Here is a 910,508-nt window from a genome sequence, read left to right on the forward strand (position 1 = left end):
TTAAATTTTAAAAGGGGAATGAATTCCTAAGTAAAACCTGCCTTGAGTACAATTTACACAGCTCTGAAAACTGGAGAGGTATTATTGCAAAAAGGATTGATTTGTGTGTGTGTGTGTGTGTGTGTGTGTGTATGCATGTGTGTGTGTGTTTAGCAAATTTTTTGTAATGATTAAGAACATTGATGGGTATTCATGTCAAATAGATGGGCACCAAGTTTCGTTTGTGCCACATAAGGAGCTCTGTGACTCTGAGCAACTTACGTAATTCTCTGTGCCTCAGTTTTCTTATCCTGAAATGGAGAGAATAATAATGCCAAGTTAATTGGGCTATAAATGGTAATAATAACAAACCTGTAATAATGGCTTACTATGTGCCAGACAGTATTCAAATACTCTGCTAGTAAATTACTTAGCATTTTGTCTGGAGCATAATAAGACCTGCATGTTAGCTTTTTAGTATTAGTATTATTACTACCAAAGGGCTGGCAGATGCATCAAAGAAGTTTGCAGCCAACTGGGAGTTGTACCAAATGCACAGAGAACAAGTTAGTGAAAGACCAGGTGATGCATCCAAAGATGTAACATGTTGGAGATTTCTGAAAGGCTGCTAAACAGGAAATCAGAATCAAATGAGGTTAATTAGGAAAGATTTTAAAGATTTTTTTTTTTTGGCAGAGGTGAAATTTCAGAGTTCAGAAATTAATTGGAATGGGCTTGAAGTGGTAGTTCTAAAGAATATAAGGAGTTGTAAGTAAGAAAAAAGTATCATGTAAAATCTGGAGGTGAGTGCAAGCACTGAGGTGCAGGAGTGGGGGCCATTGTTAGGATGTAAGGGAAAGGCAGAGAAACCCAGCTGCCTGCCTTCTTCCTCCCAATATAAGTTTTACAGTGTGTTAGAGCAATCCTCTCAGATAGATTTGGTATGGGTACACGTCAAGTTTTTTTGGACTTGCAGCAACTGTCTAGAGACAGCAAGTCAATGGAAAGATTCTTTTCGTCAATGACTATTTATAGGAAAAGCAGAAGTTTGTAGACATTGTCAGAAAGGGATGTGTATTTAAAGGTGGTAAAGCTAATCCCAAAGGCTAAACTTCACCGCAACTTCATCAGTGTGTATTTTATCCTTTAAAAAGAAGATGCTATTACCAATAGCATATCCAATAGAACATCCAATGAATGGAGTTCTGTTTCAATAATATTTGCTCTAATATACAATCAAAAGAGATTATCCTAATTGTGGTGTTTTCTCATAGGTTTTTTTCTTTTTCTTTTCTTCTTTTTTTTTTTTTTTTTTGGGACCGTCTCACTCTGTTGCCCAGGCTGGAGTGCAGTGGTGAGATCCTGGCTCATTACAGCCTCCACTTCCTGGGTTCAAGCTATTCTCCTGCCTCAGCCACCTGAGTAGCTGGGATTACAGTCATGCCCCACCATGTCCACCTGATTTTTTTTTTTTTTTGTATTTTTAGTAGAAAGGGGTTTCACCATGTTGGCCAGGCTGGTCTCAATCTCCCGACCTCAAGTGATCCACCAGCCTCGGCCTCCCAAAGTGCTGGGATTACAGGTGTGGGTCACCGTGCCCGGCCTCTCATAGGTTTTTGAAAAAAAAAATTGTTTTGATCAAGAACAAAGACAATACTTTAGGTTGTGTTTCAAATTTTATCACTTCATAGTACAGCTTTTGCTTGCCAGCATGGGCAAAGGAGAATATCTAGCCTCCAAAACCATGGAATACTTTTTGCAATTCTGAAATGAAAGTCAAATGATATATGGAAAAGATTGGGTAAATAACTGATTTGCATCAAAGTGCAAGAATTGCTCAGGAGTTCAGCTCAGGATGTGAATGTCAACCCAGATCATACCAGGCTCTGATATGGTACTTATGACTGGTCCAAGACCAAAAACTAAATTGCTGAAGTCACTAGACATTCAACATTTTTTCTAAAATAACATTTGTATGGTAGTAATGGCTGATTACATAGTGTTTCAGAATAAAATCTTATTATATTCCTACTATAAAAGCTGAGCTTCTTCACTATCTCCCAATTTTAGGTTTAAGGTGAAATTTGTTTATATTTTAGAAAGAGAAAGAAGACAATGAGAATTGAGCCACAAAGAAAGGAGGAAAGAAAATTAGCATTAAAATATGGATCCAGATTTGTGTATGTGTTTGTGTATCTCCAAGGTAGTGCTCTTAACATGACAATTGACTCTGCCCCTTTTGCTATCCCCACTGAGGTAATTCAGTGAATGTAGAAGGAAAAATATGTTGCCCAAGTCCTGGAAATTGGCAAGACTGAAAAATTGGAATTCCATGAGACGATATAGATGAAAAAGAGATACATATATTTGTGTGTGTGTGTGTGGGTTCCCATAGTTACTCTATTCCTGGCTAAAATAAAAGAACTCCAACTTGAACTAACATGGGCAAAAATGGAATTTATTGAGGTAGATCATAGAATTATAGCAAGAACTGAACAGCTGAGGGAAAGCAAGAACCAGGACAATCCAGGAAATTTTATTACCTGAACCAAGTACTCAGAACTCTCTCTGTCTCTCCCAGCATGTCATCTCCTTTTCTCTTACTAATTTTTCTCCACATGATCGGGCCTGACCATTAGCATCCTCTAAGCTCACCTCTTCGCAGATTTACCAGGCTAGATCTCCTTCAAAAAACTTCCAGAGAAGGACTGTGATTGACCTGGCTTGGATCATTGTTCACTTTTCAAACCAGTCATTGGGGGCCATGTTGATGAGTTCTCATGATAGTTTTTTTTTTAAACCAAAACTTACATTGGACTTAGTCATATGCTCACTACTGTGCCTATGTATATGTGTGTGTGTGTGTATATATACATATATATATATGTATATATACAAGTTTCTATGGCAAACAGAACCCGTAATATGATTGGATCCAGAGAGAAACCAGCAGACCCTGTAGTCATGCTCCTGTTTCCCTGGGGGGAAGACTCTATGTGCTGGCCCACTTATGCCAAAGACAAGACATGCCCTTGTATGCTTTTCACCCATTGGACTATGAGAATCCCAAGAGCCGTGTGTCCATACCTACATGAGTGCTGAAGGAATTTATATCAGCTGGGAGTACTGCTTAATCTAGACCTATGTTGATAAAGATAAGCAGTAACACGGAATCTATGAGAAAAATCAACAGTTTCAAAAGAGAAGGAAAATAACTATAGCTCACTGAAGCATAGGAAATGTCCCCACCGAGGCAGAGGAAATGTGGAGAACTTGAGAGGCATCTTTCAAAAAATCTGTTTTTTAGTTTTGATATAATTTCAGAGATACAGCAGCCATAAATAAGAGCAGATTGCTGTGATAAAAGAGCATACTGAGAGCCAGAAAGAGTGCATGGAAGTAATAAAAACATTCTCATTAAACATTTAAAAATGTTATAGCTATAAGCAGTGATATAATGGGTACTGCCAAGATTGAACATTGATAGCCCAGTGGCTATGTGCTTGAAGCATAAACCTACAACAACAGCAACTGGCCCAAGCATAGTGGAATTCTTTCTCTCTTTGGAGAATCAAATCACTCCGATGCAATTTTGACAGCTCAAGAAACTAGAAAAAGAGAAAAAGCTCCATAAAGCTTCAACTTATGAATTATAAAACATGATAAAAATAATTAAAAATAGAATACAGCTCAATCTTACTTATGAATATTGATACAAAAATTGAAATAAATGACAGCAAACGTAATAGAGCTTTTCAAGAACATTGTATATTAGACTTTACTCTAAAAGTAAGAAAAAATAATTCAACATTAACAGCCTACTAATGTAATTTACAATATTAAGCTTTTAAAAAGAAACATATAATTATCTTCATAGTTGCCAAAAAGATATTTGATAAATTTCAACTTATATCACTCATGAAATAAATAAATCTTAACAAAAAAAGAGATATAAAACTTCCCCAGGATGGTAAAATATACATATCTTGACCCCAAATTGGCCATTTTTTAAATGGAAACAATGAAAACATTTTCATCATCAAGAATAAAAATAAAAAATAAGACAATTGTTCTTCATCATCACCGTTATTTAATATTTAATACTATTTTATGGATGCTAGCCAAAATATTACGAAGAAAAAGAAATAAAATTGTGTCAGAGACAGTAGTACACGCTTATCACACCACTTTCTCCATCTGGATACACAGGAAGACTGTATTTGTCAGCCTTCCTTGCAGCTGGATGGAGTCATATGACTAAATTAAGGCCAATGGAATTTTTCAGGCCTGGCCTTTACAAACATCCTGCATATTCTCCATACCTTTCTTCCCCTTCCAAATTTCAGAGAGCTGCCTGGTCCTCACAGACTTTGAATGTGTGAGAACTAAACCTTCATTATGTTAATCTCTATACTGTGTATATAAACATTTACATATGCATGTATATTATACATGTCTTAGTCTGCTTGGTTACTATAACAAAATGCTATAAACTGGGTAGATTATAAACAACAGAAATTTATTTCTCACAGTTCTGGTGGCTGGGAAGTCCAAGATCAAGGCTCTGGCAGGTTTCGTGTCTGATGAGGGCCTAGTCTCTGCTTCCAAGATGGTGCCTTGTTGTTGCATCCTCCAGAGGCAATGCTGTATCTCAGATGCCAAAAGAGGTGCAAGGGCAAAAGGGCTGAATGTTGTGTGGAGCCTCTTTTATAAAGGCCTTAATCTCATTCACGAGGGAGAAGCCCTCATGTCCTAATCACTTCCTAAAGGCCCAATCTCTTAATACTACTACATTGGAGAATAAGTTTCAGCATGAATTTTTGACAGGACACAGACATTGTGTCCATAGTAGTAACCAATAACTTCTCCATTTTGCTCAAGTAAATTCAACTTGGCTATCTGTCACTGGAAAAGGAGTCCTAAATGATTCAGTCCATTCCAGGAAGTACTAAACGTCAAAAATCATTAATATTGAGACCTGTAAGCATATGCAAGAAACAAATGAAATGCTAGAAATAGGAGATAAAGCCAAGAAGTTGCAAGTCAGACAGTACCAAAAGTGGATTAGAGAGTGAGAGACAATGGAAGTGAAGTCATTTAAGATCATTTACTTTGAAAGAGCTCTGTGAGACCTGAAGTTCTTTTCTTTTTCAAGGTCACTAGCCAAAATAAGAGGTCAGTGGTTCAGCTTAGTTCAAAGACATGGATGAAGTTAGAGAATAATCAGAATATCATAAAATAACATAATTTCTTTTAAGAATCAAGCCCAAAGAAGGCCATTGCCATCCTAAAATAGTGTTTTTCACTGGTATCCACTACCTTCTTTTTAATGACCATTACAAACTAAGTAAATCATATGCTAGAACTGAGGGAAAAAAATCAAAAGGAAATAAAAGACTTTTGAATACATAACATGTCATATTAGCTGAGGAACTTACGTTATATAGAATTAACTCCTAGAAGTAAAAGAGTCTTGACTCTTGGTATACTTAATTTTGAAAGGGTAATGTGTTGACATTTAGATTAGGAGATAATCAATCTTTGACAATGAACTGCAGAGGCAGTACCATCTTTAATTATATGGCTACTTTTATTTTTATTTTTTTTAAAAAAGCTTTCTCTGTATTTTCATTTTGAAAATATAATTGCATGAACTTAATTTTCTAAGCGCAATTAACTGGGGATAAGTGTCAAGTAGCAAACCCTAACATGTCAATAATTCATTGGTTCACCTTGTAATTGCCATAGCTACCAAGAACTTCAGTGCCTTGACCTCTGGAAGGGAGGGGTGAAGTTTAGATTGAAGCTTTATTTAGCAAATCCTTTCCATTCAAAACCCATAAGCTCCTTGTGCCTGTCAGCAACTGTCCAGAAGGGGCCTTGTCAACAGATCCCATTCAAGAGAGGGGCACTGCAGAAGCAGAGAAAGGTAGGAGGAGCCTTGGGGGCTTCTGCTGTAATCAGGCCTATCACACGTGCATGTGCAGTGCTTTAATGCTCAATCTCAGTTGATAAACACACTTGTATGTGCACAGTCCATAGAAATAAACTCCAATTTCTTCTTTTAGGTTTTGTGATTATTGTCCAGAACAAGAACAGTATCCAGTCCAACTCATTGCAAAATCTACTAACAGTATGAATAGTATGACAAAATTTGTTGAAGCCCGAGAATTTAAATGGATCAATATGTGTCCAAGCTATAATATTAATCATGCAACCTATTCAACTAAGGCTTTAAAGATTTGGAATGGCTTAGGGTTTATACCCAAAATATCAGAGATGCTTATACAATTGCTTTTTTTCCTTCTTTAAGAAATGGTTGTGCCCCTAGTTACTCATCTCCTTGGATCTAGGCCATGGTGAAATATTTCTAACATAAAAAGGACAAATTACTAAGTTCTCTAATCTTATCTCTTTTACAGTTGACAATTAAACCAAGTTATTAGACCCATAAAATGGAATAAGAGAAAGGTCTTTCTGAATAAATCACTTCAATTTCAGGGTTGCTTGATAAATAGTGACAGGAATGTAAATTCTGTTACGTGAGAAACGCTACACTCTAAATTGGATGCATAGAGTGGGCTTGAGAAATGGATTTGAGATGAGAAATATATTCCCTTTGTGAAGCAAAGCAATGTAGTGATTGCTAATTTCATTAAGGCATTAGCTGATTATAATTCAGTATGTTAATTTAATATTATGGGTGATAAGCTTTGTGCTATAGTTCTGATCTATAATAACCCTGAGTATATTTGTAGCCCCATTGTCAGGCCATGCCTTTTTCAGTTTCTTTGAACCCACATCATTGATATCTTTCATCTGTAGCTTCAACTGCTCTGGTTGTGAACCTACCCTGACAAACCTGGAAAGAATGTTAGGGATTGCATTCATTCCAAACAGCAGGTGAAGCCTAGAATGATTTGTGTTTGCAGTGTGGTATCAGTGTGCAGAGAATGAACTCTGAATTATGGAACACCCTCCACTGTTATATTCTGGTCTACCTGCCTAATCTGCCCTTGGTTTTCCTGCTGGCTTCTTCACAGGACCTGCTTGAAAGGGGCTCTGTCTTATTTTCTGGTTTTACCAAACAATTTCCACGGTATCCATTTTCCACTTGCAGTTTTATATCACTGGGCACAACTACCACAGGGGCAATGGGTACTGAATATAAACCAACACTAGATGGTCACTAACTAAATCAGTCTGGGTTTGTTCAAGAAAATAGAGCAAATGCACGTATTAACAGGTATAATTGGGCTTAATAAAGAAAACAGGGCTTACACAAATATGGAAAGAACTTGGGGAATATTAATCTGGATGGCTGAGGCTGGAGAATCCAGAAACAGTCACAAATATCAGAGTGAAGCAAAACAATAGGCAAAGGATGGTGCCACTTAAGGGAAAGTTTTCACTTCTCTGGCTGCTAGGTGAGAACTTGTGGAGAAGTCTGGAAACCTAATGCATGGAATTGCAATGACTTTCCCAAAGTGCTTCTACCTTTCAAATCTTATACAAGTTGTTCTTATTGGAGAATTTGAATCCAGGACCATGTGGGAAAGATTTTTAGGAAACCTGTTTCCCAGGCTCAAAAAGGAAATGTCAAGATGTTATCAAATTCACTACAACCAACCTAGCAGAGTCTCCTCTAGGGAAATTTAACATCTACTCTTGTTCTTTTAAACCACATTTAACATCTAAATAAAGAATATAACAACATCATGCTTTTAAGTAGCACAATACAACTATCCTCTAACAACAAAAGACTAACAAGCCCTATTCTGAAGAGGAGATTCAAGTCCTCTATGTCATTTTAACTATCTCCAGATAATGTCTGTCTATCTTTAGCTGAGTTGTGCTTACCGCTTTGACGTCCCATAATATAAATACTGAAATACATGGATAATCGTTCTTATAACATCGTATATTAGATAACATAAAATTGAAGATATGAAAAGAATTCATTAATGTATATAAATATAAACAAAGCAGTAAAGAAAATGAACATAATTATTATAATTATTATTTCTATAACTGATGATTTAGTAGTAATTGGTATTTATATCTTTCTTATTTCAGTAAACTTTGCTTAGTCACTTTGTCCTCAGTAAACAGTTTAGTTGGTTGTAGTTCTTTGCCCAGTGGAGTTACCCAAGTCTTCCCAAAGGCGTTCTGTCATTAGTGGTTCTGTCTGGATTAGGTTTCTATAGTTTCCCATTATCTTTTGCTGTAGGACTTAGGAGTACTAAGAGGCACTCCATGGAGTCATCTGAGTTCTAGTCACACCCTCTTTACTCCCATTTTGTACTAGCAACTTAATTTCCCCTTTATCATCAGGATGAATTGCCTCAACCCTTATAGTAACACCCTACTTTGCTGTTGGTCCAGTGGCAGGAGGTGTGCATAGTGGCCGGATGGTACTCACAGTTTCTGGTTCATAATAACTATTGTTATTTCTTTTCATGTTAGGAGTTAAGATTTTACATGCAGCAAGCTCAAGTTGCAAGAACAGGAATCAAAAATTTTGCTGATGAATTTTTAAGAATAATAATGAGAGAAGTCAGTTCTATTTCTACCCCATGGTTCCTAATTCCGCATATCCTGGCTATAGGTGAAGTAACATAATATACTCATTGCAGATTCAGAGCACATGCCAGGCAAAGTTTGTCAAGCAGATAAAGCCCTGTGCCTTCAAAAGGCCACTCCAGTGTTATAGCAGTCACCTGCCTTAGGATGATGGGAAACATAGCAAGACAAGTAAATTCTGAGGCTATGAACCTACTGCCACATTACATTCACTATAAAATTATTCCTTGGTTAAAAGCATTGTCTGTGTAGAATAACCAGACTGTAAATAAGGCATCTTCTAAGTCCACAGATGATTTTAGTAGAATCATTGTCAATTGGGAAGGCAAATCCATATATATCCATATATAGTACATAAATGTTTGTGTAAGTACAAACAAATCTCTGCCACCAGGCAGCTGGCTGGCGCTTCCAGAGAATGGTACCATATTGGAGAAATCAGTATTTATCTTTGTTTTTGGCTGGCTAGACACTCAGTACAAGATATAGCCAATAGTCTTGGTGAGGGCACAGTCTTTAACCCTGCTGCTATGACCATTTTGATCAAATACATCGGGCATGGAAAGCTGTAGCTGGAGAAAGAGACCGACTGACATCCACACATAGGACCATCTTGTCCCTGTGATTATTGAAACTCTCCTCTGTCATGGTAACCCTTTGGTAAACATTTACATGAGAACCAAATATTCTCATATTATGTACCAATTTGGAGAGTTTTATTCATATACCCCTTCTTCAGATCTCTTTGTAAACAATTTTCCAATTTCATGCCTTCTAACTCCATGGCCAGCCAGCTAAACTGTTGACCACTGCACCCCCTCCACCTGCCACCCCAGAGCAGTGTAGATCCATACCTTGGCCCGGATTCCCCTCCAAGCAAAATGAGCAACAAGTAGCATTACTCAAAGTTCTTTTCACTTGAGGATGTCCTTTACTGCCATTCCTCAGGGTCACGCCTGAGTGCTGCTGATGTGTTGCAGCTACTCATATTCAATTGTTACCAGAATATAATGCAGAACCATGTGTAAAAAAAGCTTTGTTTTTGCAAATGAACTGGTTATAGGGGACTAACCATAAGGCCACAGGTGCTGAGTAAAGGAAATGAAGTCTTGCAACTGGAATAGAAGCATTAAGAGTCATTGGCCTGTGGAAATTACTTGCACCTTCAAAACCTGCTCAAGTCCTACCTTGTACATATCTCTTCTACTTGATGGTGAGTGCTGTTGTATACATCCAAATTTATCACTTGGCGAGCCAGAAAACACACATTTTATGATAAGAAACTTAAGTCACATGGTAAGTTGGTGGGCAAGCCGAAAGCTGTTTCTCAAAAGAAAATATTTAACACAGAAGACAACATAGCTTTACTACAAAATTCAAAAGGTTGGCAGTGTTATTTATCTTTAGGAGCCTGCCAAGACTTCATCTAACATTCGGATCTCTCACAGGAACTTCACCACCATTGGATCTGTAGAGTTATATGGCTCAAGTGGTGGAGTGATTTGAACTGTACCTGTTGCAGAGCCTTCTCTTGCTCTGTATCCCACTCAAAACTAGCAGTGTGAAAAGGTTACTCAGTAAATGAATCAAAGCAGCAAGGCTAAGTAAATTATAGATAGCCTCAAGATTCAAATGGGCATCCTAAGTATTATGGCTTTTTCTAGTGGTTAAAACCACTTGTCCCTCACTTTGTAGGGAGTATCTCAATATATCCCAGACTACAGAACTCCCAGAAATGTTACTGAGTCTGCAAGCCCTGAATTTTGTGGTCTCACCACCTGTCATGGGTTTTATTAAGATATACTAAGATATTTGCTACTTCCTGCTCACCAGTCCTAAACAGTCTGATATCTGCTCACTAATCCTAAACAGCCTGATATCATCAATGCAATGGGCTAGAATAATATCTTGTGGAATTGCTAGGCAATCAAGGTTCCTGAGGACTGGATTGTATCAGAGGTTGAAGTAAGGCAACATAGTTAAAGGGTACTGCTGCTCTTGCCATATAAGGGAAACTTTTTTTCCACTTGTATTTATTAACACATATAGAGAAGAAACATCCACTAGATCAATACTTCAGATAAAATATCAGGGACTGTGTTGATTTACTCCAGTAAAATGCCACATCTGGTCAATAGCTTCTATTAAAGTCACCACCTGATTAAGTTTGTGGTAATTCAAGATTCATCTTATTGCTGCACAGGCCAGATAGGGTGAATGGGCAAAGTGATAGGGACCAATAACCCTCCATATTCCAAGTCTTTGATGTAGCATTACTTTTAGTTTACTATTTTATTAAGGAGAGGTCTATCTGGCAAGAGTATCTGCCACTCCCAGATCAAAGAACTAACACAGGAATTCTGAGTATGCCTTTTCTAACTATGCATTCCAGAACTAGGAAAATAGCCATAGGCTTGGAGATCAAATGGGCCTACAGTGAGACAGAAGTCCCTACTTTGACTACTGGACCACAGTGGTATTTGGATCTCCAGGAATGAGCATCAGTTTAGACTCAGTTTCTATGAAACCCTGGAAAGTTTGGCTGGTTTCATTTTCCCAGCACACAGTTATCGTGGTAAATGGACACAGTCCCCTTGGAAAACGTTGGGAGGAAGACTTACACTATAAAATTTTTGTAAGTGTAGCAGAGCCTTTACTCACAGTGACCTAGTGTATTAGTTTTCTATGGCTGCCATAATAAATTACCACAAATGTAGTGGCTTAAAATGACACAAAGTTTTAGAGGTCAGGAGTCCGAAATGGGTCTCATTGGACTAAACATGATGACATCTCTTTGGTTCTGACTCTTGTCTCCCTCTTCTTTCTTTAAGGACCCTCGTGATTACATCGGACCCCGCACCCCAGATAATTCAGGGTAATATTATTTTGAGTTCAGCTAATTAGAATGTCTTATTTCCATCTGTAACCTTAGTTTCCCCTTTGCCATGACATATTCACTTGTTCTGGGAATGAAGGTGTAGATACCTTCGGAGGCCATTATTCTGTCTACTGTATCTTTTAAAAAGGGATCTAGATCTTTAATATGACTCAAGTCTGAGAATTTGTTGAGGAAGCATGACTATCAATTGTAGTGATTCATGTTGGACCTCTGTCTCCAGACCAACTTTTGGGTTTTATGTGTTTATTTTGCTTATACAAAACAAATAAGACTTTAGTAGGTAGTTCATTATGGTCCTAGGAACCCCATGATAAATTAGTCCTCACCAAAGATTTCTATAGGCCAAATCATTCTGTTCACTTCTTGGACCTTGTTGCTCTGGGATCTCATCACCTATTTAATTCAAGGGGCTCATTTCCATGGCAGCATCACTTATTTCTTTGCAGAGAACTGCCACTACGGAGCCTTTTATGGATGTTGATGCTGCCTTTGCCAATTTATTTCTCAAAGTCTTGATGAAGTGTGTGTACTCTGGACCCTCCCAGGTGACATAACTAGCAGGTGGGTAAGAAGCTCATTCATAATAAATCTACTCCAGCATTCACATCTCCATAAACCTTTGGATGTTCTTTTCTACAATAGTAGTTCTCAAATGGGGTACATTTTGCTCTCCAAGAGGACATTTGACAATGTCTAGGGACATTTTTTATTATCATAACTTGGGAGAGGTGCAACTGGCCTCTGATAGCTGGGAATACTGCTAAGCATCTACAATCCACAGTCCCAGTGACTAATTTTAATCCCAACAAAGAATTATCCAACTCTAAATGCCAATAGTGCCAAAATGGAAAGCCTTGCTCTATAGTACACCAAAAGAGTTTTGATATCTTAGCTTCATTAACTATAAGCCACTATTGAGCCCAGATTTCAGTCAACCAATCAAGAACTGTTAGAATCATTCCTAGCTACTTGAGATAGTACACTGAATTCATAATCTCTAGTTAATGCATCCATATTAAATTCAGTCTGACCCAATATTATATTCCTCCCATCCTGGTCTAACACCCTTAAGAACTCTTCTCATCCATATTTTACAAGTTTCTGTTGATATAAGCTGTCAAACTTTTGCACTTAATACCTGACCATCTGGTGTATACTGGAATTTGAGTCACATTAAAGGTCTAGAATCAATGGAGTTGGTGGGGGTTAGTCTTAAAGATCAGCAATCACTTATAAGAAAACTATCCCTGGAGTAGTCATTAGCTTATGAGCAAGAGGAGTCTCACCCTCTTACACAAGAAAGGGAAGATTGCTTCTTCTGGCAGGGAAAGTGCAGGGAAATTTGGAGGTTTCAGGTTTTTAGCTTAATCAAAATCTGGTCAGATATGCTCTTCCCAATTTTATGGGTCCAGCTCTTTCCCAATCAATGTCCTCAATTTAACATGAGAGACCCTGAGTGGATGTGAATTCAAATTGTATTGTAGTTCAGCCACCCACAGGATTTCAACTCTGAGGCTACAGAAGATAGAGTTTCTTTTGGGACAGTCTTAGTTTTCTGATTTTTTACCTAGCCTTGAGCTGGATATTTAGAGTCCTAAGTGCATTATTCTTTCCCACCCCCAAGTTCTTTATTACATTTAGAAGCAATCATTTCATCCCACAGCCATTATATACATGTTCTATTGTGGCAACTCACTTCTTTGACTTCTATTGGTACTTGACTCCAGATGACTACAGTGATAATTTAAGTAACTATTTTGCCACTGCCTGCTATAATGATGCTCATTGATGCTGAAAATGAAGGTTATTAATATCTTTATATCTAATCAGGTGAGAGAACCAATAAAAGATCCCTATCCATAAATTTATGTGTGCCTGAGACTACTTTTAATTCCCAAAGTTGCATTGGTTTGGGGTTGGTTGGGAAAATGGAGCCATGACAAGTATTATAAGAATAAGTATTTTAATACAGGAATTCGAGTTTACAGAAATTGTTAGGATCTATAGGGCTTGAAATATCTGGAGTGTTGAAGCTGGGCAATTGGAAAAATTTTTTATTGTGATATTAGGGAAAGCACTGGAACAGAAAGCCGCCTCTTGTGGGAAAATCTGTAAACAACTGCAACTTAAAAGTAGGAGCTTGTGAAGTCTGGAAGCCTGTCATGTAGGATGGCCATTATCTTCCAAGATAATAGTTTCTGCTTCACTTCTGCTTTTCAAATCTCATGCAAGTTTTTTTCATTGGCAAATTTCTAACCGTGAAATTTACAGGGATAGGAATTTTGAGCGTTATAGTTTTCAGACTTAAGAGGGACTGATGGTGATGGTTCCAAGTTGCCAACAACAAATGTCGCACACTCATCAATTTTATAGTTACTTGCAAATCTCCATTTTCAAACCACCACATGTAACAACCCTAGTGTTTTAGTACAGACTTATTTGACTTCAATGTGTTTTTGAATATTCCTCCTAGCATCGGTAGATTACCTCTTAAAATGAACTGCTGAGCGTTTGATCTCTGGACATGTTTAAATTTTGATTGTCAGATCATTACACTGGTTTGGGGGACCACATCATTTCTGAGTCATTGGTTTATATGTTTGAACTTAATTTTGACTTTGATATGCTTTGGGTTTTGGAAACCAAGTCTCCATAGGTAGGTAGGAGGCACTCTGCTTTTCCTTTCCTCTATGGCCCACCACTCACACTGATTTTAGTTCAAACATCACTTCTTTGGAGAAACTTAGCCTGACTTCCCATAGATCTAATCTAGTTTGTCAGAGCAGATTAGCTATACATTCTCATAGCAGCACTGTGTAGTTTTTATACTGCTTTTATGGTGTGCAGTTATATGTTTGTGTGATTATTTGATAAATGTTTCTAACTCCTACTAAACTGTAAGTCTCAAGAGTACAAAGACTCTATTTTGTTTGCTTACCATTACACTCTTTTGCTTACTATTACATCACAGCGCCTGACATACAATCGGCATTCAGTAAATATTTGATGAATTTGTCATTTGATAGCACCGTAGCATCCCTTGCAAAGATGACGGCATGATATAAAGAAAGGAGTGCTAATAGACCATCAGGAGAGCTCTGTTCTAGTTTCACCTTGGTCGCTATCTTGTTAGATGACCTTGGGTGGATAACTTAAACTTCTCAAGTTTCAGTTTACTCATCTGCAAAATAAAGCTGTTGAACCAGAAAGGTTCAACAAAAGGTATATGACATTTCCAAGTCTATACCTTCTTTGTGTGGCAAAATATTGTACATTTAATTTTCTTAAAATGGGATGTACTGTCATATATTTACATTGAATATGGGGGATGCAGCATATGGAGGATATTGAGTCCAAATTTTTAGCTTGGGTGACTGCTGTTTTTTATATAAGCAATAGCAATCAAAGTCTATGGTATGTATGAGGCAGGAATCTTTCTTTGGATTCAAGATTAATAACGTATTCCTTATTTTTACTCATTTTTATTCATTTGGTCAGTTTTATGAATTCCATTTATAATACAATTCTTCCTGGAAGGTAGCAGCAGGTTTTAGTGGCAAAGGCCTGGACTTGGAAATCATATAGATCTGGTTTTTCATTCTGATTCTTCCTACTAGTCGCCTGATCTTGATGAAATAACCGTCTCTATGAGTCCCTGATTCCTCTTCTATAAAATGAGAATGACTACCTATAGAATTCTTTTTTTTTTTTTGATTGCGTCTCGCTCTGTCGCCCAGGCTGGAGTGCAATGGCAAGATCTCGGCTTACTGCAAGCTCCACCTCCTGGGTTCATGCCATTCTCCTGCCTCAGCCTCCCGAGTAGCTGGGACCACAGGCGCCCGCCACCACGCCCGGCTAATTTTTTGTATTTTTAGTAGAGACGGGGTTTCACCGTGTTAGCCAGGATGGTCTAGATATTCTGATCTCGTGATCTGCACTCTTCAGCCTCCCAAAGTGCTGGAATTACAGGCGTGAGCCACCGCACCCGGCCAACTACCTATAGAATTCTTAATGAGGATGAAATCAGATCATCTTTGTGAATACCCAAGCACAAATGCTGAAATATGAGAGGCACTCAAAACATTGAATTGAATTTACAAATGAGGAAGTTGAGGCAACAGGGAAATTGTGTGTGAGGTGTGAGTGTGCGCGTGTGTTTTGCCCAAGCTCATACAACTAGAGAACTTGTTTCTCCAGTCTGCGTGGATCCTCGGTCTATCTGGCAATCAAGTGAAAAAGGAAGGTGATGAAGTACGAAACAGGATCATCCAGAAAAGAAGCCATGTGAATACAAATAGTAATCTCATAGGTGGCATAAATAGTTCTCAGTACCTAAAAGGACACTGAACACTAAGAACACTGAGCACTTTGGTTTTTATTCCTTTAATCTTCTTTAATGTCTATCTTGGAACTGCATGGAGCGCAGTGAACTGCATGTTTTATACAATCAGACTGTCAACAAGTTAATTCAAAATGCAATACAATTTTCTCTTTTTATGAGAGAGGTTAACTGTATTGACCCCAAAATAACAGATATTACTGGGGCACACCTTTCAATAAAAGCTATTTATAATATTTGACTATTAAAAAGCTTCTTAATTTAACCCATTATCAACATTTTCAACTCTGAATTTACTGTTAACATTCATTCTAAATTTGATCAAAATTGTTAGTGAATTACATCTTCAAATAAATGGAATCTACTCTCTAATTACACAGCCCACAAAAAGGAGCTAAAACCAGTCTTTTAAAGAACTTTTATTTTAAGTTCAGGCATGCATGTGCAGGTTTGTTATATAGGTAAACTTATGTCAGGAGGGTTTGTTGTACAGATTATTTCATCACCCAGGTATTAAGCCCAGTACCTATTAGCTATTTGTCCTCATCCTCTCCCTCCTCCCATCCTCCACCCTCTGCTGGGCCTCAGTGTGTATTGTTCCCTTCTATGTGTCCATGTCATCTCATTATTTAGCTCCAACTTATAAGTGAGAACAAGCAGTATTTGATTTTCCATTCCTGTGTTAGTTTGCGAAGGATAACGGCCCCCAACTCCATCTGTGTTCTTGCAAAGGACATGATCTCATTCTTTTTTGTGGTTGCATAGTATTCCATGGTGCATATGTACCCCACTTTCTTTATCCAGTCTACCATTGATGGGCATTTAGGTTGATTCCATGTCTTTGCTATTGTGAATAGTGCTACAATGAACATATACTCACATGTGTCTTTATGATAGAACAATTTATATTCCTTTGAGTATATACCCAGTAATGGGATTGCTGGGTCAAACAAATGGTAGTTTTGTTTTTAGATAATTGAGGAATTGTCACACTGTCTTCCACAATGGTTGAACTAATTTACACTCCCCAAAACAGTGTATAAGTCTTTCTTTTTCTCTGCAATCTTGCCAGCATCTGTTATATTTTGACATTTTCGTAATAGCCATTCTGACTGGTGCAACATGGTATTTCATTGTGGTTTTGATTAGCATTTCTCTGATGATTAGTGATACTGAGTTTTTTTCATATACTTGTTAGCTGCATATATGTCTTCTTTTGAATACTGCCTGTTCATGTTCTTTGCCCACTTATTAATGCAGTTGTTTGTTTCTCTTGTAAATTTGTTTAAGTTCCTTATAGACACTGGATATTAGACCTTTGTCAGATGCATAGTTTGCAAAAATTTTCTCCTATTCTGTAGGTTGTCTGTTTATTTGTTGATAGTTTCTTTTGCTGTGCGAAGCTCTTTAGTTTAATTAGATACCATTTGTCCATTTTAGCTTTTATTGCCATTGCTTTTGGTATCTTTGTCATGAAATCCTTGCCCGTTCCTGTATCCAGAATGGTATTACCTAGGTTGTCTTCCAGGGTTTTTATAGTTTGGGGTTTTACATTTAATCCATCTTCAATTAATTTTTGCACATGATGTAAGGAAGGGGTCCAGTTTCAATCTTCTGCATATGGCTAGCCAGTTATTCCAGCACCATTTATTGAATAGGGAGTCATTTCCCCCATTGCTTATTTTTGCCAGTTTTGTTGCAGATTGTGTAGTTATAGGTGTATGGCCTTATTTCTGGGCTCTCTATTCTGTTCCATTGGTTTATGTGTCTGTTTTTGTACCAGTACCATGCTGTTTTGGTTACTGTAGCCCTGTAGTATAGTGTGAATTGGGTAGTATGATGCCTGCAGCTTTGTTATTTTTACTTAGAATTGCCTTGGCTATTTGGGCTCTCTTTTGGTTCCATATGAATTTTAAAATAGCTTTTTCTAGTTCTGTGAAGAATATCATTGGTAGTTTAATAAGAATAGCATTGAACCTATAAATTGCTTTGAGGAGTATGGCCATTTTAAGGTTCTTCCTGTCCATGAGCATGAAATGTTTTTCCATTTGTTTGTGTCATCTCTAATTCCTGTGAACAGTGTTTTTGTAATTCTCCTTGTAGAGATCTTTCACCTCCCTGGTTAGCTGTGTTCCTAGGTATATTATTCTTTTGGGGGCTATTATGAATATGACTGCCTTTCTGATTTGGCTCTCAGCTTGACTGCTGGTGATGTATAGGAATACTAGTGATTTTTGTATGTTGATTTTGTATCCTAAGACATTGCTGAAATTGTTTATCAGCTTTAGGAGCATTTGAGCTGAGACTGGGTTTTCTAGATATAGGATCATATTGTCTGCAAACAGGGATAGTTTGACTTCCCCCCTTGCTATTTGGATGCCCTTCATTTCTTTCTTTTTACTGTTCTGACCAGGACTTCTAATATTTGTTGAATAGGAATAGTGAGAGAAGGCATCCTTGTCTCATGCTGGTTTTCAAGAGGAATGTTTCTACTTTTGTTCATTCAGTATGATGTTGGCTGTGGGTTTGTCATAGATGGCTCTTATTATTTTGAGGTATGTTCCTTCCAGATCTAGCTTGCTGAGAGTTTTCAACATGAAAAGTCGCTAAAATTTATCCAAAGCCTTTTCTGCATCTATTGAGATAATCATGTGATTTTTGTCTTTAGTTCTGCTTATGTGATGAATAACATTTATTGATTTGCATATGTTGAACCAACCTTGTATCCCAGAGATAAAGCCTACTTGATCATGGTGGATAAGCTTTTTGATGTGCTGCTGGATTCAGTTTGCAAGTATTTTGCTGAGGGATTTTGTATCAATATTCATCAAGGATGTTGGCCTGAAGTTTTCTCTTTTGTGTGTGTCTTTGCCAAGTTTTGGTATCAAGACGATGCTAGCCTCATAGAATCAGTTGGGGAGAAGTCCCTCCCCTCAGTATTTTGGAATAGTTTCAGTAGGAATAGTACCAGCTCTTATCTGTATATCTGGTATAATTCAGCTGTGTATCGGTCTGTCCTGGGATTTTTCAGTTAGTAGCCTATTTATTATTAATTCAATTTAGGAGCTTGTTATTGATCTGTTCAGGGATTCAATTTCTTCCTAGCTCAGTCTTGGGAGTGTGTGTGTGTCCAAGAATTTATTCATTTCTTCTAGATTTTCTATTTTATGGGCATAATATTCTCTGATGGTTATTTGTAGTTCTGTGGGGTCAGTGGTAATATCCCCTCAGTCATTTCTGATCATGTTTACTTGGATCTTCTCTCTTCTCTTCTTTATTAGTCTACCAAGTGGTCTATCTATTTTATTAATTTTTTTCAAAAAACCAACTCCTGGATTCATTGATCTTTTGAATGGTTTTCTTATGTCTCAATCTCCTTCAATTAAGCTCTGATTTTGGTTATTTATTGTCTTCTGCTAGCTTTGGGTTGGTTTACTCCTCATTTGCCAGTTACTTTAGTTGTGAGGTTAGGTTGTTAAATTGAGATCTTTCTAACTTTTTGGTATGGGAGTTTAGTGCTATAAATTTTTCTCGTAACACTGCCTTAGATGTGTCCCAGAGATTCTGGTATGTTGTACGTTTGTTTTCATTATTTCCAAAGAATTGTGGGGTTTTTTTGTTTGTTTGTTTTTGTTTTTGTTTTTGTTTTAAATGGAGTCTTGCTCTGTCACCCAGGCTGGAGTGCAGTGGTATGATCTCGGCTCACTGCAACCTCCACCTCCTGGGTTTCAAGCAGTTCTCTGCCTCAGCCTTCCAAGTAGCTGGGATTACAGGCGCCTGCCACCATGCCAGGCTAATTTTTGTGTTTTTAGTAGAGACAGGGTTTCAACATCTTGGCCAGGCTGGTCTTGAACCCCTGACCTCGTGATCCACCCGCCTCGGTCTCCCAAAGTGCTGGGATTACAGGTGTGAGCCACCACACCCAGCCATCCTTTTTTATTTTTGCATTTTCATTTATTTCCACAGGTTTTGGGGGAACAGGTGGTATTTGGTTACAGAGTAAGTTCTTTAGTGGTAATTTGTGAAATTTTGGTGGACCCATCACCCAAGCAGTAACACTAAACGCAATTTGTTGTCTTTTATCCCTCACCCTCCTCCCACCCTTTCCCCTGAGTCCCCAAAGTACATCATATCATTCTTATGCCTTTGCATCCTCATAGCTTAGCTCCCTTTTATAAGTGAGAATATACGGTGTTTGGTTTTCCATTCCTGAGTTACTTCACCTAGAATAATAGTCTCCAGTTCCATCCAGATTGCTGTGAATGCCATAAATTTGTTCCTTTTTATGGCTGAGTAGGATTCAATCATTCCTATATACACACACACACCACGATTTCTTTATCCACTCATTGATTGATGGGTATTTGGGTTGGTTCCATATTTTTGCAATTGCAAATTGTACTGTTATAAACATGTTTGTGCAAGTATCTTTTTAGTATAATGACTTCTTTTTCTCTGGGTAGACACCCAGTAGTGGGATTGCTGGATCAAATGGTAGTTCTACTTTAAGGAATCTCCACATTCTTTTTAAAGTGGTTGTACTAGTTTACATTCCCACCAGCAGTGTAGAAGTGTTCTCTTTTCATCACATCCACGCCAACATCTATTATGTTTTGATTATGGCCATTCTTGCAGGAGTAAGGTGGTATCACATTGCGGTTTTGATTTGCATTTCTGGGTCATTAATGATGTTGAGCATTTTTTCATATGTTTGTTGGCCTTTTGTATATCTTCTTTTGAGAATTGTTTAATCATGTCCTTAGCCCACTTTTTGATAGGATTGTTTGTTTGTTTCTTGCTAATTTGTTTGAGTTCCTGATAGATTCTGGATATTAGTCCTTTGTCAGATTTATACATTGTGAAAATTTTCTCCCACTCTGTGGGTTGACTGTTTACTCTGATGACTATTCCTTTTGCCATGCAGAAGCTCTTTAGTTTATTAAGTACCATCTATTTGTCTTTGTTTCTGTTGCATTTGCTTTTGGGTTCTTGGTCGTTAAGTCTTTGCCTAAGCCAATGTCTAGAAAGTTTTTTCCAATGTTATCTTCTAGAATGTTCATGGTTTCAGGCCTTAGATTTAAGATCTTGATCCATCTTGAGTTGATTTTTGTATAAGGTGAGAGATGAGGATCCAATTTCATTCTTCTACATGTGGCTTGCCAATTATCCCAGTGCCATTTGTTGAATAGGGTGTCCTTTCCCCACTTTATGTTTTTGTTTGTTTTGTTGAAGATTGGTTGGCTGTAATTATTTGGGTTAATTTATGGTTTCTCTATTTTCTTCCATTAGTCTATGTGCCTTTTTTATACCAGTACCATGCTGTTTTGGTTACTACGGCCTTATAGTATAGTTTGAAGTTAGGTAATGTGATGTCTCCAGATTTGTTCTTTCTTATTAGTCTTCTTTGGCTATGTGGGCTCTTTTTTTGGTTTCATATACATTTTAGGATTTTTTTAGTAGTTCTGTGAAGAATAATGATTGTATTTTATGGGAATTACGTTGAATTTGTAGACTGCTTTTGGCAGTATGGTCATTTTCACAATATTGATTCTACCTATCCATGAGCATGGGATATGTTTCCATTTGTTTGCTTCATCTATGATTTCTTTCAGCAGTGTTTTGTAGTTTTTCTTGTAGAGGTCTTTCACTTCCTTGGTTCCTAAGTATTTTACTTTTTTGCAGCTACTGTAAAAGAGGTTGAGTTCTTTATTTGATTCTCGGCTTGGTCGCTGTTGGTGTATAGCACAGCTGCAGATTTATGTATGTTAATTTTGTATCCTGAAACATTGCTGAATTAATTTATCAGATCTAGGAGTTTTCTGAAGGAGTCTTTAGGATTTTCTAGTTATACAATCATATCATCAGCAAACAGTGACAATTTGACTTCCTCTTTACCCACTTGGATGCCCTTTATTTCTTTCTCTTTTTTTATTGCTCTGGCTGGGACTTCCAGTATTATGTTGAATAGAGGTGGTGGGAATGGGTATACTTGTCTTGTTCCAGTTCCTTGAAGGAATGCTTTCAACTTTTCCCCATTCAGTATTACATTGATGTGGGTTTGTCATAGATGGTTTTTATTACATTGAGGTTTATCCCTTCTATGCTGATTTTGCTGAGGATTTTAATCATAAAGGGATGCTGGATTTAGTCAAATGCTTTTTCTGCATCTATTGAGATGATCATGTGATTTTTGCTTTTAATTTTATTTGTGTGGTGTATCACATTTACTGACTTGCAGATGTTAAACCATTCCTTCATCCCTGGTATGAAATCCACTTGATCACGGTGGATTATCTTTTTGATATGCTGTTGGATTCAGTTAGCTGGTATGTTATTAAGAATTTTTGCATCTATGTTCATCAAGGATATTTGTCTGTAGTTTTCTTTTTTTTTGTTATGTCCCTTCCTGGTTTTGGTATTAGGGTGATACTGGCTTTATAGAATCATTTAGGGAGGATTCCCTCTTTCTCTATCTTGTGGAATAGTGTCAATAGGATTGGTATCAATTCTTCTTTGAATGTCTGATAGAATTCAGCTGAGAATCTGTCTGGTCCTGGACATCTTTTTCTTGGTAATTGTATTAGTCAGGGTTCTCTAGAGAGACAGAACTAATAGGATGAATATATATATATATATAAAAATATATAAATATATAAAATGTTTGTAACATATAATATATATGGCAGTGTATTACTACTTAATAAACTATATATAATATATATGGCAGTTTATTACTACTTTATATATATATAAATATGGCAGTTCATTAAGTAGTATTAACTCACATGATCACAAGGTCCCACAGTAGGTTGTCTGCAAGCTGAGGAACAGGGAATGCCAGTCTGAGTCCCAAAACTGAAGAACTAGGAGTCCGACGCTTGAGGGCAGGAAGCATCCAGCATGGGAGAAAGATGTAGGCTAGGAAGCTAAGTCAGTCTCTTTTCTAAAACATAACAAGAATCACCTTTGCTCCAGTTCCCAACAAGTTCCTCATCTCCATCTGAGACCACCTTAGCCTTGATTTCATTGTCCATATCATTATCAGCATTTTGGGCAAAGCCATTCAACAAGTCTCTAGGGAGTTCCAAACTTTCCCACATTTTCCTGTCTTCTTCTGAGCCCTCCAAACTGTTTCAACCTCTACCTGTTACCCAGTTTCAAAGTTGCTTCCACATTTTTGGGTATCATTTCAGCAGCACCCCACTATACTGGTACCAATTTATTGTATTAGTCCATTTTCATGCTGCTGATAAAGGCATACCTGAGGCTGGGCAATTTACAAAATAAATAGATTTACTGGACTCACAGTTACACATGGCTGGGGAGACCTCACAATCATAGTGGAAGGTGAAATGCACATCTCACATGGCAGCAGACAAGAGAAGAGAGCTTGTGAAGGGAAACTCCCATTTTTAAAACCATCGGATCTTGTGAGATCCATTCACTATCACGAGAAAAGCACGGGAAATATCTGTCCCCCATGATTCAGTCATCTCCCACCAGGTCCCACCCACAACACGTGGGAATTATGGGAGCTACAAGATGAGATTTGGATGGGGACACAGAATCAAGCCATATCACTGGCTATTTTGTCTGTCAGCTCCTGCATTGTTTTATTGTGAGTCTTAGCTTCCTTGCATTGGGTTTCCATGAACTCCTGCATCTCAATGATCTTCCTTCCTGTCCATATTCTGAATTCTATTTATGTCATTTCAGCCATCTCAGCCTGGTTCAGAATGCTTGCTGGAAAGGTGGTGGGGTCCTTTGCAGGAAAGAAGGCACTCTGGGTTTCTGGGTTTTTGAGTTTTCAGGGTTCTTGCACCGGTTCTTTCTCACTTTTGTGGGCTGATGTTCCTCTAATCTTTGAAATTGCTGACCTTTGGATGGCTTTTTTTTTTTTTCTGTTATCCTATTTGATGACCTTGAGGTTTGACTGTGGTATAAGGTGAGTCAGCCAAGTGGCTTCATTTCTGGAAGATTTTAGGGGGCCAACACTCAACTCTGAACTCCTGGACTGTGTGTTCTGACTGTGGGGGACTTTCATTGGGCCCTGGCTTTGTTCCCTGACTCCTTGAGATTAGGAACACACTGCGCTGGGGGTCCAGGGGTGAGGTACTCCCAGACTGCTGGTCATTACCCTCCAACGGGTGGTGTCAGGCAAAGTGTTTCATAATGCAATGACAGCAGGATCCATCCTCATTTGCACGTGTCAGCAAGCAGCCTCAGTGGCAGTGGGGAGGCGAATGCTCATTGGTTGCAGCAGGGTGCTAGAGTGCCTGCCTCTGTGCCTGGGTTCACCACAATCCTGGAGGCAATGCGACTGCAGGCAGGGCTGGGGGCCCTGCTGGCAGTTGTGTGCAAGGTCATGCTGGTGGTGGTGGTGGCACAGGGGTGGGGCGCTGGTGGGTGCAGATCTGTGTGCCCTCTCTGTGCACTGTAGGCAAGGTTGATTTCTTAGGGCGTGGGAGGATCCACTCTTTTCTGTGCCTCATTTCACTCCCCTGGTGATTGGCATAAGGGGTGGGTGCTGTCAGGGGCAGGGCTGGCTGGCTCTGTGCACGTCAAAGCTCCCACTGCAATGGCAGTTGATGGTGGGGGTGGACTGCTCCACTGCTGCAGCAGTGGCAGGGCAGGGTGCACACACATACATACACACACACACACACGCACGAGGGGCAAGGAAGGCAAAACCCGCCCACCCGTGTGTGTCTGCAAAACAATGTGGACAGTTGCTTTGGGCCTGGGGGAAGCTGCAGTGTTGGGAGGGAGAGAGTGGGCTGGGCTGGTGTGCAGTGGTGGGGACCACCCCACTGGAGCTCTCCCCTGCTCAGGCATGGCCCACCAGTGCAGGAGCTATGATGTGGGCCCTCAGGGCACCCAAGGCTGCCCTGCAAGCAGGCCCAGCAATGCTGGGGCCTTGGGAGAGGTCAGCAGACCAAGAGGTGTTCAGGCCAGACCACCCAGCCTGACGGGCAAGACTGCTCTGCAGAGTTCATGTCCCATAGTTCCCCTAAGGATAAAGTCTCCTATGGGAGCAAGTCAAGCCTAGGAGGATGGCCATCCCTGGCAGCCACTCCATTACAGATGCTCCTGCACCAAACCCTTTGGGCTCCAGGACAGCTGGTCCGCTGCCCCTCCCACTTCTCTAAGCAGCTCTCCCTGTTAACTTGAGTGTCCAAGGTGGTTGAGGGGGTCACCTCCTGCCAGGATTCCAGAGGCCCATGGTGAGAGTGGGTTGTTCCTCGCCAGTTCAACTCACCTGTTCCCCAAGAGCTGTTGGGGGCCAGCAATGAGTCCCAGCCCACGGTAGCCCTATGGAGGGTTCCTGGCTTCCTCCCCCTTCACCCCAGCTTCTGTGTCTTCCCACTGTCTATTCTCCGTGCTTTCCCTCTGAAGATCTGTTAGGAGTGTGCCAGTAGTTTCGGTCCCTTGGTGGTAGCTGTTCTACCTGTCTGTGTCTAGTCAGCCATCTTGCCCTCTCCTACCAATTAGCCAAAATGCTCAGAGAAAATAAGAATTTTAATTAACTGAGAAGGAGTTCTAACACCTGTTTTTTTTCCTTCTCTTAAACTTAAATATCTTTCAAAAAAGATATTTTAAAAGTTTCTAGTTATAGTCTAAAAATATGTACATTCCTGGGATTTTTTTTTGGCTGATATCTAAGGATACCTGTCTTATCATTTATTTTCAGTGATTTATTTAATCTACGTATATTTTCTGAGCATTTGCTTTAATAGAATTTGCTAGGTGCCATGAATAAAAGAACAGAAGTTATAGTTTTTTTCTCAAGATTTCAGTCTATTGTTATAAACGACTAAATATAACTCCAAAGTGATTGTTTTAATTGTCATTGTTGTTATTTAATTATAGAAGTTTTCCTTTTTAAAATATAAAGCAGATCAGTTTCTAAAAAGTTACTCCTGCGTCCATTTGCTTATAACTAAAGTGTTGGAAAGGGGTCTCACATGTATTACTTTGATGTGGTTCCAACCAAATTATAGTTTGATTTGGCCCTTCGCAGTCCCTTTGCCAGTTTTAAAATGGGGATCAAATTTCTACCTTATTGATGGTTATTCTCTCAGATAACGTTTCCCAAAACAGAACAGTTACATCAGTTTCATCTGCATTAAAAATTAGCAAAAGCCGATAATCATCTCCTCTCCCCACCCACACAACTGATGCTCTCCAGGGCAGCCCCAGAATGCCCCAGTGTCTGTTGGCCTCTTCATTACTTCTTTGGCGATGTGCAGGGATCAATAGGCCTTGAATCATTGCACATTCAAGAGCTACACTAAAACGCTCAGCAATAGCATTTTCACCTTGCTTTGTCTTTAGGGCGTTAACAAAAGTTGATCATTCTCCTCAGTGAATATCAAGCTAGCGGGCTTCCAGCATGGATGCTGATTCTCAAGCCACACTTAGAAGGTTATCCATTCTGCCCTTAACACTTCCTTATGTCTTGCTGAAGCACTGTACTCACTGTTGATGGCATGATTTAATTTTTGTCCTTCAAAAATCTTTCCCTCTTACCATACTGCAAATTCATTCATTTGCAATATTCATAATCTTCTCACCACTCTCTGATGTTAAACGTTCTGTCTCTTTCTTCTATTGTACATAGGTACCTCTTACTACTAGCATTTACCGCATAGTAAATTAGAGAAACATAGGACAATTATCAGAAAACATTAAGGGTTCCCTTGTGGTTCTGGTCAGGAATTTAAGGTGACTGCCATTGGCATAGCTGAATGTTTTCCCCTAGACACGCCCAGCTGAGATGCAGATATGGAATACTGGCGATTTGGATTTAGCCAGGGTTCTGGTTTTGCCTTCAGGTAAAATAAAGAGAGAGATGGGTACGGAATTGAATATGTGCAAGTAAGTGACTATAAATATTGACCTTGGAATTTGTAACTGGATAAGAAGCAAGAGAGGATATTGGGGCATTAAGGTGTTAACCTAAAAGAAAGAGGCTAAAGCACAAAATATGATTTTAAGAGTTTACTTGAGCCAAAGTGAGGATAGCTGCCCAGAAGACTCAGACCCAAGTAACCTTGGATATAAGCTTCGTTTGTTACAAGCAGATTTTCAAAGGCAAAAAAAGGGGGTACAGGAGTGGGCTGATGCAAAGTGGTTTGTCAGGAATTCTCATTGGTTTACAGAAATAACGTTGATTAGTGATTGGCTACACATTGTTAACCTATAGGGTGTGGATTGTAGTGTCCAGTGCAGCCTTATTAGGTTAATTAATAGCTACGCGGGGCAATAGCATGCAGTTTCCAGAGATTAATGCATAGCTGTAAGGGAGGAAGTAGGACATGATTGCTGTCTCATTTTAATGCCTCTCCAAGTCTGATAATTTGAAAGGGCTCAATTCCTCATATGAAAGTTTTTTTCTTTCCTCAAAGGAATAGTAAAAAGGTAGAATGATCAACCGAAGGTAGGTGCCTTGAAGAGTCAAAAGACGTTGGAACCAGCAGTCAGGGTAGAGGGAATAAACTGGAAAGATGAAAGATGGTGATCAGAGAGTGGGGTGGGGTTATGGCCAGATTGAAGTTAGCAGTCTTGATGTCTACCATGTGATCTGGGGAGTAAGGTTGCTGCAGTAGGGTGAACAGCAAGATCCCTGGGGGGCAGATATTAAGGATCTGAGCAGCCAGGCTGTGAAAGTATCACATATGCATATGTTGAAATCACCAAGAGTGCAGATATAATAATAAGTAGTACAGACAGCATGAGAATGAACTAGGAATGAACTAGCATGAGAATGTCACCAGAAAAATGTGTGTATGGGGTAATAACCTGGGGCTCAGTAACTAATAGCTTCAATTCCTGTAGACATGATAATAATGTTACTGAAAACCTCAAAACAGAACATAACCAACAAACACACTTAAGCCCAGAAGTCAGTAAAACATTAATACTATGAATTAAATTGAGCCCTTTGATGTTTTTATCTGATAGACAACTCACTTCTAAGAAAAGATCTGCATGATTTACCAACAAATAAAAACTAGGAAAAATATCTGAAAGTCCAGGTTTCTGGATCTTCTGGTTTCTGGGTCTTCTTTTGGAAAATGGGAAGCTTTGTTAATGTCAGTCTCAAACTGACACATGGGAATAATAAACTAAAGCTAAATGCTGACTGTCCAATTAGGATATACTCTTTCCAGTTTGTCACAGTCTTCAGCACCCCCTCCTAATCACATCTAGCTTATCACCTAGTGACTTATCTCTCTTCACACGGAAAAGTGTATCAGGAAAGTGTATCAGGAAAGTATATGAAACCCACCTTACTAGAAATCCTAGCTTTGTGCATGTTTTTCCAAGTTCCTAATATTTGGAAATAGAGGTTTCAAATTTTCTTTCTTTTTTTTGATATGGTCTTGTAATCATATGACAGATTCTTCTTGCCTGTGGCATAGATAAGCCCAATTCACTGAGACAGCATTATTGCAGTACAGTTTAATTAATGCAAAGCCAGCTAAGTGGTAAAATAGGAGTTTATTATTACTCAAATCAGCCTCTTCGAGAACTCAGAGGCTAGGGCTTTTATGCGCAATTTGGAGCTAAAGGATGGGTGCTGCTGATTGGTTGGTAATGAAATCATAGGAATGTGGAAAATGGATGGTCCTCATGTGCTGAGTCCACCTCTGGGTGGGAAACACAGGACCAGCTGAGTCATGAGTCACTGGTCTCAGTCGGGTGAGTTGCCAGAATGCAAAAGTCTGAAAAATATCTCAAGAGACCAATCTTAAGTTTTACAATAGTGATGTTATCTGTAGGAGAAATTGGCAAAGTCACAAATCTTGTGACTTCTGTCCATATGATTCCTGAGCAGTAAGAGATTATAGAAAAACAAGCTAGGGACAATGGCTGGTTATTGTTTAGCTACACCTAAATTTTAGCAGAATTCAGGCCCCTCCCATAACTCTAATCTTTGGCCTTTCATGACAAAAATTCAAACAAAGGTGGTTTCCATCCCTGAATAGGAGGGGATCAATTTTAGTAAGGGACTATTATCAATCTTCCTTAAGTTAAAGTTAAACTACAAACTAAATTCCTCCCATGGTTAGCTTGGCCTACACCCAGGAATGAGTGAGGACAGCCAGCCTGTGGGGCTAGAAGCAAGATGGAGTCAGCTGTGCTAGACTTCTTTCACTGTCATAGTCTTTGCAAAGGTCGTTTTAAGTTTGCTCTGTTGCCCTGGCTGAATTGCAGCATCATGGTCATAGCTCACTGCAGCCTCAAACTCCTAGGCTCAAGCAATCCTTCTGTCACAGCTTCCCAAGTAGCTGAAAATACAGGCATGTGCCACAACACCCAGCTGAAAGTTTCAAATTTTCTAACTTAAAAATTGAAATAGGCTGGGCAAGGTGGCTCACACCTGTAATCCCAGCACTTTGGGAGGCTGAGGCAGGCAGATCTCTTGAAGTCAGGAGTTTAAGACCAGCCTGGCCAACATGGTGAAACCCTATCTCTACTAAAAATACAAAAATTAGCCAGGCGTGGTGGTGGGTGCCTACAATCCCAGCTACTTGGGAGGCTGAGGCGGGAGAATCACTTGAACCACGGAGGTTGCAGTGAGCCAAGATTGCATCATTGCACTCCAGCCAGAGCAACAGAGCAAGACTCCATCTCAAAAACAAACAAACAAAAAACCACACAAAACAACAATAACAACAAAAAAATGGAAATTGAGAAACTTTTGAATATTTGACATGAGGCTTTTAATGTGCTTTTGTTTGTTTTTGTTTTCACGGTTAGCCTTTTTCTCTTAAAAGTAAAGTTGAGAGAAGGAAAAATACCCGCACACTATATTTTCTTTTCAGTTGGACTTTAGGTTGACCAGTTTTACCCCACTGCCCCACCACTTCACAATTAATTATGCACATTGAGAAATTGTAACTTATATTAAATTATGTTCTAAATATGTTGTTTATTTCATGCAAGTAAAGATTAATAGCCTGAAAGGGGCTTTAAAGATTATATGTTCAACCCTCTCAATTTATAAGAGAATGGAAGCTTAAGGAGTTAAAGGAACGTGGCCAAGTTCATGCAGCCACACTGCATGGCAGAACTTAAATTCAGATTCTTTTCCTAACTTCCCCAAATTATATTTAAAGACCATAATTTCTTTAGTTCAGGATTTTTGGAAATACTTCTATCATAAAAAATTGCAAAGGCAGAAGCTTACAGAGTTGAATATATTATATGTATGCCTACCACCCAGCTTTATTGAATTTTAATATGTATTTAGATTTGGAAATAAAATATTATAGGTAGAGTTGAAGCTCTTCTCCCATGTTCTCCTCCAAATTCTCATCACTTCTGCCTTTCCTCAGAGGTAACGATCTGAAAAATTTGATGTGTTTCAGGAATTCCTTTAGGAATGCTTTAAAAGGAAATAAATTCTAAAAGTAATCACATTTACAGAGAGTTTCTATTCTTATTAAACTCAATAAACCTTTAATGTTAATAAGAGAATGCAAATAAAGTTTGTTTACAGAAAGAAAAAAAAAAAACACCCAATGGAAGGAAACTGACTGTCCGGATATGTCTTCCAGCAAAACCCCAAACTGAAACTAAGCGTTACTGACTAAAGATCATACACAAGAAACCTTTTGGTTTAATAATAAGAACCAAATCCTGTTTCTCTACGAGTGAAAATGGAGAGAGATGCTTCATGGGCATGCAACCGTGGAGTAACAAAAAACCCCATAGCTCAAGGGGTCCTTTGCTTGGCTTAATGCTCTGTTATTGCTGTCTCAAAATTCTAGATAATTTTTAAACAAAGGGCACCATATTTTTATTCTGCCCTGGGCCTTGCCAATTATGTTGCTGGTTCTGGTTCCCAAGGCAAGTGGCAGCTAGCTACCGTCTAAGGACTCTTGAGGTACAATGGCTGTCAAATCCACTTTGTCCTCAGGAGGGTGCTGTTCCACCTTTAATACTCAGTCCTAGTCTTAGATGCAGACTTTTTGCCTTCATTCCCCAATGTGCAGCTAAATATAAAACCAGGAATGTGTAAGTAGGATTTTAAAGTCTGAGCTACTCCAAAAGAGAAATAGACATGGAAATACAAATAGATAAGAATTTATTATCTATTTGTTGAGCTTTGACCTTGTGCCGGGTGCATGGTAAATTCCATGTTTCTTTAATTTGTACAACACCTTATGATACAGATGTGATCATTCCCATTTTACAGATAAACTGAGAAACAGGCAGTTTAAGTATCTTCCAAAGAGTAAATAGCTAGTAAAAGGAAGAATTAGAATTTTAGCCCAGTTCTGTCTGCCTTCAGAGATCATAAGTGGAAGTTTTGTTTATTTTTGTTTTTAATCTAGAAATGATAATTCTAGAAACAGCCAAGTAACAATTTTTTTCAAGTTTTTTTCAAATGTCATTCTCATAAAATGAGAAAGATTTTCCATGGTGCATCATGCAATTTTTGAACCCACCTTACTAATTAGATGCAAGGTCCTGTATTATTGTCCAGTTCCAATAATCATGTATCTCAAGGTTTATTTGTCCAGTGGAAAAATTAACTATTTATTGTTATGTTAAAATGCAACCCAGTATACCTAGTACCCATACAGAAAACACATTTCCTTGCAGGAGTTTATATTATTACAGTATAAATTGGTCTCTACTATAAAATGAAGCAATGGTAAGTACCACATTGAATATGATATTTCCTCACAGGGTTTAAAGAGAGAATCAATATCAGATTAAGAAAATTCCCTTTGTTTCTCAGTTTATCATCATAAATGGGGGTTACATTCTATTGAATGCTTTCCCCACATCTACTGAGATTTTCATACTTTTTTCTCCTTTCGTAAGAACATAAGGTGTCCAATTATATTACTTGGCTTTTTAACATTTAAAATCTTGAATAGCAATTCCACACAGATATTACATATTCATTTTGTTATACATTACTGAATTTGGTTTGTCAAACTTCTCTGTTGTATCTTTGTTGTCTATTCAATCCATTTTTGATTTTATTTTTATAATAAATACCCTTTCTTCTACTTTCCTTGGGTTTATTCTCTTGTTTTCATTCTAACTTCTTAAGTTGAATGCATGGCTCATGCATTCTAAGCCTTCCTTCTTTTTATTTCCCAGTATTACCATTTACAGTACACAATTCCTTTAAATACAGCTTTGGCTGGACCCCACCAGTGTTTTAGTTTTTACATTCAGTATTTTGTTTTCCATTATGAGTTCTTACTTGATCCATGAGTTGTTTACAAGTGTATGCTGAAATGAAAAAAAGATTAAGAATAAAATAATCTGTAATGCAATCTGTGAAATTTTCATAGCCTTTAATTCTCTATCTTTAGCTTTGTCTAATATTCTATTCAGCCTGTCCACCGAGTTCTAATTTTAGTTATTATATTTCTTATTTCTAAAAGTTTTGTTTCCTTTTCACATCTTCTTGGTCATGATTTAATACTCCCTTCGTTCTTTAAGCATATTAAACAGCCTTTAAAAATATCTACTAATTTTAATCTATAAATCTTATCAGATCTAACTCTGCAGTATATTGTTTCTGCTCACTCTTGCTTCATATGACTTCTGAGCTCATATGACTGGAAATCTTATCTTATCACTTTTTCTGTGGGTGATTAATGTGATTAAATGTAATTTTCCCTAAAAAGGATCTGTTTATATTCTGTTATGTAAGTTACCTGCCAAACACTACCACCATGGGACTACTTTCAACTAAATTTTTTAAATTGTTTAAATATCAAGTTCACTGGCCACACTGAAGTGTGAAATCTTGCCCAAAGTCATGTGACAGATGGCTTGTGTTTGAGAACACTCAGAGATTTATTTTCTTTTTCTCTTTCTTCTCACGGTCAATGTGCAGAAGACAAATATCTTCACTACAGAGCATCTTTCCTCTAATTATTCCTTGAGGATATCATTTTTCATGTCCCAGATGGAAAAAGTGGTTTCTAGACCATCCTCCCACTTGGTCTCTGGTCTCCCAGTTGAAGCATTAAGGACCAAAGGCGCTTTCAAGGCAAAGAACTCCTTTATCTTTCTTGTTTCCCACTTTCTTGTCTGTTCTGGCATTCACTTTTTCTGACCTTACTTTTCTCCAGCTCAACTGTATCTTTAAAACAGTTATCAAGCGCTGCTTGGTGATATATACCAGAAATTTTTTCTCCAGATTGCTCAACAATTTATCAGAAATGGAAATCTAGGAATTAGCCTTTATAAAGGAAAAACTATGACAGGGACACAAAATATATTGTTTATTCAGGTACTTTTGTGTGCTAAGAAGAAAGCCCAGTTTAGCAATCAGTAACTGAAGCAAAGGGCATTGGTTAGTGAAATGATCAACTAAGAGTAAGTTTGTCTCGGACAGTGCCTCTTTCCGCTTCATTTGCCCCATTTATTATTTCTCCATTTAATTTAATTTAACTTAATATTTCTCTATTTCATGCTCAAAAGTGTTCCCATTTAGATGATTAATTATGGTCATCCTTATTAAGGAAGAACTTCTTTGGTCTGTCATGTGAAAGATTTATCAGTTGCATTTTCTTGTCATTCAATGTAAAGAGATAAAGACCCTCTTTCAATCAAGTTTTTCTACAACATAGTCTGCCTCTACCCATTTGAAATGTAAACAACTATATTTTTAGGAAGATTATACTTCTGAAAAATGATAAAAGTAATTATGGGAAATGATAAATGATGGCTGGGGAAGGAGATAATGACTGCTAATAAAGTTTTACTTGTTTGTAATAATTTGGATGTAACAGACCTTTTAATGTGTTATACAGTATTTAAAATATATGAAAGGTACAAATCTATTGTAATAAACTTAAGAAATGAAATGTTACCAAAATCGATGGTATTTCTGTGTATCACCTTCCCCACATTATGCCACCACCCACACAGAAATACTGTCCCAAATTTGGGCTTGAAATTCCAATTCCTTAAAAACACTTTTTAAAAATTTCATTTGTATGTTCCCATTAACAATGGTTTTATTTTAGCTTGATATTAATGGCATCTCATTTTATATATATGTATTTGTGTTCATACACACATTTATATACATTCTTTTGCAACTTAATTTTTTATCTAATTATTATGCTTGTGAGAATCATCCATATTTATTTGTGATGCTCTTATTCATTTATTTTCACTGTGGTTAAATTATGTACTTCTTTTCCTATAGATGAATATTTAGGCTTTCTTCAATTATTATTACGAAAGTATTTGTATGAAAATTCTTGTACATGTCTCTGTATGCCCATTAAAATGTGTTCAAGGTATATATATATATATATGAGTTGGGTTACTGAATTATAGGGTATGCTTAGTTTTGATTTTACTAAATATTGCTGAATTGTTCTCAAAAGTGGTTCTTCCACTGTATTTGCCCTCAAGAGATGATACCCTTTTCTCCTTGCCTGCATCCTCTACAGCATTTGGTGGTAGCAGACATTGTAACATTTGCCTATGTGAGGAATGGTTTTAGTTTTTATTTCCCTGGAATGCAAGTTAGAGATGAGATTGAACCTCTTTTCATAAGTTTCCTCCTCTGAGATTTGCCTCTTCATCTCTTTTGGACTGTTGGGTTATTTTTTTCCTTACAGATTTATAATTGTCATTTATATATTTTGAGGATAATTCTTTTATTGATTATGTGTTATAAATATTTGTGCTGTTATATAATGCCTTTTCACACGTGTTGTGTCTTTTGTGAACAGATGTGTTCAATTTTAATGTAGTAGAGTTGTTTACTTTCCCTTTGTGTTTATGACTGTGTCTTATTTAATAACTCTATTCCTAACTTGAGTACATAAATATATTTTCTAATATATTCTAGATGTTTAAAGGTTTTCTTTCCATATTTCAGGCTCTATTCCATTTGGGAGTGATTTTTACATATCATGTGAGGTAAGAATTCACTTTTATTTCTTTTTAGAGAACTTCAGTTGTTATAGCACCTTTTACTGAATCTTACTCCAACATCTGTCATGCATCAGCTTTTGGTAAACACAGGCTCTATTTCTGCACTCTCTATTCTGTTCTACTAGTCTATTTGTCTCTATACCAAAACTACTCTGTCTTTTAGTTAATATAATTTTGTAATAAACTATTAATACCCTTTAGAGCTCTTGTGTTTCTTCAAAGTTGTCTTGCCTGTTCATGGGCTTCCTCAATATAAAATTTTAGAAAAGGCTTATCAAGTGTATGAGTTTGCTAGGGCTGCCATAACAAGTACCACAGGTTGAGTGACTTAAATAATAGAAATTTATTTTCTCACAGTTTTGGCAGTTCCAAGTCCAAGATCAAGGTGAGGCAGGATTACTTCCTTTTGAAGGCCATGGGGAAAGAATCTGTGCCAAGCCTTTCTTCTTGACTTAAAGATGCCATCCTCTCCCTCAGTGTCTTCATGTCATCTTCCCTCTGTACTTGTCTGTGTTCAAATTTCCCCTTCTCACAAGGGCACTGGTTCTATTGGATTAGGGAATTCTAAAATAGCCTCATTTAACATAATCACTTCTTTAAAGACCCTATCTATAAAATACAGTTACATTTGGAGGTACTTCAAGATACGAATTTGGCGAGTCCATAATTCAGCCTTTAATATTAAGTTACATGAAAACCACTGTTGGGATTTTATTTTCCATCTTTTTTAATTCATAAACTGATTTGGGAGAGAATTGACATCCTATGAGTCTTCCAATTTATGAACATGTATTTAGGGCTTCTTTAAAGTCTTTCAGTAAAATATTATAATTCTTTTCCATAAAAATATTACACAAATTTTGTTAGATTTATTTCTAGGTTTCTCATATTTTAGGTAGATACTGTGAAGTATATATTTAAAAATATATTTTTTGTTTATTTCTCTGTGTGTGTGTGTGTGTGTGTGTGTGTGTGCTTCTTTCCCCACCTAGAGCTAAGCTCCTTATTCTGTGAAAACTGTAAAAATCTCACTATAATTTCTGGTATTTAAAATAGTGGCTCAATTGATTAACTTCCCTCTGCTATCATTTAGATTCAAAGTGCCTAGTTATCATCAACTTTTCCATGTGTCAGAGTATAAGTAATTACCAGCCAAAATAAGATCTTGATCAGCAAGAGAAAAATGTTCTTTCAACAATTCTAAAGGCCATCACTTGAAACTTCCTTGCTTGCTTGAGAATTGACTTCTTCCTAAGATGATTGACAATGGGTAGGCATTCCATGTGTACAAAACTACTCTCACACAGAAGTGTGGTCATGTTTAAAATTTTATCTTGATAATTACTTTCTTTTATGAAAGCATTTTATTGATCTTCCCTCATATTTCCCTTAAAAATGTAACAGCTAAGAATTTTTCTGGAACCATAATATATCTGTATTAAATTTTCATCTTGATTGAGTTTATCATTACGATCGTTAGCACAGAATTATTTCTCAATCCCTTATCCAAAAACTTAAAATACAAAAATAAGTTTGAAAACATTTTAAATAAAGACATTTTTCTAAATTAACAATGAATATATTTGGCTAGTAAACCTGTTCAAACTTGATATAGAACGTGGATAGTCTGTCAAAAAGAATAATTAAATTATAAATTTTGATAAATATTAAACAAACTTAAAATTTCTATTGGCATTGAATCTCTTAATAGAAGAGATGGTGCCCCCTTAAAGTCAGTTTTAAAACCCATGGATAAATGTCAATTTTTTGCTAGAATGAGGCAAGGATCAGCATCAATTCTTTTGCATTTTTTTTTCATTTTTAAAGATGAAGGTCGGAGAAACTTTTCATATAAATACATAGATGGAAATGGAAAAAGTTTTGTTACAGCAATGTCCCTCAGTTCTTAGAATTCTTTATGAGTTATGTGACTAAAAATTACATAATGATCCATTATCAAACTATACTCAGCTAACAATTTGGGTTTTCCTTCAATTTCTTTCTCAATCTTTACAAACAATGAATATGAAACTCACCAAACTTGCAATGCAGTTTATTACCCACTTGTGAGGGATATTCACTTTCTCCACTACACTGATATTTCGAATTGTTGTACACTAATATTTCAAATTGTTGCCTTTTTGTGGTTCCCGGAAGGTGTTTACAACCTGGAGAATTTCCCATAACAATTTAGAAAAAGTGTGATATTTGCCTGTTTTTTGGGAAAGTTGAAAAGGAACAATTGAAGATTTTGTGACCACAGGTGTTTCTCAGGCACATCAACTTTAGGAAAGAGAATAAATAGAAGTTGGATATCTGAAAATCAATTCTTTTAAAACTATCCTTGTTTGAGCACTCCTTGGGATGTTGTTTATTGTCCACAGGAATATGCATACCCTGCAGATGGTTGCTGTAAGTAATGAGGAGGAAACATTGACAGCATTAATCAAGGTAGTAGTATGTCCAGATCTGAGTTTTAGAAAGACCTCTTGTGTTGTAGGGGAGAGAGATCAGTAGGCAGATGGTAAAGGGATTGGCACCAGAGGCTAAAGGAATAAAACAGAGGCCACTCTCACAATAAGAGCCGCAGAAGGAAATTGGGGACAGGAAAGTTCTAAAATTTTGTTAGTGTGGTTCAGAACTATTAACTCACGATCTCCTTGGTGTTTTATATCTGCCCAGATTCTAAGCACTATGTAAGAAGAACCACAGGGAGCAATGGGATATACATATGTATGAAACTACCTTGAGAATTTGTTATTTTTAAAGTAGAGTTTTCAGGAATCTCGATTCAAAAAGAAAATACAAAAAAAATGGTGAATCATTTTCTGGAGCTGTGTATGCTTTGGAAGCAAGCAAAACAAATCAGCATCTACTCCTATAAAAAAATTATATTGGGTAAACTGGCCTGGGCAACATGTTGTAAATCCGTGCAACCTAAATCCTGTGCATCTTTTAAAAATTGTCTCTTATCTGGTCTGATTTCTGAAAACTTCTCAAATAAAGCTAAGCTATAGCAATCTCCATTTTGCAGTAATTTGCCTACCATTTATTCTCACTACCCTATATTTGGCTATTCCTTTCATATTGTCTTGAGACTTCTCTTTAGCAGTTGTAATAAATTGTTATTAATTGTGGACACTTGATATTTAGTTCTACTAACGTTTATATCTTGTGCCACCCATGAAATTTTAAGTTAGAAATGTTATGAACATCTGGAGATGGAACCTAAGCCTAAGTCATCCACAGTGTCCAATGCAGTGTCACACACAGCAGACTACATCACTGTCAACTAATTGAATTCTGTTTGTATCTTCCTTGTCTTCATCACTATTTAGAAGACGTGTCTTCCTTCACCAGTTCTGTTTTAAATATTAGCTTTCATGCTTCAACAAAACAGCCTAATGATCTAGTAAATGTGAAGAGCAGTGAAGGTGGAAGTCAGGGCTCCTTGATTATTACAAGGTTCTTTTTTAGATTTCTCTCTTCAACATCATTAAAAACAGAGTTTCTGTATTTCCCCCCCCCAAACTTTACCTTTTGGTTGTAAAACTGAATGGGGACTTAAAAGCTCAAGGATGAAAAGAGAAACAGGAAGAAAGGATCTATTTAACTGCTACTATGCAAAGAATAATTTATACACACTATCCTATCCTACCAGCAGTCTCTTGGGAGAAGCTAGGGTGACAAAACACAAGAGAATTAAAAGTCCCTGCTCTCAACAGTCTGTCTTGAAGGCTCTTTCTAATCCTCAGGACCTTTTAAATCCCTGATGTCTCCAAGACACCCAGGCAATGGAGACTCACCTATGCTTTTATACAGATATGGATCACCAGAATCAGCTCAGTGAAGTGAGCAACTTGTCTTCCTTTCTCGTAGCTCACTCAAACCACAGAATTCTTTTCAACAGCTTGGAGAAGAAAATTCACTGGTACCAAAACAGAGATATAGATCAATGGAACAGAACAGAGCCGTCAGAAATAATGCCACATATCTACAAGTATCTGATCTTTGACAAACCTGACAAAAACAAGAAATGGGGAAAGGATTCCCTATTTAATAAATGGTGCTGGGAAAACTGGCTAGCCATATGTAGAAAGCTGAAACTGGATCCCTTCCTTACACCCTATACAAAAATCAATTCAAGATGGATTAAAGACTTAAATGTTAGACCTAAAACCATAAAAACCCTAGAAGAAAACCTAGGCATTACCATTCAGGACATAGGCATGGGCAAGGACTTCATGTCTAAAACACCAAAAGCAATGGCAACAAAAGCCAAAATTGACAAATGGGATCTAATTAAACTCAAGAGCTTCTGCACAGCAAAAGAAACTACCATCAGAGTGAACAGGCAACCTACAAAATGGGAGAAAATTTTCGCAACCTACTCATCTGACAAAGGGCTAATATCCAGAATCTACAATGAACTCCAACAAATTTACAAGAAAAAAACAAACAACCCCATCAAAAAGTGGGCAAAGGACATGAACAGACACTTCTCAAAAGAAGACATTTATGCAGCCAAAAAACACATGAAAAAATGCTCACCGTCACTGGCCATCAGAGAAATGCAAATCAAAACCACAATGAGATACCATCTCACACCAGTTAGAATGGCGATCATTAAAAAGTCAGGAAACAACAGGTGCTGGAGAGGATGTGGAGAAATAGGAACACTTTTACACTGTTGGTGGGACTGTAAACTAGTTCAACCCTTGTGGAAGTCAGTGTGGCGATTCCTCAGGGATCTAGAAGTAGAAATTCCATTCGACCCAGCCATCCCATTACTGGGTATATACCCAAAGGACTATAAATCATGCTACTATAAAGACACATGCACACGTATGTTTATTGCCGCATTATTCACAATAGCAAAGACTTGGAACCAACCCAAATGTCCAACAATGATAGACTGGATTAAGAAAATGTGGCACATATACACCATGGAATACTATGCAGCCATAAAAAATGATGAGTTCACGTCCTTTGTAGGGACATGGATGAAATTGGAAATCATCATTCTCAGTAAACTATCGCAAGAACAAAAAACCAAACACCGCATATTCTCACTCATAGGTGGGAATTGAACAATGAGAACACATGGACACAGGAAGGGGAACATCACACTCTGGGGACTGTTGTGGGGTGGGGGGAGGGGGGAGGGATAGCATTGGGAGATATACCTAATGCTAGATGACGGGTTGGTGGGTGCAGCGCACCAGCATGGCACATGTATACATATGTAACTTACCTGCACATTGCGCACATGTACCATAAAACCTAAAGTATAATAATAATAATAATAATAATAAAAAAAAAAGAAAAAAAAAAAAAAAAAAAAAAAAAAAAAAAAAAAAAAAAAAAAGAAAATTCACTAAGATCAGGAGCTCTAAAGACCTCTGGCTAAAGTCTTGCATATAGTTGAGACTTCATCTTGCTGTGAGACAAGACTACACTAGCTTCAAAATGTCTGGAACCAGAGAAAATGGCTTTCTATATAAACATGGACCCCAATAATAAATTGCAAGGTGAGTGTGGGCCTGTGGCTAGAGGAAAGTTGTGTAAGGCACTCTACTAGATGTTAGGGATACACTGATGAGGGCAGATGTGTTTTGGGGCCTTAGGAAGCTTTTGTCTAACACAGGGTTTCTCCACCTCAGCACTATTGCTATTTTGTATTGGATCATGCTTTGTTGTGGGAGGCTATCCTGTGCATATCCTGTGTAGCAACCCTACCCACCAGATGCCAGGAACACCACTGCTCCCAGTCACAACAACCAAAAATGTCTCCAGACATCACCAAATTTCCTTTGTGGAGGCATAATTGTTCCCAGTTGTGAACCACTAGCCTAATGAGAAACAGGTGGCTTTTGAAGAAGAGAAAGCAGGGTTTTTTTTCTCTCTCTCCTGCTGGGTATAAAGTGGGGAGCATTTCTGGTAGCAGCCATCTTAGGACCAAAAGAGGAATCAGCTGATGCTGTGGGTGACACAGTGGAAAGATGGAAATAATATGGGGCCCTGGTAACATGGTAAAGACTTAATTCCTGGAGTGTGCCCCACCTCTGGACCTCTAGACTCACCGTTAAGTGAGATAGTGCATTTCCATGTTGTTTAAGCAAAAGAGTTTCTGTTGCTTGCAGCTAAAAGAATCCTGATATGACCTTCTGAGTCTCCTCTTTCTTCATCTATAAAATGACATTAATAATAAATTTTTAGTAAAGATAAAATGTCTTTTTACCTTGCCCATTTTTGAGCATATTGAGTCTATTTAACCCTGTTATTATAATAAGTATATTTTATTATTGCTCTTTCAAAACACTCAGCATGAATTGCATATGTCTCTGTTTAATGCTGATGCTTAATATGTACTTCAAATACTAATTTGCATCAGTTGATTTCTTCAGAGAGTGTTTCTCCAAACATACTTTGAAACTTGCTAGCCTCTAATATTTAACTTAATAATGATGTGTCTTTATTTAAACCTGCAACATTCTTGGTAACCTGACTGTTCTTATCGCTTTATATGTGTATTCTCTGTTTAGATTATATATTTCCACTATAATTAAAGAGTGTATTATTTCATTTCTCTCTCTTTTTTTTTTTGGTGTGAAGAGTCACTTCCCAAGAGAGATCGGAGCTGAAAACTGGATCTTACAACCCTTCTAGTGGTGCAACATTAAATGTTCTTCTTATCAGTGTTGCAGCTGCTGTGCAGAAGATTTGTGATAGAAATAACTAGTGCTTATCACATTCAGCTTTCCTTTCCTTCCTGGGCACACAGGAAGACATCCCAGGCCCTTATGTCAGATGGAGCCACTTGACTAAGTTCCAGACAGTGGTCTGTGAGCAAAAGTGAGATGAGTTATTTCCTCTCTGCAGCATTTAAGAGCTCTGCAGATTCTGTCTTTTGTGACTTTGGAAGCTCTTTGTTTGGTGCATAGACTCAGAATGGAAGGAGGCTGGATCCCTGCTTGGAAGGTGCCTTGGTCAGTTGGGCTGGTATAATACATTAGAAATAGAGTGGGTGCTTATAAAAACAGACATTTATTTCTCACAATTCTGGAGGCTGAAAGTCCAAGATCAGGGTGCCAGCATGGTTGGGTTCTGGTAAAGGCTCTCTTCTGGGTTGCAGACTGCTAACTTCTTGTATCCTCACATGATGGAGAGCAGAGTAAAAGCAAATGCTCTGACATCTTTCTATAAGGCACTAATTTCATTCATGAGGGCTCCACTCTCATGATCTAATCACCTCCCAAAGGCCCCACCCCCTAATGTCATCAGTGGAGGTTAGGGTTTCAACTCATGAATTTGTTGGGGGGGGGGACACAAACATTCAGTTTATAGCAGAAGGGAACAGCCTTGGAGAGTTGTGTGATCCAAAGAAGACTTTGTGAATGAGAAGTAAACTTTTATGCATAAGAACACTATGGTTTCTGGGGTTATTTGTTACCATAGCCAATCTCATTCTAATGCAGGAATGTACCTATTTGTTCATTTCATGTCATAAATATCCTGTGGCTACACCAAATTCCTTTTATCCATAATCATCTGGGAAGGAGATGTTCCACATTAGTGAATTTTCCAAATACCCAAATGGAATCAGTATGTTGGACAAGAACGACTTGTGATCATCTTCCCCTATCCATGGAGGCAAATCGGGGAGGTTCCATAAATATTCTGCTTAGTCTTGAAGGTTACTTCATGTAGTAAGAACAGTCTCAATTCAGTATTTGGATTGCCACGTCAGATTTTAATCATAACTCTGAACTCACACATTGTTGCCTCCCCTCGCTGGGTCTGCTTAAGGCTGGAGGCCACAGTGGGGATGAGGCATTGTGAATTTCTTCTTCTCCTCCTGTTCCTGCTCATCTGGTCTCCACGCAGTACCTGTAGTTTGCATATGGTGCAGTATGGGAGATGAGGTAAGGGGATAGAACAGTGTTTATTTGGCTGTGTAGTTTTATGCCTTGTGTCCCAAGTGGATGGTTAAATTGGCATCTGTGGATGGGCCTAACAGATCATCAAGGCTGACTTTCTCTTGGGGTGCTTTTGTGGGCTCTATGAATGTGCTGTGCTGATTCCTTGCTCTTCCATTTCTTTTGACCTGGGCAGATGCATCCCTTTTCTGGATTATAAGACTTGTGACAACTTTCTCAGCTTCCAGGTATCTTCTTGCTTTTCTAGGTTCCTCTTAGAGGGTAGGCCCCAAGAAGCTCTACACTGATTGATATTCTCCTGTGAGGCCCACACATGGCCCACAGGAAACATTCTTGCATTGTTTGCTCTGACAAACTTTGGAGTAGAGGCTGATCCCAATGTGAGGGCGCTCTTCTGGCTCTGGGTCTTTAACCAGTCAGTCTCTTTCTCACCCTTTAGTGAGACCTCAGTTCTTGCTTTCTTAGATATCAATATTCTTGGCATCTCTCACTCGCAGAGAACGCATACATTTTCTCCAAGTGGTCCCTTTGAAGATCGCCTCACTAGACTAGACGTGAAAAGATTGCCACTTTACTTCTGCTCCAAAGTTGGGTCAGGTAGAGACTCACAGTGAGACAAATGCACTCCTCAAAGACATCTCCTTTTCTATTTTTTCTTTCTGACCCCATTTTTAATCTTTCATCTGGCTGAAGGATCTAAGAGACTTGGACTAGTTTCTCAGGATCATTTTCTTTATAAATCTGCATATGGGGAGCATATAGAGCTGGACACTCTGTCTTTGGCTCATCTTGGTGTCCTGATATCTATATGGGTGCTTTAGTTGATACTAAGATAGGGCAAACAATTTCCATTCTATCATCTCATTGCATGTCATTTTAAAAATGTGTTACACACTTTGCCTGTGATCTTAACTAGTTTCTAGATGACTAAAGAGTTTTATTATGCATATTGGTTATGTTTTGCCTAAAAAATCACGCCTTAGAGGAGAATGAAAGCACGTAAATTTGCTTATTTCTATGACAACTCCAAATGACTCTAATAGCAATGTCACATTAAAAAAAATGGAAGAAAACCTGGAGTATTTACATTGAACAAAGTAAGACATATGAGAGATACAAAATTATTTTTTAAGCATTTAAAGGGTTATCTTGTGGAAGTGGGATGAGAATTGTGTTGTCCTGGAGGAAAAAATCAGAATCAATTTGTACAGAATTTTGGCTCATTTTGAGGATGAAATTTTTAATGAATAGAACTATGGCAGAGATTGGCCCTATTTTCCAAACCTGTTTCTCCTCCTCTGGGGCCCACATTTTGATAACATTTTCCAGACTCCCTTACAGTTAGGTGTGTGCTTGTGATTAAGTTCTGACCAAGGGTGTGTGACGTGGGCTGTTTTCAGGTCTGGCCTATGAACACCTTCTTTGAACAGTCTGCTATGCTCTTTCTTCTTCCAGTGGCTTGATGCTGATGAACCCGGAAGCCTTGGAAGCTATGTGCCAAAGATGGAAGGAGCCTAGGCCCAGAATCAATATGTGGAGGGGAGCCTGTCATTAATTAGGCAACATATTTTAGATGCTATTTAACTAGATTTGAATACTTTATCTTTTATAAACACTAACACTGCTCTAGCTAATGTAAGAACTGTCTGAAAATGGAAAGCATTCCATTGGGAAATACAGACACCTCTCAAGACAGAGTTACATCCTAATGAACTCATTCTAAATTGAAAATGTCATAAGCTGAACGTGCATTTAATATGCCTAGTCTACTGATCATCATAGCTTAGCCTAGCATACCTTAAACATGCTCAAAACATTGTAGGCCAAACCATCATTAAGTCGGGGACTGTCTGTACTGCTAAAGGAATACTTTCAGCAAGGCTGCTTTAGACGGCATTAAACATTTGCACCAGAGTTGAATTATACATTCTCTGAGTTTCCCCTCTAATCCTGATGTTTTTCTTATTTTATTCACCAAGGGTTTTTCTAACTTACTTCACTCATGGACATTCATTTTACAGTTGAGAGCTTATTCTCCTGTAACTATCCTTGAATCTCTCTTCTAGTTTGCTGTTCCCAAAATGCTGTGAATATTTTAGACAATCAAACTTGTTAGCTCTGTGCTTAAAATAACAATCAGTATGAAAAAGGCAGAATATAAATTTTAAAGCGAGAATCATTTTTAATAGATTTATATATATGCATCCAACAAAAAAAGATTAGCATGAAATACATAAAATAGCCAATAGTGGTTATTTCTGTGTGCTGGGATTACTATTGGTTAATTTTTTCATTTAAACTTTTCTGTATTCTATCTTATTTAAGATCCAAAAAAGAATTTGTCTTTAATAATCTTTAAAAAGCCACCAAATAGCTGTTAAGATTCTTTCTTAAAATAAAAAATTACACTTTAGGAGTCCATGTATGAAATAAGAGTATGAGCTTTGATTTTCAGGTTTTGCAAATCCGTTATCTCCAGACAGTCAGACTCTATTGCCTGTAATTCAGATGACTGACCCCAGGCCTCCAGTTAAGCAAATCTACCGTACTGCACATATACTTGTTTTATTTATATCCATCGACCAGCTTTCATTTCTCATTGCTCTGTAGAAGAGAAAGCAAGGGAGAAGCTGCATTTATAGTTAATATTAGAACTATTCATCCTGCTTATGGCTCATTTCATTAACTGATGGTTTGTATACCACCTATTGTAACCTCACTTAAATCTTTGGAAAAATTATTCACAATCGAAGGCCTTAAATGAATGCCTTTTTGTGATAGAGAGCTTGATGGAGAATCATTTCTTATTCCCCACAATTATAATTGGATGACTCTCATTACAGCTCTGCTTGCCTTTATTATTCCCTGGTTCCCACTTTACCTTTCAATTACCTTTCAGTTTACTTGTTTTCCCCTGAAAATCAGCAGCTATCATTTTATATAGTTTTAAGAGAAGCAGGTTTCTCTGATCTATTTTACTTCTCTTCTTAAAATAGTTCACAAAGCTGTCCATGGAAGAAAAGCCAATTTTTACAGTGTAATTAGATGACTAAAAATCTGATCAGTGGCTGAGGGGCTACAGGTTAACATGACTAGTTTGGAAATGCCAATGTACTTACCAGGAGAGCCAGCCTGGAGCTTTGCCTGAACTGTACTCTGACAGTGCAAATCCTTGCCACTAGTGAGGGGACGCTGTCCTTTCCATGTTCATATGTTTCCATAGACTGGGTTTTAATGAATTTGGCCATGAGTGCGCAAGCGCCCTGCGGTGTTCATGGTGAGTGGAGAGTTTTCAGCAATGAAATAATTTGCACAGTTGCCAGAGTATCCGGAATACAGAGAACAAGTGTCATAGGAGGATTGTACCCAGTGTGCCTACGCTGCTCCTACAAATGGTTGACAGAACCTCCAGGAGAATCAAAAGGGCCTTCCCAGATAGTGGGGACCCAGATAGAACAGCTAAATTTTGCCCACATTTAACAGAAATATTTTGCACACCAAAAATCAGGAGCAAGGTCAGACAATGTAAGGAAGATAAAATTACTTAATGTAGGTGATGATGATAGTTAATATTTTTGGATCACTTTATGTATTTAATCTTCATAGTAATTTTGGATGGTAATTATGTAAACAATTGGTTAAAGAGATGAGTCCTGAAAAATATAATCAATTTTTTTGGCATCAAAAATAAACACAGCGTATCCCTTGCGTTATCTTTTTATAGATCAATGAAAACTGGAGGTAAGTGAGGAAAAGCATTGTTCACACTGCAGGTACAAAAAAAAACCAAAAAACTGAAGCCCGGAGAAATTTAATCATTTGTTCAAAGTTTAATGTTTACTTGAATATTTAATATTGGGGGACATATTTGATATTAGATACATGATATAGGCACATAATCATAATTATTTACATATAATGTTTCTAATACTATAACAACCCTGCTAGGTAAACATATTGTCCTATTTTACAGTGAAGGAGCTTGAGACTCAGTTTTAATGACATATTCATTGTCACATAGAAAGAAGGCATGGGAGCTAGAACTGCCTGACAAAACCCCAGGCTGTTTTACTAGATCACCCAGCCAGGCACATATTTCCTAGGGTTTATTCCAGAGTGTCTTCTTTGTCACTTCCTTTTCTTCTCTTCATTACTAGCCCAAATGTTAGTCAGAGACATGATTCAAGAAGCTGAGAAAATTAGCTTTCAAGTAGTCTGGAGAACAGGAAAATCAGCCCTGTTTCTTCTCTGGGTTTAGGTACGGGGATGGGTGTGAAATCCTCTCTCTGTTTAAAGATGAACGTACAACAATACTGTTAGTGAAATGGCATTTTAAGTACTGGGCAGTTAAGGAAAGATGAAAGGAATGGGATAAATGAAATATAGGTTAATATGAATAAATATTGACAGAAGAGGTAGGCTCTGAGAGACTGAAAGTTTGGGAAAATTTTGTAAATAAATTAATTCAAAGTTTGATTCTGAGAGCATTGTGCAACACACAATCAATTATATAATATACAGTTCAATCCAAAGATCAGGGCTATTCCTTCATAAACACACATATGTGCAAATACATGCACATACACACACACAGCCTTATCTAATGAACTACAACTCTCGAATCATGATTCTTCCTGTGCATGTGTATTCTCTTTCAGCAGAGAGAAATCAATGACAAGAAAATAAATTGATAGCCACTATTATTTTAAAATGTCAACTGTCAAGTTCATTTTAGGCTCTTGTTCATTTAGACTCATGTTCAGACTCATTTACAAGTCCATTAAACTAGAGAATGATGCACCTTTTGAACAAAAGTCCATTGTAATGATCCTCAATTTCTTTCTACCTCAATAGAATTTTGCAGTAAGAAGCCGTGTCTTTTTCCTACTGATGAGCCTTACTGCTTCAAAAATTATTGTTTTATCCAAACTCATTAAAGATTCAGTTACATTTGTGAGTCAATATTACAAATGCAAGAGAGTATTTCAGCATACTTTACATGCATTTTCAATAAACAGAATAGAAAAACATTAGAAAATCATTTTGGTTTGTTTTCTGATTGCATACTTATTACAGAGGTTTTTTTGTAAATAGGAAAGAACATAAAAACAAAGATAAAAATCTTCAGTAATCCTTCCCAGAAATAAGTATTGCTGAAGATATAAATATATACACATAGTTATTGAACAGGTATAAGAAATGCTATTTTTAAATAAAAATAATTTTTAAAAACTCACAGCAGCTGCTCCTGCCTTCTTGATTAATGGCAGATTATGATATATGGTTCTTCTGATTTATCTGAGGGGAAGCAGGATGGAAAGCATTTGACAAGCCTTTTTGGTGTCAATAGGTAGGATTGTTACCACATACTCCCAATATACTTTCACAGAACAAGACTTGGATGGACAAGGACAAGACAAAGGAGGAGATGTATTTCCTTGAGGAAAAAGTAACAGGAAATGTAGTAGCTCAAGATTTGCAAGAAGGCCTATCATCATGGTGGGGACCTGGGGATGCACAGAGCTACACAGCCAGTGAGAAACTAAAAAGAAATGGAAGATTTGTATGTGCTAGATTTTTAGAAATAATAATATCTGCCACTGAACTGCAAATTGTTTTCTTTTCTCTGTTTTATTTATTGGATCTTCACCAACCCAATTTTCCACCAAAATTTAACTAAAATTCCATTGTACACTTGAGCTTTGTGTTTGCAATACTTTGGGTGAAATGTATGTAGAACACATTTAAAAGCCAAGATCATACTATATACATGAAATATTGGATCCAATTTTTTCACTTTTTATCACAAAGTTTATTGCATGTTGCTTATTAAAAATGGTCTTTAGTTGTGGCATAGAAATTTTTCCTATGGAAGTACTAACTTTTAAATAATAAGTGCCATAGTTTGGGGGCATATATGTATATGTGTGTATATATATGTGTATATAAAATCAGAAATGGGAGTTATTATGCATATAACTTCGTAAATAGTTTTGACTATTTTCTTAATGACAAGTACCCCAAAGCAAAATAATTGGGTCAAAATGATGAATATTGTTAACTTTTGGCACTAGTTACCAAATTTTAATCAGGAAAAGTTGCAACACAGTTCTATCTTATAAGATACCCATTTCACCATGCCTTCATTATTAACATTAACAATCTTGACAAATTCATAATCAAAGAATAGAGTTTCCTTGTTTCTTTATTTTTGTTACATTAATTATGAAGTTTGAATTTTTGTATATTGAATGGGTATGCCTTTAACTATTTTTTTCCTTTTAATGCCTTTTTCTTATTGACTTATATGATATCTTCCTATATTAAGGATGTTAACATTTTGTTATATATATGTTGCCTATATTTTTCCTAATTTGTTTTTCTAATCTAATTTTGATTATGGAATTAGTTGTCATGTTTAGGGGTTTAAATTTTTATATGGTCAAGTCTACCAAACCTTGTATCTGATGTCATCTAAATTTTCTTTGAAATATTATATATAATCTTTTATGTTTTAGGGTATCATCTGTATTTTAGAGATTCTTTTAGAAGTTTGGTAGTTCTTATATTATTGAATGTTTGCATTTATTTCTGTATTTCATTAGAATTTCACAGGCAAACTTGGGGGATGGCACTATTAGTATTCTCTCAGGATAATCTGGAAGATATTTTTAAAAATTCTTGGTTAGCCAGACAATTCAGTTCACCAAAAGTTTACTACATGTCTTAGGATGTTTTCAGCTGGAAAAGTAAAATGAAGCAAAATTTGAAAGTGGCTTAAACAATAAAGGATTTGTTATTTTACATAATATCACATCTGAAAGTGGGCGTTTTCATAGTGTGCTAATCCAGCGCTCTTCTAAATGATCCAGGGGTCTTGAACTTTTCTACTCTGGAGGCATTGCCTCTCCTCGTCTTTGCTGAAGCCAGAGAGGTCATGTGCTCACACAATCATATGGAGAAGCAGAAATGAGCTATTTCTCATCACCTAGCTCTTTTTATCAGGATGAAAAATCTTCCCTCAAAAAGTCCAGAAGCACACTTCCCTCTAGCCTAATTGGCCAGGATTACATAACATGCCCCCGATGGAACCAATCACTGGTGAAGGGAACGCAATTATCGTGATTCCAGATTAACTGTAATAATTGACATTCACCCCCTGGAGCTGGGATAGAAAGCCGATTTACAGCATCGCTGAGCAGGAAAAAAGAGATGGCTGTTGAACAGGATGCAACATGCAATGACATAATTAAGTAAGTACTGCATAAGTTTATATTTTAAAGTATAATTGAAATTCTCATTTATGAATTAACCTTGTTTTCTTGTAACTGGAATTGCGTCTCGATTCGATCTAAGTTGAGATTATAAGTGATCTGATTGTATGCTCTAATGTTCCAAGTTGTTTTGAGAAAGGTCTTCCAAGTTGTTTTAAAAGATCATTCTCATAGGAGAGGAAAGGCAGAAATTTAAAGTCAGACCTGAGAGGAGTTGGCAAGAAGGAGAAAGACAGTAAAAGTGAGAGGTGGTTCCAAAGAATTGATGTGACAATAAAGTGATGGTGATGCACAGCAGAAGAAAAAAAGCTTAAAATTGTCTGCTGTATTTCAAATATAAACTTGTGTTTTATTTATTGCCTTCTAATAGCAAGCAATTAGTTTATTGTCATTTTGATTTAATTATCAATGTTAAAACAGTAATAGCAATTTTCCCACTCTATGATGAGGAAGCTGTTGATTCATCTCTGAAAATCTTCAAAATTTTATTTCGGACATTAGTATTAGCCACTTTTATTTACCTCTTACCAGAAACCACCTATGAAATGCCCTCATTCTATTTCCCCCCTTTAATTTTTTTTACCTGTTTTTTGGTTCTGGTTGAATTTTAATTCCTACCCCATCCCCTGAATAAATAAGTTTTTAAAAATTGTAGTTGTTCTCATGTTTAAATATTTAACTTTTGTATAACATTTCTCCATTTATATTTTTAAAAACTGCAAATATTTTCTTACTTGAACCTTGCATTTTCTGTGAAATGTAATTATTATTATTACTATTTTCATTATAAAAATGAAAGAACTGAGGCTGAAATAAGTTAAGTAACTTGATTATGGGGACATAGCTAATAGGTGGGACACCAGAACTAGAATAAGGCCTGTGAAGCCCTAGAACCTACCTTCCACTATACCATGCTATTCTCATTGAAAGAGAAATCACATAGAAGAGTGTGTTCAGGGGTAAATATTCATTTTAGAGACTTTTTTTTCATTCTTTCACAGTTTTTTTTTCTGGGGACCCTACTTTTTTATTGTTTCATTGTTTCGTTTTTAATTATTATTTTAGGTTCACAGGTACATGTGCAGGTTTGGTATATGGGTAAACTGCATGTCACAGTTGTTTGGTGTACACATTATTTCATCACCCAGGTAATAAGGGAAGTACACAAGTAGTTTTAGATCCTCTCCCTCCTCCCACCTTCCACCCTCAAGTAAGCCCCAGTGTCTGTCATTTCCTTCTTTGTGTCCATGTGTACTCAATGTTTAGCTTCCACCTATGAAAACATGCATATTTGGTTTTCTGTTTCTGTGTTAGTTCACTTAGGATTATGGCCTCCAGCTTCATCTATCTTGCTGCAGAGGACATGATCTCATTCTTTTTTATCACAGCATAGTATTCCATCATGTATGTGTGCCACATTTTAAAAATCCAATCTACCATTGATAGACATTTAGGTTGATTCCATGACTTTGCCATTGTGAACAGTGCTGTGATGAACATACACGTGCATGTGTCTTTATGATAAAACAATTTATATTTCTTTGAGTATATACCCAATAATAGTGTTGCTGGATCAAATGGTAATTCTCCTTTAAGGTCTCTGAAAAATTGCCACACTACTCTCCGCTATAGCTGAGTTAATTTACATTTCTACCAGCAGCGTATAGGCATTCCGCTTTCTCCAAAATCTTGCCAGCATCTGCTATTTTTTGCCTTTTTAGTAATAGCCATTCTAACTGGTATTTCACAAAATGTTACAAATGCCAAACATTGGCTAGAAAGAGACAGGGGGGTGGAGTGTATGATGAATCAGCCCTAGCTTCTTATTAGAGGAATTACTCATAGTCTAGTTGGGAGACAAGTGATTTTTATTGCTATGTGTCGTGTTGGGTGTGCTATGAGAAGTAGATAAGAACACCCAGCTTCTGGGAGGAAATGATATTCAATCTCTGCACGAGTAGCAGAAGTAATAATGGGCAGTTTGGGAAAGAGAACAACCTACGTCAAAGGCAAAGAGTCATGAGAATGCTGGACACAATCGAGGAAGAGCTGTCTTATGGAGAGAAGGTAATGGAAGCTGTAGCTGTGAAGGGCTCTGGATGTAGGACTAAGGAGTTTAGGTTTTACCCTGGATCCAGTACGAAGTCTTTGGAAGTTTTAAAATTGCTGCCTTTGAGTAAGTGATTGAGCCACTAGGTATCAACAAAAGACACAGCTCAATTGAAATGGACTCACTTTGTTAAAAATAAGTGATTGTGATTCTTCTGCCTTTACTCATACGTTCTTTGGGCTGCTGTCTTCTTGTTAAACAACTTGTGCACAGAGTTTTCAATCCTGGCTGTTCCACTCAAGTGAATGTATCCGTAGGAGAGTTGAACTAGATTCCAGAGTAGCCATGCCCCTTCTGAGTTCTGGGTTCTTCTTAGCCTTAGGCCACTTTGAGATTTGAACTTCCTTTTCCCTGACCTTGAGCCTCCCTGACTCCGATGACCTCTAATCCTGGCAGTGAAATAGGCAAGCTGCAAGGTCAGCAAATGCCACCTGCATCACATATGCAAGTCTGGGGGGCCTGTCTTTAGCTCCATTCATGCTGGTCCTTAGAGTGTTTATGTTTAGAAGACAGAGGGAGCCTAAGAAGTGATTTTTTTTTTTTTTTTTTTTTTGTGAGACAGATTCTTATTGTCTTGCCCAGGCTGGAGTGCAGTGGTGCAATCTTGGCTCACTGCAACCTCCACATCCCAGGTTCAAGCGATTCTGTTGCTGCAGCTTCCCAAGTAGCTGGGACTACAGGTGTCCACCACCATGCCCAGCTAATTTTTGTATTTTTTGGTAGATACGGGGTTTCGCCATGCCAGGCTGGTCTTGAACTCCTGATCTCAAGTGATCTGCCCACCTCGGCCTCCCATAGTGCTAGGACTACAGACATGAGCTATGGTGCCTGGCTGAGAAGTGATTTTTTTTTAACTGCAAATGTTATCTTATTTGATTCTCATATTATCTGCAAAAATGTAATTGTTATTATTCTCACTATAAAAATAAAAATTTAAAAAACCCAAGCTCAGAAAACAGTCATGGTTAAGAGCGAATACATAGCAGGCCAGGGCTCTGTAGGCTTGTTTTGCTGCTGTGCCTGTTGCCAAATGCTTGAAAATCCTGAAGTACAAACATAACAGTCTGAATTAAATTTCATCGATTTTATCTTTCTCTTCCTTTTCTCACTGTGGTGCAGCTGTTAATGGAATTCTAGCCAAAAGGATGTGGGAGGAAAGGAAGGAGCCACAAAGGGAGAATCATGCCTAAGAGTTAACTATGGTACTCTGAAGCAGAACAGAGGTATGTGTTAAATTTTTATACTGTAAGTATAATTCCTTTGAAAATTTTGATGTCTCCTGAGATATTATACAATGACTCATTATTGAAATAATATGAAATAGAATAAAAAATGCACTTTGTGACTTCTAACTGACATGCACTCATCTCTATTTCCCCTAAGTCAACAATTTTATTTAATCTACCTTGAAGAGAAAAAAGAAATCTGAAGTTCAAAAGGCTACAAATTTGGGTCCAGGTCATACTAGAGCAAGTAAAGACAGGTATAATTTAATTGATTTTTAATTTATCTCTGGTGGTCACGGTTGTTGGGAATCAGATATGGGGGATTTGGGCAGCCATGTGCTGCCATTGCCATGGAGAACAGAACTGCCTAAGCTGATGAGCAGTGAGAAGCAGAATTTAGAGAAGAAACAGGAAGTCCTAGCTACATGCAGGTCCTGGTTCGTATGGTTTCTGAGTTGAGCCTTCCTTGGATTCCATGAACCAATTTGCCAGTTATTTACCTATTATCTCTCAGCTTCAATCAATCCTTCTGTATTCTGCAAACTGCATTTCCCAGGCCCCTCTGCTAGCTGGCTTCCCATTAGCTTACAAGAGGCACTAAAGGACATAAGAATGCCCAAGGGAAAGAGCCTGTCCTTTCTGTTTTCTGTTTTTGGCAGCATCTTTGCACTAGTGGCAGTTGGCTGCAGCTTCCAGTGTCTTTGCCCCTGAGTAGCAGGCTTAGCACAGGCCCCCAGAGGAGCCAACAGCTGCTGGAAGGGAGCTGCCTCTTCCTCAGCAATCTTAGTCCACAGAGCACCTCCCCTGAAATCCATGGCCCTGGAAACATACTCCTTCTATTCTGTTTCCCCAGTGTTCCCCCTCCTAGAGGAGGTAGTTTCTTCCTGCAGTTACCATTTCTGTGTTAGTTCAGGGTCCCTTTTTTGCTCTTTCATTCTTCCAACATCTGTGAAACTATTTCCTGTACTATATATGATTCCCTCAGATAACTAAGTGTGATATTTATTTTTCTGAGTGATACATAAATAACTCCCCCTTGTCTAGGTAGTTTAAACTAAATTGATTTCTTGCAATCAAATTGCTCTTGACCAACACAAGTACACTTTACAGTTACTGAGTAGAATAGCAAAACAAATACAGAATGTTTTTTACTTGCTTATTGTCTGTCTCCCTACACTAGAATGAATATAAAGTGTTGGACTGCTTCATATACGTGATTTTATTTAATACTCTCCTTGCTGTGAGGTCGGTGTATTGATCAAAGAGGCCTGCTTCAGCGTTCATCTCTACCTCTTCACAACTCCTGCACACACATGCATGCTCAAACACTGTGTTCCCACAGTCACTTAAGCTCTTTCCCTGCCTCTAACAGTGACCAGGTGGGCAGACTTCATACTTGTTTTTAAGGAACTGGTTTATTCCCAATACCAAAGAAGAAAAGACCTCTGCATGCCAAACTGAAATGACATCTGATTTGTGAGTGATACTGCCAAAGAAGCAGAACCAAAACTGTGAATACTGTCTGCAGCCTGGTAGCTCCGGAAGACAGACCTGGGACAAAGGGCACTGGGATTTGAATAGATAGACTGAGGTCCTTGCTTTCCAGAAACTTATTTTAGTAACTAAGCCTTGCAAAGAAACTTTTGAGGCTCCAAAGCCAGGGACAGGGCTTTTATCTCATTTAACATATTAGAGACATGAATCTTTGACCTAGATTACCTCCTAGTTACTAGAAGATAACGAGGGTATAGGAATGATTATAGACGGACCCACTGTAAGATCATCCATTGGGTGCCAGAGCACTCTGCCCTGATTCCCGACTCATACAGATTCCTCACTGTGCTATATCCTTACTGTGCTATATCCTTACTGTTCAATCCAATAAAGCTTTTGTTAAAGAAAAAATGTGATACTCACCTAGCGGGGACCAGTAATTTGGTGAAGGACTAAGTTAATGGGTTTTATTTCACATTTGTGGAAGCTGAGGCATAGTTAGATTAATTAACTTACTTGGGACCACACAGATAAGAGGTGAAAGATCTCGGCTTTGAAGCTATATAGCTCCAAATATCATATATTTAACCATTATAATGAATTGTTTTATCTCCTTCTGAATGAGATCAAGAAGTGTTTTCTTTTTATCCCTTCCCTATCTTTCACTGTTGCTCTCAGTTTATAGGGCATTGCCTTGCATTGAGCAGAAATTCAAAGAATGAATATTGAATATCATTCAATATTTTGAATGAATGTTTTTAAAAAGACGCTCTTGATGAACTTAATCTTCTTTCCATTGTCGAAAGAGACCTTGCTCCAGGGCCCTTGAGGAATTTTCAAGCAGTTTCTGGGAAGTCAGATCTCTGCTTTATCTAGAACAGTTCTGCTGTTTTCTCTGTTGTATAATACATAATCTGTTTTACATAAGATTCATCTGAGAAGAGACTTCTGCTACGAAAACAATTTTGAAGATTCTTGTCATAGAGAGGACTGTTCAAGCTACCCAAACTACTTCCTTTATATATATATTTTTAATTTTCTTTTACCAAGGCTCCTAAAGAAACAGATATTTTCATACTATTTTGGCGTTTAAAAAGTTGGGCCATGAAATCTTTAGAGGCAGGCCACTGGTATTAAAATAATGATGGTAGAAAAAAGAGATAGAAATTGGTGGTGACAAAGGAGGCACTACATGACGAATAGAAGTTATGCTCTTGCTGCCCATCCTTGGAGAAAACACGAGCCATGTTCCTGAACCTCTAAATGTCACTGATGTCAAGGAAGAAGCTGCTGCGATGGTTGGGACAGAGATGAAATCTTAGAGCAGGGGTCCGCAACCCCCAGGCCGTGGACTGGTACCAGTCCATGGCCTGTTACGAAATGGGCCACACAGCAGGAGGTGAGCATGGGCGAGAGAACATTACCACCTGAGTTCTACCTCCTGTCAGATCAGTGGCAGCATTAGATTCTCACAGGAGTGCGAACCCTATTGTGAACTGTGCATGCGAGGGATCTAGGTTATGTGCTCCTTATGAAAATCTATCTAATGCCTGATGATGACCTGAGATGAAACACTTTCATCCTGAAACCACCTCCCTGACCACCCAGTTCATGGAATAATTGTCTTCCCTGAAACCGGAACCCGGTGGCAGAAAGGTTGGGGACCACTGTGTTAGCAGACCCTGCCAGGCCTGGGTTCTGCTAGATCACTTTCTCATTGCTTTTTGGCTTGGCTCACCTGTCACCGTCACAGAGAGTCATCCCTGACATGCTATCTATAAGAAATGTATGCATCGTACATCGGTCTCCTTGCACTTATTCTGCAATTTTAAAAAATATTCCATTTATCTCTACCTGAATTATATTATATGTTTGTGTTTTTTATTTATTGTCTGTCTCCCTACACTAGAATGTAAGATCCTTGAGGAGAGACACTTTGTCGCTAGTATTCACTTCTGTTTTCTTAGTGCTGTAGACAATCAATTTTGTTTTCTGTTGAATGGATGAATGAATAATTTCCATATTTTGAGCTTCTCTTGGGCAGAGCTAAAACTCTACAACTCTGTACATTGCAGAAAGGGTTTGGAACAGACACTGGTCTATGTTTTTTTTCTTTTTTAGTTCTTTTCTAAGTTAAGCTAAAAATTACTTTTCCTGTCCAGAATATTAAGTTTACACTGTGCGTCCATATTCACAACTAATGGGGAGATAGAAATCCTTAGAAATTATAAAGTTAATTTTTACTTATATTTGTAAGTTTCTTAAGGAAATCGCCTGATATTCTCAGGCATTGTAAAGCCTCATTTATTTAGCTCTCATAAATTACACCTCTCTACACATAAGCATGGGGTTTTAGCCAAATTCTACCAGATGTACAAAGAAGAGCTGGTACCATTCCTAAAGAAACTACTTCAAAAACTTGAGGAAGAGGAACTCCTCACCAACTGATTATATGAGGCCAATGTCATTCTGATATCAAAACCTGGCAGAGATACAACAAGAAAAGAAGACTTCAGGCCAATATCCTGATGGACAGTGATTCAAAAATCCTCAACAAAATAGTTGCAAACTAAATCCAGCAGCACATCAAAAAGCTAATCCACCATGATCAAGTAGGCTTCATCCCTGAGATGCAAGGTTGTTTCAACATATACAAATCAATAAATGTTATTCATCACACAAATAGAACTAAAGACAAAAATTACATGATTTTCTCAATAGATGCAGAAAAAGCTTTCAATAAAATTTAACACTCTTTCTGTAGTCCCAGCTACTCGGGAGGCTGAGGCAGGAGAATGGCGTGAACCCGGGAGGTGGAGCTTGCAGTGAGCCGAGATCGCGCCACTGCACTCCAGCCTGGGCGACAGAGCGAGACTCTGTCTCAAAAAAAAAAAAAAAAAAAAAAATTAACAGTCTTTCATTTAAAAACTCTCAACAAGCTAGGTATTGAAGGAACATACCTCAAAATAATAAGAGTCATCTGTGACAAACCCACAGCCAACATTATACTGAATGGGCAAAAGCTAGAAGTATTCCCCTTAAAAACCAGCACAAGACAAGGATGCCCTTTCTCACCACTTCTACTCAAAAACATCATGGTACTGGTACAAAAATAGGAACATAAACCAATGGAACAGAATAGAGAGCCCAGAAATAAGGGCACACACCTACGACCACCTGATCTTTGGCAAAGCTAACAAAAACAAGCAATGGGGAAAAGACTCCCTATTCAATAAATGATGCTGGAATAGCTGGCTAACCATATGCCAAAGACTGAAGCTGGACCCCTTCCTTACACCATATGCAAAAATCAACTCAAGATGAATTCAAGACTTAAATGTAAAACTCAAAACTATAAAAACCCTGGAAGACAACCTAGGCAACACCATCCTGGACATAGGAACGGGTAAAGCTTTCATGACAAGACACCAAAAGCAATCGCAACAAGAGCAAAAATTGACAAATGGGATCTAATTATACTTAAGAGCTTCTGCACAGCAAAAGAAACTATCAACAGACTAAACAGACAACCTACAGAATGGGAGAAAATTTTTGTAAACTATGCATCTGACAATGGCCTAATATCTATCCATAATAAACTTAAACAAATTTACAAGAGAAAAACAAACAACCTTACTAAAAAGTGGGCAAAGGACATGAACAGACACTTTTAAAAGAAGAAATATATGTGGCCAACAAACATATGTAAAAAAGCTCAATATCACTAATCATTAGAGAAATGCAAATAAAAACCATAATGAGATACCATGTGACACCAGTCAGAATGGCTATTATTAAAAGGTCAAAAAACAACAGATGCTGGTGAGATTGTGGAGAAAATGGAACACGTATACATTGTTGGTGGGAGTGTGCATTAATTCAACCACTGTGGAAAGCAGTATAGTGATTCCTCAAAGAGCTAAAAGCAGAACTATCATTCGACCCAGCAATCCCATTACTGGTTATATAACCAGAGGAATATAAATCATTCCACCATAATGTCACAGGCACACAAATGTTCATTGTGGCACTATTCACAATAACAAAGGCATGGAATCAACCTAAATGTCCATCAGTAACAGACTGGATAAAGAAAAATGTGGTACATATATACCATAAAACACTATGCAGCCATAAGAAAAGAACAAGATCAGGTATTTTGTGGGAACATGGATAGAGCTGAAGGTTATTATCCTAAGCAAACTAATGCAGGAAGAGAAAATCAAATACCACATCTCACTTATAAGTGGCAGCTAGATGATGAGAATGTATGAAGATAAAGAAGGAAAGAACAGACACTGGGTTCTACTTAAGGGTGGAGGATGAGAGGAGGGAGAGGAGCAGAAAAGATAACTACTTGGTATTGGGCTTAATTCCTGGGTAATGAAGTAATCAGTACAACAAACCCCCATGATGTGAGTTTACCTATCTAACAAACCTGCACATGTAACCCTAAACCTAAAATAAAAGTTAAAATATAAGATAAAATAAAATGAAAATATTACCTACCAGGAGGATATATAGTGAATATTTAACAAGATAATAATGTATATTACTTGGTACCTTGTAGGCCAGTTTATTTTTGAAATATAGTTACTTTTCTCCACCATCAGCTGGCATGCCTAAATTGTGTTATTTGAAATGCTGGTTTTCCTGGGTATTAATAGTGCTGTATATAAAATGATTCCATGGTCAAATACAAAAAAAATGAGGCCTCATTCCTTTATCCTTTCTAACATCTTCAGCTAGGCACAAAAGGATTTCCTTGGTCCAGGATTTGATATCTCACAAATGGAAAGATAAGATTTCTCATTTCGTGATTGAGGAGGAAGACTGAGATACTGATGATTCTCTGCTTTTAAATTACTTTATTAAAAACAAGATCTGTGACTGATGACACATCATAAATTATTTAAGAGCAAACACTCCTCACCTAATAAATATTATTTTTTTCTAAGATAATTTACATTTCTTATGAGTTATGAAGATGACATATTTGTCTTATTTATATTACTTTTGACCTTATTTGATACAAAAGATAATCCAGGCAGGATATTGTTAAGAAGTATTTGGTTTACTTCCAAACCTGCTTATGTTATAGGACCTGTTATATTAACTTAGAAAGTCTATATCTGGACCAGATCAACCAGCTCTAAAAGATTATTTTTTCCTCCTATCTTTATTGAGGTATAATTGACAAATAAATATTGTGTATATTTAAAGCATGTAATGTGATTATTTGATATACACATACATTGTGAAACAACTAACACAATCAAACTAACACATCCATCACCTCATATCACAACTTTGTGTGTGTGTGTGTGTGTGTGTGTGTATGTATGTGTGTGTTAAGAACATTTATGAGCTACTCTTTTAGAAAATTTCAAGTATACAATACAGTATTATTAACTAGAGTCACCATCCTGTACATTAGGTCCTCAGAACTTATTTATCTTTTGATTGAAAATTTATTCCCTTTGACCAATACCTCTCCTAAAAGACTCTTCTTGACCATATTCTCTCTCCTAACATAATTGAATAGAATTGTATGTGTGGAAGAGCTCAATTCACTCAATTTATCCACCTGAATTATGAAGGAACATAAGACTGAGGAATTTGACTTTGTCTAAGAGCATTGCTTATACAGATTGCTAATTGTCAATGGCAGCAAAAATCTAAAGACCATCTAATTGAAAGAGACTCTAGAGCCCCCATCAGGAAACACTTAACCTCATGATTCACGCCAGTGTCAACCATTTATAGATTAGATTCTATTGGTTCATTTAGTTGTTCATCCAAATGGATACAGCATTATATGTCACATAAGGAATAGGATTGTAAAGACAGAAATGTTCTCATGCTGCTTACAATCTAGCTGATCCTTTTTACCTATCACAAATTTATAAATATTTTTCTTCCTTTATACTCTTTTGTATTGACAGTATGCAGATCTGTGTTATTCAGTGTTGGTAGAAAGGTCCACTACTGCCCCTTATCTTTCTTGTTTGTTAAGGACATAGAGATACATGATTCTCTAGGTTGCTGCTGATTCTCCCTTGTGTGGGAGAGAAAGGTCTAACTGGTGCTTTCTCTTTTAACTTCATTAAAATAAAATAACATTTTTAAAAAGTACAGTGAGTGAAATAAAACAATTTATTAGTGTCTGACCCAGCCTTGAATTTGTGGTCTTACTGCCTTTGTGTTCCACTAACTGGGATGTTTTTATAAATGGCATTAGATGGAGGCCAATGCATATCTCTGCACAGAAGCTGGCAAAAATCCCACAAAGCTTGATTTGGTCCTGTAACTAATTCAGCAAAGTAACACAGAGCTAAGTAGCTTGTGATTTCCTATAAAAGTCTTGAATGTTGGGAGTTAAGATCCAATTCAGTTGCGTTTGACTACATGTTAATGGTGTTTCCTTTTAATTGGATGAATCAAGTGTTGGCTAAATTTCTGAGAGTCTCTTGAGTGTTCTTAAGCCTTGTAGAGTCATACTCAGAAAATCTGTCTTTGGTGTGTTGGGATCCTGATGAAAAAGCTAATAAACTTAGGCTGCATTCATTGAAATGTAATATCAAGTTGAAAACAGACTACAAGAGGAGTAGTCATGTCCTGTTCTGAGAGCTATACTTACACAGTAGCACTGGAATATAAAGTACAAGAAATGCCATCCAGGAATAAGCCTAGGAAGAAAAGTTTACCAATAATAGTTGAGTGAACACTGGATGTTTTCCCTGAAGAAATGAAGACTCACGGTTACCTAATTTCAATTAGTTACAGAACAAAATCAACCTCAAGGAACAATGGAAGAAGTTTAGAAGTGTCCTCACAAAGAATTAGCTTGGTAAGGTTTGCTCCAAAAGGCTGCATAAAGACTCAGTGGAAGTTTCTGGTAGGCAAATTTGGGAATCTAAAATTAGGAGGAAAACCCAGAATTTTCAACTGTAGAGAGAGCTGCTTCTCCAAACAAAATCCACCCCAGACTGAGATTTTCCAGCTGAAGCTGGGAACTTCACTTCATGTAATCTGTAAAGAAGAATCCTGTGATTAGAGGGAGTAAATCTGATTTAGGAGCAAAGGGTTAAGAAGGTGTTGAAGTTAGAACACCTGAGTTTGTAGACCAGTTCCATAATTACTTGGCTAGAAATTTGAGGAGGGCATTTATCTTTTCCGAATCCAAGTCTTGGCAATTTTTTTTTCTTTTTGAAACGGAGTCTCACTATGTTGTCCAGGCTTGAGTGCAATGGCACAATCTAGGCTCACTGTAACCTCTGCCTTCTGGATTCAAGCGATTGTCCCTGCCTCAGCCCCCCCAGTAGCTGGGATTACAGGTGCCTGCCACCATGCCCAGCTAATTTTTGTATTTTTAGTAGAGACAGGGTTTCGCCATGTTGTCCAGGCTGGTCTCAAACTCCTGACCTCAGGCAATCCGCCCACCTCAGCCTCCCAAAGTGCTGGGATAATAGGCATGAGCCACCAATCCCGGCCTCAAGTCCTAGCATTTTAAAAATAGAGGTAACACTTTCCTCAATGTGTTTGTTTTGTGATGAGCAAATAAGATCTGGTATGTCAATAGTCTGCTAAAATGCTTGACATACAGAAGTCGCTTCTCTGAGTAACCTATAAAGTCCTTCTCAGTTTTAAGAATGCCAAAATCTGAGAAAGGTACAGGGAGTGTATGATATTTTTTTGCTAGGTGTATTTTTACATGCTGATTCTCTCTTTTATTGTTCATGCTATGGTCCTGCCATGTATTCCATTGGCTTGGAATACCCTACATTCAAAGCCATGGCCAGAGGTTCTGAAATGATTGTGAAGATCACTCAGGGCACATTTGGTATTTTCAATATGGAATTATGAATGATCTCAGTTAAGATGTTTCGTTTTGCTTTGTCTTAGACAAGACAGCAATACTTTACTGTCTATTGCAATATCAGAGTTTGTGTTTTGGTTTTACTATAAAGTAATTCTACAAACATAGAGAAGTCATTTCACTTCTGATGACCTCAAATTCCTTATCATTGAAACAAGGATGTTGACTAGATAATCTTTAAGACGCTTCCTACTTATAAAAATAACAGGCTTTTTCTGTGTGGGCAGTTCTGTCAACATTTTTCCAGAATGAAAAAAGTAGATAACACCCTGGAGAATGCAACTTGAATTCCAAAGAACTTTGTCAAGACAGAGAATTAGAAAGAGAGCAATGGAAAAATGTTCTCTGGAAACTAATACGGAAAATAGTAAATTGTGCTAATTCAAGGTAAGAAAAATAGCAAATTTGGATTATATGAGACTTTAGCTAAACATGAGTCAGGAAGTAAATAATAAATAATAAAAAGAGATGCACTGGGTGTCATGGAAATCTTATATGGGAAGGTTAGCGAATACTTCAAGATCTCGTTTCGATAGAGGAGGAGGGATTTTCCAGACATACCAGGGGTTCAGCATTTAGGGCTCAGGCCCTGGTGTGTGTGTGAGAGGACATGTACTGCTGGAGCAGCAAGCGGGTTTGATATATCAGGAGTTTCAGGTGTGCATAAAGGAGTAGAAAGGTATGAGGTGGGAGGAGAAAGAATGTGTCTAGAAGCTACAGTGTGGTGAAGAGGAGTAATAGGAGCCTAGGTATAGTGCATTTATTATCCTCATATTTCTAAAAGAATCACACAGGGACCATGCAAAGTACTATAGAGAAAGAACTAACCAGCTAACATTTCTTTCCTAGCTTCCTTTTGTAAATATTTACTGTGCATCTGCAATAGAACATACCTAGCGTTAGGTACAGCAGACATTCAAATCCTCTCTCTAGGCTATAGGACATCTCTCCTCTGCACAATACTATGATTTGGGAAATCTGGCTTGTATTCAATTTAACCATCCCCTAGGTCCCCAAAAAGGTGCTCCCTCCTGCTTGGGCTCCCTGATTCAGCAGATGCCTCAGGTTAAGCCCAAATACCTTTCTTGGTGCCATCCACAGGAATTTCAAGTACACCCAAGACTCTACCTCTTTTTTTCAGTACTGCTGTTTTATAGTTCTCTCTCCCTCCTGTTTGGCATGGTAAAGGGACAGATTAATAAGCCACTAGCCAAGAATGTTTCTGAGCAGGGAATCAATTCAAGTTTCCCCTTGTTGCAGACATGCCCAATCTTTGTAAGAGTTTCTACTAGAGCCCCACTGGTTAGGAGGAAGGGAAGCAATCAGCCACCCCTCCTGCACAGGTGATAGTGAAGAAGAAAATAGCCTCTCTTTGTGAACTCTGTACTTTCCAAAAGATTGCCCTCTACCGTTCTCCCATCTTGATTCTTCTTATATTGACTAGAGATTAGATCATTTTGGCACTTCTCACTAAGCTTTTCAGGTAAACTTCTAGAGGTCCATTGTTCATAAAATGGGATATGCTTTATAATGCCTTTTCTCCCAAGCTTTGGGCCTGAACTGGTCACTTGGGTTCTTACACTTTTAAAAACTTCATGGTGCCTAGAACTATGCTTTGCATTTTAGACTTGGAAGTTTAGAATACCAGAAGGACAATTTAGAGGTTTTCAATCAAATCCCTTCATTGTTCAATATGAGAGCTGAGATATGAAGACATGAAGCGATTTGTCCAAGATCCATGTTTGTTATTGGGTACTTGAACCATATCAGTAAAGATTCTCTCAGTTATAAGAAACAGGAAACCTTGAGTCTAAACTATGTTAAACAATAACAGAATTCATTTTATCACATATCAGGAAGTCCAGTGGTGGAGCAGTCTACAAGCAAGGCACAATCAAGAGCTCTGATTCCATTCCTCTGCCATTTTCTCTGCTCTGTCCTGCCACCAGTTGCCAGCTTTGGCCTCAGGCTGGCATCCTTCATGCTTTCAACATGCCTGGTTACTGTAACTGTGACAAAATTATTCCTTGTTCTTGTTGACCTGGTGAAAGAGATTCTTTCCTCTAACCATGGAATGGAAGTTCTTTGCAATCTGATTGAACCAAACTGGTCATGTGCTCAACTCTGGACCAGTATAGTCACCAGGGAAATGCCTGTGCACTGACTAGCTTAAAACTGGGTGCCTGAACAAATCACTCATAAGTGGATGAGGTTACCATGATTGGCTTAGTTATGATCTGTTTCCAGAGTGCATATGGCTTCAGTTTTTCTGAGTCACAAATATGACTCTGAGAGGGCTGAATCTCTAAACAAAATTAGAAAGAAGGAAGTATGGAGAGAATGGATACTGCGTAAGCAACAAATATATCAACTACAGGAACCCAGGGACCCCCGTTCCTCCCAACCAGCTATCTTCCAGTCCTGTGTTGATTGGCATGAAGGGAGAGAGATGTGCTCTGGAGAAATTTAGGGCCTGAAATGGTACCACATTTGAAATAGACATTGTGTGATATTCCATGAATGAAGTTTCTGAGGCAGTCCAAATAGCAAGTTCAGAGAGAGGCTATTTTATTCTGCTGCCAAGATAATGCCATCTGCTATGACATCACAGGTGGATAAAGCAGCACATTTTATCTGGTGATGTTACCAAGGCAACATAGTCTGACCGCGACAATAGGGTAAGGTGGAAGCATAGAAACTGACTTTTTCCCAGCTTTTTTTTTCTCCGTAAAAATCAATTTAGAAAGAACTTACTGTTAGAGAATATTTTATATTCCAAGAGGTAGGGTAGCCAGAAAAGAAAAAAAACAGTAATTAAGTCTTGTAGATGAATGTTGCTTGGCCATTCTTAGGTCAACCAAAATGATCAATAAATCCTTGTGGGTTGGACCCTCTTATCATGGGTCTCAGCTACTTTAACTTCTTCTTTGTCTAAATCTTTAAAAAATGTTTTCAATGATGCACAGGCATGTGCAGATCTAGCGTTTATTTTTCTTTTGATGTTTTTCTCTATCAACTTCTGCCTAACTCTCTTGTAGCTATTTGCTGAGACTCATTCCAGTACTTTTGTGTGCCTGCTCCCCATAGTGCCTATCATAGAGCTAGACAAATGGAAGGCATTAAGATATACCTGTTGGGTGATTGATCTCTCCTTATGCTTCTTATGTTTTACTCCAAAACCAATTTTCTAAATTTAATTGTCCTTATTTGCTTCTTTTTAGAAGAGATATATCCAAAATGAATAATGGATTCAACATGTAGTTTGCAAAACAACATGAATCTCACTTAAGAAATGTAATTTATACTACCTGTTTATCAGCCTGAGATGAAATTTGTTATACCTAGAAAAACAGAGGGACTTTCTTATACATTCATTTATTCATAGAATAAATATTTATTGGGTGACCATTATGTGTCAGGCACTGTTCCAGGTGCTGGAGATAAAACAGTGACTAGAGTAAACAGAGTTGAAAAGAAACTATGAACAGAGTAAACAGACTATAGACTGGGAGAAAAATTTTGCAAACTCTGCATCCAACAAAGCTCTAATATCCAGCATCTATAAGGAATTTAAACAAATTTACAAGAAAAAACCAAACCACCCCATTAAAAAGTGGGCAAAGGACATGAACAGACACTTTTCTGGTGTTACCATCTAACACCAATCAGAATGGCTATTGATATGGTTTGGATTTGTGTCCCTGCCCAAATCTTATGTCAAATTGCAGGAGGGGCCTGTTGGGAGGTGATTAGATCATGGAAGCAGGTTATCTTTGTTGTTCTCACAATGGTAATTGAGTTCTCATGAGATCTGATGGTTTAAAAGAGCGTGGCACTTCTTCCTTTGCTCTCTCTCTCCTGCCACCATGTGAAGAAGGTGCTTGCTCTCCCTTCACCTTCCACCATGATTGTAAGTTTCCTGAAGCCTCCCAGTCATGCTTTCTGTTAAGCCTATGGAACTGTGAGTCAATTAAACCTCTTTTCTTCATAAATTACCCAGTCTCAGGAAGTTCTTTAGAGCAGCGTGAGAACAGACTAATATAGCTATTATTAAAAAGTCAAAAAATAACAGATGCTGGTGAGGTTGTAAAGAAAAAGGAATGCTTATACACTATTGGTGGGAGTGTACATTAGTTCAGCCATTGTGGAAGACAGAGTGGCGATTCCTCAAAAACCAAAAGAAAGAAATACCATTCGACCCAGCAATCTCATTCCTGGGTGTATACCTTAAAGAACATAAATCATTCTATTATAAAGACACATGCACACTTATGTTCATTGCAACACTATTCAGGATAGTAAAGATATGGAATCAACCTAAATGCCCATCAACAACAGACTGGATAAAGAAAATATGCACATATACACAGTCATTTCCATAGATCCTCTGAAATCTAGGAGGAGGTTCCCAAATCTCAGCTCTTGTCTTCTGCACACCCATAGGTCTAATATCTCAAGCCACTGAGGCTTGGGGCTTGCACCCTTTGAAGCCATGGCCTGAGCTGTACCTTGACCCCTTTTAAAGCCATTACTAGAGATGGAGTGGCTCAGATGCAGGGTGCTATGTCCCAAGGCTGAACAGACAAGTGGGGTCCTGGGCCCTGCCCAGGAAACCATTTTTTCATCCTAGGCTTCCAGGCCTGTGATGGGAGGGGCTGCCTGAAGATCTCTGAAATGCCCTGGAGACATTTCAGGGCAAGACACCTCCATTATCTTGGCTATTAGCATTCTGTTTCTCTTTATTTATGCACGCAAATTTCTGCAGTCAATGGGGTTTCAATTTCTCCCAGAAAAAGGGGTTTTCTTTTCTACCACATGGTCAGGCTGCAAATTTTCCAAACTTTTACGTTCTGCTTTCCTTTTAAACATAGGTTCCAATTTCAGACCATTTCTTTGTGAACACAGATGACTACATTTTCAGAAAAAGCCAGGCCACATCTTGAATGCTTGGCTGCTTAGAAATTTCTTCCACCAGCTACTCTAAATCATCTCTGTCAAGTTCAAAGTTCTACAGATCTCTAGGGCAAAATACCACCAGTCTCTTTACTAAAGCATAGCAAGAGTGACCTTTACTCCAATTTCCAATAAGTTCCTCATCTCCATCTAAGAAAAGCTCAGCCTGGACTTCATTGTCCATATCACTATCATCATTTTGATTAAATCCATTCAACAAGTCTCTAGGAAGTTCCAAACTTTCCCACATCTTCCTGTCTTCTTCTGAGCCCTCCAGACTATTCCAACCTCTGTCCATTACCAAGTTGCAAAGTTGTTTCCACATTTTCAGGTATCTTTATAGCAGTGCCCCAATTTCTCAATACCAATTTTCTGTATTTATCTTTTTTCACACTGCTATAAAGAACTACCTGAGACTGGGTGATTTATAAAAGAAAGAGGCTTAATTGACTCACAGTTATGCATGGCTAGGGAGGCCTCAGGAAACTTACAATCATGGTGGAAAGTGAAGGGGAAGCAAGGCACATATTACAAGGTGGCAGCAGAGGAGAGAGTGAGGGTGGGAGTGCCATACTTTTAAACTATCAGATCTTGTGAGAACTATCATGAGAACAGCATGATTCTCATGGGGAAAATCCACTCCCATGATCCAATCACCTCCCACCAGGTCCCTCCCCTGACACATGGAGATTACAATTTGAGATGAGATTTGGGTGGGGACACAGAGCCAAACCATATCATACACCATGGAATACTATGCAGCCATAAAAAAGAATGAGAGCATATCTTTTGTGGGAACATGGATGGAGCTGGAGGCCATTATCCTTAGCAAACTAACACAGGAACAGAAAATCAAATACCGCATGTTCTAACTTATAAGTGGGAGCTAAATGATGAGAACACATGGACACATAGAGGGGAACAACACACACTAGGGCCATTTAGAGGGTAGAGGGGGAGGAGGGAGAGGATCAGAAAAAATAACTAATGGGTACTAGGCTTTATACTTGCGTGATTAAATAATATTTGCAACAAACTCCCATGACACACATTTACCTATGTATTATAACAAACCTGCACTTGTACCTCTGAACTTAAAATAAAAGTTAAAAAAAGAATGTTGATTTTGTTTCACAACAGAAGATTCCAGAAACATGACAAATCTTAACTCATATGAGCCTGGACAAGAGGAACTGCCTCCGCTCTGGGAAAAGCACAAAATCCTGCCAAGTCCCTTCTCCCCTAAGGAACAAAAGACTTAAGTTGTTGGTGGAAGAGCAGCAAAACTTCCCACAGGGTCTGCTTAAGAATTTGGTTGAAGTGGAGCAACAGAAAACATCTCTCACTCCCCGTTACCATACTAGCAAGCGCCAAGTAACAAGTGATAGCAGCCTACTGTTGGGTAAAAGGCAAAAAAATTGAAGAGACAACTTCTTTGATATGCAGATACTCAGAGAAGGCCTAAAACTGAGGGTAGACCAGGCACATTGAGCAAAATTATCACACAAACTTGTCTCCATCTTAAGCATAAGGTAATGCCAGAGGAATGAAACTGGCAGGGCACTGAAGCAACAACACACCTGAAACCCAGCTGAATTGCTGACCATATTGACTCAAACTCCAACACTAATGACCAATAGAAGAATAAGTATTACTGTTTCTAGGCATAAACACTATTTACCTTAGTGTCTACTGTCCTGTATACTTTATCCAGCATGCAATAAAAAGATGTAACAACCACTGTTAAGAGATGAAGCAATCAACAATCTAACTCAGACCCTACCCAGATATTGGAACTATCAGGCAGGAATTTAAATTAACTATGATTAATTTATTAAACACTCTAGGAGAGAATAGGGACAACATGTATGAATAGATGGGAAATGTCTGTCCAGAGAATAAAAAATAAAGAGAAAGACAAATAGAAAAGCTTAAAGTAAAAATCATTGCAACAGAAATGAAAAATTACTTTAATGAAATTATCAGAAGAATCAATATAGCTGAGGAAAGAATCACTGAACTTGAAGAAATCACCCAAAGTAAAACACGAAGAGAAAAAAAGAGTGAAAAAGGAAAAGAGGCAGAGAATACAGGAACTCTGGAATACTATCAAGTGGTCTAATATACATGTAATTAGAACCCTAGAAGAAGATAGAAAATTAAACAGAAAAAAGTACTTTAAGAGATAACAGCCAATACTTTTCCCAAAATAATGAAATATGGCAAACAACAGATCCAAAAATTTGAGAGAACCCCAAGCACAAAAATATTAAACACTACACACACACACACACCCCCCCCCACAAAATACAGCATACTCACACTGCTGAAAATAAAGTTATAGAGAAAATGACACATACACTGAGAAACAAAGAAAAGAAAAAAGTTGCAACAGACTTCTTGTCATAATCTATGCAAGTGTGCAGACAATAAAGTGATATCATTGGAGCATTTAAACAAACAAAAAGTCTGTAAACCTAGAATTCTATACCCAGTGAAAATACAGTTTAAACTGAAGGAGAAATAAATACTCTTTTAGACAACAAAAGCCAAGATCTTTGTTTATCAGCAGACCTGCACTACAAGATGTGTTAAAGACAGCACTTCAGGCAGAACGAATTTTACAAGAGAGAAATTTTGATGTATACAAAGAATGAAGATTTCTGGAAGTGATGAAAATAAAAAGTATAAAAGTTTTTTCTTTTTAATTACTCTAAAAGATTATTGGTTTTCTAAAGCAAAAATAAGAGTGGTGTATTTTGGCATATGCAAAATTAAAATGTGTGACAGCAACAGCATCACTAGTTATGGGAGGGAGGAATTGGAAGCATGTGCTATAAGGTTTTTAAAGGCTTTGAAGTAGTGTGATATTGTTTTAGTAAGACTGTGCTTTATTTTTATTTTTATTATTGAGACAGGGTCTCATTCTGTTGCCTAGGCTGGAGTGCAGTGGTGCAATCTCAGCTCACTGCAACCTCCGCTTCCCAGGTTCAAGCGATTCTTGTGCCTCAGCCTCCTGAGTAGCTGCGACTATAGGCGCTCGCCATCATGCCTAGCTAATTTTTGTATTTTTAGTAGAGATGGGGTTCCACCAGGTTGGCCAGGCTGGTCTCAAACTCCTGACCTCAGATGATCCACCTGCCTCAGCCTCCCAAAGTTCTGGGATTACAGGCAGGAGCCACTGCGCCCAGCCTAAGACCATGCTTTATTAATGATGCACATTATAAAGCTTGGAACAACTACTAAAAATAAAACATTTCTAAAAGATATATGAATAATAGGCCAAAAGAGTAGATAAAATTGAATGTAAAAAGATAACTAATCCAAAGCAAGCAGAAAAAGAGGAGCAAAGGATGGACAGAAAAATTTAAAACAACTAACAAAATGGTAGGTTTTAATGAGAATATATCAATAGTTATATTAAACAAATTGTCTAAACATAACAAAAGACACAGATTATCAAATTAAATAAACAAGCAACTCATCAACTCTATGTAGTCTTTAAGAAACTCATTTTAAATACAGGTTAAAATTAAGAGAATAGAAAAAGATGGATTATAAAATCACTGATCAAAAGAAAGCTGAAGGGACTAAATATCAAAGTAGACTTTAGAACAAATATTATCAGGAATCATGAGGAACATGACATAATGATAAAGAAGACATGGCAATCATAAATGCGTATGAACCTAACAATGGAGCTTCAAAGTACATTAAGCAAAAACTAATGGAATTAAAAGGGAAATTGACAAATCCATAATTATAGTTGGAAATGTTAATATTCTTCTCTCAGTAATTAATAGAACAGATAAATTTTAAATATCGTAACTTTAGAGAACATGTGAGTAACACTGTCGACAAACTTAACCTAACTGGCATTAGTAGAACATTCTATCCAACAATAGAACAATAGCAAAATACACATTATTTTCAAGTGCAAATGGAAGTACACCAAGATTGCCATTTTCTTACTCATAAGGCAAACTTTAGCAAATTTAAAAGAATTGAAATCATACAAACCATATTCTCTGATCATACTGAAATTGATCTAGAAATCAACAGAAAAATACCTGGAAAATTATGGGGAAAATGGAAATTAAACAACGCAGTTCTATGTAATCTATGACTCGATGAGTAAGGCATAATGGGAATGAGAAAATGTTTAAAAATGAATGATAATAAAAACAATAATTAAAATTTGTGTAATGCATCTAAAGCAGTAATGAAGGGAAAGTTATAGTATTAAATGCTTATATAAGACAAGAAGAAAGACCTCTCATCAGTAATATGGGTTTTCATCTTAAGGAACTAGAAAGAGAAGAACATATTAAACCCAAAGCAGAAAGCAAGAAATCATAAAGATCTGTGCAAAGATCAGTGGAACAGAAAACAGAACAACAGAGAAAATCAATGAAATCAAAAGCTTGCTCTTTGAGATCAATAACATTGGTGAATCTCTAGTTATGCTGTTCAGAGAGGGAAGCCAAAAATAATCAATACTGGGAATGAGAGCAGTGACATCACTACATAGTCTACAGTGATTAAAGGATAATAAGGGGATATATGAGCAACGTCATGCCAATAAAGTTGTTGCCACGGCTGAGTGTTTTAGGGAAGTGTTTGGCTGGATGTTTTAGGGCACTGATTGACTACAGATAAAGGATTTTTTGTGGGTGATGGAACTATTCTATGTCTTGATTATAACATACAGCTGCACAGATGTATGTGTTTGTCAAAATTTATAGGATTGTACATTAAAATTGTTGAATTTTATCTTATTTAAATAAATTTGTTAGTGCAGTTTAAGGCACTATATTGTTTCTCAGTCATCCTTAACAGATGTCATAGCCGTATATAACTTTTGGGCCTTTTCTTCTCTTGTTTTTAATTTATGTAGATTAAAAGAATTGTTAGATATCAAAACATTTATTTATTAAAACTTCTTGTCATAGACTGGAGGAGAATATACAGCCACAAAAACTACATACAATATGAATTGGATCCTGGAGCAGACAATGGGATTACTGGGAAAACTGGTGAAGACTGAAAAAAAGAAAAAATAGAGTCTTTAGGAAACTAAAAATAGAATTAATGTACAATTCGGCAATCTTGCTGGGTATCTACTCAAAGGAGAAGAAATCATTATATTAAAAAATAGCTATACATCTATGTCTATTGCAGCATCATTCACAATAGCAATGATATGAAATCAATCTAAAATGTCCATCAGTGGATGACTGGATAAAGAAAATGTGGTATTTATGCATACACACACATACACACCTACACACACACAATAGAATACTGTTGAGACATAAGAAAGAATGAAATCATGTTCTTTTGCAGCAACATGGATGGTACTGGAGGCCATTATTTTAAGTATAACCGCTCAGAAACAGAAAGTCAAATACTGCACATTCTTACTTATAAGTGGGAGCTAAATAATGTGTACACATGCACATTTAGTGTGGAATAATAGACATTAGACAATCAGAAGGGTGAAAGGGTGGTAACAGGGTAAGGGATTAGAAATTACTTAATGGGTACAATGTATGTTACTCAGGTGATGCATACACTAAAAGCCCAGACTTCGCCACTACACAATATATCAATGTAACAAAACTGCACTTATACGCCTTAAATTTATACAAATTAAAAGATTAAAAAATAGTCTGAAATGTATGATTTTTAATTTAAGTATATTTTTAAAACGAACAAATGTAAGAAATTCATATGAGAGCAAGATTTTTAAAAACACAACAAACAAAAGCATGTCTTGGTGCTGATGTAGCAGAAGGGGGTGACAGGAGCACCCACCATTGGCCACCACTCCAGTTGGCTTATTCACTGAAGCAAAGGACCTAAGTTGGGAAAGATACTTGCATGAGCATGTACAGCTTGTGTCTCCTGGTTAATTCTGGAATATATGATACTCACCATTCAATAATAGGGAAGGCTCAGAATCCCCCCAGTGATTGAAGGTGAAGGCGCCAAATATGTCACAGACATCTGTAGGCTAATGGCAAACAATCCTAAATTAAGAACTCAACCATTTTTGGCCGGGCGCGGTGGCTCACGCCTGTAATCCCAGCACTTTGAGAGGCCGAGGTGGGCAGATCACGAGGTCAAAAGATCGAGACCATCCTGGCTAACACAGTGAAACCCCTTCTCTACTAAATATACAAAAAATTAGCCAGGCGTGGTGGCGGGTGCCTGTAGTCCCAGCTACTCAGGAGGCTGAGACAGGAGAATGGCGTGAACCGGGAGGCGGAGCTTGCAGTAAGCTGAGACCGCGCCACTGCACTCCTGGGAGACAGAGCGAGACTGCGTCTCAAAAAGAAACAAACAAACAAACAAAAACCCCCAAAAAACAACTCTAGCATTCTTAATGTTCTACTTTAAAATTTTGTTTATGACAACTTTTTATTATTGAATGAAATATTTCCAGTTGATATAACCATCCATTACTTCCTGAATAAGTTCAGAGTTGTTCAGTAATTCCAGGGTTTAACACTTACACTCCTTTTGCACTCCTTTTGCAATCCTCATGTTTTCACTCCACAATTTGGCATTCGCCTCTTCTTTCACATCTAGCATCTGAGACATTTCTTTTAGGAAATTATTCCACTGTTGTTTCTCAAAATTCACATTTCAATTACTTAGGTGTCCTTTAATCTCTTTGCTGGAATTTCTACATAGTTAAGTTTATATTTTTTTTTTCTTTAGGGAAACAAGCTTTCTGGGTATTACTTTAGCATGTTAATTCATCTATGAAAAGAATGGCCAGCATCCCTCAAATCCCCAACGCACACAATAAAAAGCATCCAAAGTCCTTCCTTTGGAATCAAAGAGAACATTCACAAGAAATTAATATTGTTTTCCTTTCATGATTTGGATAACCCTTTGGTCTATATTCCTTTAAGAAACTGACTACAAGAGCAAGGGAACTTCTTGCTAATTGAAGAGATTTTCTTTCTCATTATAGGTTTAGACTACACTGCTTCCACCCATAATTCCTCCAGATTAATGAGTTTTCTTAGGATGTATGCATACAGCAGGTAAGAATATTCAAGCCACATACTTAGGCATATAGGAAATATTTTTTTCCTCTTGAACTAAACATGGCTTTTTCCTTAAGTTCCTACTCCATCAGTAATGGGATGCAACATTGCCAATTAAGAGTAAAGTTTGTCATACCCGGTATTCTTAGGTGATTCAGGAAAAATGCTGTCCCTTTATACTTTTTCCCAATGTTTTTTTCCTCTGATATGGCATTTAGGTTTCTGGGGGCTCTCAGAGTCTCCTGACAATGGCATAATGGGGGAATTGCCCTGGCCTCCAGGCACCGTCAGCAACTTTACTTTCCAGCGTCACATCCACGATTCTTTAGGCTGCACCAGAAACACGGTGCTCCTCTCAATGCTCTGACAGCCAGTGAAGGAGCTTAGAGTCTGCCTCTGGCCCTTGGGCCTGGTAGTCTCAGACAGTGTCTCCTCTCTACTCCCATAACCATGATGACGTAGGGAACGGGTGCTTGCTGCCTCCCAGTACACAAGAGAAGCAGAGCACAGGACTCCATCCATGATTCCAAAATCCCCAATTTTCTCTAAGTGCATTCACCACCTTGGAGTTAAACCCAGGGAGGACAGGGATCAGCATCTGCTTCTCAAAAGCCCTCACCAGTTTCTCTGTTGAATTCCTTGGAACTCTCTCTCTTCAACTCAGAATTATTTTAATATCCCCTCAATGCCTGTGCTTATTTATGTGTGTGTGTGTGTGAGACAGAGAGATGGGTGAAGAATGAGATGATAAGGCGGAGAGAAAGACGACTAGAAGAGTATTCTTTCAGAGCTATAATTTATACCAGGACTTCAGTATATAAATTTGCATATATCTGTATAGTTTAATGTGCCAGACTTTGAGAGCATGCAATGCACAAAAGCCTGGGTAAAGGGGGGCCTCTGCCGCCCCATTCTATCCCAGGCTACAGCAGAGACACACCATCCTGGAAAGCAAATTATGACTTGGAGTGCTGGGTGGAGAGAGGAAAGGCCTACAATTTTAGGGTAGCTTTTGACAAGGACAGTCCTTAGAGAGGCAACGGGAGTTTCTTACACTTGCTCTCTGAAATAGGAAGGGGCTTAGCAGGAATCTAGTCATTCATTCATTTAATCAATAAATAGTTACTGAGCACCTCCTCTGTGCTAGCTCTTGTTCCTTTCTCAGTGAATTGTAGTAAGAGCCTAATGAAGAGGATTTGCTTAGAAAGTGAGAGATGTACACTGAGCAGTGAAACTTAGAGGTGAGCACCATTGTCCCCAAAAGAACCAAGAAATACTGATAATGGTTTACCAAAAACTTACTACTGCCAGGCACTATTGTAAAAGATTCACCAACCCTTTGTGGACTCTAAGATGCATCCTTTGTAAGATGTACTATTATTTTATAAGCCACTAAGAAAAAAACTGTGGCCAATTAAATATGAACCATGTTTTCTTGTCACTTTGAATTTTTATTTGTTCTTATTGAAAAATGATCCTTATTTGGATGTAATTTAAAAAATTAAAGATCATACTTGTTCACACATAAAAAGGAAAATATAAGTAAAATAAATTATTTAATCAATTTCTAAGCCTTCTTTACATTTGGAGTCTGCCCATTCTCAATCAGTTTTGACAGAATTGCCAAAGTCTGGGTTTTTCTACATAATGAGCTTCAGAGCCATGAAGAGACTCATCCTGTCATATTTTTTAACCAATACTTCACTCCAGGATTCCAGTTCCAGGATTTTCTTCCAAGCTGCTGACACCCATTTCCCAGTTTTGATACTTGAGCATCTTAGATCTGACTACAGGGTGTCAAACAAAATGTTTTCCAACAATCAGGCTTCATGTTTCTTCCTAAAATGGTCCTTAATGGTTTGTGGCACCGAGCAGATGCAAATGTCATGTCATGCCACCTGGGACAGCAACTGTCTTAGCTCCTAAGCAATCATTAACCACTTCATCAGGACTGCTGCATGCCCATCAGTGAATGTAAGCCCTATTCATTCTAAGAAGTTCTTGATCTTGAGATGTCAAAATGTAGGGAAAAAATACGACCTTATGATTGATGATATACTGCTAAACCATTTAATCCTCACAACACCATGAAGCAATTACTCTCATCTCCATTTTACAGATAAGAAACTCAAGACATAGAAAGTTCTGGAAACTTCACACAGAACCAGGATTTTGACCTCAAGCAGTCTGGCTTTGGAGCCCCTCATCACATGGTTCTATCACTAATTCATGTCTGTGCTTAAGGGTCACTTCTCGGGGGATGCCTTCCCTGGCCACCTAAACTAGGGTAGCCCCCTTTCCTCTCTAGATTGTGAACTCCATGAGGTCTGAGGCCCTCACTGTTGTATCCAACTATTTATAATAATGTCCGAGACTTAGTAGGCTCTATTTGATGTTTCTACACATCCTGGGGGAAGGAGGGGGCTAATAACAGGGCCCAGGGCATATATAGACTCAGATGAAAATACACAGGGACTTACCATTTTTTCTTGTGATCATTATGATAATAGAATAATTTGAAAAAAAAATACATTGCAAGGAATCAGCCCATTCAAAATGCATTCACATCTGGCTCTCTCCATAAGCCCATCAGCTCCTTATACCTAAGGACCCGTCATCCCTTTTTCAATGGCCCATCACATCCAACCTGTTGATGAGAGAAAGCCTAATGTCAGAATATGCTTCCTCTTGTGGTCAGACCCAACTGATCTGGTCCAGTCAAGATATTTATTTTAGATGCACAACACTGATTTTAAGGGAGGCCTCTGTTTGCTAACAGATTGAAGGAAAAGGGCTTCTTGGATTAAAAAATGTGATATTTACTAAACAAACACTTCCCCCAAAGGTTAAACTTGTTCCTGTCTACATTGTTTGCCTTCCTGATTAGAAACAACGGCAATAAGACAGAATATGCCTTTTTAAAAATCTTCTTTACTTTGGTACTAGTAAAAATTGTTGGGCTGGGCACCATGGCTCACACCTGTAATTCCAGCGCTTTGGGAAGCTGAAGTGAGAGGATTGCTTAAGGCCAGGAGTTCAAGACCAGCCTGGGCAACATAGTGAGACTCAGTCTCTACCAAACAACATAATTAATGAATAAATAAAAATAAAGAACTGTGTCAGCATCCACCCACAGAGATATACTTTGTTTTTTGGGCTGTCAGTCTTTATAGCAGGCACTGCCTTCTTTTTTTTGTTTTTCATTGCTAAAATGCTATTGCTTCTACTGTTCCAAAGCAAAACTCATAGTGAGATTATGAAGAACAAATAGAGGCACAACATCTTCATGTCTTTGGCAGGAAGAAAAAAAAGCGAATTACTAAGGACGTTTTAAAAACCTATATTATGTAAAGCAATATTCTACGTGTTTTACAATAGTAACAAAGTTAATCTTTAAAACAACCCTAGGGGCTCTGATGTAACCAGCCCAATGAACTTCTGTTACTTGCCCAGATCACAGGCTGGAATATGGGGAGCTTGACTGTGGGCTCTGGCAGGGTGGCTCCAGCACCCAACTTCTTTTTGTTTTGTGTGTATGTTTCATAACCTGCTTATATTTGCTTACACATTCTTTAAACATATGTGTACATAAAGCCACATGGGTATTTTCAGAGGAGCACATGGAACATTATACAGATGTAAGTAACACAGTCATTGCCTCAGGGGCTTTTTTCTCAGGTGGCAAATCTGTTGCCTCTCAGAGGCTCTCAGTTACCCTCTCACTACCTTTTCCCAGATAAAAAGTGTACCCTGAAGTGAACCAGGCTCTGGAATGTTCCTGAACCTTCTTCCTCCCCTCAGAAAGAGCTGCCCTCTTAAGGGTCTAATTTATTGGAAAAATAATACATCCTAAAATGTTAATTTCTTATAAGTTAGTATCATAACCTTTCCAGATAACATATCTTTAAATCCATAATATGCAACCTTAATGAAGAGAAATTTAATTAGGTTGATAAGGAAGCTATTTTCTGCCAAGTAGATCATACAGCTCCCTTCTCTTACCAAAAGGCCTTGGATATACTTGACATCAGGTTAAAATGAACTGGAAAGTCAAGCTTGTGCATAGTAGGAAAAAAAATGAAAAAGGTAGCAATAGATACTTTTAGATTAGGCAGGTACTCTGAGCTAAAATTGTGTATCTCTTTTGAGCCTCTCAGCCTGAGACTGAAATAGATGCAAATGTTATCTCCTGCATCAGAAACAGTCAGTTAACTAGAACCTAGTATACCCTGAGCTAAATTAGGTTTTTTACTAGGTACTAAATATAATGTGAGAGAGAAACGAATGTTAGGCAGACATGGTGTTTCCCAAAGCTTGCTTTGTTTAAATGGCATGTTTTGGTCCAGTGACAAGGTGATTCTTTTTTCTCTGTCTTTAAATTTGTTAAAAAAAATTTTTTCTGACAGTGAAAGCAAAAATAATAGCTCTCTCCTGCTAAGTATTTACTCTGCAATAGGCACAACACAGCCCTTCACAGTAATCCTCACAAAAGGTCTATGGAGTGAGTATTCTTGTCCTCACTTTACAGATAAGAAAACAGGGTGCTCAAAATAGCCACTAGCTTGTTCAAGTTTATGTAGCTAATTGGTAGCAGAGCCAAGATTTAAACCAAACACCCATGTACTGTGTTGGATGGTGTCCCCTAAAAGTCTTGTGCTTCCCAGAACCTCCAAATATGACTGTATTTGGAAATAAGATTGTTGCAAATGTAATTAAGTTAACATATAATGAAGATGAGGTCATGCTGGAGTAGGGTGGGTCCCTAATCCAATAAGGCTGGTATCCTTGTTAGAGGAGAGGAGACACAGAGACCCAGATACACAGGGAGATGCTGTGTAATGACACAGGAGGCAGAGGTCAGAGTGATGAAGATTACTGGTAACTCCAGAAACTGGGAGACAGACATGGAACAGATTTTCCCCGAGAGGCTTCACAGAGAGTGTGGCCCTGCCAACAACTTGATTTTAGATTTCTAGTCTTCAGAACTGTGAGACATTAAATATGCCCGTGCTTCTAAGCCACCCAGTTTGTGGTATTTTGTTACAGTAGCTCTAAAAAACTGTTGGAGCTCAGGACAAATCACCCCTAAATACTCCTCTTGGGCATGCTGTTTATTAGCAGGTTATTTTGAGAAACTAGATGCAAGAGCAGCTCTGAATAGCTACCCTTTTGTAAAATAAATGTGCATCTATAAGGAAAATTTTTATTAATAAAGATATCTGTATCAAGGAAAGAGCTGCTCCTGAGACAACTTTTACCACCTGAGAGATCCTTATCTGTATAATGAGACCACATTTATTCACTGTACATTTCCCCCCCTCATCTTTCCATAACTTGTCCCCACTACTCCTTAGGAGCCCCAAGCCCCTCTTTCTGTCTGTAGCTCAGGATTCTATAATATATAAGCACCAATCATTCAGCTCTTCTTTGAGTCTCATATTTTTGTGGGACTCCTGTGTATACATACATAATTCAAATTATTTTTCACCTGTTAATATGCCTTATGTCGATTTAATTCATGGCTCAGCCAAAGAACCTAAAGGGTAGAGAGAAATCATTTTTTCTTCCCATGCAAACCTAATACAGCTTGCAATCCTAAGCAATAGACCCTGTCTACCTATTTATTCTAGAAATTTTAGAAAACAAAGAAGAAAGTGTACAAAGCATTCATGATCCTATGTTCCTGAGTCCATCACTATGGATTGTATATTTTTAAGTTTGTTTTTGCTTCCTCCCAAAGACCATTTCATTCAGTTTCATCGTTTAAAAATAGCAGCAACTCTCTTGTGTATTTTCTTTCATTTTGTCATTTGATCAGCTCTACTCCTTGTGGGATGTGCTTTAAAAATAGTGAAAATGGCTATTAACCTCAGAATCCTCAGTTTTTTTTATCATCGTCATAACCACCATGATCATTTCAGCTCACTATCTCGCCCTACCTTCCTAATTGCTGCTTTGCAAGCCCTCCTCCTGCTTGTGCACCAACTTTTACTCCTGTAACTCCAAATTAGTTGCGTTAGAATTTGCTTCCATCATCTCATCTATGTCTCTTGATCATCTGTTTGGATATACTATCTTTCTATATCTCTGGGCTGTGTTATAGGTAATTTATTCAAGTTATATTTTCCAACTCTCTAATAGTCTTTTCATCTTTGTTTAATTTGCTGTTTCATTCAGCCATTGAGATCTGGGTGTGTATTTGAAATCTACAAGTTTTATTTAGTTATTTTTAAAATCTGCCATATTGGTGTTTAAAATTTTTTATTTATTTTTTGAATGTGTTTTTTTGTAGAGATGGGGGTCTCATCATGTTTCCTAGGCTGGTCTCAAACTTCTGGGCCCAAGGCCTCCCACCTTGGCCTCCTGAAGTGCTGGAATTACAGACATGAGCCACTGCGCCCAGCCCAGTTTTTACATTCTGTTTTTCTTGCTTTTTTAAAATTTCCTTTTCCATTTCTTTTGACCTTTTACACATGGTTGTTTCTGTTGACAAAAAGCCAAACTATGTAAAATATTTGAAGAGATTTCTTCTAAATCAAATGCAAAGACCATGACCCATGACACAGCCTCAGGAGGTCCTGAGAACATGTGCCCAACGTGGTTGGGTTACAGGTTGGTTTTATACATTTTAGGGAGACACAGGACATCAATCAATACATATGAGGTATACACTGGTTTGGTCTGGAAAGGTGAGACAACTTGAAGTGGGGGCTTACAGGTCATAGATGAATTCAAAGATTTTCTGATTGACAATTTGTTGAAAGAGTTAGTTATTATCTAAAGACCTGGAATCAATGGAAAGGAGTGTCTGGGTTGACATAAGGTGTTGTGGAGACCACAGTTCTTATTATGTAGGTGAAGTCTCATAGGCAGCTGCCCTTAGAAGTAATAAATGGCTAATATTTCCTATTCATATCTTTAAAAGTGCTAAACTCTCATCTAATCCCTTCAGGGTCAGAAAAGTACCTGGAAAGGGAAGGGGATTCTCTGCAGAATGTAAATTTTCCCCACAGGAGACAGCTTTGCAGGGCCATTTCAAAATATGTCAAAGAATTATAATTTGGGGTAAAATACTTTTGTTTCTTTCAGGCCCTGCTATCTGTCATGTGATGCTATGCTTGAGTCGGGTTGGAAGTTGGTATCTTAATGTTACCAGAGTCTGTTTTTTCAGTCTTGAGATCTCTGTTTTAATGTTAATGCCGGACAGTTGTGCCTGAATTCCAAAGCGAGGAGGGTGTAATGAGGCATGTCCAATTCCCCTGCCCTTCCCATAATGGCTGGAACTGGTATTTTATGTTTCTTTGGAATCCCCTTGGCTGACAGGAGGGGTCCATTGAGTTGGTTGGGGGGACTTAGAATTTTATTTTTGGTTTACATTTCACATTCTTTATTGGATCACTCCAATATCTGAAGTCTTTGAAAGTCTAATCTTTCACGTATTATTTCTGCTGTCTCTCATGTACTCCTTGTGTGTTTTTTGGTTTTGGTTTTTCTGTTTTCGTTATGAGCTATATTTTACGGAATACAATCTGTGAGAATCCAATAACCTATATTGGAGATGCTGATTGCAGCAATGTAAGTATTTATTTCCAGGCAATCCTACCTTATAACTCCCTCCTCTGCTCACTTGCTTACTGCTATGGCTGCCTGCTCAGGTTGTAGTTCATTGTTTCTGTAACTATTTATTTAACTCTTAGAGCCTCAGAAGTTTTCCTTCACTTTTTAATAAGTGTAACAATGCATTAAAATTATGTTTATTGTGTGTGTGTAATTCATCATTGGATTGTATTTTATCGGAAGGTCTTCTAGAGTAATGAGTGTGCCATCTTGCCAGAAATTGTCATCCACATTTTTCTTTGATGAGTTAATATTTTCAGGTCAGGCTAAAAAGTTCAGTTGTCTGAAGCTCTAAGGAATTTTGCATACATTATCCAGAAGGACAACACACCTTCTGGTTATCTGTGTCAAATTATTCTGAATTCTATTTTTTCCAGTGACAGAAATAAAAGTCAGAGAGATGAAATGATTTATCCAAGTTACTTCCAGCAACTGAAAAAATAATAGGATTAGAATTTATCACTACAAACTGAGAAACTTCTCAGGATTATCCCGTAGTCTGTAAATTGAACTCAGAAAAATTCGAAGGCAATGGCAAAGAAAGAGCTCTCTTAGCATCAGATTGCTTGGTCTCTACAAGTAATGCAGGACATCAAGCAAAGATGCCTTCTTCACCCTGTAATTTTCTCCATCTGGATTTTGATCAGACCCTACAAGGTAGAGTCATGATAAATTGGAAGGAAAGGAAATTTACCAATTAGTCAGATACTTTTTGAGCCCTGAACATCATAGGCTGTCCTCTTCAAGACGTCATATAATGTCCTATTCCATCATAAGAATCTTTCTCCAAAATTCCATGAGAATGACCTGAATCTTGATGTCTCATTTGCCAAGACTGAAGAAAGCACATATATTTGCATTCTCAGACTGATAGCAACTGAGTGGTTATCATTCAAGGAGAACTTGTGAAAGCCTGCCCTTCCCCGGAAATGTCCACATCGGGAGCTTGGTGTTTAAGAGGTCTCTATGTTCTGGGATCTGAGCTGTCTGAAGGTCACTTTGGATTACAGATTCAGGAGTGAGAGGGACCTGGTAGTGAAGACGGCAGACCAGAGATGCTTGTAAGAATAACAGGGGGAGAGAGATTTCTGAAATTGGTATATGGATTTTTGTAATTAACATTTGCTATGCCCCCAGTGTCTAGTGTAAGCTCTGACAAATCAGAGACTTTAGAATAAATCTTTGTTGGTTGAGTTAAAAAATCATGAACCATTTTTGAGCTTTAGCGACAGTATTGCTTTCTACCACTAGATGGTGGTGTAAAACCACTTTCTCTCTATCTCACGCACACAAAATGGCCTTCATTGCTTTCTGGCCTTCCAAGCAGAAGATTCATCTCCCCAGTCTCAGCTTTTCAAATCATCTCAATCTGGATATCACGCGGCCTTTTCTTTCTGAGAAAAGCTTGAAATCTTTCAGATTCATTCTTGAAAGCTGTGATTGTTCCAGCAACACATCTACTAATATTTGATTCACAATGGGAAGATTTCTATGGCTGTGACATCCAGAATGCAGACACATCTATGGAGCATGCTTGTTGCTGTTTTGGTCAGAGGTGGCAGTGTAGATTAATTAATGGAAAGAAAAGAAACCAGGAATTGTGAGATTTGGATCCCAGACTCAACATCTCTGTGCCTTTCCTCAAAGTAAAAATATCCAACTTGGCCGGTGATTTTCAAATTGTGCTCTTGTTCCACAGTGACCTAAGGAATCTTCAGAGACACGTCCAGCTGACAAGGCATGTGCATGTGTGTGTGTGCATTTGCACATGTGTGTGCACGTGTGTGTTTGGTGATTGGAGCAAGTATGAAAAGTTGTTATGTTGATGCTCCTTCTAGCCCTCACATTTGTGGTTCTAAGTTCTTTCATTTTCATGATTGAATTTTTCACCCTGGTCTACTTGAGTGCATACTAAGAGATGTGGGGCTCTTGACCAGCCTGAAAGGAGACCCCTGCAGTCTCTTTTCACCTCCAGCACCCTTCTCTTCTCTCTCCTGGTGCTGTCTTTCTACTGTCTAGCTGAGCTCTTGCTGCCTGGCCCAAATAACTCAACACAGCAACAAGAGGTATTTGGAGAAGGGTTGGAGAGACAGAGTTTTCATGGCAGTGCAATTAATTGAAAAAGAAAAGATAACCAGTTCTTATAATGAGGCTGAGTAAGTACATAAACAGAAACTGAATGTCAAGACTCTCAAACAGGAAAGTGTCACCCCAGCAGGCTGTGCACAGAGGCAGGAACAAAGCCCACAGAGGAAGAAACAAAGCACATAGAGAAGAGGGTTGCAAAGATGGGCAGGTGGGACCATGATGTCAAACAGTTCCACGAGCATACTTTGAGTGTCTACTATGTGCTGGGCTCTAAGGGTATGGAAATAAATGTAAGGAAATCTTAGGAATTGGGAGAGAGCTTCCAAACTAGAGAGCTACCAGGCTCTATTTAAGTGCTTTGACAGTAGGAGGGACGGAATGCCAGGGAAATTCAGGGAAAAGGTACCAAATTTAGTGTTGGTGGGTTTGGGAGACTCCCTGAAGGAACTAATGCACAGAAAGAAAAAGGAATGGAAAGGAAAGGAAAGGGAGGGGAGGGGAGGGAAGAGAGAAGGGCGGGAGGGAGGGAGAAATAAAGAGAGAAAGAAGAAAGTTTGTATGAGCTTAAAATTGTCTCTCCAATCCTTCTCCAAATACCTGTTTCCTGATGCTGACATGTTGACTTATTTGGGCCAGGCAGCCAGAGCTCCAGGTGACAGTGGAAAGACAGCACCATGAGAGGGAATAGGAAGGTGCTGGGGGTGAGCAGAGACCTGCATTCATTCTTAGCTAAAGGGTTATCTCTTTTCAGGAGAAATTTTTATCAGACTTCTTTAATATATATTTGGTAGTTGGTTTTATACAATTATGTAGTATTAATAGCTACTCTTCGTTAAGTTCTAAGCATAGTTCTAGACAATTTACATACAATTCCACATTTAATCCTCACAACAATCCCTTGAGCTAGACAGTAGTATCAAGATCTTTATGTTGAAAACTGTTTTATGGAAAATTTTAAGCTCACACCAACTTACTTTCCTTCCTTCCTTCCTTCCTTCCTTCCTTCCTTCTTTCTTTCTTTCTTCTTTCTTCCTTTCCTTTCTTTCTCTCTCTCTCTTTCTTTCTCTCTCTCTCTCTCTTTCTTTCATCCCCATTTTACCCATCAACCAGGATGAACCGTTATCAACTTGGAGCCAACTGTGTTTCATCTATGCTCCCCACACTTTCAGATGTCAGTAGTATGTTAAAGCAAACTCCAGATGTCTTGTCATTTTATCTGTACATCACTCAATATATTAATCTAAAAGATAAGGATACTTCAAAAAATGTGAACACAAGTCTACTTCCAGGGAAGGTGGAGTAGCAGGGATTGAATTTATCCTCCTGCCTGAAACAACAACAATAACAACAAAAGAAAAAAATATGTGAAAGAGTGTTTTTGAAGTTTCTAGAGATCAGGCAATGAGGGACAGTGACACCTGAAGTAAGCAAGTTGAAGCCATTGCCAGAGCTTATTGCCTTGAGGAAGTCCAGGTGTGACAAGGGAGGAGGAACACAAGAGGAGCCTGATGGACTTCTGGAGCAGGACTTTGTGAAAATTAATAATTTGATTCTAGAGTTCAAATGGAAGTGAAAATGACTTGGAATAGCCAAAACAACTTTGAAAAAGAAGAGCAAACTTGAGCCTGGGAGGTCAAGGCTGCAGTGAGCCATGATCACATTACTTCACTGCAGTCTGGGCAACAGAGGGAGGCCCTGTCTCAAAAATAAACCAAATTAGAAGAGCAAAGTTGGAGGAGTAGCCTTACATGATTTCAAGACTTATACAGCAAAGACATGGAACCAATGCAAAAGCCCGTGAAAGGTAGACTAGATAAAGAAAATGTGGTACGTACACACCATGGAATACTATGCAACCATAAAAAGAATGAGATCATGGCCTTTGCAGGAACATGGATGGAGCTAGAGGCCATCAACCTTAGCAAACTAACTCAGGAACAGAAAACCAAATACCTCATGTTCTCACTTATAAGTGGGAGCTAAATGAGGAGAGCACACGGACACATAGAGGGGAACAACACACACTGGAGCCTACCTGAGGGTAGAAAGTGGGGCGAGGGAGAGGAGCAGGAAAAACAACTAATGGGTATTAGACTTAACACCTGGGTGGTGAAATAATCTATGCAACAAACCCCTCTGACATGAGTGTACCTATGTAACAAACTTCCACATGTATCCCTGAACTTAAAATAAAAGTTAAAAAAAGACTTATAAAGTTACAGTCATCAAAACAGTATACGGTATTGGCATTAAGATAGGCAAGTAAATCAGTGGATCAGAATAGAGGGTCCAGAAATAAACTACACACACACACACGCCACACACACACACACACACACACACACACACACATATATATAAAGAGAGAGAGAGACAACTGATTTTTAGTGAAGGTACAAAGGAAATTCTATGGAGAAAGGATGATCTTTTCAGCAAATAGTGCTGGAAAAAATGAATAGTTGCATGCAAAAAATGAAGCTTGAGTCATAATTTGTACAATAAACAAAAATGAATTTAAATTTAAAACCTAAAACTATGAAACCTCTAGAACATAGGAAACTTTTGTGACTTTGGGTTAGGCAAAACCTTCTTAGATATGACATCAAAAACACAATTCACCAAAGAAAAAAATTAAAAATTTGGACTTCATCAAAATTTAAAACTTGTACTCCTTACAAAACACTCCAAAGAGAATAAAAAGACAATCTACAGGCTAACAGAATATGTTTTGCAAAGATAGAATACTTGATTATATGTAGAGATTGAGTATACCTTATCCAAAATGCTTGGGACCAGAAGTGTTTCTGTGAGATTTTTCGGCTTTTGGAATATTTGCACATATATAGTGAGATATCTTGAGGGTGGGCCCCAAGTCTAAACATGAAATTCATTTATGTCTTATATGTGTCTCATACATACAGCTTAATGGCAATTTTATACAACATTTTTAATAATTTTATGCATGAAACAAAGTTTGTGTACATTGAGCCATCAGAAAGCAAAAGTGTCACTATCTCAGCCACCCAGGTGGACAATCTGTGGTTGTTTGGCATTACCATAATTCCTGACTCTGCACTTATATGCTGCTTATAAGCATTCAATTTCTTATACTTACTTGCACATAGGTACTTAATAACAAAAATTATGACATATCATTAACCCAATAATGGAACACTAAGCATGTGGGAGTTATTTATATCTTACTGCTCAAGGTCATTGCCAAGGTCTGAGTGCAAAAATTCAAAAAAATGCAACCTCAGGCATAAATGGGTTAATACAGTGAAAGAAATAATGTGTTCAGGGTAACGGAGCAACACAGTAGCTCCTCCAGAATACCTGTATTAGCTGTTAAACAAGAGCAACAACAAAGCCAGGCTTTCAGTCTCTAACTGTAAAGCTGTGTTTTGATTAAAAGTTACTGTACACTGTATTCTACCTTTTTAGGTGAGAAGAAAGGTTAGAGCAGTTGAAGGAGCAGGAAGTGGAACCTCCAGGGATAAGGAGGCATTCTGCTGGATGGCTTTTAAAAGTGTTTTCTCCAGTCATCTGCTCCACTAACAACAGTTTTGTGTTAGAACTTTTTCCTTGATTTTATTAACTGACATGATGCCTTGCTCTAGAATGCACAGTGTTCTAATTTCTTCATAAGCCCAGCATACATTTTCACCATGTCATCTATAGGCACTTTCTCTGTAATGTTTAACCAAGTCCTTTATGCCCTCTATCTCTCTCTCTCTATATAAATATGTATGTATATATATACACACCCATATACATACATGTACGTATGTGTATATACACTATATGTATATATTTCTGGACCCCCTATTCTGATCCACTGATTTATTTGCCTATCTTAATGCCAATGCCATATACTGTTCTTGATGACTGTAACTTCATAATTTTTTTTTACTTTTATTTTAAGCTCAGGGGGACATGTGTACATGTACATATATGTACACATATACACATATACGTATATATACATACACATATACATATATATACACATATATACCTATATATGTATATATACACATATATACCTATATATGTATATATACACACATATACCTATATATGTATATATACACACACATATGTACCCCCTATATATACACACACATATATACACATATGTATATATTAGCATTCTCTATATACACATATGTGTATGTGTATAAATTCTTATATATGTACCATACATATGTGCATATATATACATACACAATGCACATATGTATGTATATGTGTATGCATGCATGTTTACACAATTATACATATATGAACACATATACGTATAAGTATACATATATGTACATATATGCATATGAGAGATATATATAGTGCGTGGTGTGTGGAGTATATATACATATATGTATATTATGCACATATGTGTGTATCTGTGTATATACATGTGTATGTATGTGTGTATATACATATATGTATATGCATGTATATGTGTGTATATATGTGTATGTATATATGTTTGTATACAAATGCATGCATGTATATACCACTACTCACTCTCCCTATATACACACGTATACCTATGTGTACATATGTATATATGTATAAGTATGTACATATATGTATACAAACTGATACATGCATACATGTATACATACATATACATATGTATACACATAAGTGTACATTCCTATATGCACATATATGTATACATACTTATACATATGTGTGTGTGTATATATATATATGTAGAGAGAGAGAGGTGATATATATAAACAGTCATTCAGGTGCTACCTAATAATGGTTCAGTCAATGACCACATATATGACATTGGTCTTATGAATTATAATGTTGTGTTTTTGCTGTATCTTTTCTATGTTTAGATACATAAATACTTACCATTGTGTTACAATGGCCTACAGGATTCAGTACAGTAACATGCTGTACAGGTTTGTAGCCTAGGAGCAATAGGCTACACCATACAGCCAAGGTGTAAAGTAGGCTATACTACTTAGGTTTGTGTAAGTTCACTTTACAATATTTGCATAATGATGAAATCACCTAATGATGCATTTCTCAAAATGTACCCCCATTGTTAAGAAATCTAGGACCATATGTATATATATATATACACACACACACACACACACACACACACATATTCAGTGCACTTCATCAAAGCAGTTGTATGTGTGGATAATAAGACCTAGAAAAGATGATTAAAAACATCAATGATTAGATAAGACCTAGAAAAGATTATCAAAATCACCAATCAGCAATGAAATGCAAATTAAAACTACCGTGAGATACCCCCACTCACCTATTATGGCTAAAAATAGAAAAAACTGAAAATATCAAATATTGTAAACATACAGAGTTTAGTACTAGTACAGAACCTGGAGCCAGTTCTCCAAATACATTTCTAATTTTCTGTCTTTTGTCGAAACACCCACACACCTAATTAGTGAATTCAAGTCTCGGGTAAATGCAATTAAAGGAGACCTGAGGATGTGGTCCTCTGCCTTTCAAGTAGGGAATGCTGAACAATTAAGGAACTTCAGAGACTGGGAAGTTTTGAGAGTTTAATGCACATTGAAGTTTCAGAGGCTCCCAACATGGATCAGGATTTAGGGGGTTCCTAACTGAATTATATGTGAGGCTGCCCCAGGAAGAAGATAGAAAGGAAATTTTCTCTACTGAGATACATATCAACAGGACACATTTTCTTCCCTGGACTCTCAGTCTCCATGGTAGTTCAAATATTCATCATGAATGGAAGTTTGGTATTATAACTGCAATGTCTGTTAGGAAGAAGAAGGAAATTAAAGGGGGAACAGCTACTGTGTCATGGAGAAACACCAGATATGTGTACCTGGTGAGAATGACTCAAAAGTGCCAGGAAAAATTTCAGGTAGCATTTTCAAACAATCAGGATAATAAATCAAGTATTTCAAAACACAGTGACTTAAGCTGTTGTTTCTGGTTAATAACAGCACTACAATTCAGCAAGACTGTAAATAATGATGATTTTACTTAACCAATTGTATTTTTAGCTAGAGAAGTATACATTCAGCATTGAAATCATGGAAGTGAGAATTTGGAATTATGAATTGTTCTGGACATAATTCCTCTCTTGCCCTAGCACCCTTCAGCTTTCTTCCTTGGTCAAAATTGCGGGGTTGTCTTGAACAGTCCTTTTAACCATCTGGTGCTTCAGCTTTCTCCTCTGCAAAATAGAAAAAAAGCTTTGTACTATTTGTTTACAAAGAGCATACTAGGGTCCTAATATGTATTTCTTAAATAAATTGATGGCTTGTTTTTACCAGCACTAAAGTGCTATCCAGGTCACACTGATGACCATAATCTTCCAGGGCCTCTAAACCCTGCAAAGGATGTAAACTAGTTCCTGATTCCAACTGTAAAACCCAACTTCCTCATTTCAGTATAAATGATACATTAACAATGAGTCAATACCATGAAAGTGTGCATTTCCTAATACTGACGTGCTTTTCAAAATTTCTCAGTGCTTTTTCTTTCATTTTAAGTTGGGGAAAAATCAGCAGCCCTCTAGTCGCTACTACTCTTTTATATGAGCAAAATGAGGCTCCAATGACTGAATAACTTGCTTAATTTTATATAACAAAGACCCTAGATCTATTGATCTTTCTTCTATCCAAGTACATTTATTAATAGAATTGCCAATCCTCAGTTAAGTCCTAGGAAAAATGAAAGTGTCTGATGCTCCATTAAACCTGCTCTTGGTACCAGATGGTAGATGTGAATCTGTTGTAAAAATTGACTGAAGGGGTGGTAGGAGTCATATTGATAAAGGAGTATGGCTGTCCAGACTGGTTTAATCCCTAGTCACTTGAATCATCCTGACGTGTTAAAAAAACAAAACAAAACAATCAAGAGGATGAGTGCATCAGAGAGGAAGGATATGGAAGATTTGTTTAGTCTTAGAAGTAGCACATTAATGCCAAACAATAGGATGACTTCGACTCCGAAATAAATTTGAAGGAATTTGAATTCCCCTTTCGAATTCGAACGGGAAGGAGAAGGGAATGATTTGAAAAGATTTTCAGTGCGAATCTCTGCCTTTTGGGCCACCCATCCCAGCCAAGCTAGTCATGGTGAGATGCAGAGTTGCGGCTAGAGGAAGGGGCGTTGTTGAAAAATAGCATGAGTCACAATCCAATGGAACAAAAATGTCATTTCTAGAATATGATATTTAAAAAAAATAAAATGGGAGAAGAAGATGCTCACCTGGGGGTACTAAGATTGTAGCCATAAAAGTTACACAACTGCTGCTTTGAAATGCATACCATCTCAAGGAGGCCCGTAGGAAGTCCTGCCCCACATTTTGCTTGCCTACAGGGTCTGCTATTATAGATGCAGTTAGGAGATTAGAGCTGGCCATTTCTGGCCACATCCGTTATTGCCAACCACTATGAGAACATTTATAATTCTGAATCAGAATGTAAGAATGAGGCAGGCTCTAGAACACAGTTTCTATCTTTGGCACTATTGACATTTTGGGTCTGATAATTCTTTTTATGGAGAATTTTCCTGTGCATTGTAGGGTATTTAGCAGCATCCCTGGCCTCTGCCTGTTAGACGCCATAAGTAGCTCCCCAATGGTGACAACCGGAAAATGTCTTCAAACATTGTCAAACGCCCTTTGGGAAGCAAAATCATCCCCAGTTGAGAACCACTGCCCTCAAACACTGTAGGCAATCTTTGTCACATCTTCCACACATAGAAAAACTTTTTGTTCTGTACAAATGTTTTCTCTACAAAACCTGGAGGGTGATCTGGGAATAGCTCAATGAAGCTCAGTGAAAAAATTTGTCACTCTTTATATTTATATCCTTATAGGAAAAATAAAATACAAGACGTTTAGAAAAATATCAAATATTAAATTCATATAAAGGTTCCAAATAAAATAGTTTTTAAAAAATTAGAAATTTGAACTTATTACTATTGACATATCTTTTTACCAACAGATACCATATTCAAAATAGCTATGCAAAACTCTGAGTAAGACTTCTTAATGATGACTGTTTCAAATTCCTAGTGGTGTGTATCATCAAGAACCTTCATTCCCACAATAAGATAATTAAAAAAATTAAAACCATTGTTTACAACTATTTGAAGATTTGCAACATTTGAAATTAAAGAACCTAATAGCTTATCCTTTTCTTATACTGACAAGTTAATGTTTAATTTTTTATGATAAAGCAAAGGTACTTTAAATTCAGACTTTTATGCTATCTAGCATTCCAAAATAATAACGAAGGTCTAATTTGTATATTGCATATGCATTGTAAGAGTAGTTGCCCTACAGCTAGCATGGAAACCACTAAATGGACTTTTTTGTCCATCTGCTGAAGATGAACAGGAGTATCTGATATATGTGAAAACAGAGATTCTGGGCTATCACATGTTGCTAGGCAGACCAGAAACCCCCACCATGTTTCTGCACTCACTCATCCCCACTGGCCGCATCTTGGGCTAAGCTCTAAGCTTCTGGGCAGCTGGACACAAACTCCCTACTGATCCTCAGGCCGTACCTAAAACGGTTAGTGGTGCTAGGATGGATGGTTGCTGAGATTCCCATGTAGTAGAGCACCTACCTTCTTGGCTGTGTGCATTCAGGGCATTATAGTGGAGAAATGCATGGTAAATGTGACTCATGGTGCCCACTGCCTCCTCTAGGGACTATGAGGGTGGTCCTTGGACCCCTACATTGCTCAGACCAGTCCCCAAGAAGACTCTGATAAGGATTCTCTTGGCTAGAGGCACATTCTGAGAGCTGAGGAACTCCGTAATTCATAGCATGCCTGTAATCTGTTTGTGGCACACCAGTGTGAGACTACATATAAGCTAGGAAGCTCTGCCTTAAAGAATTCTGCCTAGCCCTAAGGTAGCACCCTGTGGCCCAAAGAGAGGCATGACTCACCTCAGATCACACCCTCAGTTAATACCAGAGCTGGAACCAGCAGCTAACTCTCTGGCCCCAGGCACCACAATCATGTCGATTCTTCATTTCATGCCTTTCTTCCTCCCACTGATGCATTCACCACAAACTCCTCATGTGCCTCACCTACTAATCAAAAACATTGGCTGGTCCAGCACCTACCACAAGGGGGGCAGTGTTTCTTAAGCTCTGTGGTGCATAAGAATAGAATTTTAAAAATAGGTATATTTTACTGCTGTGTGTTTGTGGAGAAAGTCGAAGCAGGAAGAGGGAAGAGTGAAGCTTTATTATGGGAAGCACAAGTAGAATTTCCATTCTACTCCATCTAATTTCGCTGGCTGAGTCCTAGGCTGAATACTAGATCTTGGTGAGCTTAAAAGAGATCTAGAAACCCAAAGTCTACAAATATGGAAGAGTTTGAAAAGCAGGCTATTTTATCTATAAAAATAGAAGTGATTTCAGATGCTAGAGGGAGTGTGCAGTGGTTTCTAAATTCTAGTGGACATGAGAATTTCACCAAGAACTTATTTAACTTACCTATACAAGTAATTATAAATCAGTTGATCTGGATCAAAGCCCACAGATCTGTTTTAACAAACATTCTGAGATTATCTGATTGAGAATTGCTGAAATAGGAATAAGACCTTATAGCTTTAACGCACTGTATAATGTGGACATTGCAAGAAGCTAAGAGGAAAATAAATTTTTTAATTAAAAAATTCTAGTTTCTCTAGGGCAATTCCTAGAGTATAAATATTGTAAACTATTTCCTAAAAGCAAACAAAAAAAAAACAAAATTTCTCTCTGCTCTTCTCCTCTACTTTCAGTCTATTCTGAAGCTAGAAGGGCTGTCTTATGTTTGTCCTTAAATGAATGCAGGCCATTTATATAAAAACCACATCATGAGCGGAATAGCCAAGTCAGAAGCTTTCCAGGTCCTGTAAGTCTTTGACCTTTTGCTGTGCAACCCAGGCCCAAATACCAGTGCAATTCCCCTTGTTTTGATCAACCTGATTAGACACATTTGTGCTAGGCTCTGCACCTCAGAAAAGGCAAGGTAGATAGTATTATTAAAAAAAAAAACAGGATAGAGATAGTGTGCTAGTAACAGCTTTTATGAACTGATGCTTGCAGAACCTCTCTCCAGTTGTGAGAGAGCCATGACCCCAAGATACAATATGGTAGAGCCCAGAATGTGGTACCAGAAATGGGCTTATAAACACATCTGACCCAGAGTTAATAATTTTCTTCTCAAGGTAGTTTTAAATAAATCTTATATGTATGTGTGTTATGCGCTATGCTGTATATGTGGGATGTCTGTGTGTGTGTGTGCATGTGTGTGTGTGTGACTGATTACTACTGCTTTACTACTGGGGAAAGGGAACATTAAGGGTTCCTGGCATCCACATCAACTACTGTGGTGAATATTCATATTTATTTTCTTATTTGAGCCTCATAAAATCTTTGTAAGGAAGATAGAGGTGACATTATTCAATGGAGATTTATATATTTAACATATCATATAACTTTGAACAAGTTATTAAACTCTTCTGAGCTTCCGGGGTTTTTTTTTAACCCATAAAATAAGGAGATTGGCATAACCAATCTCATGGTAACAAGATATCATAATAAACTTGTTCCAAAGCTAGAAAAGGACTTGAACCCAGATCTTCTTTCTCCAGCATATAATCTTCTAAATGGCACTGCTTATCAAGAAGGACAACACAGCTGGGCATGGTGGCTCACGCCTATAATCCCAGCACTTTGGGAGGCCAAGGCGGGTGGATCATCTGAGGTCAGGAGTTCAAGACCAGCCTGGCCAATGTGGTGAAACCCTGTCTCTACTAAAAATACAAAAATTAGCTGAGTGTGGTGGCAGGCACCTGTAATCCCAGCTACTTGGGAGGCTGAGGCAGGAGAATCGCTTGAACTTGGGAGGCAGAGGTCGCAATAAGCCAAGATTACACCATTACACCATTGCCCTCCAGCCTGGGCAACAGGAGCGAAATTCCATCTCAAAAAAAAAAAAAAAAAAAAAAGGACAACACTAGGAAGAGCTAACTCTAACTGGAAACTCACAAATCTTGTTCAATCCAGTGTAATAAAGTCCAGAAATGCTCCCTGCACTGCTGTCCCTCTGAAGAGCCGTGATAGACTATGTGGCCCAAACCCCTTTCTGTGGCCATGTGCCAGGGCTGTCCTGAGGAAGTCCTATGGCCTCGGATATTCCCATAAAGCTACATACTCAGAGTCTGAGTGTCAGGATGTGGTGGGAGGACCAGGTCGGCAGTAGCAGCCTTCCTACAGGATGGTCCTGCTCAGCCACAGAAGGTGAACATGAGTCTGCTGGAATTTTAAGGCAACCACATCTGCATCCAATAAGCCTTAGATACAGTCTTTTTGTCTCATTTCTTTGAGGATGATGAAACATTGCCCTTCTTGCAACACCCAATCATCAGTTATAAATCTTTCACTGGCAGAACAAGTCAAACTGCAAATTAGAAGACCCCATCCTAGTCCTAAATAATTGTGTGACCTTGGGAAAGTCATTTGACCTCTTAACTGCACAAAGATAATCTGCCTGCTTGATTTCTCCTGAGTGTTGTGTGTCTTCACTACCATGCCCTTTGCTCAAATTCTGTTTTTCCTAATACACTCCCCATACCCTTATCTACTCATTGTCTAAATTGCATTCTTTTTTTAAGCCCAGCTTTTCAAGTTCACTTCCTTTGTGATAGTCTTTTCTGATCACCCCTCTTCACCATGATATCTTCTTTATACCTGTCACTGTAGTCTGGCACACAAAATGACAGTTTCAACATTTCTGCCTTTGTGGAGTGCTCATCTTGGATCAACATTCACTCCCAGTGACATCACATGGTATTTCTTAGTGGTTTTACATTTCTATATCCCCCACAAGGCTTTGTACGGAGTAAGTATTTAATGTAGATTAACTGCATAATCTTTTCTCACAGAAAGCCGTTACTGGTTAAATAACAAAATTGGCATGCACTTGGATGAGCTAATTAGCTTCTGACATTTTCTCTGTTTGCAAAATAGAAGAATCAAAACAGGATACTCCTCATCCCAGGATGTTACAAGAAACAGTCTTTTAAAATGAATAATTGTTGACTAAGAAACAAAATGCACAGGTGCATCTGCCTGCTTAGATTAAGAATGCTTCCTTTAAGTAATAATGTTCTTTTCCCTCTGTGAGGGATTTCCTGACATCCTCAGACAAACTTGTTTTCAGCAATAATTTTTATTGAATATTACAAAAAATTGGGCACTCTATTAAGTACTTAGTATACACTATTTTATTTCATGTTCACAACCACCCTATGCATAACTCATTATTAACCTTATTTTATAGATGGGGAAATTGAAGCTTAAGGGATTAAATAATTTAGCAAAAATCACCAGCTAGCCTCAGAGCCAGGATCTGTATGTAGGTGAGTCTGACTCCAAAGCCTATGCATTTAGTTATTGCATTATTTTACTTTGCTGTAGATGACAACATCATACAGCCTTTTAGTTGTTGTTTGCTTGCTGGTCATTTGAGAATTCTGTAAGTTCTCTGGAAGGGAGTATAATATATTTTCATTTCCATGTCTTTAGTGTCTGGCACAGAGTAGGTGGTCAATGAAATCTAAAGGAATGCAGACAGAAAGGGAAAATAAGAATGAAAGAGACTGCAATAAGCGTTGAGCTAGGTAACTGTAACAAGGGCTAATAAGCACCACAAAAAATATAAAAGGCAGAGGATGAAGGGAGCCTCTCCTGCTGTTAAGAAAGACCAATGGTGGGGTTGGAAAAAAAAGACAGATAGGAGGCAGGACTAACTTGCAGCTCCTACTTGGATGGACAGAGCAGCATATGGAGACTCACATCATGAACTGTTGCTCCAAGAACTACTGCAGGAACATACCAGGAAAGCCGAGTGAATCCACAGACCCTTTGAAGGAAGTGGGTTGCCACTGCTTGCTCCAAGAGACACTTGAAGAATTGTGAGTGCCCAAAGTTTGAAATGGGGTTCTTCTGCCCACAAATATGCACCCTCACTGGTGAACCTGAAGGTCCAAATCGTGGAAGAGGAATTTCCACCTTCCTCTTCCACTCAGTACCTTACCTGGTACTGAGACAAATTTAGAGAGCCAAGTGAAATATAGGGGTAGAAGAAACAGTGGAAAGAGCACTGTGGGTGCTCTCAGTCCCCAGGGAAGCCATTTCTAACTTTATCTCACAGGGGTCCTTGGGGAGGGCTGCCAGAGGAACTGGGAAAAGGCTACAGGGAGAAGGAAACTTCTAGCTGAAGTGTGTAACAATTTTGAGTGAATGTGAAGTTTCCTGGACAGAACCCTGGGGGAGGCAGAAATTGCAGTGCAGACTCAGCACAGAAGCTGCCACAGGCGGGGAGGCACAAAACCTGAAAGCCCTACTTGCTTTCTCAGCAAGGAGGCTGGCAGCCTGGGGTAAGTTCCCAGCCCTGCTTACCAGCTGCCTGGAAATAAACTTGGTGTTACTAGGGGGCATGGTGAGAGTGAGATCAGCCTTTTGGGCTGCATGGGAGCTGGGTGAGGACTGCAACTAACTGCTGGCTTTCCCCCACTTCCCTGGTGACTTGCATGATGCAGCGGAGGCAGCCATAATCTCCCTGGGAACACAAATCCATTGGCCTGAGAACAATCCCATCCCTCACAGCAGCCACAGAAAGCCCTGAACAAAGAGAGTCTGAGCTCAGACATGCCTAACCGTGCCCCCACCTGATGGTCTTTCTCTACCTGCCCTGGTAGTCAAAGACAAAGGACATAACTTCTTGGGAGCTCTATGATCCCACCTACCACCTGATCCTTTCTATACTACTGCAGCTGATGCTCTCTTGAAAACACCATCTCTTGGCTGGAGCCCAACCAACACAAAACTAATTCAATAAACAAAACTACAGCCAAGGACCCTCACAGAGCCCACTTTAATCCCCTGCCACCTCCATCAGAACAGATGCTGATATCCGTGGCTGAGAGACCTGAAGATAATTCACAGGGCCCTGTGCAGACAGCCCCTCATAAGAGCCAGAAGGCTGGTAGCTCCACTGGGTGACTAGATCCAGAGGAGCAATAACAATCACTATAGTTCAGCTCTCAGGGAGCTATATCCCTAAAGGAAGGGGGAGAGCACCACATCAAGGGAGCACCTTGTGGGATGAAAAGAATCTGAACAGCAACTCTTGAGCCCCAGCTCTTCCCTCTGACATAGTCTACCCAAGTGAGAAAAAAAAAACACAGAAAAACAATCCTGGAAATATGACAAAAATGTTTTATTAACACCCCCGAAAGACCACACTAGCTCACCAGCAATGGATCCAAACCAAGAAGAAATCTCTGAATTGCCAGAAAAAGAATTCAAAAGGTCAATTATTAAGCTAATCAAAGAGGCACCAGTGAAATGTGAAGTCCCAGTTAAGGAAATAAAAAATAATAATAATACAATACATAAAGGGAAAAATGTTCAGTGAAATAGCATAATTAAAAAACAATCACAAATTCTGGAAATGAAGGACACACATAGAGAAATGCAAAATACACTAGAAAGTCTCAGCAATAGAATCAAACAAGTAGAAGAAAGAACTTCAGAGCTCAAAGACAAGGCTTTCAAATTAACTCAATCCAACAAAGATAAAGAAAAAAGAATAAAAGAAAATGAACAAAGCCTCCAAGAAGTTTGAGATTATGTTAAATGATGAAACCTAAGAATAATTGATGTTTCCAAAGAAGAAGAGAAATCTAAAAGTTTGGAAAATATATTTGAGATAATAATTGAGGGAAACCTCTCCAGCCTTGCTAGAGATCTAGACATCCAAATACAAGAAGCTCAAAGGACACCTGGGAAATTTATCACGAAAGATCATTACCTAGGCACATAGTCAACAGGTTATGTAAAGTCAAGACAAAGTAAAGAATCTTAAGAGCTGTGAGGCAAAAACATCAGGTAATCTATAAAGGAAGACCTATGAGATTAACAGAAGATTTCTCAGCAATCACTCTACAAGCTAGGAGGGATTGGGGTCCTATCTTTAGCCTCCTTAAACAAAACAATTATCAGCCAAAAATTTTGTATCTAGCAAAACTATGCTTCATAAATGAAGGAAAGATAAAGTCTTCTTCAGACAAACAAATGCTGAGAGAATTTGCCTCTACCAAGCCAGCACTACCACAACTGCTAAAAGGAGCTCTAAATCTTGAAACTAATCTTCAAAACACGCCAGAATAGAAACTTCTTAAAGCATAAATCTCACAGGACCTATAAAACAAAAATATAATAAATTAAAAAAAAAACCCAAGGCATTCAGGCAAAAATGGTATGATGAATAGAATAGTACCTCACATCTCAATACTAACATTGAATATAAATGGCCTAAATGCTGCACTTAAAAGGTACAGAATGGCAGAATGGATAAGAATTCACTAACCAAGTATCTGCTGTCTTTACAAGACTCACCTAACACATAAGGACTCACATAAACTTAAGGAGAAGGGATGAAAAAAGATACTCCATGCAAATGGGCACCAAAAGTGAGGAGGAATAGCTGTTCTTATATCAGAAAAAAACAAACTTTAAAGCAACAGCAGTTAGAAAAAACAAAGAAGGACATTACATATAATGATAAATCAACTTGTCCAACAGGACAATATCACAATCCTAAATATACATGCACCTAATACTGGAGCTGCCACATTTATAAAACAATTACCACTAGACCTAAGAAATAAGATAGACAGCAACACAATAATAGTGGGGGACTTTAATACTCTGACAACACTAGACAGGTAATCAAGACAGAAGTCAACAAAGAAACAATGAATTTGAGTATACCCTAGAACAAATGGACTTAACAGATATTTACAGAACATTCTACCCAACAACTGCAGAATATACATTCTATTCATCAGCACATGGAACATTCTCCAAGATAGGCCATATGGTAGGCCACAAAACAAGTCTCAATACATTTAAGAAAATTGAAATTATATCAAGTCCTCACTCAGATCACAGTGGAATACAATTGGAAATGAACTCCAAAAAGAAACCTCAAAACCATGCAAATACATGGAAATTAAATAACCTGCTCTTGAGTGATCATTGGGTCAACAATGAAATCAAGATGGAAATTAACAAATTCTTTTAACTGAATGATAACAGTGGCACAACCTATCAAAACCTCTGGGGTACCGCAAATGTGGTGCCGAGAGGAAAGTCTGAAAGAGCACAAATAGGCAATCTAAGGTCATACCCTAAGGAACTAGAGAAGCAAGAACAAACCAAACCCAAACCCAGCAGAAGAAAATAAATAATAAAGATCAGAAGAGATCTAAATAAAATTGAAACAAAAAAATATCAAAGGCAAATGAAACAAAAATCTGGTTCTTGGAAAAGATAAATAAAATTGATAGACCATTAGCAAGATTAACCAAGAAAAGAAGAGAAAAGATCCAAATAAGTTTAATTAGAAATGAAATGGGAATATTACAACTGATGCCACAGAAATACAAAAGATCATTCAAGACTACTATGAACACCTTTATGCACATAAACTAGAAAAACTAGAGGAGATGGATTAAATTCCTGGAAATACACAACTCTCCTGTATTAAACCAGGAAGAAATAGAAACTCTGAACAGACCAATAACAAGCAGCAATATTGAAATGGTAATTTAAAAAATTGCCAACAAAAAAAATGTTCAGGACCAGGCAGATTCATAGCTGAATTCTATCAGACATCCACAGAACAATTGATACCAATCTTATTGACACTATTTCACAAGACAGAGAAAGAATCCTTCCTAAATAATTCTATGAAGCCAGGATCACCTTAATACCAAAACTAGGAAAAAACGTGACAAAAAAGAAAACTACAGACCAATATCACTGATGAACATAAGATGCAAAAATCCTTAACAAAATACTAGCTAACTGAATCCAACAGCATATCAGAAAGATAATCCACCATGATCAAGTGGGTTTCATACCAGGGATACAGGGATGGTTTAACATATGCAAGTCAATAAATGTGATACACCACATAAATAGAATTAAAAACAAAAATTACATGATCGTCTCAATAGATGCAGAAAAAGCATTTCACATTATCTAGCATTCCTTTATGGTTAAAACCCTCAGCAAAATCTACATCAAAGGTACATACCTTAAGGTAATAAAAGCCATCTATGACAAACCCACAGACAAAATTACACTGAATGGGGAAAAGTTGAAACCATTTCCCCTGAGAACTGGAACCAAAGATGCCCACTCTCACCATTTCTATTCAACATAGTACTGGAAGTCCTAGCCAGAGTAATAAGACAAGAGAAAGAAATAAGGGCATCTGAATTGATAAAGAGGAAGTTAAACTGTGGCTGTTTGCTGATGATATTATCATATTCCTAGAAAACTCTAAAGACTCCTCCCAACAGCTCCTAGAGCTGATTAATGAATTCAGTGAAGTTTCAGAATACAAAATTAATGTATACAAATCAGTAGCTCTGCTATACACCAACAGCAACCAAGCTGAGAATCAAATAAAAAACTCAACCCCTTTTATAATAGTTTAAAAAAATAAAATAACTAGGAATCTATCTAACCAAGGGGGTGAAAGACATATGTTGGTGAAAGACCACTATGTTGGTTACTGATGAGGGGCTTGTATAGGTCAAGGATACTGACCTAAACCATTTCATAGCTCAGATGATGTCACCTGTGTTCTTAGTTGCAAACACAGAATCCACACTAACTAGATTAAACAGAAAAGAAATTTAATAAGGATCTTAGGAAGTGCACGGAATTCCAAGGAGGGCCAAAGATTCAGGCTCAAAATCCCCTTGTGGAGGAGGTGTCCACACCACTGCCACTGCTGGAAACAAATACCTCAGTTTATACTGATGATGCTAGACCAGGGAAACCTGAATCTCAGCCAATACTATACCCCAAAACTGGAAATCCCGTTTGTTAAAATTGGAGTCCCTGGGGTGCCTGCATCATCACACTGCTCTCTTCCTGATCAAAGAACAAGAGATTGCTTGGTGAAGCACAGCTTTATCCTTGACTTCCACATTTTGAGACCTGAAACTATAAAACTACTAGAAGAAAACATATGGGAAAAGCTCTGCAACATTGGTCTGGGTAATGATTTTTGGATATGGATCCAAAAGCACAGGCAATGAAAGCAAAGATAGACAAGAGATTACATCAAACTTCTGCACAGCAAAAGAAACAATCAATAAAAGTGAAAAGACAACCCACAGAGTGGGAAAAATATTTGCAAATCATACATCTGATGAGGGGTTAATATCCAAAATATGTGAGGAACTCAAACAACTCAATAGCAAGAAAAAAAAATAGCCTGATTTAACAATGGGCAAAGGATCTGAACAGACACTTTTCAAAAGAAGACGTACAAATGGCTGGCAGGTTTGTGAGAAAATGCTCAGCATCACTAATCATTTGGGGAAATTCAAATTAAAACCACAATGAGATATTGCCTCACACCAATTAGAATAACTTTTATCAAGAAGATGAAAGACAAGTGTTACCAAGGATGTGGAGAAAAGAGAACACTTGTACAATCTTGGTGGGAAAGTAAATTAGTACAGCTGTGTCTGGAGTTGGTTCCTTCTGGTGGGTTCATGGTCTCATTAACTTCAAGAATGGAGCCACAGACCTTTGTGGTGAGTGTTCCAGCTCTTAAAGATGGCATGGCCCCAAAGAGTGAGCAGCAGCAAGATTTATTGTGAAGAGTGAAAGAACAAAGCTTCCACAGCATGGAAGGGAACCTGAGCAGGTTGCCAGATGTCTGTCACTCCCCAGGGCAGCATTGTCATCTTGGGGGCTCATCCAGGATATCACCACATGATGATATCCTTTCACTTGCTATTCTGTCCTATTTTTCTTTAGAATTCAAGGGCTAAACACTAGGCACCTGTCAGCTGCCAGACTAAAGACATAGGTTTCAGGCTTTCTGAGAAAGTGCTCTCTAACAACCCCTGACCCTTTGGAGTCCGAAGCGTTAGTTTGCCTGGAACCAGCTTCTGCTTTTCCTGCACTTCTGGGCTGAGCCAAGGGTCAACAGAGAGGAAAGCCATTCAGCTCTGGGGTCCCAACAAAAAGTTAGTTGACCCTGTAGCCATGAGCGGAACTCTCAAAGTTACATTGCCTAAGTGAGACTCACCCATCTTTCCTATCTATCCTGACTCTTGCCTGTTGGGTCCTAATGCCTGTCAGACAAAATTCCTCCCAACTCTCTTCTCCGAGGCAAGTCCCACTTCTAAAAAACCACTCCCTGTCCCTGGTGCTCTTCTAGTTTCTCCTATAAGAATGATTTCTAGTATAAATTTTGGGACTGTGTTCCCTTCTTTAGGCACCCAGTCTCACCAATCTGAAAGACATAATTTTTGCCCAAAACCTCATTGGTGGGGGACTATCTGGAATTTCAGGGTCCCTCCTTAGACTAGCAGGCCTAACAAAGGCTATTCCTGAAGCTAGGATATTGAGAGCCTCAGAAATTATAACCTTCCCATTGATATGATGAGAAGTGAGGACAAAGGTCTTCACTCTTCCAACCCTAGAGATACCTTCCCTCCTCAGGGTATGGCCCTCCACTCCATTTTGAGGCATATCATCTTTATAGGACAAGGGTAAGGTCTCATTACTAACAGGAGAATTGTTAGGACTCTAACAGGTTTTTGAGAATGCATCAGTAATGGCCACTAAATCCGATTTTTCTCAGTCCTCTTTGTGGCCTAAGAGGAAAGGCAAGGGTGCAGATTTTCGAGAATGCATTGGTAAGGACCACTAAATCTGACCTCCCTTGGTCCTGTTTGTGGTCTCTGAGGAAAACTAGTGTTTCCTCTGCTGATTTGGTGAGTACAACTATTCCGAACAGCAGGGTCCAGGGACCATTGCAGGTTCTTGGTCAGGGGGAAAAAAAACAAACAAACCAAAACCATAGGCAGCTTTTTCTTTCAGATGGGAAACACTCAGGCATCAACAGGCTCACCCTTGAAATGCATCCTAAGCTGTTGGGATCAATTTGATCCACAAACCCTGAAAAATAAGCAGCTTATTTTATTTCTGCACTACAGCCTGGCCCCAGTATTCTCTGATGGGGAAAAATGGCCACCTCAGGGAAGTATAAATTAAGTACTGTCCTGCAGCTTGACCTTTTCTGTAAAAGGGAAGGCAAATGGAGTGAAATACCTTATGTCCAAGATTTCTTTTCGTTGAAGGAGAATCCACAACTATGCAAAGCTTGCAATTTACATCCCACAGGAGGACCTCTCATCTTACTTCCGTATCCTTGCCTCCCTACAGCTCCCCATCCTATTAATGATAAGCTTCCTCTAATCTCCCCCACCCAGAAGGGAACAAGCAAAGAAATCTCCTAGGGACCACAAAAGCCCCTGGGCTATCAGTTATGTGCCCTTCAAGCTGTAGGGGGAGGGTAATTTGGCCCAACCCAGGTACATGTCCCCTTCTCCTTCTTTGATTTAAAGCAGATCAAGGTAGACCTGGGGACATTTCAGATGATCCTGATAGGTATATAGATGTCCTAAAGGGTCTAGGGAAAACCTTCGACCTCACTTGGAGAGATGTCATGCTATTGTTAGATCAAACCCTGGCCTTTAATGAAAAGAATGCAACTTTAGCTCCAGCCCAAGAGTTTGGAGATACCTTGTATCTTAGTCAAGTAAATGATAGAATGACAGCTGAAGAAAGGGACAAATTCCCTACTGGTCAGCAAGCTGTCCCCAGTATGGATCCCAGCTGGAACCTAGACTCAGATCATGGGGACTGGAGTGGCAAACATCTGTTGACCTGTGTTCTAGAAGGACTAAGGAGAATTAGGAAAAAAAACTCATGAATTATTCAATAATGTCCACCATAACTCAGGGAAAGCAAGAAAATCCTTCTGCCTTCCTTGAGCGGCTATGGAAGGCCTTAAGAAAATAAACTTCCCTGTCACCCAACTCTGTCAAGGGTCAACTGATCCTCAAAGAGCCCTGGCTCTGAACAAAATCTGGAGGCATTATTAAACCTGGCAACCTCGGTGTTCTGTAATAGGGACCAAGAGGAACAGGCCAAAAAGGAAAAGCGAGATCAGAGACAGGCCACAGCCTTAGTCATGGCCCTCAGACAAACAAACAGTGGTGGTTCAGAGAGGACAGAAAATGGAGCAGGCCAATCACTTGATAGGGCTTGTTATCAGTGTGGTTTGCAAGGACACCTTAACAAAGATTGTCCAATGAGAAACAAGCTGCCCCCTCACCCATGTCCACTATGCCAAGGCAATCACTGGAAGGCACACTGCAGAGGACAAAGTTCTGTGGGCCAGAAGCCCTGAACAGATGATCCAACAATACAACTGAGGGTGCCCAGGGCAAGCTCCAGCTCATGTCATCACCCTCACTGAGCCCTGGGTATGTTTAATCATTGAGGGCCAGGAAATTGACTTCCTCCTGGACACTGGTGCATCCTCCTCAGTGTTAATCTCCTGCCCCAGACGACTGTCTTCAAGATCCACTACCATCTGAAGGATCCTGGGACAGCCTGTAACCAGGTATTTCTCCCACCTCCTCAGTTGTAATCGGGAGACTTTGCTCTTTTCACATGCCTTTCTTGTTAGGCCTGAAAGTGTCACACCCTTATTAGGGAGGGACATATTAGCCAAAGCTGGAGCTATTATCTACATGAATATGGGGGACATGATACCCATTTGTTGTCCCCTGTTTGAGGAGGGAATCAACCCTGAAGTCTGGGCATTGAAAGGACAATTTGGAAGGGCAAAAAATGCCCACCCAGTCCAAATCAGGCTAAAAGACCCCACCACTTTTCCTTATCAAAGGCAATATCCCTCAAGGCCTGAAGCTTATAAAGGATTACAGGATATTGTTAGACATTTAAAAGCTCAAGTCTTAGTAAGAAAATGCAACAGTCACTGCAACACCCCAATTCTAGGAGTACAGAAACTGAATGGTCAGTGGAGATTAGTGCAAGATCTTAGACTCATCAATGAGGCAGTAATTCCTCTATATCCAGCTGTACCCAACCCTCTCAAATATCAGAGGAAGCAGAATGGTTCACTGTTCTGGACCTCAAGGATACCTTCTTCTGCAGTCCCTTGCACTCTGACTCCCAGTTTCTCTTTGCCTTTGAGGATCCCACAGAACACACGTCCAAACTTAAGTGGAAGGTCTTTCCTCAAGGGTTTAGGGATAGCCCTCATCTGTTTGGTCAGGCACTGGCCTAAGATCTAGGCCACTTCTCAAGTCCAGGCACTCTGATGCTTCAGTATGTGGATGATTTACTTTTGTCTACCAGTTCGGAAGCCTCATGCCAGCAGGCTACTCTAGATCTCTTGAACTTTCTAGCTAATCAACGGTACAAGAGGTCTCAATCAAAGGCCCAGCTCTGCCTATAACAAGTCAAATATCTAGGCATAATCTTAGCCAGAGGATCCAGGGCCCTCAGCAAGGAAGGAATACAGCCTAACTGGCTTATCCTTGCCCTAAGACATTAAAACATTTCTGGGGGTTCCTTGGAATCACCGGCTTTCGCCGACTATGGATCCCCCGATACAGTGAGATGGTCAGGCCACTCTATACTCTAATCAAGGAGACCCAGAGGGCAAATAGTCATCTAGTAGAATGGGAACCAGAGGCAGAAACAGCCTTCAAAATCTTAAAGCAGGTCCTAGTACAAGCTCCAGCCTTAAGCCTTCCCATAAGACAAAACTTCTCTTTATATGTCACAGAGAGAGTGGGAATAGTTCTTGGAGTCCTTATTCAGACTCATGGGACAAGCCCACAACCAGTGGCATACTTAAGTAAGGAAATTGATGTAGTAGCAAAAGGCTGGCCTCACTGTTTATGGGTATTTGCAGTGGTGGCCATTTTAGTATCAGAGGCTATGAAAATAATACAAGGAAAGGATCTCACTGTCTGGACTACGGATGATGTAAATGGCATACTAGGTGCCAAAGGAAGTTTATGGCTATCAGACAATGGCCTGCTTAGATACCAGGCACTACTCCTTGAGGGACCAGTGCTTCAAATATGCATGTGTGCAGCCCTCAACCCTGCCACTTTTTTCCCAGAGGATGGGGAACCAATCGAGCATGACTGCCAATGAATTGTAGCCCAGACTTATGCCACCTGAGAGGATCTTTTAGAAGACCCCTTAGCTAATCCTGACTTTAACCTATATATTGATGGAAGTTCATTTGTGGAGAATGGGATACGAAGGGCAGGTTATGCCATAGTTAGTGATATAACAGTACTTGAAAGTAAGCCTCTTACCCCAGGGACCAGTGCCCAGTTAGCAGAACTAGTGGGGCTTACCTGATCCTTAGAACTGGGAAAGGGAAAAAGAATAAATGTGTATACAGATAGCAAGTATGCTTATCTAATCCTACATGCTCATGCTGCAATATGGAAAGAAAGGGAGTTCCTAACCTCTGGGGGAACCCCCATTAAATACCACAAGGAAATCATGGAGTTATTGCATGCAGTGCAAAAACCCAAGGAGGTGGCAGTCTTACACTGCCAAAGCCATCAAAAAGGTGAAGGAGAAAAGGCAGAAGGAAACCATCAGGCAGACGCTGAGGCCAAAATTGCTGCCAGGCAGAACTTCACATTAGAAATACCTGTGGAAGGACACTTGGTATGGAACAACCCTCTCCAAGAGATTAAGCCCCAGTATTCCCCAATTGAAACAGAATGGGGACTTTCACGGGGACATAGTTTTCTCCCCTCAGGGTAGTTAATGACAGAAGAGGGAAAGGTACTCATACCCGAAGTCAGCCAGTGGGAAATACTTAAGCCCCTCCACCAAACTTTTCATATGGGTATTGAGAACACTCATCAAATGGCTAAATCCCTGTCTACAGGGCCAAATCTCCTCTGGACCATCTGACAAGTAGTCAAAGCCTGTGAGGTGTGCCAAAGGAATAATCCCTTGGTCCATCATAAGGCCCCTCTGGGGGAACAAAGAATAGGACACTATCCTGGAGAGGACTGGCAGTTAGATTTCACCCATATGCCTAAGTCAAGGGGATTTCAGTACTTGTTGATCTGTGTTGATACCTTTACAAATTGGATAGAAGCCTTCCCCTGCAAGACAGAGAAGCCTCAGGAAGTGGTTAGAGTCCTAATTTATGAAATAATTTCTAGATTTGAACTTCCCTAAAGCTTACAAAGCAACAACGGTCCAGCTTTTAAAGCCACGATAAGTCAGGGAATTTCCAGGGTGCTAGGGGTACAATATCACCTTCACTGCACCTGGAGGCCACAATCCTCAGGGAAGGTTGAGAAGGCAAATGAGACATCAAGAGGCACCTAAGGAAACTAACTCAAGAAACTCATCTCCCATGGCCTACTCTCTTGCCCATGGCCTTGTTGAGAATTCGAAATTCTCCTCACAAAATGGGGCTCAGTCCATATGAAATGCGGTATGGATGACCTTTTCTCACAAATGACCTCCTACTTGATCAGAAAATGGCCGACTTGGTTAAAGATATAACTTATTTGGCAAAATATCAACAAAACCTTAAATCCTATGTGAAGGATGTCACAGAGAACAGGAAATGGAGTTATTTCAACCGGGAGATCTAGTGTTGTTTGAATCCCTCCCCTCTATCTCCCCATCTATGGATTCTTTGTGGGAAGGACCATACTTGGTAATCCTCTCTACCCCCACTGCAGTTAAGATGGCAGGAGTGGAATCTTGGATTCACCACACCAAGTTAAACTTTGGACACCCCCTGAGGAACCTGCGGGACCGACAGCTCAGGAGTCCCAAGATCAGCCAGACCAGCCTCAATACACCTGTGAGCCATTGGAGGACTTGCGTCTTCTATTTTGGAAAGAAACATCTCAGACTAAAAACACTCCTACAGCCGATCCTGAGGAAAAACCCCTTCCTACTTAAAAAAGATAAGTGAAAACCTACATAATCTTTAACACCTCTCCTTGCCCCTTTAATGGAATCCTTTTACTGTTTCTTCACATTATTAACCAGTATACTAGCCATACTCTTCGCAGTAGGACTATATACTGTAGCTCAAGGATGAAATCCTAATCACATCAACCTTTCTTCTATCATCCTTCCTTCTGACAGCAATTTACTTTTACCATTAACTCAGACTGGATAAAATGATCTCATCTTTCAGGGCACCCTCTTTACCTTCCTACTTACTCTTTGCCTATCTATCCCTCCTGCCTACTTGGATGACCCACATAGTTGCCCATCCCCTTCCACTAGCTCCTAATTACTTCTACAAGACTCTCAACCTAACCCACTCTCTGTTAAACCAGTCCAGTCCTTCCCTGGCAAATGACTGTTGGCTTTGCATCTCTCTATCAGACAGTGCTTACTTTGCCACTCCTGTTCCTGCAAAAAACTGGGTCTTTACTAACTTAACCTACCACCCCTCTTATGAAGGAAAAGACCCTTTCCAAATTCTAAATATGCAATCATTAGCCAACTTCCCCATCTCTGATAGGACCAAGAATACCCTAACAGGACGCACAATCCAACTTTTACACTCTTACATTTCCAACCTCACCTATTACACAAGCAATGAAAAGCCCATACACAGACCTGCAACTACAAATACCATCTTAACTTTCCAAGCCTTTTTATGCATCCAATGCGACCTGTTATCAGGCCTGCCCCTGGGGCATCTAATATCCCATCAGTGTAATTACATTCTACAACTTCTAGCCCCAGTTGATCATAGTAACTTCCGAGTCACCCAAACAGCTCCATTCCGACAGCTTGCCTTCTTCTCAGGGCCTCCAAAAATTATCACCTCTTCCCTGCTTAATAAACAGTCCAGGTTTTGTAATGGCAAACATACTCGCTGCATGACCATTCACCCCAGACCCCCTGCAGCAGTGCTCCCATCACTAATGAATGCCTTCTCATCCCCTCTTTCAATCACTCCCTTGAATGGTTCCTAGTAGATACAAAATGGTTTTTTTCTCTAATGTGAAAATAGAACACAGGGAGCCACTCAATTTTCTCCCAACACCCCTTTCCAGCTGCTCCAGAGCTACCTTGGCAAGTACTCTAGGAGTATGGGAAAATGAAAACAACAAACTCACACACCTTTTCAACATACACAACCTGTTCTGTCTACCCAGCCAAGGCATATTCTTCTTATATGGAACTTCAACCTATATCTGCCTCCCCACCAACTGGACAGGCACTTGTACCTTAATCTTCCTAAGTCCCAACATTCACATTGCCCCAGGAAGTCAGAACCTATCAATGCCCCTCAAAGCTCAAGTCTGTCAGTGCAGGGCCATACAAGTAATACCCCTACTTATAGGTTTAGGGATGGCCACTACTACAGGAACCAGAATAGCAAGTGTTTGTCCACTTCGCTATCCTACTACCACACACTCTGAAATGATTTCTCAGACAGTTTGCAAGAAATAACTAAATCTATCCTTACTCTACAATCCCAAATAGGCTCTTTGGCAGCAGGGACTCTCCAAAACTGCTGAGGCCTAGACCTCCTCATGGCTGAGAAAGGAGGACTCTGCACCTTCTTAGGGGAAGAGTGTTGTTTTTACACTAGCCAGTCAGGGACACTGCCTGGCATTTACAGGAAAAGACTTCTGAAATCAGACAATGCCTTTCAGACTCTTATACCAACCTCTGGAGTTGGGCAACATTGCTTCTCCCTTTTCTAGGTCCTGTGACAGCCATTTTGCTATTACTCACCTTCAGGCCCTGTATTTTTTACCTCCTTGTCAAATTTGTTACCTCCAGGATTGAGGCCATCAAGCTACAGATGGTCTTACAAATGGAACCCCAAATGAGCTCAACTCACAACTTCTACTGAGGACCCCTGGACCAACCCACTGGCCCTTTGACTGGCCTAGAGAGTTCCCTTCTGGAGGACACTACAATTGCAGGGCCCCTTCTTCACGCCTATCCAGCAGGAAGTAGCTAGAGTGGTCATCGCTCAATTCCCAACAGCAGTTGGAGTGTCCTGTTTAGAGGGGGGATTGAGAGGTAAAGCCAGCTGGACTTCCTGGGTTGAGTGGGGACTTGGAGAACTTTTCTGTCTTACAAGAGGATTGTAAAATGCACTGATCAGCGCTCTGTAGCTAGGATTGTAAAATGCAGCAATCAGTGATCTGTAGATAGCAAGGGGGTTGTAAAATGCACCAATCAGCACTCTGTAAAATGCACCAATCAGCACTCTGTAAAATGCACCAATCAGCAGGAGCCTAAAAGTAGCCTATCGCAGGGAGGATTGAAAAAAGGGCACTCTGATATGACAGAAATGGGACATGGGAGGGGACAAATAAGGGAATGAAAGCTGGTCACCCCAGCCAGCAGTGGCAACCTGCTTGGGTCCCCTTACACACTGTGGAAGCTCTGTTTTTCGCTCTTCACAATAAATCTTGCTGCTGCTCACTCTTCGGGTCCGTGTCACCTTTAAGAGCCGTAACACTTACCGCGAAGGTCTGCAACTTCATTCTTGAAGTCAGCGAGACCACGAACCCACTGGCAAGAACAAACTCCAGACTCACAGCCATTATGGAAAACTGAATGGAAGTTCCTCAAAAAACTAAAAATAGAACTATCATATGTCAGTCAAACCCTCTTCTGGGTATTTGTCCAAAGGAATTGAAATCAATATGTCCAAAGGATATCTTGACTCCTATGTTCATGGCAGTGCTGTCCACAATAGCCAAGATGTGGAATCAACTTGTGTCCATCAACAGATGAATAGATAAAGAAAATGTGGTATATATAGACAATGGAATACTATTCAGTCTTAAAAAAGAAGAAAATCTTGTCATTTATGACAACGTGGATGAACCTGGAGGATATTGTGCAAAGTTAAATAAGCTAGGCATAGAAAGGCAAATACTGCATGATCTCACTTTTATGCAGAATCTACTTCTCATAGAAGTAGAGAGTAGAATGATGGTTACCAGAGGCTGGGTGGGGAGGTGGGGAGAAGAGGGAGGGAATGGGGAGTTGCTGGTCATAGGGTAAAAAGTTTCAGTCAGACAGGAGGATTAGTTTTGTGATCTATTGCACAATAGGCTGACTATAGTCAATAATAATGTATATTTCAAAACAACTGAGGGAATAAATTTCAAATGTTTCCTAATAAAAAATAAATGAAGTGATAGATATCTTAATCAGCTTGATTTAATTATTCCATATTGTATACATATATAAAAATATCACATTGTGCCCCATAAAGTTATACAAAATTATGGTTTGTCAATGAAACACAATACTAATTATGTTTACATACATAAATGCACATATATGCACACATGCACAAACACACACACACACAAGAGCACAGTGAATAAAAGGGGAAAATGCTTGCAAATGAGTTCAGAGAGATAGGGGCCAGGCTGTATACAATCTTCAAGCCACTCCCTTATTTAAGTTTTGTTCAATACAAAGGCAGCATTGGAATGTTTTGAGCAAGGAAATTCCATAATCTGATTTAGTTTTAACTAGATTGCTATGGCTGTTGTGTGGAGAGTGGGGAAAGATTAGAAATAGGGAAGTTGTATAGGAGGCAATGTTAACACTAGAAAAGGAGAGAGAAGAGTTGGTCTGGAATGATGGTATTAGGGATGGTAAGAAGTGGCTGAACTTGGGCTGGAGCAGATAGATTTCCTAATGTGTTTGATGAGGGCAGGGTAAGAAAACTGACTTAAGCATCTGGGTAAATGGAGATATCATTTCTCGAGATGCAACAGACACAGGCAGGAAAAGCTTTGGAGGGAAAGTCCAGACTCATGGTACTTTGGATCTGGACACTTGGAGTTGCTTACCAGACATCTGAGTGAACATGCTCAGAGGCATTGGATGTAGGAGTTGGAATTTCAGGAAAGAGGTCAGGACCAGAAGTATACACTTGGGTGACATGAGTATACAGATCATGTTTCAAGTCTTAAGACTAGATGGGATCACCTTAGTTTGAATTCTATAAATATTTGCTAAATATTGAGTAAATGTTTAAGGATAGAGATTGGTTTGACACAGGTCTGACTCAAAACCTTAAGACATGTAAACTACACTACTCAGCTATATGACCTTGGGCATGTACTTTGTTCTTTCTGAACTTCAGGACAGGAAGAGGAAACAACTTTACTTCAGGACAGAGAGAGAGAGGTTGAAAAGGACAGAGCCATTGAGGAAAAAAGGACTGGAAGGAAGATGCTAGATGGGGCAGAAACCATGCAAAAGAGAGGCCTGTATGGGGAAGGGGAAGAAGAGGACAGGAACCTCCACAGTTCTCAGCTGGGCCTCTTCTCATCTTCTGTGCTCATGCACTGCTGTTTGCATTCTTAACATCACCCTCTCTGCCCACTGAATGCTTTCCTTGGTTTTTGTTGACCACATTTTCTGGAATTACTCATGAAACACACTTTATAAGTCTTCTTGGGAGAAACTTATTTCTATTTGTTATCAGGAATAGCTATCTTTTCTTGAGAAACTTAAAACAAATCCTAAGAAATCTAGGAATCCCATAACTTCTATCAGGCTTGTGTGTGTGTGTGTGTGTGTGTGTGTGTGTGTGTGTCAATGCTGGAACGCTTAGGGCTGCTTGAGTGGCATTTTTACATGAGCTTCATTTCAATTCTATCTTATGCCCCAATCATGTGTATCTTTTCTACTTATATGGGCTTCCTTTTTATATTTCTTTGAGATCTTTAAGCATTCCTGGCAGTGGCATTAACTCCTATATGGAGTTACATAGAAATAAATAACAAACAAATGCAGCATCTGAAAGAATCTTCACTCCAAATTATCTTTTTTTTTTTTTTTATTATTATTATTATTATTATACTTTAGGTTTTATGGTACATGTGCACAATGTGCAGGTAAGTTACATATGTATACATGTGCCATGCTGGTGCGCTGCACCCACCAAAATTATCTTTTCCATCGCCATTATAAACCCACCTGTTGCACTTGTTGGATATGTGACTCAACTTCTGGTTGAGAAATTATGTTCTAAGGTGACTTTCCATTAGGAGACTATTCCCCAAGTTTCTGCTGTTTCCTTTTTCCAAAGTAAAGAGTAAATGAGCTTGGTTCTCCTTCCTCCAGTCATTCTGAGAACAAAAGTAGAATTAGCTTAACTACTTACATCAGGAATAAAAGAGACTCAACTGTTGTCAGCACACTTATCATCAGCTTCTGGTTCAAATCTAGGGTAGTTCAACTCCTGATACAAAGCCAGTGCAGACACTTGCTCACTTTGGCTTGCAGCAGGGGTCCCAGCTTGGCAGTCTAAGTTGTAGTCGTCATGGGACACAGACCCTTTCAAGCACATATGAAGAACAGGTGGGATGGGCCTCCAAAGGCATGTCCTCATGAAGGATACTGCCTGAGCCAGAGTAAGTTCACATCTGGAATGGAGAGGTCACCATGTTCCAGAATTGTGCTTATATCATGAAGCCTTTGGTATCGGCAGTGACAGAAGACATCACCACTGCAATTCTGAAGAGGAACAGGGAAAACTCGGTGTCCAGGAACTCTGTTCAAGGGCCTATATGACATAGGCCACTCCCCAAGGATTCCCAGAACAAGCAAAAGAAGGGTTGGGGTGGGCTCTCATTATTGCAACAGCTGGCAGGAAAGGAGCCAGAGAAATAATGCTTTGTTACTGAGTTATTGCGACTCAAGCTGGTTTGGCCTGGAGAAATACTAATTATAGAATCTTTTTAGACAGAATTGAATATTTAAATACACTCCTGACAGCTTCCATAAACACTAGAGTAAATTTCCCTGTAATGCAAAAGAAACCCTATGGAATCTGTCACTGTTGGAAATGAGTAAATTGTGTACTGGAGAAGGGATATGTATTTCCAGTCATTGATCAATCATTTGTGAAAATGTATTAAGAACTGATTACAAGCTTGCACCCTGCTTGGGGCAGATCTATTTATAGAAAAAATGTGGTTGTCATGGAAAACGCAGATCGCTATAGTCCCCCCACACCCAAACGAGTAGCTAAAAGCCCTCTGACCAAATTATTTTCTCTAGGCAAAAAGCCTAGGAGCTTTGAGACTGTTCTAAAACTAGGCTGGTGGTTTTACGCATTACCTTCTCATTCCAGTTCTGAAATGTGCTTGCTATTTAATCAAGGCCCTTCTGATGAAGAGAAAGATAATGGTTTAAGCAGAGACAGCATACCCTTCAAGGTCCATGCTGCCTTCCTAGAGGGTGCAAATCCACCCTTGTCTTTGCATTTGCCTTACCCTGGCTTAAGTGGCAGGTTGCAGAGAGAGCAAGGGGGTTGGAGGAGGGGTTATCTGAAACACCAGAAGTACTAGGGTGAGTTAATCATATATGTATATCTCTGTCTGGTTCACACTAATGCTTTTAACAGGCTCAGAATCCCAAGGACGGACAGCACAGACCAAAAACAATGGGCTTGCCTTTCCCTTGAGGTGCCCACCCTCTTCAAATTCCAGCTCTACTAATTAATGTCTCTTTTACATTAAACAAATCCCTCAGAGCCCCCGTTACCTCCTATATTAAATGGGGATATCAGTTATTAGATTACAGAGTGGCTTTATGATCAAATGAGAAAATGCCTGGGAAGAATTTTTGGTTTTCTTTTCAAATAGGAATTTATGGTACTTTGAGTTTCATGGGAGGAGGTTAGCACCCAGCTCAGGGCTATGTTGCATCTTATTCAGCTTTGAGTGCTCAGATTCTGGCATAATGCCTGGTTTAATGTAGGAGTTTAGTAAATGTTTGTTGTTGAAGAAATGACCAAGGGTTGCAATCATTTTGCCTGGAATCCCTTTGATATTTCATTCCAAGAATTGGCAGAGAAGTCCAGAGGTCATCTGATCTATGCCTCTGCTTCTGGTCATACAGGAGACATAGTTTGGTATGGAATAAAAGCTGCTACAGGATATGAGTGCCTGTGGATCTCACAACTGATCCATAGAGGCTTGGGATAGAAGATGCAATGGGACATGACACAGAGTGAGTCTGGCCTAGCTTCAGATAAAGCAGACTCTTTCTGCATAGGCAACATAAGGTCTATTCCCTTTAAAATAATTCTACTATTTTTATCTTCCTGTTGGCTTATGGGACAATTCTCTAGAAGGCCCCTGTTGAAAATATGCTTATGTTCTCAAACAGTGCTAGCTTACAAAGTCATGAGCAAATTCTTAGTAGGGGCCACTTTTGAGCTTTTGGGCAGGGAAGGAGGGATTAAGTGGAGCATATTTGGGGTTACAGCTCAGGACTGTGAACAAGCTGGTGAGCTTCAGTGGATCCCAGACAAGAGGAGGACAACACAAAAATGCCAGGAAGAATAGGACCCAGAAACAGAAGCTGTGAGATGTGCACAAAAGGAACAAGTGGCAACTCCATCATTTTGACTCATCTTTTTTTATTATACTTTTAAGTTCTGGGATACATGTGCAGAACTTGCAGTTTTGTTACATAGGTATACATGTGCCATGGTGGTTTGCTGCATCCATCAATCCATCATCTATATTAGGTATTTCTCCTAATGCTATCCCTCCCCTTGCCCCCACCCCCAAAAGGCCCCCAGTGTGTGATGTTCCCCTCCCTGTGCCCACGTGTTCTCATTGTTCAACTCCCACTTATGAGTGAGAACATGTGGTGTTTGGTTATCTGTCCTTGTGATAGTTTGCTGAGAATGATGGTTTCCAGCTTCATCCATGTCCCTGCAAAGAACATGAACTCATTTTTTTTTACGGCTGCATAGTATTCTGTGGTGTATATATGCCACATTTTCTTTATCCAGTCTAACATTGATGGGCATTTGCGTTGGTTCCAAGTGTTTGCTATTGTGAATAGTGTTGCAATAAACATACGTGTGCATGTGTCTTTATAGTAGGATGATTTATAATCCTTTGGGTATATACCCAGTAATGGGATTGCTGGCTCAAATGGTATTTCTAGTTCTAGATCCTTGAGGAATCGCCACACTGTCTTCCACAATGGTTAAACTAATTTGCACTCCCCCCAACAGTGTAAAAGCATTCCTATTTCACCACATCCTCTCCAGCATGTGTTGTTTCCTGACTTTTCAATGATAGCCATTCTAACTGGCGTGAGATGCTATCTCACTGTGGTTTTGATTTGCATTTCTCTAAGGACCAGTGATGATGAGCATTTTTTCATATATCTGTTGGCTGCATAAATGTCTTCTTTTGAGAAGTGTCTGTTCATATCCTTTGCCCACTTTTTGATGTGATTGTTTTTTTCTCATAAATTTAAGTTCTTTGTAGATTCTGGATATTAGCCTTTTGTCAGATGGGTAGATTGCAAAGATTTTCTCCCATTCTGTATGTTGCCTGTTCACTCTGATGATAGTTTCTTTTGCTGTGCAGAACTCTTTAGTTTAATTAGATCTCATCTGTCTATTTTGGTTTTTGTTGCAATTGCTCTTGGTGTTTTAGTCATGAAGTCTTTGCCCATGCCTATGTCCTGAATGGTATTGCCTAGGTTGTCTTCTAGGGTTTTTATGGTGTTAGGTCTTATGTTTCAATCTTTAATCCATCTTGAGTTAATTTTCATATAAGGTGTAAGGAAGGGGTCCAGTTTCAGTTTTCTGCACATGGCTAGCCAGTTTTCCCAACACCATTTATTAAATAGGAAATCCTTTCCCCATTGCTTGTTTTTGTCAGGTTTGTTGAAGATCAGATTGTTGTAGATGTGTGGTGGTGTTTCTGAGGCCTCTGTTCTGTTTCATTGGTCTATGTGCTGTTTTGGTTACTGTAGCCTTGTAGTATAGTTTGAAGTCAGGTAGCATGATGCCTTCAGCTTTGTTCTTTTTGCTTGGGATTACCTTGGCTATATGGGCTCTTTTTTGGTTTCATATGAAATTTAAAGTAGTTTTTTCTAATTCTGTGAAGAAAGTCAATGGTAGCTTGATGGAAATAGCATTGAATCTATAAATTACTTTGGTCAGTATGGCCATTTTCACGATATTGACTCTTCTTATCCATGAGCATGGAATGTTTTTCCATTTGTTTGTGTCCTCTCTTATTTCTTTGAGAAGTGGTTTGTAGTTCTCCTTGAAGAGGTCCTTCACATCCCTTGTAAGTTGTATTCCTAGGTATTTTATTCTCTTTGTACCAATTGTGAATGGGAGTTTGCTCATGATTTTGCTCTCTCTTTGTCTATTATTGGTGTATAGGAATGCTTGTGATTTTTGCACATTGATTTCATATCCTGGGACTTTGTTGCTTATCAGCTTAAGGAGTTTTTGGGCTGAGACGATGGGGTTTTGTAAATATACACTCATGTCATCTGCAAACAGAGATAATTTGACTTCCTCCTTTCCTATTTGAATACCTTTATTTCTTTCTTTTACCTGATTGCCCTGGCCAGAACTTCTAACACCATGTTGAATAGGAGTGGTGAGAGAGGGCATCCTTCTCTTGTGCCAATTTTCAAAAGGAATGCTTCCAGTTTTGCCCATTCAGTATGATATTGGCTGTGGGTTTGTCATAAATAGCTTTTGTTATTTTGAGATATGTTCCATCAATACCTAGTTTTTTGAGTGCTTTTTTGCAAGAAGGGTGTTGAATTTTATTGAAGGCCTTTTCTGCATCTATTGAAATAATAATGTGGTTTTTGTCATTGGTTCTGCTTATGTGATGGATTACATTTATTGATTTGTGTACGTTGAACCAGCCTTGCATCCCAGGGATGAAGCAGACTTGATCATGGTGGATAAGCTTTTTAGTGTGCTGTTGGATTCAGTTTGCCAGTATTGCATTGAGGATTTTCACATTGATGTTCGTCAGGGATATTGGCCTGAAATTTTCTTTTTGTGTTGTGTCTCTGCCATGTTTTGGTATCACGATGATGCTGGCCTCATCAAATGAGTTAAGGAGGAGTCCCTCTTTTTATATTGTTTGGAATAGTTTCAGAAGGAATGGTACCAGCTCCTCTTTGAACCCCTGGTAGAATTCGGCTGCGAATCCATCCAGTCCTGGGCTTTTATTTGTTGGTAAGTTATTAATTACTGCTTCAATTTCAGAACTTGTTTTTGGTCTATTCAGGGATTTGACTTCTTCCTGATTTAGTCTTTGGAGGGTGTATGTGTCCAAGAATGTATCGATTTCTTCGAGGTTTTCTAGCTTATTTGCGTAGAGGTGTTTACAGTATTCTCTGATGGTAGTTTGTATTTCTGTGGGATCAGTGGTGATCTCCCCTTTATCATTTTTTATTGCGTCTATTTGATTCTTCTCTCTTTTCTTCTTTATTAGTCTGGCTAGTGGTCTATTTTGTTAACCTTTTCAAAAAACCAGCTCCTGGATTCATTGATTTTTTGAAGGGTTTTTCGTGTCTCTATCTCTTTCAGTTCTGCTCTGATCTTAGTTATTTCTTGTTTTCTGCAAGCTTTTGAGTTTGTTTGCTCTTGTTTCTCTAGTTCTTTTAATTGTGATGTTAGGGTGTCAATTTTAGATCTTTCCTGCTTTCTCCTGTGGGCATTTAGTGCTATAAATTTCCCGCTAAACACTGCTTTAGCTGTGTCCCAGAGATTCTGGTATGTTGTGTCTTTGTTCTCATTGGTTTCAAATAACATATTTATTTCTGCCTTAATTTCATTACTTACCCAGTGGTCATTCAGGAGCAGGTTGTTCAGTTTCCATATGGTTGTGCAGTTTGAGTGAGTTTCTTTTTTTTTTTTTTCTTTTATTATTATTATTATTATACTTTAGGTTTTATGGTACATGCGCCCAATGTGCAGGTAAGTTACATATGTATACATGTGCCATGCTGGTGCGCTGCACCCACCAACTCGTCATCTAGCATTAGGTATATCTCCCAATGCTATCCCTCCCCCATCCCCCCAACCCACAACAGTCCCCGAAGTGTGATGTTCCACTTCCTGTGTCCATGTGTTCTCACTGTTCAATTCCCACCTATGAGTGAGAATATGCGGTGTTTGGTTTTTTGTTCTTGCGATAGTTTACCGAGAATGATGATTTCCAATTTCATCCATGTCCCTACAAAGGACATGAACTCATCATTTTTTATGGCTACATAGTATTCCATGGTGTATATGTGCCACATTTTCTTAATCCAGTCTATCATTGTTGGACATTTGGGTTGGTTCCAAGTCTTTGCTATTGTGAATAATGTGGCAATAAACATACGTGTGCATGTGTCTTTATAGCAGCATGATTTATAGTCCTTTGGGTATATACCCAGTAATGGGATGGCTGGGTCAAATGGAATTTCTAGTTCTAGATCCCTGAGGAATCGCCACACTGACTTCCACAAGGGTTGAACTAGTTTACAGTCCCACCAACAGTGTAAAAGTGTTCCTATTTCTCCACATCCTCTCCAGCACCTGTTGTTTCCTGACTTTTTAATGATTGCCATTCTAACTGGTGTGAGATGGTATCTCATTGTGGTTTTGATTTGCATTTCTCTGATGGCCAGTGATGGTGAGCATTTTTTCATGTGTTTTTTGGCTGCATAAATGTCTTCTTTTGAGAAGTGTCTGTTCATGTCCTTTGCCCACTTTTTGATGGGGTTGTTTGTTTTTTTCTTGTAAATTTGTTGGAGTTCATTGTAGATTCTGGATATTAGCCCTTTGTCAGATGAGTAGGTTGCGAAAATTTTCTCCCATTTTGTAGGTTGCCTGTTCACTCTGATGGTAGTTTCCTTTGCTGTGCAGAAGCTCTTGAGTTTAATTAGATCCCATTTGTCAATTTTGGCTTTTGTTGCCATTGCTTTTGGTGTTTTAGACATGAAGTCCTTGCCCATGCCTATGTCCTGAATGGTATTGCCTAGGTTTTCTTCTAGGGTTTTTATGGTTTTAGGTCTAACATTTAAGTCTTTAATCCATCTTGAATTGATTTTTGTTTAAGGTGTAAGGAATGGATCCAGTTTCAGCTTTCTACATATGGCTAGCCAGTTTTCCCAGCACCATTTATTAAATAGGGAATCCTTTCCCCATTTATTGTTTTTCTCAGGTTTGTCAAAGATCAGATGGTTGTAGATATGTGGCATTATTTCTGACGGCTCTGTTCTGTTCCATTGATCTATATCTCTGTTTTGGTACCAGTACCATGCTGTTTTGGTTACTGTAGCCTTGTAGTATAGTTTGAAGTCAGGTAGCGTGATGTCTCCAGCTTTGTTCTTTTGGCTTAGGATTGACTTGGCGATGCGGGCTCTGTTTTGGTTCCATATGAACTTTAAAGTAGTTTTTTCCAATTCTGTGAAGAAAGTCATTGGTAGCTTGATGGGGATGGCATTGAATCTGTAAATTACCTTGGGAAGGATGGCCATTTTCATGATATTGATTCTTCCTACCCGTGAGCATGGAATGTTCTTCCATTTGTTTGTATCCTCTTTTATTTCCTTGAGCAGTGGTTTGTAGTTCTCCTTGAAGAGGTCTTTCACATCCCTTGTAAGTTGGATTCCTAGGTATTTTATTCTCTTTGAAGCAATTGTGAATGGGAGTTCACTCATGATTTGGCTCTCTGTTTGTCTGTTATTGATGTATAAGAATGCTTGTGATTTTTGCACATTGATTTTGTATCCTGAGACTTTGCTGAAGTTGCTTATCAGCTTAAGGAGATTTTGGGCTGAGACAATGGGGTTTTCTAGATATACTATCATGTCATCTGCAAACAGGGACAATTTGACTTCCTCTTTTCCTAATTGAATACCCTTGATTTCCTTCTCCTTCCTAATTGCCCTGGCCAGAACTTCCAACACTATGTTGAATAGAAGTGGTGAGAGAGGGCATCCCTGTCTTGTGCCAGTTTTCAAAGGGAATGCTTCCAGTTTTTGCCCATTCAGTATGATATTGGCTGTGGGTTTGTCATAGATAGCTCTTATTATTTTGAGATACGTCCCATCAATTCCTAATTTATTGAGAGTTTTTAGCATGAAGGGTTGTTGAATTTTGTCAAAGGCCTTTTCTGCATCTATTGAGATAATCATGTGGTTTTTGTCTTTGGTTCTGTTTATATGCTGGATTACATTTATTGATTTGCGTATATTGAACCAGCCTTGCATCCCAGGGATGAAGCCCACTTGATCATGGTGGATAAGCTTTTTGATGTGCTGCTGGATTCTGTTTGCCAGTATTTTTTTGAGGATTTTTGCATCAATGTTCATCAAGGATATTGGTCTAAAATTCTCTTTTTTTGTTGTGTCTCTGCCAGGCTTTGGTATCAGGATGATGCTGGCCTCATAAAATGAGTTAGGGAGGATTCCCTCTTTTTCTATTGATTGGAATAGTTTCAGAAGGAATGGTACCAGCTCCTCCTTGTACCTCTGGTAGAATTCGGCTGTGAACCCATCTGGTCCTGGACTTTTTTTGGTTGGTAAGCTATTGATTATTGCCACAATTTCAGCTCCTGTTATTCGTCTATTCAGAGATTCAACTTCTTCTTGGTTTAGTCTTGGGAGGGTGTATGTGTTGAGGAATTTATCCATTTCTTCTAGATTTTCTAGTTTATTTGCATAGAGGTGTTTGTAATATTCTCTAATGGTAGTTTGTATTTCTGTGGGATCGGTGGTGATATCCCCTTTATCATTTTTTATTGCATCTATTTGATTCTTCTCTCTTTTTTTCTTTATTAATCTTGCTAGCGGTCTATCAATTTTGTTGATCCTTTCAAAAAACCAGCTCCTGGATTCATTTATTTTTTGAAGGGTTTTTTGTGTCTCTATTTCCTTCAGTTCTGCTCTGATTTTAGTTATTTCCTGCTTTCTGCTAGCTTTTGAATGTGTTTGCTCTTGCTTTTCTAGTTCTTTTAATTGTGATGTTAGGGTGTCAATTTTGGATCTTTCCTGCTTTCTCTTGTGGGCATTTAGTGCTATAAATTTCCCTCTACACACTGCTTTGAATGCATCCCAGAGATTCTGCTATGTTGTGTCTTGGTTCTCGTTGGTTTCAAAGAACATCTTTATTTCTGCCTTCATTTCGTTATGTAACCAGTAGTCATTCAGGAGCAGGTTGTTCAGTTTCCACGTAGTTGAGTGGTTTTGAGTGAGATTCTTAATCCTGAGTTCTAGCTTGATTGCACTGTGATCTGAGAGACAGTTTGTTACAATTTCTGTTCTTTTACATTTATTGAGGAGAGCTTTACTTCCAAGTATATGGTCAATTTTGGAATAGGTGTGGTGTGGTGCTGAAAAAAATGTATATTCTGTTGATTTGGGGTGGAGAGTTCTGTAGATGTCTATTAGGTCCACTTGGTGCAGAGCTGAGTTCAATTCCTGGGTATCCTTGTTGACTTTCTGTCTCGTTGATCTGTCTAATGTTGACAGTGGGGTGTTAAAGTCTCCCATTATTAATGTGTGGGAGTCTAAGTCTCTTTGTAGGTCACTCAGGACTTGCTTTATGAATCTGGGTGCTCCTGTATTGGGTGCATATATATTTAGGATAGTTAGCTCTTCTTGTTGAATTAATCCCTTTACCATTATGTAATGGCCTTCTTTGTCTCTTTTGATCTTTGTTGGTTTAAAGTCTGTTTTATCAGAGACTAGGATTGCAACCCCTGCCTTTTTTTGTTTTCCATTTGCTTGGTAGATCTTCCTCCATCCTTTTATTTTGAGCCTATGTGTGTCTCTGCACGTGAGATGGGTTTCCTGAATACAGCACACTGATGGGTTTTGAGTCTTTATCCAATTTGCCAGTCTGTGTCTTTTAATTGGAGCATTTAGTCCATTTACATTTAAAGTTAATATTGTTATGTGTGAATTTGATCTTGTCATTATGATGTTAGCTGGATATTTTGCTCGTTAGTTGATGCAGTCTCTTCCTAGTCTCAATGGTCTTTACATTTCGGTATGATTTTGCAGTGGCTGGTACCGGTTGTGCCTTTCCATGTTTAGCACTTCCTTCAAGAGCTCTTTTAGGGCAGGCCTGGTGGTGACAAAATCTCTCAGCATTTGCTTGTCTGTAAAGTATTTTATTTCTCCTTCACTTATGAAGCTTAGTTTGGCTGGATATGAAATTTTGGGTTGAAAATTCTTTTCTTTAAGAATGTTGAATATTGGCCCCCACTCTCTTCTGGCTTGTAGGGTTTCTGCCGAGAGATCCGCTGTTAGTCTGATGGGCTTCCCTTTGATGGTAACCCGTCCTTTCTCTCTGGCTGCCCTTAACATTTTTTCCTTCATTTCAACTTTGGTGAATCTGACAATTATGTGTCTTGGAGTTGCTCTTCTCGAGGAGTATCTTTGTGGCGTTCTCTGTATTTCCTGAATCTGAATGATGGTCTGCCTTGCTAGATTGGGGAAGTTCTCCTGGATAATATCCTGCAGAGTGTTTTCCAACTTGTTTCCATTCTCCCCATCACTTTCAGGTACACCAATCAGACGTAGGTTTGGTCTTTTCACATAGTCCCACATTTCTTGGAGGCTTTGCTCATTTCTTTTTATTCTTTTTTCTCTAAACTTCCCTTCTCGCTTCATTTCATTCATTTCATTTTCCAGGGCTGATACCCTTTCTTTGATTTGATCGCATCGGCTCCTGAGGCTTCTGCATTCTTCACGTAGTTCTCGAGCCTTGGTTTTCAGCTCCATCAGCTCCTTTAAGCACTTCTCTGTATTGGTTATTCTAGTTATACATTCTTCTAAATTTTTTTCAAAGTTTTCAACTTCTTTGCCTTTGGTTTGAATATCCTCCCATAGCTCGGAGTAATTTGATCATCTGAAGCCTTCTTCTCTCAGCTCGTCAAAGTTATTCTCCGTCCAGCTTTGTTCCGTTGCTGGTGAGGAACTGCGTTCCTTTGGAGGAGGAGAGGTACTCTGGTTTTTAGAGTTTCCAGTTTTTCTGCTCTGTTTTTTCCCCATCTTTGTGGTTTTATCTACTTTTGGTCTTTGATGATGGTGATGTACAGATGGGTTTTTGGTGTGGATGTCCTTTCTGTTAGTTTTCCTTCTAACAGACAGAACCCTCAGCTGCAGGTCTGTTGGAGTACCTGGCCGGCCGTGTGAGGTGTCAGTCTGCCCCTGCTGGGGGGTGCCTCCCAGTTAGGCTGCTCGGGGGTCAGGGGTCAGGGACCCACTTGAGGAGGCAGTCAGCCCGTTCTCAGATCTCCAGCTGCGTGCTGGGAGAACCACTGCTCTCCTCACAGCTGTCAGACAGGGACATTTAAGTCTGCAGAGGTTACTGCTGTCTTTTTGTTTGTCTGTGCCCTGCCCCCAGAGGTGGAGCCTACAGAGGCAGGCAGGCCTCCTTGAGCTGTGGTGGGCTCCACCCAGTTCAAGCTTCCAGGCTGCTTTGTTTACCTAAGCGAGCCTGGGCAATGGCGGGCGCCCCTCCCCCAGCCTCGCTGCCGACTTGCTGTTTGATCTCAGACTGCTGTGCTAGCAATCAGCGAGACTCCGTGGGCGTAGGACCCTCTGAGCCAGGTGCGGGCTATACTCTCCTGGGGCACCGTTTCTTAAGCCCGTCGGAAAAGCACAGTATTCGGGTGGGAGTGGCCTGATTTTCCAGGTGCCGTCTGTCACCCCTGGAAGGGGAACTCCCTGACCCCTTGCACTTCCCAAGTGAGGCAATGCCTTGCCCCTGCTTCGGCTGGCGCACGGTGTGCTCACCCACTGACATGCGCCCACTGTCTGGCACCCCCTAGTGAGATGAACACGGTACCTCAGATGGAAATGCAGAAATCACCCATCTTCTGCGTGGCTCACGCTGGGAGCTGTAGACCGGAGCTGTTCTTATTCGGCCATCTTGGCTCCTCCCATCAGGGTCATCTTGAGTGAGTTTCTTAATACTGAGTTCTAATTTGATTGAACTGTGGTCTGAGAGAGTGTTTGTTATGATTTCTGTTCTTTTGCATTTGCTGAGGAGTGTTGTACTCCAATTATGTGGTCGATTTTAGAATAAGTGCTATGTGGTGCTGAGAAGTATGTATATTCTGTTCATTTTTGGGGGACAGTTCTGTAGATGTCTATTAGGTCTGCTTGGTCCAGCGCTGAGTTCAAGTCCTGAATATCTTTGTTAATTTTCTGACTCATTGATCTGTGTAATATTGACAGTAGGGTGTTAAAGTCTCCCACTATTATTATGTGGAAATCGAAGTCTCTTTGTAGGTCTCTAAGAACTTGCTTTATGAATCTGGGTGCTCCTGTACGGGTACATATACATTTAAGATAGTTAACTCTTCTTGTTGCATTGATCCCTTTACCATTCTGTAATGCCCTTCTTTGTCTTTGTTGATCTTAGTTGGTTTAAAGTCTGTTTTTTGTTTGTTTGTTTGTTTGTTCTTAGATGGAGTATCGCTCTGTTGCCCAGGCTTAAGTGCAGTGGTGCAATCTCAGCTCACTGCAACCTCCACCTCCTGGGTTCAAGCGATTCTCCTGCCTCAGCCTCCTGAGTAGCTGGGACTACAGATGTGTGCCACCACACCCTGCTAATTTTTTGTATTTTTAGTAGAGACGGGGTTTCACCGTGTTAGCCAGGATAGTCTCAATCTCCTGACCTTGTGATCTGCCCGCCTCAGCCTCCCTAAGTGCTGGGATTACAGACGTGAGCCACCACATCCGGCCTAATGTCTGTTTTATTAAAGACTAGGATTGCAACCCCTCCTTTTTTTTTTTTGTGCTTTCCACTTGCTTGGTAAATCTTCCGATTTTGACTAATTTTTAAGGTAATTATAATGTTTAAAGTACAGTTACATTAATTTTCTCATGTAACACAACTGTGGTAGTCAAAAAAAGAGTGTTATCACCCCATAGTTTCAAGTGAGGAAACCGAGGCTTAGATCAGTTAAGTGATGTGTTTAACATTGCTCAGATATTATGCAGCAGAAGTGGTGCTAGAGTTTATTTCTTTGGTTCTAATTGAATACCTGTTTAAAATTAAGTCCTGCTGCTTCTCTGAGTTGGACAACCTACCAACAAAATGATGACAGTAAAATAAAGTTAATACTAGAAGCCCTCTGTTATATTGCTATTGCTATGTAGCAGGACATTGTGTTAAATAACTAAGGAACACTTTGCCATTTATCATGTATCATGTGCACTTTACAGATGTGGGAAATGTGTCTCAGATGGGTCATATACCATCCCGTAATCTGACAATCAGCAAGACATGGAACACTGATGCAAATCCAGGTCTGTCTACTTTCAAAATCTGGGAGTGCTCAGAAATCTTACACTGGGGCATCTCTGGGTTGAAGGATCTTACAGGTACTTTGGCATAATCATCAATGTAAATCTTTCTCCAATGTCCCTATAAATGGTTTTCTAGGTCTTTGGACTAGAGGAATCAATCTCCTTACTTCCTGGGGCAGCCTCTTCCATGGTTGAGATAGTTCTCATAGTTGTTATCACCAAAGGGAGAGAATTTTATTCTTACAGCAACATACATGGAATATTTGCATAGGAAAATGCCTTGATAGTCTCACTTGAGGCAAATCTAAGGTCCTCAAGGCCTGGGAGTTGGTTGGTGACTCTTCAGAGAAAGGGACCAGGGGATTGCATTATTAAATTGTTGTTCCTGAGAGCTGGGAGAGGGCCAGAGAAAAAGAAAGGGGGAAAAGAGGGATGAAGAGTGAGATAAATGATGGCAAGCTGTGTGCTTCTCAATGAAACTCTTCTTTAACCACCATTTCCCCAAACAAACAAGCAAATAAAATTTCTGCAAAGTCTACAGAACCCTAAAACATTTGTTGGGCTTTTAATAGAACTCACCAAAGGAATCAAGATAGGGCTTTTAGACAAGGGAACTCCCTTATGATTGTAAAGCTCAGAGAATTGGCAAACAAGTCTGGGATTCAGGCTCATCTAGGGGGTGGAATTGGAGGCTGTGGTAACTCTAATTACATCTCATACATCTCATAGTCTAGAAGGCCTCAGTTGATGCTTGAAGTATAGTTGGAAGATTCTTTCCAGATCATTGCAGTGATGTATTTTTTTTTCAACTAGATTGTTCCAAATAGAGAAGACAAAAATTAGTCCAGTAGACTCTTGATGTGCAAATGAGATACTATTTGAGATTTTCTTAAATTCTCATTTTTATGTAGATTACCGTAGCCCATAGCCCATGATCTATTCATGAATCTGTAAAATGGGAGTAATAAACCTCCCCAACAGGCTCTTTGTGAAGATTAAAGGAAATCCTGTATTAAGTGGAGACAAAATACCATAGAAAGGTAGGTATCAGGCAATTAGCTGGGCTCATTCATTTATCAAACTACTTGCTTCTCATTGGGCAATCCAAATTTGTGCCTCAGCAAAATTTGAAAATGGTGGCTTGACACGGCCTCTAGAAGGTAGCTCGAAAATAACTGAAATCTCAAATGTAAAACGTAAGAGCCAATGTTTGCCAATGTCAAGCAATGTATTCAGAATATCTTCCATATTCCCTGGGTTAGAAACCCCAGGTCTTTTTTTTTCTTTTCTTTTTTTTTTTTTTTTTTTTTGAGATGGAGTCTTGCTCTGTTGCCCAGGCTGGAGTGCAGTGGCACAATCTTGGCTCGCTGCAACCTCTGCTTCTTGAGTTCAAGTGAGTCTCCTGCTTTGGTTCTCGAGTAGCTGGAATTACAGGCACATGCCACCAAACCTGGCTGATTTTTGTATTTTTAGTAGAGACGGGATTTCACCATATTGGCCGGGCTGGTCTCGAACTCCTGACCTCAGGGGATCCACCCACCTCGGCCTCCCAAAGTGCTGGGATTACAGGCATGAGCCACTGCACCCGGCCAGCCCCAGGTCTTTGCTTGTCAGCCCTCAGTTTCACACTGAAACAGATTAATTATGCCAGCTTTTTCTGACAGCTAATACTGATCTCATCTCAGGGGTCTAATTCTCCTTCCTACCAATTAATATCCAGGAGCAGGCAATAACTACTGATTAGATCCCCACTCTTTGCCTCTTGTGTCATCAGCAGAGGTAGAAAGAGATGTTGTTTAACATCATGGGAGAATCATGTTGAGGACTGAGGGAGGGGCTGGAATCAGAGATCAAAGCTTGGCTGGATGCCAGGTTTGTGGGCAAAGATCGTCTTGTTTTGTCTCCCACAGGATTTTTGGGAGACTAAGAACTCCACTTGTTTGATTAGAGAATATGAATCTTCACAGCAGAGATAAGGAGTGAGATTGGTATCACACATAAGTTTGGAAATGATTGGGTGGTCCCAAACATACTGTAAGCATACATGGGCGAGCCGGAACTCGAGTTTGCACGTTTACACCGTCTACGTGAGCCCCTGTACTTCCAGCATGGTGGATGATTGACTCTCTTTGGAAAGGGACCAGCTCAGGTCCCCTAACCCTCTGAAGTTAAGACACGGGAAGCAATGACAGGAGGGGAGAGGCCCAGAAATTGCATTCCCAAGACAGCCAGAAGGGATCAGCAGAATGGCTCGGAAATGTTGTTTCTTGCAGGAAAGACGTGGCATTATCTCAGAACCATCTGGTGGCAGCAGGAACAAGAAGGGGGAAGGAGGCTGTGAGCGGTGGTCACGTAGCCTTCTCTTGCTGTTTGTAGACACCCACAATCCAGCTATTTCCTGACAGAAGCAGGTCAGCTAATAGCCTACACTCAGGGAAGAATGGAATTTCAAGGAATAAGAGAAATAAACTGTAGGGTTTCTCTAGCAAGAAAACTTTGAGTCATGACTTAAAGCTTCCTGTACCATAGGCAAAGTCCACAGACTCAGGGAACATGTAGGGTACACTTGACATTTTGACATGAGATTAACCTGGATTTAAGTGGGCTGACTCTCTAGGAGTCTCAGAATAAGATGGCATTCATTGTGTCCCCCAGGGCTTAATCTGTCCCACATATGCCTTTTGTTTTAACACACATTCATGCTAACAGAATGGTTGGCTTAGTCCACAATTTTAAGACATCAAGACATTTCACAAAAAATATAGATTTCTGGCTCCTCTTGAAGAATGGAAAAGCTGGCAATTCTGGGCCCATGTTCTCACATAGCAACATTTGGTTGGAGTTGAGTAGTCACTGCCTTAAGAAGGCAGAGAACAGCTGTCCCCTCCTTTGCACTCCCCACCCATCCACTTAACTCGAAGCCCCTGGAGGCCTTTGTATTTGTGACTCTTCCTCTAGAATGCAACTGCCACAAAGGCAAGGAATGAGAGCATATGTCCTGAGTGAAGCTTTGTCTCCAGTGCAGTTCTGCACAGTACTGGGTTGTGCATAGGCACTTAATAAATATTTGCTTAATAACAGAGAATGAATGAACCCAGCTTTGTCAAAGCAAAACAGATCTGCATTTAAATCCAGGCTACGTGATCTTGGGTCAGTGATTGCACTGTCTAAACCTCTGTTTTTCTCTTCTATAAAGTAGGAATCAGAATACTTGCCTGATAGGGTAGTACGAGAGAATGAATGCAAAGTGCTTAGCAGGATGCCAGCACATAGCGTGCACCCAATAAATATTTGCTGTATGCTTGAAAGTTTAGTCACAGGGTTGTGATCCATGGGCCTTTGGCTGGATAAACTAGAAATTCATTTTTGAAGCCAGCATAAGAATGGTGGTGGGCTAGAAAGGAATCACAAATGGTGACAAAAATAGCAGTTCTCATGGCAGTGAGGGATTGCTGGGCAGAGAATGGTGACCTGTTCCTCTCTTAAACTGTTGATGATTGGGGCGATAGCATAATTTACAATGGTAGAGAGAAGGCTCCTAGGTGAATTGTAGAGAGAAAGATGTGGGTTATAAGCACAGGCATTGGAGACAGACGGATGTTTAATATGTGCTAGGCACTTTGCTAGGCTACTAAATTGTTTCCTCATTACAAAATAAGGGCAATAATACCTACTCTATGGGGTTCCCTCTGATTAGTTAATATATTAACTAATGTAACATACTTAACACATTGGCTGGCACAATAGGATATGATCAGTAAAAAATAGGTATATTGATATTAGAGGGAAAACATTTTGAGGTTTATAGTCCTCATTGCAATTCTAGTGTTTTTTGTTTTGTTTTGTTTTGTTTTTGTCTTTTTTTTTTTTAATGCTCCCAGTTTCCATAGCAGTCCATGCTGTTTTTTATTCCATCACCTTGCTGTGTGACCCTGGGCCACCCACTTTTCTTCTCTAGGCCTCTGTTTCCTAGAGAGTGAGAGAGTTTGCTTGTGCAGTGGATGCTGTGGTGTGCCACCTAAATCCCACCTTTAAAACAAAGGCATTCCGTGCCCCCAGTGGTTGCAAACATTGCCTGCTGATGGCCCATAGGTAAGTTCCTCTTTGAAAATGGCTCTCTTTACCAAGGGTAACTGCCTTATCCAAGGTTACACACAACCCCTTCCTGGAAGCTGGTCTGTGCAGAGATACAAAGGTCAGAGAGGTTAATCTGAGGCATCTCTAAAAGGCCACCCCAGATTCAGAACTCCCCCATGGGATCAGCTTAAACCTCTGTTTCATTCTATTCAACTCTCTCTGCCCAGTCCTGTTTCCCTTGGTCCCTTATAGTTGTTGTTCCTGAGAGCACTCTCCAAGAAACACCCGGCACAAATCTCCCTCTATGAGTCTGTTTCCAGGAAACCTGACCAGTGGCATTTTGGGTAATTTCAGCTTCACTCTGTCTGATCTCAAAATTATTTTGGTTTGTTGTATTTGGGTTAGGTTATAAGGAATTGAGATGCATTACAGAGGAAGATCGAGGATATCTTCCTGTGAAATCCTTAATATAGGCTCTTTAGAAAATTCTCTGATGACGATCTTAAACTAATGTGAGAGTGGGGCTAATACTTTCAAGAAGGACATGAGGTTTTAAGCAAGTAGCAGATGTCATCTCGAGCTGCTGACACAGGATTTTGGAGCTTGAGGCACACGTAGTACACAACTCTATTAGACATGCCTTTCAAGGACCTACATGGAAACCTGGACATCGAGCCTGCAGGATGGATGTTGAAAACACTCAAGTTTTCTTCCCCAAAGTGCTCCATGCAGGTTCTGCTGAGACTGTATCTTCTTGCCAGCAAGAAGCATAGACATTGGCGAATGCTGCCTCAATTTCAGGACTAGGAAATTATGAAAATCAGCTGGGATAGGGAGAGCTGGTACAGTCCAAAAGCACCGGCTCTTGTTGGAAGTTTTCTCCCTGACAGTAGGCATTTCTGTGCTTGGAAGAGTGAGAAGAGCTTGCCTTTTACTGCAGAGACGTAGACATATTGACCAAGGCAGGATGACCCCAGATGTTCCTTTAGTACCCTTCAGAAAGTGAATAGTGTGCTCAGTCCCTCAGAGTGTGGGTAAGAGCTCCTCCAAAAACAGTGTGTGCAAAAGGAGTCACAGCTGCAGCTGGTGTTCGCACTGGTGTCCCTGGGGACCTCACACTTGGAGTCATGTGAGACCTCCGTCTGGCTCAGAAGCAAAGCTGCAGAGCCAAGAAGCTAAATCCATTCTTCAAAAATACTCCCATGAGGGGAGGAGGCAAAGCAGCCAGGCTAGACTCATAGGAGGCCAGGATGTGGGGATGGTTTTAGGGTCTAAGCAGATGAGCAGAGAAGGGGTCCTTCTTGCAGGTCTAGATAGAGAACATTTACCGGAACTCCTGACATATACAGAGGAGTGAAGGATGTGTCTTACAGTCAGAAAATGGACACTTCCTTGGGAAAGGTATTTAACTCCTATGAATTTATATATTCTCCTTCTGTAAAGGGTATTGGCTTTATAAGTTGCTGTGAGGACTCAGTGAGGTCACATGCTTGGAGCATGTAGCACAGGCCCTGAGCCTCAGCATGCACTCTGGAGTGATCACTATCTTTATCTTCATTCTCCAAGGTGGCTGGAGGTGAGAGGTGCAGGCTGGAGCAGTGTGGACTGTGGGTGCTTTTAGGACAGGTGTCCACCAGGACTCCATTTAGGAGATCCTGCCTGCAACACATAGCAACTTGTGCCTGGAATTGTTACTGTGTCCAGACTGAGTCATCCTCCTGCCTTTGAAGCCTGAATCACTGTCGTTGATAGAAAAGGATTATCTTTCCCTTCAAATATTCCTTAGTAGTTTATTCTAGTCTCTCTTGACTCCAGTGGACATCTAGTTTAAAATAGCAGAAGTGACTAGCGGAGTTATTTTTCTTCATTATTAATGGCATTATTGCAACAAATTTTGATTTATTGAGTGCCTATGTCCTATCGCATTTAATCTTCATTCTCACTACTGAGTGAGGCAGCTTCATTACACAGAATGAGTTTAAGAAAAAAGGAAAATTGGGTAGAAGCAACATAGTAGCCAATAAAGCTGGTTCATGAGTACATGTGGGAGTCCACCTGGGGATTCCCAGAAATCACTGGAGCATACTCTACAGGACTAAGGGTTTTCTTCATGTGGCAACAGCGGCCACAGTACATGTTAGGAAGTCTTCTGAAATCTCCTAATCCAAGGTTTTATAATTTGGTATAAAACATCTTCAATATCCTTCTCCACATCTCTGGGTCAGGATTTCCCTATGCCAGAGAAAACAAACTTCAATTCTTACCTTTTAACACTCTCCTTGACATGGGAGTTCACCTCTTTAATTAAACCTTTAGGCCAGGCATGGTGGCTCACACCTGTAATACCAGCATTTTGGCAGGCTGAGTCAGAAGGATCATTTGAAGCCAAGGGTTTGAGATCAGCCTGAGAAACATAGTGAGACCCTATCCCTACAAAAAAAAAAAAAAAAAAAAAAAATTAGCCAGGCATGGTGATGTGTGCCTGTAGTCCCAGCTACTCCAGAGGCTGAGGTGGGAGGATCGCTTAAGCCTGGGAGCTAGAGACTGCAGTGAGCCCTGACGGCACCACTGCACTCCAGTCTGGGTGACAGAGTGAGACCCTGCCTCTAAAACAAAACAAAACAAAACAAGACAAAACAAGACAAAACAGGCTTAGTCCAGGCATGGGGCTGTGAGGGAGAGAAATAGACTGATCTCGGGATTACTGAGAAACGTCTAGCACTACCTGTGAGAGTCAGAACCTCTTTGAGAGCATTTCTCAAAGCTTTCTTGTGGATTTCCCTCCTGATGCACTCCATTTCCATGAAATAAGTTAGAACCTTCCCAGATTTCCTTTGATTTGGAAAGGTCCCTAAACACAGGACCTGGCTTCTTTCCTTCCTTTTGTTCTCTTTTCCTTCCTTTCCCTTCCCTTCCCTTCCCTTCCTTTGCTTTCCTTTCCTTTTTCCTCCCCCTCCCCCTCACCTCCTCCTCCTCCTCCTCCTTCTTCTTCTTCCTCTACCATTCTCTATCTGTGTGCATTTGGGCAAATGACTCACCTTTCCAAACCTCAGTTTTTCTCTCTAAAATGTCTGAGGTAAATTCTAACATCCCTTTCAGTCCTAAAATCAAAGTTCACACTAACACTCAGAATAGTAAATAAGAACTTGGACACTGGAGTCAGGACTGGGTTTGAAGCCCAGGTTTGCAACTTACTGCATGATCTTAGGCTAGAAGAGCAAATTCTTTGTACCATCGTTTCTCTAATATGGAGAGAATGCTGACCTACGGTGAGCAGGATTTGGTGTGATAAATGTACTGAGTGTGCATGTACCTAATTCTGCTCTAAGTTCTTTCTATGTGTTGACTCATTTCATTAGCAAAATACCTCTGTAACAAGACATTTTACTTTGTGAGTGTCTTTGCTCATTTTTCTGTCTTGTTGAAGGTTTTCATTTGTTTGCTCATTTCAGGCTTAATTTCATCATTTTCCAGTTTTGACCATCTACAAACACAACACACGGAGTTTTTCTGTCCTCATTCAATATGTTCTTCAAAAATATATTGTAAAGTCCATGGCCAAGAATAGAACATTAAGAAAATAGTGATTAAAACTTTGCATGTTAGAATACTAGAGAATTTTTGAAATACTCAAATGGCTGGAGTCCATACCAGACAAACAAAATCTAAATTTCTGCGTGTGGAGCCAGATATTGATGTGTTGTAAAAGTTTCCTTGTTTAACAGTTGACCAGGACTGCAAACCACTACTCTACATCCTGAATCTAGGGATCCCATCTAGACTAATTTGCCATTAATGAATTTGTGTAAGGTAGTTACAAACTACAATTATGCCTGTCTTATCATTGCAACCACATTTTTGCAATTACCCAGCTATCAAATCTCTCCCTAAAATCAGAATACATTATTTTTAGTATGTTCCTGTTCAGGCTACTCTAGTAACCCTAACAGACAAATGCTAGCTCCTGGTGAAGACTACTTTCATGACTAACTGTTTAGAAATATACTCTAGTGTTTTGCCAAAATTAATGGCACAGTTTTATCATTTCTGAAATTCAGCTTTTTTTGGAAAGGAGAAACTATTTCTAGTCTTCTATAATTTTACTCCATACTCTTCAAAGATTATAAAAATTGGCTCCCTCATCACACCTGCAAACTTTCTTAATTTTTTTTTTTTTTTTTTTTTGAGACAGTCTCGCTCTGTCACCCAGGCTGGAGTGCAGTGGTGTGATCTCGGCTCACCGCAACCTCCGCCTCCCAGGTTCAAGCAATTCTTCTGCCTCAGCCTCCCATGTAGCTGGGACTACAGGCGTGAGCCACAACACCCAGCTACTCTTTGTATTATTCGTAGAGACAGGGTTTCACTATATTGGCCAGGCTGGTCTCGAGCTCCTGACCTCGTGATCCGCCCATCTTGGCCTCCCAAAGTGCTGGGATTACAGATGGGAGCCACCGCCCCCAGCCAACTTTCTTAATTCTATGTGATATAATTTATTTGCAGCCTCAAGGTTAAAGACTCTTAATGCTTGTTCCCTATTTCTTACCTATTTCAGGTTATAGTCATATATCAGTTATTCATTCAATCATTCATTCAATAAATGCTTGTTGAATATCAACTTTGTACCTGGCACTATGCCTAAAAAAGTTAAAACCCGGGAGTTATCTGAGACTCTGTTCACTAACACCTCTCTCTGATGAAATCCTCTTCACAAATCCTCTTAATCTTCAGCATCCCAACTGTCTCATCTCCTCAATGTGTGCAAGTCATGTAATGGTTTTCTAACTATTTCCTTTTTGCAGCTTAAAAATTTGGATGGACAGCTTTCAAATTTGCTCAAGTGTCCAACATCTAGTCTGTCTGTCTTTTGGTGCCGCAGTTTAATAACCTCTTATACTAGCAGGGTAAATGGGTAACTCATTTACCAAACCTGGTGAATGAATGCAGAGCATACACCTGCCCTCTTGGTTGTTTTTGTAAAAGTCTATTGTGTAGCACTCATACTTAAAGACAACTTATGTTGAGAAAAGGTGAAATAAGTTGTCCTTTCTGTTTTTTCCTTCCCATTTACCCTAAGGTAGTTTCAACTTTAAATATTCTGCAATTATACTTCCAAATTCTCTTTATACATTAAGAAAGTTTATTATTATTAAGTCCATCATGTGCCTAATTGTTAAACATTTCAACTCCAATAATCCTCATAAAATCCCTTGAAGATGGGTAATTCTATGACTATTTTACAGCTTGGGAAGCTGAGATTCTGAGTTACTAAGTAAACTCCCCAAGTTCCAGCAGATACCAAGTGGCACAGCTGTGATTCAGACCTGTGGCAGTCTGATGACAGAGCCCCTTTGCTTTATGCAGCCACACTTAGAACACCCAGCTTCAGTCCATTCCAGGTTTACATTGTTTGGTTTTGTTTTTTGAGACAGAGTCTGTTGCCCAGGCTGGAGTGCAGTGGCACGATCTCGGCTTACTGCAAACTCCGCCTCCTGGGTTCAAGAATTCTTATGCCTCAGCCTCCCAAGTAGTTGGGACTACAGGCATGCGCCACCATACCTGGCTAATTTTTGTATTTTTTGTAAAGACAGGGTTTCACCATGTTGGCCAGGCTGGTCTCAAACTCCTGGCCTCAAGCAATCTACCCCCCTCAGCCTCCCAAAGGGCTGAGATTATAGACATGAGCCACTGTGCCTGGCCAGGCGTATATTGTTAATGGTTAATAGTATTCATTCCTACTGGATCCAGATATACCCACTGAGTCTCAACACATTATTCCCATAGCCATTAATTATCCTCAGAATTGGATGTAAGTTGAAGGCTGTTTGTCATACCTTCACAATATGATGGATACTAACCATATGTTAGTATATAATACAATGATATGATGTTGTGTTAATCATAACCTAAACAGATTACTTGCAATTTTACAGCCTTTGTAAAAAAAATCTTAATTTTTTTTTATCTGAATCCCTCCCCATCCTTTTAGAACAAAGACTGATTCTATATGATAACCAGTGCTCTGCATACTCTGGCCCCTTCCTGCCTTTCCAACCTCATCTTGAACTTCTTTAACCCACTTTTTCTGTGCTCTAGACACAGAAAGAATCTTTCAGTTCCTCAAATAGTCTATGCTCCTTCTGCCATAAAGCCTTTGCACATGCTTTTTTTTCTGTGATATTTATCCTCTCCTTCTCTTCTTCCTTTAGACTTTTGCATGCTGTCTCTTGGGCCCTTGGCTAGATCAGACCAGACTACCATCTACCCCTTTAAATGCCGTCGAGCTGTCTTTAATGGTGCTTATCATCATTAGTGAACATGCCATTCAGTGTGTCATTATTTAATCTTTGTGTCACTCCTCCATTAACCTTCTAACCCTCAGATCCGGCACATAGTAGGAAGACAATAAACAACAAATACAGATGAATGTCTTCAAATTCTGAATCAATTACAGGAGCCTCCTGAAATGCCAGGTTCCTTTGTGCTTTGTGCATTTTCATTTTCAGTATTAATCACAATTAAATGTACAGAGGACTAGGTCAGGAAATAACTTATTTGTAAAATAAGGCAACGTTAGTAAGATGGCAGCCTTTCCCTCCCTGGTGGTCCTCTAGTCACATGTATGTGCTTTCCAACACATGCTTTCTTGTTGGGCTGCTTCGTTTCCATTCAGTGGCATTGGACACCACGACAGAGGGAAAAGCGGAAGTGCTAGTGTCAGCCTGGGGTTTGTGTTCCAGCTTGAACACTCTGTAGCTGAGCAACATTAGTCACACTGCACATTATTCCTCAGTTTCCTCGTCTGTTAAATGCTTCACTCATAGGACTGTGAACACTGTAAATGAGTTATGAGTCTGAAGCAACCACCCAGCACAGAGTCTGATTTGCTGTCTGAGAATTATTTTCCTTCCCCTAGTGTACACTATATACCTGCTAAAACAACAGTGCATTTCTTAAATCAAGTTATATGATTAAAATAGCTGACACTATGTCATGTACATTGTTCTAAGCATTTCCCCCATATTAACCCATCGAAAACTCGCAAGAGCCCTGTGAAGCAAATACTGGTCATTTCAGCCTCATTTCATGCATGAGGAACTGAGATTCAGAATGATTAAGTAACTAGCCCACAGTCGGGCCAAAATTTAATCCCAGCTAGTCTGGTATGTTCTTATACTGCAACATGATCCTGTGTCTCAGCTGGAGAATTAGCAAGGAATCACAGGCAATGAAGAGTTGGCTTTGAAAAGAAAAACCTCTCCCAATTCTACTGTTATCTGGGCGACTTTGGCCAATTCAATTCTCCCTTCTTTAAAATGAGGATACTATCCCCTGTCTCCCACGTGAAAGCTGAATGAGATGGCAAATGTAAAACCCCTGTACACATCTGTCATTTGCCTGTGGCTGAGACAATTTCTCTTTCTTCTTATAGAAGTATAACCTTTGAGTTTTCTCACCAACAACCTGGCCAGGGTAACATTGGCCTTTGGCCAGCTCTAGAGCTTCTCGAACAAAAATTGTTGACATTGAGCCCACACAAAGCTGGAAACTCCCAGAGGGATAACTGTGCAGGCTCTGACCCAGCAAGATTTCCCCTGAATTCTACAGAGTTTCAACACATCTGAAACCCTTAGAGAGTAAAGCCCAAAGTTCCGGAAACAGAGAGCCTGGCAAGGAGAAGAGGGAGCTCTACTCTTTTGAAAGGGGGAATCTTGGTGATTAAATTTCACAAATGTGGCTCCAGCCATACCGCCCCTGACCTTAAGAACTGTCATGAATGTCTCTCTAGGAAACACTCCTCACACACACCACCCCAGCATCATCCAGAGTGACGATTGTTAAAAGAAAAAAAATTATCTGACATTGACCTTTGCATTGTCAGAGGCTCCCTGCTCTATAAAGGAGAAGTGTCTGCCCAGGGTGGCCTTACGGTAGATGTAGAGCCCTGGGGAGGGGCTTTGAGTCTGCAGTGTGCTTCAACCCTCATCCACAAAAGGGATAAAATAGTGGCTACCTCCTATGGTTATTGTGAAGAGGAAATGCAATAATAAACATTCAGAGCCTAGGACAAGGCCTAACCCTCGGGAAGCACCCAATGAATGGCAGTCATCATTGTGGTTGTGTTGTAACAGCAGCTAGGCCACTTGCCCAACATCACCCAGCAAAATAAGTAAAGAAATGAGAACTGTAACAAACATCTCATGGACTGGCAGTCCCAGGTCTTTCTGCCATATGAAGCAGCCTCTCCCCTGTGTGTCTAACCGTCAGCTTCTTACTTTGTGTGGTGAAAGGGCTAAACCATATTAGAGAGTGCTGTGGGATATGCAGTGTAAAAATGCCTCCCCGCAACTCTCCACTTCACTCCATCCTACGAGATCCTACACCATTAAAATTACTCCCAGCTCCTTATGCCTCTAGGTTCTCTAGACCCCTGAAAGACTCCCTGAAGCCTCAGGAACTCCCTGTGGGATAAAGGCACATGTAGATTTTTAAAAATGGTGATTTACTCCAAATTCTTATGTTTTGCTAGGTAGTGGTTTCCAGGTGTGACATCTCACTGTCAGAGGGGTACCTGTGACCCACAGTAGTCCCGAGCCCAGGGATGGTGGATCTGGCTGTGTCCTGGACTGGGTCAGCTTTGCCAGTAAAACAAAAGCCATGTTCCCGGTCTGCGTGAGGCCTGAGGAACGGGACCCTTGTTCCCATGGCAGCAGGTGTATAGGGGCAGGTGGCACTAACAGGTTGTGGAGATTTGAGCTGGAGAAGGCAGCCTGGTTGGTGGACAGGCAGGAGTTTGGGGATGGACAGAATTACTTTTTTGCCTTAAATTAGCTTGGGATCTTACATAAGTGATTTTGCTTCTCTGAATGTCAACTTCTCTGCCTGTGAGAGATCTTAATGCCCCTCTTGTGGGGCCCATGGGAGAATTCAGAGGGTAATTCATGTAAAGTGACCCAATATGTGGCTGTTCACATACCCGTTCCTCTTCTCTTGGAATACAAATACAAATAATGGATCTGGGTCCCGGGAAGATGAAAGGAGAAGATTAAAAAGTTAACAACAATCCTTCAGTATTATTAATGTTCTATGCAATAAATTGTTTTATTGTCTCAATAGCCATATGAAATAGAGACTATTATTATGCCCTTTTGACAGGGAAAGTGGAGAACACTGAGAGTTGGAGAGGATAAATGACTTGCCCATCACTATACATGTGGCAGAGTTGGGATGTGAACACAGGCCTCTGTCTTCTACGCTCACCGGCCACCCAAGCATGTCTGTCATCCATGAACAGAGCTGGCTGTGCTCAGTCAAGCAGTTGTTGCCCAGGCTTCCTTTCAGCATTTCTGGAGACTCCCCGCAGCTGAAAACTCTTCTGAGCAAAGTTCTGCCACTTCCTCTTTTGGTACGGCCTTGTTTTCATTCTTTTCTTCTGAAACACAGATCCCCTATTAGCTGTCCACTCTGATCCACGTGAGGGGGAATATGCAGCTGGGGCAGGGGAGATGGCCTTGGCCAGTTAGACCCTCCTGTGCTATGTCCAGGCTGGCCTGAGCCCGGGGCTGGGGCTGTTGGCTGAATTAGGCTGCAGTCCATCAGGGATGTACTTCCATTTATCTGCTGGTCCAGTTTGCCCAATCCCCTATTGGTACATGGCTCCTCCTCTGTCAGGGCCTGGCCCCCGCTGTTCCCACCTGACACTCCCTTCCACTTCCCACACCCTGCTGTTGACTTCCCACAGTCCTCCCTTGCATAGTCTTCAAGGCCTTTCACAATCCAGCCACATCAGATGTCAATCCTTCCTGCCCCCACACCTCATGCTGCTGAACTTCTCATCACACGGTATCAAAGCCCTGGGCCTTTGCACATGGTTCTTTTTGCTTGACAATTTTGTACATTTCTGCCCTTTTTCAATGGCAGACTCCTTCAAGTCCTCCCAGACCAAGGCCACCACCTGCCACAACTCTACCGTTCACATTGTAGTCTATGGAATGACCCTATCACCACTGCTACTACTACTGACACCTACTTTTAGATAAAGGAGATCTGAGTGTTAGGGCAGGAATAAAAAACCATGGTATATTTGGATGTGAGTTGGGTAGAATTTGCAGATTCCCTCAGTTCCTTCACCTCTCAAATAGGCATGGAGCCTTCCAGATTGAAAGGAACTCAGAATCTGCTCAGGGGTCTATGCAGGCGCGGGTTGGTCTCTTGGGCAGCAGGACTGAGGCCTGGTCATAGCTCTACTTTCTGGTCTTAACGTTTCAACAAGAATGGCCAGAACTTGAGGAGTTTGAAAACTACCCTTAGCCTGCCGTGTCCCCAAGAACACTGGGGGCGGGTGGCTTCTCTCTCTGGGTGCCTGTAAAGGGATCCTTTGAAACAGGCTATCTTGGGGAGGCCTATTTGGCTGCACATTTGGGGAGGCACATTTACGCTGCTTGCAAATAGCATTTGGCCTTCGCCAACCATCTAGCTTTCTGATTCTCTGGTTTCTTTATGGGAAAAATGAGAAAGTAGGTCAGGTTTTTCTTAATGTTCTTTTCTAGAGTTGATATCCTATGAGCTGGTGATCAAGCCTTAAAATTTTTTTAATTAATTTTTTTCTGATTATAAAATAATGTATTCTAATTGTAGAAAATCTGGACAACATAACATGAAAAAGTGTAAAAAAAAAAGCCAATCAAAAGCTTAGCTCTGAGAAAAAGTTAATATATCAGGGTTAATTTTTCTTTTTTCCTGTAGTTTGTATTTGCATGCTCAAGTATTTATTTATTATATATTTATTATACAGCTTTTAATAAATTTAAACCTAAATATAACATTACAATGTATAATTATTATTCAAAATATTAGTTTAATAATATCACAGGATTCCATTATATAATTAGTTTCATGTTGTTAGATACTAAGACTATTTTATGTTTTTTGCCATTGTTAATATTGTAATGAATATCTTATCTTAAACCTATGTATACATTTAAATCATTTCCTCAGTTCTATTTAAAAATGGAATTAGTAAAGAATTGGCAGGATTTTTTTAGGTTTTTGATATAAAATAGTCAAAAGACTTCAAAAGAGTACACTGCTTGACATTTCTGCCAAAAGTGAGCATGTAGAGACTTGAGTTTTATTTATCACATATTGGGTTTGATTTTTTAAAAATAATTTTATCACTTTGAGAAATGGTAGTCTGTTTTTATTTTAACTTGCATTTCTTTTGTTACTTATAAAGTTAACATTTTTCACACAAAATTGGCCATTTAGATTTCTTTTTAAATGAACCCTTTGTTCATGAGTTTCACTCATTTTTTTGTGTATAGTATTCATCTTTTCTTTCTTTCTTCTTTCTGGTTTTTTTTTTTGACAGGACATCACTCTGTCACCCATGCTAGAGTGTAGCGGCAAGATCACAGCTCACTGTAGCCTAGAACTCCTGGGCTCAAGAGATCCTCCCATCTCAATCTCCTGAATAGTTTGGACTAAAGTCATGCACCAACACACTTGGTTAATTTTTTTATTTTTAATTTTTTGAGAGACAAGGATCTTGCTATGTTTCTCAAGCTGGTCCCTAACTCCTGGCCTGAAGCAATCTTCCCACTCCAGCTTTTTGAATAGCTGGGATTAAAGGCACAAGCCACCGGACCTGGCATCTTTTCTTTTTCTTCTTGACTTAACAATCAAAATCAGCCCTCATTGATTTTTGAGACATCTATTATACAAGGCCAATAATCATGTTTCATACATGTGGCAAATATTTTCTACATGTATTATTTCCTTTAACTTGCTTACAGTGAGTTTTGATATAAAGATTTTAAATTTCATGGAGAAAAGATTTTTTACTCTATACTGTTCCTTCTTCTCATGCTTCAAAAAATCTATATCTTGAGATCAGATGGTCTCATATACTTTCTTGTAATTCATTTCTATCTTTAATCAATTTCAATTTAAGTGACATATGAAAGGGGCAACTATTTTTCTCTAATAATTAATAAATAGCTCCACATTAGATCAATATTTATTAAGCCTTCCTTTCAAAAATCACTTACTACAAAGCCTCTAGTCCACATTAAAATCTTACATATAGGGAGCTCAGTTTATAGCCTATTTTGTTTCATGTGTCAATTTTCTTAGCCAGTAACATTATCCCTTTTCTTAAGCATTACAGTTCTGTAATAATTTTAGTTACCTGGAAGTTCATGTTATATATTTTTTATTTTTATTTTATTTTATTTTATTTTATTTTATTTTATTTTATTTTAAGACAGAGTCTCGCACTGTCGCCCAGGCTGGAGTGCAGCGGCACGATCTCGGCTCACTGCAAGCTCTGCCTCCAGCGTTCACGTCATTCTCCTGCCTCAGCCTCCAGAGTAGCTGGGACTATAGGCACCTGCCACCAAGCCCGGCTAATTTTTTGTATTTTTTAGTAGAGACAGGGTTTCACCATGTTAGCCAGGATGGTCTCTATCTCCTGACCTCGTAATCCACCTGCCGTGGGCCTCCCAAAATGCTGGGATTACAGGCGTGAGCCGCTGTGCCCGACCCATGTCATCTATTTTTTCTTTCAAAATGTATTCAGCTGCTCTCTTGCTTTGACCTTTTAGAAGAATTTTAAAATCAGGTTGTTACCATGGAATACTATGCAGCCATAAAAAAGAACAAAATCATATCCTTTGCAACAATATGGATGCAGCTGGAGACAATTATCCTAAATGAAGTAATGCAGGAGCAGAAATCCAAATACCTCATGTTCTCACTTATAAGTGGGCACTAAGCATTGGGTACTCATGGACATAAAGATGGCAACAATAGACACTGGGGACTACTAGAGTTGGGAAGAAGAGAGGGTGGCAAGTGTTGAAGAACTATTGGGTTAGTACCTCGGTAAAGGGATCAATTGTACTCCAAACCTCAGCATCCCAATATACCCTTGTAACAAACCTGCACATGTACTTCTTGCATCTAAAATAAAAGTTGAAATTATTTGTTGTAAAAAAAGATGTGAAAAAAACCAAGTTGTTAAATCCCCTCCAAAACTACCACTGATACTTTTCTTAAAATTATGCTGTTTATATCCGAATTTGAGTTGGATTTATATTATGATATGGAGTCTTTTCACTCAGTGTAATGCATATTACCACTTAGTAAAGTCTTTTAAAGTTTTTCTTTATGGCTGTAAGTAAAGTCTCTGAGTTCTTAGAGGTCCTACTTACTTCCTCTAAGTTTGTTTCTAGGTACTTAAAGATATTTTTGCCAAGCTATTGACAGAGGCAGACAAATGCCGAGGCAGATAGGGGCAGGTCCCTGGCAAAACCCCATGTCCAAGCTAAAGATAGTTTAAAGCCTGAAAACCAAGCTACAAGTTAGCATCGGACCGGATTGAGTACTTGTCATCCCATTTGGCACACTTTCCTCCGATTAATCTCTACCCTTCACTTATTTAACGTATACCTACCTTTTCCTAATTGGTTTTTCTACACTGTCATGCCCAGCTTTGAGTGGTGTCTTCACTTAAACCTTTTTTTGCATACTCACAAACCAATCAGCATGCACTCCCCATTCTGAGTCCATGAAGGGCCCCAGACCCAGCCACGGGGCAACTATCCACTCCCATAACCCTCACCCCACATCACTTCTCCACTGAAAGCCATTTTCATCTTTCTTCTCCATCTTCCTCACCCTTTAATGCCCTGCAAAGCCTCATTCTTCCTGAGCACGGTACAAGAGCTCAGGAACCACCAAATGCAGGTATAAGCTATAACACAGATGAGCTGGGGCACATCAGCATGGCTGAGAGAGGCCCAGGTGGGGTGTTGCCAGCCAGGGGTCCTCAACTTGCAAAGTGACTGAGAAGAAAAATCTTGCATCACTATTAGAAATGTGATTTTATTTTTTATTACACTTTCTCAGTGGTCATTATATCAGATTTTATATTTATATTTTACTACTAGGCCAAGCTTACTGATAAGTCTTATTAATTTAACTTCATGTGTAGCACACAAATCAAATATAAATAACATTTTTTGTTTCTTAATGGTACTAAGATGCAGTGAGTTCAGTTTTATTCCTGTTCTTAAACTACATCCACCCAACACCAAGTATTTCTTTATACCCATACCCAGTGCCTTTCATTTGGCCCATGCTGTGCTTGGCAGTGGAGCTCAGAAAGTTCCACTTTATATTCACCTTTCAGAGTTAATTTGTCCTTCAGAGTCTTCTCCCCCCACCCTCCCTTAAACCATAGTGAGGAGTTGAGTGTGTGTATTAATTATGCTCTCTGGCAGCCTCCTGATGCTCATTTGGAGGCTTCCCGGATTTGGCAGCACTGACTTCCATTTTAATTAGCTTCTCAGGAGGTGTTTGCACAATTCATAAGATAAATAAGCCTGCACTGGAAGTGGGAAGCCCGGTTTATAGCGGCCTGGTCTCCTGAGTAAAGCTCCCTGGAGCAATGTTTCTGAGAAGAGTGATCTAAATTGTGACAAGGGAAACAGTGGACTTGGTTGAACTCATCCTCACTATGGATCGGAAGCTTGGGCTGTTGCTGGAAATTAGTGCAATGCTGAACCATATTGGAGATCAAAAAGGAAAGAAAAAATTAGTAATTCTGATTCTGTCTGTACTTTAAAAATTTATACTTTGTTCATCATTGACTTTTAGCATTAATTTTGATTTTTCAAGAATTATTGCATGAAAATATTATTTATTTTGATTACTGAGGGTTTTTCTTGGCATTCCCTTACATTTTGTACCTGATATGAGTACCTTATTCATCTCACTATCATCCTGAACCTGCTTGAAATGCCCCTATAGTGGGTTGAATTGTGGCCCACCCAAAAAATATGCTCATATCCTATCCCCTAGAGTCTGTAAATATGACCTTATTTGAAAAAAGGATCATTGCAGATGTAATTAATGATCTCAAGATAAGATCATCCTGGATAATCTAATGCAACTTAAGTCCAATAATAAATATCCTTATAAGAGACAGGAGAAGAAAAGACACAGGCATACAGAGACAGAGGAGTTTTGTGAAGATACACGCAGAGATTTGAGTTTTGCAACTATAAACCCAGGAATGCCTGGAACTACCAGAAGTTGGAACAGGCAAGAAACACTGGGAGGGAGCATGGCTCTGCCTGTACCTTGATTTTGGACTTCTGGCTTCCAGAACTGTTAGAGAATAAATTTCTGTTGTTGTAAGCCTTCAAGTTTGTAGTCATTTGTTAAGGCAGCTTTAATCAACTAATACAGTCCCAAAGGCAGGTGTGTTGATAGAAGTCTGTAAGCCAGACTGGGGAGAAACCTCCACCCTTAGGTCCAAGCCTGGGCAGCTGTAGGTGTTCCAAAGTTAGCAGAAAGAAACAAGCACAAAATAAAAAGTTAAAGGCAGTTTCTGGTGGATAAAATGTGTGTGTGTTTGTGTGTGTGTGTAATTTTTGTTGATTTATCAAATGTTTATTGAGTACTTTCTATTTGCCAACCCCTGCGTCAGGCACTATGTAAATGCACTAACACATTTGCACATAAATGCCCAAGCACAGATGCGCATGATTGAAATAAAATCATAAAAGATCAAACTAAATTATGAAGCAACTACAGAATTCTGATCAGTTTTTCCCAGAATGCTTGCCACATCCCTTCCAGCTCCTTCACAGATCTAGCAAAACCTCTTCTCTATTATTTCTTAATGCCCTTTGTTTACTGCCAGCTTGGTACTTTTTGTATTATATTGTAATGGAAGATTCTCTTACCTTCTCTTTTCCCCCATAAGGTAAGTTCAATGAAGCTCAGTGAAGTCACAGATTGTCTTTTTAAATCTCTATTTCTCCAGCACTAAATACATAGGTGCTGAAAGAATGAATTAATCCATTTTTTAAAGAACAGAACCCAGATAATATTTTGAGAAAAACAATCAAACTCAAACTCCTAGGCTCAAGTGATCCTCCTACCTCAGCTGGTAAATTAGCTGGTACTACAAGTGTACATTACCACACCCTACTTTGAAGATGTTCTTTTTTTTACACACATGTAATAGAAAGCCTTATAATAATATGCTTTCATTTCTTCATTCTCTGTTTTTATACTGTAGCTGTCATTTGTTTTACTTTTATATATACAACATAAATTATATACTACATTGTTCTTATTTTTGTTTAAAGATGCAATCATCTTTTAAAGAGGATTTTTGTTTTTAAATAAGAAAAAGTATATATGTAATAGTATTGTTACCATTTCTAGTGTTCTTCATTCTTGGATGTAGATTCACGTTTCCATCTGAAGGAAGTCCTTTTGTTTGAGGACTTCTTTTAACAGTTCTTGTAGTGTGGATCTATTGGGACCATGCATTCTTTTATCTTTTTTATGTCTGAAAAGGTATTTATTTCACCTTCACTTTAAAAAGGTATTTTCATTTAGTATGCAGTTCTTGGCTAACAGGATTTTTTTTTCTTTTCTTTTTTGGTGTCTTAAAGATGATGTTCCATTGTCTTCTTGCTTTCATTACTTCTGGCAGGAAATCTGCTGAACATAATTACCTTTGTTACTCTGTATATAACATGACATTTTCCCCTTATCTGAATGTTTTTAAGACTTTTCTTTATCGCTGGCTTTGAGCAATTTGATTGTCATGTGCTTTAATGTAGTTTTCTTCAAGTTTTTTTGTGGTTGGGTTTTTTGAGCTTTCTGAATTTGTGCATGTATTTTTTTAAATCAATTTTGGAAGATTTCCAGCATTTAAAAAATAGTATTTTAATATACTAAATATATAATATAAGCATTGTAAGTATTTAATTTTTTTTGGATTTTGGAAGAAAATTAGTTTCAGGGACAACTATACATTATTAGGCCATTTGAAATTGTCCCAAATCACAATGATCACAATGATGATTGATTCATTTTTGTTTTTTCTTAATTCTCTTTTCTCTGTGTTTCATTTGAATGGTTTTTGTTGTTCCGTCTTTAAGCTCACTAATCTTTTCCTCCACAACATCTAATCTTCTAAAATTAACCCTATTTACTGTATTTTGAAAATATCTTCCTTATCTCTACTTCACATAGTAAACATATGGAATACAACTTTTACTGTTGTTAAGAAAAACTCTAACAATTTTTCCTCTGTTTTCACACCAAAACAATAGTCAATACCAAAATACCTGGGTATTTCTCCCTACTGGCAAGCAAGCAATCAAATCTGTAGCAGACATCAGCTAGGTGTTCTTCAATTGAATTCCATTACTGTCTCTTGGAGATAGCATCAGATCCAACAGTTTGAGGGCTGAGCCTCAACCCTCAACCCCACAATGTCAGTTGCAAGTCTGGGCCTCCAGAACTTCTGATCCACCGGCTTCAAGTTTGAGTTCTCATGATTGCCACTTTGGGTTCCATTAATTTGCTAAAGGGGCTCACAGATCTCAGGGAGACACACTTACCAAGTTGTTATAAAAGACATTTTAAAGGATACAAATAAACAGCTGGATGAAGAGATACACAGGGCCAGGTCCAGAAGGGTCCTGAGTGCAGAAGCCTCTGTTTCCCTGGAGTTGGGATGAGCCACCCTCCCAGCATGTGGTTGAGTTCTTGTTTACCTTTCTGTCAGCCTTCATGAGTTCAGCTCTCCAGAAGCCCCATGAACCCTGTCCTCTTGGCCCTTTTATGGAGACTTCATTGGGTAGGCATGATTGAAGCATGGCCAACCATGTCAAAATGTGATTGGATGAAAAGAGTGTGATCTACATCCAGCAAGTCCTGTCTGTTCGGATTCTACTTGGCATCTCTGCAACATTTCTTTCTCCAGGATATTGGGCAGGATTCCCCCTCTGGAATGAGTGTTTTATGATCCACAATTAGATTAGTGTCCTGCCTTAGGCAGGTGAAAGGAGGGCAGACGAGTATCAGAAAGAGAGAGAGAAAAAGAGTCTATCTGTAACTTCTGTAGATCTGCTTGTAACAAGGGCTATGGGAGTTATGAGCCTGCAACCATGGATGAAAACCTATATACATGAGAGTTATATATATGAAATATTACAAATGTATTCTTGTCTCTTAATTCTATCATTCAGAGTCAGTTTTTTTAATGATTTTTCTCCTTTCTATTGATTACAGTCTCTTCTTTCCATGCCTGATAACTTTTCATTGAATGCCATATACTGTGAATTTTACTTTGTTTGGTGCTGGATAATTTGTATTTCTATAAATATTCTTGAGATTTATTCTGCAATACAGTTAAATTGCTTAAAAACTCTGATCTTTTTAAATCTTGCCTTTAAGATTTGTTAGGTGGCGTTTTAGCAGTGCTCAGTCTAGAACTCATTATTCCTTACCTGTGGAAGTCCTTCCTGAGTATTCTGAAATTGTCCCCTGAACCATGACATTTTTGGCTGATGGGTACAGGTACTATTGTCAGTCCTCTGTGAGCACAGGGCTTTGTTACTTCTTATCCTTTCTAGCAGTTCTTTGCCTTGAGTAGTTTTCTGGCATTTGTGTGCTAATTAGTGTTCTGCTATATACTTGAAGGGGGCTTTCTGGATTCCTCTCTCTGTGAAGCTCCTTCTTTTCTGGCAGTCTGCTCTGAGAACTCTGCCCATCTTTTTCTTGCCTGATTCCCAGCTCTGGAGTCAGCCGGGCTCTGCTTGGGTTACTCTCCTCTATTCTATGGCTTGGAGACACTTTCAAGGCAGTAAACTAGGACAATCATGGGGCTTATGTCATTTGTTTCATGTCCCCAGAAATGACTCCTTTATTCACTAATGTCTTGAAAACCAGTGAATCATGATTTTTCAGGTTTTTTTCTTTTAGTTGTTTCAGGCAGATGATGAATCCAATTCCTGTTACTCCATATTGACTGGAAGTGGAATTCTGAAGACTGCCTTTTCAAACTTCCTATGTCCCAGCCCCACTGCTAGAGTCTGATTCAGAATCTGTATTTTGCAAAAGCAGGGCATTCTAATGTACACTGTTAGTCACGAACCAGGAGACTAGATCTTTGCTCTTTAAAGGGTTGTTCAAGTACCAGCACTATCAGCATCACCTGGGAGCTTGCTAAATATACAGACTCTCAGGCCTCATCCCAGATCTACTGATTCAGAATCTGCATTTAAACAAGGTCCTCAGGTGATTTATATGCATATTCAAATGTAAGAGGTGCCAGATCTGCTAACTTCAAAGTTCCCTTCCAATTCTAAAGTTCTATGTGCTTGTGAAATGGATAGGAGAGCAACATAGATTGTAGAAAAGTTATAGCATTTTAAAAACCTGAGGTTCTAGGGTAAGTTTATTATATTAACTGCAAAAGACCTAAGAAAAGGAAAAATAGGAGAGCTAACAGGACAAAAAGAGCAACTACTTATTCCAATTACTAGAAAGTGCCTAGCAGGTCTTAGGTACTTAGTAAATCATTTTCTTGACTGACTGACTGACCAACAGATGACTGGTTAGATGCACTATCAAGGTTGGCATTGATAGGATTCTTACAGTGACAATTTAGAGACAGAGAGCTCAAAAGAGGCAAAATAATTTGACTCAGAGGAGGTAGTTCAGACTACTTAGGAAACGTTAGTATTCGAGAGAGTTTGGTAAAAGCAGGTCCCAGAAAGTTCATTCTTTATAATTGAGGAAGTAACTAAGGGAATTGCAATTCCACGTAATTACAACCAAAGAGGAAGAGCTTGCTGTTGAGGATGAAACAACAGGCAGCTTTGGAGAAAGTGACCATGCCAGCTCCAAATTTACAACAGCCCGATATCCTGGTGTCAGATTCTAACACCATTCACTAATGGTGGGAGTCAGTGGATGACTGGTGGTTAGCTGGAAAAACACTTGAATCGTATACAGTTTCGATGTGGCTTTGTTCTGTCTCTGGACATGAGCGAACCTGGGCACAAGCAAGCCTGGGTGTGAGCCATGGGCACAAGCTGTATGTGCAGTGTTAGCAGTGTAACTATACCTTTTACAGACAATAGTGACTCTGAGCCAAGCACAGGCTCATGTGGGTGATCACCTAATGTGCCTCTCGTGGCATGGTTACATAATGAGCAGAGGTGTGTGCCTGCGCTCCAAATTTGCTGAGTCATGCTGGACTGGGTATCTGCGTCAGCCTATTCTTGGCCACAGCACATCTATTTTCCTTATATTCCAACCCCTAGGCCAAAGGAGACATTAGTCTTGAACACACAGGTCTGACACATAGGCCTTATACATAGGCTCTGGGCACACAGGCCCTGGACACACGGGTCTGACACATAGGCCTTACATTCCACCCCCAAGGGAATGGGAGTGGAATGTAAGGCTGAGGGAGTTTTTCTAGTGGGGAGACATACCCACAGAGAGGAACCCTGGACCCAGAGGCCACAGTGGTAATACAGGGGGCAACAACTCTAAAAGTTATGGCAGGTAACCACCCCATGGTGACACTATCCCAATGTTGCTTTATACATTAAGCCAGGTTTTTATTTCTCTACCTTTATGGGAGAGAAATGGGGCAGGCAACAACATGTTACTGTTCATCCCCATACCTGGTCAGAGGAGGTCATCCTTCCTCCCATAAGTTTTGCCACATGGCTTGGCCCTACATGGGCCGGTGACCAACTAGCCACTTCTGTAACTTCTTGGTATTTAACCATAAAGTTAAGCCTCGATAAACTGCCCAGCTATTGGTGCAGATTACAGTAGGTGTCACCTCCTTAGTGGTCACTATTCACACTGCCCTGAGTTCAGCCCACTGGCAAATTTGTCCACACCTGCTTTCAAACCATATGGTGTCAATATTAACTTGGACTGCAACAGTGGTCCAGGCAGCAGTAGCACCCTGGCTAGACTCATCTGTATACTATGCCCCATCAGGAATAGGGGGGTGCCTCAGGCCCCATGGCCTTATCTTGCATTAGGACTACAGGTCCCAAGAACTTTTGCAGCTGTGCTGCTGAGGGACTTGTACTCAGAGTACTCCACTGCTCTAAGTAGGCACCCCACTTTGCTAAAGTGGATGTCTGCGCTGTCCCAGTCCTGGGGGTCATTACCCAGGAATGCATCATTACCCATCCCACTATCTGGTAAATCATCTGCATGACGACTGCAGCCCATCCTGTCACACTCTCACAAGCATGAAGGGCAGCATATACAGCTGCCAGCTGTTTCTCTGTCAAGGAATACCAGAGCTCAGCTCCCTTCCATAATTGGGACTAAAAGCCTACTGGCATTCTCAAGCACTCCATGCACTGCCGCAGGCCCCAGCCGAAGCCATCTGTGGTCACGTGCACACCCAGCTCAAACGGGCACCCCTGGTCAACTACCCATAGGGCTTGTGCCTGCTGAATAGCCCATTTGGCTGCCAGGAAGGCAGTCTCAGCCACACCATCCCAATCTCAAGCAAGAGAAGTGTTGCCGCTTCTAAATCTGCAAGAGAATCAGAGGTTAACATAATATTATCAGGAAGACCATGATATATGGTGGGGCTATGCATATAGCCCTGCGACAACACTGTGAAAGTTCTTCCAAGACTAATCCCTCTGAGAGTGCTTTGGAATACATTATTTCTGCTTCTCAGGCAGCCAGTATCAATGATTCAATCTCTCTCCTCTATTTTCAATTGCTTTGTCTTAGCAGGATGCTTTCCATTTTCATTAAAATATACTTAAGTAGCTCTTAAGTATGTTTAGTACTTTCAAAAGAAAAGTTTCCCTTACCTCTCATCCTCTTCTAGACAGCACTTTATCTCAGTCTTCCTTATTGCACCTGAACTTCTTATCTGTTCTCACTGCCTCTATTTTTTCTTACTTCTTTTTTACTCTTTACTTACTAAAAACTAGCTAATGTACCGTCACTTCAAGTTCATCAGTGATATTCATATTTCTAAATAAAATAAATATTTTCCTTTTTTTAAAAAATAAATCTCTCAGGAGGATTTAATATTGTGACCCACGTCCTTCTTTAGTCTATTTTTTTTAGCCTTCTTAGAAACCAGAGGCTCTTGGTAGTTGTCCTAGTTCTTTGGTTTCTCTTTATCAATCTCCTTTACACACCCATCTTTTTATGTTCTCTTACGAACTAATAGAGTACCTGACGTGTCAGTCTTGTCTCTCACAACTTTTCTCATTCCACACTCTCTCCCTGGGACATCTCATGGCTTCAGATTCTTTATGTATGATCCCTGTGATAATTCCCATCCTGGAATTCTTTGAATTCCAGACTGTCATATTCCATTGTCTACTTCACATGCACTTTGGAGTCACAAAGCCACTCACATCAACACACTCAGGACTGGAATCATGCTTCTGTGCCAACTAATACTTTCTCAGTGTTTCTTTTTTTCAGAGAATGACTTCACCTTTCTAGTCATATTGGGCAAAAACTCAGTATCTAGTCTTGATTCTTTTTCTTCTCAATAGAATCCATCACTAAGATCTATAAATGCAATGCCTAAGTAACTCTACATCCATCCATTTATATCCATCTTTCAGCACCACTTTAGTCTAAGATATCATCTCATCTTGGCTGGATAACTGCAATAGCCTGCTAACAGATCTCCCACTTTCTTTATTGTCCTCTTAAGATTTGTTCCTGCACTGCAATTAGGATGATCTTTCCAAATGGAATCTGATCATATCATTTCTCTATTTAAAAATTTTGGCAGACACTCATTATGTTTAAGAAAGAGCTCATTCTTATAATAGTCCAGCAGGTCCTGTAGGACCTGGCCTGTGCCACCTCACCAGCATTGATTCTGATGATTCCATTACCCCAAGTGAAACCAGCCAGCTTTCAGTTCCTCCTGGATGCCCTGCTCCTCCCACTCACTACAGGGCTTTAGTACAAGTTGTTTTTACAGTCATAAAGGGCTCCCTTCCCTTTTTCTTACAAATTAGCCAAGGCGATTTTTTAAAATTAGTCTCACATTAGTGTATTTCCATCCTTTGGATAACTTGTACCAATTCCTAATAACACATCCACTTTTTTTTTTTTTTTTTTTTTGAGATGGAGTTTCTCTCTGTTGCCCAGGCTGGAGTGCAGTGGCACGATCTCAGCTCACTGCAAGTTCTGCCTCCCAGGTTCACGCCATTCTCCTGCTTCAGCCTCCTGAGTAGCTGGGACTACAGGTGCCACCACCAGGCCGGCTAATTTTTTTTATTTTTAGTAGAGACAGGGTTTCACCGTGTTAGCCAGGATGGTCTCGATCTCCTGACCTCACCTCCCAAAGTGCTGAGATTACAGGCATGAGCCACCGCACCCGGCCAACACATCCACTTTTAAAAATGTTATTAATATCTGTCTCCTTGACTGCAGCTTTACTTAATGAATAGGGCTTTCCTCTGCTTGTATGGCCCTGTATCCTTAAGGTCTAATAGAATACTTGGTCCACAGTATGTACTCTATAAATGGTTTTGAAATAAATGAATTTATGAATGGCCTCAAAAATACTCTTTCCCATTCTCTACTTTGTACATGCTCTCCCTTCCCCCTGTAACAAATTTCTTCCTGCTCTTCATCTCTTGATCCAGGTTTATTGACAGCTTTCTACACATTCTTAAAGACTCAACCTTGTCCTTCTAACAGAAATGTTCCCTAATTTACTCTCCCAAAGGAGTTAGATGCTCCCATTTTTGTGTTCTTTATGTGTTTCTTTAGTCAGCATTTCTTATACTGGACTGAAGGTTTTTGTTTGTACATCCATTTTCTTATATACTCCAATACTTAAAACATAGGGACAATGTCTTAGAACAGTGCCTGAAAGTATTCAGGACTCAGTACATGTTTACTGAATTAATCAATGGTAGGTTCTAAAGAACCCATTCAAATGAGATAGATTCCCCTGTCATCCTTCACTACTCCATAGGGATCCTTTTTGAAACTCTATTTGATGGAAGAAGACAGTGTTCTTCAGTTAAAAGGATATAAGTCTTTAACTTACATTCGTGTGCACAAATAACATGTGCTTCTGCTAGACTTGCCACGTAAAGCAAAGGGGAGTTGGGACAGCATCTCTGTTCTTTAAGTAGTTTCATGTTTCTAGGCACATGATTTCCCACAATACTGAAAGGGCTTTTCAATGTGTTTTTGGCTTATAATTGGTGATCTATCAGAAATCAGAGCGAACACAAAACAGACCAGAAATCTGGGAGTGTGTGATAGGCAAATATTTTCCCACTCTTTAGAAAGAAAGAGTCCAGCACTGTACAATGTCAAGTATGACATCAATTGTATGAAAAATTCTGGAATGGATTATTATCTCATGGTTTGTAGGCCATTTGAGAGGGCAGTAACTAGCATTAATTCCCTAAGGACAAGTCATGCTATCACATGTCTCTTTTCTCAGTTAGTTAGAGCTAACAGATTATACTAAGAAGGCAAATGCTTTAGACATGGTATATCTGAATTTCAGAAAAGTCTTTTATCACATTTTTCCTGATATGTGCTATCACAGTCTCTTTTCTCAGTTAGTTAGAGCTAATAGATTATACTAAGAAGGCAAATGCTTTAGACATGGTATATCTGAATTTCAGAAAAGTCTTTTATCACATTTTTCCTGATATGTTTTTGTCCAGATTGGCATAGGTGATGGTGTACATAGGTGAATTTATAATTGACTTAGTGCCATTGCCCATGGAACATTGACTAATGGATCAATGCTGATGAGGCAGACTTTTGGCAGCTTAACATTTACCCATTCCAGTCCTATTCTGGTTAACATTTTACTAAACTGTAAACAAAAATATAAAATACATTATTATCTATAGATAATAAATTCTGGTAGGAAGGGTGTAGTTTGTGAGCTATCAGGATGAGAATTCAAAATAATTTTTAGGCCAAAAATAATGAATTAAAACAGTAATATGAGGATTTTTTCCATGCACATATTATCTCATTTAATCATCATAGTAGGGTATTAATATTACTAATAACCCTCATTTATTGTATGCCCTGAATGTGCTAGATGCTTACCTTTGCCTTTCCAAATAATATTTTTTTTTGAGACAGAGTTTTGCTCCTGTTGCCCAGGCTGGAGTGCAATGGTGCGATCACGGCTCACCACAACCTCCGCCTCCCAGGTTCAAGTGATTCTCCTGCCTCAGCCTTCTGAATAGCTGGGACCATAAGCATGCACCACCACGCCTGGCTAATTTTGTCTTTTTAATAGAGAGGGAGTTTCTCCATGTTGGTCAGGTTGGTCTCGAACTCCTGACCTCAGGTGATCTGCCCACCTCAGCCTCCCGAAGTGCTGGGATTACAGGTGTGAGCCACTGCACCTGGCCTCCAAATAATTTTATATATATATAATATTTCTCCTACAGAAAAGGAAACTGAAGGTCAAATAAATTGCATACCTTCTATGAGGTTGTACAGGTAATGCTGGAGCTGGGATTTACAAATAGGTCAATCTGACGCTCAAACTGAAAATGCTTTTTCTTATACCCTACTTGTTTTTCGGATGAAATGTATCAGAGAAGTATAAATTCTGCACTAAAATTCAGAAACTTAATTGTGTAAGAACAAAGTGGAGAAGATTTAGTTTAACAGTGGTTCCTGTGAAAAGGTATGAAGCATTTGGTTTGCCTGTAAGCATCTTATGAATTATCCAGGTGAGTCACTGACATCCCTCCAAATGAATACAATCTTGGATTATAGAATAGAGCCCAGAACAAAGAAGGGCAAGAATCACACTGTGCCCTACCATGAGTGAAGTATGGTGCTTGGTTCTGAGGCACTCATCCTAAAAGAGCACTGTCTATTTGAGCAAGCCCAGAATAATTTGACCAGAATGATGAAGATAGGTCATATGAATAATGGTTGAAGGAGCTACAATGTAGAAAACATGCTACCTTTAGCTATATATAGTTAACATTTGTTCATGCATGTTATGAGCCGGACACTATTTTTACTATTTTACAGCTTTAATTCATTTAATTCTCAAGATAATCTTATTAAATAGGTGCTGTTATTATTACTTTGATTTTACAGATGAGGAAATTGAAGTGCAGAGAGGTCATATAAGCTTTCCCAAGGTCACATAGTCAAAAAGTCTGGTTCCTATTTTCAAGTGGAACAGGAAATTAGAGGAGGAATTACATACATTATTTAGCTAGAAATATTTTAAAAAATCAAACAAGAAGGGTTGCTCTAGAAGAATACACTTTGATTTCCCAGAAACCTAATAATTTACATTATTTCAAAAGGGCCTTGCTGAGTTATCTATTACCTGATGCTTTCAAACAGGCATATTTTTGGAGGGATTCTATATAATTGAAGAGGATGAATAATATGATTTACACGTTTCCTTCCAACTCAATGAGCCTATCAGTGTCAGCATAGTCCCATATGATGGGTTGAAGTGAGAGCATTTATCCTCCCAGAATCTTGAAGCTTATGTAGAAACATCTAGATTAACTAGAACTTGATTTCAAGAACCCTAAATTAATCAAAATGTGTTGCTGCCTTCTGCTTTTAGAGGTGATTTTTGGATGTTTTTAAATATTAATTAACCCCTTCATCCACGAGTACATACATTCAGATAACAAAGATTTATTGAGCATCTACTGTATGTAACACTATGCCTGATTTCACCTTTGGCTGTCTACTGTTAGCTCCATTTAATGATGAGAACATTTAAGCTCAAAAATTTAAGCAATTTGCCCAAATCCCCACAGATAGGAAGGTACAGGAAAAGACTTGGAACACAGGTTTGTCAAACTATGCTTTTTCCAGTGTACTCTACTCCTTTGGCAAGAAAATCAAGTAGATCCATGTTTTACAAGTAATTTCAATAAAAAGGGTTCTACTTGTGTCTTGGGTCATTAGCTCAACAAACATCACTGGTTCTCCTTTCGCTTAGGGCTGGTATAGTGTTTGTTGGTGAAGAATACAAAGGTTAAAAAAGAGACCAGGCAAAAAACATTGTTCTGTCTTGGAGAGGGTTCAGTGCTGGGTGGGGAGACATCTGAAAACAGATAATTGCAATTAAGTGAGAGAAGCTGAAAGTTAAATTGCCTAGAGTGTGTGTTCTTCTGATCTTCCTGTTAATTGAAATTTTATCGTCAACATCCAGATTGATGCAACAAATGTCTGAGCGTGAACGCTGTGCCAGGTATGATGCTAGGCATCATGGAAATGGAGGAGAAAGTACTAGGCATGGTTTCTGCACTCATGAAGCGTCTAGTTAGCTTGGATGCCTGAGGTCTGGCCTGGTTCTTGAGATTTCTGTATAGGAAACTAGTGAAACTGTGCAGTTTCATCTTACCTAAAAGTTAGTTAGAAGTCAGCCAGTAAGATAAAACTGGGATATAACAAAAATTACTGTTTAAAATAGCTATATTGGGCATAATATGCTGGCCATGATGAGTGCACAATGAATATCTGAAGACAGTAGGGGTGGAAGAACACCTCAGCTGCAGGCATGATTCTCTGTTTCAGAGCAGTGGATCTCTACTCCAATTGCACATTAAGATTACCTAGGGAGAGACTGGGAGCAGTGCCTTGTGCCTGTAATCCTAGTACTTTGGGAGGCTGAAGTGGGCAGATTGCCTGAGCTCAGGAGTTTGAGACCAGCCCGGGCAACATGGTGAAACCCCATCTCTACTAAGATACAAAAAATTAGCCAGGTGTGGTGGCACGTGCCTGTAGTCCCAGCTATATGGGAGGCTGAGGCACAAGAATTGCTTGAATCTGAGAAGTAGAGGTTGCAGTGAGCCGAGATCATGTCAGTGCACTCCAGCCTGGGGGAAATGTTTAAAGTCTGATGCCCAGGGCTTTGCCCAAGATCAATTCAATCAGAAATCTGGGAGGAGGATGGGCCCCAAACAAGTATTTTTAAAAATATGTATTTCCCACATGATTCTTATTTGCAGTAAGGGTTAATTAAGAACCTCTTCTCAGTAGAAAACAGGCCTGCAAATATTTCTAGCTCTGGGCATTATAAAAGTCACACCCGTGGCTATTGTAAGCAATTTACTTTGCTCATTTTCAAACTCTCAGAGATGGTGAGGCACAATCAGAAATCAGAGATGATGGAAAATGTTGGAAATAGCTCTGCAACTAGCAGGAAAGCTGGTTCTGCAATGTCGGCTCATCTTAATTTCAGCTGTGTTTAGAGAAGACCATCTTACTGGTTCACAGAGCACTCCCTTGTGGCTAAATTATTATGGGCCAACACTGATTCTTGTTTGCAACCTTCTGCAACAAACACACACATAAACACACACACACACACACACACACTTCTCAGGATAAAATATTTTAAAACGCTGACTTTAAGATTTCAACAAAGCATTTAAGTATTTTTCTTATATATAAACAGTTCTTTCCAGAAAGAAAATCATAGCCATATGACCAACAAGAGGCTGCATGGATCACTGAGAAAACCGTGAGTGTCCACCCATGCTCTGTGGGTTGTGGTTTAAGATGACTCTTTGGACCTCAGATTCTTCATGTGTCAAATGAATCAATGGGACTCTCTGACTGCATTATACTAATGTTCTATAATCTATGATTCACTTTTCTAGAGGACTCAGCCAAGTTGGGGATTCCCTTTATTTATCTAGTAGATTAAACTCTTCAGACTCTTAAAGAGGTAGAAGGAAACGGTTCGAGATGAGCAAAGTGGTTTTGTTTTGTTTTCCTTCCTCAACCCCCTTCCTGCATCATTGAGCTGGGTGAACAGTTGCTAAGAAAAAAGCGAAATGTTCCAAACTAGGGGACTTTTTGGACATAGATTCTGAAACTTCAGTTGTGATGTTGGCTGGACAAAGTGGTTGGCTTTCTTTGTGGGGAATGGCAGAAGAGAAGAGAAAGATCTGCTTTCCATATGTCAGAACTAATCATGAAATAAGTGGGCCTACAGACTAATCATGCTTTTCTTTATTCACCTCATATAAAAGTCTCTTTAGAATGCATTTGAACACAATATATAATAATAATACTATAACATACATTGTGAGAAACATTTAAAAACGATAAAATGTCCACCTGAAACAACGCAGTGTTCATAGACATACAAACCCATTGGTCATGCACATTTGTGCCATTTTCTGTAATTACTGAGTCACAATGCTGAACTGAAAGCATGAAACATATTTTACAAACTGAAACTGACATCAGTAAGAGGCCTAACAAGTGTTATCAGAAGAGGCTTCACATTTGCATAATTTGCTACATCAGTTCACATTTTATTATAAAAATTCACATTGTTTTATTGTTTTCTTTTGTAATAAATTGGAACATGACATTCCTGCTTAATGGCAGGCAGGAGGCTAGCTCTTCAAAGTCAGTAGTTCGGGAGCATTCAGAAGAATCATCTGTGAGCAAATGTAGTGTTGCCTTTTGAACCAAAGCCACAATGATAGTAGGATCCAGTTATAATCCAACTCATGCCCACACAGATTTGGATAGAACCTGGGTAAAAACTACATCCCATTGCCCCCTGCCCCTATCAAGCTATACAAAAGTAAAAGCTCAGTATAAACCATTTAGTATCTAATGTGAGAATATTGTTTCCAAAACTGGTTCATAAAGGGGTTGTGCAGAAGTAGCAACTCAGGCAGGGAAAGGGCAGACCCTTTGAACAAAAGCCCACCCCTGTCCTCTCTGCCAAGGGGGCCGTATGTCTCTACTAAGTGACGTTTGGGTTATATGATACACAATATAAAACATTACAAGAAAAAGTCGTAACTCTTAGGCAGAGTTTTCTACACAAATTTAACACCACCATTGGCAGGCAATGTTAGATATATAAATTAATAACTTACAAAACATTACATTATGTACATTAAGTAATAAATACACGGTTATAAACAGGAATGGAGGTGTTAGCGCAGAAGGCAGTGCAAGAGAAGGACGGCAGCATTACATTGAAAACAGCCTAACTGGGTGAAGAGAGGAGGTAGGGAACAGGGCCAGGGACTGTACAACTCCTGTGGGGGGCAGGGTCCAAGACACAGCAGGGCACACTGCTGAGTTCTATGCAGACTCTCATGGTGAACGACACCACTGCTCCTTTCTACCCCCTAATTTGTTCAATTTTATTCTGTTTACAGCAAAAAGTTAAAAGTACTGTTGGAGGCAGGCAAACAGAGAGAAGTTTTAAGAGTGACTGTGGAGTTGGACTGGACAACACGGGAAGGAAGTAAAATGTGGTTAGAAGTGTATCCTTTCTGTCTGTTTGCAAAAGTAACTGTAGTAAAGTGAAGGATATTGCCCAAGAAAGAAGGAAGACTATTTTCTTTCCCTTTTCCAGAAAGAGTCAAAAAAGTTTGTCAACTTTGAAAGCTTATCTGTGTAGAAGTTAATACTAAACTCTAGGTATTCAACAGGCATTTTAAAGACATGAAAATGTTTTACAAAAAAGGCACACAGGTTGGCAGACAAAGGGACAAGTGAGAAGATTCATAAATGAAGTTATTAGTCAGTGAGTTCAGTCACTATCGGGGATAAGTTCCCGAAACTTAGTGCAGAATGATCTCTCAGTTTTGTGTCTTCCATTTTCAAGCCATGTGTCTTGATCAGAACCGGCCCCCAGCAACAGCTTCAGCCCTCTCTACCAAGCTTGCCAGCAAGGCAAGTCAACCTTGGGATTTCCTGAGCTGCTATTTGCTTCCTGGTCTTGCACTCTGACTCCAAACTCGAGTAACTGAAAGGCCAGGTGGCCCTTGTCCTGTGCAGGTCTTGGCCCCCATGGTGGACTGGCCCTACCACATAGCTGGCATGCTCATCAAGGATAGAATGTTCATCTCCACAGGGAAAGGGGGATTATGTATCCACTGGGGACTTGTCTTCTGTTGCAATGTCTATGTCAGTCTCTCCCAGGGAATCTCTGTTTTCTGGATCAATCACACAAAGCATCTTTGTGCTGCTGAAATAGCTGTGTCCCTCTCCCTCCTTCTCAGGTCCTTCAGAATCTTCCTCATCGAGAGTCAGTTCAAACTGAAACTTCTCCATCAGACCCTGGCAGTCCCTGTTCTGCTCATCCAGTGGTGGTGAGGGACTTTGAGGTATCATGCTCTGATACCAGTTCCTGTTATCTTCTAAGGTATCGAGAATGTCCTGAGCATCAGGCTGTACCAAATCTGCCCAGGTCTCCCACAATGGATGGACAATGTAGTCGATGAAACCAACCTGGAGAAAAATAAGATTACAAATCTGTTATTGTGATGGTGCTTGAAAAGTAAACAAGGTATCCTGGTTTCCATGCAAAGAAAGAACATTAATAACTTCAGCAAGATCAATCATAATGGATTCCATGATTTGGACACTCACAATACAGTGGATCTTACACTGAATGCAATCGATGTATTCTCTCTTAATCCTGGAAGGTAAGTATTGCTGTTTACTATTTACAAAGGCAGAAACTATGACTTATTGAGATTAAATATCTTGTCAGAGGTCACATAACTAGTGAGTGGTGGAGCTGGGACTCAGCCCCAGCTTCATTTGATTCCAAAGCCCGTGTTCATCTCCCTACAACAGACTGCATTTCCTTTTATGTGCGCCAGATAAGAAGTCTGGATGGAATCCTCATGATTTCCAGGGACCCGAAGACAAAGAATGACTTTGTCACTACTTGGATTCTGTGAGTCATTTTCTGAAGAAAGCAGGTCCAGGTCTAACGTGTTTTGACTCAATATTTTTTCCTTGTTAACTTTAAAATATGTTGCTATTCCAAAGTGATGAGGAGCTGGCTCCTGACTACTCTGGAATTTCTCAAGTTCTGTGGAATGCTTTTGGCTGGTAGAGGAGTTTGATGAAACACATGAAAATACTTTGAACCCTGAAAGAAACACATATCCCCTCGGTGGACATACATGCAATTGTTTGGGATCTATAGAGCACACAGTCATTTCCAACAGGTGAAAGAAGGGAAAATAAAAAACAATTAAGCAGTTCCTTTTGCTGGTGTTCCTGTGATTAAATACCAGGCTTATGGCTCTGTTATGGTTTACTCAGGGGCTATGCATCCTGCATGAGCTAGCAGTGTGGCCTTACGCTGGCCTTCTCATTGTTGGACAAACAGGAAACACTGGGGGTGGGGACATGTAGAGAGAAAGAATACGCACTAGGTGAATGAGGGAAGGGAATTCCCCTGCCATGGTCTGGGGAGCTAGAGAGATGCTGCATTGGGATTTAGGGGTAGATGGTCAAAGGGCACCCACCCATGGGACATTCTATAGGTCTCTTTCCACACTACTGGAAACTTTCCTTTATTAACATGTTGGTATTTGGCCAGTCATTTAATACATCCAAGTTGTACTGTACACAAGAACTTTGTCATATGTGACTCTTTCATAAATAAAATATATATGTATGATGTGTATATATATATATATATGTATGATATATATATATATTTTTTTCTTATTCTTCTTCTTTCTGGTGCTTTCCTAACCTTAAAAAGGAAGTTTCACAGCAAAGTCAGGGAATCTCTGATCTATACTGGTTATAAAAACTCGACCGTACATGATTCAGATATTTCTCTCACTTCCACCCACTCCTTTTCCCTCCCTTTTACTTCTTTATGTGTGCTTAATGAATGTTAGAGACTATTTTCAAGGTGTTTTCCAGGGACCCAAAATAACAAGCTCGAGGTAATGGAGAAAATTGAATAAGCTGAACACAGTGCAGTCATTTCCTTTCTTCGCTTGTTTTGCTTCTGCTAAGAAATGCTGAGAATTTTTTTGAAAGGTAGCTGCTAGTTATTTATTCCCTAGATCACAGGACGAGAGAGCTGTATGAATCCTGAGAGCACCCAGTAAAGAGCTTTACTGCTGGGCCAATCAGACAGTGTTCAGCAGAGCCTATCGGTAGGAAATACCAGAGTGGATAACGATGTCATGGCAACAGGAAGACCTGTCCCTAAGATGGAGAGTGAAGAGCTTTGGATGAGAGAGCTGCCGTAGTGGACCAAGAGGACAGCTTTGCACCTGACATGCTGGGGAAATATCTACTTTATCTATCTTGCAAGGCTGTTTGGGGGTCCAAGTAAGATAATGTATGGAAAATGTGTGAAATGCTCCACAGAACATCATATAAACATAAAACATCACTGCTATTAATAAAAGGGTGTTATTCCTCCTTACTGATTCATATCTTGTTCCACTTAAGCCTTTGGGCTATTTGAATTGACCCTCATTAATAATGTTAACTTGATTTTTTACAGTATATTAGACTTCAGAGCACTTCCACAGATTTCTTTTTTTTTTGAGATAAGAGTCTTGCTCTATTGCCCAGGCTGGAATGCAGTGGCACAATCTCAGCTCACTGCAACCTCCGCCTCCTGGGTTCAAGCGATTTTCCTGCCTCAGCTTCCCAAGTAGCTGGGACTACAGGCACACACTACCATGCCCGACCAATTTTTTGTGTGTTTTTAGTAGAGACAGGGTTTCACCATGTTGGCCAGGCTGGTCTTGAACTCCTGACCTCAGGTGATCCATCCACCTCAGCCTCCCAAAGTGCTAGATTACAGGCGTGAGCCACTGTGCCTAGCCCTTTCACAGATTTTTTAAACTCATTTAGTTGAGTTTCTCTAAGAAGCAACAAAATAAAAATTGCAAAGGAACTGTACATTAATATTACAAGTATATGCAAATTTGGGGTATCCAGGTAGTAGGGAAAGAGGATAAATACTGAAAATAAACAATCCAAATGTTTTTGGGATAAAGATCTTGGACAGTCTATGAACTCATTCTCAATCTCAGCTACTCAGCTCAGCCCATTCGTTTTCTTGAAAAATCTTTGTATGGATACTGATACTTTCCATTGCTGCATATTCTGCAGCTATTGGCATCTGGACATTTCTGTATTCACCTCCTCCAGACTATTGTCCCCTGTCCTAAACACACACAGAATGTGTTGCTTTGGACGCAGCCAGAAAATGTCAGCATGTTCTCAAAAGCATAGAAGCATCCTTGGGAGGGAACACAAGACAGGGCTTTGACTATGCAGTAAAAGAGACTGCCTCTGGTGATGGTCGCAGTGGGCTTGATTAAGGATGGAAGATAAAAATAGAGGGCTGGAAGCAAGGATGAGGAGTAGAGCTCTTGAATGAAGACAGATCTAGGAGAAATCCAGAAGGTTGGGATGGAGGAGACACTGATGTTCATATTATTCAGCTGGATTTGCTAACGTCAGAGACAACTATCTAAATGATTTAGGGACACATAGTCCAAATTTCGATGGATTTCTGATGACTACTTATCCCCACCCTGTGAAACTGAGTGTAATGGGGAAGTCGCATGAGTCCTGACTATAATGGAACAAAATGCGTAGTTCTCTCCTTATCATTTCATATATACGTATTCTATTGGAAAAACGGAATTAAATAGAACCCTCCAGCTCTATAATCAGCAGAGCTCACAAAAACTTTCAAAATCTCATATTAGATACCTGGGATTTTTCCACAGAAGCTGTGTGTTTATCACACATCGGGCTAATTTCCATTCCCCTCTCCCGCTCTTTGTCTCCCTGCTGGAAAAATTCCTCCATGATGCGGTCTGTCCATTGCCGATACAATTCCAAGGACTTGGTGGGGTTGCTCAGGTCTGCACAGTGTACCATGTTGCGAAGGACCTGAAATCATCAAGTTTTGGAAATCTCATAAAGTTAGGTGTAAATACTGCCGGAACATCTCATCCCTCTCATACTAGTACACTTGGTACTAAACCCGAGAACATTTTAGTTGCATTTATAATTATGACATATGCACCGAAAAAAATGGAATTACAATAGTGCTAGCCTGGGTCAGTTATTTACTTTTATAGAGTCCCAAAGGGGAAAATGTGTGTCTTCTTAGACCGACAGTCATTGAATTTAAAAATTGGAAGGAACATTAGAGGTCAGATGCTGCTATCATTTCCTTTTCTCAGTTTGGAAAGAATGCAAAGAATTACTCAAAGTAGATAACTTCATATTTTCCACTTGCGGAAAGAGGAGAACAGCTGATGGCAATTTGTATATCCAAAACAGACCTAACAAACTTCAAGTCAATGGGATTTAAATCCAAACACAAGCTTTTGGAACCAACAGTCACGTATGCCCTATTACAAATAGATTTTGCAATTTATTTATATAACTAATAAGCAATTCCACAAATAGGGATTTTTTTCCTCATAAATTAGAGGATAAATTTGAATGTCCATTTTCCTTAGCTTGTTCTTAAAATAAGCCCTAAGCTATAGGAGTAGCCTAGGATATATCAACAACTGAATTTATCTTTGTTTTCTTTTTCTAATTGTTGTTCAGCTTAGTTTGGTTTGGTTTTGTGTTAAATCAAAGACTTTCATCAAATACCTGAATGCGATCGGTATAGTTGTCTAGAAGAAGAACGCCTGAACTTGTAACTTTCTTCGTTTCTACCATTGTCTTCAGGTCTGCCAGCAGGCTCATATGTTTAGACATATCAGTTGCTAACACCTTGGGTAAAAAGAAAATGAAAACTCTTAATAAATTCAGTCTATCAGAGAGAATGGCAGTAAGTGAGGAACGTAGAGAGGCTAAAGTCTTACCATGTCAATAACCATCTTCCTAAGTGTCTGACGCTGCTTCTTGGTGAGATTCATGAAGATGTCACAGTGTTCTTCTTGCAGCAGTTTGAAACCCACAGCAAGGTGATGATTTTCCAACACAGATTCATCATTATACATCAAAGCAAGTTCTGAATCTAATAAATCAGACCAAATGATGACTTAATTAAAAAGGGATATGATTTGAATGTTGGCATTATCTCAAAGTGAAATCAGACCTAGTTCTCTCCAAATTATTTCAAGAAACACCAGCTACACGTCATTTCCTCTTAGTGGCCCTCTACAAAGAGAAGTCATCAGTTTCTAAGCAAAAAATGCTTCTACTGGTGAATAAGCTTTCCCTGTGATTAAAATTCATTGTATTTTAAAATCCTTTTACTCTTTCTATATCTCAGATGAAGAATTTAATATTAGGTAAGGGCATTCCTGAGCATCTCAATCCTATTTTTATGTGTCTTCAAAAATTTTGTACTTTGGAAAAGAACAACTTGAAAGTACCACTACACTTTATGAATTGTACTGAGATTTTCAAGCTATATTCACATTTTATATTTTCCCTAATCTCTGGCAATTGTGAATTTTGGATTGTCAAAGATCATGCTTGATGTAAAACTTCATTTTACCCAAATAACATCACTTTTTAGAGCTTTCTATTAATATGATACTAAACATTACTACTTTTTGGGAACAATTCTGATGTCAAATTTTCTGTCTTTTGGCTCTCTCCACCAGAAATTGCAATATCTGGAAACCTAAGCTGCAGCTTCCAGCCTGCCTTTTATATAGAAGAATCACAGGCATCTTTTGTTAGACAGAAGTCTGCTTGAGAATATGGTCATCAGACTTACGAAACCACATTTTCTCTTAATCAAGAATACCAGACAGGTGGTGGTAATGTGTTACTTAATTACAGGTTCTGTTACACATATATCATTGCTTTAACAGTGTGCTCATAGTTACAATCTCCGATGAGTACTCTTGTTCATCCTGTGATCAAGGCCACAGATCTACAAGCAGGCTTTATATGTTGCAGTGCTATAGGTGACTGTAGTAGATAGACCAGTTTTCTGTGTGAGGCTAACTGGCCTGTATATGGATTGACTCATGACACCACACTCTACCAACTGATATAATCCATGCAGACAAGTAGCTGCCTCAACATTTTGTTTGTTCAACAGAAGAATGAAGTAAAAGAACCCAGTGTACTCCAAACCTATGTCATTCAGATATTCTTAGGATAAAGGTCAAGGACTGATGATCAGGACTCTTTTACAGCAAGTAGCTCAAAAAGCATTTCTAGAAAACTGTCAGTACTTGATGTTATTCATGACTACAATAACCAATATTCTCAAAGTACTTACATTTCCAGCACTTAGAGATAGTGCATTATTTGACAGAATGAATGGATTTTCAAAGGTATGAAAACTAAACATTTTAAGCATGACAAAAGCTTTGAGTATGGCTTGGGATCCTAAGGCTAGACCACCCCTGGTCACTCAGGTCATTGCTACTCCCAATCCATAATCAAATCTATGCAGTTGGAAGAAAATGTATGGAACTTTTAATGACCCTTCCTTCTGAACTGTGGAAACTCATTCCAGTGCTTTTTATGGCATCTTATTTTTACTTGGAGGTTCCCATGTGCAGATTCAATATTTGTGGCTGCTTCCCAAGCAGGTAGGGACAGTAGTGAGTTACTATGCTCTGTGCGAGAGTTTTGCATAATATAAAAAGTCATTATCATGGGATCCCCAAACCTTTTATTGTTCTTTATGAATAATTCCATATCTGTTATTCTTTCCTTATATATTGTATTTGCCAAACTTTGAGTACTTTTTATGGCTCCCCTAAGACCCTCTCCAAGTTCTCCATGCAGCTCAAACATTGTGTTGCCAGACTGGACTGAGTATCCATGAAAGGCCTGACCAGTTTGAGAGAAACGGAAGGATTGCCTCATTATTATCCTTGTGATTATCCATAATGAAAACATTAGGAGGAAAAAAATTAAGCAGTGAATCATACAATTATCTGGAATGACTGCTGTAGTGATGAACTCACTTGTGTTGATGAGAAACTGATTGGAGACTCCAGGATGATCAACGTCATGGATGGCAGCTGCAAAAATGGCAGCCAGGATTTCCAAATCTGTGAAGACAGCCTGTCGGGTAAATAAACACATTTAACTCCACATCCAATTTGCCTATCCTGCTTATTCAGTTTCATTTGTAAAGTATCCTACTTTATTCTTGTTGGGAGAGGGATTGCTGATTTATGTAATATCTCAATATACTAATTTAAATCAATGTAGATTCTGTTCATCATCATAAAGTCTCTGATGTGAAAGGGATGATGGCCAGAGCTCAATCTCACATCAAGCCTAAAGGCTGATGCTTGGAAAGATATTAGCACAAATCTCATGGAGTGTGTAAATGTCTAATGTTTGTTTCTTGGACCAGTGGTGTGGCAGCATGGTGCTTATGTAACACAAGCAGATACAAGTCAAAGAAGCAAGTCAGACTGGCTCTGCTCTGAGACATAACAACCTTCATATACTCTTAGCTGAATAACTTAGAGAAAAATGGCCAAACTCCCGATTCGTAAGATCAGCAATAAATTATTTCCCAAAGCTAAATTTATGGTGTGGTCACAAGCTTTTAGATATTATTCATTCATTCAGTACGTATCCACTAATCATTTACTATGGGCAAGATTTGAGAACCTTTCTAAGAAGTGAAACCTGAGGCCCCACTGCTCAATTCCTTCATGTCATGTCATGAACCCTTCTCTGCCCCCACCCATGCACAATGATTCAAACCTAGTATTAATAAGGTATATATTGGTGCTCATTCTAGGGCTGAAATGTCTTTCCTCATCCTCTGTGACTAGTTAAATCTTCTGGTCCTTCAAATGCCAGCTTTAGGTGGGTTTCCACCTCTCCTATAAAGACCAATCACATTACTCAAGCACTCATTGAGCTCTCCCTTTTCTAAAAAGTTTGCAGCACTCATGGCCAATTTCTGGCCACACAGTAGGTATACTATTAATAAGAGTGAGCAGTTGATAGATAGTGTTGCCTCACTGTATGATACTTACACAGGGTATAAAAACAGTACTCTTTCTCTCCTTCAGAGGGATCAAACACCCTTAGCTCCATCTCACTTTCTCAAGATTTCTTGGATTTCTTTTCTTAGAAAATATGCAACTCAAGCAATAGAGTTGTGGCCAATCTTTTTTCACCTTCCAAACTGAATCTGTAAAGGTGAGGCTGGATAGGCCATGGCCAGTCTCTTCCTGGAGTGGTCCAGCACATTTTGGGAGTACTTGACCATCATTTTCATTTGTCAAGTAAGAGTATGACCTGCTGTACACATTGTTGATGATATAGGTATACACAAATGCATTAATCTATGAGGGAAGGAGCCACAGCCACCTTCTCAGAGTTGGTAAGGCAAATATGAATATTGTTTCTCCTTGTTTCAGCATTATTAATTCTTCTGTTCTAGATTTTTAGTTACTACTTCTTCAACACATTGCATCAGTTTTATAATTTTTTTAGGAGAATAAGCCTCTGGATGCTTATTACTAATAAGAAATATAGAGAGTATTTTATATTTCTGTGATATCCCCCTGGGAATATAATGCTCTGTATATACCTAGGGTGGCATTGGGCAGTTCAGACAAGTAATTGCATATTGAGAATATACTATCTACCAGACACTGAACAAGACATTTTGAGGTACACTGCATCCCTTATTAGAAATACAATGAAGAATAAAACGTGATTCCTGCCCTGAAATTCTGTTAATTGCTTTATAGTTAAATACTTTAAATAGTAAGAGATGTAAAGGGAAGGTTACTCTGATATTAGAAAGCAAAACAAGTAGAAATGTCATTCATTTTTTATAAATAGCTCAGTTAATGGATGTGATACATTTTATAAAGGACCTGTTCAAGTATGCAGGGTGGTCTAATTACATTAATTTTGTAAGTATATTATATATTAAAAAAATTCTTAAATTTTTTTTATTTTTATTTTTTAGAGACAGGGTTGCCCAAGCGGGAGTCCAGGGGAGCAATCACAGCTCACTGTAACCTTGAACCCCTGGGCTCAAGCAATCCTCCCAACTCAGCCTCCCGAGTAGCTAGGACTACAGGCACATGCTACTACATCCAGCTTGTATGGCATTTTTGAAGGAGGATGGGCAGAAATGCAAAACGGATCATAACTACTCACGTCTAATGCTGGTGTAGAAAGGAGAACATGGGTCGACTGGGCTACATCAGCAGCGTGCAGGCTGTTGTGATATGCCACATCAGAATGGTAATGGTCTTCTAAAGTCATCATGTAGGTTATAAATGTGTCAGATGAGATTCTGAATGTCTTTAGGAGGTCTCTTTCCTATGTTGTAAAATGGATTAGAACATAAATAAGTAGATGTCCAAAAGTCGAGGAAAGTTAAATCAGAAAAGTAAGATGGAAAAAAAAATCATAAACAGCCATCCAATTGGAAAGCCAGTATTCACTCCTGTTCACTCACCTGGAATATAGCATACATGATGCATGTTAGGGGCCTATTGTGGGAATATCCAGCCACATTAAAGATGTTAAGACCCCATTTGTTCAGGTCTTCCAGCTCCTGTAATTAAAAATTTAAAGGAATTTAGGAATAAGCAAAGTTGTGCTAACATGCCTCATTCTTTTTATTTATTTTTTGGACACTGGCTGTTTAAGTCTTTAGAGTGTCTCCTTAGAGTGCTTTAGTTGCGTGAAAATCTGAAAGTTAAATGGCCTAGGAGGTTGGGTGTCCTCTTCATAATAGCTACAAGTTTCTGAACATTTTTTATTCAGAAAAAGGAGAGTATCTATTTATAAATTTAGTTGCTGACCTATATTGGACATGCATCAGTCTTCAACCAATGTTGCTTTCAAAGGTGGCCACAAGTGAATAGAGAGCACTCTAGTTCAATGTCCCTGTCTCTCCCCTTGCTGCTTACTGGCCCATTAGTGACAGCTGGAAAACAGTCTCAGGGAAAACTCCTCTGCCCTTTGGTTATCATCACTGAAGGCCAGATCAGGAAGACTCAGCTGTCAGAATGTGCATAAGTCAACCCAATTTAATGTAAAAGGTCATGAAGAATGCCAGTCATGAATTACATCCTAGGGCTCCTGGGCCACAGACGGACCTGGAAGAAACATCACTCAGGCCTGTGTTGTGAGATTATTCCAAGGTTATCTGATTTAAGGACCAATTTATTTCATTCTTAGTAACTATCCGGAGTAAGAGATCCAGGCTCTCCACCACGACTTGGCCTAATGTTTAATGAACCTTCCTCTAATGACAGCTTTCAGAAGGTCTTACTGCTCACAGTAAGCTCATTTCATATTCTCACAAGGCTGACAGGACCTCAGCAGTCACTTTGTGTGGCCTCCTAAAGGATGTATGAATTCTTTCTATGCCTCCCTCCACTACTGGAGTTTGGGATCCAGAGTCAGTGCTGTCAGTTTCTCTTTATTTCTTTTCCAGCACTACCGATTAGTGCAGATTTTCCCATTGGTCCTTGGCATACAGTCCCTGAAATGTCCTCTGGGATAATTCAGACCTGCCTATTGACCTTCCCTTGGATTTTCCCCATGTCTCTTCAGAACGATTCTTCATTCATAATGAACTGTCCATAACAAACCTAACTCAGGACAAAACAAAAAAAAGTGGTTCTTTGGCATGGAAAAAGGATCTTCTATCAGATGCCCCAACAATGGCATTCTTAATAACTACCCAGCATAAGAGATCCAGGCTCTCCCCCAAGACTTGGTCTCATGTTCAATCAACCTTCCTCTAATGACAGCTTTCAGAAGGCCTCACTGCTCACAGTAAAGTCATTTCATATGAGCTTCCCTAACACAAAATGTAACAATGATGCAAAAGCAATCCATACTATTTTCTAAAAGGTATATGGTCATCCGTCTGCTGTAAAGCAGAAAGCTACATGCACAAAACCTGAGCTTATACACACCTTGGCCAGGTGATCTTCATTTTCAGTGTTGACTCCAAAGCGTGAGATGCTTGTATTGTTTAAGCTTGAACTATGCATTAATTTCTTCACTCCACTTATCTGGGTCATGAGCTGCTGCTTTTTCTTTTTCTCCCTGTCTTTCTGGGTAGGAGATGGGATCTCCACATCATTCTGTTTGTCTGCAACAGACAAAGGAATATGTTTTTCAGCACACGTGTCTATGAGAATCCCCTGCAATATTCAAAACAACTCTAACCATCTATAACAGCTTTAGAATCTTATAAAATCTTGTAGCACTATTTCACTGTATCTCTAGGGTAGTTCTATGAAGTAAGTGGGGAAAATACAAAATTTGTTGAGAAAAATAAGAAGATTTGTTGTTCCATGTTATTGCTAGGCAAATTAAGGCCCAGAGGAACTAAGTAACTTGTCCAGAAAGCAGCAAAAATAGGACCCAAGACCAAATCTTCTGTTTTCAGTGTAATTTAGGAGTGTATAAGGAGTGCATAAGGAGTATACACTTATACATTTGCAAGGTGGGGCACCAATACTTATATGTAGATTTTTAAATAAAGTGATTAACATATTTTTGTATAATCAAATGTTCATCAGATTAATAAAAACAGGCTTCATGATCTGCTCATCTTATTTTTACTTAAAAAAATTTAAAAATCCATATGGCTTTAGCAAGGGCTCAGTTTAAGCAGTATATATGTTAGAAATATAAATGGTTCATAATCCTCAAACAATTACTTTAAGGGCTTGGTTTATTACCATTTGAGGTTTAGAGGAAGACTATAATTTTGGTTTTATTTCATGCCCGGTGTCTATTAATTCTATCAATAAATAATAATAATAAGGCCTCTTGTTTGTAATAAGCATTACACTTATTAACATATTTAAGGTTATTAAATATTTACGATACTTCATAATATTTTTTAAAATTATGTTACAACAAGGTAACAGCACAGCTAGGATTAGTGAAAAAAAAATGTGCCTACCTGCTTATAGAAGCTCTTTCCTTTACATTGTGCTATTAAAAATATCAGCCATCAAATATTCCATTTCACTTCACAGGGAGATGTATCTTCAGTACTTCTGAAAAAAATGCACTAACTCTTTCAGCCCACAGGGATGCTGGTGAGTGCACAGAGGCAATTATTAAATTGCATAAAAACTACTTTATTGAACTAAATGACACCCTGTGGCTGAAAGAGTTAATGCAGCTTTCAAAAGTACCTACATTTACCTCCGCTAGCCACAGTGAACATTAGTAGGAAGACAACTTTGCCATTTGAAAATGACATGCTCCCAGATGGCATTTTGGGATCTAGACGATTTGTTTTGACTCTTGCAGATAATGGCACAGTCACATGTTTTCCCCAGAGACCTCTGGCTGCTCATAGGCCCCTATGGACACTTCATCAGAGCAAAGCAAGCACAGTGAGACAGTACTGGCTTCGTGTATACCTCACCTGCTCTCTGTGGGACTGCAGCAAGGGAATTATCCATCCCTAACATATCAATATTGTCTCTAGGTGTCCACAAGCTCCTACACTCACAAGCCTATGACTTTTGCTTAGGAAGGAATTTTAGTGGTCATCTCAATTAGTTTAGGGGTTTCCAACCTAGTCCAGCATCAGAAGCACCCAGGAAACTTCAGAAAAATACAGATTTATAAGCCCCACCCAACCCTACTGAATCAGTATTTTTTTTAAAAGATTCCCAAGTGACTTGGATAATCAGAGCCAGGTTTAAGAACCAATAACAATCCCACACTCTCATTTTTCAGATGAAGTCAGCAACTTGCCCAAGCTCAAAGGGCAATTTATTTAACAGATATTTATTTTGCAATTATTTTGCTCCAGACACAGTGATTTAACAGCATAGAACCCAGGCCTTGAGGTTCCTGTCAAAAATCTCTTTCCTGCCACACGATCTCTGGCATAAAACCTATATATTATATTAGTTCGAAATTACTTTTCTCCCTGTCACTTTACTCCTAATAATTACTACTTTTTGCTAAAATGAAAGGACACCATAGGGCCTGCCTTTCTAACCACGATTCTTCACCCCCAGTTAAGGAGGCTCTTAGATTCTCCTGTGTCACTGCACATATAACCATTTCTAGTAGGACAAGCAGCCTTTTCCCTTCATTTAATTAAAGATTCCCTGTAACAGTGAGTAATTGAGCTGAACCACTACTGTGTCTGGAACACTGCAATAATGAAGAAGACCATTATTCACAAATAGTGCCAATTTGACATTAATGGGTGTTTCCCTATGCAGGCATTGGAACAACTAATAGGTTTCCCTATTCTGAATTTCCTCTATTAAATGCTTAGCCAGCACAGTGTGGAAATAATCAGAAACTCAGACTCAAAAAAATCACAATAAACACTGAGTGAATTTACATTTATGAAACAGTCAGAATACAGTGAGCAAACAGTTGGCCTGTATAAAACAAACAAAAAGCGGATACAAAAAGTAGTCTCATCCAAATTCTGTTAATGGCATAATTTGAGGCTCATGTCTTGCTAGATCACACTTTTCAATTATGCAAAATTCCTAAGCTCTTTTCCTTGCTTCTTGAAAATTCTAAGTTCTAGATTTTGAGACGGTAAGTAGAGGATTTAAAAGGATAACTTTTCTCTGTTCATGAAAATATTAACTAAATTGTAATATAACACGTAAAAATCTTGCATTATTTGCTCTCCTTCTCCCTAGGTCGTGCTTTATTTCCCTTGAAGTTAGACACTTCTATTTCCCCTTGTACCAGCAACCTGGAGCCCATTATATGACAGCATCAATGAGTGCCCGGACTGGTAAATATAGTCTACTGCCTGCCTTTCTCCCTGTCCTCCTGCACCACTTTTTTTTTTTAAAGATAGGAGCAACACAAGTTTCACCTATCTCTGGATTAAGGGATTTCCCTCCTCCCTGGATGACACATTTTTAACATTTAATGGCTCTTATTGAGATATTGCTCTTCAAGTTTAAGGTAAATTGCTAAGATGTTCTTATTTTGTGCTCACTGAGGTGGTTGCCATGGTCTTACAGGAAACTTTTATATTATTAGAAACTGTTAATACTTTTTTTTTTTTTTTGAGACAGAGTTTTGCTCTTCTCACCCAGGCTGGAGTGCAATGGTGTGATCTTGGCTCACTGCAACCTCCATCTCCTGGATTCAAGTGATTCTCCTGCCTCAGCCTCCCCAGTAGCTGGGACTACAGGCATGTACCACCACGCCCAGCTATTTTTGTATTTTTAGTAGAGATGGGGTTTCACCATGTTGGCCAGGCTGGTCTCGAACTCCTGACCTCAGGTGATCTGCCCATCTCGGCCTCTGAACGTGCTGGGATTATAGGTGTGAGCCACCGCACTCGGCTTGTTAATAAACATTTTATTTTTAGCTCCAACAATCCTGATTTCTAAAGACTTGTTTCCAAAATGATATATGTATTAGTTAAGAGTCCTTATGTGATTTTCTTCTATACGTTCTGCGTTCCTAACAGCCTTCTTTCCTCGTTAAAGGGTTGACAGGGTATTTAGGTCTAGATGTCAAGAAAGCCAAGTCCTAGTTCTGGCTGAGGAAAGTATTAGCCAAGTGATCTTGGTCAAGTTACCTCATCCCTCTGGGTCCCCTGTTTTCTCTCCTATAAAATGAGGGAATTGGACTACAAGGTTTTAGGGTCCCATGCAGATCAGAAAGTTTATGAAGAAGGCTTCATGGTCTTCCAGGAACATTCCTCATGCTCACAGGATAAGAATAAGAGTTCCATGCCCTTCACTGGCAGTCTGGAAACAAACTTCATTTATTTGTTTTTTGAGATTGTCAGATTACAAGGCTAGGGTTCACCACAGAGAATCTAGATGGCCAGGTATGTCTTAGCAAAACTGATAAACTCAGTTCATATCAGAGTTATAGTAAGTTAGAGTTGGAAGGGATTTGAGATGTCATCTATACCAGTGCTCCCATTTTACAAGTGAGGCAACTGATGCATCTTTTGTTAATATTACAGGTTTTTTTCTTCCTATGTTTTCTCAAGAACATTTAAAATTCTAATCTGCCTGTCTAGTCTGTTTGATGGGGTTTACCACATACACCCACTGACACACACCACCCTCTTAATGCTAAGAGTCTATAAGGATTGAAATTCCAATAACCTTCCTCAACAATTTGTTCTTGAATTTAATTTTTGGAACAATAAGAAGCCAAATGACTGGTTTTGCTCAAGAGATCTGCCTAAATAGCAAGCAGAATAGGCAAGAAAGTTGACATTTGCCTCATCTTGAGACAGTGTTGAGACTCAGAGCTCATATTTAGCACCTTTTTAAATTTTTCTTTTTATTTTTTCCTACTCTGAGGAATGAATCATCTTTATTATCTTATCAGCTTTCTTTCTTGGCAGCCTATGATGATAAAAAAGGTTAATTAGTAGACTAAGATATTCTCATTGTCCTTGATAAGCAGATATTGAAAGAGACTACAAACAAAGAGGACTGCTTAGGTCCAGTCTTGGATGATTAAGGGCTCAGAGACTTCATATAACTTTAACTCCAGTAGTGGGTGTCTCTTCTGAGAAGTCTTCAAGCCCTCATATTTTAAAATGCAATGCTTATGAAGACAAAAATGGGTTCTTGCAGTTTTGATTTTATTCTCCTCTCCCACAGTCATTAACCTGTAAAATGTCCCTAAAACAGCTCCCAGCTAATGAAAAATCGTTGGGCATTACACAGAGCAGGGTATATCTGAAATGCTCAGCAGAAGATCCCTGTCTTCAAATGGATAAAAGGAGAGGAAAAGGATCAGTATTTAATGCTTTCTGTAGAGTTAGATTCTAGGCACCTCTGGGAGCTAGGATGGATGAAAATTCTTCTCCTTTGTTCTCTGACAAAGGCGTTGCAACTGCAGTTGGAGAAAATCAAGCTCTGCAGACACTCACATACTAGAAACTGTTAGAATGGCACTTGTTAATCACGTCTGGTGACCATCCACTGCAGAGTAAGGCAGTAAGCTCCGTATGAGGCTGCTCAAAGAGAGGGCTGATTGATCTGCTGATAGCAAGAACTGCTTTGGTGTTAGAGAAATAGGATTGATTTTAGAAATAAAACCAGAAAAGGTATTTGTTTCAATAAGGCATCAAGGAAAATGCTCATTGATTTAATGCTATATGGCTATTCCAAAAAGAAGAGAGGATGCAGTGTTCAGCTGTGAGAATGGGTCACTTCCCTGGAAAATGAGGTTTCATAAGCAAGCGTAATTCAGTAGCAATTTAAAGTCAACAAAATCAAAATCTAAATGCTATCCATTTACTTTGATGTACAGATTTGCAGATTCTGTAGGACTTCTTAAATCAAAATAGTCCAAATAGGTTCATTATACAAAAGTGCCTTTAAGACTGAATTCAAAAATCCTAAATAATCAAATAACATGCATGACAATAGTTGAGGACCATTCATGCAATCCTTTTTGGTCAGCAAATCATGTGTTAAATACCAGTAATGTAACAACAGAGAATAATAAAGCATCAGATTGGGAAGAGAATGAGGCTGCTTGCAGAAGATGAAATCCTTCAGATAATATTAAAATTCTCCCCCTTACCATCCATTTATCTTTAATAAATAACTTAGCAAAGCAATAGTCAAATTACTTCCAAAGCTTATTCTCAAGGACCAAATCACTATTGAATTATTCCTCAACCATATCCCCTACAAAACATCATAGAGGAAACCTTTTGCTCAAAGCTCAGTTATTGAAGGAAGTGAAAGGCTACCATGTCAGAGAAGCTAATGGAGCTGCCTCTAGGGCTTGGGTGATTGGATTTCCCTCATTACTTCAGAGGTCTTAGCAAAGATGGAAGTGGGCAGGCAGACAAGGTGGGGCTGAGGGCCGTTTAAATACAATTAGCCCATAATAACCCTCTGTCTTGGATGGGTATTTTAATTCTTTTTTTTCAAAAACATGATCTTCCTGCTTATTTTTTTTTTCTTTTGAAGACTGGCCTTAGTTATTATTTTAAATGGATTTTTCTATGACTCAACTCCATCCCAAATTCACATGGGGATGTCCTTGATAGGTTGTAGAAATTAATTCTGAAAACCCCAGTTATAAAACAGGTTTTTCCGAGTTAATATCTTACCTAAGAAAGTATTTGAAATGTATTCAGACACCTGGTTCCCTGATCGGCTCATCTCTGAGAGGTGTGTCAGCTCCCGGTTCAGCATTCTTTTGAACTGTTTATAAAGAACAAAAATGCATTAACCACTTTAAAAAGAGCAAATGTTCACTTTAAATGTTTCCAACTTTACTGTCCAGGAATCAAGAGGTTGGATGAGCAGATACCATTAGATAAATAATACTGTTTCTACAAAATATATCTCTTCAATTTGAAATTATTCCAACGTCACTTTTGGAAAAGAGGTTTTCTTAAGATTTCTTAGAATTAACATCTGATTACTTTTGAAGATGCAAACATAGGAAAAGGAATTTTAATAGAGGTCAAGATAATTCCACTTGAAACTGTAACTACTTTTAAAAATACATTTGTCTGAAATTACCTCTAAAATATAATTTAATAACTTATTTGGTGAGAGGAGATTATATGTAAAAAGTTTAAGGGAAAAAGAAAAAAAAAGAAGCATCTTTTAAAAAACAGAATTCAGTAAAAAGAACAGGATTAAAACACAGCATAGTACACTTAAATAAAATGTAATATAACATGCTCTTATTTCAAAATAAGAGGTCCCAGTGGGTTAAATGAACACATAAATCAAATCATTACAGATGTCCTGTACTTCACAAAAAAACACACAGAGGTACATTTCACATTTTATCAAAGACACAGAACACAATCAAATTAACCCACCTTGATGTAACCCCAAGATACAGATAACAAATAATTTGCCTCAGGCATTTTGGAATGTTCTCCTTGCCACAATCCACAAATCCCTTTGAAAGAATTCACAGTTCTGAGAGAGCAATCCCGAAAGGATCAGGAAAGCCCTGCAGATTCAGTGATAAAATAATCAAAACTTAGAAAAGACAAAAACCTCCAAAATGTATGGCATTTCCTAAGCCAAACAAAGCCCATCTTCGCACTCCATTCTTGCAAGAAGCCTATGCTCCCTGCTTATTTCCTGGCAGAAGAGAGTAATGAAATCAGGAATTGCACGAAGGAGCAAGAGCCTGTCCAAATGTATTCAGCTGGCTGGTTTGAAGCACTTATGAATTATGAATAGCCCTGGTGGCCGAAGGGGTTTCCACTCTTCTACATTAGTCCTACTCAGCTGAACTCTGCAAGGAAGAAGCAATTCTTCTTTCCTGAGGAGTTGCCAGACTAGGAAACACAGCCATCTTTTAAAAAGGAGAAGATTAAAATGGAGGAAGCCCCATGAATATTTAAGTAAATCTGAAGTCGGTACCCTCCCCCATTTCAGCTAGGTGTTCCTTAACCCTCTCTCTCCACTGCAGACCAGAATTCTGCAGATGCAGCCTCTGCACAAAAATCCAGCCGCTCTAATTGATCAAAGTGATGATGCATTTGATTAATCGACTTTCTGAACATTTAAACAAACATTTAAAAAAGGTTAGGACCATGGCTGTTTTCAGACTAGGCTGCCGGTACACAAGAATTTTTGTGAACTAGCTTTTTGGAGGATTATTTGTTGCACACACCAAGCGTGTGCCAATGCATTTAGCCTCTTTTCATAGTAAAATGAATGGGAATGGAATTAATTTATTTTATTTGAAAAGTACTTCCTATGCAGCGTGTAAGTTTCTACCCTCCATCAGCTCATTAATATGCATTTTAGATTGCATTCGACAAATGTATTAAACTCTTTTAACCTTTCCATCTAGGATCCAGAGTGTGTTAGGAAACATGAACATTCATTTACTGAAAGAATGGTGACTTGTTTGAGATTTAGTGTTACATCTTCTAACTCACATTAGAAATCTGAGGATTTAAATTAATTTTTACTTTATTTTAGCAATCCAGGGCATGTTGAGAAAGTCATTCCTTCCCTGCAGGTTTCTCTCTCCCTTCTTCTCAGCCCCTCCCTTCTCCTTGTCAGCGTTAAAGCACAGGCAAGGGGAAACACTAGAGCTTTACTGCAGTGGGATTCCCCGCCCCAGGTTCATCCCATTTCCCTCCTCATCTTTCCCCTCTGTTACCCTACCCCTGTACTACCAGGATTTCATTTATAGCAAGTTGAAGGAATAGCAAATCACCATGGCAACAACCCCAACTTGCAATTGGCTCTTTTTCCTGTGAGGCATTCCCCTTTCAAATAAGCATCCGCATCCAACAATAGCTTTATTTCAAGCATCCAAGCCCGGGGTCACGCCATCGCCTGTGCCTAGGAGACCTGGCTTTTGGAGGTGAAGCCAATGCAAGTCAGTATTTCTGCCTGCTGGCTCATTGCACCATGCATTGTTCTCAAAGATGTCCAATCGTCCTCCTTCTGGGTAACCCTGCTTGCGTATGTGTGTGTGTTTCCCATGATACAATATGTTTGTAACCAGGCATCTCTGAATCAATCATCTCAGCTAGTGTATTTTACTTATTGAACCTCTGTGCAATTTTGAATCCCAGGTGAATCACATGAATTCCAAATTATTTAGTTTTAAAGACACAACTGCTCAGTCACAATGGCCTCTCATTTTAAATCCTCAAAAGACAAGCACCTAGGCTGAAGACTCAGAAGCTGAAGAAAACAAGTTTATATGCTCTGACAGATAAGCTGAATTTTGGCAAAGAAGTAAACTTTAATTGGATCATTGTAAAAATATTTTGTAAAAAGCTTAGAGACATGATTTCTTCCATAATTTTCTCTGCACTAGACTTAGGCAAATATAACATTCAAACAATTGTCTCATTTTGGCTCCTTTAGTCTCTCTGAAATACTTAGGAATGTTTTAGAGTCAATCAGGTTTGTATTAGTTCAATAATGCCCTTTTTTCATGTATTTGCCAACCATTTACTGAATACCTAAAATGACCAGGGAAAAGAGTGATGATATAGCAGTGAAAAAAAACAAAGGAACAAACAAAAACTCTTTTCATGCTTTTAATCAGCTTTCATTCTAGTAGGAATAGATATATCAGGGCATGTTGTTTAACCACAACAGCAAACAGTCTAGAGAGGGTAGGACCAGTTCTTTATTAGCTGTATCAGCATCTCTGCTCAGAAGATAGGAGCAGGTAGAAACTGAATCATAAAGGGCTATAAGAGGAAAGACTTCTCTGTTTATTTTCTTTCTATATTCTCCCATTGCCACAGGACCCTGTTGGGATACATTGTCAATCACTTTCAATATGGAATCAGGGAGGTGGCTCTCAGCTGCAGGGCTGAAAATAAACCAAACTCCTCACTTTTCCCGCATAGTTTACTGAAGGAATCAGTGTACTCATGTAAGTCATTAACAGATGAATATCACCTTCCTCCTTCCCAGGCCTAAACTACTTCTCCTATAAGCCTTTTGCTAAGGGCACAGCAATGCTACCAAAAAACAAAGTCATCTTAAGGCAACCATAAAACACACAACATGGCGAAGTATGCAAATGGCGGTCACTTAGTGTCAGAAACTAACCTAGTCCTTTACATGTTGCTTAGCAACAACTGTTGGTTTTCCTCCTCCATAAGGGAGGGCCCAACCACACTGACATGAAGGCAATCATTGCTCTCATCAAAAGGCACTTATGAAGGGCCCATTTATGTTGGGCTCTGTACAAACTAAGAAAGGCAGACATGGCCTTCAAGGAGCAGATGGTGGGGGGTGGAAGGGTATCTTTTACATTCTAGTATATGTAGAGTCCACTTAGTATGACTAGTGTTTAACTGTGTGATGAGACACATTAAGAAATAGAATAGATATGAATTATGTTTGAAGTTAAGCCTGAGGAGACAGTTGAGGAGCTAGGCTTAGTTGGGCTTTCAGCATCTGACTCCCACATGGGAGTGTTTCTGTTGAGCCAGAGGCAGCCACAATGTAGTAGACAAATCTTGACTTTTCATTCTCAGCTCTCACTCTCCTGTGTAGTTACATCACCTCTCATGTGTAAAATGAGAATGATCAACGCTAACATTTCATACTTGTATGATAAATTCTGTGGTTGCCTCCTACAGTTTGGACACATTATTTACCAGCAACCAAGACTTCCCAGAAAACAAAACTCCCTCTACATGACTGAGGAAAACAACTCAAATTGAAAATGCTTCAGACCATAACAAAGGAAGGGAAGCATTTATCATCCCTCAGAGTTTCATAGTGTAAGACTTTTGGAGTCTATTTATTAAGTTACATATTTCATCCAGACTCGAAGGTAAAATAGCTCCTGGGTGAAACTGTGCCCCAAGGAGTTACTGGATTGGAAGAAAACGAGCATTATTTACTTTATTAAGTGCGGTAGAGAAATCCACAAACAGGAACACATTATTTTAAAGATAAATGTGTCTCTACCATCTCATGTACACAGATACTATTTTCCCTAAGAATCTGCCTTCACAGGAAAACCCTGTTACAGCCTACCTAGAAATAATGTCCCCAGAGGAAATGGCCAATGCCCCTTTTCAACACAGACAAGCAAAGTTTGTAAATAAATTCTTAGTAACAAAAAATTCCTCCGATGCCTTCTTAAGCTTATGCCCAATACTAGATTCACATACACTGCTAGAAATTGCAGCTATTTTTTGAAAAGGGAAGAAGGTATATTTTCTAGATACGTGATTTAATATTATTGGCCTAGAATATACCTTTTCTATAAAATTGTCTGATTTTTGCAATAAGTTCCTTTAATAGTGAAAAGTTATTTTAAAAGTAGAGACTAGGTAATAAAAGCTAAAATTCAATTACACTTGATAGGAACATTTTGTTTGATGGCTTCAATTTTTCTTCAGTTTCAACACTGCATACAGAGATTATTTCTTCTGAGCCAGTTTCTTCTGAAGTGATAGGACACTTCTTCACTTTTCTATATTTCTCATGGGAGAATTAGTTTGAGCTTTATGCAGAGATCCGCAGGCAAGATAGGCACTATCTTGGTAATGAGTTCTTAGTTAAACTAATCACATAGGAGGAGTGAACCGGAATGATCGCAGGCTCTTCTCAAATCTAAAATTTGGGGATTTTATGTTTTTGAGAATAAAACAGTCCAGAATAGTGATAACACAAGAAGCTAGTATAAAGCCCATGAAAGAGCTTCTTCTAAGACTAATTTAGGCCTGTTGAGGGTGACCTGAAAATCACTTAGGAGTGACTCTTAAGTGATTAAAACTATTCTTCACCCTATCAAAGACTAGCTAAAGCAGGTACCTTTCTCTCATGGATAATCTCAGGATGAGGTCAGTAGGAGAGAACTGTAAGAACAGAGAATAAAAAGGTGTCAAAGAGAGGAAGGCAGCCCCAGCAGTTAGTTACTCTTGTGGGTGGCCGTCTACGCAGGAGCCCAGCTGTGAGACAGGCGCCTTATTGTGTGGGATCTTCCTGTTTTTGCAGAATGAAACAACTGCCGAAGTCATTAAAGTCACAATGACTTTATTAGGGACTAACTTTTGACTCATGTTTTATACTTTGTTAGTCATAACTTAAAAAGAATTCCCGGGCATCAGGAAAGTGAAGGGGCTGAAAATTCCTCCTGAAGGCACAGAATGCTAGTAGTGGTAGAAAGAAGTTGAAACTGCAGTGGTACAGTTTAGTGAGAAATGAAGTAAACAGAGTCTGTCCCTGTCTTAGCTCTGGCCCTAAGCAAATATGTAATCTTGGGTAAGCTGAATTAACTTCTTGGGGCTCAGTTTCTTTAGTGGTAAAATGGCTAGCTTCTAATCTTCCTTTTGACTTTCAGGAATTTTGCATGGGAAGAAATGAAGACCCAAAGAAGTAAAGCAAATCTAAGTTTTAAATGAAAAAGAAATAAACAGAATAGGGGATATAGTGTGATTTGTCTAAAACTCCTTATGAAACTCACAATTTCCACAATTCTTAACATTTCAGATTATTTGACAATGTGCATCTTATCTCTTCCCTCCTTTTTGTGTTTCCCTATAAACTCTACCAATCATTTGAAACTTGATGTCCAGTTTCTTTATTGACAGGTTTGTCTTATTTGAAAAGCAAGTGCAATTGAATTGAGTTGGTAGCATGGTCAAAGAAGTAATAATGGACATGCAATTGTCCATTAACTTCTGCTTAATCAGCTAGTGTTCCATAATGGGTCATCTTAGCAAACAAGTTCTGCTGTACTAACATCTGCAGCAAACCTTTGGTGTGCCAGGGAACAAACACAGTGAGATCATTCTCACTGTCCATGTGCCAAATCAGAAAGAAACTCTTCTGAACATGTTAGAATTGAGTGATTCTTTTCTTAACTGCTCAGCAATTTAGTAATCAATAAGTAAGTATCCAACGAAAAACAAGCATGAATATATCTACCATTATTCTGCATCAAAAATTATGATGAAGCAACAATAGAATCAATTCTACTTGCTAGTTAGAGGACAAGTATCTGTTCAAGTGACATATTAAAAGGCAAAGCAGGGAAAAACCATTAATGCCTTCATACAGAATTGAAAAATATCAAAAGATCAAACAAATTTGAATATAGCTGCTCTATAACTAATCTCCTAACCGAGATTAGGGCTTGAACAGCTCCCCCCAAATTATTAGATATTTCTTCCTATCTATCTAACCCTTTTCTGCTGTCCATTTTTCTCAGAATTTCTGAAAACTTCTCAAGAGATGATATAACACACATTATTGGAACACTAAAAAATTGACATTTCCTAGACCCAAAGTGATTCCCATAAGAATGTTTATAGCAATTTCTCCTGATCCAACATTCTCTCAACTCTGAAAGTTGCTGTAGTGATGTCATCAAATGCACAAAAGATACTGTAACTATTTATACCTAAAGACTGTTATATTCACTATGCATTTTAAACTATATATATAATATTTATAAACTATATTATGTTTCCACATATATAAGGTTGCCAGATTTAGCAAATAAAAATTCGGGGCACACAGTTAAATTTGAATTCAGATAAAGAAGAATTTTCTTTATCTTTTTTTTTTTTTTAACTGTAAGTATGGTCCTGATATTGCATGTCCGAATAGCCTATGAAGAGATTGGATTTCCAGGCCATACACTCATTATATATGTTAGGTTTAGGGGCACTGTATATTTTTAGATAATTTAAACTTTTCGAAATTTTCTTTTTGACAGAGGACTTTTCTTCCAATGAGAAACATAAGACCTAAAACTGTTCCTGGAGCATCACAATTTCATTTCATATACTTGATCCTTCCCTTTTAATTTGTCTGTTAATAGAGAAAGACAAAAAAAGGAACTTTGAAGATTTGAGATGATGGTCTGATAATTAAATTTAGCAGAAACCTTTTTCAACAGATGACAAAAATCATCATAGTAACTGAGAAAAATCAAGGAATCAAGGTACATTATTCAGTTACTCTTTTGTTTTTCCTTTTAAGCCTTTCTACAACTTTTTCTGTACAGGTATAATGGTTAATATTTAACTGAAAGCTTCTAGAGTCAATTCCAAGGACACAGGGCATTAATATGATTCCAAAGTAGATGACAAAGGTTTATTTTGAAACATTTCGCAGCTAGAAGCTCTACAACTTATAGTATTTTTCAACAGTCAGAAGACTTACCGTGGATCAGACCCACAGACCATCCAGTCTAGTGTCCTTTCCTGACTAGTGAAAAATAACATCTATGTTTTAGGACCTTCATATCTGAGGTGAAAGTAGTTACACAGAACAGGGAAACTACCACTCAAATATTCTGCTTTCTTTTCGTAACCCTTACGTATTGGTCATGATTCTCTTTAAGAAGTGAATTCCATTTTCAGTCTATAGTACCTCTTAGGTTGTTTTAAATCCTGCCTTATTGAAGTTTCTAATATTTTTTGCAGCTACAAAAATCTATCATAGCTTGTTTTTGAGATTATTACTCTACTCCTTAAAAACACCACGTAGAATACATTGTGTTTATTATTAATTGTATTGATTTCAGCTAGTGACTTTCATACATCCCTTGAGGTAAAAGACAATGGAATGCTTCAAAACCTGCCTTGGGAATTGCCACTTCTGGATTAGCGATTTCTCAGGGCTGGGACAGCCTACTAATCAGGCAATTTTCAAGATCAACTCTAGGGCCTATCAAAAAAAAAAGAAAACTTTGGAGTACATAGATCTATCCTTTTCTACCCTGAAAGCATATATATTATTATGTGTTTTGATATTTCAGTAATCCCTAAGCTAGAGTATGCACCAGCAAATTGAGGAAAATTTGTAACAGATTGGAGGTTTGCACATATAAACTATTAACTAAAACTATAAAAGATGAAAATAGTTTCATAACATAGTTATAAAATAGACATAAATATCATAGACTTAGCAATTTCTTATGCAATTTTATCCTATTAAAAAAGGTAGTTGGGCTTGTTATGTATTTTGTGTTTTCCATTGTTAGCTATCATAATTTAGAAGAGATGGAGAGATGCTTTGAACAACAATGTACCTCAAGATGTATAGGTTTGTTGGGTTCACGGAAGGTTTATAGAGGCAGCTTCTACTGCAAACACGATGTAGAGGGGGTGCTGGTTGCAGGTTTGCCTTACCAGTGACCTCAGCTAACCCAACCTCATAATAGAATGATATAGGAGCATCTGAGGATTCAACCGAGTCCAGAAATAAAATATGACATAGGAGCATCTGAGAATTCAACTGAGTCTGGAAATAAAATATGTACTGTAACTTAGTCTGAGAAACTTAGCAAGTCATTGAGTCTCTTAGAGACTAGAATTTTCTATCTTTGAAATGGGAAGATTAGGAATAACATGTAAAGTGGCTGCCAAGGTGTCTGAGACCAAGTGCGTGCTCTTTCTTCCACAGTATTTGTACTTGAAGCTAGGTTTTATCTGTAAATTTCAAAATAATCTGAGCTCATGGTACCTTTCTCACTTTGGCTTTGCTTTTGGGTGGAAGTTTCCGTTGGTTCTTTGATACTTGAACACCTTCTTTTCATTGTTGACAGCAGCATATATAATTAAGTACAGAATTCCCATAGCATGCTGCTGCAGGTGTGATGCAGTACTATGTCACATAGATTATGTGACACATGAGTTACTCATAGAAGTTCAGACTCTCTGGTTGACGTTTAGATTATTCACCAGTCTAAGGAGCGTAAACAAGAATTGCCAGAAAGATAGATGAAGCAAGTCAAATGAAAAGCACCATAACTCAAAATGGCCTTATGTTTAAGTTATACTGTAAAAAAAGAGTTTATTTGGAGAAATCCGGCTGTTGGTAACTATCCATTCATGCTTCTTTGGTTTAGCCAATTTTCTCAAATTAAGACACTTTACAACTTTTTATCTATTGGCTAAAAGCTGTGACTGACCACAGACTACCTGACATAAGGATAACTGCACCAAGTATGCATTTTGCTCAGATTTTCACAGTTAAGCTCAATGTGGTAACACATGAATTAATTGAATATGTGGCTGAGGTGAGAGGAGTGTCACCAATATGCCAGGAATGAAAAACATAACCAAATGATGGCAGATAATTAGGCTGCTATTCTCCAACAGATATGGAGAGTGGCTGAGTTACAGACACATGTGCTCATAAATAGGCTCCCCAGAGAGTGTGGAATAGCCATTGCCAGTCTCCAAAGGGCTTAGATTCTTGTCCACAGGATGCAGACTTTTTGAGAGAATAGTAAGCCAAATATTGCAAAACTGAACCAAAAACCAACTGAACAACAAAAACCCCAACCAAAACCGTGCTTCACATTTCTGCTCACAGGAAGCAAGCATTTGTCCCTGACAACTTTGTTCTTTGTTATCTGACTCTGGATGAAAGAGAAGGGTAGGAATAAGCTTTCCCTTTTTTCAGGATACTTTGGCGGGGGGTCATTGGGAACCAGATGAGGGTTTCTCATGCAACCTAACAATTAGAAAGCTGGAATTAGGCATGGCAGGACCCTACATGTAGCCATTGCCGCACAACAGGAAACAGGATTCCAGGGTTCTAATGGATTTACCACTAACAAATACCTGGGTCCTGGACAAATTAGATTAAGTTTCTGAACCTCATGCAATTGATCAAAAAATATTTTTTCTAATGCCTACCGTGTGCCTATAGCTAGTCTAACTGCTGGGGCTTCACTAGTGAACATGGTAGACACAATTCATGTCTTCAGTAACTTTACAGTCTAATGAAAGATATCAGTAAAAACCAAGTTCCATGATCAAAACCAAAAACCATAAATTGTGATAGTAAATTGTAAAACCAACAAGCTGCTGAATTAGGGTAATAAAAGAAGGTCTTTCTAAAGAGATGATATCTAAACTGAGGTCTGAAAAACAAGACTTCGTTGATTTCTAGCTTTAAAATTCTATGATGATATGTTTTGTTAACAAGTTATATGAGAATATAATAAATTAAATTGTGGATTTCCCTTTAACTTTTATTTTTAAATCATTCAACTTTTGAGCAAAGAGAACAAGATTTGATTCTACATCTTGCCATTTAGTAGGTAAAGGACTTGGACAAATTGGTTATCTTTCCCGAATCTCAGTTTCATATCTGAAAATGGGGATACAATAAGACCTTCCTCAGGGTGAGTGTCATACGAGAACACAGGTAAGAGCGCTGTGTATGCAGGAAGGGATGCTTCAAATATGTTTTATTACCATGCTACATTGGATCTAACAACACGAAAATAAGAAAGAGCTATAACTCAAAGAGAATAACGCTATTTAATGCTCTATCCTGGTACCACAGGAAGCTTTGAGAGCAAATAAACTTTAAGTGAAGAAATGGGCCTTAGAAATCTCTGCACTGTCTCATAACTAATGTTCCCTCGGGCAGATGCAGAGTTTTCTGGGAAATGAAGTCCTGGATCATGTGGTTAGATTTGAAAAGCAGTGATCGGAAATTTCTGAATTTTTCCTAATCTCTATTCCTCCTTTATTAACTTTACAAAAAGGAGCTCATATTTTGCTCATTTTAACACAATGTATTTAACTTTTTTAAAACAAAGAGAATCTACTCCTACCAAGGAGTTCATACTTTTGTTTATTTTTGACAAAGTTCTTCTATTTTAGCATTGTATTAAGGGGCCTAAAGAGTCTTGAAAAGCAGTATGTGACCTTTCTCAGTTTGAAAATTTTACTATGGCAGACAGCATTAGACAATGATTTTGTCTTAATACTTTAAATATGTAAAAGAAAAAATATAAATACAAAAGCATTTTTAATTAATTCCAATAAGTTGAAGCAAATTCTCTGAAATTAAATGATACTGATTTTTAAATATTTAAAAAACAATACTAGCAAATCTTGACAAGATATTCTCAAGGACACTCCCATGCAATGCACAAGAAAGATGCAAATAAACTTTGCACAACCAGTTCCTGAGTGTTAAAATACAGCAGGAAAAAATTCACTGGTAGCTCTCCCTGACAAGAACACAAATAATATACTGAGCCTGGCCAAGAAAAACATACCCATTGCATTAGTAAACATATATGTATCTAAATCATCTGACTCACTTATAGAATGAAGCCAGCAATAGCAATCACAGCGGACAAGGGCTACAGGCATTGGGGGGCACTGTGTCCTTTCAGCTTGCTAAATGGGTAGCCTCTGGCAGGTTAAATTAATCCTTGTGGATTATGAGTGAGAGATCCAGAGTGGGAGTTGGAGTCCATTTCATTAGTGACCCATTAGAAGGTCCCTAGCTTCTCACCATCACACAAAAGTATACTGGAAATGCATGTTGTCACTGGATAGTCTAAAAATGTTTCATAACTTTAAATTTTTTGAAAATACCAAAAAAAAAATTCTATCTTTATTATTGTTCTGTGCCCACCAGTGAGGTCATTACCCATGCCAGCATTGTTTAAAAGCAGGATAATCTATTAAAAGTCCCATGTCAACAAATTTCTTAAATGATCAAGAAAACTGCAGACAGCTTTTTAAAATAAACCAAAAATCAACTACCACCAACTGACAAAAACTTTCTTTGCTTTTCACTTCCATCCTTACAATTAAACAGAAAGAAATCTAAGCCTCCTTGGCATGTATTAGCCTGAATCCTGCAAGGAAAGTGGAGTCTCAAACATTCAAACTTGCAATCTAAGCAGACCTAAATAAAATCCCAGATAACTAAAATGTTAGTTATGGTATTAATTGATAAGATAGGTAAGAGGATGGCCTATGAAAATGTTATGGAAGTTAGAATAGCTAAGGGAGGGTTTCAAAAAAAAGCCCCACAGTTTGGCGTCCTAAGAGCAGAATCATAGCACAGGGTCTGATCTGATGACATGTTTGAGCCAAGGGGAAGTTTTCTAGGCAATGGAATACGAAGATAGAGGGTAAATCCCTCTGTTTCTTTATTCTCAAGTGATGATAATATTCTTAAGCCATATTTTCCATAGATTTTCTGACATTGAGGGTAGAGAGGAAGTTGGAAGTCCACTGTTTTAATCAAGAGGAGCTACTAAAAATTTTAGTCTCTCTTTTAAAAAAAAAAATCTGTGCCTTTCCTTTTTATACACAAATGATTCTCCTAGCCTGCAAATGGATTTTCCCTCAATAAAATCTCCACTTTCGTTTTTTTTTTTTTTTTTTTTGACAGGGTTTCACTCCCATCACCCAGCACCCAGGCTGGAGTGCAGAAGTGCAGTGGTGCGATCTTGGTGCACTACAACCTCTGCCTCCAGGCTCAAGCGATTCTCATGCCTCAGCCACCCCAGTAGCTGGAACTACAGGCATGTGCCACTGCGCCTGGCTAATTTTTTGTGTTTTTAGTAGAGACAGGGTTTCTCCATGTTGGCCAGGCTGATCTTGAACTCCTGGCCTCAAGTGATTTGCCCTCTTAGGCCTCCCAAAGTGTTGGGATTACAGGCGTGAGCCACTGGCCCGGCCTCATTTTCGCTTTGTTTTTTTTTTTTTTGAGATGGAGTTTCACTCTTGTTGTCCAGGCTGGAGTTCAGTGGATGTGATCTTAGCTCACTGCCCTCTACCTCCGGGTTTCAAGTGATTCTCCTGCCTCAGCCTTTCTAGTAGCTGGGATCACAGTGTGTGCCACCACGCCCAGCTAATTTTTTGCGGGGGGGATTTCTCTCTTTTTTTTTTTTTTTTAATTAGAGACAGGATTTCATCATGTGGGCCAGGCTGGTCTCAAACTCCTGGCATCAAGTAATCCGCCCACCTTGACTTCCCAAAGTGCTGGGATTATAGGCGTGAGCCACTGCGCCCAGCCTCATTTTAGCTTTTTAATTCATGTTTTCTATATCTTATTCCAATAACCAAAACACTAAGCTTTCTTACTCACTTAAGAACTAGAAATTTTCTTTTCATTTCTTACATTATATACTAAGGAATCTTCTTTTACTTTGTTCTACTTCGTAATATAAATAATGATTAGAAATTATGGAGAAAAAAGAGCTAACATTAGACTGTCAAGGATCTTCTGGAATAATTTCCCTTAATAAATATTATCCCAAGATGCTCAATTCCTTGAGTCATTTTCCCTTGATTTTTCCCCACATTTAAATAATTACATTAATGGTTTATTATTTATCCAAATTTTATGGCAAAATACTTGCAGTGTCAGTTTAACTCAGGGGTCTACACATACTAAGACTCATTTTAAGTTAGCTAAATACATAAAAATGTGTCTCTATATGCTGTGAATTAGACTTATTTGATTTAAACTATTTACAAGGCAACTGCCAACACCATTGTACCTAACTCCACTAGGATCTTGGTAATATGACTCAAGAGTCAAGAAATCATATTTGAGCTGTGAGAGCTTTACATAATCTGGTTCATTGTGCAGAAACATTCTAGGGTGTAGGGAGAGGGTCAAACTGGAATCACCATCTCAAGTTCAACGTTCCATGCTAACAGCTCTGCAAAGTGGCAGAGAGAACCCAAGGCTTACCAATCCAAGTGGTAAAACTTTCCAATTTATCATCTTCAGTTTCAGAGAGAGGAAAGAAAGAAATAGAAAGAAGTTAAGGGCAGTTACACTAACCACAGGGTATTTTTACTACCTAAACTTTGACATTGGAATTAGTGAGAAAGCAAACAACAATCAAAAGCCTCAAAAATTTAAGACTTTTTAAAAAATTCTGAAATTAAAACCAGGTGCATTTAAAGTAACTCACTCCAACTAGTTCTTGCTATGTTTTGATCACTAAATTTTCAGGCATACTAAATTAGTTCTTCTTACTTGAAATTATTAAGACACTTATGTATACCTTTTACTCAAGAAACGTAAATGAAGAATGAGAAGTGTAAAAGTCAATGTAAACAAAAGAGAGAATGTCCCATGTCTTTCTCAAACATATCTAGCCTTTTGCTGAAGATGAACAACAAGCCAGATTTATGATCAGACCTATACTTTAATACCTGAATCCCACTAATTCACCTTAAGACTTTGGAGAAGTCATGCCATAATAAAATTACTTTTCATTTAGAATGTGCTCTATATTTTACAAAGTTATTTGGAGTACATTAGGTACTTTAATCCTCACTTGTTATTAGTGGCAAAAGCCACCTCATTTTCTCATCTATAAAATGACTTCAAATAGAAATAGATAGTAATACTTAAGGCTCTCTTCTGGCTTAAAGTTTTAGGACTTTGTCTAATGTAAACATGTAAAACTATAACTGGAAAGAAAATGTTTAGATCTTTTTTGGTTTGATGTATCAAATTTCATCATCAATAGTGACCAAAGACATTAGATAGTTGATAAATTAATACTTCACTGTGCCCTGTCTGATTGGCTTTAGCACAGCCTATATAATTGAGTTGGAAATCTATTTTTATTTACCGATAATTTTTCTTTTTACTATTTTCTTTCTAAAACAACTACTTAAAATCTATCTTTTTAGATATCAAATGCCAACACCTCTTGTCTAAATCTAAAATTTAAACATTGGCTTAGTCATTTTTACTTCCCGGTATGTGTATTCAAATTTCATTTTTATAATTGCTTAAAGTTAAAACATCATGCACTACGCTGTTAGCAAAGAGTGAGGGGATGGCGGCCATGTAAAGTATTTCATAGTTAATTTAAAAATTATAATTATTTTGAGTAGCTAAAAAAATTAGAAGATGAAAGTGACTGAGCCATGAAGATACATTTTATTTTAATAAATTTGCTAAACTTCAATCTTTGGGGGCTCTAGATTTCAAAATTGATACATTTTAAAATTGCAAGTAATTAGCAGAAGGAAACAAGTGACTGATGAACAGAATGGCATGATTTATAGCTTTAAAATCTACTCCATAAGAAGAAAAAATTATCAGGCACTTCCCAAAACAGAAACGAAAGAAACAGGAGTTTTACTGTCTTCTTCATTTCTAAATAACTTAACAGTCCTTTCTTTGTGGAAGCACTTGGCTACTTTAAAGTCAATCAAACAAAGGAAGTTACAGTGAAATATACAAGAGACTAAACAGTTTGGCACCACTTGAGGGAAACATCACGTACAAGTGGGCAAGACAGAGAGGTGCTGGTAGGTCCCTGAAAAATGCTAGAGGGAAAGGATGCTCAGGAAAGCACATTGACAACTGGCACCATGCCTTCAAGAGTGTGAAACCTATTGACTGTGGCACAAATTTGCCCTGGCATCTTCTTGTTTAGTAAGTCCTGGCTTCCAGATGTCTGAGCTATCTCCACTTGTTGAGCACACTTTTACTCAGAAGAAAAATGTTTTGGAAGAATACTGCAAATGCAAGCGCCACCCTTGGTTTTTCTTTCATAGATAACAATGGCATAGAACCTAGGAGCCATTTAGACTCGGACATATTCTAAAAAAAAAAAAAAAAAAAAAAAACTAAACAATTTTAAAAAGATGAGAAAAAAGTATTAAAAAAATGGAGACTAAACATTTATTCTGCTAATGGGTTGAATTCTATTTTTCAAGACTAGTGTTCTACATTTACATTTACATTTGACAATCTAAACATAACTATTATTTTTTCCCCAATGTGGAGAAAGATACTCCCCTTAAAATGATTTATTTATCAGATTTTGAGACTATTATGCTCTCTTATCAGCTAGCCAGAGGTAAAACAATCAAAGGCAATGTCCTCTTACTTCATTTCTGCTTGTTTTTTAGAGACTTGCTCACTTGAGGACTTTCAAGTGAGTTAGGCAGAAAGATTGGGCCAAATGGATTACCATTGAGTAAAGGAAATGGTTCTGTTAAAACCAATGAAGAACTATTTAAATAAAACAAAACAGATTACAAATCAAACTTATTACAAAGCACCAAATAACTTTCAAACTCTTTGATTTGCTAAGTTTTGAGAAGACTAGAACTTGGAATACTGAATTGCACTAATACTAATACTCACTAATACAACACCATTTTGTCATAGAAAGAGTAACTGAAACAATGACAGAGAATAAATAGCTTAATCTTCTCTTTCATCTTTATTTGAAGACAAAGCCCAAGGAAAACAGTGGACATGTTACTTCCAGAAATTTCCCTTACATATTACTGAAGCATAATTCTCTGTTTTATGGTCATGTTCCATGCCTTGGAAAGGTTGTGGCATATAATGAAATTGCCCCAATCATTTGAATGATCATATAAATTAAAAAATAAGAATAGCTTATCTCTATTTCCCTTTTTATTTTGAGAAGCAGGGAAAAAGGGAATTTGGGGGTAGTCTACAGTCCTTTCAACAAACCTTTACTATGTTATCTTAGGCTATGTTGGAGAATTTTAAGAAACAGATAGTGAAGTTAGCAAAGTGATCTGAAATAGGCAATGGATTAGTTTAATACCATTATTTGCATTTTTATGAGCACTTTATAACCATTTTCTGTAATTGTGATTGCTCTTTCCCCTTACACTGCTTCCCAGGCAAGAAGACTGAGCTTAGGGCAATTAATGGCTGTCCTAGAGGCTGTGAGTATGGTAGCTACAGAATATAAATTTGAACCAGGCCTCACTAATGCTTGCCACAGTTGAAAGAACAAGATCACCCACCAACCAATCCGAAATCCCCTTAGAAGAATTATTAAATAACTCTAAACTTTTTTCTATCTTTATATGCCTCATTGAGATCATTGATGGTAAGTCAGATGGACTGGGTATGAATCCTAGCTCTATGATTTACCTTAGGCAAGTTATTTCAACTTTCTATGCCTCACTTTACTCATCTGTAAAGCAGGAATAATAACAGTACCTATTTCAAAGGGTTACCGTGAATATTGATTACAGAATGAGGTAAAGAGCTTAGCACAATGTTTGCATACACCTGTAAAGGTAGTTCTGTTGTTTACTAATATTATTCAATCAATAAACTGAAGAGCTGGGTCTTTTCCAACTATTTTGTTTTATAGAAGAGAAAATGGAAAGATTCCGAATAGTTTTATTGTCTATAATACTATACCTAAGTAAAGGCAGAGCTAGAACTCAAACTCATGGCTTATTCCCAGGCTCTTTTCACTTTATTTTGCTCCCTCCATAATTTAGTCTATATAAATTTGAGCAGTAAAGAGAGAAAAGTGGAACCAAAAAAATGTATGAGTGCCCACCTGGCTACCAGAACTGATTTTAATTCTATTCTGCCCTCTAATCTAGGGTCACCTCTATCATGTGTGGGGCCACACACCATAAGTCTAAATATACAAAGATATACATTGAGCTATCTCCTTTACCTTGACAGATATCCCTCCATAACAGCATGGAAGGTCAGGTTGAATTTAGAATTCTTGAACTCCTTGGATATGGGTTGGCCCTCTTCTTTCCCCATGTCCTTCCATCTCCAGGGACCTGTGAGCAGTCGGCGTGAGTCCTGGACCGCAGCTTGCTTGCCCAAGTTCCTTCTACACAAGTCTCTTCACACCTCTCATTGCTGCCTCTTGGTTAAACTCCTTAGGCCTAAGGGTGTGTATGCCTGCAGCACATCCCAGGAAGAGGCTTGTATGGCCGGGAAGTGGGTTCAAAGCCATTTGGACAGAGAATGTGGGGGTCCAGCAGATGCAAAATGTAGTTTAGAGAGGGGAGCAAAGCTGCTCCCTTGGCCCGGCCAACTCCTTACTTACTGGGGCGGAGGGCAGCAGAAGGAAGGCCAGGCTAAGGCCCTCTGATTACAGCACAGGGCCCAGCAAATGGATCCATCTTATGCTAAGGGCGGCACTGCAGTAATCATATCATTACATTTTAGGCAAAAGTGGCATGAATATTCCTTTCAAGGACTGAGCGCCTGTCTACCTTCTCTCTTACAGAGTTCTAAGATGAATCCATTGGCCAGTAAGATCCATTTCCTGTCAGTTCTGTGGGAGCTGGCATTTTCCATAGTTATTGATTATTCAGTTAAATACAAAATGGTTCACCCCTCATTAGGGCAATCAGCCTGTCATGATCACCATCCAGTGTCATGCAGCCTAATTCCCAGCTGGCTCGGGGCCTGGTAGAATCGTGTGACTTTATCCCGCACACCCAAGAGCACTGGCAATTAGTTGCCTTTGTGCTCTGTGTTTAGTACTGTAGTATGGCTGCACCTGAAGAACTGGAAAAATAAGCCTGCGTAGCCAGGAGGACTCACTTCCTCATGATGGTTATCTGTAGCCGACTTCACAATGCCTTAAGAGAAAAAGGACCATCTATCTCCCATTTCTATCTTAGCAAACATTTACTCAAGTGCTAGGTCCTAACGCTTCATTCTAAAAAAAAAGTACTAATACACAGGGCCACTCTTTTCAACAACAGAATATCCATTTTCACCCAGCAGCACCCAACCTTTGTACTGCATATAAAACAGCCCCAGAGCAAAACCAATGGAGAACGAAAAGGACAGTGGAGGGTGTTTGTGGGGGAAGTGAAGACAGTGACTAGTTGCTTGAATATAGCTCCTTTCTGAATACCACAGTAAGTTCATCTTTTGAAACACATTTAGCATTCTGGGTAAGAATGACCCTTTTGACGTTTTTCACCTGAAAATTCTAGGTGAAAGACTAGGTTTCTCAGTACAATGAGGGAAGGAACACCTCCCCATTCCCCACCAGTCACAATTACGCCTCCCTGGGATTGTTCTGGGTTGGTCCTTCCTCAGCCACTGTTGTTGCAACCCTGTACTTTTCTGACTGCGTCTGTCAGGAAGCAGACAGGAAATTCTAGTCACCCTAACAGCAGCTGCGCCATTCCTCCTATCCTCCTCTAATGACGTTGGTTGGCTTTGGTGACACGAGGTCAGGAACTGAGCCACAGTGAAGGTCAGGAAGATAGGTCACTGTTTATGCCGTTGTTGGGCTGGGGACCCTGCTGAGGCTATTTGCTTTCTTCCTTTCTATACTGTTTCTCTTTCCGTTCCTCTTTTTATAATGGAGAGCCAAAGCATCCTGTTTTCAAAACATCTGACTGTTTTGCCACTGAGAAACTCATGCTCTGATGCATTTTGCTGAAGTGTAAGGCAATTCTTCTAATTCAGGAGGTGATGAAAATTGAAACACAAAATTAATGAACAATTCTAAGAAGGCAATCTGTTGTTCAGCAAAACGGCTAGCTCTAACATGTCTAATCGAATTTGGGCAGCTGGCAGGAGGTTCACTAGCCATCCTTTTCATCTTAAATAACAATACCATTGCCTTGTAAAACTTCTGCTGAACTTATTCCATCTTCTAGTAATTCTTGGAGGAAAATAATTTACAAGACTAACCTACCAGGCAGCATCGTTCTCTAAAATTCTGGAATTCCATCTGGACTGTGGCCAGCATTAAGAGATCAGAGAAATTTGGGCCAAAGAGAGGACGATGTTTCCTATCTAACTCTCTAGGCTATGAAGTACATTTGAGAAAGTCTTTTAGGAGATTTGAATCACTTAGTTTTCTTCAAAATTTGAAGGATTAAGGAAAACAAACAAACTAAAAAAGCACAACCCTACCTAGATGAAGTAAAGATGAAAGGTGCGGCTTTTCCTCCACCAAACACAGTTAACTCTCTACCAGTTGCATATAGACTGCATTTATGTAATTCCCAAATACCCCTCAGCATAACATGATTTCACCTATCACTGTTCTTAAGATCAGACATTGCAAACAAAACTTAGTGGCCACTTAGCTGAAACAGAACTAGGAACACAGAGTTTTTGCAAAAATGTAGTGGATACCACTGATAAGTACACTCCCTCTATAACATTTCTTCACATCACTTCCAGATCTGCAACTCAGAGATTTACACTGGCTCCTTAGTTGACAAGGGTAAGCAAAATATGGCCAAATAAGACTACATAGTAATGGGATTGATGATCACGATAAAGTTTTAAGATGTCAACTTGGATGGAAATCTCAGATAATTTCAGCAACATTGAAAACTGAATATGGAATATAATTTTTTTGCCACAGATAATTCAGTTCCCAAAGAACTGGTGTAGATCAATTTCTTTCTGGTGGCCCCAAAAATGTTTGCATTGCATTATCTCGAACTCCTGGGCTCAAGCAATCCCAAAGTGCTTCCTCGACCTCCCAAAGTGCTGGGATTACAGTCGTGAGCCACCACTTCCTGGCCTCATTGCCTTATATCATATGTGTCATGGTGCATGTTATGCTCAAGCTTAACCTGAGACAATTATCTGAAAAATCAATAATTTTTTAAAAAGTAGTAAAGAGATATTTTTAAAAATTAATCTTAGCTGTCAGTTGGCATCATTCATGCACTAAATAATTGCTTTGCCTGACAACATTTCCACTGTAGATTTAGAAAATGACTGAGGCTGCATGCTTTTTACTTAAGCTAACTGTGTCAGCATTGAAGGTTAGCCCTTTTGTTAGGGTTAGCTCTATTCAACTTTCATTGCTTCCTGCACACAACACCATAAAGGAGGAGCGGAAGCCTGAGGGATTGGAATCCTCACCCGTGTCTACAGAGTGCCTGGTCTCAGAGCCTTACTAACTACCATGCTGAATAAGATTATTTTTAATAAATTTGCAAGACAGTGTCAATGTCTAATTCCAGCACTCAAGGCATGAATGGGATTAGAATACTACAGCATATTGACACTCAAAATGAAAATTAATGGCAATTTGTAGTTTCTCAGGGGGTACTCTTTTTCTTTTCTTGGAGTTAATTGCCTGCTTTATCTTGGTGATTCTAGTTAGTATATTTTGGTGACTATTGAAGTTTGCCATGTTCTCTATGGTGAAAGCTGTTGAAAAACTACCCCATAAATGTTGGATCTACATCTTGCATAGCCGTCAATTACCACAAAATACAGGGAACAGAGTGTCTGCTAATGCTCCAAAGTAGGCTCAAACCTTATGAAAGTCCTTCTACATGGAGTCCCAGTGTGATTTGGAGAAGTTACACAGCAAAGCCCTCCTCATGGGGAAGCAGTTGGTTGAGTTTTACCCCAGCCTGGAAAATCCCTGAGTTTAACCTTCAATTGAGAACTTCAGAGAAAAGTCAATAAATAGTTAATCCTCAAATGTGTTATTTTCTTTTTTTCCCCTTCCAACTTAAACTCTAAACTAGAATTTTAGAGAGGGACTTATTTTTGCCCTTTCATTAACCAATAAACAAAGAGTTCCAAGTAGGAAGAGTCCCCCCTCCCCTCCTTCAGGATCTCCTGAGGACACACTGCTTCCTCTGCGCAGATCCTCTGAGTGGCAGCCAGCAAGCCTTGATCCAAAGGTGGTACTTTTACCCCAGGAAAGCTGGAGAAGGGACACACACTCACTGGTGCACCTCAGGGCTGGAAAGGGCATGCTGGCAGGTGTGGAGCAAAATCTCTTCTCAGCCCCAGAAACGTAGACAACAAGATGATACCTCAGACTAGAATGACTGGGACTCTGAAATGTGCACCTATGAAAGTATGGTGTAAGGCTTTTTAACAAAGTGTATGTGTGTGTGTGTGTGTGTGTGTGTACACACACATATATAACTTTGTATAACTTTATAACGATACGTATTTAATATAATATTCTCCAAGGTAAAAATACAAACAAAAAGCAACAACTCTCACTACATAAATTAGCATTCTAAGTCCAGGTGTTAATTAAACAAATGATATAATGATAGATAATTAAGGCTCTTCAACATTAAGTTTTGTGGGGATTGTAAATAAAACCATTCTGGGGGCAGTATGCATGAAGCAATTTTAAATGATTTCACTATGAAAATCAGCAAACTTAAAATAAAGAAAACCTCTGGTTTTGGAGACAAAGCATATTGTTTCTTTTCTATCTTAGGTCATGCCAGCATCACAAAAGAAATCTTAGAAAATCCCAGGATATCCTTCTTCTTAGAGGAAATTTATCAAACTTAAATGCAGACCATTCTTTCCCATTGATATATGAAGGTTAAACTACTTTCTTGTTTAAAAATAAATATGTGACACCTGATTGCAATGCAACAAGACTCACTCAGATTTTAGCTTCCTGATAATTGCAAAAAAATTTTAAAGCACTTTCAATTTTATATTGATTTGGAAGCTTTACAGACAGACATCTCTCACCTTAAACCTATTCCAAACTGCATCAGTAAGAGAGAAGTTTGGTTTCTGGAAATTGAAGCGTACTGAGGATTTTAAACTTTTGTTGTAGCATCAAGACACAAGTAGAGTGTGACACGTTGGAACAGAATCTTCTAGACAAAGCAACAAACATATTCTTAGGGTTGGTAGCATTCCCTGGTGCACTCTGCTGCAGACAGGGGTGAGGGGAGCTGGAGCTCCCTGCATGATCACACTTTAATGAATAAAAAGATCATCTCTTACCTTGTTAGAAGCCATCTCACTGACAGACCGGTAGGTCTGTATGGTCTCTAGCTGGTCTAAACACCAGTCTAATTCCTCCAGCGTTTCCATTGCTAATTTTTGATAAGATTCTTCTGCAAACAAACACACAGGCATGTAGTTAGGCTGGAGCGGCTGCAGGCTGTCCATAGCAGAGTCACCGCTACCACCGCTGATTCCGGCGCTACTGAAGGTGCCCCCGTGCTCCTTCATTATTTGCACGCTGGCTCCTTCCTTCCAGCTCTCTCCACCAGGAGAACAAATCACAGTGGTGCTCTGCCTGGGATGGCTGGTGCCAAGTTTCCCCCCACCCCCCGCCTGGATGAGGTGTCGGTGATCTACCAAGAAACTTCCTCTGAGGAAGAAGGCGGAGGGAACGGTCTCTTATAAGCTCATCTGCATAAATGTGTCCTAAAACTAAAGGCAGAAGCAGCAAAGAGTTTTCTCAGACTCTCTCTGCCTTAGTCATCCCAGGGTTCTTTAGGGTATGTGATGTCATTTCTGAGTGCTTTGCCATCTCAAGGAGAAATGAGGAAAGCTTTTTCTCATTTTGCTTTTCTTCTAAATGAAACAGTCAAACTTCGGGTGAAAACTGGTTGACCATTACGTTCAAAGTCTAGGCAGTCATTCATCCTGAGGAATGTGTTCATGTTGGAATAACTTTTAATTCAGCGAACACTGACCCGCACAAGTAAGAGGCATAGGCTATCCCTTTCTCTCCCTTAAATCTTTCCTTTAATTAGAGGGAAAATGAGGTCTCCCTGATAAGACTCCAGTCTAAAAGAAGCTGTCTGGAGTTTTACGTGGACACGTTTATTGGCCTGGGAGTCCTGCAGCTCTTGTTATACTAAACAAAGCTAAAACTTCCCTTCTGCAAGTGCCAGGATCACAGGGAAATTCTGAACCGGACTTTCAGGTGGAGCCAGATGTGAACACTGCAGATTTTTATTTTGATTAAAGCTGGGGGCTCTGATTTGTTGCCCTAAGACTCTAGACTTTCTGGAAATATTGTTGGTGGTTCATACAAAAGATATTGTTGTGAAAATCACATTTTTTTGCTAGATAATTAAAATTCTTTTCACATATCCTTAACATGTCATTTTATATCCAAAAGTTTGTGAGTCTAAACAAATACTTCAGGTTACTGGCTTAAGAAATCTATCTTAATAAACACTGAATTAAAACTTTATAAATGCTAGATGAATTAATGAAGCTACAGAGAGTTGTAAAAAGCACTTGGACTCTCCTACATACATGACTGTTTTTGAGAGAAATAGCGTTTATAAACTCTACCAAGCTTTCTGAAATACAAACACACAATAGGCACTAATAAAATGTAAAATCTCATATGGAGTTCTAATATAACATTCCTGCCATATTTAAAAGACATTTTTATACATTTATACAGAAATTCTAGCAAGACCACATAGTTTTTAAAAATTATTATATGAATAATCTTATGTCTGTGGTGCGCAAATACTTGAAGCAGAAAAGAGAATCAACAGAACTGTGATTCCAAGTAACTGGAATCACTTGGCCACAGACGCATATTTCAAAGAATAGTTGCTTTGTTTATCCCCGAAATATTCATACACTTCAGGATAAACAGGGGTTAAATTCAATATCCTGTATGTCATACTTAAAAAACCACAAAACCACTGGAGGTAACTTCCTCCATTTTTTTTCACACTCTTCAAAAATGTGCAGACAAGAATTGAGGTGTTTTTAATAAAACTCATTTCAAGCCAGACTTACACATACCTTCCTTCCTTTCTTCCTCTTCAATTTTGCAATGCTGCCTCAACACGAAGATTCTCTGACTTACTCTCTAGTGTGTCCGAAACACCCCCTTGCCTCCTCTGTTTGCTTCCAGAAGAGCACTTCTTCCAAGGAAGCTTTTTCTGAAGAGACAGAACCCTCCCATTCTCATTCCCTGCCTCTAATAAAGGAAAAAGTCCAACCACTTCCCAGATGCTGGGGATTTACTACCTTCATGTCTTCCACATCACAACCTGTGGTTCTCTGTAACTAATATCAGACATTCACCAGGACAGTGGGGAGAAAGCAGCTTGCTCCTAGCCTTTTGAATCCGCTGACATGCAAAACGACTGCAAGATGATACATCACATTTCTCCTTTATGCAGAGGAAAAAAGGGATCTGATTTCTACTCAAGCTTGACCAAGGAAATACATACAGTAATTATACCCGCAGAAGTACTAAAAAAGAGAAGGACTCTTCAAAGATACACCAGTGAGCTCATTCATTGTCTACTGCATGGAACAAGCACTCAGGTACTTCTAGAGTTGGTACAGTGTGAGATGTGGGTGAACAGGTAATGGATATGAAGAGACCTTGCTCCATTGTCCTCTCTTCTTCAGATCAGCCATCAAAATGTTTAAGCAAAAATTAATACATTTTGAAGCAATGTTAGTTATGCTAGAGTATCATTTTCCAAATTCTTAATCCACAGTCAAGACTTTGTATCCACTTTATAGTCTTCCTATCAAGGTAACTAAGCCAGGGGCACAGAGGTTAGAGTGTACCAAATAGGGGGATACCAAACACCTGCTACCTATGAATGCAATCAAAGAAAACGACCAGAGCAGCTCAGGACTGGCCTCCCTGATGTAACTTTATAGTTTTAGCACCTAGGAGATACTCAGTAAATAACTGGAGGAATAGAAACCAAATTGCCTAAGCATCCTACAAATACCTGGGCACCTGAAAGCTGAATGGTCCATCTGTAGCACTGTGAAAAAAAGCACCAGATTTGGAGTGAGAATCATGAATATTGACTTTCTCTTCTACCACTTACTGTGTAGTCCTAGACCTCAATTTCATACATCTGTAGAAGAAAGATAAAATATTTATCTCATAAAGTTATAAAGGGATTAAATAAGATAAAGTATATGAAGTGCCTAGGATGGTAGCCAGTTCTTAGTAGGTGATAGATGCATAGGAGAACTACTAATGGCAATCGGAGAAATCCTAAGGCCTGGCATTGAAGGGTAGGAAAGAGTGTGAGGAGGAAAAGAAAGAGAGATAGCTGAATTGCATATTCAATAAGGGATTTTACAGTAAGAATCAGCTGCATAATTTGAAAGGTCCAGTACAAAATGAAAGTGCAAGGCCCCTTATTCAAAAAGCAGTAAAATTGCCATAAAAGATACTAAAATATAAAGTTTTTTCCTTTCTTCTGCATTCTCTCTTTCAACTTGTCATGGCGGTTTTTTCTTCATATACTTTTTATTTTAAAATACTTTCAGACTGACAGAAAAATTGCAAAGACAACACAGGGGCTTCCCACATATCCCACATCCTAATTTCCCCATTGTTAATGTCTTACATTATTATGGTACACTTGTCACAATTAATGGTTTGGTGTGTTTAAATATTGTATTATTTCAGGCACTGGGATACCTTGAGGTGAGTGCAGACTCTCACAGCAACCTGAAGGCCCTTCCTCTTATGACTAAGGGCACACACATAGCTCACCAGCAGCTGGCTACTCCTTCCTGATAGCTGCCAGACTGACGAGCTGTGCCCCCACCAGGCACAAGAGCTGGGGAAGTCGAATTAGGTATTTCTCCCTTCTCATGGTCCCCAAGCCCCCATCCACAGCAGACAACCCCTTGGGTCTTAGCATACTGCTAAGGGTACTGCAACCTCTTAGCGGGGACATGCTGGGTACCTGAAACAGGGGTGGACAAGAGGTTCATCCCCATCAAGACCTGGCCTCTGTCTACCACAGCCATGCCAGCCCAGGGCAAAGACAGCTGCTACCATGTTCCACCTGAGGATACAAAGCACATGTGGCTAACTCAGACCCTCCCTGTGCCTATACCCTGACTGGGGATGGAGGGCAGCAGTGGTCACAAGTGTAGGTGGGAAAAAGGAAGCTGGACGATTCCTAGGGCACCAGCGAGCAGAGGAGAAGATGGTTAGGATCTTGTCCAGGGAGACAGGCAGGTGACAGGAAGTGAGAAAGTGCATGAGCCAAGGCTCCAAGCCACTGGCACATACTCCATTGTCCCATCAGACATCACTTACAAAACACAAGTTCAAAGATAGTATTATTACAAGTTTTAAGATGGCAAATATGGAGCCCTTCTGAGCATAGGGCCCTGTGCAACCCAACAGGTTACATGCCCATGAAACTGGCTTTGTTCCTGTCTTACATAAGATGGCCCTGAAAAGAAACAATGTTTAACACCACAGAAGCAAATCTCAGAGGCAGTTAAGAGTAGGTCATGGGACCATGTATGGTCATGCAGTTGAACTTCGCTTTCAAAAACTTCCAGAGGGAAGAAGTAGGGAGAACGAACCTCCCTTCTCTTGCTCTCTTCTTTCCCTCTTTCACTCCAACAAGAGTGGCAAAGAAAGATTTTCTTCCTTCTATAAGTCTGCTAGGTATTACATTTGACTCTGAGAAACAGGAAGAGAAATTTAGGAAATAATTATAATATTAATCTACTAATGATATATGGCATTCAAATAGCTCTTTTCTCAAAGGAGCTCCCAGCACACTATTCATTAATCCTTGCAACATCTTTGTGTGATAGATACGGAAGTAGGATGATTTTCTTATTTACCTTAAGGCATAAACTAAGAAACCAGAGGTTAAATTATTAGAGCAAATAGTTCCCTCCAGATTCCTAGCAAGACTATATCTTGGTCTATGAAATAGAGGATTCAGTTTAGCACTGAAAGATGCATGTATTCCTGAAAATGCTGCATTTAAAGTTGCATCTTACCCTTGGATCTCTTCCATTTAAAATTGCGTAACTGCTTTCCTAAATGTTGTCATTTCTCAAGTCTCCACTTCCCTTTTCTGATCTACCTAATGCACAGGGAAGCTGTGAAATATTTACTCGGAAGACCTGGTATGGTTCTTGTCCTGCATCTTGCTTCAGCGGGTAACCTTGGGTAAATTACCTATGTTCTTGAAGACTAAATTTATTTATCTCTAAAATGAGGATAAGAAAAACATCCTATTCTCATGGGAAAGGTAGAATCAGAGAATAAACACAAAAATGGACTGTAAACCTTTTAGTATTTTATATATTTTGCAAATATCTCATTTATTGTTACAGATGGGATATAGGCACATTTAGAAAAATAGAAAATTGCAGAGAAGCCAAAAATTCAAATGATAAAAAGTCTCACATTTTTAGCAGTCAGAGATCACCATTGTTGACTACTTTGTGCATGTCATGTATGTGTTTGTGTGTCTATGTAAACATACATATGTATATAACATAAATAGGATCACATTGTACAAACTGCTGAGCAACATTCTTATTTTCAGTCAATGATCTTTTCATTTTTTTTCTGTTTCAATGATTTTTCAGTTAATCTAATACTTAGGTTCATAGACCAACTTCCCCAGCTTTTTAAATGCAAATCTAGTAGAAATGGGTGTGTGAGTTAGCAGAGTCCTGTTGGGAAGAGGGAGAGATCCAGAGAAGAGTGACAGGAAAGGGTAATTAGAAACCTCTGCCTGGCCACAAATAGCTAGTTGTTCATAGTTAGAAAACATGGGGACACATTTTAGCAGTTATGAAATCAGTGGCCCCACTGGTAAAAGACCTCAGGTGCCCTAAAAGCTGGCCCTGCAATCCGTGCAGGGAAGCTCTTGGAAAAGTAGGCACAGGGGCCCTTTATGTATCCGGCATCATTTAACTTTGAAACCTTAAGTCTCATGGCTTGTAATACAGTTGAGAAAACTGAGGCTGAGAGGAAAAAGTGCTCTGCCCCCAATTACACATGATTAGCAATTGAAAGTGTCACACTATTACCCAAATATAAATTTCCTACAAATTATATCTAAATGATATTCCAACATATCTCTATATATCAGAAACTTATCTGTCAAGTCACCCACACTTTCTATCCACAGAAAGCACACAGAAAAGAGCTGTACATAACCTTTATGGGCCTCAAATAATTGGACTCCCTTTCTATTAGAGAAGGTGGTAACTATTTGCAAAGTTATTCTAGTGGCTAAATCAATTGGACCAATTGCCACATGCAGCAACAGGAATGAATATCATAAACATAAATGTGGAACAAAGGAAACCAAATATTAAAAAGTATATGAAAAAATAGTATGGGTCAAATTCCATAAAGTTCCAAAGAGGCAAAAACTAATCTATAGTAATAGAAGTCAAGATATTGGCTACCTTGTGGGCTTAGTGACCAGGAGGGACTTGAAGGGCTTTCTATAGGGTTGGCAATGATCTATTTCTTGGTCTGGGAACTGGTTACATAGGTATGTTCACTTTATAAGAACTCACTGATTTCTACACTTGTGATTTGTGCACTTTGCTGTCTTTCTGGTTGTCCATGTGGGCTTTCAACAGATAGTCCCATCTAAGGGAAGCCCAGTTTAAAAAAACAAGAGCAGAATTTCTAAAAAACATTTCCTTTCCTTTTGTTTAGCTATAACATGGGTATCAACAGAATTTGAGTAAATCTCACATAGCTAAAAAACAACAACAAATGTTGTTTTTTAACAACAAATGTTGGTTTTAATGTGACATAGACCAGGATGCTCCTACTAACTCAAAATTCAGTGGAACACATTAGAGTCTGCCCCAGCTGTTTATAAATCGTAACTGTGCCATTTAATAGCAGTGTGCCCTTAGACAATAAAAGTAGCCCACTGTGCTTCCATTTCCTCACCTGTAAAACAGGAAGATAGTTTAAACTAGCTGTGAGAATTAAGGGAATCAGTATACGCCAAGCCTTTGGTACAGCATCTGGCACGTGTCAGGAACTTCTCCCCTCCTTCCCACCACTTCTCTGGTCCTGGGTCACTTTCCTGATGATACATTGACATGTATTTGACAGCTGGGTCATTGACAGAGTTTTGCTTTGGCCCTGGGAAAGGAAGCATGTGTAAGGTTGGCCATGAAATCCTAAAGTGTCCTTCCTACTGTAGGACTTCAGAAAAATGCATTCTTGACATTTGTCTTAAGTTAGAGATTGTTGGTTTCCACTTCTAAAATATAGAGCTGACCTGATGGATCGTTTTTTCACAAAATTCTAACTGACATACCAGGTCAGTGGCCTTTCAGACGTGGAGAATTGTATAGGGAAGTTGTTTGTTCATTCATTCAGCAAAAGTACACTGAGCATCTACTACGTGCCAAGCCTGCTGCTGGGTGGGTGCTGTATTACAGCAATGAACAATACACTTCAGGAGTGGTATTGTCCATTGCACTGAATGATTATATTGGAAAACCCTTTTCCTTCTATAAATAGTAAGTCTGTGAAGCTAGGCACCTTCTCAGCTTCCTCCTATAATCTTCTGATCTTTGTAAATGAGAAGTGTGTATTAATTGGATTCTTTACATTCAGCTTTACTTTTAGCTTCATTCACAAGCTTCTAGCCCTGTAGATGTCTTATGTTTGGGTTGCTCCTATGGCTCTACATGCCTTTAAGTTAGCATACTTACTCCATTCTTTGGTTCCTTCCCAAAGTGCAATAAGTACTTGATAAAATGTAAAATAGTTTCATACATATAGGAATTGGCATCTCTTTATGCAAAGGTGTTAGGTTGAGGCTACTGGCCTATTTATCTATTTGTTTGGCAATCTTGGTTGTGATTTTTTCCCCTAGAGTTAGGAATAATTTTTCTTCATCATGAGTTATTATGTCCAAATATATAATATTTAGTAAATGAAGCACACTCAGGTTAGAGTGCAACATTTCAAGAGGGCATGTTATTTTAACCTTGGGTAAAATATCTATGGAACAAATCATAAGAACAGGAGAACATGTATACACTGCAATGCAATTCTTCCAAGACCAAAGTTCGCAAGCCCTATATAGCCTTTCTTTAGGCAGAACTTTGTTAGCATGTCTTTATAAATATGGAAATTTGCAATTGCATATGACAGGGATTTCACTCTGGGTGGATTCATGAAAGAAGAGGTTCATTGCCCTTAAGGGAAATAACAGTGAAAAGTAGGTCATTTTGATGCCGATCTCTTTAGCAAATTCCTCTAAGACTACAAGTAAAACAAAAATTCTAATCACAACTGGCTCTTGTATACATAACTTGACAGTTTACCAAGCACTTTAACTTGCATATCTCATTTTTTTCCTTGAAAAATAACCCCAAGAGAGAAATTATTATCATTATGACATACATTTTCCATTATGAATGTGAGAAAATTGAGGCTTGGATACATTTAACAATTTGCTCAAGTGATATGATGGGGCTGGGAGGGAGGGAGGCAAAGAAGGACAGAGAGATTGAGAGGGGAAGATGGGAAAAGGAGGGAGAACAAAGGAGACATTTTAATTATATTGATTGACATATTGATTCTAAATTCCATAATTGTTTTTGCTAAGCCACAGGGCCTGTTATAAATAAATGGTCTAAGTTTCTATTTCTTTTATAGAGATAGGCTTAGACAAGGCAAAACTATGTCTTTGATGTGCCAGCCTCATAGCACTGTTTCCTTTTGGTCTACCTCCCACTCTTTTAATGTCCTTACCCTTACGAAAACCTGCTCTCCAGAACTCTGCCTTTGGCATTTACATGCTAATGAGAATCTGTTCTCATCCAGCTAAAACATGTACCACCAATGTGAAGGGATGTTCAAAGAACTTAATTATCTACCTGTATTGGTAATGAAGACCAATGACACAAGAAAGTGATAGGGATAGAGGCAAGCTGCTGTCCAACTATTTTTCTAACAAAGTAAATATATTGACAAAAGATTTATGAAGGATATAGAGCAGTGATTAAAAGTTTGGTCTCTGGAGCTAGACTGCCTTAGTTCATATTCCAGTACCACCGCTTACTGTTATAAAACTTTGTTACATAAGATGTTACTTCTCTGTGCGCCCCAGTTTCCTCATCTGTGTAATGAGAATAATAATAGTATCTATTTTAATGGGCTGTAGCATTTGGTTAACAAATAAATAAATGCAAAGTGCTTAGGACAGTGCATGGTACATTACAAGTACCAGATGAATGTTGGCTATTATTTATTGAATATGATATGATAAATATTTAATGAGTAAATTTTTTGAGTGCCTATTATGTTGTAGGCACATCATGAAACTCTAAGGGTATAGTGGTGAATATTAGGTTTTGCTTACTTGAAGCCTATATCCTAAGAGGAATAGAAAAATAATTAGCAAAAACTTAGTACAACTTGGAACAGAGATACTAAGAAGTATAGAATGCTATAAACGTTTATAATAGGGATAACCAGGGACCCAAAATCTGAAAAGTGGGATGTGAAGGAAGGCCTGCCTTGGAAAGTTATGAGATTTTGAGGAATAAGAATTAAGTGTCAAGGGAGAGGAAAGTATTCCAGGCAAGGGGAACATCAGAGTATGCTAGGAATGTAGAGAGGGAAAGACTGATAGGAGAAGCTAGATCAAGTTATATACAGCCATGGAAGGCCATGCAAAGATCTTGTATTTTATTCTGGAAGCAATTGGAAAACTTGGTGGAGCTCTATCAAAGGAGTGGCCCAGCCAAATTTGCATTTTAAAAAGATCCTTCTGGCTGCAATTTGGAGAACGAACTTGAAGGTAAGAATGAAATCTAGAGACTAGAAATATGAGGTTAGCTAAATAGTATTCAAGAGCCCCATATCTACAGGAAGACATACACGAGCTTGATATCCGGCTTTGCCATTTATTAGCAGTATTAACTTGAGTGAGTTACTCAATTTCTCTAAGCCTTAATTTCCTCATCTCTAAAATGGTGGTAAGCATATCTTGTGGGGTAGTTATGAAGATTAAATGAGGTAAACCATACCAAAACACATAAAACATTACCTAGTAACCCAGTTAAGTATCCATCCTAGTTGCTGGTAGCATTTGTTATGATCTAAATGTGTCCCCCAAACCTACTGGTTTCAACACAGGAATTTTTTGCATTCCTGTTTCTCCACATCCTCTCCAGCATGTGTTGTTTCCCGATTTTTAATGATCGCCATTCTAACTGGCGTGAGATGGTATCTCATTGTGGTTTTGATTTGCATTCTCTGATGACCAGGGATGATGAGCATTTTTTCATATGTCTGTTGGCTGCATAAACGTCTTCTTTTGAGAAATGTCTGTTCATATCCTTTGCCCACTTTTCGATGGGGTTCTTTTATTCTTGTAAATTTGTTTAAGTTCTTTGTATATTCTCGATATTAGCCCTTTGTCAGATGGGTAGAGTGCAGATTTTCTCCCATTCTGTAGGTTGCCTGTTCACTCTGATGATAGTTTCTTTTGCTGTGCAGAAGCTCTTTAGTTTAATTAGATCCCATTTGTCTATTTTGGCTTTTGTTGCCATTGCTTTTGGTGTTTTAGTCATGAAGTCTTTGCCCATGCCTATGTCCTGAATGCCTAGGTTTTCTTCTAGGGTTTTTATGGTGTTAGATCTTACATTTAAGTCTTTAATCCATATTGAGTTAATTTTTGTATACGGTATAAGGAAGTGATCCAGTTTCAGCTTTCTACTTATGGCTAGCCAGTTTTTCCAGCACCATTTATTAAATAGGGAATGACTTCCCCATTGCTTGTTTTTGTCAAAGATCAGATGGTTGTAGATGTGTGGTGTTATTTCTGAGGCCTCTGTTTTGTTCCAGTGGTCTATATCTGTGTTTTGGTACCAGTAACATGCTGTTTTGGTTACTGTAGCCTTGTAGTATAGTTTGAAGTCAGGTAGCGTGATGCCTCCAGCTTTGTTCTTTTGGCTTAGGATTGTCTTGGCCATGCGGGCTCTTTTTTGGTTCCATATGAGCTTTAAAGTAGTTTTTTCCAATTCTGTGAAGAAAGTCAGTGGTAGCTTGATGGGGATAGCACTGAATCTATAAATTACCTTGGGGAGTATGGCCATGTTCACGATATTGATTCTTCCCATCCATGAGCATAGAGTGTTCTTCCATTTGTTTGTGTCCTCTTTTATTTCTTTGAGCAGTCATTTGCAGTTCTCCTTGAAGAGGTCCTTCACATAAACAAGGGGCCATCTTGAAGCAGAGAGTGCAGTTCTCCTCAGACACTGAACCTGCCAATGCCTTGATCTTGCACTTCCTAGCTTCCAGAACTGTGAGAAACAAATTTCTCCTCTTTGAAAATTACCTAACCTCAGATATTTTGTTATAGCAGCAAGAACAGACTAAGATGGCATTATGATTTCTTTATTACAGTAGTCTATGCTGGAGATGATGACAGCTACAACCATGTAATAGCAATGGAGATGAAGAGAGGTAAATGGATTTGAAACATTCATAAGTTAAAACCAGATGGCCTCTAAGGTGGTGGAATTTGGTTGATGACCAAAATTCAAGTCACTTCAGCCTTTCAGGTCCAGAAATGTAATTTTGTTAGTGTATTTTGAGTTCACTCAGTTTATACTAGTTCAACTCACAAGAGCCCAGTGGCAAATCAGAGTCCAATGAATTAATAGAGAACAATAATTTATAAAAAGCTTTTTATGTCTTCTGGTAATCACATGTTTCCCTATGTGGGAGGCCAAATTCTAATCATAAGATGGCTTGGTAAGCATGAAATCAGAGCAGGAGAATTAGTTGGATGGTTTAAATGGCTCCTTTCCTCAAGCCTGATATACTCAGCTCCCTTGCTGAGATAGATTGTATAATAGTTGTTTCTGCTCAAGCATTTCTATCTGCCTAAAATGGCTTTCCCAACTTTGTTCACCTGGCGAGCTCTTCCTTATCTTTTAGGACGCAGCCTAGTGTCATCTCCTCTACAAAGTTTTCTAAATATTCTGAGGTTGGATTAAGCCTCCTTCCTCTAAGATCTCACAACACCATATGCAAACCTCTATTTCCAAATGACCATATTTCATTACAAATATTTCTCTTGGTTTTTCTCGTCTATTAGATTCTAACCTTCTTCAGAGTAGAGAATCTATCTTTTTGAGCTAGTCTTTTGTGCATCAAGCATCTATTACCTAGTAGAAGCTCAGAAAATATTGGCTGAAATGTAGACATGCCCAACATATCAACAGATGGGCTACGCATTACCAAAAAGAAAGGAGCCTTTGCTACTGAACAGTATCAAAGACACAATGTCAAATACTTGTCCTTTGTTCTCTTTTTGCTAGTCTCCAAACAAATCACCTTCTTTTTACTGATTTATTCAGTGTTACCACAGCTAATCAGCTCCATCTTTCTTTTGCATTCATGTGTTAATTAGATTTCTAGGCTGGCTAGTTTTTTTATGGGAAACATTTTGCCTCTCAATAGTACTTCTGCAAAATCACTTGCACATTTGGTTATTTAACTCTCACTGAGTACCCACATTCAGGCATCTTGTTGCAAGTCTCTGTGCACCAAGAATTACTAGAATCCCATGTAGGTTTTTATAGCTGTCGTAAGAAAGACACAAGCAAAGTTCAGAGGCTGCAGAGATAGAGTTCAAGGACATGAGGGAAAAGGAGATCATAAGAGATTTGGAGGCCAGGTAAAGAAGAATGGGTGGAAGTTTGAGAGGTTGGAAAATGAGGTAAGGCAATGGACAGCATGAAGAAAGATACCAAATTAGAAATAGGTCACACCATTCAGTGTTGTTTGGGGAGGACAAATATGAGAGTTCTAGTTGGTTAGAACATTTGATTTGAGTAAGTGGGCTGAGTAGGATAAATCTGCAAAAATAGTGTGGTCAGGGCCAAATTTTGGAGAGGTTTTTAATGTTAGATTAAGGAATCTGACTTTATTTGACAGGCAATAAGGAACCATTGAAAACTGCTCAATGGAAGAATAGCATGCACAAAATGGCTTATAAATCTCTAAATACCATTTTATAGTTGTCTAATTCTTTGCAGTTATAGACCACTTTCTTATGCATTATCTCTTTTAATCCTCATCTATCTTGTAAGAGAGGTATTATTGTCTTTATTTTATAGAGGAAAAGCCTGATGAAGCTCAGGGAATTTTCATGTCTTCTGGTCATTACAGGCTTCACCTCAAATCCCATAACTAGAAAATGTAGAACTTGTAAACTTGAATCTAGGCTTTCTGACTCCAAGTTCAGTGCTCTTGATATATACAATATAATCTTTAAGAAGATGAGCTATTGCTCTGATAGCAGAATTTTATAAAAATTATAAGAGTGCAGAGAATAAGCACTTGGTAAATTATTAACATCAGAGAATATCATTTGTAGAAAAAGACAGGAGCTTAAGAAGTAAGGAGGCCTCAAATTAAGATGTTATCAGAGGGAACACAAGGGTTATTTATCCCTCAATTTTATCTTTATTTGTAGAATGAAAGTGGTCAAAGGAATTTCAAGAGTCAGTGAAGAGTAGAAGCAAATGTGTTTGCTGTTGAGAGTGAAGGTGGTGGGTGAGGAGGGGAAGAGGACTAGGAAATTTCCAACCTCTTGAAACACTACTAGCTAAAATCTCTTTCATCTGCCTAGAGGAAAGTGTCTCTGCCTGATGCTATCCTGGGTGATGTCTCAGATCACACACGACCTTGGATACATCATTTCATGAAAATCGCATTGTATTTGGTAGTCCAACTGTTGTAAAGAGCAGAAAACCTGTTATATACAGTCTTTACCAGTTGACATGCGCTTTCAAGTTTACTGATTTTCTTCTGCAAACAAAGCCATTAAAGTTATCTCCATTTTTACAAATGAGATTTTTGAGGCTCATGAAGGTGACGGGACTTGCTTTAGAATCTGGAATGTCTACACTGTGCAATATGGTAGCTACTAGTCACGTGGCTACTGAGTACTTAAAATGTGGCTAGTCTGTGGTCAGATGTGCTGTAAGTGTAACATACATGCTGAATTTCAAAGTCTTTGTATGAAAAAAAGATGTAAATTGCTCAATAAATGCATATATTTGATTACATGTTAACTATTTTGCATATATTAAGTAAAATCTGTTAATAAAATTAATTACACCTGTTTCTTTCTATGTGCTTACTAGAAAATTTTAAATTACCTGTAGGGTGCTTATTATATTTCTATTGGGAAGCACTATTCTAAGTCATAGGTCTATAGCCAGGACGTGAACACTCGAAGACCAGCATTCATTCCACCATAATTGCTTGTCTTAAAAGAGGTGGTAATAAAAATAACGATTTTTTGCTAATATTCAGTAACATTCCAGAGTCACAGACTTAGTGGATTCAGACTGAAGCAGTTTGCCTCCAGTGTGATCAAGAATGCCTTAGGGGCTATCTCAGTTGGATGAGTCTCAAGGAGACATTTGGATTGGCTTAACTTTATTTTTGACCCACCATAAGTCAGGCAGTATGTGAGAGACTATGTATATTATTTAATTAATCTTTGCCACAACCCCAGTAAATAGTTACTATCCCTGTTTTATAGATGAGTAAACTGAGGCTCAGAGAGGTTACATAATCTGCCCAAAGTTACAACACTAAGTATATATTAGATCGTGGTTTCTAATCCAGCCTGAATTCAAAGTTGATATTCATCACTATACCAGTCTATAGAAGAGGTGCATCTGAATCTCCTGGGGGTGATTCCCAGGCTAAACCCCAGATGTATAAAGCAGTCTTGGCAGACTGAGTTCTGGGAATTTGTTCTTTTTAGAATTGCTTCAGGTGATTTCCATCCTCAGCCAGGTTTGGCAATAACCACGCTGAGTCTTTCAACATTTTTTTTTTCCCTGGGAGTCCCACCTCCTCAATCTTGCCTAAGAGCTGATAAATTATTTTATTTTATTTTATTTTTTTTAGAGACTGGATCTCACTCTGTCACCCAGGCTGGAGCACAATGGCATGATCACGGCTCACTGCAGCCTCGAACTCCTAGGCCAAGTGATCCTCCTACATCACCCTCCAAAGTAGCTGGGACTACAGGTGCTTACCGCCATGCCTGGCTGATTTTTTAATTTTCTGTAGAGATGAGGGTCTTGCTGTGTTGCTCAGGCCAGTCTCGAACTCCTGGGCTCAAGTGAGCCTGCCACCTCGGCCTCCCACAGTGTTGGGATTACAGGTGTGAGGCACTGCACTAGGCCTGACTTAAAAAAAAATAATAAAGAAAAGAAATTAAAAAAAAAAAACAACAGTTTTTCTTTGAGGCACCCTTCAGTGGGACTGACCATTCACCTCAACAGGATCCCTGCTTCTCTCAAATCTTATCATCTACACCAAAATGTGGGGCCTGACAGTTTAATTAAGAAGGGATAAACATAGATTTCAGAGATAAAACAGCCATTCCTCCTAAAGACTTTCTTAGTAAGCATCTAAGCAGTCTAGGGCTGTGTCTGAAATGTGCGGGGTGGGGTTCGGTGCAGCAGAGGTGGTGAGGGATGGAGGAAGGAACACTTTAGTAGGAGACTCACAGGCTCTTGAGGTGATTTATGGGGTTCTGGATGATTCAGTAAGAACCCCTGGATGTGAATGAAGACACTGAACCAAGAATGCCAAGCAACTCTTTTTGGGTTGGGGTTTTCTGTGTGTGTTAGGAAAGATTAACAGTTATGATTTTTGCAGCCTCTGTGGGTAGACAAACAGTTGCTTTATGTGACAGATTCAGAACTTCCAATGAAATATAAAATTAGGCCTCAGGTTTCATGGCAACCCAACTCCACACAGTAGCAAACAAGAATTGTTTGAGAATGAGAGAAAGAAGCCAACACTGTGTATGTCACAGCTAGCTCACTTTCCTTTGGCCGATTTCTCCTAATTTAGCAGTACTTCCGTTCCTGCCCTAATTTCCCCTGGTTTGTAAACTACGTCACTTAACTGAACTCAGCTCCAGACTTTAGAAAAACAAAATTTTGTATTTCAGCTATGGTTTTCTTGGCATTTCTCCCTCTGAAGAATTTTACTGAATTCTGATTTTTCCTTTTTACCCTTGAAAGATTGTAGCTATCAGCCAGGCTTACTCGTTCCCTGCTGGTTCCTTTCTAATGCAGTGTCTAACGCAGTATAATGCAATATCTGTTTAAATGTGATTAAAGATTTCAGTGTTTGGTTTAGACCAATATTTACCAGTGAAATCCTGCCAACATAAATGTGCAGGCTAGGTAGAAAATATTGGCTTAAATCAATCTCCCCCTGAACACACACATACAGACAGGACTGTAAATGTTTTGCATGTCACTTCTGACACTTTGGCCTCTTGTTGCCAGCTTCACACATATAACAACTAGACACAGATTCTGAAAAGTCTTAAAACTGGGATAATCTAGATTATAGATGCCTAAGGTAATTTTTAAAAGTTGTTTTCTCATTAGTGAAGGTTTGATGTTTTTGGTTTTTGTTTTGCTGGTTCTTCTGGCATTTATCATATAATATCATGTTATCTAGTTTGGAAGATTTCCTTGAATTATGAGAATTTGTATTATTTGAAATAGTAGTAAACAAGGGAATATTAATCTTTTAATGAAGAGATTATACTACAAAGTTCATTGCAGAAACATACAGCAGACATTTTGAGATTGTTGAATCAGCCTTGCTGGGTGATTGCTTTAATTTAGCAATCATTTACTAAATTGAATTTACTCACTGATTGAACTTATTGAATGAATGAATTACTGCTACACTCTGGATTTCAAATAGTTGCAGTTTGGATTAGAAATTATTTTTCTGAAACTGAATAGGCTAGGTAGCCAGCAGACAGAAGGCTCTAGCTGGCACCCAGCAGACACAGCCTCAGAAGAACCCAGGAGGGTGGACAGTGAGTGAGGTTTACGTGGCCAAGGCTCAGAACCAAGCCCTCAGTGAAAACTTTGAATCGCACAGTTCCCATACTACACTTCCTCTTAGGTAGGGAGGGCTGGGTCTGAGATGAGGAAGAGGGAATGACTCACCTTCAAAAAAAAGAAGGCCACTGAAGTTGTTAATGGTAAGGACTGAACAGTGCTTGATAAACAGCAAGCATTTAATAAATACTTGCCTTCACTTTGGGAGGCCAAGGCAGGCAGATCATGAGGTCAGGAATTCGAGACCAGCCTGACCAACATGGTGAAATCCTGTCTCTATTAAAAAAAAAAATACAAAAATTAGCCCGGCGTGGTAGCGTATGCCTGTAATCCCAGCTACTCAGGAGGCTGAGGCAGGAGAATCGCTTGAACCCTGGAGGCGGAGGTTGTAGTGAGCCAAGATCGTGCCACTGCACTCCAGCCTGGGTGACAGAGTGAGACTCAGCCTGGGTGACAGAGTGAGACTTTGTCTTCAAAAAAATAAATAAAATAAATAAAATAAATATTTGCCTTATGAACAGGTGAAATTAGATGCATTAACCTACAGTAATTTGTGGGGTTGAGTGTGGAATTTTCCAATCAAGACTCAGGAACAGAAATAACATCTATGTTTAATAGTAATAAAATATATTTTACTTTCTCTAACTCCAAATGCTTAAGAGCTTGTGCAACAAAAACTGAAGGACCCTAAGGGGATGGATATAAAAATAATGCTAATCATTGCAACCATCAATTGAGAGTCAACCCTGAACAAAATATCTCTAATACTCAAAACAACCTTGTGAGATAGATTTGTTATCATTAATTTATAGGTGACAGAACAAGTGGGAAGAGAATGATGTATGGGTAAAGGTGGCCTGGGAGCCTGGACTTAACAATAGGTCCCAGTAAGTACGAGAGTGAAAGACACAGTTGTCATTATCCTCAAGGAATGTGTGTACAGGAGGGGAGGAGTGCATAGACACAAAGTGAAAACAGCAAGGGCAAACCATGGACTGCAGTTAGATCATCAGAGAAGGACTGGGAGCAGCAAAGGTGTGCTTGTGCTTTGGACAGAGCAGGTACTTCATAAGTGTTTGTGAAAATGCACTGAATTAAACTGAATTACAAGCCAGGCAATGGTAACCATAGGCAGAATGGCATGGTGGCCAAAATGAAATGTGAAGCAGAGACAAGAGAGGTCTCACTGAACAGAGTGATGAAAAAACAGTGGAGGTTGGGCACGGTGGCCCAAGCCTGCAATCCCAGCACTTTGGAAGGCCGAGACAGGCAGATCACCTGAGGCCAGGAGTCCGAAACCAGCCTGGCTAACATGGTGAAACCCCGTCTCTACTAAAAATACAAAAATTAGCCAGGCATAGTGGTGGGTGCCTGTAATCCCGGCGACTCAGTAGACTGAGGTAGGAGAATCACTTGAACCTGGGAGGCAGAGGTTGCAGTGAGCCAAGATCACACCACTGTACTCCAGGCTGGGCAAAAGAGCGAGATTCTATCTCCAAACAAAACAAAACAAAACAAAACAAAACAAAAGCAGTGGAGCCAGATTATGAAATGAGACCAAGAAGTTTGGATTTGATTCAGGAATGCATGGAACTATTGTAGGTTCTTGAATAGGGGTGAGGCATGAGGAGAGAGGGAATGTGCAACTATGAAGCTGGCAGGAGGAAGTAAGATGGCTCTCAATGGGAAGTAGGTAGAGTTGGGAACCTGGGGAAGATTCTACTGTCAGGATTACCTATGTAGGCTAGAATAGATGGTAGCAATAGGACGACAGAGAAGAGCTAAGTTCTAAGCAATGTTTGGAAGGAAAAAATATATGTTTAAGGGATGGGATACAGAGCACTGGAGAGAGGAGTTTCCAAAATCATCACAAAGGGTGACAATTGTGTCCAAAATTGTCACAAAGCCTTAGAGTGGGACACAAGAGCAGAAACACTGATACATGTGAGGGAGTTAGGGGAGGAGGGGGAGACATGTTAATTTGGACCACATTGAGTTTGTCTTGACTCCCACGTGGTTACAAGGATTTAGGGTGCATCCATAACAAGTGGAGGAGCCCCAGGCATGGATTGCTGGGAAAGATTACAACTCTCCAGGCCACTGTGCTGCCTTCTCATTGGTTCCTGAAGAAAGGTCAGGGACAAATACTTACAAGAGATCTCCCCCAAATTATCTCAGCAACTCCTTGTTCTCTTCCAGTCACTCTACCCCCATTTCCTCAGTTCCCAGTTGCCACACAGTCAAAGCAAAGCTATAAGTGATAAATGTTTTGGATGATTTCCAACTCTGCAGGGCACAAGCTTAATGAAGGAGATTTCTCCTCAGCATCTGTAAGGAACCAGGCCAAATCTTCCGGGATGGAAAGGATTATTGAATCTGGAAGGGGCCTTAGAGACTGACTGTATTTAATCCAACTCCTTGGTTCACACATGATGAGACTGAGGCCTGGAGAAGGGAAGTGAATCTTCAAGAAAAGAGCTATTCCCTCCATGAAATGGAAAGAACCAGTTTCTCCAGCAAGGTGCAGGGGCAACAAGAAGGGTAAATCACTCAGTCACTGCCACTGAGGCACGTACAGTCCAGCAAGACTGTTTTGAGAGTAGAAGTAATTCTATTCTAGAATTCTAGAAGTAATTTCAGAGTAGAGTACTTCTTCTTGGATGGGCATGTTAGAGAAGGCTTCCTGGAAGAAGTTATGCATTGGCACAGTTTTAAAGGATAAATAGGAGCTTGCCTGGCAAGAGATAGAGAAAGAAGGTAAGTGCATTTCAAGCAGAGGGAAAAAGTAAAGAGACAACACTCTATGGTGCTCGGAGTTACTTCAAGGGATAAGTAATTTTATGGTAATTGATGATAGAGGAGGAACTGCTGGAGAGGCAGGCAGAACACTGCTAGAATTTAAAAAGTGAGGTTGGGGTTGTAATTAAAACATGAAGCAGATATCCACAAGGTTGTGAATGATGTTCTAAAGAGTTACAGTCAGAGCCAAAGACATAGAAAGTGCTACAGAGCAGAGGTAAACTTTTTCAAAAGAGCCAGACAATAAATATTTTAGATTTGTGGGCCATACGGTCTGTGTTGCAAATAACTCTGCCATTTTAGCACGAAGGGCATCACAGATCATACATAAACAAATGGTTGTGTTCCAATAACACTTTATTTGCAAAAACATGTGGCTGGCCCATGGGCTATAGTTTGTCGATCCTGCTATAGAGAAATTTTGAGATCCTGAAATCACTCTCCTAAAGATATCTGCATCCTAATCCCTGCAACCTGTAAACATGTGCTGTTCTATGGCAAAAGGTAGCAGATGGAGTTAAGTTTGCTAATGAGGTAACTTGAAAATAAGATTATTCTGGCTTATCCAGCTGGGCCCAATGTAATTGAAAGTGTTCTTAATGCCGAAGAGGGAAGCAGAAGATTTAGTGTCACAGTGACGGAAGGTGAGAAAGGTCTCACCAGCTATTGCTCCCTTTGAAAATGAAAGGGGGCCAGGAGCCAAGGAATGCATGCAACCTCTAGAAGCTGGAAGAGACAGGAAAATGGATGTTCCCTTAGAGTCTCTAGAAAGAAACACGGCCTTGCCAAAACCTTGGTTTGTGTTGTTTTAAGCCACTGAGTTTGTGTAATATTTATTGCAGTAATAGGAAACTAATACCAACACCCATGTGAACCAAACCTTCTAAACATTCTGGAGAAACCCAAGCCTCCAGAATTAAGAATGGAGGCTCAACATCCACTTAAAGCCCTCATTTAGATGAAAAGAGTAGGTTAAAGAAATGTGGATTTAGATGTGAGGAAATCAGGTAATGCTTTCAGGGAGTGTTTAAAAGGAGCTGCTTTTACTATTGAAAAAGCTTCATAGATCCCTGATGAAGAATAAGAAGCACTGAGGTGAATTTCTCTTTATCTGTGTTTCTCTAGAGGTTACCAGACCTATACATTTGGGGATTTATACCTAAGGAAGGAGAAGCTCTGCATGAAGGTAAAGATAAAGGTCTCGGAGCAGATCCCTATATGCGGTGCTCAGAGTGGGGAAGTGGCGGTCAGGAATCAGCCCTGACTTTCTATTCCACTGGCATTAGGGCACCCTCTGTGTCCACTCTGTGCCACTGTACCATTTACATCATGGGGAATACACTTTGCTGCTTTAAAATGTGTGTCATGAGGGAAATGAGAAAATGATGCTGGTGACATTTGACAAAGGAGACAGCATTCCAAAGATGAACTTGAGCAGGCCTGGCATATGCATGCCATATTAGGGGTCACTTCAGAGACTGCTGCTGCTGGGCACTCGGAGAGGTAGGTCAGTGGAGGTCAAAGGCTCCCAGCGAGAAGTTCTCTCAAGCTACCTGCCATGGCTGCGAGTGGAAGTTGTGGATTCTAACCTCCCTTCTGCATAGTAAACATATTGAAAGCAAAGGCCTCCCACAGCACCTAACGGGGTGCTTCCTGCTTCATAGATGGAGTCACTGCAAAGTGGCTGATTATCTGGTAAAATAAGGGAGACAGTGAAGGCATGTCTTCTCATAACAATGATGATTTGTATAAATCTGTAAAGTACATTTCAATATGCAAACAGTCTCACATTGTCTCAAATTATCCTCAGAGCAATGCTATGATGTCAGTATTAGCAAACCTGTTTCGCTGATAAAGAGAATGTGTTTCACAGACATTGAGTAACTGGCTAGAACTACACAGCCAGTAGATGGAAAAGCTGAAGCTTGAACCCAGGTCTTTAATTTTTTAGGTTGGAGCTCACCTGCACCACATAACTGTTCCTCTCTTTTTTTCCTTCCTTCTCTTTCTCCCTCTCCTAAAAATCTTGACTATTTATTCTGCACCAGACAACACTGTTGAAGATCCCATGGATACAAAATTAACTAAGGCAAGGTTCTATACCCAAAGATAACAGTTCAACAGGGGAGACAGACATATCAATGTATAAATTGTGATGCAACCTAATATTAATACATTTATCGAGCACTCAATATGGGCTAGGCACTATACCAAAGATTTTACATACTATTAATGTTTAACACCTTACAAAGTAGGCATTACCTTCCCCATTTTACAGATAAGAAAACAGGTTTAGAGTCCTTAAAGATCTAGTAAGTGTCAGCCAGGAACCTCATTCTCTCTTGACTCCAGGTCTTATACTCTTAGCCACTATACTGTGCTATCTTGACATAAGCATTAGCACGTAGCTGTACAGTGGGGGCAGTGAGAGAGCAATGGAAAGACGGCTTGACTTCCCAGGACAACTAGAGGAGAATGTTCCTAGGAAGTAGGACATGTGCAGCACAGAGAAATGAAGTTGGTCATTTAAAGATGATCTTTAAGGTTGGTTTCTGCTCTAAAAATTGAATATGAGAAGAGGGTACCCTAGAAACTGAATTCCACTTAAAGATACTTTTTTTCTGAGTAACTATTATGTGCAAAGCATTGTCCAAGGGATTCCATGGAGAATAAGATTCAAGCCCAAATCTAAAGCAGATAACAATTTTCCATTTGCATTGAGAGAGTGGAGGTGAAGCCACCTCCTGAGGGCAGCATGGAAGAGAAGAAAGTGTTCTGAACTGGGTATTGGGAGATTTGAGTTCTAGTCCCAGCTTTATCACCAGCTCACTCTAAAAGAAAGCCCCTTAGCCTCTATGAGCCCTAGTTCTTCTGCTGTGAAATGTAGGTGTTGTACCAGATGACGTCTAGAGGTCTCTTTCTGCTCCAATGTTTCATTATTCTAAAACTCATCAAGAAATTACAGAAAGGCACAGGGCTTACCTGAGAATCTGGGAGCAGACAGCAGGAGAGTAGTTCCTCTATCAGAGGCCCTCCCACACGAGGCTCCCTTGATACCTGAATTTTGTAGGTGCCCAGAGGCCACAGGATGTAAGCTACCAAGGTTCCAAGCCTGCTATCATCGGCCTGGAAAAATTCCCTTAAATAATGAAGTAACAAAACAGTGGGAGAGCCTGGCAGGTACTACCCCAGGAGGTCAATGTTTGCCTTGTACATCAACAGCACTAAGTGGCTGCTTGAAGCCATCACACTATTATTATTGCTATTATCATAATAGAATTATGGTAACCGACACTATTTATTGGTATAATTCTGAGCACAAGGTGCCATGAGGGGTGCATTTCTTACAATTACCTCTTCCTCTAGGTAAGTCTAACAAGTGCTATGATCTCCATTCTAGAAATGAAATCTATGGCTTTAGGAGATTAATAGCTTGCCTCCAGTTACACAGCCATTAGTGAGTGGCACAGCCTGTACTCCCATCCAAGACTGTCTGTTTCCAAAGGCAAACTTATTCATCACCTGGCTAAACTTCGCTGCAATCTGTGGTGCTATGAATCTGGGTATTCCTCCTTCACATTGACCTGCAATGAGCAACTGAAAAGGATTTACAGCAAGTAAGAATCATACCATATTCTTGTCTTACAATTTGGAAAGTGCTGTCTTATATACCATGTCATCTGATTCGCATAGAAGCCCAGGGAGCTAGATGGAGCATTATCTCTATTTTATAGAAGAAGAAACTGAGTCTCAAGGGAGGTTGAGCAACTTGAAGATTTTATAAACCCATTTGCGATATTAATCATGTACATGTCTGCATTTCCAACTGCTCTGGAACATCATTTTTTAGACCATTACGTCTTGTGTCTTAAAGTGTATCTAGTCATTTATATTTGTATTGCAAAATGGTTAACATAGAGCCTTCCCAGAAACATACTACTGAAAGGCAGGTGGTGTTTCCTTAAATCTTCTTCCAGGACTAAGTGTACATCATTTCCGAACAACTAAGAATATTTTGGTGAATCCTGAAGTTCCAAACACTCATAAAGACACAGGATTTTTTGTTTGTTTGTTTCAAAATGTCAGTGCATTCATTGAATCCTAGCCTCTTTCCTGAATCGACAATGTATATGTAAATTGCACTAAATTTTGAACCTTCTTTTTTCTAATTACAAGGCTGTTTGTAGTACTGTAGAGTAGAACATGCAGAACTTTCTTATAATTTCCTAGTAACTATATCTAAATGCAATGTTACCATAGCTCTGTATATGTCAGAAATGTATCTGTCAAGTTGCCCACACTTTCTATCCAATAAAAATGCATAAAAATGTACATAATCTTTTGTTTATGGGCCTCACATAATGGGACTCTTTTCTCATTAGAAAAGGTGGTAACTATTTGCATGGTTATATTAGTGGTTAAATCTACCAGAACAACTGTAGCATGAAACAACAGGAATGAATCTCATAAGTACAAATGTGGAGCAAAAAATGCCCAGATGTTAAAAAGTACATTAAATAGTATGATTCCATTAATGCAAAGCTCCAAAGAGACAAACACTAATCTTTGATATTAAACCAAGATGTCAAGATAGTAATTACCTTCGGGGTTTAGTGACTAGGAGGGACTTTCAGGGGCCTTCTATGGAATTGGCAGTTATCTGTTCTTTTGTTCTGGGTAGTGGTTACATAGGTATGTTCATTTTATTAAAAATCACTGATTTCTACACTTGTGGTTTGTGCACTTTTCTCTCTGCATATGATACCTCAATAATAAGTTTCCGGAAAAAAATCCATGAACTCTCTAATTCCGTGCACCTTGACATCTATAACCGGCATTTTGATTCTTCCTCTGTCACCACTGCTTCACTTTGGAGCTTATCACTAGGAAGTGTTCCATCTCTATTTCTGAAATTCCTCATCTGACCTCAGCTACCTTATCTGCCCAATTTTGCATTTCCTTCCTGGCTACTGGAGGCAACAGCAAGGCAGGGTTTGAAAAAGTTCTGCCATTTACTGCTGTGGGTCTTTTTGTACACAGTTCACTCAATCTTAGTTTGAGGATCTCTATCTGTAAATTTGGGGTAGTAATGGTTACCTCATAAGTTTATGATTTATCTAATTTTTCCTATTATCACAAGGATAAAAAAATAATGTGTGCAACATGCAGCTAAAGCCTGGCATAAAAGCACCCTTGGGAACCTGACCTTGGCCCTCGACTTAACTCCTTCATTCAGCAAATGGCAAGCAGACATTTGCCGAGTCTGCTTGACTCTTTACCTAACATTAATTCCATCAACAGTAATTTAAAAACAACAACAATAAAAAACGGTACTCACCACCACCTGAGAATTCCTGGAAAACTCCCATTGTTCATATTTTCTCTTCTGCTTCCATAGTTGAACAGCACAGAAACTAGATTGATTAGGTCTACCACAAATGCACTACTCTACCCTCAGCAAGGCCCTCTCTACTGATTCTCCACAGTCATTATGTCAAGACATTTCCACTATTCACAAATTCCCATTCCCACTTCTATCCTCTAACTTTTAACCAAGAACCCAACTTTCTACCTCACTGATGAGATAAAGGTCAATTTGAATTCCATCCACTTCACCACTTTGTGCTGTGGAGGCTTCTCTATCTCCGCTTTTAACCATCTGCTTCAGTGTCCTCCTGGTTCCTGCTCCTCTGTCTCCTCTAGTTTCTTGCAGGACCTCACCAATTTCAGTTCTATCCTTACTGATTTACATCTTTGCCCTCTTGCTCTCCATGGCTTTCATTGCTTCTGCCTACATGTGCATTTATTTTTCTCCTATCCAACAACAACCTGAAAGCTTTTCTTTAGGCCCTGCTTCAATGATATTCTATCTTTTCCTTTTACTGTCAGCTCCAGAAAAATAATTTTAAATTTTGTTTCCACTTCTGCACCAGCCCCTCACTCTGCACTGTCTCTGTCTCTGTCTCTGTCTCTGTCTCTCTCTCTTTCTCTCTCATCCCAATGGCCTTCTAAATGTGAAATTCAGTGGAGACTTCTTCTTAGTCCCCATTGTCATCCGTCACATTTGACTTAAATGAACTACATCTATTTCAGCTACCACATTTGTTTTTGCACCTTAAAATGTTATTTTCATTTGGATGCCTCCCAAATCATTGTCCCCAATCTTTTACCAAAGTGCCACATCTGTATTTCCAACTGATCACTGCACAGCACCACACAATTATTCTACTTCTATAAACTCATCATAAGACAGCCCATCTTATGAATGAAACACTGTTCAGGGAAAATAGGGCATCAGATTTCCAGAACTGGCTATTTCACTAACTTACTGAGTGATCACAGGCAAGTTACTTACTCCCACTGGATTTTCTTCTACATGAAACAAAGGGATTGGGCATTATCATGATGCTCTTTATAGCTATACATTCTATAATGCAATATTTAAAAATGATTAAGTCTTCTCCACCTACAATCTACCAATTTCCCTAGGTTTTCCATACTTTTGTGAATGGCACCGTCTTTCTCCCAGTCACGTTAATTGAAAATCTCAGCTTTATCTTCAATTCCTCCATTTCTCTCAACTTCTACAACCCACCAGTTGGCAGGCTCCGGAGTTTCTATCTCAAAAATATCTATTGCATTCAGTGCCCTCTTTCCTTTTGTCTTATTATAAATTAGAGTTGAGTCTTCATTTGAATAACTAGGCCTTCTGCAGTCACTGTCTTACTGGTCTCCACATTTTTACACCACATCAGATTGCTTTTCTTCATTTGTGACTCTTTTTACATCAAGTGCCAGCTCAAAAATATTTAGATGTCCACGAGTTTTCAAAGGTATCAGATAAAGACAACAAATAAAATCCCTTAATTTGTTGTACATGGTTTGTGAAAACCCAGGTCTAACATCTCATGCTCTTATCCTTTAGCTATTCTCTGTTTCAACCACAGAGATGGACTTGTTACCAAGACAAGTTCTATTATTTTCAGCACATTGTCTTTGATCTGTTTTTCCTGGATGATGTCTTCTATAATCCCTTATTGAAATTCTTGCCATTGATCAAGGCCTACATCAGGCTTCCTTGATTCCCATGCTGGATCTCCCTACTCAGAAACCCAGTCCATTGGGTGCCTCTTCTGTGGCCCTTTGTCATGATCCAAGCTGATTTTAAATGAGTTATGTCTGCTAATTTCTCCTACTATACTTGAGGATGGAGGCCTGTCACCTTTTATTCAGGAAAGTACTATTATTACTGGCTTGTGATAGAAGAAGGATAAAAGAACAAATTAACTGCTCAATATTGAACTTAGTAGATGATTTTTAAAAAGTCATATGGAATCTGTTGTTAAGGAGTTACCAGGAAGACAAATTACTATCCAATGAGACAATCAGAAAACAATATAAGATCTTCTGAAATAGCAACACCAAATTACATTGCTTCTGCTTAGATTCGGATTTTGTTTCAGTACAGCTTTAAAGGAGCTGGAGGATATTAGACACAAATCACCCTGGTCCACCTTTTTCCTATGAATAAAATGTAGGCTTGTCAGGTTTAACCCAAAACAAACAAACAAACCAGACACCCAGTTAAATTTAAATTTCAGATAATACTTTTTTCAGTTATTATACTATAATTAGTCTTTCTACTAAAAAAATTACCTGTTGTTTATCTGAAATTCAAATTTATCTAGGCATCCCATATTTTATCTAACAACTCTAAATAAGAAGACTATTTTTAATATCTCTATGAGTCTTGCTTCTCCAGCATTCTATGTTCAATAGCATTTTCAGAGAAGAGAAAGATAAAACTGTGCTGTTCCCTCTGCCTGCAGTTCTTTTCCTCTGGGTTTTTGCCTTTAGAGTTTAAGCTCAATTACAGATTTCTTAAGCTTTTCCTGACCTCTTTATCTAAAACAGCACTTCCTTATCCCTCCAACCATCCCTTACGCTTTGCTTTCCAGTCACTCCTTATCCCATTATCTTGTTTCCATTGTCTGAAATTATCTTTTCACTCTTTTGGGCACATGCACTTGTCTGTCTCTTCAAGTCATTAGAGTGTCATCTTCTGAGAAGGGCATTCACTGTCATGTTCACTGCTGTACACCAGCACCTATAACAGTGCCTGGCACAGGAAAAGCTTAAATAGCCAAATAATACTCTAGGTGTTAAAATGAATTTTGTGAGCACTGAGGACTGAGGAGGTCCACAGAAAGAAAAGCTGAGTATGGGTTTATGTGATCAGGGAGAGCTTCTTGGAGGAAGTGGATTTTAGTAATGTCCTATCGCAGTAGTTTTAAAAGAAGGTGGGAATTGCTCGAATAAGGTGAGGGACATTTTCCAACCCTGTATGTCCCTGCTCTCTCCATTCTCCTCGCTGGGTCTATGAGAATTTGGTGTGGGAGAGGAGCACTGTGTTTATTGTCAAAAGGCTTCCCAGATTATTCTGATATGACCCCTCTATGTGATTTGAAGACATCTACCTTAAAGGATGGGTAGAATTGGACTAAGTAGAAAGCATTGAGAATGGCATTATCCGCATGGAAAAACGTGACTTGAGCACAAAGAGAGGAAAAGGACCACTAAATATGAGGGAGTGTGGAAGTACTGTTCAGATCAGAGCAGAGTTAAGGAGTTTAGGCTTTAGCTTATGGGTGATGGAGAACATAGGAAAGATTTCCAGAAGGAAATGAAAGAGTAAAAATGAGAATTGATAGGTGTATTTTTACCAGGGTCAGAAAACTGTGATGTAGCAAACATGGCGGTCCACTTCTTAGTTTTGTAAATAAAATTTTATTGGAACCCAGTTGTGCTCTTTTGTTTTATATTGCCTATGACTGCTTTTGCTGAAAATTCAGCACAATGCCTGTAATGTTTATCTCTTGTCAAACTCTACGAGTCCTTTAAAATTTTGCCATTGCAGAAATGACCTCACTGACAAGATTGGACAAATTCATTTTGTAGAATGATTATATTAATATACTCATTAACTCCTAAATACTTGAAAGGATTTTTTACATGTAGGTACTAGGTTAAATGCTGGGTTCCGTATCTTCCTGAATTGTGAGTCCTAGGTCTTGCTCATCATCTACCATATTTACTATATTCTATCTGCATGTGGTTCTGATAACATATTTCAGTGGTGTCATGGTGTCTTCTAACCTGACACAAAACAGAAAACTACTGTTATAAATAACCACATAAGCAAGTTCAAGTCTCTTCCCAAAACTGACATCTGATAGCTAGACGTTTGGCATGAAGCTTGGTTCCCAGCAATAATACCAGACACATAAGCAGGCCAAGTGTCATGGTTAAGTTTCCCAGTAACTCCAAAAATATCCGCTCTTACCTGTTTTCCCATAAGGATACACAAGTGCTAACCTCCATCCTTGTCACACTTCTAGTACTCTCTCAACTCTAAGGCTTACTTCTGGGAATGATCTAACATTTTACGCAAATAGCTAGAGTTTGGTTTCTTTGGATTCCTAAGAGCCTCCTGGAAATGGTACTGTCTTGGATGACTTTAAAGATTGGTCAAAGGGTACAAAGTTTCTGTTAGGAGGAATAAGCTATGGAGATCTATTGCACAGCACGGTGACTTTAGCTAACAATAAGGTATTGTATGCTTGAAAATTGCTGAGAGAGTAGATCTTAAACATTCTTACCACAAATAAAAAGTCTATGAGGTGACAGATTATATTAATAAGCTTGATTTAATCATTTCACTGTGTGTATGTGTGTATATATATACACACACATATATGTATAAACATCATGCTATACACCATAAACATATATAATTTTTATTTGTCCATTATACCTTAATAAAGCAGAAGGGTAGGGGAAGAGATTCCAATTCCCTCCCAGCCCTGAGGGCAATGTGGAAGCAAAACTTCCTCTTGGCTACAGCAGATCATGCAACATTTTCTCAAGAAATGTTTATCCAGGGTCTACTGTTCAAGGTGTTGTGGTTACAATGGTGAAAAAATAACCACTCATGAATGACTTTTGAATAAGTATTCTTAGTGCCTAAATGGAGCTATATTCCAACAAGGGCAATTGAATTAGAGTGGAATGAACACAGTGTGGGTAATCTTTGGATGCCGTGGAAACCCATAGGATGGGCATCTAGCAAGGTCTTGGGTCTTCTTAGAGGAAGTGGTTTCCAAGTGATAAACTGAAGGAGTTACACACAGATAGAGGTTGCAGAGGGAAACCTCAAGAAGAGCAGGTATGAAAGCCCAGAAAGAGAAGAGCACCAGTGTCTATGTTGACAGTGTTTTATAATTAATTGTTGATCATCTCAGCATAGCCAAAAAGCCTTATAGTAGATTCTAATCACTCTCCGATGTGTTGCACCAGAAAGCAAGAGCTTTTGCTTTTACTCTGCTTTTTGTACTGCCACCAAATCTTTTTGTGAACGCCGACCAGTCACTTTACCTTTCGGAACATCAATTTCTCACTTGTCTGATGGGGTTAAGAATACCAGCCCTTGCAGGACTTTGTAGTAATTCAATGAGACTACATGTGGGAAAGTGCTTTGTAACCTCTAAAACACAAGAGATTACTATTCTAATTCCAGCCACCACCCAGGCCACTCCCTGTTTCCACCCACAATTGCCCATCCAGATTTGCTCAACAAATGAAAGCTAATTTTAATATCATCTGCTGACAGTAAATCAATCAGGTGATCAAAGCCAAAAGACCAGTTTTTAGATTTTCCCAAGCCACATAACACGACAGCGTATGTGGTGGTAACAGATGACAGTAAGATGACCATCAAGGACACATCTGTGGTTCCTTTCTATAAATGTGGAAATTAGTGCAGGGAAGAGTCTTAGAAATGTCATCCAGCTAGGAAGCTGATGCTCAGAGAGGCTGGTTTGTGGATGAACTGTGCTTTTCCATTGCCTCCTGTCTCCAAGGCCAGTGGGTCACTTCTGCTTCAGGCTCTTCTTGATTCCTCCAGAAATGAGTATAGGACAGAGGACTGCAATTTCGAAGCAGTTTAGCTTTCCCCATTTTCACCCAGTGATGCTGTGTTCTAATCTCTCTTTGCCTCTGGGCTTACTGTAGTTGAACAGTCCAAGCCTCTGTGGTTTGAGAGGCTAATGGCCACCTCCTAAACAAAGTCAATCAGTTGGTTGAGCAGTAAGCTCCAAGATTTAGGAAGAGCTTTCTCTAGAGTTATAAAAGCCCAACGAACACATTACTTGTATCTCTCCCATCACAAAGTCATGACTTAGGAGAAGTTCAGCAGTAATCCTTTAAGAAAAAGGTCTTTATAACTCGCATGGGTAGAATAACCTGGCATTTGGGAAAGCAACTCAATTATGCCTGCTGGGAGAAAAAGCTATAGGATGAATTCATGACCTAGTTTAGGTAGTATTTAAAATGAACTTTAGTATTTTTATTTAATTGTTACTATTCTATCATGAGGTTATATTTATATGCTTGCAATATTTTTTCTCTAATTCTTCCTGAATTAAAAAAAATATGGACTGGCAATCTGGTATAGTTAGAAAAAAAAAGGATTGTCCTAGTGGTAAGAAGCCTGGTGGTCTCGCCCCTGCTTTCCTGCTTATAGCATTGAGGGTCCTGGCAAGTCATTAAGCCTCCCTGTGCCTCTCATTCGTCCTCTGTGACATAGAGATAATATTACTAGTCATTTTTTGCCTCAGGATCAAATGGAGAGAAAATGACAACAACAAAATGAAAGTGAAAATGGTTTGAATATCATGATCTCTGACTCAGCCTCCAAGGCCCAAACCTCTTACAGGGCTGAGAATACAGAAGGCCCTTGGAAAATACTTGCTGATCAAATGAGAAGCTCCAAGTTGGATTTCTGAAATAATGAGAAATGAGAGCCCTTAAATTACTAAAAATTACCCATAGAAAAAAATCTGCTTCTCTAATATTGGTAATCTGGTGAACATTGCAGCCACGTGAGGCCTAGAATATACTCATAGCTGTACTACGGGCCTTTCATGAGCACGCAGGAACTTTTCTTCTAAGTGTCTCAGAGAGCCACACCACATGTGCATATGTGTAAACACACACACACATACATACTGACTCTTTTTCTCTCTTTACTAGAGAGAATATGGAGGCTGTTTGTGATATTAATAGCTTAATCTTCAGAGCTCAGCCACTTAAATATTATTTATCAGTAATGCTATGTTTGGGTGAGAAACCCCAGTAAGAAAGTCAGAAAAACAGAGAATAGGCCATCTATGAAGAATGGACTTGGACACTGAAAATGGGACTGCATACGGCCAGCAGTGATTGCCTAATCCAGCCGGCATGGAGAGACTGCCCTGGCAAATAGTCACCTTCCTAATGGACCTCAGACCCTCTGGGAAATCAAAAACACAAGCCAGGGTAAAGACCTTGAGTTCAGGGTCTGGGTCTAATTCATCTTTGTAGTCACAGCTATACACACACTGTAGGCATCCAATAAATGTTAGATGAATGTATGAATAAGTGAGTGACTGGGGAATGGAAAGAATTCTGGACTGGTAGTTGGAGATGTGGATTCTGGTCCATCCTCTATCATCAGCTATGTAAGTGCGGAGAAGTCACTCCAAATCGCTCTCCCTCACATGTGAAATGAGAAGGCTGGATAAATCAACAGTCCACAGTCAATAAAGTACAGTGAACTGGCCGATCTCTGAGCAAGGAGGTACCACACTCTCCTCTCCACCTTAATGTGGTTTTCAGGTCCCTTGGTGGGAGAGGAGAAGTGAGTCCAGCCAGCAGTGATGTTCCAGGCTGCACCCAGGAATGCAGTGTGAGTCCAGACGAGGTGCCAGAATCAAATCGCTAATATTCATTTCCATGATCAGTATCTCAGGAAGTCTTAAAGAGGAACTAAAATCAACAAAAAATTAATTTACTCAAGGCAGCTATTGGCTTTTGATGCCCACTCTGTTGGTTCAAGGGTGAGTCTGTCAACTCTGAGAATAAAATAGAACCTTTGAAAGTCTTTTCACATGGCTGAAGAAGGTAAAAGCAAGAACATTAGAGAGAAAGACATTCCCCTAGATGTCTGTGTTTGTGCAATAGTGCCAATTTTTCCAATATGCATTTTGTTTGGTTTTAATATTCATACCATTATTAATTCATATTATAACATATTTTTTCCTTATAATATTTACATTCTATAATGAAATTTATTGTTACTAAAAAGTTCTACAAATAAATAAAGACAGAAAAAAGCATTTGATAAAATTCAATTTCCCTTAATGATAAAAACTCTCAACACATTAGGCATAGAAGGAACAAACTTCAACACAAAACAGGCAAACACACAGCTAATGTCACAATGAGTGAGGAAAAGCTAAAAGCTTTTGGCCATTATCAGAAAGACAAAAAATAACAAATGCCAGCAAGGATGTGGAGGAAAGGGAACTCTTATAAACTGTTGGTGGGAAAGTAAGTTAGCACAGCTATTATGGAAAATGGTATGGAGGTTTTGCAACAAAGCTTAAATAGAATTACCATATTACAGTGATCCCACTACTGGGTATTTATTGATTTATCCAATAAATCAATGTATTGGAGAGATATCTGCACCCCATGTTTATTGCAGCACTATTGACAATAGCCAAGATATGGAATTAGCCTAAATGTCCATCAACAAATGAATGGATAAAGGAAATATGGCATATAATAATGGAATGCTATTCACTCATGAAAAGGAATGAAATTCTGTCATTCGCAGTAACATGGATGAGCTTGGAGGACATTAAGTAAAATAAGTCAGGTACAGAAAGACAAATACTGCAAGTTTCACTAATATCTGGAGGCTAAAAAACATTGAACTCATAATAGAGAGTAGAATTATGGTTATTAGAGGCTAGGAAGATTAGTGGGAAGAGGAAGACAGAGTTTGGGTAAGGAATACAAAATTAGAGCTAGATAGGAAGAATAAGTTCTAGTTTTCTATTGCACTATGGGGTAAATATAGTTAATAACAATTTATTGTATATGTTCAAAGCTAGAAGAGAGGATTTTGAATGTTCCCAACACAAAGAAATGATAAATGTTTAAGGTGATGAATATGCTAATTATTCTGATTTGATAATTATGCAGTGTATACATATATAAAAATATCACTCTGTATACCACAAATATATACAACTATTTGGTGTCAACTAAAATTTTTCCTTTTTTAAAAAAGGAAAAAAAGTACCACAGAATGACTACTATGAACACAGTACTTCCTACTTCACTAAATGTTTTCAGATCCATGTGAAAGACTTTTCAGGTTACAGTGATGAGCTCAGAGGAACTTTTCAGGGTAGAAGGCTGAGTAGATGAAATCTCAAGTTCCACTGTATGGAACCTCTCCACAATTTTTCAGGGAATGTTTGTACAAGTGGAAAACTAAAAAAGATGTCAAGTGCAACACATACCTGACTTGCCACATAATGGGTTTAACAGGAGCATTCTGAGAGTAGGTGGTTAGTGGAAAGAACACAAGCTTTGAAGTCTTGGACTCAAGTCCAGGCCCTGCCCCATAAAAGTTGTGTGACCTTGCAAAGCAACTGTACTTACTTTTTTAAATGGACAGCAGTTAACTTATCTTTAAAATGAATGCAATAAAATCCCCCATAGGTTCAACTTAAAGATGTAAAAGACCCGTGAAGTATCTGACACATAGTAGGGGTTCCAGAAATGACAACGCTTCTCTTTTCCAGACAGCTTGGCCCTTCTGTGGTCTACTAGGTTCCCATCACTGAACCAATTAAGTAAGGCCTATTAGGTAGTCAGGCAAGCTTCCTTTTCTCTCATTTCCACTTACCAAAATGTTTTCTCTTTCACCACTGGATATGCTCCTCCTCCTATTTTCAAAATTTCAATGAAGAGCCCCAGACAGCATAATATGACTATAGTGACTTTGGAGTAATCTTCAACTTGAGAACAAGAGTCAGCATGAGAACAAAAGTATATTGTTCTATTGACGAACTTTGTAAGTTATTAAATTAGCACAGTGCTATAGGATTTGCCACTCTCTTTTATATCCTTTTAGTATGTATCTCAAGAGTTTATGATAAGGAGTGCACTTTGAAATGGTACCTACATTCATACAAATGATTAAAACGGCTTTGGGCAGACTTTCACATACAATAGGATAAGTAATAGGACAACCTTGTTTATCAACCTAGTCAAATGTAAGGTAAGCAACCATAATGGACTAATGAATGAATAATGGACTAATAAACTGGATCATTTAACTTTACTACCTACACCATAATGAATTACACCATTCTAATTATTACTCCTAATCATTAGACCAGGCCCTCTGGTGCTTTGAATGTGTCCCCCAAAGCACATGTTTTGGAAACTTAATCCCCAATCAATAGTGTTGAGAGGTAGCACCTTTAAGGGGCAGAGCCCTTATGAATGGAGTAATATTATTATCATAGCAGTGGGTTAATTATCTGAGGAGTGGGCTGCAATGAATAATATACAATGAATAAAATGAATATATAATAAATAAAAGGACTTTTTGGATAAATGCATGAGAAAGTAAAAGCAAGGTAAAACCACTCTCTTGAGGATCTCTTTTCATTCTTACTGTTTCAATATGCCATAGAAATAAAGCAATGCCATCCTTTTATTTGGCCTGGCTTCTTTAAGAGTTTGGGAATTACTTTTTAAAGTTTGTGGGTTTTTTGTAGAAATATAGTACGTAGGGATGTCTGCATGTTGACAAAATTCAAAAAAGCCTAAAACAATACCTTCGTTGTAGCACAATAAGTTACTTATAAAAGTACTGAACATGGGAAAGACCCAAGTGAAAACCTGAAATACAAACATCTATTCATGAAATGGGAAACAGTAAAGGGTCTTAGGTAATAATGGATTTTCTATCCTTATGGATCTTACACAAGATATCCGTCGAGGAAGCAAGTGAAACAGCTCCAAGAACACTTAGAAACGCAATCATTTTCCCCGGAGACTCTGAATCTGAATCTGTGTGAGTCTAATATTCAGCAAATGGTGATATGGCTAAGAGATGTATGACAAGAGACAAGAAGAGTCAAATGCCGATGGGTGATGACTCAAAAACAGAACTGTAGAACTTCCACAGAATCGAACAGCCTTGGAATGATTAAACAATTCTAGCCTGAAAACAACTTCTTTCGAAAGGCAACTGTTTCTACATGCATCTTGTGTCACTGAATTTGAGGCTCTGGAAGGGTCACCTCACAGGTGGGTCCCTAACTTCTGACTAAAGAAGGGATACGGAATTATCATGCACATCACACATACTCCAAAAAACTTCATGGGAGAGTTGGTGAAAAATTCACATGAATAAGAGCTGCTATGAATTATTGATGGTCTGTTATGTACAAAATATTCATTGATTCAACAAATATGTGCCAGCCTCTCTTCTAAGTTCATGACAATGAACTGAAGTGACAAAAATCCTGACCTCATGGAGCTCATATGCCATTATTTAATAACACTCACACAATCCTAACCACAGCCATAGAAGGTTATTATTCCTATTTTGCAAATGAGGAACCTGAGATTTAAAAGAATTAAGTAACATGCCTAAGGTCACAAAGCTAGTAACTGATGAGCCAGAAGTCAAATCCAGTTCTGTGCAGCTCCTCAGTCTGACTTCATAGCTACTTTGCTACATTATCTCCTATTGGCAACAGAAAAAGAATTACAATGAGGGTCAGCCCCATCAACTAAAAGAAGCTGAGCATTCTCCATAAAAGTATGCTTTCTTGTTTATCGTAAACAGACTACAGTTTACCAAGAAGTCAGCCCACTCCCTACCACGTGCCTACCCGTAGGTAGGTCTCATTCATCCAGAATTTATTAATCAGGTATGTGCCAAGCATTAGGCCAGGTCCTGTGGATATCAAATAAGACATAGTTTTTGCCACCAATAAGTCTAATGGGAAAGAAAAACATATAAATGGGTCATCATAACACAGCATGATAAGGCTGAGATAAAGATAAGCCCAGGATGCTCAGGAGAGTGCAGAAAACAAACAGCCATAATAAGAGACGTTGACCTCTGAATTGGGTCTATACCAGCTGGCATTAGCCTGATGAACAAAGGGGAATTGGAGTGGGAAAGTACTCAAGTGCGCTGAGCAGAGAGGGCGACACGTGAAGGAAGTGAAAGACAGTATGGTGTTTGAGAAGCTGCAAGTATTTTAGTGTGAAGGATGGAGTGCCAGAGAGATGTTCCTGAAAATTGGCTATATTGTGCTGTATTTTAACAATGCGTGTGTTTAGAGGGTGCTGCAGAGAGGACAGAAATTGGAAAGTTGTACATAGAAATCTACTACTGAGTTGTGAAATCCTTTTAATAGGTCTTCGCCAGCATTTATTTAAAACAGCAAAAGAAAAGAATGGGAGCCGGGCACGGTGGCTCACTCCTGTAATCCCAGCACTTTGAAGTGGGAGGATCACTTCAGGTCAGGAGTTCAAGACCAGCTTGGCCAACATGGTGAAACCCTGTCTCTACTAAAAATACAAAAATTAGCCAGGCATGGTGGTATGCACCTGTAGTTGTAGCTACATGAGAGGCTGAGCCAGGAGAATTGTTTGAACCTGGGAGGTAGAGGTTGAAGTGAGCTGAGATTGCACTACTGCACTCGTGACAGAGTAAGACGCCATTAAAAAACAAAAAACAAAACAGAACAAAAAGAATAGAATGGAATAAAATAGAATAGAAAATATCAAGTAAAGCATATATAGTAAAGGTAAGTATTATTTCACAAAACACACAGACATGTGGGGCTGAGTCTTAATGTAAAATATATGTTTTATTGTGAGTCATGACCAAAAAAGTTTGAAAGCCACTAATCTAGTCTGCCCCTACCAAGGGCCTGTCCCCTTTGAACTCTATCCAACAGGATTCCCTTGGACCTACTATTTATTCCTGCTGGGAGATAAAGAAAAGCCACTAGGAACAAACCTGTCCCAGGTTCTTAAACACTTCCCCTACTTCAAAGTCCCTGATCTACTCCTAAATCTCAAGTGGCCATACACATAAACTCCAATGATCAGGGCCTACTTCTCATAAGCAATTAATACTTCAGTTTTAAAGAAGTGAGGAAAATATACACACAAAATGAAGCTTCAAATGATTTCAACAAAGTCTGGGGCCTGTGAAAGGTTCTCTGAGCCAGCTATGTTTTCCACCAAATGAATCACCCAGGTACAGAGCCAGGCATGAGTCATGAAACACACCCTATGCAATATCTTTGTCTTTTTTTCTTTTACTGAGGGATTTTCCCTGAAAATTCTTTTTGGATTTCATTCCTCCACTTTCTCTTTTAATGTAGTCAATCTCTTAACAGTGTCTCTCCTCTTTGGTTTTCTCTTTACTATGTGTTTTTTTCTCCTCTTTTGCTGGAACATTCTGAATTAATAAAAAAATAGCTAATATAACAAAAAATACAGATAAAATACAGATAGACAAGAAAAAAACTTAAGATGTATTGCTATTTCTGTTATCTTTTTTACTGACCTGTTTGCAAAGCACAGGCATCAGAGAGAAACCTGATAGAAATGGTACAATAAATACTTCCTACCTAAATTATTTGGCTAATTTGGGCGACGAAGATAGTGAAGATTGACTTTAGAAAACCAAAAAAAATCACTTTGGGCCTAAATTAATTAGATTTGATGGCCAATATCGTAGAATCAATTAGAAAATTGTGTTTTGTGGGTCAGCACACACATTTGTCCATGAATAAACAATCAGAAGTTGATATTAGAAATGACTGATTATCTCTTAAGCCATAATGACTTATCCTTCTCTAATGCTACATATATCTTCTCTAAGCTATAAAAACACCAACTTTGTTGAGAGAAGCCCAAATAAAATCACAGATTTTTTTTTTTCAATTTTAATTGAGACGGAGTATTGCTGTGTCGCCCAGGGTGGAGTGCATGGTGCAATCTTGGCTCACTGCAACCACCGCCTCCTGGGTTCAAGCCATTCTCCTGCCTCAGCCTCCTGAGTAGCTGGGATTACAGGCACCTGCCACCACACCTGGCTAATTTTTGTATTTTTAGTAGAGATGAGGTTTCACCATGTTGGCCAGGCTGGTCAGGAACTCCTGACTTCAGGGGACTTGCCCAACTTGGCCTCCCAAAGTGCTGGGATTACAGGCATGAGCCGCCATGTCTGGCCACAGAGTTTTTTGAACTTGAGATAAATCTTAGAGATTATCTGATCTGGAGTTTCTCAACCAGTTTTATATGGTTGAGAACAACAACAACAAAATCACATACCTAGCCTTTATGCAGATTCAGGTGGCCCTTTGGTTGAGATTCTATGCTTTTTGTATGTCTATTGGCTGAGAAGATTTTGTTAAAGTTTACTTTCTTGGTTTCTAAAGATTTTTCTGAAGATTTTGTGTGTGTGTTTTAAATAGAAGATGCAACGTTGAATATGCTTTAATAAACTATGTAACTAACTTGGGAATCACTTGCTGAATATGCTTTAATAAACTATAAACTAAGTTGGGAATCACTGATGTAGCCCAAATCCCCATTTTGCAGACACGGAGAATGAATTCTAGAGATGGTAAATGATTTCAGCCCAGACTCTATCTTCCATAAACTCAGTACGGCACATGCAATGCACATAGTAGATGCTCAATAAATATTCAGTTTACCCACCTTTTAAATGGCCATAAAGGAAAGGAATGAGCCAAAAAAAGTGAATGACAAAAAATAAGTCATTGAGCTACGATACCATGGCAAATATTTGCTTGGGAGGGTGATTTTCCAGGGGATTTCAGAATTTGCCCTTCATTTCTGTCACATTTTAGTTACTCTGCCAAGAGCTCCACAGCAAATGACTGCTGCACGTGAGGAGACACTTGTCCAAGCAAGCGGTGTAAAAACAAAGCTGCTTTGTTTAGAGTGCCCCAGTGCTTCTCCCTCCCTCCCCGCCTGACCTCAAGGACCTCAAAAAAGGTCATTTTGTGATGCTCTAGTGTGTCCATGAGTAAACTTGAATCATCATGTGTCACAATCAGAACCACTAAGCCAAATGCCATGGACCCAATTACCATGCAATCCCCAAATGGGTTATAATGGCAGGTCTGGGCTGCTGGGTCACCAGGCTATTACAGCTGGGTTTGTTTTTCAACTTACTTCCAGGGAGCTACGGCCCTTTGCAAACATTCGTACTAAAGTCATTGGAAAATATCTTAAATTCATTCAAACTTCCTTAGGATAGAAAAACAATAGAAGTATTTATGTTACTTTTCAAATCATGTAGAATAAGTGTTTTAGGGAGTCTTAGGCATAGATCATATCTAAAGAGATAGTGGGAAGGAGGAGGTAGAGATAATTATGTAAATAATTTGGAGAGTTAAAACGATAAGAACAGTGTACAATATGTAGGCAGGTATTTGGATTACGTGTGTTCACTGATTACAGTGATCAAAATCATGGAATACCTGTTCAACTTTCCAGCTCACAACATTTAATAGTCACCATTTAATGAGTATCTACTACTTGGCAGGCATGTACTTGGTGCTTTATATGCATTATTCTGTCATTTTTACAATAACCATGCAAAGTCAGTATTATTAAACTCATCTTTCAAGCTGGTAAGTAGCAAAGCTGTGATTTATATCCATTGTTATCTGTCTCCAGATAATGACTTGGCCTTCAAAGGCAAAAGTATAATTCTAAACCCTCGCTTTGCCACCCAGTAGCTATGTGATCTTGGGTTGCTTAGACTCTCTCCATCTCATTGTTTTTTATCTTCAAAATGGGGCTAATGATAATCTCTGCCTAAGAATGTGTTACATATGAAATAGATATATAAAACACTATTCAGCAAAGATAAACATTCACCAGCTATTGGCTATTATTACTATTGTAGTGATAGTCAAGCCTGTTAAAGGTCATTTAATTTTTCTTATCCTTAATAGGAAAAGAAGAGAAAATAAATCAAACAATTAGAGCACATCTATTCAATGTTTCTTAAACTTCGGTTTATACAAGAATCATCTGGGCTTTATTTAAAAATGCAGATTCCCCAGGTCCTAATGGAAATTAACATCTCATGTTCAATCTTAATGAGTACCATTCGGCTCTAATTATGTGCAGAATGCGTGAATGGCTCCATGCAAATCCATATATCCCTCATTTATGAAAAAAACAATTCACAGGCTAAACCACCTAAAAGTAGGTCAACATACAGAGCTTATTATCGGTATACTCACAAATAATCTACACAGTTAAGATACTCAGATATTGAAACTAAAATTTTCATATTGACCTCAATTATCTGGGAATTTGTTTTAAAAGTCAAATCTCAATTCATAATTACATGGTGGGGAAAAAAAACAGGTCATTATTGCCAGTCTTTGGAGCCCATGGAGTGCAGCTTATGCTGTCACATGTGTCAGCACATTTGACTTCAGGGGAAATTCTCTTAACACAGGTCACCAGGCTTGCAAAAAAACCAACAAACCATAAACTTGACTCTGTAACAGGATGTTTGCTCTCAAAAGAGGGAAATAATAAAATCTATTAATTCCATAATTCCCCCACAATTAATCTCTCATTTTGAGAACATGGGAGAGTAGAAACCGGTCTAAATACAGTTGGAAATAAAATCCATTTGTTTTCTAAGTAACATCTATAGAAAGGTGACAACATGTGATAACAAATGGATACATACAACAGCTTGATCCAGCAGAGATGTTGGCTGATTTGCCATTATACTGTACTTGTTAAAAGAGCCTAGTATCTAGAGTCACACTGCCTGGATTCCACTCTTGGCTGCTCTGCTTGTTAGCTTCTTGGTCTGAGAAAAATTATCTAACCTCCCTAAAGCTCACTTTTCTTATCTGTAGTATGAGATCATAAGGATTCCTATCTCACTGGTTTGTTTTAAAGATTAAGGGAAATACTACATATAAAAGCACTTAGCCCACAGCCTGATATAAAAGACATGCTCAGTAAATGTTAGCTATTGCTATTTGTTGTCAACCTAAAGCTTTCTGTGTCAAGTAAAGATTTTGCATCCCTTCTTCATTTATGAGCTCTTGGCAGTGGGGAGAGCTGACGGTGATTTCTTAGGTAGAGGAGGTATCCTGGTCACTGAGAGAAACCTGGAAAGCTCTGAGGTAGAAGAAGACAAAGCATCCAGTTTGGACCTCTTCTAGAAATGAGGCTTAAACTCAGCCATCAATTTCTTCATCCTCCTGATGAGTGGCTGTAGTTCACTCTAGATATTATTCTTTCATGGAGCCATGGTTTCTGCTTCTGATCAGGGATTGAGGGGTAGCCTGGCGGGTGGAAGTTTCTTGTGGCCAAGTCCCCCCAAAGCAGCCTCATGAAAGTACATAAAGTGCTAGGATACTAGTAAGGGATAATAGTGTACTTGATTATTACTCCTGGCATTGGAAATTATCCCTGCTTCCACACGAAGCACCAATTAAGTCAGGCCACTGAAGTCTGATTGCTGAATGCTGTGGAAAATCCATTTGCATTTTGGGTTAGATTCACTTTATATTCATAACTTAAAATCTCAAAGGAACTCTCAGTCTTGCCTGGAAATTCCACTGAATACTTTCTATCCCAACTGTGTCCTAGCTTCTCTCCTCAAATGTCCCTCTTGACTCCCCTTCCACAACGTAGACCATCAGATGAGAACTCTCTCAGTTTTGATACAGTATAGGTACAAACCTACTCATAAGGTTACTATGAGGATTAAGTGAGTTAATAAATGAAACTTACTTAGAACATCACCTGGTACACATCAATACATATTAGCTATGGTGATGATGATTATCACCTCCAGTTACACCCACATCCTCCCTTCTTATTCTTTCACCAGGTGTCCCTGCTGTTAACAAAGGCTAACACCTCAACCTGCTTTCTGGGTCCCACTGCCCTTCACCCCCTCTAGATCTGTGCAACTCTTAAAACTTATCTCTCTGCCTAATCTTTTCTCTGCTGTGTTGATATCTCTTCTTGGCTACATCAGAGCACTGAAAAGTAACATCTAAAACCAAACTCCTGATTGTTTCCTCAATCCACCTTCCAATATTTCCTCTTTTAACATTTTCAACTTAGTCATTGGCATTAATACTCACTCAGTGGTTCAAGCCAGAAGCCTGGATTTCATTCTTAATCTTTTCTCTCCCTTACTATTTCTACTTCAGTCCCTCCCCATCTAATTCATCAGCATCACCTTATCTATTTCACCTACAGAATATATTTCACAATGGTCCACTTCCCTCACTTCCTACTGCTACCATCCTTGATTAGGCAAACATTACCTCTTGCTCAGACTTCTTCAACATTCCCCTCATATCCTCTCTTTCCAATCCAATTTATTACACATTCAAATCTGAGTTACCTTTTTTTTGAAAAAATATATATATAACATTTTTTCTTCTCCATTTTTTCAGTGGCTGCCCAATTTGCTTTAATATAATCCAAATTGCCTACCATCACCTACAAGATCCTGCAAGACCTGGCCCTGTCTATATGCCACCAACTCCATTTTTCACCACTCACTCCTAGCTCACTCTGTTCCAGCCACACTGGCCTTCTTTCTCAAATATACCATTCTCAAGACCTTTGAATATTATGTTTCCCAGCCTGGAATAGTCTCCTTTTTCTTTCTTACCTTTCTGGATTCCATAGAAATATCACCTCCTTGGATAGACCTTTTCCCATTTTTCCATCTGAGCAATACCATACCCTTTTAATATCCTTTGAAGCACTAATCAAAATCTATTTATTTTCCTGTTTCTAGTCTGTCTCTCCCTCCTGGTCCAAAAGAGATGAAGTCCATTTCTTTTCTTTTTTTCTTTCTTGAGACAGGTCTTGCTCTGTCACTCAGGTTGGAATGCAGAGGCACCATCATGGCTCATTGTAGCCTCTAACTACTAGGCTCAAAAGATCCTCCTGCCTCAGCCTCCTGAGAGGCTGAGACCACAGGCATGTGTCACTGCGCCTGGCTATTTTATTTGTATTTTTATTGTTTTGTAGACACAGGTATTGCTATGTTGCCCAGTCTTCCATTTCTATTTTATCCACCACTGCCTAGCAAAATGTCTGGCACATAGTAGAATCTATATAAATACTTCCTCAATAAATAAGTGAATAAACAAGCAGCCATCAAAGTATTAATCTGTGCAGTTGAAACCACAGAACTAAAGCAGAGCTTTGGTCAAACTCACTTAAAAAGCTGGATCATGACAAATTATTCTCCCAGAAACTGGTGCCACGTCCTGTTGATGGTGGAGCATCTTGTGACTGTGACCTGATCCGTCTTTCCTCCAGCTTTTGCAGATTATATGCTTTCTCTGTGAATTCCTTATCACTGCCATTTAATTCCACTAAGGTACAAATTTTGTTCTTTGTCCTTGATGAAACTCTTCCCCATATTTCTAGCCCACAAACCCATATTTCTAGCTTGAGCTTCAGAAAACCTGTAACACTCAATTAATAATTATATTCCATTCTGTGTATTTATAGTAAGCCGGGCACTAGTTTAGGAAATGGAGGTCAAACATAACGTTCTTTAACATTTATTCAGCATCATTTGTAGCAGGCTATGTGAGGCATTTTTAAACTATTTTCATAGAACATACTATGTACCAGGCCCTAGTCTAAGAACTATACAAATATTCATTTAATCCTCATAACAAACTGAAAAAGTAGGTTTGTGATATGGTTTGGATGTCCCACCTAACTCTCAGGTTGGAATGTAATCCTCAGTGTTGGAGGTGGGGCCTGGTTGAAAGTGACTGAATCATGTGGGTGGTTTTCTCATGAATGGTTTAGCACCATTCCCTTGGTGTTGTGTTTGTGGTAGTGAGTGATTTCTCATAAGATCTGGCTATTTAAAAGTGTGGCACCTCGCCTTTTCTCTCTCTGTCACCCCTGCTCTGGCTGTGTGTCATGCCTGCTTCCCCTTCACCTTCTGCCATGACTGTAAGTTTCCTCAGGTATCCCCAGAAGCCAAGCAGATGCCATTATTATGCTTTCTGCAGGCCATCATGCAGAACTGTGAGCCAATGAAACCTCTTTTCTTTATAAATTACCTAATCTCTGGTATTTCTTTACAGCAATGCAATAATGGCCTAATACAGTTTTTTGTTTTGTTTTGTTTTGTTTTGTTTAGAGACAGGGTCTTACTCTGTCACCCAGGCTGGAATGCAGTGGCACAATCATAGCTCACTGCCGTCTCCAACTCCTGGACTCAAGTCATCCTCCTGCCTCAGCCTCCCAAGTAGCCAGGACTTACAAGTACACACCACCATGCTCAGCTACCTTTACAAAGTTTTTGTTTTGTAGATATAAGGTCTTGTTATGTTGCCCAGGCTGCTCTCAAACTCCTGGCCTCAAGAAATCCTCCCACCTTGGCCTCCAAAAGTCCGTGAGCCACTGTGCCCAGCCTAAAACGTAGGCGATATTATTATCCTTATTTGGAGGTGTGGGAAACAGAGGCAAAGACAAGTCATTTGCTCAAAATCACAGAGCTAATGATTGCCAGGCCAGAATTTGGGCCCAGGCAAGGAAAGTCTGGAGTCTTCCTCCTCACCCTCCATTCTAGTCAACCTCTCAGCTCCTTTAAAGCAGGTGTGATTCCTCCTGTTTCACCAAGAGGAACGCTGGACTCAGAGGTTAACTTTGCTAGGATTACAGTTAATTTTATGTGTTCAACATCAAATATTTGTGGAGTGCCTACTAAATGTTGGGCACTGTGCTGGGTTCTGAGATACGCAGTGTTTAAACAGACTTTGCCCTCAGGGAGTTTACAATCCACCTAATACACAGGCAATGTGTGATTAAGACTTGTGAGTTCTTGATGCCAAAACTCATGACCTTTCTATTATCTCTAATAGAGTGAGATCGAATTGTTTGGATTTGAAGATGGAGGCTCCACTCGCCAGTTGTGGGGGCAGGACAGCTCTGAAAGTCTTCACTGAGAAGAAAACCACCATCCACTTTAATTGTTAGTTAATATGTAAATGTGTCACATTTAAATATTATCCCCACCTGCGTTCACTATAATCCCTCTGAGGACTGGGACTGTAATTTAGAACACCACTACACACATAGTTCCTAATAATGGCATTTTGAACGAGCCGTGACTGGCTGAATTCTTATAACAGCTAACAAAGCTGGCAGTTAGTGTTGCCACATTTAAGATTTCTTCAAGTTTCTTCAAGCTTGAACATTTAATAACCATGGGGGGCATACATTAGCTTTTCTTGGCTCTTTGGGGACAGCGACTGAAAGACTGAATACTAAAGGGTATTCAGAACATTCTCTTTATTACATGGGCTAAGTCCTGTGCACTTCTAGGTTCAATATTGTCCTTCCTAAGGAAGCTCCCTCACGACCCCATCCACTTGCTACCAGGCCCTCCAGAACGAAGAGTCCTGACCCTGTGACCACAAGTTTTCCCATGTTTATGTTGCCAAAATAGGCAAACTGAATTCTCACATTTTTCACCAATGTGATGGGAAGCAGCAGGGCCTTGGTCCTAGGAAATGATGAAAAACCAACCCAAATGTATACAGAGCAAACACCACTGTTTGCCATGCTGTCTTGTTTGTTTCGGGGAATGTGGATTTATTAATAATAATGTTTCACAATGTGGCAGGCACATCTGCACCACAAAATATCAGTCATAGAAAGTAATACAGGAAAAACCCCATTAAATCACCTAGTCCTGCATCTGCCAAGGCCACAGGCTATGTTTCTGCCTTTTGAGTTTTAATAGCATTTCAAAATAAAAGATGAAATGTTAGGTGCACTCCCTTACCTGTGATTCATAATTAGTATTAATGATGGGGCTCATGACGAGAAAATGTAAAACAAAACATACAAAAAGTTCCAACTCCTCAAAGTTTCAGTTTATAACCCTGAGTAGGCCAATCCCCCAATTTTACAAAGAAAGGAAAATTGACTAGTAGACTTCAATTACCAGAAGCACATGGCATCTTCTATGGAGACTCATGGGCCAAGGAAAAGAAAAATCATGTTTATTTATTTAGCACTTATTTATTTAACCTTCTAGCTGGGTTTGGTTGTTGGATCTGGTTTTACATCCTGAATTACGAAGTTTATGATGGGAAAGTGTGTCAGCTGTTTGCTGAAGGAAAGGAAGTCCTCTATTCTTTGTCTTCTCTTGTTCATAGAATCAAACATCCTAAATGATTGTTTAGAGAAGTTAAAATATGGTACAATTAGGAGCCTTACCCTAGTTTGGCTTCATTGTCAACATCTTCAGTTCTTTCTTCCTGACAGTGCCTTGGGTAAGCTCTTGTTACTTCCTGCCTGCAGCGTTGTACAGCTCTTTTCTTGGTTCCTGTCACTCCTCTAATCCATCTGGGCAACCGCTGCTCGAGTCAGGATCAGCTAAGATATGTATACCATGGAATACTACTCAGCCATAAAAATAATGAAATGATATCTTTCATAGCAACATGAGTGGAACTGGAGGCCACTAGCCTCAGTGAATTAACTCAGAAACAGAAAATCAAATACTGCATGTTTTCACTTATAAGTAGGAGTTAAACAATGGACACATGGACATATAGAGTGAAATAATGGCTGTTGGAGACTACAAAAGGTGGAAGGGTAAGGGGGTGTGAGAGTTGAAAATTTCCTATTGGGTACAATGTTCACTATTTGGGTGATGGATACAATAAAGGCCCACAGACTTCATCACTATGCAATATATTCATGTAAGAAGCCTGCACTTGTACCCCCTAAATATATTTTTAAAAATCAAAAGTTAAAAACAAATAAATAATGCTGCTAATAACATTTGTGTTCGACTTTGTGGATATATGTCTTCAATTTGTCTTGTGTAGATATCTAAGAGTGAAATTGGTAGGTCATATGGGTAAATTTATGTTTACCTTTTTAAGAACTCACAGAGTTGTTCTGAGGCTTAAACTTCACAAGGAAATGCCCTAGCACAATGCTATTCAGAGAGTAATAATCAATAAACATTGTTGTTGTGATTGTTGCTCTTGTCGTAATTTCATCTTGCTTGCTATATAGATGAGGAAGCTAAAGCTCAGAAATGATTATGAGCTTGCTCAAGATCACACAACTAATCCCAATTCATCAATCTCTCTTATGTTTTCTGATTCCAAGCCTGAATCTGCTTCCTGTCACTGTAGCCAAAACCACATTAACCATCCCAAGAAGCACTGCTTTGATAATGTATTTCCCTGCTGAACAAATATCAGTGGCTCCTCGCTGCACACAAAATAAAATATTGGAAGGTATGCAAAGCCCTTTATTCTTTGCCCAGCCATCTTTTCTGTCTAATGTCCTGCTATATCCCTACACCCTATCCTTTCTTCACTAATCCCCCAGGGTGACTTTCATTCCAATAACTAAGCAATTAAACCTATACTTTTTCATCTGCATACTTTATTTTTTTGAGATGGGGTCTTGTTTTGTTGCCCAGTGGGAGTGAAGTGGTTATTTACCGCAATGATCTTGGTGCACTACAGCTTCAAACTCCTGGGCTCAAGCAATCCTCCTGCCTCAGCCTCCTGAGTAGATCGAACTACAGGTATGCACCACTGCACCTGGCTGGCCTCCATTTGTTTGAGCATGGTCTGCCCTCTTAAAAACTATTTCTCACTTTGCCTTATGAAATATTATCTATTCTTTAAGGCAGAGTTCAAATCATATATCTTATACCTTCCTTGTCCTAGTCACGGTCAGAATTAATATGTAGTCTCCTAATCCACTTGGTTATAATAGGTGCTCAAAGAATATGCTAACTTGAGCTGAAATGGCTGAACACTTGGCTGTATAATGAATGACCCAGCTATGGGAAATACTAATTTTTAAAATTTAATAAAATCCAATTTATAAATTTCCTAGGTACAGCTCAGTACAGAGTGTTATTTGTACTTAGGATAGGATCCTGCTCCCAACCACCTGCCTTCCTGTGTCCTTCCAGAGCACTTTATTCATGCTTCTGAAAAATTCTTATTACACTGTGTTATATATCAAGTTATGTTTGTCTGCCCCACGACTGTTAACTCTCCCAAAGAAGAAACCATGTTTTATTCATTCCTGTGTCTCCATTATCCAGCATTACCCAGGCATAATGCCTGATTCATGTTGTGGTGAGTACTTGCCAGGTGCTTTTAGGGTGAATGAATGAGTCAATGAGAAGGTGAGTGAATGAATCTCTCTCTCTCTCTCTCGCTCTCTCTCCCTTCTCTCTCTCTGACACAGAAAACCCATTAAAAGTAAGCAGTACTCTCTTGTCTGACATCAGAGTTCTAAAAGACATTTATCATTTGAGAAAGAGAAGAATCTTCTTTTTGGTGTGTTTTTAACCCCACCTCCTCCAGGATGGCTCATATGATTAAGTTAGCAAGCACAGGTGTGGGATATCTTCCTCTCAGTTCCTTAATACTTTCTATACAAGGGCCACAGAAAAAGAAAGAAGAGAAATATTGAAAGAGAAAAAAACTTCCAAATTATACTTATTTAAGCTCTAAAACATGGTAATTTTTTAAAAAGTAAGTTGTAAAAATTCTGGATTCTACCAAGGATCCATCAGAGGGCTTTGCGCATAGTAGAAACATTGTAAATATGTGTTGAATAATTGGATCCAACAAATATTTATTAAGTGCCAGCAAACACAAGACCCAGTTGCAACCTTCCAAGACTCCTGACACAAGGGGACTGACATACATATATACATATATATACATATATACATATATATATAAAATAGTAACAATAATGGCAATGATGTATTTGGTCTTTCCTCTAAGATTGGCACTATTTTAAATGTTTTACATGAAGTAACAAATTTAATCCTTAAAACAACTCTAAGAGGAAGATTTTAAAGATGAAGAAAATGAGGATGAAGCAACTGAGGTATGCAGAAAGTTTAAGAAATGATTAGTCTAAAAATAGTAGAACTGGGATCTAAATCCAGGCAGTGTGGCTCCAGAATCTCCTTATGAAAATGCTTTTAAGCTTAGGTCAGGCACCATGTCCCCTTCCTTTTTGTTTTCCCAGCACTCATAAGCACTCAATGAATGTTTGCTAATGAACTGTGCCAATGACAAGTCTAACAGGGATTATAAAAATAATAAAGATACACTTTGTTATGAACGAATAGTATGGCCTCTTGTCAGGGTAGGAGAGGTGGAAGAAGCCTAGGTTTTGGAGTTAGACCAAAGAGACCTAGGCTTGAATTCTAGATTCTTACCGAGGGGCTGTTTCCTCCCTGACAAATAATTATCCATGTCAACACCCACACACCAGTATTTTTGGGCCAGGAGCCATTTTAGAAATCTGAAGTAAGATTGAATTCTAAGACTGAAAGACTCAAAATAATTTAAACTAAAGATGACTGAGTCTAGAAAGGTTAAAGGATTTACTTCCGGTTACACATCTGGTTGGTGCCAGTACTGAAATTTAGGTTTCCTGAGTTTCAGCTCAGTGCTCTTTCATTTAAGTCACACAGTTTCACTTAAGGTAGGGAAGCTGAACAAAGCATCATAAGAAGCAAATTATTCAAAATGGGACTTTCCAGAGCTAGCCTAGAGTTGGATGGCTGCCTCCTTGTGTTCAAGCAAGACACACCTCAGTTTCACTACTGATCTGAAATCTAATTCTCTCTCCTTGTGATGTCAGAGGCTGGCGGTGTCTTTTAAGCAGTGAGTAATGCACTGGAGATATGTCTCCCACAGCTCTGTTACGTCCTAAAAATTCTCCCCTGCCTCTTTTTCCTGCCAGGATGGCCTACTCAAAACCCAAAAGTCTTTCAGGGAAGGAGACTTATTCCTAGAAGAGAGGAAGACACTGCCACCTCCTTATTGGCTCAGTTATTCCCATGAGGGAAAACTAAAGCTTGAAATACATTTTCTCCTAAATTCTCTCTAGTTCTAGAATCTGGAGGAAAAAAACAGATTAAATGTTGCTGAAGAACAAGTGGGTATTTTTCAGAGACAGCTGAGAGTGATTGGAACCGCAGACATAAACATCATCTCAAGGGTGTACGTACCCTCAACACAGGTACCTGGGTGGGCATCACATGCACCTTTACTTACTGGAGAGCACAGAGAGCTCATGCCAAGTACACAGGCTTCTGAGCCAAACAAGCCAGTGTTCACATCTTAACTGTACTGCTTACTAGCTGAGTATCTTTATGGTTCTGGTTCTAGGTCTGTCTGTTACAAGCTGAGAGTCTTTATACTACTAGTTACATGCATGGAGGCATAGTTTCATTGGTTAAAAAAATGGGATAATGATATTGACTTAATAGAAGGTTGTTGAGGATAAAAACAGATCTCCTTTGCAGAGTACCTAATAGAAAATCTGATACTTAGCAGGGGTTTGATATTGTGATAACACCTCCTCCCCCATGCCTTGTATTTGAAACAAATGCCTTATGGAGAGACCTTTGAAAACAAGCAAAATACTTTAGGGGCAGTGTAGAACTGAAACTGATTTACCAAACCACAGTTCCATCATATACGCTCCTAACACAAGAAAAATCTCAGAAGTGATTGAATCCACCCTTCTTCCGAATGAGGAAAACCCATGTTAAACTTCCTACATTATGTCTAGGCAAGTGATCTTCTAGCAAGGGAATGCAGAACAAATCACTTCCCAGAGAAACCCACTCCATTTTCTTCCAGATCTCTAATGGGTTAAAAGGCTCACTGAGGCAAAAACCTCTCCTATAATTCCCACTCACTGTTACTTGTCTTTGCCCTCTGCTCTGGCAGCACAGAAGGGAGAAAAGGGAATATTTCCCAAAAACTGTTCCCTGTTAAAGATTAGATGGAATCCCCTCCACAGAAACTTGAGGAGTGGGGCAATAAGTAATCCATCAACTAATTTAGAAAAGGGAATTGTAGAAGCATGTTCCACTTCTGCAGAAGCAGAGAGAGTAATGTGTTTTTACAACTGGAGTAAAAGTATCAGCAATAGGTTTAGTTTAGTAATTTGCTGGGAGCAATTCTTTATCAGAAGATAAATAAGAGTGAGCAGGAAACTGCACTTGGAAGGCCAGTCTATAAGCATAGATACCCAGGCCTGTGAACTATCTGTGCCATGCTGCCTGTGATACCCATGCAGGTACCTGAGTTAAAGCTATGTACACCCTGGTGACGATGTTTACATCTGCTGTGCCAGTCACTCTCAGCTTTCTCCAGACAACACCCTCTTGTTCCTGAGCTACATTTAATCTGCTATTTTCTCTAGATTCTAAACTCAATAGGCTTAAAATATTCAAGACCAGAGGCAGGAGCCAAATGCCTTTAAAAGACTTACTGGAAACATAGGAATACGGAGGTGCAATCAGAACTTCGGCATTGTGGCTTTAGAAGGGGGCCTGGTGCCAATGTGCTCTGCAAAGAGGCTGGAGGCATTCTTAGTGACAGGAATACAAGACTCACGGGGAAATGGAGATAAGTTTTAATATCCAGGTGTGAGAAGGAAGGGCGTCTCAAGGATAACCTGGCAAATTGGATTGACATTCAAATTTCCAATTTGTTTTTACAGAGAATAAAGTTTCATACTCAACTCTGTGGAAATATACATAAAGAATGCTCCCACCTCACTTCTACCTCCCCTGAGATATTTCTGGCCCAAATTAACTTCTTTTAAAGATATTTCTCTCCATTGAGTTTAAGATAATCAGTTGTGTGTTCCAGATACTAGGCACAAATTGATTGACATTCATGTAAAGCAAAAGCGCAAGATTTTCTCTTCTCTCATGTCTGCTCAGTAGAGAGAATGGTGATGTGTTTGTGTGGCCACCAATATTTAACAGGTGTCCTGCCACTACTTGTGCACTGTCAAGGTGTTCAAAGTAGCAATAGCTTGCACTTCTGGTCTTTCGAACTATCATTTGGTTTTCAAAACAATTCTGTGAGCTAGGATGAATGATTATTTTATTTTGTTTTGAAGTGAAGACTCAATCAGAAATAATACAAAAATTTTTATTGTCCTGGATTTTATACATCTTGTTTGTAGAAGCGCTAGGCATAATTCCAGTCTAATTCCAAAGACAGGTGTTTGGGGTTGTTGGTTGATGGGTCCTTGATAATTAGTTGTATGTGCCGACTTGGCTAGTCTATAGTACCCAGTTATTTAATCAATATTGATCTGGGTGTTGGCTGTGAAAGGTATTTTGTAGATGTGGTTAACATCTACAATCAATAGACTTAAAGTAAAGGAGATTACCCCCGATGATGTTGGTGGGCCTTGTGCAGTCAGTTGTGAGCAGAAACTGAGGCTTCCTGGAAAACAACATATTGTGCCTCAAGACTGCAGCATTAATTACTGCCTGAATTTACTGTCTGCTCTATAGATTTCAAGCTTGTCAACCACTATAATTGCATGAGCCAAATTCTTAAAGTGAATATTGTCCTACTGCTGATTCTGTTTCTGTAGAGGACCATGACTGACACAGTCCTTATCTTCATGTATCTTACTTTTTTTTTTGAGACAGAGTCTCACTCTGGAGTGCAGTGGTGCAATCCTGGCTTACTGCAATCTCAGCCTCCAGGGTTCAAGCAATTCTCTTGCCTCAGCCTCCTGAGCAGCTGGGATTACAGGAGCATGCCACCACATCTGGCTAATTTTTTGTATTTTTAGTAGAGATGGGATTTCACTATGTTGGCCAGGCTGGTCTTGAACTCCTGGCCTCAAGTAATGTATCTTATTTCTTATTTCCAAATGGTTTAAACTCACAATCAGAGTCTAGGTCTTATTCACACAAGTACCTCTCCTTCCCCTTGGCTCAGTGAGATGCCATAATATAAAATTTTAGCTTAAGGAGTGCACACACACCTGACAAATAATGAAGGAAGAACTTATGCCCATGACATAAAGAGCTATGATGCTTTTAGAAAGCAACATAGGACATGTACAGGAGGGAGAAATTAGGCAGGACTCATCGTTTGAGGCTTTCCAGAGGGAAGTATTTAAATTAGATTTAAGAGGCCTATATGGAAAATGGTTTGGAAATGTGAAGAGCATGCAGAGAGGGGTAAATCAGGGGAAGGCCTTACTCTGTGGATGAAGAAAGCCAGACTGCCTAAACTTGTGATGAGAGGGAAGGAATAAAGGAAAACCAGGTCAGTGAGAACAGAGACCCATTGTGTTGACAAAAAACATGCAAAGAACCCTTATTTTCCCCTGGGATATAAAAGTAACAAACCAGCACACATGCACGTATGCATGCACACACACCACACACACACACATACACACACACACACATACACACACACACACACACGGCACAGAACTGGAACATTCAGAGAGCTGAAGGATTCATTGTTTGTCCGGGCAGGTACCCCGTGCAGCTGCATGAAGCAATAAAGGAGCTGTTGCTACTCAATGCCTACAAGACTTCCGAGCTTACAAATATGTGAAAAGCTTCTTCCAGTCTTTATTCACTACACTAAAGGTGTGTGTTTACTTCACAGAACTGAGCCCTTGTTCCTTTGAGGCCCTATTAGCAATGCAGGGATGAAAAGGAAGTCATAGTGTTATGTTCTTAGTAGGATGACTGGCTCTTTTGGTGAGACTGTCCTTCCAAAGGCAGCAAATGGAGAACTCCGGAGGTTTAGCCTTGCGTTTGCTTTCCAGAGAGATAGTCACATAGCCCAAGAGAATGAAAAAGCTCTTTCATGAGCCCCATTTTCTTTTTGTGCAGATGGCAGTCCAGATTGGCATCACAGATTCTGAAACAAATTTTTGTCCCACGGATGTTATTTCAAGTTCCCCAAAGCTGTAGCAGCTGGGCAGCTGCAAAGTCATTCAGTTTCTCTGGCCCCATAAGCAGGCTCCTCCTTATCAGAATATACCCCAGTTTCAAGAAAGCCTATTTTCCCATGAATAGGACAGCAATCTTCTCTTCTTTTAGTTACAATTTATTGCACTACCTCTCTTTCCTTGTTCATTCTTTTTTCAGTAAATATTTTTGAACACCTGCCTTGTGCCAGGAACTAAGCATACAGTCTAGTGTATAAACAGTCAAGAAAATAGGCAGTTACAATATATTAAAAACAACTAATATTTATTTAGTGCTTCACGTGTGCCAGCCACTGTTCTAAGTGTTTTAATTTTGCTCTTAAAACAATTCTATGCAGAAGGTTCTATTATTATCCCCATTAAACATGTAAGAAAATCAAGACCCAGGGATGTTGAATTACTTCTCTGCAATCATACAGAGAAAGAAAGGTATTGAACTAGAACTAAGTGCAGGCAGCCTAGCTGCAAAGCCTGTCTTCTTAACCAGGAGGTACATGGAAGGGGCAGGAGCTGAGTATTATGACAGAGAAAATACAGGTACTGGGAGCACGCAGGAGATGTCAGTAACCCAGACTTGGGGCTCAAAGAGAAGTTGTGTATTTAAAATGCATATCAGGCCGGGCGTGGTGGCTCATGCCTGTAATCCCAGCACTTTAGGAGGCCGAGGCATGCAGATCACGAGGTCAGGAGTTGGAGACCAGCCTGGCCAACATAGTGAAACCCCATCTCTACTAAAAATACAAAAATTAGCCTGGCGTGGTGGCGCACGCCTGTAGCCCCAACTACTTGGGAGGCTGAGGCAGGAGAATCGGTTGAACCCACAAGGTGGAGGTTGTGGTGAGCTGAGATCGTGCCACTGCACTCCAGCCTGGACAACAGAGGCAGACTCTGTCTCAAAAACAAAAAATAAATAAATAAATAATAAAATAAAATAAAATAAATAAAATGCATATCAGATCATGTCAATCTGTTTCTCAAAATCTTTTAATGGCTCCCAACTGAATTTACAGTAAAATCTACATGTCTACCATGACTTACAAATGTTCTGCTTAACCTGGCATCTCTCAGTCTCTGTGGTTGCGTCCCTTACTACTGTTCAAACTGCCCAGGTCTCTGGCTGTGGCACCTCTGACGTGTTGGTTACTCTCTCAGGACCACTGCCCCTCGATCTACCCCAGCTCCTCAGTGTTCAGGACTCCAGTTTAAAGTCATTTATTTATAGAGTTCTTTCCTATCTTCTAATTTCCTTTAGTCCCCAGAATGATAACAATAATAACACTAGACTAATGATAATGATGATAATGATAAATAATGATAAAACTAATGATCATAATAGTAAAACAGTAAATAATACTGGGTGCCAGGCAGTGTTCTAAATGCTTTACGTAAAATAACGCATTTAGATATTACCACAACCCTAATAGTAAGTACTAGTATTATTCCCATTTTTACAGGTGAAAAAGTGAGCCAATATCATAGCATTCTGTACTTTCCTTCATTACAATTATCAAGTGTATAGTCATGAATTTATTCATGCATTATTTCCTGGGCCATAAGATCTATGAGATCAGGGTCTGAATGCGTTCTCTTCATCACAGCATCCTCAGTGGCTAACACAGTGCCTTGTATACAGTATGAATTTAACACATGTTTATTAAATACATTAATGAATGAATAATGGACATGTGATATGTATTTCTCTCAAGACTTACACCTTTGCTTACTACTTACAATAAAATGGATAGATGAGAAAGAAATTAAAGAAAGTCCTCTAGTATGTAATAATTATTAAGGTTGTTGGTAGTCCAGTCACTTCACTTTCTTGCTATAACATTTTCCCCATCCCCTTCTTGATAAGCTGTAACATCTGAGGTTTACAGTGGGATGGAGGCAGAGACAGTGTGGTTTAGACTGTAGAGGAAAGAGCATGGGTTTTCAAGAAATACAGATCTAGCTTTCAGTTCTGATTCTATCACTCACTTTGTGGTCTTGAGTAAGCCCCATATACTTCCTGAATCTTCTTTTTCCAAATATGTGAAATAGGGGCAATAATATATGCACAGAAGTTTAGTTTGCAGAATTAGGTGAGGTGATATATTCAAAGGGGCTAGCACTGTGCCTGGCACATACCAGAAATGGAATAAGCACTAGCTCCTTACCTTTCCTGAAATCAGAGGCACACATGTGGGCTTTGGACATTATCTAGTTTATTAGACCAGCAGTACCAGCCAGACTAGACCCTAGAAATTTGAAGCCCCAAATACAACTGAGGGGGCAGAGAGAAAATAGCATTATCTGACCTGGCTGCCTCTAAGATTCAAATAAGCTGGATAATCGCCATGGTCCCAGCTTACTCTGTGGACACAGCCAGAAAGGGGGTAGGAAAAATACAGAAAACTCCAAGGGGTCACTTTTGGTACTTGTCAACAGCTCTGGCTGGGAGGCAGTCAAGACAATAAACCAAGAAAAAGATCCAGTGAGTTCTGTTGCCTGTTCTCTATTTTAAGGGGACAGTCCCTGCTTTGTTTCCCTCCTCTTGGGTGAAAGACTGTTCCCTGAAATGCTCCTGGCTTCCGAGAACAGTTCTGGAGGCAACTTTATAATGTGCTGGCTCAGGGCTGATCAGAAGCAAGCAAGCAGAATTCACCCTGCCCCCAGGATCATACCCTCTTGGAGAAGCAGGAGGCAGAAAAAGGAACTTCGGTGGTCCTCTTCCTTCCTTGTCTCCTAGCAAACTTCCATATTCATTCTTCTCTAGGCTAACTCCAACCTCCTTTTTTTATCTCCCTCCCTTCCAATAAAGAGAGGAGAAGGGGTTAAGATGGGTATGAGGTTGCTTTTTTCTTCTCAGCAGTAATTGGAGAGGGTGTAAAGTTTTTCCAAAAGGGCCAATCCTCTTCCCTTCCTGTGGACTCTGCTAGTGGGTTTTGTCTTCTTTGCAAAGGGAGGCTCTGCACCAGCTCCTACTGCTACTCCCTGCTAAGCTTCCTGGGTTGTAACACCTATGACTGAATAGGTGTGTGCCAACCCTGAAACATGTATTTCAATACAACTTTGATGTGCTGTACAAGCTGTAATTATGCTATCACATAAAGTGGCAACCTTTCAGGCTTATGCAAGACGGGGCTCTCAGTTAACTAAGATTTGGTTTACCAGAAGTCCTAAATAATTTGACAATCTTTTTTTGCACTCTGCTTTTAAGAGAAAAAGCTGTATTTAGGGGTGTCCCTTTATATTTGGTATCAGCTCCATTCTTCCTCCTGACTTCTCAGCTTTCCCGTGTATGAGCTGGAGAACCCTACCTTCAGCTCTAAAACTATTTCTATATAACCAGATTTCTATAGTCTCGGGAGGAAAAAAAGTCTTAAACTTCAAAAATTAATCCCTTCGGATTGTATTATTATGGAAGCAAAGTAGACCAGAACCTTCTAGAAAGATCTCAACAGGGCTTTCTGTTGTGGTTCCCTACTGATACCAGAAGGCTGGGATCTTAGCTACCACATATTGGTGGCTTGCTATGTGCTGAGTACTATCTGAGGCATGTTATATAACACTAATAACACCAATACTAACACTGGGGCTTTCTACATGCTTTATACATGTTAACATATTTAATCCTTACAACCAAAACACACAATTTCCATCCTAATTTTGGAGATGAGGCAATTAGGACATAGAGAGGTCAAGCAATTTGTCCCAAGGTCACAAAGTGGTGTGGCTGGAATTTGAAAGAGGCAGTCTGACTCCAGAGTCTTCACTCTTAATCACTATATAAAGCTTTTCTCGTTTAGCCCTCACAACAATCTTAACATATAGAATATTAAAATGCCCATTTTCAGCCGGGCGCAGTGGCTCATGCCTGTAATCCCAGCACTTTGGGAGGCCAAGGAGGGTGGATCACCTGAGATCAGGAGTTTGAGACCAGCCTGACCAACATGGTGAAACTCCGTCTCTACTAAAAATATATATATAAAAAAATTAGCTGGGTGTTGTGACACATACCTGTAATCCCAGCTACTTGGGAGGCTGAGGCAGGAGACTCACTTGAACCTGAGAGGCAGAGGTTGCAGTGAGCTGAGATTGTACCATTGCACTCTAGCCTGGGCAACAAGAGTGAAACTCTATCTCAAAAAAACAAAAATGCCCATTTTTCAGACACGAAAAGTGAGTCTCAGGGAAGTAACTTCTCTGAAGGATTAACTGGGTTCTCAAACCAATTCCATTCAATATGCTACTTGAGTGCCTACTTTGTGGCAAGCACAATGCCAGGCACTAAGAGAACAATATAGTATGATAAAAATTCATTTAGTTGTTTAATTTTCTTCCATTTCTTTTAACACTGCCACTTCTTCCTGAAGTAATGGATAACAAAGAGTTCACTTCAAGTGCCTTGAAAGTCACACGTTGTCAAGATTAGCAAGGGATGTCAGCACTATGCACATGTCCTGAGAGCTAGCAGATATTTCAGTAAGCCTTAACAAAGCTGAACATGAGCCTCACTTCCTTTCTAATCTTATCTGGTTCAGGCATGGGCATTATTTCATCCCTATTTGTTCAGTCCATAAACATTTATTGAGCATTTACTATGTCCCAGGCTTTATACTATAAATTGAGGATATAGAAAAAGAGGATTAGTGTTTGAACTTGGGATGCTTTTAGTTTAGAATGGGAAAAAAATGAAATAATTACAATACAGTATGACAAGAGTAATAACAGAAGATTTTGAGATAATAATTAACAGTAATTTTGGGTGAGTTGCAGGAGGTATATCAAGAAGACGAAGGGTTAAAATGCACTTTCCAGATGGAAATGGGTAAAGGAAGTAGTATTTCCCATGCACATAGTATATATCAGGGCCCAGGCCCTGAATTGGGACTATATATTTATTTTAATCCTGAATCCAAGAATCAGATGATATATAGAATTTGTTCACAATGACAATGTGAAAAATAATCCCTGAGCTGAATATGTAAATGATATTTTGGAGAAAAGGCAACCAAGTAGAAGAAACAGCATATATGAAAGCAGGAAAGCAAGAAGATCCTAGTGTATTTCAGGGATGTATATTCAGTGCACTTCAGCCATCAGTTGTGCATGGGGGTGGCAGTGTAAAGTGGGAGATGAGGACAAAGAGAGAGAGCAAAATTCTAAAGGTTTTTGCATGCCTGGTGAGATGTTTAGGTCTTATCTTGAAGGCAAAGTATAGCTTAAAAAGAAAATAATGTAAGAATAGTTTATAATAATAGTTTATAAGAATAGTTCTACTTTGGGAGGCTGAGGTGGGCGGATCACAAGGTCAAGAGATTGAGACCATCTTGGCCAACATGGTGAAACCCTGTCTCTACTAAAAACACAAAAAATTAGCTAGGCATGGTGGCAGGGTCCTGTAGTCCCAGTTACATGGGAGGCTGAGGCAGGAAAATCACTTGAACCTGGGAGGCTGAGGTTGCGTGAGCCAAGATCGCGCCATTGCACTCCAGCCTGGTGACAGAGTGAGACTCTGTCCCTCCAAGAAAAAAATAATAATAATAATTCTAGTACCAGAATGGAAGCTGGTTTGGAGTGGGGAAAGAATGAGGACAATAATAACAAGTTGGAGGACCACCACAATGCTTTAGGTACAGGATGATGGAACAATAAACAAAGGCAGAGGAAGTGGGGGAGAAAAGGAAAAAGAAAGATTAGAGAAAAAGACTAAAGGAGTTGGCTGTGGTAGGTGAAGAGGGAGATAAAAGGGTGGATGATGAAGATGCTACTCCAAGTCAGAAAGACAGAAAAAGGGACAGTTGTGTAGGGGAATGAATTTGGGTCTCCAGATGAACCAAAAGGGGTTACCAGAGGTAGTCAGATGTCTGGCATTTATATACAAACTTACCGGTAAGTAATGGGGGTTGGGGGTCTCCAGGGAGTGAAGGTACAGGACTGAAGAGAGAAATGGGTTCTAAAACCAATGGGATAGATTCTGACAACCAGATTTGAAGAAATCTGTCTGCTCAAGATGTCTCCCTAACTTCGATCCTGGAAGTGGAAGAGTCCAGATGTGTGAGGCGAATCTCTGGCTCTGACTCCTGGGGCTATGCAGGTAAATAGAGCTGTCAAGAATGCCCAAAAAGAGGCACATGTTTCCTAAAGAGCTCTGCCTGCCACGCCTTGGAGCTGCATGACCAGGCTCCAGGCAGGCAGCAGCTAGGGTTTGGGAGGACACAGGCACGTGGACAGCCTCCTGTGGGAGCGCTGCAGATGAGGCAGCTGAGAGAAGTGAAGCTTTCTTCCCAGCTTCCTCCTCCACCCTTTGCTGCAGATCCCCGATGCTACAGCCCAGTGCTAGCTGCAAAAAGGTTGATTCATAGATGAGGGGATGCAGCGACATGCCACGCAGGGATGGCAGAAAGGACAAAAGTGTGTGTGTGTTTGGAGGAGACTGTTTATTCAGGGAACTACATATCAAATACGACCTTACTGGCAGACAATAGTGATTTGCCTAGATAATTTATGCAACCAACTCAACATCAAGATAGGCTGTATAGAGCAAAAGGTGAGACTCATTTTTAAAAGTGGGGTACCTCCCTTCATGGTCTCAATTACAGGAGATGCTTTTGCACACAAAACATTCAGGCAACAGTATCTGGGTATCTGCTTGAGCGTACTGTAACCAAAGAGAAAGAAAGGCCGGAACTAAAATGCAAAAGAAAGAAAGAAACTGTGTTTGGAGATAGATCTGCTACAGTATAAACTTTTCCCTTTCTCTGGCTTACTGCTATAGCAAAACCTGATGGTTGTCTTTGTAAAAAACGTGTCTGTATCTAGGTCCCTGGCAGCGATTTGCCTCTGGGAGGGCCAGCAATCTATTTAATGACTCCATTGACGTCAATAGCATAACTGAAATACTTACTAACATGCATGATTCCAACTTTCAAGGGGAGGGTGGGTGGATGGTGTTTCTCAGCAGTACAAAAACGTGAAGTGGAGTCAACATGGAATGGACTCAACTGTTCAGGCAGCTAGTGAGAACTTAGATGAGGTCTCATCGTTTTCATTCAAAGAGAAGAAATATTTATGCTAAATTTGCAAATTAATTTTGAACTAGTGAAATAACTATAATAAGCAGGGTGTTATATTTGACAATATCTGCTTAAGGGAAACATTTTAACGTTTGCACTTTAGCTGAGGTATTAACGTTTTTGCGACTACCAATACTTAATTTTAGATACGTATGAAATAACTGCAAATCAATACAAACAGCTCAGTGTTGATGCTCTGGGGTAAACTTTCATAAGAGGGTTATTTTAGACAAAAGCAATTATTACAAAACAACCATTTGGAAAATTATTCTCAAAATAACTGGGGCTTTTCTGGTGCATTTTTGCTATCATTTTATATGCAGGCTGTCTAAACACTGAAAGTGAGTAATTAAGGCAACTATTCCAATACTTCAGCACACAGAATTCAGAATAAGGAAGAAAATATCGTTTGATATTTCTGACTTTTTCTTTTTCCTTTCTTTTTTATTTCTTTTCTTTCCTTTTTCTTTTTTCTTATAATTCCCTCTAATCCTTCCTTTATCATGACTGGTCACAGCCTTTGGTCACAAGATTGATTTTATTCCTATTTGTCCATAAGTGTTGTAATCCTGCCTGACAGTTCTTGCTTAATGTAGAAACCAAGCAAAGGTTCTGCTTATGCTGGGCCTCATTTCCAGTCATCTGACGCAGCACCGCTCTCAGGCTCTTGCTGTGGTTCTCAGAGAGCCCTTTACCCATGCACATGTAGACCCTGTCTCATCACAGGTCCTGAAAGTTCTGGCAAAGAATGAGAACGGAATCAATGTCATGACTTTCTGAATTCCTTAAAATCGAAGATAACTCACTGACCCTTTTGTCCACTATTTGAAGAGACCCTGCATCTGGTACACCCACATGAACCTCCGGAAGGATAGTCATAATCAAGTAAAGCTATGGGCAGAACCCGTATGGAGAAATAGGTTTCCAAGGAGAAAGCCTCTTCTTCTGTTTTATCAACTGGTAAAAAGCCAATTCCTCCCCAGAATGGCCTAGACACATATTAAAAGAAATGCATTCCGTGAGCACTGGAAAAACCTTAATTAAGTCTGTTTCTCACATAGGCCAACCTATTTCAGGCTTTACTGGAAAGCCCTATACTGTCTCATACGATTTCTCTGAACACAGTCTTTTCTTGAAATGCATTCTAATTGACTGGTGTTGAAAACCACCATAAATCAAGGCTATGGGTATCCAGGCTTCGATATCATTAGTATCTGCAGCAATCTGGCTTGAAGTCCTCAAAGTGATTCCCTAGTCATCTTGGTGCTATGGTTTGCTGTCATTTCCAGTGACCCATAGACTTCTGTGTTGTTTTTCATAACATCTGATCTGTTACCAGTGGTAATGTTCCTGCTTAGTAAATTTACTGATAAATTTTAGAAAAAGAAACTTAGTAGAAAGCACCCCACCTTATGTGTCAAGTTGGCTGCTAAAATATTGTATACATGATACATATTATTTTACATCAAGTCACATTTACATGACTCAGATGTGCTAGCCACTAAAAGGATGCTTCTCCAATCCTTCAATAAAGCAAAAAATCATTTTGTAAAGACAGTGAACACTTGATAATTTATCTTATCAGTAAATTCTTACTGTCATGACATATGTGTGATTACTATTGAAGAGCAAAGGATAGGATGGAATGGAAAAAGGGGGGCAATTATCACACACACACGTGTATGCATGCACCCCATTTTCCTGTTGCAAATAGTTTTGGGACCCGAAATCCTGAGAATTACTTCAATTTTCTGTTGTGAATATGTACAGGTGACAGAATTCGAGTTCCTGCCTTGTTTTGGAGTTTTCTTTCTTTTTCTATTTTTTCCTTTCTGTTTCAATCCTTGAGCACTATGTAGGGACAGCCTGGAATTTATGCTTGTGAAAGGCAAAATGTGAAACAAATTCAGATGCTCATTAAACTACAACATTGGCATTTTCGACACCCCCAGGAGGATTTACTGCGTCTTTCTCCTCAACCTGGGAGCATATGGCTTCCTCATTTTTCTTTCTGGGCTTGAAATTCTCCATTGCTCTACTCTGGCTTTCTTATTCAAAGTGCTAAATGCCAACTTCTTAGATTTCACTCTTTTTGTTCAAAACCTATATGAACACACTAACATATATAAGCAGTTATGAGTGTGCTTCAAACTTCTATTAACTTCAGTGCAATAACTAATCGTTAACAGTGAAAAAATACAATCTGAATAATTTTCATAGCAATAGAGATAAAAATACTGGCTCATTATTAAAAGTGTATTTTATATGTATTTTCCTTCACATAAAGTCCCCAAATTTTATGTAGTTTTCCCGGTCAATTCAACACTTACTGTGTTCTTACTATGTGAAAATAACTATGCGAAAGCACCACGAGTAATAAAAAGATAGAGAAGGCACAGTCCCTGTCTTCAAGAGCTTTATCTCCAATGGGAGAGACCTACAAGAAGCCTTGAATTAAAGTACATCAGAGAATTAAATTGTTGCCATAGCACAAAAAAAGAGCAATTATGCCAACTTAAAAAGAAATAAGATGTCTTTGCAAAGTAAGGACATTTGCATTGAGCCATGAGAGCTGATAAGAAACTTGGTTGGATAGTGAGAAGAAGGGTATTTCTGGTATTTCTTTCTTTCTTTTCTTTTCTTTCTATTTTTTTTTTTTTTTTTTTTTTTTTTGAGACAGAGTCTTGCTTTGTCACCTGGGCTTGAGTACAGTGGTGCGATCTCAGCTCACTGCAACCTCCGCCTCCCAGGTTCAAGAGATTCTCCTGCCTCAGCCTCCCGAGTAGGTGGGACGACAGGCACATGCCACCACACCCAGCTAATTTTTGTAGTTTTAGTAGAGATGGGGTTTCACCATATTGGTCAGGCTGGTCTTGAACTCCTGACCTCGTGATCCGCCCACCTTGGCCTCCCAAAGTGTTGGGATTATAGGCATGAGCCACCATGCCTGGCCGAAGAGGGGTATTTCAAACGGAGAGCTTTCCTTTGATGTATCCATTTAATATTTCAGTTAATAACCAATTTGTAAAAGTAAATGTACCAATTTACCATGGTTTCTGACAATTAGCTTTTAAAATAAATTGCATTTTTTCTCATTTATATGTTCAAAATAATAAAGCATTTTAAGATTTGGTAGTTCTCTCTCTCTTTCTCTCTCTCTGTCTGAATTGCTCCAATACAAGAATAGAGTTATCTAAGTCAGGCTTTCTGAGCAAACTAGGTTGTTGCTAAATCTGTTTAAATTGATGTAGATTTCTTGTACCTTTTATCTTAGATTTCAATTGAAATACATGAATTCAACTTCAGTACTGACAAATAAAAACCTGATCTTACTATCACGAAAAATCATATTTTGAAGCAGCACTCCAGTTCTCAATTCTGTTTGCTCTGAGCCAGTTATTTTTCATTCCCCTTTAAAGTTTCTATTTAAATGCACCTCTTTGTCATACGCTGATAAATATTAAAATAACAGGAAAAATCTGCCTGACTTATTTAAGCTGATAATAAGAACAAAACACGGGATGTGTGTCTCCTCCTTCCTTTTCTAACCGTGGCTAAACGTTAAGGAGATTTTGAAACCCATAATTACGTAATAATTGGTACCACTACATTCTCTTCCCAGTGAAAAGCCAAGATTTTTGTAGTTTGCCACAGAGACGGAAAGAAACAAATTGCCTGAGTGGTACTGTCATTTCTTTGCTCCATTGTTTGAGAAGACTTTATCAAAAGAATCCCTAGTTGTCAAGCTGTAGTTGCTGTGCCAATAATCACAAAAGGATCTTTCCAACCACATCTTTGGTTAATGAGCTAATTTATAGAACCATAAATTGCACATATTCTCCTAATGTTTGTCAGTATTTATTACAAGAAAAAGAAAACATAGTCTAAATAATCAAATTGATGTAAATTTGGCTAACAGAAATGTGAGCAATATTGCCTCACTGGTAGGCCAATATGATGAAATGATTGGAGTTTCAAAACTACCTCCTTTGATCTCCAAGTATGTAACACGAGTTATATGTTAAAACATCCTATTTTGTTTCTTTTTATAAAAGTTCTAAAGGAAATAGTACATGCAGCACACCAGGTTTTTGAAGTCCATAGAGTACTACTTACTTCTTTATATTTCATATTACGGGGCTCTAGAGTAAACTCACCTTTACTTAATATCTTTCTTTCACTTTTTTTTCTCGTTCTCAATCTTTCTCTTATAAAAATATTTTAAAAAGCGTGCACCACAAATACTTCAGAAGCCAATGAGCCAATAGAATCTGCTGCTTTTGTTCCCTTCTTTTAGAAGCTAAGCTTTTGTAATACTTCTGTTATACTTATGATCAGGATACCAGAAAGAAAACACAACAACCAAGTGAGAAAGATTTTAAGTATGAAGTGCTGCTGGAAATAGAAAAGCGTGTGAGGAATTGTTAGGTGTCAGGTGTTAGGTGATCTCAGTGTGAGTTCATCTTAATTGTTTCTCCTGTGGTTTTTCTCAAATCTACTGCTAACAATAGTAGGGAACAGATTTAGGAGAAAACATTATTTGGATTTTAACAAATATCATAGAACTGGTTGCATTTTGTGTGAAGAAGAATTTCAGTTCAACAGAACTCCATGATGTTCCTTCAAGGTGGCCCTTCCTCTCTGCAGCTCTCAACACACCAAGAAAAGTGGATGCACTGTCCTGAAAGATGAGAGGTTGGGTTCTTAAAAAACAAAAAACAAAACAAAAAAAAAAACACCGTTGAGGAACAAAGTTGGATGCCCTCCAAAAGAAATGATTCGTGACTTGGAAAGAGCCTTTGGTTTCACACCTGGAAAGGATGTAGATTCAAGTGGGATCTATAGTTGACATTAAGAGGGAAACCACTAACACATCCGCAGGGGCCCTCAGGCCAACGTGGAGCACCTTAGGTCTTTGAGGTTAGCTCTCCTGGAGTTTATTGGGGCCAGCAAGCTGAGGTCAAGCTGCACTGTCAATACAGCTCTGTCTCCTGCTCCTCTTTGGGGAAGAAGCAGCATTACCCCATGTTTATCATGTTCTGAAAGCCTGCACATACAATGGGCAAATTATTTAGTACGGCCTTTAATGTGGTTTTAATAGAGTGAAGTAATGCTCCAGTGTACCTTAGAAAAAAGTCACCAACAGACATACTTTTGAGAGCCACAATATATACAAACAACGCTATTGTTCTAAAAAACAGTTCTGAATAAGAGGCACGTTTATTATTCTATCTTGAAACATTGAGATAGACCTTATGACATGGCCTACCTTGTGGGTTGACTCTGGAGACAGAAGGCTGACTAGCAGCTGGGGACCTCCTGTGGAGACAGAGAAAAGAAGGACTGAGTCTGTGTATCAAAACTCCCCATTCCACCCCTGACACCCCACCCTCATGGTTACTGGGGACTTTTCCAGGTCATAATGAACTATGTAGTGACATAATGCTATCTCCAGAAGGCAGGCTCCTGTAATCCGGGTAGATGACTGCAATTCTCTCACATCCAGATGGACTGCAATTCTCTTACATCCAGATGGCCTGGAATTTCCTTCTTCAAGGGCCTCAGGATGCTCAGACTCTCCAGGAAGGAAGTTGTTTACTCCAGGTCCCCAACCAGCCCCCTGTTTTAAGTTTTGCTGTTCCAAGAAGCCCTCAGAAAAGGAGTCGCTTGCTCAGGCGTCACTCGAAATGTCAGAGTGAATCTCAATTCCTTTGGGCAGTGCTGTAAAAAGTTATAGCCAGAGGAACCCTTAGCGATCAATCACTTCAGGCCCCTAATTTTTGTACCTCAGGAGACTGAGACCTAGAGAGGTGAAGTCACTTGCCAAGGTCACACAACCACTGGGAACAGTCATCCAGCTTGCTTTACTTAGGGAACAGAATTTACATGGAGGAACTGGGACATCATTCTACGTCATAACAAGCCTGCTGATGTCAGGGGTTAAATGAAACAAGCAAACCCATGTTCTCATAGTACTGGGGCTTCTCCTTTTTTCTTGTTTCTTTTCCTTTCTCTGCCCCAAACCTTTCAATTTCACTGCTCTTACCATTCTTCTCATGTTTTGCAGAACTTCTACCAGACTCTCCTGTTTCCTGCTGCATTGCTGGAGAACTTCTCAGGAATACTATTGAGCAGGGCTCTCAAACTTTAGGGTGCATCAGAATCACCTGGAGGTCTTATTCAGACACACTGCTGGGCCCTATCCCCAGAGTTGCTGATTCAGTAGGCCTGGGATGGGCTTAAAAGTTTGCCCTTATAAGAAGTTCCCAAGTGGTGCTGATGCTGCTGGTCTAAGGACCACATTTTCAGAAACACTGGTATTAAGGATTCTCTGCTCCACTAAGGAGTAACAGGACATTTGCAATGAGCAAGAGAGTGAGACTCTAGTCCAGTGGTTCTCAAACATGGATACGCATCAGACTCATTTGGGGAGCTATTAAATTTCCTTTCCCAACCCTGAAGAGTCTATTTCAGTATATCTGAGATAAGGCCTGGGAATCTGTATTTTTCACTTCTCTTTGCATTCTCATGTACAGGCAAGTGTAAGAACGAAGCCAAATTCTAAATGACAAAGAACAGCCTGCATCGTTGTTGCTAAAGAAGAGTCTTCCTACTGGTGTGGCCACAGAATTATTTCCCTAGGTTTCTCTACTGCTTTAAATTAATCTCTGGTCCTTTAGGGACAATCTAGCTTGTAGGTGCCCATACCTAGTAGCTGTAGTCTATAGACAGGGTCCACATCTACCATTAATTTACTAGCTGGGTGATCTTAGGCAGGGTACTTTTAAACTCTCAGTGGTATGAAATTTTCACATATGACAAGAGAAGAGAAATTATTATCTAGTGATTGCTTTTCTCTGCTAGGCTGCGCTAGGTATTTCTTAGCTTCCACTGGGAGTATTATCACCCCATTTTAAGGATAAGAAGACTGAAGCTCAGAGAGGTTAAGAAACATACTGACACATGATTTATAATTGGCACAGCCAGAATTCAAAGCTAAGTCTTTCTGAACCCAAAGTGCATGCTCTTTCCACTATACTGTATGCTGATAACACCTGCACTAATACTGAGGGTGGTTTTTCAGGAAAATTAAGAGATTAAATTCCAAAATCCTTAGCCTGGCATTCAAAGTCCTTGCTCTCTAGCCCCAACATCCTTTTTCCAGCTTTTCTCTCATAATTCCTCATTGCCAGACCACTGACTGGCTCTGCGCTCTCATGCATACTGTACTTCTCTTTTGTAGCACTTTAAAATTATAGCTTAAATAGGCTCTGTCTAGTTAGTGTTCAACACATAGTTCCCTAGATTAAATGTAAACATTATGTGAGCAGGGTACAACTTGTTTACCGCTTGATCCCTGGCACCCAGGATGGTCCTTCATATGACAAGCATTCAGTAAATACTTATTGAATAGAAGAATGAATGAATGAGGGACAGAGCTGACTCACACTTGCCAAGGCCAAACTTGTTCACTTCTTTTTCCTTGAATATGTGCTGCCCCTTTCCTGCCATTATTCAGGCCATTCATTTCCCTGTCAAGGAAGCTGTCTCCACATCAAACAATCTACCCATCAAAGGTTAAGTTAAGGTTAACTTAAGGTTAAGTTACCCATCAAACCTTCTCCAAAGGATGCCATCCTCTTAGCCAAGAATGGTTTCTATAATCTCTCATGGTGCTTTACTTGTACTTTTAGGGTCATTTCTTCATGTTAAGTCCATATTGGCACATATTATCTCCACTAGTAATCTGTGACCTGTTGATGGCAGGATCCGGTTCTGATCCCTTTGCTTACATACTCTTCAGGTCCTGCCAATTTGCCTGGCAAATAGTAGGAACTCCAAAATGTTAATAGAATGTGGATTGAATAACCCGTTGATGTGAAAGTGGTTTGAGAACCAAATACTCTATATGACTATTTTATCTGGTTTCCTTTTCACATGCAATCTTGGTTCTATATGCCACTTGCCATTCCTCGAACACAGCACTCTCTTTTGTTGCTGTGCCTTTGCACACATTTTGCTCAGTTGAATACTTTTCTTCTCTTTATGTGGCTAGCTCTTTCATATGTCCTAGGACTCTGTTCAGGCATCACCTCCTCAGAGGAGCCTTCCCTCTGTGAGTGGCCCTCACCTGTGTTCTGTAGTTTCCTGTGCTTACTGAACCATTGCATTGCTCATTCTGTATTGTATTTCCCATTTTCCTTTCTTTCTCTTCAACTCATCTATGAGAAATTTAAGCAATGATTGAACATTGTGCACAACTGTAACACAGGGATCTGGCATAATATTTGGTATGATGTAGGTACTTAACACATATGCACTGGATTAATAATACATTTTAATAATTTTATCTTGCACCTTTTCCTGAGTTCCAAAGAAGACTTTTGTGAAAGAAGAAACTGAACTAGGAGATCCCAAATGTTAGAAATCTCTACTTTCTTTATAGCATGTCGAATCACAGCGCCCAATTCTCTCAATGACTTCTTGGAAATTACACATATTATACAAATTCTTTTGTCTCAGAAGTTAATTTTGAAAATATGGCTTTTATTTAGAGTTGTCAATTCAGATTAGCATCTCTGTGTGGAAGCTTTGGAAAGGCAGGGACCATCTTTATTTGGTTTGTCAATTATTCATGAGACCTGGAGCAAAGAAGAGGCTCAATACATTTTCAATGAATAAATGACTTCTGCAAGCCACATGATTGCTTGTAGGGAGTGAGAATGCCAGACAGAAAATTGTAAGGAGTGCCAGAGGAAAGTGGTATTGGTTGCTCAGTTTCCAAAGTCCCTAACTTATGGAAGAATCCTAAGAAGTTATGTGGCTGATTGCTGAAGATGGTGATATAAATAGGGAAGATAATATGGCCATGGCAGTTCATACTTTCCAGCCCTGAATAGCACAGTGGAGAGAGAACTGGACTGTGACTAAGAAGACAGGAATCCTAATCCTGGCTCTGGCACCTTCCCACTGTTGCCCTTGGGCAATTCACGGGACCTCTTAGTTTCTTCCTCACTTGAGAAGAGCAGGCAGCAACTAACATTTACTGGTGATTTACAATGTACCAGGTCCTGCGTGAGGAGTTTTACATATATTGCTTCACTTCATCTGAGGAAATTTGGCCAGGTTCATTCCAGCTCTGAACGCTCAACATTTTATGATCCTCAGTTAATTTAATTCACATGCCAAAGTACATACAGCAATAAAAGACATTTTGGATAGATATACACTAAAAAAATTAAGTGGTTATTAGTTCTTTCCTGAAGATTACATACATGTTGATTAAATTATGCTTTGGAAGAACATTAACACAAAGAAGTTACATTATTTCCTGATAGCCACAGGTGATATTCAAATGTTGATGACAAAGTCGATTGATAAATGACACCTCTTTGCTCCCAGCTCCATCCCCTGGCTATCAGACTGCTGAATGGTGGGCACACTCACTTGCGCACCTGATTACTCCAGCAGTCTGTTTAAAGTCAGCAAGTGCTTTAAGAACGCTTATCTGAATTAACAACTCTAAATGAAAGCCATATTTTCAGAATTAACTCCTGGGACAAAGGAAGTGTAGGTTTTAATTTGCAGCCAAGAAATACAGGTCCAATCAAGCATCCCTCAATGGGATATTTCATGAAGGTGCAAGGAAACCACCTCAACAGGAACTTTGAGATTTCCACCCTTTGGGTGGTAAAGCACAAGCAGACAATGGACTGCTTTTATGCATAGCAAAGAGCCAAAAGATAAAAGAAATCTTGACTTATGAGAAGTATAGTTCTATGTGGGAGTTCCTTTTCCTACAATAAACCACACTAACCAGATGTCTCATGAAAACCACTCCTAGGACATAACTATTGCTTAAATGCTACATTCAAGGCAGGGAGTGGCACCCTGGATCCGAAGTCAAATATCCCAGAAAGCAGTATCTGAGTTCTATGAATTCTACAGTTTCAGCTGTTAAGATAACTCTGTGTATACGTGTGTGTGTGTGTGTGTGTGTGTGTGTGTGTTGGGGTGGGGGTATGCTTTCTGTATGTTGTATCCATTCCTGCCAAACATTATTGTCTTCAGTTCCTTCTCTTGGCTTTTCTTTAGTGGTTTGAAGGTATTCACTATCTAGAAATAAAATGGAGTGCATTAAATGGACAGTCAGTTTTCCAACCTGCCCCTGCCAGGCTGCTCCAGAGATGGCTAATTGATTTCATTGATTTCAGCTCCCCGATGTCTGAAATCCATTATTCAGGACTGAGTCTGAGCTAGACTGCACCATTCTCAACTCCCTTTGGTGAAGCTCTAGTGGTAAATGTGCCCTGTCTTGAATTTTTGTTGGTGACAAGGTAGTACTTGCAATCAGTAACAGGATCAACTCTGTACACATGGGTATGAATTTGAGAAAGATCATTAGATACAACTGTCTTACCACTGGAGGCCTGCTTTGTGTGATAAGCATGGCTTGCTTTGGACAAAGGGTGACACAAGGGGCCGTGACTTGAAGGGTAGTCCTCAGCCAGAGTGTGGGAAGGGCTGTGCTTCAGCTATGCTATGGCAATTATGGTCTTGGGGTACTTGGTTCCTAAAAGTTCACAAGGACCAAAACCCTCAAGGGTTTGGAAAGGCCTGATTATTGAGAAAGTCGTTTCAGTTGGCACAGCTTATTCATCAGCAGGGTTGGGCTGAATGTTCTGATACTACTAACAGAGGTAAAAACCCTCAAACCCACGCTAACAAATAAGAATGAGAACACCACCACCCACCCCGCCTTCTCCCTAGTGCTGTGCAATGTAGTGGTTCTCAGTCCAGCCATGCTTAAGAAGCCTTTAAAATGTGTCCATATTAATCCCTTCCTCCCCATTCCCATCTCCATCATTCTGGTTCAGAGCTATACCCTCACATTTAATTCCTGAAAATATTGTTTTAGCTACTGTCTGTCTTCAGGCTTTCTGATCTTCATCTATTCCATAAGTTCTTCCTAAATGTCTTTCTGTTCCAAAGCCTTCCAGGGACTTCTTCCTATAACCCAGAAGACTTAACAGGTTTGGCAAATGAAAAGAGCACTGCAATGACAGGATTCCAGGTTTCAAGGAAAACTCTATCGCCCACTGGAAGCTGTACGTTCCTGCCCAAGTCATTTAATCTCCGTAAGCTTTGTTTCCTTATCCATAGAGTGGGGGTAACAATACCTTTATTCGTTCAATACCATGAATATCATTTATGGTGATCTAAGCTGACAACAGATATGAAAACCCCAAAGTGTTACACCACTTCTGGATTCAGCAAGAGAAATGTAACGATCCATTATAATAGCTCACCTTTATTGAGCACCTACTTTGTGCAAGATGCTGTTTTAAGTGCTTTGCAAATATCAGTTCATTTAATCCTCACAACAACCCTATTTTACACATTAGAAAACTGAGATATAGAGAGGGTAATTAGCTTGCCCAAGTGCATCATTTTCGAGGGGGTAGAAATGGGCTATGAAGCCAGAGGCCATATTCTACAAAGAAAAAATCATAGAGAAGGGATCAATCCTGCAAATATAATTTTCTAAATAATTGGTGGTCTTTCCTCCAACAATTATTTATTCAGAAATTCATATATGTGATGAATTTTTATGAAGCACAAACTGTATGTCAGGCATTCTGCTATTCTTGGGAATTCAAGAAAAACTAAACCCAATTCTTACTTCTAAGGGGCACACAATCTAGTGGTGGGCAGAGATCCATAAAGATAGTGATAAGGTTTTCAGAGTACTCTGGATCCAAATGAGGGTCACTCAGCCAGGTTTGGTGAGGTCAGGGAAAGCATCTCAGTGAAGGTGATACTAGAGATGGGACATAAAGACAATCAGGATTTGGCCAAGCAGACACTGGCAAGTGGAAACAGACATTTTAGGAAGAAAGAACAGCAAGTCCATAATTAGGATAGAGAAGAGAGTATGCAGAGAACAATAGACCATGATTATTGAACATAGTTCCACATGGCTAGAGACCTGGTCTGATTGTTTACACTGCATCCTACAGCATTTTGTATCAGAATGTAAGCCCTAAAAGAGGAGAGAACTTGTCTGCTCTTGTCACTATTATATTACCAGTGCCTGGTACCGATGGGGGTGCCAGTAGTTATTTGTTAAATGCATATATCCATGTATGAATGGATGGTACGTACTAAATAAATACTAGTTGGATGGATAAATAGATAAGTAAATAAATAAATAAATAAATGGAGTTCTACCCAAAAGAGGCTGAGACAAGCCTCTAGATTTCATATACATTGCACTAAATATAAACCCAAGCAACTACCAATCAAATTAAGTTGTCTTGGGTGCCAAGCACCAGCATTTAAACTTTATCTTAATGATAACACTGGACCACTGAAATGCCTCAAGCTGGAGGGTGACACAGTCAAACAACATGTGAGAAAGATCACTCATATGGAAGTTTGATCAGAGAATACAGAGTCATCTCACAAGAAAGCCTAGTCATAAAACAGTGAAAGAAAAAGCAAACATTCAAAGCAGGGTTTACTCCCACTTTTAACGAATCTATTCTATGAAAATTTGTATGAAAGCAAAGCAAAGGACTGAAAAATAATTTCACAAAGACTGGAGATATAGGATACTCTGTAGTTCATCTAATTCTGAAAAATTAGATGTAGGTTTTGGCCCTGATGTGTCTCTAACTTATGCGGTGGGAGGGAGTTGTTAGCAAGTCACTGGATTCTTGAGAGCTTAGGTTTCTCCTAAACAAGAGAATCAATGGTCTCAAAGGCCTCCTCCAGTCCTCTCATTCCAGGATCATGGGTTCTATGACTCTCTGACCTTTGTGACACTTTTTTAAAACATGCAGAAGAGTGAACTGAACAGAACTTAGCTTAGGCTCATAGATTTGAAATGATTTTGGAGAAAGTGTTACTGCAAGGAATATAAAGTTCAAACCCTTCATTTTATAGATATGGAGATCAAGGATCAGCAACATTAATTTAAATGCCAAGATCATATAATTAATTGAAGGTGGAGGAGAAGATAATTCCACGCTTATTCATTAAACTGCATGAACTTGTTTATAGACAATAAAAAATTAGGCAAATTGAACTTGAAGTTTCTGCTACATTTAATTTTAAGTTTGAATATCTGAATTCATTAATAACTTATTCAAAAAGACTTTTAATGGAATTTATGGCCGTTACTGGTCAAAGTGGTAAATGTAAAAGTCAATGAAAAATAAAATCCTCCTTTTGTTCTTTCATTTGTGAATTCCTACTTGGTACTGAGTCTTATGGGTACAAAGACTAATAAGACCCAGACTAGGTTACTTTTAGTGTTGTATGAGTTCTAAAATACTATGGTGCGCCATCCTATTTTCAAATTTTATTGTGTATATTAACTTAGCTTAGAGGACAATTTTCCATGTGATAGTTGTATTTTTTAAAATGCTGCTCAATATTTTTTGCCTTTATGTTAGGGATTCAAACTCCACAAAAAAGTCAATGCTTACTTGTTAGATGTACCATGAAGGTTTGTCAGTATAGTGAAGTTGTTTCTCACACTTCGCAAGCTGGCAAGGACCTAGAAGAAAAATGTTTTAAATGATTAAGGACAAAAGAAGACAAATGGCCAGGTTCAGACTTAGAAATCAGCGACAGTGAAAGCAAGCCAGGACCAGCATAATACATACCTGGGCAAAAGGAGTTACAATCAAGTCATCGCCGTGTCTGGTGAAAAGAGAAAAAAAGAACCTTTAGAAATTTACTTGAATTATAACTGTGACATATAAGCTATAATATTAAATTTTATCAGTGTTAACAACACAAATGTTATACAAGTTCTTCTACCTGGATATAAGACAGGACTCACAATTTGGCATGAAAGGGTATTCCAAGAGCTTGAAAGGAAAAAATTAGTACCAGATTCATGACTCCTGAATTTACAGTGACTACACATAAAAGCATTTGCAAGTAAGCATATATCCTCAGGATATATTCCCATTAAATAACAGATCCAGAGTACTGTAATTCAAAGCAACTTGTGGATTTTTGTTGCCAGAGCCAGGAAATTCAAAGGGAGGGCTGCTCACAGGGACACACACAGTTGGAAAAACTGGTATAACAGTCTGGATAAAGGTTAACTTTGGATTTCCTGGCTTTTGTTGATTCGAACCACAGCTTTAATGCCATTTAAACACAGATTTCTGTCTGGGAATCCCATTACTTTTTGTTTTTAATATAACTTTTTCTTAAAGTACATAAGGAAAAGCTTTTAATAGGAGTGTATGGCTGGACCTGCCATAATCATACCATTGTCACTCCATTTTGTCCCAAAGAACTGATTAAGCTGTACCTAGTGTTATGTAAATCTGTATTTAGGAAGAGTCAAAAATGTGTTTTCAGAAGTGCACACTGTCTCTCTGGTACATGCTTTGAGAAATCTACATAAACCCACATTCAGCAAACTCTCCATTGAAGGTACTAGAAGACATGTTGGTTTGAGCTACAGTCACAATATCAGGCCACTTTGCTATTACAGTGTGAATCATCATAGCAGCACAGAAATTAGTAACAGTGAACTTCCCTCAGTGTCTAGCCTACCTTCCCTGTCCTCATAATTGTCACACAAATATGGCACCTTCTTTGTTAACTACATTAGTACAACCAATAATTATTAATCATGTGCCCTGTACCAGGCACCACACAAGGCCTGGGGCTCCAGAGTTGAACAACACATACATCCATTTGGGCCTCTCCTCTGTCATAGGCTTTTAACTTGACATCTTATTTAATATGATACTTTTCTTTCCACCTTTTTCTTCAGCTAGAAACCTCCAAACTTCAATTTAATCTGGCAAGTGTCTTCTGTGCCCACTTTGTACAATGACAATAAAAAGAATACTGACAAGGAGTAACCATTATTTGTGTGACTACTGTTGTCTGCCAGGCCTTGTGGTAAGCAGTTTACAAGTATTATCTCATTTAATTATTGTAACAGGGCTCTGCGGCAGGTACTCTTAATATTGCTATTATATAAATGACATCGATCCACAGAGCAGTTAACTAGCACATACCTAGTAAGTAGAAGAACTGAGACTGATTCCAAATGTAAGAATTTAGACTGTTTGGTTTCAAAAATCTGTGCTTTTAAACACTATGCTTCATTTTTGCTGTTGTTGTCATTATTTTGCTTTGTTTTGAGACAGGGTCTAGCTTTGTCACCAAGGCTGGAGTGTAGTGGCGTGATCTCAGCTCACTGCAACTTCTGCCTCCAGGCTCAAGCAATCCTCCCACCTCAGACTCTGGAGTAGCTGGGACTACAGGCACACAACACCACATACAGCTATTTTATTTATTTATTTTTGTATTTTTCTGTAGAGACAGTTTTGCCATGTTGCCCAGGCTGCTCTCAAGCCCTGGGCTCAAGCAATCGGCCCACTTTGGCCTCCCAAGTGCTGGAGTTACAGGTATAAACCACTACACCCAGCCTATGCTTCCTATTTTATGACTTGCTGCATAGTTGACATACCAAATCATACAAAATATCCATGATCTCCAAAATTGAAACAAAGTAGGGGAAACAAAAAATATTTTAAAAACTGTAATGGACATTTTAATATAGAATGAGAATTACAAACAATGGGTATACTTCATGAAGTCCAAAAGAAACATGATAATTACAGGTTAGAGAAAGTAGGAAAGTCTTGATTGAGTGAGCAGTGTTTCAGATGAACTTTGAAGGATTTAAAAAGTCAGGGATGGTAGATGCTGCCAATGAAGAGAAACGGCAGGAACAAAGCCACTGAAATGGGAAAATACTGAACACGCTTATTAAGATGTTTGATGGCTATTTGGGTGGAGCAGAGCATATTAGCTATAGACATTTGTAGAGAATAAGGATAGAAGGCCTCCCACACTCATATTATGGAGAGTCCAGACAAAGATTATAGAGTCAGTACTTAACTCCATAGAAAGAAATGACCCAGGCTGGGCGCGGTGGCTCATGCCTGTAATCCCAGCACTTTGGGAGGCCGAGGCAGGCAGATCACCTGAGGTTGGGAGTTCGAGACCAGGCTGACCAACATGGAGGAACCCTGTCTCTACTAAAAAAAAAAACAAAATTAGCTGGGTGTGGTGGTACATACCTGTAATCCCAGCTACTTGGGAGGCTGAGGCAGGAGAATTGCTTGAACCCAGGAGGCAGAGGTTGCAGTGAGTCGTGATCACACCATTGCACTCCAGCCTGGGCAATAAGGGTGACACTTTGTCTCAAAAAGAAAGAAAGAGAAAGAAAGAAGGAGAAAAGAAAAGAAAAAAAGAAAGAAAGAAAAGAAAAGAAAAGAAAAGAAAAGGAAAGGAAAGGAAAGGAAAGAAAAGAAAAAGAGAGAGGAGAGAGAAAGGAGCCAGTGAAGGTTTTTAGTGAGATGGAAAGTGAGATGGGCCAACAGAAAAGTGTTTTAGAAAGTAAAATGCCTTGGATGTGGAGGGATAGATTGGAGAGGGGACAGACCTGGAAAGAATAGTTAGAAATTGCACCCATTCTGATGAGAAGCAATAGGTAATGCCAAGAAAGGGACAGAATGAGACAACTTGAAGAGAGCCCAGAGGTTTGGCAGAACTCAACATTTAATTGGATAAGGGGTCATAAAGAAATATAATTTTCAATTTTAAAAATGGATATCTGAGAAAACAGTGAAGCCATAAGGAAATGAGGAGTTTCCCCTCCTGTTGGGGGAGTTTAAGGTAGTCACTGAGTTTTTAAGGTACATGTTGAACTTTAAGGTACTGATTTATATCCGGGTGGAGACATTGAGCAGGAAGACTGAGATATGGGAATTCCAGCTATAGATTTAGGGGTTTCCTACAAAAGTAGGGATAGTTAAGGCCATGGCAGGAAGTGGCCCGATGAGGGGTGGTACATATAAATAGGGAGCCAAAGGAAGAGCCTCAGGGTTCTTGGAGAGATACAAAACAGAAAGAATAATCAAGAGAGGAGCAGCTGTGATAAATGGAGTGTGGTGAACTGTATCAGAAACTGACCCTTTCCAGCCATTTTTCCCAAGATGAACTTTGAGATGGGTGAAGATCTTGTAGTTTGTTCTGATTCTTTTCTTTCCTTCTTTCTTGCTTTCTTGCTTTTCTTCTTTCTTTCTTTTTTTTTAGGCTAGTCAAGTGAAGTGTTCTGATTTCTGATGTGAAATTCACATTGTTCATAAGACAACAGGATGAATTTGGGACAAGATAACGGATTTAGATTTAAGCGCATCTTCTATGACTCCCGGATTTCCGGAGTCTAGTATCTAATAAAAGCTAAATAATATAAGTAAATCTCATGCATAGGTGGTACCTTGAGCTGATGTATTGTTGAATGAGTTGGAGGAGTTATTAAAACTGTACAATCCAAAGATTAAAGAAACATTAATAGGGCATAATGTCAACATGACTTTATCATTATGGAACTTTTGAAGTTTAGGAGAACAGAACTTTCATTCAGAAGCAAAAAATAGATTTTACAGATCCCCAGCATTGGTTCCCTTAAATAATTTGAGCTGCCAAAGCTAATGCTGTATGTTAGAAAATTGCTATTAGAGAATCAATCAGATAATTTATAGAAAGTAACAGAAAAGAAACAAAACAAAACAAAAAACTTCTCTTTGAGTGCTACCAGATTATTTATGGAACTATTATACATTTTTAAAAATCATAATTTGATAAATCACTAGTTAAGAATCAAACGGCATAGAAATAACAAAACATTTGATTGATTATGAAAACTGATACACTTCTTACTTTCCCAAACCCCTGGAGAAGGCAATGCCTCTCAGGAGCAAGTCCAGATATTCAGAACCATTGCAAGAGCAACATCTAGTGACAAAGCCATCATATTACAAATTTGTAGAATAACTGGAAATGAGCACTCCAGTCTTAGTACTGAGTCATAGAATTGAGTGTATGTAGGTCTGTTCTAAACAATAAAATGATTTTCTAGAAAGCAGAAATACTGCCTTTCACTGCCACACTCTGAATTTTATTAATTCATTCCACCTTTCTCTGTTTTCTCACTACACACAGAAACTAACTTGTAATTTCCTTGATTTTTGTCTGTCATATAGACAGATATATACTATAGTGGTTAACACACAGATTTTGGAGCCAAAGAGCATTGGTTTGTTTCTCAGCTGCATTATTACTAGCTATGAGAAATTAGGCAACCTCTCCATGTCTCAACATTTTTACCTGTAAAACACGGTTCTGTGAGAATTAAATTAATTATTACATATGTACAACTCTTAATAACTGCTTAGCACATAAAAGCAGATTAGTTATTGAGTTATAGTTATTATCAATATCAGTAGGTATCTTTATTTTTATATGGATGGTCCTCAACGATTATTTTACTTACTTTTTTTAAATTTTTTTTTGGAGACAGAGTCTCACTCTATTACCTAGATTGGAGTGCAGTGCCACGATCTTAGCTCATTGCAACCTCCACCTCTCTGGCTCAAGTGATCCTCCTATCTCAGCCTCCTGAGGAGCTGGGACCACAAGCACGCACCACTACTCCCAGCTAATTTTTTGTATTTTTTGTAGAGACAGGGCTTCGCCATGTTGTCCAGGCTGGCCTCAAACTCAAGCGATTCACCCACCTTAGCCTCCCAAAGTGCTGGGATTACAGGTCACCACACCCTGCCCAATTTACAGTTTTTGAGTTCACGATGGCGCAAAAGCCATATGCATTCAGTAGAAACTGTACTTTGAGTACCCATACAACCTTTCTGTTTTTCACTTTCAGTACAGTATTCAATCAATTACATGAGCTATCCAACACTTTATTATAAAATAGGCTTTGCTTTGGATGATTTGCCCAACTGTATGCTAACATAAGTGTTCTGAGCACATTTAAGGTAGGTTAGGTTAAGCTGTAATGTTTGGCAGGTTAGGTGTGTTAAATGCATTTTCAACTTACAATATTTTCAACTTAGGATGGGCTTTTTGGGACATTGTAAGTTGAAGGGCATCCATAATTAAAGGGTTGCATGTCTGTATTTCCAGCTGATGAGAGCTTCTTTAATCTTAATTCATGTCTGTCCATTGCAATCAAGAGGACTCATATCTATGTTATATTTACAGTTTACAAAGCAGTTTCATGTACATTATTTCATGTAGTAAGAGAATGCTCCTGATCCCAGGAAATGGTGCAACCACCTATCTTCTTGAGGAAGCCTGAAACCTTCCTCTTCCTTATCCTTCAATCAAACACTAACTCCCGCTGATCCTGACTTGCAAATAGGTACTAACTGCTCACTAGATCATCTGTAATATAAATCCCCATCCTCTTTCACATGAATATCATGGCAGCCTCGTGTTTGGCTCTGTAGGTTTCAGTACTAGCCTTTAAGCTTCCCTACCCTTTAAACCATTTTCTATACTGCAATCAGAGCTATTTTTAAAAATGTTGCATTGTATATTTATCTGCTTAGTAACTCTCCACTTGCAGCATAAAGGCCAATTCCTTCACATAGGCCCTTCATGATGAGGTTCCTGCTCACTTTTCCAGTCTCGTTTTTCACCACTTCCTCATCCTCTCATATCCTCTGGATCAACCACACTGAGCTGTGGTTCTCCAAAATGCTCCCACACTAACTGGAGGATTAGTTAGCACCTGGCCTCTCCTGCACGTCCTCTGCCTGCCTGACTCCTCTAGCTGAGCTGTAACCTCCTCAGAGTAGGCTGCTTTCCTGCCTGGACAGACCTTTCAAACCAGTGCATAGCTCTTTACACCTACCCTTATCTGAAACTACTAAAACTGCCTATTGACTTACTAATGTTTCCGTACCCTTGAAGACACAGAAACTGTCTTATTTGTTCACAAAGTTCCTAAATTTACATATTTATTAAAAGAGAGAATGAATATGATCCTCCTAACAGCTGGAAAGGTAGGCAGAACAGAAATTAATAGCATTATTTTTTATTTTTCAGCCTCATTTAGAGTCTGTTTACATACTAGATATCCATATAGTTTACCACCTAGACTCCTTGGGTTCATCTTGTTCCCATTTATTGGGGAAGTCACTTAACTTCTCTGTGCCCTAATATCCTCATAACTAAAACAAGAAAGTTATAGTACCTACCACATTGGGGATATGGAGATTAAATGAATTAACATATGTAAAGTACTTTAACAGATAGCATACAGAAAATAATAAATGTGTGCTTTTATTTACAGATAATTTAGAGATAATAAAAGAGATTCAATGTCTTAAAAGCCACGGTGCTAGTAGGTGTGATGGCTATAAGTCTAACTCAAGTCTTAGAAACCACACTGCACTTTTTGCTAGTCCATCAATAAACAGGTTTTAAATTCAATTGGGTTATTATTTGTGCTTTTACTCTTGGTTCTTAGGTCTCATTTCCCTTGAAAATGAGTAGGCTCTCTCTAGAGACTACTTAGTCCACACGTAAATGGTGGCTTTCAAAAGCTTCTTGTCTGTGTAAGGCTTTGCAAAATGGGATGACCAAATGAAAAAAACATGGAGTGTCCTTTCCTGTGGCTTTGCAGGTGGATAATCAAAACTCCATTCTGTCCATGGTGGTTCCTGCCACAGTTTTCAGCAGTAAAACTGGCCTTACTAGTTTCCAGTACTTTATGTTCCCATGAGGCAATCTGTACCTCAGTATACGAAGGCATTACGTTTGGGATGACTACAACACAGGAACTGAACAGAAACCAGCAAACTATTGCTACATCTAGGAAAGCATCTGAAATTGCCTTTTGGGACCCAATGGTGATCTTGCTTTACTTTACTATAAAGCCTTATTCTGCTCTCTCCTTTGTTGCTCAAAGTTAAAGCCACTTTTAATTTTTCTTGTTCACATTTTTACTCTTAATATCTTTTCACTCACTCTCCCCTGACTATAATTTTCTGTTACTCTTCTGAAAAAATTCAGATGAGAGAATTTTAAAAGATAGTGTTTCCTTTATTACTAGGATTTAATGCAATAGAATTATGCAAAGTTTTCCACCATTCATAAAAAATTCATGACAGCTCTGTGCTGGGTATGAGGTCTGTGAGCAGGGAACATCCAGCAGCCCTCACCCAATGGCCTTCATATCTAGACTCTTGGTCTATTAGCACCCTTCTTGCTTCCTGGATCTATGGTTAGAAGGCAAGAAAAGGAGCGGGAAGTGTGGGGAGCTGCTGTTCCTCTGTTTCAATTCATCTTAAAGAGTTAATAATCATGTGAAATAGCTTTAAGAGCATTACTTTAGTTCAGATTCAGATATTGTGTGAAACTGGATTTGCCAACTTAAAACTAAATTACTAGAAAAAGCTTGATATTATTCGAACTCTACTTCTCAGTGTGTTGTGAAATATAATTCCAAAACTGACAAATATATAAAAATTTTTTCTGTGATACTGAAATATTTGAAAAACAAAATCTTGTGCTATTTTCATTCACACAAAGATTTTAATATATCCTGTTATCAGTATTTTTGATAGGGTGGTATTATGTTGCCAACCTTGTTTTCTTGGGAAAGGCTGCTTTTTATTATGAAATTGTGCCCATCCTACTTTTTATCTAAGTCCTTATCTTTAAAAAGTGATAATGGTATTAGATAATTTACATATATAATTTTTACTTGCCTAAATTTAAAGTTGGAAAACTTAGGTTCTAAAGTTACTGGGGGCAGGGGGTGGGGCGGGTGGTGGGGAATTTCACTGGCCAGTAAAATTGAAAGGACAGTAAACTACCAGTAACGGGGATGCTGGATGCAGTGTCATTTAGAACTACACCTCTGTTTCAACTGCCGTAGATTAAGTTGGATTGTGATCTTTAAGGTCTCTTCAAGTTTAACATTTCTACGACCTTTTGATTCCAAATAATGAAACACAAGATTTAATCTGGAAGTGCGGTAGAGTTTTCTGGGGTGACTCTGAATGACTGAGATTCTTCCTGCCGTTTGGCTTGAGTCTGGAGAGCTCTTAGCCAGGGAATTAGTTTTTGGGGAATGACAAGATTTCAAAGCTAATCTTTCACCTGTAAAATACTATGTGAATTAAGCTCTAATTACTTTGAGCTCACCACATGACCTACGCTCTCCCATGATGAAGCCTAGAAAGGTGTTTATCTTGGTGAAGGAAAGAATTCCCAATATCTTTGCATTCAAAGACCCCCATTCAAACTTTTGTCAGAAATGCCTTGGGTTCTACAAGATCTACAGCAAAGTGGCTGGCTAACTACCTCTCCTGCAGCCTCGGACACCTCTACTCTGCAGTCATTTGTTTTCTACCTAGTGGTAGAGATGCCACTTTGCAATTTGAAGAACATGGATGGAAAGATTCCAAAAGTTTTTAATATTGTCAGCCTTAGCCACATCATGGGACACAGCATGATACATAGTCATGGGATAGGGGCAAGTTTCTCAATCTCTCAGAGTCCCAGTTTCATCATCTATGGAGTGGAGACAATAAAGGCACCTACCTGACAGATTAACAGAGATAACATAAGAACATGAGCTCGGCTCCATGGGAAGTGCTCATTAAACGTTATTTCCTTTCACTCTGTTATGTGTGTATGTGTGTGTTCCTCTTATCTTTCTTATTTAGCTGTAACCTCCCTGAGAGCATGCACATTTTTTGAGAATGAGATATGCTTTTAACTCATCTGTGATTTTTACACTGTTTTTTTTTTTTTGTCTTTTATCACCAGAGATTGACACAATGTGTGGCACAAAGGACAGAATCAGTAAATTTTGCCGAATGACTGAAAAATGAATTTGGGCCCACACAATGATTGAGATATTTTAGGGCAGGGGTGCTTCTATTAAAATGTGCTGGCAGAAATGCCTCGAGGAATATTTTTTTGCTGGTAGCTTCAAGATTCCCCCTTTCACCAGAGGGTGAAATTTTTGACTTCCTTTCCAATAGCAGAAGAGAACAGAGTGGAATTTTCCAAACTGTAGACTTCAGGGAGCTACTGATACTTTTATGACGTATAATATAAAAACAATTGTATCTGTGCCCAGAAACCTTTTAAGGCATGAATTCCAGAATTCAATTTTATTTGGTTTTGGAAATTTAATAAATGGGTGACACAACCTAGACCTTGTTCTTTAAATAAAATTTAGAGATTTACAATTAATAGCGGCAAAACAAAAATATCAGCAGTGCTTTATAGGGCGGTGGAGTGTGTGTGTCTCACCAAGGGGCCAGGCAACAAGTGGGCATTGTGTTAAGATTTCAGAGAAGGGACACAGGCATGTGGCTGAATGACATCTTATTAAAGTCACCAAGCAAAGGCCACTGAGACAGCATGCATATAACCAATCACCATATTTCCTCTTTGCTGGAGCCTCATGAAAACTGCACATGCAGCTGAAATTTCAAGTGTGATGTATAAAAACTGTTAAGGTTCTCATGCTGTAAATGACTCAGCAGTTCAGGAAATGAAGCAAAATAATTTTTTTTAAGGTATCAGTAAAAGATGTAAAGTAAACATTGTGTCTAGGTTTTCCAACACCCTTGGAGACCCCAGCTACATATTCCGCATGCTATAGAGCATTAATGTCCTTAAAATGGTCATCATGTCACCCCTGCTCATATTCATTTTCTTCCTTCATCCTTACTGTAGATTAATGGGGAAATGTTGTTGCTGCCACTGTGACCTGGGTAGAGATGAGGTAAGTGTGAAACTGGAAGCCAGACAGAGCTTGTACTTACTGCTCGCTTGGAAGAGAAGAGTTTCTTGACATCGCCTTTGGTGACAAGTCATAGTCGCTGTCTGATCTGTAGAGAAATGACTCTCTGCGCTGGCTGTGCCCAGGAAAGGTGGCGTGAAGTACCAGCCCAGAGGAAGAGCTGGCCTGGGGATCCAGTGGACTCCGACCTGGGGAAGGGCCATTTTCCACATCAAAGCTTAAAGAGAAAGTAGGAAACTCTGGTCACATGGTAACCATGGAGGAGGACACATAGTATACACTGAGAACCAATGTGTGGCAGGTACTATACGCTAAGCATTTTACATAAAACTATGTACTATGGAAAGTTTTCATCCTCAACACAGCTTAGAGTTGCAGTCATTATTATTTTCATGTTATGTATAGGAAACTGAGTCACACTGAAGTTCAGTTACTTACCCATGCCCACCATTAGCAAATAATGGAGCCAGAATTTGAACCCAGGAGCAAACTCCATGGCCTTTCAGTGACATGAGTAACTTTGACAAATTCAGCATTGGTGCCAGGCATACAACAACTTGGTGATAATAAGCAACTCTAGAGGGGGCATTCAGCACAGCTCTAGGTGTCAGACCCTGAACTATCACATGAGTAAAGTCTTCCTGTCTGGAAGGCTTCTTCCTGTCATGAATAAATATCACAGTCTCATTAAATATACAATACACGTATTTCTAAATGTTTCAGGAACAAAGTGTTATCCTGACAACCTCCACTGGGTGATTAGATGGGAGGCCCAGCCTGAGATTTAATATTCATCTGCAAATTTAACCACAGAAAATGACTTAATTAATCTGCTAACACCAAATTACTCTCCAAGGCTGCAGAGCTTTGTCTCTGGGGGAGGATGCATTCACTGGCTCCCACAGAGGAGTACCATAAGGTTTCCTATCAGTCTTCGTCACTCTAGAAAGGTGCCCTCAAGCCCAGAATTATTTGAACATGCTCTTATCAATGAACACACAGATGGGAGCAGTAGAGATTTTGTCTCTTGTTTTCTGTATCCACACTCCTGGTATTTCCCTGGGCACTGTGCCCTTTTCACATTCTCCTTTATCATTACATATGCATTTTTTCCTGCACACACAATCTCTCTTAGCCTCAAAATGAAAGTAATCCTCTTCCCTAGTATTTCTCCAGAATTCTCACTGCTCCCCAGCTAAAGCTTTGCAGAGAGATGCTGAACAAAAGACATGGGGCTGAGGATGCTCCTTTTTTCAAATTAGACCACAACAGTGAATTTCCTGTATACCAATTCAGCTGCCATGATTTATGTCTACATTCTTGGTTCTTTCCTTTCACTAGTTCTTACAACCAGCTCACTTTGGGTGGATTTTGCTTATATTTCTTCACTTTACAAAGTGCTTCCCAATACATTATTCCATTTACTCATAACAACCCTGTGAAGTATATAAAATGATCCTACTCTACATTTGAGGTAAATGAGGCTTAGCAAGATGTAAATACCTTTCTCAGAGTCATAGGCTAGTAACTTGTAGAGCAGAATCGGAAGACTCATGTCTTGCAACTAATTTCTTTACAATCTCAGACTTTCCTAATAACAGAACTCCAGAATGGCCCAATAGATAACTGAGTGAAATTCCTCTTTAGTCTCTGAATTCAACCAAAGGTAATTTGGTACATAAAGAGTCAGTTAGACTATAAGCAACCTTGGCTGCTCTCTTGAATGAAAATGAGGAGGCAGCAAATTACCCTGAAGCTGTAGGTTTCCTTGAAACATGAGGAGAAGAAATGACAGAAGGCAGGGTTACAAGGCTTCCCCAGAGACCGTTCGGAGAAGCTGCTTCTAGACAACCCACAAACTCCAGGTGTCTGATAAGAAGCAGAAAATGATAATGTCTGGGTAAAATGCCAAAGAAAAGCTGTAACAATCCAATGTGTTTGGTCTTTCAAGGTACTGTAGATGAATTTTCTCAGTAGGCTAATGGTCTGGGATGGGGCTGCCTTTCAAAGACTGCAGGCAGACAGGCAGGCAGGTGGGCAATCACTCATACTACCAGCCTGTTTGCCAGCCTGCTTGGAGGCAGAGCTACGTTGTTAGCCACATACATTGCAGCAAGCAAAAATATAATAAAGTGACTTGTAAACTTCCCATGGGTGAGATCTGTCGTAGTTGAGCAAAATAAAAAGCCCCTTTGTGGATAAGGGCTTTTTTGTGTGCCACCCAAACCCCTAGAAACAGTAGGTCATGGGCTCTGAACTCTTTTTAAGGGCAAAGTAGGTAGGTTCTTAAAAAGTGAAGAGAGGATTACACAAAACTTAATGGTGGGCAAGAGTTTAGAAATTTCACGTATTTATGCTGTTATTCATCTGGTATGTATCTGTGCAACCTTTCTGGATATTAAAACACTAACATACTTTTAAAACTGTTAGCATCCATCCACTGCCCCAGGCCCTCCAGGATTAGCTGGACTTCTTAGTGATCCAGTAACTAAAGGATTGGTGTCTGGAAGCACTGTGCCTATGTCCATTAATTCATCAGTGCTCATGCAGTGCCAGTCATTAAATATTATGAATACCACTGCTGTGTGTATCTGTGCTAAAATCTTAGAGGAGGTGCCAAGTGGGTATGCCCACCGAGCTCTTAGAACTCTTTCCATTGAGGGTTTCCACCAAGGCTCATTCTGCCTTCTTTTTTGCTAAAGTCATTCTTAGTGGGCAGAGGGTAAGTCCACAAAGCAATACCCTTAAAATGAGCGTCACAGGCATTCTGTCCCTAGTATTAGAATCCAAGAAGTTCACTTCTGCCAGGTAAACTGGGGTTAGGCCCTGACTCCAGTGCTCTCTCCATGATGCCCCTCTTTGCTTTTGTTTTCTTTCCTTCTTACCCTACTTAAACTCATAGGAGAGCTTGCTGGAATTTAAACGAAGCCAGGGAAGAAGTCTCTGATGCAAAGAAGCAGTCTTAGGGAGACAAATGGCCTTTCATATTCCCTAGGGCACTGCTTCAAAGCAACCAACACAGATGTACAACTTTGGAACAAACATGAATCACCAACCAGACACCAGCCCCAGTCACAGCAAAATTAGCGGGCAGACATCACAATACGTCCCACAGATCCAGGGAGTGAGGAGGGGTGTGGGCAAAGGGAAGGCTGAGGACAGGCTTAATAAGCAAAATGAATATACCACACAAACTGAAATACAATTAGGAAGAAAATGGAATCTACAGTAGCAGAAACAAACATATAAATAGGGCCACTATTTGTTTAGGGTAATTTTTGCCTGTGCCTTCATCAGGACACACATTTCACCTTTAGGCCACTTTATATTTTTAAAAAATCATTATAAAAGAAATATAAGAATATTATATAAAAAGTAGACAATAGAGAAAAGAACAACATCATTACCAGCAGTTTATTTTTTTCTCTTCTGAATATTTTTTTTTTCCTGTAGGTTTGGATCTTGATTTTTTTCACAAGTATTTGTTATGTGCTACAGTTTTCAGAATTAGCATTTTCCATGAGCTGCTTCATTCAGTTGCTGTATCACAGTTTTCTCAAGCATTTTTTCTACTTTTACTCTTCATATTTGCAATTCTGAATAATGTTGCAGTTGATACCTTTGAGCTTGTAGCTACTTCAACATTTAAATGAGGTCACACAGAAGTTTCAGATAGATTAAGACAGGAAGTTACTTACAAGTTTCTGAATATTTGATTGTGACTTATACCTGCCTGGAAGGGGTTGCCCATATCTACATGGCATTGAAAGTGGCGTTTTCCCTGGGTCCAAAGACCCTGCCAAGCCCTGCTCTCTGATCTTCAGGATTCTTTATGCTGCCCGCTCACTTGGAACTGCTTGCTTCTCCCTACCTCTGCCCTGGACTGAATCAATTGCTCATCTGAGACCTAATGTTTTAACAGCCTTCTCTTGCTTTGTATCTAGTGTTCTCAGCTCCTCCAGACAGTGATGGTGGGTGATGGGCTGTATGAGAAGTGGTGCTTCCCATAACTGGAATGTCTTTCCCATTACGGTCTCCATTGAGCTAGTATCTTCAAAATTTAGTTCATGCCATCTCCCAGAGTATGCTCTCTCTGACACTGCCGTCCAGTTTGATTTTGACACATGCTCCTCCTCTGTGCTCTCCTAGATTCCTTTACCATAGTACTTTATCACAGTACTTGCAATTCTATTTTAATTCTCTATTTATTTACTGCTCCCCAATACTTTGTTCTCTCCAAGCCAGAAGGGACTCAGTATTACTAAGTATTACTCATTCTTGTAACCCAGGCATCTGGGTCAGAGCCTTGTAAATAGTAGGTCTTCAAAAAATGTGGACAGAACCAACTAAAATATACCATAACTTACTGTGAAATGTTTCTCCAATCCCTCCCCTCTTTCTGCTTCCCTATACCCACCTCAGACCCCACTGCCTTGTGTTTCTGCTGTTTCCTTTAAATGAATCTACAGAGATGTGTCATTAATTTATTTGTTCAGCCTTGTGAGACAGTGATCTGAATAAAATAAGATACATTTTTTTAAAAGCACTGCTATGTTCTCCCTGAGCAAAACAAATCTTCATAGAAATATCACTAGCTTAGCTGTTTGAGATGGTCACATCTTTACACAAACTCGCAGGAGGAGAAAAGCCTTCTTATACCAGCTTCTGTCTGCCATCTTCTCATCTCTTCATTTTTCAATATGAGCAGGAAAGTTCTCTGGCCCACAATTACTCTCCTGGTGGTTTCTATTCCTGGGGAATCCTTGCAAAGCCAGCCCTGAGCTGGTGACGCATGAGCCAGCAGATGGCAGCAGACTGCCACACTGTCCTTAGGCCGCAGGCCCCAGCCTCCAAGCCCAGCAGGGGGTGCTGCTGGCAGTTTTGGAGGGAGAAACATAACTGAAGCCTTATTCATAAGCCTGGGAGGAAAAATCAGGGATAAAGAAAAGAGCCACAAGGTGTACCATGAAACCTTTGATTAACCTAAGAGAAGCTCTACTTCCTACAATTCAAGTTAAGCCAGGTGGTCGCAAAATTGCCTGCAATTGTCCCCAGGGTGGTTGTTTCCTGATCCCCAATTACTTGCACAAACTCCAATTTCTGTAACAAAGACTCGTGAAGCAACATCCCAGGAATAATTCATTTCTGAACCAGAGGAGATTTTTCTTTTGCAACTTAGTCATTCTCTAGATGAGCCTCTTTGGCTTATTCTGACAAATAACCCGCTAGAAAGACTGCAAACTCCACAAAAGAGATTCAAATCCACAGGTCCGCAGAATGGTTTACTGCCTTTTGGGAGAGAGCTCTTGCTGTCTCAATTTTGCTTTTCTTTCTTAGAAATTACTCACTGAGTCTCTTCTATAAATCATTGAATTATCACAACTCTGGCAGGCTAATTCTTTTTGCTCCATTTCAAAGAAGAGAAAATGGAGGCTCCAAAATGTGAAGCTTCATTTGAAAAATCCTAAGGTGTGACCTCTTTTCATTACACCTTACAATCTGTGCCCTGACCCCTCAGATGTCCCCTTAGACTCCTTGATTCCAGAACCAGCCATGCTAGACTGTACTCCTGCGTTTACTTATCTCTCTCACTCCACCAGATGGTGACCTCCTTGAAGCAGGAATGAAGCCTTCATTCAGTTTTGTAGTCCCAGGGCCCAGAGCTGAGTATCACACCAAAAGGCACATAACAAATATTTGTTAAATGAATGCAAAGATATTATAGTTTTTTCTCGCATCTGACAAAAAGCCAGTTCCATTTGGATTAAAACCTCTGGCAGGTGATGACCTCAGTGGAGCTCTTAAAGGGAGTCACTAGGTTCTTCTTTCCCCACTCTCCCTTCAGTATCCCAGGAACTCCGTCCTAGGAGTTTTTGCTTACAGAAAGTGTTTCTACAATAAGGTGTACGTTTCTGTATAAACAGTGTGTGTTGTGGGGGTAGGCATAGTCATGAAAAAATGCTGTATTTCTTCAAGTTTCTATTGGAAAATATTCTCCTCGGTTGTACTCAGAAACTATCGGGAGGCTGAGGCAGGAGAATCACTTGAATCTGGAAGGTGGAGATTGCAGTGAGACAAGATGTGCCACTGCACTCCCAGCTGAGCGACAGAGTGAGACTGTCTCACAAAAAGAAAAAAAAAAGAAAAAGAAATGAACGTCTTCAAATGCTTGTTTATCATTTTAATAAAAACAAATAACTATCCATTTACTTAAGTGATTATATTGGCCATCACTTCAAATGTACTATCTGATCCCTATAGACAGAGAAGTTTAACAGGCACATGTGTTTTTACCCACAATGACAATGACCCATCTTTCTATAATTAGTCACTGCAGGCTGCAGCCAGTCTTAATTTCTAATGAAGGACTAAGCTGTGAAAAACACAGCCAGCCTGATATAGAGCCCACGACCTAGCCGAAGGCAGGCAGAACTCCTCTGGCTACAGCTACAGCAGAATATTACAGTTATGCTGTAAGAATTCAGTTCCAAAGTCTATGACTTCCCTTCCATAGACTAGGAAGAAGAACTCTGATGTTCAGCTCATCTGAAGTCTAGAAGCAGCTTCCATTGCTTTCTCTTCTTCCAGGGGCTTTGAAAATTACATTCATGGCAGTAATCCAAAACTGCTTTCCCCACAGAAAGGCTTAACCAGAGGTAGCACAGGAATGCTGAAGAGCTCTGAGATTCTAGGGATCCGGCTTCTACTTCTAGCTCTGTGGGGGAACTAACTGAAATGAAACAGGGGCTCCCTGTATCCTGCCCCCCACACCTCAGTCTTTTCCCATGGAAATGAAGTTGTGAGGTAGATCCCTGAGGTACCCCCTAAGATTAGACAACTTGCAGACATTTTGGAGATAGAAAAAATGTTGGTTCTCAAGTGTGGTTTTATGTTAATGGTGATGAGCATTCATTTACTCAACAAATATTTAACAAGCACTACGAAACAAGGCACTGTTCTCCGTCTGAGAATACAGCAGTGTATGGAACAAGGTCCCTGAGGGAAAGACAGACAACAAATAGGAAAGTAAGATAGTTTCAGATAGGAGAAATACTATGAAGAAAATAAAACATAGTAGTGTGATAGAGACAAAGGGAATAATGTTTCTTTAGTTTGGGTAGTCAGCAGGTCCGCTCTATCCAGCCATGTAGGTTATCTATTGCACTTCACCGGGAAACACCATCCACCTTTCTCAGGCAGTGTCGTTTGAGTTGAGATCAGATACAGGTAGTGGTAAAACTTGTCCTTTAGTTCCTTCCTATCCTTATTTCTATACTTTAAAGAATTGAGTCAGATGATACTTAGGTTTGAATCTTTTTCTTATTTTTAACCCAGTGCTAAGGGCCATGACTATCATGTCTGATGAATAAACAAATGAACGAATGAATGGTTTGGGACCAAGAAATTTTTATAAACTCCCCTTGATACCCACCACAGACCACAGACAGCACAGACGAACTTCAACAAGACCGACTGTGGGTGATATGGCGATACTCAGTCATCTCTTGCCCTGTACCCTAATCAACCCCTAAAAGTTAGCTCCATAAAGAAGAACTGGGGTTGTGCTACCAAATACCACCTGCAGGGAGGGGCTAGAAAGCCTTCCACAGGGCTCCAAACCCCAAGGAGAGGCCCAATGACCACACACAGCAGCAATCATTCACATTCTTTGGTATTGATGTGGTGAGAGATGGAAATGCCACAAGTACTTCTCACTGTTCCTTTGTTAGAAAGCTTTAATTTTGATAATAAATATATTTTGCAAATTATTTTACTTATTGATTGAGATCCTTTTTTTGGGTTGTAAACATTTCACTATAAAGAAATGGGTGAACAATGAAAAAAGAATATCAACACTTAGTTTCTCTACTGAAATTGTTAAGTATCATTTTTTAAAAGTTTTGTTTCAAATGCTTAGGAGTATATTTTAGTGTGATTCTTTGGTAATTTCCCATTGTGTTGTTCGTATGTCATACTATTTAATGCACAAGCAGAACAAGTCCATATGTAAACATTCCCTCTTCATAAATATAGGAGCATTATTTCTAGCAAGCTTACAAAATGCTCTGTCCATCTATTTCCAGGTAAAAAATGTTTCTCAGAAATAATAGGAATTATAAAGTATGCCTTTCTTTATGTTTTCTAATTATGGCTGAAATTTCACAGACTCGCTTTCAAACTTTTATCTACTAAAACCCCTAAAGGATGTTACAACTTTTAATAGTAATTACCACTTTTTATAAAACTGTAATTCTAAGGAACGGAAAAGTTCTCTAAAAGAGATTAATTTTGTGTGGGAATGTTTTTTGTATGTAGACATTATAAAGCGCCAGGGAGGGGGGTGGCTTTGCATTGATTCTGCCCCAGGGTGCGCTTTGAGTATACAAAATATTCTACTCGCTCAATATTTTCCAGGCTACATTCTCCATTTTTTTAAAGTTATCATAAGAGATCATTAAATGCTCTATTAATAAAATATAAATACTTTAATTCATAAGTTAAGTATCTCTGCCAATAAGACAATCTATTAATTAAATAAGATTTTTATTAAGAAATATGGTGCCAGCTTCCAATAGCTCAAGATCAATTAGGGAAATGAGATTGATCTGGGAAAACTAGTTCTTACTAAAGTAGTGATGGCTTCAAGAAATTGCTGCTTTCTTTTGTAAGTTCTCACCTACCATTTGAAAATCAGTTCTAGATATCTGTTTGAAATCCGTATCTAAAATATTGCCAATAAATGGTCATTTAGCTTCTGTTTGTATATTCCAGTGATGGGACCATAGTAACCACATGACATAATGAATTAAATTTTGGGACTGATTTAATTCTTCAAGACTTGGCTAGGAAACTTTAGTTTAATCTTTATCCCACCCTTCCCCGCTCCCCTAGTTTTAATTCCCTGCTCCCAAACACCTACTCACTCATTCTCCCTCATAGTAGTAAATAGAGCCCCACCTACTCGGTTGTACAAACCAGAATCCTCCATGATTTTACTTCCCTTCCCAACTTCCTTTCTCCTTTTCAGTTGACTAACAGGTCCTATCCACTCTGTATTGAAACTATACTGTTTTATGTATCTCTGTTTCCACCACGGCATTAAAATTTCTCATCTGAACTGGAATAGCCACCCCATGGATCTCTCCACTTCCACTGCCACCGACTCCATCCTCCAAACCTTCTCGACATAGCAAGAGCAACCTTTTAACACAATAATAAAATCATGTCACTGCCTGTAGGATAAAATTCAAACTCCTTGCCACGGATCACAAATTTTCACATAATCTAGCCCTTGCCACACCCCCTATCCTTATCCAATACCACACTGTCCCCTGCTCAGTGTGATTCAGCCTCAGAAGCTTCCTTTCTGTTCCAGAACATGCCAAATCCTTTCTCAATTCAGCAATTTTGCATGTGTGTGTTTTCCTTCCTGGTATATCTGCTTTGCTTTGAATGGTCCCTGGCTGGTAGAAAGTGCTACATAAATATTTGTCGAGTGAATGAATGAATAAATGTTGGTCTTTCTGTTTGTTTTCTCCTCTACTCTCTGGATGGCTGCCTTCTTCTCATTCTTTAAGCTTTAGTTTAAGCCATCTACTAAAAAATTCCTTCCTTAACCCATTATTTAAGTAAGTTCCCTTCATAGTACCTATTAAAGCTTTTTGCTATATTTATTTGTCTTTTTTTTTCCCTTTTCTTGCCTTCCTCTCTCACACAACTCTAAGCCCCACGAGGGCCATCTGTTGCACTTAACGGTATATTAACTAGTGCCTGGCACTTTCCTGGGACATACTGCAGATTATGAACAAATGTCTGCTCAATAGATTAATGAATGAATAATTGACTATGTGAGCGCATTAAACACCAACAATAACCTCCATGGTTCACAGCAGACCCAACTTGTTTTTACAAAGTATTTCTTTACTCAGAGAAAGGATATTTATTTATTGTCATTGGGCCAGCTCCCATATCAAGTCTAAGGAAACTCAGATTTAAAACATAAGTTGATGTAAAAACTTGTCCCAGGTTTGAAGCATTTTTGTCGTTATTACTCTGCATTTATTTCATAAAATGAGACTGGTTTTCAGATCAAATTTCACAAGTCTTTGACCTTTCAAGCAGAGCTCCAGGGAGGTGTTGAGGTGCACATCAAGGGTGCATTTTCAGTTCCAGGTTTGTGAAATAGCATAACTTAATATGTCAAGAACTTCATATTTTTAAAAACAATTTATATTCTCTTGAGAATGAATAGGCCATATATTTTCTTTCTGGTGGAGGTAGAGAGGTGGAAGGAACGGCAGTATGGTTTGCTGTAAATTCAAATAATAATCATAAAATTGGAAATCAATGCCTCAGCCTCTGGTCTACATAGCACTTAATGGTGTTTATGTCAGTTAACATCTGGCCTCCAAATGTTATCAGTCTTGAACACTGCACCTGCAGACAGCCTGGCATTTGGATTTTAAATATGTTCTTTCGGGAAGGGAGGAGGGATGAGAGAAAGGGAAGCAGAGAAAGTAGAAGTGGAAAAATGATATTTCAGAATCTTTTCACTTGTACTTAGGCAGTAAAGCATAGAAAAGCTATATATTTTTTTTCTCACAGGTATTGAGTGGGCACAATGTGTCAGGCCATGTGCTATACATTTGGTATACATTACCTCATTTCATTGCTCTAATCACCTTGTGAGGAAGGAAGGAACTTGATTTTATAGATGTGAAAATTCAAATTTAAAAGCCTTAAATAACTTGCTGACAACCACTTAGCTATTGAATGGTACATCGTGGATTTAAAACCAGTTTGGTTGGATCCATTAATGAATCAATCAACTCACACGTGTAAACATTTGTTCTGTCTTTCTTCTTGCTACTATGGATATATTTCTGTGATTTTATCAGAAGGCAACTCCTCTGTCCTGAACTCTGTCCTCCCTCACCTACTCATGGTCTACCCTTCTGCATACATTTACTCTCTCCTGCATCATCGTTTTCTATTTTGCACGACCAAATAATCAAGCTGTAAAGTTTTGTATCAAAAACAAACAAACCCGCAAACAAAAAATAACTAGTAAAAAGACTTTCATCAAACATATGAAAGTTGAAGGAATTCATCATCTCCAGCAAACCCGAAGTACAAGAAATGTTAAAGAAAATCCTTCAAGCAGAAGGAAAATGATACCAGATGGAAATCTGGTTCTATACAAAGGAATAAACATTTTTTTTCTTATTATTAAAATCTCTTTAAAAGATAAGTGATTAAAAAGCACACATAATAACAATCTACTGTGAAGTTCATAACATATGTAGAAGTAAACTATATGACAAGAGTACAAAGGCAAAGAAGGGGGAAATAGAAGGGTATTCTGAAGATTCTTACAGTTATATAAAGCGGTAAAATATTGCTGGAAGGTAGACTGTGATAAACTAACAATTTATACTCTAAATCCTAAAGTGACTATTAAAACTTAAAAAATGAAGAGATACATATAATAAGCTAACAAAGAAAATGGAAGCATAAAACGACTATCCAAAAAAGAGAAGAAAAAGAGGAAAAAGCATATAATGAACTGCTAAATTTAGCCTGAAACTTCCTCTGTGCTGTTTACGATATAAACTAACTGAAAGCTTAACTTAGGCTTATACTTTTGTAACAAATAGCTGAGCTTAGCCAATCACAGCAGCCAAGCTTCAATCTTGGATGGCCAAGTAATCATACTAATCATGCTGTTTCTGTACATTACTATTGCTTTCTATTAATAAATGCTGCTGCCCCATACTGTGGAATGCTGCTCTCTGAACCTGTTCTGATCTGAGGGCTGCCCGATTCTGAAAAAAATCCTTTGCTCAGTTAAACTCTGTTAAATTTAACTTGTCTAAACCTTTTTCTTTTCAACAGAATGGATAGGACAAATAGAAAACATGGTAGCAACATGGTAGATTTAAGCCTGACCATGGCAATATTACCTTTAAATGTAAATGGTCTAAACATCACATTCAAAAGGAAGACATATTCAAGATGGATTAAAAAAGCATGACCTGACTACATGTGGCTTATAATAGATCACTTTAAATATAAAGACACAAATAGGTTAAAAGGAAAAGAATGAAAAAAGATAAACTATGATAACACTAATCAGCAGAAATCTAGAATGTCTATATTAATAAAAGAATAAGTAGATTCCTGAGCTAAGAATATTACCAGGAATAAAAAGGATGATTTCATAATGATAAAAGAGTCAGTTCTTAAGGAGAATAGAACAATTCTAAATATTTCTGTACCTATTAATAGAGTTTCAAACTACATAAGGCAAAAATTGATAAAACTGAAAAAAGAAATAGAAAACTACACAATTATAGCCTCAATAATTGATGGAACAAATAGACAGAAACCCAGTAAGGATATAGAAGACTTGAACAACATCAACAATTTAACTAATTGACAAAGATAGACATTCTTTTCAAGTACACGTGAAACATCACCAAAATAGCTGACATTCTAGTCTATAAAACAAGTCTCAAAACATCCAAAAAATTTGAAGTCATACAAAGTTTGTCTTCTGATCAGAGTGGAATTAAACTAGAAATCAAAACCAGAAAGATCTCTGGTAAAGCCCCAGGTATTTGTAAACTAAATACACTCTAAACAACTCATGAGCTAAAGATATAATGAAAAGAGAAAAGTATTTTGAACTGAATGACAATGAAAACATTATATGTTAAAATTTGTAGGATGCAGCTAAAGCAGTATGTTCAGGGAAATCTACAGCTCTAAAATACCTTTCTTAAAAAAATAGAAAAAATGACTTTCGTTTCTAGCTCAATAAAAAGCAAATAAATCACAAACGAAGCAGAAGGGAAAAAATAAAGATAGAGTGGAAATAAAAGAGAGAGGGAGAGAGAGATCAGTGAAGCCAAAACAGGTTTTCAGTAATCAATAAAATTGACAAACCTCTAGTCAGACTTACCAGGGAAACAAAAAAAAAGAAGAGATACAAGTTACCAAAAGAATGAGAGAGGAGATATCAGGATAGACTCTAAAGATACTATAAAAATAATAAAGAATCATAAAAAAAAATTATACCAGGCTGGGCACGGTGGCTCATGCCTGTAATCCCAGCACTTTGGAAGGCTGAGAGAGGCGGCTCACCTGAGGTCAGGCGTTTGAGACCAGCCTGGCCAACATAGTGAAACCCTGTCTCTACTAAAAATACAAAAATTAGCTAGATATAGTGGCATGCACCTGTAGTCCCAGCTACATGGGAGGCTGAGGCAGGAGAATCACTTGAACCTGGGAGGTGGAGGTTGCAGTGAGCCAACATCCTGCCATTGCACTCCTGTCCTGGCGACAGAGCAAGACTCCGTCTCAAAAATAATAATAATTATGCCAATACATTTGACAACTTCAATGAAATGGACGAATTCCTTGTAAAACACAATCTATCAAAATTCACTCAAGAAGAAAGAAATAACATGAATAGATCTGTATTTATTACAGAAATTGAATTTTAAAGTTTAAAACATTTCCATAAAGAAAACTGCATGCCCAGATAACTTCACTGGTGACTTCTGCCCAAAATATTTAAAAAATTATACTGACTCTACACATCATTTTAGAAAATCGAAGAGAAGGGAATATTTCTCAACTCATTGTATAAGGTCCGGGTTTCTCCCATATAAAAATCAAAGACAATCACCCAAAAGAATAATATCACCATAAACACACATGGAACAATTCTTAACAAAATTATATCAAATCAAATCTAATAATATATGAAGAGGATGACACCTTATGATTAAGTAGGGTGTATCCAAGGAATACAAGGTTGTTATAACAGACAAAAAAAAATCAATGTAGTTCTCCATACTAACAGCCTGAAAAACAAACCAACATACATGTAATCACATAATTAGGTGAAGAAAAAAGCATTTGACAAAGTTCAACATCCATCCTTTATACACACACACACACACACACACACACACACACACACACATATATACATATCAACCAGGTAAACGGCATCTGTGAAAACCTTTAGCTAACATTATCCTTTAAGATAAAAGACTGAATTATTTCTCTATAAAATTAGGAAACAGGTATGAATGCCTGTTCTTTCCACTTCTACTCAACATTTTACTGGAGGTATTACCCAGTGCAATAAGGAAAGACAATGATATCAAAGCATATACACTGAAAAGGAAGACATAAAATGATTTTTATTAATAGATGATATAATAGTCTATGTAGAATATTCATTGTAGCATTGGCATGGTAAAAAAAAACTGGAAACAATCCAAATATAACAGGTGAATGGATAAACAAATTGTGATATACCCATACAGTGGAATACCACTTAGCAATAAATAAGAATGTACTACTGACACCTGCCGTAACATGGATAAATCCTAAACTAATTATGCTGAGTGAAATAAGTCTGATAAATAGAGTACATAATGTATAATTCCATTTATATAGAATTCTAGAAAATAAAACTAATCTATGGTGACAGAAAGAAGATAGGTAGTTTCCTGGGAGGAAAGGGGTGGTGTCAGGGAGAGGTGGGAGGGGTTGCAAAGGGAAACTTTTGGGTTTGATGGCTATATTTATTATCTTCAACGTAGTGATAGCTTCATAAATGTATATGTGTCTGAATTGTACACTTTAAGAAGTGCATTTTTGGCATGTCATTTGTACCTTATATAAATACGTGTTTTATAAAGACTTGTGGTTATCTCATGCACCCCTCCATCCATTGCCTCATTTTCTGGCAATTCTTTTTAAACAAAACTTGCTAACAAGTTGTCTTTATTGCTCTCTCCATTTCCTTAACACATTCTCTTCTCAACACACTAGAATCAGGATTTGGCCCACAATACTTCATAATAAATCCCTCTGGTCAAGATCATCAGTGTCCTACGTCTTGTCCAAACCAACGGTCAATTCTTAGTCACTATCTTTCTCAAATATCAGGAATATTTGACCCAAGTTATCCTTCATTTGACTTTCAAGGTATGTCTTGTCCTGGTTTTTCTCCTATATTCTTGGTTTCCTAGGTCTTTTTCCAAACTCTAACTTTTTTTCCAATTCTAAATGTTGGAGGGCCCCTGGGCTCAGCTTTATGCTCTTTTCTTTTTCTACACCAATTTTCTAGGTGATTTTATCAAGCTTTTATCATGATATAGAATACTATCTATTTACCAATCCTTCCCTAATGTGTTTAAAACAATGAGAACTACAGAAAAATGATGATGAATGACCAATGCAGCTAGACAACAAAGCTAGCACGCTGTATATCCCCAAAAGGGCAAAAAAACAGTTTAACAGATAAAGGTCTGAAAATGTAGTACTGATGCCAGGTGCTGCAGGAGAGGCACCCAGACAGAGCTTTGCAGTTTATTTGAGGCACTGTCTCTGCACTGCTTTTGCACATCACTGCCCTCTGCTCTGCTGGTAATCTTATGGAAAATGCATCCAATTTCTATAAAACTACTTAGCATTGATCTTGCATCTGAGGAGTTTCAGAAACGTCAACATTCCAAAAATAAATGGTATGATGATTCTATTAAAGCTCAGTCTCCAGGCTTTGCTGTTCTTTGCCATTATTTTTAGAAATTTAATCTTCTTGTAATTTAAACCAAATGCCTATGAGCAGGTCTTAGCTTGCCCTTCATTGGGCTGGACAGTCCCCAATTTCATTCCCCAAAGCCAAATTAAGGTGGAACCAGTCAGGGTTGGGAGATGGCCTCACTATGACAGTATCCTTGAGGAACTGTGACAATCCTTTACCTCACTCACACTTGACCCACACATGGAGTATAAAACTCCTGAATCACCGTGATAGGCTTTGATTTTTTTCTTTCCATAGGAAGCCTTTCAAAAGAGGGAAATAAGAGCAGTGTTTTGAAGTGAATAGAGAAGTCTTTACTTTTTAACCAATGTGAGTTCATTTTCCTCTTCAGATATCAATACCAATTTAAACATCTGTTTTTAAAGAAGGCATTGCTATTTTACAAATCCATCCTTTGAATAGAAGCAACAGTTACTGCCTTCAAATTTAAGTACTTGAGGAAACACATTTGCAAAGCATTTCTTTTAACTGCTTCCCTTAGAAGCCTGTCCTTGGACTCACTCAATCACAAACAGTAAAACAAGTCATTTGAAGCATTGATTTATTTGATACAGACATCCCTGAATACTTCTCAGCTCTGTCAATAACTCCATTTCCTCGTTTCATCTTTTCACAACCAATTCTCTCAACATGGATTTCCTTTTTAATACTCAATTATCTTAACTTACTGGTAAATTACTCAGTTGAATCAAAACATCAGTTTGAGTAATCAAAAGGACAGAGGGCTCTCCACACAGTGTTGCTGACTCACATATTTCTGACTCACAGATGGATTACTGTTTTCTGTGCCACCTCAATAATGTGACATTACTTGGACAAATAAAAACCAGTACCTTAAATGGTCTAGCTGAGTTTATTGCATGTAGCTTCTCAATTTTATTAATGAGTCACTTAAATTATTCAATATTCTTCAATATGTTTTAAAAAATTATATTCTGAATCATAACCATTCTACTCTAGACAAGGAAGCCATAATACTCATTTCGTTTGCCATGCTGGTTTTACAATTTAGGAATTTTTTTTTTTTTTTTTAAGACAAATTCTCGCTCTGTCACCCAGGCTGGAGTGCAGTGGTGCAATCTCGGCTCACTGCAATCTCCGCCTCCAGGGTTCAAACAATTCTCTCTGGCCCTCAGCCTCCTGAGTAGCACGTGCCACTGCACCCGGTTAATTTTTGTATTTTTAGTGGAGGCGGGGTTTCACCATGTTGGCCAGGCTGGTCTCAAACTCCTGACCTCATGATCTGCCCTCCTCGGCTTCCCAAAGTGCTGGGATTACAGGCGTGAGCCACTGCACCCGGTCAGGAACTATTTTAACATTGAATTGCGAGATGCTTCCAGTCATTTGTCATTAACGTTAGCAGGAGCAACTTTTGTTCTTGCAACAAAAATTGAATTTAGACGTAAGGATTTTCTGTTTTGTCTGTTTAAAGGCTAACGGTCTTTGTGATGCACAAACTAAATCTCATTGCTATCTTGGAAAACAGAAATGATAACGGAAAATGTCACACAACTTTCAAATTTGCCTTGGAATCCCTGTGGTAGGATTATTATGTTTGCTTTGCATTCAAGGCAATTTTTAAATTTTTTGATTTTTTAAAGTTGTAAACACAAAGTATAATTTAACTCTCCTGTGTCAAAACCTCCAATACATCATCATTGCCAACAGAAGAAAGATCAAACTCTTCTGCCTGGCAGTCAAAATCCTAATGGTATGATTTGAACTCTACCTTCTAAGCTTATGTGCCGCCATGGCTTATCTATCCTTTAATCGAGCTGAATCACACGCTCTCCTAGAGCTTTATTTACTCATTTCTGCTTATGTTCTTTGTACTCCAAGACTATCTCTCCATCTAGAATATCATTTTTGACCTTTCCACAAATTCAAGTCCATGTTTGAGCAAGAGCCTAGGACAGGGGATGCAAAAACCAAGAATTAGGGCAAATTAAGCAACTCTGTGGAAGTGACTGCTTAGAAACTTCTAAGCTTCCCTTTGTTGTCAGTCTCATTAAAAATACTCAGAGTGACTCCAGGAGTCCTGTATAGAAGAAAATGATTGCCCTAGGAAAGATCTATAATACTTAGTAGCAATTTAATGAAATGGATCAGGATGAGGCTTTGGCTTGAGGCAGACCTGAGTTTGAATAGAAGCTCTGTCATTTGCTAGCTAAAGGGCCTTGGATTTAACCTCTCTGAGATTTAGTTTCCTCGTGTATAAAATAGCAATAGAAGAGAGAGCTAAAAGCTTGCTGTGAGGATTAGATTAAATAATATGTATAAAGATTTAGAAGTTCAGCTCTGCAGGGTTTTTTTTTAGCCACACCAGCACAAGATAATGTGGTAGAAAAGAAATGACAATATGGTTTATTTAGACAGAAGGCCCGAGATTCTATCATTACTGCCCCAGTCTCTGAAATGTAATTCCTCAAAATCTGTAGATATCACATAAGAGACCCAAAAGTTCTCATGTGCTGAGGTGTGGAGTAGGGATTTAGTGAAGACTTATGAACCCCCATGTCTGTGAAAGAGTAGTGGCTGCCTTGTAACAGAGGCTCTGAGGGGGATGGCTCAAAGCCAGGAAGCTGAATAAGTTCATGGAAGATTGGTAACCCAAAACGAACAAAATTGTGGATGGCAAACACTGAAGTGGCTGCCTTAAAGGCTCACACAATCTTTATCTCCTACTCTGCCTGAGGTTGAGAGTGTGCAAGTGGCATAGTTCTGGCCAATGAGATGCAGGTAGAAGCCTCTGGGGGGCCAGGCGCGGTGGCTCACTCCTGTAATCTCAGCACTTTGGGAGGACGAGGTGGGCGGATCACGAGGTCAGGAGATCGAGGCCATCTTGGCTAACACGGTGAAACCCCATCTCTACTAAAAATACAAAGAATTAGCTGGGCGTGGTGGTGGGCGCCTGTAATCCCAGCTACTGGGGAGACTGAGGCAGGAGAATGGCATGAACCCAGGAGGCAGAGCTTGCAGTGAGCCAAGATCGAGCCACTGCACTCCAGCCTGGGCAACAGAGCGAGACTCCGTCTCAAAGAAAAGCCTCTGGGGAAGATGTTCCTTCCCCAATATTAGGTCAGACCATATGAAATTGCCATTTTATAGGTTAAAAATAGCTGAAAAATAAGCAATTTCAGACAGTGCAGACTATAGAAGACAAACTTTACAACCTAGGAGAACTCTTTATCTTTTGCTTTTTACTCTTTCCTCATTTTTTCTGCCTGAAATAGGGAACTCATAAAAAATCAGTAGCAATAGTATGGCTTTGAGGATAAGCACGAGGATGGTAGAAAAAAGAAGATAAGAGGATTCCAAATCTTTGGTGACACACTGAGTCGTGTCAGGCCTTAGACTATCTACCCCTGAACTTCTTGTTGCATGAGACAAATAAAGCCCTGTTTAGTCACTATAGCATGGGTTTTTTGGTTTTTTTTTTGACGGAGTCTTGCTCTGTCGCCCAGGCTGGAGTGCAATGGCACGATCTCAGCTCAGCTCACTGCAAGCTCCGCCTCCCGGGTTCACGCCATTCTCCTGCCTCAGCCTCCCAAATAGCTGGGACTACAGGAGCCCACCACCATGTCTGGCTAATTTTTTGTATTTTTAGTAGAGATGGGGTTTCACCGTGTTAGCCAGGATGGTCTTGATCTCCTGACCTCGTGATCTGCCCGCCTCAGCCTCCCAAAGTTGCGTGATTTCTTATATTGCAGCTAGAGACAACTCTAATGCATGTCATGGGGCTGAGTCAGCAGGCAGAGGACCAATGGATCTTTACGGATAGAAGAATTGACTCCAGAGAAACTGGCTTCAGAGAGTATAGTGTCTCTCCGAATGAACCGGGGGAAAGGAAGGGAAAGGAAAAAGTGCCAGGAGAGCTTTAATTTTGAACAGGTGGTCAGGTTAACAAGACAGACGTCTGGGGGAATGTCTAGGATATTTGGGTGTCAGGCTAAGGAAACAGCAAGTGCAAAAGCAAGAGCATGCCTAGTGTATTTGAATAACAGTAAGTAGGCCAGTGTGACTGGAGCAAAGTGAGTGAGGGGGTGAGTAGCAGGAAATGAGAGCAGGGTACCATGAAGCCATTTCATACAAAGCTTTCATAAAGCATGTGTGAGAAAGACAAGGACTGATGATGATTACAGAGTGTTATACCTGGGCAATCAGAAGGCCCGAGATGTCCTCAACTAAGATGAGGAAGTCAGCAGAAGATTTGGGTTTGGGGTAGAGATCAGATCATGTCAAGTTTGAAATGACAGACATCAAAGGAGAGATATGAAGTAGGCATATCCATAAAAATATGGATTTCAGTGTAGAGCTAACCATTTCAGCTTCATAGAAACGCTACCTATGTTGGTAAGTCAGGGGTAGTCCAGGCAGGTACGTACATTTTCTTTGAAAAGTGAAAAAATAAATCTGTGTTTGTATCAATCTGTTCTCAGTCTCCTGTAGAGTGATATTTAGCTGGCAGAGCTGATGTGAGGAATGTGGGAGGGCTAGGTGAAGTAATATATACAAAAGGCATATCTCAGAGTAGATGTTCAATAAATAATCCCTAATATATATTGTATATTTATATTTTTCTGGACACTTTGTTAAGCACTTCGCATACATCATTATTTAATCTTCACAATCAACTTATGAGGTACATAATATTTTAACCTGATTATATAGATAAGGATTCTGAGGTCTAGATAACTTAAGAATTTTGCTCAAGGTCACAGAGCTGTTAAGCATCAAAAACTGGATTCAAACAAAGATCTTTTTACTCCTGAAGCAGTGTTCTTAACCTATGTTCTGTACCAAAGACACAAACTTAGAAGCCCTTAGGGGTAATGTAAATGGATGCAGTGACTCATATATCCAGTGCCTACTCAACTTTACACATGGATGTCTCGTATGCATCTTAGATGCCACATGGCCAAAACAGAATTATTTCTTTTCCCAACTAAATCTATTGCTCATTCAGTCCTTCCCATCTCAATCAATGACACTCTTGTCTAGCCTGTTGCTCAAGCCCAGAATCTGGAATTGTCCTTGATTCCTCTCTTTGCTTCACGCGATGCATTTAATCCATCAGCAAGTCCTGTTGGCTCTATTTCCAACGTCTGTCCTATCCTTGTACATTCTGTTCACTTTAATAGTTCCAAACCTCACTCAAGCTATCATTATCTGTTATGAGGATTTTTTTCAACAGTCATTGATCTTCTTGTTTCCATTCTTTGATTCTATAAACTATTTTACCCACAGTAATCAGAGTAAACTTTAAAAACTATAAACTAGATCACGCTTTAAAATCTTCCATAGCTGTCCATCACATTTAAAATAAAATCCAAAATCCTTACAATAGCCTATAAGAATTTCCACGATCTGCTCTCTGCTTTCCGATCTCATTTTATACAATTTTTCTTCTTGCTTCTATTTTGCGCTGACTGTCCTTTTCTTGGAACAAACCAAACTTTCCTTGCCACAGGCTCTTTGACCTTGCTGTTGGCTTTGCTTAGCATCCTCTCCCTGATTCTTCACAAAGTGGCTACTTCATATTATTGATTCCTCAGAGCAAATGCCAGCTCCTCGGGAGGGTTTTCTGGTCTACTCAATCTATAGTTAAACCTCCTTCTGCACACTTTTCACACCACATCATCTTATTCTATTAACTTAATTGCATTTCTCATTATTTGGAATGTTCTTGTTTATTTATTTGTTGCTTCATTTTAATCAGTATCTCTCCATTAAATGCAGGCTTCATGAGATTTGGGACCATGCTCTATCTTGTTCCTGCAATATTTCTAGAGCCTAGTACAGTGCCTGACCTGTAGAAGACCCTCAACAAAGATATTTTAAATAAAACTGGTCAGAAAAGAGATAAAAAGATAATAAAAAGTGATTGTTGGGGTCTTGGTGAACTGAATGCATGCTCAGCTTTAAAAAAGTTAAAAAAAATTAAAAGCATTTTGCTAGACAAATCAAAAGGTCTGTTGGAATTTCTAATTCCTGCACTGCACTACTTCACTTCCTGACCCTCACACCAGTTTCACAAGGCTTAGGACCTGAAGATACAGAAGCAGAATGACAATGAATTTCAGTATGCACATAAGCAAGTATTTGCCCTAGGTCTGTAGTGTTTGCACCAACAGAAGAAATCATCCAATGAGCTAGGCTTTCTTTAAGACAAACATGACACATACAATGAATGTGTTACTTCCCCCAAGGGGGGGTTTATTGATGAGTTACTAATCCATGAAACAATAAACAAAAATAAGAAATTGGAAATGCCAATAACCAGGAAAACAAAATAAAACAGGAGATTCAAAGAACAGTATGAATTTACAAAGTTAAACACAGGGTGATTTTAAAAAGATTTCACAGCTACATTAAACATCAAATATCCCTGCCCTGGTTACTGGGCCCAAGTATTCAGTTTAGAATTTCTAGATCCCAAGTCTAGTTGAATTCTGGCTGGAACTGTGCATAAGACATCTTGCTCTAGAGCCCATCAGGAGAAATGCCATGGGAGCTGGCATACCTGTGTCTAAGGAGAAACAGACCTTCTTCACTGAATTCCGTTCAAATCTACTTAATGAAGGTCAAGGAGCTCATATCTCTCAAAGACTCCCATTATAAAATATGTGGAAAAATATCTGAGTTCACTTCAAAAACGCAGGAATTCTTAGAAATATTATTGATGGAGAAGAATAAAATGAGGATTGATAATGTGTCATGAGTTTTGGCAAAAGTGAGAATATTGAGAATGTAATTTCCATTTGGGTGTAGTGGACCCAAGCCTGGCTGAAGTGAGTTGAGGTGAGAATGGGGGTGAGAAAATAAACAACTTTTAAAGGAGCTTGACTGTGAAGCAGAGGCCAGACATGACACACTAACTGGAGGAGGTTGCAGAGCCCATGTAGGCTTCTTTAATGTCATGTTTTTATGTTTGAGAGAGAGAGAGAGAAATTGATGATCAAGGTGAGGGAGGAGACAGATGCAGGTGCAAAGTCCTCGAGCCAAGGTGAAGTGGTGTCCAGAGTACAGTGGAAATGCTGGACGTGGTTCATGAACTGTGTCCAAAGAAAAGGCAGAACACATTGGTAGATTCTGTGACAGATAAATTAGCTCTCTTGTGATTTCTTCTATTTTCTCAGTAAGAATGAGACAGATGGGCATAGTTTTGGAGGTTTAAGTAGAGATGAGATGGCATAAAATAGTTGTTCTGGACACTGAGAGAGTGACTTGACCAGAATTTGCAATAAAATTGTAGAGTAACATTGACAGCTCATCTGAGATTTGTGGTCATTAGCTTAGAATGAGCTTGAGTTGTTTGCTTGACTATTATTATTATTATTATTATTATTATTATTATTATTATTATTGAGGCAGAGTCTTGATCTGTTGCCAGGATGGAGTGCAATGGCACAATCTTGGCTCACTGCAACCTCTGCCTCCCAGGCTCAAGTGATTCTCCTGCCTCAGCCTCTCGAGTAGCTGGGATTACAGGCAAGCGCCACTGTGCCCAGCTAATTTTTTTAGTTTTAGTAGAGACGGGGTTTCACCATGTTTCCCAGGCTGGTCTTGAACTCCTGACCTCAGATGATCCACCTGCTGTGGCCTCCCGAATTTCTGGGATTACACGCATGAGCCACTGTGCCCAGCTGCTTGACTATTTTTCTCCAGCCATTTTTTGCCGCACTTGTGCCAATTCTGGGTAGGCAAGAATTGATCTGACCAGCTCCAAAATGTTGCCCAGAATTTTGGTGGGCACCTAAGTGTGTTTAGGAAGGAGTAATTTTAATGACAAATACTTAAATTTAAGCTTGGCAAAGAAAGAAGTGGAGAATGTGTGTGAGAGGGGTTGAAGGGAATGTGGAGCAGTGAGAAGTGGCAGAGTCTATGAGTTGGAAGTCGTAATGGAGTAGAAATCTAAGCAGTGGAAAGAGAGAGATGTGCTGGAAAGATGGGAAGTAAGAGTCAGGCATCAAGTGGAAATGCTTGACATCAAGATTTTGGAGACAGTTCAGTTACTGGTAAACTAAAAGGTGTAAGGTAAACATGGGAGAGGAGATGGCTTAGTTGATGTGGAAGAAAAGGTTATTCAAAGTGATAGCAAATAACTATAAGACCAGCGTATTGAATGGATCATCTACATGCATGTAGAATTTATCACAAATGATGCCACCATTTGTCATGGAGACAAAGAGTGAGTCAGATGCTGCAATATTCAGTGAATTTGAGGGTGTGATCCAGAAATTTGTGGCTGACTACATCAAAGAAGGGTAGCAGGTGTTATAGTCTGATGGCATGCACTTCAACAAAGCAAGCTTCTTGAGAAAGGTAGGGAATAAAATGATCTCTAAGCGGAGGGCCCTCCTCTTTCTCTACGTACTGCAGTGCATTGAATATGGGGTGGGGTGGCGGGGGAATTAAAAAAGAACACTGCAAGTGTAGCTCAGAGGCCAAGGGAGAGCCAGGTGTCAGTTGGAGCAAGGAAAGGGAACAATCAGCTAGGAGCCTAAGGATGGAGGAAATCTCCATGATTTCCAGACTCAGAATTTCAGCGGCACTGTGGAAAGGTTAGGGAAGATTCATTTATCTTAGGAAATGTGTCAAGTCATATGGAGCAAAATGCTAAAATGATTATGGGAGGCTTGGACTACCGACGATAACTAAGGGAAAATTCAATATGAAGCAAGTTGGAGCTAGTTCCGATGGCCTCTCGGGGAAACTGAGTAATCAGCCCAAATATAGCCTTTTCCTTAAGGTCCTGTAGGCTGTTTGTTGTGGTGGGCAGGGAGTTCAGACATCACCTCCTTGAGGGTGTTCTCTCTGAGAATCTTATCTGACATGACACTGGCCATCCTTCTCTATCTCGTTTTCCTGTACATTTTTCTTCACCACATGCATCACTGCCTGAAACTATATTATTTATGTATTCATTTATTTGTGCCTCTAAAACATGTTTCAGGAAAGAAAGAAACCTTGTCAGGTTTTGTTTATTGCTGAATTTCTATGATCTGGAACACACCTGGCACACATTGAGTGAACACTCAACGGATATATGCTCGAGTTAATGTTTCCTTAAAAAATAATAATGAGGAACTATCATATTTGAAGTATTCTGAGTTCACAAGCAGAAAAACAAAACTATTTAAATTATCTTTATTATTCCTTTACTTTATTCTTCTTTATAAAAAATAATGAAAAACGATTAAGATGCCAATTTTTCTTTTCCCAAGGAGAAATGCTTTTACTAATAAGTGACTGCAAATCTTTGTGATGGAGAGAGGGTTAGAGGAACAACTTACATTTCTTGAGCATCTATTCTTATGTCAGGAACTAAGCTGGGAGTATATTTTTACATATATCATATCATACTTACAACAATTCACAAGATAGATTTTATAATATTATTCACATTGAACAATGAGGAAACGAATGATCAGAGAGGTTGAATAATTTGCTCAAGATTACACAGCTAGTCAGCATAATTGTTGACATTTAGATGAAGTCCTAACTGAGTTTAAAACTTTTGTCTTCTCCTTTAGACCATAAGATTCCACAAAAAGCAAAGGGAAATGAACAACTGGAGGCTGCATGGGTGCCCTAAATGCTAGGCCTCAGGGAGAGAGTAGAAAGGAATCAACTTTTACTAGGTGCTTATTATTTACCAAGCCCTTTTGTTAGAATATGCACACACATTACCTCATTTAATCCTCACAACAATACCAAGAATTAAATATTGTCATTAAAGGCAAGAAACCCTAGTTCAGAAAGAGAAATTACATTTACCCTTGAACTAGCGTAGCCATGTGATTAAGTTCTGGCCAATGAAATATAAGCAGAAGTTGTTGGGAAGAACTTCTAAGATGTTTTAGGAAGACCACGTACAGTGAGAGAAAACCCTCATTTGCTTTTCTGCTTTTTTTCCTTACTCCAATCTGGAGCATCTGGCCAGATGGCTAGCACTCCAGCAGTCGTGATAACTAATGAAAAGACTTGGAAATTGGAAGCCAGAGCTAATATTGTAGAACAAAAAGACAGAGGAGGCTGGGTTACTGATGATGTCCCAGAACCCACCACACCAGACCTGGCTTTCCTTGGCTTTTATGTGTAAGAATAGACCTTTTTCTGTTTAAACAACTGTTATTTTAGGATTTCCAGCATATTCAGCCAAAACTTATCCTAATTAATACAGACATGGAAATTAAAAAAGTGTCAATACACTCAGTACCTGAAGTTCATCTTTTCAGTTAATTAAGGGAAGAGAATTTAATAAGCTTTCAATAATATTAGCCAAAGGGAACAAAGAAAGATACAAGGAATGATGACAGAGGGTGGGAGGGCCAGAGGGATAAAAGGAGAAAATATTTTGGAACTGAAGTTCCTCAATGATCTTATCTGTTTGTGTATCAAAACCCTGAAGAATAGGAAGGAAAGCAAGGAAAAACATAAAATATATAATGAGGACACTTGGTTTTGAATATTACTCTGTCACTGAATTACTATGTGATTTGGGAGAATTTACCTGATATGTTTAATCCTAAATTACCTAATCTATAACACAGTTTTAATACTGCCTGTAGATTTCAGAGTGTTGCTAAAAAGGTTAAGTTGAATATATTTTACATTTTTTTATAAAAAGTAAAGTACCATGGACTTATTTTTTTGGTTGCTGGGCATTCAATTCCCATTTTTAACAATATCTCTCTATGCCCTTAAGCAATTGTCTTTCCTATTACATAAAGTCTATTGACATAATAAATAATTAGGGGGTCTACACAAACTAAACAAGGGGCTTGCATGTGATCCAAGGTAGGTCAAACAAGATACCCTATCTGTGGAATTTAAATCCCAACTAAAGGGCAAAGAGGCTAAAAATCCTTTCTCTTTATCCTAGTAGGGTGGCCACTTTCCATTGGTTTTGGTTAGGAGGCCTCTCTGGAGGGTCCTGCTTTTTCTGTCTAGGGCTGCCTTGGTTCTTGTCTATTTCTAGCGCTGGCTCTCCAGGTTTGCAATGATCGTAGGCACTCCCAAAATCTTTTCAATAAATTCTCCTTTGTTTAAGTTTATCGAAGATAATTTATGTGGTATGAAATCAAAAATCCTAACTGAAATATTAATATATGTTATATAAATATTGTTATTGCTACTGCTACTTTTAATATCAGTAAAAATAATATGTCTGTTTACCACTTTAGACAGAAATAGCCAAGTCTTGATTGGACAAATAAATGAAGATATCAACTTCATGTCATTCCTTGGAGCCCTGGCAACATTTTCAACTTCTCTTCTTCAAGAGACTATCAATTCCAATCAATGTTATTACCCATCTCCAGAAAGCTCTCAGCAACAGTTTTAAGGCACCTTTCTAAAGCTTGAAATTTGCCAAATCAGTCACAGTAAATCCAAGTCTATGCTATTAAAACATAGCAGCAGAGGGAAAAACAGTTTAAGAATGTGAGCAAGGAAGGATAAATCACAGACAGAAAGATAAATTAGCAACCTAAAAGAGCAATGACTTAAAAAGGGAGCAGCCATTCTAATTTATAATGCAAAAGGCTGCACTGTCATCATCCATCTTAGCTTGCAAGCAGCATACAAGGCTTCTTTGCAATTTCAATAATCAGTTTTGATATCCACATTAAAAGCCCCTCAACTTCATACTGCATTAAGAGGATGCTAATGTACCAGGCTCCTGAATGTCTCCCACTTTATCCCTTGGAACTTATGAATAGACAATTTAGAAACTATAAAATGTTTTCTCACTCTAATGGAAGGGAGGTGAAGCTTAAAGAAAAGTACCTGAATAAAGAAGTACTGAATATTAATCTAGATCCATAATGCTTTGAAGTAGAGGGGATCAAAGAGCATTCTTCTTATCAGCTACTCCTCTCTTCTCCTTCCCAATAGCAAGTAAAATATCCAATCTTGTGAACTTTTTGGCTGCTCAGCCCCAGATCACCTCCAAGCCTCCAAATACTTCCTGAACTCCCCTCTTCTTTCCTTTTACTTAGTTTGTCCTGTAATTAAGTAGCTTTTTCCAGCTCTTGGAAATTTTCCTGTAGCCCTTAATTCCTTGTTGCCTTGGAGGGTAAATTGGCAGGCCCTTCTAGTTTTATACATTGTCATACTAATCACTATAGAAAAACTGTCAAGAAATCATAAAAATAATAAACTAGAGAAATGATAAATATTTCCAGAATTGTACACAGTATGTTGTCTCTGCTGCTTCATTTCTAACTCCCTTACAGATGTGGTAACTACAAGTCCTGCTGAGTTCCTGCTCTCTAATTTTATTGTTAACGATGTGGCTCATCTTCATCCCTACCCTTTGATCTTGTTTCTCTTAAAGGTCATGCAGAATCCTTCCTCAACAATAGTCTCCTTGACAGTGTTTGATCTGAAGATTCCAATTAGTAGTTTTATTTGGATAATTTGAACTCTGTGTTGGCCAGGTGAAGTGACACCTCTTCACATGTCATTGCCCAACCCAGCCATCATTAAAACACCTTTCAGCATAAAAACATGGTGCAGAATCCAAAGGTAGAGACCAGGAACAACAGGAAGGGATAATGTTGTGCTTTGCACATTTCTTTGGATTTCAACTTTTCCCATGACTTGTTCTCTAACACCACAGGCAGAATGGAAACAGATAGCACAACTTCACAACTGAAACCATAATGTAAGAAAATGCTGTAATGTGCAGGGTGATTTGTATCAACTATAAAGTTGCTCTCTGTGATGATTTACTAATAAGTTTCAACCTCTGTGAAACTTCTATGGCACAAAGTAAAAGCAATGAATTCTTAGTAGCAGCCAACAGAGCTGAATGAGAAACATGCCACCTTCACATTATCATGATTACATGTCTACCTGTACTGCCACTAACCCCTGCCATCATGTTGCCCTTGCCACTGCACCATGTTCCAGGAGAAATCATATTAGAAAAATTTTGAGTTACTTGTCTTTATTGAGCCTATATTTGAGAAGCCATACATGGCTAAGCTCTCCACTATAGTAGAACCATGTGAGAATGGGACCCCTACATATTTATATACCCTAAGTGAGAGGTAACTTGACTTTATTTATTCAAACTGAGAAGACAGGAACACTGATGCTATCAAATACTGTTGGCAGAAATAATGCAGATTAGTAAATGCGATGAGAACATGATTTTTTCTATAAACAAAACATAATTAAATCCCACAATTAAAACCCAATAAAACAGATTTTTTTTATTTTATTATTATTATTATTATTATTATTATACTTTAGGTTTTATGGTACATGTGCACAATGTGCAGGTAAGTTACACATGTATACATGTGCCATGCTGGTGCGCTGCACCCACTAACTCGTCATCTAGCATTAGGTATATCTCCCAATGCTATCCCTCCCCCCTCCCCCCACCCCACAACAGTCCCCAAAGTGTGATGTTCCCCTTCCTGTGTCCATGTGTTCTCATTGTTCAATTCCCACCTATGAGTCAGAATATGCGGTGTTTGGTTTTTTGTTCTTGCAATAGTTTACTGAGAATGATGATTTCCAATTTCATCCATGTCCCTACAGAGGACATGAACTCATCATTTTTTATGGCTGCATAGTATTCCACGGTGTATACGTGCCACATTTTCTTAATCCAGTCTATCATTGTTGGACATTTGGGTTGGTTCCAAGTCTTTGCTATTGTGAATAATGCCGCAATAAACATACGTGTGCATGTGTCTTTATAGCAGCATGATTTATAGTCCTTTGGGTATATACCCAGTAATGGGATGGCTGGGTCGAATGGAATTTCTAGTTCTTTTAAAGATAGCTACAGCTATCCATCTGTAGCTGGATGCAACCATCCAACCAAAATATATTAAACTCTATTGAATGCTAGGCCTTGTAATAAGTGTTAAGAGTGCTAAAATGAATAAATATCATCTCTGCTCTCAAGAACAGTAGTCTAGTGGTAGAATAACATATGTACAAGGATCTAACAGCAGATTTCTTCCAAGATCACAGCATTTCTGAAGGCTGGGAAAGAGGTCCCAGAGGGGTCATGGAAAGATTAACATCTTCTGGGCTGGGGGTGGCTGGTGAGCACTGATATTGAAAAGGATTGATTATCTAGGAGGAGTATAACTTTTTGGAATACAGAATGAAATGAGATCATTAAGGATATGGCTCATCTCCATGAGAGATGAGCTGTCAGTAGAAACAGCAGTAATCACTGAGCCCAAAGCATGGCTAGAGTCATCTCCCTACCTCCCTTCTTTGTACTTTCCAAACAGTTTAGAAAGAGACTGTGTAACTTTGGGGTTTGTTTCACAATGAACACCTGGGACCACTTTCATTTCCAACTCATGGAGGCCAGTAAATTCCTGCCCTAATGACACTGTCCTTGGACTTCATGACATGAGGCCCTCTCTGTCACTGCATTTGAGATATCGGCCGACATCACTTGGGAATAACCTAGCTTCCTCCTTGTCCTTAATTTGGTAGTTAGAAGCTACTATTTTGGAGGGCATTGAATCTTCCTGCAGTTCCCATGCACTAGATAGTAAACCACTAACAATTTGCACCCAACAGCTTTACAGAGGTGTTGGAAGGATAATCAATTACCAGGCTAATGCTGATTCCCCAGTTTTCCCTGCCTTCAATTTCTCCTCCATCAAATCATCTGCTATAATGTTGTCAGCTTAATCTTTCTGTAACACATTTCTAAGTAAAGCACTCCCTTTCTCAACATCCTTCAATGTCTTCTTACTGTCTATCAAAATTCTCACCAGCCAGTAAAATTTCTCAATGATCTGGCCTCAAACTACTTTTCCAGCCACACTTTTTGTATGTGTGTGTCTCTTCTTCCTAAACTTAAACCATAATATATTGAAATATCGTTTGAAAGATCCCAGGTACAGTTGCAGTACCAGGAATGTCAGTAGATAATAAATAATAATTGTGCAACAGAACCTGGGCCTTGATGGAGAAATAAATTTTATTTTACTAAATACAGAACTAATAAAAATAATAAAACAAATCATACAAATATGCAAAACAACTGAGCTGATTATTCTCCATTTGCCTCTCCCTATCCCCACCCTCCAATCCATTTTCCATCTTTGTGACCTAAGGGACTGACCACGGGTTCCTTTGCCCTTTGACTTTTGGTCGAGTTCAGCCAACAGGAGACATCAAAAAGAGACAAACAGGCAGAAGGAGAAAGATGGCAGAGCAGCTCTCTTCTTGCTCCTTCCTGCTTGACACTGCAGCTCTTGTGGCTGCAGCATTTTATGCCACATTAATCGTTTCTTCCTCCTGCTTCTTCAGGCCTGCAGTAGTGACCACTTCCCACTGTTGCTAGCCATTGGGCATCTCAATATCCTTGCCTACACTTCTGTGAATACCTTTATCAAGTGTCATTTACAATCCCAGCCAGATGTACTTTTTTCTTGCCTAGCCAATGACAGCTACAATGCTGGGGTAAACACACAATGACGAAGTATAATACCCTCAGATGGCCTTCATCTGAGGCTAATGACACACTTGGGAGAGGATCTGGAGAGGGTAAGCTGACACCACTACAAACCACTACATTTCCCTTCTTGTACTTAATGACCTTCCTTATTTTTTATGCTGGGAGAATAAACTCGGAGCAAATGAAGCAGACATGATGATGTAAGAAGAGAGTAATTTAAGTTCGAGGCTTTATTTGATCTCAAATGCAGGGGAATTTATAACAGGCTGAAGTCTAGGGACATGATTTGTCCTCAGTTTCCCTTGCTGTGCATAGGTAATGAGACTGAAATTGATAACAAACTACCCAGAGAGTCACAGTCAAGTCTAGAAAAGAATTTGGCAAACTAATGACTGTGCTATTAAGACTGCCTTCTTCTCCAACCAGCCTCCCCTTGCCTGTGCCTGAAACGAGTTGTCTCTGCATCTCTTTTCCATTATTCTCTTGCACACCAAGCACTGGCTAGTTTGGAAGTAAATATGTGAAATTCTGTTCCTAGCTAATAGCTGACTATGCTTTGAGACACTTTCAGAGGTGTCTTAAGAGAGCAGTCTCATGGCCAAATTGCATTGCTTTGTCTAATAATATGATGTGCTTTTGTCAAAAGTAACATATAATATGTTAATTTAAAGACTGTTTGGCTAGGTCTACTGAAAATGAGTCCACAAAAGTGATGCAGGAAATTCAGAGGTGTAGTTGAACATTCACAACTGAGTACTCTAATACCTCTTTATAACAAAACTGTAACCAGTTTATTGCAAAATCTCAGCTCTGTTGGGGATAAAGTAAGAAAGACTTTTTATTTTTTGAATTGCTTTCTTCAAATATACTGTATTCATCAGGAGTTCTACAGAGAAACAGAACCAACAGGAAATGAGGCCCATGCACATTGAGGAGGGCAAACTGCTTTACTTAACCTATCAATTAAAATAGATAGGATATTTTAAAATAAAAATTATTTATTTATATTATATTATATACATAATTATGTTATTTATTTTAAAAAATAAAATAGAGGGTATTTCAATCAGAAATACCCTCACCGACACACCCAGAATAATGTTCAACCAAATATCTGGGCACCCAGTGGTCCAGTCAATTGACACATAAAATCAGACCTCACATGGTTTTTGAGTTTCCCTTTGCTGTGACACTTGAATAACATCCCAGGCAAATCCCATGACTTTGCAAGCACTTTCAGTTTTGGAACTACATTCCATGCCACTTTAAAACTCCAATCTCATACCAAATGAGCTTCCCCTCATCACTGGCTCAACATTTGGCCTTTGCTCTTTTACTCATCCTCCCAGTGTAGCCCCTTGTGAGATGGGGACAGAGTCTGGGGATGTATCATCTCTTTAGCTCTCCTTTCAAGGCCTAACTCCAGAAAGAATAGGGGAGGCAGAGATATACTTAGGTAACTGTCCACTCATTGGTCCAGAAGAGTTCTCCCTGACCTCTCTCTGATTCATGGCCTCCATGTGGATGGAGCATTGCTTTACCTGGGGGCATGTTCAGCTTTGACTTAATCCCCTGTCTCTGAAGGCTCCTGCAGAAAGAATCCATCATATTGCTCTTCCATCCCCAAAGGAATATAAGCCGTTGTACAGCTGAGGGTAGGATATTGTTACTTGACTAGCAGTAACATGGCCAGCTTACAATTCCTCCCTCCTCTGTAATATTGTATGTTAACCCTCTTGTGGAGTCATAGGAGCTACTGAAGCACTCTTCTTCCTTTTCTAGTATAGCATAGCTACAAACTAGGAGTTCTAACATCAACATCTAACATCTAACATCTTGGCATTATGTTACTGCTGGTTCTCTCATCACCTTCTAGCATCTCCCAGGCCTAGGATTTTGACCTATGAATCATCTTAGAAAAAATGACGTTCTTCACTGACTTTCAAAACTATATGCTTCTACAGTGAAAATATTTGCTAGCATTGGCTAATGCTAAAACCTTCCCATTGGCTTGTTGCCTATGACCTGCTAGCTGTTGAGAGAGATTTCTGAGGCATTCTGTTGCATCTTTTTGTACTTCCTGTGCTGAGCTTTGCACCTCCTGGGCTCTGTCTGCCTGTCAAAACACCCCATTACCTCGTACTAAACTTTCCCTCACCTGTCATAGCAAGTTTCTACTGCCTATTTCTAGAGTCTAGACTTTTTTCTCTCATCTTTACCCACTGCACTTCACTTTTTAACCTCTACTGCACTCCAGTACCTGTTTTACTTCTGTCTAATTCCTGACTCTCTCATTGCTATTTACTTCTTCCAACAAGGTCATGTTATGAGAGAGGATCACTTTCAGTTTTATTTAGTTTGTCTCAGGCTGCTGTGGCCAGTCAAGATTATTTTGGATCCTGAATTTGTCATAATAAACAGTAGGTATTTATCCCAAATCTAAAGTAATGTCTATAATTTGTTAATGGGTTTTGGAGTTATTCAGACCTCTGCTTGAATTCTGGTTCTGCCGCTTGTGACACACGGCAAATAATCTCTCTGATCTATAGATTCTTAATCTGTAAAATAAAGTTAATGTTAAAATAAATAAATAAATAAATATGTTAATAAAGTTGGTGTTCAGATCAAGCAAGGCATATTTCATCAAATCTAAAATACTATTGATTTCAACACATACTTCTGAGATATTAAAATATAAAAGCAATGTGTATCATAGAATTGATGCAATAATATATGTGCAATCTCTCAGCCCAATACCTAACCAAGAGCAAGTGCTGAGAAAATAAGAATTCACCTCCAACTCCCTTGTGTGTGCCTTATCGTGACCTTACTGCCTTCTTCCTCTTCAAAAAATCTCTCAAAGTTACAGGGAAAAAAAATGCCAGAAGGGAAAGTAAGGAATGAATAAAAGATCTGAGAATACTTTTGATCTTTCCTTTTGCTTAAACAGAGGCTTTTCTTCATTTAAAGTCTAAATAGTACTAATCCCAGATGTACAGTTTCCTGTAGAAAATGCTTGTTCCACTTTTGGAACTAGAAGACATTTCAAGAACCAAGATTCAAAGATAGTTTTTCACTTAAGAAAAATGGAATGTTGCTTAGCTTTCATTGTCACATGCCCAAGATCACAGTGTGTGTCTTGCCACAGGTATGTTTGGCCTGATGTCTCATCTTTTTGATACAAAAATATTATTTTTTACAGTAGGCATCTGTATGGCTGGCAGAAAAGTTTGGAAAGATAAACAGTACTAGATTATAAAGAAGCATTTGGTCATGCTAATTAATTCAAATTTTTCTCCTCAAAGTGATGGGAGAACATAGAAAGATTTTATGTAGTTATGAATGAGATAATCAGGTAATCATATTTCCACTTCCAAAAAATCATTCAGGGGCAATGTGATGAAAAACTGCATGAATGAAAAAGTAGAGCACTAAATCTATACTGGAGCCAAAATCCACAAACGATCTAAAATTCTAAGTGAAAATAAATATATGGTAGAAGAGCAATGGTCCAAATGCAGTTTAACACAGGGTCATCCAGCCATACATGTGGTCTCCATCAAGTAGAAAAAACAATGGCTTTAATATATACAGTTGGTGATTGCTTACATATTCAGGTTTCAGAGAGGAAATCCTAAAAGTAAAAAAATGCAGAAACTGTGTTAAGGCAGTTCAAGAGACTCTATGTAGCCTACGATTTTGCAGTAACAGTGATTATAGTGCTTAGTTTACATTGCTATAAAGACAGAAATGCCATAGGTATTTCAAGGAATATCAAGATATTCCATGGAACACCTGGATATCAGGTCTGGGCGCCAAAAATATTCTTTGTACTTATAGGCATCTTAAGGTAAATCTTGAAAAGGATTTTAAGACTAATAATTTTCACCTTAATGTCTGAAAGAAAATACCTAAAAAGGTATTCTCTCTGAAGGCAGCAAAAACACTCTAAAGAAGAAGAAAGTCAAGGTACCTCGGTTGTTTCTTGAGACAGTTATTCACATTATGCCACTGTAATATCATCTCCAGGAGATTCCTACAGCTTCCTTAGAAAGGAATCTTCCTTTAAGAGCTTAATGACACATAAAGAAAGAATATCTATAGAAATATTGGCTAATTAATCATGGAGTCTCTGGAGACAAAATAAAGGGAAGAACCTAACTGGGGGGGAAAAAAAAGAAAAAGAAAAGAAGGCTTGACTGAGCCACCGCTGAGAAAGAGGTGCAACAAAACTTGAGTGGACCTCCATAGACTTTGGAGGCAGTATATACCACATTATGGTGTGCTGTTTGGACTCACTGGCCAGGTGACTTGAACAGCTGTTATCTTTGAGGGGGATCCAGAGGAAGAGAGGTCTCGCTGCTGTATTGTGCTGCAGCACAAGCAGCTATTCCACTTTATCCTTGTTATTGTGCTTGTCCTGTGATGCCATGTCAGGGGGTTGTATGGAGTCTATAGCAGGTCTCAGGGAGTATATCATGATGGAGGTCACTAAGATTAGGGTCAGTTCATTGAACGTTTAATGAGAGTCCAATATGGGCCAGGATTTTTCTAGGTGCTTGTGAACTGTCAGTGGGCACAAAAGAAATGACATCGAGGAGTTAACATTCTGGTGGGGGGAAAGACAATAAAATTTAAATGGTAAGTAAATTATATAGTATATTAGAAAGTGAAAAGCGCTTTTACTTTTACAAAAAAGTAAAACGAGTAGAGTAGATCAGGAGTTCTGGTGAGAGAGGAAGGGAAAGCTAGGCCTCCTGGAGAATGTGAGATTCAAGCAAATGCTAGAAGAGGAGGGAGTTTCCACGTGGATATTGGGATGAGGGACATTTCAGACAGAATAACAGCAAGAGCAAAGGCTGACATGGCATGAAGAAAAGTATGGAGGACTATGTACAGAAAGACAAAAGAGTAAGAAGGAAAGTGGATGTCAGAAAAGTAATGGAGGGTCAGGCCAATTGGGCCTTTACTTAGGTTATGAGAGAAAGAGGATGGAAAGGTTTGGTACCAACTGTAAGCAGATTCTGTGACATGAAATAGGGGAGGTCACCTAGAGTTGGCCATGAAGGACAATGGGGAAGAGAAAGTTTCCCAGTGGCTGAACCTTGTGTGATATATCTTGGAAGAGGAGACTAAGGTTCCACATCCAAGTTTGTTCATAGGCTGTGGCAAATAGTTGCTGCTACACAAAGAGGGCAGAGAAGAATATTGAGGTATCCAAGGAATGTGCTGGAGTACTTTTGGATACTCCATGCCTGGTGGTAGAAAGCAAGAAAAATCTCTGTTTGTGAAATGCATTCAGGGTCTCAAGGGTTAGATTCATCAAGTGTAAAGGTTTGGGTTTCACACTGGGTAAGAATATCCACCAGCTGGGATGCAGGCTGAAGGCTTATCAGGTAAACTGGAATGAGAGACCTGATGACCAACAATGCTATGTTCTATGATACACCGAAAACATCACAAAGTTGGGATTAAAAATTTTCTGAAGCTTTCAAAGTTACACAAACTTGGTCTGCTGCCAAATACTAGTTGTAGAACATTAGACAAGTTACTTCGCTCCCCTAAGCTACAGTTTATTTATAAACCAGGGCTAATTAAAGCACCCACATGAAAATGCTGAGAGGATTAAATGAGATGATGCACGCATAGAACTTAGCAGAGTGTTATTTTATTATTAATAAACCAAAATCAGTTACTCCATTATATAGCATTTTTATTTAATTTGCCTTAGATAGGAGCATAGATAATTAATCTATAGGCAGGAAAGTAGAGTATTTGAGTGCAGATCCTATCAACTGGGAGTCTGTGGAAGTCCTTATTGCTTCTGTTTACCCAGTAAATTAGAAAGAAGCAGCATCAGCTGAGAGTGGGGATAGGTTTTGAGAGTTTAAAGAGAGGCAAAGGTGTGAAATACTCATCCAGAATTTAAGGAGAGAGAAGAGACTTGGAACATATAATATGATTACCTGGAGAAAGCCATGTCTTTTATACAAATAAGAAGTTGCACCTGGATAGTGTCTGAGTATTAGGAGAGATTAAATCTATAAACCTTGTAATATTTTGTTCATATCACATGGAATTCAGGTGACCATGTGGCAAGGCTGTCTATGAATGGTACATCTTATCTTCTTACCCTTAAAGTCAGGCATACCCTGCCCTGCTGTGCTCTGTCATCAGGAGGAACTGCTTAAGCAAGCCCTGATGTCATAATTAGAAGGCAAGTGCTTTTGGTCCACACCTCTAGGCTGCCCACTACTCTTGTTCTACTACTCTCATCCCACCCAGGTCGAGGACTTCTGGAAATTTCTTAGACACAACCATCTGAAGGCAAAAAAAAAAAAAAAATGGAATAGGTACTGGAAAGTGAGTCATGCATAACTAATATGGTCTTATGATCAGGAGCAGAAATGGTGAGTCTAATGTCAGCAGCTGTGACAGCAGTGTCTGCAACAGATTGATTTTTTTATATGACCTTGGCTGTGGACCCGGCAGCTGCCTAGTTTTTCTTGCTCCTGCCTGTTTGGCAAACCTTGTTCTATAGGTTCCTGTGATTGTATGTATGAACTACCTTCTCTCCCATTCATAGATTCATCTACTTTCTTTTCTTTTTTTCCTTTTTTTTTTTTTTTTTTTTTGAGATGGAGTCTCACTCTGTCACCCAGGCTGGAGTGCAGTGGTGCGATCTCAGCTCACTGCAATCTACGCTTCCCGGGTTCAAGTGATTCTCCTGCCTCAGCCTCCCGAGTAGCTGGGACTACAGGCTCGTGCTACCACGCCCAACTAATTTTTGTATTTTTAGTAAAGACGGAGTTTCACCATGTTGGTCAGGCTGGTCTCAATCTCTTGACCTCGTGATCTGCCCGCCTCGACCTCCCAAAGTGCTGGGATTACAGGTGTGAGCCACTGTGCCTGGCCAGATTCATCTACTTTTTAAGGGAGCCAGCACTGGTTTCAGTTGCTTGGAACTGAGAAGGCTGACTGACAGTGGTGACTATGACTTGCATGAGAAATAAAAGATCACTGAATCTAAAAACAATCCCATCAATCAGGATGATTTATCTCAGTGCATATGGCAGTTTGTGTAAATGTATAATTAAATACATGAGTTTCAGAAATTAGCTGGATTCCATGTTATATTCCTAGAGTTCTTGTATGAAGAACAATCAGAGAATCCTTCAGGACAAATGCAGAGTTCAAGAAATTCTTTTGGACAATAGTGGATGAGCCAATAAAACTGGGATATGAATGCTCACAGCAGCTTTATTCAACATCACCCCATACTAGAAACAACCATATACCCATCAGGAGACAAATGGAAAAACAAATGTGATGTGTGATATAATGGAATATTATTTGGTAATAAAAAAGAATGAACTATTGAATAGGCAACAACATGTATGAATCTCACAAAACTTTATATTAAGTGAAAAAATCAGGCAAAAAAGAGTATATACTGTACTATTCCTTTTATATGAACTTCTAGAACTGGAAAAACTAATCTACAGTGATGGCAATCAGATCAATGGTAGCCTGGGGCAAGGAGTAAGAGAGACTGCAAAAGGGCACAAAGCAATTTACTGAGTGATGGAAATGTTGTATAATTTGAGTGGGGGTGGTAGCTACAAGGGTATATACATAATCAAATCTTATCAAATGTATCACACTTAAAACATGTGCATTTCATTTATTTAAATTATACCTCAACAGAGTTGGTTTAAAAATTACATGCTGGTGGGACATAAATTTCTGGTAAACTTAAGCTCTAAACTAGCAGGGTAGTTTGGTATAGACTTTGGAGACAAACAGCTGAGTCTGAATCCAAGACACTACATCCCGTTAGGAGCTACGTAACCCCGGGAAAATTGCTGCAGATATAGAAAATTGGTATCCTCATGTCTTTTACAGTGTGCTTAAAGGAGATAACACATGAAACTTCCCAGCATGTAGCAGAAACTCAACAAATAATAGTTTCAATAAATAACTGAATGGATTAATGGTGCCGTAATTAATGGTACATACAAGCTTCCTTCTGAGCAAAGCAGATATTAGTAATTCCTTGCATGCAGATTGCTGTGTGGTAAGAAATTGTCACTGCACTAAAAGGTCACTATCTATAAACACAAATGAAAAAGGTCTAAGGCTTATGACATGGTCTGGCATGAGTCTAAGTATTCCATATCCTGACATATATTATTGAGCATCACAGCTCTCTTGAAGGAGTCTGAAGCTGTACAGTATTAGAACATGTTCTTTGGAGTCAAGACAGTCCTGGTCTGCTGCCATTTAGTCATTAAGAAATTTGGGCATCACGTCTTTTCCTTAAACCTCAGTTTTTCATCTGTAAATGGGAGTATATACAATAATCACCTCAAAGAGTTTTGGTAAGAATTAAATGAGATAATGCAAGCTAAGCATTTAGCACAGTATTATATTGTAATTAATAAATCAATATATTTTCTACATTTATTTAATTGACCTACTCATTGTGGTCCACTTTTTATTTGTGATACCTTTCCACTAAGCAACATATAGAATAAGTCCAATTTAATATTTGAAGGACTTTGGAGGAGCAAGAAATTATATTATAGGAAATTAAGATTTTGCATGGTTCCAGTTATAACAATAAGCTTACTATGTTAAAGCATATTTTAGACTCTTCATACTTATAACTAAGAAAGAAATAGGAATACTCTGAAGAGAAAGATTAGCATAGCTTCTCTTGACAATTACTTTAGGCATCATTCCAGAAGAATCTTCAAGGAGTTAAGCACATATCCAAAACCTCCATGGGTACCTCTCTAGAACTGGCTGGTGTAGCTAGAACAGTTAGCTAGAAGTATGTGCTACGTAAATCATGAATTCTTTGAGGGCTCATTAATCTCTGTATTCCCATTGCTTGCCACATGGTACGCACTCAACAGTTGTTAGCTGGAGTGGGGGTTGGAGGGAAAATAAAAGCAACCAATATCAATAATAGCTTATGTAAGAGAACCTGTGCCTGTCTCTCAAGGCTCCAAGAAGGTACAATTATAAGAATGATTAGAAACCATTTATGAGCAGTGGTGAAAAGGACAGGAAATATTGAAGGAGGCACACCTAGAGAGCATGGAACTTTAGCAACGTAAGCTACTTAATTGATACAGGAAGAAGTTATAAGCAGTGGAAAAATATACCATGTAATTGTGAAAATAAGAGGTTTCCCTTAGGATTTATTTAAAATTAGTCTAAGTAATTGAGCCACACAAAAGATAAAGAAGTCACATTTTAGCACCTGGGAAGCTACACTATTAATTGGCAAAATAAAATATAAGGAGGACAAACAAGCCTGAGATCAAACCTTACGGTTCTTTCTGCAATTCTGAAGACTTAATTTCAGGATATAAAAGTACTCAAAGAGTATTTTGTAATTACAAACGAATGAGAAGATCCATCCAGGAGGAATAATTATATAATTTCTGCCTGGCTTCATTGTGTGAGGCTTAGAGAACAGCAATAAATAGAATCCTCTATCATTATGACTGCTGCAGCCAATGACTCACCATTACGACTGGGACTACAACCTAGAATAGTTTTTTTCCCCTTTGTGTATCATATGAGAAATTAAACAGACTATGTTTCCCAGTAACTTTAAAAAATTTTAGAAAGAAACCCAAATTTGATTTTGTCTCTCACATTCTTGCCAGTAACGAGGATAGCAATAAAGTTGAGCTATTATTAAAAATACAATAAATTTCTGTTTTGAAAATGTTTTTCATTTGCCTTAAACTGCTGGTCTTAACTGATGGGAAATTAATTTATATCTCCAGTGACCCATGGCGCACAAATATTTACAACATCAAAATATCATCTATGTAAATAATTGGGGTTCAGTTTCTGAAATCTTAATATTAACACTATAAATTGCATTAAGAAATTGGCTTTAATCTTGCTAGTGAGTTTTAATTAATGAATATTATAACAACCTCATTATAAATTCACATATGATTTGTAAGAAATAATGACACTAGAAGACTAAAAATGTAATAGATAAAGAAACAGCATGACTATAAACAAGTTACTCTGAAAACAAAAATAAAATCCTAATCTTTTAACTCTCCATTTACCTCAGCCTGATTCAAGAATTTGAAAAATTTTGCCATGTAAGTTGTGCTTATTTAGTCAGTTCCATTACTATTTACAGTGGAAATGTAGTATTTCCTTTCAGTACAAGCTTTGGTAATCTTTCACCAAGTGGACTCAGCCTCGGATGTTTTGCCTGGGGAAAACAAACAGTACAGCACTAAACGGCAGCAGAAGTAATCAGTCCATGATAAGCCGGGCTGTAATGCAGAATTTTCCTCATGTTGACCCTAATAATATATCTGCAGTTTGTTTAACTTACATGTTAGGGATTCAAAGACAAATGAAACCTGTTCCTGAGCTAGTGGACCATGCAATCTCTGAACTTCCACACATAATGATGTCAGGTCCATACTCTGTGTTCCATGGGTGACTGGCTACCCACGTCCACTCAAGCCACACCGAGATCACCTGGTTTAGGTCCCAGTTCTGTCACTTACCAGTTTCCTTACCTGCAACTTATTACTGGCAAGCATATTTCTGAACCAAGCCAACTGCTTACAAATTGAATGAAGGTCATTATAGCATGTGATCCACATTTTACAGTATCTCTTCTTATCCCACCCAAAGAATTTTTTTAAGATAGGAAGTAACACAGAATGTTTGGTATACCTAGCATAACCAAGTCTTCTACCTTCTTGCTGCTTCCTCTACCTTCCTGTTCAAGATTATCAGATTACCTCTAATCTTTGGTCTTTGTGCTATATCTGGGATAAAATGCTGGAGGGTGGAGTTAGACTGTATCCCCCGCTAGAGATTCTCTTTTTGCTCCAGGCTGGACACTCTCCTGTTACTGAACGTTCAGGGACACTGAATCAGAAGCTTTCCGGTAGATCTTCTGAAGCTAGCTCATAATTGAATATCACTCCTGTAGGGTAAATTCCAAGTTTCCCTGAAGGAAACTGGATTGGAAGAAGAAAAAAAGGCGACCCTGAGAGAAAATATCCAGGCCTGAGAGTGCCCAGCAGTGGCAGGCCATGGTGAGGAGCAGCAGAGGTTCTGAGGGAAAAGAGACTGTGTCTGATAATTTGGAAGCCACACTTCCATCGCCACTCCATGAGTGTCCTGGGAGATCATAGTGTAGAAACCCCTGATTCCTGGCACATTGCTTCAGCGCTCCTCTCCACCTTCCCTTTTTGTCCACATAGTCACTGTGAGTGTCTAGAAAGTCCCTGGCAAGGGGAGGGGCAGGACTGCATAAATGACAACGTTGGAGAACAACTGAGCAGTCAGTCTACCTGAATGCAGAAAAATACCAGGGGAGGCAACAGGGCATGAGCTCAAGGAAACAGGATTTAAAATCTGGCTAGAGAGGACCATTCACTAGTTGTATAACTTTTAGCGAATGTTCCCTTCTAGCACAGAGAGAATCTATTTTAGACATAAAAAGGGAAATGAATTATAATGCCGTCTTTCACAACATTGTTGGCATGATCAAATGGAATATCTATGAAAGTGTGTTGTAAGCCATAGCAAACTGTGAACAGGTTTAATGTATATTATTCTATTGTTACAGTGAATAAGATAATGCAAAGTTCTTAACAGCAATACAGCACTTGCTACATACTACCTATTGTCATTGCTGTTACTTTGTAGTTATTATTGTTAAAAGTAAACTATGGATGAGGGCTAATGAAGAAAGATGGATTGGAAAAAGCTAGATTCAAAATTATAAACAGAATGACCTTAACAGCATTAAAGAACACATAAGCTCAAAGAGAAAATCAGAAGAAAAAATATATAAATGTTATCAGTAGTTACCTCTGGGTGAAGAAATTTCAAGTTTAAAAGGGAGATTTATTACAAAGTTTGCTCAGCCTCTTTGAGGAAGTTTGTCCCCATTCCCTAGTCCACTTGAGTAGAGTAGAAGCAACTACGTCTTGTCATTTTACTGTTCCACCCCAGCCTGTGCTATACATGATTGTGATGGGGTGGGCTATTGACCTCAGTTGGGCCCATGAGTCTCTTTCTAAATAATCTAAGTATGAATGGAGAGGGAGTATAATACTTAAGTTTTTCTCTGCATAGATGAGCCATAAATTCTGAAACTTAGGCGTGGCCATGCTTTCTGTCACATGGGTTGGAAAAGGCTGAACTACCAAAATACTTAAGAACACAGGAGAAGTGCAGAGAGGAGCAGAAAGAGGCCACAAGTGAATCTGAATAGTCTTTGAGGCTTTGGAAACACATGTATTTCTATTGTAGTTTCTTTAAGATGAATTATACTTAAAATAAATGCCACTTTTTGCTTATCTAGCTTGACTATGCTTTATTAATGTTTTGTAAAATACAAATGATTCTTTTCTTTATGTTTTTTGTTACTTTTATAAATTTTCCATGATGGTTATGCACTTCTTTTATAAATAGAAAAAATATTTTAAAAAGTAGCTGTGCACATAATAAGTGAACAGAAAGGTAAGATACAGAACTCTAACACCAGCTATTTTGCAATCACTCAGAAGAGTAGATTTTTATATTAGGTTTAAGAAATGATTTCTACCCCCAAGAGTCACTAGGAAAGGGAACGGGGCCTTGCAGAATATTAGCCACTTGGTTTGATCTTAAGTCTCCAGATTCAAATTAACATTAGTAACATTAAGAGTGAATTAACAAAAAGCTCCAGCCTGCTTGATCTCTACTCACATTCTTCTTGCAACTGAGTACTTACTCGTAGCAGTCATGGACTTGGTCCAAAAAAGCTCTTTGCAAAGAAAGTATTAAAAGCAGTGTGATTTCCTTGGCCTGCTCTCTTTATTCTGTTCAAGCACATTAATTTGCCAACTCAACAGAAACTGGTTCTTTTCTATTCCAGAGAAACAGCAGTAAATTTTGAACAGAAATATACAGCAGTAGGGTCTTCTTTTTTCTCTCTCTCTCTCAAATTAAATGCTAGTGCATTTTAAAGACTTTCAGGTTAAATCCCAGATTATTAGGTATTCTAAATTTTGTCTATGCATTTTTTGTTTGCCTTACCCTTAAGTCTTAAATAAGTTCATTTCTTTATTTTCATCTTTGAGGAGAAATGAATTTGCACAGAATAGAGTTCCAAGATGTAGATTGGGGATTTTGAAGAAACCACTACTCTTTGAGATGTATATTCTTTCTCATCAGCACACAGGAAAACAGCAAAGACGGTTTTTCACTGTAGTTTAAGTTGCATACCTTCTGTAAAGTATTTCAGCACAGGTTTAACTGTGAGAAACAACATTCCTGAATATTCCGTTATAAATACGTATAAATATCATGTGTGTCTCTGGCTGATTTTTTTGCTCCCTCTAATAATAGGAAAGACTGCTGCAAGCTATGAGAGATTAACATCTATAAGTTATTTTGCCTTTTGGTTTAGCGGAGTGAGTTGATTTATCTCTGTTAAGCCAAGAATATGGCTCTAAGCTGAGCGTACAATTAGACACGATCCCTTTTCAGGTGCAGAAAATGTGGAGAAAAAAATAAAATGTATGCTTTTTAAACATATTTCTTATTCTAAATGAGGAAATCTAATTTAGGCCTTAAGTGGGAGATTCACAAATATCTACACCTTCCAGCTCCATAAAAATTAAATTACCAAGAGTGATACTCCTATTTGGTAATTTCAAGAGGGACTGCAGCAACATAAACAGATCCAGACTTCAATCTTTGAAATTTGATTTAGCAAAATAAATTATTTGCCTGATTTCAAATTGGTATGGTTTGCATTCCAATATTGTTATTTTCTTTATCCTGAGCTCTTATGTTTCTTTTTTGTTATTTTTACTTTTCTTTTTTGTGACAAACTTTCTCACTAAATGAAATAGCATGTTCTTCATCTAGAAAATAAATTGGGGGAGGGGAGACCAAACTGCCTTCAGAATCTTCACAGTGGGGCAACTGATGTTTTCTCTACAGAGATGCGCTGGCCTAAAGGCCATAGTCCTCACTTTTTGAAGATTTGACAGCAAAACAAGATGGAGCCTGAACCCTTCTGTGCCTAGGCAGCATCTGTTTGGGAGAGTATCGATGCTTGACTCTCAGCTCTGTAGACTGTTGATGCAGAAAAAGGCCTAAGGTATCATTCTCTCATTTTAAAGATGAAGCAAGTAAAGTTCAGAAAAGAAAAGTGACTTGTCCAAGGTTTTCTAGTTTGTGGCACAGGTGGGCCTAAACCCAGGGCTGCCAGTTGCCCTTCCAGAACTCCTTCCTATGCTATTTGCTCTTGGCAGGCTATAATCAATTTTTACATTTAAAGCTGTATTTTTCTAGTTTTAAGTTAATTCCTCAAAAAGCAATACATTCTCTGAGGTTTATAGCTTTGTGTCATTATCATGCAATCAATATCACTCTTGGAAATAAATTCAATAAAATGTTTATCAAATAGTTTTTGCTGCTTCTTGCAGGGGTCTCATATGCATTGGACATACTAGCTTTGTAAATCATATTAGCCAGCCAACTGCCACTAACAAGATAGGTGAAGAAGGACATCAGAAGGTGTAGGAAGTAATGAAGTTACCAAGAACCCAACGGTGCCAGGAAACTTATGAGCTAGGTAATATATTTTACAGAAAGCAAAATTGAGGTTAGAAAAGCTAAGTAATTGTCCCAAGGACCTACTTGCATGGCAGAGCTAAGATCTCAATCTGATCTACTTTGATTCCAAAGTTCTCCTTTCTTAAACTAAGTATTTGTAAACCAAATAGCAAAGCAGGGGATGGTGCTCTTTAGAAAGCTCTAAAGTATTATTCATAAACACTGCTTTTTAAGTCCGTGTATTCCTCTGGCCCTTTGGCTGTTCCCCATGAAAGAAGGTCAAGTACTTAAAGACTCCTTTTAGTCATGTTGTTAATAAATGAAGCAATGTTATTTAAACCTTTGGGTGCTATTGTCAGTCAAAGATACCACTGATTTTTCTCTCCCACATAGGGAAATGTACACAAGGTCATGGAAGCTCTGGAAAATTATAAATTTTTCAGGGTATTCCTATTCATCTGGTGCCAGAGTGAATTTGGATTGGCTCTGGGAGGTCACCTTGGTCACATCTGAGTTCCCTTGTCATTCTCATTTTGCTCAACAAAAGAGTCTAAGCATTAAACTCCAAATGGCCAGCTTTGTACCACTGATTATTAATTTTAGGAAACTCATGTGTAGATAATTTTTTACATGATTTGCAACAAATGAATAACAAATGTTCCTGGAAAGACAGCTGTAAACCAAAGTTTGGTTTAATTTTTAAAAACTCATTACTAATCATCATTCTTTTAAAATTACTAATGGTAATGACTCACAATTATATATAGTTTAACAGCTGACCAAATATTTTCACATACATAATCTCATTTAATTCTCACGAGCAACCTTTCAGTGAAATTCAAACATAAGTGAGTGTTAATCTCTGTTATGAATTGGGGAAGGCCCTAGAGATACAAAAATAAATAAGAAATGGCCCTTGTCCTCAAGGAACTCACCATAGATACAAAAATAAATAAGAATGACCCTGTCCTCAAGGAACTAATCTTTTTTATTATTTTCATATTCTGTAAGATTAGGCAAATAAAGCTTAGAAATTAGAATATACTTGCTCATTAAGTCCAGTTACATGGAGTACGAAATTGGAGTTGTTTGATACCAAAACTTATTTTACTTCATTAACCTTCTGCTCAGCATGGAGTAGAAATGTAAAGGAGTTATAAACATTTGTTAAATTATCTTCCTTAATTTATTCATTTTTAGTTCATGATTTTTATAAATTGGGGAATTTTAAGGCGATGGACACCCTTGTAACCTTCCTTGCTGTCAATACAATGTTTTCTGTTTCTATTGTTTAAAGGAAAAGTTTTCATTATATGTTTTGTTAAACAGAAACAGCATCCAAGTTATCATGGTAACATAACATATTCAACTAAGCAATTCATTGAGTATAACAGCTAAGTATGCTATTAGATAGTATTGTGGGTCTCACAATTGAGAAGATGACTTGGATAGCCATATGTGCAAAAGGTAAGTTACTAAAAGGTTAGACACAAAGAAATTGTGAAGAAAGGTTCAGGGAATTTGGCTTTAGGATGAGAGTTGAATAACATCTTGCTAGCAATCTTCATGTGCAAAAGGAGTCATTATACGAGCTGTTTTCTACATCTAAGAACAAAAGAAAATGAGTTAGTTCCAACTGCAGCCCTAGGGATTTAGGTTAGCTATGAAAAACGACTTGCTGACAGGTGAGATTGTCAGTTACCAGAACTAGATACCAACAGAAGTTGTTGAATCTCCCCCTCCACAAAAAAAAAAGATTTCAAATCTCTTGTTATGGTTCAAATGTGACATGGCCTCAGACAGAAGGGTGAACTAGATGGCTTCCCAAGTTTCTTTCCAGCTCAGTGACTCTATCACTATAATGATTTCAGTCTCTAAAAGCATTTTTCCATAGTGTATTTAAAGTCCTACTTTTACTTTGCTAATAGTTCCATATAAGCATTCCATGTAGGTAATTAATTTATGTTTTTTTCTCCAAAGGTCAGCTACAATTCAAAGAATTTAAACATACCTTGACCAATGTTTCTAAATGTTAAAAGGTCAAATGTAGGAAACTGCTAACATTTTGAAAACTGTTGTCCCTTTCACTCATTAAGCTTCATAAGATTCCCAAACCACAGAGAACCCAGGGGAGATGATTATTTTAAAGCTCTGAGAAGATAACATTTCCCTGAAGTATCCCTCACAGGTCTCAGGCTTTTTCTCTCCAAAAATAATTTGAAATTGGTCTTCAGCGACCTCTCCGAAGTAAGTGAAGCACACTAGAGGAACAGGAAGGAACGGGATATGGTGAACCTACAATATCATTCCATCATTGATTTGACAACCAAGAAATAGCCGAGGATGTTTCAGGAATCTGGTTTAGGAAAATACAAAGCTGAGATTAGAATTCAAGTATTTTGGCTCCCTGAACAGTGACTGCTTCATAAAATATATTTTTCATTTTCAAAGACTCAAAGCAAAGGTAGTTTAAAAAATTAGTTTCAAAATATATCCAGATGTTTAAAGGACTAGACAAACAACATGAAATTCCTTTCTTGTGGAAACATCTTACTTTCTTTCCATATATGATCATGAAGTCAGGTACCTTCCCACACTGACAGACATATTCCAGCTCTGTGTACAAATAAAATCCATATCTTTTTAAATGGATTTGTTATGTGTCAACTTAGCAATTCCTCATAACTGTTAAAAGTAGGCTTTAGTGGCAGAAAAACTTGGGTTAATCTTGACTTTACCAAGTCTTTATATTTGTGTGACTTTGGGCAAGAATCTTAAACTTTTTGTTTCTTCATCTGCAAAATATAGATAGACTGAGGTATTATTATATGTTTGGTGCTTAACACAGGCCTGGCAAACACCAAGTGCTCAGTAAACTGTTGCTGCTCCTGCTATTATTATTATTAATAATTGCCATATGTCTCAAGACTCAGAAAATTACCCTAAGACTTGATGAGAGATACAGCCTTTGTATTTGGCATAAAGGATAAAGGGGCTCTTTTTTAGGACAATAAAAGTTTTCCCCGAAGCCGTGAAAGCCATGTCTCCATTGTCAAAAGAATATTCACTTTAACAGATATTCCTATATTTCTTGAGAACCTCACAGGTGACTGAGACTCTGCTAGAGGTAATGGGTATAAATATGAAGGAAACAGTCATGATCTTCCGGGGTTTCATGGCCAAGAGGTGAAAGAATCATATAAATAGGTAAGCACAGTATGATATGGACAAGCAAACAGTAAGGACAGTACAGAGAAGAGCTAGGAGGATGCAGAAGGGCAGTGGGCAGAATTGGGAAGGGCTTGTCAGAGATTGAGATCAGTTCAGTTGAGTCTAAATTCTAAGCAAAAAGACAACAGGGGATTATGATTACCAAATCGTTTTTTTAAACTAAAATTTTATAGGCAAAAAGAAGTCACTGATCAAATTATTTGCTTATCTGCCTGATCTTCAGTTGGGCAGAAAGGATCACAAAAGGGTCTTCAATTGATACAAAGAGACAGAGAGAGAGAGAAAGAGAGAGAGACAGAACAGTTTTGGACACAAGGCCCTAGACATACACATATATATTAGTAAATACTTACCAAGTAAGCCTTCTTTAGTACATCAGGGATAGTTATCAATGTAAGAAGTTCATTTTATTATCATCTTATTTTTCCTAAAAAGACTTCTGATATGGTTTGGCTGTGTCTCCACCCAAATCTCATCTTGAATTGTAGCTCCCATAATTCCCAAGTGTTGTGGGAGGGACCCGTGGGAGATAATTGAAATCATGGGGTGTTTTCCCCCATACTATTCTCAAGGTAGTGAATAAGTCTCACAAGATCTGATGGTTTTATAAGGGTTTTCCCTTTTGCTTGGTTCTCATTCCCCCTGGTCTGCTGCTATGCGAAACGTGTCTTTTGCCTTCTGCCATGATTGTGAAGTCTCCCCAGCCACATGGAACCGTGAGTCCATTCAACCTCTTTTCCTTTATAAATTACCCAGTCTCGGGTATGTCTTTATCAGCAGCATGAAAATGGACTAATACTCCTTAAAGACAATTATCTAGGTAACGCTCTCGATTCTCCCCTTCCACTTGCATGTAGATTCTTATTCTCAACTTGACAAAAAGGCAGACACATAAGTAGGGTCATTATTGATAACCCTAGGTAGTCTATTGACTCGACAGTAATCTGATTATGTGGCTCACATTTACTTTGATGTGAATTAAGATTTTAATTTCTGCTAATTTTTAAATATATGTTGTAAAATGAATTTTACTAATAACAGGAGCAACAGATGAGTCTTTTAAATGTTATGAGACTTGTGAATGTATAGGAGAAATAACCTAAACTCTCTAATAAATCATTCACATAAATAACCTCAAAGAAGATGCTTAGGTGTTTAAAGTATTAAATGCTTATGAGGATGTAGCTCACAAAATTTATCAATACATAAAACATGTTCTTTGCTGAATTGACCTCTTTCTCCATTAGGCACTGGAGTCCTAGATATAAGCTTTAGGAGCTCCCTAGACAATACATATCATTTTTCATAATGTATACTACACTAACATGTAAGCAAAAATCACAGCAGCAACAAAATCAAAAGATTATATGGTAAGGTAAGTTCCAAACTTTTCTGAGATTATTTGAACACACATAATGAATATAAATATGTTTCAACTCTTTGCTTTCAAATAACTAAAATGAGAAACAATTTACCAAATGAAAAACTCCAGGGGGTGGAGCCAAGATGGCCGAATAGGAACAGCTCCAGTCTACAGCTCCCAGCATGAGCGATGCAGAAGATGGGTGATTTCTGCATTTCCAACTGAGGTACCAGGTTCATCTCACTGGGGAGTGTTGGACAGTGGGTGCAGGATAGCGGGTGCAGTGCACCGAGCATGAGCCAAAGCAGGGCGAGGCATCGCCTCACCCAGGAAGCCCAAGGAGTCAGGGAATTCCCTTTCCTAGTCAAAGAAAGGGGTGACAGATGGCACCTGGAAAATCGGGTCACTCCCACCCTAATACTGCACTCTTCCAATGGTCTTAGCAAGTGGCACACCAGGAGATTATATCCCGTGCCTGGCTCAGAGGGTCCTATGCCCACGGAGCCTCGCACATTGCTAGCCCAGCAATCTGAGATCTAACTGCAAGGCGGCAGGCAGCGAGGCCGAGGGAGGGGTGACCGCCATTGCCAAGGCTTGAGTAGGTAAACAAAGCGGCTGGGAAGCATGAACTGGGTGGAGCCCACTGCAGCTCAAGGAGGCCTGCCTGCCTCTGTAGACTCCACCTCTGGGGGCAGGACATAGACAAACAAAAGGCAGCAAAAACCTCTGCAGACTTCAATGTCCCTGTCTGACAGCTTTGAAGAGTATAGTGGTTCTCCCAGTACACAGCTGGAGATCTGAGAATGGACAGACTGCCTCCTCAAGTGGGTCAGAGGAGTAGCCTAACTGGGAGGCACCCCCCAGTAGGGGCAGACTGACACCTCACATGGCCAGGTACTCCTCTGAGACAAAACTTCCAGAGGAATGATCAGGCAGCAACATTTGCTGTTCACCAGTATCAGCTGTTCTGCAGCCTCCGCTGCTGATACCCAGGCAAACAGGGTCTGGAGTGGACCTCCAGTAAACTCCAACAGACCTGCAGCTGAGGGTCCTGTCTGTCAGAAGGAAAACTAACAAACAGAAAGGGCATCCACACCAAAACCCCATTTGTTCATCACCATCATCAAAGACCAAAGGTAGATAAAACCACAAAGATGGGGAAAAAACAGAGCAGAAAAACTGGAAACTCTAAAAATCAGAGCGCCTCTCCTCCTCCAAAGGAACGCAGCTCCTCACCAGCAATGGAACAAAGCTGGACAGAGAATAACTTTGACAATCTGAGAGAAGAAGGCTTCAGACAATCAAACTACTCCGAGCTAAAGGAGGAAGTTCGAACCCATGGCAAAGAAGTTAAAAACCTTGAAAAAAAATTAGATGAATGGCTAACTAGAATAACCAATGCAGAGAAGTCCTTAAAGGACCTGAGGGAGCTGAAAACCACGGCATGAGAAATACTTGACGAATGCACAAGCCTCAGTAGCCTATTCGATCAACTGGAAGAGAGGGTATCAATGACGGAAGATCAAATGAATGAAATGAAGTGAGAAGAGAAGTATAGAGAAAAAGGAATAAAAAGAAATGAACAAAGCCTCCAAGAAATATGGGACTATGTGAAAAGACCAAATCTATGTCTGATTTGTGTACCTGAAAGTGACGGGGAGAATGGAACCAAGTTGGAAAACACTCTGCAGGATATTAGCCAGGAGAACTTCCCCAGTCTAGCAAGGCAGGCCAACATTCAACTTCAGGAAATACAGAGAATGCCACAAAGATACTCCTTGAGAAGAGCAACTCCAAGACACATAATTGTCAGATTCACCAAAGTTGAAATGAAGGAAAAAATGTTAAGGGCAGCCAGAGAGAAAGGTCGGGTTACCCACAAAGGGAAGCCATCAGACTAACAGCTGATCTCTCCGCAGAAACTCTACAAGCCAGAAGAGAGTGGGGGCCAATATTCAACATTCTTAAAGAAAATAATTTTCAACCCAGAACTTCATATCCAGCCAAACTAAGCTTCATAAGTGAAGGAGAAATAAAATACTTTACAGACGAACAAATGCTGAGAGATTTTGTCACCACCAGGCTTGCCCTAAAAGAGCTCCTGAAGGAAGCACTAAACATGGAAAGGAACAACTGGTACCAGCCACTGCAAAAACATGCCAAATTGTAAAGACCATCGAGGCTAGGAAGAAACTACATCAACTCACGAGCAAAATAACCAGCTAACATCATAATGATAGGATCAAATTCACACCTAACAATACCAACCTTAAATGTAAATGGACTAAATGCTCCAATTAAAAGACACAGACTGGCAAATTGGATAGAATCAAGACCCATCAGTGTGCTGTATTCAGGAAACCCATCTCAAATGCAGAGACACACATAGGCTCAAAATAAAGGCATGGAGGAAGATCTACCAAGCAAATGGAAAACAAAAAAAGGCAGGGGTTGCAATCCTAGTCTCGGATAAAACAGACTTTAAACCAACAAAGATCAAAAGAGACAAAGAAGGCCATTACATAATGGTAAAGGGATCAATTCAACAAGAAGAGCTAACTATCCTAAACATATATGCACCCAATACAGGAGCACCCAGATTCATAAGGCAAGTCCTTAGAGACCTACAAACAGACTTAGACTCCCACACAATAATAATGGGAGGCTTTAACATCCCACTGTCAACATTAGACAGATCAACGAGACAGAAAGTTAACAAGGATATCCAGGAATTGAATTCAGCTCTGCACCAAGTGGACCTAATAGATATCTACAGAACTCTCCAGCCCAAATCAACAGAATATACTTTCTTTTCAGAACCACACCACATCTATTCCAAAATTGACCACATAGTTGGAAGTAAAACACTCCTCAGCAAATGTAAAAGAAAAGAAATTATAACAAACTGTCTCTCAGACCACAGTGCAATCAAACTAGAACTCAGGATTAAGAAACTCACTCAAAACCACTCAACTACATGGAAACTGAACAACCTGCTCCTGAATGACTACTGGGTACATAACGAAATGAAGGCAGAAATAAAGATGTTCTTTGAAACCAATGAGAACAAAGACACAACATACCAGAATCTCTGGGACACAGCTAAAGCAGTGTTTAGAGGGAAATTTATAGCACGAAATGCCCACAACAGAAAGCGGGAAAGATCTAAAATTGACACCCTAACATCACAATTAAAAGAACTAGAGAAGCAAGAGCAAACACATTCAAAAGCTAGCAGAAGGCAAGAAATAACTAAGATCAGAGCAGAACTAAAGGAAATAGAGACACAAAAAACCCCTCAAAACATCAATGAATCCAGGAGCTGGTTTTTTGAAAAGATCAACAAAATTGATAGACCGCTGGCAAGACTAATAAAGAAGAAAAGAGAGAAGAATCAAATAGACACAGTAAAAAATGATAAAGGGGATATCACCACCAATCCCACAGAAATACAAACTACCATCAGAGAATACTACAAACACCTCTACGCAAATAAACCAGAAAATCTGGAAGAAATGGATAAATTCCTCGACACATACACCCTCCCAAGACTAAACCAGGAAGAAGTTGAGTCTTTGAATAGAGCAATAACAGGCTCTGAAATTGAGGCAATAATTAATAGCTTACCAACCAAAGCAAGTCCAGGACCAGATGGATTCACAGCCGAATTCTACCAGAGGTACAAGGAGGAGGTGGTACCACTCCTTCTGAAACTATTCCAATCAATAGAAAAAGAGGGAATCCTCCCTAACTCATTTTATGAGGCCAGCATCATCCTGATACCAAAGCCTGGCAGAGACACAACAAAAAAAAAGAGAATTTCAGACCAATATCCTGATGAACATCGATGCAAAAATCCTCAATAAAATACTAACAAACCGAATCCAGCAGCACATCAAAAAGCTTATCCACCATGATCAAGTAGGCTTCATCCCTGGGATGCAAGGCTGGTTCAACACATGCAAATCAATAAATGTAATCCAGCATATAAACAGAACCAACAACAAAAACCACATGATTATCTCAATAGATGCAGAAAAGGCCTTTGACAAAATTCAACAACCCTTCATGCTAAAAACTCTCAAGAAATTAGGTATTGATGGGACGTATCTCAAAATAATAAGAGCCATCTATGACAAACCCACAGCCAATATTATACTGAATGGGCAAAAACTGGAAGCATTCCCTTTGAAAACTGGCACAAGACAGGGATGCCCTCTCTCACCACTCCTATTCAACATAGTGTTGGAAGCTCTGGCCAGGGCAATCAGGCAGGAGAAGGAAATAGAAGGTATTTAATTAGGAAAAGAGGAAGTCAAATTGTCCCTGTTTGCAGATGACATGCTTGTATATCTAGAAAACCCCATTGTCTCAGTCCAAAATCTCCTTAAGCTGATAAGCAACTTCAGCAAAGTCTGAGGATACAAAATCGATGAGCAAAAATCACAAGCATTCTTATACACCAATAACAGACAAACAGAGAGCCAAATCATGAGTGAACTCCCATTCACAATTGCTTCAAAGAGAATAAAATACCTACGAATCCAACTTAGAACTGACGTGAAGGACCTCTTCAAGGTGAACTACAAACCACTGCTCAATGAAATAAAAGAGGATACAAACAAATGGAAGAACATTCCATGCTCATGGGTAGGAAGAATCAATATCGTGAAAATGGCCATACTGCCCAAGGTAATTTATAGATTCAATGCTATCTCCATCAAGTTACCAATCACTTTCTTCACTGAATTGGAAAAAACTACTTTAAAGTTCATATGGAACCAAAAAAGAGCCCGCACTGCCAAGTCAATCCTAAGCCAAAGCAACAAAGCTGGAGGCATCACGCTACCTGACTTCAAACTATACTACAAGGCTACAGTAACCAAAACAGCATGGTACTGGTACCAAAACAGAGATATAGACCAATGGAACAGAAAGAGCCCTCAGAAATAATGCTGCATATCTACAGCTATCTGATCTGTGACAAACGTGACAAAAACAAGAAAACAAGAAACGGGGAAAGGATTCCCTATTTAATAAATGGTGCTGGGAAAACTGGCTAGCCATATGTAGAAAGCTGAAACTAGATCCCTTCCTTACACCTTATACAAAAATTAATTAAAGCTGGATTAAAGACTTAAATGTTGAACTAAAACCATAAAAACCCTAGAAGAAAACCTAGGTAATGCCATTCAGGACATAGGCATGGGCAAAGACTTCATGTCTAAAACACCAAAAGCAATGGCAACAAAAGCCAAAATTGACAAATGGGATCTAATTAAACTAAAGAGCTTCTGCACAGCAAAAGAAACTACCATCAGAGTGAACAGGCAACCTACAGAATGGTAGAAAATTTTTGCAATCTACTCATCTGACAAAGGGCTAATATCCAGAATCTACAATGAACTCAAACAAATTTACAAGAAAAAAACAAACAACCCCATCAAAAAGTGGGCAAAGGAGATGAACAGACACTTCTCAAAAGAAGACATTTATGCAGCCAAAAAACATGAAAAAATGCTCATCATCACTGGCCATCAGAGAAATGCAAATCAAAACCACAATGAGATACCATCTCACACCAATTAGAATGGGGATCATTAAAAAGTCAGGAAACAACAGGTGCTGGAGAGGATGTGGAGAAATAGGAACACTTTGACACTGTTGGTGGGACTGTAAACTAGTTCAACCATTGTGGAAGTCGGTGTGGCGATTCCTCAGGGATCTAGAACTAGAAATACCGTTTGACCTAGCAATCCCATTACTGGGTATTTATCCAAAGGGTTATAAATCATGCTGCTATAAAGACACATGCACACATATGTTTATTGCGGCACTATTCACAATAGCAAAGACTTGGAACCAACCCAAATGTCCAACAATGATAGACTAGATTAAGAAAATGAGGCAGATATACACCATGTCATACTATGCAGCCATAAAAAATGATGAGTTTATGTCCTTTGTAGCGACATGGATGAAGCTGGAAACCGTCATTCTCAGCAAACTATCGCAAGGACAAAAAACCAAACACCGCATGTTGTCACTCATAGGTGGGAATTGAACAATGAGAACACATGGACACAGGAAGGGGAACATCACACACCGGGGCCTGTTGTGGGGTGGGGGGAGGGGGGAGGGTAGCATTAGGAGATATACCTAATGTTAAATGACGAGTTAATGGGTGCAGCACACCAACATGGCACATGTATACATATGCAACAAACCTGCACATTGTGCACATGTACCCTAAAACTTAAAGTATAATTAAAAAAAAAAGTAAACTGGGGCACAATAAAGTGTTAAAGAGTTTAAAAAAAAAAACTCTGAGTTATTACTATTTTCTTATAATAACAATACACTAAAAACAACCATTCACAACTAATAATGATAATATTTATGTAGCACTCGGTGCTTTGCCAAGTGTGCTTCTACACCTCATTATATTTGAGCTATGTGGTATCCATGTGAAGTGTTACTGTAGCATCTGAAGAAGGCTAACTTCATAGAGTAAGTGCACTTTTAGCTAACAGGTTAAGGGATATGTTCTCTCAAATAGAGAAATTACTAAGTTAATCCTGAATCTTCTTCCATCCAGAACCACCTGTTACTAAGTGCTGTTGCTTCTAACCCATAGCTTTTGGTAAAATTTTTCTTTGCTTTTCATTTCTTCCTTACTAAAATGAAAGACCTATAAAGGCAGAGAGTTTGTCTATGATTGCCATATTCTCATTTCTGGCTGGCAGATAATAGATGCTCAATAAATATTTTTAAACAAATAAATTCCTATAATTCTGTTTCTTCAAACCTCCCTACCCTGGATTTATATGGAACCTCCTAATTGGCACCATGAGCCAGATTTTCTTTTCTCTCATGTACCTTACACTTGACTGCTTGATGGATTTTACTAAAGGACAGATTTGTTTTACTCCCTAGCTTCAGAATTTAAATGTCTCATTATTATTACAAACTTCTCACCCTGGCATTTAGGGTCAGCCACTAATAGCCTGACCTACCTTTCACCAAATCCCTGCCTTCAGTTTCCAAACATCCTTTGTGTCATTCCCATCATCCCTCAGATCATCTTGCCTATTTGACTCTGTTCATGCAGGTCCCTTGACTCCCAAAGGCCACATCCATCATCTTTACCTATTGAAATATTATCAGTCTTTGAATATTGCTCTGAAATGCCCCTTCATTCAAGACCCACTGTCAGGTGCCAACACTTTGTCTTAAGCACCTATGTTATTCTGCCTTGTGATTTAAGGTATGTGTGGATGCTTGTTTTGTCCTCAGTTCTCTAAGCTCACTAAGACTGACAACTATGTCTTATGTATCTTTTACCTTGAAGAATTGACCACATGTAATAAATGGTCAACACATCTCTGCTAAGTTGAAGTGATTTCAAAAGATAGGGCACAGGATTGGAAAACATGGTGATAAATATAATATCTACCTTACAGTTTTGTCTAATAAATGCAACTGGAAAAATGAAAGTGATAATGCTTTGCAAACTTTAAAGTGCTATACAGGTGCAGGTATTTTTCAACTGTATTTCATGGAACTTGTCAGATAAATAAGAAATGAAAGCTACTCGATTATTGTGAGTCCTTCCTGTCATTGCTAGTGGTAAATGAGGGGAGGGGAAAAGGGGAACATTCTTTTGCTCCCAGCAGCCAAATTGCCCAGCAGATGAAAAATTAGCATCTGAACATATTTCATCATTAATGCTCAGCTGTATCCCTAAATTGCTATGTGATAGCATTTAGAAATGGTTCTTTGTGATATTATTTGGAGGATTAGAGTTTATCATGTATTTAATGTATTAAGCTGATAAAAAAGACTTAAACACATATCTCCAAACAAGGAAACAAAAAAATCTTTACTCGAAAATACTGTAATTCTACTCTGTGTTCCTATCATTGTCTATGGGGGCCCCTCATTTAGAACTCAGCACAAAAGGCTGCCTGTGAAGACAGAAGGGGAGGAAATGGTGTTGGGAACTGGTCTGAGTGGTGAGAGCAGTCTTGTCTCCAAAGAAAGCTGTTTCCCATGCCACGTTCTGCGTCAGATATTCCTGATTGTAAAGACAAGCTGGATACAGGTTATGATATCTGAGAACTTCGGACAAATGTGGCTCATTGTGATATAATCTGATTTCAGAAGGGCTTACGCAGTTCACATTCCTTGTCTGAGGCTTTCCCACATTTCTGGATAGCTGATGATATTTTTTTCTCTTTTTAAAATTCAGTAAAGGAGAAAACATCTGCCCACTATCTGAAAGGCTATAACAGCCACCTCTTTGGAGTGAGAGTGGGGCTACGAATCAGTGTTTTTCTGTTTCTTCATTTCATTTATGTGCAGGTTTACTAGACATCCTGGACTGGTTTGAAACCTCCCAATGACGTCAATGGGGCAGAAAAATTGGAGCAGCGGAGACAGCTGCAATGCACCAACTCTACTGAGGTTTTATTCTTTTCTCCCAGGGTGACATCTGAGACAGATATTATCAATCAAGCCCTCCTGGCTCAGCACCAAATCAAAGGTACTTTATCATTCAAAGCAGTAAAAGCTGCAATTAGATGATCTCTTCAGCTTTTTCCCTAGCAATATTTCGTTCATGATAATTAATAATGCAATTAAAACTGAATTAAATAAGAGAATGCTTACTAAAACATTTAACTTAAATAGGGAGCAATTTCTTTTAATGTCTCATTAAAAAAGTATTAAAGATCACTCTCTATATATGTTTTGTATAAAAATTCTAAACAAATTACTATATTTCCCCAAAACAATAATAAAGCCAAGTGATAAATTCTGACGTTTCCAAGAAATGTCCAAATGTTCAGAAAAAAATAGGTACAGATATAACGAAGCTTTACCATCATTTAGGAAGCAAACAACAACCACACCGAAAAACCCTGTGACAACTGACAGGAAGGAAGCTAGTGCTCTGTGAATTAACATTTATTTCAAAAACATTCAAAATAAAACCAAAAAGAAAGAAGCAGAGCCAACTGCTTTTGTGCTTGCTAGGCATAACATATTATTTACTGACTTTTCAAGCCCTTTTTTGAGGAGTGGTCTTACTTGCCTGAGTAAATAATAATATATTGAAATCTAAAAAAAATAATACTTAATCTAATTATTTAAAGTAAAGGTTTTTGCTCTATCTTTTTTTTCCCTCTATTTTTTTAAAAGAAGGGAACTTTAAACTACTAAGGCTATCCAAGGCCAATCATAGCAAATCAAACTAATAAATGCACTGAAGATAGATTTTCGTTTGTTTTTAAAGTTCCCTAGGAAAGCTAGGCATAGAACACTCTAACCAGAGTAAAAAGTAGGGAACTGACTGCAATCTCATCTTCCCTTTCGTTCTGGAGTATTTGTTGGCAAACAATGCTGGTGGTAAAATAACTACAAAGTGGAGTAGAGAGAAGATTGGCAATAAAAATAAGGGTGAAAACACCAATGTCAATCTCAAGATTATGTAGCCACACTCAATAGAATCTAAAGCCATTCAATGTAGAAAGTCAAACTGGCAAAGGGTAAGAAACACAGAAACAATATTCTTCAGTAATTGTCTATTGTCCAAGAAACAGCATCATCAGCTCATTACGTTATCCCATTAGCTAACAGTGTATATGATATGTATTCCTCTAAATTAATAAAAAGATTCCAGAAATATGAAAGGCCATTGTGCAGGAGACTTGCTTTTTCAATGAGGAGCGAACAAGAGAACATGTGTTTAAATGTCAGCACTAAGAGTTTAGGTTAGCTAGAATAACAAACTTCTTGCCAATCGGGTAATGTTTACCTAAGGGTGGGTATCTAAAGTGTTCTTTAGTACTTGGATTTAAACAATAAGTTTTGTTTTCATCCTCTCCCGTTCATTTAGCTGTGAAACAGACAATAAATTACAGTTCAAGCTACCAAATATCTTGTACATTATTTACAAGTCTGAACTTCCTAACTGAGCAAGCCCTAAACTTTCTACCATGACTAGATTCATCATTCCTTTCACTCAGCACAATGGTACTGATATGGGCATTGAGGCCTGTTACATGCAGATTTGTACCCAGCTTCATCTCTTAGTAGAGACATGTCCTTGAATTACTCTGCATATGCACAGTAATAATGAAATGACACATGAATAAAACACCTCAGAGATACTCTAAATGGGACAGCTATTAGTTTCAGATATTTATTTTAAAATATGTATTACTGTGTTTCAGTGCCAGGCACAGTGCTAGATAGTGGACACACATACACACATTCTCTCTCTCTCTCTCTCTCTCAATCCACAGAGTAAATCAAGCTATCAACTTGAGAATCATTCTTGCCTTCCACATCTGATCACCACTACCACTACCAGTAAAAGCAAATAAGACCCCTTCATAACTGTGGGCAATCTGTTTTATCTGCCAGTGGCCGGCCCAAATCTTGCCAGTGTCATAAACAAGTGAATAGCTGCCCAAGTCGTTACCTACCCTGGAGTATTCCACCTCTTTTGCCTTTTTGAATTAATTTTCTCTTTTTCTGGCAATGGCTGCCCTAATTCATGTCTTTTTATCATTTCTTTCCTGAGTTACTGCTACAACCTGCTGAACAGTTCCCTGCCTTGAGCTTTATTTCTATGATTATCTTTTTAAATTATAAATTGTGCCATGCCACTCCCTGCTTACAAATCTCCAGGACTTCTCAAAGATTTTATGAAAAAACTCTGTTCCTTAACATGTCACAACAAACCCTATATGATCTGTAGCTTGATTCACATTCTAACTTTACTTTCCTGATGTGACTTTTAATATCCACCTGTGTCATAATCTTTCCATTTCCTCAACTTGCTGTGTTGTTTCACATGTTCACATATTTTCTGCCCCTTTCCTCCATACGTATCTCCTAATTCCTCTTAATAAATACTTTTGTCATGACAGACACTTACCAGATTGCAATACATGTATTTGTTCACAAGTTGGCTTCCTCCCTACCTGACTGCGAATTCCTGAAAAGTATTAAATGTTACTCATTTCTGTTTCCACTAAACAGGCACACAATGGCATGCTGTGTTTGAAAAATGTTAAATGAATCCATGAGCATTAGAAGTTATGATTTCAGTTGATCTACCTTGTCAACGAGATTTTAAAATCCTTTCTATAGAATAGGGATGGATCTTTAGGGGGACTCTTGGTCAATTAGGCCCCATTTCCTTCCTCCCTGGACCTTGTTTTCATTGAAGAAACAAGCATTGGATTCTGAACTCGTAAGAAAGGATTCTAGAAGTTCTAGAATCACACTTAGACATATTTAAAATTCCCACCCTCTGAGGGTTCCCTGTGTTTTTAAGAAGGGTACAATCTACCATTTCAGTCCAGAAATTGCAGTGAAGCCAGAGGTGGAAGCCTACAGCAGTCTATACAGCAAGCTAATTAGTCATTTATTGACAACTACACTTGTTCAAATGACCTGAATGTCCTGGACCATTTGTCTATTCATCATTCAGCAACTATTGATTGGCATCTGTGTCATCCTACACATTGCAAATTCAGTAAGGAACAAATAGGTTAGTTCATATTTACTGAGTATTTATTATGGTATACTTTTTTTCCCTTCAAATACATTTTTGATGTTTGAGCAGCCCATAAAGAGGGCTATATTTGCAATGAGTAGTTCTCACTCTCCTGGATCTTCTTCACATAACTTCTGTTTCTGTGTTCACATCCTACCCTCCATCATATTCTGTGTTGCTACCCATCTCATATGCAGTCTGCACTGACCATTGACAAATAAAGGAGAAAATTATCATTGCTTTCTAAATATGCACAGACACTTATATAGCCTAGTGTTGCTCATTCACTATATGATGGTGCTTTGAGATTACAAATTTATATATGCTGAGTGAGTTTCCATGGCAAACTGAAAGAATCAGTAACTTTGAATCAATCAAAGTCATGAAAAGTTAAGGGCCGGGCATGGTGGCTCATGCCTGTAATCCAGCACTTTGGGAGGCCGAGGCAGGCAGATCACCTGAGGTCAGGAGTTTGAGACCAGCCTGGCCAACATGGTGAAACCTCGTCCCTACTAAAAATAAAAAAATTATCCGGTCCTTCCTATCAGGTGCCTGTAATCCCAGCTACTCAGGAGGCTGACGCAGGAGAATAGCTTGAACCCAGAGGTGGAGGTTGCAGTGAGCCGAGATCGCGCCATTGCACTCCAGCCTGCGCAGCAAGATTGAAACTCCGTCTCAAAAAAGAGAATAAAAAATAGTTAAGATAGATCTTTTCTGAACAGTTGATTGACATTCATAGACTAGATATTGAGCATGTATATTTCATTATCCAAATGTAATCAAAAGGTCCTTGAAGATATTTCACTTATTTACAACAGTTTCAGCACGCAGCATATCTTATATAGTCCTCCTTGCCCATAGCATGAGTGCCATAAAAATTGTTGACTTGCATTTGTAAGCAATCAAAATCTTTTTAGTTAAGAGCACCAAATAGCTCTGGATAAATTGGGAAATAAATAATCATTTTTCTGTTTTTAAAGATCACAAGAAAATTTAAACATATTCATTAACTAAAATTTAAATAATTATAAACTTTATAAATAACAACTTAAAAATTAAAATCACTGCCATTAGCAATCAAGAAATCAGTAATTATAAAAGTTGTATTTATTTATCATATGGTAGAAAGAGTTTTAGAATAACACAGAACTGAGTTTTCATTCAGCTTCTGTGCAATATTTTTTTCATGAAAATGAAAAAGTTAACACTGTCACAGCCTCAGTTTTTAATATGCAATACAGGGATAAGAGTTCCTATCTAATAGATTGTTACGAAGAATAAATTAGTGGGTATAAGGTACCCCAAATTGGCATACAGTAGATATTTAAAGTAGTTTTTAAAAACAATATAATAAATTTTTGTTTATTTTGACTTCTTTTTGGGGGGGGAGAAAAGAAAAAAACATTACTTGCTAACTTCAAAATATGTCACCTATCCTGAGCTTTATTAAATACTAAGTTAGAATAAGAGACGTATACATAATTTTCTCCTTTCATTGTCTTTTCTTTTTTTTTTTTAAGGCATAGTAGGCATTGTGAGGCTACCTGATGTTATCTTAAAATGTGAATTATAATTCCAATTCTAACACTTGGTCCTTTGTATCTTAGAAAGTGATTTTTGATGATGTGACTGGAATTTCACTAGATTTTTACTAAAAAAAACAATGCCTACCAAAGCCTGTATCGACTCCTGTAAAGCTTTGACTATTTACTGAACCATGATGATCCCACCTTTAGGAAAGGCTTCAGGGCATTCCTGTGGCTTACTTGGAAATCAATAAAACACCAGAGGCCTAACACTAAATATCCTTGAACTAAGGTTCCTAAAATGTCACAGAGACTGAATATTTATTATCTGGCTTCAATGCACTGTGGACACAACCTAAACTTGACTTTTCCTGCCTGCAGCTTATGACACTGCTCAAGGACAATGAGATCTTTCAGGGCTTTGAAACTTTGCTGCTGTCAGAATAGAGTTTACAGAGTGATTATTAGTTTTCAAATAAAATCTTCCTTCAGGACAAGTATTCTCAAGGAGGTAAGAGGGTTAAAGACCAACTCTTGTCAGATGTTATTTCTACAAAGTCACCTGAATTCCTGGATATGCCTAAGTCCCAAGTCACACAGTTACAACTCTCCCTAACACACACATATGCATTCACTCATTTCACAAGTATTCATTGAGCCCTTACCATGTGCTAAACACCATTCCAACCATTTGGCATATATTAATTAACAAAACAGACAACATTTCTTGCCTTCACGATGTTCACATCCCAGTTTGTGGTAGGGGTAACATGGGACAAGAGGGAGACAGAAATAAATAATACACATAACCATACTGTAGGTTTTATCTTTCTCTGAGTCAGTCATGCCCATTTCTGTCTCCATTCATTTGCATTTGCTTTTCTCTCTATCTGGACTGCCTCCCTTGTCACACTGTTAGACTGAAGTCAAATGTCACCTCCTCTGTGAAGCAGGTGTTAGCTCTCCTCGGGACCTCATGGAGCTTTATGCATAGCCCTTTTATGCCATTTCTCAGATTGTCTTCTTATTGGCAGATATCTGTCCCTCCCATTAGAGAAGGAACCTAGACAGGAACCTGGCAAGGACTTATTCTTAGGAAGTACTGTATTGCCAGGGCCACTGACCAGAGAGCAAAAGAGAGTAGCACTCTCAATAAGTGTTCATTTAAGAAGTGAATGCAGTTTTATGCTACATAAGGAAAATAAAGATTAATTGTGAGATTAGTTGTGATTAGGATGTTTCTTTGCATACCATCCACAACAAAGTCTGAATAATTCATATATTTAAGAAATAGTTTACTTTAAATAGAACTATTTTATGTGAAGTACATTAGCATTATTTACTGAAAGCTGATTCAGCAGGCATGGTAATTCAAAAGATAACTTTTAATTAGTTGACAAAAATAGCCTTGATAGAAATACCAGTTTTATAACTTGATTATCTTTTAATATGATAGCTTCATCTGTGCTATAATCTGCACTTATATTTGAATAAATTGAGGGCTATAGTTAAGAGATTTATTTTCTTCAACCTTCTAATTATCACAAGAAAATTAAATTACTGCATTATTTAAGAGGGAAGTCTTAGCTATCTGACTAATTCACTGTGATTGGCATAACAGAGCTTGCTTTGGGTAGCTGTGATCTCAGGCAGGGAATGTTCCAAGAGTGGATGGACCTGCAGATTTTAGGCGATGCCTAGCCCCCACGCTGTGTTAGATCTGTAGTTTTGTAGGCGGGGTTCTCTCAAGACACTATCCATTAGATTAGCTGCCTGCTTCTTGCCAGTCGACCTCCAACCTTGGAATCTTCCCATCTGTCTTCAGCGTGGGAAATCTTGCCTTTGTTGAGTCAACTATGCAATCAAAGAGGAAGCTGCATTTCTGACAGGGAGGAAGGTCTTAGAAGCAAGCTAACATCCCTTCCTGAAATCAGCTCTCAGGATAATTTTAGGTCTACTGAACCGATAGCCCGAGCCATCTGCCTTTAACCAGCTTCTAAGTACTAAATAGCTTTTATACTGAATAAGAATGTGTCCTTTCTTGATCTTTTTTCTCCTAAAAAATCTTTTGCATGACATTTCATGGAAATAATCTCATTAACAGAAAGAGTTTGTTTTTCTGTCCCAAATTTGAGGCAAGTGCACCACACTTATTTCATACCCTCCTAATACATAGTTCCATGCTAAACAGAGCAAATATGTGATGATTCTTACAAGACTGACTTTTAAGTGTGTGTTTCGCTGGAGCACGATGTATGCAGTTCTATTATATAGCATAGAGAGGAAGAAGTAATGTCATTCTTCAAATGTTACATACATTGTCCTCACCAAAGTAGGGAGTATAGGCATTTCACTCACACTGCACATGCTAAGGCTCACATCTCAAGAGGAGAAAAATGTCCACAGTGCACAAAAAAAGAATACTTTTTTTAAAGTCTTAAATGTTTATAAATAAAAAAGTTGTTCATTGGAATGAAGTTTTCTGCTGTCTGTACCTATCAGGAACTAACAGTCCGAGAATATATTTGGATTTGTCCAAGTGTTACTATTTTACCGGTTTTATTTTCATCACAGGGACCTGGTCTCAGGCACAATTTTTCTCATACTGACTTAGATAACTAAAACAATGAGTCTTCTTTTAGCTAACAAAATATTCTTCACAACAGAACTACACATAGGACTATAACCTAATGGTTGTCAAAATGAGTTCTTGCAGAGTCTGAAACTTGGCTTCTTCTCAGTGTTTGGCAGTGACAAATACACTCTGTTGGGCTCTATGGATTTTCAACTAGTTCAATAAAGAAGTATCTACTGGTTTCTGGAAATGTTTACATATCTATAATTTAGCTTCTAATATAATTGCCTTGGTAGGTGATATGGTTTGGCTCTGTGCCCCCACACAAATCTCATCTAGAATTGTAATCCAAATTGTAATTCTTATGTGTTGAGGGAGGGACCAGGTGGGAGGTGATTGGATCATAGGGGCAGGTTCCCCCATGCTGTTCTGGTGATGGTGAGTGCCAGCTCATGAGATTTGATGGTTTAAATGTGACACCTCCTCCCTCTCTCTCTCTCTCCTGCCACCATGTAAGACACGCCTTGCTTCCCCTTCATCTTCTGCCATGATTGTAAGTTTCCTGAGGCCTCCTAGCCTTGCTTCCTGTTTAGCCTGTGGAACTGTGAATAAATCAAATCTCTTTTCTTTATAAATTACCCAGTCTCAGGTAGTTCTTTTGTTGTTGTTGTTGTTGCTTTTTTTGAAATGGAGTCTGGCTCTGTCACACAGGCTGGAGTGCAGGGGTACGATCTCGGCTCACTGCAACCTCCACCTCCCAGGTTCAAGTCATTCTCCTGCCTCAGCCTCCTGAGTAGCTGGGATTACAGGCATGTGCCACCATGCCTGGCTAATTTTTGTATTTCTAGTAGAGACGGGGTTTCACCATGTTGGTCAGGCTGGTCTTGAACTCCTGATCTTGTGATCCTCCCACCTCGGCCTCCCAAAGTGCTGGGATTACAGGTATGAGCCACCACACCTGGCCAAGGTAGTTCTTTACAGCAGTGTGAGAATGGATGAATATAGTAGGCAACACTGTTTTAGGTTAAGCTCATACATAATTCCACCTACTAAATTTACTAAATGTAAGTGTGCCTTGCTTTAGAGAATCATGTAGTACAAAATGAATACATATAACACAAATAAATTAGAAAGTAATTTTACTATATACATAATTCTTCTCTTTGCTCAAGGATTTCCCCTAGAGTTCATAAAATTTAGCTCCCCTACTGCATTTAAGTGATCATTAACCTATAATTAATTGACATGGTGTAATTGAAAATGTAGAGTTCCATTTTATTTTCTCACCCGAATTCACCATTAGCTGTAGTTCAGTAGGAAAAAATTTGGAGGTAAAGTAACTTAAAAAAGTAAAGTTGGGTGCAGTGGCTGACACCTGTAATCTCAGCACTTTGGGAGGCCAAGGCAGGCAGATTGCTTGAGCCTAGGAGTTTGAGACCAGCCTGGGCAACATAGCAAAAACCCATCTCTACCAAAAATATGAAAATTAGCCAGGTGTGGTGACACAAGCCTGTGGCCCCTGCTACTCAGGAGGCTGAGGTGGGAGGATTGCTTTGAGCCCAAGAGGTGGAGGTTGCAGTGAGCAGTGATCACACCACTGTAGTCCAGCCTGGGTGAGCAAGACTCTGCATCAAAAAACAAACAAACAAAAACAAACAAGCAAACAAAAAACCCAAGTAAGTCAAATTAGCTCAACTGGAGAAAATAAAAAGTTATTCTTAACTCTTAGTGAGTTACATAAAAACAGATAAATCTTAATCAGGTAGAGGGCTTATAAGGACACTCTAGGCAGGCTTCCAAGCCTTTAGCTGTTGAATCTTGAAAACATTTTACCACTTAACAATTCAACAGTTTAATTTTGATGTTCCATTTTGATCACTGCAAATTGCCGTATAAGAGTAGTCCAAGCCATTGGGCCACCTCAAAGACTATAGGTAAATTCAAATAGACTCTTGCAGGTTTAGCAGCACTTGCTTGAGTTTCTTCCTCTTAAAATAGAATACAATTCTATTTCAATGGAAGTGCCCTTAGTTTCTATGGGAAACACCCTGACCAGTTTCTGACTCCAGGTTGGCCCCATATTTTGGCTTATGCCCTTCTCTGCTTTAATATCTTTATGGTCCCTCACAGCTTTCAGGAGAAAGTTGAAGTTCTCATGAGGGCTTATCCAGCCCTGTTGCCTTTTCAGTGTTGTCACAAGCAATCATTTTCCTTCTCGTGTCTTAGAACATCAATAGTTATTCTCCAAGATGAGTCATGCTATGCTATATTATGCCTGGAAGGTCTTCCTTCTGATTTTTGTTTACTTATGGCCTACTTATCCATCAAAATTCTGATTATGGGTCACCTCCTTTACCCCCAATCTGATACAGGTGTATCCATGTGCCCAAAGCAGACTGTATACACACCAATAATTGTTCTAACATGCTGATTTATAATCATTCATTTATTTGGGGGTTCACTCTATCTGATAATTATACGACTTTAGATTCCAGAAGCCAGCACAGTACCCGGAACATAGAAAGTACTAAGTATATACCAAAAAGACGAGTGAATCAATCATTTCAATGGATAAGTGTAATTTTTAAAAGTTGCATTAAACATCATATTATAACTGAAAGGATCTGGATTTCCAAATATAGAGCTTGCCAACTTATATATAAGGTGAAGATGAGGAGATGAAAAAAGGAAAGAAGTTGATATTTACTAAATTAATTCTTTTAGAAATTTCTCAACATTACTAATCATCAGAAAAATGCAAACAAAAACTATGATGAGCTACCATCTCACAATAGTCAGAATTGCTATCATCAACAAGTCAAAAAACAATACTTCTGATGAGGCTGCAGAGAAAAGGGAACACTTATGTATTGTTGGTAGGAATGTAAATTAGGTCAGCCACTGTGGAAAGCAGTTTGGAAATTTCTCAAAGATCTTAAAACAAAGCTATCATTCAATCCAGCAATCCCATTACTGGGCATATACCCAAAGGAAAATAAATTGTTCTACCAAAAAGACACATCCATTCATATGTTCATCACAACACTATTCACAATAGCAAAGACATAGAGTCACTGTAGGTGCCCATTCACAGTGAATTGGATAAAGAAAATGTGGTACATATAGACCACGGAATACTATGCAGCCATAAGAAAAAATGAAATCATGTCCTTTGCAGCAATATGGATGCAGCTGGAGGCCATCATCCTAAGTGAATTAATGCAGGAACAGAAAAGCAAATACCTCATGTTCTCACTTATAAGTGGGAGCTAAACATTGCATACACATGGACACAAAGACAGGAATAATAAACACTGTGGACTCCAAAAGCAGGGGATAAGGGTAGAGCTGGAAAACAACCCATTGGGTACTATACTCATTACCTGAGTGATGGGATCAATCATACGCCAAACCTCAGCATCACACAATATACGAGTGTAACAAACCTGCACCTATACCCCCTGAATCTAAAACAGAAGTTGAAATTTTTAAAAAAGAAAGCTAGAATTTGCGAGTTAATTCTTTGGACAAATCCCTGTGCTAAGTACTTTTACATCTCATTTAAACACCACAATGAGTCACATATCAATTTTTTTTTTTATATTTCATTCTTAATATAAGTTTAGTTTTTATTGAGTGCTTCATATGAGCCAGTAACTATGCTGGGTGCTTCATATTACATCACAATCTTCACAATATTTCAAGGGAAGCATTATAAACTCATTTACACACAAGAAAATTAGAGCTCAGGCCTGCTTGAGGTTATATAGCTGGTAAACAAGCTGTAATTTTCAACAGTATTGATCTGGTTCTCTAGGCAGTGTTTGTTTCACTGAAGCAACATCACATCACCCAGGCTGTTCCAGAGGTCCACTGAGATATTAATAGGCACTTCACCTCCAAAAAGAGTTTTGTGATCAGATAAATTTAAATTATTTTTCCCTTTTTAATATATTCTTTTTAAAGAAAATTACAATGACATTAGTTATATATCACAAGTCTGAAAGCCAACAAGAACCTTCTTAACTGTCTAACCACATGTTCTCTAGTTTCAAGAAAATGCTTCCTTTTATATTTTGTTGCAGAAGACTAATATTCCATCCCATAAAGTACACGACTGCCTTCAACTTCAGTTATTAAAATGGGAAGAAAAGATTTCATTTTCGACCCAATTACTCAAAATTCTCTTTTGAATTCCACTTTTTATGGGAATAGTAAAAATTCTAAATTCCTTTTCCTGGAATGTCTCTGATATTTTCTACCAATCCTAGAAAAAAAATGTGAGCAGGCAAAATTGTGAACTGATTTATGAGAATTAATTATGTTCAAAATTAAGAGTAAGTAACTCTTACTCTTAATTAAGAGTGCTTTGCTTTTCTAATTTACTCATCAACACCACCCAAAAGTATCATGCCAGGTAGGCACTGCACACAAAAATTATGCCAGCCACAATTTCTGCTCTCCAAAAAGCCTTGACATTCAGAGCAGTTCAAAGTTTAATCTCCAAACAAGCAATTCTCCTATTTAAAATGTATGGCCATACTCCTCTGCTTTGTTATACATGTAAACTACACAAATTATTGCTTGGTTCTAGTTTGTGATACCCTTTGCATTCCACCACCCATAATTCCATGTTTTTGCTGTGTTAATCCTCAAAATGGAGACACAGTTCATGGACACCAGAAATATTTTAAGCAATGTGAACTATTTTAAATCTCCCTGATAGCGCTAAAAAAAAGATAAAAGACATACTCATCAACTATTCATTAGCCACATAAAAATATATATCTAGGAGTAGTTAGAAAATCTTTACAATTTGTCATAACTGCTCATTATCTTCTATTTCTTTTAGTAAGAATCTAACAGGGAAAAGCTTTTTTAAAATAGTCATATTTACATTTCAAGTAGACAAAAATAAATATCATTCACAGATGGTAGCCTGACCTGAGGAAACAGATAATTTATTCTTACAGAAAAACTCCATTCAATTCACAAGCTACTCCTATAATTTTTAAAAAGGTAAGGAAATTTTAATGTGTAAATGTACTCAATGCATTTTTCCTAAAAATCACATAATTTTGCAAAGCATAGTATTTTCCCTAAACACTTTATTTAAAATTTCTCATTGTTCAGTGTTTTTAAATATAACACCATCTCCCAGCTTCATTCCTGAACTGTCAGATAAAATTTGATGTTCATAGCATCACCAACACTACCATATCCATGAATGTTGTTGAGGAACCAACGTGCAACATCCTGAAAAGCTGGTACACTATTCATATCCCACACCCAGGGACTTAGTTCATTTTCATTATCTTCCCTGCGTTCTTGCTGCTACATAATTATTACTTAACTCTTTGTCCTTTTATTTTTCTTTCTGATGGCATGCCACTTACTATTGCAGAATAAATATAATTTTCAATATGAATACAAATGACTTAGCAATCAACATGTAAGCATTCAACAGGAACATTGTCAATAGTTTGCTTAAGAAATCAAATGAGAAAATCAATCTGTAGCCAAATCTGAATGATAGCTTCCCATGATGCTTGTAGGATTTTTTCCAATATGCCTCAGAAAAAGAAATAATTTGAGTTTCCCAAATTGCAGAAATATCTCCCTTTAAACAGTATCCTCTGTTTTCATTCTCATTTTGCATTTTCTCCTCTGTGCCTTGTGATATGTCAGCATGTTTTGGGATTTCTTTTAGCCGAAGTTCACAGTGATCTGATTAATCAAATACAATTCTCTCTTCTCTGGTTTGCATTGCATTTGGAGCTATCCAACCTCCTGTCTGACTCGTTCTGCGTTGTTTAGCTCATTCAGTGCACCATGAGAGAACACCTAACACACGGGGTCAGATTTCCTGAATGACATATGTGAGACCACAACAAAGGCAAAAACCCTGGAGAGATTATAGGTCTTTTTCATCACAGAAGATTAGAGAGCAAAGAAAATATCTACGTTACACAAAGAAATAACAGTGTGACTGGAATAATGAATTCAACTTTCAGATTTGGTGCCAACTCCCCTGACTGCTCTAAGCATGCTGGTGTATATTTAAACTTTCACCGCTGGCCCAGGAAGACTGGCCTCTAAGCAGATACAATAGCACTTAAAGGCCACTGAAATCACAATTAACCCGGCACAACAGTATTAGGTTCAAAGATCCTCTGATCCCTGAAGAACTGATGGCATTTCCCAGAGTGACAAATTATACTCCAAAGGCATTCAACAGCGAGGACAAGGGTCCTGGCATTCTGAATCTCTGAGTAAAATGTAGATGACTCATACTGAAAAAGACTGGTTTGCAATCAAATGAGAAGGCATGTTTGAATGGTCTCCCCTTTGTCTGTTTTTCAGGGCACAGTGTCATTTATCTTCCTTCTGGATGCTGATAATCCTACATTTTAGTTGGATCTGTGTTCCTAGAAGGTATGCCTTATTTCCTTATTTCAGATTTGCCTCACATCTCATCTTCTTGCCTCACAATGTCTCAGAGAAGCTGACCTCAGGACAGGACTCATCTTGTGCAATAGTAGGAACAGGTGTAAAAAATAATACAGGTACACAGAAGGTCGAAACTTAATTACGAAAACCAGTTTCTAATTGGACTTCCTCTTATGCTCTTGTCCTGCTACAGTTTATTTTCAAAATAGTATCCAAGATAGTTCTTTAGAAACGTAATTCAGGTCACACATCGTTCACCAGCTGAACATCTTCCAGCTGGCCTCCCTTCTATTCACAATGACAGCCAAAGTTCTTACAACGGTCTCCAAGACGGTAGATACGGTCCTCATTCCTCATTCTCCCCATTCCCCACACTGCTGAAGCCACAGTGACCCTTTGTGGTTACTACACCATGCCAGGCATGCTCCTGCCTCTGGAATTTTTCTATGGCTATTCTCTCTGCCTCATGTGCTCTTCCCCAGTTTGCTCCATAGCTCACTCCCACACTTACTCAGTCCTTGTTCAAATGTCACCTCGTTATCAAGGTCTTGTCTGGCCACCCTACCACCACAGCACTCTCTTTATTTTGCTTTTTTTTTTCTCACAACATCATTGTCTAATATACCATATATTTATTATATGTATCATCTGTACCCTTGCACTAGAATATGACTCCAGGAGAAAGAGGATTTCTGTATTTTTTCACTGCTTTATTGTCAGTGCCTACTGTAGTGCCTAACACAAAGTAGGAATTCAATAAATATTTGTTGAAAAATGAATTAATTTATAAATGAATAAAAGCAAATGCCAGTCTGGAGGTTTTCAGCTAATGAGAAAGAAGATAGTTGGTCTAGTTTATAAGAAATAGAAGTGATTTTCATGAAAATAATATTTTGGGTCACAGTGAATGTTTAAGGTAACTCTCTTACAGGAAAAGGCTTTATTTTCTCAGGTTGTTTGGAGAGTAATATAATTTTTGAGAAGGACTGAACAGAAAAGAGAGAGGCATTGGTGCATATGTTACATTTAATCCAATCTGGCAACACAATGACTTTTGAGAATGCTACTAAGTATTGTTTTTAGATTGTGAAGAAAATATAAAATTAGCAAAGATGATCTAGGAATATTGGATAAGGAGAATTTTAAAGATGACATGTGGCTAATTCACCACATGATTCACACTAATTTACCACCATAACCACAGGGAGAGACTTTGCTTGTACTCTTGAAAATGGAAAGGAAGTAACCTATTTTCTTTTTCACTTCCATAGAAATATCAAAATGTTAAGTTCCTTTTTAAATCACTGCTTTATTAAGATACAATTCATATGCTGTAAAATTTACATTTATAAAATGTCCAATTCAATGGTTTTTAATACATTCACAGTTTACAACCATCACCACTATCACCCCATGTTCATCACCCCAAAAGGAAACTCCATTTCCATTTACTCCTAACTAACAGGGAGTTGCCCATTCTGAATATTTCATGTTAATTGAATCACATACTGCATGGGTTCTTTCACTTAAAGTTTTAAAAATTCATTCATTTTGTAGCATATATCAGTACTTTATTCCTTTTTACTACCAAAATAAATTCTATTGTACTCATATATCACATTTTGTTTATGTTGATTGTCATTGAGTTGTTTCTACTTTTTAGCTATTATGTATGAATAATACTTTTATGAATACTCATGTACAAATTTTTGCATGAATTTATGTGATCATTTTTCTGGTATATAAATGTAGGTGTAAACTTGCTGGGTCATGTTGTAACTTTATGTTTAACATTTTGAGAAACTGCCAACTTTTCCAATGTGGTCACACCATTTTACAATCCCACCAGAAATGTATGAGAGTTCCAATTTCCCTACATTCTCTCCAGTATTTGTTATCGGCTGTCTTATTGACCATAGCCATCCTAGTGGGTGTGAAGCAATATCTCATTGTGGTTTTGATTTACATTTTCCTAATGACTAATGGTGTGAAACTCTATTTTCATATGATCATTGTCCATTCGTGTTTCTTCTTTGGAGAAATGCCTATTCAAATCCTTTGCCCATTTGTTAGTTACAGTCTGTGGCTTTTTGTTGTTGAATTGTAAGTATTCTTTGTGTATTCTAGAAACATGTCCCTTATCAGATACATGATTAACAAATATTTTCTCCCATTCGGTGGATTGTCCTTTCACTTTTTTTTTTTTTTTTTTTTTTGAGACAGAGTCTTACTCTGTTGCCCAGGCTGGAGTGCCATGGCACCATCTCAGCTCACTGCAACTTCCACCTCCTGGGTTCAGGCTATTCTCCTGCCTCAGCCTCCTGAGTAGCTTAGATTACAGGTGTGCGCCACCATGCCCGACTAACTTTTTTATTTTTAGTAGAGGTGGGGTTTCACCATGTTGGTCAGGCTTGTCTCGAACTCCTGACCTCGTGATCTGCCCACCTCGGCCTCCCAAAGTGTTGGAATTGCAGGTGTGAGCCACCCCGCCCAGCTTCCTTTCACTGTTTTGATAGCATCCTTGGAAGAACAAAAAGTTTTTCACTTTAATGAAGTCTATTTTATCTATTTTTTCTTTGTCATTTGTGTAATTGGTGTCATAGCTAAGAAACCATTGACTAACCCTAGGTCATGAATATTTACTCCTGTGTTTTCTTATAAGATTGTTATGATTTTAGCTCTTACTTTTAGATCTATGATTCACTTTAGTTAATTTTTGTACATAGAGTAAATTAGAAGTCCAACTCCATTCTTTTGCATGTGCATATCCAGTTGTCTCTGTATTATTTGTTGAAAAGGCTATTCCCCCACTCCCCCATTGAATTGTCTTGGCACCTTGGTCAAAAATAGATTGATTATACAGGCATAGATTTATTTCTAGCCTCTCAATTCTATTCTATTAATCTGTATACGTCTACCTTATGTCAGTGCTATACTACCATTTTAGTAAATTTTTAAATTGGAAAGTGTGAATCCTCCAATTTCTTTTTTTTTCCCTTCAAGGTTTGATTTGGTTTTTATAGGTCCCTTGCATTTCCATATGAATCCTAGGATCAGCTTGTCAATTTCTCCAAAAAAAAAAAAAAAGCAATTGGAATTTTGATAAGGATTATTTAGAATCTGTAAACCAATCTGGGGAGTAATACCATCTTAAAATTTGAGTCTTCCAATCCACTAACATAGGATGTTCTTCTCTTTATTTATGTCTTCCTTAATTTTTCTTCACCATGTTTTGTAGTTTTCAGCATAAAAGTCTTGTACTGCCTTGGCAAATTTATTTTTAAATATTTTATTCTTTTTGATGCTATTATAAAGGGAATTGTTTTTTTAATTTTCAAATTATTCATTGCTATTATATAGAATTACAATTGATTTGTATGTATTGATCTTATATCCTGCCACCTTGCTGAACTCTCATTTATTAGTTTTTTTTAGTTTGTGTATGTGTGTACTTCCTAGAATTGTCTCTATAAAAATTATCTGCACAATTAAGTTCTTTTACGATGAATTTTATTTAGCTCACTAGAATTAAAGGAGGTAAAATGCATTTCTTTGAGTTTCCTAAGAGAAATCCATTGCCCCTCAGATAATAGTCTTAGAAAAAATAATGAACTGTGATTTGCATCTCTTATCAAATTCTACCATGTTAATATTAAAATAATCATAGTAATAATAACAATAGCTATTATATATACCAGAAACCATACTTTTCAAACTTTATATTACTTAATCTTCCCAACAATTCTCTGAAGTAAGAAAAATTTTTATTCCCATTTTATAACAGAAAGTGAGCCTAAGAAAGATTGCATGACTTGTCCAAGGACATGGTTAATTAGATATAGTAGCAGTGCAGGAATTCAAATGTAAGTTAAAGAAATTAAGTGGCCGGGTGTGGTGGCTTACCCCTGTAATCCCAGCACTTTGGGAGGCCAAGACAGGCAGATCGCAAGGTCAGGAGATCGAGACCATCCTGGGTAACACGGTGAAACCCCGTCTCTACTAAAAATACAAAAATTAGCCAGGCGTGGTGGTGGGCACCTGTAGTCCCAGCTACTCAGGAGGCTGAGGCAAGAGAATGGCATGAACCCGGGAGGTGGAGCTTGCTTGCAGTAAGCTGAGATCGCGCCACTGCACTCCAGCCTGGGTGACAGAGCGAGACTCCATCTCAAAAAAATAAAAACAAGGAAAAGAAAAAAAAAAAGAAATTAAGTCTGAGACACACAGCTTGCTCAAAGTAACTCATACAGAAGATCCAGTGTCAGGGCTCGAACTTAAGTTCTTAGACTCTATATTTCAAATGCATTATGCCCTACTGCCTATAATAGAGATTGCTGGTCTTTTCTTTCTTTCTTTTTTTTTTTTTTTTGAGATGGAGTCTCTCTCTGTTGTCCAGGCTGGAGTGCAGTGGTACAGTCTTGGCTCACTGCAACCTCTGCCTCCCAGGTTCAAGCAATTATCCTGCCTCAGCCTTCCGAGTAGCTGAGATTACAGGTACCTGCCACCACGCCAGGCTATTTTTTTGTATTTTTAGTAGAGATGGGGTTTCACCATGTTGGCCAGGCTGGTTTCAAACTCCTGACCTTGTGATCCACCCGCCTTGGCCTCCCAAAGCACTGGATTACAGGTGTAAGCCACTGTGCCTGGCCTGATTGCTGGTCTTTTCGTAAGAGATGAACCACCAGTAGTAGTAATTTCTTGGGTTGGGGAAAAAAGAACACACATATGAAATATATTACTCTAGGATTATGTCTGCAAATGGCTCTCTTTTTGCTGTCTACTAAAGCATGTCTTGTTGATGGAGTAAATTTTGGTTTCTAGCTGAGAGGGCTGGGTAACATCAGGAAATAATGGAAAAAGTCTATGGCAGGGACTTGCATACTTATAGACAAATGCACCTCAAGACTTGTTTTTAAAGCTCACTAGAGGAAAAACAACAAGGAATAAATGTTATCTGAGAGTACAAATGCACATAGGCTGTCCATCAACAGCTAACATGATAAAAGACACCAAAACAACCTCACCTAAGCAGGCAGCTTCACTTAGCAGTAAGTCACACACCAGTACCAGGTGAAGATCTTCTATAGGGTGGTGCTGAAAATCTGAAGTGTGATGGGAAGCTGGGCAGCTGTTAAATACTTAAACAGGCAGCACTTATTTTATTTCACTAATTTTTAGCCTCACTAGCTTTAAATGACATTTTAAAAATTATTTCACTCAACAATTTTACATACTAAAACATGACTGTTTTGTTATATTATAATAAATGTGTCTCTAGACAATATCTTATGGACTAAAACATTTGAAAATTTATTTCTAAGCAATTTCCTTACATGAGCAATTCTTTAATATGAAAACTCAGAATCTATACTATTGACTTAGAAATCATAAGAGCCACAAAAATAATTAATATAATGGTTATGTAATATTATAATACAAATAATTATGAGATTAATAGTACTAATAATTACCTTTATACATTATTATAGAGTTCCTAAAGTGTTTTCACATATATCATTGCATTTAATCCCCATCACAATCTTCTGAGAAAAGTACCCTTATCTTCATTTTATAGATAAGAAACTAAATATCCAGATGTCAGATTTAATTTCAACAAACATCAGTGTATGGGATGTGATGCAAGGTGTTGCCACCTGTGCAATCCTACCTACCAATAAATCTTATTGGTCACTCACAACATCTTTTGAGGAGGGTATTGTTAATTCCATTCTGCAGGTGAGTCTCAGGAAGAATTAGATTAGATTACTGTAGCTAGTAGGATGCGGGAAAAGGAGTTGAGCACACTTCTTTGGAGTCTAAGGCTAATCTCTTACAGTAAGAAACCTTATGACAAACCTAGAAGGATGGTAGCATTATTATCCTGATTTAGGATATTAGAAAACTGAACTAAAAGAAGCTCAGTAGCCTTTCCATGACCACAGTAGAACTATTTGCCTTCAAGTAATAAAAGTTGACTTGGGTCTTCTGTTTCTTACAGACAAAAGCACAATTGATAATTAACTGATCCATTATTGTAACAACTGATAGTACTTAACTCACTCCTCAGTTTATCAAACGTCCAGCACCACCTCATTCATACACTATGACCAGAAGCAAGTACAGATGAAGCATCTCAAATCCAAAAACCGCAATTCTGAAATGCTCCAAAATCTGAAACATTTTGGGTGCCAACATGACGCACAAAAGAAAGGCTCATTGGAGCATTTTGAGCTTCAGATTTTTAAATTTGGCATGCTCAATGAGTAAGTATATGCAAATATTCCAGCACCTGAAAAAAAATCCAAAATCTGAAACACTTCTGGTCCCAAGCAGTTCAGATAAGGGATATTCAACCTGTATAGGCTGGGCGTCAAGCTGAGATCTGTAGTCATGGAACAGAGAGAAGCTGGCTGGCTTACCCAAGATCTGATGCACTCTCTTACAGAGTTTATCTGCTCTGTTGGACATTAGTCCCAAATGAGAGCATCACAGGAGTGTGGAACTGACTCTTTTCCTTCCCTAGAAGTCACAGACTATTGGATGCTATATGTGAATGGGTCACCAGAATAGCAAAAAAAAAAAAAAAAAAAAAAAAAAAAAAAGACAAAAAGAAGTCCATGAAATCACAAGTCTTGTCCCTGTGCATTAGTTTTTAATTAGGGATAAAGTGAGGAGGGAGAACATCCCTAGAGCCTCAGGGCACCTTAGCACTGACCACGTTACACTATAAAAGTTTCACTGAATATTTGGAGCTTCCGTAGATCCTCAGATAATCAACATCAAATAGGTCACTTTTTTTTTTTCTGCAATCAAGAGCACTTGAATTAAAACTAGCACCATTTAGTGAGCACCTACTCTGCACTGATGAGTGCTAAGGGCCTCATATAGTTGCTTATTTAATACTTACTAAAAGCTTATAATTTGGCTATTATTGCCTTCATTTTAAAGATAATAGAACAAAGGATCCAAGAGATTAAGTCACCTGCTTAAAGTCACAAAGCTGGTAGGTGAATTTGGGATTTCAACCCAGACATGTTTGGTTGTAAATCCCTTGCTCTTTGCATTATCTGAAGCCAGACCAGAGTATCAATGAGGTAAGTGACTTATTCTGGGACATACTTATTAGCTGTGCCTTATCCTGGGACACACAGCTAGTAAGTGTGTCCCAGGATGTCATTTGTTCCATAGACCCTCAGTGTCTTCATCTTTAAATGCAAGTAATAATAGAGCTTCTGTGATGATGAAAGACAAGCAGGTGAAATATAAATAATAATAATAATAACCTTATAGGTTTGGTACATAACTGAAATAATTTACAAAGGTAATTTGCATTAAAACATCTCGTAAGCAATACAATATCATATCAATATGAACTTAAAAATAATTAGAGCACCTGTGGAAAAAGACACTCTAAAAAGTGAACCAATTTTCTTTTACAAAGAATTGAGTATTAAACCAGAAATGCATTTAGGGTAAGATTATTCTGATACTTCAGACTGAGTGAGTATCAAAAGCTGACAAAGGGGACAGTTTCTTAGCACCCTTTCTGAGAATACATTAAAAAGAAAACAAAAAGACCATTGTGTGTGATTGTGTGTGTGTGTGTGTGTGTGTGTGTGTTCAGGTTTGATGCCTGTACCTGTTTGTGCATGTCGGTGCTGAAACAGGCTTTACTGTACTGATTTTACCTCCAGCGTAATCATTTATATCGCTGCTGATGTTCTGTAGGAGTTGTTAGATGCCCAATTTGAATGCCAAAGGAAGATGCTAATAACAACCAATCCAAAATAATGTGTTTTCAAGATTTAGGGGTGTATGCTATAATTTTCAAGGAAAAAAAATGCCTTTCATCTTCCAGAAGATTGGTTGTTTCGGGGTATTTTAAAATTTCTTCCTGACAATGCACACATGTCTTTTAGGATAGGAGTCTGATCTGGAAATAATAAGATATTGATGTTCTGACAGTGCCACTCTAGAGTTATTGTTGGAGGGCTGGAAGCCAACTTGGCTCATGATCATGAAGTCTGATAGAGGCACCTCCTTTTGTTTTCATATTTAAATAAATCCTAGAGGCACAGTCAGTATAATTGGATCTTCAGAGGCACTAAGAATCTATTTGATTTTAGACAACTTTCCATGAGAAACAAAATTCAGAGGTCATAGATTTCAACTTGGTCATTTTACAAATAAAGAAACAAGCGAGGACATGTGCGAGGACACTTAGATACCTTTTTATTCTTGTAACTACATTAGATGATTGTCTCCATTAAAAAAAAATCAAATAGATTGGGTCACATATTTAACTATCTGCTGAGTGCGACCCTTTCAAAGGTGTAAAAAAAAATGGCAATGTAATGCATTGGACAGAGCAGAAGGTTATTAGAACCCACAGACCTGAATTTAATCTCATTTAGCCACGTAACTGGTAAAAAGTGATTTAACTTTTTATGCTTTGGGGGTTGCATCCATAGAAAGGAGATATAATTTACTGCACTATGTAGAGCTCCTGCAATTGCAAGTGTCAAATAGCCAATTAAATGGACATAAGCAAAGGAGGAAGCCATTGGTTCATATAAAGAAGCAATTGAAAGGATTGAAAGGGTAGAGGCAGCGCCAATCTCAAAGAAGACAGAAAGGATTCAAACACCTTTGGGTCTCTTGTTTCTGGTCTGTCTCTATTCTCCATATACCTGGTAAATTCTCTCAGTCCTACTCCTCTACATAGTGGGACATTGGCATGGGTTATGCCTTATGGTATTGTGATCAGAGGACACAATTTTCCCCTTTTAACACCCACTGTAAAAATCCTGTGTGAGGACTCTATTTGGTTCATTCTTGGTCCCAGACAACTCCTCTGGCCAGCAGGCGAAAGCTGTATGTAAAATCCCTATTAAAACATCCAGCATTTGAATGGGAAGAGTCATTTCCTAGAAGAGGGAGGAGGCTATTCCAGATTGACAAAACTATAAATGTCTACTACAAACACCTAACTCAGGAACTTAAAGATCAAATAAGATAACAGACTTAAAATGCTGGGCACACAGTAGGTGCACAATAAACAGCAGCTGCTCTATTCTACTGTAAATTTTGAAGCAATTTCAAATGCTTTCCAGGAAAGTGTGGGGAACACTTAATTCATGGCCTATAAAGACAGGGAATACAAGAGCTTTTACATTATTTCTACGGGGATAAAAGACACTACCCCAGTATGCGAGGATTTGAGGCACCAGACAAAACCCTCAAGATTACTCAAGCCCATGTCCAAAATCCTATTATCTATAGCACTTCACAAACACATTGTCTGAAGTGGCTTTTTAATACTTGAATTTTCTCTTCTTTTTAAAAAAGTTTTATTTTGGCCGGGTGTGGTGGCTTATGCGTGTAATCCCAACACTTTGGGAGGCCAAGGCAGGTGGATCACCTGAGGTCAGGAGTTTGAGACTAGCCTGGCCAACATGGTGAAACCCCTTCTCTACTAAAAATACAAAAAAAAAAAAAATAGCTGGGCGTGGTGGCACACACCTGTAGTCCCTGCTACCTGGGAGGCTGAGACATGAGAATTGCTTGAACCTGGGAGGCAAGCAGTGAGCCGAGAATGCGCCACTGCACTCCAGCCTGGGCAACAGAGTGAGGCTCTTTCTCAAAAAAAAAAAAAAAAAGTTTTATTTTATTTATAAATGACCTCTAATAACTGTGCATATTTATGGGGTAAGTGTGATGTTCCAATACATGTACACATTATGTAATGATCAAATCAGGGTAATTAGCACATTCACCACTTGAAACATTTATCATTCTTTGTGGTGATAACTTTCAAAATTCTCTCTTGTAGCTATCTTGAAATATACAATACATTTTTATTATGTGTCACCTTATTGTGTAATAGAACACCAGAACTTGTTCTTCCTAACTGTAAGTTTGTACCCTTTTGCTAACTTCTCTCCATCTTCCTTTACCCACTACCCTTCTCAGCATCTGGTAACCACTATTCTAATCTCTACTTTTATGAGATCATCTTTTTTAGATTCCACAAATGAGTGAGATCACGCAGTATTTGTCTTTCTGTGCCTAGCTTATTTCACTTAACTTAATGTCCACCAAGTTCAACCATGTTGCCACACATGACAGGATTTCATTTTGTGTTATGACTGGATAGTATTCCATTGTGTGTATATGCCATGTTTGCTGTATCCATTCACCCACTGATAGGCACTTAGTTTGATTTTGTATTTTGGCTATTGTGAATAATGCAGCAATAAACATGGGAGTGGCAATATCTCTTTGACGTACTGATTTTCTTTGAATATATAACTAGTAGTGGGATTGCTGGATAATATGGTACTTCTAGTTTTAGTTTTTGAGGAAACTCTTTACTATTTTCCAGAATGGCTGTACTAATTTACATTCTTACCAACAGTATATGAGTTCCCCTTTCTCTACTGGAGTGTGGTTTTGATTTGCATTTCCCTGACAATTAGTGATGTTGAGTATTTTTTTTGACATATTTGTCACTCATTTATATTTCTATTCAGGTCTTTTGCCCATTTTGAAATAGCATTGCTTGTTCTTTTGCTGGATATTAACCCCTTGTCAGGTGCACAGTTTGCAAGTTACCTTCTCTCATCCTATAGGTTATCTCCTCACTCTTGATTGTTTCTGTTGCCATGCAGTAGCTTTTAAGTTTAATGTAATACCATTGTGTTTTCTCTGCTGCCATTTTAAGTTTCACTGGGTCAAAAGTTAAAAATTTGTGAATTCCTATATTTTTAGGGCAATTCTCCTGCCACTGTTGGAATTATGCCTCAATCTATGCAGTAGAACATTAGTGTGAAATGCTTCTGTACCAATGGAGATGATGCTGATGTCTCTATCATAAACCCATACCTCATCAACACAAACTGCAATTACACAAGTGCTCTAATATCATGTATCTCCATTTATCCAAAAGAATCTGAAATCATATTCTCAAAATACTTCCTCTGAATATGCTAGAGATATCAAAAAATATGGAAAGATAATCACTTTTTACATGGGCTTTGGTCATGAAAAAAACCACTTGACTTCTAGTTAAAAGGTTTATATTTAAACCTCATTCTTTCATTCAATATCTATTTGTTGTACACCTACAATAATATAGCACTGTTCTAGATGTTGGGAATACAGGAGAAAATAAACCTCTTGGACTTATATTCTACTGAGAAAAAGAGAGATCATAAATAATTAAGCAAATATATACTATATTGATCAGTAAGGGAATGAGGAAAATAAAGAGGGTTAAGGGACAAAAAGCTGTAGGAAGGGGAAGAGAGATTACCTTTGAGCAGAATCAGAAGGAGTTGAGGAATGAATTATGAGAAGGTCTGGTAGAGGAAAATTTGAGACAGAGCCAGTAAATGCAAATACCTTAAGGTAGAAGTAAGTTTGAACAGAAAGGCAGAGCCCAGGTCATGAAGGTCTATAAGTTCTAGAAAAAACCGGGTTTTCATCAGAATGTAAAGAGAATACCACTGGGTCATTTGAAAGTATCACTTTGGCTGCACTGCAAAAGGAGCTAGAAAGGAAGTGAAGAACCAAGTTAAAAAGCTGTTCCAGAGTCTAAGTGATGATAATGGTGGCTTTCTCTAGGTTGGCAGAGGCGTAGGTAGTAATAACTAGTCAGATTGTAGGGACATGTGGACAGATGAAATGCTGAGAATGAGAAAAGAGAGGACTTAGGAATGACATCTACATTTTCAGCTAGGGTGGCATCTGTGCATGAATTTAGCACCACTTCCTGAGAAGGGGAGCACTGGCATTAGAGCAGGGTCCTCCAGGGTTCAGTTTTAGGATTGTAAGTTTGAGATGCCTATCTAAAGAGAGTTAAGAAGGCTGTTGGCTACACAAGTTTAGAGCTTAAGGGAGAGAACTGGGTTGAAGATAGAAATTGGGAGTCATCAGCTTTCGAATCATGTTGAAAACTAGGGTCTGGTTGAGATCACCTTGGGAGTAAGTGTATTGAGAGACAATAACTGAGGAGTGGGACCATTAAAAGTGTGGAGGAGGTAAAACCAGTGAGGTAGGTGGGAAACCAGTGAAATATATACTGTGTCTGAAGCCAAGTGAAGAAGAGTGTTTCCAGGAGGAGAGAGTGAATAGACACGATGGGCATTCCTAATGACCTTGATAAAAGCAATTTCGGTGAAGTTGTGGGAACAAAACCAGATATGACTTGACTGACGAAAGAATGTTAGATGAGAAAGTCAAGATAATGAACATAGACAACTCTTGGGATTTGCTGTAAAAGAAAGAAGATATACAGCGTTTTTTTTTTTTTTTTTTTCTGGTGGGGAATGTGGAATCTAAGGATGGAGATATTAGAGAATGCTTGCCCAATGAAGACAATGGTCCAATGTAGATTGAAAAATTGAGTTTAAATAGGATAATAAATGTGAGTATACTTTGTAAATTACAAAACGCTCAATAAGTGTCAGGTGTTTGATTTTGATCTAAATGAGCATTCACTGTCTAACCTTTCTCAACAATGTCTCACAAAACATTGTATCATGTCCCTATTATAAATATTTATGATGACATCATAAACACTCTCCTACTTCTTGTTTGTGTGCAACTTATAAGAGTTGCTTTGTTAGCCACAATAATAGCTATTGAGACCGAAAAAGGATTAAATTGTTCATGTACCAATGAACTCACCCTTTTAGGTTCCTTTCACTCACTCATTCCTAATGAATCTGAAGCCAGATAAAACCACAAATGCCACTTTTTAATCCACTCTAACAAAAATATATCAAATGTTTACTATGTGAAGGCAATATTAGGTTTTGTGATATTTACACATTTGTCAGGATAATAACATTTAGACACTGAATCAACCTGTCTCTCAAGTTTATCTTTGCTTCATCCCTTTTCTACTTCTCCTGATTCTGTCATGTGCCAAGTCAAAGGGCAGGGATTAACATTGGTTTTTTAGAAGCATAAAGTACAAGAAATGGGGCAGGGGTCAGAAATAAAAACAGAATCAGGCAGTAAAACATCCTTATGTGAATTTGGATGATAAATGTCATTAATGATTTTAAGCAGGAAATATCATGGTTTGATTCATGTGTTGGAAAGATAACTCATTTGAAGTTAGATTAGATAAGGGCAAGTTAGAAGGAAAGTAATCGGTTAGAAATTAATACCACTATGGCAGATTTATGTTTTCTCATGATGGTATTGCCAGTACCTAGCACAAATCTTGGCATTCTGTAGGTACTATATATAGTATATATGTGTATATATAGATATATACACATGTACATATAAAATGTATATATAAAAAATAAATAATCTAGTGGTTACAAATGATAGGTAACAATATAAAATCAGCTCTAGATTGTTAGGGCAAATGAACCAATTTATTGATTGACCTTGCTAAAAGTAAATTTTAAGAACATATTTCTGGAAAGATTAAAATAAGTATGAACCATGGGGTATCTACATGGAGGCATATATTTTTGAACCTGAAATCATGAGGCAGTGAGTGTCTGGGGCAGCCATGATGGGTCCTGTGAAGTTGTGAGGGAGCAGAAATTGTGGGTAGGCAGAAGACACAAGGAAAGAGAAGAGACATATAGGGAAAGAGGAGCAAGAGGAAAATGGAGTCAGTCTGTGGAGGGAAGGAGAGCAGAAGAAAGAGCTCATTCAGCTAATAAGAGAAAAACAGAAAACAGCTGACTCCAAAGGCACCTTGGCTTCCATCTTGATTTCAGCTCCAATCTATATGTAACTTTCTTTTTTTCCAGAGACAGGGTTTCACTCCTGTTGCCCAGGCAGGAGTGCAGTGGCAGGATCAGAACTCATCACAGCCTCAACCTCCCGGGCTCAGGAGATCCTCCCGCCTTATTTTCTTATTTTTTGTAGAGATGAGGTGTCACTATGTTGCTCAGGCTGGTCTCAAATTCCTGGGCTCAAGCATTCCTCCTGCCTCAGCCTCCCAAAGTGCTGAGATTACACACTGTGCCCAGCCTAGATGCAATTTTATAGTTCCCATCCTATTACTTGAGGAAATTTTTGCAGGTCTGCATTCTGCAACCACAAGGGGCTTGGAAAAAGCACTTTTTGGATATCTTTACAAGCATATTCCTTGAGCAAAGGCAAAGGTGTAGCGAATGGAAAAGACAGGCATGAGAAGAGGTTTGTGTTCTCAATCCATGCGGAAGGAAAAGATATTTGAAAGCATTTTTGCTTTTGTAATTGGAGCATGTGTAGCCACCTTTCCACTTGACAAAATGCTTCTGGAAAAACCCCTGCCAGCTGATGGTACTTCAGATCATGTATTACAAAACAAAAGAAAACAGGATGTTTAATTCACAAGGCATTTTATCCATGAATGAAACCAAAAAGTGGACAACAGCAGACAGCAGAATCAAGGACGGCCCTAGACACAGAAGTGATTTCCTGAGAGTCCCTTTTTTCCTCTCTCTCTTCTCTTCTCTTTGCCCTTCAATTCTCTTTTATCAAGCCTGTCCCCTACATATGCTCATGGGTCATTCTATCAAAGAAGAAAGGTAAACAGGTATATCTTAATGGAGAGCCACCTGGTCATTCCAGGAATCTTACAGAACTTTCCACTGTGTGTTAGGCACTGTGCTCTATGTTGAGATTACAGAGATGAAAAACACAGTTTTTCCCTTTAAGAGCTCAGTCTGGTGGAGGAGCTCAGGTAAGCAATAAACAGATAAGAACTAGAGGATAAAACATCTCTGCTGTAACAGGCTGGGGTGTTATTGGGACCAAGGGGAGGAGCTCTTAACTCCTTTGTGTGGTGGGAGTCTTTCAGGGAGAGCAATTTAGCTGCCTTAAAGGAGAAAGGGAAGATAAAAAGGTAAAGAAAGAAGGGAAAAGAATTTTAAAAAGTTAATGTAGGCATTTAGTAATTCCTCCCAGATGCATTTAGAGATAGGATAATTCTGAACCCAGATGAATGACTCACAAATGATGGTATATCAGGCATCTTAGCAACAGAGACATTTTTGGATCAGTGAACCTCCTTGATGCCCCTCAGGTCACACCACACACACCACTCCTCTATAAGTCTTGTGAGGACAGAGCTTTCCAGCCCACTACAAGCCTGCTGTCTGGTCTGGCTAATGTCTGTATGTAGGAGTATTGAGGTAAGGAGATATTAAAAGGAAAGTGACTGCACTTCTACAGCCGGAATTAATTCAGTTCAATGAGTTCTTGTGGACACCTACGGTTGACTTATTTGCCTTCCGCACTGGGCTATAAAGTCTCAGAGTGCTGGAAACTTGTCTAATTAATCTTTATATTCCTGAGAAGTTAGCACAGCACAGGGCACAGAAAAAGAATAAAGATTGCCATATGAATGGAAGCTGTATACCCTGTTGGGAACAAAGACGTTAAAATAAAACAAGACAAAACAAAACAAAAAAACCCATGAGGTTCTTGACCCCTCTCAGGTTACAAGGGAGAGGGGATGGTTGCCATGAATACATTTACAAATAATGCAAAGCAGAGCAAGGAGGCTTTACTTCAAGGACATCTGTTGGGGGTTCAAGAGAGGAAGAGACAATATTTAAACCAGAAAGCAGCCAAGGTTTGGGAAGGAAAATGACATCTGCACAGGATCCAAGAGATAAGAGTAAGAATTGGACAACTGGGTTGGACACTGGGAGGAGAGAGAATTTAGAGTAGGGATGGAGAAAACAGCAAAGGCACCAAAAGGCAGAGAAGTGCAGGGCTTCTTCAGAGCAGCTTTGCAATCTGCTGTGGGGCATGAGAAGTCATGGAAAATACAAGGTGTGAGAGAGAAGCATGTCCCATGTGTCCAAGGACCTTGTGATGATTAGTTCTATGTATCAACTTGACTAGGCTATAGTACTCACTTATTTAATCAAATAATCTGTATGTTGCTGCAAAGATGTTTTGTAGATGTGGTTAACATCTACAATCAGCTGACTTTACGATAAGGAGATCACTCTCAGTAATGTGTGTGGGGTCTCCTGCTATCAGCTGAAGACCTTAAGAGCAAAAACACATTACCCAGAGAAGAGGAAATTCTGCCTCAAGACTCTAGCACTGACATCTGCTTAAGTTTCCAGTCTGCTAGCCTAACCTATTAATTTCAGACTCCAGACTGCAACACTGACTCCCAACTGAGTTTCTAGCCTGTTGGCTTGCCCTACAAATTTTGGACTTGCCAGACCCCACAACTATGTGAGTTGGTTCATTACAATAAATTTCTTTGTGTGTGTGTGTATATATATATATATATATATATATATATATATATATATATACACACACACACACACATGCACACACTTAACCATATATATGCTTTATATATATGTACGTATACATACCTTATCAGTTCTGTTTCTCTGGAGAACCATGACTGATACTGGCTTCCAACGCTGTGTTAAAAAGTACAGACCTTGCATAGGTGGTGGTGTGCTGCTGCTGTTACAGCCAGTGCTGCCACCCTGCCTGCTCATCTTCGTCTTGTGACAGAGGGAGAATTTAAGAAACATTAAATCTTCTCCTATCTTTGGGGATCCTACAGTGCTTCTGAGTCTTCCATATTATAAAACATTTAAGTAAACAGCACTGGGAATTGCTTCCAGATACAGAGAACAAAGCTTGTCATTGAAAAGCTTCTAAAATGGATTTACCCTCCCCTAGCATCAAGCAGTGCTGTTATTATGATCACTAGAATTCTCAAACACAGCTCTGTTACACCAAAAATCTTCAAGTGTAATTATGTATCCAAACATAACAGAATTGTTTTTGTATTTTCTTAAAAGATGTCATCTAAACAGATTTTTATCATTTCTATTTTTTACAGCTACTTTGAGGTTTTTATGGTGTCTTTTTACTGAAGAGTTCAAAATGTGCTACTGACATTATAATATTAATTTATCATTCAGTCGAGTTAACTTCAATGAGTGTTTCTCAGTGTTGCACTAGGTGCTATAAGAAGCATAGAGAAGTACAATAGCATCTCAGCTCTCCAAAACGCTGGGGAGAACTTCATTCTGGATAGCCAGGTTTATTCATTAGCTCAACAATTATTTATTGAGTGTCTACTATGTGACAGGCACTCTGGAAGATTGGAAATAAAGAGATGAATCAAATATGGTGCCTGCCATCAAAAGACTTACAATAGGTGAGAAACAGACAGATTAACAAAAAGTACAGATTAACAAAAAGAATGTTAGACATTCTTCACTGGTGTTTTATTTAGGTGACACTCAAGGTGAATTTTAAACCACAGATAGGAATTTTTCAGCCTCACAAGACAGAGGCAGACAGGGAGAAGAAATGAATAAAGGCATAGTTCATTCTGGGGAGTAAGAGCTTCATGAACAAAGCCATGAAATAAGAGCAGCCTTATTTCTGGGAATTTGCATATAATGGTTGATTGAGATTGTGTCAGACTTAACACAATGCCTGGAAGAGAGTAACTATTATTATCATGAGTTCAGCATGGAAGATGCTTAAAATGTGAGAGAAATAGTGACAGGAGATGAATGAAGCTGGAGGGATTGAGCAAGTTCCACATTAGGAAGAGCCATTAACCAGACTAATGAGATTAAATTTTAACATGTAGGCAATGGGGAGTCACTTCAGCTTCAGCTGCTTTTGCTTTCTAATTGCTCCTTTAAAAAGTTCTATTACATTTTACTGTTCTCTTTGCCTGTAAGTCCTTTGTTCCATGAAACACCCAACAACGAAAAGTTCAAACCCACATGGCTTTACTGGTTAATTATATCCAACATTTAAAGAAGTAACACAAATTCTTATAAAATCTGTTTTTTTCAACAAATAAAAGAAGAGGAAACACTTTCCAACTCATTATCTGAGGTCAGTACTACTTTGATTCTAAAATCAGGTGAAGACATCAGAAGCAAAGAAACATACAGGCTAACAGCCAGTATGAATATTGATATAAAAATTCCTCAACAAAATTCTAGCGAATTGAATACAGCAGTATATAAAAGCATTAGACACCATGGTCAAGTGGGATTTAACCCAGGAATCCAAGGTTGGTTTAACATACAAAAGTTAATTAATGTAATAGACCATATTTACAAATTAAAGAATAAAAGCCACATGATTATTTCAATAGACAGAGTAAAAGCATATAACAAATTCCACATCTTTTCATGAAAAAATACCCAACAAAGTAGGGATATAATGGAATTTCCACAACCCGATGAAAGACATCTATGAAAAACCCACAGCCACTATCATATTTAACAGTGAAAGACTGGGTGCTTTCCCCTATGATGAGGGACAAAACGAGGCTGTCTGCTCTTGCCACATCTTTTCAACATTGTACTGAAGATTCTAGTCAGTACAATTAGGCAAGAAAAAGAAATAAAAGCCATCATCGTTGGAAAGGAAGAGGTAAAATAATTTATATTTGGAGATGTCATAATCTTGTAAATAGAAAATCTTAAGGAATCTGATAGAAAAATATTAGTGCTAATAAATGACTTCAGTAAGGTTGCAGGATACAAGATCAACATATAAAAATCAATTGTATTTTCATATGTTAGCAATGAATAATGTGAAAATGATCTTCAGAGCCAGTACAATCCCTGACACAACTCCATTGGCCCTGTTTTTTTCTTTCAGAAATTGAAAAGCTGATTCCGAAATTCTTATGGGGTTACAAAGGCCCCTAAATAGCCAACACCATCTTGAAAAAGTACAAAGTTGTAGGATTTACAATTCCTGATTTCAAAATCTAAGTTATAAGACAGTGTGATACTAGCATAAGGATATACATAGAGATCAATGGAATGGGAATTGAGAGTCCAGATATAAACTCACACATGTATGGCCAATTAATTTTCTACAAGGGTTCCACAACAATTTAATGGGGAAAGAACAGTCTTTTCAACAAATGGTGAGGAGATAACTGGCTACCCACATAACAAAGAATGCAGTTGGACTCCTACCTTACAACATACTAAAAAATTATCTCAAAATTTATCAGAGTCCAAACTTTATTTTTCATTTTGTTTATTTTATTTTATATATTTTTTGAGACAGGGTATTGCTGTGTCACCCAGACTGGAGTGCAGTGGCATAATCATAGCTTACTGCATCCTCAAACTCCTGGGATCAAGGGATGCTCCTGCCTCCACCTACTGAGTAGCTAAGACTACAGGCATGTGCCACCACACCTGGATAATTTTTTACTTTTTTGGAGAGATGGGTCTCACTATGTTGCCCAGGCTGATCTCAAATTCCTGGCCTGAAGCTATCCTCCCATCTTGGCTTCCCAAAGTTCTGGGATTACTAGCACCCCAGCACCCCCAAACCTTAAGTTTGTAGAAGAAAGCACAGGAGTAAATTCTCATAACCTTTTGTTAGGTAATGGTTTCTTAGAAGGGACACCAACAGCACAAGTGACAAAAGAAAAAAAATGCAAATTTGACCACATCAAAATTAATGTGCTACAAATGATAACATCAAGGGAGTAAAAAGACAATCGATAGAATAGGAGAAAATATTTGCAAATTATATAATCAATAATCAGATATACTTGTGTCCAGAATATATAAATAACTCAATAGTTTAAAAATATAATATAATTTAAATGGGGATTTAGATAGATGTTTCTCAAAAAAAAAATAAACAGCCATTAGCACATGAAAAGATACTCACCATCATCATTCAAGAGCAATGCATATTAAAACCACAATTGTATACCACTAACACTCACTAGGGTAGCTAAAATAACAAAGGCAAACAGTAAAAAGCATTGGCAAGGATGTGGAGATATCATAATGCTCATTCATTGCTGATGGGATTGAAAAACGGTAGACCTTGTTTGGGAAAATTTGGCAATTCTTCAAAAGGTTAAACATAGTTACCATATGACCTAGCAATTTCTCTCCTAGTTATATACAAAAATTTGTGCATGGATGCTCATAACAGCATTGTTCATGATAGTCAAAAACTAGAAAGAACCCAAATGTTCATCAACTGATGAGTGGATAAACAAAATATGGTATAGTCATACAATGGAATATTATCCAACAATAAAAAGGAATAAAGTACAGATACATGCTACATGAATAAACCCTAAAAACATTATGCTAAATGAAAGAAGTCAATCACAAAAGACCACATATTGTAAGATTTCATTTTTTTGAAATATCCAGAATAGGCAAATCTGTAAAGACGGAAAATGGATTAGTATTGCCTAGGGCTAAGGATGGTGGTAGTAGAGAGTGAATGCTCATGAAAAGTGAATGCTAATAAAGGGTTTCTTAGGGGAGATATCCAAAGATTTTAAACTTAAATGTGGGTGATGATTGCACAATTCCATAAATATACTAAAAATAATTAAATTGTGGACATTACAAAGATAAATTTTATGCTTTGTAAATTATAAATCAATAAAGATGTCTAAAAAACAACAAACTATAGAAAGTAAGACATGGACATTATTGTGTGAAATAGAATTGGCATAGAAAGCTTTCAGCATCCTTCAAGAATAGACAGGATTTAGATAACAAGTGAGCGGATCATAGAAAATTCCTTGGGGAAGCTAGTGCAAATTCTTATGTTCCTAAGAATGTATTCTTTTATTTATTTTATTATTATTATTATTTTAAAGATAGTGTCTCACTCTATCACACAAGCAGAAGTGCAGTGACACAAGCTGAAGTGCAGTGGTGCAATCTGGGCTCACTGCAACCACTGCCTCTCAGGTTCAAGCAATTCTTGTGCCTCAGCCTCCCGAGTAGCTGAAATTACAGGTACTCAACACCAAGCTCGGCTAAGTTTTGTATTTTTAGTACACACAGGGTTTTGCCATGTTGGCCAGGCTGGTCTCTAACTCCTGACCTCAAGAATCCATCTATCTCCACCTCCCTAAGTGCTGGGATTACAGGCATAAGCCCATGCCTGGCCCAACAATGTATTCTTTTAATGATACAGATAAGATAGTGATCCCCAAAAGAAGAGAAAACATGTTTTCCTCATTGCTATTGTCTTTTTGCAAGACTTGGTAGGGTTTACTTGGGTACGTTCCAAATAATTAGTGCCTCAAGTGATAAAGTAATAGCAAATCATTAAAGACACCTGTCAGGACAGCGCTCGTTACAAGTCTGGCTTTCTCACTCTAGTTTCTCTTCCTGAGTGATTTAAAACATCTCCAAGTGGAGCTCCAAGAAGCAGAATAAAGTGGCTAAGAAACGCCCCACTGGAAGCACCCTGTTACTGCCATCTATAATTTGCTCATTCCATTCTGAAGTCTGACTGAATCCAAGCAGACAAGATTTACCAGATTTAGAAAATAGCTTTTACTCTGCACCAGGCATTTGAACCAGAAAAAGCAACTCAATATGCATGGACTGTTTTTCCTCTCCCCTGAAATTGTGTGTTTATTAAGAGGACACTGTGAGTGTGGGCATGTGGAAGGTAGCTGGTGTCATAGACAGTGCACTGTTGATGAATCAGGGGATATGGTTCAGGTTCCCTTTCCCAATCCTGCCATCAGCTAACAGTGTTATCTTGGGCAAGTCAATATTGAACCTCAGTTTCATCCTTTGCAAAATGATAGTATTCCCGACCTTATGGGGCTGTTAGGTGTGCCAAATATGATAACGAATATTTACGAAGAATTAACTTAAGAAATATTTATTAGGAATTTACTTTTGTTTATAGCAATGGGAACACAAATAATTTGAAAATGGTCTTTGGCTGACAAAGGTCACAGTCTCATGTGCAAGTGCTTTCTGAAGTATAATATATTGATCAAATATGTTATTTTTGCTTTTCTTCCACATGAATTGCTCCTTACTGCACAAAATTTTTCACTTGGATTTCACATGCTGTCAACCTATTTGAAGTCTATTGGCTGATTTATTAATGTAGTCATATATAAACCCTTGAGAGCATAGATCCACAAATTCAAAATGGATTGAATTTCCAGGCCCTAGAGTTGCATACACCCATTAGAGAAGCTGTCCTTGGTCCTTTGTGTTTACCCATCATTTTTGGTGTGCAATAGGAACAAGAAAGTACAGATTTTTAAACATGGTCACTTTTAATGGAACACTAATTTTCCTCTATGGTAAGTAGTTTAAAATAGGATTTGTGTCTTAAACAAATAATAGAATAGAGCAAAATTTACATGAAATTTTAATATTTAATTTTGAGTCTTCAGAATAGCAAGCAGGCTCCCAAAGAGTGTGATGCTTGAAATGTGGTGGACACATTTCAAATATCTATATCTTAGCTCAGAGTTGTGAGGTCTGACTCTGTGGATTTTTTATTGCACAACTTCAGGACCACCATTCACATAGATGCTGATTTGAACAGTGGAGTTGCGCAACAGTGGTAACCGTTTAGCTGCTCATCCAAGGGAAAAAGTCATGGTAGACTAAGTCCATAAAATCACACTGCCCAGGCCGGGCGTGGTGGCTCACACCTGTAATCCCAGCATTTTGGGAGGCCGAGATGGGCAGATCACGAGGTCAGGAGATTGAGACCATCCTGGCTAACACTGTGAAACCTCGTCTCTACTAAAAATACAAAAAATTAGCCAGGCATGGTGGTGGGCACCTGTAGTCCCAGCTACTTGGGAGGCTGAGGCAGGAGAATGGCATGAACCTGGGAGGCGGAGCTTGCACTGAGCAGAGATTGCACCACTGCACTCCAGTTTGGGGGACAGAGTGAGACTCCGTCTCAAAAAAAAAAAAAAAAAAAAAAAAAAACAAACATGCTGCCCAGGCAATGGCCTTCTCCTAAACTTGTTCAGGATGAGTAGTGTTGATATATTTCTATTATGCTGTGAACAGAAAAGAAGAAGAATATCTAACAGCAGATGTTAAAAGTGACTTCCAGAAGTGAGGGGTGGACTAGTTAACCTGTCAAATGCCTTCCTGTCCTGACTGACTTTTGTGAAGCAAAGCAAATACTGCAGTCATATAGCAGTCACACAATTCTCAAAACACACTGACACACACAAAATCTTAATAATAGCAGATATCATTATTCAACATCAGAGCTGATACTATCACTCTGAGGAAATAATTAGGGGAAAAACACTACTCAGTATTTATCCAGAGAAGCACAACAATCCACTGTGGGAAGCAAAGCCATAATGAACCGGCTGGAAAGGCACCTTCTTTGTTTCATCTCATCCCACATTTCTTAAAGGACAAGCAATTAAGGCATAAAAGCTTTGGCGGAAATCACTTCCCATCATCTGAAGACCACAGGATTGCTACTTCAATAAAAAGCTCAGAAATATCTTGACCTCCAAAGTTCCCTGAGACTCAAGACTTCAAAACATACTGCATTCATCATACAAAGATAAATGATGGGGTGCCCTTATCCCCAGAAAAGGACTATGTTTTGGCTTTTGGAGCCCATAAGAGCCCATAGCACCTAAGGGTCAGTTATATACCTGGGAACTTTTATCCACCTATTTGTAAAGTCCAAATATCAGGGCAGAGAAATAGTAGCCTTGCCCACTGTTGCAACATGCTCTCCAGCATTGCTAGTTATACTATCTACAAGGTTCTCTTGGACTCTAATACTATCAAATCTGCTTGGCTTCCTACTAATTAACCATCCATGTAGTTTCTGGAGTTCCCTTAGGTGCCTGCACTGGAGAGCCTGCTCCTTGCCTATTTCCTTTTGCAGTGATACACAGGCTCCCAGAAAATTAAGGGCAAGCACCATGCCACCCTACTTTGTTTTCTCATCACCTTCCATGGTGTCTGTCATATAACGGGTGATCGATAATGTTTGATGAATGTCTGGAAAGGAATAAGTTAATGCTGATATTAAATGTTTGTTTTAGAAGCTAGCAGTCATGTTTGTAGATTGCCACTCACAGCCACCACAGCTTCATCAAGGCATAAAGAGGTTATATTTCACACATCAGTCCATTCTACTATTGTAAAAAGTTAGAAGTTTGATGGGATGCAGTGGTTTTTAAAAGTGGAGATGGGAGCCTCTGGAAGTGTATGAAAGTAGACTAGCCATCCATAACTGTCCACTGGTGGTATGTACGTGTCTCCAAAGAGAATACCTCTCCAGTTACTCAATTCATTTTCCTTTAGAAAGACACTAATTTTGTGATCCCTTAACTCAAAGTCATTGGTGAAAAAGTACCATAGCCTCTTTTATTTTGCAGCACTAACGTACAGGTTGAATATCCCTTATCCTCCAAAAATGTTTGGGACCAGAAGTCTTTTGGAGTTCAGATTTTTGGAATAACTGCGTTATGCTTACCAGTTGAATGATTGAGCCTCCTTAATCTGAAAATATAAATCTAAATTTATCCAATGAGCATTCCCTTTGAGTGTCACATTAATGCTCAAAGTTTCTAACTTTGGAGCATTTCAGGTATTCACATTAGGGATGCTCAATTTGTGTCAGTAACCAATTTACACTCCAAATCTTTGGTGCAGCTGGGAGAAAATAATTTATTCTCTACTAGAGTTTCAGGAATTTTTATAAATTTATAAATCACAGTTTTCAAATTCAAACTATTTATGATTAACTTTGACACACTTGTTTCTATTAGATCATGTGCTTCCTGAAGGGTCTCATCATATACCTTTTTGTATCCCTGGCAGCCAGTAAAATGTCTGACACATAACAGTGGCACAATAAATAAATCAATATTTGTTTAATTGTTGAATGGATGGATGTAATAACATGCAGTTCTTCAATAAAAAAACCTGGAACCGTTTGCACGGTACTGACTTGGGAAAATCTGGAAAGTTTTCCTTTCTCCCTCCTTACAATTCTTAGGGCTCGTAACTTCCATTCAACTTTTCTGCTCAACTACTTTCACTTTTCCCCACAGGCCAACTATGTCAATAAGGATTCAATTTAGCTGCTCTAGCAGAAACCTGGTTACAGTGGTTTAGCAAATAAGAAGTTTATTTTTCTCCCACAACAAGGAGTCTGAGGTAGGCAGACCTCAGTTATTGCAGATACTCAACCAAGCTCCTTATTTCTTCCTGCTCTAGGATCCTTAGCACAAGACATCTGCCCACAAGACATCTGCCATCCTGGTTACAAGATGGCTGCCCATTCCTACAAATTAACTAGAAAGAAGGGTGTAGGGCAACATGAAAAAGGCAGATGTCAGCTGTGTCTTTCTCCTTTTCAAGAGGCTTTCAGAATGTCCTCTGCTTATATTTCAACTTCTGCTTATGTCTCAATGGCCTAAACTATGTTACTCAGCCATCCCTTGCTACAAGGTAGTTCTGAGAAAATGGTGATTTTATGTTGAGCACATTGGCTTTCAAATTAGAATTAGAGTCCTGTTCATAAGGAGGAATGCCCAGCAGTGTCTGCTATTCCACTATATGGCATCACCACCCACCCTAGAAGCACCCTGGCTGGCACAGCATCAAGGATCTTCTGACTTCACTGTCCTGTTCCAACTAACCAGAGTCCTATTAGTCTCATCTCTCTGCATTACTCCTTACTTCAACCATGCTCAAATTGTTGCCATGGATTCCAGATGTAACGCCTGATCCACCTACCATTCCCACTTTTCCATTTTCTACCTGCAAATATTGTCCCTATTTGTCAAGTCTCCACTTAAACATTATCTACTCAATGAAGCAACCTTACGTCCCCTGGCTAAAATGAATTCTGCATTTTGGTGTATAAATGGCTCATAATACAGTTAGTTGTATTCACTTTTATTGCAGTTCAGTGTCTAGCAAAAGAGAAGTCCTTCATAAGTATCTTTTGAACTAAAGTGATGCTCTTCTGATTCTTCCAGAATTTTCTGGGCTTCTTACTCTAATCAGCTGTGCGGCTCCTGTGCTATGGTCTCCGTACTGCATCTACAGCCTTTTATAAATGCCTGTTACAACACAGATGCAAAGCACGGATGTGAGCTGAACTGTTCTCTCTCCCTTAGCTTACTCTATATTACCCACCCATTCTCTGATGCCGGGAGAAAAATCTTTTGTGGAGACCTTTTCTGGTAGCTGAACTGAGTATTGAAGAAAACCTTCAACTGTTCTTTCTGACTAACTTTTTTCTGGACTGAAGGCTGTAAGACACAAAATTACCAAATGTGGACAGATAATAAAAGATCAAAACACAGACATTACAATATTATTAAATGAGAATATAATTGTGGCATTTCAAAAGGAATATAAAGCTTTTCCCATGATGCAAATGTTCTGTATATAAGACACAACAACTTTATTTCCTATTTGTTTCTGGATTTTTCCACTCAAAAGAACTAGTCCAGAAGTTGTTTCCTCCTAACAGTAGGGTTATTTTTAAAGCAGGTGTTCTTGTAAATGAATTCTATTATGCTTTCTTTCTAACACGGCATTCTGTCAAAATAAAAAATAAAAAAAAAAAACACTGTTAGTGTGTTGGCATACTGCAACAAGATTCAACTTCCTCCTATGATTTTCTTTATTAGAAAATATTTGCATACTGAATTCTTGGCAAAGGATTATAGCTTTCCTAATTTTGAAGTGAGCCAAGCAAAGCAACATTTAAACTGGCAGAAGTGACTTTAAATCTTTTAGCACTACTGTTGACTTTCTTAGAGGTTATGTAGAATTAAAGTTGACCCATGAACAATACAGGTTTAAAGCATACAGGTCCACTTAACCCAAATTTTCTTCTGCCTCTGCCACCCCTGAGACAGCAAGACCACCCCCTTCCTCTTCCTCCTCAACCTACTCAACATGAAGATAACAAGGATGCAGAACTTTATGGTGACCCTCTTCCACTTAATAAATAATAAATATATTTTTTCTTCCTTGCTATTTTCTTAATAACATTTTCTTTTATCTAGCTTACTTTATTGTAAGAATACAGGCTATCACACATATACAAATATGTGTTAATTGAGTATGTTATCTGCGAGGCTTCTGAGCAACAGTAGGCTATTAGTAGTTAAGTTTGGGGGGAATAAAAGTAATACTCTATTTTGAACTGTGCGAGGGTTCGGCACCCCTAATGCCTATGTTGTTCAAGAGTCAACTATGTTTCTACTCCCTTGCTGTTTTCATGATACCTCAGGTGCAGAATACATTGTGTTGGTGCCCTAGTTTGAACAATGACAGACCTGGGAGGGAAGCCTATGTGACTTCAGGTAGCACTACTCAAGATTGTCCAGGAAAATGTTGTCGTAAAGGAAACTGACCTAAGATGCCCTTCAGGTCCAGCCTTTCATAGGCCCAGAAAGTATTGTATGTATACTCCTCCCAGAGGCAAGAGCTCAGGAGGCTATAACTTTCTGAGGCTTTCTGAGGAGGCTTTCTGAGACAACTCTTCACTTTCTCTTCTTCCCTGACTCACTCTCCTTTCCTTCATATGTTCCCTCCACTAAACTGGGGGAATTCATCCAATCTGAGAAAATGCCAAGAGCATTAGAAACCTGAATAAACAAATTACTTCTAAAAGACATAGTCACTAAAATAAAGTCATCTTCAGGAAACTTTGCTCAATTCTTTCTGCCCTAGTTTAGAGTAAGTGTTTCTTCTCTAATATATATATATATTCTCAAAGCTTTCTATCTGCACTGCTGGCTGCCATTTACCACAATATACTGCTCCAAGTTTCCCTCAACCAATATTCTGAGAGCTCTCTGAATCCAGGGTACTGTGTCCTAGTAACCTTAGTATTCTCAGTGTTTAGCTAACTGCAGGGAACACAGTAAGAGCTCAATAAATGTTTAATAAATGAATGAAGAGTAAATTTTCCAGGTATAGCTTATACTACACACATACACATACAAATGCATGTATAGACATACACACACATTTAGCTTTGTTTACATTGATATCTTTGACAACCAAAAACTAGAAAAATTCTGCATCTGCCAAAGAATGTGGAACTACTGTATTCAGACAGAGACCTAAAATGTTAATATGATGTTGTTAAATATATCTCACAAGCTTCAAAACAAAGATCTAAAATGTAAGTGGGTGGCAGAAGTAGGGAAACCAATTGCCACAAAGCTAATTTTCAAGAGAGCAAAAATGTATGTGAAATCATATTCCAAGTAGTAGAGCAATCTGTGAAACGCCTACTCCTCCCAATGAAAATGCATCCTTCATATAAAAGATTTAACTGTAACTTTAATAGGCACACATATCATATTTAAGCACTGTCTTAAGTTAAATAATACCCTCTTATCCTCAAATATATCCACAGTCCCTGAAAGTCATAAGAATTTTTAAAAGATGAATATTTTTAAAGTTGGCTAAAATAAACCTAAGGATTTCTATAAACAGCAGGAAAACAAGACTGATTTCTGTATTTTTGCATTATAAAACAATGCCATTTTTACTTTTTACTTTTTTTTGGTATAGTACAAATTGAGACATTTAACACATTCTGCAAGTTTTTCTTACATGATTCAAGAATCTTCAGTTCTTTTGACATTTAAATTATATTTTATGCTGCTTATGTAATGATGTGTCATTCTTTGCATTTAATTTGTAGTTGTAAAAGTTGCATTGAGCCCTTTGTTTCCTGGTTCTTTATTTTAAATCCAAGAGGCTTCACTGACCTTTCCTGGTTCCTGGCCCTCTCTGAGGCGGTTTCGAGTGGCTGGCCTTTCTGGATTTGCACGATTGGCACTGCACAGGAAGTGAGTGGCAGTTGGGGTAAATCCCGTGTTAACAAACCCTGCTTTCCACCCTTTGCATCATTTTTAATTGGGCGATAACAGTTTAAAACAAGCATCAAGAACAGCCATCAAAAGGAAAAAAAAAAAGGTCCCTCTTTTCAAGGCGTTTACTGCTCCATCCTGTGTTTGTTTGTGTACCTGTCATTTTCCCTAAGGCAAAAGCTAAGTTTGATCGCTTTGAATCTGCTTCAGTAGCTAGCATTCTGTCTTAAGTTAAATCTAGTGGGATCACTGCCCTCATCACCATCACAGCAGCTACTATTTACTAAGTGCCTCATATAGGTCAAGAATGGTCTAATGCCCAACATATATACAACGGGATGCCTGATGAAAAATATTTCCTTTCAAAACATGTTCATCTCTTCTCTGACTAGAGCTGGAGAGTCAGCAGATACCTGGCTCTGGTGCAGATGTAGGTTTTGTATGTTTGGACCATTGGTTGTTTTTTTTTTTTGAGGGGGAAGGGGGAATTACTTAAGTGGCTATTCTGAGTAATGCTCCCTTGTTTCTAGGGGGATGGTAGAGTAGGCAGAAGGATCTCAGAAGACGCTGATCCCCTAATCCCTTAGAATTCATAGATATGTTACATTAAATGATAAAAGAGACTCTGCAGATACTATTAAGGTTACAGACCTTATGATAGGAAGATGATATTGGAATATCCTGATGGGCCCAACCTAATCCCATGAGCTCTTAAAGTAGAGAACATTCTCCTACTGGAGGCAGAGAGTTGTGGAAAGCCCAGGATATTTGAAGCATTAGAAGGGCGTGCCTTTGCTGGCTTGAAGATGGCGGGAACAACGGGATGAGGAAACCAGCCAGTATTAAGGAGCTGAGAGAGTTTCCTGGTTGGTTTTCCGCAAGAAAACAGGGACCTCAGCCCTACAGGCACAAGGAACTGAATTATGCCAACAATCTTCATGAACTTAAAGCAACTTCATCCTTAGAACCTCCAGAAAGGAAGGCAGACATGCTGACACATTGATTTTGGCTTGGAGATTTCAAGCAGTTGAACCATGCTGTACTTGGACTTCTGATGAATAGAACCATGAGACAATAAGTGGTTGATATTCTAAGCCACTTAATTTGTGGTAATTTGTAACATCAACAATAGAAAACAAATACAGAGGTTGTAATTAGACCTTTTGGGTCCCAATATAAGCTGCCTTTCTCAGTATACCTTTGATATGTTGATAAAGTAGGGAGAAAACCAGCAAATTTTTATGATGGTCAAAGAGCTTCCTTAGCTAAAACGAAAAAGATCAAGGCCCTCTCCCACTTGGAGAGGTTTTTTTGGAGTTCAGTGTTTGTAGAACCTATCCCAGTGGCTGGAAAGGTTCTAGCTTAGGTCTGCTGGCAATAAAAGTTCTAAGGGGAAACACTTGAAAGAAGGCAAAGTCCAGCTTGGTGATTTGGGTTTAATATAAAGGTCTAAAGTTTTATATATGTGCACATAAATGATAAGGCTGGATTGACTATTTCTCTTTGATCAACTAAATTCAACAAACACTTGTTAGCCATTAGTGTTGTATTAATAAAATGTATTAATCCTACCTGCCAGACAATCTAGTCCATCTGACATCTCTTTCCTATATCTCTAAATGCCTAGTCATTTTGCAATTCATGATGGCCCATATTATTACTTTTTTTTTTTAATCTGTAGATATGGAGTCTTGCTCGACCTTGCTTGGTTGCCCGGGCTGGAGTACAGTGGCATGATCTCGGCTCACTGCAACCTCTGCCTCCAGGGTTCAAGCCATTCTCCTGCCTCAGCCTCCCAAGTAGCTGGGATTACAAGTGCCTGCCACCATGCCCAGCTAATTTTTGTATTTTTAGTAGAGACGGGATTTCACCATGTTGGCCAGGCTCATCTCGAACTCCTGATCTCAGGTGATCCACCCTCCTTGGCCTCCCAAAGTGTTGGGATTACAGGCGTGATCCACAGTGCCAGGCCATTACTTTTTCTGTAGTATTATATCATCTGGCTTTCGATTGCTTTATTTGTTAAAACCAATCATGTTTTCCTTTTGCTTTCCCAAAAGAAGGTAAGTTCCTTGAGAGTAGAAACTATGTATATTGTAATGATTTAAACTGGGGCACTGGAGCTAGACAAGCCTAGCTTTGTCATTTAACATCTGTGTTTAAGTCAGCTAACATCACTGGACTTCGGTTTCCTTCTCTATAATATGGAGAAAAGAGTTCTCCAGCCTCATTACATTCATAAAAGAATTACATTCATTTATAAGCATAAAATACTTAGAATAGTTCCTGATACATAATAGTGCTCACTATAAATCAGCTACATATTTGATTTCCCAGAATAGCGTTTATCACAGTGACTAGAAGATGTTAGGTATTCAGTAAATGTCAAAGTTCGGTTATAAAAAGGAGAGGGGAAAGGTGATAAAGAATATATAAATTTACAACTCCTTTTGCAATTTTCTATTTTTACCTCTTATTCTTTGATGGGCTGATAAATACGAACATAAGAATTTCTTGAGACTCTCAAGTGCCAATAACCTGATGATCTGGGGACTCCTCATGCTGTCCAGACTCTAACATTAGCCACTAGGGTAGCCTCAAGCAAGTCACTTACGTGTTCTGAATCACAGATTCCACATCTGTATGTTAGGTATAATAATACCACTCCATTCAGTTCAGTCTTTATAATTTCTAAATGAGTGGATTAGAAGTGACTCAGATCCTGGTTCACCACACTTAGCACAGAGCCTTATCCCCTATTTCAGTGAGAAAATTAAAGCCATCAGACATGATCTCATTCAACTTTCTGCCACTATGAACAAACAAATCAAAATGCATGCTTATGTCACACTTCTCCTTTTTCAGCGGATGAGCTATCCTTCCTTCTAATCAGCCCTAACGTCTTCACTATGCTCTTGATCTCCTTCCTTCCTACACCCCACGAGACATCAAAAGTGCCCAAAAGAGAAAGAATCAGCTTTAACCATCTACCATCAATTATCCGTCTTCCTTCCTGGCTCTTCAAATAAGCCCTCACTATGCCTGTTTTCCCTCAGCCTGTGAACACTGCTGGTTGCTCCAATTCTAAAAACTCTATGTTGACCCCACATCTCCTCTATCTAATATCTAATATTTCTCCTCGTTCATCCACACTTCTCAAAAACCCTTGCCATTTCCCTTTCTCTAACTGGATTTCCTTGCAAGGATAGCAATTGATCTCATAGCAAAATCTAACATTTTCCTATCCCAGTCCTCATCAAATTGCATCTCTTCACAACATCCCATATGTTGACTATGTCCTCCTCCTTAGACCTCTTTACTCTGTAATTTATTTGACTCCTTACTCTCCAGGTTCTCCTTCTATCTCAACCATTGCTTCTCTGTCTCTGTCCTTCCCTGCCCTTGCTCACTTTCTGAATTTTGGTTTGTCTCCCAGCAATCTGTTTGTATTTTGCATTCCAGTTATCTTCCTTTTTGAACATTATTTTTTATTTTTATTTTTTTTTTGAGATGGAGTCTTGCTCTGTTGTCCAGACTGGATTGCAGTTGTGCAATCTTGGCTCACTGCAACCTCTGCCTCCTAGGTTCAAGCCCAGCCTACCAAGTAGCTGGGATTACAGGCACCTGCCACCACACCCAGCTAATTTTTGTATTTTTAGTAGAGATGGGGTTTCATCACATTGGCCAGGCTGATCTCGAACTCCTGACCTCAGGAGATCTGCCCACCTCGGCCTCCCAAAGTACAAAGTACTGGGATTACAGGCATGAGCCACCGTGCCCTGCCCCTTTGTGAGCATTCTTACTGGCAGGGTGAAGGTGGGAAGAAAAAGGATCTCATCATTTCAATTGCCACTTCTAACTGAACAATTCACACATCTCTGAAATAGAAGATAAAAATGGGGTTCTTTCTACTTTGGTTTTGGTTGAAGCCCTGGGAGAACAAATATCAACTAGTCCATGTTTCAGGATAAATGCTATAGCACCTGAGCAGAACTTAAAGTAGAAAGGATATCTTAGATTAGGGTGGTACTAGTGGACCATTAAAAAGTGGAACCGCATGGTGAGTGGAGGGATGGGAAGTAGCTGTAAGTAGCCAGCCTAAGGATACACACTGCTGACATCAAGGGAGCTAATTAGCATAGCTCAGTAGGCAATTCTTCAATGAGCCCATGAAAGTACCCACAAGAGAAAGAATCACCTTGAAACATCTGAAACAACCAGAGCAACCCAATACCAGATTACACTGGTATTAGTCAAGAGAGACCTTTCATGACCCAGTTTTTCCTCCCTTATTCCATCTTTTTCATGCCCAAAGTTTGGGAGGGCAGATTCTTTAGCTTAAAATGCAAACTTGAAATTTAACTACTATATGAAATCAGATATTTTAACTATCAAAATGAGAGTATTGGGGAGCAAAAAATGACCATGAGACTTCTATGGTTGCAGTCTCTCAAGCTGTACTTGTTAAGTATATGAATACATCTATATTATTGGCCCAGATCCCTTCTCTGAGCTTCATGTTCATAATTCCAGCATCTGAATGTGTATCTCAAACTGAATGCCTCACATAGCCCTCAAAATGAGCACCCCAAACTAAATTTATCCACACCTAAACTTGTTTCTATCTTTATATGTTTTCCCAGTCATTGGCATCAATCATCCTTGACTTCCATATTTCAATCAATATCTCCAAGAGCCAAGTCAATCTCCAAGCATTTCCCTATTCTTTACACTCTATTCTTATTGCCAGTGTGCTAATTCAGACCTTCATCATTGCTTCCCCAGATGGCGAAACTGACTTGTCTCTCTGATTCTGGTCCTGATGTTTCAAATTAACTGCTGACACTGTGAATCCCTTCATTGAGGTTATCTACAAAAAGTAAAAATCTGATGGTATAAAACTCTTCAATGATTTCTCATTACCTAAAAAATTACATCTGAGTTCTTCATCAAAGTAATCTTTGTTCTTTAACTACCTGCCCATATTTATCTCAAGCTACATATTGCTTCCAATTGTAAGTGCCAGCTATATTGATATGTCTATCCACCTTCTGCTGCCACCAATACACACCAACACATGGGTGCTTGCTGCTTCACTGTCTGTTCATTCTGTTACTGATACCTTGGCATGTCTTTCTCATTCATCTACCTCATACCACCAAATTCCTCATCCTATAAGACTCAATCCAGGAATCAACTTCTTCAGGAAGCCAATTTTAGTATTATCCTTTTGTACAGACTATGTAATTATGGATGATATGACACAGTTCTATCCCTAGAGATATGACTTCACACTGTATCTTTCTGTTTTATCTCCCTCACCAGATTATATTGCTTGACAGAAGTGACTGCATTTTATTTCTCTACATGGCTCTAAAGCCTAGACCAAACAAAATATTTGGCACATGGCACACATGTAATAAATATTTTTGGAAAAAAGGAAATAATTGTATAAAACTGTATTTTACAAACAACCTCTCATCGCATTGTTTCATTTGACTCTCAGAACAAAATCGTGAATTAGATATTTTTCACTTCTCTCTTTAAAATAAGGAAATAGCCTTAGATAGCATAAGCAACCTGTTAAAGACCACCAAAAGAGTTAAGTGTAGCAAGGAATGTGTACCTATGCTTCCCAAGTCAAGGATCCATGTTCAGCCCAACAAGCCACAATGGTACCCTTTGGACGCTGAGTCTAAGTACATATGTAAAATAAGGCATACAGTGGCTGAAAACATGAGTAGGACTTTCCTCCAGCCCTGAAATATCAAAAAGAGAAGAATCAAATACTGTAAAAATAAAACAGAGGCTCAGGAGAGAAGTAGTAAAAGGCCATGGTACCTTTGAGAGCTCTGCTCTTCTAGGTACCACTTCTATCTTAGTGCATTCAATTATAAAATAGAGAAGTTTTTAAATGACCACATAATTGCATTGGCTTATTCAAAGCAACTCAATGGTGCCAGCTTTGTAACTATCTGCCTAAGACACAATTGTTTCTCTGGCTGAATCAGAGTATGTTTTCTCTAGGAAGCCAGCATGGTTCTGGCACGACAAGAAAACTGTTCTTTTGGTTTCAACATATTCATCTGCAATTTCTATCTCATCTTAGAAAAGATTCCACTCTTTAAGGGCAGCCTTAGAAGTCTTTTTTTTTTCCAGTTTTGTGTATACAGTTTTGAACATTTCTCTGCCTTTTTCCTATTCCCTTCTCTTCCACTGAAGCAAGAGGCAGGCTCTGAGCTCACTTTTCTCCCAGGGGAGAAATAGGGAAAGTCAGAAAGCTTTTAGGACAGTAGATAAAAGGGACATATAGAGAGTGAAAGCCCAACTCCAGCTACCAACTCCCTCCTACTCCTCACCTTCCAGGTTTGGGGCCTAAGAGTACAAAGGGCCTGGGCTCTGCTTCCCCAAAATATATTGAGAAGGTAGCAAGACACCAGGAAGGAGATGGCTTCTAGGCAGAGAAGATCAAAGGAAGACTTGCTTAAGATTCCTGGGCCCCAAGGATTACAAGGAGGCAACAAATGCTGTTAGAGTAAACCTAAATAAGCTATGAGGATAGGAACAACAGACTTCTTATGGTCAAGTCAGCCTGTAGGCCTAATGACTCAAGACAAGGTTGTCCTATATTCATACTTTGCAGTAAGCCCAAGGAATTGTGATTCACTCTTGAGGGTGAGAATACCAGAAAGACCTAAGCTTAAGTTTTCTACTAGGTAAGCAAAATAGGACTCAGAGACAGAAATTAGGATACATTAGTGAAAGTAAAGACGGTAATATTTACTGCATTCCCAAGTTTGTGAAATGAGATTCATAAATAAGCAATAATAATAATAACATTCATTGAGATTTCTTCAGATACTTGTTTGATGGTGATACCCAAAGCTGTCTCTAATATATGGTAAGTTGAAAGGATCACCTGGACCTTACAAATTTTGTGAACCATTATATTGTGGGAAAATGTGAATAGCACTGTACAAAGAGAATCACTCACTGAAAAAAATAGAGGCAACCTTCCTGCTTCTGTACCTGAGTCCTTATCTCCCAATGTCCTCCTCTTCCTCCTACTTTTTTCACTTTAAACAAAATCCTAAAAATGCAACATTGGAGATGATTGCTGGGGTTCCTTGTCCTTGATGCATGCCCTCAAAGCAATTAGCCCCGGTATATCAACTCTTGCATCTCACTGCCACCTCAGAAGAAAAGAATTTCCAAACATAACATTTTCTAAGATATGCCACTGCTGAGCTCTATCTGAGTCCCCTAGTCCTAAAAAGCCTGTTAAACAAGTTGGATGACCTTGGTCTTCTCTGGTGTCTTTTTCTTGAATCATTGCTAAAGCCAAGAAGAGAAGTGTTAAGTGCAAATGCACACACTGCAAAAATGTATGCTGGTGAACCCAAGTTTCCATCAAAAGTTGCTCTGTGTGATCTGGAGACAACAAAAACAGTAGGTCTGAGGTACCCAATTTCAACACAATGGGGAAAAAAGAGGGAGAAATAATATGAAAGAAATATTCCAGTCACGCAGTCTCAGCAGGCCTTCATGTCTAACCTCCTTTGAAACTAAAAGGCGAATAAAACAATTATTTGTCTCTTTAAGAAGGGTCAGAGTTTATCTGTAGGCCTTTATAGCACCAACAACAAATGAGATCAGAGAAAAGTCAGTATAATTTATATCATGTTCCTGTACTCCACATTCATCACCATCACAAAATACGGAGCATGAACACTGTGTCAGCCACTGAACATGAGTCGCCAATCCTAAAAATAGCCCTGCAAACTAAGTTTTATTATTCTGTTTTACAAATAAAAAAGAAACCTAAAATTCAGAAGATAACTTCCAGTTAGAAAGAAACAGAGATGGATTTTGAACATACGTCTATCAGACTACAAAGCTTATGTTCTCCCAGCTACACTGTAGTGCTCTCCAACTATCTCCTCTTCAGTGCAATAAGAAATGCCTGAATGTTCATTGAATATACTTAGTTTTTCAGGGATGCTCTAAAGTCAGAATGATCTTATAAAAAAAGGATCATGTCATTCTATTGTTCAGAACACACTAAAAAATTATCATCACACCTAGAATAAAATCCAAATTCTCTTTCATAGCCCACAAGTGATGGGCTCTTACCTAACCCTAAAGCCTCATCTATACCTTCCCCATCACTTGTTCTGCTTCAGCCATCCTGCTTTTCTTTCTGTTTTCCAAAGTTCTTCCTTTTCCCTCATAGGGTTCTACATTGGTCTTTTGCCTAGAAGGCTCTTCTCACAGATCCTGAAGTGGTTGAAACCTCACTGCTTAGAGGTCAGCTGACAGAGAGGCCTTGTTTACACATGTGTTTGCTTGTTGACTATCTCCCTACCTCTGGTATAATATACAGTCTTGTGACAGGGACCATGTTTCTCATTCACTGTTCTATTCCCATTGCTTAGAACAGTGTCTGGTACATAGTAGGTTCTCAATAAATATTGTTGATTGAATTAATGTGTTATTACTAAAAGAGTTCAAAATGTTAAATTATCATCCTTTCCCTGGTTAGTAATATATACATATATATATCTGGCATTCAGAAAATATTGAAGGTTAATATTAGCATTATCTGATTTTGCCATTTTCATAGCCAACATATACATATTTTTAACATAAGTGCTCATTTTCTGTCTTATGTACAGCCACTCTAGATTCAGGACCTGTTTTCAATATCATTAATACGTTCTTTAAACATGATTTCTCATAAATATTTTATGTTGTTTATAGTTCTTTATTTTGATCTTCCAATTTTTATTACATATTGGAAATAATAAGGTCAGATAAGTAGCTGCTTAGTGGAATTGACTTATTAGCAAAGCCCCCATATTAAAAAAATGGTGTAAAAATCTGCTTCTAGTTGTCAATACTTCCACCAAGCTTCATTTGCTCATTAGCTCTTACCCTCTTCCTGCTAATGGGGACACTTGGACGTATCCACTCTACCTTTATATGTTTTTTACCTTTGCACAACACTTTTGACTAATTTTGAGACTTTGGACTGCCAACCTGAAATTGAAAAATTAAACCTGGTAAAGGCCTAACCTTATAAGGGCCATTTCCAACCTTGAACCTCATTTCTAATTGCTGGGCTTTTACAACATGCATGACATTTGGAGACAGCATCCTAATCCCACCACATATTGCCTACATAGGCTTGGGTGAAATAATAAAACTTCAGATTCTTCACTTGTAAAATGAATTTCCAAGAAATAGAGTCTGAATCTTTAAGATTAGTGTGCAACAGATTTATTTGGCTAGTGCTTTTAGGAACAACACACCCATAAGAGGTGAGAAAAACAGGATTTGACAGAGGGAGATGATCTGTGATTCTGTTGCAACAGGGGCCTCAGGTGAGCCTACCGAGGATCTGGAGCTGGGATGACCCTTCAGCGATGTTCAAAATTGAGACTGGGTATAGCCTACATAAATCAGTCATTGGATGCAGGCTGCCCCCAGGAAGGACCATGCTTCTGGGCAAGGTGTCTATCTTTGGTTGAGAGCACATTTCTTGATAGAGAATCATACAAGAGGCTTTGACTGCCAACATTTGGGGACAGCTGGGAGAGTGAGTGTTGTTCGGTCCTTAAGTGGGGGTCTGTGAGGTGTCCCTCAAAATCCACTACATGGGATTGATCATATTTTCCCAAATTTCATGTGATTTCAAATGAGATCATGTATGTGGACAGCATCTAGCCTAGTCCCTGGCACTCACCACTCAATAAACAATTGTCACATGAATGAATGAATGAAAGAATAAATGAATGAAGGTTTTACAAATGCCACATTTTGTTGTCAGTATTTACTATTTCCTGTACGCTACTGTCTGTCATGAGACATGAATGTCTCCCTTTTGTTCAGAGATTGCACAAGCTAAACTTTTTAAGGAGGCTCCACTTGGTCTCCCATGAGGGACCTGTTGCCATTTCACAAATCAATCCATTCTCCCATTTGCTTTGATTGGTAATCTATACTTCTAAGTCATGTAAAGATTTGAGCCATGTGGGATGAGTTAGATAGCTGCATGTTGGATCTCTGAAGCTGGAATTTTGGGGATTTGTAGAATTAGGGTTAGGCTGAGAGAAGTCCAAACTTTCACAGAATGTTTTAAAAATAACTTCTGTTTTTTAGATGATAGTGCTAACCTAGCAAGGTAATTAAATTATTTCACATTAGCTGGCCCATGCATAGAATTTGCATTAAAAACAAGAAAAATGTAACACATCCCCTGAATTAAGACAAAGTCATATTATGTGCAGCATCACAGTGCTTTTCATGGAATAGTTCTCATATTTTAAAGAAATTCCTCTAGCACATACACTTTCTACACATATTGTCTTAATATACAACCTTATGAAATAGATATGTCTTTCCCCATTTTACAGAGAGGTTTAAATAATATGCTAAGTTACAGACTTCGTAAGGGGCAGAGCTATGACTTCTAATTTTGACTATTATGCTATCCCCACCCACTGTTATTTCACTGTTATTTTGTTTTCTATTTCAAAAATGTGTCTTCTTAATGTATAAATGTTTAATTACTTTATTCTATTGTCAAACATTTTGTAGCACTTAATATGTTAGGTCCAGGCTGCAAGAGGAATAACATAATGTCTCTAGATGCAAACACTCACATGGGCAAGACTAACTACTACCAAAAGAAGTACATAAGAAGAAACCCTCAGATTTGTGTAAAGCGAATCTACTTCCCTCAGTTTCCTTATTTCTTAATTCAATCATAATAGTTTGCTGATATGGTTCGGCTGTGTCCCCAGCCAAATTTCATCTTGAATTGTAGCTCCCATAATTCCCATGTGTTGTGGGAGGAAGGCGGAAATAATTGAATCATGAAGGTGGTTTCCCTCATACTGTTCTCATGGTAGTGAATAAGTCTCGTGAGATCTGATGGTTTTATAAGGGGTTTTCCCTTTCACTTTGCTCTCATTTTCACTCTTGCCTGCTGCCACATAAGACGTGCCTTTCACCTTCTGTCATGATTGTGAGACTTCCCTAGCCATGTGGAACTGTGAGTCCATTAAACCTCTTTTTCTTTATAAATTACCCAGTCTCAGGTATGTCTTTATCAGCAGTGTGAAAATGGACTAACAGATATGCAAAGCCAGACTATTACGTGGCTGTCAAATTTTCTTAAGAAGAAGCAGTTATGTCCAACATCAAATAAACACCAATAAAGAATGAAGCCTTCAAGGTGACAAATATCATCATTAGAACAGGCTGTTTCTTCTCAAGTGAACATCTTGAATACATGCTATTTAGACTCTGATATAAATGCAACCTAATGGTCAGAGGAAAATCACATTCTCCCCAAATTGTACATTTTATGACTCTAATGAGATGATGGCAACAGCTCTGCTGTGAATTTTTTTAAAAATTCAATACAATGAAAATTACACAAATACAGGATTATTTTCAGGGAACAAAAATAAAATAAAGTGTTCCTTTGGAAAAACCTCCAATGAGAGCTATTTTATGACACGGTATCTCCCTGGAGACTGGTTATGGAATTTTCTTGCAGAAAACATTTTATGTGATAAAAATGGAATGCATTTGTTTCCTTGGAAACAAACCCTTTCACCTTGATTGCACAGAATTTGAAGAAAATTTAGTAATTAAACCCAGAATCTACCTATGTTAAACTAGTGGGATTTTCAAACACATGATATTATTAGAAATAATGCTCAATAAAACCCACTTACATCAGTTGAGGTCAAACATATACACCTTTACATGACTTAAAGTATAGACGTCTAGCATTCTAAACACAGAAATAGAATTACCTAAAAACTCTTACACTTTAGCTTAGAAAATCCCCCAATCAAAGTCACATGCTGACTAAAATAATCTTCTCAGCTGTAAAGAAGAAACTGAGAAAGACATAATTGGAGTAATAAAAATATTAGCTATTAGAAAGTTCATAATGAAAAAGTCAACACTATGATGCCAGTTATCTTGAGCCAATAACATCTCCTGGGGATAAAAAAATGTTTTCTAAGTTAAAAGAAAATTGTTTTCTTTGCTAATGAGGGGCTGTATAGCCCTACACCTTTTTACACCCCAGAATCAACCTCCTGAATATACTTGAGAAATCGCGTGCTTTCTGTTTTGTGTTATATACTATTTTTAGGGTAAAAATGTAAACAGAGGTGGGGCACAAGACAGGTTAAGACTAATTCTGACATTAGTTAAGACTAATCTATAACTAAACCACATATTTTATTTAAATTCTATACTTTAGTACTAGAATAAAGACGTTACAGAAATACAACCATCTTTTTCTCTTTGTTCCAAATTTCCTTTGTTTTTATTTTATTTTTTTTTAATTTGTCTTTGTCATTACTTCAGCACGTTGTAAAAAATGTCAGTTAATGGTGTCTCAGGTATACATAAACAGCTTAAATTATTAGCATTGCTATAATTTTACTATACTCTCATCTAAATCTAAAATCAGTCTTCAAAATAAAAACAGATTGTCCTTTGCCAAAAAATTTTTTATAAGGTTTTCTGTTTATTTTTATTTATTTTTTTGTTTTGTTTTGTTTTTGTTTATTATTATTATACTTTAAGTTTTAGGGTACATGTGTACAATGTGCAGGTTAGTTACATATGTATACATGTGCCATGCTGGTGTGCTGTACCCATTAACTCACCATTTAGCATTAGATATATCTCCTAACGCTATCCCTCCCCCCTCCCCCCACCCCACAACAGTCCCCAGAGAGTGATGTTCCCCTTCCTGTGTCCATGTGTTCTCATTGTTCAATTCCCATCTGTGAGTGAGAACATGCAGTGTTTGGCTTTTTGTCCTTGCAATAGTTTACTGAGAATGATGATTTCCAATTTCATCCATGTCCCTACAAAGGACATGAACTCATCATTTTTTATGGCTGCATAGTATTTTGGATCAGCTTTCAACATTATATACCCTTTATTAAAAGTTCAAATCAGTTAGAAGTATCCCTAACGTGTAAAGACAATTATTTACATTATTTCTATTTTGAAAATATTTTAAACTTACAAAAAAGCTACAGAAAGAGTAAAGAGTTGCTGTGTACCATTCATCCCTCAGCCAGCTCCCCTATTGTTTCCCCTAAGGTATGCAGAACCATACCTTCATGCAAGATGTATTCATAGTGCATATTCATAGTACAATCTTAAAAACTAAGGAATTCTCATAGTACAATACTATTAACTAAACTGCAGTCTTTACTGGTATTTTATCAGTTTTTCCACTAATGGCTTTTTTCTGTTCCATGATCCAATCCAGTATCTCATATTCCATTTAGTTTTTTAATTGCCTTATTTATCTTCAGCCTATAATAGCTCCCTCTTCTTTCTTTGTCTTTCATGATCTTGATATTTTTAAAGAGAACAGATTAGTCATTTTGTAGAATGTCCTTGTAAGTGATGCACGCTTGAAGTATATCCTGTGAGGTAAAAGCTGATACCCACCTGTCTTATTACTGTTGATATTAAATGTATCACCTTGTTAAGGTGGACTCTGCTTGGTGTCTCCACTACACCAAGTATTTTTGCTTTTGTAATTAAAAGTATCTTGAAATAAACACTTTATCACTATAGATATATCTGTCATTTCTCAAACTTTCACCAATAATTCTATCATTCACTGGTGGATCTTGCCTGCAACTATTATTACTCCTGGGTTCTAATGGCAAATTTTTATTTCTCTAATACCTTCTACATTTATTTATTAACTGAAATTCTTCTAAAAGGAGAAGCTTTAAGGACAGTTTTGTTTGTTGGTTTGTTTTGAAAATAAATTATCATTTTACTTTTTGTTCTAGGTTTTCTGAACATATATATTTTAGGTCAAAGCTTTCATCTTAATAAGGCAGGGCTGGAATTAGTTAATGGCATCATGGACCAAGAAGTTTAAAGTTTAAAAATGTGTAGGGGGGCTACATAGAGTAAGTACTATAGTGAAAGCTTCCACCTCTGAAATAATTTATTTGTATTTGATATTAGTAATATCAGAAGCTTAGTAGAAAGTTATAATCTTGATTATTTTGTTAGTTAGGAACTGACCTTTGTTTTCATGTTCCAACTCAAATATATCTTTTCAAAATATTTCTCTGACTTACTCTGCAGAGAAATTAATTCACTCCTTTTTATTGTCCCTTAGTGACTAAGACTATAAGCTCCTTGAGATCAGCCACTTCATCTTATTTATCCCTGAACTTTTATCATTTAACAGTACAATGTTGGGTGGGCACAGTGGCTCACGCCTGTAATCCCAACACTTTGGGAGGCCGATGTTGGTGGGTCACCTGAGGTCAGGAGTTCGAGACCAGCCTGGCCAACATGGTGAAACCCCATCTCCACTAAAAATACAAAATTAGCCTAGTGTGGTGGTGCATGCCTGTAATTTCAGCTACTCAGGAGGCTGAGGCAGGAGAATCGCTTGAACCTGGGGGCAGAAGTTGCAGTGAGTCGAGATCATGCCATTGCACTCCAGTCTGGGCAACAAGAGTGAAACTCCATCTCAAAAACAAAACAACACAAAAGCACAATGTTAATACATGTGGCTTAAAATTAATGTTCAACAAATTTTTGACTGATGGGTGGATGAATGGGTGAATGAATGAATGGATTCATGACTACAGTAAGTCCTCACTTAATGTCATCAATAGGTTCTTGGAAACTGCAACTTTAAGTGAAATCACAGATAAGGAAACCAATTTTACCATAGGCTAATTGATGTAAACAAGAGTGAAGTTCCCACAGTGTCCAAAACATCACCAAATTTCTAAATAAAGACCAAAACAGTTCTCATATTAAGCATTGAAATAAATGTGAACTATATATACATACATTTCAGAAAAAGTAATTAAAACAAGTAAGGGGCAGGGCGTGGTGGCTCATGCCTGTAATCCCAGCACTTTGGAAGGCCGAGACGGGTGGATCATGATGTCAAGTGTTTGAGACCAGCCTGACCAACATGGTGAAACCCCATCTCTACTAAAAATACAAAAATTAGCTGGGCATGGTGGCTGGCACTTGTAATCCCAGCTATTCGGGAGGCCGAGGCAGGAGAATTGCTTGAACCTAGGAGACAGACATATCAGTGAGCCAGGATCACGCCACTGCATTCCAGCCTTAGCAACAGAGTGAGACTCCATCTCAAAAAGAAAAAAAAAGTAATAGTATGGGCCATCATGAATTGCAAAATGTCTAGTCCAAGCATTTAGAGATATAGGAAAGAAATATCAGTATGGACTAGATTGAGACTCCGTCTCAAAAAAAAAGAAAGTAAGGCAATTATGCCACTTCAAGCACACAGATGACCAGAGTCTATCCTGGCAGCTCAGGGTGCAAGGTAAGAACCAGCCCTGGACAGGCTGCCATTCCATCGCAGGGCACACACACACACACACACACACACACGCATACACACACACAGCTCATTCAGGCTAGGACCACCTAGAGAAGCCAATTCACTTAAGGAGCATATCTTTGGGATGTGGGAGGAAACTGGAGTACTGGGAGAAAACCCACGCAAACACAAGGAGAACGTAAATTGCACCCAGACAGTGGCTTGAGCCAGGAATTAACTTTTTTTTTCCTTCATTGATGTTATGAGGAAACAACATTGAACAAAACTGTATTACTAGAGGACCTGCTGTACCTACCTTCAGTGAGCTCTATCTAGTGAGAATTTGAAATATTATAGGCAAAATATGGGAGATGATATATTGAAAGAGTCTAGTTCAGCCATTAAAAAGTCACATGGTCATGGCAAAAGTATTTTGCCTTTATGTGTTTCAGTTTTCCCAACAAATCAACTGATTAGATGATCCATAAAGTCACTTTCAAAAATAACACATTCCGTCATTCTAACATCTACTTGGATGTTGCCGAAATAGGAGCACTGCAGACTCTTTTCAAAGTGTCCAATTGAATAATTTATAAGCAAGTACTTGTGTTCTTTCTAGAACCAGAATTTTTATATTTTATCTAATTTGCATCAGTGTAAAATTAGATCCTGTTTCGTATTACTGTCAATCTGCTAGCTCTTCAGAACTAACAAAGGAGAATGATCATTTTCCATTTCAAGCTATGGCAACAGTAAGCACATTTTTTGGTGTCTTCCTGACTTCCCTGGAATTACATTTATGCATTATGCCAGTCCTGCTTCACTCAAACTGATGTTCTTAAGCACATCGCCTCTCATGAGACAAATCCATAACCTGAGAAATAAAATTAAATGCTTAATGGCACCACACAGACTTTTCAGTGCAGAACAGTTTTCTTTAAACTTGCTAAAGAAAACAATATCTTGTATTTGCTTTGCTTTTTGTATTTCCAAAGAGCTTTCTCATTAATCACTTTGTATATGGGAACATTTTAAAAACTTTTATGAGCTGAACAAAAGTTATGTATTGCTATTATCATTATTGTGATACGATAACCTATGGAAGTAGACAGGGAGAGCAAGAACCTTTAACCCAGTGTACAAGTCAAGTAAAAAAGCCACTGGTAGGCTAAGGGATTTAATGATCACAAGTACTGTGAGTAAATTCATTCTTCTACGTATTTTGAAAAGCATCTGCTCTTGGCCTAAAGGCACTCACAATTTAGTAGATGCATCTAACCATAATTAATTTGTTTTTATTTGATGAATTGAGGGTAAGAAGGGTGAAAGTGTCTGTGATGATTATTTAAGGGCAATATTTGCCAGTTTAACAGAAGCAGAATAACATTAAAGCCTTTAAAAAAAAAAGAAAAATAAAAGAATAAGAGAGGGAGGGAAGGAGGGAGGGAGAGAGGGAGAAAAGTAGGGAGGGGAGGAGGGAGAAAGGAGAGAGGGAATGACAAAGGAAGAAAGGCAGGCAGGCATTCTCCACTCCCACATATATCCTAATAACTCACTTGAAAAATCAAATTGAGAAAGTATAATTCAAAAATCTGAAAGTGCTGATGAAAATATGTGTCTTAGAAAGCTGGACAGACATAAAAGCTACTGTGGAGGGATAACGTTCAAAATGCTATCAAGAAAGTTACATTTGTGCACTTTTGCCAAAACTGTTAGAATCTCACTTATCATACATGCTGAACTCAGTTATTAGAAATGACATAAAGCAAGCCATTTTCTCTTGTTAAAATCATTGTCTTCAAAAAGAGGAATCAAAATTTCATGGGTCTACCTATTTCAAGTAAAATATGCTTACTAGCATGTGGAAAAATACTGATCTTTTCAAATGTCAAAATATGATAGGCTGGATGCACCCAATAAAGGAAAAAGAAAAGAGAAACAGATAAATGGACAAAATATAGAGCTCTTGAAAAAAAATTCTGGCCAGGCATGGTGGCTCACACCTATAATCCCAGCACTTCGGGAGGCTGAGGCAGACAGATCCCCTGAGGTCAGATGTTCAAGACTAGCCTGGCCAACGCGGTGAAACCCCATCTCTACTAAAAATACAAAAATTAGCCGGGCGTGGTGGCAGGCACCTGTAATACCAGCTACTTGGGAGGCTGAGGCAAGAGAATTACTTGAACCCAGGAAGCAGAGGTTGCAGTGAGCTGAGATCTCACCATTGCACTCCAGCCTGGGCAACAGGAGGAAAACTCTGTCTCAAAAAAAAAGAAAGAAAAGAAAAGAAAAAATCCTAAAGAAACTCAAGACCCTCTGACTCCTTACACATAAAATATGTCATGTTCCTCTATCTCAATCAGCAAATAGAAGAAACATCTACAATATGGCCGTAGTTTTCTAAAAGTGATCTTACAGTTACGTGTGTAAAATTAACCCACTTAATCAGTCATAGTCCAATAATACATTTAACAAATTATATGGATTTAGGTTGTGGATTCTATATGTTATTCTATAATAACAAAAAATCTTTTTAATATGAAAATATATCTCTTGGGTCTAAAATTAAACAAAGAACAATTATAATGTATTTTTCTACACAATTTTAAAAGAACCCAAACTCAATGAGGATAAATGTGAAAAAAGCAGCAGATATAATAACAATAAAAATAGACAACACTTACTGAGCACTTAACATGTGCCTCGCGCATGGTCTGAGTGTTTTGCATGTGTTAACAGATGAATATTCTCAATATTCTTATGCGGTAGTTATTATCATGATCCCATTTTGCAGATGGAAAAATGGATGCTCAAAGAAGCTAAGTAGCTATTTCAGGGTTCTACAATCAGTCAGTAGCCTAGGATTATAGCCTCAGCCATGTGACTTCAAAGTTGTTGCTCTTAACTGCTTTTTTATAAAGATAAGAAGGAAGCAGTGAGGGAGAAAGGAGAAAGGAAGGACAGAAGGAGGAAAGAAAGAAAAAGGAGGAAGGAAGAAAGATAGAGACGGAAGGAGACAATGAGAGATATGAGACAGAAAGAAGTAGAGAAAGTTGAGAGGGTGAAAAGGAGAAAGAAAAAATGTGAAAGAAAATGTTTTACCTGACTCAAGTTTCAAAATGACAAATAAGTTTTCTCAATGAACAGCTAATAAGTTATTGAGCATAATTCTGTGAAAGACGCCAATATGCTCCTGTTAGAAAGCTGGCGGATACGAAGTTATAGCAGAGATAAGGATGCTGTGTTGCTATTTTAGAACATACTGCCAAGAACTGTATTCGGCCGCTTTCCCTAAAAATTGCTACTCATACAAGAATGAAGAAAATTAAAAAGGAAGATTTTCTACCTTGAAACTTAGAGTAGATGCAAACATAAATGGCCATTTTCCTTTTGGAACAACAGAGGTGAGGCACATCTTTCTTGTCTAGTTCTTACTCACGGACAAAGAATAAATATACCTCCTCCAGGAGCTTAATAACTCAGTGCTGCCTAAACTCCTTACACCTGATGTTCATGCCATGGTTAGATAGTTCTAAATTATCCCCTCTGGCTCATTTCCCACGATTTCCCTTAGTTCAGTCAAACTGAACTATTTGTTCTCAAAATTGCCCCATACCTGCGTATTCAATGCTCATATTTCCTCATGTTGGAGCAAATCCTACCATTTTTCCAAGTCTCAGCTAAAATGTCCCCCACTACCACTGCAAAATTCCCAATGGCCCCACTCAGAAGTGTTCATTCCTTCCCCTGAATGATCCTCATGCTATGCCTGCATTTGTCTTCGCACTTTTCACTTTCTTCTTGATCCTTTACCTGCCTGACTCCATGTCTTACTTCTGCAGAGAGGATAGTAACCCCCTGAGGCAGCACTACTTTCTGGTCTATCTTTAAGGACCTCATGGTACCAAAAGATTGGTTTTTAGAGAGTGGACAAAAACATTTAAAATACATACCTGTTTAGTGTCCACAATGTACATGACAGTATGGGGACACATGCATAATCCTTAAAGGGCATATACATTTGTAGATATATAATGTACTCTGATATAACACGTGAGACGTGTAAAATGACTTAAATTCTGTACTCTCAGATAAAATAGTAGGGAAATAAATAGTTCTCATCATAATGTCCACAGAGGTCCCAAACTCAAATGCCTGTGGGACCCATGGAGATAGCATTCATGAGAGAAGCCAGAATTGGAGCTGGTGAAGGAAAAATAGAGAGGGGTAGAGGCAGTGCAAAATAGAAAGTGCAGACTTTTTCAAAGGCAACCACCTTTCAACAGAACTGAGCTGGAAATATTCATTGTTATTGTGTGGGAATCCTGGCCTGCTATGTCAGAAATTCAGATTTTGATGTGAAATCTTAGAATTTTCATCCTGGAAACTAATTTTTTTAATTAAAAAAATAGAAAAATGGTACAGGCAAATAAAACCCATTTGTGTACTGAGTCCAAGTTGTAATCTCCAGTGTAAAATATCTGGCCTGAAACTTTCAGGAGATATGATAGAAAGAAGGAGTCAGAGATCTGTGATGGAAAGAAGGAGTCAGAGATCCATGATGTATGAGACACAGTACGTCTTTCCTCTAACTCTTGCCATCACTACTGGGCAGGAGGAGAATGTACTTCAGTTAAATTCCCTCAGGAGACCAGAGAAGGCTGAACTACTCCTAGGCATACCCCATCCAAACCAAGGGTCTAGGTCAAGGAATCAAAGACGAAGTGGGAAGAGAGGCACAGCTGCAGAACCAGTTTATCAAACTTCTAGAAAGATCAGGTAAGTTTAGAGCTGGAGATCATGTTATCTAGTTCCCTCATTTTGGAAACAAGGAGCTGACATTTGGAGAGGTGACACAGAGATGAAAGCAAATTAGTGACTGTATTCATTTCCGAAGGCTGTTGTAAAAAAGGACCACAAACTAAGTGGCTTAAACAACATAAATATATTGTCTCACAGTTGTGGAGGTTAGAAGTCTGAAATCAAGGTGTCAGCAGGGTTCATCCCCTCTGAGGGATATAAGGGAGAATCTTTGTTCCATGCCTCTCTCCAAGCTTCTGGTAGCCTCACCTCAGAGATTCCATGACTTATAGATGGCATTCGCATTGTATCTTCATGTTGTCTTCCCTCTGAGTATATCTGTCCCAAGGTCCAAATTCTCTCTTTTTTAAAAGATACCAGTCATATTAGATTAGGGCCCACCCTAATTACTTCATCTTAACTTGATTATCTGCAAAGACCCTTATTTCTGAATAAGGTAACATTCTGGGAGTTAGGACTTCAACATCTTTTGGGGGAAACACAATTTAACCCAGAACAGTGACAATGTCCACAATCCAAAACTCTTGCAGAGCTCCCTCTGCTAACTGGAAATCCCAGCAGAAGCTCGTGCCCGGAAAACAGAACTGGGAATTGTGGCAATAACATCAGTTATGGGCAGAGTCCTGGAACACAGGACTGCTTCTGTATTTTGGTTTACAGAGAATGCTAGAGACAATATTATTTCTCCTGGGAAGTGAATACATGCACTTCTTTTCTCTCTACAGTCTGAAGATATGCTCCATTATCCATACATGTTGCCAGCTACAGAGGCAACTTCTCTGTGTTCTACTCCATAACAATGGCCTTAAAAGGTCAGGCCCTACCTGATTCTACAAGACTCAATGTAACAAATGTCTCTGTACAGCTGCACCCTGGCCAAAATCACAGTGGAAAACACACCACCGAATACACAAATTATGTGGTAAAGAGGTCTTCCAAAAGCATCTCTCAAAATGAACTTCTGACCTCTTTACTCCCCTATTTCCTCATAAAACACCTTTGAAATTCAACCAAAACTGAGACTAGGCCACATGGCCCAGCTGGCCACATGGAGATTACATGGATCTGAAATAGACTCCTCTGGGTCTCTGAGGCTCTTCTGGTGTTTAACCTTGTAAACGCTCCTTCATCTCTCTGGATGAATTTTGCTATTTGTAAAATGAAATTGAAGAACAGTATACATAGAGATGAAGAAGGGGATATGTTAAAAGAGATGACATTAGCTATTCCTGTGAGAATCCAGGAAGGCTTCTTCAAAGTGGTAACATTTGAGGTGATTTTGAAAAAAATGGTTTAGGAATTCACCAAGAAACAAGAAAGAGGGAAAATGCATAAGCAAAAGTAGAGAAGAAAGAAAAAATAGGGCACATTAGGAACAAGGAAGGACTGTACTTACTCAATTATTAAATGCTACCAACTCTAAGACAATCTGTCAATGAAATAATAGGGTTCGGTTTTTTTTTAAATTATATTTTAAGTTTTAGGGTACATGTGCACAACGTGCAGGTTTGTTACATATGTATACATGTGCCATGTTGGTGTGCTGCACCCATTAACTCATCATTTACATTAGGTATATCTCCTAATGCTATCCCTCCCCCTTCCCCCCACCCCACAACATGTGTGATGTTCCCCTTCCCGTGTCCAAGTGTTCTCATTGTTCAATTCCCACCTATGAGTGACAACATGCAGTGTTTGGTTTTTTGACCTTGCAATAGTTTGCTGAGAATGACGGTTTCCAGCTTTATCCATGTCCCTACAAAGGACATAAACTCATCCTTTTTTATGGCTGCATAGTATTCCATGGTGTATATGTGCCACATTTTCTTAATCCAGTCTATCATTGTTGGACATTTGGGTTGGTTCCAACTCTTTGCTATTGTGAATAGTGCCGCAATAAACATATGTGTGCATGTGTCTTTATAACAGCATGATTTATAATCCTTTGGGCATATACCCAGTAATGGGATGGCTGGGTCAAATGGTATTTCTAGTTCTAGATTACAAGAAAAAAACAAACAACCCCATCAACAAGTGGGTGAAGGATATGAACAGACATTTCTCAAAAGAAGACATTTATGCAGCCAAAAGACACATGAAAAAATGCTCATCATCACTGGCCATCAGAGAAATGCAAATCAAAACCACAATGAGATACCATCTCACACCAGTTAGAATGGCGATCATTAAAAAGTCAGGAAACAACAGGTGCTGGAGAGGATGTGGAGAAATAGGAACACTTTTACACTGTTGGTGGGACTGTAAACTAGTTCAGCCATTGTGGAAGTCAGTGTGGCGATTCCTCAGGGTTTGGTTTTTTAAGAAAAAGAAGCAATCACATCTTATCTGTACGTATCCATTTTCATATGCATCCTCTTTTTAAGTAATAATGACATATAGAAAAGAAAAATGTGTCAGAACCAAAGGAAAGGCAGATGGGCTGATAAATTCCATTCAGCTCTAATATTTTATAAGTCCATGGGCTGCCAGGATCCCAGAAACTACCTCACTTTATCAATGAAAGATTGAGTATTCACTATAGATAACGCTACACGCTGGGTATTATGAGGAACATACAAAAATACTTTAGAAATAACTGTAGCCCTGGAAACTTAGAAAAAAAAAAAACCTGGGTAAAATCTGTGTCTGTTTCTACCACATCTCTTCCAACTGCACTCAAGCACAATATTATATCTACCAGTATTAAAAGTTACCTTCCCAGATAATTTCTATAATTATGGCTTGTGAAGGTCTTCTGGACTCCCAATTCTTTTAATGACACTTTTAAGTCAGTGGCACAACAGAGTATTCGCTTATAAACAGTTGTGAAGAGGGTAGGAAGTAATTTCTCAGTAACACTCAAGTATCTCGGCCCATGAATTTGATTTAAGAAAATCTCTATAAGATCATCAATTTTTTTTTGGCAACTAGTAAGAGTTTTCTTGAGAAAACAAAGTGATGGAATATAGCTTGAGCCACTGGAATTGTGAATAATCTACAATCTACTTACCTACACTGCAGTCCACATTCAATAATTTTCCTGAATGTCTGTTTTTCTTTTATCCACAGGTAATTGTCTCCTTCTCCTCATTAGATGTTTAAAAAATAAAAAATGGAATTTTTGAGAAAGCAATCAATACACAATGATGAAGAGAAGGGTATGGGGCAGTCACTGGCACTTTGGAAGACCAATGCTGGATTGGAGGGGTGGCAAATAATGAGGGCGGGCAGAGATGGACTCAGCCAGGTGGCATCCTGGGGCTGTAGCTGAAAAGGGAACCAGAATGAACCCTTGCCTAGAAGTCATTATGTATGCCAGGTGCAGTGGCTCACCCACGTAATCCTAGCACTTTGGGAGGCCGAGGCTGGAGGATTGCTTGAGCCCAGGAGTTGGAGACCAGCCTGGGCGACATGGCAAAACCCCATCTCTACAAAAAAATACAAAGATCAGCTGGGTGTGGTGGCACATGCCTGTAATCCCAGCTACTCAGTAAGCTGAGGTGGGAGGATAGCTTGAGCCCAGAAGATTGAGGCTGCAATGAGCTGTGATTGTGCAACTGCACTCCAGCCTGGGTGACAGAGCAAGATCTTGCATGGGGTGGCAGGCAGGGGGGAGTCTTTATACTGACCTCCGGATGTTGACACCCTCACTCTAATCTTGAGGCAAAAAAAAAAATGGAAGAATTCTAAAGAATGTGACTATGCTGTATGATGAAACACAAGCATTGCTGCCTTCCAGGATGTGTGTGGTGGGGGTTCGGGGGAGGAGGGGAGCCCAGCACAAAGTACCTAGTTGAATGCTCTGTCTGCTTTCTCTGTCTCATTATGCTAAAGCTAGGGCTACCCTTGAACACAGAGGTCCGAACCAGCTTTTTAATGTACTCTTTCATAAATATAAACAGACAATCAAGAATCATCAGACATTTGAGGAAAGCCTAAAACATGAGAGAGACCCAGATTAAAAAAAACACAAAACAAACAAACAAAAAAAAACAAGCAAAAATAGAGATAATTTGACAAGGTTTTCAAAATCCGGGTATGCCCACGCAAGTGAACATCAACTTTAATGAGCATCTCAGCAGAAAAGTAGGGTAAGAACAAACTGCTCTTCTAATGTTTGTTCTAACCCTCTAAGGTTTCTGTCTTCCACACATTGGATAAGCATTCTGTAAACCATGCTCAAGGCGTGCTAGAACTTCACTAATACAATCAAGAAATATAAAAGAAATAGAATGTTGCCAATGCTAAAACTGTAAGATAAAGTATTACATATAAAGAAAGAAGGAGGATTACGTACAGTCATAGAAAAACAGGAGTCAAATAAGTTAACTTGGCAATATTAATTTAGAATATCCAGAGGACCTTGAATCTGATGTCCATAGGACATCAGAATTTAAACAAAAGAGCATTATCATCAAAACAAGGACATTTTGTCAAGATTCTTCACACCTTAAGCAAAATATACCAATACTATCAACTATTTCCACTCAGATTCTAGCTCTTCAGTGCAATGATCTGAGAATTTGTCCACACAACTAATTGAAAAAGAGGAATAAGTTTTCAGACAGCGAATGTGCCCAATGGGAAGCCCCCATAGTCTGGCATTCTATATTCTGTATGAGACAATTTCATGTTTGATTAACATATTATCAATTTCCTAGGGTCTGATTAACTTTTATGCAAGGTTAAGATCAAATTCTGGACCCCAGTGCTTGATGAATTCATAAAAATAATGCTATTCTGGATTGTCTTGGCTGGGCAGCCAGGTAGTTCCTTGCTTGGCAACAACCCTCTGTATTTAGTGTGCATTTCTCTATCATAGTGAGTCTCAATATTGGCTGCACATTACGACTATCTGGGGAGTTGTTAAAAAATGCTTATGTTCAGATCAACTCCAGATATGCAGACCAATTTATCTGTAGTGGAAACTGGGCATTGGTGTGTTTGAAGTTGACCCGAAAGTAAGCAAGAAAAGAGAACCATTGCTCTGAGGTAAATTAATGTAGGTCAGGAGTTTAAATTAATATTGGGCTGCTGACAGGTCAGTGTGAATTGCATCATCCATTTTGAATATTAATATTATATTACCAATGGTCATTTAGGCTCCATGATCACACAATTTCAACAAAGGGAAATTATGGAGAGAAACGTTATTACTTAAAAAATAAAAGAATGTTTTGATACCTGGAACTTCTCAAGAATAAATTGGATTATAAACTCCCCAATTTTGGAAGGTTCTGACACTGGATAAAATTCAACTCCATATTTTTTATATGACTGGGTGTGGTGGCTCACGCCTGTAATCCCAGCACTTTAGGAGGCTGAGGCAGGTGGATCACTTGAGGTTAGGAGTTCAAGACCGGCCTGGCCACTATGGTGAACTCCTGTCTCTACTAAAAGTATAAAAATTAGCCAGGTGTGGTGATGTGTGCCTTTAGTCCCAGCTACCTGGGAGGCTGAGGCAGGAGAATCGCTTGAACCCAGGAAGCAGAGGTTGCAGTGAGCCGAGATTGTGCCATTGCACTCCAGCCTGGGCGTCACAGCCAGAATCTGTCTCAAAAAAAAAAAAAAAAAAAATTGTGGGCTACTATATGCAAGGAGATTAACAAATAAGTAAGACATAGTCTATGTTTTCAGAGAGTCTTTAAGGGGTTTCTTTTTATTCTAAGCTTGTATAATTTGCATATGTTATGTTATTTTTTCAGACTAATAAAATTCTGAACTAAGCATTAATATTTTCTGCCTTTTCTTGGATTTGACTTTTATTTGAAAATTTATTTTATTATTTGGTACTTTATATATCTCTTGCTGGCTGCAGAACCTTCAGAAACTTAACCACTTTCAACTTTAGTTTCCTCATCTTTGAGACAGAATTCATGTCTTAGTCTGTTCAGGTAACTATGACAAAATACTATAAACTAAGTAGCTCATAAACAGTAGAAATTTATTTCTCAGGGTTCTGGAGGTTGTGAAGTCCGAGATCAAGGTGCTGGCTAATTTGGTTTCTGGTGAGGGCCTGCTTTCTGGTTCATAGACAGCGCCTCCTTGTTGTGTCCTCACATCGTGGAAGGGCCATGGCAACTCTCTCGGGCCTCGTTTATAAGGACATGAATCCCATTTATGAGAGCTCTGCCCTCATGATCTAATAACTTCCCAAAGGCCTCACCCCTTAATACCATCACATTGGTAATTAGGTTTTCAACATGTGAATTTTAGGGAGACACGAACATTCAGGCCATAGCAATTTGTAATAGTAGAAGTGCTTACTCTGAAATGATTAAATGACCTTATGCACATAATGTTCTTAGCACAGAGCCTAGCTAAAGGCAAGCACTTAATAAATGTTTGCTATTATCTATTGACTCTCAAAACAATATATTTGATATATAATTTATGACGTCTTTTCTTTCTGGTATTATTATAGTTCAAAGAAACTGAGCTATTTCTAAGAATTCCTCTAACTCCACTGACAAGAATTCTATTAATAGTATATAAAGTAAATATATCTTTGCATATCTTAAAGGAGATATGAAAAGTAAGAAACACCTTACATATGGAATCATGCTCACTGTTAATCTAGTTACATGTGCCGCCAAGACAGATATCCAATAATACATTTTTATAATCAGCTGTCTGATTTTCTTATTCATGTTTATGCTCTTCATTCTCTTACAGCAGCTGTATAACTCAGTGATTAAAATTATCTTATTATGGACTAGCATAATGAATATAAAATGCATGTATGAAAATAACAAGATCTTGTATTAGGAAATGATTACAACATAGATCAGCAACAGCAATTTTGTACTCACTTGTTTTGATGAAACCCATTTTTGTTTTATAAATCATTAGATATTTTCAAACTCTGCAAAATAATGTAAATTGATGTTTTCCTTCACAAAGTGCTAGTTAAAGTAAAATTTTGGTGACAATTATAATTGTAAATTGATCACAAGCTTTGAAATACCAAATGCAAATAAAGCAGCTCAAAGCACAGGACATCTGGAGCAGCCCAGCAATGCAACTTCTAGTTTTATTTCTGCAGTGCAAAATGTTCTAGTTGGGTAAACAGATTAACCTTTTTGGATGCGATTCGCACATTTGATTCAAATCTATGGGGAAAAGCACCTTTCAGTACTTGAGAATTCTAAATGCAATTGTGTCTCAAAAACTCAACACCAAGAGAGAAAAGGAACCAAAAAGAAACTTGGTCACTTTAAAAGCTGTCACCACCACTACAAAGTGCAATATAATCCCATTGCTTGGGGCAGCACTAGCTTTGGAAGTGGAAGACCCAGTTTTAAGTTTTGTTCTGTATTTACTTTTGTGGTATCTTGGGATAGTCATCACATTTCTCTGAGTCTGTTTCCTCTTTTGTAAAGTGGAGAGTTGCTATGATGATTTGCTGATGGATGGACATGAAGCCATTGGTAAACTGAAAAACAATTTAAAATGATTAAATATGATAAGGTGTTGAGGCAATAATGATAGAGGCACAGAAGGAAAACACAGGCGACACAGGAAAACACAAATGACAAGGGAGATAAAGAGAGACTCAATCTGTGTAACAGTCAGGCAGCATCAATGGCAGAGGGTCCTGCAGAGTTAGATATGTTCTCACTGCCTAGCCTGTAATTGTCATCTGTACCTTTGTAAAGCAGCTGGCTCATTGTAGACAATCAGTAAATCTTTCCTTCTTTCAGCTACTGACCCATGACTTAAATTTTATATTTGTGCTCATGTGGTTACTTAACTAATTAATTCAGTGGTCATTTACCAATGTTCCTAGTCACACTGGTAGGGACGTGACCTCAATTCTGTCCTCATTGTAGTCTGGGGTGAGGCAGACATTCTATCAATAATTTCTTCAAATATATAAATTGTAAATTGTAATAAATGATCTAAATGAAAAGTACGAAAGTAAGCAATACAAGAACATTAAATTTGGAAGAGTTAGAAGAAAATTTTACCTTTTTATTAGTACTTTTATTTTTCGGGGATGTCTCCCTGTTCTCTAAAAATTAATGTAAGCTCATAAGCATGACTCAGTTAGTTACAGTTTTTTTGTAATCCTCCCAGCACCTCGGGAGATTCTTTGCTTATAACAAGTACTCAAGGTATATAAATTAATCAACTTTTTATATACATTGCTCTTTGGGAATTTTGTTCATCTTCATCCTTGAATAAAATGCAAAGGTTCTAAAATGTCAGAGCTCCAGATTCATTTAGATTCATAAATTGTGGGTTTCCAATGTAAAACATTTAGTCTTTCCAAAGAACCTGGTACCATTTAGTTGCTTCATTATTAAGAAACAATGATTATAGTGAACCCTGGCATTGTTTATTTTTGGTAAGAAACCATAACCAGACAAGATAAAAATACCTAATCTAAAGAAGTATGACTCCTTCTAATCAACTACAAATCAGGCCAAAATAGATGGATCTTATAGAACGTAACACTGATAGATCCATGGCCAGTGAGAAAGCTGAAATCAAGTTGAGGACAGTGCCTTTCTTCTCAAATGTTTACCAATGGATGAATGGATTAAACAAAATGTGGCATATACATACAATGAAATATATTATTTGGCCTTAAAAAACAATAAAATTCTAATGCATGCTACAACATAGATGAACCTTGAAGATACTATGCTAAGGGAAACAAGCCAAACACAAAAGGACAATATTCTATGAGTCTACTTATATTAAGTGTCTAGAATAGCCAAGTGTGTAGAGACAAGACGTAGAATGGTGGTTGCCAGGAACTTAAGGCAGCTGGAAATGTGGAATTATTGTTTAATGGGTAAAGAGTTTCAGTTTGGAAAAATGAAAATATTCTGGAGATGGATGGTCACGATGGGTGCCCAACAGTGTAAATGTACTTAATGTCACCAAACTCTATAAAAATATTTAAAGTAATAAATTTGGTTATATATATTTTACACAATAAGAAAATATGTCAGTTCTTTTGCAGCACACAAAATAACTGTTAGAAAATTATTTTAAAGTGTATATCATATAAGTTTTTTCTTAAATATTGGGGTTCAGGTCTTTTCATGTGGGATAAGAATTTGGTGTGCCTTAAATCTGTGATTAAAATAGCACCATTTCATGATTTACTGATAAATAATTTGATAATCTTGCTAAAAGTGTTTTGTTTTGTCAGATAGTTTAATCCTCATGATAATCTGTTTTTCCATATTTGCTTCCAGGGTGTTACAAAGTAAGCTTCAGCTCTGCCCAAATTGGTCAGATTAGTCAGGTCCTGACTTATCCAGTTCTGCTTTTCCAAAGCCTTTCTACAAGCTCCCAGCCAATTCCTAACAAGATAGGCCAGATAGCAGTAGCTGCAGAAGGCAGTGGTGATAGCAGTCGTAGTCATCACCCTCATCATAGTTGTAGTTGTAGTAGAAATAGCTGATATTTACATTGAGTGCTTACTACATACTAGGAGTTGTTTTAATCGCATTATATATATTCTTACTGGTTTATTTCCTTGACAACCATATGAGGTAGTACTATTTTTATCTCACAAGCCTCAGAGAAGTTAAATAACATTCCCAAGTTTACCCAGCTGTTATTGTGGAAGCAAGACAAAAACACAGATGGTTAAACTTCAGAATCTATGCTTTTAGCTAATAAGCATTGCTACCACCTTTAGTAATATCCACCATGTATTTGGTATTTACTATGTGCCAGGATCTGTGCTCTATGCTTTTCATACATTATCTCCACAATAACACTGACCAGTTGGTTTAGTAGCAGACAAGACTTGTGGAATCTGTTCATTCATTGCCCTTTTTTACTTTCTTCAAGGATGGACACCTGCAACTAGGTATATATATTGGAACTCTCCCAATCTAGTGAAAGCTGCCTAAATTAGAGGTAGTGAAGAGCTCTCAGTTCCTCCAAAATACTTCCATCTCACACTTCCATACTTAGAAATGTCACAGAAGTTACTATTTTGACTGTAACCATTGGTTATTATTCCCTCAAATGCTCATCAATTTCTGCTCTTTATTGAAAACCTAGGTTTAAGCAATAATTTTAAAATCAGGTTCCTCTTCACCAGCATTGTTCTGCATTTATGAAAGCTTCAAGCTTTTTGCCACAGTAATCAGGTTTATATGGTACCCTGACTCCACTGCAGTGTTGGAAATTTATATTAAGGCTAGCATTTTGATTTAAAAGCTTTGACAATGAATTACATGATCTTTCTCAACTAGAAAGTCAGAAAAATCTCTAATTTAAGAGTACTGCACAGAAATGAACTGAGTCACCTATGGGTCATTTTAAGAAGAGTTCCACTAATTCAACGTCTGATATCCTAACAAAAATACCTACTGCAAAAAAATTACTAATGAGAGGAGAAGGGTGAGCGTTGAAAAATTACCTATTGAGTACAATGTTCACTATTTGGGTGATGGGTACATTAGAAGCCCAATCACTACCAATACTCAATATACCCATGTAACAAACATATACACGTATCCCCTAAATCTAAAATAAAATAATATTTAAAAGGTAATATATTAAATTATGAATACATTAAAAAACTTGAAAAGGAGACCCAGAATAGGGCTATGAGCTAGAAAAATCAAAAGATTAGAACTTAGTATTATCTAATGCTGTCATATATGAAATTAACAAATGCTCTAATAATAATTTTTAAACTAATACTATGCAGTTAATTCATATCTATAATGTGTTTAAACCTTCTTGGAACAATTTTTTATAAAACTGTTTTCCAAAGCATGAAAAAATTATACATAAATGTGTCATCAATTGAGCAAACCTTACTGCTCCTTCATTCCCCCATCCTCATTGCTCCAGCTTTCAAAAATCTGAAAAATAAAATTACTTCTATATGAAAAAACTCTTAGTAATATTAATATGAACTTTTTAACCTCATCTACAGATCTATTGTTTTGCTCAAAGAATTATCTCATCATCACCAACTACATTTGTATTCTTGCTTATAATTTGGTAAAGAAACTCCAAAGAAGCAAAGAACATTTTAAGAAGTTTCTCAAAACATCTGTTGGTCTATTTTAGATATGTCTGTACCATGGCATTATATAACAGGGTTTCACAGGCTCTGCATCCTAGTTACAATGCATTAATTACCTTATTGGTTAGCAAGGGATATTCAAATAACCTGTTTCAGTTAATGCAGACTTTATCTCTCCATCCACCATTAATACTACAGTGAAGACATTGAGTAGAAAACGCAAATAATGGAAAGAGGGCAATGGTGTGGGTACAGGAACTTTCTATATGACCAAGAGTTTTATTTGCATTCAGTCAAAAACAGAAATTAAGAAATTTAATTTCATTGGAAAATGATATCAAATCATTTGTTTGATTTGATGAGTCAGTTGAATCAAAATAACTTAAAACAGCTTTGTAAGCAGAAACTGAATATTTTGGATGCTATAATTAAAAATCAATACTAACAGATATATATAGATACCGTAATGTCATTAATAAAAGACACTGAAATGAACGTGCCTTTCCCTGATGATTAGTAAGTGACATTGAACATTTTTTATGAACCTGTTGGCCATTCGTATGTCTTTTCAAGTCCTTCGCCCATTTAAAAAATTGGATTGTTTTCTTCCTATTGAGTTGTTTGGGTTCCTTATGTATTTTGGATATTATCCCTTATTAGATGTATGGTTTGCAAATATTTTCTCCCATTCCATAGGTTGTCTCTTCACTCTGTTGATTGTTTCCTTTGTTGTGCAGAAGCTTTTTAGTGTGATGCAATCTCATTTGTCTAATTTTGCATTTGTTTCCTGTGCTTTTTGGGTCATATCCAGAAAATCTTTGCCCATTATCAAGAAGTTTTTCCCCTATGTTTTCTTCTAATAGTTTCACAGTCTCAGGTCTTATGTTTTAGTTTTTAATCCAAGTGGATGAATCTAAAAAAAAGAAATCAAACTCAAAGAAGCAAAAAGTATAATGATGGCTACCAGGGGCTGGGGTGGGCAGGTGACAGGGATTGGGAAGACCTTGGTGAAAGGCTTACAAAATTTCAGTTAAACAGGAGGTATAACTTCAGGAGATCTATTGCACAGCTTGATGACTCTTTAATAACAATGTATTGTGTATTTGAAAATTGCTAAGAGAGTAGACTTTAAATATTCTCACTACAAAGAAATAAGTATGTGAGGTAATAGATACATATATCAAAACATCATGCTGTATACCATAAATATGTATAATTTTTATCAATTTAATTATTTAAAAAAATAAATGTGTATCTTTTTTAAAAAAATCCAAATTAAATATCTTAAGTCTAATTTCATCACAATGTTTTGAGATTTGTTGTTGCTGTTGTTTTATATTGACATATACTTGACATCAATAAGGCTACAAACAGCTTTTATTGTCTTGAGTTGAGGCTTACACAACTCAGATTGATCATATTCACCTGGTGGCTTAGAATAGTTTTGGATTTTACAGTATCCAATTTATCTTCAGAAAGACTTACTTTATCTATCTCATGAAAGGTTTAGAATCATGAAAGCTCCTAAGGGGAAAAACACTGAAAAAAATTTGGTGTTTTGCCTTGAAGTGAATATATCTGCATAACAATATATTATTTCTGCAGCAAGAATGCTAACAAATAAAAAGTATTTTTGGTCATCCAGGTGGACTTACCATGAAAGTCTCATGGGAAGGCAGGTTTTTTGTTGTTTGTTTTGTTTTGTTTTGCTGTTTCCTAAATTATGTAAACAGCTGAAAACCTTTTTTAAGTGAAGAAATCAAAACAATTTTTAAGCTCAGAATACATGATAATTTTTAATAAATACAGGAAAATGGGTTGACATCAACAACCCAAGTTCATTAATGTGCTTTTCTCAATTCAGGTGTGCACTGAAAATAATGAATGATGCCTCTCAATCTTAATTTCATTTGTAGGTAGTTGGTATGCTTTTTGTGCAATACAGTGGGCAATGATTTCCCATTTCTTAGAAAGTAATGGAGCACACGATTTAGTATAAAAAGATTTTTGTAATGAAAAGTGAATTTCACTCAGAGACCACATGCAAGCCCAACAAGTTCCAACAGATTGCACAGGGGGAAATATCTAGAGCAAATTTTTGTGTATAATGATTGTCACACCAACTGAATGCTATGTAAATATCTATTTATCTATTTGTATTTATTTGCTTTCTTTTTTACCTGTGAATTTTATACCATACTAAACCAATAAGTTTAAAAAGATTGCCATGATGTTCACTAGAAAAGCCAAGTCTGCTTCTAGAGCTTTATCATGCTAAATTATTGTCTAAACCATATCACTATTAATATGTATGGGAGAATATTCAATTTCACTAAAAGAGAAACTCTAAGACCATTTTCAATGGCACATATGCTGGCCTCATATCAAAAGTTTAAGACGTATAATAGGAAGCAGGATAAGAAAAAGAAATCTGAAGAAAGGAAAAGGATAAATATTGTAAAGTTCCAACTCTTTGGAGAAATACATTCAGCATCAGTTTTATCGCAGGTCCTTGAACTTCCTGAAGATACAGAGAGGGACGAAGCAATGTAAACAAATTTACGTGAGGCAGGATTTCTCTTACCCCACAATGCTCAACAATAGCAACAACTCATTTCAACCTTTCGGTGAAGACTCATGGTGATTCTTTAGCAAAAGATGCCAATTCTAAATAAAATCAACTATTTAAAAACATATTTACAAAGCATTCCTACAACTCAGTTCTCCTAGGGAGAAAAAGTAATTCTACTTTAGTGCTAATAATGAGCATTAATTGATCAGTTTTAAAAAAAATACTATTTTCATAAAGAACCATAGGATCCTTCCTTTTATATAATTAATTTCCTTAGAAATAGACTGTGGTTTATTCTCTGGCATACATACCTCTATTGGGAAAATATTACTATTGTAACAATATTTAAGTCACAATATCTAAACTATTTGAAACCTTGGCATATTAGTAATTTGAATAGTAGGTTTCTGGTTTCTAGAACTGCCTGTTATTAATTTCCTGTCGTTGATAAAGTCCTGTACTGACTCAAGAAAATGAGTCTCAGTCTTTTCAACTGGAAATTGAAGAAGCAGATCTAAAGGATCTTGCAGATCCCTTATATTTGTGTTTTTTTCTAATACAAAAGATATTTGTTTCCTGTATTAAATAAATATGAAAGTCTAATATAGGAAAAGAGACATATTTTGTACGCATTTTAGCAGAAGGCATCTGTTAGGATTTTAGAATAGCCCCAGGGATTTTTCTCATAAGTCCAAAATGTAAGATTAAAAGGCCTTAATGGCAACTTTCTAAAACATCAGCGTCTCTAAACGCAACAATACTGCTCACTTCACCAGCTATACTTACAGCAAAATGAATTTCAATATTTCCCATGTGCTACTAGAATAATAAATTCTGATTTACAGAATTCAGTCTGTCTGGTACTAGTTACATTTTCATCACATTTCAAAATAAAGAATATTTAGGTAGACACATCCATTCTCCCCGAAAACACGATGATGAAATTCCGTATTTAAAGGAGAATATTTGCATGACGCAGAAATCTTCTTCTTAGGAACAAAAACCCAAAAATCTCTAAAAGATCTTAGATTATAAAGATATAGACCAATGGAACAGAATAGAGGCCTCAGAAATAGTACCACACATCTACAACCATCTGGTCTTTGGCAAACCTGACAAAAACAAGAAATGGAGAAAGGATTCCCTATTTAATAAATGGTGCTGGGAAAACTGGCTAGCCATATGCAGAAAGCTGAAACTGGATCCCTTCCTTACACCTTATACAAAAATTAATTCAAGATGGATTAAAGACTTAAACGTTAGACCTAAAACCATAAAAACTCTAGAAGAAAACCTAGGCAATACCATTCAGGACATAGGCATGGGCAAGGACTTCATGTCTAAAACACCAAAAACAATGGCACCAAAAGCCAAAATTGACAAATGGGATCTAATTAAACTAAAGAGCTTCTGCACAGCAAAAGAAACTACCATCAGAGTGAACAGGCAACCTACAGAATGGGAGAAAATTTTAGCAATCTACTCATCTGACAAAGGGCTAATATCCAGAATCTACAAAGAACTCAAAGAAATTTACAAGAAAAAAACAACCCCATCAAAAAGTGGGCGAAGGAGATGAACAGACACTTCTCAAAAGAAGACATTTATGCAGCCAACAGACACATGAAAAAATGCTCATCATCACTGGCCATCAGAGAAATGCAAATCAAAACCACAGTGAGATACCATCTCACACCAGTTAGAATGGCAATCATTAAAAAGTCAGGAAACAACAGATGCTGGAGAGGATGTGGAGAAACAGGAATGCTTTTACACTGTTGGTGGGACTGTAAACTAGTTCAACCATTGTGGAAGACAGTGTGGCGATTCCTCAAGGATCTAGAACTAGAAATACCATTTGACCCAGCCATCCCATTACTGGATATATACCCAAAGGATTATAAATCATGCTTCTATAAAGACACATGCACACGTATGTTTATTGTGGCACTACTCACAATAGCAAAGACTTGGAACCAATCCAAATGTCCATCAATGATAGACTGGATTAAGAAAATGTGGCACATATACACCATGGAATACTATGCAGCCATAAAAAAGGATGAGTTCATGTCCTTTGTAGGGACATGGATGAAGCTGGAAACCGTCATTCTCAGCAAACTATCCCAAGGACAAAAAACCAAACACCGCATGTTGTCACTCACAGGTGGAAATTGAACAATGAGAACACTTGGACACTGGAAGGGGAACATCACACACTGGGGCCTGTTGTGGGGTGGGGGGAGGATGGAGGGATAGCATTAAGAGATATACCTAATGTAAATGACGAGTTAATGGGTGCAACACACCAACATGGCACATGTGTACATATGTAACAAATCTGCACGTTGTGCACATGTACCCTAGAATTTAAAGTATAATAAAAAAAATAAAAAATAAAATTACTGGGTTCTATTCAAATTAACTATTAAAATACAAAGATAAAAACTCAAAAGCTTACAGTTTAGCATAGCCACAGATAATTAATAGTAAAGGCATTAGGCATCTTTATTCAGCAATAATGTTGCTTTGGGGATGTGCAGTTAACCTCTACATATAGAATACTCTCCTCACAACAACAGTGAAGCTGGAAAGTATTTTTCATGAGTTCAAACACAACTGGCTACCAATGGAAATTCTGGCAAGCTACAAATAATCCAGGCTAAACTTAAACATAGCTATGATTAGATTAATCATAGAGGATTCACTTTTTAAATTCATTGATTAAGTGAATATTTATTAAGCATTTACATGTACTAGTCGTTGTTCTAAGACTCAAGGATACTGTTTGAACACATCAGCCCAAATCCCTATCCTCACAGAGCTTACTTTGAAATTAAGGTTAGAAGTGAAAGAAAAATTTGAACACAGGCCGGACACAGTGGCTCACACCTGTAATCCCAGCACTTTAGGAGGCCAAGGCGGGCTGATCACCTGAGGTCAGGAGCTCGAGACCAGCCCGGCCAACATGAAGAAACCCCATCTCTACTAAAAATACAAAAACTAGTCAGCATGGTGGTGCGAACCTGTAGTCACAGTTACTTGGGAGGCTGAGGCAGGAGAATTGCTTGAACTCAGGAGGGAGAGACTGCAGTGAGCTGAGATCCCACCACAGAACTTCAGCCTGGGCAACAGAGCAAGACTCTGTCTCAAATGTACATATATATGTGTATGTATATATACATATACACACAAACAGAGTTAAGAGAATAAAATATAAACAGGTAATTGTATTTTAGGAAAAATGGCCAGGGAAGACTTCTTTGATGAAGTGATATTAAAGGAAGGGCTTGAATGAAGTAAGAAACATGAGAGATTATCTGAGTATGGTGTCTTGAAGGAAGAGGGAGCATTTCAAGCAGAGAAAGCAATCTGTTCTGACTGAATCAATACAAAATCAAATTCATAAGTGATTGCTCCATGACAAGACCACATCTCAGTCAGTTTATTTTTTGGCACCCACCTCAACATTTTGTATATTGTAGGTGTCAATATCTGCTTGGGACTGAGATAAATGGACTTGTAATCCATTTCTTGCGTATGTTCACTAGCTTAGTCTATTAGCAATTACTTTCATTTTATCAGAGTTTACTGAGTATCAACTATGTGGCTAGGATTGTCAAAACAGAAAAACAATTTTATTCATTCATTGCTTTAAAATGTAATTCTTCCATTACAAATCAAAATAACATAAAGAAAAATGAATTAGAACAATGAAGTTGAAATAAGGGTCAAAACTACCAAAAACACATTAAGTGGCATCCATTAATGTATTACTTCAATACATGCATGTATATGTTCACTGAAGCACTATTCACAATAGCAAATACGTGGAATCAACCCAAATGCCCATCAATGATAGGTTGGATAAAGAAAATGTGGTACATATACACCATGGAATACTATGCAGCCATACAAAAGAATGAGATCGTGTCCTTTGTAGGAACATGGATGGAGGTGGAAGCCATTATCCTCAGCAAACTAACACAGGAACAGAAAACCAAGCACTGCATGTTCTCACTTATAAGTTGGAACTGAACCATGAGAACACATGGACACGGGGGCAGGGGAAGAGCATACACTGGGGCCATACCTAGGTGATGAGTTGATAGGTGCAGCAAACCACCATAGCACACGTTTACCTATGTAACAAACCTGCACATGCTGCACATGTATCCCAGAACTTAAAATGAAATGAAATTGTTTAAAAAAATTTTCAAGATTTTCGCCAAGCCAGGAACAAGGGATCTGAGAATTACATTTAGTAGTAGGAAGTGATGGAGATGTGTTATGGTAATTCAATTCTCATTGTATCTATATTTGTGTGTGCATGTGTTACCAGAAGGTGTGATGTTTTTGTATGGCCTTAGTGAAAGCTAAAAGCACAATAATGAAATATAGCTGAGCAAAGCCATTTATGGGAGAGTTAAAGAAAAGTACTCCAATTAAGTTGCTTTTTAATGTTCTAATTTGATTTAGAAATGAAACCTTACAAATTTAGCACCAGGTATGCTCATTATAGTCTTTAGACTTTCTTTCTTGAATGTTAAAGTGTTAACATTTCTAACTGGGTTTTACTTGGAACCTAGGGAGCAAAAATTTAAAACTAACCTCTTGAAGACCCATGCAGAGTGCTCATATTTTGAACTGTCAATGGAAAGGAAAAACTCAGGCTGCATATGTGACCTTTGTAGTCTTCAAAGATGATATTTTATTTCAAAGTTAAAATATCTGGCCTTATGCTTCCAGCCATGATGGAATAATGAAATAGAAAATCTATGAAATGATGGATCATGATTCCTGAGAAAAGGTAAAGAAGCAGGGTGAGTTCAATGAACGTCCAGTGTACAGCCTGAAAGCAGTTGCTAGCCTGCAGTGCAGAGAGGGGGAACCCAGACAGAGACTGGCATTTGTTCTGAGTTAAGGTAGAGATCAGAGTTTATGGAAGGCCAAATGGCTAGAGATTGCAAGAACAAGTACCAGAGATGAAGGAGCTGCACTGAGATAGAGCTCTGAGAATCTGCTGAGGCATCCCCTTGAGTCTGGCTGAAGACTGATATGCAATTGTGTGAGAGGAAACTACCCAACGCTGAAGAAAGAACCTCACTCTGAACAACTGTCAGAGCTTACATAGAGTTAGTCTTAATTCATGTTTCTACCAAGCAGTGTGTTTACATGGAGCATCCGCAAGAATCATTATATAGTTATCACCATAGTAGTAACCCTAGACTAACTGGTGCTCTGGGACAATTCTAATAAAGGTTAAAAGTAAGCTTCAGAAGGATCAAACTGATTCAAAAAGTATCCCAGTGGTGCCAGAACAAAACCTATCACCACTTTAAAAAATACAAAAAAAAAAAACAAACCCAGCAGCAATGTATTATCTAAAAAGTCCAATAATTAATAAAAAGATATAAAAATGAGGACAATAAACAATAGAAAAATAAACAAATTAAAAGACTAAAAATAACAGAATTTGTAGACAAGGATCTTTTTAAAAAAGTACTACAAATATGTTTCATTTGTTCAAGAAGATAGAGAGAAACAGTAATATAAAATAATGGAATAAAAAAGTATAGGCTATAACCAAGAGCCAACTGGAAATTTAGAGAAGAAAATCTGCAATGAAAAATTACAACACATTGTATTGCCATCATATTAAACACTGCAGAAAAAAAGTAAATTTGAAGATGTAAGAATAGAAACTACCATATCCAGTGTTTATAAATAACTTCACCCTTTCCACTCAATTAGAAGACAAATAACATTTAAAAATGGGCAACAGATTTGATTGACACATTTCACCAAGGAAGAAATATGAATGGCAGGCAAATAAACACGTAAAAATATCTTCAACATCATTAGTTATAAAGGAAAACATAAATGAAAACCATCACAATATGATACCGAAGACATCCACTTGAATGGCTAAAATTTAATAAGACTGACAATACAAAGCTGTTGAAAATGTGGAACAACTTAAACTCCCATACATTACTAGTGGAGATGTAAAGTATTATAACCACTTTGGAAAACAGTTTGGCAGTTTCTTCTAAAGTTGAACATATACTTATTATACCATCCAGTAATCCCCTTCTGATATATTTATCCAGTAGAAATGAAAACCTATGTCCATACAAAACTTGTACTTACATGTTCATGCCAGCTTCATTAAGAATCAAAAACTGGAAACAACCCAAATGTCCATTAGCTGAGAAGTACACAAACAAATTATGGAATATCCATGATAAATACCACTCAACAATAAAGGAACAAACAGCTGATTCATAAAAACATGGATGACTCTCAGAAGCATTATGCTGACCGGATATGAAAAACTACACACTATTTGATGTTCTAAAAAAGGCAAAACTATAGTGACAGAGGGAATATCAGTGATCACCAAGAGTTCAGGTGCATGAAGGAGATTGCTTAGAAAGTGGCAAGGAATAAGTTTTTAGAAGTGGTCACAATGTTCTATGAAAACATTGCCCAATAGAAATATAGTACCAGTCACATATGTAATTTGAATATTTTACTAGCTATATTTAAAAGTAAAAAAAGGTAAGATTAATTTAAATTTACTTACTTGATATGTAAAAATATGGTCAATATATAATCAACATATATTATTAATGAGATATTTAAATTTTATACTAAGCCTTTGAAATGCAGTATATATACATATATAATTTTTTTTTTTTTTTACTTATACTGCATTTAATTACGACTAGCCCCATTTCAAGTGATCAGTAGCCACAAGGGGCTAGTGGCAGCCATTTTGGACAAAGTAGTCTATGTCATAGTTGTGGTGGTTGTTATGCAACTGTATGCATTTGTCAAAACTCATAGAATTGTACATTTAAAGTTGATACTGTTTATTGCATGTAAATGATCTCTCAACAAAGCAGTTTCAGTGAAAAAACCCAGGAACAGAAAGTTAAAAACCGCATGTTCTCACTCATATGAGGAAGCTAAAAATGTTGATCTGATAGAAGTGAAAAATAGAACAGAGGATACTAGAGGCTAGGAAGGGTAAGGAAAAGGGTATATGCACAGATTTTTTTAAAGGATACAAAATTATAGCTAGATAGGGGAAATAAGTCGAAGTGTTCTATAGCACTGTAGGATGACTATAGTCAACAAGAATATACAGTTTCAAATAGCTAGAAGGAGAATATTGGATGTTCCTAACACAAAGCAATGATAAATTAGGGGGATAATGGATATACTGATTATCCTGATCTCATCAATACACATTATATGTATTGAAATCTCATTATGTAGCCCATAAACATTTACAATAGCATGTACTGATTAAAAGTATAAAATAAAATATTTAAAAATTTAAGAAGCAGTTAAAGTAGTTGATTTGTGGGTTAACATAAAAGACCTTTTCTCCCACACTTGAAGGTGAAGCTCAAGGATACAGAAGAAACACCAAAACAATCAAACCAGAAACAAATCCCTGTGAGAGGATTGTTATGATCTAATTGGGGAAGCAAGAGTGATGCATATGATATTACATAGCAATCCATGACATCATATATCATAGAAAACTAGCATGGTTCACACTAGGAGTTCAGCAAATTGGCTATGGCAATTAATATCACAGATTCTGAGTTGGAATAACAACAGACATACAGAGAAATTGGCAGGTTATTTTTCTGTGAATCTTGTCACTACTTAGTCCTTTTGTAGTTCAATGCAAGAAATATAATAATCAGGGAACCTGATTTGTATCCCAGGTATTCCACTATTAGCTATGTGACACAGTTCCTTTGACCTTGGTTTCCTCTCCAGAATTACGGTAATTGTGTCATATGTCAATTGCCTCATACATACTCAATGCTATGTTAGACACACTACATCATTTATTTCTCTCTATAATGTAATTTGGCAGGTGTGACTATCCAAATTTTATATATAAGCAAACTGAGACTTAAATAAGTTATTTGCTCAAGATTGCAAGCTATAATAGCAAGTATATAACTGAATTTAAACAAAGACTCTTCTAGTTCAAAAAGTCCGAGTACACTCTACTGAATAATATTACCTCTCAAAGTGGAGTTTAAACTAGATGTTCACCAAGATGAATGATGTTTGTAGCACAGAATAGTAATTAAGAACTCAAATTCTAAGGGCATACAGGACAAGGCTGAAATTCCACCTTTGCTTCCCAAGGGTGTGATCTTGGAAATTTTACTTAACCAGTCAGTCTCAGTTTCTTCCAACTGTCTAGTATGCAATGGTTAAATGCAAAGACTTTAGAGTCAGACTGCATGGGTTCATTGCTTAATAGTTGTATTACCTTGGGAAAATTACTTAACCCCTATATTCCTCAATTTCCCCCATTTAAAAACAGAGGCATAGTATTTATGTCTGCAAAGGTTATGAGGACAAAATATGCTAATATGAGTCAAGCATTTAGAATGCCAGCTGGCCCTATAAATGTTAGCTATTATTATGGTGCTTTAGATGAATTCAGAGATCACTTTAAGTTCTAATGTTCCATGATTCTAGAATTAATAAAATACTGTGCAAACAACAGAGAACCATCTTTACTATGAAATTAACCCAGTTTGTGTCTTTGCCTTAAACAATTCTAAAGTGATTCTCAAAGTTTGTAAGCCAAGAGAGTGGCTTTTAGTTTTTAGACTAAATCAACTTTGCACAGTAGCAATATCATAGCCAATGAGGTTTATCCGAGGTGCAGTCATTGCTAATTGAAAACTTTAAAGGACTAAATCTTAATGCAGAAAATAAGTTGATTTTAACACAATTGTTCATATTAAATGAGGTCAGATTTGGATTTATATAGTTTCAGCTGCACGGCTCCTTGACTAAATGGTAGATCTTTGAGTCTCTTCTGTTATACAAGGATTGTAAACTCAGTTTATTAGCTTGAAAAATCATTAATCACTAAGTTTTCAGAAAATCTGAAGTGCAGTCATTTCTCCAACCTACCAAGCATGCTGTACGTCTCAGTCTTTGAGATTTCTCCTCACCCTGCCTTGAATTGTCTTCCTCCATTTATCACTCCTTAGCTTCTTTCTGGTCTCTAGTCAGATTTCACTTCCTCAGGGAGGCCTTACTTGATCACTTTTTTAATGCTCTCATCCATTTCTCTTCATATCATTTCTTGCTGCCTGACTATGAATTATAATTTATTAGATTATGTGTTTTTGTCTATTTCCCATGATATCAAGGACTTTGTTCAATGGAATACCCACAACACCTAAAACTGTGCCTGGCATATAGGAGAAGTTCAATAAAAAATTGATTGAATGAATGAAAGAACATCAAGGGCCCAAATGATTTCTGGGTCCCTTCTACTTTTCCATATTTGTCTTAATGATATGAGGGGCATAAGTTGTGTTATGCTTTTTTTCCCTTCATCTCAATGCAGAATTGAATACCTCAAATTCCAAATGCATCACTTTCAAAATGATTGCTAAGCATGTGATTTTAAAGATAACTTAGTAAAGTTTCTTGGATAAATAAATACATAAATAAGTGGTTCTATTTAAATAAAGTTAAAGAAGGCATTTGCTTCAACTAAGTTAGGCTTAGTATAGCTTATTGGTTAGAAGCCTCAGGAAAGCAAGACTGGGATAAATCTTCCTCTCTCATTGGCTGTGGTCAGCCATGACATACGGTCCATCTTGATATTAAGACTCTAACCCAAGTTACTGCACAGAAGAGTGGAAATATAACGTATTACACTGAAAAAAAAGCACAATTTTAGAAGTCAAGAAAGTCCTAGATTTTAATCCCAGTCTCACTGGTATCATGTCATCCAGGGTATGCTTTTTATACTTTCTATTTCTCAGTTTCTTAATATTAAAAGGGAGAAAGCAATACCCACCTCATCATGTGGTTTTTAGAATTAAATGAAATAATGTATATACAAATACGTAATAAAATCATCTTAAATAAGTGCTATTTTCTCCACCCTCACCCCATTACCATGCTTTTTGCCTGCTCTGAGCCTTGGGCCTTCAGTCTTCCTGCCTGGATAATTGACACTGCTGCTGGACTTCAGCTTCTCCTTGGTTCGACCCCTAGTCCACGAGCACAGTCTGTCCGAATGCCCTATTCATGCCACAAACCCTGTCCTACTGGGGCTCAACTATTTCAGTAACTTCAGAATTAAATTTTCACCCTCAAATCAAAGTCTTAGGTGGTTTTTTAAATACATTTAATACTACAAAGGTTAAATTGTAACTATGAACCACATTTCCAAACTTTTTCTAGATTGTTTCTGCTAAATGCTCAACATGGCCTATAGGAATCCTTTTGAAACCCTCTGAAATCTCCTCTCATTCTAGGTTCATTCCCACTGACAGAAATAGGAACTCCAGGTCTCTCTGCTTCTTTGCGTTCCTCTAAAGTCTTTGCACATGCTTATCCTTTTGTCTCTGCTGTTCCCCACCCACACCCAACTTTCTCCCAGTTATGCTTACCTAGGCCTTCATCTCTCAGCTTAAATGTTACTTCCTTTGAGAAGCTATCCCTGGACACTCTACCCCCAGATCAGAAGAAGTTTCTTTGTTAAACTCATGGCTTAATCTATCTTGTGTTTACAGTATCTTGTCTTTACAGTATTTGTACTTTTGTTTGTATTATCCTTTAGCTAATTTATAATTCCTAAACATTTTATTTTCAAGCTTCTTGAGGCTGCAATCATATTTAATTTTGTTCTCAGTTGTACTCTGAGCACTTGGCACAGAACCTGGCACCTAATAGGTCCATAATAAATATTTAATTAATAAATGAATAGTATGCAGAGGAATATATATGGTAAGTCCTCACGGATAGATTCTTGAAAAGTGTGACTTTAAGTGAAACAAGGTACTGTACATACTGTATGCTGTAGGAACTGAACTCTTGCTGGTATCAATTAAACTATGGTAAAATTAGTTCTACTATCCAGTATGTCAGTTCACTTAAAGTCACAGTTTCCAAGATCCTATCAACAAGTGAGGACTTACTGTACTCTAACTCAAAAATTTCTGATGTATTAATTATATTTTTCTCCTTTCCTAAGTGTGCATTACTTTAATCTGGGGATCCTCATATTAAATTCCAATTTCCACTGGAAAAACCAAGGGAGTTGTTCAGCCCTGGTCATTCATTAATCCAATATTTTATATTTATCACAAGCCACCTTGTATGATAGGCACTGAAAATGCAAGGATGAATAGCCGATGTTGCACAAATTTTACTCTTAATTGTGTAAATTTATATTTCCTTCTTTGGTTGACATATTATGGATTTTAGATATATCACCAAAGATTACAGCTACCCAATATAATTTGTCTTTGTGAATATGGAATGAGAAAACAATTAAGTACATAAAAGTAGCTAATGTTGGTCATGCTGGCACGGAAAATTTACTTCTCAGTATACATTAACAGTTATTTAATGGCCTCCACCAATAACCCTTGATATTGCCATACAAACCTCATAATATACTTTATTAGTAAAAACAGGCAGTATTATTGGTTCCTACTCTTGAGCAACTACAACTCTGCTATTTTAATAAATGACCTCTCATATAATTTTTTTAAGTGTCTAGTTTTCATCTGCTGGATATGTCTAAGTATGTGGCAGTCAATTAGAAGAGATGGAAAAAGGATCCTGATTTCAGAAATCAAATTAAGATCAGGCATATAACAAAAACAATGAAAAACCAAACACCGCATATTCTCACTCATAGGTGGGAATTGAACAATGAGAACACATGGACACAGGAAGGGGAACATCACACTCTGGGGACTGTTGTGGGGTGGGGGGAGGGGGGAGGGATAGCATTGGGAGATATACCTAATGCTAGATGACGAGTTGGTGGGTGCAGCGCACCAGCATGGCACATGTATACATATGTAACTTACCTGCACATTGCGCACATGTACCATAAAACCTAAAGTATAATAATAATAATAATAATAAAAGAAAAAAAAAAAGAAATCAAATAACCATGTGATTTTACTTTGCAATCACTACATAATCATTTATTAGTGTCATTAATGCTCACGAAGATAAATTTCTCCATTTTAAACAGAGACACTCAGTGAGCAGTAACCTGGTTTTTTTTGGAATTTCGTTCTTTAGGAGGGCTTTCTTCTGTGTTTTTGTGAAGTTGCCCATAAGAGTTATGTCATTACATATAACCAAGGAAACCACAGGAAACTTGGTTGCTAGGAAACCCCTGAATTGTCTTGATGAAGATCACCGCAGTAGGCTTGGCTTGACTAGAACAGATGCTAGGAAAATAAAATTACAAAGTTACAGTCACTTTTTTTTAAACCTAGGATGTCTCGTTAATTGGCAGTTAAATCTTTTCACCTAAAGAACCTAGAAAAACTGTTTGTCATGTCTGAAAGGCCATCACATAGGTGGAACAGGGGCCACAACAGGGTGCTGTCAAGGGCACTGTGATAGTGTGTGAGACTCCACTGCAAGGAACACATTTTTTCTTTTCCCAATTAATTTGGCTACCTAGGGAAAGGGGTGTGGTGACAGCTACTGTCATCTCAACTGAAGGATAGATTTTAAAGAACACGCACTTGTAATTAAACATTTTCAGACCTATGACTTACAACATTCTCTAGTTTCCTTCATACAGAGTAAAAGAAGTCCTTTCCTCTTTCTCAAAAATGTTAAGATGTTTTTTAATTATGAGTAATGTCAGTGTCTATATATATACATACACATATATACACATACATATATATGTGTATACACATATATACACATACATATATGTGTATACACATATATATGTATATATGTATATACACATATATGTATATATGTATATACATATATATGTATATATGTATATATACATATACACGTATATATGTATATATACATATACACATACACATATATACATATACATATACACATACACATATATATATACATACATACACACACACATATATATATATAATTTTGTCATCTAAGACCTCGGGGAGCTTGTAACTATTTGTTCCTCTGAGTAATTTGACTATGATAACACTTATAAGAACAAAGGAATGTCCCAAAATTGGTCAAGCTGCTGAACCATCCAACATAAGTCCTCTCTTAAGACTATGAGGTGATAGGCCACCCAAAGTTCCCCTCAAAAATATCATATGTATGTTCCTATGACCTGTCCTGCCCTCAATGGTACATTATTGATGTATTTATAAATCTATCTAAACCTATTTAGAATCTAAGTATATTTCCAGCTGTATCACCCCTGGAAGAAATAGGCTTTATAGCTTTATAGCTCGTCCATCATAAGAAGTGTACTTCCTTTTATATCAAGCCTACCTCTGAAGGTAATCCTTTCTTTCTACTAATCTACAAATACATTTGCCTTATTAACACTCTTGTCTTTCTACAGTTTTGTTATCTGTATATTAGCTAAGGTCACTCTCTCCTGAAATTCCTATCTCTTCCATGATACCAACCAACTTTTGTTTTTCAAAATGAAGTTATGAGATGTAATTCCTATCATCCCTTCTTCTTTTTCCTAAGAGTTGAGTTTGTCATCTACATAGATCAAGAGTATAGGAGATATTTTTCCATAAGTAGATTTTGAATTTTAGTTTATATACAAATAGATAAAATCTTGTGTGACCAATGGAGAATTTTAAATAAGGTGGATAGTATAAGCAGGCAATCAGATCATGATAGAAAAAGAACTCTATAATAGCATAATGACAGAAGTTTTGGTGTAGAATTATCCTGTGAGCAAAGATAATGGCTCAGAAATGATTTGAGTACTTCATAATACACAGAACAATCAGCTGTTTGAGACAAAAAGCCAACATACCACAAAACAAATAGTTTACGAATGTTTAAGAAGTTTACAAATGTTTAGAAGTTGATGTGATTATATCTTATGCAGTTGTAGCAAGGTGACTGACTAAGCAACTCTTTTATAGCGTGCCTATGAAAAAAAACCGCTGTATCCTCAGAAACAAGATGTGGAGTTTGGGGCCATTGCAAGGTGAATTAATTTTACAACTTTATCTAAAGACAGCCATTAATAAATGTGAGAAGATCTATGTTAGCATGACCACTCAGTCCTGTCCTTGGCCATATCTTGCTTTAATTATTTTTATTTTTATTTTTTAACAATTTCTCAGATAAACATGGAGATAACATTTTCAAGAAATCTGAACACAACACAAATCTGAGAGCGATAGCCACCATAAGGTATTACAAAATCAAAACACTAAAATTGAGTAACTATCCAAAATGATGGATGCAGACTTTAATAGCGGCTATGTAGTGGATGGCTATTGTTTACAAGGTACTTTGTATACCTTGTCTCTAATTCTCACAGAGTTTTGGAAAATTCAGTATAATTATTTCCAAAAATGAAAAAACTGGAGCTCTAAGAAGTTGTGTAACTTTTTTACAGTTAGTCAATTAGTGACAGAGCCAGGACTTGAGTCCATGTCTAGTCACCTCTTTACCAACCAGACTGGCTAGCTTATGCTTTCATAACAACAATGTCAATCTCAGTGGCTTAATGCAGTACATTTTATTTCTCATTCTCACTACGTGTCTAATGGGGGTCATATGGAGAACTCTGCTCAATACAGTCACTTCGGAACCCTTGTTGATAGGGCTTCTATCTCCAAGGCTGCAGATGCAGAAAAAAACGATGTGACGAATCACAAACTAACTCTTAAAGCTTCTACCTAGAAATGACATGATCTGTCTACTCACATTTCAAGAGCTAAAAGCTGGTCACGTAGCTAAATCTTACTTGGAGATGGGGGAAGAGGAGGGATATAATTGTATTGTTTCCGGGAGAAGAGAAAAAAAGCCCCAATGACTACCAGGCTCTGAAGCCCAAGTTTTGACCACTTTACTTTGTTGAATATTCAATAGCATGACATTGAAAAAAGATAAATTAACAGGCTTCTACTTCACTTAGTCTAAAAAGGTGCAAAAATACAAGAATAGCATAGGGTAGATCTGACACAGTAGGAAAAAATGTAAAATTATTTAAGAATTATTAGAACAGAATCTGTAAATGAGACACCTATGTAGTGCAGCTGTATGAATAGGTTATATTAATAGCGTTGTAAATTCATGATTCAGGCAGACCAATAATTAGTCCCCATGCTCCCAAATCCATGTCTCCTGTCTAGACTTTCCTCCTGAGCCCCAGGCTTCTTTATCTGACTAAGTACTAGACATCTCCAGTTGGATACCCAGAGGTTCTTGGATCTCATCATCCTAAAACTAACTTATTAACTTCCTGTCCTTAAAAAATAAATAAATAGCCCTCTTCTCACAGATGCCTTGTCTGAGTTGACATAGCACCAGCCAATTCCCTAAGTTAGAATCTTCAGATTCACTGTGTCCTCCCCACCCCTCTTCTCTGCTTCAAACAGGCAATCACCAAGTTTATTTAACCTTTACTTAGCAATGTTCTTCCATCCCAACAACCTCAGCCCAAGCTGTGGTTCCTCAGCTAATCTCAGAATTATTGCCATAAACTCTTAACTGACTTCCCTGCCTCTAGTCTGGACTGCTCCAGATCATTTTGCATACTTCTGCCAGAGTAATCTTTCTAATATGCTTTTAAAAATACTGGCCTACTTGCCATTGACTGCCCTTTCAATACCCATAGGAGAAAGACCAAGCCCAACTGTATAGAACATAAGGAACTTCACAATTTTGATCCTACATTTCTGGCTTTATCTTTTGACTGTAAACCTTCATTGCAATATGTGAATATAAAGAACAGGTACAGACTTATCCACTAGTCTCCGAACATGCCAAGCACTCTGTTCTTCCATAACTCCACGCCCTTGTACATGCAGGTCTCTCTCCCAGGCATAAGCACCTTTCTCTTCAAAGTCTGGTGAATTTCCACTCAGTCCTTTAAGACCTAACTGAAATATCACTCTTCTCAATTAAACTTCTCTCTTTAAACACCTCTATTATTATCTTTGTCACACTATATTGGTGCTATTTCTTTACAAGTCTACTTCCTCTACTCAACTACACACTGTGGTAGGAATTAATTGTCCTAGAACTTAATATGGGCCTTAAAGTTTTGAAAGAATTAGGATAAAGACGAGCTGGAGAATAAAATGCTAGTTGGAAGGAACTAATGGTGGAGTTTGCAAAAATCAACATTGGGTTAAGGTTCGCAGAAACAAAGAGTCAAACGTGAAAATTCCACTGGCATAATAGAAAATTAATTTATACAAAGTAAAATGTGGTTATTAGCAGAAGTTATAAGTAAAATGTTATTTACCTAATCATAATAGGAACACTCATTCAAATTCCCTAATGATTATGACATAAAATAAGAAAGTGTGGGCTATCAGAAATGTAAAGAATAGTTCTGAAAGCAATTCATAGTAAATTCCCAGCCCTGGCCAGGTGGCTCCAAAACTCAGCTGACCCTTTACTCTACTCCACCTATCATCTCCTTTATGAAAATCTCAGGTAGAAAAGATACAAAATATTAACATCACACCTGACTGTATGCTCTTCGAGGAATTTTAAATTAGCACAAAGGAAAGTGTTTCCCTTGAGAGCTATTCTGGCATCTTACACTCACATATTGCAATTGGTATATGAGGCCAAAGCAACATGCTTTTAATAAAACACGCTATAAACATGGGATGGGGTGTTTTTCATTACCCTGGTGATAATTCCGCACTTTTCCCATCGGAGTGGAGAGACATTGAACCCCACTGAGCTGATAAAATAGGCTCGATGAATCCCTATAGCGAGAACAGAATTAGCAGTGGGATTGCATAGGTTTCCTATCACAAAAGCCTGGATAGCATTTTATTATTGAAGTTGTCTGATTGCTTTGGTTCAAACTTTTTCCCCAATTCTTTTCTTTCTCTATTTTAAATCACAACAAACAAATGAAACAATAACACAACAAGCAGCAGCGTGGGATGAGTTCCTCATCATCAAAGACAGGTGCGCAAACTTGCAGTCAAAACATCTATTTTTCAGTCTAACAGAGGCAAAGCTTGTCATGATTCCCCATAACCTGTCAAGACCAAGGGAAATATGTACTGCATGCCCTGGATCTTCGTGCTGGTGTGGTTATAATGTATTCAGAACCAGGGAAACATTCTAGTCAGTCAGAGTACCCAGCCACTCTGCTTCTTACAGCAACCTATCATTTTGTTTTCATCGGCTGTCAAGTTATTATTTCCCTAGCTGCATTTAGGGCCCTCTAGATCTCCCTTCTCCCAAAATAAAACTTCTCAGGTGCTCTGAGAGCTGCTTTCCATGAAGGTAAATGCAGGGTGTGCTGCTAGCTCATATTAAAACTTCCCCATTCATTAAATGTGCACCTTCTCTCACTATTAAGAGGACATTTAAATTTTCCTGTCTGCACTTCTGTCATAAAAATTCCATTTTTAATTCAATGACTTGTTCCAAGCCATTTCATCATTCAATGCTTTATGAAAAATTTAATGGTGTCTATTCCTCTAAGGCCCACTAAAATTGCTCTGTGTCCAATGTTAGCTTCAAGTCAGCCTAAGAACAGATACTTATATCTCAAACCTGTAGGTTCATCCACTTACTCCCTAATTCAATGGTTCTCAAATTTTAGTCTACATCAGAAGCACTTGGGGAGGTTGTTAAACCCGCAGCTGCCTGCAAAGACATTGACTCAGGAGGTCCTGGGTAGGGCACAGGGATGTGCATGCTGACAATCATCCCCAGGCGATTCCGTTCTACACACTGGGGACCACTGCTGAGCCAATGAGAACAAAGCCTGGCATAGGTATATTTCCAGCCCCAACCTTACTAATCCTGGTACTTGATGCATCCTAACTGAGTGAACCAGCACATCCCTAAGTCCATCAAGCTAATCCCACATCCCCCACCATCCCTACCCTAACTCTATGCATGTGACTGGCTGTTCACTTTGGTTTCTTGATCAGTACCTCTGTTTCCAACCAAAACAAGAACTGTGCCTGTAACTTCAGCCCAATGCTTGGGACTCTGCCTTGTTCCCAGCAGAGAGAATCCCTTCCTCTGTAGTGCTAGCCAAAGCCCAAATTTCTACCAAAACCTAGACAGATCACCAAGTAGAATGAAGATACTACCACATACCTGAAAAAAGAGTAAAAGCAGGCCAGACCTACCATATCTGATCCTCACTTCCATACCTGAGCCTCCAGACCCCTAGAGCATTGATTTGGAACAGTACCTACTTTGAGGGTTGATCCCTCAGCCCTTCTACTGGATGAGTTTCTTGGGGTCTAAACCAGAGTTTGCTCTGATCCCCACCTGAGGAATTGTTCTTAATGTATTTCACTTTGTTGCTATGATGTCATTGGCCAGACTGAGGGTCATTATAAGAAAGATTCCTATGAAGCTCTTTATTGTAAATACTGTAATAATGTTTGCAAGGGTGTTCACTACTTTACTCAATTTCCTCTTAATGAGAACGCATGGGGAGAAATTTCTGTCTGGCCTTGATACCAAATATAGATTTACTGCTTATGAGCAATTGATTTGCATTTTATCTTCTGAACAATACATTTTGTAAGAGAGAAGGCTCCTGTTTTTTCACCTTTGACTGATAGGAAACAGGACCTACCTCCAGCATTATATTCTATGTTTTAAGTCACATTCCCAGCAACTTTGTCCCCACTTTTATTTTTCTATTTTCTTTCACCCCAACGTGTACTCTCTTGTTACATTTTCTATCTCTCTTGTAAGTGGTATAATTTTTTAAATTGAATTAAGGCTTACCTTTTCTTTACTGACCACATGGACCCAAGAAAATAAGATAACTCAACGGCTGAGGATGACAAATAATCCTATCAACAAGCATGTATTATGTATACACTTCATGCTCAGAAAAACTGCAACTTATCTGAGAGATTATGACATAACACGGAGTGTTCACGCTTAATATACCTACAATGTAGCTGAGGAAAGAAGACTGGCACATACAGAATAATACCATACGATACAAGTGTAATGGTTAGGAACAAGGTGATATTGATGGTTAGCATTTCAGGAGTTTAACAATGAAGGAAATTAGTGAAGGGAGAGTTAGAGATTTCCAAAGAGTTAGTGATTTTCCAAAATAGATAGAACTTAAACCAGCACTTAGGTTATGGAGATAATTTAAGGTTTTTATATTGATAGAATGAGGAGAAAAACATTCTGGGTCAAATGAGGAGCATGGAACGGAGGAGGTACAAACATGGATTCGGATCCTGGATTCCTGAACCTCTCAGAATACTTTTCCTCACTTGTAAATCAGGATAATAAGGTCTATGAAGAATCTTGGCTTTATAAAAATTAAAAATAAACTGTGGAAAACAGCCAGTACAATACCTAGCACCCCTTAAGCACTCAAAGGTTAGTCATTTCTACGACAATAGTGATAAGTCGGGAGGTAGGATTGAGTGTCCCCGGCATGCAGTTTTCACGCTCACTAGAATGCCTGCTATACTGTGAGGAGAAATGGAAAAAATGATTATATAGTTAGGCTGGGGACTGATGGTGGGTGGTCTTATAATTTAGCAGATAGCTTCAGACTTGAGAGAGGAGGAACAAGTGAGCTATTTAAAGTTACTGAACAGGGCAGTGACATGATGAAAGCAGTGTTTAAAGAAGATTAATGTTGCCATGCAGGCAGAGAATGAAGGAGAAAATACTACAGGCATGGACACTAACTAGAAGGCCGTTGTGGTAATAGGCACAAAGCAACAACAAACTACAGGATGAGGGAGGCGGCAGAAGACTGCAAAGGAGAGACTTTGAAATACTTTGAAGAAAATATTTCTTTCTTTGGAGAGGATTTTGTGATTGGCTATGGAGGAGGGATGAATGAGTCAAAAGTCAAGCCTAATCATAGTAATTGTCCTACCCATTGCCTCCTGTTTGTCTTTATCTCCCACTAGATTCTGAGTTCATACAGAAAAAACACCATTTCTGTCTTGTTCACAGATGCCTAGCATAGTATTTCAAATCTAGATGATACTCATAATATTTTTAAGCAAATTTCATCAATGAATAATGAATTAAATTTTGTTCTTGGAAAACAAATCAAATGGATAAATATATATTATTAATGACTACCACAAATATTTATTTATTTATTGAGTCTTTCTACTGAGCGCTTTATTAGCACAGTATATATATTATTTCAATCCTACCAAAATTCCTATACAGTAGATACTATTACTATCTCCATTTAAAACTGACAAAATGAGGCACAACACATTGAGCCAATTTACCCAAGGATACTTAACTAGAAGATGACAGGGCCAAGATTCAAACCCATGTTTTCTGATGCCAGAGCCTATACACTTACTCAAGGAAATGGGAATGGGCCTTGGAAAAAGAGAAAGTCCTGTCAAAAGAGAAACAGAAGTGATGGAAACCAGATAACTTTTTTAACCTTGTACTTCATAAGAATTTAATCTTCATATCAATTCCACAGGTAGGTATTCACTTAGGTTTAAAATGCTCTCCTACTGTGGATAAGCAAGGAGCCCAGAGAGAACAAAGGAGGCTCCTTGTTCTCAGCCAACAGAGGACAGTAGATGTGAAAAGCAAAATAAGCATAAAAGCCAATAGTAAAAGAAGACTGCAAAGTAGCACCTGATGAAGTATGCAATGAGGACACAGGTTAATCAATGCTGGGATCTGGGGAATGGGAGTGAATGCTATCATATTCCTTTGTTTTAATGCTCCTCTGATTTTATTTTCTTACTTCTTTCTGCATATGCCCTTCCAACTCTCCTTTTGTATTATAAGACTGTATAAAATATATTAGTCCATCTAAAGAGTATTTCACTAAAAGCTTCCTTTCCAAGCATCTGATGACATGTTAGACTAGATGACTTGTGAAATGAGTACATGCTATTTTAACGGGCAAAGTGGTGTTTTTGCAAATCCAGAGTATTCATAGCTACACACACACACACACACACACACACAGAGAGAGAGAGAGAGAGAGAGTTTTACTTTTCACTCCCGTGTAGAATGTTTTATAGTAAAGAAAAGATGGACTTTTATATATCCACCTGTCGTGCAGAGCAAACTGTTACAACACTGACCAAATCTCTCCAGTACTACCACTATAGCCTGGACACTTTCTACTAGTTCACATTGCTACCAGGGTTCCTGACAAAAAATGAAATTTCCTTTAGAGTCATCAACAATATAGAATTGAATTGCTAATTCCATACATAGAATTTTCTTTATTTATTATATACACTTTATTCTACTTGAGAAATTAGTACAGATAGATGTTATTAGAATATATATTTCAATAAGATGTTTAAACATTACTTCAAAGAGATTTACTTTCACTAAATTTCTTTTATAAGGTGAATTTTGTTGAAATTTTATGTGGAAAGTGTAGACCTCAGAACATTTGGGACATGGAATATCATCTATGTAAGATTCTCAGACAAAGGCTGGTGGGACTTAACATTCAAGTGAAGAGGACCTAGCACTGAAGGTTTTGAATGAAATGGAGAACGTTGATAACAGAAGAGATGCATGCAGTAGGTAAATTAATCTCAATTGATGCCACTGTTAGACGCTTTATCTCTTACGACTAAACAGCAATTTTTATGGGGGAAAAGCAAGAAATAAGAGACTAAAATTGAATTTCCTCACATGGAGCAAAAGACCATGGAGAAAGCTCTGTAAAAGATGCAATAGCCATGAGTAAGTAAGACCACAAATAATGGAAGAATGTTTTAGAAGTTCTGGACTAAGGACCAAATGGAAGATGGGAGATCTCTTTCTCATTTATACAACATGTTCTCACTTACAAGTGGGAGCTAAATATTGGATACACATGGACATAGAGATAGGAACAGCAGACACTGGAGCCTACTAGTTGTGGAGAGAGGGATAGGAGCAAGGGCTGAAAAACTACCTATTGGGTACTGTGCTCAAAACCAGGATGATGGTTCAGTCATACCCCAAACCTCAGCATTATACAATATACCTCTGTGACAATCCTGCACATGGACCCACGATTCTAAAATAAAAGTTAACAAAGAAGAAAAGAAAAATACGTTTAATATTTCAAAATAAAAATCTCCAACACTCTAATAAGGGATAAGAAGGCCAGAGTGTACCTGTAACACATGGTGACACCTTGATGTTGCCTCTAAGATGGGGCCCCTCAGCACCTGGGGACACACTGGCGAAGACATGCTTTTCCCACTTTGTTTTCTATAGACTTCCTATCATTTTTATTATAAAGTCAGGCTATTTCTGCAATAACATCCAAACAGTAAAACCTTTGCCAATGTTTTCAATAATTATGTTTTGAATTTCCCTCATGTAATGAAGCCTCTTCTTTTCCCTTTTTTCCCCAATACTATAATTCAAGTTATAAAGCAGTATCTTTTCGCTTGCTAAAAAGATAACAATATTATTAGACTGACTGGTTTTGTCAACGCATCTTATTTGCTCAGTTTTCAACAACTTACATTACAGGCATGTTCTACTGGTAGTGTCATGGTGATCTGTGGAATTTGGTTGGTAACACTTTGACACAATTTTTTCTGTATGAACTGGAATAACTTTCTCACTTGGGAAAGGAAAATGCCATGGCACAAAACCACAGAAATGTCAGTCTGGTCAATAGCTCCCATTATTCTCAGAGATGTGCCAATGAAACGAAATCCTAAAGAATAATTTTTAAAATATTGGTATTCTCAGCCTCTCTTACAGAGTTAGAGACCTAGGGTTTTTCAGGACATATAGAAATATCTGAGGACAGAACGGGCTTTTGTTGGGATGAAATAATTGCTCAAATTTGAAATTAATAAACATTAAAAACAGCAGACCATTTAAACTGTCCAGCAAGTATTAAAATTATTTTCGTTAAAGCTTGTTAGTATATATTTATATGCTTATTTTTATTTCTTTGAGGAAGATCTTCTACCTCATAATTGGAAAGACTACTTCACAATTTAACAAATTGTATTTTAATAGAGTTCTCACGTACTTCATTTTAATACTTTCATTCTCAGTTCTGTCTCATTGCTCTTAATAGTACTTCATTGCATTACACAAAATATTTTTTCCTCCTTGACATTTAATATCTTCAAATAATATCAAACAGCCATTAGCTCTCCCTTTAGTCCCCACTCCGTCAAGCTGTGCTAATTAGCTCCTTTAATCTTTTCTCTAAATAACTCTCTCTATTCTCTAATCAGTTTGTGGTGAATTCTCCGAAGTTTCTTTAATTTGCGGGAATTTGGTGAGTGGCATTACATGGCATTACAGATGTACTACAAAAATGATGTGCTACTACTCTGCAGAGTATCTGTTGGGAATTTAAAGCACTGGCATGTTCATGTGGCATATTTCACATGTAACCTGTAGGCTGCCAGATATACAAAATGACAGAGATAAAGGGTCCGAATCCTCAAGCTCCCTCAAGTCACCAAATAGGGCACCAGTGTAACTGTGACCCAATCAGCAGGAGTTTAACTATAAATAGTTATATTTTAACTAGAAATACCTGTCCACACCCCAGGGTCCACTGAAAATAAAAAAGCATTAAATGAAATTGAGAGAGACCGAGAGAGAGAGAGAGAAAAAAAAAAAAAAAAAAACAGAAGCAGAGAGAGACAGAAACCGAGACAGTGAGAGAGTGTGTTCAGAGCATACATTTTCATTTTTAATTCTGTTTTAAGAGAATCAATACACACTACAAGAGAAAGATGTGCAGTCTATCTGGTGGCAATATCCGTCCCATTTTTTATCATCAGGGTTTATTCATTATATCTACATGTATTTCCTGAATAAATAAGGGAATTGATGAGTGGATTGTGGGGATTAGATTGGGTCTCTTTCTCTCCCTTATGCCCATCCATCCAAAACTCTAAGTGGCCCACACTTGAAGAGAGCAGGAGTGTTCTTTGATGAAGGTGATAAAGTGGTTTTTCCCACCTGCTAGAAACTCTCATGTATTATGCGCTTTTCATATGAGGTCTTGTGCTAGGCTGTGATGCAGAAAAAAATGAAAAGACAAGATTGAAGATCTATGAGCAGATTTAAAGTACAATTTATGTTAGTGATAATGAGGAAGCTGTCACGATTTCTAAAAGATGAATTGCCCAGTAAACACTAGAACAGGTTGGAGAAGGGAGAAATAACCAATTTTGTCTTGATTCTAGAGATTAAGCACATGCTACATTGGTGGAGAAAACGGGAAAGTGCATATAAGGAGATGGGCTGCTCAACATGGTGATTAAAGAAAGAGGCTTTAGGCCGGGCTTTGTGGGTCACACCTGTAATCTCAGCACTTTGGGAGGCCGAGGTGGGCGGATTGCCTGAGGTCAGGAGTTTGAGACCAGTCTGGCCAACATGGTGAAACCCCGTATCTACTAAAAATACAAATAATAATAATAATAATTAGCCAGGCGTGGTGGCATGTGCCTGTAGTCCCTGCTACTCGGAAGGCTGAGGCAGGGAAATTGCTTGAACCATGGAGGTGGAGGTTGCAGTGAGCTGAGATCGCGCCACTGCACTCCAGCCTAGGTAGCAGAGCAAGACTCCATCTTGAAAAAAAAAAAAAAGAAAGAAAGAGGCTTTAAGCCAGCTAGAAAGTAGTCTCAATTTCAATTCTGTAGTTTACTAGCAATGCAACCTTAAAAAAATGGACTCAATATCTCTACTACTCAATTTTCTCTTTCGTAAAATGGATATAATACAAAGAACCAACTGTTCTCAGTGCTTATTATGTGCCAAGCAAAATATAAATGCTTTACATGAATTAACTCATTTAATTCTCACAAAATCCACAAACTGGCTACCACTGCAAGAAATAATTTTTACAAATTGCTTAGAACAGTACAGAGGATGTGATAATCATTTGAAGAGGTTGGGTATGATTATTATTACATCATTGTCACCATCTGAAGATATGAAAAATAAAGTACATAGAGTTATGTTATTTGACCAAGATCACACAAACAAAAATTGGTAAAGGCAAGATTTGAATCAGGAAGTCTATTTATTTCTAGAGACTGAGAACCCAAGTTCTTCACAATGTGGCCTTTAATAATAAATTAATACCTCTCAGAAGTACCTGGCACTGTCCCAAACACACAGAAAGCCTTAAATATTAGTGAGTATTCTTACTATTGCAGGGCAGACCAGAATTATAGTCAGGGCAGGATACCATTCATTCATTCACTTAACCAAAATTTAGAGAATATCTACATATCCTAGGCACTGGACTCAGTTCTGAGGTCATAAATGTAAGTAAAACATGGTTCATGCCCACAAGGAACTTTCAACATATAAAGGAAATCAAGTTCATAAATAAATAATCAAAGTACTCTGAAAAGTGTGCTATAGGAATAATGGAAATAAAATTACACCTACCTCACTGAATTGTCATGAGAATTAAATTAAGTTGACGTGTGTTAAATGTTTACACTAGTGCCTAGAACATAGTATTTAGCATAAACGCATTAGCTATTATTGATTTTATTGTATTGTAATCATCTGAGTGGTGGTATGCTCATAAAGAAAAAGCAATCAGACCCAGAAAAATGAAACTGAATGCCACCAATCATCATATATAAATATTAACTCAAGATGGATTAAAGACTTAAATGTTAGACCTCAAACTATAAAGATCCTAAAAGAAAACCTAGGAAATACCCTTCTCAATACTGGCCTTGGCAAAGAATTTACAGCTAAGTCCTCAAAATCAAATCCAACAAAAACAAAAATTAACAAGTAAGACCTAATTAAACTAAAGAGTTTCTGCCACCAAGAGAAACTATCAAGGGAGTCAACAGACAACTTACAGAATAGGGGAAAGTATTTGCAAACTATGCAACTGACAAGGGCCAAATATCCAGAATCTATAAAAAAATTTAAACAAATTAACATGCAAAAAACAAGTAACCCCATTAAAAAGTAGGCAAAGAACATGAACAGACACTTCTCAAGGAAGAAATACAAGTATCCAACAAACATATGAAGAAATGCTCATCATCACTAATCATCAGAGATGTGTAAATCAAAACCACAATGAGACACCATTTCACACTGCTCAGAATGGTCTTTGTTAAAAAGTCTAAAAACAACAGATGCTGGCAAGGCTGCAGAGAAAGGGGAACTCATACACAGATGGTGGGGATTTATCCAGCCACTGTGTAGATCAGTTTGGAGATTTGTCAAAGAACTAAAAGTTGAACTACCATTAAATCCAGCAATTCCTTAACTGAGTATATATGCAAAGGAAAATAAACTGTTCTACCAAAAAGACACATGCACTCCTATGTTCATCACTGCATTATTCACAAAGACACTGAATCAACCCAGGTGCCCATCAACTCTGGATTATATAAAGAAAATGTGCTACATACAATGATGGAAAATTATGCAGCCATCAAAAAGAATGAAATCATGTGCTTTGCAGCAACATAGATGCAGCTGGAGGCCATTTTTCTAAGCAAACTAATGCAGAAATAGAAAACCAAATACTACATGTTCTCACTTACAAGTGGGAGCTAAACATCAAGTACACATGGACATAAAGATGAGAACAATAGACACTGGGAAATATAAGAAGAGCAGGCGGGCAAGGGCTGAAAAACTACCTATTGGGTACTATGCTTCCTACTTGGGAGTTGGATTCATTCATACTCCAAACCTCAGTGTCATGCAGTATACCCAGATAACAAACCTGCACATGTACCGTCTGAACTTATAACAAAAGTTAGAAGAAAAAAAAAAGAAAGAAAGAAAAAGAAAGCAGTAGTAAATCAATGGCCTGCACATCAAATTCAGCTCCCAGACTTGTTTTGCTTGGCCCATGGTGTTTTGTTTTGTTTTGTTCTGTTTTGTTTTGTTTTGTTTAAATGTGAATGAGTTGCCGGCATTAAAAACACAGAAGATCATCATATAAAAATTTTGATATTCAGTTTCTCCTGAAAAACCTAAAAATTGGAAAGAACATTTCTGCTTGGTGAACATGAGCATGAGCCAAAGTTTAGCTCAGAAAGCCCAGAGGTCTTCTTCCCATTGCATGGTGCCAGAGACCAACTTGAGGCAGCAAGGCCAGGGCTCCAATTGCACAACTCCTTGTGAAATAGGTGATATGTAGGACATATAGAAAGCCCCTCCTAGATAAGATCTTTCCTAAAAATTTATTCACAGGATTACAATTTTGGTCAGTATTATAAATGGATTTTCAGAAATTTTCATGTCAAAGAGAATATTGTTACATCTCTCAAAAAGAGGGAATAAAGGCCCTGAGAACCTTTTCTAATTCCACAAACTGCATGTAAACCAGTAAATATAAAACCTGGAAATCTCACTTAAAAAAATAGTTCCTTAATAAGTTTAACATAGAATTACCATATGACACAGCAATAATGATACTCTCAGGCATACACCCAACACAATTTTAAACAGCTGTTCAAACAAAAACTTGTGCAAAAATGTTCATAGCCCAGCTGATGTAGGGCAGGTGAACCCCAAAATTGGGGCTTAGCATGGGAGAATTTTTGGCTTTGCTCAGGAAATAATTCAAAGGTGAGCTGGTGGTGTTAGACAGCAATTTTTATTGAAGTGGCAGTGTATAGCAGTAGCAGAGGTATCGCTCCTTGAAGAGCAGGGCTACTCTGGACACAGAGTAGCCTATGGAGTAGCCCTCCTCTGCAAGAAACAACACTTCTGCTGCTGCTGTGCACTGCCACTTCAATAAAAATTGCTGTCTAACATCACCAACTCACCCTTGAATTCTTTCCTGGGCAGAGCCAAAAACCTTCCTGAGCTAAGACTCAATTTGGGGGCTCACCTGCTCTACATCACAACTATTCACAATAGCCAAAAGCTGAAAACAACTCAAATGTCCATCAACAGACAGACACACAAAAGGTGGTGAATCCATAATATGAAATATTATTCAGCCATAATACTACACCATAGATGAACCTTGAAAACATTATGCTGAGTGGAAGAAGACAAACACAAAGGCCACATATTATATGATTTCATTCATATGAACAGTCAGCTTAAGCAAATTCATATAGACAGAAATAGAAAGCAGATTAGTGCAGCCAAAGACTGGAGGAGGGGGAAATGAGGAGCAACTGGTTCAATGGGTACAGAATTTCTTTTTGTCGTGATCAAAATATTCTGAAACTAGATGGTAGTGATGGTTGTAAAATAGTGTTTATGTACTAAAAGCCACTGAGCTGTAAATTTCAAAGTGGTTAAAATGGTAAATATTGTTATGTGTAATATTAGTACTATTTAAATAAAGGCATTGCTCATAGGACTTAGGTTTTCAACGAGCAGGGGCTTTGTTCTCTTTTGTCCAATTATCTCTGTTCAGTAAGTTTTCTTAAATAAATGAATGGCTTAATCAGCACTATTAGAAAGGAGATAAAATAATTATTGAGCAAAATGAAGCATGACCTGACAATTCCTCACAAAAGGAATATATTATTAATACTTAAATTTTTCTGACCAAGAAAACATTTGGATATGCTCACCATTATAAATGTGCAGATGAATTCATTAAACCAAAGGTCTTCCAGTCCCTCTTCCAAGGACATATCCATGAGCAATCACATTTCCACAACCTTCTCTGACACAGGTAGTGAGCCTGAAATGGGTAAGATTGCCTGCCTGAAGGTCAGGTGCTATCCACCTATTGAATTACAGTGCTCAAAACATATAAGCAATGGCTGAGGGATTCCAGCCTTGAGGTTCCCAAGGAACACTGCACTCGACATTAAAGCCCTATCTGTATTAAATTTAACTCTCATATACCCTGGGTCTACTCCTTTCCACACTATTATCTGTATGTCTTTGAACTTTTTTCTTCTATGATGTGGTTTTCATACCATTAAGTAATACACACACCCTTCCTAGGATTCATTCTTGTTTGTTAACGTCCTTAGAGGCAGCATCTGAAACTAGGCTAAGTGTTCAAATATGGTCCACAAGGGTGCCAGAGAAGAATTTCCAGCATTCCGAAAACTACATTTCTATTGATACAGTTTATATTTACTTTGGAGAGAAGCACGTTATCTGGTTTACTATCAGATTTGTTGCCAACTAAAACATGGAGTTGGCTGCACATTTTTTTTTTCAAAAAGCACAAGGGGGAGACACAGTTACATCACCACATGCCAAGAAAGGAAAGGGAGGTGGGACAAGAGAGAGTGGAGGAGGGTGATAGGAGCTGGTTGTACAGAGCTGGGCTCCTAAGACTGCTAGCACCTAGTTTCCCCATCCCTTCTATAGTCATGCGTGTCATCATAAAGCACTTGACATATTATTGAGACTTTCCTGTCTAGGTACTCTTCTAAAACTTTTGCAAACACTGTCTCATTGAATTCTCACCATAATAACATGAAATAGGTTTGAAGAAATAAAGTCTCATTGCCCAAGATAATGTAGACAGTTTGTGGTAAAGCCTCAAATCAAACACAGATCTGCCTAATCCCACAGATTGCTCTTAAGTACTAGGTGACATTGTAAAGAAAGGTGTGTAGATGTGCCGTGGAAGGGTTCAATCTGTTGGGCACACCAATTCACAGCAGACACAGCAGGACACAATCCCTGTCCCAGAGAATCACAAGATCTGGCAGGCCTGGCCATCAAACCACAGCAAGGGCATTGCCAGATCACTGTACAACGGCAAATATTTTTCTATAAGGAACTAGCTAAATGTAAAAAAAAAAAAAAGGCTAAAGGCTGAATACAATTTGTGTTACAGAAGTGGGATTTTTTTTGTTTGCTGTTTAAATTTTCTTTGTTTACTTCACCTCCACCTTCATCAATCCTACAGTTTCCACAGATGTGCATTAGGGGTCTTTGCTCTGAGATCCCATTTCTATTATGGCAATGTATTATACTTTATTTTCTATTTGTTCCACTTTGATCTCCACTAGACTGAAAAAATTCCAGGACAAGGACCATATATGATTTGCCTTGATGTACCTAGAACCTAGCAGGTTACCTAGAACAGAGCAGGTATTCAGGACTAAATATCTGAATAATTCTGTGTAATTTAATAACTAAAGTAGAATGGAAAGAGAGAGAATCCTAGTGAATTGGCCATGTGGGAACCATTTTGAAAGGCTGCATTGTATAGGCACCAAGATTCTCAAAACAGCCATAGTCACTCTTTAACAGGGAAAACTCCACTCTCCAGCTTGTTAGTAGTCTGGAGGGCCACCTAGCTGCTTGCACTCCTTTCCCCCAGAAATGTTAAGTCTACAAACTAAAATTGGTAAAACCATTTTAGTAGTAGAATTTCTCTTAGAGAAATTATAAGGAAATATCCACACATTTGAAAAAATGTTAGCAACATGGGTGAAAAATGTTAGCACTAAGAAAAGAGAAGGAAAGTCCAAATCAAATGATTTTGGAAATCAACTCTGTCTTTTACACTTGATGGTGATTTGGATGTGTATCTTTTGGAGGGGAAGGTTAATTCTATTTAGAAATAAGGACGCCACTCTTTTACTTCAATGCTTGCTCATTATTTCTTAAGCAGCCTACATAGTATTCATGGACCTTCAGAATTTTCCTTATAGGAGAAGCATGCAGTGAATGATTTGACTTAAAGCTTCCTGTGCATAGTGAGTGGTTTATGTGTGTACGTTTATGTGTGGTGGCTTAGGGGTAGATTAAGAGAGACGAAGGTGTAGGCTAAAACATAGCCAAGCCATGTCTTGGAGATGTACTGGTGCTATGAGGAGACCACTAAACTGACAAACAGGAGACATGGCCTCCAGCATGTCACCTAGGCTCTTTGTACCTCAAATTTTTCTGCTTTAAAATTAAAGAGTTGGACAAATTAACCTCTAAGTTCCTCCTACCTATAAAATTGTATGACCTTAAGAAAACAAGAGGGCTTTTTAGTTCCCCACAGAGTCTGAAAAATCAACATGCTTTATTTTGCAAAAGTTATCGATAACATATTGTCTTATAGCATCTAAAGAAGCTCTTTTTGTAACCTACTTTTTAAGATACAAAAAATCAGTCATAACAGGGAAGCTGTCCACAAGAGGTCTACATGCTCCTCTTTTAGAATGCTGAACTCTGGATGCCAAAGAAGATGACAAGAGGTGACAGCCAGGAGGGGAAAGTAACTCTCAAAAAAGGTAATTCAATTTAAGTTGACACTTAAGGTATATCAGTATCTGGTGGGAAATGATGTAAGCTCCTTACATTTCAGTTTTACAGCAATGAAAAAATAAGAAATCATTTCAAAATATATTCGCAAAGTACTCTTCAAAGGGAACTTTAAAATTGAATCCTACAAATTTATAGCCAACATTGGAGTTTAATATTCTGCTTTATCAATCCAAATTTCTCTGAGTTGCATTTGTATATAGATGGGACATTTTTGAATCATCTAATCTTTATATAATTATCCGCTACAGATATATTGTCTTTAATAGTAACTCCTTCATATTTGTACAGTAAGTGGACAGCCAAAATAACCAAAATAAAATTGTAAACCTAAAAAGGATCTCAAAATTTAAGTCATACAAAATTGTTTGGAGAAAAAGTGAGCCTGCTTTTATTGTATCAAAATGCTTGGAATGACCTTCTCTTAATATTATTAGAGTATTTTATGCTGCTAGTCAATGCAAATTAAAAGCAATAATTTAAATTTCATTAAGAAAAATGTTAACATTCATTAAGAAAAATTATTAACATCATTTACTCTGAAGAAAGAGTAAATTTTAAAAAGTCATTTTTATAAAATAATGCTTTCATAGCTTACATATTAAATGTCATATTTTAAATGGATTTTGTAATCAATGAAATGATGTCATATCCAATCAAAATAAAAGAATATTCCCTGAATTCCTGTGAATTTATAACTTACCAAGATAGAAAAACATGTTCTTAAACAAATCTTTATGAATATTTAAAATAAACTACAAACTAAAGTATAACTATTTTAATCAGGTATTTAGCTAAAATAAATAAGAAGGAATCACTTCAAGTGCATGTCTCTGATTGTCCATGTTTCCATGGCAACTATCTCTTTCCTTTCCTGCTTCCTAATATCTTTGTTGGTCGATATTTTATGGTAATTGTTTCCATGGAAACTTGTACTTGTCTACTTTTTCCCTAGCCTAAATCTCCACCTTCCCAAAAGGTGAGCCAAAAATGTAAAATTTCTCAGCAAAGATGAATTCAGAATAGCCAGAACTTTGGGACAAATTATTTTTAAATGGTTTATTGTCACTTAGTGTCTCACTTTACCACCTTTCACCGCCCCCAGCTTCCCACTCCATCTACTTTTCCCTCTACCATTCCCTCATATACTGACACATTCTTTTCTCTCCAGCTTGCAAATGTCTCTTCCACCCTCAAAGCTTTTCCTCCATATAGTTACAGACTATATATAGTAACAAGAATATTCACATATTCCAACTAAAGATTTCAACAGACCTTTTTCTCCTGAGGAAAAAAAAATGCATATAGACATATTAATCAATCTAGCTCACTACATTTACAGGGTGCCTGCCCTATTTGAGCTGACCACCTGTGGCTATGATTATGAGGAGGTGGTAGCACTTGCCCAAAAACAATTCAGAGCCTTGTAAAAATGTATGAACATGAAACAGATAATTTCAGAGTAGCAAGTGTAAAGAAACACTGTGTATACCCTGATCAAGATTTCAAAGTCCCTCTCGATAAACAAACACAGAAATACATAGTACACACATGCACACACATGCACATACATGTAAATATAAGGAAGCATGGAAGGAATATTATAACAGAGCTTTAAACAAGTAATCAAAAAGGAGTAAATCTTATTTTTTGTAATCATAAATATAAGTTAAGGATTCACAAGAAACATAATTCCACCCAAAATGGTTTAAGTGAGAGATACAAGGGCCAATTTACAGAGTTTTCATTTCCTCCGGGAAGTTTTTTCTGACCCAGGCCCGCATTATTTCCTAGCCCCATGACACCCTATTATTATCTATAAGGGTACCAATATTCCATTTTAGAGATTATCCTTTCTATGTCCTCAGTAGACTTGAGATCTGAGAGAGCAAGGAATATGGCCATTTCATTTCTACACTGCTAATTCCAAATATAGTATGTGCTCAATAAATGTGTGACCTCTACTGGGAAAGACAGAACTGTAGATAATTAGAGCTGTAAATCTAGAAAATAGTATAATGCAAAACTAACTGTAGAAAATGCTAAAGGCAGAAGTATAATCATATACTATGGAAGAGCTGAGAAAAGAAATTAATATTATGATAATCAATTTGTCTTATTGGATAGTGGCAATTTGAGATTTGCTTTGAAGTTTGGTTAGGATTTCATCCTACAGAGATAAGTCAAGGAGGGTATTTCACAATAAATGAAGATTTATGAGTGGCATAATAAGAGGCAAAAAGAAACAGAGAATGCTCAGAGAAAGACATGCTTTTCCTTGGATGTCAAAAACTCAATAATGGGAACATGATTGGAAAAGTCAATTGGAGTTATTGGTCAGACTGCTGATGCACTTCAATGCCCAGGTTAAAATACACAATAGAGGATCATGTAAGGACACAGCAGAGTGTTAACACAGTTACCGAACAGAAATAGGCTTATCTGGAAACCATTCTTAGAATGGCCACAGCCTGTTCTCTTTGTCAAATAATCCTTACTTGCAATTTAAAGCTTTATTTAGTACCTATGTCTCACAGAAGAATGGAATTCTTCTAATTCAGGACTTTATGAAGACAATAAAAAATTCAATTCAAAGTGATTTAGCCACACTGTGAGGTGACATTTACCTACAGTTAACCAAAGAGTGAACTGAACATCTACCTACCTGTTACAAACCATAAATAACAGATTTGTAGTTGTGGAATTAAGGAATTGATCAAAGCAATGAAAAATGATCTCACTTGGATCTTCCTTTTCCATGATCCCAGATTACTCTTCTTCAGGGTCTCATTATGTTCTATATCCCATTTCTGTCTATATTGTAATGGCCTTTTATATAAGGCTATAAAATTGTGTTTGTATGAGTGATTATATTTACATGAGAAGAATTTTTTTATATTTTCATCTGCAATTGTTCAAAGTGTATTAGTTAATATAGCAAAGCATGTATTATTTTATTGCCCCAATCCAGGATTATGACTTGATTATAAGATAGAAAATCAACTTGATGGGGGAAAACAGGACATTAATCAATTCCAAATTCAGGAATGTTAAAATATAAATTTTTAAATGGGTAGGGGTTCACTGCATTTTGAATTTTAAAAATGTGTGTCATTTCTCTCAAAATCTTATCAATTCTTTTTTTTTCTTTTCTTTTATTATTATTATTATTATACTTTAGGTTTTATGGTACATGTGCACAATGTGCTTCATCAATTTTTTTCTATATTTCTATCTATTGGTTAATTCTAATATCTCCTACACAACTCTCCAAGGAAGTTTTTTCTCTTTCAACGCCTGCTTGGCAAAATGCTTGCAGACTCTTTCTCTGTATCCCTGAGAATAGCTTCTCTGGTTTTGAGTTGTATTTCTGCTCTGTGCTATTCCTTCAGGGATAGTTCTCCAAGTTGTGTTGTCTTCCTGGCTTTTCAGGGAAATGAGAACAGTTATACATATAGCTCCCCCAAGGCACTGACTTTTGGTTGCTGTGTCTTATAGGTTTCTTAGCTTCAGCAATCTATATTTTGTTGTGTGAATATTACAAAATAAAAATATCAGCTTAAATGTATCTAAAACTGCTCTGAACCAAAAAAGATTATATTACTTTTCCTGCTAAATGTTCAGAATAATCTTGTGAGGTTTTAATCTTTTTAATATTCTATATATATGAGAACTAAGTCTAAGAAGATCAAGTAGCATACCTAAAATCACATAGCTAGTTAGAAGTCTGAGCCAAGATTCATATCTAAACCTTTGAAACTAAAAAGCCAACATTCTTAAATAACAGGCTTCATGTGCTATGCCTTCAGGAGATTAGTGGGGAAGGGTGAATGAGACATAAGATACAAGGCGTTGAAAAGCAGAAATGAACATGAAACTGTAACTTTTAAGCCAGAATGAAGAAAGTCAAAAAGTAATTATATTCTGCAGCTTTTAAGGAACATATAAATTCACCTGGAACTTTCCAATTTTATTTACATTTTTCTAAATGTTGGCACATCTGCATTAACATTTCAATAGAGCCGGTGCTAAAGTGTGGTAGTTAAATTCAAAGGCGAAATCAGCTTTCTGTACTCAATAGAAATACTACCAATCACATTTCCTACTGGAAATGCTGGAAAGTAACTTATCTTTGAACACTTAGGAAATTTGCATAATAAATACTACTCACCAAATCTGCAAAGCTTCAGGGCAAGCTTTTTCTGTATCTACATGACTAAAAAATGTATACTAGTTAATTTAGGTAATGTAGGGGGTGGAGGAGGCTGGGGGTAGGGACCATCTCATTACTAAGTACAACAAAATTACATAAATTGTATGAAAACACTCATCACAGAAATTAAAAATTAAGTGCTTGATAAGGATTGAATGAATAATGAAAGATTAAATGATACATATTCTATTTTTAAATATACAAATACATATAAATTATTTATATATTTTTCTAAGTTATAATTTTTGTTACTAGAAGGAAGAACAAAAGCACCCAAAAGAAGACTGAATGAGCCATTTAATATAACAGGAAATGGATGAAGTATTGCTAAAGTAAAACCTACTACTAACACATGTATATATCTAAAGATGACAAAAGATATCACTAAGCCTTTTTGTACTAAGGTTAAATTAAAGTAAAACCCTAGCACCTAAGTGGAAGACTAATATTGGAGTTAATTATGAACTCAGTAGCATACAATATGTATATGTATATTCATTGATATCTACTCTTAAAACCTACATTGTATAATAATAGATAAAACACTAGAACAAGAATTTGAGAACCGAATTTCAGTGTTCATTCACTCTGCTATTAACTAGCTAGGTGATCAGGCAAATTAGCCCTTCTCTGATCCCTTCTTCTATAAATGAGGAAGTTGGACTAGATGACTAAATGATCACCAAAGTCTCTTCCGTAACTAACATTCTATGATTATGTTTTGTAATCACACCACAGAGAATGTCAAAGAAGTATAATACTGAGAATGATGATTTCCAATTGAAATCCAATTGAAATTGGAAATCATCATTCTCAGTAAACTATTGCAAGAACAAAAAACCAAACACTGCACATTCTCACTCATAGGTGGGAATTGAACAATGAGAACACATGGACACAGGAAGGGGAACATCACACTTCGGGGATTGTTGTGGGGTGGGGGGAGGGGGGAGGGATAGCATTGGGAGATATACCTAATGCTAGAGGACGAGTTAGCGGGTGCAGCGCACCAGCATGGCACATGTATACATATGTAACTTACCTGCACATTGCGCACATGTACCATAAAACCTAAAGTATAATAATAATAATAAAAAGAAAAAAAAAATAAGTATAATACAGTTCCCGCATTCAAGACATAAACAGACTTATTTAAAAAAGAAAAGCAACGTACAAAAATGACAACTGAAACTCCAGTAATCTGGTTTTGTTTTGTTTTGCTTGCCTTTGGTTATCAATTCTAGATCATAAGCTATTTCCCAACCATAAGTTATTCTAAATTGAAATACACCCACCACACATATTATTCATTAATTCTAAAGTGCGCATTTTTTTACATGTTAATGTTTCTGAAACCAGGATGCTACTTAAAATTGATGGCAACTTACATTCAACGACATATGGTAATAACCACTCAATAAATATTTAGCTCCATGAATGAATGAATAGATGAATTAATAAAGATTGATGTTAACTAAGACTAGTTGATTTCAATCTTTAATTCCAATTTGATTAATAATACCATAAGAGATTTCTTTGATGTTTACAAAATTAATTTAATACACTATTTATAAATCTACCTCTAAGCAAATTCTGGGCTTTGATTTAAAATCTTGAAAGAAAAAGTTTGACACAGAAATCTAAACAAGTACATAGAAATGTTTACATAGCAAGAATAAGAAAACATTAATTTTGTATTTATTATTTAAAAGTAACGAAATTTTTATTTTATAGCCAAATTCATGTTGCAGAGTTATAAAATGAGAAAAGCAATAATATAGTTTAGGGGAAAAGACTATAAAAGTTTCTGAAACTTTTTTTTCTTTTTAACCTCTGATTTGGCAAGAAATACCAAAGACATAAAGCTCATTTAGAATATTTTTTAGTAAATGCTACTAATACTTAAGAGTTGGCACTCAAGTTAAAACATAAGATATAGCATTCTAATAAAGATAGGAGAGCAAAGTGCAGTGCCCAAGAATTCAGTAAAACACACTGCAACCCTAAGGTTCCATAGAGGTATCAGGAAAAATTAGACTTCAGAGTCCAGGAAAACAGCTCTGAGAAAAAGAGTCAATGAGAACTCTACTGGTAAATGGGCTAAGGAGGAAGCTCCACTTGGCTTTCATTTGGCTAACAGTAAACACCAGCAAGAAACTGGAGGGCAAAAGAAAGACAGACCATAGCTATTTCTTCTGTATCCCCCTCTATCTCTGGACTGCCTCCTTTTTTTCCTTTTCTTGTTTTTCCCCATTTCTTTATTTTTTTAGAAGTGCAGAACAGCTAGTGACTTCCATTTCCCCAGCTCCATTGAGTGGCCCTCCTCTTCTGCATCAGCTCCTGCCCCAGTAACTCTGTTTTACTTTCTGCATCTTTACTGTTTCAGACCTAGGCTTCCCATTGTCATTAGCTTCTTGGCATCGCATCAACCCTTGCTTTGTCCCTTACCTTGACAATACCTCCGTAAGTAATTCCTTCATTGACAACACTTCATTAGCACCATTGGAAGCAAATTCTATTTTTGCTGATAAAGGCTAAGAAAAACTTGAGTGAAACCTAAAATGTAAGTAATATTGAGGTGTGTGAAAATCTAATTCTGTTTAATCATACCTCAATTTTTGTTCACAACTTATCTTATTACTCTCCGAAGAAAAGCACTGACTCAATTTTGGGTAACTCACTGACTCATTGTTAATTCTGATCTTTCCCAAACGTTATTATAATGTTCAGTAGTGAGAGGTCTAACTAAATAGGAAAGCACCTGTTCATTTCAGAGGACTCAGAGAAAACATACTGGATGTTCTTTATGGATTATTTTATGCAAAAGTACCTTCCATAAAATACAAAACCTGCTTCTGATTTTGGCCTTGATCATTCATTTATTTGAACACATTTAGACATTTCCTACTTTTAAATTTAAGAAACAAACATATCAAAAGGAAAAAAGAAACTAAATATTTTACCCAATGTTAATTTAAAAAATTGCTCTATTCTGATTATAACCTAAGTTTTTAAAAGACTTGAGAGAATACAAAATAAATCGTACGTTCATAATAGTATTTTAGACAGGTAGAACTAAAGCTAGGGGGTTCCTGGGACCGTGGGGCAGCATAAGTGGTCGATATGGTGATACCCAGGGGAAAGGAAGCTGGAGTACACCAGAAATAAATGATAGATGTCACATGACTACAACCTGAGAGGTGGCCAGTCTTGCTCATGAACACCTGGCCACCTCTCAGGAGGCTTCTTATCTTCTTCTCTCAGCTTCTTATCTTCTTTACGTTGTAAGTATAGCAGTTGACTGGATCTATTGAACAAGGACTTAAATAATTTTTCTCAGGACTCGAGATTTTAAGGGTTGGAAAAGCAACCAGGACAAGTAGTATAAAGACTGTTTGGTTCCTTAGGAAGTGCAAGGTCATAGCCAGTGTGTAGGAAACAGGTTCCAGCTACTCTTAAATTCACAGTTAGAAAACCAGCCAGAAGACTGTAGATCATATGTTTCTGGATTCCAGACTTCCGTAACTCAGTTTACATTATTGGGAACTTTGAAAAATAAAGTCTTATTATCACAACTGCTAAAATGTCATCTTCCACAGCATTTTGCTAGGAAACAGGGTGACATAACCAGTTCATGAGGGCCCTTCACTGTGCTTTTTTATACAGTCTTTGATACCAGGGCCTAAGATGTTAGATGTTTTTATTGTATATCAAATGAGGATTCTTGGGACACTCTTTGTATACTTTGTATTTAACGATTCAAGGCAGAAACCTATGGTTTTTATGTTTATTCAATCAATCTGTTTCAGCTTCTCTAGTGAAAGCAAGAATATTTGCAACTTCACTTACACTCACTCATTCATGCACCAACCCAATTATTTACTTTATTTTAATAAACTTTTCTTGAGTGCATAATACATGTCATTAACTATACTAGAAAACACACCAATAGGTTAGTCCTAGGTGGGGTGTCTAGCTTTGAAGAGTTCAGATTTTTATGTGTGAGTAAATAAATTGTACAACTGGGAATATGTCCAATAGGAGAGATATGAACTGAGTATGCAGATGAGGGGAGCGGCTAATACTCCCTGGAAGACATTAAGAAAGACTTTAGGGACGATGATAGTGGCATGCGATTTTTAAAAATGAATAGGCATTCTCCGATGTAAAGTGAGAAAAGAACATGCCAGTTCTCTTCAACCTTTTGCAAAACTAGGTGTATAAGCAACCTCTTATCCTTGCTCCTAAAACAAGCATGGTAGGTGCAAAGGTTTGAAGGCAGGAAAGAGCAGTCTTTTCCTTGTACCTTTAGTGCTCTTACTTCAAGGAAACACTCATCACCTCCGAGACTGTCATGTTACCTTAGAGAGAGAAGTGGCAATGCTTCCTGGGGAAGACTGTTTCACTATCTCTTCCGAAAAGATCCAATTCAAAATGTCTCTCTAGAAATTTATATTGGCCCAGTGATTCAAATAGTTGGAATAAAGAATTTCTTTCCATTACTTATAAGGTGTTTAAATTTGATTTAAAAAGAGAAGATACAACAGTTCCCTAACTGTTGGGATATTGAATATTCCCAACATAAAGAAATCATAAATGTTTGAGATGATGGTTCTGCTAAATACACCAATCTGATCTTTATATATGTATTAAAACATCACTATGGACTCCATAAACATGTATAATTATTATGTGTCAATTTTAAAAATAAAATAAAGTATAAGAAAATGATTAGAAAAGACTAGTGTTTCCCAACCTTGGCTTCACATTAGAATTACCTGGGGAGCTGTCAAAAAATACCAGAGCCCAGCACCCACTGTAGATAAATTATATCAGAATCCCTAAGTAGGGGGCCCAGACTCTGGTAATTATTTTCTACTCTTCAATTCTAAAGGATAGCCAGGGTTTAGAACCACTGAAGTAAATAATATTCACCTTCTCTTTTTGCTCTAACCTTTTGTCATTCCAACTGAGTAAGAAACTAGAGACAAATTCCCATCTTTGCAGTGCTGTGAGGATTTTAAGTTTAGTGTGTTTTAAACTACTCATTGGGCAAAACCACTAGGGCATGAAACAAATGATATCTACTATGAGGCAGCTGTGCGCAAATAAGCTACATGAGGCCATTGCTGATCAATGTTTTAATAAGGTCAAGCTAGAGACAAGCAGTGCCAGCAGTACCACCAGCTACCAGGCTATGTTGTATTTGGAATTGCTGCAGAGACACCGACATGCTTGATTTACCACTCAGAAAAAGGACTCTTCTGGAACATGAGGATCCATACTAATAAGCATGTTCTTCACTGCACTAAAGAGGGATGTGAAAGAGCGCACAACGAATTGTATTAAAATGGTCAAAAACTTTAAATAATAATGCATTTCATTTGGATTTGCAATACTTAATGCAATACAGATACTGAAAGCTTCTTTTTAGAAAACTAACACAAATTAATCATTGCTTTTCGTAGAATTTTAGCATTGAAGGGTCTTTGAAGGTCAGCTTGCCTAGCATCCTACCTAATTTCTACCAAAGGCTGAAATTCCGCTCTAGCATACCTTACAACAATTTTCAATCCTCTGCTTTACACTTTATTTCATAGCTGAACTTTTAGGGCTTCCAAATGTCACCAATTTCACTATAATCTCTATTTGTTGGGAAGCTCTTTGGTAAACTTGAACAAAATTTCCTTCTTCTTCAACATTTTTTCTTCTTCCTAATTTACTTTAAGTCATGCAGAAAAAGCCTAATTTCCTCTACCATCTGAGAGCATTCTGAATTCTTTTAAGAGAGTTATACAGAATCCCCAAGTTGTCTCCCTGAGTATCTTTCATAGTAATCTCCTATAAACCCTCCATGATGCTAATGAAATAAAGTGCCATTTTTATTTAGGTGCCATAGTTACCACTGTTTACAAGATTAGCACCAATGAGTTTATTTGTAGAGGAACAATTGCATTTTGTAAAGAAACCCAGAATAGCTCCTGCTTTTCATTTTAACTAAGGTATTTCAGTGTTCGGATTTGCTTGCTTAGTCAGAATCTCTTTTCCTCTTTTTCCTGGCTCGGGATATAGAATATCAGCAATGTTTAAATGCTAAGATGGCTAAAGTATTCAACCTTTTGCAAAACTAGATGTATAAGCAACCTCTTATCCTTGCTCCTAAAACAAGCAAAGATCAATTTGAGAAATCAAGTATGATCAATTTTAATTTGCTTCTTTATGAACCTCACAATTATGTCCCTCTCTCCCTGGAGATAATTAAGAACTTCTTTTTATTATTTTTTATTTTACTTTAAGTTCTGCGATACATGTGCAGAATGTGCAGGTTTGTTACATAGGTATACATGTGCCATGGTGGTTTGCTACACCTATCAACCCATCATCTAGGTTTTAACCCCCGCATGCATTAGGTATTTGTCCTAATGCTCTCCCTCCCCTTGCTCTCCATCCCCGGACAGGCCTGGTGTGTGATAAAACAGTTATTTGTAAGCAGTAAGAGAACACTGAAAATCTCTCCTTTTTCCTAACACAAAGCTCATGATTTCCTTTAGTATATCAGTTTAAATAAAATAATATTCAACAGATTAGATGGTAATAATATTAACCTTTATCAATTTTACACAATGAGTGTAGCTCATAGAACTTCAATAAAGTCTTGAAACAAAAGAAAAATATCTTATAATTGGACAAAGGCTTAGAGACTTTATGATTCAATCTTCTTTCTCTGTATCCATTTTATAGGTGATCTTTTTGCCTTTCTCCAGCCTGTCCTTCATGAAACCGAGAAGTCTTTACTCTTAGTGGAAAGATAGTCTGAACTCATATCCAGACATCAGACCTTTGGTTTCTTCTTTAGAAAGCATGGGCATTTGGATAACCACTTTCCTGTGTTCTAATAACAGTATTACAGGGAAAATAATAAATGTTATATTGCCAATCAGTTTTCAGTTATTATCTACTCTGAAGACAGTGTGAAGTCACATTATTTAATCCTTCTTATACAATGCTTCCCTTCCATTCAAATTAAGGTTAAAATCTGTCATCCTCCTGAGTTCATGTTTCTTGCTAAAGACCACATGTAATCTTTATCTGGTGAATAAACAGGCTGTCTTTCTCATTTTCAAAGAACATGTTCTAGAGATTCCCTGAAAAAGGACAAAGAACATAGTTATTGCTGACAGAATAAATATGCTGCCCACTCTTCTTTCTCAATTTTATCCACTTCTTTTGATGACATTCGATGGCATTCTAATCATTTTCTTGTATGTATTACACCTATTTTTCACTCTCTTTACAAGAAAGATAGCCCCACTGAAACACCAGACTCAGGAAGAAGAGAAGGACCAAGCAGGAGTGGCTTCACAAGGCAGGAGACACTGACCTCACACTTAATATTTAAGAATCCAAACATGGTTCCCTGTATTTTCCTACAATTGGAATAACTAACTTAACACCTAAAACAGCACTGTCCAACCGAAATACGTGACTCACAGAAACAAAGCACACTTAGAATTATAAATTTTTTAGTAGCTATGTTTTTAAACAAGTAAAAAGAAATGGGCAATACTAACTTTAATAACATATCTTACTTAGCCAAATATATCAAAATATTACAATTTCAGCATGTAATCAATACAAAGTGTGTTATGATACATTTTAAATGTTTTCATCTTATACTAAATCTTCAAAATCCAGTGTGTATTTTACACGTGTAACTGGTTACACGTGTAACCAGTTTGGACATAATCTAAGCATTCAATATTCACATGTCTGGCTAATGACTACCACATTGGAAAGCATATAAAGAGTGCTACATTTTTCTGAATGTTCCTTTAAGGAAAAAACAGGTATTGTACTATGTATTTTAAATATGGGAAGAATTTTACAGCAAGTAAAAACTCCTTGATATTTTGGTCTTATGTATTTTTCTTTCTACTTTTTGCACAATACCGAAAGAGTTAGTAATAGTCAAGAACATTTGATAAAGAGTCTGTGTTCACTAGCCCTACAAAATTTAATCCTGAAGCTTCACAACTCAGTGACAAATGAAGCCAGATTGAAAACCACAAGATATGAATTGTTGCCTGAAGTCCCTTCTGAAACAAATAAGAGCTGTTAACATTCAGGGAGCATGCTATGCTACAGTAGTTAAAGAACAAATCTTTACATATATGTCATTTATAATTTAATTTTCACAGAATGATTTACTTAAAAACTGTTTTTGAAGTCAGGGTTGGATTCCAAATGTGTATAGATTTGGAATTCTAACTGAGCTTTTTCCTTGGTTACTGCCATTTTGGCCAGAATTGTTTTAAATTCTCAGGGGTTCCACTGTAAGAGGTATCTTAAAAACAATGTGATATAGCCAAAGAAAACAAGCTCTCTTTTGATCCCATGTTATATGAGAAAATATTAAGATACCTGAATATATATGTGATATGATTTTGCTCTGTGTCCTCACCCAAATTTCATCATGTGGCCTCCATAATTCCCACGTTAGGGGAGAGACCCAGTGGGAGGTTATTGAATCATGGAGGCAGGTCTTTTCTGCATTATTCTCATGATAATGAATAAGTCTCACAAGATCTGATGGTTTTAAAAATGAGAGTTTCCCTGCACAAGCTCTCTGCCAACTGCCATTCATGTGAGATGTGACTTAATGTGCCTTTCACCTACCTCCATGATTGTGAGGCCTCCCCAGCCATGTGGAACTGTAAGTCCAATAAACTTCTTCCTTTTGTAAATTGACCAGTCTCCAGTATGTCTTTATCAGCAGCATGAAAACAGACTAATACAGCAAATTGGTGCCAGTAGAGTGGGGGGCTGCTGAAAAGATACCTGAAAATGTGGAAGCGACTTTGGAACTGGGTAACAGGCAGAGGTTGGAACAGTTTGGTGGGCTCAGAAGAAGACAGGAAAATGTGGGAAGGCTCGGAACTTCCTAGAGACTTGTTGAATGGCTTTGAGGAAAGTGATACGAACAGTAAGGTCCAGGCTGAGGTGGTCTCAGATGGAAATGAGGAACCTGTTGGGAACTGGAGCAAAGGTGACTCTTGTTATGTTTTAGCAAAGAGACTGGTGGCATTTTGCCTCTGCCCTAGAGATTTGTGGAACTTTGAATTTGAGAGGCATGATTGAGGGTATACGGTGGAAAAAATTTCTAAGCAGCAAAACATTCAAGAGGTGACTTGGGTGCTGTTAAAGGCATTCAGTTTTATAAGAGATGCAGAGCACAAGAGTTCAAAAAATTTGCAGCTTGACAATGTGAGAGAAAAGAAAATCCCATATTCTGAGGAGAAATTCAAGCCAGCTACAAAAATTTGTGTAAGTAATGAGGAGTCAAATGTTAATCCCCAAGACAATGGAAGAAATGGCTCCAGGGCATTTCAAAGATCTTCATGGCAGCCCCTCCCCCTCCTTTACTGGAGGTCTAGGGGGTAAAAATGGTTTCATGGCCTGGGCCCAGGCCCCCTGTGCTGTGTGCAGCCTAGGCTTGGTTCCCTGCATCCCAGCCTCTCCAGCCATGACTAAAAGGGGCCAAGGTACAGCTCAGGCCATGGCTTCAGAGGGTGCAAGTCCTAAGCCTTGGTAGCTTCCACATGGTATTGGGCCTGCAGGTGCACAGACATCAATAATTGAGGTTTGGGAACCTCTGCTTAGACTTCAGAGGATATATGGAAATGCCTGCATGCCCAGGCAAAAGTTTGCTGCAGGAGCAGGGCCCTCATGGAGAACCTCTGCTAGGCCAGTGTAGAAGGGAAATGTGTGGTCAGAGCCCCCACACAGAGTCCCTACTGGGGCACTGTCTGTTGGAGCTGTGAGAAGAGGGACACCATCCTCTCGACAATAGAGTGGTAGAACAACTGACAGCTTGCACCATGCACCTGGAAAAGCCACAGACACTCAATACTAACCCATGAAAGCAGCTGGGAGGAAGGCTGCACTCTGCAAAGCCAGAAGAATGGAGCTGCCCAATACCATGGGAACCCACCTCTTCCATCAGCATGACCTGGATGTGAGACATGAAGTCAAAGGAGATCATTTGGGAGCTTTAAGATTTGACTCCCCTGCTGGATTTCAGACTTGCATGGGGCCTGTAGCCCCTTTGTTTTGGCCAATTTCTCCCATTATGAATGGCTGTATTTACCCAATAGCTGTACCCCCATTGTGTCTAGGAAGTAACTAGCTTGCTTTTGATTTTACAGGCTTATAGGTGAAAGGAACTTGCCTTGTCTCAGATGAGACTTTGGACTGTGGACTTCTGAGTTAATGCTGAAATGAGTTGACTTTGGGGGACTGTTGGGAAGAGATGATTGATTTTGAAATGTGAAGACATGAGATTTGGGAAGGGCCAGGGGCAGAGTGATATGGTTTGGTGTTGTGTCCCCCCTCAAATTTCATCTTATAGCTCCCATAATTCCCATATGTTGTAGGAGGGACCCAGTGGGAAATAACTGAATCATGGGAGCACATCTCTCCCTTGCTGTTCTGGTGACAGTTAATAAGTTTCACAAGATCTGATGGTTTTAAAAATGGGAGTTTCCCTGCACAAGGTCTCTCTTTGCCTGCTGCCATCCATGTAAGACGTGACTTGCTCCTCCTTGCCTTTCACCTTCCCCCAGTGATTGTGAAGCCTCCCAGCCATGTGGAACTGTAAATCCAATAAACCTCTTTCTTTTGTAATTGCCCAGTCTCATGTATGTCTTTATCAGCAGCATGAAAATGAACTGATATAATATGTATTAGCCTCAAAAAGGCTTCCATTCTTTAAAAATTGTTTATGTCATCATACTGTTGGAACAGTGCTAACTGCAAACCAAGAAAGAAAGAGGCCCTTATCCAAGAACTCTTTTAGTACAATACTCTTTTAGTATTTCCTCCTTTTTAGTACAATCTAAAAATGAGAAAAAATGGCAGAACTAGTAATGACTAATTTTGCAATAATGTAGTAAGGGTGGGAAACATGTCTATTATTATTTACAGCATATCCAGCACTTAGCACTTGGTGTATACTAAGTGCTCAGTAAATATCCATTGAAATAAGGAAAGAGTTCCCTCTATGCAAATTCATGGTGCACCAAACTGGGGACTTCTATAAATAAATTTGTCTTGGGTAGGGGATGATAATTTAAGCTTATATTACTACAGAGTACGCTAGACATGAATATACATACATTCAAAACAATGAAAATATATTTATTTCCTTCAATACTATATGAAATGTACACATGTATTAGTTTTTATTGCTGCCATCATAAATTACTGCAAAGTTAGTGACTTAAACAACACAAATGTATTCTCTTACATTTATGGAGGTCAGAAATATGACACAGGTTTCACTGGGGAAAAGTCAAGGTGTCAGCAGGGCTATGTTCCTTTCTGGAGACCCTAAGGGAGAATCTACTTCCTTACCTTTTCCAGCTTCCAAACATGACCTGCATTTCTTGACTCATGATCACATTCCTCCATCATCAAAGCCATCAATATTGTATCTCTCTGATGATTCTTCTATAGTCACATCTCTCTTTAACCACAGCCAGGAAAGGCATAAAAGTTCTTCCACTTTTAAAGATTCATGTGATTAGACTGATCACAATCATATAACCCATCTCAAGCTCCATATCTTTAATCACATCCACAAAGTTTCTTCCCAAGTAAGGATATAGATAGATAGATAGATAGATAGATAGATAGATAGATAGATAGATAGATAGATAGATAAATAGATAGAGATAGAGATATAAAATTTCCTTGCTTTCTCCATGTCTAGATGCTGCCTTCATTCTTTGGCTCCTGGCCACCTTCCTCCACCTTCAAAGCAATTAGCATTGCATGTCTCTGACCATTCTTCCACAGTCACATACCCTTCTGACCACAGCCAGGAAAGGCAATTTTACACACATCTCTCTCTCATTCCCTTTCTCTCCTTCCAACCCCCATAACTTCTGTAATAGAGAAAAGGTCTGAAAGAAAATAAATTGCATGCAAATAACAATTGAAATTAAAATGAAACATTTCATCTATTTTTCCCAACTATTTCTTATTGCCTCCAGAGGCCCCATTAGCCTGAAAAGCACTGTTCAATAAGTAAATTTTTAAAAAGTTAGTAGCATAAATAAAGTAAGCATCACCTACATACCTGACTATAAGATATATTCAGATAATGAAGTTAAATCAATCATGGGAAAAATATAAATTTTGTTCTAGGGAAGTGTAGCCAGAAAATATTACACATATTGGTATTTACCAAAAGTGGTAGTTCTGTTGAAATATGAATGTAAACAATATTGAACAATATTGAACATTTCTGATAGTTACTTTTTGTAGACAAAACAAGTAATCACAAACCCTCTGTCTACCTCAATCTAACATCTAACATATCAACATGCTTAAATGAAAAATTTTTTCAGAGTGTGCTATATTTATATTTCAAAATTTTATCTACTGTTAACATTAATATTTCTAATGCATCATTTTTGATGAAAAAGTATGCTTTTAAATTAAAATACCTGGCATTCTTAAACATTTAGTACTGAAGCACTGGGGAAAAGCATCTACATAAATCTCAATCCAGACAAACAAGGAGTTGCTATAGAAGGAAAGAGTGGGATGAGTTTAAAAATAATTTCTTATTCCTGACCTACAGTACTAACCACAGTCATCCATTCTCATGTACTTGTTATCTCATCAGAGTATTGAAAGAAGTGGAAAATCAGTTGCTTTCATCCATGAACAGAATAACAACTCTTTAGGTAAGACTAATAATAGCTACTATGTGCCAGGCACTAAACTAGCTATTTTATTAATCCTTTATCTATTTTTATTCTTACAACAACTCTACATGGTAAGTATGGCTAGCCAAAAGATAATTGAGGCTCAAGGAAGTTAAATAAATGCTAGCCAAAAGTAACTCACTTGATAAGCGTTACACAAACATGTTCTTTACAATGCAAAGCCAACCTCCAATACAATTAAGCACCATGTGCCTCCACAATTTAAGAACACTGCCTTCAAAGACAGAGTCTAGAAATTGCATAAGTCAGCTAGTAGTTCACTCATGATTAAGTTCATGAAATAAAAAAGAAAGACTAATTTAATATTTCTTAGTTCCTAGATGTAATCTTCCTTCAAATCTAAATCAGTAAAATCAAGACGTTGATATTACTGATGCTCATCTAAATCGCATTTGCACTCTTTAAAACTCAGTTTGACTAATATCACCTCTATAAAGTTGTCCATGACAACACTAGTTTACACTGATTTCTCCCTTCTCTCAAATCTGAAGGCAGTTTTATCGGCACAATATTATAGGAAGATGTCATGAAACTAAAGAGATGTGAGGAGTTGGGATTAGGGAAACAATAACACTTTGAGAAGGAAGGGCTTATAGATAAGGAGGAACCATGACAGAAGAGGAAACTGGCAGGCATCTGTGGATGCTGAATGTATACATCATATATTTCAGACCCATCAGGGAAAGTGAAGTTGAAGTAGGGTACACATGAGAAAGATATCATTCAGGAGTGACCTATGGGAAAGGGAAGAATAAAATATCAGTCTATACTACAAGTCTATAGTAACTTATGGAAAATAGGGAATAGGCTTTTGGGAGAAACTGAAGTGTAAGAAAAATTAAACAGCCAGTTGTCAAATGAGACGAAGCCAATTAGGAATCAAAGCATGAGATCTACTCTCCTAACAACTTTTAAAGAGCACAAGATACAGGCACTATGTTGAACAGATATCTAGAACTTACTAAAAGGTGCAGGCATAAGAAAACTTTTGGAGGTGATAAATATGTTTTTTACCTTGGTTATAGTGACTGTTACATGGGTGTATGCATATGTCCAAATTGTATACCTAAAATATGTGCTTTTTTGCTATCAATTATCCCCCAATAAAGCTGTTTACAAAAGAATCATGACAAATATCTGAATGCATGTTCCTGTCTAACTAAATGTATTAGGCTTTGGTATATGATTACCTATCCAAACATGTTATATGTTAGTAATCTATGATCACTTTTTGTGATATATTTGTATTAAAATACAAATCACGGCAACATGATGGAAATATAAAAGCACAAGCTTCAGAGTCACTCAATGAGGGTTCAAACCCTGGATCCACTGCCTTCTGCATGAGAAACAGAAGAGCTAGGTGCTTAAGAGTGTAGGTCCTTGAGCACACAACCTGGATTTAGGCTGACCAACTGTTCCACTTACCTGAGATTGTTATGGTGTGAGCACTAAAACCCTGTGTCCTGGGAAACTCCTCAGTCTTGAGCAAACCAGGATAGTTGGTCATCCTACCTAGGCTGCATCCAATTCCTTTTATTATTATTATTATTATTATTTTTAATTGAGATGGAGTTTCTTTCTTGTCACCCAGGCTGGAGTACAGTGGCAAAATCTCAGCTCACTGCAACTTCTGCCTCCTGGGTTCAAGCAATTCTCCTGCCTCAACCTCCCAAGTAGCTGGGATTACAGGCACCCGCCACCACCCCCGGCCAATTTTTTGTATTTTAGTGGAGATGGGGTTTCACCATGTTGGTCAGGCTGATCTCAAACTCCTAACCTCAGGTGATCCCGCCTGCCTCGGCCTCCCAAAGTGCTGGGATTACAGGAGTAAGCCACCGCGCCCAGCCCCCATTCCTAACATTCACCGACTGTGTGACCTTGGCCACGTTACTCTATCTCTGTGTTTCAGTGTACTCAACTATAAAATGCCATCGATAATAACGGTACCAACTTCAGCTGGGTTGTTCAAAGAAATAGTTAATACACATAAAGCTCCTAGAACATGTCTGGGACATGATAAACAGAACGTGTAAGCCAGTGGTTATCAGAACTTAAACTTGCAGATTCTTAGATTCCTTATTGGAAAATGGAGAAGATAATATTTACTTCATAGATTGAGGCTTAAATTAAGTGAGATTATTACATAACTTTCTTTTCTAATGTCTGAATATAAAAACGTATAATTTATTCAACAAACATTTAATATACATACGTAAAAGCATTTTGTACACACTAATGAGTTATAAAATATTGTTAAGGCATTTCAGGAAAGATAAATGGATCTCAACTACTTAAATACCTGCTTAGATATGAGATAACTGCAGAATATATTCAGGCCATATACTGTAGAAAATGTTTAGCAGTAAATACACTGTCTCCCACATAGAAAGACTAAAATGGGCTCAGAAATAATACACTTTTCTACACTATAAAACTCCTAATGACACTTTATTACATCTAATGCCTAAGAAATATTGAATACATTTTTTTGTGCTCATGGGAGGAAGGTACAAATGTGTAGTCTTGAATGTAAAATGAAGAAGCTGCCCATCAGCCTGCCTCCTGGATTCTCAGAGGAAACCTGGGTAACATTCACTTCATCTGGGAAAACCGCTAGTGTCATGAGGTTCAGAAAACACCCTCTTATTTGATAAATTTTAAGCACAGTTACAAGTTGACAGAATTACAGGAGTTATAGGTGCTCTCTCTATACCATACCACCCTACACACATCACACTCCTAATCATTTCTCGGAAAGGATTTCACAGTTCTGGGAAACAGCTGTGGCTTACGAATATGAGGAAGCAAATTAGGTTAAAGAAACAGAGGAGGAAAGAAAGAGAGAAGAAAGGCCAAAAAAAAAAAAAATCTGTCCCTGAACACAGAAAGCTAAAGGAGTAGTAGGCCTTCTTGTGTTCTAAGCCCTGGCATGGCCTTGAAAGAGTCCTCTTAGCCCTCTAGGCTCCAGCTCTGTTATCTGTACAAGTGGGTTTGATGCGATCTCTAGGGTCTCCTGAAACCCTATCATCATAAATATTTTCTTAAAATTCCTTAGTCACTAAGATTCTGCATATAAAACATGAGCTAACCATTTTTGCAAGCATTTTTAGCTTTCTTTGTGAGTTTTTAAAGGATAGTACAGGTAATCTGAAGCTATGCATACATGTGAAAACTGATTTTAAAAGTAAAACTTTATGGACATTTCAAATGGAAGATATTTATCCATATGATACTTTACTTGCAATAGTAAAGTACATGATGCCAGTTGTGTTCTCTAGAAATCAGACTGTGAATTGGAGTTTAGCATGCAGGATGTTTATTAAGAACTGTCTTGTTGGACTCAACAACATGAAAGGGATGAGGAAGAAGCAGGACTGGCAGAAGAAAAGCTGAGCTTCAAAGCAGGCCCCACCACCACCTTGGTAAACCCAACAGAACCTCAGAAGATGGCCATACCTTTATACCCCAACCTTCATCAGCTATGAAAGTAGGCTGCCCTAAGGAGTGAATAGTTTGACTTTGGATAAAAAGGCAAGAGCTGGGAAGTGTTTCTTTTAAGAGGTATCTGGATGCTACATCACCTTGTCTACCACAATACATGAGTGATAATAATCTATAAGTAAACATTTCCAGAAAACATATCAAATGTTATAGAAAAACATTATATCTTCTACTCTTGACATAAAATTCTGGTTGGCAATTTATCCGAATCAGCAAATAACCAAATAATATCAACCATATTTGAGATATTTTTGAAGGTCAAAAGTAGCATTTTAATAGGATCTATTCATTCACTTTGTAAACTGTCATCTAATTATATATTTATGTATATATAATAAATGTTTTCTACCTCTGTTTACAGTCTTCAAACATGAACAAATTATTCTTTTTCAGCAAGAGGAATAAAGGAAAAGAAATCTTCTCTTTTCTCTTCATTCTGAAATACTAAAATGAATAATTTATATTCCCAGATTCCATTCCCTAATCTTTCCCCCAAAATAGAAATGTTCACTCCATGGAGCAGAGTTTGAATTTGGTTCTCTCCTATACTGACCCAATAATCATGAGGTTGCTATTAGTTTCTCTATTTTAAGGTGAGGTCAAGTGACTTGTCACAGATTCTAATACTCATTATTCAAATACATTTTCTATCACAATCTTCAATACTTTTACTTATTTTGTTTTCTTTCAAATTTAATTTAAAATTAAAAAAATTTATTATTATTAAACTTTAAGTTTTAGGGTACATGTGCACAATGTGCAGGTTTGTTACATATGTATACATGTGCCATAAGAGAGACTTCAGGATACAAAAAGTTGTTCCAAAGGCAAAAACATACATATACTTTAGAAGAAAATTTAACTTTTAAAAACAAAAAGTCATCATTTCTTTGTACCCACCCAAGTGGTGATCCAGTGTTTTACATTTGCATTGGGAATTTTCTGTGTCTAGATTCCCCACTCTGCCTCAGGCTGTTCTTTTCTTCATTCAGTCCTCCCTGTGTAGTTTCTTTATTCTCATTTCATGGCACCTCTTCCTCCCATTGCTTTTCCCCTCCTCATTTTTCCATCTGTCCTTTGGATGTCCATGACAGGGGCAGCATTTGTTTCTATAGTAACAATGATGCTCCTTCACGGATCTCCAATACCTCGATGTCCTAACACTGCCATTCAGGATACGCTCCCTTTCATCATTTTTAGTCAGACAGGAAAAACTGAAGGAATTCTTTTTAACAAAGGTGTATCCCAGAACAGAATCAACGTTACATGTTTTCTTGGCCCTGTTAAGTATGCTGCACATCTGGAGGCATTGCTTTTAAAGTAGAGCATGGCTTTGCAATACAAGATTAACATTCTTCCCAAAGTCTATAGGGCATTGTGAATATCATACATTAGTAGGTAAATTTAAATGAAATACTTTATGTATGTAGGGGTGTGTGTGTGCATACATATAAAATCACTAAATATATATGGAGAAATCAACACTGTCCATTATACTTTCTTAGAATTTATTAGGTTCTCACAAAGTTGAGCCAAGAGGCCACTGCTTTGTTTTCCAAATGTCCCAAATTCTATTTCTGCTAAATGATGTCACTAATGTCATGGTTACAACAATACTGCACAGAGCCTCCTTCCTGCCACTGGCCACTGATACAATAGATCATTTAAGCAGCTGAGTCATTAGTAAAAACAATAGATTTTTCTACTGATACTCAATTGAACATATATTTCCAATTGAACATAGAATTCATGGAAACAAATTTTAAAGTTTCCTCACATTATATTAGACAACAATGTATATCCTGTATTCTTTAATTTGTTGAGGACATAATCTGCCTCCATAAATCCATATGCTGAATCTCTGAATCAAAGAAACCTAGGGAAAAGGGACTTTTTGTTGACTATGTCCCAAAACTACTTTCTTTTTGAATTATTCTTCTAGAAATAGTTTTAAATGTATTATTTATTTGTGTGGAGTTTTCACACTACTTTAATTCCTAGCAGTTGTGTGGGAAACATAAATACATTTTTTTCATCTCTAAAGCAAAAGGTAACCCAGGATCCAATTCATAGTTATACAAAATTAAAGTGAAAGGCATTTTGAGGATGTACACAGTGGCTGAAATGCTGAAATTAAGTTCTTGGCATTACCGGTATCCAGCCCCACCTTGCTGCCTTCCATATTTATACATTCAGGAAGCCCCATACCACACTGCAAATGGGCATATCACTTCATTTCCTGCTCTATTCTCTTGAAGGATTATTTAGGAAATCCATGCATATGTGGCCCAGTTTTAGAAAATATCATGTCAGCATACTAATTTTAATACAAATAAGTTACATGTTAATTACATGAGTTTTCATGTTTTTAAATATTAAACGTAGGTCTAGTTGAAAAACCTCCAGAAATAGCTGGGTCTCTTACTTAGATACTCTCTTCAGCACCCTCTATTATTTGGTGAGGCATCCTAAGAAGGTATTTTTGTTACTCAAACCATACTACTCCTGTTTTAAAGCCCGTCAGCTGGCAATACTAACACAGACACCACACTCCCACTCTTTTCCCTCTGCCAACAACCAGGCATGGGAAATGTATGAAATCCATGAGGGTAACTGACCTGACAGTTGTAACATTCAGAGATTGTAGCTTTTCCATTCACAATATCTGAAATGAATTTTAGATGATGCTATTTAAAGCAGCACCTCAATTTTACATGTGAAGAAACTGAGGCAAAGAGTAGTGACTTTGTCATGATTAGGATTCAGGTTCACAATAGAATTTAGAGTAGAGCCTAATCGCCTTATTCTAGGCTTATGATCTTTCCACTCTCAGAATAACAATTAATAAATATTTAAAAGTTAACTCAAAGATAAGATACAGAGATGTACTAGATGTAAAAGCACCAAGTTCCGGGGGCCAATGCATTACTGGATAAATCATAGTAGATAGATTGACTAAAGATGGAGAGCTAATTCATTAAGCATTTCTTCCCATCTCCGCAACAATGGAACTTAAAAATGGAGGTGTCTACACTTACCTCTTCACTTCATCCATTACTCACTTACTGATAAGAGTGGACTTCTTGTGTGTCCTCTGACCTATCAGTGAAAAGGAAGTGATCTCAAGTAGCCTCCCAAACAAAAATATTTAGATATTTTCAAAGATATTATCAGTTATAAAACATCTGACAATGAAGAGTAATGGACTGTAAATCAGAAGACTCTATTCCAGCATCTCCACTGCTCCTTGACTATGTGCCCTTGAGCAAGTCAACTCTACTTGGCCCCAGCATCCACAACTATAAAATAAAGGAGCTAGATTAGACAATTACAAAATGCCCATGAGTTCCGTGGTTTATTTCTCCTAGACTACTTTCTTTGTAGCGTAAATCATGTTTAGCATGAAAGTTACACCTTCCAGATAATTATTTTAAAGCATATTGAATGCCATATTTACATTGCTGTATTCTCCAAAATCAAATAATATCTGGTCAAGATTTTTCACCAGCATCCCCAAGTCATAAAAGGATATGATCGTGGGAGCCTGTTTTATTGACTGCAAGAAAAGATGATTCATTATTATGTAGGACAGTGGAGTTGATTGCTCCTTAGCTGTCAGGAAATGGCTCATCTACAAGCCTTGGAGTATGGGGGTGGTGCAAAAGGAAAAGTTTACTCATAAATACAAGTGATGCCTGGATAATGGAAGTTTAGTGATCAAAAGCCAAAGGAAGTGATAATGGCAGTCACCCAAACATTGCGTTCAGAGGCTAGTACAAGAGGTACAGCAATGAGAGAACCATGAGCTTTCTGCTTAAGTGAAGTGACAAGTTACTGCGAGGCAACACATACAAGAGGATACTGGAAGCAAGTCTGAAAATGTCAATGGTCTGCCAAGGACAAACTGTAGATGCCATCCAAAGAAAGAACGTGTATGCATGCCCTGTGGAAATGATTCGTCTGTCACTTAACAGCCGTTAGCTCTTCATACTCACAGATGGCCATCACCAGTATTAACAAGACACAAGTGCTAAGTAAACAAGCAACACTTCCCTTGTCAGGACAGGACAACTAATGTTGGGGTGAAATTTATTTAATTGCATTTATGAACTGCTTCTTCAAAGGGTCTGAACTTATACCACAAAAGTAGGAAAGGCCAAAGTCTTAGCACAGTCAATTATGGTCATGTTCAGTGAAAGCTCAAGGTAACAGATAGAAAGGATATTGCCCCATCATCTTCACAGACCATCCATATAGTCTTGGAGTTATGAGTCTAAAGCATGAAAAACTATATGGAACTTTCTGCCACCTCTAAAATATTTAATTCAGCTCTACACTTACTGGGCATAATAAATTATCTCAGAACATCCATATGGAACACACTGAGCAACACTGGGCTGGAGCTCAGCATACCTGGTATAGTAGCTAGGAATAAAGTTTGGAAATCTGACTGACTCAGTTGTACAGGGACTTCTAGGCTAGTCTAAGGAAAACTATGTTTCCTTCTCTTTGGATAACAACAATAACAACCACCTATATAACGCTTATTTAAAGTGCCAGGCATTGTTTCTAAGATATTTTCATATATTAACACCTATAATCTACTCAATAACCCAGTAAGGTAGGTGTCATTTTATGCCTATTTAACAGATGAAGAAACTGAGGCAAATAAAGGTTAAGTATAATATAACCAGTAAGCAGCCTGGAGTCCAACTAAATCAGTCAAACTCCATGGTTCCTGCATTAATCCCTATGCTGGGCTGTCTCTCAAAGGAAGAACAGAAAGCTTAAAAGATGGCATGTTTCACCAGTCTTGCCACATTTCTCATAGGAATCACTGGTTGTCTTAAAAAATATCAAGAAAATCACAGGAATTAATGCTCTAATATTTGCTATTCTTTAAATAAAACAATTTATAAAATTCTATTTATTCTTAGTTTTGCTATCTTGTTTCTGTGCATAGATATCAAATAGATAAAAATCTAATTAAAGTTCAGAAAAGTTTATCTGCATTGATTAATTATAGATTTCAAGATTTTTGGTTCTTAAAGAGTATGCTAGAGCCCATTGTATCTGAATATTGGAGGATATTCTCCTTACTATTAATGATTACAGTCATTATTCCACTCTTAAAGCCAAAAACATGTAATTCCCAATAATTCAGAGTCTTCTTGGTTTAAAATGGAAAATATTTTATGCAGATAAGAAATAACAAGTGCTGACTTTCGCCAGACATGATTGCTTAATTTACCACCAGGAACAAAGGTTCTGGGATGTATCTTGCTCGCTCCTGATTCTCTTTGAATTCTGATTTCATCTCTATCATATTTCTTCACGTTGGGAGATATTAGAATGAGTACAGATAGTTTTGGAATATGGCTAAAGGGAAGTTGAACTGAAGAAATATTGAGTTTGTGCTTACATAAAATACATTTCTTTTTCCCAATTTTGTGACGTTTGTGGCTTGTCATTTTATTAAAGTGTGTAACCTTGTGATTTATTCTCTCATTTTTAATAAATATTTACTTTCATGCCTGCTTTTGAATTAATAATTTTACTTTCTTTTCAGGCCCCACAAAATCTGCATCTGTTCCTGCTGCTCAATGTAAACATTTAGAACTTTCCATATCATCTGCATTTAATAAATATTTCTCTAAATCTTCTCTCCTCCATCTCTATCGCTATGGACCAGTCTAAAGCTTCATCCTATCCAGCTCAAATGATGAACAATCACTTCCTAACTGGTTTTCCTGCCTCCAGTGTTGCCCCTTTCAAATACCTCCTCTGCACTGTTGCTACAGAATAATTCATCTAAAATAAACACACTCCAAAAGCACCCCATCATGTGTAAAATCAAGTCTGATTCCCTAGCATGGTCTCATTCATGGTATGGGTTCTCACCCTTACAGCCTGCTCTCCTTCCACTCCCCATCTCTCTCACGTCTATGCTCAGCCTTATTTAACTATACATGGTTCCTAGAACACAGAATTTATTTGCACATCTCTCAGCCCACTGCCTATCACGTTCATTCCCGTACTCTTAGTCAGACTCTTAATCATGTTTGGAGATTTGCTTTTCAGGAACATCTTTTCTTTGATTGAATCTCATATATATCCTTTCACAATCATCTATATATATTACATCTTTATGTCCCTGCCCCCCACTTTAACATGGGCATCTTGGGGGATGAGCATGCGTCTTAGCCATCTTTGTGTGTGTAGCACCTGAGTATCTTCCATATAATAGACACTTCATCAATGCTTCATTAACTTCCTGCTACATTCTTGAATAAAATTAGGAAGTACAAACCAGAAAAGTATTTTTGCAGGAGAAATTTCTGATAAGACTCAGTTCAGAAAGACATGCTAGAAAGAGATATTTGAGGAAACTTAGGGACTTTGATTATATTTCTAACTTTGAGTTAAGGGTGCCTTCTCTTTGGGAATCAGCATTAGCTCAGGGGAGCCAGAGGAGTTAGATTAGACTTCAAAACACAAGAAACAGACATTTGGTGACTAAGTGCTGCTTTGAGATTCTAAAATGAAGGGAGTAACCACAGAAAATTGAAAATAAAAATTGAAAAAATAATAATAAAATGAAGGGAAAGAGTCAAAGGAGAATGCTTACTTCAGCAGCACATAAACTAAGAAAAAGATAGGGGTCAAAGGAGAAAAAGATCAGTTTGTAAACAGTCATAAGTCCTGGTAAGCTCCACCTCGTGACAAAGATCATGCATTGAGCAGGAGTTTGACCTTCACCATGCAGTTGGAATGAGAATGCAGATGGATCAGATACATATAGTGGCTGGTTATTTTATTCCAGTTATAGAGGATTTAAAAATATGTCATTATTACAAATAAATGGGTAATTTTTGTTTCTGTTTTTTAAATCTAGGACCAGTTGTTACCCAAGTTTATATTTCATAAAAATTGTATCAATGGCAGTTAACAGAATAACTCAGTAGCTGATGTTTATAACAATGATCTTGGATTCTAGGAAAGGTAAAATTTTACTCATAAAATGATCACATATGGCATGGAAATGTGGATTTTAAAGGGAGATTCTTATTCAAATTTCTAAAAATAAATTATTTCTCTTACAGAGTTAACATTCAGTCTTAATTATTTGGAAAATATTATTCACATCTTATGAAGCACAAAAGAAATATAATACAAACTTGCTGGACATCTGAGTTTTAACTACCCTAATTTTCTCAAATTTCTGTGCTCATTGTGAGTCCAGAAATTTTCTCTAATTAAAGATATAGCCAATGTTTTAAACATTTACTTAAAAAAAAATATTGCTTGTGATCCCTCTGCTAAAGCAATTCAAACAAGCTGAGTTCTAAATCACTGGATAGAAACACTGCACAATCATCAAATCATTCACTACTTTTCTCTTCTAAAACATATGTCTTTTCATTCGGCCACACAAATTCAATCATGTAGAAACTTTCTCAGAGGAGTAATCAATTTTAGGCATGTAAAGATTTTTACAATATTTTTTATTAAACTATCAATATTTTAAGAATGGTTCAACCCACTCTTGGCATTTGTAAATTCATATACCTAAAAGAAATATTATAAACACCTCAAAATAGAATGTGGTATGTTTAAAAAATGTAGAGACACACCTAGGATTCGATCCTAAATTCACACCTTTTCAGTCCTTTAGAAACACATTCCGTCTCTCTGTTTCTTCAGAAGCAAAAATTAGGTTGAAATAATTCCTATCCACAGAGTTGATAAAAAATTAGATGACAAAGCACATATAATACATTTAGTATAATACTTGACAGACCTTCAGTGATTCTCAATGTCCTTCCATAACCAAGTGAGACAAACTTTTTGTTTGTTTTAGTTTCAAAATTGCATCTTTAGTCCTTACCAATCATGGTTCCTAGTTGTCTGTAATTTACAATGTTCAGCCTAATATTTTCATTTGCCTCTAGACTATTTCAAAAGAAAAACAAAATTATTTCACCATCCATGATTTACTACAGAACACAATCCTGTTGCCTGTTTGGTGTTGGTTCTCTCTGGACCCTTTGCTGACTGTTAGGTGAAACAGTTCCAAGTGTTCGTGCACTTTTAAAAAGGAGATTAAACTGGATTTCCTCCTCTCACTGCCATTAGAAATTAGTTTGCATAAGTTTGACTTTCATGGTTTCGTTGGTCTTTGGACAGAATTCCAGATTTTTAGGAAAAATAAAAGATCTCCAAGGTCCTAGGCAATGTACCAGAAACCCCCGAAAGAGCAGCTGCTCTCAGGTGGTACAATAAGAGGGTTTGGTTTCTATGTTCCCCTTAACTTTCCATATGGAAGTTATATAAGTTGAAACCACTAAGCCAGTTCAATGAAACCCAAACTGCTGAGTTCTGCACTGCTTTAAAAGAGGCCTTCTGTTTCCTAACCAGCATGAGCTTGGGAAATTTTCCATTTACTTGGAGAGCTGTCATGTAAGCTGCTCAACCAGTTTTGCTCAAAGATTCAACACAGATTGAAATAGTGAAGCAAATCCAATTAGTTAACTTCTTTATTTCACTTTTTAAAAAAAAATTATAACTGGTCAAAAATTCAAAGAGGTATTCTGTAATTTCCTTTCCTCCTTCTAAGGGCTGTAAGTAGCTATTGTTAAAAGGCTCAAACTTACTCATCTTTGTATTCCAAAAGCACTCAGTAGGCACTATAACACACAATAGGCACACAGATCCATCTGTCCCCTTTTTCCTTAATAAGACCTCCCTAAAGCTGGATTCATAGCTTTAAACTCACACATCACATTAGACTTTTTATAATCCCAGGTTTATGGAAAGAACACATGAATTTCATACAGTAAGAAACTACTTAACATAATAGACTGCACTGCAAAGAACTACACCATTGCTGAAGTACAGTTCCAATTTGATTCACTGCTTACCGGACTTATATTACTGTTGGTGTTGGAAATTTGAAAGATATTAGAGAGTCAAAAATTTTTAAGTAATACTTCATATCTATTTTTACATTAACAACAATTATATCCACTTTTGGCTAATACAAAATAGTCTTTTTAATAAAAATTTTTCTACCTTTATCAGATCAAAAACTTTTGAATGCCAGGGAAACGTCTTATTAAATCCAGACTGCTTGACTCAACACTACTGCAGCACACTGCCTTAAGGACAATATCCTTAAAAGAGAAATTATGCTTTATGGAGAGCTTGTTGTATGCTGGAAACTGGACCAAGTGCTTTCCCTATATTATCTCTTTCAAATCTCTTAATAATTTGAACTCAGTAACATTACCACTCTGTACCAGATTAGGAAAAGGGGAGTTAGGAAGGTTAAGTAACTTATCAAACTTTCAGAGGTATTAAGCAAGTAAGTAAGAATTTGAGTGCTAGTTGACTCCACTATTTTCCTCAGCTACCTCCCAGCTCTGGCAATGCCTTATACTTTCTTTTAACTTATTGTTCTACCCCTTAAATTCAATAAATAAATACCTCATTCAAAAATGTATTTCAGACACACGAACATAATTACTGCTATTATGTATGTTGTATAATGCAGTTGTACATAATTAATACTATACATTGCATAAGCAATAAATCAGTATATTAAGATATATTGGACCTCGAATTTACTTTCTTCCAGTAAATAAACACTTCATTATTTTTTCATCCATCAATGTTTAAATATATTATAAATTAAGTCATAGTAATCTAGCTTCCTTTCTTTGGAAAACACATGAGGAAAACATGCTATCTTGGGGCTGAAAATGTTACTATCAAAACACTTTTCTTCCATTTAAATTTAAGTTATATCAATCACTTTAACAGCTATACAAATAATTTTAACATTTATTTGATTTGGGGGAAACAATCACCTGAAGTTGGTTGAAAAGGAATTAGTGAATGGTTAATGACCTCCATTTATGGCATGTCCTTTGAAAATGGCTCATTAAATATATCTTTAAACTTTTGTAATAAAAATAGAATCAAGAAATTTGTTTTCTTCAAGAAGAGTAACTCCTTTGAAAACATTTATTTAACAGTTACTTATTACATATCCATTATGCAAAGCACTTGCAATTCATATATTCATTTATTCTTTGAACCTACTGATGACCTACTAAGCCAGACATTATGTTGAATCATACATTAGGTATTCTGTGTGTGTGTGTGCATGTGTGTGTGTATGTGTGTGTGTGTGTATTTCAAAGCAAAAGTAAAATAGATTCTTCCTCCTCAATTTATTCATGACCCAGAAAGAGAGGAGCAGGAAAATGACATGCTATATGTTGTGATTAATGCAGTTACAAAGCACAGAAATCTAACTGGAGCACAGAGCAGAGACAGCTATCTTTGACTTCATCCTGCAACTGGCCATGCTTCCTATAGGACATTGAGCCCCGTCTTGAGAATTCAGTAGGGTGAGGCAAGTGAAGAAGTAAGTTAAAATGTTCCAACCACTGGGTACAGTATAAGCAATGACAGTATGTTGTAGAAGTTGCAAATGGTTCTATACACCTGGGTCTTAAGTTGGAGAAAGAGAAAGAAGGAGAGAGGTCAGGAAGTTGTAATGACGAAAAACTTGAGGCTACTATAACAATTGTCAGCCTTGGATGACATATGGAACAAACTAACATCAGGAGAGATTGTCAATACAAAGAAAGTGATCATTTGATTATTGAGCAAATGCTGCAACATTTTTGCACATCTTTGAGTACTGGATGGTAAAAAATCAATAGAAGCCAACTATGAATTGAGTCTTAATAAACAATATTTCACTAAGCAGGAAGTAAGCCAACAGTTTATCTTTGCACCATTATACTTTCTAAGCTACTTTGCTTAGCATGTTTGCCCAATAAATAACTAGCTATCCCCACGCTACTCCACCTCTATACAACACCTTAGTATGGGCTAGTTCTAGAAAAGGAATTATTCTGTTCAGCAACAAATCATCTGAAGACACACCCAGCTGCTATCCACTTCCAATCTTATCGATTCCAGAAAAGATGGGCTGAAATGTTTTTAAAAAGATGGGGCCACTGAGCTAAGATCAGTCCCATCAGATTTTAGGCAAAATTATCAAATGAGCAAGATACGATTTTGTCTTTCCTACTTCCTTTTAAAAGCCCTCCTCTCCCTCCCCTTTCTCCATACTTCAGGCTAAGGGTTGACTTTCCAAATGGCCTCTATACTATAACACTTGAGGTCTTCTCTAAACCTGGTACCAAATTGCAAATATTTTCTTAACCTTTACTCTCCTTGATCAAAAACTTAATTTCCTGAGCAAAGTCACTTCTTTAAAACTTCATCCAAGACAATCTCAAACATTGTAGGATTACCTTTTCATGCTGTACTAGAAATGCAACTACTTTTATTCCCAGTCTTTCATCAAACCTCTTACCCATCTTTTATTTTCTAGCACCCTGTGCTTCAGCATATTCTTATTATAAAGCAAACCCAAAACAAGCAACCTTTTTTTCCTAGGTGCCTAGCTTATAAAAGAGAAGTGTCACCTGTCATTTTAATCCCCTAATGGAGCAAAGAATTGTAACATCTAGCCTACTCCCACTGCACAGCCTTTCTCTTTGGGAGTGGGAAGAAACATGTATTTGTGCCTCCAGCCCCCTTCTTCCTGGTGAGTTAGGAAGGGAAGAGAATTGAGCATTACTGCAAGAGACTTTGAGGTGGTTCCTCTAAATAAAATAGGGTTATTGTTTCTTTATTCAACAGTAGTCAGGGCTTGAGTATCCTGAATGTGCTCTACTAACAGGTTTATGCATTAGGAGTTGGGCAAATACATAAACCATATCAAAAAGCACTCTTTCTGCCGATACAATAGTCGTCCTCATTGAAAAAGTTAAAAGATAAACATAGAATCCTAACAGCAACCAGTGTTCAGATGGTACAACTATCTTCTCTAACAGGAGAATCCATCCTATCCTCCATCATGAAGGTTCCAGTTTGGATGCTAATGGAGGGAAAGGAATCAAGAATCCCGGCTCCTTCCTCTCAATTATCCATTCCTAAAGGGGCAGAATCTGAAACCACAGACTTTTCTCTCAGTCGTCCACCAAAAAGGATCAGAATACATTGTCAGTTATGAATAGCATTAATCATTTATGCCTATATACAACTACATAACAACGAGTACCATAAAGTATACACCAAAATAATAGCCACTGTGAATTGTCTACCAATTATTAAATACTTCACAAGATGTTATTTCTAATCTTGTCTTAAGAGAAATTATTTACCATTTTCAGATGCAGAAACTGAGGCTCAATGACTGTATGACATTTCTGAGTCGTAGTTAAATGAAGGCAACACGATTTAAATCCATGTTTATCTGGCTTCAGGGTACATATATGTATGTACATGGGATTATAGATCAGTGGATAGATAGAAAGATTATAGATATATAGAGACATGAGAGAAAGTAAGAGAGAGAAAGAGAGAAGTAAACAACGTTGGTGAACCTCTTAGAACAGCCACTAAGAATGGGAAAACACAACATATTTTGGTATGTATTATTCTGAAACTGAATAATAATACTGTTAGATAAATCAGTTACCATTAATTCTCTATGTCTTGAAAAGCAGCTAATCTGTCTGCTTCAGGCATGCAATTGATTTCAACAATAAAGGTATTGGCATTTTCCAAATTATGAACTCTTTTACTTAAAGATACACTAAGAAGAAAAGCAACAAGACAGGTTACCTGTGGAAAATATAAAAAATGCAAATGTTGATTCTCTTCATCTAGGTACTCAGTCAATCAATAACAATATCTAATTGTGTGTCCAATATTTTCCAAATTCTGCCTTGTGTATGCTATAAAAAATAAATAACAACTCTCCAAGCCCATGAGAAATTACCAGTTTTATTCAGGTAACAAGAACATAAACAATTAATTGTTTCATAGAGTGTGCACTAAGAGGTAGAAATCAAATTCTGTGGGATTCTGGGGGAGTTGCAATAAAACTCTTCCTGAGAGTATAGGGAAAATTTTTACTAAATAGGACTTCTGAGATACACACAACTGCATTTTGTTTTAAAAAAAAATAGGAGTGAAAACATGTCACAAAAACAGAAAACGTAGAAGATAATTTTCACGTGGACATTAAGCTATCTCGATTCATGACCTTATTACTCAATGACTACTTAGATGCAGCTATCTTCCACCTGACCTGGTCTTTCACTCTTAAACTATTCCAGTCGCTCAACAATCTATTGCCACCATTCTTAAAGCAATACCTTCACCAGTTTCTTCCCTGTTCAAGAGCCTATTTACAAAACAATCACAAGTATTTTTTCCTGTCTTAAGGAAAGCACCAAACTGTGACCCGCTTCCCCACCACAAAATCCTACAACTTCATTTCCTATTTCTACCATCTCGGATATCTTGCAGATATCTTTTTTTCCTCCGTATGTTCTACTATTCCCTAGGTACTGAATCCTTCCCCTTGAACTTTAAGAATGCTGAGGGTTGCCAATCTCAAAATAAAACAAAAAGAATGTTCTCTTCACTCCCACTTTAATATTTAATTCAATATCATTTCATCATGGAAATCTCTGATTCCACATTCTGCATAACAAGACCCCCTGCTATGTGGTTCTATGGCTTCCGTTGTCTTCCTGCCAAACACATACATAATCATTAAATTATTGTGTTATTACTCAATGAATGCTTATATAGTTATACTTCATGTTGTCTGTTTTTATTTACCACTGAAACCCCAAAACCTAGTATAATGACTGGCACAAAATAACACTAACTAGACAATTTGTAAAATACATAATTGACTGTCCAACTGACTGAATAAATGAATCCTACCCCCTGCACACGTTTTGCTGTAATTATGACCCATATCAGTATGTACCAATTTTATTCCACCACCTTAATGCCCTCCTATCCTGTACTTATGACCTCATGGAAAACTGTCCCCAATTTTACTCTATACAAATTATGCAAATCTTTCAAATTTCTACAAAAGTTCTATAAAGCCTTTTATTTTCTTAATATCTTCCATTTCTAATTTATCATATAATTTAAACCTAAGTTGAGTAAAGATAATAGAAGCTTTAATATATTTTGTTTTATTTTCATTAATATTTTTTGATCCATAATCTTTTATAAAATGATAAAAATATCTTCGCATAGCCAATTTTTGCCACAACACAAAATTTTTAAAAGATTTTTATTGTTGAAAATGATGCCAATATTCACACCTAACATCATATTTAACGGTAAAAAGCTGAAGGCTTTTCCTTTAAGATCAGGAACAAGAAAAGGATGCCCACTCTCATCACTTATTTTCAACATAGCACTCGAAGTACTAGCCAGAACAATTAGATAAGAGAAAGAAATAAAAGGCATCAAAATAGGAAATGATGAAGTAAAATCATCTTCATTTGCTGACATGACCTTATATAAAGAAAATCGTAATGACTCCACCAAAAAAACTGCTAGAACTGAAAAACAAATTCAGTAAAGTTACAGGATACATAAATCAACTTACAAAAATCAGTGGTATGTCTATACACTAACAGCAAAGTGTCTGAAAAAGAAATAAGAAAACAATCTTATTTATAATAGTATCAAAAAATTAAAATATTTAGGACTACATTTAACCAATAAAGTGAAAGATCTCTACACTGAAAACTATAAAACATTGATGACAAATGAAAAGATATCCCATGTTTATAGACTGGAAGAATTAATATTTTTAAAAGGTCCATATTACCCAAAGTGACCTACAGTTTCAATGCAATCCTTATCAAAATCCTAATGTCATTCTTTACAGAAATAGAAAAAACAATTCTTTCTTTCTTTCTTTTTTTTTTTTTTTTTTTTGAGGCAGAGTCTCACTCTGTCACCCAGACTAGAGTGCAGTGGCATGATCTTGGCTCACTGCAACCTCCACCTCCCAGGTTCAAGTGATTCTCCTGCCTCAGCCTCCCAAGTAGTTGGGACAACAGGTGCGTGCCACCATGCCTGGCTAATTTTTTATATTTTTAGTAGAGACGGAGTTTCACCATGTTGGTCAGGCTGATCTCAAACTCCTGACTTCATGATCTGCCTGTGTTGGCCCCCCAAAGTGTTGGGATTACAGGCGTAAGCCACCACGCTTGGCCCAGAAAAAACAACTATAAAATTTGTATGGAATCACAAAAGACTCCAAATAGCCAAAGCAATGTTGACCAAAAAGGACAAACCTGGAGTCGTCATGCTACAGGATTTCAAAATAATATACAAAGCCATAGTAATCAAAACAGCAAAGCTGCATGATATTGGCATAAAAACAGACACCTCAACTAATGGTATAGGACAGAGAGCACAGAAATAAATCCACATGTCAATAGTCAATTGATTTCTGACAAAGGAACTAGGGACACACAATGAGAAAAAGACAGTCACTTCAATAAATGCTGTTGAGAAAACAGAAGTCCACATACAGAAGAACCAAAAAGGACTCTTATCTCACCCCTAATACAAGAATAAACTCACAATGGATTAAAGACTTAAACATAAGACTGGAAACTGTAAAACTACTAAAAAGTACTTAGGGGAGAGTACCCATGATATTGGTCTGGGCAGAAATTTCTTGGATATGACCCCAAAAGCACAGGCAATAAACGCAAAAATAGACAAATTGGATTGCATCCAACCAAAAAGCTCTGCACAGCAAAGAAAACAATTCAGGGAGTAAAGAGACAACCCACAGATTAGGAGAAAATATTTGCAAATCATATGCTGGATAAGGGGCTAATATCCAAAATATGCAGGGAACTCAAACTACTCAATAACAAGGAAAAAAATAACTTTATCTAAAAATGGGCGAGGAACTTGAATAAACATTTCTCAAAAGAAGACATACAAATGCCTATAATGCTTAACATCTCTAGTCATTAGTAAAATGCAAATTAAAACCACAATGACATATCACTTCGCCCTGTTACGGTGGCTATTATCAAGATGAAAGATAACAAATGTTGTTAGGGATGTGGAAAAAAGGGGAAGACTTTATATTATTGATGCTACTGTAAATTAGTACAGCCACTTTGGAAACTAGTATGGAAGTTCCTCAAAAAAGTAAAAATACAATTACCATATTATCCAGCAATCCCCACTACTGGGTGTAAACACAAAGGAATTAAAATTAGTATGCCAAAGAGATGTCTACACTCCCATATTCATTGCAGCAATATTTATTATAGCCAAGATATGGAAATAACTTTTGTCTATAAACTGATGAATAATTTTAAAGTGTGTATATATATATGTATATACATATATATGTATGTGTATATGTATATACATATATATGTATGTATATATGTATATACATATATGTATGTGTATATGTATATACATATATGTATGTGTATATGTATATACATATATGTATGTGTATATGTATATACATATATGTATGTGTATATGTATATACATATATGTATGTGTATATGTATATACATATATGTATGTGTATATGTATATACATATATGTATGTGTATATGTATATACATATATATGTATATACATATATGTATGTGTATATGTATATACATATATATGTATGTGTATATGTATATACATATATGTATGTGTATATGTATATACATATATAGTATGTGTATATGTATATACATATATATGTATGTGTATATGTATATATATATGTATGTGTATATGTATATACATATGTATATGTATATACATATATATATGAAAGAATTTCCTGTTTTTGTAAAGGCTGAAAAGTATTCCATTGTGTGTGTATATATATATACACATATATATATACATATATATACACACATATATACACTATATATACACATATATATACACACACACACACATATATATATATATACACACACACAATGGAATACTTTTCAGCCTTTACAAAAAAAGGAAATTCTGTCATTTGCAACAACATGGATGAACTGAGAGGACATTATGTTAAGTGAAATAAGCCACATACAGAGAGACAAACACTGTATAATCTCACTTATATGTAGAAACTAAAAAAGTTAAACTCATAGACGTAGAGAGGAGGATGGTGGTTACCAGAGGCTGGGAGTTGGGAAGTGAACAGGAAAAGGGGAGATGTTGGTCAGTAAGTACAAAGTTATAGTTAGATAGGAGGAATAAGTTCTGGTGTTCTATTGCACAGGAAGATGACTATAGTTAATAATAATGTAGCAGATATTTCAGAATAGCTAAAAAAGAGAAGTTTAAGTGTTCTCACCACAGAGAAATAATAAATATTTGAGGTAATGGATATGCTAATCACTCTGATTTGATCATTCCACAATGTAAACGTGTCAAAACATCACATTATACCCCATAAATATACACAATTACTATTTGTCAAAAAATTAATTAAAAAATGGTGCCAGTCTTTAATTAAACTAAAAATTCCTTTTTATTTTTGCCATTGACTCTGGGAAATGATCCAAACTGTATTTAATGAGGGTAAGTAATGGATTGCAGATAAGTACTGAAAGATTAGTATGCAGAGACATCCCTAAGGGACCCAAGTAGGTTGGGAAGCTGCTCTCTAGCAGAGAGAATATTGATACTGGGAGAGCAAGGAGATAAGATGGTAACCTAAAAGGGAAAAGTTTAAACAGTCCCCCATCCCCACCCACACTTCCATCAAGGACTGGGGGAGCAGACAGAAATAACAAAGTTGGACTGGTTCTGAGGCTTTCTGGGAGAAACTGAATGGTGAAATAAAAACTTTATGACCAGAGAGGAAAAAGTCAGAGCAGACAGAGCCAAATAGAGGTAGAAATAAAAAGGACATATGGTCACTTCCATGATTAAGCACAAGCAATGTAAGTTCCTAGACATGCTAGGGTTCTGAACAAAAAAGCGAGGTTCATTCAAAGAATGCAAGGAAAACATTAAAGGTTGTGTGTGAGTTCAAAGCATTTACAGGCTGAAGTTTGTGAAGAAGTTTTCAATGTCTGTATGCCTTCTCCCCTTTTCTGCCATTTTAATGTTCGGTATAGATTTTAGATAATGGTTTTTGTAGTTAAGCCAGTTCATGAAACATCGTAGCCTAAAACTAGAGGATCAGGAAACCCAGGAATATTCCATAATGCCATGAATAATTTAAATTTATTGTCTATAACATTAAAATAACAGCTTAAATTAGAACTGATAGTTCTTTTTCTACTTAAATATTCTGACCTAAAGTCCAAAGAAGTGGCTTACATAGCAAAAATCCTCTCCTGTAAAATGTGAAATTTTTAACTTTCAACTACTTGTTATTTAACAGAAACCTAGAGTTGTAAATCTTTATTAAATAGCTGCAGTTAATATTTCAAATATGTAATTCAAAATCCATGGCTTGTGCAGATAAGAATTAAGGGTATGCAAAATATTAGAGAAAAAGAGAGAGAGAAAGCTCACTCACAAAGAGGGAGAAGGAAATACACAGACTTTGAAAGAGGTAAGGAGGAAGATTAGGAAAACAGAGAATTCATTACAAGAGGCAAAGGAGACATAAAATGGAACGTGAAAGAAGAACATAAAGATCAAGATTAAGGGAAAGAATTCTGAGAAGACACGTTCAGGGTAGGGGTGTGGCTGAGACCTGTGTGTGTCACTGGGTTAGTCAAGCTGTCATTCAATGGAGTGGGTGACTCAGAATCATCATCCATTGCCTCTATCTCTTTGAAATGCTAATCAACCATAAGTCTAATATTAATAGCTAGTCCAAGAAGCATAAGATAATTTGAATGGAAAGCTTAAGGCAAAATTACAAAAAAGAAAGAAAGAAAGAAAAGTAAAAGGAGATGTACCTTCAGCCTCTTCTCCTCCTCTCATTTTTTTTTTTTTTTCAATTTGTTGCTGCTGCCTACTTTTGCTTGACACACCTGCCCTTTCTCTGGCTTCTTTCCTGAGTCAGTCTTGCTTGTTTATCTGGCTACTAACACATTCCAAGTAAGATTCTAAGTAAAATTAAAGTGTCTGTATTTCCCAGCAGCATGCATCATTTTTTAAGAAGATACCTTTTAATCTACACAATAAATTGAAGAATAGCAGGCACTGGTCCTAGGAGTTAGTAGTGAATAAAGCGCCACTGTCTCAGAACTAGAGCAGAACTCAAAGGAGCCAGTGCCAATGTGGCAGGATGAACATGGAGAACCTGAGCCAGGCAACACATGGCAGGAGGTCTATAAGAAGAAAGATGGCTTGGAGGACTGAGAAAGAATGGGAGCATTGTGTTCACTGCTCCACTCTGTTCATATTGTTTTATAGGATGGTTTCTCCCAGACTTCTCACCTGATGCTTTTGCTGAAAAGTTTATTTGGACAGTCTTGAGATTAAAGTGACTTCTAGGGATAGAAGGCACTAAAAAACCCCAAAACCACACACACAAACACATAAAAATAAATATATGGGCCACTGAAATATTTCTTTTTTTCTAAGTTATTAATTCAAAACAATGGGTGATCAGCCACCATCACACTCACTTTACTTTTTAATATCATAAATAAAACACGGTGTTTGGCACCAAATAGAAGCAAGGAAGAAGAGAAGGAAGCGAGGGAGAGAAGAAACAAAGCAAAATGGATTGCTTATTAAGAATTAGATAAATGAGGCCAGGTGCAGTGGCTCACGCCTGTAATCCCAGCACTTTGGGAGGCTGAGGTGGGCGGATCAAAAGGTCAGAAGATCAAGACCATCCTGGCTAACACGGTGAAACCCCGTCTCCACTAAAAATACAAAAAATTAGCCAGGCGTGGTGGCAGGTGCCTGTAGTCCCAGCTGCTCAAGAGGCTGAGGCAGGAGAATGGCTTGAACCTGGGAGGTGGAGCTTGCAGTGAGCTGAGATCGTGCCACTGCACTCCAGCCTGGCTGACAGAGCAAGACTCCTTCTCAAAAAAAAAAAAAAAAAAAAAAAAAAATTAGATAAATGATACCATGGCATTTAAAAAACTCCACTTTAGAGACTCTACCCTCAATGGAATAAAGTCTATTTGCACATGGAAAGATTACATTTGCCATCTTGCACTTGTGAAACTATTTTAGGTGTACATACTGTCAAAGAAGATTACACATTATCCTAGGGATTTTCACCAGTGTGGCATCTTAGGGGATAAAGTATCCCTTTAAATGTATTATTCAAAATGGATACACTTTATATGTGTCTTTATAAAAATCTTAGAGTTGGAAAAAAGCATAAACTATAGCCTCCTAGGATTATAATTTGAAATATTCAGGTCTGTCATCAAGAAAGCAGTCTGTACTCTGAGTAGCATTATCTCTATGGCTTCATCATACTGCCAACATTGTATCACTATAGAATATGTCTCAGAAGAGATTATTAACTGACACAAGTAACAATACATGCCAAACACTTCTTATGCATTATTTCAATCCTCAGAACAGTTTTATGAGGTGGGCATTATTTTCTCCCCACTTACACTGAGGAGGAAACTGATATTAGAGAAGTTCAGCTACTTGCCGTTGGTAACAAGCCTAGTTGATGGTGAAGTTCATGGTTTGAACCCAGATCAGCTCTATCTCAGAACTCAGCCTGAGCTGCATCCTAACTGTTTTTCATCTATCTCAGTGTACTACAAATTCTGTTCAACAGGAGCCCCAACCTTTGAAAGAGCTACCTCTGGGGTCACCAGAGAGGATGGAAAGTTGATTGAGCCATGGAGAAACCTTCCTTCTTATACAAAAGCCAAGCAGCTCCACTTCAACACAATTTAAAAGTTTGAGTCCAGATTATAATTTAACTAGAAAAAAAATATTTCTATTGTTGACAGGAGAAAAAACTTTGAAAACCACTGATCTAGATTTTCAAAACTTGATTATTTTTCCATGATAATCTTAAATTATTGAAGAGCTGCGAGCACCAGAACCATATGGGGTTCATCAAGAACTAAAGAGTACGGAAAAAACACAATTCTACCTCTGCATTAATAGTAAATGAACCTTAGAGACAGCTGATCAATAATTAAAAATGAAAACAAGTGCTCTTTAATTTACTTGCAGGCTACAGCCCAATTCTGAAATAATAGGGAAAAAACCCAAACCCATGCAGATAAACACAGAAAAATAAATATATGGGTCACTGAAATATTTCATTTTTTGTAAAATGGATTTTGTATTTTGGTTGTACTGCACCAAATTTTCACCAGTGAGAGCTACCTTTTCTCCTGATTGAGAATCACTTTCCTTCCTTGACCATGTTTCCCTGCTCCCTTCTTCTTTCCATTGCTCTTCTCTATAAAGGAATGAGAGGTGAGAATAAAAAGAAAGAATATTAATTGGGTTTTTATTAATTCACAGAGAAAGGGTGTTTTCCTCTCACCTAAAATTCTCTAATCAATTATTTTAGTCTGTTTGCTTTAAATACCTGGAAATGTAGTCTTTGGCTTTAGAAGTCCAGGGGTTTTTTTGTACTATTTATTTTATTTTTATTAATTTCAACTTTTATTACGGATTAAAGGATATACATGCAGGTTTGTTACATGGGTAAATTGTGTGTTGTTGAGGCTTGGGATCAAATGACCCTGTCACCCAGGCAGAAAGCATAATATCCAACAGATGGTTCTTCAGCTCATGCCCTCTTCCCTCCCTCCCTCTTCTAGTGGTCCCCAGGGTCTATTGTTCCTATATTTCCTTACATGAGTATTAAGTGCTTAGCCCCTACTTATAAGTGAGGACATGCAGTATTTGGTTTTCTGTTCTTGCATTGGGTCACTTATGATAATGGCCTCCAGCTGTATCCATGTTGGCTGCAGAGGACATGATTTCATTCTTGTTTAAGGCTGCATCATATTCCATGCTGTATATGTACCACATTTTCTTTATCCTATCCTCTGCTGATGGGCTCCTAGGTTGATTCCATGTCTTTGCTATTGTGAATAGCACTGCAATGAACATATGGGTGTATATGTCTTTTTGATATAATTATTTTTCTTTGGGTATATACCCAGTAGTGGATTGCTGAGTCAAATAGTAGATTGAATAAGGAAGAAAGCAAAAACCTGAACAGAACAATAAAAAGTTCACAAATTGAATCAGTAATTTAAAAAACTACAAAACCTACCAACCAAAAGAAGCCCCAGAACAAATGGCTTCACAGTCAAATTCTACCAGACATGCAAGGAGAACTGATATCAATCCTACTAAAGCCCTTTCAAAAAGTCAAGGGGGAGGGGCTTCTCCCTAACTCATCCTACAAATCCAGCATCTTCCTGATACCAAAATCTGGCACAGACACAGTGAAAAAAGGGAACTTCAGGTCAATATCCCTGATGAACATAGATGCAAAAATCCTCAACAGAATACTAGAAAACCAGGTCCAGCAGCACATGAAAAGGTTAATTCACCACAATCAAATAGGCTTTATTCCTGGAATGCAAAGTTGGTTCAACATATGCAAATAAATAAATGTGATTCACCCCATAAACAGAATCAAAACCAAAAACCATATGGTCATCCCAATAGATGCAGAAAAAGCCTTCAATAAAATCCGACATCCCTTCATGAAAAAAAAGAAACCCTCAACAGATTAGGCATTGAAGCAGTCCAGGTTTAAATACCAATTCTGTCACTATGCTTGACTATCCCACTTAATCTGAGATTTCTGAAATTAGACTTCATAATTTGTGGTAAGCAACAAAAGGAATATTGCTTGAAAGTACCTTTATATATCAAGCAAAGATCATTTATTGTTATAATTACTGGGTGAGAAATTTGAAAGTGGTTATTTCAAATGTAAGCGTATATAAAATCAAACTCATCCTAAATTCAGTATTTAAAATATTTCATTATTGCATGTCTAGATGTAGGAAGATGAATTCATTATGCTGTAAAGATTACAATTAAGAAGAAACTTTGTCAGTAGTGCTTATTATTATAGTAACATATGACTTATATTTCATATCAAAAAGTAAAAGTAACATTCATACGTATTATATATAAATTAATATTGGTATTGTCTATTTTAGCTTAAGAAAAAAGAGTCAATAGACTTTTCATCTTTCATTTTTATCTAAAACATTTTCAATAATGACAAGTTGAAAAAGTTTGCTGTAAAATATTTGTAATATAAATCATATTTATCTCAAACTGTTTCAATTCAAACTCTCTTGCATTAAATTACATTCTACCAACTTAGAGCAAGCTTCCTATCTAATCACATACTGATATGGTTTGGCTGTGTCCCCACCCAAATCTCAGCTTGAATTTTATCTTCCAGAATTTCCATGTGTTGTGGGAGGGACTCAGGGAGAGGTAATTGAATCACGGGAGCCGGTCTTACCCATGCTACCTTCGTGATAGTGAATACGTCTCATGAAATCTGATGGGTTTATTAGGGGTTTCTGCTTTTGCTTCTTCCTTATTTTTCTCTTGCCACTACTATGTAAGAAGTGTCTTTCACCTCCCACCATGATTCTGAGGCCTCCACAGCCATGTGGAACTGTAAGTCTAAATAAACTTATTTTCCTTCCCAGTCTTGGTTATGTCTTTATAAGCAGTGTGAAAAAGGACTAATACAGTAAATTGGTACCAGTAGAGTGGGGTGTTGCTGAAAAGATATCTGAAAATGTGGAAGTGACTTTGGAACTGGGTAACAGGCAGAGGTTGGAACAGTTTGAAGGGCTCAGAAGAAGACAGGAAAATGTGGGAAAATTTGGAACTTCCTAGAGACTTCTTAAATGGCTTTGCCCAAAATGCTGATAGCAATATGGACAATAAAATTCAGGCTGAGGTGGTCTCAGATGGAGATGAAGAATTTGTTGGGAACTGGAGCAAAGGTGACTCTTGTTATGTTTTAACAAAAAGACTGGTGGCATTTTGCCCCTCCCCTAGAGATTTGTGGAACTTTGAACCTAAAAGGGATGATTTAGGGTATCTGATGGAAGAAATTTCTAAGGCAGCAAACTGTTCAAGAGGTGACTTGGGTGTTGTTAAAGGCATTCAGTTTTATAAGGGAAGCAGAGCATAAAAGTTTGGAAAATTTGCAGCCTGACTATGCAATAGAAAAGAAAAACCCATTTTCTGGGGAGAAATTCAAGCCGGCTGCAGAAATTTGCATAAGTAGCAAGGAGTCTAATGTTAATCCCCAAAACCATGGAGAAAATGTCTCCAGGCCACATCAGAGACCTTCACAGCAGCCCCTCCCATCACAGGCCTGGAGGCTTAGGAAGAAAGGGTAGTTTTGTGGACCAGGCCCGGGTTCCCTATGCTGTGTGTAGCCTAGGTACTTGGTGCCCTGTGTCCCAGCCACTCCAGCCTTGGCTGAAAGGAGCCAACAAACAGCTCAGGCTGTGGCTTCAGAGGGTGGAATCCCCAAGCTTTGGCAACTTCCACTTGATGTTGAGCCCAGAGATGCACAGAATTCAAGAACTGAGGTTTGGGAACCTCCACCTAGATTTCAGAAGATGTATGAAAATGCACGCATGCCCAGGCAAAAGTTTTCTGCAGAGGCGGCGCCCTCATGGAGAACCTCTGCTAGGGCAATGCAGAAGGGAAATGTGGGGTTGGAGCCCCCACACAGAGTCCCTACTGGGACATTGTCTAGTGGAGCTGTGAGAAGAGGGCCACCATCCTCCAGACCCCAGAATGGTAGATCCACCGATAGCTTGCACCATGTGCCTGGAAAAGCCACAGATACTCAACACCCACCTGTGAAAGCAGCCAGGAGGGAAGACTGTACCCTGCAAAGCCACGGGGGCAAAGCTGCCTAAGACCGTGGGAACCCACCCCTTGCATCAGAGTGACCTGGATGTGAGACATAAAGTCAGGGATCGTTTTGGAGCTTTAAAATTTTACTGCCCCGTTGGATTTTGGACTTGCATAGGCCCTGTAACCCCTTCATTTTGGCCAATCTCTCCCATTTGGAATGTCTATATTTACCCAATGCCTGTACCTCCATTGTATCTAGGAAGCAACTAGCTTGCTTTTGATTTTACAGGCTCATAGGTGGAGGGGACTTGCCTTGTCTCAGATGAGACTTTGGACTGTGGATTTTTGGGTTAATGCTGTCACGAGTTAAGACTTCGGGGGATTGTTGGGAAGGCATGTTTGGTTTTGAAATGTGAGGACATGAGATTTGGTGGGGCCAGGCACAGAATGATATGGTTTGGCTGTGTCTGAATCCAAATCTCAACTTGAATTGTATCTCCCACAATTTCCACATGTTGTGGGAGGGACCCAGGGGGAGGTAATTAACTCATGGAGGCCAGTCTTTCCTGTGTTACTCTTGTGATAGGGAATAAGTTTCACAAGATCTGATGGGTTTATCGGGGGTTTCTGTTTTTGCTTCTTCCTCATTTTTCTCTTGTTGCTGCCATGTAAGAAGTGCCTTTTGCCTCCAGCCATGATTCTGAGGCCTCTGCAGCCATTTGGTAAGTCCAATTAAACCTCTTCTCCTTCCCAGTCTCAGATATGTCTTTATCAGCAGCATGAAACAGATTAATACACGTATTTTTAGATTTTAGTAGATTATAATATTAAAAAGTAAAATACATTAAAGCTAACAGGTAAAACAAAGGCCAAGAATTTGAATATGCACTTTCACAGTAACACTGGCACAAACTAATAGGATTATTCAAAACAAATCTTAGTTTGCAGCTGTTAAGAAAAACAAGTTTACTGAGCCATGTATTGTAGAATAGTCCTTTGCAGGCATATGTTATGACATTGCAAGGTGACGCACACACCCTCCCTCAGGATGCTATAATTGGTTGGTTTGTTGAGGTGAAGAACACGCATTTGTGTTATGAGGATATACTTTCATCTATTTCGCTTTGTGACCAAAGTCTGAAATAAAGCTTACAGAAATTGAAGTGGAGTCTGGCAATGAGAATAACAGTTAATACTTAGTGAGCACACACTATATACCAGGCACATTGCTGAGTGCTTTATATGAATATCAGTAATAGCAACCACATAGTAGTTATTATGTGCTAGTCCTAAGCACTTTTTATATATTAACCTGTGGTATTCTCACAACAAACCCATAAATTAAGTGTTATTATTACCTCATTTTACAAATCAGACAACAAAACATAAAGATTAAATGCTTTTGTCCTGTTACCATAGGTAGCAGAACAGGGATATATACCCAAAGTATCTGACTTCAAGCCTGAGAGCTTAATCCCGAAGCTATGCTGCCATGATATAGCCTCACCTAATTAGGGCCAGATGGGGATAATAGAGGACATGAGGCACAATGTTAGCTAGACATAGAAAGGGACCATTGACATGAAAAGTCTAGTATAAGTTTTATTCTGAGTGAGACTAATCATTTACCCACGATCGAAAGCCAGGGTGGGTCAAAGCTGAAAGTGTAGGCATGAGTCCTGACCATGACTTCTACTGTAATAGGATGTTAACCTCTTGAGGAAACACTGTCATTCATGCTTCAAGGGCATTTCCTAGATTTGTAAAAGTGAAAAACTGAACTTGTATGTACACTTTCATTTATAAAGCAACATTGCCCAAATGTTGCAGATACTTACATTTTTATTTGAAGTTGTAAGTCTGACTAAGGATCAAGAAAACAATAAAACATGTCATTGACCAGAAAAATAATTATATTATTAAAGGTTTATATTCTGAGACATATACATTTGATGAAATTCTTAAAAATTGAAACTAAAAACTAAATTATGAAAATGGACTGGCCATCTTAAGTTTGACACTTAATACTCTAACATTTTTCAGAGCTCACAACTAAACTTAAAGCACAAACCTCTGTGGTTGTTAGCGGGCCTAAATTTTTACTGTACCTAAGTACATGGGATAATTTGCTTGCTGGATATTACAGAGAATCAAAATAATTTGGTAAACAATTAGTCATGAAATGGGGAACGGGGTTAAGTTTAAAGTTGGGGGCCTGGGACACCCAGAGGATGGTGACACCATACACAGAATTAGGAAACTCACATGGAAACATTAGTCTGGGAAGAAATTATGAGTTCAGTTTCAAGCTAAACCTGTGGTGTGGTAATCCAAATTGGCATAGCGGACAATAGGTAAGAACAGTATGAAGTCATTATTTTCTTTCTTTTTTTTTTCTATTTCATACATTTTGCCTCTGTCATTGTGTTACTGGAAAATATTTATTTTTAATGGGATCCCAGATTTATACTCTATGAGATATTCCAACTGGGTTATTAGGCTTGTAAAGAGATAAGGAATTTAGCTTACTTGACAGTTTCGAACTTCTCCTTTTTATGCATCTTTACAGCGCTTTTTTTCTATAGTACTTTTATATTAAAAGTACAAAGCTTTCATATAAATTGTTTTTCATAAATTACTTCTATCACATCTTTCCTTGAAGTACTCTGTTTCTTAGTATTGTCTCAAAGCCTATTTTTTGAAAAACTTGGTGAGTTCTAATATGCTCTTAAGCCAAATCTTAAATGCTACCATATTGTGATCACTTGACTCCAGTTGGGAAAACAACTAAGATGTAATGGACAACTAAAATGCTGGTTTTCTAGAAAGGCAGTATATTTAAATAACTATACTTGTGGGTTATATAGGGCACTGTATAAACTATTAAAATATATAGCTATATATACTTGTGTTAAATCTTTAAAAACATCTATTTAGTTCATATATATAATACTTCAGATAAGTAATTCATATTTATAATTTGAAAATACATACATAAATATTGTATTTGCCTCTTTTTTACACTGATAGGCTATGAAGTAAAATACATCACCATTCTAGAGGATATTAGGATATTAAAATGCTCATCTCGCATCCTTCACTTACCAAGGTATACACCAACTTTACCTACATATCAAGAGTTTACCATTATTTAATGGTGAAAAAGATTCATCTATCCATCTATTTACCGATCCAAAAAAAATTTATTAAGAATCTGCCTTCTCATAGAAGACAATATTATATTCGTGTTTATAAAGTTATCATTTGTAGGGCTCAGAAAATTCCTTGCATATATTATATGACCTGTACATTTTGTTGAATAAATGTATTAATTGATACAGTTGGTGTAGCTTCTTTGGAAAGAAACTGGAAAAATCTATTTAAAGTTATAGGGACAAATTCTAGTTAATGCAATACCTTTCTAAGTGTTGGTCAACAGCAGAATGGCTTCCTTGGGGGTAGCAAGCTTTCCATATCTGAAAACGTTCAGACAGAACCTAGTGATCACAGAAGTGATGCAAGTTGGATGGCTATCTGATTGAGTAAGGGATAAATGAGATGATCTCTGAAGCACTTCCAACTCTAAGGTATTGTGATGCTAGATTAATGTTTTTTAGAGATATTCTGAAAATAACTTGGTAAGAGACCTACTGAATACTATCAAAAATAGTGTTTATCTATTATTTGCACCCATTATTGATTGTTTTTCCATCCTCTAGGACTTCTTGCAAGTATAAGCAACTCTACTTCACATTAATGGAGGATACTTGTATGGACAGTCTCTCAGAATGGAGAACACCAAAGTCAAGAGGCTGGCTGGAATATGAAAAGTAGCAGGTAGGCAGCACAAAAGGTAAAAAATAAACTCAGCCTGAAACAAGTCACATTATTAATTATCAAAATATGTATAACTAAGATCAGTATGTAGTATTTTTTTTTCTTTTTCTTTCTGAGGCTGTTTTCCTGAGTTCAACTCTCCACTTGAGACACATACAGTAGTGAAGTACTAATAAAAGAAACAAAATAATAACTGAAATCAAGAGACAGATCTCCATACAGTGCCCTAATAGCCCTACCCAACACAGATTCCTAAGGCTTTATCTCCTAAACATTATTATTAAGTTTACAATGTATCTTATTACTCTTTTTACTACATAAATGGTAGTTGATCTAATGTTGGTTCCTGCTTTCATGGTTCTTTTCTCCCTCGGGTGGATTATAGGCTAATTAAAAATAAAGATTTTGCCTTGTAATTGTCTTCAATTGAAATCAATAGAATGTTGCTGTTAACCATTTCCTTCACCTGGAATTCCCTCTTCCACCTGAATGCTTTCTTTACTATAGGGCCAGCTATTGCATGGAGCTTTTCACTTGTTCCATAGTCCTCAGAAACAACTTCCTTCTCTGAACTCTTACTGTGTTTATTGTCTCTGCCACTAATTGGAGCTGAGCATATGCTACCTTGTTCTTGGCAATACTTCTTTTGTCTGTGCCAAAAAATGCTCTTTCCCCTGGAGACAAAGTGTGCCAACATTGTGAACTGATAAGCCTATCTATCCTCCTTAGTGCATAGGAAACTTTGAGGAACCCAAAAATATTGCCTATGATCTGGTGTGAAGGCCAAAAGGTTTTAACAGGATGTCAATAATGTCTTAGTACCACACAGCCTAACACAGCAAATTGAAGTACAGCTGCATTAACTACCTTTTAGATCCACCAGGATGTCAGAGCCTATAAAGTATGCCTAAAGGTAAGACAACAAAAAGCCTCAGTAGCACCTTAACAAATCAAAGATAGAGGCTATTGGGAGCTCTCCAAGGTACCAAGAGATTGTCACCATTTACAATCCCCATGCAATCAATGGTAAGAGTCCAAGACTAAACCAGGAAGAAGTTGAATCCCTGAATAGATCAATAACAGGTTCTGAAATTGAGGCAATAATTAATAGCCTACCAACAAAAAAAGTCCAGGACCAGATGGATTCACAGCCGAATTCCACCAGAGGTGCAAAGAGGAGCTGGTACCATTCCTTCTGAAACTATTCCAATCAATAGAAAAAGAGGGAATCCTCCCTAATTCATTTTATGAGGCCAGCATCATCCTGATACCAAAGTCTGGCATAGACACAACAAAAAGAGAGAGTTTTAGATCAATATCCCTGATGAACATTGATGCAAAAATCCTCAATAAAATACTGGCAAACCGAATCCAGCAGCACATCAAAAAGCTTATCCACCACAGTCAAGTTGGCTTCATCCATGGGATGCAAGGCTAGTTCAACATATGCAAATCAATAAACGTAATCCAACATATAAATAGAACCAAAGACAAAAACCACGTGATTATCTCAATAGATGCAGAAAAGGCCTTCGACAAAATTCAACAGCCCTACATGCTAAAAACTCCAAATAAATTAGGTACCGATGGGACATATCTCAAAATAATAAGAGCTATTTATGACAAACCCACAGCCAATATCATACTGAATGGGCACAAACTGCAAGCATTCCCTTTGAAAACTGGCACAAGACAGGGATGCCCTCTCTCACCACTCCTATTCAACATAGTGTTGGAAGTTCTGGCCAGGGCAATCAGGCAAGAGAAAGAAATACAGGGTATTCAATTAGGAAAAGAGGAAGTCAAATTGTCCCTGTTTGCAGATGATATGATTGTATATTTAGAAAACCCCATCGTCTCAGGCCAAAATCTCCTAAAGCTGATAAGCAACTTCAGCAACATCTCATGATACAAAATCAATATGCAAAAATCACAAGCATTCCTATACACCAATAACAGACAGAGAGCCAAATCATGAGTGAACTCCCATTCACAATTGCTTCAAAGAGAATAAAATACCTAGGAATCCAGCTTACAAGGGATGTGAAGGACCTCTTCAAGGAGAACTACTAACCACTGCTCAACAAAATAAAAGAGGACCAAAACAAATGGAAAAACATTCCATGTTCATGGATAGGAAGTATCAATATTGTGAAAATGGCCATATTGCCCAAGGTAATTTATAGATTCAATGCCATCCCCATCAAGCTACCACTGACTTTCTTCACAGAATTGGAAAAAACTACTTTAAAGTTCATATGGAACCAAAAAAGAGCCCACATTGCCAAGACAATTCTAAGCCAAAAGAACAAAGCTGGAGGCATCACACTACCTGACTTCAAACTATACTACAAGGCTACAGTAACCAAAATAGCATGGTACTGGTACCAAAACAGAGATATAGATCAATGGAACAGAACAGAGCCCTCAGAAATAATACCATACATCTACAACCATCTGATCTTTGACAAACATGACAAAAACAAGAAATGGGGAAAGGATTCCCTATTTAATAAATGGTGCTGGGAAAACTGGCTAGCCATATATAGAAAGCTGAAACTGGATCACTTCCTTACATCTTATACAAAAATTAATTCAAGATGGATTAAAGACTTGAATGTTAGACCTAAAACCATAAAAACCCTAGAAGAAAACCTAGGCAACATCATTCAGGACATAGGCATGGGCAAGGACTTCATGACTAAAACACCAAAAGCAATGGCAACAAAAGCCAAAATTGACAAATGGGATCTAATTAAACTAAAGAGCTTCTGCACAGCAAAAGAAACTACCATCAGAGTGAACAGGCAACTTACTGAACGGGAGAAAATTTTTGCAATCTACTCATCTGACAAAAGGCTAATATCCAGAATCTACCAAGAACTTAAACAAATTTACAAGAAAAAATCAAACAACCCCATCAAAAAGTGGGCAAAGGATATGAACAGACAATTCTCAAAGGAAGACATTTATGCAGCCAACAGACACATGAAAAAATGCTCATCATCACTGGCCATCAGAGAAATGCAAATCAAAACCACAATGAGATACCATCTCACACTAGTTAGAATGGCGATCATTAAAAAGTCAGGAAACAACAGGTGCTGGAGAGGATGTGGAGAAACAGGAATGCTTTTACACTGTTGGTGGGACTGTAAACTAGTTCAACCATTGTGGAAGACAGTGTGGCAATTCCTCAAGGATCTAGAACTAGAAATACCATTTGACCCAGTCATCCCATTACTGGGCATATACCCAAAGGATTATAAATTATACTGCTATAAAGACACATGCACACTTACGTTTATTGTGGCACTATTCACAATAGCAAAGTCTTGGAACCAACCCAAATGTCCATCAATGATAGACTGGATTAAGAAAATGTGGCACATATACACCATGGAATACTATGTAGCCATAAAAAAGGATGAGTTCGTGTCCTTTGTAGGGACATGGATGAAGCTGGAAACCATCATTCTCAGCAAACTATCACAAGGACAGAAAACCAAACACCACATGTTCTGACTCATAGGTGGGAATTGAACAATGAGAACACTTGGACACAGGGTGGGGAACTTCACACACCAGGGCCTGTCCATGGGGTGGGGGGAGGGAGGAGGGATAGCATTAGGAGATATACCTAATGTAAATGATGAGTTATCAGGTGCAGCACACCAACATGGCACATGTATACATATGTAACAAGCCTGCACGTTGTGCACATGTACCCTAGAGCTTAAAGTATATTAAAAAAAAAAAAAGAGTTCAAAGTGTTCTTTAAGTAATGGTATATACCAGGAATCCTACCTTCCTAACGTTCACTATTTTTATGCCAGACACCTGCCTTAATTGGAATCCTACTGTACCTGACCTGTTCTTATACCAGGCCTAGCTACACTGTTGACCAGCAACAGAATTTCCTGGACAAATTTCAAATAGGCATTATAAAAATATAGATGTCTACTTTCCTCAACAGTAATGCAAACTTTTGAAAGAAAAATTGTGCCTATATGTATCAATATATGCTTGTCGATAGTGACTATTTTTCTTTGACTTCTATGTACACAGTCTTGTACAGATCTCTGTCATGAGTAACCATCCAGTGAATTCTTGTTGACTGGCAGACCTAAATGAAGAATCCAAGCCTGAGGCTTGAATGATGTCTACAAATGAACAAGAGATGTACATTTAGTTCCTGTAGCTCTCTGAGAGTATTGTTTACTCAACTAGTTCCTCAAACTGGATCTGAACAGATTTCCAGATCAGATTTAGGTTAGCACTATAAAGTGTGATTAAACAACAAAAGAATATTGTTAGATGATATTAAAATCTAATCCTTTCTGTTTCTGGCTGCAAGGGAACTCTTATGGGATACTGATGTGAAATGACTGGGCAAAGAATGTGAGCCATTAAAAATAATTTTCTAGTCCGGGCACGGTGGCTCGTGCCTGTAATCCCAGCACTTTGGGAGGTCGAGGGGGCGGATCACAAGGTCAGGAGATCAAGACCATCCTGCCCAACATGGTGAAACCCTGTCTTTGCTGAAAATACAAAAATGAGCTGGGTATTTCAGTGCGCACCTGTAGTCCCAGCTACTCAGGAGGCAGAGGCAGGAGAATTGCTTGAACCCGGGAGATGGAGGCTGCAGTGAGCCAAGATCACACCACTGCACTCCAGCCTGGGTGACAGAGCAAGACTCCATCTCAAAAAAAAAAAAAAAAAAAAAAGAAGAAGAAGAAGACAATAATAATAATTTTCTAAATATTATATTTGCTAGAACATTCCATCAATTTGCATGGGACATTTAAATAGCTCTATGTGAACTATCGACTTGTTCTAAAAATTACTTTTTAAATAAATTAAGCTTCAGTTCCTTAATTGATTATTTGTAGGCGAAAAGAAGCACCAATATCTTTTGTTATTATTGCAATAATATAAAAATAAAACATGCAGCAGACTACTGGCCCCAGGCACTGCCACTGAAAGTTTTCATCAGTATTAACCAGGTCATTAAAACTATATGTCATCATATCAGGATGAATTTAAATGTGAAAACGGTGAGAAAGAACTCCAGCCATTTATTTAAGTGCATAATTAACCCAAAAGCAGCAAAAAGTAAGATATAACGTATTTCTTTCTATAGGTAGTTTTATCATTATAAAATATAAAATTATGGTAGTTATTATATCTTGTAGTATTTTATCCTCAGGTCAGAGTCTGTATCACAGAACCTTTTAATTATTGTAATACACACATATTATCTGCCTTAACACATTCTTTAGATCACATTCTTTGCACATAGTTGATATTGGTTGGATAAATATATAAAAGGCATACACCACTAACTTAAGATTGTATCCACAGACATTCTTATAAAATGGTGTTATTTTCAGTCTCATAATGCTACTTGTTTCCAAATCCTACCCTTAAACTGAATTATTTGAAGAATCATTTAAGCTGTTAATTGTCACTGTCAAACAGTTTCTAGGTGCTCAGATATTTTGATATAAGATATTAAAATATTAACCTCATATTGGAATTGTTCTTTGATATTTCTGTTGTATCTACACAAAGCACAATATTAAAATACTTAATCTTAAAATTTATTCAAGCAGAATCTACTGTATTATAAAAGTCAAAACCACATACTCTTTTTTTATTTTATTTTATTTATTTTTTGTGAGACAGAGTCTCACTCTGTCGCCCAGGCTGGAGTGCAGTGGCACGATCTCGGCTCACTGCAAGCTCCACCACCTGGGTTCACGCCATTCTCCTGCCTCAGCCTCCCGACTAGCTGGGACTACAGGCGCCTGCCACCACCATGCCCAGCTAATTTTTTGTATTTTTGGTAGAGACGGGGTTTCACGGTGTTAGCCAGGATGGTCTCGATCTCCTGACCTCGTGATCCACCCGCATTAGCCTCCGTAAGTGCTGGGATTACAGGTGTGAGCCACCACACCCGGCCTAAAACCACATACTCTTTAGATGGAAACGTCTGTCTTCCTTTTGCTGAAACAGTTAAATACATCCTGTTACAAGAGTAACACTAAAAGAAAAAAATAACTTCTACTTCTAAAACTCTATGATCCATGCAGAGCTATATAACATATAGCCAGTTACCCAGGTGTCAATCTGTAAGTGGTTTCAAAATGTAACTGAAATAAATGGTGCCAGTTAATTCCAACTTCCACATACAACTCAGTAAATAATCGGTGAGGTATAAATTGTTCTTGGAAAGCACCCTTGAATACTTGAATATATATATATATTTTAAAAAATCTCACTAATACTGGATTATCATCATTAAGATTTCTGTATCTCACAAATAGTTGTAGTCAGGGAATAATCACTAGTTGCTCTCAGCTGAGTTTCTAATCTCAAGATATGCATGGCATAGGGACTTATTCCAGGAATAAATGACTTGTTTTATTTAAAAATATTCTGGTTCCCAAAGTCACAAATGAAGCTATTAAAGCAAGAAAATCTGTAGACATATGGGAAACATTTTGCTTTTTCTACAATATTTACCAACCTAGAACTAAGAAAGTTGAATTAGCAAGAAAATATGATCCTATATACAATTTTGACCCAAAACCAGTTGTCTACCACCACCACTGAATACATGCAGAATAAACTGAAAGGCTCTTGGCTTATAGAAATGCTAAATAAACCCTGACTGTCATAACTACATGTTGTATTTTGGCTTTTTATCTAGGTAGCTTTTTAAATTTTTAAACACATCAATATTGAACAAATTATAGGCTGGATATGATCCTCTTCTTCCAATCTTATTTTATTATCTCATTAATTGATATATAAATTGATAGGGAAATTCAGCAAACATTTACTAAAGGCCTTATATATATGCAGCAGAATGAGAGATACTGGTTACACAAACACAATAAATTCTCTGCTCTCAAATGTTTGCTCTAATATTCAACAGTCTGAAAGAAGACATCAAGTATGTAAATCCAAAAAAAGGCAAAGAATTGCTTATATAGGCACAATCAAAATTCCAGAGAACTACCCTCCAGCCCTCCTGTTCCAACCCTAATGCTCCCTATTCTAGCCTAGTTCTGCTCCTTATCCCACCCACACTCTGTCATTTTCTCTGCAAGAATGGCCAAAGAGCCCATACTCTTCTCCTTCAGTAGGTGCCCTACATATTCTTCTCCCTTAGAAAACCCATCCCTAAACACCTCCTCCAACGCAAGTCTGACTTGGCGTTGAAAGCAAGCTGCATCCTTTTGCTCCTTATCCACTTATGGCTGACTCAAAAGCAAGCATTGAAGCCCTTTTCGTTATAAGTGCTCAATTCTTAGAAAATTAGAAGATAAATACATAAAATATAAGAAGTTTAGGAAACCTACAACGTTGATGATTATGATTATTTTTTCTTATGATATTTTGCATTTCTTATCTCTCATATATTGCATATATTGCATATATTATATATTGCATATATTGCATATATTATATATTGCATATATTCTTATCTCTCATATATTGCATATATTGCATATTGCATATATATTGCATATATAAGACATTTCCTTATCTTTCACACTTTTTAGATGTTCCCTGCATTTTTCCTTTCACTGACTGGATTACACTTGATATCATGGTTGACAATTGTAACTAAATTATTATTTGTATAATTTTTATCTCCAATATATACTCTTCCTTAAACTGAAGAAGGTTACATTGAAGAGGATGATGTGGATGTTAAAGTTTGACAGCTGAATAATGGTGTCAAAGATAATCCAGGCAGCAAGAAAGAAGTAAGTGCCATAGCAGAAAAGCAGTATGTGGAATACAGTAGGCACTTGATATATATTTATCAAACAAATGATGAGTTAATGAATGAACTCAAACTTCACTTCTTCTTTTAAATTGTCCCTAACCTTTGAGACTGAATTAATAAGTCTCTTTCTGTGCTTCTGTAAAGCCATCACAACAATAATAGCTAAGTTATTCAGTGGTTATTATGTCTCAGGTGCTGCTTTAAAGGTATTAACTCACTTAATCCTCACAACAACTCCATGAAGTAACTGCAATAAATATCTCATTTTATAGATGGAGATACTCAGACACAGAGAGGTTTAATAACTTTCCCAAGGTCACATAGTCAATAATTAGAAGAGTTCTATCCAACTATCCAATCCATAAATGCACACTACGAGCTCCTAAACATAAGCATTTTGTCTTACGAATCTCAATTTCTCTAGTGCCTAGCCCTATAATGGTGCCTAGAATATAGAAAATTATTAGCAGTTTTTGAAAAGTGAATAAATACTTAAACAGTAATTGATAACATGAACCAACCATGCAATACAAAACCAATGCTTTACACACCTGCCAATTTCAGGTGTCCAAGGTTGAGAGAAACTCCCCTTATACCAGGAGAAGTTCTAATCAAACACCCCCCACCTTTTCCTCTGGAAAAAGAAACATTAATTTGATTTCAGCAGTTGCATCATACTTCTGTTATCCTCAGTAACTCAGAGCATCAGCCTCACTGGCCTTATTTCTATTTCTTGAACATGCCAAGTTTATTCTTACCTTAAGATCTTTGCACTGTAATTTTCTGTTTTTTTTTTTTTCTTGTGGAAATACTCTTCTTCCAAATGTTCTCATGGCTTGAGGCTTTTAGCCAGTCAGGTCTCAGCTCAAGCATGACCTCTGCAATGAAGTTTCCCTGACCATAAACACCCAATATAAAATTACCTTGGGCTGAAGTCATGTACTCCAGCTCAGTTCAGCAGAGAGCCAAGCTCTGGAATTTTAAACACAAGCCTGGGTGTTATAAATTAACTATTTATTATAAAGTAACTAATTTCATGTTTATATTGTCAATTGGGCATCTTTCTCCTGTAAGTAGCTCAGAAGTAGGAGGAGCAGCCAGGCCAAGACAATCTCTAGGCATTTATGTAATCCTTGATTATTGTATAGTCTAATAGAACTCCAATTCTTACGATCAATCCTACAATTATTTACTTGTTTTCTTACAGAAAAGAGAAAATGAATTCATAAATGGACAAAATTATGGTGAAAGAAAGTGAGAAGAACAGTCTTGAAGGCAAAAGTTAAGCGCAAAATAGCATTCTGTTGTTAAAACCTAATTGGATGTATACGAAATTCAGGTATCTTTAAAAAACCAACTACCAAGTAGTCAATAATTGGACACTTAGGTAGTCACCTGTGCAATGATCATCAAGCCCTCAAATGGCAAAAAAAGGAGATTCCGGAGATTCCCCAATTTTCCAGTCCTACAACATAACCTGTACTTCACTATACTCTAGGCCAGGGTTCCTCAACCTCAGCACTACTGACATTTGAAGCCAGATACTTCTTTGCTTTAGGGAGCTGTCCTGTTTATTGTAGGGTATTTAGCAACATTCGTAACCTCTACTCACTAGATTCCAGTAACAACTACTACCCCCACTCCCACCCCAAGATGTGACAACCAAAAATGTCCCCACCTACTGCTAAATGTTCTCGCCAGGAGAAAAGAGCCCCCAGTTGAGAACTTTAGTCATGATTCTTTCTAAATCTATTATGGTTTGGACCAAAGTATGAGAGGAACTCCAGGTTTATAGCTATGTGGTCTGAGTTTTCCTTAAATCTGTATGTTTTTTTCTTTAACAAATGGTGTTAGGAGAGCTGGATACCAACAAAAGATACTGCAAAAGATACTGGATACTGCAAAAGAAAGCAGTTGGACTCTAATCTTACACGATATGCAAAAATCAACTCAAAATGGATCAAAAACCTAAACACAAGACCCAAACTATAAAACTTCTATAAGGAAACATAGGGGAAAAGGTTCATAACACTAGATTTGATAATGATTTTTTGGCTATGACACCAGAAAGCATAGGCAAAAAAGTGAAAGTAGATAAATTAGGCTACATAAAAATGTAAAAATTCTGTGCATCAGAGAACACAAGAGTATAGTAAAAAGCCAGTCCCCAGAAGGGAGACAATATTTGCAAATCATATATCTGACAATGGGCTAATACCTAGAATATATACAGAATTCCTACAACTCAACAACAACACAGCAAGCCAATTTTAAAACGTACAAAGGACTTAGACATTTTCCAGAGAAGATATATAAATGGCCAATAATCACGTGAAAAGCTGCTCAACATCACGAATCATTAGGGAAATACAAATCAAAGCCATGATGATGTGCCATCTGACACCCATTAGGATAACTTCTATCAGAAAAAAATAACAGAAAATAATAAATATTGGTCAGAATGTGGAGAAAGTAGAACTTTTATGCACTGTTGGTGGGAATGTCAAATGATACAGCCATTATGGAAAACAGTATGGGAAATAAATTGAAAATAGAATTATCATATGACTCAGCACTTCCATTTCTGGGTATATACCCCAAAGAAATAAAAGTAGAGTCTCAAAGAGATATTTTTACATCATGTTCATAACAGCATTATTCACAATAGCCAAAAGGCGGAAACAATCTAAATTTCCATAGGTGGATGAGATATATTTTTTTAAAAAGTGGTGGTTTCTGGGAGCTTAGAGGGAAGAAAAACCGAGGAGTGGTTGCTTAAGTGGTATAGAGTTTTGAAAGATGAAAAGAGTTCTGGAGGCTGGTTGAACAAGAATGTGAATTACGTAACACTACTGAACTGTACACCTAGAAATAGCAAAGATGGTAAGTTTTGGGTTGTGTTTCACCACACTTAAATTTTAAAAAAAAAACTGTATCTGTAAAGAACAATTAGTGAAATAAAGATAGTTCTTCCAGATTTGAAAATGTAGAATCCAAAGCATCATCTTAGAAGTATCTGGGCCTTAAATATAGGTTATCCTTGGATAACGGGATCCATTCACACTTCTGAATGAAAAACAGCCTGTCCACTGGCTACCATTATGATTCACCTTTGGTTCTTCCTTTTTATCAAATGATGGCAAAATCAGTTATCATTTCACTCACTCTTAATTAAACCCTAAGGTAAACAAACATTCACTGAGTACCAATTATGAATCAAGGATGGTGTTGAGGAGAGTTACACAAAGTGTGCAATTCAATTCTGGGAAAGTGATAATAGATCTTTGAAAATCTGATACTGAACACACTCAGTCATAGCACAGTTTCACAGTTAAGACCATGGATTCTTGAGCCAGACCGCCTAGGTTTTAATTCTGGCTCTTCCACTTGCTAGCTGTGGTCTTTTTGCCTTATGCCTCAGTTTCTACATCCTTGGATGGGGATACTAATAGTACCTTATTCATAAAGTTACTGTGAGGACTAAATGAGTTAATATTTGTGAAGTTTAGTTAGAGCATTGCTTGACATATAGTGTTACTTAAGTACATACTCACTAAACAAATCCACATGCACTGCACACCTAACTACATAAAAAGACCTTGCTAGAAGCTGTGAACTTTGCTCAAACTGTGCCCTAGAACCTATTATTTAACATGGCAAAAGGAGATTCCTAGTTGTTTGGCTATTTCAAGAAAATGTTCAAGTCCTTGAAAATATCCTCTCCATCTGTGATGACTGAGAACAGATTGTTTAATGAAGAGAAAGTAAGATGACTGCTAAGTTTCCTCGTACTGGGCTCACAATGTGGTTACTCCTCCTGCCCTAGGAGCTTCAAACTGCACAGAAGGAAGTGGGGTGTGAGCCTGTTATCATGGTGTGCACACTATGATTATTTTCAGAGAGAAATGCACCATTAAACTCAAGTGTTATTCCTAGGTTTAAGACAGAACACAAAAGCAAAAAACAAATCCAAAGTTTTAAAAGTATCTGCTCTATCAAACTAGAGCCATGGATAGAATTACAATGATGCTCTCTGAGTAGGAGCCTGAGCTGCATTACAAATGTGAAATCTTTTATGAGGACCAGATGGAAACATTAAACGCCTAGAGAATTTGAGAACATGTTAAAAGTGAAAATCCCAATCCAAACACAATGACTATGTCTGATGTATGCTACTGCAAAACCAGAAAATATTTAGGACATAAACTCCTTAAAAGATTGTCTTTCACTGAAAAATAAACAAACCCTAGGAGTTCCCAACTGGTGAAAACTTGGCTAAAAAAATGTGGCATGGAAGTTCAGAAAACATCACTTGGACCTGTGTAAAAAGTTATAAGATATAATTCTTGATATTTTTCATTATTATAATACAAAAGGGAAACAATTATAATATCTTGGTCTCAATTAACAACTATTTCTTAACTGAATATGTAGAAAGAAGAGGTTTTAACTAGGCTAACCTAGAAAACTGCATATAAATTCTTTATGTATCCATCAAAAACAAAAAAAGGTCATTTTTCATTTTGCTAATTTCTATTAAACATCTGTTCACATTTTAGAAATATCCTAATTGTCTGACAAATTGTATGTATGTGAGTTTCCTCATAGCCTGAAATTTCAGATGTTACATTATTTTGTCACCCTCTGCCTGCCAATATCCTAGTGGCAAAATAAGGACCAAAATAACTTTGTCCCACCTGTAGTAAAATACAGATGTCTCAGAGGAAAAAAAAAACACTCTTTTTTTTAAAACATGTACTTGCCAATTATTTTGCAATATGAATAGGAAATAGTGTCTGTCATCAAAGAGATGAGTCTAATATAATTATTCCTGAAAATTTTCTCTTCTACATAATGCCCTACAAATAAAATTTACCACTGTGATACTCTTTCTTAAAAATATTCATGTTGCTCTTGTTTCATTAGCCTTGCTGTAGCACAGGGTGAAAAGATAGCCATGGTTTTGATTTATGTACTCACTATGCAGTTACTTTATGAGTGTCCTTTTCATTTCCATTGATTCACTAAATATTAATGACAAGCAACTCAAAGGAACATAATTCCAATTCGGGGACTGTTGTGGGGTGGGGGGAGGGGAGAGGGATAGCATTGGGAGATATACCTAATGCTAGATGACGAGTTGGTGGGTGCAGCGCACCAGCATGGCACATGTATACATATGTAACTTACCTGCACGTTGCGCACATGTACCATAGAGCCTAAAGTATAATAATAATAATAATAAAAAGAAAAAAAACGATAAAAAAAGAATAAATATTCACTTATTACTGTCCTACAGTGTTGAAAATTAATCCAGCTTTCCATCCATAGAAATAGAGCTAAATATCACATGCAATATTGTTGAAGCAAGGAGAGAAAGATGATTAATCTTCGTGGGGATGATGAGGCTGAGTATGGCATCACATGATGTCAAAAAGTCTCACAGGAAGAAAATGGAAGAAAGTCAGTGAAGTGGGAATTTAGAAAGTCATTGAAAAATTGCAGAGGAATAAGACTGATTACAGAAGGTTAACCTATGAATGTAAAGTGTAGTATTAGGTATGGAAAGAAATAAAAATAATATCTACTTAATGCTCATTATATATTATATTATCTGAGTAAATCTTCACAACTATAAAATAAATTAGATAGTATACTAGGTACAATGGGAGGAAGAGATTAGATGACTTATTTTCCTAAGATTCTACAGCTAGTAAACAATGTAATCAAAATATGAATTTAAGTTTTCTTGCTGTTAAGTTCAGTATACTTGCCAAATGCCCCTCTTTCTCTTTATATAGAAAATAATCTCTTATTAAATTTTATATAATATTTTTTAATTTTTAAAATTTATATTTCCAGATAAAATTACCAGTTTGAAAGGCAATAGTTATTTTTACTATTTTATTTATCACATAATATTTTAAATTATCTGCTCACATTTCCCTCTCCCATTCAACATGGGCCTCAATGCTTAAAACTGGAAGGTACCCAAACAGTCTGCAACTCATTTGTCTATTTATTCACTTATTCATTCAATAAATATATATTAACTACCTACCACGTGCTACCATGTGTTCTAGTTTTGAGGATTTAGAAATGAATAAAATAGACAAAGCTCTTTGTCTTCATGGAGATTATATTCTAATTGGAGAGGGATGAGAGACAGACAATACCAAAGATTAGATGGATAGATAGATAGATAGATAGATAGATAGGTAGACAGATAGACAAAGATACAGATCATATGGATATGAAATAGATGTAGATATGGAAAAATACATATATATGCAGATATATACATCAGGTTCTACAAAGAACCCAAATCAGGGATAATGATGGTAGAAAGGCAAAGATGTGCACTGCTATTTTATATAGATGGTCAAAAAGTCTTCTCCAATTAGATGAATTCAAGACACCACCTGAAATAAGAAAAGCAAAGCCCATACAGATATCTGGAGAAAGTTTTTTCTCAACAACAAGAAAAGGCCGAGGTCTTGATAAGAAATCCTGCTTAGCCTGAGAACCAAGTACAGCAGTGTGGCTGGGATGGTGTGAGGGGAAGGAAAGGAGTTGGAGAAGTAATAGGTTGAGACCAGGGTAGATTTGTAGGCATGGTACATGCACATTGACCCATACTCTGAGTGAAATAGGATGTTGTTAAAGGATTCTGAATAGAGGAATGAAACAACTGATCAGATACTATAAAGGATCACTTGGCAGCTACAAGAGGAATTAATTGTAAAGGGGAAAGAATGAAAGAAGGGAGATCCAGTAAGATGTTAATTTGATAATCCAGGTTTGAGGTAATGGTTACTTGGATCAGAACAGCGACAGCTGGTGCTAAGAAGTGGTGACAGTCTCGCTTCCTTGTGAATGTTGAGCTGATAGGATTTGCTGATGCATTTGAAATGGGAAATATCAGAGAAAAACAGGAATCATGCAAGACTCCAAGATTTCTGACCTGAGTAATTAGAAAAATTGAATTGCATTTTACTGCAATGGAAAAGATTTGGAACATATTACATCAAGGGCGTGGTGTATGGGGGAAAAAGCCATGATGTCAGTTTTGGATATGCTAAGTTTTGGTTGTCAAGAAGGCTGCTGGAGAAAGACACAGACCTAGAGTTCAGAGGAAAAGTCTGGCTAGAGATATAAATTTGGGAAGCATCAGCATACGGATGTTATTTAGATTGAGATACTTGGCCTAGGGAGTTATTATAGGACAAAAATGAAGAGGTCCACAACCCTCTGGAGCATTCCAATATTTAGACATGAGGGACATGAGGAGGAACCAACTGAGAAAGAGAAGCCCATGGGGAAGGAGAGACATTCAGTGTTCTGGAGGCCAAGTGAAGGAATTGGTCATTAGATTTGGCACATGGAATGTCATAACCTCAGTAAGAACACTTTTAGTGGAAATGTGAGGAGAAAACTTGGTTAGAAGTTTCCAGAAGATGACTGGAGGAGAGGAAACCAGGAGAGCAGTACAATTATTTGGGAGAGTTTTGCTTATAAGGGAGAAATGAAATACAGCAATAGATAGAGGAGTGCCTCAGGTCAAAGAGGGCTTTTTAAAGGGAAATAGCATGTTTGTAAATGGATACCATTTAATAGAATGGAAAACTGATGATACAGGAGACAGCAGGGACAAGTGCAAGAGCAAAGCCCTTGTGGCTGAGTACTGATATAGTGCTATAGTGCAGTACACAGTGAGGGGTGGCCTTAACCAGGTACACAGATAATTCATGTATAGAAACAGGAAAAGCAGGAAACGGGCACAATCAAGCAGGTGGTTGACAATGCTAATGAATGAATGAATGAGTGAATGAATGGTTTGCAAATACAATGACATGCCTGGACATTCAGCCCATCGTCTACGTTCCATGCCTGGAACATACCCTTTCATCCTCCAAAATACTCCCCTTTGTCTCTTCTCTCTAATGTGCCAAATTCTGTAAGTAGAAATTAATTCTTCTAGTTTAATGGTTTATTCTCCCCAAATTAAACACCATGAGTCCATTATGTGTAAGAGCAAATGAATTTTACAAGTCTTCCTGAGAGAAAGCTTTTAATAAGGGGACATGTGAATCCAGTAACCCTGGATGTTTTCCCACAGGAGCTGGGAGTTGGAAGTTGCAAAGGGGATGGGGCAGGTTGTGTAATGATATACCTCTGTATCTATGGATCTTGTCAACATATAAAATGTGTTACTCCAAATCAGAACACATGTACTAAATCTTGCTTTATTTCTTTGTAGCTTGTTTACCTGGTATCAGTTAATTGACCTTCGTGAGTCTCAACTGTCTCATCTGTAAATGCAGATGAAGACTAAATGATATAAGAAACATATGATGTAATTGTTCCATCATTGCCTAATTTTATGTGAAAAAAATTAAAATGCGAATTTGTTTCCCTCTGTCTTAGGAGATATTTCCTACCTGCTCACATCAGCAGACTACCTAGCCTATTGCTAGTACACCAGATTCTCAAGTATAGATCACTATTGATTAATTGCTCAGTATGTCACCATAACAGGGGCAGACTCAAGGCTCACAGCCATTTGGAAAAAGTAGAACCATTGCTCTTCAAACCTGTAGCTTCATAATTAGATCATTTCCACCTGGTAGCAGTGGGCGAGCATTGTATTTTATACTTGTTTTTCATTTGTTTGGTTTTGCAGGGGGGGTTGTTTTGTTTGTTTTTCTTGTTCTGTCACCCAGGCTGAAGTGCAGTGGCATGATCTCGGCTCACTGCAACCTCCACCTCCAGAATTCAAGCAATTCTCCCGCCTCAGCCTCCCAAGTAGCTGAAATTACAGGTGCCTGCCACCACACCTGGCTAATTTTTGCATTTTATTAGAGACGGGGTTTCACCATGTTGGTCAGGCTAGTCTTGAACGCCTGACCTCAAATGATCCCCCTGCCTCAACCTCCCAAAGTGCTGGGATTACAGGCATGAGCCACCATGTCTGGCCCTGTATTTTATACTTTTATATATTTTTTGCAGAGTCAAAGTTTCACTCTGTTGCCCAAGCTAGAGTGCAGTGATGCAATCAGGGTTCACTAAAGCCTAGAATTGCTGGGCTCAAGGATCTTCCCACCTCAGCCTCAAGAGTAGCTTGCACTACAAGCACGTGCCACTATGCCTGGTAAATTTATTATTTTTTTAATTTTTGTAGAGATGGGAGTCTCACTGTATTAGTCTATTCTCACACTGCTGTTAGGAAATACCTGAGACTGGGTAATTTATAAAGGAAAGAGGTTTAATTGACTCACAGTTTCGCATAGCTGAGGAGGCCTCAGGAAACTTACAATCATGGCAGAAGAGGAAGCAAACACGTCCTCCTTCACATGATTGCAGGAAGAAAAGTGCAGAGCAGAGCAGGGAAAAGCCCCTCATAAAATCAACAGATCTGTTGAGAACTCACCCACTATCATGAGAACAGCATGGGGGAACCTCCTCCATGATTCAATTACCTCCCACCAGGTCCCTCCCATGACACATGAAGATTAAGGGAACTATAATTCAAGATGAGATTTGGGTGGAGACAGAGCCAAACCATATCACTCACCATTGTTGCCCAGGCTTGTCTCAAACTTCTGGCCTCAAGCAATCTTCTCGCCTCAGCCTCCCAAGTGGTTGGAATTACAGGTGCAAACCACCATGCCTTGCTATACTGATATACTCTTAACACTTGTATCTATGCAAAATTAATCATTTGACATGCCAAATGACTATATACTCTCCTTATCCAGATTAAAGCTCCTTGATGGCATGGTGCATCATGTTTACATTATCCAGCAATAAATATCTGTTGGTCGTAATCAATAAAAAATGAAAATACAAGCCACCCATCAGAGTTAACTCACTAAGCGATGTCCATCTGGTGTTTATCCATTGAAAAAGGACTAACATACACAAATGCAGCAATGCTGTAAGAAACCCAAAACAATTATCTTAGCTCTCAGATAACTAAGTACTTGGCAAGTGCATTTTTAGGGTTCGCATAAAATACAAAATTCATTAATGTATTTTAAAGCTAAGACACATTTTTGAAAATCTGATATGCATAAAACTTTTTTAGAAACTTTTTTTCCTTTCTAAATGCTTCTGCCATGTTATTTTGCAGAAAGGCAGAGCATTCTGTGAACACTGGTATTGAATATTCATACTATAATACATAAGGTAAGGGTGGTAGAGCAGGTAATTATTAATCCCACTTGACAGAAAAGCTACCAGCATCAAATGAATGCATATGTGCTCCGTGGGCATTAGGGATTCAGCTGGCATTAAAACTCAAATCCCTTGAACCCCAAGCAAGCACTGTATTCATGAAGATAGCTCCTTCATAATATTCGACTCTGCAAAGCTTTATTCAGATGAAGCAGTTGCTTAATTTAATCTACAATTTCCACACAGGTTCCTAAAAATCTTATTTTTATTAATTTGGACAGACCCAGAAACTTGGCATGATCCTAGTGAAACCCAAAAGTAGTTTACTTTATTTTTCACTGTTACTAAGCTTTGAGCTGATTTGAATAACCACTTTTCAATGACAATTCATTTAAATAGAATCCCTGGCCTTAAAGATATAACTTTTTCCTGCCTTTAAGTTGCCAAGTGACACAATAGCCTGATCAAAGATTATGTGAGAAAGAAAACTTTCTCAAAGGAGAAGCAATAACCTTTATTTTTTTCATCCTTAAATATTCTTTGAAATGACCAAGAAATAAAGAGCAATTTGATTTAAATGTTGTAAAGTTGTCTGAATAAAGGCAACTTTCACTTCATTATATATTGGTTATATGAGCTTGTTATTATCTTTCTGCAGGAAGCATAAAAGTGATATAAAGACCCATGGGGTAGATTAGATTTTAAGGTACCACTTAGTCTGTCTCCTGTCTCCAGTCTCTCACTTACATGGTCCCATAAAGCAGAAATTCTTCCCCGTTTTATAAAATGAATCTGGAGCAATGTGTATGGTATTTGATAATATTTATTAATGGGATGCTCTTTACATATACCCAAATACACCTGCGGCGCTTAAGTCAAGCTCTTTGATTTTTATATTTTAATGATAGAATACCCTTACTTTCTGTACAGTAATCTTTATCTTTCTTTTCCCATGCTTCTCAACCATACTAATTAATATTTGTAAATATTATATAATCATATAAAAGCATATAAGTAGAGAAATAAATGTTATTGTTTTATCTCTTATTTACTGATGAGGAAGTTGATGCTCCCAAAGGTTAAAGGACTACTCCTTCTCCACTCAAAAAATAAATAAATAAATAAACAAATAAACAGTTTGTAAGTGGTGGTGCCAGGATACATGTCTGGATTCTGTCAATCTAGATCCCTAGGTGCTTTTCCACTGCGTCTCATGAATAAACTTTCTGATATAAACAAGTCACTAGGAGGTTAGATCCCACTAAGGAAAACAACTTCAGAGACATTCTGGCACTTTGAAAAGGCCATTAAATGTTTTTTACGTTAACTTAAAAAAAAAAACAGTGCTTCATTGGTATCTATTAATAGTTTCACTAATGGAGAAAGTATCAAATTCAAGCAGATAACTGGAATTTTAAAGAAAAAAGATTAATCTGTGGTCAAAATCTGCAATTTGGAATGGTCTCTGTGATGAATGAGAGTGATTACACACCATAACACATAAGGATTTATTACTTTTTATTTTATTGTGGTAAGGATAATTAATACGTGCTTTATGATAAAGTCATATTCTATGAAACTAAGTAATATCTAAGTGGTCTAAAAGAATGGATTTAAGATGCACCACATTTGCTCAATGAAAACTGATTTAATTAAACCATGTTATAAAGATCTTTAAGTAGCTTGCATTATGATACATATTATATAAATTTTACACAAAATCATAAGCTCTCAATATATTAGTGAACTAAGGACTGCTTTTATTACCTGCCATTGGCCAGGGATTATACTAACCATCATACACACATTACTTCATTTAATCTTCATAAAGCCCTAATGAAATACAAGTAGAGTTTTTCTAATTTTTCTACTTTTTCTAAGATAGGTTGAATGGTTTGCCCAAAACCAGTGTCTGGTAAAAGATGCAGCTAGAAACCAAATGCTGTGCTTTTTGCATCATATAACCTGTCATCCTAAAGTCTCTATGTCGTGTTGGTAAATGAGCATGTGAAAGACACTGTTTTATGGGTGAACTCACACCTGGCTGAGTAGGCTGACAGGTTAAGAAAACAGCCAGGGTTAACCCCATGAAATTGAAATTTGCATATGAATTTCAACAATAGACTCTCAGGAGGAAGTCTTGGGCAGTTAGGACCTTAGCAAGAAAGACTTAGATCCCATAGTTTATTTGTCCAGTCTTCTCTGACCTCTCTTCTGGCCTAAAGAATCCTGATGGTGAGATAAAGAATTCCTGTATAAACTGCTGAGGGAATTACAGCAGAAATAAGCCACAGAAGCATGCTCAGATCCTCTATGCTGCAACAAGTAGTCTCAGCTTATTAAATTTGTAGAGGATCAGAAAGGATGGAAAGGAGACATTTTGAGATAAATAAGTTTGATGACACTGGAATTCTTCCAAGGCATTTGTTCACTGAATTCTATATTGGCTTTTAATATGCGGATCCTGAAATAGACAAGACATCTTCTTATGTTTTGTTTTGTCTTGTTGTTTTTAAGCTTATTGGTACAAGTGGATGGAATGACTTCAAAGTGGTTCTCTTCCTATCTCTTTCACACAGTGAAGATGATAAATGTTTTTTTTAAAAAAATGTATTGATGAGAGCAAAACAAGACAATAAAGTTTCTTATCTGGAATGTAAGCTATTCACACTGGGTCTTCTGATAATTAGTGCGTTTTAGTATAATTTAGCTTGGTTCATTAGGATATGATTCACATGATAGCAAATGAATGATATTTTGTTTCTTAGTATGCTGAATTGTCACACTGTGGATATTATAAATGTATTTCTTTACTAACCCATATGCACTTTGACTCTTTCAAATTGGCACAGTCCATACACAGTGATGCTTTTCAAAAAATAAAAAAAAACTAGTTCCTGCTTTACCAGCCAACCCTGACAATAATATGCATGTTTGTGTATGTTTAGAGATTTAGTCAGATAATTAAACAGTAACATCTATTAAACAACTTATAATGTTTGAAGTACTGTTCTAAGTACTTTAATACATTATCTCAAGAAATAGGTAACTCACAGTCTAGGGAGATTTTTTTAAATTAAATTAACATTTGAAAATATCTGAACATAAAACTCTTTTCTCCGTTTTGCCAGTTAAAGAATTGAGGTCTAGGACAGTTAAATTAGTTCTAGGATTGATCTAAAGTTTTAAGAGCAAATCAAGGTAAAATACTGATACCCAACCTAGCATTCTCAACTCCAGATGAAGTCACATAAAACAAAGATTCACCATGAAAAATAAATTCAAGACAACATCAAAATTATACAGTGATAGAACCCCATGTTCTACAGTATACTACATTAAAACATTATATAGTGTTTCATATTTACGATAAAATTTTTATAGATTTATTTAAAAAAAAACTTCCCTTCTTGAGGAAGAAAATTTGAATCCTATAGACATCATCTCTTAGAAACCATTTTGAGAAATGAAAACCAATAATTTATCAGCAAGAAAAATCATATGTTATGATAGATGCCTTTAACCCTCTACTATATTTTAATAGTTTTTTTTTAAACCAGTGCTACAAATGTATTCATAACTTGTCAATATGTCAGTGTGCTCTTAAGAATTAAAATATTTGCAAAGTTTATTGATACATGACTTGTATAAACAATTTTATTTCACCAAATAGATAAGGATAGCAAATAAAGACATTAAAAGATGTTCGATATTACTAGTCATAAGGGAAACGCAAATTAAAATCACAGTAAGTTACCACTACTTATCTGTTAGAATGACTAAAATTTAAAAAAACTTGACAATACAAAATGCCCTCACACATACAGAATAATAACAACTCTCATATATAGCTAGTAAGACTATAAAGTGGGACATCCATGATGGAAAACAGTTTGGCAGTGTTTTATAAAGTAAAGCATATACTTTAGGCCAGGTGCGGTGGCTCATGCCTGTAATCACAGCATTTTGGGAGGTTGAGGCAGGCAGATTGCTTGAGCCCAGGAGGTCTAGACCAGCCTGGGCAACATGGTGAAAACCTATCTCTACAAAAAAAACAAAAATGAACTGGGTGTGGTGGCACGTGCCTGTAGTCCCAGCTACTCAGAAGGCTGAGGCACAAGACTAGTTTGAACCCATGAGGCAGAGGTTGCAGTGAGCCAAGATCATGCCACTGCACTCCAGCCTGGGTGACAGAGCAAGATTCCGTGTCAAAAAAACAAAAACAAATAACAACCAAAAAAGCATATAATTCACAATACAACCCATCAATGCCACTTTAAGATATTTACCCAAGAAAGATTAGAATATATGTTTACCCAGAAAACTATACATGAATGTTTATATCATCTTTATTCATAATAGCCAAAAGACTGGAAATACAAATTTTGATTCAGTTGGTGAACAGATAAACAAATTGTAGTACACCCAATACAAAGGAATACCACTTAATAATAAAAGGGAATAAATTACTAACAAATGCAAAAACATGGATGAATTGTAATAACAGCATGCCTAATATATGGAAACTATTTTAAAATAAATAATATTTTTCTTTTGATCCCAAAACTACTGCTCTCCACCTAAATGTGCTCTCTTCAACATAAAGAAAACATGTATATGATTTTATACACAGAAAGAGACAAAGAGGTAAATAAGTGAAACTACTAACAATTAGTTATCTAGGTAAAAGGTGTTCATTGTACTATTCTTTCAACTTTGAAATTTTAAATGTTCACTACCAGTGATGTCTCCCTGACCCACAGTTGCTTTCATCCTCCTCATTTATCCTGCTGCCATTCCTGGACATATTAGATGAAGATGATTTTAATATTATAAATTATCTGGAAATGTCTGTGACTTTATCAAGCACAACTAAATAGATTTCTTTTCTCCCGCTACTCATTTAACTCTTAAACTGGTGGTTTTCAAGTACTTGGAGATTATGGAATTTGTGTGGGAATCCTCCAAAATTCTCCAAGCATATAATCATCCATGTTGCTTTGTTCTGACCCAGAACCAGGAAACAGATCATCACCACCCTCTTTTTTGAGGAAGCTCCAAATGGTTCCTAGATCACTGATTTTCCAGAAAATACAGTTTGAAAGAAGCACTCTTTGAAGCTACACTATCCTCCATCCCCTGACTTCCAATCTGCATAGTTTGCAATAAAGCTGAGTTTTGAGAGGTATAGTTTGGAAGAGGAGGACAAGCCTGGGTCTGTCAAGGGAGCACATCATCTCATAGGCATTCTCTTTACAAAGGTCTTGAGAAGCAGTCATCTTCATTCTCCCTAAGTTCCAGGAAGAAGCAACCTGAGAAGTTGAGTTATTTTTCATTTCAGCCTAAAGTACACAGTGGTATTCAAACATATTTATGTCAAACAAATTACTACCAGTGACAGAGGTCCCCAACCTCCTAGTTCAGGAAAGAAAAAATGAGACAGAACCAAGTGAACAGTTTCCCTCTCAGTGATGTCTTTTCTAGAGAACAAGGGTTATTAACTTGCAATTTCCTCACTCTGCAAGTCATAGACTTCTTACTTCCAAGTTCCCTGGGGAAATCCTATTAAAAGCTCAAATTGCTGTAGCTGCTACTAGAGTTAATATTGTAAATGTTGCATCAGTGGAAAATATAGATAATTAAGCATTCTAATGTACACTATGTAAACATTTTGAAGGCAAAATAACAAATAGATTCCCCCATACAACACTTCTTCTCAGGCAGTTGGTGAGAGATATGTAGAGCTTTCTTGAGCTGATGCACCAACCGTGCTACTTGATGCATGAAGAATAACCAAATAAATAATTGTACAGTGCTACAGACAAATATTTACTTTACAGCACTACAGACTAGGTAGTATGATTTGTACATGGTGACTTAATTAAATAGGCTACCATGTAAAGCACTTAGGCTCTAGTGAGATATTATAATTAAATCTATATCTGCAATATCATAGAATACAATATAGGAAGCAAGCTGCAGTAGCTCTACTGACAGAAAGAGAGCACAGCTATTGAGAGAGGAATGGAGAAGAATGCTTGTAGAGTAAGTATCAACAAAGCTTCCTTTCCGGTTCCGTCATATCAAGCTATAGGAAAAATGTTCATAGAATAAAGAGCAGGAAACAAACCATATTCATTCTTTATTTTCTTCAACAAGTATTTGTTAAATAACTGCCTTTCTTGTATGCTCTCAGGATATTGAAAACAAGACAGAATCACTGCCCTATGCAATTTAGCAGGGATGGCAGACGATGAAAGGATAAGACAATATAACAAATAAGCATGTCTATAATGTATTTTCTAGTAATAATAAGTACCAAAAAGACAAGGAAGTAAAAGGCGAAAGGGTGCTATTTTAGATAGGGAGGTTGGCAAAGGCCTCTCCAGATAGTGATACCTGGAGATAGTAGAATCCTGAATGGACATTAGAGGAAACCATGTTAACATCCAGGTACTTTTCTTCCAGGCAGAAGAAAACCAAGTGCAAAGGCCAGAAGTGAATACAGGCTTAGTTTGCTGAACAACAAAAAGCAGGCTTACAGGGCTGGAGAACAGGAGAGGAGGTTGGAAGCAGCCTGGGGCCAGATAATGTAGGGCCTGAAAACCATAGTAAGCGTTTGAGATTTTTTTCTAAGAAATCACTTAAATGCTTCTAGCATAATGTTGCAACTGCATTGACAGTGATGTTAGAGAAGGAAGCACTATAAACATCCAAGGAGAAAAACTGAGAGATAACAAAACAGAAAGGAATGGAAAGAGAATGCAAGTGGGATTTAGCAAAATGGGTTTAGCCTTTAGCAGAAAGGCAGCTGGCAAGCTTGCTGGGCCACCTTCCGGCATGTGTCCTGGGGGTTGTCACCATTACTTTGCAAAGCCCTTTTTACAGTAAGTATTTTAAAAATCCAATATATTGAAGACTTGAGGACACTAAAAGGCCAGGAAAACACTATTTATAGATGTACTGATAAAATGCTTGCTCTGATTAAAGCAACAGACTCAGGCTATCAGGCATAGATTTCTACTGCCATTTGATTCAGATTGTGGACTAAGATAATAACTGCCTTTTTTCTTTAACCCACTAGGAGTCTGCACTTAAAGTAAAATACAAGGCATCTCTAGTAAATTAGGACTGAGCTAATAGGTTTTCCTCAGATGCACACATCCTCCTATGCACCTTTGCTGATTGTTTGATGCATGTGGGGGTATTGTACCAGCTAGTACTATCTACAGCATCATGGTGTAAGTGATAAATGCAAGAGACACCAAGTTCACATGCTTTCCTCCCAGTTTCCATAAACCATAATTTGTTAAGTCATAAAACATGTCATATGCATAGTTTTCAATGTTATGGGATACACAAAATAAGTAGAAGTCATTATCTCTCAAATGCACATTGTCCCTTTTCCATTTACCTTTAAGCACCTTGTCCTCTAGTCCATTCTCCACCTGACCTGCAAAGTACCTTTCCAAAATAAAAATAATATATGGCAATCCCCTTCTCATAACCTGTCGTGGCTCCCCACTGAAAATGGATAGGCTAAAACACCAACTCTTGTTCATGATATTGGAAGCCCTAGCAAATGGCTCCAATCTGCTGGCACAGTCTTACTTCCTAGCTTTCCCACCTTGCACCCTTAGGCTGAAACCTCAGTGAACTATGTGTACTTTCACTCGTGCTCAGAGTCAAATCCCAACTCAGCTGTTTATTTTCTGTGTAAACTTGAACAAATTACTTGTCCTGTCTGACCTTTATTCCTTTTCCTCTAAAACGAAAATAATATAATAGTATATAACTCATAGGGTTTTTATATGCTTAAATGAGTAAATACATTTATAATTAATATCCAACACATTATATAAGTACTGAATATATTAGAGCTATTATTGTTATTATTTTTTAACAGGATTTCCTAATTATTGCTCCCTTGGCCAAAAAATACCTTTCCTGCCCACTTTTCTCCTAGAAAACTCCTATTCATTTGTCACAACCCCATATAAATGTCATCTCTTCTCTAAACTTCCCTTAACACATTAACTCACTCTCTAGTGGTAGTTATTTCTTCTGTGCCCTGATGACAAGTTGAACAACATGCTTCAGTAGCATTATTCCCACACCACTGGTTAATTATTATTGCATAAGTTTGTCTTCCAGCTAGTATAGGAGTTCTTTGAAGATAAGGGCTCTTTCTCATTTCGTGTCTCCTAAGCCCAGATCAGAGCCTGGTGCATAGTAGGCTCTTAACAAATGTTTTGTTCAAACAAATGTTGAATCAATAATATGTAAAGACAGACATCTCTCAAAAAATTTCCCATATTACCAGGAAAGAATTCAAGGCAATTGATCAATATTACTAGCACAGATTCAGTAGAGTTAGCTAACAAACTAGGACTAAGTTGTATAATACAGCAAGCATGTCTGCAGTTCTAGGTCAATCATATGCCATATTCACTGTTTTTTTTCCCATTCTCCACTTAATCCAGTGTTGTCTTGCCAAATATAAGTCCCTTTAGAGTACTAACTATGGCTTTTAAAACTTTTGTATTCAAATATTAGATACACAAGTAAAGACTTCACGAACCTTTGTTAAAATGAGAAAAGATTTCCAAGATATAGGTAAAACTAAACAAGAAAAAGGAATACAAGCCTCTTTTCTCCTACTAACTTCTAATTACAAAAATATTGTTTCCTGTGTGCAAGCATGGACAGAGAGATAGAGGGTAGTGCTCACCAATACAAGAAGAGAGCTCCAAAAAGGAGCAGCAATGCAGCAGGGTGGGGGGCGGGGGTAGGTCAGAGGGGTGCAGTGGGCCCAGGATATATTCAAGACCATTGCAGTAGCTTTCTTCAGAGAGCATCATGTTGCTAATGATGAAAGAGAACTGATGACTGAAGTTGGGACATCAACAAAGAAGGGAAGGTTATAAAAGCTGGACACTGTGTGACAAGTACCAGGCAAGCACAGGCAGGCCATACAGGCCATGTAGTATAACACTGTGCTTCAGAAGTTGTCATCCCTGATGTGGGATTGGGGATAAATACTATGCTGACCTGAGAACTCTGGCAGTAATTTTCCAATTCAGTAATTCTGAAGGTTCCATTGACACTTTGCAACTTATTACATGTTTCATATCTACATTTTCTCATATCATCTAACAAAGAGTGTGGTATCCACTTTTGGGTTTCAAAATTCAAAGAAAAATTTTGAAATTTGAGATGGTGATTCAGAGTCAAAATAATGATTAATGGAGTATAAACACCTATAAGAAGCTAAAGCAATTCAAAATACTTTTGATATCTGCAGCAGGTAACATTGAAAGGATCATGAATTTGGAGTATACTTATATTCCAAATGAAACTTAAATGAGATAACATATGCAGACATTCTAGTAAAAAACTTAAAATATAGTAGGTGTTGGAATACATGTGGGTTGAATCAGATTTTTTTTCTCTTCTTGCTCACAGCAGTGCTCAATTACATATGTTGAGTGAATGAAAAAGAAAACGCTGGCACCAGTTAATAATGATCTTCAGATTCATGCAGGCTCTTGTGCATCTTTTTTATTAATAATATCCACTGAGGGGAAAAAAATTATATATAATATATAAATAATATAGATAAATCATAACAAATAATTTTCTAGTACCTGGACTATAAAGTAGTAAGATTGTACACTAAGTGAGATTTTAGAATTATTTTCTCTAGAGTCTTAAAAGTAGGGCAGATTCCCATATGTTAAAGATGGAGTAATTGTGGTCCTGCCCAAGGGTAAAAGGAAGCAATGAGATAATCATCCAAATTCCTTCCAGATTTAGGATTTTGTAAATACTCTGATTAGTGATAACACATTGAATATCCACATTTCCCCAGATATTTTTAAATAGCCCAGAGTCAGAATTTCATAAATATTTCTTAAATCTTCTGCCATTAGTCCACAGTTCATAATTTGGATTTTTAAAGCCAGAACTACACATCCATCTGACTGAAATATGAAATCTACAAATAAAAACTGTTTAGTGGGTTTGCATGTAAACTACATCCTCTGCATTGTTTAGCTTCATCATGAAAATTACTTTAATTTCAATGCTGGAATCAAAACAATCCAATCTTCTTAAAAGAAGCCTACTGTCTACTGTAAAGTAATAACATGTTTTTAGAGACTTCTAAGTGCATATCTTGGAATTTCTAACTTAAGTGCATGGTTTGGAAAAATACCAATCGTTGATCGTGAAAGGCTGGTTACATTTCACTATGACAAAGAGGCAAAAATAAAGTACTTATGCTCTTATTTCCTCATGTAACCATTTCATCTAATGTAAAAAAGCACATTAAATTTTTTGGAAACTCAACAAAGAAAAGTTTATTATTCTCACAAGTCTTAGAGACAGGAGGTATAGCAGACCATACAGAGCCATGTATATTCATTGGAAAGACATTAGGGTGCTCAAGAGACAAAAAAGCAAAGCAAGGGGAAAGCATGAAGCATTAGGCTAGAGCCTTTATTGGGGTTCCCCGGGAAAGGCAAAATTCTTAAGATTTGAAAAAGTCATAAAAATATGTAAGATACATGTCTATTTTCTAGAAAGAGATTTTCATTGCATGTTGTATGAAAATAAATTTGAAAAATGTTAAGCATGTATTCAGATAAAACAATAGAAATAAATATAAATAAAGACTTAGTCATGAGCTGAAAGCAAACTGTGAAACAGTTTTACTAAGAAACATCAGAAGGGGAATGTGTGAGTTGAAAGAAAAAAGGGTGAAAATGAATCATAGTCATAACTAAAGTTATTTTACAAGTTTAATGATTAATGAATCATTTTAATCTATATTACAGAGCATTATATCAAAGTCCTATGTTTTCTTTTTTGGCAATTGTAAAATTTTGTTTTAACTCAACTAAAAGAATATCATCTCATTAGTGTAGGTAACTTCAGACACCATTTAATTGTTCCTTTTGCTGCCAGAAAATCTGTATAATGCATGAGTAAAACTAGCTCTTTAATCATTTTAAAATTGGGGTTCTTTGGAAAAGTAAAAAAACTCCAGTATTTATAGCTCTATGTTCTTAGCACATCAAAAATCTATTATAAGAAAAAGAAAGGTCACACTATTGTGTTCAGAACCAAAACTCTACATTAAGAAAAATATTACCAAGGGTTTAAGAAGACATCATTATCTAAAAATCAGCTATCTAAAATTAAATATCCTTTTGGTTAAAATAGTGATTTAATATTAACTCAAGAAAAAATGTGCATCTATTAATTGTGTATTTTCTGTATATATTATTTTCATTAATTAAACATATATTTATATCTCTTCCTATTCAGTTATACTACTCAGCAAACTATAAGAAAATACATGTTAGGGGTGGGATAAAGCACAAAAGAGAGGACTTCTTCAAGTCAGTACATCCTTATACATAAACCTTCCCTTTATATGAATGTTACTATCATTGGTAGGCTTTGAAAGACTAACCACGTGTATTCTGCAAATAAGAGATTACAATTAAACAACATGATTTAATACATCAAGAAGATGACCAAAGAAATTCTGCAATAAAGCCATTATATGAACAGTCCATTGTCAGAAAGCAAGAATAAGCACATCATATATGCCAGGCAAAGTATGTGTTGGCTAAACATGTGGTATCTATCAAAGGCAAGCTATATCTTTCTAGGCATAACTTTAATTTGCCAATGCACTATACAGTAGATTAAGCAGACAAACATTTTAGATAAGTAGAAAATAATTCAAGTGAATATTAATTTTTAAAAATCATATCTCCTCAATTTATAATGTTGATTGGCAATCCAGCATGTAGTCACAAAGTCACTGTGTTAGAACTGCCTTTAAAATGTACATGCTCCCTTTATTACTATGGTCCCTGCTAGAAAAAACTAAGGTACAGCTACTCAATTTTTAAAGGTACCTTAATCTGAAAGAAAATATATCCTCCAAAAAAATCTGAAGTGGCCTGGCTTTTACAGTAAAAGTGATTTAATTTCATCGTGTTTTTTCCCTACATTTCATCATTATACTGTTTAAGGACATTACCCTACTATATTTACATACCTTGTAAACATGTATATTAAAGGTGGCAGGCTCAGTGCAAGTTTTACAGAGGGTTCTTGAATTTATTTGCTGGGTATTTAAAAAATACCTATAAATTTTAAGGTCCATTTTTTTTTAAAAAAAGAAGCTCTTAAAGATAACAGCATTTTGGAATCATAAATTAAAGTAACTGACCATGAAATTTCAGAAGTGGGAACTTAGTTTTCCTTTTCCTTAAGCAGTGTAAAGATAAGTCAATAAATCAAAAACTTACTGGTTTATATGCTATAAACACGGTGGTACAATACATTAAGTTAGACTTTACACGTTATCTTAAAAATAAGTTAGAACTAAGATTAAAACACTTATTCATGTCCCAAAATTTTTTTTTAAAATCACTAACAATCACAAAACAAAAAAAGTCACCTACCACCTCAACAGATATGAATCAAAAAACTGACTTTAAAAATTCATTTATTACTCGACTTACCTAGAATTAGCTATGTATTCTGATAAGCAGTAATTTTAAAGACTCTACAGTTAAAAGCATATTTTATCTGGAAAAAGCTAGTAGCACAATGACAATTTCGCACACAGTGCATTTATGTATTCTTCATCTGACCCGGTCTCCATTCATTTCACACTTGTGGTATGTTTTAGGAACAAAACTCAAATGTTCCATTTTCTACATTGCTAGATCACTGGTGCTAATGCGAGAATCTGAAAAGCACTGTAGATACCTCCAAGTCTTATCTTACCATGTATGAGCCACAGTGAAGCGACGACGCTGCCGAATGCTTTTATTCACCAGCAACTTTCTGAAAAAGCATGGTGAGTTCCTTGGTGAACTGCGTGGAGAAATTTTAGGAGATGTAGGTCTGTTTCCTGGTAATCTCGGAAGCTCAAGTTCTAAATGCATTTGCTCCTTGAAAGTCTTTATGCAAACCTCAGGTTCAGAAGCAGTAAGTTCCTTTGAAGAATCTTTTGCTGTCATGTCTTGTAAGGAGTGCTAGCTTTCACCATCCAAAACAAAAATCTCAAACATAGCAGAGACACTGCTGCAGGTCAGAAGACTGATAAGTCTGCAAACTATTTCCAGTTTAATTTACAAAGCTGTGACTCCAATGTATGAGCGTCTTAGAGCAAGAGCAGCATACTCGAAGAATAGCAAGTCGGGCTGTCACAAGGAGCTTTATCAGGCTGGCTTTGCCTCTGAAAATGCGCCAAAGTGCTTCCAATGTCAGTAGCCTCCTTGTGGATGAGGTTTGTCTGCAAGCTACACACTGACACTCACTGAATTCATTCAGCTGAATATATCAACTCATGAAATATTCATAAGGGCTTTTGATAAATCCTTTACATGCATTTTTTTAAAAAAATCTTATCAAACAAGCTGCATTCACTAATGGATAGTAAGCAAAACCTAGTCACTTGTTTTGTTTGCACAAAGAGCAGACCCAGAATCCGTCCAGCATGTGTAATGTTTAAAGTCTTCATTCAGAATTATCTTGCTCTGTAATGCACACAACAGTAACTCCACCTACCAAACGCTATTGGCCCAGGATTATTTAAACAATTGCAGTCTGTTTCCCCCTTAACAACACCCTTCATCGCTTTAGCTTTCCACAAAATTTGTGAGGCTAACTGTCTTCATCACAGTAAAAACAGATTAAATCCAGGATTGTCAAAAAAAGCTAGCTAAAATAGCCTTCTGAATTCCATTTTTGAATGAAAGAGCTGATTTGCTGAAGTTTTTTTTTTCCCCTCCCTTCTCCAGAAGATCCAAAACAACATCAATATAAAAAATGTCAGTGAACAGGAAAACATTGGATTTGGTTCATTCCCCCAAGGAATTTAATGCCCAATCTTTATTACAATAAACATTACCCTCATTCTTCTGTTTAAGCTCATTGTTCATGGGTTGCCAACAGCAGCCACGCTATGTTAGATGCACAGCCACTTTGACAGCAAAGCTCACAAAACTGGAATGAGGGTAACAACCAGGAAAAATGAATACTCTCAGTTAAAGCGCAGAGTCCAAAGTCAAGCACTATGCATGTGTTTGTGTGTGTGCAGGCAGGTGTACAAGATACTGTATGCTTGTGTGTGGCATATACATTTGAGAGTGGGTGTATTCTTTGTTCACAAAGAATGCAAGTGAGACTTATGGGCAGGGGAGTCCAAAAAATGCCTCAAGTCCAAAAGTAGATCACTGTAACCTAACATGTAGATATATATTGGAATACAGCTTCTATACTTTAAAAGGTACATGTGGAAGTAGAAAGAATACAGTGGTGCTTGAAGTTTCTGGATGTTATGAAAAGTCTATACAAGCAATGATTGTCACAAGGGCCAGCCTGATCTCAAATAAGTTTGACAAATCAGAACTAGGGATCATCAGCAAGATCAGCAAGAGTGACAGAAAAGAAATGATTCTTGGTAAGACTTCAGTGAAAAAGGGAGACATTTAATTCTCCCACTAAGATGTGAAGTCTTCTACGCTTATAAAATCATTTGGGCTGAGCGCGGTGGCTCATGCCTGTAATCCCAACACTTTGGGAGGCCGAGGCAGGTGGATCAGTTGAGGCCAGGAGTTTGAGACTAGTCTGGCCAACATGGGGAAACCTCGTCTCTCCTTAAAAAAATACAAAAATTACCCGGGCTCGATGGCACACACCTGTAATCCCAGCTACTCAGGAGGATGAGACACGAGAATCACTTGAACCAAGCAGGCGGAGGTTGCAGTGAGCCAAGATCACGCCACTGCACTCTAGCCTTAGTGAGAGTGTGTCTTTGTCTCAAAAAAAAAAAAAAAAAAAAAAAAAAAAAATCATTCATCTGTGTCAGATATTCTGGCTAAAATGTGCTAAATATCTAAAGGGCTAAATAAGAGCAGACTAACTCCTACATGTAGGAGCAAGTAAGACCCAAACCAGCCCTTGGGAAAGTGATTCAAACATAATAGGAAGGGTTTAAATTACTGGTTTACGGTACTACTTTGGAAAGCAGAACATTTCAATAATTAACTAAAATATATTATGAACAAAAGCACAGTCATAGAATTTTAGACTTGCACTGAATCCTAGTAATCACCTCGTTCAGCTGCTCATTCCAAAGACAAGGTAACAGAGCTAGAGAATTTAAGCAATTTACCTAAAGTCATATTAGTTGCTGATGTCAGAGCTAAAACTAAAACCCAGGTTTTTTGATTCCCAATGGAATGATCTTTAATTACAAAATTGTAATTTTGTTCAAGTAGGCTCTAATGCATTTTTTAATATCTAAAGATATTTTAACAGCCCTATTTGAGAAAACAAACTATTAGTAATGTCACAGGAGAAAATATGGCTATAAGCTACCTATTATTTTCTGAATTATGAAAACAAAGCTGGGACTTTCCTCCAGCAATGATATGATTTAAAACTGGGACATGAAAATATGTGATTTTGCCATTATTCATAGTGATGTATTGGCAAAAAATAAAACAGCAATTTGAAGTTACAAAAGATACTTCTCATATTTACTTTTCACAACTGCCAAAATATAGTAAGCATTTTAGAAATTTCTTTCTAAAAATATTACAGCAAATTTCACAACCCAGATATAGGTATATGTGAACTGGAGTTTAGATAAAGAAATGTTGACATAAACTTACCTAAAGCAGTACAATAGTGCAATTATAATTACTTTCCAATTATTATTGCCAAATTATGTGCCATCACATGGCATTCCACATTACTTTTTTCACTTTACCTACTATGACAGCCAAGGTCCCAAGTAAAGAAATTTTGAGAATCATCCTAAGATGTGATGTTCACAAAAATATGTAAAGTCTGTTAATTCTACCTACTCTAGAAAAAAGATAGGAATACCAAAGAGAGCCAATTGAAATATAAAATTTAAAACATAATCGGACTCTTTGAAAGTCTGAATTACTTATTTCTGAAAAAAAAATGTTTAAGGCAAGAGGAGTAAAGTTTGTTTTTAGAGCCAAACTGCCAAAAAAAAAAATGAGACACTTTGCCAAATATTGAAATCAAAGATGAGCCTACAAGGTAGGAAATAGGCAATGCTATCTAAGAAAAAGTAAACATAAGCACAGTAAAAACAAATCCTATGTTATATTTCAGTAAAGTATACTATTTGAGAGAGACAGCCAGGAGAACAGGAGAAAAAGCAAATCGAATCTATTTGCCCTGTCAGGTGCCTAGGAAGGAACTAACGAATAAAATGAAAACCTTTCTGTTCATGTATAACCCTTAGCCCTTGGCACCTCAGAAGGAGAAATGAGTAATTCTCAATTAATTTATCAATGTACAGATACTTGAGAATTATCTGAGAATTCCAATTAAAGGTATGTCTCAGGTTTATTTATTTTTTATAACTCAATTACATTTTATTTTATCTTATTTTTTAGACAGTGTCTCGCTGTGTCACCCAGGCTGGAGTGCAGTGGCTCCGTCTAGGCTCACTGCAACCTCTGCCTCCAGGTTCAAGCGATCCTACCTCCCGAGTAGCTGAGATTACAGGCGCCCGCCACCATGCCTGGCTAATTTTCTATATTCTTAGTAGAGACAGGTTTCATGATGTTGGCCAGGCTGGTCTCAAACTCCTGGCCTCATGTAATCTGCCTGCCTCACTCAGCCTCCCAAAGTACTGAGATTACAGGCGCAAGCCACCGTGCCCAGCCTGTCTCAGTTTTAAATAATGAAATTTCTGGTATTCACATCCTGTCAAAGCAATAAGAATCAATAATTTATCATAATAAAATATCATTAAAGGATTTGAATAGAGTTATATAGTCAATAACAATTAAATAATGCATTACTTATTATAAATATTGTGGGAAAAATGGAAACATTTTGATTTTCATTGAATTGAAAAGAAAGGTCAATTAAGTACAGCCAAAAATATTATAAATATATAGTGACACTATGATAACTTTGGTTTAAAATGTTTTTAAAATTCAACATCTTTGTAATACAATTATTTTGGGTGAAAATAATTACCTTCTTTTTATATTCAATATCCTTCAAACTTTAAAAGTTGACCTGGAATAAATTTTCTACGAGTAACTACTTTTCAACTATTATAAAACAAAAGTATTTTAAATGGACAAGACTGCAGTTTGTATACAATAATATTATACCTAGCACAACATGGCACTCAAAATAACATGGTTCCCACTTATTGTAAATACAAAGCTGGATATTTGAGAAGACAATGAATTAAGAAGCTTTTTTAAAAAAGACAATCCAGAAGCTTTTTTAAAAAAAATCTTTTAAAGAGGAACAGATTTAAGATTATCAATATTAATAAAATTGAATTATTATTGATCATGTTTTTATTTATTTCACTAGCTGGTTCCTTTTTTCTAAAACAACACACAACCATTAGACTCTATTCAAGTAAAGCTATACAAGATCCCTTCCTTCAGTCAAAGACAAGGTAACAGAGCACCAATGAACAACCATACCTCTTCCAGCAGTGTATGCTGTTATACAACAGTATATAACAGTAAATATACTGTTATATATAACTACAGCAACCCCCAAATTGCAACTTCTCCCAATTTTTATATTTTGTTTTTAAAAATGAAGCTAGAGAATTATCTAACATGATTGAAAAGAAGATAATATTCAACTCAATAAAAATGGTTATCTAGCTATCTTGGAAAATTAACTGGCAACTCTTTAAAAGAATTATAGAGATGTAACTTACATTTTTTGCATTCCTACTGAGTGCCATATATGGCAGTAAGCATTTCTAATATATTACTTTATTTGATCCTCATAAATATATCAGACAAATACTGTTGAAATTCCCTGTTTGAAATATAAAATCCTTTCGGGCTGGGCTGAGTCTTGCTCAATACTGTATTTCTGGAATTTGGGATAGACTATGGCACAGAGTAGACAGTCAATAAATATTTGTAGACTGAATGTACATTATTTGTAAATTATTAAACCCATTTTCAGATAAGAATATCAAGATGCAAGGCCGGGTACGGTGGCTCACGCCTGTAATTCCAGCACTTTGGGAGGCCAATGCGGGCAGATCACCTGAGGTCGGGAGTTCAAGACCAGCCTGGCCAACATGGTGAAACCCCACCTCTACTAAAAAATACAAAAATTAGCTGGGCGTGGCAGCGCATGCCTGTAATCCCAGCTACTTGGGAGGCTGAGGCAGGAGAATTGCTGGAACCCAGGAGGTGGAGGTTGTGGTGAGCAGAGATTGTGCCATTGCACTCCAGCCCAGGCAGACAACAGTGAGACTCCATCTCAAAAAAAAAAAAAAAAAGAAAGAAAGAAATCAAATAAAATTGCATAGCTTTTAAACAGTTGATCCAATACTCAAAACCAGGTCTTTCCACTCTAACTATAGTGTCCATTTTATTATACCTCACCAATGCTACCCAAGCTTTTCATAACAGAGGATACCTTATGGGACAGAAGAGGGAATTCATGCTCCCAGGGTGATCCAGTCACATTGCTAGAAGTTCATCTTCACATATACTTAACATCCTTGAGCCTGAAGTTATCTAGCATGATATCTTTATAAGATGATGTGAACAACCTCACTTTTATCCATATGATGCCATTTAATTACTCATCTTTAGTAAAATGATACTACAGAAAGATCAGTTTTAGCCCATATTACCTGATAGAGTCACCTGAATCCTAGGTGGGAGGCTTGTATCCTAGATGCTTGAGCATGGTTTCATGTTTCTTAGAGATTGTCCCATTCAAGAAAGAATTGCCCACTCAAAGCCCTCCAGTGACACCTCATCACCTAGAGTAAAAGCAAAGTCTACACAGTGGCCTTGAGGTCCCTACATGAGGTTTCCCCATCTCCAACTGCAGTACCTCTCTTATTTCATCTTCTTCAACTCTCCCTCTAGTTCTTCTTCAGCCACACTGGCCTCCTTTTTGTTCACAGAAAATGTTGTTCAAGTTTCCTTTTTCCCAGTATATCTGCATGGTTTGTTCCCTCATCTCCTTCAGCATTTGCCCAAATATCGCTTGCTTCATGAAGTCCCCCATAATCACCCTGTTTAAACCTACCGACCTCCCCTATTCTGCTTCATTTTTCTCCATAGTACTTGTCAGCATATAATATTAATTACTTGTTTATCATAGTCGATATTACTTAATGACTTTGTTATCATCTGTTTACTCCTCCTGAAATTTAAGTTTCATAAGGAACAGAGCTTTGTTTGTTCAATCCTGTAATCTCAGCTCCCCAAATACTGTTTGCTACATAATAGGTATTTAAACAAATATTCATTGAATGAATAAATAACTGATCGCCTTGGTGCAGAATAAGACAAAGGAGGAGGGATCAAACAAAATGGAATAAGCTATTTCTCTCAAATTAGAGTAAGAGCTATATTGGCATTAAGCGGTAGCATTTTCAAAATGTTGTATATTTATTATTTTATGCAGTTTTCACTGTCTGAAGTATTATTTCTCTATCATCTTTGTCAAGCATGTCATGTCTCATCCATTAAGGCTAAATTCAAAGGAAAACTCTTCAGTAAATTTTTTCTCAACTTCCATAAGGAGAGTCAGCTGTTTCATCCATCTGTACTCCACCAGCATTGGCTGTCTCCCTCAGAATGTTTTGTGATATGTTATGGTACTTTTTTTCGTTTGTCTCCTGGCCTAATCTATGAGCTCTCCAAGGACATAAACTATCGTATTCACCTTTGTATCTTCAGAGGCTGACATTGTGTATTCCCATTGATTAATATTTAGCAGTTAAATATATGAAAGAAAAATAAATTGGGAACCTCAAATCATGCCCTGCTATTAGCCCTGCATTTTTCTTACTGTCTTGAAAGCGATTACAGCCAATATCCTTTTTATACTTGAGCTTACAGAGGATTCCAAATGGAAACTTCTTAAATCACAGCAGTTTATCTATGTTTACCATTTTAGCTAACATTTCTTTGTTCTTTTAATAATAATAATTATTATTATTCACATTCCTGCCGAAGTGCAAAAGCAGAATACCAGTGTGTTGCAATGTCTATTCATTAGGTGGCAGACTGGTAGGAGAAACTTGCCAGGCTTTCTCTTCACAGTGCTTTCTGGTTTTGGCAGAGTAATTAGGTGCTTCTTTCACGAGGCACATTCTGAGAAGGCAGATTACATAGAATAAAAATACTAAGGGAGTTCCTCTCTTTCTTCCCTAGGTCATCATTAAATCAAGATATATTAGCAAGGATGAGTCAGATACCTAAATGCAAGGGGAAGCTGTTCCCATGGTAGATGTTGCAAAAACCACACTAAAAGAGCGTACTCCAGTTCCCAAAGATAATATTAACCTGTCAGCAAATTGTCTAAAAGGGTGATTTCAAATGAATAAAATATTAGGGACATAGCTGTTGGAAACAAAGTTATATTTGGGAAAACCTCTTTCTCTAAAATAAGCTTTTTTTTATTATTATTTCCTACTTTGTCAGTAGTCTTGTCTGAAATAGATAAGAAAAAAATAACATAGTATTAATCTACACTGTAAAATTTTAAATGTAAATAATTGCCTACATAAGTCCAGTTAACTGTGATACTACAGAGATCATAGAGTATAGCACACATTAATATTAAATCAAATCCACTCCACTGCTCTTAAAAAAAGAACAATATGCAGAGATCCATTATGTGTTTAAGTGGACATTTGCAAGCTATTTCACAGAGACAATATTTTCCCAAATTAATATTTTACTACTATAAGCCTTATAAGGGTACATAATACATATCAATGTAGAAAATTCTTCCAAAATAGTAGGTTAGATCAAGATCAGCTGACTTAATTTCAAGATTTGTTTATTCACTACATAGTCTGTTTATTTTAAATCTGTTCATTGTAGAATTTTTAAAAATTTCCGTAATATTAATGATGATGGCTCATTAGTTTATAATGAAGAAAATAGAATTTTATTTGTCAAGACTTGCTATAAAGTCCTAGAAGTTAAATTTAAATTTAAAATTAAATTTAGAGTTACTCAAATTTACTTCAATATAATATTTCATATTATCAAAACACTGCAATATTACATATGTAAAATCAAAGCCTTGAGACATTTGATATGTAAGCACGCTGAGAGTTTTAGCGAAGACTTTTAAAGATAATATATATAATATATATATATATTTTTTTTTTTTTTGAGGTGGAATCTCACTCTGTCGCCCAGGCTGGAAGTGCAGTGGCACCATCTCGGCTCACTGCAACCTCCACCTCTCAGGTTTAAGCAATTATCCTGACTCAGCCTTCTGAGTAGCTGGGACTACATGCGCCCACCACCACACCTGGCTAATTTTTGTATTTTTATTAGAGATGGGATTTCGCCATGTTGGCTATGCTGGTCTTGAACAAAAACATATATTTTTTTAAAGCTTCCCTGGTTACTATTTTTGTCTCTTTTGTTTTACTTTTTAATTTATCACGAAATAAAATTCACCTTTTTTGGTATAGGGTTCTATGAAAGTTGACACACATAGATATTCTTGCAATTACCAACATGTTCAGGATATAGAATAGTTCTGTCACCCTCAGAAAACTTTCTCTGCTACACCTTTATAGTCACATCCTTCCTGCCACCACTAATCCCTGGCAATATGTGATCTGTTCTCCATCACTGATTTGTCTTTTCAATCATATCATATAAATGGAATCATATAGTGTTTAACCTGCTGAGATCAAGTTTTTACTCAGCACAATGTCCTTGAAGTTTAGCCAAGATGTTACATTTATTAATAGTTCATTAATTTTTATTGCCAAATAGCATTCCATTGTAAATCTCTACCAGTTTGTTTACTCATTTGCCCACTGAAGGACAATTGGGCTGTTTCTAGTTTTGAGCTCAATTATAAATAGAGCTTCTGTAAACATCCGTGTACAGGTTTTTGTGTGAATATAAGCTGTCATTCCTCTATGGAAAATACCCAAGAGTAGGATTCCTGGGTCATATATAGCCCTGCAAAGATATTTTCTTTAGTACTTTTCTCTTCCATCCTAAATAACTACACTTGTTCAACTATCCTTATACAATATAGATTAGACCCTTTTTGATAATACAGTCTGAACCTCTGACATACGCAATAGTATATTACGTTATTAGGGCTTCCATAACAAAGTACAAATGAGTGAGTGGTTTAAATAACAGAAATGTATTGTCTCACTGTTCTGAAAGCTAGACTTCCAAAATCAAGGTGTCAGCAGAATCGGCTCCTCTGAGGGTTGTGAGGGAAGAATCTGTTGCAGGCCTTTCTCCGTGGCTTGTAGATAGCTGCCTTCTCCCTATGCCTGTTCACATGGCTTTCCCTTTATGCTGTCTCAATGTCGCAATTACCCTTTCTAATAAAGATACCAGTCGTATTGGCTTAGGACCCACCTTAATGACCTTATTTTAACTTTATAATCTCTGTAAAGATCTTTTCTCCAAAATAGGTCACTTTCTGAGGTACTGGGGGTTAGAATTTCAACATATGATTTGGGGAGGACACAACCCCATAAATGTCCATCCTCTGACCCCAAAAATTCATGTCGTTGTCTGTCATATGCAAAATACATTCGCCCCATTACAACACCTCCAAAAGTCTTAATTGTTCCAGCATCAACTCTGAGCCTCAAATCTCATTTAAATCATCCAAATCGATTATGGGTGAAACTTGAAGTATGATTCATCCTGCGGCAAAGTTCTTCTCCATCTGGAAACCTATAAATCTAGACAATGAGTTATCTGATTTGAAAATACAATGGTGGGACAGGCACAGGACAAACATTCCTATTCCAAAAGGAAGAAATAGAACATAAGTCCAAAACCTAGCATGAAAAATTCCATTAGATGTTGAGGCTTGAGAATAATCCTTTTTAGCTCAGTGTTCTGTCCTTTGGGCCCATGAATGTGGTGGCATCAGTTTTCTAGGACCTGAGCATTAGTGGCCGGACTTGCCCTCTGAAACCAAGGAGGTGGTCCTATTTTTCTGGAACCAATGAGGAGATGGCCCCAATGTTGCCAGACTTGTGCTCTCTGGACCAATGATGACAGAAGCAGCTCTGCTGGCCTCTAAACTACCTTCTAAATCATTCTTCTCTTTTCTTAAAAACTATCTGCATTATCAACCAGCCAGATAGTTCAATCAACCCATTTCCTTCTTGTAGAATCCCAGAAGTCTGACCATTTTCCTTCACTTCATCCCAGTTCTGTCACCTTCAGTCAGAGTTTGTAGTGTTTCTGCTGATATAAAACTCACAAAAATCTTGTTGGCCTCCTGTGCAATTCACAGGGTTCCAAGCCACCAGACAAGAGGGTCTTTCACAGATGTTTCCTGGATGACCACATATCTATTCCTGTCTTTTGCTGAGATGGTTGATTGGATTAATGAGTCACATGCTTCTCTTTGTAGCAAATGGTTGTCCAGTCACACTTTTGATGCTCTCTCCAGAACACGTTTTCTCATTTCTTGCAATGTAGATAGGCTGAGAATTTTTCCAGTCTTCACATTCTGATTACTTTTTGCTTAACAACTCCTTCTTCAATGTAGTCTGTCTTTTCACAGTTTACTATAAACAGTAAGGAGAAACCAGGATGTGCTTGCAACCCTTTGCTTAGAAATCTCCTCAGCTAAATATCCAAAGTTCATCACCTAAAAGTTCTATTTTTCATAAAGAAACTAGAACGCAAGTAGGCCACATTCTTTTCTATTTTGTAATAAGGATCACCTTCCTCCAGTTTCCAAGAAGATGTTCCTTATTTCTGTCTGAAACGTCATCAGAAACATCTTTAACATTCATAAGTCTAACAATAGTCTCCTGGAGGCAATCTAGACCTTTCCTACCAAGCACCTCAAATCTTCCAGTCTCTGCCAACCAAATTCCAAAGCCACTTCCACATTTTAAAGTATTTTTAAAGCACTACCTTAGTACTTCTTGGTAATACCACAGTCTGGGTAGCTTAATCAACAGAAATTTATTGTCTCACAGTTCTGGGAGCTAGATGTCCAAAAATGAATGCATCAGATGAGTTAGTTCTTTCTAAAGGCTGTGAGAAAAGAATCAGTTCCAGCCCTTTCTTGGGGGGAAGGCAGAAAGAGAAAGAGAGAACCACTGGGAACTAAGATATAATAACCATTATTTATTGAGAGTTTGCTATGTACTGGTTAATTTTATAAACATTATTATCACATTATCACATTTAACCTTATAATACCCCCTTTGAACTATATAATCTACACTTTACGGATAAAGAAACTGAATTACAGAAACATTAGATGAATTACCCAAGGTTAACCAGTTGGTAAGTATTGGAACCCAAAGACATCTGACTTCAAAACTTAGGCTTTAATCCATTATACTTTATTGCCAAAAAAAAAAAAGAAACATGAATATGCCATGTTTATATATACATAAACACAACACACTGTATTAAAAACATATTAACTCCAGTTAAGTTGTATCCTGAAACTAGAATTGTTTCTCCATAATTTCATATTTCAGGACAACACAAAGCAATTTGAATAAGCAATAAAAATCAGCAAACTTTTATTAATGAGTAATTTTTAAAAATAATTTTGCCTGAATGCACTCTTACCAATCTTAAGCCAGTTTTGGAAGAAAGTATATTAGTTGAATGTACCTTGGCATGTTCACTCATTTGCAACTCAAAATTTATTTGTCTTTCATGTCAAAAAGAATTTATTTGTCTCTCATGTGTTAAAATCTAGAAACGTTTTTTATGTACCTCCTTTTCTTTACCTTAAGTATTACAGATAGAAATATCATCTCAGGATTCTATTTCCAGATTTTTTACCTTCTAACGGACACACCTGAGATTGATATTTTGGGGCCTCCCAGGTCAGATACTTAATTCTCATGGCTACTATTGCTACAAATAGTGTTTTGGTGTGAAATCTGTACTGATTTTACATGTCTGAGATTTAAAATTATCCAATTTGTGCCATATTATCTATAGCCAATAAATTTATTTCATTTTATTTTTGGTAATTTAGAAAATTTAGAGGCAAGAGACCAAATTCTAATGATACTGTGTTTTTTAATCTTTTTAAATTTTTCTCATTTTTCTGAAAGTAACTGTACTTTTAGAAGACACTATAAAGTACCCCTTCACACCAATCACCAAAGTAACATGTAGGAATTTTTGAAGTCCTCCTTTCTATCTGTGTCTAGCATCATTTCTGGGTTCAGTTTTCTGGATTTCCTGACACATATTGGGATTTGGATGGTACAGTATCTATTAAAATAAATGGGCACTGCTTGCCACACACTGAAGCCAAGGAAAATTTTATCTTCATCCAAATACGAACAAACTCAAAGTAAAGCATATTGAGAACACAAATGAGAATCAAATGAAAAGAAAAGAAACACCAACACCCCCCTTTTATAACAAGTGATTTATATTCTAAAGTCACAGCCTATGATTACAGTTGTAGATTCCATCAGATTTTTTTATAGCTAAGAAAATGTGCTTCTTAAGGCAGAGATCCAAATTTCTGAATCGTGACAGCAACAGCTGAAGACTAAAGATAGACAGTCAAAACACCATTTTTCTGTACATTTTCAGTTGTTAAAAAAGCAGTTACAGTACATTATGTATAAAACATATTGTTTTAACCCTGTGATGGCTCTACTGGGGAAAAATTTATGACAGAAAATATTATTTTATACCTTCATTATATACACGTATTTTTAAAAGTGGTGATGGTTTTTTGTGCTTAATGTCGTATTTTCAAATGTATTTTATATAGATGTGTATAATCATTATCAAAATATTCTTATTTCAAACAAATGTTGAATTTGTGGCCCCCATCTCATGGCGACTCACATTCACTCCTCAGGATCTGTTTGCTTTTACCTCTTTCTGGAAAGCTCTCTCTCTAGATCTTTCTATGGTTCTCTTCTGTTCATATGTCTTCTCCTCAGAAAGTCTGTCCCTAATGACCCGATGTAAAACAACAGCCCTGCCCTTGCTCTTACCTTCCTCAGCTTTAATCTCCTAACAGCTTCTGTCACTCACTCTCTGCCATTGCTATTGCCTGACACCTCCACTAGAATAAAAGCCCTGAAACAACAGAGACCTTCAGTGTTTCATTTACCTCAGTAACTCCAGCACCTAAAGCAGTGCCTGGCATAGAGCTGATGTTCAATAAATGCCTGCTTAATCAATAAAGACCACTTAGTTAAACTGCAAGAGCTTTCACTCCAGGGTCCCATTAAGGTCCGCCTGCTTCATCCTCAGTCACTTCAACCAAGTCCTTAAGCAAATTCATTTTTTCAGCCACTGAGAAGAGGTGTAAAAAAACACGTGGAATGATAGACAACAGGCAAGATTAAGCCTTGTCTTGAATTTGCCACTATTGATGGCCTTTTAGCCAACACTGCTAGGGTACCACTGAAAGCTTGACCTTCCATTAGCAGAAAAATATTGCAATTCTCTATTCCTTAGTGGGAACGCATTTCACTAGACAGAAGGCAAAGCAGACATGAACTTGTGACCTTTCCAATGGAGTAGCTGCACCACCACCCAGCAGGATTCGCTCTTTCAGATAACACAATGGTAACACTGTGTACCGAGGAATGATTCACAGGAGAAACAGGAGCTCCGCCAAAGGCAGGAAGGCAATCTGTACAGAATACTATATGCTGAGAGAGCTTTCTTTTCATTACAAAATGAGAAGCAAGCAGTTTGGGGGATGGTAACTGCCTAACTGACATTATATATCCCTTAGAAAGAAGACCCAGAATCTGTGAATCACTTCTTTTTTTCTGGAGTGGGGGTTCCATTAAGGACCTTCATTTCAGTAAAGTAATCAAGATGTTCTTTGAAGTTGATTTTCACAGTTTTTCAAAGCTCAATAAATATTGAAGAAAGATGAAGATGATGGATGATGATGATGATAATGATGATAGTAAAAACTAGGCAAACATTTCAAATACAAATGAGTTGGACGGCCAAAAATATTTGTTAAAGCAGTAATAATTACGGGGATAAATAAAGCAGTAATAATTATAACAGATTTTATACATCTGTTAAAATCCCAGATGTATAAAAAAGGAATGAGATGCCAAGGTGAGAGACCTGTAAATCTGCATAAAATTCTAAATGATTCAGTATTCAAAACATTGAACTTGTTGTCAAGGAGATTTACGGTAAGCATAGTAATTCTCTTTTCAATTCTAAGCTATCATTTATACTGTCCAAAAACACTACATTATAATTAAGAACTATTTTGCCATAGGTAACATTATATTTCCTAAACAGTACTCTTGATATTTTTATTAAGATTACTAAGCACAAAAATACAGTAATCTACAAAGAATCTGCATGTGAAAATACTTGGGGAAACAAATTAAACCCCTGGTAAATTGAAGAGCAATCATGGAGGAAAATGACCTAAGTGAGTGAATTATTTATCAGGAGTCTGTGTTTTGAGATCAAACCTAAGCCAGGTTCTTCATCATCCTTGAGAAATTCCTTCAGGCTTTCTGTTTCTCAGTGCCTTATCCATAGATGTAAATGTTCGGACCAAGTATTCTTCAGGGCAATTCAAGTGAACTAATAAGTGAAAACTTAAAATTAAATGGTAGTGCACCCGGGAGCAGTGTCTCACACCGGTAATCCCAGTACTTTAGGAGGCCAAGGTGGGTGGATCACCTGAAGTCAGGAGTTCAAGACCAGCCTGGCAAACACAGTGAAATCCCATCTCTACTAAAAATACAAAAATTACCCGGGTGTGCTGGTGGGCGCCTGTAATCCCAACTACTCCGGAGGCTGAGGCAGGAGAATCACTTGAACCCGGGAGGCGGAGGTTGCAGTGAGCTGAGACCGCACCATTGCACTCCAGCCTGGGCAACAAGAGCAAAACCCCATCTCAAAAAAAAAAAAAAAATTAAAAATTAAATTAAATTAAAATTAAATGGTGCTGCATTTACAACGCAATCTGGCACAAATATTTGAATAGTATACTCCTTTGCAGGATGTAAAATATGCTCTAAGTATTATCACATTCATTTAAAAATATTACCTGTAAAGAGGGAAATCCCAGCCTAATGTGGCTCCACAGCTTTTATACACAGTTACCTGCTGGATTACCATTTCTGCACTTCTCCAAACTCAAAGTAAAAAAGTAAAACTTTCTCCTTAGTGCCTAAAGCAAGCTTTTCAGAGCAAAGAGCAAATATGGTATGCTTATAGGATAATACAAAGTGAGTTTCTGAAGATTAGAATATGTAACAATAGTTCATGGAAGAAAGAACAAGAACTATACATCACCATCTGCATTTCCCTATGGTATATAGAACAATGTTAGATCTGATTTTTTTATTACAAAGTGCACAAAGTACAAAAAGTACAGTGAATGTACATTCACTGAGGGGTTATTATTGCTAAATACTTGAAATATTTCTCAGGTAATGCTTCAAGTAATTCCATGATACAGGCTTTATTATTGGGAAAACTTCATTGAGAACAACTGAGTTTCAAGAATCTAGTAATGATGCTCTCAATGCTTTTCTCTTTGTAAGTCTATGTTATTTTCATTATGTCAGTAGTTCTCCAAATGTGGCTCCATGATTGGCAACAAAGGCACCACTTGAGTTTATATCTCTTAAAAGCTTTCTAAACCTGTTTAAAATATTGCTACCTACTGAATCAGAAACTCTGGGGAGTGGGACTCAGAAATCTCTTAACAAGTCTTCAGGTGAATGTGATGCACACCAATATTTGTGAACCACTGCATTCCACCATGTTTTCAGAGTGGATAATCAAGAATTCTTGCATATAATGAGACCAGAAGAAAAAGGGAGAATTATAACTAGTAGATCAAGTTTCCTAAAAATAGGTTTACAGGGCTACAAGGTAGCCTCAGTTAACATAGTGAGTGTGAACTTTCTCAAACTCAGAAATGCTTATGATGGGATGAAAAATAGATCCTATCACATGTGTCAAGTCAAACTAGTTGGCTGTGACTACCTGAAACACTCTGTTAGTCCATTCTCACACTGCTATGAAGAACTACCTAAGACTGAGTAATTTATGAAGAAAAGAGATTTAATTGACTCACAGTTCTGCAGGCTGTACAAGAAGCATTGCTAGGAGGCCTCAGGAAACTTACATTCATGATGGAAGGTAAATGGGAAGAAAGCACGTCTTACCCACAACTGGGCAGGAGAGACAGAGAGATAAGCAGGAAGTGCCACACACTTTTAAATCATCAGATCTTATGAGAACACACTCACTATCACAAGAACACCAAGGGGAAATCTGCCCCCATAATCTAATCACCTCTCACCAAGTCCCACCTCCAATTTGACATGAGATTTTGTTGGGGACACAAACCCAAACCATATCATTCCATCTCTGGACCCTCCCAAATCTCATGACCTTCTCACATTTCAAAACCAATCGCGCCTCACCAACAGTCCCACAGAGTCTTAACTCATTCCAGCATTAACTCAAAAGTACAAGTCCAAAGTCTAATCTGAGACAAGGCAAGCCCCTTCTGCCTATAAGCCTGTAAGATCAAACACAAGTTAGTCACTTCCAAAATAAAATGAGGGTACAGGACTTGTGTAAATGCTCCCATTCCAAAAGGAAGAAAGCAGCCAAACCAAAGGGGATACAGGCACCGTGCAAGTCTGAAATCCAGCAGGGTGGTCAATAAATCTTAAAGCTACAAAATAATGTCCTTAGACTCCATGTCTCTCATCCAGGGCATGCTGATTCAAGGGGTGGGCTCCCAAGGCCTTGGGCAGCTCTGCCACTGTGGCTTTACTGCATACAGCCCCTACATCTGCTTTCACAGGTTGGCATTGAGTACCTGAGGCTTTTCCAGGCACATGGTGCAAGCTGTCGATGGATCTACCATTCTGGGGTCTGGAGGACAGTGGTCCTCTTCTCACAGCTCCACTGGGCAGTGTCTCAGTAGGGACTCTGTGTGGGGGTTTCAACCCCACAGTTCCCCTCCACACTACCCTAGTAGAGGTTCTCCAGGAGGGCTCCACCCCTGAAGCAGACTTCTACCTTGACATCCAGGTGTTTTCATACATCCTCTGAAATCTAGGTAGAGGTTTCCAATCCTCAACTCTTGTCTTCTGTGCACCTGCAAGCCCAACACCAGATGGAAGCCACCAAGGCTTGGGGCTTACACCCCCTGAAGCAATGGCCTGAGCTGTACCTTGGCTCCTTTTAGCCACAGCTGGAGCTGGAGTGTCTAGGATGCAGGGTTCCTTGTTCCAAGGCTACAGAAAGCAACAGGGCCCTGGGCCAGGTCCACAAAACCATTTTTCCCTCCTACACCTCTGGGCCTGTAATGGGAGCTGCAGTGAAGGTCTTTGAAATGCCCTGGAAACATTTTCCCCACTGTCTTGGCTATTATTATTCAGCTCCTCTTTCCTTATGCAAATTTCTGAAGTAGGCTTGAATTTCTACCCAGAAAATGGGTTTTTCTTTTCTACCACATGGGCAGGCTGCAAATTTTCTGAACTTTTACACTCTACTTCCCTTTTAAATATAAGTTCCAGTTTCAGATAATCTCTTTGTCCATGCATATGAGCGTACACTTTTAGAAACAGCCAGGTTACATCCTGAATGCTTTGCTGCTTAGAAGTTTCTTCCACAAGATACCCTAAATCATCTCTCAAGTTCAAAGTTCCACAGATCTCTAGGGCAGGTGCAAAATGCCACCAGTCTCTTTGCTAAAACATAGCAAGAGTCAACTTTACTCCAGTTCTGAATAAGTTTCTCATTTCCATCTAAAATCACCTCAGCCTGGACTTCATTGTCCATATCACTATCAGCATTTTGGTCAAAACCATTCAACAAGTCTCTAGGAAGTTCAACACTTTCACACATCTTCCTGTCTTCTTCTGAGTCCTCCAGACTGTTCCAACCTTTGAGCATTACCCAGTTACAAAAGTTGCTTCCACATTTTCAGCTATCTTTATAAGAGTGCCCCACTCCCCCAGTATCAAATTTCTGTATTAGTCTGTTCTTATGCTGCTATAAACAACTACTTGAGACTGGGTAATTTATGAAGAAAAGAGGTATAATTGACTGACAGTTCACAGGATGTACAGGAAGCATGGCTAGGAAACTTACAGTCATGATGGAAGGTGAAAGGGAAGCAAGCACATCATACTATGGTGAAGCAGAAGAGAAAGAGAGCAAGGGGGAAGTGCCACACACTTTAAGCCATCAGATCATGTGAGAATTCACTCACTATCACAAGAACACCATGGGGAATTCCAACCCCATGATTCATTCACCTCCCACCAGATCCCTCCTCCAATTCAATATGAGATTTGGGCAGGGACACAAATCTAAACCATATCACACTGACATGAGTAAGTTTGTGAGACTGCAATGAATAGAAACAAAGATGCCTTGATTAATAGGTAATGTCTGCCATGACCCAGGGAGAAGGGAATGGCAACACCCAAGCATTGTAGAGTGATCAACTATGAGCACCTATAGTTATGTGAAGATCTGAATATTTCCTATATAATGAGCCAACTTAAAAATGCAGCTTTAGCAATCAGTAGTTTATTAGAAATAACAATGAGACCTTAATATAGAATCAGGTTGAAGCAATCCATGATAATTACAAATAGTCTATTTATTGTCATTGATCACATCATAATTATTGATAATGGTTTTTAAGAACATTTTTTAGTTTATTAAAAGTACTTTATTATGGCCACATGTAAGGGGGAAATCTCTAAGTAGAAATTGGAAAAGAGGGCAACCATGATCTAAAATTTCCATCTTGGTGACATAAAAATTATTCCAGGCCAGGTATAGTGGCTCACACCTGAAATTCCAGCACTTCGGGAGGCTGAGGCAGGCAGATTACCTGAGGTCAGAAGCTCAAGACCAGCCTGGTCAACATGGCAAAACCCCATTTCTACTAAAAATCCAGAAATTGGCTGGGCATGGTAGCATGCACCTGCAGTCCCAGCTACTCGGGAGGCTGAGGCAGGGGAATTGTTTGAACCCAGGAGGTGGAGGTTACAGTGAGCCAGCATCGTGCCATTGCTTTCCAGCTTGGGTGACAGAGCAAGACTGTCTCAAGAGAAAAAAAAAACCCCCAGTGCTACGTTTATGTCCTATAATGGTTTTGCATTGTTTTGTATGCTTTAGATTAGAATTCTTTAAGATTTATTGGATGTATGAATGTGTCTGTCTCTCCAAAAACTGTATCAAAGTCCTTTAAAGAGAGAGATCTTGTGTTGTTCCTTTTAGTGTTTTTCCCACAATACCTTCCTGCAGTCTTCTGATCACAATAGCGCTGGAACATATGTTGAACATAAATTAGTAGCAAAAGGATAATAACTACCAATTCCTAGGTGTCTATTGTGTCCAAGTTTGCAAATATAGTAACAACTTTGCATGATATGTACTTTCTTTTATTTATTTATTTATTTATTTATTTGTTTATTTTTTTCTCCCCCCTCCCCCCACCACACAACAGTCCCCGAAGTGTGATGTTCCCCTTCCTGTGTCCATGTGTTCTCATTGTTCAATTCCCACCTATGAGTGAGAATATGCGGTGTTTGGTTTTTTGTTCTTGCAATAGTTTACTGAGAATGATGATTTCCAATTTCATCCATGTCCCTACAAAGGACGTGAACTCATCATTTTTTATGGCTGCATAGTATTCCATGGTGTATATGTGCCACATTTTCTTAATCCAGTCTATCATTGTTGGACATTTGGGTTGGTTCCAAGTCTTTGCTATTGTGAATAATGCCGCAATAAACATACGTGTGCATGTGTCTTTATAGCAGCATGATTTATAGTCCTTTGGGTATATACCCAGTAATGGGATGGCTGGGTCAAATGGAATTTCTAGTTCTAGATCCCTGAGGAATCGCCACACTGACTTCCACAAGGGTTGAACTAGTTTACAGTCCCACCAACAGTGTAAAAGTGTTCCTATTTCTCCACATCCTCTCCAGCACCTGTTGTTTCCTGACTTTTTAATGATTGCCATTCTAACTGGTGTGAGATGGTATCTCATTGTGGTTTTGATTTGCATTTCTCTGATGGCCAGTGATGGTGAGCATTTTTTCATGTGTTTTTTGGCTGCATAAATGTCTTCTTTTGAGAAGTGTCTGTTCATGTCCTTCACCCACTTTTTGATGGGGTTGTTTGTTTTTTTCTTGTAAATTTGTTGGAGTTCATTGTAGATTCTGGATATTAGCCCTTTGTCAGATGAGTAGGTTGTGAAAATTTTCTCCCATTTTGTAGGCTGCCTGTTCACTCTGATGGTAGTTTCCTTTGCTGTGCAGAAGCTCTTGAGTTTAATTAGATCCCATTTGTCAATTTTGGCTTTTGTTGCCATTGCTTTTGGTGTTTTAGACATGAAGTCCTTGCCCATGCCTATGTCCTGAATGGTATTGCCTAGGTTTTCTTCTAGGGTTTTTATGGTTTTAGGTCTAACATTTAAGTCTTTAATCCATCTTGAATTGATTTTTGTATAAGGTGTAAGGAAGGGATCCAGTTTCAGCTTTCTACATATGGCTAGCCAGTTTTCCCAGCACCATTTATTAAATAGGGAATCCTTTCCCCATTTCTTGTTTTTGTCAGGTTTGTCAAAGATCAGATAGTTGTAGATATGTGGCATTATTTCTGACGGCTCTGTTCTGTTCCATTGATCTATATCTCTGTTTTGGTACCAGTACCATGCTGTTTTGGTTACTGTAGCCTTGTAGTATAGTTTGAAGTCAGGTAGCATGATGCCTCCAGCTTTGTTCTTTTGGCTTAGGATTGACTTGGTGATGCGGTCTCTTTTTTGGTTCCATATGAACTTTAAAGTAGTTTTTTCCAATTCTGTGAAGAAAGTCATTGGTAACTTGATGGGGATGGCATTGAATCTGTAAATTACCTTGGGAAGGATGGCCATTTTCATGATATTGATTCTTCCTACCCATGAGCATGGAATGTTCTTCCATTTGTTTGTATCCTCTTTTATTTCCTTGAGCAGTGGTTTGTAGTTCTCCTTGAAGAGGTCCTTCACATCCCTTGTAAGTTGGATTCCTAGGTATTTTATTCTCTTTGAAGCAATTGTGAATGGGAGTTCACTCATGATTTGGCTCTCTGTTTGTCTGTTATTGATGTATAAGAATGCTTGTGATTTTTGTACATTGATTTTGTATCCTGAGACTTTGCTGAAGTTGCTTATCAGCTTAAGGAGATTTTGGGCTGAGACAACGGGGTTTTCTAGATATACTATCATGTCATCTGCAAACAGGGACAATTTGACTTCCTCTTTTCCTAATTGAATACCCTTGATTTCCTTCTCTTGCCTAATTGCCCTGGCCAGAACTTCCAACACTATGTTGAATAGAAGTGGTGAGAGAGGGCATCCCTGTCTTGTGCCAGTTTTCAAAGGGAATGCTTCCAGTTTTTGCCCATTCAGTATGATATTGGCTATGGGTTTGTCATAAATAGCTCTTATTATTTTGAGATACGACCCATCAATACCTAATTTATTGAGAGTTTTTAGCATGAAGGGTTGTTGAATTTTGTCAAAGGCCTTTTCTGCATCTATTGAGATAATCATGTGGTTTTTGACTTTGGTTCTGTTTATATGCTGGATTACATTATTGATTTGTGTATATTGAACCAGCCTTGCATCCCAGGGATGAAGCCCACTTGATCATGGTGGATAAGCTTTTTGATGTGCTGCTGGATTCTGTTTGCCAGTATTTTATTGAGGATTTTTGCATCAATGTTCATCAAGGATATTGGTCTAAAATTCTCTTTTTTTGTTGTGTCTCTGCCAGGCTTTGGTATCAGGATGATGCTGGCCTCATAAAATGAGTTAGGGAGGATTCCCTCTTTTTCTATTGATTGGAATAGTTTCAGAAGGAATGGTACCAGCTCCTCCTTGTACCTCTGGTAGAATTCAGCTGTGAACCCATCTGGTCCTAGACTTTTTTTGGTTGGTAAGCTATTGATTATTGCCACAATTTCAGCTCCTGTTATTGGTCTATTCAGAGATTCAACTTCTTCCTGGTTTAGTCTTGGGAGGGTGTATGTGTCGAGGAATTTATCCATTTCTTCTAGATTTTCTAGTTTATTTGCGTAGAGGTGTTTGTAATATTCTCTGATGGTAGTTTGTATTTCTGTGGGATCGGTGGTGATATCCCCTTTATCATTTTTTATTGCATCTATTTGATTCTTCTCTCTTTTTTTCTTTATTAATCTTGCTAGCGGTCTATCAATTTTGTTGATCCTTTCAAAAAAACAGCTCCTGGATTCATTAATTTTTTGAAGGGTTTTTTGTGTCTCTATTTCCTTCAGTTCTGCTCTGATTTTAGTTATTTCTTGCCTTCTGCTAGCTTTTGAATGTGTTTGCTCTTGCTTTTCTAGTTCTTTTAATTGTGATGTTAGGGTGTCAATTTTGGATCTTTCCTGCTTTCTCTTGTGGGCATTTAGTGCTATAAATTTCCCTCTACATACTGCTTTGAATGCATCCCAGAGATTCTGGTATGTTGTGTCTTGGTTCTCGTTGGTTTCAAAGAACATCTTTATTTCTGCCTTCATTTCGTTATGTACCCAGTAGTCATTCAGGAGCAGGTTGTTCAGTTTCCACGTAGTTGAGCGGTTTTGAGTGAGATTCTTAATCCTGAGTTCTAGCTTGATTGCACTGTGATCTGAGAGATAGTTTGTTATAATTTCTGTTCTTTTACATTTATTAAGGAGAGCTTTACTTCCAAGTATATGGTCAATTCTGGAATAGGTGTGGTGTGGTGCTGAAAAAAATGTATATTCTGTTGATTTGGGGTGGAGAGTTCTATAGATGTCTATTAGGTCCGCTTGGTGCAGAGCTGAGTTCAATTCCTGGGTATCCTTGTTGATTTTCTGTTTCGTTGATCTGTCTAATGTTGACAGTGGGGTGTTAAAGTCTCCCATGATTAATGTGTGGGAGTCTAAGTCTCTTTGTAGGTCAGTCAGGACTTGCTTTATGAATCTGGGTGCTCCTGTATTGGGTGCATATATATTTAGGATAGTTAGCTCTTCTTGTTGAATTAATCCCTTTACCATTATGTAATGGCCTTCTTTGTCTCTTTTGATCTTTGTTGGTTTAAAGTCTGTTTTATCAGAGACTAGGATTGCAACCCCTGCCTTTTTTTGTTTTCCATTTGCTTGGTAGATCTTCCTCCATCCTTTTATTTTGAGCCTATGTGTGTCTCTGCCCGTGAGATGGGTTTCCTGAATACAGCACACTGATGGGTCTTGACTCTTTATCCAATTTGCCAGTCTGTGTCTTTTAATTGGAGCATTTAGTCCATTTACATTTAAAGTTAATATTGTTATGTGTGAATCTGATCCTGTCATTATGATGTTAGCTGGTTATTTTGCTCATTAGTTGATGCAGTCTCTTCCTAGTCTCAATGGTCTTTACATTTCGGTATGATTTTGCAGTGGCTGGTACCGGTTGTGCCTTTCCATGTTTAGCACTTCCTTCAGGAGCTCTTTTAGGGCAGGCCTGGTGGTGACAAAATCTCTCAGCATTTGCTTGTCTGTAAAGTATTTTATTTCTCCTTCACTTATGAAGCTTAGTTTGGCAGGATATGAAATTCTGGGTTGAAAATTCTTTTCTTTAAGAATGTTGAATATTGGCCCCCACTCTCTTCTGGCTTGTGGGGTTTCTGCCGAGAGATCCGCTGTTAGTCTGATGGGCTTCCCTTTGATGGTAACCCGACCTTTCTCTCTGGCTGCCCTTAACATTTTTTCCTTCATTTCAACTTTGGTGAATCTGACAATTATGTGTCTTGGAGTTGCTCTTCTCGAGGAGTATCTTTGTGGCGTTCTCTGTATTTCCTGAATCTGAATGTTGGCCTGCCTTGCTAGATTGAGGAAGTTCTCCTGGATAATATCCTGCAGAGTGTTTTCCAACTTGTTTCCATTCTCCCCGTCACTTTCAGGTACACCAATCAGACGTAGATTCGGTCTTTTCACATAGTCCCACATTTCTTGGAGGCTTTGCTCGTTTCTTTTTATTCTTTTTCTCTAAACTTCCCTTCTCGCTTCATTTCATTCATTTCATCTTCCATCGCTGATACCCTTTCTTCCATTTGATCGCATCGGCTCCTGAGGCTTCTGCATTCTTCACGTAGTTCTCGAGCCTTGGTTTTCAGCTCCATCAGCTCCTTTAAGCACTTCTCTGTATTGGTTATTCTACTTATACATTCTTCTAAATTTTTTTCAAAGTTTTCAACTTCTTTGCCTTTGGTTTGAATATCCTCCCGTAGCTCGGAGTAATTTGATCGTCTGAAGCCTTCTTCTCTCAGCTCGTCAAAGTCATTCTCCGTCCAGCTTTGTTCCGTTGCTGGTGAGGAACTGCATTCCTTTGGAGGAGGAGAGGTACTCTGGTTTTTAGAGTTTCCAGTTTTTCTGCTTTGTTTTTTCCCCATCTTTGTGGTTTTATCTACTTTTGGTCTTTGATGATGGTGATGTACAGATGGGCTTTTGGTGTGGATGTCCTTTCTGTTAGTTTTCCTTCTAACAGACAGGACCCTCAGCTGCAGGTCTGTTGGAGTACCTGGCCGGCCGTGTGAGGTATCAGTCTGCCCCTGCTGGGGGGTGCCTCCCAGTTAGGCTGCTCGGGGGTCAGGGGTCAGGGACCCACTTGAGGAGGCAGTCAGCCCGTTCTCAGATCTCCAGTTGCGTGCTGGGAGAACCACTGCTCTCCTCAAAGCTGTCAGACAGGGACATTTAAGTCTGCAGAGGTTACTGCTGTCTTTTTGTTTGTCTGTGCCCTGCCTCCAGAGGTGGAGCCTACAGAGGCAGGCAGGCCTCCTTGAGCTGTGGTGGGCTCCACCCAGTTCAAGCTTCCAGGCTGCTTTGTTTACCTAAGCGAGCCTGGGCAATGGCGGGCGCCCCTCCCCCAGCCTGGCTGCCGACTTGCTGTTTGATCTCAGACTGCTGTGCTAGCAATCAGCGAGACTCCGTGGGCGTAGGACCCTCTGAGCCAGGTGCGGGCTATACTCTCCTGGGGCACCGTTTCCTAAGCCCGTCGGAAAAGCACAGTATTCGGGTGGGAGTGGCCCGATTTTCCAGGTGCCGTCTGTCACCCCTGGAAAGGGAACTCCCTGACCCCTTGGGCTTCCCGAGTGAGGCAATGCCTTGCCCCTGCTTCGGCTGGCGCACAGTGCACTCACCCACTGACCTGCGCCCACTGTCTGGCACTCCCTAGTGAGATGAACACGGTACCTCAGATGGAAATGCAGAAATCACCCGTCTTCTGCGTCGCTCGCGCTGGGAGCTGTAGACCGGAGCTGTTCCTATTCGGCCATCTTCGATATGTACTTTCATCTCCCATTGTACATTCAAAGAAACTCTTGTTCTGAGATTTAAAGCTGAAAAATACTAAGTACTAAAGTTTTATTCAAATCCAGCTGTCTCACTGTAAAGGTATTTCTCCAACCACAATGTCTCTTCTAAAAATCAGTTACTCTATAAAATACAGTATATATTATTTTATACATAAAATTATAAAGATAAATATATATTTTATATATAAATATAAACATAGTCACTGAGTTTGAGTACCTACATTAGTAAACCTACATTCATTCATAATTATCTGTGGATTGAAGCAATTCTGTCACTCATTTACTTTCAGTTTCCTTCTATGGAAATGGGACCACTTTAAGGAATAATTCTGTGTGTCTTCCCAATCAATGGAAATGGTTCTGGAGCTGATTTTTTTTCCTAATATTGTCAATTAACTAATGCTCAAAGCTGGCTAGCCCTGGGTTTTTCTGACACAAACAGAAGGGACAGATTTGCAGCCAACGGAACACTTTGCTCCAAGAACTCTACCTAAATGCAATAAAAAAACATTCAAGACAAATTATTCACTAGCCTAGAATTTTCTTTGGCAACAATTTGCCATGTTCAACTCTATGCATGGCCCAATGTAGCATTCAACAAACATTTGGTCCCAAACAAATAGAAAACAGTAGAGTCTATTTTCTCCTCTCTTTACTGAAAAGGCTTGCTTGTAATAAGACTAGTTATAGAGGAACTGCATCTAAATAAAGGAAAAAAATGAAAATAATGTCCAGAAATAGTTATGCAGAAACACTAAGTAAATCAGAGTATATTAGATAGAATTTAATTCCTCATTTTCCTCCACTTCTAGTCTACTTTTTGGTAAACAGCATACACCTTTAGACTGATTGTGTCTCTCATCCAATTCCACACTTACCAATTGAAGAATATTGTCACCTTTTGGCCAAAGCTACTTTACGTCACAGAAAGCTAATCTAGATTACAAATTGTTTCTTCCACAGGAAAATATTCAGCTTTATCACACCTCTTCCCAAATAATCTAACCTACAAAACGTTACACCAAGAAAAAATACTAAAACTCAAAAGGCTAAGATACACGGATCTCCCAAGAACTCACAGGCTCTAACAAATGCATAATCCCAATTGACAAAAAATCTCTTCTCTGAAATATGGCAAGATAAAGAAGTGTACACATTTGCCCAGTGGGCCATTTGAAGGAATATTGTCCTGGCCTTTTGGGGGACTGACTGTCTAAATGGCAAACTGATTCCCAAAACAATTGGCTATCTGACCACAAGGCATATGCATTAAAACACACTTCTATGTGAAAGTGCAAGGGACCTCAATGTTTAGAAACTTAAAAATCAAAACATATAAGTTTAAAATAAACATAAAATCCAATAAATGCACAGTCATAATATATTACCAAATTTTTTGTACCAGAATCTACCTAGTCTGCCTAGGAAAAATGATGTTATTTCATAACAGAGAGAAGCAATAATGATGGATATATCTTGGTAACACAGATAATGGATTTTATATTCATAAGATACAAGACTTGGCATTTAAAAGTCCAAAGGAAAAAGAGATTATGACCTACTTTTTTCATTATTGATAATGATGCTCATTTCTGAAAATCTTTCAAATGATATATTGTTATAGCTACAGGAATATAGCAAAATACCTACTTAAGCATTCTAGAGATGATTACTTGGAGTTAGTCAATTTTGGCATGAGTCATTCTCCCTCATTCATATTCTTGATTTCTCAAAAACAGCTCATACTGCTGATAACACCATCCTCTCTGAATATTTTCAGGGGCTATCATATTCTACTTTGGAAATAGTTGGAATAAATATCACTCTCAGCATTTTCATTTCACTTCCACTACATATCATTCTCCAAACTATGCTGGTGGTTACAAATGTGTGACTTGATCAACTTATTCCTTTATTCACTAATGGGTTTTTGTATTAAAGTCATATAAGGTGCTTCATGAAATGATTCTCTTAGAAATCTCCCCAGCGTACCTATTACTGTCTATTAATAGAAATGCCTAAATAACTACTTAGTACTACATAGATGTTCATAGCAGAGAAAGGCAATCGCTGCTATTAACATGTCTTCTGCTTTCTAGAAAATGCATTGGTACTTCAAAGAAAATTTAATGGAGATGTTTTATACAGAAAAAGCAATCAAGTTATTAAAGGACCAGGTGTCATTTTCTAAGCACATAGTCATAATATTATAAATTAAAGTACAAGAATTAGTCACCTATCTCAATTGCCTAGCATCTAGTCACTGGCAAATTAAGCTGATGAAGCCAAGATGTAAGTTTTTGTGCCTCCAGGCTTCACTGTCTCTAATTTATTCCTCTCTGTCTCTCACTACAATTACTTATTTTCCTGAATATATCAGCCTGACCATGTCACTCTCTTGCTTTATACAATTCAATGATCCCAGATGCCTACTAGATAAATTCCAATCCCTTTAGTTAATGCCTCTCCAGAAGCTCTTTAGCCTCTCTTCTCTTATCCTTTAGCCTATCCTTTTATTATCTGAGGCAAACTCAAGCCAAGATCCTGTCCTGCCCAGACCCGGGTTTTCTTTTTGCCTCATTTCCTGCTACTGCACCACACACCTCATGTATGGAGTCCTCCAGGTGCACATTTTTTCACATGTTCACTCATTTAGTCACTCATGCTGCTTGTTATACATGCATTGCTTGTTATATATGCAATGTTCTCCTTCCTTTCTTCCCCAGTGTATTTCACCCCAAGACCCAATCGAATGTAACTTCCATTCTTGGAAGATCTCACTGATGCCTCCAGGTTGGTTGGTATTTCCATTGTGCTCAGTAGATACCTTTACCATAGAACTTATTACATTATATACTTGTTAATTGTATATTGGCACATCTATTTCCCCCAGTTGAGTGTGAACTCCATGAGAATATGGCTCGTGTCTTAATCTTTATATTTTAAGTCCTTACCAAATCATAAGACCCACTGTAAACACATAGTCACTTTTGGCTGGTTAAGTGAATAAAATATGAATCCCAGAATATTTGACAGCAATATATTACGCTAATACCTCCCTGCCATTTATCTTCCAAATACATGTATCATTTTTCTGCAAAAAACCATAGGAAAGAAGGTAGTCTAGCCCCTGCCTCTGGACATGTAGTCCAAAATGTATTTCCCATTTTTAGGTTTGTATTGCCAGTTTCATATGGAAGAATTGAACCGTACAACCTTTAAAGCACAACAAACTTACTTAGAAAAAAAAAAAGAAAATATTTGTAAATTCTCATAAATTCTTAGTATACAATTAAATATATTTTAAACCATTAAATCAGTTTGAATGCCTGCTACATAGGAGTACAATAAAAGTTTGTTAAATAAGTAAATTTATAAATGAATACGATTATTAATAAATATAAAAATAATACTTTAAGATGTATATTAAAAGGCACTTATACATTGTTTATTGCTGTACCTAAGAAAGTTGAATTATTAAATGAACTTTTGAGATTGATATTTAGAAGTAGTTGAGAGTGGACCATAATTTTCTGATAAATTCCTATTTGTTCTGGCTTAGAATTGTTATTAGAATGGAAAATGAGTAAGCACTAGTAGAGCACTCTCAAAATAATACTGGAAGAGCAATTCAAAGCAAAACTCTGAGTCTAAAAAAACACCAAGGGAAAAAGAATTAAAGAAACAAAACTAATCATACCATTTATATGACCTAACCTTTCTTCTTTGTTAATGCTTTTGAGAATCACAGTAAAAAAGTCATTAATATCCATGGGCAGAAGTATAAAATACATATCATTTGTGACAATATTGTCACAAATCTAAAATTTGAAGATGTTGATAGAATTCCAGCAATATATAGTACAATGCAGTAGATCTGTTCAAAAAAAGTTAGTGCTTTGAAATATTCAAAAAAAAGTTTTTCAACTAAATACATTGCTAAGCTAACCAAGTGTTAATTGATTCTCGAGCAAATTAAGGGAGCTAATGCCTGAAAACAACTCTTCCATACCGTGTTTGGTAGTAATTAGTGTTATTCATCAAGTGTCCCAGCTGTCTTCTTCCTGGGCAGATGGTAGGATAGTACTTCCTGCCCCCCTGTGAAAATATGGAGCATGTGACTAATTCTAGCCAGTGATTTATAACTGGATATAACCACACAATTCTTTGCCAAAGTGAGACCCTCTCAGAGCTCTTTTTACTCTCTTGCGCTTACCATGAGAATATTTGAGATGGTGGCAGCTGTCAGCCTGGGTTCCAGAGTAATTGTGATCAGTCCAATTCATCCATACCCAAGAAGAATGTGTCATATGAGCAAGAAGAAAACCTGTAGTGTTTTAAACCTCTGAGAGTTTGGAGTTGTTTGTTATAGCATCATAGCCAGCTTATCCTGACTTATACACCCTGAAAGAGTACAGTGTTTCTCAGGTAAAATTAAATGAGATATTTTGATACATCCTATTTTCTACAAACTATTAGATCAAAGCAACAAAAAGAGCAATGCTGTGTCAAAATGTGGTTATGAATATTTTAATATAATTATCTACTTTACATGGAAGTTTAAAGATGCTTTGCATTAAGAAAAGTCCTTTAATGAAATAAAAATATAGGTTGGGTCATAATTACATGACAATATGACTCACTATATGAAGCATTCCTTCAAATGGTCAGTTTACTCTGGTACTCTAAAAATCCGACAGTTAATAAAACATATGTTACAACCTGCATTTTTAAAATGCATTTACATTGTAATGTGAGGTGTACCCACACTGTCACTAAAATGCTAGAAAACACCAAATTTGTGTTTATTCTGGTCCATTCAAACAATTCACAATGAAATGCAATTTAGGAGTTTAATCTTTCTAAATTTCTCTATCTCATCAAAGAGAACTCTAAGATGACAAGCAATTCTCCCAATAAGAATAACTTCCCATTCCTCTAAGATCTTGCTTTAAACAATGAATGAATTTAAAAAAAAAAAAAATTATAGTCAACCCAGTAGGAAGGAACACATCTTTCTCACTGGAGGAAGGGACCCCAAGGCCAGGGACTGTGTGTGCCTTGTTACAGGCCTGTTCTGCATGACATAGCACAATGCCTGACATACAGAGAAGACATTCAATAAGCATCTGTGGAATACATTAATAAATACATGAGGTTTGGCAATAGAGAAAGAAAAAAAACCCTTAGGTATTCTGATCTGAAAGATACTCTCATTAGAGTTAATCTAGTCCAATCCTCTTTTTAACAAATGGGTAAATGGAGCCACAAGGAGAAGAACCCACACACTGAGTTAACAGAAGAACTGGTGTTAGAACTCAATCCCAGCTGGTCTGAGTATTGGTTTCTCGGTCCATAGTCTTTCTATTACGTCATTCTATTTATTAACAAGCACAGATTAAAGATCTCCAGACAAGCACATTTTCTAGCTCAATCAAGTATGCATTTTTTTTCTTTTTTTAAATTATACTTTAAGTTCTGGGATACATGTTCAGAACATGCAGGTTTGTTACATAGGTACACACGTGCCATGGTGGTTTGTTGCACCCATCGACCCATCATCTACATTAGTATTTCTCCTAATGTTATCTCTCCCCTAGCCCCTCACCCCTCGAAAGGCCCTGGTGTGTGATGTTCCCCTCCCTGTGTCCTTGTGTTCTCATCGTTCAACTCCCACTTATGAGTGAGAACATGCAGTGTTCAGTTTTCTGTTCCTGTGTTAGTTTGCTGAGAATGATGGTTTCCAGCTTCATCCATGTTCCTGCAAAGGATATGAACTCATCCTCTTTTATGGCTGCAGAGTATTCCATGGCGTATATGTGCCACATTTTCTTAATCCAGTCTATCATTGATGGACATTTGGGTTGGTTCCAAGTCTTTGCTGTTGTGAACAGTGCTGCAATAAACATACGTGTGCATGTGTCTTTATAGTAGAATGATTTATAATCCTTTGGGTATTGCTGGTTCAGATGGTATTTCTAGTTCTAGATCCTTGAGGAATTGCTACACTGTCTTCCACAATGGTTGAACTAATTTACACTCCCACCAACAGTGTAAAAGCATTCCTATTTCTCCACATCCTCTCCAGCATCTTGCTGTTTCCTGACTTTTTAATGATTGCCATTCTAACTGGTGTGAGATGGTATCTCATTGTGGTTTTGATTTGCATTGCTCTAATGACCAGTGATGATGAGCTCTTTTTCATATGTTTTTTGGCTGCATAAATGTCTTCTTTTGAAAAGTGTCTGTTCATATACTTCTCCTACTTTTTGATGGGGTTGTTTTTTTCTTGTAAATTTGTTTAAGTTCTTTGTAGATTCTGGATATTAGCCTTTTGTCAGATGGATAGATTGCAAAAATTTTCTCCCATTCTGTATGTTGCCTGTTCATTCTGATGATAGTTTCTTTTGCTGTGCAGAAGCTCTTTAGTTTGATTAGATCCCATTTGTCAATTTTGGTTTTGTTGCCATTGCTTTTGGTGTTTTAGTAAGGAAGTCTTTGCCCGTGCCTATGTCCTGAATGGTATTGCCTAGGTTTTCTTCTAGGGATTTTATGGTTTTTAGATCTTATGTTCAAGTCTTTAATCCATCTTGAGTTAATTTTTATATAAGGTTTAAGGAAGGGATCCAGTTTCAGCTTTCTCCATATGGGTAGCCAGTTTTCCCAACACCATTTATTAAATAGGGAATCCTTTCCCCATTGTTTGTTTTTGTCAGATTTGTCAAAGATCGGATAGTTGTAGGTGTATGGCATTATTTCTGAGGCCTCTGTTCTGTTCCATTGGTCTATATATCTGTTTTGGTACCAGTATCATGCTGTTTTGGTTACTGTAGCCTTGTAGTATAGTTTGAAGTCAGGTAGTGTAACGCCTCCAGCTTTGTTCTTTTTGATTAGGATTGTCTTGGCTATACGAGCTCTTTTTTGGTTCCATATAAAATTTAAAGTAATTTTTTCTAATTCTGTGAGGAAAGTCAATGGTAGCTTAATGGGAATAGCATTGAATCTGTAAATTACTTTGGTCAGTATGGCCATTTTCATGATATTGATTCTTCTATCCATGAGCATGGAATGTTTTTCCTTTTGTTTTTGTCCTCTCTTATTTCCTTGAGCAGTGGTTTGTAATTCTCCTTGAAGAGGTCCTTCACATACCTTGTAAGTTGTATTCTTAGGTATTTTATTCTCTTTGTAGCAATTGTGAATGGGAGTTCACTCATGATTTGGCTCTCCGTTTGTCTATTACTGGTGTATAGGAATGCTTGTGATTTTTACACATTGATTTTATATCCTGAGACTTTGCTGAAGTTGCTTATCAGCTTAAGGAGATTTTGGCCTGAGATGATGGGGTTTTCTAAATATACAATCATGCATGTCATCTGCAGACAGAGACAATTTAACTTCCTCTCTTCGTATTTGAATACGCTTTATTTCTTTCTCTTGCCTGACTTCCCTGGCCAGAACTTCCAATACTATGTTGAATAGGAGTGGTGAGAGAGGATATCCTTTTCCTGTGCTGGTTTTAAAAGGGAATGCTTGCAGCTTTTACCCATTCAGTATGATATTGGATGTGGGTTTGTCATAAATAGCTCTCATTATTTTGAGATACGTTCCATCAATATGTAGTTTACTGAGAGTTTTTAGCATGAAGGGGTGTTGAATTTTATCACAGGCCTTTTCTGCATCTATTGAGATAAGCATGTGATTTTTGTCATTGGTTCTGTTTATTCAACAGTCTTAAAGAAAAATATGCATCTTTTTGTTGAGTGCCAATAATACATTGGCACTGTGCTAAGCACTAGTGGTAAAAGTTGAATAAAATGTAATTTTTGTTTTACCTTGATCTATTACATGCCAGTTTGGGTTTGTTCCCATCAGATAAGCTGTTAAGAAATGTTAAGTCTTGGATTTCTGGGCAACAAGGGCATTCATTTTATGAAAAAAAAAAAAAAAAAGCTCACAAGATTCCTGGAACTGTTCACCACTGTTTAATATTTAAACCTATGAAAGTGTCTAATGTGGATCGCTTCATATAAAATGTACTTAATTATTATTCTGAGGATGCTATCTTTCTGTACTGGGTTTACTTTGACAACAATATGTGCTTTGTAACCCTTTGAGAATAGGATCCTGCACCAATTTCACTGAAATTTGTAACCACAGACTATGCAAAGCTGAATTCTAATTAATTGTACAGTAAAAGCTTTGTTCTCCTTTTCCATGGGGGGGATAAAATGCCTTAACTCTTTAAGCAGGCATCAATTCATGTTATCCAAGGTGTTTTCATTCCTCTAGGTTACCCCCACTCACCTTTCTAAAACCTGTCCCTAAATAAAAGGGCAGGAATGTAAAGAATTACAGGTCCCTACACCATACATTTGGCACATATATATGTCTCATTTTAGTTAATTGTGTAAGATTCTGTTCCCTTCAAAATTCAGTACACTCATGAGAATAAGTTGTCCTGTAACTAAAACAGCCGAGCATGCTCCGACAGTAAAAACAGCACAATGAAAAATGCAAATAGGCGAATAGAGCAATATGACTTAATCACTCTCCCCAGATATATCCACTGGGTATAACCACTGTTAAATTATTATATTTTTCTAGTCCTATATGTAATACATACACTCACACACTCACATACACAATATGTAAAAATTGTTATCACAGAGTTTTGTAGCTGAATTCACCACGTAGCAATATATTCTGAATATCTTTTCACAGCAGCAAATATTCTTCTACAACATGGTTTTAAATGGTCAGATAGCAGTTCACTATCTGTCCAAATTAAATCATGCTCACTTATTGGAGATGTAGAATTGTTATTCTTTTTCAAAATTTAAATAATGCTCTAGAAAGCATCTGTATATATTCCACTTTATGAACGTCTATTACTTAGACTCATGTCCTCATCATTTTACATTAACCAGGACATTAACGGACACATTGTAAACACACAGAATTTTGTGGTGAATTGATTTTCACACTATGGTTCATAAAAGTTAATTTCTCTTGCTATAACCAAAAATACCAGAATCCATGAATCTTGACCTTCTTGATACTAATGCATGCCTACTGAAAGCTGAGACTTAGAGTCTTCAATTACAAGTGTGATATCACAGCTGACTTTTTATGGTACTTTGCAATAAGTTGCCTTGGAAACCTTTTAATTGTTTAACCATTTTATTGCTTGGCATGTAACCTGGGAAGACTTTTGTAAATAAACAACTTTAAAAGACAGTATTAGCACAAGCATAGAATTCTCATTTCACCTGATTCTCTTTCACCCGAGAACTGCTGGAGAATAAAGTATATGTGTGTGTCTATGTGTGTGTAAGCTCACCCATGTGCCTGACTTGGAATAAATTTTATTCTCAGTGTAAGTGTTATATCAATCATTTAACAATCATATATTCAGAAAGTTCAGAGGAAATGTTTTTTATTCTTATCACTTCTCAGAAACAGGGAAAATAATTGCTTTTAGGAAAGCTGGCAGAAACCAAATTCTTCTGATAATTTACCAGTTTCTGCAAATGTATAAAGATTTTTACATACAAGCATAAATAGGAATAAAAGAGATGAAAATGTAAAGAAAACCCGGATGCCAGGTAAAAAGGTATTTGTACAGCCCAAGCTCAGCTAATTAGTTTGGGTAACCAGTTTATTTCTAAAACAGGATGGATGATTCTGCTTTTTGGAAGGCAATGATTGTGTTATTTGAAGAAGGAAGAATGAGTGTGACAGGGTTCGCCTCAGGCCAATGTGAACACACTAAGGACAGGCACCAATCAAGCAGGTAGCACCCATGTGGCTAAAGAGTCAGAGCATCCCATAACTGAGTTAATAAACTTCATTTTCTGCTCAAGGAAGCCTAGAACTTGACAGGGGATGATAAGCTGACAACAATCACATCTAGGTAAAAATGTCAGAACCCAGGTCTCAAAATCCTCTGAGAAGCTGGTGTTTGCTGCTGTCACAAAGTTACTTTCCCACTGCTGACAGGCAAATTGTAAATCACAGCTGGCCAACCTTGTTGCATGGGTGCAATGAGGGACACCTCAAGCATTAATGCAGTCAGCATTGACTGACAGCTGCGACATTCTCCTCGCTGTGCTGGGCATGCTGGGGAGGAAAGGGAAGTTTTAAATAGTCTCTCTCTTCAAAGAGCTGGAGGGCAGGCTTTGCAGGCAGGCCTCCCACTGCCTGCAGCCGCAGGGCGAAACGCACTACTGTTCTAATCAGTGCTTTTGGAGTTGCAAGGTTCAAATAAACTCACAAAACCCAAGTAAAAGTAAAGGTGGGGGCAGGGGGTTAGTATAGAAGGAGAGTACTTTAGGTAGGGCAGTATGCATCCAGTGGTGTACGGGAGTTGACTTGTCGCAGCTTGAGAAAGGTGATTATTAAATTTTCAGGAATTTCTCAAGCCAGTTGGTAGCTGGAAATCAGCTATGGTGAGAGTATTTACAACATGGAAATCGACAAACACTACCAATCAAATTCTGGTTTGTTGTTGCTGTTGTTTCCTGGGGACCCAGTTGTTAAATACTTCCTAGCCCACCACGGCATACAACCCAGTTTTCCCAGTGATTTGGAGGTTTTCGCCTGTAATTATTAATAGCAGCCACTTTCACTTTCAAAAGAGTGCCATTTTGGATCTAAATTACATGGCCCCCCTAATTTTGGGATAGAAAGATCTCTGGGATCTAGGACAGGACATAGACCTGCCTCGTGAGGCCTAAAGAACTGGAAATGCAACAGAAACTGAGGATCTGCTGTCTCCATTTCTCTCCGAGGTTTCATAATATTCCATCTTTGCCTCTCTCTGTACTTGTTCCATTTTTCTCTTTCTGTAGATAGCTTCCTAATCAGCTTTCCTATGGCCCAATGACCTCTTGAGCCACCCAAATTTGGATAATCTCCCTACCCCAGGGCCCTTCATGGACTAGCAACAGTGTCTGCATCCTTGCTTCAATGTTTTGAAAGTCAGAATCTGATTCAGTCACCTCAGCTGCTTGAGTCAAGCCACACACATCCTATGTCCCTAGTAAAACAGTGGATTCTTCTACCTGTGGGTCAGAGTTCCACCTCTGTCCAATCAGCAATGGCTGGGAGGTGTCTTATGTTACAGTAGCAGACCTTGCCTGGCACAGTAGCACCTGAGCATGTCTGCAGATGGTCCCCAACTTACAATGGTTCAACTGACCCCTTTTTGACCTTAGGAAGGTGTAAAAGGGATGCACATTCTGTAGAAACCTTACTTTAAGTACCCATACAATTACTCTGTTTTTCACTTCAGTGCAGTATTCAATCAATTACATGAGATATTCAATACTTTATTATAAAACAGGCTTTGTGGTAGATGATTTTGCCCAACTGTAGGCTAAAGTAAATATTCTAAGCACATGTAAGGTAAGCTGGGCTAAGCTATGATGTTCTGTGGGTTATGTATATTAAGTGCATTTTCGACTTACAATATTTTCAACTTATGAGGGGTTTATCAGGTTGTAATTTCATTATAAGTGGAGGAGCATCTGTATTAAATCACATGCTACAAACTCTTCAGCCGCACTTAACTGTTTGTTATTTACTGCATACGTACCCCATGCTCTTCCAAGCCTCTATGTCTTTGTTTCTCGCAGGAGATTCTCTCTCCACTCCCAATCCATCTTCTCCTTCCTTAAGGAACTGATCCTCCATGGCATAACACGACACCTTCCCTAAGTAACTTCATGACACCTTCCCTAGGTACCTTTCATAAGCCCTCTGACATTACTACGCATTTTTCACTCATCTGTCTTCCCATTGAGTTATTATGCACCCTGCACTTTGAAACAAGACAAACCGTTGCCTCACCAACTTATTGAATATGCTACCTTAGGAAAGCTACTTAGAGTCTCTGTATAATAGCAGATAATTATATTTATTTGGGAGGGTTGTAAGGACAAATATAGCACACGGCAAGTACTCAAAAAGTACTAATTATTATCTTTATTCTTATTATGAACATCTATAAAAGAGGAGCTATAAAATTATAATATTATAATAGATACCGTCTCTCAAAGAGACAATGGATTACATGGAAAACCCAATAATTTGTATGGTTTACCATAGCTTTCCTGCCGTTTTGCAAACATACCAGGCACACATCCTCATTTCAAGGCCTTTGACTTTTTGTTCTCTCTGCCAATAACTCAGTTTTTCTAGACAGATGTATGGCTGGTTTCTTTCTTTCATTCAAGTCTTTGTTCAGTTTTTTCCCTCTTCAAAGAAGGCTTTTGGACAATTCCATCTAAAGTAGCAAGCCTCCACCATTCTCTAGCCATTTGTCTAGACTTTATTTTTCTCTATACTATTATGAAACCTCCTACCTATGTGTGATCAACATATGTCACCTCTACAAACACAAGCTCTACGGGCAAAGGATTCATCTGTTTTGTTTATTGTCCAATCTCCAGTGCCTAAAACAGTGTACATTTAGGTCCCTAATAATTTTTTTAATGAATAAATGTCTTCCTAGCACTTACTAGGAGTCCAAAAATGTCTTTTATTGATTTGAACTAAGTTGATACATGCAAAAGTATATGCCATGTATCCAGTGGAAGCTGAGTTCAGAGAGAGGAACCATTATAATGATTTTATATATTTACAAATCTTTATAGTTTATAAAGCATGTTCACAAGCTTCTTTCTGTTTACTCCTAAACTTCAAGCTTTCTAGAGACACCCAGTGGCCTCAAAAGACACTGCTCAGAATTGCAAATGTCTCTAAGTTAGAAATTGGTGCCCTTGACACAATGTAGGATAGCATTTAAAAATATGGCCATTACTTTTGAATGTGTATGTTTGAAAAAATATATTTTATATACTTTGTAGCCTGGAGAAATTGGTATTAGTCTTATCTTTCTTTCACAGATGATGAATCTGAGGCTCAGGGAGTCTGCCTAAAGTCATGACCTAAAAAATGCAAAGCTCAGTCTAACATTCAAGGCTGTCTGACTCCTAAAGTGATGTTAAACCCAAAAGATACATTCCTTGGCCAGGAATAAAAAATACTAGCTCAAAAATTTCAACCATCAGCAATCACAGATAATCTATTTCAGCAATCTCTTCTTGCCTCACTTTCTCTTTCTCCAAAGGTAATTTAGAATGCTATCTTCCATATCCACCACCGACAGATAATGGAGATGGTGACCTATCATTCTTGCTAGTGCCTTGGGATTCTCAGAACTGTGTTCTGTGAATTTACTGTGCTGACACACAAAAGCAAATACTTCCTTCTCAGTCACTGATGCACTGGTACAGTGAAACAATAACTCTAAAAGAAACTTCTGGAATCTCCCCCACAGTTCCCCTGTTGAGAAAAAGATTCTCAGGCACAGGCATTAAACAACTGCTCAGACATAAAGAGCTAAAATAGCAAATGCAATAATAAAATGTAGACTTTACAAAGCATTTTATATTTTGCTTAAGGTAGCCTAGACCAAATCAAATATGTGAGCCAGGCACGTGGCTCATGCCTGTAATCCCTGCATTTTAGGAGGCTCAGGAGGGAGAGAATTGCTTGAGCCCAGGAGTTTGAGACCAGCCTGAATAACATAAAAAGACCTCATCTCTACCAAAATAATAGTAATCGTATATGTGAACTACACGTGGTAAGGGATAAAGGAACTCAACTATCAAAATTACTTTTTTACTGAATCGTTGAATTCAACCTGTTTTACTGTTGATGGTGAGGCAGTGTGCAGTAGTGAGAAAGCCTGGGGATTTATTAATCAGCACCCTCTTCTGAGCCTCATGAACTAAGGGGTGAGTCAGCCAACCCAAGCTTCTGCCTCCTCATCTGTAAAAATGGGGGTAATAATATCTACTTTACAGGACGATTTTATAAAAATAAATCTAAGTAGAGCAAATAAAGAATCTAAGCTATAATGAGTAGCCAGTAATGGTGCTTAATATTAATGTTAATATTATTTTTGCACTCTCACCTCCCATCTCCAAATGAGTTAACTGACATAGACCTGGTGGTGTAGTCAGGAGCAGTTTTAATCTCTCACATCCGACAGGAAGCTCATGGACTTCGTGGGTTCTGCATCCTTTATGTCAAAATAGTACCCTACCTATTTCTCAGTAATATCATTGAAAAGCCCATTTTAAAAAATTCAGATTTCTAGAAAATTACCATACATAAACACTATCAAACACAATAGTACCTAGTCTTCTTCTCAGAATGAGGTGATTGTTACAGAATCAGAAACAATGAAGCAAATATAAAACATGTATAAATGCTAATCAGAGAGTATTGTTTTCAAAACTAAATTTCAATGAATGTCATGTAAGTGAAAAATAGACAAGGTCCACATTTATGCAATCCTCAAATGATTATCCATTTGAAAGAGATGTGCTGTATATTTAAACCTACACAAGGCACAGCGGTGTTAGCCTACAGGAAATTAACAGTGCAGCAATGCTGCCCCCTTGTGTTGGGAAATAAAACAAAAGAAAATATTTTATTTCTGTATTTGGGAGGCACAGAACACATTCAAATTTAAATGATTAAATACCTTCTGTAATACTTTTCTGATATGCAGTTACAAACATTTGTTTCAAAAGAAGTTTTAAATATAACTATTTAAGTCATAACTACAGATATAAAACTGCAGATTACTGCAGATATGTAACTGCAGATAAAATAGGTTAAAAAGGTAAGGTAACCCTATGGTATTTTGTGTGTATGTGTGTGCACGTGTGTGTGTGTGTGTATCACAACATTATAACAATATACTAAAAAACTTAGTCAAAATGGACACATTATTAGAAAAAACATAACATTAAAACAGTATCAAGAATAAAGAGTAGGCTTAAAATAGGTTAAAAACGTTGAATCACAGTTTTAAAAAATCTTCCCATGAAGAAAATGTCAGACCCAGATATTGTACAGATGAGTCCTACCACATTATTTATAAGTTTTAAACTCTTCTCCAAAAGATAAAAAGAGGGCACAATCTTCAAGTCACTCTAAGAGCCTAGCATATCATTGATACTTCTTAAAATATCACAATGTGGGAAAAAAAATCGGTCAACTTCACTTATGAAACTAAATGCAAAAAAGTTAAATAAAATATAGGCAAACTTTCCAAAAATAAATTTAAAAGGATAATAATATATCTTGACCAAGTTGAGCTTATTTCAGGAAGGAAAAGGCAGTTTATCATTAGAAAATATATTATATTTATCACCATATCAATAAATTTAAAAAAAGACCATCTCAATAAGTGCAGGGAAAAATATAATTTAAAAAAAATCCAACACAAGCATATTTTTAAAAATCTTATAAAGCTAAGAATGCAAAAAGCACCCATAACCTAATCAAATGCATCTATAAAAAGCCTACAACAGACATAATCTGATTGCAGTTCTCGTACAAAGGAAACAAGACAAGCATGCCTATAACAGCACTTCTTTTCAGCACTGTAGTAAACACCCAATACAATTACAAGAAAAAAATTAAGGAGTAAAGATTAGAAGGGAAGAAACAGTGTTAATATTTGCAGAAAATGGGTTTTTATGTAAAACACAAAAGATTCTCAAGACAAGTTATTATGCGTAATAATCAATAACAAACAGCTGGTTGTAATGTCAAAATATAAAATCTAATTTTATTTCCATGATCAGCCACAAATTGAAAATATATATTTTTAAAATACACTAGTTACAATAGTAGCAAAAGTGAAGTAATGTAACAAAGAGGAGCAAGACCTAAGAATAATAATTATAAATATTTTCTAAAGACTTTGACAGACCTAAATAAATCAAGAAATACAGCATGTTAATAGATAGGAAGACACAATACTACAAAAATGCCAATTTCCAGAGATGGCTTTCTAAATTCAATACAATTACAATGAAAGTTATAACAGGTTTTCATAAAATTTAACCAGTGATTTTAAAATTTACATGAATGAGTACAGGACCAGGAAGAACTCACTATTTCTGAAGAGTGACAGAGTAGGCGAAAATGCCTTACTGATATAAATTACTAATTAGGCTCAGGGACAGACACACAGGCCAAACAAGTCAGAATAGAGAAGCCCAGAATCAGACCCCTGCATAAAGGATAGCTTGCTGTGTAACAGACATGGCATTGGAAATTATTGAGAGAAAGATCAGTCAATGAATGGTGTGCGAACCTTAAAACTTTTTGAGAAAATATAGGAAAATATATTTATAAAGTTGGGGTAGGAAAGGATTTTTTAAGCACAAAGCATTGACCATATAAAATAAAAGGTTGATGAAATTCAACTACATCAAAATGAAGAATGTTATCCATCAAGAATCACCAGAAAGAGGGTAAAAAGACAAGCCAGCCTGAGACAAAATATTAGTATTTACATAAATGTAAAAATGCCTGCAAATCACTAATAAAGAAGAAAAACAAAAGTGAACAAAAAAGCTAAACAGAGATGTCACAGAAAATAAAAAATGAATAGCAAATAAATATCTGAAAATTGTTCAAAGTCTTCAGTAAAGTCATAATGAGATACCTGTACATACCTACTAGATTGGCAAAAATTAAGTCTGACAATATCAAAGGTCAGAGAGTACACGGATAAATAGGAACCTTTATACATGGCTGGTAGGAGTATAAATTTTCAATCACTTTCAAAAATAATTTGTTGTTTCCTGGTAAAGTTCAAGCTGCGCATACCCTCTAAGACAGCAATCACACCAATGACTATCTCTTCTCCAGGTACATATGTGCAAGACTTTCTACGAAAGGAGACAGGTATACATAACATTTACAGTGATAGGAACAAAGGTGGCAGGATTATTTCAAGCTCCACCTCATTTCTCTCATTTATTATTCACGTATTTCGCGAACATTTACTGGAAGTTTGCTATGTTATTGCAAAGTCACTGGAGAAGCAAACAATAAGGAAACTCTTAGAAACTCAAGAAACCACAATCTATATCTATACTTCTTTCTATATCTACATCTAAAACGGTATACAATAGTTGTACTGTAATACTATGCGTGTGTATGTATGTGTGCCTGCAGACATGTACGTGTGCATTTTAAATAAATTGGACTTGAGAACATGGAGGAAAGATTGATTTTGCTTGAAAAGGAAAATAATTGGTGGAAAGGCTTCAGAGATCGAAATCAAACTGTTAGCTAAACCAGCACCTTTTGTTTCCTGAATTAAAACAGGACCATTCACCCAAAGAACTAAAAATACTGCTCTTTAAAATGTGCTGAATTAAGACTTTCCCAAACCTTAAATATATCCCAGTAGTAAGACTGAAACTTTGGCAATTATACCAGCTCTCTCAGAGCCTCAGCATACCATTTATAGGTTACTGCTTCAGGTTAAATATCAGAGAGAATTTGCTGACAGTATAGAATGGCCCATATTTGAATAAATTGCTGAAGAAAACTGTGGAATCTTTTCAAAATTCTCTAAAAATATCCCAGCAGCTATCAATCTGGGACCTAAAGATGAATTCATGTGACTTCTGGATTTCATGCCCATACTTATTGCTTAATATGCTGAATTATAGCGGTAGTAGATTTCTTTTTAAAATTAAGAGCTTTCTTATTATCCCATATTTCAGCTCCTAATATATTCCAGGCACTCTGTTAGTCCTCAGAAATGCAGAAAGCAGTAAAACACAGTCCTTGTCCTCAAAGAATCAGAGGCCAGCGTGAGAACAGCATGTAACCCTATAAATGACTGAATAGCATGTTACTGTAGAAAGTTCAAAAGGGAATTGGGGGACCTTCCCCAAGAGGTGAAATGTGACTCAGTTTTGAGTGACAAATACAGGTACGATGCTAGATAAACCAGAGAAAGGATAACACCCTGCTCTTGAGGAAGGAAGATGACGTACCAGAATGAACTCAATGTGAAGTAGACATGGGCTCGAATCCCAAATCTGTTACCCATGCAAATTTGGGCGACTTGCTTCAGTTTTTCACTTGTGTGAGTGTCAGTGTGCACACATGTGCCACTTGGTGCATCATGCTGTTGTAGTGAGTTCTATTACTATTTCTATGCTTTTGTTGTTGTTTTTTCAATAAGAGGAGAAAGACACATTTCTATGAGTAGAGAATGCAAAATCCCATAAAAGGGTTCCCTCAGAACTGCGCTTGACTTTAGCGAATGTAGTATAAACTGTCCACGTCCTAGGGAAACACTTTTCTACATCTCTCTTCCCAGTCCTCAGAACAAAAGGTCTTTATGTGTCAGTGCCTGAAGGTTTATGGGACTGTGCTGAAACTAACATCTGAGATGGATGGATGGACAGGGCTTCAGGGTACAGAGAAAGATTTTGGTAAAAGAAAAGACAAAGTATTTACTCAATTCTGCCCTCTCTGACAGAACTAAAGCAGAAGGTTCTTGCATAATAACACACCATTTTCCACTAGTGCCAAGCGTCTGTTTTCTTATGTCTGTGTCCTTGTTTGTGATTCTCAAGGGAATCACAAATTGATGCAGTATGAATTGTTGCTTGCTACTTATATGGCAAAAGTTTATAAAAACACTAACAATCTAGGTTTGGCTACTTCATTTTAAAAAGAATAAAAAGTCTTTGCAAATATTTTGAACACTTTTTTCTAAATTGAAATAAACTACATGTGAGATACAACAATAAAATATTTAAAAATTAGAAAAAGGAAATAGAAAACATTTATATGAACACAAAGGAGACGATTCATGCACAAATGAGAACCTGCAGACTGGTCATTCTTATTTAGCAATAGTATCAAATGTAGTGAGAGAACTGATCAAATTAAGCATCATACTTCTGTTTTTAAAAAATTTTCTTCTAATATTTCACCAATGAAAAGATTGGGGGAAGAAAAGAAACTTAAGTAAAACTCCAGGCATCTAGATATTGATTCCTAGTAGTTGAAAAGCAAAATATACATAACAGTAACCACTTGCTTAAGTTAAATACTTGGTAATTTTTTTCTGAGATCATGATAAGATCATGATGAGATCATGCATCATAGACAATCCCCTTATAATGCATGACTGTGATATATAAGTTAATAATCTATTTCTTAATCCAGTATTCTTTAAGAGTTTTAATGACAATTCAGTTACTACTGCCTCAGTAGAACCAAGTTTCTCCAGACTGAAAACAATTTAAAAATATTAGCTAGGAACTACAGTAATTCAAGTATGGTGGCCTAGTTTGGCAATACTGTGTATAAGAAACAAGTTCTCTGAACCATACAACTCATGATTGTGCTGAAATAAAGGTAAGAAAAATAAGTGTTATGAGATAAAAATAATTAATGAGGCCAGGTGCAGTGGCTCACGGCTGTAATCCTAGCTTTTTGGGAGACCAAGGCAGGTGGATCATTTGAGGTCAGGAGTTTGAGACCAGCCTGGCCAACACGGTGAAATCCCGTCTCTACTAAAAATACAAAAATAAGCTGGGTGTGGTGGCATGTCTGTAACCCCAGCTACCTGGGAGGCTGAGGCAGGAGAATCACTTGAACCTGGGAGATGGAGGTTGCAGTGAGCCAAGATCATGCCACTGCACTCCAGCCTAGGCAACACAGTGAGACTCCGTCTCAAACAGAAAATAATAATAATAAATTGTATCTTTATTTTATTCTTTATTTTATTATTCACCCAAATATTACTGAGTCATTCAAAGACCATTTGTTATGCAAAATAATAATCAAATTCAATCACCATTGATATTTTGCCAACTTTCAGTCTTATAAAAACATATGTACACATTTTTTAAAAATTGTACTGTTATGAAGGTAGGAGGGTTATTAGTTTCTTATCACTGTAGTAACTAATTGCTGCAACTTTATGACTTAAAACAACACAAATGTATTATGGAGCAGTTCTGAAGGTCAGCAGTCCAAAATGGGCCAGCAAGGCACTCCCACTGGGGATCAAGGGAAGAATCCCCTTTCTTGCTTTTTCACAGCTTCTAGAGACTGCCCACTACCTCACTCATGGATTTGCATAACTCCAACTTTGGCTTCCTTTGTTACATCTCCTTCTTTGACTCTCCTGCCTCCTTCTTATAAAGACCCTTGTGATTTCATCAGACTAGATTATCTAGGATCACCACCCCATCTTAAGCCCCGAACTTAATCACATCTGCAAAGTCCCTTTATCTCATAATGTAACATAGTCACAGCTTCCTGGGATTGTGTGGGCTGATATCCTGCCTACACAGAGTATAAAACATTTTCAGCTTGCTCTGTAAATTATAAATACATATATGATGTGTGGGCCTTCTTCCATTTGTACTCCTGCTTCAGGCCCTGTAAATGTTGGGAATGGGCCTGATGTTTCCCAAAAACAGTATCCTAAGTGACAGAAGGGTCTTAAAACAGTGGAAGTTAGAATTTGGACAGTGGAAGTTAGACACAGAAGAGAATTCCTGCTTCTCTCTTGGCCTAGACCCCAAGAGCCCAAGACATGCTTAGGGTTGCCTCTAAATTCCAAGGGTAAAAAATGTTCCATGCCTGGGGGAGGTGGCCTGAGAGCTAGTCTCTGAGACCCACTGCAGATAGGGGGCTATGAAATGATGATGACTAAGCTAAATTATGATTTGTTATCATTTACTGAAAACCACCTATGAGTCAGACGTTTTGCTAAGTGCTTTCCATTCACCATCTCACTTAATTTCCACAATAGTCTTAAAAGGTAGGTATTACTATTATCATCATTTAACAGATGCAGAGCCTTCCTATCAACATGATTGAGTGAAAAGTAGGAGTCAAAGTTTAGTTTGCCTGACTATAAAACTGGTGGTTTTATTTTTATTTTTATTTTTTTGAGACCAAGTTTTGCTCTTGTGACCCAGGTTGGAGTGCAATGGCATGATCTTGGCTCACTGCAACCTCCATCTCTGGGTTCAAGCAATTCTCCCACCTCAGCCGCCAGAGCAGCTGGGATTACAGGCGCACACCACCATGCCTGGCTAATTTTTGTATTTTTTCAGTAGAGACGGGGATTCAGCATGTTGACCACACTGATCTCAAACTCCTGACCTCAGGTGATCCACCCACCTCAGCCTCCCAAAGTGCTGGGATTACAGGCATGAGCCACCGCACCTGGCCTAATTATACATTAATGTTAGGAATTCACTTTCTTTTTATGATGGAGAAGGCATTAGGTAGGAAAGCTAGTTTAAATGTTTTGACTGTGCCACAACAATTAAGGGTTAATTTGGTGTAAAGTGCTAAGTTGAGGAGGACTTCCTGAAGCTAACGGGGTGGTATCAAAAGTGATCAGTAAGTGATTCCCTAGGACAACGGTTCTCAAACTTTAGCGGGCCTCACAATCACCTGGAAGGCTTACTGAAACATGAACTGCAGGGTCCTACAATCAGGGTTCCAAATTTAATAAGTCTGGGGTAGAGCTAATCATTTTCATTTTTAACAAGTTTTCTAGTAATACTAATATTCTGACGTGGGGACTACACTTTGAAAACACTGTCCTAAGAAAAGGAGGTCCCTTAGGAGAATCTCAGTAGACACGAGTGAAACCCACAGGTTTCAGCCATCGTTTTCCCTAAAGGGATATTCATCCTCCATTGCCAAACCTTAGAGTATCGGGATTTGTTTCCTCACGGTGGGATTCAAACCAAGCCCTAGAATTATACTTGGAATTTTTATGGCTAAAAAGGAGAAAATGAAAAGGGCATTCTGCAGCAAGTAGGAGGAAGAAACTTGGGATCCATATATGGGGTAAAACAGGATAAAAGGTGAAAGAGCCTTTGGAGAGGTCAATTTAGAGCAATCATATTACCTCATTTCTACATGAATTTTTACAGTTTTCAAAACACTTTGGCCTGCATCACCATTTTTCAAGTGGTTGTGGAGCACAGACTATTCACTCTGCAGTATGCTCAGAGTTTTAGGGAATAAAAAACAGAATGGCTCTCATCATAAACTGCCTTAAATCAACTCAGGAGACAATGACTTACTTCCAGACCCTTCAGAAGTATTGAAGCCCTGACCGGAGGTTACACTTTTTTTACTGGATCAAAAACAAACAAAAACAATGCATAAATTTCCAAACTCAAACTGAAAAAAATAGGAAAGCCAAATCTCATTCTTGGCCACTTCTACATTACTTTTGTATCATCCCTTCTCTTGTCCCTTTCTTTCATCCCCTTTTCAGGAATAACGTGTACTAGCATAAAGACATTTTCACTGGCACATGGAAAGGAAAAAGGTTAAGCCTTTCTCACGCTAGATCACAGGATTCCGAATGTGACAACGTATCTGAAAGGAGATATTCTCATAATCCCTCACTGCAACCATTACAATGCAAGAACAAGGAGAGAGAAAAGTAAAGTTAACACAGTGGGGAATAACATTTTTGATGTGGAGACTCGAAGAGTTGACAGCAGCCCAGGAAGAGAGATCCTGTTTGCATGAGGGTCCCTTGTTAAAGATGGTGAATGGGCATTTGGGATTGAGTACAATTCCACTAAAAAGGAGGAAAGATAAACACAACCTTCTTACCCAAGACTACAGAAGATTTCCAGACGGTTTAAAGAAATGTATTTCTTACCTAGGACACAGAAAAACTTCGTGCTGATCATTACAGTTCCTAATAGCTCTGTAATATTGTGGTGAATGTGGCTGGTGTTTGCCCACATTCCCTCTTCTGATTGCACCATCTCCCATTTGCTATGAGTTTTGGAGATAACAATAAACAGCTCACCCCTATTCCAGAGAATCGCCCTGAACCAGATGGAAGCCACTTTGCCTGGGCAGATACACCACTTTCCCTCCCTTCTCCAGGGTTGACTCAGCCAATGACCTCCTGGCATGGGATACACAAGGCCAGCCTCTTTTTCTCTTTGTAAGACCAGCTCTGCTGTGTAATTTGTGCTCCAGTGTCCTGTAGGATCAGACTGAAGCTAGTCCCTCCTGAGACCACATTCTTGCTTGGCATTTTCCCCATCGTATTCTGCTTCCCTCACTCTCCTATTGAGCACACCCCAATAAGTCACTAAAACAAGGATCCCTAATCTGAATGGAACCCAATCTATGACCACTGATACAAGAAGCACTTCTAAGAGACAGACTCTAAAGATGGGGATCCCGGAATTGGATCATTTTCCAGCTGGATGATGATGAGAACCCTATTGCTGGTAATAGGTGGAATATTGATAGTCCTTGGAATGCTGGTGCATTTTACTGGCTCTCACCTATGCTGGCCTGTGATGGGATACAGATGGAAGCAGTGCAATAGCAGTGCAATAAACTCTGGGTGTTTTAGAGATATGAAGAAATAACAACTATAAGAATGTGGAATTGGTTGGCTATCGCTCAGCACCAGTGATTGAAGAGAGAAAATGACAGGTTCAAGTCTATTAATCAACAAAGTAAATTAGCAAAGTGAGAGTAACAGGAACTCCTAGGCACCATTTAAATAAAACTTCCGCTTCTGCACCTGGATGGCAGCCACGGTTGAAGAACAAGAGAAAAAAAATTAATTGTTAGCAGTGCATCACAGAAAGCTGGATCTCAGTCTAGGCAGGTCTCTTACACAAACTTAGAGCCCTGAAGGGAGTGGGACCCTGATGCTTGGATGGGGATATCTGTATCGACACAGTTAAGAATCTCAAATCTTGGGTTATCCTGAGTCCTATGCACCTGAAAATGTAACCAATTATCTCTTATTGGAAGATAGAGCTACACACACACACACACACACACACATTTGAAGTTATACAAAAGTATCAAGTGAGGCAGGTATCTTAGATAACATTTCTTTACCTTCTCAGGACTTGATCCACTTCCTCTCTTGGTTCATAATTAGAGTAAAATCTCAGCATAACCTGATCAAAAGTATTGGGCCAGGTAAAGCAGAAAAGAAATTACATGCCTAAAACATCAAGACCTGGATAACATGTTACCATTCGGAACTGGAAGTGGTTCCTCAGGGGGCTAAATCAAGAGAAGATAGGCTATACAGCTGTGTTAGGGAGAATTTTGCAATATGGTGGCACTTTCCAGTGACACAGGATTTAATGCCCTGGCAAGAGCCCCAGTGATTGCTGTAATCGGCTGATAGAATTCACTCTGAAAGATTGAGAAAAGGAAAGGCCTACAGTAAACAAAATAGAGATGCCAGAATTGCTGTAGCAAATGATGGAGGAAAGGCTTAAAAGGCTCACAGAAGCAACATGCAAGCAATGGGTCAGTTCTATGAGACAGAAAACCCTGTACCAACCATATTCCTTAAGGAGGCCCATAAGACATGCCCAAGGCAATAAGATCAGAAGGACCCCTGGGAATAATGATGTGAGATATTGTTATAGTACTGGGTTCCCTAATAGCAATGGAGATGATATATCTGAGAAGAGCAGAGGCTAGGTGGCAGCATGTACCCAATAGAAGAGCGGTGGACAGAAGGCTATAATCCACACACAGCAAGTTCGGAATGAGTCAGCAAGGCATGACCCACAGAATTTATGGAAAGGGCTCATAGAACATTTTGTCCCTAGGGGCAAGATAGATAGGCAGCCAATAAGGGTATTTGAATATGATTCAAAAGAGATACGTGACTGCAGAGTAGAAGTTTGAGGTCAGCTATGCTCAGTGAAAAGCCTTATTTCCATGCTCAGCTTTTAGGCCTGAGCCAGTTCTGCGACCGAGAACACATCAACTGAAAAACAGGAAAGATGTTGCAACACCATCATTCAATCCGTAAATTACTCAGATATTTCCAAACAAGTGAATACAGATTGATGCTGATAGCCAAAGATCCCAAACACCATCATTGCCTGTGATGGTTAATACTGAGTCCAACTTGATTGGATTGAAGGATACAAAGTATTGACCCTGGGTGTGTCTGTGAGGGTGTTGCCAAAGGAGATTAACATTGGAGTCAGTGGGCTGGGAAAGGCAGACCCAATCTTAATTGGGTGGGCACCATCTAATCAGCTGCCAGTGAATATGAAGCAGGCAGAAAAATGTGAGAAGGAGAGAGTGGCCTAGGCTCTCAGCCTCTATCTTTCTCCCATGCTGGATACTTCCTGCCCTTGAACATCGGACTCCAAGTTCTTCAGTTTTGAGACTCAGACTGGCTATCCTTCCTCCTCAAGCTTGCAGACAGCGTATTGTGGGACCTTGTGACCATGTAAGTTAATACACAATAAGCTATCATATATATATATATATATATATGATTCTATATATATAGATAGATAGATAGATATGATTCTAGAGAACCCTGACTAATACATTACCCTCCTGCTAAGAGTAGAGGTATATGGAAGTCAACTAGCAACCAGAGTCCAAACCATGTCTGTCTCACAATGGGTACAGGTGGGCCTTTGTGAAATTTCCAAATTTACAATTGGGATGGGCATACTTAGCAGTTGGCAGAACCCTTTGTTCATTGAATTGTAAAGTTATAGCTGTTGTTGTAGCAAAGGCCCAGAGAATGATCCTGGATATGCCAGTAAGACACTTCCATGAGGATAATGAATTTATAAATATATATGATTATATATATTTATGTATATGTATTAATATATATTATGTATAGTATATATATTGCATCTGTATTAGTTTCCTACGGCTGCTATAACAAAGTACACAAACTAAGTGGCTTTAAACAACAGACGTTTATTTCACAGTTCTGGAGGCTAGAAATCTAAAAATAAGGTGTCAGCTGGTCTATGCTCCCTCCAAAGCCTTAGAAGGAGGATTCTTCCTCAACTCTTCCATCTTCTGGTAGCCCCCAGGCAATCCATCACTTGTGGCAGCATAACTCCAATCTCTGCCTCCAGATTTACATAACTGTCTTCCCTCTGTGTCTATAGCTATGTCTAAATTTCCCTTTTCTAATAAAGATACCAGTCATACTGGAGAAAGGGTCCACCCTATTCCAGTATGACCTCATCCTAACTAATAATATCTGCATCCACCCTATTTCTAAACAAGGTCACATTCATAGATACCAGGGGATAGGACTTCAATGTATCCTTTGGGGATATAATTCAATCCATAACAGCATCTCAAGGAAATGGCAAAAATTTGTGCCACCCTCCAAGTCTTAAAGGATACAGGAATGGTGGTCCCTAATGGGGTCCTATTTAATACACTAGCCTGGCCTTGCAAAAACTGTAGACCACCTGTTAACCAAGAGTCACCAAGCACACCAAAAGTATGTCACCACTGAACTGGCAAATGTTTTCTTTTTCATTTTTATCAGAAAGAAGGATCGGAAGAAGTTCTCATTCACATAAACAGATAATAGTGTATACCCACAGTCTTGCCCCAGGGCTGTGTTAATTCTCCTGCTCTTTGTCATAATATTGTCAGCACAGCCTTGAGTCATCTGGACATTCTGCAGAACATCACACTGGTCCACTATATTGAGGATGTCATGTTAACCGTACCTGATGTGCAAAAAGTGGCAAGTATTCTGGATGCTTTGGAAAGAAATGTGTGTTCTAGAGGAAGATTCAAGAGGCTGCCCCATAGGTAAATATCTTAGGGTCCAAGTGTTCTGAGCATCCTGGGATATGTATTCCAAAGTAAAGGGTAAATTACTGTCTTGCCTCCTAGCTTTGAAAGAGAATCACAATGTTCAGTAGACCTCTTTGATGTCGAGGTGCGACATATAATACACTTGAGACTACTGTTACGATCCATTTGCCAAACGATGCAAAGAGGTGTTACTTTTGAGAGGAACCCCAGGCAACAAATGGGACTGCATAAGGTCCAGGACTCTTGCTTGCACCACATCACCTATAGTACTGGAATTATTTTTAGTAGCAAAATGTGTTTTATACAGTGCACACTTCTAGGGTTCCAGGAAAAGGCTATGACACCTGCAGTACAGGACTATGAACTATTGGTAAACAACTCCTGGCATACCACTGGGCCCCAGTAGAAAATGAGTATCAAACCATGGAAACTCAAGTGACAACAAGTGACCATGTGACCAGAACTGCTATCACCAGCTGAAGATAGTGATGTGCTAGAGACAGTTCATACCATCACATCTCTTCCTAACTCCACATTCTGACATCAGTTTGGCACTTGAAATCAGCCATAGTAGACATATTTATGCCATAGAAACCAGCAAATGCTACAAGCCAAGGCAGTATTTTTCAGAAGTAATCATTTACTAGCACACCACGGATACCGATAGATCCAACAAATCACAAAATCAGGTGACCCCAGCAGCAACCTACCATAACATGGATAGGATGTGCCCAGGGTCAAACTTGGGCAGGTGTAAGAGGGTATAAGAAAGATACACAAACATATGTCACAAACCGACATGCTTTCTGTCACTGTTATAATGCTTCTCTCCCATTTCACACCTATGAATTCATGAAGGGTTTCCTGTGACCTGTTGATGAGGGAGAAAAAGCCCAAGATTGGTACACGGATGGATCAACTCAGTGTGTGGGTGTAAGATGAAAATGAATTGCTGTTGTACTACAGAGTAGCACTGAAAAACAGTAGTTTTTCAGGGAAAGAAGAGAAGTGGCATAAAATTGGGATATATGGACTAATGACTTACCTAGCTGACTGGTTAGAGCCTTGAAATAAACAAGATTGGAAGACCAGGTATGAAAAGGTCTGGGTAAGAGGCATATGGATGAACCTATGAGAGTGGGCACAAAGTGCAGGGATTGTTCTATTGTACATTTGTGCCTACCAGACAGAATCCACTGCAGAAGAATCCTACAGAATCCCAAGGATGACTGGGCCAGATATATTAGCAAATCTCTGTACTTGACCACCTTGATGCCTGGGAAATGGTCTTACATACAGTGTAGACACAGTGATAGAGACAGAGGCTATGAATGGACCTAACAGCATACACTCCATCTCTTCAAAGCTATTTAGTAACTGCTGCTGATGAATGTTGGACCTCCTTGCAACAGAAAGCAAAGTTGAGACCATCTCTCAAGGAGACCAACCTGCCATTCGGTGGCAAGTTGATTACATAAGGACCCTTTCACTCTGGGAAAGGTTATGTTTACTGTAGCTGGAATTAACATTTTCTTGGGCTGGGTTTGCCTTTCCTGCCTACAGTGTCTCAGCCAGTTCACTATCCAAAAACTCAAAGCACATGACAACCAAATTGGAATCTACAAAATATTTACTCAGGCCAAGGGATCACTTTACAGCAAAGGATGTGTGATGTAGAGGAAATAATCAGGGAGTGCACTAATCCTATGACCACCACACCATCCAGAAGCTGCCAGCAATAGAAAAATATGTAATGAACTCAAATTTGCCACTGAGGTGCTAGTGGGAAAATGACACTCTATAGCATGGAACCCTATACTTTAGGATGAGGAATACACTTTAAACCAATAGCCATTATGAGGTTCTACAGCCCAAATAGGAGAACACATGGGCAGGGAGTCAAGGCACAGAAGTAGGAATGCCTTTGCTTCTTGCAATATCTGTGCTGCCTATTTCCATGATTTAGCAGCAGCCTTACTTTTCCTTGATTATCAGGATACATTATCCCAGTGAATATGTTAACTTCTTTCTTTGCTTATTCATCTACTGGTATAAGGAGCCCAAAGTGACCAGGTAGCAGCTATAGCTTTAAGTTGAGTGGTACATTTATCATGTTCCCTGGTAGGAATGCTCCCCATGTAAGAACCAGGACTACTAGATTCATAGAGCCTATGGGGAAATGGGAAGTCATAAATGCTCTCCAAATCTCCAGACTCAATCTATACTTCCTGCCTTTATTTTACATGACTTACCTGCAGTATGCTTAATTGCTTCTTTTTCCTGTCTCTGATCTTGTTCTTGTATGGCCAGGGCTGGTCATCTCCATTGTCTTAACTTGCTCTTTGCATTCCCCCTCCTTTCAAATGTTGTCCTTTTCTCATTCTAGAAACTCATTTGTGGATTCCACTTCCCTGTCAATAAAACATTCAACTATCATTTTATCTGCCCCAAAACTTATAAGTCCGCATTTCTATATCTAATCTTGCTCTTGAGCTACATAAATATTTTCAGACCAGCATTAGTCTGATACCAAAGCCAGACAGGGCACTACAAGAAGAGAAAATTACAGGCCAATATCCCTGATGAACACAGATGCAAAAATCATCACAAAATACTAGCAAACTGAATTCAACAGTACATTAAAAGGACCATTCACCATAATCAAGTTGGATTTATCCCAGGGATGCAAGGATGATTCAACATATGCAAATCTAAAAAAAAATCAAAAACCATATGATCCTCTCAATAGATACAGAAAAAGCAACAGACAAAATTCAAAAATCTTCCATAATAAAATCAACTAAACAAATTAGGTATAGCAGTAATGTACCCCACACTGTAAATACCATATATGACAAACCCATAGCTAACATCATATCCAAAAGTGAAAAGTCAAAAGCTTTCCCTCTAAGATATGAATCACGACAATGATGCCCACTCTCACCACTTCTATTCAACATGCTACTGGACATCCTAGCCAGAGCAATTAGGCAAGAGAAAGAAATAAAAGACATCCAAATTGGAAAAGAAGATGTTAAATTGTTCCTATGTGAAAATGACATGATCTTATAAATAAAAATCCCTAAAGACTCCACAAAAAATTATTAGAACTATTAAACAAAATTCGGTAAAGTTGCAGTATATAAAATCAACATATAAATCAGTAGCATTTCTATATACTAACAACAAATTATCCACAAAAGAAATCAAGAAAACAATCCCATTTACAACACCTACAAAAATATTACTTAGAAATAAATTTAACCAAGGAGGTGAAAGACCTGTACATTGAAAACTGTAAAACATTGAAATTGAAGAAGACTCAGATATATGGGAGGGAATCTATGCTTATGGCTTTGAAGAATTAATATTGTTAAAATGTCCATACTATCCAAAGTGATCTACAAATTCAATGTAAATCCTATCAAAATTCCAATGGCATTTTTCATTGAAATAGAATAACCAATTCTAAAATTTTTTTGGAACCATAGAATTCCCTGAATAGCTAAAGCAGTCTTAAGCAAAAATAACAAAGTCAAAGGCACCACACTACCTGATTTCAAAATATGCCACAAAGCAATAATAATCAAAACAGCATGGTGCTGTCATAAAAACAGATACATAGACCAACAGAACAAAATAGAGAGCCCAGAAATAAATCCACACATTAATGGTCAATTGATTTTTGACAAAGGTGCTAAGAATACACAATGAGAACGGTCTTTAATAAACAGTGTTGGCAAAACTGGATATTCACATGCAAAAGAATGAATTAGACCCTCATCTCACACCATAAACAAAAATCAACTAAAAATTGATTAAATAGTTAAATGTAAGATCTGAAAATGAAAAACTACCAGAAGAAAACATAGGGGAAAAGCTCCATTATATTGGTCTGGGCAATACTTTTTTTTAGATATAAACCTGAAAGCATGAGCAACAAAAACAAAAACAAACAATTGGGATTATATCAAACTGAAAAGCTTCTGTACAGCCAAGCAAACAATCAACAGAGTAAAGAGACAACCTACAAAATGGGAGAAAATATGTGCAAACCATACAACTGATAAGGGATTAATAGCCAAAATATATAAGGAACTCAAACAACTCAATAGTAACTTTAAACACGGACAAAAGATCTGAATAGACATTTCTCAAAAGAAGAAACACAAATGCCCAATGGGTATATGAAAAAACGTTCAACATCACTAATCATCAGAGAAATGCAAACTGAAACCACTATGAGATATTACCTCACACCTGTTAGAATGGCTATTATCAAATAAGTGAAAGATAAGTGTTGAAGAGGATGTGGAGAAAAAGAAACCCTTTTACAGTGTGGATGAGAATGTAAATTAGTTCAGCCATTGTGGAAAACAGTAGAAAGTTTCCTCAAAAACTTAAAAATAGAGCTACCATATGACCCAGAAATCTCACTACTGGGTATACATCTAAAAGAAATGAAATAACTATGTTGAATATCTGCACTACCATGTTAATTTCAGCACTATTCACAATAGCCAAGATAAGGAATGAACCTAAGTGTTTATCAATGGATGAACAGAGAAAGAAAATGCGGCATATATATGAAAAGAAATATTCTTTATTCTTTAAAAAAAAAGAAGGAATTTCTGTCATTTGTGACAACATGGATGAACATGGAGGACATTATGTTACGTGAAATAAGCCAGGCATAGAAAGACAAATGCCACATGATCTCACTTATATATGGAGTGTAAAAAAATTGAACACAGAAGTAAAGAGTAGAATTATGCTTAGCAGGGACTGAGGAGGTCAGTGTGTCTGGAGACTGAAAAGCAAGGGACAATGAGAACATATGGACACAGGAAGGGGAACATCACACTCTGGGGACTGTTGTGGGGTGGTGGGGGGAAGGGATAGCTTTAGGAAATATACCTAATGCTAAATGATGAGTTAATGGGTGCAGCACACCAGCATGGCACATGTATACATATGTAACTAACCTGCACATTGTGCACATGTACCCTAAAACTTAAAGTATAATAATAATAAAATAAAATAAAGAAAAAGAGAAAGAAGGAAGTTGAGACGGTAGAGGCAGGGAGTAGTTAGACCACCTAATTGTTAATACGCTATGGTAAGGAATTTTGTTTTATCTTAACACAGAAATAAGAAGCCATTACATAGCTTTGGACAAAAATGTGATGTAATTTGACTTTAAAAAATAGTGTTTTTGGTATGGGTAGAATGAATTGTAAGGACAAAGTGGAAGCAGAGACTATCGCAGGAAGGTGGTTTGAAAAGGCTGATGCCAGAGAAAATGGAGAGATTGTGGATTGGGGCAATGTCGGTCAAAGGATACAAAACTTCACCTAGGAGGAATAAGTTCAAGAGATCTATTGTACATGATGACTATAGTTAACATCAACATACTATATTTTTGCAAACTGCTAAGAGAATAGATTTTAAGTGTTTTCATCACAAAAAAATAAGCATATGAGGTAATGCATATGTTTTCATTTACCTATTTCACAATGTATATATATTTTCGTGTCAAATTTTTAAAATTATTTTGGTTCCAGAAAGTTTTTTTCTGTTTTGTATTTGAATCTCCCAAGGACTTTGTTTTTTGTCATGGGTCACTGTCTGCCTCCCCCAGTAACTCTATTTCATGAGTTATATCTTACAGGTTTTCTCCTTTCTGGTTTTTCCTCTGATAAAGGACACCTTGCTGGTGCCACGTCAAGGCATCAGAAGTAAACCTTTCTGATCTTCCTGCTCTGGCCTCGTCATGCTCTCCCAACCCAAGAGATAGAAAAGGTCCAGCTGCCTGTTTGGTCACTTCTCAGTTTTTAGGAATCCGGAAATAAGAATTTTGGTATATTTCTTTAGATGTGAATTTGTGGGAGATTACGAGTTTCTGAGGGTGAAACTGTCCCAGGATCCAGGCATTCTGATCCTAATCTTGGGGCTCTTCAGTGTTGATGCCCAAGCTCTCCTCTTCCCAAAGAAGAGAAATTCCTCTGCACTCCTTGGCAAGACTGTAACAGAACCTGAGGCTTCATTCCTATCCTCTAGGACCTGTCTGCTGGCAGAAGAGGTAGAGCTGGGAGTGAACAAGAAGTAAGATAACATTCAAGCCTCTGTCTTCCCATCATCCTTAAGAATGCTCTCATCCTTTAACTTTATCTGCAACATTATATTGTTTAAAGTTCGAAGCAAAAAAAAGGCAAAATATCAACATTTGTTAAATCTATATGGTGGGTACATCAAGAGATTATGCCTATTAAATTATTTTCTGTACTTTTAGTATATTTGAAATATTTTATAAATAAAATGAGCTATTAAAGTATTAATACTATATTTATTCTCTCTCTTTGAAATTTCACTCTCTCGTCTGAAGCCCAGATTCATACACCTAATTTTCTATAGCCATCAACACTTTTATACTTGTCCAAAATTGATCTTTTGGTTTATACCCAAAAAAATATTTCCCTGAGTGTTTTCGGCTTTAGCAAATGGTACCACTACCAACCTAGCAAATCAAGCAAAAAGCATGATTGATTCTTGATGACTTCTTTTCTCAGACCTCTACCTGCATTTCATAGTAAGCCCTATCAATGTTTCTAAAAAGCAATTAAATCCTTTCACTTGTTCCCATTCCCTCTGGCATCACCCTGTTTCAAATTACCTTCTTGCAATAATCTCTGCTTCCACTTTGCTTCTATAGCTCATTCTATACATAACCAAAACATTATTTTTTTAAAGTCAGATAATGTCATGTTTTTGTTTAAAACTGTACAATGGCTTCCCCTTGCTGTTAGAATAAAACAAAATTCCTTAATATAGCCTACAAGCAGTTTGATGATCTAATTGCTCCCTCCCTCTACAATTTCGACTTCCTTCTTTCTCCCCCCATGCTTTCCATTCTCCAGTCACCCCGGCCTTTTTTCTCCTATGAAGATGTACCAGGCTCTTTCTCACCTCAGAGCTTTTGTATTTGTAGTTCCTCTGCCTATAAAGTTCCTACCCTGCCCCCTGCTTTTTATACAATAACTGCCATTTATTATTTGTGTATCAATCAAACATCACCTCTCTTGGAGGATTTCTGTAGCAACCTTGTCTAAAGCAGCATTCTTTTGCTCAGCTTATATTTACTCTATCACACCACCTTGTTTATTTCATTTATTATATTTATCTCATTCTATAGTTTTCTTATTATTGTAATTACTACTGTAATCAGCTTGCAGCTCAATGAACAAACTCATGCCTTTATCAAATAATTAACCAAATTCTCAATATAGGATTAGTAAATTCCTCAAATAATAAGACATAGGATGAGATATTCAGCTCTATTCTCTCTTTCATCACACTGGCTGGCACTCCCATGTGTAAGTGCCTTGCATAAGTGGATCTTTCTTGTCTGAGGACCCCTTACTGACTAGCTCAGACAGTCTACAAAGCTTTTCCTTGCATATACATTACAACTAGTACTTATTTTGAATAATTATATATTAAGCTTAAGAGACTCAGCTTATACTTATATAACTTATTTATACACTTAGATGACTGCCTTTGTGGGGTTCAAGACCTGAGCATTCTCTTCATGTAAATCTCCATTATGACTGTATATCTCCCCCAGTATTACTTATGAGGTAGGCTCAGCTTCTGTGACAAAGAGACACCCAGAACAACAAGACAGAATTTTAGTTATTTCACATTAAAGTTCAGCCTGGTATGACGGCTCTCCATGAAGTTGTTACACACTCAGAGCCCTTTTGTCTTGCTGTTCTATCAGGCCTGTGGTAACCTCGGATGTGTACCCATTCCAACCAGTAGAAAGGGAAAAGGGAAAGGAGGAGGATGCCTCTTCATTTCAAGGGCATGATTTGGCCAGAACCTAGTATAGCTAGACTTGGAGGAAGCTGCAAAGAAAGGCTGAAAAGTAGTCATTTTCTGGGTAGTCATGTGTTCAGCTGCATCTGTGGAGTTTTCTTACTGCTGGAGAGAAGAGAATGGATCTTAATGGTTCTCTTCTATACCCTTATTAGAATAAAAACATCATAAAAAACAGAATTTCTCTGTCCTCTTTCAACCTTATATCCCAACACTGTGCCCTGGAACAGTGTCTGGCACGTGTCCTCCTCTAACCATTCTCACTGCTTTTGTCCTGATTTAGCCATTGTCATTGCTCACTTGGACTAAAGTAGCATTGTTCTCAAGTATCTTTCTGTCTCGGCTCCCATCTATCTTCCATACTGCTATCAAAGTGAACTCTTCAAAAGTGTTCTTCTTTTATTTCATTTCTTAAAGCCCTTCAAAACTCACCAATGCCCTCAGGATAAAATCCAATGTACCAGCAGAGCCTTTAAGGCCCTTTCGAATTGCACCTCCCCACACTAATCCGGCTCTCCAACCAAATAAAACTAAAAATAGTTCCTTCAACATACAATCTTCTTTCATGCTCTTATGACTTTACACACATATTGCTAAACCAAGGAAAAACCAGCCACTCTCTTCTGCATTCCCACAATAACTTGCACATGCTACATATGACACTGTTTTGTAATTTTTTAATGTACATGTCTGCCTTTTCTACCGGACCATAACTACTAAGGAAAGGGCACAGGCCATATTTTGTTCATCTTTAAGTTCTTAGCCCTGTGTCAAGCACAATGCTTCCTTTTCTTTGATCTGAAATAACCACACATTTGAATAAAGCATCATTAGTCTATCTAAAGCTAATAAACCTATTTATATGAACATCCAGCATCCTCAGAAATTTATGAATGCTAGGATGAATAAAACATAGGAATTACAGATATAAAATAAAGTTTACTACTCACATATTCCCCAAGGTGAAGGGCTCAGATTCTACCTAAGGTGACACAAGTCAAGATGGGGGTGGTGTTGATGGTTTAGAGTTTTTACCATAGTTAAGAGGGTTGGGACTAGAATGAGAATTCCTAGAGGACAGGGATTTGTGTGGTTTGAACTTCCCCATGGGCACCAAGGGAGGAGAGTCCAGGTTCTCTTATCTTCTCAGGATGTAGGGCTAAGGAGAAAAAGGAAGATAGGTGGGAAACTGAAAGGTGTCAGCCATCAAATATCAAAAGTGAAGTCTTTCTTTTTTACTATGAAACTATTTACACCAATTATTACATTTTGGTTGCAGTCATTTTTTGTTTGTTCTTCTTTTACCTTAAGGAATAATGCCCATCTCACAAGGTTCTTAAGGAGTTGAGTTTAAATAAAGTAGGGGATGGAATGGACGTTGTATACTATAGTGTGTTACAGTGAGAATATCATCTATATTGTAAAGTATGATACCAATTATTAGAGCTATATAGGCCAGAATCTATCCTAGGCACCTTTTATATAAAACCTGCACTTCCCATATTCTAATATAAATTTGACTGATACTGGAATAAGTGATGAGGTAAAGCGGGGTTGAGGTACAATTTTAAATATCCGTTGTCCATTACCTCACATACCTAAGATGGCAATCACAGAAGAGACTTTGTGAATTGTTGAGTTGTTGACTGCAGTACTTGATGCACGAATCACAAATTCAGTTTCTGTAGCCAAAAGATTCCAGTGGGTGGTGAAGCCTGATGAGAGCTGAACAGATGTGTGTGTCATCAGTTTCCCATCCATGCACCAGCTTTTGTTGAATCCCTGGCATTTGCACATCTATGGGTATTTTGATCTTTAAAACAGGGCTTTAGGATCTGCAGCTGAGAGGCAGCACAAAAGTATAAAATATTTTTATGGAAAGCCTCATGCGACTGTCAACTTGTGACTGACTGTGGGAGCAATAAAGCACATCCTGTGTTTCAGAGCCCCCACCTCAGTGAACCAACCACTTTCCCCTCCACGATAACGAACGTTTCCAGCCTTAGACAGAGGCAGGGAAATCGCCACCACTCTCCCCAGTGGAGGTCAACGCTGAGACAGTGAACATTAGACATCACACCTAAGTTAATAGATGCCCAAACAGAATCAACATGTTCCAACTGAAACATTTACAGAAGCAAAGCACAGCCCTCAGGCAGATGGAGGTGGGAGACAAGCAAACATATTTATAATCTTCTTTGAGGGAACAACAAAGGAGAAGCCAGAACTGTTTCTTATGAAAAAGTCCACCATAAGGAAACCTGAAAGAAGACTCTTGCCTTCTTTATTTCTGTGCCTCTTCCTACACAAGTGAAAATGAGGCTGATAACAATTCCATGGTATCATTAAGCTGTGAGCATTCGCAAAGCAGTGCTGTTATCTAAAACCTGGGAATTAATCCCACCACTAATCAGTTGGCTTGGCATAGAAAAAAAAATTGCCCCCAGATTAAAACTCACTTTTAACATGATTCAGTGTTTAGAACATGCCTGTCTTTGGCTGAAAGGAGAGTTCAAGGGCCCAGTTTCTCTTATTCTCAGCAGATGACCTAACCTCCTACTTTTTGAGAAAATCTAGGCCGATAGTTCCCAAAATGTGGTCCCTAGGCCAATACCATAACTATCACCTGGAGACTTGCTAGAAACACAAAATGTTAGGTCCTACCCTAGGCACTCAACTCTAAGGGTCCAGCAGTCTGTGTTTCAATAAGTCCTTCAGGTGATTCTGGTGCACTCTAATATTTAACAACAACTGATCTCCACCTTGGGAACTGAGGTTCTCCTATTTCTTTCCTTGTTATTTCCAATACAGTCATATATAGCATAATAATATTTGGGTCAAAGATGGACCACATGTATGATGGTGGTCCCATAAGACTATAATGATGCTGAAAAATTGTTGTTGCCTAGTGATATAATAATGTCATAGCATTACTCACGTGCTTGTGGTGATGCTGGTGTAAACAAACCTACTGTGCTGACTTTTTATCATTATTTTAGAATATACCCTTATGTATATTAAAAAAAAAAGTTAACTGTAAGACAGCCTCAGGCAGGTCCTTCAGGAGGTATTCCAGAAGAAGGCATTGTTATCCTAGGAGATGGCAACTCCATGTGTGTTACTGCTCCTGAAGACCTTCCAGTGGGGCAAGATGTGGAGGTAGAAGACAAACATGTTGATGATCCTGATCCTGCAAGGATCTAGGCTATTGTGTGTGCTTGTGTCTTCATTTTTAACAAAAAACTTGAAAAAGTAAAAAAGAAAAAAGCTTATAGAATAAGGATATAACAAATATCTTTATGCAGCTATACAATGTGTTTTTGTTGTTGTTGTTGTTGTTTTGTTTTGTTTTTTGAGAAAGAATTTCGCTTTTGTGGCCCAGGCTGGAGTACAACAGCATGATCTCGGCTCACCACAACCTCCGCCTCCCAGGTTCAAGTGATTCTCCTGCCACAGCCTCCTGAGTAGCTGGGATTACAGGCATATGCCACCACGGCTAATTTTGTACTTTTATTAGAGATGGGGTTTCTCCATGCTGGTCAGGCTGGTCTCGAACTCTCGACCTCAGGTGATCCACCCACCTCGGCTTGCCAAAGTGTTGGGATTACAGGCATGAGCCACCACACCCAGCTGTGTTTGTGTTTTAAACTAAGTATTACCACAAAAAGTTAAAAAGTTTTTTTAATTAAGAATTTTTATAAAACGAAATGTTACAGTAAGCTCAGATTAATTTTTTATTGAAGAAAAATATTTGTTTGTAAATTTAGTGTAGCCTAAGTGTACAGTGCTTATAGAATCTATAGTAGTGTATAGTAACATCCTAGGCCTTCTCATTCACTCACTGACTCACCCAGAGCTATGATCAGTCCTGTTAATTCCATTCATAGTAAATGTCCTATACCAGCATATCACATTCTTTTTTTTTTTCTGTATCCCATAAGTTTTGGTATGTTGTATTTTTATTTTAATTTGCCTCAATATTTTCTAATTTCTTTCCTTATTCTTTTCTTTGACCCATTAAGCGAAGAATACTAGGATATCAGGAGTGTGTTAATTTCCACATATTTGTGAATTTTCCAGTTTTTCTTCTGCTACTGATTTCTAGTTTCATTCCATTGTGCTCCAAAAAGATATTTGGTATAATTTCAATCTTATTAACTTTATTAAGAATTGTTTTGTTACCTAACATGTGATGTATCCTAGAGAATGTTTCATGTACACCTGAGAAGAAGGTATATTCTGCAGCTATGAGATGAATATTTTATATATGTATGTTAGGCTCATTCGGCCTATAGTGTTGTTTGAGTCTGCTATTTGTTATTTTTTGTCTGGTTGTTTTATCCATTATTAAAAATGGGGTAAAGAAGCCTCCTATAATTATTGTATTTTTTGTGTATTATTTCTTTAGGTGTGTCGATTTTTGCTTTATATATTTAGATCCTCTGATGTTGGGTACATATATTTATAAGTGTTATATCTTCCTGTTCAATTGACCTTTTCATTATTATATAATGTTCTTCTTTGTATCTCATGCTAATTTTTACTTTACATATATTTTGTCTGATATAAATATAGCCACTTCTCCTTTGGTGACCATTTACATAGAATATATATTTCCATCCCTTCACTATCTATGTCTTTAAATCTAAAGTGAGTTTCTTATAGACAGCACATAGTTTACTCTGATTTTTCTAATTCATTCAACTGCTCTTTGTCTTTTGATTGAGGAATTTAATCCATGTCTATGTAAAGTAAGCATTGATAGAGAAAAATTTACTATTGCCATTTTGTTCATTGTTGTCTGTTTGTCTTGTGGTTCTGACAGCTGTCTTTTTATTCTTTCTCTGTCTTTTATTTTTTATTGAGACAGGATCACCCAGACTGGAGTGCACCGGCACAATCATAGCTCTTTGTTATCTAGGCTTAAGCAATCCTCCTGCATTAGCCTCCTGAGCAGCTAGGGCTACAGGCATATGCCACCATGCGCAACTAATTAAAAAAAATTTTTTTTTTTACACATAGGGTCTTGCTATGTTGTCTAGGCTGATCTCAAGCTCCTGGGCTCAAGTAATCCTCCTACCTTGACCTCCTATGTCTTACTCTCTCATGCTGTCTTCCTTTGTGTTGCGGTGAATATTTTGTACTGATACACTTTGATTCCTTTCTCTTTTCCTTTTTTGTATCTTCTACAGGTATTTCTTTGTGGCCACTATGGGGCTTACATAAAATATCTATCAGTCTATCTTATAATTTATTTAAAATAGTCTATATTAAACTGATAACAACTTACATTCAATTTCTCTACACTTTCACTTCTTTCCCATCACACACTATGTTACAGATGTCAAAATTCACATCTCTCTATATTCCATATCCCTTTAAATAATATTTAATTACAGATATCTTCAATATCTTTTGTCTTTTAACTTTATATTATAATTAAAAGTCATTCATCCAACCGTTAGTGTTTGCAGTAGTCTGAATTTGCCTATATATTTATCATTACCAAGTTTCACTTTCTTGTGTTACCATGTTACCGTTTGTGTCATTTGTTGCAACTTGAAGAGCTTCCATTAGCATTCCTTTTAAGACAAGTATGGCACTGATCAACTCTCCGCTTTTTTTTTTTTTTTTTTTTTTTTTTTTTTTAAGATGGATTCTCGCCCTGTTGCCAGGGCTGGAATGCAATGGCACGATGATCTCGGCTCAATGTAATCTCCGCCTCAGCCTCCCGAGTAGCTGGGATTACAGGCGCCTGCCACCATGCCCAGCTAATTTTTTGTATTTTTAGTAGAGACGGGGTTTCACTATATTGGCCAGGCTGGTCTTTAACTCCTGACCTCAAGTGATCCGCCCGCCTTGGCCTCCCAAAATGCTGGGATTACAGGCATGAGCCACAGCGCCCAGCCTCTCTGCTTTTATTTGTCTGGGAAAGTCTCTATTTTTGAAGGAGAATTTTGGCATGCATAGTATTTTTCATTGGCAGTTTTTTTTTTTTTTAATTTCAGCACTTTGAATATATCATCCCACTCCCTTCTGGCCTGCAAGGTTTTCTACTGAAAAATCCACTTTTAGTTTTATGGGAAATCCCTTGTACATGACAAATCACTTTTCTGTTGCTACTTTGAAAATTCTCCCTTTGCCTTGACTTTTGACAATATAATTATAATGTATCTCAGTGTAGGTTTTTTTCAGTTCATTTCATCTGGTATCTGCTGGGCTTCCTAGAGTAGAATGTGCCTTTTCTTCCCCAGATTTGGGAAGTTTTGTGCTATTATTTCTTTGAATCTGTTTTGTGGTTCTTTCTCTCTCTCCTCTCTCCTCCAGGAACTCCTATAATGTGCACATTGGTCCACTTGATGGTGTCCCATAAGTCCTTTAAGCTGTCTTTATTTTTGTCATTCTTTTTTCTTTTTGCTCTTCTGACTGAATAATTTCCAACAACAATAACTTGTCTTCCAGTGTGCTTATCTTTTCTTCTACTTGATTTAGTCTGCTGTCACACTGCTTTAGTGAATTTTTCAGCTGTTATTGTATTATTTAGCTCTACAAATTCTTTTTGGTACTTTTTATACTTTCTATATCTCTGTTGAAATACTCATGTTCATGCATTGTTCTCTTGGTTTTGGTGAACATCTTCATAATGGTTATTTTGAGTTCTCTGTTGGGTAAATCATATATTTCTCTTTCATTAGTCTTTGTTTCTGGAGATTTATCTTGTTCCTTTGTTTGGAATCCATTTCCATGTTATTTTTATTTTCCTTGACTCTTCGTGTTGGGTCGGTACATTAGACAAAACAGCGACCTCTCCCAATCTTCACAGACTAACCTTATAAAGGAGAAGACCCCCACTAACCAGCTCAGCCAGGGATTCTCGGGGCCTCTCCAACCTGCCAATCTGTTTTCTTTGTTCTTAGCAGCTACCATCTAGAGTATGCTAGGTACAATCAGTGTTCCAATACAAGTGATATTGGGGCCATTCCTCAAGTAGCCCCCAGAAAAGTTGAATCATTTGATGCCCTTTCCAACTCTTCCCATGACACACAGAGAGAGAAGCTGGGATCTGTGGTTTTTCACCTGTTCACCCTACACTGAGCTTGTGGGAGGGACTGCATCATCTAGTTGCATGCTAGATCAAACCACCATATTTGTTCTCAATGGCCCCAAGGCAGCTAGAGTATGCCAGGTCCCATAAGTACCCCAAAATAAGCCAGACAGAGGAAGTCCTTTGGGAAGCTCCAAGAAACACTGGGGCATTGGCCAAGCAGACTAACTCTTCCCTTCCCAAGAAGATGTTGGAAGCAGAGATTTTTCATTTTCTTGCTCTGTGTTGAGCTGAGGGAAAGGATATGGGAACTGTCAGTGCAAACTTCTGTCTCTGTTCTTACCAGCCCCTGGATGGCTAGATTATGCTGGGTTCCATTACTGCTCCAAGACTGGAAAGAGAAAGTCCCATCCTTTGGGGAGGAAGAAGTTGGAAGAGTGTCATACACATGGTCCAACTCTTTTACTCTCCAGGGAGACGCCGGGAGCTATGATTCCTTTCAATCATTTGGCATTGAGCTGTGGGTAGGGATTCAGACATGAGGGTGTCCTGAATTTTCCTGTGAGATTTAATGTGTCTGGGTGCAGGAGCCTCTCAACTAGTTTTGGATTTCTCAGTAAGAGAATTTGTCTGTAAGTTGTTGTTGAATTGGTGGGTTCATTGGGGGAAGGAGGGTATCACTTCTGTTAATGACCTTTTTATTATTATAATTTCAAATTTCAATTGTCTATTGCCAGTGTATAGGAAAGCAACTGATTTTGCATGTTAACTCTGTATACTGAAACCTTGTTATATTGATTATTATTTCCTTCAAGGAGAGGTGTTTCTTGTTTGTTTGTTTGTTTCTGCTAGTCTTTAGGATATTTTGTAAAGACAGTCATGTCATCTGCAAAGATAATTTTATTTCTTCTTTCCCAAACTGTATGCCTTTTTGTATTAGGCCATTCTCGTATTGCTATAAAGGAATACCCAAGACTGGGTAATTTATAAAGAAAAGAGGTTTAATTCGCTCATTGTTCTGCAGGCTGTACAGGAAGCATAGCTGCTTCTGCTTCTAGGGAAGTCTCAGGAAACTTACAATCATGGTGGAAGGAAAAGAGGAAGCAGATCTTACATGGGTGGAGCAGGAAGAAGAGAGAGAGGGGAGAGGTGCTACACATTTCTAAATAACCATATCTCACAATAACTCACTCACTCATTATCATGAGGACAGCACTGAGGGGATGGTGCTAAGCCATTCATGTGAAAGCGCCCCCATGATCCAACCACCTCCCACCAGGTCCCACTTCCAACATTGGGGATTACAATTGAACGTGAGATTTGAGTGAGGACACAGATTCAAACCACATCATTCTGTCCCTGGGCCCTCCCAAATCTCATGTCTTTCTCACACTGCAAAACACAATCATGCCTTCGCAACAGTCTCCCAAAGTCTTAACTCATTCCAGCATTAACTCAAAAGTCCACAGTCCAAAGTCTCATCTGAGACAAGGCTAGTCCCTTCTGCCTATGAGCCTGTAAAATAAAAAACAAGTTAGTTACCTCCAAGATACAATGGGGGTATAGTCATTGGGTAAATACTTCCATTCCAAAAGAGAGAAATCAGCCAAAAGAACAGGTCTACAGGCCCTATGCAAGTCCAAAACCCAGCAGGGTGGTCATTAAATTGTATAGCTCCACAATAATCTCTTTTGACTCCATGTCCCACATCCAGGGCACACTGATGCAAGGGCTGGGCTCCCAAGGCCTTGGGCAGCTCCGCCCCTGTGGCCTTCCAGGGCTCGACCCCCCAAGGCTACTCTCAAGGGCTGGCATTGAATGCCTGTAGCTTTTCCAGGTACAGGGTACAAGCTGCCAGTGGATCTACCATTCTGGAGTCTGGAGAACAGTGGCCCTCTGTGATGGTTAATACTGAGTGTCAACTTGATTGAACTGAAGGATGCAAAGTATTGATCCTGGGCGTGTCTGTGAGGGTGTTGCCAAAGGAGATTAACATTTGAGTCAGTGGGCTCGGGAAAGAGGACTCACCCTTAATCTGGTGGGCACAATCTAATCAACTGCCAGCAAATATAAGGCAGGCAGAAAAACGTGAAAAGGAGAGACTGGCCTAGTCTCCCAGCCTATATCTTTCTCCCATGCTGGATGCTTCCTGCCCTCAAACATTGGACTCCAAGTTCTTCAGTTTTGAGACTAGGACTGGCTCTCCTTGCTTCTCAAGCTTAAAGACAGCTTATTGTGGGACTTTGTATCCTAGTAGTTCTGTCCCTCTAGAGAACTCTGGCAAATATAGATTTTGGTACCAGGAATGGTTCTAGAGGAACAGTATATTAAGGATGGAGTTCTTTCATTAGTTTGGGAGTTTCTGGAGTTGGCTGCTTAATACGATTACACTCAAAAATGCTAAGGATTCTACTTCTAATAGTATGGAGAACACTGATAGTCCTTGGCATGGATTGTTTAGAGAGTTATACAAAATAAATGCATTTGACACTCCCAATTCACCACTCATGAGAGGCAAGGAGTTTAGTGACTCTATACATAATACCTTTGACCATATGTGCAGAACCAAGGAATGTAATGAAGCTGGTTGGTTGCTCCTAAATTCAGTGGACAAAGTGATGAAAGAAAATGATGAACTCACGGATTCTGTCTCCTGGCTTCAGAAGCAAATACTGAACCTGAAGTCTGTTAAGATTGCCCTAAGTGAGAGTCTTATTTCCTATATAGAAAGAGCTGAAATTGTGGAAAAAGAGGCACAAACTCTTATCATGAAAGTGGGTGACCTGCAACAGAAGGTGCATGCACAGCCTCATCAGGTGTCTACTGTTAAAGTGAGATTGATTGGAAAAGAATGGGACTCTGCAACTTGGAATAGGAACGTGTGGGAGGACCCTGATGAAGCTGGGGATACTGAATTTGTAAACTCTGATGAATCTTTTTTGCCAGAAGGAACAGCTTCCCCATCCCCAGTAGTGGCAATATCCCCTCCCCGACCCATGCTGCCATCAGCCTTTCCACCTTTGTCTGAAGAGATAAACCCTGTGCCGCCTGAGGCAACAGTGATGGCCTCCCCTGAGGTAGTTGCCAGGCAAGGTAATGCTGATTCTCCTCAGGAGCCACCCCCAACCCCCCTGTTTGCTTCTAGACCTATAACTAGACTAAAGTCCCAGCGGGCCCCTAGAGGTAAGGTTGAGAGTGTGACCCATGAGGAGGTGCGCTACAATGGAAAAGAACTGCTTGAGTTTTCTCATTTATATAAACAGAAATCTGAAGAACATGGGAATGGATATTAAGGGTGTGGGATAATGGTGGAAGGAATATAGAGTTGGATCAGGCTGAATTTATTGATTTGGGCCCACTACATAGGAACTCTGCTTTTAATGTTGTAGCTTGGGGAGTTAAAAAAGGTTCTAATAGTTTATTTGCTTGGTTAGCTGAAATATGGACTAAAAGATGGCCCACTGTAAGCAAGCTGGAAATGCCTGATCTCCCTTGGTTTAATGGAGAGGAAGGGATCCAGAGGCTTAGGGAGATTGGGATGGTGGAGTGGATTAGTCACTTTAGACCTCTCATCCCAGCTGGGAGGGTCCAGAAGATACACCCTTGACCAACGCCTTGCAAAATAGATTTGCGAGGGTGGCACCTGCATCTTTGAAGAGCCCTGTAATTGCTCTTCTCTGTATGTCAGACCTAACAGTGGGAACTGCAGTCACTCAACCACAAAATTCAAATACAATGGGAGTAATTAGATCCTGAGGTGGCAGGGGCCAAGTGGTGGCACTCAACCTTCAAAGGCAAGGTGGACGTAGCTACCTTATTGGACAGCAGAGGCAAAGTGGCAATCAGAATAGTCTGACTCGTGTAGAGATATGGCGTTGGCTAATTAATCACGGTGTTCCTAGAAGTGAAATTGATAGGAAGCCTACTGCATTCCTACTTAATTTATACTAGCAGAAAACTTCTAGGTCGAATGGACAAAAGACTAATTTAAATTATAAAAACAGAGAATAATGGCCCCTCAATCGATTTCCAGACTTGAGCCAGTTTACAGACCCAGAACTCCTTGAATGAAGGGGAGGCCAGGTACCCTTGAGGAAGGACCTCACTACGTTACCGACAATTTGAGCAGTGAATCTTTCTCCCATCCTTCCCCAAGGAGACCTCCAGCCTTTTACCAGGGTACCTGCCCATTGGGGAAAAGGAAATGATCGACATTTAGGGAACTACTGGACACTGGCTGTGAGCTGACATTGATTCCAGAGGACCCAAAATGTCACTGTGGTCCTCCAGTTAAAGCAGGGGCTTATGGAGGTCAGGTAATTAATGGAGTTGTAGCTCAGGTCCAACAAAGAGTGGATCCAGTGGGTCCCCGGACTCATCCTGTGGTCATTTCCCCAGTGCATAATAGGCATAGACATTCTGAGCAACTGGCAGAACCCCCACATTGGTTCCCTGACTGGTAGGGTGAGGGCTGTTACAGTGAGAAAGGCCAAATGGAAGCCATTATAGCTGCCTCTACCTAGAAAAATAGTAAATCAAAAACAATATCGCATCCCTGGAGGGACTGTGGAGATTAGTGCCACTATCAAGGACTTGAAAGAAGCACGAGTGGTTATTCCCATTCAACTCTCCCATTTCGCCTGTGCAGAAGACAGATGGATCTTGGAGAACGACAGTGGCTTATCATAAGTTTAACAAAGTGATGACTCCAATTGTAGCTGCTGTACCAGATGTGATAAAGATAATATATATTATATATATTTATATATGTTATATATATAATACATATATATATTTTAAGTAACCTAAGTCTGCCTTCACATGTAGTATATATATCTTAAAACAGAATATTCCCATTTGCTCCTGCTTGTTCATTTCACACTGTTGTCTTTCATTTCCCTTACCCCTATACTATAACCACCCAGTACATTGTTGGTATTGCTTGAAACAGTTATGTTTTATATAGTTATGAAAGTTTAGCTTGAAAAAACTAAACAATGTTATCTTATCTTCATTTATTTCTCCTCTGACACTCTTCTTTGTGTAGATCTGTGTTTATGCTCTATATCATTTTTCTTCTTAATGAATAACTTCTTTTAACATGCTCTTATAAAGCAGGTCTACTGACAATGAGTTTCCTCAGTTTTGTTTCTCTGAAAAAGTCTCCCTCTCTCCTTCACATTTGAAGGATAATTTTGCTGGTTATAAAATTCTAGCCTGCTGAAGGTTTTTATTTCAACACTTTAAATAATGTATTCCACTCTCTTTTGCTTTCATGGTTTCTGACAAACAGTCCAGTATAATTCTTATTCTTGTTCCTCTATTTGTCTGTTTTTATTATTTGATTTCTTTAGAGATTTTTCTTTGTCTTTGGTTTTCTGAAGTTTGAATATGATATGCCTAAGGGGTGTGTGTGTGTGTGTATTTGTTATTTATCCTCATCCGTGGGTAATTAACAATACCTAGATCAAATAGCAAGAGAAAGTAAAAGAAGTGAAGTAATCAATTCCATGTAGGCCTACAAGTACAAAGGAAGAAAAGACACTAAAACAAGATTCAGTTTAAACTATTGCAAACTCAGATGTTCCTTTCTGAAAGGGAGATAAAACAGTAAAGACACTAATATCTACTACATAAAATAAGCAAACATTTTACTCAAAGCCAAAAACATTCAGATACTGGGGAAAGATAGTGTCTTCGGGAGAAAAAGTCAAAGAAATAGGTCCCACTAGGCCCTTAGGAGCACAAACTTAAGAATTATCATCAGAAGCTTCAGTTTAAGAATGTACTAAAGGCAATTTTATAGCCAAAACAAGTGTGGGATGAAAGGACCTAAGATCTCCATAGCAAGTAGCTATGAAAGTTTTCTGTAATATTGTTCACAAGGTTATCTCAACAAAACCTTTGCTTTAAAAATAAGGAAAACTATCATCTTATTTTCTTGATGCTACTAAAGAAATGCCAAGTTAGTAAGGAAATAGCAAGTCAAAGTGTAAGGGGACTTTTCTCACCAAAGGTACATAATGGACACCAAAGTTGCTTTTGCCCTGAGGATATTTACCACACAGAGTAAAAGTTAATAGTAGTCTGATGTCCTTGAGGGTCAAGGGGGAACTGTAATCAAAGCCCAGCCATGCCAGCGTGAGGCATTCAAAAGGAGAGTCTTCCCAACTTAAACAAGAATTTCAAAGGGCTATTTTCTCATTGCAAAGGTAAAATAGAAGTAAACACACCCCTACTCTACATCCAGGAGACTGCCAGAAGGGTAGCCTCAGTGATAATTCAAGCAGGGCCAGGGGTTGAGGGTGTGGGGTCATAGGCAGTGGACCTTAACAGATTATGATCATATTTCAGCTGGATGATTGAGAAACCCTATGATCAATCTACCAATGCCCCAGTGCCCCTAGAGACCTGATAGAATCAAATGCAAATTCTCTATGGTGAACCTTATTCTGATACCTTAAACTGTGCCTACAAATAATGTTTCAATGACATTTAATTTATTGTGGCAGCACACAATAAATTTTAAAAAATTAAGCACACCTCTTAAACCTAATGTTGAGGGCAATAAATAAGTCAAATGCAAAAGAGTACACATTATGTGATTCCATTATGTAAAGTTCAAAAACAGACAAAACTAATAGATGTTGTTGGGTGTATGGAGGAGGTAGTGATGGGGCAGGGGCTCGGGAGGTGCATAAGAAGAGCTTCTGAGACACTAGTAAAGTTTTGCTTCTTGATTTTGTTCCTAGTTTTGTGGTTGTGTCCAATTTGTGAAATTTTATCAACATGCCCTCTTATGATAGGTATACTTTTTTGCACACTGATTGTACTTTAATAAAGTTTTTTTTAAATAGTAGTAAGGAATTTTTTTTTTAATTTTCAGTTCCAGGGTACACGTGCAGGATGTGCAGGTTTGTTACATACAACATGTGCCATGGTGGTTTGCTGCACCTATCAACCCATCACCTAGGTATTAAGCCCAGAATGCATTAGCTATTTTTCTTAATAAAGTTTTTTAAAAGCATGAGCAAAAACCATCAGGAAACACAGATAATAGAAAATAGACTCACTGAAAACTTTAGATACTAAAATGAGCAAAAGGGTAAAATAACTATTCTTGCTCTCTAAAAGCTTGAAAATATCTGCAGTGCAATATACAGCCTCTAAACTGATCTCCAATTATCTGCACCTCCTTGTTTATTCCTTTGCAGAATCCCCTCCCCTGTGCATGTGTAAGACCTAATGAACAGAATATATAAAAGTGATGGGATGTCACTTCTAAGACTAAGTGGTAAAAATACTTTGACCTCTGTCTTGCTCAGTGTCTATTGGTCTCTCGTTCTCAAAACACTTGCTCTGGAGAAACCAAACTGACATGTTATAAATAGCCTTCACATAGGTCTATGAGACCCACATGGCAAGGAACTGGTATTTCTAGTCAGCCACAGCCAGGAATTGAGCCTGTCAACAACCATGTTGGTGAGGTGGGAAGCAGATCTGCCCACCTTTCCACCCATATGCATGACTACAGTACTGGCCAATTACTTGATTCCAGTCTTGTGAGAGACTCTGAGTCAGAGGCACACAGCTAAGCCAAAGCTGGATTCCTGATTCATAGAAACTTTGAGATAAAAATGTTATTTTAAGCCAGTAAATGTTGGGATTATTTGTTAGGCAGTAATAGATAGCAGGGAATAGAAAACCACATAACATTATCTAGTGTATTTTTAAATACATGAATAAAAACTTTAAAATGTAAAAATACAATAATCAAAATAAAAAATTATAATAGGTGTAATAATAAATGAGACATAGTTTGAAAAAAAAACAGCAAACTGGAAGGCAGATTAGAAACAATTATCAGAATGCAGCCCAGAAAGACAAAATGAGAAAAAAATGTGGAATAAATTAAGAGAAATGGAAGACAAAGAAGTAAGTTTAAAAAATACATTTAATCAGAAATCCAAAAGCAGAGGAGAAAGAATGGCAGAGAAAATATTTGAAGAGGTAACGAAAGAATATTCCAGATCTGATAAGGAAGATATAAATTTACATATTCAAGAAGTCTGGGAAATCCCAAATAAGATAAATGAAAGGAAATCCATCCTTAGGCACATCAAAGTTCAACTGCCCAAATCCAGAGACAAAAAAAAAATTGACAGATTATCTATAAGAAAGACAATTAGAGTGATAGCTGATTTCCTAATAGTAACAACAGAAGACAAAAAGCAGGGAAAAATAGTTTCAAAGTGTTGAAATAAAGTAAAGACATTTTCAGACAAACTGAAATAAATTCTGAAGAATTTACTTCAGGCAAAAAGGCAAATAATTCCAGCAGAGGGTCTAAGATATGAGGAGGAATTAAAACCAAAAACATTGGTAAATATCCGGGAAAATCCAAATCAAACAGTGAATGCAAAAAATAATGCTAATGTATTGTGTGGTAAGATATACAGAGAGAAAGAAATAACTAAAATACACAAAAACAAACTGTAAACATGGAAGGGCCTGAAAGAGTAAAGTGTTCTAAGACCCTAATGTAAGAAGATTAAAGTTATAGATTAACTATAGATGTTCAAGGCCCAGAAATGGCTTATTAGCTAAATTTGGTTATGCAGCATTGCATAACCTATAGATCAGTAACTATTTAAAAAGTGAAGTCCCTCAGAGACTTGGTATTATACTAATACAATTTCTATGGGCCTAAAGAAACTACAGCCTTTACAATGGAAGATGACTTAGGCTGCAGCTGGTTAGGAAACCCTCCTTCTAAAACACGCTTCAAGGTCCTGCTAACAAAATGAGAAAATCAAGAAGACACGGAGGATAAATGTGAGAACTTCATTTCTTTGAACTTCAGTTTACAAGAGCAGGAAACTTTGAATTCAGATTTTTTTGGGGGGTGGGGTGGGGGGAATACTCAAAACGGCAGTGGTCAATATTGGGAGAATAGCTTCACAAAGATGGCAGTAAGTCAGTACTGGTATACTCCTGATATCTTCCTCTAAAGAACAGGCACATCCCTAATGTGCCCCTAAAGTTAAGGTGAAAAGATTTTAAAAATTGGGAAATGTTTGATATGTCTTGCAAGTGTCTGGAATGCCACCAGCATCACATTTCCAGCCTCTTTCTGCCGCCTTACTCACTATTTCCCTTCTTGGTGTTTTCAGAAGGGGGAACTGGCCATGTACAGTTCAGTCCTTCCCTCTACTTTCTCACATGAGTAGGATTTCTACAGATCCTCCATGCTACAAGTTTTGTAGGGGTAGGCCTTCTATTTATGTGTGTAAAAGAGGTGAGGGAATCCTGCCCAGGTCTAGCATCTATGCAATTATAGGTTTCAATATTAGGAACCCACTTGCCCACAGACGTAAATTATATTTTTCAGTATCAACTTTATCAGTATTAAAGATAACATCTTGCTTTCATATCTGAATTCCTCTTTCATCATATTTCCAAGTTGGTTCCAAGAACTCAGGAGGTAAAGTTCCCCTAAAACCTCCAATAATAGAAAATGCATAATTTTGGCTACTCAGTCTAAATGTAACAATAAAAATGGCAATAATAATAATATCAAAATAACCATTAAGAACAAGTGACTGTGCTACATGCATAGCAAACCTTTTCTTTAATTTTCCTCATGATTCTGAAGTGTAGGTATTATCATCTCCATTGTTTGTTCATTTGTATTTTTTGGAGATTGTATTATAATAGAAACTCATCTGAAAGGCTACAAAATGGAAGTCACCCAATAAAACTGGGCTTGAGTCCTTTCTAACTCTTTCTTGCTCCATGATAAATAAAATCACTATTCTTATATTCCAGGCCTTTTTTCTGTAATGATGGCCCATTTTCTCCAAATAAACATATGATAAAATCATGTTAATGTTTTTATATAAAACCTTATATAAAATTAGGCAATACTTTTCATTAGAACGGATTCAAATTATTTCACTGTCTTTGATGGCTTGATTTAGAACACACAGTCCCATACTTATGACTTATTTGGCACATCAGCCATGACCTCAAAGTCAGTTTTTGTCCTTGATAACTGTAAAAGCAATGATCAAATCCTAGAATCATGTCTTAGAGATCTTTACTAGTCTAGAAAGGGAAACTTTTCTAAGGGAGACTTTTCAAAGTCAGCAAACTCTGGCAGGCCAAATCCAGCCTGCTGCCTGTTTTTGTAAACAAAGTTTTATTGGAACACAGCTACATTTATTCGTTTACACATTGGCTATGGCTCCCTTCACAATATAACAGCAAGGATGAGTAGTTGTGACAGAGACTGCAAAGCTCATAAAACTTAAAATATTTACTATCTGGTCCTTTACAGAAAACATTTGCTCATTGCTGGTCTTGGCACGGAAATTGATTCCATATTCTTGGTACTCTAAGTGGTAAGCATAATTCTTTCTCTCACATAGTCCTAGGCAGTACTCCTTATCTCTATGAACTTTCATCAAGTTGATGGCATTGATGATAATTTGAACCCAGTTTCCTCACTTCTAGGCAAATCATTTTTTAATCAGATTCCTTCACCAATAATTCCACCAGTCTTCAGCTATCAGTATTCCAGTGGAAGCTGGACTTTCAAGAGATGTTCAGAAATGCTTTTAATTACTTATATTTAAAAATAAATTTAGAGTTATCTGCATACTCTACTCTCATACTTTAAAAAGTATCCTGTTAATTGAAATAAAACAGACATGTTATAAATGAATTACTAATATGTGGTGCTCACTGACTATTGAACATGAATAATGGCTAAATTTTCCATTTCAACCTAAAATACTGACACCAAGAATGAGGCTACTGATACTTGAGACATGGTTTCTAATTTCCAAAAAATCTTTATTGGATAATGATCAAGAGGACAGAAATCAACATTTGCTGATTACCTACCATATGCATTTTACTAAGCAAAATACCTTAGATAGATTACATCATTTGATCCTCACAATAGCCTATGAGGTAAATATTATTGCCCTCCTTTAAAAATAAAAACATTCAACTAGGAAAGATAAACAAGCATGCCCCAAATGGCAGAGTCTAGATTTGATATTTCTAAGGAAGGAACAATTCTACAACTCCCAAAATGTCTTTGAATTAAATGAACTCAAACTTTACAAGGCAATGTACATTTTATCCAGGGTGTTATTCAAAATAGCTAACAACAGATATAGCACCAACACCCACCAAAACCAGATTCCTCTGTGCCAGTCTTCACCTCTTTGTTTTTAGATTGTGAGAAATTCTGGAGGCTTCAGGAGAATAGTCTGGGATAGTAGCAGGGGCAATCAGAGAGCTCAAGAAAGCATATGTTTACCAACTGGTGTGAAAGCATTTCAATACTTTAACAACTGATAGAATTGTATCACTGCCAACCTGCTGAAACATAAATCTGGAAATCTTTAAGACTCCAAATCCGTAATTATACAGATGCATAATCAAGACTAATCACATAAGCCATGTGATTGACTATCCTATAGGGGAGCCCTATGCACCCTTTTAACTCTCCATGATTGGCTATGACTCTTATATAATGCTAATTCAGCTGAACAGAAGATGTAAGACAGTCCGTCTCAAATTTTTAACCCATTTTCTTTAAAATGTTTTAGCATGATTCTCTATCACACAGATTGTCTGATTAAATATTTGATGCTATTAACTCTGATACCTGGAGTTTCAGTGATCTAATGCCCAGTGTGTCAGGTAAACATTGACTAAAGGATGTCAAGATGCCGTATATCATTATTCAAAGAGCACATACTGGGCTACTCATCAGCCCTGGAGAGCTCAGCAGGTGGCAGAGGTACATGGTACATCATAAAAATAATAGATTTTTAATAATTTACTAGAATAATGTTGTATAATAATTTAATGTTTAGTCTTTCACCTTGATAAATTATGTAAACAAAAAGCGATTTTAAAAGCAATACATTATTAATTTAAAATCATACCAGAGAAAATATTTTTCACTTTCATGATAAACCTCCATGATATGTAAGCCAATCATTCTTGAAAAATATTTTGAAATGATGTAGGAAAACAGAAAAGAAAAAGTGAGAATGTACTAATTATTAAATATATAATAAAGCACATATTTGAAGTAGTCATGGCACGATAACCACAATTGTAAGATTATATGATTAACTTTTCAACACTAGTTTAAAATAGCCTCTTTCACAAATATAGACTCTGCAAAACAGTCCCAGCATCTCTCCTAGCACAATTTTCATTACTCTTTCAATTTACAATGAAATGTTTTATTTTATAGATAATCACAAACTGAGATTAATAAAGTGGGATGATAATAAATAGAAGCTAGGGATAAGTGTAGAGCTCAGCAATAAGAACATCTTATGCATATAGTAACATGTAATTTGTTTTTCTAAGTCAAAAAATACTGATGCACACTGTATAGCTCGTTTAAAGAAAGTTAGATCATAAGCAGTAATTTTGTTATCCCTTTACATTAATGTAAATGTATCTCATTCCTTCCTCAGTAGCTTTAAGTGAAGCATGTTCCTTCCACTCTGAAGAACTAGAAAATATTTCCACTGTTTACAAGACCTTATCTTTGATTCTAAAGAGAAACAAATTCTCAAATGTCAACCGTCTTAGGTATTTCACAGAAAACTCACATTTTAATACTATGAAATTGTATTTGGAGAAGTTGGAAAATAAAAATTTAGAATTGACATTTGATTTTGAGGCTACTCACCAATCCTGGCTTACAGTTGTAATAGCAATGCTTGGAAGCGCTGTCAAAGGCAGTGTGGTCGGCCTGGAAATACCATCTCCCTCAGGAGTCCTTGCCCTTTCACTCTGTCTTTGAGACAGTGGTGGTAACTGTAAGTTTCCTGAGCAACACCTTCTCCCTCTCCAGAGGTCGATCCCAAGTGTGTTACTGGAAGAACTGTAGGATTTACTCAAGCTACATTCAAAATAATCTTTAACATTCTGGAGGAACCACAGGGAAAGAAAAAAAGAAGAGAAAGAAAATGAAATTCAAATGTTAAATGGAGTGAAACAAGAAACTAAATGATCAAGCTGTCACTTATGATGTCCCGATTATCTCACAGTCAGAATCTAACATTGATGTCAAAAGCTTAAAGAGAAAACAATAGAAGAGGCTGATTCTCAGCTTTTAGGATAAACTTATCAGTTGCATATTCCTGGAGATTTTTAGGCATATAGATAATGTTTACTAGTTGTAGCATGTGGATTGGAGGCCTCCTTCTTTCTTATTTTAATTTTTTTTCATAATTTGCTAAAATGATATTTGCTAAAATTAAAAATATATTTTGGAAATCAATGTTATCATTCTGCAACTATGGGAACAAACTATGAGAAAATATAAAGTTTCTCATTCATTATTTTATTTTATGTATTTATTTATTTTTTGAGATGGAGTCTCGCTCTGTCACCCAGGCTGGAGTGATCTCAGCTCACTGCAACCTCTTCCTCCTGGGTTTAAGTGATTCTCCTGCCTCAGCCTCCCAAGTAGCTAGGACTACAGGCACACACCACAACACCCGGCTAATTTTTGTATTTTTAGTAGAGACGGGGTTTCACCATGTTGGCCAGGCTGGTCTCAAACTCCTGACCTCAGGTGATCTGCCTGTCCCGGCCTCCCAAAGTGCTGGGATTACAGGCATGAGCCACTACGCCCAGCCATTCAGTGTTTTAAAGTAAAAATATATCTATCTTAGAATAGCTGAATGTTGATAATTAGAGGTGACTGTTATGTTCTTATGAAAGGTCTTCTTACAATTGGAGATTTTTTTTTCAAATTGTGTAAGAACTCAGAAAAAGAAGTATACTTTATTCAGTCTTGAACTGCCATGTTCAAGTACATGCCCTAATGCTGACATTAATCATACACTTTGTGAGAAGACAAAGACATTGTGCTATACTCAATGATACAAGTTATTTATTCTTCCCATATCTTTTGGTGACAATGGGTCCTGAGATTGTTGGGAGTGGGAAGCCCAAATGAGCCTCTGCCTGGTGTACCATTCATACCAGCTAAAAGACAGAAAATGTTATAGCCCTGCAATGGTCACTGATATCAACTTAAGGTTTCAAAGTTACAGTTTTCACTGTCCACACTTAGCTAGCAGGGAATAACGGAAGTCCTAGCATCAGGCTACAGTCTCTCACCTGAAAATTATTCTGTGACCCTAAAGACAGGTATTTCCTACTAGCTCTTCAGACTCGAGTTAGGAGAACCTGAGACTAGACCTCCTAAAGTTTAAACAAAGTTCTTTACTCTCCGCTTCTCCACCCCACGGCCCCTATCCTAGTTCATATAAGGATAATTAACTCAAGTTTGAGGATCTAGCTGGGTTAATTCAACAAACATTTGACACACATCTATTATTATTTTGCACTATGCTATTTAAGAAGGATACAATAGCAAAAAGAGGAATGGTATCTTTTCTCATAGAACATATAATCTAGTGATTTATACTTATCTGATGCATGCAAGACTATATTTTGATGATAGAAATCTAGGCAAGAACAAGCTTGACAATTTTCAGGAGCCCCACCCTCCATACCAGAAAATGGTACACCATTATATTTTCTTGTGCTTGATTTATAATTTTAAAATACTATTTATTTGAAATTCAGTAGAATCATAGTTCAGTATCAGGAAGAAGACAAAAACAATTTAAAATTTTCCAGAGTTTGAAACATTCTGGAATGTATCAGTGTTTCACTGTTTAGTAACTAGTTATTATATCAAATCCATTGTAGGCTTAGCACTTACTGTATGATGTGTGTGTGTGTGTGTGTGTGTGTGTGTGTGTGTGTGTGTGTGTGTCTATGTGTGTAAATTAGAGGCTAAAGGGAAAAACTAATACATATGTTTATTTTTTAAAAGACTTACAAACTTCTTTAGGAGACAAAATATATAAAATCTTCCTGAAGAGATTTAAGAACAAACTAAAGGAAATCATAACTGTAAATCAGTCTAGTTCCAAATATGCATGTAAAGAAAGCACTGGTTATCTGGAAAGCAAAGTCTTGAATATATACTTTATCTCTTATGTAAGAAACACCATACCAAAGAACAGAAATAAGGATAGCTATCATGTAGCTAAACCACCAACCACCCTAGCCTCCTAATATGATTATTAGATATTTTTCTTCTTTAGAAAAAAGAACTATTACCAACCAGGTTTAATTGTAGTAAGTGACCTAAATGGGTACTATTTGGCACTTGTTATTTGAAATATAAAAAAGTCACACCTATCACAAAATATTTCCCACACTAATTTGCGAACAAGCTCAAATTTTCAAATTTGAAATATTCTTTAAGTTAAAAAGATTTGTTCCAGAAGACCTCAGTTAATATTAAATGCATTGCCACAAAGTAAGAACATAATGGAATAGTTTTTCAGAAATTAAATTCAAGATGAAAACTTAATATTGTTTTACAAACACTAATTAACTCATGCAGATTTATTCATAATTACTTCACACTCTGTAATTCATACCCATAATTTCTACACCACTACTCTAAAATTACTAAAAACCTCAAAGTAAAATTTAATTTAGACAATTCTCAATTACTGATTTATGATCTTGAACTTCTTTTCCTAAATTTTCAAAGATTCTGCAGAAAGGAACATTAATTTGAATGTTACCTCTGGAAATCACAACTTTTAAAAGGTATCATGGTTTCCAAAATTCACCTGGTAATATGAAAAATCCCTAAGGAAACAATGTAGCTCTGGATTATCCTTCTGTTTCTGAATAACTGTTTGTTTAAAAGTCAGTATTCTTGCCAATAAAATTTGAAAAGGTTGTCACAAAGGAAAAGGTAGTGTAAAACCCTGCACCTAAGTAGAAGTTTACAGAGAGGAGGGGGAGGGGACACCAAAGGACCGAGCTCTTTGTCATATCCCCATATCGAAACCAACCAAGTTAGGACCATTGAAATGTCCAGATGAGAAATGCTGGTGCTTAAGTACTCAAGGTTTTGTTGCTGTTGTTACTTGTCTTTTGTTTTGTCTATTTCAGTCATTTTTGAAGCATTCTCTACTTTTTGAATTCTTTTGGTTAAACTCATAGTGAGAAAATGGAATAAGGTATTTTTAAGGTCTCCTACTGTGCTTTGGTACACATTCAATTTGGACCACAAGACATAATTTTTTAAGCCTTATGAAATCAGAAATGGAAATTATGGAAAGCAGCAAATGACAGTCAGAGTCCCTATTGAAGCTAAATGTCATGATACTCCATGAGACAATAATAAAAGTAATTTTTTCTTCAAAAACTGATTTTATTGTAGACAGTCACCATCAATTACAAGAGTAGTTTGTTGGAGTAATTATTATCGCTCCTACTATTTTCCCTTCTTTGAAACAATCTCCTAATATATTTGCATATATAATTTCTGTGATTAGAAATGCAAATGAGAATCAAAGGTGTAATGTTAAATTTTCTAGTAGATATATTTAAAAAGTAAAAAGAAACAGGTAAAATTTTGTTTAATAACATATTTTACTTAGCTTTGCATATGCAAAATATAACCATTGCAACATGTAATATTATCAAAAATTATTAACGAAATGCTTTGTATTGCACTGTATATTCAAAATCCAAAATGTTTTTCATGCTTACAGCACATTTCCATTTAGACTAATACTTAATAGTCACATGTGGCTGGTGGCTACCATAGTGGACAGAGTAAATCTAGGTAATATTTATTCAATATGGTGGGGTTAATGTTCATATCCATTGCATGTTTCTTGCAGGCAACCTTCCTCTTCTTTTGACTATGCCCACCATTCCCTCAGGGAGGATCAGGATTATTATTCTAAGGATGCAATTAGAAAGAACTAATGGTTTGTCCATCTTTTATAGATGGAAGGCATTGCTCAGTTTTATTCTTCCAAAAAACAAAATACTGGCGCACACAGTATACAAATAGTATTAAGGGACAATCACAAGCCTTTTTTGTTTTTTAAGAAAAAAAAAAGTTTTCTAAATTCCAGAAGTTTTCTTTTAGGTATCCTGAGCAATGCTGGTACTGAGAACTTAGACTATAACTTAAGGAAACACCCTTCTGGTCCAGAAGATTGGAAGAAAGAAAAAAAAAAAGAAGAAGAAGAAGAAGTAAATGCTGCCACAAGTGACAGAACAGAACACATTAACTAGGTTCTTTGACATAAAGAATAGAAATGGCAATGGAAAAGGAGTGTATTTGGGGAGCAAGAACCTAAATAGCATACCTAACTCTCCCTCTGCACTGTGGGTCCTACAGGAACACAGAAGGAAGCTGAGAATTAGTTCTAGCATTCCTGCCAAAGGCTTTGCTACGGTATGAGACAAAGGGACCACAGGGCCCATAGGGTGAGCATCTGTGAAACAGGAGCTTAACAAGATGGGTTATTACAGAAAACAAGGAAAATTGTTTTTTCTTCTTCCCTCCCTTCTTTCCTTTCACATATCTGATCAGCGGCACATAATTTTTAGTTCAATTACTAACAGTAATTGGGTAAAGATGAGACAATTAAAGACACACTAATGAAGGACTGGTCAATTGAAAGCAAAGAGATAATTAAGGAACAAGATCCAAAGCTATAGAAGATAGTTTACAGATGATGATTTAGATCAGGGCTTTTCAAACAAAGTACATACCTATTTACTATGCTATCCCGTTAAAATATAGTCTGATTTGTAGGTCTGAGGTGTGGCCTGAGATTCTGCATTCTCAATAAACACCCAGGTAATGCTAATACTGCTGGTCCAAGGACCACACTTGAGTGGCAAAGGCCTAGGGGATGTGTATATCACAAGCTTCTTAGGAGTAGTTGTCAAAAACTCCACCACAGGAAGTGACTTTCAAGGGTTAGCTCTACATGGGTAAAAGTGTGGAAGAAAGTTATCAGAGAACTGATAATGCAAGCAGTGTGGAAAGAGGAATTATCTGAGAGTGAGGATCTGGGCATAGACTAGAGATTGGTGGTTCTGTGATTGAAAACCATAAAAGTGAAACTCAGCCCATTTCCAAGATGCAAAGAGGGCATTGTTCCTGCTGTCCAACTCGCAGAACGCCAGGTCCAGGTGCTGGCTGTGCCCATGTCATAGAAACACCTAGTCACAGAGTGGTGTGTTGAATGCCCCCAGATGCCCTTTGAATAGAATTATCCAGTGACTTCTTTATTGAACAGACAAAACATGATTGGGACCTTTTGAAACTTACATCATCAGCTGTCACCGTCATCACACTCCTGCTTTTCTTCATTATAGAGGTGGAAAATATCCCCTCTTAGGATGTCTGTTATTCAATGCAGCTTTGCTGACACTTTTTAATACCTACAGGAGAAAAAAACACACAAAAAAAGAATAGCTCTGTATCCTTAAAGAAAAATATGTGGCATACACCCTAAAGTAACATTTGAAATACGTACAATGTACATGTAAAAGCAAACATCATAATTTACCAAGCCAATTAAGTTTGATATGCTGAGAAAAGAGCTCCACAAAATATTAATACAAAAATCCAAGAAATTGATACAAAGCTATTTGGGAAAAGATAATAAGAATAATAAGTAACAATTAGGCTCCCAAATAATGATCATGAAGAATCTAAAAATAATATGCATTTTACACAAATGTTTTATAGTTTACAAAGTATATTCCCATAAAATATTTTATTTGATGCTTGCAACAGTTTGTTAGATTATTTTCATCATTTTTTCTAACAAAGGAACAGAGAGAACAAATTATTTGGCCAAGATAACACCGCTGAAATATGACGAGTTCAGAATTTAAAGAATATGACTGCTTTATACTGTCAAAAAAAAGTGAAGAAAAGTAAACCGATACAAAATATATATACATGAAAGAAAAAAACCTTAATCTTAATTTTTACCACCAATTTAAATCTCTCATATGTCTACTGCATAAACTAGCAGGCAATTATTTATCACAGAAAATTCTAGCAACCAGTAGTTAGAGCTTGAATTCCCTGGTTTAAGTTACACAAATCTAGCTATTTTGAGATAGAGATGCTGTAGTTCATGACATCTGCTTTGTGTAGATCATTGGAAGTCACTGTAGAAACAAAGAACCTCTATAACACTACCAGAATTTAAAGGTGCACGCTGATTGTGGAAACCAAAGGCAAAGCAGTCACTGGTTTATGAAGACTCAAAGGGAAGAGAGTGGGAGGGGGGTAAAAGGTGAAATAGTATCTATTGGGCACTGTGTTCACCATTTGGGTGATGGGTTCACTGGAAGCCCAGACCTCAGCGTTACTCAATATATCCATGTAACAAACGTGCACATGTACCTACTAAATCTAAAATAAAATTTTTATAAAAAATATAGTTGTCATACAACAGACTACAAGACAAAACAAAGAATTCTGTGTTTGCAGAATTTAACTGAAAAAAGATGTACTATAAAAAATACAAAATCCAAGAAGTATTAGTCCATATGACGGTTTCACAAGGTCTTAGTACAAAAAATATCCTGTATTGTTGCTGAGCTCAAGGACTCCTATATATTTTTTTCACTGTGTCCATTTAACCCTTAATGCATGCCTTATTAAAAAAAAGTCTGCTTCTCTAGCATGAAGATATATATAGATTAAGAGCATGATGAAATTGTAGCTATGTGACTAGGAATACTAAGTAGTGGCATTGTACCATCACCCAGGAAACCAGGGTTGAATTTCTAACACATAATTTGACTACATTATGCAGGAGTTGGCAGTGAAACTGACAAAGTAGATAAGAGAATGGGGGAAGGGAGAAACTTTGCCTTTATAAGTGCTCTAGGGAGAGAACCCCACAGGCTTTTCAGGTATTTGATTCAATATGCAAAGGACAAGAATTTCCTCGGCATACACCAAAGAATGATTAGAACTACGATGCCCCTCTAATGCTGACCAAACAGCAGTAGGCAGAATTTTAATACTTTTACTCAAAGGCTGCTTGAAACCCAGCAAAAGTAGACAAGTAACAAGAGATATTTTATCAGGGTTATAGTCAATATTGAGGGCCTCTATAGTTAGGGTTAAACCTGAAAAAAAAAGTTCAGATTCCTAAATTTAAGAAAAGCAAGATTTAAATGTGTTTTAAATACAGGATATAAAACTATACATACTCAATGATTATAACTGTAAAGTTGTGAGCATATAAAAAATATTAAAGATGCTATGTGAAATGATGATAATGGAAGAATGAAAATAATGGAATAAGGGTTATAGAAGGTTTTCTAAGTGAGTTGAATTTCTTTAGTGGAGAAAATGTAGAACAATATGATGTTCAAAAATATAAAAAGGAATGCCAAGAGTGCAATACATGTAGAAAGATGCCATGATGAGGAAGCTTACAACAGGCAGAGAGACAAAATGGTCCAGGGTAACATCAGTAGATCTTTTTACAAGCAAGAGTATTTTTGTAAGGTCTTAGCCATGAAAATAAATTTGTTTTATGATCCTTTGAGTATGATAACTTACTGTATAAATTCATGTGCCTTCAATCGGACACATGTCCTGGCTTGGAAAAAGCAGGATCACAAGTTACAAGGCAGTTTTCCAAATGTTCTACAATAAAAATACATTATTTTATATTTACGGAAAAAAGTCAACATATGTTATATAAGACAAAAAAAGCATGAAATATAGATTGATTATTTTCTGGGTATTCCTCATCTGCCCCTTCAGACCCACTCTTGGCCCTTCTCCCTTCTGGTCTGTGCCCTGGGAGGCTGGTTCTCAGATACTGTCTAGCCCTCTGGCTCCTGGGTATGTTCAGCCAATGGAGGCAGTTGCAAAAGATCAAAGGGCAGGAGGAAAGAGGGGTCCCTCTCTGCTGGCCATAGTGTAGCCATGGCTAAAACGTTCTACTTGAGGTCACAGATCCTGCAGGCCTCCCTATTTAGCTGTAGAACTGGAAGCAGCTTCCCATTGTTGCTAGCCTCCTGGTATTTCATAGCCCTTTTTGGTTATCCTCAACCCTGCCCATACCCTTTGTAAATAGTACCTGCATTAAACTCTCTTTCAGCCTCTTTAAGAGAACAATCTATTTCCTACTAGGATCCTGACTAATACAGACTTGCTTCCAAAACTTTACAATAGTCAGAAGGTAATTGTTAAATATCTCCCCTCAGTTCCTAGCACAGTGACTGACAGAAGCAAGTCTCAATAAATAAGTATTCAAAGAATAAATGAGAAGAACCTACTTGGAGATCTAGATTGGTTTTGATACTTTGAGAAAAGGTCAGCAAGCATTATCTCAATTTGTTTTTGTAAGGCAAAAATAGTTTTGTGTCCTCGCTCACAGATGACAATGGAGATTCTTTTCAGGAACCTCTGCTGCCTTTTGTTTAGGCTAACAGAGATGGAGGATTTACCTTGAGCCATTTTTAAGCACTCTACATACATGATTTCAATTATGTCGTAAAAGCAACCAACCAAATGAGCTAGGCACAATTATCAAGACAAGTGAGGGAATCATCTCTTGGGAACAGTAATGAAGCCTGCCCAAAGGCATGCACTCTACTGGTTAAGACCAGAACATTCTTGTTCTAAAACCAAGACTATTAGCCTATCACTGTACCACTGATTGGGTCTTATTTACATCTTTTCAAGGTGAAACTAAGTGAAATGGTTTTTATATCTTTTTTTTCTGATGTTGGTAATACAAGTTAAGTCGATCAGTTTCCTGGAGCCATGCTCCCTGCTAGTGTAAGGACAAAAAGGAGTGATATTAAAAGATACTAAAGTTTTTAAATGCCTCATATTTAAGGCAAATGTTGTAAATGAGAGGACAGATCAGGTTCTCTTAATCTGAGATTACTGCCCCTTATAAAATTTGCTTCTGAATAAACAAAACACCATATGCTTCATTAAAACAAAGTATTTCTAAAAATTTCTAAGGTGATAAATGTGATGACAGATTCCATTTCTGATATATGTTTAATAGTTTTCCCTGTGGTTTTATATTTCACCACTTAAAAGATGCTTTTAAATTTATATTAGTCCTTCATAATGTTCTGTTTTATTCAGACTAGAATATTCTTTATATAATTGCACCTTTTCCTCTTTCTCCTTTCTCCACAGATATTTAAAGGCTAAAATGAGGAAAAGGACCCTGACTTCTGTGTTAATGTGTGAATTTCACCTTTCACAGGTTAGAGTTATCAGTACTAGTGATACCTGGCTAAAAGGAATTTCAGTGAATAGTGATAATTATTTTAAAATTCTATATCATGGACACATGCTAGACAAAACCATGCAGAAATGAGAAAAACAAAAGTAATCTTTTGAGTTTAAAAATACTACTTTTTGCAATTTAAAAAATATCTTTTATTTTGCAGATGATGTTCAAAAACTTTCGTTCTATTTCTTATGTAACTGATTTATTGAACATTCTGAACTCAGTAGAGCACAGATATGAACTAGTCTTCATTTTTCTCCAATAACTGTTTTCCATATGCAATATCAAATCTATTCTCTCCTCCTTAACAACAATTCAGATTGCTTCCATAACTCCCATCTTATAACCGTTTTAATTCAGTGGCCAGTGTCTGGGACTTGGAGTGGGAAGAAAGAATGTACTACTCTTTTATTCTTCCTCTCTACTTTTATCTTCAGGTTCTAACTCTTTCCACATTGTGGCAGAGTAGAAGAATTAATGACAAGAGGGAAAAGTCTTCTTACTTAACTAGGCATTTAATTGCAGTCCTTTTTGAGTGTCTCTGCTTCTCTGGTAAAATCAGACTTACTCTGATGCCTTCTCTAAGGCAGGTGTTGAGATGAGGCCCTTCCTGTAACGGGGCAGTAGGAGCGTTCACACTGGGGAGAAGTAACTTCAGTTCCACCCCCACTGGCACACATTGAAACTCTTGTTGGTAAGGTCCCCTTGCCCGATAGTCTACTCTCTTGATTGGAATAATGACATGATGGCTCAAGCTGCAATGTCCACTTGATCCAGAATAAACTCAAGCATCCTTGTCACACTAAATATATATACACTAAATGTATGTATACTAAATGTATAGATACACTTAAATGTATGGGCTGCTTTGCTGCTATTTCTTCTCTGTTCCCTGCTATATCTCTCCACTTCTCTTTCTCCTTCTCAAAAAAGCACAAAATTCTTCTCCATAAGTGATCAATGGAAAGAAGAGATACTGTCAGTTATTTACCAATGTCTTTCAGCCCCAAGCCAATCATTCTAAATTCTGCTTTGTGAATCAAACTACATTGCAGACTACATTGCAAACTACATTTAACAGATTCTCTTTCTAGGTGTCTTCCTTTAGGTACTGACAATGGAAATCACTGGTAGGAGACTAGAAGAGACTTGGAGAGAGGAGACCCTTTTTATTCTTCCAGGAGAACTGACAAATTGCTTGTATTAAATCCTTTTGTTTTCCTAACTGGAGCCTAAGGGATACAGAAGTTAACCTGTCCTTTGTTGAAGGCACTTCTGTCTCTAGAAATGGTTCTTCATTTTCAGTAGGCCAATAACGCACTTCTCCAACACCTCCTCTCCCCACCTAGAGTCTATGTATATGAGAGTTCAGAGGTTGCCAGGAAGAGGATTAGAATCAGAACCCATCTGGCTGCCTCTGCCTCAGAGCGAGGTACAAGACCACCCTTGTGTATGTCTATCCTTACAGAACGTGGAATAGTTTGATGGCTTTTAGTTCACTGTTTTGGGTTACAGTTGCCCTTTCTAGCTTAACAGGAAAAGTCCTACTCATCTCCTTTTAGATGAGAAAATGTCCATTTATGAAATGATAAGAATATAATGAGGCATTGGTGTATTTTTGCTTTGTTTCTTAATGTTCTGAACTGAGAAAACTAAAAATTGGCAATTCTATGTCAGTCTCCTAATTCTTTGGAAATTTTATCAATTCATAAAGTATGAACATCTAAGAACCTCAAAACTAGACCGTGGGATCTTGACTTTTAAAACTAACATCAAGGTTTCATTCAAGAAAGAGGTTTTCTGGTTTGTGCTAGCATATACTGTACTATGAACTGAAGGAAGACATGCCGGATAAAGCAGAGCCTGAACTGCTGTCTCCACTCCCAGCCCTGACATCCACCTAGCTCTAGTAATCCACTTAGCTCTGGGACTTCGGTTTCCTCAATTGTCAAATAAAGGGATTGGAGTATAATCATCCATAAACTTTATGAAACTAATGAAATTCCAGAAAACTAGCAGAAATAAACACAAACTATAAAAAACAACTCTAAAGACTCAACAATTAGATACACATATCAGAATTTGATACATAAAATATTAGACTTTCCCCTTTAATTTGCATCTACTGCTCTCTTCACACTTTCAGAAATTCAGGACTATTGCACTCAGTTATTGCTGCTTTCTGATTTTAACATGACGGAGATAAACAGAAGCAAATGTGCTTCCTCCCCAAAATTTTTGAAGTTGTATGATGCAAACAATAAAGAGCAAGTAAATTTGAGGGAAAAAAAGTATATGTAACAAGAAAGGTCATTTTATTTGTAAAGTTGCTCAATATTTAGATACAAACATTGCTTGGAGAGAAGAATCAGTTTTTTCAATTAAGTAATAAGTATCAATGACTTTTGAGATAAAAACTGAAAAGTGCTAGGAATTAATATGAACTTAAACCATTAGCATATCCTGAGAGAACAGTAAGTAACAAAGACATAACGGCATCCTTTTAAATAGTCATCAAAAGGCAAAGTAGCCAGGCTAAATGCTGCTTTGAGTAAAACATGTCTCCTGAACAACCACTTAAACCAATTTCTACTATAAAATACATTCTTTGTAAATTACTAATAGGGCATGCATTTGAAATCATACACATGGTGACAAAAAAAGAAAGAATTCTTAATATTCAATTTGCTGAGCTGAATGCTAATCTTCAACAATAACACAACAGAGAGAAAGTGACAAACTAACCCCATGTTTCTGCTTGTGTAAATAATGCCTTAATGAATTTGTTAGTGAATTTCCCTGCAGTAAATACTAAGTGGGAAAGTTCTAAAGAGTTGAATTATTTTTCCGAGTCTAAAAAATAGTAATCACTGATTAATCTCTTATGGTTTAAAATACCATAAAGAGGCATATAAATCACTTTCATTTCAGCCATTTTTTGTTTCATCTTAAACAAAAGGAAAAGAACAAAAAAAGCCCTGTATTCAAATCTATTAATAACCTGTATTGCAAGCTCTCGCCACACCTGAGAGTTTTCATCTCTGAGTTATCACTGTGCCAAATTGAAGATGGCATTAATGGAGGTTTAGGATGGATTAGAGAATTTTTTCCATCTCCTAAAATAAACCACGGAAGATCTACAAACAGATGTAATAGGCAACTATGGCTGAAACACATTCAATTCATTTAGTATTTGCCGGGCATCTGCTCATGCTCAAATTTAGATCTTCTAATGCTACCCTCAAAGGTATTTATCAAACAGCCACTCTAGCATCTCAATTAATATTACCAACTTTCAATGAGAGTATAAAAAATTAAATTGCATCCATGATCCAGAACCCCCACTTCCATCCATCATGAAAAACCACTTCTTTTCATCTGATTTCTCAACAACAACATCAACAAAAGATTGAGAGCCCAACATGTGGTAGGGACTTGCTAGATGCCGTGGATACTACAAAGATGAATATATACAGTCCTTGGCCTTAAAATGCCCCTGTCTCATCTTAGGAGAGGAGAATCAATGTTTATTCATCCTACAATACTGAACACCTTGGCCTGGGTCAGGTTCACAGTGCAGTGTGAGAAGTGCAACAGATCATGGGTTCATTAGGTGAAAAAATGAGTGAAGGCCACCTCTATGGGCAAAATGTTATCAAGGAAAGCTTCATTGAGGAGGCTACTGTCCTTTTCCAGGTATTGTAACTAAGGAACAAAGAGAGAAGCCCTTCCACTCCCCCTCTCTCTATTCTCCAGTGTGATCTTTTAAAAATGCAAAATTCCCTATATTAATCCCCAGCTTTGCTTTCTTCATGCTTTCTGTAATTTTTAGGATAAAGCGAAACCCTTAATATGAAGATTAATCATACAAGTCCCTACAGATCTGGTCCCTGCTTGACTTTTAAGCCTCAACTTCCTATTTTTGCTTCTACTTGCTTCCCCACCTTATGCTTATGCCACATCACTCTCCCCTGTAACTCATTTAGCTTTAGTTCGACTGGATTTAGAGTGTATCCAGCATGCCTTTCTTGTCTCCAAACTTTTCCTACACTATAACATATCTTCAACTTTGCCTGGCTAACTCATTCTTCAGCCTTCAGCTTTGATGTCATTTGTTCAGAAAATCCTTTATGGACTTCCCCTACCTGTAAGAAGGTATTATCACATTATTTTTCTATTCACAGTATTTTTCACAATTACATATTTGTTTGTATGAATGAATACGTTTATGCCTCCCAGAAGCTCATAGAGAATACTGCCAACCACTATATCTCTTGTGCCAAGCAATAAATATTTGCTGGAAAATGTTTGAATGAGTAGACTAGATAGGCTTGAGGCCTCTTGCTAGATTCCCTGAAAGTGTGATAATCCAAAAGCAGCAGATAGGAGGGGGCAGGAAATAGAATCAGAATGCCTGGTAAACTGCAAATGTCAGCTATATTGACAGGATACATATTCCTACTCTTCTGACAGAGATATGAATAGCTTTATGGCAGGCACTATTCTATAGTCCCTAAATCTATCATCTCACATAATTCTCACAACTATTTTTATCTCCATTTTGCAGAGGAGAATTCTGAGGCCCAGAAAGGGTGAATGACTCATCTAAGCTCACTAATCTAGGAAAAGGCAGAGAGACAGGATTCACACCCAGGCACTATGCCTGCAGAGCTCATGAAATTAACCATTACCTCTGCTGCCACTTGAAAGCAGCAAATAAGCATTATTTATCAGAGAACAAGCAGCAAATGAGGATGGGTCAGGGCCAAGTAACAGGATAATTGGGAATAAAAGTGGTATTTCAGAACAAGAAAGGAATCAGAAGATTTTTTAAATGATGAAACAAAAAAGAGAGATATGCAGTTGGCAGAACATATGGAGCCTATGAACAGCTACTCTTTTATGTAATCTCATAGGAATTTACATTAAATTGGAAAACGTAGATTGTGTGTATAAAACTGCATATCTAAAACATAACTTAAAAAGCATAATAATTTGTCTCTGTTTTATCTTATGTTTCAACAAGAATTCACCAAGTATTTTTTCTTCTAAATTAGGCTTCAATCCAATACTAAAAATTTTTTAAGTTAATACAGAAGACTTGACATTCATTCACAAGTGCTATGTCTCTAGACTTTAAAAAATTGTCCACCTGTACAGTGCTGTTCAAATATGTTTCATGGGGTATATGGGACACAGACAGGAATTTGGTCTAAGTCTTCTTTTTAGACTCAAAGACCCCAGACACTCATCATAAGTAACTTTTTTTCCTTTCTTGGGAAGACCACTGAAACAACAAAGGGCAACAGTTCATTCTTGTTTTAAGCAAGCAAACACACAAAATTTCTATGCATTCCTTTCTCAGAAATATAAATACTACATCATTACAGACTTCATAAGAGGAAGATATCAAAAATGTGAGAAATCTTTCCAGGACTTCAAATGAATTAATGGCCTAATATTTACTGGCTTAACTGAAATATAATTGGATATGAAGTCTGCCAGTGATTCCCTACCTAGAAGCAACATCCAATTTGGGCCTGTCTGTCCCAACTCTATTAAAATGTCAGGGGATTCAGGTCTATGTGGACATATGTAAAACAAGCATGTAAACAGAAATAATTTCAAAGCAGAAGGCTGAAACTCGTGTGGTAATACTAGAATGCCACATAATATTGTTTTGATAGAACATAAAGGAATATAGAAATACATTGTTATTGCTCTTTAAGTGTCTTCATATTTAGAAACTATCATTTCCTTATTTATTTTTGTTTTTTTTAATTTTTTAAAAATTATTTCAAGACAGGCTCTTGCTCTATTGCCCAGGCACGACCATGGCTCACTGCAGCCTCAACCTCGTGGGCTCAAGAGATTCTCCGACATCAGCCTCTCAAATTAGTGGGGACCACAGGTGCACACTCCCACACCTGGCTAGTGTGTGTGTGTGTGTGTGCGTGTGTGTGCGTATTTTGTAGAGATGGGTTTCGCCGTATTGCCCAGGCTATATTTATTTTTAAAGATGAGAAATTAAGCTTTGCCCTAACAATGGACTCATCCATGAAATTTGACAAGCACCTAATACATTTGATATGCAGGAAATGAGAGACCAGAAGGAACAAATATTAGAGGACAAGAGACTTAGCAGCTACAACATCTCAATTTTTAACTATTTTACATTCTGGAACTCTGTGTAAGACTTTACTTGACAAGAAGTTCTGCCACTTAAAAAAGAAAAGCTTGAAAACCACTACAGTACTACTTATTATACCCACTTCCATAAAATGTCTTAGAGCAGTGATTTTCAACTTTTACTTATTAAAATACCACCTTTGTAATGTTTGCCATACCACGATTCCCTTATTTTACAGATAAAATACAGAGATCCATAAAAGTTGACCTGTCATTCACCTAGTTAGCTGCATAACTTGGCTTTTGGTCCACAGTTGGTTCCACTACAGTGCCTATATCTGCAGACTCTAAATTAAAGGGTTGTTTTCTTTAGTTTTGTTTTTGTTTTAGCAAAAGCTTATTTATATATTGGAAAGCATTCTAAAACCAAAAAATATACTTCTGCACCCACCAAAATTTTATTTATGAATTCATATAGTCATGTACTTGGGCATTTATTCATTCATTTATCCAACAACAATTTATTCAGCATTACTGAGGGCTGTGTACTGTATAGGCATTGACGAATCATAGATGAAACAGTATGACTTCTGTCCTCAAGGACTGTTGAATCTAAGTGGAGTATCATCACAATCGTAAAGCACAACTGATATAATCAGTTATATCACAGAGGTGCTTTACAAGGTGTGACAATAACTTAGAGGAAGGCTATGTAAGTCTGCCTAGGAGGACCAGGGAAGGCTTCATTAAGAAAGTAAATCTGAACTGTGCTTTTGTAAGGTAAGTGGAATTTTATCAGGAAGATGAAGGAAAGTAGTTGATTCATAAACAAAACTTCTTATCACTGATATTTAGCTACCAATAAGAGCTCAATTAGTGACTATGAAATCATTAACGAGTCATTTGATCCGTCTAATCTTCCATTTCTATTGGCAAAACAATTATTTCTTCTATACATTTCTGATATGGCTGCAATAACACATAATCAATATAAGAAAGTGTTAAAACATTGCATGCTACTCTAAGATCAACCACAAACTCAGCCATAAATTAAGTCTCAATAAGTTCAAGAAAATCAAGATCATACCAACCATACTCTCAGTCCACATTGGAATAAAAATAAAAATCAATAACATGAAGATCTCTCAAAACCGCACAACGACGGGGGGAGGCGCCAAGATGGCTGAATAGGAACAGCTCCGGTCTACAGCTCCCAGAGTGAGTGACGCAGAAGACGAGTGATTTCTGCATTTCCATCTGAGGTACCGGGTTCATCTCAATAGGGAGTGCCAGACAGTGGGCGCAGGTCAGTGGGTGCGCGCACCATGCGCGAGCCGAAGAAGGGCGAGGCATTGCCTCACTCGGGAAGTGCAAGGGGTCAGGGAGTTCCCCTTCCAGAGGTGACAGACGGCACCTGGAAAATCGGGTCACTCCCACCCGAATACTGCGCTTTTCCAACGGGCTTTAAAAACGGCACACCAGGAGATTATATCCCGCACCTGGCTCAGAGGGTCCTAAGCCCACGGAGTCTTGCTGATTGCTAGCACAGCAGTCTGAGATCAAACTGCAAGGCAGCAGCGAGGCTGGGGGAGGGGCGTCCGCCATTGCCCAGGCTTGCTTAGGTAAACAAAGCAGCTGGGAAGCTCGAACTGGGTGGAGCCCACCACAGCTCAAGGAGGCCTGCCTGCCTCTGTAGGCTCCACCTCTGGGGGCAGGGCACAGACAAACAAAAAGACAGCAGTAACCTCTGCAGACTTAAATGTCCCTGTCTGACAGCTTTGAAGAGAGCAGTGGTTCTCCCAGCACGCAGCTGGAGATCTGAGAACAGGCAGACTGCCTCCTCAAGTGGGTCCCTGACCCCTGAGCAGCCTAACAGGGAGGCACCCCCCAGCAGGGGCAGACTGACTCCTCACACGGCTGGCCGGGTACTCCAACAGACCTGCAGCTGACAGTCCTGTCTGTTAGAAGGAAAACTAACAAACAGAAAGGACATCCACACCAAAAACCCATCTGTACATCACCATCATCAAAGACCAAAAGTAGATGAAATCACAAAGATGGGGAAAAAACAGAGCAGAAAAACTGGAAACTCTAAAAAGCAGAGCACCTCTCCTCCTCCAAAGGAATGCAGTTCCTCACCAGCAACGGATCAAAGCTGGACGGAGAATGACTTTGACGAGCTGAGAGAAGAAGCCTTCAGACGATCAAATTACTCCGAGCTATGGGAGGATATTCAAACCAAAGGCAAAGAAGTTGAAAACTTTGAAAAAAATTTAGAAGAATGTATAACTAGAATAACCAATACAGAGAAGTGCTTAAAGGGGCTGATGGAACTGAAAACCAAGGCTTGAGAACTACGTCAAGAATGCAGAAGCCTCAGGAGCCGATGTGATCAAATGGAAGAAAGGGTATCAGCGATGGAAGATGAAATGAATGAAATGAAGCGAGAAGGGAAGTTTAGAGAAAAAATAATAAAAAGAAACGAGCAAAGCCTCCAAGAAATATGGGACTACGTGAAAAGACCAAATCTACGTCTGATTGGTGTACCTGAAAGTGACGGGGAGAATGGAACCAAGTTGGAAAACACTCTGCAGGATATTATCCAGGAGAACTTCCCCAATCTAGCAAGGCAGGCCAACATTCAGATTCAGGAAATACAGAGAACGCCACAAAGATACTCCTCGAGAAGAGCAACTCCAAGACACATAATTGTGAGACACACCAAAGTTGAAATGAAGGAAAAAATGTTAAGGGCAGCCAGAGAGAAAGGCCGGGTTACCCTCAAAGGGCAGCCCATCAGACTAACAGCAGATCTCTCAGCAGAAACTCTACAAGCCAGAAGAGAGTGGGGGCCAATATTCAACATTTTTAAAGAAAAGAATTTTCAACCCAGAATTTCATATCCAGCCAAACTAAGCTTCATAAGTGAAGGAGAAATAAAATGCTTTACAGACAAGCAAATGCTGAGAGATTTTCTCACCACCAGGCCTGCCCTAAAAGAGCTCCTGAAGGAAGCGCTAAACATGGAAAGGCACAACCAGTACCAGCCGCTGCAAAATCATGCCAAAATGTAAAGACCATCGAGACTAGGAAGAGACTGCATCAACTAATGAGCAAAATAACCAGCTAACATCATAATGACAGGATCAAATTCACACATAACAATATTAACTTTAAATGTAAATGGACTAAATGGTCCAATTAAAAGACACAGACTGGCAAATTGGATAAAGAGTCAAGACCCATCAGTGTGCTGTATTCAGGAAACCCATCTCACGTGCAGAGACACACATAGGCTCAAAATAAAAGGATGGAGGAAGATCCACCAAGCAAATGGAAAACAAGAAAAGGCAGGGGTTGCAATCTTAGTCTCGGATAAAACAGACTTTAAACCAACAAAGATCAAAAGAGACAAAGAAGGCCATTACATAATGGTAAAGGGATCAATTCAACAAGAAGAGCTAACTATCCTAAATATATATGCACCCAATACAGGAGCACCCAGATTCATAAAGCAAGTCCTGAGTGACCTACAAAGAGACTTAGACTCCCACACATTAATAATGGGAGACTTTAACACCCCACTGTCAACATTAGACAGATCAACGAGACAGAAAGTCAACAAGGATACCCAGGAATTGAACTCAGCTCTGTACCAAGCGGACCTAATAGACATCTACAGAACTCTCCACCCCAAATCAACAGAATATACATTATTTTCAGCACCACACCACACCTATTCCAAAATTGACCACATAGTTGGAAGTAAAGCTATCCTCAGTAAATGTAAAAGAACAGAAATTATAACAAACTATCTCTCAGATCACAGTGCAATCAAGCTAGAACTCAGGATTAAGAATCTCACTCAAAACCGCTCAACTACATGGAAACTGAACAACCTGCTCCTGAATGACTACTGAGTACATAACGAAATGAAGGCAGAAATAAAGATGTTCTTTGAAACCAACGAGAACCAAGACACAACATACCAGAATCTCTGGGATGCATTCAAAACAGTGTGTAGAGGGAAATTTATAGCACTAAATGCCCACAAGAGAAAGCAGGAAAGATCCAAAATTGACACCCTAACATCACAATTAAAAGAACTAGAAAAGCAAAAGCAAACACATTCAAAAGCTAGCAGAAGGCAAGAAATAACTAAAATCAGAGCAGAACTGAAGGAAATAGAGACATAAAAAACCCTTCAAAAAATTAATGAATCCAGGAGCTAGTTTTTTGAAAGGATTAACAAAATTGATAGACCGCTCCAAGATTAATAAAGGAAAAAAGAAGAATCAAATAGATGCAATAAAAAATGATAAAGGGGATATCACCACCGATCCCACAGAAATACAAACTACCATCAGAGAATACTACAAACACCTCTACGCAAATAAACTAGAAAATCTAGAAGAAATGGATAAATTCCTCGACACATACACTCTGCCAAGACTAAACCACGAATCTCTGAATAGACCAATAACAGAAGCTGAAATTGTGGCAATAATCAATAGCTTACCAACAAAAAAAGTCCACGACCAGATGGATTCACAGCCGAATTCTACCAGAGGTACAAGGAGGAACTGGTACCATTCCTTCTGAAACTATTCCAATCAATAGAAAAAAAGGGAATCCTCCCTAACTCATTTTATGAGGCCAGCATCATCCTGACACCAAAGCCGGGCAGAGACACAACCAAAAAAGAGAATTTTAGACCAATATCCTTGATGAACATTGATGCAAAAATCCTCAATAAAATACTGGCAAACTGAATCCAGCAGCACATCAAAAAGCTTATCCACCATGATTAAGTGGGCTTCAATCCAGGGATGCAAGGCTGGTTCAATAGATGCAAATCAATAAATGTAATCCACCATATAAACAGAACCAAAGACAAAAACCACATGATGATCTCAATAGATGCAGAAAAGGCCTTTGACAAAATTCAACAATGCTTCATGCTAAAAACTGTCAATAAATTAGGTATTGATGGGACGTATCTCAAAATAATAAGAGCTATCTATGACAAACCCACAGCCAATATCATACTGAATGGCAAAAACTGGAAGCATTCCCTTGGAAAACTGGCACAAGACAGGGATGCCCTCTCTCACCACTCCTATTCAACATAGTGTTGGAAGTTCTGGCCAGGGCAATTAGGCAGGAGAAGGAAATAAAGGGTATTCAATTAGGAAAAGAGGAAGTCAAATTGTCCCTGTTTGCAGATGACATGATTGTATATCTAGAAAACCCCATTGTCTCAGCCCAAAATCTCCTTAAGCTGATAAGCAACTTCAGCAAAGTCTCAGGATACAAAATCAATGTACAAAAATCACAAGCATTCTTATACACCAATAACAGACAAACAGAGAGCCAAATCATGAGTGAACTCCCATTCACAATTGCTTCAAAGAGAATAGAATACCTAGGAATCCAACTTACAAGGGATGTGAAGGAGGTCTTCAAGGAGAACTACAAACCACTGCTCAAGGAAATAAAAGAGGATACAAACAAATGGAAGAACATTCCGTGCTCATGGGTAGGAAGAATCAATATTGTGAAAATGGCCATACTGCCCAAGGTAATTTACAGATTCAATGCCATCCCCATCAAGCTACCAATGACTTTCTTCACAGAATTGGAAAAAACTACTTTAAAGTTCATATGGAACCAAAAAAGAGCCCGCATCACCAAGTCAATCCTAAGCCAAAAGAACAAAGCTGGAGGCATCACGCTACCTGACTTCAAACTATACTACAAGGCTACAGTAACCAAAACAGCATGGTACTGGTACCAAAACAGAGATATAGATCAATGGAACAGAACAGAGCCGTCAGAAATAATGCCACATATCTACAACCATCTGATCTTTGACAAACCTGAGAAAAACAAGAAATGGGGAAAGGATTCCCTATTTAATAAATGGTGCTGGGAAAACTGGCTAGCCATATGTAGAAAGCTGAAACTGGATCCCTTCCTTAAACCTTATACAAAAATCAATTCAAGATGGATTAAAGACTTAAACGTTAGACCTAAAACCATAAAAACCCCAGAAGAAAATCTAGGCATTACCATTCAGGACATAGGCATGGGCAAGGACTTCATGTCTAAAACACCAAAAGCAATGGCAACAAAAGCCAAAATTGACAAATGGGATCTAATTAAACTAAAGAGCTTCTGCATAGCAAAAGAAACTACCATCAGAGTGAACAGGCAACCTACAAAATGGGAGAAAATTTTCGCAACCTACTCATCTGACAAAGGGCTAATATCCAGAATCTACAATGAACTCCAACAAATTTACAAGAAAAAAACAAACAACCCCATCAAAAAGTGGGCGAAGGACATGAACAGACACTTCTCAAAAGAAGACATTTATGTAGCCAAAAAACACATGAAAAAATGCTCACCATCACTGGCTATCAGAGAAATGCAAATCAAAACCACAATGAGATACCATCTCACACCAGTTGGAATGGTGATCATTAAAAAGTCAGGAAACAACAGGTGCTGGAGAGGATGTGGAGAAATAGGAACACTTTTACACTGTTGGTGGGACTGTAAACTAGTTCAACCCTTGCGGAAGTCAGTGTGGCGATTCCTCAGGGATCTAGAACTAGAAATTCCATTTGACCCAGCCATCCCATTACTGGGTATATACCCAAAGGACTATAAATCATGCTGCTATAAAGACACATGCACACGTACGTTTATTGCGGCATTATTCACAATAGCAAAGACTTGGAACCAAGCCAAATGTCCAACAATGATAGACTGGATTAAGAAAATGTGGCACATACACACCATGAAATACTATGCAGCCATAAAAAAGGATGAGTTCATGTCCTTTGTAGGGACATGGATGAAATTGGAAATCATCATTCTCAGTAAACTATTGCAAGAACAAAAAACCAAACACTGCATATTCTAACTCATAGGTGAGAATTGAACAATGAGAACACATGGACACAGGAAGGGGATCATCACACTCTGGGGACTGTTGTGGGGTGGGGGGAGGGGGGAGGGATAGCATTGGGAGATATACCTAATGCTAGATGATGAGTTAGTGGGTGCAGTGCATCAGCATGGCACATGTATACATATGTAACTAACCTGCACATTGCACACATGTACCCTAAAACCTAAAGTATAATAATAATAAATAAAAAATAAATAAATAAATAAATAAAAAGAATTGAAAAAAAAAACCACACAATGACATGGAAATTAAACAACTTGCTCCTAAATAACTTTTGGGTAAATAAAAAAAATTAAGGCAGAAGTAAAAAAATTTCTTGAAATAAATGAAAATAGAGACACATACAAAATCTCCGGGATGCAGCAGAAGCCATGTTAAAAGTTTATAGTGCTAAACACCTAAACCAAGAAGTTAAAAAGATCTCAAATCAATGATCTAACATGACACCTAGAGGGACTAGAAAAATAAGAACATACTAATCCCAAAGCCATCAGAAGAAAAAACATAACTAAAATCAGAGCAGAACTAAATGAAACTGAGACCCATAAATCCATCCAAAGGACCAACGAAACCAAAAATTGTTTCTTTGAAAAGATAAACAAGATGAATAGAACACTAGCTAAATTAACAAAGAAACACACAACCTCTCAAGATTGAATTAGAAAGAAATTGAAAATTCAAACAGACCAATATCAAATTCAAAATTGAATCAGAAATAAATTGAAACTCTGAATAGACCAATATCAAGTTTTGAAATTGAATCAGTAATAATAAAACAACTTATCAATCAAAAAAACCCTGGGCCAGATGGACTCACAGCCAAATTTTACCAAATGTACAAGAAGAGCACTTCTCCCTAACTCATTCTATGAAGCCAACATAACCCTGATACCAAAATCTGGCAAAGGCACAACAATAAAAGAAAACTACAGAAATATCCCTAATTAACATATATGCAAAAATCTTCAACAAAATATAGCAAACTGAATTCAGCAGCACATCAGAAAGTTAATTCATCATGATCCAGTAGGCTTTATTCCTGGGATGCAAGGTTAATTCATAATATGCAAATCAATAAATGTGATTCATCACATAGAATTGAAAACAAAAACCATATAATCATTTCAATGATGCAGAAAAAGCTTTAAATAAAATCCAACATCCCTCCATGAAAAAACTCTCAACATATTAGGCATCAAAGAAACATACCCTCAAAATAATAAGAGCCATGTATGAAAAACCCACAGCCAACAGCATACCGAATGGGCAAAAGCTGGAAGCACTCCCCTTAAGAACAGAAGCAAGACAAGGATTCCCACTCTCACTACTCTTATTCAACATTGTACTGGAAGTCCTAGCCAGAGCAATCAGGCAAAAGAAAGAAATAAAAGTTATCCAAATAGGAAAAAAAGTCAAATTGTTTGTCTTCGCTGACAATATGATTATATACAGAGAAAACCCTAAGGACTCCACTAAAAGGCTCCTAGAACTCATAAATGACTTCAGTAAAGTTTCAGGATACAAAATCAGTGTACAAAAATTAGTAGCATTTCTATACACCAATAACATTCAATCTGAGAGCCAAATCAAGAATGTAATCTCATTCACAATAGTCATGCAAAAATGTAACATACCTAGGAATACATCTAACCAAGGAGGTGAAATATCTCTAGAAGGAGAACTCTAAAACATTGCTGAAAGAAATCATAGATGACACAAACAAATGGAAAAACATTCCATGCTCATAGATTTGAGAAACCACTATCATTAAAATGCCCATAATGTCCAAAGCAATCTATAAATTCAATGCTATTCCTATCAAACTAACATCATTTTTCACAGAATTAGAATAAAACTATTCTAAAATTCATGTGGAATAAAAAAAGAGCCCGCATAGTGAAAGCAATCCCAAACAAGAAGAACAAAGCTGGAGGTATCATAGCTCCTAACTTCAAACTATACTATAAGGCTATAGTAACTAAAACAACATGGTACCCAAACAAAAACAGACACATATACCAATGGAACAGAATAGAGAAACCAGAAATAAAGCCACACATCTACAACCATCTGATCTTCAACAAAGTCAACAAAAATAAGCAATGGTAAAGGACTCCCTGTTCAATAAGTGGTGCTGGCGTAACTGGCTACCCATAGGAAGAAGAATGAAACTGGACCCCTACATTTCATCACATACAAAAATTTTCTCAAGATTGATTAAAGATTTAAATATTAAACCTCAAACTATAAAAATCCTAGAAGAAAATCTGGGAAATAACCTTCTTTTTTATTTTTTTATTTCCATACGTTATTGGGGGAACAGGTGGTGTTTGGTTACATGGGTAAGTTCTTTAGTGGTGATTTGTGAGATTTTGGTGCACCCATAACTCAAGCTGTATACACCGCACCCTATTTGTAGTCTTTTATCCCTCACCCCCTTCCCACCCTTTGTCCCTGAGTCCCCAAATCCATTGTGTCATTCTTATGCCTTTGCATCCTCATAGCTTAGCTCCCACTTATGAGTGAGAACGTACAATGTTTGGTTTTCCATTCCTGAGTTACGTCACTTAGAATAATGTCTCCAATCTCGTCCAGGTCACAGCAAATGCCATTAATTCATTCCTTTTTATGGCTGAGTAGTATTCCATTATACATATATATAAAATGGAATATATATAATAATATATATTATATATATAAATTACATATATATATATATATATATGTGATGTTTCTTTATCCACTAGTTGATTGACGGGCATTGAGGTTGGTTCCACATTTTTGCAATTGCGAATTGTGCAGCTATAAACATGCATGTGCAAGTATCTTTTTTGTATAATGACTTATTTTCCTCTGGGTAGATACCCAGTAGTGGGATTGCTGGAGCAAATGGTAGTTTTACTTTTAGTTCTTTAAGGAATCTCTACACTGTTTTCCATAGTGGTTGTACTAGTTTACATTCCCACCAGCAGTGTAGAAGTGTTCCCTGTTCACTGCATCAACACCAACATCTACCATTTATTTTTTATTTTTTTTATTATGGCCATTCTTGCAGGAGTGAAGTGGTATTGCATTGTGGTTTTAATTTGCATTTTCCTGATCAATAGTGATGTTGAACATTTTTTCATATGTTTGTTGGCCAATTGTATATATTCTTTTGAGAACTGTCTCTTCATGTCCTTAGCCCACTTTTTGATGGGATTTTTTTGTTTTTTTTCTTGCTGATTTGTTTGAGTTTGTTGTAGATTCTGGATATTAGTCCTTTGACAGATGTATAGATTGTGAAGATTTTCTCCCACTCTGTGGGTTTTCTGTTTACTCTGCTGACTGTTCCTTTTGCCATGCAAAAGCTCTTTAGTTTAATTAAGTCTCAGCTATTTATCTTTGTTTTTATTGCATTTGCTTTTGAGTTCTTGGCCATAAAATCCTTGCCTAAGCCAAAGTCTAGAAGGGTTCTTACAATGTTATCTTCTAGAATTTTTATAGTTTTAGGTCTTAGGTTTAAGTCCTTAATCCCTCTTGAGTCGATTTTTGTATAAGGTGAGAGATGAGGTTCCAGTTTCATTCTCCTACATTTGGCTAGCCAATTATCCCAGCACCCTTTGTTGAAAAGGGTGTCCTTTCTCCACTTTATGTTTTTGTTTGCTTTGCCAGAGATCAGTTGTCTGTAAGTATTTTGGTTTATTTCTGGGTTCTCTATTCTGTTCCATTGGCCTGTGTGCCTATTTTTATACCAGTACCATGCTGTTTTGGTGACTATGGCCTTATAGTATAGTTTGAAATCAGGTAATGTGGCGCCTCCAGATTTGTTATTTTTGCTTAGTCTTGCTTTGGCTATGCAGCCTCTTTTTTGGTTCCATATGATTTTTAGGATTGTTTTTTCCAATGCTGTGAAGAACGATGGTGGGGAAATACCCTTCTTGACATTAGCATAGGCAAAGAATTTATGACTAAGTCCTCAAAAACAATTGCAATAAAACCAAAATTTGACAAGTGTGACCTAATCAAACTAAAAAAATACTGTACAGAGAAAAGAAACCTACCAACAGAGTAAACAGAAACCCCACAAAATGGAAGAAAATATTTGCAAACTATGCATTGACAAAGGTATAATATCCAGAATCTTTAGAAACTTAAACAATTCAACAAGAAAAAACAACCCCATTAAAAATGGGCAAAGGACATGAAGAGACACTTTTCAAAAAAGACATATAAGTGGCCAAAAGGCATATGAATAAATGCTCAACATCACTAATCATCAGAGATGTGCAAATCAAAATCACAATGAGATACTATCTCACACCAGCCAGAATAGCTATTACTTAAAAGTCAAAAAGTAACAGATGATTGCAAGATTGTAGAGAAAAGGGAAGGCTTATATACACTGTTGGTGGGAATGTAAATTAGTTCAGCCACTGTGGAAAGCAGTTTGGACATTTCTCAAAGAACTTAAAACAGAACTACCATTTGACCCAGCAATCCCATCACTGGGCATATACCCAAAGGAAAATAAATCATTCTCCCAAAAAGACACATGCACTCATATTTTAATCATAGCATTAATCACAATACCAAAGCTATGAACTCAACCTCTGTGCCCATCAATGGTAGATTGGATAAAGAAAGTGTGGTATATGTACAGCATGGAATACTATGCAGTCATAAAAAAGAACAAAATCATGTCCTTTGCAACAACTTGGGTGCAGCTGGAGGCCGTTATCCTAAGCAGATTAACACAAGAATATAAAACCAAATGCACATGCTCTCACTTACAAGTGGGAGCTAAGCATTGGGAAAAATACACACTGGGGAATACTAGAGAGAAAAAAGAAGAAAGGGGTCAAGGGCTGAAAAACTACCTATTGCCTGAGAGATGGAACCATTCATACTCCAAACCTCAGTATTACCCAGGTCACAAGCCTGCACATGTACCCCTAAATCTAAAAGAAAAGTTGAAATTTTATTGCATGCCTTTAGGAAGACAGGAGCATTAATATTTCTAGTATTAGTGATAGGCATTTGAAGATTCTCCAATATAAACTTTATTCAATGCAAGCCAATGCATTGTATATCTGTGTACAGGTAAGGTCTCTGCAATTGGATTCAGACAAACTCTGAAATTCTAATTCTGTCCATAGTAACTGTGGAACATTCAGCAATTTATTTGACCCTTCTGAAACTGTGTTCTTATTTATTAAAATAGAAATAATGCATCCTATATATCTGACAGGGTTATTTTAAGGATTAAATGAAACAGTGAGTGATGCATGGCAAGGTCTTGCATGTGAGTAGGTCCTTATTAAATACTTTGCTGAATCACAATCCCACCATTTCAGTTAAGTCTTATGCTCTTCATTTCACCACAAAATGCCCTCTTTCAACCTCACTTCCTTTTAAAAAACACAATAGAAATAACAATACCTTACATAACTCTGCTTTTGAGCTATTTATGTCTAAATTTTCTTATTACAAAAGAATATAACAACTGCTTCACGGTCTCCAGGGATCTGGACAGGAGGTCAAGATGAATCTAACAAGGTAAACATTACAATCATCACAAAAGGACAAATCATAAGATGAGGAAATAATATAATTTCTTAAATGGCATTTATCCCAAGTCTTTCAGACTATATATAATCATGAATGATTATAGCAAACAACAAATACTGACAAATTACTATCCAGCCACGAATGTAGTCTATAATACTCTCCCTCAGTGTTGGTGAACAGGAACCAATAACTATTTCTCTCTTTTATCATAAAGCTAAATAACATTACCTGGATCAAAGAAAGATTTTGGGCTTACTTCTGTTTCTCAGACTGTCATTATACAGACTGTGTGTGTATATACACACTGATATGGTTTGGCCATGTCCTCACCCAAATCTCATGTTGAACTGTAGCTCCATAATTCCCATATGTCATGGGAGGGACACAGTGGGAGGCAATTGAGTCATGGGGGTGGGTCTTTCCCACACTATTCTAGTGATAGTGAATTAGTCTCATGAGATCTGATAGCTTTATAAAGGGGAGTTCCCTTACACAAGCTCTCTTGCCTGCTGCCATGTAAGATGTTACTTTGCTCCTCATTTGCATTCCATCATGATTGTGAGGTCTCCCCATCCATGTGAAACTGTGAGTCAATTAAACCTCTTTCTTTTTTAAATTATCCAGTCTCAGGTATGTCTTTATTAGCAGTGTGAGAACAGACTAATACACACACACACACACACACATACACACACACACATGCATATATAAAAAATGGAATGTAGATCATTTTTGTAAACAAATACCAACATCCTTCAAATATAGAATGTAAAGGTTACAGAAAATCTTCCTATTCACTTCTTAGGGAATTACTATAAATAATTTGAAGTATTATTATTATTATTATTTTCTTTTTCATCTTTGCCCAGATGACAATAAAACAACTGTCATTATTATCATTTGTAAACTATGTTAAATCTAATACTTTGTTAAGTAATACTGAATAGAGAGAAAATTGCCTTCATTCTCCAGGATTTATATCTGTAACTTCTCCTGTTTCATTATTATCTGGTCATGATTTTTAATGCCTAATGGGAAATTAGGCAATGATCGCCATTCTAATTTTTACAAGACATTCATCCACTTATTTAAAGGTAAATAATATATTTTTACTATTTGACAGAACATAAAATTAATGTTTATGTGTGGTGAGAAACACGGTCGATGTTCATGTAGACCCCATGTTTATCCTGTGGTTGAAGTGTCTTTTTGCTTTTTTCTTTTTTTTTTTTTTTTTGAGACAGTGTCTCGCTCTGTCACATAGGCTAGAGTGCAGCGGCGTGATCTCAGCTCACTGCAACCCAGGTTCAAGCGATTCTCCTGTCTCAGCCTCCTGAGTAGCTGAGATTACAGGTGCCTGCCACCATGCACAGCTGATTTTTGTATTTTCAGTAGAGATGGGGTTTCACCATGTTGGCCAAACTGATCTTGAACTCCTGACCTCAGGTGATTCACCTGTTTCGGCCTCCCAAAGTGCTGGTATTACAGGTGTGAGCCACCGCACCCAGCCTGAAGTATCATTTTATCAGCATACCTGAAGTAAATATGGTATTGAAACTCACCTACTTTAAGCTGAGTAATGTATACAGTTCTGTAACATTGTTAAAACTAAGACACAGAATTTTTCCATCATTTTGCCTGTTTGTGATAAATTCCATCCCCTCACACCTTATAAAGTTGCAATGAACATTCAAGTACAGTACAATATTTTTAAACACATATGTTTTAATTTGTCTTGGGTAAGTAGCTAAGACTGCGATTTCTGAGTCATTTGGTAAATGTATATTCAACTTTAAAAGAAACTACCGAGTTAATTATCAACATGGCTAAACTACTTTGCATTCCCAGCAACAGTGTATGAGACTTCCAGACACTTTGCACGTTTGCCAAAACTTACTATTACCAGGTTTTTTGTTCCTGTTTTTGTTCATTTTACCCACTCTAGTGGGAGTATAGCAGTATCTCACTATGCTTTTGATTTACATTTCTCTAAGAACTAACAATGTTGAGCATCTTTTCATATGTTTATCTTCCATTCATATATTTTCTTTTGTGAAATTATGTTCAATTTTTCCCCCATAATTTTATTTGGTGATTTTTCTCCCTACTTATTTGTGAGAGTTGTTTATATATTTTGAAAACAAATTATTTACAAGATATATGCTTTGTAAACATTTCCTCCAAGGCTCAGACATGTCGTTTTATTTTCTGCACAATGTCTTTTAAACAGCAAAGTTTTTAGGTTTAGAATTTTCCAATTTATTAATTTTATGTGGTCTGACATTTTGTGTTCTAAGAAATCTTTGATCAACCCATCATTTCATAGGTTATGTTCCTATATTTCCTTCTAGAAATTATATATTTGTTTCATATGTATATGTTCATTTTGAGTTAATTTTTTTACATAGCATGAGTTATTATACAAGTTAATTTTCCCATATATATGTCAAAACATCCAACATTAATTGTTGAAAATACTACCTTTTTCCTCTTTAAGTTACTTAGAAAATTACTTGCTCGTATAGGCATGGAATTATTTCTGGACTCTCTATCTTAGTGTCTATCCTTATGCCAATAGAATATTGTCTTAAAATCACTTAGTGTAAATCCTCTAACTGTGTTTTTTTCTATTTTTTTATTTCAACAGTTGTTTGGGGTACAGGTAGTTTTTGGTTACATGGATAAGTTCTTTAGTGGTGATTTCTGAAATTTTAGTGCACCCATCACCCAAGCAGTGTACATGGTGCCCAATATGTAGTCTTTTATCTGGCACCCCCCTCCCAAACTTCCCCTGCAAGTACCCAAAGTCCATTATATCACTCTTATGCCTTTGTGTCCTCATAGCTTAGCTCCCACTTATAAGTGAGAACATACGACATTTGGTCTTCCATTCCTGAGTCACTTCACTTAGAATAATGGTCTCCAGATCCATACAAGTTGCTGCAAAACACATTATTTCATTCCCTCTTATGGATGGGTAGTCTTCCATGGTATACGTATACATATCACATTTTCTTTAAACAGTCATTGTTCAGTGCGTACTTAGGTTGATTCCGTATCTTTGCAACTGCAAATTGTCCTGTTATAAACATGTGTGCATGTTTCATATAATGATTACTTTTCTTTTGGGTAGATTGATATCCAGTAGTGGGACTGCTGGATTGAATGGTAGTTTTTATTTTTAGTTCTTTAAGGAGTCTCCATACTGTTTTCCATAGTGGTTGCACTAATTCACATTCCCACGAGCAGTATTAAAAGTATTCCCTTTCACCACATCCATGCCAACATCCATTTCTTTTATAATTATGGCGATTCTTGCAGGAGTAAAGAGTAAAGTGTACTTCTTGCAGGAATAACATATCTTATTGTGGGTTTAATTTGCATTTCGCTGATGATTAGTGATGTGGAGCATTTTTTCATATGTTTGTTGGCTGTTTGTATGTCTTCTTTTGAGAAATGTCTACTCATGTCCTTTGCTCACCAACTCTGTTTTTTCTTATTAAAAATTGTTTAGCAAGTCAAAGATCTTTGAATTTTAATATAAATTTAGGAAATGTTCATTTTTGACTAAAAATAAGTCCACTATGAGTTTATCTTTGTGAGCAATTTAAGTAGACAATAACCATGAGACCCTAAAAGGTCCAAAGACTGGTGGGGAAAAAACAATGCAGAAAGAACACTCCTTCCAAAGAATGCCTCCTAGACACTTCTCTTTCACAATCACCATCCATCAATTCATTTCTTCCTCCTTCAGGGGGTACAATAAAAAATTACTCTATTGAATTTTATTTTCAAGCTTTACTTTCATGGTAATGTTTATTTGTTTATTTCTTTCTTTTCAACAGGTACTTTTTTAATTTATGAAAATTTGTGAAAATACTGTCTGAGTAGTGAATTTGAGCTAATAAAATGGAAGTAGCAAATGTAGATAATTTCTTAATGGAATTTACCTCTGTAGAAAAAAAGAAAAGGGAGTAATACCCAAAGAAGAAAAGCAACAGAAGATGAATAAAAGGTTATTGTTGTTTATTGGGGGTGGGTGGGTAGGAGATTACTTGAATAAGTCTATTTTTTAGAAGAAAGAGCTGATATACAGGGAGGGGTTGATGGTAAAAGGATAACTGATGAAGTGAAAGAAGACAGACCTATAGCACAGGTACACAATTATCTCTAGGGAGAAGCAGGGACTGGGGTTAGGGTGGGTACAGATGCAGACATGCTTTTAAGTGGAGAGAAGCTAAGTGAAGAGTTATTCACAATTTTCTTTTTAAAAAATACTGTTCTGATATTAGGGAGCTGAAGACATCATGACTTTCAAGACTATAAGGCATAAATAGGTTTTGAGGCATGTTTTGCTTGGTGATTCCCTTTAACAGTAAAACAAGATCCTGATCTATTTAAACAAGGTCACTCAATTAAAATAGTGACTCATTTGTGGTAAGCCCTGTCAAAATATTTAAGTTGTGTGCTCTTAAATTAGTTACTATCAATATTATGAGTCTCTGGTTTGTAGATAGATACCTGGAAACAGAAAACATTAGCTTCAGTCTGGTTTTGTGACTATTGTCTTAAGCAAGTATGATAACTCAGCAGGCCTCAGTTTCCTCACCAGTAAAATTAGAGGATTATAAAACAAAGGGAATATCTTCTCTTCCAGCTCTAGAATTCTGTAATCTATGGCTTTGCTAGGTTTCTAAAAGCAAGGAAGCAAAATTTGGGGAATTCCTATTATAAGATTTTCTCTTACATCAAGGCAAAAGTTGAATTTAAATTAAAAACACATGAGATTAACAGATCAGCTTTATTTCAGAAAAGAACAAGTATAAAGGAGATTATCAGATCACAGGGGCCTGACATCATGGATCATCTCAGGCAGTATCCAATTCTATTAATGACTTCTAGAACAATTATTTGACCTCTAAAAGACTGATTCTATTTTTCACAATGAGAAGTAAAAATAATATGTTCTTTTTAATACTAATCATTCAATCCAACACAACAATTTATATAGATGTCAAGTACTATTAGTACAGTGCACCTTGCACTGCAATAAAATTCTGCCATGCTTTTCATTAAATAAAAAAGCATTTTAGTATTAAATCCATTAAAGCACTGAAATATCAAACAAATGAAATAACTAACATTCACTACATTGAATTGAATCTATTCAACATTTTTATTAAACTTAGACTTCTGTAATTAAAATAAGAAAAGCATGTTTTGTAACAATGAGCTTGACTACATATGATAGTCTAAGTTCTTTACTGAGACAGACATCCACAAGATGATACACCAACGAGATCCTAAAGATTTATACAGTAGAGTTATATAAAAAATTATACCATAACTTTATAAGGGCTATAAAAAGTACTAGTTGAACTACCAAAGAAAGAAGTAACCCTTAAGACAATATATACTTCCAACTGGTGATAATTATTTCCCTTATTTCAACAACTATTAATCATATAAAATGTACAAAGAGCAGATGCCTGTCATTAGACAACTTATCTCATCTTTAGCACTTGTTATAAATGAACGTTCAAAATCTGAATGCTGAATTAACTAATTAATTAAAAATAAAAGGTTCTGGTCTCAAGGATCCTGTAGCAATACACCACAGGTAACAAAATTATGAACACATTTCCACAAATGGCAAATGATAATAAGTTTTACTTACATCTAATCACATACTAGACACTGTTCTAATTACTTTTTCTCCTTCAATTTTCCCATTTTCATCTGGTACTATTATAGTCATTCCCATTTCACCTATGAAACAACTGAGGATTAGTACAGGTAGGTGAGTTCTTCAAAGTCACAGAGCGAATCACAAAGGTTGGAACATAAATCCAGGCAGTCTCACCCCAGAACCAATGCCCCTAACTACCGCAGCAACTGTTTCATCTCAGTCCCTTTGTTGTTCATTCTGCAGTTGTGTCTGTGTGTGTATGTGTGTGTGTACGTGTGTGTTTTCAAACTGAGGATACAGAACTGCAGACTTCACTTGCAAAACATACGTAAATATTCTATATTATGTCTCCTCTAGAAGTCTGCATACTCTTCTTTCTTTTGCTTGTCTGCTCTCCTCCATGTATCCAAATTCTTTGACGCTAGCTTAAACCCTACCACTCTCGTGGGACTCTCTCCCTCCTACAACTTTGATTGCAGCTGACTACAGGTATTATTTAATTGGTTAATATGTTTATTTTGTCTCCAAAGCTAGAGTGAAAGTACATTGAGATTAAGAACATGTATACTTCAATCTGTCACAATGTCTAGTTGTTAACTGATTAAATTCATCTGGATATTCAAGTTACCACAGTAAGAAAAGCTCAACTGAAACTAATGATATAGTCATCTGCTATAAAGTCTGTTTATCCACTGATTAATCTCCAGAATTCCCCAGTTTCCAGGGGAAAGAACAGTTTAGATTTTAACTGTATTTAAAATAAACATAAAACCTGATGTGCTCAACCACCCACACATACCCTCACATATGAATGGTATGTAATAGAAATGGTCTTTCCATGAAAATGCAAACCAATAAAAGGCAAATTATCTTAAATTTCATTTAAGTCAAAAAATCAACCTAAAACTTTAAAATAAGCAAAGATAATGCTAGATTTTGCCAAATTTGTCAAGCTTTAAATTGCAGAATTCTCCTAGTAATTATAAGATTAGCAGTTCTAGCAGTTCTAAATTTCTCATCTCAATGGTACAGATAGGATATTTTTTCATTAGTGACTTAGCTGCTTAAGTTTTTAAAAGCTGGACTTTAAAATTATTGAGCTTGCCTTGGCATGATTCAGTTTTGGGGTATGTTTAACCTTTGGTAGGACTGTGAAGCCAGTGGACGCCTCACAATAGGAAGAAGTGTGTATTACATTTACTGTTTATACCAATAGTCATGTATTCCATAGGAACAAAATTGTAGCTTTTCCATTAAGATGTCTACTGAACACAATGACTCCAAATCAAAGGAAGCTTGTGAGCAAAGGTACAAGTTAGACCACATTGCGAGTGCATCTGTTCTAGGGTTCCCCAATGAAGCAGCAGCCACATAGTATATTAGAAAAGTTATCCCCCTTTATGCCATGACCAACTCTCAGACAGATGTTGAGTTATTTGGCACCTCATTAAAGGACAAATAGTTTGAGAAGCAGCATGTGTTTTCCTTGGCTTCAATTCCAAACATACTTCATATTATGAAGCATTTTATGTTTCAAAAAATTACAACTTCAATTTATTTATTTTTTTAGCAATTAGCTTTGAGTTACCTATAATATAAATATTGAATCTCACACCTTAATAATATAGTTTGAAATTCTCCATTACTCATTCTATAAGGCTAGACAAAAACATGAAAACAACAACAACATTAAAGGCCGATATTCTTGAGGAACAGAGAAACATAAATCCTCAACAAAATACTAGCAAATTGGATCCAACAGCACATCAAAAAGGTAATACACCATGATCAAGTGGGATTTATCCCAGGAATGCAAACATGATTCAATATATGCAAATCAAAAAATGTGATAAATCATAAAAGAATGAAGGATCAAAACCATCTCATTAGGTCAATAGACAAAGAAAAGGCATGTGAGGGGGGAGGAGCCAAGATGGCCGAATAGGAACAGCTCCGGTCTACAGCTCCCAGCGCGAGCGACGCAGAAGACGGGTGATTTCTGCATTTCCATCTGAGGTACCGTGTTCATCTCACTAGGGAGTGCCAGACAGTGGGTGCAGGTCAGTGGGTGAGCGCACCGTGCGCCAGGCGAAGCAGGGGCGAGGCATTGCCTCACTCGGGAAGCGCAAGGGGTCAGGGAGTTCCCCTTCCAGAGGTGACAGACGGCACCTGGAAAATCGGGCCACTCCCACCCGAATACTGTGCTTTTCGGACGGGCTTAGGAAACGGTGCCCCAGGAGAGTATAGCCCGCACCTGGCTCAGAGGGTCCTACGCCCACGGAGTCTTGCTGATTGCTAGCACAGCAGTCTGAGATCAAGCAGCAAGTCGGCAGCGAGGCTGGGGGAGGGGCGCCCGCCATTGCCCAGGCTCGCTTAGGTAAACAAAGCAGCCTGGAAGCTTGAACTGGGTGGAGCCCACCACAGCTCAAGGAGGCCTGCCTGCCTCTGTAGGCTCCACCTCTGGGGGCAGGGCACAGACAAACAAAAAGACAGCAGTAACCTCTGCAGACTTAAATGTCCCTGTCTGACAGCTGTGAGGAGAGCAGTGGTTCTCCCAGCACGCAGCTGGAGATCTGAGAACGGGCTGACTGCCTCCTCAAGTGGGTCCCTGACCCCTGACCCCCGAGCAGCCTAACTGGGAGGCACCCCCCAGCAGGGGCAGACTGACACCTCACACGGCCGGCCAGGTACTCCAACAGACCTGCAGCTGAGGGTTCTGTCTGTTAGAAGGAAAACTAACAGAAAGGACATCCACACCAAAAACCCATCTGTACATCACCATCATCAAAGACCAAAAGTAGATAAAACCACAAAGATGGGGAAAAAACAGAGCAGAAAAACTGGAAACTCTAAAAACCAGAGTACCTCTCCTCCTCCAAAGGAATGCAGTTCCTCACCAGCAACGGAACAAAGCTGGACGGAGAATGACTTTGACGAGCTGAGAGAAGAAGGCTTCAGACGATCAAATTACTCCGAGCTACGGGAGGATATTCAATCCAAAGGCAAAGAAGTTGAAAACTTTGAAAAAAATTTAGAAGAATGTATAACTAGAATAACCAATACAGAGAAGTGCTTAAAGGAGCTGATGGAGCTGAAAACCAAGGCTCGAGAACTACGTGAAGAATGCAGAAGCCTCAGGAGCCGATGCGATCAAATGGAAGAAAGGGTATCAGCCCTGGAAGATGAAATGAATGAAATGAAGCGAGAAGGGAAGTTTAGAGAAAAAAGAATAAAAAGAAACGAGCAAAGCCTCCAAGAAATGTGGGACTATGTGAAAAGACCAAATCTACGTCTGATTGGTGTACCTGAAAGTGATGGGGAGAATGGAAACAAGTTGGAAAACACTCTGCAGGATATTATCCAGGAGAACTTCCCCAATCTAGCAAGGCAGGCCAACATTCAGATTCAGGAAATACAGAGAACGCCACAAAGATACTCTTCGAGAAGAGCAACTCCAAGACACATAATTGTCAGATTCACCAAAGTTGAAATGAAGGAAAAAATGTTAAGGGCAGCCAGAGAGAACGGACGGGTTACCATCAAAGGGAAGCCCATCAGACTAACAGCGGATCTCTCAGCAGAAACCCTACAAGCCAGAAGAGAGTGGGGGCCACTATTCAACATTCTTAAAGAAAAGAATTTTCAACCCAGAATTTCATATCCTGCCAAACTAAGCTTCATAAGTGAAGGAGAAATAAAATACTTTACACACAAGCAAATGCTGAGAGATTTTGTCACCACCAGGCCTGCCCTAAAAGAGCTCTTGAAGGAAGTGCTAAACATGGAAAGGCACAACCGGTACCAGCCACTGCAAAATCATACCGAAATGTAAAGACCATTGAGACTAGGAAGAGACTGCATCAACTAACGAGCAAAACATCGAGCTAACATCATAATGACAGGATCAAATTCACACATAACAATATTAACTTTAAATGTAAATGGACTAAATGGTCCAATTAAAAGACACAGACTGGCAAATTGGATAAAGACTCAAGACCCATCAGTGTGCTGTATTCAGGAAACCCATCTCACGTGCAGAGACACACATAGGTTCAAAATAAAAGGATGGAGGAAGATCTACCAAGCAAATGGAAAACAAAAAAATGCAGGGGTTGCAATCCTAGTCTCTGATAAAACAGACTTTAAACCAACAAAGATCAAAAGAGACAAAGAAGGCCATTACATAATGGTAAAGGGATTAATTCAACAAGAAGAGCTAACTATCCTAAATATATATGCACCCAATACAGGAGCACCCAGATTCATAAAGCAAGTCCTGAGTGACCTACAAAGAGACTTAGACTCCCACACATTAATAATGGGAGACTTTAACACCCCACTGTCAACATTAGACAGATCAACGAGACAGAAAGTCAACAAGGATACCCAGGAATTGAACTCAGCTCTGCACCAAGCAGACCTAATAGACATCTACAGAACTCTCCACCCCAAATCAACAGAATATACATTTTTTTCAGCACCACACCACACCTATTCCAAAATTGACCATATCCTTGGAAGTAAAGCTCTCCTCAATAAATGTAAAAGAACAGAAATTGTAACAAACTGTCTCTCAGATCACAGTGCAATCAAGCTAGAACTCAGGATTAAGAATCTCACTCAAAACCGCTCAACTACGTGGAAACTGAACAACCTGCTCCTGAATGACTACTGGGTACATAACGAAATGAAGGCAGAAATAAAGATGTTCTTTGAAACCAACGAGAACCAAGACACAACATACCAGAATCTCTGGGATGCATTCAAAGCAGTGTGTAGAGGGAAATTTATAGCACTAAATGCCCACAAGAGAAAGCAGGAAAGATCCAAAATTGATGCCCTAACATCACAATTAAAAGAACTAGAAAAGCAAGAGCAAACACATTCAAAAGCTAGCAGAAGGCAAGAAATAACTAAAATCAGAGCAGAACTGAAGGAAATAGAGACACAAAAAACCCTTCAAAAAATAAATGAATCCAGGAGCTGGTTTTTTGAAAGGATCAACAAAATTGATAGACCGCTAGCAAGATTAATAAAGAAAAAAAGAGAGAAGAATCAAATAGATGCAATAAAAAATGATAAAGGGGATATCACCACCGATCCCACAGAAATACAAACTACCATCAGAGAATATTACAAACACCTCTATGCAAATAAACTAGAAAATCTAGAAGAAATGGATAAATTCCTCAACACATACACCCTCCCAAGACTAAACCAACAAGAAGTTCAATCTCTGAATAGACCAATAACAGGAGCTGAAATTATGGCAATAATCAATAGCTTACCAACCAAAAAAAGTCCAGGACCAGATGGGTTCACAGCCGAATTCTACCAGAGGTACAAGGAGGAGCTGGTACCATTCCTTCTGAAACTATTCCAATCAATAGAAAAAGAAGGAATCCTCCCTAACTCATTTTATGAGGCCAGCATCATCCTGATACCAAAGCCTGGCAGAGACACAACAAAAAAAGAGAATTTTAGACCAATATCCTTGATGAACATTGATGCAAAAATCCTCAATAAAATACTGGCAAACAGAATCCAGCAGCACATCAAAAAGCTTATCCACCATGATCAAGTGGGCTTCATCCCTGGGATGCAAGGCTGGTTCAATATACGCAAATCAATAAATGTAATCCAGCATATAAACAGAACCAAAGACAAAAACCACATGATTATCTCAATAGATGCAGAAAAGGCCTTTGACAAAATTCAACAACCCTTCATGCTAAAAACTCTCAATAAATTAGGAATTGATGGGACGTATCTCAAAATAATAAGAGCTATTTATGAGAAACCCACAGCCAATATCATACTGAATGGGCAAAAACTGAAAGCATTCCCTTTGAAAACTGGCACAAGACAGGGATGCCCTCTCTCGCCACTTCTATTCAACATAGTGTTGGAAGTTCTGGCCAGGGCAATTAGGCAGGAGAAGGAAATCAAGGGTATTCAATTAGGAAAAGAGGAAGTCAAATTGTCCCTGTTTGCAGATGACATGATAGTATATCTAGAAAACCCCATTGTCTCAGCCCAAAATCTCCTTAAGCTGATAAGCAACTTCAGCAAAGTCTCAGGATACAAAATCAATGTGCAAAAATCACAAGCATTCTTATACATCAATAACAGACAAACAGAGAGCCAAATCACGAGTGAACTCCCACTCACAATTGCTTCAAAGAGAATAAAATACCTAGGAATCCAACTTACAAGGGATGTGAAAGACCTCTTCAAGGAGAACTACAAACCACTGCTCAAGGAAATAAAAGAGGATACAAACAAATGGAAGAACATTCCATGCTCATGGGTAGGAAGAATCAATATCATGAAAATGGCCATCCTTCCCAAGGTAATTTACAGATTCAATGCCATCCCCATCAAGCTACCAATGACTTTCTTCACAGAATTGGAAAAAACTACTTTAAAGTTCATATGGAACCAAAAAAGAGCCCGCATCGCCAAGTCAATCCTAAGCCAAAAGAACAAAGCTGGAGGCATCACGCTACCTGACTTCAAACTATACTACAAGGCTACAGTAACCAAAACAGCATGGTACTGGTACCAAAACAGAGATATAGATCAATGGAACAGAACAGAGCCGTCAGAAATAATGCCACATATCTACAACCATCTGATCTTTGACAAACCTGAGAAAAACAAGAAATGGGGAAAGGATTCCCTATTTAATAAATGGTGCTGGGAAAACTGGCTAGCCATATGTAGAAAGCTGAAACTGGATCCCTTCCTTACACCTTATACAAAAATCAATTCAAGATGGATTAAAGACTTAAATGTTAGATCTAAAACCATAAAAACCCTAGAAGAAAACCTAGGCAATACCATTCAGGACATAGGCATGGGCAAGGACTTCATGTCTAAAACACCAAAAGCAATGGCAACAAAAGCCAAAATTGACAAATGGGATCTAATTAAACTAAAGAGCTTCTGCACAGCAAAGGAAACTACCATCAGAGTGAACAGGCAACCTACAAAATGGGAGAAAATTTTCGCAACCTACTCATCTGACAAAGGGCTAATATCCAGAATCTACAATGAACTCCAACAAATTTACAAGAAAAAAACAAACAACCCCATCAAAAAGTGGGCAAAGGACATGAACAGACACTTCTCAAAAGAAGACATTTATGCAGCCAAAAGACACATGAAAAAATGCTCACCATCACTGGCCATCAGAGAAATGCAAATCAAAACCACAATGGGATACCATCTCACACCAGTTAGAATGGCGATCATTAAAAAGTCAGGAAACAACAGGTGCTGGAGAGGATGTGGAGAAATAGGAACACTTTTACACTGTTGGTGGGACTGTAAACTAGTTCAACCCTTGTGGAAGTCAGTGTGGCGATTCCTCAGGGATCTAGAACTAGAAATTCCATTCGACCCAGCCATCCCATTACTGGGTATATACCCAAAGGACTATAAATCATGCTGCTATAAAGACACATGCACACGTATGTTTATTGCCGCATTATTCACAATAGCAAAGACTTGGAACCAACCCAAATGTCCAAAAATGATAGACTGGATTAAGAAAATGTGGCACATCTACACCATGGAATACTATGCAGCCATAAGAAACGATGAGTTCATGTCCTTTGTAGGGACATGGATGAAATTGGAAATCATCATTCTCAGTAAACTATCGCAAGAACAAAAAACCAAACACCGCATATTCTCACTCATAGGTGGGAATTGAACAATGAGAACACGTGGACTCAGGAAGGGGAACATCACACTCTGGGGACTGTTGTGGGGTGGGGGGAGGGGGGAGGGATAACATTGGGAGATATACCTAATGCCAGATGACGAGTTGGTGGGTGCAGTGCACCAGCATGGCACATGTATACATATGTAACTTACCTGCACATTGGGCACATGTACCATAAAACCTAAAGTATAATAATAATAATAATAATAATAATAATTACAATAAAAGAAAAAAAAAGAAAAAAAAAAAAAAAAGAAAAGGCATGTGAGAGAATTCAACGTCCCTTCATGATAAAAACCCTCATGAAATTAGGCATAGAAGAAACATACCTCAACAAAATGAGGGCCATATACCACAAAGATACAGCTAACATCATACTGAATGGGGAAATCTGAAAGTCTTCTCTCTAAAAACTGGAACAAGACAAGGATGCCCACTCTCACTGCTCCTATTCAACATAGTATTGGAAGTCCTAGCCAGAACCATGAGGCAAGAGAATGAAATTGAAAATGAGAACGTCAAATTGCCCTTCTTTGCAGATGGTGTAATTCAATATCTAGAAAAAATCTATAGACTCCACAAAAAAACTTAAATCTAATAAATTAATAAATTCAGTAAAGTTTCATGATATAATATCAACATACAAAAATCGGTATTGTTTGTATACATTAATAATAAACTAGTTGAGAAAGAAATCAAGAAGGCAACACAATTTGTAACAGCTAAAAAATAAAATTAAATACTTAGGAATAAATTTAACCAAGGAAGTGAAAGAACTCTGCAAGGAAAACTACAAAACACTGATAAAAGAAATTGAGGATAACACAAACAAATGGAAAGACATCCCCTGCTCATGAATCAAAAGAATAAATATCATCAAAATAACCATACTGTCCAAAGCAATTTGCAGATTCAATATAATTCCAATCAAAATAGCAATGCCATTTTTTCACATGAATAGAAAAAACAATCCTAAAATTCATGTGTTAACAAAGAAGAGTCTGAACTGATAAAGCAATCCTAAACAAAAGAAACAAAGCTGGAGGCACCACATTACCTGACTTCAAAATATGTTACAAGACTGTCATAACTAAAACAGCATGGTTTTTGTATAAAAACGAACACATACACCATGGGACAAAGTAGCAAACCCAGAAATAAATTCACGTATTTTCAACCAAAGGATTTTTGACAAAGGAAGCAAGAACACATATTGGAGAAAGAACATTCTCTTCAATAAATGGTGCTAGGAAAATTGGTAGCCACATGCAGAAGAATGAAACTAGACCCCTAACTCTCACCAAATACAAAAATCAACTCAGGGTAGATTAAAGACTTATACATAAGACCTGAAACTATAAAAACTGCTAGAAGAAAACAAAGGAGAAACACTTCTGGACTAGGTCTAGAAAAGATTTTATGGCTAAGACCTCAAAAGCATGGGCAACAAAAACAAAAAAAGACAAATGAGACTACAGTAAATTTAAAAGTGTCTTCACAGCAAAGGTAACAACCAACCTAGTGAAGAGACAATCTGTTGAATGGAAGAAACTATTGGCAAACTATTCATCTAATAAGACACTAATATCCAGATATAGAAGGAACTCAAACAAGTTAAAAAAAATCTCATTGAAAAATGGGCAAGCACATAAATCGACATTTCTCAAAAAAAGACAGACAAATGGCAAATAGGCATATGAAAATAAGTGCTGGGCTGGGCATAGTGGCTCATGCCCGTAATCCCAGCACTTTGGGAGGCCGAGGCAGGTGGATTGCTTGAGATCAGGAGTTTGAGACCAGCCTGGGCAACATGGCAAAACCCCATCTCTTCAAAAAATACAAAAATTAGCCAAATATGCTGGTGGGCACCTGTAGTCCCGGCTACTCTGGAGGCTAAGGTGGGAAGATCTCTGGAGCCTGGGAGGCAGAGGCTGCAGCGAGCCAAGATTGCACTACTGTACTCCAGCCAGGGTGAAAGAGTGAGACCCTGTAAAAAAAAAAAAAAAGAAAAGAAAAGAAAAAGAAAAAGGAGGAAAGAAAAGAAGGAAGGAAGGAAGGAAGGGAGGGAGGGAGGGAGGGAGGGAAAGAGAGAGAAAGAGAAAAGGATAGAAAGAAAGAGAGAGAGAGAGAAAGAAAGAAAAAGAAAGAAAGAAAGAGAAAGAAAGAAAAAGAAAGAAAGAAAGAGAAAGAAAGAAAAAGAAAGAAGAAAGAAAGAGAGAGGGAGGGAGGGAGGGAATGAAGGAAGGAAGGAAGAAAAGGAAAGGAGGGAGGGAGAGAGGGAGGGAAGAAAGGAGGGAGGGAAAAATGGGAAATGTACATCAAAACCACAATGTGATATAATCTTACCCAGTTGAATGACTATTAAAACAAAAAAAAAATAGCAGATGCTGGTGAGAATGTGAAGAAAAGTGAACTCTTACACACTGTTGGTGGGAATGTAAATTAGTAAAACACTATGAAAAACAGTATGAAGATTTCTCAACTAAAAATACAACAAAAATATAATTTAGCAATCCCACTACTAGGAATTTATCCAATGGAAAATAAATAAGTGTATAAAAGGGATGCTGCACTTACATGTTTATTGCTGCATTGTTCACAATAGCAAAGATATGGAATCGACCTAAGCTTCTGTAAACAAATGGATTGAGAAAATGTGGTATATGTACATGATAGAATACTACTGAGCCATAAAAATGAAATAATGTCATTTGCAGCAACATGGATGGAAAGGGAGGTCATTATGTTAAGTGAAATACACCAGGCACAGAAAGACAAATATCACATATTCTCACTCAAGTAAGAACCAAAAGTTGGTCTCATGTACGTAGACAGTAGAATAATAGATACCAGAGGCTGAGAAGGGTGTGTAAGTAGATGGGTAGGGAGATAAAAAGAGGTTGGTTATGAGTACAGGCATAGAGTTAGATACAAGGAATAAGTTCTAATGTTTAATAGCAGAATAGTGTGACTATAGTTAACAACACTGTATTGTATATTTCAGAACAGCTGGAAAAAGTACTTGAAATGTTCGTAATACATAGAAATGATACAAATTCAAGGTGATAAACACTCCAAATACTCTGACTTGATCATTACAGTCAGTGCATATAACAAAATACCACATGTACCCCATAAATACATACAAATATTATGACAATTAGAAAATTGAAAGGTGAAAAAATAATAGTATAATATTTTCTAGTTTACAAAGAATTTTCTTTTTTTTGGATAGATTCAGCAATTTTTTTTGTTTTAACAATATATTTTATTTAATTAAATATATACAAATGTCATTTCAAAATGTAATTAATATTCTAAAATGATGAGATATTTTATGTTCCTTTTTTCATACTAACTCTTTGAAATCCAGGATGTATCTTCAACTTAGAGCACATATCTCAATTCAAACTGGCCGAATTTTAGGTAATCACTAGTCACATATGCCTAGTGGCTGTCTTATTAGCCAGCACAGAGCTACAGAATTCTTAACACAGCAAGGGATGCTATTATTATTATTATTATTATTATTATTATTATTATTATTATACTTTAAGTTCTAGGGTACATGTGCACAACGTGCAGGTTTGTTACATATGTATACATGTGCCATGTTGGTGTGCTGCACCCATTAACTTGTCATTTACATTAGGTATATCTCCTAATGCTTTCCCTCCCCACTTCCCTCACCCCACAACAGGCCCCAGTGTGTGATGTTCCCTGCCCTGTGTCCAGGTGTTCTTATTGTTCAATTCCCACCTATGAGTAAGAACATGCGGTGTTTGGTTTTTTGTTCTTCCGATAGTTTGCTGAGAATGATGGTTTCCAGCTTCATCCATGTCCCTACAAAGGACGTGAACTCATCCTTTTTTATGGCTGCATAGTATTCCATGGAGTATATGTGCCACATTTTCTTAATCCAGTCTATCACTGATGGACATTTGGGTTGGTTCCAAGTCTTTGCTATTGTGAATAGTGCCGCAATAAACATATGGGTGCATGTGTCTATAGCAGCATGATTTATAATCCTTTGGGTATATGCCCAGTAATGGGATGGCTGGGTCAAATGGTATTTCTAGTTCTAGATCCTTGAGGAATCGCCACACTGTCTTCCACAATGGTTGAGCTAGTTTACAGTCCCACCAACAGTGTAAAAGTGTTCCTATTTCTTCACATCCTCTCCAGCACCTGTTGTTTCCTGACTTTTTAATGATCGCCCTTCCAACTGGTGTGAGATGGTATCTCATTGTGGTTTTGATTTGCATTTCTCTGGTGGCCAGTGATGATGAGCATTTTTTCATGTGTCTGTTGGCTACATAAATGTCTTCTTTTGAGAAGTGTCTGTTCATGTCCTTCGCCCACTTGTTGATGGGGTTGTTTTCTTCTTGTAAATTTGTTTGAGTTATTTGTAGATTCCGGATATTAGCCCTTTGTCAGATGAGTAGATTGCAAAAATTTTCTCCCATTCTGTAGGTTGCCTGTTCACTCTGATGGTAGTTTCTTTTGCTGTGCAGAAGCTCCTTAGTTTAATTAGATCCCATTTGTCAACTTTGGCCTTTCTTGCCATTGCTTTTGGTGTTTTAGACATGAAGTCCTTGCCCATGCCTATGTCCTGAATGGTATTGCCCAGGTTTTCTTCTAGGGTTTTCATGGTTTTAGGTCTAACATTCAAGTCTTTAATCCATCTTGAATTAATTTTTGTATAAGGTGTAAGGAAGGGATCCAGTTTCAGCTTTCTATATATGGCTAGCCAGTTTTCCCAGCACCATTTATTAAATAGGGAATCCTTTCCCCATTTCTTGTTTTTGTCATGTTTGTCAAAGATCAGATGGTTGTAGATGTGTGGTATTATTTCTGAGGGCTCTGTTCTGTTCCATTGGTCTATATGTCTGTTTTGGTACCAGTACCATGCTGTTTTGGTTACTGTGGCCTTGTAGTATAGTTTGAAGTCAGGTAGCGTGATGCCTCCAGCTTTGTTCTTTTAGCTTAGGATTCCTGGACACATACACCCTCCCAGGACTAAACCAGGAAGAACTTGAATCACTGAATAGACCAATAACAGACTCTGAAATTAAGGCAATAATTAATAGCCTACCAACCAAAAAAAGTCCAGGACCAGACGGATTCACAGCCAAATTCTACCAGAGGTACAAGGAGGAGCTGGTACCATTCCTTCTGAAACTATTCCAATCAATAGAAAAAGAGGGAATCCTCCCTAACTCATTTTATGAGGCCAGCATCATCCTGATACCAAAGCCTGGCAGAGACACAACCAAAAAAGAGAATTTTAGACCAATATCCCTGATGAACATTGATGCAAACATCCTCAATAAAATACTGGCAAACTGAATCCAGCAGCACATCAAAAAGCTTATCCACCATGATCAAGTGGGCTTCATCCCTAGGATGCAAGGCTGGTTCAACATATGCAAATCAATAAATGTAATCCAGCATATAAACAGAACCAAAGACAAAAACCACATGATTATCTCATGATTATCTCAATGGGTGCAGAAAAGACCTTTGACAAAATTCAACAGCCCTTCATGCTAAAAATTCTCAATAAATTAGGTATTGATGGGACATACCTCAAAATAATAAGAGCTATTGATGACAAACCCACAGCCAATATCATACTGAATGGGCAAAAACTGGAAGCATTCCTTTTGAAAACTGGCACAAGACAGGGATGCCCTCTCTCACCACTCCTATTCAACATAGTGTTGGAAGTTCTGGCCAGGGCAATCAGGCAGGAGAAAGAAATAAAGGGTATTCGATTAGGAAAAGAGGAAGTCAAATTCTCCCTGTTTGCAGATGACATGATTGTATATCTAGAACACCCCATCATCTCAGCCCAAAATCTCCTTAAGTTAATAAGCAACTTCAGCAAAGTCTCAGGATACAAAATCAATGTGCAAAAATCACAAGCACTCTTACACACCAGTAACAGACAAACAGAGAGCCAAATCATGAGTGAACTCCCATTCACAATTGCTTCAAAGAGAATAAAATACCTAGGAATCCAACTTATAAGGGATGTGAAGGACCTCTTCAAGGAGAACTATAAACCACTGCTCAACAAAATAAAAGAGGATACAAACAAATGGAAGAGCATTCCATGCTGATGGGTAGGAAGAATCAATATCGTGAAAATGGCCATACTGCCCAAAGTAATTTATAGATTCAATGCCATCCCCATGAAGCTACCAATGACTTTCCTCACAGAATTCGAAAAAACTACTTTAAAGTTCATATGGAACCAAAAAAGAGCCCGCATTTCCAAGACAAAGCATTTTCATAACAGGAGTCTCATCTAATTCTCTTAACCTATGAAGCATATGATTGTTAGTCGTATTTTAAAGGTGGGCTAATGAAGCTCACAAAGGACAAATGGTTTGCCCAAGGTCAGATAAATAATAATGTGATGCAGGAAAGACTCAAATGAAGACATAAATTCCAAGTTCAGTGTTTCTTCCACTTTTATGGCCTCTAATGAGTTGAGTTCATTTGTGTCTTAAAGGCATATTGGTCTTCAACATCTCCTACTAAATTTCAAAGCTTCCTGTTACCTGTGGAATTATTAAATTGCTTTTTTAATCTTTATTTTAAAACATGTTTGTGTTCACACACATACATACATATAAAATATAAAAACATGTAAAACATTAAGAGTTATTCATCATTCTATGAATTGATCCCTGTACACACACACACACATATTTTTCAAATAGTTGCCGTAAACAAGAAAATTCTATTTAAAATCTTTTTTTAAATGTACCCTTACATTATAAATCTTTTACTATGCAGCTATGCAACATTAATAATGGTTCTTGACTGCATAATATTCCATTATGTCTTCACCATAATTACTTAACCATTTGCATATTAGACATTGAGATTACATCCAAGTTCATATTAGAGAATATGCTGTTGAGAAAAAAAGTTCTTACACTTCTATGAGAAGACTAGTTATTTGCTAGCTATTATAATAAGTAACAACCCAGCTGAGTTTAAATTCACGTAATCAATCAATGACAATTCACTTCAATAAACATGTTTCTGAAACCTAGTCTCAGAATTCTGAAAGTCAGCCAATTGGTAACAGCTTCAGTTTAGTAATTGCATTTTTAAAGTCAGCAACAGATGCACACTGGTAACCATGCTCCTATAACTAAGGGTCAGCCAATCACTAAACAGTGACATCTCAGAAGAACTTCAAATTTCTGGACTCCACACTGCCAAAAACCCTATGTAAAATCAGCTTCATGCTTTGCTCAGAAAGGCTGAGCCTCACAAGCAAGGCTTTCCCTTGCTTAAAATATTAATAAATTCAGTATTTTATTTCAGATATTGAGTGGTGGTCTTTTCTTTCAAAACAGATGATAACTTGTACAGGTAGATTTGCTCTTCCTTTTAATTGTTGAAGAACAAATTCTCAGGAAAGCACTTATTAGATCAAATAGCGTAATGATAAATAATGTCATGCAATCTTTCTCAAGAGTTATTTTGGTTTATAATGCCATTAGCACTGTATAAGTATATCTGTGCCATACCAACTTTAACAATACTGGAGGCTATAATATTTGTAAATGTTTGCTGATTTAGCAAGCATAAATTGGTAACTTAGGGTTGCTTTAATTAGTGTGTTTAGATAATTTTTTAAGAGTACAGATTAGCATAAGAGTATAAGACCATAAAGGATCCCAGGAAAGGGAACTGAGAAGGCACAAAAGCAAAACTATGCCCATTGTGGGTCATATTCACAACTATAGACAAGAGAAGACAATTAATCTTTATAACAATTAGCCGGCACACGTGCTTTTAAAGAAATGGTGTTTGTAAATTGCTCTTTCTGGGAAGTAGATTATGAAACTGAGGTAAGCATTCCAGAAAATTATTAGGGGGTACTCTCAGGATCTGCAGCTGTGGAAGTGAGGACAGGAAGCAGGTCTGGCAGGGGGAGACGCTAGGTTTTGGTGCCAACTGCAGTCTCAACAACAGTCACAATGAACCCCATGGCTGCCCCAGCCAGGGTCCAAGCAAACCAGGCCTTCTGCACCTCCACAATGATCAGTCACTGAATGCAGGCTGCCCCAGAAAGTGAACAGGACTTTGGTGAGGGAAAATGACTAAGGGAAATTCCTGAGACAGCTGAGCCATCCACCTGTCCTGAAAAAGGAGTCTGCGTGGTGTAGCCTAGCATGCAGAAGAGAAACAAAGAATGCACTCAAAGGATTTAATTTAAGAGCACTGAATGAAGGGACATTTTATAGAGGTACAGGCAGGGTTATGGAAACTGACAAGAAATGGTGAAGCACCCAAGGACTAGTCACATTGAGGAGTTGTTACCATCCCTAGGCCTGCAGGGCAAGGAAAGGTACAGTGCTACTGAAACCTGACAAGAGCTGAAGTCAGCAATGAGGGGGTCGCCTCATTGTCTCACAGTAATTAAAGGAAAATAGCCTCTGCAAAAACTATGGCCTAGGAAGGAGAAAGAGAGGTAATAAATACCTCAATTACTCTTCATCTTCCCTGACTTCTTCTATTACTGCTTCCCATAGGCAAAAATCAAATGCAGTCCAAAGATCAAGGGAGCACTGTCTTTGTCTGCTCAGGTTGCTGTAATAAAATACCATAGACTGGGTAGCTTATTAACAACACAAATTTATTTCCCACTGTTCTGGAGGCTGGCACATCCAAGATCAAGGCACTGGTAGGTCCGGTGTCTGCTGAGGGATCTCGTCCTCATTCACAAATAGTGCTTTTTCACCATGTCCTCATATAGCGGAAGGGGCAAGGGGTCCCTCTGGGGTCACTTTTATGAAGGTATTAATCTCATGCATGAGGGCTGCATCCTCATCACCTAATCATCTCCCAAAGGTCAACCTCCTAATACCATCACCTTGAGGATTAGGATTTCAGCATGTGAATGTTGATGTGGGGACACCTACATTCAGACCATAACAAGAGGTCCTAGAGAGATCAACCTCCTACAGCACAGAGAAGAGCAGAGAATGGATCTGAAGGAGTGAGCAGTATGACCAGCATAAGCATGGAAATACTTTTCTACTTTAAAAGATTTACATTACATTGATGGCCACCTACTCAGGCCTGGTATGACTCACCCTTGTCTAAATTCTGAGTCCTCGCTAGTCATGAAGCAGCAGAGGTGTTCAGAGTACCCAGCATCACTGGAGACTGCTCTTGACCAGGTATTAAAGGGGAGCTGAAGCAGCATAGCTTGAGCAATTGCCCACATTATTTCCCTGGCCAGACTTCAAATCTAGCAAATGAAGGTACAAACAGTAACAAGCCAGACACAGACAAATCAGCATCACCTTTGCAAGTCTTGTAGTAACCACGATGCATATTAATGTTTTGGGAAGCAGCAAATACAGATGTTTTGGGGAAGGCAAGCCAACTGCATTTTTCCTTTGCAATTCCAAGGTCCTTATATGATGAAGGAATTATACATAGACCAAGAACAGCATTAACACTATGCTGGTCTGTGCAAACAATGAGAAGAGAAAGATGGATACAACCAATCTTCAGAAATCTGGGAAGTAAACAGCCCTTAAGTTTGCTTAGGAATACAGTTCAAATGTATAAATGACTTTGAGCTCATGCAATGAACAATTATCTTTCCACTTTCTTCCATATTCTTTGTACTACAGCTATACAGGCAAGTCATTGTGCCTGATATACAATTCTCATTGTAGTTTTCATGCTTTTATTTATGTTTAGCCTGTGCCTAAATGCCTACCTAACTGGGTTCTAGTTTCCTATTTCTTTCAAAACCCAGCTCATGTCACATTCTTTTTCTTAGCTTTTCTAGACTTCTGATTCCTCCAGTCCAAATTAAATCTCTTCTCATATTTTTCTATAATATATTTTATACATATTTACCTTATAGAATCATGTTTTATATGTTATTTATTTATGAACTTGTCTCTTCTTCTACTGGTCTGTTTATTTTACATATATTTCAGTCACAATTACTTAGCAGGAGCTTAACATTTTTAAAACAAAGAAATGACCATGTAAAATTTCATATAAAATCTTATAACTATCAGAAAAAAAATAGCACATACCTGTACCTGCTACACAGTAGTTATGTGTTAGCTCTGGGCCTGTTTTCCCTGGGACCCACTCTTTGCCCTTCCCTGCTTTGGGTTTGTATTTTATGGTCTGGGAGGAAGAATTTTGACTACTGCATATCCCAGGCACCCCTGACAGCTAACTCCTGAGTTGAGCCAATAAAATCACCAATGGGAGTCTAGAGGGTAAAAGGAGGGAAGAAACCAGGGTGTGACCTTTCTGTGTGTCAGTTTCTTCATTTCTAAACTGGGAATAAAATTTTGCATAAAGTAGACATCAAGATAACTATGTAAAGACTTTAGATAATACCTGGCACATCATAACCCTCAAAAAATACTCTCATTATTTAAGTATGTTCCAAAAGTTTTCATATTGTCTTTATAATTTTTTTTTATTTTACTTTAACTTTGGGGATACATGTGCTTAACACGCAGGTTAGTTACATAGGTATACATGTGCCATGGTGGTTTGCTGCACCTATCAACCTATCATCTAGGTTTTAAGCCCCACATGCCTTAGGTATGTGTCCTAATGCTCTCCCTCCCCTTTCCCCTGACTCCCCAACAGGCCCTGGTGTGTGATGTTCCCCTCCCTGTGTCCATGTGTTCTCATTGTTCAACTCTCACTCATGAGTGAGAACATGCAGTGTTTGGTTTTCTGTTCCTGTGTTAATTTGCTGAGGATGATAGTTTCCAGCTTCATCCACGTCCCTGCAAAGGACATGAACTCATCCTTTTTTATGGCTGCATAGTATTCCATGATATATATGTGCCACATTTTCTTTATCCAGTCTAACATTGATGGGTATTTGGGTGGGTTCCAAGTATTTGCAATTGTAAATAGTGCTGCAATAAACATAAGTATGCATGTGTCTTTATAGTAGAATGATATATAATACTTTGGGTACATACCCAGTAATGGGATTGCTGGGTCAAATGATATTTCTGGTTCTAGATCCTTGAGGAATCGCCACACTGTCTTCCACAATGGTTGAACAAATTTACACTCCCTCCAACAGTGTAAAAGTGTTCCTATTTCTCCACATCCTCTCCAGCATCTGTTGTTTCCTGACTTTTTAATGCTCACCATTCTAACTGGTGTGAGATGTTATCTCACTGTGGTTTTGATATGCATTTATCTAATGACCAATGATACTGAGCTTTTTTCGTATGTTTGTTGGCTGCATAAATGTCTTCTTTTGATAAATGTCTGTTCATATCCTTTGCCCACTTCTTGATGGGTTTTTTTTTTCTTGTAAATTTGTTTATTTTACTTGTAGATTGTGGATATTAGACCTTTCTCAGATGAATAGATTGCAAACATTTTCTCCCATTCTGTAGGTTGCCTATTAGCTCTGATGACAGTTTCTTTTGCTGTACAGAACCTCTTTAGTTTAATTAGATCCCATTTGTCAATTTTGACTTTTCTTGCAATTGCTTTTGGTGTTTTAGTCATGAAATCTTTGCCCTTGCCTATGTTCTGGCAAGGTTTTCTTCTAGAGTTTTTATGGTTTTAGGTTTCATGTTTAAGTCTTTAATCCAACTTGAGTTAATTTTTGTATAGGGTGTAAGGAAGGGGTCCAGTTTCTATTTTCTGCATATGACTAGTCAGTTTTCCTAGCACCATTTATTTATTTATTTATTTATTTTTTAGAGGGAGTCTTGCTCTATCACCCAGGCTAGGTACAGTGTCATGATCTTGGCTCACTGCAAACTCTGCCTCCCAGGTTCACGCCATTCTCCTGCCTCAGCCTCCCAAGTAGCTGGGACTACAGGCGCCCACCACCACGCCTGACTAATTCTTTGTATTTTTAGTAGAGATGGGGTTTCACTGTGTTAGCCAGGATGGTCTCGATCTCCTGACCTCGTGATCCACCCGCCTCGGCCTCCCAAAGTGCTGGGATTACAGGTGTGAGCCACTGCGCCTGGCCCCCAGCACCATTTATTAAATAGAGAATCATTTCCTCATTGCTTGTTTGTGTCAAAGTTTGTCAAAGATCAGATGGCTGCAGATGTGTGGTGTTATTTCTGAGTCCTCTGTTCTGTCCCATTGGTCTATATATCTGTTTTGGTACCACCAGGACCATGCTGTTTTGGTTACTGTAGCCTTGTAGTATAGTTTGAAGTTAGGTAGCATGATGCCTCCGGCTGTTCTTTTTGCTTAGTATTGTCTTGGCTATACAGGCTCTTTTTTGGTTCCATATGAAATTTAAAATAGTTTTTTTCTAGTTCTGTGAAGAAAGTCAATGGTAACATGATGGTGATTGCATTCAATCTATAAATTACTTTGGGCAGTATGTCCATTTTCATGCTATTGATTCATCTTATCCATGAGCATGGACTCTTTTTCCATTTGTTTGTGTCCTCTCTTAATTCCTTGAGCAGTGGTTTGTAGTTCTCCTTGAAGAGGTCCTTCACGTCCCTTGTAAGTTGTATTTTTAGATATTTTATTTTTTTGTAGAAATTATGAATGATCACACTAATTTGAAAATGGACAGAAACACATTTTCAGGCTATATTTTCCAACCACAGAAATATTTCATATTGTATGATTATAAGTAACAGTTATTAATAATTCTATATACATACAATGTGTCATAAATTATGACAATTTATTAATCAACAGCTGTTAGACCATATATTTGGGGAACTCTGACCACTAATAATTTAAGTAATTTACTAATGAGAACCCTGAAGAATTTAAACACACACTGACACCAATATAAAAAGATTTACTAGTAAATACAATAATATTTCCATTTTATTTTTCTAATTTAACAAATTTCATTCTAAAAATAAAACTTCATACACATATGTATGTATGTCCATATAATATGTATATACATATTTGCTTTAACTATTTGACAAAATATTAAGTATTGCTCCATTGTGTGCTATCATATTTATAAACTTTACAATCCAGAAAAACAGATACTGACAACTTATTAGGGACAATGTTTTAGTTCATTGAATTTCTGTAAGTATTGACAAGCATTAAATTACACACAGAAATGTTTATAATAAAAAGCATACCGTGAATCTATTGGTGAGTAGTGAGAAAATATAAAATAATTTGATTGTTATAAAGTAATTATTAAGTGATTCAGGCTAAAAATGAAGATTTAGGATATGTAATAAAACTCCTTTCATCTGCATTGTTCTTTAAATTCTAAAAAAAACTCTGCCCCCCCAACCTTATATCAATTTTTGAACTACTTTGACTGTCCATGAAAATAAATAAAGCAATTGAATGAAGATGAGAGTACAATATGAAGAAAAAAAATTTCAAAGAATGTCTTTGAACCAATTATAGATAAGGAAAATAATCAGAATTGTTTTAAAAATCTCTACCTCTATTTATGAAATATCATTTCAAGCCCTAACACATATGTAGAATTCCACATTTTCATAAAATGTTGGTCTTAGACAATGATCTTGGTAACCAGAGAATTGTTCATTCTATATACTCAACTAAAAGAGTTACTTTTTATTAAATTCTTAATTAATTTCCCAAACATTTTTAAATGTCTTTTATATATTTCAAAGAAGTAACTGAGGAAAGTATGTGATGATTATTGTAGTAACTGCATTGTACAACATAATTGTAGAAGATAAATGCTTTAAACCAACTGGTCCTTAAAAAACTGGCTCTTGTCTCCAATCTCACACTTTATATGTATGTATCACACTCTACCATCTTGGTCTTATTTTTTGGTGATCATTCTGATACCTAAAAATATTCAGTGATCCCTACCTCAGAAAGTTCAAACAAATGTATCTGGCTCTTTGGGACATAATCTCCAACCTTTCTTTCCCGTCACGTTTCATTGCTGCCCCTACTCATCTTACTTCCTGAGTTCTATCTTGTGCTTGAGCCAGTCCCAACTTCCCTTTGAAGAACTCCCACTACACACAACTTCAAAATCTAGCAGACATCCCTATCTTTCTTGCCAGAGTAAAAGGACTTCCTTTTCTGAATTGTCAGTACACTTTACTTACATCTGCACCATCCCTCCACAGCCCAGCATTTTTTACTTGAAATTGTTATAGTTTTACCTCCCTGTGTGGAATATGAGCTCTGGAAAAGCAGGGGCTTTTTGTTTTGGCATAGCACCCGTACTTGGCACAGTGCTTTGCACATAGTAGTCCGTAGATAAATATGTTTGAATGAATGAATATTTATTTGTATATGACGATGTGGATCCAATGCTAGCTCTGCAGGTCATTGAATAAATCATTAATCTCAAAATCCTCAGTCATTTTATCAATAAAGTGGAAAAAAATGATAACCTCTATATTCCTTCCTCACAGGGAAGTTGTGAATATCACATGAGATGATATATGTGGAAGAATTTTCTTTATCTGCAATGTCCTACACAAATGCCTTTATTATACTTTTTTTATATCCCACCACAATGCTTAGTGTACAGTAGTTTGCACCAAGTACTTTTCATTCCATAAGTATTCAATGAAGCATGCTGACTGAAGACAGAGAAAATTCCACATCCATTAACACTGTCATTCTGTCCTCCTTTAAAAATTGTGATGGCTTAATAGCTGCTTTTTCCTCTTCTTCACTAGACGTTAAACAAACTGAGATTTACTTTGGCAATCTATTCATTGAGTGCTGAGGATTATAAAGCTGCTGTAACTCTTTGATCTAAGTAAGATAGTGTTAAACCATCACTGTAATCTGATTACTTCCTGTTCTCAGAGTGAGCCCAGTGTCAACTGAAACACAGACCCTACCGAGAAGTATCTACTCATGATTTTAAGAACTGTAAATTATTCGAGGCCTGAATCTGTCTCTTGACTGCAGTTCATTATTTGTCATTAATTATTAACAATTATTCAATAAATTGCACATGTAATTTTATCACTCGTAAACGTGACCACTTTTCTGAGAATGATTTCAGGAAAAATTCTAAGTAATTTGGTGAGCAGTCAGGTAGAAAATTTTTAAAACTTCACATTTCCTGAAATATGGCTATATCTGCACACATAAATTTGGGGAAAAAACTGTGAGTTTGATAAGCCCAAAGGAAGAAATTGAATAACTTATACACAATTTATGTAGGTTTTTGCCATAAAATCATGCATGAAACCAAAATAGTAACCATTAGATAACAATTTTTAGCTTCACTTACTCTTTAAAAAAACACATTCACATCTTACTCTTGGTACAATGCTTAAGTTTTCACAAAAGAATCACATCCATTAAAAAAAAGCACTCCATATTATACTGTATTCAAGAGTTGAAAATCATATTCAAAGCTTAGGTGAAATTGATTAATATATTAAGTAGACATCTAGAGACAGAATTTCATGTATTATACTTCTTGGCAAGCATTATTACATGATTTTTATTGGTAATTATTATGGGACTGTCACACAAGTCAGCCAGGCAGACAGACACAACGAAAGAGGCAGAAGGAGCAGCCTGCACAATTCATGGTCAGATGATGGAAAGTTGTGTGTCAACTTGTGCCTAAGTATCAACCCTTCAGGCAACTGAAGTCTTCTTCTCATAGCTGGTAGTTAGTTAGAAATAAAAATAAAGTACAAATTCTAATTAGCTATGTGCCAGGCATTATGCCAAGTGTTTTACATCAATGCTAACAATAATGCTGTGAAATAATTTTCTTATTTGCATTTTGTAGATAAGGAAACAGAGGCTTCAAGAAGTTGAATAAGCTGACTTGGGTCCCAAAGCTAGTAAGGGCATCTGTTTAATACTAGAATTCCTATCTTTAATCCATGCTGTAAGTTAAGTCAACAGTTAAACTAACAGACTAGTTCAGATTAGAGAAAAAGGAACTATGTGTCACTAGGGAATGAAGCATAAATGGGAAAAGTTTACATCTTAACTCTCACTTGCAAGCCCTGCTCTAGCACTCCAAGGTCCTGGATCAATTCTGACCCTAGTCATGAAGAGATTTAAAGCATACTTTAAATAATCAAATTAAACCATCATTTGAAGGGTTCTGACTCTAGGACTCACCCTAATAGCCAATTATCTATCTTGTCCTTAGAAGCAAATCTCTACCTTGAATTCTGGTTCTGTTAACTAGGTTCCTGTCATCATCCCCTGTCCCTGGGTCTAAATATTCTGCCCAAGAATCCAATGTTGATCATACCCTGGGGCTGAAGTGCTGCCCTTAGACTTCAGTCTTACTGATTCTTCCTCTAATTTTGGCACTTGTAATTTGGTGTCTAACTCTCTTGACTCAGATACTCTCATTCTTATCCACCTAGCTTTTAGACCATTAAAATTACTATTAATATTACCTGGACCTACCTAAGTCACAGCATGTTGCTATCTATTACTATATTCTCTGATAATCTATTCTGCTTAGCTCTAAATTAAACAAGAACAGGCTTGGTCACACCCATATAGTAATAATAAGATATTTGTTGTACTGCTGTTAATTTACTTAAAGGATCCAATGCACATGGGAAAAAAGGTTGTAACCCTCTTCTCACTAAAAACTTTGGTTCTTGGGGATTTGAAAAATGAATACTGTATTATAACTCTTTTGCTAATTTTCTTGTTAGTCACAAAGACTTTTTATTAAGGAGGGCCATCAATGCACACAGATGGAAAGGTATTGTTTGTTTTTATCTCATTTTTACAATGAAACCTCAAAAAAACCTCTAATAATTTTGATGTATCTTAAGCAGAAAGTAATTTTTGGCCTTCCTATTCTTTAAAATTTTGGTTTAGTTAGTGTGTTTGTTTTCTGGTTTGTTTTTTGGCTGGTAGCAAGGAAGCAAAGGGGGGATTAATGAAAGACTGGAGAAATGATACACTTTATGCTCAATAGTGCTGTTGTGAGCATCCAGACATGATTTAAAGACAAAAATAACACCTAAGAATGAATATGTTATTTCTGGAGACATGGTTAGGTTATGCAAACCTTTTACACATTTCTTGGCCTAGCTCTGCAATTTATTCAGCTTGGAGAATATAAATGCATAAGAACTAACCCTCTTGGGAAACAATACTTTCTGGGTGAAAATCTCTTGGATATTTTAAATCTTAGCAAGATACTGTAAAAAGATGGAGAAAGTAAGTGAGCATTGAATGGAAAAAATATCTAGTCTAAAAATAATCTTATGACATATGTGAGCTGTCTTAGTTCTCAAATCCTTTCCACAACCACACTCATATTTTTCACCATCTCTAATGAAAGCAGTCAAAGTTATGGCAATAATGACTAAAGGCTATAATTGCCTTATGAGAGGATTTCTGTTAGCTGATGAAAAAAGTCACAAGTTACAAACCAAAATAAACTGAAATTTCATCTTTCCTACTAAAAGATACAAAAGTGCCATAAAAAAAAAAAAAAAAAAACATGGTACAGCCAAGTAATAGTGCAGCTTTTTCGAGCACTCTGGTCAGTAAAAATTAAAGCAAATAGACTAATACAAAGATCACCTCACAGATTATAAGGGGTGAATTTTACTCAGCTACTAACAAATGTACACAAACCATCCAGCCTCCCTCTCAGAAAAACAGAGTGGAATTCTAACCCTCCTGAATGCTATTCTTGTCATTAAGAACTGACAACTAATACTTAAATTCATGATGATTAATTACTATCACTAGTTCACAAAGTAATTCTTTCTGTGACAGTCTGTAAAGTCTTGTACACCTCGTGTCTATAACACACACACACTGATACATACACACACACCTTGCTGTTTCATCCTTTTAGGAAATGCTACAACAATATTAGTTCAACATCCCATAACTTTAAACAATTGCATTTATTGAGCCCTTTCAGGTGACAAAAATTCTTGAATGATATAAATTATATTTAATATCCCTCAAGAACTTACAGGGTAGCTACGCTTTATTTCATTTTACAAATATGGAAACAAGGACACAGAATGGGTAACTTTGCTCAAGATAACATATTTGAAATGTGAACTAATGTAAATGGCATAGATTGTATCTGAAACAGAAAATGATTTAACTGCATTACATGCCTACACTTCCAAAATTGTCTGATTATACAACTGTCACAAATTCCTGAGGATACAATATCTTCCAAGAATCAGACTAGATTTCCCATTCCTCTGTCTGGACTGATCCTGTATTAGTGACTCCCTGTCACTGACCCAGATTATCTGTATTATTCCCTATAGGGCAGTGGTCCCCAACCTTTTTGGCACCAGGGACCAGTTTTGTGGAAGACAATTTTTCCACAGATTGGGAGGGGTGGGAGGGAGCTGGTTTCAGGATGAAATTGTTCCACATCAGATCATCAGGCATTAGTCAGATTCTCATAAAAAGCGTGCAACCTAGATCCCTCGCATGCACAGTTAACAAGAGGGTTTGCACTCCTATGAAAACCTAATGCCGCCTCTGATCTGACAGGAGGCAGAGTTCAGGCGGTAATGCTCGCTGGCTCAGCCACAGCTCACCTGCACCTGCGTAGCCCAATTCCTAACAGGCCACAGACCACTAACGGTCTGCAACCTGGGGGTTGGGGGCCCCCTGCTATACAGTCCCTTTGCCAGTTTGGTGACCATCCACCTGCTGAATCTGCCTAGCAGAGTCCCTCTCACATAGTTGGTGCTTGACAAGTATTTATTCAATGAATGAATAAATAGGTGAATGCTCTATGGCTAATCCCAGCTATATGGAAGAAGGAGGAACAGTGGAAATAAAACGTCAACTCAACTCGGTATGTCATCCTTTGAAACTCTGGCTAATTTTCACATTCTCTATGAAGTGCCTCCCTAGCACCAGACAGTGTCCTCCAGAACTCTCTCAATTAATTGTATTTTCTTGTACTTTACTAGTCTTTAGCAATCTCTGTCTCCTGCTGGACGGATGGGTTCCTTGAGCCCGGAACACAGTAGTAGTATCAATACTGTTAAATAAATGAGAGATGATGATAGAAATGCCTATATTTCATCAGAGGCAGTATCAATCAGTGAATTTTTAGAATGATGCAATAAACTTGGAGCAGAGAGAGCATAGGGAGCCATCTGGAAACTTAAGAATTTTAAAGTTTCTACAAGGTAGAGTTCATTGGTGTCAAAGTTAGCAATGAGAGCAAAGAGACTGAGAACTAAGAAAAGGATAGCAAGAACCATGTCTTACATATTTACCTCTTGAGCTCCAGAATCCAACACTTAGACAGATATTTGTTATCCGCTCATTAAATGTTTATTAACTGACCGTAGACTGAGTGCACTAGTGACTTTGTAATATCAGAGCCAGTGGAGAAATACAGGGATTTTTAGAGAGAACAGATGGTAAGATAAAGTATGTATCTTCCCTCCCCACTGTGTCTGGGAAATCAATAAATACATGTTAGTTGACAGATTGACATCTGCTTCTATGTGAAGTGTATATCTCTGTTTGGGAAAAGACACTAACCTTCTGAACAATGATGTAGGGCATAGAGAATAGTTCCTAAGTAGAGGGAATCACAAGTCAGATTTATAGTATAGTCTAGTGCTTCCCATGCATTTTTAGGGCATAACAGGGATTTAGAAATGACAATATCTGTATAGTTCATTAAGATAAAAAATACAAGGCTGCACACAGCTAGAGGCTGGAAGTCTTAACTCAGGAGCTCAGATGCCCCAGCTCCCAAAAGGGCTAAAGTGAATCATTCTCAGCCACATGCATTGTAAAGCTATGATTTGATAAATGTTTAGGGAAATTGCCAATCTATCAGACAAGGCTTTTTAACTGTAAGAAGGAAATACATTCCAAAGTTAAAAGAAATAAACTTTGCTCTTACCTGCTATTGTAGTTCGCTAGAGAAAGCTATGGTTTGTAAAGCTATGGTTCAATAAACATTCAGGGGAATTGTCAATCTATCAGATAAGCCTTTTTAACTGTAAGAAGGAAATATATTCCAAAGTTAAAAGAAATAACTTTGCTCTTACCTGTTATTGTAGATTGCTAGGGACCCCTAATACTTGAACAGAATTGGAAATAATTTTACTAGATACCTAGGACTTCAAAATCTTATTTGGACTTCCTTTTCTTTGAACTATGAAAACACTTTCTCTGAAGTCTAATAGTCCATCATTTGGTCCTTATGGTCTCATTTAAATGTCCCTTTGTGCTCCTAAGGGGTTTTTAAAATTTTTATTATAGGAAATTTCAGATATTTTCCACACTAAAGAGAATACTATAATGTACCTCAATAATCCAGCTTCAATAATTATTTACTTGTTGTCAGTCTTATTCCATCTATACCTCATTTTATATTCTCCTTTCCAGGCACCATATTATTTTACATGTAAATATTTCATTAAACACCTCTAAAAGTTAGAAATTCTTTTTAAAACACCACAATACCATTATCACATCAAAAAAAGTTTTGATTAATAAAGCAAACACTCAGTTATATTCACATTTTCTAACTTTTCTTATAATTTTTATAATTTTAGTCAAGATTCAAATATGAATCATACATTGCAGCTGCTCAATATGCCAATATTCCCTGGAAGTCTCTCTAATCAATCCTTTTTTACTCTTTTAGTTATGTGTTAAAGATAACATTTCTCCAGCAGGGTTCTTCCCATTGACTGGAATATGCTGATTGCATTTCTATAGAGAGGTATAACATGTTCCTCTGTTGTATTTCCAGGAAGTGGGTAGTCATATCTAGAGGTTGCTATGATGCAGGTATTATTGCTGTTGGTAGCTTTACGTGACCTAGCAATATTTTAGGATTCATATTTTGTCAGCTAGTTTTGTCATACATATTGTCTAAAAGCAAAAAAAAAAAAAAAGTTTCTTTTTCACTTTTTGTGGTGAATGCAGGGAAATTCAAAAACCACTTATCATCATTACCATATTCTAAAATTGTTGTTGTTGCTGACTTTATTTTTTTTTAAAGTTTCTGGGGAAATTGCTTTAATCTTTATTTTGATTGAGTTTCAGTGTGTTAGTGACAATTCTGCTGCCTCAAATTTTCTCCTACTTACATGTTATATGGATGCATATTAAAAGAAAAACATGTTCAGGGGTTTTTGGTGTTGGCTTAAATTATTTTCATTATAATTGTACTTACATTTATGTAACATAAAAATAAATACAATTATTTGCATCTAGTGCCCATATAACCATAAAACTAAGGCAAATTTACAAAATAAAAAAAAAAGTTGGAGTTTTAGAGGCTCAATAATGATTAACCCTTCCCTTTCCCAAGATTGGAACTAATCAAATGAAAGAGACAAGTGGAGAGCAAAATATCATCTTTCATACTGATAAAGCTGTTGAAGAACATGGCTTGGTGTGAGGATAACCTGTCCGAGTCTAAATCTTGGGACAGCCTACTTATAGAAAGTTTAGGTCTACAGAGCAGCTACAATTCACACAGGATCACAGCTCTGTACTTGTTTCAAGGAGTGGGGGTGGTGGAGATGGGATGGAGGGAGAGAGGGAGACAGAGAGAAAGACTGTATCAGAGAGGGACTGAATTCAGGAGGATCTGGCAAGATGGCCGAATAAAAACAGCTCCAGTCTGAGCTCCCAAGGAGACCAACAAAGAAGTTGCGTGATTTCTGCATTTCCAACTAAGGTACCCAGTTCATCTCTTTGGGACTGTTTAGGCAATGGGTGCAGCCCACGGAGGAAGAGCAGAAGCAGAGTGGGGCATGCCTCACCTGGGAAATGCAAACAGCCAAGGACCTCCCTACCTCAGCCAAAGGAAGCCTTAAGGGACTGTGCTATTGGGCCCAGCTAGCACGCTTTTCCTATAGTTTTTGCAATCTGCAGATCAGGAGATTCCCTCATGTGCCTACACCACCAGGGCCCTGGGTTTCAAGCAAAAAACTGGGCAGCTATTTGGGCAGACACCAAGCTAGCTGCAGGAGTTTTGTTCCTCCCCTCCCCTCCCCGCCACCCCCCAGAGGCACCTGGAACCCCAGCAAGACAGAGCAATTCTTCCCTGGAAAGGGGGCTGAAGCCAGGGAGCCAAGTGGTCTCACTCAGCGGGTCCCACTCCCACGGAGCCCATCTAGCTAAGAACCACTGGCTTGAAATTCTCACTAACGGCACAGCACTCTGAAGTCTACCTGGGATGATAGAGCTTGGTGTGGGAAGGGACATCCGCCATTACTGAGGCTTGAGTAGGCAGTTTTCCCCTGACAGTGCTAAGGAGGCTGGTAGGTTTGGACTAGGCGGAACTCACCACAGCATGGCAAAGCAGCTGTGGGCAGACTGCCTCTCTAGATTCCTCCTCACTGGGCAGAGTATCTCTGAAGGAAAGGCAGCAGCCCCACACAGGGGCTTATAGATAAAACTCCCATCTCCCTGGGAAATGGCACCTGGGGGAAGGGGCCGTTGTGGGCGCAGCTTCAGTGGACTTAAAGTTTCCTGCCTGTGGGCTCTGAGGAGAGCAGCTGATACTGATGAGGTGGATTCTCCCAGCACGGTGTTTGAGCTCTGCTAAGGGACTGACTGCCTCCCAAAGTGGATCCCTGAACCCTGTGCCTCCTAACTTGGAGAGACCTCCCAACAGGGGTCGACAGACACTTCATACAGGAGAGTTCCAGCTGGCATCAGGCTGGTGCCCCTCTGGGATGAAGCTTCCAGAGTAAGGAGCAGGCAGCAATCTTTAGTGTTCTGCAGTCTCCACTGGTAATACCCAGGTGAACAGGGTCTGGAGTGGAGCTTCAGCAAATTGCAGCAGACCTGCAGAAGAGGGGGCCTGACTGTTAGAAGAAAAACTAACAAACAGAAAGCAACATCAACATCAACATAAAGGACCCACGCACAAAAACCCATCCAAAGGTCATCAGCCTTAAAGATCAAAGGTAGATAAATCCACAAAGATGAGGAAAAACCAGCGCAAAAATGCTGAAAATTCCAAAAACCAGAATGCCTCTTCTCCAAATGATCACAACTCCTCTCCAGCACGGGCACAAAACTGGATGGAGAATGAGATTGAAGAATTGACAGAAGTAGGCTTCAAAAGGTGGGTAATAACAAACTCCTCTGAGCTAAAGGAGCATGTTCTAACCCAAGGCAAGGAAGCTATGAACCTTGACAAAAGGTTACAGGAAGTGCTAACTAGAATAACCGGTTTAGAGAAGAACATAAATGACTCGGTGGAGCTGAAAAACACAGCACAAGAACTTCGTGAAGCATACACAAGTATCAATACCTGAATTGATCAAGCAGAAGGAAGAATATCAGAGATTAAAGATCAACTTACTAAAATAAGGTATAAAGACAAGATTACAGTAAAAAGAATGAAAGGGAATGAACAAAGCCTCCAAGAAATATGGGGCTCAAATTCACACATAACAATATTAATATTAAATGTATATGGGCTAAAAGCTCCAATTAAAAGACACAGACTGGCAAATTGGATAAAGACCCATCAGTGTGCTGCATTCAGGAGACCCATTTAGTGGCAAAGACATACATGGGCTCAAAATAAAGAGATGGAGGAATATTTACCAAGCAAATGGAAAGCCAAAAAAGCAGGGGTTGCAATCCTAGTCTCTGATAAAACAGACTTTAACTGACGAAGATCAAAAAAGAGAAAGAAAGGCATTACGTAATGGTAAAGGGATCAATGCAACAAGAAGAGCTAACTATCCTAAATATGCATGCACCGAATACAGGAGCACCCAGATTCATAAAACAAGTTCTTAGAGACCTACAAAGAAACTTAGACTCCCACACAATAATAGTGGGAGACTTTAACACCCCACTGTCAATATTACACAGATCAACAAGACAGAAAATTAGCAAGCATATTCAGGACTTGAACTCAGCTCTGGAAGAAGCATATCTAATAGACATCAACAGAACTCTCCATCCCAAATCAACAGAATGTACATTCTTCTCAGCACCACATCACACTTATTCTAAAATTAACCATATAATTGGAAGTAAAGCACTCCTCAGCAAATGCTAGAGAACATAAATCATAGCATACAGTCTCTCAGACCATAGTGCCATCAAATTAGAACTCAGCATTAAGAAACTCACAAAAAACTGCACAACTACATGGAAACTGAACAACCTGCTCCTGAATGACTACTGGGTAGATAATGAAATTAAGGCAGAAATAAAGAAGTTATTTGAAAACATTGAGAACAAAGAGACAACATACCAGAACCTCTGAGACACAGCTAAAGCAGTGTTAAGAGGGAAATTTATAGCACTAAATGTGCCCACATCAGAAAACTGGAAAGATATGAAATTGACACCCTAACATCACAATTAAAAACACTAGAGAAGGAAGAGCAAACAGAACTGAAGGAGACAGAGACACAAATACCCTTCAAAAAAATCAATGAATCCAGGAGCTGGTTTTTTGAAAAGATTAACAAAATAGATAGACCACTACACAGAATAATAAAGTAGAAAAGAGAGAAGAATCAAAGAGACACAATAAAAAATGATGAAGGATGTATCACCACCGATCCCACAGAAATACAAACTACCATCAAAGAGTACTATAAATACCTCTATGCAAATAAACTAGAAAATCTAGAAGAAATGTATTAATTCCTGGACACATACACCCTCTCAACATTAAACCAGGAAGAAGCTGAATCCCTGAATAGACCAATAACAAGCTCTGAAATTGAGGCAGTAATTAATAGCATACCAACCAAAAAAAGGTCCAGGACCAGACAGATTCACAGCTAAATGCTACCAGAGGTACAAAGAGGAGCTAGTACCATTCCTTCTGAAACTATTCCAAACAACAAAAAAAGAGGGACTCCTCCCTCACTCATTTTATGAGGCCAGCATCATCCTGATAACAAAACCTGGCAGAAACGCAACAAAAAAAGAAAATTTCAGGCCAATATCCCTGCTGAACATTGATGCAAAAATCCTCAATAAAATATTGGCAAACCGAATCCAGTAGTACATCAAAAAGCTTATCCACCACAATCAAGTCAGCTTCATCCCTAGGATGCAAGGCTGGTTCAACATATGCAAATCAATAAATGTAATCCATCACACAAATAGAAATAATAACAAAAACCATATTATTATCTCAACAGATGCAGAAAAAGCCTGCAATAAAATTCAACACCCTTTCATGCTAAAAACTCTCTATAAACTAGGTATTGATGGAACATATCTCAAAATAATAAGAGCTACTTATGACAAACCCATAGCCAATATCATACTGAATGGGCAAAAGATGGAAGCATTCCCTTTGAAAACTGGTATAAGACAAGGATGCCCTCTCTCACCACTTCAATTCAATATAGTATTGGAAGTTCTGGGCAGGGCAATCAAGCAAGACAAAGAAATAAAGCTTATTCAAATAGGAAGGGAGGGTAGTCAAACAGTCTCTGTTTGCATATGACATTATTCTATATTTAGAAAACCCATCATTTCAGCCCAAAAACTCCTTAAGCTGATAAGCAACATCAGAAACATCTCAGGATACAAAAATCAATATGCAAAAATCATAAGCATTCTTATGCACCAGTAATAGACAAGCAGAGAGCCAAATCATGAGTGAACTCCCATTCACAATTGCTACAAAGAGAATAAAATACCTAGGAACACAACTTACAAGAGATGTGAAGGACCTCTTCAAGAAGAACTACAAACCACTGCTCCAGGAAACAAAAGAGGACATAAACAAATGGAAAAATATTCTATTCTCATGGATAGGAAGAATCAATATCATGAAAATGGCCTTATGGCCCAAAGTAATTTAGAGATAGAATCCTATTCCCATCAAGCTACCCTTGACCTTCATTGCAGAATTAGAAAAAAACTACTTTAAATTTTGTATGGAACCAAAAAAGAGCCTGTATAGCTAAGACAATCCTAAGCAAAAAGAACAAAGCTGGAAGCATCACACTACCTGACTTCAAACTAACTACAAGGCTACAGTAACCAAAACAGCATGGTACTGGTACCAAAACAGATATAAAGACCGTTGGAACAGAACAGAGACCTCAGAAATAACACCACACATCTACAGCCATCTGATCTTCAACAAACCTGGCAAAAACAAGCAATGGAGAAAGGATTCTCTATTTAATAAATGGTGCTGAGAAAACTCACTAGCTGTATGCAGAAGAGAGAAACTGCACCCCTTCCTTACACCTCATACAAAAATTAACTCAAGATGGATTAAAGATTTAAATGTAAAACCCCAAACCATAAAAACCATAGAAGAAAACCTAGGCAATACCATTCAGGACCTAGGCAAGAGCAAAGACTTCAAGACTAAAACACCAAAAGCAATTGCAACAAAAGTCAAAATTGACAAAAGGGATCTAATTAAACTAAAACGCTTCTGCACAGCAAAAGAAACTATCATCAGAGTGAACAGGCAACCTACAGAACGGGAGAAATTTTTGCAATCTATCCATCTGACAAAGGGCTAATATCCAGAATCTACAAAGAACATAAACAAATTTACAAGAAAAATACAAATGTCCCCATCAAAAAGTGGGTGAAGGATATGAACAGACATTTCTCAAAAGAAGACATTTTTGCAGCCAACAAACATATGAAAAAGAGCTTATCTTCACGGGTCATTAGAGAAATACAAATCAAAACCACAATGAGATAACATTTCATGACAGTTACAATAGTGATCATTAAAAAGTCAGGAAACAACAGGTGCTGGAGAGGATGTGGAGAAATAGGAAAGCTTTTACATTGTTGGAGGGAGTGTAAATTAGTTCAACCATTGTGGAAGACAGTGTGGCCATTCCTCAAGGATCTAGAACTAGAAATACCATTTGACCCAGCAATCCCATTACTGGGTATATACCCAAAGGATTATATATTATTCTACTATAAAGACACATGCACACATATGTTTATGGCAGCACTGTTCACAATAGCAAAGACTTCGAACCAACCCAAACGCCCATCAGTGATAGACTGGATAAAGAAAATGTGGCACATGTATACCATGGAATACTATGCAGCCATAAAAAAGGATGAGTTCATGTCCTGTGCAAGGGCATGATCAAGCTAGAAACCATCATTCTCAGCAAACCAACATAGGAAGTGAAAACTAAACACTGCATGTTCTCACTCACAAGTGGGAGTTGAACAATGAGAACACATGGACACAGGGAGGGGAACATCACACACCGGGGCTGTCAGAGGGTGAGGGGTGAGGGGAGGGAGAGTATTAGGACAAATAGCTAATGCATGTGGAGCTTAAAACCTAGATGACAGGTTGATAGGTGCAGCAAACCACCATGGCAAATGTATACCTATGTAACTAACCTGCATGTTCTGCACATGTATCCCAGAACTTAAAGAAAAATTTTAAAAAACAGAGAGAGAGTTTTAATTCATAATGCCTACAGTGTTTCACCAGATTAGCTCTACCCAATCAAAAAACATAGATCAGTGGTTTTCATCTTCCAACCACATAATTCACTACTCCCGCATGGGCAAAAACGAGGGGTGGAGCAAGATGTCAGAGGTGTTTTGCTAATGTCTATCTCTCTATAGGGAAATAAGAAGAGTGGAGAAATTTCTTAACAAGCAATTAATTTAACTTCATTAATTTAATGTGATATATAATGTTTTTTCTAAAAGTTAGTTGCCAACAATGAGTATGCTAGTGGAAAGCTGTATTTATCTACAGTATTTGTACATTGTATGTCAGTTACCATTGGTCTAATCATTGTTGTTTTGAGCATATATTGACCATTAACTAATTTTTGTTATTTTCCTTTTTTTATAGCAAGCTCACTTTTGATGACCAATCATTCATTTTATATGACAGTCCACATCTTTCTACAACAAAACTGAATACCAAATTTTAAAATATCATTAATGAAAATATTTTCATAACTTTGCAAAACAAAAGAAAGAAATGTTGTAATTTATACAAAGATGGTATCTACCTAATTACTCAATACATTCACCTAAAAGGTAAATGTGGCATGGTGCAAATTCTTTTGTATTTTACATCTTTGTACCAGAGTCTTATGCTTGTTCAATTCTCCCAACTATTTTCTCAATTTAAACTAAGACTAAACTCTGCATTAGTTTTTGTGATATCAATTGACCTTTACTCTGTTCCAATGTAAATGTAAACTAGTGCAAAAGGGGCATCCAGATAATCTAGAATGTCTTATATCAATTATTTTATATAATCAAATAGAAAATCTAAACATTATTATTGTACTCATGGATAACCAAAAATAAGTTCTCAAAGATCCAGGGAACCATAGGTGTCAGTTTGAGAAATGCTAGGCACTTCTAGCATTTGTGCTAGAATATTTGGGCAACACACAAATATCTAAAGGTGAACAATTGGATGCCAATGTGTACATTATATAATAAATTTCGAACGGCTCCAAAGAAAACATAAGAATTCATATACTTCCAAGTGCAAACATCTCTGAAATGGAAGTAAAGGGCTTCCTCTTCCCATCTCTCTTAATAATGGTCTATTACAGAATGGTTCAGAGCTGAACTGCATCTTTTTTTCTCTCAACCACCCTATTAAAACAAAACAAAGGCCACCAGAATGGTCCCTTGCCATTCAGCAGTAAATTCTCTGTCTTTTTGTTTAACAAAATTGCTAAACTTTTAAATGCTAAAACAGTCAATCTCAATATGTGATTTACTAACCAGAAGATATAGACAGAAAAGAGGAAAATATGGTATACAGACTGAAAAGAAGGGCCAAAATGTTGTATAAAAGATAGATGAAAAAACTATAAAATTAAGTCTAAAAGTGACTACTTAACACTTTCTAACTTCCAACTGCTGTATACAATATTTAATCAACATCGATTATCATATTTTATCCAAGATGATAAAATATTTCCAAGTAGATATATAAACTTGTCATCAAGCTATGTTTTAAAAATGTTTGTAGATTAATGTGTTGGAACTTGCAGCCAAATAGCCGTCACAGCTGTTTAAAACTTCGATACATTTTCTCGTGTAAAAAAGATTATAAATCAGGTGTGTACAATGGTAGTATTAGAACTACAGATCAGCTTCATGTGAATAAAATAGGCTTCTGTGGGTTGGCCTATACACCTAACCACCATTTATAATAAGGAGGTAGCAGGGAATAAACGCTGATTATATGAATTCAAATCTTCTCAGCTGAACTGAACTCATTTTTAACACTTTCAAAGTGGTTCCTAGGGACTACAATGAGTTGCCCTGGAATTTAAATTAATGTTGCCATTTGAGAATGAAACTTTCAGAAATAAACCACAAATGACAAAATTAGTGCTCAGTAGAAATAAGCCACTACAAGAGATAGATCCCTGAGTCTATTTAGGAACTTCGAAGTTCAGACAAAATAACCACTGTGCAAAGCCAGAAATATATGTTTGAATACAAAAGAAAGCTCCAGCCTAGGTAACCTGCCTGCAAAAAAGAGAACATGGTAACATGGTGGCCTATGTGAAGTCTAGACAAAAAAAAAAAAAAAAAAAAAAAAAAAAAAAAGGAGTCAAGATCAGGAATCTGGAATTTTGTACAACATTGCCAAGGGCAAAGAAATACTGAGTCTAGAAGGCACAAGTAACTAGTCATTAAGATATCTGACTTCAAGTATTCACTTAGCCAACAAATATATCTGGAGTGTGCACCGTATGCCCAATGGTGTTTTTGGCAACAGAGATATTACAATGATTAAAACAGAAAAAAAAATACATTCAAGGCAAGATAAAAAATAGGTGACAAGGCAGGGTCTTGCTATGTTGTCCAGCCTGAATTCAAACTCCTGGGCTCAAGAGAGCCTCCTGCCTCAGGCTGCCTAGTAGCTGGGACTACAGGTGCACACCACTGCACCTGGTTTGTTTCTTATTTTTGCATCAGGTATCCACATCGCTTCTCTTAACATGAGCAAAGTTTTATTTAAAGTCACTTTTGAAACTACAAGACCCTGGCTCTAAAAAATAAAAATAAAAAAAGTAAAGAGAAGAGTAATGCTAAGAGGTGGAATCACAGAAAACATTCCTGAGGTGGAATCATGCCTAGTGTATTCGAGAAAAATCAAGGGCACTACTATGCCTGGAATGCAATGAGTACTAGGAAAAGAGAAATTAACTGAGGCTACTTTGTATAGGGCCTTGTAGGCTATTCTAAGGAATCTGGTTTTGACTCTGGGTAAGATAAAAAATTATTAAAGTTAAGAACAGAACATTACTATATATGACTTACATTTTTAAAGCAGTATTTTAGTTACTCTGCCAACATTAAACTGGGGAGAGGTGTGGGTGCAGGTTGTAAGAAAAATCCCAGAGAAAACAGTTAGGGAGCTAGAACAGGCACCAGCATGATGGTAATGGAAATGGGACAAGATGCTATTTTGATGACACAATTGACAGAATTTCAATTGTACCATCAAAGACAAGATCAGAAGTCAAGGATGACTCCAAGATATCTGACACAATCCACTGACAAGGCAGTTGCATTAAACTGAGGTGGGGCTACTTTGAAGGAAGGAGCGCATCTGTGAGACTGCCAGTGTTAAGACTTTCCTGAGGCCAAGCCAAGCAAACGCTTAAGAATCTCTATCTCAATGCTTTTGATTGACTGTAACTGGAAGTGTAAGTTAGTTCAACCATGTGGAAGACAATGTGGTGATTCCTCAAGGATCTAGAACTAGAAATACCATTCGACCAAGCAATCCCCTTACTGAGTATATACCCAAAGGACTATAAATCATTCTACTATAAAGACACATGCTTTTGGTGTTTTAGACATGAAGTCCTTGCCCATGCCTATGTCCTGAATGGCATTGCCTAGGTTTTCTTCTAGGGTTTTTATGGTTTTAGGTCTAACATTTAAGTCTTTAATCCATCTTGAATTGATTTTTGTATAAGGTGTAAGGAAGGGATCCAGTTTCAGCTTTCTACATATGGCTAGCCAGTTTTCCCAGCACCATTTATTAAATAGGGAATCCTTTCCCCATTTATTGTTTTTCTCAGGTTTGTCAAAGATCAGATAGTTGTAGATATGTGGCATTATTTCTGACGGCTCTGTTCTGTTCCATTGATCTATATCTCTGTTTTGGTACCAGTACCATGCTGTTTTGGTTACTGTAGCCTTGTAGTATAGTTTGAAGTCAGGTAGCGTGATGCCTCCAGCTTTGTTCTTTTGGCTTAGGATTGACTTGGCGATGCGGGCTCTTTTTTGGTTCTATATGAACTTTAAAGTAGTTTTTTCCAATTCTGTGAAGAAAGTCATTGGTAACTTGATGGGGATGGCATTGAATCTGTAAATTACCTTGGGAAGGATGGCCATTTTCATGATATTGACTCTTCCTACCCATGAGCATGGAATGTTCTTCCATTTGTTTGTATCCTCTTTTATTTCCTTGAGCAGTGGTTTGTAGTTCTCCTTGAAGAGGTCCTTCACATCCCTTGTAAGTTGGATTCCTAGGTATTTTATTCTCTTTGAAGCAATTGTGAATGGGAGTTCACTCATGATTTGGCTCTCTGTTTGTCTGTTATTGATGTATAAGAATGCTTGTGATTTTTGTACATTGATTTTGTATCCTGAGACTTTGCTGAAGTTGCTTATCAGCTTAAGGAGATTTTGGGCTGAGACAATGGGGTTTTCTAGATATACTATCATGTCATCTGCAAACAGGGACAATTTGACTTCCTCTTTTCCTAATTGAATACCCTTGATTTCCTTTTCTTGCCTAATTGCCCTGGCCAGAACTTCCAACACTATGTTGAATAGAAATGGTGAGAGAGGGCATCCCTGTCTTGTGCCAGTTTTCAAAGGGAATGCTTCCAGTTTTTGCCCATTCAGTATGATATTGGCTGTGGGTTTGTCATAAATAGCTCTTATTATTTTGAGATACGACCCATCAATACCTAATTTATTGAGCGTTTTTAGCATGAAGGGTTGTTGAATTTTGTCAAAGGCCTTTTCTGCATCTATTGAGATAATCATGTGGTTTTTGACTTTGGTTCTGTTTATATGCTGGATTACATTTATTGATTTGCGTATATTGAACCAGCCTTGCATCCCAGGGATGAAGCCCACTTGATCATGGTGGATAAGCAATGGCAACAAAAGCCAAAATTGACAAATGGGATCTAATTAAACTAAAGAGCTTCTGCACAGCAAACGAAACTACCATCAGAGTGAACAGGCAACCTACAAAATGGGAGAAAATTTTCGCAACCTACTCATCTGACAAAGGGCTAATATCCAGAATCTACAATGAACTCCAACAAATTTACAAGAAAAAAACAAACAACCCCATCAAAAAGTGGGTGAAGGATATCAACAGACACTTCTCAAAAGAAGACATTTATGCAGCCAAAAAACACATGAAAAAATGCTCACCATCACTGGCCATCAGAGAAATGCAAATCAAAACCACAATGAGATACCATCTCACACCAGTTAGAATGGCAATCATTAAAAAGTCAGGAAACAACAGGTGCTGGAGAGGATGTGGAGAAATAGGAACACTTTTACACTGTTGGTGGGACTGTAAACTAGTTCAACCCTTGTGGAAGTCAGTGTGGCGATTCCTCAGGGATCTAGAACTAGAAATTCCATTTGACCCAGCCATCGCATTACTGGGTATATACCCAAAGGACTATAAATCATGCGCTATAAAGACACACGCACACGTATGTTTATTGCGGCATTATTCACAATAGCAAAGACTTGGAACCAACCCAAATGTCCAACAATGATAGACTGGATTAAGAAAATGTGGCACGTATACACCATGGAATACTACGCAGCCATAAAAAATGATGAGTTCACGTCCTTTGTAGGGACATGGATGAAATTGGAAATCATCATTCTCAGTAAACTATCGCAAGAACAAAAAACCAAACACCACATATTCTCACTCATAGGTGGGAATTGAACAATGAGAACACATGGACACAGGAAGGGGAACATCACACTTCGGGGACTGTTGCGGGGTAGGGGGAGGGGGGAGGGATAGCATTGGGAGATATTCCTAATGCTAGATGACGAGTTGGTGGGTGCAGCGCACCAGCATGGCACATGTATACATATGTAACTTACCTGCACGTTGCGCACATGTACCATAGAGCCTAAAGTATAATAATAATAATAATAATAATAACAATAATAATAAAAAGAAAAAAAAGACACATGCACATGTATGTTTATTGCAGCACTATTTACAATAACAAAGACTTGCAACCAACCCAAATGCCCACCAGTGACAGATTGGATAAAGAAAATGTGGCACATATACACCATGGAATACTATGCAGTCATACAATGAATGAGTTCATGTCCTTTGAAGGGAAATGGATGAAGCTGGAGGCCATCATTCTCACAAACTAACACAAGAACAGAAAACCAAACACTGCATATTCTCACTCATAAGTGGGAACTTAACAATGAGAACACATGGACACAGGGAGGGGAACATGACACACCAGGGCCTGTCGTGGGAGTGGGGCAAGAGAGGGAGAGGATTAGGACAAAAACCTATATGATGGGTTGATGGGTGCAGCAAACCACCATGGCACATGTATACTCATGTAACAAACCTGCACATTCTGCACATGTATCCCAGAACTGAAAGTAAAATAATAAAAAAAAAATCTCCATCTCCTTGCACATTGATTGCATGTTCACCAGTAAATCTTTCAATTATTAATGTCATCCATCAAGTGGTATTAGGGAGATAGTGCCTAAAACAATAGCTAGGTATATTTTGGTCATAAAAAGCTTTATCTTCAATCAAAAATTAATAAATTGGGAGACTTCTGCATCTAGTTATGAAACAATGAGCCCACATGTAGTCTCCCACTGTAAACAAAAAGAAAACTTGGAAAAGATACAAAAAAAAACACTTTCAGACCTAGAAAAAGAGATGATACAGGACTGCAATCACTATGACTGCAGGCAAATGAGGTTAGCCTTATGCTTGCCCTGGCTTTCTGCCTAGAGCCACGTTCTGTACATCAGAGAGGGAAAATAGATCCCAAGCAGAACACAGCAGTCCTCACCAAATCAAGGACACAAAGACCAGATTTCAAGCAGGCTCCAGAGGCTGGAACATATGCAGTAGAGTTATAGAGAAGAGGTAGTTATAGGAAAAAGCGGGCGCTCCAGAAATATTTACAGGAATCTTCTTGAATCCACTGAATATTAAGACATACCTATGTGGGGTGAAACGACACAAAATTGAACACCGAATAATCAGGTGGCTGTCAGCTCAACTATTCCTAGATCCCACACAGAAATGGGAAACATTTGAGTTCTGATGGAGTAGAGATTCCTCATTGACCACTTGGAGTAATCAGTAAAGATCTAGAAGTTCTGTGCAAGTAGTAGGACTAATCTACCTCTAGAAAAAGGGCTACTCGAGACTCATTCTATTAAAACTTTTAAAAGCTTCAAAAGGATCAAACTAAGCTGCAGTTAACCAACCAACAGCTGGGGAAAAATAATCAATACAATTTAAAAGAACAAAACAAAATCAAGACATTCAACAATGTAACATTCACAATTTCCTATATCTAATAAAATATCATTACAAATGAAAAAGAAACTGGAAAATATGTTACCCAGGGAAAATATCAGTCAATAAAAACCAACCCTGAAATGGCAGAAATGATAGAATAATATAATATAATATAATACAATACAATACAATACAATACAATATAATATAATATAATATAATATAATATAATATAATATAATATAATATCTGCTTAAATAAGAATGTAAAAGCAGATATTATAACTATTTCTTAATATTAAGGAAAATTTACACATGAGAGAGAAATTAAATGTAGAAAATAATCAAATCAAATATCTAAAAATAAAAAACAATATTTGAATAACAATTTCTTTGGATGATATTAAGAGCAGATTAGATACTGTGAAATGAAAATTTAAAAATAGTAAATTTGAAAACATATCCAAAAAAGAAATATCCAAATGGAGTTCAGAGGAAGAAAAAATAGGAAAACAATAAACAAAAACTCAATGACCTGAAGCATAATACTAAGAGGTTTAACTAAGAGGTATGGAGTTCCAGAGGAGAGGAAAGATAGGGAAAATGGAAAAATACTTTTACAAAAGCTAAAATTTTAATAAATTTCATGAAAAGTATAAACCTACTTGCAAGAATTTCAGCAAACTCAAGTGGAATAAATACAAGAAAAGTATATCACACACTTCATATTTAAATTGTCAAAGGGTAATGATAAATATAAATACTTAAAAGCATCCAGAGAAAAATAAGATACATTACTTACAGAGACACCAATATGTGTGCAGCAGTCAATGGAGCCATGACTTTAAAATGATGAAGAAAAAACTGACAATCTAGAATTTTATACCTAGAGAATATATTTTTTAAATGAGAGCAAAATAAACACATTCAGAAAAAAAAAACCTGGGAGAATTTAATGCCAGTGGGTATACACTATAGGATACGTTACAGAAAGTTCTTCAAACAGAAAGAAAAGAATCAATGAAAATGAGTCCACAAAAAAAGAATGAAGAGCTTGAAAATTTGTAAACATATGAGGAAATATAAAATAAATTGTTTCTCATTTTTAATTTCTTTAAAACAAAATTTACTCTTTAAAGCAAAAAAATAACATGCATTTATTATGTATATAATAAATGTATATATATATTTGCATATATATATATATAAGCAAAACATACAGTCTTTTAAAAGGAGAGGAGAGGACAGGTAGAAGTATAGGTGGGTTGGGGTTCTTATGTGTGAAGAGGTATAATGTTATCTGAAGGTAAACATGATAAGCATACTGTCAACTTTCTTTGATCATCTATAATCACCCTAGGCTCTCATGTGGACCACCGGACACAGAAAACTATGTGAGTGACTGTTTTATTTATTTTCCAAAGTATAGTCAATAAATAACTCCATATTGGGCACATAAGAAAGAAAATAGTTCATTTTATACAATAGATGCCTTAGGGTATCAGTTTAATTCTGCCTTTAAACTCAGATTGAGCAAAGCTGCCCTAGAACAACTTCTTAAAAGTAAATCGGCCGGGCTCGGTGGCTCATGCCTGTAATCCTAGCACTTTGGGAGGCCAAGGTGGGCGGATCGTGAGCTCAAGAGATTGAGACCATTCTGGCCAACATGGTGGAACCCCGTCTCTACTAAAAATACAAAAATTAGCTGTGCGTGGTGATGCGTGCCTGTAGTCCCAGCTACTCAGGAGGCTGAGGCAGGAGAATCACTTGAACCTGAGAGGTGGAGGTTGCAGTGAGTCGAGATTGTGCCACTGGACTCCAGCCTGGCGACAGAGTGAGACTCTGTCTCAAAAAGAAAAAAAAAAAATCAAAGGGTTATAATACATAAGCTAATAATGAAGAATAACATAAAATATTTTTAAATTTACTACTAAAAGAAGTCACAAAAAAAAGAGGAAAGACAAATAGAAAATTAATAGAAATATGGTAGATTTAAACTGAAATATATCTATAATAACATTAAATAAAAGTTTAAATGCTCCAATTAAAATGCAGAGATTGGCAAACTTCTTTAAATAAAGAACAGGATCCAACTTTATGCTGTCTACAAGAAATCCACTTAAAATGTAAAGTTATAGATACATTATAAGGAAATGACAAAAAAGATATACCACAAAAATTGTAATCATAAGAATACTGTTTTTAACATTAGACAAGGTAGACTTCGAAACAAGGAATGTGATCAGGACAAAAAGAAGCATGTCACAATGATAATGGAGTCAACTGGTCAAGAAGGCATAGAAATTATAAATTTGTATGCACCTAATAACAGAACTTCAAAAAACAGGAGGCAAAAACTGGGAGAACTGAAAAGGAAAATAGCTAAATGTACAGTTATAATTGGATAATTCAACACTCTTCTCTCAGTGATTGAAAAAACAAGCAGACAGACAATCTATAAGTATAAATAATTCTTAAACAACATTATCAATAAATTTACCCAATTGACATTTATAAAATGTACACTCAATGACAGTAGAATCCAAATTGTCTTCAAGTATATGAAAAGTGTACCAAGAGATATAATAGCATGGGCCATAAACAAGTCTTGATTAATTTAAAAGAACTGTAATCATTCAAAAGATGTATCTGACCACAACAGAGTTATACTAGAAATCAATAGAAAAAAAAATCACATGGAAATCCCCAAGTAAATGTAGATTAGAAAACATATTAAACTGAATAAAAATGAAAGTAAAACATAAAATTCTGTGATAAACAGCTAAAGCAGTGTTTACAGTGACAGACACGGATTTAAATTAGAAAACAAGACAGAAAAGAGGAAAGATCCAAAATCAATAATGTAAGCTTTCATATTAATGTTGTAGAATAAGAAGAGCAAAGTAAGCTCAAAATAGATAGAAGGAAAAAAGATAAAAACAGAAGTTAATAAAATAGAAAAATAAATGGAAATAAAGTAGGTTTATTTAAAACATTACGAATACTCCTATGTCAATTAAATATTGAATTCTTTATTCAAATCTGAACAAGAACTACAAAAGTTTCTGAACTCGGATTGCTTTATTGAAGAATTCTATCTAATATTTAAGTAAAAAATAATGCCAATCCTATATAAAATCTTTTAGAAACCTGGAGATGAGAGAAAAAAATCTCATTTCATTTTACAAGGTTAGCATAACCCTGATAGTCCAACCAGACAAATTAAACCAATAAAACTACAAATCCATGTCTTTCATGAAAATAGATATAAAATCTTCAAAAGTTCTTGGAAATAGAATCCAGCACTAAACAACAAAGGGATAATATACCATAATCAAGAATAATTTATCCTAGAGATGTAAGGCTGATTTCATATTCAAAAATCAATCAGTGTAATTCACTGCATTAACATATTAAAACACATTCATCTCAGTAGATGCAGAAAAAGAGTTCCTGATTAAAACATATTTCAAAACTCTCAGAAAGCTATCAATAGAAGAAGCATCTATCAAAAACTCTTCTAACATCCTACTTAATGATGAAAGAATGCTTTCCCCCAATATTGGATAACAAAGATAAGAACTCCAATCTCACTACTTCTATTCAACACTAGAGCAGCAAGGTGAAAAAAGAGATAAAAACCATACAGACAAGAAAGACAGACTTCCTTTAAAAAAAATAGAAGAAACCTTTTAGAATCAATAAGTATATTTAACAAGGACTCAAGATTTAATCCCAATATTTTAAAAATTAAGCTTATTTCTATATACCAGCAACAAATAGTTAGAAAATAAATGTTTAAATACCATTTAAAATAGCATCATAAACCACGAATGATTTACAAATAAATTTAACAATTTATATGTGCACTTGTACAATGAAAGCTACAAAACACTGTGGAAAGACCTAAATAAATAGAGAAACATACAATGTTCATTAATCATAAGACTAAGATTGTTCACGTTAGTTCTCTTTAAACTTATCTATAGAGTCAATCCAAATCAAAATCTCAGCAAATGCTTTTGTAAATATTAATAACATGATTCTAACATGTATATAGAAAAAATGTGTATATAAATGCAAAAAAAGAAAAAAATGCTAAAATAGCAAAAACTGTTTTGAAAAAGTACATATTTGGAGGACTTAAACTGTTGGATGGCAAATTTTACCATAAAGCTGCTGTAATCAAGACAGTATGGTATTGGCATAAGGATAAAACACAGGTTCATGAAACAAATTAGAGAATTCAGAAACATATCTAGCATATTCGGCCTATTGATTTTTGACAGCATCTAAACTAATTCAATGGGAAATAGAAAGACTTTTTAGCTAATTGTTGCTAGAACAATTGAATATCCCTTGGGGTAACGTGAGGACTCATATTCACATACATGTGAACTTCAAGTATTATCTCACTCCATACAAAAAATTAATCTGAAATGGATCACAGACCTAAATGTGAAAGCTAATACACTAAAACTTACAGAATGAAACATGAAAGAAAATATTTGTTACCTAGGTAAAGATTTCTCAGGAAAGAAAAGCACAAACTGTTAATAATATGTTAGACTTTATCAAGTTTTAAAATTCTGCTCTTTGAAACTCATCGTGAACAAAATGCAAAGGCAAGGTACAGACTGAGGGAAAACATTTGTAACATATATTTGGGGGTACACCCACATCTAGAATATATATATATACACACACGCAAACACACATATACACAAAACTACACACAAACACACTCTTACTCAGCTATAAGAACACAAACCAATAATTCACTTTTGTAATGGACAAAAGATTTGAACAGAAACTTCTCATAAAAAGATATACAAATGGCCAATTAAAATAACTATCCACATCCTTCACCATCAGAGGACTGTGAATTAAAACCAAAAAGTGATACAGCATCAAACTCACTACAATAACTACACTGTTCACTACACTATTCTACACTATGCACTACCAATTCACTACAAAAAGTACAGAGCAGGCCGGGCACAGTGCTCACTCCTGTAATCCCAGCACTTTGGGAGGCTGAGGTGGGTGGATCACCTGAGGTCAGGAGTTCGAGACCAGCTTGGTCAACATGGTGAAACCTCATCTCTACTAAAAATACAAAAATTAGCTGGGCATGGTGGCAGGCGCCTGTAATCCTAGCTACTTGGGAGGCTGAGGCAGGAAAATCACTTGAACCTGAGAGGCAGAGGTTGCAGTTGCACTCCAGCCCGGGCAACAGAGAGAGACACTGTCTCAAAAAAAAAAAAAAAAGTACAGGGCGATACTACTAAGCATTGGTAATGATACAGAGTAACTGAAACGCTCATGTACTGTTGGTGGGAATCCGAATGGTGCAACCGCTTTGGAAAGCAGTTTGCCAATTGCTTATAGAAACATACAATCATAACATATGACTCAGTGACTGTGCTCCTATGCATTTACCAAGTGTGTCAGTTACCAATTTATTGACTCTCGGTTCCATATCCAATTTGCAATAACTGGCTGTAATAATCAAACTGAATCCTATAAATATTTATTCTTTGCCAGGTGTCACAAACCTTTGTAACAGAGGGTTCCAAAAAGACAATAGAGAAAACGGGCATTCTTGTTCTGGTTCTGGTATATTTCTTGCATCAGGCTCTCAAAATGCACATTTTGTTTTTTGTTTTTTGTTTTTGTTTTTGTTTTTCCTGCAGTGCCCAGTATCTAAGAGTATATGACATGTTCTCATGGCCAGCTTCCCTTGGCATTCCCTCAGGTAGTTTTGTAGTGGAGTGCCACTGGCAGGGAAGCTTCCTCCAGGGCCCATAGAGTGGGATCCCCACCAGTGCCACCTGTTAAACACATTCCCTTGAATGGCATACACTGGCACCAAGAGAGAAAAGTCACTGGCCGGACAACTCTACTTAACCAGTTTCTTTCAACACCTCCTCAGGATGCTTCCCAATGGAGTACTGCTAGCCTGGCACCTCCCTGTTCTCAGCTTCCCCTGAAACCCCTTTAGGATGCTTCCTTGTGGAGTGCCACTGTGAACCTGCTCTAGGTATAAAGCTTTCCTTGATAACCCAGACAATCATCTCCCAGTGAGTGTGACGAGTAAGGCACCTCCACTTTAACAGCTTCCCAACCCTCCCTTGGGTATCTCTCCAGTGAGTTCTGAAGTACAGTTCCTTTCCATCAACACTTACCCCTTGCACTTCTGAAGGCAGATAGCCAGTGGAGTTCGGTTAGTGAGACATTTTACAGAAATACCCCACTATCTATTGAGCCATGAGCATGCCCTCTCAAATAGAGTGGTTTCTTCTTCCTATTCTGCTAATCCATGTTCTCTAGAATTCTCTTTACCTCTTATTATCCAATTTTCCATTACTCCAATGGTCTAATAATAGTATTCTATTAATAATTATTATCTATTAAGTGATTTTAATAATATTTTTAAATTAAATATTCCCTAAACGGTGTGGTTTCTGTCTCTTGATTGGACCCTGACTGATTTACCAAGAGAAATAGAAACTTCCTTCCATCCACAATAAGACTTTTACACAAATATTGAGAGTAGCTTCATTCATAATAGCTGGCAAATGGAAAGAATTCAAATGTTCATCAAAGGTAAATGGATGAATGATTTGTCATATATCAACACAAAAACATACTATCAGCAACATAAATGAATGAACTATTAGTACATGAAACAACATGAACGAATCTCAGAAACATTTTGTTGAATAAGAAAGTCCAGCCACAAAAGAGTATATATTATATTATTCCATTTATATGAAACTTCAGAAAGAAAAATTAATCTATGGTGATAGCATATCAGTGTTTGCTTGGGCTGAGAGGAGGGCATAAGAAGTGACTAGAAGTTGGCACAAGGGACTCTTAAGATAACAGAAAGGCCTACATGTTGATTGTGGTTGACATTTCACAGACACATATATATGTCAAAATTTATCAAGCTGGGCCAGGCACGGTGGCTTACGCCTGTAATCCCAACACTTTAGGAGGCTGAGGCAGGCAGATCATGAGGTCGAGATCGAGACCATCCTGGCCAACATGGTGAAATCCCGTCTCTACTAAAATACAAAAAAAAAAAAATTAGCCAGGCGTGGTGGCACGTGCCTGTAGTCTCAGCTACTCGGGAGGCTGATGCAGGGGAATTGCTTGAACCCAGAAGGTGGAGGTTGCAGTGAGCCAAGATCATGCCACTGCACTTCAGCCTGGTGACAGAGCATGACTCCGTCTCAAAAAAAAAAATTATCAAGCTGTACACTTAAAATGGGTCCACCTTATTGTTTAAAAATTATACCTCATAGTTCATTAAAAAATTAATGAATTTCACAAAATTAATCAATACATTAACTCCCCCCATTCATTTAATTTGGATGAAGTAATCTTGCTGAGCTTACTCAACTCTTATTGTACTGATAAAGCTGAGTTTCCAAATGTTCCAAAAACAATTGGCCCAGTCATCTGCTTACGATTTATGAATTCACAAAATTAATCAATACATTAACTCCCTCATTCATTTAATTTGGATGAAGTAATCTTCCTGAACTTGCTGAGCTCTTATTGTACTGATAAAGCTGAGTTTCCAAATGTTCCAAGCTCAGGGTTTGATGTCAAATGATGATATTATACTAAAGAACTGCCACCTTTCTGGACTTTCCCTTGATACCATCTGCTTCCTAGTTCTCTATGTGCTCAACACTTACATGAAGGTAGGAGTGACAATGAAGAAAGGACAATGATTGCAGTTGTGCCACTCACAGGCTGCTGAGAACTGCAGAAAATCATGACAACTCACCAGGTCACCACGCTTTAGAGATATCCATTCTGCTATAATCACAAAGTGATTCAGGGACTTTCAGCAAGGAAAGAGGCTAAGAGAAAAAGGTAGCTCCATCAACTTGTATTAAATAAAGATCTGAAGGTCACAGCCATCCAATCTGCTCACAGTAAGCCCACCACCACATTCCTCATATGTTTGAATATAACACAATGTCAATCCTGACTTCCGTACAGCCCCAGCCATAGCTGTGATGTTGAAGAGCCCAGCAATTGAATTCAGACTGCCTGAACAATATCCTGGCTCCAACTTTACATGTGATGTGATCACAGTCAAAAAGCTTAACCTCCCTATGCCACAGTTCCCTCAGTACCTTCCTCATGAAGTTGTTGTGGGGCTCAAATGAGACCATGGAAAATGTTTTACAAAATGGAAGACATATAGTAAGAGCTCAATATATATTTTATATTGTTGTTATTATTAGTGTTATTTTGTTGTCATGACAACTACAGTATTTAGAACAGTGATCATAACAAAAGCAAACAATGCTATTGCCCAACAATATTAGAAAATGTTATGACTGTTAGCAGAAAACAGGTTTTTTTAAATCTACAACAGTTAATGTGGTCAACAAGAACTTAATGTCATATTGCTGCTTTGTTGTTACAGTTCTTCCCACACTGAACCAATACCAGGGAAGAGTTGTTTACCATACACAAAGAATGTACTGTTTTCCCTGTAACTCTAAGTAAAGGTTATCATGGATTGGTATCTCTTATTAAGTTTATCTGCCAAAAGCTGAGAAATTGCTAGTAATACAAATTTATGATAAAAACACTCCATTTGTGCCAGATAACTGAAATGAAAACTATTCCTCTCTATAACTATAAATGGAGTAACTCTGACTAACACTACATACACAGCTAGAATTCTAGAGCTTTCAGAATCACTTGCTACTACTCCAGAAAGCTTTGGAAATGCAATGTAGGCAACAATATCCAAACTTGTAAGAATTTGCCCCTCTGTTTCATTCACAGCTACATTCTTAGCATCTTAGCTTCTTAACCCTTCATAAATTAAATTAACTCAAAGTTCATCAACCTGGCATTCAAGGCCATTAAAAATATGTCAGAAATTGTTCTTTCTGAAACTTGATTTTTATTACCTCCTATGCCACAACCAAACTGACCTATTTCTTTGTCTCCAAACATGTTCTACGATTTCTCAACTGTGTTCATTTTTGCCTCTATGAATTCCACAACCTTGCCCTATGTTTATCTATTAAAATATACTTTATTCTATACTTAACCCAGTCTACTGAAGTTTGTTGTCAGCCCCTAAAGGGGTTAGGAAATGCAGAGCTCATGGACAGAAACCACACCCTCCTCTCTCTGTGCTTTCTCCTCACTGGAATTAAGGGAGAGTGGCTCCTAGAGACTCATTGATAGAGACTGGAAGGTCCTGACATCCACCCTGATTGGATGCTTCCTGGGTAGAAACAATCTGTAGGCCTACCTAGTGCTGTCATGGAGTCGAATAAGATTAGTAAGAATTTAGAACATAACACCTGAAGTTTGAGAGATATGTGAACACAGGGATTGGGACCCTCTTCTGAAAAATTGATTTCTGAAGAGGAAAAGCCCACGGAGGAGGTGGCCAGCCAGGCACAGCTTAAAGATACTAAGATACAGTGTGGCTTTGAAGAACAAGATGGTAATTTACTTCCCTATTCTCTAAGCCCCTGGATAGGGACTGGAGAAAAACTTAGAGGAGTTCTTATGGTTTCCTGTAATGAGACACCCATCCCGAGAAAGGAGATGCAGAACTTAAGAAAAATCTGACTTCCTCAATCTGAAAGAGTCATTAAAGATAAAGGGTGCAGGGGTAAAGCTGACAGTTACCAAGGACCATGCACAGCACTTAGGTGGATAGGTGGATATGGCTCTACATGGACAGAGACCAGAACTGGATGGAATACAGTGACAGCAGGAGCACTGTTCAGCATCATCAATATGAGACCAGCTATACCAAGAGCTCTGCTTCCCTATTCCTTCATTCTGCCCACATTTCCTTAAACCAGAAGAGCTTATTCACCTCAAAGAGTAAAACATTGAAGATATCTCAGAGCCAGACCATATCTCACCCCTACAATAAAGTTAGGGTTACAACTCCAGCCCACGCTGTAGAGAGAGGGAGCTTTGACTCACACATGAGACTGAAGTTCTAAACTGGGCTGGACTAAGTCTTAATAACTGAGAAGTGGCTAGGAAGCTATAGAAGCTAGCCAAGATTTTGTTAAAGGATGCTAGAAAATGATCCACAGAGCAGGGCTGAAAATTTAGATTGGAAAAATAAACGCATTTCATGTTTATATTGCAATGAGTGTATATTTCTCAACAAATTATTTACAATTATTTATAACTGTGGAGAGAAGTACTGCATGTTGTTTAAGCTCACTTCTGAACTGCCAAAGTTATGTTGGATGTTATGTTGTACGCTGGGACATTATCCAGAGAATGAAAAATTGTCTGCAATTCTAATTAGAAGCAATTTATCATGTCATAGAGGCCAGAGTACAGAAATGACAGGTGGAGATGCCCCTTAGACAGATGGGGGTGGGCAGAACTCTTCACTGTAGTTGCAAATTCAGAAACTGGGACTGTCTAGGCATACAGTTATCACTTCATATGTCAAACTACAACCCACTGAATTGATCCAAACCTCCGCAAAACTACTCTGCTTTACAAATCATTTACACCTCAGAATTCCTCTATAATTCTGTAATAAAAACAATTGGCCCAGTATCTGCTTATGATTTCTGGAAAGCTGTCCAGCTGGTCACAACCTGTAAGCTTTGAGCCAAGAAGAAGAGAATGCCTAGTATATCCTCCCCAGTTCTTTTTATCTCTTTTTTTAGTTGCTGTTCAAGTAATGTGTTTGTGGGGAGAATAAACTACATATTAAAGACAGCAGCCTTTTTGGTTTTGGTCACTAAACAGTCTTGGAACAAAACTCCCTATAATAAAATAGATTACAAGAAACTCAAATTTGTTTTTATTTTGTTTTGTATACTTTTTGTGAATTTCAAATCCAACACAAAATAAGGCAGTAAGTTATTTTGGCTACCAAGTAAATAATAATGAATTAAAACAGTTTAGCTGGAAAGCTTCCATTTGTCTAAGAGAACACAACGGTCTGTAAGATTCCAGCTCTGAGACGACATTTCTTTGGTAATGTTAGATCTATCATCAAGGTGATGCCAAACACTTCCACGTACACTACTTTTATTCCTCTTCAAAAATGTATTTGTGTTTGGACGGCCTAGCTAAATTGTAGGATACCTGAAATCATAGAAAATACTTTCTTTCTCAGTTTTGTTATCCAATACAGCACCCAGTACAATCATTAATACCTAATAAATACTTTCATTCTGTTGACTTTTGCCATCTGGCCCACAAGGCCTAAATCCACATTTATGAAGCAATTCAGAAGCGTCAGATGTCAGGCACCTCAGATGTACCAAATATTATGATTATATATTGAAGATATGTGGATAAGAAATGTTTGAGGTAAATACAGTTAGTTTCTCTGAAGGTCAAACAGAAAGTAAAAACCAGGAAAAAAGAAACTGAACTACCTGAAACTTTAAAAACAATCTAATTAAGCCATCCACTCTTATAAGCTTTATATGGTAACTTTGTTATGAAGATGTTCTATAATTGTCTTATTTCCACTTATGTCATACTCTGGAAACAGGCGAGTAATATTCAGTTTTACCAAGCAAACATAATGTAGAGATATGCCATTTTTAGAATAATTATATTTAACCAAAAGAAAATGCTAAGTTATAGCTTCTTTTAAAAGTACATCTTTATCCTTAAAAATTTTGGAAGAATAATATGTCTGGATACAAAATTTCTTATTTGCAAATGTAAGATAAAAGCAGACTTAAGGGGAAAAAAACAAATTCTGTCTTTCAACACCTACTGACTTAAATCAATTCAATAGACTGATTAAATGCGTATATATATACTTAAAAACTTTTATCCTTATTTTTCAAATAAAGAAACTCAAGTTTATATACACCAATGAACATTCTTCCATGTCCCATAGGTAGGAAATGAAAAGCTGAAAGTCCAAAATGTATTTTACTTTTTAACTGTTAACAAGAGGTGCTTCTCATAACCACCCATGGCATTTGGTAGTGGGAAATTTTCATGCACTCTCTTAACAGCTGTACCTTGGGGAAGGAAAGGGCAAAGTTTGCCATATAGGAATTAGAGTATCCAGGCTCCAAATGATAAAAACAAATGATGAAAGAGAAGCCAGCAAACGAATCTTTGTAATTCTCTTCTTTAGGGGCCTTCCTAGGAAGTGTAAGTATGTCTCTCGTGTGTTGGAAGCTGGGCCTTCTCAGCCTCACTCTCGCTGGAAACTTCCTGAGTATACCTCCTATATAACCTCTTTTCTTCATAATTCCTCAGTGTACCTCAGGCCTTCAGAATAACTCCAGCTCCTTAGTATGACAGAAAAGGCCCTTTAAGAAATGGTCCCCAATGGTCTACATCTCCAGTCTCATCTTTCTCCTTTCCTTTACCCATATACATCCTACATATTGGATAGTTATCCTCCAAATCCATAAACTTTCAAATGCCAGTGCCTATGCATATGTAACACCCTCTGTCCAGAACTCCTTCCTCCACTTCCCTATCTTCCTGGCATGAGCTCCTATTCATCCTCCTAGACGCCACCCATTCTCTGAGAATGTCAATGTCTCTTCTGTGAAGATTCAGAAGTACCTCTTGTGCTCTGCATGCAACTCTATTACCATGTAACAGAGTGATTTGAAACTAAATACACACGCATGTATATGATGACTGTGAGCATTTTTAGGGCACAAACTTATTTTTCTCTGCCTCTATGTTTGTGGGTATTTTGCACTATTCTTGGCATGAAGTGGGTCTTCATGATTTATCTGCTCAGCAAATATTTACTGAACATATGCCAAGTGCTAAGCACCATCTTAAGCTTGGAATAACAAGTTGGATGAACATTATAGGACTTAAATCCAGTAACACTCAATAAATATCTGCTGAATTAAATATTCCTTGTTACAGTTGGTGTAAATATACCCAGTTATGAACCTCCATGCATGCTGGTTCTTGGGCCTAAAAAGTCCAAACCTCTCCTCTTCATGTATCCAAATTTAATTTGTCCTTCAACATCCAGGCCGTATTCCAACTTCCCACGTTTTGCATGACTGTTCCCATCCTCACTGACCTCAATAAGAATTAAACTCATTACCATTATTCCTTCCTCAAACAATTCATCCTTCTGACTTTCTAAATTTCTGCCAACAGCAACAGCATCCCGCCAGTGACTCAGGCAAAACAAAACAAAACAAAAAAGCCCTGACTCATCTTTGCCTGTTATCTTCCTCATCCCTCCACCTCATCAACTGTCAAAGCCTGCTGCTCTGCCTCTGCGATGCCACAGAAATCTGTTCCTTCCTTTTTGTTCTCACTTCACTCACTGCTGTCTAGTTTCTCATATTTCTCAATGGCCTATTGCTACAGCAGATCTTCTTTCTTTGGCCCTCTCCTCGTTTCAATCCATCCCAGGGTAAGCTTCAGAAAGCACAGTTCTATTCATTTTTCCCTTGTGCATAAGTCCGTAACACTTTCTCCCTATCTAAAAGATGAGGTTTGGACCCCATCCTTGGCCCTGGTCCACCTTTCTAACCTTTGTTGCTATGGCTCCTTTATGCCCTGGGCCCCAGGTAAAGTGGAAGAGGTGCCGTGTCACAGGGATGCCCTTAGCCAATGTCTTTGCTCCTGCTGCTCATCTCTACTATTAATAAATTCCACCACAGTCATGGCTCCACATCTTTCACAAACTTTGTTTTGATCTTTCCCTCAAACTCCCTTCCTCGGAGACGACAGAAAACTCTCCTTCCTCAGAAACAGCATGGCACCTTGTAGCTAATCATGATACAATATATGTTGTCCTATGTTTTAGTTGTTTGCATGTTTTATTATATCACTCAATAAGACTTCAAACCACTAAGAGCCAGGGATCACCAAAAGGGGTCACCTTAGAGTGCCGTTTCTGTTCTCCCATGCAACTCTTTCATATATGAGTTATAATACTGAATAACAACACCATAATTATTTGTTTTTGTATTTCCTGCAAAAAAAAAAAACCCCAACACTTTCTTAATGTTGAGAGACCATATATACTATTTATTAGTGTTTTTTTGTGTCTGGTAAGTCAATACTCAATAAATATGCCTGGCATGACTGGATTAGCACAACATCTTGAAAATAGTATCTCCCTAATAAATACCCTAGAATTGATCTATTTCACTTAAAACCCATATAGTCTTAAATACAGCTTCCTTCTAATTTTCCATGGTGTAAGATTCACCTCCATGACTACATCGAAGGGAAAGACTAAGTTGATTTAATATTTCTAATTAGATAATGGATTATTTGAAGAAAGTTATTGGTATATCTGTCACTATTTCCTTTTGTTATTGCCACTCAGAATAGATAATAATTATCAATAAATGTTCATTACCTGCTTGATGGTTTAATTATTCAATCAGGGTAGAAAACAGATAACAATCCAAAATGGAATTTCTCTTATATAATAACATGTTGATGGTTTGTTGCCTACTTTTAATCTATTGATTAAAATTTTTGTATGTTACACTAAAAACTATTTTTTGAAGTAAAATAAACTCTAGAGATAATTTAGACCAGAGAGATGGCAATATAGGCTTCTTTAGAATCTATTGAAGTTTGAATCCTCTCCAAGTAAAAAAACATATTTTCAAACATATTTAAATCATTTTGCATACCATTCTAAGTAATTCAAGGCCTCCCTTGAGGCCTTAGATGACTGCGACTTCTGGTTCATAACCCGTTTTTGGCCCTCATGTTAAAGATGGAGAAATCCCTAGTTTGAGGACAGTAGGCTGCTTGCCCAAGATCGTACAGGTACTTATCCCAGACTCCTCTATACTAAGCATTAACATAAATAGAAATGGCAATAATTCCTTCTTTCCTTCCTTCCTTTCTTCCTTTCCTTTCCTTTCCCTTTCTCTCTCTTTCGTTCTTCCTTTTCTTTCTTTCTTTCTCTCTCTCTCTTTCTTTCTTTCCTTATTTCAAGGCAGAGTCTCGCTGTATCACCCAGGCTGGAGTGAATGAAGTGGTGACAATCTTGGCTCACTACAACCTCTGCCTCCTAGGTTAAAGCAAGTCTCATGCCTCAGCCTCCAGAGCAGCTGGGATTATAGGCATGTGCCACCACACCCAGCTAAATTTTTGTATTTTCAGTAGAGATGGGATTTCACCATGTTGCCTAGGCTGGTCTAGAACCCCTGAGCTCAGGCAATCCACCTGCCTCAGCCTCCCAAAGTACTGGGATTACTGGTGTAAACAACCGTGCCTGGCCTCTAAGTGCAATGATTTCATTCGAATATTGTTAAATAATTTGCATACTAGCAAGTTCAAAATACCCTACACCTATATTCTGTTTCATTTACAAAATTTCTGAGAGGCCCAAAATGACTCAACATAGTGATTCCGAAATTTCCGTTGTTCAATTTGATTCAATGCAACAAGGGGATATTGACTGCCTTTTACGAGTTCAGCTCTATGCCAGGTACCAAAAGTACAGAGGTGAAAAATACGCACATAAGGAGCAAAGATAGCCACTTCATCTGACCTCGGATAGAGGAAGTGTGTCTAATTCATCCAGTGCCCAGCACAGGGTCTCGTAGCTAACGATCTGAGACATTTATTTAACCAAAACAACATAAGAGATGGCTCATGCCCTTAAATAGCTCATATTTTCTGGGAAATTTTTTTACTGTTATTTCTATTTGTCTTGACTGAATCTTCAATCTCTTTTTTGTTTTGTTTAGTATTGTTAATGCTTACAATAATATTAAGAAATGCTAAAGGCAAACAAACTTTTAAAAAGTTATAATAAAATTGTAACTACTCATTAAAAATCAGGATAATTTTTTAGTATCTTAAGAAAATAATTCTTTTTAAATCCAATTTGGTATTATTTTGTATATCAAGCTTAATTAGTATAACTATATGTTTTTCTTTTAAAACTTTTATTATAAATCAGTTATTTTAAAGTGTGCAACATTGAATATGATGTCTTGGTCCAATCTATCTTTCTTTTGAGGAATTTATGTTCATTTGCTTCTATTACAACTTTTTCAAACTTCTCACCATTTTATACATACACACACACGCACAGACACAAACATATACATATAAAACAGAAGTATTTATTAACTGAGTCTTAAGGATATGGTTAGATACAACAGTATAGTTTTCTATGAAATTCAGCCATCTTTTTTATCCTCACGTGGTGCAATTTACACATACTAACTTCACTTGGCTTTTTTTTTATATATATATTCAAAATCAATGCAAATCAAAACCACAATGAGATACCATCTCATGCCAGTTAGAATTGCAATCATTAAAAAGTCAGGAAACAACAGATGCTGGAGAAATAGGAACACTTTTACACTGTTGGAGGGAGTGTAAATTAGTTCAACCATTGTAGAAGACAGTGTGGAGATTCCTCAAGGATCTAGAACCAGAAATACCATTTGATCCAGCAATCCCATTACTGGGTATGTACCCAAAGGATTATAAATCATTCTACTATAAAGACACATGCACACATATATTTATTGTAGCACTGTTCACAATAGCAAAGACTTGGAACCAACTCAAATGCCAATCAATGATAGACTGGATAAAGAAAATGTGGCACATAGACACATCATAGAATACTATGCAGCCATAAAAAAGGATGAGTTCCTGTCCTTTGCAGGGACATGGATGAAACTGGAAACCATCATTCTCAGCAAACTAACACAAGAACAGAAAACAAAACACCGCATGTTCTCACTCATAAGTGGGAGTTGAACAATGAGAACACATGGACACAGGAAGGGGAACATCACACACAGGGGTCTGCCGGGGTGTGGAGGGCAAGGGAAGGGAAGGCATTAGCAGAAATACCTAATGTAGATGACAGGTTTTTGGGTGCAGCAAACCACCATGGCACATGTATACCTATCTAACAAACCTGCGTGTTCTGCACATGTATCCCAGAACTTAAAGAATAATAATTAAAAAAAGATAATAGGAGAATACTAAAAAAAAAGTCATTGGTATAGAATGAAAGTATAAAATAATAAAATAAAATCACAGCAAAACATGCATCTAACAAAAGATCTAATATTGGAAAGCTGGAGGTAAATAATATAGAGATTTTTATAACTGTTATTTCATAACTTAAGTTTATAGCTTATAGTCTCAGTATTTCTAAATCCTAAAGTATACAGCAAAAATTCGATATCTTACACACTTACTGCACAAGCCACAAGTTACAACTAATTTTCATCAGTAAATTATTTTTCTTAATACAACCTTTTTAAGTTCATCATCCAACACAATGAAATTATACAAAACACTTACTAGCTTCAAGGTATTTTTGGTTCCACAGAAACTTTGCTTGCAATTGTCATTTTTAATCAACAGAAACCTCTTGAGCTTATGAATCAGTAAGAATAATTAACATTAGTGAAGCTTTTCCAAACACCAAGAAAAACAGAATTTATTTTTTCCTGCCTTTCTTATTAAAGGAAAAAGAAAGTAAAGGAACGCTATTAGAGTAATCTAGTACTATCAAGTCATCTTTCAGGGCTAAATTGATTACTAGCACTATCTGCTCCTACAATAAAGAAATGGGAGAAAACACACACACACACACACACACATATATATATATATATATATATATATATATATATATATATATATACCCATACATATATAGTGACAATCTAAAGGAAGGAAGAAGAAAAGATTAATTAGATCAAAATGTAAACTGTTCTAAACAAAATTATTTCTAAAGTAGACACCTTATAAACGCTTGAAAGTGTGTTTCTACTATAGTTTTTATTTCCACATAATCTCTGTCCTCCTCCACAAGCAAGAGTCAATTAAATTTCTTATCAATATTCATTTTTTTGATGATCTAGAACACAAAATAACAAAAGCATTAGTGAAATATTTTACCCATTTTGAAAAATAATGTCAATTCTTACGGACTCTAAATAAAAAGTACATGCAGAGGTTTCACTGGCAAGACATACACTTCTGATGAACAAAAAAGGAAGTCAAGAGGAAAAAACCCAATCCCTTCGAACAACTAAGTGCTACCCAGCTAGCTATGACACTAAAATAAAATGCATTTATTTTCACAATGTTTTATATCCAAAGTGGTGGAAAATACTGCAAAAGTACACTACAGGAGTTGTGCTAAAACAAAATCACATGTGTGAACTAAATGATGAGAACACATGGACACATAGAGGGGAACAAGGTAACACACACTGGGCCTTTTCAGAAGGTGGAGGTGGAAAAATAACTAATGGGTACTAGGCTTAAAACCTGGATGATGAAATAATCTGTACAACAGACCTCTCTCTCTCACACACACACAAGTTTACCTATGTTACAAATCTGCATATGTACCCCTGAACTTAAAATAAAAGTTAAAAATACAGGAATTTTAAAGAAAACAAAATCCATGCCAGTAAGGTTGTTTGTCAGCTTTCCCCATATACTCTGGTTCTCAAGTTACTCAAGATGCTAATGAATTGTAGATAGCATTTTTTTTTTTTTTTTGAGATGGAGTCTTGCTCTGTCGTCCAGGCTGAAGAGCAGTGGCGTGATCTAGACTCACGGCAACCTCCACCTCCCAGGTTCAAGCAATTCTCCTGCCTCAGCCTCCCAAGTAGCTGAGATCACAGGCATGGGCCATCACAGCCGACTAATTTTTGTATTTTTAGTACAGTATAGATGGAGTTTTGCCCCTGTCTCTTTAGTAGAGGCAGGCTGGTCTTGAACTCCTGACCTCAGGTGATCTTCCTGCCTCTGCCTCCCAAAGTGCTGGGATTACAAGTGTGAGCCACTAGGCCTGGCCTGTAGGTAGTATCTTTATCCCTGTGAACCAGACTTGAGATATACTGTTTCAGAAGCTACCCATTTAAATGTGATAAGCCCTTTGTCCTTTATATATACAATACATGATATATAAATAATCTCTAGTACAGTATATATAGAAAAATGTAAATTGTTGTTTATATACATGTGTCTAGGATATCTATCACCATGGTAGCTTAATGATTAAAAAAAAAAACTGGTGCTGGCTGGTATGTTTAATTTTAAAAAGTATACAGTGACATTTCCAGCGGTTGATCTGTTTATATTATGAGCAAATTATACGCAGGAAGTATGGTGGAAGTAAAAAGGAAGTCTTCTCCCTGAGTTCTGGAATCCTCTTTAAGAATCAGCGTGTTTTACTGCTTAAGCCCCATGAAGACTATAAACAAAGAAAGCAGTGTCTCTCATAGGAAGGAAGAATGGAGAATGGATGGTCAGGCATGCCCTTTTGCCTTCATGAAGATCCAACACGCTTCCTCTCTACCACGGATAAGCTGTAGGCATCCTTCTCTAAAATAGACAGTAAGAGAACAATAATCTTTTATATGATGATAAAGACAGAGATAAAGATGGAGAAAGAGACATACAGCAATACAGATAGAAATGTAAAGGAGTTGAAACAAAAGCTGTCAGAGAATAGTATAAGTGCTTAGCTTAGAATGTGTGAGCATAGAATGCCAGAGCAATAGGATGCCCCAGTGTTTACCTGGTTCAGCCACTTCACTTACACCTGAGAAAAATGAAAACCAGGAAGGTTAACAGCCTAGCAGAAGAATTACTGGATGCTAAACAACAGACCGTACCCCTCACTAGTCACCCAACCATCACATGTAATCAATACTACATGAGGAAAATGACTCTGAGGCTATATCAGAGGAAGACAAGACCAGATAAATGATCTTACAGGGTAGAGATGACCATGTATAGGACATGGGGACATGGTGAGGATAGCGGTGAGTTGGAGAATGTATGACCCATCTAAAGAGAGTAGAGCTACTAAGTCCGGGTGCAATGGCTTGCGCCTGTAATCCCAGCACTTTGGGAGGCCGAGACGGGTGAATCACCTGAGGTAGGAAGTTCGAGACCAGCCTGACCAACATGGTGAAATCCTGTCTCTACTAAAAATACAAAAATCAGCCAGGTGTGGTGTTGTGTGCCTGTAGTCCCAGCTACTCTGGAGGCTGAGGCAGGAGAATCGCTTGAATCTGAGAGGCAGAGGTTGCAGTAAATTGAGACCATTCCATTGCACTCCAGCCTGGGCGACAAGACCAAGACTCCATCTCAGAAAAAAATAAAAATAAAAATATGTAAATAAAAAAGAGAGAGTAGAGCTACTTCACTCAAGTGGATTTTTGCCTTGTGGGAATACAGGTCTGGTGTTACTGGATATACTGAATTTTTAAGACAACTCAGAAATCCAGATTTTTAGTAGAAATCCTCTGATATTTAATTTCTGGAAATTAATTCAATTGTTTGAACTGCCATGCAGACCTAACATGTAGACAGCTTGGAAACTGCCTGTAGTGCTCCAGCTCATGAACCCCAGTCTACAGCTATGCAAATGTCCTCAGAAAACATTTTTTAAATGTGGCCAAATTGGTCAAAAGTTGATGCCTCTAGTGACTTCACTAAGATAATCAATAGATTTCAGTCAAGAGAGCTTTTCAGTGAAACCTACTCAAGATGGTTGGATTTGCCTTTATTTTTCACTTGCTCAGCCTTCTCTGAGGGCCACCTAATTGGTCTTGGCTTCTCCTTTAGGTTTGCTGATATCATATTTTGAGAATTAACACTTTTCTGGGTTAAAATTTTATCTCTGCTTATAAAATCAGTACTCCTGCTTGCAAATACACTTACGATGAACACCACAAGAGAGGAAAAATGTCAAATTTTCTTCAGAAACTTGTGAATGGCTCAGGAATTGCTTTGGGAAGCTATCTTTGGAGAACAGAGAGGGATGATTTCTATACACAAACTGAACAGTGTTAGATGCCATTTCCTATGTACTGCCCTATGAAACAGCCAAAGCAGACATACCAGAAAAAAACAGAAAGCAATTTCAGTTTCATCTAAACCTTCCCATTCATGTTCCCTGGTTTCTCAACTTGCTTCTTTAAAAATTCCTGCTTGTCCTATTATTTGTTGGTTATTAATTTATTCACTAAGTAAATATTTGTTGAGAACTGACAACAAAGAACATAACAAAGTTATGTTCTGTATCTTTATGGAGGTTAAATTCCAGAGGCATTGAGAGGCGTAGATGGATAGAGTGGTGTGCTGATAAATATTTAACAAGCAGTTCTCCAGGGATGAGGCTCTGATTTATAGAGTCTGATGATTCCTGTGATGTAATTATTTGCACCATAACTGATTTCAAACTACCAATGTAACACCATGGATGCAAAGTTGGGCTTGGCTTCTCTATTGATTTTGGTGTGATTTAGAACTTACCAGTACAACCCAGGAAGTGGCAAAATGAAATCTGGGTCAAAAATAAGTGGGCTATCATCTGGATTCTGCCTCAATTTAGACATGAAAACGTGGCTATATATAAGCCTCTGTCAGTTCCCATATTTACGAAATGGTATTAGTTATACCAAATTATACTTCTCTCATGGGACTATGAAGGGTTAATTTGACCGTTAGTGTAAATTCTCTAGAACAGTCTGTGGCACATGGTAGAGGCTCAGCAAATGACTGGTTTTTCCACCCTTTCTCATTCTTAAAATTCTACACTGCATATAGATGTGAACCTTAAAATCCTTCATATAAGGTATAAAAACTTACCAGTTGACATGCATTTAAGTTTTACTGTGTAAGAGGCCCATACTAAGTGCTTTACACATTCTTTAAGCAAGAAACTCAACATCATATCCCAAATGTTTGCTTAAAGAAACTTGCTTAGGCCAGGCGCCTGTAATCCCAGCACTTTGGGAGACCAAGGCAGGCGGATCACATGAGTTCAGGAGTTTAAGATCAGCCTGGCCAACATGGCAAAACCCATCTCTACTAAAAATATAAAAATTAGCCGGGCGTGGTGGCAGACACCTGTAATCCCAGCTACTCTGGAGGCTGAGGCAGGAGAATCACTTGAACCCAGGAGGCGGAGGTTGCAGTGAGCTGAGATTGCACCACTGCACTTCAGCCTGGGTGACAGAGAACCCATCTCAAAAAAACAAAGAATGAAAGAAAGAAACTTGCTTGAAGAAACTCAGTGTCATAGCACACTATTATATAGCACATCATTATATAATATTTCCACCATACAGACATGATAGATATAAATAAGCTCAAGAGCACAGGTAACAGCAAAATGTAGCCAAGTAATTAGAAAGTGATGCATTTTGAGTGTTATTACCTAGTTTTTGATATAATTTAATTGTAAGTTTAAATAATTTAATTTTTAACAACGTCTGTGCTTAACAACTGACTCAAAAAATTTCTGAAAATTTAATAATTGGTTCAGTATACTGCTAGCTAGACAAATAGATGAATTTTTATATAATGTAAGCAAGTGATAATGTTAATGAAGAAAAATAAGGCAGAGAAAGAGATAAAGAATAATAGAAGAGGTTATCCATTGGAAGAGGCCTAAGAATCAAAACCTCTGATGCTAGAAGTCAGCCAATGACAGAATACCTTCTATCACTACATCTGCCTAGTATAACCAATTGGTGCTTTAACACTTCCTGTGATAGCAGCTCACTACTTTAGTAGCCAATTCTATCTTTGGACATTTCTGACTGAAAGTACTTCCTCTTATTGAGCTAAAAGTCTATCTTCCTATAGCTGTGGTTTTTCAACTGTGTTTTGCTATGCTTTGGAGGTTCTACAAATTGGGCACAAGGACCTCAGAGGCCTTAAAGTCTGGTGAGGGGAGAAGTGGAAAGGCTGGCTAGAGACCAGTCCAGCTTTTACTTCTAACAAAGCGGTTGCATAATTTATCTCTTTATATACTGGGAATCTCTGTAAGTTTGTATTTGAGAAAACATTTTTATAGTTAAAACTTGGTTGAAATCCACTTCTGTAATCATCTATTATATATTGTCACAAATCTATAAATTTTTACAATGACATATATCTTTGTATCAATGAAGATGGGCTAGATTATGCAATGGTAACAAATCATCCTTAAATTTAAATGGTTTAATACAGCAATCATTTATTTCTCACTCATGCAAATGTGCTCCAAATCCTGATAACATTGTTCACTTTGCTCACTTTCATTCATCATAGAAAGTCACATTAACTTTAAAGAAGAGGCAGAGAAGGGCTATATTCCCTGAGCTCAAGAGTAGAACTCAAAATATTATTGAGCAGCACTAATGACTATTATAATCTTCTAATCATTTGGCTATACTATTTATACCTACCTAATAACTTTAATGAGCAATATACTCAATCAGATCTTTTAAAATTCCACATGAAACTCTGATGCTCACGACCATCACTCTTTATTTCCTATTGAAAACCACTGATTGAACTTGTCAGAAGACATACCTTTCCACCATTTCTCAAGTTGACTTTTATCCTACCAGGACTCAGTGATACATGTAAGACCAATTATACTTTCCCACGTTATAATCTCAATGTACTTTCCATATTTCCTATGATCTTTGAATTGGTATCTGAATTACCACTAGCATTCCTGGGCCTTTTCCTAATTGTTTTCTTAGGAACTGAATCACTGAATGCCACAGTGGTTCACTGGATGCCACAAAAACTCTCAGTCTTGCCTTCCCGCTCTGTGCTCGACACATAGAAATTAGAGTCATATGTTTATCTGGACCAAATCCTCTCTTCATTTCCACATTTAATTTAAATCACTCTTGACCAAGTTACCTAGATGCCAATTAAATACATTTCTTGCAGGCATATCATGTTTTTTTATCTTTAGCCAAAAGTTATTTCAGTCCTTATTCAAGTTTACAGACAGCAGCTGTTCAACTTCCAGATCTTCTGTCTTCTAAAGTTTCATCCTGCAATGGAAACACTGAGTGTGTTCCTATATGCTTCTAAATCCTTAAGTTTTATCCCCTACCTCAGAATCTTCGTAAAAATTTGTCTAGACATTGTGATTATTTCTTTCGATCTTATACCTATCATTAGGAGTCCAAAGATTTCATAAGCAACATCAAATTCACAGCAATATAGTGGAATCTCAAGAAGATGGCCATGCATACATCTTGTCATTTTTGTGTCTCCTAAAAGGAATTCACCAATGGTTATGACTGATCTCTTTCTCCGGGGGTCACAACAGAAGTTCTTCTTCCCGTCATTGTCTAAGTGACACCCCCTGAGCCTGATATATGTTCTAACATATAGTAAATACTGAATAAATGTGCGTTTAATTTTAAAATATAGATGAATGAATTAATGAAGCCATTTTTGCTTTCATTTAGCTCTAGATATTCATCAGTGGGGTGAGTCTCACACTTACATATTGCTGAATTTGATTTGCTAATATTTTATTGAGGAATCTCATGTTTATGTTCCTGGGAGATATCCATCTAGAGTTTATTTTTCTTATAGCATCTTTGACTGGCTTCATAAAATGCTGGCTTCATAAAATGAGTTGGAAAGTGTTACCTCCTCTTCTATTTTCTGGAAGAGATTGTGAAGAACTGGGACTATTTTATCCTAAATGTTTCATAGAATTTGCCAGTGAAATAATCTGAGCCTTGAGTTTCCTATTTTCAGCAGGTTTTAAACTAAAAGTTCAATTTACTTAATAGCCATAGAACTAGTCAAGTTTTCTAATATCCTTTTTGATAGTTTTTATCTTGCAATAAATGGATCCAGTCCCTCAAAGCTGCTGAATTTATGGGCATACAATTGGTTATAAGGTCTCCTTACTATTCTATCAATGTTTGTGAATTCACTAGTCATGTCCCCTCTTTCATTTCTGCTATTAGGAATGTGTGTCAGTTTTTCTTAATCAGCCTTGCAAGAGGTTTACCAATTACACTGATCCTTTGAAAGACTCAGCTTTTGGTTTTATTAATTTTGTCTATTGAATTTGTGTTTTCAGTTTCATTAACCTCTGCTCTAATCTTTATTATTTATTTCCTTCTGCTTGCTTTGTTTTTAACTTGTTCTTCTTTCTCTAAACTTCTTTCTCTAATTTCTCAAGGTGTAAGCTTGGTTTACTGAATTTGGCTCATTCTTCATTTCAATAGAGGCATTTGGCACTAAAAATGTACCTCAGCATTGCTTTAGTAGCATCCCACAAATTTTGATACATTGCATTTTCCTTTAGTTCAAATTATTTTTAACAATTTTTAGAGTAAATTTAGGCTGACAGAAAAGCTGCAAGGATAATTCAGAGAATTATTGTTTACCCATCACCTAGTTTTCTCTATTGTTAACACCTTCTATAACCATAATATATTTTTCAAAACTAGGAAACTAATATTCATACATTACTATTAACTAATAAGCTCCAGACATAACTCAAATTTCACTAGTATGTCCACTAGTGTCCTTTTCTCTATTCCAGGATCCAGTCTATGATACCACATTGCACTGAAATGTCATGTCTCCTTACCATACTCTCCTGTTGTCTGGGAAAGCTTCTCACTCTTTCTTTGCTTTTGATGACCTCTACAGATTTGGGGAGTAGCTTTCATGTATTTTGTAGAATGTTGCTCAATTTGGTTTTGTCCGGTGGTTTTCTCATTCAAACGTGGCTAGGGGTTTTGGAGAAGAAGTCCACAGAGTTGATTGAGGTGTGCTTCTCATCTCATTTTATCAGAGGTTACTTGCTATCAACATGACTCATCACTGGTGATGTTAACCTTGGTCACCTAGGCAAGTCAGTGTTTACGAGAGTTCTCCACCGTAAAGCAACTTTATTTCCTTTTGCAGATTCAATTACCTGCAAGCAAGACACAAAGTACAGTCCACACTCAAGGCAGAGAGAGTTAAGCTTGACCTCCTAGAGGAGACAATATTTCATAGATTATGTACTATTTGTGTAAGAAAGGTTGGTCTCCTTTAATTTATTTATTTTTCAGTCATTTGTTTATATCAATGTAGATGAACGTATATTTATTTTATACTTGTGTTGTAGCCCAGTGCCACATCATTTATTTTCTTGTTCAAATTGTTCCAATTTTGGCCATGGGAAGCGTTTTCAGCTTGGCTTCTGTAAAATTGTTTCTGAGCACTTGTTTATTTTCTGACACTACCAGATATTTCAAGCACATCTTGTATTTTCCTGTCCAGCCCTAGAACTGGCCATGTCTTAAGAGTCCCTTGTTCCTTTTAGAAGAACTGTGTTTAGAAACCTCTCTGTATGCTCATTGCCACTGATATGTCACTGCCTCTAGTTCTTAACAGAAAGAGCTAATTTACACATTTATCTATAATTATTTTTGTATCTCTCCATTTACATTTATATTAAGCTAAACATGAGATCATATCAGTATCTCTGACTATAACCTAATACAACATGGTTCATTCTAGATTTTCTCCTCCCCTTGGTTATCTGTACCAGATGCTTTTTGTTTTGTTTTGTTTTAAATTATCCTTGAGACTTCTTATGTAAACCCTGGGTTTATTTAGAAGAGTATTTTTTCATTTTCAAATATTCAAGGATTTTCGATAGATCTTTTTGTTATTGATTTCTAGTTTAGTTTTATTCTGATCCAAGAACCAACTTAGTATAACTTCTATTCTGTTAAATTAATTAAAGTTTGTTTTATGGCCCAGAATATAGTCTATCTTTGTGAATGTTCAATGTTCACTGGAGAAAAATAAAAATTATGTTTTTGTTGATTGGAGTGTTCTATAAAGGTCAAATACATAATTTTTATAGCGTGGTTTAGGCCATCTATATCCTTAATGATTTTTGCCTTCTTGTTTTGTCAATTACTAAGAAAGGAGTGTTGAAGTTTGTAATTATAATTGCAAATTTGCTTCTATCTCTTTCAAATCTGGTAGTTTTGCTGCATGTATTTGAGGTCACATCACAAGCTGCATACACATTCAGGATTATATCTTCTTGGATAATTTACTCCATTATTATTAGGCAATGCCCCTGTTTGTCTCTGATAATATTTCTTATTCTGAAGTCTGCCTTGTTTAAAAGTAATACAGTTATCCATAATTCTTTCAGTTAGCATTGTCATGGTATATCTTTCCATATCCTCTTACATTTAACTTACATAATTCTTTATATTTAAAGTGTTTTGTTGTTGTTGTTCGTACACTGCATATAGATGGATCTTGTTATTTTATCCTATCCGAAAATCGCTGACATTTAACTGGCATGCTTAGACCATTCATGTTTAAAGTTATTATTAATCTGGTTGAGTTTATATATTCCATCTTGCTAGCTGTCCTCTATTTGTTTAATTTACTCATTGTCTCTTTTTTCCTCCTTTTCTGCCATCTCTGAGCTGAACTGAACAATTTTATTATTCCATTTTATTTCCTAAATTGACTTAGTAATTATAACTTTTTTAAACTTTTTAAGTGATTTTCCTAAGGGTTATAATTATATATTTAACAAAATAAGTCAACCTTTAAATAATATTACATCACTTCATGTATAGTATAAGGACCTTAAAACAGTAGATTTCTAATTCCTCCCTCCCATCTCTTGTATCATTTTTGTCATAAATTTCACTTGATTATATGTTACAAAAACAATATATATTTTTACAATTTTGCTTTAAACAGTCAGCTATCCTTTAGAGGAATAAAAATAAGGAGACCAGGTGCAGTGGCTCACACCTGTAATCCCAGCACTTTCAGAGGCCAAGGCAGATGGATCATTTGAGTTCAGGAGTTCAAGACCAGCCTGGCCAACATGGTGAAAGCCTGTCTCTACTAAAAATACAAAAATTAGACAGGCATGGTGGGGCACACCTGGAATCCCAGCTACTCGAGAAACTGAGGCAGGAGAATCGCTTGAACCCAGGAGGCAGAGGTTGCAGTGAGCCATGATCACGCCACTGCACTCCAGCCTGGGCAACAGAGTAAGACTCTGTCTCAAAATTATAATAATAATAACAAGGAAAATATTTTATTATACTTTTACTTATTCCATTACTGATGTTCCTCATTTCATTGTGTAGATCCATTTTTTGATCTATATGACATTCCTTCTGACTTGAAGAGATTCCTTTACATTCCTCCTAGATTCGATTTGATAGCCATTAATTCTCTCAGTTTTTATTTTTCTGAGAAGGCATTTAATTTTCTTTCCACTTAGGAAAAATATAGAATTCTGGCTTGATAATTTTTTTCTTTGCACTTTAAATACATCACTTCAATGTCTTCTGGCTTGCATGTTTTCTGATGAGGAGCCTGCTATAATTCTTGTTCTTCTGCAGATAATATGACTTTTTTCCTTTGCCTCCTTTCAATACTTTCCCTTTGTATTTAGTTTTCAACTTTTAAAAATATTATATGTTGAAGTATGAGGTTTTGGCATTTATCTTGCTTGATGTTGTTCCAGCTTTTGGATCTATGATTTGGTGTCATTTTCCCAAATTTGGGGAAATTCTCAGCCATTATTTCTTCAAATATTTTTTTCTGACTAGTTTTCTCTTTTTTCTCCTCCTAGGATTCCAGTTAGATGTAGAATAGGCTGTTTGATAATGTCTCAGCTCTTGGATGCTCTGCTCTTCTTCAGTTTTTTCAAATCTATTTTCTCTTTGAGTTTTATTTTGGGAAATTTCCATTCACCTACCTCCAAATTCAGTGATTCTTTCCCCAACTATGTAAGCCTACTAGTGAGTCAGTTGAAGGTATTCTTTATTTTTGTTACTGTGGGGTTTTTTTAATAGCATTTTCCTTTGCTTCTTACAGTTTTCATTTCTCAGCTAAAATTATCTATCTGCCATTACATGTTGTCTAACTTTTCCAATAGAGCTTTTAACATGCTAATCAGTTATTTTAAATTTCCTTTGTGATAGTTCCAATATCTATGTCATATCTGAGACGGGCTCTGATTTGTGTCTTTTCAAATGGCTTTCTTTTTGTTTTTTGGGTTTTTTTGCATTTTTGTATGCCTTGTAATTTTTTGTTGAAAGCCAGCTTTCAACAAAAAGTTTGACAGTAGATATGGAAGTAAATGTTTTTTAATGCTTGACGATGAGTGAGCCTTTTGTTCTGCTAAACGTTTAGTGTAGGGAAGGGGGTTGTGTTAATCTAATCAGGTGTTGGGCTGTGTTTGATGTTTGCAGTTTCTATGATTACACTCAGTGAATTTCAGAATTCAAATTTCTCTAGTGATACCTTGTGCTTAATGTATGCAGTAATTTTTCAGAAGTCTTCCTTCTTTGCTTTGGGCTATCCCTTTGCACCTCTCTCAAGAGAGAAACTCCTTGTTGGAGCTTTCCCAGTTGTATGTCACTATTATTTTTATTTGATATGCTTGGTGGGGTAGGGCTAAAGAGTGTGGAAAGCATCTAATATTCTGATTCAACTTCATTCTTAATCAGGCATTGTGAACCTGGGTCACAATAGGGGGTGTAATTTTCCTAAGTGTTCCTTCTCCTCCAGAAGTATTGTTGGACAAAACCTACATTCCTGCCCCTTCCCAGAGTAGAATATTTTTATTTTTCCTGTTTTTTTTCCCCAAGACGCAGTGGATTTGCACCAGTTCTCTCAGCCTACAGTTTTAGTTACTCTTCCTCCTGCAGATTAAGGCATTTGTCCATGTGAAGATTAGGGAGGTGGGCGTGGGCAATCTCAGAGTGGCTATTATTCCTTCCCCCAGCTAGCACTGTAGAGAACAAGGGCAGCTTTCTTAGGATTCATTCTAATCTTCCCTCAAAGTAACTCTGAGTACCTGGTGGGACCTCAGGAGGAAAAAGTCTGTAAAATATATGAAGCCCTCTATTATTAAATATTATGGTCCCAGGGACTTCACTACCATGCTAGGCCACACTCAGCCTCAGCAATTTTTTTAAAAACTCTACCCGAATATTAGCAGCTTATATGCAACTTCTTCCCTAGAATAAAAAGCCCCATATTTATTAAATATCTATGCTTCAAGTCCAGTGATCAGTAACTTAGGAGGCAGGGACAGAAAAATAACAACTTAGTCTACTAATATTATTTTGCAAGAAGTATCAAGAGGATTTATGGATACACCTAGTTCCCATAAGCCAGCTTTTCCAGTAAGTTTCATGAATTCCTATGAAATGTGAACTTTGGAAATGAAAACTATCCTGTAGGTGAAGAGTTTGTTAAAACTCCCTAAAGGGACAAAATTAGCAATTTCTCAGTAAACCAGGCAAGTCTTCCATGTCGATAAGTACAGAATATCTTATGTTAGTCCAGATGCAAAATATGATGAAATTAAAATATGAGTCAGATTGCCATAAAGATGATAAAACCATCACTGTAAAAGTATTCACAGCCAGTACCAGAAGGATGTAGCATATAAGGAAGATGAGTAAGAAGTTGTTTTTAAAGAAAAAAAATCTCAGGAAAGGAAAACTAAAGGAGATTCTTGAAGCTCATTTCAGGACAGATAACAGAAACTCACCAAGAGAATGTTGAGATAGATAGATAGATGATAGATAGATAGATAGATAGATAGATAGATAGATAGATAGATAGATAATTTCATTTTTTAATTTTTTTTAGAGATGGGGTTTGTCCATGTTGCCTAGGCTGGTCTTGAACTTCAGAGCTCAAGCGAACTGCTTGCCTCAGCCTCCCAAAATGCTGGGATTACAGGTATGAGCCACTGCACCTGGCCCCAATAGATGTTTTCAAACAGATTATTGAGATAATTACAGATAGTAGACTCTTTCAACATGTGACTCTATCGATTAGGATGTATCTAGCTTCAAGTAATAGAAAATCCATGAGCAGTAAACAAAAAAAGCATTTATTGTTTACTTATACATATATATGGAGGAAAGTGTTTCCAGGGTTCATTCCTTTGCTAAACAGGGTCATCATGAACCAGTCTCTTTCCATCCTTGTGTTCTACCACCTCATTGTTTTAGGTTTTTGCCCTTGTAGTTATAGACTGACCACTACAGTTCCAGGTATAATATCATCATAACAATGTCCACAATTGAAAAAGGGGAGGTGGGGAAGAGCAATGTCAATGACCTCTTTTCATATACCCCTTTCCTTGGGAAGCAAATTATCTTTCTCAGAAACTTAAGTTTCTTTGGCCAGAACAGGGTCACATGTATGTATCTGGCTTTTCAAATTCTAGTGGAAGGGGACAAGGGATAAAAGAGGTAAGGAATAAGAAATGCTTTGGGGTCACCAGTTAATCATCTCTGCTAATGATCCAAATGGTACTGGGGGATTTCATGAAAGAAAACAGACACATTCTTCTATCATCATTATGAGAGATAGACTGTGTTTAATGGAACTTGGTTATCACCCAAATGAACCATTCTGATGATCTGTAGCATCACTAGAGAGCCTGATTCAACTGGGCTTCAGAAAGCTGGAACTCCTTATTGCCCGCACACCAACTCAGACCTGAGGAGGCAGCAACAAAGTTGTATTCAGCATCAATCACACAAAGAAACTACCAAGAAGGGCTTGCTGTAAATGAAATTGTAAAATGACAGCAATGGTTTTCAAATATGTACATGAGAGAATTTATTGGTTTATGAATTGTGTGTATATATGTATGTATATATTTGTATATATATAAATATATATGTGTATATATACATAGGTGAAATATTCATATATAAATTATTTTAGGGGTAACTTATAAGTCACATAAGAAATTCAGTCTTATTCCTTTATATTTCCACATAATCAATCCTCTAATATTTTTGCATAGAGAGCACTGTCAAATTTTTTATGAAAAGTAGTATTTCCTAGTTCATTTTATTCACCAGATTTAATTCCTGAAATATTTAAACCATTTTCTTTAAGCATACTCACACTAAAGTATTACTGTTTTTCATCACTAAGAATTTTTTTAATGTATCTATGGTCTTAAGGGTACAGTTAGTTGATTGTGCAATATTAAATATGTTTGCTTAAACAACAATGAAGCCAATGGTCTCCTTTTATCTTCACACTAAGTATGTGAAAGATACTCTAGGAAAAAGAACACACAAGCCTGAGAAGCCTCAGTTATTGACCTTGAGGAACTGATTGATTTTACAAAAAATAAAAATAAAAAAAGACAATCCTGAGACTTGGGTTCTATTTCCATTGCATGATTTTATTCATTCACAAAACAATTGCCATCACCTAGCATACAAAATGCTCTGAGATGGGGGGTGAGAATGAAGCATTATAACTTCCTGGATTTGCTACCTGGCAAAGACAACTATAACACCAGGTAGAAAGTGGTCAAGAGAACAAGGGAAATATAAACAATTACATGTTGCAATAGTTTAGAAGACAGAGAATGGACGATTGCGTCCATTTTTAAGGGGTACATAGCGGATAAACAGTGGAGCTCATGGGTGGCCAGGCATGGAAGGAAGAAACTATAGGGTTCATATTGACATAACAAGATATTAGGATCTGCAGAAAGAAAGTATAGATGATGAAACTAGAGGGAAGCAACATTAGAGATGTATGTAGGTATTCATCAAAGAGGCATATAAGACGTTCAGATGTTACTTGCAGGCAAGTGGAAGTCACCAATATTCTGAACAAGGGAGTTAGATGATCAGTCAGAACTGGGGTCCAGGGAGAAGAAACTGGTCAGATGAATTGATAGTGGGGAGACTGGATGCTCAGAGACCAGTAAGAAGAGTACTGCAAACAGATGAGACGTTATAACGTGGTAAGGGCCTGAACAAGTGCAGGCGCAGTGGAAACAATAAGGAGGGGACAGAAGTGAGACATAAAGACAGTCACTCTCACCCTTGGCTGCTCTTCAGAATTACCTCTCCAGAATTTTGTTGTTGTCGTTGTTGTTGTTTTTTGAGACGGAGTCTCACTCTGTCGGCCAGGCTGGAGTGCAATGGCGTGATCTTGGCTCACTGCAACTTCTGCCTCCTGGGTTCAAACAATTCTCATGCCTCAGCCTCCTGAGTAGCTGGGATTACAGACACATGTCACCACACCCAGCTAATTTTTGTATTTTTAGTAGAGATGGGCTTTCACCATGTTGGCCAGTCTGGTCTCGAACGCCTGACCTTGCAATCCATCTGCCTCGGCCTCCCAAAGTGCTGGGATTATAGGCACGAGCCACCGTGCCCAGCCTCTCCAGAATTTTTTAAAATGCAGATGAACAACAGGAGAGAAGAATAAGAATTTTTCAGAAGAGGAAGCAAGAATGGCAGATATAAATAAGAAAAGAAGCTCAGCCTCATTAATTATCAGGAAAATGGAAATTAAAATCAGTATGTGATACCACTTTACAACCTGTAGTATAAAATTGGAAAAAAAAAAAAAACTTGAGCAGTGTCACAGACTGAGCAAATTATCAATAATAGAAATTAATTTCTCACAGTTTTGGAGATTGAGAAGTCCAAGATCAAGACACTGGCAGGTTCAGTGTCTGGTGAGGGTTGGATCTCTCTGTTTCCAAGATAGTGCCTGTTGCTTGCCATGTCCTCCAGAGGGGTCAAATGCTGTGTCCTCATGTTGTAGAAGCAGCAGAAGGGAAAAAGGACCTAGCTAGGTCCCTCCAGCCCTTTTATAAGGCATTAATCCCATTCATGACGGCAGAGCCCTCATGACCTAATTACCTCCAGAAAGTCTCACCTCTTAGTACTGTCACTTTTGGGGTTTAAGTTCTAACATGCAAATTTTGGAGGGACACATACATTCAAACCATAGCAGGCAGTAACAAGTAAAGACAGAGATATGAAGCATCACAAATTCTCATACATGACTGTTGGAGTAAATTGATACAACCACTTTGGGGAAAAAAAGGCATCATTTTGCAAAGTTGAAAATGTAAATGTAAAGTTGAAGACAGCAATTTCACTCCTAGATATATGCCCTAAAGATGTGCACCTGGCCAAAAAAACTCACCGAAAACAATCTTAATATCCATCTGTGGGAGAGAAGATTAATTAATTGAGCTATAGTCATTAGTGGAGTCTACACTAAATAAGTGGGCCACAGGTACAGGCATTAGCATTAATAAATATTAAAACTATAATAGAGAATAAAAAAGGCAGGTCATAGATTATACACAGTATGGCATTTACATAAAAATCAAACAAAATTTAACCAGCTACTGCTCAGGAAGACACATACCTATAAGGAAATCTAAGGGAAAAATAAATACAATATTGAGAGTAGAAATTACCCTTGAAGGGAGGAAGAAGGAAATGCTAGACCAGCAATACATAGGATGCATCAGCTATGTTGGTAATGTTCTGTTTTTCTGAGCTAAGTTGGAGCTAAACAGTTGTTTTACTATATTTATACCTTATTTTTCTATTTCATATTGTACTTTTCAATATTTCTGAAATTTTCACAATACAAAAGACGGACATTCACATCCCAGCATATCCAGGGATAAGTTTTAGGGGTGACATTTTTTAAAGACTTTACAGTTGATTCTTATGCATGCCAGGAATGAGAACAACTGCACTAAATAGGCAAAATTGGCAGATCAATTTTAGATTGCAGGATGAGTATAAAATGACACTCAATTCTGAGTTTCTGTTTGTAGAAGGAGAAGTTAGTACCATTATCTAAAATGAGAAGTCAGAAGGAGAAGTGGATTAGAGAGAAGTATAGACAAAATAGATTTAAGACACAAGTAACTGGATAAAGTCGGTTTTTTTTAGTTTTCATAAAATAGAGAACTTCTATCTGTAGGAAGACCAGGACTGGAGAAAGTAGACTTCTTTAGGAGACAGCTTCTAGCCCTAAGAACTATTATACAGAATCTATGCTACTTTCCAGGAAAATGTGCAAAGAACTTGTTAAATAGCTTTAAAATCAAAGAAATATTGAATAAATCATAACAGGATTAGAATTTCCTGAATCTCCAATCATTCTACCAAGGGGCACCCTTGTACTTAACAGCATTGGAAGGGATAACTGTTGCTATGGCAATTACTCTCCTGCAACCTTAAGCAAGAATAAAAAAGACTGACAGTTTATAAATGATGCAACCACTTTAACCTTTCTGGGGCAGAAAGAGCTGCATTCCACTGTGCCTGACCAAGCTGTAGTCGACTGGAGTCATCATTAGAGACAGAGTGCCCTGTCTCATGCAATGTACTCATCTCTCCTCAATGGATTCAGGAAACCACAGGGTTTGTAAATTATGGCCAGGGTTGGTAAAATTCTTTATTAAAATTCCAAGTAGCTAAATGAATTCTGAGGCTCTAAGGAAAAATAATTTCCTGGGCTGGGGCCCACCAAGCAGCACTGTTAAGCCTGACTTACCTTACAGAGATATCAATGTGTCAAAAAGTAAACCAGTGTTGATCAAATTCTGTCCATCTAATCTCACTTTTCCTGCTCTTTCCTAGGAGCGAAAGTGGATGGCTGAGTAATTATTTCTGTAATTATTTCTAATTGTCTATCTTTGGAGTTGCCATTGATTGTCCATATTTCCATGCATTATTATTTATTAAATAAAATGTCAAGGTAAATACCATATCTCTACTTTGTAGACGAAGAAAGGAAGAACCCAAGGGATTAATTTTCCCACGGACTCACTGCTATTAAGGACTACAGGCTGAATTAAAACCTAAATCTAAGGTGGTAAAGTAATTTTTTAAAGGGCTAAGATACATCTTACTTAAAACATATGCTCTTACTCTGCCTCTAGAATTCCTCTTCAGGAAATTCATCTCACCCCTACTAAATCTCTTGTACTAACACACATTTCTGACCACAGACAATCTAATCTCATTAGTGAGAAAGCAATACTTCAATTAATCTTTATAATTTCATATTTTATTTTAACCATAAAATAAGATTATTAGAATTTCAAAAAGTGCCTATCTAACCTACAATATTCGAAGTTCTTTTTTCCATAGTGAATCGTGCAGATTGATTTGTCATTCAAGGAGATTAATGTGGTTATTCAGAGATAAAATCCATTCTTCAATTTTTAAAGTTCTTTCCCTCTCTATTTCTAAGAAAATGGAGAATGAGCCCACTTGAATATTTCAACTGCAAAAAGAAAATCTCTGTATTCCTTCAATATGGGATCTCAACCACACCTCCATTCCCAATTTCAGTCTCAGAATGCTCTGAAAGATAAATACTGTTGCTATTACTTCTATCTTTTAGTTTGATTAAATCTGAAAACCTTCACTTAGTTGCCCCCATAACTCCCCTGAAGTATCTGACAGCAAAGACCTTTTCCAACCAAATCTTAATCTTTTTGTCTAATCAATCTCTTGCTCTGTTGATACTGTCTCTTATTCTTTTCCTTGTGAATTCTTAACATGATTTCTCTGGAGCTATACATTGATGGAATCATTCTACCTCTGCGGTCATTCTTTCTCTAATTCTTTTACAGTCACAGCAACTAATTTCATGCCCTTTACAGGACAATTATAAACAAAGCAACAACAAGAGAATATGCCGGGCGCAGTGGCTCACGCCTGTAATCCCAGCATTTTGGGAGGCCGAGGCAGGCGGATCATGAGGTCAGGAGATCGAGACCATCCTGGCTAACACGGTGAAACACTGTCTCTGCTAAAAATACAAAAAATTAGCCTGCCGTGGTGGCGGGCGCCTGTAGTCCCAGCTACTCGAGGCTAAGGCAGGAGAATGGCGTGAACCCGGGAGGCGGAGCTTGCAGTGAACCGAGATCGTGCCACTGTACTCCAGCCTGGGCGACAGAGCAAGACTCTGTCTCAAAAAAAAAAAAAAAAAAAAAAACAAGAGCATAAGCTGAGAAGGGATATTCGTAAATATCTGAGACCAAGTTATATAAATAGCAAAGTCATTCAGACTGGTCTCTGGAGTTTGGAGTTTGACTAATCAAATAACAGTTCTGGCACTCCTACAAGCCTTCTGACATTCAAACATGCAATTACCATATACTGAGACCCACAATGAATCAGGCATAGGGTATTGGATATGTAATCGTGAACAAAACAGTTGGGTTATCTATGATAGATTATTTTGTCTGCCATATATTTCATTTTTCTCTGTGGTGCCATCCCTCTAGGTGGATTATATATACCCATCCTGTTGTATTTAGGACAGGTCATGTGGCTTGCTTTGGCCAATGAAACGTGGGCAGAAATTCAAAAGCCACTGTGTGGTTCCACATCCCTTCTTCTTCTGCTATGGCTATTGGCAATGTTCTAGGTAGCAGCTGTTTTGTTAGACTGATCCCAGGGTAAAATCTAAGTGTGGCAGAAGAGCACCACACTCACGATGGGCATGCAGTATGAGTGAGAAACAAACTATGTTGGGGTTTTTAAGAAGCCACTGAAATTTGGGGGTGCTTTATTATTGCAACATATGCTAGCTTATCCTTGACTAATACTATCCCTGACTTTGTTGAGCTTACAGTCCAGTGGAAGAGACAGGTATTAAGCAAATAACAATGCAATAAATATAATATCTCTAAGCTTCCATTTCTTTAACTGTATAATAACATCTGCCTCATAAGTTTGTTGCAGGGATTTTAAAAGGCAATGTATCTGAAGATTTTTGTTATTTTATATATATATGTGTGTGTGTGAATATATATGTATGCATATATATATGTATGTACCAAACATTCATTGTATAATAAGCCCTTAGCTAATTGAGAAAGGCGTGGTTCTGGCCTTTGAGAATCTCCCAATATTTATACAGAAGATACACACAAGAAAATGAAGAATTACAGTTCTGTACATGTGATGCTGGGAGAAAGGAACAGATTATTCTGCCAGGTAAAAGGGAGCTCATTAAAAGAAAAGAAAAAATTTTCTCCAGAGAAAGAGACAATAGGAAGAAGCAGGATGGAAGAGAAAAGAATACAAGAAATAGAGCAAAAGCATGAAAAGATCACAGCTCTCTAGGAAAATTACAAGTAATTTAATAAAGTTGAAGAATAGAATGCAAACAGGAAAAGAACAATACACAAGAAAAGACATTTAGGCAGAGTCCTGAGCAGGAAAAACTTAGAGTGCCAGGCCCACAGTTTGGTTTTGTGACATAGAAAGTGGCTGAAGAATTTTAAGCTTGGAAATAACTATAGCTAGATTTGCAGGCTAGAAATATCCCTTGGAAAGCATTGTTGAGGGTGGAAGAGGTTAGAGCAGGGAATAGTTAGAAGGCTGCTGAGGGATTCTAAATTAGACATGATGAGGGCAAAATCAATAACAGCGACAGTTGAGCAATGAATTTAGCTTTTTTTTTTTGACAACTAGAGCAGAAGAGGCTGTATATTTGTATCTGATAAAAGAAATTTTACAAGTTTATCTGAAGAAACATTTTCCTGAGGTGTTAATCTTTTAAGAATAAAAGTAATGTGTGTGTCCTTGTAAAATATGCAAATCAAGTAACACAATGAATATCATCTTCAATTATAATTTTACAGAAGACATTTTTGAAATATTTATTTTTGTGAGATTATAAATTATACATAATTGTTTTTGAAAATACAAGGAAGTCTAAAGATGCAAACAAAATGGATAAATAATTCTATGACTAAAAGATCATTAACCTTCAATTTTTAGTGCATATGCTTCTAGCTCTTTTCACTCATTCATGATGTACAAAATACAAACACAATCCTATAAAAACCAAACAACAAATTTAGATATAGAGTCTGGTCAACACATCAGTAAGAGTTGCAATAATAAAGGGAGTGACTAGAGTGTGACCTGAGACAGTAAAAATAAATAAATAAAAACCACTTCATGTGTACACAGCAGTGAGTTGGGACCCCGTCAGCAAGCCATGTATGCACTGACATGTAATATGTAAATTTAGAGTTACAGAAGAGTCTTGCTTTGATACTTAAGGCTCAGTCCTTTCATTTTTAAATTTCAATCTTCAACCTTTAATTTAAAGCTCTTCCATTACCCTGCCACCAATGAAAGCTACACTTGGGTTCCCTGTCAACAAGGTTCTGAATGCAAGAAGCAGCACCCTTACATACTGCCTCTTTTCTCTTAAAGGCTAACTCCACCAAAGGTAGGGAAGAGAAAACGAATAAATCTCTCCTAACTTAACTGGGAGAGATTGTCACCCTCTTCTGATTATTTTCCTGGCTCTTGTTTCTCTGCTTAAGAATTTCACACTGGCTTTAGATGCCTCCTGTGTGGTAGGCAGGCATCATGAGGTCACCCTTTTCATTGGGCCCACTCCTCACAAACATTGTGCACCCCCAAAAATTACCATTTCTATGCAGTACATAGTAAACTTTGTTCACAGTTTTGAACCTCAGCTACAAATCTGGAACACAAGAATCATCTCACTTAATAATACTTTTTTACAAATATGTTTATGAATATATTTGTGTTGGCTTTATTACAAAATTATTTTTCAAAATTATAATTTTCTAAAAATGCTTTTTACAAAACTTATTACCTAGAAAGAAGCTGCTTACAAAATTTGAATTAAAACACACATATAGTATTGTATCTTGCTTTTATCTAATTTATACTGTCATATTAATTTTCCCAAATCAACAAATAATCTTCAAAAAATGATTTTCATGGCTTTAATAATAAGTAGCATAATATCCCCATATTAGATAATAAGGCTGTTTCCCTTTCTTTGTCCATTATAAATAGTGCTGTGACTAACATCCTTGTTTATAAATCTTTGTGATGAAATCTGTGATTGCTTCCGTAGATTTTAGCATAAAATCAAAATTGAGTATGAACCATTTTATGGTTATTGATACAAATTGCCAATTTGCCTTTGGGGAAAATTGTACCAATTTATATTTCTACTCACAGTTTAAAGGTCCTTTCACTAAAAATTCTTCAAAACTGGCTATTTTTCCTTCTGAAACCTTTTATGAATTATCAATTCGGTAGCAGCAACCTTGCTTTAAGTTGCACTTATTTGGTTACTATGGAGAATTAATATATCTTCAAGCATTTATTAGCTGTCAGGGGTTGAGATAATTAATTGTACTAACCAACCCACCCCAAAACCAAATCTCTCTCTCTCTCTCTCTCTCTCATACACACACACACACACACACACAAACACACACACTGCATTAATAATCACTAAAAACAGAAACAGGAATCACACTGATTTTAAAAAATAGCTTTCTTAATGTTTAGGCTAATCAGAAAAGAATACTTGACTTTTGATAACATTTGGACCTTCCAAGATTCTTCTAAAACTGAAACACAAGCAGCTGAGGTGTATCTATAGGAAAAGAGAAAATTGAGAAAGAGCTGAGCCAAGCAGTTGTTATTTTTTTCTCACCAATTATTAAGATCAGTTAGCTTAGGATGGAGTCAGAAATGAGGAAATGGAACAAGGTACTGTAGCTGAAGTCCTTTTATGTAAAAACTTGAGGCAGGTGAATATGGTTCCTTCCTTATATAGCAATATGTATGAATCATTCTACTGATTGCTTTTATATACTTTGCCCAATATTCTTTGAGGAGATTAGGATTGTTATTATTGAATGATAAGTGCATTTTATTTAATAAGAATGTATCTTTGTCATATATGATCAAATGTTTAGTTCAGTTTAAATTTTTTTAGCTTCAGGACAAATTTTATTGAGCAGAAACTCCTAATTTTACAATTGGTTTCTCAATGAACCTTTTCTAAAAAGTAAACTTTTTTATTTTCAAATTATTTTAAATTTACAGAAAAGTTGTAAAGATAGTACAGAGTTTCCATAGACACTTCAGCCATTTTTCCACTAAGGTCCTTTTACCATTCCAGCATCCAATCCAGGATACCATATTGCATTTATTCTCAGTTTAATTTTTAATTTTGGTTGTATTTTTTCTCACTTACAGAGCCAACAGTACTCAATTTCTTTTCCCAAACTGAACTACCATTTGATAAATAATTGTGTTGTCTCATTACTTGAAACACCAACTTAATCATATATATGGCTTCCAAATTTATATATCTTAAATTAAATTTCTTCAAAAGCAGAGATGCAATATTTATGTTGGCTCTTAAAGCACAAGTTACACTGCTTTAAAATGTGTGTTGAATGAAGAATGAATGAACACACTTTTTCTGGGAAATGCAATAATTTTTGCATAGCCAAGCATTTTCTAATTACCTAGAACAACCAAGCTTTTCCATAACTAGGTATTTACTCAAGACAAATAAAAACACATATCCATGCAAAAACTTATACAAAAAAAAATTTGAAGCTGGTATTTTTGTAATAGTTCACACCTGCGAACAACCTAAATGACAATCAACAGGTAAATCTATAAAGATATTTTGCTATATCCCATACAGCAATAAAAAAAAAGCATCCTTTGAGTGACAGAAACAAAAAAAGTAGATATTATATTATTCTAGTTATATAAAATTATAACAACTAAAACTAATTCACAGTGAAAGAAAGCAGATCAGTGTTTGCCAAAGGATGGGTTGGAGAGAGGAATGGACAACAAGGAGGCACCAGGAAACTTTCGAGAGTAATGGAAATATCTTGATTGTGGTGTTTTCGTAATTGAACACATTTGTCAATAGTCACCAAATTGTAGCCATTTAAATGAGTTTAACTCATTGTACTTAAGCAATATCTCAATAAAGTTTCTTTTAAAAAAAAGCATTATAGAAGGTGCACAAAATAATCCATTGGTTATAAGAATATATATATTACATTCATCTTTTATCAATGTATTTCATCCTCATAAATTTCTGTTTTCACATATTCTCTACAGCATCTAAACACATAAACATATAATAAGATGATGTGACTTACATAAATATTGTTATAAGGATGAGGGAGCAAAAGGATTTGAAGACTACTGGTCCAGCCAGCTAGAGGAAGAGTGCTGACACACAACCTGAGCTGTTTCCATCAACCAGCAGCTGCCTCGGGCAAGGCTTTGGCAAGCAATGTGCTGTAGTCAATTCACGACTGAATTTTCTGTCAAGTGCCCAGAGTGCCCCAGCCCTTCTGTTCACCTGGCTCTCGACTCTGGGTAATACCCAAAGCTCAAAACTTGGACTTCTTCACTGTTCTCTTTTTAGTCTAATAATTGGCTTAAAGCTCACATACACTCAAGGCTTCTAATATCAGCATAACACTGAAGACAAACAAATCTATATTCCAGATCTCTAAACTGTTTTTTTTTGTTGTTTTTTGTTTTTTTGCCGCAATGCCTACTGCCTATTGGACACATTATTTTTCAAAGCTACATCCTAATTCAAATTCAGTATTTCTAACCCCACAGCTTCACAAACCAATTTCTTCTCCTACTGTTGCATTGCTGCCAAAGAAAAAAATACCCTGAAGTTATCCTTGATTCATTTTCCTCTTTTACTTTAAAAATCATAATTTCTACCCATTTGCCATTAAGGTCTTAATTTACCTATCTCATCTATCTGTAGCAGTGATTCTTTGAAACTATAGAGGTCCCCCTCCTCAGAAAAACTACACTGGCACACAACATTTTTCATACTATTTTGCATATGATTTCCAGGGCCCACAATGAAAATGTATAGATCTCTATATTGTTCACTTCTAAAATCTGTTTCCTCTGATCTGGCTTTTTCTTGAGAGTTCCAGACCACCTTCCAAATACTTTTCAGATAGCTATTATTTTATATTGCAAAAATATCTCAAACTTGCACGTTCAAAACTCAACATGCCATCTCCCTCAGCAAAACTATCTTTTTCTTACTCTTTATTTAATTAAAATAGTAACTTGCATATTATTGTTGACTTCTTTCTCCTTCCCTATACCTCTCACATCTAAATGGTAATTATACTGACCTCCCACGATTAGTTAAGTGGCATGCATTTGACAAAGTATTAACAACCAACCCACCATATATGCTTACATATTTTCTGTATGAATTTAAATAAGTGACTCACTCCTCTTCAGGTTAGCAGCTAATAAACCAAACCTTCAGTACCTCATTCCTGAACTCCCTCAGTATCCTCCTAACTCTCTGCCTGTTCCCAATCTCGTTCCAGTTTTAATATCTCCCAACATGTCTTAGAATTGATTTAGGTATTCCCTCTCCAGCCCCTACAGAAACTTCAGTGTCCTTATCTTCATTCTGAAGGTTTTGTATTCCTGGGGCAACTTCTCCAGGGCTGTCTAGGACCCTTAGAAAGCAGCTGACAGGCAAATAGAAATAAAGAAGCTAGAGAATAATTGTTTAAGGTGTTATACTCTCTCCCAACGCCTGCCCAGTGCTATCTATTTGTGTTTTCATGGAGACTTTAGAATAGACCTTCTCAACCAGTGTATTTCTATACATAATATAATACAGGAGGCTGAGACAGTCATCCGCTCAGTCCCTAGGATAGGCATGTAATTCCTAGAACCACAAACAGCATTATCTATGCAGTTCAGTGTTTACTACAAATATTAACATTCCAAAGTGTGCCAATGGATGAAAAAAATAATTGAGAGGCATTTAAAACACAGAAAGTCCCTCCAATATCTAAAAACAATGAATTTCCACCCTGACATTTTACTGTCTTGGAAATTTAATGCCATCAACCTATAGTTAAAACCTACATGATTATGGCCAATTACATTTGGAAGGGATTTGTCCAAGTTGGCCCTGGATCAGGGGGAGCAGCAGAAGGTGAGAAATGCTGCCTTTGAGCAGCTGATGCAACCCAGGTGTGGCAGAGCATGGAGGGCCATACCCTAAGAAGGAGACCAGCAGAGAAACTAAAACAAGTGAGTAACTAACCTACAAGAGGACCCAGAAACTTAGAAAAGGAACTCTCAGAGCAGAAGCTGAAAGCCAAGAACAGAACCCAAAAATGAGTCAGAGGAAATGAGGCAAAAGGTCAGACCTCGGGGAAGGAAGCTAGAGATGCCAAATCAGCAGAAGGCTGAGGGCTGAGGTCAGGGATGAGTCAATTCATCTGCTCTCAAAGCCAAAAGAAGCCCTAGCCCTTGAGCCACCACAAGGGTTAAAACTTCTTTAGTGAAATGAAAGGAACTAAGCTTAATTCTTCACTGAAACCTCAGTACTACAATATGTTACTTTTCCCTTTAATGGTCCTGGGGTTTTTATTGGTTTGTTTGTTTGGCTTTACTTTTTCCCCCTAATTTCCTCATTTACCTTCTGTATATTTTATATTTTATGTAATTTTTATTTAACGTTAATGAAACAGCAGCTTTCAAGTTGTCTTAGGCAGACAAAAGAAATTTTTTTCTAAATTTATTGAAATAAAAGTATATGTAAATTATGTCATAATATAAAGAGAAAATCCAAGCCACCTTATTATCATTAATATTAATATTATTTGTATTACTAGTAGCTATCTTGTACTTAACTTTGTAACCTTGTGTCTTGTACTATGCTAGATGACTTTATATGTTAACTCACTCCTCACAATATCCACAGGAGGGATTATTAGTCGCAAACAAATGAGGAAATCAAATAGGTCAAAAATTTTTCCACGATCCTGTAACAAATAAATGGCAGGAATGAGATATAAACCTGTGATGTGTCTGATTCTTAATTACTACACTCAGCTCCATTTTATTTAAAATATGCTTATTTAAATATGACCCACATAAAACGGGTCATTTGCTTAATGAACATCTGTCAAAGCACAGCTGGGTATTAGGTACTTTTCCAGGTGCCCTTGGGGCAAAAGAAAAAGGAGAATCTGACATAGCCAACCCTTCCAGAATGCTCAAGTTAAGTTTAAAGACAACACATAGTCCATGAAATACAACAAAAATTAGTCCAAAGTCATAGGTCAGCCTTGAATTTGAGCCCTGAAGATACTATTTCTCAGCAATATGACCCTAAGCAAGTTATTCTTATTGTGTAAAACTGAGATCATAATGATATGAGCCTCATGGGGTGTTCTAAGGATGAGATGAGATAATGTAGACCATTAGTTTTCAACTTCAGGTGATTTCCTCTCTGACAAAAGATATTTGATAATGTCTGAAGCATTTTTGGTTGTCACAACTGGGTAGGGGGAAAAGAGAGTGTTGTTTGCATCTACTTGGTAGAGGCAAGGGATGCTGCTAAACACCCTACAACGCACAAGACAGGCTGTCTCCCAAACAGGGAATCATCTGGCCCAAAGTATCAACTGCATTGGGGTTAAGAAACCCTAATGTAGACGAAGCGTTTAGCAGAATCCTAAAGGCATTTAGTAGTAGATCCTCCACATTAACTCACTATATTTGCATGAAAAGATGGTAGCACTTATGGCATTTATATACTTAAGAAAAGAATTAAATAGAAAATAATTGTAAATATTAATAATAATTTAAAAATATAACCCTTTAAGAAAAAGTCTTACAAGTCAATGTGGTAGGTAAGAGCATAGGCTTTGGAGTCAGATATACCTAAGTTTGAATCCTGGCTCTGTGTAATGTTGAAAAAAGTATTAATCTGAACCTCTCCATTTCTTCATCTTTAAAATGAAAATAATTATATCTAAGTTATATACCTGGAACATACTAAAACTCTCAATAAATATTTTTAAAGTTTTAACATACTGAGTCTTAAGCAGGCACTAGAAAAAGTATAGACTTTGGGTTGGTGAAAGAAAAAAAACAAGTCATCCCTCACTATATAAACTTAAGCAAATTACTTGGCTGAGGCTTAATGTTTTCATCCTCAAAATTAGTATAATAATGCTTTCATCACAAGGTAATAGTAGGAATTAAATGCGACTGCATTTAAAGCACTTCCTAAGATGCCTGGCACATGGTGAGTGCTCAATAAATATTAGTTACCTTCCTCCAGAGGAAAAAACAAAATCTTTATAAAGGTACTGAGGTTGAAATAAATAGCAAAAATTACCTTTGCTAGAGCAGAAAGTGTGGACTAAGGACTTTTGGAATATCCCATAATTTATCAACACTCCACCTTGGAGAAGCCCTGTTTTTGCATTTGAAAGGGAAGCTATACACTGCCTGTCCTTTTCACCACCCACCAGCTTTCAACAAGCATCCTTCTTTTGGCCTAGGAATGTCACTGTGACTTATCTAGGCTGAAAGAGAGTGCAGCCCTTGGCTACAATTACTGGAAGAATAAAAATTCAATTCTCGAACTACAAATTTAACTGCATTTTAAGAGCACCAAAAAGATCTACAGCAGAAACTATTCATAAATAAGTTAAGCACAAGGCATGATTTATCAAGATATTTGTCATTCTATCTCTAAAAATGATCATTAATGCTGCTTTTATGACCATCTCCAAAAATCAGTTTGTCAGGCAGTAATACCAGAAACAAAATTACTCATTCAGTGACTGACTTCCTAGTCAAGACAGATGATATCTAAAAGTATAATAAATGCTATTTCAGAAAGTGCAGTTTAAATTTCAACAAAAATAAGAAAATAACCATAAACTATCCAATTCCAAGCTATGAATGCTAAAGCCTCTTTAAATATCCTATATCATGTACTTAAGATAATTTCCCAATCAAATGAAGGCAGTGTTTAGATCTCCTCATTTATGCTAATATTTCAATATGAAAAATGTGTCCATATACAAATGGAATATAAAATATAACACATATAACTTCACTAGTCTAAATGGCTTAATGAGTGTATTTTCCATTTGAAATTATGTTTGCTGTCATTTGGCAAAGCTGACGATCTCATGGCAATTCTATAGGTTGTTTTTGATGCATCTTCTGAATTCGTTTTGCAATTTTTTTTTTTTTTTTTTTTTTTTGTGAGATGGAGTCTCACTCTGTCACCCAGCCTAGAGTGCAGTGGTGCAATCTCAGTTCACTGCAACCTCTGCTTCCCAGGTTCAAGCAATTCTCCTGCCTAAGCCTCCCAAGTAGCTGGGATTACAGGCCCGTGCCACCATGCCCAGCTAATTTTTGTATTTTTAGTAGAGACAGGGTTTCATCATGTTGACCAGGCTGGTTTTGAACTCCTGACCTCAAGTGATCCACCCGCCTCAGCATCCCAAAGTGCTGGGATTACAGGCATGAGCTACCACGCCCAGCCCATTTTGCATTTCTAAAGACTAAATATCTACACACACACCACATAACATGTTCAAAAAACAATTCCACTTTCTGTTATTCTGTTAAAATCTAAACATATTCTAAAAGCCTGACCTGTGTGTCCAAAAAATGAGCTACTCCTAAGTTGTCTTTTTCTGAGAAATAGAAAATAACAACAATCATGTACTAGAAGCATTCAACTGATTACATGTCCCTCTAAACACAAATCAGCCATAACTGAAAAGGTTCTACCATTTACCAAGTACAGGATATACATAGAAACCTTCTGTACTACCCACATTCATTTCCAATGCTTTCCAATGCTATTAAATTTCCTACAACATGACACTTGTCAGGTCCCACTACATCAGAATTCCAAAAATTTCAGAGGGCCCCCACTGCCATCAAGATAAAGATCCCCCTCTTAAAACTCACATTCATATGCTCAAAGTTCACAGTGTGATCTCAGCCCACCTTTCAAACATGTCCTCCCATTCCTCACCTATGTGGAAAATTGTCTAGACTTACTGTTCCCTCACTATGCCTTATACTGTCTGCCTTCAAACATTTATGCTCTTCCAGCTGAGGATAATGGCTCATGCCTGTAATCTCAGCACTTTGGGAAGATGAGGCAGGAGAATTGCTTGAGACCAGAAGTTCAAGACCAGCCTGGGCAACGTAGCAAGACCCTGTTTCTACAATTTTTTTAAATTAGCCAGGTGTGGTGGTGCATGCCTGTAGTGCTAGCTACTTGGCAGGCTGAGGCAGGAGGTTCACTTGAGCCCAGGAGTTGAAGGTTATAGTGAGCTAGAATTGTACTACTTCACTCCAGCCTGGGCATCAGATCAAGAGTCTGCAAAAAAAAAAAAGAGTCTGCAAAAAAAAAAAAAAAAAAATTGTGTTTGTCTACCTACTTGATGGACCCAACACTCCCTTCAATCCTCACTGACTCAAAGCCCTACTTACACTTCACCCCTAGGCCTATTGCCCCTAGGCCATCCTGTCTCTGGGACTAGATGAGGATTATACAGTCTAGAGGTCGACGCTCTGTATTCATGCAGACACTATGGTCAAAGTAACAATAACTGGAACCTGAAAGGCATCCAGCTACTTTGGGAAGGTAACAAAAAGGATCTCCATGAAGGCTAAAGGGCTTAAATCACAGAGTTCTCCAAACCTTCCAGGTCTCCAAAGCAGTTAACTGCTCCTTTCCTGATAGATACCTTCTACTGACACCAACCAAGGGGCCACTCCAGCTGCCCTGCCCACTCCAACCCTACTTGGGCAGCTGCTTTCTCTCTCAGAGGACACCACATCACATTGAAAAGTTCGTTAGGCTTATGAGTAATTAAAGAAAACCAATTGAAAATAGGCAAGAGACCGTTTTTCTCTCCTCACATTGACCAATAACTTGACAAAATCAAGAATTAGAGGGATATGAGGAAATGGGATTAGAGGGATAGGAGGAAACTGGCACTACAATCGACAGTTGGTAAAACCATACATTGGTATACACTTTCTGGAAGAAAAGTTTATGCCAAAAAGCCTTTAAATTGTGTATAGCCCTTAACGCAGCAATTCCAAATATTTATACTGGGATACTTATTAAAGCATTGGTAAATTCCAATAATTAAAATGAAAGCGATTTGAATATTCATCATTAGAGAATGGATTAAATAAAGCATAGTACACTTATTCAATAGAATACAATGCAGCCCTTCATAACGATGCGAGAAATCGATTTTTTTTTTTTTTTTTTTTTTTATTTTATTATTTTATTTTTTTTTTTATTATTTTTTTTTTTTGAATTTTTCTTTTTTTTTTTTTTTTTCTTCTTTTATTATTATTTATTATTATTAAACTTTAGGTTTTATGGTACATGTGCGCAATGTGCAGGTAAGTTACATATGTATACATGTGCCATGCTGGTGCGCTGCACCCACCAACTCGTCATCTAGCATTAGGTATATCTCCCAGTGCTATCCCTCCCCCCTCCCCCCACCCCACAACAGTCCCCAGAGTGTGATGTTCCCCTTCCTGTGTCCATGTGTTCTCATTGTTCAATTCCCACCTATGAGTGAGAATATGCGGTGTTTGGTTTTTTGTTCTTGCGATAGTTTACTGAGAATGATGATTTCCAATTTCATCCATGTCCCTACAAAGGACGTGAACTCATCATTTTTTATGGCTGCATAGTATTCCATGGTGTATATGTGCCACATTTTCTTAATCCAGTCTATCATTGTTGGACATTTGGGTTGGTTCCAAGTCTTTGCTATTGTGAATAATGCCGCAATAAACATACGTGTGCATGTGTCTTTATAGCAGCATGATTTATAGTCCTTTGGGTATATACCCAGTAATGGGATGGCTGGGTCGAATGGAATTTCTAGTTCTAGATCCCTGAGGAATCGCCACACTGACTTCCACAAGGGTTGAATTAGTTTACAGTCCCACCAACAGTGTAAAAGTGTTCCTATTTCTCCACATCCTCTCCAGCACCTGTTGTTTCCTGACTTTTTAATGATTGCCATTCTAACTGGTGTGAGATGGTATCTCATTGTGGTTTTGATTTGCATTTCTCTGATGGCCAGTGATGGTGAGCATTTTTTCATGTGTCTGTTGGCTGCATAAATGTCTTCTTTTGAGAAGTGTCTGTTCATGTCCTTCGCCCACTTTTTGATGGGGTTGTTTGTTTTTTCTTGTAAATTTGTTGGAGTTCATTGTAGATTCTGGATATTAGCCCTTTGTCAGATGAGTAGGTTGCGAAAATTTTCTCCCATTTTGTAGGTTGCCTGTTCACTCTGATGGTAGTTTCTTTTGCTGTGCAGAAGCTCTTTAGTTTCATTAGATCCCATTTGTCAATTTTGGCTTTTGTTGCCATTGCTTTTGGTGTTTTAGACATGAAGTCCTTGCCCATGCCTATGTCCTGAATGGTAATGCCTAGGTTTTCTTCTAGGGTTTTTATGGTTTTAGGTCTAACATTTAAGTCTTTAATCCATCTTGAATTGATTTTTGTATAAGGTGTAAGGAAGGGATCCAGTTTCAGCTTTCTGCATATGGCTAGCCAGTTTTCCCAGCAACATTTATTAAATAGGGAATCCTTTCCCCATTTCTTGTTTTTGTCAGGTTTGTCAAAGATCAAATACTTGTAGATATGTGGCATTAGTTCTGACGGCTCTGTTCTGTTCCATTGATCTATATCTCTGTTTTGGTACCAGTACCATGCTGTTTTGGTTACTGTAGCCTTGTAGTATAGTTTGAAGTCAGGTAGTGTGATGCCTCCAGCTTTGTTCTTTTGGCTTAGGATTGACTTGGTGATGCGGGCTCTTTTTTGGTTCCATATGAACTTTAAAGTAGTTTTTTCCAATTCTGTGAAGAAAGTCATTGGTAGCTTGATGGGGATGGCATTGAATCTGTAAATTACCTTGGGAAGGATGGCCATTTTCATGATATTGATTCTTCCTACCCATGAGCATGGAATGTTCTTCCATTTGTTTGTATCCTCTTTTATTTCCTTGAGCAGTGGTTTGTAGTTCTCCTTGAAGAGGTCTTTCACATCCCTTGTAAGTTGGATTCCTAGGTATTTTATTCTCTTTGAAGCAATTGTGAATGGGAGTTCACTGATGATTTGGCTCTCTGTTTGTCTGTTATTGGTGTATAAGAATGCTTGTGATTTTTGCACATTGATTTTGTATCCTGAGACTTTGCTGAAGTTGCTTATCAGCTTAAGGAGATTTTGGGCTGAGACAATGGGGTTTTCTAGATATACTATCATGTCATCTGCAAACAGGGACAATTTGACTTCCTCTTTTCCTAATTGAATACCCTTTATTTCCTTCTCCTGCCTAATTGCCCTGGCCAGAACTTCCAACACTATGTTGAATAGAAGTGGTGAGAGAGGGCATCCCTGTCTTGTGCCAGTTTTCAAAGGGAATGCTTCCAGTTTTTGCCCATTCAGTATGATATTGGCTGTGGGTTTGTCATAAATAGCTCTTATTATTTTGAGATACGTCCCATCAATTCCTAATTTATTGAGAGTTTTTAGCATGAAGGGTTGTTGAATTTTGTCAAAGGCCTTTTCTGCATCTATTGAGATAATCATGTGGTTTTTGTCTTTCGTTCTGTTTATATGCTGGATTACATTTATTGATTTGCGTATATTGAACCAGCCTTGCATCCCAGGGATGAAGCCCACTTGATCATGGTGGATAAGCTTTTTGATGTGCTGCTGGATTCTGTTTGCCAGTATTTTATTGAGGATTTTTGCATCAATGTTCATCAAGGATATTGGTCTAAAATTCTCTTTTTTTGTTGTGTCTCTGCCAGGCTTTGGTATCAGGATGATGCTGGCCTCATAAAATGAGTTAGGGAGGATTCCCTCTTTTTCTATTGATTGGAATAGTTTCAGAAGGAATGGTACCAGCTCCTCCTTGTACCTCTGGTAGAATTCGGCTGTGAATCCATCTGGACCTGGACTTTTTTTGGTTGGTAAGCTATTGATTATTGCCACAATTTCAGCTCCTGTTATTGGTCTATTCAGAGATTCAACTTCTTCCTGGTTTAGTCTTGGGAGGGTGTATGTGTTGAGGAATTTATCCATTTCTTCTAGATTTTCTAGTTTATTTGCATAGAGGTGTTTGTAATATTCTCTGATGGTAGTTTGTATTTCTGTGGGATCGGTGGTGATATCCCCTTTATCATTTTTTATTGCATCTATTTGATTCTTCTCTCTTTTTTTCTTTATTAATCTTGCTAGCGGTCTATCAATTTTGTTGATCCTTCCAAAAAACCAGCTCCTGGATTCATTGATTTTTTGAAGGGTTTTTTGTGTCTCTATTTCCTTCAGTTCTGCTCTGATTTTAGTTATTTCTTCCCTTCTGCTAGCTTTTGAATGTGTTTGCTCTTGCTTTTCTAGTTCTTTTAATTGTGATGTTAGGGTGTCAATTTTGGATCTTTCCTGCTTTCTCTTGTGGGCATTTAGTGCTATAAATTTCCCTCTACACACTGCTTTGAATGCATCCCAGAGATTCTGGTATGTTGTGTCTTGGTTCTCGTTGGTTTCAAAGAACATCTTTATTTCTGCCTTCATTTCGTTATGTACCCAGTAGTCATTCAGGAGCAGGTTGTTCAGTTTCCACGTAGTTGAGTGGTTTTGAGTGAGATTCTTAATCCTGAGTTCTAGCTTGATTGCACTGTGATCTGAGAGACAGTTTGTTACAATTTCTGTTCTTTTACATTTATTGAGGAGAGCTTTACTTCCAAGTATATGGTCAATTTTGGAATAGGTGTGGTGTGGTGCTGAAAAAAATGTATATTCTGTTGATTTGGGGTGGAGAGTTCTGTAGATGTCTATTAGGTCCGCTTGGTGCAGAGCTGAGTTCAATTCCTGGGTATCCTTGTTGACTTTCTGTCTCGTTGATCTGTCTAATGTTGATAGTGGGGTGTTAAAGTCTCCCATTATTAATGTGTGGGAGTCTAAGTCTCTTTGTAGGTCACTCAGGACTTGCTTTATGAATCTGGGTGCTCCTGTATTGGGTGCATATATATTTAGGATAGTTAGCTCTTCTTGTTGAATTAATCCCTTTACCATTATGTAATGGCCTTCTTTGTCTCTTTTGATCTTTGTTGGTTTAAAGTCTGTTTTATCAGAGACTAGGATTGCAACCCCTGCCTTTTTTTGTTTTCCATTTGCTTGGTAGATCTTCCTCCATCCTTTTATTTTGAGCCTATGTGTGTCTCTGCACGTGAGATGGGTTTCCTGAATACAGCACACTGATGGGTCTTGAGTCTTTATCCAGTTTGCCAGTCTGTGTCTTTTAATTGGAGCATTTAGTCCATTTACATTTAAAGTTAATATTGTTATGTGTGAATCTGATCCTGTCATTATGATGTTAGCTGGATATTTTGCTCGTTAGTTGATGCAGTCTCTTCCTAGTCTCGATGTTCTTTACATTTCGGTATGATTTTGCAGTGGCTGGTACCGGTTGTGCCTTTCCATGTTTAGCGCTTCCTTCAGGAGCTCTTTTAGGGCAGGCCTGGTGGTGACAAAATCTCTCAGCATTTGCTTGTCTGTAAAGTATTTTATTTCTCCTTCACTTATGAAGCTTAGTTTGGCAGGATATGAAATTCTGGGTTGAAATTCTTTTCTTTAAGAATGTTGAATATTGGCCCCCACTCTCTTCTGGCTTGTAGGGTTTCTGCCGAGAGATCCGCTGTTAGTCTGATGGGCTTCCCTTTGATGGTAACCCGACCTTTCTCTCTGGCTGCCCTTAACATTTTTTCCTTCATTTCAACTTTGGTGAATCTGACAATTATGTGTCTTGGAGTTGCTCTTCTCGAGGAGTATCTTTGTGGCGTTCTCTGTATTTCCTGAATCTGAATATTGGCCTGCCTTGCTAGATTGGGGAAGTTCTCCTGGATAATATCCTGCAGAGTGTTTTCCAACTTGTTTCCACTCTCCCCGTCACTTTCAGGTACACCAATCAGACGTAGATTTGGTCTTTTCACATAGTCCCACATTTCTTGGAGGCTTTGCTCGTTTCTTTTTATTCTTTTTTCTCTAAACTTCCCTTCTCGCTTCATTTCATTCATTTCATCTTCCAGGGCTGATACCCTTTCTTCCATTTGATCGCATCGGCTCCTGAGGCTTCTGCATTCTTCACGTAGTTCTCGAGCCTTGGTTTTCAGCTCCATCAGCTCCTTTAAGCACTTCTCTGTATTGGTTATTCTAGTTATACATTCTTCTAAATTTTTTTCAAAGTTTTCAACTTCTTTGCCTTTGGTTTGAATATCCTCCCGTAGCTCAGAGTAATTTGATCGTCTGAAGCCTTCTTCTCTCAGCTCGTCAAAGTCATTCTCTGTCCAGCTTTGTTCCGTTGCTGGTGAGGAACTGCGTTCCTTTGGAGGAGGAGAGGTACTCTGGTTTTTAGAGTTTCCAGTTTTTCTGCTCTGTTTTTTCCCCATCTTTGTGGTTTTAACTACTTTTGGTCTTTGATGATGGTGATGTACAGATGGGTTTTTGGTGTGGATGTCCTTTCTGTTAGTTTTCCTTCTAACAGACAGGACCCTCAGCTGCAGGTCTGTTGGAGTACCTGGCCGGCCGTGTGAGGTGTCAGTCTGCCCCTGCTGGGGGGTGCCTCCCAGTTAGGCTGCTTGGGGGTCAGGGGTCAGGGACCCACTTGAGGAGGCAGTCAGCCCGTTCTCAGATCTCCAGCTGCGTGCTGGGAGAACCACTGCTCTCCTCACAGCTGTCAGACAGGGACATTTAAGTCTGCAGAGGTTACTGCTGTCTTTTTGTTTGTCTGTGTCCTGCCCCCAGAGGTGGAGCCTACAGAGGCAGGCAGGCCTCCTTGAGCTGTGGTGGGCTCCACCCAGTTCAAGCTTCCAGGCTGCTTTGTTTACCTAAGCGAGCCTGGGCAATGGCGGGCGCCCCTCCCCCAGCCTCGCTGCCGACTTGCTGTTTGATCTCAGACTGCTGTGCTAGCAATCAGCGAGACTCCGTGGGCGTAGGACCCTCTGAGCCAGGTGCGGGCTATACTCTCCTGGGGCACCGTTTCCTAAGCCCGTCGGAAAAGCACAGTATTCGGGTGGGAGTGGCCCGATTTTCCAGGTGCCGTCTGTCACCCCTGGAAGGGGAACTCCCTGACCCCTTGTGCTTCCCGAGTGAGGCAATGCCTCGCCCCTGCTTTGGCTGGCGCACAGTGCGCTCACCCACTGACCTGCGCCCACTGTCTGGCACTCCCTAGTGAGATGAACACGGTACCTCAGATGGAAATGCAGAAATCACCCGTCTTCTGCGTCGCTCGCGCTGGGAGCTGTAGACCGGAGCTGTTCCTATTCGGCCATCTTGGCTCCTCCCCGAGAAATCGATTTTTTTACTCAATTTCGAGTGAATACATGCAGTTATAGAACGATGTATATAATATAATTGTGAATCTGTGAAACTATGCAGAGGGACAGCCGGAGAAATGTTTCCCACTGCTTCTAGACATGATTCTCTGAAGCACTTGCAAAGGGGTGCCTGAATCACAAATGTGGTTCTCTTTATGATTTGATCATCTCCCAGGTCAGGTGAGTTTTCTAGCAGATGTGCTGCTGTTAGAGGTAAAAGGACCCCAGGGATTCTTGCCATTTCTGTTTCACTTTAAGAAAATTCAAGTTTCTCTTTACCTTGCAATTAAGGTACACAGTAGAAGAGTAACTATACACAGAACAATATGTAATATGTGAAAGAAAATTTGTTTTTAAAAGATAAGACATTTTTAGAGGATTAATCCTGATGGCTCAACATCTAAATACCATGTATATTTTCCAATTACAGCCTGAAATCAGGATACGTCCTACAATTGACAGTATTTTACAATTGCCGACAGAGAGATAGCAATAATGAGAGTTTGGTCACAAGGAAATCTAAGAAACAATAATGGAGCATCCTTTAACATCTAGAAATCATATACCTGTAATAAAGAGATAGGATCAGTGGGGAATCAAGCATGTTTAACAACATCCCCAAAGCAGGAATCACGAGGCAAGCTCGATCAACATAATTGCTAAGCGTCTTTTCAGGACCAGCTCTACTGATGGTACATAAAGTGGGACTGCATGGATAAACACAGATATTAGTGACTCAGGATTCTGAAGAGATGGATTCAAATGTGAATTTAAAACTCTGAAAGTGAATCAGTTTTTAGAATAACTCATCTAAGCTATTTTAGTATGTGTTCTTTTGTTATGCATTCATGGGAGAAATATATCATATATTTTATATTTAAGTGTAAGCATGTTATTTCAATAAAAATAAAATTAATTGTGTAAGTGATTAGAAAACACTGTACAGTTTCATTGCTAGTATTTTTTCTTAGTCATATATAAAATAATTGTGTACCTTACAATCAAAAACAAGCATTATTTTATGTATCACTAAGAAGTAATAGAAATTCTAGAAAACAGAACCAAGAAAACCAAATGAAATAATTTAGCACTAATATAGTGCTAATGTTAGCACTCGTTTTAAAGTCATGTCAGAAGGTGTCAATAGAATGTTTTTTATACAACCAAGTCATGATTGACATCTGGCTTTTATAAGACACCATCGATTAAAGGTGCATGTTGATCTGAGATGTTAAATAATGGGGGAAAATTGACTTTAGAATTAATAAAATTGATAACAGGAGAAAAACTTCCAGAACTAAAGAAGAGTACAGTATCCAGAAAGAAAAGACCCACTGAGTCCCCCCACCAAAATTAGAAATGACCTGCACCCAGGTACATAATCTTGAAATTTCAAAATTTTCAAGGAGAATGGGATGATGTTAAAAAGCTTCAAATGAGAAAAAAACTTCACATGTAAAGGATCAAGATGCAAAACAGCATCAAACTTCTTAATGGCTAAAATGACAGCCAGCAGACATGGAAACATGCCTTCAAAATTCTGAGTAAAATGTCTTCCTAGAATTCTACATCCACAAGGTGTAAAACAGAAGAAAAACATTTCCAGATGTAAAACATTTCAAAAGTTCTACCTTTAAATACTCTTCCTTAGGAAGATATTGGAAGATATGCTCCACCTATCAATACAAAAGATTAAACCAAGAAACAGGAAGATATAGAAATCAGGAAACAAGGAATCTGCTGTAGGAAAGAGGTTAAAAAAAAACTGCACAATGATTGTACTGCAGATACTATTAGCTATCCACAAAAATATCTGCTTTCTTTTCTTTAGACACACAGCTTAGACAAACTATCCCAGTCTCTCTTTCAATTAGGTTTGGCCATAAGACTGAGTTCTAAACAATAATATATAAATATAAAAGATGTGTGCCTCTTCCAGGACACCATAATATTCACCCACTCTTTCTCCACCATGCTCTGTCAGAACAGAGTTGATCATGACATCTTTGAAATCCATGTACTGAAAAGAGACATGCCCCTGGTCAGGCGCAGTGGCTCACGCCTGTAATCCCAGCACTTTGGGAGGCCAAGGTGGGTAGATCACCTGAGTTCAGGAGTTTGAGACCAGCCTGGTCAACATGGCGAAAGCCTGTTTCTACTAAAATCATAAAACTTAGCCAGGCTTGGTGGTGCACGCCTGTAATCCCAGCTACTCGGGAGGCTGAGGCTGGAGAATCACTTGAACCCTGGAGGCAGAGGTTGCAGTGAGCCGAGATCATACCACTGCACCCCAGCCTGGAAGACAGAGTGAGATTCAGTCCTCCCACCCCCCATCCATCCCCCCCAAAAAGAGACGTGCCCCTTAAATATGTACACACATTGTGTATCAATTAAAATTAATAATAAAGTCTATTAATTAAGGAATTTTTAAAAACAAGCGCCTCTACTCTAAGGTCCCTGGGTGACTACAAGAAGCAGAGCAGCCACGACACAACTCACCTGAAACAGCAGGTCAGAGAGCTCCCACTTCCTCCTCCCAGCCCACCTGGAATAGCTCAGTATCATTACATGACCAAGAAATATATTTCTGTCATGCACAGTGGAAGAAGATTATCCATTTGGAAAATGACAGCTGGACCTCTAATGGTGTTTGGCAGCCACAATTCCCCTATTCCCCTCTTAATTTCTCCCCTATCTTCTCTTAAGAATTCCCTACTCTCTAATTATTGCTGCTGCTGCTACTACCACAGTGCTTTAGGCCAAGGGGAACTACTTCCTGTCCAAAACACTTGCCTGAATTCAACCTCCCTCTTAATTTTCATAAGACAGCGAAGACAATTAAACAAGACTTTGTAATGACTTGGGGTAAAGCAAAAAGAGATAAAATAATCTTGACATCTGATTTACAAAGTATGACGTGCTCTCCTTAACTAACCACCTTTGTTCCTTCTTAGCTACTGTCTCTTTAGCATACACCACTTGGAACCCCACACATTAGCATTGATCTTCAACAAATCAAGCAAGAGCATAAAGCACAGAGAAAAGCAAAGCTTCCTTCCTTGTACTTATTTCCAGATCACTTTTCACATGGCAATTTCATGTAAACACTCATCACCATCCATAAATTTGATGTGAAAGAGACTCAGTATTTTTCCCACAGAGGTGTGACTTTTCCCTACGATCTCCATTATACAAGTCCCCTAAGCATCTCATGCCTAAAAAGCCTAAAGAGGAAAATGAAGTAGTTTAAAGACTGTTTCTTTACATGAAACAATTGAATAATTTTCCCAGTTACACAATTAAGTTAGTGACAAAACTAAGACACAAGCCTTGCTCCCCGGCTCAAAGTCAAACATTATCAGCATATCATACAATTCATTTTCCCTAGTGACCAGCACATAGAAAGCATGACGTTTGCCATGGTTAGAAATAAGGAACAACTTCCTATTTAAAATTGTTTTTCAATAAATAAAAGCTGGCGTCCAAAGGGCTGACAAAAACCTTTGCTGACAGTATTACAAAAGCCTTTATTGAAGATTTTTTGAGTAAAGCAGAACCTCATTGTTTCCAAGATATGGCATTGGAAGTTCCATTCTAGATTTAAGATTCTATTTCCAGCACTGGAGTCGTACATTTTAATCCAAGTTTTCCCATCTCACAAACCATTTAAGAGACCCAAAGGACTTTTTATATCTGGGCAAAATCTATTACTATGTTGCATTATTCAAGAAATTGCCTGGCTTTGAAGCTCTTTCTATACATTCTCTTCCCCTCACAGTGAGGTTTATCAGTGATATTTCAATGCAAGAACTTAAGAATATGTTGTTTTATTGTTCTCTTTGAAAAACTTGTATTGAAGACCACACTCAAAATTCCTGGTTATGATACTCACTTTTGGAAATGATCACCCATCATCTTGTTTACACATTAATAATACTATTTATAGAATTTATATAACACCTTCTTTTAGAGCGAATAATGCACTTCACATCCATTATTTCATTTATCTTTATAACATCCTTTTGATGTGTGGTGAGAACAGTTGCCTCTCCCTATTTTAATGTGAAAAAACTAACTAGAAAAAGAAATCCATTAGCCTTGATGTGGATAAACAGCTTCTAAGTAGAGTGCCTACATCAATTGGAGAATAAACCCTCAATTATGAAGGATATTTTTGTCAATATCTTGAATGAGTACAGCAAAGTAGAAATGCTGAGATTAAGCCAAGTTTATTTTATTCTTTTAAAAAATATATTTGCTCTTGGATAATATTAATATATGTCATTAAAAATTTAGGGAAAACAAAAAAGCATAACATTTTATAAATAAATAGTACACAAATACATTTTATAAATAAATAATACATAACAGTACATAATAGTGTCACTATCTGATTTCTCAGAATTTCACACTTATATGTGTCATCATTAATGTAAAAGGAAATTATGACTTTTTTGCTTATAATTCCCTTAATAGCAATACTATCACTCAGTTTCATGTATCAGTCAGCTCTGTTGACACAATGACAACTGATTAAAAACATTAGATAATGAGGCAAATAAAAATTTGTAACCATTTTAAACTATCATATCTTAAGAAATGTCCAGATTACAAATTTATGAGACATCGCAAATATTTTAAAAGCTGTAAAATATTTTCACACGCAATGACAATAGTGGTTTCCTACCCCATATCTATTCTCCCTTTTTTCATGATATAACAGATTCCTGACATTTTGGGGGAGGTACCCATTTTTCCAGACAACAGTTAAAACAGAAATAAACTATTTCTCATAATTCCTTGTACTTAGGTATGGCCATTGACATAGTTCTGGTGCATAAGATATTAGAAGTCTACCAGATGCAACTTCCCAGGAAGCTAATATTTTCCTTATTAAAAAGGACTGACTGAGCTGCTGTGTGCCTTGTGCCTGGCCCCCTCTACCTGCCTGTGGTACAGATGTCATGCCTGGAAGCTTTACTAACTGTCTTTTCACCAGGAGAATAAAAGACATACACTAATTACAGTGGAGTCAAAAGCAAGAAGGAGCCCAATTCCTTCATAGTCTCCTGGGTTATTAAGAACTATCTTCCTGCTGACACTTTATGTTGTGTAAAAAAAATAAGCTTCTTGCTGGTTGTAGCATTGTATGTCAAATTATTGGTTACTCCCAAATGAATGCAATCTTAACTGATATAATATTATCAACGTATCCCAATTGAATCCTTCTTTTTTTCTTATCACACAGCTTAAAGCAAAAATTAATTCCCTGCACTAAGTCAGACAAATCCAAATGGAGAGTCTGTAGATTCCTTGTCATATGCACAAAATTATTTTCCATCTTTTATATCCACGTACTGCAAATTCCAACCTTCTTTCACCTTTACACTCCTCCTTTTAAAGTATTTCTCAGTTCGTGACAGTGTGAAGTCAGAAGAAATTTGGTGGAAACAAACTCACATTAAATAGTAAAGAGGGAAACCCCACTTTGCTATACATTTTGCCTATAATCCAAATGGGGAAAACAATTATTCTCAAGACTCATTGGTATTCTTCAGCTGTAGCCCTATCTTACCGAAGATTATGGTTAAGTAGGAGGTATGACTCACAGAAAGAGTTTTCTTAATATAAATTTTACCCATTGAATAAAATTTGAACTATTCTCTAAGCAATACAAAACAGAGACTCTTGAAATCTCATGCTATTCTTCATGCAATGAAAAATAAGATGAAAATTATATAAATTATCCAAAATTTTCACACCCAAACTTCTTCAAAATGAAAGTATTGGTACAAAGTACCCTAAGTTTCATATCCAAGGTCAGTAATTACATAGATCTGTAGATACTAATTTTATCCTTCAAAAATGTAAAATGTGAAGTCTTAAAAATTACTTCATGTATTCAGTTGGAAAAGTATTTTGCTGGAAGTAACAAATAACCTAACAAAATAGTGGAAGAAACAATTAAGGGGTTTATATTTTTCTCATGGAATAGTAAGTCTGGAGGTAGGCAGTGCAGGGCTGATACATCTTGAAAATGCCACCGAGGATCCAAGCTACATCTGTTTTGCCACTCCATCATCCTAAGCCTATGGATTTATTCCTCATCCTTGCAAGATGGCCACTCACAGGATCATCCATGCTCCATGGAGAAAGAAGGGGTAAGAGACAGGGGAAACAGACTTCATTTTAAGAAGCTTTGTTAGGGAAGGGAAGCGCTCCCCAGAAGCTTTCATCTAATCTTTGTCATCGGGGCCATTGCTACCTTCAAGAGAGGCTGGAAAATTGAATGTTTCTTTTTCCAACTTGTATAGCAGAGGAAGATGAGACAGAAGGGGGATGAATTGATATTCAGCCAATCTACAGTATCTACCACACCTCCCATCCAGTTAACTCTAGTGCCATCCATATTAGCATCATGACCATTGTCATTATCATTGTCAGCAAAATGTTTGTTCCCCAAATTGTGCTATGTGCTATACCCATATAGTTGGATAGTCTTAGCCCAATCGTGATCACTCTTACTATTGCAAATTCTGACCATATCAAGATATTATACTAATTTTGAATTCAAATATTTACTTCCTGGACATCTTTCATATGGATAATACTTAATTGCATGGGCCTATCACAAATTGTCTCAAATGTTTTGTCAAACAATATCCACTAATCTGAAGTTTCACCAAATGATAATGCTGGAAAGAACTTTAGAGATTATCATAAGCTGGCCTTATTTTATACCCTTAGGCTTACACACAGGATGTCACTGACCCAATAAATTGCATAGCAGCACTAGAACTCAGGACTTCCAATTCCCAGTCTTCACTTATTCAGTTACTAAAGTGTAACCTTGCAAATAGAAGTCCTACAAAGTGCTTTCTAGGGAAATTAACTAGAAAAAACTGCCTCATTCTGTTATATCTTTTTGTACAACATTCCCATTTTTCTGCATTGAGTTTTTCACTCTGGTACACATCATGACACTGCAAAACAATTCAGTCTTATTTCTCATCCAGGGAGTTGTACTAGTCACAGAGGTGTATACAGGAGCTTCCTTTAAGTATATATAGGCAGTCTGCTTAAAAGTAATTTCAATACTGGCCTTGCCTCCTGATCTCTGAATTCAGTCATTATCATTCTATGGTTTTAATTTTTTTTCATCCATGATATAAGGAAAACATGGATGTGCTTTTGTTTTTACCCTTAGAAAAATCCCCCCAGTATATACAGCAGATGCTGCTTTAATCTTTCTTTTTTTAGCCCTTAACATTTGATATAGGTGAAATTGGTTTTAAATGACCACCAAAGCAGTCTTATCAGAAAAAGAGAGAATGATCTCAAAAGGACACTGTTTCTCCATATAGTAAGAAGGTGAGAGCAGAAAGAAACAGATGGAGAATCTTTCTAAGGAATCTTAATATATGTTGTAAGTGTATGTGTGTGTGTTATGGGGGAGGAGAGAGCAAGCACTGTGGGCTGAGTTGCCTGTTTGTATTTCGCACAGTCAGTCTGTTTGAACACCTGCTGGTCCTGCTACATCCTTCTCACCTACTGCCACTCTAGAATCTGCAGGGAGACAAATCCTGCAGCATACCAGTGTACCATGCCCAGGACAACTGCCACCATCCACAGGCCTTTAAGGCTGACTCAGACTATAAAATAAGTCATTATCCCTATCACTTTCCCCAACAAAGACAATCCACAGTTAATGCATAAGTATAACACAAAACAGTATCTGGAGGTCTTTCCTAGGAATCCATAAATACTTAATATTGAATGCAAATTTTTGACTATATGTTCATTTTTCTGGATAATTAATTCATATGTCCCTCAGATTTTCAAACAAGCCTATTTTTATTTAAAAAAAACATGTCCTCCCAACTTATTGAAGTAGTTTTTCTTGTTAAAAAAAGGGGTACTGAGAGATTATACCTCACAATAAATTTTTAATAAGCCTTCTCAAAGGAAGGCAATTCTGATTTCTTAAAGAAAATATCAAATTAGGAAATTCTAAGAACTCAGAATAAACAAGCCCTGCCATCACTGAACTGAAGGAACTTAGATTTCCTTATGGCTTTTTAACATGTCAGTTTTCTAAAATATAAAACAATGAGGTTGAAATAGGTGATCTCTAAGATCACTTTCAGTTCGAAAATGTGATAATTCTATGAGTCAGCACCGTGATATACTAGGAGAGCCAAAGACAGAATCCTGGTATCCACTCCTTAATCCATTCAAAATATCAGCAAGTTGCTTATGGAAATAATGTCATTTACTTTCTCTAAGGTTAAAGTGTCTAAGGGATAAAGGATTTTTTAGTCTTTCCCAGAAAGATGGCAATAAATAAGAAGTACTAATATTTTTCAAATGCATTAAGATAACTTGAATAAAAAATGTTCCATAGAGTAAATGTCACATACCAAGATTTTTGTCTTAGACTCTACAGACAGGGTATGATTTGACACTTAATTCTGTAATTACAATAATATTAATTAACTTAATTTAAATAAGCTATCTTGAACTAAGGTTTAAACTATGTCTCCACACCTAACAGATATATATTACAGGGAAATACAATCAAACTAGTATTTTCAATGATAGTAATGGATAATGTGGTTGAGGATTTAAACTAGAGTGTTTTTAAAAAGCCGGGTGCAGTGGCTCACGCCTGTAATCCCAGCACTTTGGGAAGCCAAGACAGGTGGATCACTTGAGGTCAGGAGTTCGAGACCAGCCTGGCCAACATGATGAAACCCCGTCTCCACTAAAAAAAATACAAAAATTAGCCAGGTGTGGTGTTACACACCTGTAATCCCAGCTACTTGGGAGGCTGAGGTAGAAGAATTGCTTGAACCCGAGAGGCAGAGGTTGGAGTGGGCCGAGATGCACCACTGCACTCCAGCCTGGGTGACAGAGCGAAACTCCATCTCAAAAAATAAATAAATAAATAAACAAATTTTTAAACATTTTTAAAATTAAAAAATAAAAATAATTCCAGGGGCATCCCAAGGAGGACTGAGAATGGTGGCAAGAGGGAAATGGACTGCTTAGTGACCTTTAGGCTGGAGGAACAATACAGCAGTAGAGCAGTGGGTATCTTCCAACTCTGTATTCAACAGCAGATTACCCAGGCCCAGAGTCTCCCGACTCCTAACCTAGTAGTAGGAAATGACCTAGGTAAGCTCATTCCTTGTCTGCATCTAACTGGGGTCTATTTGACAATACTAGGTGGCCTCAGAGCACTGGCACCAGGAATCCTGCCACAAGTTCCAGGTCTAAGAGTGCTCCTTATTTCTGCAAGGCTGAAAGTCACTTAGAGACACTTCCCTGACCTAGAGGCACAACAGGGCCTGGCCTGGGGAGGCTTCTTCTTCCCCTTCAGGTGGCACCAGCAGCGTTCAGTGGGAGCCCCGGAAGCACCAGAAAAACCAGGCAGACTAACAGCACCTCAAAGCCTCTAGAAATTAAATTGTCATTGAAACCACTGCCCACAAAAGTAGGCCAGGATCTGTGTGTTACCCTAAACAGAGTGATTATCTGTTAAAATACAAGATTTAAATAGAAACCCAGAGCCTTCTAACACAATAGCTAAAATGTCCAAAATATGACCACAACTTGAATGAGAAAAGACAATCAAGTGACACCAACATTTAAGTGAATCAGATGTTGGAATTATCTGACAAAGATTACAAAGCATTTATTCTAAAAATGTTGGCCGGGCACGGTGGCTTACACCTGTAATCCCAGCACTTTGGGAGGCCGAGGCGGGCAGATCACGAGGTCAGAAGATCCAGACCATCCTGGCTAACATGGTGAAACCCCGTCTTTACTAAAAAATACAAAAAAATTAGCCAGGCGTGGTGGTGGGCACCTGTAATCCCAGCCACTCAGGAGGCTGAGGCCGGAGAATGACGTGAACCTGGGAGGTGGAGCTTGCAGTGAGTGGAAATAGTGCCACTGCATTCCAGCCTGGGCGACAGAGCAAGACTCCATCTCAAAAAAAAAAAAAAAAAAAATGTTTCAGGCTAGACACGGTGGACGGTGGCTCAAGCCTGTAATCCCAGCACTTTGGGAGGCTGAAGCAGGCAGATCATGAGGTCAGGAGATCAGGACCATCCTACCCAAAATGGTGAAACCGCTTCTCCACTAAAAATACAAAAAATTACCTGGGCATGGTGGCATGCGCCTATAGTCCCAGCTACTCAGGAAGCTGAGGCAGGAGAATCACTTGAACTCAGGAGGCAGAATTTGCAGTGAGCCAAGATCATGCCACTGCACTCCAGCCTGGGTGACAGAGCAAGACTCTGTCTCAAAAAAAAAAAAAGTTTCAGCAAGCAAATACAAATTCTCTAGAAACTAATGAAAAAATAGAATGTCTCAGCAAATAAGTATAAGCTGCAAAAAGAACCAAATGGAAATTATTGAGTTGAAAAATATAGTAATCAAAATAAAATACTAGATGGGCTCCATACTAGAGAAGACAGAGGATAGAATCAGCGAACTTGAAAACAGATCAATGAATGTTTTCTATTTGAACAAAGAGAAAATACCAGAAAAAAAAAAAAATGATGAACCAAGCCTTGGGGTCTTGTAGGACAACAACAAAAGATCCAACTTTCATATCATCAGAGTCACAGAAGGAGATAAGAAAGAGAGTGGGGCTGAAATACCTTTGTGTTTGAAGAAATAATGCCTAAGAATCTCCCAACTTGGTGAAAGACAAACCTACATATTAAAAACCTGATCAAATCCCAAACAGAACAAACCAAAAGAAATTCATGCCAAAACACATCATAATCAAACTTCCAAAAAATAAAGATATAGAAAATAATCTTGAAACTATCCAGAGAGAAATGACGCATTGCATATAAGGGACCATCATTTCAAACAACAACAAATTTCTCATTGAAACCAGGGAGGCCTGAAATGAAGTGACATAACATTTTTCAAGTGCTGGAAAAAAAAGAAACTGTCAACTATAAATTCCTTCCACATATGCATTTTCTATATCATATTTGATGGTTGAAACACCACATTTCAAAAGACCAATGGATTAAAACTGGCAAAATGAATGTATGGGGTAGGAACATAGTCACAGGAGGGTTTCCCTGGCAAGCTAATTCTGAAATGAAGTTCAAAGCCCTATTTTCTTGGTAACCGCCTTATTATCCACATTTGAGGAAGGATGGGGAAGGAAACAAAGGACCAAAGGGAGAAGTAGAGCTGCAATGCAAGCCCTCAGGGAGCTCCAGAGCTAGAAAGATCCTTCAGAGTTTTCCAGAGTTGTGCTGCGATGGCCCAACCTTTATACTCTCACATCGATCAGCCATTGGATGTGAGCTGCGCTGGAAAGAGGTGTGACTTTGGACAAGGGAGCTTTCTACAGCTCAGGCAATCCCTGAAGAGTCTGACTATTGAAGGCCATCTGTTGACCACACTCCCAGAAGCTGGGGCAACAAGTCCCTCCTTGAAGAACGATTTGGCACATCACAGTGTCCACTGTAATACCACATCGTGGCTACAAAAGCCAGTGCCTGAAGGAACTCATTTGTTTTGTGGTCAGCAACATCCTACACCTTCTCCAAACTATGCTGCTTGAAGGTTTTTGGAAATAGAAATGGGTGAAATTGTATGACATGATAATAAATTACTAACCCCCAAATCTTTCTAACTGAAGACCTCTTCATATACCTCTTGCTCCTTAGCCAAATTAAGTCAAGTAAGATATTAAGAGTAACCTAGAACTCTTTATTTCTTCACAATTTTAAATACTGCATTTGTAAACCACAATGGAATTATTATTTCTGTGTCCAGTATCTTTATCAAACAAACCTTTACTTGTACATACACAGTACCTATTACTGTTAAATACCTGTCTCTAGACAGGCAAAGGACTCCAAGATCAGAAAACCATGTATGATTGATTTCTTATTCCTCAAATCAAAAACAGTCCTTTTTTGAAAGCAAACAAGTATGTCTAACAGGTTACTCTCTAGAGAAATTTAAGACAATTCATTTTGGCAAAATATGTCAAGCCATAAAGAAACTGAAAAGCAAATCAGCTGATAAAAATATAAGTAGACACACTGCAACACTGTTCAGCCCCCAACTGTAATAAGGAAAATAGAAAGATGATAGATATACAGATAAACAGCCTTAATGCATCGATCATGCTGTCTCGTAAATTCCAGTCCATTTAACAATCTTACTTATTTTTTGTAAATTAACAAAATTGGCACGCTGTTGTTTAGAAAATGAAAAAGAATAGAAACAGCCAGCAAACAAATTACAGTCAAGTCCTACAAGTATTGATTTAAAGAGTTGAATAGACCAATGTTATACTTATTGACATTAAGGGGATTTCTCTCTTGGGATATCAAGAAATGAGGTATCCTGAGACAGAAGAAACTCAACTTCCTTTACCTGCAGTGAAATCATTGGCCTTATCTATCTTCTTGTCAATTCGTGTACAGATAAATTCCAGACCCCTACCTACACTTCAGGTTGTAGGTAAAAACACTGAAATCTCCAAATTTGTTTTGTTTTTATGAATATAATTGGTATAATAACAGCTTTTGGCAAAAGGAAATGGAGGGGGAGTATGATCTACTAATAAAAATAGTATCTGGACTTTTATTACTTTTTTATGCTTAATGTGCCTTTGATTCTTACAACGTAGCCAAGAGTTTTCCAGCAGCTGGAAATCTTTGAAATTAAACGATGCATGTGATTCAAAGAACAGTTATATCTCAGATTTAAGATGCAGAATGCATAGTTACCATTTCTGTTCAGTGGCATCATATAATTATGATGTAAACCTAATGTAAGTACAATGTAATTTTAGGTGACAGTCTCAAAGTCTTGCTAAAAATTATCCCAGGCACGTGTGTGACACACACAGACACACACACACACACGTATATATAACTACTGTAATTAACAGCGATTCCTCTGTGCGCTCCTCCTTATACACGCTTTAAAGCTGTTGGCCATAGTGGGTTCCGATTTGTGTTTGAAGTACCGCACAAGGAAGGTGGCCTGTAAAAAACGGGAAGGAAGGAGGCAAAACAGGAAGATGGAAGAAGAGAGTAGGCATGAAGGAAAGTGACTGGAGAAAGGAGGAGAGCCTCTTCCTTCCCCAACACACTCTTGTAGCTTAGAAAGGTCCAAGCCCCCTCACCAAACACCAGACAGAGCTTCCCAAAAGTTCCTGGCAGAGCCCTGGTGATGCCGAGGCTTGAGTGCGCCCCCCTTGGTGCCCCAGCCACCAGGGCACGCAGGACAATCCTGGAGCCTCAGCACAGCAAACTCTTGGGTAGTTCAGGCTCCCTTCCGCGCCCGCCGCCTGCAGTCAATCACCGGGCACCGCGCGCCCATCCGTCACCTACTCCAGGGCTTCCGAGCCCTGAATCCTTCTGCCTCTCTCCATCCTCCCTTAGCCTCTCTCCATCCTCTCCTCCCCAGTGACTTGTCAAGAGGTCCAAGGGCGGAAGCCGAAGCAGAGAAGATGAGGGCTAAAGGCTAGGGGCCGGTTGGCGGATTTCCTACAAGGGGCGGCAATGACGCCGTCAAGACGACAATCCAGGCCCGGCGGCCCCATTCCCTCTTCGCCCCCCATCAGCCCCACAGCACCCCACACTCTCCATTGAGGCTTCAGTGTGTGATGAAGTAGGAGAATAAGGAAAAATAAACCCGCAGCCTCCTAGGCAACCCTTACCTCAGGCTGCCCCAGCGGAAGCCGCCCTCCTTCTGCCTGAGGCGCCTCTGCTGCACCGCCGTGGCCGCAGCGCTCTGGACGCCGGGGCTCCGCCCGGCGCGGGTAGACCATGCGCTGCGAGTGAGCCTTCCGCGCTCCCGTGGGGGACGAAAGTCTGCCCGGAGGGCGCTCGGGTGCAGCCCGGCCCGCGACGAAGAGCCTGCAGCCGCTGAGGCGAGGCCAGGAGCCCCGGAAAGGGGCGCCCGGGTCGGGGGCGGCTGCTGAGCGCGCGCGCGGACGGGCCAGCGGGCTAGCCTGGGGAACCCGCGCCACGGAGACACAGGCGCTGGCGACGCGCCCCTCAGCTCTTCTCTCGTCCTCTGGCCCTTTAAACCCCCTCTCCCTACTGTCCACCCCCGCCCCCCGGAAGAGACAGCTAGCCGGTGCCACTTGGTCTGCCGCGCTGCGCTCCTCAGCCGGGTGCGGGGAATAACAATGTGACCGTATCGCACGGACGAGATGCTGTGTAGTAGGTTGTAACTGCCGAGGCCACCACCTGTCAATTCTAGGGTGCAAAGCACGCCGTCCCCAGCCGTCTGGCCTCTCCCTGATTGCCCTCCCAGGTTATTTTTCCCCCACCTACCTCACAGACCTTTTGCAATATTCCGCGGGCACGGTACCAGGGGAGTTTTGCAAAATAACCCTCTCTCCCAGCCGGGAGCTCACTGCATCTCCCTTACCACCCGAGCTGAAGGATTACGCACAGCCCTGCGTGCCTATCCAAAGCCAGAGACCGAAAATCCTGGTTTGAACCCCACACTCGCCGGCCCCCCAGCCCCCATTCATAATCCCAGCGGCCGTCTGCCACTACACACCCTCCCCCGGCCGCCCGCGCTCTTTCCCATTCGCCGTCCCTGGAACGTGTCAGTCACTCGCCGTGCATCTGCCATGAATACAGGACGAAGAGCTCTGCAGCTACTGGCTGCACAAAGAGGGACTGGGGCGCAGGGGACGCAGACCCCCGGGTTGGGGGAGGCGAGAGAGCCAGCGGGGCACATTACGTGGAAGGAGGCAGTGGGACCGTGGGAGTCCTCTGGTCTCCTGTTGCACAAAGGAGCTCCAGAGTGAATACGCGCAGTGCTCCTAAACCAACAGGTCAGATCACCTCCCAAGAGGTGCTCCACCAAGACACCCCTGAAGGTGGGTCCCACAACTTAGGAATTCGTGCGATGGAGCAACAGGCACTCAGGAACCTGACTGAGCCTGCTTCAAAAATGCAACAGGATGGAGTGTGTGTGTGTGTGTGTGTGTGTGTGTGTGTAGAGTGGGAGAGGTATGCTGGAAAGCACAAGTTTCCTTTTCCCCGGTTGTCCAGCCCTTTCAGTCAGAGAAAAAAAAGAAGGAAGCTGGCAAGGAAAAGAGGAGGAAGATAGGCATGAAGTAACTTTGCCTATCCAACTACTACATTAGCTAGAGACCAAAATGACTTTAACAGATAACATTTGCCTGTTTCTCGATTTATTCTAATAAACATCATGGCACACCTACTTTGCACTGAGCACTTTGCACAAGCTGAGGATGCAGAGTCGATTAGGACATAGTCTCTGCACCCAAGGAGCTCACTGCCTAATAGGAGAACCAACTATGAAAGCCCGAGACAAACAACACAAGTATTTCACAACAGAAGCACATGCCAATTGCATATGTGGAAGCAATTTTTTCTATGTAAGAGAAGGAACAGGTCAGGGAATTTAAATCCCATCTGAACTGTGTATTAAAGGACAAATAGGGACCTCCCAAAGAAGTGGCAACAACCTAATAACCTACTATTCACCCATTCACCCAAAATAGCTTTACATGCCTATACATTGAAAGGCATGTCTAAGAGCTTATCAGTGTAGGAACTTAATGAACTTTCCCCTTCACGGTTTTGGAGGAAACATATTCAAACACTAGCGTTTGGAGTGTAAAACACCCATTTCCCCACATCTGAGATGCTACCAAGTGTTCGCTGGTTATTCTGCCTTTTTGGACCTGTTGCTTACACTATACCATCTACCTCATCCATAACCTTGAAATTGAGCCCAAAGCCAAAATTAATAATAGTGAGGCAATAAGCACCTGAAAGGAAGCCAACAAAATCTGCAATGTAGTCATTGTTCTCACAGTTTTCATCTGTAAAATGATGATAATGTAATCTCTTTCTCTGAACTACAGTTAGGATTAATTAGTTAGATGTATTAAATATAAGGCAACCATTGCCTAAAGAGAGTGTAAGGAATCTAAATTGTAGTTCAATCTAGGGGAAAAAAAGAACCAATTTGAGTGTCATGCTGCCCCTTTTTGAATATGAGAAATTTGAAAGGTATTAATAATTACTAAGCCTCCCAAGGTTATTACATCATCTTCAGAAAAATGTGTCCAAAGAGTTCTTACTGCAAAAAGAATTATACAGATTCCAGTAGAAAATGATGTCAGCTTTTTAAGCATCTTTCTCATCTCTTTCTAAAAATTACATAAACTAACAAAGACAATGGAAAAAAAAGTGTCAAACGCCATTTTCAACAAATTTATATAGATTTTACCTACAAACCCTAAAGCGCTTCTAAAGGTTGCCAAAAGCAGCTGAGTTTGGGCAGAAGTCATATGGAAAAGGCCCAGGGAGAGGCAATGGAAACCAGCAGTAGAAATATCAGAAAGTGCCAGCAAAAATATGTTTTCTGGGAAATGAGAGGTGTGTTGTAAAACGCAAAGCTGTCTCTCAAAAACTGGAGCAGAAGCAGAAGGAAGAAGGCAAAAGAGACACATACATACAGATGACAAAAGGAGAACAGGCAGTTTCCAGAAATATGGTAGCAGCAGATCTCAGGGTCAGCAAAACTTTAGTGCTTGAAGATGGTCAAATCACTATGAAATGTAAAAGTCCTGTTCCTTCTTTTTAAGAACAGGGGAGCAGAGAACTACTGGAAAAGGATCTTCTGGACCTAATTCCCTTCAGAGTCTCAGAGGAAGTGAGTATACAAAGATGCCATAACTACTAAAAGCAGTCTGTTTGTGAGGCAACAGTAAAAGTGAATCTATAATCTATTGCTGCATAACCAGCCACCCGAAACAATGGTTTAAAAAGCTACCAGTGATTTGCCTACAATTTAGTGAGATGAAAAATTGGGATGGGCTCAGCTGTGTGGCCTCAATGGCTAATCTCTGCCCCATGTGGTATCAGCAGGTCTTACTCACCAATCTGGGCCTCTGGAAGGGATGGCTTGGACACCTAGCGCCTTTTCCCAGGAAGCTAGTCAGGCTTTTTCACATGGAGGTAGACATGTTCCCAGTAGCAAGAGAAATGGCAGCCTAGTGTTCATGCTCTAGTGTTCACACCCTTTCAAGTTTCAAGCTTCTGTATGTGTCATGTTTGCTAATGTCCCATTGGCTAAAGCAAGTCATGTAGCTAAGTCCAGAGTCAATGTAGGAGTATTTTATGGGCATGGGTAGAGGGAGGTGTCAATTATTGGGGATCATTAAGTGGGAGCTATTTGCTTTGAGAACAGGAAAGCCACTTTGCAACCTCCACTTCAGGAACTTTCTCTAAGGACTTTGACCAGAAAAATAATTCATTCAATAGTGAGCAGTGATAAAGAAGAAACTGGCATAACGCAGATACAAACATACTATTTTTAAAATTCAGAAAGTTAGCATCAAAACTTTTTAATAGATGAGGGGAAAAAGTGTTGTCACAGAGACAATTAAAATTGTGACTATAAATTTTGCAATGCAAGAAAAAACTAATAATACTTTAGCATAGTATTTACTGTTGCCAGGCAATATTCTTACCACTTTGTAGAGATATGAACTCTTGATTCTCAACACAACTCTGTAAATTAGATATTATCATTATTATTACCATTATATAGATTTAAAGACCTAAGGGACAAGTTAAGTAACACTCAAGATCACACAGTTAGAGGAAGACCCAGTATTTAAACCCAGTTAATCTTGTTCTAGAGTCTTTGCTCATATTCATAAGCAGCATAGTTTCTCTAAATTAAGCATATTTGTTGATATGTTAAGAAATAAACATCATCTATTAAGGAAAACCAAAAGGCACAAATGAAGAAACTCAAGAGAGAGATGAGGAGGATGAAATTAGTTGATTTTTTTAACAGAAAGAAGAAGAAAAGCAAACCATGACAGAAATGAAGACAATATTGGAAGAAATACAAAAGAGGAATAAGTATTGCAGATAAGTAAGACATAGCAAATAAAAGTATTTGTGTGAAACTGAAAATGATAGATGAAATACAACACACATATAATTGGAGTCTCTATAAAGAAGAAAACCTTATCAGTGGAAAAGAGCAAATTGTTTAAAGCAAAATTTTAAAAGAACTTTCTTGAAATTGATAAAACAAAAAAAGACTTCAATCTACATGTTCAAAATAAATACCATGTAGTAGAAAAAAATGATTCATGATGGTTAAACAAAGAAATATACTAACAAATTATTGAATTTTATATATATGTAAGGAACCCTTGAAGCAGAAAAGAAAAAAAAAATCAATTCTTATAGAAAGAAAATTAAATCAACCTACCCTCAGTCTTCTTGAAAGCAACATTCAAAGCCTAATAACAATGGGCTTTTGTTCCAATGACAATGGAAACAAAACTTATTATATTCTCATGGAAAAAAATATGATCTAAGGATTTTACATCTAGCTAGTTATTCATCATATATAAATGTCATATTTTTAAACATTAGAACTCAAAGAATATTCCTCCCATAAGGGGATATACTAGAATAAAAAAGGGAAAACTTTCTCAAAATGACTGGTGGTGAACACTGAATATATTTTTACTGTAAAACTAATACTACAAAAAATGAATGTTATAGGTTTTGAAAATATAGAAATGACACAAATCACAAATGTTAGGAAGGGAAAGAAAAAAGATGGTGGTAATTAGAATAAGTTCATTGACTGACTCACCTGTAAGTTGAGGTTGAAAATGTCATTTAAAGCTGACATACAAGTAGTAGAGTAAGCATGCATAACATAAAAAGATAAACACCAAGAAATGTAATTTTTAAACAAAATATGACAGCTGATAAAATGCAGTGTGGGAAAAAGAAGAGGATACATACCAATTTATCATTGCTCATAACTAACAGTTATATCCAAAATAGAGAATATGAGTACATAAAGAAGGAATTATAAAGGTAGCAGCTGGAGAGCAAATTTGCACCTTAGTGCACATCTTGTTAAATGTCAGAGGAACCATAAACTCATGTGCACATGTATAATCACACACCTATTCATGTGTATATCAAAGAATTGCGACAAATATTTTTCAATCAATACACATTTTAAGCTATTTTTTAAAAGCATTTTCAAATTGCATTAAAACCAAAACTCCATGCTATATATAAGATACACATTGAAAAAAAAAGGTTCAAATGGTTGAAAATTAAAGGAAGAGCAAAGTCTTACCCAAATAATGCCCCTGCACATTCCCCCCACCCAAATACATGGAAAAGGAATAATAATAATGTAGCAGTACTTATGACTTTAATTTCAGACAAGTTGGACTCAGGACAAACAAGTATTAAATAAAACAAAGAAAAGCACTTTATGATAGAAAAAGTAAAAATCACAATGAAGACGTGAAATTTATAAATATCTATGAACCAAATACATAGCAGAAACTTGTATATACAAGTTTTATTACAAGAGATATAAAGACATATGGAAAGTAACAGACCAAAAATAGGATAGTTTTACTTATCTCCCTCAGTCAAACTCTAGATATATCAGACTTTGTGCCTCAGAAGTAGAGATTACATATTATTTTTAAGGGCTAATATTATATTCATAAAAATTGCCATTTGTTAAACCATAAAGATAAAATGCAAAAATAGGAAATTATGGACAACACTATATGATCACAATTCCATAAAAACAGAAATTAATAGAAAAATCAGAAAAATAAAAATCTTTCCACCTGAAAATTCTAAACAAAAAACTTTCTTAAATAACTTTATGAACAAAAATTGTAGGATTTCTTGAAAATAATGAGGTATGAAAACACTACTGAATAGAATTCTGTGATACAGCTTAAGTTTAATTCATGAATTATGCACCAACTCAAAAAGTTAGAAAAACAACTATTAAATAGAAGGAAACTAAAAGAAAAATATTAAACAATTTAGAAGAATTAATAAATGAGTTAAGAAAGGAAGGTGATTAGAGCTAATGTGTAATTTGAAAAGCCAGTCTTTTTAATATTTAAAATAATTGTTAAATTAATAAAAAATATAAATACCAAGTAAGAAATTATAAGGGGTTAAACATAGAAATAAAGAATGTTAATATAATTCTAAAGACTACTTTAATCTGTTATAATGTTCTTCAACCACTTTTTCATTTTTGCTTCCCAAGAAAATTTTAATTTAATTTTTCCCTAATGAGAGAAATTAACCATTGTAATATCAGAGATATATTGCCCCAATTGACAGTACATGCTCTACTATATGCAAATGCATTTGAAAACCTGGGTTAAATGGGTATTTTTAGTGGGAAATATAATTAACCTAAACTGACCCTGGAGGACAGAGAAAATCCAAAGGGAAAAAGTTGAGAAAATTGTCAATTCCTTGCCCTCTTCCAATGAATAACCAAGCTAATATGAATATTACAAGGAAATTTTACCAAACCGTTGAAGAATGGATAATTCTCATGATATCTAATCTATTAAAAAGTGTAAAAAAGAAGGAAAAATTTCAATTAAATTTTATAAAGTATTTAGCATTAATACTAAAATTTAGTAAGGGCCACACATAAAGGAAACCTATAGACCAGTCTTACTTTTAAATCAAGAATCCAAGAATATAAGCATAATTCAATATTAACAATTTTTTCAGGTAAATAATCATAGGGAAAGATCTAAATAGAAAGAACCATAAAATTTTTATTCTAGAGACATTAAAAAGGCATCTGAAAAATTCAGTAGCCATTTTTGAGAGTTTTTCACTTCTTAATTTAATTTTTTATTGATACATAATAGATGAACATATTTGGGGGTACATGTGATAATTTAATATTTTATATAAATTGTAAAGATAAAATCAGTGTAATTGGGATATCCATCACATTAAATGTCTTTTCTTTATGCTAACAACATTTGATTATTCTCTTCTAGCTATTTTGAAATATGCAATAGATAACTGTAAACTATAGTCACCCTACTGATCTATCAAACACAAGGTACACAAGGTTTTCTTCTTTCATCTATCAAAATGTGTATTTGTACCCATTCATCAACCTCTCTTCATTTTCCCTCTTCCCTTTCCTTTCCAGCCTCTGGTAACTACCAATCTTCTCTCTATCTCAATGAGATCCACTTTTTCAGCTCCCAAGTGTGTGTAAAAACATGCAATATTTTTCCTTCTGTGCTTGGCTTTTTCACTTAACATAATGACCTCCAGTTACATCCATGTTGTTGCAAATGACAGTATTTCCCCATTTTTATGGCTAAAAAATATGGTAATGTGTATATAGACCATATTTTCTTTATCTATTCATTCACTGATGGACACGTAATTTGATTCCATATTTTGGCTATTCTGAATAGTGCTGCAATAGACAGAGTGCAGATAGCTCTTCGACATATTGATTTTTTTTTCTTTTGGACATATACAGAGTAGTGGAGTTGCTGGATCATATGGTAGTTCTATTTTCAGTTTTTTGAGGAAGCTCCATACAGTTTTCCATAGTGGCTCTACTATTTTACATTCCCACCAGTCATGTATGAAGGTTCCCCTTTCTCCACATCTTCAGTGGCATCCATTATTTCCTGCGTTTTTAATAAGAGCCATTTTAACTGGGATGAAATTACATTTCATTGTTTTGCATTTCTCTGATGATTAGTGGTGCCGAACATTTTTTCATATGCCTGTTGGCCATTTATATGTCTACTTTTGAGAATGTGTGTTGAGCTTTTTTGCCCATTTTTAAATTGGATTATTTGGGTTTTTTGCTTTTGAGTTGTTTGAGCTCCTTACATATTCTGGTTATTAATCCCTTGTCAGATAGATAGTTTGCAAATATTTTCTCCCATTCTATGGATTGTCTCTTCACTTTGTTGATTGTTTCCTTTTCTGTGCAAAATTGTTTTAGCTTGCTACAATCTCATTTGTCTACTTTTGTTTTGATTCCTGTGCTTTTGAGGTCTCATCCCCAAAATTTTTTGCCCAGACCAATGTCCCGGAGCATTTGCCCGATAGTTTCTTCTACTAGTTTCATAGTTTCATACCCTCAGTTTAAGTCTCTGATCCATTTTGATTTTATGTTTTTATGTTATGAGAAATCGAAGTCTAGTTTCACTCTCCTGCATATAGTTATTCAGTTTCATGGCACCATTTATTGAAGAAGCTGTCCTTTTCCCATTGCATGTTTTTGATACCTTTGTCAAAAATGTGTTTACTGTAAATATGTGCATTTATATCTGGGTTCTCTATTCGCTTCCCTTGGTCTTTGTGTCAGTTTTTATGCCAGTACCATGCTGATTTGGTTACTATTGCTTTATAGCATATTTTGAAGTCAGTGTGATGCCTCCAGCTTTGTCCTTTTTGCTCAGGATTCTTTTCACTATTTAAAGTCTTTTGTGATTCTGGAGCCAAGATGGCCGAATAGGAACAGCTCCGGTCTACAGCTCCCAGCGCGAGCGACGCAGAAGACGGGTGATTTCTGCATTTCCATCTGAGGTACCGTGTTCATCTCACTAGGGAGTGCCAGACAGTGGGCACAGGTCAGTGGGTGAGCGCACTGTGCGCCAGCCGAAGCAGGGGCGAGGCATTGCCTCACTCGGGAAGCGCAAGGGGTCAGGGAGTTCCCCTTCCAGGGGTGACAGACAGCACCTGGAAAATCGGGCCACTCCCACCCGAATACTGTGCTTTTCCGACGGGCTTAGGAACCGGTGCCCCAGGAGAGTATAGCCCGCACCTGGCTCAGAGGGTCCTATGCCCACGGAGTCTCGCTGATTGCTAGCACAGCAGTCTGAGATCAAACAGCAAGCGGCAGCAAGGCTGGGGGAGGGGCGCCCGCCATTGCCCAGGCTCGCTTAGGTAAACAAAGCAGCCTGGAAGCTTGAACTGGGTGGAGCCCACCACAGCTCAAGGAGGCCTGCCTGCCTCTGTAGGCTCCACCTCTGGGGGCAGGGCACAGACAAACAAAAAGACAGCAGTAACCTCTGCAGACTTAAATGTCCCTGTCTGACAGCTGTGAGGAGAGCAGTGGTTCTCCCAGCACGCAGCTGGAGATCTGAGAACCGGCTGACTGCCTCCTCAAGTGGGTTCCTGACCCCTGACCCCCGAGCAGCCTAACTGGGAGGCACCCCCCGGCAGGGGCAGACTGACACCTCACACGGCCGGCCAGGTACTCCAACAGACCTGCAGCTGAGGGTTCTGTCTGTTAGAAGGAAAACTAACAGAAAGGACATCCACACCAAAAACCCATCGGTACATCACCATCATCAAAGACCAAAAGTAGACAAAACCACAAAGATGGGGAAAAAACAGAGCAGAAAAACTGGAAACTCTAAAAAGCAGAGTACCTCTCCTCCTCCAAAGGAACGCAGTTCCTCACCAGCAACGGAACAAAGCTGGACGGAGAATGACTTTGACGAGCTGAGAGAAGAAGGCTTCAGACGATCAAATTACTCCGAGCTACGGGAGGATATTCAAACCAAAGGCAAAGAAGTTGAAAACTTTGAAAAAAATTTAGAAGAATGTATAACTAGAATAACCAATACAGAGAAGTGCTTAAAGGAGCTGATGGAGCTGAAAACCAAGGCTCGAGAACTACGTGAAGAATGCAGAAGCCTCAGGAGCCGATGCGATCAAATGGAAGAAAGGGTATCAGCCCTGGAAGATGAAATGAATGAAATGAAGCGAGAAGGGAAGTTTAGAGAAAAAAGAATAAAAAGAAACGAGCAAAGCCTCCAAGAAATGTGGGACTATGTGAAAAGACCAAATCTACGTCTGATTGGTGTACCTGAAAGTGACGGGGAGAATGGAAACAAGTTGGAAAACACTCTGCAGGATATTATCCAGGAGAACTTCCCCAATCTAGCAAGGCAGGCCAACATTCAGATTCAGGAAATACAGAGAACGCCACAAAGATACTCCTCGAGAAGAGCAACTCCAAGACACATAATTGTCAGATTCACCAAAGTTGAAATGAAGGAAAAAATGTTAAGGGCAGCCAGAGAGAAAGGTCGGGTTACCATCAAAGGGAAGCCCATCAGACTAACAGCGGATCTCTCGGCAGAAACCCTACAAGCCAGAAGAGAGTGGGGGCCAATATTCAACATTCTTAAAGAAAAGAATTTTCAACCCAGAATTTCATATCCTGCCAAACTAAGCTTCATAAGTGAAGGAGAAATAAAATACTTTACAGACAAGCAAATGCTGAGAGATTTTGTCACCACCAGGCCTGCCCTAAAAGAGCTCCTGAAGGAAGCGCTAAACATGGAAAGGCACAACCGGTACCAGCCACTGCAAAATCAAACCGAAATGTAAAGACCATCGAGACTAGGAAGAGACTGCATCAAATAACGAGCAAAATATCCAGCTAACATCATAATGACAGGATCAGATTCACACATAACAATATTAACTTTAAATGTAAATGGACTAAATGCTCCAATTAAAAGACACAGACTGGCAAATTGGATAAAGACTCAAGACCCATCAGTGTGCTGTATTCAGGAAACCCATCTCACGTGCAGAGACACACATAGGCTCAAAATAAAAGGATGGAGGAAGATCTACCAAGCAAATGGAAAACAAAAAAAGGCAGGGGTTGCAATCCTAGTCTCTGATAAAACAGACTTTAAACCAACAAAGATCAAAAGAGACAAAGAAGGCCATTACATAATGGTAAAGGGATTAATTCAACAAGAAGAGCTAACTATCCTAAATATATATGCACCCAATACAGGAGCACCCAGATTCATAAAGCAAGTCCTGAGTGACCTACAAAGAGACTTAGACTCCCACACATTAATAATGGGAGACTTTAACACCCCACTGTCAACATTAGACAGATCAACGAGACAGAAAGTCAACAAGGATACCCAGGAATTGAACTCAGCTCTGCACCAAGCAGACCTAATAGACATCTACAGAACTTTCCACCCCAAATCAACAGAATATACATTTTTTTCAGCACCACACCACACCTATTCCAAAATTGACCATATACTTGGAAGTAAAGCTCTCCTCAATAAATGTAAAAGAACAGAAATTGTAACAAACTGTCTCTCAGATCACAGTGCAATCAAGCTAGAACTCAGGATTAAGAATCTCACTCAAAACCGCTCAACTACGTGGAAACTGAACAACCTGCTCCTGAATGACTACTGGGTACATAACGAAATGAAGGCAGAAATAAAGATGTTCTTTGAAACCAACGAGAACCAAGACACAACATACCAGAATCTCTGGGATGCATTCAAAGCAGTGTGTAGAGGGAAATTTATAGCACTAAATGCCCACAAGAGAAAGCAGGAAAGATCCAAAATTGACACCCTAACATCACAATTAAAAGAACTAGAAAAGCAAGAGCAAACACATTCAAAAGCTAGCAGAAGGCAAGAAATAACTAAAATCAGAGCAGAACTGAAGGAAATAGAGACACAAAAAACCCTTCAAAAAATAAATGAATCCAGGAGCTGGTTTTTTGAAAGGATCAACAAAATTGATAGACCGCTAGCAAGATTAATAAAGAAAAAAAGAGAGAAGAATCAAATAGATGCAATAAAAAATGATAAAGGGGATATCACCACCGATCCCACAGAAATACAAACTACCATCAGAGAATATTACAAACACCTCTATGCAAATAAACTAGAAAATCTAGAAGAAATGGATAAATTCCTCAACACATACACCCTCCCAAGACTAAACCAGGAAGAAGTTGAATCTCTGAATAGACCAATAACAGGAGCTGAAATTGTGGCAATAATCAATAGCCTACCAACCAAAAAAAGTCCAGGACCAGATGGGTTCACAGCCGAATTCTACCAGAGGTACAAGGAGGAGCTGGTACCATTCCTTCTGAAACTATTCCAATCAATAGAAAAAGAGGGAATCCTCCCTAACTCATTTTATGAGGCCAGCATCATCCTGATACCAAAGCCTGGCAGAGACACAACAAAAAAAGAGAATTTTAGACCAATATCCTTGATGAACATTGACGCAAAAATCCTCAATAAGATACTGGCAAACAGAATCCAGCAGCACATCAAAAAGCTTATCCACCATGATCAAGTGGGCTTCATCCCTGGGATGCAAGGCTGGTTCAATATACGCAAATCAATAAATGTAATCCAGCATATAAACAGAACCAAAGACAAAAACCACATGATTATCTCAATAGATGCAGAAAAGGCCTTTGACAAAATTCAACAACCCTTCATGCTAAAAACTCTCAATAAATTAGGAATTGATGGGACGTATCTCAAAATAATAAGAGCTATTTATGACAAACCCACAGCCAATATCGTACTGAATGGGCAAAAACTGGAAGCATTCCCTTTGAAAACTGGCACAAGACAGGGATGCCCTCTCTCGCCACTTCTATTCAACATAGTGTTGGAAGTTCTGGCCAGGGCAATTAGGCAGGAGAAGGAAATCAAGGGTATTCAATTAGGAAAAGAGGAAGTCAAATTGTCCTTGTCTGCAGATGACATGATTGTATATCTAGAAAACCCCATTGTCTCAGCCCAAAATCTCCTTAAGCTGATAAGCAACTTCAGCAAAGTCTCAGGATACAAAATCAATGTGCAAAAATCACAAGCGTTCTTATACATCAATAACAGACAAACAGAGAGCCAAATCATGAGTGAACTCCCATTCACAATTGCTTCAAAGAGAATAAAATACCTAGGAATCCAACTTACAAGGGATGTGAAAGACCTCTTCAAGGAGAACTACAAACCACTGCTCAAAGAAATAAAAGAGGATACAAACAAATGGAAGAACATTCCATGCTCATGGGTAGGAAGAATCAATATCATGAAAATGGCCATCCTTCCCAAGGTAATTTACAGATTCAATGCCATCCCCATCAAGCTACCAATGACTTTCTTCACAGAATTGGAAAAAACTACTTTAAAGTTCATATGGAACCAAAAAAGAGCCCGCATCGCCAAGTCAATCCTAAGCCAAAAGAACAAAGCTGGAGGCATCACACTACCTGACTTCAAACTATACTACAAGGCTACAGTAACGAAAACAGCATGGTACTGGTACCAAAACAGAGATATAGATCAATGGAACAGAACAGAGCCATCAGGAATAATGCCACATATCTACAAGTATCTGATCTTTGACAAACCTGACAAAAACAAGAAATGGGGAAAGGATTCCCTATTTAATAAATGGTGCTGGGAAAACTGGCTAGCCATATGTAGAAAGCTGAAACTGGATCCCTTCCTTACACCTTATACAAAAATCAATTCAAGATGGATTAAAGACTTAAATGTTAGACCTAAAACCATAAAAACCCTAGAAGAAAACCTAGGCATTACCATTCAGGACATAGGCATGGGCAAGGACTTCATGTCTAAAACACCAAAAGCAATGGCAACAAAAGCCAAAATTGACAAATGGGATCTAATGAAACTAAAGAGCTTCTGCACAGCAAAGGAAACTACCATCAGAGTGAACAGGCAACCTACAAAATGGGAGAACATTTTCGCAACCTACTCATCTGACAAAGGGCTAATATCCAGAATCTACAATGAACTCCAACAAATTTACAAGAAAAAAACAAACAACCCCATCAAAAAGTGGGCGAAGGACATGAACAGACACTTCTCAAAAGAAGACATTTATGCAGCCAAAAAACACATGAAAAAATGCTCACCATCACTGGCCATCAGAGAAATGCAAATCAAAACCACAATGAGATACCATCTCACACCAGTTAGAATGGCAATCATTAAAAAGTCAGGAAACAACAGGTGCTGGAGAGGATGTGGAGAAATAGGAACACTTTTACACTGTTGGTGGGACTGTAAACTAGTTCAACCCTTGTGGAAGTCAGTGTGGCGATTCCTCAGGGATCTAGAACTAGAAATTCCATTCGACCCAGCCATCCCATTACTGGGTATATACCCAAAGGACTATAAATCATGCTGCTATAAAGACACATGCACACGTATGTTTATTGCGGCATTATTCACAATAGCAAAGACTTGGAACCAACCCAAATGTCCAACAATGATAGACTGGATTAAGAAAATGTGGCACATATACACCATGGAATACTATGCAGCCATAAAAAATGATGAGTTCACGTCCTTTGTAGGGACATGGATGAAACTGGAAATCATCATTCTTAGTAAACTATCGCAAGAACAAAAAACCAAACACCGCATATTCTCACTCATAGGTGGGAATTGAACAATGAGAACACATGGACACAGGAAGGGGAACATCACACTTTGAGGACTGTTGTGGGGTGGGGGGAGGGGGGAGGGATAGCATTGGGAGATATACCTAATGCTAGATGACAACTTGGTGGGTGCAGCGCACCAGCATGGCACATGTATACATATGTAACTTACCTGCACATTGCGCACATGTACCATAAAACCTAAAGTATAATAATGATAATAATCATAATAATAATAAAAGAAAAATAAATAAATAAATAAATAAATAAATAAATAAATGTTTGGTAGATTCCACCAAAAAAAAAAAAAAAAAAAAAAAAAAATAAAGTCTTTTGTGCTTCCATATAAATTTTAAGGGTTTTTTAAATTTCTGTGAAGAATATCATTGGCATTTTGATAGAGATTGCATTGAATCTGTAATTTGTTTTGGATAATGTTATCATTTTAAATATATTAATTCTTTCAATTCATAAGCATGGAATATCTTTCCATTTTTTTGTGTTCGCTTCAATTTTCTTTCATCAGAATTTTATAATTTTCCTTATGTAGAACTTTCACTTCTTTGGTTAAATTGATTCCTAGGCATTTTATATTCTTTGTAGCTGTTGTAAATAGCTTCCTTGATTTATTTTGCAGATTGTTTGTTGTTGGCATATATAAATGCTGATTTTTTATGTTGATATTGCATTCCTATAATTTTACTTAACTTAGTTATCAATTCAAACAGTTTTTGGTAGAGTCTTTAGATTTTTTTAAGTATAAGGTCATGTCATCTGCAAACAAAGCTAATTTGAACTCTTCCTTTGCAATTTAGATGCCCTTTCTTTCTTTCTCTTGCCTAATTGCTCTGGCCGGGACTCCCAGTATTATGTTGAATTAAATGGTGAAAATGGTTATCCTTGTCTTGCTCCAGATCTTAGAGGAAAGGCTTTCAATTTTTCTCCATTCAGCACAATGTTAGCTGTGAATTTGTCATATATGGCCTTTATTGTGTTGAGGTATGCTCCTTCCATATCCAGTTTGTTAAGAATTTTTATCATAAAGTGGTGTTGAATTTTATCAAATGTTTTTTCAGCATCTATTGTAATTATCATACGGTTTTTGTTCTTGGTTCTATAGACGTGATGTATCACTTTTTTTTCTCTTTTGGAGTATTTGACTTGATGTTGTTATTTTTTAAAATTTCAATAGGTTTTGGGGGAACAGGTGGTGTTTGGTTACATGGATAAGTTATTTAATGGTGATTTCTGAGATTTTGGTGCACCCATTACCCAAGCAGTGTACTCTGTACCCAATGTGTAGTATTATATTCTTCACCTCCCTACCATCTGCCCCCCGAGTCACTGAAGCCTATTGTATCATTGTTATGGCTTTGTGTCCTCATAGCTTAGTTCACACTTATAAGTGAGAACATTTGATGTTTGGCTTTCCATTCCTGAGTTACTTCACTTAGAATAATGGCCTCCAACTCCATGCAGGTTGCTGTGAATTATATTATTTCATTTCTTTTTATGGCTGAGTAGCATTCCATGGAATATATATACCACATTTTCTTTATCCACTCGTTGATTGATGGGCATTTGGGCTTATTCTATATTTTTACAATTGCAAATTGTGCTGCTATAAACATGTATGTGCAAATGTCTTTTTCATATAATGACTTATTTTCCTCTGGGTAGACACTCAGTAGTGAGATTGCTGGATCACATGGTATATCTACTTTTAGTTCTTTAAGGAATCTCCATACCATTTTCCATAGTGGTCGTACTAGTTTACATTCCCATTAGCAGTGTAAAAGTGTTCCCTTTTCACCACATCCATGCCAATATCTATTATTTTTTTGACTTTTTAATTATGGCCATTCTTGCAGGAGTAAGTTGGTATCATATTGTGGTTTCAATTTGCATTTTCATGATAGTTAGTGATGTCGAGCATTTTTTCATATTTTTTGGCCATTTGTATATTTTCTTTTGAGAATTGTCTATTCATGTTCTTAGCCTACATTTTGATGGGATTGTTTGTTTGTTTTTCTTGCTGATTTGTTTGAGTTCCTTGTAGATTCTGGATATTAGTCCTTTATCGGATGCATACTTTGCAAAGATTTTCTCCCACTTTGTGGTTGTCTGTTTACTCTGCTGATTATTTCGTTTGCTGCACACAAACTTTTTAGTTCAATTAAGTCCCATCTATTTATCTTCATTTTTGTTGCATTTGCTTTTGGGTTCTTGGTCATGAAGTCTTTGCCTAAGCCAGTGTCTAGAAGGGTTTTTCCAATGTTATCTTCTAGAATTTTTATGGTTTCAGGTCTTAGATTTAAGTCTTTGATCCATCTTGAGTTGATTTTTGTGTAAGATGAGCAATGAGGATCCAGTTTCATTTTTCTATATGCGGCTTGGCAATTATTCCATCTCATTTGTTGAATAGGATGTCCACTCCCTCACTTTATGTTTTTGTTTGCCTTGTCAAAGGTCAGTTGGCTGTGAGTATTTGGCTTTATTTTTGGGCTCTATAATCTGTTCCATCAGTCTATTTGCCTATTTTTATGCCAGTACCATGATGTTTTGGTGACTATAGCCTTATAGTAGAGTTTGAAGTCGGGTAATGTGATGCCTCCTGATTTGTTATATTTGCTTGGTCTTGCTTTCACTATGCGGGCTCTTTTTTTGGTTCCATATGAATTTTAGAATTGTTTTCTCAGTGATGGTAGATGATGATGAGAACAATGATGATATTTTGATGGGAATTGCATTGAGTTTGTAGATTGCTTTTGGCAGTATGGTCATTTTTACATTATTGATTCCACCCATCCATGAGCATGGGATATGTTTCCATTTGTTTGTGTCATCTATGATTTCTTTCAGCAGTGTTTTGTAGTGTAGTTTGCTTTGTATGGATCTTTTACGGCTTTGGTTAGGTATATTCTTAAGTTTTTTTGTTTTGTTTGCACCTGTTGTAAAAAAGTGTTGAGTTCTTGATTTGATTCTGAGCTTGGTCGCCATTGGTGTATAGCGGAGCTACCGATTTGTGCACATTACAGTATACTGAAACTTTGCTGAATTCATTTATCAGTTCTAGGAGCTTTTTGGATGAGTCTTTAGGGTTTTCTAGATATACAATCATATCATCAGTGAACAGCAACAGTTTGACTTCCTTTTTTCTGATTTGGATGCCCTTTATTTCTTTCTCTAGTCTGATTGCTCTAGCTAGGACTTCCCAGTACTACATTGAAGAGAAGTGATGAAAGTAGGCATCCTTTTTTTGTTCCAGTTCTCATGGGGGATGCTTTCAACTTTTCCCTGTTTGGTGTAATGTTGGCTGTGGGTTTATCATAGATGGCTTTTATTACCTTAAGGTAGGTCCCTTCTGTGCTGATTTTAGCTGAGGCTTTTAATCATAAAGAGATCCTGGATTTTGTCAAATGCTGTTTCTGTGTCTATTGAGATAATCTGTAATTTTTGTTTTTAATTCTGTTTATGTGGTATATCACATTTATTGACTTGCAGATGTTAAACCATCTCTGCATCCCTGGTATGAAAGCACTTGATCATGGTGGATTATCTTTGTTATATGCTGTTGGATTTGGTTAGCTAGTATTTTGTTGAGTATTTTTGCACCTATGTTCATTAGGGATATTGGTCTGGAGTTTTTTTCTTATGTCCTTTCCTAATTTTGATATTAGGGCAATACTGGCTTCATAGAATGGTTTAGGGAGGATTCACTCTTTCTCTGTCTTTTGAAAGTGTCAATAGGTTTGGTATCAATTCTTCTTTGAATTTCTGATAGAGTTCAGATGTGACTCTATCTGGTCCCGGATTTTTTTTGTAGGCAATTTTTTTTAAATTACCATTTCAACCTCGCTGCTTGTTATTGGTCTGTTAAGAGTTTTTATTTCTTCCTGGCTTAATCTAGGAGGGTTGAGTATTTCCAGGAATGTATCCATCTCCTCTAGGTTTTCTAGTTTGTGTGCATAAAGGTGTTCATAGTAGCCTTGAATGATCTTTTGTATTTCTGTGGTATTGGTTCTAATATAACCAATTTTGTTTCTAATTGAACTTATTTGGATCGTTTCTTTTCTTTTCTTGGTTAATCTCACTAGTGGTCTATCAATTTTGTTTATCTTTTCAATCAGCTTTTTGTTTCATTTGTCTTTTGTATTGAGTTTTTTATTTTATTTTGTTTCAATTTAATTTAGTTCTGCTCTGATCTTAATTATTATTTCTTTTCTTCTGCTGGGTTTCGGTTTGGTTTGTTCTTCTTTCTCTAGTTCCTTGAAGTGTGACCTTAGATTGTCTATTTGTGCCCTTTCAGACTTTTTAATGTAGGCATTTCTTGATTTGTGTGTGTTGAACCATCATCCTAGCATCCCTGAGATGAATCCCACTTAACCAGTTTGAATGATCTTTTTCATGTGCTGTTGAATTCAGTTTGCTAGTATTTTGTTGAGGATATTTGCATCTATGTTAATAAGTGATATTGGAATATATTTTTCTTTGTGGTATACTTATTTGGTTTTAGTATCAGGATAATGCTGGCCTCATATAATAAGTTTGGAAGTATTCCCTCTTCTTCAGTTTTTTTGAAGTGTTTGAGTAGAATTGGTATTACATTTTCTTTAAGTGTTTTTTTACAATTCAGCAGTGAAGCTCTCAGGTCCTGGGCTCTCTTTGATGAGAGATGTTTTATTACTGACTCAATCTCATTACTCGTTATCGGTTTATTGAGGTTTTCTATTTCTTCATTTTCAAAACTTATCTATTTCCTCTAGGTTTTCCAATTTGTTGGCATGTAGTTGTTTATAATAACTTTTCATATGAGATTATCTATGTTTCTATGGTCTTGCTTGTTACATCTCCTCTTTCATTTCTGATTTTATTTATTTGAGTCTTCTCTTTTTTCTTAATTAGTGTAGCTAAAGATTTGTTGATTTTTTCTTTTCAACCCACCTTGTCATTTTATTGATCTTCTGTATTGATTTTTTAGTCTCAAGTTCATTTCTTTCTGCTCTGATCTTTATTTCTTTCCTTCTACTAATTGTAGGTTTGGTTTGTTCTTGCTTTTTAAGGTCCTGGGAAGGGCGCATTGTTAGGTTGCTTATTTGAAGTCTTTCTACTTCTTTGAAGTAGGTGTTTATTGCTATAAACTTCTTTCTTAGTACTGATTTTTCTGTATTCCGTAGATTTTTGTTCATTATATTTCCATTTTTATTTGTTTCAAGAGATTTTAAATTTTCCTTCTTAATTTCTTTTTCCAATCATTGGTCATTTATGACCATGTTGTTTAATTTCTCTTTGTTTGTGTATTTCCCAGGTTCCTTTTGTTATTGATTTCTAGTTTGTTTTCATTGTGGTCAGAAAAGATACTTCATATTATTTCTACTTTTTTGAATTTGTTGAGACTTGTTTTGCGGTTTAAAATATGGTTTATTCTGGAGAATGTTCCATGTGCTGATGAATAGAATGTGTATTCTGCAGCAGTTGGATGAAATATTCTATTAGTGTTAGTTAGGCATATTTGTTCTAGTGTGTGATTTAACTCCTATATTTCTTTGTTGATTGTCTGGATGATCAGTCTATTACTCAAAGTGGGGTGCTGAAGTCCCCTACTAATATTGTACTACAGCCTATCTCTCCCTTTAGATCTATTAAAGTTTTCTTTACATAATTGAGAGCTCCGGTTTTGGGTGCATAAATATTTATGATTGTTATAGCCTCTTGCTGAATTGAGCCCTTTATCATTATATAGCTCCCTTCTTTGTCTCTATTTACAGTCTTTGATTTGTAGTCAATTTTATCTGATATGACTTTAGTGACTCCTGCTCTTTTTTGGTTTCTAATTGTTTGGAATATCTTTTTCTGCCTATTCACTTTTAGTTTATGTGTGTCTCTACAGGTGAAGTAAGCTTCTTGTAAACAGCATATAGTTAGTTCTTGATTCTTTATTCATTCATCTATTCTGTGCCTTTTAATTGGACAATTGAATCCATTTACCTTCATGTTTATTGATAAATGGGGACTTACTGTTGCTACTTTCTTGCTTATCTTCTGGTTGTTCTGTAACTTATTTCTGTCTTCCTTTCTTAATATCTCCCTTCGTGGTTAAGTGATTTTCTCTGGTAGTATGTTTTAATTCATTGCTTTATATTTTTAGTGAATCTATTATAGGTTTTAGCTTTGTGGTTACCATGAAGCTTACAAAAACATCTTACAGCTATAACAAGCTATTTTAAGGAGATGACAACTTATGTTGGATCACAAAAAAAGAATAGAAACAAACAATCACAGAAAAAAATTAAAAACTCTACATTTTAACTCCCTCCCACATTTTTACTTTATGTTGTTACAGTTTAAAAATTTTTATATTGCATAACTCTTAACAGGTTTCTATAGCTATTATTGTTATAGATTTGTCTTTGGGATTTCATACCATCTGCTTGGAATTTTTCCTCTTCTCTGTGGCCCTAGGAACTGTTTCCTCATATTTGAGTTCTGGAATATTGCTAGTGATGATCTTAATGCCTTTATATTTGTTTTTGCTTTTCTATGGGGGAAAGCAGAGCCAGCTTGCTTCTATGTCACTAGTTGGGAACCAGAAGACTCAATTAATAACCATTTTTTATTTAAAAAAAAAAACTCCCAGTTATCTGGGTGCATATAAATCCTTGCTCAACAAGGGTTCTAATTGAGCTTATTTGGATCTTTTCTAGATCTGAGATAGGTAAATTTATCTACCTCAACCCAAAAGCCATATTAAAGATAAAACAGTAAAGGCATTTCCACTAAAGTAAGGGAAAGTACCATGATGCAATTTTTATAACTATCTTTAACATTATGCTTGGCTTGTAAGTTAATGCAGAGAAGAAAAAGAAATGGCCAGTCATAGTGGCTCACACCTGTAATCCCAGCACTTTGGGAGGCCAAGGCGGGCCGATTATCTGAAGTCGGGAGTTCGAGACCAGCCTAAGCAACATGGAGAAACTCTGTCTCTACTAAAAATACAAAATTAGCCAGGTGTGGTGGAGCAAGCCTGTAATCCCAGCTACTCGGGAGGCTGAGGCAGGAGAATCGCTTGAACCTGGGAGGTGGACTTTGCAGTGAGCCGAAATCGTGCCATTGCATTCCAGCCTGGGCAACATGAGCAAAACTCCATCTCAAGAAAAAAAAATGAAAGAAAAATAAATTAAAGGTCTAACCATTTGAATTCACAAGGTTAATCATGGTTAATTTTTGTGTCATCTCAACAGAGCCACAAGATGCCCAGATAAGTTAAACATTATTTCTGAAATATAATTTTATTCCTCCATAAAAAAGAATGAAATTATGTCATTTGCTGCAACATAAATGGAACTGGAGGACATTATGTTAAGTGAAATAACTCAAAGACAGAAAGACAAATTCCACGTGTTCTCATTCATATGTGGGAGCTAAAAACACTTGATTACATGGACATAGAGAATAGAATGGCAGGTACCAGAGGCTGAGAAGGGTGTGAATCTGGTGAATGAGTACAAACTCATGTTAAATAGAAAAAATAAGTTCTAATGTTCAATAGTGGACTAGGGTGACTATATTGTCATTCTATGTATTGTATTTTTTAAGGTGGCTAGAAGAGAGGACTTAAAATGTTACCAACACATAGAAATGATAAATACTTAAGGTGATATATACCCCTAATACACTGATTTGGTCATTACACAATCTATGCATAAAAAAACACATATACTCCAAAAATGTATAAAATATTATGTATCAATAAAACGTAAAACATTATTTGTGGGTATATCTGTTAGTATGTTTCTGGAAGAGATTAGCATTTGAACTGGTAGACTCAGAAAGCAGATCGCCCCCCTTAATGTGGGTGGGCATCATTCAGTCCATTGAGGACCTGATTAGAACATAAAAGCCAAAGAAGAGAGAATTCTCCATCTCATATTGACTCCTTATGCTGGAACATTGGTTCTTCTCCTGCCCTTAGACTGGGACTTACACCATAGACCCCCAGGTTCTCAAGTCTACATACTTGGACTAAAACTCATACCATCAGTTCCCCTCATTCCCAAGCCCTTGTACTCAATCAGCCTAGAAATATAACACCAGCTTTCTGTGCCTCCAGGTTGCAGGTGGCAGATTGTCAAACTTCTCAGTCTCCATAATCATGTGAGCCAATTCCTCATAAAATATATATATATATATATATATATATATATATATAATCATGTTGATTCTGTTTCTCTGGAAAACCCTGACTAATACAGAAGTAAAACCTTCACTATTTGTAGAAAATATGAGAATATCTGGAAACTCCAAGCAAATCAATTAAAAACTATTACAAACAATGTGTTGTATCAATATATAGAAAAACAGCTTTTACATATACAAACAACAACCAGTTAGACATAATGAATAAATGTCACACATTAGCAACAAAAAAGCTGAAATATCTAAAAATAAACTAAGCAGAGAATGTTTAAGATCTATAGAGTCGTGATCTGCATAACAATGCTTTGATCAATGATAAATGCATATACAACAATGGTCTCATAAGATTATAATGAAGCTGCCCTTTAGAGTTATATCATTTTTAATCTTTTATACCATATTTTTACTGTACCTTTTCTATGTTTAGATACACAAATAATTTCCTTTGTGTTACAATTGTCTACAGTATTCAGAACAGTAACATGCTGTTGTAGCCTGGGAGCAAATTGCTATTCCATATAGCCTATCTGTGTAGTAGGATATACCATCTAGCTTTGCATAAGCATATTCTATTATGTTTGCATGACAAAATCGCCTAACCATACATTTCCCCAAACATAATGTTAAGTGATGCATGACTGTCTATATGCAGAAAACTTTGGTTGACTACTGAAGGACACAAAAGAAAACATAAACAAACAAAAACATTCCATGTATTTCAACAGGTAGATTCAACATAATAAAGACAATAGTTCTAAATTAATTAATAAATTTAAAGTAATTACTCCAAAATATAATTTTTTAGAATCAAAAAAGCTATTTCTAAATTTCATGCAGAACAATAAACAAGAAAAATTCTAGAAGAAAACATGGACACAAATCTTAAATTCAAAAGCCATTAAAAGGAGATTGAAAAATTTGACTGTGTAAGAAAAAGAAAACTTCTGTATACCAAAAAGAAAAATAAATAAAAGAGAGGTTAAGCAAACAACAATAAGTAAAGTCAAAAGGAAAAGATGAATTGGGATAAATTATTTGAAAATTTGGAAGCTCCTCTCACCTTTTGCTTGGGGGAGTACAAACTGAATCAGCTTCTTTGGCAGGCAATTTAATCATGTAGATTCCTATTGAAAATGTATGTACATTCTGACCCAGAAATCTCATTTTTATTATATTTCAATTATTCTATATACTGAATATATTAAAGCAAATATACTAACAGTTACTAAAGTTGACTAACATATGAAATAATACATATACAAATGTATTTGTTGCAACATCTTTAGGAATGACAGAAGATTGAAAATAGCTCAAGTATTTTATAACAAAGATACAGCCATACAATGGAATACTACTACGCAGCTAAAAAAAAAAAAAAAAAAAAAAACTAAGAGTACTCCTTCTGTGTACCAATGCAGAAATTTTTCTAAGATATGTTATTAAGTTTAAAAAGTAGATTACCTTTGTATAACAAATAGATAAATGTAAGAATATGTATTTGTCTTAGTTAAATACAAATGATTTAAGTCTCTGAAAGGATATCTAACAAACAAATAAAAATGCTTAATTCTGGAGATGGAGTAGAATCTGGCACATGGATAATAAGTTTTCAGTGAGTTTTTATAATTTTTATCTATTTAAACATTTTAAAAGATAAATTTAAAAGTCATTAAATGTAATGTGAATTACGTGTTTCTATCTGCCAGGCTGTCTTTAATGTTGGGGAAAAAATTTGATGTGCCACAGAACAATAACATTACTTTCAGTGATTTCTCTCTGTGAAAAGGTCAAACTAATTTTCACATGCAGAGTATAATCATGTTATCAACCATGATTCATGCGGTTATTTCAGGAATGTAATCTTTCTTATTTATTGATTAATCATATATTCAAGTGTCAAAAGGAATGACAATTTCTAAAGAAATGATATATTTATCCATATCCCCGTTTGAAAGCTCTTTTATATTATTAGACTTTTGGCCAAGATTGGCTGACTTCAAACATAAAGTTGAGCCTAGCCATTTAATGAACTTGTAATATCTACAAATTCAACTCTGCTGTTCTCAAACCTCAGCCCTTAAGTAGGAACAGAGCAATCCTCTGATAATGTCAACCTCAGAAGAATGTACAGCTCATCTCATAGACAGCCACCAGCAAAAATTCAAAATAAGGATCATTGTCAATCCTGGAACAACAGGGTTATGAATAGTCTGGGAAACTGTAGACTTGCTCTGGTTTCACCTCTATAACTCATTCTTTGAGTTATAGCAAGCATAAGTAAACAATGATTAATTTTAAGGTGAAAGAACAGCTTCAAAGCAATTCAAATCTTCATGTTTCCCCGTACAATCTTCCTCAAAAATAACTTTAGTCCCTCCTGGTTTTTTTTTTTTTTTCTTTTTTTGTTTCTTTGAGACAGAGTCTCGCTCTGTCACCCAGGCTGGAGTGCAGTGGCGTGATCTCAGCTCACTGCAACCTCCGCCTCCCAGGTTCACGCCATTCTCATGCCTCAGCCTCCTGAGTAGCTAGGACTACAGGTGCCCGCCACCATGCCTGGCTAATTTTTTTTTTTTTTTTTTTTGTATTTTTAGTAGAGACAGGGTTTCATCGCGTTAGCCAGGATGGTCTCTACCTTCTGACCTCGTGATCTGCCTGCCTCGGCCTCCCAGAGTGCTGGGATTACAGGCGTGAGCCACCACGCCCAGCCCCAATCCCTCCTGGTTTTCTAAAGTGCTCATATGGATTACCACACACAATGTTTGAAAAATCCTCTAATTTCATCTACAAGAAGACCTACAACAATAATGTTACTAAAGTTGACAGTATTTATTATACTGAGGTATACAGTTTCCCAAGATATACAGTTTCCTGGCAGTAGAAGTTGCCAGGATTTTGTATAGCCTTGAATATATGTAATATGTGGTCATTCATAATATGCACAACAACATGTACTCCAGAGAGCCGTTGAAAGATTGAGTAAATACATATAAAACTCGTTAGATGGATTTGAGTCACTCACTTCCTTCCTGACTAGTGAATAGAATCAATTTGCTTGGCCACAATGAAACCAACCAAAACCCCTTTATGCTACATATCAATAAGTTTCTAAGAATTTGGAGAATTCTGAACTTGATTTATTAACCAATGGCCTGATATTGTCTGAAAACTTGCATTGTCTTACAATTTTCTGATAAGTTATAGCAATGCATGTTTACCAAATGATTTTGGGTAGTAACTTCTACAAATGACAAAGTGATGTGAAAATGTGAATTTGAGTGTAGCATATTTACCTCCAAAGGGCTCATTTACATATCACATCAACTCTGTAGGTAGAGAAGGGCAGAAAACATCTTCATTTCTGATAACATTCAAAAGTAAGCCTTAGAAAGATTTAAAAAAAAAAAACCCTCATGGCCAGTATAAGACTTTGTTCTGTATTCCCTCATTCAACCAACATTTATCAAACATATAACACATATCAAATACCCCCATGTGCTGTGAATGATGCTAAGTGTTTAGAATAGTGTTGAATAGGTTGAGTACCAAGCCTGCCAAAAACTATAAATGGTCAGATTTAGCGTCTGCCTAGTTCAAAACAGAATTTGCCAAGGGACTTTTGGCCAAGCATCTGGGATCTACTGATTTTTCTAAAGGAAGCACAGCTATGATTTGGGTATACCAGTGTAAGTAAGGTGCAGAGGGCCAATAGTTAAGGTTCAGCATTAAAAGTCCAGAGTTAAGGTGCAGAAATGCAAGTTCAGCTATGAATTAAGATACGGCAAAATCTAGCCCATGTTGCAGGTCACTGGGCCCTCATTTTCTAGAACTACTTGGTGACCTAGTACAAGATTCAGTGGAATAGCTTCCACTAGCTAGAAAGTTTCAGCCCCTGACACTCCACATTTGTTAGCACACATCTCCTTCACACCAAATACTGCCCTAAAAGTTTGGAATTCATCAATGTGTAGCTGGTACATAAAGTCATAAGTCCAGATAAGTTTACCTATGTAATGAGTTTCAATTGAGAATAGCAGAGGTGTACCCTAGAAAACATCAATACTTAGAGGTTATGGAGATAAGGAAAACCCAGCAATGGAGACTGAAAATCAGGGGGAGAACTAAGAGAGAAAATGATGCTCCTAAAGTAAGTGAATAGAATGTTTAAAGCAGTAAGAAACTTACCAGTGATGAAAAATTGTGATTTCATTTAAATAATATGAAGACTGAGAACTGAACATAGTTTTTGTAAATGTGGAGATCAACTCATGACTTTATAAGAGTCAAAGGAGTAAGGAAAAAAAGCTTGAATAAAGTAGATTGAAGAAAGAATGGAGGGGTCAGATAAGTGGATACAATAGTTTTAGACAGGTTTTCTGGAAACATTTCTTAAACAGGAACAAAAGAATGAGACCGCAGCTGGATGTGGCAATATTTTAAGACGGGAGATATGACAGCATGTTTGTATGCTGTGTGGTAGTAATCCAGTAGCTTGAAAAACATGATGAAGTCATTTACAGGAGCAATATCATGGAGGAGAAAAGAGAAAAGATGGGTGGGATCCTGTGTACCAGCAGGGGGAGGCTTAGTCTGGGAACAAGAACAGTTCATCCATTGAACTAGGAATAAAGTTATGGTCTATGGATAAAATTGCAGGTAGCTGGGAAGATGTGATGGTGCTATTACATGAAATGTTACAAAGATGCCTGTTTTCTTACTGAAAATAGAGGATCATAATCATCAGCACAGGGAGAAAAGAGGAGATGAAGTATAGAAAGTTTGAAGAAAGAGAAAGAAAGTGGCCTTTTCTCTTTATTTTCCTTCCTTTTAGAAAGACCGGAGATTGAATTAGCTAAGGATAATACAATATACAATAGGTTTGTCAGACAGCAACAGGACCATCTTGAAGTTAATAGTCAAGAATAGAACAGTCAACATTATGTTTCAGTTTTCTCCAACCACATTCACCTACCCAGCTGCAGGCACAGAGGAATTAATGTTGCATTAAATTAGGGTTTGGATTTACCAGGTCAATGGAAGACACTGAGAGTATAAGTCAAGGAGTGATTCTAATAATTGACCATGGAATCCAAGCAGGCAAAAAAGTGATGAATGACATAAAAGATATACAGGACAACAAATCATGAAATTTATAAAACAAATTATTAGAGATGAAACTTTTTTAGAAAGGGAAGCTGAATCCTGGAAAGGAAGAATAACTTGCAAGATCCATCTGAAATAAAGATTACATATAATATAAATCAGCTGAACAACAGGATACAATCCAACAGCAACAACAAAAGTTTCCATAAACTCATTTCAACTAATTGTATTGCAGATGTTTTTAGGTGTTTTGTAAAATAACAGTTTTATTAAGATATATTTAAATACCATAAAGTTCATCCCTTTAACATACACAATTCAGTGGTTTTTAGTATATTATAAAAGTTGTATACCAATCATCACTATCTAATTCCAGAATATTTTTATCACTCCCAAAAGATATCCCATATTAATTAGCAGAAATTACCCATTATTTCCTATCTTCACCCCAGCAATTACTGTACTATTTTCTGTCCCTGAGGATCTTCCAATTCTGAACATATCATATAAACAAAATCATACAATGTGTGGCCTTTTGTGTCTGGCTTCTTTGACTTAGCATAATGTTTCTGAGGTTCATTCATACTGTAGTATATATCAGAACTTCCTTTTCTTACAACTGAATAATATTCTGTCATATGAATATACCACATTTTATTCATCCATTCATTGGTTGATGGGTATTTGAGTTGCTTTCACTTTTTGGTTATTAAAAATAATGCTCCTCAGAACATTCACATACAGGAATTTGTGTAGACATATGTTTTTAATTTTCTTGGGTATAAATCTGGGAGTGGAATTGCTGGGTTGTACGACAACACTATGTTTAACCATTTGAGGAACTGCTAAACTATTTTCTAAAGCAAATGCACAGTTTTACATTTTTATTAATAGTGCATGACAATTCATACAGGAATGCATGAGGATTCTAGTTTCTTCATACCCTCCCAAATACTTGTTAACTGTCATTTTTATTGTAGTCTCCTATAATATGTAAAGTGGTATCTCTTTGTGGTTTTAATTAGTATTTCCTGAAAGACTAATTATGTTGAGCATCTTTTCTTGTGCTTATTGGCCATTTGTTTATCTCCTTTGGAAAATGTCTATTCAAATCCTTTGTTCATTTTTAATTGAGTTTTTTTGAACCATTGAGTTGTAAGAGATTTTAATATATTCAATGTATAGTTTCCTTAGCCAATATATGACTTGAAGATATTTTCTCCCATTCTGTGAGTTGTCTTTTCACTTTCCTTATGTCCTTTGAAGCACAAAAGCTTTTCATGTTTATGAAGTCCAATTTATCTATTTTTTCATTTGTTATTTATACTTTTGGTGTCATGTGATAAATTATTGCTAATCCAAAGGCACAAAGGTTTACTCTGGTTTTCTTCTAACAATTTTATAGTTTTAGCTATATGTTAAGGTTTACTTATGTTTAGATTTCTAATCCATTTTGAGTTCATTTTTGTATATGGTATGAGGTAGGGGTTCAACTTTATTCTGTCCCAGTGGATATATAGTTATCCTACTGTCATTTGTTGAAGGGACTATTTTTTCTTCATTCATCTTGTCCTCATTATCTTCATTCGTCTTGTCCCCCTTATCAAAAAATAAATTGTTCATAAACGTAAGGAGTTAGTTCTGGAACCCCAAACCTATTCCATTGATAGATATTTCTATCCTTTCACCAGTGCCACACTATCTTGATTACTGTAGCTTTGTAGTAAGGTTTGAAATTGGAAAGTATGAGTCCTCCAACTTTGTTTTATTTCAAGCTTATTTTGTCTATTCTGTGTTCCTTGCATTTCCATGAATTTTAGGATCAGCTTGTCAATTTCTGCCAAAAAAACAGGTAGAATTTTAATAGACATTGCATTAAATCTGTTTATCACTTTGGGGAATATTGCTATCTTAACAATACTGAGTTTTCCAAAGCATAAATATGGGGTGTATGTCCATCTATTTAGATCTACTTTAATTTGTTTCAGCAATGTTTTGTAGTCTTCAGTGTATGACTCCTGTACTTCTTTTGTTAAACTTATTTCTAGGAATTTTATTCTCTTTTTAAGAACACAGTTTCTCTTTATGCTATCTTAAATTGAATTGTTTACTGAATTTCATCTTTGGATTTTTTATTGCAAGAGTATAAAAATACAATTGATTTACTTACATTGATCTTCTGTGCTGCAACCTTGCTGAACTCATTTATTGCATCTAATAATTCTCTAGTGGGTTAATTAGGGTTTTCTATAAACAATATAATGTCATCTGTAAATAGAAATAGTGACAGCTGTTCTTATCAAACTAACAGAGAAACAGAAAACCAAATACCACACATTCTCACTTATAAGTGAGAGCTAAATGATGAGAACACATGGACACACAGAGGGGAATAACACACACTGGGGCCTATGGGAAGGTGGAAGGTGGGAGGGAAAAGAGGATCAGGAAAAATAATTAATGGGTGGTAGGCCTAATACCTGGGTGATGAAATAATATGTACAACAAACCCCCATGACACAAGCTTACCTATGTAACGAACCTTCACATGTATCCCTGAACTTAAAATAAAAGTTTTTAAAAAAGATTATTCTTAGTATGACACATGGCACACACTGAGTTGCTCTCAGAATATTAGTAGTCATCATTATGGTTATTGGAGTGATGCTAAGAAATGTGCAATACTGTCTGGGGGTGGTGAGCTTTGGCTCATTCTGAACTGCACTGTTCTTCAAGAAAAAGAAAAGATAGCTCCACTTCTTTCTTTCCAATCTGGATGCATTTTATTTCTTTCAAATAGCAAATGGAAAGGGTCCAGGCTTTCACCATTAAGTATGATGTTAGCTTTGGGTATTTCATAGATGACCTTAATGAAGTTGAGGAAATTCCTTTCTAATCCAAGTTTATTTAGTGTTTTTTAACTTGAAAGGATGTTGTGTTTTGTCAAATTCTTTTTCTGTGCCTATTGAGATGATCATGTGATTTTTTTGTCCTTTATTCTATTAATACAGTGTATTACATGGATTGATTATCATAGGTTAAATCAACCTTGCATTCCTGGGATGAATCCTACTGGTAATTGTGCATAATATTTTTTTATACATTGATGTATTCAGTCTGCTAGTATTTTGTTGAAGAATTTTGCATCTATTTCATAAGGGATGTTGATCTGTAGTTTTCTTTTCTTGGGATGCCTTTGTCTGATTTTGGTATCAGGATAATAATGCCCTCATAGAATAATTTTGGAAGCATTCCCTCCTCTTCTTTTATTTTTTATTTTTTTTTATTTTTAGTAGTATGAAAGACTGTTGTTAATTCTGCTTAAAATAGTAGTGAATTTGTCTGTGAAGCCATTTGGACCTGTGCTTTTCTTTGTGGGAAGTTTTTGACTGCTAATAAAATATCTTCGCTTATTATTAGTATATTTAGTTGTTTTTTTGTTTTTTTTTTGGTTTCAGTTTTGATACAGGGTCTCGCTCTGTCACCTAGGCTGGAGTGCAGTGGTGTGCTCACAGCTCTTTACAGCCTTGATCTCCCAACTTCAAGTGATCCTCCTGCCTCAGCCTACAGAGTAGCTGGGGCTACTGGTTCATACCACGACACCCATCTCATTTTAAAATTATTTTTGGTAGAAACAGGTTTCACTATATTGCTGTGGCTAGTCTCAAATTTCCTGGCTCAATTGATCCTCCCGCCTCGGCCTCCCCGAGTGCTGGGACTATAGGTGTGAGCCACAGCACCTGGCCTAGATTTTTTATTTCATTTCTATTGTCAGTTTTAAGAACTCAAAAATTTTGTCTTTCTGAGAATTCTTTCTAGAAATTTGTTCATTTCATCTAGGTTATCTGATTTGTTGACAAAGAATTTTGATGATAATTTTCGTATTTCTTTATAACCCTTTTTTATTTCTATAAGGTAGGTAGTCATATCATTTTTGCATTACTGATTTTAGTAATTTGATTTTTCTCTCTTGTTTTCTAGGTCAGCCCAGGTTTTTCACTTTTGTTGAATATTTTCAAAGAATTGACTTTTATTTGTCTAATTTTCTCTATTTTTTCTATTATTTATTGCATTATTTCCACTAGTCTTTATTATTTCCTTTCATCTGCTTTATTTGGATTTATTTTGCTCTTCTTTTTCTAGTTTCTTAAGGTAACAAGTTAAAATCTATGTACTGGAGATCTTTCTTCTTTTTAATATAGATGTTCATAATCATAAATTTCCCTTGAAGTATTGCTTTACCTGTATCTCCTAAGTTTTGGTATGTTGTGTTTTTATTTTCATTTATCTCAGTTTATTTTCTAATTTACCTTCGTGAGTTCTCCTTGTGAGTTCTTCTGTTAGTTATTTAGAAGCATATTAATTTCAACTTATTTGTAAATATCCTGTTTACTTTTGTTCTTGATTTTTAATTTCATTCCATTATGGACAGTAAACAATTATAGTCAGTGAACATATTTTGTATGATTTCAATCTTTTTAAATTCATTGAGATTTATTTTATGGCCTATTAATAAATTGTCTATGATGGATAGTGTTTAATGTGCAGTTGTGAAAAATGTATATTCTACTGTTGGTGGAGTGTCCTATAGATGTTAGCTCTTCATGTGGTTTGGCTGTGCCCCTACCCAAATCTCATCTTGAATTGTAGTTCCCATAATCCCCATGTGTCATGGGAGGGACCTGGTGGCAGGCAATTGAATAATGGGGGTGGTTACCCCCATGCTGTTCTCGTGATGGTGAGTGAGTTCTCATGAGATCTGATGCTTTTATAAGGGGCTTTCCCCCTTTGCTTGGCACTTCTCCTTCCTGCTGCCATGTGAAGAATGATGTGTTTGCTTCCCCTTTTGCCATGATTGTAAGTTTCCTGAGGCCTCCACAACCCTGAGGAACTGTGAGTCAATTGAACTTATTTCCTTTACCAGTCTTGGACAGTTCTTTACAGCAGCATGAGAACGAACTAATACAGTTCAAGTTTGTTGCTAAGTCTGCTATTTCTTTATTAATCTGCCTAATTGTAGTATCCACTATTGAAAGAGTGGTATTGAGGTCTCCATTATTGTTGAATTATCTATTTCTCCCTTCAATTCTGTCAGTTCCTGCTTCACATATTTGGGGACTCTGTTATTAGGTGCACATATGTTTATAATTGTATATCTCCCTGATGGATTGACCCTTTTATCATCATAAACCCCTTAGGGTTTTTTGGTAACAACTTTTGTCTTAAAGCCTACTTTCCCTGGTAGTAGCATAGGAAAACCAGCTCTCTTTTGATACTGTTCAAATGTACAATGAACTGAATTTTGTCCCTCAGAATTCATATATTGAATCCTAACCTCCGACGTTACTGTTATCTGTAGATGGAAACATTGGGAGATAATTAAGGTTAAATGAGACAGATTCTAAGAATGGAGCTTTTCAGTGAACTTCCAGATGGGGAAAATAGTACAATTCTCTGGATATGAGACTTGGGGGAGCTCAAAATCCAATCTAGAGCCTTCAGTAGCTACTATCAGGCCCCTGGTTTTACAATAACTGCAGTCACAGAGTTCTTGATTCTCAAGGGAAGGCTACCATGGAGATGGGGAAAGAGAGATTTCATTAGGGCAAGTTAAAAGCCTCAATTCTTATCAGGATTTAGCACTAGATTTCAAAGATTTGGCATTAAAACATATTTAGCAATATGACATATTATAATACCAAATGTCTATCTTATAACCTCTATTATTATTACCAGCATTAAAGTGTAATTTTTAAAAAGTTGGAAAAATTTGTATTCTCATACAAATATAAAGTGAGCATGTGTCAAATACGTAATTTAATTTAAATATTAAATTAATAAGGAAACTGGACAGAAATCTATAAATTAGTCTCTGGCACCAAAAAGTTGTAAAATACACTAGTCAAGAGAAAATCAAGCCCAACATTACACTGAAAGTACACCCGGTGATCTCTTACGTCTATTTCCAAACTTTGAATAATTTTTCTGTTAATCTTTCTCTTTGGTATTATCTCCAAATATTAATAATCACAAAATGGCTGGCCTTACTAAGGTTTAGACCAACAAGAATTTTAATAGTTACACAGACCTCTTTGAGTTTACTCTGCAAACCTAGAGCCACTCAGCATCAAGCAACTACAAATGCAAGATAACTGATTTTCGTCTGGAGATTTTCATAAAGAATCTTGCATTTAATTGTTAAGTCTCTATTATTTGCCCTTCTATCCTGAGTCTAGCAAGCCAGAATACATTCTTCACCAGATTCTACCTACAGTACCTATAAATTTGAATGAATGTTTCTGTTTTTGAGTCTCCCAAGATTTGCTCAGGAGTGGCCTGCCAAGGAGTGCCTTATCACCCGAGATAAGAATCTTCTATGCCAGGCACCATGCCAGTTTTCTTAAGAGAGCTGTGTACTCATAGGCTCCTCTTATAAAATCAATCCTTGCTCTTTATCAGTGGGCTTGTCATACCTGATTAAATGAGATTTATTGTCAAGTGTGGCACTCCAGGTACAGCTTTGTTTGCATAATTGATTTGGCGATTATGTATTGGCAGAAAAGAAAACAGGTTTCGTGGTTTGGCTCTGTGTCCCCACCCAAATCTCATCTCAAACTGTAATCCCCACATGTTGAGGGAGAAACCTGGTGGGAGCCAATTGGATCGTGGGGCAGTTTCCCCAACACTGTTCTTGTAATAGTGAGTGAGTTCTCACAGAATCTGATGGTTGTATTAGGGGATCTGCCCCATTTCACCCTCTCTCTCTCTCTCTCCTGCCATCGTGTAAGAAGGTGCCTGCTTCCCCTTCACCTTCCACCATAATTGTAAGTTTTTTGAGGCCTCTCCAGCCATGCAAAACTGTGAGTCAATTAAACTTCCTTTCTTTATAAATTACCCAGCCTCAGATATTTCTTTATAGCATAAAAAATTGACTAATACAAGGTATGTATATAAACTATAGGCTGAGCACGGTGGCTCATGCCTCTAATCCCAGCACTTTGGGAGGCCAAGGTGGTTGGTCACTTGAGGCCAGGAGTTCAGGAACCAGCCTGGCCAACATGGCAAAACCCTGTCTCTACTAAAAATACAAAAATTAGTAAGGCGTGGTGACTCATGACTGTAATCCCCAGCTACTCAGGAGGCTGAGGCCAAAGAATCGCTTGAGCCTGGGAGGTGGAGGTTGCAGTGAGCTGATATTGTGCCACTGCACTCCAGCCTGAGTGACAGAATGAGACTTCATAAAAAAAAAAAAAGAATATATATAAACTCCATTGCCATGAAAAGTAAAAAGATTCAGTAAAAGGGGGGTCAGTGAAACTCAAATACCTTTTCTTGACATTTCATTTCCATTTTTAAAAGCATAATCTACCAAATGGATTAGACAGAAATGGCTTAAGATGAAGGAAAATGGACTTCCTCACATATCCATTAAAAATAGAGCATTTCAGGTAATATCAAAAATAACACCACCCCCCAAAAATCAATTCTATTTCTCTCGTTATTGATGTGGTTCTTGCTTCAGAAGTCAGATTTTAGAGGTACATTGACTTCCAGTCTGGAAAAAGTCCTGAAAATCCTGACTCAGGTACAATCTGAAAATTGTCTAAGCAGGGTCAGTTGAAGACCTGTACCACTGCTACCAGGAAGTGCAGGAATATTCTGTTCTTAGTCTTACTTGAAGAAAGAATTCTACCAAGCAACTGATTTAGCCTAAAAAGAGAATGTATTGAAGGAAAATAGAAAGCAGAGAGTTTAATTAGAGACAGTATACTCTGAAAAGATTAGGCAGAGTGGACTGCTGAAGGGAGTGGGCCTGCAGCAGCCTGAGAGTCCTGCTGGTGGGTTTTAATGCTGTAGGATTTTTTCTTGAGGTTCCTGCCTCTGTTTCAAGTCTCCACCTGTTTTCTGTCTTGAGTTTTCCCATTCCAGCCTTAAGCCCCTCCTTCTCCCCTGCCTAGTTCCCACCACAGCTTTGTGGAATCCTTCCTTCCTGTTAGTTGGTGCACATGCATGGTCCCGGTGTTGGATACAAATTGCACCTTGTTATCTCTTAGGAATTTCTTCTTTGCCCTCTTCCCCTTATCAGCATGCATCTAGCTATATTCTGACAGGTTAACTGCAAAGTGAATGATAACTGAGCATCTTAAGGGGCATTTCTTTCTGCATTCGTATTTTCCTTTTCTCAGGGGCTCCCCTCTCAGCTCATGTTTGGCTATCTGCGTACCCTAACACCAAGAGTTTATTTTTTGAGGCACCCAATAATTCAGAGTATCTGGTAAAGTTTTTTCTGCAAGGGTCTGAGTCAGTCCATCTATGTTGAAAATACAAACTATAGCCCGAAGCTATAGCCTGTTCTTCAAGCAAGTATTAGAGGGAAGCAGAAACTTGTTTGCGAGTGAGACTGAGTAGCTGTGGTTATTTTAATCCAGTGACCAATAACATGAGTGTGGAGGAGAGTACAATTTTCCATTGATTTGCAGCACATTACTATTCCCTAAGAAGCTGATAACTGTTTCTCTTGAGGGTAAAACCCTATTATGGATTACTAAAGCATTGAAAAATCTCCATGGGCTTCCCATAAAGTGTATAATTTGTGAAACATCTCTATGAGCAGCACATTTCCTATACAAATGTAACCTAGGATAGACTGGGCATCTTTTCTGATTTGACTATTCTTCCTATACAGCTTTTATAATAATGTTAATCTAATTAAGAAATATGGAGCACACCAAACAAATCTAATTATTTTAGCATACTTTTTTATAAGGCACAAAATAAATTATTGCAAATTTCCAGGGGCTTTGTATGAAATTTCAAAAATAACCTCAAGTGTGAAAAAAATCCTGAAATTTTACTTTATTTTTTCTTAATTTGAAATCCAGCATTGATAAAGGCAAACCATGTTTAAACATGTTTAAAAATATGGTAGTTTGATTAATATTGGATTATGGATCTCTGAGAAATAACATTTGATTATCCATTTAGTCAAGGTGACAATAAAATATTTTCAAATGGATATAAAAGCACATTATGGAAATTTAGCTCTTTGTACGTGAAGAGATATTCTTCCCTTAAAAGAGTACATTACAAAGCCAAACAAAAACAGAGCTTATTCTGATGAGTTATGGAATATCTTGGGTAGATTACATGGAAGGTTAAGCTCTGACACCAATTTTTTAATCTTACCAAAGAGATAGCCATATTCTAGCTTTACACTGATATATTTGGCAGTAAAAGTTTTGTAAGTTCCTTTTTTCTCCTTAAATCAGCTTGTCCATCAAAATTGTATGAACTTTGCCAAACTTAACAAATTTTACAGGTCCTTTACAGACTTAAAAGTATTATAGTGGGGCTCAACGGAGCAGGCCTGTAGTCCCAGCTCCTGGAGAGGCTGAGACAAGAGGGTTGCATGATCCCAGGAGTTCTAGGCTGCAGTGTGCTATTCCAATTTGGTGTCCACACTAAGTTCAGCATCAATACGGTGACCTTCTGGGAGCAGAGGACCAGCGAATTGCCTATGGAGGGGTGAATTGGTCCAGGGTAGAAATAGAGCAAGTCAAAACTCCCGTGCTTGAAATGGGATTACTCCTACGAATGGCCACTGCATTCCAGCCTGGACAATATAGCAAGACCTCATCTCTTCAAAAAAAAAAAAGTGTTATAAACCAAAGCAGATAAATTTACCCCCTTCAATCCTCTCGACATTTGTCTTCTCCCTCTACCCTGATCTTTCACTATGCTCTTTCATGTTCTAGAACAGAGTGGCCCTTTAAAACAAAGGCACTCTCCTTTTTCTATGAAAAATATAATCATATACCCAGTTATAGTTCTCCTAACATAACCTCAACCATCCAAATTAATTATAACTTTTAATTAAAGTAATAATTCTGTTTTACAGAAAGAACCAAAAGGTAGTTAATCTGTCATTAACTTTAACAGACAAGCAAATCTCATGCATACTAATAATTTAATACTTCACAACCACACACCTCTTTTTTATCCCTTATGAAGCAAAATAATGAAGCAAAAACGAACATGTTCATCAACATACCCCAAAGACACATCTACTCTATAGAGTATAGTAAAATCAGAAGCAAAAGTTAATAAACTTACAAATATGTTTAATGATCAAGGGTTCGGTAGTCTATCTTAATTGTAAAGTATCCAGCTATTCAAAGATTATTCAAAAAGTAACTCAATTTAACATTAGTACAAGCAGCTGAATTACCTAAGGATTTTGGAAATCATATTTAAGTTGACACACTCTGAAACATGACTACCATTATAAAAGTGTTTGTTGGAACTATTATTCAATTCAGTTTAACACAAATTTGCATTATTCATAATCTTAATCAGTATGTAGGAGTAATGTTAACTATTTTGTCAGGAAACCAATATAACAAGAAGGCTTGGAAGTTCATCTGAACATGTCTTTTCATGAGAAAACAAACAGAACGCTTTTTTTATTTTTTGAGTATGCTTATTTCACATTCCATCATGAATAACTCGAGAAAAAAAAAAAGCTATGATTGATTTTTAAGTCAGAATTATTAATTCAGTCTGATTTGTCCAAATACCAATCATAATTATAGAAACTTAGACTTTATTTAAAAAATGATTTTAAGCTAGCGGCTTATGTAAGGATGTTCTTTCCTTAAAAGTCTAGCACATTTAAAATAATTAGAAGTTTAGTCTCTTTATTTTTGCAAATTTAGTAAATATTGTATTTTTATAACCACTTATTTATCTATTAAACCAATCAGAAAAAATTTCCAGTAATTTCAGAAACATAATCTAATGTATTAACACTTTCCAGAGTTAGAAAACTTTTCACAAACAATGAGAGGTAAAGGCTTTTCTGATCACAGGCACACAGTTTTTAGTTTGTTTTACAAATCAGTCACAGATATGAAGTGAACACATGAGCAGAAAAATGCAAACTACTTTTATTCTGTTCTTGCACCACAACAACAACCAATCAACAACCAATCTTCTATGACTAAATGGTGGGGAGGGGGGTGTCCCCCACATACCTATCAGCAGACACCAGCTGGGTGTCCTCTAACTCAATTCTGATGCTTTCTACCTGGAGATGGCCTCAGATTTCACGGTTGAGAGCTCAGTCCCCCAAGGCTTCAACCCCTTCAGACACCAGTTGTAAGTTCTAGCCTCTGGAACTTCTGACTGGCCCACTTCAAGTTGGGGTTCTAACAACTCCCTCTTTGGGTGCAATTAATTTGCTAGGGTGGCTCACAGAGCTTAGGGAAACTTACTTATATTTATCAGTTTATTATAAAGGATATTACAAAGGATACAGATAAAAAGATGCCTGGGACCACGTACGGGGGAAGGAGTAAGGGGTGTGGAGCTTCCATGTTCTCCTTGGGCATGCCACCCTCCGGCAACCTCCATATGTTCAACTACCTGAAAGCTCTCAAATTTCTGTTTTTGTGGGGTGTATATGAAGGATTGATTATGTAGGCATGACTGATTAAACCACTGGCCGTTAGTGTCAACAAACGTTCAGCCCCTCTCTCCTTCCTGGAGGCTGGGATGTGGGCTGAAAGTCCCAACCCTGTAATCCTGCCTTGGTCTTTTTGGTAACCAGTCTCCATACCGAAGCAACTTACAGGCTGCCAGTCATCAGTCAAAAACTTAGCATACAAAAAGACATCATTTTGGAGTTTCTACAGCTTTTACGAGCTATATGCCAGGAAATGGGGTCAAAGACCAAATATATTTTACAAAATATCACAGCATAATAATACAAAAACTCATGAGTCTAGAGCTCAAACCACTTTTTTTTTCCTTAGTGGGCATAAAATTTTTAACTGATTTGCGCTCATGAATACACGCAAATAAAATGAACGAATAACCTGGATTCTGTTTTCTCTCACCCAGCAAAGAATGGATTTCCATCTTCCTTCCACAGTGTCAACTGAAGAATCATGACTTTCATAGACTTGGAGAGGAGAGCTTTATTTCTTATAAAGGGTTGCAGTCTGCAGAGTGGCCATCCTGACAGACTGGGAAGTGTACCCTCCAGCAGAGACTGAGAGCAGGCACTTTGAAGGAGGGAAGCTGAAACAGGAATTTATGCTGAACAGATTGGCTAAGTATACATACTCAACAGGTTATAGGAGAAGCTATGAATATTCATGAATAGGGGGACACGCAATTGTGTAGTAAGCAAATATACATGTTACATATGTCCCTTGTTTACTTTAGGGTGGGCTGAAAAGCACCGTACCTCACGGCACAGTCCCTCATGGCTTCCCTTTGCTAGGGTAGGGAGTTCCCCGACCCCTTGCACTTTCTGGGTGAGTCGATGCCCCACCCTGCTTCTGCTTGCCCTCTGTCGGCTGCACCCACAGTCTCAATGAGATGAACCTGATACTTTAGTTGGAAATGCAGAAATCACCTACCTTCTGCCTTGGTCTCACTGGGAGCTGCAGACTGGACCTCTTCCTATTTGGCCACCTTGCCCTAATCTCCCAAACTTATATTTAAAAGGGAAGCAGAGCATAAACATTTGGAAAATTTGCAGCCTCACCATGCAGTAGAAAAAACCCCATTTTCTGAGGAGAAATTTAATGTGGCTGCAGAAATTTACATAAGTAGTGAGGAGCCAAATGTTAATAGCCAAGACAATGGGAAAGATGTCTTCAGGGCATTTCAGTGATCTTCACGGCAGCCTCTACCATCAAAGGCCTGGAGGCCTAGGAGGAAAAAATGGTTTCATGGGCTGGGCCCAGGATCTGGCTGCTCTGTGCAGCCTCAGGACTTGGTGCCATGTGTCCCAGCAGCTCCAGCTTCAGCAGTGGCTAAATGGGGTTAAGATACAGCTTGGGCCATTGCTTCAGAGGTTGCAAGCCCCAAACCTTGGTGGCTTGCCCATGGTGTTAGACCTTCAGGTGTGCAGAAGAAAAGGATTGAGCTTTGAGAGCCTCTGCCTAGATTTTAGAGGATGTATGGAAGTGCCTGGAAGTCCAGGTAGAAGTTGCTGCAAGAGTGGAGCCCTCATGGAGACCATCTACTAGGGCAATGCAAAGGGGAACAGGGGGAGTTGGAGCCCCCACACAGAGTCCCCACTGGGGCACTGCCTAGTGGAGCTGTGAGAAAAGGCCGACCATCCTACATACCCCAGAATGATAGATCCACTGGCAGCTTGCACCGTGCACTTGGAAAAGCCTTGGGTGCTCAATGCCAGCTTGTGAAGGTAGCTGTGGGGGCTGTACCCTGTAGAGCCACAGGGACAGAACTGGTTAAGGCCTTGCAAGCCCAGTTTTCCCTGCATGCCCTCTCTCTCTCCTGCCATCATGTAAGATGTGCCTTGCTTTCCCTTCATCTTCAACCATGATTGTAAGTTTCTAAGGCCTTCCCAGCCATGTGGAACTGTGAGTCAATGAAACTCCTTTTATTTATAAATTACACAGTCTTAGGCAATTTTTATAGCAGTGTGAAAATGGATTAATACATTTGTGATAGAAATTATTAATGCAATATAAACCTTAAAAGCATACCATTGAGTTTTGGGATTGAAGAAAATAATACTAAAATCCATCTGGAAAAATAAACCTCTAAGAATATGCTGGAAAAAGTGATTAATGATGGTCTTGTCTTATTGTTTATCAAAATATCAAAACAAATTATGATACTATAATAATAAAGCCATATTACACCAAATAAGAAATAGAGATTTAATGGGATAGAGTCCAGATATAAACTCAAATATATAGGAGATTTTATCATAAGTAAGTTATTTCCAAATAAGTTGGAATAAAAGGTCTTATTCAATTGATGTTGGAACAACTGTTTAATAATATTTATTTATAAGACCTATTTACACCCAACCCAAAAGGAAAAATCAACACCAAAGTAACTGAGATGAATCATAACATTTATATGTTTAAAATGAAATGATAAAAGGTTTTTTTGATAAATCATAGATGCTTTAAAAAATCTTAAAGTTGGGGAGGACTTTCTAAAAGGGCTATAAAATGATATTAAAAATCATAAAATATAAGACTGACAATAAGATTGACAATGAGGGTCACTGCTGCTGCTGCCACAGTGGGCAATTGCGTGGTTATCTGGAGACCTATGGATCTACCACCCCATCTGCCATCACTAGTGCCCATGTACACCTTTTGGATGCCTGAGGATAGGCCTGCTGTACCCCACCACTGCCACCACTCATGCTGTCCAGAGGTCTGGAGATAAGGCCTGCCTTGCCCACTGCCACTAGTGGGTACGCAGACCATCCAAGGGCATAAGGATTGGCTCACCTTACCTGGTGCCAGTGCCTGTGTGCACCTCCTGGGGGACTGAACACCAGCCTGCACAGCTTGCTGCCATCACCACCGATGCTCACCTGTTATGCCACTGGGAGCCTGGTGACCTACCCATTCATTCCATTGCTGCAACTTGTACCTGCATGCACAGCTTGGGAGCCCAATGATTGGCCCACTGCTGCTACTGTCACTGCCAATGCCACACATCACCCAGAGGCCCAAGGACTGGCATACCTATTCTATCACCACTGGTTCCCAAGGACTGGCTCACCTGGGATCCCCATCCTAAGTAAATCCTTACCACAGCTTTTATTAACAATCACAGCTTAAGCTACTGAGGCAGTTACAGACATCACTTATGCTGGTAACAGCTGATTAAACCATACAGAGACTACACTACTGTGTACATCCAGAATTGAAGACAAAGCAAAGGACCCTATCTGATAAACCCTACCAATGTGTATACAGGCAAAGGTTGTTCCCTATGAAAACCAGTCCACAAAATTAGAAGCCACCGTCACATCAGATATCAACATAAGGACATGAGAAACATGACAGATTTCTTGAAACAAATAAAAATGAAAACACAACATACCCAAACCTATGAGATGTTGCAAAACCAGTGCTAAGAGGGATGTTTATAGTAATAGATGCCTACATCAAAAAGTAGAAAGATTTCAAATAACTTAATGATGCACCCCAAATAGCTAGAAAAGCATGAATAAACCAAACCCAAAATTAGTAGAAGAAAAAAATCAGAGCAGAAATAAATAGAATAGAGACAAAACAAATATAAAGGATCAATGAAATGAAAAGTTGTTTTTTTGAAAAGATAAACACATCAATAAACTGCTTGCTAAACTAAGAAAAAAAGAGAGGAAACCTAAATTAATAATATCAGAAATGAAAAAGAAAATGTTACAACTGATACCACAGAAATACAAAGGATCATTAGACACTATTATAAACAACCATATGCTACAAATTGGAAAACATAGATAAATGGATAATTTCCTGGATACATAGAAACCACCAAGATTGAACCAGGAAGAAACAGAAAACCAAAACAGATCAATAATGAGTAACAAGACTGACTCACTAATAAAACGTCTCTCAATAAGGAAAATTCCAGGACTGGATGACTTTACTCTTGAATTCTATCAAACTTATAGAGAGAACTAACACCAATTTTTCCAAAACTATTTTTAAAAATTGAAGATGAGGAAATTCTTCCTAACTTATTTTATAAGGCTAGCATTACCAGAATACCAAAACCAGCCAAGGACACAACCACAAAAGAAAACTATAGGCCAATATTTCTAATGAACATAGATACAAAAATCCTCAACAAAATACTATCAAACCAAATTAAATAACACATCAAAAAGTTAATACACCATGGTCAAGTGGATTTTTCTTAGGGATGCAAGGATGGTTCACATATGCAAATTAATAAATGTGATACATCACATCAACAAAACCATATTATTATCTCAATAGATGCAGAAAAAGCATTTGATAAAATTCACCATTTAATCATGACAGAAATGTTCAAGAAATTAGGCATAGAAGGAACATACCTGAATGACAAAGACATAGCTAACATCCTACTAAATGGGGAAAAGCTGAAGGTTTTTCCTCTAAGAACTGGAATAAGGCAAGGATGCCCACTTTCATCACTTTTATTCAACATAGTAATGAAAGTCCTGGCTGGAGCAATGAAGAAATAAAAGGAATCTAAATTGGAAAAGAGACAGTCCAATTGTCCCTCTTTGCAGATGACATAATCTTTCATACAGAAAAATTCCATGAAGAAAAATTCCATGAAGAAACTCTTAGAACTGATAAACACATTAAGAAAAGTTGAAGGATACAAAATCAACATCGAGAAATCAGTAGTGTTTCTATATACCAATAACAAACTAGAGGAAAAGAAATTAAAAAATAATCCCGTTTACAACAGCTAAAAAAAAAAAAATACTTAGGGATAAATTTAACCAAGGAGGTGAAAGACCTCTGCAATAAAAACTACAAAACACTGATGAAAAAATTTGAAGAGGACACACACCCAAAATAGAAGTACATCTCATGTTCATGGATCAGACAAATTAATATTGCTAATCATACTACCTAAAGCAATCTACAAATTCAATGCAATCAGTATCAAAATGCCAGTGACATTCTTTACAGAAATAAAAAAGCAATCCTAAAATTCATATGGAACTACAAAAGACCCTGAATAGCTACAGCAATTGTGAGCAAAATGAACAAAGCTAAAGGCATCACACTACTTGATTTCAAAATATATTACAAGGCCATAGTAACCACAACAGCATTGCACTGGTATGAAAAAACAGACACAATCAACCAATAGAGCAGAAAAGTGAACTCAGAAATAAATCCATGTATTTACAGCCAAATGACTTTCTACAAAGGTGCTGAGCACCTACTCTGGGGAAAGGACATCCCCTTCAGTAAACGGTGCTGGAAAAAAACTTGGTATCTATATGCAGAAGAATGAAACTAGACCCCAATCTCTTACCATATAAAAAATTAACACAAAATGAATTAAATACTTAAATGTAAACCCAAAACCATGAAACTATTAAAAGAAAACATAGGGGAAATGCTTTACAACATTGGTCTAGGCAAAGATTTTAAGGCTAAATCCTCAAAAGCACAGGAAACAAAAACAAAAATAGGCCAGTGGGACATTGCGAAATTAAAAAGCTTCTGCACAGCAAAGGAGACAATCAACAGAATGAAGAGATAACCTATAGAATGGGAGAAAATATTTGCAAAGTATTCATCCAATAAGGGACAAATATCCAGAATACACAAGGAATTCAAACAACTTAAGAGCAAATAAACAAATAATTCCCATTAAAAAGTGGGCAAAGAATCTAAGTGGACATTTATCAAAACAGGGCATATAAATGGCCAAGACGTATATAAAAAAATGCTCAATATCACCAATCTTCAGGGAAATTCAAATCAAAATGTCAATGAGATATCATCTCACCCCAGTTAGAATGGCTACCATCAAAAAAACAAAAAATAACAAATGCTGGTGAAGATGCAGACAAATTCTTATACACTGTTGGTACTTAATGCATGCAGGGCTTGAAACCTAGATGACAGGTTGATAGGTGCAGCAAACCACCATGGCACATGTATATGTATGTAACAAACCTGCACGTTCTGCACATGTATCCCAGAATTTAAAATTAAAAAATTGCAATTATAGCCATTATTGAAAACAATATGAAGGTTTCTCAAAAAACTAAAAATCAAATTCTTATACAATCCAGCAATCTCATGACTGAATTTATCCAAAGGAAAGGAAATTTCATGTTAAAGGGATATCTGCTCACCTATGTTTATTGCAGTTCTATTTGCAATAGCCAAAATATTGAATCAACTGAAGTGCCCAACAGCAGATGAATGCATGTGGAAAATGTAGTGTTTATACACAATTAAATACTACTCAGCCACAAAAAAGGAATGAAATGGTGTCATTTGCAGCAACTTGGATGAGCTTGGGAGACATTATGTTAAGTAAGTGAGTCCCAGAAAGACAAATATCACATGAACTCACTCATATCTGGGAGCTAGAAAAGTTGGTCTCACAGAGGTAGAAAGTAAAATGGTGGTTACTAGAGGCTTGGAAGGGTGGAAGAAAGAATGAATGGAAGTGGTTAATGGGTATAAACATTTCATTAGAGAAAAGGCATAAGCTTAGTGTTCAATAGTACAGTATGGTGACTAGTTAACTATAATATATTGCATATTTCAAGATAGCTAGACGAAAAGATTTGAAATGGTCCTAACATAAAGACACAACTCATGTTTGAGGTGATGGATATCCTAGATACCCTGATTTCATCATTACACATTGTATGCATGTATCAAAATAGTACATGTATCCCATAAATATATACAATTATTATGCATCAATTTAAAAAAAGAGAGAAAAAGATCAACAATGGGCTTCTTCTTTGATGTATACAAAGCATATAGCAATAATAAATAAATAAATACTTCAATAGAAAAAATTTAGGGGACAGCATAAAGAGAATGCTTACAGAAAAATATGAATTTCCAATGCTCACATTGAAAAAGGCTCAATCTTACTCATAAGAAATCCACGTCACAGTCAAAATGACAATGAGATCATCTTAAATTACCTTTCATATTGGGATAAATTACAGATTTTGATGATACTCACTGTGATAGTTTGAAGCAAAAGGTACTGGGATATACTTTTGGTGATAGTAATTGCTATTGCAGTTTCTCTAAATGGCAATTTGATAGTTCAACTAAAAATGTATACAAATATACCTTTTGAGCCAGGAACCTGACACTAAACCTGGCACTAAGGATTTACCCAATGATACAGGTACAAAATTAAATAAGATGTATAATGATATTTTTTAAAAGGCAAAAGATTTATACAACCTGAAGAGAAACCAGAGTATTATAATGATATTTTAAAAAGTGGTATTGGTAATAACAAAACAAAATATTTGACTATAAATGTTCACCTGTAGAAAATTGGTTAAATGAAATGAACTTTTGAGTAATGAAAGATCGTGTTACCAGAAAAAAGAATGAGATGGCTCTGTATATGTTAGCATGAAAAAAATATGCAAAAAATAAACATATAAGGTACAGGTGTGGTATGTAAACATACAATAAATTAAATACAAATAGTTTAAATATTTGTTTATGAAAAAATATGCTCATATATGCATGAACATTTTCTGAATGAAAACATGAAGAATTATTCCAGTGGTTGTTCTTGGGAAGTGCAGCCGGTGGGAAGAAGGACTTAAATTTTTATTTTTCATCCTTTGGATTGTTTGAATATTAAAATCATTTTCATGTACTATTATAATTTTCTTAGAGATATCATTATGTGCTATCTGCATGGTAGAACTATGTTTTTCATTTACTTTTGTTTCTTTATATATTTCAGAATTTTAAAAAATAATAAATTATTTTTTTCTTTTAAACCCCAGTAGTTTTGAGTCTGGATAATCCTACAACCCCTGTGCCCTTCCGGATAATCCTGGACATGATGTGTTTCTATGTTAAATGAGTAGGGCGATATGTTCTATAGAACTTTAGAAGACAGATAACAAGAAAGAATTTCATTTTTAGTTTGAGAATTGTTAATCTGTAGCTTTTCTCTCATGGAGCAATCAAATAATAGGGGTAGCTGATGGAAAAGGCACTCCTAGATAATGATATAAAACCATTTCCTCTGTGATAAAGCAACGTGACTCTTACTTTTCTTTAAAGTAAAAGAACATGCAATCATACTACCCAAAAGGGAACTGAGTTCATTTCAGAACATTTAAAAAGATATAAAACTTCATATTTGAATGTTTTCACTGCCAATTTTTAAATCCTTTTATTGAAAATACAGGCTAAAGAAGAAAAGGCTTCACAGATCTCATGCCCAAAGCTAAAGAAAGCATATTCACTTTATATGTGATAATGGCTTCATCTTTACTTGCATAAAGATCTTTCACCTACATTAATTCATTTAAATTGTCAGAACAATCCTTTGAAATTTGTATTATTATCACATCCCTTTATGAATGACAGCCTGGGGCTTGAAAGAAGTGAGTCACTGGAGGAGAGTTTCTGCACCAATGAGAGTGCCTGGGAAACACAGCCAGTGGTAATATTTACTGAATGAATGACTTCCTAATATCATACTGAAAATAAACACAAGGACAGAGAAGGGAAGTCATTCATGTCCTCAAAGCATTGGATGGGCAGCAGTGGCATCATCAGGAGCCCCAGACAGTCCAGATCACCTCTCCCTGCACCTTGTCCTCAGCCCCAAGTGCACATACACCAAGGGCCCCATTGAGCTGGCTATCCAGCAAGCTAGCCACCTGGCCTTTACCCTATGCAGCAGCCTAGAGCCACACACAGAAGTACATTAGGTTCCGGAAGAAGGAGGCCTTTCCAGCTTCCAGTTTCAGGAGCATCCACAGTTACACCTTACTCTTTCTGCATGCCTGCCCATTAGCCTTGGCTTTACTGTATTTCTGGAGGTTTGCTTTCCACAGCCTTCTGATGCAGACATCATGAGCTTCAGGCTTCACATTCACAGTAGTGCCTGTTTTCCTCTGTGCATACACTCCTTCTACATATCTGCCTCCAACTTTGGCTCACCTGCACCCCTCTGGGTTGTTTCTATTTACCTAGAGCCTGTGAAGCTGGCAGCCTATGGAAATTCTTCACCATCCATCATTTTCTTCAATGAGGTATTCTTCTTTGGGTATTCTCCATCAGTTTTAAGATGCCCTTTAGAGCTTTCCTTTGAACCCTGTAGTTACTCTCACATGAGAATGTAATACATCTTTATATTAAGATTTCCCTGTTTAAATTACTGTGTGATTTCTGTCTTCTGACTGAACCATACTGATAGAGAGGGCTTGAAAGGACAGTAAGAATCTGGGGAAATAAAAGGGAAATTCTACCCCTCTGAACCATTAATTTGGAACTCAGGTATTTATGTCTGACTTGTCAGTTGTTGAGCTTTAATAACTCTGTATCTTTCCGTCAACTAAGAAACATATTGGTTTTTAAAATTTACGTATTCCTTGCAAGATAATACACATAAAAATGTTTAGAAAAACATTTTTCTAAGGCCTATTTATCTCATTATATACAAATTATGATTATATTCTTTAAGGAATTTTAGGGTTGTTTAGTGTATATACCTAAGTGTGAAGACAAAAATGACTCCATCTTGGATGCTAATCTGTCATGCTGACTTCTGATTATCTCCAGTACCATTAAAGCTGTCTGATTCCTATTTTATTTACTGTCCTTAGTGTAAAAACATGCACTTACTATAAAATCTTCCTTTAGTTCAAAGCGACCTTGATGTAATTGCACAAATTATAGACTCTGCATAGTCTTATGATGCACATAGCATGTTTCCCTGTTCTGGAGAGTTGCCTTTTTCTCTGTAGAGCATGTTTCCAATGGCATATAAGTCCTGAATTTGGGAAGTAATGGTACAGAGATCTACCTGTCCTGCCTCCCAAGACCATGGTTCTGTCCAAAAGTCACCCAATAAATCATGCTTTACCAATACATGGAATTTTCCTGCCTCGTTCTTTAGTTTCTTGGCCCTTTATGTGTTTGCAGGTTGCTTTGCATATATGGCCCTTTCATGGAACACTATGACTCAGACATAATAAATGGATAAGATTCTCAATTGTAGAAAGTTCCTTTCCGTGTAAAGAATGAGACAAAAACTTGCAAATGGAATCCCAATTGATAATCTCATTTGATTTCTGTATTAACAGAATTTAATGATGTTTCTCTTTAATCTGCTAAACTGCAAGGTTGCTGAACTGCAGCCAATTTTAAGGGATTTCTAATGGTTTAGGCCGGGTTAATTTTTTGTTTGTTTGTTTGTTTTGAGACGGAGTTTCACTCTGTTTCCCAGGCTGGAGTGCAGAGGCATAGTCTTGGCTCACTGCAGCCTCTGTCTCCTGGGTTTAAGCGATTCTCCTTAGACTGGGTTAATTTTGATTAATCTAGCACAAAGAACAAAGAATAAGAAAGCTAAAGAGCTGATTTCTTGACTTGTTAAATATCTCCAGTTAGAATGTTTTATTTACTGTAGTTATACTCCACAACCCCTTTTTATGCCAATGTGTTCTGCTGACCTGTGCTGTCATCCACCAGAAGAAACCTCAAGACAGCTGGAAAGAAATACAGATGAGCAGGGCAATGTGTGTGCTCCATATCTAGCAAATGTTATGCAATGAAGATCATGAAAACATAGTCTAATATAGTTAACATTTATGGAGCAGGTTCTATGTGCCAAGCATGTCTTATTGCTTATAAGAAAATGCCCATCTGGTTTCATTGACCATTTTGAAACACCGCAACAAATACATTATACCCAGGAGATAACCTGCTGCTCTTTAGCTGTTCGGTCTCTCCACATGGGCTGGCCAGAAAGACACTTGACTCTGAGGTGATCCAACGCCCTAAAGCAGAAGAACCACACAAAGAAACCAACACAGATATTTAATTGAGCATAGTTTCCAAATAGATAACCAACAGATGAGATTACTAATGTGCGAAAAGAACTTCTCCTGATAATCTAGGAAGCTAATATGTCACTTTTCCAAAGTTTTGGAAGCAATTCAGGAGACATAGTTGAAAAATAATGATTGAACTCTTTAAGTGATTTGTTTGAACAGGTTACCTTTTGGTGCCGCCATATTTACAATTCCTTATATTTACCTAGCAAATTGGAAACTGGTGCTTTATAGTTTACTTGATGTTATCACATAGGTTTTCTCTCCTATGATGTGAAGTAGATAAGAAACTATTTTATTCCTCAGATAGAAGAGGAAAGTAAGCTAAAGAGAAGTTGCATGATTGACATGTAACAAAAAGACACACTGGAAATGTACCCTTGTCTTCACATTTGCACCCCTGATCTCCCTTGACTACACCACACTGTCTCTCAAATGTCACCACCTGGGCCTCAGTATGTTTTGGGTGTTTTTTTGTTTGTTTATTTGTTTTTGTTTTTTTCTTTGTGGTGTGGGAAACCACCTCTGAATGCCAGAATCCAGTCATCTTACAGGAAAGGACTTACTATTGTAGAGGAAAACATACTCTTCAACCTCAGAAAATATAAAGAAAGCCCTATGGGTTAAGGAAGTATTTTCTTCTTTATTTGCTTATTATTTGTACTCAGAGGCTGTGATCTGCTGGTGTGAGCCACGGTGGCTATCTTGTTAATTTTGCACTCAGCCACCTTCTTTTTTATTGCATGCAATAACAGCACTGCACACTCAGAATTATTTTGCCATCCTGCTGTGAAAGCTTGCCTCCGCCCTTTTTTTAAATGGAGACATTAATTTATTACTATTTAGAGACTGAAAAAGATTGGGTAGTATACATGTAAATAATCTAGGCATTCATCAGGAATTAGTTGCTTTCAAATACCAAGAATGCTCAATAAACAGTTGATGAAAAACTAAAAGGTATCTTAGTGGAGATGAATTGTCAGAAGAGTGGGATCTTACTGTGTGATTTGGTCTGTTATTAAAAGCATTAGTAGGTCGGGCGCGGTTGCTCACGCATGTAATCCCTGCACTTTGGGAGGCCGAGGCGGGTGGATCATGAGGTCAGGAGATGGAGACCATCCTGGCTAACACGGTGAAACCCCGTCTCTACTAAAAAATACAAAAATTAGCCGGGCATGGTGGCACTTGCCTGTAGTCCCAGCTACTCGGGAGGCTAAGGCAGGAGAATCACTTGAACCCGGGAGGCAGAGGTTACAGTGAGCCAAGATCGCACCACTGCACTCCAGCCTGGGTGACAGAGAGAAACTGTCTCAAAAAAAAAAAAAAAAAAAAAAAGTTAGTGAACAGTTTACTTCCTTATACGACTTGAATACGAGAGAATCAGAAACATTGACATTTTTATGTATGTGTGAAAACAGGAAATTTTACAAATAAATCCGGAAAGGAATCACATTATTTTCTTGTTTTTCCCACTGAAAAACCTTATATATTGTAAAGAAAAAAAAAAAAAAAAAAACAAGAAAATTCCACAAACTTACCAATGCTCCTCTGGGAGTCGAGGAAATACTATAAGCCTTGATTTCTATCCCTCTGAGTCATAATTTTAACTTTTTAGGTATTATCTACCTAAGTTTCTAGAGTTGCTTTTTTAAAAATCAGTTTTTATAGATTTACTCCTTAAGTTTTACACTTAATTTATCTGTTCTATAGTCATTTCAAACAATTTCAAGTAGCTGTTCTCCATAGGAAACCATATCACAATATCAGAAGCACCTAGGAAACATTTTAAAACACACCTCTGTTTTCTTTTTCTCTTCCCTACTGAGCTATGCCCCCATTTGTGAAGTCATTCCTTATAAAAGTCCTTGGAACAAATTCATGGAAGCTGGTAAGATCATTCTTCCCTAAGCCTTTTGGCAGCATAATCAACAAGATAGCAAAGAATTTTATTGATGATGAACAAGAGTCCCAAATCACCCAAGCTTAGCAAAACACACAAAATAAACTAGGGCAATAAAATATGAGCAGCAAATTACATTTTTAATATTCTTTCCATGTTAATAATCTCTAGACTGTTACTGACAATAGTTGCAAGGAATTTAAAAATGCATTACCTATGTACAGTCATGCTCCCAATGGTTTATTATAATAAGATTTTAATCTGACAGAGTTGTTCCAATTCATTCCTCCAAGATATTATTACTTTGCAGAATAACTAAAAGGTGGGCAAGTGCTTATCTGACATACTCAAAGGCATTTATCATTAGCTCTGGATACCTATACCTGAAGAATTCAACATAATCAACCATGATACTTAAAAATTAACTGTGTTAAAAAAATAAACATGAGCACTTTAGGGACAGCTTAAGTATTTCCCAGAAGAAAGACGTAGAATTGGGTGTGGGCCAAGGGAAAAGTTAAAAAGACAGATTCTGGACACACAAGAATAAATAGAAAGCAGAGAGAATGAGTGTCCAATGTTGGACATCTTGACTTTGTTCATGGCCTCTCATTTTTCTAAGCCTTGAAATTGTAAATATTTGAAAATCCCTGCCTTCTCTGAGGTCCTCCTTAATCCTCCTATGTGGGACTGACTCTCTTCCTGATGCATTATCATCACTATAGGGACCTGCCCCACTTTTAGCTCTTTACTTAAGTAGTAGTCTCCACTTCCTGCCATTGCTGTACTCCAGCTCTAGCTAATTAGATAAGGAGAATAAAACAGATCTAAAAGATCTCATCCATAGGTTGGCCAAAACTTTTGACCTGAAGTGAAAATATGGGCCAGACCAATCAAATTTCCCTCTTGGGATTCTGGAATTGAAATGCAGTTCCTGGGAAGAGAGCCGAGGCAAAAAATTACAAAAACTCAAAGGCTGAGTCTAGATCAGGAAAAGACTTTGTATACTTACTGATCTTATGCAAGGTAAAAAGGGGTAATTATTATAACAGAAAGTGGATAATCAGAAAAATTATCCAAAACTTGGAAATAGATAAAAGACACTACTAGATATTCCTTCAGGGCAGTACTGGGCTCAGTTTTCTATTGATAGGCTATTTTATAACTCAGTGGGAACAGAAGATAAGTTATAGACTTTTGTCTGGTAGACAAGCAAACAATTTCTGTCCATTGGAACAGATACAGCAAAAGTTACAATTTATGGTGCAGGAAGACATTAACCACCTTTGCATCTAAGCCAGCTATCTAACCTTAATATTCTTTTATTAAATTCCTTACATATATCTTGGTCCTTAAATGTTCTTTGGACCTGCTTCAATATATTTAATATCTTTCCCATTAACTAGTAAATTAAATAAAAGCTTTGGGAAATATTTGCTTTATATTCATATGAAATCATTTTTTTTTAGTATTTTGGGAATTCTTCTTCTTCTTCTTTTTTCTTTTTTCTTTTTTTTGAGACAGGTTCTTGCTCTGTCGCCCAGGCTGAAATACAGTTTCATGATCTCTTTGCCTCCTGGGTTCAAGTGATTCTTATGCCTCAGCCTCCCAAGTAACTGGGATTACAGGTGCTTGGCACCACACCTGGTTAATTTTTGTATTTTTAGTAGAGATGGGGTTTTGCCATGTCACCCAGGCTGATCTCAAACTCCTGGGCTCAGGTGATTTGCCTGCCTCAGCCTCCAAAGTGCTGGGATTACAGGCGTAAGCCATCATGCCTGGCCTTGGGGATTATTCTTTAACAGTTTTGGCAGTCATCCATTAATGTGCTAAATAAAACTCACCTAACAGAGATAAGTAAATTGTGTTGCGTGTTGTATACCTCATGGGCTACTAAGCCCAGGTACATGTTTTCTTGGCTCCCAGTGTGAATTTCAAGTGATAGGAGAACTTCAAACTTTTCTGACTCTCTTTTTCCCTCTAGTTTCATTCCCTGCTTACTTGCTTGATTTTCTCATGGCCAGCATGTTATTCCTTATAAGTGGCAGTCAAAACTGTGAATTTGGCTTTATGATCTGACCATTTGGTGATTGCTGTTGTTAAAATAGAGATCATTAGACTGACGGAATGGACACTGTGGCAATAAGATACCAAATTATAAACAAGAGCTAAGCCCATGCCAGGCAAGGGTTAAGTTATGCACCTTTATACATGAAGAATAAACTATATTCTAAGTATCGCAATGTTCTTTTTCTTCAGCAGCTAAATAAGCACTGGCTTTGAGATAAGCAATACGGAAACAACTGTGGCTCACCTACTGCCTCTTTGTTCAACAAGCTGACCTCTTTGTTCAACAGGCTATAACTACAGTTTTGATTGGGCAAGAGACTGATTTCAGTAACTTTGTCCTGATAAGAGATCACCAGCCATGGACTGGTTCTTATCTGTTTACAGAGGCTGAGCACTGAGTGTCTTTGTGTCCTCCGCTTCACCTCTTAATGCACAGGGCCTCCCAGCAGGGGTCGACAGACACCTCATACAGAAGAGCTCTGGCTGGCATCTGGCAGTTACCTCTCTGGGACAAAACTTCCAGAGGAAAGAACAGGCATCAATCTTTGCTGTTCTGCAGCCTACGCTGGTAATACCCAAGCAAACAGAGTCTGGAATGGACCTCCAGCAAACTCCAGCAGACCTGCAGAAGAGGTGCCTGACTCTTAGAGGAAAACTAACAGAAGCAATTGCATCAACATCATCAAAAAGGACATCCACGCAAAACCCCATCCGAAGGTCACCAACATCAAAGACCAAAGGTAGATAAATACACAAAGATGAAGAAAAAACAGCTCCAACATGCTGAAAAGTCCAAAACCCAGAATCCCTCTTCTCCTTGAAAGGATCACAACGCCTCACCATCAAGGGAACAAAACTGGATGGAGAATGAGTTTGACAAATTTACAGAAGTAGGCTTCAGAAGGTGGGTAATAGCAAACTCTTCCGAACTAAAGGAGCGTGTTCTAACCCAATGCAAGGAAGCCAAGAACCTTGATAAAAGGTCACAGGAACAGCTAACTAGAATAAGTTTAGACAAGAACATAAATGACCTGATGGAGCTGAAAAACACTGCATGAGAACTTCATGAATCATACACAAGTATCAAGAGCCAAATCAATCAAATGGAAGAGAGGATATCAGAGATGGAAGATCAACTTAATGAAATAAAACATGAAGACAAGATTAGAGAAAAAAGAATGAAAAGGAAAGAACAAAGCCTCCAAGAAATATGGGACTATGTGGAAAGACCAAATCTACATTTGATTGGTGTACCTGAAAGTGATGGGGAGAATGGAATCAAGTTAGAAAACACACTTCAGGATATTATCCAGGAGAACTTCCCCACCCTAGCAAGACAGGCCAACATTCAAATTCAGGAAATACAGAGAACACCATAAACATACTCCTAGAAAAAAGCAACCCCAAGACACATAATCATCAATTTACCAAAACTGAAATGAAGGAAAAAATGTTAAGGGCAGCCAGAGAGAAAGATCGGGTTACCCACAAAGGGAAGCCCATCAGAGTAACAGTGAAACTCTGCAGAAACCCTATGAACAGAAGAGAGAGGGGCCAATGTTCAACATTCTTAAAGAAAAGAATTTTCAACCCAGAATTTCATATCCAGAAAAACTAAGCTTCGTAAGCAAAGGAGAAATAAAATCCTTTACAGACAAGCAAATGCTGAGAGATTTTGTCACAACCAGGCTGGCCTTAAAAGAGCTCCTGAAGGAAGCACTAAACATGGAAAGGAAAAACATGTACAAGCCACTGCAAAGACGTACCAAACTGTAAAGACCATTGACACTATGAAAAAATAGCATCAACTAATGGGCAAAATAACCAGCTAGCATCATGATGACACAACCATATTCACACATAACAATATTAACCTTAAATGTAAAGGGGCTAAATTCACCAATAAAAAGACATAGACTGCCAAATTGGATAGAGTCAAGAGCCATCAGTGTGCTGTATTCAGGAGGCCCATCTCACATGCAACAACAAACATAGGCTCAAAATAAAGGAATGGAGGAATATTCATCAAGTAAATGGAAAGCAAAAAAAGCAGGGGTTGCTATCCTAGCCTCTCATAAAACAGATTTAAACCAACAAAGATCAAAATAGGCAAAGAAGGGCATTACATAATGGTAAAGGGATCAATGCAACAAGAAGAGCTAACTATCCTAAATATATATGCACCCAATACAAGAGCACCCAGATTCATAAAGCAAGTTCTTCAACACCTATAAAGAGACTTAGTCTACTACAAAATAATAGTGGGAGACTTTAACACCCCACTGTCAGTATTAGACAGATCAACGAGTCAGAAAGTTAACAAGGATATTCAGGACTTGAACTCAGCTCTGGACCAAGCAGACCACAGAACTCTCCACCCCTAATCAACAAAATATACATTCTTCTCAGCACCACATAACACTTATTTTAAATCAACCACATAATTGGAAGTAAAACACTCCTCAGCAAATGCAAAAGAATGGAAATCTTAACAAACAGTATCTCAGATCACAGTACAATCAAATTAGAACTGAGGATTAAGAAACTCACTCAAAACCTCACAACTACATGGAAACTGAATAACCTGCTCCTGAATGACTACTGGGTAAATAACAAATTAAGGCAGAAATAAATAAGCTATTTGAAATGAATGAGAACAAAGATACTATGTACCAGAATCACTGTGACACAGATAAAACAGTGTTTAGCGGGAAAATTATAGCACTAAATGCCCTCATCAGAAAGCAAAAACATCTAAAATCAACACCCTAATATCACAATTAAAAGTACTAGAGAAGTGAGAGCAAATAAAGTAAAAAGCCAGCAGAAGACAAGAAATAACTAAGATCAGAGCAGAACTGAAGGAGATAGAGACACGAAAAATCCTTCAAAAAATCAATGAATTCAGGAGCTGGTTTTTTGAAAAGATTAACAAAATAGAATGCTAGCCAGACTAATATTGAAGAAAAGTTAGAAGAATCAAATAGACACAATAAAAAATAATAAAGGGAGATCACCACTGATCCCACAGAAATACAAACTACCATCAGAGAATACAATAAACACCTCTACACAAATAAACTAGAAAATCTAGAAGAGAAGGATGAATTCCTGGACACATATACCCAACCAAGATTAAACCAGGAAGAAGTCGAATCCCTGAATAGACCAATAACAAGTTCTGAAATGGCAGCAGCAATTAACGGCCTACCAACCAAAAAAAGCCCAGGACCAGACAGATTCACAGCTGAATTCTACTGGAGGTACAAAGAGGAGCTGGTACGATTCCTTCTAAAACTATTCCAAAAAATAGAAAAGCCTCCTTTTCTCATTTTATGAGGCCTAACTCATTTTATGAGGCCAGCATCATCCTGATACCAAAACCTGGCAGAGACACAACAAAAAAAGAAAATTTCAGGCCAATATCCCTGACAAACCTTGATGAGAAAATCCTCAATAAAATACTGGCAAACCGAATCCAGCAGCACATCAAAAAGGTTAACCACCATGATCAAGTTGGCTTCATCCCTGGGATACAAGGTTTGTTCAACATATGCAAATTAATAAACATAATCCATCCCATAAACAAAACCAATGATAAAAACCACATGATTACCTCAATAGATGCAGAAAAGGCCTTCAGTAAAATTCAACACCTCTTAATTCGAAAAACTCTCAGTAAGCTAGGTATTGATGGGATATATCTCAAAATAATAAGAGCTATTCATGACAAACCCATAGCCAATATCATACAGAATGGGCAAAAGCTGGAAGCATTCCCTTTCAAAACCAGCACAAGACAAGGATGCCCTCTCTCACCACTCCTATTCAACATAGTATTGGAAGCTCTGCAGGGCAACCAACCAAGAGAAAGAAATAAAGCGTATTCGGCTAGGCGCAGTGGCTCATGCCTGTAATCCCAGCACTTTGGGAGGCAGAGACAGGTGGATCACAAGGTCAGGAGATGGAGACCATCCTGGCTAACACGATGAAACCCCATCTCTACTAAAAAATACAAAAAAAAATTAGCTGGGCATGGTGGCGAGCGCCTGTAGTCCCAGCCACTCAGGAGGCTGAGGCAGGAGAATGGCGTGAACCCAGGAAGCGGAGCTTTCGTGAGCCAAGAGAGTGCACTGCACTCCAGCCTGGGTGACAGAGTGAGACTCCATCTCAAAAAACAAACAAACAAACAAAAAAAAAAAACAAGAAAGAAAGAAATAAAAGGGATTCAAATAGGAATATAGAAATAAAGGAAGTCAAATGGTCTCTGATTGCAGGTGACATGATTGTATATTTAGAAAATCCCATCTTCTCAGCCCAAAAACTCCTTAAGCTGATAAGCAACTTCAGCAAAGTCTCAGGATACAAAATCAATGTGCAAAAATCACAAGCATTATTGCACACCAATAGTAGACAACAGAGAGCCAAACCATGAAGAACTCCCATTCACAATTGCTACATACAGAATAAAATACGTAGGAATACAACTTAAAAGGGATGTGAAGGACCTCTTCAAGGAGAACTACAAACCACTGCTCAAGGAAATCAGGGAGAACACAAACAAATGGAAAAACATTCCACGCTCATAGATAGGAAGAATCAATATCATGAAAATGGCCATACTACCCAAAGTAATTTATAGATTCAATGATATTCCCATCAAGCTACCATTGACTTTCTTCACAGAATTAAAAAAAAAATACTCTAAATTTCATATGGAACCAAATAAGAGCCCATATAACCAAGACAATGCTAAGCAAAAAGAATAAAGCTGGATGCATCACACTACCTGACTTCAAACTAGACCAAAGGCTACATTAACCAAAACAGTATGGTATTGGTAACAAAACAGATATATAAACCAATGGAACAGAACAGAGGCCTCAAAAATAACACCACACATCTACAACTATCTGTTCTTTGACAAACCTGACAAAAACAAGCAATGGGGAAAGAATTTTCTATTTAATAAATGGTGTTGACTAGCCATATGCAGAAAACTGAAACTAGACCCCTTCTTTACACCTTATACAAAAATTAACTCAAAATAGATTATAGACTTAAACGTAAGACCTAAAAGCATAAAAACCCTAGAAGAAAACCTAGGCAATACCATTCAGGACATAGGCATGGGCAAAGACTTCATGACTAAAACACCAAAAGCAATGGTAACAAAAGCCAAAATTGACAAATGGGATCTAAGTGAACTAAAGAGCTTCTGCACAGCAAAAGAAACCATCATCAGAGTGAACAGGCAACCTACAGAATGGGAGAAAATCTTTGCAATCTATCCAACTGACAAAGGGCTAATATCCAGAATCTACAAGGGACTTACACAAATTTACAAGAAAAAAACAAATAACCCCAACAAAAAGTGGGCAAAGGATAGGAACAGACACTTCTCAAAAGAAGACATTTATGTGGCCAACAAACATGAAAAAAGGCGCAGCATCACTGTTCATTACAGAAATGCAAATCAAAACCACAATGAGATACCATCTCATGCCAGTTAGAATGGCGATCATTAAAAAGTCAGGAAACAACAGATGCTGGAGAGGATGTGGAGAAATAGGAATTCTTTCACACAGTTGGTGGGAATGTAAATTAGTCCAACCATTGTGGAAGACAGTATGGCAATTCCTTAAGGATCTAGAACCAGAAATGGTATTTCACCCAGAAATCCCATTACTGGGTATATACCCAAAGGATTATAAATCATGCTACTATAAAGACACATGCACATGTATGTTTATTGCAGCACTATTCACAATAACAAAGACTTGGAACCAACCCAAATGCCCATCAATGATAAACTGGATAAAGAAAATGTGGCACATATACACCATGGAATACTCTGCAGCCATAAAAAAGAATGAGTTCATGTCCTTTGCAGGGACATGGATGAAGCTGGAAACCATCATTCTTAGCAAACTAACACAGGAACAGAAGACCAAACACCGCATTTTCTCACTCATAAGTGGAAGCTTAACCATGAGAACACAGGGACACAGGGAGGGGAACATCACACACTGAGGACTGTCAGGGGGTGGGGGGTAACTGGAGGAATAGCATTAGGAAAAATACCTGATGTAGATGATGGGTCGATTAGTGCAACAAACCACCATGGCACATGTATAACTTTGTAAGAAACCTGCATGTTCTGCACATGTAGCCCCGAACTTAAAGTATAATAAAAAATTTTAAAAAACAGTAATAATAAGTAGATGTAAGTTCCAAATTCAGATAATTTCTTTGTGAATGCATATGACTATACAATTTTAGAAACCACTAGGTCACATCTTCTATGCTTTTTTGCTTAGAAATTTCTTCTACCAGATACTCTAAATCATCTCTCTCGAATTCAAAGTTCCACAGATCTCTAGGGCAGGGACAAAACGCCATCAGTCTCTTCGCTAAAGCATAGCAAGAGTGACCTTTGCTCTAGTTTCCAATAAGTTCCTAATCTCCCTCTGAGACTGCCTCAGCCTGGACTTCATTGTCCATATCACTATCAGCATTTTGGTCACAACCGTTCAACAAGTCTCTAGGAAGTTTCAAACTCCATCATCTACCTGTCTTCCTCTGAGCCCTCCAAACTGTTCCAACCTTTACCCATCACCCCATTCCAGAGCTGTTTCCACATTTTTATGTTACCTTTATAGCAGTACCCGACTCTGCCGGTACCAATATCTTGTATTCATTCATTTTCATGCTGCTATAAAAAACTTCCCTGAGACTGGGTAATTTATAAAGGAAAGAGGTTTAATTGACTTATAGTTCTGCATGACTGGGGAGGCCTCAGGAAACTTACAATCATGACAGAAGATGAAAGGGAAGCAGGGACCTTCTTCACATGGCAGCAGGAGAGAGAGAGAGAGAGTGAAGAGGGAAGTGCCAATTTTAAACCATCAGATCTCATGAGAACTCATTCACTATCAGGAGAACAGCGTGCAGAAAACTGCCCCCATGATACAATCACCTCCCACTAGGTCGCTCCCTCGACACACGGGGATTACTATTCAAGATGACTTTTGGGTGGGGACATAGAACTAAACCATATAAACAAATAATAGCATGTTGTTTGTTCTTTGTTTACTTACATGTTCTTTTATATCTCTCAGAGAATTTAAACATTTTCTTCATAGAGGTTCTACACATTCCTTACAAGGTTTGTTTCTAGATACTCTTTCTTTCGGTTCATACCTATTCTTTCATATTATTTTATATTGATTATCTTTTGTGCATTGAGAAGCTATTTATTTTTGCTAATTGTTCAATCCATCATCTTACTGAATTTTTTTGCTTCTACTGGGTTTTTAGTTGGTTTGCTTAGGTTTTCTAGTTTTGCATAATTATATAATTTGCAAATAATGATAATTTTAATTTATATTTTGTTTTTGCTACTTTAATTATCTTTTTCTAATTGAATTGACTAATTCATTAACAGAAATACTAAATAGGAGACACTATTTATTATTATTTTGTCTTATTTCTTTCCAATCTTTCATTCTTATGTTTTTGCAAAGTAAATAATAGAAAACACATAATTTATATCATTTCCCAAATTATGCACATATGCAAGTTTTAACTATGCATGTATTTACAATCTTATTTTCCTTCATTTTGCAGGTAGTTCAAGGATTTTCTTTTCATCAAATATTCTCTTAATGCTAATTTTGGTGGAATGTTTGTTTCATCATATAGAAACATAATTCATTTGCCATGACTTATTCAGACATTATTATATTATTGGATATTTAAGAATGTCCCTAATTTTTCATCTTATAGATAAGCATTTCATTTATTTATTTGACAACACTATATGAGTGCCAATATACAATAGGCAGTATTTTAGGTGATAGAGTCAAAATTCCTGCCCTCAAGCTTACATTCCAATAAGACACATAATCGACAAGCAAATATGTTATATAAGGCTAATGAAGAATAGAAGACAAAGAATAGAAATGAGAATTGCCAGGAAAGGAAGTTCTGATTTAAATAGAATGGTAATATAAAGTCTCATTTTGATGTGCTATTTTAGCAGATAACTAAAAGAGTTAAGATGTGATCTATATGCGTATCTGGAAGAAAAACATTCCAAGTGGTATCAGTGCAAATGTCCCAAGGTAGAATTTTGCTTAAGCGTTCAAAGAACAACAAGGAAGCAGAGTGGCTACAGTGGACTGAGCAAGTGTGTGAATGGTAGATGTGGTCATAGAGTTAATGGATTGCCAGATTATGGTAGGCATTGATGAAAATTTTGATTTTCAATCTGAGGGACATGGGAGCCCTGGAGAGTTTTATGTAGAGAAGTGAAATTATCAGACTTACATTTTCCAAGGATCACTCTGATGCTGCATTGAGAGGGTTAAAATAAGATAAGGGTAGTAGCAGAGAGACCAGCCGGGATGTCTTGCAGCAATCTAGGGAGATGAAAGTATCTTGAGCTAGAGAGACAGTAGGGAAAGTAATGAGAAGCAGTCAGACTCTGGACGTTGAAGATAGTGCCAACAGAATTTGCTAATAGATAATATGAGTGAAAGAGAAGAGTTAGTGATAACTTTAAGATTTAAACTTTGACTGCTGAAAGACTGAAGTTGTCAATTAACGAGATAAGGAGGATTATAGGACAAGCAAGATGGAGAGATCGGATGATCAGGACTTGATCTATTAAGTTTGACATGCAAAGTAAACATCTGAGAGATCAAGTAGGAATTGGATATATGAGCCTAGAGTTCAGAGGAGTGGTCTGACATGAAGAAACAATTCAGAAGTCATCAGCATTTGCATGGTATTTAAGGCCACATAAATAGACAAAATCATCTAGGGAGGCAGTACAGATAGAAAGGAGAAAAGATCTATGGGTGGAGTCTCACGGCATTCCAATATTTAAGTCAGGGACATGAGTAACCAGGGAAAGAGGCTAAACATGCATGATCAGTAGGTAAGAAGAAAACCACGAGACGGAGTGATTGACATTCTCAAAGCCAAGTGAAGAAAGTGATACAGGAAGGAGTGGTTACCTATGTCAAATGCTGCTGATAATTCAAATAGGCTGAGGACTAATAATTGATCATTAGATCTGGAAACAAAAAGATCACTGATGATTTTGACAAAAGCTGTTTCTGTAGAGTGGTAGAAATGAATACCTAATTAGAAGGGAATCAAGAGAAAATATTCAAAGCAAAATAGAATCAAGTATAGACAACTCTTCTGAGGAATCTCCTCGAAAGGGTAGCAGAAAAAGGAGGCTGGTAGCTGATGGCAGAAGTGGAGACAGTTTTGGTTTTTGTTTTTTTCAAAATAAAAAAAAATAGCACAATGTCCCATATGGGTGGGAATGATCCAGTATAAAACAAAATTGATGATGCATGAGAGAAGAGATTTGCTGGAACAACGTCCTTGAGTAAGCAGAAAAGGATGAGATAAAGTGTACAAGCTTGTTTTAAATGAGCAGAGGAGGCACAGGTGTCTGTAGGCTGGTAAACATGCTTGGGGAGAGATTGTAGAAAGTACATTCCAACTGCTTATATTTTTCGCTGTGAAGTCGAAATCAAGAGCATCAGATGTGAGAGAAGAGGAAAGGGAAGATGTTAGAGATTTAGAGAGCTGATGAGAAAGGAAAAAGTCTAATGTAAAATAGCAGGGTCGCCAGGAAATAATAAGGGTTTCTCTTACAGTTGCAGATCATTAATTTAAACAGAGCAGTCACCATGATTTTTATTTTCTACCAGCCAATTCAGCAGCTTAGATGCAGACATAAACGGAGAAGTTGCTTTAACCAGAATTTTATTTGAACCATGTGAGTGCAATGAGGATAGAAAGGGACAGGAGAATGACTATAATGAAGTCACATAGAATCTAATGGTGTGAGGAAGAAAATTAGCACAATGAGAAGGACAAGGTGGATTGTAAGTCCTTGATATAGTTTGGATGTTTGTCCCCTCCAAATCTCATGTTGAAATGTGATCCACACTATTAGAGTAGGGTTACCTAGTTGGGAGGTGTTTTGGTCATGGAGACAGGTCCCTCATGAATGGCTTGGTGCCCTCCCTATAATAATGAGTGAGTCCTGACTCTGTTAGTTTACATGAGAGCTGGTTGTCCAACAGAACCTGGCACCTCTTCCCCTCTCTTGCTCCCTCTTTCACCATGTGACATTCCTGCTCCCCCTCCACCTTCCGCCATGATTGGAAGCTTCCTGAGGCTTCACCAGAAGCAGATGCTGTTGCCATGCTTCTTGTACAGACTGCAGAACCACAAACCAAATAAACCTCTTCTCTTTATAAGTTACCCAGCCTCAGGTATTCCATTGCAATGCAAAATGGACTAACATAGTCCTGGTTGGCTGAAAGAATTGTTAGAATTAGGGTACTTTAACAGTCTTTATAAGGATATTATAAAAGGAATGAACTTTAAAGACAGAGGATGTTGCTTAGAGAGTTGGAATTCTGAAAACTAAGATTACAGTAGTGAACAGCATGACAAAGTCTAGAGGAAAACCACGGAAGTAGATATCTCAAAGGATGGGGGTGAAAACCATCGGAGAAAAGAGGCTTAGTAATTGAGAGGCCAGGGTTTTGGAAGGATCATGTACTCAGATATTGAAATCACTAAGAATTAATTCAAGAGCTGTACTGGAGACATAGGTGATGAGCCAGGAGATCACACCTTGAGGAGTAAGAGGAGGTGAGCCACAATTTTTAAATAATTGTGCAAGGAGAAATAACAGCCGATATATTTTACTTGCATGAGGTTTACAGCTGGTGATGAAGGTAGTTAGAAAGAAGAAAAAAGGGAGAAAGTTATAAAAGACACATTTGCAGCTATAGCCTTGAGTATAACTGCCTGATTATTTCCTTAAGTTTCTAAATAAAATTCAAAGGCTATGAACATTTTACATTTTGAGCTCTAGTCCCAATTGCGAAATTTTCCTCTAGAAATGTGGCATCGATTTACAATTTTATCAGTGGTGTTAATTATCCTAGATAGCACTGAAAATTATCAGTTTAAAAAATCCTTACAAATTTAGGATGTAAAAATTATATCTGATTTTTTAAACTGCCTCATTTTATTCATTAAAATAATATCTATTGAGTGCTTACTGTGTGTCAGGCATTATGCTGGACTCCAGATATGTTCCTGCTCTCGTGGAGGTTACAATCTTACCAGAGGAATAAACTTTAAACAAATAATGAATTTCCATGTGGCAAGTGTGGGAGAGGAGAAACACTGGCACTGTATGAGAAGGAGGACCTAGACAGTATTGAGGGTCAGATAGAAACTTAACAGAGAAGTGACATTTAAGCTGAGTCTTGATGATTAGAGGAAAATACCTTGTTAGGTACTTTTTAAATTGTTTTCAGCTATTTTATGTCTTCCTGTTTAGATTTTCTGATATCGTGCTTTGCACTCTTTTAATTAAAAATGTATCTTCTTTTAAATAGACAATGGATAATTTTAGATGGTTTTTCTCATAGCATGTTTTGTAATAGCACACTAATGACATGTGGTCTTTGCGATAGCTATTCTTTACCTAACATTATACTCCTTATCTCCTCTCGCTAGCTCATATAATTATAACAGACCCCACCTTCCTGGCCATAGGAGTGGACATATGACCACAAGTGGGCTAATAGTTGTAACCCACCACCTGATCCAAAATTGAGCTTATCCTCAGGCCAAGTAGGATCCTTGCAATTAACTGAAGCTGGATGGGGGAAGCTTGCTTTCTTTTCCAGAAACAAATCTGTAGGGATACAAGTCCAGAGCTCCCTGTGGCTACAGTTGTATGCTTGTAAGAATAAGTAGCTTGGGAGAACAAAGTTAATATGCAGAGAGAAACATAGAGGAGATATTAAGATGGAAAGAGAGAAAGGGAGAACAGGGAACAGAAAAAGGAGAGAGAGAATACCAGTCAAGCTCCCGTATGCAGCCCCCTGAGGTCAGGCCAGCGTGGCCTTCTGTTGCTAAGGTGAGCCAAGAAAACGCTGACCAATCAGTCTTATATATTTGAATATTCGGAATACAGAGTGCTTTGTTGATTGTATTTAAAATATTTTCTTGTTTAACTCAGTACCTGACACAAAGTAAGAGCTTATTAAATAGTTGTTGAACAAATGAATCAAGCCCCAACAATTTTTTTTTCTTTTTCTTTTTCTTTTTGAGATGAAGCCTCGCTCTTTCGCCCAGGCCAGACTGCAGTGGCCCTATCTCAGCTCACTGCAAGCTCCGCCTCCCGGGTTCACACCATTCTCCTGCCTCAGCCTCCCGGGTAGCTGGAATTATAGGCGCCCGCCACCACGCCCGGCTAATTTTTGTTTTTGTATTTTTAGTAGAGACGGGGTTTCGCCGTGTTAGCAAGGATGGTCTCCATCTCCTGACCTCGTGATCCGCCTACCTCGGCCTCCCAAAGTGCAGGGATTACAGGCGGGAGCCACGACGCCCCACCAACAATTTTTAAATAGTACACAGAAAACATAGGGTTTTGTTGTTGTTGACGTTTGGTTTTGTTTTGCTTTTTGCAGTACTGGAAAGATGCTAACCTGTTCCTGTCTGGATAGCTTCAGGAAAGCTAGACAGGACCTGGTTCAGAAATAGCAAGCATATCAAGGCTGTGTGTTTTAACTTGATTTCCAGGGATAAGATATGTTTGAGCTCATATTTATTGAATAAATGTCCTATCATAATGTTTCTTCTGGAAGCCCTCTTCCTGGTGGCTTATTTGTTTGTTTGTTTTTTTTCCATTTCTTGTACTGATATATTAGTAAACTCCATCTGCCATTCTTCCTGCTGGATGAACCAGCTACTATTTGGAGCATCATTTGTGGGAGAAAAAAACGAACAGAAAGAGCCATCATTTCCCCCATGCTTTTGAGTATATTTTTGCTGCTCTCCGCAATCATCAGATATTTTAAGTGAAAACCACTCTATATAAACATAAAGGAGGAGAGGGACAAATAACAATGCATCCTCTGTTACATGGTTAAAAGCAGGGGTTTAAGGGGTAGGTGTTGCCAATAGAAATGAGCCTAGCAGAAGTAAAATTATTTTCCAGTTTTAAATGGTGAGGGGGGGATCGGTATTTCTTTTTTTTATTATTTTACTTTAAGTTCTGGGATACATATGCAGAACGTGCAGGTTTGTTACATTTCTTACTAGCACAAAGCCCAAAGAATTTTATTGGAACATAAAACACTCTAAAGTAAGTAGAAAAATATGCCCTTTTGCATTGCAATAGAAGCTCACACTTGGCATTGCTTTAATATTCAATTATTTCAGGTTGACACTCTCAGCGTTATTTACTTGGCCTGGAGGAGGTATGTCCTCTTCAGTGCGGGTCTCTTTGGCCTTGTATTGTTACCGCTATTTCATATGGAGCTTTGGCACTTAGGCTTCATCAGACTCAGTTAATGCTGGTTGATAAGGTTGCCCACTTGCCTCTCTCTTCACAAAACTACTTCTACTCCATCCAGGACTAAAGAAAATAAATTAGAAAACCACTTCCTAAGTCCTTTTCTTTCCAAATGAAGGGTAAAAAGAGAATTATCAGAATTTGGTTGACACATTTTCTTTCCCTAGAACTAATTTGGTGAAGTTGGAGCCAGCAAAGCTGGTTTTCTTTCTTTCCAGAGCTACATACATATTTTTTAATTTTATACCATAAATCATTGCTCCTTTTTTCCTGTTAGGTTATTGGTCATTATTTTTTGCTAGCATTTGTTTATTTGTTTTATTGAATGAACACTTCTTTTCTCATTCAATTAAAGACTAGAAATTATATGCTTTTTCATCACTCCATCATTTTTACCCAGACATAATTAGAAAATCAAATTATCCTGCCCTCATCATGTTTTTATATTTTATTAATTCAACATGCAATATATATTTATTGAACACCTACTTTGTGCCAAGAATTGCACATATAAACTCTTACAGACTAGAGGAGAAAAATATGTCCATGATGCAAAAATTCCATTATCTCTTTCTCCATTCTCTCCAAAGTGTGTCATCAGTACTTTCGATTTTATCACTTTGGCAACCCACAAACTTTCCAAGCATCCAAATTAATTATACCCACCCCTAACCTTGTCCGCATAAGCAACCACAACTGATACTCTCTCTTATCTCCTCCATAAGATTTGAAAAAAGCAGAAAGATCTCTATACCAGGAAGGAAGGCTGTTAGTGTTCAAAGGACTGCAGAACTAAAATCACAAATAACAATAAAAGTAAGTGGTATAGGCCTTGGAGACACAGATTCATATCCAGGCGTGGATTCAAAAAAAAACAAGATAAACAAAGAGACTCTACTTCATTAACTAAGCATGTATCTGTGAATCATTTTTATCTTCTGGATCTTCAGCTTTCAGAGGAACCCCTTGAGCCTCTGCAAACATACAGGTGCAGGAACCAGGAATGGTTGAGATCATGGACCTCATTATCCCCTACTGCATTGTCTGTCCTGAGTACTTGAGGGGGGAAGGATGACAGGACCATTAGTGTTGTTTTCTGCATGTGCAAAGGGGATGATTGTCAAGACCACGTGTGATTCGCAATCTCTTCAATTCCCATTGAGCAGATCTGGGGATGTTGTCAAGCAACATAGTACTTTCCAAATTGAGTGCTGCCATGCATGTAGCAGAGTACGTGCCTGGTATGCAAAACTGGAATGACCATGGAGCAGGTGAACATATGGTATTTGTTCTCTAATCAGAAATACAATCTCTGCATAACAATACCCCATTATTAGTAAAGTATTTCTTTGCAGTTAAGTATGACCTTTTATACTGTTATATGCTAATACCTAATCACATGATGCAAGGAGCTTCACATTCCTCTTCAGAAGATTGTTTTATATGTTAAACTTCACATCTTTAGCCTCCTTTTTTGGTACTTTTGATGGTGTTTTGCATTTTATGGAATTATTCCAACTAAGCAACTGTGGAATTGCTGTATTTTTGCATCTTGTAATGCGGTGCAGCGGAGACTCTTAGATGCTATAATTTAGGAATAAGTTAATAATGATCTATTCCAAACAACATAAAATAATTTTTTATTTTAAGTCATTTTTACTGCCTTTATTAGATACATAATTAAAACAACCAAGAAGAAAGATGAGGTTCTCAAGATGTATAAAAAATCTGGACTCCACGATCTGAAATTTTATTTTGATATTCAAAAATCTAATTTCAGGGTGTTGTATTTTGTTTTCTAATTTGGTCTTGAGGTCTCTTTTGCAAAAGTGGCTATAAAGTGCAGCCCTGCCTAATGGGGCTCCAGGAATTTGGCCGTGAATGCTTACAATGAGCCTTTCACAGGATTATTCTTTATCGTGGCAGACCAGCCAAATGCCTAAGCATCTGACCCATGAGCAATGTGCCTCTCACAGTAAACCTGTTTTTACTGATGACACCTTGTGACTGTTGTCTGATCTATATCCAGGTTATTCCTACCAGACAGCCACTCTTTAGGAGAGCCCTGACGAAGAAAAATGTTAAGTTCAAACGTGTTGGCTAGTTGAGACCCAGAGGAGGCAACTCAACAAAACGCATAAAATAACAGAAGCAGTTTACTACTTGCAGATCAGAGAGAAGAGGGCAGCATGCCTCACAGAGCCAAGGGAAAGTGGGGAGCTGTCCAGGACACACACACTCAACCAGTGGGTGGGGAGCAAAAGAGGTTTTTCCATGGGGAGTTCTAACTGCTGAATTTTGAGCAAGCCAGCACAAATTCCATGGGGTCATGCTTTGAGGGAGAGATGGTTGCTGCAGTATGTCTGTGCAGCCCGTGTGGGTTGTGGGGGTCAGTGGGGCAGGTCCGGTAGGTTGCATCTAGCTGTGCTATGTGGAGGTGGTCACCAGGAGGCGATTGTGCAAGACAGATATCTGGATTGACCACACTAAGGAACTGGGAAAAGGCAGGGAACTGAAAATTATGTCAAGGATGACCAAGCTCACTTCTGGTATCAGAAAATTAAACCTATTAAAATGGATGCCGAGGCAACATAACCTTGTAGAAAATCACTACACAGGGTTGAAACGTAAATACTTTGGGCTGAGAACCCATTAAATTCCTGAAACTTCTATGTGACTGATTATAGTAGATATCTATCAATCTTGATGCCCAATATCTATACTTTCTTCTCCTGGTAAGGAATCTTGATTTTCTAAAGGAAAATCAGCCTCTCCCTTGATTTCTGCTGAGGCTCATGAGTGGAACATGTGGCTCAATCTTCTAAACACATTCAAAATACATTCAGCATAACACATCAAATGGCCACATTCAGTGCTTAGCTCTTGAAGAGCAAAGAGATGTTCCTGATTGGATTTATGCTAGTTGCCTGATCCTTCTTTGAGGAGATTTGGAACTAACACCAGCATGTCCAGGGATGCTGCAGAAAATTTCCTTTATAGTAATCCATAGGAGCTGGAATTGGAAGAATATTTTGAGTGAAGAATGGGACTAAGATGTCAAGTCCACATACAGAGCCAAAAGAGTTTATAAATAATGCAACCTCAACCAGGCCACAACAGTTGGGACATATATGTGAGAGTCAAAGAGTCAAAATTTGATTGGATAAGTAAGCACCAAAAGAGGGCTGTTGTCTAAGGCTAGCTTTTCCCTCCTTTTTATAGTAGTATGGTTACATAAGTCAGCTTCATTTAAATGCCAACACCAGGTGTCCACATTTTATAAAATAGCACCTAGATCATAAAATATCTGTAAAGCTCAAATATCCATTCATAGATCACCATATATTCATTCATAATGGTGCCAGGTACTACAAACTTAAGCATTATATGCAACATAACAGGAATTGGGGAGACAAAGATTTGAGGTTTGAAAGGGTTCCTGGAGAGCATCTGTACAGGAATATTTCTAAAAAGCATTCCAGAGGACCACAGCAGTGACTGGTTTGTGATTCAGTAACTGAGACATTCTGGGCAAGGTTTGGGAGAAACTATAGTGCTGTCCATTTTAATTTAGAGCCCCTACGCCTTTGACAGACCACACTCAGATTCTGCAGCTTCGAAGTCAGCCAGGAGAAAACAGAGAAGTGGTAAACTTCTCCTTTTTTTCTTTCTTTTGTTTTCTTTCTTTCTTTCTTTCTTTTTTTGGGGTAAACTTCTCTTACTAGGCAGTAAGTGCAAGGTGATAGCCTCAGAATTGCTGCTCTGCTGAATTCCCTCATCATTAAATTGTATTTTTAATAACCAGAGACACAAAGGGTGTCGGCTACTTAAGAACCACTTCTTCTCTTCAGAACCCAGCTAACAGAGACTGTAATTCCCAGCAGCACCTGAACAGGTATCCCAGCAACAGCACTTTGCACTGACTAACTACAGGCCAGCAGGTCTCCTCATCCTTTTCTTTCCTTTCTTTTTCTCATCTGTCACTTTATTCCTGCTCTCCTGTCAGACACTCCTCCAGCTGGTCTCCTGGATCTCTTTAATTGTGGAATTCTTTGTGTCCTGCCTCTTCTTCAGAGGACCTTCTCATAAAAACCTTTACCAGGGTACATACCTATGGTACAAGCACCTTTGTTGTTTCCATTGTACAACAGATTCCCTTCTGTGCTCCATCTTTTGAAACAGTCCATCTTCTCTCTCACTCTTTTCTAAATTTGCCTCTTCTCCCCTGGCATTTGGGTGTTCCCTCATTCCTCAGTGTATCACCCAACCTTAACAAAAGTAACTTTCTCATAACTTTTCCCCCAGGAAAATAGTTAACTATTTAACGGAGAGGTCGAAGCTGGCATCATTCCTTGCCTACCCAACCTCCATTACCTTCATTGTCCTCCTTTCTAGCATAACTGATATTGTTTAGGTGACCACACTTCTTCACATTGCCTTGTGCTTCAGGGGAAGTCAAGTCCACTCCTAGCTGCAGTGGTGCATCCTAGTTAGTGTAGCCAACCACAGTCATCTTATTTCTTTTCCCAAGGATAGGCTTAGAGAAGGGGATTGGTTCTAGTGAACGAGACATGAGAGAAAGTCTGCTGGGGGACTTACAGAAAAAGAATTTCCATCATCTTAGGAAAACCAGAGGTGAATGTGACCCCTTTCTTCAAAATGCCATCATCATGCTTGGCCTGAGGCCTTGACCCAGGGCAGCCATCTTGTCTCCAACCTGAAGTATCAGAGTGAGGAAGAGCTAAATGAGTCAAAAAAGAGCTGGAGCCGTGCCACCCTGCTCATGGCATCTCCAGACTTCCCATTATGGGGAGTAATAAATGTCTTGTTGTGTAAGACAATATGAGGCATGATATTCTGTTGCTTTTGGTCAAAAGTATCCCAATATAAATACTATCCACTTTGGAGAGAGTCAAATTATAGGTCCACTCCTATCTAGGCAAAGTGATGACTTGATCTAAGTTTCATCATCTTCACCAATATAACCAAAAGACCCACATGAGTTCAAATCAAGGTATATTAATATGGTAATCTTGAGAAATTTAACCCCTCCTTTTTAATATTACAATGACAATTCCAGGTCCCCAGTTCTCTACACGACCCGAAGGAAGCTTACATGTATTAATGAATCAACTTTAATTTAGAGCCCAAAGCTTCAGGAGTGACAATTCCTTGCGGTTTCTGTCCCAAGAGGGACCTTTGTCCTCATTCTTTTTCTGCTGCTCAGATGTTAGTGAAGTTAGAGACCTACATACCTGGATTGCAGTGGACCTGAAATGCTATCCCTGTCCCTCTATGCCAGATATCTGTTGTCATTCTTGAAAAATACGGAAGAGACTGCCCTTTGGGTGTTTCACTGAGGAAGTTCCCACAAGATTATCTGAGTCCCCTTCTGTTTATTGTAGTCATCCCACAGCAAAATTGCTTGTGCTCTAAGGGGCTTCAGCACCCAGAGACATAACTTTCAATTCACACATGTAAGCTACAGCAGATATTGCACACTGGTTCCCTGCACTCTGGAGGGTAAAACATGAAAAATAACATTTCTTGGACCCCTTTCACAGCTCGCGTTCTGTACGTGACCTAGCTTCTCCAAGAAGAGACACCCACCCAAGATGTAGAAGACAAGAGTGATGTGAGGGCAGCTGATATCCTGCTTTTGTCATTTTTGCTGGCAGTCATGATCATGGAAGCATAAGGATTTTCTGCAGTGGTGATGACAGGGGTCCCTGGCTTTGTGGTGTCAAGAGGCAGGGCATGGGGCATTCATTCTGCTAGCATCAATCATGGCTGAGATGGAGTGGAGCTGGAGCCATCAGTGGTGGTGGCATCTTCTGGCTCCTCGGCTTGTGGATGAGGTGGGGTATTCTGCTTCCAGCAACTTACTGATTCCTCCACGTTGTGGTGATGGTGTGAGAATGACACCCTTAACTGGCTGGATCTAAGTATTGTTCAGGGACTGTTCAATACTGTTCCCAGAAGCTCAGGCTAATTCCAGATCCCCCGGTCTTTCCACCACCTTTGTAAGCATCCGTGTTAAATCACTTTCTGCTTAAAGTAGTTTGTGTGATCTAGAACTGAAACCCTGACTAATATACAGCCAGTTTCTCCACAGGGTACAAACATACCAGCAGAGTGGCTGAGTGAGAGAAGATTCCATTATCAGCACCAGACTGATCCCCAGAAGAACCCAGCATGCCCCACTGAAGAACAAGCCATATGGTTAGGTGTAGCTTATAATGCCAGATTCTTCCTTTGCCATAGCAATGTCACTCTCAGAGGCTCCATGTTGTTCCCTAAAAGCTGCCATCTGTCAGAGTCACGTGAGTCTGTCAAACATATTCATATGTACTTGAAATCCAGTGACTTGAAGGTGTAAGCCCTCCACCCAAAAGGCTTCTCAGCCCCTGTGTGGATCAGTGGGTGTAAATGGACACAGTAGGGAGACATATCGGCTAATTCCATGTGCAAGGAGCTTCTATGTTCTGGATCCTGCCTGGACATTATAGGACTATTCCTAATTGTATTTTATAGGAGTGTTCGCCTAACCAAGACACCCTATTACATCTATAAAACAGATGTGATTTAATTGTTATGAGGATCCAGTAAGGTAAAACAGGTGACAGGTGAAAATGGTAAGCATATTACCTGGGCCATACTGGTGCTAATGAGCATTCTTTTCTTTATTAGTTCAGTATGCAGCAAGTAGGTAATCTGAGCAAATTTTATGAAATAATTTGTGGGTTTTTTTTTTTTTTGAGACAGAGTTTCACTCTTGTTGCCCAGGCTGGAGTGCAATGGTGCAATCTCAGCTCACTGCAACCTCTGCCTCCCAGGTTCAAGTGATTCTCTTGCCTTAGCCTCCCAAGTAGCTGGGATTACAGGTGCCCGCCACCACGCCCAGCTAATTTTTTGTATTTTTAGTAGAGATGGGGTTTCACCATGTTGGCCGGGCTAGTCTCGAGTTCCTGACCTCAGGTGATCTACCCGCCTTGGCCTCCCAAAGTGCTAGGATTACAGGCGTTAAGCCACCACGCCTGGCCAATTTGTGGTTATTTTAAACATTGCTATGTAAGCTTTTGCTGGGCCTTATTTAGCATTATGTATAGTTTTCTTTTTCGTGTATTTTCAAGTTCAAATGCTAGAAAGATTACTCCTTTTCATTCAAAATATTCTTGCTTCTTAATAGTATTTCTCATTATTTCCTAAGTGGAGCTCATCATTTATCCATTACTTCAACAAATATGTATTTAGTGCCTTGTGTCAGGCCCTATTTTAGACACTGGAAATACAATAGTGGAAAAGGAACAAGGTTTTTGTGCTTACAAAATTTTCGTTCTAAAGAAGGTTACAGATAATTATCAAATAAGGATATAACCAAAATATTCTTAAACTCGTCCTATTGCCAAAATCAATTGACTTTTATTTCACTTAAAAAAAAAAACTTGCTGCAATCTCCTTCCCTCCCCTCTTCCTTACTTCCTTCTTTTCTCCTTTTCTTCCTTCCTTCCCTTCTCTTCTCCCTTCCTGCACTTTTTCTTTTCAATTAATTGTATCCAATAACTGTCAATTGCCAAACACTGTTCTTGGAAAAGTGGATACAAAAGAGAACCAAAAAGATAAACATTCTACAGTTTGGGAGCTTATATTCTAGCAGGAGGAGATAGACAACAAATAAGCTAGAAATAAACAAATAAGACAAATTAGTACTTAGTGAAATCAGGGAAATAAGCTGGTATGTTAGAAAGTGAATGGAGGAGAAAGGGGGCCACTTTAGATGGGATGGCCAAGGGCACTGGGTACTGAAGGGTGAGAAGAGGCCAGCCATCTGAAGAGCCATGAGGAAGACAGAACAAGCAGACTAGCGGGTACAAAGGCCACGAGGCAAAGCAAGAATGTGCGGCTCTTGAAGAGAGAGGAAGGAGACCAGTGCGGCCGGAGCTCAATGAGCAGATGGGAGAGTGGGAAGAGACAAGGCTAAAATGTGTGGGCAGGTGGAAAGCCATATGGGGCCTCTTGGGGCAAGGTAAGAAATTTTTTTTTTCATAAGTGTGTTGAAAGATCAGAAGGACCTTGTTCACTTATACATGTCTTCTCCATCCTCAGATCCCACATGGCTCGCAGGCTTTGGGATGCTATGGTGTTAAACATGCATTTAGAGCTAGGATGAGGCAGAGGAAGGCCCACATAATAAGATCAGCCTTTTGTTTTCTGTAGAGGAGGAGAATTAGAAAATAAACAATTACCACCATTTCCTATCATTATCATCTCACTAAAAAAAGTATTCTAAATACCAGTAAAACAAAAAGGTAAGAAAGACATCATCTATCATCTTGGAATTTACTTGTTTTTAAAAATAGCATTATTAAAAAGTCACTGCACCATCCCTTTTCTTTCCTATTTCACCTTACACCAGTAAATGACACTTGTCCTTGGGCCAGAGTTATGCTTCTATTTAATAATTTTGAGTTATGCTTCTATTTAATAATTTCCTGTGGTGGTTTTCTGTTTCTAAACTGTGAAACATCTGCATATTTTCTTTAAATTTGTTCTTTCAGTATAGTTATCAAAGGATAGTCTCCTACTTACATTCTTGAGTTAAGAAAATGATTTTTAAAATGGAGGAACCCCATACGCCTAGATTTTAGGATGGATCTTTCTAATTTGAGTGACCCTCTTGGGAATGAACTGTAATTTCTTATACATTACTTTCTTTAAATCACACACTTTCTTTAAATGTATATGCTATAGTATGAAAAATGAATATCTCCTAGCTCACCTTTTATGGCAAGACCACTCGCTTTCATGGACAGGAAATAAGCTTTAATTAATTTGTCAGTTAGCAGTGATGAGATGCAATGGGTTTTCCATGCCCCTGTAGGGGCCCCCCATGGGATGTAGGACACAAAACTTGGAGGCTCTTCTGGTTAGAAGATGCAATCTATTAGTCATTAAGTACCCGAAAGCATTTCCTAAAACTTGTTTTATAATATGGTATTTATAAGAGTAGTATTATAAAATTATATTTATAAAATGGTATTATTTTATAGAATGGTGTTTGGTAAACTACCTCTTTACCACACAGATTTTTAGACTCAAAATTTAGTCTCAAAATTATCTCCTCCAAAAACAATAGCTTAAATCCAAAATTAGCAGTAGGTAAATAATCCCATTCTAGCAATGAGAGAAAAACTGTAAAGTTAGAGTATCTTAAGAAAGAATATTTTGGAAAGAAGTACGTCAGCTTTAATTTCTAATTTACTAAAAGGATTAGTACTCAGTTAAGTTTAAAAACACCACATTACTTCCTTAATGTTTCAGATCCCAAAATGAAATACTGAATATCTTATATAAAAAAAGAAAGTCATGGCCATTGAAATTGTGGTGCTATTGATTGCAAGTCATTATGTGTATTCTGTCATGCTCTAGAAATATTGATTTAAAAACCAAATAGCAATAGAATTTTTAGCTTGATGATTCATAGAAAACATGGGCAGTAAGAAAAAAAAATCTATACACTTTACATACTCCCTTATTAAAACACTTGAAAATTCTAATTTTAGGAAGTTTTCAAAAATCAATATTTAAGAAAGATTTTAAATGTTTATTTACAATGGTCCCAGATTTTATTGATGTAGGTAATAACTGTTATCTGGTACACATCTTTAGAACTAGAAGACTGAGTTTATGTCCTGGTTCTGCCACTTCATTTTGGAACCTTAAGAAAGCCGCTTAAACTCTCTTAATCTTAACTTCCTCTTTTTTAAAAAAATACTAATTCCAAACTTCTTCATAGTGATGTTATAAATACCCAATAAGTTTAATCATAATAATGCACTTTGTAAACATAGCCAAATGTTACTCGTTCTAATTATTACATGTGTAAATCACTTTATTTCTTTTGTATATTTTTAATAGTAACTTACTTTTTTTTTTTTCTCCTCTACAGGATTTAATATTGGGCAAAGCCATTTCATTCCCTTAGACTGGTCTTCAAACTGGAATGTGTATCTCCTTGAGAGTACCTGAACACTCCAAATGGTATATGATAATTTATAATTGCAAAGGAATCAATTTCCAGCTCCTAAACTTCTATATGTGCCCTTTCTTAGCATCACGTAGGTTCTTCTTTCCCATTTCCTTTTTCACAGTAGACTTACTCTTATTTCAAAAAGAAAAAAATTTAAGCATATGTCCCTAATACATCCAGAATCTTACCACAATATACTGGACAAGAATGTAAAAACTCAGGGGAACCAAATAAAGGAATATTTGAAAGTATTTTGTTTAGGGGAGCCTTATTTAATGCATAATCAAGGCACTGGAGTTTGATGAGGTGACATATAAATATTGTCTAGCACTATATTTGGCCATAAGCAGAGCTCATTCCATGTAATATTTACTTTCTTAATTCATATTTCAAAATTCCCCTTACTTAATGGATATTTACTATTGGATAAATGCTTTAGAGGAGGCGGGGGATTCAGTGTGTGACCATACTTAACAACCCTTTGGACATACGTACTTTATATATTACTTATAATAGAAGCTATTTGTTAAGAGCATATTTTGTCTCATGCTCACTGATTTATAAACGATCCTTCATCCTCCGTGGTTCTGCAAGCTATGTATTTTAATATCTTGAAATTAGAAGATATACATTCATACAGATAACAAAGTCAGAATATTCACTCAGTTCTTTTTGATTAATGGTGTATTGATGAGCAAGGTGGTGGGGTAGAAGTCTCCACCAATCAACCCCCCAATCCCTTGCCACAAGGACACCCATCTGCACACAAGAAGCACCTTCATAAGAACCAAAAATCAGGTGAACACTCTTAGTACCTGGTTTTAACTTCATATCGCTGAAAGAGTCATGGAAGAGGTGAGAAAAATCTTCTTGAATCACCAACACTGCCCCTGCCCTATCCACTGGCAGCAGCAGCCTGGTGCAGACAGTGTTTCTTCGTGCTGGGGAGAGGGATATTTATTGCAGCATCTGTGAGGCACTGAACTCAGTGCTGCCCTATTAAAACAGAAAACAAAACAAAACAAAACAAAAGTCAGCAGATGCCCGCCCATGGAGAGAGCAATTAAATCAGCCATAGCAAGAGGGGAATCACCAATCCCAGTGGTGCAAACTTCAGTTCCCATAAGCCTAGTCATCACAGGCTAACGTGCTTTGGGGCCCTACATAAACTTGAAAGGCAGTCTAGGCCACAAGGACTGGAACTTCCAGACAAGTCCTAGTGCTGAACTGGGCCCAGAGACAGTGGACTGATGGCGCATGCAACCTACTGAGACACCACTCAGGGGCAGCTAAGGGAGTGTGGGTATCATCTCTCCCCTAACCCCAGGCTGCTCAGCTCCAAAAGAGACCCCTTCCTTCTGCTTGAGAAGAGGAGAGGTAAGAGTGAGGAGGACTTTTTCTTGCATCTTAGATACCAGCTCAGCCACAGCAGGATAGGGCATGGGTCAGAGTCATGAGCCTCCTATTCGAGGCCCTAGCTCCTGGATGACATTCCTAGACATACCGTGGGCCAGAAGAAAACCTGCTGCCTTGAAGAGAAGCACCCAGTTCTGGCAGTATTCCCAGTATTCCTCCTCTGCTAACTGAAGAGCCCTTGAGCCCTGAATAACCAGCAGTGATACCCAGGTACTATGTTAAAGGCCATGGGTGAGCCTATAAGACTTGCTGGCTTCAAGTGAGACTCAGCATATTACCAGCTGTGGTGGTTATGGGGAAAAACCCCTTCCACTTGAGAAAAGCAGAAGAAAAAGCAAAGGATATTGCTTTTTCTATTTATTCAAATATCCCTTGTCTTGCACCTTAGGTACCGACACTGCCACAGGGGTGTAGAACATCAAGCAGGCTCTTGGGGTTCTAGATTCCAGGACTTGACTCCTGGATGTTATTTCTGAACTTGCCCTGAGTCAGATGGGAGCCCACTGCCCTGAAGGGCGAGTCCAAGGCCAGGTAGCATTCACCACAAGCTGATTAAAGAGCTCTTGGGCCTTAAGGGAACAACATTAGTAGTCTGGCAGTACTCCCTGTGGGCTAGACGTGGTGGTGACCATGGGGTGAGGCTCCTCTGTCTTTGGAAAGGGGAGGGAAGAGTAGGAAGGACTGTGTCTTGTGGTTTGAGCTCCAGCTTAGCTGTAGTATCAGAAAACACCGGGCAGACTTCTAAGGTTTTTGACTCTAGTTGCTGGCTTCCAGATAGCACTTCTGGTCCTTCCCAGGGCCAGCGGGAATTCACTACCCTGAAGGGAAGGACACAAGCCTTGCTGGCTTTGCCACCTGCTGACTGTAGAGCCCCATGGCCTTTACCAATTAATTATAGACTGTAGCCAGGAAGTTACAGCAGGCCTCAGGTGAGACCCAGTGCTGTGCTGGCTTCAGGTGTGACCTAGTACAGTCCTAGTCATCATGGCCACAGGGGTGCTTGTGTCACACCACCCATAGCTCCAAGTGGCTCAGAACAGAGAAAAAGATTCCATTCACTTGGGAGAGAGTAAGGGAAGAGAACAAGAGTCTCTGCCTGGTAATCCAGAAATTCTTCTGGATCTTGCCCAAGAGCATCAAGGTGGTACCTATATGAGTCTGCAAGAACCCCAGCATTACTGGGCTTGGGATGCCCCCTAGAGTAGATACAGCTTAGATCATAACATGCAAATTCTTTCAAATATCTGGAATGCCTACCCAATAAGGACAGCTAAAACAAGCCCAGACTGAGAAGACTACAATAAATACCTAACTTTTCAATGCCTAGACACCAAAGAACATCTAAAAACATCAACACTATCCAGGAAAACATTACCTCACCAAATGAACTAAATAAGGCACCAAGGACCAAACCTGGAGAAACAGAGATATGTGACCTTTGAGACAGAGAATTCAAAACAGCTGTGTTGAGAAACTCAGAGAAATTCAAGATAACACAGAGAAGGAATTCAGAATTTTATCAGGTAATTTAACAAAGAGATTGAAATAACTAAAAAGAATTAAGGAGAAATTCTGAAGCTGAAAAATGCAATTGGCATACTGAAGAATGCATAAGAGTCTTTTCTTATCACAACTGATCAATCAGAAGACAGAATTGGTGAGTTTGAAGACAGGCTATTTGAAAATACACAGCCAGAGTAGACAAAAGAAAAAAATAATGAAAAACAATGAGACTTCCCTACAGGATCTAAAAAATAACTTCAAAAAGGAAAATCTAAGAGTTATTGGCCTTAAAGAGGAAGCAGAGAAAGAGATAGAGGTAGAAAGTTTATTCAAAGGGATAATAATGATAACTTCCCAAACTTAGAGAGAGATATCAATATCTGAGTACAAGAAGGTTATAGAACACCAAGCAGATTTAATCCAAAGAGTACTACCTCAAGGTATTTAATAATCAAACTCCCACAGGCAAGGATAAATAAAAAATTCTAAAAGCAACAAGACAGAAATAAATAATACACAATGGAGCTTCAATACATCTGGCAGCAGACTTTTCAGTGGGAACCTTACAGGCCAGGAGAGTGGCATGACATATTTAAAGTGCTGAAGGAAAAAAATCTTTTACCCTAGAATAGTATATCCAGCAAAAATATCCTTCAAACATGAAGGAAAAATAAAGACTTTCCCAGACAAACAAAAGCTGAGGGATTTCATCAACACTAGACCTGTCTTAAAAGAAATGCTAAAGGGAGTACTTCAATCAGAAAGAAAGAGATGTTAATGAGCAATATGAGATCATCAGAAGCTACAAAACTCACTGGTAATAGTAATTACACACACACACACACACAAACAGAATAGTATAACACTGTAACTGTGGTGTACAATCTACTCTTATTTTAAGTAGAAAGACTAAATGACAGACCGATCAAAATAATAACTGCCAAAACTTTTCAAGACATAGACAGTACAATAAGATATAAATAGAAGCAACAAAAAGTTAAAAAGAAGGGGTACAAAGTTAAGACGTAGAGTTTTTTATTAGTTTTCTTTTTGCTTGTTTGTCAGTTTGTTCATACAATGTTAAGTTGTTATCAGCTTAAATTAAGGGGTTATAAGATAGTATTTGTAGACCAGGTGTGGTGGCTCACGCCTGTAATCCCAGCACTTTGGGAGGCCGAGGTGGCTGGATCATGAGGTCAGGAGATTGAGACCATCCTGGCCAACTCGGTGAAACCCCGTCTCTACTAAAAATACAAAAACTTAGCCGGGCGTGGTGGCAGGCACCTGTAGTCCCAGCTACTCGGAGGCTGAGACAGGAGAATGGCATGAACCCGGAAGGCGGAGCTTGCAGTGAGCCCAGATCGTGCCACTGCACTCCAGCCTGGGTGACAGAGTGAGACTCTGTCTCAAAAAAAAAAAAAATGATAGTATTTGCAAGCCTCATGGTAACCTCAAATTTAAAAAACATACAATTGATAAACAAAAAAAAAAGCAAGAAACTAAATCATATCACCAGAGAAAATCACCTTCACTAAAAGGAAGAAGGAAAAAAAGAAAGAAGGAAGTGGAGACCACAAAAAAACAAAAAACAAACAATAAAGTTGCAGTCTTTGCATATCAATGGTAACATTGAATGTAAATGGACTAAATTATCCAATCAAAAGACAGGAAAGTGGCTGAATGGATGAAAAAAGAAGACCCAATGATCTGCCTACAAGAAACACACTTCATCTATAATGACACACATAGACTGAAAATTAAATACAGCAAACACTGGCTCACCTAGATATATAAAGCAAATATTATTAGAGCTAAAGAAAGAGATAGGCCCCAATGCAATAAGAGCTGGAGACTTCAACACCCTACTTTTAGCATTGGACAGATCTTCCAGGCAGAAAAATCAACAAAGAAACTTCGGACTTAATCTGCACTATATACCAAATAGGCCTAATAGATATTTACAGAACATTTCATTTAAAAGCTGCAGAATACACATTTTTTTCCCTCAGCACATGGATAATTCTCAAAGAAAGACTGTATGTTAGGTCACAAAATAGGTCTTAAAATATTCAAAATATTCAAATATACTTGAAATGAAATAATATCAAGCATATTCTCTCACCACAATGGAATAAAACTAGAAATCAATAATAAGAGGAATTTTGGAAACCATACAAATACATGGAAATTAAACAATATGCTCCTGAATGAACAGTGGGTCAGTGAGGGACATTAAGAATGAAATTGAAAAATTTCTTAAAACAAGTGATAATGGAAACAGAACACACCAAATCTATGGGATACAGCAAAATGGAATTGCAGTGAGCCAAGATTGAGCCACTGCACTCCAGCCTGAGTAACAGAGCAAGACTCCATTAAAAAAAAGTACTAAAAGAGAAGTATATAGCTATAAATGCCTACATGAAAAAAAGAAACACTTCAAGTAAACAATCTATGCATTTTAAAGAACTAGAAAAGCAAGAGTAAACCAAACCCAAAGTTAGTAGAAGAAAAGAAATAATGAAGATCAGAGCAGGAATAAATGGCATTATAATGAAGAAAACAATACAAAAGATCAATGAAACAAAAAGTTGGTTTTTTGGAAAGTTAAACAAAACTGACAAACGTTTAGCCCAACTAAGAAAAAAAGAGAGGAGGCCAGGTGCGGTGGCTCATGCCTGTAATCCCAGCACTTTGGGAGGCCGAGGCAGGTGGATCACGAGATCAGGAGATTGAGGCCATCCTGGCAAACATGGTAAAATCCCCTCTCTACTAAAAATACAAAAATTAGCCAGGCATGGTGGCATGCACCTGTAGTCCCAGCAACTCAGGAGGCTGAGGCAGGATAATTGCTTGAACCCAGCAGAGTTTGCAGTGAGCCAAGATTGAGCCACTGCACTCCAGCCTGGGTAACAGAGTGAGACTCCATTAAAAAAAAAAAAAAAAAAAAAAAAAGAGGAGATCTGAATGAGTAAAATCAGAGGTGAAAAAGGAGACATTACAAGTGACAGCATAGGAATTCAAAGGATCATTAGTGGCTACTATAAGCAACTATATGGCAATAAATTGGAAACTCTAGAAGAAATGGAAAATTCCTAGACACATACACCCTACCAAGATTGAACCATGAAGAAATCCAAAATGTGAACAGATCAATAGCAAGTAATGAGACTGAAGCCATAATAAAAAATCTCTCAGTAAAGAAAAGTCATGGACTCCATGGCTTCACTGCTGAATTCTACCAAACATTTAAATAAAAACTAATAACAATGTACTCAAACTATCCTGAAAAATAGAGGAAGAAGGAATACTTCCAAACTCACTCTACAAGGCCAGTATTCCCCTGACATCAAAATTAGACAAAGATACATCAAAAAAAGAAAACTACAGGCCAATATCTCTGATGAATATTGACGCGAAAATCCTCAACAAAATACTAGCAAACCAAATTCAACAATACATTAAAAAGATCATTTATCATGACCAAGTGGGATTTATCCCTGGGATGCAAGGATGGTTCAACATATGCAAATCAATTGATGTGATACATCATATCAACAGAATGAAAAATAGATACCATATGATCATTTCAAATGATGCTGAAAAAGCATTTCATAGAATTCAACATCCCTTCATGATAAAAATCCTTAAAAAACTGGGGATAGAAGGAACATGCCTCAACATAATAAAAGCCACATACAATAGACCCACAGACCCACATCATGCTGAATGGGAAACTGAAAGCCTTTCTTCTAAGATCTGGAAAATGATAAGGATGCCCACTTTCACAACTTTATTCAGCAAATACTGGAAGTCCTAACTAGAGAAATCAAATGAGAGAAATAAACAAAGGGCATTCAAATTGGAAAGGAAGAAGTCAAATTATCCTTGTTTTCAGATTATATGATCTTATATTTGGAAAAACCTAAAGACTCCACCAAAAAACTATTAGAACTAATAGACAAATTCAATAAAGTTACAGGATACAAAATCAACATAAAAAACCGGTACCATTTTTATATGCCAACAGGGAAGAATCTGAAAAAGAAATCAAAAAGTAATCCTATTTACAATAGCCACAAATAAACGTAAATACCTAGGAAAGAACTTAACCAAAGAAGTGAAAGATCTCTATAATGAAAACATAAAACATTGATGAAAGAAATTGAAGGTGACACCAAAAAATGAAAAGATATTTCATTTCTATGGATAGGAAAAATCAATATTGTTAAAATGTCCATACTACTCAAAGCAATCTACAGATTCAATGCAATCCCTATCAAAACACCAATGACATTCTTCACAGAAATAGAAAAAAAACTCTAAAATTTATATGGAACCAGAAAAGACCCAGAATAGCCAAAGCTATCCTATACAAAACAACAAAACTGGAGGAATCACATTACCTGCCTTCAAATTACAGTACAGAGCTATAGTCACCAAAGCAGCATGGTACTGGCATAAAAACAGACACATAGACCAATGGAACAGAATAGAGAACCCAGAAACAAATCCACACACCCACAGTGAACTCATTTTTGACAAAAGTGCCAAGAACATACACTGGGTAGAAGACAGTCTCTTCAATAAATGATGCTGGGAAAACTGGATATCCATAGGCAGAAGAATGAAACTAGACCCTTATCCTTCTCTGTATACAAGAATCAAATCAAAATGAACTAAAGACTTAACTCTAAGACCTCAAATTATGAAACTACTACAAGAAGACATTGAGGAAACTCTCCAGGACATTGGTCTGGGCAAAACTTTCTTGAGTAATACCCAGGCAAGCACAGGCAACCAAAGCAAAAATGGACTAGTGGGATCACAACAAGTTAAAAAGCTTCTGCACAGCAAAGGAAACAATCAACAAAGTGAAGAGACAATCCACAGAACAGGAGAAAATATTTGTGTAAGGAGCTTAAACAGCCTTAGAGGAAAAAAAATCTAATAATCTGATTAAACAATAGGCAAAAGATTTGAATATAAATTTCTCAAAAAACATACAAATGACCAACAGGCATAAGAAAAGGTGCTCAACATTACTGATCATCTGAGAAATGCAAATCAGAACTACAATGGGATATCATCTCACCCCAGCTAAAATGGCTTATATCTAAAAGACAGGCAATAACAAATGCTGGCAACAGTGTAGAAAAAGGGAACCTTTGTACACTGTTGGTGGGAATGTAAATTGGTACAAACACTATGAAGAACAGTTTGGAAGTTCCTTAAAAAACTAATATTGAGCTACCATATGATCTAGCAGTGAGTTTACCCAATGGGTACATAGGTGTATATATTTATAGGGTACATGAGATATTTTGATACAGGCATGCAATGTGTAATAATCATATCATGGAGAATGGGGTATTCATCCCCTCAAGCATTTATCCTTTGTATTACAAACAATTCAGTTACACTCTTTTAGTAATGTATAATTAAGTCATTACTGACTACAGTCACCCTGTTGTGCTAGCAAATACTAGGTCTTATTCATTCTTTCTAACTACTTTTAATGTAAGCATTAACCATCCCCACCTCCCCCACAATCCCCTACTACCCTTAGCAGACTCTGGCCACCATCGTTGGATGCGCCATGCCCATGAGTTCAATTGTTTTGATTTTTAGATCCCACAAATCTGCCACTGTAGAACCAAAGGTGCTATAGACAATATGTAGACAAATACACATGGCTGTGTTATAATAAAACTTTCTATTACTTGCTTATACAGCACATATATCAGAGACCATGCTCTTTTTTCTTTAGTCTGCTCTCAGAACACACTACTTTGTATAGAGTCTATTCTTTTTTTAAAAGATTTTTTATTTTAAAAATTAAAATACTAAACAATTTTTCAACAAATATAATGCATAATCAAAAATATTTTGTTCTAATTTATGTCCAATTCAGAAAATAATAAGTGGGAAAAATGGAACATGGGGAAAAGGTAAAAAGGGAGAAAGAGATACACAAAATCATAAAGGTAAAATAAACGGGGGGGAGAAATGCAAGAACAGGAACAAATGCAAACTTTAGGATGTAAAATCCCCAGGAACAGGGACATTTTCTGTCTTGTTCAGTGCTGCATTGCAGACACTACAATACAGCCTGGTTCATGGTTTTAGCTTCTAAGATAGTCTTGGGAGACAAATCTTTCCTAGCAGGAATAACAAGCTTTCATTCTAAGGATTAATTTAGATCATCAGACTATCTTCATTTTAAGTATTGTGGAAGACATTAGGAAGCAAAGTCCCTAATTATGTCTATAATTATGAAAAAATCATATTTAAAAAGTCTTTGGTAGCAAGAAAGACTGTAATATACCCAAAGACGGGAATGTTTTTCCACTTGTTTCTTCACTTATATCACTTGTTTCGTTTCTTTTAAGAAAGTAAACACTGCATTTTTTAGTTTATTTGGTATATATAGTTTTGCAAAATATGCATTTTCGTGCCTCTCTTTTTATTTCCTATTATTCCATTACTGTCTTTGCATTTGTATAGAGTCCATTCTAAGGAAAAGGTTCTTTTCTCTTCCTGCTTTACAGGTGTGTGGGTAGCTGATTTTATGGTTGAGTTCTTTTACATACAGAATTTAGGTATTCATTACTGTACTCTCTTACAGGCCAAGGCTTCGTATCACTTGGAAATAGAAAATGAAGAGAGTGAGATGGTTGAGGGAGGAGGGTGATAAGTTTGATAACCATATTCTGAGAAGCCAGTTTGGCCTTAAGGCATTAGCTCTCTCCCTTGCCCTCTTAACAAAGCCCACTAATGATTTTCCATTTATTCCCACAAACACTTTCTCCTTTTCATTCTTTATAGCTAAGAGATAATGTGAGCACATTTCTCTCTTGGGCATGCATAGCAGAGTTAGGGCATCTCTTTTTATTACTGGCTTCCATCCTGAACAGAGACAACCAATGCTGGTTTCACTGGACTTGAAAAAATCACATTCGTTATTTATGGACATGTCAATTTCTCCTTTGGATATAAGATGGTATGTTTGGAGCTTTTCCATTTTCATAAAATTTCCTTAGAAACATTTGCCCTGCAGAATAATATACTTGTATTGCAGATGAAAGAGTCTGGTATAAGGGTCATTCTGAAGGGTTTAGCTAAATGCAAATAAACTGAAACTACCGTGGGCCACGTGTTAATTACATATAACTGATACTTTCTATCGTAGAAAGGAAATAAGCAAAAATAAAAAAAAAATTTTACCCAATTCAGTGAGAAAAGCAATAACATATAATGCAAAATCTATTGATATTAGTAGATCAATTATTGAATTATTTATTCAGAATCTAGGTAATGTAGTTAAACTCTGCTCAATGTATATTTTTTACTGTGTCCGTATAAAAAAGCTACTTTTATCTAATCCTGAGCCTTATGTATCTTAGAGAACCTCTGCTGCACAGAACCATACAACTAACAATTAACACGTAAGCAATAACATTTATTGCAAAAAGGATTCCAGTTTTGGTTTTCTTTTCCATTTGCACTAAGCTACATTTTCTCTTATATCCCTCTGTATTTAATGTTGGATGCATCCATCTTTCCTTCTTTTTGATATATTTTTGCTCCTGGATCACATGAAACCTCTTCTAATTACTTTCTTCATTTTAAATGCTCATTATTCATAGCTGTTACGGAAAAATTAGAAAACACAGGTAGGAAAAAGGGAGTAAATCATTCAAAATTTCACTACTCGGTGATAACCACCATTAAAATGTTGGTTCTTCCTGATCTATATATACTTTATATGTAAATATATAATTTTAAAACATGGAATATGTTTCCACATATTCTCCTGTAGTTCTGGTCTCACTCTGTCACCCAGGTTGGAGTGCGATGGCACAATCATAGCTCACTGCAACCTCGAACTTCTGGGCTCAAGGGACCTTCCTGCCTCAGCCTACCAAGTGGCTGGGATTACTGGCATAAGCCACCACACTCAGGTTGTTTTTCTTTAAACACTTTTTTTATTGATAAATATAGACTCATATCCTAATTTTAAAGGATTCCATAAAATTCAAACAGATGTATAAATGATAATTCAGTAAAACTTTATCATTGAACTTTTAGATTGCTTCATTGACAAAAATATCGCTGAAAAAAATCTTTGCATTATTTTTCATTCCTTAGGATAGATTTCTAAAAGAAAATTACTGGATTGAAAATATGTAATTTTTAAGACTGTTGATGCATTTTGTCAAATTATTCTTCCAAATGGCTGCAACAATTACATTTCCACCTGGATTATGTAAAAGCACCTGCTTTCCCACTCCTCAATGATACCCAGTATTTACACACTTATGCTAACTTCCTTCTAAGTAGCATCTTTTTATTATTAAGTGGTTGATATGGGTTTAAAAAGGACAAAGGGGCTGGGCACAGTGGCTCACGCCTATAATCCAAACAGTTTGGGGGGCCCAGGAGGGAGGATCATTTGAGCGCAGGAGTTGGAGACCAACCTGGGCAACAGAGAAAGATCCCATCTCTACAATCATTTTTTAAATCAGTTGGGTGTGATGGCACACACCTGTGGTCCCAGCTACTTGGGAGCCTGAGATGGGAGGATCACATGAACCTGGGTGTTCAGTGAGCTATGATCATGCCCTTGTACTCTGGCCTGGGTGACAGAGCAAGACCCTGTCCCTTTAAAAAAAAAAAAAAAAAGGAGAGGGGAGAGCTGGCAAGATGGCCAAATAAGAACAGCTCCGGTCTGCAGCTCCCAGTGAGACCAAGGCAGAAGGCGGGTGATTTCTGTGTTTCCAACTGAGGTACCCGGTTCATCTCAATGGTACTGGTTAGACAATGGGTGCAGCCCATGGAGGGCAAGCAGAAGCAGGGTGGGGCATTGCCTCACCAGGGAAGCGCAAGGGGCCAGAGAACTTCCTCCCCTAGCCAAGGGAAGCCCTGAGGGACTGTGCTATCTGGCCCAGATACTACGCTTTTCCCACGGTTTTTGCAACCCACAAACCAGGAGATTCCCTCCTGTGCCTACACCACCAGGGCCCTGGGTTTCAAGCACAAAACTGGGTGACTGTTCGGGCAGACACCCAGCTAGCTGCAGGAATTTTTTTTGTACCCCAGTGGTGCCTGGAACCCCAGCGAGACAGAACCATTCACCTCCCCAGAAAGGGGCCTGAAGCCAGGGAGCCAAGTGGTCTTGCTCAGTGGGTCGCACTCCCACAGAGCCCAGCTAGCTAAGAACCACTGGCTTGAAATTCTCACTACCAGCACAGCAGTCTGAAGTCAACCTGGGACAATTGCGCTTGGTGGGGGAGGGGTGTTCGCCATTACTGAGGCTTGAGTAGGCAGTTTTCCCCTCACAGTATTAAGAAAACTACTGGGAAGTTCAGACTGTGCAGAACTCACTGCAGCATGGCAAAGCACCTGGGGCCAGACTGCCTCTCTAGATTCCTTCTCACTGGGCCGGACATCTCTGAAAGAAAGGCAGCAGCCCCATTCAGGGGCTTATAGATAAAACTCCCATCTCCCTGGGACAGAGCACCTGGGGGATGGGGCAGCTGTGGGCACAGCTTCAGCAGACGTAAATGTTCCTGCCTGCCGCTCTGAAGACAGCAGTGGATCTCCCAGCACAGCGCTCAAGCTCTGCTAAGGGACAGACTGCCTCCTCAAGTGGGTCCCTGACCCCCATGCCTCCTGAGTGGGAAACACCTCCCAGCAGGGATTGACAGACACCTCATACAGGAGAGCTCCAGCTGGCATCTGGCAGGTGCCCCTCTGGGACAAAGCTTTCATAGTAAGGAGCAGGCAGCAATCTTTGCTGTTCTGCAGCCTCTGCTGGTAATACCCAGGCAAACAGGGTCTGGAGTGGACCTCCAGGAAACTCCAGCAGACCTGCAGAAGAGAGGCCTGACTGTTAGCAGGAAAACCAACGAACAGAAAGCAATAACATCAGCATCAACAAAAAGGACACCCACAGAAAAACCCCATCCAAAGGCCATCAGCATCAAAGATCAAAGGTAGATAAATCCATGAAGATGAGGAAAAACCAGCACAAAAATGCTGAAAATTTCAAAGACCAGAATGCCTCTTCTCCTCCAAATGATCGCAACTCTTCTCCAGCAAGGGCACAAAACTGGGCAGAGAATGAGTTTGACGAATTGACAGAAGCAGGCTTCAGAATGTGGGTAATAACAAACTCCTCTGAGCTAGAGGAGCATATTCTAACCCAATGCAAGGAAGCTAAGAACCTTCGTAAAAGGTTACAGGAACTGCTAACTAAAATAACCAGTTTAAAGAACATACATGACCTGATGGAGCTGAAAAACACAGCACAAGAACTTTGTGAAGCATACATAAGTATCAATAGCTGTATCAATTGAGTGGAAGAAAGGATATCAGAGATTGAAGATCAACTTAATGAAGTAAAGTGTGAAGATAAGATTAGAGAAAAAAGAACGAAAAGGAACAAACAAAGCCTCCAAGAAATATGGGACTATGTGAAAAGACCAAACCTACAATTGATTGGTATACCCGAAAGTGATGAGGGGTTGGGGGGCACAGGAGGGAGAGCATTAGGACAAATACCTAAAGCATGCAGGGCTTAAAACCTAGATGACGGGTTGATGGGTGCTGCAAACCACCATGGCACGTGCAGGTGACAAACCTGTACATTCTGCACACATATCCCAGAACTTAAAGTATAATTAAAAAAAAAAAAGGAAGAAAGACTAGTATTATTTAGTAACTCCCTTAAGGATTATTGGTTGTTCCCCATTCACATCATGGAGCCCCACATCAAATCTCTAGCTCCTGTTAATATAAATCCATATTTCTTATTATTCTTGTAGTTAAATTAAATGTATTAAGAATTGCTTGTTTTCAGCAAAGCCACTATTAAACCTCAAAATGTTATTCATTTCAAGATCCTGCAGCTACCAATCTAAAAATCTTTTAACTAAATCCCTAAGGCTGAATTTGGCATCCTCTCTCAGTGGTTAAATAAAATAAGCAACAAAGTAAATAGGCTTAAATTGAGCTGCCAGTTTAAGACTTGGGATTTTATCATCTTCTGACTGAAATTTGACCCAGCTATTTTTTGACTTCTAATTACTTCTATACAGGTGATCCTTCTCCAGTGTTCTTCAAAATAGAGATTGCCAGAAAATTTTCTTCAGCTGAATCCTCAGCTCCTTGATAATGTAAGAAAAAAGAGAAAATTCTGTGGACTTTCCTGGTCCCAGTTGTGGTTTAAAAAAATAATAACAACAGAATGTTAAAAAGAGAACTTTTCTATCTCAGTTTTGATGAATGTGGTACATAGCAGATATCATAGAAAAAGAGGGAATCCTCCCTAACTCATTTTATGAGGCCAGCATCATCCTGATACCAAAGCTGGGCAGAGACACAACCAAAAAAGAGAATTTCAGACAAATATCCTTGATGAACATTGATGCAAAAATCCTCAATAAAATACTGGCAAACCAAATCCAGCAGCACATCAAAAAGCTTATCCACCATGAACAAGTGGGCTTCATCCCTGGGATGCAAGGCTGGTTCAACATATGCAAATCAATAAATGTAATCCAGCATATAAACAGAACCAAAGACAAAAACCACATGATCATCTCAATAGATGCAGAAAAGGCCTTTGACAAAATTCAACAACGCTTCATGCTAAAAACTCTCAATAAATTAGGTATTGATGGGACGTATCTCAAAATAATAAGAGCTATCTACGACAAACCCACAGCCAATATCATACTGAATGGGCAAAAACTGGAAGCATTCCCTTTGAAAACTGGCACAAGACAGGGATGCCCTCTCTCACCACTCCTATTCAACGTAGTGTTGGAAGTTCTGGCCAGGGCAATTAGGCAGGAGAAGGAAATAAAGGGTATTCAATTAGGAAAAGAGGAAGTCAAATTGTCCCTGTTTGCAGATGACATGATTGTATATCTAGAAAACCCCATTGTCTCAGCCCAAAATCTCCTTAAGCTGATAAGCAACTTCAGCAAAGTCTCAGGATACAAAATCAATGTACAAAAATCACAAGCATTCTTATACACCAATAACAGACAAACAGAGAGCCAAATCATGAGTGAACTCCCATTCACAATTGCTTCAAAGAGAATAAAATACCTAGGAATCCAACTTACAAGGGATGTGAGGGACCTCTTCAAGGAGAACTACAAACCACTGCTCAAGGAAATAAAAGAGGATACAAACAAATGGAAGAACATTCCATGCTCATGGGTAGGAAGAATCAATATCGTGAAAATGGTCATACTGCCCACGGTAATTTATAGATTCAATGCCATCCCCATCAAGCTACCAATGACTTTCTTCACAGAATTGGAAAAAACTACTTTAAAGTTCATATGGAACCAAAAAAGAGCCCGCATTGCCAAGTCAAACCTAAGCCAAAAGAACAAAGCTGGAGGCATCACCCTACCTGACTTCAAACTATACTACAAGGCTACAGTAACCAAAACAGCATGGTACTGGTACCAAAACAGAGATATAGATCAATGGAACAGAACAGAGCCCTCAGAAATAACGCCGCATATCTACAACTATCTGATCTTTGACAAACCTGAGAAAAACAAGCAATGGGGAAAGGATTCCCTATTTCATAAATGGTGCTGGGGAAACTGGCTAGCCATATGTAGAAAGCTGAAACTGGATCCCTTCCTTACACCTTATACAAAAATTAATTCAAGATGGATTAAAGACTTAAACATTAGACCTAAAACCATAAAAACCCTAGAAGAAAACCTAGGCATTACCATTCAGGACATAGGCATGGGCAAGGACTTCATGTCTAAAACACCAAAAGCAATAGCAACAAAAGCCAAAATTGACAAATGGGATCTAATTAAACTAAAGAGCTTCTGCACAGCAAAAGAAACTACCATCAGAGTGAACAGGCAACCTACAAAATGGGAGAAAATTTTCGCAACCTACTCATCTGACAAAGGGCTAATATCCAGAATCTACAATGAACTCCAACAAATTTACAAGAAAAAAACAAACAACCCCATCAAAAAGTGGGCGAAGGACATGAACAGACACTTCTCAAAAGAAGACATTTATGCAGCCAAAAAACACATGAAAAAATGCTCACCATCACTGGCCATCAGAGAAATGCAAATCAAAACCACAATGAGATACCATCTCACACCAGTTAGAATGGCAATCATTAAAAAGTCAGGAAACAACAGGTGCTGGAGAGGATGTGGAGAAATAGGAACACTTTTACACTGTTGGTGGGACTGTAAACTAGTTCAACCCTTGTGGAAGTCAGTGTGGCGATTCCTCAGGGATCTAGAACTAGAAATACCATTTGACCCAGCCATCCCATTACTGAGTATATACCCAAAGGACTATAAATCATGCTGCTATAAAGACACATGCACACGTATGTTTATTGAGGCACTATTCACAATAGCAAAGACTTGGAACCAACCCAAATGTCCAACAATGATAGACTGGATTAAGAAAATGTGGCACATATACACCATGGAATACTATGCAGCCATAAAAAATGATGAGTTCATGTCCTTTGTAGGGACATGGATGAAATTGGAAATCATCATTCTCAGTAAACTATCGCAAGAATAAAAAACCAAACACCGCATATTCTCACTCATAGGTGGGAATTGAACAATGAGAACACATGGACTCAGGAAGGGGAACATCACACTCTGGGGACTGTTGTGGGGTGGGGGGAGGGGGGAGGGATAGCATTAGGAGATATACCTAATGCTAAATGACAAGTTAATGGGTGCAGCACACCAGCATGGCACATGTATACGTATGTAACTTACCTGCACGTTGCGCACATGTACCATAGAGCCTAAAGTATAATAATAATAATAATAATAATAATAATAATAATAAAAAGAAAAAAAAAAGGTAGGTAGCCCTACCTTTTACTATGTATTAGGTTGGTGCAAAAGCAATTTTAATGGCAAAAACCGCAATTGCCTTTGCACCAACCTAATATATAAGGGAAAATTGATATCTTGGACTGGACAACTTTAACATGTGAATCCAGACGATTTTGAAACTTAAAGAGACAGACCTGTCTATTGAAGCCTGGCAGACACAGTTTTATCCAGGAAAAGGAAAATATTTTCTCCCTGGGAAAAAAAAAAAAAAAGTATTCCAGGGGACAATGGCAGACTGATAGCTAGCTTCCTAAGTACCAAGCAGTCTTCTAAATGCTTTGTCAGTGCTAACTCTTTTAATCCTCACCACACTCCTGGGAGGCAGATATTATTTTTAACCCCATTTTGAGGACCTATGAGGATGCTGAGGTACAAAGAGTTTAACTAATTTGACAAAGGTCACAGAGCTGCTAAATACCCAAGTTAGGATTAGATATTTAGCAATCTGATTCCATCAAGCTCCAAAGTTGGATGCATTCATTGAAAATTATGTAGTGAAATAACTGAAACTCCTCATGGCCATTTTAGAGGAAAAAGTGCTTGGGGGCATTAGGAATCATGAACAATCTATCCTCACTCCTTGGCACATAGTATAAGCAATCTCATTAATTGCCTGGGGGTCCTTACCTTCCAGTGATTACTAACCTAGGGAGCAAAGATCATGTTTCTAAAATTAAGCTGTAACCTTCTTGCAATTAATGAGAGACAATTTCATACTTTTTTGCATAAATGTTGCATATGTAGGACCGTAATAATCATCTGTGGTGATAACATGTGAATTTAAGGAGATTTCATGGGAAAAGACAATTATTTTTCTGCTAGTGATTCAAACTTGATTCAAGATAGGTTTTGAGTGAATTGTGAACATAGGCTTGATCTAAAGCTGGTGAAATATGCCTTGCATTTTCCATATTTTCTATTGCTACCTGGGATCTAATATTTACTGGGGTAGAGAGAAAGCCAACAATTACCAAGCATCTTTTATATACCAGATGATTTCATTGTAGGTTATTACCTTATAGAATTCTCACGAGAAAGATAATTGAAGTAATTGCCAGTATCTCCATTTGGCCGATTTTAACAATAACTAACATTAGTTGAGCACTTCCCCTGTGCCAGGCACTATTTTAATTTTTAGATGAATTCATTGATCCCTGCAATAATGTTATGAATTATTATTTATCTTACTTTACAGATGGGGAAACTGGAGCATTCACAGGTTAAAAACTTCCCCAATATTTTGCCATTTAGGACATGGCAACGTGGGTATTTGAAACCAGGAAGTCGCCGGGGGGGGTGGCTCAGCCAGGCGTGGTGACTCACACCTGTAATCCTACCAGTTTAGGAGGCCAAGGTGGGTGGATCACTTAAGGCCAGAAGTTCAAGGCCAGCCTAGCCATCATGGCAAAACCCCATTTCTACTAAAAATACAAAAATTAGCTGGGTGTGGTGGCAAGCGTGTAATCTCAGCTACTTGGCAGGCTGAAGCACAAGAATCGCTTGAACCCAGGAGGCAGAGGTTGCAGTGAGCCAAGATTATGCCACTGCACTCCAGCCTGGGTGACAGAGTGAGACTCTGTCCAAAAAAAAAAAAAAAGTTCATGAACCCGGGAATTCTGTAGCAAAGCCCATATGTTCACTTATACTTCCTCACAGATGAAGTAAACTGGAATTCTGGATGTTCAAGACATGTTCATATCTAAGGGTCCTAGTAAAAGAAGAAGGCTGGATTTGAAATCTAGTCCCTTGGACTTGTGTGCTTTTCTGTACACTCTCTCTTCCTGATCTAATGGAGTCACCCCACCCACACTTCCCCCAAAAGAACATACAGCTTTACTCCTAGGTCTCCTATTTGGGACTTCTATTTCAGTATCTTGAACATTGCAAAGACTATTCTTGTCATCTTCTCTTTGTACATTTATGAGTCAGAGATGCTAGCAGAACTTAATAAAAACTTCTCTTGTTCTTGGTTTTATATACAATAGAAAGTTGTTAGTGTTCTGGGTCTCAGGAGCAGAACTTCACTTCCACTTTTAATCAACACCTACATAGACTTTTAGAGTTCAAACTCTCAGCTGGTGTCCTAAATCAGACATAATCCACTGTTTAATAATCAAGGCCTGTCTTAACTAGGTTGAGGGGAAGGAACTTGTCTTGTTCTTCTTCATATCTGCTATAGCCATGTGCCTCAGTTGTGAGACCGGTTGAGAAGACATGGAATCTAGAACCAAGTGGAGTGGCATCATGAACTTAGCTACAGAGCAGATTCCAAGAGATGGCCAAGAATCTCCCTCGCAATGTCCTAAGGGAACAACTGATATTCAAAATATTTAACAACCAGAAGGAACTCCCAACCAATCAGAATGGGCACCAGCTGCTAAAATATATCATTGTGTGATGACTGAATATCCTTCCTGCCTAAAAGTGATACTAGTTATGGCATACTACTTAGGAATACTAGCTCTGGAATTAGATGACCTGACTGGAATCATGCTGCTATTTAACCTTAGGGCAATTTTCTTTGCCTGTCTGTACTTAATCCCCTTATCTTTAGAAAGCATGTCAAAATAGTACTTTATAGGGTTGTTATAGGGCAGTCATGAAAATTAAGTAAGCTAGAATAGACTAAGCATTTCGAATTATGCCAAACACATAAATGCTCGAATTATGCCAAACACAAAAATGCTCAGTTATTGTTAATTTCTCTAAACTACAGGGTCCAATCTGTGCAAGTAGCCCACCAGACAGAGGTGAAACCTGCAGTCAGATTGTCCAGAGATGTCCAGTGTCTGACCATTGTGAAGCAAAACCCCTGCAGGTCAGTCAAATAGGGACATATTCTTAGCCATAGGAAGGAGGCTGGGCAGGTCTAGGAACAAAGGCATCTTACTCAAAAGGTTTCATCCAGGTTCAGCAGATGCTGGGCTTAAAGCAACAAGATTTACTCCAGAATCCCCCCACTGATGAGGGTGAGGCATGTGGCAAGGTCTTCTAACACAAACTTGTGGACTGGGTGGGGTGCTGATCTTTAAGCTGATCATTATTGATGTCTATAGCTAAGAAGAGCTGGAGAGACAAAGACCTCCCTAAATTTCCCTACAAATTTAGATACTCAAGAGGACAGTGTTGATGATGTTGAAAGAATCATTTAGTTATTCATCGCATTAAAACATTTTCTTGAGGGCTTATTATGAGCTAGGCACTATGCTATTCAGAAAAGAATAAGGCTAACAATGGTCCAAAATGAATTGTATGCCATATTCCAAATTTATCATCTTTTAAAGCTTGTATTGACAGCCTAGAAAGGTAAATAGCCTTACTTTGTTAGGGAGCTTCTAGTTTCTACAAATTTGTTTGTCTAGTATCCTAGATATCAGGGTAAGAAATATTTAGATTGTAAATTTCACACTCTGACCCCAAAGTTCTCAACCCAAAGCAGTACCTAACCTTCTAACACTTCTAAATTTCAATCAGAGAGCTGCGGTTTTAAAAAAAGCTTTAAAAAAGCTCCTCCTCCTTGAGAGTGCTAGTAATGTAGGGCAGATGTGATGAGTAAAGCAGGAAGAAAAATATCCATCTTAGCATATTTCATTTCTTCCCTCAGAAAGATAATGACATACTGATTTTTTATTTCTCTAAGGTGAGAGCTAAAAGGTCTTAGAAAATAAACATGTAGTGCCTCTGTGGAGAAAAGCTTTGTTCATCTCTTTGGCTTCTCTCTGCTTTTTTTGGTAAGAAAGTATTTTTTTTTAATAATGTGGCCTAGGAGGGAGTGTGTACTCTGCCTCTGTAAGTTCTAGTTTCATAATGGAGCCAGAGAGGTCGGAGACAAAGCAAATGCAGGATTCAGAGCTTCAGGCCAGAGATATCTGCAAGAGCCAGCACAGCACCCACCAGTTCAATTTCATGAAATTGAATTTTCCCACAGTGATAGATGCTTTAGAAATACAGGACCCCAGGTCAGCACTGCTCAACACACACACACACACACACACACACACACACACACACACACACACACACACACACACTTTGTGCCTTTGTTCTTAACCCTTGAAATAGACAGTAAAAGGTACATACCTAATTGAAAAAAATTTTCTCTTCCTTTAGGCTCTTAATAAGCTGATTATCTCTTACTTAAAGGAGCAAACGCCGTCATTTTTATAGTGTCATGCAGCAAATGGCCTCCCAGCAGGCGTGTAGTAGCTCAGCTTGAAACACAGCTGGTATTAGGTTCCAGAAGATGAAATTGAGAAAAGGAGCTCCATCTCCACCTTTAATCAGTGGCTCTCTGCAGCACCCACCTCAGCAGGTGGTCTGCGTTCTGCACTTTTTCTCCCACTTGAGGGAAAATGGAAGGTGGTAATGAGAAGAGAAAGAAGACAACAGCAGGTGGCCAGTGACCCAGCCATCCTGGGACTATCACTTCCCTTCATTGTCTGCCAAACATACACATACTTTGCTTTTCTAATTCTAACCCTATGAACTTCCCTGGAGTTGGGCCCTGGCAACATATGTGCTAAAAGTTTTTAAATCCATTCTAAACATCACAGTGCCCTGAGCAAAATAGTTAACCCAAAAAATCATAAAGATAGAGAACAGAAACATGAGAAAATCCAAGCTTACAATTTCCAAATCCTATTCACACATTCAAACAAATATTTGAGTATTAAATATCTATTGAGTGACCACTACAGGACAGACGCAGACGGCCTTCACAAAAGTGAGGAAAATAGTGATAGCTCATGCCCCAAGGAGCTTGCATGGGAGAAACAGAACATAGGTCAAATGAGTGCATATTGCAACAATGTTTAGTGCTAACAAGGAGAAGTTCAAAGTGCCATAAAGGAAAATTTTAGAAGAATTTTATCTGGACTGAGGGGAGATATACAGGATGAAGAGGAGTTACTAGAGGTAGAGGGTGGAGGGAAGAGGAGCGTGCATTTCCAACAGAGAATGCAGCACAGGCAAATGTCCTGTGGTGGGAAGCAGCACCGTGAGAACTGTAGGCAGGATGGAGTGGCTGGACCACTGAGAGCTGTGAGGAAATGGTATGAGATGAGGCTAAAGGGTTTTGTATCCTATGTTAAGGACCTGCGACTCAATCCTAGAAGCAGTGGAAAACCATTGAAGATTGTTTTTTGAGGGGAAAGGGGAAATGTTTTGCATTCTAGCAAGCTCTCTCTGGTTGCTTTAGTGAAAATAAACTAGAGGCAACCAAGGATACAAAGAATAGTTAGGTGGTTTCTGAAGAATTCCAGGCAAAATGGATGGTGGCTCTGGCTAGTGCTGACAGTAGAGATGGAAAGAGGTAAACAGAGCTTAGATGACTTTAAGAAGTAATTGGTATATTATTTTGGTATTCACAACTCCAATAACCATTTTTTACTCATTCATTCATTTAAAAAATCATTTCTGAAATGACTGCTATGAGCTAGACTGTGAAAGAATAATTAAAATGAATAAAGATACAGTTCTAATTGGAAGACACTGCAAGAGTCCACTTAGCAGAGCAGTCAAGGACATGGTTTTGGAGTCAGATAAATACTGGCTTCAATTCTGATCATGCTTTTAACCAGCTGTGTATCAGTGAGCAGGTCAAAGACCCTGAGCCACTTTCATAAATGGAAATAAATGGTACCTACCTCATAGGGTTGTCGTGAGGATAAAATGAAGTAATGCACATCAAATTAATGACAAGATGATTGCATTTAGAACATCTGGAAATATTTTTTGGAGATAGGATCTCTCTATGTTGCTCAGGCTGGTCTCAAAATCCTGTGCTGAAGTGATCCTCCCGCCTCAGCCTCCAGAGTAGCTGAGACTACATGCGTGCACCACCACACCAAGTACACAACATTTTTAATACAGAAAAGGTAGCTATTTTTCTGGGCTGTTAACAATTAAAGAATCAAAGATACATAGACGTTGGTGTATTTGCAAATGTAATGACTTATTGGAAGGATACATGGATGTAAAATGGATACTTGGAGAGCCCATTCTAGTTGGGTAACACGAAGTCCCTGTAAGCCAGCCACCTATCCTAGAAGCTGTGCTATACTTCACACATCCTCTGTCCCAGATGTGTAAACTGATAGAGAAGACACCTGCAACACAACCTGTGTTATGTAAATATCTCCTTCCATATCCTCTGTAAACATTAGTCACAACATCCACTCATGTCTGTTATGGCTGCAAACAATATTATTACTTCCATCACTCAAAGGTAGCTATAGACTAATACATAGACTAAAACCTACACTAGCATACTGGTTTGACCTGCAAAACTTTGCTATTGTTATCTTTCTTATAAATAAAACACTGTAGCAATGAATAACATTTTCTATATAACTGCTAACAACTTTGAGCAATTCTGTCCTGGATGCTGATGCATCGATGAGTAGATTGACATTGTTGACTGGCTGGTTGAAGTCAGACCCCCTCTATGTTTTGAGCAAGGAATCATTGAAGAAAATAAAGTTGCCTTAGAAAAACTCCCTCCACCAACTTTTACTCCATTCAAAAGCTTTTAGAGGAATTCATGTATATCAAAGTAACCACAGAACATTTCAGAATAAATAAAACTAATTCTGAAAGCAGTTTGAAAATCCTTGGAGCAATGGTACTGCCTATACTTGGTGTAGAAATGTTTATCAGGAAAAGAAGCCATTTGAAGTCCAAAGTTAAATAAACACTTTAACCAATAAAATCCATGTAGAAAAAAAATCTGCCAAAAGGAACATTTATATATCAGGAAATTATATAAGCATTTCATAATTTTTAGTTTCATTTTCTTTAACTTTATTTTAGTGATTAACTTTGGATTTAGTGTGTTTTCAATAGAGTCTCAGAAACAGATCACAGATTTTAACCTTGATCCTATAGGAGTAAAGGTTCTACTCACAGAGGCTCACTTGTGACCATCACCCAGAGAAAATTTTAAAGCAGTGGTTTTCAAGCTGTTCTCAGTATCCTAATAATTCTTCAGAGATGTCTCAGGGCTGCCATGGGGCTGGGGAAGGCTAGGAATTCCCCAGGTGAGTACAGCAAACTCTGGTCCCAATACCAGCGTCATCTGTTTTATCTGCTGGTCTTCAGTACTAAATTTCACGGAAAGCGTTTGCTGTTTTTTTTTATTTTTTATTTTTTATTTTTTGAGACAGGATCTCACTCTGTTGCCCAGGCTGTAGTGAAATGGTGTGATCACAGCTCACTGCAGCCTTGAGTTCCTGGGCTCAAGCGATCCTCTCACCTCAGCCTCCTGAGTGGCTGGGACTACAGGTGCATGCTGCCATACCGAGCTAATTTATTTGTTTTATATTATTTTGTAGAGAGGCAGGTTTTGCTTTGTTGCCAAGGCTCATCTCGAACTCCTAAGCTCAACCAATCCTCCCTCCTCCGCCTCCCCAAAGCCTCAGATCTTTTTTTCCCTCTATAACCATTCTTTCTTCCTGTTATTCTTCTTGTCTTTCTTTCATCCCTTAGATTTTTTCTTTCTCTTTCTTCTCCTCCTTTTCCTACCACTTCTCTATGATAATAAAACACTTATTCAGTATTTAATAGCAGTGGTAAGCCTTGCTGATGATTTTTTTTGTATTCCACAAATACTGATCTCTGAAGATGTTTGCTGCTGGAAATTTAGCCCTGTTGTATTCAAGAAGATGCAGGTGGAAAAGATGTTAATGTGCACAGAAGCAAAGCAGCTATTAAAATAGGTTAGTAGAGGTCGGGCACAGTGGCCCACTCCTGTAATCCCAGCACTTTGGGAGGCCGAGGCAGGCGGATCACAAGGTCAAGGGATCGAGACCATCCTGGCCAACGTGATGAAACCCCATCTCTGCTAAAAATACAAAAATTAGCTGGGCGTGTACCTTTAGTCCCAGCTACTCGGGAGGCTGAGGCAGGAGAATCGCTTGAACCCAGGAGGCAGAGGTTGCAGTGAGCCAAGATCAGGCCATTGCACTCCAGCCTGGCGACAGAGCAAGATTCCATCTCAAAAAAAAAAAAAAAAAAATAGGTTAGTAGAATGCGGGTTACCAGAGAAATTTACAGCATAGGTTCTAGAGTCAGGCTACCTGGGTTAACAATATTCTCACCCAGCCATTTACTAGCTGTGTGATCTTGGGAACGTTTCTTGATCCGTGAGCCTCAGTTACACTATCTAGAAAATGAAGATGATATTATTCTCTAAGTCATCTGTCTATTGTGAAAAATAAATGAGTAAAAACATATAAAAAAGCTGAGGACAGTACTTAGCCTGTGGTAACTAAGTGTGTGTTTGTGTGTTTTAAATGTAAGATGTTTTAAACACAAGAAAGCCTGGTCATAGTAAAGAATTCTGGGAATCAGTGATATATAAGCTGAGTTTTGAAGAATGACCAGATAATTATCTTCAACAGACAAAGAGGGGGAAATGGTATTTCAGGAAGTGGGACCAGCATCCCAAAGACCCTAGAAAGAAAGAACGTGTCATTCACTGGCTGCTAATACGAACAATAACAATAACCAGAAAACTGCTAAAACATGAAAAGCACAAAGGCATAGAACAAATATTTTCCTCTAATTCCTTTATTTTAGAGTAATAGCTGAATAATTTGATGGTTGCTTTGTAGACTCTTTGTAAAGCCTAGGTTTTAGAGCAATGAGTTCATTTTTAAAATGCCTTATAACCTACTTGTTTTTCTGGCTATAAATTAATTATGAACATTTGTCCATGTCATTATTCTTCTACAACACAATTTTAATAGCTACATAGTATTCTATAATATCTTTAAAACTTAAGGGTATTTCAGTTTATAAATAGCATACTACTTCATACATTTTTAACACATATTAAATATTTTCTTTGAATAATATCTTAGAATTGGAATTGCTGGGTTAAGAAGCATGCCCATTTTAGGGTTTTGATATATATGTCCTGTCAAGATACCCTTCGGAAAGATCATGTATAAATAGAGAATGTTTTGATTGTCCTTTTTGGTAATGCAAGCTCTTGCTAAAGGATATGCATCTCTCCAAGAGTAACAAATTTTAGGCCAAGCTCAGTGGCTCCTGCCTGTAATCCCAGCACTCTGGGAGGCCGAGGCAGGTGGATCACGAGGTCAAGAGATTGAGACCATCCTCACCAACATGGTGAAACTCTGTCTCTACTAAAAATACAAAAATTAGCTGGGCATGGTGGCACACACCTGTAGTCCTCACTACTTGGGAGGCTAAGGCAGGAGAATCACTTGAACCCTGGATGCCGAAGTTGCAGTGAGCAAAGATCACGCCACTGCACTCCAGCCTGGCAACAGAGCAAGACTCTGTCTCAAAAAAAAAAAAAGAAAGAAATTTATGGGTGAGAACTGAGTGCATACATAACAGAGTGCACACATAATATGCAATTAATTAATTGCTGGACACAGCAATTAATCTCATGTCCAGAGAAAAAGATAAGACAAAAGCATGAGTTCTGGAAGATTATCATGAGTTTTGCTTGGCACTCTGCCAGGAGGCAAAAGGAGAACGAAGTGGCTCTGCTTTCAGATACTCACCCAGTTTTGTTGTATTTCTGGTAATATATTTCTTTCATAAGAAAGTATTCCTCCTATTTAGTAAACTGATTTACATCACCCCGAGTCCATTCCCATTAGTGACTACAGTACTGTCTGCCTTATTCCTGCTCACTTCTCACTTTCATTGGAACTGTGTATGAAAATAGATTTCCACCTTTGCTATTAGGTAGGTCTTAGAACTAAATCAAAATTTTTTGTTTGTTTGTTTGTTTAGTAAAGAGCACTTTTGCAGCACAAGGTAGAAATTCAGTGAAGACCGTACTGGAGGTTGGTGGGATGAGGAGGTTCTAATATGTGTTAGGCTTTTGCTATAGACCATCCATTTGCATACATACAGCATTTAATCCCCCAATAACTCTCTAGGTAATTATTATTATAACTATCACCATGTTACCAAAGGTGTAATTGAAACTCAAAGACATTAAGTGATTTAGTGATCACGCTGCAAATAACTAGCAGAACGGGCATTCTGACCTCACTCTGCTGGTTGCCAAAGCCCAGCCTGCTTCCACTGCCTCCAAGAAATAGAAACACCCCAGATTAGAATTCCTCACAAGCTCAACTGGGCACAGTGGCTCACGCCTATAATCCCAGCACTTTGGGAGGTGGAGGCTGGAGAATTACTTGAGGCCAGGAGTTCGAGACCAGCCTGACCAACACGGCAAAACCCCATCTTTAATAATAATACAAAAATTAGCCAGGCATGGTGGCGTGTGCCTGTAGTCCCAGCTACTTCGGAGGCTGAGGCATGAGAAACACTTGAACCCGGGAGATGGAGGTTGCAGTGAGCCGAGATCGTGCCACTGCACTCCTGCCTGGGCGACAGAGCTAGACTCCATCTCAGAAAAACAAAACAAAACGGAAAAAAAAAGAACCCCACACAAGCTTATTCTAGGAGATATTTCAGGGGATTTTCAATTTTCCCACTGTTCCTTGGGATAATCAAGAAGCCTAGATTGACATATTAAAACAAATACTTGGTCTAAAAAACAAAGACCCAAGGGAGAAGAGGTTTGGTGCTTTGAGAAAGGCCAGGTGACAAAAGCAACAGGGAACCTGGCACAGAGTAGGTGTTCAGGTGTTCAGTTACTATCTGTTTGTTAAATGAGACATTGCAAAGTACAGATTGTTTTCAGATCGCTGCTTTACTCTTTTCTTTCTCCATGATACCACCAGCCGGCCACTCATTGGGATGATAAATGAAATTAGAATATGATTTGGGGGTTGGTTTCAGATCCTAGCTTCAAGGCTTCTGGCTAGAGTCCTGTGTAGAACTTCAGATCAATCTTGGCCAAGACAGATCATTTGCATTTGAAACCCAGAGCTGAATGGACTGTCTATGAGTGTGTGTGGTGGTATTTAGGGGAGGGGGCAGTAATGTTCAGATTAGGATGTGTGAGGAGGACACTTGCTTCCTGATGCTACTCTTGACAGTATAGGGAGACTTCTTCTCTGGGTTGCCTCCGCAGGCTGAAGGACTGTGTTGAGCCTTGACCTTAAAACAAACTATCCTTCTTGTTCCCAGGACCTCGACTTCCCTCTGAACCTAGGCTACATCCTTAAGAAGGAAATGGAAGTCCAAAACAGACTTCCAAGAGGTGGGGTTTCACCATGTTGGCCAGGCTGGTCTCGAACCCCGACCTCAGGTCATCTGCACACCTCAGCCTCCCAAAGTTCTGGGTTTACAGGTGTGAGCCACTGCACCCCGCCCTTTTGACATGTTTTGTGCTCTAAAAAACCACCAGATGGGGATCAAAGGCAAGTAATTCATCATCATGGGTGTTGAAAGCTTAGGAGCCAATAAAATTTACTAAAGCGATGGCGGAAGGGCACTACAGATGTAGACTCTCCCTAATCTAAAAATAAAATATTGCAACAGGAGACAGAACTTTAGAGTCCATGCAAAGAGGGCAGTGGCAGATACTTTGTATATATCAATGCTAGTGTCACAGAGGTTGTAAGCTCAAATGCCTTTGTAACAGGCCCTTAGGTTAATGTAGGAAGTTGTAAAACACCTGTCTCTGACACTTGTAAACTCAGTTGTTTTACAACTGAGTACGGGGTATGTGTGTCATGGAGTGTATGTGCCTGATGTTCAAATGGAAGAAAAAAATGAATGAACATTTTCTTTCCCTAAATTTTTCACTGGAAGAATTAGGAAACGGGGATAGTCTTCTCATGTACTCTTATACATATTCAACAGACATACTTTAGCTCAGTGAAAAGATTCGAGAGGCCGAAGTGGCAGATTGCTTGAGCCAGGAATTCAAGACTAACCTGTGCAACATGGTGAAACCCTGTCTCTACTAAAAATACAAAAAAATTAGCCATATCTGTAGTCCCAGCTACTCAGGAGACTGAGGTGGGAGAATCACCCGAGCCCAGGAAGTCAAGGCTATGGGGAGCCACGATTGTGCCACTGCACTCCAGCCTGAGTGACAGAGCAAGATCTTGTCTCAAAAAAATTCAGTGGCTCACGCCTGTAATCCCAGCACTTTGGGAGGCCGAGGTGGGCGGATCACGAGGTCAGGAGTTCGAGACCAGCCTGTCCAAAATAGTGAAACCCCATCTCTACTAAAAATACAAAAAATTAGCAGGGCGTGGTGGCAGACGCCTATAATCCCAGCTACTTGAGAGGCTGAGGCAGGAGAATTGCTTGAACCCAGGATCCGGAGGTTGCAGTGAGCCGAGATCGTGCCATTGCACTCCAGCCTGGGCGACAGTGTGAGACTCCGTCTTGAAAAAATAAATAAATAAATAATAGAAATAAATAAATAAAAGACTGAAGAATTCCTCATGCAAAATCAACTTAAACAAATTATTTACTTTCATGGCTTAGATTAGACACTGAACCACAGCAGGGACAATTGAGAAAGTTGTGTAATTATGGAATTAAGCATTCTACATGTTTTTCATTTGGTGAGTACCTAAGTTGTAAGTGAACAAAGTGGCAGAAAATGGCATGCCAATATCTTCAACATTTTCATTTAATTAAAATTGTTTTTGCTATTGTTTAATCTCTGTATTATGGAATTTGTCAAATACAAAAGCAGAGAAAATCATATAATGAAATCTCAGGTGCACAACAACCAATTTCAACTAATGTCAACATTTTGCCCTTATTTTTATTTCATCAGTACTTACCTCCCCTCATCAACATACACACACAAAAAATTGTTTTTTATTTTGCTAGACTATATTAAAGCAAATCTCAGAAATAGAATTATTTCACTATAAGTACCCCACTATGTATGGCTGACAGACAGGGCCTTTGACTTTATCATAACCTAACACTGTTACTACACCCAACAAAATTTTTTTTCGATTTCCTAACATCATGTAATTCCCAGCCTATGACTGATTTTCGCTGGTAATCTTTTTATAATCAAAGGTCCACATATTGAATTTTATCAATATGATTCTTAAGTCTCTCTTAATATATAGGAGTTCTCCCCCTTTCTTTGTTTTCTTATAATTTATCTGCTGAAGAAAGCAAAGCATTTGTCTTATACAGTTTCTCACATTCTGGATTTGGCTGATTGCATCGTCATGGTGGCATTTAACATCTTCTTCTATGCTTTGTAATTCTTGGTACCTAAGGTGAAATCCAGAGCAGAGGTCAGCAAACTGTAGGCAGAGTACCGGCTGCCTGTTTTTGCACATAACATTTCTTTGGAACACAGCCACGCTCATTTCTTTATGTGTTGTCTATGGCTGCTTTCAGGCTACTACAGCAGTTAAATAGTTGTGACAGAAACCATATGGCCTCTAATACTGACAATATTTCCTATATGGCCCTTCAAGAACAAGTTTGCCAGCTCCTGATCTAGAGGTTTGAATAAACTCCATGGCTTCTCTGAGTTCCAAACAAATTCCTTCATCCCCCCATTGTGTAGCAGCAATACCAGCACCTCATAGGAATTAGGGTTCAATACACCAACAAGCTCAGCCACTTTATGTGCTCGATGGGTTATGCACATGAGGAGCCCCAAGTGGCCAGGTGGCAGTCATGGCTTCCAACTTCTAACACTGCGTACAGGCACATCCTAGAAGAGGCATTCTCACTCCTATGAGAAAGAGGACCTCCACCCAGCAGAACTTAAAGTTGTGAGGACCACCTAAGCATCCCACTATGGAAAGTGTAAATTTCCCAGCTGAGTCACTGAAAGTAAAGAGGTGACACTTACTTGCATCTCTTGTTTCCATATATTCTAGCTATTGAGAGCACACCATCCTATATTAGCCACTGATCTGTTTAACACATGCTGGACATCCCCGGATGGTGCTATCCCAGTGCTATTGCTTTAGTCCAGCCTTCCCAAGCTCATGCCAATGCTACTTGGGCACCCACTTCTGAGTACTAGAGTAAATAGTATAGTCAATGAATCCTGTGGTCATGTGCCCATTGTTGCACTTCCTTTTCAGCAGTGTGGTATCTTAGTCTAAAAAAATGTTGTGTTAGATATCATACAGCAGGTTATGACTTCCACAAGCTGTCAGAACATGTTGCTAGCACAGATACTGCAGACAGCAAAGTCACACCATTCTTGCAGTAGGTATGAACTCCTGTGAAGACAAATTACTCATCACTCCACACTAAAAAGTGTCCAACGGGAACACTCCACCCGCTAGCTAACTGGTCCAGGTTGGTAAATTCTATAAACAGAATTTGAGGGACTGGCTATATAGTTTGAGAGGCCCCATGCAAAATGAAAAGGGGTATGTGTGTGTGTGTGTGTGTGTGTGAACAACCCCACCACACACACACGCCCCTTTTCATTTTGCACAGGGCCTCTCAAACTACGTAGCAATGAAAAGGTGTGGGGAGGGTTGTTACACACACACATACACACACACCCCTTTTCAATTGGCACAGGGTCTCTCAAACTATATAGCCAGTCCTGTGGCTGGTCTCCCTCAGAATTGGAAATAGGTAAACACTGGAGAGAAAAAGCCATGCAGTTAGCCCCAAGAATATCTATTCCTGCCATGGCCCAGATGTTCATGGGCCCATTGCTCAAGCACTGACATGGGGAAGGATTGAAGCTGACTTAACATCTACGGGATGAGTCTTTTCACCCACCTGCTAGTTGAGAGCCCCCTCAGGTACATATTAATAATGTGGATGGGAACCCAGTTACACCTTTGTGTCAATATAAGCTCTCTACATGCAAACTCACCTTTCTTTCCTGGGGAACTTTGCTGCCAGGGAATATATCAGCTAAGACTGTCAATTCATCGAAGAGATTCTAATGACCTCAAAACTCAAAAAGGAAGAGGTCAAATATGTTCCCTTTGTTCCCGAGAAACTCAAAGACTTCTATTGACTTCCTCTCTGAAGATAAGTCACGTGTTTTCCAAGAGGCAACCATGGCCACGTTTCAAAAAAACCCTATTATGCCTTCTTCCAAGGGAATGGGTACAATCTTGACTGACATTTAATAAGTAGGAGAGACAAGTGACCCCTCCCAGAGCAATATCTGCTCCTAATGGTGCCTTCCATCTATACTCCTGGAGATATTAGGACTGGAAGCCTTTAAATGGCATCTTTTCTTGCATAAAAGAGCCCTCAGCTAGAAGCATCCCGCTACAAGATCACCAAGGTATGATAAGCCATGCTATAGAGTGCATTTCATTCCAAGAGGAGAATCAGAACTGAACAGCTTTAAGTAGTGGAGAGACTTCGATTAGATCTTTATTTGGGGGAAAATACTCTAACTGCTGTGTGGCAGTTGAATCTTAGAACAGCATCATTGGAAGGTAAGATGCCTTTGAGGAAGCTATTGGAAGTTACAGTGGACCAGACTAGAGTTGTGACAGTAATGATAGAAATAAGTAAATTGAGTGAAGAGATTTAATCTAGTGGACTTATTTGTATATGGGACATGAGCGAGAAGCAGGGGTCAAAACGGTCACCCAGCTTTTCAACTTGGACAAGGAAGAATGCTAGAGTTAGCCACTTACACTAGGAACACAGAGGGAGAGAAGGGTTGGTGGGAAACAGATGATTATCAACTTTTTGGGACGCCTTGGGTATGATGCAGATCTGGATTGAAACCGAGTCTCCCTCCATCACAGTCCAGGCCCTCTAATGCAACCTAGGGAGCACTCCCATGGAGATGTCCAGAGGACAGCTGGATGAATGGGCCTGGGACTGAGGAGAACTGTCTGGCTGAGACATGAATCTGTGCATCATCAGAAAAGGGTTAATACCTAAAGCTATGGAAATGGAGGAGCTCTTCCAGGGAAATTGCGTAGATTGGAGAAATAAAAGGGCATGTATCTGGCCCCAGGAAACACCAGAATAAAGGCAGATAAGTCTCCATAGGAGGCTAAGAAGGAGTAGCCTGAGAGGTACGGACACCATGAGAGCCTTACTTCAGAGAAACCAAGATGACATAAGATTTAAAGGAAGAAAGCGTTGTCAACAGAGTCAAATTCTGCCAAATGAAGAAATAAGAACTGCAGTAAGGAGCCACTTTTCAGTTTAAATGCCTTCAAAGACTCGCGTTTCTTTATTGAGCAATATTCATGAGCATGATATCAGGGTCAGAGTCCACTCAGGGAGACAGAATACATTATGTTTGTTAAAGAGAAGTCATTTGGTGCAAGGAATGGGTCACACAAGTGCTGGAAGGCTGGAAGAACAAGAGGGCCCACTGCAATGGCCGAGAGAACAAGAACTGAAGGAAGCAACTGCAACTCCTAGGAGTGAGGAATCCAAAGGGGAGAGATGGTGTTTCCAGAATGAAGAGCTGGGGAGAAGTTCCAGGGGCCTGGAGCTCAGACTTCTTGGAGGAAGCTCTGGAAAGCTGGTGCTCAGACCACTGAGGAAGAAGAATCGAGCCAGGGCTTGGATTACGAAGGGATTTTAAGGACCATCTGGTGAAGGACAATAGCATGGCCTGTTCACTGACTGCCAAAGAAGGGCGACCCAGCTGCTGCTGGCAACTTAGGGACATGGAGAGGCTGGAGCCAACTGTCTGTGGCTCTAGAGAAACAAGGACAGGAATAGAAAAACAGGAAGTCCATTTCCCCCTTCTCTCACTTCTCAGCCACTTTCTAATGCCTCCCACTGGCAAAACCTAAGGAAAGCAGCTGGCAAAGGAGTTTGGGAAATGCGATTTGCAAAGTCCCAGGCCCAGTTGCTAAGAGATAACAGATTTTTAAGTGCCAGCATGTAAGACCCTATCCAATCTGCCCCATAAAACAAAGTAGCTTGAGCCATGAAATTCAGCATTACTATCCACCAGACATAAAAACATGAGCAAGTTACAGGCATCTAAGCTGCTATTTTCTCTCCTATAAAACAAGAATTCAATAGTACATGTCTTCTATTGCACAACATACTCGATCCTGAAAAATCTCACGTTCCACAAAATCACACTAAAAAAAAAGGACTAAAGGGAAAAAATGAAATTGGGCATATCTCTCAAAAGCTGTGAAACTTTGCAACCAGAAAGAAAAAACAATAGCTGGAATCTCTGGAGATCACCTGGACGATCCAGGCAGGCTGCTCAGCACAATTGACAGCTGCTTCAGGGGCTATCAAAAAAGCTCAGAATTATAGAGAGGAGATGGTATCATGTAGGCACTAAGAAAATGCAGATAGAAGTGGAGCTCTGAACCAGAGGGGCTGCAGTGAATGTAGACAGAGGGGGACGTGGACCTGCCGAGAGCCAGGAGCTTGCGTAAAGCTGGCTTCTCTAGAGAGAGATCCCAACGGCAGACTCTCATTTTTAATTTTCTTAAAATAGAGCAGTAAGGGCCCCGAGTCTAAGCCACAGTTGAGCTGAGGGCTTTCTTATTTCCTGCTGAACGTTCTGATTTTGCTCCTACTTTTCTAATTCCCCTAGCCTTGGGGGGTGGGGCAGGGAGACTATCTGAACCAACCCAACTTCGTTAGACTGAAATCATTCCCTTATTTTCCAACTAAGTATGAGCTAACTGTTGTTACAGAAACATACATTGTAGCAGAACAAACCATACCCATATTACAGTGTTTCCTGAGAAGTAAACAGGAAAACCCATGAAAAGTGCTGAGCAGAATACAAGGAAGAAATTTATGTTTGTGCTGTTGTTCTTATGCCCCCTGCATCTTCTTCCACTGCTTCCTCACATGCAGCCTTAAACTATGTGAAGTGGCACCTGCCATGTATTCTTGCAATTTCATGCATCTGCTCGGTTGCCTCTGCCTAAAATGTCTACCAGTCTCCTAGCCTCGATTTCTACCCTCAAGGTGTCCGGTTAATTCCCATTCCTTCTCTGCCTTAGCCTAAAGAAGCCTCTGACACTCTCTGTCGTAGACTCCTAGAGAGCCTTGGTCATCCCTCTAGAGCACTTACACCACGGCTGACTGTGTCTCCAACAGGAGGTGGGGCTACTGGAGCACAAGCACCGCATCCCATTCTCATGTCTACAGCCTCAGTGTCAATTACAGTGCCTGGAACCATCAGGTTTGGCTGTTGACAATGTTATCCCAAAGGGAATAGTCAATGATAACCTGGGATTAGACTGCAGAAGGGTTTATACACCTACTTTTAGAATTCAAGTATTATTTGGTCAATACCGGAGAACTTGCCAACGTTTTTAGAAAGGCAGTCAAAACTGGCCCTCAGATGAATGAATGCAGCATCTCTAGGTCAGATGGACTGGATGAGGGAAGACTGGGGGTGTGAAACCTCAGGAGGCTCATGCTATGAGCAGAGCAGAGGTGATGGGGGTAAAACAGGGAGCCCATAGAGGGAAGGAGGGGAGAAGGGAGGGCCTGAGATGGAAGCTTCAGAACTTGGCAATTGCTAAGACGGGGAGAAGACCCCACAGCAACTCTCATATTTTATGCTTAGGATTCTGGAAGAATATTGACCCTCTTTCAAAAAGAGGAAGAGGGGAAGAAAAAGCTTATTGGGAGTGAGAACTTGAGCGTGATTTTGCTCATCTGGTATTTCATTTGCTAAGGTAGAGACCCAAGTTTTAGTCCCTCTCAGCCCAAGTTAAGCTATTGGTTAGTAAGTTTTTTTTTTTTTTTTTTTTTTTGAGATAGAGTCTTGCTCTGTCACATAGGCTGGAGTGCAGTGGTGCAAGCTCAGCTCACTGCAACCTTCGCCTCCTGAGTTGAAGCAATTCTCCTGCCTCAGCCTCCTAAGTAGCTGGGATTATAGGTGTGTGCCACCATGCCTGGCTAATTTTTATATTTTTAGACAAAAGAGGTTTCACCATTATAGCCAGGCAGGTCTCAAACTCCTGGCCTCAAGTGATCTGCCCACCTGAGCGTCCCAAAACGCTAGGATTACAAGAGTGAGTCACCACTCCCAGCTGGTTAATAAGTTTTAAATGTCAATGTGCACAAATCTTTACAGTGGCAAAAAAAAAAAAAACAGCGACAACAATACCAGCGACAACAAAACCACAGCTCTGTGTTCCTCCTCCTTCTCTCCTTTGACTTAATACTGAACAAAAAATGTCGGTTTCTAGCCACTTGCTTGTCAAAATTTTGTGTGGTGGTAGAAAGATTGGAATGAAGACAAGACAATTACCATGATAGGGGAGGACTAGGACAGAAGTAGTGGCCAGAGACGAAGGGTGAAGTAGGATCAAGGATAAATAGATCAAAATAAGAACAAAAGCCAGTGCCAGATCTCTGGACTCCAGCACCAGCCACATGTCATCCCAGCCAAGCGAGTGACGACATCAGAGAAGCCAAATAGCCCTGTCCTCTATCTTCAAACTGCTGGGGTGAGCGAGCTGCAAGAATAAAACAGAGCTGACCTTTCTTTTCTGTTTCCCATCTCCTGCCTTGGAGATTCTGGTCCATTCTACTTACAACCAAAAGTCCCAGATGTACACAACCAGAGTCTCTGATTAAAACTCTTTCTTTTTTTAAGTTAAAAGATACTAAGTAATAAATATTCACCATTTTTAAAAAAAACTATAAAATGCAGATAAGGAGAAGCACTAATCACCTTTAGATAACTACTGTTGGTATTTAGCCTTTCATCACAAATTTCATATTCTTTACATTCTTTGTATATGTGTGACTATGTGCACACATACATTATTTCTAATGTTTTTTCCAAGATTTATGGTGGAAAAATAATGGTAGACTTCTAAAGTCGTTAACGGATAGTTTCCTCTCCTACTGCACAATTTGGTGTCTGGGTGCTCTGCTGACCTTAGCAACACTTATTTAAAGCCCCAGCATAATGAGGTCAGCCACTGCCTGCCTGCCATGTCTGCAGACTTTATAATTCTGTACCTACTCCCATATTAGGGTGCTCTCTCTTGCTTATGTCCATGAGTAGAATTTTTTTAGCCAGAGGAGTCCTGAATTGCAAGTGAGAAGACCCAATCCTTGGTACTATTTTAGCTTCTATATGTGCTCCAACTTCAGGGACCGCAGGAGCCAAGCATCTCCTGAGGGGCCTCTGGTGAAGGGAGGGGGAGAGGGAAGAGCTCTCATTTGGAAAATGCCTACTATTTCCCCGTCAGGGACTGCTGGGCCCTCCCTATGAGCCATCCATCTACTTTATTACCAAAGCTAGGGGAGGCCTCTGTCCACATCCTGTTTGAAGGCTGGAACTTCAGACCTTAGGGCACAGGTCTTTTACTCAAAACTTTTCAGACAATGAAAGAATAGAGATAAGCCAAGAATGTCAACACAAGCTCCTAGAGAACAATTGCAGATGTCACTGTAGTCACTCTGCAGGGCTGCACTGGCAAAGATCCCGGAGCACTGACCCTGTGCCCAAAGTTTCCTTCTGCCTTCTCTGGGATGACCAGCAGGTGGGAGCAGAGCACAAGGCAAAGCAGAAGGACGGCTGTCGGGAGCTCTGGAAAGACAGGAGATTGCAACCACTATACTTTTAAAAATTTGATTGATATGTTTTCTTCACTTCACAAGTAACTTAATGGGTTCTACTCCGATTGGCCACCCCATGGTTGTTTCCTGACCCCTTGGAGATTTGGAGCCTAGAAGTCTTCTGTCCTCACCCACTGTCCATGCGAGTTTGTACAGCATGAAAAGTTCTCATCTCCAAGTTAAGAAGTAATCTTTCTATGAGAAGCACACTGTTTGACAAGCTGGTTTTGAGATTCACATGCCTTCAGGCCTAGACTCCTAGTCTGCCTCTTTTAGGTACTAGTTCTGAGTTATTTGAAAAGTTACTAAGTCTCCCATTTTCTCAGTGGAGATTTTAAACATCATCGGGATTTAAATGAGGATGTGTGTTTAAAAGACCAGCACGACACTTGCCACATGGAAATTCCTCAGCACATTTCAGTTATCTCACCCCTACAAAGAGAAGTGAGGCAAATAAGGAGAATCTATTATAGGGAATGCTGTCATTTCAAATAGTTATAAAGAGGTAGAGAAAATTATTCTCAAACCAGAATTTTCCTCATTAACTCATTTTTAACTATCTTGTGAAATACAAGCAATGTCAACGCTTCATTTTCCTAAACATTTCACTCAAATCGACTCTGTTCAATTACATGCAATAGAAATTTACCAAAGATCTATTATGTACCAGGCATTATCACAGACACTGGAGGTCCAAATATAAGTAAGACACTGGTTGGTGCAGCTCTCTGGAAATGGACAGTACAGGTATAGCAGGAAAGCAACAGAAGTAGTAAAATAAATATAACGTGCCCAGAGACCCCCCACTCTCAAGACCCAGGCACTGGGTTTAAATGACTAAGACTGAGGCTGATTCAAGACAGCAGAGAATGTCCACCATGAACTCAGAATCCAGTCACAAATAAGAGCAGCCTACCACTGAAAGAGAAGCAAATAAGTGGAGAGTCACTGTGTGTGGCTCAGCCCTGCAGGGATGGCTGAAAGTTCAGGGAGGAGCCAAAATACAGAAAACCCTAGTAAGGCAAGAGCATCAAGGTTAGATTCCATCTAACCCTCCTGACTTTCATTTTCGTAACTTCATTCTTCCACTCTGAGACACCTACCTTTGATCATTTACAATTTATTTATTTATTTATTTATTCATTTATTTTGTTCAACCTTAACATCCAAATTAATTAGTTTCAAAACTTTTAACCCATACTCCCATGAGAAACAAATGTGTCAAGTAAATACTACCCAGCCATAAAAAAGAATGAAACTCTGTCATCTGCAATAACATGGATGGAAAGGGAAATCATTATGTTAAGTGAAATAAGCCAGGCACGGAAAGATGTTCTCACATGTTCTCACTTATTTGGGGGAGCTAATAATTAAAGCAATTGAACTCATGGAGATAGAGAGTAGAATAATGGTTACCAGAGGCTGGGAAGGCAGTGGGGGAGGGGAAGTGGGGATAGTTAATGGGTACAAAAAAGTGCTTAGAAAGAGTGAATAAGAGGAGGTTCCAAGATGGCCGAATAGCAACAGCTCCAGTCTGCAGCTCCCAGCGTGAGCAACGCAGAAGACAGGTCATTTCTGCATTTCCAACTGAGGTACCGGGTTCATCTCACTGGGGCTTGTCAGACAGTGGGTGCAGCCCACGAGCAGGGCAGGGCATCACCTCACCTGGGAAGCACAAGGGGTCGGGGAATTCCCTTTCCTAGCAAAGGGAAGCCGTGACAAACGGTACCTGGAAAATCGGGACACTCCCACCCTAATACTGCACTTTTCCAACAGCCTTAGCAAATGGCACACCAGGAGATTATATCCTGTGCCTGGCTCAAAGGGTCCCATCCCCACGGAGCCTCACTCATTGCTAGCACAGCAGTCTGAGATTGAACTGCAAGGTGGCAGCGAGGCTGGGGGATGGGCATCCCCCATTGCTGAGGCCTGAGTAGGTAAACAAAGTGGCTGGGAAACTCAAACTGGGTGGAGCCCACCGCTGCTCAAGGAGGCCTGCCTGCCTCTGTAGACTCCACCTCTGAGGGCAGGACATAGCTGAACAAAAGGCAGCAGAAACTTCTGCAGACTTAAACATCCCGTCTGACAGGAAGAGAGTAGTGCTTCTCCCAGCACAGAGTTTGAGATCTGAGAACAGACAGACTGCCTCCTCAAGTGGGTCCCTGACCCCCAAGTAGCCTAACTGGGAGACACCTCCCAGTAGGGGCCAACTGACATCTCATACAGCCAGTTGCTCCTCTGAGATGAAGCTGCCAGAAGAAGGATCACACAGCAACATTTACCGTTCTGCAATATTTGCTGTTCTTCAGCCTCCACCGGTGATACCCAGGGAAACAGGGTCTGGAGTGGACCTCCAGCAAACTCCAACAGACCTGCAGCTGAGGGTCCTGACTGTTAGAAAGAAAACTAACAAACAGAAAGGAATTCTACACCAAAATCCCATCTGTACGTCACTGTCATCAAAAGCCACAAAGATGGGGAGAAACCAGAGCAGAAAAGCTGAAAATTCTAAAAATCAGAGTGCCTCTTCTCCTCCAAAGGAACACAGCTCCTCGCCAGCAATGGAACAAAGCTGGATGGAGAATGACTTTGACCAGTTGAGAGAAGAAGGCTTCAGATGATCAGTAATAACAAACTTCTCCGAGCTAAAGGAAGATGTTCGAACCCATCACAAAGAAGCTAAAAACCTTGAAAAAAGATTAGACAAATGGCTAACTAGACTAAACAGTGTAGAGAAGACCTTAAATGACCTGAAAACCATGGCACAAGAACTACGTGATGCATGCACAAGCTTCATTAGCTGATTTGATCAAGTGGAAGAAAGGGTATCAGTGATTGAAAATCAAATGAATGAAATGAAGTGAGAACAGAAGTTTAGAGGAAAAAGAGTAAAAAGAAACGAACAAAGCCTCCAAGAAATATAGGACTATGTGAAAAGACCAAATCTACGTCTGATTGGTGTACCTGAAAGTGATGGGGAGAATGGAACCAAGTTGGAAAACACTCTTCAGAATATTATCCAGGAAAACTTCCCCAACCTAGCAAGGCAAGCCAACATTCAAATTCTGGAAATACAGAGAACACCACAAAGATACTCCTTGAGAAGAGCAACTCCAAGACACATAATTGTCAGATTCATTAAAGTTGAAATGAAGGAAAAAATGTTAAGGGCAGCCAGAGAGAAAGGTCGGGTTACCCACAAAGGGAAGCCCAACAGACTAACAGCGGATCTCTCAGCAGAAACTCTACAAGCCAGAAGAGAGTGGGGGCCAATATTCAACATTCTTAAAGAAAAGAATTTTCAACACAGAATTTCATATCCAGCCAAACTAAGCTTCATAAGTGAAGGAGAAATAAAATCCTTTACACACAAGCAAATGCTGAGAGATTTTGTCACCACCAGGCCTGCCTTACAAGAGCTCCTGAAAGAAGCACTAAACATGGAAAGGAACAACCGGTACCAGCCACTGCAAAACATGCCAAATTATAAAGACTATCAATGCTAGGAAGAAACTGCATCAACTAACGAGCAAAATAACCAGCTAACATCATAATGACAGGATCAAATTCACACATAACAATATTAACCTTAAATGTAAATGGGCTAAATGCTCCAATTAAAAGACACAGACTGGCAAATTGGATAAAGAGTCAAGACCCATCAGTGTGCTGTACTCAGGAAACCCATCTCACGTGCAGAGACACACATAGGCTCAAAATAAAGGGATGGAAGAATATTTACAAAGCAAATGGAAAGCAAAAAAAAGCAGGGGCTGCAATCCTAGTCTCTGATAAAACAGACTTTAAACCAACAAAGATCAAAAGAGACAAAGTCATTACATAATTGTAAAGGGATCAATTCAACAAGAAGAGCTAACTATCCTAAATATATATGCACCCAATACAGGAGCACCCAGGTTCATAAAGCAAGTCCTTAGAGACTTACAAAGAGACTTAGACTTCCACACTATAATAATGGGAGACTTTAACACCCCACTGTCAACATTAGACAGATCAACAAGACAGAAAGTTAACAAGGATATCCAGAAATTGAACTCAGCTCTGCACCAATCGGACCTAATAGACATCTACAGAACTCTCCACCCCAAATCAACAGAATATACATTCTTCTTAGCACCACACCACAATAATTAATAGCCTACCAACCAAAAAAAGTCCAGGACCAGATGGATTCACAGCCGAATTCTACCAGAGGTACAAAGAGGAGCTGGTACCATTCCTTCTGAAACTATTCCAATCAATAGAAAAAGATGGAATCCTCCCTAATTCATTTTATGAGGCCAACATCATCCTGATACCAAAGCCTGGCAGAACACAACAAGAAAAGAGAATTTTAAACCAATACCCCTGATGAACACTGATGCAAAAATCCTCAGTAAAATACCAGCAAACTGAATCCAGCAGCACATCAAAAATCTTATCCACCACGATCAAGTTGGCTTCATCCCTGGGATGCAAGGCTGGTTCAACATACGCAAATCAATAAAGGTAATCCACCATATAAAGAGAACCAAAGACAAAAACCACATGATTATCTCAATAGATGAAGAAAAGGCCTTTGACAAAATTCAACAGCCCTTCATGCTAAAAATTCTCAATAAACTAGGTATTGATGGGACATATCTCAAAATAATAAGAGCTATTTATGACAAACCCACAGCCATTATCATACTGAATGGGCAAAAAACTGGAAGCATTCCCTTTGAAAACCGGCACAAGACAGGGATGCCCTCTCTCACCACTCCTATTCAACTTAGTGTTGGAAGTTCTGGCCAGGGCAATCAGGCAAGAGAAAGAGATAAAGGGTTTTCAATTAGGAAAAAAGAAAGTCAAATTGTCCCTGTTTGCAGATGACATGATTGTATTTTTAGAAAACCCCATTGTCTCAGCCCAAAATCTCCTAAAGCTGATAAGCAATTTCAGCAAAGTCTCAGGATACAAAATCAATGTACAAAAATCATAAGCTTTCTTATACACCAATAACAGACAAACAGAGAGCCAAATCATGAGCGAACTCCCATTCACAATTGCTTCAAAGAGAATAAAATATCTAGGAAACCAACTTACAAGGGATGTGAAGGACTTCTTCAAGGAGAACTACAAGCCACTGCTCAACGAAATAAGAGGACACAAACAAATGGAAGAACATTCCATGTTCATGGATAGGAAGAATCAATATCGTGAAAATGGCCATACTGCCCAAGGTAATTTATAGATTCAATGCCATCCCCATCGAGCTACCAATGACTTTCTTCACAGAATTCGAAAAAACTACTTTAAAGTTCATATGGAACCAAAAAAGGGCCCGCATTTCCAAGACAAAGCATTTTCATAACAGGAGTCTCATCTAATTCTCTTAACCTATGAAGCATATGATTGTTAGTCGTATTTTAAAGGTGGGCAAATGAAGCTCACAAAGGACAAATGGTTTGCCCAAGGTCAGATAAATAATAATGTGATGCAGGAAAGACTCAAATGAAGACATAAATTCCAAGTTCAGTGTTTCTTCCACTTTTATGGCCTCTAATGAGATGAGTTCATTTGTGTCTTAAAGGCTATTGGTCTTCAACATCTCCTACTAAATTTAAAACCTTTCTGTTATCTGTTGAGTTATTAAATTACTTTTTTAATCTTTATTTTAAAACATGTTTGCGTTCACACACATACATACATATAAAATATAAAAACATGTAAAGCATTAAGAGTTATTCATCATTCTATGAATTGATCCCTTTACACACACACACACACACACACATATTTTCCAAATAGTTTCCATAAACAAGAAAATTCTATTTAAAATCTTTTTAAATGTACTCTTACATTGTAAATCTTTTACTATGCAGCTATGCAACATTAATAATGGTTATTAACTGCATAATATTCCATTATGTCTTCACCATAATTACTTAACCATTTGCATATTAAATAGACATTGAGATTACATCCGGGTTCATATTAGAGAATATGCTGTTGAGAAAAAAAGTTCTTACACTTCTATGAGAAGACTAGTTATTTGCTAGCTATTATAATAAGTAACAACCCAGCTGAGTTTAAATTTACATAATCAATCAGTGACAATTCACTTCAATAAACATGTTTCTGAAACCTAGTCAATCACTGACAGCTCAGAATTCTGAAAGTCAGCCAATTGGAAACAGCTTCACTTTAGTAATTGCATTTTTAAAGTCAGCAACAGATGCACACTGGTAACCATGCTCCTACAACTAAGGGTCAGCCAATCACTAAACAGTGATTATTACACATTGTATGCATGTAGCAAAGTATCCCAAATACCCCATAAATATATACACCTACTATGTTGCCAGAAAAATTAGAAATTAAAAAAACAAATTTCTCAAGTACAGTGTTTATATACAGTTCTTTTATCTTGAGTCCTACAGCATCCATCCAGTTTAAACCCTGACTTCCCCACCTTCCTCCGTATCGGTTATGTGATTCATTCATAGTACATTCTGAGCCACTTTGTCACAGCCGGCTTTCCATATTGTTCCCATATCCTGGCTGAGATTTTTAACTTACATGCAGTAAAATTCACTTTTATGGCATACAGTTTTATGGGTTTTGACACATGCATAGCGTCACGATTCTATGGAGAACATTTCCATCACACATCCACCTCCTCTTGAATTCCCCATGCTTCCTTTTTATACAAAATCCCTTCCCCTCACCCCCAACCCCTGCTCCTGCTGATGTGTTTTTCCCCCTAGAGGTCTGCCCATGGAATCAAACAACACGTAGTCTTTGGGTTTTAAGATTCATCCACGTTGTTGGGGAATCAATAGCTTGTCCCTTGATATTGCTGAGTTATCTCCTATTACATCGATGTATCACAGTTTGTTTATTCATTCACCAGCTGAAAGATATCTGGATTGTTTCCATGTTCTGACAATTGCAATTACAACTTGACAATGACAATTACAAAGTGGCTATGAAGATTTGTGTACATATTTTTATGTGACCATAAATTTTTATCTCCCTTAAATGGGTACCTATGAGTGAAATTGTTGGACCACTTGATGGTCCACCATATGTGTTCAACTTTATAAGAAACTGCCAAACTGTTTTCTAAAGTAGCCAAATCCTTTTTTATTGTGACGAGCAATGTTGGAAAGTTCCAGTGGTTCCACAACCTCTCCAGCACATGATATTCACAGATTTTTTTTAAACTGTAAACAGTCTTATAGATGCATACTGGTATCTTATTTTATTTCCCCTAATTTTTAGTGATTCTGAGCCCATTTTCATATACTTATTTTCCATCCAAAATTCCTTCTTTGGTGAAGGTTCAGATGTTCTGTCCATTTTGTAAAATTAGGTTCCTGTCTTATTGTTGAGTTTTAAATATTCTCTATATTCTGAATGCAGCCTTTAGTCAGAAATGTGATTAGCAAATATTCTCTCCCAATCTATGCCTTTTATTTTTCAAATCTTTAATAGTGTCTTTCTCAGAGCAAAATGTTACATTTTAATATAAAGTCCAGTTTATCGAATTTTTTTCTTTTACATAAGCTTTTGGTGTCACGTCTACAAATTCTTTGCCTAACCCACATCATGTAAGTTTTCTCTTAGGGAATTTTCTATTATAGAAGTGTTATGGTTTTAGATTTTGCATTTAGTCTATTAATCATTTTTGATTCATGTTTTTATGCAGCGTAAGGTGCAGACTAAGACTCTTTTTTGTTTTCACATGTATGCCAATTGTTCCAGCACCACTTACTGGGATTACAGGCGTGAGCCACCACACCCAGCCCATTGCTTGATTTATGATGTTGAACCAGTCATATATTCCTGCAATAAACCCCACTTGGTTGGGATATACTACCCTTTTTATGTTTTGCTGGGTTTGATTTGTTAATGTTTTCTTGAAGATTTTTATCTTCAACTGTTTATATCTGTAGTTTTCTTTCTTATAATATCTTTGCCTAGTCTTGGTATTGAGACATCCAATACTAATAAAATGAATTGAAAAGTGTATTCTCTGTTTTTACTCTGGAAGAGATTATGCAGAGCAATCAGGCAAGAGAAAGAAATAAGGGGCATCCAAACTGGAAAAGAAGAAGTCAAAGGATCTCTGTTTGCCAATGATTTGATTGTACACCTAGAAAACTCCTCCAAAAGACTCCTAGATTTGATCAATGAATTCAGTAAAGTCTCAGATTATAAAATCAACGCACACAAATCAGTAGCACTGCTATACACTAAGAACGTCCAAGCTGAGACTCTCATCAAGAACTCAATTTCTTTTACAATAGCTGCAAAAAAATAAAATATCTAGGAATATACTTAACCAAAGAGATTAAAAATCTCTGCAAGGAGAACTACAAAATACTGCTGAAAGAAATCATAGATGACACAAACAAACAGAAAAACATCCCATGCTCATGGATTGGAAGAATCAACATAATGAAAATGACCATACTGCTCAAAGCAATCTACAGATTCAGTGCAATTCCTATCAAAAAGACACCTGCGTATGTATGTTTATCACAGCGCAATTCCCAATTGCATAGATATAGAACCAGCATAAGTGCTCATCAACTGATGAGTGGATAAAGAAACTGTGGTATAAATACACCATGGAATACTACTCAACCATTAAAAAAGAATAAAATAATGCCTTTAGCAGCAATTTGGATGGAGCTGGAGGCCATTATTCTACGTGAAGTAACTCAGGAATGGAAAACCAAATACTATATATTCTCACTTATGAATGGGAGCTAAGCTATGGGTGCACAAGTGCATGCAGAGTGGTATAATGGACTTTGGAGACTCAGAATAGGAGAAGATGGGAAGAAGATGAGGGATAAAGAAAACTACATATTGGGTACAATGTACCAATTTGGGTGATGAGTGTGCTAAAATCTCAGACTTCACACTTACGCAATTTATCCATGTCACCAAAAAACACTTGTACCCACAAAAGTATTGAAATTTTTAAAAAGAAAAAAAAAGAAGCTGTGAATTTCTTCCATGGGTCCTCATATTAGATGCCTGTCTACTCAGTAAACAAAAAAATAGTTCTTCCTATATATGTCAAGCCACACCTATCTACTTAATTTTTAGAAACTCTGTGATCAATTAGCCGTAACCACAGATACCTATGTTTAAATAATCTGGCAATCTTGTTTTCCCTATCATGCAATCAGATATGATATTATAAAAGATGAAAGAATGTTTCTTGGTTGAAAGTCTGAGATTGAGCCCAGTCATGGGCTGGGACATGGGAACAATCTGAGGATTATTAGAGATACCCACCATCTGTGTTTGTTCAAGGGAAAGGTTGTATAATTGTGGTAAGGCTTAAGGTTTATATTGTAGTGCCCATTTCAATAAAACAGTGCAAGGTTATTGGTATGGTTTGAATGTGTCTCCCAAAAATCATGTGTTGAAAACTCAACTCCCAATACCACAGCGTTAAGAGGTGAGATCTTTAAGAAGTGTTAGGCCATGAGGGCTCTGCCCTCATTAAGAGATTCATACCATTATCCCAGGAGTAAGTTCCTTATAAGAGGATGAGTTTGGCCCTCACTTGCTCTCTCTCTTTCTCCTATGTGATGCCCTCCACCATGTTATGATGCAGCAAGAAGGCCCTCACCAGATGCCAGACCCTCAATCTTGGACTCTCAGCCTCTGGAATCATGAGCCAGTTTGTGATATAAATTACCCAGTCTGAGATATTCTGTTACAGCAGCACAAAATGGACTCAGACAGTTATACTTTAACATATAGAGAAATCTCTTCTTGTGAGATTGTCAACATTTTTATTATTGTTTAATATGCTCAGGTTACCCACCTGCTGACTAATTTATTTGCTTAAGAATACATCCTGTACCCTCACTCTGTCCTTCTAGGCTCCATTTCTTTCTTGACTAAACCATTTGTTGGTTCTTTCAACAAGGTTCTATGAGTGGTGGATTCAGGTGCATTGTTAGTTTATCTCACTATTTTACAGATATTGTTCTATTGCCTTCTAGTTTCTATTAGCTTTTGAGAAGCCTACTTAGAGTTTATTTTTTCTTCCTTTGTAAGTTGTCCTTTTTCTCTGCTTTTGAAAAATATCTTTTCTTTATGCTTGTAGTTTGGAAGTTTCATCATCTGTCTAGGTGTGGATTTAGTTTTATTCACAACCTGGGCTTATGATTGCTGGGTCTTTAGGTTAATATTTTTCATCAATTCTGAAACATTGTCTCTCAGAAGACTCTTTGCCTACTCTCTTTCCCTCATCTTCTTCATTATCTCTCATTAGAGTTCCAGTTAGACACGTAGTATACCTTCTCTCTCCACTTCCATGTCTTTTATACATTCCTTTTCTTTATCCTTTTTTTCTATACACATTCTAAATGTAACCTTTTTTTATCTTTGTCGGAAGCATTCTCAGTAAATTCATGAGTTTTATCTTCTAGTTCACTAATCTCTTTTTGGCTGTTTAACCTCCCATTATTTTAAAAACTTTAACGATCATTTTTAATTTTAAGAAGTTATGTTTTGTCTTTTTAAGATTTGCTATATTTGATCTGTAATAATGATTTTATCACTTTTAATTATTTATTTTCTGTCTAATGATTATCAACATATTAATTTTAAAATTTCTGTGGGTTTGTTTTTTATTGGGTCTGATGACATTCTCAAAGTGCATGGTTTATTCTTTTGTTTCATAATTTTGATCCTGATCTTCTCCTTAGCAAAATTTATCTATGGGAACCAAGGGTAGCTAAGCTGGGGACATGAGCCTGTAGAGAGGTTTAACAGTTGCTCCTGCTATTCAATTCAGATTTATCAACAGCACTCACCACTTTCTAATTCCAACGACTATGTATTTTATTTCCAGAAGTTGTACTTGTCTTTTTCATATCTGTCTAATCTTTGCTTATATCTATTTCTTTTCTCATATATTTCATTCATTTTGTTTCCTAAATGATGTTAGTCATGTTCATTTTAGAGTCTATCTAATAATTCCATTTTCTTAAATTCTTGGGGGGTCAAATACGGAGGTTTTTCTTCTCCTATTCATCAAAGATTATATCACGTTTTATATGTTTGGACTGTGAGGTCATGTTTGTCTGATTTTGTGCAAATCCCACGAGGCCACTTCCTCCAGAGGTTTTGAATTTGCTTTTGGCAAAAGCAATAAGGATATTATATCCTTTTAGGCCACTTTTAGGTTAATATTTGGACTTGGTTCTAGACTTTGCAAATGATATAAATTTATTTCCCAATCTTGTGTCAAGATAGGACTCTGGTTATGAATTCTCAGGGAAGGTTTTTTTCCCACTCAGATCTCAAGACAAAATAGATTCATTTACTCATACTTCCTTGCTAAGAGCTAGATTTTATCAAATATTTTACTGAAGATGGAGCCCTTCGAGTAATCTGATATTAGTTCTAACCCCATGTCTCCTGATGGCCCAAGATCTCATTATCTCATAAGATGCTACTAAAACACAAGCCCTATGTTACTTAGACCAGCAAACACTGCAGAGAATCAGCAATAAATAAGGTTCAGGTGCTTATGGCCCTAGTGTTTAATTCCTTCTTCTTTTAAGCTCATGAGTATATGCCTTAATTTTTGTAGGATCATCTAAGCATTTAAAAGGATATTTAAGTTTAATGAGCACTTCTAGTTTTTTTTAACAGAAAAAAGTTTAACTTATTTAACCCACAATAATGCTGGAAAAGGTAATCTCCTTTTCTATTAGTTAGAATATAACTCCCACATAAACCCTCTGAGCTATGGCCCTTTGAACACCATATCACCACCAACAAAGCATGGCTCTTTCAAATAAAGTCTTTGTTTTCTATTGTATTGTTTTGGCATCAGTATTAAAAAAAAAACAAACCCTATTTTGAAAGTCAAAGTTGAATAGTGACCTCTTTATCTGAGCTGTATTTATCTTCCCCATTCCCTAGACCAATAAATTTCAGCCCTTGACTTAGTCTTAGCAGGAAAATGACTGTGGAATAAGGAGGTCAGAAAATGACGGAAAAGAAAGTCCATCAGGTAATATTTCCAAATATACTGGTTAATGAGGCTTATCTTTCCTAGTATTTTCTTTTCTAAATTTCTCTTTTTTCAATATTTTATTTGTTTAATTGTTTCGAGATGGGGTCTCACTATGTTGCCCCAGGCTGTTCTCAAACTCCTGGACTGGACTCAAGCAATCCTCCCACCACAGCCTCTCAAGTAGCTGGGATTACAGGCATGAGCCAACACCTCAAGCTCAACATTTTATTATAAAAAAATGTTCAAATATCCAGAAAGTTAAAATAAGGATACAGTGAACACCTACAAATCTACTACCTTTGTTTAATAATCGTTAGCATTTTTCTATAATTTAAAATAATATATATACATAAGGATAAGTATACATAGGTTAGGCCATTTGTAGGTAAGTTGTAGACATTTCAACACTTCATCTCGGAAACTTCAGCATACAGTAGTCCCTCCTTATCCATGGGAGGTACATTCATGACCCCCAAGTGGATACCCAAAACTGCAGATAGTAACAAACTATATATACATTGGTTTTTTTCATATACGTACATATTAAGATAAAGTTTAATTTATAAATTAGGCACAATAAAAGATTAACAACAATAAATAATTGTAAAATAAAACAAGTATAACAATATACTGCTCACAGGTTCAGAGACAGAAGATTCAGTCTCACCATAGACCTTTGCAACCTCAGAATATGATTTTTTTTCTTTCCCTGAGTCAAACACATTCACCTTTTCAATTAAAGGAAGCATTTTATGGCTTCTCTTTGGCATATCTGAATTGCCAGCATCACTACTCTTGTGCTTTGGGGCCATTATGAACTAAAATAAGGTGACTTGAACACAAGCATGGTGATACACAATGGTCGACCTGATAATCCAGACAGCTACTGACAAATGGGGAGTGCAGACAGGGTGGATATGCTAGACAAAGGGGTGATTCACATCCTGAGCTGGACGGAACAGGACAGCATGAGATTTCATCACACCACCCAGAACAGTGTGCAATTTAAAATTTAGGAGTTGATTATTTCTGGAATTTTCCACTTAATATTTTTGGACCGTAGTTGACCATTGGTAACAAACTGTGGAAAGCAAAACTGCAGACAAAGAGATAAAGAGGGAATACTGTACATCACCTAAGAATGAGCATGTTTTCCTTCATAGCCATACTATTATCGCGCAGAATGTTGACAGTACTTCCCAAATATCATCTAATGCCCAGTCTCTTTGCAAATGCTCAAAGGTGTGTTTTATAGTTTTCCCCTTCCGCCCAATAGAGTTTTAAACAAAGAGAATACTCTATTGTTACTGGATGTCTTTATTATGGTAAAACTTTGAAAGAAAGGGATGGCTACTTCATTATTTGAATAATCAAAAAGTCCTTGAAACAAAAAGATATGGTAACCTACATAGATGTTCTGTGGTGCATTTCTCAATGTTCTGGAAATTTGGGAATTGCAAGATTTATTTTATCAACCTTAATTTTTCAGCTCTAATATAAAGTTCCCAAAATCAAGAAACTTTTATATGCTCTTAGAATGTTTTCTGCTTACTATTTTAGTTAGTTCCAACTGCATGTAAGTGCCTTAATCTTCGCAGAATTGATGTTATTAAATAAATGGTCAGACTTTCCACTTAGGTTTTCAAAAATTAACATTAGGTATAAAAAAATACATTTGATAGTCACCTTAGGACTGAGGGCCTGGGCTCTAAGTCTGCCCCTCTTCATTTCCCAGCAATGATCCATGAGCACCCACCTATCTAGCCATCTCCTAAGTAAGCCACACTCTGGTACCATTGAGTTGCTCTAGAATGCTGATGGATGGCCGAGCTACAATAGAACAAACAACAGAAGTACACACCACCACCATCTTGGCCTGGATTATCTTTTCTTTCCAAATTCAAATCAAGCCACTCAGAGCTAATTGTTAGCTCCAGCTAATATTTCACCAATACAACAAAGCCAATAGCTACATTTTTGATTTGTGGATTCTCCAACGTGTGCTTCCCAATGGTTAAGATGCTTCTCCATAACTGGGTAAGATGTTAAAACAATGATCATAATCTGCTAGGTTTAAAAATAGGGTTAGCATTATGTGTCGATAAGGGGTTTTTGTTTTAGAAAACTAATTTCCTCATATGTAGTGTGTTAGAACCCTATTTTTTCTGGCTTTAGGTATGTATATTTCTGATGAAGTTAAGTTCTAGTGACTGACCTGCATCTCTTATAGCTCTAGGTACTACTCAGCAGGAATCTTTTCCTTCCAGGTTTGATTTGTTTTCACTGACAATTTTCTCTTTTTTCTACTATGTTATGCTCCCCACAGCCATAACACCTCTATTGACTCCCTTACTCTCCAGCAACCTTGGCTTACACATCTGGCTGAGCTGTTGAATCCAACTATAAATCCCAGTTGGAAGCAGTTTTTCTGCCCAGTCTTCTAGACTAGAGTATGCATGGCTGATAGCCTTGTTCCAGATAATGCTGGGCACATATTGCTGTAGTTGCTAGAAGTGGAATTTAGGGAATTCATTGTCACTGAATAACATTCTATTAGATGCAGATACAAATTTTTATCCATTCCCCTGTTCATGATCTTTGGGTTGTTTCTAGTTTTTTACTATTACAGACAAAGAACATTAGTGTACCAATCTTTGTACAGACATGTGTTTTCATATCTCTGGGTGAAATAGCTGATCATGTGTAAGGTGTTATGCATAACATTTTGAGGATGTTAAAGTAACCTTCCATGTTTGGAATAAACTCTGCTTCGTTATGATATATAATCCTTTTATATGTTGGGATAATTTGCTAAAATTTTATTAGGAATTTTAGAGTCTATGTTCAGAAGTGATACTTTTCTGCAGTTTTCTTTACTTGTGATTTTTTTTTTTCTGCTTTTGGCATCAGGGGAAGGTTGGCCTCAGGGAATGACTTGGAAAATAGTCCCTCCACTTCGGTTTTAATGGAAGAATTTCTGTGGAATTGGTATTATTATTATTTCCTTAAATGTTTAGTCGAATTCACTATTGAAGCCAACTGTGCTGAAGTTTTCTTTTTGTGCAGATTTTTAACTACAAATTCAATTTTGTAAATAGATATTGCAATGTTTAGATTAGCTATTTCTGCTTCACTGATATTTGGTAGCTTAGATCTTTCCAGGAATTTGCCTGTATATTCTACATGTAAAATTTACTGAAATAAGATTGCTTGAAGTATTCCCTTATTTTGCTTTTGATATCTGTTGAAACTATTGGGATTTCACATCTCGTGTTCCTGATTTTAGTAACTGTGCTTTTATTTATTTATTTTTTTTTTTGCCTGCTCAGTCTGGCTAGATTTTATCAATTTTATTGATCTTCTCAAAGAAGTAGGTTTAGGTTTCATTGATATTCTCTCTTGTTCTTAGGTTTTCTATGTCATTGTTTCAGGTTACATATTTATTATTTCTTGCTTTCAGCATACTTCATATTTCATGTGCTCTTCTAGTTTCTTTCAGATTGAAGATGAGATCATTTATTTGACAGCTTCTTCCTTTTCTAATTTAAAGACGTAATGCCATCAATTTCCTGCTAAGTAGTACTTTAACTACATCTCACAAGTTTTGATATGCTATGTTTTCACTTTAATTCAGTTAAAATACTTTACATTTTTTCTATTGATTTCATCTTTGTCCATGAGTTATTTATAACTGTACTATGTTGTTTTTATGTATTTAGGAAATTTCCATTTTTTTGGTGATTGGAATGTCATTTAATCCCATCGAATAAAAAGAACTTGCTTTGTATGATTTGAATTCTTTTAAATGTATTGAAATTTGTTTTATGGCTCAGAATACAGCCCATATTGGTGAATGTTTTATGTGCATCCTTTAAAATGCATATTCTGCTGTTTGGGTGGAGTCTTTTATAAATGTAATTATGAAAAGTTGCTTGATGATGTTAAATATTTTATATACCTACTGATCTTCTCTTTATGTGTTTTATCAATTATTGGAAATGATTATTAGTGCTTCATATATAATTGTGGATTTGTCTATTTCTCCATGCAATTCTATCCATTTTTCTTCAAGTATTTTGAAGCTGTTTTTAGGCATATGCATATTCAGAATTGTTATATCCCCTTAAGGAATTTGTGTCTTTATTATTATGGCATTTCTCTCTTCATCCCTGGTAATATTCTTTGCCTTACAATCTCTGTCTCATATTATTATAGACAATTTAACTTTCTTTTAATTAGTGTTCACATAATATAACATTTTCCACTATTTTACTTTTAACTTATTTGTGTCTTTATGTTTATAATGGGTTTCTGCCATCAAATATAGTTTTTACATATTTTATCCTGATAAGAGAAACTACAAAATAAAAAATTCCACAGAAAATATTATAATTAATAGAGAGTTACTGAAAAATTTCCCCTGTGATTGGTAATAAGATAAATATGGGTGCCCTTACCACATTTATTCAACATTAGAATGGAAGACCTAGCCAGTACAATAAAGCCAGAAAAAGAAATAAACTAAGAATTGTACAACAGCAAAAAATAAAAACTGTCATTCAAAATTATATCATTGTATATGTAGTATTTCCAAAAAGTTCTACAGATCTTTTATCAATTAGAAATAATATATTTAGAAATAATGTAAGATATATATAAAAACCAGTTTTACTTCTAAATATCAACAATAAACTAAAAAAAAATTTTAAATCATGACACATCATAGCATTTTTAAAACCATCAAATATCTAGGAATAAATAAAAGAAAATTGCATATGAACCTCCACACTGAAATTTATAAAACATTATTGAACAAAATTTTAAAATATAAATTAAAAAGCTATATCATGTTTATAGATTGGAAAATCTGACTGTTAAAATTTAAATTTTTTGAAAATTTATTATAAAGGCAAAAAAATTTCTCCCCTCCTCAAAATCTTGGCAGGTTGGGAAATTAACCAATTGATTCTAGGATTTGTATGGAAATGTAGAGAGCCAAGAATTGTCAATGTAATACCGAGGAAGAACAAAGCTTAGAGACTTATATTATAAGATATCAAGAATGTGGTAAAGCTACAGTCATTAAACAATGTGGGCATTGGCACAAAGGCAGAAAAGGAGACCAACAGAACAGATTATTGTGCAGATACAGACCCACATATATATGGTTATGACAAAGTGACCCTACAGTACAGTGGGGAAAATGATATTCTCTTCTCTTCAATATATACATTGAATTGAGTCAATTATATACATTGAGAAAAAAGAGATTATGGTAGGCAGAATACTAAGATGGTCCCCAGTGACTCCTGCCCCTGGAATCCATGCCTTTACAAATTCCTCTCCCCCTGAGTGTTGGAAAGACCTGTAACTTGCTTGTAACGAATAGAATATGGCAAAGGCAAGGGATTTTTTTTCAATGTAATTAAAGTTTCTAATCAGTTTATTTTAAGAAAGGCAATAGAATCTCCCTTTAATAAAAAGGCAAATTATCCTGGGCAGGTCTCACCTAATCAAGAGAGTCCCTTACCATAGTTTCTAGAGTGAAAAACCTTAAGCAGTAGAATATTTCTCTTTCCCTTGGTAGCTTTGAAGAAACAAGCTGCCATGAATTCTGCAAACAAAAGAAAATGAATTCTGCTAACAACTATGTGAGCATGGAAAACAACTCAAGCCTCAGATGAGACCTCCCAGTCTAGTTAACAGCTTGATTTCAGCTTTGTGAGACCCTGAGTGAAGGACACAGCTAAGCCATGGCCAGACTCCTGACCCATGGAAACTCTGAGGTCATAAAATATGTGTTGTTTCAAGCCATTAAATTTATGGTGATTGGTTATACAGCAACATAAAACTAACATAGAGACCCTTAGCTCATACTATACCAAGAAAAGAAAACTAGCTCCAGATGGACTATAAAAGTTAATAAAAGAATATATCTACAACCCTAGGAAAGGTTAACATTTCCAAATAGGACAAAGTAATGCTAATCTTAGAAAAATAATAATAAACCATAATATATTGTAATTATGAATTTCTACTCATCAAAATATTTTATTAGGAAAGTTGAAAGATAAGTCACAGACTGGTAAAATGTATTTTCAATTCATATACCTGACAAAGGATTCACATATAAAATGCCTGAAGAATTTTTACAAATAAACTGAAAAGAAAAGCAAGCAATAAAGTAGGAAAAAATAGTCAATACTTAATCAGATAAAGATGGCAACCAGATGGCAGACTAAGAAGTACCAGCCTTCAACCTCCTGCCCCACAAAAAATAATTAAACAACTATCCAAAGATGAATAGGAGAAAAGAAAAGCAGGAAGATGCAAGCACCCTTTAGCATCTAGGACCACAATTGCTCTTGCCTCCAGTGTGGACCTCTGCAGCCTTTGCTGTTGAGGACACCCACAGTCTTCACAATGCAGAACACAACTGCTGGAGGCACCAGAGCCAATGACATTGCACATCCCTGGAACCAGAGCAACCTGGGCCCTTCTCTGCCAATGCCACCAAATGTCCCCAAGATCCAATACTACATTCATCTCTCCACCAGCCAGTGCCACCACACATGCACCTTCAAGACTAGGTGCCACCACATCCCCACTGGAGCTGTCATCCTCACACACACCCAGATTCAGTGGTGCCAAAGAGCACACAACTATGGCCCCCAAAACCAGTATTTCTGTGTCCTACTCAATCTAGTGCCCACATATGTCCTCCTAGTGTCCCTGAACTCAGCAACATCACACACTCCACCTAGCCAATGAAAGGGGTGACAGACAGCACCTGGAATATCGGGTCACTCCCACCCCAATACTGCGCTTTTCCAACGGGCTTAAAAAACCGCGCACCAGGAGATTACATCCCGCACCTGGCTCAGAGGGTCCTAAGCCCACAGAGTCTCGCTGATTGCTAGCACAGCAGTCTGAGATCAAACTGCAAGGCGGCAGCGAGGCTGGTGAGGGGCGCCCGCCATTGCCCAGGCTTGCTTAGGTAAACAAAGCAGCTGGGAAGCTCGAACTGGGCAGAGCCCACCACAGCTCAAGGAGGCCTGCCTGCCTCTGTAGGCTCCACCTCTGGGGGCAGGGCACAGACAAACAAAAAGACAGCAGTAACCTCTGCAGACTTAAATGTCCCTGTCTGACAGCTTTGAAGAGAGCAGTGGTTCTCCCAGGACACAGCTGGAGATCTGAGAACGGGCAGACTGCCTCCTCAAGTGGGTCCCTGACCCCTGACCCCCGAGCAGCCTAACTGGGAGGCACCCCCCAGCAGGGGCAGACTGACACCTCACACGGCCGGGTACTCCAACAGACCTGCAGCTGACAGTCCTGTCTGTTAGAAGGAAAACTAACAAACAGAAAGGACATCCACACCAAAAACCCATCTGAACATCACCATCATCAAAGACCAAAAGTAGATAAAACCACAAAGATGGGGAAAAAACAGAGCAGAAAAACTGGAAAACTCTAAAAACCAGAGTGCCTCTCCTCCTCCAAAGGAACGCAGTTCCTCACCAGCAACGGAACAAAGCTGGACGGAGAATGACTTTCACGAGCTGAGAGAAGAAGGCTTCAGACGATCAAATTACTCCGAGCTACGGGAGGATATTCAAACCAAAGGCAAAGAAGTTGAAAACTTTGAAAAAAATTTAGAAGAATATATAACTAGAATAACCAATACAGAGAAGTGTTTAAAGGAGCTGATGGAGCTGAAAACCAAGGCTCAAGAACTACGTGAAGAATGCAGAAGCCTCAGGAGCCGATGCGATCAAATAGAAGAAAGGGTATCAGCGATGGAAGATGAAATGAATGAAATGAAGCGAGAAAGGAAGTTTAGAGAAAAAAGAATAAAAAGAAATGAGCAAAGCCTCCAAGAAATATGGGACTATGGGAAAAGACCAAATCTACGTCTGATTGGTTTACCTGAAAGTGACGGGGAGAATGGAACCAAGTTGGAAAACACTCTGCAGGATATTATCCAGGAGAACTTCCCCAATCTAGCAATGCAGGCCAACATTCAGATTCAGGAAATACAGAGAACGCCACAGAGATACTCCTCGAGAAGAGCAACTCCAAGACACATAATTGTCAGATTCACTAAAGTTGAAATGAAGGAAAAAATGTTAAGGGCAGCCAGAGAGAAAGGTTGGGTTACCCTCAAAGGGAAGCCCATCAGACTAACAGCGGATCTCTCAGCAGAAACTCTACAAGCCAGAAGAGAGTGGGGGCCAATATTCAACATTCTTAAAGAAAAGAATTTTCAACCCAGAATTTCATATCCAGCCAAACTAAGCTTCATAAGTGAAGGAGAAATAAAATCCTTTACACACAAGCAAATGCTGAGAGATTTTGTCACCACCAGGCCTGCCCTAAAAGAGCTCCTGAAGGAAGTGCTAAACATGGAAAGGAACAACCAGTGCCAGCCGCTGCAAAATCATGCCAAAATGTAAAGACCATCGAGACTAGGAAAAGACTGCATCAACTAATGAGCAAAATAACCAGCTAGCATCATAATGACAGGATCAAATTCACACATAACAATATTAACTTTAAATGTAAATGGACTAAATGCTCCAATTAAAAGACACAGACTGGCAAATTGGATAAAGAGTCAAGACCCATCAGTGTGCTGTATTCAGGAAACCCATCTCACGTGCAGAGACACACATAGGCTCAAAATAAAAGGATGGAGGAAGATCTACCAAGCAAATGGAAAGCAAAAAAAGGCAGGGGTTGCAATCCTAGTCTCTGATAAAACAGACTTTAAACCAACAAAGATCAAAAGAGACAAAGAAGGCCATTACATAATGGTAAAGGGATCAATTCAACAAGAAGAGCTAACTATCCTAAATATATATGCATCCAATACAGGAGCACCCAGATTCATAAAGCAAGTCCTGAGTGACCTACAAAGAGACTTAGACTCCCACACATTAATAATGGGACACTTTAACACCCCACTGTCAACATTAGACAGATCAACGAGACAGAAAGTCAACAAGGATACCCAGGAATTGAACTCAGCTCTGCACCAAGCGGACCTAATAGACATCTACAGAACTCTCCACCCCAAATCAACAGAATATACATTTTTTTCAGCACCACACCACACCTATTCCAAAATTGACCACATGCTTGGAAGTAAAGCTCTCCTCAGCAAATGTAAAAGAACAGAAATTATAACAAACTATCTCTCAGATCACAGTGCAATCAAGCTAGAACTCAGGATTAAGAATCTCACTCAAAACCACTCAACTACATGGAAACTGAACAACCTGCTCCTGAATGACTACTGGTTACATAACGAAATGAAGGCAGAAATAAAGATGTTCTTTGAAACCAATGAGAACCAAGGCACAACATACCAGAATCTCTGGGATGCATTCAAAGCAGTGTGTAGAGGGAAATTTATAGCACTAAATGCACACAAGAGAAAGCAGGAAGCATCCAAAATTGACACCCTAACATCACAATTAAAAGAACTAGAAAAGCAAGAGCAAACACATTCAAAAGCTAGCAGAAGGCAAGAAATAACTAAAATCAGAGCAGAACTGAAGGAAATAGAGACACAAAAAATCCTTCAAAAAATTAATGAATCCAGGAGCTGGTTTTTTGAAAGGATCAACAAAATTGATAGACCGCTAGCAAGACTAATAAAGAAAAAAGAGAGAAGAATCAAATAGATGCAATAAAAAATGATAAAGGGGATATCACCACCGATCCCACAGAAATACAAACTACCATCAGAGAATACTACAAACACCTCTACGCAAATACACAAGAAAATCTAGAAGAAATGGATAAATTCCTCGACACATACACTCTCCCAAGACTAAACCAGGAAGAAGTTGAATCTCTGAATAGACCAATAACAGGAGCTGAAATTGTGGCAATAATCAGTAGCTTACCAACCAAAAAGAGTCCAGGACCAGATGGATTCACAGCCGAATTCTACCAGAGGTACAAGGAGGAAGTGGTACCATTCCTTCTGAAACTATTCCAATCAATAGAAAAAGAAGGAATCCTCCCTAACTCATTTTATGAGGCCAGCATCATCCTGATACCAAAGCTGGGCAGAGACACAACCAAAAAAGAGAATTTTAGACCAATATCCTTGATGAACATTGATGCAAAAATCCTCAATAAAATACTGGCAAACCGAATCCAGCAGCACATCAAAAAGCTTATCCACCATGATCAAGTGGGCTTCATCCCTGGGATGCAAGGCTGGTTCAATATACGCAAATCAATAAATGTAATCCGGCATATAAACAGAACCAAAGACAAAAACCACATGATTATCTCCATAGATGCAGAAAAGGCCTTTGACAAAATTCAACAACGCTTCATGCTAAAAACTCTCAATAAATTAGGTATTGATGGGACGTATCTCAAAATAATAAGAGCTATCTATGACAAACCCACAGCCAATATCATACTGAATGGGCAAAAACTGGAAGCATTCCCTTTGAAAACTGGCACAAGACAGGGATGCCCTCGCTCACCACTCCTATTCAACATAGTGTTGGAAGTTCTGGCCAGGGCAACTAGGCAGGAGAAGGAAATAAAGGGTATTCAATTAGGAAAAGAGGAAGTCAAATTGTCCCTGTTTGCAGATGACATGATTCTATATCTAGAAAACTCCATTGTCTCAGCCCAAAATCTCCTTAAGCTGATAAGCAAGTTCAGCAAAGTCTCAGGATACAAAATCAATGTACAAAAATCACAAGCATTCTTATACACCAACAATAGACAAACAGAGAGCCAAATCATGAGTGAACTCCCATTCACAATTGCTTAAAGAGAATAAAATACCTAGGAATCCAACTTACAAGGGACGTGAAGGACCTCTTCAAGGAGAACTGCAAACCACTGCTCAAGGAAATAAAAGAGGATATGAACAAATGGAAGAACATTCCATGCTCATTGATAGGAAGAATCAATATCGTGAAAATGGCCATACTGCCCAAGGTAATTTACAGATCCAATGCCATCCCCATCAAGCTACCAATGACTTTCTTCACAGAACTGGAAAAATCTACTTTAAAGTTCATATGGAACCAAAAAAGAGCCCGCATCGCCAAGTCAATCCTAAGCCAAAAGAACAAAGCTGGAGGCATCACGCTACCTGACTTCAAACTATACTGCAAGGCCACAGTAACCAAAACAGCATGGTACTGGTACCAAAACAGAGATATAGATCAATGGAACAGAACAGAGCCCTCAGAAATAATGCCGCATATCTACAACTATCTGATCTTTGACAAACCTGAGAAAAACAAGCAATGGGGAAAGGATTCCCTATTTAATAAATGGTGCTGGGGAAACTGGCTAGCCATATGTAGAAAGCTGAAACTGGATCCCTTCCTTACATCTTATACAAAAATCAATTCAAGATGGATTAAAGACTTAAACGTTAGACCTAAAACCATAAAAACCCTAGAAGAAAACCTAGGCATTACCATTCAGGACATAGGCATGGGCAAGGACTTCATGTCTAAAACACCAAAAGCAATGGCAACAAAAGCCAAAATTGACAAATGGGATCTAATTAAACTAAAGAGCTTCTGCACAGCAAAAGAAACCACTGTCAGAGTGAACAGGCAACCCACCAAATGGGAGAAAATTTTCGCAACCTACTCATCTGACAAAGGGCTAATATCCAGAACCTACAATGAACTCAAACAAATTTACAAGAAAAAAACAAACAACCCCATCAAAAAGTGGGTGAAGGACACGAACAGACACTTCTCAAAAGAAGACATTTATGCAGCCAAAAAACACATGAAAAAATGCTCACCATCACTGGCCATCAGAGAAATGCAAATCAAAACCACAATGAGATACCATCTCACACCAGTTAGAATGGCAATCATTAAAAAGTCAGGAAACAACAGGTGCTGGAGAGGATGTGGAGAAATAGGAACACTTTTACACTGTTGGTGGGACTGTAAACTAGTTCAACCCTTGTGGAAGTCAGTGTGGCGATTCCTCAGGGATCTAGAACTAGAAATACCATTTGACCCAGCCATCCCATTACTGAGTATATACCCAAAGGACTATAAATCATGCTGCTATAAAGACACATGCACACATATGTTTATTGCGGCATTATTCACAATAGCAAAGACTTGGAACCAACCCAAATGTCCAACAATGATAGACTGGATTAAGAAAATGTGGCACGTATACACCATGGAATACTATGCAGCCATAAAAAATGATGAGTTCATATCCTTTGTAGGGACATGGATGAAATTGGAAATCATCATTCTCAGTAAACTATCGCAAGAACAAAAAACCAAACACCGCATATTCTCACTCATAGGTGGGAATTGAACAATGAGAACACATGGACACAGGAAGGGGAACATCACACTCTGGGGACTATTGTGGAGTGGGGGGAGGGGGGACGGATAGCATTGGGAGATATACCTAATGCTGGATGACGAGTTAGTGGGTGCAGCGCACCAGCATGGCACATGTATACATATGTAACTAACCTGCACATTACACACATGTACCCTAAAACCTAAAGTATAATAATAATAAATAAATAAATAAATAAATAAAGAACGAATGAATCAAGAAGAGATGGAAATCCTGAACAGACCAAAACCAAGTAAGGAGATTGAATCAAAATGTAAAACCTCTCAACAAAGTAAAGCTAAAGACCTGTGAAGCTCAGCTTTCATGAGTGAATTCTAACTAATGTTCAAAGAAACACTAATACTAATCATTCTTAAACTCTTCCAAAAAGCAGCAAAGAGAATACTTCCAAACTCATGTTGTGAGGCCAGAATCACCTTGATACCAAAGCCAAACAAAGGCACCACAAGAAAACTGTAGACCAATATCCCTGATGAATATAGATGCAAAACTCCTCAACAAAATTCTAGCAAACCAAATGCAACAGCACATCAAAATGATCATACACCATACCAACTGGGATTTATTCCTAGTAACCCAAGCAAGAATGGTTCAACATAGGCAAATTGATAAATGATATACAACAGTAAAAGATAAAAACTACGTGATCATCTTAATAGATTAGAAAAAGCATTTAACAAAATTTGATATCCATAAAAGCTCTAAAACATCAGTATAGAAGAAACTTAACACAATACAAGCCATATACGAAAAGCCCACATGTAACATCATAATCAATAGGCAAAAACTGAAAGCTTTTCCTCTGAGATCCAGTACAAAGTAAAGATGCCCTCTCTCACCATTTCTATTCAAGATAGTACTAGAAGTCCTAGCTAGGGCAATTAGACAAGAAAAGAAAGTAAAGGCATCCAAATCAGAAAGAAAAAGATAAAAATATCTCTTCTTGCAGATGAAATGATCGTATAAGTAGAAAACTCTAAAGACTCAGAAACAGTTTGTCATAACTAATAAACAAATTCAGTAAAGTTGCAGGATAACATAATCAATATATGAAAATTGGTGGTGCTTGTATACAGTAACAATGAACTATCTGCAAAGGAAATTATGAAAAAATCCCATTTATAGTAGCAACAAAATGAACAAAATACATAAGAATAACTTAACCAAAGAGGTAAAAGACTTGTACATTGAAAATTATAAAACATTTGATGAAGGAAATTAAAGACCACCCAGATAAATGGAAAGACATCCAATGTTTGTGTATTGGAAGAATTAATATTACTAAAATGTCTATGGTAATCAAAGGATCTATAGATCTAATGCAATTCATGTGAAAATATCAATGGCATTCTTTATAGAAATAAAAAAAGTGCTAAAATTCATATGGAATCAAAAAAGACATTGAAAGTCCAAATTAATTTTGAGAAAGAAGAACAAAGCTGGGGGCATCACATTTTTTAATTTCAAAATATATTGCACATCTACAGTAATTGAAGCAGTGTGGTACTGGCATAAAAACAGACATATACGTCAATAGAACAGAATAAAGAGCCCAAAATAAATTCATACAGTTACAGTCAACTTATCTATGACAAAAGTGCCAGGAACACAGATGGAAAAAGGATACTCTCTTCGATAAAAGGTATTGGGAAAACTGGATATCCACATGCAAAAGAAAGAAAAAGAAAGGAAGGAAGGAAGGAAGGAAGGAAGGAAGAAAGAAAAAGAAAAAGTAAGAAAGAAGAAAGAAAGAAAGAGAAAGAAAGAAAAAGAAAGAGAAAGAAAGAAAGAAAGAAAGAAAGAAAGAAAGAAAGAAAGAAAGAAAGAAAGAAAGAAAGAAAGAAAGAAAGAAAGGAAGGAAGGAAGGAAGGAAGGAAGAGAAAGAAGAAAAGAAAAGAAATTGGACCGTATGTCACACCATTTACAATAAAATCATCTCAAAACAGATTAAATACTTAAATGTAAGACTTAAAACTATAAAAATACTAGAAGAAAACATAGAGAAAAGCTTCTTGCCATTGATCTGGGCAATGGTATTTTTTGCATATGATACCAAAATCACAGGCAATGAAAGCAAAAATAGATGAGTGGGATTATCTCAAATTAAAAAGCCTGTGCACAGCAAAGGTAACAATCAACAGAGTGAAAAGGCAGCCTACAGAATGGGAGGAAATACTTGCAAGCCATATATTCAATAAGGAGTTAATATTCAAAATATAGAGGGAACTCATATAATTAAATGGCAAGAAACAAATAAAGCAAAAACAAACAAAAAATGCAATTTAAAAATGAGCAAAAGACCTGAATAGACATTTCTCAAAAGAAAACATACAAATGGGTAACAGGTATATGAAAAGACTCTCAGTGTCACTAATGATAAGGGAACTACAAATCAAAACCACAATATGATATCACCTCACATCTGTTAGGATGGCAATTATCAAAAGGACAAAGATAATTACTGTTGGCAAGGATGTGAAGAAAAGGCAACTCTTGTTGGTGGGAATGTAAATTGGTACAGCCATTATAGAAAGTAGTAGGGAGGTTCTTCAAAAAGTTGAATATGTATCTAAAGGAAGTGAAATCAGGATCTTGAAGAGATATCTGCAATCCCATATTCATTGCAGCCTTATTCACACTAGTCAAGATATGGAAACAACCTAAGTGTTTGTCAATGGATGAATCGATTAAAAAATGTGTTGCATATATACAATAGATTATTACTCAGCCTTAAAAAAGAAGGAAACCCTGTGATACGGTTTGGTTATGTCCCCAACCAAATCTCACCTTGACTGTAGTAATCCCCATGTGTCAAGGGCTGGGCCAGGCAGAGAGAATTGAATCATGGGAGTAGTTTCCCCCATATTGTTCTCATGGTAGTGAATAAGTCTCACAAGATCTGATAGTTCTATAAAGGAGTTCTCCTGCACAAGCCTCTTGCCTGCCACCACGTAAGTTGTGCCTTTCCTTCTCCTTTGCCTTCTGCCATGATTTTGAGGCCTCCCCAGCCCTGTGGAACTGTGAATCCATTAAACCTCTTTCCTTTATAAATGACCCAGTCTTGAGTATGTCTTTATTAGCACCGTGAGAACAGACTAATACATTTTGACAACATGGATGAACCTGGGGAACGCTATGTTAAGTGAAATAAGCCAAACACAGAAAGAAAAAAATTGCATGATCTCACTTAAACGGGAAATCTCAAATAGTCAAATTCATAGAAGCAGAGAGTAGAATGGGGATTGCTAGGGACTGAAGTTGAAAGGGAAATAGGGTAATGTTAGACAAAGGTACAAAGTTTCAGTTGTGCAAGATGAATAAGTTTTGGAAACCTAATGTACAGCTTGGTGATTACAGTTAATAATACTCTATTGTACACTTGAAATTTGCTAAGAGGGTACATTTAAGTGTTCTTACCACAAAAAAAGAGAAGAAAATGGTGTAACTACAGTAACTACATGAGGTGAAATTTAACTATTGTGGCTACAGCACGTTCGTTTCACATGGGTCTTACTTCAAAGCCTGTGAAGCGTAGCTGCAGAAGAGCCCCTGAAATTAAAATCAGCACATCAAAAAAACCCAGAGTGCTAAGTGAGAAAGAAAAATACATCCAGGAGTGAAAAATGTCACCTAGGTCAGCCCTTATTTTGTCCTTACTGTTGAGACTAGTTATGTTAATTAGCTTGTTTGTGGTGGTCATTTCACAATGTATACATACGTCAAAACATCAAGTAATAGACCTTAAATATATAATTTGTATTTGTCAACTATACTTCAATAAATTTGCTTTAAAAAAAAATACACTCACTATACAACCTAGCATTTCCATTCAACAATCCAGAGAAATTAAAATTATGTTCACATAAAAACCTGTACACAAATGTTCATGGCAGTTTTATTTGTAATAGCCAAAAACTTGTCACAACTACAATGTCCTACAGTCAGTGAATGGTTAAAGTAATATGCCCTATCATAGAATATTACACAGAAAAGAAAAAGAAGCAAACCATTTGGAAAGACTTAATCAGTTACTTTTAAAAAATGGATCTCTGAATGAACAAATCATATCTAAAAAGAGCCTCAATTTCATTCCTCATGAGAGAAATGCCAAACAATGCTATATCATACCACTGCACACTCACCCAAATGCCTGAAATAAACAGACAATTGCCAGCATCTACTGAGATATCACAGAAACCTGGACTAGAATGGTGATGAAGGGGGTTGAAAATTGTGGATAGGTTTAGAAGATGCTCAAGAGATAAAAGTAATAGAATTTGGGGATATAAGTAAGTTGAGTCTAATTCCCTGGCCAAGTGTAATATCTTTAATGCAAAGAGTTCAAAGGTCCTCAGCCGAAAGCTGGGCATCATGCCCTCTTGAGGATCTAAAAGAAGTCTAGTGCAGTTTTACTACAAAGTATTTATCCATTACAGAGTCAAAAATTTTCCCTGACAGCCTTCCCATGGAATTACAGCACCTGGAAACACAGGCTTTGGAGCTGTAGGCAAAATATGTACTAAAGGGAATTTCATAAAGATAGGTTATCACACATAGACATATGTTTTGCTTTAAAATATATGTATTTGTGTCCATCACATATCCCAGTGCGTTGTCAATATAAACTACATGAAATTGCTTGTAATAGTTCAGCCACCACCCATATCAATCTATTCACAGTTCCTATCAGTTTTATCCACATGAAACTCCTTTCTTGGAAATTTAACTATTGTGGCTACAGCACATTCGTTTCACATGGGTCTTACTTCAAAGCCTGTGAAGTGTAGCTGCAGAAGAGCCCCTGAAATTAAAATCAGCACACCAAAAAAACCCAGAGTGCTAAGTGAAAAAGAAAAATACATCCAGGAGTGAAAAATGTCACCTAGGTCAGCACTTATTTTGTCCTTACTGTTGAGACTGGTAATCTCGGTTAAGAGGAATATTGGTAAAGAAACATGATCTTAGAAATTTGGCGTTGAAAGACACCTCAAAAATTCAGTAAAGCATGCTTCTCACTCGATAATTTAGGAAATTGAGGACCAGTGAGGGGAAAGATCAAAGAATGGCACAAAATGAGGTAGGGACAAAAGCAGATTGCAAATCTAGAATTATTCTAGGAGTCCTCAACACAGACCACCTTGTCACTATACCAAAATAAAGACTTTGAGGAAAGTTTTACTGGGCACTTCAGCATACAATGTCCAACAGCATTCAACGCAATTATCCTTTGGTACTGAGTACTTTTTTTGAGAAGAAATTGGAATATTCTTCCTGTATCAAATGTCCTGAAATTTTCCGGGAGAATCTGCATTCAAACAGGCTGTCTAGAACCTCTTCTGTTTTTTGTTTTCATTATGTGTATTTTGTCTCAGAGTCAATAGCTGCTCACTTGTCTTCACTTCACTTCTGGATGCATGTGGTGCTGTCAGAAATTTCTAACTATGTGAATTATTTTCATTTCTAAAAGATGAAGAAACACTAAATATTTTTCAGTTTTGCCTGGATCAGGATTTTTGTTATTTTTTTTTCTTTTGAGACAAGGTCTCACTGTTGCAGAAGCTGGTGCAATCTCAGCTCACTGCAGCCTTGACCTCCTGGGCTCAAGTTATCCTCCCACCTCACCCTCCGAGTAGCTGGGACTAGAGGTGCATGCCACCACATCCAGCTAATTTTGGTATTTTTTTGTACAGATGGGGTTTTGCCATGTTGCTCGGGCTGGTCTTGAACTCCTAGAGCTCAATCAATCTGCCTACCTCAGCCTCCCAAAGTGCTACAATTACAGGGGTGAGTCACTGCTCCCAGGTGATTTTCGTTAATTTTTAAGACTGTGAGTTTCCCTCAAGAGAATTAGTCATTCCCCCCACCACCTCCTCCTGTTTCTGTTTAGTAGGCCTGGTTCTCCAATACCAAAAGCAGAATAACCATCTATCTTCCTTCTGGGAATCAATCACACTGTGTTGCTATCTTGTGATCACAGTCACCCCACTCTCAATTCAATTTCTTTTTTTTTTTTTTTTTTTTGCTTATTCATTTTTGCTTTTTTTAAAAATTATACTTTAAGTTCTGGGATACATGCGGAGAACATGCAGGTTTGTTACATATGTATACAAATGTCATGGTAGTTTGCTGCATCTGCATTAGGTATTTCTCCTAAAGCTATCCCTCCCCTAGCCCCCCATCCCCTGACAGGCTGTGTTATGTTCCCCTCCCTGTGTCCATGTGCTCTCATTGTTCAACTCCCACTTATGAGTGAGAACATGCAGTGTTTGGTTTGCTGAGAATGATTGTTTCCAGCTTTATCCATATCCCTGCAAAGGACATGAACTCATCCTTTTTATGGCTGCATAGTATTCCATAGTGTATATGTGCCACATTTTCTTTATCCATCTATCATTGATGGGCATTTGGGTTGGTTCCAAGTCTTTGCTATTGTGAACAGTGCTGCAATAAACATATGTGTGCATGTGTCTTTATAGTAGAATGATTTATAATCCTTTGGGTATATACCTAGTAAAGGATTGCTGCGTCAAATGGTATTTCTGATTCTGGATCCTTGAGGCATTGCCACAATGTCTTCCACAATTGAACTAATTTACACTCCCACCAACTGTGTAAAAGTGTTCCTATTTCTTCACATCCTCACCAGCGTCTGTTGTTTCCTGACTTTTTAATGATCACCATTCTAACTGGTGTGAGATGGTATCTCATTGTGGTTTTGATTTGCATTTCTCCAATGGCCAGTGATGATGAGCATTTTTTCATTGTCTGTTGGCTGCATAAATGTCTTCTTTTGAGAAGTGTCTACTCATCGCCTTTGCCCACTTTTTGATGGGGTTGTTTGATTTTTTTTCTTGTAAATTTGTTTAAGTTCTTCGTAGATTCTGGATATTAGCCCCTTGTCAGATGGAAAGATTGCAAAAATTTTCTCCCATTCTGTAGGTTGCCTGTTCACTCTGATGATAGTTTCTTTTGCTATGCAGAAGCTCTTTAATTTAATTATATCTCATTTATCAATTTTCACTTTTGTTGCCATTGCTTTTGGTATTTTAGTCATGAAACCTTTGCCCATGCCTATGTCCTGAATGGTATTGCCTAGGTTTCCTTCTAGGGTTTTTATGGTTTTAGGTCTTATATTGAAATCTTTCATCCATCTTGAGTTAATTTTTGTATAAGGTGTAAGAAAGGGGTCCAGTTTCAGTTTTCTGCATATGGCTAGCCAGTTTTCACAACACCATTTATTAAATAGGGAATCCTTTCCCCATTGCTAGTTTTTGTCAGGTTTTGTCAAATATCAGATGGTTGTAGATGTGTGGTGTTATTTCTGAGGCCTCTGTTCTGTTCCATTGGTCTATGTATCTGTTTTGGTACCAGTACCATGCTGTTTTGGTTACTGTAGCCTTGTAGCATAGTTTGAAGTCAGGTAGCATGATGCCTCCAGCTTTGTTCTTCTTACTTAGGATTGTCTTGGCTATATGGGCTCTTTTTTGGTTCCATATAAAATTTAAAGTAGTTTTTTTCTAATTCTGTGAAGAAAGTCAATGGTAGCTTGATGGGAATATCATTGAATCTATAAATTACTTTGGGTAGTATGGCCATTTTCACCATATTGATTCTTTCTATCCATCAGCATGAAATGTTCTTCCATTTGTTTGTGTCCTCTCTTATTTCCTTGAGCAGTGGTTTGTAGTTTTCTTTGAAGAGGTCCTTCACATCCCTTGTAAGATGCATTCCTAGGTATTTTATTTTCTTTGTGGCAATTGTGAATGGGAGTTCACTCATGATCTGGATCTCTATTATTGGTGTATAGGAATGTTTGTGATTTTTGCACATTGATTTTGTATCCTGAGACTCTGCTGAAGTTAATTAACAGCTTAAGGAGTTTTGGGGCTGAGACGATGGGGTTTTCTAAATATACAATCATGTCATCTGCAAATAGAGACAATTTGACTTCCTGTCTTCCTATTTGAATATGCCTTATTTCTTTCTCTTGCCTTATTTCCCTGGCCACAACTTCCAATACTATATTGAACAGGAGTGATGAGAGAGGGCATCCTTGTCTTGTGCCAGTTTTCAAAGGGAATGCTTCCAGCTTTTGCCCATTCAGTATGATATTGGCTGTGGGTTTGTCATAAATAGCTCTTATTATTTTGAGATACGTTCCATCAATACCTAGTTTATTGAGCGTCTTTAGCATGAAGTGCTGTTGAATTTTATCGAAGGCCATTTCTGCATCTATTGGGATAATCATGCTGTTTTTATCATTGGTTCTGTTTATGTGATGGATTACGTTTATTGATTTGCATTTGCTGAACCAGCCTTGAATCCCAGGGATGAAGCGGACTTGATCGTGGTGAATAAGCATTTTGATGTGCTGCTGGATTCGGTTTGCCAGTATCGTACTGAGGATTTTCGCATCAATGTTCATCAGGGATATTGGCCTGAAATTTTCTTCTTTCGTGTGTCTCTGCGAGGTTTTGCTATCAGAATGATGCTAGCCTCATAAAATGAGTTAGGGAGGATTCCCTCTTTTTCTATTGTTTGGAATAGTTTTAGAAGGAATGGTACCAGCTCCTCTTTGTACCTCTGGTAGAATTTGACTGTGAATCTGTCTTGTCCTGGGCTTTTTTTTGGTTGGTAGGCTATTAATTACTACCTCCCAGAACTTGTTATTGGTCTATTCAGGGATTCGACTTCTTCCTATAGTCTTGGGAGGGTGTATGTGTCCAGGAATTTATCCATTTCTTCTAGATTTTCTAGTTTATTTGTGTATAGGTGTTTATGGTATTCTCTGATGATAGTTTGTATTTCTGTGGGATCAGTGGTGATATCAACTTTTTCATTTTTTGTTGTGTCTATTTGATTCTTCTCTCTTTTATTCTTTAATTGCCTGGCTAGTGGTCTATTTTAATCTTTTCAAAAAACCAGATCCTGGATTCATTGATTTTTTTGAAGGGTTTTTCATGTCTCTATCTCCTTCAGTTCTGCTCTGATCTTAGTTATTTCTTGTTTTCTGCTAGCTTTGAATTTGTTTGCTCTTGCTTCTCTAGTTCTTTTAATTGTGATGTTAGGGTGCTGATTTTAGTTCTTTCCTGCTTTCTCCTGTGAGTATTTAGTGCTATAAATTTCCCTCTAAGCACTGTTTTAGCTGTGTCACAGTGATTCTGGTACATTGTGTCTTTGTTCTCATTTGTTCCAAAGAACTTATTTATTTCTGCCTTAATTGTGTTATTTACCCAGTAGTCATTCAGGAACAGGTTATTCAGTTTCCATGTAGCTGTGCAGTTTTGAGTGAGTTTCTTAATTCTTAGTTCTAATTTGATTGCACTGTGGTCTAAGAGACTGTTTGTCATGATTTCCGTTGTTTCGTATTTGCTAAGGAGTGTTTTACTGCCAATTATGTGGTCAAGTTTAGAATAAGTGCTATGTGGTGCTGAGAAGAATGTATATTCTGTTGATTTGGGGTGGAGTGTTCTGTAGATGTCTGTTAGGTCTGCTTGGTCCAGAGCTAAGTTCAAGTCCTGAATGTCCTTGTTAATTTTCTGTCTCATTGGTCTGTCTAATACTGACAGTGGGGTGTTAAAGTCTCCCACTGTTATTGTGTGGGAATCTAAGTCTCTTTGTAGGTCTCTAAGGACTTGCTTTCTGAATCTGCGTGCTCCTGTATTGAGTGCATATATGTTTAGCATAGTTAGCTCTTCTTGTTGCATTGATCCCTTTACCATTATGTAATGCTCTTCTTTGTCTCTTTTGATCTTTGTTGGTTTAAAGTCTGTTTTATCAAAGACTAGGATTGCTACCCCTGCTTCTTTTTGCTTCCCATTTGCTTTGTAAATATTCCTCCATCCCTTTATTTTGAGCCTATGTGTGATTCTGCAGGTGAGATGGGTCTCCTAAATACAGCACGCTGATGGGTCTTGAGTCTTTATCCAATTTGCCAGTCTGTGTCTTTTAATTGGAGCATTTAGCCTATTTACATTTAAGGTTAATATTGTTATGTGTGAATTTGATCCTGTCATTATGATGTTAGCTGGTTACTTTGCCCGTTAGTTGATGCAGTTTCTTCATAGTGTCAATGGTCTTCACAATTTGGTATGCTTTTGCAGTGGCTGGGACCAGTTTTCCTTTCCATGTTTAGTGCTTCCTTCAAGAGCTCTTGTAAGGTAGACCTGGTGGTGACAAAGTCTCTCAGCATTTGCTTCTCTGTAAAGGATTTTATTTCTCCTTCATCTATGAAGCTTAGTTTGGCTGGATATGAAATTCTGGATTTAAAAGTCTTTCCTGTAAGAATGTTGAATATTGGCTCCCACTCTCTTCTGGCTTGTAGGGTTTCTGTAGACAGATCCACAGTTAGTCTGATGGGCTTCCCTTTGTGGGTGACCCGACTTTTCGCTATGGCTGCCCTTAACTTTTTTTCTTTCATTTCAATCTTGGTGAATCTGACAATTATGTGTTTTGGGGTTGGTCTTCTTGAGGAGTATCTTTGTGGTGTTCTCTGTATTTCTTGAATTTGAATGTTGGCCTGTCTTGCTAGATTGGGGATATTCTCCTGGATGATATCCTGATGAGTGTTTTCCAACTTGGTTCCATTCTCCCCATCACTTTCAGATACATTAATCAAATGTAGGTTTGGTCTTTTCACATAGTCCCATATTTCTTGGAGCCTTTGTTCATTCATTTTCATTCTTTTTCTCTAATATTTTATTCATGCTATATTTCATTAAGTTTATCTTCAATCTCTGATATCCTTTCTTCCACTTGATTGATTTGGCTGTCGATACTTGTGTATGCTTCACGAAGTTCTCGTGCTGTGTTTTTCAGCTCCATCAGGTCATTTATGTTCTTCTCTAAACTGTTTATTCTAGTTAGCCACACCTCTAACCTTTTTCCAAGGCTCTTAGCGTCCTTGCATTGGATTAGAACATGCTCCTTTAGCTCGGAGGAGTTTGTTTTTACACACCTTCTGAAGCCTACTTCAGAACTCATTCTCCGTCCAGTTTTGTTCCCTTGCTGGCGAGGAGTTGTGATCCTTTAGAGAAGAAGAGGAGTTCTATTTTTGCATTTTCAGCCTCTTTGCACTGGTTTTTCCTCATCTTCATGGATTTATCTGCCTTTGGTCTTTGATGTTGGTGACCTTTGAATGGGGTTTCTGTGTGGACATCCTTTTTGTTGATGTTGATACTATTCCTTTCTGTTTGTTAGTTTTCCTTCTAACAGTCAGGCCCCTCTGCTGCAGGTCTGCTGGAGTTTGCTGGAGGTCCACTCCAGACCATGTTTGCCTGGGTATCACCAGCAGAGGCTGCAGAACAGCAAAGATTCCTGCCTGTTCCTTCCTCTGGAAGCTTTGTCCCAGAGGGGCACCCACCCAATGCCAGCCTGAGCTCTCTTGTATGAGGTGTCTGTCAACCCCTGCTGAGAGGTGTCTCCCAGTCAGGAGGCACAGGGGTCAGGGACCCACTTGAGGAGGCAGTCTGTACCTTAGTAGAGCTTGAGCACTGTGCTGGGAGATCTGCTGCTCTCTTCAGAGCCAGCAGGCAGGAACGTTTAAGTCTGCTGCAGCTGTACCCACAGTCGCCTCTTCCCCGAGGTGTTTTGTCCCAGGGAGATGGGAGTTTTATCTATAAGCCCCTGACTGGAGTTGCTGCCTTTCTTTCAGAGATGCCCTGCCAGGGGTGGAGGAATCTAGAGAGGCAATCTGGCTATAGCAGCTTTGGTTTGCTGTGGTGGGCTCCGCAGAGAAGGACTTCCTGGTGGCTTTGTTTACACTATGAGAGGAAAACTACCTACTCAAGCCTCAGTAATGGCAGATGCCCCTCCCTCCACCAAGCTTGAGTGCCCCAGGTCAACTTCAGACTACTGTGATGGCAGCAAGAATTTCAAGCCAGTGGATCTTAACTTGCTGGCCTCCATGGGAATGGGATCTGCTGAGCTAGACCACTTGGCCCCCTGGTTTCAGCCCCCTTTTCCAGGGGAGTGAACAGTACTGTCTCGCTGGTGATCCACATGCCAATGGGGTATGAAAAAAAAACTCCTGCACCTAGCTCAGTGTCTGCCCAAACAGCTGCCCAGTTTTGTGCTTGAAACCCAGGGCCCTGGTGGTTTCGGCATCTGAGGGAATCTCCTGGTGTGTGGGTTGTGAAGACCATGGGAAAAGCATAGTATCTGGGCTGGAGTGCACCATTCCCCATGGCACAGTCCTTCATGGCTTCCCTTGGCTAGGGGTGGGAGCTCCCCAACCCCTTGTGCTTCCCGGGTGAGGCAACTCCCCACCCTGCTTCTGCTCACCCTCCATGGGCTGCACCCACTGTCTAATCAGTCCCAGTGAGATGAGCCAGGTACCTCAGTTGGAAATGCGGAAATCACCCGCCTTCTGCGTTGTTCTCGATGGGAGCTGAAGATCAGAACTATTCCTATTCAGCCATCTTGCCAGCCTTCACCTCAATTCAATTCCTTTTTCTCCCTCTCTCTTGAGATATTGCTAACTATCAGTATAAAATCCAATCAAACTGGTTTAAACCACAGGAAAAAAGGAGGATCTCTTCTGTTAGGAGTTTTGGAGTGGGAAGTTACAGGACTGCTGAAGTTCAGTACTGCCTTCTTGAACCAAACCTTTTCCCCTTTTCTCCTCCGCCTTCCTTAGCAATTTGACCAGGTTTTCCAGTCTCTGTGGTTCTGATACTGTCATCCGTTGTTCCTGCTGACTGTCAGTCAAGGGATCATGTCCCTGTGTAAGTAATGTTGTTAATGACTTTATATTCCTTGGAACTTTGAAGTCTCCCAGGGTCTTGGTTGAATGTGGATTTTCCCAGAAGCTATTTGCATTTGCTTCTATGATGTACCTTAGATGCTCAAGCAATACAGGACTCCTAAAACTAAATACGTTCCTTGTTGTTTTTCTAGACCACATAGGTAGTATGAATTTTGGCCCAAAATTAATGAGTATGAAAATCTGAGGATAGAAATTTGAGTGTTCACAAATCTGAGGGTAGGAATTCTCAGGACAGTTCTTCTTTTCCTTCCATTTTTTCAACTCAGTCCAGAGCAATGACTGAACTAAGCAATAAGCCCTATGTATTAGTACATCCTTGCACTGCTAAAAAGACATACCTAGACTGGGTAATTTATAAAGAAAAGAGGCTTAATTGGCTCATGGTTTCACAGGCTGTACAGGAAGCATGACAGCTTCTGGGGAGGCCTCAGGAAACTTGCAAATCATGGTGGAAGGGGAAGGGGAAGCAGTCACGTCTTACATGGCTAGAGCAGGAGGAAGACTTTGTTAAACTAACTGTTATCTTTCTGGTCACTTCTCTACCCAATTAACTACCCTGGCCCAACTTCCTTTGCCTTATCGCATTTCCCAACTTACAATTCTTTGTCTAATTTGGTACATAAGTAACTGATTCTATTTCTTTGGGTCTTCATTTTACTCCTGTTAACCCATCTTATGTCAATTTAATTCTCAGGCCCAGCTGGGACCCTGAAGATGGTGGTGTTTTGCCTCCCCTCCAGAGTGAAAGGGGTCATTATATATACATAAATAAAGACTTGGTCAGACACAGTGGGATGGATAACCACCCTATTTATAGCCCCACATTTAAATCATAAAGCTTAGAGCACTGCAATGGACTGAATGCTTGTGTTCCTCCAAAATTCATATGCTGAAATCTTAACCACCTTGTAATGACATCAGGAGGTGGGGCCTTTGGGAAGTAATTAGATCATGAAGATAGAGTCCTCATGAATGGGATTAGAGTCCTTATAAAAGAGACCCCAGAGAACTTGGTAGCTCTCTTTCTGCCATGTGAGGATACCGTGATAAAATGGCAGTCTGCAACCTGGAAGAGGACCTTCACCAGAGCATCCAGAGCCATAAGAAATAAATGTCTATTATTTATAACCCACCCAGTCTGTGGCACTTTGTTACAGCAGCCTGAACTGACTAAGACAAGCACTTACCAAATTTCTAATGTTTCATATCAAAGAAAGAATGATTCTGGGAAGAATTCAGTATTACATATATTATATGAATTATTTGTCTTGATTATTATTTAAAAAGAAGTAATATTTTCATGACAAATTTGTTTTATAATTGACATATAATCTTGGGCTACTAAATATTGTAGCGATGATATTTTCAACCCTTTTAACTCCAATTAAAATATCAACAGATTTTTTTATTATAAAAACTTAATTCAGCTAAAATTACACTGGAAAGAATAACAATTCGGTATAATAAGAAAGGTGGAGAATCTCGCTCTCCAGATATTAAATTTATTGAGTAGCTGTAGTAATTATAAGTTTAGTACTAGAGAAAAAAATAGATTGAACAGTCAATGAAAAAGAATAAAAAGTCCAGAAATAAACACA

General features: G+C 37.9%; 1 protein-coding gene, 4 long non-coding RNA genes and 1 pseudogene across 11 annotated transcripts; 5 read left to right on the top strand and 1 right to left on the bottom strand.

The window, feature by feature from the left end:
* The first annotated feature begins 51,746 nt into the window (after positions 1-51,746).
* On the top strand, positions 51,747-72,538 carry LOC103892398 (uncharacterized). 3 transcript variants are annotated; one of them, XR_008514399.2, is made up of 4 exons: positions 51,747-52,020; positions 53,183-53,286; positions 62,890-63,049; positions 68,756-72,538. It is a non-coding gene; the product is annotated as an uncharacterized LOC103892398 (long non-coding RNA). The 3 variants fall into 3 exon arrangements; XR_656613.4 differs by lacking the exons at positions 62,890-63,049; positions 68,756-72,538 and adding exons at positions 53,447-53,546; positions 54,470-55,423; XR_656612.4 differs by lacking the exon at positions 62,890-63,049.
* Positions 72,539-160,372: 87,834 nt separating this feature from the next.
* On the bottom strand, positions 160,373-757,767 carry PDE4B (phosphodiesterase 4B). 5 transcript variants are annotated; one of them, XM_024249470.3, is made up of 17 exons: positions 756,921-757,767; positions 617,966-618,078; positions 612,470-612,708; positions 286,892-287,086; positions 276,860-276,896; positions 276,680-276,750; positions 268,456-268,505; positions 201,835-201,947; positions 179,199-179,292; positions 173,056-173,234; positions 171,582-171,680; positions 171,278-171,442; positions 169,102-169,201; positions 167,026-167,180; positions 166,811-166,933; positions 165,908-166,090; positions 160,373-162,643 (listed from the first exon to the last, which is right to left on the bottom strand). In XM_024249470.3, exons 2-17 carry the CDS (start codon positions 618,005-618,007, stop codon positions 162,278-162,280), a joined length of 2,211 nt encoding a protein of 736 aa, XP_024105238.2. In that variant the 5' UTR covers positions 618,008-618,078; positions 756,921-757,767; the 3' UTR covers positions 160,373-162,277. The 5 variants fall into 5 exon arrangements, with proteins under 5 accessions (XP_024105238.2, XP_054389443.1, XP_054389450.1 ...); XM_054533468.2 differs by having other exon boundaries at positions 757,543-757,664; XM_054533475.2 differs by lacking the exons at positions 612,470-612,708; positions 617,966-618,078; positions 756,921-757,767 and adding an exon at positions 532,712-534,716.
* LOC134759468 (uncharacterized) lies at positions 162,415-169,231 on the top strand. Its single transcript, XR_010135691.1, has 2 exons — positions 162,415-162,840; positions 167,776-169,231. It is a non-coding gene; the product is annotated as an uncharacterized LOC134759468 (long non-coding RNA).
* LOC129050694 (uncharacterized) lies at positions 324,066-325,333 on the top strand. Its single transcript, XR_008514407.1, has 2 exons — positions 324,066-324,361; positions 325,095-325,333. It is a non-coding gene; the product is annotated as an uncharacterized LOC129050694 (long non-coding RNA).
* LOC129050696 (uncharacterized) lies at positions 331,951-359,275 on the top strand. The gene is made up of 3 exons (XR_008514413.1): positions 331,951-332,115; positions 345,654-345,712; positions 359,201-359,275. It is a non-coding gene; the product is annotated as an uncharacterized LOC129050696 (long non-coding RNA).
* Positions 430,384-430,505, top strand: LOC112130889 (U4 spliceosomal RNA; annotated as a pseudogene).
* Positions 757,768-910,508: the final 152,741 nt, after the last annotated feature.

Source organism: Pongo abelii, chromosome 1 (genome assembly GCF_028885655.2).
Source record: "Pongo abelii isolate AG06213 chromosome 1, NHGRI_mPonAbe1-v2.0_pri, whole genome shotgun sequence".
NCBI classification, from domain to species: domain Eukaryota; kingdom Metazoa; phylum Chordata; class Mammalia; order Primates; family Hominidae; genus Pongo; species Pongo abelii.

Bases quoted from the DNA above. Each gene is read 5' to 3' on its own strand.
- PDE4B (XM_024249470.3), bottom strand. From the start codon at position 618,007: ATGAAGAAAAGCAGGAGTGTGATGACGGTGACAGCTGATGAT. The intron at 268,506-276,679 runs GTAAGCATTGAC...CTGTCTCCACAG, and splicing joins CTTCATGGTACATCTAACAA to GAGGTCCCCAGCTGCTAGTC. The intron at 169,202-171,277 runs GTGAGTAGTTAT...TTTACCCGACAG, and splicing joins TTTCTACACCAGCATTAGAC to GCTGTCTTCACAGATTTGGA.